General features: G+C 43.6%; 1 protein-coding gene across 5 annotated transcripts; it reads left to right on the top strand.

Annotated features, from left to right (window-relative positions):
* Positions 1-340,166: 340,166 nt before the first annotated feature.
* On the top strand, positions 340,167-885,434 carry LOC144821706 (uncharacterized). 5 transcript variants are annotated; one of them, XR_013608397.1, is made up of 5 exons: positions 340,167-340,235; positions 456,828-456,983; positions 487,228-487,337; positions 497,505-497,591; positions 728,169-728,349. XR_013608397.1 is itself a non-coding variant. In XM_078678923.1 (5 exons), the coding sequence occupies exons 2-5, from the start codon at positions 456,957-456,959 to the stop codon at positions 885,383-885,385; spliced, it is 267 nt and encodes an 88-aa protein (XP_078535049.1). In that variant the 5' UTR covers positions 340,167-340,235; positions 456,828-456,956; the 3' UTR covers positions 885,386-885,434. The 5 variants fall into 5 exon arrangements, 3 of the variants coding, with proteins under 3 accessions (XP_078535049.1, XP_078535050.1, XP_078535048.1); XR_013608396.1 differs by lacking the exon at positions 728,169-728,349 and adding an exon at positions 609,485-609,761; XM_078678923.1 differs by lacking the exon at positions 728,169-728,349 and adding an exon at positions 885,343-885,434.
* The last annotated feature ends 267,999 nt before the right edge of the window (positions 885,435-1,153,433 follow it).

Here is a 1,153,433-nt window from a genome sequence, read left to right as displayed (position 1 = left end):
GGTGGCCCAAGTGTTCAACAGTGCCCTGTCTATCTGGCAATTTCTGGTGTTAACCCTTTGCGCGCTCGTGACGGAACCATTCCCTCACGAGCCACGGTGGGGCTGTGCTGGTGATGGAATGGTTCCGTCACAGCCCGGCCGCCGCGCCTGCGTGGTGCGTTCTATTGAGTGGGCGGGGCCATGACGGAACCATTCCGTCACAAGCACAGCGCCACCACGGCTCTTGACGGAGTAGTTCCGTCACGAGCATGGCGGCACCGTGCAACCTCCATGCCCCCAAGCCATGCGGCGGAATTACCGCCGCGGCAAAGGGATTAATAGTCAGGCCTGCCTGCTGCAGAGCCTGAAGCACCTCCCTGAGATGGTACAGGTGATCCTTGCAGCTAGAGCTGAAAACAGCAATTTCAACCAGGTAAGCTGCATGGATATTTTCTACCCCAACCAGGATCCATTTGGCAAACCTTTGGAAGGTGACATGGGCCTTCTTCAATACAAATGACATAACTCGCAATTGGAAATGCCCTACGTACCCACTCCAGCAATTCCAACATCTCCAGATAAGAGATAAGATCAGAGCTCCACATCCTTCCAGAACGTGGGTTCCTGGTTATTCCCAAGCAGAAAATAAACAGGCCTAGCTGAACACAGACCTACTTTCAGCGTACCCGAGGACTCACACTCTAGAGCACGGGTACTCAAAGTACGGCCCGCGGGCCTCCAGCGGCCCGGCAAGCCTTCCTTGGCGGCCCGTGGACTGTGCAGACACATCATAACTGTGTTTAAAACAAATTAAATGGTGTCAGCAAACACTGCCTTTTGCAGCAGCCCGGACACTGAGAGTCCGCTCTGTGGGGGCCGGAGGAACAGTGATTGTAGAGGGGAGCTGCAGGGGCGCTAAGATGTGAAATATAACAAAGCTTAATTAACATGTAAATGGTCTTTTAAAGAAGTGTGAAGCGGCTGTGTGTGCGCACAGGGGAAGCTGTCTCAGCCCGGGCTGAGGGCTGACACACACACACACAGGGCGAGAGGACAGAGGGAGATCTTCAGTGACTTTGATTTTAATTGGCTACCGATTCGAAAGAGAGGTGTGTTTAAGTGTCTAAGTATTTGCCATAAATCCTTATTTATCAAACAAATCGGAGGAGGAAGGGTCGAAGGGAAAGATATTTACAGACCTACCCAGGGTGGAATCCCCTATTCAATCAATTCACTACCAAAAACACACACTGGAGGTCTACAGCAGAGCCTAGTATGCTCAAAAATATGGATAAAAACCTTACTAACTAAGTGAGGAGGTTTTTTCTAACGCTATGTACTATGTAGTTAACCAGTAAATTACCAACCAATAGCCCATGTAAGGGAATTCACTACAAATGTCGAATAGACTCATACAGAGAAGAGATGGATGTCCATCAATGTTAGATGTAGATCATATATTCTCATTTGGTCATCCACGTTGGAATGGTGTCGTCCCATGATCATTGAGACTAATCACCCCCATACGAGTGTCTGAATCACATCTCAAAATGTAGTGAAGACCTTATGAGCTGAGAACAAGATGGAGTCATGTGCAGTGCAAAATATAAAGTGGTGAGTCCCTGACGTTTGGAGGTAAACCGTGTCCTCGTATTTGAAAAAGTTGTCTTTCATGGCCAATTTAGCCAGGGCCATGATGAAGGAGACCGGTGTGATGGAATTCAGCCCGGTGTGGCTTAGGATACCACGAACAGTGTCTAGAGTCTCATCCTGAGGTACTGACGTATATAAAGACTCTACGTCAAAAGAAACCAGGAAATCTGTTTCAATATTATAGTCAATCTCAGGTATGGCCCGTAGCACGTCAGTGGTGTCTTTCAAGTAGGTGGGCATAGTTTGGACCAAGGGCTTCAAGAAATGATCCACAAAAGCGGACAATGGCTCCAAAAGTGAGCCTAGACCTGATATAATCAGTCTCCCAGGAGGTGGTCTCTGGGGTTTGTGCACCTTAGGTAAGGTGTAAAAATACGGCATGGTAGGATTGGAAGTAACCAGAAACCCGGCTTCCTGACTAGTAAGGTGAGGTTTGCTCCCTGTACGATACAGGTTAGTACATATATAAGAATTCTAGTTACCTAGGCATGGAACTAATGCCAACCACCAGTCTCTGTTTTGGGACTCACATATTTTTGTTAAGTAAGTTCTTGTAATTTTTGCTTTTCTTTTCTTTTGCGAATAGATATAACTTGTACTGCTTGTTACAGAGGACTCAGAACGACATGTCTGACACAGTTGTATCCTTTGATTAATCTAGTTTATTTACTCACTTATTTTGCAGTAGCAAACGTTAAGGACTGTGGCCCTGAAGAAAGCCTGGGATTGTTTCCCTGATAGGCTGAAACATGTTGGCCGTACATATGCAGTTATATGGTTAGACTGCATCTTTGCACTGTTCTTGGTTTTAATAAGGGAGCGATCAAGTGATATTAAAATTGTGTATTGATCTTCGATCCTTTTTTAACTCACCACTTTATATTTTGCACTGCACATGACTCCATCTTGTTCTCAGCTCATAAGGTCTTCACTACATTTTGAGATGTGATTCAGACACTCGTATGGGGGTGATTAGTCTCAATGATCACGACACAATTCCAACGTGGATGACCAAATGAGAATATATGATCTACATCTAACATTGATGGACATCCATCTCTTCTCTGTATGAGTCTATTCGACATTTGTAGTGAATTCCCTTACATGGGCTATTGGTTGGTAATTTACTGGTTAACTACATAGTACATAGCCTTAGAAAAAACCTCCTCACTTAGTTAGTAAGGTTTTTATCCATAATTTTGAGCATACTAGGCTCTGCTGTAGACCTCCAGTGTGTGTTTTTGGTAGTGACTAAATCCTTATTTAGCAAAGTACATAGCTAGATGTGTACTCCATTATTTGCTATACTCATCCACAAACTCTCTGCTCAAGCCTGGCCAATCTTTTTCCAGAACCCCGGATTCCCAAATGCGTAGATATACATTTTCTGTCACTACAGTTAAGGACTGGAATTGTTTCCTCTTTGCACTGCAAACTGTTTGTTACAATTTAGGAAACTATTAAAAACCCATCTACTTATTAAAGATGCTTCCTTCTAGCTTGGTCTTAGCATCAGGGCTCTTTCTTGGTAACTATGCATTGCAAATAAATATACGGGTGACAGAGGGAGGGAGAGGGAGACATAGGGAGGGAGACAGGTTGACAGAGGGAGGGAGACAGAGAGGGAGACAGAGAGAGACAGTCAGGGGGAGACAGAGGGTGACAGAGGGAGGGAGAGCAAGAGCGACAGAGAGAGGGAGGCAAAGAGGGAGTGAGACAGAGGGAGGAAGAGGAAGATAGGGAGGGAGACAGAGAGAGGGAGACAGAGGGAGAAAGAGGGAGTGAGACAGAGGGAGGGAGAGGGAGCCAGAGAGGGAGGGAGAGGTATACAGAGGGGGAGGGAGAGGGATACAGAGGGGGAGGGAGAGGGGGAGGGAGAGGGATACAGAGGGGAAGGGAGAGGGATAAAGAGGGAGAGGGAGACAGAGAGGGAGGGAGAGGGAGACAGAGGGAGAGGGAGAAAGAGGGAGACAGATGAAGAGGGAGACAGAGGGAGAGGGGGAGACAGAGGGAGAGGGAGACAGAGGAAGAGGGGGAGACAGAGGGAGAGGGGGAGACAGAGGTAGAGGGAGACAGAGGGAGAGGGAGAGGGAGGGAAAGGAAGGGGGGGAGGAAGAGTGAGGGAGGGAAAGGGAGACCGAGGGAGAGTGAGGGAGGGAAAAGGAGACAGAGGGAGGGAAAGTGAGGGAGGGAAAGGGAGGCAGAGTGAGGGAGGGAAAATGAAACAGAGGGAGAGTGAGGGAGGGAAAGGGGGACAGACAGTGAGGGAGAGTGAGGGAGGGAAAGGGAGACAGAGACAGAGTAAGGGAGGGAAAGGGAGACAGAGGGAGGGAAAGGGAGACAGAGGGAGAGGGAGGCAGGGAAAGGGAGGGAGAAGGAGGTAGAGGGAGGGAGGGAAAGGGAGACATAGGGTGAGGGAGACAGAGGGAGAGCGAGGGAGGGAGACAGGGGTGGGAGACAGGGGATGGATAGGGAAACAGAGGGAGAGTGAGGGAGGGAAAGGGAGACTGAAGAAGAAAGGGGGAGGGAGAGGGGGGATGGAAAGGGAGGGAAAGGGAGATTGAGGGAGGGAAAGGGAGACAGAGGGAGAGTGAGGGAGGTAAAAGGAGACAGAGTGAGGGAGACAGAGTGAGGGAGACAGAGGGAGAGAGAGAGTGGGGGATAGAGAGAGAGAGAGAGAGAGAGAAAGAGAGCGAGAGAGATGTGTGTATGCTAGGTCTGGTGGCTCAGTGGACAAAGGCGTCCGCTGCAGGGACCAGTGATCAACCTCATGGTTAGTTTTTTGTTGTTGCTCTAGCCCCGCCCCCACTGACCCCGCCCCCCTGGTGCAGCCCTCGGACACAAACCACACTGTAAATTTGGCCCCCGAGATAAAGTTTGTGAGTACCCATGCTCTAGAGGAATCTCAGCCACTGGGTAGTGGCTCACCTAGTAGTCAGGTGTGGGAACCTGGTGGACTACCATAGCGGTAACCTGCTCTGCAGACACCAGATGACACCTAAAAGGAATCATGCTGGCTCCTGCGCATCTCAGAGCCTTCACCCTAACTCCATTGATGGCGAGTCGCTGCCTGTACTTTTTAGTGTTGTGAGGCATAAAAAGTACAGGCACCTTCTCTCTCTCACCCATGCACACTAGGGTAAACTCTAAACTCCCCCAAAACTAACTGGGACCATCTCCTCCTCAAGCACTACACTGGCAATAACCAGGGTTGCCCACCCGTCGGAAGCTGCTTACTGCGGCTGCAAAATACATAGAAAAGAAACATTTTTGTTCTCAAATGAAAGATTTTGTCACATCAAAGTAATGTCTGAAATTAATTTTGTAAACCAAAAACACAACTTCTGTGTGCTTTATGAAACAAAAGCAGAACTTCTCTTTTCTAAACTGTGATTTTTGCATGGAGTTGCACCAAAGTGTCAGATGTTTTAAGATAGAACCTCCCACTAAATAAAAGGCCATGGATCTTCCAGATGGAGGTGAAAAAGGTAAACAAACTGCATTGGGTCTTAAAGTTTAAAAAATTGTCTCCATGCTGGGATTAGGTGCAGAAAGAATGCTGTTGAATCTGCTCTACATTGGGCCCAAATACATTTCGATTTCAAGTTGTCTACGGCTGCATCTGCTTTGCCAATGGTCAACATCGAGGGATTTTCCTCTAATTACAACTGACTCACATTTATTTTCACAATCATATGCTTCTACTGGCCATGGAATTTTGTGACATTTTCTCAATGTAAGTCCTCTACTGCATTTTGAATACGCCAGAGCTTGTCCTCGTCTGTACATTTTAAAACACATTCCTGTATGACCTGAGATACTAAACCTCTGACTTATAAATATACACTTTAAAGTTTCAATAGGAAACAGCACCGGTTAACATGAACATTTAAAGATATAGGCCTAGATGTATCAAGCCTTTTGCGAATCGCTTTCGGCCTTTGCGAATCGCAAACAGTCCATTTGCATGTTTTGGCATGAATCAAACCCCCACATGCATCAAGCATTTTTGTAGTCGCAAACGGTGCGATTCCTTAAAATCGGCCGTTTGCGAATGCAAAAGTGCTTTTTGGGATGCATGAAGCAATTTTAGAATTCGTAACATGTTTGCGAGTTCTAAAATTGCGGGTGCTTTTAAGAAGTTGCAGATGTGCGATTTCTTAAAAGCAATGCATCATTAAATTTAAAACTGTAAAATCGCAATTAGGGTGCCAAATTTACCGAGTGGTTGAACCACTCGGTAAATTTGGAAAAAGTGTTTAAAAAGCTGAAAATGTTTTTTTTTCAACATTCATGTTTCACACACACATGTCCTTAGGACATGTGTGTGTGAAACATGATGCGAAAAATACATTTCAGGGGTGCATGGGGGGGTCCTTTGGACCCCCCCCTGCACCCATGAAATTTTCTAAGTGCCACTCGCAATTTGCATTGACTCCTATGGGCCTTTTGGCCCATAGGAATCAATGGGAATTGCGAAAATTAACTTAAGAATTCGGTATTTATTTGGGATTCGGTAAAAATTGCGATTTTTACCGAATCACAAATGAATACCGAAAATAATGATGCATAGCATTTTGCACTTCTTAATTTGCGATTCCTTATTTTTCGCAAATTAAGAAGTGCAAAATGTCACAATGATGCATGTGGGGGAAAGATTCGCAAATTAAGGAATGTCAAAAATTTGCGATTCCTAATTTTGCCATTGCATTTAAGGAATCGCAATTTTGCGATTCCTTGAATGCTATGTATGTAGCATTTTTGAATTGCGAATTTTTTGTTAAGAAATCGCAAATTACCACCAACTTGTAGTTGATGGTAATTTGCGAATTCTTTAAAAAATGCACAATTTGGCATTTTTTTTAAGGTGGCATGTGACGCACACACATGCCCATAGGGCATGTATGTGCGCCATACGCACACATGTACATTTCAGGGGTGCAGCAGGGTGTCCTTGAGACACCCCTGCACCCTTGAAATTATTCTCAATTTGCGATTAGCAAATTGCGAATCGCAAACTGAGATTAATTTCACAATCATTCCTATGGGCCTCCTGACCCATAGGAATGAATGGGAAATTATTCCTTGATTTTAGGAACTCGCTAAAAAATAGCGATTTCTTACATACATCCCTTTTTGCAATTTCTAAATAGCGATTCCTTAAACATCGTTATTTAGAAATCGCAAAGGGGTATGTTGATACATCTACCCCATACTGATGAGGACTGACAGTGCCAACAGAAGAGGTACATGCTGCAGTAACCTTCTGGTACAATAATAAGTTGTTTCATTCCAGAAATTGCTGAAATAACACGGACGGTAGTAGCAAACTGAAAAAGAAACGTTAACTCTCTTTTTCCAACTCAACTGTAGACGGTCCCCAACTGCCCAGTTAGGGAGACCGTTTGCACTTAACATTTTGCATTAAAGGAAAATTCATCATAAATCACGCCGTAAATATTCCACTTTAGCCAGCAATACAGCTGTGAGTACTCCCCCAAACACAAGATATGGCATTCTTCGTGTTTGTAATTGCTAGACAATTGCCGATTAGCCCTGAAAGTCTAGATAAGATTTCGAGATGAGTGGATCTCAAGCTGCAATTTCAGATATCATTTTCTATGTGTGCAAGCACACATTATCTGGTTATATTTTTTCTTTGCCCTAAATACTGATCCAAACGCACTGTCCTAATTACTGGTCGGAACGCAAAGCACCACCTGAGGTTTAGCAGCCAGCCTGCGTGATCAATGGATTCAGTCTACTTCAATACCAGTGCCTCAACCAGCTCCCCTCAGCTTAAAAAATTCTCAATAAGGAGGAAAGAATACAAACTGGATGTAACCAGGGTCACAAAACTGCATTTCGGGTGATTACCTTCACTAAGAAAGGCCTTTTCAAGGAAAATAAAATGTCGGAAACCCAACGATTGTGTGCATAATAACACTGTAGAACTTCTTACAATTCCTAAAATATTGTAAACTGTGAGAATATAATTATTCATTGAAAAAGGAAAGAGCATAAAAGAAACAAGCATTTGCAATGCAATCGGACTTGCATTTCTGAAAGTTCGATCTATTAGCGCTGTAAAGGACAATGTTTTGTACTGTTATTTTATGGCGCCTACTTGTAATAATAACGGCAGAGAACAAAATGGAAAAATGGGTGAGTTATCGGAGGAGTGGTGGGTGCAGGGGGGAGATGTTGTCGGAGGGGATAGGGGACAATAAAATAATGCATCTGTCTTTAGAAAGCCTAAATGCGCCAGATGAAGAGTCATAAAGAGAAGCATTATGTTTGTGCCTTTTCTCATCAGCATCCTAAACTCCAGAAGAATGATGCTGCTTGGAGGAGTCCTTCCTAGGCTCCATGGTGAGGACTACATGATGAGAAGAATTATCCTCTTATACCTTAATGAAGGATCTGTAGCATGCTTTACTGTAAAAGCTCAACTGTAAACCTGTCTAGAATTGTACTATTCGAGCTTACAGTTCAACCCATTACTCATTCACAGATGAAAGCCCTGCAATATTGATGCTCCTGAGATCAATGGCGACTTCGTTACCTCAATGGACCACCAGAAGATCAAGTACTGAGAAAGAAATCTGTGTAAAAAACTTGGACTGTACAAGGAAAATGAAGGCCTATGTAGACAAGCACCAACATGCAAAAGACGTTATGTTCACTAGAGGAGTGCTTGTCTGTCAGTCTGGAAAACAAAAATCTGATGCTCTTTTTGATGCTGAGCTCGTTCATGTTGGGACCAGCAAAGGGGACTTTCCACCGTCCTGAAAAGTTTTTTATGCGAGATTCCTTGCATTTCCTAGATGTGGCTCATCGCTCGTAGAGGCACTGATGTCAATGTAGAGACTGGGTCTGAAAGAACATGTAAAATCACTGACTGCTGTTGTTCTTATACCGCCAATGGAGGTCATGGACACTTCCACTGCCTGTCCCCAGTTTCAGAAGACACAGTTGATACGTGTTCAAAGAACCACAAAGACTCTTTGATGAACTATTATTGTGTATATATATTTGTGAAAATGTTTTATTTTTAATTTAACAGAAGGGGAGATGTAGTGTTGTGAGAGTTAGCAATGACAGAAACCTTGTGGCTTCTGATGAACTTAGCAAAACGGTAACATAAGCATTAGAGTGTAGTGAAGTGAATGCAGGTTTAGAATGTTGGGTTCGCAGTTACATACAAATGAATAAAGAGATCTTATACTTAGCCTCGTGTCTGACATAGTCATTGGTGAGTACGAAGGCTAGGGAGACACTGCACCTATGTTCCTGGCAAGCTTCAAATATTGTTCCAAACAAAGCTTGAGCCCCATTTGTATTTGATCAGTGTCCGGAACCGATTTAACAAGATACCCATGTGCTCCTTCTGTGGATAGCTCAGTTATGAAACCATCAGATTATTATTTTTTAATCTTTAGAACATAAGTTAGCAACCACATTTATTCAAGGCTAACAAAATATCAGATTTGGATACTGAGATGATAGGCCTGGTAGTCTTAGATGACGGGCTGGATTACGCAAACTCACTTTATGCTGGTATTCCAGCCTACCAAGTGCAACGTTTGCAATTGATACAGAATCATGCGGCTAGGCTTATCTTCTCATTTTCCTCCCGCCATCATGTTAAACCCCTGTTGAAGCAACTTCATTTGCTCCCTGTGAGCCAACGCAGTGCATTTAAATTGGGTTGTATCGTACACAAAGCTCTGTTGGACCCTGGCCCGAAGTTTATATCTAATAAGATCAAGAAATACATTCCTTCTCGCAATCTCCGGTCATCTTGCCAACGTCTCTTGAGCACTTCAAGATTCAAACGAATCAAACACGGCGGGCTGCGCTGCACGACGTTGGCTCCCAAACTGTGGAACTCGCACCCTCTCTCTGTTAGACTCACTGACAATCATCTCCAATTTAGGAAACAGCTTAAAACATGACTATTCACGTCCGCCTACCTCATCTAACTCACCTTTTTTTTTCGTAGTACCCCGCCCTTTAGCGCCAAGAAACCTACCCGGTGTACGCTGAGCTTTTAAATATAATTTATAACATAACATAACAGAGTCCCATGAAAATCCCAAGGAATAGTGCCTTTGCAACAGCCCTTGTGCATGTATCTGGCACATTAATTTAGAGCTATCTCTGAACAGCGTCCACTTAACATGCAATTACACTTTCTTGGTACCACCGTAGGCTCAGTTTGTGTAGCATAATATTGTGAAAATTCAATTAAGTAATACTATTGAAACTTCCCTAAGTGGTTTATGTATTACAGATTTTATTTTGATTATATTGCCTGTTATTTGACTAAGTATTGCTAACGAGAATTTAATTATTTACAAATCGCTTTATTAGATTTACCATGTGTAGAATTGACATTTAAAAATGAGTGTTTAATGCAAACATTATAGTAGGCAACCATACTTAAAGCCTATAGCCTTTTACCTATAAATGAGGCCTGGATTTTTGACTTGTCAAATGTAAAAATACCATGTTTTAAAGTAAAGTTTTTTTTCTTCTCTTTTCTGCAGATGTTGCAATTTTGGAAGCTACTGTTTTTAGTTAATTAAAAGACATTTGTTAGGTTAGGCAACTGAAAGTGAGGTTCACACCACATAACGTGTAGATGACAAGGAGGATGATTCCTGGAAGACAATATTACAAACAAAATAGGATGTGCCCGTAACATGTAGGGACACATGCCTTAAAGACGATTGTACTCTGTTGAGAAGATGGGGAGTAGACCTGTTCCCAGGAGCATGCTGAAATCTTATTGCTCAACATCAAGAAGAAATAATATTAATGTTGCAAAATAGAAATTATGGGTTTACAATATTGCCAGGTTCTAGACTAGTTAAGGGTTGATGCTTTCACCCTTTCGATGCAGAGCCGACTGAGAGAAAAATCTTATTCTGTTCCTTTTTCCTAACTTTCTGAGAGGAGATTCTGTACTGAATTGCCTGGACATCTCTTTATGAGAAATCTTAGTTAATTCCTTGATCTTCTATTATTTGAGCTGAAAATACTTTCCATCTTATTCTGCTAAAAGCTTGATTCTCTCATCAGAACCCTTCATGCTGACACTTTTAATCCCTTTCACATTTATCGTCACTTAGCTTAGAATAGGCTAATTTCTTAATGGAGCATGCTTGTTACATTTAATGTACTGATATTTTATTTTTTATTTACTGAATTAATTCAACATATTACTGAGTATTGAATATTGATTGTTAACCTTTTCTTGGAGAATAATACTTCCATAAAATAAATTAATGACAAAAAGATTTCAAATTAAATCCTTGAACTCCATTTAACTCTTGCTTGACTGAGCTAAAGTAATGATGTTGATAATGATTTATGTTGAGATTTAATTTTTATATCACAGCTGACAACAGATATTCATCAACCTGATGTACGTGTGGTTCTTGGTGAGGAGTAAGTGAAAAGCGGAACCCCGTGCTTCAACAGTATTTGCCTGAAATCTTGTTTGTATAAAACATGATCTAGACATTTCTTTAAAACATCCTCCTCTTTTGGCTTCCATAGTTCTAGCATATAATAGTGCTTTCTAATTTAGGCTTTTAAGAATGTGTTATTTGAAGTCTATGAAAAAAACTTGAACCGAAGCTTTCTCAAATCCTGAGTGTAAGCCTTTCATTTCCAATCCCAACCACCTAACCAAGCGGTGTTACAACCTTGGTCTTTCTGCCAGACCCGGATCATCCAATATTAGCTTTAGTACTTATAAACTACAGCTGCATCAGAACCCGAGGAAATGGTTGTGATGGCACGACTCCTTCGCCGCAGCCGAACATCTCCACTTCCAGATTCACACCGACCCTAAGAAGACCCTCAGAGGCACCCTCGTCTACAGACCCCCGGGACCACGCACACAATTCAACGAAAACATCACAGACTTCATCAGCCCGCACGCCCTCCCCTCCACTGACTACATCCTCCTCGGGGACCTCAACTTCCACCTGGAGAACAACAAGGACCGCAACACCACCGCCCTGCTGGAAAACCTCGCCAACCTCGGACTCAAGCAACTGGTCAACACCCCCACCCACTACGCCGGCCACACGCTTGATCCCGTCTTCTCTTCCAGCAAGTACATCACCTTCAGCCACGCCACCGGACTCCACTGGACCGACCACAGCTGCGTCCACTTCAGCTTCAAAAGATCCACGACCCACCACCACCCGCAACAGGTACCTCACAGGAATTGGAGCAAGAGCACCGCAGACCAGCTCACCACCTCCCTCAGCCAGAGACCACCCGCCAACACAACGGACCCCAACGAAGCAGCCCGCAACTTCACACAGTGGCTGACCACCGGCGCCGACGACCTCGCGCCACTAAAGAACCCTCCCAGCAGACCCAGAAGCAAGAAGGCATCCTGGTTCACCGATGACCTCAAGGACTCCAAGAAGACCTGCCGCACCCTCGAGAAAGCCTGGCTCCTCGACCGGACCACCGACAACATGACCGCCCTCAAACACGCTACCCGCAAGCACCACCAGCTCATCCGCACTACCAAGAAGAAATCCCTGAGGGAACGACTGGACAACAATGCCCACGACAGCAAAGAGCTCTTCACTATCGTCAAGGAGTTCTCCAACCCCAGCACCGGCACCAACGACATCACTCCGTCACAAGACCTCTGCGGCTCCCTCGCCTCGTTCTTCCACCGCAAGATCGCCGACATCCACAACAGCTTCGGCGCCCCACCCACGCACCCAACCGTCGAACCAATGCCCCCCACCGCCATCCTTCGCACATGGACCACGGTGACCACCGAAGACACAGACCGCACGATGAACACCATCCACTCCGGATCACCGACCGACCCCTGCCCACACCACGTCTTCAACAAGGCCGACTCCACCATCGCACCCCAACTCCGGAACATCATCAACGCCTCCTTCAACACCGCCACCTTCCCGGAGAGCTGCAAGCACGCCGAGATCAGCACCCTCCTGAAGAAACCTACAGCGGACCCCACCGATCTCAAAAACTTCCGCCCCATCTCGCTCCTCCCTTTTCCTGCTAAAGTCATCGAGAAGATCGTCAACAGACAGCTGACCGCCTTCCTTGAGACTAACGGATCCCTCGACCCCTCGCAGTCCGGCTTCAGTGCCAACCACAGCACCGAGACCGCCCTCATCGCAGCCACCGACGACATCCGGACCCTGCTCGACAAGGGGGAAACAGTGGCCCTCATCCTCCTGGACCTCTCCGCTGCGTTCGACACGGTCTGCCACCGCACCCTAGTCCAGCACCTCAGCAGCATCGGTATCCAAGAGAAGGCACTGGAGTGGATCATCAGCCAAGCTACAGAAAAGACTCCAGCGCATCCAGAACGCCTCCGCCCGACTCATCCTGGATGTCCCCCGACTCAGCCACATCTCCAGCCACCTGAGGAACCTGCACTGGCTCCCCGTCGACAAGAGGATCACGTTCCGGCTCCTCACCCACGCACACAAGTCTCTCCACGACCTGGGCCCCAAGTACCTCAACGACCGCCTGACCTTCTACACGCCCACCCGCCAGCTACGGTCCACCAGCCTCGCCCTCGCAGCCGTACCACGCATCCGAAGAGCCACCGCCGGAGGAAGATCCTTCTCTTACCTGGCTGCCAAGACTTGGAACTCCCTCCCCATCCACCTTCGGCTGACCCAGGACCATCTCGCCTTCAGGAAACAACTCAAGACCTGGCTGTTCGAGCAGTAGCATACCCCTCCCCTCAAGCGCCTTGAGACCCTCCCGGGTGAGTAGTGCGCTATACAAATGGCATGATTGATTGATTGATTGATTGGTTTATTTTTGGCAATTTGCTTGTAAAAACAAATGCAGTTTACAGTGGACAAGTATTCAACTAGTTTCAGGCCACTACCTATAAAAACAGAACAAGAAAGAAAGAATACAAATAGAAAAAAATGAAAAAAACAAAAGCATAACACAATACTATAACACAAACAATATTAAAACCTAATGTGTAATAAGTTATCATGAAAACTAGCATACCATGAGGAAAATCTAAAGTTTCGATTAAACAATATATAGTTAAACATTAAACAAATATAGTTGCATGCATGTAGCAGTAATATAAAAGAAAGAAATATCCAACAAGTAGCATGCAAATATTTAGATCTCAACATAAGGAGATATAAATTACATAATATTATAAATATATAAAACCAATAGGTAGACAATCCCTAAAAAACTATGGTCAGTAAGGCCAGATTTTGCTAGACAGCGCCGCCAAATGACTCTGTATGACCCATGTTCAGAAAACTGAGATACGTTACTATAACCTAAGTTTTAAATAGAGATGACAGAGTACAAACAATGCACCCATGTCTCTGAGGTCTGCCTGCAATAGGTACATCAATCTGAAAATACTTGAATACTTGTCCATTTGGTTAGGGATGACACTAAAGGTAAAAAAAAAATTCTGAACTTTAAAAACAGCACTCTAGCCTATTGGGGTATGACAAAATCTAAACAGTATTTCTTTTCTTCAAATAAGCTGTGGTGCTAAATATAGAAGCAGGGGAATACTAACATTGTGTTATCCCCAATTTTTTAAAATTTGTACAACCACAAGAAAGCCAATGGAGATTATTGATTTTGACAGTGTAAAAAATAATCTCTTGTAATGCTGCTCCGAAGGGACTTAAAGATGCATTGGACCACGGTCCAAGCCAATACGTAATGGCTTATTTTTAGTGATAAACTTAAACTTTGGGGGTCAATAGGATGGCAGGCGGACTTAGTCCGCCCACCATCCTATCGGTCTTTGTGACGGCCCGCCATAAGGGCGCGGGTCCCGTAGGGGGTATTAGGATGCGCCCGCCACTGTGGCGGGCGCATCCTGCATGTTTAGCATTGTGGCGGGCGGTGCTCTCAGCACACAATGCTAAACATGCACAAATGCATTAGCATTAACAAAGCGGAAGGCAGCGCGCGGTGCCTGCCGCTTTGTTAGTGCAAATGCAGGGCGGTACCACAGGTACCCCCCCTGTGCACCCCTCACCTCTCCTTTACTCCGGGAGCCAGCAGGGGGCCCCCGAAGTGAAGACCGCATGCTGCCGCCACGGAAAGACATCTATCCTGGGCCATCCTAATATGGCTGGCGGTGTCTAATAGACACATCCACAATGTTAAACCTTTTCCGCCCCGGTCGCAAGCCCCGGTACAGCCAGCCTGGCGGGGGCAATCCGCCCACCATCCTAATTGGCCCCTTTGTGTTCCCAGGTTCACAGGGATTGAAGATGTGTTATTTGCAAATCTCAGGAGATTTTCCATTAAGCTGTTGCCTGCAGCCACAAGTTTTCCAAGTGGGTGATACCTTAAAGTTCAGAGTCATTAAGGGATGCAGACTGGGGATTGGAATTTCAGACCTCTAATAGGATGAAAATAGCAGGAGAACCCATTCTTTTAGCAATATGCCCACCTCCTTTCCCAGTCTGGAGCCCAGTAAGGCTGTTTTATTGATTCCAACACTGACCTCCATTTAGATCAATTCCTTTTTAGAATGGATTGTAAAGGTGTTAAATGCAGTTATGAAATTGTGCCCTGTGATTTGCCAGAGAGTGTCCACAACCAGTGGCAGATGGTCATGAAAAATATCACTTTCAGCAGTGGCTCTGCATTCTTCCACTGCTCTGAAGAGGAAGAATTTCATACAGCGGAGAAAGTTGCAAGTAGAGGTCTATCAGAGTGCAGACCGAGGGATTTTCAACTTCCTTGCTCTTTTGGACCACCTCCAATATATGTTGTGCTTTAGTATGTAAGTATGTGATATTTGTTTAGCATGAATCTGGCTAGAAGACTGCAGAGCACTGTGCATGGCCAAGCTCCAGCATAAAGGCCGTAAGCAATAGGAAAGGCAACTGGTTTGTGGACTGTGAATGCATTGTGATGTAGTGTTCTTTAAACTCTAGCAATGAGGTTTCATGATTGAGATGTGAGCTGCACCCGAGTTAAAAATCGCCATTAAATTCTTTAGTGTTCATGATTAGAGCACTTGAAGCCTTTAACACTGGGACTGATTCACAAATGTAAACATTCACTTTTGCATAAGTTTCCTTTTGTTGGTATTTATAAACTATGAGTTTAATTATACTACTAGTAATTTTACGACTGCTGAGACACCACACTCATGTCAGAGACTCTCCACATAAAAAGATAGACCTGCTCTAGTTTTCAAATACCAAACAAATAGTAAACTTACATACCAGTATAGGTTTACCTTTGTGAATCAGCCCCTCAGAGTGTAAAAAGGTAAAATATGATTTATTTTGGTATATTGTATAGCAATTTCAATAATCAGTGAGGTAACATACAAGTAGAATGGAATAAAATACCAATGGCTCTAATTGCCTAAATAGCTGAATTACACCATTAAGAATGGAAGGAGGGTATGATAGGGGTCATGCACTAACCTGTCCACCCTCTTGAGTAAGTGCACAAAACCAGAACTACTCGTATCCAGAGAACACATATAATCACAAGGAGAAGATTTGCATAATACAAACATTTTGCCTTTAAACCTAAGTCGCAGATGGCCTTTTAACAATAAAATACTCCAACTTCTCCAGTAACCCATTGTTATGCTGGTGGCTGTGCCTCTCATATCCATGTACATTGTATCTGCAGCTAGCTCCTTCTGCTAGTCAAGATTATAAAAGTAAGTAGCTTCCAGCACATAGACCATTAATAAGATGGACTAGAATGCACCTCATGAGCAGGTCACACCACTACTGCCAACTGTGCCTTTCAAGTGGCCATTCATATTGCCACGACAACCTATGTGAGCACTAGTCTATTTTGGCAATAAGGGTTGAGCACAAGTATAGGGAACTTAAGAAGAAATTGGTTTTTCAGGAGTGAAAGACTGACAGAGTTGCAGTACTTGTCTTTACAACACCACACTGGCATGAAAGGATACCAAATTAATAAATTAATCTAAGACATTGGTGTTGTTAGTTGTGAAGGATGTGTTTCCTTCACGAGTAACTTTCTCTTTATTGAGAACCAAGTACCCACATTTAGTACTTGACTATCTCAGGGTAACAAAGCAGAGCAGTCCAACGCGTAGACATAGGAGGTGGTGGGGACTAGTACTAACACCTCACTGGGTTGAAACACCACCACTCGATAAATTATTGGCCAGTCAGTGTTTTGTCTTATAAAAAGAAAAATACTTTCATTATTTACATGTTACTAAATACTACACATTAATTACAAATATAGTCAATCAGTAAAATTATTAAATGTTTTCTGACACCTTCATGGTCCTGAATCACATAACATCAATACCCCAATCTATACTAAATGCAGCATGATAACATAAGGGGGGTGTCACTATCAATCAGGCAGGCATTCAGTCTTTGTCTGTGTCACCAGATTAGTAAAAGCAGAAAATATTTTATAATCCACCACTGCCACAAAATTGAAATTAATGGGGGTTGTATCAGCATTCGATAGTATTCATGGCAATATCATATTTTACACTGCCAATCATCAACTTTGTCAATAAACTATTATATTGAACAACAGTCCCAGAGTCTTATTTTTACTTTTACTACACTACTACTGCAGCTTTAGGACCAACCAATAAGGGTATTTGCACTCCCTAGCCCAAGTGCACAGACATATGCTCTAAAAGTGCTCGGGAAACAATGGAAACCTTTCCCAGGATCAGGGATTCAATTTTTGGACTACTTTTGAGAAATAATCTAGGGGCGGCTCTATTTTGTGGAGCGCCCTCCCCAACAAACATTGTAGGACATTGGTAGTGCCAGTGCACATCCTGGGGAACTACAAAGAAGAGCTTTGTAAATTGTATAGCCGTTGCTGGGGCTTATGGGCCACTCCTTTGCCCAGCAATAGAAAAAATTAATGAGTAGCTTTGTCACTTATTTACAATGTGCCCGTATGAGCCCCAGACCCACTCGGCGAACCCCAAGTTTTTTTTCTTATTTGAGTCTGCAGTTGGAGCCCTATAGCCCCGGCATGGCCCCTGTGTGTCTTTGCTGAGATGGCATAGGAGCTGATAACATTCCTTTCTACTCCCACCTCAGGTGGACAATGTGATGTTTTCTTGGACACTTTTAGCAGGAGGCAGTGTGTTGGTGTTCCCCACCCCCTACACACTGGCATGGAGTTCAGGCAATGTGCCCAGTACCAGCGGTGGGTGAAGAATTCAGCTCACAGAAACGTGCCACACACTTCTTTCTTTGCCCTGTAACCCCAGGGAACCAGTCGTAGCATTTTTTCTTTAACCCCTTGGACCCATTGTCTTGATAAAGGCCTCAATTTGCTCCTGATCTTGAGCCCTAGCGACTAGGAGCATTTTCCTCAGACGGCCAGACCTTGAAATATGATTTTCTGGTAGTGAGTTTGATTTTGTTTCTCCCTTCCCAGACTTGCCCTCTATCTGGGCTCCTGAAGCTCTCTCCTGCATGGGGGTGTCTTCAATAGCCCCACCACAGCAAGCAAGCTAAATACAATCCCTGCCACACTTCCATAGTCCAAGAGTCTGCTGACTACTTGAAGGGCACCTCTGTGCTATTGGAGCCAAGTCCAGTCTACAGATGTCCCAGGGGAACTATAAGGGACCCCCCAGCAGGTCCATGCCATCAACTGTTCCTCAGTGGATATAATAGGAGCAGTGTCACTACCCCTGGAGAGAGACATAATAGTCTTGGCTGCCAGCTAGAGATTAAGTATTTCACCGTTGCTTGCGGTGATATCTGGTGGCTCCTCCTTCCACTTTGGCATTCTTCACTATCATCACTCCTAGATCCAGTGTCCATTTGGTAACAGTTTTAAGTGGTGGCGCAAAGTTTTAAAAGCTATACACCCTTGCCCAGTCCATAGACTTGGCTGCCTTCTAGAGATAAAAGTATTTCATTGTTCCTTGCAGTGGTATCAGGTGGCTCGTCTTTTTACCCTGGCATTCTTCACTATCATCACTCCTAGATCCAGTGTCCATTGTGCAGGGGTTTTAAGTGGCGGTGCAAAGTTTTAAAAGATAGGCACCCCTGGCCAGTCCTAGAGTGGCATATCATCACACCAGCTGTGCCCCACCCCCGCACAGCATTCTGATACAATTTAAGATAGTGGCTTCAAATGGTATATGGAAAGACCTCCGCTCGGTTTCTCAGCTCCATCAAAGGGATACAAGTGAGACCCCCTCCTGTGTTGTGGTCCAGACTGCGTTTTATTTCTGTGGTCTTGGGCCTTCCCAGCCCTGGTGCATTGTAAGGAGTTATGTAGGGGGGTGCAAAGACCCAAAATATGATTAAGACCAAGGCAGAGGAATATGAAATTTCCTAAAGTGCTATAATAAGTATAGTTATCACAAAAATGACTGTGGAATTAAACTCACTATACACGTTTGCACCTTAAGATTGATACCTTACATGAGCAATACACACTTTCAGTAGTACTACTCTATAAATGCCCATTCACATTAGGACGCCTGCTCAATTTCAGCAACAATTCTTGAAGGATCCTTTCTTCGACAGGCTCCCTGTGCGCAGATACTGGGCAGTGCAAAATGGTAGTTTGCACACGCAGCCCACTAATGTGCACACAAGTGTCTGCTCACATGCTGATGTTTAACCAACCCAAAGCTGTTTACCCTAGTTGTGCAGCATCTGCCTTAACTTAAAAATGCATCTATGTGAGATTAGCACAATCAGTCCATTTCCAGCGAATTTACCATTAGTTAGACTCGGATGGTAAGACTCACTCATATTATCCAAATATGGGTAGTGCAAATGAAAAAAATCCAGGGTGATAAAATGTGAGCAACCTATTTGCCACACGTATTAATAAAGCATATACATCACTTGCACCTTTTCCTGTGTAAGAACTGCGAAACAATCTAATCTGTCATTTCTGCAATCCATTGTTTTCTATGCATTTGCCAATCTCCCTACGTCTTAGTTCAAAACCTCGGAAATACAGATCGGCTGATGAATGTTCTGTTAGCCTAAATTCAATCCCCTTAGAGTAAAATGCTTTCTTCGTGATGAAAAGAAGAGTTAGATCCAAGTATCCACTAGAATTTTTGTGATTTCCATTATAATGGAAATTCACTGCAAGATTCTGTGCCAACTACTTGTGCTGCTAATAATGCATTCATTACAATTCTCCACCTCACCTTTTCAAAGGCATACATTTTAAATACTGCTGTTGCAAACTGTCAGACTTGCAAAAAACTACTATTGATCATTTTCCTGGTCAAGACTGGGGTCTTCACCTGTGTTTTAATGAACAATTAGTCTATTACTGTCATTTTTTTTAAATGTGAGTATTATTTGGGAACTGTCAGCCATGCTAATATTTTATTTCACTAAAGAATGTAACAAATGTATATGTAAAAACATAGTTGGTAATGAAAATAAAAGTATGTGATGTGCACGTGTTCAACTAGTAAAGTCAGACGAACATTCTTAAAATGAACTATTTCAATACTTCTCTAAGTCAAAGAGATCAAACACAGCTATTGTTTTTAATGAGTCACCTAAGATATAAAAATATTAACGTAGACAGGAAATAATTTCATTAATCTGAGTCCCAGGTCCAGCTAATCTGGGAACCAAGTACCCCTTTTTAGTACTTGAATCTAAGGGTAGAAAGGCACAGCTGTCCAAGACTTACTCAGGGGCAGTGCTATGGAGTACAGACTAGACACTCAGTATTACAAAAAACACATTAAAGCATTGTACAGTAATGAAGTTTTCTTATGCAAACAAAGTTATCTATTATACACAAAAACTATATACAGAATGGCTGGTGTTAATGCCTCTGGAAACACCCTCTAAAGTGACGCAAAATCACTTGAAGGCATACACTAAAGAAAGGTCCCACAGATCAGGTAAAACCATAATGTTTCTCTTTACACCCCTGTGCTGGGGGCTGCTTTAACTGTCTGCACACCTCTAAGCTCTGAACCCTGAAACCATAATTCCCTCTTCCCACATGAGACTAGCACAACTTTCTGCATGCAATTATTACAAGTCAAGCATACTGGCTTTGTCAGACTGTCACCACATTAGAGCAAAATATAAACCCTACAAATGATGTAATCAATAAGCAAAACCTTTCAGGATGGCATCATCTTTCATTGAGATCCAATAATATACGCTATGAATCATTTTCAAATAGGCCAGAACAAATTTTAAACTATGGTTGTGTACTTTGCATAATATCAAGTATTACCGTTATGCTTGCCATGCGAAATTCCCTAAATGCCATCATTATATGCCACTTTGAGTAACTATGTGCAATTCTTGGTAAACGTTTGCAGCAAATGGTGCCTGCTAGACCTGGCACCATGGGCGTGGCTCTCCCTTCCATTGTTTGCTGTTGCCACCTGTGTTTTTGCTATGTTTTTGCTGGTCTAGATGCTTTGGGCACTTTGCTACTGCTATTCAGTGCCAACGTGCAAGTGCTCCCTATTGTAAAGTGTTGTATTGGATTAGAGGCTCCATGATTGGCCTATTTGATTTACTTGTCAGACCCTAGTACAGTGCACCATGTGTGTCCAAGGCCTGTAAATCAAAGGCTGTTTGTGGGCTTGCAGTACTGGTTGTGCCACCCACAGAAGCAGCTTGCAAAATGTGACTCTGGCCTGCAGTTGCAGAGCCTGTGTGCAGCCTGGGGCTGCCATGTCGACTTGCAAGTGCACCCACTCCTTCCCTTTTCTACACATTAGTGACCCCTAAGGTAGGCCCAAGTTACCCCCATGTGCGGGGTGCATTGTATGTACAAGGTAGGACATGCCCTGATGTGTGTGGCATGTTCTGATTGTGAATTACAGCCAATTTCGTTTATCACTATTGCAAGGCTACCTGTTCCTATAGGCCAGAATGGGCAGTATAACATCTGTTAATCCTAACTGACCCAGGGATCATGGTAGAAAAACGAGTTTAGTATGCCTGAACTCAGAATCTTAAAATACATCTTTTAGTGAAGGTGGTTTTACATTCTATGTTGAAAATACCACTTTTAGAAAGTAGGTATTTTCTTGCCTAACCATCCAGCCTGCCTGTGCTAGGTGTGAGTATTTCATGTCTAGTTTATGAGTGACAGGTGCTGGGTGGCTCCAGGATCCGCCAGGGTGAGTCAGCTCTAGGCAGAATAGACCTATCTGCATTTGGAGTGGTGGGAAGAGTAGCACCTGGGCCTGAATAGGGCTGTGCCTGCCTTCCACAATGCTGGGTCCACCTCCTGTGGTACGTCCGATTACCCTGACCCACACTGATGAAGGAAGAAGTTGTGCACTGTCAGAGTGCACCCAGAATTGGTTTGGACTAGGTACAGACACTCTCTGCCTTCAGTGACAAAGGATTGGTGTGTATAAAAAGGGGGACCCAGACCAGAGAACTTTAGATCACTTCTGGGAATCAAGATGACCCTTTGCCAAGGAGAAGAACCAAGGAAGCTGAAGGAGGAGACTGCCCCTGTGCTGTGCTATTGGGGTTGGCCTGCAGTGGTTACTTTATTGCCAAGGAAAGGAGAAGTGGAACTTTGTGTGTACTTTTGCAATCTTGAAGAAGAATCACTAAGGGCTTGAATTGTGCTGGCCTCCTGCCTTAAGTCTCAGGGATACAAGACTTCACCACCAGCTTCCCTGAATTCCCTTGCTGAGAATTCTGACTGCAGAGAGGTGCCTACTGTTGTTTGGGCCCTCTGAGAAGACTGTGTGTCACGGGGAGCTGGAAGCATGACGCAACGAGGAGAAGCGTGTCACCGCCGCAGCAGTTGCCATTGCATCGCTGAAGAAGCGTGCCACCGCCGCAGTTGTTCGCCGTCCCATTATCGACGAAATGTGTCGCATCCCCGGGGAAGCTTGTCGCCGCTGCAGAGGTCACTGTCGCATCACCAGAGAAGCGTGTCGCAGGGCCCGTCGCAGCTCTGACGTTACCAAGATCACCACACGGCCATCGTGCGTGGACGCATTGCATCCAAAGTTGTCGCATTGCATCAGGATGCCATTTTGTTGCATCGCACCGGATTGTCACATCGCATTGAGGCACCATCTTGTTGCATCGTCACCAGGTCGCAGTAAGAAATTATGCATCAATTCCCCACACAGTAAGGAAGCGAGCCTAAACTCCCCTGCGCAGCAGTAAGGAACCAACGTATCCACTCCCCTGAGTGTAAGGAATGGTGCATCAACTTCCCTGCGACCCTTTTGTTTGTTTTGCGTGATGCATCTAAGGTACTTTGAGAGTAAAGTGTCACATTTACCTTCTACATTGAACTAATCTATTTTAAAGTCTATTTTTGATCACAGTATTGTGGATTTTTGTTGTTTGGTCTTGTGTTAAGTCTAATAAAGATTACTTATTTTTCTAAACTGGTCTGTTGCCCATTTGTAGTGTTTTCACTGTATTACTGTATGTGTTCACATATGCTTTACACACTGCCTCTGAGATAAGCCTGTCTGCTCGTGCCAAGCTACCAAGGGGGTGAGCAGGGGTTACTTTAGAAATGTAGCCCATTACCCTGACTAGAAGCAAGGGTCCCAATTTTGGCAAAGGTACCCACCTCTGCCAACTAGAGACCCCCAGTTCTAACAGTGCCAATTACGGTACAAGAAACAGGACATGAGCAGCTGATGTTCACAGTGTTTTTATTTAAATGCTTCCTTGGCCAAAAATTGATGCGAGGACACATGTTGTGCTAAAAAAAAATCTCGGGCATAATCTCATGAATTTATCGCCGATTCATCGGCACTTTAGCGCACCTAAAGTGACGATAGATTTATCGCCCTATTCACAAGCTGGTGCAAACTGCCAATATCGCCAGTTTTCAAGTGATAGCTGCCGCAAAAAACATCGCCACGGATGAGAGCGACAACTAACGCTAATGATATGCAGAGCAGGCGCTCCCGTGAAAAAAACACACGAAAACACCACTTCGCAATATTCTCAACGACCAGCCAGATCTGCAATGCAATCCAAAAACAGGCGATCAGGCTCATTAGCAGCAGGGATTTAACACCTGCCTTTTACTGTTGTTAAGCAGGATGACAACCTGCAGTACGAAAGGGAGCCCAGCCCAGAGCCACATCTGAAGACCAACACATGTCATGGAGCTACTGATCATGCAGTTCAGAGACCCAAGAGGGCCACAACATCCAACGACACCACCCCCAAGCCCCCTCGGGTCCCCCCGGACTACCACCGAGGCAGCCCAGAACAAGACAGCTGACCTTCCGAGAACAGCATGGCCCCTCAGCCACACAATTGCAGAATGTGGGGAGAGGTGGGAACCAAGTATGTGTGAAAGAGGCAAGTCACCCATGAATTAGAATGTTCAGAATGCCAAGTGTGGCGGTGATGTGTTGGGCAGACTTCAGTATGCAGAGCACAGACATATACATGTGGACATATACTACTGATGTTTGTAGTGTTGTGGACAGTGGACGCAACCATGTTACCTCAGGCACTGGGGAAGACCTTGGTCATGTAGCTTTGCCGTCCCCCCATTGTAAGCGTAAGCGGAGTGGGCTGGTCTGACGTACGACAGCCCAGCGAAGGAGTGTGAATAAATAGGCTGGGACTCTGGGCGTGGTTCACTTCTGGGACGGCCAATGCGTCTGCCAGGATGGCGCCCCTCAGTCTGCCATGAGTCTGCCGCCATGACCACCAGCCTTCTCAGCCGATTGCTGGCTTCCGTGACAGAGGCCCCCAGCACACCCAGCAGCACAGCACCACAGAGTTATGTGTGCTGACTACTGCCTTCCGCCTACACTGCGGTCAGCAGGTCCCCCAATTCAGATCGAGTCTTGATTTATTGATGGCACAGTCCAGTAGGCAACAGACATTGCTTCCAGTGCGGCCTACCCGGACGACGCATCATCATTGGCTGCACACCTGCTGAGCACTTCAGGTGCCACTAACTCTTTGCAGCTTAAGTTAACGCAACCTGGCTGTGGGCCCTTTCTGACCCCTGTCTTCGGCCTACACTGTGGTCAGCAGGGCTCACACATATCAAATCCAATCATGACCTGCAAGGACACACCATCATCGCTGGCTGCACACCCTCCACCACTTCCAGGACCACCTCCAATCAAGAACTGCAGAGTCGGAGGAGTCTTACAGCCAGCCTATCACAGTTGCTCACACTTGTCTTGGATGCCATCATCAGCTTGATGCCCTGCTCAGCTGTTCAGGTGCCACTAACTCAGTGCACCACAACTCATGGACCCTTTATGATTGAGTTTCGTGCTGTGGACAGCTGATGCAGCAATGTCACCTCAGGCAGTGGGGAAGATCGGGGATGATGATGATGAAGATGAGGCAGGTGTACCACACCCCACTGCAGCTGCAGCAGGAATATCCCTAAGGGACACAATCATTAACACTTTATTCACATGAGCATGCTCATCTCTGGTGCCCCTACCTCAGTGCTGCTCAACTCATCTCCACATGGCTTTAGGCCCATGCCGGACGCAGTGCATCCAGTGCCACTAACTCAGTGCACCACAAGTCATGGACCCTTAATGATTGAATCTTGTGTGTGTGATTTCAGATCTGGTGCCCCTACCTCAGTGCACCACAAGTCATGGACCCTTTATGATTGAATCTTGTGTGTGTGATTTCAGATCTGGTGCCCTCCCTCGGTGCACCACAAGTCATGGACCCTTTATGATTAAATCTTGTGTGTGTGATTTCAGATCTGGTGCCCCCTACCTCAGTGCACCACAAGTCATGGACTATTTATGATTGAATCTTGTGTGTTTGATTTCAGATATGGTGCCCCAATGTTAGTGCATCACAAGTCATGGATCCTTTATGATTGAAACATTTGTGTGTGATTTCGGATCTGGTTCCCCTACCTCAGAGCACTGCAAGTCATGGACCTTTCATGATTAAATCTGTGTGTGTGATCCGATGATCACTGTTCTAGTTGTTGCCAGCACCAACCACTCCCTGAGGGCTGGCTTACACTCACCCCACACCCATCCAGCACAGGCGTCACTGGACATGTGACCCTGGTAATAAAAGGGGGCCTGGCACACGTGCCAATAGCCAGTTCCACTATCTACCTAAGTGTGTCCATGTGGTCATTATGTATGCATGATGGCCCCTGGCCCTACCACATTACATTGTGCTGTGGGCAGCGGATGCAACCATGTCACCTCAGGCAGTGGCTAAGAACTTGGACATGTAGTTTTTCATCCCCCCCTGTAACCGTAAGCAGAGTGGGCTGGGCCAGCGTACGCCAGTCCACAGTAGGGTTGTGAAGAATTTGCCCGGGGCTCTGGGCATTTTTCAGTTCTGGCCTGGACAAGGAAGTAACTAACGCATGTGTATCTGTTGTAGTGTCGCCACCACCCGGCTCACAATCAACAATGTTGCATTGTAGCATGCACCCAGAGTGCGGGCTCGCACAAACGGAGAAATGAAGGTTCATGCATGCCAAGTGCTGTGTGTATCTGTATTGCTGCAGCATGCGCCAAATGCCTAGCCCTAATCGTAGTGCCAGTTCAGCCAGGCATGAACTCTATATCCGTTGAGGGTGGCCGCCCACCCTCAATGGCCAATATCACAGTGTCGTTGTCAGGCTTGTGGACATGCACAGACAGGCATGACAATGGTGTGTCATAGGAGTGCAAGTGATGCAACCGCGCAGCACACACAAGTAAATAGGTTCGGGGGAGGGAGGAGCAGCTGTGAGGCAACGTAACACACAGTGATGCCGCACATTTGCCACATGCAAGACATGTCAAACATGAATCCCAAAGTCGCACACATCCCACCCCACCCCCAACAAGCCACCACACATTTCCTGAATGCAAGCAGATGACAAACTAACATTAGGAATGATAGCTCCTTTGTCTGAACTATCAGGCGTAAGAACATCTGCACCTCCGACCATGAAACTGCATGTGCCCGGCACCCCCTGACAGATACTATATCAGCTGATGACGACTCCAAAACTACGCATAACCCGATGAACCACAGTATACACAACCCATACACAGAGTTCCTTGCTCGAAGTTATCTTGCATGGAATGGCCTTCACACTTACTCCCACACCATCCCATGCGTACAACCATTGCACACTGAAACAACTCATTGATCCGAGCTGTGGCATTTCATCCAAAGAACTGGCGCAGGTCAGAACAGTGCTGCTTCAACCAGAGCCACTAACGTAATGGCAGAACATCCCGGACACATGCACAACCCTTGTCACATGGAACTGTACTGAGCATGTATGCTGCATTTACTGGGGGCACTGCCTTTGGCTGCGGATCAGTTACTGGCTAAGTTTCTGCCTTGCCAACGCCACCTGCGATCAGCCTGTGTTGCATTATCGATAGTGCATATTCGAGTGGTCGATGGATGTCAGCCTATCTAACAGGACGGTAGCTGAACTGGATTTTGAATTGTGTGTACGCCTCCTGTTGGCCCATGACCGGGGGTGTAACCGTGATACCAGTTTATGGGAGGCTTGATAATTGGCATACATGCTGGCAACCTGGGAGATTACACAACTCCTCGTGTGCAGTGACCACATTGAAATGCTCCCCTATTGGGCTGTAGTGCTAATTGGTGAACGGGGGTGGACGCAGCACATCTGTCCGGAGCTGCTAATGGATCACCTCACCGTCCTGTTGGATGAAGTCGACAGCAGCCTCATGTTGGAAATGATAGCCTACAAAGCTGCAATCGTTTTCATGGATGAGTAACTACGTACCTGCAGCCACAACAGATTGGACCCCATTGCACATGTCCCAACACTTTGTTGCATCTTGGAGATCTGGTCACATATCCCACGACAACAGTGGACATGGCTGCATTTGCCTGGACTCCGAATGAGCGGACATCCACGCGGGTTAACACACACCTGTGAAAGGTGAGGCACTCCCCTGGAGTGGACAGCGGCGCTTGGCAACGTTCCTCATTATGACATACTGCAGCATTGGTCTGCATGTTGTGGCACTTATCTTGCCCATACTGACACACATATGCTAATAAAGTCCGCGCACCTTCACTTGTATTCAACTATGATGAGTGTGTGTCTCACTGCATATCTTGGTCAGGGCAATACATGCGCATTGATAGCATGACCCAGGGAGTACATTTTTGTGGAATCACTGTCCCTACATTCATCCATACTTTCATACTTGATTGATCATAGCCATGTCTGTGTGAATTAGAATGTTTCATTCACATTCATTGAAGTGTTGAAGCTGCTCCAGTACTGGGCCATGCAAACCCCACTTTACATTGTTGCCCCGTGGAGGGCCAGCCAGAGTCCTTTAGGGAATGACAAGTTCATCGGAAGTGGAAAACTTCTGTCTGCAGTGTGACTGCTGTGTCATTGGTAACCAAACAAAATATGGCAGTCCATGACGTTGTCCAAGGTGAGTGTCGCGGAGTGTATCGGGGGACAGTGAAAGGTGTTATTCCAGGGCATGATGCAGAGGGCAGAAAAAGCTGAAATTGGCCATATGGCGGAGATGAATGCTACCACTTCATTCTTACCACAAAGCCAGATTCATCATCATCTTCGTCCTCTGATGTGTCAGGTGCCTCACATGTGGGTGTTGGTGTTTTCTCAGCATCACTGTTTGACAGTGACACATCAGGGGCCGGAGGTGGAATGTCTGCCGCACTTTGTGGCACTGACACTTCAAGGGGCGGAGATGTGGATGGAGTAGTAGCAGCAGCATTCATCCGCACCAGGCCTTGTGGTGACTATGCCATGATGAGGATCTGCAGGGAATGGAAGATCACAGCGAAATCTCGCTGGTGTGCAGCCGTGGCAAACATTATTTCCACCTGCATCCACTCCAAGTCTCAGAGTCATGATTCTGATGATGACAGCCATGGAGCGGACAGAGGGTGTCCCTGATGAGGCTTAGACACCCACTTATGCCATCTAGTTTGGCAGCCATGAGGTCGAACCACACCCGCAGCTGATCAGCCATCTTCTCCTGGCACCCTACGCACGGCGTTGGAATGCCATGTGGGGGTCCTGGGAGACAGCTGTGGTGGTGGGTGCTTCCTGCTGTGTGGTCTGTGCAGGAGGTGGGGTCTCCTCGATGCATCTGACTGCTCTGCTCCTTGAGGTGGGGTGCCAGAGCTGTCCATGAGCTGTTGGAGGGTGTCGTGGTCGTTGTTGGGGAGGTCCTCTTCATCATCAGTGCTGTGTTGATTCTCCCTCTGCAGTGTGAAAGGGAGATGCAGATTGACACCGTGTTCACATGTATGTTCACACATTATATACGTTTACTAACAGACTGCATGAGAATGTACATTGTGACTGTTTATGAGGCGATGCCTATTTGATGCGGGACAGTTGACATTTCTACACCATCACAGATGTGAGGTTGTACTTGTACAGTATTATCTCAGTTTCCTGGTATGCCAAATGTGAATGGCCATTTTCTACACACAGGCGGCAGCAGTTGTGTCCTCTGTTCTGTTGTGAAATTGTTGCAATTTGTACCACATTGTTGTCAATGTTGAGGTGCTCTGATTCGTATGTGTGTGTGCTGCATTGTGGTCAGATTTTGCTGGCCCTTATCCCTTTCAAGTGGTGTGCCTTTCACTACTGTGCTTATACAGTGCAGATATGTTGCAGACTTGGGTAAATTGGGCTCTTGGTCGGAGTTGTGAATTGTGGGCATGGTTTGTCTGCAGATGTGCTATACTTAATTGTGCATATGTGCCATTGTGCCCATCTCCCTCGTCCCCCCCAGTCCCTGGTCATTACTCACCTTGTTCCTGTTGGCTCAGGTTATGTTGTGTAGTGTCTGGTCCCCAAACTCCTGCCACCGTCTCCCAATGACGACTTGGGACACCATTTCCTCCATCTCATCCAGCTCCTGATGTGTCGCTGGACTCCCACCTCCAGTCTGCATTGCTGCTTCCAGGTTGACTACGAGTTTCAGCTTGGTTTTGCGCTTCACATCACTCCAGCACTTCTTACAGTCATCCACTTCCCTTCTCTTCACACCGCCTGCATTCACATTGGCCAAGATGGACTGCTATATTGTATTTTTATTTGCCAATGACACAGTGAAGGTGATGAACAGTTGGTGGTGGTGTTCTATCACCTCCCTAATGAGAATCTGGTTTTCCTGCGGACTGAAATGTGGGTTTCTCTTCTTCTTTTCCTTGCCCTTCCCTAACCCCGAGGTCCCAGGCTGGTCCTCTGTGGGGCTTGTGGAGTTCTGGTTGTCCTCTGTACTTGCACCGGCTACCTCCATGGTGCTTCACAGTTGTTTGTGTTTTTTGTTGCCGCTTTTATAGTGATTTTTCCCGCCTGACTTGTGGGACTTGCAGGCCTGGTGCTGCTTATCGCTGACTTTTTTATTGTAGTTGGGCCCATCGCAACTTTTTTCACGTTCAAGTTTAGATTTTTATCGCCGTCCCGGTGATTTTATTGTGGACATTTCACTCGTTATTGGGAAACTATTGCATGTTACTGCAGTGTTGTGAATACGACGTTAACACAGAGTTATTTTTCAGCGATAGACGACGATATGAAAAATTACGTTAACCTATTTGGAGATGATTATTGCACGTTCTTGAGAATAACCCCCATAGTGTGAAATTAGAGATAACTCTCTGACAGCTTTTAACCTACCTCCCCCACCTGTCATTGCCAAACTGGCTCCACCCTACTATAAATTCAAAGGGGCCTCTTGGAGAAAATGGACATAGAGACCCAGCCACTCCTCAATTGTTTCTCTTGGATAGTCATGAGCTTACTTACCTGGAAGTGAGAATGTAATTCCCCAATACAGATTTGGCCTCTTCCCCAGTTGCAGACTAAATCCCCTCTATGTGAGCCTACTGTGTTGAGAAGGCTCAACAAGTATCTTGGCCTAGTACGGTAGTTCAAAGCCCTTGTTTATTTAAGAACTAACCTAGAGCAATTTGACTGAAGTCACAAAGTATATGAATTAGTGCAAATATGGCCAAATTAATATTGTTTGTACTCAGGACCTTTTTTAACCTATCGAAGAACAAGGCAGTCACAGCCCATGCAGGTAAGAGCGGTGGGGCAGTGGGGCTGGGTGGGGTAGGATTTCGATAGACAATGACAAAGAAAAAAAAAATTTAATTTTCCCTCGTTGTCGTCTGTCAAAACCCCCCCTCCCCACTCAGCTTCACCGCCCCACAGCTCTTACCTGCATGGGCTGTGGCTGGCACAAGGTAATATTCTCTCTAGGGTGTGCTCATGAGAAACTGGTAGTGTGAATACTAAAGCACTACAAATGCACACTGCAGTCTAAAAGGAAATAACCATATTTATTTGTGTCAACTCAATTAAATCATAAGGTCCGCACACGCCATAACAAAACGTCCCATTTCAGCAAGTACTAGACCAAGTCAGACAATAGCTTCACTCTTTTAGACTGCAGACATGTACACAGGTGATCTTATTTATCCAGACCAAAACCTCTTACCTGAGCTGTGCAGCAGCATACCTTATTTTAACAGGCTGGCATTGGTGGTTAGCAATCAAACCAGAGCCTACAGTGAATGGGTTTCAATGAGACTCAGTCACAACAGAGAGCAAAGAACTGGATGGTACAAAACCCAAAATCTAGGGAGGGCTAAAATGGTTCAGAATCAATTTAATGCAATCCGTCTTGGATTTATGGGCCAGATGTACAACCAATTTTAGCATGAGTAAACAGGTTAACGACCCGTTTGCGCATACTATAATTGGTATGGCCATGTACTAACACAATTCTGCGAGTCGCAAATGAATTTCGACTTGCGAAAAAGTGTTTAGAGACTCGCTATTTGGGAGGGACATTTTCTTCCAAATTGTTACACTCTAACCCATGTATGAATGTTTTGCAACCGCAATTGCGGTTGCAATACACATGCAAATTACCACCCTCTTCAAGAGGGTGGTAATGCAGTTGCAATTTGAAAGGTGTCCCCAGGGGACTCCTTCCACTTTGTGACTGTCTCTAAAAATATTTTTAAAGGGCAGGCAGTGGTCCCAGAGACCACTACCTGCCCTTATAAAATGAAACAAAAACCTTTAACTTTTTTTAAAAATGCATCCTGTTTTCCTTTAAGGAAAACGGGCTGCATTTAAAAAAAATGAAAAACTTCTTTATTTAAAAGCAGTCCCAGACATGGTGGTCTGCTGAGCCCAGCAGGCGACCATACCTGAGAGATCCTGTCATTCTCAATGGGCAAACAAATTTCAAGAGGTTCATTAGTATTGATAAGCCTCTCAGTCTTTTTAGCGGAGCTAAACCTCTACAACGCATGCACACAGCCAACACACACAAGGAGCTACGTTGGACTGGATAATTAAAAAAAACAATAATAATTCAGTCCTCTCAATTGAGCCGTGCAACTGGTCAGATCACCATGCCATAACCTTCCTGATACCCACATTGAAAAAGAACAAGACCACACAATCTATCAAACTCAAAAAGTAGATGCGGGACACTAAAAACTCGAATATTGAACTACTAGTAGAAAGCTGTGAGAAGGACCTAAATCCACCTAACAACTTGCAGAATATGAATGAACTAACGGACCACTACACTACATTAGTAACAAATATAGTCAACGCCACCATGCCACTAAACCTGAAAAGAGTCACAGAGAAGGTTAAAAATCCATGGTTCAATGGGACACTGAATGAAGACAGGCAGAAACTAAGACTTGTGGAAAGAAATTGGAGACAACACCCATCATCCCCCAAACTGAAATCCCTCAGAAAAATCAGAAACGAATACAACAAAAAGATCCTCAATTCCAAAAAGGAATTTATTAGATCATAACAGGATAACGCCAAAAACAGACCACGGAAACTATTTGAGATCTTAAAACAACAATCCAATAAGTTGGCTAAATCTGCCCAAGAAATCACAAAAACGCAACTAAGTTGTGAAGAATTCTCAACATTCTTCACCAACAAGGCCAACAGGCTTGAAAGAGAGCTCAGGAGAGCAGTGGACAACTTGACAACCAAACACCCTCAACGATCAATACCACCTCCAAAATTGTCGATAATAGGGCAAAAAACAAGGCACAATGGGATACCTTCTAACTATTTGACCAGACTACCATCGCCAAAATGCTGTCAGATATCAAACCTAATAACCATTATATTGACCCACTCCCATCAAAATGCCTGAAAGAAATCAGCCATATCTTGATTCCAAAATGGACGCAAATAATAAAGGCCTATCTATCTCAAGTTATCCTTCCAGAATCCCTAAAAACAGGTCAAGTCGTCCCCATCATCAAAAAACCTACAGCGGACCTGGCAGATCCTAATACCTTTCGCCCAGTGACCTGCATTCCTTTACTTGCCAAACTAATAGAGAAATGTGTGCAAAATCAACTGAGCCAACACATGGCCATTTTCGCGCTACTGAACGACTGCCAGTCGGGATTCAGAACAGGATACACCACGGAAACAGCGATCCTACATATTGTCGATGATGCTCTACAGGCCCTAGACCACAATCAAACATGTCTACTTATCCTGCTTGACCTGTCATCTGCATTTGTCACAGTAAATCATGAAAAATTACTGAACAGGCTCCATGACAGGATGGGAATGTCTGGTAATATGCTGAAATGGTTTGAATTCTTCCTTCAGAATAGAACGCAAAGATTTCTGGTCAACCAATCACTTTCACCATCATGCCCTAACTCAATTGGAGTCCCTCGAGGATCTATATTATCTCCATCACTGTTTAACCTGTATGTCAAACTTCTTACAGAAATTCTCAGAGATTCCAAAATATCTTATCCCATGTACGCCGATGACACGCTGATATACATCAAGTTCGCGTCTCTGGAATACTTTAAGTTAATGAATGAGGCCTTAAAAATGTCATTACAATGGTTAACTAACAATCATCTGAAGCTAAACGCACAAAAAACAGAATTCTTACTAATCTCACCACCAAAGAACCACACAGAAGTGAAGGAATGGTCCAAAATGATCACAGCCTTAAATTGCCCCCCTACCCTAGTTCACTCAGCAAAATCACTAGGAATCACCCTGGATGAGAACCTAGACATGAAAGCCCACATCAAATCAATGGCAAAAAGTGCCCGTTTTCATTTGAACAACATTAGAAAAGTGAAACCATTCATCTCTAAGGCGGGTCTCAAACTGACAGTCCAATCGCTAGTTATCTCGAGGATTGAATATGGATGTACAACTTTAGCAGGTTTACCAAAAATTTCCACAGCACCACTAAAAGCATGCCTCAATGCAGCTGCAACACTTATCACTGCAACCTTTAAGAGGGAAACTAAGATCTTCCTAATGAGTAAGTTCCTTCCATAAGCAAGACAGTTCATCACTAGCACCATGACATAGATGTGACCAAGACCGAACAAGAAGGGAAGTGAAGAGAAAGTCACCAGCTTTATAGGGGATATCCTCGGTCGGTACTATACTAATCCTGATCCCGGAATGTAGAATATAGAATGCACAGAAAAAAGACACAAAAACTATTGCATACTGGAAGTCCCAGTACACCATATAAATAGTTGTATCCCAAATCTACCTCATGTCATTGTATATACTGTTGTTAACCCTCTATTTTATTTTTTTGGTAATATTACTGTAAATCGTTATACTACACAAGACTTGTCTCGAATCTACCTCATGTAATGTTAAGCGCTCTGATACCCAAGGGTCATGTTTGCGCAATAGAAAACTCTTTAAATAAATAAATTAATTAAATAAATACTCACAATCTAGAAATGGCAAAACTATACAATGAAAGGACTCCAGTCATTAGAACAGCCCTGCAAGTCACATGAAACTGAGTACTTTCTGTTTGTAGTGGAAACATATTGAAGGTTCATCATCAGAGTCATGGCTTCCTTTCTAAGTTTCAAAGAGAGCAAAGCATGTTCAAGTATTCCTAACTTATTCGTAAGAGCAGTCAAAATTCCAATCCACATGAGCTCTCAGGATGTTTTCCCACAGGGACAGCCAACCAGTATCAAACACAGTAGTGTTGATGGTACCTACTAACTATGACACTGAGAATTCAGTCTACAATGGAACTTTAGCACTGCAGGCCTAATTACTATCAGCATTAAAGGAGATGGTCAGCAACAGTAATCCCAATAGTAAGGGTTGTAGGATTGAGTGTAAGTGCAGCAAAACACAATATCCACAGTTACAAAATGTTGGGAATGCCAACCTAAAGTTTTGATAAAGATGTACTACAAAAGCATCTAAAAATACATACATATATTTTCTGGAGAGAGAAAGGTCAAATAGAAAGAGTACACACTTCCAAATATGCATAAGTATTGCAACACAATAGGCCAAAAACCAAAGCTATTGATTACAGATTTAATCTTGATGTCAGAAAACTATCATGAATAACATGACACTCGAAAAAGAGAAGCTAATCATGAATAAAGGTACTGTGAATGTTTATACAATGTTCTATCACATGTTACAGTTACAATCTGTACCACATCATAAATACAATATTTTTAAAATGCCACCCTTGGGGTATGGACAAGTCGGGAATAGAGTGAGATGTGTTGCTCCTCAGCTCAGGATCCCCATTGCCTCCTACTCTGTACTACCAACCCAAGGGCCCGGCATGCAGCTCTCCTCTCTATGCTGCAACTGCTGGTGCAACTGCAGAGTAGCTCAACAGTGCTGCAGGTGAAGTTTTGGCTTCCCAGAGGCCTGAAGTGTTCTGAGGCCGGTCGAGGTCTTGCCAATCCTTTATCTTGAGTGCCGGCCTGGGAGAGAATCCTGCCCTGCACTGAGCCTCTGATCCCCTGCCCCACAGTGTCTCTCACACCAGACAGCCCCTGAGGATGCCTGGACTACATCTACATCAATTTTAGGGCTCCCCACAGAAGCTGGCCTTAATGGACCTCCCAACTGCGACCATTCTCAGAGAGGGGCCCCAAGGAGGAGGCAGCCAATGACCAGCTCCCCCCTGAGGTGCGTGACTGACTTGGAGCTGGGGCTGACAAGCGTCAAGCAGCCCGGGCATGCACTCAGCCGTCCATCAAGCCTCAGGCCCCCTGCCATACACCAGCTACCTCAGCAGGCAACCACTACAGATGGCTGGCCTGCTACCATACAGAAACAGGGCTCTCCCTACTGGCTGGTGCTGAGGGCTTCTCGATTGTGCCCTACTGAGGAGGAGACCACTGTGAGGTCAGTCGACAACTAGACTTCCTCCTTGGGGTGAGTGACCAAGTTGAAGTGGGGGATTGATTGGCATCAGACATTCCAGGCATGATCTGTAGGGCTTCTGGCCCCAGCCCCACGTTAGATACTCTAGTCGGTGGCTGTCTGCAGGTGTCCTTCCCGCTCCCACATTGGATTGTGGCTCCCACTAACTAGCTGGCCCTTGGTGGCCCTAGCTGTGCCCCATCTGAGAAGAGGGTTGCAGCTCAGCTGAACATGCATCCTACATACTGATGTTAGCCTCAGACTGAGTCCTTGGTACCTCTGGGCATGGGATGTCATGGAAGTCCTATCTATAGGTCCTGATTCGAAGGCCTCTCTTTGCTGACACAGCAACTGGGAGACTGTGTAGAACCTACCTAAGCCCCCCACGAGGCACTGCAAACTGGAAACACCTTAAAGGACAGCCTACCTGCAGCAATGTCCACTTGAAAGCCCTCTCAGTAGTCATAAGCTTCTGCTTTTACTGCCCAGCACAGGCTACCCCCTCTGGTGTTGTGGATGTAACCTAAACAAAGAGCCAGCAAGTACATACTTATCTCCCAGAGCCACTGCACGTTTGTGCCCCTTGTGTTTGCCCCACTGCACTATGCCACACTTGCCAGAGTATCATAGTTGTGGCACTGGGCATCGACAATGGAAATAGACACAAAATAATCTTGCTTCCTAATAGTGACAGGGGGATCCTCACTGGTACCTCTTACGCAAGACTATATGGACCAATTCTTGAAAGATATTTGCTCCCAAAATGGTCCCCTTAAAACAAACTTCAAGACTTGTCTTCATACCTGTGAAAGGACATATGCAAAATCGGAGAATGAGTAGCCAAGCCAGAATGCAGAGCAGATTCTCAGGTGGTGTATCAGGAAATGCTTTGGCACAGGGTGGCAACACTCGAGGAGCAACAAGTTGAACAACAGACCAAGCAGGAAGACATCGAAATTAGGAGATCTATAAAACTATATTCCGTTCCGTTCAGGAAGGACCTCAAGACCTGGCTTTTCAACTGATCCGGAGCTGTACCCCCCGCCCCCCTCAGCACCTTGAGACCCTCACTTACGGCTGAGTAGCGCCCTCTACAAATCCCCTGATTGATTGATTGAAGTGGTACCCAGGGGTATGGGAGGGAATGACATTATAGCTTTCACAGCTGAACTCTTGCAGATGATCCAGGGTGACATGGAGGCCCCTCTTCCAACATTGGCTCATTGAGTATCATAAGCCCCCACCCACCAAAACACTGTCCTACACATCCTTACAAGAGTTCACTTCTTCAATGAAAAAAAAAAACATTCTGCGGTCTTCTAGGGAAAAGCAGGCTTAATATTCTGTCGCCACACAATCCAACCCATTCAGGACCTCTCCCAGTTTTTCTGCGCAAGAAGTGTGAAATCAAGCCCATCACGGACAAATTCAGGAAACTGACATTCACTATAAGTGAGGCCACCCCTTTGTCCTCATGTTTCAATGGAAAGGAAGACAATGCTCCTTGCCCTCTCTGGCTGAAGCTAAGAAGGTTTTAGACATTCCTAATGACACATCCAGCAGAGGTGCATCACCAACCAGGGTGGCGGTCGGGGAGGGGTGGCATCCAGCCATGCGAACAGTGCATTCTCAGTGCCACAACAAGCCCACAAAGCAAAATGCACTCCAAGAAGCTAAACAGGACACTATCACCCATCTACATAAATTGGAAAATGACTTCTTTTTTTTGTGCAGAGTTTTATATAGCGCAAACTTGACCTGAATCGGGTATCAGAGCGCTTTACATAGCACCAGTTACGTTACATGAGGACACACATTCACTTGATAACAGAGTCACTGCCTAGCTTTAAATTCTGCAAGGAGAGGGGGTACCCGCATCTCCATTATACTTCCCAGCTATTCTTGGGGCCTTGTATCCAGTTCATTCAGGACATGGGGATCCAGAGGGCCATTTTGATTGTGCCCCTATGCTTTTCCCTGTGCTTCTCCGATAGACACATTTGTACTTGCTGTTACACCGTCCAGTCCCTGCAGCCTGCCCACCCTGTTTCTTTACCCAGGAGGGAGACACCTCCATTTAGACATGTGCTCCTCCATTCTTGTACCCTCTGGACAAGGTGTAGATGTTAGGATATGTTGGGCTTTTGCTGTTTGGTTTGTCTTCTTATATTTTTATTCTATATAAGCCAGGTGTACTATAGGAAGAAATGGTCTCACTCTGCACTGGTCAGCACTTAACACTACCACACATTAGATGGCGCAAAACTGATACTGAGGTTATCGCATTTCCTCACCCCTCTGGCAATGCTTTTGTGCACTCCATGACTGCCCACCTGGCCCCCATACAGAGAGGAGGCACTCTCTCCTCAAATTTCCCTGCATATGCCTACCAGACATCATGTTGCATACGCCCGATAGAGCTACAGCTGCACTCCTTAGCCTGCTCACTGTATAACACACTATCTCTCAACTTCCTGAATTTGCCTAATAAACACAAGCAAGTCTGGCAATACCTTCTCCAGCATGACCCAGGCATCTTCTTTTTCCAGGAGACACCTCTCCTGAGGGAGAACAGCCATTGCATGTCCCACCCGAGATACCCTCCAGTTCTAGGCTTATGGTTCCACCAAACCACTGTGGGTGGCCACACAGTACAAGGTAAGTTTCTGCTCTACTTATCTGATGACTACTAGAGACAATTTCTTATGTGGCACATCCCCACTAACACTCCTTAATATTTACACTCCCAACCAGGTGCAAGATCGCTACCTCCGGTGAAGTCTCAGGGATCAGCTGACAAATGAGTTGGGCACCATTAAAGTGGACGGTGACCTTAACCCAGTTTGGGACTCGATCTTGACCAAAGCTCCACATCCTTCCAAGGCAGCTTAAGTGCAACACTACTGATCTGGGCCCGTGGATGAGTGGCGATACACGCAACCTCACACATGGGATACTCCTTCTAGTTGTATGTCCATGCCCTATACTCCTGCATCAATTTTCTCTTCCTCACTTATTCCCTGCTTCTTGAGTTGGAAGTGACAATCATCTCAGACATCTCAATCTCAGACCACGCTCACGTGGAGCTGGTGTGGGCTAGGAATGCTGGTTTGCATCAAGGTAAAATGAGGTAGACGCATGGACCCACAAGAACTCAGAGCATATCCGGTTCAAGAGAAGTGGGACAACAAAACGGGATATACCGCCAAATTACTCTATACCTCGTGGTGAAAGAGTTGTGGATCACAAAGATCGCATGTAGCTGATATAAAGAAAAGCACAAAGGCAACAAGGACCTACGAAACAGAACGCTTTGTTTCGCCCATGCACTCCAATCAGAGGTGAATTATAAAATAACTGGACCGAAAGAGAAGTGATACAGGAATATCTACCTGAACTTCTGATATCACCTTAAAGGGTACTTCAATTAATAGAGAGTGAATACCCGTAATAAAACCGCACAGGAGCGGATTTCATCCTTCGGGTTGGGATAACATTCCGTCCTGCTTTTGAACAAAGACGAACACAGAAAGGATTCTTAAAGCTGAAAATGGTGACCCCACGTATTATGCTGTCCGGAAGAAGGTGTTACTGTACCAATGATATAACACCGAAACGCGTCGACGCTTTGACAAATGAGAATCCAATTAAAGCCCAAAGAAATAGCAGATATACAAAAAGTTTGGATACTGTAATTTCTGTTACAAAATGATATGAGGCAATTGGGTCGATAGAGTACGTAGTAGGAACTTTTGAACCTACATAGAGAAAGTGGTTTTTAGTATGATCTATTGTGTGTTGTAAAGCTACGGTGATTTAGCGAATAAGAGTTTGTGTTCTCATGTAATAATTTTTTTTTTTAATTGTATGTTTTATGAAATATTGTGAATTGATGTTTTCAAATGTGATACATTGTGTATGTTTTTAATGCTTTCAGAAAGTTTTCTGAAATTTTAAATGGTAAAAAAAAGGATATAAATACTTTTTCTTTTATATACACAAATAATAAAAAAGAGTGGAAACGTCATATCTTAGTGTTGGTGTTATATATACATACAAATTTCTCTCCTTTTAAGATTCTTGGTATGCATGGGGAATAGGAATATAAAAGGAATTGCTATTCCAGGGATTTTCCTTTGGCCTTAATTGCATCAAGGTCCACCATGGTGGCGATTCGCCACACAACTCCTGAGAGATCTGGAAGATACGATGAAGATCAATAAAGGGATTGTGGACTACTTTAACCTAATGATTCCCCAGATATATCAACCCACACAATATAGGATAGATTTAAGGCTACCATCAGGGGAGTGATCTAGACCATTGCACTGGCAAGTGAGTCCTAACTGGTAAAGGCATACCTGGTGGTAGAGGTTAACGTCCTTGAGAGCCTTGATCAGACTTCCCCCACCAGGCACAGTAAGCGTCAACTGGCGATTCTGCACGGACAGATGGGAGCCCATAGGACCAATAAGGCTGAATGAGCCCTAATGGTGCTGAAGCAAAAACAACATGAAAGGGAGCGAGAGTTGGTACCCTACTTGCCCGTTAAATGCACCAACTCCAAACTAAGGCCCATATAGCTAAAATCCCGATGGGGCTAGGACTTGGGCATCCACATAATGGGCAAAGCAACAAGCCTTACACAATTATTATCAAATCCTATGTACTCGAGATGGACACCTTTTTAAGCAATTACGACTGGGGCGTCTCAATCCACAGCATACATAACTTGGCAGAGCTACACCGAGCTCTGCGGGAGCTGCCAGTCGGGAAGAAGCCATGGCCTGGATGGGCTCTCAGTTACTTTTTACAATGCATTCTTCCCCACCTTCAAGTTCACCTGCTGACACTATTTAACTACCTCACCCAGGACACGAAACTTACTCCCACAATGACAGCTTCTGAGATCACCCTCATCCCCAAACCGAGCAAGGATCCCACTTTATGCTCCTCTTATTGCCCCATTGCTCTCCCTAACGCGGTCCTCCACAACATAAGCTTAGGCCCGGGCATGATCACTAAGATTATTGCAATTTCCGTCTACCCGACTGCCTCAATCTGTGTTAATGGGCATCAAACAAACTCAATCCACCTTGCTAGAGGGACCAGCCATGGTTGCCTATTGTCACTCTCGCTATTTGTCCCGGCAGTCAAGCCCCTAGCCATTACAGTTCATAAGACAGTGTCCATTGCGGGTATTCCACTTGGTGGGCAATCCCATAAAATAAGTCTATTTCCATATGACCTATTGCTTACACTCACACAAGCTCCCACCTCCTTTCCTATGGGAATTCTCTGCCTAACTGCTTTTGAACAGGTCTCAAGTATTAAGGTCAACATGAAAAAATCGTATGGTCTGATCCTCACTGGATCTCCCTGCCTAGTACTAGCTCCCTTTCACTAGTCCCTTTCCCCTATTTGATATATAGGCGTACATTTAACCGCCTCTCTGACATTTTGGACACAAACTAACTGGCCTAAATATAAAAAGTCCATCCTGGATGATCTTTGGTGCTGGAAGCCCACATGCCACAGGCAACAAGACAGAGCTGCAACTAATACACATTCCACTGCAACATGAAACAACATTGCTCATTAGTATAATATGAAATTCAGAAGACGTTGAAAGACTGCGTGCCAGCCATCTCAGGCTGAGTTATGCTGGTGCAAAAGAGCTCTATGGCAGTCCACTACAAAGGGAGCTGCATTGGTTAGTGCTTCCACCTATGAATCATCTATAAATCTACGCTTATCACCCCTAAGGCTATTTACACCTCCGCCAGCCAAGTTGAATTGCCATCAACCTTTCTATTCACTTTGCTCAATTAATCAATGCCTTCTATGCACTCCAAAACTGCTATAAGAAATTCTCTACCTTTTTTTTCAAAGCATAAAGTTTGCTACACATTTTACAGGAAACACCTACATTCCTGCTTCTTTGCCAACTATTATCTATTATCTACTGAGGCAGTTGTTTTATCACTTTAACATCCAGCATCTGTGTATGACTGGCAATGGCTTTGGATGGGATCCACTGGTTTCCCCTGTTTGATACCTTGTCTAATTAATGTCGGTCTTATCTAGGGATAGATTTGGTTTCATTTTTGATTACTACATTTGTTTTAGGCCTTGCGGTAGCTAGAATCTTTGTATTAGTGAATGTACACAGAAGGATAAAGTAGTATAACGAAACATGGCATAACATAACAATGATGATTAAAAATAATTAAGCATGTAGATTATTAAAATGTAGGACTAATGTCTAACTCACTGAAGGGGTTGGGAGCTGATGATGGATAATGACAGCAGCATGACAAGTTCGCCAGGCAAGATACATACAATGAACATCAGACGCACTTGCTTTTACCATTGGAAGTACAGAGGCAAAAGCCCCCCCCCCAAAAAAGTGAATGGTAATTTAGTCTCCCCTGTAATGTTCTCGTGATATATTTGTTAAAATTCTAATTTGACATAAAGCCATCTTGCCAACTTCACCAATTGATCAGCCACGTAATACCCCTATAGATTTGGGATCCCCACTTCTCCAGGCACCACTTCAGATGAGCCAAATTCAATCCTGGCAGGATAGCCTGAAGATCACAAACAAAAGAATGTGGAAGGATCAAAGGAGCACCTAAATATATTAAACAGCCTGGTTAACATAATCATCATAATGATCTCCACCCTACCCGTTGGAGACCCCAGCAGCCAGGTCCCAAACATCAGTGATCATTGGCTTCTGGACACACACTTATCTAGATTACTTCCTTTCAAAGTAATATCAGAAGGATATATTGAACTTTCAAATATTTAAAAGGTACCAGGTTACCAGCATATATGGAATTCTTAATATATTGTGAGTTGTGTACATTGTCGGGCACTCGAAGTTGAAATGGATAGTTTTGGTGCCAAATTCAATAGCTTCAGTGGAAGCTTGATATATCTGAGCATGCAGAACACTCAACAGCGATAAACCTAGGCCGTGCTCCATAGGACGATTTTGACTTCTATTTCAGGGACTGAGTCCAGAATTAAAAACTTTGATTAGGAAAACCCTTTTGGTGTATCTGACCTGTGTTCTATCACAGCCTGCCTCAGTCAATGCCAACAGTGATTTTTGATTAGTGTTTTACTATTTTCTTGACCCTGTTTCCCTTAAAACGTCTCATCTCCAATTCCTCTTAACCGACTTTAATGGTTCTGGATTCTTTTTCCTCATTAACATTTTTCTCTATTTTTCTAAGTTGGATTGAGAATCTTATTTTATTGTGTTCTTTACTTTTAAAATTGTTGGCATCATTTGATTTTTACACATTTCTCTGGGGGTTGCCTTATGCATGTGCTGTAGCTACTCGGGTCTGACAAGACTTTCTCCATGAAATGCTGTTTTACCTAACCAGAGTGGATTAATTATATTTGGATGGAATACCAATGAACAACCAAAATCCTAACACTATTGCTAAACACACTATGTTAAAGACACATGATGTAACACATAATGCACCGAAGAAATACAATTAAGCAAATATTGGACCAACCCTCCAATATTAAAAATGCCACTGAATATTATTTGAGTGCAAAAAATAAATACCTACGCACAATTAATAGACTGCAACGCTTCACTGAGAGAACATTGTAATTCATCCTAGTGCATCTAACCATAGACACTGCTTGCAAAAAGACAGCTGTAGGCTCAATCCTAAAGCAAAGATGAAATTGTTAATCAAATGGGACTCATTATAGCATTCTTGGTGAAGGAAGGTGAGTAATGACTCCACTGAAAACTAAGAACTAGAAGTGAGCATCCCTGACACTGCTGAAGGAAAATGCAGTCCTTGCACATGAAAGGAAGTAAACAACAATAGGAACTTGCCGTCTCATGCAGCTCTGTCTAAAAATAAGAATAATATTGAGTCACATTATTGAAACATGACATGTACAGAAGACATATTAACCATAGGAGAACATTTAGCAGAGGGGGTTTAATACGGGCAAATAATGTTCAGTTTCTTTTCACATCACACAAACAGAAAAGATTGTGCAAATAGTTCCAGAATTTCTGAGTGGATCCAATGAAAATATCATTTATCATACATAGGACAGTAACAAAACAATCCTACGCAATATGTTTTACATCATACCCTTAAATATTGAAAAATGTAAGAGATCCACTCACACTTCCAGTACAAAAGAAATCTGGTGGTCGTTCATCATGTGCTTGTTGCCATACAGACACACCTAAATGATACTGTAATCAGCTAAAAAGGGTCATCTATATCCTTTTTAAAAGAACATAAAATGAGATCTGACAATCAAGCTACTCGAAATAAAAACATGAGTGCAACCAAAGGTTCCAGAAACCGATGATTCATGGAATTATACTATTTTAAGATGTACTTACAGCAGTCAAACTATGGACATCACCACGCAAAAAAAAGACATTACACCGTATGACTGGGAAGGCAATTCAGAAAGATTTCATTATCAAGGCCAGTGTGACCAGTAAAGCTTTTTAAAACATGGAAATCAAGTGATGTAGATTAAAAGGCATGACCAAAACACAAAAAAATAATTGACAGTATAATGACTGGATAACTACGGACTATACGGTCTGAATTCTTCAATGATGCACAGCATCTTAACCGACTAGAAATTAAACAGGTTTTGAGTGCGCATCTACTAACCCATCAAAGACAGTTTCCCATGCATTACTTGTATTTGAACATCCTAACAGAAGGTTTATGAGGGGTGAAGGATGAGGAAACAATTGGCATTGCAGTATATTAAACTAATTAATACACAACGGGGCATATTCTCATGGACTTGTCGCCAAGTTAGCGGCACTTTATCGCAGTAAAGTGGGAAAACATGTATCACCCTATTCACAAGCAGGTGCTATCAGCCAATATCACCCGTTTTCCTGCAATAGCAGCTGCAAAAAACATCCCCACAGATGAAACCGGCAACTAACGCTAATGATATGCAGAGTAGGCATTCCCGTGCAAAAAGCTGCGACAAAACCACAAAATTCAACGACCAGCGAGATCCCAAAACATGCGATAAGGCGTGATAGCTGCAGGGAATTAACACCTGCTCTTACCTGGTGTTAAGTCGGACGACAGCCTGCACCATAAAATGGAGCCCACCTGAAGAACAACAGATGCCCTGGAGCTACTGATCATGCAGCTCAGTCACCCAAGAGGACCACAATACCCAACACACATCTTCTTGGTTTTGCCCTTCACATCATTCCAGATGCTGTGTTTTGCTTCTAGTGAGGAGAATTTCAACTGAATGGGGTACATATACTTTTATAGGGTATCCCATTATTATCCCCTCACTTTGTTCTAAACTCACACTTGTTGCAGCTACTGCTTTTAAGCAGCCTGGTAATGCTTTTGCAACAGGATCAAGAACAGCTGAGAAATATGCTATTGGCTTTCTCAGTCTTCCATGTCTTTGAATCAAAACTGATAAAGCAAATCCTTCTCTTTCACTGCAATACAGCTCAAATTCCTTCTCATAGTCTGGCATTCCCAATGCCGGAGCTTCACACAAGCTTTTCTTCAACTGCTCAAAAGCTTCGAACTCAGCATCTGTCAAGATAATCGGGTCTTTTATGTCTGCTTTTGTCAATGTTTGCAATTGTTTCGCAATTACTGAAAATCCACTAATCCATTGACGACAATAACCTACCATTCCTAGAAACATTCTGACCTGTCTCTGTGTTTTTGGAGGTTGCATTGCTTGAATCATTTGAATTCTCTCAGTTGTCACTTGCCTGATTCCTTTTGCAATTCTGTGACCAAGGTATTTCACTTCTTGCTTGCAAAATTGTAATTTTGCAGGAGACACTTTATGTCCCTCATCTGCCAAATGATTTAAATGAATATTAGTATCTGCCACACAATTATCTTGTGTTTTTGCAGCCACAAGGAGATCATCAATATACTGCACTAACATTGATTTTCCAGGTAAATCTAGATTTTCCAAGGATTTCTTTAACAACTGATTAAAAATAGATGGACTATCTGTATACCCTTGAGGGATAGGACACCATGCTAGGATACGGTCCTGGAACCTAAACGCAAACATTTGTTGGCTTTCTGGATGCAATGGTACAGTAGAGAATGCATTACAAAGATCTATAAAGGTGTACAATTCTGCATCATGCGGAATCTGATAAAGAATTACCACTGGGTTTGGCACAACAGGGCAACATTGAACAACCATTTTATTAACCTTTCTCAGGTCTTGAACAATTCTGAAAGTTCCATTTGGCTTTTCAATTCCCATAATCGGTGAATTACATGGACTGCTTTCAATTTCTCTTGGAACACCTTGTTTAATGAATTTGTCAATTACAGGAATGACACTTTCAATAACTTCTGCTTTGATTTTATACTGAGGAATGTTTGGATAATCTACTCCTTGTTATACTGTAATTTTTACTGGATCAACATTTTTCATCAACCATATTTCACTTCCAGTGAGATCCCAAATTTCAGCATTAACTGTCTCTTTTAATTCTTCAGGTAGATTATTTTTATCAGATACAGGAAATAATTTACTTTCTTCAGCTTCAACCATTAACATTGTTAACTTGTAAAGCCCATCTTCTTCTTGAGTCTGTAGCTCAATACCATCCGGTGAGCAATATATTTTACAATTCATCTTGCAAAGAATGTCCCTTCCTAACAAGTTTACAGGACTGCTGTTACAAACTACAAATTTATGCATATCCTTAAATTTACCAATTTCAACTTCAACTGGTTCTGTTAAATCTGTTTAAATTTGTTGATTAGCTACACCAACTACTTGGATCTTCTCACCAGAGAGAGGCAGGTTTTCTATGTCCACTGATCTAACAGTAGAACGGGTAGCACCAGTGTCCACTAGAAAAGTGATTTCTACATCATTCACTTTACCATTTACAAATGGACCAGCCTGATCTACCTCAAGAGTGGCTCCAAGCACACACTCTTCCTCCTCTATCCGGCACCGTCATAAGTAATCCTCAGAATCACTACCTCCATTTTCTTTTAACCAATACTGTTGTGAAACATTTGACACATTCACTCTTGGCGATCTGTTTACCTGTTCACCTCCTCAGAATCCTGTATTATATTTCTGCACATTTACACAGTTTGGAAGTGCCAGTTGTGGTATCTGACTTTGGTGATTCACTACCTGTCGCTGTAGCTGTTGCTGCAGATTTATCTCATTCTGCATCTGTGGATTTAGTGATGCATTTTTAACATTTCTGGGCGGATGTTTACATTCACGCTTCCAGTGTCCAATTTCGCCGCAATTAAAACATGGGAGTTTTTGCTTTAATTCTTTAATATTTCCCATCAATTTTGGCTTACTAAAATTACCTTTAAATTTCCCCTGATTCTGATTAACATTTCTGTTTTCCAGAGTTGCTATTTGCTTTTCAGCCACTTTCACCTGTGCCCACATAGCTTTTTCTTTAAGCTTCTTTTGTTTAGCATCCAATTCATCACTACAGTATTTTGCTTTTCTCAAAATGTCATCTACTGAAAGTGATTGCCAGCCAACAATTCCAGATCTAATCATTTCACCAATTTCAGGTCTTAAGCTATAAACAAATCTGTATATGAAATGGCTCATATCTTTCTCACTCAATTTTTCGTAACCACTGTATTGTTTAAATACCAGCAGTAATCTTTCATAAAATGAATGTACTGATTCTTTTGGCTCTTGATTTGTTCCATCTATTTTAACCCAATCTACTTCTTTCGGGGGAATCTTGGGGCATATTATCAAGGGGGTTTATCTCCGCTTTTTGGCTTTAAAAGCCAAGAAAGCGGAGATAAAATTATCTCCCTATTACCAAGCTGTCGCTAACACCAGTTAGCGACAGCTAATAGGAGATAGCGACCATCTTGGGCCCCGCTTTGCATGTCAGTGATATTTATCACTAATGACATGCAAAGTGGGCGTGCCACGATGTTAGCGACTGGAAACAGTCGCTAACATCGCTATCTCCTATTACCAACTTTTGGAGATATTCGCGCTTTTTCTGCGATAAAAATCGCCGATGTGCGGCGATAATTTTTGTCTCTAAACAAGTTAGAGACAAAAATTATCGCTAGTTGTTGGTAATATACCCCCTTGTTTTTCAACCACACAATTACCTTTTCATACAGATTCATAACATCTGATGAAGGAGCACCTGTTACCTTATCTCGAGCAGGTTCTTCTTTAGGCCAATCTATAGAAATGTTACATTCTGTCCAAAGGTCTGATGGGACAACTATGTCAAAGAATCCATCAAGATCAATCCACAAAACCTTTGAAACTTTCACAAATCTGTCTACTTGTCGATACCATTCAACAGGTTTTTCTCTCAGACGAGGAAAATCATTTGTAAACAATAAAATGTCCTGTCTTGTCCAAGGAACATGCACATACCCTCCTCCTGGTATTTCTCTAATTGGAAACTCATTTACTACTTCTCCTCTTTCTCTTTTTTCTTCCTCTCTTTTCTTTGTCCATTTTACTCTCCACTTACTTAATTCACCCAATCTTTTTAGAAACACAATTAAATCTTTTATATGAATAATTCTTCCTGTGGTATTAATGTTTTCAATGTCTTTTTCAGAGAAATCCACTCTATAATGTTTCTGCAAATTTTTCCGTCCACTTAAATCTATTTCTAATTCAGCAGCCATTTCCTCTAATTGATCATACTTGGTTTTTGTTTTCCATTGTATGCTTTTACAAATAAATAATAATTTATCATCCTGATATAGCTTCAAACTGTCAGTCCCAATTGTACCAATAATCAATTCCTCCAAATCTGCCTTCAATTTAGCAACATCAAGTAATTTAAATTCTGAGCTTTGTGGAGTATTCGTTAAATCTATTTTATTTATGCTCTTTTCTGGAGTTCCAGAATCAGATTCTGCACCACATGGAGTTTTATTTGACAAACTTTGATTAAAAGTTAAGTCAGGCATCATTGTTTTCTCTCGGTGAATTTCAGATAAATCTGAATAAACATTTTTGGCCACTTTTTGAATTTCTGCATTTAATGGAACAGTCAAAGCTGAATTTCTAACTTCTCTTTGATCAAATACTGGAAGTACAGGTCCAATCGTTACTGGTACTGTTACTGCTTCCATGCTTCTAGTTAACTGCTGTATTAATTCATCTTTTGATCAAAAATATTCTGAGGTATTTGGTAATTCCTCACTTCTTTCTGTTCTCATTACATTTCTTGGGGTTTCATTTCTCTGAACTGGGGTTTCTGCATAATTTCTATTTTCCCCTGATATACTAGAATTAGATCTTATTTCTATTCTTTCAGGAGTTTTTCCACTATTCTGATTTAGTTTAGGTGATACCTCATCAATAATTTCTCTTGCAGGAGCACTTGGGGAAGTTCCTGGAGGAACTCTCGGGGAAGACCATGAACAAACTGGTTGATAAGGTGGCGGTTTCGGTTTTGTAATATAAATCTCTTCTATAACTGCATCTTCTAAATCACTTTCTTCACCATTCTTTTGAGCACCCTTTTGATCAGTTGCTTCACCAAATATTGCTGGATAGAGACCATCACACATGTCTCCACATCTCCATCGACGCATTCTATCCTGATGTGTTTCTCTATTTAAATCTAGTCCCCCAAACCTTGATACTCCTCTACTTTCTCGTTGTAATTCAAACATTTCATCCTCCATTCAACTAGAGCTTCAAATTGAGTAGGTCTAGGTCTTGGTACAAGAGCCATCATTTTTCTCTTAAGTTTTTCAAAAACCTTAATGTTAAATGACCCATCTTCTGGCCATGCTAATACACCATCATTTTTGGTATATTCCATCCAATTCTCAATCCAGAGACAAGTGTGATATCGATATTCTCCTAACATATAAGCTGCAGGTGTTTTGTACTCATGAATTAATCTTCCACCTCGCATTTCAATTTTCTTGTCAGGTTTCAATTTATTTTTCAATTTCTGAAACCAAGAAAGCTTTTTTTTCTCTTTAATGTAATAATAATCCATGTTTTAAACAATTCCACTTACTTCGGAATAGATCGTAATTATTTCCTTGTTGTTCCGGATAACCAACCAATCCGTGTGCGAAACTCACTAACAAGCCAATCAGGTTGGGCTTCGTCACTGTTTTGCTCGACCAATAGATTTACTGCTTTCCAGAATAAGCCAATCAGCTGCAAACCTGCCTAGTCACATGAGTCAGTGTGCGGTTACTGTGATTTGTATTGTATTGCGACTTATATAGCGCACGTATCACCCGAAGGTATCAAGGCGCTTGCTTAGGGAACCCGTCCTGGTATTCCCCTGTGAGATACCCCGGCAGGGTATCCACAAGGTGAAAGCCAGGCATCCCGCCGCGAGGGGCCGTAGTGGAGATTAAGCAAGCTATTGCCCAGAGTCGCAGAGTGTGACCCCGTGAGTCGAGTAGGCACCGGAGAGAGAATTGTCGAGTCCGTGGAATTTTTGAGCCCGAGCCCCGCCGAGGTGGGGAATCGAACCCTGGTCCACGGCCGATCTCAGCATCCGGGTCTGCCGCCTCTAACCACTGAGCCACGCTTCTCCACATGTCTATGTTAGCCAATCGCAGCGCGACACTAGTGATGTATACTGCCGCTGCAGCTTCTCTGCCCTCGCTCCGCTGTGACACTGACACCTCCTTTACAAAATATTTTCACAGCGCCATATTTTACGAACCTTTTTAATGAAATTCAGTTAGTAACCATACAAAAACAAACCATTTGTCTGTTTCGCTAAATAAAGTGATAGCTTTCCCAGTCATTCAGATATTCTTTTGCGTGAAATAGACAACGCTATCTTCACAGAATATTTAAATTCGTTGATAAAGTAAGGCTACTCTACCCTTCTAACAAGTAATAATGAACTTGTTGCACTCTGAATGCACATATAGTGACAATTCAAAGTTTCACTTGATCGTACATTACAAAATCATTTACACACATTCAAACAGAAAAATCCCTAACCATACATACATGAATCCTGGTAGGACTTTAACCCACACAAGAAATCTTCACTCGCCAATAAGATAGACGACGCTTCCTTACCCTTCACTCAAGCTTGGATAAAATCTATTACTCTTTTCACAGTGAGTTTTAAAATAGGACAGGTGTCCCTATACTCAAAAGCTACAATTTCATAAACAATCCTCACTATACATTCTACCTTACACACCTAGAATCCCTAATCTTGTGCTGTACGTCCACAACACTAGTGATATATGACAATACCACTATTTTGAAACAGAAGAAATGCACTGTGCAACTTCCTCTGTTACACTTCTCTTGCCGGCACAACTAGGAATTTTCACACTGCTGGAAAAAACCTTCCGACTACATATAATGACTGAAAAAACTCAACATATGTTAAACATCGATCCTATGTAGTTACCATGTAGCATGTCAGTTACCATAGTAACCATCCTCTGCTACCAAGAAATTGATCCAGCGCCCCTAAGGAAAAACTGTCTGACCAACGCTACCCAACTCCACAATACTCACCATTAATCATAAATGATTTACAAAGGCCCATAAACCAACGAGACAATTTTTGGGCGACTGAATCATGTGACCTAATTAATCAAAACTATTCACAAACTATATACAAATGTATATACAACTGCAGTTTATCTCTTCTACTCATGGTTTTAAACATTAATCATTTTAATAAAATCACTCAGGTAAATGGATCAACTGATGGTAACTAGACCATGAATAAACAAGACCAGCTTGCCGTTTCAAAACCTAATTTTATTTTAACTTTATTATTCAAGGATGAGCATTTTATTAAGAATCTTTATTTTATTAGCAATAGAAGCAGCTTTATAAGGAAATGATTTATTAGACTGACATTCTCACAGCAAAACAGTAATCATGAATTAAAGCAAAATAACAGTTTCCATTCCCTCAAACTATTTCCCTGTCTATTCTTGCTCCACCTGAAATGGAATAATCAAATCAAGACTGCTGTCCTTACGCGAGTCAAAAGTCCAACAGCATGTCACGGCAATCAGGAATCGGAAAGCGAGCAGCGCTCTCCTGCCCATGAGGTCAGGTTTTATACCTTTCTATCTAGCTAAACTGTCTACATTTTATATTTCTCCAAGCAAATCCAGGCTTTCCATTGGCTGTCTTATGTCAGTCCACATGAAATCATCTCCATTTCATCACCAAGTTCACGCTTCTCTTAAGCCCTATTGTTCTCAGCTTTCGTGACTTTTAGCTTCCGCAAGAGAAACATTTCTCTCGAGTAACAGTTCACAACTTCCTTGCCCAGGCAAACTTGCTGGTTTCCTGTCCTTGAGCAATTCTCCAAGAGCATGTTTAGCACAATTTATTAAGCTCCTTTTTCTGACAGAAAAATTTCAACGTGGCAAATGTTTTCCACTTCTGAATGTGTGCAAGGCTCCACTCTGGACAGGTTTTCAAAACGCCATTTCTTTTGCATGTCTTAGGCCTCACGCGGAAACTATTATTTAAACAAACACAAGACATCAATTAATTAGAGAATTGAGACCCATTCTGTTACCCACCCCCTTTGCTAAATAAAAACCCATTAATTTATGTTACCGAGCTGAGGACACAAAGCAACATTTATATCTACCTTCTTCTTTTAGGCCGCAGGGATTCTCCACGAGCTTTTGTCACAGAAAAGACATAACGTAAGACATAACATAAGCACACAAAATAAGCACATGCCATTGTTAAACAGACGCATTTAACACTGACAAAGACAATAGACAAGGTTAGTTTATTATTTTCTACGTACTTGCAATTGCAACATAGAGCACATAGGTTAAACCCACGTGTTTCTGAATGAATGCATTTTAAAACTAAGTTGATTAATATTTCACCACATGCTTGTTAATGCTGTTACATTTTTATGGAAGTTTAACTTTGCGAGTTTGAACAAAATTTTATTCATCACCTCGCTCCATCAACTGCCTCATGGTTATGCTGGGGATAGAGAATCTTCTTATAAGATAATACTTGCAATCATAACCAGCAGACAGGACTACAGTAATGCCCTCAATGCCAGGATCAACAAGTTTCTGCTCTGCAAACTCCAGACCATACAGAACATTGCAGCCAGGCTCGTCCTTGGGCATCCCACGACACAAACACATCACGCAGCACCTGCGCAACCTCTACTTGCTTTCCATAGAGAAAAGAATAACCTTCAAGATACTCACCCACACCTCCAAATAACTCCACAACCCCGGATCACAATATCTCAATGACAACAAAATCTCCTTCCACGTACCCAAGAGGCACCTCTGATCCGTTGACCTCGCCCTCGCTGAATCCCCGGTCATGGGCAGAATAAGAACGGGTGGAAGAACCTTCTCCTACATCACAGCCAAGACTTGGAATGAACTACTGATCAACATCAGGCACGCGCCACCCTGCACATCTTCAAAAAGACCCTCAAGACTTGGCACTTCAACATACCGGAGCTGTTATCCCCCCAAGTAGCATGCTTATAATTTCCCTAATCGATTAAATGAAAAATTGTACAGATTAAATCGTGTTTAGTACTTTAGTTAGTACTTGTTGATTCTGATTCTCTAACAAAAGTATGTTTGAAGTAGTAAATTGATAATACTAGGACCATTTAAAAACATGTACATTTTTCAAATCAAATTACTGTTATTTACATGAATGACAAACAGTTTTGTTTTATGAAGTGAATCTTAGAATATCTTCAGTCAAATATCCCTGTTGTGACAATATTCATATAATGTATCTATTTTAGGAGCAGAGAGACAAAGCAGTAGAGAGTGAGTGGGTAAAATAATATACATATCTGGCCAAATGTACGACCATTGAATTTTGCAACTCGCAAATTGCGACAAATTGCGAGTCGCAATTTGCGAGTCACAAAATTCAATGCACAACAGTATCAGACACTGTTTGCGAATCCCAATGCGGTTGCAAATTGCATGCCTCATGAATATTCCTTATATCCTTATAGTAAAATACAGCCAATTTCGTTTTTCAAATTGAAAGGCTCTTTTTCCCATAGGTGATCATTGGTGCAATTGTGTAACCTTTTACAAGTGTAACTTTCAATTATTAAAAGATGGAGAAATGTAGTTCAGACTCCCTCAACTCAGAATTTAATAACATATATTTTAGTAAAGATGGTTTTTAAATTGTGTGTTTGAAAATGCCCCTTTTAGAAATTGAACAATAATCAAAAAATCTAGCAGACAGTTTGGTATCCTGCCTTCTGTTTATGCAGACTCAGACCAAATTAGGAGTAAGGTGATCTGTTAATTAAATTAACCACTTTTCAAAATCTGGTTCACTTTTGTGTACCTTTGTAATGACAGAAATTTGATACACTTGACAAATCACAAAACATGACAAAACATTTCAAAACATTTCACCATACCACAAAATGGTCTTAATCGTAGGGTGAAATTTACCCAAGAAAACGGTCATATGTTGTCAGGGCAACACACTGGATTGTTTAGGATAAGAGTCCATGTGTAAATTGGCATCTTGATTTTACTGGCACAGTCTTTTTATCATTTCTTACCATGTTTATCTTTTACAATCATGATCTTTTATGTTATGTTAAATTTTTTTATTACTGTATAATATATTTTAGAAGGAAGATTGTTGTGTATACCACAAAATCGGAACAAATGCAGAATGGTTGCCTAAACAAAGCCTTGAAAGGAATTCAATTGACAATATGGTTTGCTGAAGGTGACGTCGAGGCCACTGAATTCTGAAAGCAGAAAGTTCATTTCAATATAATTCCAATAACTCAGAAGGGAGACTCAAGTTCTCTATGAGAACCCAGTCATAGCCCTGAAGATTGTCTTGGGAAATTGTCCGTGACTCAAAACGCGTTGGCATAATTTTTCCACCAGGGACGTTTTTATTTAACACACAGTAAAGCAGTATCAACAAAAGGACACATAGTATTAATAGCGAAAACCTTTGCTGTTTTTTAAAAAAATGTTCCTTTATCCCTGTTGATTGGTAACCTGAGTTTGTGTCTCTAAACGTTTTTTGTGAAGGTTACTGGTAGCTTTTCTTTGACTGAACATACTATGAATAATATTGTTGTTTTGTCATTTGTTTTTGTGATATATGGTATCGTGAAATGTTTTGAAATGTTTTGTAGTGTTATGTGATTTGTCAAGTGTATTGGATTTCTGTCATTTAAAAGGTACACAAAAGTGAATGAGATTTTGAAAAGTGGTTAATTAATTTAACAGATCAACTTTATTCATAATTTGGTCTGAGTCTGCATAAACAGAAGGCAGACTACCAAAAGGTCAGCTAGATTTTTTGATTATTGTTTACTTATTTGCCTTATCTAGCTGAGTGTAGCAAGGCCCACCCCTAGTTGATTTATCTTTTAGAAAGTGGGAATTTTCTCATTTACTTTTTCTTGTGTGCGTCTGAATGTTTGTGTATTCATCTGGCTTCGGAGTGACAGGAGCTGGGGTGAGCATTCACACTAGACAATCACCAGGGGGTTGAGGTGTGTCCTGCCTTTCCTGGCTGACTCATAGCCAGGCTGAACAGGTCTTTCTGCATTAAGAGTGGTGGGAGGATTTTATACTAGAACCTGAATAGGCTGTGTCTGTTCTGCACAATCTGTATCCACCTTCTGCAGAGAAGCTGGACTTGGGAGTACTGAACTGTTTTTTACTGAGCAAGAGGGACTTGCTGCCTAAGACTTCAAAGAGACAAGTAGTAGTATCTTTATTCGACCTAATAATATTAATTCACAAAAATATACACAACAATCTTCCTTCTAAAATATATTATACAGTAATAAAAAAATTAACATAACATAAAAGATCATGATTGTAAAAGATAAACATGGTAAGAAATGTTAAAAAGACTGTGTCAGTAAAATCAAGATGCCAATTGACACATGGACTCTTATCCTAAACAATCCAGTGTGTTGCCCTGACAACATATGACCGTTTTCTTGGGTAAATTTCACCCTACGATTAAGACCATATTAAAAAAGATAAACCTCTCATGTAGGACATCATATTGGGACCAAATTACTTAGTCAAGTTAACCCGTTCCATGCGTCAGACGGCCCCTGACGTCACGCTGGGCGTGTGCGTAAGATGGCCTTGGGCTGTCCGATTTACAGACGTGTGGAATTCGCCCGCACGGCTGGGGAATCTGCGACGCTGCAAAGGGGTTAATGACTTCATCCTAGTGCGCCAGGCGTAAAGTAAATATCCTGTAAATGCAAACACTAGCCATTTTGTTGTATCTGATCTTAGCACTTGCAAAGCTTCAGCTGGATGCATAAATGATAAGTGACGACAAATTGGTATTATCCACTGTTTCCTTATTTGTGCGTATGAGGGACAAAAACATTAAATGGTCTACTGATTCACGGCTATGGCTGCATACAGGTCACCGTGGGGTTACAGTAACCTGCTTCCATTTACTTTCTCCTGGAATTCAGGGGCAATGTTCCGTACCTAAATTGTAGAGAAAGTGTACATGCATGAGAAGGTTCAATATCATCCATAACAGCTTCAAATAAAAACATGCATTTCAAAACTAGGAACCTTCCTCTTAAAGTGCCCAGTGCTGCATCATTAAAACAGGACTCCTGAATATGGACCCAAAGCTTTGCCTTTAAATGAGGTACTGTTTCTTTCGTCAGGAATTTGGGATTCTCCCACATATCCCTCAGCCTGAATCTCAAAAGCTATTGCCTAGCCTGTCTGAACCACTTCATTTGTCTGGCTGCTTTGTGAAGAGTTTGTACTCCAGTTATGGCTTCGTTAACTGGGTTCTGTTGTTTTTCTAGTCCATAGTCCAACCCAGAACACTAAATCCTTCTGTTCCGCAATGTGCTTGATGCTCTTTAGCCTAAGATGTATCTGTGCTGGCAAAGAGACAAATAGTATAAATATAGCGTCCCTGATCCCAGAATTTTAGACCTCTTTTGGACTAAGGAGTCTGCCAAGAAGAAGAGCTGAGAGATGCTGTCAGCAGGAACTACCACATTGCTGAGTGCTTTGCTGTGGTGGCCTGTAGTGCCTGCTTCTGTCTTGGGCAGTGAACAGACTGGACTGGACATTCCGCAACTTATTTTCCAGAGTTTCTCAAAGGGCTTGAGGTAGAACGTGCCCCCTGTTTGAGAAGTCTGAGGAAAAACAAAGACTTCAAGATCATCTGCTACCAGCACTGGGAACGGTGTGCTTTGTGCTGCAACAGAAGAAAAAGCAACCTGGTGCCGTTAACAACACTGCTGCTGGCTCTGTAACCTGTTGGCACTACAGAGAGCACCGCCCGACTTCTCACCACAACTCTGATCTCACCGACCACATCAAACATCTTTACCGGCCTGCTGTTTGCACCGTGACCTGAGGGCACTGCACTTAAACCCTTTACACATTGCCTCTGAGATAAGCCTGCCTGCTCATGCCAAGCTACCAGAGCAGGGGCTATTTTAGAAGTGTAATCCCACTTACTCTGATTAGAAGGAAAGGACCCTACTGGGACAAGGAGCATACCTCTGCTCACTAGAGACCCCAGTTCTAAAACATGGCATGTCACATAGATTTTTTTTCTGTGCCTAAGCTCATGAATAAAAACAATTGTTTATATTTACACCATTTTGTTGTGAATGGCCAACATCTTTTATTGCCAAACAAACCTTTATAGGTAAATTCATCAGGACTAATAGTTACCCAACTGTGCACCGAATCTAAAAAAACAGAAGAAGGGAACAAACAACAAGGAGTGGACAAAATATATACAACATATTAAAATGGATAAACATATGAATCCTAACTCATCTTCACCCCTTTATCCTTAAAAATATACTTACTATATGACCACCGGGTGCCAGACCAAAAAAAAACATCTGTCAATCTCTTAAGCACAAAACAGCATCATTAAGGGCCCGCCTACAGCATAGGAGCCAATTTTGGGGAAGAAGTTTGTGTCGCCTACGAAATAGCACAATCAATATGATAATATAATAAATATATGTGGACCGGCCAGACAAAACAAAAACAATATAAGGGTGGTACAGGTCCCGGGGTGGGGGTGTGAGAGTGACAGAAGGGCCTCGCACTGGCAACTGAGGAGGTCCCTAGCCATCGGCAACTTTGCAAAGGAACAAAAAGGTTGTTCCTGAGCATTTTATAAAATGACAAGGTTTATAACTGTGCTTAGTCATTCGAAGCTGCAGTTCGCTTCTGAGGTCCTACTTTGACATACAACCAATGAACCTGTGTAATTGAAGGTTTCCAATGGGATACATTTTGGCTGAAACTTTAGCATATCATAGTAGTACCTTAGTTAAACGATGGATGATCACTAAAAGGGATGATTACGTTATTGATTAAATGTATTATTTTAGTAAAAGTGTACATACTGCAGGGTTTCATACTTTAGCAGTAACAGTTTTGGCGAAGGTATTAGGGTTAAAGATTATGTGTAATTGCCAGTGTTGTCAGAAGTCGCATGCAATCTTAAACTTGGGAGAATTTCCTTTATGGAAATAATAGACAATAATTGTAAAATTATGGGAAATGCCAATCTGTCATTTCACTCTATTCATAACGCCAAATGAAACTTCTATTTTGAACCCGAGAAAGGCATTTTCCACTAAGAAAAGGCACAGCAACGAACAACCCCTTACATTCTGGGGCATATTACCAACAAGTAGCGATAATTATCTCTTAATAGGCATAGCGACATTTTTTTTATCGCTGCCTATTGCTGGATATGTTAGCGAAGAAAACATGCTATTAGCAACGTTTGTCTCCATTGTGCTAAAATATTGAGCGATAGCGGCGAAATGCGTGAATATCGCTGAGAATACGGCGATATTCACGCATTAGCGACGAAATGCTCTTAGCCATGTTATCCACCTCCCATTGGATAACATGGCTAAGAACTGGTCTGGGCAGGTGTTAGTATTTGGAGATATTCGCGCTTAGCGCGAATATTTCCATTGCTACGCCTGCCTTGCTAATAGGCGATAGCGACGTTAGCGACTGCTTTCAGACGCTAACTGGTTGGGTACGCCAACTTTGCATGTCATTAGCGATAAATATCGCTGACATGCAAAGAGGGCCCCAAACCGCTCGCTATCGCTTAACAAGGTGTCGCTAACATCAGTTAGCGACAGCTTGATAATAGGGCAATAGAATTATCACCGCTTAGCGACCGAAAACGGCCGCTAAAGTGGCGATAATTGCCTATCGCCCTGCCTGATAATATGCCCCTCTGTTCGTCTACTGTGTTCCATGTGCCCACAACTTAATTTTTACACAAACATCCCAACAAAGCGAGTTTCATAATCCTGAGTGTTTTGTTTAACAAGCAGCATTGAAGCTGTTTGAAATTACCCAAGATTATGCCAGTGTAAAGGAGATTTCACCGGGGGCTAATGCCATGTAGTTACAAATCCTTTGAATTCAATATCATAGGTCACGTGATGTGACTTCTTCTAGTAGCGCTGGCATTTCTTGAATTGACGTTTATGAATTAAGTGCAGTGTTTTAATGTAAATGAGGAGGAAAGATCTTCCCTCTAAAAGCATTTCAAAAGAAAAATGCAAATCTTTATTAATGGCAGTTATGAAATAAACCGGAGAACGTGCGGATTCGTTTTGACAAGATCTGCATAATATTAGTAGACTTGCCTTACACGCATTTTAATCTTTCTTTTCACACTGCCATAATAAATGCCTTTCTGGAAGAGTTTGCAGTGCATATAATGAGGTAAAGGGAATGTATTTAGACTTTCTAATTATATGTTGAGTTCTTAATTGCTGATGTTGATAAGTCAACAATTTAGCTTACTCTTCTTCCTTTTAGCATCCCCGTAGGATCGGGATATGGTATCCAGTGCAACAATTAAAGGATGTCCGAAAATGAGGTCCAGGGTATTGCAACGTGTGACATTTTATATCCTTTTTAAGCAACATTCTGATCTCCATGTGTGCTTTTGAATTCATCTGTTTAGGGGAGATATTTGAAAGAATGTGGCTGTAAATAAAGTAGGTGCTGCATTATTTCTTCGATGTGCCCACCGTATCAAACTCTCTAATTATATTGTCACTCACTGGAGCGCAATATTGGGAACAGCATCAAAGGAGGATTTTTGGGAGTGGGCACTGAATGATTATCATCATTATACTAAGTCAAACAGATCAAGTGCTATTAATAAAGTTAGAAGACAGCAAATTGGGAAAAGCTCTGTGTAGTATTCTTGCATGATGTTTTATTCCCTATGTTTCTCTGTTCTAGCTGCTCAGCCTGTCTGTATGTCATATGTATGTAATGTTGGTGAGTGGACCTTGAATAGAATGCCTGGGTGACTGGATGAGGAGTGACAGTTGGTGGATGAGGCTGAGCAGCTAGCAGGCTGCTCCTGGTGGGGCTGCTCTATAGGACTTACATGCCTGTTAATGATGACCTATGACCAGCCGCGGCCGATAATGGGAGTACCGGCCGGGCGGTGACGTGGGGAGGGGGAGGGGCAGAGTGGGGGGTAGTAATGTATGGATTACGGATCTTAAAAGGCAAATTAACATAAAGATAAATAAAACGAATTTCGTTGCACACACTGCATCGCATTTGGTGATGTAGTGTGTGCAACTAAATTCGTTTTATTTATTTTTATGTTTACTTACCTTTTAAAGTCCGTAAACCATACATTACCACCCCCTACCCTGCCCTCCCCCTCCCCACGTCACCACCTGGCCGGTACTCCCACTACCGGCTGCGGCTGCCTATGACAACTATTTGGGAGAGTCCTGGCGGGTCATACCTGGACAGACTGTAAGTCACAGCCTGCAAGACAAAATTCAAGATAAGAAGGTGTGTCAGGCACACATCAAGGGACAGAGAGAGAGAGAGAGAGAGAAAGAGAGAGAGCGAGAGAGGGAGAGGGAGAGAGGGAAAGAGAGGGAAAGAGATGGAGAGAGAGAGAGAGGGAGAGAGAGTGAGAGAGAGCGAGAGTGAGCGAGAGTGAGGGCGAGAGAGAGGGGAAGAGAGGGAGAGAGAGAAAGAGAGGGAGAGAAAGAGAGGGGGAGAGAGGGATAGAGAGAAAGAGAGGGAGAGAGGGAGAGAGACAGAGAGGGAGAGAGAGAAAGAGAGGGAAAGAGATAGAGAAAGAGAGCGAGAGAGAGAGAGAGAAAGAGAAAGACAGCAAGATATTGTACAAGGAGTACAAGGCCAATCGGGCTCTTGGCTCATACATGCCAACTGTTGCGTGTGTGTCGCTATTGGTGCACCCTAAGTCTGAGGCCTGGCATCAATTGCAGTATGAAGGCCACATCACATTTCAAAAATGTGGATTGGTGTCAGTACAACGCGTTGTATTACAACGCATTCCGTTACATCGCAGATTTTACAACGCGGGATCCATTACAACGGATGTCATTACAATGCATGGCATTACATCGCAGATGCTATTACAACGCATGGCATTACATCGTAAATATAGGTAAGTTTACTTTTTTTTTAAAATGTTATTTAGTTTATTATAATTAAATTTTTTTAAATAATTTAATTAAAAGACATTTAAAAATTGTCATTAATTTAATTTAATAAAATAATATCTATTTAATAAATGTAAATATAATAAAAATTGTAATTAATTTAATTTAATTAAAAAAAGTAATTAGTTTAATGTACATATTTTTTATAATGAAATTAAATTAAATTAATAATATTAAATTATTTAATTTAATTAATTTAATTAAAAAATGTAATTAATGTAAAATAATTAATTTAATTTATTAAATATATTTCAATTATTTTTAAAATGGTAAATATAATTTAATTATCCCTAAAGCCAAACCCTGCCCTAAAACCTAAAAACACCCCTGTACCCCAAAACCCAAACCCTGCCCTAAAACCTAAAAACACCCCTGTACCCCAAAACCCAAACCCTGCCCTGAAACCTAAAACACCCCTGTACCCCAAAACCCAAACCCTGCCCTGAAACCTAAAAACACCCCTGTACCCCAAAACCCAAACCCTGCCCTGAAACCTAAAAACACCCCTGTACCCCAAAACCCAAACCCTGCCCTGAAACCTAAAAACACCCCTGTACCCCAAAACCCAAACCCTGCCCTGAAACCTAAAAACACCCCTGTACCCCAAAACCCAAACCCTGCCCTAAAACCTAAAAACACCCCTGTACCCCAAAACCCAAACCCTGCCCTGAAACCTAAAAACACCCCTGTACCCCAAAACCCAAACCCTGCCCTGAAACCTAAAAACACCCCTGTACCCCAAAACCCAAACCCTGCCCTGAAACCTAAAAACACCCCTGTACCCCAAAACCCAAACCCTACCCTGAAACCTAAAAACACCCCTGTACCCCAAAACCCAAACCCTACCCTGAAACCTAAAAACACCCCTGTACCCCAAAACCCAAACCCTACCCTGAAACCTAAAAACACCCTGTACCCCCAAACACCTATACATATACTCCTATACTCATATTTATTTAAAAAATTACTTAAAATAATAAATTTAATTTATAATATTTAAAAACATAAATAAATATTTTTATTTATTTTTATTTATAATTAATATTAATTAAATCATTTATATAATATTAAATACATTTAAAATAAATTATATACTTACCAATACTTACGATGTAATGGTATGCGTTGTAATAGCATCTGCGATGTAATGCCATGCGTTGTAATGCCATGCGTTGTAATGGATCCTGCGTTGTAATAGCTGCGTTGTAACAGCATTACGACGTAAAAGTTGCGTTGTAAGTGCTACACACCCAAAAATGTAAGCTGTAGTCAGACTAACATTAGGTATGAAATTTCCTTAGTCTCAATACACAAGGAGGAAGGACATCTGAAGGACATACCAGATTTTGATGACTCACACACCACAAACTGCGCTAATGAAAGACCAACGTGCCCACACCACACACACAGTTGTACCAGCTTGAGGTACACCTGCATGGGATGCCCTTGACACATAAGTAAAAAACAACCCGTACATCCAAATGGTGCACACACATACGACTCATTGCTCCGAGCTGTGGTATAACATCCACATAACTGCCGCCGGTCTGAAGAGTGCCAGTGCTACTAGAACAACAATCGCAATGGCAGCCCATCACAGGCTCATGCACAACCCCTGTCATGTGGAACTGTACCATGCACGAATGCTGTATCTGTTGGGATCACTGCCACTGGCAATGCTGCGCATCAGTTACTGTCTGAGTTTCCGTCTTGCGTACATCACCTGCATCCAGCCCTGGTTCCACTGTCGATCATGCACATTCGAGTGGCCCATGGATGTCTGCCTATCCAACACAACAGTAGCTGAACTGGATTATGACTTGTGTGTGAGCCCCATGTTGGCCTACGAACAGGAGTGTAACCGTAATACCCATGCATGTGATGCCTTGATATTTGGCGTATGTGCTGGCAGTTGTGGATGGGAGATTGCACAAGCCATCGTGTGCAGTGACCACAGTAAGGTGCTCCCCTATTTGGCCGTTTTGCTGATCGGTGAAACAATGTGGACGGAGCACATCGGTCTGGACCAGTTAATGTACTAGCTCTTCCTCTTGTATGTTGAACTCGACAACGACGTACTCTTGGAACTGATTGCCCATGAAGCTGCACTCGCATTTCATGGACGAGTAACTACATTCCTGTAACTACGTGTCTACAGTGGACATGTCTGCATTCGCCTGGACACAGCATGCATGTGCGTGCACCTACGTGTGTTGTTACACACCTGTGCAAGTTGATGCAGTCTCATGGGCGGAGCTGCACCACTTCGTTTGGCAACGTTCCCAAATCTGACATACTGCTAGAGGGAGAGTACACACATAGCAATGTAGTACAACATGTGACCTTGTTGGACCCTTTCACCTGCTCACTGTCAGCAGAGCACACAGTCAGTGCAGTCCAGTGGTCCAGCACTGTGCGGCTCCCCTGGGCTGTGAGTTGTGTACCCTGACACTGGGCAATGATCAGACGTCAAACATCACATGAGTGGTCCAGCAAGGCAAGATGTGCTGAGCGCATTGCCATCCGTAATGATTTGTGTTTATTTTTACCTCCCCATTTCTTGCACTTTGACATGTTCCTATACTGCCTGTAAGTGTCTTAAGCATGTGTCTGCATGTTGTGGCCCTTGCCTTGCCTGTATGCACATGCTAATAAAGTCTACGCAACTTCAACAGTGTTCAACTGTGATGAGTGTTGATTCGAATGACAAATCGTGTGCCTCAATGAGCATTGTCCGTACACAGGGAGGGACTGATTGCCGCATGTACATTGGGGGTGAGTCTCTATTGACAGCTCCACCTCTGTGAGGCAGACATTGTGGTTGGGATAGTTGCTGGTAGACCTGTGCTCTTATGTGTCTTCAGCAATGTGAGTATGGTGTCCAACTTCTTGCCATGTGAATCAATGTTATCCATCAAAACAGGCTGTGTCCACACAGATGTGTGTGAGTAGGTATGCAAAGAGATGTTCTGTTGCGACATGTGATGGGGGACACTACTTCAGGCCTGCTACCAAATTTTACATTTCTACACACAGCCCGATTTAATACATGGATGTGGGGCTATGTTGTGGGGATGCGAGATTGTTGTTCATGTGCAATGAGGCCACAGCTAGTTCACACCTTCACAGTCAACTAATTGGCCTTGTGGCTTAGGGTCAAACATGCGCATTGATATAATTTACCAGGGTGTACCTTTCATTCCAGTTAATGTCCCTACATTCATCCATACTTTTATACTTGAGTGAACATAAACATGACACATCTGTGTAATTCTTAATATTGTATTCACATTCTGTGGAGTGTCAGGGCTAGAGCAGTACATAGTCATGCCTAGTCCACATTACATGGTTACCCAGTTGTGGGCCAACCACAGTCCTTGGGGGAATGTAAAGTTATTCGGACGTGGAAGAATTCAGTCTACAGCCAGATTGCTGTGTCATTGGTAACCAGAGCCGATATGGCTGTCCTTGTCAGGGTCCAGGTGAATGTCACAGAGTGTTTCGGGGGACAGTGGGAGGTGTTAATCCAGGGCATGGTGCATAGGGCAGAACCACGCAGGGACAGGACATATGGCAGGGATGGATGCTACTACTTCCTTCCTCACACAGTCATTACCATCCACATCATACTCCTCTGATATGTCTTCTGTGTCCGGTGTGTAAGGTGTGTGTAGTGGTGTTATGGCTGTATCACGGTGTGCCACTGACACATCAGGGGGTGAAGGTGGTAGGGCTGCATCACTGTGTGCCAATGACACATCAGGGGGTGGAGACGTGTGTGTCGAAGTTCCTGCAGCAGTTATCTAGTACAGGCTCTGTGGCAGCAATGGCAAGATGAGGATCTGCAGGGCATGGAAGATCCCAGCTACATCTTGCTGGTTTTCTGTCGTGGCAGCCATACTTCCAGCCTGCATCGGCTCTATGGTCTCCATTGTCCTCTGTGCCAACTCTGTGCTGTCATCGCTGGAGCCTGTCTGACTAGACAGTTCTTGTATCCGAGTAATGGCCCCAGCGATGTCAGCCAAGGATTTTTGGAGAGCATTGTGCGGACAGTGGGTGTCCATTAGGGACTTTAAGTGGTCCCTGATGGGACTCAGACACTCATGTATGGCATCTACTTTGGCTCCATTGAGGTCGAACCCCACCCGCAGCTGATCAGCCATCATCTCCTGGCACCCTAACACACAGCAATGGAATTCTAAGTGTTGGTCGTGGGGGTCCTGGGAGGCAGCCGTGGTGGTGGGTGCTGCCTGATGTGTGATCTGTGCAGGGGGTGGGTCACCTCGATGCCGCTGAGCTGCCCTGCTCCTCGAGGTGGGGTGCGGAGGCTGTCTACGAGCCATTAGAGTGTCAGAGCAGATGACCAGGGGGTCCTATTCATCATCACTGAAGAGATGTCTGGTCTGCTCTGCAGGAGGTGTTGATTGTCCCTCTACATTATTTAGGGGAGATGTAGGTTAACAGTGTGTCCCATGTATGTTGACGCATTGTACATTTTTCCAGACAGACAGCATGACAACGTACATTGTTACTGTTTTGGAGAAGCTGGCTACTTGATTGGAGACAGTGGACATTTCGACTATATGACGGATATGCAGTTGTACTCGTACATTATTATCTCACAGTTTTACGCAATGCCAGATGTGATTGGCCTGCTCCTACACTCAAGCAGTACCAGTTGTGTCCTCTGTCCTGTGGTGTAAGTGTTGCACGGTGTACCACATTGTCATCAATGTTGATGTGCTTTGATTGCTATGTGTGGATGCTGCATTGTTGGACAGTCGCCCTGAAGCTCTGATTTAGCTGCCCCTTATCCATTTGAGGCAGTGTGCTTTAGACTTGTGTGCTTTTCGGGTGCTGAGGTGTGGACGACTTGGGTCATTTGTGCTCTTGGATGGTTTTTGTACTCTTGTGCACTGTTTTTCTGCAAATGTGTTATTGACATCAGCGGTTGTATGTGCACGTGGATGTGTCAGAGCGTGACCTGCTACTTTGGGGATGTGATCCACACTGGGCCACCTCAGTGTTGTGTTGTGCACCATGTCATGTATTTTGGCTGCATCCATTCTATCGGTCATGCAGTGTTACTTGCAATGTCAGTGTAGCTCATAGAGCCTCTGCTTTGCTGGTTTCAGCACATGTGCATGGGTAGGTTGTGTGATTGGTGATCTTGGTGTTTCTATGTGTGCTGCAGTGTGCCAAGGGTGTCAGGGACATGTTCTACAATCATTGTGGGTGTGCAGTATGCTGCACATGATTGTGCTTGTGTGCCATTGTGCCATCTCCCTCCGTCCCCCCAAGCACTGGTCGTTACTCACTCTGTTGCTGTTGGGTCAGGTCATATCGAGCTGCGTCTGGGCTCCCAACTCCTTGCACCATCTCAACACTGATGACTGTGGCCACCATTTCCTCCAGCTCATCCAGATCCTCCTGTGGCGCAGGACTCCCACCTCTACTCGCTTTGCTGCCTTCCTATTGAGAGTTTCTGTTTGCTTTGGCTTTGCACATCATGCCAGCACGTCTTGACCTCCTCATTAACCTCCTCATCACTCCGACTGCATTCAAGTTGTTCACGATGGACTGCCATATTTCTGTTTGTGTTGCCAATGACGTATTGAAGGTGATGAACAGTTGTTGGTAGTGTTGTATCACCTCCGTGAGGATGATCCGGTCTTCCTGTGGACTGAACCCCGTCTTCCTCTTCCTCTTCTCCTTGCCCTTCCCCGACCACGGGGTTCCTGGCTGGTCCTCCGTGGGACGTGTAGGGTTCGGGCTGTTTTCTTTACTCGGTTCGGGTGCATCCATGGTGCTATGGAGTTTGATTTGTTTTTGGTGTTTTTTTGTTGCTTTTATAGTGCATGACGTGTGGGAATTGCAGGCCTTTTGCTGGTTGTCCCTGATTTTTGTATCTCGATTTGGGGCATCGCAACTTTTTTCGCGTTCGTATTTTGCATTTGTCCGGTGTCGTGGTCATTTGACGCGTTATCCTGCTACTATCGCATGGTGCCGCCGGGCTGGGAATACAACGTTAACACAGTGTTATATTGTTGCGATGGACTTCAATGTGTAAAGTTGTGTTAAGCTAATTTTGCAATGATTATTACACGTTCTTGAGAATATGCCCCATACTTTTACTTTTATTTTGATTAAATACACAGCACCATCGATCCAGTTCTGAGAACACTGAGTTGTTGAACTTATGGGTATAACTAATATTAATGGTTCAAATTACCATTCAATGATTACTGTTATATTTTTAGTGTGATAGACAGTCAGCACCCGAAAGGATAAGAACTGACAGAATAAGGCTATTTTGGCTAAACTGGACTAACACACATTAAGGAAGATCATAAGCCAGCCATGGTCTGCACTATTTTTTTCTACTTGCTCAATAACAAATGGAAAAAACGTGGAGAATAATTTATTTATTTCAATTTTTGCTATTTAAACACAACAAAAGTAGGACAAAGTATTAATTTATATAGTTTTCTTTGTTGAAGAACTTTAGCTTGGAGCAAATGAGTGTTGCTCATTTTACGTTTATCGAAGGAGCAAAAAGGGTGCAAAGTTAGTTTGCTTCATGTTTTTTGGGGGTTGAAAACCTTCATACAATATTATTTGTGGCGGAGTCGAGACTAGCTCAATCCCCTGCTTAACGAGTTAAATATGAAATCAACAGCTGAGAAAGGGGCTTTCGTGTTTAATTGCGGTAGAAGCAAACAACAGAAGCCACCTTAGGTCCAAATGCCATGGTACAAAATGTACTCTCTGCAAAAGTAACTTCAATTTTTCCGAAATCATGGTAACAGTTACGCTTCTGGAGGGAATTTTTTTTTTACCTACACTTCCATGTAATTTATGTGCTTGATATTTATAAAGATACAGAAGAGATGGTAAAACCACATAAGAAATAAATGTGTCTAAAATAATTAGCTATGCCGCAAAAAAGTTAGAATATAAGCTATGCCATAAACATCGGCATAAAACCTCACTAAAGACATATAAGTACTTGCAATTAATAGAAAAACAGCAGTGAAATGAAGTTAATTATAACTTTATACAACACATTGAGTTGCGGTTTTCTGTTACTTGTTACTCACGAAGGAGGCGACTGATTCTAGACGAACAAAATGATCAACTCGAATATCAACACAAATACGGGAGATATGTCGTCCTTCATAGGGTGGGCTGTGAATAGGCATGTTTTTCACAAAAATTTTGTAAAGGCATTGAACCACCTCAGACGTAGCAGTGCTCAAGAAAAAATGATAGGAACATTTAATCCCGCACTCTATACTCTTAAAAACAAAACAAAACATGCTCTAGTTCTATTAGATCTGTTAGAGGCATTTGACACTGTCTCACTCCACTTTACTGGCGCTTTTGCCCAAAAGTGTAATATGTGGCTTGGCTGTGCTCTGGCTCAACTAATGTCTATATGATTGTTGCCAGCCAGTCCATCATCTGCATTTTTCTTCATCTATTAAACCACTGTTGTCTCCCACAGCGTTCCACTTCAAGCCCAACACTATTTACCATCTATTTGGTCCTCTTGCTCATATGATCCAGCCATTTGGTCTTAATGTGGTGCCTTATGCAGATGACAAACAGGAGGCTAATGGGAGCTTTGGATGCCTTCAAGACTTCTGCACTGAAAGTAGCTGAATGGGCGAAGGATAGTTTTCTGAAGTTGAATTTAGATAATGCTAAGTTTTTGTTTTTCTGATGCTCCTCATCCATACGGTCCAGTGTCTGGCGGCTAACGAAGTAAGGAGCTTCTTCTTCCCCAGTGGACTCTGAAGAACCTGGGAATTCAATTTAAGAACGATCTCCGTTTTTGCCCTCAGGTGATGGTGGTGCCATGGTCATGTTTTTCTCTCCTCAGGTACTGGAGGAAAATCCTTAAATTGTTACTGAAAAAACACTCATAAGACCATTGGACACTACATGACCAACTTGATGTTTCACTCTGCAAATGCCTTATACCTTGGCTTGCCTGTCAACTTGATCCATCAGATCTAGGTTGTCCATAGTGTGGTTGCCAGACTGCCTCTCAATCTTGTCTTGCAACAATCCATCTCCTTGCACCTCAACCGCACAGACCTCTCAGATCTTCCCTACAACTTCTGTTACGAATTCCAAACCTCAGTTGTTTTAAGAAAGGTGGACACTTACTTTTATGGCTTTTAAATTGTGGAATAGCTCCTTTTCCGCGTTAGGCCATTCGAACTGAGCGTTGCTTATTAAAAAAACTTGAAAACATGGTTATTCTATTCCAGCTAACCAAGCAGATAGTGCCTCCTCCTGTTATACATAACGCCGGGATGCCCTGTTAGGCAGCTTAGCAAATGGTTCATTCATTTATTCATTCAAACATCCTTTCAATGGACATTAACCTTCATTTCTTTTTTTATTCCTGTTGTGTAGACAGTTTACACTCTAAGTAAATTATATTTGATGGCAGTTGGAGCATGATTTTGAAACCCCAGACTCTGTTTTCCTGATGGAGACCCAACCATGACCAACGTATTTTGCAGTATGTTCCAAGTATCCTGTCTGCCCAAATATGTTTCATAATGAAATAATTTTTTTAATAATCTGTGCACCTCCTTAAGTAGGGTTAGACTATGGTATAATGGCCAGAGCTGACATCTTTGGAGCTGGGGAACCAAGGGGCATATTATCAAGACAGGCGATAAAAGTATTGCCGTTTCAGCGGCAGAAAACTGCTGCTAAAATGGCGATAATGGGCTTGATAATATGCTCTATGGAATTCCAATTGAAACCCATGTTAAATGTGAAGGACATCTAACATGGGCTTCAATTGGAATTCCATAGAGCATATTATCAAGCCCATTATCGCCGTTTTAGCGGCCGTTTTCTGCCGTTAAAACAGGGATAATTGTAGCACCTGTCTTGATAAAATGCCCCCAAGTTCGAGTCTCGGCGTGGGCGCAAATGAATGTGTCCTTGTGTAACGCAACTGGTGCTCATGTAAAGCGCTCCATTACTTTCGGGTCGAGTTTGCGCTATATAAAACTGCAAAAAAAAAGTATTGCGTACCTTTAAATCAATTTACTACCCAGAGCATCTTGGTGTAGGAGGGAAAAAGAACGAAAAGTAAAGGGAAACAGGGATGCAAACAGAAAGAAAGAATACTTTCCATGCGCCACAACCTTCTCTGGAGCTGCCCTTTCTTTTGTGAATTTTGTTTTTGCAATTTTGCTTATGATAACTACCTGCAAACATCTCGACACTCCAAATATATATCACTGAACTACAAAGATAGTTTGAAAAGTCACTTCTTTGCCATACTTATCGTTAGGTGTGTGTGTGCATTTTGACACGGTTGTTAAGACACAAACTAACACTATGGTAACTATTTCTACACTGTTGCTAAGGAAAGTATAGCTTTCTCTAAAAATGTCCGGCTGGAATGGAGAGCATGACATTTGACCATTTTGAGACTCTTTTCCCAATTGCAACAGTTTAGACCAGTTTTCATAATATCTTTGAAGAAATATTGAGAAAAAATGTCTTCTCGCAAAGAATATCACAGCTACTGTAGGAATTCATATTTTGTACACGTGAAATTACCGTAAATTCGGCACAGTTGCTAAAGTCTGTGTATAAACATTAACATAACATATAATTCAATTGGAGCCTGAAAGCTGATCTCAAGCTTTACTTGCTTCTTTGTTTTGACCCGCAAAAGTCAGTCACTCCAGTTAATTGCAAAAGAAAGATCAATTGTTCCAGGGAGAAATGGCGTTGCCAAAATCAATTCAGTTATCGTTCATGTATTCATCCGTCTAAATAGCAATGTTAAACACGTTTACAGCATATTGGGAATCACAACCAAAGTATGCTACTGTCCAAAAGTAAAATGTTCCTAGAAAGGAGCAAAGACAAGGAAGATAGTCCTTAGGTCTAGGTCGACACATTATGTTGCCAATTATCAGGAATTCTACAACTTGCATGACCCATAGGCCACCAAAAGTATCAGGTGAGTGAAATCACATTTACCGAATACAAGCTTGCTTTAGGCATAGCTTGGAAAATATGGCAGGTAGGTCACTGACTGCAGGGGAGCGGCAGGGGAATGGCATCACAGGGAATATATACAAATAATTATTTCTGAGGCAAGGTAAAATGAGTATGAACAATCTGAGAAGTTCTGGGTCATAGAGGACCAGAAAGGATATAAGCACCAGTTAGCTTCCCGCCCGGTCCGATGCGGTAAGCAGTACCATTGCACTGAGGGTTGGGAAGGGAGAGCCAGGCACTTCCGGTTGACCGGTTAGCGGTCTAGGTGCGGGGAGCTTGGCAAAATAAAAGAAGCATGCCTCAGCGGCTGCGGTGCGGTGAATGGGGCAGTGGCAGTGCCCTCTAAACTGCTCAGAGCTGTGTAGTGTGTGGGCAATCTGGTGTTTTATTATTTCAATACTCTGCTGACATTAAGTTGTGCTTTTAAACCGGTGCTATATATTTCTTTAAGGGGGAGTGTTTGGGGCATTTTACAGTCTTACCTTCACAAAAGGCTTACGGAAGCCTGGGCTCAGTCTTGACTCCTTCCCGCCCGGTCCGACGCGGTAACCAGTACCGTTGCGCGGAGGGTGGGGAAGGGAGAGCTAGGCACTTCCTGTTGATCGGTTAGCAGTCTAGTTGCGGGGAGTTTGGACGAATAAAAGACGCATGCCTCAGCGGCCACGCAGCAGACGCGCACAGCCGGCGCTCCGCCGGCGCGCCGAAGGCCCGGCAAAGGCAAGCCCATCTGCGCCCGACGGCGACCGGACGCGGCCCGGGGCCAGAACCCCTGGCTGTTCTGGAGTAAGGCTACAGTATAGCTCTCATGAACTGCATGTTCTCTGCCCCGCAGGGGCGTATTTATGCAAGCACAGCATGGAAGGAGGAAGTAAGAGCTGGGACTGGAGGCACTGACCGTTTAGGTTTAGTTTTGGGAAGGAGGCGAAGGAGGTGAGCTCACTTCTGATCTGTTGCCTGCTGAACTGTAGATCACTCAGGAAGCATAGACTGGAGATCTCTGACCAGCTCTTAGATGGTCAGGTAGACGTGATGTTCCTCTCTGAGACTTGGTTGGATGAGGACTCTGTGCCGGAGATCCTTGAGGCACTACCCAGTGGTTACGTGATCACCAGGATAGATAGACGCTCCAGCAGAGGAGGTGGGGTGGCGATCATATTTAAACACACCATCCAATGCTCCCTCGAGCCGGTCGCTATTGCTGATAGCAATGCTGGTCTTTTTACAATCAGGGTGGCTATGAACTACATCTTGAAAGGACTCCTGGTCTACGGACCCCCTGGACCCCTCACACGCTTTTCTCCTAGCCTGATAGAATGTCTTACTTAACCAACATTGCGATATGAAAAATTCTTAGTGCTTGGTGATTACAATCTGCCTTTTGATGATGCAAGGAGTGTGGGGGCTGGCAAGTTATGTCAGGAATTGACTACTTTGCAACTCATGTAAAAATCTGACTCCCCTACCCATCAGCTGGGCCATTTGCTTGACCCCATTTTCACGAACTGGGAGGACATAGTTGTGAACCCACCTCTCCCTGTATTATGGTCAGACCCCTTCCTGGTCCCTTATGCATTGATGCTGCCAGGGCTAAAGGTACAGGAGAAATCTAAGAGGGAAATAGAAAGCCAGAAGTGGGTTGGCTTCTCTCAGGAAAAGCTTAACAGTGCCCTCTCTCAGGGTGGGCTACAGGGGGGCATAGATGCCCAAAACGCACGTGCAAACTTGGACAGGCGTATTATGGAGGCACTGGATAGCACCGCCCCCTGGTCACAAAAAATACCGGGAAGAGTACAAAAATCTTCTCCTTGGTTTAATGCCGCCTTGAGAACGGCTAAAGCAGACTGTAAATGCCTGGAAAGGCGGTGGAGTAAAGACTTTTCGGACCAAGGGAGGATGGAGTATAAAGTGACGTTGAAGAACTATCATGGGCTTATTGGAAGGGCTAAGGCATCATACTACCAGGAAAGAATTGGGGCGGCAGAAAATTTGGAAAGGGAACTCTTTAGGGTCTACAAAGAGATATCTTCCCTAGCGACAAGGGCAGTACGAGCAAATGGCTCAGAAGAGTTATGCAACCGTGTGGCAGATTTCTTAAGATAAGGTGGAGAAAATCTACTCCTCCTTTCCGGACTCTGCTCGAGTAGGCCACGAGACCTTTGAGGAGGTAGGTATGCACTGGAGGGTGAATGTATCGATAGCTTCACCATTCCCTCTCCAGAGCTGCTAATAAAAATCTGTATTAGTGTTAAGTCAGGCTCTCCTAGAGACCCTGCCTCCCCTAAAGTGCTCAAAGGGAGCATTGTAATTCTTGAGCCATATATCAGACACCTCTTGGAGGTATCATTCAGAACATGTACAGTGCCAGCAAGATGGAAGGAAGCAGTGCTCCTTCCGCTACCTAAGAAACAGCCCATTAGCCCAGACCAACTTGATAATTTGCGCCCTATCTCTTTATTTCCTTACTTCGCAAAGGTTGTGGAGAAAGTGGTAAACTTGCAACTTACGGTGCATATTGGGAAATGTAATCTCCTGCATGCCACTTGGTCTCGATTTTGGGCCTCCCACTCGATAGAATCTGCCCTGTTTTTTGCCATGGAAACCATCGGGTAATATGTGGATGCTGGACAGACGGCGGCCTTAATTCTGTTGGATTTAAGTGCTGCCTTTGACACTGTTGCTCACCACACTCTGTTGCAGTGTCTGAGGAAAGGAGGTGTGTCTGGCAGGGCAATGAGCTGGATGAAATTCTTTTTGTCTGAGCGCAGTTTTCAGGTGAGGCAGGGCTCCCACTATTCCAAAGTCATCAAATTGAAACAGGGGGTGCTGCAGGGATCGACCCTGAGCCCAACCCTGTTAAATCTCTATGTAACACCATTAGCCGAGATTGCTGACAGGTTTGGGATTAGGGTTGTGTCCTTTGCTGATGACACTCAACTGGTGGTTTCCCTGACACAGGCACAGGATACGGCAGCCTCCAATTTCGTTGCATGCTTGTAAGAGCTGGCATTATGGATGGCTAACAACTGCCTGAAAGTGAATGGCAATAAGACCGAGTTGTTTGTGGTGGGGATAGACCTGTCAGTGTGGTCATCGGCATTGTGGCCCCAGAGTCTGGGGTCCACCCCCACGCCTTGCGCTCAGGCAAAGGACCTGGGAGTATGGTTGGACACTAAGCTCTTCTTTGAGTACCATACCAGGCGGGTAGCAGGTGCCTGTTTCGGAGTCCTGGGGGGCCTTTGTAAAACCCTGGATATGCTGCCTACTGCAGCCAGGAAGACCATGGTGCACGCCCTGGTGACATCGCACCTAGACTATGGTAACATTCTGTCCCTGGGTTCTACAGCTAAATGCATGCAAAGACTCCAAGGCATACAGAACGCAGCAGCTCATCTGGTTGTTATGCTCCCGAGGAAGGCCTCATCGAAGATGGCACTGGTTTCCCTCCACTGGCTGCCGATAAGGGAGAGAGTCTTTTTCAAGGCACTGTGCATCTTCCATTGTATCATTCAGGGGACGGGTCCATCCTATTTGTCTGATCTACTCCCTCTCTATTCCCCAACAAGCCAACTTAGATCATGTGGGACGGGCCTGGTGTTTGTTCCCGCTATTAAGCGAGCAAGGATGGGTGGGCGCTCCTTCCGTTTTCCGGCTGCACAGCAATAGAACAAGCTCCCCTTGAGCCTCCTGTTGGAGGGCTCTGAGGGCACCTTCAGGAAAAACTTGAAAACGTATCTCTTCCCCCTGGATAGTCATGCCTGGTTAGGTTAGGGTGTAGCGAGCAAGGCAATTTGCACCGCAGCACGGAGACACACTGGCCGAGTGTAGCCATGCGCTTTATAAATATGTTTATTATTATTATTATTATTATTATTTACAGCATTACAAATTTTACCTAATGACAACAGTTCAAGTGTACTCAGATACATCCAGTCCATGTCCTTAGCATTCAATGTACCCTTTTTGTTTTTACCGTCCTCTGTTGCCCTTTGACAAGTTGGTACAATTCAGGTTGCTTTCACTCTCAGATGATAAGCCTTGCTTTCTCGCCATCCTGCTCTTCTGTAGAACATTCAACTAACTCCTTCACACATCTGGTGTACTCCAAGTGGGTGGCTTCTCGTCTGCTGTCCATGCATGACATCTTGTTTGCCTGGGAGGTAGTTACAAGCACTCAGATTCTGAATACAGTTAATCCAGCAGTCGGACCCTGTTCAGAGGTTCACATAACAGGTAGGGGGTACTGGGCATCGGCCATGGGGGCTGATGTTATTTTGCCACTGATTTTCTGTCCTACTATGGCTTTACAAACTGGGCAAAGTACAACTCCTTCTATACTTGACTCTCAGTGCAACAAACGTAAGCAGTCCCAGGTTTCTCAGGGAGGTAGTGTGGTTGCCCGAGTCAGCACCCAAAAAGTAATCCACCGGCATATTAACTTTAATGTCCAGCTCATTATTTGTCTTTACAAGGAATGCATTATTTTACTCACACATTTGCACTAAATACTATAAAATGTAAGGATCACATATGTGTTCCTGAGTGCAACCTCCTGGAAGCCTTACACCATCGCTGTTCCTCTACTTCTCTCTCCTGCTTGATCACCCCTAGCTTTAGGTGAAATCTTGTGAAATCAGAAGTAGCATGTATCAGGCTTAGGAGCTATTTACAATGCTCAAATTCTAGTATGTTTGGCTTGCTTTTAGTCATGCCCTTCCTTGGGATAGGTGAAAGTTTATGAGTTCTCATTGGCTGTCTTCAGCTGGGAGTGGCCCTCTCTCATACCCAGCAGGGTTCATGGTAAGCCAGCATGTTCGATGGAGTGCTAGAGATAGGTACGGGCTGCATCTAGCAGCATATCTGCACAACCCATACCAAAGAGATTTTATAGCTCCTGTGATAGTGTGGTAGCTGCCTTCTTCTGGTGCAGTGATTTAACATGCCTTGGCTGAAGCAGGAACAGCCTGATGGTCTCAAGGTGGCAGTTTTGGAGGTTGCAATACTAAGTGAAGAAAAGAGTGGTGCAACCAGGGATGAGACTTTGTCAGTCAGTCAGCTGGACTTTATATCAGGCAATAACTAGTCAAGCAGTTACAGTCCTCACCCCAACTGAAGGCAATCAAATGATTGTACATCATCTGGGTGGACAGCAATCACATAGTTCCATCCTTCATCCAGCAATCGAGCAGTTGCAGCACACACCAGAGCCTTTGGCATTCATGCTGTTGTAGCCCTCATCCAAGCCTTTGGTAATCATACATTTGCAGTTCTAGTTGGACTGAGGAGAAAATGCAACAATTCCTGACAGGAATCAAGGTGAGAGACATGAGGTAGACATATGTACAAGGGTGCTCCCTAGTTCGCCTTCAAGCAATCCCTCTCTCTGGATGTCCACCACCACTGAGGATACTGGGTCTCACTCAACTAGGAACTAGCTTCAACTCAGATCTGAAGATTCTGCAGTAAATTGTTCAGTCATCAGTTGATGTTCCCTCAGTCTGGGTGACTGGGTGCCAGGTAGACATCAGCCCTTGTTGCACAGCAGTTCATGGATTACTCTGTGGAGCACTCCCTTCCTTGGTTACAATAGACTAGAAATTGGGATTTGGGACCTACCTTTATACACAATCGCTAAACAGGGGATATGAATACTGTTTTTCAAACTGTAGAACTGAGAACGGGGCTGTGCCCAACCTAGAGTACCCACAAAGAGGTGTGAGTTTTCTATACTTGGCTGTCACCAGCCAAAACTGAAGGATTAATCATGACCAGATAATAAGGCAGACCTCACTCAGGAACTTCCTAAACTCTCACAACTGAGTCAGCAGTTTGCAGACCTACCCTTCACAACTATAATCCACCACATGGCAGTGCTCAGAATGTCTTATTTCTAGCTCCTTGCTAAGTTAAAGAGCTCTAAATATCTAAAGGAACTGTTGATATCTGTGAAAAAATCATCCTTTTTCCCAGACCACACCTATGTTTTGCTTGATACTGTTGGTAACTGACTGACTGTGCCCTGGCTCTGCTAACAAGACCCAGTGCCAGTGCTATTTGTAAAAGGCATATGGTAATTAGGGGTAATTACAAATGGTATGACAACCTACTTGTGAGCCTCTAGTCTATGATAGGGCATCTATATGTAGAGGCCCAGCAAGTTCAAGTTCAAGTTCAAAATTTGTATAGCGCACTACTCACCCAGAGGGTCTCAAGGCGCTTGAGGGAGGGGGGGGGGGTACGTTACTTGTCAAATAACCAGGTTTTTAGTTGTTTTCTGAAGGAGAGGAGGTTCTGTGTAAGGCGGAGGTGGGTGGGGAGAGAATTCCAGGTTTTGGCCGCTAAGTAGGAGAAGGATCTTCCCCCCATGGTGGATCTTAGGATGCGTGGAATCGCGGCGAGGGCTTGATTGGATGATCGTAGTTGGAGGGTGGGGGTGTAGAAGGTCAGGCGCGTGTTAAGGTATTCGGGTCCTAGGTCATAAAGGGCTTTATGTGCGTGGGTGAGGAGACGGAAGGTTATTCTCTTGTTGACGGGGAGCCAGTGGAGGTCTTTCAGGTGACCGGAAATGTGAGCTTGGCGGGGGATGTCTAGGATGAGTCTGGCTGAGGCGTTCTGGATGCATTGGAGTTTTTTCTGTAGTTTGGCTGTGGTTCCGGCGTACAGGGTGTTTCCGTAGTCCAGACGGCTTGTGACTAGTGCATGGGTGACCGTCTTTCTTGTTTCCGTGGGGATCCAGCGGAAGATTTTTTTGAGCATACGTAGGATGTTGAAGCATGATGATGAGACGGCGTTGACTTGTTTGGTCATTGAGAGGGAGGAGTCCAGGATGAAGCCCAGGTTGCGCGCGTGGTCCGTTGGTTTGGGTGCGTTTCCTAGGGCCGGTGGCCACCATTGAGTCATCCCAAGCGGAGGGGGATAATCCTAAGATGAGGGCTTCCGTTTTGTCTGAGTTCAGTTTTAAACGGCTGTTCTTCATCCATTCTGCTACTTCTTTCATGCCGTAGTGTAGGTTGGTTTTGGCGGAGTTTGGGTCTTTGGTGAGGGAGAGGATTAGCTGGGTGTCGTCTGCGTATGAGATGATGTTGAGGTTGTGTTGGCGCGCGATGGATGCGAGGGGACTCATGTATACGTTGAAGAGGGTGGGACTGAGTGATGATCCTTGTGGAACGCCGCAGATGACTTCAGAGGCTTCCGATTTGAAAGGGGGGAAGCGGACTCTCTGGGTTCTACCAGCGAGGAATGAGATGATCCAGTCCAATGCTTTTCCTTGTATTCCAATGTTGCTGAGGCGTTGTATAAGGGTGCTATGACAGACTGTGTCGAAGGCTGCGGAGAGGTCGAGTAGGATGAGGGCGGCTTTTTCTCCGTTGTCCAGTAGAGTTCGAATGTCGTCTGTTGCTGCGATGAGGGCGGTCTCGGTGCTGTGTTTGGCTCGGAAGCCGGACTGTGATGGGTCGAGGGAGCCGTTGGATTCGAGGAAGGCGGCAAGCTGATTGTTGACAGTTTTCTCAATGACTTTGGCAGGGAAAGGGAGGAGCGAAATGGGGCGGTAGTTCTTAAGTTCAGTGGGGTCTGCTGTGGGTTTCTTCAGGAGGGTGCTGAGTTTGGCATGTTTCCAGCTTTCCGGGAAGGTAGCGGAGTTGAGGGAGCAGTTGATGACATCTCGGAGATGGGGTGCGATAATGGAGTCTGCTTTGTTGAAAATGTGGTGGGGACAAGGATCGGTTGGCGATCCTGAGTGGATGGAGTTCATCAGGCGGATGGTGTCTTCAGTGGGGATTGGGTTCCAGGCGTAGAGGTTGTTGGTGGGGGGTTTTTGTTCGGAGGTGGGTGGGGTGGACTGTACGCCAAAGCTGTTATGTATGTCAGCGATCATGTTGTGAAAGAACGAGGCTAGAGAGTCGCAGAGGTCTTGAGAGGGAGTGGGGTCGTTGGTGCCGGCAGTGGGGTTAGTAAACTCTTTGACGATGTTGAATAGTTCGTTGCTGTTGTGGGCGTTGTTGTCGAGTCGATCCTTGAATGCTGATTTCTTGGTGGTTCTGATCAGTTGGTGGTGTTTGTGGGTTGCGTTTTTGAAGGTGGCCAGGTTGTTAGTGGTTGGGTTTTTTCGCCATGCTTTCTCAAGGGTGCGACAGATCTTCTTGGATTTCTTGAGGTCATCATTGAACCAGGGGGCTTTTTTGCTACCTTGTATGATTTGATGGTTTTTCAAGGGTGCTAATTCGTCGGCGCTGTCGGTGATCCATTGTGTGAGGTTGATGGCTGCTTGGTTTGGGTCCGATGATTTGGTAGGAGGGTTTTGGTGAAGCGATGTGAAGAGCTGGTTGGAGGTAATTTTATTCCAGTTTCTGCGGGGGATTGGTCTGGGTGGTTGTGGGTTGTGGTCTTTTTGTAGTTGAAGTGAATGCAGCTGTGGTCCATCCAATGGAGTCCTGTGGCGTGGTTGAAGGTGATGTACTTGCTGAAGGAGAAGATTGGGTCGAGCGTGTGCCCGGCATAGTGGGTGGGGGTGTCAACAAGTTGTTTGAGTCCGAGATTGGCGAGGTTGTCCAGAAGGGTGTTAGTGTTGCTGTCGTTGTTCTTTTCTAGGTGGAAGTTGAGGTCTCCCAGTAGGATGTAGTCCTCGGAGGAGAGGGTGTGTGGGCTGATGAAGTCGGTGATGTCTTCGCTGAATTGTGTGCGGGGTCCTGGTGGCCTGTAGAGGAGGGTGCCTCTGAGTGTGGTCTTGGGGTCGATGTGAATTTGGAAGTGAAGGTGTTCGGCAGCTGCGAGGGGGTCGTCCGAACTGGTCGTGATGCGGATGGTGTTCTTATGGACGATGGCGATGCCTCCTCCTGTTTGGTTGATGCGGTCCTTTCGGATGATTTTGTAGCCGTCTGGGAGGGCTATGGCGACGTCTGGCGCTGTAGAGGCGTTCATCCAGGTTTCTGTAAGAAAGGCGATGTCAGGCGATGTGGTGTCGAGTAGGTTCCAAAGTTCAGTTGCGTGTCAGTGAACTGAGCGGGTATTGAGCAGGATACACTTCAGGTGGTTAGTTACTGGGTTCTGTTTGGAGTTTGTGGATTTGGTGTGGGTCCTGATGCAGTCAAACTTGCAGGAGTGGCAGGTGAAGGGTCCATGGGTGTGTCCTGGTGTGGCTTGGTAGCAGTTTAGGAGACGGCCGGGGTTGAGTGCAGAGAGGGTATCGCGTTGTACGTTATGCGGGTGGAGTGGGTTTTATGGGGGACAGGGGTCTGGCGCTGGGCGCGGTCCAGGCGCGGACGGGCGTAGACGGGCTTACCTTTGGCACACCTTCGGCGCGCATGGGGCGCTTCCGCTGCGCGTGAACGCTGCGCGTAGGCTGTTCTGACATAAGTGGATAGTGGAGGGGGGCGGAGCGAGGGAGGAGCAGCTGGGAGGTGGGAGCGGGGTGGAGAGCCGGGCTGGGAGGCACAACAAACAAACAACAAAATGGCAGCAAGCCAAAAGTGAAACAGGACGAGATTGGGGCACAACCTGAAAATCGCTATTAAAAATGGGCAGGGGCACCGGCACAATCAGGCACAAAAAATTTAAGTAGGCAAAGCGAGCAGTGCACAGATGAATAATAAGTGAAGATCAGTCTAGCAGTAAAGCGCTACGAAAACGATATAATCAGGCACAATAAATTGCAGGAAGCAGTGCACAAATGAAATCAAAGGCAATGAGCAGTTTGGCAGGAAGCGCTACGATACCAAAGGGCAGGGAGCAGCGTGAGGAGCGACCGCTTCTGAGTTAATGAGTTAATGCGCTTAAGTATGGACTGCTGTGTTGCCTGCTAACATTTTAAAGGCAGCCCTGCTTTTCAGGCTGCTTTTAAAAGCACATTATATGCAAATTTGACTTTGAAATTAAAGGTACTTTCAAAGTCTTAAGCTTTCTAATCTTTTCATATAAGTCACCCCTAAGGTCTCCCATATCTGTCCCCGGGGCAGAGTGCTTTGTAACTATAAGCAGGGATATTATAAAGAATGTTTTAAATGCCCTTTTTTGGAACAACATGCCAATTTCATTTATCCCGATTGTAGCACATTGGCTCCATCAATGACTGGTAGACAGTCAAAGTTTGAGGCCAACTGCGATGGAGCCCTGGCTGAATACATTGAGTGGGAGGCACAGGTCAAAATTATACCTGTGCACTTACAAACTTTTCAGGAGCTTTTTCTTCCATTCCCCCTTGCTGCTCCTCGCCAGGCCAGATTTGGAGATGGTTCACCTGCTTGAGTTTCCACAAAGCCCCAGTCAACTCCTGGAAGTTGGAGCTCCAAAGCTTTTCAGTGGGACGAACCAGAAGTCCAGGCCAGTCGAGTCGGTTAACTTCTGGAGCTTTTTCCCATAAGTTCTCCATACTTCTCCAAACTTCAGTAAATGTTTCCTGAAGGTCTCCTTGTGGGTTCAAAGTGCCCAAAACAAAAATCCAAGGGTCTGGAATATCCTGAAAGGTTCGGACCACAATTCCCACAATGAACCTGGCCAAATCCTTAAAAGTCCACTCTATGCGCTCCAGGCTGGGGACTCTTGGTGGAAATGTTGCAAAGGAGCTCTGTTAACATGTAGCTTGCAGGGAGTCCACTCTTTAATCCTTTTATAGTAAGGTATATCCACAGGGCTGTAGTTCCAGATAGTGGGGCAGGCACATTCAATCAGAATGCAGGGCCTGGTGGTGCAAATCAGAGTGGGCTAAAGAACGTTGATGGTTTAAACCCAGATCTGTTGACTGGGTGTGAGTGTTTGATTGGTTCAGATGCTCCGTCCGTCACCATCCCCTTTTGTACCACTTTGTTCGCCATAAGTTGGCAGGGTATGCTCACACATGAGTCCCTTGCTCACTTTGCCACTGGATTCAAGCAAGCCGGGCTGAAGACGGCTGAAATGCCAGAAACTGGTCCTCGGAAGCTTGTTTCCGGTCCAGGGAAGGCATGGCTTGGCAGTTCGGGCTAAACTGTTCCCATGAGGCACAGGGTCAGACTGATTTGCATATGGCCATGTCTGAACTGGGGTGGCAGAGTGGGCTAAAGAACGGTGATGGTTTAAACCCAAATCTGTTGACTGGGTGCGAGTGTTTGATTGGTTCAGATGCTCCGTCCATCACCACCCCCTTTTGTACCACTTTGTTTGCCATAAGTTGGCAGGGTATGCTCAGACGTGAGTTCCTTGCTCACTTTGCCACTGGATTCAAGCAAGCCGGGCTGAAGACGGCTGAAATGCCTGAAACCGGTCCTCGGAAGCTTGTTTCCGGTCCAAGGAAGGCATGGCTTGGCAGTTCGGGCTGGACTGTTCCCATGAGGCATCGGGTCAGACTGATTTGCATATGGCCATGTCTGAACTGGGGTGGCAGAATGGGCTAAAGAACGGTGATGGTTTAAACCCAGATCTGTTGACTGGGTGTGAGTGTTTGATTGGTTCAGATGCTCCGTCCATCACCACCCCCTTCTGTACCACTTTGTTCGCCATAAGTTGCCAGGGTATGCTCAGACGTGAGTCCCTTGCTCACTTTGCCACTGGATTCAAGCCAGCCGGGCTGAAGACGGCTGAACTGCCAGAAACCGGTCCTCGGAAGCTTGTTTACGGTCCAGGGAAGGCATGGCTTGGCAGTTCGGGCTGGACTGTTCCCATGAGGCACAGGGTCAGACTGATTTGCATATGGCCATGTCTGAACTGGGGTGGCAGAGTGGGCTAAAGAACGGTGATGGTTTAAACCCAGATCTGTTGACTGGGTGTGAGTGTTTGATTGGTTCAGATGCTCCGTCCATCACCACCTTCTTTTGTACCATGGTGCAAATCAAGTTCCCAGCATGGAAAATCTTCTTCTCTTAGTTTCAAACACCAGATCCAAGAGTCTCTGCATCTGTCACATAGTTATTCAGTGTTCTATGGGATCAAGCAGGGGAGCACTCCTGTCCTGTCCAATGAGATGCTAGGCAACATCCAGGAGCATGACAAGTTCCTCCAAAGTTTGGCATATTCTTGTTCAAGAAAGCAATATCCCTCCAACCTCCAGTGTTTCTCATGTCCATAGCTCTCCTACACTTACATCTGCAGATTCCTTCCATGAACCTGCCATCCGCTGGGTCAGAGAGGATGTGGGTAGGTAGACCTGGCATACCCTGCCTGTCCTGTTCATCCCTTGAAGCCTCATGCTGTATGACCCCTCCCCCTGCTCTGGCATTCCTGTGTGGCAGAGAACTCTCCAGCAGATAGCCTCTCCCCTGGTGAGCCACTTATCACTTCATCAAAGCAGCGTGGCTAGTCCTGGTAACTCTGGCCTATTAGGGCCGACTACAGGGAGGCTGATTTAGGCTTACAGAAAAGAAAGTCCTATTACTTATTTTCTGTACAATTTAAGATAAATTCAGCAATGAGATATTGCTGGATTTATCAATAGTATTCTTCTGAGTCTTTGAATGATATTTATGCAATTCATAGCAATATGTATGTGTCCCGAAACTATTGCAATGCTATCCTATGTAGCTAGGTATCTACAATGTGGAAAATGAAATGAGCAATTTCTCTATCTCCAGGGCATACAAAACATCATTTTACAAAGGCCCTGGTTATAGTTACATGACCTCCCCACTCCGAGGGGAGATCTTGGGGGTCCTGAATGATTAAAATAATGTTTATTCTTAACTCACCGTGCTTTTAGCACCAATGTCAATTTTGGATGCGACTTTACTACAATGGGGGAAATGAAATGTGCAATTTTTCGATCCTAAGAGCATATAAAATATATTTTATAAGAACCCTGCTTATAATTACATGCCCTCCTCCACCCCTGGGACACCTAGGGGAAATCCTAGGGGCACATAATATGTAAACATAATGTAGATTATCACTTTTTAAGTGCCCCTACCTGCAAAGTCGAATTTGCAGTACATGTACTTTTAAAAACAGTGCTGCATTGCAAGGCTGCTTTTAAAATGACCTCAAGTGCTCAACAGTGCACACATGCAAGTGCAAAAAAGCTACTGGCCGCTATACTGCCATGCCCTTTTACATACTAAGGACTTACATGTACTTTTAATGCCCTTGCAATATTTTCTACTATGGACTGCATTGCTGGAATCCTTGCCTTCACCAAGACAATTGCACTCTGAATACCTGCACCTGCTGCACATTTTGGGAACTACAGCCCTAAGTATTTTGTATTTGTTTTGAAGAAGTGGACTCCCTCAAAACAGCAGGTTAAAAGAGCTCCACCTGCATCATCTCCAGCAAGAGGAAACCAGCTGACCACCTTCTGTTGGACTTTGGCCAGGCGCATTGTGGGAAATATAGTTCAAACATCTCAAGAAGCAACTCAGAGCTTCTGGAACCTTTGATTAGTGTTGTGGACACCTGGGAACCCCAAAAGAACCTTCTGGAAGAAGATCCAGAAGTTTTGAGAAAATTAGAGAATTAGTGGTAAAAAGCACTTCATAAAGAGAGTGACACATCGACAAGAGTCAAGTCACTGATCTCGAAACGCAACCAGGCCTGGATTTCCGGTTTGTCCCTCTGAAATCTCCAGAGGTCAAGACTTTCAGGATTTTACAGAGGCCTCACGCTGAACCAAATCACCATCGTCAACTCAAAACCCTGCCTGACGAGGAGCCTTGCATGACGTTGAAGGAAAAAGCTCCAAAAAGTGATAAAGTCAAAGGTAAAATCTTGACCAGGTCCTACCGCTAAATGTGTCTGACCCACGCTCCATTGTGGTCGGCCTCAAACTTCGACTTTATCTTGGTCAACCACAAACAGATGCCCCTAAGTGGCGCTTTTGGCCAATTCTTACGAATACATTGTAACTGTAGCAAAAAAGAGGAATACTTTTCAGAAGCCCATAAACAACTTGAAAACTTAAATCCAATGGATTTCTCTGCAGATTACTTAAGAGATCATTAAAGTGCGCATGGTACACCAATACAGAATTCCTTTTCCAAATCAAAAATCACCCCACAAAAATTAGATTGGTGTGTGTATCCACATTCGGCACTCTCTCAAACAAAATCAAGAAGAGGATTTGTAAATATTGGAATTTATTAAATGAAGATGTCATCTTCTCTGAAAAACCAATGTTTACTTTCAAAAGAAGCACTCAAAAATACCCTTTAGCCAATTTACTAGGCATTGTAGGTAATCTTATGATATGGTCATTGCACTTCCTAAAGTAAAACAATATTCTGAATACTTTCCCTATTATTGGTTTGAATTTCACAGTTAAGAACTTTTCTAATTGTAACACACCCTAAGTGATTGACTGTATTTAGTTTCCAGGTGGCTTATCGTATATTGGTAAAACTACACAACCTGTATGCAGATGTATTCTACAACACCAATCACATACCAGATATAGCACCGAACATGCACCCATAGTTGAACACTATGTGAAATCCAATCACTCAGAAAGGGACATCAAATGGAGGGTGATAGATATGATTAAGCTAAGTGTTAGATCTTACAACACTTCATCAGAAAAGGCTTGAAAATCTCGGTGGAAGGGCAAACTCTGGCAAACCTGTAAGAAACATTTGTATTAATTTGATTGTCTTTGAACAGATGTTGCCTTTTCTGTGCATGGCAACAGCATAACATGTACTTAGGTTAGCTTTTTCTATACACATGGCAGATGAGTTCATTTTTTATGTTTCTTCATGTCTGCCTGGATATAATTGCATTATTATTTAATCTATTTTTCCACTGTTCATGCATTAAGTCATCTATATATGCATATTTTTGATACACTGCCAGACATTCCAGGTTCTAGTCTCCAAGATTTTGCTGTGATCCCTGGTTGTTCAATAGATTCACTCCTTGCCTTTAATTTTTCCATCAGATTGTAATAGCATGAAACCTATTACTATAATGCAATTATTATGCCATACTGTTGACAGCCATATGATCCTCTTTTGATTTACAAGCTTCTTTCGTTACTGAACATCTTCTTTATATTGGTCAGAACTCTAAGCGCATGTATACAATGAGTTATTGTGCATTATGATCAAGAAGAACACTATTGACAGTCAAGTGATCCTTCTTGCTTTTCTTTATATCATTTTCTGCAACATGTTGTGATGTTCTGCAAGATTCACACCTTCATGTCCTCCTGTCTAAGTTGTCCGCCTTAAACTACATACTAACCTCTAGAGACTTTTCAGTTATATACCGCTTGAATATAACATAGCCAAACATGTACTAATGACTAGTGATATGTTAGCTATGCTTCTTCGTTATTTAAAAATAGGATGATTTTTGTAATAGCCCCTTTTTACAATTTTGTGTTACGATAATCCCTTTCTTCTTACCATATGGCAGCAGACATTTGCGGTATAGTTAATAGCATCTCTTCCTGGCCACGAATGCTAAGCTTAAATATGAAATAGCAATGTGCAGCTTCCCCGAATCAATGCCACTGTATCTGACTTCGAGAGAGTCAGTTGTCGATTTATTTTACTACAAGTATGTGTCCTCAACATTTATTTTTGGTCTCTTCCCTCACATTCAGCGATGTATATTTATGATCGCCTTTTTCTTCATATATTTTGCAGTTTCTCTTCATAATGATGTGCCTTATACGTTACACCTTGAGAGGTAAGTGTCCTCCCCAGATTTTACTAGAAACACTAGGCTCCTGTGACTTAACCTTATGATCCTTCCTTTATCATTGTTTTCATAGTTATGCCTGCACACACTGGTTAAGATTCTCATCTGCACTGAATTTAAAATAAACAACCTAATGTGAGTTCACGCCAAATTGCTTTTTGGTTTCTGAGATAAGGGTTGCATGCAAAGCCTTGAGATGTCACCCTTCAGCTCAATGGAGATGTCAATCCCTATCCAGAGCAGACCACTTATAGACTCCGCCATGCTATTACAGTGGTTTGTTCTCTTTTAACATGTGTATACTATGGGTCACACAGGTACTTTGCTTGTTCTATCTTACAAAATGTGATGTATCTCTTCAACACATTAAATGTGTCTTTCACGAATGCCATGATTTGTATTTTTAAATACAGGCATATATTTCCTAAACATGTACATTCATGTTTCTTAAATTTGTACTACTTCCTTCGGGGTCCTATTTGCATCAGCTCTAATAACATATTGTTCTTGAATACGGTGTTGTGGTTTCATAACACTTGAGACCAAAACATCGAAGGCAAGTCCACCTCTCTACATTATTATCTTTTTTTTCACCGAAGGACGGATCATTCTTTCATTGAAAATGGACATTTCGAATTAGGAGAGTGGATTTCCCATGTATTAAAATATATGATCATGAAGCCTATTGCTTGACTGGGATGATACATTGTTGATGTATGTTTGGATAATAGCTGTGTTGAGCACCTCTTGTATCTTTAAAATATATTGGTTTTCTATACCTCAATCACGATTAACGCCTAATTCAAATTTTCCCAATATTTGATTTAAAAATATATTTTTGTCATTAATTGGACATACAATTTATTTTGAAACTTTGGAAATTTTTGTTAGAACAATTCTCTTGTTAGCCATTTACCTCCAATATCCAAGCTCACAAGGGGTTACTCGGTTGGTGAGTTTCTTTAAACATTTAGAAAGTTGGCATTTTTCTGTCCTAACCATTTGGTGAAAGCATGATTAGCATGGCAACTAAGCTCTGTGTATTGCTCACATACAGTGAGACAAAGAGGTACAAGTTGTTCGCAGCATGAGCTCTCCTGCCAGGATGTGTGGGTTAAAACTGTTCCCCGCTCCACTTACATTTCAGAGGCACTCCCTCAGCACAATCACACTAGCCATTTGACACCTCAGATCTTTTTGAGCCTCTGCAGACAGGAGGGAAATTCCAGAACCATCTATGGGGGGGAAACTCCAGAGGAGTATTCCACTTCAAAGCCGGTATTATGTATTAAAACAGGACCCTCATACCCACTCTTCCCTTCTCGATCAGTAGGGACACTCAGAAGGACTGCCTGGCACTTCAGAGGACTGCCATTCTGCTTGAGGCTTGTTTTGTACTTCAGAGGACTGCCCTGCTGCTCCGACACGACTGCCCTGCTGCTTGAGGACTGCCTTTCTGTTTGAACCCAGCAGGAAAGCTGGCCTTCAGGGACACAAAATGCTCCATCAACTTTAACTCTACCCCTGGTCCCCACCTGAAGTGAGTACTGCCCTCCAAATGATGTGCCCACACAGTCTTAGACCCTTGGGAGAGGGACTATTTTACATCTGAAAAGTACACTAAATCACTCGATTTTTTTTTCCAAGTCAGAGTTGGTCACAAATATATAACAAGAGTATACAAAGTATAAATAACAAATCAGAGCAGTAAAGATAAAAAGTGGAAAGGAGTAAAAAAAATGACAATGATAACCTAAGAATAAAAAACGCTGAAATAATAGATATATGGTAAGAGCAGTACAGAATAACAGGCACGGCCGGTAGTAGGTGTAACTTCAGTGCGGTGACGTAGGGAGGGGGAGGGGCAGGGTGGGGGGTTGTAATGTATGGATTACGGACTATAACAGGTAAGTAAATTTATAAATCAATAAAACCAATTTCGTTGTGTGCACTGCATCACCAAATGCGATGCAGTGCACACAACGAAATTCGTGTTATTTATTTATGTTTACTTACCTGTTATAGTCCGTAATCCATACATTACGAACCCCCACCCTGCCCCTCCCCCTCCCTATGTCACCGCCCTGCAGTTACACCTACTACCGGCCCGTGGGTGCAGAATAATGTATAATTAATCAGAATTATTGTTAGTGGAATCCCAACATAGGTTATTCCAAATCTTTCGAGCTTTAACTAGAAAGAGGGGCCTCTAACTTTGGCCAGGGCAAGCCCAGATTCATAATTCTGATGGATAAGGACACACCATTCAACATCCTTCGGAGGATTTGCAGAAACCTGTGACCTCGAAATACCGAGCCATGCACACACCCGCATAAATGTTATTAGCCTCTGCGTGCCTCCTTCATACTCATATTTGACACCTATCATTCTCTCTTTAGTGGATAATAGGACTGCATGTCCCAGACTTAAGCACATCAATTTCATCACCCCCTGCCAATTTGCCCCTCTATTTGTTACATTACTTTTTAGCTCCTTTATAAATTCTGCACAGAAAGCAATTATTTTTGCTGTTCTTTTCCCAGCTTTGGCAAAGCAATAATGCAGACTTTTAAATATGACAAACAACATTTGTTCAAGCAACCAATAAACAATATTTGTGACTATCTTTGCTCACACGTGTAGGGACATTAAAGCCAAACATATTGACTTTTCAAAACTTGTTTTCTGTACAATGGAGAAGGACCATCAGCTTCTCCTCACGTTCCACAGAGGCTCACTAAGTAGATGGAAGTGCCTTCCCGTTGGATAGTATAATTTATCTGCCATGGTACTGAACTGACAACAAAGCCACAATTACAGGCGCTTCATGCACCCATGATTTGGTTGAAAACTGGAAGTGCTAACAGATTTTATGCTACATTTTTCTCCCTAACTGCCACTAGACTCCCAACAGGATGCCTGAACATGAATTTTATTGAGTCGTTTCTGGCTGAAGCATAGAACCACTCTCAGTATTATTCTACTGCTTGTGATGGTTAGACTCACGTCAGCATTTCAATTACTGTTTTTAATAGTTAACTTTATACGAATATATTCTTCTCAGTTTAATAGCATATGGGTAGTAAATTCCTTTCTGTAAGTGATTTAAGAATAAAAAAAGGACATACACAATACATTTATGAAATAGTTGGTCTCTATTTTAATATTATTATTGTTGATCATTGAACTGATATGCTCCTCTACTAATGTCCACATCAATTTTCTGTGAAAAGCATCTTTAAATGGTTCTTAGGCACCTGCCAGAAGAATTTCCACAATCTAAGCACACAAAAAAAAGAGACTGCGATACCTGGAGAGCCTTTCTGGTTGCCTGTGTTTATGAGAATGTTTGTTCTGAATTCTACTTTTGCCAAATTCAGTATTTGAAGCAATAGCACCATTAGCAAGGACAGACATTTAAATGTACCGTTTTGGTAACCACAAGCTTCAGTACTTTTGAATAATTTTAAAATGTTCTTTTATCATTCATAAATCGATGCAGTAGGGAACCTTTGCTCAAATAACAACAGAGGCCACTGCAGTTGTTTTATACAGCATTTCTAAACTTCTAAATGTGGTCAGAGGATATTCTCTAGCCCCCTTGATGTCATGTCAATATTTTTCAATGGTTAAGACAGGCTCAAACTGTTCTTAGCTACTCCTCTTACTCATACCTCTTCATCCAAAGCTCTGTTTCCGATCATTGTGACTTTAACATATGGTTTCTTAAGATGATTCATCTAAGGTGCAAATAGTAGTTTCAGAGTTTGCCACTCATAATTAGATTTTTCACTAACAATAGGAGCTAAAGAAATCCAATTCACCCCAGTTGGTTCCTCGTTTACAATGTTGACAATAGTCAAGTGAAGTTCTGGTTCTATTAAGTAATTCACAGAGGTAGTAAATTTTTATAAACCTTTTGTATATTAATTAAATGTCCAGTGAAACAATGGCAGCCTCTCGTTCCACACCTCAAACCAATTCCAATCAGTAATATCGCCGCGCAGCCAGCCCCAACGCCAGACGTTGTTTGGCACTTGTGTGCTCCAGATCAAGACTTGTAGGGGCATATTACCAACGATTAGCGATATTTATCGCTAACGATGCTTAGCAACAAATTTTTTAGCGCTAAGCATCACCGGAAATTATCGCAGAGATAACTTGCTATTAGCAAGGTTTATCTCAGAAGTGATAAAAATCCTCACGCTAACTGCCGAATGAGAGATGATCGCTGGAAAACCAACGATAATCTCTCGAAGTTTGGCGTTAGCTCGATAATAGGGGCTCACAAACTTAGCCATGCTATCCACCTTTCATAGGATATCCTGGCTAAGTCAGGAAAATACCAGGTGTAAAAAAAGCAGTGCTAACCGCGGTTAGCGCTGCTTTTTTTTTATCACTGACAGGGTTAGGGAAATCCTTGATAATAGGAGAAATGTCGCTTATCAACATTTCTCCTATTATTTTTCTCTGGAACGCCCCCTTTGCATCTCTTTAGAGATACAAGGGGAAGCGTAGAGAAAAAGGGTGCTAACATGTGAATTGGCATGTTAGCACCCTGTTGCTGATAGGGAGATCATTTTATCTCCGCTTTCTTGGCGTTTAAAGCCACAAAAGCGGAGATAAATCCCTCGATAATATGCCCCGTAGCTTGTGAAAATGGGGGTCTTCAGCTCATGAACTACAATAATCCAGCAGTGCTAATAAAATATATTTCTCTATTTCGAATTTTTTAGGATTTCGCAAACAAAGACACTCAGCCAACACGTTTCTTTCCCCCACTGGGAACTTCTTCATGGCAACAAAAATGAACGCTGGAATGTGCCTGCTCAAAATGGCCAGTCTAGGAGTTCCAAAATGTCATGCACTGTAAGTACTACCAAAAGGTAGTTTCAAAGTGAATTAGCTTCCATATATCGACCCAAACAAATTATAGGTTTAGGCTGTATAAGTCAAATGTGTGGATTCCATATGCAACGGAATCCAACCAATACACTCCCCTATCTGGTATCAAATTTCGAAGAAGAAGTTTGTCGGAACCTTATAAAAGCACAATACTGATAATGTTTTCTAGAAACAGTGTGCATTATGATCCAGTGCGATACGCTGGAGCGAACTGAACGAACGGCAGTTATGATAAATCCTGCATGGGGAAATCATAAAGATGGGTAGTGTGATCTTATTCTTCGTATCTTTGTATATTATGAATGTTCATAGAATGCAAAGACACATGCATCAATTTCTCATGTATGCTATATCTATTGTTGTCCTACTTTAATGAAAAACTCTTACCTTCAAATGTTTTCTCTAAAAATATTATAGCCATGTCAGGCTAATTGAACTGAATGGTGTGTCAAGAAAACATCTACATTAATGGCAATAATGGCATAGGGAAGAGTTACATGTTAGTTTGACCAAACTGAGCCTCTGAAAATACATGAGATAACGTACCTCCTGTCATATGTATTGAAGATATTGCAAGTCACTAATACCTAGTCATTCTGTTATTATATATGTGCAAAGAGAGCTAAGAGTATCCTTTTCTAAACCTTTAAGAAATAGTTTCTTCATCCAGTCCAATAATACCAAAATGTCTCACCTGCAGTATCCTCACTTTAGACCATCCGCAGTAAGGAGAAATTATGTCAAGAGGTGTTTCTATGACTCAAGTCAGCTATTCAGTTGATCCACCTTCGTCAAAAGCATGGGAATAATGAATATTCAAAAAATTACATCGAAGGTTGTCCAGGACAAGATGCTTGTCTTCTCTTAGTCTCCTCTCTTCACCAAACCTAGAAACAATTACCAATCATTAGAAGTGAAAAAAAAAAATTAATAAAAAAAGATGCGTTCTTCATTTATTCCATCAACATTTTTATCACTGAATGCAATTCATTACTTACATTCAATAAGTTCTGTGATCTCAAATATATTCTTACAATACATCAAAAAAGAGCATAGTTTTAGGAAACAAGAAAAGGTTCCAATGAAATGCAGCAGCATTGCATAGAGAGATTAAGATCACTGCTCTTTGAGGCAAGGCTTGTCACACTATCTCTCGTCATCAGTGCTTAATATGTATATTAAAACTAATTCTCAGAAATCTGGCGGCATCGCAGTCAAATTATGGGGTTGCCGAATACCAAGGCTGTTATCACCTCTTGACACTTTCATCCACCAACATACTCTTCTTGCCCCTTTATCTCACCTTTCCAGATGCTTTTACATCCCACTAATCCAGCATGCAACCTGGTCTGGCTGAGACGTCAATTGAATAATAACTATATCCTATTGTGTGATATTCTGCAGATTAAAAAAATATATATCCTGTAAATATACAAATAGTTGTTTGATCGCTGACTTCTGCGGTCTGCAAATTTGTTTAAATTTAATTTTCTGTGATGATCCATGAAAATGTTCCTATGTTTATATTGACAAACTTAGTCAAATGTAGTGGAGCACTGTAAAGTGTGTACATTTTGATGGAAAAATTCCTGTATCGTGAGGTGGGGAGGAATGTTTAGAACTTTTTCTCAAGTGGAAGAACTGGTTGAGGAATTTTTATTATTGTTATTGTGCTTCTCCTGTAAACCTAGGGGTATATTCACAAGAACGTGTGTCAAACATCACCCAAAAAAGCTAATGCACCTTTACACATTGCAGTCTAATGCCGGAAAATAACCCTGTGCTAACGCGGAATTCACAACAAGGCGGTAGCATGCGATAGTCCGTGATACAACCACCTCGACAGCGATAAAAATACATACCCCAGCGCGAAAAAACAAGCGATGGGCCAAAGCGTGTTGAGGAAATCAGTGATAAGCAGCTCCAGGCTTGCAATACACACATGGCAGGTGGGAAAAATCACTATAACAGTAGAAAAAACACCGAAACTCAAACTTCCCAACACTCAAGCACCATGGAGGCAGCCGGAGCAGGCTCAGAGGACTAGCGTAACCCTACAAGCACCATGGATGACCAGTCTGGGACCTTGGGGACAGGGAAGGGCAAGGACAAGAAGAAGCGGAAGACGAAGTTCAGTAAGCAGGAAAACAAGATCCTAGAAACGAAGGTGATGGAACACCATCAACAACTGTTTGTCACATCCAACATATCATTGGGAACAAAAAATGGGTTATGGCGGAACATCGTGGACAAGGTGAATGCCGTCAGAGAGCACAGGAGGTCAATGGACGAGGCCAAGAGACGATGGATTGACATCAAGCGAAAGACCAAAGAGAAACTCACAGCCAATCAGAAGGCAACAATGCAAACTGGAGGTGGGGGCCCAGCTCCATAGCTCATGCTGGATGACATGGAGGAGCTGGTGTCGACAGTCATCAGTGTGGAGACTGTGGCCAGAGTCGGGCAACCGGACACTGCTCAACAGGACACAACACAACAAGGTGAGGGAACACTAGGCACTTGGGGGTCAGGTGGAGTGGGCCACAATGGCACACATGCACAGTCAATCAGTGCATACCCAAAATGACTCTGGGTCATGGCCCTGATCCACACGCTGTCACAATGTACAATGTCTGAATGTCAACATGTATCATGTGGCTACATACATACACACATTCACATTGAAGGGGCACCATCAACACCCCCTGCAGAGCGGTCCCAGCCACTCTTCACTGATGACGAGGAAGACACTGCCAGCATCGACACCCAAACACTCCAAAACATCATAGACAACATCCGCCACACACCTACAGGATCAAGGCAGCCCAGCTTCCCAGAGCACCCAGCAGGAGGCACCCACAGCCCTTGCACTCCCCCAAGACCCCCAGGAACAAACCATGGCCTTCCAATGCCGTGTGCTGGAGGGCCAGAGGGAGACGACTGAGCAGGTGCGGGTGGGGTTCGGCCACTTAGCTGAAAAAAAGGACCCCATCCATGGGTGTTTAGGTCCCATCAGTGACCAGCTCCAGTCCCTAACGGACACCCATGGCCTACTGCAGGCTCTCCAAGGAGGCCTGACTGACATCACTGGAGTCATGACACGGAGGGAAGAACACCTGTCTGCTCAGACTGGCTCCAACAATTCCAGCTGCGAGCTGGCACACATGCAGAGGCTCATTGAGGACATGGTGTGGATAGAGGCAGAAAGGATGGCAGCCACCTCTGCACATCAGCGAGATGTAGCTGGGATCTACCATGTCCAGCAGATCTTCATCATGGCATTGCTGCCACAAGGCATGGTGCTGATGAATGCTGCAACCCCCACACCGCCCACATCTCTGCCTCCTGGTGTGTCAGTGCCTCACAGTGCAGCAGGCATATACACTCCAGCACCTGATGTGCCACGGCCACGCAGTGTGGATGACAATCCTCCTCCGGCCCCTGATGTGTCAGTGGCACACAGTGCCGCAGCCGGTACTGCAACACCCACAGGTGGGTCAGAGCACACATCCGAGGACGTGGATGGGGTTGTGTTCAGAAGGAGGCAGCATCATTCATCTCTGCCACCTAGCCTGTTTCTGCTTGGTGTCGCACATGGCCTCATGACCTCCCACTGACCCTGATACACTCCGCTGCACTAACCTTGGACCGCAACATGGTCTGCCATATCCTGTTTGATTACCAATGACACAGCGACCAGACTGCAGACTGTCCCCTTCCTTTTCCGTAGCACCTGTCATCTCCGGATGGACTTTGGCTGGCACTCCACGGGCCCATATTGTGTGGTGTGCTTGGCAGGGCCCTGTACCGCTCCAGCTGCAAAACTCCACTGGATGTGAAATAAACATCCAGTAACGCACTGCTGTGTCATGTCTTTCATCATTCCTACATGAATGTGTGGATGGAAGTGGAGACAGTGATTTCCCTTACATCAATGATGCTCAACTTGTGGGATGCCTGTCACCGTGTGCTACATTGCCTATTGTGTCCCAGGCACCGTGGACACTACAACAGGGACACACGCATTATTCACTTCCTTGTCCAGACAGGGACTGAATCACGCCCAAAGCCCTAGTCATTTTTGCAAGCCCTGCGCTGGTCCGGCGTATGCCAGGCCAGACCACTCCGCTGACGCTCCAAGGAGGGGGCCCACATAGCTACATGTCGCAGGCGTACTCGCTGGTGGTGTGCAGGTCACTAATCTAGATGTCAGCATGTCACCGCCACTCCCTGAGGGCAGGTTTGCACACACACCACACCCATCCGACACAGGCATCATAGGCTATGTGACCCAGCTAATATAAGGGGCTGACAACGTCACATTTCCCTCTGCCGGTGGTGACTGGATGGCAGACGCTCCATGGTGCTCAATCATAAAGGGCCCATGATTTGCTGTGCAGAGGGTTGGTGGCACCCGAGGCCTTGTGGCCGACACAGGCCTACCACCACGTGGCGCTGACTGGCGTATCACAGGGTTGGTGACACACGTAATTGCTGAGCGGGTGTGCAGCCTGCGATGAAGATGTGCTCACTGATGTGGTCTCCACCATTGACTACTCAGGACTCAGTGTCATGTGTGGGACATGCTGGGCCACAGGGCGGACCAGCATGATGTGGACCATGCCATGATGGCGTGACAGGGGCCTGGAGCTTGCACGAGCATGCGGTGTGCCTACTGACGGACACACTGGTGGCAGCAGTAGAGCAGTGGGGCCTGTGTGCGTAGGGGAGGTGGTTTCTCTATATATATATATATATATATATATATATATATATATATATATATATATATATATATATATATATATTACCTACTGGCGATAGCCAGTAGGTATATATAGTTAGGATTTTTTTCCTATGGGATTTTTGAAAATTCTATGTCGAATAACTTTGGCGTTTGAGGACAGAATTGGCTGAAATTTTCAGGAAAATGGAACATTTTGTTTCTGAGCAGCCCCTGAAAATTTGGGGGGGTTTCGTCAAGGGGGGGCCGAGAAAAAAGGGGGGTCCCAAAACGTGTTTTTCCCATGCAATTTTCCATAGGGCGGTTGGCCTCACTTTTAGCCTGAACGGCTGAATGGATTTACACCAAACTTGGCAAAATTGTAGGGACTGGTAGCCCGATGTGCCTTTGCTATGTCTCAAGATATAGGCTCCAGTGGTTTTTACGAAAATTAACTTTGAAAAATATATATTGGGCTACATTGGGCTATATATATGTTGGAGCCCAAATGTAGCCCAATGTAGCCCAATGTAGCCCAATGTAGCCCAAAGATGGCCACCAGAGACAAAAAAAAACAAATGTAGCCCAAATATCAGCCAGATGTAGCCCAACTATAGCCCAATGACAGAATGTCCCAGAGTGTTCTAAAGAACAACTAGAGTGCTAACAGTCCTACTTATTACAAAGGTATGGCACACCTGAAGCCATCTTGATTGGAATAAAGTGTTAACTCTTAAAACATTTAATTTAAAAAGGAACAAAATGAGGGGGTTCATTTTGCCATAGAAAATATGATTAGCGAATATATGACGAAATCCCGCATACCATCAGTCCGCAAAGAAAATCCCGCATGTACTATTAGGCCGCAAATTAAAATAACGAAAACTTTTAGAACGAATATGCCTTTAGCATACACTAAACAACTAAACTACCCTAAACCCTAAAACACTACCCCCAGCATGACCCTACACTACACAAACAGTACAACACTACCCTAAACCCTAAAACACTACCCCCAGCATGACCCTACACTACACAAACACTACAACACTACCCTAAACCCTAAAACACTACCCCCAGCATGACCCTACACTACGCAAACACTACAACACTACCCAAAACCCTAAAACACTACACCTCAGCATGACTCTACACTACGCAAACACTACAACACAACCCTAAACCCTAAAACACTACCCCAGCATGACCCTACACTACACAAACACTACAACACAACCCTAAACCCTAAAACACTACCCCCAGCATGACCCTACACTACGCAAACACTACAACACAACCCTAAACCCTAAAACACTACCCCCAGCATGACCCTACACTACGCAAACACTACAACACTACCCTAAACCCTAGAACACTACCCCCAGCATGACCCTACACTACGCAAACACTACAACACTGCCCAAAACCCTAAAACACTACACCCCAGCATGACCCTACACTACGCAAACACTACAACACTACCCTAAACCCTAAAACACTACCCCCAGCATGACCCTACACTACGCAAACACTACAACACTACCCAAAACCCTAAAACACTACACCCCAGCATGACCCTACACTACGCAAACACTACAACACTACCCTAAACCCTAAAACACTACCCCCAGCATGACCCTACACTACGCAAACACTACAACACTACCCTAAACCCTAAAACACTACCCCCAGCATGACCCTACACTACGCAAACACTACAACACTACCCTAAACCCTAAAACACTACCCCCAGCATGACCCTACACTACGCAAACACTACAACACTACCCTAAACCCTAAAACACTACCCCCAGCATGACCCTACACTACGCAAACACTACAACACTACCAAAAACCCTAAAACACTACCCCCAGCATGACCCTACACTACGCAAACACTACAACACTACCCAAAACCCTAAAACACTACCCCCCAGCATGACCCTACACTACGCAAACACTACAACACTACCCAAAACCCTAAAACACTACCCCCAGCATGACCCTACACTACGCAAACACTACAACACTACCCAAAACCCTAAAACACTACCCCCAGCATGACCCTACACTACGCAAACACTACAACACTACCCAAAACCCTAAAACACTACACCCCAGCATGACCCTACACTACGCAAACACTACAACACTACCCAAAACCCTAAAACACTACACCCCAGCATGACCCTACACTACGCAAACACTACAACACTACCCAAAACCCTAAAACACTACCCCCAGCATGACCCTACACTACGCAAACACTACAACACTACCCAAAACCCCAAAACACTACCCCCAGCATGACCCTACACTACGCAAACACTACAACACTACCCTAAACCCCAAAATACTACACCCCAGCATGACCCTACACTACGCAAACACTACAACACTACCCAAAACCCTAAAACACTACCCCCAGCATGACCCTACACTACGCAAACACTACAACACTATCCTAAACCCTAAAACACTACGCCCAGCATGACCCTACACTACGCAAACACTACAACACTACCCTAAACCCTAAAACACTAGCCCCAGCATGACCCTACACTACGCAAACACTACAACACAACCCTAAACCCTAAAACACTACCCCCAGCATGACCCTACACTACGCAAACACTACAACACTACCCTAAACCCTAAAACACTACCCCCAGCATGACCCTACACTACGCAAACACTACAACACAACCCTAAACCCTAAAACACTACCCCCAGCATGACCCTACACTAAACAACCACCACAACTCTACACTACACTAACACAACACTACACTACACAACACTACACTACACTACACAATCACTAACCCACGAAAAAATTAACACAAACCCACTTACCTCTCTCGTCATCGTGGTTTTCACAATGCAAATGCATTTACCATACATGCCTTTAAAACGTAATTCTTTGTAAAGGCATGCGCGATAAATGCACATGCGTTTTGAAAAAATGCTGGATAATGGTATGCGAAGTCAATGACCTTGTGGGATAATGGTATGCGGACTGAAAGTCTGCGGGATAAAAAATGCGGGAAAATGGCTGCAAACCATGATTAGCAGCAGACTTCCCTGGTGAGCACTAGCTTTACTACAGTGATCTAATGAGCAACTAGAGTGCTAACATTCAGAATTTATGGCAAATGTGTGACACATCTGAATGCCTTCTTGATAGAACCAAAGTAAACAAGCATTGAAAATGCAATAGATCTCGCCCTCGTTTAAGTTAAAGCCATTCTGTTTGTAATGAGGTGGCTTTTTAGCTTTGCTTTTATTAGTGTTTTTAAAACTTTCATGTAAATAACATGCATATGTATGCATATATGTAATGAGGTGGCTTTTTAGCTTTGCTTTTATTAGTGTTTTTAAAACTTTCATGTAAATAACATGCATATGTATGCATATATGTATATGTATGCATGCATTTATATTTATATAGATATGCAGATTATATATGTTTATATATGTATATTACCTACTGGCGATAGCCAGTGGGTATATATAGTTAGGATTTTTTCTCTATGGGATTTCTGAAAATTCTATGTCTAATAACTTTGGCGTTTGTGGACGGAATTGGCTGAAATTTTCAGGAAAATGGCACATTTTGTTTCTGAGCAGCCCCTGAAAATTTGGGGGGGTTTCGTCAAGGGGGGGCCGAGAAAAAAGGGGGGTCCCAAAACGCGTTTTTCCCATTCATTTTTCCATAGGGCGGTTGGACTCACTTTTAGCTCGAACGGCTGAATAGATTTACATGAAACTTGGCAAAATTGTAGATATGGTTTGCCCGACGTGCCTTTGCTATGTCTCAATATATGTGCTCTAGTGGATTTTGAGAAATTAACGTTTAAAAAAATATATATATCTGTGACAGCGCTGCAGTTAGCGCCCCGGTTCGCGTACCTGACGCGTAACGGAACTTCGCGAAGCGAAGCTGATTGGCTCTCCGGTGTCTGTCAACATTCTAAACAGTCCGGAGCGGCCGCCATCTTGTCTCTCGGTATGATCGAGAGACAAGATGTGGTGAAAAACGAAGGGGGAAATGAAGGAAAGGGGGCAAGGTAGACCACTCCTGACCCCCTAGGATTGATGAGGGGGATATTAAAGTGCCCCGCGGGGCAAAAAAAACAAAAAAAATGTTTTTGCGATTTTACGCCGTAGAGGCGCATCCCGGTATGCGAACCGGGCAGCTCACCGGGCAGCTCACCGGGCAGCTAACCGGGCAGCTAACCGGCAGCGTAGCTGTCAACATTGTAAACAGTCCGGAGCGGCCGCCATCTTGTCTCTCGGTAGGTTCGAGAGACAAGATGTGGTGAAAAAAGAAGGGGGAAATGAAGGAAAGGGGGCATGGTAAACCCCTCCTGACCCCCTAGGATTGATGAGGGGGATATTAAAGTCCCCCGCGATTTTTCGCGGTAGAGGCGCTTCCCGGTACGCGAACCGGGCAGCTAACCGGCAGCGTAACGGGAGTCCGCCATCTTGTGTTTTTGGAGCGTCCGGTTCGCGTACCGGGTAGCGTCCCGGTAAGCGTAACAAGGGGAAAACCAAGAGAAACAGTAAAAAAAAAATTAAGGGAATAGATTTCCAGCAAACTTGGCAAAATTGTAGGGACTGTTTGTTTGATGTGCCTTTGCAAGGCCTCAAGATATGTGCACGTGTGGATTTTGTCTAATTAAGGTTAAAAAAAAATATATATATCTGTAAGCGTGCTCCGGCACGCTTACGTTACGGGTTTTGTTTGCGCTGCAGAGCCGATACGTCACGGTTATGCGACGCGTCATGAGGCGTCTCACGTGGCTACGTGATACGTCACGTAATAAAGAATATATTTTACAGCTATAGATATTAGCTTTTAAAAAACCAATGAAATTCACTGAAAAAACCATAGGTTATAGACCATATATAGTTAGGAATTTGCATTTACAAAACCTTGAAAATTCACTGAAAAAACCATAGGTTAGAGACCATATATAGTTAGCTGGACATTTTATTGACATAAAACCAATGACATTCCATATATAGTTAGTTGCACTAACTATATATCGCGCACCCGCAATCCACTGCTGATGATGTCACATATTACATCATTCATGACATGGTCAGTGACATCACTGATGACATCACTGATGACATCTCAAATGACATCACTGATGACATCACTGATGACATCTCAAATGACATCACTGATGACATCATGACACACCAATACCAGTTACTACATACGCACTCACTGATTCCTACGTCTACACACACATTCACTCATTCACCCATACAATCACTCATACATACAGTCACTCATTATTACAACACTATCATATGCACTCATACACCTATGCAGACACTCACACACTGCCACTCATCCATGGAGTTACTCACACACCTAGTCAGTCCTGTAAAGAATCAATCACACTTCCATTTCCTCATCTATACAGTTAAACACCGAACACCATACTTCAGTGACATCACTGATGACATCACTGATGACATCTCAAATGACATCACTGATGACATTTCAAATGACATCACTGATGACATCATGACACACCAATACCAGTTACTACATACGCACTCACTGATTCCTATGTCTACACACACATTCACTCATTCACCCATACAATCACTCATACATACAGTCACTCATTATTACAACACTATCATATGCACTCATACACCTAGTCAGTCCTGTGAAGAATCAATCACACTTCGATTTCCTCATCTATACAGTTAAACACAGAACACCATACTTTTCACACATATACTAACACATACTTACTCTCTTATACAATCACTGATACAAGTACACATTGATATGCACAGAGTCACACACCTCCCAGCCAGCCACACACACACTCAGTCTTCCATACATCCACTCATTCTTCAATATGTAAAACATATTTAAACTTTACAAAAACACACAGACACTAGATGATGTCATCAGTGATGTCATTTGAGATGTCATCAGTGATGTCATTTGAGATGTCATCAGTGATGTCATCAGTGATGTCACTGACCATGTCATGAATGATGTAATATGTGACATCATCAGCAGTGGATTGCGGGTGCGCGATATATAGTTAGTGCAACTAACTATATATGGAATTTCATTGGTTTTATGTCAATAAAATGTCCAGCTAACTATATATGGTCTCTAACCTATGGTTTTTTCAGTGAATTTTCAAGGTTTTGTAAATGCAAATTCCTAACTATATATGGTCTATAACCTATGGTTTTTTCAGTGAATATATATATATATATATATATATATATATATATATACATATATATATATATATATATATATATATTCACTGAAAAAACCATAGGTTATAGACCATATATAGTTAGGAATTAGCATTTAAAAAACCTTATTTTACTCACACAAAACCATTGAAATTCCATATATAGTTAGTTGCACTAACTATATATTGCGCACCCGCAATCCACTGCTGATGATGTCACATATTACATCATTCATGACATGGTCAGTGACATCACTGATGACATCACTGATGACATCTCAAATGACATCACTGATGACATCACTGATGACAACATCCAGTGACTATGTTTCTGTAAAGTTAAAATATGTCTTACATATTGAAGAATGAGTGGATGTATAAGTGTCTGGACGAAGGATTTAGTAGGTGCATGACTGAATGTATGAGTGAGTGATTAAATGTGTCTCACTGAGTGCATGGGTTAGTGACTAAACTGTCTTAATTTGTGCATCATTATGTCTGTTGTTCTGTAAACTGTGTCTTTTAAATATATACCCTTGACGTGGCTAAAATATTATCCGGCTATCGAAAGTTTGCCATAGGGTAAGGAGTTCTGAAGCCTTTTAAAATCTGTTATGGCTTGACTTCTGGATCACTTTTCATATATCAATTAATCCTTTGTACTATTTTCAGCTTCTGTACTGTTTGGATCGGACGACTCCATTGACGTTATTTCTCGTCGTTTCCAGTTCTGACCAACACACTTGGTGAGAACGTCTTGTGTATATTGTCAACTCTTGCCCTGTCCTCACTTGGGTCTCACTCAATGGCTATTTTTATTTTTTATTTTTTGTTTCACCTTCTCCTGCTTTCTTCTTTTCTTCTTACTTCTTACTCGGGTTTCATTCAATGGCTACTTTTATCTGCGTTACCTGGGGTAATTCTTTTTCATAACTTTTCTGGCTCTGGTTACCAATGTCCTATATAGACCATCAAGTGGTATGACTCTTGTGTTTAGATATTTGGACCTAAATGCAAGATGTTTTCCAAGCAATATACATAGGATTATTATTGTGACCTGCTTTTTAGTTTGGCCATCTCGTCTCGTTCAAAGCACAACTGCAATGTATTTTTTAAAAAAGAACCGTGTTTGTTTATTGTAAATGTCATGTTGGTATGTGTTATTAATATTGGTGTATTTCTGTGTTGTTTTCAGCCCTGACGAAGCTCCCACTGTTGGGGAGCGAAACGCGTTGGCTGTCCTATAAATGAGAAAATAAAAGAATTTATTTATTGATACTACATGGTCCTGGCTACTTTATCCTTGGTGCTGCCTCTGTTCTGTTTCGTAAGTTTTTGTCTGGATTTCCAGTAGGACCAAAACCACAGCAGGTCCTGGAGGTTATCAGCACAACACCAGATTGGATATTAGAGGGACATCGGAAAATAGAGGTGCTGTCTACAAGATCCGCTGTGGAACTTTTTTCTTTGGACTTGTATCAATGATTGTATAAGAGAGTAAGTATGTGTTAGTATATGGTTGAAAACGTAAGGTGCTCTATGTTTAACTGTATAGAGTAGAAAATGGAAGTGTGATTGATTCTTTACAGGACTGACTAGGTGTGTGAGTAACTCCATGGATGAGTGGCAGAGTGTGAGTGTCTGTATAGGTGTATGAGTGCATATGATTGTGTTGTAAACATGAGTGATTGTATGTATGAATGATTGTATGGGTGAATGAGTGAATGTGTGTGTAGACGTAGGAATCAGTGAGTACGTATGTAGTAACTAGTATTGGTGTGTCAATGGTTTCAAAAATTATACTCTGTTTTTAACACTGGGTGAAACAGAGGTTATATTAAAATGTGAGGAGATGCATTGTATTGTCACATGAATGATATCATCAGTGATGTGATCATTGATGTCAAGTGAGATGTCATCAGTGATGTCATTTGAGATGTCATCAGTGATGTCATCAGTGATGTCACTGACCATGTCATGAATGATGTAATATGTGACATCATCAGCAGTGGATTGCGGGTGCGCAATATATAGTTAGTGCAACTAACTATATATGGAATTTCAATGGTTTTGTGTGAGTAAAATAAGGTTTTTTAAATGCTAATTCCTAACTATATATGGTCTATAACCTATGGTTTTTTCAGTGAATTTTCAAGGTTTTGTAAATGCTAATTCCTAACTATATATGGTCTATAACCTATGGTTTTTTCAGTGAATTTCAATGGTTTTTTAATAGCAAATATCATAAGCTGTCGAATGTCAAGTACGTGGTAAGAATTTTTTTTTTCGTGTTTATGCACACTGATCTGCTTTGATTGCTGCCCCCCACCCCTCATTTCTATTAGGAGTACTCTCTCTTTGCAGATAGTGAAGGGTAGTTAACGCAGCCCTTTCCCCCTTTGTAATCCGTCGTGCCTGCTTCTCTCTCCATTTGATTGATTGTTCTCTTTGGTTCATTCTCTATTTACAAACAAGCACAGAGTCGCAATACTCTGTTTAGTCTTTGCAGATAGCGAAAAATCGTGTAAAAAAACAAAAGGAATCGAGCAAAATCAGTAGGCCACTAATGGGATCTCTTTTGACCTCGCTGAAATAGAAACATTAGGAACAACCTGTTGAAAATAGCAATGCGTATGTATATAAGCGGCGTTCATTTGTGTTCACAGTACCCCTTGTTGATTGTTTCAATCGAGCATTGAATTGTTCGAAGTTAATTCTCTTAACGATCTTCTCTACCTGCAAACGAGGAAGAATAGGAATATTCTATCTCCCTTTGCAGATAGTGAAGGGTAGGTAACGCAAGCCTTTAACACGTCGTACCTATTTCATTCCTCATTGATTGATTGATTGTCCGAACATTGACTGTTTGGGAATTAGTTCTTTTTGGAGGTATTCCCTGTTTGCAAATAAACGTAGGAAAATCTTTGCAAGTAGTGAAAGGGTACGTAATGCGGACCGTTCTCCCCCGTTGTAATCTGTCATGCCTATCTACTCCCCACTGATTGATGCACCTTTTTCACCCGGACCATTTACTAGAGATACGTCATCTGGCCCGACCAGAGAGCACCCCTAGTGAAAAGGACATATGCAATAATAACGAAGTGATCACTGTATCCTGTTAACAGAAACTTTACCATGAAACAACCTGGAAAGAAAAAAATAGGAAAACGAAAATCAGTAGGCCACTGATGAACATGAACTTTTATTAAACAACGAACAAAGAAACGATAACATAACGTAATGATAAAACCTATTAATGTCCTAGAAACAAGAAAACGTTAAAATATGCCAGTGGTGAGAGACCAGAAAAACAGTAAGAGAAACCAAATCACCCCTCGCTGTCCCACCGCCTGCCACGCCAAAAAAATCGATAGACTAGGGAAAATGCAAGTCAGTAGAACATCCACCCCCACTCTGGAAACTTCCAAGGTGGGGCAGGGTTCCGGCTACGCCCAGCCGGGAGCAGCCCATATAAGGCAGGTCCTGCTGCCACGCCTCGGCCAGGAGATCCTAACGTAGGGTGTAGCCGGAGGAGAGGCCGAGACCAGCGGGACCCGGCCAGGGGATTGCCTTTACAACGCTGAACAGTTGCAGGGGGGGGGAATGTCTCCTCGACCCTCCCCTCTCTCTCCCAGTCCGGCCGCGGTGGCCCTTGAGAGTTGCAGGTAGTCCCGCCACATGCTCTTCCGGTCCGACCACCAACGGTCGGGGGGCCGAGGCCGACGGGATCCGGCTGCAGCCGATAAACCAAGAAACCCGTTCATGGGGCCAGAGCCAGGGGCGTCCGGCCGACATCCACCGGAAGCCCGGCCCGAAGACGGACGGGACACTTCTTTCTTTTATAATGGCTGCGACAACACTGGAGGGGGATGTCTTGCACATGCCTCCGACCCCCCCCTCGTCCTCATCGCCTGGTCCGGCCATAACAAATCTCAAGCGAGACGCCGTGGGGTGCACTGGGAGGGAGAGACGGTGCGAACAGGCCTCTCCCGCCTCCCCAGGTGGAGGCTTCCCAGCTGCACCCTCAGCGCTCCAGGCGGTGGCATCCTAACAACTACAGTGCTGCACAGTTTCGGAACGACCTAGATAACGGTTCTTCCACTGTGGCCATGCTGCAACGTCTCGCCCGGCAGGGTGGAGCCCGTCCGCTCATGTGACCCCGCGATCGCCGGTAGCTGCCGAACTCTCAAAATGGCGGTCGACCTGGCAAGAGCGGGCCCAACATAAAGAAATGGCCCGGTCACTGGTTGACTCCACCACCGTAGTCCTCCACGACCTTGAAGATTCTAGAGGAGCCGCGGGAGTCTCCGACCCCCGATGGGGAATGACTGCCATGATCGCCTGTGGAGTGACGAAACTGTATCTGCGGGACGTCGGCGCTCCCATGCTGGCGCCAGCCTCACTTTGAATTACTACAATCCTGCAGACCTTACTTCCGGTGAAAGCACAGTGTGACCCGGTAGGAAAAATTATTGCACCCCCTCCCCTTTTTGACTGATAGTTCAAACCACCGATCCTTTCCTTTGCCCTTTTAACGGAACTTTGGACTGCCTCCCCCTCTTTTACATTTTCTAGAGAAAACAAAACATTAACCACTACATTAGCATAGCAGTTGACACCAGAACTGTTTTCAAATTGAAAACCAACAACATCTTCAACAGAATCCTTTTTGTTTCTGCTGTGACCCTGCTACAGCACAGGCATTGTCCCCAGCAGTAATTCTGCAATGCCGGTAAGAATAGCTGTGGTGCCTACTGGACTCACTCACCCCCGCGGCGCCCCACGCCGTTTTTTGCTGGGCGGCAACTTACTAGACATCACTTTCGTGCCATCTAGATTTCAGCGCGTTCTGCTGCCTTGGAACTATTCGCACAACAGACCGCTACTGACAAGAATATTTCATTATTGGTGCTGTCAATTTCAATAAATCTATTGGATAATTAAAAAGAAATTGCCACGGTCTCTTCGTTGTTTAAATGTTTTTACTGTTTTTGTTTTGTTGTATATATTTATATGTTATTAAAGTTTTATATTCCTACTACTTTGTTGGAGTGCTATATATTTTTAATGTGACACATAATTGTAAAAACTTTGATGTACAAAGAGTCATTCCTGGAATCTTCCGCTTCAGGCTCGGTCCCCTCCCCAATCACAATACAGGATGGTTTTCAGATAGTAGGAACGCGTGTGCTGTGACGGATCACATCGGGTGTGGGCCTTGATCTACTATAACTCCTTTGAAGAGGGGTGATTCTTTACAGCTGGGGCCATAAACTACATCTGCAGGGCTAGCTGATAGCCTAGGACCGGCCTGGACATTCGGACACAGAGGAAGAGGAGTGTCAGAGGGTGCGGTAGTGAATAGGGCGAAAGGGAGGTGTCGGGCGGGCACAGAGTGTGATTCTCAGGGAAGAGCAGCGCAGATGGGGGAAGGTTTATTGCCCATGCATAAGACAGAGAGCGGTGGTGACCAGTGCCTGGGGGAGATGCTTACGAGGGTGAGGAGCCATGCTACGAATCGACAGCGTGTAGAGAGTGGGTCTGGTCAAGACATCTAAAATGGCTGCCGTGCACGACAAAAGTGTGGCATTTCAAAAAAGGCAAGATGGCGCAGACAATGTTTTTCAACACTTCCTCATTTCCTTCGAATCGAACGTTAACAGACGTTGGGGCATATTACCAAAGTTAAGCGATATTTATCGCTAACGATGCTTACCAACCAATTTTTTACCACTAAGCATCGTCAGAAATTATCGAAGATAAACCTTACTATTATCAAGGTTTATCGCAAATGCGATAATAAACGGCCGCAATGCATGAATATCGCTAAAAACTCAGCGATATTCATGCATTACCGAGCTAATACTCTTAGCCATGTTATCCACCTCCCATTGGATAACATGGCTAAGAACTGCTCAGGGCAGGTGTTACTTTTTGGAGATATTCGCGCTTAGCGCGAATATCTCCAAAAGTTGGTAATAGGAGATAGATATCTTGCATGTTGTAATGCAAGTTATTGTGGTATATGGAACTCATACCATAATCTCTCAGGAAAGCAGAAACTGATCCTTTTGGGACCGCCTAAAAAGGCCTAGGGGGTGAGGAGTACTCTACTTTGCCCCCTTTTCACGTTCCGAACTATTTTATTTTACTCTCTTCTGTAATTACACAAAATACCAGCGATAAGATGCATCGGAGACACACAGTGAGAGAAAGGAGGCCGGAGATGAAGAAGACATGTCAAATACACATTGGAGATAATATAGTGGCAGAAGGGAAGTAAATATGAGTAAACTTACCATGTAACATAAAAATGTTGCACTCTATACTATAAGTCTCATTTTATACTACAATCACTTCGCTACAACCTCATAAATTAAAAATAAAAATAAATAATGTCTCAAACAATTTTTGATTTCTAAATATAAATTTATTCTTCACAATTTTCTAAATTTGAAACAACTAGTAACATGTCCTCATCAGTAATTTCCTCTTCAATCATCTCATCTGGAATCTCCTCATTAAAAGTCTGCAATGATGATTCTTGTAACTCTATGGTCTCCAAACACTCGATAAATTCGCCATCAAGAGATTGATCAAAAAAATCATTCAAGTCATCTCCTCCTTCTGACAATATTTCATTATTGGTGCTGTCCATTTCAATCAATGTAGTGGAATCATTCAAGTCATCTCCTCGTGACAATATTTCATTATTGGTGCTCTCAATTTCAATCAATGTAGTGGAATCATTCAAGTCATCTCCTTGTGACAATATTTCATTCTTGGTGCTGTCCATTTCAATCAATCTAATGGAATCATACAAGTCATGTCCTCCTTGTGACAATATTTCATTATTGGTGCTCTCAATTTCAATCAATGTAGTGGACAATTCAAAAGAAATTGCCACGGTCTCTTCATTGTGAGCCATTTTATTTTGAAATTGCTTGCTGTAAATTGCAGAAAAAAATAATCACTTTCATTTATCGTTTTTAGTAATACATAATATAAAACTAACTTCATCAAGTATTTAGTATAACAGAAGGACTGCAAATAAATAACAGAAAACATTTTTCAAATTATCTTCAAGTGTACAACATAGTTCCCCTTACAAATTAACAACTCACCTTTTTAAAAGTAGCAGAAGTGTTAGTACTGTGTAAATCAAACACCAGAAATTCACCACCAAAAATTCCTCACAAATGTACCTCAGACAGTAGTATCACAAAATGGCTGTGGTTTCCTCTCATTTGACATATATACATAACCAATTAACTTTCATCACACACAAATACAAAACCAAAGTAACATTTTAATTGGTTCTAAATTTCAACACTTTCAAATGTGTTTTCCCCATGCAATTTTCCATAGGACATTTACATACGTCTACAGCCTGAATGGCTGAACGGAATTACACCAAACTTGGCAAAATGGTACATCAAACCTAAGAGGTCAGGAAGGATCTACTATGCCCCCTTATGGTCATTTCCCCCTTCGCTTTGGCCTCCTCTTGTCTCTCAATCCTACCGAGGGACAAGATGGCGGCCGCTACGGACTGTTTGGAATGTTGACAGACGCCGGAGAACCAATCAGCTTCGCAAAGCTCCGTAACGCGAAAAGTACGCGAAGCGGAGCGCTGTTACAGATATATATCTTTTTTTCAACGTTAATTTCTCAAAATCCACTGGAGCACATATATTGAGACCTAGCAAAGGCACATCGGGCTACCAGTCCCTAATATTTTGCCAAGTTTCGTGCAAATCCATTCAGCCGTTCGATTATTATTATTTTGTTTTTTTTTTGCCCCGCGGGGCCCTTTTAAAACCTCCCCATCAAACCTAGGGGGTCAGCGAGGATCTACTATGCCCCCTTATAGTTATTTCCCCCTTTGTTTTGACCTCCTCTTGTCTCTCGATCCTACCGAGAGACAAGATGGCGGCCGCTACGGACTGTTTGGAATGTTGACAGACGCCGGAGAACCAATCAGCTTCGCTTCACAAAGCTCCGTTGCGCGAAAAGTCCGCGAACCAGAGCGCTAACCGGTCCGCTGTTACAGATATATATCTTTTTTTAAACGTTAATTTCTCAAAATCCACTGGAGCACATATATTGAGACCTACAAAAGGCACATCGGGCTACCAGTCCCTACAATTTTGCCAAGTTTCGTGCAAATCCATTCAGCCGTTCGGGCTAAAAGTGAGGCCAACCGCCCTATGGAAAACTCAATGTTAAAAACACGTTTTGGGACCCCCCTTTTTTCTCGGCCCCCACTGGACGAACCCCCCCCAAATTTTCAAGGGCTGCTCAGAAACAAAATGTGCCATTTTCCTGAAAATTTCAGCCGATTCCGTCCACAAACGCCAAAGTTATTAGACATAGAATTTTCAAAAAACCCATAGAGAAAAAATCCTAACTATATATACCTACTGGCGACCGCCAGTAGGTAATATATATATATATATATATATATATATATATATATATATATATATATATATTTTTTTTTTTTTTTTCACCAAAGAATGCTCTCAGCATTAAAAGGGCCCCCACCATCTGGCATTTGTTACCTCGTTGCAGCTTGCCTTAAGATGCCATATATTTCCTCATGGCCGACGCGTTTCAAGATAAACACCTCTTCTTTATGGGCAGGAAACAGGCATTGCAACATTTCATTTCCGGTATCTTTTTATTCAAAATTTGCCCTGATTGGCTTTTGCATCGTGCATACATAATGATTAGTGCATTATGGATATTGAAGTCCCGTGAGATGAGTGACAGTTCATTCCTCTAGTAGGTGCAATGCGCGTTACACATTTCCCTCTGCCGGTGGTGACTGGATGGCAGACGCTCCACGGTGCTCAATTATAAAGGGCCCATGGTTTGCTGTGCAGAGGGTTGTTGGCACCCAAGGCATCGTGCATACATATTGATTAGTGCATTATGGATATTGAAGTCCCATGAGATGAGTGACAGTTCATTCCTCTAGTAGGTGCAATGCGCGTTACGCATTAAAAGCAAATCTTCACCTTAGTAGGTTAGGCACTCTCGAGGCAGGCTAAATAATTGCTGGGACACGGTGCTGTACGGAAGTTGTGCAGTCAGCTCCACAGCCTTTCATTCAGAAATGGTGCTCCTTTCCACGGCGAGCAGCCGTGTGTATCGTTTTGTTCACCAAAGAATGCTCTCAGCATTAAAAGAGCACACAACCGCGCCCCCACCATCTGGCATTTGTTACCTCGCTGCAGCTTGCCTTAAGATGCCATATATTTCCTCATGGCCGACGCGTTTCAAGGTAAACAAATCTTCTTCATGGGCAGGAAACAGGCATTGCAACATTTCATTTCCGGTATCTTTTTATTCGAAATTTGCCCTGATTGGCTTTTGCTTCGTGCATACATAATGATTAGTGCATTATGGATATTGAAGTCCCGTGAGATGAGTGACAGTTCATTCCTCTAGTAGGTGCAATGCGCGTTACACATTTCCCTCTGCCGGTGGTGACTGGATGGCAGATGCTCCACGATGCTCAATTATAAAGGGCCCATGGTTTGCTGTGCAGAGGGTTGGTGGCACCCGAGGCCTTGTGGCCGACACAGGCCTACCACCACGTGGCGCTGACTGGCGTATCACAGGGTTGGTGACACACGTAATTGCTGAGCGGGTGTGCAGCCTGCGAGGAAGATGTGCTCACTGATGTGGTCTCCACCATTGACTACTCAGGACTCAGTGTCATGTGTGGGAGATGCTGGGCCACAGGGCGGATCAGCATGATGTGGACCATGCCATGATGGCGTGACAGGGGCCTGGAGCTTGCACGAGCATGCAGTGTGCCTACTGACGGACACACTGGTGGCAGCAGGTGAGCAGTGGGGCGTGTGTGCGTAGGGGAGGTGGTTTCTCTCTCTCTCTCTATATATATATATATATATATATATATATATTTCCCTTCCCCCTCTCTCTCTCTCTCTCTCTCTCTCTCTCTCTCTCTCTATCACTATTTCCCTTCCCTCTCTCTCTCTCACTCTCTCTCCCTTCCTTTCCTTCCCTCTCTTTCTCCCCCTGGCTCGCTCCTTTGATGTGCGCATGACACACTTCCTGATTTTGTGCTTTCTCTTCCAGGCTGTGTCGTCGAGATTGTACCTGGTGGACCCGACAGGAGTCTTCCGCATTGCTGTTTTGTGTTGTGTTTCAATAAAGTTTTGGTTGTTACTTCACTGCTGTATGACTGCTTCCCGTTCTTCTGGCCACACATGTGTGTATTTATTTTGGCACTGTGCGTCATTGTGCGTTTGTTGTGGTTCTTGTGTCGTGCACAGTATTTGTATGTCTGGGTGGGGCCTGGGGTGGTTGCGGTGGGTGCTGTGGCTCTCATGGGTATCCGCGGTGCATGATCATTGTCTCCATGGCATCTGTGGGACTTCAGGTGTGGCTCTTGGCTGGGCTCCCTTTTATGCTGCAGGTAGTCGTCCTGCTTAACACCAACAGAAGGCAGGTGTTATTTCTCTGCTGCTACCGCAGCTTATTGCCTGTTTTGGTTTCGCTTTGCAGATCTGGCAGTTCGTTGTGAATGTTGTGTTGTGTTTTTTTGTGTGCATTTTTGCACTGGAACGCCCATTGTGCATCTCAATAGGGTTAGTTGGTGGTGTCCACCATGGGGATAAATTTTGGGGAAGTTATCGTGGGAATATTGGCGATGTCTGCAGTTTGCATCGGCTTGTGAATGGGGTGTTAAATCTATCTTTGTTGTAAACGTATCTAGGACCCTATTTAAATATTCCCGATTCATGCCCTTATGTGGTTATAACAAAATATATCCTTATAAAGGCATAGGAATCATATCCATATTTAGTCATAGCCAATGCAGTCCAAATACGGCAAGGCTACTCCCATAGACTCCTAGAAAGAACAACACGTTCTTTAAACAAACCAAGCCATAGCAGGGCGGGAAATCCCCCTGCTTTTGTTTTGATTTGAACAAGAACTCCTGGAGTCCAGAAAGAACTGTAAGTTCTTAGTGACGTCTTACGTCCAACCTTACGTCAAACTCGCCACCTTCCAGGTATAAATATACCAACGTTGCCTTAAGCAAACACACAGTGGTTTGGAGCAGAGCGGCTATCTACTTGCCCGAAGTCCAGCTGATGCGAGAGCCGAAGGAAGCCGACCCTCCCATTTGACACACTGAGAGAGACGCTGTCTTTTCTCCTGCCGAGAAATCCAGCTCCAGTGTTTCCAGTCACCCTTGCAGGTTTCTGGGAGATCGAGTCCTGAGAAAGAGATACAAGACCTCCTTCATTCTATAACCAAGGTACGGAGCTGATTAAATCCTTAAGAGAATTCTTGATTCAGATTCTTGGCAAAAACGAACTTAACATACACTGCAGCTCACTTACTCCTTCCCACGTACTAGGCTTAGGTTCGGTACACCGGGGTAGGCGTATCTTAGAAGCACCAGTTGAGTACGTTTAGTCAATGATTTTATGTATGTATATATTTTCATCCATTTTAAGTATCATATGGCTCAGAAACCATATCAATGCTTTTACAGTATTATTTCATAATACTCCTTTTACTGTACGCACTTTACTTTATGACAAGTATTGCAATTGTGTCAATTCACTTCTCTTGCATGAGAAAGAGGACTGCTCAATAAATAACACCTTTTATTGAAAACGCCTGTCTCTCTATTTCTCTGCACTCTGGTGAAACTAAGCATGCACGATTGACTGAGTGAAATATCTGTCTATTGTTTTCACACGACTCTGGAGATATACTCCTTATTCTGGAGGGAGCAAAGTTGTCATGTTAATGCGGTTGTCAGAAGCGAATCCCTTCTTGTCTATTCAGGATAGTTAACTCCTTCCTGTTTACTTGAGAACGTTTCTAGTGATCTCTGAGCTAGCTGGCATTCATAATTAAGTCTAACATATTCATTAGAGACCTAGTCGACCTCAGTCCTGCGTCTAAACTATCGTTTATGTTATTCCAATGCGCAGAGCCTATTGGGAATATAAGAACTACACTACATCTTCGCATTTGTTGCATTACAGTGGGGATAATTTGGAGTTGTGTCCTTGTGAATATCCCCCCAAGAGTTTTATTGCTCATTGACGCATTCAAAGAAACAGAGAAACCTTGAGTGAAAGTGTTTCTGATTGTACTACTTTCAAATTTAATTAGAAGAGCAGAAGCAACTAATGTAAGCCAGGGCAAATTTGAGCTATGTTGGCGGAGTCAGAGAAATCAGGTAATGTTGGGTTACTTTTTGACATACAATTGCTGAAAAATACGCAATTGTGCCCTTTCATTCAAATATAAGTAATCTGGTCAAAAATCCTACCTCAGGAGCACAGGAACAACACACTTAAAAATCGCAAACAACTTCTGGCTTTTGCTGTTCATGTTATGTTTCATTCATTGGATGCAAGGACTCAAGGGTTTATTTAATGTTAAGAAAATAGCGCTAAATGCTGGGTTACTCTCCTTGCATAATCTCATGTAATTTCGCTGTAATTTGGGGTAAATATGCTACAAAAAATTACAGAAATTATGCCCACAGCTAAATGTCTGCTGGTACCTGGAAATATGAATCCAAAATTAAGCGCAGAGCACAAAAATAACCTTGCTTACATTGTCACTCCAGAGCTCCATCACAGCAAGACACTATGTCGAAATAGAATAAAAAGAAAAAAACTGAATAGTGAATCATGATTGCCACATTCCTAAGGACAATCACATTAACCGATGTTAGTATTTGATAACTTTGACTTTACAACTCTCTGCTCATGAAGAAATCATGAAAAATCCCTGTGGCTGAATAGCTCACACCCTCCGCAAGCCCTCATCAAACACCACCAGACTCGCCCTCACATGGAACCCTCAGGGGAAAAAGAAGAGAGGAAGGCCAAGAAACACCTGGTGTTGAGGCTGACTGCAAGGAGATGGATTACACCTATAGTCAGTTAAAAGAAAAGCCCAGGGCCGAGATGGCTGGGAAATCCTGGTTGATGGCCTATACCCCAGGACTGGTTGTAGGCATAAGTAGGGAACTAAGGGCCTCATTTATGAGGCCCCTTGTGCCATCGGAACCTCACTTTTTGTGAAGTTCTGTGGCACAGAAGCCTGTTTTATATCTATCAGTCAGCACTAAGCCACTTTTTTTTAGCGTACTGCTGCCTGATAAATATCAGTCCCTTTAACGCAGTGTTGTGAGTTAAAGGGGCGTACAATGGGTGTTGCTGGGGGCGTTCCCAGCAACATCCATGGCTTTTTGACACTGAAGAACCGGGTTTTTAGAACCCAGCGGCGCCAGGGATAATGCCCGAAGTCTCTCGATTCCCCTGTCTCGGCATACAGAGATACGGGACTCTTCTAGGTGGTGTCAAAGATCAAATTTATTGGCTGCAGCCAGTAACAGAAGTCCACGAAGTACAATAACGTATATTCGTAGGAGACTGCTCAACTTTACAAAGCCAGTCAACCCTTTTTATACAAAATATTGTGCTTCAGGCAAACATTCCTTATTTACAATCAACCAATCCCATGTGTATACGAAAAAAGCATTGCGTGACAAACCCACATTTCATTGTCCAGCCCACCATCAATTATTGGTCGAACCCAACATTCTTCATCAGACAAGTAGATCGAAACCCACCATAAAATCGGTCACCTCCCCATCGTAAACAGGCCATAAAGAAAGGAGCATTGACAGGTGTAAGTAAGATAAGACATAGTTGTGTGTAATAAAAGTTAATAATGTCCTGTGCCTTGATCGCTAATCTTGATCAGCTACTGGGAAAAGAACTGGCCTAAAAAGTTTGGCCTCGGGCAACGAAGTCAGCTTGCCCAGGTCACACAAGTGTCAGCTAAAGGTGTACGTGTCTCAAGAACTCGTTCGGCCGTAGTCATCGGCCTATGTGAGGGCAACCACAAAATGGCTGCCGTACACAAAATGGAACCCAAGGGTTCAGAACGGAATCCCTTATTTCGTAATGAATCCATCACTCGAACATGACGAAAACACTCGTACATGATATACTCGCCATTCTCGGTCTGCTGACACCAGATTCGTCACGATACGACAACCTTTATTGAACGGGTTCAGAATCTCGGAACCTCAGACCCTCCTTTTGCCCTTACATAGGCAATCACCCAAACTCACGTTAATCTGAATCCAGGTCTATACTCATCAGATCAACAAGATGTTGCTGTAGCATCATCCTATTACTTAGCACGTCTTTTGATACAGGTCTCCTTGCACAAGAAGTAGCACAGAGGCCACATGTAGCAGGAGCACACTGTACACACAGACAGAACAGGAAAAGGATGGCTAAGATCATCCCAATGACCATCAGAATCTTCCATCCCCATCTGGATAACAATCCCCAAAACCATCCCATTAACGACCAATCTCCTTCGTCCACATGTATAGACTCGGAGATCTTGTGTAGCTTGGAAATGGCATGGTACACTGTCGGAGCATTGTCTGGAATGAAAACACAGCAACTCGATTGGATCAATTTACATACCCCTCCTCTATTTGCGAGTATGACATCGAACGCAACTCTGTTCTGCAGAGTCATAAGGCGATCCGACTGGAGCTCAGCAGTCAAGTTACTAGTGGCACTGGCAGTTTCAACTATGGTGGACTCAACCACCCTCGTCAATTTCCGTATGTTCCTGCTGTTAACCATCGGTCCCCAAAACGGCAGAAAACCCTTCAGGAAATCACCTAATTCTTGTCCTGCAGTATCTTTCTTACTGAAGACACCTCTAACAACTCTCGTCTTGTGGTAATCTGCCGCAGCTGTATAGGTAGGAGGCAACAGGAACGAGACAAAACATGTGCCCGAAAAATCAGGGGGCAACCATGTGTACGCTCTATCGTGACAGACGAAGTAGGTACCCTTAGCTGCTAGAAACAATGGGGAAGTCTGGGACGCAAAGACATACGTCTCAATGCAGATACTCTTCCCCAACTGAGTTCTCGGATTCTTGCCATTACCTTGCAGACATAGATGACCCTGATGGGGTACAATCCAAATCGGAGAAGATCTTTTAGCTTGCTGTTTCTCACTCAGACTCTCTCCATATCCAGTCACGTTCCATCCAATGTATGCTAGTGTCTCATCCTCCGGGATAGTCTCATAGGAATCTATTCCTCTAATCATATCCACTATTCCCTTAACTAGAGCACTATTCTTCGGATTGTCCTTCACAGAACTTGGGGGTAGGCAACATCGTTCTGTATGCCCACACAGAACCATTATAGCTAAACGGCAAAACCAGGTAAGGAATACCTTTATCAGCAGTATGGGTCATAAGACCACATACCCAACAGTTAGTCGTGTTCACTACTAATTGGTGCTGGTGCAAAAGCTGAACAAAAGAGTTATTAACAAACTCTAATCTCCTAATGGACTCATGTTCAGGCAGAGGGTGAAAAGAATGCGAAGAAACAGTAGAAGGAGGCATGGGTTGTGTAGTGGGTGCAAACGTCACTTGAAAAGAGAATATAACATATCCCATTAAAAACATTGTTAGGCTAAGCATCATGAAAAGACACAATATTAAAAAACATTTTCTGCTCAGTATTTTACACATTCTGCTTTTGAAACTTTCTTCTTCAACAGGTCTCTCCATCTCGAAAAACTCCATCCTCTAACCTTGCTGCTCGCGGAGGTAGGGTTTTCCGTGCTAAGGAATGCGCCTGTCAGTCCAGGGAAACGCCCAAGGACCAACCAGAACCGTCGACCTTGTGTCTTCGGCTTGCACTCCAAAGACTTGACACAGCGACCCTACAGTTGAACCCAGATGGCGGCTCGAAAAACAAAAATCGGTCAAAACAGTTTCTCAGATGGGAGAGCTGAACTTTCAAAAATATCAAAGAAAAGAATTTTACTTTTATTTGTCCATAGTTCTCGATCTCAAATTATAACAGCTTTTCCCAGGCAATGTCTTATCACGAAACAAAAGGTCAGGCTCAGTAGTGTCCAATCGAACCGACGATGGCACAGCTCCTTGCAGAAGATCGTCACTTTCACGCTCAGAACTTGTCCCCATTAAACGTGCATCGCTAAAAAGGCAGAAAACGAGGCACAGTCTCAGTTTCCGAATCAGGAATACCCTCCTGGACCCACAGGTCGTACGGCAGAGGCAAAGGCACCCTCTTACAGTGTACGCCGTGGATCCAGTGCTTCTTTCCTTGCACTCGTACTGCAGATCGTGTCGATAACAGGACCAAGTAGGGGCCAATCCAGCGGGGCTGATCGTTCTTTGTTCGCTGGAAATTCTTAATCAACACCCATGAACCAGGATCGATGACATGTCCTGGATCTTCAGAAACCTGAGGCAGTGTATCGTGAACCTGTTGGTGTAAGACACGCAATTTAGCCGTCAAATCATACAGATAATCAAGCAGTATAGGATGTTCAATCTCGCTAAATTTTGTCGGTCTCGGCACTCCCCATATGTTTGCCGGGCGACCGAAAACTATTTCGTAGGGACTAAGTCCCACTCGTGAATGCACAGTCATCCTAGTTGACAAAAGTGCTAATGGCAAAGCATCAGGCCATTTAAGACCAGAGCTCGCCTGTATCTTGGCAAGTTTTAACTTAAGAGTGCCATTATAGCATTCTACTAGTCCAGCTGATTGGGGATAATTTGCAGCATGGAACTTCTGATGGATTCCTAACCCTTCACACACTCTCTTCATCACTTGACCCACAAATTCACTCCCATTATCACTCCAGACCATTCTCGGCAAACCAAACCTAGGAAAAAATTCTTTGACTAGTGTTTTAGCTGTGGACAAGGCAGTATCATCTTTCAGGGGATATGCTTCAACCCATCTCGAAAAGGCACAAACAACCACAAGCACATATTTCAGGTTGTTGCATCTCTCCATGTGGATGAAATCTAGCTGCAAAACCTCAAACCGATTCGTCGGAGGAGCAAAATGACCAGCTGGATTTGGAGTTCCCTTGCCAGGATTGTATTTCAAACAAACCATACAATTCTTGACCACATTCGCTGCACACTTAGGAATTCCAGCATTTTGCCATACTGGAGCCAACAACTTACAAATCCCTTTCACACTGATATGAGCCATCCCATGCGCCATCGTAACCACTGCAGCACGTACGCATCAGGTAACAACCATCGCTGATGCTCTGACAACTCAACCCAACAACCATTCAAATCCAATCTACCCATACTCTCTCTCCATGCGCTCAACTCTTTCTCTGTAGCTTCAGCTTGAATTGACTTCACACTCTCTATTGTATCTTCAAACATTCCTCTATCCGGAACCCATCTCGCCGGACCCATAACATACATTCGACCCATCACATCTCTCGCCGTTTCTTTCGCAACCTCATCCGCAAACGCAATACGACAACCAACATCATCAGTAACCTTCTTATGTGCACTGCACTTCACAATCGCAACTTGCAACGGCAGGGTCAGTGACTCAAGAAGCTCATTCACCAACTGACCATGCTGTATCTTAGTTTCATGAGACGTGAGGAACCCACGTTCCTTCCACAATCGTCCAAAACTGTGAGCCACACCAAATGCATACTGGCTGTCAGTATATACAGTCACTCGCTTCCCTTTTGACAACACACACGCTCTCGTTAAAGCAATCAACTCCGCTGCTTGGGCTGAATTAAGTCGTAACAGCATATGCCGCAGTCGTATCACCATTCAGAAGCTTGAAACACGAACCATCCACCCATAAGGTACCATCACATTCCGCAAGAGGAGTATCCCTAAGGTCTATTCTCCCTTTCGTTTCTTCCGCTGTCCTCAGAAAGCAATCATGCTGCTCAGAAACATCTGTCTCCATTGAAGTCGGCAACAACGTAGCTGGATTCAACGTGTTGCATCTCTTTATATGCACATGACTCGCTAAGAGTGTCAACTCATAACCTGACAATCGAGCACTTGTTAAATGCTGTGTCTTGGTTCTATTTAACAACGTATCCACTGCATGTGGAACCATCACAATCAACGTATTATCCATCACTAAACCAGCAGACTGTCGAATGGAAACAGCCGCTGCCGCTGTTGCTCTCTAACAACTCGGCAACGCTCTAGTTACCGGATCCAAAGTCGACGAGAAAAACACACATGGACGCTGCTTATCCCCAAAAGACTGTGTCAACACTGAACGCACATCCCTCTCTCTCGTGGACATAGAGTGTAAAAGGCTTACTGTAGTCGGGGATACCCAACACAGGAGCCGAACACAATGCGTCACGCAATTCATCAAAGCTCTTTTGGCATTCATCAGTCCAAGGAATAGGATTCGGGGTATCCTTAACAGTAAGAGCTATCAAAGGTTTTGCAAGAAGCGAAAAATTCGGGATCCACTGTCTACAGTATGACGTAATACCCAAGAAAGCACGCACTTCTCTCTGTGTGGTTTGCACACTCATTCTCGCTATCGCTTGGATTCACTCTGGGGTCAATCTTCTTTCCTCCTTCGATAAGAGATGACCTAAGTAGGTCAAATCTTGTCGACAATATTGCAACTTCGAAAGAGACACTTTATGATGGAAGTCAGACAAATGACGCAACAATGACAAAGTAGCTTCTTTACAAATCTCCGCAGTATCCGTAGCCACTAACAAATCATAGACATACTGAACAAGAGCAGCACCATCAGGTAAGACAATCATATCAAGTTGTGTTTTCAAAGCCTGACTATAGATCGATGGACTCTCATAATAGCCTTGAGGAGCTCTCTTAAACCGGAAGCTTCGACCTCCTAAAGAGAAGCCGAAAATATCCCTACTCTCCTCGGCAATCGGGATGCTGAAGAAAGCATTCTTCAAATCAATCACCGAAAAACAGGCAGCCGAAGCTGGAATCATTGTCAGTAAAGTAGTAATATCCGGAACAACAGGAAATTGTGGCACTACATTCTTGTTCACCTCTCGAAGATCAATCACAAATCTATATACAGGTGGCTGAGGACAGTCAGTGCGTTTCAAGACGGGCAAAACCGGACTATTGCACACATTACCTCTCGTTTCCTCAATCACATCTTTCTCAATCAGATCATAAATGATCGCTAGCAACGCTCTTTCACCATCACTAGAAATCCTGTACTGTGGAATACGTGGCAGTCTAACATTCGCTTTCAGCGTCACAACATATGGCGGAATCTCCAGGAGACCCACATCATTAGGACCAGTAGCCCAAAGAGTATTAGGCAGGGAGGACAATTCAACTGGGAGTCGGTCTCTCGACAAATACATCAGAGAGATCACTCTCTTACCTAACGTAAGTTGTACTCCCGAAGGAGAACACTGTAACGTTGCATACAATCTCTTTAACAGATCCAATCCCAACAAAATCTCACCACAACCTGTCGTCAAAATGAGGGGTGCTTCCAATTCACAAGGTCCAACAGAAAGAGATAAAGGACTAGAAATTGGATTCCTTACCGGGGCGCCAGAAAAACCTACTGAAACATTCATTTTGCCAGACAAAAGTGCGCCAGGGAGTTTAGAGTGCATAATAGAACTCTTCATAGCACCAGTATCCAACAGAAAAGGCTCTGACACACCTGATGTAATCACCTCAACATAAGGTCCACTCTGATCTACTGGAACTGAAACAACTCCCTCTCTTTGTCTATGGCTGTCCTAGCAATCATTGTCGTCCACATGTCATGTATTCCTATAGGTTCTGAATCGATCCCCCTATTCCTGACCCTATTCTAGTTAAACAAACCAACAAGTTAACTAGCAGTCAGCCCATGAGGCAGAAAACCCCCATGATGCAGATACCGTTATCTGACGCAGTCACACTACGGCACAGGAACGTGTTATCTGATTAGGTCATAACGCTTGCGATCTAATTAGACAAGCGATATTCCTCCAGCCCCTGATAAGGCATACGGAGTTCTCATAACAAATCAAACCTATGACAACCTGGGCAAAACCCTGCGGCCATTGTTTTGATTTCACCGAGAACTTTAGTAAAAGAATGTGCTAACGAGCAAATCGTATGACATCTTTATTGACGTATCTATGTCCATCCTTACGTCAATCTCGGCACCTTAAAGGTATAAATATTACCGATCTTGCCATATGCAAACACACGCGTGGTGACGAGACGGAGCAGCCATACTTGCCGAAGCCAAGAGCAGAGCAGACCCCGCTGGCAGCAGCCCCGCCTTCCTGACGCGCTGAGAGACGCGCTGCTTTCTCCTGCCGAGAATCCAGCACCAGCGTTTCTGGGCAGCCCTCGCAGGCAGCCTGGAATATCGAGACCAGAGAGAGAGATACCATTCCTCATTCATCCAAAATTCCAGGTACAGAACTGAATAACCCCTCACAGAGAATTCTTTAGTTATTCACTTGGCAAAAACAAACTTAACTTAAACTATAACTTTCTATTCCCGCCCACGTATTAGGCTTAGGTCAGGTACACGGGGTAGGCGTATCTAGAAACACCAGTTGAGTACGTTTAGTCAAATGTATATGTGTATGTAATATATTTTATTCATTTTAAACATCATATGGCTTAGAAACCATATCAATGTTTTTACAGTATTATTTTATACTATTGCTTTTAATGTATGCACTTTACTTAACTATAAGTATTGCAATAATATCGATCCATTTCTCTTGTATGAGAAAAGAGACTGATCAATAAATAACACCTTTTTATTGAACACGCCCGTCTCTTCCTTTTCTCTACATTCTGATGAGACTAAGAATGCACGTACTGACTGAGTAAAATAATTTGCCTTTTGTTCACACGACTCTCGAGATTGACTCTTGATTAGGGGAGAGCAAAGTTGTCATGTTCTATGGTTGTCAGAAACTAAATCCCTTCTTGTCTAATCAGGGAAGTTAATTCCTCCTTGAACATTCGAGAAAGTTTCTAGCGAACTCTGAGCTACGCTGGCAAACCCAAAACTTTAAGTCTAGTATCGACAGTAGTAGACCTAGTTAACGTCTGGCCTAGGCCTTTACTGCTGTAGGTATTATTCCAATGCGCAGAGCCTATTGGGAAGATAGGAACTACACTACATGGCGCCCAGCGCGTTTGGAAAGGGCGATAAAACTAACGTAAGACATTTAGAGTAACTCAGTCGTGCTTTCTCACTCAGACCCCTTTTCCCACATACTCCAAAGACGTCTGGAGTGGGTGAAAGGTTATATCCGCCAGACCTCGCAGGAGGGAACTCCTATGTATGGTTCTTGGTATAGTCAACGTTGAAGGATAAACAGTTCCAAAATATTGTGCATCTAATCTTTATTTCCATAAGAAACCTGATCTGCAAACAAACAAAATAACCTTCAGGACAGTAAAATGTCAGAAAATGAAGAAGAAAGAGAGGCGGTTAGATTAGCAGCTGACATAGCAGAAGCTGATACTGCACTACAAAATGCAGACCCGGAGATAATACTCATCCCGGTCATCAAAAGGAAATCTATAACCTTAAAACTTATAGAAAATGGACTGACACCTAGAGGTGGTACAGTCATATTCGTAATTGAGGCACGCGAATATCGGCAGACAGAGGTATATTATTCATGGATACATTTTCCAGCAGCAAATGCTGTAACAAAGTACTTCCACTATTACAAAATAGAGGAACCTCCTAATGAGTACACTCCTTTCGAGGAGGTGGAAGTACCACTCAAATTCCAATAGCATTTGCTCTTATTTGATGGCGCCCTAAAACATAATAATCACATCACCAGGCTCGGTCCTTTAGGTAGACCAGGAGCAACGTGGCCGGTCCTAGCCGGATACACACCACATCCCGACATCAATGGGATGTCTGCAGCAGAACTGTTAACACAGCTAAAACAATTAATAAAAATTCATAGACAATTAGTTCAGTATGTGATGCGGACATCAACAATTCAGCCAGCGATTAAACTTCCACAGCTGACCCCTCAACAAGGGAACACAAATAAAATTACACCACAGAACATCCAGTCCTGCCTAGGTAAAGTACCGGCTAAACGGGAACAAATACCATTCTGGTTGGCACAGAAAATTACCCAAATAGAGGCGGTGTTTCCTGACACCACCCCATTAGAAAAACACAGGATTCTGACTATCTGTCTTCCAATGGGAATCGCACCACACATTGAGGACTGTGACACTTGGGGTACAGTCTTTGCTTCCATCTACACAAAAACGCACGGTGTTCCATCCATTTCGGTGATACCAGATGTGCTAAAACAAATTCAAGACGAATACGGTCCAGAACCCGCTTTAACTCTTGGTATGAAATTACTGAAAGACTTCAAGCAGGTCTCGGCTATATTATTAGCCAACATAAAAGGTGAAGCAGCCAACGTGGCGATCCGCCAGAGGTTAAAAGAGACAGATATAGCAGACCAACCAGCTGAAATTGCCAGAATCATAGAAAAATCCTATGAGGAACTAGGTAGAGATAGTTTAGGTGGAATACCAGTAAAACCGCAACTGACTGAAAGTCCAGAAAAAATATTTTTTAATAATAATTCACCAAAAAAGAACTGGGATGGAAACAAACAATCCAATCCTAAAGAAAAGAAATTCCAGTCCAGAGGAAGGTCTCCTAGGCGAAGGGAGAAATCTCCGAACCAGAGACACAGGTCACCCCAGAGTGACCCCTCTGGGAAAAGATATAACCTTAGAAATAGGGATAATATAAATAAGCCTGATAGATATCAAGACATTGATACACGTCCCTCTCAATCTTTTCAGAATTCCTCGCAGAAATCAGAAAGAAGAGGACGATCAGAACAAAGAGAAGAGCACGCCAAGTCCAAAGACAAGGAACCTGCTCAACTAAAAAAGAAATTACAATTTCCAAAAAAGAAGGTAGCCAGTATCATGGTAGTTAACAATGCCGAGAATACTGAGGACACAACTGAAAAACGGAGAGTGGGCTCAGACAATGCTAGACAGTGCAGCAGAAGTGAGCATAGCTCGCAAAGTCCTTATGAATCATCTGGAGACAGTGGACACGAATGAATATCTTCAAGTGGAAACTGCAGACACCAGGGTTAGCAAACCCCACAAGATATACGAGATAACATTACGTATAGAGGGAGATAAGACTAGGAAAATAAGGGGACTATTTTGGGATAATCTCTCCAAGGGCTATGATATCCTTCTAGCTGAAAAAGACTGGCCACCAGAGTTTGTCAGGGAGTGCCCTCATGGCGAAGAAGTAATTATGCCTGCCTTCTCAAATCAAATTCCAATTCATAAAAAATACACACTTGCCAGAAAGTGGGCAGTGGCTCTAGCACCTGCTTTATATAAAAATCATGTAGGATGGGATGAAGACTCCCCTCCTCACAAAATCCAGTTAAAATCACAACCTACTGCACAAAGGCAGTACCCAATTAAGCAAGAAGCTAAAAAACAGGTAAATGAAATACTAGATCAGCTAGAATACCAGGGGGTGATTGAAACTTGCACCTCACAAATGAACAATCCTTTGTTTCCGGTCTCCAAACCAGACAATTCATATCGTCTAGTTTTGGATTACCGACACCTTAACACATGTTGCAAAACTTTTGCAGTGCAAAACTCACACAGTGCTGCACTAATGAATAACATAGTGCGCAAAAAATACAAAACAACATTAGACATCTCTAATGGATTCTTTTGTCAAAACATAGCACCAGAGAGCAGATATTTAACTGCATTCTCAGTAAAAGGCACTCAAAAACAATTCTGTCGGTTAGCCTAGGGGTACAAGAACAGTCCGGGGGTATTCTCAGCGAGAGTAACAGAATTACTTCAACTATATGATGATGAAGCATTATCTTATGTCGATGACATTTACTTAACAGATGATGACTTGGATACTCACTTGAAAAGAGTGAACACCATAATACTTGGGTTCGCTGCAGAGGGTTACAAATTCAACTTTAAAAAGTCCAGAATTGCCCATCTGACAGTCCTGTTCTTAGGATATGAATTATCAAAGTGAAGGCAAAAGCCTGGCTGACAATTTCCTAGAGAAATGTGTCGTACTCCAAGCACCTAGAACACTAAAAAACTTACAGTCAATTCTAGGCTTCCTAAATTTCGGAAGAACATACATTGCAAATTACGCAGAAAGGGTCAAACCCCTTTATGATCTAATTAAACCAGATTTTAAAAGATCCAATTGGACTCAAATACACACAGAAATTTTGAGATCCTTACAAACAGACATGCTAATTAAAACAAAATTAGAAACACATGATAACACACGCAATCTTGTGATTCGAGTCATCCCAGGGAGATGCGGATTCACATACCTGACCTCTAATGAGGGAGAAAAGGTACCGATTGCATTCAAATCACACTTCTACACTAAGGCTGAAATGAAATTTAGCCCAACGGAAAAAATTCTTACAGCAACACAGACAGCTATAGCAAAAGAACGAGCCCTGGCACAAGGTAAACGAATAATAATCGTGACACCAATACCAGCCCTAGAGGCGGTAACAAAGGCAAGCATTCCAAATGCTAAAGCACTGCATCCGAGATGGATACAATGGGCTAATTCTCTTGCTGCAACAGACGTGGTGTACGAATTTGATCCTTACTTAAAAACACAAGAATTTCTCCAATATGAATTTGAATGTCCTCCGCCAACCGAAATTCTGCCTCTAGACCACTACGGCTGTATAATATATACAGACGGATCAGCACAACCCGCAGTGGGGGGTAAGCAAGCTTGCAGTGCTGCGTGCGCGATCGTTAAAGGTCGCTGGCACGAAGGAAAATTTAAAACAGCAATCACTAAAACACAATCTTTAGGAGATTGTACAGCTCAGCGAGCTGAACTACTGGCGTTCAAGATGGCGCTTGAAAATACCGATCGAGAATTCCCCACACTCATAGTGTGCGATTCGTATTATTGCGTTCAATCTTACAATGAATACTTGCAGATCTGGCTTCAGAATGGTTTCAAGGATGCGAAAGGTGGCACAATCAAGCATAAAATGCTCTGGGAACAAGTAGTTCTTTTACAAAAAGAACTACCAAAGACTCATGTGATACATACACTGAGTCATCAACGTGATGGCGTTCACGTTGCAGGGAATTCATTGGCTGATGAGGCCGCGAAGGCAGCTGTGCAAACGGCTTCCGTAGCTGCCGTCACCCGGTCAAAAACAAAAATAGACAGCGAAATATTACAAGCTGTCAGCGCTTCAGCAAAGGATTCGATAGAACCACTCCCTAAAGGCTTTCCAGTAAAATACTCATACATAACTGATGCAAACAATGTTCCTTTTGCTCGAATCCCTGGAGTGGGGGATAGGGCAATTCCAAACATGGAACATAGGTTAGGACTAATAATAGCGGCACATGAAGGGCTTGCTTCTATTCATGCTGGCGTCTCAGCCACAGTATCATTATTAAAGCAGAGATACTGGTGGCCACAAATGAGAAGACAAACAAGGAACTATGTTCTAGAATGTGAAATATGTCAAAAAATGAAAGTATCAACGGTGAGACGTCCAGCGCAGACGCCCCTTCTGATCTCGGATAAACCATTAGCCTGTGTTTATCTAGACCACTGCGGTCCCTTACAAAGGGATGGTAACTATAAATATATCTTGGTCGCAGTGGATTCATGCACGAGATTCATATGGATGTGGCCCCAGCGAACAGCTGACGCCAGAACTGTTATAAAAGATTTGCGAGTCTTTATCGGCACATACGCAATTGGCATGCTGCATTCGGACAATGGTCCTGCTTTTAGCTCTCGGGCTTATAAGGAGGCCATGGTCAGCATGGGCGTGCAATTGCGGTACTCTTGTCCATTTCACCCTGAGGGGAACGGAATTGTTGAAAGAAAAAACCGTGACATAAAGCAATCTATAACGGCAAAGGTATTAGGTTCGGGAGCTGGGTGGGTCAAACATCTAATAAGTGTCCAACGTAGTCTCAATAACTTGCCAAGAAATTCTCTGAATGGATTCAGTGCGTACGAATTATTATTTGGAACTAGGATGATGATCTCTGACATTGATAGTCAGACTTCAGTGGTGAAAGAAAAAACCTTTGATATCAAAGACCGCTTGGCTATTTTGCAGGACTTAAACAAAACAAGAAAAGACCTGAGCAACATTAAGTTGAAACAACAGCCAACAACCACTGAAGAACCACCACCTGTCCCAGCAAGACCTGTCTGGATTCCAAAAGTCGGGGATCTAGTCAGGGAAAAGATCGCGGTAAAGAAGGAATTTGGGCCTTCTTACAGAAAAGCAGTTCCTGTCTTGTCTGTCAACGGGACAAGATCAGTTGTACTACCGCCACTTGCTGGTAAAAAGGAGAACCGAGTTGTATCCATCGACCTGGTAAAACCACAACATGTGGCCGATAACAAACAGTAGGCCAAGTGGACTCCCAATAAGTAGCAGAACACCAAGGTTTGCTACCAGTACAGAGGTCCTATCGAGGAGGCTAATCACATTCGAAACGCCTGCAGAAGAACAACAAGGACTATGCAACAATGCAATAGAACTCAGACCTCTGAAAACCCAAATAAAAACATTTAGCAGAGACACACCAATCTATAATGAAGTACCAAGTGACAATGCAAGAAACAAAAATCCTGAACCAATTGGAACAATTGACAGAACTGCATCCGGCTACTTCATAAACTTCGATGATTCCTCTGAAGGCTTCAGTGAATCAAAGACACAGCCATCATCAAAAACCTTTAAAAACAAAGCAAAAGAACTTTTGAAACAACTAAAAGAAACATATCTGATTTCTCCATGGATCGAATTTTGGGTGGGTTTTGGCGCATTTATCCTCATACTTTGGCTCATCATGGTACTTACTTTGGGACGCTTCATTGAGGGAAAATATGCTAAAATGGACACAGCAAGTCAGAAAATCAACTTGATCCTCAAACCACACACATCTTCACACGTCGAGAAAAGAGAACTTTCTTCAGCCAACTTCACAGCCAATCCAATACCTGGTGGGGTAGCCTGGGACAACACTGACTATGAAATTTATGGTCCGGTCGAGATCCTGAAATATCCACACCAAATTAAGATCTCATTGAGTGACTTTGCAAAACCAAACTCATTTGCTGATGATTGGGACTTCGAAAGCATTAACAACATGATGTCTGACTTAGTAATGTCTGCTAAATTTACCAAACATGATTATTTGCAGGGTTCTACAAATTATGACAGTATGTATTGCTATAACCACTATGGTAACCACTTTTTACATAGATCTGCACAACCGAGAAATGTTTTAAATTATAATCAATGGGAACATTGTGCAACACCTCCAAAAGGGAGCTCAAGAACCGTTTATGACAAATATTCATACTTTTCAGGTTTTAACACAAGTAATGCTGAAACATTTTATTTTAAATTGTCAAACAAGACAGGGATGAAAACCATGATAACCAACACAAAATTGTTATATTCAGACTCATTTTTTGAACAAATGAATACTTTTGGATTTGATTATTGGGACAAAAATGTTGAATTGAAAAGTGTTTGGGGTACAAAAGAATGGCAAGTACAGGGTATAGAAGCTTTGTTTAGAGCCTGCATGATCCCAGAACAAATGATATTTTTAAATGACACTGTTCAACAGACCACCTGTCTTGGCTTAGCCAAAATCAAAGATTTAAATAAACCGTCTATTCCAAAGCCAATAATGTTTAGCAATAACTCTGATACAGATGAAGAGATAGACGTAAACCATATAATAAACCAAAACAGAACACATCCTGATTGGAAACAGTGGTTGATCTGGCCCACAGATACTAATAACTGTCAAGACAGATTCCTGAACAAAACACAGGGGTTCAAAATGACCAGGCCAGACCCTAGATATCCTCAAAGACATCACCCAGGGATAATAACCACCTACAGTGTGGGGAAATTATGCCTTCAATGGCTACAAACTTCCACACTGCCTGAAATTAAGCAACACCTAACTTTACTTACTGATGGTGCTGACTTGCGTGATTTCACTTTGGGACCACGCAAACAGCGTCAAAAGCGTTTCATAGCAGCCTCTGTATATGCAGCATACAATGAGGCCTGGAAGGTTACTCAAATTGAAACAGCAGAGAGAATACGGGAAATTGACCGTAATAATTTGGAAAAATCACTTTCTGTAGTGGACAATGGGTTAATGACTCTGTCCTCCAGAATTTTTTCATTGGACAGCATTGTGTCTTCAGCAATCGATATATTATCGCAAGACTTACTGTTATTACAACATGGTCAGTCACAATTGCGTTCTATTGTACAGCTTGGCTGGACGTTACAAAATCTGCGTTCAGGCTATGTGCCTTGGCGTCTAATCAACACAACGTCACTATTCCAAATCTTTAACCTTACTGATAGACAAATCAGTATGGCACAAAAGGGTGCTGATTATACAATCTTGAGCATTGAAAAACTAGAAAGATTACCAATGACAATGTCAGAACGACCTGTCAGTGAATGGTTAATACACGGAATCATAAATATTCCAATCTCAACCTTCAGGTTTCAATACTGCCAAAAATATATACAGGCTGGCATGTACGAGAAATTGGGAAAGGGGTACCTTAAAACAACATGGAACCTGCCCTATTCACATGCATGTGTCAGTAATAAAGGCCAGAAAGTGTTTCTTAGTGGCAACAATTGTGCGATGTCACTAAGCGGCACGCTTCTGTGTAACGGAATTAGTTTGCATGGAGCCTGTGAAGGGAATTCATACAACCTTTCATGTCACCAGCAAGGCGCACCTGCAACAGAAATAGAACCATTCTTTCAAAGACTCTATAATGGGAGTTACATTCTTATTGTAGACCGCAGATGTTGTAGTCTTATGCCCGGGACTCCTTATCTAGTAACTACTACTGCGAAGGTCAAGTGCTGTGGACGCACATTGTTCCCCAGCTCCTTCCCAGACAGGGAGGCAAGGGCATGGCCCGATTTGAAAATTACTTCTATTCGAATAGATACTTTAAGCAGAATGAAAACAGTCCTTCTTCAGACGCCTACCAGGCTCTCGTCATCAAAAGAAACGTATGATCTACAAGTCGCAAGGACGACTGCAGAGATACATACATTATTATCAACTAATTCCCCCGTACATTTCGCGGAAATCCTGAATGAAATCTTAAATATTTCTGATACCAATGGGATCTCAGGGGTATTTAAGACAGTATTTTCGATGGCATTAACACCATTCAAAGCCATACTGGGTATTTTTCCAGATTTCGTCCATTCGATTTTTGGCGGACTTCCCCTGATCCTGGGACTAATTGCAGGAATCCTATTCTTAGTCCTTATTTTTCGTTATGGCAACCCATGTCACAGACAAAACTCTTGCGACAAGGGAAGAAACAATCCTAGCCATTGGATACCGGGACCGGATATCAAAAATCCTGGGACTCTCCCGGCTTAGAGACCTGAACATGACTTGGTTTCTATCATTTCGACCAATGTGGCAAAGATGTGTTTTACCTGTATTGAGGTGTCTGCTATACGGAGAAGAATGCGTGTTAGACACCTGTCTGACGCTACAATCGGATGCGCCGATGGATGCAGAAACATTGTTGAGCCCGATTAAGGTTCATGCTTTGTGCTGCCCTCAAAGGCTACCAATCCTGATGACGGCATTCGTGGAAGCTTCACCACTATGATTGATGGGTAGTGAAGTTCAAGATGAAAGCAGCATCGAACAGGTACGACCTTCTGTCAGTAATGCAAATCAGAATGTCAATGGAGACAATCATGCGCAAGAATGCATGATTACACCTATTTCCGAGTTAGTGGAACTTTCCCAGGAAGCTGTTGACAGTTTTTTCGAAAGCCTAAATGATATGATGTTCTCACCCGAGCAGAAATAGAGACTTTTGAGCAAGCTCGCACACGGCGTTCCCTGAATGCGGCCTTCAACTTTAAAAATAATGTCACATGAACAATTTCGCTCCAGTTCACGGACAGCAGTTTTTTCAGCAGCCCCAAATATTTTTGCATATTTTTCGGGACACTATCTTCTGCTTAAAGTAAGAACTATTCTTAGAGAACTAAGGTTTCTAAATTTTAGATAGCTTATAGACATTAGCTGCCCGCTGGCATGTTCATAAAGATATTTTATTCTGTGATGGAATGGTCTCGAAACTTTTTTCTGTCAGAAACCATTTCATGTGTAATTCTCATATACCAAATAAGCAATAATGTATACAAATGCGATTACTTTGGCATTTTTCTACTGCTTGAGTGCATACCATATATATATGTCTGCAATTTTTCAGTATATTTGAAAATTTCAAAATGCATTTATGTATTTTGGGGTGGTAAGGTATACACACTACTCTATAGTATGTTGTACTATGTTATACTATGCCTAGATTAGTAAATATGTCCATAGTTAGCGTGGAGTGGGTGTCATGTATTCCTATAGGTTCTGAATCGATCCCCCTATTCCTGACCCTATTCTAGTTAAACAAACCAACAAGTTAACTAGCAGTCAGGCCCTGAGGCAGAAAACCCCCATGATGCAGATACCGTTATCTGACGCAGTCACACTACGGCACAGGAACGTGTTATCTGATTAGGTCATAACGCTTGCGATCTAATTAGACAAGCGATATTCCTCCAGCCCCTGATAAGGCATACGGAGTTCTCATAACAAATCAAACCTATGACAACCTGGGCAAAACCCTGCGGCCATTGTTTTGATTTCACCGAGAACTTTAGTAAAAGAATGTGCTAACGAGCAAATCATATGACATCTTTATTGACGTATCTATGTCCATCCTTACGTCAATCTCGGCACCTTAAAGGTATAAATATTACCGATCTTGCCAAATGCAAACACACGCGTGGTGACGAGACGGAGCAGCCATACTTGCCGAAGCCAAGAGCAGAGCAGACCCCGCTGGCAGCAGCCCCGCCTTCCTGACGCGCTGAGAGACGCGGAATCAGGGAAGTTAATTCCTCCTTGAACATTCGAGAAAGTTTCTAGCGAACTCTGAGCTACGCTGGCAAACCCAAAACTTTAAGTCTAGTATCGACAGTAGTAGACCTAGTTAACGTCTGGCCTAGGCCTTTACTGCTGTAGGTATTATTCCAATGCGCAGAGCCTATTGGGAAGATAGGAACTACACTACACACATTCTCATTTTCGACGTAGTAGTCGTCAGCATAGTACTGAGTTGTCCTACCAGCCGCACCATTCTGCTGATCAAAGCAATTCATCGCATTCTGTTGAGGAAAGGAACGTGCATTCTGGGGGAAACCTCCACGTCCCCTACCTCTAGGAGTTTGCTGAACACCTCAACCTCTCACACCAAAAACACCATTCCCGCGCTGTAACAAAACCGGGCAACTACTTTTAAAATGACCCTCTTCCTTCCAATATGCACATTGATTAGGGCCTACAGGAAAACGCGATTGAGGAGACTTGAACCTTTGCGAGTTCCTCTGAAACTGCTGAGGTGGCTGATAATCACGCTGGCCACTACGAGGCAGATACGCCTGCTGTAAAAGCACCTTGTCTTCAACTCTTTAGTCTTCTTCTCTGCTCTATCCTTCTCCTCCTTATCTCTATTTTCATAATACTGCGCAGTAGCCAAGATCTGTGCTGATGAGGAAACGGCCCAAGAACTCTCTGAATCCTTCAACTTCTTACACAACTCGGGAAGCAAATTATGCACAAATTTATCAACAAACAACCATTGGCCACTTTCAGTACTCATATCTTGACCACTATGGTCAATAAATGTCTCTTCAAACCTGGTAAAGAAGTCAGACACATTTTCGTCCTGTTTCTGCTTACACGCAGGCAATTTATCCCAGTTTACTCGCATAGCCGGCATTAAAGTCTTCATATGAGTAACAATCTTACCAGGGAGTTCTGCTACTAAAGGCTCAGGTTTAGCACCACCAACTTGTCGCGCATCCGCAGCAGCAAGATTAACCCAAGTATCACCTAGCTCTTGCGCATGATCCGTATGACGAATCAATCCCCATAAAGGCTGTGGGACAACATTCCCAAACAACATGTCTATATCAGCTAAATTCATAATACAGGAGTCTGCAGTCTGCGATAATTCCTTATAGTACCCTGTAGGATTTTTACGGGGGTCAGGTAAGGTCTGTTTAAGAGCCAAAACTTCAGCTCCCTTCCATGGAACATGTACCCAAACACACTGAAAATGAGCTGGTACGGCATCAATATTACGACCTACATCAGCCTGAATTGCTTCCTTCTATACCTGAGGAACCTCCCTCATTGGATATTGTCGCACCTTTCTCCTAACAGAAGGATCAGGCTCAAACAACGACTGAGAAGGATCCTCACTTCTAAACGAAACAATGTCGCAACCGCTTTCTCAACATCGGAACCCACTATAGTTCCCTTCGCAAATTTGGACTGTACACGGGACAACTCAGACGGAGTCTGTCCCAAATCACCATCTTCCCATTCCTCACGAAGGAAAATACACATCTTATCAAAAACGTATCTCTGCTTCGGTGCTTCCCATTGACGGAAGACATCCATAACAGAATCTATATCATATCTTAAAGGGAGAGTAACCCATTTATGCGCCAAATGACCCAATACTTCCCGCTCTCTAGAATCAAGCAGTTGACTACGCAACTGTTTACGCTCTGAAACAGGGGTCATACTTAATGACCCAAAGAAAGGAGATAAAAGACTGGTAACAGTATCAGTCATTCTCTGTCGAACAGAAGGAGAAGTCGACAGGACAGGAGATAAAGCGGACTGAGAAAAGGTTAATGTAGGAGCAGAAACAGAGGAGGCAGCGAGAACAGGTGAAAAAGTCGTAGGAAGTAAAGGCGGAGCAGGTATCAAAGTCGGTGGCTGGCCTTGAGGAGGCTGCACCAGAGGAGTAGGAGCCAACTGAAGAGGAGCTGGCGGCTGTGGAATAACAGGAGGCAAAACAACCGGTGGTTGCGCAACTAAATGTTGCGGAGGTGCTGTAGCACCCTGCATATATGGGGGTGGCGAACTCAACAACTGTGACATTAAAGGATCTTTCTCAAGTTCCTTCGCTGCAGCTTGCTGAAGAAGCGGCAAAGCTGGATAACACTTATCAATCACCAGTTTACGTTGCCTGTGCAATTGCTCACTCACTTGTTCCTCTTCGGTATCTTTAAATTGTATAGCAGCCTGCATTATCGAAATACCTTTTTCTCTTTTATTCCTCTTCGCTAATTTAATTTCTCTCTGTTTGGCTTCCTTTCGCCATAGGCGGAAAGAGTCAAACATCGCCGGCCAGGCTTTCTTCTTAAAGAGTCTAACTTCTAGATTATCTAAAATCTCGGTGTCGTAGCTACCATATTGGGGCCACTTTAAGACACCGTCCTTCCTAGTGTAGCGGATCCATACTTCATTATACGTGATAGGACCCACGCCATGTTTTACGTAAAGCTCATATGTTGGAGTTCCAATTGGAGGAACCGGACACGAATCTTCCAATCGGGAGTCCCTATTTCGACCACAACAAAATAAATTTCCAAGTCTGCTAAGACCAGGCATCTTCGCTCACTAGTCTAGCTTCAAACTTCAAAGGATTATCGAATACGATAGTCTCGTGAATACACGAGTCCCTCGGCTTTGGTACTTGCAAGTTCCAAATCAAAGATCCCAAGGGGATACCCAAAACTAAGGACTGGGAGACGCTCCACTCATACTTAACTGAGGTATCGATGACGTCACCAGAAGACCCGTCTATCGTCTCGCTCTACAAATCGTCTAAGGGCTCAAAACAGGGCGACAGTCAGGGCAGCAGTCCTTCGTAGCCGTCAGAAAGCGGGGAACCTCGCAGCAAAGACTTTCGGACCACGACGACATACAGGGGTCGATGAAGTGGTTGGCCTTCCTCCAGAATTGTCACACGAAGCTCCTCACGATCTTCAGGCTTGGACCGGTACCGCTGAAGTCGCCCCACGCTGGGCGCCAAGTGAAGAACCGGGTTTTTAGAACCCAGCGGCGCCAGGGATAACACCCGAAGTCTCCGGATTCCCCTGTCTCGGCATACAGAGATACGGGACTCTTCTAGGTGGCGTCAAAGATCAAATTTATTGGCTGCAACCAGTAACAGAAGTCCACGAAGTACAATGACGTATATTCGTAGGAGACTGCTCAACTTTACAAAGCCAGTCAACCCTTTTTATACAAAATATTGTGCTTCAGGCAATCATTCCTTATTTACAATCAACCAATCCCATGTGTATACGACAAAAGCATTGCGTGACAAACCCACATTTCATTGTCCAGCCCACCATCAATTATTGGTCGAACCCAACATTCTTCATCAGACAAGTCGATCGAAACCCACCATAAAATCGGTCACCTCCCCATCGTAAACAGGCCATAAAGAAAGGAGCAGAGACAGGTGTAAGTAAGATAAGACATAGTTGTGTGTAATAAAAGTTAATAATGTCCTGTGCCTTGATCGCTAATCTTGATCAGCTACTGGGAAAAGAACTGGCCTAACAAGTTTGGCCTCAGGCAACGAAGTCAGCTTGCCCAGGTCACACAAGAGTCAGCTAAAGGTGTACGTGTCTCAAGAACTCGTTCGGCCGTAGTCATCGGCCTATGTGAGGGCAACCACAAAATGGCTGCTGTACATAAAATGGAACCCAAGGGTTCAGAACGGAATCCCTTATTTCGTAATGAATACATCACTCGAACATGACGAAAACACTCATACATGATATACTCGCCATTCTCGGTCTGCTGACACCAGATTCGTCACGATACGACAACCTTTAATGAACGGGTTCAGAATCTCGGAACCTCAACACTGCCCCAGATTTACGATAACTCATAAATTTAAGGCAGTGCCCAAAGCTTACGCCTCCCAGGGGAAGCGTAACTGGAAGAAATATCTTTATTTCTCCTCCTTTTTCCATGTTTGCTGCATTCTGCAGCTCACATAGACAGAGGAAAAGCCTCTTGTGATAATTATTGTACAGAGTTTTCCCTTCCTGTACAAAAATAGTCATCCCCGCAAGGCCGGCACCCTTGCACCATTGTGCAAAGGTGCCTGCACCGGCACAGGCAGCCCATTGTGCGCCAGCATTGGGGAAAAGGACAGGTATGTGGCGTATCTTATAGATACGGTGCATTCCTGCCCTTTTCTTTTGCCGTAGGGAACCGCAGCCGGAAGGCCTGCTGTGCTTCCCTACGGCAAAACCTCTGAATGAGGCCCTAAGTATTTGATAACCTGCAGTCAAAGCCATGTAAAGAAAAAATATACATATATTTTGGACTCCAACAGAAACTAACTTTCCACCAGGCTCTACAGACTTTTGCCAAGGTAAAGAGGGGAAGGATATGCTATATAGTATTCCTTTTAACAGTTACATGGAAAACACATTACATTGATTCTGCTCTTAAAGACATCACAAACGCACGTAGAAAATGGCACGAAACTGTAAAATAATGCATGCGCACGATGCAAAGCTGCTCCTTTGATTTGTTACTCTAGCGCTCTGTTATCCTAGAGGATATGGCGAGGTCCCACAAGTAGTCGTGGCCTAGCATGGAGAGGTATGGTGATTGAGCACTTATTAGTTATGAGTGTTACTGCTGTTATCTCGTGGTTCTTTGGGGCAAATCATCATGTGTAATAGTAGGTGGCACTATTAAAGTGTTGGCAAAACAATATATAATAGTACCTAATGTGAATTATTCTGTGCAGTGAAGCAGGTCTACCAAATTAAAGATTAAAGTATTCCCAGTAGCATGAAGGACACTGATGAAACTTATAGAAAAGCTGTAGACCTGTGATTCCTTTCCTCTGGGACCTGCTCCTGATAGTCCCAGGATTGTTTCTACATTTGGAACTCCTAATTCATATTCTGATTTATTTCGGTCTCCCATTATCACAGCTCCCTGAATGTGTTTAGTTTCCTCTTAAACGTTCTGGTGTGGAATACACAATTCTTTCCTGCGAAAAGAGGCATTTGTATCTTCTAGTGGCACTTATTATAGACGTTAAGTATGCCTTTAGCAGACATGACTATTGTCATTTTGAGACTCCTGTTTGATCTCTTTTGTCATGTTCCTGTAAGTGTGCCGGGGTCTGTTGCCTCCCAACTTTCTAGATGTAATCTGTTCCACAGAGCTGGGTGGTAACTAGGAATATGCTTAAGGTTTATTCCTTCTAAGCCAAGAGAAAAAACTAGAAGTGTATCCAGTTGGATCTGTCGCAAAATTAAAAAAGGCTCTCGCACTAACGTATATCTGGCCGTTGTAAGTGATGCGATATTCTACGCAGAAGCCACTCCAATTAGTGTTCTCAGATCAGTGTTCTTGGATGCATTGTTAGTGTTGTGCTATGCAGACTGCATCCTACAATCCAAAGTTCCTACTCATAGAGATCTGTTTCAGCTATTTTTTTTTCAATCAAGCACTCTAAAATAAGGTTTTAAGCAATCGATGGACTTTACTATGAACTAGTCTTTAACTACCTCTAAACTGGAAGACTGCTTCTTCGCAGTTGTTTTGTTGTAAAAATAAAGCATGGGTGAATTGAACTACATTTTCTGAAATATGTAATGACAGCAACATGTGGTGCAAAATGATTAAATCAATTCTGTTTCAAACTAAAGAACAGGTGATGGGTTTGTGTGTCTACCTCATTTGCAAAGACATGCAAAGTTGGAAAATGTTAGCCTCTATGGAAACAGTTTCCTAATTTATATATTTTGTGAATACAAAGTGCCTCTGTATGGCCCTTCCGTGCACACAAAATCCCACTGCACCTTTACTAGCCTACTGAGTAAGAAAGGGCTACGGCAAAAAAGCTGAAAATCATATGACAATTCCTTCCTGAAGCAACTCATCCTTACTAGGAAGGCCATAAAATATTATAGTAGAATTTGTTTTGTGGGAGTGGTGGCAGGCTTTGTGAGTGGGCAGAGATTTTGATAGGGTAAGGGGGGGAATCCCAGTGGTATACAGTTTGACAGCTACAACAGTAGTTTGCCCGTGGGCAGAAGACTAGGCAACAGATCATGGCAGAGGACACCAGCAGCAAGAAAATATCATGGCATGGAACCAACTGAAACTGCCCCCTCTATGTTTTCTAAATACACTTCATAAACATCATGTAGCTTAAACATTTTCCTGAAGCTGAGAGATCTACCCCTATGCAACATTGCACACAAGTAATTGAGGGCTCTGGAATGGACCAGTGACGATCCTCCGCACAGAGAGCGCCCAAAGCCAAACCATTCAGGGGTTCAAATTGGCAATTAAAATCTCCACTGATTACCCCGAGGTTTACAGGGATGGTTGAGAGACAAGTAGTTCGTTGTTCGAGTGTGATGGACTCTTTACGTCTGGGAACTGGTTGGGAATATATATTCATTAAGACTATGTCTAGTCCCGTGTGGTAGGAAAGAAGTACACAAAGGATGTCACGAGAAGACCTCTCTAGCTGTTTTGCCTCACAGCCCAAATGTACTGTGACCCAGGTACATTGGCCTCCCAAAGGTCTGCCCTTCTCCACATGAGTAGCTGGAATGCTAAACGATGCATAGCCCATCCTATGTACTTCATCTTTGGCCCATGTTTCATGGAATATGCAGATTTCATGCTGCTCTATGAAACGACCTCATTCCGGAATATCCAGTTTAGAAGGTAGTCCAGCTATGTTCCAGGAGAGGATTTGCAGACTGGCAGGGCCCATTTAGTTTGTTGAGCAGGTGGGGTTATGACTTCATTCTCTTGACTGCCCAAAGGGAGATGGCAGTACTCCATTTGCTGCGATGTTCTTAATTATGTGAGGTATTTACTACATCCCTCTGGAGGTCTGCGTATCATGATGTAATGGATCACGGGTCGATAGATTAATGATAGCTGTCTTGTGTATACTCCTAGTTAGCCTGTACTTTCTTGTCTCACTTTCCACAACCAGCCCCAGGTTCTGCTTAGAAAATATTCTCCTCTGTACGCTTGTCCTTTGCTGTCCCCCCCCCCGCTCTCTAGGATGATTGGCTAACAGCTGCGGCCGGTAGTGGGAGAACCGGCCAGGCGGTGATGTGGGGAGGGGGAGGGGCAGGGTGGGGGTAGTAATGTATGGTTTACGGAATTTAAAAGGTAAGTAAACACAAATATAAATAAAACGAATTTTGTTGAACACACTGCATCGCATTTGGTGATGCAGTGTGTGCAACGAATAACTGACTTGAGTCATACAAACACCACTTAACATCATATCTCCTTACTGTGTATTGTCTAATTTGAGGATACTACAGGTGAGACATTTTATTTTCATTGGACTGGGTCAAAAAGCTATTTCTTAAAGGATTAGAGCAGAAGGATCTTAGCCTTCTTTGTGCATACATAAATCACAGGATGACTAGACCTTGGTGACTTGCAATAACCTCATAATGCATATTTCATGGTTCTATTCACTGGTGGTATGACTCGTCATTTTAGTTTCTGAGTAGACTGAGTTAAGATCTGGGCATTAACCCTCTGAAGAAAGAGACTAAAAGAGTTGGAGTTTGAAGTAAGATCTTGATCATGAGGCAATATTATGTGTTAAAAAATGAGGAAGCATAGCTGCCAAGTTTCAACGGTCCATGCGTGATGCACTACTCCAGACCAGGATTTTTCCTTTTAATTCTGGGACCAATAGTCCAGCTTTATGTTGGGATAAACAAGACTACAAGTCACATAATTCAAAGAAAAATTCTGCAATGGAGCAACACATCATGCTTGGATATGGAAAACTTTTCAGGGCTGAGAAAGGCATACATCTTTGCAGAATAGAAGACTAAAGATAGGGCTATAATGATCAGCTGTGACATCTTTAATATCAGAATGTTTGGGTACCAATGAGTTAATGTTGTTGCCTATATCCTTTCTGTCATTATTATGAAAGTGTTTTTTTATTACAGGGTCCCAGTTTGCTTAACCCTCCCCAATTCTTTCCTTACACAATCCACCCAAGGAGTAGCACTTAAAACCGGTAATCGCCATAAAGGAACATATCTACATTCAAAAGGAACTGGAAGTGGAGGTTTAAACTCAAACTATCTGTTCAAAAATCACCTTCAAAATAGAAACCTAGACTTACATAATGCTAACTTTCTACAGGGTCTACTCACTGGCATTCATACCCTAACCTCCTTTGCATTAGCCTTGCAGTGGTTTGCCATTTGGCCTAAAACTAGTGGCTACAGCTTTAAGATAAGGATGGTGTGTGGTACGATTTTGCTCCTGCATATGTGTCTGTGTCATGACATATAAAAGTCAGTTATTCCTTTTTAAACATGCTTCTGAATTGAATCTATGTTTTGTCTCACATATTAATGAGAAGTTTATGTGGCATGTCGGTCCCAAAATGTTTAATAAAACTCTCATCCTACAGCCATAAACCAAGCACTATTGCATAGGTCATTAGTAATATACTGTATTTTCAGCACTTAAAAATGGCAGAAAGCAGTTCTAAGTAGTAGGCAACATACATTTTTATGAGCATTTCCAACAAAATTCCCAGTGACCTATTTATTGTCATGTTTACCTTGTGCATAAAGAATGTTTGCATTTTCTGTAAAGACGTGTTTTTTTTTTGTAAATGCCATTCGGACCTTGCAAAATAAACTTTTTTCAGAAAAATAAGTAATCGAATTTAATCCTCACTGTATAGCAAATCACACACATTTTAATCATCAATAGTCAAGTTTTGTTGGTGTGCTTGCTTTGTCCTAAACACGCATGGAAATTTGAAGTCAATTGCTGGTGACCCACTGGGGAACCAGTCCAAAAGCGCACTTCCATGGAGTCTGCAGGGTTTAAAACATTGAAACAATAAATTGCTTATGATAAAATAAAAACAAGTGTGGCCAAGTTCTTCAGTTTCATTTCTTTAATGATTGCTCGAATATTTAAGTCTTCAAAATTTAATTGTAGTGAAGGGTAAATTATATGTCCAGAGAACATTGCAATTCAAATTTGCTGAACAATAGCATTCTCTTCATCAAGGACCCAATACATTTCGGATTAAAACTCTTTATTAGGGGTAACTACACTAACAGAGCGGTTCATGGGAACTATCAAATAACACTTAGGAATGTGGACAATAACGGTGCTATTTGGTTATATCCATTTAACTTTTTGTGTTACACAATCACACAAATGCTATGCTTTCCCTGAAAGAGGTACAGAATGTAAATTGCCAAAAAGAAGAGAAGTTGTGCCAGTCTACATCATTGACTGCAAAACGTGTTCTTAAACAAAGGGTGCACATGCATACTCACAAAACTGACAATGTGAGCATTCCATGAACTAATATGTGCCCAAGTCAGAATTAATTAATGCCGGACTAATGCAATATGGTGACAATTGTTTATGGAAATGGCCATCGATCCAATGTTAAAAACAAATATACGCAAAATTATGCAAAACTTATGTCAACGACTGATGAAGAACGACAATGCCATGCAAGATTGTGATATTGGTTGAAAACAACATAAAACACGTGATTGAAGTTATACATGAATTTTTCACGCTGACCACAGAACGGTTGAAGGTGTGTTTGAGCACAGTAACATGCTTATTCAAAAAGAGGTGCTTGAAAATAAAAGCAATATTATATTAAACACCCACTCATTGAAGTGGCATCAGTAAACACACAGTGCAAATGTAAAACAGACCCCAGTAACCGTATAGGAAGAAGTGGCTTGCACAACATAGTATTGGCATACACATGCATGAAAAATATGCCATTAAACAGTGTCCGGTATTTCAATCAATCACACGGCGGAAGTGATAGCTAAATACCCATAAGTGTAACAGTGTAAAGCAAAGTAAATAGAAAAAATATTAAGGACATATAAATGGGAAATGATATAAGCCATGAGAATCCACCTGTCATTAAGAATCCACCTGCAGTATCTGTTGATAATCGATCTATCGTTGATAATTTTCGAATTCTTTTTGCATTAAACGATATCCCCTCCATTGGTATCAGTGCTCCAAAAATGTCACCAATTATTTCGGCTACACTCTCTCTTTTTCTACGACTTAAATGTTTACCTATCTCATATGTTCCCCTAGTACTTCTATCTACATGAAAGATTTTTAGAAAGACCAAGCCAACATAACATGTCCCGTACCAATGATCTGGCAACTTATAATAACCCTTGTTCCCACCAATAAAATATATCTGTGGAACGGAAACGTCCCCTACCTCCCTTGGGCGATGGCTCAGCACAAACTTTCTGGGCTCCGAGCCCGACCATACCGCGTCCCTGGCAACACGGTCTCCTCCCCTTTCTCTTCCCTTGCAGGAGCCAATCGCGATAGACGGAAGACTGGAAGGACCTTACGCTGACCCCAGAAGTCCCGCCTTCGATCCCGACCCGGAAACCAGAAAAGCCGACAGCAGCGAGGAAAGGGCGTTCCAGGCGGCGGACTCGTGGCAGGAGACAGCGGACAGAGAACCGGAGGTGGAGAATGGAGATAGCGGAGGCAGCGGAGAAGAGAAGACCGGAGGAGAGGACGAGGACATCTGGACCGAAGACTGGTGGAGTCCCCAGGAGGTGGCTGGAGAGCGGCCGCAACTCGCGGGAGAGTTGCGGCGGGGATTGTGAGTACCCTGTCTCCTGGCTCCCAGGTGGACCTGTATATTTATGTAAATAGAGTACCCCCTCACCGTGAAGCACCCCTAAGAGCACTGTATATATATAAATACCATAGACCACGGCCCGAGTCATGTAGAGTAGAGAATCCCACACCTGAACCCTCACCAAGTCCACCCTCTTCCCTCCCGCTCGTACTCCCTCCCATCTTGGACCCTACCGTCCCCTTCCTCACTTTCGCTTTGCCCTCCACACAACCCTGGTGTTGGTGACAGTACTCAGACAGTCCTGCGTTTGAGGACTAACCACCCTGTTCTCTCTCCCTTTAACTCCGAGGACCACCGGACCGGCAGCGGAGAAGAAGGATCTCCTCCAGAGACGTCCAGCAAGAACCTTTCCTGGACCTTCCCTCACCCGACGACGGCATCCAGGAACACTTCCTCCATCCCTACCCTCTGCTTCTTTACCTTCCGCAACCCTGACTTTGTGTACCACAATAAAGAAAGCTAAGACATAGCTCACTACATCCGGCCTCCACGCCTGTTATTCTGGTCCGCCCAAACCCCTAGTCCACAATATCCCAGGAAAAATTGGATCTCTACCACCTTTAAATCCCCATCCCCCTATTATACGATATGTATCTTCACATTGACTCGCTCTCACAAAATAATTGTCATACAAAGTATTGTCTCTGCGAGTACAACATTTTCCTAAGGATGGAATGTCTATATTTATAGCAACATTCATATTCTGACCATTCAATTTTTCATATTCAGCTTGCCAAAATTTCGATTTAGTATGCTTCATTCTCTCATTTCTTTTGTACATGGCCCTCCTTTCTTCAACCATATCTAGAAATGCTTTTTCTTTAATTCTCCCATTATCCTTGGCTGGCTTGACCTTATTTAACGTATTATCAAATTTCAGTTTCGCAAAAATATCCTCAGAATTTGAATAATAATATTCTAATTTCCCTGTATTATAAAATAAACTTGCTATCACCCTACATGTCACCCCATATGTAAGTGAAATATGATGGTACGTGACACCCTCTGAAACTGAGGCTGGCAATTTCACACACACATAGCAATCGCTAGCATCCATAGTTCTAACATATTCAGATATCAACCTTGATCATTGCGTGGAGGAAATAAACACATGTGAACATATTGCAGCAATTTCTGGATGAATAACAGTTGTATAAGGAATCATAAGAAATACTTTGATAATGTGCATGTAAAGGCATTGAACCAAATGCCCAAATTGCAGCAATAATGATATACAAGTAAACATGGAAAATAAAAATCAAGAGAAATCGATAATATCGATTCTATTTTATCATTTAATCATTTAATCCTTTAGGTTGTAGGGTATCTAATCTTTTCATTCAAAAGTTTTCTCTCTGGGCAAGAATTTTGTATCAATTTGAAGATTGGTCTGTATTACTTCCAACATTTTGAATCTGATTGGTGTGATGTTTCACTTGGTTTAAATACCAGGCACTGTTTAATGGGACATTTCTTTATGCATGCATATTTGAAAAAAAGTTGCATGAGACGCTTCTTCTTTTAGGTAACTAAGGTTCTGTGTCATAATTTTACTGTGCGTTTACCGATAACCCTTTTCTGAGTGGATATTTAATATTGTATTGTTTCCATATTCAAGCACGTATTTTTGAACAAGCACATTACTGTGTTGAAACAGGGCTTTAACCAATCCGCAGTCAGTGTCATCTATCCAGATATAACGCCATTCACCTGTATTCAGTTGGCTTCAACCAACACCACAATCTTGAATGATATTGACTTCTTCTGTTGTTGACATAATTTTGTGCATGTTTTTCACATATTTAGTTTTTAAACATCACTTTCCGTAAACAATTGTAACCATAATGCATTAAATAGGCATTATTTAATTATGACTCTGGCACATATATAGTTTATGGAATGTTCCCGTTGTCAGCATTGTGAGTACGCACATTCACCCATTGTTTAACAATGTTTGCAGTCAATGATGTAGAATGGCTCAACCTCTCTTCTTTTTGGCAATGTACAACCAGGAATCCTTCCAGGGAGAGCATGACATTTGCGTGACTGGATTGGACATCGAATTGCATGACTGTCATGTAGTAGCACAGTTATTAGTGACATTCCTAAGTGTTATTTGATGGTCCCAATGAACTGTTCTAATAGTGTTTTTATACATTCTATTACATTTATCCCTGATATACGGTTTTTACCCGAAATGCATTGAGTCCTTGATGAAGTGGTATACTATTGTTTTGTTAATTTGAATTGCAGTGTTCTATGGACACATATTTTGAACATCACTATGCGTCAACTTTGAACATATATATTCAAATATACATTGTAGAAGCCAAACAGATGAACATGGACATACTTGTTTTGTTTGATCCGAATATTTTTTTTATTATGTATTAAAGCCTGCTGGCTCCACGGAAGAGTGCCTTGCCACGTGTTAACCCGTCGGTCACTAGCAACTGACTTCAAAATAAACCTTTTTGCCCAGTTTAACCTTTATTTTTTGCAATACTTATAAGTCAGCCCTAAGGCAGGCCTAGCGGCTCATAGGGAAATGTGCATAAAAGAAGGATATCTGTGCAAGTTAAACAAGTACAGTATCCTTGCCTTTGACCCTATACAACATTTCACATATCAACAATCTACATACTTATACATGCTAAATTGCAAACGTAAGCTTACATTTCACTTTGTAAACTTATATGGCGGTATATATCAATAGGGAATGCCTCAAGTTCCAATTGAAATAAAAGATGAGAAAATGCATAATTGCTGTTTAAACAGCTCAGTAAGCAAAAAACTCAATCAATGTGATGTGCATATAAACTATATATAAACTAGAATTGAGCATTATGAGCTAGAGTGGGACTTCCTACCAGGCATTTAACTCTGAGGATCATAAAGAGCCATAATCATCTTGCCTTGCTGAAGGCTACCGGGAAGGCATACTAGCGTATCTGCCCACTGGCAGATACACCCCTAAGGTAGGCCTAGCGACTCATAGGGCAGGGTGCATGGTATTTAAAAAGAAGAATATCTGTGCAAGTTTAAAAAGTCCTGAACGTGAAAAGCTCATTAAGCTGATTTTCAGAGTAATTGAACTTCTGATTGGAAGCAAACAGAGAAATTATGTTTACACACGACTGAAATAACTTTTTCAAGTTGTTCAGAGACTTACGACCATCTCAAATAATACTAAGACCTCTGATAATCAATCCTTTTGTGATGCCCTTGCTACCGCCTTTAAAGAGAAAATACATGTTATTTTCTAGGACTTTACAGGACTTCGACAAGGGGGACCCTTATACTACTGGAGACCTTACTGGGAATACATTAGGTGACTTTTCTTTTACACACTTTTCTGCCACTTCACCACAACAAGTTAGTTCCCTACTTTTGCAATCCAAATCGGGCTCCTCTTATAACCCTTGCCCAGTAAAGATCTTGAAGCTGGTCCCTGACATTATTGCCAGGAACCTTTCCCAGATCTTTGATATCATGTTCGCCACATGAACATACCCTTTGACCTGGAAACAGGCCTCCATCCTTCCTCTTTTAAAAAAGTACAACTTAAAAGTTAATGACACGGCCAACTATTGTCCTATTACTTGCCTACCTCTCCGTGCTAAAATCTGTGAGAAGATAATGAATCTGGAACTGTCTAAATAGATTTTCTACAATCAGCTTCTGAACTCCTCCCAGTATGGCTTCCGACCAGGGCACAGCACAGCCACTGCCCTGGTCAAGGCAACGGAGGAAGTAAGGAAGACAGTCGAAGGTGGAGGTTCAGCAGTTATGATTTTACTGGCTTGTTGTCTGCCTTTGATACTGTTGATCACACCACTCTTATTGGGTGCCTAAAGAAAATAGGAGTTAAGGGGGGTTACGCTGGAGCTTCACTCCTCCTTTCTCACTGACAGATCTCAAAGAGCAGCATTAGGGAATTTTAACTCCCTACCCTACGCACTGCCTTGTGGAGTTCCACAAGGGTCGTCCCTTAGCCCCACGCTTTTTAAAATTTACGTAGCAAAATTGGCCTTGCTCATAAGAAGCTTCAATTTGGAGGTAACTTTTTTGTGCAGCTGATACTCAGCTAATAATTACAGCAGCTCATAATAACTCGTCAGGCCCCTTTAAAATGCCGTAACTGCATCAAGGCAAACAGTGGCTGGATGAGTGGGCATTGCCTGAAGCTTAATGCAGGGAAAACCCGAGATTATGGTATATGGCAATCCCTCCCCGGACTGATCTACCAATTGGTGGCCTGATAATTTGCCACATCCACCTCACGCTGTGACTAAAGCGAAGAATTTGGGAATCATCATTGAGGACAAACTTAACATGAGTGCACAAATATCATCGTTTACTTCCCTAGCTTACAATATCATTAAAATGATAAGCAAAATTCTTCCTTTTGTTCCAGACAGCCACAGCAACACTTTAATAACCCTGCTTGTACTTCCTAGGCTAAACTATTATAATAGTCTTTATCTAATCGTTTTAGAAAAACACATGGGTCGACTACAACAGTCCAAAATGCTGCAGCAAGACTGATTTTTAATCTTCCTAAATCCCATTCCATTAAGCAGGGACTTTGCAAGTTGCACTGGTTTCCTATGTGCAGCCAGGCTAAGCTTGAGGCCCTCTGTTTGGCCCGCAAAGGACTGTATAACTCAGGCCCTGATTTCCTCAGGTCGGCTTTCAAAAGTTATAAGCCCAACAGAGAACTCAGGTCAGCCATCGCAAACCTTTTAGTTGTCCCGACATTTAAAAAGATGCAATGGGGTGGCAGAGGTATGGTCCCCAACACCATCAAGAAAAAAATAGTTCTTACTTCTTTTTCGTTCTCTATCTGTATTTTGCCCATCCAGTAGGCCGATTTATGTCTCAAGTATGAAATTAGTCAATTTGTTTTAACATGGGAGTTTTTTGTTGTTTAGTCAGTTATTGTTAAGAACATTACATGATCATTTGTGAATCACAGTGATGTATCGGTTTCTTGGATTTAAATATATTTATCTGTTTTATACACAGGATCCATTCCTGGGGCAACGATGCAGTGCAACATAGAGAGTTTTTAATTATTTGTCTTGTAAAATATGGACTATATACAGCAATACCATTGAAACGCATCAACACATTTTTTACATAATTCGTGAGAGTGACTGGATCTGTTGAGATCAGAATACGATCTATGGTGCCAGGTCACAGTATAAAACTGTCCCAATGAATGTGTACAATCAAATGACAAAGTATATTGTCTGTTTTGTGTTTCTCTCTCAATATTAGTATTTTTGTTCTCCTTACAAGGTAAGGTGAACATGAATGTACAACACGTATTGGATCTTCTGTATTTTCCAACTAATAATGAACTAGATATGTATAATGTATTTCTTGTATTGTTTTAATGAGAAAAAAAATATCGGCAACTATATAAAAATTTTAATAAATCTTTTGTAATCATTTCTACTTTTGATGATATATTTCTTGTGTCTGCAGTGTGGGCTTTGCAATATCTCTATCCTAGCTTGTGTTTGAATGTTGAGATGTAAGTTGATCTTTGTTTCTAATCAAGTGTGTAGGAACCAAGGGATAACGTGTTTTAGTTGCTGATAGCACCCTGTTGCCTTGGTGTGGCAAAAGTGGTCCCTCTCACTTTATTGTATATTTAACATCTAAGCCTCCACTCTCCAGCCTCTTATGACAGTGCCAAAAGACCTCTGGTAATCGCGAGCTTTAAAAATTTCCTAACATAACAATGAACTGTATTTTAAAAGCCTCTTTAATGGGTTTCAGATTAGAATTTATTAAATGCCACTTTTAGAAAAAAATGCATTTTCCTGCGAAGGTTTCTAGGCCCTTTCTATAAGTTTTCTCCTGTCATGGCTTGTTAATGTTTCCCCTATCGAGGATGTGTATTGGGTCGAAACAGAAAACAATATTAGTTGGGTCTATCTGGTAGGGGAGCTACTTGGCAGGATGGCTTGGGAAAGGCAGTGCCCAGCTCTACTGACACTGTACAGGGCTTTGCCTACAGCACATTCAAAGGAACCTAACAACATGAGAGCACTTCCTTTTGTCACCCTAGACAGTTTGGACCAAAACCAAGGATATGTGTAAAAACTGACCCACATACAAAGGCTGGCATCAGGTTTAACAAGAGGACCTTCATAACCACTCATCACAACACACCTGGACCTGGAAAGATTCAGAAGAAGAACTGTCCAACTGCCAGAAGGACTGCTCTGCTGCTTGAAGGACTGTTTTACTGTCTCAAGAAGAAAGATTGGACCTGATTGCCTTGATCGCACGCTACCAAGGGTGGCTCCAAGGGTCAGTTGGCTGACCTCCAGTGTGAGTGATAGGGGCAAGCTTTCAGAGGCCTTCCTACGATTGTCCAGCTGACCAGCAGCAACTGAATCTGCCTGGTCCTGCCTGAGCCCTTCTGCTGGCCTTTGCTAGAGTGGACCCCTGGCTGGCATGAGTGTGAGCTCCTCCACAAGCAAAGGTGAAAATCCTAAAGTTTGGGCTGCTCGCTACTGGAATGTGACCTCTTCACTCTAAAGCTCTACCGTTCACTACAACTGCCAACACAAAACTCTGGTGAGACCTGCTCTTCGTACCAGCCATCCAAGATAACCAGCAATGCAAGACCTGCATTCTGTACTATGGTCAAAGACAGCCCACAGCCACTGCCAATGTGAAGTTCCAGCAATGAGCTGCTCTTCACATTACAGCTACGACAGTCCTCAATGCTCAACCTGCTCTTCGCACCAAATGCCCATTCTTCGCTGCCTCCACAAATACAAATGCAACTGTTCGCGCCTGACTTGAGAAAGTGCATCTTCAGTTGGACTAACCTGGTCCTTATATTTGGCCCACGCTCCGTCACAATTGGCTTGAATTTGTGACTTTGCCCAGTCAAATGTGACAAGAGAACCGCAAGTGGAGCTTTCTGGTACTTGGTGCAATGTTCACTGAAGTTTTCAAATGTAATCTCTCTGGTTAGAGTATGTATTTTTGGTATACTAGTAGCATTTTATTTTCTACATTATTTTTTTTTTCTTGTGTTGCGTTTTCACTTTATTACTGTCTGTGTGCAGCATACATATTTTACAAGATCCTTCTAAGTTTAGCCTAACTACTTTTGTACAAATCTATCAGAGGTTTAGGCACAGGGTAATTTATGAACTTTTGTGGTTAACCCTGACAAGCATTGTGGTTGTTGTCAGAGTACCCCTCAACCAATAACTCAATTTCTTACACACGTACAACATAGCATATCCTCTCTATTATCATAATATAGCACAATGGTGCACTCTTTGCTAAAATACATTAGTAAGATTCTTCTAGCTAAATCAGTTCTGGGGTTGGAGGAATCTGCCAGAATAATACAAACACTGGCAAGACCCTTCATGATCGTCTTTTAAGAGTTCAACTGCTGACCACAGTAGAACTTATAGGGTGAATATCAGTATAAGATTCAGACATGGATTCACATTCAGTCTTTGCACTTATCGAGCTTACAAGATAACAAGACTATTTTTCTGCCTAAAAGAAAGACCCCATATAAACTTGAATATAGAAACTCCACAGACATAAAAATAGTATTGCTCAATCAACATTTTAATAACAGCTTGCACCAGTCCGCCTATTCAGTGGTATCAGCAGCATGAGTTAAGACATCATGGAGATTCAACCCTTTGGAAAATTCAACAGGTAAAATCACACAGGCTTTGGTGTCTCAGTTATTTGCTGTAGCTAGGACCAGTAGAAGCAGACTACTGACAAAACTCAGATTAATATTCAAAGACCTGCTAAATCACACCTATTATCACTACAGCTAGCTACCAAGAATTCCAGGAACCGTATTGTCCAAGATTTGATTCAGCATGGATTTTAGTTCAGGTAGTAGAGCTTGATGTGGTATAATACCTTTCTTTAAGAATAATAAAAGAAGGTGACCTTACTCATGAACATTCTAAATTTAAATTCCCACTCCTCACAGTATGTGGACACAGACACATAAAAGATTGATATAGAGTTTGTTTTTCATGAGGGGCTCAGTCACTGGTTTTCCATGAGGATACGAATAAATAACAAACCATGGGCCTTATTTAACATGGGAAAAAGTGACACACCGGTGGCGCAAGGCTTTCATAAATGAGGCCCCATTTTTTTTTATCTTTGGTCAAATCTAAAATTTCATATCCACCTTAATTGGAAGAGGTGTGGCGCCGCGGCCAGGGCGACTGACGCTGGAATCTGGGGACCACGGTTCGATCCCCGGCTCTGGCGGCAGGTTAGCCCAGCACCATGTGACTCTGGGCAATAGCTCGCTTAATCTTCCCGACGGCCCCCCAGCGCCTAGAGACCCTTACGGGTGATTGTGCGCTTTACAAATGTGGACTTTACTTTACTTTACTTAATTGCATGTACATTTAGCTTTAATATTCCACCTCCATGAAATCAAACATAAGATCTGATTCTCACTTTAAAAAGATCAGCAAATGAACAAGTATACTGAATAGTCCTTTTCCATATCTGCACCCGGGATATGTAACAACATCACCATATTCATTAGTATCACCCCAGCCCTACTCTAATTCAGAAAAGGTTTGAAGAACCACCTCTTTAAAGACAACTACATAACAGTGGAGTAAGAGCACACTTCTCCTCCCTGAAACCAGCAACCTCACTAATCACTTGACAGTATCCTTGCCTTTGACCGTGTATAGTACTTCACATATCTACAATCTACATATTTATACATGCTAAATTGCAAACATAAGCTTACATTTCACAATGTAAATTTAGGAGCATATATCAATAGGCAATTCCTCCAGTTCCAGTAGAAAAAAAACGATCAGTATGATCTGCATTTAAACTATTTATAAACTAGAACTGAGCATTAAAAGCTAGAGAGGAACTTCCTCCTAGGCGTTTGAGAAGGAGGGTCATAAAGAGCAATAATCATCTTGCCTTGCTGAAGGCTACAGGGAAGGCATACCAGCCTTTGCTCGGCTTATCTATCAACTTGCAGATACAGACGGAAACAGCAGCTGCTGTGAGTATAAACATATATAAAATCCAGAAAAGCCCTCTTTTGGTGCTAAGGTTAGCTTAGTCACCCAAGAGAAAGTATGGGTTGAGGATAATGATGTTAAGTTGTATGAGACTGTCAAAATGCTACAGTATTAGTTGCTATGTGTATTGTGTACACAATGATCGAAGCTTGATTTCAATGATTTTTGAAAATATATTCCTGGTTTTCTAGTATACCTGAGTGTGATTATTCATGATGAAAGAGGGTTTGGTGTTTCATTAACTATCACTGTGAAATCTCAGAGGACTGATCGTTATTTAGAATGCACCTCACTCAAGTAGAACTCAGTGGATTGTGGGGTGGTTGCAGTCCAGTGAGCTTTCAGTCTCAGGTTGGCACACTGAGCAAGTCTCTAGTGCCAGAGGGTCTAGAAAACCCATTCTAACCAGTGCCCTGGCATGAAATCCAGAACACGTATCGCTGTGATACTACTAAAGTAATAGAGTTGAACTTGATGCGGTTTGGAAAGTAATTGCTGTAATTACCATTATCATTATTATGCTGCATGGAATCTGGGAACTTGGAGCCTGACAAAACATGCCCCTTATGCCCTGTAGGGATTGAAGTGGATGAACATTTAATTCTATTGTGTGCAGATTACCATGGTCCACGGAAAAAGTGGATTTTGCCACTTTGCCATAATTTTGGTCTGAGGAGTCACAGCATGACCCTTTCGAATACTCAGAAGTAATACAAGCCAGCCTATTGTCTTTGCAGTGTCAAGGTATTTCATGTCTATGTGGAGGTCAAGACTGAAAATTGTGTCCCCCTAATGCTGCTGTGTACTTAATGTTTTGACATATTTTATCCTGGTTTTATTTTAATATATGCAGTTGGAGATTCTTTTCTTTTATATGCCTTGTATCTTTATCCAGCTTTTATATATTTTGTATTTAAAGATTCATCTGACTCTTTTATGCCTTTAGGCCAAAATCAAGATATTGCCTTACTGAATGACTGGCATTATAAGTAGCAGTGGCATTAGGAGCACTATTATTAGTATTTCTTGCTCTGGAATAGGTTGAAGCATAAATATATTCTACTGTATGTAGATACAGAAACTTTATACTAGTCGAAAACTGTAATAAACGTGGTCACAAATTCAACTGGCACATGAGGCTCTTGAAATTAAGTGGGGTGATGGAACAAGGCAAATCAATATCCTATTGTCAAACGGTACTCTGCCTCTAAGGATGCCCGTCAGAGTGATAAACCAGTGGGTAAACTACTTTAAGAAATCTGGGAGCAAGGACTTTGAAACGTATCTTACAACTCAAATATATAGCTACATTGGTTTGAAATTGGCATAGTTCTGAAATTCTTCTGAGTTACAAACTCATATTTGTCACTCAACTTCCAGCGTTTTAAAAATCAAGGAGAAAGGGGGCATCATGCACATCAGTAGTCTCTATTTTAAACAATAGTGCAATGGGTTCACCTAAGCCACATCACTTTCTTAAATAGTGCCACTTATAAATACAACATGGAAGTGGAAGAATACAGACAGGAAGTACTAGGGACAGTAACACATCGGAAACGTGTATCCCCTAACTATACTGATACAGGGTGCTTCCCCAAAATAAAGTTAGTCGTCAAATATAATGAATTAAGCTCCTGTAGTTCCTGAAACCAAAATACATGATTGTTGAATATATGTCACTCTGAAAGAGCTGAACCTAGAGATAAACACCCTCTCAACCATGACAAGTGGAGAGAGTAATTATAAATGAGTGGCACCAGCCCAAGTAGCACTGTAGTATAAGTGGGTGCTAAAGCTGCACCAAGCACTGCACACAGTGCAACAAAAAATTGAATGCAGCCGTGCTCCAAGGCCCCGCGTGTTTCATGAGCGGGGCAAACACCAAGCTTGGTGGGGAGTGGAGTGCACCACCCCTAAGTGAATATTCTGTTCCCATGATTCTGGCACAGGAGCTTCCTTTGTGCCGTGACAGGAAGAGAAGCAGCTCCAACATCACAACTAGCTAGAGTAATTGTTCTGCCTGTTTACTACTGCACATTTTCCTATGCAAAGGGTAGGAATGAGTTGTCACTCATGGTCATTAAATAGGTTTGACAGAAGTGATACAAATCAGCCTACAAATCTATTCTTACAACCATTTCCATCCTAATGTCAATAAACTAGGCAATGCATATTCAAAATCTGGTTCACTGAAACACTTGCTTTCCAGATACAAAAATATTATGTACATTAGCGGCCGGTTTGTTGATAGAGTGCACTGCTGCCAATCCTGATGCTGCTGAAAGCAGCGTCAGGATTTGCCTGAGCACCAATAATTAGCACTCCCAGGGTGACTGGGACCATGTTCCTGCTCTCTCCAACCCAGCAACGCAGGTCAGGTTGGAGAGAACTTCAGTGCGCATCACGGTTTGGACGCCCTATTACGGCCTGATACGGCCAGCCAGACCATCATGCATTTCATTCAGTTAACTGTTGCCTGAATACACAAGGTAAGTTAAATCTCCAGCATGAGCATGCAGACTGGCAACAATAGTTGAAGATTAGCATTATCCAGTGTTGATGCTGAATCAACAGCAGAGAACCATCAAGTACCAGGAACAGTACTAAATAAGGGTAAACAGACATAATATTGAGTAAAAAATATAGAATGGACATATTATCGAGTAAAAAATATAGAATCGACATAATATCGAATGGACAGAATATAGTTGTTAAAAATATCGAATAGAAGGTAAGTAATATCCATTTTTAAAATATAGAAAGTCAAAATATTGATGCAAGTAATATCGAATTTTAAAATATAGAAAGTTAAAATATCGAAGCAAGTAATATCGATTTTTAAAATACAGAAAGATAAAATATCGAAGTATTTAATATAGATATCAAAATATAACTAATTTTTTATATCTAATTTTTATAAGTGTTTTTTTATGTTATTTAATTTTTGCGTAATCTAATTCTGTAGTGGGTTGTGGGTTTATAGGGGAATAGGTTGGAAAGTAATTTATTTGTAATTAATTAAAAATTTGAATTTATTTATTGGTATTTATTTTGAATTAATTGTTAATTAATTTTTAATTGGTAATTAATGAATTTTTAATTGGTAATTAATTTTTAATTGGCAATGTATTTTTATTAATTGATTAATTGATAATTATGTTTGTTTAATTAATTTATTTTCCGTAGCGGGTTGTGGGTTTATAGGGGAATAGGGTGGGAAGTAATTTAATTGTAATTAATTAAATATGTTAATTAATGTATTGGTCTTAAGTTTGAATAGTTAATTAATCATTAATTATTTAATTTTTAATTGGTAATTTAATTTTGTTAATTGATTATTTGATAATTAAGTTAATTTTAATAATTTATTTTGTGTATTGGGTTGTGGGTTTTTAGGGGAATAGGAGGGAAGTAATTTAATTGTAATTAAGTAAATCATTTTTATTTGTTAATTTGTATTTATTTTTAATGTATTAATTAATTGGTAATTAATTTGTATTAATAGGTAAAAACATGTTTATTAATATTAATTTATATTTTTAATTAAGTAATTATTATATAATATTAAATTGGTAGTTTATTTTAATTAATATTTTCTTGGTATTGATATTTAATTTATTTTTATTAATATATTAAATCTTTACTTTCCCTACTGTTGCACTCACTGGAGTGGGAATAGAAATTGTTACCCCTACGCTATCCAACGCGTTTCTTACTGTTGCACTCTCTGGAGTGGGAATAGTAATTTTTACCCCTACGCTATCCAACGCTTTCCCTACTGTTGCGCTCTCTGGAGTGGGAATAGTAATTTTTACCCTCCCCCTACCCAACGCTTTCCCTACTGTTGCACTCTCTGGAGTGGGAATAGTAATTGTTACCCCTACGCTCTCCAACGCTTTCCCTACTGTTGCACTCTCTGGAGTTGGAATAGTAATTTTTACCCTCCCGCTATCCAACACTTTCCCTACTGTTGCACTCTTTGGAGTTGGAATAGTAATTTTTACCCCTCTGCTATCCAACGCTTTCCCTACCGTTGCACTCTCTGGAGTGGGAATATTATTTTTTACCCCTACACTATCCAACGCTTTCCCTACTGTTGCACTCACTGGAGTGGTAATAGTAAATTGTTCCCGCTTCTGCTGTCCTACGGTAAAAATATACATTTTTTATTAATTTAAAGCATTTTAAAAAAATCGATATTTTGACTAACTATATTTTTTACATCGATATTTTTGATTAGATATTTTTGTATTTACCTGTTTGGAGATAGGAGGTCGATATTTTGGTATTCTATATTTTTACATCGATATTTTTGTAATTGGATATTTTTGACTTCGATATTGTTTCAGTGATCCATAAATAAGTACTAAATAAGGAATCCACTCAAGGAATGAGTGTCAGGGTGCATACTTTGGACCAGGTTCAGAAAGTCTTGACCCTGTACCTCATGGGAACAGTCCAGCCCAAACTGCCAAGCTAGCCTGGCTGATGAGGGGTGTTACCCCGAAACCAGTCCCAGGATTCTTGTTTACAGTTCGGGCTGGAGTGTTCACGTGAGGCACTGGGTCAAAACTGGCATCCTTGGCGTGGTTTCCCCCTATCTTTTTGCCTCTACCTCCTGTATTTTTGATGCTGTGCTGGATTTCGTTTTTGTGGGTTTAGATGCTATGGGCACTTTGCCACTGCTGTTCAGTGTCAAAGTGCAAGTGCTCCCTGTGTAAATTGTTATTGTGATTGGTTATCCATGATTGGCATATTAGTGTCACCAAGAGGTCCCTAGTAAAGTGCACTGAGTGTGCCAGGGCTGTTGATAACAAATGCTACTAGTGGGCCTGCAGCACTGATTGTGCCACCCACATGAGTAGCCCTAAAATGGTGTCTCAGGCCTCCTGCCACCGCAGTGTCTGAGTGAAGTCTGTGAACTGCCATGTCCTCCTGGTCAGTGTTTCCGCTGGCCAGGCCTAACCCTTCCCTTTCTGTACACATTGGTCACTCCTATGGAGGGCCCAAAGTACCCCCCTGGGCAGGGTGCAGTGTAGGTGAAAGGTAGAGCATGTACTAGTGCAGGTGACATGCTCTGGTAGTGAATTACATCCATTTTCGTTTTTCACTATTGTAAGGCTATCTTGCCCCATAGGCTATCATGGGGAATGCTGGCTACAGTGGCTACCAGCATATCTTCCCATAGGAGCAAGATAAGACATACAAGTCTGGTATCCCTGAACTCAGAATTTAATAACACATCTTTTAGGAAAAGTTGTTTTTATAGCCTGGGTTTGAGAACAGCACTTTTAGAAAGTTGCTGTTCTCTTGTCTGACCTTTCTGTGTGCCTTGGCCTGTTTGTGAATTGCTGTCTGGTTTCAGAATGACAGAGGCTAGGAGCCCTCAGGAGGCTGGCTGAGTCAGCCCTAGGCTGAATAATTGCATCTGCATCTTGAGTGGTGGGAGGGGATAGCACCTGGGCCTGAATAGGGCTGTACCAGCCTCCCACAATGCTGGCTCCACCTCTTGCAGGGTGGCTGACGACCCTGCCGCTCTCCCTGAATTGAAAGGAGAGGCCAGGAAAACAAAGTGCTCAAGGAACACCCAGAACTGGTTCTGAGCGGGTTCAGTGCCCTCCTGCACAAAGGGATCAAAGATTTTTAGAGGTATAAGCACAGGACCCCTGACTACAGAAAATTAGATCATCCTGGAATCAAGAAGGAACCTCTGCCAAGGAGAAAGCTGAAACTCTAGGAGGAAGACTGTCCTGATGTTGCTCTGTTGGACTGACCTGCTGTTGCTTTGCTGCCAAGAAGAGGGGAAGTACTTTGCTTTGTGCTGTGTCCCCTTGCTTGAAGGAATCTCCAAGAGACTGAGAAGAGCTGGCTCCCAGTTAAGAAGTTCCAGGAACAAAAGGACTTCAACCACAGTTTCCCCTAACTTTGCTGAGAGAGTTCTGTCCTTCCTAGAGTGCTTGGGCCAGTTGTGGTGCCTCTGGAAGTTGTACCTGTGTTGGGAAGCTGGAAACCAAGCTTTTAAGGAACTTTTCTGCAAGTTTTATTGCATCCCCGCATAGCGAGAAAATTCCCGCCGCTACGAAGACTGAGATCGTCGCAGCGCCTGTCGTCGCTGCCTCAAGACGTCGTATCCTTCGTTTGCGGGAAGATTTCCGCCGCTGCGAACACCGTCCCAGAGCCTCTCGCCACTGGGTGAGATCACCGCATCATGTCGCTTCCAGAATCGTCGCAGAGCCATCGCATCCAAGAACTGCAAGTGAAAGATCGCCGCTGATCCACGCACAGTCGCCCCGGAGATCGTCACAGTCTCTTAAGATCATCGCATCATGCCTTTGCGAGCATTTTCCTACCGAACCTCCGCACCGGAATCCATACAAGGTATCGCCTCCCTCCCCATACAGACCGGATTAGTCGCAACACGCCCGTTAAGTCCAGCGGGGTAGTCGCTTTGCCTCCCTAAGATCTCCGGAGTGACGCATCGCTTGTTTTCCAACACACCAGCTTTTTTGGAACTTTGTCGCATTTAAAGGTACTGGTGGCTAAACGTGATGCAACTGTGAACTTTTCACGCAACTCTTGATTATTTATTGCACCTTTAAGAACTCTTTTGAAACCATAACCTTGAACTGTGTATGTTGGATTTTTGTCGTTTTGGTCTTGTGTAGTTTAGATTAAATACCTTTATTTTTCCTAACTGTTGTGGTGTCAGTTTATGGTGTTTTCACTGTGTTACTGTGAGTGTTGGTACAAATACTTTACACATTGCCTTTGATAAGCCTTGACTGCTCGTGCCAAGCTACCAAGGAGGTGAGCAGGGGTTATTTAAAGATTGTATCCTCCTTACCCTGACTAGAAGCAAGGGTCCCTATTTGGACAGTGGTACCTACCTCTGCCAACTAGAAATCCCCAGGTCTAACATTGTTGGTCAGCGGTGGGGATTTGAACTTGTATTTGTACTAGACCCACAGTGATTGGTGTACATCACTAGTGAGTGCAGACCACTATGCCACCGCATACTACTGTTTTTGGTAGTTGGTTCTATTTTTTAATAACTCTTCAAAGCATCATGTCTGTGAATGGGAAGGCACCAAGTGAGGAGGCAGAATTGGAGTTTTTCATTGAAGATTTGTATTCTTACAAGGTTACACAGCTTAAACAATCCTGCAACAAGTTTGAGTGACCCATAAAAAGCAGCCTCAGGAAGGAGGACCTGCAGAGCATCTTGAAGGCCTATTGGGAGGCTCAAGTGAGAAATGATGCAAGTGGAGGGAATGGTTTTTAACCCCAAGATCGGCCTATGGGCGGGCCAGGCTCAAGGCCTGGCAGTCACCATTCCAGTAGGGGTTTCACACCAGAAGAGTTAGAAGAAAATCAAAAAGTGAGAGACCATGAAATTGAAATCATGAGAATGAAAATGAAGCAATTGGAGATAGAAAAAGAAAGGACGGCGGAGGAGAGCAAAAATGCACGTGCCCTATAGAAGAAATTGCTTTTGGCTCATGAAGTGAGCATGAGAGAACTGGATATCAAGGCCAAGCAGGTGAATTTCAGTTCAAATGGTGGCAGTGCACTGCCAGTGCAGGGGGGTAAAGTATATATTCCCAAGGATCTGGAACAGAATTACGATAGGAGTGAGGATATCTATGCCTGGTTTACTTCTTATGAAATTGCATTAAGAATGAATGGTGTGCCTGAACAGGATTGAGGGGCGGGCCTGTGGAAACATTTTGAAGCTTTTAGGAGCAGTGCTCTGGAGCCCTTAGAGTTAGCAGATACCATGACCTACCCCAATATCAAGGAGGCCTTGTGTCTCAGGTATGGACTTACTCCAGAGCAGTACAGACTGCAGTTTAGGAACTCTAAAAAGAGAGAGTCTGAGATTTGGATGGAGAGTGTGAATTTGTACTTACGTGCACTGAAAGGTTGGATGAAGGGCAGCAAAGTAACTGATTATAAGGGGTTGTTGCATTTAATTAGTTCATATCACTTGAGTAGTCTTTGTGTTCCAGAGCTGAGCCAGCATCTTTTAGACAGCAAGCTGACCGACCCCATTGAGCTTGCTAAGGAGGCGGACCGCTGGACCAGTACCAGGGTCCACAGAGGAATTGTGGGTACCACAGCCAAAGGTGGGCAGGGTACCCAGCAGAAGAGTGGGGGGACAAGGGTAACAAAAAGTTCTCTCAAGGGCCCCAAAATAGTTCCCAGGGAAAGGAATCCCAACCCCCCCGACCTAGACAGCCATAGCCCCCTAGGGGCAGGTGGGACAACAGAGACAACAGGGACAGCAAGGGTCCCCCTACCTGCTATCACTGCAATGAGGTGGGTCACTTTGCTCCTAAATGTCCCAAGAAACCTCCAGCACCCACTGGTGCGCCACCCCCAGGGTTAGCAAGTGTGGTAGCTTTGGGAGGGAATTTGATTTCTAGTGGGGAGGAGGGACTAGCAGTTATGACCCTTGTCTCTTTAGGAGACCAAGAGATGGTCCAGGAAACCTTACTGCCCCCTAACACTAAGAAATACGGGCAGAAGGTGATCATCAATGGGAGAGAGATAAAGGCTCTGAGAGACACAGGAGCCAGGGTGACATCTGTGGGGTGTCAGTAGGTGTCTGAAGAGCAGGTTAGTCCAAATGTATGCCGCCCTGTAGTGTCAGCTGACAGCTCAGTGCGCCTCTGCAAAGTGGCACGTGTTCCCTTTGAATGGGGAGGGGTTTCTGTCTCTTGGAAGTTGTTGTCAGTGATAACTTGCCTGTAGACTGTCTGCTAGGTAATGGCCTGTAGAGTTCTCCATGGAAGAATGTGGAACACCGAACTCATTTGGAGATGTTGAGTTTACCTTCGTGGATCTGTGTGACCACGCGTGCTATGGCAGCCAGTAAGGGTGAATCAGCAGAACTGGAGCCTGAAACAGTGGCCCAGAGACCTGCCTGGAGAGGAAGAGGCAGGAGGCATGGGAAACCAGCCCCAGCCATTCCCACGGTCCAGGAAGGAGCAGAACCTGAGGGGGATGTCCTGGAACCTACAGGGGAGCAGGTGGCCGAACTGGGTGACCTGCCTGAGCTGACCCATTGGCAGCAAGAAGGTGGGCCCTCCAGGGAAGAATTCTGCAAGGTGCAGAAAGAGTGCCCTTCCCTCATTGATGTGCGGAAACAGGCTGCAGACCAGGCAGCAGGTGGAGCGTCCAAACATCATCTAAATTACTTGGAAGATGAGTTATTGTATGGTGAGCCTAAGTTTGCTGAGCCCGGTACAGCCCGTGCGCTGGTGGTACCAGAGTGCGTCAGGAAATTCCTAATGGGTCGGGCTCATGATGTGCCTCTTGCTGGACATCTGGGTCAAGACAAGACCTTCCAAAGGCTTGTCACCCTCTTCTACTGGCCCCAGATGAAGAAGCACGTTGGTACCTTTTGTAGAACTTGCCAAACATCTCAGGCCAGTGGCAAGAGCGGAGGGAAGTGCATGGCACCCCTCCAACCCTTTCCTGTGGTGAGCACCCCTTTCGAGCGGATGGGCAATGACATTGTGGGGTCACTGGACCCCAAGACAGCCTTAGGCAACAGGTTCATCCTGGTCTTGGTGGTCCATGCCACTCGGTACCCGGAAGCAGTCCTTCTCAGGACAATCACAGCACCCGTGGTGGGCCGTGCATTGATGGGTATCTTTTCCCGTCTGGGGTTCCCCAGAGAGGTGGTCTCTGACCAGGGTACCCACTTAATCTCTAGGTACATGAAGTCTCTGTGGGAGGAGTGTGGGGTAACTTATAAGTTCACCTCTCCTTACCACCCTAAAGGAAATGGGTTGGTTGAAAGGTTGAACCGCACCCTGAAAGGAATGATTATGGGCCTAGCGGAGCCCATGAGATGGAAGTGGGACGTCTTGCTACCACGCCTGTTGTTTGCCTACAGGGAAGTGCCTCAGAAGTCCTTAGGGTTCAGTCACTTTAAACTCCTGTATGGCCACCCTGTTAGAGGACCTCTCACACTGGTGAAGGAGGGGTGGGAGAAATCCCATGGGAAAACCCCCCAGTATGTGTTCAGCTATGTGCTGGCCTTCCGCAACCAGACACAGCACTTCAGGAAGCTCGCTCAGGAGAACCTGGAAGCTAGCCAGGAATAAATTAAAAGATGGTACGACCAGAATACCACTCTGGTCGAATTTCAACCTGGGCAGAAAGTGTGGGTGATGGCGCCAGTGGAGCCTTGTGCGCTCCAGGACAAGTGGACTGGGCCATATGAGGTGGTGGAGCGCAAGAGTGAAGTAACCTGCCTGGTTAACTTGAAGAGTCGTGCATGTGAACCGCCTCAAACCTCACTTTGAGAGGTCTGAAGTGACAATGCTCATGGCTAGACATGCTGGAAGGGAGGAGGATAGTGATCCTCTCCCTGACCTCCTGGCAGCCAAGGAGCACGACGGTTCAGTGGATGGTGTGGTCCTCTCGCCCACCCTGACCCCCAGAACAGCAGAGGGACTGTCACCAGGTGTTGGGTCAGTTTGCCTCCCTGTTCTCCCTGACCCCAGGTGTCACCAACTGGTGCGTCCATGATGTGGACACTGGAGATAGTCTTCCTAAGAAACAGAAATGTTACAGGGTAGCTGACAAGGTCAGGGCCAGCATCAAGGAAGTAGTTTCCAAGATGTTGGCGCTAGGGGTAATTGAGCCCTCCAGCAGCCCCTGGGCTAGCTCAGTGGTCTTAGTGCCAAAAGCTGCTGTGCCTGGTGCCACTCCAGAACTCCGGTTTTGTGTGGACTACCGTGGGCTCAATGCGGTCACCAAGACTGACGCACACCCCATCCCCAGAGCTGGTGAGCTTGTGGATCGGTTGGGAGCTTCCCAGTACCTCAGTACACTTGATGTAACTTCTGGGTACTGGCAGATTGCCTAAACTGATGGGGCCAAAGAGAGGTCTGCATTCTCAATGCCAGAGGGGCACTTCCAGTTCTGACTCATGCCCTTTGGGTTGAAGAATGCCCCTGCCACATTCCAGAGACTGGTTAACCAGGTACTGACCGGGCTGGAGGAATTCAGTGCCGCTTACCTGGATGACATTTCTGTGCTCAGCTCCACGTGGGAAGAACACTTGCAACACCTCTGTGAAGTGTTGAAGGCTCTGCAAAGGGCAGGCCTCACTATCAAGTCCAGCAAGTGCCAGATAGGGAAGGGATCTGTGGTGTATTTGGGACACCAGGTGGAGAGCAGCCAGGTGGCGCCCCTACAGGCAAAGATTGTTACCATTCTGGCTTGGGAACCCCAAGACCCAGACATAGGTGAGAGCCTTTTTAGGTCTCACCGAGTATTACAGACAGTTTGTCAAGGGATATGGCACCATTGTTGCCCCCTTGACAGAGCTGACTTCCAAGAAGCAGCCCAGGAAAGTGAATTGGACCGAAGCCTGCCAAACTGATTTTGAGGCCCTGAAGACTGCCATGTGCACAGCACCGGTGCTCAAGGCACCTGACTTCTCCAGTGAGTTCATAGTGCAGACAGACGCTTCAGAGCATGGTGAGGGAGCAGTACTCTCACAGATCAAAGACGCGGGATGGGACCAACCTGTAGCTTTCATTAGTAGGAGGCTACTCCCCGAGGAACGGAGATGGAGTGCAATTGAAAGGGAAGCTTTTGCTGTGGTCTGGGCTCTGAAGAAGCTGAGGCCCTGCCTGTTTCAAACTCACTTCCGTGTTCAGACAGACCACAGGCCCCTCAGATGGTTAATGCAGATGAGGGGTGAGAACCCAAAATGGTTGAGGTGGTCCATCTCCCTACAGGGAATGGACTTTACGGTGAAACACTGCCCTGGCACAGAACACGCCAATGCTGATGGTCTGTCCAGGTTTTTCTGCCTTAGTGAAGAGAACTCCCAAGAGGGTGGGTAGTACTCCCCACTTTCAGCTGGAGGGGACACATGTTAGACTTGGCATCCTTGGTGTGGTTTCCCCCTATCTTTTTGCCTCTACCTCCTGTATTTTTGATGCTGTGCTGAATTTAGTTTTTGCGGGTTTAGATGCTTTGGACATTTTGCCACTGCCGTTCAGTGTCAAAGTGCAAGTGCTCCCTGTGTAAATTGTTATAATGATTGGTTATCCATGATTGGCATATTTGTGGACCAAGAGGTCCCTAGTAAAGTGCACGGAGGGTGCCAGGGCTGGTGATAACTAATGCTACTAGTGGGCCTGCTGCACTGATTGTGCCACTCACATGAGTAGCCCTAAAATGGTGTCTCAGGCCTGCCCACCGTAGTGCCTGTGTGCAGTCTGTGAACTGCCATGTCCTCCTGGTCAGTGTCCCCACTGGCCAGGCCTAACCCCTCCCTTTCTGTAAACATTGGTCACTCCTATGGAAGGCTCAAGGTACCCCCTTGGGCAGGGTACAGTGTAGGTGAAAGGTATAGCATGTACTAGTGCAGGTGACATGCTCTGATAGTGAATTACAGCCATTTTCATTTTTCACAATTGTAAGGCTATCTTGCCCCATAGGCTATCATGGGGAATGCTGGCTACAGTGGCTACTAGCATATCTTCCCATAGGAGCAAGACAGGACACACATGTCTGGTATACCTGAACTGAGAATTTAATAACACATCTTTTAGGAAAGGTTGTTTTTAAATCCTGTGTTTCTGAACACCACTTTTAGAAAGCTGCTGTTCTCTTGTCTTACCTTTCTGAGTGCCTTGGCCTGTTTGTGAATTGACTGTCTGGTTTGAGAGTGACAGAGGCTGGGAGCCCCCAGGAGGCTGGCTGAGTCAGCCCAGGATGAATGACTGCATCTGCATCTTGAGTGGTGGGAGGGGATAGCACCTGGGCATGAAAAGGGCTGTGCCTGTCTCCCACGATGCTGGCTCCACCTCCTGCTGGGCGGCTGATGACCCTGCCCCTCTCACTGAGAGGAAAGGAGAGGCCAGAAAAACAAAGTGCTCAAGGAACAACCAGAACTGGTTCAGACCGGGCTCAGAGCCCTCCTGCACAAAGGATCAAAGACTTTTAGGGGTATAAGAACAGGACCCCTGACTATGGAAAATTATATATTCCTGGATTTAAGAAGAAACCTCTGCCAAGGAGAAAACTGAAACTGAAGAAGGAAGACTGTTGCTCTGCTGGACTGACCTGCTGTTGCTTCGCTGCCAAGGAGAGGGGAAGGTCTTGGCTTTGTGCTGTGTCCCCTTGCTTGTAGAAATCTCCAAGGGCCTGAGCAGAGCTCGCTCCCTGTTAAGAAGTCCTAGGAAGAATAGCACTTCACCCCCAGCTTCCCTGAATTCTGCTGAGTGAGTTCTGTCCTTCGTAGAGTGCTTGGGCCAGTTGTGGTGCCTATGGAATTTGTACCGGTGTTGGGAAGCTGGAAACCAAGCTTTTAAGGAACTTTTCTGCAAGTTTTATCGCATCCCAGGAATAGCGAGAAAATTCCCGGCGCTACGAAGTCCGAGATCAGCGCAGCGCCTGTCGTTGCTGCCTGAAGACGTCGCATCCTTCGTTTGCGGGAAGATTTCTGCCGCTGCGAACACTGTCGCAGAGCCTGTCGCTGCTGGGTGATATCACCGCATCATGTCGCTGCGAGAATTGTCGCAGAGCCATCGCATTCAGGAACTGTGAGTGAAAGATCACCGATGAGCTGCGCATCATCACCCCGGAGATCATCGCAGTCCCTCAGGATCGTCGCATCGTGCCTCTGTGAGCATTTTCCTATGGAACCTCCGCAGCAGAATCCATACAAGGTATCGCCTCCCTCCCCATACAGACCCGATTCGTCGTAACACACCCACTAAGTCCAGCGGGGTTGTCGCATCGCCTCCCCAAGGTCTCAGGAGTGACGCATCCCTTGTTTTCCACCACACCAGCTTCTGTTTTGGAACTTTGTCACATTTAAAGGTACTGTTGGCTAAACGCGACGCAACTGTGAACTTTTCATGCAACTATGGATTATTTTATCGCACCTTTAAGAACTCTTCTGAAACCATAATCTTGAACTGTGTATGTTGGATTTTTGTCGTTTTGGTCTAGTGTAGTTTAGATTAAATACCTTTAGTTTTTCTAAACTGTTGTGGAGTCAGTTTGTGGTGTTTTAACTGTGTTACTGTGAGTGTTGGTACAAATACTTTTCACATTGCCTTTGATAAGCCTTGACTGCTCGTGCCTTGCTACCAAGGGGGTGAGCAGGGGTTATCTAAAGAGTGTATCCTCCTTACCCTGACTAGAAGCAAGGGTCCCTATTTGTACAGTGGTACCTACCTCTGCCAACTAGAGATCCCCAGTTCTAACAATTTGCATATAGCTGAGTCTGAACTGAGGTGGCGAAGTGAGCTAAAGAACAATGACAGACTCAACCCAGATCTGTGACTGGGGTGAGCACCTTAAAAGTTTCAGAACTCCGTCCGTCATCTCCTTGTGTTTGATTTAACATCAATGCCAAGACACATTTTATTTCCTGAAATAAATACAATGTAAGATGCCTGAAACATATTCATAAAATTAGTGGAGTTGGGGCATATGCCAAAAGACAGAAAGCACATATTGCTGTCCTGCAGGAAACACATTCAATGATGTACTTGTGCCTAAAGATTAGGGTTAAGTAGCCAGACACTTTTTATTATGCATATATCACAACACATTCCAGAGTCAAGAAAGTATAGGCAGAATGGTCTGTGTCATTGATAGTGGTTGGCCTGCTGACCTTTACCTTAATTTACCTCTAAAATGTTCAAAGTCCGAAGGTAAGAAGGGACCAGGTCCAAATCCCTTTGTGGATCTGACCCTGTCTCCATTGCAGGTGGCCAACATTTTCAAACTTGCCCTGGTCTTGCACAACTAAATGTCGCACTTTGAAAAATCATAATTTTGGTTCTACTGAGTCAAATAATTTATTAAAATGTACTCTATTTTTCTAAATTGGTCTAGGATTTTTCTTGTTGTGTGTTTTCATGTTATTACTGTTTAAGTGCTGCATAAATACATTACACATTGCTTCTTAGTCAAGCCTGATAGCTTTCGTGCCACGCTACCAGAGAGTTAACTACCGGTTAAGTAAGTGACTTTTTGTTGTTCACTCTGAGAAGAATTGTGACTGCTGCTTGAGTAGGGTTTACCCCTTCCCATAGCTAACCCCCAATTTCTCAAAGTAGGGGCTCAGGTAATTAATAGAAGCGGCAATGGGAGTTAAGGAATACCGGAGCAAAGAAGGGAAGTACCTGTGGCAGATAGACAATGGTCCAGTGATGAGCAGTTACTAACAGCTACAAAAGACACACTAGAATTAATGATGAAACTTGAAACTAACAACTTACATAAATCAAGCAATATCTCCATGGAAACAGTGACAAGCCTAGTAAACTTGGATTATCGCCCCTGAAGAAAGAAAATTCTCCAGCTTATAATACCGATGCGGGGTGTGTTAGGTATAATGATTTCTACACAAGAGGGAATAAACACACTTTTTTTTAAATATATGAGGGAGCCGTATGAGGTATTGCTAGAGTGCTCAGAATTACAGATTCTCTGGAACTACCAATGAAAGAGCTACCAATTCAAATGTAATATTGAGAGCCTTGGATGGCTTGAATACTGTTAAAGCCTTTGAAGGGTATGGATTACTTTCAGAAATATATAAAGAATACAAGAATATATTAGCAGACTAATTGCTGAGGAGTAATACTGAAGGCTAAACAGTTGGCTATTTGACCAAAATTATGAGCAATGCAAGTATTATAAATGATAGTCAAACTTTAAATCAACCAACTTTAATGCTTTTCTGCCCATGTCCATGTTAAACTGTGACACCAAAATTCTGCAAAAAATGTGTTGTCATTCCGGGGGTGCTGGAGGGCGCCAAGCAAGATGGCCACATTCTTGTGAGGCTCTTGCAGTTTGGGCTCCTATCCTTTTAATATCCTGGACATCCCGGCACCCTGATTCTACACAACCGGCCATGAACACATAAGAAGAGCCCCTGAGGCAGCCTAGGACGAGAAGACCGTCTCGTTGTTGCCTGGAGGCGCGATTGCTGCTGTTGTTAGCTCGGAGCTCGAGGCCCCTAAGATGGCGATGGTGCGAGAAGCCTGAGAGGTAGCTGCTGCTTTAAGCATTGCTGCTGCTGAATGGCGCCTTACCTACAACCTGCAGCCAGGCCGACACCTACTGACTTCTGTGGGGTGCCCTAGCTGTGCTGCCTCCCCTGTGGTGGACTGGGTCTGGTCCCACGACCCTCGGGCCTGCTTTACTGCTCCCCGGGCGCTGCCTGGCGGCTCTGAGGACGTACGCTGCAAGGTACGGATGGCGATGCGAAGGCTGACCCTAGCTGGCCTGGACAGGAGGCGCTACCATCCGGACCTGGGCACCGCCGAGGAGTTGAGCTGTGAGGGGGATCGGGTGGCAGAACCTGATCGAAGCCCGCGGCTGCACCCGCTGTTGTTCCCCTGCCGCTTCCGCTCGCTAGAGCGGGAGTGCTCCTGCCCGCTCCTGGGTGCTGGGCCGACGCTGCATGTCGGGGGGGAGCACTGATTGCTGCGTTGCGTGCGGGCCTAGGAGCGCGACCCGTCGCTTCCCATCTTTCCGAAGAGGGCCTTGTTATCTGCTCGCTGCTCGTGAGAACCTTGACCTGCGGCTGGCGAGCCTGGGTGGAATCGCAGCCTCATCTCCCCCGCCGGGTTGCGCTACACGAGAAACAATGCTGGAAATACCTTGGTCGGCCTACAGCACCTTCTTGCTGCCACCATCTGAAAGTCTGGTGTGTGCCTGCTGATATACAGAAAACACTGCTGTTGTGAAAAGGTGGTGGCGGCACACTTCTGCTCCACGTGGCCGAAGCTGCGGGGGGTCCGGACCTGGTACCGCAGCCCTCTAGTTTTCATTAACACTGCCCTCAGAGACTAGCCTGCTCTTTTTATCCTCTTGGAACTGCACAAACCTGATCTCTTATTCCTTACAGAGACGTGGTTTTGCAATAACTCTCTTCCCTCTCTATTGGCTGCGCTTCCCGCCTCTTATTATGCCCTACGAGCTGACCGACCCTCTGGCAAATTGGGCGGCGGCTTCGCTCTGATTGCCCGTAAAGAAATTTCCTTTCAATCCTTAGCCTTCCCTTCTTTCGGCTCTTCAGACTTCTTAGTTGCTCGTTCACTTTCTTTTAACACTCCGCTCACTTGTTTACTCATGTACCGCCCTCCCTCACCTTCCCAACCCTTTCTTCCCAGTTTTCAAAACTTGGTCGCCAATCTAGCAATCAACAACTCCTCTATTCTGGTGTTAGGAGACTTCAGTTTTTGGCCCTCTGATCCGGTGGAATGTCCCATTTCGAAAGAATTCTCAGATACCCTTCGTTCCCTTAACTTCGACTCCCACGTTCACTCCCCCACCCATATTCAGGGCCACATCCTCGACCAGATCTGGTCCCTCAACTGTTCAGTAACTTCCATGTCTGTTTCCCCTTGTACCTGGTCCGACCATTTTCTGATATCATTCTCCCTAATCCTCTCCTCAGTTCCCATGCCCTCTCTCCCCAAAAACACCTGGGCGCACTCATGGAACCATGTAGACCTGGACTCTCTGTTCGCCACTCTCTCTGCTACCAGCCCGGATCTCCATGGGCTGTCGTCCTCCGCGCAAGCCGACTCCATCAACTCCTGGCTCCAATCAGGTTGTGATTCTGTCGCCCCCCTCAGGCGGGTGTCCGCCAGGCGCACAAACGATGCGAACCGCTGGTTCAGTGAGGAACTAAAGGCCCAAAAAGTTAGCGTTCGCCTCGCGGAACGGTCCTGGAGGCACGACTATTGCCCTAATCTCAAAAATCGGTACATCTCCCTCTTGGCTTTGTATAAAAAATCAATCTTGGCCACCAAGAATGCTTATTTCTCCTCTAAAATCCTGGCGGCCGAAAATCAGCCTAGAGAGATTTTTTCCATCGTGCATGACCTCGCCTTCTCCGACCGAGCCACCCTCAAACCCTCTCCCTCCCAGGACTTATGTGATTCCCTTAACACCTTCTTTCTGGACAAAATTGCTAATATCAAAGCCAACATCCCATTCCCCCCTTCCTCCTTCGTCAACCCCCAGTGCCCGTCAGTCGCAGCCCACCTTGACTCCTTCCCTCTTCTGACAGAAGAGTCTTTCCTCTCCCTCCTGCCCATGGTTAAATCAGGCTCTCCTTTGGATCCCTGTCCCACCCACATCCTGAAAGGGATCTACTCAACCTGTGTGCTACCCCCTCTCACATTCCTCAACAGTTCACTGTCCCAGGGCATTGTTATTCCACCCCTCAAATCGGCCATTATCGTCCCTATTCTACAAAAACCCGGCGCCGACCCCTCCGCTCTTACCAACTACCGCCCCATTTCTTTATTGCCCTTTCTGGGGAAGGTTCTGGAACGTCATGTGACCAGAACGCTCAGCACCTTCATGGAGGAGAACAGGGTGCTAGCCCCCCGACAGGCTGGGTTTCGCCCAGCCCACTCTACGGAGTCCGTAGTATTGTCAGTGCTAGACAACCTCAGAGAAGGTATGGACACCAACCACCCCCGGGCCCTGGTCCTCCTCGACCTCTCCGCCGCCTTTGACACGGTTGACCACTCTATCTTACTCTCCCGTGTCAGGGCGGCGGGGATTGGAGGTTCGGCCTTGGTCTGGCTGTCCTCCTTCCTGAGAGACCGGACCCAGGCAGTGCGCTTGGGTGACTTCTCTGCTGACTTCCGTAGAGTACAATGTGGGGTTCCCCAGGGCTCTTCCCTCTACCCTCTTCTATTCAACCTATACATTGCCCCTCTTATCTTTGCCCTTCAACAGCTGGAGGTCTCCGTTTACAACTATGCGGATGACCTCCAGCTTATCTTTTCTCTATCCACATCCCCCGAATCCATGTCTAACTTCCAGTCTGTCATGGTCTTCATCCGGGACTGGATGAACTACTACCACCTGAAGTTAAACCCCGACAAAACAGAGCTGGTTTTGACAGGTGGTTGCTCCAGTCCCTGGACTTCTCTTTTCTGGTCCCCCTCCTTTGGTCCCCCCCTTCTCCATCGCCATCTGTAAAAACCCTTGGGGTCAAACTGAGTGACCAACTCACTTTGCACTCCCAGGTTAGTTTTGTTGTCTCTTCCTCTTTTCTCTCACTCCGCACTATTCACAAAGTCTCTCGGTTTTTTTCTTTTTCCGCCCTCAAGCTCATAGTCTTGGCAATGGTTACCTCTTGCCTAGACTACACCAATGCCCTCTATTGCGGCATGCCCGCCTACAGCATGCGACGACTTAAGTTGGTCCAAAACCAGGCTGCTCGCCTGGTCTTCAACTTGGCCAAATCCCACCACGTCACTCCCCTCCTTAAGTCTTTACATTGGCTCCCCATCCATGAACGAGCCCAGTTCAAGATGGGCTGCATTACCTATCAGGCTCGGGTCGGCGCAGCCCCTGCTTTCATGTCTTCTGAAATTAAATCAGGGAACTCCGCTCATCCACCCAACAGCTGTTGACAGTTCCTCGCTTCAAAGGCAAAAAGTGGGGAGGCACAAAATTCTCCACACTTGCCCCAGCTTTTTGGAACTCCCTCCCTGCCCACCTTAGATCGTGCACCCAATACTCACTTTTCCGTAAATCGCTAAAAACCTTTCTCTTCTCAAAAGCTTTCTCCCCATAAATCAGCCATCTTTATCTCCCCCTGTTTTTCTTGCCCTCCTGGGCTCAGTACTCTATAGCGTGGAGAAGCGTGGCTCAGTGGTTAGAGGCGGCAGACCCGGAAGCTGAGATCAGCCGTGGACCAGGGTTCGATTCCCCGCCTCGGCGGGTCTCGGGCTCAAAAATTCCACGGACTCGACAATTCTCGCTCTGGTGCCTGCTCGACTCACGGGGTCACACTCTGCGACTCTGGGCAATAGCTTGCTTAATCTCCACTACGGCCCCTCGCGGCGGGATGCCTGGCTTTCACCTTGTGAATACCCTGCCGGGGTATCTCACAGGGGAATACCAGGACGGGTTCCCTAAGCAAGCGCCTTGAGACCCCTGGGTGATTAGTGTGCTATATAAATCGAAATACATTTACATTTACATAGCGCCATGAAACCGCCAGGTGTACGTGCGCTTTATAAATATTTTAAACTCAAACTCAACTCCAGTTCCAGTAGAAAAAAAAACTATGAGTATGATCTGCATTTAAACTATTTATAAACTAGAACTGAGCATTAAAAGTTAGAGAGGAACTTCCTCCCAGGCGTTTGAGAAGGAGGGTCATAAAGAGCAATAATCATCTTGCTTTGCTGAAGGCTACAGGGAAGGCATACCAGCCTTTGCTCGGCTTATCTGTCAACTTGCAGAGACAGACAGAAACAGCAGCTGCTGTGAGTATAAACATATAAAAATCCAGAAAAGCCCTCTTTTGGTGCTAAGGTTAGCTTAGTCACCCAAGAGAAAGTATGGGTTGAGGATAATGATGTTAAGTTGTATGAGACTGTCGAAATGCTTCAGTATTAGTTGCTATGTGTATTGTGTACACAATGATCGAAGCTTGATTTCAATGATTTTTGAAAATATATTCCTGGTTTTCTAGTATACCTGAGTGTGATTATTCATGATGAAAGAGGGTTTGGTGTTTCATTAACTATCACTGTGAAATCTCAGAGGACTGATCGTTATTTAGAATGCACCTCACTCAAGTAGAACTCAGTGGATTGTGGGGTGGTTGCAGTCCAGTGAGCTTTCAGTCTCAGGTTGGCACACTGAGCAAGTCTCTAGTGCCAGAGGGTCTAGAAAACCCATTCTAACCAGTGCCCTGGCATGAAATCCAGAAAACGTATCGCTGTGATACTACTAAAGTAATAGAGTTGAACTTGATGCGGTTTGGAAAGTAATTGCTGTAATTACCATTATCATTATTATGCTGCATGGAATCTGGGAACTTGGAGCCTGACAAAACATGCCCCTTATGCCCTGTAGTGATTGAAGTGGATGAACATTTAATTCTATTTTGTGCAGATTACCATGGTCCACGGAAAAATTGGATTTTGCCACTTCGCCATAATTTGGGTCTGAGGAGTCACAGCATCGCCCTTTCGAATATTCAGAAGTAATACAAGCCAGCCTATTGTCTTTGCAGTGTCAAGGTATTTCATGTCTATGTGGAGGTTAAGACAAAAAATTGTGTCCCCCTAATGCTGCTGTGTACTTAATGTTTTGACATATTTTATCTGGTTTTATTTTAATATATGCAGTTGGAGATTCTTTTCTTTTATATGCCTTGTATCTTTATCCAGCTTTTATATATTTTGTATTTAAGGATTCATCTGACTCTTTTATGGCTTTAGGCCAAAATCAAGATATTGCCTTACTGAATGACTGGCATTATAAGTAGCAGTGGCATTGGGAGCACTATTATTAGTATTTCTTGCTCTGGAATAGGTTGAAGCATAAATATATTCTACTGTATGTAGATACAGAAACTTTATACTAGTCCAAAACTGTAATAAACGTGGTCACAAATTCAACTGGCACATGAGGATCTTGAAATTAAGTGGGGTGATGGAACAAGGCAAATCAATATCCTATTGTCAAACGGTACTCTGCCTCTAAGGATGCCCGTCAGAGTGATAAACCAGTGGGTAAACTACTTTAAGAAATCTGGGAGCAAGGATTTTGAAACGTATCTTACAACTCAAATATATAGCTACATTGGTTTGAAATTGGCATAGTTCTGAAATTCTTCTGAGTTACAAACTCATATTTGTCACTCAACTTCCAGCGTTTTAAAAATCAAGGAGAAAAGGGGCATCATGCACATCAATAGTCTCTATTTTAAACAATAGTACAATGGGTTCACCTATCCACATCACTTTCTTAAATAGTGCCACTTATAAATACAACATGGAAGTGGAAGAATACAGACAGGAAGTACTAGGGACAGTAACAAATCGAAAACGTGTATCCCCTAACTATACTCTGCTGTTATTTCCCTCTGAGGCGGAAAGCCGGAGGTACTCTGTGCTCCCTTGCACTCTGTGGCATTTAAAAAGGTGATTGATTCAAGAATCGATTTTTTTTAAAACTGTGTATTATATTTTATATAGTCCGTTTTTAATTCCTGAACCTACCTCGAGACGAGATTACATCGCCGAGGCTCTTCTACATCCCACCACGCCGCTATTACCAGGCGCTGGGAACCCCTGAGCATAACTTTAGGCGCCATTTTTGATTGGGAAGGCTGGCCGGATTGCTCGGCGCCCCTCCCGCCCTCCCTGGATACTTAAGGGCGAGGCATTGTAGCCACCAGTGATTCTGCTGTTATTTCCCTCTGAGGCGGAAAGCCGGAGGTACTCTGTGCTCCCTTGCACTCTGTGGCATTTAAAAAGGTGATTGATTCAAGAATCGCTTTTTTTTAAAACTGTGTATTATATTTTATATAGTCCGTTTTTAATTCCTGAACCTACCTCGAGACGAGATTACATCGCCGAGGCTCTTCTACATCCCACCACGCCGCTATTACCAGGCGCTGGGAACCCCTGAGCATAACTTTAGGTGCCATTTTTGATTGGGAAGGCTGGCTGGATTGCTCGGCGCCCCTCCCACCCTCCCTGGATACTTAAGGGCGAGGCATTGTAGCCACCAGTGATTCTGCTGTTATTTTCCTCTGAGGCGGAAAGCCGGAGGTACTCTGTGCTCCCTTGCACTCTGTGGCATTTAAAAAGGTGATTGATTCAAGAATCGCTTTTTTTTAAAACTATGTATTATATTTTATATAGTCCGTTTTTAATTCCTGAACCTACCTCGAGACGAGATTACATCGCCGAGGCTCTTCTACATCCCACCACGCCGCTATTACCAGGCGCTGGGAACCCCGGAGCATAACTTTAGGCGCCATTTTTGATTGGGAAGACTGGCCGGATTGCTCGGCGCCCCTCCCGCCCTCCCTGGATACTTAAGGGCGAGGCATTGTAGCCACCAGTGATTCTGCTGTTATGTCCCTCTGAGGCGGAAAGCGGGAGGTACTCTGTGCTCCCTTGCACTCTGTGGCATTTAAAAAGGTGATTGATTCAAGAATCGCTTTTTTCTAAACTGTGTATTATATTTTATATAGTCCGTTTTTAATTCCTGAACCTACCTCGAGACGAGATTACATCGCCGAGGCTCTTCTACATCCCACCACGCCGCTATTACCAGGCGCTGGGAACCCCTGAGCATAACTTTAGGTGCCATTTTTGATTGGGAAGGCTGGCCGGATTGATCGGCGCCCCTCCTGCCCTCCCTGGATACTTAAGGGCGAGGCATTGTAGCCACCAGTGATTCTGCTGTTATTGCCCTCTGAGGCGGAAAGCCGGAGGTACTCTGTGCTCCCTTGCACTCTGTGGCATTTAAAAAGGTGATTGATTCAAGAATCGCTTTTTTTTAAAACTGTGTATTATATTTTATATAGTCCGTTTTTAATTCCTGAACCTACCTCGAGACGAGATTACATCGCCGAGGCTCTTCTACATCCCACCACGCCGCTATTACCAGGCGCTGGGAACCCCTGAGCACAACTTTAGGCACCATTTTTGATTGGGAAGGCTGGCCGGATTGCTCGGCGCCCCTCCCGCCCTCCCTGGATACCTAACCGCATGCGTGCGGCATGATTCCCCCCCGTACGCTGGATTTTGCGAAAACGCACTTTGCATGACGAGCTGGGCTCGTCATGAGCGTGCCAGGAGGCTACCTCATGACGAGCCCAGCTCGTCATGAGCGTCGAAGGGGTTAAGGGCGAGGCATTGTAGCCACCAGTGATTCTGCTGTTATTTCCCTCTGAGGAGGAAAGCCGGAGGTACTCTGTGCTCCCTTGCACTCTGTGGCATTTAAAAAGGTGATTGATTCAAGAATCGCTTTTTTTTAAAACTGTGTATTATATTTTGTATAGTCCGTTTTTAATTCCTGAACCTACCTCGAGACGAGATTACATCGCCGAGGCTCTTCTACATCCCACCACGCCGCTATTACCAGGTGCTGGGAACCCCTGAGCATAACTTTAGGCGCCATTTTTGATTGGGAAGGCTGGCCGGATTGCTCGGCGCCCCTCCCGCCCTCCCTCGATACTTAAGGGCGAGGCATTGTAGCCACCAGTGATTCTGCTGTTATTTCCCTCTGAGGCGGAAAGCCGGAGGTACTCTGTGCTCCCTTGCACTCTGTGGCATTTAAAAAGGTGATTGATTCAAGAATCGCTTTTTTTTAAAACTGTGTATTATATTTTATATAGTCCGTTTTTAATTCCTGAACCTACCTCGAGACGAGATTACATCGCCGAGGCTCTTCTACATCCCACCACGCCGCTATTACCAGGCGCTGGGAACCCCTGAGCATAACTTTAGGCGCCATTTTTGATTGGGAAGGCTGGCCGGATTGCTCGGCGCCCCTCCCACCCTCCCACGCCCCTCCCACCCTCCCACGCCCCTTTTACCATGAACATAAGCAAGGGACTTACCCGACCGTGCAGCGGGCGGGCGCAGCGGGCGCGCCGGCGGCGCGCCAAAGGCAAGCCCGTCTGCGCCCGTCCGTGCCTGGCCCGGGCCTAGGGCCACCCCCCCTGGCTCTCACCCTCTGCCACCAGGAGGTTATTACACCTCCCTTCAGCTTCGGCAGTTACGTCCTCCGATCCTTCAGGCTTGTACTATCTCAAATCCCTATTCCTTGCTTACCAGCCCGGTCTCACGCTGCTGGGGCTGTAAAGCCCCTATACCTTTTACCTATAACATGCCCCCCTGTAACATGAAATGTAATATGAAATCCTACATTATTGCCCTCTCTAATGTCCGTTCAGCAGTTAAACATCGCCAGGACATCCACAAGCTGATTAATGACCACAAAATAGACCTATTCTTCATAACGGAAACCTGGATGGACGAAGCGTCCAGTCCTGATGTAGTGATTGCTGTACCTAGTGGGTATGTGATATACAGACTGGACAGACAACTCAAGAAAAAAGGTGGTGGCATTGCCATCATTGCACGTGATACTTTTTCCGTCAGGACAAAAACGATCACCCAATCCTCTTGTGAAGCCCTAGAATTTGCCATTAATCTGTCCCCAACCTACACATTTAAAGGCATCCTTTTATACCGCCCTCCGGGGCCCAGGAATGAATTCATTTCAGATCTTAGATCTACACTGGAAGTATCTGCCCTCGACAACTCTCTCACGATCCTGGGTGACTTTAATTTTCATTTTTATTTACCAGATAATCCAGATACGGCTACTCTTCTAGCAGATATGACCACTTTTGGCCTTCACCCACTGGTCACATCTCCCACGCATGATGGTGGCCACTCCTTGGATTGCATATTCACTAATACAGTGGGCCTACAAGTCTCCCAAATAGTTCCTCTGACCTGGACTGACCATCATCTTATTCTGGCATCATTGTCAGTACAGGATTTTCCCGCAGGCAAATCAGGCCCTAACCCCCGTCAACCCTATTTGGCATGGGACGACATAGACACCTCTAGGTTAGAATCAAACCTTACCGATACCACCCTGTTGCTATCCACTGATCCCAACATTGCGATTTCCCAATACTATGACTGGGTAAGCTCTGCAGCCTCGGAACTAGTTCAGACCAAACAACGATCCCGTAATAGATCTGCCCCGTCGGCCCCTTGGTACTCAGCTGAGCTACGCATCCAGAAGCAACAGTGCAAGAACAGCGAGAGGCACTGGCGGAAAGATTATACTGATGAAGCCAAATCCAAGTATAAAGATGCAATGTCCAAATACAAAATCTTAATCTGTGAGGCAAAGAAAAAAAATAGAATTAGCCAAACATTCCAGTAAACTATTGTTTGAAACCACCAAACAGTTAGCTGGGTTTTCTTCTGATTTGACCCCTCCCCCTTCCCAATCTCTTTGTAACGACCTAGCGAATTGTTTCTTTAGTAAAGTCGAGGACATTTATCGAGTCTTCGCAAATAATGCAATTACTCTTCCCACTTTTCCCCCTTCACATAATGGTCCCAACTTCCTGCAGTTCACAGAAGTAGATCTCCCTCAGGTACGGAATATCATATCATCTATTAAATCAGGCTCTGCCTCGGACCCATGTCCCTTGAAAATCCTACGCCCGATTATTGAAATAGTTCTTCCGTCCATAACCACGATCTGCAATTCTGTGTTCTGCACGGGCATTTACCCAGAGATTTTAAAAAGGACCCTTGTAAAACCCCTCCTTAAAAAACCCAACCTCGACAAGGATGATCTTAAAAGTTATCGTCCTATCGCTAGTCTTCCTCTCCTAGCGAAAGTAGTTGAAAAAATCATGAACCTTCAGCTATCCTCCTTTGTCGAGGAAAATAGGCTACTGGACGAATCACAGTTCGGCTTCCACCAATTTCATGGAACAGAGACTGCCCTGGTCAAGGCAGCGGATGATATTAGATCTATCCGGGATGAAGGAGGAACAGCAGTTCTTATTCTGCTGGACCTATCGGCAGCCTTCGACACGGTCGACCATGTTACTTTGGTCGACCGTGTCAGAGGCTTGGGCATCCGAGGGAACGCCAGAGGACTTATTGCTTCATTTCTGGCGGGGAGGTCCCAGGTGGTTACCATCGGACCTTTCAAATCATCTCCTCTGTCACTGCCATGCGGAGTTCCTCAAGGCTCATCCCTTAGTCCGACTTTATTTAACATTTACGTGTCGGACCTTGCCAGAGTCATCAAGGCACATGGGATGAGCCTTACCTTCTATGCAGAGGACACCCAGTTGGTCCTAGCAGTCAAGAATGATGGGCCTAAGATTGCCAGTAATTTCAATCAAGGCATGCAGGCAATTGGGAGCTGGATGGCTGCCAATTGCTTGAAACTAAATTCTGACAAATCAGAAGTTGTCATTTTTGGCAAATTATCCCCGGAATGGTCCTCACTCTGGTGGCCTTCATCCATGGGCCAGCCCCCGGATCCGACCAACAAGGTGAGGAACTTAGGGGTGGTGTTCGACAACCGCCTGAATTTCCTACCTCATGCAAATCAGATCTCCTCCTCCGCTTTTCATAAATTACGGCTCATAAAAAAAATCTTGCCATTCCTACCTGATAATGCTGGTAAAACCCTGGTCACTCACCTGGTTCTATCCACCTTAGACTACTGTAACGCTCTGTTCTTGGGTGCCCAAGAGAAGGTGCTTCAAAAAATGCAAATCATTCAGAATGCTGCCGCTAGGCTACTTGGGCGCATTCCAAAATACCAGTCGGTATCAGCCACCATAAGACAGCTGCATTGGCTACCGGTGAGAAAGAGGATTTAATTCAAGTCCCTCTGCCTGGTATATAAAGCTTTACACAATATCGGACCTGGATGTTTCGCAAACAGCTTAAGACCTGGCTGTTTAAACAATAAAACTTCAGTCCCCTTGATGGTTATACATTGCAGAAACTTCAGCGCCGAGATGCCCTAGGGCTTTTGTTCGCGCTATATAAATGTTTTAATAAAATAAATAAATAAATAAATAAATAAATAAATACTGATACAGGGTGCTTCCCCAAAATAAAGTTAGTCGTCAAATATAATGAATTAAGCTCCTGTAGTTCCTGAAACCAAAATACATGATTGTTGAATATATGTCACTCTGAAAGAGCTGAACCTAGAGATAAACACCCTCTCAACCATGACAAGTGGAGAGAGCAATTATAAATGAGTGGCACCAGCCCAAGTAGCACTGTAGTATAAGTGGGTGCTAAAGCTGCACCAAGCACTGCACACAGTGCAACAAAAAATTGAATGCAGCCGTGCTCCAAGGCCCCGCGTGTTTCATGAGGGGGGCAAACACCAAGCTTGGTGGCGAGTGGAGTGCACCACCCCTAAGTGATTATTCTGTTCCCATGATTCTGGCACAGGAGCTTCCTTTGTGCCGTGACAGGAAGAGAAGCAGCTCCAACATCACAACTAGCTAGAGTAATTGTTCTGCCTGTTTACTACTGCACATTTTCCTATGCAAAGGGTAGGAATGAGTTGTCACTCATGGTCATTAAATAGGTTTGACAGAAGTGATACAAATCAGCCTACAAATCTATTCTTACAACCATTTCCATCCTAATGTCAATAAACTAGGCAATGCATATTCAAAATCTGGTTCACTGAAACACTTGTTTTCCAGATACAAAAATATTATGTACATTAGCGGCCGGTTTGTTGATAGAGTGCACTGCTGCCAATCCTGATGCTGCTGAAAGCAGCGTCAGGATTTGCCTGAGCACCAATAATTAGCACTCCCAGGGTGACTGGGACCATGTTCCTGCTCTCTCCAACCCAGCAACGCAGGTCAGGTTGGAGAGAACTTCAGTGCGCATCACGGTTTGGACGCCCTATTACGGCCTGATACGGCCAGCCAGACCATCATGCATTTCATTCAGTTAACTGTTGCCTGAATACACAAGGTAAGTTAAATCTCCAGCATGAGCATGCAGACTGGCAACAATAGTTGAAGATTAGCATTATCCAGTGTTGATGCTGAATCAACAGCAGAGAACCATCAAGTACCAGGAACAGTACTAAATAAGGGTAAACAGACATAATATTGAGTAAAAAATATAGAATGGAAATAATATCGAGTAAAAAATATAGAATGGACATAATATCGAATGGACAGAATATAGTTGTTAAAAATATCGAATAGAAGGTAAGTAATATCCATTTTTTAAATATAGAAAGTCAAAATATTGATGTAAGTAATATCGAATTTTAAAATATAAAAAGTTAAAATATCGAAGCAAGTAATATCGATTTTTAAAATACAGAAAGATAAAATATCGAAGTATATAATATAGATATCAAAATATAACTAATTTTTTATATCTAATTTTTATAAGTGTTTTTTTATGTTATTTAATTTTTGCGTAATCTAATTCTGTAGTGGGTTGTGGGTTTATAGGGGAATAGGTTGGAAAGTAATTTATTTGTAATTAATTAAAAATGTTAATTTATTTATTGGTATTTATTTTGAATTAATTGTTAATTAATTTTTAATTGGTAATTAATTAATTTTTAATTGGTAATTAATTTTTAATTGGCAATGTATTTTTATTAATTGATTAATTGATAATTATGTTAGTTTAATTAATTTATTTTCCGTAGCGGGTTGTGGGTTTATAGGGGAATAGGGTGGTAAGTAATTTAATTGTAATTAATTAAATATGTTAATTAATGTATTGGTATTGAGTTTGAATAGTTAATTAATCATTAATTATTTAATTTTTAATTGGTAATTTAATTTTGTTAATTGATTATTTGATAATTAAGTTAATGTTAATAATTTATTTTGTGTATTGGGTTGTGGGTTTTTAGGGGAATAGGAGGAACAGGAGACCAACGACTTTGCACTGTCAGATGCTGAACACTGCACTGTATGCTGTACTTACCTCTGCAATAAAAATTGTTTAACAAAAAAAAAAAAAAAAAAATAGGAGGGAAGTAATTTAATTGTGATTAAGTAAATCATTTTTATTTGTTAATTTGAATTTATTTTTAATGTATTAATTAATTGGTAATTAATTTGTATTAATAGGTAAAAAAATGTATTAATATTAATTTGTATTTTTAATTAAGTAATTATTATATAATAAATTGGTAATTTATTTTAATTCATATTTTCTTGGTATTGATATTTAATTTATTTTTATTAATATATTAAATCTTTACTTTCCCTACTGTTGCACTCACTGAGTGGGAATAGAAATTGTTACCCCTACGCTATCCAACGCTTTCCTTACTGTTGCACTCTCTGGAGTGGGAATAGTAATTTTTACCCCTACGCTATCCAACGCTGTCCCCTCTGTTGCGCTCTCTGGAGTTGTTATAGTCACTTTTTACCACTACGCTATCCAACGCTTTCCCTACTGTTGCATTTTCTTGAGTGGGAATAGTAAATTTTACCTTGCCGCTATCCAACGCTTTCCCTACTGTTGCACTCTCTGGAGTTGGAATAGTAATTTTTACTTCTACACTATCCAACACTTTCCCTACTGTTGCACTCTCTGGAATGGGAATAGTAATTTATACCCTCCCCCTACCCAACGCTTTCCCTACTGTTGCACTCTCTGGAGTGGGAATAGTAATTTTTACCCCTACGCTATCCAACGCTTTCCCTACTGTTGCACTCTCTGGAGTTGGAATAGTAATTTTTACCCTCCCGCTATCCAACACTTTCCCTACTGTTGCACTCTTTGGAGTTGGAATAGTAATTTTTACCCCTCCGATATCCAACGCTTTCCCTACCGTTGCACTCTCTGGAGTGGGAATAGTAATTTTTACCCCTACGCTATCCAACGCTTTCCCTACTGTTGCACTCACTGGAGTGGTAATAGTAAATTGTTCCCGCTTCTGCTATCCTACGGTAAAAATATAAATTTTTTATTAATTTAAAGCATTTAAAAAAAATCGATATTTTGACTAACTAGTTTTTTACATCGATATTTTTGATTCGATATTTTTGTACTTACCTGTTTGGAGATAGGAGGTCGATATTTTGGTATTCTATATTTTTACATCGATATTTTTGTAATTGGATATTTTTGACGTCGATATTGTTTCAGTGATCGATAAATAAGTACTAAATAAGGAATCCACTCAAGGAATGAGTGTCAGGGTGCATACTTTGGACCAGGTTCAGAAAGTCTTGACCCTGTACCTCATGGGAACAGTCCAGCCCAAACTGCCAAGCTAGCCTGGCTGATGAGGGGTGTTACCCCGAAACCAGTCCCAGGATTCTTGTTTACAGTTCGGGCTGGAGTGTTCCCATGAGGCACAGGGTCAAGACTGGCATTCTTGGTGTGGTTTCCCCTATCTTTTTGCCTCTACCTCCTGTATTTTTGATGCTGTGCTGGATTTCGATTTTGTGGGTTTAGATGCTATGGGCACTTTGCCACTGCTGTTCAGTGTCAAAGTGCAAGTGCTCCCTGTCTAAATTGTTATTGTGATTGGTTAACCATGATTGGCATATTAGTGTCACCAAGAGGTCCCTAGTAAAGTGCACTGAGTGTGCCAGGGCTGTTGATAACAAATGCTACTAGTGGGCCTGCAGCACTGATTGTGCCACCCACATGAGTAGCCCTAAAATGGTGTCTCAGGCCTCCTGCCACCGCAGTGTCTGAGTGAAGTCTGTGAACTGCCATGTCCTCCTGGTCAGTGTTTCCACTGGCCAGGCCTAACCCTTCCCTTTCTGTACACATTGGCCACTCCTATGGAAGGCCCAAAGTACCCCCTTGGGCAGGGTGCAGTGTAGGTGAAAGGTAGAGCATGTACTAGTGCAGGTGACATGTTATGGTAGTGAATTACATCCATTTTCGTTTTTCACTATTGTAAGGCTATCTTGCCCCATAGGCTATCATGGGGAATGCTGGCAGCAGTGGCTACCAGCATATCTTCCCATAGGAGCAAGATAGGACATACAAGTCTGGTATCCCTGAACTCAGAATTTAATAACACATCTTTTAGGAAAAGTTGTTTTTATAGCCTGGGTTTGAGAACAGCACTTTTAGAAAGTTGCTGTTCTCTTGTCTGACCTTTCTGTGTGCCTTGGCCTGTTTGTGAATTGCTGTCTGGTTTGAGAGTGACAGAGGCTAGGAGCCCTCAGGAGGCTGGCTGAGTCAGCCCTAGGCTGAATAATTGCATCTGCATCTTGAGTGGTGGGAGGGGATAGCACCTGGGCCTGAATAGGGCTGTACCTGCCTCCCACAATGCTGGCTCCACCTCCTGCAGGGTGGCTGATGACCCTGCCGCTCTCCCTGAATTGAAAGGAGAGGCCAGGAAAACAAAGTGCTCAAGGAACACCCAGAACTGGTTCTGAGCGGGTTCAGTGCCCTCCTGCACAAAGGGATCAAAGATTTTTAGAGGTATAAGCACAGGACCCCTGACTACAGAAAATTAGATCATCCTGGAATCAAGAAGGGACCTCTGCCAAGGAGAAAGCTGAAACTCTAGGAGGAAGACTGTCCTGATGTTGCTCTGTTGGACTGACCTGCTGTTGCTTTGCTGCCAAGAAGAGGGGAAGTACTTTGCTTTGTGCTGTGTCCCCTTGCTTGAAGGAATCTCCAAGAGACTAAGAAAAGCTGGCTCCCTGTTAAGAAGTTCCAGGAACAAAAGGACTTCAACCCCAGTTTCCCCTAACTCTGCTGAGAGAGTTCTGTCCTTCCTAGAGTGCTTGGGCCAGTTGTGGTGCCTCTGGAAGTTGTACCTGTGTTGGGAAGCTGGAAACTAAGCTTTTAAGGAACTTTTCTGCAAGTTTTATTGCATCCCCGGCATAGCGAGAAAGTTCCCGCCGCTACGAAGACTGAGATCGTCGCAGCGCCTGTCGTCGCTGCCTCAAGACGTCGTATCCTTCGTTTGCGGGAAGATTTCCGCCGCTGCGAACATCGTCGCAGAGCCTCTCGCCACTGGGTGAGATCACCGCATCATGTCGCTTCCAGAATCGTCGCAGAGCCATCGCATCCAGGAACTGCAAGTGAAAGATCGCCGCTGATCCGCGCACAGTCGCCCCGGAGATCGTCGCAGTCTCTTAAGATCATCGCATCATGCCTTTGAGAGCATTTTCCTACCGAACCTCCGCACCGGAATCCATACAAGGTATCGCCTCCCTCTCCATACAGACTGGATTAGTTGCAACACGCCCGTTAAGTCCAGCGGGGTAGTCGCATCGCCTCCCTAAGATCTCCGGAGTGACGCATCGCTTGTTTTCCAACGCACCAGCTTTTTTGGAACTTTGTCGCATTTAAAGGTACTGGTGGCTAAACGTGATGCAACTGTGAACTTTTCACGCAACTGTTGATTATTTATCGCACCTTTAAGAACTCTTTTGAAACCATAACCTTGAACTGTGTATGTTGGATTTTTGTCGTTTTGGTCTTGTGTAGTTTAGATTAAATACCTTTATTTTTCCTAACTGTTGTGGTGTCAGTTTATGGTGTTTTCACTGTGTTACTGTGAGTGTTGGTACAAATACTTTACACATTGCCTTTGATAAGCCTTGACTGCTCGTGCCAAGCTACCAAGGAGGTGAGCAGGGGTTATCTAAAGATTGTATCCTCCTTACCCTGACTAGAAGCAAGGGTCCCTATTTGGACAGTGGTACCTACCTCTGCCAACTAGAAATCCCCAGGTCTAACATTGTTGGTCAGCGGTGGGGATTTGAACTTGTATTTGTACTAGACCCACAGTGATTGGTGTACATCACTAGTGAGTGCAGACCACTACGCCACCGCATACTACTGTTTTTGTTAGTTGGTTCTATTTTTTAATAACTCTTCAAAGCATCATGTCTGTGAATGGGAAGGCACCAAGTGAGGAGGCAGAATTGGAGTTTTTCATTGAAGATTTGTATTCTTACAAGGTTACACAGCTTAAACAATCCTGCAACAAGTTTGAGTGACCCATAAAAAGCAGCCTCAGGAAGGAGGACCTGCAGAGCATCTTGAAGGCCTATTGGGAGGCCCAAGTGAGAAATAATGCAAGTGGAGGGAATGGTTTTTAACCCCAAGATCGGCCTATGGGCGGACCAGGCTCAAGGCCTGGCAGTCACCATTCCAGTAGGGGTTTCACACCAGAAGAGTTAGAAGAAAATCAAAAAGTGAGAGACCATGAAATTGAAATCATGAGAATGAAAATGAAGCAATTGGAGATAGAAAAAGAAAGGACGGCAGAGGAGAGGAAAAATGCCTGTGCCCTATAGGAGAAGAAATTGCTTTTGGCTCATGAAGTGAGCATGAGAGAACTGGATATCAAGGCCAAGCAGGTGAATTTCAGTTCAAATGGTGGCAGTGCACAGCCAGTGCAGGGGGGTAAAGTATATATTCCCAAGGATCTGGTACAGAATTACGATAGGAGTGAGGATATCTATGCCTGGTTTACTTCTTATGAAATTGCATTAAGAATGAATGGTGTGCCTGAACAGGATTGAGGGGCGGGCCTGTGGAAACATTTTGAAGCTTTTAGGAGCAGTGCTCTAGAGCCCTTAGAGTTAGCAGTTACCATGACCTACCCCAGTATCAAGGAGGCCTTGTGTCTCAGGTATGGACTTACTCCAGAGCAGTACAGACTGCAGTTTAGGAACTCTAAAAAGAGAGAGTCTGAGATTTGGATGGAGAGTGTGAATTTGTACTCACGTGCACTGAAAGGTTGGATGTAGGGCAGCAAAGTAACTGATTATAAGGGGTTGTTGCATTTAATTAGTTCAGAGCACTTGAGTAGTCTTTGTGTTCCAGAGCTGAGCCAGCATCTTTTAGACAGCAAGCTGACCGACCCCATTGAGCTTGCTAAGGAGGCGGACCGCTGGACCAGTACCAGGGTCCACAGAGGAATTGTGGGTACCACAGCCAAAGGTGGGCAGGGTCCCCAGCAGAAGAGTGGGGGGACAAGGGTAAAAAAAAGTTCTCTCAAGGGCCCCAAAATAGTTCCCAGGGAAAGGAATCCCAACCCCCCCGACCTAGACAGCCATAGCCCCCTAGGGGCAGGTGGGACAACAGAGACAACAGGGACAACAGGGGTCCCCCTACCTGCTATCACTGCAATGAGGTGGGTCACTTTGCTCCTAAATGTCCCAAGAAACCTCCAGCACCCACTGGTGCGCCACCCCCAGGGTTAGCAAGTGTGGTAGCTTTGGGAGGGAATTTGATTTCTAGTGGGGAGGAGGGACTAGCAGTTATGACCCTTGTCTCTTTAGGAGACCAAGAGATGGTCCAGGAAACCTTACTGCCCCCTAACACTAGGAAATACGGGCAGAAGGTGATCATCAATGGGAGAGAGATAAAGGCTCTGAGAGACACAGGAGCCAGGGTGACATCCGTGGGGTGTCAGTAGGTGTCTGAAGAGCAGGTTAGTCCAAATGTATGCCGCCCTGTAGTGTCAGCTGACAGCTCAGTGCGCCTCTACAAAGTGGCACGTGTTCCCTTTGAATGGGGAGGGGTTTCTGTCTCTTGGAAGTTGTTGTCAGTGATAGCTTGCCTGTAGACTGTCTGCTAGGTAATGACCTGGAGAGTTCTCCATGGAAGGATGTGGAACACCAAACTCATTTGGAGATGTTGGGTTTACCTTCGTGGATCTGTGTGACCACGCGTGCTATGGCAGCCAGTAAGGGTGAATCAGCAGAACTGGAGCCTGAAACAGTGGCCCAGAGACCTGCCTGGAGAGGAAGAGGCAGGAGGCATGGGAAACCAGCCCCAGCCATTCCCACGGCCCATGAAGGAGCAGAACCACAGGGGGATGCCCTGGAACCTATAGGGGAACAGGTGGCCAAACTGGGCGACCTGCCTGAGCTGACCCATTGGCAGCAAGAAGGTGGGCCCTCCAGGGAAGAATTCTGCAAGGTGCAGAAAGAGTGCCCTTCCCTCATTGATGTGCGGAAACAGGCTGCAGACCAGGCAGCAGGTGGAGCGTCCAAACATCATCTAAATTACTTGGAAGATGAGTTATTGTATGGTGAGCCTAAGTTTGTTGAGCCCGGTACAGCCCGTGCGCTCGTGGTACCAGAGTGCGTCAGGAAATTCCTAATGGGTCGGGCTCATGATGTGCCTCTCGCTGGACATCTGGGTCAAGACAAGACCTTCCAAAGGCTTGTCACCCTCTTCTACTGGCCCCAGATGAAGAAGCACGTTGGTACCTTTTGTAGAACTTGCCAAACATCTCAGGCCAGTGGCAAGAGCGGAGGGAAGTGCAAGGCACCCCTCCAACCCTTTCCTGTGGTGAGCACCCCTTTCGAGCGGATGGGCAATGACATTGTGGGGTTGCTGGACCCCAAGACAGCCTTAGGCAACAGGTTCATCCTGGTCTTGGTGGTCCATGCCACTCGGTACCCGGAAGCAGTCCTTCTCAGGACAATCACAGCACCCGTGGTGGGCCGTGCATTGATGGGTATCTTTTCCCGTCTGGGGTTCCCCAGAGAGGTGGTCTCTGACCAGGGTACCCACTTAATCTCTAGGTACATGAAGTCTCTGTGGGAGGAGTGTGGGGTAACTTATAAGTTCACCTCTCCTTACCACCCTAAAGGAAATGGGTTGGTTGAAAGGTTGAACCGCACCCTGAAAGGAATGATTATGGGCCTAGCGGAGCCCATGAGATGGAAGTGGGACGTCTTGCTACCACGCCTGTTGTTTGCCTACAGGGAAGTGCCTCAGAAGTCCTTAGGGTTCAGTCACTTTAAACTCCTGTATGGCCACCCTGTTAGAGGACCTCTCACACTGGTGAAGGAGGGGTGGGAGAAATCCCATGGGAAAACCCCCCAGTATGTGTTCAGCTATGTGCTGGCCTTCCGCAACCAGACACAGCGCATCAGGAAGCTCGCTCAGGAGAACCTGGAAGCTAGAAAGGAATAAATTAAATGATGGTACGACCAGAATACCACTCTGGTCAACCTGGGCAGAAAGTGTGGGTGATGGCGCCAGTGGAGACTTGTGCGCTCCAGGACAAGTAGACTGGGCCATATGAGGTGGTGGAGCGCAAGAGTGAAGTAACCTACCTGGTTAACTTGAAGAGTTGTGCATGTGAACCGCCTCAAACCTCACTTTGAGAGGTCTGAAGTGACAATGCTCATGGCTACACATGCTGGAAGGGAGGAGGATAGTGATCCTCTCCCTGACCTCCTGGCAGCCAAGGAGCACGACGGCTCAGTGGATGGTGTGGTCCTCTCGCCCACCCTGACCCCCAGAACAGCAGAGGGACTGTCACCAGGTGTTGGATCAGTTTGCCTCCCTGTTCTCTCTGACCCTAGGTGTCACCAACTGGTGCGTCCATGATGTGGACACTGGAGATAGTCTTCCTAAGAAACAGAAATGTTACAGGGTAGCTGACAAGGTCAGGGCCAGCATCAAGGAAGTAGTTTCCTAGATGTTGGCGCTAGGGGTAATTGAGCCCTCCAGCAGCCCCTGGGCTAGCTCAGTGGTCTTAGTGCCAAAAGCTGCTGTGCCTGGTGCCACTCCAGAACTCCGGTTTTGTGTGGACTACCGTGGGCTCAATGCGGTCACCAAGACTGACGCACACCCCATCCCCAGAGCTGGTGAGCTTGTGGATCGGTTGGGAGCTTCCCAGTACCTCAGTACACTTGATGTAAGTTCTGGGTACTGGCAGATTGCCTTAACTGATGGGGCCAAAGAGAGGTCTGCATTCTCAACGCCACAGGGGCACTTCCAGTTCTGACTCATGCCCTTTGGGTTGAAGAATGCCCCTGCCACATTCCAGAGACTATTTAACCAGGTACTGACCGGGCGGGAGGAATTCAGTGCCGCATACCTGGATGACAGTTCTGTGTTCAGCTCCACGTGGGAAGAACACTTGCAACACCTCTGTGAAGTGTTGAAGGCTCTGCAAAGGGCAGGCCTCACTATCAAGGCCAGCAAGTGCCAGATAGGGCAGGGATCTGTGGTGTATTTGGGACACCAGGTGGAGAGCAGCCAGGTGGCGCCCCTACAGGCAAAGATTGTTACCATTCTGGCTTGGGAACCCCAAGACCCAGACATAGGTGAGAGCCTTTTTAGGTCTCACCGAGTATTACAGACAGTTTGTCAAGGGATATGGCACCATTGTTGCCCCCTTGACAGAGCTGACTTCCAAGAAGCAGCCCAGGAAAGTGAATTGGACCGAAGCCTGCCAAACTGATTTTGAGGCCCTGAAGACTGCCATGTGCACAGCACCGGTGCTCAAGGCACCTGACTTCTCCAGTGAGTTCATAGTGCAGACAGACGCTTCAGAGCATGGTGTGGGAGCAGTACTTTCACAGTCACAACGACGCGGGATGGGACCAACCTGTAGCTTTCATTAGTAGGAGGCTACTCCCTGAGGAACGGAGGTGGAGTGCAATTGAAAGGAAAGCTTTTGCTGTGGTCTGGGCTCTGAAGAAGCTGAGGCCCTGCCTGTTTCGAACTCACGTCCGTGTTCAGACAGACCACAGGCCCCTCAGATGGTTAATGCAGATGAGGGGTGAGAACCCAAAATGGTTGAGGTGGTCCATCTCCCTACAGGGAATGGACTTTACGGTGAAACACTGCCCTGGCACAGAACACGCCAATGCTGATGGTCTGTCCAGGTTTTTCTGCCTTAGTGAAGAGAACTCCCAAGAGGGTGGGTAGTTCTCCCCACTTTCATCTGGAGGGGACACATGTTAGACCTGGCATCCTTGGCATGGTTTCCCCCTATCTTTTTGCCTCTACCTCCTGTATTTTTGATGCTGTGCTGAATTTAGTTTTTGCGGGTTTAGATGCTTTGGACATTTTGCCACTGCTGTTCAGTGTCAAAGTGCAAGTGCTCCCTGTGTAAATTGTTATAATGATTGGTTATCCATGATTGGCATATTTGTGTGACCAAGAGGTCCCTAGTAAAGTGCACGGAGGGTGCCAGGGCTGGTGATAACTAATGCTACTTGTGGGCCTGCTGCACTGATTGTGCCACTCACATGAGTAGCCCTAAAATGGTGTCTCAGGCCTGCCCACCGTAGTGCCTGTGTGCAGTCTGTGAACTGCCATGTCCTCCTGGTCAGTGTCCCCACTGGCCAGGCCTAACCCCTCCCTTTCTGTAAACATTGGTTCTCCTATGGAAGGCCCAAGGCCTTGGGCAGGGTACAGTGTAGGTGAAAGGTAGAGCATGTACTAGTGCAGGTGACATGCTCTGATAGTGAATTACAGCCATTTTCATTTTTCACAATTGTAAGGCTATCTTGCCCCATAGGCTATCATGGGGAATGCTGGCTACAGTGGCTACTAGCATATCTTCCCATAGGAGCAAGACAGGACACACATGTCTGGTATCCCTGAACTGAGAATTTAATAACACATATTTTAGGAAAGGTTGTTTTTAAATCCTGTGTTTCTGAACATCACTTTTAGAAAGCTGCTGTTCTCTTGTCTTACCTTTCTGTGTGCCTTGGCCTGTTTGTGAATTGACTGTCTGGTTTGAGAGTGACAGAGGCTGGGAGCCCCCAGGAGGCTGGCTGAGTCAGCCCAGGATGAATGACTGCATCTGCATCTTGAGTGGTGGGAGGGGATAGCACCTGGGCATGAAAAGGGCTGTGCCTGCCTCCCACGATGCTGGCTCCACCTCCTGCTGGGCGGCTGATGACCCTGCCCCTCTCACTGAGAGGAAGGGAGAGGCCAGGAAAACAAAGTGCTCAAGGAACAACCAGAACTGGTTCAGACCGGGCTCAGAGACCTCCTGCACAAAGGATCAAAGACTTTTAGGGGTATAAGAACAGGACCCCTGACTACGGAAAATTAGATATTCCTGGATTTAAGAAGAAACCTCTGCCAAGGAGAAAACTGAAACTGAAGAAGGAAGACTGTCCTGCTGTTGCTCTGCTGGACTGACCTGCTGTTGCTTCGCTGCCAAGGAGAGGGGAAGGTCTTGGCTTCGTGCTGTGTCCCCTTGCTTGTAGAAATCTCCAAGGGCCTGAGAAGAGCTGGCTCCCTGTTAAGAAGTCCCAGGAAGAATAGCACTTCACCCCCAGCTTCCCTGAATTCTGCTGAGTGAGTTCTGTCCTTCGTAGAGTGCTTGGGCCAGTTGTGGTGCCTATGGAATTTGTACCGGTGTTGGGAAGCTGGAAACCAAGCTTTTAAGGAACTTTTCTGAAAGTTTTATCGCATCCCAGGCATAGCGAGAAAATTCCCGCCGCTACGAAGTCCGAGATCAGCGCAGCGCCTGTCGTCGCTGCCTGAAGACGTCGCATCCTTCGTTTGCGGGAAGATTTCTGCCGCTGCGAACACCGTCGCAGAGCCTGTCGCTGCTGGGTGATATCACCGCATCATGTCGCTGCGAGAATTGTCGCAGAGCCATCGCATTCAGGAACTGTGAGTGAAAGATCACCGATGAGCTGCGCATCGTCACCCCGGAGATCATCGCAGTCCCTCAGGATCGTCGCATCGTGCCTTTGTGAGCATTTTCCTACGGAACCTCCGCAGCAGAATCCATACAAGGTATCGCCTCCCTCCCCATACAGACCCGATTCGTCGTAACACACCCACTAAGTCCAGCGGGGTTGTCGCATCGCCTCCCCAAGGTCTCAGGAGTGACGCATCCCTTGTTTTCCACCACACCAGCTTCTGTTTTGGAACTTTGTCACATTTAAAGGTACTGTTGGCTAAACGCGACGCAACTGTGAACTTTTCATGCAACTATGGATTATTTTATCGCACCTTTAAGAACTCTTCTGAAACCATAATCTTGAACTGTGTATGTTGGATCTTTGTCGTTTTGGTCTAGTGTAGTTTAGATTAAATACCTTTAGTTTTTCTAAACTGTTGTGGAGTCAGTTTGTGGTGTTTTAACTGTGTTACTGTGAGTGTTGGTACAAATACTTTTCACATTGCCTTTTATAAGCCTTGACTGCTCGTGCCTTGCTACCAAGGGGGTGAGCAGGGGTTATCTAAAGAGTGTATCCTCCTTACCCTGACTAGAAGCAAGGGTCTCTATTTGTACAGTGGTACCTACCTCTGCCAACTAGAGATCCCCAGTTCTAACAATTTGCATATAGCTGAGTCTGAACTGAGGTGGCGAAGTGAGCTAAAGAACAATGACAGACTCAACCCAGATCTGTGACTGGGGTGAGCACCTTAAAAGTTTCAGAACTCCGTCCGTCATCTCCTTGTGTTTGATTTAACATCAATGCCAAGACACATTTTATTTCCTAAAATAAATACAATGTAAGATGCCTGAAACATATTCATAAAAATTAGTGGAGTTGGGGCATATGCCAAAAGACAGAAAGCACATATTGCTGTCCTGCAGGAAACACATTCAATGATGTACTTGTGCCTAAAGATTAGGGATAAGTAGCCAGACACTTTTTATTATGCATATATCGCAACACATTCCAGAGTCAAGAAAGTATAGGCAGAATGGTCTGTGTCATTGATAGTAGTTGGCTTGCTGACCTTTACCTTAATTTACCTCTAAAATGTTCAAAGTCCGAAGGTAAGAAGGGACCAGGTCCAAATCCCTTTGTGGATCTGACCCTGTCTCCATTGCAGGTGGCCAACATTTTCAAACTTGCCCTGGTCTTGCACAACTAAATGTCGCACTTTGAAAAAACATAATTTTGGTTCTACCTAGTCAAATCATTTATTAAAATGTACTCGATTTTTCTAAATTGGTCTAGGATTTTTCTTTTTGTGTGTTTTCATGTTATTACTGTTTAAGTGCTGCATAAATACATTACACATTGCTTCTTAGTCAAGCCTGATAGCCTTCGTGCCACGCTACCAGAGAGTTAACTACCGGTTAAGTAAGTGACTTTTTGTTGTTCACTCTGAGAAGAATTGTGACTGCTGCTTGAGTAGGGTTTACCCCTTCCCATAGCTAACCCCCAATTTCTCAAAGTAGGGGCTCAGGTAATTACTAGAAGCGGCAATGGGAGTTAAGGAATACCGGAGCAAAGAAGGGAAGTACCTGTGGCAGATAGACAATGGTCCAGTGATGAGCAGTTACTAACAGCTACAAAAGACACACTAGAATTAATGATGAAACTTGAAACTACCAACGTACATAAATCAAGCAATATCTCCATGGAAACAGTGACAAGCTTAGTAAACTTGGATTATCGCCCCTGAAGAAAGAAAATTCTCCAGCTTATAATACCGATGCGGGGTGTGTTAGGTATAATGATTTCTACACAAGAGGGAATAAACACACTTTTTTTAAATATATAAGGGAGCCGTATGCGGTATTGCTAGAGTGCTCAGAATTACAGATTCTCTGGAACTACCAATGAAAGAGCTACCAATTCAAATGTAATATTGAGAGCCTTGGATGGCTTGAATACTGTTAAAGCCTTTGAAGGGTATGGATTACTTTCAGAAATATATAAAGAATACAAGAATATATTAGCAGACTAATTGCTGAGGAGTAATACTGAAGGCTAAACAGTTGGGCTATTTGACCAAAATTATGAGCAATGCAAGTATTATAAATGATAGTCAAACTTTAAATCTACCAACTTTAATGCTTTTCTGCCCATGTCCATGTTAAACTGTGACACCAAAATTCTGCAAAAAATGTGTTGTCATTCCGGGGGTGCTGGAGGGTGCCGAGCAAGATGGCCACATTCTTGTGAGGCTCTTGCAGTTTGGGCTCCTATCCTTTTAATATCCTGGACATCCTGGCACCCTGATTCTACACAACCGGCCATGAACACATAAGAAGAGCCCCTGAGGCAGCCTAGGACCAGAAGACCGTCTCATTGTTGCCTGGAGGCGCGATTGCTGCTGTTGTGAGCTCAGAGCTCGAGGCCCCTAAGATGGCGATGGTGCGAGAAGCCTGAGAGCTAGCTGCTGCTTTAAGCATTGCTGCTGCTGAAGGGCGCCTTACCTACAACCTGCAGCCAGGCCGACACCTACTGACTCCTGTGGGGTGCCCTAGCTGTGCTGCCTCCCCTGTGGTGGACTGGGTCTGGTCCCACGACCCTCGGGCCTGCTGTACTGCTCCCCTGGCGGCTCAGAGGACGTACGCTGCAAGGTACGGATGGCAAGGCGAAGGCTGACCCTAGCTGGCCTGGACAGGAGGCGCTACCATCGGACCTGGGCACCGCCGAGGAGTTGAGCTGTGAGGGGGATCGGGCGGCAGAACCTGATCGCAGCCCGCGGCTGCACCTGCTGTTGTTCCCCTGCCGCTTCCACTCGCTAGAGCGGGAGTGCTCCTGCCCGCTCCTGGGTGCTGGGCCGGCGCTGCATGTCAGGGGGGGCCACTGATGGCTGCGTTGCGTGCGTGCCTAGGAGCGCGACCCGTCGCTTCCCATCTTTCCGAAGAGGGCCTTGTTATCTGCTTGCTGCTCGTGGGAACCTAGACCTGCGGCTGGCGAGCCTGGGTGGAATCGCGGCCTCATCTCCCCCGCCGGGTTGCGCTACACGAGAAACAATGCTGGAAATACCTTGGTCGGCCTACAGCACCTTCTTGCTGCCACCATCTGAAAGTCTGGAGTGTGCCTGCTGATATACAGAAAACACTGCTGTTGTGAAAAGGTGGTGGCGGCACACTTCTGCTCCACGTGGCTGAAGCTGCGGGGGGTCCGGACCTGGTACCGCAGCCCTCTAGTTTTCATTAACACTGCCCTCAGAGACTAGCCTGCTCCTTGATTTGGGAACTTATACCTGTGATCCGCCTCCCCCACCACGCACGCTATAGGACACATCTGGTCTCGCTATTGGGCTGGCCCTATACTTCTGCGGCCCTAGCGAGCTGGAATTCCCCCGTGGAGGTGGGGTGCCATTTGCCCTGGTTCTGACACTGGGAGCCACTGTAACACGTCGAAACCCCACTGGCTGTGATTGTGCGGCCTAATTACGGAGATCGCCTCCTGCACCTGGTGAGTCACTGCTGGGGGCCTGGAGGGGCCTGCTGGAGAAGCGAGGGTGTGTAGGGGCTGCCTGTGGCGTGGAACGAGCAGACTCAAATGTACTCGATAGGCCTCCGTCAAACACGCGTGTGCGTTGCCGATTGCCCTCTGCCAGCGGTGGCACCCAGAGAGTAGACACAGATCTTCCCCACACCACATTCCATCGCAGATCCTCCCGCCTGACCGCAATGGGTGCCAGATGGGGCCAGATGATGAACAGGCCGAACCCACGGCCACATCTACCGATGACCTAAAGGAGCTGCTGCTTATGATGCAGTCCAGCTTGACCTCCATTGAGTCCAAAATGGACTCCATGTCGGCTAGAATGAACGGCCTTACACATAAGGTTGAAAAACACGATGAAAGACTAACCGAAGCAGGGAGGCAAATATCAAACCTGGAGGACTCAACCACAGCCACAAATAATCACACTCTTGAAATGGATAAAGTATTGAAGGTTATAGCTGCCAAGAACGATGAGCTGGAATCGCACCCTAGGAGAAACAACCTCCGCATTTTAGGGATACCGGAATCCACCGCAACCGGGAAAATGGAGATTTATGTTGAACGCTTACTCTTGACGCTGTTTGGGAGAGAAGAATTCTCTACAGTATTTGTGGTTGAAAGGGCACATCGCTCGCTGGCGAGTCGCCCTTCGCCTCGCACTCCCCCTCGCCCAATAATAGCTAAAATGCTAAACTATCGCAATAGAGACACTGCCCTCCGTCTATTCAGAGAGAAGGGGCGCCTCCATCATGAGGGATCAGAGATCTCAATATACCTGGACTTCACTATGGCTGTTCAGGAGCGAAGACGCAAATTCTTTCAGGTCAAACGAAAGCTTCAACAACTTGGCATTCCCTATGCTATGCTGTTCCCTGCCCGCCTGAAAGTCACAGCCCAAGGACAACAACACTTCTTCACAAACCTGCAGCATGTTCAAGACTTCATTAAGATCCTACCCAAACCATCTGGAGACCACTGGTCTCCTACGCGGCAGGAGGAGGAGACAGGGGCACATCGATCATCGAGTAGCTGGCCTTACAAAGATCTCCATTTGGGCCCTCTTACAAAGCGACATGTGCAGCTAACAGAAAGTCCGGTCATTGACTGCAAGGAGTAAAGATCATACGCAGGCTGTTAAGGATGGACATTACCCCCCCGGCCGCAGAGACATGAACATTGGTATCGCAGGTAGCCCATAACACCCGGCCAGGCCATGTTTTCCCTTGCCCAAACACAAGAAGATGGCCCCTGCATTGGGTACCTGTTATTGCTTCAGGCCTGCTCCGATCTCTCACCTCCCCATCTCAGACGTCAGGATGGACCAAATATCTCAAGCCCAAATTCCCTCACCTCCGTGAGGAGTACCTGGTTGCCCTCTTGAAGCCACCCACCAGGTAAACCCTCTTACGTGAATTTGTGCAACATGGTTGCAATGGTTCCTTACTGTCCCATGTTGAGACTGGGAATTGTGGGATTGTTGGGAGGGGGGAGGCTGCTCTGCACGGCAAGTTGGGGTTGCTGTTGAGGGAGGAGGGAGGGATTGGGTATTGTTTTTCAAGTTAATTTTATTCTAGAACTTGGCACGATTCCACTGCTTGACTTATCCACAACTCACTACACACACTATGGCCCATCATGTTTTCTTCTATTATGACTATGACAGAGACTCATACCAATACGCTTAAATATAACTTCCTATCGTGGAATGTGCGTGGCTTAGGCGAACCCAGTAAATGCTGTCACATTCTTGCCTACCTAGACAGTCACAATGTTCATTGGGCTATGCTGCAGAAAACACATCATCCCCCAACTCATCCCCTACCTTTGCTGCCCTTTGGGCAGCCCATAGAGGATTCTCCTGTTACTCCTCATACACCTGGGGCACTGCTGTGCTAGTGCGACGTACACTCCCATACACTCCTGTAGGCTCCTATGCAGATCCTCAAGGGAGATATAATGTTATGTGGGGCAGGCTATTGGGGCAGTCCATTACCATGGTATTGTGTTACGACCCAAATTCAGATGACCCAGAGTTTTTTAGGGTGTTGTGGGGAAAGATAAAAGATGTAGACACCACTCAATTGATTTGGGGTGGAGACTCTAATGTTACGCTTAACCCCAGCCTGGACAGGTCACACCCCCAATCACATCACTACACAGCTGCACACCGAACCCTCAGTGATATTGTGGAAGTACACGGCCTTGCAGACCCATGGAGAACCCACCATCCTGCTACTCCTCTGTACACGCCTCCTGGTCGCGCATAGATTACTGGTTGGTGGACAGGGGATTAGTGACTTGGACATCACACACCACCTACTTATCACGCACATACTCGGACCACTCTCCAGTATTGCTGACGCTCACCTCACCGCAGGAGGAGCCCCATACCTAGCATTGTGCCTTAACCCTCAATCCTTACTTGACCCGGCATTCAAGTATGAAGTAGAACAAGAAATATCTGACTTTTAACTTTGCGAAGATGGCCCGGTCCCCCTATACTCTACCATATGGGAGGCTTTCAAAGTCACCATAAGGGGCATCTGTATCGCAAAGAGTGGCGGGATACTGAAAGACATAAGAAACACACTCCACAAATTAGAGGTAGAACTGAAAAATACTGAGTCTGCCCTTCAGTCTTTTCCCTTTCCCACATTACAAGCGCGAATACGCGAGCTCCTAAATGAATATCAAGAAACTGAAGAGCACGAGTATAAATTCTGGGGGACATACCATAAAGCTCGGTGCTATGGGGAGGGCAAAAGACCGGGCAGAGCATTGGCCTCCTCTGTCCGCCAACCCGCTTTACAAACACATTACTGGAAATCGAAGATGAAGATGGCTTGATATGCCGCAACTCTTCAGACATCCTGGCGGCGTTTAGGTAATTTTATAAGGGTCTAGACTCCCCCCACCGTCACACCCTAGTGGATTTTGAATCCTTCTTTTATGACACTGCCGTAGCCTGGTTAGGGAATGGCCAAAGGGAATTCCTACTAGCTCATCATGCAGATGACGAAATAATCTCAGCTGTCATGCAATTACAATCAGGCAAAGCCTCAGGGCCTGATGGCCTTCCGGCCGAATTCTATAAATTATATAAACATTTCATTATTCCAGTGCTACGGCACATGTTCGAGGAGGCCCACCAGACTGGCATCTTGCCCCATACAATGCGAGAAGCACCTTATTACGTCATTACCCAAGCCCAAAAAATCGCCCACGCAATTGGACTCATACAGACCCCTCTCCCTTATAAACGTGGATGCCAAAATTCTCGCCAAACTAATTGCCAACCTCGTTAGCCCCCTGATGCCAGTGCTGGACCTCCCGGACCAATCAGGCTTTGTCCCGACTAGGAGCACTGCTAACAACCTGAGGTCACTATTCGCCTTACTTCACGACATTGATCCCAAAGAAAATGCGGCCGCCATATTTCTCGATGCCACAAAGGCATTCAACTCCCTAGAATGGTATTACCTATCCTTTGTGTTGGTGCGCAAGGATTTCCCCCCCTTTCCAGGCCTGGATAAACTTATTGTATACTGGGCTGCGCTCCACCGTGATGGTGAATGGATTGCGCGCTTCCTCTTTCCCGCTGGCGAGAGGCACCAGACAGGGGTGTCCCCTTTCCCCTCTACTATTTGCATTGGCTGTAGAACCTCTCGCTGCTAACATCAGACAACATTATTGAGACCATGCTATCGTCTATCCAGAGCGGCAGATTCTCATTAAGTTGTTCGCCGATGATATCACTATGTATTTACGACACCCTGACGTCAGTTTGAATCCCATATGGTGCCTATTTATCATTTTTGGACAATTATCAGGGGTCAACATCAACTGGTCTAAGTCCCAAATGTATCCACTTACTGACTCTACCACTAGATTCACCCCGGATTTCCCCCTTAAGTGGTGTGATGATTCTCTCACCTATCTGGGCATCATTGTGTCCTGCTCTCGGGATGAACTTATGACAGCTAACTACGGGTGGGCTCTAGACTCCATCACCGACAAAATCACAAGGTGGATTGCGCTACCTCTGTCCATAGCCAACAGGGCATCATTGATTAAGATGGTCATCCAACCTAAACTCCTATATTTATTTGTCAACATCCCCTATGCCCCCTAGCCGTCATTTCTTCTCTGCCATGAAGTCCCAACTAATATGACTACTATGGGGAGGGAAACAAGCCAGACTCAGATGGGACCCACTTATGCGACCTTATAAAGCGGGAGGGTTCTCAGTACTAGACATCAACTTGTATTTTAACTGCACGCAGGCACACTTTGACACATACTGGATGAACCCCCCCTACATACCTCACCTGGTGATTGAGCATGGATACATGTGCCCCATCCCTAGCACAGCCTACATCAGCGTTCCTTCGGTCCCCAGGCACATTGCATCCACCACCGTTCAATGTACACTTAGTGCATGGCACGACCTAGCTAAATAGACCAATTATACACCACTATATTCTCCTCTCCTCCCCCTTCAGGGATGACAGGACCTCCCAGTTACACAGGAGTGTGGATGTTTGCAGCTCCTTCATAAACTCTCTATACATACCTGGTGACATCTCTATACCACTGGGAAGTTCAGTAGTAGCGAATAATTTGTTAAAGACGCAGACCCCACTCCATTAGACCGCTTTTACTACATCAGACTCCGTCACGACGTGAAAACTGCCACACCTTCTTTTCCTCTAGAACCCCCAGTGATGCCCTGCTTCATATCCTACTACAACAGGATGCCCCTGAAAACGTATTGTCCAAACTGTATCGCACAGTCCAAAATAATAGAGTATACAACCCACTACTGGCCCAGGGCAAGTGGGAGATAAAACTTGGTCACCCTGTAACAGATGAGCAGTGGACATACTGCTGTGCACTGACGGGTGAAATATCTTCCGACAGCAGATTTAGGATGATACACTACAAATACTTACACCGTCTATATTACACGCCAGCGCAACTGTGTAGGCTGAAACTACGTGACAACGATTGCTGTGATCGATGTGGCAGGGAGGTTGCCGTCTTTAGACACTTAGCCTGGGACTGTCCGGCTATACAGCGCTACTGGGAGGAAGTGCTTGCTGCACTAGTTCTTATGACTGACTTGCACGTTCCTACTGACCCATTCACTGCCCTACTGGGTTATACCGAGCCCATTGCTGCTAAAATGCATAAGTACACCTCCATGGCACTACTACTCACCAAAAGGAAAATTTCCTGCAGGTGAGGGAGGGGGTGTCTCTGCATTAAGTAAATCAAGGCTGAATTCCCTATTGTATATAGTGAAGATGCAAAGCTGAATTCAAGTTGTAAACCCTGCTGTCTGCGGAGTAGATTTTAGGGTGGACTGCATCATCTGTAATCATGATTGAAATGAAAGATAGAACATGTATGGAATACATTGTCGAAATATGTATGTTTCAGGAACATTATAGTTCAAATTGTGATCTGTGCTGTCCGCGGTGCAGACTGACATTAAGTGTGTCTTTGTACTTGGAGCGTGAATTTTATTATTCAAATAAATCTATAAGTGATATAAAATAAGTTTTTGAAGGAAGCATACTAAAGAGATATTGTATAGGTTTGATAGGTGTTATACTTAGTTTGGTTTGCACTGAGTTAGTGGTACCTGAAACAAGGTATGTGGAGCCTGCGATGATGCGTGTTCCGGGTAGGCTATACTGATAGTAATGTTTTTTGTTTTGTGAATTCAGTCTTAGTAACGCCACGTGACAATGATTTTTCGTGCACAGAGTTAGTATTACCTTTGACGCTTAGCGTGTATGTATCCTGCGATGATGCGTGGTCGGGGCACAGTAATTGGAGTAATGTGTTTTGTCGATTGGATTCTGCATGAATTCCATTTAAAAGGGACAGTATGTCTCACTGTGACATAAAACTGTTCACTCTTCTTTGCGATGATGTATGGTGCACTGAGTTAGTAGTATCTTTGGCGCTGAGCTTGTATGTATCCTGCGATAATGTGTAGTGCAGGGGGGCTGCACTGGGAGCAATGTTTTTGCCTAGTGAATTCTGCCTAAATAAGGCTAAGGGGAGATGACTTGTGGTGGAGTGAGTTAGTGGTACCGAAAGAACTCAGCATGTGTGCACTCTGAGATGATTTGTGGTTTGGGAGGGTCGCAGTGGTATAATGTCTTTTGTCTACTAGAATGCACCATGTACAATCGCCATTCTACCTGAATCGTGAGCCCTCACAATGTAGATCGAAGGCAGTAGTCATCACTGGCATCAAGATATTCTTTTTGTCGTATCTTTTAACAAAATCTGAGGATATAAAGTACAATTATCTCTACCTTAAAAAAATCAAGGCTAAATGTCATGCTGTTCGTAGTACAGATTCAAAGCTGAATTCAAGTTGTGAACCCTGTTGTCCGCACTGTAGATCAAAGGCAGTAGTCAGCAGAGATATTGACAAATGATTTTTGTCACTTATTTTAACAAAAACAAACACATACAGTACAATTGTCTCTGCATTAAATAAATCAAGGCTGGATTTCCTGCTGTCTGTAGTGTACATGCAAAGCTGAATTTAAGTTGTGAACCCTTCTGTCCGCAGTATAGATCGAAGGCAGTAGTTGACACAGACATTGAGGAATGCTTTTTTGTCACATACTTTAACAAAATCTGAGGACACATAACAATTGTCTCTACCTTAAATAAATCGAGACTGAGTTAAAGGTTGTCTGTCGTGCTGATGCACCACTGGTATCAAGTAGTAAGCTCTGTTGATCGTAGTGTACATTTGAAGGCAGTAGTCAGTATAGCTAGTGAGGAATGTTTTTTGTGGCATCCTTTAACAAGATTGTCTCTGCCTTACATAAACCAAGGCTAACTTGAATGCTGTCCGTAGTGTAGATGGAAAGCTGAATTCAAGTTGTGAACCCTGCTGTCCGTAGTGTAGATCGAAGGCAGTAGTTGACACAGACATCGAGTAATGCTTTTTGACACATCCTTTAACAAAATCTGAAGACATATAGTACAATTGTCTCTGCATTAAATAAAGAAAGGCTTTCTTCAATGTTGTCCGAAGTTTAGATGCAAAGCTGAATTCAAGTTGTGACCCCTGCTGTCCGCAGTGTAGATGGAAGGCAGGAGTCAGCACAGTTATAGACGAATGCTTTTTGTCGCATACTTTTTCAAAATTGGAAGACTTTGAGTACAATTGCCTGTACCTTAAATAAAGAAAGGCTTGATTCAATGCTGTCCGTAGTGTAGATCCAAAGCTGAATTCAAGTTGCGAACCCTGCTGTCCGAAGTGTAGATCGAAGGCAGTAGTTGACACAGACATCGAGTAATGCTTTTTTGTGACATACTTTAACAAAATCTGAGGACATAGTACAATTGTCTCTGTCTTAAATAAATCAATACTGAATTTAATGTTGTCTGTAGTGCTGATGTGCCACTGGTATCAAGTTGTAAACTCTATTGACCGCACTGTAGATCAAAGGCAGTAGTCATATATCGATGAATAATTTTTATCACTTATTTTAACAAAGTCTGAGGACATAGAGTAGAATTGTCTCAGCCTTACATACATCACGGCTAACTTCAATGCTGTCCGTGGTGTAGATCCAAATCTTAATTCAAGTTGTGAATCCTGCTGTCCGCAGTGTAGATCAAAGGTAGTAGTAGACATAGACATAAGTCTGTGGTGCTGTGGTGCTGAGTTTGTAATGGGCCTGTATCGAGGAGGCACTTGGTCATGGCGGCAGCCATGTGGCAGGGTGAGGACCTTCGCTGTGGCGGAGTCTCTTTTCTTTGCAGAAGTGAACCAAGGCGTAGCCTAATTATTTATAGTCTTACGCTGACGTTGCATACTTTGGACCAGCCTACTCTGCTTCTGCTTCAAGGGGGGAGACAACACAGCTACATGACCAAAATATTCCCCAGTGTCCGAGATAATATGGTTGCGTCCACTATGCAGTACACTCCAAGTATCAATAGTATATCTACACATGGAAAAGTTTTTGGTTTGTGCAGTGAGTTGTGTATAGCATAACACCGGTAGTGTTAGCATTGTATACATTATTGTTGATGTGCGAGTTCCTTCCCTTATACATAGTTGGTTGCCACATCTCTGAACATTTAGCTAGTGTGCTGTTGAGGGGATATATTATTATGGGAAGATCCGTTGTCCTGTTTTGCGCTGTCTCTGAGGTAGTAGAGGGGGAGGGTTCAGGAGGGGTGGTTGTACTGGTGGTGGCGTTGGATATTGTGATTTTGTTGGTTGTGAGTTGGATGTAATTCAAGCGGTACACATCCTTTTCACTTATGCAGTCATCCTACTCACTTTTCCTAACATTTACTCAGCTACACACTTATACAAATAGCACTTTATATATTCATATGGATAGTAACTCATAATTAGTGTGTTATGAAATCACTAATACAATTATACAATTATCTATATAGTCACTCATGCAACCAATGAGTTTTATGTATATTTATTTATATACAACTGTCACATACACTGCTTTCTATTTTTTCTATTTTGTTGGACATGCACCATTGTGAAATATATTTGCTCATCACCTCACCCATAAAGTTATTCACTTACCCAAACAACAATTATAACATGTAGTCTTAACGTCATATACCTACTGAATTAACTATTCACATATCTGTGGGCAGTCACAGATTCCCCACCGAACCACAAACACATTCACTCTCCCAAACAAATAGTCAGTTAACTAATAAATAACTAATATAGGGGCATATGTAGGTAGGCGTTTGCGGTTCGCAAACGCCGACATTTGGCGAATTTCGGCGTTTGTGAATCGCATATGGTGCTTTGGTATGTAGGTGCACATTAGCAAAATAAGGAAACACAAAAATTGCGAATCCTTATTTTGCTCAAGCATTTAAGGAATCGTAATTTTGCCATTCCTTAAATGCTATGTAGGAGTGAATTTTAAAATGCGATTTTGGCTTAAGGAATCGCAAAATACCACCTACTCCAAGTAGATGGTATTATGCGATTCCATTTCTAAATGCATTGTTATTTTTTAAATTCAAAGTGCCATGTGGCGTACAGACATGCCCTTAGGGCATGTATGTGCGCCACATGTACTTAGGGGCACCTTACAGGGTTGCAACAGGTGTCCTCTGTACACCCTGTCACCCTTAGAATTGCGATTTTCTCATAGAAAATCACAATTTGATAATGTATCCCCATTCATTCCTATGGGCCTCTTAGCCCATAGGAATGAATGTTATGTTATGTTATTTTATTTTTATATAGCGCAAATTACCACTGGTCTCTAAGTGCTCAAAGAAGGAACAGGGACCTCCATGACTGCTGGACGGAGGTTTAAACAGATGTCAGTGTTTCTCTGAACAGGTGGGTTTTTAACAACTTTCTAAAGGGGAGCAGGGCTGATTCCCTACGCAAGGCCTCAGGTAGGTCAATCCAGATCCAAGGCAGGAAAACCGAGAACGCTCTGCCTCCTTTGGTCTTGAGATTGCATCTAGGGTAGGCTGGTTTACATGCCTCTGTAGAGCACAGAGCCCGTCCTGGCACGTATGTTATGTTATGTTACAGCCACACTTTTTGAGCGCACGGCTACCCCAAATGGTGTCCCGGCGCTTTAGCAAAGAGGCCTGAAAAAAAAACCAGAAAACCCAGAGGCGGATACACTATAGACGCACTGATTATACAGAAAAGAGGACGGTCTTCAACTCCCTCCTAAAGGCCAGAAGGTTATTAGCCTTACGTAGAGAAAGAGGGAGCTCATTCCAGAGTCGAGCTGCCATATACTGAAAAGACCGACCTCCCATCCGCACTCGTTTGACCACAGGCACCTCCACTTTAGCCAAATCAGCTGATCTTAATTTCCTCCGTGGAACATAGAAAGCAATGCGCTTCCTGAGGTAATCGGGGCCAGTAGAGTGGAGGGCTTTAAACGCCATCGTGAGAATTTTGAACCTGATTCTGCTGGGCATTGGTAGCCAATGCAACCTGACCCGCAGCAAGGAGGCGCTGACTCTCATCGGTAGGCCAAAAATTGCTCTGGCCGCCGAGTTTTGGACAATTTGCAATCTGGACACAAGATATTTAGGTAGTCCTGCAAAAAGTGCGTTTGCATAGTCCAGACGCGATCCCACAAGCGCTTGAACAATGTTCTTACGGTATTGCAGGGAGAGCAGTGGGAGAAATTTCCTCAGCATCTTGAGGATGCCGAAGCATTTCCCAGCTAATCCCGTAATGTGTGGACGAAAAGAAAGATCGTCGTCAAACACAACTCCAAGATTTTTTACTTGGGAGGAAGATTTCTCAGGTGGAAACATGTCCAGGGGCCACCACGACTTCCAGCCAGGGTCAGGGGCACAGCCAAAGAAAAGCAGCTCGGACTTATCCGAGTTGCATTTCAGGCTCTGTTGCTGAAACCACGCAAAGACTGCACAAAGACAGTCTTTAATTCTACCGTACTTTTGGACTCTGTCCTTTATATATTTTGGCGCATCTCCATAGAGGACTTTGTGGGCTATGCACAAGCTCTTAAAGTGTACCCGCTGTTTAATAGGCAGCCAGTGCAATTTATGCAATAAGGGGGTGGCCCTCGTACGCCTAGGGAGGATGAAGATTAATCTAGCTGCGTCATTTTGCACCACCTGCAGCCGCCTCAAAAGCCTCTGTGAGATGCCTAAGTAAAGGGCATTCCCGTAATCTAGCAGGGAGATAACAGTAGTTGATACAATTGTTTGTAGAACCGAAGTGTAAAGGAGTGGAACAAGTTTCCGCAGGTGCCTAAGTAGGCCCATGCAGTTACCCACCACTGCTGATACCTGGCTAGACATTAATAGGTCGGAATCGATCTTCAAGCCCAAGCTCTTTACTACTGGTGCTGGGGTCGACGTCACCCCTAGTTCTGAGGGCCAGAACAATTCACACCGAGGGTTATTTTGGACTGGCACAATGAGCACCTCGGTTTTTTCTAGGTTAATTTTTAACGAGTTAGCTTCCATCCAGTTAACCGTAAACCTGAGAAGGTTTCTCACCGATTCTTGTACCTGGCTGGTATGATCAGGACGGACCAAGAGTTGAGTGTCGTCAGAGTAGTTAAAGAACTGCACTCCCTGCCTGTAAGTGCCTCTACCAAGGGCAGCAAATAGATGTTAAATAGGAGTGGAGACAAGACAGAGCCCTGTGGGACTCCACGGGTCAGGGAGCCCGAGGTCGACATCTGGTCACCCATTTGAACTCTTTGGGTGCGGTTGGTCAGGAAAGATCTTAACCACTGAAGTGCTTGCCTCTTTATGCCCAGATTCGACAGACGGCTCAGCAAGATGTCGTAGCTGACCGTGTCGAATGCTGCTGACACGTCTAATAAAATCAGAGCACTCAGATGTTTCTTATCGGCTCGGACTCTAAGCTCATCGAGCACCGACACCATCACCAGCTCAGTGCTATGATGTGTCCTGAAACGGCTTGTCGGGGATGGAGCAGATGATGGTCATCTAGGTGTTTTGAAAGACATTTCAGGACATGTTGTTCTAATATTTTGGCAAGAAAAGGGAGCTGTGAGATGGGCCAATAGTTTTTTAAGGCTGAAGCATCAGCCCCTAGCTTTTTCAAAAGGAGGGTAACCCTTGCTTCCTTCAACATAGCTGGTAAGTAGCCTAGCCATAAGGATTCGTTGAGTAGTTCTAGGGCCTGCTTTCCCACTCCCGGCAGGGCCATTTGAAAGAGGCTCGGCGGGCAGGGGTCCATATGCGAACCTGACTTGGTCTGATTGGCCAATGAAATTAAGGTGGCCTGGTCAAGATTTGGGAGGCTAGTCAACTGGCTACTCAGGCAAGGGGGGCGTGCTGGTCCAGGAGACTGGGATCTACGGGATTTGTGGTGATTTCTGAAACAATATCCCTAACTTTTTGAAGGAGGAACTCCTGGAAGTTATCACAGGTCGGCAAATCTCCCACAGCGTTTTTGTCCCCTTTTTGGCTCAATTGAATGGAACACTCATTCCCTAATTTCGATTCGCAATTTGGTAATCGCTATTAAGGAATGTTAGAAATTCGCAAAAAAATTGCGAATTTTTACCTACATTCCATTATTCTATTCTCAAATAGCGATTCCTTAAAAATTGCTATTTGGGAATCGCAAAATGGAAATTACCTACATATACCCCATAGACTTTCACATAGCTAGTAAGCAACTGGTGCAGCAGTTAACACACCAAATAACAAACCAAACCACATTCACAGCATGATCTCATCAGTGATGTCATCAGTCATGTCATTTGTGATGTCATCAGTGATGTCATCAGTGATGTCACTGACCATGTCATGAATGATGTAATATGTGACATCATCACCAGTGGATTGCGGGCCCGAGAGTTACAGTTAGTACAACTAACTCTAACGGAGGAATTTCAATGGTTTTGTTTAAGTGAAATGTCCAGCTAACTATAACACCCCTGAAACCTATGGTTTTTTCAATGAATTAAAAAAATTTTTTAAAGGATAATTCCTAATTATAACCTGCTTGAAACCTATGGTTTTTAGTGAATTTCAAAGGTTTTTTAAATGATAACGAATATTTCAGTGAATATATATATATATATATATATATATATATATATATTACCTACTAGCGGTCGCCAGTAGGTATATATAGTTAGGATTTTTTCTCTATGGGATTTTTGAAAATTCTATGTCTAATAACTTTGGCGTTTGTGGACGGAATTGGCTGAAATTTTCAGGAAAATGGAACATTTTGTTTCTGAGCAGCCACTGAAAATTTGGGGGGGGTTTGTCAAGGGGGGGCTGAGAAAAAAGGGGGGTCCCAAAACGTGTTTTTAACATTGAGTTTTCCATAGGGCGGTTGGCCTCACTTTTAGCCCGAACGGCTGAATGGATTTGCACGAAACTTGGCAAAATTGTAGGGACTGGTAGCCCGATGTGCCTTTGCTAGGTCTCAATATATGTGCTGCAGTGGATTTTGAGAAATTAACGTTAAAAAAAAGATATATATCTGTAACAGCGGACCGGGCAGCGCTCCAGTTCGCGTACTTTTCGCGTTACGGAGCTTTGTGAAGCGAAGCTGATTGGTTCTCCGGCGTCTGTAAACATTCCAAACAGTCCGTAGCGGCCGCCATCTTGTCTCTCGGTAGGATCGAGAGACAAGAGGAGGCCAAAGCGAAGGGGCAAATGACCATAAGGGGGCATAGTAGATCCTCCCTGACCCCCTAGGTTTGATGTGGAGGTTTTAAAAGGGCCCTGCGGGGCAAAAAAAAAAATAATAATATTAATCGAACGGCTGAATGGATTTGCACGAAACTTGGCAAAATATTAGGGACTGGTAGCCCGATGTGCCTTTGCTAGGTCTCAATATATGTGCTCCAGTGGATTTTGAGAAATTAACGTTCAAAAAAAGATATATATCTGTAACAGCGCTCCGCTTCGCGTACTTTTTGCGTTACGGAGCTTTGCGAAGCTGATTGGTTCTCCGGCGTCTGTAAACATTCCAAACAGTCCGTAGCGGCCGCCATCTTGTCTCTCGGTAGGATCGAGAGACAAGAGGAGGCCAAAGCGAAGGGGCAAATGACCATAAGGGGGCATAGTAGATCCTCCCTGACCTCTTAGGTTTGATGTACCATTTTGCCAAGTTTGGTGTAATTCCGTTCAGCCATTCAGGCTGTAGACGTATCTAAATGTCCTATGGAAAATTGCATGGGGAAAACACATTTGAAAGTGTTGAAATTTAGAACCAATTAAAATGTTACTTTGGTTTTGTATTTGTGTGTGATGAAAGTTAATTGGTTATGTATATATCTAAAATGAGAGGAAACCACAGCCATTTTGTGATACTACTGTCTGAGGTACATTTGTGAGGAATTTTTGGTGCTCAATTTCTGGTGTTTGATTTACACAGTACTAACACTTCTCCTACTTTTAAAAAGGTGAGTTGTTAATTTGTAAGGGGAACTATGTTGTACACTTTAAGATAATTTGAAAAATGTTTTCTGTTATTTATTTACAGTCCTTCTGTTATACTAAATACTTGATAAAGTTAGTTTTATATTATGTATTACTAAAAACGATAAATAAAAGTGATTATTTTTTTCTGCAATTTACAGCAAGCAATTTCAAAATAAAATGGCTCACAATGAAGAGACCGTGGCAATTTCTTTTGAATTATCCACTACATTTATTGAAATTGACAGCACCAATAATGAAATATTCTCACAAGGAGGAGATGACTTGAATGATTTTTTTGATCAATCTCTTGATGGCGAATTTATCGAATGTTTGGAGACCATAGAGTTACAAGAATCATCATTGCAGACTTTTCATGAGGAGATTCCCGATGAGATGATTGAAGAGGAAATTCCTGATGAGGACATGTTACTAGTTCTTTCAAATTTTGAAAATTCAGAAGAATACATTTATATTTAGAAATCAAAAATTGTTTGAGACATTATTCATTTTTATTTTTAATTTATGAGGTTGTAGCGAAGTGATTGTAGTATAAAATGAGACTTATAGTATAGAGTGCAACATTTTTATGTTACATGGTAAGTTTACTCATATTTACTTTCCTTCTCCCACTATATTATCTCCAATGTGTATTTGACATCTCTTCTTCATCTCCGGCCTCCTTTCTCTCACTGTCTGTGTCTGATGCATCTTATCGCTGCCATTTTGTGTAATTACAGAAGAGAGTAAAATAAAATAGTTCGGAACGTGAAAAGGGGGCAAAGTAGAGTACCCCTCACCCCCTAGGCCTTCTCAGGCGGTCCCAAAAGGATCAGTTTCTGTTTTCCTGAGAGATTATGGTATGAGTTCCATATACCACAATAACTTGCATTACAACATGCAAGATATCTATCTCCTATTACCATCTTTTGGAGATATTCGCGCTAAGCGCGAATATCTCCAAAAACTAACACCTGCCCTGAGCAGTTCTTAGCCATGTTATCCAATGGGAGGTGGATAACATGGCTAAGAGCATTAGCTCGGTAATGCATGAATATCGCTGACTTTTTAGCGATATTCATGCATTGCGGCCGTTTTTTATCGCATTTGCGATAAACCTTGCAGACTTTTCATGAGGAGATTCCTGATGAGATGATTGAAGAGGAAATTCCTGATGAGGACATGTTACTAGTTGTTTCAAATTATGAAAATTCAGAAGATGTTGCCTGGGTGCCGCACTGATTTGGGTATCCGGCGTGGGGCGTCCCGGGGGGTGGGTCGTCAGTAGAGGTCTGTTGTGCGAATAGTTCCAAGGCAGCAGAACGCGCTGAAATCTGGATGGCACGAAGGTGATGTCTAGTAATTTGCCGCCCAGCAAATAACGGCGTGGGGCGCCGCGGGGGGGGGGAGGGCAGTCCAAAGTTCCGTTAAAAGGGCAAAGGAAAGGATCGGTGGTTTGAACCATCAGTCAAAAAGGGGAGGGGGTGCAACAATTTTTCCTACCGGGTCACACTGTGCTTTCACCGGAACTGAGGTCTGCAGGATTCTAGTCATTCAAACTGAGGCTGGCGCCAGCATGGGAGCGCCGACGTCCCGCGGCTACAGTTTCGTCACTCCACGGGCGATCATGGCAGTCATTCCCCATCGGGGGTGTCTGCGGGGGTCGGGGACTCCCGCGGCTCCTCTAGAATCTTCAAGGTCGTGGAGGACTACGGTGGTGGAGTCAACCAGTGACCGGGCCATTTCTTTATGCTGGGCCCGTTCTTGCCAGGTCGACCGCCATTTTGAGAGTTCGGTAGCTACTGGCGATCACGGGGTCAAATGAGCGGACGGGCTCCACCCTGCCGGGCGAGACGTTGCAGCATCGCCACAGTGGAAGAACCCTTTTCCGGGCACCTGGAGCGCTGAGGGTGCAGCTGGGAAGCCTCCACCTGGGGAGGCGGGAGAGGCCTGTTCGCACCGTCTCTCCCACCCAGTGCACCTCACGGCGTCTCGCTTGACATTTGTTATGGCCGGACCAGGCGATGAGGACGAGGGGGGGGGTCGGAGGCATGTGCAAGACATCCCCCCCCAGTGTTGTCGCAGCCATTATAAAAGAAAGAAGAAATGTCCCGTCCGTCTTTGGGCCGGACCTCCGGTGGATGGCGGCCGGACGCCCTTTGCTCTGGCCCCATGAACGGGTTCCTTGGCTCATCCGGTGGGGCAGGCCTTGGCGTGTGGTGCCTCTCCTGGGCCTTTCGTGCAGTGGCCTCTCCACTCCCAGGCCCTCCATGGATGCTGGCCCAGACTGGGAGAGAGAGGGTCTAACCTGCAATTCTCCAGGGTTACCACCACCGCGGCCGGATTCCGTCGGCCTCGGCCTCTGGTTGATGGTGGCCGGACTTAAAGGAAAACAGGATGCATTTAAAAAAAAAAATGAAACTTTTCAGTTTCATTATTTTAAGTGCAGGCAGTGGTCTCTAGGGCCGCTACCTGCTCTTAAAAATATTTTCCAACATACTCACAAAGGGGAAGGGGTCCCCTGGTGACCCCTTCCTCTTTGCAGGTGGTTTACCACCTACTCGAAGTAGGTAGTAAACTGCAAGTATTTTGCGGCTACAAATGTAGTCGCAAAACACTAGTGCATAGCAGGTTGACTCGCTATTAAGAAGGGACGCCCCTTACTAATAGCGATAGTTTCAAATGTCGCAAAATAGCATTGTACATGCTATTACCCTTTTTTGCGGCCGCAAACATGAGGTTCTCCTGTTTGCAGCACCAAAAAAGGGTAGTACATCTGCCCCAGAGTCCTTAGTGATTTTGGGCATCAGGGAGTTTCATCTTCCAGTTGTCCATGGCTGCTGCAATCCCAAGGCTCAGCTGCAAAAAGCACAAACAGCCCAAAACAGTCCTTTCTCTTCCTTGTGCAAGAGTTTTTAAAAGCAGTGGAAGGTTCTACAAGACAGGGACCCCTGGTAAAACTTAGGGTGCCATATCACTTCTCCAACCCTGTCTTAAACCTCCTGCGCAGCATGCTGGGACACTCCAAAATGGTGGCATCCAAGGGTCACTGCTTACATTTGTTCTGGGGTCTTCAGCTCTTCCCCTCACTGACATCACTGCTAGGTCCTTTCCCACTAAAAAGTCAAAGAGGAGCACCCTACCATTTTGCCTCGAGTAGTTGGGCCTTCCTCCTTTATTCAGTGGGTCTGGGCTGTCCCCAGCCCTGGTACATTGTGCCATATAATTAACAGATGTAGGTTTTCATCCCCACCCTTTCCTGCTCAGGAGCTGAGGGAAGCATGGTTAATTACTCCTCTTGTGTAGGCAACCTTATTCCCTCCGCTTGGGGGGGAGGGGTTATAGTTTATGTGGCCCAGCAAGATGAAAAAAGTCCTGGCCTCTGAGCCTAAGCTGAGTCTAGAAAATATTACAATTTTGGATAACCCATAAGATGTACATATATTGCCTTGCGACCTGCAAATATAACCTGGGTGAACCTTTTCTACCTCGGTTTTATACCTCTCAGGACTTAGTAGACCTAAGGGAAGGGAAACTGCACTCTAAGGCAGATTTATCCCAATTGAGAGTGACTACAGACAAACAGTAAATCACACTAACTTCAGCTATAAGTGCCCACTTATATTATAAGGCCTACTCCAGGTGAGCAGCCCGCACATACGTGTGCATGTGTTCACATGTAAAAAGTCAAGTGGCCCTTACTCTAGCTGTTTCACAGCAGCCTTAGCTTAAAAGGCAGACACCACTGGCAGGAAACATGTGCAGTCACTTTGACATGTGATTGGAGTTGGTGAGACACATGTAGTGAGACTCACCCACAGTAAAAAGTCCAAAACCTGGTGATTCCAAAAGTAAAACATCCGTATGTACTGAATGGGTGGAACCCAATCACAACAGTATCTTTCCCTTCCACACTACACTTCCGAAATGAATATTCTGTTGATGATATCCAACACATGTCAAGAAATATAGGTGCTAAGTCACTATGTCAAATTAATCAAGAAACTTCATCACATGCAACAACATATTAACAACTGAAGGTTGTAGGGTGAGCTGGTTGGACCTCTTGCAGAATGAAACAAGTTATCAACCAACAATATAAGGAATTCAAAGTACAAAAGGTTATTTGGATCGACCTGGAAGGTCTGATACCATCATTCAGTTTCCTGGACAGAAGCTGTTCCCAGTAGCAAATCTCTGTGTTTACGATCTGGTGTAAGAAAAGAATGTGCATCAACCAACGTGCATGTCAGTTGTATGCTTTGAAAATCTGCATATCATGGTGTAATGCCATGTAAGGAATCACTGAATTCTCCTGGTCTGCTCGTGGGTGACCCACGGCGGAGTGCAGTAGAGTACAGAGTAGACTCAGTGATCTGAACTTCAGGACACCTCTTGACACTGGAGCAGGGCAAATATTAGATTGATGGCTTTTGCAGGAGCATCCTTTTCCTGTGCTGCTGCAGGCAACAGGGGAGCTCCCCATGTTTGCAGTTCCCGCCAAGTGTTGTGACTCAGTCTAGAATCAGGACATTCTTCCACGCATGTCCATGCCTCTACATGCATTGTAAAGGATGTACGTTAGTGCAGTGTATTCTGCTAGTCAATGTATGATAGCATGTACCAAAGATCCATAGCCCTGAATTTATGCGTAAGCTCCTTTTTAGACTTTTTCTGCAATTGTGCCGATTTGTTGCAATCTGGGAAGTTGATGCAAGTAAAACTGAACTGTCTCTAAATTGAGAACCATTTTCAGGATTTTATCTCAGTCTCTATAATTCAGTAGCGTGGTGATCATCAGTGACAAAGCTGCTCTTAGTTGAAGTTTCTGTTTAAGCTACCTATTTGTCTGCACTACTATAAGGAATATGGGAAAGTTACTTGCTGGGATGAAGGGATATAGCCACTACTTCAAGAATAATTCAGGAGATCTTCATCCACATCCTGTCGAATTCTTATAGAACACAGATTATTATTATTATTATTATTATTATTATTATTATTATTTGCACTTGTAATGTGCGGCAGCTACCCAAAAAGGGTTTCCCGGCGCAGTTTGCAGACTAGTGGAAAGAGGGGTAAGAGGACGTGAATGTCTAGATGTTAAATAGCCATGTTTTCAAGACTTTGCGAAATTTAATATAATCCAACTCGTTTCGTAGTAGGAGAGGCAGTGAATTCCAGAGAGAAGGATCAAGATAGGAGAAGGATCTTCCGCCCATACGCGAAAGCTTGATTTTCGGAATGACAAACTTCTCTGACTTGGAGGAGCGGAGAGTGCGAGAAGGAGTATATCGGCTGACAAGGTATTATAAATATTTCGGCGCACTACCTGTTTTAATTTTGTGCATAAAGCAGAGTGTTTTAAATTTGACTCGGTTTTCAATCTTGAGCCAATGCAGGTTACGAAGATATTGGGAGGTAGGAGTGGTTTTAGGGATCTTACAAAGCAGCCTGGCTGCCGAATTTTGTACCACCTGCAATTTGCGTGTTGTGGCTTTATTTGAGCCCAAATAAAGCACATTAGCATAGTCAAGCCTAGAAGTATTCAAGGCATTGACTACGGTTTTCTTGGTGGCGTCACGCAACATCCAACAGATCTTTTTTAGCCATTTGAGAATGGCAAAACACGTAGCCGAGGTTTTTACTGCTTGCAGGTGCAAATTGAGGGATTCATCAATAATGATGCCTAGGTTATGTGCCTGGAAGGAAGGTAAAGGGAGAGGACCCATTTTGCATGGCCAATGTTGTGGACCCCATAGATTTTTATTTTTACCAAATATGACCACTTCGGTTTTCGCACCGTTTAATTTAAGACAGTTTTTCTGCATCCATGATGCTATATTGATTAATCCAGCTTTAAGTGGGGAGGAAGCATTTGTATTCTCTGAAGAGAGAGAAAAAATAAGTTGGTAGTCATCAGCATAGGAATACATCGACAGCTCGGAGTTTTCTACCACATTAGCTAAAGGACTGAAGTAAAGATTAAACAGTAGGGGACTGAGAATGGAGCCCTGTGGTACTCCATGTGCAAAAACATGTGTGTCAGAGCAGGCTGCTTGTGTGAAAACTTGAAATGTATGTTTGGTCAGGAATGAAGTAAGCCAGTTTAAAGCTGAGCCAAGAATGCCTAGGGAGTTTAGAGTGTTTATTAATACAGTGTGGGATACCGTATCAAAGGCGGCACTTAAATCCAATAGGATAAGTGCCACTGTGTCTCCGTTATCTAATTGGCAGCGTATGTTTTCAGTGACTCCTAGCAGGGTGGTTTCAGTAGAAAAACCAGCTCTGAAGCCCGATTGACTGGGCGGTAGTAGATTTTGATTGGTTACAAATTGGGCTAGATTCTGATGGATATGTTTTTCTAAAATGTTTGAGAACACTGGTAGTAAAGAAATGGGCCGGTAATTTGAAGGTTGATCGGGATCGGATCCTGCTTTTTTCAAAAGTGAATGTATCATTGCATGCTTCCAGTCAGATGGAACAGTTTCTTCCTTTAGGAAAGTGTTAAGAAGATCAGTGATAACATCCAGTGACTGAGAGTCAAGCTGCTTGAGAACCGAGATGGGCAAAGGATCTTTTGGGGATCTAGATTTGATATTACTAAGAAATTTTATTAAGATGTCAGAATTCAATTTAGGCCAGCTGTCAATGCCACTTTTGGAGGTCACAGTAAGCTCAGTGCCATTAGAGCATTTATTATTAGCAATCAGAGATTTCGATGGTTCAATTAAAACAGGGAGATCTTTTTCTTGTGCCGATATAATACCTTGATAGATTTTGTCCACCTTACGTGTAAAGAAAATAGCCAATGTTTCACATTGCTGCTCGTTGAGGTCCGGTGGCATGGCTATCATTTTGGAACCCGCAAAAGATTCCATCTTCACTGGCTATTCACATCTTGCACTCATTACTCCTGACTTTTGGAGTTGGTATAGGTAAGTCATCACAGTTTTTTTTTTCTTTTTAATGTCCTCATACATGATAAACTCTAGATGGGATCCCTCTGTGACTTCCACACAAACAAAATCAATAGCCGCCCTGGATATATCTGTACCTGGCAAACAGAGTTCCCCCAGAGGTAGGGCTGCCCCCTGGTCCCACTCCCTTTCTCTTGACTAAACAAGAGGCTGGTTACTAGTGAGGACCTGTCAACAAACCTCTGGCATAATCATCGGACTGATGTTATTTTATCTTCCAGGTCTCCAAAGCTGCCCAGACCTTATTAGAACTAGCTTCATCGCAGGCCATATCAGACTGACTCGTCATGATAATATTTTTAAGACAGTCCGTAAATGTGGGTGGGGCCTCTGATTTCCATGCCCTGCAGATTTCCCTCCTGGCGATAACTATTATGTAAAACAGCAATTTTGAAGCGGGGGTACTTATACAATAATCCGATGGGAGTCCGAAAAAAAAAGAGTAGTGGTAAGTTCAATTGGTCTTAATAGAACCTCCTCCAGGAAACCACATACCCCAGCCCAGTATGAAGCAATCTTTGGACAACCCATGGACATATGTTGATCATCCACAGCCTGGTCTTTACATATGGGGCAATAGTATAACCTTGTGCTCATCTTGGATAGTTTCCCCGGTGTCCAATACACTCTATAGGTGGTATACAGGTGTTTCCTTCTAAGATTTGCTGGTTTAATCACTGTCTGAGACATAGTGTAGGAATCACACCAAATTTTCCGAATTTCCTCCCGGTTTTCTGTGAGAACAGTACCCCAAAGATTCTCCAGCTCAGAATCCAAGCAGGTCCCTGCTTCTACAAAACCTTTATACCAGAAGGACACCTCCCTCTTCCATAAGCCCACTCTAGAGATAAAATCAGAAGGCATACTGTCTTCTTCATTGCCCCATGATTGTGTTGCCCACCAAGCAGAGAGCTGATAGAACTTAAATCTCGTTAAAGTCCCATTTGTCAAATTGGAGAGGGACTCCCAACTCATAAGCTGTGAGCTTTTACATAAGTCCCTCCACAGCCTGATACCTGCTAGTTTAAGTGGCTGAGAGAGTTGATCTAACAGACAATCAGGGGTCCCAGGGGAATCCCAAATCGGGGCCTGTAAGGTATAATATGATATCCCCAGTGTTCTCCTAATATGTCCCCAATAAGAGCAGTCAGCAGTATCTTAAGGCGGACCTTCTTGTAAAATTTGGTGTCCCCAAACTTATAAAGGAAGAATTGCTGTCCCTACGGTAGATCATATAACATTGCCCTAAATAACATGCCCTGCGCAGAAGAATCTAATTTATTTGCCAAAATTCTAAAATTCTTAAAATGGAAGCCATAACAGTAGGAGAGTAGGTCAGGTAAGGCTAAACCTCCAATCTTCAGCCCTCTCCTTAACTTTATCCACGCTATCATGGGTGTTTTGTTGCCCATATGAAAGAACCAATCTTCCCTTGAAGACAGGCAATATCTTAAGAGTTAAAGGGTAGTAGAATTGTGTTAAACAGAAAGGTTATTTTCGGTAGGATCGTCATCTTTACGAGATTACCTCTCCCATAAATATTCAATGGCAAACTCCCCCATTTTAGTAGTAGCTTACAAACTTCCTTTGATACCTTCTGCCAACTAATCTTTGGTATATCCATCAATTTCGGGGTTATATAAATCCCTAGATATCTCATCTGTTCCTTGGCTCCCTGTATGATATCTGTAATATTCCACCCCATTACCTCAGTTTTTTCTCTGTTAATCATGTATCCAGATAGTTTACCAAATTCCTCAGCTAGTTCCAATAACCATGGGATTGCATCAATATGATTTGAGGTATACAGAAGAAGATCATCTGCATATAGGGCTGTTTTACGCTCCAAATCTGCCATTTTAAAGGGTAAAATGTCATGATCCATTCTAGGTGCGCACACAAGGGGTTCAATAAAGACATTAAATAATAGGGGGAACAAGGGGCAACCCTGCCTGGTGTCTCTAAATATTCTAAACCACCCCGTGAGGGCACAATTAACTAAGACTTTCGCCCTGGGGTTCAGATACAGAGATTTAAAGGCTTCTATGAAATTTACTGGGAAGCCAAACTTATTCATGGTCTCCCATAAATACTCCCAGTTAACCTGATCAAACGCCTTAGCGGCGTCGATTGCAATGATGGTAAGTGGCAACTTCATCTCCTCCGCGAAATCAATTGCGCCGATCACCTGGAGGGTAATCTCATTAAGCTGCCTCCCTGGTATCAACCCTCTCTGGTCCGTGTGTATAATTGTTTTAATGATTTTGGCCATCCTAGTGGCCAATATACCTGAGAAGATCTTCAAATCCGAATTTAAAAGTGAGATCGGCCTATACGATTCAATTTTTTGAGGGTCTTTATTTTGTTTGTGTATTAGTGATACGGTCGCTTCCGACCAAGATGGGGGAATACTTTCGCCTTGTATAAATATTTTTCAATACCGGCACCACCTTCTCTAAAAGGCTAGAATTGACTTCAATTGGTAAACCGTCGGGTCCGGCAGCTTTGCCCCGGATCATTTTCCTCAACTGGTCTCTGATCTCACCTTCTGATATGTCAGATGCTAAAAAACCCTTATCGGATTCAGACAATTGGGGTAGATCTCTAATATCTAACCAGGCCCTAACTTCGCCTGGTCCATGAATGGTATCATCTTGATATAGACCCTGCATGATAGACCTTGCCTCCTCTCTGATTTTATCATCCTCTAATAGCAATACACCTGACCCCCTTTGTATCAAGCTCTTAATGTTATTTCTTACCCTTTCTGTTCTTGATTTCCAAGCCAGGAGGGAGCCGCATTTTTCACCATAGGCGAAGTTCTGTAATTTGCTTGCATCCCACATGTCCTTCATGATCTTATCCATTCGGGCATTAAACTCCGCCTGTAAACTCACCAGCTCCTTCTCCAACTGAGGGATAAGTCCCCTGGCTGACAAAGCTGCTTGTTGCAACTCCAGCTCCTTCTCCTTAATATTCTTAAGAGCCTCTAATTCTGTTTCCTTACTAGACTTCCTTTTGTGGATCATCGTGGAGCTCAAGACCCACCCCCCTCAGATATGCTTTGAAGGTTTCCCAAATCATCTGCTCAGTAGAGGTGCCAATATTAAAGCTAAAAAAATCGGCTGATCTATCATTCAACTCCACCTTCAAAGCCCCCGGCCCCGATGGGGTTCCAATAGATCTATTTAAATCGAACCTAGAACGTTGGGCCCCAATCCTGACGAGGGTCTTTAACGCTGCCTGTGAAGTAGGTTTAATGGACTCATGGTCCAAATCAATTATGATCCCCATGTTTAAAAAAGGGAACCGCCAGGATGTATCATCTTATCGTCCAATTTCATTATTGGACTCCTTGGGTAAAGTGGCGGGTAGAATCATTTTAGAACACCTTCAGGGATGGGCGGACGATGGCAGGATCCTCTCGGATATCCAGTTTGGGTTCCGGGAGGGTTTCGGAACTGTTGAGCAGGCCCTAAACCTGACATTGTTGCTGGGAAAATACATAAGTGCAAAGGCGGGCAGTATCTACATGGTTTATGTAGATCTGCCAGCAGCCTTTGACTGCGTTTGCCACACACAACTCTGGTCTATTCTCCAGGATATGGGAGTGGACCTTCCCCTTGTAAACTTCCTTCGAGAATTGTACTCCAACGCTTCAGCAAGGGTAAGGTTTGGGGCAAACGTAGAACTATCTGCTTCATTCAGGGTGGAGCGAGGAGTCAGACAAGGTTGCGTCCTGGCTCCTTTCCTTTTCACGCTTTACACTAATGGCCTGGAGAGAGCTATGCTGAACGGGAGCCAGGACCTTCCAATTGTAAAGAACAGTCTGATTCCAGCTCTACTTTATGCGGATGACACAGTTTTATTAGCTCGCACTCCCAGAGAATTACAGAAGGCCCTTGATAGATATTCTGATTTCATGGGTAAGCTGGACTTGAGAATCAATGTAAAGAAAACCTTTGTCAGGCAAGCTGGTCCCGGGAAAAATAGGACAAAGGATATATATTTGAACCAGGAGAAATTGGCTACCGCAGTACAATACCCATACCTGGGAATAATCATAGATAATAAATTAAAATGGAATGCAGCGATCGAGTCCAGAAAGTTCCACCTTATTAGAACTACTAAGGCCCTTGTTAACTTTTCAAGAAAATTAGGGAAAAGACCACCAGTTGAACTTTTCAAAATATATACAGCAGAACGCTATACGGAGCTGGAGTGTGGGGCTATGCAAACAAACAACTTGCAAGTGGCAGATAATGCTTATTTGAGATATCTCTTAACCTTACCTAAGAGTGCATCCACTTTCTCATGCCACATGGAACTGGGGATTTCCCATACTCTGATTTAGTCAGAATACAACCTCTTTTGCTTTGGCACCGTATATGGTCTTCAGACAAAAATATATTTACCCAGCAAATAATCCTAGATTGTTTGGAGCGGGACCACGCATACAAAATTGGTTGGTTATCATACATAAAATATTTTTTAACAGATCTAGGTTTGGAAAAATACTATCTTGTTCCTACCACCATCCAGACTATAACCAGGAAGGCATTACAAGTGGCCTCCCTTAGTCATCTTGAAGAACTACAGTATGGCAATGAAGCCTCAAAACCATCAGTCCAACATTGCACGGCTGTTCAAATTACTTCTAGCATACAGCCTTACCTAACTTACAATTTTACCATCTTTGAGAGATTTCTATTAGTTAGATTTAGGCTAAATATGTTTCATCGACTGGTTGCTTTCCCAACAACTAATAACTGGGATTCAGTTCTACCCTGTTGCCCTTGTGATGAGACTTCAACCCAGGCAACAATTCACACATTACTATTCTGTAAATTTTAAGGGGACCACAGACGGATTTGGATAATCCCGTTATTAAAAATTATGGGCATCAGAAGGTGTCCCCGGCAATGCTAGCCTTTACAGTTCCTGGGTGAGGAATGGTCAGCAAGATACATTGTCAAGTTTCTGAAGTGTATCGTTCGTCATCGAGCGAATCTATAATATCCCGATCTACAGATTCAATGAATTACGAACCCCAAATTGGTTTCGTACTAGATGAATTTGTCTCCCCATAAGTAATGATTGATGTATTAGGAGACTGCCCTCTTTAGAAATCAATTGTTAAATTACCTGTTCGTTTTTATAACATGTTTCTTTTTTTATGGATTGTTTTAGAGTCCAGTATTGGAATTTTATGTAAAATGTGAAATGTATTTTGATTTTATGTAAATGCTTTTATGGTTTTTAATATGACAAAAACCGAATAAAGAAACATTTGATTGATTGAACTCCACCTTCACCCTTTCATCCAACAACAAGGTCCTTTCCAAGGGCCACCTTTTCTCTGTGTTCTTAATCCCGAGACTAAGGACCAACTCCACACAGAATGGTCTGAAATAATCGCTGGGATATAACTGATGGACCCTACCTCTGCGAGCAGGCGCTGATCTACTAAAAAGTAATCAAACCTTGAGTACTGCTTGTACTTTTTACTATGGAATGAAAATTCTCTGGCAGTATGATTTTTCACTCTCCAAATATCAAGCAAGTTATATTCCTTCATGACATTCCTAAGCACAGAAAGTGTTCTAGTTGGTGCACCATATCTCACTTTAGAGGTCCGGTCTAGTTGTTTATCAAATACTAGGTTGAAATTGCCACCCAATATAACTAGGGCTGACGTATATAACAAGCAAGTCTGAAGTTTCAGGAGCGGACCGGAGTTGTCTTCATTGGGTCCATAATACACAGCACAGGTGATCGGCGAACCACATATGGACAGAGTTGCCACCAACCATCTCCCTGACTGATCAGTGTCAGACTTCTCTACCTTGATCCCCTTATTTGCCCTTACCACTATTGCAACCCCTCTTGTGCACCCTCTCTGTTTGGAACATAACACTTCCTGTGCCCAACCTAATCTACTAAAGACTTGTTTACATTCAATAGCTTCCAGATGAGTTTCTTGTAACAAGAGAATATGTGCTTCACTTTTCCTCAAAAATTCACAAACCCGGAGTAACATCCTACTTCCGCCTAGTCCGTTTACATTCCAGGAGAGGAATTTTATCTTAGGTGACCTAATTATTTCCTAATAAGACATGACCTACCCATGTAAACCTTCCATCTAGAGCTAGGCAAAAAAACCTTCTTTAACCTTGTGTGAGGACAAATTTTCCAAATTCACTCCCCGCCATACCCCTCCCTCTCCCTCCCCTGAGGAACCCACCCTTGATATTTGGCGTTAGAACCACCTTTTAGGAACCCTCCCTAAAGCGGCACAGCATCTTCTCTCATCAGAATCAGGGAAAGAAAGAGAGAAAACCATTCCAACCTATACTATATGTAATTATAAATTCAAACGTGTATATATGTGTATTTTTTTTCTCCCTCTTTTTATTTTTTAAAGAAAAAACTTGATCCCATCTTCCCTCTATTTTATTCCTCTTCCGTTACATCCCACTTTCTTTCTTCTACCCTACCTTCCCCTTCTCCTCCTTTATAGACCTCTCGACATAACATACCCTTTACCCTCTCATTTGGGACAGAAGGTCATCAACATCCTCCGGCTGGCTACAAATATACATTTTATATTTCCACATTATCTTAAAAAATGCAGGAAATTTCATTTAAACCTGCACTCCGAGTGATCTTAATTCAGGCATTCTGGAGCCAATCTCCCATTGCCTTTGCGCTGTTCTCCCTCCAATATCCGAACAAATTTGGTAGGGAGTAGCCTGATAGTGAAGAGTAGACCGTGTTAGAAATCTCCCCAGAATTAGCTCTTTAACACTATAGGTCTGGAAATTAACAAGAAATGTCCTGGGAGCTTTTCTGTCTCGATGCAGCCTGAAAGGATCCCTATGGACTCTTTGTGTTTCAGTCTCTAAATCTATGTCTGGTCGATCTTTAAGGACTCCTTCTCGTAGTAGCTTACACACGAATCCCTTTATATCCTCAATATTGGCTCCCTCAGGTATCTTCAGGATCCTTAGATTGTTCCTACGGGTGTGCATTTCCAACTTCTCCATATCCATTTGTAAGGACCGATTCTGAGTTTTTAAAGTGTCAATATCTTTGGAGTTGCCTTGGACAGATTCCGTTAATGACGAAACTTTAAGCTCGAGTGATTTCGTACGTGTTCATATATCCTCCAGTTTTAATTCACGGGTATCAAACTTATCATGTATGCCCTTTTGATTTACTTCGGATAGCTCAAATTTGGACATAAGGTCCCCTCCTAATGTCTGTAACAGGGAACCTAAACTATCCTTGTCCTTATTGTCCTTATTGGCACCCCTGTGCGCCTGCATGTTGCCATCCGTAGGAAGAACAAGAGGGGGTGAAGACCCCTCCAAAGATAGATCACCATGATTAGGTGCAGGCGGGTTCACAATAGATGTATTTATTATTTATTTAAAAGGTTTTATATGGCGCTGCTGGACCCAAGAGTATCAGAGCGCTTTACTAGCTAATAAACATGAACATATTAAGATAACAATATATAATTGACAATGAACAGAAAAGTTAAAAAACAATAGATAAAACATTGCGTTACAAGAGTGAAGGGTGCAGGGGACATAAGAATAATAGAAGGGACTGGGGGAGTTGAAAATTAGAGAGAGAGAATGGACTGAAGAGAGGAGAGTGAGAACAGAAGGGGGAGAGGGATTGGGTAGAAGAGCGAAACTGAGCAGGATCAAAGTCAGTAACATTACGAACCCCAATATAGATAGAGCCCTCGTGTCCACAATTTAGGCTCTCCAGGTTCACTGGGTCTGCAATGCTTTCTAGCAGTGCATAGCGATTTTCAAGCACCAGGGGGGTGGGGGCACTATGCTGAACGGGTATGGCTGTGTCAACTGCCCCGACTGAACCCGCAACCTGCTCCATGATTTTGAAGTATGTTTTAAGAGATGGGGTATTCTTTTGGAAAGGGTGAGTTACCTTAAGGCCCTTTAATTTTTTAATGTCTCCAGCCTTTTTCTTTCTTTTATATGGAGTTAATGGGGTCACACCTTCCCCCTCCAAATGGTCCAGAACTCCCTTAGACCTTAGCTCTTGTTGGGATCTTAGTTGATATCTGTTTCTGATTCTCCTAGGGGGCGATAGCGATAGCCCTTTCAAATGGCCCTGCGTACTTGGCCCTATAGTACCTTTGCCGCTGTTCCCCTTATCCACTGAGTCCAACTGCAAGCTAGACCTCTCCGTCCCCTCTGAGTGACTCTGCACAACAGACGCTGCCCTTACTTCCCCCCCACTACTTGAGGGAATAACTAAATGGGCTACAGTGGAATCCAGATCCATGCAATCCAGTTTCAGCTCCCCCCCTCGCTCGGGACCACCTTACCGGGTTCAAATGTGGTGAAGTGGGACGCTGTAATACCAGAAGACACAATGGGAGTGCCCCTCCTGTTTGTTGTGGATGATCCCTGCACACCGGCCCACGGAACCGGGTGTTCGCAAGAGCAGCCCGGGCCCGACTCCAAAGCCTGCTCCGACACTCTCCAAATCGCACAAACGCTATGGAGCCGGCCGCCTGCACAGCTTGCTCCACCTCTCTGCCCATCCGCCTTTACTTTACTGGGTCCTAGTACCTCCTGCCGTAGAGCGCCTTAAAGCATGGGAGCCAGAAACCAAAAGAGAAAGAAAAAGGAGAAAAACACTTAATCTCCGTATCGCGCTGAAGAAAAATACAACGCATCGCATTCTTACCGGGTAGGTTAAGGAGGTCTAACGGGACGTTATTAAATCATTTCCCTGCCGTTTCTGCATATGTGTGCTGCGCCGCCTCGCTGAGCTCCTGCGACCGGCGTCAGCCTGCCGCCATGTTCCTCATGCCAAAAAAGTCACCACTGTTTGACGGCATCTTCAAGATGTGAATTTCAGCCTCCTTTACCCGGCCTACTGTATTGCAAAGGTCCTGCACAAGAAAATGTACTTCCAGTCCTATTCCCAGATCCTCTGCTTCAGTGTCGATAGATTGGATGATCTGGAGATGGACTGCGTAGGAGATGGTGTTGGCCGATGTAGCAGCAGACGTCTCAATGCCCAATATGGCCTCCCTTGTGAAATCTTGTCAATGATTAATTTATCAAGATTCTCCTGGAGGGGAATGTGGCTCATTTTAGAATTGGCCAAATTTGTTAGTTTATCAGACTGATAGATTTCAGTCCAAATAATCCATACGCAGATATCAACTCTAAGTAGGGAAGGAGTAGAAGTAACCAAGTATAGAAGAGAAGGACAAGCCCCTTCTCAACAGAATTAACCGAGTCACAATCAAGTAACAGAAAAACAGAATTGGTTGTTTTTGTTACTGCACAAGACTGACATAATATCTCATCTCAGTAATGACAAAACAAGGGAGCTGGAGATTGAAAGTCTGATTCACCAATCTCTCTCCTGTCAGGGATTGGTCTAGAGTTTTGTGGAAGTTGGTGAACCACACAGGGTCTCCTGCTAAACAAACTTCCCCTGCCAATTTTCAACTGCAGGTAAGGTGGGGGCATGAGCAAATGGCCATGATGGCCCTCTTACTACTTGAAGTACTGAGATCTTCTGTAGGAAACACCGCCCACCTTTTTTCCCCATGGAAGTCCCCCGCCACCTCCAAAAACCACCAAGGGCTGCACAACACGACAGCAATGCCCAGTAGTTTCCTGTCTATTCGAAGTCAGTCGCTCAAGCAAGCTGCAATGTCATGTTGCAGGGTTTCTGTACTCACACAGAACTGTGCACAGAGGAGTGGAACCTCGGCAAATTAGGGTGTCCCAAAACTTACCTTAGCAACCAACTCACCCCTTACCGAGCTAGCTACAGTGTCTCATTGGACATATCAAACACCCAATGTTTAGACAAACCAGAACATGAACTTACAGTACCTCAGGGTACGTGGGACTCATGAACACTCTTTCGTTATATTATCATTACAAACCAGAACATGGAGTAAAGAAGACACATGTGCATTTGAAATGTTTATTTACTAATGCCGTCTTCTCAGGCGCAGTATCTTTGATAATACAAGTATACTTATTATCAGTAGCAAAATTATCAGCATAGTTACTAAGACATAAAAAGCGAATGGTGACAGCATGTTAACATGCTGTAATGAATAAGAGTTAACAACACTTATATCTCACCCTCCCTAACACATATATTATATTATTATCTAAGAAGGTCTCTTTGGGTTGTTTTAGGGCGGGCCCATACCTTAGTGTCCTAGCATGAAGGAATCACATCAGCATACACCAGCTCTCTCTGCATGTGCACCGCATCAAGTGTGTTAACAATTCTCGTGCAAAGCAATATCAATCCCGCCTCAAGCCCAAGTTGGCAAAGGCTGCACTTGTGTTATGACTATGAAGGCGTGGAGATCAGACCTCATAACAATTCCATATCGTGTTGCTCCTGAAACTTCAGCACTCTCCGTGCAGACATGGTTTATTAAACAAAACTGATATCAGAGCAATAACATATTATTCTCACATACACCACGGCAAACCACTAGGTTGAAAGCTAAGTCAACAATTAAGGGTCGTGTGCAGAAGTTGCAAGAAAGGAAAAATGGCGTTTAAATCCGAAATGTACCTATGCTAACTTAACACGATATAAGGATATATAGGAGCTATACAACACCCCCCCATGATCCGAGAACGGACTAAATAAGGTAACAGAAGTGCCATCACATGAGAGCAGAATCCATGTATAAACGAGCATGAATAAAAATTCAATTATAAAAATTAATGCCAAAAAATAGCCCACAAATATAATGTGGCTCAAGCCAATAGGCAAGCAAAAAATAAAATGTCTTGACCAAAAGTCAATAAAACAAGGAAATGCTATCAATCAGCATGTCAATTTGAGGCAGTGTCTATGATAAGACTGTATATGAAAAGTAAGCTGCAACAGCCTCCAGGAGGAAGTCACTGTCCTCATCCGAAAACAGTTCAGCCATCCAATTTAAAAGATGAAAGGAACATACGTGATCTTCCAGCACCGCATCCTCTATAACCATCAGAGGACAGCTCGGTGGGTTGTCAAGAAAACTCCGTTCCAAGAAATTTTGCGCTGCCGACAACACATCCCAGGGACCCATTAGTCCATGTGCCACCGCCAAGGCCATAATCCTTTCGTCAGAACAAACCAACTCGTGAGCAATGATAGGACTCATCAGTTGATCAAAATCGACGTCAGAAGATATTGGTCCGCAGAGACACAAATCAATGGCCCAAAGGAAATCACAGGTCAGGCAGTGAAATACAGGCTGGACACAGGTGAAATAGGAGAACCGAAAAGATAATCCAAACGCCGTGCTTAGAGTCGCCAACGGCAGTGTGCCATAATAATCAAGCATGCGGTTGCGAAACCGCGTCAGTAGTAACTGTGCGTGGTCTTGCACAGGAAGGGCATCCATATTTAAAAAGGCAGAAAACCACCAATGCGCCAGCCGCTAATGCAAGCAAAAACGGGAACCCTCCAAACAAGGATGAAAAAATAGAATGGAAGAAAGCAGGGATGACTCCAAAAATCTTCTCAAAGGAAGTCACGAGACCACCGCTAACAACTTTAAAAAAATGTGCTAGGCCCGTTGTGGAGGATGCGTTAAAGATAGAACGGACCATGGCTCCGAAATGCAAGGGCAAATCAGTGTTTAAAAGAGCCTGAACCTCCGTGCGGGTGTTAGCAATGTGAAGCACGAAAGTTTCACGGGCCGAGCTCAAGGCCACCTCTTTCTGGGACAATAGAGCTCTTATTCTAGCCATGCCGCTGAATTCTGCTCCCAAGGTCGGTATCTGTGGCCAAATGGAAGACTCCCTATGTTCACGTGTGGGAGGATAAAGAACATTTCTGCAGCAAATAACTCGCTCACTAACCGTTACTATGAAAGCTATACCTTTAATTAAACCACAGCAGTTTTCATTATTGAGCATTAAATAACTACCATTCTCTAACAATTTAAACGTGGGGATGATAGCAGGAACTGGCGTGCCCTGTAAAACGCAAGCCATATTCGGTCGGTCCTTGTTACATGAACCGTGTAACTGTATGTGTCTGCACATTAAAGAATGATCTGGCGTCTCAGTACACTCATCCCCTGTTAGATAAACCTCTTGTTCATCCTTGAAACATCTGTATGTGTATGGGAGTGACCAGACCTCATGAAGAAAACCGCTACCTAAGGGTTCAAAACGACCTATTGGCACATATTTCATACAATTTGAAAACTTATATAAAGCAAAAGGCAGCGTTATTAAACCGTGGATAAGCCACGTAGCAGCAGTGGTCTCTGCCACAGAAAAAGGTAAAGATTCCAATCTTTCAATATGGAGCATAGAAAAGGAAGCATCACGCATTGAAAGCAAGCGTTGTTTGTCTGTCAAATTAAATGGTGCAAATAAAGAGGAAACGTTCATGTATCCCCAAGGAACTTTACCCATTTTTAGAGTCTGTAGTGTCCATGCAAACTGCATGATTGAACGTAATTGATTTTGACCATGGTATAATACAGACACTTCATCATGCACAATATCAACAACAGACGACACAATATTATCTAATGTGTAAATTCTAGAGGAAAGCACGTTAATGCTATTGTCAACCACTGCAAGCACTTTCTCAAGATTTGCCTGATCAATAGCCCTAAGGCGTGAAGCAGCCTCAATCTGTGAGAGTTTCCAAATTTCATTGTAAACACCATATAACCACCTTTTCGACCTGCCACTAGCTGGGCCCTTAATGAAATCATTCAAATCCACGTCTGCATTCAGTTTGGAAAGGTGATACTTAACCGCAGGTAAAGTTGAATGTTTCAGCCAAGCTTGACACAACTTGCCAACAGAGTAAGAGGTGACAGTATGACTCAAATCAAAACGGGGATCAGATCTAACAGTCTTAAACCCGTCAGTTATATTTAAAAATCTTTTTTGGCAAGAATCAGCACTACGGTGCCAAAGCAGCCAACCCTTGGGATTCATACTGGAAATGTTAAAGGAGGAATTCAGAAGCAGAGCCTGTATAACTCTAATGGACAATTTAGTAAAATTACTCCAATTCTCATATTCCTCCAACTCCGGGAAAGACGGGGTGTTTAACCTTTTAGATGTAGCCAATCCAAAGCACGTGGTCTGGGAAATGGTTTCATTTAAAAACCACATATGATTTGGGATGAGACATGCACGGTGCAAAGCCTCAGTGCCTTGTACCTGCCAGGCCCTTGAGCCCCAAACTGATTTAAGGTCTATGGTATCCTTCCATAACTCATACCCTCCAGTAACTAATTGATCCAGGAAGGCCTTTGAATATAACAATTTTGTATTTGTAAGTCGAACCTTGGACAGTGGCTGTTTGTGAAATTTAAAATAAAAGGACTCCGGATTGGACTGATTAAAGTCAGTGAAATAAGTATACTTTTTAAGAAACGTTTCTGAACTCCCTTGTGTTGGTGCTGGGCAATGTTCCCACTGAGTAAAATTAACCGCATCCCTTCGGGAAGATGTCTTGTGTAAGAAGTGATTGCCATAATGTTGGTAACAGAACAATTCACCATAATTAGCAGATTCTAAATATAAATCCTCAGCATCAAAAGCAGCATAATATTTCAAATCAGAAAACAAACTTTCCACAGCATTAACATCCCAATCATCAGAACGAATGTTTTGTTTCACCACATCCCCCATATTAACTCTTAGTACATTAGGGACATTAACGACTTCCGTTGGACCATGAATCTGAAAACGAACTGCATCCCACGCGATTCCATCCAGAACAGGCCACGCTGTGATGTTAACCAAAGTCAAGTCTCTTTTTAATCTGTGTGTAGAATGTGAAGAGGAAAGTGGGGCCAAAGTTCCATTCAAATGAGTAATGCAAGTTCTCTCCTCGACATAGTGTCCATTCATAATCCGAAAAAAATAAAACACAAAACCAATTGACATAAAAAGGTAAACTGAAAAAAGGACCAGCCAAATGTATATCCAAGGAGGTATCAAAAAATGTTTTTTAAACAGGCTAGCATATAATGCAATTTTAGAGGGTTTTTTCGAGGCAAGGGAAGCAGAGTCAAATGAAAACCTGGATTCCGTGGCTAAACGAGCTTGCAGGTCAGGCATGGACAAATCAGTGGGGTATGTATAGTCTGTCTCATCAAGGTTAGTTCCTGGTAAAGTAGTCAATAATGGAGTGGAAACAGCAGGTAAATCGATGGCCACCTCAGGTTCATTATTAGAAGCAGTGGGCATAATTGAATTTCTCACAATGGAAGGACAGGAAACAGCCGGTGTCATGCTAAGAAGAATCGGCCACTCTGTGTATCTTGACATTGTCAATAGAAATAAACCTGTTTTCCTTACGACCTGGAAGTGGTGGTAAAATGACTGTTCTTGTGCCCTTCACTCCAAGCACTGGGACCGGAGCTCGATAGGAGGGACCAAACTCTTTCTTGTTGTCGATCTTCTCTCGAACCAGTTCTCCAACTTGGGGTAGCCAGCCAACTACCGGGATCTGCAACGCATCATCCGATGTGGAGGGCAAATGTTCCTTTGCAAGAGTGTCTCTCGTCTTTTGTAGATTCTGTAAAACATTGCAATGTTCATCTGCGTCAAAGGAAGTGGCGCGAACCACCGAGTCTAGACCGTCAAGGTCAGGGACGAACATCTTGATGCCAAAGAGCAATTCGTATGGGGTCCGCCCACCCAGAGACCTTCTAGGGAGATTATTAAGAGCACGCTGCACGCCATAGAGGTGAGCCAGCCAATTTCTGCCAGTGCCTATAACTCGGGCTGTCAAAGATTGCTTTAAATCACGGTTCATTCGTTCAACTACACTATTACCCTCGGGTCTGTAGGGTGACGAAAACTTGACTTGGACCCCCATCGAAGTCATGGCATCCTTATACGCCTTAGAGGCGAAAGCCGGACCCTGATCCGAATGGAAGGTACCACAGGCAAAAATCCCTATAAAGATACGCAAATCTCTGATGACAGTCCGGGAATCAGCGCTGCGATGTGGCCATAACCACACAAAGCGTGTGCATGAGTCAACTGCTACTAAGATGTATTTATACGCAGTATCAGATGAAAATGGACCGCAGTGATCTAAATAAACACAGCCTAGTGGTTTATTAGAAATGTACAACTGAGTCTGAGGCGGACGCGTAGCAGTTGAAGGTTTAATCTGCTGGCATATGTCACAAAGAAGGACATAATCACGCGTCTGTTTGTACAGTCCCCGCCACCAGAAACGTTGTTGTAGTTGCGTTACAGTGGCTGAGACGCCCGCATGCGCAGACGCCACACCTTCATGAGCCGCTGTAATCAAGTCTGTTCTGCGATCAGAGTTGGGAATCAGCCGTTCCCCAACATCAGGAATTGTCACAAAAGGAACCTTTTCGGGACTTAAGTGGTATTTATACTTCGAAGGGAATCCCGAAGGATGTTTACTTCCCTTCTCAGAGGCAGCAATCGCTGCCAAGATGTCGCTATCAATCTTGGTTTTAGACCTAGTAACTGCTGCAACTAAGTATGTAGATACTGCTGATTTCGCTGCTTCATCAGCAAGCGAGTTGCCAACAGCGTGAACTCCCACGCGCTGATGACCGAGAGTATGAATCACATAAACGAGTGGCAACATAGCCTTAAGCTCTGCCACTCGAACCCAGATCTTTTTATGTTTTATTGTGCTACCCTTGGAATCATGAAAATCATTTTGAATCCAAAAGAACAAGTTTTCATTGTAAGACTGGACACAGTAGTAAGAATCACTTACAATTAGAGTAGTAACACTTGGATCTGCGTACTCCAAAGCTAGTAAGAGAGCACGAAGCTCTGCCAATTGTGCGGTGCAATCGCCCAGGGGCAACGTGTGTACCTCCCTGGAAATGAACTCATCATTCAACATAGCACCGACCACAATGGCGCATGCGGAAACGTAGGCATGTTTAGAGCCATGCGCAACCTGCGCCGACCCATCAGTGTAAATGATGCAATGGAAGTCCTCCAAAGGTCGCATCGCCAGAGGAGCAGGATGAACGAATTCATACTGCAAGTACTCCTGCGACCGTAAGGAAGCGTCAAAAATAAACATGACATCCGAGGATGACAATGACGCAGCCCACTGAATCCACCGAGGGTGCAAAGCTTTTGAATTTGGTACACTCGCTTTCGTGACTGCCTCCAAATGAGGACAGGGTGTTACCACTAGCATGCGTTTCCCCTGTGACAGAGCACGTTCCTTTAGAATAGCCATCTGTACAGCAGTTAAAACCTTTTCTATGGTGGGAAACCGCATCTCAGCCGAGGTGTACAAGTGTGACTTGTAAGCAATAGGTACTGTGTCACCTTCATTAAAAGTGAGGTAAGTGAAACCCACCGTCCCAGGAATTATTCTTATGACCAGGTTGGTGTGGTTATCACGAGTCAGTAAATATTTAGAAGCGAGCAGATCAGCCTGCAAGGATTGCAAAATGGCTGAATGCTCAGGCAGCCAGCAAGATTTTGAGAAAGTTGGTTGTATCAAAGCATACAAAGGCTTGATACGCTGGGCATATTCCGGAATGTAAGTTCTGCCGAAATTCAAAAAGCCCAGTAAGGATTGTAATTTTTTCAGAGTTGTTGGTGCGCGCAAATGTGCGCACTTCTCCAAGAAGTGAGGAGCCAAACCTCTACCTTCATTGTTGAGCTCATAGCCCAAAAACAACACTGTGTGTTCAGCAATGTGCGATTTTGCAAAGTTGAATTTGTAACCCATGTCTGCGAAGTTGCAAACAAGAGAATTTACTCGACACAGATGCTCCCAAATATCGTCGTCTGTGAGATATATGTCATCCACATACGAAAAAGCATCAGGGTCGAGTGCCTCCAGAATAGAGACAATTCGAGCGGTAAATACACCAGGACTATTCTTGTAGCCCATTGGAAGACGCCGGAATTGCTTTTGGACTCCAGCGCATGTAAAACTGGTCCATTGGGAGCTAAAGCTGTCCAATCTGTGGGCATAAAAACCATTGGATATGTCAAGCGTTGTCTTGAAACGCTTACGCACGAGACTATCCACTAGGGCAGAGCCGTGGGTATTCTGTACTGCACAGTTACGGCAATGCGAGTTTAAATGCCGGTAATCCAAAACCAAACGATATGATCCGTCAGGTTTATTCACAGTAAAAAGGGGATTATTCATCGGTGACACACACGTTTCAATAACTCCCTGATATTCCAATTGTTCAAGGATTTCCGCGACGGAAGATTTTGCTTCACGCCGAATGGGATATTGAGGTTGAGGCTGCGGCTGAGACCGCAACGGAATTTCGTGGCAAGGCGACAATTTATCCCAACCACATTGGTTACGGTACAGAGCCGGCGCGAGAGCCCGAGCCCACTCTTCTGCAAAATGCTGCGCATGCTCTTTCGAGACAGTGTTCGCGAAACTGGGTAGGATTACCTCCTCCCCTCGCGGCGCCGCGAGCACAAAAGGTGGGGGCCAGTCAGCCTCCGAAAGTAAAATATCATATGTAGAAGACAGATTCTCCCAAAATACACCTTTAACGGTACGCTGTATGTCACCTTCAATTAACAGGACAATTTCATATAGTCTTTCAGGGGGAGCAAGTCTCGTATCCGCCGTTTCTATCACAACGTAGACATCAGTCGCTGTCACCCTCAGTAGTGGACGCAGCGCCTCTCTGACTATGGTTATCTCCGCCGCGCTGTCCAGCAAGGTCAGAGCCCACGTCAGATTCCGAAGCCGCGTTCTCACTATCTGTGGCATATCGATGCGCTGTTAAGGCTGCGACTTTCTTTTTCGCAAACTGCGGACGCCTAGGCGTAGAATCCTCCTGCTTCACTGCGCCGTCCGTCTGGCGGGACTGGCCACGTCCTTGTTGGCCACCACGTCCACGTCCACCCCCTCCTCCTCCACCGGTCTTCGGGGCCGATGTGTCCTGAAAGGAACGAGGAGAGCGTTGATCAGAACCCTGAAAACGATCAGGCGATTTAATCATCGCGCGATCGCGCAAATCATAAACTTTTTCGGGTGGCGCAGGAGCTTGTATTGCAGGAAAAGTACCCTGAGTCTGCGTTGTCTGCTTCCCCTGTGTCTGTTTTTTAGGCCAATTTTGTTTCTTGGACTTGGGCTGGGCATCTGTCACTGCAGATTGTCCCTGTGGTTGTTTTTTCTCCTTCACTGGAAAATATTTCAGACCCCTACTTGTGCGGCCAATCGTTTTATAAGCGGCCACCACAATTTTTGCTAACTGGCGGGGTTTGTCGGCATCGGGCAGAGCAGCCAAAGCATTCGACACCTGAAAGTTAACTGCATCTCCTTTAACATTGGAGAGAATGAGATCACTTACAATCTCAAAAGAACCACACAGGCGCATACCCAATTCAACCGCTGCCTCTGGACCGTGATCATTCTGAACACGTCTAACGATTTCAGGCAGGGCAGTCATAGACGGGGTGCCGAAACACCTTGTATAAACTGCCGCAAATGTTTTTCCCCAGCTGTCACAGTCAGCAAGTTCAGGAGTAATATCCTTCGGTAGAGTAATCGTCAACATTCTATGTTTATCAGCAGGAGTAGAATTCGGAAAAACCGCCTCCAGTTGATCAAACTTCTCTGCTAGCCAGAATGGGAAGTCATCGTTGTCAACCGGACGCGCACCAAAAACCGAATTTACCATCACTGGATTGAGACGCATTCCGCCTCGTTCCAGGGGAGCGGCCGCACCCCCCTGGGGACCACCAGGAAGATGTCGACCGATGTATTGCACTAAAGCACGAATCACGGAAATGGAAACTACATGCAGCCTGCGAATTTCTGCCAGGGTGCAAGCCCCGTGATTCGGGTGCGGGGTAAAGCCACCCAACGCAGGCCAATTAGTACCTGGAATTGAGAGTGGGCCTAACCTCGCAGGGGACATAGAGTGGGGGAGGGCGCCATCAAACCAAACTCGATGCTGCCAATGATCAATAGGTATTTCCAATGCCCTGTACGGCGTATATTCAGCCGGGACATCCGAGGCGGTGTAGGAGTGGAACAAACCAGAATTAGCGTCCACAGCCGGAAACGTAACCCAAGAGTAAAACAACTCGTAAGGAAACGCCGGATCTGCACATACCACGAAAATCACAGCCATCCCATCTACTGGGACTTGGTACGTCTGAAGATGGTTGCGTACCGCTACGCGACTATGCTGCGCAATAGCCACCGCTGCCGCCATTACAGAATTGGAAATAAGAAAACACAAAGAATACTTTGTAGCACAACTGGGTAGTAATTCAAAGAAACCGTTTAAGAAAGAATCAAGCTTGAATAAAGACCTATTTCAAAAAATAGGTAGGTTTCACCGACACCCCGTTTTCCGGAAACGGACGTGAAGGGGTTAAGGCATGAACGATAAACTACTCGAGTGTCATGATATAAGACCACCGAAACCGTTGGGCGCCATGTTGCAGGGTTTCTGTACTCACACAGAACTGTGCACAGAGGAGTGGAACCTCGGCAAATTAGGGTGTCCCAAAACTTACCTTAGCAACCAACTCACCCCTTACCGAGCTAGCTACAGTGTCTCATTGGACATATCAAACACCCAATGTTTAGACAAACCAGAACATGAACTTACAGTACCTCAGGGTACGTGGGACTCATGAACACTCTTTCGTTATATTATCATTACAAACCAGAACATGGAGTAAAGAAGACACATGTGCATTTGAAATGTTTATTTACTAATGCCGTCTTCTCAGGCGCAGTATCTTTGATAATACAAGTATACTTATTATCAGTAGCAAAATTATCAGCATAGTTACTAAGACATAAAAAGCGAATGGTGACAGCATGTTAACATGCTGTAATGAATAAGAGTTAACAACACTTATATCTCACCCTCCCTAACACATATATTATATTATTATCTAAGAAGGTCTCTTTGGGTTGTTTTAGGGCGGGCCCATACCTTAGTGTCCTAGCATGAAGGAATCACATCAGCATACACCAGCTCTCTCTGCATGTGCACCGCATCAAGTGTGTTAACAATTCTCGTGCAAAGCAATATCAATCCCGCCTCAAGCCCAAGTTGGCAAAGGCTGCACTTGTGTTATGACTATGAAGGCGTGGAGATCAGACCTCATAACAATTCCATATCGTGTTGCTCCTGAAACTTCAGCACTCTCCGTGCAGACATGGTTTATTAAACAAAACTGATATCAGAGCAATAACATATTATTCTCACATACACCACGGCAAACCACTAGGTTGAAAGCTAAGTCAACAATTAAGGGTCGTGTGCAGAAGTTGCAAGAAAGGAAAAATGGCGTTTAAATCCGAAATGTACCTATGCTAACTTAACACGATATAAGGATATATAGGAGCTATACAACAGTCACTGATAGCAAACGAAAGAGAGGAGAAGAGACAATGCCCTTCTGCCATCCAACTGCTGCAGAGAATGGATGCACACACTGCAGATCCTGTTATGCTTTTCATCAGGCCTACACTACGCCTAGGACTCATTAGTCTGACTCTTTCAACAGTAGCCAAATCGGGCATTAATGGCCACTGTCAGGGTTGAGGTTTCAACAGCAGGTTGGGTTTGATAACACTGATAAAATTAGATGCCTGTCAGAAATCCAGTTTAGAGGGTCCCTGGGCCAACAGGTAGTATTGAGCCTCTATTGTATCACCTGGCATCTCTCATCACCGGTGTCCTAGGACCCTCATACTGCTGAAGCCCTAAATTGGAAGCAAGTGCCCCTCCAAACACATGGTACACACTGAAGAAAGGGCCCGCGCATTTGGTATAAATCTTCAATGTACACTGCACTGGAGGCATGTCTAACAATGTCCACATCAGCTAGTCTGTAACCCTAAAACCCCAAGGCCTTCCACCTAACTTGCCCTTATGACAATATGATGGGTGACGTTAATAGAAGTGCAGACTATTGGTTTATCAGGGTATCACCAGCATAGTCAACAGCAGAATTATTAGGACAATATCACAATACAATCAATTCTGAAAATCTTGCATTACAACACCACCTTTCATTAGCATTTATTAATACGTGCCGATAATTTACGATCAGTATTGTTACTTGTAATGAAGATTTATATTTTCCATAGTGATCAGTGTATGAGTCTTCCCTCTACATTTAGTTGAGCTACGAAGCAGCCACAGTATCTTGGAACAAATGTTTCTGAACAAAAAAAACCAAAGGACAAACTGTCTTAGCTCATGGACTGCATGAAAATACATAGAGACTCTCCTGAGCGGCTCTTTTCCTACTACCATGGGAGACTTAGGATGGCCAACCAATTGAAGATTGGGCTCCTGTGTTGGCCACTGCTCTCCTGGTAGTAAGAATTGCCAATTTAAATCACTTGTGGAGTCCATGCCCTTCCTCAGACACAACATTTCCCATGCTATTCCTGAGGCACCACTTAGATCTGATACATTTTTTACACATTCCACATGATCCTTGGCACTCTGTTGGCCTATGGGCATGCTTTGATGTTGTCCTAAATTAAGCTTTTTACTTTTGTTTCTTTTTACGCACCCTCGGTGTGCAATATTTGTTCCACGAGATGCTAAACCTGCATGTGTGAGGCACCTGACTCTTGAGACCATAAGTGCTACTCAAAAGCCCAAGTATACCGCGTAAATGGCTTCTCAATTACTAATGGAGTTCTTGTGTGCTGACTTGGCTTCCTTTTTTCCATCACTGCCATTTTCACTGGCAGAAACTTCCCAGAGAGCCCAATGCAATGGATGGCAGAGATGCTGAACTGGATACCCCCACGGTGCGATATTCAATCTGGAGAAAGGATACTGAGTTGAGCATGAATATGTTCAAAGCAGCTTGATTCATCTCCTGGGCATTGGCCATCACTAGTGACTCTAGGGGTGCGGGTCAGCATAGCACCATGCACCCAGGATGTCTCAGGAGAAACGTTCTACGTCAGCTAGTGCAAGACCACACTGCATGGGGTTGAGTGTACTTGAAAAACAGTCATTGCTTGAAATTTCTTGACCACTGGTAGGCCTTCCACTGGTGGTGATGTGGTGCAGTGTACTGCTGAGTGACATCCTGGTCCTTTTACCCTAAATTCCTTTGGAGATGAAACATGCCTTCTGTCCGTTAATCTGTGGTCTGACCATATTCAATGATCGAAGATCCATCCAATGAAATGCGTTTTTTGGGTACTTCGTAAACATTTTTAACATTGTTGTGGTTCATCTTTGACTCAGAGGGTGAAGAGAGAACTCTCATTTCATAGAGGATCTTTCCTTTTTTTAGGCACCAGTGTATTGGTTTTTGCGAACACAATTTGTGGGCCTCTTTCCAAAGTAGATTTTGGTGTTGTGGCTGTCTTTCTGCATATGTAAGAATGTGTTGATGAGATACTAGCCAGTCAATAGAACTATGGCAGGCTCGTGTCGATTATCTGTGTATGATACAAATGGTTGCCAGTATCTGACCCTTCACCTGTTCTTTCATGCAGTCTCAGCCCCATACTGATACTCATGATATGGGGACAGGCCTTTAGTTTTGAAGTAGACAAGGGAACCTTAAGGCAGAGTGTGCCTATGTATTTGGGGTGACAGGAAAGTGGGTTTTTTGTTGTTTTGCATTGACTTAGAATACCCCATTGTTCTCCTTTTTCCCTCTTAAGCTTCTATTGTGTCTGATGTGCAGCTGGAGCTTTATAATGTGAGGAAGTCTCAGACACTTCAGCCTTGGACTTTGCCCCACTGGAAGACTTTGATACCTAAAAAACGGAATACGCCCAAAGGTAAACACGTTAACTGGTGTGACCACTCAACCTCTAAACCGATCTTAGTCAGTCATAAATAAAACACAGGTCAACTGCAAATTGATGCTTGATATTGGCACTTTAGTTTTGTCTAGGTGCTTTTGGCTTAAAACTTTAAAAGTTAATGTTTGGTTCCCCTTCGTACGTTTCTCCTCGCTTTGCTCATTTCACTATTCTCTTTTTTCTAACCTGATTTGAGGATTTAGTTGTTTTATTTTCCTGACCTCAAAATTTCCGGATCTCCTTAAAGTTCACATTTAATGTTCTATGGCATTAAGCTGCTTGTGAGCCTGCTACCTTTGGCCGAGCAGAGATTCAATGAGAAGTGTGTTTAGACCTGTTAAGGGTATGTTCATTGAGTAACTCATTTTCTGCCAATACATGTGAAAATCTGTTTTCTCAACCATGAACAGTCTACAGGGATGAGTAAGTGATTTTTTCCCTGAGGAGCAAAATGTGTTTCTAGTTCAAATAGCTTGGACTCTCTACTATTTAATTAATCAACTTATAAATGAACCAATCATTATTTAAAAATGAATTACATCTATCACATAATGAGTACCAAAAAAGATGAATAAGCTAAACAAAAACTTGCAAATTGCATTTCTTATTCCTTTTCAAGCACACTATTTCTCTTTCACAAGCAGATTAAGTTTAGAATTGCTTATTCTTAAGTATAGGTCCACGCACATTACTTAGCATTCTACTATTAGTCATTTATTTTTAAGAATTGTCGTATCTTTAACATTTACCCATCACTTTATATATTGTTTCTGTGAACGTAGCAGCTTACTAGAGGAATTATTTAACACAAAGCTCATTGCGTTTCCTGCTGTATGCTGGTTACCTAAGAAAGCTGCAATAAAAGCTAAATCTTGAAAACTATTCTGGTCAATTGCTAGCATAATTTTGAAAACGTTTTATTACCATTGCAAATGTACCTTTTTGTCAGAAAGCAGCCAGTAATGAATAGAAATACTGATGTCGTGAAAAAGGCATAGGAAAATATTGCATCAGTGTTAAATCAGTGCACTTAACTGAATTATTCTGTTTTATATATAGTGTGAGCTTTATAGTAATTAGCACTGAAAACACGGCATTTTACATTTTGCCCATATAACTCAACAATAGTAAAAATGACACTTTCTCTACATCAAATTATATTTTAGCCATCAGCAAATTAAACTGCATGTGAAAAAGCAATACCTTGTGCCATAAAAGCCTTTTTGAGAGGGGCTTTTAGGGCGCACCATAATTTTATAAGACTAGAGGCACCAATATGTCCTTTGCTTTTATGGATTTGCATATAAGATCATTAAATGCTTGCGCAGCAGCTAGAAGTTTGAGTTGTCTTGACATACATGAATGAATGAAGCTCACTTAGTGGGGGCAGTCATACTCTCAAAAGTGTGTCGTGATATGGTGGGTGTCGTGATGGCATTATTGCGCCTGTTTGGTGATATTAGCTATATGAAAGCAAGTGTATATTAACAGTCAACTAAATGTCCAAGTGATGTGTCTCAATTTATGGACACATCAAGAGATAGCTTATCCAGTGTCACCCAGCCTCTGTTACTAAATAAACGATCAACTGAGATGCCTTTTTTGCAGTAGTCCTTTGTTAAGTTTTTCTTGATTGTAAAGTGAAGGTCACTCCCAAAACCTACAGTTCAAGAATCTTACACATAGGAGTGTTGATAAAAAGAATCGTTTTATGTAGGAGGTCATACGGTAGGAGTTAACTACATGAAGATCAGCATGTACTACAATTTAGGTGTACAAACATTCATAGGCATGGGCGTACATTATTCACGTAATTCCACTGACCCACTATGTTTCAGCAACTACAGGCCTATCTCACTTCTCCCCAAGCCAGCAAAAGTTTTGGAGAAGGCGGTACAGGAGCAACTGTCCGAATACTTAGAATCTAACCAGTTGCTACAAGATACCCAGTCAGGATTCAGGCCAGACTTCAGTACAGAGTCAGCTTTACTAGAAGTGCCTGAGTCAATTCGCCAGTGTGTGGATAGGGGAGAGGAGGCCATGTTGGTCCTCCTCGACCTATCCGCAGCATTTGATACCATCTCGCATGATATCCTGCTGGTTCGCCTTCAGGAGATAGGCATAGGAGGGATCCCGCTGGCTTGGGTGAAATCCTTCTTGGCAGATAGAACTCAACAGGTTTTCCTCAGACCATTTGTCTCCACGGAGAAGCCATTGACATGGGGGTTCCGCAGGGATCGGCACTCAGTCCCCTTTTATTTAATGTGTACCTGTTGCCGTTGGCGAAAGTGGTTGAATCCTGGGGCGTCAGAGTGGTCTTTTACGCTGATGATACTCAGCTTGTGTTCTCTTTTAAAGACCACTCTGAAAGTTCCTTGGCTGATTTCCGCCATTGCCTGGTGAACACCGCCTCTTGGATGGCCTCTAACAATTTAAAATTGAATACCGATAAGACGGAGGTCTTATTTTTTAACCACAAATCTCCTATTCCCGCTAATATTTGGTGGCCGTCTGAACTTAACCCCCCCCCGGTACCAGTTCAAGCTGCCCTTAATTTGGGTTTTCTATTTGATACAGCTTTATCCTGTAAAACTCCAATTAATAAAGTTTCGGCATCTTGCTTTGGAAAGTTTCGAATGATTAAAAAAATCATCCCTTTCCTTCCCCTTGACACTCGTAGGATGGTAGTCCATGCTCTCATAATGTCCCATTTGGACTACGCAAACAGTATGTATGTTGGAGCCCCGGCGTATCTCATTAACCGTCTTCAGACAGTGCAGACCTCAGCGGCCAGGCTGATCTGTAATATTCCCTATCGCCACTCTATTTCACCCTATTTGGCCAAACTGCACTGGCTACCAGTGAGATACCGCATACAGTTCAAGGCCCTGGTCCTTGCCTTCAGAGCTCTTAATGGACGAGGCCCTGCCTACTTGAGGCACAGACTTAAGATGACACAAGCGACACGGGACCTTAGGTCTAATCACCTTCGCCTCATGTTTGCCCCACGATTCCGTCTTGCACGTACGGGTGGCAGGGCTTTTGCGGTGGCCACCTCCAAACTCTGGAATCAACTTCTGCTGGAACTCAGATTTCTTACATCAGAGCCTTTGTTTCGGAGGAAACTTAAGACCTGGATCTTCTCTCTGATTTAGCCCTCACTGATCTTCTCTGGTTGTCGCATGTCTACAGCGCCGGGACACTCCCGTTGGGGGTAGCTGAGCTTTTACAAGCTATTAAATAAATAATAATTCCGAGAATTTCTCGTTGGACTTATTGCGTGAAATTCCTCAAATAATGCCATCACACCACTTTGCGTAATTACGCGCCATTCGCTATAAAACTTTACAGTAAAAAACACCATGCGTTGTAAAATTGACCACACGAGCACCTATACAACAGAAAATGAGCGGCTGTTATTCGTTGTGCTTTGTTTAAATGTATCTTTGCATGAAAATTTGACAGATGGATGCATTTTGGATTCAAATATAGAGCAAAATGATGGACTGCATTTCATATAATTAAGCAAAATATTCCGCATTCCCCTAATCCCATGGTGTAAATTCTGAGAAGATTTACGTTCGAAAAGGGAACATCTATAAGAATGTCAAATATATGCTGGACTCATTTTAATGTTAGATGTAGAAAAGAGAGATCGTGCAGAACAGGCCCTAACATTTCATGGAATTCCTCCTGTAAGAAGGACACTGACAATCTGTGACCAGTCCGTCCCCCTACTTTTACCTTTTGGTCCCATACATTACCCTGTGTGTTTATGCTTAAAACAGTGAGGGGCCTTGATGCCTAGGGATCTCCTAAACTGCTGATATGCAATCTAGCTAATATTCGTTCCACGAGAGCTGAAACTTCAGATTGTTCCTAAAAGGGTAAGCTGCCTTTACACAATAGGCAGTAGTTCGAGAGTGCAGAACATCAGAACTGATTACATCACAGGTAACTAACTGTATGTTGAGTCTCTAATTTGCAGATAGGTACTTGGAATAAAAAAATAAACGTATGTGACGTTTCCTGTTTGTCTTTGTATAGACATATACAGACACATTTAAGATTAGGTACTTTTAAAAAAATAACGAAAATGACATTACAAAAAAGATTTACAGGTGCAAATAATATGACATAGTATAGACATTTTTACCAATTCATGTAAACTAATCAATAATATTTTAGAAAAATATTGAGTAAAAATAAAAGTAGAGAAAGAAAAAAATCGATTTGGAAGAGGGAATGTCTGTATATATGTGTTAAAGATTTACGACTTCAGAAAAAGAGATGCATGAATGAGGCACTAGTTAATTTATTTAACCATATCTCATTTTTCAGTCATGTTTCAGTCACACTTTTTATTGACAAGGCATTTTTGTTTCTGTAAAACCTTTGACCCTAATGACTGATTTGCAATAAACGTGTCAATTGCTTGGCATAGACAGCTAAAGTCCAGCATTCCAGCTTTTTTGCAGATCGAAGCCGAAGATAAAAAGTTAAGGAGGTGAAAAAAGATGTATTTACACCCTTTACCTCCCGTGGGATATTCTGGGGCAGATTTACGAGCGACACGCAATTCTCTCCCTGCGCCACAACAAATACGTTGTATTTACAATGTGGAGCAGCGTGGCGCAAGGATAGGGCGAATCCAGTGGGGTAAGGGCGGCGCATTGCTGGAGTTGTGTCGCAAGCGCGACACCGCTCCCTGGGCCCCCTATACCTAACAGGCTGCGTCACTCCTTATGCCTGCTTCAAGCAGAGTTTTGACGCAGCATGGAAGTAAAAATAACTCAGTGAAATCTTGTAGATTTGACTGCGTCACTTTTACGAGGACTTCCTGTGCCGGAACACCCATATGAAACCTAGATGCGTCTTGTTTTAAATAAGGCCCAATGTGGTGCATGGTTTACAACGCCGCTGCGTCATACTAGCCCACCAGGTACCTCTAGTAAGACCTACACAGCTGGCTTGGTGGAAGGAGGCCATGCTCCTTTTTACACCACTCTGTAAACGCACCTCTGATGGTGGGGCGATGAGGTCCCCTTGTGTCCTGATGACCTCATGTCTAAACTGTACTTCATTCCCCAAGCAGCAGTGCACCAGGAGCCACGTTTGCAGAGTGATGTAAAAGGGGCATGGCCTCTGACCACTCTCAGCAATCTACCTGTTTGGGCCTTACTAGAGGTAACAGGAGGGCTTGTTGGCCCCCACGGACCCTCAGGAGGCAAGAGGACTTCATCCCCAACCGAGAGAGTGCCAGAGACGTGTTTGCAGAGTGGTGGAAATAGGGGGCATGGCCTGTGTCCACCACTCAGCAATCCCACAGTGTGGGGCTTACTGGAGTCTCAGGTAGGCTAGTTGGCCCCTCAGGAACCCCACAAATGAAGAGGAATTTAAACCACACCCAATAGCATGCCAGGGAGCACATTTGCAGACTGGTGGGCAAAGGGGGTGTGGCCTGCTATGAGAACTTACCAAAACTGCTGTGTAGGACTTACTGGAGATAATAGATGGGGTAGTTGGCCCCCAAGGATATTCTTGGGGCCCAACTACCCCTCCCGCTATCTCCAGTAAGTCCCACACAGTGGGATTGCTGATAGGTCTTCAGAGGCCACTCCCCCCTTGCTCCACCTCCCTGCAAACGTGCCTCCCGGCAAACTACTGGTTGGAGGATGAAGTCTGCATACATGACTACTAGTTAAAGCATTTGCAATGTAATAGGTCTCACATTTTCTAGAGTTAGAGCTATTGGTGCTGTAAATGTAAATGTTTTTTACTAATGTTTTTTGGAGTGTATTACAATTATGTGGTATGTTGTGCAGTGAAATTATGTGGATAGAAAGTATGTGGTATTTAGTGTGTAGGAATTATGTAGAGTGGGATTATGTGTTTTGGAGAGTAATTATGTGGTACGGTAGTGGAGTATTAACGTCAGGTTTAGTCTTCCTCGTTTCCATAGAACCTAAACTATAAACTCAATGAGACAAAAAAGAAGGAACCACTGAGAAGCATTTCTGGACTTAGTCAAAGGTATGGGCTGGGCCACTAGAATTATGTGACTGTTCAGCACCACAAATGTTTGCCTAATTATACATTTTCCACATTTGCCACACAATCCATCATCTGCTGCATAGTCTGCAGATTTGAACAAAAAACTTATTTCTAGCTCAAACTGCTCAAACGTACCAAAAATGCAGCAACAAGTGTTTCAGCATGGTGGAAGGCCCTTTGCAAAGCTGGAATGGTCCCCTGTTACATATTGCTAAATGTGGGTGTTAAATTGGTACCAATGGTGAACAAAACACTCTTACTTCTTTCTGCGCCTCTCTTGATTCTTTCTGCATTTCTCTTGCTTCTTGGTGCACCTTTCTTCCTTTTTCAGCACTACTCTTGCCTCTTTCTGAACATCTCTACCACTCTCAGCACCTCCCTTTTTTCTGGACCTCTCTTGCTTTTTTCTTCTGAACCTCCGCTGCTTCTCTTTGCACCTCCGTTGCTTCTTCAAATTGAAGATTACATTTTATTTAGGGAATTTTTCTTTATTCAGCAGGAGGTAACCTCTGAGCTCAAGATGCTGGTAGCTTTCAGAACATAGGGGGCAATACAGCAGCACCAAGGTCACTGGCTCCCACTCTTCCTGAACTCCTTAAGTACTGGTAGCGGTGTACAGTAGTAAAGTTACAAACCAGGTGAAGACAGTTGTGAGGGGAGAAAAGCAACGTTTTGTATTGTTGCAAAAGCTAAGCAGCGAGATTAACAACAACAACATTCTGAAAGTTGGGCTGCTTTGGAGCAACAGGGGGCAATTCAAGGGCTGGCAACTAAAGTATGGTGCGTGCAGGAATATGTACACAAAAGAACCCATGGACTGCAGTGCCATCCCTCAAGCGTATCACAGCTGCTTGGCAAGGCCAGAATCCAACCTGGGGGAGGGGTGGTTAGGAATGGGAGTAATATTTCACCAGAAGAAATTCCATGGGCACCTTCAGTTTTAAATGTATACGTGATAAAAAGTCAGGAAGTGCCCTAAACAAAACGACAGGGGCTTAGCGACTGTCATCAGTGGTGTCGTCACTGACCATGTCATGAATGATGTAATATATGACGTCATCAGCAGTGCATTGCAGGGCTGTGAGTTATAGTTAGCTCAACTAACTATAAGGGCAACATTTCTCTGGTTTTGTACGAGTAAAAAAGGCCAACTAACTGTAACGTCCCTGAAACCTGTGTTTTTTTTCAGTGAATTTCTAAGGTTTTTCAAATGCTAATTTCTAACAATAACGTCCCTGAAACATGTTGTTTTTTCATTAAATTTCCAAGGTTTTTTAAAAGCTAATTTCTAACTATAATGTCCCTGAAAAATATGTATTTTTCAGTGAATTTTAAAGGTTTTTTAAATGCTCATTTATAACTATGCCTAAATATGTACGACATGTGCAGAACGAGGAAGAAAGGCACAGAAAGAATCAAGAGAAATGCAGAAAGAGGCACCCGAAGTCCAGAAAGACAAAGAAAGGTGCAAAAAGTAGCAAGAGATATATAGAAAGAACCAACAGAGGTGCAGAAAGAGGCCTTGTTGCAAAGTCATTCTGTGCACCCAATGTTTTGCTGACTGGTACTGGTGGTAGCTGACTCTGACTAACCAGGCCCGGAGCCAGTGCTATGCTGAAATACTTAGAATACACTGAAAACACCTACATACACTAGAGTACACTATGGGTTGGGGTATACCTGTGATTGCCATGACCTCCCGTGTAAGGCCCTAGTACATAATAGGGCAGGGGGATTAAACTTTCTCTAAGTCAGAGGTGCAGAAAGAGGCAACAGAAGCACAGAAAAAAGCAACAGAGGTGCCAAAAGATGCAAGAGAGGTGCAGAAAGAGGTAACAGAGAAGTAGAAATAAGCAAGAGCAATGCAGAAAGCCCCAATAGAGGTACAAAAAAAGGCAAGAGGGGTACAGAAAGAGGTAGGATAGGTGCACAAAGAGGGAAACGAGTTACAGAAAGATTCAAGAGGGGTGCAGAAAGAAGGAAGAGGAGTGTAGAAAAAGGAAAGAGAATTGCTGAAAGAATCAACAGAGGAATAGAAAGAAGCAAGAGTAGTGCAAAAAGGCAAGTGAGGTGCCGAAGGAAGCAAGAGCAGTGCATAAAGAACCAACAGAGGGGCAAAATAGGGCAAGAGGGGTGTAAAAGGGGGTAGGAGTGGAGCACAAGAGGTACAGAAAGTGACAGGAGGATGCAGAAAGAAGGAAGAAAAGTGCTGAAAGAGGCAAGAGAATTGCTGAAAGAAGCAACTGAGGTGTAGAAAAAAGCAAGAGAAGTGCAGAAAGAACCAACAGAGGGGCAAAATAGGGCAAGAGGGGTGTAAAAGGGGGTAGGAGTGGAGCACAAGAGGTACAGAAAGTGACAGGAGGATGCAGAAAGAAGGAAGAAAAGTGCTGAAAGAGGCAAGAGAATTGCTGAAAGAAGCAACTGAGGTGTAGAAAGAAGCAAGAGAAGTGCAGAAAGAGGCAGGTGAGGTATAGAAAGAAGCAAGGGCAGTGCAGAAATAACCAACAAAGGTACAAAAAGAGGCAAGGCGGGTGCAGAAAAAGATTGGAGAGGTGCAGAAAGAGGCAAGAGAGGTACAGAAAGAGGCAGGAGGGGTGTAGAAAAAAGGAAGAGAAGTATTGAAAAAAGCAACAGAAGTGTGGAAAAAAGCAAGGGAAGTACAGAAAGGGGCAAGTGAGGTGCAGAAAGACGCAAGAGAGGTGCAAACAATGACAAAAAATAGCAGAAAGAGGCAACTGAGGTGTAGAAAGAGCCAAGAGAAGTGCAGAAAGAAGCAAGAGAGGTGCAGAAAGAGGCAACAGAAGTGTAGAAAGAAGCAATATAGGTGCAGAATGAGGCAAGGAGAATGCAGAAAGAAGCAAGAGAAGTGCAGAAAGAAGCAAGGGAGGTGGAGAAATAGGGAAGAGGTGTACGGAAAGAGGCAAGAGGGATACAGAAAGTTGCACGAGAGGTGCAGAAAGAAGCAAGAGCAGAGCAGAAAGAAGAAATAGAAATACAGAAAGAAGCAAGAGAGGTGGAGAAATAGGGAAGAGGGGTACAGAAGGCATGAGGGATGCAGAAATGTGCAAAAGAGGTGCAGAAAGAAGCAAGAATAGTGCAGAAAGAACCAACAGAGGTACAAAAAAAGCAAGAGGGGTGCAGATACAGGAGAGATGCACAAAGAGGCAAGAGGGGTACATAAAGAGGCAAGAGGGGTGCAGAAAGAAGGAAGAGACGTGCAGAAAAAAGTAACAGAGGTGCTGAAAGAGACAAGAAGGGTACAGAAAGAGGCAAGAGGAGTACAAAAAGAAGCAACAGCGTTGCAGAAAGAGGCAAATAAGAGGCAGTAAAAAGCAAGTGAGGAATAGAAAGAACCAAGAGAGATGCATAAAGAAGTGAGTGAGGTTCCGAAAGAGACAAGAGAAGAGCAGAAAATGGCAGGTGGGGTGCAGAAAGAGGTCAGAGAAGTATAGTAAGAGGCAAGATAAGTATTGAAAAAGGCAAGAGAAGTACAGAAAGAGGCACTTGAGGTACAGGAAGATGCAAGGGAGGTGCAGAAACAAGGATAAGAAGTGCAGAAGGAGGCAAGAGAATTGATGAAAGAAGCAACAGAGGTGCAGAATGAGACAAGGAAAGTGCAAGAAATAGGCAGGAATTGTGCAGAAAGAGCGGACAGTGGTGCCAAAAGAGGCCAGAGGGATTAAAAAATACAAAAGAGGTGCAGAAAGTAGCAAGAGCACTGCAGAAAGAATCAACAGAGGTGCAGAAAGAGGCAAGAGGGGTACAGAAAGAGGCAAGAGAAATGCAGAAAGAAACAAAAGAGGTGCAGAATGAAGCAAGAGTACTGCAGAAAAAGGCAATAGAGGTACAGAAAGAGGACGGAGATGTGCACAAAGAGATCAGATGTGCACAAAGAGATAAGAGGGGTACAGAAAGAGGCAAGAGGGGTGTAGAAGGAAGCAAGAGATGTGCTGAAAGAAGCAACAGAGGTGCTGAAAGAGGCAAGACGGGTACAGAAAGAGGCAAGAGAAGTGCAGAAAGAAGCATCAGAGGTACAGAGAGAGGCAAGAGAGGTACAGAAACAGGCAGGAAAGGTACAGAAAGAGCGAACAGGCGTGCAGAAAGAGGCAAGAAGGATACATAAATTTGCAAAAGAGGTGCACAAAGAAGCAAGAGCAGTGCAGAAAGAACTGTCAGAGGTGCAGAAAGAGATATGCAGAAAAAGGTAGGACAGGTACACAAAGAGCAATGCAGAAAGAACCATCATAAGTATAGAAAGAGACAAGAGGGGTGCAGAAAGAGGTAGAGACCTGCATGAGAAAGAAGCAACAGAGGTGCTGAAAAAAACAAGAAGGGTGCAGAAAGAGGGAAGAAGGGTGCAGAAATGGCAAGAGGGGTATAGAAAGAAGCAAGTGGGGTATAGAAAGAGGCAACAGAGATGCAGAAAGATTCAAGAGAAGTGCAGAAAGTAGAAGAGATTTACAGAACGAGCCAAGAGAAGTGCAGAAACAGAAAGAAATGTGCAGAAAGAAGCAACAGAAATGCAGAAAGAGGCAAGAGAGGCGCAAAAGGAAGCAAGAGTGGCTTGCACACCATTAGTACCAATGTAACACCCACATTTAGCAATAAGTTCTAGGTTTGCAAAAGGCCTTCCACCACACTGGTATTATTATTATTATTATTATTATAAATTCATTCTTGATAGAGTGCATGGCTACCCTTAGGCATCCCAGCATTAGTAGCAAGCACAAGAATTCTCCAGTCTCACTGCAGTTTCGGGAAAAGCCACATTTTAATTGTTTCCTGAATGCAAAGTGGTAAATAGTTGACCTAAGCTGGATCAGAAGCATGTTCCATAAAGTGGATGGATTGTATGAGAACATACGCCGGACCAAACATACTCTCAAGATTTTATGAATCTTCGCTTGGGATAGGTTGGCCGATCTCAGGCTGCGGGAGGGCCAGTGGAAGGACATCAAAGAGTGGTTAATTTTTGGACCTGTACCCCAGAGGGTCCTATGTGCAATGCAAAGTGATTTGAACATTATGTGTTCTGAAATGGGTAGCCAATGCAGTACCTTCAGTGCTGGATAAGCCAACTGTTTCCTGGAGATGTTATGTAGCAGCGTAGCTGTGCAGTTCTGCACCACCTGAAGTTTCCTTGTGGTGGCATTCGGGGTGTTCAAGTATAGTGAATTACAGTCGTCCAACTGAGGCAGCACCAATGTTTCTACCATAGTTTTGACTCCTGTTTCAGGGAACCATTAAGAAAATGGGGTATAACCCAGAAAAAATCAAAGGACCTGGGTATTCGATAATATAATAAACAAGGTGGTCCTGGACATCATTCGTTTACCACATATTCATTGCAATACTCATATTTAAATCTGAGTTATTTCATGCGACTAAATCCTGAAAAACTAAGAAAAGAACATAGAAAGCCAAATGCGTAATCAATCTTATTGGAAATACCTAAAATCAATTTCATTACAAAATTTGTAAGCAATCAGGGAACAGTAGCAATATTTTCCTCAATTGCCTTAAGGTTCCAAAGCTTGTAGGCGCAACTTGTACTGCTTGGTGGTTAAGTTTTAGTAAAATGTCTAGGCAGATTCCTAAGCTTTTGATCTTTTCTTTGGGTTTTAGTGCTGGACCCAGACAGTTCGGCCAGTTCAGTTCGGCTTGTAACACGTGTGGCTGCATGTTTGGTAATGTTTGAAATAGAAAGAAGGCTTTTTTTAAAAAATCTGCAGATTAGGGAGCAGCGGATGGATTATGTGGAGAATGTATAATTGTGAGAAAGTCATTGCAGCCAAACAGTCGCATTATTCCAGTGCCCCTGCTCATACCTCTGACTAAGTCCACAAGTGCTCCTCAGTGATTCCTTCTTTTTTTGTCTCACTGAGTTCATAGTCGAGCTTCTATGGAAACGAGGAAGACTAAATCTGAGCTTACCACTCCACAACAGAGACTACATACCACATAATTACTCTCCATAACATATAATCCTACTCTAAATGATTCAGACACACTAAATATCACATACTTACTATCCACATAATTTCACTGCACAACTTACCACATAATTCCACTTCGCACAACGGACATTCACTCCACTCCAAAAAACATTAGTAAAAAACTTTTACATTTACAATGCCAACAGCTCTAACTCTCGCAAATGCAAAACCTATTGCAGTGCAAACACTCCTTTAACTAGTAGACATGTTAGCAGAGTGGTAGAGAAAGGGTGCTGGGCCTTCGGCCAGCGCTCAGGAATTACAATGCTTAGGACTTACAGGAGGTATCAGGAGGGCTTTTTGGCCCTTAAGTCCCTTAGGAGTAAAGTGGACTTCATCCCCATCCTGTAGTCTGCTAGGAGATGCTTTTGCAGAGTGGTGGAGAAAGGGGGGCGTGGCCTTCAAAAAAGTCTTAACAATCTCACTGTGTGGGACTTACTGAAGGTCACAGGAGGGGTAGATGCCCTCCAAGGACAACCTTGGAGCCAACTACCCCTCCTATTACCTCCAGTAAGTTCCACACAGCAGGATTGCTATGTTCTCATAGCAGGCCACGCCCCCTCTGCCCACCACTCACCAAACGCACTCCCTAGTGCTCTCTTGGATGGGGATTGAAGTCCCCATCGCTGCTGGGAGTCCTTAGGGGCCAACTTGCCTACCTCTTACCTCCAGTAAGCCCCACACAGTGGGATTTCTGAGAGGTGGACACATGCCACATCCTCTTTCTCCACCACTCTGCAAATGCACCTCTTAGCCCATTCTAAGTTGGGATATTAGACCCCCTTAATTCCTGAGGGTCCGTGGAGGCCAACTAGCCTGCCAGGTACCTCCAGTAAGCCTCACACAGCTGGATTACTGAAAGTGGTATGAGGCCACGCTCCCTTTTTACACCACTCTGCAAATGTGGGTGCTGGCATACTGCTGCTTGGGGGTGAAGTCCACTTTTGTCCTGAGGTCACAATGGGGACCCATCACCCCACCACCAGTGCGCCAAGAGGCATGTTTTCAGAGTGGTGTAAGAAGGGGGCATGACCTCAGACTATTCTCAGCAAAACAGCTGTGTGAGGATTAATGGAGGTATCTGGTGGGCTAGTTGGCCGCCAGGGACCCTCAGGAATGAAGTAGGCCTAATACCCCAACTTAGAATTGTCTAGGAGGTGCATTTTCCAAGGAGGGGGATCACCTGCCTCCCTCCCCTGGGGCAATTATGGCCCTGAGGACCCCATACCCCAGGTCCTGCCCCAGCCTTGTTTTTTAAAATATTTTTGGGGAGTGGGGACGAGTGGCCCCCCCTCCTGAGGTCAATTATGGCCCCGGGAGGGCCATAATTGACCTAAGGAGCCATAGCAAACAGAAATGTCCCGGGGGTGGGCACCCAGAGACATTGCAGAAGCCAGCCCTAGGGGGTGGCAATCCCCAGGGCCAAAGAGAGCTCCAGGATTGGGGCTGCGCGGCCCCCTCCCAATGTTTGTAAAGCCCAGGGGAGGTGGTGGTCCCCCGGGCCAGAGGGCCTGCAATGGACCCCATATGTAAATAAACTTTGATGTCACTGACCATGTCATGAGTGATGTAATATGTGATGTCATCAGCAGTGCATTGCAGGTGCGCAAGTTATAGTGAGTCCAACTAACTATAACGTGGGAATTTCAATGGTTTTATGCGAGTAAAATTTCCAGCTAACTATAACTGGTGTGAAACCTATGGTTTTTTCAGTGAATTTCAATGGTTTTTTAATAGCAAATCTCTATAGGTATAAAAAGTAAAAAAATGTATAACAAATTTTATATTGTATAATTATGTTTTTTTTTTGTTGTTTTTTTTTGCCCTGAGGCGCTCCCGGGGCGCGTACCGGTGAACGCACGGGTAAGCGCAATGTTACGGCGCGCCCCGGGGCGCGTACCGGGGAGCGTCCCGTGAGCGCTATTCTCGCGAATGAAAACAACATCGTGACGTTTCGCGTAAACGCGTGATGCGTCATATGACGCACTGCGTAAGCGCACCCAGAAGCACGCGAGCGCATACGATCAAACAACGTCCTGATGCCTCTTACGCTACGCACACCCGGGCGCGCCCCGGAGCGCGACTACGGGCGCGCCCCAGGGCGCGTAGCGTAAGCGCGTCGGGTCATGTGATCTGAAAATAACACTTTTCATTGGTGCAGATCAGTTTTGGTTTCCAAATGATGAAAGCCCGGATCATGTGATTTGAAAATAACACTTTTCATTGGTCAAGAACAGTTCTGTTTTCCAAATGATGAAAGACTCCACCTTTTTTCCTTATTCTGACTTTGTCCTTTGACTGAGGAAGACCTGTTTCAACAACAAAGAGAATTATTTTGTACTTTAAAATGGCTACAGTAGCAGCAGCAGCTGGAACATCTGCACCACCACCACCACCACCAAGAGGACCACCACAACAGTACATTGGTGGTCAAGAAGAGGAGGAGGAGGAAGAGGAAGAGGAGGAGAGGAGAAGATGGCTGGCTGAAGACAATACCCCATACCAGCCAAGGCCACACATTGTATGGGAGTTTTTTTCAATCCCAGGGGACAAGAAAAAAGTCAATGCGGCCAAGGTAACTTGCCTAATCTGTGGCATGGAACTCTCAAGGGGCAACCCAAACAAAAAATATTCTTTTGGTAATAATACCATGATTAGACATATGACCCGCAAGCATCCAAACAACTATGCTGCTGCAGAGTTGAGGGAACTGGCCAGAAACCTCCCCCAGTCTTCAAGGACAACCTCCAAAAGAAAGCAACCCACTCCATCGGGACCAGAAACAACGGAGACGATGCCTTGCATTCAACAACAATTTGAAGATTTTGGAGTAACATGTATTTACTGTGGTAAGCTCATCTCCTATGGTGAAAAGAGCGTAAAGCTCATCGTCCTTGCTGGTGACAACAACAATTGCCCCAAAAAACCCTAATTTTTTCCGTTTTTTGTTTTTTGCTCCAGTTGAGCCATTTTCAATTCCCTTTTTTTTGTTTCTCCCCATAAAAAATACAAAAAAAATATAAAACTGTTCAGAAAAGCCAAAAAAAATACAAAATATTCAAAAAAACATTAAAAAAAATATAAAACATAAACCTATATTTTTAAAGAATCTCTGTCAATTTTTTTCCTCAGGGTACGCGCACCGGGGCGCGCACCCCAAAAAAAAAAAAAAAAATGAATGAAGGAGTTAGCATGAGGGAAGAACACAAACAGAGTAATGTTAAGAGAAAGAGAGCTAGAGGGAGAAACACAGAGGGATTGTTTATTACATAGTAAAAAACAGAGAAGGTGTAATAGGGTGAAAGTGAGAAAAGTAAAATGAATAAGGGAGTAAAAGAAGGGAAGAGAGAGGAAGAAGACAAAAGTAGAAATAGTGGGAGAATGTGAGTGGGTGTTGAAAGAAAAAGAAAGGACAGTAAAAAATGGGGAATGAAGGGTAGTGACGGAACCGGGATAAATGAACAACGGTGAGGGAGGGTGATAAAAGAGCAGTGAGTGTAAGAAAAGAGGGGTGAAAGAGGGTGAAAAATTGAATTAGGATAAGACATGGGGAGTGACAAAGAGAAAGGACAGAGAGAGTAAAGGAAACAATGCCTGAATGGGTCTGAGTGAAACAGCAAAGAAAGGTAAGTAATGCAGTGTGTGTGACTTATAGGGAGTCAGTGGGTGTAGGTCGGGGTGTGGGTGTGTAAGGTGTGTCTGTGGGTGTGGGTGTGTGGGGTGTTTCGGTATGGGTGGAGGTGAGGGTGTGGGAGATATGTGTGAGGGGTGTGTGGTAGTGGGGGGTATATGTGTGGGATGTATGTGTGTGTATGGAATGTGTGTGTGTGTGAGGAGTGTGTGTGGGGGTGTGTGTGTATGAGGTGTGTGTGTGGTGTATGTGGGGTGTATGTCAGAGGTGTGTGTATGTGTTGGGAGGGGATGAGGTGTGTGTGTAGGAGTAAGGTAAATAATTAAGAAAAACAGAATGAGTGAAGAAGCAAAGGAAGGGAACAGAGGGTAAGTTAGGTAAAGGATAGGGACTGAAAGAAGTTGAATATGAGAGGGGAAATAGGGAAATTGGAGTAAACATGGAGAATAAGAATAAGTGAGGGAATCAGAGTAAAGAAACAGGAGTGAGGTTGGTTGAGAAAATATTAGTGAGCTTAAAGCAAAGGGTGATGACAAACTACATTTTTTTAGTCACACTTACCATATAATAAATGTAACTTTAATTACATTTTTTTACTACACTTTGTATCTGTGAAAGAGAGAAGAAAAAATAAGTTATAATTAGTAAAATATGTATTTTAAATTAAAAGATACAAATGAAGAGGTTAAAAAGCATAACAGTGTATTTAGAAATAAAGTAAGAGTGAAGGACATAGAAAGGGAAATAAAGTAAGGTAGAAGGACAAAAAGAGAGAAAAAGAAATAGAAGGAGAGCAAATTAGTAAGAGTAAGGCATATAGATTCACTGACAGAGAGGAAGAGAAGAACAGAGAAATGTACTGTAGGTAAGAAAGATACTAAAACAACGTGAGTTAGCAAAACTAAGTCAGGAAACAGTCGTAAGTAAAAAGATAATGACAGAGACGGAAAAGAGTCTAATTAAGGATGCATTTAGAAGAATGAGGAATAGAAGATAACTGAGAGTAAGTGAAGAACAGTCATAGAGTGAAGGGATGAAGAGAGAGAGGATAATATACAATGATTGAGGGAAATGGAGTGAGGAAGTTAGTAGACAGACGCACTAAGAGAAAAACTGAGTGAGGTGGAGTACAATGAGTAAGCAAAGGAAATGAGTAAGGGAGCAAAAAAAGGAAACAGAGGAGAGGACGACTAAAACAGTGGTACTGAGAGAAAATAATTTGGTGATGAAAGTAAAGAGAAGGACATTGAAAGAAAGGAAATGAGGGATAGTAATGGAACCAGACTAAAAGAAATGGGATGCAGAACGATGAGAGAGGAGCAGTGAAGTTGTTACAAAAGAAATGATAGAAGGTAGATAAACACAAGTGAACATAACACAAGGAGAGTGAGGCACTGAGGACATAGAGGTAGTGAACGAAAAATAGAGAGAAGAGGTCAAAAGAAAAGAGCAAACAAAGATAAGCGAGGGAGAGTGGGTGATTTATAGTGATAGAGTGCGACAATACTGCTGAGTGAGTAAAGAGGAATTACTAAAAGAGCAAAGGAGGAAAATACGGAAAAGGGAAGTAAAGCAGAGAGACTGAAAGATGAAAAGTTATGCAAGGGAGAGAGGGGATGCAGACAGTTGAAATGAGAATGAGGGGTTGTGAAAGAAGTGGAGTAAAGAACCGGGGGTTACAGAAAGTGAGAGAAAGACATTATAAGTGAGTAAAAAGAGATAGAAAAAGGAAAGTGAGTGTCAGACAATGGGAATACAATTTAATTTACACAATCCAAAGTATAGAATAACTTGTACAACATGTTACATAGTTTATTTTTGCTGTTGTCAGAATATATTGAATTTCACTTAAAACAGTGAGTTCAAATTACTCATCATATGACAGCGGGAAAAAAAACCCACAATCTAAAAGATTGTGTTTTTAAAAAAAACCTTAGATACTGACAAATGACAAATGTACACTAATCTTTGATTCACTTACTTTTCCTTTAGGCCAAATAGTATATCATGAAGGTCCTTTTCTCGTTGGAAAGTACTCTGCTGTTCACTAAAAATTCCATTTCATCAACTTTCTAGAAGAAAAGCTCCAAGAACATCTGAGATATTTTCATTATTTTCAAATACTCCTTTTTACAGTCATGACTCTTTACTCATTCCTTCACCATTCCTTAAGGCCAAATAGTGTCAGATGTATCAGTATATTTTCAAATTACTTAAAACAAACTCTAAAATTACTGTTTTTCCGACGTTCTGAAAGAAAGACTCAAACAACATTTTCACAATATTTAAATTTTCGTAATTCTATATCTGACTCACTCATGTTCATCATTTCCTATAATAATGATATCACTTACTATGAGATCCACTTACAGTACCTATATGACAACTCAATTTTTTATATTATCTTGATCACTTTTACTCAAACTATAATTTTAAACAGCAAACTAACCTTTATTAACTGCTCCCGTCTTCATAGGCTAATTACCTTTACTTAATTTTTGGTTGTATAAACACTAGATATGATTTTTTTATGTCAAAAGGCAAACGTTGTTTTAAAGTCAAATGAGTGTCATTACAAAGGGTCCAACCTTTACAACTTTTTAAATAGCATGTGTAATGCCCTATTGTTGTTGAAGGACCGTCATGATAAATAATAGCTACAGTTGCAAATGTTCTTCCTGAAATTGATAATTGAGAAGCCACAAAATTTTTAATAGAAGTTGTCAATTTCGTTCCATCAGGTCTACATCGTTAGAACATTAAAATGACATAGTGACCATAACTTCGAATAAATGATGTGGACAGCATTGCAGACTTACATTGGGTACACACCATATTGTGATCAGCTGCTTTAACAAGATTATTAAAAGGCACTGATTTGCAGTCTGGTAAACTCAAATATATAAATCTTTCAGTGTCTATTCTAGTACCACTTGATAAAGTACAGTTATCACAGTCATGCTGCCATTGATAAGAAAGGTTAAAAAGATTTTTTATATCTACTCCTTCATCTTCCAATACATCAAACATATACATTAAAAATTCCTGACAATCCTGCTGAATTATCTGTGAAAATTGATTTTGACCAGAACATATGTCTAGAAGATTTCTAATTTCTGAAACACTTTCTATTTTTGCTCTATCACTGCTACATTTCTCAAACACAGAATTCAATAAACAGCAGAATGTTTGATCCCGATTTTCAACAATCTGTTCTTGTAAATTTTGAAGAAAAAAACAACATTAACTACTACATTAGCATAGCAGTTGACACCAGAACTGTTTTCAAACTGAAATCCAACAACATCTTCAACAGAATCCTTTTTCCTTCTGCTTACAATTACAGTTTCATCTACTTTTTGTCTTTTTGCTAGTACCTCACTGCAATTATTCTCATTTCTTCTTTTTCGGCCTACCACACGTTTTTCAAACAGAGGATATTGAGGCAAATGTGGAGCATACGCTCTTCTTAACCTATTGTATTCTTTAAAACAATCTAGATCAGCACAAATCTTTGTTTCATCACACTCAATCAAGTACAATCCTGATAAAGTTCTGACTCGTGATAATGCCACATATGCCATACCCTCTTTAAGCACAGAACTTCCAATGTTCACCAAAGCACTATCTACACTTAAACCTTGAGATTTATGAATTGTCACTGCATATGCCAAACAAACAGGAAACTGTTTTCGGCGAACATATAAGTCTTTCACAAGCAAAAATCTAGCTGAACAACGACAAATTTGTTCTATTTCGTCAATGCCATCAAATGTAATTTTTAAAATTTCAATTCCATCTCTATTTTTGTAATTCACAAAACCAACAACATGACCCATTGCTCCATTTACCAGACCTCTTTCAACATTTAAATTCCTTCTCAAAATGATACGACAATTTAAACACACATTCAGAGTCTTTTCAAAACCAGAAGTTTTAGATATAGTCTTCTCTAATGAATCCAATTTCGATTTCAAATTTTCTGACAAAATAATTGTTGCTCCCATATGCTCTATTTTATCTACAGCTTCCAGTTTCACTATCTCTTCATTTTCTAACTTTAATAATTTGTAGTTGAACATGGAACATTCTTTCAGAGTAGGCATCAAACATATGCCAGATTTCTTCTTGTTAATTTTCTTAAAAATATTCTCTGGAAGAATGTTTTCATTTGGGTACAAATTTGAAATTAATCGTCCATGTAAAGCTTCTTTCCCATGCTGACTTATTTTTCCGATTCTTACATCTTGTAGAATATTTTTATAATCTTCATCCTTTGCCTGCCGCATATTTTGGAGTAGTTCTGCATATTTGAAATTTAACCATATATTAACGTTTCCAATGCTTCCTAGGCACTTCCTGGTATCTTCATGCGTGACCATGTTAAACACTGGTTGACCTTTCACTGGAGTCAACTGCAGTAGATCTCCAAAAACAATAATGTGTTTTCCTCCAAATAAGACATCATAGTCTGTTCTAAGAATTTCTTGCATTCTCAAATGCACAAAAGCAAGCATTAGATTTGAGACCATGCTTATTTCATCAATGATAAGAAGTTTCATTTTCTTCAGGACTCTGAAAACTTCAGAACACCCATCTCCAGATAGCTTGTGGTATTGCAATTTGTTATCATGCTCCACAGCATCAGTAAACGATGTAAAGTAATCCCTTTAATATTATGTGCTGCCAGCCCAGTTGGAGCGGTAACAACACAAGACAGCGGTGATTCAGTCCTTTTCTGCAGATAATTTGCAATTGCTTTAATCAGAACACTTTTTCCAGTTCCCGCTTCTCCACTCACGTACAGTCGGACAGGCTTAAATGATGTACATGAGCACTCTTTCTTCTCATGACTCAATCCATGTTCAATCTGTTCTGTGACTTCGTCATATATAATTGTTTCTGCTCAAGGTTTAATTGTTTCACCAAATCTTCTAAATTAATTACATCCTCTTGAGCTTGCTCCATAGCTCTTTCCACCTCATCCATGGCAGTGGCAGCTTCATTTTGGATAATTGGTCCTCCTAGTGGATCCTGACTCAATGAAGCAGAACTCTGACTGTCTTGAGAACTGTCTCTCACAATCTCTGCAGCAATTGTTGCTTCTTGCTCTATTTCTTCATTCAACATTTGCAGATAATTTGGAAAAACAGGACATTCTATGGTATCCTTCGTTGCATTAAAAGAGTCTTCATTACAGAGAAAATCTCCAAGTAGTTCCTCTTCTGTACGCCATGGTTTAAAGAGTTGCAAAAGAGCCAAATAGTAAAATTCTCTTTTGTCTGGATTTTCACAACTCAATTTTCGATGATTAATCAAATGACATTTTCTCTGTTTCACTAGACATCCTTCACATCCAATGACAGCATATATTCCATTATTGATATCTTCTCTGATGTTCCTCTTATAAATATAGCTTTGAAGAACTTCATAGAGACAAGCGTTCTCAAGGTGAGGACATCTATTTGGATAGTATGAATCCAACATGTTTGTCTTCAAAATATCTGTACTTTCTGGTTCTTTCTCCACCAAATACTCTATCTCTTGTACAGATTTCAAAACTCGGTTTCGTGTTGCAGCAAGACCTAGACTTATCCAAATGATGGTTCTAGATTTGGCATAGAGACTTGCTGATGACAATCGATCAGAACATTCATATGCTCCAATTTCTCGATGCGACAACATCTTCAGACTGTAACTGTATAATTTCTTGCTTAGACTCTTTTCATGTGAAATGTCCTCCCACATTTCCTTCAGTTCTGTCTTTTCTTTTTTTGTGATGTAAGACGTCACATATTGAGCCACAGCAATAGAGTTGTCAGCAACGAATTGAATATCCATGTTAGCATTCCACATGGACAAAATCACTGGGTTGTAGTCATTGATGTACTTGGACTCTTCGTTTCTTTTTAAATTGTATGTATTTTTGGGTGATTTCCTCGTCACAGTATGTCGTAGAGAAGACATCAAATTATTGACTCTTCCTTTAGAAATCACTGGTCTTGGAAAGCCAAAACGACATTTTGTGTAGAACTTGTCCTTGTTTCTGAATTTTCGACGATAGGACTTTCCACAGCGATGGGATTGAAAGCGTAAAACTTGTTGCCTTAAACTGTTTTCTTCGGTAGTTTTCGGAACAGCACATGTTGAATACTCTTCAATGAAGCTCATCACTGTCTCATCCGAATCTGTTCCAAATTTGGGTGCATCTTTAATCCACAACAACATATGTATATGAGGAGCACCTCTCGCTTGATACTCCTTTCTCCAAAAGAAATCCAAAACCTCTCCAAGGGGAGGATTTTTTTTGTTGGTAATAAAAGACATCATAGCTTCAAATCTATAATTAAAATATCTGCATACATTCACTGGATCCAAAGAACACAGTTCTCCAGGTGTTTTGAATTCTATATTTTGTATATTTGCATTTGCCTCTCGTAGAAATTGAAGTAAGTCGTCCCATGCATACTCGGCACAGCTAGAAGTGAAGAACCATGTAGGAGTTCCTAAGTTTCTTAGCATACATTTCAATTCCCCATGACGACGGTACCAATACTCATTTGTACCACACTGACATGCCATGAGATTGATTAAATGAGATTCCAAAATATTATCTTGCAGATTCACTTTCTCCATAAAGTCCCTCGCCGAAACATTTTGCAGATGTGCTCCACTTTTCAGTATATGGTTTACTGCATAAGAAAGCCCAGACAAGTCACTTTCAGACAGTAGATGAAACAAATAAGGAATGCATTGACGAAACCTTGGATCTTCAGCATATAATCTTACAGTTCGATATTCAGATGCAGGAATTTGAAGTGGTCAATCGTCATATCGTCCTCCTCGACCTGTTGGAAATAAATGTGGAAAACAATGAGCTTCCAAACTTTCTTCCCATACACTAATGTGACTTCCTTTTGCTGCTTTCATTTGAAACAAGTCAATTGCATTCCCCATCACTTCTTTGGAATGCAAAGGATGAACAGTATAATGTTCATATATTTCTTCACTTCTAGACACATCAACTTTTTCAATTTGGCCAGCTGAACAATCACTGTCTTCATCTGCAGCTGTTTCCTCTGCTTCAACACATACTTGTTTGTAGTACTCATTGTTTTTGACCAAATACAACGTTGCCTTTTTGACTTTCCTAACATCCACTAAATCTTGCCAGATTTTCTTACTCTTTGTCGGAACCCCATTAACTAGAATAACCAGAGGTTCCTCTTCCACTTTCTCTGCACCAATGGTATCAATATTTTTCTTGAAATCTAGAGGCAAATAAACAACTCTTCCCTTTAATCCTCTCTGTAAATCTGAAGGAGGCAATTTCCCTATCTTAGGCTCCATGCGAACAATTGCCTGAAAAGGATGGACACATTGAATCAAAATAGACTCATATGTATTTAAATCCATCAATTCAGGAGGAATGTCTACCAACTCCAGATTATTATGAACAGCTCTAGCAGGCATTCTGTTTTGATTTAATTTATCATAACAATATTTACAAATACGCTGATCAGAACTCAAATCAAAACAATTCTCCACCCACAATTAAGTTGCAAAATTCTTCCACTCATAATTATTTATCTTTTCACTTTTTACGTATAAATCAACTAATCTAGTTTGATGCTTATAATGAGTTCGTCGACAACACACACAAGTAAAATTCGGCTTTTCACTTGATTTCAACTTAAACCTGGTAATTTCCTGGTCAAACTTTTCTGTACTTGAAATCTGTACATTGTCTTCCACATTACCTTGAATTTCTGTCTCAATTTCTACACTGTCCTCTTTTTCACCAAAATAACAAATCTCAATTTCTTCACAAATCTTCTTCACATCTAATTCAGTTCCATGCAAAAGAGCAATATTTAATTGTTTAAGCTTAAGTGCTGGACTTTTTGCATAATACAACATTCTCACTAATCTCCTCATTTTGGTATGATGCACTGCTAACATCCTAAACTGATGTAAAACACTCTGACAGACTTTTCTAGAAAGACAAGCCAGTGAATGCCCTTGCAAACCTGTGTTTTCTCTCACTCTGCAAGGATCTAAGTTTTGCAACAACTTCATTTTCTGCTTTAGACTTTTCTTACTATATGTACGTAAGAAATTACAAAACAAATCAATTGATTCCTGTCGCACACTACAAATACTACTACACTTCCAAGTGCACACTGGACCCTCAGTACGTCTCCCTAAAACTTCATCAGTTAACACCTCTTCTGGTACTCTAGGCACAAGTTTCTCTTTTTCAATCGGACAACCGTCTTTCACCTCATATGCTCGACCACTGGTGTCAACTGCATGCACTAAATCATTCTCCTGGAAGTAACTCTCCTCATTAAAAAATGGCTCACAACTTGAACTGTGTCTCCATTCTCCTGAAAAAACTTTACAAAAATTAGTCCGATTAATTACTCTTTTCCATCTACGGTTTGATTTGAAAACATCAATTGTCTTGTTAAGTGTCCTAATTCTATTGATTATTAAAATAAATAATTTTTTCTTAACTTCAAAAGCCTGATCAACAATCTTCTCTACACTTTTCTTTTTCTTATAAAAAGCAGCTCTCTGTTTACCTTTCCTAATGTTTTTTAACAAATTTAAAATCACACTATTGCGAAACATTCGTTTACGAATGTCTCTAAACTGATTCTGCCTTCTATTCCTATACATATTATTCTCTCCTGCTCCAGTTGTAAGATTTTTTGCGGGTCTCTCCTTCCTTTTCAAATTTACTCTCTCATTCTCTTTTTCTACATGCTGTCCAACATTTTTTTTTGATCTACATATGTTCTGTAAGAAAGACTCAGTTGTCTTACCAGGAGCTTTGTTCCTGTTTTTTGAAGTATTTGTTGTGGAAGAGTGTTGTAATTCCGTTGCTGTTTTTGTTTTTTTGCGGTTATCATGTTTTCTTCTCCTTTGCCTTGAGGGCATCTTTCCTTACTCTTGAAATCTTGATTTCAATCTGTGTTAAAGAAAAAAATAACACATTATAGACCACTATTACCAAACAACAAAGCAATGACAAAAAGCAAACGGTCTATTCAGGGTTACAGATCAGGTGAGGATTCTCCAGGGGTGCAGAAGAGGAGAGGCCTGTATTGAAGAGTGTAGTGGAAAAGAGCTCTGTCCACAGGTACACAGAAGATGAGACCTGTGTCTAAGAGTGCAGTAGGGGATAGGCTTCATGAAGTCTAGTCCACTGCACTCTTACACACAGGCTTCACCACCTATGCTTCCCAGGAAAGGCCTCTCTCCCACTACAGTCTTGAACATAGGCCTCACCTCCTCTGTCCCTCTGGACATGCCTCACCTCATCTGCACAATCTACTTCCTAATCTTAAGTAACACAGGTGACATTATTGTGAAAGGATGAAATATATGTATTTAATCATGCAGACACTATTTATTCCTTCTCAAAAATCTAAAACTCATTCATTTGCACCAAAATCGTTTTTTAAATAACATTTTAGACACACACTGGAGGTCCTATGTATAAGCATTCAGTGTCCATGAGTACAGTGGAGAGGACTGACCTCCTCTCACCCTTGGACAAGCCTTACCTCATCTGTGTCCTCTGGACAGGCCTCAATGTATTGAGTAAAATTGATGGTAACTGGGTGTAGATGAGGTGACGCTTGTCCAAGGGTGTAAATAAGCTGAGGCCTGTCTAAGGATACAGATTAGTTAAAGTCTATTCAGGGTTGCAGATGAGGTGAGGATTGTCTAGGGGTGCAGAAGAGGTGAGGCCTGTATTGAAGAGTGTAGTAGAAGAGAGGTCTGTCCACGGGTACAAAGAAGGTGAGACCTGTGTCTAGGAGTGCAGTGGGGGACAGGCTTCATAAAGCCTAGTCCACAGCACTCTTAGACACAGGCCTCACCACCTACGCTGTCCAGAAAAGTCCTCCCTCCCACTACAGTCTTGAACACAGGCCTCACCTCCTCTGTCCCTCTGGACATTCCTCACCTCATCTGCACAATCTACTTCCTAATCTCAGGTAACACAGGTCACATTATTGTGAAAGGATGAAATATATGTATTTAATCATACAGACACTATTTATTCCTTCTCAAAAATCTAAAACTCATTGATTTGCACCAAAATCGTTTTTTTAAATAACATTTTAGACACACACTGCAGGTCCTATGTACAAGCATTTAGTGTCCATGAGTACAGTGGAGAGGACTGGCCTCCTCTGATCCTTGGACAAGCCGTACCTCATCTGTGTCCTCTGGACAGGCCTCAATGTATTGAGTATAAATGATGGTAACTGGGTGCAGATGAGGTGACGCATGTCCAAGGGTGTAAATAAGCTGAGGCCTGTCTAAGGATACAAATTAGTTGAATTCTATTCAGGGTTGCAGATAAGGTGAGGATTGTCTAGGGGTGCAGGAGAGGTGAGGTCTGTATTGAAGAGTGTAGTGGAAGAGAGGTCTGTCCACAGGTACAAAGAAGGTGAGACCTGTGTTTAAGAGTGCAGTGGGGGATAGGCTTCATAAAGTCTATTCCACTGCACTCTTAAACACAGGACTCATCACCTACACTCCCCAGGAAAGGCCTCTCTCCCACTACAGTCTTGAACACAAACCTCACCTCCTCTGTCCCTCTGGACATGCCTCACCCCAACTGCACAATCTACTTCCTAATCTGAGGTAACACAGGTGACAATATTGTGAAAGGTTGAAATATATTTATTTAATCATGCAGACACTATTTATTCCTTCTCAAAAATCTAAAAGTCATTCATTTTCCCTAAAATCGTTTTTGACATCACATTTAAGAAACACAGCACAGCACCTATGTACAAGCATTCCATGTCACTACTAAATACATTTCCTCTATGCAACGAAACTCAATGTGCTTCCTACACTGAGTTAACACAGGTAACATCATTGTAAAGAGTCAAATTGACGCCTGTGTCTAAGAGTACAGTCGGGGATAGGCTTCATGAAGCCTTGTCCACTGCACTCTTAGACACAAGCCTCACCACCTATGCTCCCCAGGAAAGCCCTCTCTCCCACTACAGTCTTGAACAAAGGCCTCACCTCCTCTGTACCTCTGAACATGCCTCACCTCATCTGCACAATCTACTTCCTAATCTGAGGTAACACAGGTGACATCATTGTGAAAGGGGCAAATTTATTTCTTTAAGCATGCAGACACTCTTTATTCCTTCTCAAAAATGTAAAAGCCATTCATTTTCCCCAAAATCGTTTTTGACATCACATTTAAGAAACACAGCACAGGTCCTATCTACAAGCATTCCATGTCACTACTGAAACTTCACAATTTTACAAAATACAATTCCTCTATGCAAAGAACCTCAATGTGCTTCCTACACTGAGTTAACACACGTAACAGTTAATTTGTAAAAACGTTTTCTGATAGTTATTTACTGTCCCTCTGCTATAGTTATACATAAAGATAGGCTCCTCTGTTATATTTATGGATTGACTTAGGCTTCTCTGCTATAATTATGAATTTACTTAACGCTTCTTCACAGGCACTTTTTTATATTTCTACTTCCTGCCTGTTACCATACACTGCCCAAAGTTAACTTCACTGTTAAAAAATCAGAACTACCTGTCTGAACTTAAACCCAACAGTGACCTAACTCTACTGATATAGTTATTTTTTATGCAATTTACAGCAAAAAAATGGAAGGGGAGCAAGAAAACATCAATCTTTCCTTCGAGATTACATATGAGGAGATTCTTAATGAAGATTTTGTTGAAGAAGATTTTATGGATCAGTCTTTGGATCAACAATTTATTGAATGTTTACAAGATATAGAAACATGCATTTTTGAGGAGATTCCAGATGATCTAATGCTGGAAGTTTTATTGAACTATGAAAATTCTAACCAATACATTTTTATTTAATAATTAAAAATTGTTTGAGACATTATTCATTTTTATATCTAATTCATGAAGTACTACCAAAATGATTATGTTTATATTATAGTATAAAGTGAAACTTACAGTATACTGTGCAATTTTAAAACATCATAAGGGAGCAGGGTAGACTACCCATGATCCCCTAGGTCTTCTCAGGGAGTACTTAAAGGATTTATATTTATATTATAGTATAAAGTGAAACTTACAGTATACTGTGCAATTTTAAAACATCATAAGGGAGCAGGGTAGACTACCCATGGTCCCCTATGTCTTCTCAGGGAGTACTTAAAGGATCTGTTCTACTTTCCTGACAGACTATGGTATGGATTCCATATACCACAATAACTTCTGTAACAACATGCAAGATATCTACAGAAAAAAGGTGTACATTGAATTTAAGACTCTGCATTGGTACCTACATGTTGGTACTTAAATCACCCACACAACACAACAACTCTATTCAGAGCTACCCTACCTCTAAGCACTTTAAATTATTACTTTACTGTTTCACTGAGTTTTCCCCATGTGTGGGGGGGGGAGGTGTGTGTGGGGGATGGTGGGGTGTGTCTGTGAGGTGTGTGTGTGTGTGTGTCTGGGGGGGTGAGGTGTATAGGTGTGTGTAGGTGTGTGGGGTATGTGGGTGTGGGTGGGGGTGTGGGTGTGTAAGGTGTGTGTGTGGGTGTGGGTGTGTGGGGTGTTTGAGTGTAGGTGGAGGTGTGGGTGGGTGAGGTGTGTGTGGGAGGTGTGTGGGTGTGGGGGGTATGTGTGTAGGATGTGTGTGTATGTGTGGGATGTGTGGGTGTGTCTGTGAGGTGTGTGTGTGTGGGGGGGAGGTGTTTGTGTGGGATGTGTGGGGTGTGTCTGTGAGGTATCTGTGTGTGCGTGTGTGTGTTGGGGGCGGGTGAGGTGTGTGTGTGGGTGTGTGGGGTGTGTGGGTGTGGGTGTGGCTGTGTAAGGTGTCGGTGTGGGGGTGTGGGGTGTTTGGGTGTAGGTGGAGGTGTGCGTGTGTGAGGTATGTGTGGGGAGTGTGTGGCTGTGGGGGTGTGGGGTTGTGTGCGTGTGGGTGTGTATGGGACGTACTTGTAGGTACCTAAAACAGCAACAGAACCCAAAAGCTCTTTTCAGAGCTACCCTACCTCTAATCACTCAAAATGATTTTTTTACACTACTATTTTCACTATCTTTCCCCAAAGTACGCTCCCCGGTACGCTCCCCGGTGCGCATACCGGGCGCTCCCCCCGTGAAAATCGAAAAAAAAGTAATTTTTTTTTCACCCGCGGGACCCTTTTATGGCCCCCACATCAAACCTAGGGGATCAGGGGGGGTCTACCCTGCCCCCTTTTGGTTATTTCCCCCTTTGTTTTTGCCACCTCTTGTGTCTCGATCCTACCGAGACACAAGATGGCGGCTGCTCCGGACTGTTTGGAATGTTTACAGACACCCGAGAGCCAATCAGCTTTCCGTGCGCAAGTCGCGTGGCGCGCCCGGAGCGCTCCCCGGTGCGCGTACCGGGGCGCGGCTATAGATATATATATTTTTTTTAACCTAAATTACTCACAATCCACTGGAGCACATATCTTGAGACATAGCAAAGGCACATCGGGCTACCACTCCCTACAATTTTGCCAAGTTTGGTGGAAAACCATTCAGCCGTTCGGGCTAAAAGTGAGTCCAACCGCCCTAGGGAAATTAACATGGGGAAAACACGTTTTGGGACCCCCCTTTTATCCCGGCCCCCGCTTGACCAATGCCCCCCAAACTTTCAGGGAAGGAGCGGAGAGCCAGGAGGCAAATTTGAGGAAAATTTCAGGCAGATTCCTCAACCGGCGCCAAAGTTATTCCCAATAGAATGTTGTGATTTCCCTATGGAACATCTGGTAGCGCTTGACAGAGGCAAAGTCAAAGTTTGATGCCAACCACGATGGAGCCCAGGTCAGATACAATAATCAGGAGGCCTGGGTCTAAATTACATGTAAATACTTCGAAACTTTTCTGGAGCTTTTTCCTCCGACGTCCAGCAAGCCACTATGTCAGACCAGATACGTGTGGGTTTGCCAGCGTGAGTTTCTGCGAGGCCCTGGTCAAATCCTGGAAGTCGAGCTCTGGAGCTTTCAGTGGAAGGAACCCGAAATCCAGGCCAGGTTGAGGATGAAGGTAGCCAGCTTGACTCTCAATGTTGGGCCGGTCACCTAATGGAGATTTTTACAAAAGTTGCTCCAAACTTCTGGAACTTCTTTCTGAACTTCACCTTGACGGTTCAAACTGTCCAAACCACATATCCAAGGATCTGGAATCTCCTAAATGGTCTTGGGATGTGTGGACTACAATCCCCAAAAGGCACCTAGCCAAATCCTTAACAGTTCACTGGACGAGTTCTAGGCTGAGAACTCTTGGTGGCAATGATGCATGTGAGCTCTGTTAAACTGTAGCTTGCAGGGAGTTCACTCCTTATATTTTGAGAGTCAGGAAAAGTCCTTCTGATACTGAGACCCACAATGTGTGGCAGGTGCAGTCTTGGTGACTGCAGTCCTCTTGGTGTAGGACAGGGAAATAGCCGGGAAGTCCTTCTTCTTGATTCTTCAGGCAGCAGTTCTCCCATATTTATTCACAGTTTCTGGTCTTCAAGCTGGGGGGAACCCCTGCTCAGTGGTGAGCAGCGTGCCACCCAGGTGTATGACCACTTCCTCCAAAGCTTGGCATATTCTTGTCCCAGAAAGCACCATTCTCTCAAAATCTAACTCAGAGATAATCCCTCCAGAGGAGCTGTATCAGGCTAACCGAACCTACTGGTATATCTAATTGTTCTAAACATTCCCTTTCCGACCCTCTCCCGAATCCAATTACTGGGGCTTCTATGGTGGGCCTGTTCTGTCCTAAAGTGACATTCTTCCTTTGAAGACCAGTTTGGCTACCCGTCACCACCTTCCTGATATCTGCTCTGCAGCTAGTACTTCTCCGCCCACAGGAAGCCTATTGTGTCCCTTGACAGGACACGTCACACCTCATTAGGCAACTCTAGCTCAGCCTGGGAGCAAGTTGCCAATCAGGAGAGAGCAGCTGGAAAGCTGAACTTTAGCTTACAGGAAAGAAATTCCAATAACTTATTTTCTGCGAAAGTAATTATAAATCTAACAATGTCAAGTTGTTGGATATATCTCAGCTATTAATTGGCTTACATGGCTATGATAAATATTTTTAGGTAAATAAAATAATATTACAATGTTAGACTATGGAGCTATTCACTATAATGGGAAAACAGAATTGACAGTTTTTCCCTCACCAGGGCTTAGAAAACATAGCTTATAATGGCCCTGATTATAGTAACAAAAACCCTCCTCATGGGGCACCTAGAGGGGAGATTAGGGGTTGACTTTTATGTAAAAAAAGGTAATTTGAGACTTTGGAAGTCTTTTTGAATCCAAAGACCAATTTGCATGTATATTTGATGTAAAGGCAGCCTGAAAGGCAGTGCTGCCTTTAAAATAAAGGAAGGAAACACAGTTATGTTATGTTATGTTAATTGGGCTCTTCTATAGCGCAACGGCTACTCGCAATGGAGTGTCCCGGCGCTTTGGCGAAGAGGACCTTTATTGGAAAGGAAACATAACTGAGAATAAAAGACATCACAATTCATAAGTAAAAAGCCATGTTTTTAATGCCTTTCTAAAAGACAACAGACTAGGGGCCTGTCTAAGAGCAATCGGAAGTTCATTCCAAGCACGTGGGGCCAGGTAATGAAACGAGCGCCCCCCTTGTCTGGTTCGTTTGATGGATGGAACGAACATTTTGGACAAGGAGGCGGAACGAAGAGCTCTGCTCGGTTGGTACAAAGCAAGGCGCTTTCTAATATACCTAGGGCCCGAGTCATGGAGGGCCTTATAGGTTAGCGTCAAGCTTTTGAACAGGACCCTTTTGGCTATAGGAAGCCAATGCAATTCCTTCAACAAGTTTGAAGCGCTAGCTCGTCTAGGAAGACCGTAAATAGCCCGAGCAGCTGAATTTTGCACAACCTGGAGTCTCCTTACAAGATATTTAGGAAGACCTAAATAAAGGGCATTAGCATAGTCCATGCGCGACCCTACCAGTGCCTGGACAATAACCCTTCGATGATTCACAGAAATCAAAGGGAGGAATTTCCTGAGCATCCGCAGGATACCAAAGCACTTCCCTGCAAGACAGGCTATTTGAGGTCCAAAAGTCAACTCATTGTCAACAATGATACCAAGATTTTTAGCCTTGGTACTAGCATTGGCAGGAGGAAAAAGATCCTGAGGCCACCAACTTTTCCAGTTTGGTTCAGAGACACACCCGAAAAAGAGCAGCTCCGATTTGTCGGAGTTGCATTTCAGGCCGTGTCTCTTGAACCAATCAAAGACTGCTTCTAAGCAGCCTCTGATACGGGTCCCATCAAACACCTCGTTCTTATTCTGAGTGAACAAGAGCTGGGTGTCATCAGCGTAAGACACGATCTGGGCGCCAAACAACTCCGCAACCTCTGCAAGGGGGGCCATAAAGATGTTAAAAAGCAGGGGACTAAGAATAGACCCCTGAGGGACCCCCACTTCCAGGGCTGACATAGCTGCGGAGTGAGGTGGTGCCCAGATCGTTTGTCGACGGTTGGCTAGAAATGATTTAAGCCATTTCCACACCGTCCCCCTAAGACCACAATCCCAGAGTCGAATTAGGAGAGTGTCATGGAGTGCACTAAGTCTACTGGGGCTCTGTTAGAATTCTGGACCTGTTTGCAGTGTCCCCCCACTTGTTTGTCTCATTGGAGACCCCCGAATGCTGGTTTTCTGACTCTGAGAATGCTATGGGATCTACTGGACAGGCCCAGGGCGAGCACTATGTTGAAAACACCCACTGCTATGTTGAAAACGCAAGTGAAAACATACATATGCAGCGGATACACTATGCATTGGGGTACACTTATGATTTGTTGTAATCAAAAAGAGAGAGGAGAACTAGAGAGGCTAGTCCGTTTCCCCAGTTTATATGTTAGCAATCAATGAGAACTAGCTCTGGTTTAAATTGTTTGTATGTCTGCGGGTGGAGGAAAACCATTAGGCTTTATGAAGGCCCTCATCCACCAACCTAGTTGGTGGCATGCTTCATCATCGGGCCCCACCCGAGGTACCGAGTGTACCTCAGGTGTGCTTCGACGCCAGATTACTGCGGAGCGGGTTTTTTGGTTTGTGAGGGTGCTGTGAGTGTGCTCTGAGTGAGGTTTAAAATACTGTCCTGGGTGTCCCAAAGACTGTTTTAATGGTGGGCCCCATGCAGTCAATAAAAACAAAGGCTTTCGGACGTGCACGGTAGGCTTATGGCCTCCTACGTCCTGTGCGGTCAACTAGTTTCAGCCAGGCCTTTTCTTCTACTGGCTTTCGTCAGGACCTTATATGTGTAGGGTGTTACAGGGGTTTGCATGAGTTTGTCAGTGCCCTGTGTGTAAAGCACACGCTACGGTGCTTATATGTGCAAGAGGTGTTTCCTCTCGAGTTGTACCTGTGGGGGGTAAAAAAGGACAGACATAACATTTAAGTCAAGGCTCCTTGTAGCGGGCTAAAAGCATTCAGTGAGGCCGCGCTGGGTGGCTAGGGGTGACCACGGACAAGGCGATAGTGTTGGCGCCAGTGGCGGGCAGTGAAAGTGTGGCCGGTCTCACAATATGCGTAATTATATTATAGGTCGTTCCTTTCGGCTCCTGGCGGCTAAGCTTTGGAACTCACTTCCTGTTCAAAGTCGAGAGATAAAGGATGTTCTGCAATTCAGAAAAGCCATTAAAACGTATCTATTTCCGGAGAAATAGTGTTTCTCTGTTTTTTTCTCTCCTCAGCTATGTTTCTTCACTTGGGACTAGCGCCGGGACGCCCCTTTGCTGGGGCAGCTGTGCGCTTAATAAACTGTGGTGAAGGAATAAAAAACATTAAAATGGAGTTTTAACCCTCACTCAGAGCACACTCACAGCATCCTCACAAACCAAAAAACCCGCTCCGCAGTAATCTGGCGTCGAAGCACACCTGAGGTACACTCGGGTGGGGCCCGATGATGAAGCTTGCCACCAACTAGGTTGGTGGATGAGGGCCTTCATAAAACCTAATGGTTTTCCTCCACCCGCAGACATACAAACAATTTAAACCAGAGCAAGTTCTCATTGATTGCTAACATTCACTTATGATTGACATGACCTACCCTATAAGTCCCTCATAGATAATAGGGCAGGAGGAATCAAAACTACCTATAGGTACCTTTTATACAATAGGGCATGGCAGTTTAGAGGCTTGCAGCCCTTTTTGCACTTGCATGTGTGCACTGCTGAGCGACTGAGGTCATTTTAAAAGCAGCTCTGCATTGCAGCACTGTTTTTAAATGTAAATGTTGCACAAACTCAACTTCAAAAGTGATAATCTACATTATTCTTATGTAACCCCAGTGTTTCCCCTAGGTACTCGAGGGGTGGAGGGTCATGTAATTATAAGCAGGATCCTTATAAAACATGTTTAATATGCCCTGGGGATAGAGATATTGCGCATTTCACTTCCTCCATTGTAGTAAAGAGCCTGCCAAAATCTAAGATGATGCTATGAGCACTCTGGGGATGAGGATCGACATTATGTTTACATATTCAGACCCCCAAGGTCTCCCCTAGATATCCCTGGAGTGGGGTGTTCATGTAGCTATAAGCAAAGCCTTTTTAAAAGAGGTGATGGAGAAACTGCACATTCTTCCCTTATTGTTCGGAGTTAACAGGATTAGCCAGGCTGCTTTGATGAAGTGATAAGTGGCTCACCCAGGGAGAGGATGTCTGGTGGAAAGAGTTCTGCTACATAGGATTGCCAGAGCAGGGGAGAGGGTTCGTAAAAGCATCAAAGTTCAAAGGAAGGATAGGACATGCAGGGAATGACAGGTTCATCTACGACTGATCGCCTCTGAGTCAGTCAGATGGGAGGCTTAAGGAAGGAATCTGCAGATGTTAGGGAGTGGAGATCTATTACTAATAACCCAGTTAATATTGTCCCCTACACATATTAAGGGTCACATACTTGACACAATAATTTCTAGTGACCTTAAAATTGCAGCATCCTCCCCAATTCCTATGCCGTGGTCAGACCATTTCTTTATCCATTTTTCACTTGACACTAGGGGAGTTTGAAAGAAAATCTTCAATCCACCCAGTTGTGGAATTGGTTGACGCTTAACCCATAGGCTTGGTAGGAAGCTTTAGCCTCTTCAACTCCTAAGATACAGGGAAAGGCTGACAAAGCATATTCCTTCTGTGAACGCTGGGAACACTTGGCTACTCAAGCTCTGATGGAGAGGACTAAATCAGGCTCACGTCTAGACCCAGCCGCTCCACATGTGCTTGGTAAGGTTACTGAGACATTGCTCCCATATTTGGTCAGAATCATCAATCTTTCGCTAGAGGCAGGCAAGTTCCCAAAGGACTGGAAACATGCTATAATCAAACCTCTATTAGAAAAAGATAATCTAAATCCAATTCAATTAGGGACCTATTGCCCTATATCACTCTTACCAATTTTCTGTTAAATTAACAGAGGAACACGTTAACGGAGTGTTAACAGAGTTCCTGGAAGCTAATCGTTGCGTTCACACCACCCAGATGGTCTTCCGTGCTTAGCACAGTATGGAATGAGCACTTCTGGCAGCATTAGAAGATTTAAAAAGGACCCTGGACCAAGGTAGCTTCTCTGCTCCTTGACCAAAGTGCAACATTTGACACTGTGGACCACACTATCATACGGAAGAGGTTGTCGGAAAGGGGTATTCAAGAGAAAGCACTGGAGTGGATGTCCTCCTTCTTGGAGGGTAGAACTTTTCAAGTCATGAAAGCTAATTTCTTTTCAATCACTATGCCACTGACTTGTGGGGCGCCTCAGGGCTCCTCTCTTAGCCCCACACTGTTTAATGTCTATCTAGGGCTGTTGTCACTGCTAGTCCAGGAGTTTGGTATCTCTTTGATATCGTATGCAGATGACACAGAACTGGTGGCCTTCCTAGACCCCAGAACCAAGGGTGAAGTAGATCGCTTAGCACCATGCCTGGAAAGAGTTGTGCAATGGATGACAAGCAGCTGCCTGAAGCTGAACAGGGACAAAACCGAGCTGATGGTACTTGGAAACAGTGTGGTTCCCAGGCCTATGATCAGCTGGCCCGACTATTTAGGCACCCAACCAGCCTCCTAGATGACTATCAAAAATCTCGGCTTCTGGCTTGACAGGGATCTAATTTGGGAAACCCAAGCAATAAAAGTCACAGATACTTGTTTTGGGCTTCTTAGAATGCTCCATAAAATTCTCGAGCGTATCTTGGTGCAGTTAAGAAATACAATAATCCATACCTTGGTTACATCACGCCTTGACTATGGAAATTTCCTCTATCTAGGGGCACCAAAATATATAATCAAAATACTTCAGTTTGTTCAGAACACTGAAGTTAGGCTATTGTGTAAGGCCCCTATTCAGGAAGGCACAGTAAAACATCTAAAATCCCTACATTGGCTCCCAATTGAGGCTAGATTTAAATTCAAGACACTCTGCCTGACCCACAAAGCGATTCATAACAAAGAGCGCAGTAAAATCAATGATCTGGTAAGCCTATATGTCCACATCAGAAGCCTCTCTTCTGGCACTGAACTGCTACTAAAAACTTCTAGAATTAAAAGAGCCAGATGGGGTGGCAGATCCTTCACACATTTGGCACTCAAGTTATGGAATGCTCTGCCATGTGAGCTCAGATTCCTGGAAGCATAAGCAGGGTTTCGGACAAAGCTGAAGACCTAGCTCTTTAATCAATACCACTAAACCTCCTTTAGCTTATGCTTGGGATCCTACCGCCAACGCTGGCAAGTCCCCGGGCAGCTATGCACTCTATAAATCCCCTACACATAAACAAACATATGAAATAAGCCATACTGAGAGTTGTTTTAGTTAGCTCTTATGCTGTACTGAGATTTCAGCTATGTGGAATTTTTAGAGGAGAAGTGCTTTCTGGGAGAAGATTATGCCACAATTTGCAGGATGTGGTCGTGCTCTGGGGTGTTGTCTTGTACCTCATTGGACAGGAGTGCTCTCTTGCTTGATCCCAGTGAACAGTGGATAAATATGTGGGATGTGCAGAGCCTCTCAGATCTTCTGCCTGAAACTCAGAGAAGAAGAAGGATTGCAATGCTGGAACTGCATTCTGACTGACTGCACCGCTGGCATTATCTGTAACTACATCTTTGTCGATGTACCTTGCTGCTGACAAATTAAAGAGGGGACTCCATGCAAGCTAAAAGTTAAAAGAGCTCAACTACATCATCACCAGCAAGAATTTCTTGGCTAGAGTATGCCAAGTGGAATTTTAAGGGTTTTGTCCAGGTGCATTGTGGGAATAGTGTGATCCCAAATTTTCAAATACCTTCTTGGAGCTTAAAAACGCTTGGAGTGTGTGTTGGACACTTTGGAACCTCAGGAGCATATTCAGGAAGAAGTTTCAAAAGTCTGGAGCAACTTTGGAAAAAAGCTCCATAACGTGGGCAACTTACCGCGAGAGCTCAGTCGGCCACCTTCAACGGCGACCCAGCCCGGATTCCAGGTTCATCCCACTGAAGAGCCCCGGAAATCCAACTTCCAGAGTTTGAACGGGAGCTCCCAGAAAGTCAAGCAGGTGAACCCTCACTGAATCCAGACTGGTCAAGAGCATTGAGGGACCCATTGGAAAAAGCTCCAGAAAAGTTTCTTAGTCTGAAGTTGACATTTTGACCGGGGTCTCTCCTGTTCAGTGTATGTGCGAAGGCTCCATTGCGGTCTTCCTGAAAGTTTCACTTTGGCCGTGTCAAGTATGACCAGATGTCCCAGAGTGGAGCTACAGGTTTTTAAGTGCTAGAAAGTGTTTACTCTTTAAAAATCCATATCTCCAGTTCGCTACATTTGATTTTTGTCAGTTTGATGTCATTTTAGAGATAACAAGATTTCCTATGTTTATTAATTGGTGCAGGATTTTTATTGTGTATATATTATTTACTGTATTGGTGTTTTTAAATGATTTACATACCAGTCTCATGATTTAAGCATGCCTGCTCAGAGCCAATCTACCCTGGGTTGAGCATGGGAATAATTTATCGAGCCCAAACCTTGTTTGTGGCATTATTGCTAGTGGAAGATGCATGTTTACCACTACTAATAATTCACTTTTTAATAGCCTCTGTACCCACATGCCCTATTATATAGCTGGGACCTGCAGCTAGGATGTCAGTACCAATTATAGTTTCACCTCAACTTGCGTATTTATAATATCAGAGCGCTGGCCCTTTGTCAGGTAAGCAGAGACCATGGTGCAGTCAGAGTCAGTTGCCACCGCTACCATGCAAAAAAATGGGATGACCGGGGCCAAAAAGATTACTTTCTCACAGTGGATGTGTGAGTGGCTGTAATAATGAGTAAGTGGGCACATGAGTGGCTGTATGGGTGAGTTAGTGGGTATGTGAATCGCAGTATGTGTGAGAGGATATGTGAGTGGCACCATGGATACATGATTGGTTGAGTGAGTACCAGTATGGGTCTGTGAATGGGTATAAGAGGGGTTGTGTGAGAGTGGGTGTATGAGAGGTTCTATGGGTGTGCGAGTGGGTGTGTGAATGGTTCTGTGGATGATCATTTGAGATGTCATCAGTGATGTCACTGACCATGACATGAGTGATATAATATGCATGGTTGTAAACAGTGCACTGTGGGGTGTAAGTTATAGTAGCTCAGGTAACTGTAACTGCTGAAATTCTCTGGTTTTGTATGAGAGAAAGCTGAGATTAACTAGAACGTACCTGTAACCTTTGGTTTTTGAAGTGAATTTCCACATTTAGAAAATTATATTTCCTAACTATAATGTCCCTGTAACCTTTATTTTATTCCAGTGAATTTCTAATATTTTTTTAATGTTGTGGTGAGTTTCATTGGTACTGCTGTGAGAGGGGCCAAAACCATGAGTCAGTATGAAGTCAGCCCTTAAAGTCACTAAATTAACCTGATATCATTCCCCTTGCAGCTGTTGCACAGAGCAGACAAGCTTAACTTAAGGCGATGTGTAAAGTATTTATGTATTACCAACATTGTACTAAAGCCAAAACACCTAGCAATAAAAATTACAACCCGAAAAAGAAAAGTAGAGTAAAATTTAAGATACAAAATGACACAAAAACCCAATAAGAGGAAACAGAATTTTTAAAAAACTAATTGGAAAGAGTGCAAAGAAAAAGTAAAGTACAATTGGCAGTCACCGGGCCCGAGATGCACTTTCAGGCTGACCGCAAAGTAGGATAAACCAAGTAGATTGGTCCCACTGAAAGTCTGGAAGCTAAAAGATTTGAAAATGTTTCTGGTTCCCAATGATCTAGATGAGAAGTGTTCAAAACTTTCAAAACTTCCTTCTAGTGCCCAAGCACCCACAGGAGCACACTTGCAAAGCTTCCAGGGGCTCATGCGAGATACGTAGAGTCTCCCATGGTGTCAGGCAGAGGCCAACAGCAGGGCCTAGTCCCAAATGCCACTGGTCACCTGGGTACTTCCATAAAAAGGCCTAGTGGAGCTTATTGTGACTCTGTAGCCCAACAGGAGGGCAGCCAACTGAATCATGGAGCACACTTATTTATCTTGGGGACAAAGGGGAGTTCCAGTCTTCTCCAGTTCTTCTGCCGGGACACAAATTATTTTGAAAAGGATGCCTTTGAATGCCACATTTGAGTCTGGCACTTGCTTGTGGGTGGAGATGATTCCTGACCCCTTGTTCCCCAATAAAGTTAACTTTAGAAATAATAAAAAAAATCAGCCAAGTAACTACATGTTAAATACATGTGAACAACATCATCCGTGGTTGATTTTATTGTTGTTGCATTATTTCTAAAGTTACCTACCTCAATTTAGCAAGATGCAACTACAAAACACACCACTGGGGTTTGGTGTTGGAGGTTGAGGCACCAAGCTTATTTTTCTTTAACCTAGACCATTGGAACACTTTAATTCCTACTCCTCCATAACCAGTAGCAGTGCCCAGGGGTAATTCTACAAACACTTACAGCACTTTCTGTTTGCCCTACTGCACAAGAGGGAGAAATTATTTAGCCACTCTAAACTTGTGCTCTGGGGGTTGTAGGTGTGTAAGTAAATACACTATGGTAATCAATAGTGTTCTCCCACATTTAACTCTGAAATCAAGTTTGGAGCAGGCACTGTTTTCAAAACAAATCCATATCTGGTAAAAACAAAAGCATGGTCATTAGGCAGCCAGAAAGCGGATACCCAAGAATTCACCTAGCATCCAGTTCACTTCCTTTCTAATGCACAAAAGTGTTACTTGTGACTCAACTGACCTGACAGGTAGGATTTGACAACACATGCTTGCAATCCCTAACCTACATATTCTAATGATCTCAAGGAGTCATCTCTGGCTATTTAGGTCAGTCTATTGTGTGTTTCTGGGATGTATTGCACACTGCTTCTTCATCTCTTCCCAGACTGAAGACAGGCTGGGGGTGGTGAGAGTTAATGAAAAAAGCCTCTAGAATCTTCAGGCAAGGAAAAGGGAAAAGTTACTTTTCCACAATATTTATTATTGTCAGACTTCACCATTCAATTGCACTTGTACTGCCTCTATCTGATATGTTAATAGGTATAATCATGTGGTTCAAGTACCTTTTGTCATTTATTTCTGTTCTTTCATGACCACCAGGAGACGGGAGCTGGAACACTGGCTCAGTACAGCTTACAGATCACTTGGTTTCATTTTGTACTGTGTTATGTGCTTTCCATTTTATACAAACTATTTATACAATACATTTACCAAACACCAACATTGTTACTAAAGGTGTAGTGTCTGCACACCACTTGGCTTGGCATTTACATTTTATTATTGCATGGAATGCTGTGTTGTATTGTGCATTGACTCTTCCCTCACAGCCAGTAGAGCTTGGCCTATTCACTGAAATCTACCCACAGAATAAACAAGCATTTGCAATGCAATAGGTCTCGCATTAATTAAGTTTGAGCTAATGGCATTGCTAAATATTGCAACACCAATTGCAACAAAAGTCTATAAATTGTAGCCCAAAAAAATGTTTATTTATTTTTGTAGCAATTGTGCCATGCTGCACTTTAGATGAATATGTTTAAAAGTAAAGAGCACCATACTGCGATTGCTACAATAGTTAATTGTGGATGCGTTAACATTTGATGTGTGTACTGATGGCTGGTGGTGTGTGTGCCTGTAGAAATTGTGCACTGATGGCTGGTGGTGTGTGTGCCTGGTGGAAGTGTGCACTGCCGGCTGGTGGTGTGTGTGCCTGGTGGAAGTGTGCACTGACGGCTGGTCACCTTGTGCTGTATGGCCTGCATATGTTATGACTTATCCCCGCATGCGTTACTACGCACGCCTACAGAATGGCGCTGTTGCCTATGTATTTTTTTATTGACCAATCTAAGATGGACATTACCAAAAGATCGTAAATTTCAATAATGCAAAAAATAAAAACTTAGGAGAATGAACACACTTTTCTTGTGGCAGAGCACATGGTAGCAAATGGCAGCTGCCAAGCAAGACCTCAAAAAAATCTGCAATGTCCACAATTACTAACAGAGCAATGGGGAGTGCGGAATAAAAAAACAAGCGGTGCTATCAGCTCCGACCGCCATTTAGTCCACTGCATCCCACGTAGACGCAGCCATATTTGAGAGAGGGAGAGAGGTAGAGGGAGAGAAGTAGAGGGAGAGAGAGAGAGGTAGAGAGAGCGAGGTAGAGAGAGAGGTAGAGAGAGAGAGAGAGGTAGAGAGAGATAGAGAGGTGGAGGTAGAGAGGTGGAGGTAGACAGGTGGAGGTAGAGAGGTGTGGAGGTAGAGAGAGGTGTAGAGGTAGGTTGAGAGAGGTAGAGAGAGAGGCAGAGAGAGAGGCAGAGAGAGAGGTAGAGAGAGAGCTAGAGAGAGAGAGTTAGAGAGAGAGTTAGAGAGGTAGAGAGAGAGCGGTAGAGAGGTGGAGAGCGGTAGAGAGAGGTAGAGAGGTGGAAAGCAGTAGAGAGAGGTGGAGAGGTAGAGAGGTGGAGAGAGGTAGAGAGGTAGAGGTAGAGAGAGAGGTAGAGAGAGGTAGAGAGAGGTAGAGAGAGAGAGAGGGGTAGAGAGAAGTAGAGAGAGAGAGGTGGAGAGAGAGGAGGAGAGGTAGAGAGAGAGAGGTAGAGACAGAGAGAGAGCGGTAGAGAGGTACAGAGAGGGAGATAGAGGTAGAGAGAGAGGTAGAGAGAGAGGCAGAGAGAGAGGTAGAGCGAGAGGTAGAGAGGGAGGCAGAGAGAGAGCTGTGGCGGCTGGGTAGTGTGTGCGTGTCTTAAAGCTTGTGTACGGTATTCATGCAGCGCGAAGGTAGGGGTAAAAAAGACAACAGAGTAGATCCGTACATGGTGAAAGGCAACAAAATAGTCAACAGATGGCCGTTGTGTGACCTTTGGCCGTGGGTTCTGGTACCTGTCCCATGAATCCTGTAAACAATCGGGTGTAATTTGCTGAGTCTAGAACAACTCAGTCCCCCCAGACAAACTCTATAGATGTAGAGGTGGAAGTAAAAAAATAGTCACAGTGAGTCGGGCCAGGGGTCTTCCTGGGCTCCTAGTCCAAACCAGTTCTGGTCAGTCTTGGAGCACTCTGTTTACATGACTCCTTCTTTCCTTTCACAGTGCTAGGCAGAGACATCAGACGCACCACAGGAGGTGGAGCCAGCATTGTGGAGGGAAGGCACAGCCCTATTCAGGTCCCAGGTGCAACTCCTCCCACCCATCAGCATGTAGATCTATCTATTCAGTCCTGTGCTGACTCACCCTGTCTCCTGGAATCCCCCAGACCCTGTCACCCAAACTCTAGACAAGGAATACACAACCTAGCAGAGGCAGGCTTGGATGGTTAGAAAAGAAAATACCTACTTTCTAAAAGTGGTATTTTCAAACACAGAATGTTAAAACCAACTTCACTAAAAGATGTATTTTATTATTCTGAGTTCAGGCATACTAAACTTTAATTTCTACCTAGTTCCCTGAGTCAATTAGGATTATAAGATGTAATAATCAAACTGCACATTCTGGCCAATGGGGGAACAGGCAGCTACATTGCATCATTGTCGATTAAGGGCCAGGTGGTGCCAACACTACAACAGAGACACACGCCATAGTTACTTTTCTGGGCAGCCCAGAACTGAACCACGCCCAGAGCCCCATGCCATTTGTTCACACTCCTCACCTGCCTACGTGTGGGCCACCGCTGCGGCGCTAGGATGTTGTGTGCTTCGGAGTATGTCTCCAGATGTTCAACCCAGGCTTTCCAATTGCCCACCTGAGACGGGTTGGCCCTGTGACTGTGAAGGGCTCCAGTGACGTTGCCGAGGACATGCTGTTGGCTGCTGGAGGCAAACTTGTGTGGTAGCCCGACGGGATGCAGACTTGTGGTGCACAGAGGTAGTGGCACCTGAAGAGCTGAGCGGGTGTGCAGCCTGCCATGATGCAGTAGGCCTGGAGGTAAGGACCGGATTTGATTTGTGTGAGACCTGCTGGACCACAGTGTAGGCCGGAGGGAGCAGTCAGCACAAACAGAACTCTGCGGTGCGGTGCCGCAGGGTGTGCTGGGGGCCTGTAGCGCTGAAGCCAGCGATCGGCTAAGGGGTCTGCCAAGCTGTTGGGCCTCGGGCTTGAAGATTGCACCGGCTTGTGGTGGGCACTCTTGGAGACACGCCTGTGGTGGCAGGTGAGCAGTGAGACCTGGGTGCGCAGGTGCAGGCAATCACTGCTGGGGCCAGACAGGTCTGGGGACCAGCGGGGTGCGGTGCAGCAGGCTCACAGGATCACGCAGGTACCACCTGTCACAGCGGCGGCCTTGTGGCAGGGAAGGTGCGCCGCCCTGGCAGATAGGGCCCTACAGGGGGTGACGAGATGTGCGCCGGGTGGCGCGTGACATAGCCACCTCGTCGCCGGTGTATATTTGGCCGTTGAAGGAGGTCGGCCATATATGTGTAGGCCTATGGTCAAGATATGGCAGACACAGAGACATACACTGTAGTTACTTTGGTGGCCATCCCGGGAGAGAACCACGTCCAGAGCCCTGGGCTATTTATTCACACTCCTAATCTGGACTGCCATATGCCGGCTCAGCCCACTACGCTTACGCTTATGGGGGGGTGTCATAGCTACATGTCCACGGTCCACGGTCTTCCCCACTGCCTGAGGTAACATGTTTGCATCCACTGTCCACAACGCTACAAACACCAGCAGTAAATGTCCACATGGACATGTCAGTATTCTGCATACTCAAGACTGTCCAGCACATCACCGCCACACTTGGCATTGTGTACATTCTTATTCATAGATCAATTGCCTCCTTGGCACATTCTTTGTTCCCACCTCGCCCCATATTCTGCAATAGTGTAGCAGAGGGGCTATGCCTTTGTGGATGATTTATCTACATGTCTGGCCCCTGTTACCACAGTTACTTGTGTTGTTGTGTCTGGTAGGTAGACATGTTGGTTGGCATGTTGTATGTCCTGTTTGTTACGTGTGCATTCCCACAGTTGTTAGTTGTATGATTGTGGAGTTGAGGTGTGTGGTGTGTTCCATTGGTACTTACCAACGAGCAGCGCATTTCCATAGGTGCCATCCTGAAAGCACTGGTTGATGATGGATTGTCGGAAGATGTAGAAATCATGCACAATGCCTGGGAAGTTGTTGACGACATTGGTGAACAGTCTCCGGAGGTCCACTATTGCCTGCACATTGATGGAATGCGTGTGCTTTCTGTTGCGGTAGTTGTGTGCAGTGTAGGCAGGGGGCCCAAGTAGGACATGTGTGCAGTTAATTGCCCCCAACACGTGTGGGAAGCCAGGTATGGCGTCAAAGCCTTTCTTGGTCTCCAGCTGTTCCTATGCAGTGTGGGGGAAGTGAAGGTGCTGGGGTATCAAGCTGATGATGGCATCCAAGACAGGTGTGGGTAACTTTGAATAGGGCTGGCTGTGAGACTCCTCCCACTCTGGCAGTTGTTGGTTGGATGGTACCAGAGGCCAACAAGTGCAGCACAGCCAGCAGCTTTGTCTGCGGAGGGATGTTGGTTGTCTGCTGTGTTGGTACCGTCAGCCTGGGAGGAATGTGGCTCAGGATGCGGAGGATGGTTGTCCTTCTGAGCCTGTAGTGGGCAATGACATCCTCTGGCATTAAGTCTCTGAGGCTGGTGTGTTTTCGGAAGGTCCGCTGTCTTGTTCTGCGCTGCCTCGGTGGTAGTCCAGGGGGTGGTGCTGGGGGTGGGGGTGGTCCTCTTGGGTCTCCAAGCTGAATGATTTCGGTATCTGTTGGTCTTCAGATGTGGCTCTGGGCTGGGCTCCCTTTATACTGCAGTTTTTTCCCCTACTTCAGACCAGAAAAAAGCAAGTCTTAAGTCCCTGCAGCTAACAGGCCTTTTCTCCTGTTTTTGGCCACATCGCCGATCTGGCTGGTTATTGAGAATATCGCGAAGTGGTGTTATTGTGAGTTTTTGCACGGGAACGCCAACTCTGCATATGATTAGTGTTAGTTGTCACTTTCAGCCTTAGTGAGGTTTTTAGCTGCAGCTGTTAACGCAGGCTTGTGAATAGGGAGATCAATCTATCGCCTCTTTTGTGGCACAAAAGTGACACTAAATTGGCGATGAGTCCTTGAGAATATGCCCCAGAGTATCTACAGATTTCAAGCACTAACTTGTACCGACCTTGATGAAGCACTACTGCTAATACTCAAGTAAGCATTTATTGTGAACTGCATTTTCCACAATGCTAAGGGGTGAGCTGTTCTGGGAGGTGAGACAGTATACAACTTTCCCCCTTCTGTTTGAAAAGGCTCCCTTGAGCAATTGAGCAGACAAGCTTTGGGAGATGCACCTGAGCACCACAGAGAGTTACTGAGACCTGATAGGATTGTGTCAGCTTTCTAAAAGTGCACTGCACTGGTGCAACACAATGAATCTTTTGCTCTGTTTCAAGCCATTTTGGTATTTTACATTACTATGTGTCATGTTCTTAATTCTGAGGGCCTGGTTTAAGATGTGACCCTGTCATGCTATGGTGTTTTTATCTAACCCAATAGATATGCCTTATTTGTGAATTTAATTTTATATGACATTGACATACATTCCATTGTTCTTTTATTATTATTATAAATAGGCAAATAAAGAGATTGATTGATTGAACCACAATGGAGTCCAGAAGTTGAATAAGCAATAATAATGCCGTTAAATGTTGTCTTCATCTTGTCACGTTTCCTGAGTGTTCTAAGACAGAGGTCAATTGTCAATCTACGTCTGCCGAAAGGTTACTGCTTATTCATTAAACATGGGGATTGGTGTTTATTTTTCATTCTCTCACTACAAAGTGAGAACATTTTGGAAAGTGAACTATGTGACAATCTTCCTGAATGCAGTAGGGTGTGTGTTTTCAGCGCAACAACATGTAATTACCTATAAATGGATTGAAAAAATATTTCAAAATATATCAGAAGTTATGAAAGCACAAACCAAATGTTTTTTTGTAATTCTGAGATGGTGTGGAAACAAGTATTTTACAAAGATCAAAGTAAATCAAGACACTGTATTTAGTAAAGGGCAAATGATAAATATATGTTTTTTCACGCAAAGACTCTCAACTGTCCTCATCCCCAAATGAATGGGATAGCCTTGGAGAGAACGTCCACTTTTGAATATTTGGGGGTTAGTATTAATGACCAAATGGACTAGGGGCCCCAATTAACAAAAGCAAACCTTAAAGTGTCCCAATCTTCTGGTGGCATTCTTAAGGTTTATAACAAATGTAGCTTTAAAATGATGATCCCCCCGGTAGAAATATATGACACAAACCAGGGGGGAGCCTCTATGGATTCGAATTGTGGGGTCACTGACCTGATAACTCACTTGTTCTGACAGAAAACAACTTCCTCAGATGCCTTCTGGGGCTCCCGAAGGGTACACCACTCATCCCCTTGAGGCTTGATCTGGGAGTCGACCCCATAAAGTATATAATTGCCAATCGTCCTCTTCACTTTTCGCGACGACTTTGAAGCACCCCAAACTTGCCACAGGGAGGAACTAAAGAACGTCCTGTCCACGATGGGAGCGGGGAAGCTACCATGGCTTCAGCACATTAGACTCCTTTGCACCAAAATTGGGAGACCTAACCTCTGGAACTCACCGGAGGACACATGTCCCCTTATCTCCAAGAAATCACTCTCCCTGGCACTAAAGGATTATAATTTGGCGTGCCTAATACAGAATAGCCGACTGGGTGCTCTAACAAACAGCTTTTTGGAGGTCAAACACATCTACAAATTTGAGCAGACTCTGGACAACATCCAGCCCTTAATGGCAAAGAAACTTTACCTGCAGTTCAAGCATGGAACACTCCCACTAAGGGCTCTAACTAACAAATGGAGTGGTACTACAACCACTTCTCCTGGTTGTCCTGGCTGCTCAGAAAAGGAGTAATCGGACCTCCATGTGGTGTTATTCTGTCCCCTTTATAAAAATGCCAGGGTAAGGTGGATTCGGCAACTATGTAACAACTTAGACCTCAGGAACCATTTAGTAGTATAGAGGATCCTGAAATATGATTCATTGCCACTGATTGCCTTTGCCACCTCAAGGTTTCTGTTCTCAATGTGGTGCTCTCGCAGAGCTAGGATTATGGTTATAGAAAGTCTGAGTAGTCAGACGGTAGCAAACCAACTGCTATGAATGATAATCATTCTTTGCTTCTTTGCCAATTAGTGTTTGTCTTATGATCCCTTCCTCAATTTTATTGTTATTCTTATATTTTACTATAAGTTATATTTGTACTCTGACCTTATTTATATTTTAATCTGGTCACATGTAAAGCTTTATACTACTTTTTGGATTAGGAGTTTTAACTTTTATACTGTGTTTTGTATCTGCTTTTATGGTTGAAATCTGCCGAAATAAAGCTTTATTGACTGACTGACTGATAACTATTCACTGAAACCAGATTTCCACACATTGGCATTTGTGCGCATATTAGTTTTATTAGTAAAACTGCATGTCTGTGCAAATTTGGTGGCTATTTCAATTAAATATGTATTTTCCGTATATAACAAAGTAGTACCAAACAAGCTTCAGTGATATATTTGTGATAGTCTGCTTCAAAACGCCTCACTGGCTACATCCCACACCATTACCACCTTTCTGCTGAATGGGCGTGGCTCATTTGCCTCACTTGTTCTTTGAGTGATGTTTGCATTTTTCACAATCCCTATTACTTCAGTGATGTAAAAATGATGGCCTCAAACCAACTCTGAAAATTGTTCCTGTACCACTGAGAACATGTTAACTTAAAATGTCCAGATCTCCTCCTCTTTCCCAGGGCTTTGCTTTGTCATGTGCACTTTTCAATGTCGACAAGTAACCTCCAGGAGTGATGAAACCTCGTTACTTTCTCTGTATGTACAGGTAATACCCCCTACTGTTTAGGAATCAATCTTTTTCACATTGTGTCCTTGAGAATCCTCATCAATGACACTGAGTCATGCCTGGCCTCCTCCTCTCAAACACATTGTTTCTCTTCCTCGCCACTACTAGCTGAGTAATCTAGACCAGTAGTTTTTACTAACACCTTTGCCGCCCCAGGCCATAGTGCTACTCTTCATTTCTAACTCCCAACTTACATTAAAGTCTCAAAGCATCACTTATGAGATTTTAGGAAAATCAAGCCCTTGATCATTCCCCCTGAGAGTACTTCAGAGCTATTGTACTGCTGCGGGTCTCAGTCCAGCAGGCGCACTTACCGGACCACACGCCAGCACGCAGCTCCTGCCCCTGGGCTGGCAACGCTGTTGGTCTCGCCGCGAACGTCCATCCAGGAGCGGCTGAGACTACAGCTCCCAGCGGGCTTTGCGGCAACTTCCTGTGTCCCGCTGTCTTCGCGCCCGGAGGCGCTACAAAGCACAGTCCACCCCTCCGCGTCGCGGGACGCGCGCGGGTGACGCCGGGCGGAGCCCGGGCAGAGGGCGGGCCGTCTAAGGCCGTCCAAGGACGACCAGGGACGGGACGGGCCACGTCCCTTTCACCATGGGTAAGCGCAAACTGCACACATCGGCGGCGGGCGAGGCTAATGCTAAGGTGCCGAAATACACAACCAGTATTCTCACTTATTTGACTTCCAAAGTGGACGAATTAACCACCCAGATAGCAGTCTCTGAACGTGCATTGGCGCTGGAATCCACATCTGGGAGCAGTAGCACTACAATCTCTTCGCCCATTAGGTGTGTACCACTGGAGCCGAGGGTCATAATTGAAGCGTGCCGGACTAATCTGGCACAGACTCCCACAGTCCTGCCTTCCCCAGAACTGCCTATTTCTGTAAAACCTGTCAGTAATGAGGTTGGGAGTGTGGATGAAACTGTGGCCAACACTCAACCTGGGGGGCAGCAGGCCTCCTTTGTTACTAAGGAGGGTCTTATGGAAATATTGGAAAAACTTTTTACTGAGAGGCTAGAATCAGCCCTAATCCAAATTGCTACAGACATTACAGAGACATTGAGGGATTGTGTTAACAATTTGTTGATTAAATGTGAACGCATTAATAATTCTTTGAGTAATCAGCCGCCTGTCTCAGTACCCATAGTACCCAGAGAAATTGATCCACCTAGTAACCCAGAAATTAATATACCAACAGAAAACCTTGCACCAGTCAAAGGAAAAGTTGTAAATGGTAGATACACACCCTTACCACAAGCTGCACCAAACCAGGTTCAACCGAATACATCTGTAGCGGCTAGGCCACCATGCCCCTTGGGAGACCAGGAGTTTAGGGTGCCCCCAGTACACCTACCTCCTGATGCAACACCCTTTGTGGCTGTCCTGGTTAACGTACCTAAATTAGGTGCGGGGGAGGTAGAACATCATGTAACGCTGCGTAACCACACAGAAAAGTGGTGCAATACAAATTGCACGGGTGAAAGCAACATCTCAGCTAATATATTGATGTGTAGAAGGGTCAATTGGGTTGGTAAAACCAAGAAATGTGTGGCGGGTGACTGTGTCATAGTAAATTTTAAATCGCGTGATGTCACTAGCCGACTCTTCTGGGATGCGTCCCCTTTAGATCCTTTTGGTAAGGGTGTGCGTGCTATGCCATTGGGTTTTTTCTACCCTCCCACACCCAGGCCAACCGGGGCTGGGTGCGGTAGGCCCCAGTTAAACAACAATCCAGGGCACCAGGGCAACCAAAATTTCCAGCAGCAAGGAAATGAATGGGTGACTAAAAGGGCTAGGGGTAGTGGTGTCGCCACACCGGTAATGAACACACTTCCAGACAACCTGCCTCTTTCAAATAGATTTGCGGTTCTTGACAACCAGGTCGTCATGGACTGACTAGATCCTGTGTTAACTAACCATGCAGCTACTTCACAGGATGCCCTTATGGACATCCCAACCCCCTGTAATTCAGCTATTAACTTTACCCCGTGTAATGTGGTTCCAAATGTGGGGGAGGCAACAACAGAGGGAGGTAATAGAAACATTAAGATTCTGAGTTGGAATATTGCTGGCTTACGTGCAAAACAAAATGATCCAATTTGGCTAGGCAAGTTGAAAGAATACGATATTGTAGCCATGCAGGAAACATGGGCCAGGGACAATTCTTTTTGGCTGGATGGTTATTCTTCCTTTTTTGTAAAAGCACAGTGTTCCGTGGCGGGAAGGGACATTGGCGGCCTGATGTTCTTAGTATCCCTTAATATAGCTGGGAGTGTGAGAGAAATTCATAGCTCCTCATACCATTTTCAACTGGTAGAAATATGTCAATTAGACAAAAATAAAACACTCCTTATAAATTGCTATAATTCTCCGCAGGGTGACCCTCAAAACTCTGTTTTAGATTGTTTAAATTTATTTGTTAAGGATTACACGTCAAAACAAACCACTTTTGTTCAAATTATTTTAATGGGTGATTTTAATGTTCACTTATGTGAATCACATTGTCAGATTAAAGATCCCGATGGGCCTGATCTTACGACCCCTCCCCATTTTGAGCATAGCCCGAAGGGTTCCTCTATGGAAAATTTGTTATCAGCTAATGATCTTTATGAACCTAGTTTTGCTGATCACAATGAACGGGTGGTAACCTACAATGCAAGGGGTAGTGAATCCATCATTGATTATATCTTTATGTCCCCAGGGCTTCTTCACTATGTCCTTTTTTATAACGCCACCGAAAGTGGCTTTAGCGACCACAATCCGGTGTGTCTAACGCTGGATGGATCACTTGGATTGTTGAAGGAGGTTTTGTTATCCACTTCTGTGAAACACATAAAGAGTAAAGATAATGGGCGGCGTTTAAAATGGTGCAAAGTTTGCCCTGAAGATTTTTTGAATCTCATTGAACATGAAATGGCGGTGGAATTTCATATTTGCAGGGACCCAGCTAGGGAGGGCAAAGATATTATTGCCGCCTTTGAGGCTATTTGCTTGAAGGTGGAGAAAGAATTAACCCTTAGCCCTAAAAGGGGACCCGCTCCAGTCTCCGGCTGGTTTGACCATTCTTGTTCAAAAACCCACTCTGCACTGATAGCTGCACTAAAACATTCCCCAAGAAACAGGCAAGTGATAGCCCAATTGAGGAAAAAATACGCAGAGGCGGTTAAAATGCGAAAAAAAGCTGTCAAAGAAGAAGCCTGGGATGCTCTAATGGACTCCACCACCTTAAAACATAGCTCTAAATTTTGGTCCATTGTAAATAACCCCATATTTGCTAAAACATGCAACACAGACCTTGAGGCCAATATACCGGAGTCAGATTGGCTTAACCATTTTTCAGTTATTTATGGGAGCAATCTATTTTATGAAAGTTTCTGTTTACCGTGTAACACTGATCTGCAACCTGCGGTTGTTTTTACTGAAAATGATGTCAAGGTCGCTATAATTGGGTCCGCCAAGAACAAAGCACCAGGTCCCGATGGGGTCCCATTGGACTTATATAAATCAGACCTAGAGCTATGGGTAACTGTATTAACGAATGTTTATAACAATGTGCTTAAGGGGGGCTTTCCAAATACTTGGGCATGCTCAATTATTGTACCAATTTTTAAAAAAGGAGTAAGAAATGACCCAAAATGTTATCGCCCCATATCCCTGTTGGATTCCTCCATGAAGATCCTGGGAAAAGTCTTATTGGAGAAAATTAACAAATGGTCCACAGAGAATAACATTTTGTCCAATGCCCAGTATGGTTTTCGGTCAGGCAGAGGGACAGAGGACCAATGTCTGAACTTGAACATGATAATTGCTAAATATACGAAGGCTAAAAAAGGGACTATTTTTGTTGCATACATGGACCTGTCTACAGCGTTCGATTTAGTGAACAGAGCTAAGTTGTGGGGCATGCTGTTACAGATGGGATTGGACCCCCCTCTGGTTCACTTTTTGGCTGAACTCCATAAAGACCTCAAGGCTTCCATTAGAATGGATCAAGAGGGGCATCGTACAGCGTGGTTTAAATCAGGCAGGGGTGTGCGACAAGGTTGCATCCTTGCCCCTATGCTGTTCACACTGTACATAAATTCTCTGGAAAAAACTCTTTTGGCTTCATCTGTGGACACTCCACGTGCAGGAGACACCCACATCCCAGTGCTCCTGTACGCGGATGATGCTGCTTTAATAGCTAGGACACATTTGGGCCTCCAGAGACTTCTAAATGCATTTAGTGACTTTATGTCCTCTCTTGACCTTGTAGTTAACAACACAAAATCTCATGTTATGGTCTTTGGGGCAGCAAAGAATAACACCAAATCCTTTTACTGCAAAGGGGAAGTGATCAACAATGTTAAAGTGTTCACTTACCTCGGAGTAATCTTTGATACCAAGGGTAGCTGGACCCCTCAGGTAGTAGCAAAGACCAAAGCTGTAAGGAGTTCTGTGAATGCAATCTTAAGTTTTGCAAGGAGATTGGGGGGGAAACCAAGTGGTGCACTTTTAGCCTTGTATAGGGCTAAATCATTGGCTATAGCGAGATACGGAGCTGGATTATGGGGTTATGTAAAAACTGAAACCATTCAAATAGAGGTAAATAAGTTTTTATGTTCTGTGTTAGGACTCCCCTTATCAACAGCCACTTTTTCTGTCCATCAGGAGCTCGGAGTTTGTTATATCACAGATATCCTCTCCATGGCTCCTATTCTATTATGGATAAGAGTTTGGACCAACAACAACTTAAGTCTTAACCACAAAATTTTGTTGGACTGTTTAAAATTGGATAAACATAAAGATATTTCTTGGCTGGCTTACATTAATAAGTGCTCGAAAGAACTTGGACGCCCGGAGATTTTCTCCTCCCCGCTTGGTTTAAAAAAAGCTGACCTAGCTTGGGTCAAAGAGAATTTTTGCAGACTTAAGTCTTTGGAGAGAGAACAACTCCAGTTAGTAAAACCTACGGTCAGAGCACATTATATGACTCTTACATGTATTGCCATCCAACCGTACCTTGCTTTAGTTAATATCCCATTTCATAGATGGCTCCTGGTTAAGTTTAGGTTCAACCAGATATATTTGGTACTCTGTGATAGACAGGGTTGGTGCAAACTTGAGGATGCACCAGTATGTGAATGTGATAATTTTTCCATACAAGACAACATACATCTTGTGTTGTTTTGCCCTTTTTATCAAGTTCCAAGGAGAAAGTATTTGTTACCCTTATTGAAGGAGAAAGCGTTCCTGCAAGCAAAACCCGCTTTTTTGTTCTTACAAATGCTTGATTCTCCCTTAGTAATGTTTAGTGTGGCAAATTATCTTGTGGCTGCAGTTCGAATTAGGAGGAGGAAAGTACAAGCCCAACAACGGGGACTGGGATGACTTAATACATTTCTGGCTCTCTTGCACATAAGTTTTTAAGACCTTTTTAAAATTGATTTGTACAATATGGAATTTTTATAAAATGTGTTTTTAACTACATTGCATTACATGAAATTGTAAAATGTGTAATTGTAATGATTTTATATTGGAATGATTTTATATTGTTGTAGTATGCTTTTATGATTTTTAACAAAATCGAATAAAGTGGTTTTTGACTTGACTATTGTACTGCTGCTCATCCTTTTATACATTTAAATGGAGAACACTGTCCTTCTAGGTCTATCTAAGACATCAGTATTTCATTTACAAAGTATTCCCAATTTATTGTTGACGTCCAACTGTAGAAAGCACGTATGATTCTGCTGAGCAACTTCACGTGGCTTTCTTTGGTGAACTGCATCATATCTAAAACTTCCATGGAAAGTATATAAGTCCTCCGGCCAAGAACGTACTCACAGCAAAACAGCTCACCCTTAAAATTTCCAGGGCCGGGAATTTCACTTCAAGGCTTGTTCCTATTTTCTCTGGGAATTCGGAAACTTTTTCTTAATTGTAAAACCCTTCCCTCAGCTGAATAATCTCAGGGTGTCTATTCTCCCCCACTTGAGTTATCAGGCCTGCACCTGCCCTTTCTCTCTGGTTTACTATTGTCTATGATGGCATCTTTTGGTATTTGTGATTCGATATTGTATATGTAACAATTTTGCTTTCAAGGACTGATAAGTGCTTTATAAAAGCGTTAATAAATATATATATAAACTAGGTTAAAAAGCATTTTCTAAAATGTCATGACAGTAGAGGGAATTTGGTTCTTGTTTTCAATTTGAAGTTGTTGCGCCTAAATTGATGCAATCAATCATGTAAGAGATGATACACCCTATTATCTACCTTGAGTAATAGGATTAATAATGGCAACCCTTTCCATTTAGTTTTACCCTTGAACTGCCCTAATAAAGAATCCATCAGCACATTTTTGAGACAGCAGTGAGCAAAGTCTTTTGATGAATGTTTGACCTGCATAAGGGAGAACGTGTCAGAAAATCCATCACATCAATTAACCACGAGGACCAATCCACACACGAAGCGAGCTTATTGCATTCCAGTTTTTGTAGCTTATAAGGATTTACTTTGTCATCCTAAATCATTTCTCCACTTAGCAAAGAACCCCGCAACCTATATATTTACAGAACAAGCACCTTATATGAAATGTTGCATTGTTAAAAAGTGACGGGAGCTGTAATAAATACAACCGTCTTTACTTTCCAAGTGACAGAAATGAAAGTACTCGTGTATTAATTAAAACGAATACAATGTTTAAAATAATAGCATTGTTGTAAACGATCACTGACATGAATAATGATGAAAGATAGTTTCCATCCTACCTCTAAACTGTATTTGACTACATTATAGCTATCAATATAATATACCTTGGCATGTTTATAGATATGTTTTCGTGTCAAAATTGGGAAAGAATAATATGCTGACACGTGGATAGTGCATAAAAACAAGTATTGAAAAAAATAGAATGTTTGATTTATTACTAGTTTGTATATCGTTTTGTAACGCACCCACCCCCGACAAATTGTTAAAGTGAATCTTTAGATGTTTCTGTTGTTGTGGGCATCAACCACCATGGGGTGAAAAACATGGAAAAAGATGCTGTTGAAAAATCCAGCAAATTAACATTTTTTAAAGTTATCTGGTTTTGTGAATCATGAGTATGCAACATGTGCTTAAAGTTTGGCTTTTCCCTTGAATTAGCCACATTTATTTAAGAAACTTTGGGTGATATTCTCAAGAACATGCGATAATCATCGCCAAAAACCGGTAACGCAATGTTTCATATCACGGGAAAATGAGACTGTTTTATCGTCCTATTCACAAAACGGTGATAACATGCGATATGTTCCTGATAACGTGTCACATGTCCGTGATATAGTCACCGGGACGGCAATAAAAATGTAAACCCCAAAGAGAAAAATCTTGCGATGGGCCCAACCGCGATAAAAAAATCAGCGATAATCTTCACCAGGCCTGCAATTCACACGTCAGGTGGGAAAAATCACTATAAAAGTAGAAAAAAAATACAAACAAAAGCAAAACAACTGCGAAGCACAATGGAGGTAGCAAGTACAGAGGACAACCAGAACCACACAAGCCCCCGCGGGGGACCAGCCTGGGACCTCGGCATCAGGGAAGGGCAAGTATAAGCAGAAGAGGAAGACGCGGTTCAGTCCACAGGAAAACAGAATCCTGATAACTGAGGTTTTAGAACACCATCAGCTACTGTTCGTCACCTCCACTGGGTCATTGGCAACAAAAAATGGAATATGACAGTCCATCCTTGACAAGGTGAATGCAGTTGGAGTGCTGAAGAGGATAACGGAAGAGGTCAAGAGGCACTGGAATGATGTGAAGCGCAAAACCAAGCAGAAACTCACCAACAACCGGGAGGCAGCAATGCAGACTGTATGGTGGGAGTCCAGCACCACTTGGAGGAGCTGAACGAGATGAGGGAAATGATGTCCACAGTTATCAGTGGGGAGACGGTGGCAGCAGCTGGGGAACCGGACACTGCTCAACATGACCTGACACAACATGACCAGAGTGAGTAACGACCAGGGACTGGGGGGCAGGGGAGATTGGCACAATGGAGCACATGCACAATTAAGTATAGCACATCTGCGGACAAACCATGCTCCAGAGCCCCAATTCCCACCAAGAGACCAATGTACCCAAGTATGCAACATCTCAGCACTGTATAAGCACAGAAGTCAAAGGCACACCCCATGAAACGGATAAGGGGCAGCAAAATCAGAGCTGCAGGGGCGACTCTCCCAAAATGCAGCATACACACAACATGCGGAGAACATCAACATTGACAAAAATGTTATACAAACTGCAGCACGTCCACAACAGAACAGAGGACACAACTGGTGCCGCTTGTGTGTAGAAACTGGCCAATCACATTTGGCAGTGCAGGGAAATGTGAGTTGACAATGTACAAATACAAACACACAACTGTGAAGTTGTCGAAATGCTCACTGTCCCGCATCAAATAGGAGCTCCTTCCAAACAGTCACAATGTACTCTGTCATGCAGTCTGCATGTAAGAATGTACAATGTGTCAACATACATGTGAACACAATGTCAAACTGCATCTCCCCTTCACATTGCAGAGGTAAAACCAATACTTCCTGTAGAGCAGGCCGAACCTCTCTTTTCTTATGACGAAGAGGACCGCCACACCTTCAACACCGACGACCTCCAAGAGTTTATTGACAGCTATGTCAACCTACCTCCAGGAGCAGGGCAGTCCAGCCGCAACGAGGAGACCTCACCCCCTGCAGAGACCACACAGCAGGCAGCACCCACCACCACGGCTGCCTCCCATGACCCCATGAAGAACACATGACCTTCCAACGCCGTGTGTTGGGGTGCCAGGAGAAGCTAGATGAACAGGTGTGGGTGGGATTCGACCATATGGCAGCCAAACTAGATGCCATACGTGGGTGTCTAAGTCCCATCAGGGATCACTAACAGTCCCTAACGGACACCCACACTCCACTCCATGCTCTCCAATGATCCATGGCTGACATCGCTGGAGTCCCAACTCTGAGACAAGAGCAACTGTCTAGTCAGAGTGGCTCCAGCGATGTCACCCAGGAGTTGGGACACATGTGGAGGATCATGGAGAACATGGAGCGGACGTAGGTGGAAAGAGTGGCTGCCACAGCTGCACACCAGTGAGAGGTAGCTGGGTTCCTCAATTCCCTGCAGACCCTCCTCATGGCATTGCTGCCACAAGGCCTGGCGCAGATGAATGCTGCTGCTACCACTCCATCCACATCTCCGCTCCCTGAAGTGTCAGTGCCACACAGTGCTGCAGACCTTCCACCTCCGGCCCCTGAAGTATCACTGCCACACAGTGCTGGAGACAGAACACCACCACCCACATGTGAGGACGAAGAGGTGGATGATTCTGCCTCAGTGATAAGAAGGACGCACTAGCATTCATCCCTGCCACATGGCCTGTTTCTGCTTGGTTCTGCCCTCTGCATCATCACCTTCCCCTGTCCCCTGATACACTCTGCAACACTCACCTTGGACCTCGACATGGACTGCCATATTCTGTTTGGTCACCAATGACACATCACTCAGACTACGGACTGAACTCTTCCTCTTCCGATGAACTTGTCATTCCCTAGAGGACTCCTGCTGGCCCTCCATGGACCAACAATGTAAAGTAGGGTTTGCATGGCCCTGTACTGTTCCAGCTACAACACTCCACTGAATGTGCATTAAACATTCATTTTCACACAGATGTGTCATGTCTACGATCATTCAAGTGTGGAAGTATGGATGAATGTAGGGTCAGTGATTTCCCCTTACATCCAATTTGCTCATGTTGTGGGACTTGAGTCACAGGGTGACACATTACCGATTGTGATTCGGGTTACGCCGACACTACAAAAGTGACACATGCTTCCTTGTCCAGCCCAGGACGGAACCACGCCCAGAGCCCCATGGTCAATGTTCACACCCATACGCTGGACTGGCATACACCAGGCCAGCCCACTTTGCTTACACTCAGAGGGGGGACGACAACGCTACATGTCCCAGGTCTTCCCAGTGGTGATCTGATGATCACAGGTCTAGTTGTCAGCATGCCGCAGCCACTCCCGCATGGCTCGTTTACACCCACACCACACCCATCCAGCACACGCGTCACAGGTTGTGACCCTGCCAATAAAAAGGGCCGGTCGCACATGCTCAACGCCATTTCCCCTCTCTATCTGGGTGAATCCGCATGGTTGTTATTAATGCATGAGGACCTAGGGCCCTATCACATCACATTCCCCACTGCCGGAGGTGACATGATGGCGATCGCACCACGAGACTCAATCATAAAGGGTCAATGACTTGCATTGCACAGACTTGGTAGCACCGGATACACTGCGGCCGGCATGGGCCTACCGCCACAGGACAGCGACTTTGGTGCACTGATGTAGGGGCACCTTAAGTGCTGAGTGGGTATGCAGCCTGCGATAACGCCCCGTCCTGGCGGTATGAACTGGTAAGGATTTGATTGAGCCCTGCTGGACCGCAGTGTAGGCCTGAGCTGGACCGCAGTGTTGGCCTGAGCATGTGGTGGGCCCTCTTGGAGAGACACCGGTGGCAGAAGGTGAGCAGTGAGGCCTGGGTACAGATGGGCAGGCAATCACTGCTGGGTGGTGGGAGGAGCTGAGGGTGCAGCAGCCTGTGTGTGCAGGGATACGCAAGCGATGATGGCGTGTGCAATTGTGTGAACTCTGCCATTCATAGATCTGGACCCTGTTTCAGATAAGGGACCAGGAGGACTGCAGTGAATACTGGCATGTGGTTGGAGACACACCGGTGGCAGCAGGTGAGTAGTGAGGCCTGGGTCTGCAGTGTTGGCACTCTCTCTCTAGCCTCCCACTTCCTTTCACTCTCTCTCTCGCTCCCTCTCTTTCTCTCTCTTACTCTCGCTCTCTCTTTCTCCCTCTCTCTCCCTCTACCTACCACTCTCTCTCTCTCCCTCTCTTTCTCTCTTTTACTCTATCTCCCTCTTTCTCTCTCTATCCTTCTTCCTTTCACTCTCTCTCTCTCCCTCTATTTCTCTCTCTTACTCACTCTCTCTCTCTCTTCCTTTCACTCTCGCTCTCTGTCCCTTATTCTTTTACTCTCTCTTTCCCTCTCTCTGTCCTTTGATGAGTGCATGACACACCTTCTTATCTTGAATTTTGTCTTGCAGGCTGTGACTTACAGATTGTCCAGAGAAGTCCTGCCATGAATCTTCCAAATAGTTGCGTTGAGTTTAATTTGAATAAAATGTTTTGTTTGGAAATTCAAAGATGAATGAGTGACTCTCCTTTTTCTGAACACACATGAATGTTAAGTGTTGTAATTGTGCGACATCAGGCAAATTACTGTGTTCATGATTTTGTAAAGTTGATGTAACATATATTTTACCAGGGAGGGGATGCCCGGGGGGGGGGAGCTGGCAGGCCTGGGTTGGAGGCGGTGGGTGTTGTGGCCATCTTGGGTGTCCGAGCTGCATGATCTGTAGCTCCATGGCATCTGTTGTTCTTCAGGTGTGGCTCTGGGCTGGGCTCCCTTTTATGGTGGAGGTTGTCGTCCGACTTTACACCAGGTCAGAGCAGGTGTTAAGTTCCTGCTGCTAACGCGCCTTATTGCATGTTTTGTGATCTTATCGCCGATCTGGCTGGTCATTGAGAATGCTGCAGAGTGGTGTTGCCGTGTTTTTTTGCACGGGAATGCCTACTCTGCATCTCATTAGCGTTAGTTGCTGGGGTCATCTGTGGCGATGATTTTTGCAGCTGCTATTGCAGGGAAACTGGTGCTATTGGCTGTTAGCACCAGCTTGAGAATAGGGCTATACATTTATTGCCACTTTGGCTGCGTTAAAGTGCTGTTTACTTGGCGATAAGTCCTTGAGAATATGCCCCTTTGTGGCTAACGCCCTCAGTTTCAATGTTCAGGGACATCTTAAGGATTTTGGGGGTCTTGGGCCAAACATATTTTTGGGGCCTCAGTTCAGAAAAGCTTTATATTTATGATCAAAGTTCAGCTTTTTCACAGCCTCTTTGGTCAGGGGTCCGTCACTGATCAAAATTCTAAATGTGTTCCCACATAATAATCAAGGATAGAGATGTGTGTTTTCAATATTATATCAGCTCTCTAGTGTTATTGCAAATAAGGTCCTCTTCTGATCTAAAAGGAACATTTCTATAGATGTTGCATGGTGTTGAATACACTACTGTGCAAAATATCTGTAATAAACTCCAAGACATCACTCGTACTAAACCACATTGAAGGACAACAGTATTAAAAAAAAAATCTTTAAGAGGCATTCAAAGTCATCAAGGCAGGACCGTGTGGAGAACAGAGCCAGATTACTCAGGGGTGCCCCTGAAAGGCTAGGGTCCTGGGCCAAAGACCAGCTTTGCCCATGCCTTAAAACGTCTCTATCAAATACACAATGGTGTTCTCTAGACCCGTTCATTGTAGTAATACATGGGCATGATATAAATATACACTGCAGTCACGATCTTATATTTTAATTCCACGACAGTTTTCCGTTTACTGCACCACGTCACCCTGCACCTATTTGAATAATAAATGACCCAACTGAGTGCAACCAATTTTACATTTTGTTTTGAAGAGAAATAACATATGCACTCAATACCGTATGGAAGGGTCACCACATACAGATCAGCCAAAGTCAGTCCAAAAGAAGACATACAATTATGGGGACCACACGAATAGTTTTTGTTGCTATACTAGCCACTTGTTCATATACGTTTGTCTCTCATTCACCCACTTTATACTACAGACTATGCAAAAGCAACTTCCAAGTGCATGCTGTTGAATTTGTATTCACATGAATGGTTAGTTTCTTGCCACAGTAGATACTCCAGCATTTTCTCAAGGAAGCACCTCTCATTGTCACACTTCTCCTCAGTTAAACCATAAACATTTGATATTGACATATAAGGCCACTCTTGCCAATCCCCAGTGTTTTAGAATTCGAACTACCAGATGAGCTAGCTATTTGCCTGGTGAGACATAATTTAAACCTCCTCTTCAACTACTATGTAAGCATTAAGTTTGATTCAATGAAAACACTTGGTCCGATTCCTAAGGAATTCAAAACCTGCCAGCTCTTAGGCAGGCTTTGATACCAGCTTCTCTTCCTGCCTAAGAGGCAGAAGTGGCACAACATTCATACTTTGAGAAGGGTAGGAAAATCTAAATTTCAGTTACACCTGGATGATGGGTGTCGTGAACCTCCCACTTTAGCAGCTTCAGTAGGGGTGGCTTTCTTTATTAGTCTATTTTGTCTGAAACTCAGCAGGCAAAACTTAAATCTCGTAAAGGTTTTTTGATTAACTCCTTTTGTCCTCAAGAAAAACGATAGCTTTTGCACGCATAACCGCTAGCCTCCATTAGGCATGTCTAAGCAACTTCTACATAGACTGCAAGTGATTCAAAACTCTGCTGCAAAACTTGTTCTCAAGTGTCCTTGGAAAAACTTCTCCACTCAGGGGCTCGGAGAAGTGCATTAGTTGCCTATTCACAAGCTTTTTTTCTTCTGTTTTTTTAATCTTTGGTTTTGGCTCTTAGGCCTTTCCATGCTACAGGCCCCAAATATCTATCTGGCCGCTTTTTGCATTACAGAACTCAAAGGGCTCTCAAATCTTCTAATGCTAATCTATTACATACTCCCACTTTTAGGCTAAAATCCATAACAGGCAACACTTCTGCTGCTCTGGGATCCTGGGCCTTGAATCAACCACCCTGTTCTCTTCGACTCATGGTTAACTACTCTGATTTTAAGAAGAGTCTGCACATGTGGTTGTTCTTGGCCCCAGATGAACTGTCGTTGCCTAATGCAACTTGTTCTTGGTCAGGGGATGCCTTCTGTTTTTATTTTAGGTTCTTTTTGGTTAGTTATGTACAGCTGGTGAATGATGATTGATGTCTGAGCTAGCACCAGGATGCTCAGTTTGAGTGATAGCAAACGATATAAGTAACTTTTTTATTCATTCATTTAAAAGCTGATAAATACCGTCATAAAGGAATACATCGTCGAGAGAAGAGTATGCAGGGCCTCCTTCAGCAACTTGTATCTCGTAGCATTGCGATTTTATAGTGCATGACTTTCAAGAAGACGTGCAATAAACAGTGAGTAGATTTGCTTTCCAAGTGGGGTATAATTTAGAAAAAGGGAAAGCCAGAACTTTAGATTTCAGGCTAGTTTGATGATGAAAACACAGTCCTTAGTCTCAAATAATAGGTATTGGTGCCGAATCACCTGTTCAAATAAAGAAATGGCAAAATGAAATGCTAGCTGTTTCTGCAGTTTGGAAAGTGACATACAACTCTGTCAATGCAATTCAGTATCAGGATCTACAGTCTTCAGAGATTAACTGTAAATGATGTACCGCTTTGCCTGCACCACGTATTTTAAATCTTTAGCAACTACCCTGAAGCCTTCAGGACCTCTTGTGATTCATGTAGCAATAAAAAAAAACATCAAACGCATACCTGTAAACACCTGTAACACCATGCTGGATTGCAACAAACTACTCTTGCACCAGTCACTAGGCATAATATGTTACATCCCCTGATATGCCCGTATTTGGCCCCAGTCAAAGTCGAAAAATATATCACACAGGGTTGTATCCACCCCTCCTGTTTTACAGCCATAAACTCACACAGAACATCCTCAATGTACTTCAGTTCTTCCTTTGCACCCCCATCCTTTCCTTTTTAAAAACACTTTTTTTTATTTTGTCAAAGAGAACAATCATTAAGCGAAAACATGTAATTATATATGAATTTGAATAGTTGGTAATATAAAACAGAGTTGCATCATTTAACAAGTATCTCCCATATACAATATAAAATTACAAACAGAAAAAGAAACAATAGAGCAATAGGACATTAGAGAAATTGGTAATTCTAACAAATATATTACTGCAGCAGTTCCAAATATTCTAAACCGGATCCCCTAGTCAAAAGAATTTCGCAGAAGACAGTAGTAAGTAGTAAGTAGTAAAGCTAGAGAGCAAGTAAATCGATATTAAATCCTTTACTTATAGCCCCGACCAAGCCTACGTCATATATGTTCAAAGTATTAATGGAGCAAATTCCTCTAGTCCTAGCTAAAGCCAGTTCCCTTTCATAAATTTCCTTTATGATTGCCCATCATTCTGCTGCTCTTAGGGGCATTGGAAAGATCCATGCCCTAGCGACACAGTTAAAATGATAATAGAAAAAAGGGATATTAAACCTGAGTTTGCTTCCGCCTCATACCCCAACATGATCTCTTTGTTTGCCAGTTGAAAGTCCAGGCCTAGGCAGGTCCTTATAATCTGACTCGCCTCTTCCCAAAACCTTTCCAATTCTGTGCAAGTGGCAGACATATGTAATACATTCGCTGCCAGAAATCTACTCCTATCTTCCCCACCTTTACCCTCATTCCAAGCCCAACTTGCTATTGTATCAGGAGTGTAACATAACATACAGACAGTTCGAAATTGCTGTAGTTTTAGGCCAATGGAGTGTACCGAACCATCCAATGTTTCTAAGGCAGTATGTACCTCTATGAGAGTAATGTCCCCCATCGTAAATTTGCTCCATTTTAAAGCCAGTTTCAAACTGTCATCTGTCGTATGTTGGGAAAAGTTCAGATACATAAAACATATTAGTAACTTCTGAGGTGCACCATGCAGGCATCCCAATAAGTCAGAGCTCTCAGGTACGTTTGTCCCATGCTGCCCCAGAAAATAATCCCTCACCTGTGGGTATTTGAAGAATTACGAATGGGGAGATCAAAAGACGTTTGAATGTTTTCGAAAGATAGGAATCCGTTTACATCATATAGATGTCCAGGCCTATCAATCCCGTAGCTAGCCTATATTCTTCCGATTGACGTCATGGAATATTTCTGGGAGTGTTGGATTTCCGCACAGCGGGAGACCTGTGAATTAAAGGTCGGGAACCCATAGATGACAATTCCCGCCATATATAAACAATGTCCCTGATGGTCTTAAATCAGACTCTTTTGAAGTAGTTGTGGTCATCAGGTCTGTATAGGAGCCTTCTGCTGTGAGGTCCAAGCGCAAAATAGTAATAGCAATCTTGATTACCTATAGACAGCAAGCTAAGCAGGCATCCAGCAAATGCGGCCCAGTAATATAGTTTATAATCAGGGAGCTGCAGTCGCCCCGTTTAAAGGGGAGTTTGACATATCGTATTGCCCGGCCTGGTTGCTTATACCCCCATATAAAACTACCAATCGCAACTCCTAGTTTAAAAAAAAAGGAATTTGGGCCATGTAAAGGTATTGCGCGGAAGAGATATAGAAATTTGGGATTTTAATGATGTTGCCCCTTCCTAATATTCTAATGGGTAGTTTATGTATGTTTTTAAAGTTTTTAATGACTGACTGCAGCACGGGCTCATAGTTTAATCTCAATACCTGTTCAACCTGCGGGAGATCCGAACCCCTAAATAACTGGCTGTTGAACCAGCCCCAAGGATCGGCCTAGTCGAGTGAAAGTTAAGAAGAACTTGTGCCTTACTGACATTCAAATTATATCCAGAGAAACTACCAAATGTATTAGCATCTTGTTTGATAAGAGCAACTGCAGTTGCCGGGTCCGAGGAAAAATCAGGTATATCGTTTGCAGTAACTTTTAGTTCACGTAATCCTGATCATACCGGCAATATATATATATTTAAAAATAGCTACCATAAGAAAGGCTCAATGTATAATGCAAATAGTAGTGGGGAAAGCGGACGGGTGCCCCGATTTATCTGAAAGGGAGTGGACTGTAAGTGTGCGTAGACCAACTTAGCCCTTGGTTATTGTATAAAGCATGCACCCATTTGCAAGATCGACCAAAGACAATCAAAGACAACTCGGTCGCATGCTTTTTCGGCATCACATACCATTCCCATATTAGATCCCAACTTCCTTGAAACATCAAATGCTACTATTGCAGTGTTTACATTGCTGGTAGTATCCGTGCCAGTATCCGTGCCGAGGAAAAAGCTGTGTTGCCGGCTCAAAACAAGTTCTGGCATCATAGGTGTAGGCCGAAACTGCCTGGACTTTGGAGGAAATCTTTGCATCTCAATTTATAAGGAATATAGGGCGGAAAGAGACACATTTTTCTGGTGGTTTGCCCTTCTTCCAAAAAAAGACAATGTTTTTCACATGCTGCTCGATCAAAGAAAAATATAGTTGTTCATGGCCCCCTTGTCTAATATCTTCAGCATGGAGAAATTCTAGCTGTGTGATTGCCTGACAGACAGCTCTCATGGTGAAATCTTTGTTTCTATTTTGCTCAAATCGGTAAACAGGGAACCAGCCATAATTCTTAAAAACTTTGCACACACTGTTTAGCGAAAGTTCCTGCTTTCTCTTATTTGGGCATCTTATTTGGCAAGAAACTTAGGGGAGATAAAAATATCACCCTATCAACAACACTAGACTTCCCTTTGCATCTCTAATGAGATGCAAAGTGGGCGTTCCAGAGCAAAATAATAGGAGAAATGTTCCTAAGCGATATTTCTCCTCTTATCAAGCTTCACGCTAACCCTGTTAGAGACAAAAAAAGCTGTGCTAACTGTGGTTAACTTTGCTTTTTTACGTCTGCTAATTTTCAGACTTAGCCATGTAATCCAATGGGATGTGGATTACATGGCTAAGTCCACCATGGGCTATCAACAAGGATATCCCTATCCTTGTAGTTTTATCGCTGCATTACCAGCGATAACTTCCCAAAATCCCGCCCTTGCCTAGGCGGTTACCGTTGGTAATAACGCGATAACCAGGTGATATTATCCAGCGATAGTGTGAGTTACAAAAATTAGAGCTAAGCGCCCTTAGTGTTAATTTTCCCTGTTCCTTGTTAATATGCCCCCACATCATTTTTAAAACCTCAGGAGGGGAAGTTTGTAGAAATGGCAAGATTCCGGGAGCAATTGAAATCTATACTCACAGATTGGGCAGTTGGTCACCAGAGACAATTAATAAACTTGATAACTCTTTCTATAGTTCCAAAGCTCTATACGGCAGAGAGGATTGGGGTTACACAGCAGTTAGTAAACTCCCAACCGCAGAAAATAAATATTTTAGACGCATCTTGAAAATTCCACTGAGCACTCCCTCATACTCTATACATGAGGAACTAGAGACCAGGTACATTATGGACATGGTTGCAGTTATGTTGGATGAAGATCTGGTCGAATGAAGAGGAAGGTTTTAACAGACTTAAAATACCCAGGTTAAAATACATCAAGGATACCTTTACCGCTTTAGGAATTGCAGATATGTTTTCATGACAACATGAAGCTGCAAGATAAGAACATCATTAAAGAGCTAGTTTTTAAACTTGCGGCAGCTCACCGCGAGGAAAAAAACCTTGGTAAGAGCACACATTTTAATGAAATCTGTGTAAGGAATGGAGCCCTAACTATCTGTTTTACCAAGTGCATATGATAGACTTTTAATGACTCATTTTAGATTGAATCAAATTCGTCATCTATTACCTTCCCTCTCTGGTTTTGTTTTGCATACAGAAGATAGAGGAGCCTGTGGCTGCGGCTCAAGTTCTCCTCAGCATACCCTTCTTTTTTTCTTCTTTTGTAAATATTTCTCGCCTCCTAGGAGAGTGTTTCTCAAAGGACTTTTAAATAAACTGGCTTTTAGAAAGGTCTGTGTTACCTTATTGTTTTTACAGCTTTTACCTAATGTTAACACCCTTCCTTGTGTGAGTAATTGTTTAAGATCTGCCCTAAGGCTGAGATGCACTAGAAGTGATTAACGGTTACCTCCTCTTTGCGTATTTGCACATTGTCATGCTGCTACAAATGTAATGTATCCTTGCTGCTTAATGTAGTCCATTTATGCATTACATTTAGCCTGTCAATTACTGCTTGTGGCTCTTCATCTTTTGTTTTATTGTTTTAGCTGTTTTGTTGGATACTATGTAAACCTGCATATATGACCCTGTAGTTAACATGTGGATTTGTTGTGCTGAATTTTTATCTTTTTAAAACTGTCTCTTTTTATGACTGATTAGACTGCTGAATAAAGAATCTTATTATAATTTTTTTGCTGGAGGATAAACGGCTGGGTGATACCCCGTATAAAAGCCATCATTGTGTCCCAAACGTTGAAAGGGGAAGCAGTGCAGACATTACTAAGCAAGAACCCTGTTAGGTTTTTTTAGACTGAGGTAACATATTTCATGTCTGCCAATAAGCACAAAGGAAATGCAAATCATCACCTGTGTTTGACTACTGCATGTGATTGAGAAGAGAGCAAGATAGGATTATGGTCTGAAGTTACCCTAGAGCAAACTTCCATATCCGCAGATAACAAAATATTATTGTTAGTAAAGACCATATCAATCCTAGGGTATTGCTTGTGTGGAGCAAAGTAATATGTATATTCTGGCAGAGTTTGATATAGTGTCTGGCATGTGTCCCTCAGACAGTGCAAGCAGGGTAGTTCTAAAATTGAAGCCCTTACTTTCGCCATTCCTAGAGTAGCTCACTGGTTAGTAGAATCAATGGCATAATCCATAGTACAGATACAATCCCCCATAATTAAAAGCTCCCCCTGCCAATACAACAGTTCTAGATTTAGTGCATCAATAACTTCAGGTTCATCAACATTAGGCTCGTATATGGTCGAAAACACATACTTTGTGCCATTGATTATGACCTGAACAATCGCCCATCTCCCCTGCTGGTCAGGAAAAGCCCTAAGAGGATTGCATTCCAACGATTTATCTACCAAAATGGCCACACCCCTAATGGAGACAGTCTGAGATGCACAAACAATAATTTTGTACCCAAGCTCTTTAACCGCTTCGGGGCGGATGCGTAACCTGCGCTACGCGGATGACGAGCTGAGCTCGTCACGTAACGCGTTTTTTTTTTAATCGCAGCGCGCAGCGGGAAAACCGCTAGCGCGCATGCAGTTAAGCAAATCCCTATCTTTATGTGCCACTTCAGTCTCAGTAAGAGACACTATATTGGGCCTATACATTTTGAGTTCCTCCCAAATTAATTGTGTTTACTACCTGCATTTAAGCCAGAAACGTTCCAACATACACATCTAAATAGTCCCATTGCAGGATGCCTTTAGTTCCACTAAATTAGCGAGTGCAGGCCCCTCTTCCTCTTTTTGCTCATAATTCCTAAAAGAAAAGGACGAAATGTTTATACATAAGCTTATAGTATTTGTTCCAATTCTGTGATGAATCATGTTTCTCATTGCTTTAGATCCTTTGGACTTTTTCCCCCTTCTCCCCTCCCCCTGAAGCACTCCCACTCCCCCTTGACCTCCTCTCCTCCTCAACCCCAAAAGCACCAATGAAAACAAAGAAAGACTGGAAGACTTGCTTCCTGTGCATAGTAACAGGCCCTCTAACCCCTGACCCTCCCTTCCTGTATCCTAAAAAAGAAATCATCCACCACCAAGCAGTAATAAGGGAGTACTCCACCATGGCCACCCCACAACACCAATTATGCATCACGTACAAAAATGTCAAGAAAAAGCAATGACATTTTATTAGAGAACAAACAGAAGAGTAGAGGAGATATACATGAAACATATATTTTAACCTGCTGACCCCTAGCATCACCGTTCGATGTGTCCCCTAAAAAGAAAGAGATAGCTATGCAACAGCCCGCATCGAATGCTATTATAAGATCAGGACAAAGTTAGATTACCACTCCCTCATCTTCAGCTATTTGGTTGCCTGACATTGCCTTTAACTTAGAGCCTGCTTAGCCTCAAAATCAGTATGAAAGATCTGAGAACTGCCTTCTTTGATGACCTTTAAACGTGCTGGCTCCTGCAAGAACCCCTGTGCCCCCACTGCCTTCAAAGGATCAATCAGCTGATGCATCTTCCAGCACCTGTCCATAGTGTTTTTACATAATTCCGACCTCACAAAGAATGAAATAGATTCAACCACAATGGGAGACATAGGATGAGCCTTGATGGAAATGGCCTGTTGCAAGAGGAAGTTACCAATGAAGATGAGCATTGGATGGGAATGTTGTGGCGTTACCCTGGTTGCTTGGTTTTGATCCAGCGCTCCTACCAAAATTCTGCATAAATGATTCTACCTACTACCACCAAACTTACCATATAATACCAGGCCCATATCAACAACAGAGTGACTGAATCATGAGGCAATTAGATCTATATATGTTGTTTAAACAATCCACAATAAACAAGACCAGCTTGTCATTTTGTAAGTTTATTCAAACATATTTATGAAAACTTAGGTTTTGGAACTTTATTAAACAAGTATTAGAAAATATCATAAAGAAAGGTTTATTCAGCATTTATAAAGAGAGTTTGATTCAAGAAATATTATTCATTAACAGAGATAAGTGAAAATGAGCATTTCCAAACCCTAACTAATTCCCTGTTACTACCCTCATCGCCTGAAAACAAAGGGGCATATTATCAAGGGGGTTTATCTCCACTTTTTTGGCTTTAAAAGCCAAGCAAGCGGAGATAAAATTATCTTGCTATTACCTAGCTGTCGCTAACACCATTTAGCGACAGCTAGTAGGAGATAGCGACCATCTTGGGCCCCACTTTGCATGTCAGTGATATTTATCACTAATGACAAGCAAAGTGGCCGTGCCAAGATGTTAGCGACTGGAAACAGTCGCTAACATCGCTATCTCCTATTACCAACTTTTGGAGATATTCGCGCTAAGCGGGAATATCTCCAAAAGCTAACACCTGCCCTGAGTAGTTCTTAGCCATGTTATCCAATGGGAGGTGGATGACATGGCTAAGAGCATTAGCTCGGTAATGCATGAATATCGTGGACTTTTCAGCGATATTCATGCATTGCGGACGTTTTTTATCGCATTTGCGATAAACCTTGGTAATACCAAGGTTTATCTGCGATAAAAATCGCCGCAGCTTAGCGGTAAATATTTATCTCTAACCAAGCAATAGCGATAATTATGGTGCCGCTCGCAGCCTTTGGGGATAATCCTGTGTAACTTTGCATTTTTAAACGCTTTTAACTTGCTGCCTTGCTCCCTGCTTCCTGATCGACGAGGACCCAGGACACAAGCGGACGCTGCCGGGGCCGGGACTGCGAGACCCAGGGTGCCCAGCGCTTGAAGATCTTAGCGCACCTGGTGTCTCTTCCTGCCCCCAGCCCTCCGCCCTTCATTGCTCATACCGGCTACTTAAGGCTCGCGGCCCCCGCTTCGCGGGTGCCGCTCGCAGCCTTTGGGGATAATCCTGTGGAACTTTGCATTTTTAAACGCTTTTAACTTGCTGCCTTGCTCCCTGCTTCCTGATCGACGAGGACCCAGGACACAAGCGGACGCTGCCGGGGCCGGGACTGCGAGACCCAGGGTGCCCAGCGCTTGAAGATCTTAGCGCACCTGGTGTCTCTTCCCGCCCCCAGCCCTCCGCCCTTCATTGCTCATACCGGCTACTTAAGGCTCGCGGCCCCCGCTTCGCGGGAGCCGCTCGCAGCCTTTGGGGATAATCCTGTGGAACTTTGCATTTTTAAACGCTTTTAACTTGCTGCCTTGCTCCCTGCTTCCTGATCGACGAGGACCCAGGACACAAGCGGACGCTGCCGGGGCCGGGACTGCGAGACCCAGGGTGCCCAGCGCTTGAAGATCTTAGCGCACCTGGTGTCTCTTCCCGCCCCCAGCCCTCTGCCCTTCATTGCTCATACCGGCTACTTAAGGCTCGCGGCCCCCGCTTCGCGGGAGCCGCTCGCAGCCTTTGGGGATAATCCTGTGGAACTTTGCATTTTTAAACGCTTTTAACTTGCTGCCTTGCTCCCTGCTTCCTGATCGACGAGGACCCAGGACACAAGCGGACGCTGCCGGGGCCGGGACTGCGAGACCCAGGGTGCCCAGCGCTTGAAGATCTTAGCGCACCTGGTGTCTCTTCCCGCCCCCAACCCTCCTATTTTAACGCAGTGGTGAGCGCGCACGCAGGACGCGCGCGGGACATAGCCCGGGGCTAAGCCCGGGCACAGGGCGGGCCCTCTGAGGCCCTCCGAGGACCGAAAGGTCTGGACTGGCCGCAACCCCTTGCAAGTGTTATAAGATTGTTGTTGTTGTCACTGATGAGCTACATTTTATATGGGATGTCATTGTTTAGTTTTTAGTATTACTGAGTGTATTAGTTTTATTGTAGTAATATTTAGCATTACAGGGGTTGTTAATTAAGTATCGGTCCTTTTACCATCTGACTAGAGTCCCTCTTGATAGTTACTTGCTGGTGTAATACAATGTCATCACGTAAAACCAGAAGCCAGGCGGTGGCGGGGATAAAAAATATAAAAACCAAAAAACTTACTAATACCTTGGATAGTTTTATCCTTCGCACTAACACTTTAATTGATGAGGGTATTATATTGATGGAACGGAGGGTTTCTCAAGATTTGCTCCAGGCCAAAAGATCGTCATTGGGTAATATAGCCCTGGCTTGTACTCCGAATAAACATTTGCGTTTATCGGATACGCCCCATTCATCAACCACTCTTGTGACCCCAGCATTGACTATGGCCCAGCCTCAATGTATAAATGCATCTCCGGTATCTATATTACCAGTACCCACAATTGAGTCTGTCACCCTCACTACTCCCATGGTTACCTCTGCTATTATACATACAGACCCTCCAGAGTTAGAAGGGCTCCCTGTAGTAGGTACAATATCCTCCCTAAAATCATCTGTCATAGAGGTGCTTAGTGATACCGTACTTAATCAAAATACTTTACCCTGTATGGGGAATACAGTCGGTGTGGGAAATGGTTCACAGGAGGGAGGGATAAGTGTGAATGCCCCAGTTAATTCTGCTAGGCCACATCGAGTATCCCACCCCCTGCCCCTAGAGTTACCTGACGTAACTGCATCTGACACTAGCTTGGCTAGTATTCTTGATAATGGTAGTCCTGATGAGTCTGTGGAGAGTGAAGAGGATGAGGATGTGCCCTTTTTTGATTCTCTAGCGGCCCTTATTAGGTCCTTGCTCTCGCCCCTGGAAGTTAGATTCCAGGGTATAGAACACCAACTCGGAATTATATCAAAGGAGCTGAATTGTAAGGGGGTAAAAGCAACCCAAGTAATCCAGAAGAATACACCCGGTACATCAGGAACCCCATTGCCATTGGTCAAGAATCCCTCAATAGCACCCATCCAACAAACCAAGACCTGTCCATCCGTTACTACTGTACAGAAGGTTGGTAAAGTGGTCACTAAACAAGCTTCTGCAGATGTTAACAAACCTCCGGAAAAAGCTAGTTCTACCGCTCCAAGCGCTAACCCGCACCCACCCCCTGTGAAGACACCAAGGGTACGGCGGAATATTAGCTTACCGTCCGACGCCTGCCCATTTGTGATAGTGTTAACGGGTGTCCCTGAGCTTACCCCAGATATCTCTGAAACATTCTGGGGCCTTAAAAACAAAGTTTGTCACTGGTTGGATAGGAATTTCCCACCCCCTCCCAATATTAATAAAAATATCCTTATGGTAGAGAGAGCTCCATGGGTGGGAGAGAAAAAGAAACACCTCAAAGGAGATTGTGTGGTGATTACATTTGAAGACCCTTGTATTGTAGAGTTTATCTGCTCTGGGCATTGCCGTAACAATGACTCTGAGATCCTTGTCAAACCCTTGTCATACTTTTATATGCCCGCGGGGAAGCATGATAATAGATGGAGTTGGTTAAGGGCTACCCCACATGAAAACGGTTGGAGGAGATTTGAAACTCAAGGGAACCAACGTTCCAACAATTGGGGAGGGGCTGGAAACGGTGATTGGCAAGAAGTCCGAAGAGGAAGAGGTAGAACATATAATGGTGGAAATAGGCTTAAGGAGGGATGGTTGGGCCCACAGCTGGATTACCCCATTCAATGTTATAATCGTTTCAATGGCCTGGAGGAAGTCGATTGACTTACTAACCAGCACATCGAGCGTTGGGTAGTCGGGTGGTGCATGTTTTACCTGGAGATCAAGTAAAACCGCCTGTAGATAGAGTGGCTATTGTAGACTCCATCAGTAAAGGTACAGTTATTATTGAACCCTTGGTTGTAGCCGGTAATTGTATGCAGGATATAGTTTCTACAGGTCAAATGGAACCTAAGGCCCCGGGTCCTCTTATTAATATTTTATCATGGAATATTGCAGGTTTAAAGAAAAATTTAGCAAATCCTGATTGGAACATTTTCATTAACAATTTTGATATTTGCATGTTTCAAGAAACGTGGTGCCTATCCCCCGAATACATGAATGGTTATTCTACCTTTTATGTTCCAGCTGTTTCATTGGGAAGAGGGCGCCCTTCTGGTGGGTTACATATCTGGGTGAAAACATCTTTGAACTGTAGTGTTACCCTTAATAAGTATGTTTCTAATGACATCTTGCACATTACTTTAAAGAACAGTGTAGGGGGCTATAGTTATGAAATCTTCTGTATTTACGCTAGAGGTCTCCAGGGAGGGCTCGCTTCCCCAATATTGGAATTGTTGGACGTGGAGTTATCAAACCTCCCGCCCAGATCTAAAATACTGGTCGGGGGAGATTTTAACTGCACGTTCGAACCTCTAGATGTAGAAGAAGTATTGGGACCCAACGTAGTGGAAGGTAGACAAAGAAAACCCCCGCTAAATCTTAGCCCAATTAAGAAATGGTCATCGAGAGTTATCCAGTTGAATGCCCTGGTGTTAGATTATAATCTTTGGGCTCTTAATGGTCGTACAGAGTCAGATCGCGCAGGAGCGATGACCTTTAATAGGTTGGGGTGCCCCTCTCGTATCGACTACATCCTCTTAGATGAATATTCCTGGCCCGATCTAATTGACATGGTGGTTAGGGAGTCCTCCTATAGCGACCACAACCCCTTATGTATGCAGCTTAAGTGGGTACGTGGCCGAGATCCCAGTCGGGTAACTGAGATGATAACTAAAGAAGTCTTCCTTGTAAATAACAATCGGAAGCTAAAATGGAATGTCGTCAAATGTGATGAGGGGAAGCTTCAAAATATTAAGGATTTAGTATCTCAAGAAACCAGTAGATTGACAGCTCTAGCTTTCTCCTCAGTTAATGTAGTTGGTCCCAGTTTGTCGGTCTCCTATAGTAATTTAATAAGTAAATTAGGAGCCCACTTTTGTAAGAAGCCAATGGCAAAACCCCGATTTAATGGTATTAAACCCATAAGTAATCCATGGTACACGAGTAATTGTAGAACCAAAAGGAAAGCAATTACTAAAGCTATACGAAGCAAGGATTCTGTGGCCGTACGGGCGGCCAGGAAAGATTACTCAAGTAGTATAAAATCTGCAAAAAGAGATTGGGAGGAAGAGCATTGGCAACAGCTGAAGGAAGCAGCACGTGGGAAAAATGCTGTTATTTTTTGGAAATTAATTAACGCTCTAGATAGCAAGGGAGCAGGACCCATTTGAAATCATATTACGGATCAGGAATGGTATTCCCATTTTTTAAAATTGTACTGCGAGGATAGCTTGGATAGCTCTATATCAACATCAGCTACTATCCCCGAAAGTATGCCTTGTGGGAATTTGACTCACAATATAGACTCATTTTCCCAGAGAGAAGTATTAGATGCTATCTCTAAATTATTGCCCGGGAAGGCCCCAGGCCAAGATGGCCTCCCAGGGGACATGTTAAAATACGAACCAAATGTGTGGGCTAAGTATATATCGTGCCTGATGAATCTGATCCAGGCTGGTCACCCTGTTCCTGATTCCTGGAAAGGTGCCGAGGTGATAACTATTTATAAAAAGGGCGAATGGGATGACCCCTCCAATTACAGACCGATAAGTCTGATAGACATTATTCAGAAGGTGGTTGGTAGGGTGATCATAAACCGCACAGAATCTTGGCTTGTGGATAAAGGCATTTTGTCCCATTTCCAGGCCGGGTTCAGAAGCAATATAGGTGCAATAGATCAGGTCTTCAGATTTTGTGCAGTCTGTTGGAAGTCAGTGTTAATTACAAAGGGCAGTCTATACCTGGCTTTTATAGACTTGAAGACAGCATTTGACGTCATTCCACGGACTAAGCTCTGGTCGGTCCTTTCCGATATGGGTTTTCCTAGTTACCTCCTACAATTTATTATTAAACTCCATGAAGGGAATTATGCTAGGATCCGCTGGGGATCCCAGGGCCAACTGACTGAGAAGATTCCGGTAAATAGGGGAGTGAGACAAGGGTGTGTGATGGCTCCAACTTTGTTCTCACTCTTTATCAATGGGGTGGTAGATCATTTGAGGGAGGACCCTGCTGATGCCCCCGTCCTTGCAGGAGAGAAAACACCCACTCTCCTCTTTGCCGACGATACCCTTCTCATGTCTAAATCCCCCATGGGTTTGCAAAAACTGCTCGATCGTTTTTGCAGCTTTTGTAAAGATAGGGGGTTGTCAATAAATACTTCGAAAACAAAGTTGATGGTGCTAACTACTAAAAAGAAACACAGGAAGGTAAAACTCTTGTTGAATGGCACCTCGCTGGAGGTGGTAGAAGAATTTGATTACCTCGGAGTAAGACTTTGTAATAAGCTGAGTTGGTCTGCCCATATCGCTAAAATGGTTTTAAACCTCAAAAGGGTTGCAGGAGTAATTCTTAAGAACCAGCGACGATCCATTAGTAGACCCATAGCCCCTACCCTGGCAGTTTATGAAGGGAAAGCATTGGCAGCGGCAGTTTATGGTTCAGAACTTTGGGGGGCGGAAAATACAAAAGCTTTTGTAGTGGCGGAAAATAAGTATATTAGAGACATGGTTTCGCTACCTTTATCGTCCCCCTTGAAACCTTTATTTCTAGACCTGGGTAAAAAATCGATAGTTGATCTGGTGCAAATTCGCCCCCTGTTATTTTGGGTTCGTCTTAGAAGGACCCCAGAACTTTTTAACTATGCCAAGGTTTTGGATGAGCTGATTAGTTTGAATATATCCAATAAAATTAAATGGCTGAACAATTTAAAGAGGCTTGTGAAATCTATAGGTCTGGAGGAGAGTTGGATTTCACAAATGCCACCCCCAAAATCAATTGTTAAAAAACTTTATTGGGATTGGGTTGTTGCAAAAGAACTCAGGAATCCAAACTGGGGCCTTCTAACTAGTACCTTCCTTGACCACAAGCCTCTTAGAAAGTTAGAGCCTTTTTTGGACTATATCCAGGTCCCTCGCGATAGAACACTGTTTCTGAAATTCAGATATGGTATTTTACCCCTTAACACATTCAAAGAAGGCTGGAAGGGATATAGAGGAACAGCGATTAAATGCCCAGGTTGTCCCTGCCCGAAAGAATCATTGGGCCACTTCCTATTTGCATGTGTAGCTTACAAAAAACCAAGAGATAGGTGGTTGAAACCCGTTTGTAGGAATTTAGGGGTGAGGGAACATAGATTAGCCATGCGTATCATTCAAACCAATGTCATTTCAATGTACATGGTCTGCGGGGTGGCTAAATATGTGGCGAATGCTTGGTTCATCAGGTCAAAACTTTTGCCCATTGTCTGAATTATTTTTATGTATAGCTTATTTGGATACTGTATATTGTACTTTTATGAAACTTGTTTCGAATAAAGTAATTTCAATGACAATGATAATTATCGCTATTGCTTGGTAATATGCCCCAAAGTCTTTATTAAAGTCTCCTGTCCTTACGTGCGTTCGTCGATCAGCAGAACACGACCCTCTGGAATCAAGAAGCGTAGGCAAATATCTGCTCTTTGAGCTAATTCTTATACCCTAAAACTAGGGCTAAACTAACTATTTTCACATTCCAACAGCTGAATTCTGGCTCCCCATTGGCTGAACCACCTCATGCCACAGAAAATTGTGACATCTTCCACCTCAGGTCCGGACTTTTTCACTAACCCATTGTTCATGCACAGAGTCCTGGCGACACTTCCTTAGGCTGCTACATTTTGTACCAAAGATGTTCATGTAATGCACAAAAATGCCGCGGCTTTTCCTCCCAACCTTGAGCCTGTCCGTTCTGAGCTTCCCGTGGCAAAATAGACTTTTGAAACCAACTTGGCAAAGACATTCATAAGGAACCTTTCCACTGCCACATAGCTTTATTTTGCAGAACCAGGCTCCTTTCCATTGCAGCTCACCCACTTGCCTTATTCAGGCAGTCCCCATCATGGAAACTAATATTAAACAAACACAAGGGATTGATTAATTAAAGAACTGAAATGTATTCTGTTTCCCACCCCCCTTTGCTAAATGTTAACCCATTAATTATGTTACCTAGCAAAAGCACATTTAAGCAGCATATATTACCTTTGATATACCAATCTGATCTGGAACTGCATTTGTCACAGAAAAGACAAAACAAAAGCACATTTAAAAGCACATGCTATTATTTTCTTGACAGCAGCAGTTAGTATACAACAAAGACAATAGACAATAATTATTGTATTATTTCTTTTTGCATTTTGCACAAATAAGCATAATGTTAGTCCCATGTGTTCATGTTGCACAGTTTATTCTAGGTTGATTTAATAACATTCAGCAAACATATATGAGTTTTATTAAACATTATGGAAGTCTGACTTCACAAGTCTGAACAAAATATTATTCATTAACCTGCTCCATCAACTCCCTCATCTGGTGATTTTAAAATCACCAAACACCCCCCAAAAATGTCACAAATTTTATCTATTGAACATGTTTCAGGTTTACTCAGGATTAGTATTTAAACCCTAATTTCATCTATATTTCTGCAACTCTCATATTGAGTTCTACAAAATTCTCCTAATTCTATTTCCTTTTCCCTTTCTTTATTCAGCTAAGTTGGATCCTTTCAACCTTTAAATCCCCAACCCCCAATGAATTTATAGGTATCTACATTTTGACTTGCACCAACAAAACAAATATCAATCTGAGTATTATAAAACAAAACAAAAATTTTAATTTTGAAAAATTAGTATATACTCCCTCTTTTTTTTTTTAAGTTTTCAAATTCTAAAACATGTTTTCTTCGACCTAGGTCATACAACAAAGTTTCTTTTTCCAACTAAAACATAGTTTCTTCGACCTAGTCAACTAACAAGATTTCTTCGACCTAGTCAATTAAACTTTCAATTACAGGTGGAAATATTATAAAGGACTGCCTTAATGACTTATTTTTCTGATTTGTTTTGACCACTCTCATTTGTTTTCTTCTATTTAACACTTCAATTTTTCCTTATGTTTGGAACTTTTCATTTAGCTCTTCTTTGCTTTGACTTGAAATTTCATTCACTTGTTCTTCAATTTTATTCACCAACTTGTATTCTAGACTTTTAATTCCAATTGTTTGACTATCTTCTTTATTTACCAGTTTGTATACCATATTGTCAACTCTTTTATTAATTATTTTTTTCTTGTGTTCTGTCAAATTACCTTCAATTTTCCAAGTTCTCTTTCTCGGCTTATTTACATAATCATCATTGTCACTAGTTTCAGATTCTGTGTCTTCAGCTGATTTTCTTTTTTCGGCTGAATAATTTCATTATTTCAGTTTTCTTCTTTGATTCAGGATCTTTTCTAATCAGCAGTTTTACTTCTCTGTTTGGAACATCATCCTCATAGCTGGTAATTCGTCTTCTTCTTCTGGAATTACTTCTAACTTCCCAGTTTCAGAATTTTTGTTCTTATTTCCAGAGTTTTCAATCTGCTTTTCGATACTCTCCTGATCTTGTTCTTGAATTTCTTGAATCTCTTGATCAGATTCTTCATCTTGCTCTTGAATTTCTTGAATCTCTTGATCAGATTCTTCTTTTTCTTCTGCTACTTGATCTAGCAAAATTTCATTTTTCTCAACTTCAGAATCTTCTATCGCTATTTTCTCATTTGATGTTTCATTCACATCAGCATTTTCCAGATGTCGACTTTCTTGTCGATCTTCAAGTTCTGGATTTTCTTCATAATCTTCTTCTTCAGAATCTGAATCATCTGTAGTATCCTCTTCATCTTGATTTTCTAGTTGTGGTACATGCAAAGTATGATTGACATGTATCCATCTTTTCATACCTTTGCATTTTACAGTATTTGTTGTTACCAGAATTATTTGTTTTGGCTCCTGCCATTTAGGTACTAGACAATTTCTCCTTCTGTACACTTTTGTTTTGACCCAATCACCTGGGATCAAATCATGTCCTTGTTCTCTCTCCTTTGTGATCACTCCAGTTCCCACTTGATTTAATACAGCAGTTACCACATCAGATAAGTTTTTGCAATAGTCTAAGATAACACTGTCATTTATACTTAACAACTTGTTTGCTGGAACAAAAGCTTGCCTCATGAACCTTCCCATCAATGTTTCTTGAGGGCTCAAACCTGTCTTGCCAGGTATGTTTCTTGGAGTACTCAACACAAGTGGCAAGGCTTCTGTCCACTTCATACCTGTTGTTTCACAAATTTTTGTAAGTATTTTCTTAATAGAGCTACTTACTTGTTCAACATCTCCTAATACTTCTGGTCTGTATGCACAATGTAGTTTTTGTTCAATACCAAATGCTTCATAAACCATCTGCATTAATTCCTTTTCAATTCGTGTTCCATTGTTTGTTTCTACAGTCACTGGAAAGCCGTAATGTGGAATGAGTTCGCGCAAAAGCAACTTTGCCACAGTAATTGTGTCATTCTTTCTTGTTGGAAAAGCTTCTACCCAATTTGAAAATAAACAAATGATGACTAGGACATATCTCAGTTTGTTATGTTGGGGCATTTCATTGAAATCTATTTGAATACTTGTAAATGGACCACCCTCTCGGTCTATAGTTTCCAAACTCTCAATTGTCTTTTGACCTGGATTGTATTTCTGGCATGTCAGACATCTTTGACAGAGTGATTCCGCAACTAATCTGAACTTTGGATTGTACCATGTCTTTCTGAACATTTTCATTATGTCATCACGATCTACATGACCCTCCCCATGATACATTCGAGCCATATCTGAAATGATGCTTTTGGCATGACCAATCTGTCATCTTTGTAACCCCAAATCTTATCACCTTCTCTTTGTTTACAGCCCTGTCTCAGCCATTCAATTTTCTCCTCAACATCTGCCTTATCTTGTAATTATTTTAATTCTTGCCATGTCTGAATTACAAAGATTAATATGAGAATGCTTGAAACATGTTCATTAAATTTTTCCCGATTGATTGCAACATTCTCGCGAGCACAGAACTTAGCCATGATACCTGCGTACGCATTGCCTTTTGAGACATAATCATTTTTCTCTCCATTTACAGCACATTTCCCCACTGCTATTTGGTCAAGAAGCTCAATTCCATCTATCAATCTCTTAATCAAAATAGCATTTCTTATAGGTGATTCTATAGAATTTAAACAATCTCTTTGTGACCATAGTTGATTATAGTCATGCATTATGTTATATCCATATTCACTATCAGTTATTATGGTAATTTTCAGTCCTTCACCCATCTCACATGCACGAATCAAAGCAATTAATTCCGCTACTTGAGTTGAACGAACTCCTTTGAGACAAGAGGCTTCAATCACTTCTGCAATCGTACATATTGAATAAGCTGCACTCAATATACCATCATCTGTTCTCAAACATGAACTATTCACAAATAGCACATAGTCAGATTCTGGTAAAGGAACATCCTTAATGTCTTGTCTGGGCTTTGTGTAAAATTCTAATACATCCTGACACTCATGGTCATTTGTCAAGTTTGTTTTAATCTGTGGATCAGTTATATCTATTACTTGGATATTTTCACTTGAAAGATCATCAGATTCATTCCAAGATACTGGGAGTACATTTATTCTTTGTGGTCTGTTTTCCTGGTCTCCACTGAATCCTGTATCTGTATTGTATTTCTGCTCATTAACATAATTTGGAAATGGCGGCGAAGCTATCTCATTCTGTTGAATCATCACCTGGTTGATTTAATAACATTCAGCAAACATATTAGTTTTATTAAACATTATGGAAGTCTGACTTCACAAGTCTGAACTAAATATTATTCATTAACCTGCTCCATCAGTTTAAAAAGACTGAAAGTCTGTAGGCCTGTTTAATTTGGGAGTCCCAATCCCAGTTCACTAGTTCAAGAAATTCCTTTTGGAATAGCCGTACAAGAAATGCTCGGGGGTCAGATCCTTCTTTCTCTTTGGCTATCCTGAAAAGCTTTAGATCATTCACATGCTGCCAATTCTCAAAATCTTCAATTTTCCCCTGTAAGAATGTTAGGTGGATGTCCTGCATTTTAATTGTTTTAGCCGTAGTAGCAGAAGACTCCTCAGCATCGACCACACGCTGCTGCAAATCTGCTATATCACACATGAGTGAAGACACTTTGCCAGTCACTTCGGATAGTGATTGTTTTATTGAAAGATTATCCACTCTGACTAGAGAATAATGTTTCTGTGCCTCTGCTCTTTGGGCATGCAGGGCCTGGAGAATTAAAAACAAGGAAGGTTCCTTTATATCAGAGGCATCATTTAGTTTAGGCATAGGAGTATTAGTTTTAGTTGTCTCTGATGGGGGGCAGCCAAGAGTCTGCAAACCTCCCTACACATCAGGGCCTTTCATTAGGGTATCAGACAGGGCATGTATCTCTGTATTGACAGTGGCATTTAAGACCAAGCCTAGTTACAGGGACGGAGTTCGATAGCCATATTATGGACATAACCTCTCATTTTGACATGACCCATTGGACCCTGCCCCAGAGACGTGCAGATAGGCGCTGTTATAATGTTGCATCCCCTTATAGTCTGTAAGCTTTTTCAGACCTATTGCGGCTTTGGCTTTATTTTGTTCCTTCTTCCCTGGGAAGGGGGCCGTCTCATGTTATGTACATCCTCTTGGCTTGTTGAAGGCTCTGGGAAGGTTTTAACTGCATACAATAGTGGGGCAGATATTGCTGGTTCATTGATAGCATCCTGAATCAACACAATATCCTGGTCTATTAGATGCTCAGTTAGTTGATCAATGGTCTTGCCTTCCCTGGTAGTAGGCTCTTTTCCCACAAGCTCTGAGCAGTAGATGCAGAGTGAACCTGATGGGGTTGATTCCTCTGAGATACAGCTATTTATTTTGCTGTCTCCTGACCCTTTTGATGCCCGCCTCTCTGAATTATAGTGGATTGTTCCATTTGCTTTTGAGATATTGATAACAACTTATGCGCCTAGGGCTGACTATCTATACCAGTGGTCGAAGTAAGGGAAAAAAGTAGGGGAACTGTGGGCGGAGACTCCGAGGGTGGGGATAACCCAAGGATTGGATCAGTGGGCGGAGACAGAGGTGTGGCTAGAATGTGCCAAGCATCCCAATTTTTAGTATTTGTTTGGCATTTCACCAACCAGTTACAGCTTATTGTGTTATTTAATTCAACCAATGGATACACTTGATTATTTAGGATTTAATAGGACTTATTGACATTTAAGTAAATTCACAAAGTGGGATATATTTCCAATAACACAATATCTCAAATACACTTAAAAGTGGAATCACAAGCCATTTGTCTCCAAGCCATGCAGTTTCTCTCATTAGCACTTCCTTCTCCTCCCTTCTTCCATAAGAGCAGTTCAAACATGAATGGCAAACTATCCTAGTTTGCAGATGTTTTCTATATAATTGTGGCCCTGCCATATTTGCCACATAATACATCATCCACTGCATAATCTTACAGTTTTAACTAAGCATTTTTGTAGCTCAAACAGATAAAAAAGTGACTAAAAAACGTGACTTGAGTTGCTGCAAAGTGGACGGCCCTTTGCAAAAGTTGACTGATCACCTTTCTCACTGCTGCATTTGTATGTTATACTGATACTTATGAGGCAGAATCTCTGCTGAAACTTAACATGTGTTAAAATGTCTAAATAATAAAGTATAAGAAAATATATTGCATTACGCTGCAGCCTTTATTTGTTGCATAATTTAGTCAACACTGCAGTATCATTTTGTCCCCCATTGCTGTATAATTCCAGTGGCTCCATAGCAGGATGCACGTGTTAAAAGTGCTTGTGCATGAAGCAGAGAGACTGTGAAGTTTGAAAATTTAGTTTGGAGTGCGTGCAAATTCTGCATTGCCGATCCTTGGTGAGTTGTAGCTATTACTGCTGAAACAAGGCCAATGGAGGTACCAATGGGTGAGGCGGACTGGCCTCGATGGCAGGGCCGGCTTTAGTGCTGGTGGCGCCCTGTGCAACAATGTTTGTTGGTGCCCCCAATGATCACCTATGCCTCGGACTCCCGCACTACCACCCTTTAACAGTCCCCCTCAAGTCTCCATAACCACACTCCTTCTCAGATGCAGTCAATTTGATTTACAGCACCACCCATACCAGTGTACGGTGTCAGAGCACTTTACATCACACACACTACACTGAGACAATCATTTATATGTGTGTAAATCACTGTATAGGAAATGTTACATAAGACAAAGGACTACAAGGTGTATAAGCCACATGACAACCATACTCGTAGACAGTATAGTTTAATAGCTCACTGTTCTATGTTAGGATTTTAACGTATAAACTGCAAGTAGCAAAAGGATCTCTCTGACAAAAGCAGTAACCTACTAACATTGTTAACATTATGTGCACTTTGTGATCTGTATGGTACATGTTCTTTGCAGCAGGCACATTAACCCTCTGTGCTACTTTTCCAGGAGTCAACCCTTCCACTAGACAAAACTCCGATCTCTCTCTAGGAAGAACATTAATCACTGAAGTTATCATGACATTGGTATTGTTGCTAAAAATTGCTGGAGGCCAGGAAGAAGGCAGCAAGTTTTTTTTAAACCATAATATACTTGCAAACACTACACACCCACCCGAAATAGGTACCCAGTGCGTTCACACCGTTTACACTGCCCTGACCTGCTCAAGATTCAGGTGACCTCAGGGACAGAGTCACAGTGACTGGATCACTGTTGCTCTAGGTTGTGCTGCTTCGTAGGCCTGCCCACAAGACTGGAGATGAACTTCAATATGGATTGTGGTAGACAGGCCTTCAAGGTTAACCCACAATTGGCAACACTAGGGTACATCTGCTTGTGCTAAGACAGCAGGCCTTCTAGTGGGGCATTCTAAGGTCTAGCATCTAGCATGGGAATATGCTCCCTCAGTAGAGTGGTCTGGTGGACTGATCATGAAGGCTGAACCCGGTTCCCCAGTTCCAAATTCAACAGCTCTGGCCATAGTGCCACATCCTCTCCCCCACTGAATACAATACTGCCCCACTGAGAGAACCTCGCACTGCCTTCAGCTACAACCTAATTGTGCGCACTATAAACACTTGGATGTGCCTCAATTCAAATTACGCATTTGATAAGAGTAATATGCTGTCTAAAATAAAAATAAAGTAAAAGCAAACACTCATAGGGAATGCAAGATTAAGTAAAGTATGTGAAATGAAAGCAGAAACAACATGGGTACCTTAAGGATCTCTTACTCACTATACAGAAATCAGCAAGTGGTTTTACCTGAAAAGTTAAGGACATGACTACAGGGCCCTGAAGGGAACCGTTTCAATGTCCATTGCTTATATCTTTACAAAACGTAAGCAGTATGGTTTAAAAAGACAACATCCATAAACACAGAGCCATGGTACACATTTTGTTTTCCAATCCATCCATCAACCAGGTATTACAATACATCAAGGAATGGTGCACTTCCCCACCTGGGGACAATGCTGTTCAAAGAAAGACATGAGAACAAAAGTAGCGCTTCACTGCAAAGTCTGTAAAGTGAGGCTGATGTCTTTGGATGTGAATAAAACCAATCTGGCCAAACTTCACAACGACTCTGTCTTGCTTAATTTTGTTATGTATAAATTTTTCATATCTCTCCATCCAGAGGCTGCACTTTGGAATAGAAAAATTTCAGAAAAAGGGCATTTCCTGCAAGAGTGTTTTTTCTCTTTTGGATCCATTTCACAGGGAAGCAACTAATTGAAAGAAGGAAAAAGAGGTTGTCAACCATTTCATCTAGTCACGGTTTTCAGTAAGTGAGGAGCAAGACAAAAAGAGAGGGAATATTAGGAATCAAGGGGGGCAGCCCTCAGCACAGAAAATAAATCTTGTCTGGGCAGTAAGGAAGAGACAGAGTCCGTTTCCTTCTCTGCCCATACCCGAACGTCCACGAAAGCAAGCTGAGCCTTATCTGAATGCCTCTGCTATTTCTGCCATCCTGGGTCACAGTACTGAAAAGAAAAAGAAGGGTAATGGAATCTTTTTAATAAAAGAAGTAGGGGCACGCCATGCCCTTCCGATCTCGCACACTTCGACGACTAATTTATACCACAAACATTAATGTTACTAGCTTCAGATGCAACTTTATCCTGTTGTAGCCCATTCACAGCATCGGCAGGAGCCAAAGATCCAGAATGTCCTGAACCTGAAAGAAGCTCATCTTTAGCAGCCTCCTCTTCGAGTCCTGGCCAGACTGCACTAATCAGAGTGTCAATCATTGCCGATTCAAATGAAGGGTCTGTCGACCTGCAAGTATGCAAAAGGCCAGCTACTTTTCCTGACTGCAGCGACTTCAAGATCGGTCTCCCAACCCAGGAGCCAGAACCTTTTCACTGCTTCTGGCTGTCGTCTGTCAACCTCTCCCCCGGCTGCCACATTCTCCTCCATTACTGCAACCGCTGCTGTTGCTGTAGCTATTCCTAGTATAGCTGTAGAAGCATGACTACCACACCCTCCCCTGTGCGTGCTACCTCTTTGCAGAGTTATGTCCCAAGTTAAAATTAAATTTGTGCCAGTAGAGAGTAGAACACCTTGGTCTGATGAGCTACCATGCAATCCTGGTCACTTGCCAGGTCTGTCAGGGGATGTTCGCATGCAGTCCGTACATCAAGTTTTAAAAATCGGTAAACTTGTCTAAATCAAAGCTTCTTGTAAAGATGAACTGGACTCGGTGAATAAGTTGAAAGGTTTATTCCAGAAAATCTGAACACGGCAGAGCAACACCTCCGCTCTCTTCCCTCGGCTCACCAACCACAGCTCCATGCTCTAGAACACCACGTAAGTGGAAGCTTGGAGCGAGACCAGCAGGTAGAGAGCGAGAGAAGGAACACAATGACATCACCAAAACATTAAATAATAACATAATGACATAACACATCTTCCTCCATATTACACAAAACAAAAGAAATAAGATACTGGGTTTATGATAAATACGTTTATCACATCGTGGTAGATCTACATTAGCATTGCTATGCTCCTCACAAATCGGTAAATGTTGAACATTGCTAGATGGTAAATTAACATCATCACTGCTGCCAGAAACAGTAACATCATTATTGACATTTGAATAATTAGAATCATCAACAACACCATTTCCAACAGAAGTACGCTATGCTCTGTGATGATATCCCACTCAGAATGAGGATCAGAAGGACGAGCAGTTCTCAAAGGAACAGAATTACTAGATCAGCTTGATGAGGGATGAAAAATAGCTACTCTTTTAAGATTCCAAACCTTTCCATCAGACAATTGTATAGCATTTTTAAGAACTTAGGTAACCCTTAAAGGTTTGAAAAATTGGCTTTCACATTTACTTGTTTTCCAAGGTTTCTTTACTCTGACCCAAGAACCAACCTTGACCAGAATAGTTTGAGTATTATGTTTCTGGTTGTACTTCTCATGATATTCTCATGGTATTTGTTACACTTGTTAACGATCCTTGATCTGATAACTTCAACAGAAACAGTACTGGAAGCAGCTTCTAATAGCCATTCCGGATTGCACTTAGTTCTTGCACCACGACCTCTCATTACTTCAAAAGGAGAAACTTCAAAAGAATCATGAGGAGTGGTTCTATACATCCACATGCTTTTGAAAACCTCTACTTCCCAATCAAGGTTCATTCTGCACTGCCATTTGAATAGATTTTTTGAATGCTCTATTAAATCTTTCGATCATACCATTGCCAGAGGGATTATAGAGAGATGTGGTCCTGTGTTTAATACCAGCTCTTTTGAAATATTCCTGGATTATAGTAGACAAAAATTGAACTCCGTTAGCCGAAATAACGTGGATAGGCAAACCTTCCCCAATAAAAGTTCTGTCAAGAAACTTTAATACTTCTTCTGATGTGATTTTGTTCACTACTTTGATAACTGGCCACCTCGAAAATGTATCAATGAGCACAATCACATACTTCCTTTCCAAAACAACGGGACCCATAATATCAATTGCGATTGTGTGCCACGGTTTGCTGGGAACAAAAGACTCACCTAATTTTGGTCTCAAAGTAACTAAGGACTTATCAGAATTGCAGCAAGGCAAACAATCCCGAACAAATCGCTCAATTAAAACATCAATGCCAGGCTACCAAAACCATTGCTTGACTCTTTGCTTAGTTTTAACAATACGAACATTCTCTTCATGACAAAGTTTTACAACCTTCTATCTCAAGGAGTTAGGGGGAATGACTTTATCACCTCTGAAAACAAAACCATTAGCGACAGACAGTTCTTGTCTGACTTCCCAGAAGGCTCTTAATGTCTCAGGAAGTTTGTTTTTGCAAGGCCACCCATTTCAATAATGAAAACCAATAATTGTTGTAAAATTGAATCAAGGCTATAACTGTCCGACCATTCTTCCTCATTAAAATTGGACAACCCTTGATTGAGAACTAAAGTGACTTGTTCAACATCTAAATCAGAGGGGTCACATTCATACATGTCAATAGGCAATCTTGACAAAAAGTCAGCAATTACTTTATTTTTACCTGGCACATATACAATTTCGTAATTGTAATCTTGTAACTGAAAGGGCAATCTAGAAATCCTAACAGAGGCATTAAGAATACCTTCTGTCGTGAGTAACTTGACTTGTGGTATATTGTCAGTACGTGTTAAACAAGACTTACCCCACACAAAGGATCTAAAATGGTCCATTGCCCATGCACACGCTAGAGTCTCCTTCTCAATAACAGATAATTTTTCCTCCGAAGGAAACAATGCACGTGCAGCATAACCTACAATATTTTCTTTGCCATCAGATTTTATTTGGGACAAAACACCACCCAATCCTTTATTGCTGGCATCCACACTGACAACATTCTCCAATTTTGGGTCAAAACCTTTGAGTGCAGGAGCTTCGACTATTGCACGTTTTATAGTGTCAAACTCCACTTGGTATTCTAAATCCTACAAAAACCTTACTCTATTCTTAAGAAGTTGTCTGATGTTGAACATTTTAGAATTAAATGTTTAAACAAATTTTGAGTAAAATTCTGCAAGTCCGAGAAAAGATCGGACTGCTTCTTTGTTTTTTGGATTTGGTGCATCTCTAATCGCCTCTATCAAAGAAGGTTTTGGGGAGATACCTTCTTTGCTAGGAGTATGACCCAAATTTGTGATGGATTTTACAGCAAACTTACGCTTAGAATGTTCGACAGTTAATCCCTTGGACTGAAGCCCTGTGGCAGAGGGCTGAGGACTAACGCGCTGAGCGTTGCAAAGCGCATTTTTAACTTAAGCCTTGCCTGTCTTCCTGCTGCTGAGTGCTAGCAGCTTTAAACTCTACTCTCCCTGCTGACTACGAGCGGCGAACGGCATACTTTGTGTTTTTTTACTTCCCTCCCCTATCCCGCCCTCCTGACTCCTCCCACCACGGCGTCATCGACTATTTAGGCTCCGCCCACTTCCGCCTCGCGTCTGACCGAAGCCCTGTGGCAGAGGGCTGAGGACTAACGCGCTGAGCGTTGCAAAGCGCATTTTTAACTTAAGCCTTGCCTGTCTTCCTGCTGCTGAGTGCTAGCAGCTTTAAACTCTACTCTCCCTGCTGACTACGAGCGGCGAACGGCATACTTTCTATTTTTTACTTCCCTCCCCTATCCCGCCCTCCTGACTCCTCCCACCACGGCGTCATCGCCTATTTAGGCTCCGCCCACTTCCGCCTCGCGTCTGACCGAAGCCCTGTGGCAGAGGGCTGAGGACTAACGCGCTGAGCGTTGCAAAGCGCATTTTTAACTTAAGCCTTGCCTGTCTTCCTGCTGCTGAGTGCTAGCAGCTTTAAACTCTACTCTCCCTGCTGACTACGAGCGGCGAACGGCATACTTTGTGTTTTTTTACTTCCCTCCCCTATCCCGCCCTCCTGACTCCTCCCACCACGGCGTCATCGACTATTTAGGCTCCGCCCACTTCCGCCTCGCGTCTGACCGAAGCCCTGTGGCAGAGGGCTGAGGACTAACGCGCTGAGCGTTGCAAAGCGCATTTTTAACTTAAGCCTTGCCTGTCTTCCTGCTGCTGAGTGCTAGCAGCTTTAAACTCTACTCTCCCTGCTGACTACGAGCGGCGAACGGCATACTTTGTGTTTTTTACTTCCCTCCCCTATCCCGCCCTCCTGACTCCTCCCACCACGGCGTCATCGCCTATTTAGGCTCCGCCCACTTCCGCCTCGCGTCTGACCGAAGCCCTGTGGCAGAGGGCTGAGGACTAACGCGCTGAGCGTTGCAAAGCGCATTTTTAACTTAAGCCTTGCCTGTCTTCCTGCTGCTGAGTGCTAGCAGCTTTAAACTCTACTCTCCCTGCTGACTACGAGCGGCGAACGGCATACTTTGTGTTTTTTTACTTCCCTCCCCTATCCCGCCCTCCTGACTCCTCCCACCACGGCGTCATCTCCTATTTAGACGGGCCTCATGTGTCAGCGCAGCGGACGAGCGCAGCGGGCGCGACGTAGGCGCGCCGGAGTCGCACCAGAGTCAAGCCCGTCTGCGCCCGTCCGCGCCAGGACGGGCCTAGGGCCTAGGGATGTGGATACTACTATCTCCTACTCATCCCCCGCCCTCATGCACCTTCGAGCTGCCGCTTGCCCCCTATCGTTTGACACCTGGACGCGGATTACTTCACTCGGAATCACGGGCAACCTACCCCCCCACCTGGGTCCGCTCACTCCCCCCACTTCTCTCACTATACCTGAGTCACAGATAGGCTAACTTTATCTGAACACTCGTTCTTTTGTCAGGCATCAAACTGACATCTTCCATCTACTTATGACTGAAAGGCCAGATGTTCTCTTACTCTCTGAGACTTGGCTCACGGACGACTCCCTCCCGGACATATTGGCAGCGCTACCTCCTGACTACTGCCTGCTCAACACCAACCGCCATGGGGGTCGCCCCGGAGGGGGGGTCGCAGCGGTAATACGAAAGGATATTCAGGTTATCACTCCCACCTCTATGACTTTCCCGGATGTGGATAACCTGGTTTTCAGTCTTGGAACCGAGGTGGGCGCAGTTACCTTTATGGTACTCTACCGCCCCCCCCAGTCCATGCCTTCTTTCCCCGCACTGTTTATTGAACAGCTTGCTAGCATTGCTACTTCGTCCCCACGTATAGTTATCGCTGGGGATTTCAACTATTGGTTTCAGCACAGGGACGCCGGTCCCCATGCTTTTGAATTGTTTGAAGGTCTCTCGAGCCTAAACTTCAGCCAATTAGTCACCTCTCCCACTCACAGTGGTGGCCACATACTTGACCACATCTGGGTCCACGGGGTGAAGCCCTCCCACCCGCTCATCACACCTTGCGTGTGGTCGGACCACCGCCTTATTGACACCACCATCTCTGTGGCTGGTCAGATTAGGATTCCCCCGCGGGAGGGTGGCATGGCTCGTAAGTGGAAGGCCGCTGATTCCTCCAAACTGTTAACTCACCTGTCTCACACACGTCCCCCTCCCCTCAATAACCCTGACATTAACGAGCTAGATGGCCAAGTCTCCAGCTGGCTCATATCAGCCAGCGACATCTTCGCCCCACTAATCAAGTTCCCTCGCTCTCGTCATAACCACTCACATAAATGGTTCACTCCCCATCTTAAAACTCTACAGTTAGAACTTCGCCAATCTGAACGCAGATGGAGAAGAGACTACTGTCCGTTAAGCAGAGATACTTATGTGGCAGCCCGCAAAAAGTATAAATCCGCAATCTCTGCAGCCAAGAAAGCCTATGTCTCTGAGCGCATCCTGTCAGCCCCCTGCAAGTCGAAGGAGATTTTCAGAGTTCTGGACGAATTCACGTCTGATTCCAGAACGCTCCTGTCTCAGGCCCCTACCCAGGAATCTTGCAATGCACTTAGTACTTTTTTTTTTACAGAAGATTGTTTTGATTAAGGGCACTATCCCGGTCACTTCATTGGGTGCTGATCCCGCCACTTCCCCTCATAATGCTTTTTCTATTACTCAGCTCCCTCCATTAGATTTTATATCTCTAGCCAACTTGGCTGTCCGCATCAAGTCTGGTTCTCCTGACGACCACTGTCCACCTTCCATACTTCGGGACATCTGCCATTCTTTACCTGACTGCATCCTTCCTTTGCTTAACTCTTCTCTTCTTTCCGGGACGGTACCCAGCTCCTTCAAGGAGGCCGTTCTAGTGCCTCTGTTGAAGAAGCCTGGAGCCGATCCTGCCATCCCGGCAAACTATCGTCCCATCTCTCTCCTACCCTTTCTCTCAAAAATCCTGGAGGCCCATGTCACTGCCTGCCTCTCGGGGTTCATCGAGAGTTCCACCTTCCTCAAGGCCAACCAGGCCGGCTTCCGTCCTGGTCATTCTACGGAGGCTGTGGTCCTGGCTGTCCTGGACACCTTGAGAGATGGAGCTGACAAGGGTACATCCCAGGCCCTGGTATTATTAGATCTGTCGGCCGCCTTCGACACGGTGGACCATGACATCCTTCTCCACCGTGTCGAACAGGCCGGCATCCAGGGCCTGGCGCTGGCTTGGGTGAAATCTTTCCTCACAGGGAGATTCCAGATACTTAGCCTAGGTACATTCAGGGCCCCTAGGGAACATCTGCCTTGTGGGGTCCCCCAGGGCTCCTCTCTATCCCCCCTTCTTTTTAATCTTTACCTTCGCCCTCTTCTTTTTTCTTTGAGGCAGTGGGACGTCCGCGTCTTCAACTACGCGGACGACCTACAACTAATTTTCTCTCTAAACTCTCCCTCTGCTATTCCCACCTTCCAGGCAGTTATGTCCCATATCTTCCAGTGGATGTGTCAGAACCAGCTGAAATTGAACCCAGGAAAGACGGAGCTCCTCCTGCCGGGTAAGAGTGCCGTCTACTGGGGTCCACACTTCTGGCCGACTGAGCTCGGCTCCCCTCCCACCCCGGTAGTCTCGGTGAAAAGCCTCGGGGTCACTATTGACGCTGGGCTCTCTCTCGGCCCGCAGGTGGGGACGGTGGTTTCATCCTGCATGTTCCAGCTACGCAGGATTAGGAAGGTGGCCTACCTCCTCACTCCCGATGCCCTGCTTCAAGTCATCATGGCCCTTGTTCTCTCCCGCCTGGATTTTTCAAATTCCATCTATTATGGTTTGCCCAAATGCTCCATCAACAGGCTGCAAATCATTCAAAACCAGGCGGCGAGACTGGCCCTCGGGATTCCGAAGTGGCAGTCCGCCAAACCCCTCCTTGTCAAACTACATTGGCTCCCTGTCAGCCTAAGGGCCGCCTTTAAGGTTGGCTGTCTTATCTTTAAGTCTCTCTCCGGTTCTTGCCCCGCTTTTCTGAAATCCCTTATCCGACCCTACTGTCCTTCACGTAATCTTAGATCACTTCACCTACATCTTTTGGTGGTCCCCTCCTTCAAACTCTGTAGATCTGGGGGTCGAAGATTCGCCTTCCTCGGCCCCAAACTCTGGAACTCTCTCCCTCTCCCAGTTAGGACCTCTGGCACTCTCATCCAATTTCGCAAATCACTAAAAACCTGGCTCTTCCCACAATCCTGTTAAATTCCCTCTGTTTCCTCAGCACCCTTTCAGCGCCATGATACCCTCGGTGACAGTGCGCTATACAAACACCCCTTAACATAACATAACATAACTCTAAGATAGAAAGCACTTCATTCAAAATGTTGTCATGTTCATTTCTATCTGCACCAAAAACAAGAATATCGTCTTGGAAACACCTAACATTTTTAATTTGACCAAATAGTTGGTACATCAATCTCTGAAAAATAGCTGCCACAGAGGCTAAACCAAACGGAAGTCTTTTATAAAGGAAACAGCCAAAAGGTGTGATAAAGGCTGTCAACTGTTTAATTTCTTCAGCAAGGGAAATCTAATGGTAGGCAGCAGATAAGTCAATTGACGAAAATCACTCAGCATTCTTCACTAGAGATAGCATTTCAGAGATTTTGGAAGGGAAATTTGTCTACAACAATATTATTGCTTAAATGCCTAAGAGCAATGCATAATCTCAGCTTGCCATTACTAAGTTTAGCTACCACAACTGGATAAATCCACTCAGCAGATTCAATGGATTCTATAATGTCAGCCTTAACCAATTTATTTAATTATTTTTCAACATCATTCCTAAGGAGAACCAGAATATGTCTGACTTCATGTATTTTAGGGCAAGCATTGGACTTTAAAACAGTCCGATGTTCAAAATCATTAAGATTATCTATGTTCCCGTCAAAGACTTTGGGGAACTTCTTCAACATTTCTTCACATATCAGATCGTTCTCATTAAGTACCATGACTGGTTCAGGACTGTTAGGATTGAGAATTATATCTTATTCGCCCTGATCCTTCCAACCCAAAACTGCAGGTCCTTTCTTTGCAACATACAATTTGCTGGTGGTTTGTCTGTTTTTAAATTTAAAAACTAAAGATCTATATCCAACCATATCTATCTTTTCTCCAGAAAATCCTTCATGCTGGATATTAGATTCTAAAAGTTTATCAACCAAATGAGCAGCAAATAGAGATTTCCACCTTGCTTCATAAATAATAGTATATGGTGAACCCGAGTCCACATACATTTGCACAGTTATGCCCCCAATAACCATAGAAGATAACGGTTTCTTGGATGACTTTTTGTTACAATCATTTACATTCCAAATAAAATATTCTTTAGGATTCAATTTATTGGAATTGTCACCAGAATCATTGATGGCAAGTTTCATGATGCTTTCTTCACCATCACTATATAAATAGTCGGGTTCATCTAAACATTTAACTTTTCTACTATTCCCTTTTCTTTTGCAAGCTTTGGTGAAGTGACCAACAATCCCACAATTGGAACATCATTGCCTAAAAGCAGGACACATTTTACTGGAAGCTAAATGTGAAGGGCTAGCACAGCGATAACATCTAAAATTAGTCTTACAACTATACTCTTTACTTTTATTATTCTCAGCTTTGGGTTTGACTGGAATAGTTGTTTTGGAAGTTGAGCCTTTAGTTTTGATCTTGCTAACAACATCAGCTGAAGTTTCTGCAACAGCAGCATCTTGTTTAAGTAATTTGGCGCTGTGGCTAGACATTTCAGCTTTTTTGACAACACTAAGAATATCTTTCAATTCAGCATCTCCATTTATCCACAATCTGTCTTGTACAGCAGGATCTTTATTATGCATTACTACTTGATCTCTGATAAATTGATCAACTAAATGATCTAACTTACAATCAGCAGCAAGTTTCCTCAGAGCTGAAACATATTGATCAATAGTTTCATTTGTTTCCCGCTTCCTTTGAAAAAAAGAAAACCTCACAATACCAATACAAACTTTTGGGGCGAAGTAAGTATCATAATCATTCACTGTAGCATCAAAAACATTGACATCACCACCCCCTAATGCTTTGGTCATTTCTTCATAAGCTTTCAGCCCTCCTGGACCTAATGAATGTAGTAAGAGTTTCTTTTTCCTTTCAGGTGTCATTTTACCATCTTCATCGATAGTGTCAATAAAGTTAAGGAAATAAGCTTTCCATTCTGACCACTTCATACATGGTTCGGATCCTGCTGGTCAGAATGCTTGAGGAGGCTGGATGGAATAAATTTGACTTGTCATACTGAAGAATAATAAAAAAACAAATACAAAAAAAACTATGAATGAATGACTGAAGGTATTGTGTTAGAAGGAGAAGTGCACGTTAACGTATTACATCTATCTGATGTGCACATCACCGTGTGCATCAACTAGAAATAGCTTCCTTGAATTGAATAATTATTTTGATGTGCGCAAAGGTGTGCACAATACCATTTATTAAATTTAACAGGTGCGCTAACTATAAATAAGTATGCGTGCGCATTAAACTGGTGTGGGCATCACCGAAACAGTCTTTGTGCCCTCAACCAAAATGGTGGCACATAGAGGTTACGCTGCGCGACCCCAGGTGTAGAAGCGCAAGGCCGTAAACAGCGTCAGAAGTAGGCTGACTGTGGAATGGAGAACACCGGAGGCGAACTCTGCTGGGCTGTGTTAAGAACCCGAGTAAGCGTGAGGTAAGGCGCTCGTGAATAGACAGTTGAAGATTCAAATCATATTAGGTTTGAAAGAAGAGAGTAACAATGATTTAAAAAATGTAGCGTAGGTTCGTTTCACTGCTCCAAGTCGCCAAATTGTAAAGATGAACCGGACATGGTAAATACGTTGAAAGGTTTATTCCAGAAAACCTGAACACGGCAGAACAACACCTCCGCTCTCTTCCCTCGGCTCACCAACCACATCTTCACGCTCTAGAACACCACGTAGGTGGAAGCTTGGAGCAAGAACAGAAGGGTAGAGAGCGAGAGAAGGAACACAATGACATCACCAAAACATTAAATATTAACATAATGACATAACACTTCTCCTCTCTTCTCTTTCCCACGGATGCATTCAATCCACTGAAAAGCTTGCCAGTGAAGTAGCATGATGTTACAGGAGCTGCTCCTGGTTTGTTCTCTCTGCAGCGGAGTCAATCTGCCATCTTCATTTTCACCTCGCACCTCCATCCAAATCATTACTGTGATGTGCAGTAAATGATTATCACAGAACTATAGTATGCAGTATAGGACTGCTTAATCTGTTCCAAACCGAAATAATGTGTTCAAAGCAAATAAGTGCTCTTTAGTCCTAAAGCATAATTAACCTATTCATCCCTCATTACGCCTTCCTCACAAATTCCTTCATGGATCCCCACTAGTTGGCCTGGACTATTTGCCCCCGACTGTATAAATTGCATTAATTCTTCCTCTACAACATTCTGCAATTCATAGGCAAAATAGAGAAAAGAAAGGACACAAAATCACCTTAAGCTGTGTGAGTTATTATGAAAGAACATTGATTCTTTTTCCAATCGCAGTATTGATAGATCTGAAAGTTTTCACTTATTTTCTAGATCGTTGTGCACATTTGAACACTACTTTAATGAAGACTGGCTTCATGAACTGCATACGCTACTTCAATATCTCTATCCCAAAAATTTCTGGTTGCTACAACTCTTTCATGCACAATATTTATAAAAAAAGAACCTGATGATATTTTATAGGCATGAAGACATCATGAAATTAATTTAAAGGTGTTTTACATCAAAATTCTGTATATCCATAGGTAAACATGCTAGCACTCAAAGGTTGAAGGGAGTAGATTTTATTTTAAACAAAACTAAATTAAACATACGTAAATGTATACACATGACACTTAGGGCATGATTACTACATTGGCGGTCTTTTCAATGGTCACCAATGCCGCGGTCGGGAGAGAACCGAAAGCCTGTGGTGAACCAGCTGCCTTATTACAAATGGACCAACGGGCTGGCAAAGTTCCACAATGAAAGCATGGCTCATCCAGAACGTTACCGCCAGATTAGTCCTCAACCTAGGAACCCTGCACTGGCTCCCTGTTGAGAAGAGAATCACCTTCAAGCTTCTCACCCACACACACAAGGCCCTCCATAAACACCGGGCAAGACCACCTGAACCACCGCCTCAAGTTGCATGCTCCCCAGTGCTCTCTCACTCAGGCCAGTTCTCCCCGCGATGATACCTTGGATCAAGAAAAACAGAGCAGGACAACGCATGAACTCCCTCACTCTCCACCTCCAACAGACTACATTGCTCTCTAAGTTCCTAAAGGACATCAAGACCTGGCTCTTCGATGGAACTCAATGACCCTCCAGGAGCTGCAGACCCCCACCATCCCCCAGCGCCTTGAGACCCATTCCGTGTGATTAGCTTGCACTGTATAAGCCTTGATTGATTGATTGATTGACGTGACCTGCAGTGGATGCTGCTGCCGTACAGTGTACATGGCACACAGTGCACACAACCTCCCCGGGCAAAGTATTCCGGAGGCTCTGTTTGAGGTCTCTTCCTTCCCTTTACGCCATCCTTTTGGATAGGGAAACTGTGGAAAAGATAAATCAAAATCCCGGTGGTGGTGCCTGCCTTGGCCCTGTTGCCATTCACAGCTGTCTTCGCCCCACCATCAGGATCCAGGATCCTGGCGTTGTTGAGTTGGGCTGCTGGTGGTCTGACCAATAAACTTGTAATCAGGCAGTTGGACCACCTAGGATGCAGCGGTTTGACCCTTAATAAAGTTTCAGTGGTTGAAATAAACCCCTCTATAAATACCTATATGTTCATAGAACAGCATGGGCAGGAGTTATAGTTAATTGAGGATATGAGTTAGTTACTTGAAATCATTGGAACTGGTTACTTTCAGTGGTTTTGTTTGTTTAAAATAGAATGTTTAACCTGACATTTTCACCTAAATAAAACATTCCTTTACCCTCCTGTTTTTTCCAGATAGTTTCTACTTTCGTTTTTTGTATAAAGATATTATTACAATTCCTAACGAAAATGGCACTTTAATCTTTGTTTTTTAGTGAATTTTTATGTTTTATAATGTAAAGTAAGATGTCCATCAGTGCACGGCATGGGGTCGGGTATCCATGCCCCCACCACACACAATCAAAGGCTACATACCACAGTAGCAAATGACCCTGCGCCGACGTGCCCGATGACACCCTATCCTCTCTGAAATGTGGTTGGGGCGCAGAGTCATGGACTTAGGCCAGGCCTGAACCCAACCCCAACATGGGCATGCATGGCTGACTCGCTGATATAACAATATAAAGGGTGATATTCATTCATTACTATTGTATTCTGAAGTATAAAAACATCCCTATTGCAGGAGGCAAGATGGCGGCTGATCATTCAGCCCAGTGAGCGCTCGTAACCTGACTTCTTTGATCCTCCTGATGTGAGACAGTGGTTTGGCATATATACCAGAAGGAACACCTAGCAAACTAGTAAGTACCCCTGGGAATGCGGTGGGACTTACTTTCACGAAAGCATCTCATGGCGGGTTGCCCGCGATTGCTACTTCTCCATGGCTGTCGAGGAGCTTTCTGGCGGGAATCTGCAGGACGAGACTGGACTATCAGCTGGGCCGGGATGCCGCCGTAGGGTGCAAGGGGCGGAAAGACCCACGGCGCAGAAGAAAACGCCGTTTTGAGCAAGCCCCCGGAAAAAGCCCAAAACAAACATCGACGTGGAGCAGCTGAAGATACCTGCAGCAACAGCCCGGTCAGCAACGCCGATAGCGGGAAGAGAGTAACAATCTTCATGACAGCCAGGAAGGGCAAAAAGCTGACTCTGGGACAGGACATTACTGTTCTGGGAAAACTCGGCAAAGGTGAGCGAAGGAGATGTCGGGGTTACGGGACTCGCTCTGTTGAATACAATGTTATGAAAAGAGGGAGACTTAGAGCGATGGTTCCAGCCCTGCAATGCAAAGCCAGATCTCAAAGTCTGGTGCAATGATTGAGGCTTCGCCAGCCATAGTGACTGAAGCACCCATAAGTCTGGAAGCAGAAGCTTTACTTTCAGTAGACGGTAGGTTGCTATTTACAAACAAAAAAGATGGCTCTAATGATGGTTTAAATGCTGAGGGTGTAAATATGTTGGAGACTGACGCAGAGAGGCCCTTTTTTTCACTCTCGGAACACTCCAGTTCGTCGGGTGATGAATCTCTGCAGATCTCTGATGACCCTCTCAGCTTAACAAGTAGGCGGTGGAGTGAAAACAGCAGTATATGCCACCCCCTAATGCTTTGGTCATTTCTTCATAAGCTTTCAGCCCTCCTGGACCTAATGAATGTAGTAAGAGTTTCTTTTTCCTTTCAGGTGTCATTTTACCATCTTCATCGATAGTGTCAATAAAGTTAAGGAAATAAGCTTTCCATTCTGACCACTTCATACATGGTTCGGATCCTGCTGGTCAGAATGCTTGAGGAGGCTGGATGGAATAAATTTGACTTGTCATACTGAAGAATAATAAAAAAACAAATACAAAAAAAACTATGAATGAATGACTGAAGGTATTGTGTTAGAAGGAGAAGTGCACGTTAACGTATTAAATCTATCTGATGTGCACATCACCGTGTGCATCAACTAGAAATAGCTTCCTTGAATTGAATAATTATTTTGATGTGCGCAAAGGTGTGCACAATACCATTTATTAAATTTAACAGGTGCGCTAACTATAAATAAGTATGCGTGCGCATTAAACTGGTGTGGGCATCACCGAAACAGTCTTTGTGCCCTCAACCAAAATGGTGGCACATAGAGGTTACGCTGCGCGACCCCAGGTGTAGAAGCGCAAGGCCGTAAACAGCGTCAGAAGTAGGCTGACTGTGGAATGGAGAACACCGGAGGCGAACTCTGCTGGGCTGTGTTAAGAACCCGAGTAAGCGTGAGGTAAGGCGCTCGTGAATAGACAGTTGAACATTCAAATCATATTAGGTTTGAAAGAAGAGAGTAACAATGATTTAAAAAAAAAATTAGTAAGCTAAGAGGCAAATACGATATGTACGTGGTCCAAGACATCAACGTGGGCAGGATAGCGAGGTGAAATCACTCCCAACCGATGCTGGACGAATGTCGAATCATGAAATTTCCATAAATTATCAGGAGAGGAAATCTTGACATGGTCCGATGTAGCGTAGGTTCGTTTCACTGCTCCAAGTCGCCAAATTGTAAAGATGAACCGGACATGGTGAATACGTTGAAAGGTTTATTCCAGAAAACCTGAACACGGCAGAACAACACCTCCGCTCTCTTCCCTCGGCTCACCAACCACATCTTCACGCTCTAGAACACCACGTAGGTGGAAGCTTGGAGCAAGAACAGAAGGGTAGAGAGCGAGAGAAGGAACACAATGACATCACCAAAACATTAAATATTAACATAATGACATAACACTTCTCCTCTCTTCTCTTTCCCACGGATGCATTCAATCCACTGAAAAGCTTGCCAGTGAAGTAGCATGATGTTACAGGAGCTGCTCCTGGTTTGTTCTCTCTGCAGCGGAGTCAATCTGCCATCTTCATTTTCACCTCGCACCTCCATCCAAATCATTACTGTGATGTGCAGTAAATGATTATCACAGAACTATAGTATGCAGTATAGGACTGCTTAATCTGTTCCAAACCGAAATAATGTGTTCAAAGCAAATAAGTGCTCTTTAGTCCTAAAGCATAATTAACCTATTCATCCCTCATTACGCCTTCCTCACAAATTCCTTCATGGATCCCCACTAGTTGGCCTGGACTATTTGCCCCCGACTGTATAAATTGCATTAATTCTTCCTCTACAACATTCTGCAATTCATAGGCAAAATAGAGAAAAGAAAGGACACAAAATCACCTTAAGCTGTGTGAGTTATTATGAAAGAACATTGATTCTTTTTCCAATCGCAGTATTGATAGATCTGAAAGTTTTCACTTATTTTCTAGATCGTTGTGCACATTTGAACACTACTTTAATGAAGACTGGCTTCATGAACTGCATACGCTACTTCAATATCTCTATCCAAAAAATTTCTGGTTGCTACAACTCTTTCATGCACACTATTTATAAAAAAAGAACCTGATGATATTTTATAGGCATGAAGACATCATGAAATTAATTTAAAGGTGTTTTACATCAAAATTCTGTATATCCATAGGTAAACATGCTAGCACTCAAAGGTTGAAGGGAGTAGATTTTATTTTAAACAAAACTAAATTAAACATACGTAAATGTATACACATGACACTTAGGGCATGATTACTACATTGGCGGTCTTTTCAATGGTCACCAATGCCGCGGTCGGGAGAGAACCGAAAGCCTGTGGTGAACCAGCTGCCTTATTACAAATGGACCAACGGGCTGGCAAAGTTCCACAATGAAAGCATGGCTCATCCAGAACGTTACCGCCAGATTAGTCCTCAACCTAGGAACCCTGCACTGGCTCCCTGTTGAGAAGAGAATCACCTTCAAGCTTCTCACCCACACACACAAGGCCCTCCATAAACACCGGGCAAGACCACCTGAACCACCGCCTCAAGTTGCATGCTCCCCAGTGCTCTCTCACTCAGGCCAGTTCTCCCCGCGATGATACCTTGGATCAAGAAAAACAGAGCAGGACAACGCATGAACTCCCTCACTCTCCACCTCCAACAGACTACATTGCTCTCTAAGTTCCTAAAGGACATAAAGACCTGGCTCTTCGATGGAACTCAATGACCCTCCAGGAGCTGCAGACCCTCACCATCCCCCAGCGCCTTGAGACCCATTCCGTGTGATTAGCTTGCACTGTATAAGCCTTGATTGATTGATTGATTGACGTGAGCTGCAGTGGATGCTGCTGCCGTACAGTGTACATGGCACACAGTGCACACAACCTCCCCGGGCAAAGTATTCCGGAGGCTCTGTTTGAGGTCTCTTCCTTCCCTTTACGCCATCCTTTTGGATAGGGAAACTGTGGAAAAGATAAATCAAAATCCCGGTGGTGGTGCCTGCCTTGGCCCTGTTGCCATTCACAGCTGTCTTCGCCCCACCATCAGGATCCAGGATCCTGGCGTTGTTGAGTTGGGCTGCTGGTGGTCTGACCAATAAACTTGTAATCAGGCAGTTGGACCACCTAGGATGCAGCGGTTTGACCATTAATAAAGTTTCAGTGGTTGAAATAAACCCCTCTATAAATACCTATATGTTCATAGAACAGCATGGGCAGGAGTTATAGTTAATTGAGGATATGAGTTAGTTACTTGAAATCATTGGAACTGGTTACTTTCAGTGGTTTTGTTTGTTTAAAATAGAATGTTTAACCTGACATTTTCACCTAAATAAAACATTCCTTTACCCTCCTGTTTTTTCCAGATAGTTTCTACTTTCGTTTTTTGTATAAAGATATTATTACAATTCCTAACGAAAATGGCACTTTAATCTTTGTTTTTTAGTGAATTTTTATGTTTTATAATGTAAAGTAAGATGTCCATCAGTGCACGGCATGGGGTCGGGTATCCATGCCCCCACCACACACAATCAAAGGCTACATACCACAGTAGCAAATGACCCTGCGCCGACGTGCCCGATGACACCCTATCCTCTCTGAAATGTGGTTGGGGCGCAGAGTCATGGACTTAGGCCAGGCCTGAACCCAACCCCAACATGGGCATGCATGGCTGACTCGCTGATATAACAATATAAAGGGTGATATTCATTCATTACTATTGTATTCTGAAGTATAAAAACATCCCTATTGCAGGAGGCAAGATGGCGGCTGATCATTCAGCCCAGTGAGCGCTCGTAACCTGACTTCTTTGATCCTCCTGATGTGAGACAGTGGTTTGGCATATATACCAGAAGGAACACCTAGCAAACTAGTAAGTACCCCTGGGAATGCGGTGGGACTTACTTTCACGAAAGCATCTCATGGCGGGTTGCCCGCGATTGCTACTTCTCCATGGCTGTCGAGGAGCTTTCTGGCGGGAATCTGCAGGACGAGACTGGACTATCAGCTGGGCCGGGATGCCGCCGTAGGGTGCAAGGGGCGGAACGACCCACGGCGCAGAAGAAAACGCCGTTTTGAGCAAGCCCCCGGAAAAAGCCCAAAACAAACATCGACGTGGAGCAGCTGAAGATACCTGCAGCAACAGCCCGGTCAGCAACGCCGATAGCGGGAAGAGAGTAACAATCTTCATGACAGCCAGGAAGGGCAAAAAGCTGACTCTGGGACAGGACATTACTGTTCTGGGAAAACTCGGCAAAGGTGAGCGAAGGAGATGTCGGGGTTACGGGACTCGCTCTGTTGAATACAATGTTATGAAAAGAGGGAGACTTAGAGCGATGGTTCCAGCCCTGCAATGCAAAGCCAGATCTCAAAGTCTGGTGCAATGATTGAGGCTTCGCCAGCCATAGTGACTGAAGCACCCATAAGTCTGGAAGCAGAAGCTTTACTTTCAGTAGACGGTAGGTTGCTATTTACAAACAAAAAAGATGGCTCTAATGATGGTTTAAATGCTGAGGGTGTAAATATGTTGGAGACTGACGCAGAGAGGCCCTTTTTTTCACTCTCGGAACACTCCAGTTCGTCGGGTGATGAATCTCTGCAGATCTCTGATGACCCTCTCAGCTTAACAAGTAGGCGGTGGAGTGAAAACAGCAGTATATGCAAGGAGGAGGCGTCCCCGAGGAGAGATAGCAGTGTGTCCAACTCTGGGACTGTATGCGAGAAAACTGTAACTGTCGTGCCACACGCATCACAGCGGATTGATATGCCGGCAGCTTCAGGTCAAACCCCAAAAGAGAAATTGGGTAATGGACCCAATAATGGATCTTTAGTGGGGGGACAAGATCAAGATAACTCACCAGAATGCTCAGGGGACATTTCGCTGGCAGTCATATATGAGACAATGATGGCACACATAGAAGAAAGCCGGGCGGAAAGCCAAAAAACTCAGGGTGCATGCAGGAAATTGCAGAATTTGATCCGGCTGGTGGCCAAATCCTGCTCAGAAATTGTGGAAAGGATATCTGAAACTGAGAATCAAATCTATACCCTTGAGGATGAAATGGTATGGAAAAAACAGCCACTGATGCATTGACAACACATACGGATGATATATCATGGAAGATTGAGGACATTGAAAATTGCCTGTGGTGGAATAATTTAAGAATCCCCTGCATACCTGAAGGAATTGAAGGTTCAGAACCCCGAAAATTTGTTGTGAAACTTTTTACAGAGGCTTTCACAGAACTGGTCCAGTGGACATGGGATATTGAGATACAACAAGCCCACAGATTTCCCTTTCAAGTGAAACAGAATCAATCTAATATGAGGCCCAGAGTTATATTGATATGCTTGTCTAATTTTCTGTCTAAGAAGGCGTTGTACGATCTAGCCAGACCAGATATTCAGAGAAAAGCGGCTGGAGTTGAGTTTTTTGTTCGTCCCGAATTCTGTCCCACTACTGTGGAAAAAAGATGGCAACTACGGCAGCTAATTAATCCTTTTCAGGATAAGTGGGCTCAAGCATTTCTACTAAGCCCAGCTAAGTCAAAAATAATATATAAGGAGAAAATTAGATTTTTTACATTTGAGCTAAAAGGGAAAGAGATCAAGCCCTAGTGAAGATAAGATATAAGTGAGGGGAATCAAAGCTAATACATGCAGGATTGATGTTCGTAATTCTTGTAGATTTATGTAGACGTATGCTGATCTGCACGCTAGAGATTGTTTTTTTTATTTTCCCAGGGTTACCCCTTATAGTTAACCATTTTTTTCCTCTTTTTTTTAGTGTTTGTTATATATGTATGAGCTAGGGGTATTATGCTCTCGGGGGAAACGGGGGTACAGGGATGGGTACGAGGCTCTCCATCACTGTAGACCGTTGGGTCTATTAGCCTCTTTGTTGGGGAGGAGAGAGGGTGGGGCAGTCACTGGTAGAGGAGACAGTAGTGGGGGGGTGCTCCGGTTTGGGGAGGAGGGTGGCCACCAAGGGTGGTGAGGTTATGATGGCAAAAATCATTAAAAAAACAGTAGATATTCTAGGACTTATGAAAGAGAGAGAGATGGTGGTAAAAGAGAGAGGAACCAGTATCTGCCCTTTTAAACAGGGTAAAATGGCATTTTTAACTGTGTGTACATTTAATGTGCTAGGACTCAATGAGAGGAGAAACGTCAAAGAGTGGCACAAGAAATAAGGAATATGTTACCCTATGTAGTCTGTATCCAAGAGACATATGTCCTGTGGAGCAAACACAATATATTGAAGGAGCTAGGGTATGAGTTGCAGGTGTGTACTACTCAAGGAACAACCACTAGAAGTGTTGCTATACTTGCTAAAAAAGGCCTGTTAAAAATAATGAAAAGTTCAGCAGATAAACATGGGCGATGGGCCATGATTGAATGTATCACAGCTAATGAGAAATATACAATATGCTCCGTATATGGTTCTAATCATAATCAAACTCAAGTCATTGAATATTTGAATATATAATTAGATAACTGGGCAACCCCTCTAATATTTATGGGGGATTTCAATATCCAATTGGGAGAAGTGACTCATGGGTCGATGGAGATAAATACGTTGGCAAGAAACCTAAGGTATACAAAGCCTTACAGCAGCTACTTTATGAACATGGTCTAGTTGATGTATGGCCCAGGCTAAAACATCAAGAACCGGGGTACACGCACTATTCCTGCCCTCATCAAAAGCTAGCTAGATTAGACTATTTCTTGGTAACAAAAACCTACTTAAAAGATGCACACATACAGATGTTCTCCCGAATAACCTCTGATCACAACCCAGTCCTGTTGAAACTCACAATCCGTGGTTTAATACGACCCAAAAGCATATTTTCTTTTGATAGGAAGTTACTATTAAATGAAGACTTTGTTAGTCATATACAAAAATGGGGGACATAATTTTTGGCTTTAAATCACAACTCTACTAAGTATGATATAGTCTGGGATGCAATGAAAGCAGGACTCCGGGTAGAGATACTAAGCTTTGGACTACACAAATGGTGCTATATGAGGATCTACGCCGTTCTGAGTGCAACTTGATAGAAGCAGTCCAGGGAAAGCTAGACATTACACAGGCACAAACAGAGGTGGCACTGTGCAAAACTAGGATAAATGAGGAATGGGCTAAAGATTTTGCAAAGAAGAGAGTGCTATGAGTTTGGGGAGGCAACAGGTTGATGCCTGGCGAAAAGCATCAGATGTAAGTAGGTGAAAAATTCTATTTCGGCAATTGAGGACTCAGCAGGGATCATAGTAGGAACATCAGAGGGGATTCTAGAGGTATTCAAGGTTTTCTATGAGGGGCTATACACAGAGGACAGTGACACTCAAAGAGGAGGGGAAGATTTTTATAAGGATCCTCATAGGAAAATCGTGAATAAAGAAGACTAGAGAATACTAGAGAAACCCATTTCAATGCAAGAGCTTATAGATGTCGTAGGTTCACTAGCTACAGGGAAAGATGCTGTCCCCGATAGGCTTCCATTAGAACTTTACAAACTTCTATTACCAGAAATACAATCAGACATGCTAGCTAATTTTCGGGAGGCACAAAAGGGCGCTGCCCCAGCATCCTTGGATGAAGCTAGTATCATAATTTTTCTTAAAAAAGATAACCCACCCACACTTCCAGGGTCATTCAGTTTGACATCGCTCATAAATTGTGCTGGGAAAATCTACGCAACGATATGAGCATCACAACTCTCCCGCGTGATTACACCCTTAGTCTTGGTCCACCAACATGGATTCATACCAGGTAGAGGCACGGTCAAACATATAAGCAGAGTAACAACACTGATGGATATTGCCAACACATACAAATTGCCATGTGGGGGAATACTATTGGACGCAGAAAAGGCATTTGATCTTGTCTCCTGGGAATTCTTATGGGCAACAATGAGGTGGTGTGGGTTTGGTGCAGGGTTTATTCAGGCAATTGGTTACAATTTTATTAACTCTGTAGTATATTGTGCTCCAAGTTCTGCATAGTAATGTATAGATCACCACAGGCGTGAGTTTGTGCGTCAGGGCTAGAATCGAACCCTGTATCCATATTAAGAGGTACCCGACAGGGCTCCCCCTGCTCTCCTCTGCTATTTGCGCTATATATTAACCCGTTCTTAAACCTATTGGAACAAAGGCTAAACATACAATCATTAGACCCTAGGCAGGAATGGGTTAAAATATTTGCATACCCAGATGATATAGCCATAGTCTCACTGGATCCCACCACCACATTGGTAGAGACGGAACACCTGACATCAATTTATGGGAGAAGCTCAGGGTAAAATTAAATCTAGCAAAGACACAAGGTATATGTAATGATCAAACACATTTTAATGACCCAAGAGTCTTGGGAAGATGTAATGTTCTAAAAATGTACATTTTACCAAAGGTTCTAAATTTTTTTAGGGCAGTCCCACTCGAAATTACAAGGAAACAGATTCAGAGACTACTATCAATCTCCAGTAGTTTTTTGTGGGCACAGAGAAAACCTCACTGAGCGTGGAAATTTGTGACCCTTCCACGAAAAAGAGGAGGCTTAGCAGTTCCTAACTTCCGGTTTTACTATTGGGCTTGCTTATTGCAGTAGACTGGAATTTTATTGGTTTGGGCAATCGAGGAAAACATAGAGGACACTCCTCATATTTTTCAGTTGTTATTAGGCTTTACAGCGGAGCCAACTTTTTTAAAGATCCTCGAGCCCAGTTACTATAAAAAAACATTTTAAGGTGCTTCGGGCTGCCCATAAGGCCAGGCTTCAGATCAGGCGGCATCTGAAGATTGGCAGAATTAATTATTATACCGCTGTTTTTTTGAATGGCATCATGAATAGATGTAGAAGCAAAGGAATTTTGACCTCAGGAAACCTAGGAGAGAGTAGTGGTATTAGGACATATACTTCATTAATGGCTAATTATGATCTTCCTAAAGCAGATCTTTTCAAATACCTTCAGGTTCGGGACTATATGAGTAAAATAGGGGATGCCTCACGCTTAGCACAGAAAAATAATGTATTAGAAGTTGTGAATGGCTGGGGAAAAATTGGTAGTATGTATCAAGCGCTTACGGAAATACAAAAGGATGACGTGGAGGCACAAAATGCTAAATGGAATGCCAGGCTGTTTGTAGAGGGTGATATTTTACAATAATCTATTATATTAGCCAACAAACTTCTAATATCTTCCAATTAAAAAACACAGCAGTATAAAACCACCTTTAATTTATATTATACACTGGCAAAAATGGCATGCTGGGGTGAGATAAATAAGGATAAAAGCACCCGGTGGTATACAGTCAAAATATCGAGTTAAAAATATAGAATAACATTAATATCGAGTAAAAAATATAGAATGGACTGAATATCGAATGGACAGAATATAGACAACAAAAATATCTAATGTAATAATGTAATGGACAAAATAAGGAATGGACAGAATATAGACAACAAAAATATTGATTTTGAGGTAAGTAAGTTAATATCAATTTACATAAATATAGAAAGTCAAAATATCGAAGTATATAATATAGATGTTAAATATATCGATTTTTTAATAATATCGAACTTTTTAAAGTTGATTTTTATGTTAGTATATGTGCGAAAAGTGTATATTTATTTTATAATTTATTTTAAGTAATGAATTTTATGGTATTTTATTTTTGCGTAATTTAATTCTGTAGCGGGTTGCGGGTTTATAGGGGAATAGGGTGGGAAGTAATTTAATTATAATTGATTAAATGTTTTAATGTATTTATTGGTATTTATCTTGAATTAATTGTTAATTCATTATTTATTGTTAATTAATGAAATTATAATTGGTAATTATTTTTTATTAATTGATTAATTGATAATTATGTTAATTTTATTTAAAAAAATCTTTAGCGGGTTGTTGGTTTATAGGGAAATAGGGTGGGAAGTAATTTAATTATAATTTATTAAATGTTTAATTTATTTATTGGAATTTATCTTGAATTAATTGTTAATTAATTTTTTATTGGTAATTAATTAAATTATAATTGGTAATTAATTTGTATTAATTGAATACTTGATATTCATGTTAATTTAGTTAATTTACTTACTGCAGCAGGTTGTGGGTTTATAGGGGAATAGGGTGGGAAGTAATTTAATTGTAATTAAATAAATGTGTTTTTTGGTATTTATTTTTAATTAATTGTTAATTATTTTTCAATTGCTAATTAATTAATTGTAAATTTGTAATTAATTTGTATTAATAGGTAATGAGTTTTTAATAAATATTTTTATTTGTATTTTTAATTGATTAATTATTATATTATATTAAATTGGTCATTATTTTTAATTAATTTGTAATTGGTATTAATATGTTTTTTAATTAATATATGAAGTATTTACTTTCCCTACTTTTGCACTCACTGGAGTGGGAATAGTAATTTTTACCCCTACGCTATCCAACGTTGTCCCTACTGTTGCATAGTAATTTTTACCCCTACGCTATACAACGCTTTCCCTTCTGTTGCACTCACTGGAGTGGGAATAGTATGTTGCACCCTCTGGAGTGGGAATAGTAATTTTTACCCCTATGCTATCCAACGCTTTCCCTACTGTTGCACTCTCTGGAGTGGGAATAGTAATTTTTACCCTCCCGCTATCCAACGCTTTCCCTACTGTTGCACTCTCTGGAGTTGGAATAGTAATTTTTACCCTCCCGCTATCCAACGCTTTCCCTACTGTTGCACTCACTGGAGTGGGAATAGTAATTTTTACCCCTACGCTATCCAACGCTTTTCCTACTGTTGCACTCTCTGGAGTGGGAATAGTAATTTTTACCACTATACTATCCAACGCTTTCCCTACTGTTGCACTCTCTGGAGTGGGAATAGTAATTTTTACCCCTACACTAACTAATGCTTTTCCTACTGTAGCACTCTCTGGAGTGGGAATAGTAATTTTTACCCCTACACTATCCAACGCTTTCCCTACTGTTGCACTCTCTGGAGTGGGAATAGCAATTTTTACCCCTACGCTATCCAACGCTTTCCCTACTGTTGCACTCTCTGGAGTGGGTATAGTAAGTTGTACCCTCCCGCTATCCAACGCTTTCCCTACTGTTGCACTCCATGGAGTGGGAATAGTAATTTTTACCCCTACGCTATTCAACACTTTCTCTACTGTGGCACTCACTGGAGTGGTAATAGTAAATGTTACCCTTTCCGCTATCCTATGGTAAAAATATTGTATAATTTTTATTAATATTACGTTCATATATATATGTATTAACAAATCAATTTGTATGGTTTTCTTAACTTACATTAATTATTTATTAATTTTAAGGTTAAGTATATTAAGTATGGTTAAGTTAATTATATTTATTATATCAATAATTTTTAATTACTTGAAAGCATTTAAAAAAATTCGATATTTTGACTATATTTTTACAACGATATTTTTGATTCAATATTTTTGTACTTACTAGTTTGGAAATAGGAATTCGATATTTTGGCATTCTATATTTTTTACTCGATATTATGGTACTTCTATATTTTTGTCATCGATATTGTTTCAGTGATCGGCACCCGGGGTGGGAATGATCAGGCAGATATAGTTTACATGTTCGCCACATGCCCAGATCTAAAATCATTGATCAATAGGATGCAGACCTTTTTAACGGAAGTCACAGGGATGCAGATTGAGATAACCCTAACCGTTATGTTGCTGGGGGTGCTAGAGGATGGTATGTCTGCACAGGGAATGTATACATTCATATATTTAATATATATTGATGTCGCAGTGGCAAGATTATGTAACGCTTCACTGTGGCGCCAGAAAGAACCCCCTAAATTTGAGATGTGGAGAGGAAGGGTATTTGCCATATGCAAACTGGAAACTAACATATATGTTATCAAAGGGCTACAGAAGCGAAGACTTGGCGTTAAACTTTGGGGGGCTCTGACTGACTCTATGACACCTGCAATATAAAAAATTCATATTTAGATCCTGTTGTTTCGGAAGGATCAAAGCCTACCTTGTTGTATAAATCTCATGCTTACTCTGTAATTGTAGGTGCAGGCTCCTCGCAAACCATTAGATATTTACCTTGGTCTATCCCTTCATTATTTGTTGGTGCTTAGTATTTAGTTAATATGCTTGGGGCTCAAAATGCCAGGTGCGGTCTTATATATCTTTATTATCTTAGATTGTACAAATGCTATTTTTCTCGCATATCCTCCCAGCCTTGCTCTCCTTTTTTATCCCTTTTTATCTCTCTTTTGTTTGTTAAATTTTGATGTTTTCTGTCTACTGGTTTAAAAGAAGAATTAAAACACCCATAAAAGCAACATTTAAAACACACAACATTATACAATAAAAAACAGACTCATGGTTCTTATATCAATAAATAGTAAACTATCAATAGGTATTTGTACATATTTAAATAACCTGATAAGATAAGGACTGCCTGCTTTATAGGGACACCGTAGGTATCAGACGTACCTGAGAAGAATCATTACAAAGCCTGCATAGTGACATTAATTATTCTATTGGTTTCATCATGTTTCCAGTTCTTTACAATTCTTTGTCATTCGATGATCATATAATTCGACTTATTCTTGGGCGAAACCAATACATAGCGGGAAATAACATATACCCTAAAAGAAACAAATCCAGTTATCCATCCATATACTAGCGTCCACACATATGTCAAGCTAATCAAAGATAAAAAATACATAAATATAGTCTGCTCGTACACTCAACTAGTTGTGGTAAAAAACTGTGTGTGGAGGATGTTACCCATGCCCAGAGATATTAAACACAAATCCATACAGTGCATTATTTTTCATTAGTCGGAGACTTGGTACAACTATGTCCTAGTCGGAGACTTGGTACAACTATGTCCTAGTCTGGTAGGGTCAAATAAATATTCTTTCTCTAATGTAAAAATCTGCCCATAAAAACGATGACAGTCTGCAGCAAATCTCTAGAGTAGGTAATGATTGCAAATACAAATATGCCAGCCGACATTGTGCAAAACAATATGGTTTGATAATCGTTAAAATATATTTTGTCTGTAAACAACTATAGAACTTCCAAAAAAGAATCACATACATTGTATCCTGGGGCATCGTGTTGTTGCAGGGGCAACTGATTAGGTTTATTGAACAGTCATTAATTTTTGGAAAGGTGACTAGTCTATGAAATGTATCTAATCGAAGGAGGGTTATGATGAATCTATGCTTACCCTTCACTAATGCTTTGAGGTAGGGTTGCATATTGAAAGTGGTTAGGATTAATTGATTTTTTTATGCACTTGGTTCGGGGACGTCGATTACCAATCAGAGGTTCCCAAATGCGTCATTCTTTCTTTTTTCAGAGTCTTTCTACTAATACCATGCCAGGTAGTGGGTTGGGATAGTTAGGTAAGGTCGCAAAATCCCACTTCAAATTTTAAAAAAAACATATTTTCAGTTAAAAAAACAAAGGCTAAAATTAAGATATTGTTAGGTGAAAAAGAAAGTAAAAAAAATAAAACTAAAAAACCACTGAAATCCACCAATTTCAGTAAGTACCACTGGAAGTTTGCAGAAGGGGAGGACGAGATTATGTAACAGGGTTGACTAAATTATGCAGTAGGAAAACGCAGATTATGTGCATAATGAGGCTCATTTTGTGCTAGTATTATTTAATATATTTTGTCATTTTTACATATAGAAATACTTTCAGGAGAGAGATGTAACTTTTAGTACCAGTTTAGCGCTCAAATAAAGCAATAAGCAAATGAAAGATGAGCAGTGAACATTTTCTGAAGGGCAGTTCACTGTATAGGAACCATGTGTTTACTACATTTTTTAAACATTTGAGCTAGAAACACAATTATTTAAATGTACAGATTATGCAGCATGTGATTCATTATGTGGCAAATGAGGAAAATCCATAATTATGCGGAAAACTCTGAGGCACCAGGATCGCATGAATTCAGTGGCCATGATTACAATTAACTAAAGTGACTATAAATTGAGCACTTCTAATGCACTGCTTATGACTTCACATATTAGATCACTCTTTACAACACTTATGACATCTGAAATTATATCATTAGTAACATCACTGTGAATGGCAAGTTCACAAGTTATAGTTACTTCAGTAAACCATTGCTGGTGAATTTCATTGTGTTTTTTTTACTTTAAAATGGTAATAATTGACTGAATTTTCACCTAACTATAACGTCACATTAACCTTTTTTTCTCTTCAGTGAATAAATATACATGTATTACATAATAATAATAATTTATATATTTACTGAAACAAACAAAGGTTACAGGGACGTTATATTTAGGCTAAGATTTCACTCGTACAAAACCATAGAAATTGAGAAGTTATAGTTACCTGAGCTAGCTGTAAATGACGCCTTCTTCAATGCATTGCTTATGACGCACGCCTGCAAAGCAGAAACTGTTTGTGCATGCTCAATGAGACATTTTATTCGTTGCCCGCTCATACATGTACTTTTAAAATTCATCTGAATAGCTCCGTTTTAAATTGTATTTTAAATTGCTGTTTCTTGCATGTTCCCTCATTCTGCACAGCATCTATTTGCACAGTATCTTTAAACAATCTTTTAGTATTCACATAGATTGTTCTTTACCTTGTTAGACCCCTTCTTGCCGGTCTCTTGGCTTTTGGCGCCCCTCCCCGGTCCACCACGGTTGACGACCCATTTGTTGGGGGGGCATTTATGCATCTTCCGGCCCAGAGGAGGTTAGCGGTCTAGTTACCATTCTCCCGCTGGACAAAAACCGGATGCCTTGCTGGACGCGCGCAGCAGGCACACCAAAGGCAAGCCCGTCTGTGGTTGTCCACGTCCAGAACGTGGCCAGGGCCAGAAACGCTGTTGGTTTCGGTCCAGACTGATGTATTCATACAAGAAAAGAGCTTTATTTACTAAACACGAAAGCTACCACCTGCCAACCTCCTACACTCACAGAAAACATGAAAGGTCCCTTCTCCTGTTTTGCATGTAAATATACGTGCAATATTTCAGCTAAAGGGACTGTACAAAAGAAGAGGGAAACACAACCTAAGCAGTTATGTTGTGGCCTGATAAACACCAGATCTCTAGTAAAAAATACCTTAAACGTCCACGACATGTTGAGTGCCTGGAAATTAGACTGCCTATTTGTAACAGAAGCATGGCTAACAACATGTTCTAATCCTGATATAGCGCAAACACTCCCCATTGGCTATATCATCTCCAGATTGGATAGAAATGGGCAGAAACGAGGGGGCAAAGCCATAATTTATAAGGAACATCTGAAGTGCTCCATGTCTGATATCATGGGACTAAAAGAAGCAGACAGTTTCTGCTTCAGTTTCCAATTAGATAGCTATACCACGTTTGCAGGGGCCTTGATTAACAGGCCTCCTGGTCCTGCTTATAAATGTCTAGATACGCTGGGAGAAAGCATAAGCTGTTTAGTGGTAAGGTTTTCAAACGTCACCATATTAGGTGATTTTAATTTACATCTCAAAGCCACAGATATACCGAACACAGATTCTTTTTTAGAAACTATGAACACATTAGGGCTAAAACAGAAGGGTCAACTCATCAAGCAGGTAATGCCCTGGATGGAATATGCACTAATGCTGCTAACCTAATTATTTCCCCTCCAGTGGCAATCACTTGGTCAGACCATAAGTTAGTCCCTTTCAAGAGTAACCTTAAAAATGTACAACCTGAGAAAAACCCTGGGGAAACCAGGTCTTACACGGAATGGGAAAACTTGCCCTCTAATCCCAATTTACAGGACATAACAGATGCAAAAAAACCTTTGATCACGGGGGACCCTGAAATAGATAATAATCTATTTAATGAATGAATGATATCAGTGGCTAACACGTAGCACCTTGAGACCCTCACGGGTAAGTAGTGCGCTTTACAAATGGTCTGATTGATTGATTAATTCGCTCCCCTAAAGAAAATCAGTAGAAAAAAGGGTTGGTGCCCTGGTTTACCCCTAGCCTAAAAGCTTCACTGGGACAATGTAGAATACTAGAGAAGAAATGTCGAAAAGTTTACAATGACGAAGATCTGGGGTCCTTTAAATCTGCTCTTTGATCCCACCACCAGCATATTAAACAAGAAAAAAAGACATACTATGCAAATGTAATAAATAAAGCAGACAACCCAAAAACTATTTTTAATATAGTAAAAACTTTTACCATGCCAAAGAATATTGAATAGGAAATTACACCTTCACAAGATCTATGCAATCGTATCGCCAATTTCTTTAATAAAAAAATCCTTGAACTAAAGAATGATTTTGTTATAACACCCCTCCAGATGCTAAATGCCCAGACCACAGGGGAAAGACGTAAAGAAGTGATATGTTTTAAAGAGATTAATCTAGGCAAGCTATTCTCTACTGTAAGTCAGGCTTGCCTTTTAACCCCTGCCCTGGTGGACACCAGTAACCCTATCATCAATCAGATCATAAACGCTACTTTTAGATTAGCTAAAATGCCCCATAGCTGGAAAACCGCAGCTGTAAAACCACGCCAAAAGAAGAAACTTTTAGATCTCATGATCCATTCCAATCTTAGGCCTATTTCACTGTTGCCTTGACTGAGTAAAATCACAGAGAAACTTGTCAATACCAACTCAATGACTTCATGCAGGAAGCTAACATACTTAATCCAAAGCAATCTGGCTTTCGATCAGGTCACTCTACAGAATCAGTATTATTGCACTCCGCTCAATCACTAAAGCTTGCTGTGGATTAAGGAAAGGACGCAGTCTTGGTTCTGTTAGATTTGTCAGTGGCAATAGACACGGTCTCTCATGATATCCTGAGAGACAGACTTGCATGCAGTGGAATTACAAACAATGGACTGGCCTGGGGTACCTCCTTTTTAGAAAACAGAAAACAGATCATAACTCTTGAAGGCTATAGATCACAAGAAAGAGAGTTGGCATCAGGGGTTCTTCAGGGCTCTGCCCTGAGTCCAACACTTTTTAATCTCTATATGGCACCACCACTTTTTTTGATGGACGCATACGATGCTGAGTGTATCTCTTCTGCAGATGACACTCAATTGATCCTTACGCTGGATAAAAACTCAACAATTCCACCACTGTTTAACAGCAGTAATGAACTGGATGAAGCTAAACCATTTGAAATGTAATAGCTCCACAACAGAGATTATGCTGTTTGACAAGAATAATGTTTATAGACCGGACCAATGGTGGCCGTCAAACTCAGCACCACTTCCGTCTACAGTGGAGACTGTAAAGAATCTGGTTATAAAATTCGATCATACACTTTCCTTCCACAAACAAGCTCTTGCTGTGGCTGGTACTTGTTTTCAAGGCATAAAAACTCTCTGAAATTCTTTTGATCTCCTCCCAACGTCGACCAAAAAGACGGTGGTAGCAGCCTTAGTGCTATCCCGTCTGGACTACCGTAATATTCTCTATGCAGGAACAAACAAAAAAGTATTACAAAGATTACAGGTGGTCCAGACCGCTGCAGCAAGGCTGTTGCCTAATCTGCCTAGAGATTCATCCTCTGCAACAGCACTAAATACACTTCATGGCATCCATAAGAGGGTTTTGTTTAAGGTTATTACCATTATCTACAAAACAGCAAACCATATTGGACAAGCAAGAATATCTCAACATTCGAACTAAGCCATACATCACTCAACGTAACCTACGGTCATCCTCAGAGAACCTTCTACCAACACCTAAATTTAATCTCAAAACCACGGGCGGAAAGAACCTGGCGGCCATAGGAACAAAAGCCTAGAATTCCTTGCCAACTCAACTCAGACATACACATAACTTAATTTTTAGAAAGTCCTTAAAAACATGGATCTTTGGTATCCCAGAGGATACGGCTTGGTCTTTTCTCTGATCATCTATCATCTGAGACTATATCAGTTTCTCTTTCTTTCTGGAAGGTGCCTTCTCCCTCTGCATACAGCGCCAAGATACTCCTTGGAGTGAATGTTGTGCTATATAAAAGCTGTTTCATTCATTTATGACCTCACATATTACATCACTCGCGACATTGTCAGTGACATCACCGATGACCTCTCAAATGAAATCACTGATTACATCATCCTGTGATAGTGTTTTCTTGGAGTTTCTGAGTATTAAAAATGTATACTAAGATACTTCAAAAGTTACATTAGTACACTTTTTGTAGTACTAATGAGTGATACTATTTGTAACAAATATTATCTGTGTTACTGTATGTGTCCATGTGTGAGTAGGTATAAGAGTGGCTCTATGGGTGTGTGAGTGGTTGCATCTGTGCGTGAGTGACTGCATGCGGATGTGTGGGTGAGTGAATTGATGTTAGTGGTGAATGGGTGAGTGAGTGGGTATATGAGAGGCTCTATAGGTGAGTTATTGGGTGAGTAAGTGGCTCTGTGAAAGAATGAGTGGGTGCATAATTGTTATATGGGCATGTGAGTGGGTATGGTGAGTGTGTTCCTGTGTGGGTGAGTGAGTTGGTGTCAGTGGTAAATGGATGAGTGTGTGGGTATATGAGAGGCTGTATAGGTGAGTGATGGGGTGTGTGACTGGCTGTAGGGCTGAGTGAGTGGGTGCATAAATGTATGGGTGAGTGGGTGGGAGAGTAGTTGTATGGTGAGTGTGTGCTTAAGTCAATGACTGTTTAGATGAGTGAGTAAATGTGGTCGTAACTTTATAAGTGAGTAGGTGTGTGAGTAAATATATCTGTGAGTGAGCGGCAGTATGACTGACTGAATGGATGAGTGAATAGGTGTGTGAGTAGCTGTATGAGTGACTGAATCAGTGTGTAAGTGGCTGTTTTGGTAATTGAGATAATGCATGAGTAGCTGCATGGGTGAGTTAGTGGTTGGGTGAGGGGCTCTATATGTGAGTGAATGTGTGAGTGGCTCTATGGATCAGTGGGTTTTGAGTACTTGTATGGGTATGTGAGTGGTTGTGTGGTAGTGGGTGTCTGGGAGGTTGTATGGGGTGAGTAGGTGTACGAGTGTTCTATAGGTGATGTAATCAGAGATGTTTTTTGAGATTTCATCGGTGATGTCACTGACCATGTCATGAGTGATGTAATATGTAAGGTCAGACACAGTGCATTGCGGGGGCATAAACTAGAGTTAGCTAAGGTAACTATAACTGCTCATATCCTATGGTGTTGTATGAGTGAAATTAGAGCCTAAATATAATGTCCCTGTAACATTTTTTTTCAGAGACTGTCTAAGGTTTTTCTAATTCTTAATTGTAAAGTCCCTGTAACCTTTAATCTTTTCAGTGAATTTCTAAGGTTTTTAAAAAACTTTTGCCTACCTGTAAACTTTGAGAATGGGTGTTGAGTGGCTCTATGGGCACGTGTGTGGATGTGTGAGTAGCTCCATGGGTCTGTGTGAGGGTTTTTGAGTACCTGTGTGGGCGTGTGAGTGTCTGTGTTGGTCTGTGACTAGGTCTGTGAGTGGGGCTATGGGTCTGTGAGTGGGTGTGTGTGAGCGGCTGTGTGGGTCTTTGAGTGGGTGTCTGAGTGCCACGATAGCTGCCAACACTTCCTGGTTGAAGTGTTGGCAGGCAGTCAGAGTTCTGCATTTCCATACACAAGCTCATTATTATTTGCAAAGTCATAGTGATCCCAGCTATATAAATTTGGATTTCCTTAAATTTCTTAACAACTACATTACGGATTTACACCAAATAACACAAAACACAATCTGTGGAACAAAAGCTAGCTTTCTGCCAAATTTGGTGTAATTCTGTCTAGCGTTTCAGGCTGTAGTCTTGTTCAGAGCTCCTATGGGATTTAACATGGGAAACACACTTTTTTGACCTCCCCTTTTTCTCGGCCCCCACTTGACGGGTTGCCACAAAACATTCCATGCGCAAAAAGAATCACCGGCACACTTTGGTATTGAAAATTTCTTGAAGATTTGTTCAACAGTGCTAAAGATGAAGGCAAGTCAAAACATGTTTTTTTTATGGAAATGTAGCAATGATGCAGAGTTTGAATCTAAAAAGAATCTATGATGGACAGGTTCTGATATAGGGATATAGCTCTGAGATCTTTAAAGCTGCAGTCTCCAAAGCCAGTAAGCTCAAAATGGATGATCTTCTTGTCTCTAAGATAAAGGTCTTGGATGAAGCTAAATGCTTCAGATTCAAAGTGGCGATAATTTTGTCACCCAGGCTTGATATTATGGCCCAGAATGCGTAGTGTACAGCAGCTTCTCTGTAAAATCTATAATTACCTCCGAGCAGTGACAACAGATACGTTACAACAGTCTGACAAACAGAACCACAACCATATTACGCCACTTTTGAGTCACTTTTAACTTGGGTAAAGTGATGCAAGGAGCTAGTAAATATACGTCTAACTTTTCAAGAAAAAATCTCAACTCCAGACTCTGCGACACAGTTTTAATGTTGTTTTCTCTCTCTTTCTCTCTCTCATTCTCTGTAACATCATTTCTCTTTCTCTCTTAAACTTAGACACTGCTGTCTGCTTGGATGTGTAGAAGAATTGTTGAAGTGAAGTTGTGAAGTCTACTTCCTTATGTGTTTGGCCGCCAGGTTTGTACAACGGTAAGCACAGAGGCCTAGATCTACAAATCCTTCATAGGAATGCATTAGAAATAATTCGGCATAATGGGCATTAGTAACCCAGTAGGCACTTCCATATAGACACCACTTGAACGCGGCACTATAACAAGTAAAATGTACCAGGTACACTGCACTCGTAAAACTGTAGTGTTAGCTTTATTTGTGAAACAAGAGAGGGCCACATTATCAAGCCTGGGCGACAAAATTATCGCCAATTTACTGGCCGCAAACTGCCGCTAAAGTGGCCATAATAGGTTTGATAATATGCTCTATTGATTTCCAATCAAAGCTCATGTTAGATGTGAAGGACATCTAACATGAGCTTCGATTGGAATTCCATAGAGCATATTATCAAACCCATTATCGCCACTTTAGCGACACTTTCCTGCCTATAAAGTGGCGATAATTTTGTCGCCCAGGATTGATATTACGGCCCAGAGTGCGTAGTGTACAGCAGCTTCTCTGTAAAATCTATAATTACCTGCAAGCAGTGACAACAGATACGTTACAACAGTCTGACAAACAGATCCACAACCTTATTACGCCACTTTTGAGTCACTTTTAACATGGGTAAAGTGATGCAAGGAGCTAGTAAATCTACATCTCACGTTTCAAGAAAAAATATCAACTCCAGACTCTGCGACACAGTTTTAATGTTGTTTTCTCTCTCTCTCACTCTCTGTGACATCATTTCTCTTTCTCTCTTAAACTTAGACACTGCTGTCTTCGACGTGTAGACGTGTAGAAGAATTGTTCAGAATAAGTTGTGACAGCAACTACCTGAAATGTTTACCCGCAAGGTTTATACAACGGTAAGCACAGAGGCCTAGATCTACAAAGCCTTCATAGGAATGCATTAGAAATAAGTCGCCATAACGGGCGTCAGTAACGCAGTAGGCACTTCCATATAGACACCACTTGTACGCGGCACTATAACAGAACTGGAATGTACGAGTCACACTGCACACGCAAAACCGTAGAGTTACCAAAATTTGAAGGGGCATAGTATCAAGAACGGCGATAAAATTATCGCCGTTTCAGCGGCAGGAAACTGCAGCTAAAGCGGCGATAATGGGCTTGATAATATGCCCTTGTGAATTCCCATAGTAGCCCAGGTTAACACCAGAGCCTGGACTGCTATGGGAATTCACAACACCATATTATCAAGTCCATTATCGCCGCTTTAGCTGCAGTTTCCTGCCGCTGAAACGGCGATAATTTTATCGCCGTTCTTGATAATATGCCCCGTTATGCTTCAGCTCATTTACTCACATCTATATAATTCTAAACACTAATTTTCTTTTTTCTTTTGCAGATTATCAATCGGACACTTTTTGGAATCCATTTCACAATTTGTTTATAACATTGTTTAAGTTATTTTTCCAGTTCTAATGTAGTTATAATTGAGTTTCGTTTATATTTATTGTTTAATAAAAGTTAATTAAAAAAAACTACATACTTCTTTTATTTTGTGGGGGAGGGGTATGACGGCCCACAATAAAAATAATGTTGAAATACTATAGTAAGATATTCAAGACTAGGATTGAAAACTACTGCGTTCTAACTAACAGATATAATAAAAAAAACGGTGAGAAACTACTAAAATGGCGGTGAACGGAGTACGTAATTAACATTTGGCGCCTCAGCACTACCTTTCAAATAAATATATAAAAAATATGACTATTAATACTGTACAAAAGTACAGCAGCGGATGACACACACGAACCGGGAAAAGAAAGCGACAGATTTACTAACTGATATAAAGAAAGGTTTGCTTGTTGAGCTTGAAGAAAAAGAAAACGTGGGCTTCGAAACGACGCTGAGCATGCGAAGAGAGTACAACTGCTACACCAAAAAAAAGGAAAGCTTTACATACTATCATAGAAATTAAGGAGCATATTATCAACAAAAGGCGATACATTATCGCCACTTTTATCGACAGGAAACTGCTGATAAAGTGGCGATAATGTGCTTAATAATAGGCCCTTGTAACTTCCCATAGCAGCCCAGCTTCTGGTGTTAACCTGGGCTCCTATTCCCAAGGGCATATTATAAAGCCCATTATCGCCGATTTATCGGCAGTTTCCTGCCGATAAAAGCGACGATAATGTATCGCCTTTTGTTGATAATATGGCTCATTGCTCTTTTTTTGACCAGTAAATTTACGTGCATATTATCAAGGACCGGTGTTAAAATTATCGCCGTTTTATTGGCAGGAAACTGCCGATAAAATGGCGATAATGAGCTTGATAATACAGCCTTGTTATTTCCCATAGAAGCCCATGTTAACACCAGAACATAGGCTTCTATGGGAATTTACAAGGACGTATTATCAAGCCCACCCTCCCAACATTAATAAAAACCCATATACCTTTGTAAATTCCCATAGCAGCCCGAGTTCTGATGTTAACTTGGGCTGCTATGGTTATTCACAAGGGCATATTATCAAGCCCATTATCGCAGCTTTATCGGCAGTTTCCTGCCAATAAAAGCGACGATAATGTATCGCCTTTTGTTGATAATATGGCCCATTGCACTTTTTTTTACCAGTAAACTTAGGTGCACATTATCAAGGATCGGTGTTAAAATTATCGCCGTTTTATTGGCTGGAAACTGCCGATAAAACGGCGATAATGAGCTTGATAATACGGCCTTGTTATTTCCCATAGAAGCTCATGTTAACATCAGAACATAGGTTTCTATGGGAATTTACAAGGACGTATTATGAAGCCCACCATCCCAACATTAATAAAAAACTCCAGACAATGCAGGTACCTGGAGCTGGAAGGTCATTTTACATATCACTGCCCCCAGAAATGTGGCGTGCCCCGCAACGTGTACGGGGAGAGAGAGAGAGAGAGCTCAAAACATATTTTTTTTAAAAAGACCCGAGGGGTGCCGCTCACCGAGACTGCGGGAAGTAGGGCTGTAACCCCCCCAGCATACTTCAAAATTAAAACCAGAGGAGTGCCGTTCCCCAGAGCTCGGGGCACCTTATAAGCCCCCATTATGCAGAAAAATTGCCCCCGTAATTTGCACCCCCCGGGACCTAATGAATAAAACGGACTTCTACTTTTTTTCACCCTTTTCCACCACGTACAAGTACTGTACGAGTACCCCGCCATTTTTTATTTAAAAAAAAAATTAAAATTGACCCTAAAGATCCATATACCACCCCCTGACCAAGACTATAGGCTCAGAATGTTTCTACCCTGCCCCGTTTCCTTATTTCTCAACTTTGTTTTACTGTTTTCTTCTGACTCTGCTCTCCCGACAAACAACATGGCTGCCAACACTTCCTGGTTTGGAGTATTGACAGCCAATCAGCATGCAGCTCCTGCTCGTAATCGTACATATTTCCATACGCGTACGCCGCAATTTTTCTTTAAAAAAAAAATAGAGCCTAAACATCCATGTACGACCCCCTGAGCAAGCCTAGAGGGTCAGAATGTCTCTACCCTACCCCCTTCCCTTATTTATGAACTTTGTTTTATGACTCGGTTCTAGCGAGGCACAAGATGGCCACCAACACTTCCTGGTTTTGATTGTTAACAGACAGTTCACAGCCAATCAGCATCCAGATAGCGCTCGTAATTAAACAGATTTCAGTACGCGTGCTGAACTCTGTCTCTAGATATCGCTATGATTTTACTTGCAATTTTCTCAGGAACTACTGAACGGAGCTACACCATTTAACAAAAATGACAATCGGTGAACTGAACTCTACCTCTCTGCCAAATTTCGTGTAATTCTGTTCAGCCGTTCGGGCTGTAGCCCTGGCTAAAGGTCCCTATGGAAAATTGCATGGGGAATACACGTTTTGGGACTCCCCTTTTTTCTCAGCCCCCACTTGACAAATCACCCCCAAACTTCCAGGGAAGGAGCGGCCATTTTCTCGGAGAAATTCACAAAGATTCGTCCACCAGCGCCAAAGTTATTCCAAATAGAATGTTGTGGATTTCCTATGGAAACTAGGTCCTAACTATAACTACCTACTGGCGTACCATGCTCGTACGCACGACGTACGGTGAGAAGTCTGTAAGTCGTCTTGTAAACGTACCTAAGCAAGAGGTATGAAGTGTATGTGTTTACATGTTGGGTGGCTCTAAAAAGTGCCCTTGTCTTTATTGGGAGATTTTAGTACCTACAAGAAAGTACCGATGCAGAGTCTAAAGTTCAAGAGGAAGACTCTGTTCCCTTCATCTGTAAAATGTACACCATCTCTCCTATAGATGACTTGCATATTGAAACGCGAATTGTTCTTGTAAATGGACCCCGTTCTAAAGTCTCTGAGAAACGCAGAAACAGATTTATTCACATGTTTCTTAGCTTTCTCAATTTGTGGACAAAATTGATTGGACCAGTTCCATTTCTGCCTTCGACATATATTAGAATAGACAAAAGCAGTTTGGGGGAAAAGTGACATCAGTTCTGTAAAGGTGTCAACCAATCAATCAATACATTTATAGAGCGCGCTACGTTACCCGCGAGGGTCTCATGGAGCTGAAGGGTGAGGGGGGTCGCTACTGCTCGAATAGCCAGGTCTTGAGGTCTTTCCTTAAGGTGAAATGGTCCCGGGTCAGTCGTAGGTGTGCGGGGAGGGAGTTCCATGTCTTGGCGGCCAGGTAGGAGAACGATCTTCCTCCGGTGGTGGCTCTGTTGATCCGTGGGACTGTTGCGAGGGCGAGGCTGGCGGAGCAGAGCTGGCGGGTAGGAGTGTAGAACGAGAGGCGGTTGTTGAGGTATTCGGGGCCCACGTCGTGGAGCGCTTTGTGTGCGTGGGTGAGGAGTCTGAACGTGAGCCTCTTGCTGACGGGGAGCCATTGCAGTTTTCTCAGGTGGGCAGATATGTGGATGTGGTGAGGGATGTCAAGGATGAGTCGTGCGGAGGCGTTCTGCATGCCCTGAAGTCGTTTCTGAAGTTTTGCTGTGGTTCCTGCGTAAACGGCATTCTCGTAGTCCAGTCGGCTGGTGACGTGGGCCTTGGTGACGTCTTTCTGGTTTCTGTGGGGATCCACCGGAAGATCTTTCGGAGCATGCGCAGGGTGTTGAAGCATGAGGATGAGATGGCCTTGACTTGTTTGGTCATCGTGAGGGAGGAGTCCAGTATGAATCCCAGGTTGCACGTGAGGTCCGTGGGTGACGGTGCCGTGCCTAGCGCTGTGGGCCACCAGGAATCGTCCCAGGCAGATGGGGATTGTCCGAGGATGAGGACCTCCGTTTTGTCTGAGTTCAGTTTCAGCCATTCCGCGACGTCCTTCATTCCTTCCTGGAGGTTGGTTTTGGCGGTGGTTTGGTCGTTGATGAGGGAGAGTATCAGTTGGGTGTCGTCGGTATAGGATATGATGTTGAGGTTGTGTTTGCATGCGATGGCGGCGAGGGGGCTCATGTAGATATTGAAAAGGGTTGGGCTGAGCGAGGAGCCTTAGGGTATGCCGCAGATGATCTTGGTGGCCATGGAGCGGAACGGCGGTAGGCGGACTCTCTGGGTTCTGTTGGAGAGGAACAAGGTGATCCAGTCCAGTGCTTTTCTAGAGATCCAAGTGTTGTAGAGGCGGGTATTAGGGTGCGGTGGCAGACGGTATCAAAGGCGGCTGAGAGGTCTAGGAGTATGATGGCGGTTGTCTCCCCATTGCCATCAGGGTCCTGATGGCGTCAGTGGCTGCGATGAGGGCTGTCTCGGTACTGTGGTTGGCTCGAAATCCGGATTGGGATGGGTTGAGCGAGTTGTTTGCCTCGAGGAATGCAGTCAGCTGTTTATTGACGGTCTTCTCGATGACTTTAGCCGGGAAGGGAAGAAGAGAGATGGGGCGGAAGTTCTTGAGGTCTTTAGGGTCAGCTGTGTTTTTTTTCAGAAGGGCGTTGATCTCTGCGTGCTTCCAGCTCTCTGGGAAGGTGGCTGAGGCAAAGGAGTTGTTTATGACGTTCCGGAGGTGTGGTGCGATGATGGCGTCTGCTTTGATGTAGATGTTGTGGGGGCATGGGTCAGAGGGAGAGCCGGAGTGGATGGTGTTCATGACCTGGGTGGTGTCCTCTGTGCTGATGGGGGTCCAGTCGCTTAGGGGGGTGGTGGGGGTTGTTGGTTTGGTGACTGGAGGCGGCGTCTGGGTGTCAAAGCTGTTGTGTATATCTGCGATCTTACAGTAGAAGAATGTGGCGAGGGAGTTGCAGAGGTCTTGTGATGGTGTGATGTCGTTGTTGCTGGCGTTGGGGTTGGAGTCCTTCATAAACATTTCCAGTCCAACCCCAGTCAAAGTGCCTAGGTCATTGCCACCACAGTGCACAATTATGAGGTTAGGGTGTTGGAGATGCATGAAGGATTTCACCAATGGCATCAATTGGTGCCACTTTAACCCTCTCTGTACAATCCATTTAATGTCTACATTTGGTAAACCTAGGTCTTTGTGAATTTCTTTCTGTTGTGCTTACCTTTCGCTCCAGAAAATATAGCTGTGTCCCACAATCCACACTGTAAGCATCTTGAAGAGAGGTATTGATGCACTCAGATGGTCTCTGTAAATGAAAGGGAAGTTTGAAGATTTTTTTTTCTAAAATGGTGTTTAAAATCCTGTCATTTATTGTTTAAGAAAAAGTGATAGAAAAGAACATTACTTAAGATAGGCTGGTATATTGACAAGTCAAGCACACTTGCTGTTTTGATTTGCAACAATGTATGATGAACTGTTCACCTGTGTTGTCAGTTAAGTGTTCCCTGAAGTGTTTCCATGGTAACTGGCAGAATGTGGTTGGGGAAAGGGTTGAAAGTTTTGTCAGTTGGAAAGGGTTCAAAAGTTCAAGCAATAGAAAAGTGTGTTTCATTTTGATTTAAAGTGGGAATAAATGTGATTTGTTATTTATTTGTATATGTGTGTGGATTGGATGTGTAGATTGACAGGAAATGTTTGCTGTTTGCTAGAGGACTTCCTGACTCCCTTGGGTTAGTTAGGGGGGTTTTACAATGATCCCCAATGTCCATTTTTTTCTTGGTTTTGTACGCTTACAGGACGACTAACGGACTTCGCACTGTACGTTGTACATACGAACATGGTACGCGTACTGTAAATCTATTGTAAAAAAAAGAAATAGCCTCTAATATTAATTTTTTATAATCCCCGGGGACCCCATCCCCAGGGGCTTATGGTATATGTTTGCGGGGGCTCTTCACCCCCCCCCCCGCAGCCCCAGGGACCGCTACCCCGGGGCTTCATTTAAAAAAACAAAATATTCCTGTGTGGGGGGGCTCTTTGCCCCCCCACCTGCCCCGGGAACTGCCACCTCCCCAGGGCTGTAATATTGAATATAGGGGGTTCCGTGACGGACTCCCCAGCCCCAGGGACCACCACCCCCGGGGCTTTTTAATGTTGGGAAGGGGGCCGCGTGGCTGCCCTCCAGGAGCCTTGTGGTGGCCATGGGGACCGCCACCTCCCCAAAGCCAGTTCCTGCAGTGTCCCAGGGGTGCCTACCTCCGGGACACTGCTGTTTGTTATGGTAGGGCGGGAGCCTCACGGCTCCCACTCTACCATAGCAAACTGCTTTTGGTCAGAGAGAGCAGCATGTTAGCTGTTCTCTCTGACGAAAAGCAATGCCGGCTCCCCAAGGATGTGGGGAGCCGGCTGGGACCGTGGGGGCATTGGGGCTCCCCACACGGTCCCCAACGTTATATTTTAGCTCCGGGGGATGGGGTCCCCAGGGATTATAAAAAATTACTAATAGACGCTCTTTTTTTACGATAGATTTACCGTACGCGTACCATGCTCGTACGTGCGACATACGGTGCAAAGTCTGTAAGTCAACCGGTAAGCGACCATAGCGAGAAAAAGAACTATCAGAAAAATATATTATACAGATATCTATCAAGTTTTTTTTTTTAAACTTGTTTTTATTGGCATTTCGTTATCTGAACAGTACAGACCATATAAGTAATCACATAAGCTAGAAAACGCAGAATAAAATTCAAAGAGAAAGGAAAACAAGCGCAAGCATGTGAGTCACCATCATGGGGATCATTGGATTGGGTCTGCAGAGTCCGTACAGCGGTGTTGCTACGTAACTGGGGGGATAGAACTCGGGGAGGGAGCATCTGGGCGTGTGCACGGGCATATCAAGAAGAGATGGGAGTCAGGCGTTAGAGGGGTCAATGACTCGCGTTTACAGTGAGGCAGAGATGCCAAAGGGCGGGAGTGTCATGTCTGATTGGGCATCGGGCCAGTCGCCCCGGAAGCTGGGTATTGGTGTGGGACTGTGAATCGCCAAAGTACGGCACTAGTCGTTGGTCAGGGGCTGCAGGCTCGCGGGGGCGGAGGTGGGGGGATCGGTCGGGGTGGGTGCCGTTGTAGGTGTAGGTGTGGCCGGGTCATCATTGCGCGTCAACTGTCGGAAACGATGCAGTAGCATGGCCCATTCCATAGAGATGGGGTGTTTATGGGCACCTTTAGCCTTCTCCTCCCGCAGGGCCTCTTCTTCCACCGCGGCCCATTTACAGACTGCCCCTGTCCATGCTGCTGTAGGGGGGCCCTCTAATGATCGCCAGTGCATAGCTATACATCTTTTCGCTAGCAGTAACACTAGGGATACAAAACGCCTGCGTGCCGGGAGCTGTTTCGGAATGTGGAAAATGCCCAACGCGCTGGATTCCCAGGTGGCTAGGGTTGTGAGGCCCGTGAGGTCTTTCAGTGTGTTGTGCACCGTGTGCCACAGGGGGTGGAGGTCCGGGCAGCTCCAGAACATGTGACGGAAATCTGCATCTGGGGAGCGGCATCTGGGGCAGAGGAATTGTGTAGTGGGGTAAAATTTCTGCAGCCGCGCCGGTGTCAGATACGCCCTATGTAATATGTAATATTGGATGTTTTTAAAACGGGCGTTCCTAGATGTACGTTCTGGGGCTTCAAGCGCCTTGATCCATTCCGAGTCGTGTAATGGGCGCCCGATGTCCTCTTCCCATGTGGTGCGCAGGGACACTAGGGGAGTACACAAGAGTTCTCGTATCGCCTTATATAACCAGGTGACCAAATGGCGTCCTACACCCATGCGCAGGATTGCGTGTATAACTGGATGCGTGTCTGGATCGCCGGCTTGGAGGTTGTGGTAAGGACAGAAACATTCGAGGAGCTGGCGATATCGGAGGAATTGACCGGGGGGGAGATCGAATTTGGCGATTAGTCGATCGAAGGATTTAATCCGACCCTCCTCAAAGAGCGACTCCATGTCCGTAATACCGCACTGTGTCCATTCAACGAGCATGGGGGCTGGGAAGTATGAATCTAACCTGGGCCAGCTGACCAACGGGAGCAACGGGGAATATGGGGTTGTCCCGGGAGACATCCGGCGGACCCGGAGCATACATTGACGCGCCACCGTGACCTGTAGAGGATTTGTGCGCTGCGGTTTAGTGCCCGGGAGAAAAAGACGGGTGAGCTCCGGCATCGTAATCCTACCCGTTGAGGTACTGGCCTCTTGTGTATGTCGGTCTGCTGTCCAGTACGACAACCATTGGAGCTGGGCCGCTAGAAAGTAGGACTCGAAGGATGGGGCTCCGAGGCCTCCCTGGGTGGTGGAAAGCTGAAGGGTTTTCATGGCTACCCTGTGCCGGCCCGATCCCCAAATTAGGGCACCTAGGAGGGAATTGAGGTCCTGGAAGAAGGACCTGGGTGGGACCACCGGCAAGTTGGTAAAATGATATAGGAGCCGGGGAAGCATTATCATTTTAGCTAGGGCAATTCGTCCTATCGGGGCCAGTGGGAGTCTGGTCCAGAAAGCAACCGTCGGTCGAAGGCTCGCGAGCGCCCTGCAGTGATTGCCCCCGAAGATGTCAGCGGGAGAATGGTAAAGTCGAACCCCTAGGTATCATGGAGCTTCCGTGGACCATGAGATCCTTTGCGTCCCCAGCCAGGTATCGTGGGGTGGTAGGTCCCGGTGGAAGGGGTATACCATGGATTTGTCCCAATTCACTCGGAGGCCCGAGGCGTCCGCGAATTCGGTAAGTGCCGTCCATATGGGGGTGAGGTCGGCCGTAATATCCCGGATATAGATGAGGAAGTCATCCGCGTACATAGAGACGCAGTGCTTGACTCCCGCGAGCGGGATGCCCCAGTTCAGACCCCCTCACATAACCTGATCGCTAGTGGTTCGACTGCAAGGGCGAAGAGGAGAGGCGAGGCGAGAGGAGGCACCCCTGCCTCGTGCCTCGCCGGACCTCGAACGCCGCCGAGATGTGTCTCCCGATCCAGACCCATGTAGACAGGTCTGTATATAGGAGACGCGTGTATGCCATGAGTACAGGGCCGATGTTGAGGCGGCGTAGGACCGAGAAGAGGTATGGCCATGTGAGAGTGTCGAACGCCTTCTCCAGGTCCAGGATGAGACAGGCGGAGCAAGGATACCTGTCCTGTACCTGGTCCTGAACATGGAAGACGCGGCGGATGTTCTGTGAGGTGTTTCTCCCTGGGACAAAGCCGCACTGGTCCGGGTGGACCAGCGGGCGTATGATCTGGGCGTATCTGTCTGCCAATACCTTCCCGAGGAGTTTACAATCTGCAGACAGTAGTGTGATGGGGCGATACGAGCCCATAAGATGTGGGTCCCGGTGTGGTTTTAAAAAGGTCACGATTACCGATTCCCGTAGCGAGCGGGGTAACACTCCCTGATCGAGGGCCGTCGCGAACACCTGTGCCAGGCATGGGACCACTAGAGGGGAGAACGTCGAATAGTATTCTAGCGGGAAGCCGTCGAGACCTTGGGCTTTATTGCGAGACAGGGCCCATAGCGCCTGAGTGATTTCTGAGGGCGCTATTTTTGCGCCGAGCGCGAGTTTGTCGGCATCCGAGATCGTGGGTAGTGACAGCGGATCGAGGAAATGGGTGACAGACGACGGAGAAAGCGAGATCGGGGCGCCGTACACCACGGCGTAATAGCCTTGGAACGCCAGAAGGATCTCCGCATGGGAGCGCACGAGCTCACCCTCCGGGTTGACGATGTCCGTGATCGGTCTAGTTTCGGTGTCTTGTCGCGCCAGCCATGCGAGCATCGCACCCGTTTTGTCCCTGTCTCTATTGACTCTGGAGGCATAGGCCCTGAAATTATATTTCCGGAGATCAGCGCAGGCTGCCTGGTAGGCTGATTTTGCTTCTGCTGTGAGCGCAGCATGCTCCTCTGAGGGATCAGCTTGTTTAGTGAGTGCAGCTAGGCGCTGTTCCGTGGTTGTAAGTGCCTGTTCCAGCGTGCGTCGGACCCCCGTGATTTGACAGATATCTATCAAGTTTATGTGTTTATGTGTTGGTTGCTTCTAATGAAACCTTTTCTCTTCATTAGTACTTATAAGCAAGTACTTATGGATAGTCTAACGTTATTGAGGAGCAGTGTTTTATAGTGTGCTGAACTTTTGACCCGTGTTGACAGTTGACTTTTGCACGATCTGTTGGGGGTAGGGTGGAAAGTTATGTCCGTTGGAAAGATTTGAAATGTTGAACCAATAGAAATGTGTGTTTGGTTTTGAATTATTGTGTGAAGGAATTTGGTTTGTTCTTAATGTGTATATATGTGTAAATTGAGAGGGAAAATGTGCCATTTTTTGGTTCTGCTGCAAGCACTGAAGCAGAGAGATTCTGTTTAAGACTATCTGCTGTGTGAGTGGTGTTCTTCTTAATCTTCCAATCAGTTTGAAAGGTGAGGTGATATCTTGTAAGGGACTGTATGTGGTGCATTTTATTTTTAGTAAGAGTAATGTGTTTATCCTTGTAAAGTTTGTAGAATCATATTCTGAGTTTGTCTACATTTGGGTTACTATTGTGATAAAATATTTTGGTAAGTTAATGTGTTTAGTTAGTCATATTTGTGCAATAAAGTGCAGTACTAAAAGATATAGAATGTGTGCAGTCACTTTTTTAGTTGTAGAGTAGTTAATAGTGTTGCTTGTTGAGAATTAGCCTTGTATTCTAAATGTACATTTTTGTAGTCAGTATACATTGTCTGCTGCATACACTGTTACACAGATTTACAAGCCCCTTTGGGCTGCTTTCTCATTCTATTCTGTCTCCTTTTTGGATGTAATGTTTGTAAAAAAATAATGTAGCAAATTGGAAATGTGTTTCCAAAATGAGGATTGTCCAGTGAAATGTAGGTGTTATATACATGGAATGTGTTCAGTCAGTTAAGAGCTTTAGTGTAGTAAATGTGTTTTGGGTAAAATGTATGGTTTTAAAATGTTTGACTAGTATCACACTGAGCGTCTGTGTACATTAAGGAATTATACTTGCCTCTTTTTCAAAAATGTCCCTTGTCTCTCCTCACAGTCTACCTCTCTCTGCTTATACTGTCCCCTGTCTTGTGATATTTACCCTCTTTTCTTATTTTCATTTGTCTTTCCTTATAGTGCTGCTTGTTCTGATAGTTGCCCTTTCCTCTTAGTCCTGCTCTGTTTTCATTGTCTCCTGTGTCTCCTAATAGTCTCCCTTATTTTTATACTTCCTCCTCTGACCTCTTAATCCTCCTTGTCTGATCATACCTCCCTGTTAGCAATGCGCCAGTCAGTATACATAGACTGCTGCATACACTCTTGGGCAGATTTACAAGCCTGTTGGGCCTCTTTCTTGTTGTATTGTTTCTCCTTTTTGGATGTAATGTTGGCAAAAAAATAATGCAGCAAATTGGAAATGTGTTTGCAAAATGAGTCAGGATTGTCCAGTGAAATGTAGGTGTTATATACATAGAATGTGTTCAGTCAGTTATAAGTTTTAGGGTAGTAAATATGTTTTGGGTAAAATGTATGGTTTTAAAATGTTTGTCTAGTATCACACTGAGCGTCTGTGTACATTAAGGAATTATACTTGCCTCTTTTTCAAAAATCTCCCCGGTCTCTCCTCACAGTATACCTCTCTCTGTTTATACTGTGCCCTGTCTTGTGATATTTCCCCTCTTTCCTTATTTTCACTTGTCTTTCCTTATATAGTGCTGCTTGTTCTGATAGTCGCTCATCTCTTCTTAGTCCTGCTCTGTTTTCATTGTCTCCTGTGTCTCCTAATAGTCTCCCTTCTTTTTATACTCCCTCCTCTGACCCCATGAGCCTCCTTTTCTGATCATACCTCCCTCTTAGCAATGCGCCAGTCAGTATACATAGACTGCTGCATTCACTCTTGGGCAGATTTACAAGCCTGTTGGGCCTCTTTTTTGTGAAAATTGTGTCTCATTTTTGGATGTAATGTTGATAAAAAATAATGCAGAAAATTGGAAATGTGTTTGCAAAATGAGTCAGGATTGTCCACTGAAATGTAGTGGTCATATACATGTAATGTGTTCAGTCACTTAAATGTTTTAGTGTAGGAAATGTGTTTTGGAAAAATGTATGGTTTTAAATAATTTGTCTAGAATTACACTGAGCATCTGTGAAAATGAAGGAATTATAGTTGCACCTTTTTGCACAGTCTCTTCTCACAGTCTAGCTCTCTCTGCTTATACTGTCTCCTCTCTTGTGATATTTTCCCTCGTTCTTTATTTTCATTTGTCTTTCGTTATAGTGCTGCTTGTTCTCACAGTCCCTTCTGTACTCTTAGTTTCTTTCTGTGCTCAGTGTCTCTTCTGTCTCCTAATAGTACCCCTTCTATTTATACTCCCTTGTCTGACCTTTTAATCCTCCCTCTCTCATCATACCTCCCTGTTAAGAATTCCCCAGTCAATATACATAGACTGCTGCATACACTCTTAGGCAGATTTACAAGCCCCATGGGCCTGTTTCTTGTTCTATTGTGTTTCATTTTTGGATGTAATGTTGGCAAAAAAATAATGCAGCAAATTGGAAATGTATTTGCAAAATGAGTAAAGATTGTGTACTGAAATGTAGTGATTATATACATAGAATGGTTTCAGTCACTTAACTGTTTTAGTGTGGTAAATGTGTTTTGGTAAAGTGTATGGTTTTAAATAATTTGTCTAGAATCACACTGAGCATCTGTGTAAACTAAGGAATTATAGTTGCACCTTTTTCCATAATCTCCGCAGTTTCTGCTGACAGTCTACCTCTCTCTGTTTATACTGTCTCCTCTCTTGTGATATTTTCCCTCTTTCTTTATTCTCAATTCTCTCTCTTTATAGTGCAAGGTGATTGGGGCGGAAAAGCGGTGGACGGTCTTTCCGACCGCTGCGGACGCCCCAGCCATGCTAATATGGTGGGGGGTCATTCTGGTTGGGATGGCGGGTGGATTGCCCCCTCCAGGCCGGCGGTGGGTACCGCCAGGCTGGCAGGGGCAATCCGCCCACCATCCTCATGGGCCCCTTAGTGTATCTCTGTCCTTATTGTCTCGTCTGTCTCCTAATAGTCCCACTTCTTTTTATATTCCCTTGTCTAACCTCTTTTTATACTGCCCCCCTGTCTCCGCATATTCTGTGTCTTTCTTCTTATACTCTTCCTTCTCTCCTCATACTGCCACCTTTCTCCTCAAATTCCTCCTTATCTCTTCATATTTTCCAGTCGTTTCATAACCTATTTATTCCCTTGTACTGCAGTGTCTGCTTATATCCTCTTTTCTATTTATATTTCTTATTGTCCTCTTTCAATTATTGTAAGTCCTTCTATTTTCATACTCTTATGTTTGTTGTCATAATCTCTCCTCTCTTCTTATAAGTAATATAATAGTGTATTTGATATATTTATTTATTGTAATAGATCCTTTTGATCATCACTGAAAAAAAATCATCATGCCTTCTAAAATAGAAAAGAAGAAAGGACGAAAGAAAGCAGTTAATTTGAAGAGAACTCATCTACAACATTTAGCTGAAGAACAATGTGGTAATAAAAAGAAAAAAAGTCCTGGTAAGAAAACTAAGACTTGTCTGCGAAGATTGTCACCCACTAACAGTAATGTGTGCAAAGTAAAAAATATTGTGACTGTTTTTGCAACTAAGAGAAAAGAGAAGAACCATGGAACAACCTGTGAAAAAAATATATATAGTAAAAGGAGGAAAAAACAATATAAGGAAATAAGGACCAAGATGTTTTATAATAGAATTTTGTTTAATTGGACTAAGTTAATAAAGAATTGTAAGAAGAAAACCGCATTTTATAAGAAGAGGAACTGTATTGAAAATGTAGTTGAGAAAGCTTTTGAATTAAAAAAAAAAAACTTTTTATTTTAGTAATCAATATAATTCGATCACTAGATAAACCAATCCATTTAATGAAGAGAATAAGTAAGTGGAGAAGAGTAATTAATAGAAGTAATTTTTCTGAAGTTTTTTTGGGTGAATGGAAACTTAGGGGCACATTAGGATGGCAGACGGATTGCCCCCGCCGGGCTGGCGGTAGCCACTGCCGGCCCGGCGGGGGCAATCCATCTGCCATCTTGACATAAATGACGCCTCGCCACATTAGGATGGCGGGGGAGTCCGCGGCGGATGGCAAGAACGTCCTCCGCTTTTCCGCCGGTCGCCTTCGCGACCGGCGGAAAGAAGTGCCTACATATGGTGGCGGTGTCTGCGAGACACCGCCAACCATATTACGATGCCGGCGGTCTTATGCCTTTCCGCATACGGTCTTTGCTTTGGGGGCCCGTTGTGGACCCCTAGGGTGAAAGGGGCATGGTGGTGCACATGGGGGGTACATATGGTACCCCCCTGTGTTTCAAAGCCCAACATGGTAGGCACCACGCAGTGCCTGTCATGTTGTGCTTTGAAACGCACAAAATGCATTTTTAGCATTGCGGCGGACGGTGCTTTCAGCACTGTCCGCCGCAATCTTACAAATGCGGGATGCACCCACCACTGTGGCGGGTGCATCCTAATTCGCTGCACGGGATCTCCGCCCCTGTGGCGGACAGTCCATCGGCCCCATAGTTAAAGTTCTGAGCCTTTTTTTAATGAGGAGAGTTATCTTGAGAGTAATGAGTTGTTGCATGCAATTGACACTGCAGGTCGTGCTCATGAGGTTAAAAATGGTTGTCCTATTGAGAAAGAGAAAAGTGTTCCTAGAAATGTAGAAGAGGTGTTAGCTGATGAAGTATTAGGGAGAAGGCCTAAAGCTCCAGTGCACACTTGGAATTGCAGTAGTATTTGTAGTGGACGGCAGGAATCCATTGTTTTTTTACGCAATTTCTTACCTAACTATACTATGAAAAGTGTTAAACAAAAGATTAAGATGTTGCAAGGATTAGAACCTTGCAGAGTGAGAGAAAATACTGGTTTGCAAGTACATTCTTTGGCTTGTCTTTCTAAAAAAGTATGTAGAAGTGTTTTTCACCATTTCAGGATGTTGGCAGTACATCAGACTGAAATGAGGAAATTAGTCAGAAAGTTGTATTATGCAAAAAGTCCAGCTCTAATGTTAAAGAAGTTGAACAGTGCTCTTTTGCATGGATCTGTGTCAGATGTAAAGAACGTTTGCGATGAAATTCAGGTTAGTTACTTTGGTGCAGAAGAAGATAGTGCAGCAATTGATATGTTAGTAAAAGGAAATGTAGAAGAGAATGTACACCATTGCAGTAAAGAAACATTTGAGCAAGAAATTACAAAGTTCAAGGTAATTTCAGGTGAAACACAAAATTATTCTTGTATTTGTTGTCGACATACTCATTATAAAAATCAGACTAGGACTGTTGATCTGTATTTAAAATGTGAAAAGGAAAATAATAAGGAGTGGATGGAATTTGTAACTTATTTGTTGATAGAGAATACTTTTGATTAGGGTTGTGATCAGCGTATTTGTAAATATTGTTATAACAAATTAGACGAGAATAAAATGCCTGCTAGAGCTGTGCATAATAATTTTGAGTTGATAAATATTCCTTCTGAACTGATGGATTTAAATACTTATGAGTCTATTCTTATTCAATGTGTGCATCCTTGTCAGGCTATTGTTCGTATGGAGCCTAAGACAGGGAAATTGCCTCCTTCAGATTTACAGAGAGGATTAAAGGGAAGAGTTGTGTATTTGCCAGTTGGTGTAGAAAATGTAGAAGATGAACCTTTAGTTATTCTTGTTATTGGCGTTCCTACTAAGAGTAAGAAAATCTGGCAGGAATAAGGGGATGTTAGGAAAGTGAAAAAGGCAATGTTGTATCTGATAAAAAATAATCAATATTATAAAGATGTGTTTATGAGTGAAGAAGAAATAACTGTAGAAGAAGATAGTGACTTGCCATCTTGACATATAGAAACGTGGATGTGTCCAGAACTGAAGAAATCTACGCATTACAGTGTTTATCCACTGCATTCCAAAGAAGTGATGGGGAATACTATAGAGTTATTCCAAATGAAAAATGCAAAGGGAAGTCCCATTAGTGTATGGGAAAAAAGCTTAGAAGCTCAATGTTTCCCTCATTTGTTTCCCACAGTAAAAGGAGGACGATATGATGACTGACCTGTGCAGAATCCTGCATCTGCATACCGGACATTAAGATTGTGTGCAGAAGATCCTAGATTTCAACAATGTATTCTGTATTTGTTTCATCTTTTGTTTGAGAGTGATTTGTCTGGACTTTCTTATGCAGTAAACCATATATTGAAAACAGGTGTACATCTGCAAAATGTTTCCGCACAGGAATTTATGGATAAAGTACACCAGACAGATAATGTTTTGGAATCTCAGCTAATTAATATAATGGCATGTCAGCGTGGCACTAATGAGTACTGGTACCGTAGTCATGGAGAACTTATATGTATGCTAAGGAACTTAGGAACTCCTACATAGTTCCTTACTCTAAGCTGTGTGGAATATGCTTGGGATGATTTACTTCAATTTCTTCAAGAGGCAAGTCCAAATATACTAAATATTGAATACAAGACACCAGGAGAATTGTGCTCTTTGGATCCAGTTAATGTATGCAGGTATTTCAATCATAGATTTGAAGCTATGATGTCTTTTATCACCAATTAAAAAAATCCTCCTCTTGGAGAGGTTGTGGACTTCTTTTGGAGAAAGGAGTATCAAGCAAGAGGTGCTTCTCACATACACATGCTAATATGGATCAAAGATGCTCCCAAATTTGGAACAGACTCAGATGATACTGTGTTGTCTTTTATTGTAGAATACACTACATGTGATATACCCAAAAGCACACAGGATAAGGACTTAAGACAACACATCTTACGATTCCAAAGCCATCGTTGTGGGAAATACTGTCGCCGAAAGTACAAATCTCAGGACAAATTCTACACCAAATGCCGTTCTGGATTTTCACACCCAGTAATATCGAAAGGAAGAGTGAACAGTTTTATGTCATCTTTGTGACATACTATCACAAGAAAGTCTCCTAAAAATACCTACAATTTAAGAAGAAATGAAGGCTCAAAATACATAAATGACTATAACCCAGTCATTTTGTCCATGTGGAATGCTAACATGGATATTCAATATGGTGCAGACAATTCCATTGCTGTTGCTCGATATGTAACATCGTACATAACGAAATCTGAAAAGTCGGAATTGGAGGAAATGCGGGAAGAGATTTCCCACGAGAAGAGTCTAAGTAAGAAATTATATACTTTGAAGTTTGAAGATGTTATCTCATCAAAGAAATTGGAGCGTATGAATGCTCGGATCACCTATCATCTGCAAGTCTATACTCCAAATCTAGAAGAAATCTGTACATGAAATTGAATATTTAGCTGAAAAGGAGCCAGAAAGTACAGATATTGTGAAAACAAATATGTTGGATACATATTATCCAAACAGAAGTCAGTGATGGGCCGCGGGTAGCGGTCAATTGAGTTTGCAGAATTGTCAGCATGTTTCCTCAGAGAGTCTCGTCTTTGTCTATCAAGTACCTTCTGATAATGTTGAGTTTTGGGTGTCTGTCGCGGCGATTATGCCATCAGATAGTGAAATGGTTTTGGTTGCTTGCCGAGGCGATTATGCCATCAGGCAGTGATAGGGTTTTGGTTGCCTGCCGAGGCGATTATGCCGTCAGGCAGCGATAAGATTTGCGTACCTGCCGGCGTTTGTCTTCAGGCAGTGATGAGTTTTTGGATGCTGCGTTGCTGTTTCAGTTTTACAAGGATAGCACTTTGATGGGTCGCGGGTAGCGGTCAAATGGGTTTGCAGAGATGTTGGCAAGTTTGCGGATCAGTGGGTTTTCCTTTTGTCCCAGTCCTTTGTAGAAGTTTTTGTTGAGTTTGCGAAGATGGTCATCCAGCATCTCAACGCCCAGGACTCTGTGGAGGTCCGCTATTCTTGTGAAGTTAGAAGCCCCTGTCGCAATGCGTAAGGCCTTGCTCTGTACTTTCTGCAAGTCTTGTCTATACCTCGGATGGCAGCCACTCCAAACTGGTGAAGCATACGTCATTGTTGGTCGTATTATTGCGTTGATTACTCGCACCTTGCTCCGTATGGGCATCGACTTGGTCTTCAGGAGTGGGTACAATGCAGCCAGTTTGGTTGCTGCTTTCTGGCAGGTCTTCTCGATGTGGTTTCTCCAGCTGAGTTTAGAGTCCAGGGTCACCCCTAGGTAGGAGCTGCTTGTTTCCCATTTGATCTCATCCCCATTGAGAAGTATCTGTGGGTGTTTCCTGTTTAGCTTTCTGGTGAATAGTGTTGCTGTGGTTTTGCTTCTGTCAGGGTGATCTGCCAGTCGCTGTACCATTCAGAGAGCCTGCTGAGTGATGCCTCGAGGTTCTTAGCCACTTCTATTTCGGTGAAGGATTGGGAGATGACTGCAACATCATCGGCGTAAAGAGCAAGATTTTCATTTTGAATAATTGGTTCTCCTAATGGATCCTGACTTAATGGAGCAGAGGTTTGACTGTCTTGAGTACAGTATCTAGCAATCTCAGCTGCAATTGTAGCTTCCTGCTCAATTTCGTCGTTCAACATTTTCATATAATTAGCTAAAACAGCACATTCTATAGTATCTTTACTTGCATTGAAGGAATATTTATAGCTCTCAAAATCTCCAAGTAATTCTAATTCTGAACGCCATGGCTAGAAACGTTGCAAAAGAGATAAATAGTAAAATTCCCTTTTGTCAGGTCTTTCGCAACTCAATTTACGGTGATTAATCAAATGTCCTTTTCTTTGTTTCACCAGACATCCGTCATCAGTGATGTCATTTGAGATGTCATCAGTGATGTCATGAGTGATGTCACTGACCATGTCATGAGTGATGTAATATGTGACGTCATCAGCAGTGCATTGCGGGTGCGCAAGTTATAGTTAGCTGAAATAACTATAACGGGAGAATTTCAATGGTTTTGTATGAGTGAAATGTCCAGCTAACTATAACATGTGTGAAACCTATGTTTTTTTCAGTGAATTGCTAAGTTTTTTTAAATGCTAATTCCTAACTATTAAGTGTGTGAAACCTGTGGTTTCTTCAGTGAATATATATATATATATATATATATAAAAGCTCCTCGTGCCCCTCAGCAACAAGAACGCACTCCGCACCAGCTGACAACCAGGTCTTTAATGGGTAAGGGCGAGAACAGGCAAAGCAATGTTCTTTGCAGTTTTCAGCAAGTCGATATAGCCTGACGCGTTTCAGCGCTAGATGCGCTTCCTCAGAGGCTCGACAAAGTTGAATATCCATATTGCCACGCACTTAAATTCCACTCGAAGGCCCGCCCTGTATAGGGCCGCATTGATTCTTGGGTTATGTAGTGCGTAGGCTGCTGCAAAGTTTAAAGATTTACAAACCCTGGATGGGCCTCGCAGAGTCTGTCCGCCCATGATCCCGCAAGCTGGTGTCCCATAATCACGGCTCTATGAATATTCAGTCGCATGGCCCCCAGTGATCGAGGGATGGTGCGCTCTTCACGGCAGGGACCGCCGTGTATAAATAAAAGCTCCTCGTGCCCCTCAGCAACAAGAACGCACTCCGCACCAGCTGACAACCAGGTCTTTAATGGGTAAGGGCGAGAACAGGCAAAGCAATGTTCTTTGCAGTTTTCAGCAAGTCGATATAGCCTGACGCGTTTCAGCGCTAGATGCGCTTCCTCAGAGGCTCGACAAAGTTGAATATCCATATTGCCACGCACTTAAATTCCACTCGAAGGCCCGCCCTGTATAGGGCCGCATTGATTCTTGGGTTATGTAGTGCGTAGGCTGCTGCAAAGTTTAAAGATTTACAAACCCTGGATGGGCCTCGCAGAGTCTGTCCGCCCATGATCCCGCAAGCTGGTGTCCCATAATCACGGCTCTATGAATAACGGAGTGCGTTCTTGTTGCTGAGGGGCACGAGGAGCTTTTATTTATACACGGCGGTCCCTGCCGTGAAGAGCGCACCATCCCTCGATCACTGGGGGCCATGCGACTGGATCGAGCCTCTGAGGAAGCGCATCTAGCGCTGAAACGCGTCAGGCTATATCGACTTGCTGAAAACTGCAAAGAACATTGCTTTGCCTGTTCTCGCCCTTACCCATTAAAGACCTGGTTGTCAGCTGGTGCGGAGTGCGTTCTTGTTGCTGAGGGGCTGAGGGGCACGAGGAGCTTTTATATATATATATATATATATATATATATATATATATATATATGAATATATATGTATATTACCTACTGGCGGTCGCCAGTAGGTATATATAGTTAGAATTTTCAAAAATCCCATAGAGAAAAATTCCTATGTCTAATAACTTTGGCGTTTGTGGACGGAATTGGCTGAAATGTTCAGGAAAATGGAACATTTTGTTTCTGAGCAGCCCCTGAAAATTTGGGGGGGTTTCGTCAAGGGGGGGCCGAGAAAAAAGGGGGGTCCCAAAACATGTTTTTAACATTGAGTTTTCCATAGGGCGGTTGGCCTCACTTTTAGCCCGAACGGCTGAATGGATTTGCACAAAACTTGGCAAAATTGTAGGGACCGGTAGCCCGATGTGCCTTTGCTAGGTCTCAATATATGTGCTCCAGTGGATTTTGAGAAATTAACGTTCAAAAAAAGATATATATCTGTAACAGCGGACCGGGCAGCGCTCCAGTTCGCGTACTTTTCGCGTTATGGAGCTTTGTGAAGCGAAGCTGATTGGTTCTCCGGTGTCTGTAAACATTCCAACCAGTCCGTAGCGGCCGCCATCTTGTCTCTCGGTAGGATCGAGAGACAAGAGGAGGCCAAAGCGAAGGGGAAAATGACCATAAGGGGCATAGTAGATCCTCCCTGACCCCCTAGGTTTGATGTGGAGGTTTTAAAAGGGCCCTGCGGGGCAAAAAAAATAAATAATAATAATAATCGAACGGCTGAATGGATTTGCACGAAACTTGGCAAAATTGTAGGGACTGGTAGCCCGATGTGCCTTTGCTAGGTCTCAATATATGTGCTCCAGTGGATTTTGAGAAATTAACGTTCAAAAAAAGATATATATCTGTAACAGCGGAACGGGCAGCGCTCCAGTTCGCGTACTTTTCGCGTTACGGAGCTTTGTGAAGCGAAGCTGATTGGTTCTCCGGCGTCTGTAAACATTCCAAACAGTCCGTAGCGGCCGCCATCTTGTCTCTCGGTAGGATCGAGAGACAAGAGGAGGCCAAAGCGAAGGGGCAAATGACCATAAGGGGGCATAGTAGATCCTCCCTGACCCCATAGGTTTGATGTGGAGGCTTAAAAAGGGCTCCGCGGGGCAAAAAAAAAATAAAAAATAGTTTTTTTGGTGGGGTGCGCCCGGTTAGCGTAACGGGAAGCGGACTGGGGAGCGTACTACAAGGAATGAAGAATGATTGACTTTTAACTTATTGTATGTTTATAGACTTTTTTTTTACTTTTTTTTCTGCTGAGTGACGTCTCGGCCTATCTTCACGGGATGCAGTCCCTACCATCTCGGCGTTTAAGCCCAGGGGGACCGGTAGTGTGGGAGAGATAACGGGGCATATTATCAAGGGGGTTTATCTCCGCTTTTTTGGCTTTAAAAGCCAAGAAAGCGGAGATAAAATTATCTCCGTATTACCTAGCTGTCGCTAACACCAGTTAGCGACCGCTAGTAGGAGATAGCGACCATCTTGGGCCCCACTTTGCATGTCAGTGATATTTATCACTAATGACATGCAAAGTGGGCATGCCAAGATGTTAGCGACTGTCGCTAACATCGCTATCTCCTATTACCAACTTTTGGAGATATTCGCGCTAAGCGCGAATATCTCCAAAAAGTAACACCTGCCCTGAGCAGTTCTTAGCCATGTTATCCAATGGGAGGTGGATAACATGGCTAAGAGCATTAGCTCGGTAATGCATGAATATCGCTGACTTTTCAGCGATATTAATGCATTGCGGCCGTTTTTTATCGCATTTGCGATAAACCTTGATAATAGCAAGGTTTATCTGCGATAATTTCTGACGATGCTTAGCGGTAAAAAATTCGTTGCTAAGCATCGGTAGGGATAAATATCGCTTAACTTTGGTAATATGCCCCAACGTCTGTTAACGTTCGATTCGAAGGAAATCAGGAAGTGTTGAAAAACATTGTCTGCGCCATCTTGCCTTTTTTCAAATGCCACACTTTTGTCGTGCACGGCAGCCATTTTAGATGACTTGACCAGACCCACTCTCTGCACGCTGTCGATCCTTAGCATGGCTCCCCACCCTCGCAAGCATCTCCCCCAGGCACTGGTCACCCTCGCTCTCTGTCTTATGCATGGGCAATAAACCTCCCCCCATCTGCACTGCTCTTCCCTGAGAATCACACCCTGTGCCCGCCCGACACCTCCCTTTTGCCCTATTCACTACCGCACCCTCTGACACTCCTCTTCCTCTGTGTCCGATTGTCCAGGCCGGTCCCAGGCTATCAGCTAGCCCTGCAGATGTAGTTTATGGCCCCAGCTGTAAAGAATCACCCCTCTTCAAAGGAGTTATAGTAGATCAAGGCCCACACCCGATGAGATCCGTCACACCACACGCGTTCCTACTATCTGAAAACCATCCTGTATTGTGATTGGGGAGGGGACCGAGCCTGAAGCGGAAGATTCCAGGGATGACTCTTTGTACATCAAAGTTTTTACAATTATGTGTCACATTAAAAATATATAGCACTCCAACAAAGTAGTAGGATTATAAAACTTTAATAACTTATAAATATATACAACAAAACAAAAACAGTAAAAACATTTAAACATTTTTAGGGAAAAAGAAGGAAGTAGCGGTCGGTTGTGCGAATAGTCCCAAGGCAGCACAACGTCCAGATTTCTGGACGGCACCCAGGTGATGTTGCCTGGGTGCCGCACTGATTTCGGTATCCGGCGTGGGGCGTCGCGGGGGGTGGGTCATCAGTAGCGGTCTGTTGTGCAAATAGTTCCAAGGCAGCAGAACGATGGCACCAAGGTGATGTCCAGTAAGTTGCCGCCCTCCGAATAACGGCGTGGGGCGCCCCGGGGGGGGGGGGAGAGGCGGCGTGAACGGGCCTCCCCAGGTGGAGCCTCGTCTGCTGTAGTGGGGCGCCCCTTTACCGTTTCAGTTGCCATTCCGTCCGCTTTTGGTCCACTGTGTCAAAATCCGCAATTCAGCTGAGTTGCCGCCCTCCGAATAACAGCGTGGGGCGCCCCGGGGGGGGGGAGGCGGCGTGAACGGGCCTCCCCAGGTGGAGCCTCGTCTGCTGTAGTGGGGCGCCCCTTTACCGTTTCAGTTGCCATTCCGTCCGCTTTTGGTCCACTGTGTCAAAATCCGCAATTCAGCTGAGTTGCGCCCACTCTTGCGGTGCAGCGATAGGCGGCTGTCACAGGACTCTCAAAATGGCGGCAGGCTCTTTCCTTTTTGGGCCTGGTCCACTGAAATGGCCCTGGGACACCTTGGAAATCGGACGCTTGTCTGCTAGGTCTTGGACCCCATTCTCGAAAGCGTCCCCTCCGCCTTGAGGATTCTACAAAAGTTTTGGGGGCCCCCGACTCCTGCAGGCTTCCGGTGGGGAGCGGCTGCCATGATTGCTCACGGAATGACCACGACGGAGCCACGAGATGGTGGTGCTTTCATGCTGACGCCAGCTTCAGTCTGAAACATCCAGAAACAAGGTGGGGCTTTCATCGTTTGGGAAAAAAAAATAGTTTTCATCCAATGAAAAGTGTTATTTTTAGGTCATATGATCAAGCCTTCCATCATTAGGAAACCAAAAGTAAAATGAACCAATGAAAAGTTTTATAAACAAGTCACATGACCTGTTATGCGGCATAGGGTATAAAAAGCGTAGAAAATCCGTTGGCACGTGAGGCGGCGTCAGTAGCGGACCGATGTGCGAATAGGCCGAAGGCAGCACAACGCGCCAAGATCCGGATGGCACCGAGGTGGTGTCCAGCAAGTTGTCGCACTGGTGTGGCCATCCTATAATGCTGAAAGTCGGCGTGGGGCGCCCCGTTGGCCTGTGAGATGGCGGCAGTAGCGGACCGATGTGCGAATGGGGCCAAAGGCAGCGCAACAATATTTTCTGAATAGAAGACACCACAAGGCGCTGAGATGCCAAGATCCGGATGGCACCGAGGTGGTGTCTAGCAAGTTGCCGCACTGGTGTGGCCATCCTACAATGCTGAAAGTCGGCGTGGGGCGCCCCGTTGGCCTGTGAGATGGCGGCAGTAGCGGACCGATGTGCGAATGGGGCCAAAGGCAGCGCAACAATATTTTCTGAATAGAAGACACCACAAGGCGCTGAGATGCCAAGATCCGGATGGCACCGAGGTGGTGTCTAGCAAGTTGTCGCACTGGTGTGGCCATCCTATAATGCTGAAAGTCGGCGTGGGGCGCCCCGTTGGCCTGTGAGATGGCGTCAGTAGCGGACCGATGTGCGAATGGGGCCAAAGGCAGCGCAACAATATTTTCGGAATAGAAGACACCACAAGGCGCTGAGATTCGGTTAGCACCGAGGTGGTGTCTAGCACGCTATGCAGCTGAGTTGCGTGCGCACTTGCGGCGAATAGGTCGAAGGCAGCACAACAATGTTTTCTGAATAGAAGACACCACAAGGCGCTGAGATTCGGTAGGCACCGAGGTGGTGTCTAGCAAGTTGCCGTACTGGTGTGGCCATCCTACAATCCTGCTCCGAATAACGGCGTGGGGTGCCCGAAGGGGGGGGGCAGGCGGCGTGAAAGGGCCTTCCTAGGTGGAGGCTCGTCTGCTGTAGTGGGGCGCCCCTTTACCGTTTCAGTTGCCATTCAGCTGAATTTCGGCCGCTCTTGATGCTACAGCGACAGGCGGCTGCAAGAGGACTCTCAAAATGGCGGCCTGTTCTTTGGATTTGGGCCTGGTCCACTAAAATGGCCCTGGGACACCTTAGAACTCGGACGCTCGAATTTTTTTTCCTTTCCTCTACATGCAAAAAAAGGTAAATGCCCGGTACGTTACACGCTTCATCTGCCACGATGTACTTTCCAGAGGAACCGAAAAAAATATAGTTATGGTAACTATACCATGCATCGTCATATGGAGAGGTGGCACCGATTAATTATAGTGCTGCATAAAAGAGAGATTTGGAGGAGAACCCCCGACCTGCCAGTACATTCATCAAAGAAGTGGCACTGACAGCATCAGAGGCAAGGGAAACGGTCCCAAATATTTAGAAGAACTTTGGAAAGATTAAAATGACATGTTTAGATTGTGGCAAATTAATTTCATGTGGACAGATGAGTGTTACTCTAATAAATACAGCATATGAACATCATCATATTAGATGGTTGGTAGAGACATTTTGACTATATCCTGGACCTGCCCGTCCTCGCCCAAAATGGCGCCGGAATAAATGGGACTCGTAACTCCTTGTTGTGTACTGGTTGCAGAACATTGAAATCACGAGATACGTATGCAGTTTTGAAGCACATGGCGGGCGGGGGCGAGAATAGATTGAATATTTCGATATCCCTATTGATATTAAGTTCTGATGTGTTATTGATTACTGTACTATTGAAAGTTCGAATTAACGTCACCCATGGTACTTGCCCGCAAATGTATATCTAGATAATTTTATTGTAACTGGCCCTGTCGTATTTTAATTATAAAATGTACGTCCACCGATTCCGCAACTGTTAGACACTTTAGTTCTTGCAACCTAATGGCCCGCCCGTTACGTTCCTCTACAGTGTAAATGTCTACTCATCATATACGATTACAGTTTGCTCCGTGGCCGGCCCACGTGGTTATAGGCCCGTATTTGTATAATGACATTTTCACAATAAAGGTTTTTAAAAGAAAACATGGTAGTAGTATATACATTGGTAAAGTTTTTAATAATAGTCACTGTTTTAGAATCAGTAAAAGGCAAGTGAAATAAAGCAGACCAATTACATGAAGGGTAAAAGGTATAATACGCAGGAACGCAGTAAAGATAAATGGTCAAGGGCTGTTGTGTTTTCTACTCCTGTAACATAAAGTGATCGATAAGAATCTCATATTCAGGCGTATCGGCGACTAAGACAGCAGGCCGACCCTCTTTTGCTCAACGGCTCCGTCATGGGACGAAGAAACGCCCTTTTTCTCGAAAAAGGAATATATTTTACTTGCAGGACAGTTGTAAATTTTCCGGGAAAGTACATTAGCCTGGAACATTATAACATATATTTAAGAAAAAATAATGTTCGAAAGTAATAAAAAGCGTAATTTTTAGGTCATATGACCAAGCCTTTCATCATTAGAATAAGAAAAGTAAAATGAACCAATGAAAAGTTTTATTAACAAGTCACATGACCTGTTATGCTTACGTTACGCGCTGCGCGTGTCGCGCCCCGGATCACTTCCGGATGCGCTAACGCGGCGCATCATATGACGCATTACGCGACAACGCAGGTCCAGAATATAGTCAAAATGTCTCCACCAACCAGCGGTCGGAACACAACCCCTTTCAGCAGGCTAAATAGTTCTGTTAAATGACAACAGAAGGGACATGCAACAAGAACCATCAGTGAAAGAGGGGAGGGCTAGTTCTTCTCTACCGGGTCACGTTGGGGCGCTACCGGAACTGATCGAATTGGTAGTCTACAGTGTTTCTGGATGTTTCAGACTGAAGCTGGCGTTAGCATGAGAGCACCACCATTTCGTAGCTCCGTCGTGGCCATTCGACGAGCAATAATGCTAGCCGCTCCCCACCAGAAGCCTGCGGGAGTCGGGGGCCCCCAAGACTTTTGTGGAATCTTCAAGGCTGAGGGGACGCTTTCGAGAATGGAGCCCAATCTCTAGCAGACAAGCGTCCGAGTTCCAAGGTGTCGCAGGGCAATTTTAGTGGACCACGCCCAAATCTGAAGAGCGGGCCGCCATTTTGAGAGTACTGTGGCAGCCGGCTATCGCTGCACCGCAAGAGCGGGAGCAACTCAACTACATGGTGAGCGAGACGCTGTAGTCGAAAGATCGGGCGGTAAACAGCTGAATAGCGGAAGAGGCACAGTGTAGCAAAAGCGGGCGGAATGGCAACTGAAATGGTAAAGGGGCGCCCCACTACAGCGTGTCTTTAGGTGAAACGGATTGTGGGACAAGGTCAAGAATGGAAGAGTTACCAAAAGGCAAAAAGTTCCGCTTGATCCCGGGAGCCGGCCACCTATGTCGGGGGCGATCTCAGGCTACACCAGGAGAACACGACTTGGGGAGGGAGCCGGAGCCAAGCGCCCCCTCTGAGTCCGCGCCATCACACCGTCCCTCGGGGGCCTCCGTCAAGCGGTTCAGGGTGGCATCGCATTACATTGTTCACAAATGCAGTCACGTCCTCAAACAGCCCCCACTTTACTTTGAGAATAGTGAAGCTGAAGCAAGTGCAAATAGGCTTCAGACAGTGTTACAAGCACTCCTCAAAACTTTGAACCATCAGAGTGCATGAGTTTCATGCTCGATCGATTGAGCTAGCCGGATCGGGCAACAAAAAGTATAAAATAGTTATGTAAATAGTTGTTTAATAAAATGTTTTACCCTGTTACTTTGCTGGTGTGTTGTATATATTTGTAATATTTGCATAGAGTTTATCGTTATTTTGGGCGGGGTGGGTGGCGGAGCTGAGCTGTATTGCAGCCATCATGGTGTGGAGTTCAGTTCATCTCAATAGTTTCGTGTTTGTCATGAGGGGTTGTTCCTAATGTTTCTATTTTAGCGAGGTCAAAAAGAGATCCCATTAGTGGCCTACTGATTTTGCTCGATTCCTTTTGTTTTTTTACACGATTTTTCGCTATCTGCAAAGACTAAACAGAGTATTGCGACTCTCTGCTTGTTTGTAAATAGAGAATGAACCAAAGAGAACCAATTCTAAAACAGTAAATGCTTGGATAACAATCAATCAAATGGAGAGAGAAGCAGGCACAATGGATTACAACGGGGGCAAAGGCCTGTGTTAACTACCCTTCACTATCTGCAAAGAGAGAGTACTCCTAATAGAAATGAGGGGGAGGGGGGGCAGCATTCAAAGCAGATCAGTGTGCATAAACACGAAAATGTTTTTACTTACCACGTACTTGACATTCGACAGCTTATGATATTTGCTATTAAAAAACCATTGAAATTCACTGAAAAAACCATAGGTTAGAGACCATATATAGTTAGGAATTAGCATTTAAAAAACCTTGAAAATTCACTGAAAAAACCATAGGTTATAGACCATATATAGTTAGGGATTAGCATTTAAAAAACCTTATTTTACTCACACAAAACCATTGAAATTCCATATATAGTTAGTTGCACTAACTATATATCGCGCACCCGCAATCCACTGCTGATGATGTCACATATTACATCATTCATGACATGGTCAGTGACATCACTGATGACATCACTGATGACATCTCAAATGACATCACTGATGACATCTCAAATGACATTACTGATAACATCTCAAATGACATCACTGATGACATCTCAAATGACATCACTGATGACATCACTGATGACATCTCATTTGACATCAATGACCACATCACTGATGATATCATTCATGTGACAATACAATGCATCTCCTCACACTTTAATATAATCTCTGTTACACCCAGTGTAAAATACAGAGTATAATTTTTGAAACCATTGACACACCAATACTAGTTACTACATACGCACTCAGTGATTCCTATGTTTACACACACATTCACTCATTTACCCATACAATCATTCATACATACAATCACTCATCTTTACAACACTATCATATGCACTCATACACCTATACAGACTCTCACACTCTGTCACTCATCCATGGAGTTACTCACACACCTAGTCAGTCCTGTAAATAATCAATCACACTTCCATTTTCTAATCTATACAGTAAAACATAGAGCACCTTACATTTTGAAACATATACTAACACATACTTACTCTCTTATACAATCATTGATACAAGTACACATTGATCTGCACAGAGTCACACACCTCCCAGCCAGCCACACACACTCAGTCTCCCATACAAATACTTGGGCAATCAATCAATAACCCATATAGTTACTCATATAGCTACTGACCAACACATGCAGCAGTTTACAGAACAACAGACATAATGATGCACAAATTAAGACAGTTTAGTCACTAACCCATGCACTCAGTGAGACACATTTAATCACTCACTCATACAGTCAGTCACGCACCTACTAAATCCTTCATCCAGACACTTCTACATCTACTCATTCTTCAATATGTAAAACATATTTAAACTTTACAGAAACACACAGTCACTGGATGATGTCATCAGTGATGTCATTTGAGATGTCATCAGTGATGTCATCAGTGATGTCACTGACCATGTCATGAATGATGTAATATGTGACATCATCAGCAGTGGATTGCGGGTGCGCGATATATAGTTAGTGCAACTAACTATATATGGAATTTCAATGGTTTTGTGTGAGTAAAATAAGGTTTTTTAAATGCTAATCCCTAACTATATATGGTCTATAACCTATGGTTTTTTCAGTGAATATATATATATATATATATATATATATATATATATATATATATATATACATATTCACAGGAAAAAAACATAGGTTTCAAGGGTGTTATTGTTAGCTGGACATTTCACTCATACAAAACCATAGCAATTCCTCCTTTATAGTTAGTTTTGATAACTATAACTCGCGCGCCCGCAATGCACTGCTGAAGATGTCACATATTACATCATTCATGACATGGTCAGTGACATCACTGATGACATCACTGATGACATCTCAAATTACATCACTGATGACATCATCCATTGAATGTGGTTTAGTTTGAAATTTAAATATGTATTATATATATTTATATATACCAATCTGTATTCAAGATTGAGTGGATATATAACTGTCTGGATGAAGGCTTTAGGAGCTGTCTGTTTAAGTGAGTAATTTTAAAAGTGTCTCACTTAATACATTGATTATTAACTAAACTATGTGAATGTGTGCATCACTGTCTCTGTTGTTGTATAACATGCTGCATCAGTTGGTCACTAACTACATGAGTGTGTATATTAGATATTGATTAACATGTGGAGAAGCGTGGCTCAGTGGTTAGAGGCGGCAGACCCGGAAGCTGAGATCAGCCGTGGACCAGGGTTCGATTCCCCGCCTCGGGGGGTCTCGGGCTCAAAAATTCCACAGACTCGACAATTCTCGCTCCGGTGCCTACTCGACTCTTGGGTAGGCCTGGGCGAAGCACTACGCTCCGCTCGCGGAGTTTGCGAAGTTTTTGCAACTTCGCACTACGCGAGCGGCACGTAGCACAGTGCGAACATGCGTAGTGCAGCGTAGCGTAGTGCAGCGCTCATTTTTTGCTTGTTCGCGGTCCTGAACGTCATGTTCGCGACCACGAGCAAGCAAAATGACATCCCGGCGAGATTCTTGCTTGTTCGCGGTCCTGAACGTCATGTTCGGGACCACGAGCAAGCAACGCTCAACGCGAGGAGGTCAGGTTTTTCATTGTGAGTGGTTGCGCATGCTCGCGACCGCTCTCAATGAGAAACTACCTGTTCGCGTTGAGAAAGCTGCCGCTCGAGTAATAATCTCCTCGAGCAGCAGAAAACTACAGCTCGCACTGTGCAAGATGCCGTTTTCAATGCTTGCACAGTGCCGGATGCTTGTTCGCACTGTGCAATCATTGAAAACACATCTTGCACAGTGCGAACATGCTACTACGCAGCTCGCGTAGTGCTACGTGAAGTTCGCGTAGTGCGAAGTGCACTTCGCGTAGCTTCGCGTAGCACTACTTCGCGAACTACGCCCACCCCTACTCATGGGGTCACACTCTGCGACTCTGGGCAATAGCTTGCTTAATCTCCACTACGGCCCCTCGCGGCGGGATGCCTGGCTTTCACCTTGTGAATACCCTGCCGGGGTATCTCACAGGGGAATACCAGGACGGGTTCCCTAAGCAAGCGCCTTGAGACCCCTGGGTGATTAGTGCGCTATATAAATCGAAATACATTTACATTTACATTAGTTGGGTGAGTATATGTATGGGACACTGAATTTGTGTGTGGTTGGATGGGTTGTGTTCTATGCATATATGTGTGAATGGTTGATTGACTAGGTGTATAGGTTTAAGAGTGCATGTGGAAACATTTGTTTGGGTGACTGAGTGTATTTATTTGTGTGTCGGTGAGCGAATATATGTTTTAGTTGTACATCTTCAACAAAGTAAAAAAATAAAAGGCATTGTATGTGAGAGTTGGTGTATATAAATGAGTATATGTAAGAGTCAATGATTGTGAGAGTAACTATATGAATGAGTATATAATTGTAATGGTGACTTTTTAACATATTAACTATGAGTTACTATGTGTTTGAATAAATGAGGTGTTGTGTGTATAATTTTGGAAGTGAGTAAATGTAAGTGTGATACATTTTTTTCATGAGTGAGTAGGATGACTGCATAACCGACTAAGATGACTGCTGATGTGTCAATGTCTATATATGTGTATAAGTGCATTTGATAGTGTTCTATTCATTAGTAACTGCATGTATAAGTGACTCTGTTGTTGAATGGGTAGTTATGTGTGTAGACTTAGGAATCAGTGAGTGGGTATGTAGTAAATTGTATTGGCGTGTCAATGGTTTCAAATATGGTACTCTGTATATTTTTGTGAGTAATGAAAGTTTATACTAGTGTATGATGAGGTGTATCAGATTGTCACATGGATGATGTCATCAGTTATATCATCAGTGATGTCATTGGAGATGTCATCAGTGATGTCACTGACCATGTCATGAATGATACACGTGAAATGTCCAGCTAACTATAACACCTATGAAAACTATGTTTTTTTCTGTGAATTTCTAAGGTTTTTTAAATTCTAATTTCTAACTATAATGTCTCTGAAACCTATGTTTTTTTCAGTGAATTTCAAAGGATTTTTAAATGCAATTTTTTAAGTGGTATAGTAGTTATACCTATTTTTTGTACTGATCTTCTACAGTTTTTTAACTGTTTATTTATAAATATTTGATTTATTAAATAACATATTTTTCTGAAAATTAAAAACAAATTTTTTAATTCAAACTGGAATATTGTTCAATGTGTTTGTATTATTTTTTATTTTAATATATTTCTAATATTTTCTTTAAAAAAAAAATTTTCAATTTTTTTTTCGGAGTCTCGGACCCAAAGCATACATATCTTGGTGGGTGCGTGAATTCTAGCCGCCATTTTGTAAAAGTCATGTGTACGGTGTGCAACGGCCTCATGTTTTTCAGTTACATAATATACATTTAATATTACATGATGTGCGCGATTGGTATGTGACCAGTCCGCGACTCCTGCTCCCGCACATTCGTGACACATGCTCATTATGGTACGCAGCGCTTGCGCGGTGGTGGGTCCCGCATGATGTCATATACGTGCTGGGGCGTGCTGGGTGCACGACTCCTGCAAAAAATATTGATGTTCTAAAATTATATGTATGTGTCTTTAATATACATATTAGGGCCAGAGATTGTCTAAGATATTCATACAAATAATATATTTATACTTATAATAAACTTATATTATTTTTAAATATATTTTCGTAAAGTCACGTCGGGTGCGTGCTTCATGAGCGCAGAGTGCGCAGATCCCATGTGACCTTAAAATAACTGATTTCATTCTTTGCCTGCAGCCTAACGGACTGGGAGCCCTTACCTGACACTGCTGTCACTGTTGCTGGTCTTCACCGCTTCTGGGGCCCTGACGCTGTGGTCTCGCCGCTGCCACTCCACTCCATCGCGGCAGGCGGCGGCTGGAGACTACAGCTCCCAGAGGGCTTAGCGGTCACTTCCGGCCACTTCCTGCCGCTGCGCGCCCGGAGGCGCTATTAAGACAGGACGCTCCCTCGGTGGAGCGGGGGTCATTCTTTGCCTGCAGCCTAACGGACTGGGAGCCCTTACCTGACACTGCTGTCACTGTTGCTGGTCTTCACCGCTTCTGGGGCCCTGACGCTGTGGTCTCGCCGCTGCCGCTCCACTCCATCGCGGCAGGCGGCGGCTGGAGACTACAGCTCCCAGAGGGCTTAGCGGTCACTTCCGGCCACTTCCTGCCGCTGCGCGCCCGGAGGCGCTATTAAAACAGGACGCTCCCTCGGTGGAGCGGGGGTCATTCTTTGCCTGCAGCCTAACGGACTGGGAGCCCTTACCTGACACTGCTGTCACTGTTGCTGGTCTTCACCGCTTCTGGGGCCCTGACGCTGTGGTCTCGCCGCTGCCGCTCCACTCCATCGCGGCAGGCGGCGGCTGGAGACTACAGCTCCCAGAGGGCTTAGCGGTCACTTCCGGCCACTTCCTGCCGCTGCGCGCCCGGAGGCGCTATTAAAACAGGACGCTCTCTCCGCGTCGCGGGACGCGCGCGGGCGTCGCCGGGCTGAGCCCGGGCAAAGGGCGGGCCGTCTGTGGCCGTCCGGGGACGACCAGGGACGGGACGGGCCACGTCCCTAAGATTTCCCCCCTTAGGTGAGCACTGTACTTGGATAACAAAATGGGCGATCATACGCCTACCGTCAATAATGTTGATGTTTCTACCCAGGGTGTTGATACCTCCGTCTCCCTCATTACATCTTTCGAGTCACTGATAGATACAGCCTTTAATGAGATTGTGGAGACTGAGAGGAGGTTCTCTATGGGTCCATTTTCCACCAACTATACATCGAGTATAACAACAAACAGTACAAGTAGCACCAATGGGAATATGCACTTAACCCCTGCAGTTATTGTTGTTAAGCCATCACATCCTCCTGTTAATGTGCCCACTGTCTCGGATGACGAAAACACTGTCACTTTTATAGCATTGGATTCTGCCTCCGCACCACCGGCAGCTATCGCCTTAAAGCCGGCACTTATATCTCCACCCCCTGCAGTCTTGCTAAATAAAAATGTTCCTACTATCATAATAGCTTCTCCGATGAGGTTCATACCCTGGATAGTTTGGAATCAAGTAGCAACAAACAGGGAGGAGAAAAACGTAAAAGAGGCACCACCAAGCAAAGTACTAATAAAAGGAAACAATCGTCAATCCTTAAAAATCAGCCCACACCTCAAAGTTTGTGGAATAAACATAAATCTACAGGGGCGCAAACTGTTCCTACGGAGGATAATGATCAAGCAGATATGGGCAGTAACACTGCCGCATCTCCTATTCACTCGAGTAAGAATTTTAACACTGTCTGAACCCAAACAACACTAATGGGAGACAACTATAATCTTTCAAGACAGAATGTGAACCTTATAGAAACTATAGTGGATACTATTTTTAACCGGATAGAAAAGCAAATGATCAGTCAGTTTAATAATGTTTTTAAAAGACTTGATAGATTAGACAATTTGGTCAAAAATGGAGAAACAAAAAAGAAGGGGTCTGTCATTCTGGACCAAATCAGGGCTGATCGTCTTATAAAAGAATTGGAATCTGTAAATAATACCTTGTCAGTAAAGAAACAGGAAACTACTACTCTCCTGAGCGGGATTGTGAGTATCCCCGGAACGTTACCGCCGCCCACTGCTTCATCTACAATTCCAATAAGATCTATTGATGGAGGGCCACATTTGATAAACCCGGATTCAACTACTAGGCCTACCCCTACACCCGCCCCAAGAAAAACTACAACCCCCCTTGTTGCCAATTATACCAATACTGCTTTGAACTACAAGAATGGTTTTACCCAACTAACAACAGCGCCAAGATCAACTGTTGTGAATAATAGTGAGGTTACTGGTAAACAAGGGTCAAACAAATCCTTTAAACATCAGGGGCCTGCATTACACCTGCCTCCTGATGCTTGCCCCTTTGTTTTGGTTCTTGCAGGTGTACCACAGCTGAGGGAGGGCCAGGGGGAATCATGGGTGCAATTGAGAAACAAATGTATAGACTGGCTGACTAAACATAAAGGCGTTGGTTATGATATCTCAAGAGAGATTTTATCGGTCCGTAGGGTTTCTTGGGTCGGGCCATTAACCAAAAATAAAGAAGGCGATTGCATAGTTCTTAACTTTCATAACCCAGGGACTGTGAGAAACCTCCTTAATAGAAACAGCAATTGCTCTGCCATTTCTACTGTTGCCACCATGTTACCTTTGAGTTATTTCTACAGACAAATGGCAAGACACCCCCAGCCTCCCCCTATGCTATTTCAACCACAACCAATGCCCTTTCACCCATCACCTATGTATTTTCAGCCACCGCCTATGCAATTTCAACCGGCCCCATTTCCTCTCAAGATGTTCAATAGATTTGCTCCTTTGTCAGACTTAGATCTGCAAGACTGACCATCTTTGCCTAACTCTGTTGTACCATCTTCGTCACTAATTCCCGAATCTCAGGTTGTCTCTCAACATTCACCTCGACCTGTTATGAGTCAAAAAATTTCGATTTCTAAACAAATGACCTTGGATTCCGTAATATCTCTTGTCAGCTGGAATATAGCGGGACTAAAATCGAAATTGAAAATCAAAGAATGGCTAAATTGGGTTGACAATAACTGTGATATATTGATGTTACAAGAAACTTGGTGCACCGCGTCACCTTCTATGGAGGGTTTTTGCTGCTATAATTCAAAAGCCTCCCCCCCTCATATGGGTAGGCCTAGTGGGGGCCTATCCATCTGGTCCAAAATAAAATCAGGGGTGCAAACCAAATTGATTCCTACTTTAGGCAACTGTTTTATGGCTATTAAGTATTTTAATAGACTGAAACTGTGCATTATTAATTTTTATAATAATAATTTTGTAACTCATCCTAATGATAATTTTATTTCCTTGTTTACTTTTATTGACGACATTATTGAAGGGCATAAGTATGGGCCCTTTGATGGTATTTGCGTTGGAGGGGATTTTAATGCCCATATATATCGTAGCAGCCCACCATGTAAAAACGGTGAAGAGTTGAAAAATCATTTAGCCTCTCGTGACCTATTGAATGTAATGGAAGTTGTGGGTTCAAGTGCAAATTACATAACTACACCTACTTTTGTGGGTCATGGTTGTGCATCCACGATAGACTATATATTTATATGCCCATCATTAAGCGACATAATTTTAAAAGCAGAAGTCATCTGTTCCGCCTATAGTGACCACTATCCGCTTAGAATACGTTTACATAATCCACAGACCATGAAGGTTGCAGCAAAGTTAGAGTGTGGGCCAAAAAATCTGGCACTATCTACCGATAGATTAAGACTAGTGTGGAAAGGGGTAGACAATAAAGATATTCTAGCTAGAGTAATTAGAAAATATCCCGTGGTAGTAGAGACTTGTCTGTCACACACGAGTCCCAGTAGTGTTGTGGCTGAAGCTTTTGGCAACTTATGTGGGGCCATTAAAATAGAATCCTCTAAACCTGCAAGGCAGAATATAGCTCATGGTCCCCGTTGGTTTGATTCTTCATGCTCCAAGGCCAATAGGGACCTGAGGGCTGCATTAAAAACCAACCCTAGGGATGCGACATTGGTGAGAGATTTAAGATCAAAATATAAAATTGCCCCATACACTAGATCTGAGGCTCTGGTGATTAATCACTGGGAATCTCTTACACGTACTGCCACGCTAAAGGACACAGCAGGCTTTTGGAGAGAAGTGAAGTCATTAAGATCTTTTGGCTCTAGCATTAACCCAATTAACTGCAACATAACTGGTGAGGCGTGGGTTGAGCATTTCTCTCAAATTTACGCAATATCAGCCACCTCTCTAGTAATTGCCCCCCTATTTAATAGCGCCGAACCTCTGACCTTTTCATTAATGGAGGTTGAGGACGCGATAATTGATAGTGCAAGTAATAAAGCACCCGGCCCCGATGGTCTTTCTATTGACCAGATTAAATCAGAAATTAATTTTTGGGCCCCTCTTCTATGCAACTTATTTAATAACCTGCGTGAAAGCACAATTCCCGAATCCTGGTCGAACAGCGTAATCGTAACAATATTTAAAAAAGGTGACAGGTCGGACCCCGCCTGCTACCGTCCGATTTCACTGATCGATAACACGTTAAAGGTCCTCGGTAGGGTAATCTTCAAAAGGATAAGGAATTGGGCTGAAGAAAACAACGTTCTTCATTGCAGTCAATTGGGATTTAGAAGCCAAGTAGGCACAGTTGAACAGTGTCTAAATTTAAACCTGATTATGGCTAAATACATCATCGTTAAAAAATCCCCTCTTTATTTAGGTTTCATGGATCTGAGTTCTGCATTTGATTTTGTTAATCATTCTAGGTTGTGGTCACTTTTGCTTGAATATGGTTTGGATGACTCACTGGTGTATTTTCTTTCTGAGTTACATAGGGACTTAAAAGCGAGAGTACGGATCAATAATGATGGCGATCTGTCCAATGATGTTTTTATTAGCAGAGGAGTTAGACAGGGCTGCGTACTCGCCCCCCTGCTTTTTATTTTATATATTAACGGGTTGAGTAGCACTTTGAGTAGGATTACTAAGGACGTCCCAATTATAAATGGTTCCCCCATTACTACTTTACTTTATGCGGAGGACGCAGTACTAATGGGGCGTACCCCGAATGCTTTACGCATCTTAATTTCTGGGTTTGTTGCGTTTATGTCCGATCTTGGTTTAAATACCAATTTTAAAAAATCCTTCATCATGAACTGCGGACCAAAAAAGTACAATATTACATCAATTAAATCCGGAGAAAATATTTTAAAATGCACTAGCACTTTCCCCTATTTAGGGTTGTTATTTTCCAACTCAGGCTCATGGCAGCCACATGCTGCATATGCGAGAAATAAAATTGGCAAATCAATCAATTCAATTTTATCCCTCCGAAAACCGAAACTGGCCGATGTTGTTACACCCCTACTTAACATATACCGTACTCAATGTCGACCAACTGGGACATATGGAGCAGAAGTGTGGGGTTACTGCAAAAGCACGGGTCTCCAGTCGGAGGAAAATAGATTTTGTAGGAGGGTGCTGGGGGGAGTCCTGTGCGCCTCTACACTTATTTGTCACAACGAATTGAGACTGTCTTATATTGTTGATTTTATTAGGTCTAGGCCTGCTCTTTTTTGGATCAAAGTATGGTTAAATCCAGCAGCGTCCTTAACGCGCAGTATAATATCTGACTGTTTGTTAAGTGATAGTTTCCACCACATACCTTGGTTAAATGCAGTCAAGAATAGCCTGCAGAGCGTAGGTCAAGGTTCTTTGTTTAGTTCCCCGAATTCTATTGTACCCGCTCATAAGAATAGCATTAAACGGGCTTTACTAGACCTATATAAAGAGGATCGACTGAGATCTGAGTCTATTAAACCTGCTGTTATTAGATATCAGCTTATTATTGACTCTAGTTGTGATAATTTGAATAATTTTTATAGATACTTGTCAATACCTATAGGAAAGTGGAATCGGAGCCTTTTGTTCAGGTTTCGGGATGGAAGCATAGTTAATTTGCTTAGCTTCCCCCTTGGCTATAATAAAAAACTAGAAGAATTGGATTGTCCCTGCTCTCAGGGCGGAAAACAAAGTTTATTGCACTATTTCTTCTTTTGTGGCTATTACAAATTGTATACCTGTAAATATTTAAGGCCGATCCTTTGTAAATATAATCTTAGAGACTTTAATCTCGCATTAAAATTCCTCCAAGTGTTGCATACTGATGAAGTTATATATATTGTGAGTTGCTTTATAAAAAGATGTGTGAAATCGAGGGCATGCATGGAGTTTGGATAATTGATATCAGTATTATGGTATCGGTTGCACTTTCAGCACTTAATTATTTTGGTGAATTGCTCACTGATTTAGTTGTATATCTATTTTGATATAAATGTTTATTTCGGGAGTACATAATCTGAATCTTGTGTCTAAGTTTGTTACTAGACCATTGTTCCTCCCTCTAGTATGCATTTTGTACTGTATAACATGCACTTCGCACTTTATGACATATGCTACTTAAACCCAACTTGATACATTTGTTTTCATCTATATATATGTTTTTAAATTGTTTTTAAATGTATTTTTTATCTTGTATGTACTTTTATGGATGTATTGATAATCCGAATAAAGATCATTTGACTTGACTTGACTTGAACTGATTTCATTGGTAAATAACATTTCCCACTGTAACTATTGATGGACCCCACCCGTTTTAATCATTCTCGTTGGAGCATCTTTAGAGAGACATCTCTTTTCCTACAAGAACCCTTTTTGCTTGTTTTTTTGATGTTTTTCAAAAAAATATCAAACAAAATGGCATCTGGACAGCAGCAGCGGCAGGAGGAATTATCTTCTGAAGAAGAATTCTTGCAAGAGGCACCATGTCCACAGAGGCCGGAATCTTTCGTTTGCAAATTCTTCACTTTTCTACCTGGAGAGAAGAAAGTAAATGCGAGAAAGGTGACGTTCAAAATTTGTGACCGAGGCCTGTCAAGAGGCAGTGAAAAAAAATACTCTTGTGCTTCTATGTACAAGCATCTCCGGAAACACTCATCCTCTCAATCTTGCTTGGGAGGAAATGAGGAACACCTTCAAATAATAAGTAATTTCAAAAGTTTCCTTTCATTTTTTGAAAAAACACCCAAAAAATACAAAATAGTGCAAAAAAATACAAAAGAAAAAAGAAGAAAAAAAGTTCTTATCAGAACTACCGTATCTGGATAAAGAAAGAACTATAATTGCAAGGTAATGTATGAAAGTTTGGTTGAATATATGTATACAGCATGATTGACTGAAAGAATGCATTAGTAGTGTATGGTGAATTTATAGGTGATGATTTATGAGGAAGTACTGCAGCGTGACACTGCAACACTTTAGCTGCACTGCACTGTGGCACTTCTGAAGCACAGGGATGTGACATGAATATATTGCAACTCTATGTTTCTCTCTGCACGTCTGCACAAACTGCAGCCATGCGGTGACACAGGCACCCTTGCACCATGGTGCAAGGATGTTTGTGTCGTGCAGAGATGGTTTTTGTGCAGGAAGGGACTCCTTCCTGCACAAAAACAATCAGTAAAGGCATTTTCATCTTTGAATGTAAGCTGTGGAATGCAGCATGCATTGAAAGAGGAACAAATGAGGAGAAATTAAAACAATTCTCCTTGTTGCGCCTTGCTATACCAACTCTAGGATGGCGCAGCATTCACACACATCTCCAGATTTACTATTTCTCATGAATCTGGAGATGTGTCTTGTTCTATCGGTGTTGCATGGGAACACCCACAGAAACATCTATGGAACGCCCCTTCAACGCAAAGTTCTGTGTATGAAGGGGTCGTATTTACAAGGAGAGGAAAAACCAAGCAGGGTGGCTTTGCCTCTCCTTGTAAAAATGAAGGAGTACCTGGAGCCATCACTACGTTTCTAAAAGTGACATACTGGTTGCACAGGGTGCATGTAAATCTGCCCCATAAGTGCTTAGGTATTGGCAGACTGATACAATAAGAACATATGGGCACATGCATCAAGGGTTTTTGCCTTCGCAAACGGTGCGAATCGCAAAATTTGGCAGTTTGCGAATGCAAATCCCCTTTTTGGGATGCATTAAGCTTTTTGCTTGTTTCGCAATTTAAGAAATCGCAATTTATTTGCGATTTCCTAAATTGCGATTGCATTTAAGAAATCACAATTTTGCGATTTCTTAAATGCAATGCATGATTTTTTTTAAATTGCAAAATCGCAAATAGGTAGTGGTAAATTACCATGAAGTTAACCTTCATGGTAATTTTGGAAAACTTTCAAAAGTGCACAAAAGTGCATTTTTGAAAGTTTCATTTTACACACACACATGCCCTTGGGGCATGTGTGTGTGAAAAATGTATTTAAAGGTACATTTCAGGGGTGCAGGGGGGTCCTTTGGACCCCCCCCTGCACCCTTGAAATTGCATTCTCATTTTGCGATTCCTTAATTGCGAATCGCAAAATGAGAATGCCTTCACATTCATTCCTATGGGTCTCTAGGCCCATAGGAATCAATGGAAAGGGATTCCTTAATTGCGATTCGCAAATTGTGAATCACAATTAAGGAAAATTAAGAAATCGCAAAATAAAACTGTGATTTCTTAATGCATAGCCGTTTGCGAATTCTTAATTGCGATTCCTTAATTTTCGCAATTAAGAATTCGCAAACGGGAACATTGATGCATGTGGGCCATAGTGCTGGATAGGTGTGGTCATTTAGATCCTGTCTCCTGAGGCGAAAAGCCGGGAGTTGCTACATTAGATATTTTAAAATCTATGTCTTATACTGTGTTTTTTAAACCCTGTACTGTGTGCTTTTAAACCCTGTACTCTGTGTTTATGAACTCGCACTCTGGCACTTTAAGGTGACGTGCAGCGGACCTAGCGCTGCCACGTGACACCCTCGACCGGCTCCACTCGCCGCTGGCCACGCCCACTTTTGGCCACGCCCCCTTCCCGCCCTAAACGGTCCACTATTTAAATGTGCATTTCCAGAACGCGCAGCGGACGTGCGCAGCGGGAGCGCCGTTTGCGCGCCGAAGGCGCGCCTAAGGCAAGCCCGTCTGCGCCCGTCCGCGACCAGATCGCGGCCGGGGCCAGACATGCTGCCGGTAGCGAAGAACAAGGTGGAAGGATAGCGTGGTCAGGTGAGGACCTTAAAGCGCTCGATCCCCCATCCAAATGCTGCCCCCATTATATTGACCCTATGATCCTCGAACTCCCTCAGATCTGTAACAACTGTGGGATAGCTATTGGCAGCGATGCCTCTGTGATATCCCCTAAGCCCAAATCCCTATTTCAAACAAACCTAAGGGCGGGCCTTCTTAACTGCAGATCCTTAGCCAAACACGCAGATGATGTCTGGCTTTTACTTGAAGAGCAGAAATGGGATATATTGTTTTTAACTGAAACTTGGATCAAGGAGGACAATTTGACCTCCATTGCACTTGCAGTCCCGTTGGGATTTAAAATATGCCTCGCCAACCGCCCTGGGACAAAAAGAGGCGGTGGTGTAGCCATTATTTTTAAAGAGCATTTAGTTTTGGCATCCTCTGCCCCCACTGCTATTCAAGGTATTGATGGCCTCCACTTTTGCTTCCAAGTGAGCCCTCAGCCGTCACTAGCAGGACTAGTATTCTATCGCCCCCCGGTTGGTACAGACCCCTACCTTACTACTCTACTGGACACGATTGTCCAGAGTTCGCTCCTCCACCCCCTTTTTATTGTGGTAGGCGACTTCAATATCCACATGGATAAACCTGACTGTGCCATGGCAGAGCTGCTCAGATCCACGTTAAATACGGCCAGTCTCAGACTGATCAATGAGGGCCCTACTCACACAGGGGGCCACACTATTGATCTCATTTTTTCTAACATCAAGAATGTGCAGTCTGAGACACCTCTTCCTCTGACATGGTCAGATCACGCACTCGTCCCATTCACACTGAATATTGCGAATGATACCCCTGTCTCGAGTAAACGGTACTTCCTGAAGAGGCAATGGAAAAAACTGACCCCTGATACTATGTGCCCGGTCCTTGCGCAAACCATCCCTTCCCTGACAAATAATACTAATACGGATGCTACACTTCTTAATGAATGGATCGGAAAGATGGTTTCCTCCATTGCTCCAGCCTCCCGGGCCCTATCTAAAAGAGACTCTCCCTCAGCTCCCTGGTTCTCGCAGGAACTTAGGAATGAGAAAGCGGTCTGTAAAAAACTGGAGAGACTCTGGAGAGTAAACTACGGTCCAGAAGAAAAAGCCAGGTATAAGGAAGCTTCTAAACAATTCCGGAAAGCTATTAGAAAAAAGCGCTTTTATGCGGACTCAATTTTTCAGGCAGAACAATCCAGCAAACAAGTCTTTAAAGTGGTACAGTCGTTTTTTAAGCCAAAATGCATTGAAAGAGAGGTTGTACCCACAGCTACGCTATGTGAGCAAATTTCTGAGTATTTTGATCATAAAATTAAAAAGGTGTACGACTCCTTTGGTCCAATAACAAAAACAGTGAAGCAGGACATAGCGAATAAAGGCGAGCTAGAAGAGACTTTTACCCAGTTCATGCATATTCCATTGAATGAGGTAAGGCAAGAACTTAGCCGATGCAAATCCGGCTCCCCGGACGACCCTTGCCCAGCTAAACTATGGAGTGCCATTGCAGACTCGGTAGCCCCGATACTTCAATGTATTTGGAATTCTTCCATTGCTTCGGGCATTTTCCCGGACGTCTGGAAGCCTGCTACTCTTCTACCCCTAAAGAAGAAACCCAATGGGGACCCAGACGACCTGACGAATCTCCGCCCAATATCCCTACTAGCTGCCCCGGGAAAAATGCTGGAAAAAATTATACAGCGACAATTGAGTAAATTTGTGGAAACCAATAACATTCTACATGAAACTCAATCGGGTTTCCGACCCGGTTTCAGCACAGAAACAGCGCTCATAGAGGTAGCCGAGTCAGTGAGGTGGTCGATGGATGCAGGAGACTCAGCAATGCTGGTACTCCTGGATCTGTCGGCCGCCTTCGACACGGTGGACCACGCCAGCCGGCTCGCAGAGATAGGCATTCAGGACAGAGCACTAGGGTGGATAAACTCCTACCTATCACTTAGAACGCAGAAGGTAGCACTTGGGACGTTCTCTTCCACACCCAAAATTCTTGGCTGTGGAGTCCCGCAGGGATCGGCCCTCAGCCCCCTTCTGTTCAACATCTACCTGGCTCCTCTTTTCACGTTAATTGCCAACTGGGGTGTCAAGGCAATTTCATATGCCGACGACACCCAGTTGGTATTTCCGTACTCGGAGATGACACATGATTCTTTCTCAAATTTCAAAGGCTGTCTCCAGGATATAGCACACTGGATGAACACTAATAAATTAAAGCTGAATGCCAATAAAACTGAAGTCATCTTCTTCAGCAAGGGTCCCCCCCCCGCCCCTGAACTCTGGTGGCCCACGGAGATGGGCCCGCCCCCTTCACCAAGTCACTCAGCAAAAAATCTTGGAGTGAGATGGGATGATAACATGTCCTTTTCATCCCATGTCCAACAAGTGGCCGGATGCTGTCTTAGCAAGCTGAGAAACCTCCGAAAAATCCTAAGGCTCTTACCGGAGAGTTGTAGAAAAACGGTTGTCCACGCGACTGTCACCTCACGGCTGGACTATGCCAATGGTTTATACCTGGGCCTCCCAAAATACCTGACTCATAGGCTTCAGGTAGTTCAAAATGCGGCTGCGAGACTGTTACTGCGAATCCCTTTCAAGCAGTCAGTCTCTCCGCATCTTCGAACCCTGCATTGGCTACCAGTAGCCAACAGGATAAAATTCAAAGCTTTGACGCTTGCGTTCAGATCTCTGTATGGCTCCTGCCCACAATACCTGAAAAACCGCCTTCCTAGATACTTTCAAAGCCGTGCACTACGATCCAATGACCGTGTCCAACTGGTCATCCCGCGGGCAAAAAAGGCCCGGCTAGGCGTCGGACCTTTTCAGCCAACGTCTCCGTTCTGTGGAACTCCCTGCCACAAGTTATCCAACAGGCCCCCTCCGAACCCTGCTTTAGGAAATTGCTAAAGACCTGGCTTTTCACCCAGCCACGCTAGCTCTCCTATTTGTATGCCTAAGGTTATCAGTGATCTACTAGCGCCGGGACACCTCCTCGCGAGGTAGCTGATCGCGCTGTATAAAATCCAGTATTATTATTATTATTATTATTGAAGAATTGTATGAGACTGACAGGAGGTATCCTACGCTGCATGGGCACTACTTCAGTATTTTATGGAGTGGGCCAATAGTATGTATTTGCTTAGACATTTGTAGGGATTATGCACAGAATATTTTATGTGTACTTGTGTTGGTGCCTAGGTCATTTTATAAGAATACCACTAGTAACTGGAATGATGACAGTGCTGCAAACAGAGTGAACACTTAATTTATAAGTGCTTACATATTGGTGGAATGATAGGATAAATTGATAGTGGTAGATAAGTGATTAAAGAAGTGCATGGGACAGACTGGAAGATTCCTACACTGCATGAGTACTAACAGGGTATTTAGAAGAGTGTATCAATGGTATGTAGCTAGTTAGAGGTCTGCTTGGATAGTGCACAAAATATTATAGCTGTACGTGTGTTAGTAGCTATGCCATTCCATAAGTTCATTACTAGTGACTATAATTATTACTGTATTACCAACAGAGTGTATAGTGAATTTATAAGTGCTTAGGTATTGGTGGAGTAATAGGACAAGTAGATAGTGCTGGATGGGTGATTGGAGAAATGCATGGGACAGGCAGGAGGATTCCTACACTGCATAGGTTCTAACTGGGTATTTAGAAGAGCGTATCAATAGTTTGTAGCTGGTTAGAGGTGTGCATGCATAGTGTATAAAATATTGTACCTGCACTTGTGTTAGTGACTACTCCTTTCCTTAAGTATACGACTAATAACTGGAGTAATTTCAGTGTTGCAAAGCAAGTGTGTGCTGAATTTATAAGTGCATAGGTATAGGTGGAGTGATAGGATACGTAGATAGTGCTGGATGGGTGAATAGACAAGTGCATGGGACAGACAGAAGGATTCTTAGACTGCATAGGGACTAACTGGGTATTTAAAAGAGCGTATCAATGGTATGTAGCTGGTTAGAGGTCTGCATACATAGTGTACAAAATATTGTACCTGCACTTGTGTTAGTGGCTAGGTCATTCCTTAAGTATATGACTAATAACGGAGTAATGTCAGTGCTACAAAGAGAGTGCTTGCTAAATTTATCAATACTTAGATATTGGCAGAGTGATAGGACATGTAGATAGTGCTGGATGGTTGAATGGAGACGTGCATGGGACAGACAGAAGGATTCCTATACTGCATAGGTATTAACTGAGTATTTAAAAGTCTGTATCAGTGCTATGTAGCTGATTAGAGGTCTGCATGCATAGTGCACAGAATATTGTAGCAGTACTAGTTTTACTGGCTAAGTCATTACTTAGGTACATGACTAGTAACTAGAATAATTTCAGTGCTGCAAAGAGAGTACATGTTGAATTAATAAGTGCTTAGGTATTGCGGTGTGATAGGATATGTAGATAGTGCTGGATGGGTGATTGGAGAAGTGCATGGGACAGACATGAGGATTCATAGGTTGAATGTGTAGTACTTTACTAAGTAGCTGGTTAGAGGTTTATATATATATATAGTGCACAGCTGAATGTAGTTGTTCATTGATAGTGTTTGGATTACTCAATCTTACCTTGGCAATGGTACATATCAAAAAATGCTAAACATTTTTTTCCGATATTATTAGTGCTGAGGAATTGGTAGAGTAATAGGATAAGAACCTAGTGCTGGATGGGTGATTGTGGAAATGCATGGGACAGACAGGAGGATTCCTACACTGCATAGGTAATAACTGGATATTCAGAAGAGCATATCAGTAGTATTAGCTGGTTAAAGGTCTGCATGCATAGTATACAAAATATTGTACCTGCACTTGTATTAGTGCTAGGCCATTCTTTAAGTATATGACTAACAACTGGAGTAATTTCCGTGCTGCAAAGAGAGTGCATGCTCAATTTATAAGTGCTTACGTATTGGTGAAGTGATAGGATACGTAGATAGTGCTGAATGGATGAATGGAGAACTGCATGGGACAGACAGAAGGATTCCTAGACTGTATAGGTATTAACTGGGTATTTAGAAGAGCGTAGTGATAGTATGTAGCTTTTTAGAGATCTGCATGCATAGTGTACAAAACATTGTACCTGTACTTGGGTTAGTGGCTAGGCCATTCCTTAAGTATATGACTAATAACTGGGGTAATTTCAGTGCTGCAAAGAGAGTTCATGCTAAATTTATAAGTGTTTAGGTGTTGGCTGAGTGATAGGATACGCACATAGTGTTGGATGGGTGAATGGACAAGTGCATAGGACAGACAGAAGGATTCCTAGACTGCATAGGTACTTACTGAGTATTTAAAAGACTGTATCAATGCTATATAGCTGATTAGAGGTCTGCATGCATAGTGCACAGAACATTGTAGCTGTACTAGTATTGGTGTGTCTATGGTTTCGAGAATGGTAGTCTGTATTTTAGGGTGTGAGGAGGTGAATCAGATGATCACGTGGATGATGTCATCAGTGATGTTACCAGTGATGTCACTGACCATGTCATCAGTGATGTAATATGTGATGTCATCAGCAGTGCAATACGGGGGCGCAAGTTATAGTTAACACAACTAACTATAACTGCCGAATTTCTCTTGTTTTGTACGAGTGAAATGTCCAGCTAACTATGACGTCCATGAAACCTGTGGTTCTTCCAGTGAATTTCTGAGGTTTTTTAAATGCTAATTTCTAACTATAATGTCCCTTAAACTTGTGGTTTATTCAGTGAATTTTATATATATGTATTTAATCTCCTCTCACTCTTACAAGGAAGGAATCAGCACTCAGGTTGTAGTTTGGAAGTATTTAATCTGCAAAGGACGTGATCCCCACGTTTCAGCTCGTCCGAACCTTGATAACAATACAAGACGTCATTGTAGTATCCTTACTTAATTGTACAAATGCCTCCATTTGCCAACATTGGCAAAGGAGTACACATTACTTTAATCCAAAATGCTGGCGGCCATATTGGCCTGGTCACATTGTGAAAATTCAGGAATTTATACAATAAAGAAAAGAAAACAAGTGTTAATATGCACACAATGTCATTTCAGCATATCTTGCCCCGTGACCCCCATACCTTTATGTTAGTCAACATGACTTATTCATAATAAACATACTTAAGATTGCAAACATCAACATAACCAATGGACTACACATTACTTTAAAGTGAAAGACTCACAGCCATATTAATCTGTGCACCTTGCGTATTATAATGGTTCTTACACGAAAGAAAAGAAAAAAAAGGGGTGTTAATATACACACACTATCCCCAAATAAAGTTCTAGCGATTATAGTTCCATTCCATTCACAGTTCAATTGAGATATCATGAGCGATGTTATAAGTTATGTAACTGACCATGTCATGAATGATATGTCGTCTGAGGTCATTAGCAGTACATTGCGGGGGAGTAAGTTATAGTTAGCCCAGGTACCTATAACTGCTGAATTTCACAGGTTGTTTATGAGTGAAATTTGAGTCTAACTATACCGTCCCTGTAATCTTTGTTTTTTTCAGCAAATTTAACGTTAAGTAAGATGCATATCACAATGGATGGTGGGGGGTTGGAAGCAGGGCATGGCATTGTGCTACCCCCACCCAAGCTTGCTGCTCCTGCCTTCCCTCCTCCTAGCCATCCATTGTCCAAGTCCATGTCCCTGTTCCCTTATAACAGCCCTGTGTGTCCGTTGTTCTGCCACTGGCCTTCTCGCCTTTTCTGAACAGTTAGCTTGCTGCCACATCCACCTCCTTCCTATCCTCTGTTGTCTGAATCTATGGACTAGCCTACTTTCTCCTGCCATGCATGGTCTGATGTGCTGCCATTGCCCTCCATTTAGCATGATGCACCAGTCTACTCCTCCTGCCCTCCATTGCCCAATTCTATGTCCCATCATTAACCACCTGCTTAGCCTCTGTGCTTAGCTTGCTGCCCCTATTCTCCTTCCCACTGATCTCCGATGTCTGTGTGCAAGCCCCTGCTCCATCCTTTTTGCCCACCATGTTTCATGGACCTGCCACTCCTATCTACTCTGAGTGTTCTGTTGAGCTGCCACTCCCCTCCCACCTGCCTAGCATTGTCAGATGACTGTAACATGTCCCTGCCACCTCTACCCTGCTTGTCCAAATTCCATGCCCCTATCCCCTTCCTCCTGCCCTCCATGGTCCATTTTACTGCCACACCCTTTTGTCCTCCCTGGTCTGTTGTGCTGCAACTGCTCTTCCTGCCTGCCCCGCGTGGTCTGTTGTGAGGCCCCTTCCCCTGAACTCTCTTGTCTGTGCCCAGGTCCTGCCCCTCCATTCTATCCTCCATTGTCCTTTGTGCATGCCCCTGCACCCTCCTTCTTGCCCATCATAGCCATTGTGCTGCCACTAACCCTCCGGCTTGCCATGCATGGTCTTCTGTGCTGCCACGGCCCCTCTCACCTTTCCTGTGTGGTCAGATAGCTGCCTCTGACGCCCTCCCACCTTCCCTCCATGGTCTGTGTGTATGCCATTATAGTCTCACTGTTGCTCTCCATTATGTGTCTTGCTTCTAGTGCCCATCCTGCCTGACCTCCATAGTTATATTGCTGCTCCTGCCCTGCCCCCTTGCTCCCAGCCCTCTCTTTCCATGTGCAGACCCCTATCCCCTCCCTCCTGGCTTGTCTGTTCCATTGTAATACCCCTGATCCATCCCTCCTGCCATTATGGTCAGCTATCTACCACTGCCTCTTTCCCCTCTGTTCTCTGTTGTCCATGTGCATGGTCCTGCCCCCTCCCTATTGCTTTCTATGGATTGTTGTGCTGCACTCCCATCCCGCATGCCCTGTGTGGTGTATTGTGCTGCTGCAAATCCTGATGCCTGCCCTTTAGGGTAAGTTTGGGGCACCTCTCCATGTCCCTGCTGTCCTCTGTTATCCAAGTCCATGTCCCTTGCCCAATTCCTCCATTCTCCCATGATCCAATGTACCATACTTGCTAACATTTTGAACTTGGTAAGAGGGAGATTTCCCCTCTGAATTACATTGAAAAATAGGAGATTGTAGACAGGAGACAGATCAAATAAAGCCTATTTGGGCTTAAAAACATTGGACGTTTCCTGGCTGAATTGGGTCTGTTGGCATGTATGGTTGTACTACCACTGCCTCTTCCTTCTGCCCACAATGGTCTATCATATTGCTACAACCTCTCTTGCCAGAGCTGTATTGTTGGTTTATTGCCCCTGCCCCTCTTTCCACTGCCCTCCATAGTCTGTTGTGCTGCCACTGCCCTTCCTGTCTCCCCAGTGTGCTCAAATTGTTGGCTCTGCACCCTCCTAAGTGCCTTACATTTTCATAGTCCGTGCCCCTGGCCTCTGCCTCTCAACAGTATCCTAATGAACAACTAGATTGCTAACATTCTATATTTATTACAAAAGTGTGGAAGGCCTGACGTCATCTTGATCTAATCAAAGCTGTAAGACCTAGAGCATTTCTTTTACAAATTACATATATGAGAGGGTCTTATTTGCATCAGAATTATGGTTAGTGCTCTAAAAAACTAAAATGAGGACATATTTTCTGAGTTTTCAAATAGCGACAAAGCACTTTTAAATTATTTGTTATCTTTATGTTTTTTTATCCAGTTGACCACTTGCTTAAATGTTGCAATTAGGGGAGAGGATGAGGTGTTACTTCCAGAGCTGCAGACTTTGCAACTGGGGAACCAGGTTGGAGTTTCTGCTTCAGCTCGACATTCTGTGCTTCTGGTCAAATCAATTAATCTCCCCATGTCTACAACCAAAATGAATTTGTTCTTGTGTGATGTAACCAATGCTCATGTAAAGCACTCCAATACCTGACAAGTCTGCACTATATAACACTGTAAAAACACAAAAAATAAAAAGTGTTTTGCACACTTCTGTCATTGGGCTACATGTGGGCTACATATGGGTGATATTTGTGCTACATTTGGGCTCTTTTGTCTCTGGTGGCCATCTTGGGAGATTTATTTGTAATTACGTTTTCTAATTTCCTCATTTACTGCAGTCTCCTCAGTAGGAAATGCTTTCAGTTTTTTACTTTGATTCCATCAAGAAGGTATTCAGATATGTCACACATTTGCCATACATTCTGAATGTTAGCACTGTAGTTGTTCATTAGATCACTGTAGTAAAGCTACTGCTCACCAGGGAAGTCTGCTGCTGGTATTCAAGGTGCATGTCAGAATTTTTTAATGAAATAGAGTAGGATTTGAGAAGTCAAAATGTGCCCTAATTTTTCTTTCTCCATCACTAATCATAATCTCTATGGCAAAATGAACCCCCTCATTTTGTTCCTTTGCAAATTAAATGTTTTAAGTGTTACCACTTTGTTCCAATCAAGATGGCTTCAGGTGTGCCATTCTTTAGTCATAAGTAAGACTGTTAGCGCTCTAGTTGTTCGTTAGAGCACTGTGGGACATGCTGTTATTGAGCTATACTTGGGTTACATCTGGGTGAAATTTGTGCTAAATTTGGGCTCTTTTTTCTCTGGTGGCAATCTTGGGAGACTTATTTGTTATGCAGTTTCCTAAATTCCTCATTTACTGCAGTCTCCTCAGTAGGAAATACTTTCAGATTTTTTACTTTGATTTCATCAAGAAGACATTTTAAGAGAGGAGCCAAGATGGCGATCGGAATGGTCGCATAACCGCCTCGCTCCGTGATCTCTTCCTCCCGGCCACCTATCCTGTATTTCATCCTGTTCGGGGTGTTCCGAATTTGGTCACTGAGGAAGAGCCGTCACTTACCATCCTTTTTCGGGGCTCTGGCGTGCAGTGATTCCGGCGTTCTGCCCTGGTCACTTTGTTGGCCTCCCCGGCCCTGACGCCGGGGCCTCGAGTGCTGTGCCTGCCCGGAGATGTTCGGAGTGCCGGCGGTCCGGAACCGGTGGAGAGACCCGATGGTGGGAGCCTGAGAGCCACGGGCCGGGACCCCCGGGGCGGACCCCCCCCCGCTGGTGGGCCACCCCGCATGTCCGTTCGCCTACCGGCCCGTAGAAGAGAAGCCGCGCTGTCCGGCACCCCTCAAGTGAGAAACCCACTCCTGTTAGTCCCGCCCGGGATCCGGTGCTGGGCTCCCCCCGAGTGCTGTGGGGAGCACGCCCGTTCTTCTGGTGACTCTCCTTTCTCCGCCGAGCGCCTTCCGCCGTGGTTTGGCGGTGAGCCCTGGGGCCGCCGGTGCTCCTGATGTACCTGGAAGAACCTGCGGCGATGGCGGAGGGTGCTGTACTTAAGATGGCGGATGGCCCCTCGGGGTGTCTTTCTCCTGGAGACAGGGAGGTTGCCGCATGTGCTTTCTCCAGCCCTCGTTTGGTTTGGGCGGCCCCTACTCGGAGTGCTATCTGGTTTGCTCTGTCTGCTCTGCGGATCGACCTGTCCTTGAAATGTCGAGCCTTGGAGTTGCGGATAGCTGCCATGATGGCTCCGCCATTTTGTGCCGAAGTGTCGTCTCCCCGAATTGTACTGCCTGAAACTTCGCCGGTGGCTGTGTTGGGATCTCCGGCTGGGTGCTCAATTCTATGGGATCTAGCAGACCCGGTGCCGATGCTGCAGTGCTTTCTACATCCTGTTTTCTTTGCTTCGTGCTGGACGGCCCAGATACTGTGCTTGGCCACATGGATCTTTGAGGAACTTTTGCACTCTGACTGTTGCCGAGTTCTCCTGGTTGCTTCTAGTTTGCCGGGACGGTGTTTTGCGGAGATCCCACCGGCCTTTCCTGACTGGTATGGACCCACTGTGTTCTGCTGTTTTTTGGCTGTGGCGGGGTTGGGAAGCTCGACTCTTCACAAAAGTGGACAGGGCTGATCGTGCCCGGATGCCGGTGGGACCCCTTTTTACTTGGCATCTCCGGGCCTCGTTATTCTGGATGGTTCCTGTTTACATCCCGGTGTAGGCTTTTCTTGACTCTCCTTTTCGACCTCGATTAGTGCATTATTGTTGCGGGGGGTAGTGTTTTATGTCTCGGTCGCTGGCTCCTCTCCTCTCTCTTTCTTCCTTTTCCTCTCCTTCCTTTTCTTATTCCCCTCTCTTTCTTCGTTATAATTCCCTTTCTCTTTTTCTATATTTCGGGTGACTCTGGGCGACAGGCACGCTGTTTAGTGGGGTAGGCCGTAGCCATTACAGTGATGTAGGGTGGGGGGGGTGTTTGTTATTTTAGTTTGTTTTATTCTATGGTCCCTTTTTTGCCTTTTTCCAGGGGGTGGGCTATGTCCCTTGGTGTTTACTCCTATGTTTCGCTAGCGTCTGCACTTTCTCCTTTTTCGGGGCGGGTGGGCTGTACGTGTGGCGTCCACTTTATTTGTTTGCTGGTATTCTTCCTCTATTCTGCACCTGGTATGGGCGTGTGAGGTCTTTGGGCTTTGCCTACTGTGGTCGTCTGCTTGCGTGGGGGGCTATTTCCCTCCCGCCCCCCCCCCTTCTTTTCTGTATATGTTGCATGACGCGCTGGTAGATATGGTTGCTGCCTCCTTTATATACTGTAAAATGAAACCTCTTTTATCCTGGCGCTGGCGATGTAACGACTTTATTTGCATCCATCCTGTCTTCACCCTATCGTATACATTGCTTTGTTATTTTGATTCTCCTGACTTTGCGGCCGGCCCCTGTGGTTGTAGGCCAGCGCTTGTACTTATACGTGTCTTTCAATAAAGGTTTTTAAAAAAAAAAAAATAATAAAAAAAAAGAAGAAATTTTAAATGTGTCACACATTTGCCATAAATTCAGGATGTTAGAACTCTAGTTGCTTATTAGATCGCTGTAGTAAAGCTACTGCTCACGAGGGGAGTCTGCTTCTGGTATTGAAAGTGCATGTTTCAGTCTGCATGTCGGGATTTTTTAATAAAATAGAGGAGGATTTGAGAAGTCACTCAAAATGTGCCCTAATTTTTCTGTCTGCAGCACTAATCATACGTTCTATGGCAAAATGAACCCCCTCATTGTGTTCCTTTTTAAATTAAATGTTTTAAGAGTGTCTACTTTTTTTCAATCAAGATGGCTTCAGGTGTGCAATATGTTTGTCATAATTAGGACTGTTAGCGCTCTAGTTGTTCTTTAGAACACTTTGAGAAGCTGCAGTTGAACACAAAGGAATCAACTGACAGTCTCAGCCCCTGTTGGATATACATGTTTTACTGAGAATGTCAGACTTCATTCTTACATGAGTGAGAAAGATATTGTGAATTTACAGAAAATATGCTCTCAGTTTAGCTTATAGATCACCTTCCAAACCTCTGTGGGAAAAGTATGAGAACATTGTTTTCTCTCAAACATGATTCATGATATCCCAGCAGAAGGCTTTTTCACATGGTAAAAACATCTTAGAACACACCACAATTCCTAAAATGAGTATGGTACCATCGACAAATGATTTATAATGTAACTAAAGTCTTAAAACCTTCTATTAAATGAAATGCTTTTTAATGAGGTGCTATCATGTATATTTGTCCCAAGATGACTGCCAAAACTTCTTGGATGAAGTGCTGGCAGCCAATCAGATCTCACGATGAGATGTGTGGTTAGGCTCTGCCCAGATATATATATTTCTTTTTCCATTAATGTTAAAATCTACTGAACGGATTTACACCATTTAATAAAAAGGGCTCTTTCTTCGGTACCGCTGCAAATCATGTATATATACAAATTCCTTTTCTCTTTTTCAATTACCACTGAAACTAGTTTGTGCCTCCAGTTATTAGCACTTTTACCTCATAAATACTTCATTCCGGCTAATGCCACGAATCGCCACTATCGCCTGAGCACTGACGGCATTACCGTTTTACACTTTAGGCACCTGACGCCGCCTCACATATTGCGTGCCGTAAAACCCACGGGTTCTCAACCATATGTGTCTGTATTTGTCCTGTCCCATTTTTTCTTTCACTACAGGTACAAACGGAGAGGAAACACCTCTAAGCATGGGCTCGCGGATTTGCGGATTTTCCCGTTTTTTGTGTTGGCGAGCGTTCGCGCGGATTTTGGGACAATTTCGCAATTGCGAACTTACTTTTCGGCTCGCAACGGCCGCGACTATGTTGTTTCTACGTCTGGTTTATCATCACAGGTTCACAGCACCCTCTGTTTCACCACTGCCACCCTCTGGGACACCCATGCCACCCTCTGGTACATCCTCACTGCCACCCATTAGGTTTGTTTATCACTGTAGTTTATGGGGGTTGAAAAAAGCAAGCACACCTCCCCTACTTCAACTGCCATGAATTAATTTGGGGTTGATTAATGTGTCAGTTATTTTGAAAGTTCCAGTCTGGCTGGCACCTGCTTCCTTCCTTATCTGTAATTTGCTTTCTGTTGCAGTGCAATTTTTTTTCACAGGACCTTTATGGTCTACTTGTAGCTATTCTATGAGCCTGCTGTTTGGGTCATAGCAGGGTCATAGAATAGTTGCAAACTCTGGAGGGGCCCCTCAGGAAGCACTAGAGTGAATGTTACTAATGTTAAGTTTGAACTTTTGCACCTGCTCATTGCTTTCAGTTTAGCAAAAATCGTTTTTTCTGCAATTTCGCGCGTTTTTTGGGGCGCGAATCCGTGCGAGATCGATTTCGGAAGCCGCGAATGCTTGCGAATACACGAAATTTTTTTTGCGACGTGTATGTTCGCGTGATTTTGTGCGTGTTCACGAGGCGCTTGTAGCTATACGTTTGCCAAGTTACCCTAGCGGTCGTACACGGGCACGGCCATCTTGTTTGCGTGACGTAATTCCGTTTCCGGCCGCTATGTGTAATCTCGCAAACTGTGCTGCTCGCTAGTACAATTTCGCGCGTGCTCGCGAGGAAAATCTCGCGCGAACTTACCCACGCGGTCGTGAACGGGCGCGGCCATCTTGTTTCTCATTCATTGCTATGGTTCTGGGCATGCTTTCTGTATCCTCTCTGAATCTCTGCCATCCCTTGCTTGTTTGAAGTTTATTTGATCTATTTTACTTATTATCTATCCCTCTATTTTTCTAGCTCTATATTTTTGTGTTTTCTGCTGCTTTTAGTTACTTTTAAACTACTTTTTTAAAATCTTTTCTTTTCTTCTTCACTATTCTATTTCTTCTTTATCATTTAACTTTATTTCTGCCCAGACCATGGTAAAGGGAGCCGGGAAGCACCCTGAGAAGGGGAAGGGTCCCGCACCCCGTGCCCGGCTCCCGTGCGGGCGTTTGAGGGGGGAGCAAGTGGTGCCACGGGAGATCTTTAGCGCGGAGGAGGTGGCCGCACTCATCTTCCACGTCCAGCGCCGCCTCCCCAAGACGATCCTGGGAGGCGGCAAGATCGCAACCGGCTATGGCATCCGGGAGCGCCGGAAGCGGTGTGAGAAGGTGTGCCGGGCCATGTTTAAGCTCTCTGGGGTCCGGCGCACATATAACCAGGCCACCCACCGCTGGACAGATGTCATGGACCGGGAACGGGACTTGCTGGACGCGCTCGGCGTAGAGGTCCCCGGGCTTGGTGAGTAGTAGTAGCTATTCATCACTACTCTGTTTATCCGGCTCTGTTATTTGCAAATCTTTGTTCTTTACCAAGAGCAATAATGCTGCCGATTACATTGTAGGTAAATTATATTTCAAAATCTTCTATGCATTTCAGGTGCACTGCTCTCCTTCTCAGTAGCCTTGCTTGCTACTATGCTTATTTGTTTTGTATTTTGTGTTCATTTCATTGGCCTGAGAAATTATGTATGAGTGTAGTGTAAAGATAAGAACTGCGTAATGCTAGACACTAAGGGTCATATTTTCAATTACCGGCGCATCCCTGCAAAGTAGCATGGATGCGGCAGTAATTGTGTGCCATGCCACCACCACCCATTGGCCCAAAACGTCACAGAAACCTTACGCATCTGTGCCGTAAAGGCGGCGCATTGCTGGAGTTGCGTGCCAACGATGGCGCAGCTCCAGCAATGCTCTGGGGTACCCTATCTCCCCAATGCTGCATCAAGCCGTACGTCGGCTTCAAGCGCGCAGGGTTTGAGTCATGCATCATTGTCCTAAAAGTGACTGATTGACATCTTGTAGATTTCCCTCAGCCACTTTTAGGATTCGTTCCTGCGCAGGTACGCCCTCCCTTGCGCCGGAACGCCCCCTGATGGCGCAGGGCTTTACAACGTGATGCATCGCCCATATGTGTTTTTTTTTTATATATACGCCGCACCAACACCATGGCGAGTCTTATGTTCTGCCGCTGCGTCACAAAAGTCACGCAACAATGGAGGAAAATGAGCCGCAAGGGACTTCTAAATCAGCCCCAACAGACTGAAGTCCAGTCCTTCCTTTAGACACATGGCTATAAGAAGAAATAGTGGCGGTGGTCGGTGGATTGATAGTTTGAGTATTCACTGATCTGCAAGCAGGATGGACTTTGTCTGTCACTTCGCGTGCTGCGGACTGCTGCCTGCCAGGCCTAGGCAAACCTCTTTAGTAGTCTGTTTATTGAGTTACATAGGAACTTTCTAAGTCAACGGTCCGCAAATCAGGCAATACGAATAACGTAGTATACCACATGAGATAGATCCCGTGGAATAGTTGTCTATCTATTTGCTATTTCTCCAAAATATTTTGTTATTGTTCTTTTGAAATGTTTGATTTGGTTGACAAATCTCATCCATGTTTTCTGGTCTTTCTTTCTTTCATGTTTTACATCAGCTCCCCCCAAGGGCAAGAGGAGTCGGACACAGGAGGAGGAGGAGGAGGAGGGTGTTCAGGAGGATGCAGGCCAGGATCGGGCAGGCGAGGGCTCCTTTGCTGGCCCCAGTAAGTTTAAATTTTAATAAAGAGTACCTATTTTTTCCTAGCGTTCCTCATTCGATTTTTTCTAAATCGTCTTTGATCTTCTTGTAGACTGGATATAAATTCTTATCCTGCCTCGAATATGACTCCCTGTGGTATTACTAGATTATTCTTATTAGTCTGTCTGTGTAGCTAACTAAGATTGGACATTTGGCAATTCCATTGGACTCCCATTCTATTCAGCAATAGCTCTATGCACTGTCTCCTTACTGACTAGATAGTGTGGCAGAGTCATTTAGCTCCCGAAGTCACCGATGATTGATCCCCAATGATCTTTAGATTATCCTACGCAGGACAAGAGTACGGAGTCACAGTCAAGAAGTGTCAGAGGCACTCATGCTTGCAAAAATTCCAAAACCTTTAGCTCATCCACTCTAGTCTGGAGGACCAAAAACCACAGAGTCTATTTAAGTTTAAAAGCTTTATTAAAATTAAACACATTTATTAAAAGCAACTTTGTCATAAAACTATTTAACTGAAAACGGAAAAGTGCTTAGTGCTGACGATTAATTGGACACATTTCTTGTGGTCGAGCCGAGCTCTCACCTGGTTTGAACTTGATCCTGGTCGTGTTCTTAGAAGTCAAGCTTCTGTCTGTTAGGAGAAAAAGTGGTGCGTGTTAAAAATAAAAAGCAAGCATTCATCAGTTGTGCATAAAAGTGCAGCAAGACAACAGCCTTCCCTGGAAAAAGGGACATTTTTACTTCAGAGTAGACAGTCACAAATTATTACATTGTATTCTGTTTTTTTAACATTTCTTTATTACTCCTAGACCAAATATTATATAGTAGTGAGTGGTGTATTCTAACATTCTTAAATGTACTTTGTAGGTGGAACATCTGGTGGCGGTGTTGGGCGAGGACTCGGAGGACTCTGGGGAGGATGCGGTGCAAGAGCTGGCGGACGGTCCTGTGGGGGTTCGCACGGTGGTGGCGGGAACAGGTAAGCTATATATTCCTTACTTATTGAGATTGAAGACTGCATAGTGTGCTTTCTGCACGGGTGTATTACAAATCAACCAGGTAGTAGCCTCCTCAAAATGTACTCCGACTTAGCTGTGAAGTTTTTGGTGAGAAGAATCCCAATAAGATCTTAGATGAACGTGATGGATGGGATGAACGAAAAGCGAAAGAAGGGTGTAAGTAAGTGGGACGCGAAATTTTATGATGGCTGGCAAAGAAGAACGATATGTGTTTGCTTGGCCCCCGAGGTGGCTGGGAAGGAAAGAATATGGTATGGTGCATGGCTGGGTCAATGATGAAGCAAGGATGGGTGGAAGGACAGCAGCCTGGGTGGGTGAAACAGAAACTGTATGTGTGCATATACTTTGAATGAATGGATGCCTGGAGCATGGTATTCTCTGACTCTTAGATAGCACATGTGTATCTAGAGAGAGTAGATGGTCGCTGGATGAACTAAGTGTTACCTTGAAGAGCATGTACCACCGCACCCGCACGTCCGTTCCAGTGTAGGGAAGGCAAGGAAAAGAAATTGTAAATGTGTCCAATACTACCATGAATAGTAGCAGTACTTTGCATTGCAACTGCAAGCACAGCATATATCCGGTTATTACGGTGGACACTCCGTACCTCTCTTAATAACTTTAGTTTAGTTGTAGTACGTCATTCATGTGTGGGTGTATCACTGTTCACTCAATATTAAGCAAAGCACCTAAAGTCATCCCATATGTCATCAAATACGTCCCATGTGAAGTGATAGATAATCAAATTATTTAGCTTCTTCATTTTCCTTTTCTAGTACTCATTTGCACTGTAGGGTGAAAGGTAAATTAATTAAGCAGTAGCCCTTGTAACAGAGTATTCTCAGTGCCACCCGTAATAGAAAAGTAATAGCTTCACCACCTGCATGTACTGGACCGGTACAGTAACGCCAGTCTGTCTCACTCATCATGGTGTGCAACTGTTTTTCTCGGGTGCAAGTTCACTGTGCTGCCATTCTGCCGGCATAAGATAACATACCAATTTTCCTAAACAAGAGAGAAGAAGAAGAATAAGACTGGTGTACTGTCATAGTCGACTGTAATGGAAGTCCATAGTGGTCGTAGAATTTGTTCATTAAACTACCACTAATGTTAGAGCAAGGATGCAGAAGTGGGAGGTTACATAGATACTGTCCTCAATAGTTATGTACTGTGCTTTCAATTTGCTACTTGTACTGTGACCCAACTTTCGGCTCAATCACTTTGTGTTATTAATGATAAGGAGCATTGGTTACAGACTATGTCTTTCTTTCTTCATATAGTTGCTCCTTCCAAATCGACATCACGGAGTGAGCAGGCTCGAATGGCCCGGCAACGGAGGCTGGATGCCACTGTCGCCGAATATCGGCGGCTGGTGGCCCTGGAGGAGGAGGAGGACACGCAGTCGACCGGTGCAACCACAACATCCTCGACTGGGACAGCTGCATCGTCCTCCGTGACCCCACGGGCCGCCAGCATGCGCAGTGCTCCAGCGGTACGGAGCCGGGCTAACAAAGCCAACCGCCACCGCCAAGCAGCAGAAAGACCAGCTGCCCCCCACAGGAGCTGCAAGGCACGCCAACGCCGCCTAGGAGTCCGAATGTCCTACCTGGAGCAGGAGGTCCATAACTATAAGAACTTGGTGGAGGGCCTCCGCTTCGAGCTTGCCACCCTCCGCAAGGAGTATGATGCCCATGCCGCAAAATGCACCAGCACCCTCCAGTAGTGGAGTGTCCCTTGCCCTTTTTTTAGAGACTTTTGGGGGGTGGGATTTGGGAGTTGGGTTCTTTTTGGGACTTTTCAAAGACAATCGTTGGGGTTAGGGAGGGTCTTGAGGGAGATTATTTTGTTAGGGCTACATAAATATACATTTTTAAACTTTATCTGACCATACCTGTTTTTTTACTGCTTTTCAGTCTGGTGGGTGGGGGACGGGGGTGTAACAGTAAGTTTGTTTTCCTGAACAGTCGTAGGACTTTAGTAGTACTACCGTCAATCTCTTGTCTACTCCGAAATAATACTCCATTATACTACCTCCCACCAAACGCTTATCTTACCTGTAATTTGTGTTAGAAATTAGGGCTAGGCCCAGGGCTGGCTCCACGTGAAATGGGGATTAACGTTGGCAATCCTGGGCGGGTGAAATTTCCTCATTGCGGTGGTACAAGTGGTGTGACACAGTGGCAGTTGCATGCCTATGGAAAAAAAGAAAACGTTTCCAGGTTTGTCCTTACTGTAGCATTACAACGGTTACGGTACGATCGAGAATATAGCAGGTGACAGTACACTAGAACAGTGCCATAATGTAGCCTAACAAATGGTAAAGTATTTGCTTGCAAGTATAACTAGTACTTGCGTTGAATTTATTTGACATTGGCTCCTCCTACTATTCGAAGAAATAGTACTGAAGCTGAGTAAGTCTAGAAGATATCCTCGTATTCCTTCACCAGCCTGCTGCTATGACCTTATCCTCCCCAGCAAGTGTGTGGAATTATTGATGTCATTTTAGTCAGACATCAAGCAAAACAACACAGCCCGGGGGAAGAGGGTTAGGGTTTGGAAAATGGATGGGAATGGGGGTTTCTTTTTGGGTAGGTTTTGTTGAGAGAAGAAAAAAAATGCACAGCCTGGACAAACAATAATTGAAGATAAAGAAATCTTTGGGTACAAACTAAAGCTAAGCACATGCAGTCACACTCATAGAAGAAAACAATGGATACTGTATCTGTATTGCGTATGTTGTTGGAGTTGTCCTTGAATTTGGTAAGTAAGTTGCATGCAGCAAACAATTCCTCTTATTAGCGGCACTCCTCCATTCCAGCTGACGCTTCGTCCATCAATGTTGGTGACCACTGACAGAAGACACCCTGTCCACTGCCTGCCTGGCATATGTTGACTGAAACCCGGCCTGTAATTATTGAACGGAAAACAGGAAGTGCTATTACAATACCACTGATAAATAAATAAAAGGTATGTACGCTGTGTGGTGCAAAAAGTCACACTTTGATTTCCCTAATAGACAGTACAATATTTTTGAAATTGCGTGCTCTGTCTGAGTCACCTTTTTAAGGATAAATAAGTATGGCCAAAATATTATAGCGGATCTTTCCCCTCAAGGTAGGTGTACTGTAAACTGTGTTTTAGAACACAATTTGACCTTCCCAGCAATGCTCCCACCAAGACCCTTACTAAAGCCAGTCGCAAAAATGTAGAAGACCCCCAATCAGATCTCCAAAAACGATGCCTAGCAGAAAAATGGTGACAAAACGTACTTTGAAAGTAACAGTAGGCCCAAATACACCCTTACCGACCGTGGATTGTATTCAAACCACTTGCAAGCAAGCAAAAGTATCCATAGCCAGCATCGCTCCAACAGTGCTCTAAAACCCCAGAACTGCGTTGCAATAGAACACCCCGAAACCCATGCAATCCTGCTGCTAGGGCTAACCCTAACGAACCCTAACTTACAAAAAGTGCCAAAAGGTGTTTCCTTATGGATTTTGTCCAAAACACTTCTATCCGGTATTAGACCTTCCCAGGAATGCCCCAGCCAAGACCCGCCAACCCACCCGCAAAAAAGCACGTGACAACACCCCCAAACAGCGAAAAAGCTAAATCTCATACTTACTATATCTCTCGGCCTTCGGTCCAAACGCGCTGTGCAGCTAGGTCATCATCATAACTCCTGTTTTCCACCACGGATTTCCTGAAAAGCAAATGCAATCAAGATTAGACTGTCGCAGCAGTGCTTCGACAGAGACCCCGGCCGCAACCCACCCACGAACAGCAAGAAGCCCCCCAAAACACTACATTGAGCAAGATGTCAGAAGAAATAGCAAAAAAAAGGCATTTCCTTAAGGATTTTGTCCAAAACACTTCTATCCGGTATTAGACCTTCCCAGGAATGCCCCAGCCAAGACCCGCCAACCCACCTGCAAAAAAGCACGCGACAACACCCCCAAACAGCAAAAAAGCTAAATCTCATACTTACAATATCTCTCGGCCTTCGGTCCAAACGCGCTGTGCAGCTAGGTCATCAATCATCATAACTCCTGTTTTCCACCACGGATTTCCTGAAAAGCAAATGCAATCAAGATGAGACTGTCGCAGCAGTGCTCCCAGACCCCAAAACTCACCCACAAACACCCGGAACCCCGCCAAAGAGCACCTCAAAGGCAAGCAAGTCAGCAAAAACGGCAAGAAATTTCCACCTCATATGTGGTCCAAAACACTTTTATCCATTATTAGAGCTTGACAGCAATGGGCCCAAAGCCGTCAACTCACCCGCAAAGAAGTAGAACCCCCCCACAAGTGCTGAGTCTTTCTTCATTGGGCGTAATCCAGCACTCTGCTTTGAGGGAAATCGCAGTCTGGAGGAGGAGGATAGAGGAGCATGTTCTTCAGAACGTGTGAACCTGAGGAATGTAGACTGCGGCACCTTCAAATCAATAAGCAAACAAGTGAAGACAGTTCTGCTGATGGTCTTGTTTTTGGGATTAGGTGATTAAAGTTTGAATTAAATTAACTGTGCAAAACAAAGAAAGAGAGACACACAGGAATAAAAGTGAATAAGGACGAAAAAGAAAGTTATTGATTCATTGTCTCATTTTCAGGGCTCGGTGTCAGGGAATAAGAAGAAGATTTCGTCATCATACTCTGCGAATTCAGGCAGGATGAGGTCAGTGCCACCGAACAGAGAACAAATCCCGTCATCTACGTTGCCGTCCTCCTCGTCTTCATGCGGCGTGCTTTCTCGTACTTTGTAATCTGGTGGTATGAGGTGCTGATTCATCTTGATCATTGTCAGCCGCTCCACATTTTTGGGCGAGAGGCGGCTCCGTTTGGGAGTTACAATGCCACCAGCAGCACTGAAAACACATTCAGAAGACACACTTGCGAGTGGGCAAGACAAATAGTTTATAGCCAGGTTGGAGAGCTGTGGCCACAATTGTTTTTTGCCATGCCAATACTGCAATGGCTCATCATTAAGAAAGACCTCTGTTGAGTCATTCAGATAGTCCTGCACCATCGACTCAAGGTCATCAACGGTTCCTCCACTTTGCTTACTTTTTGCTGTGCCTGTGACATTTTTTCGAGAACCATACCCAAGCAAACTTAGCCAATCCTCTACAGCAGCCACTGTTACTGTTGTGTGTGGTGCAGATGATCCAGTTGCCGGTGTCTTTAACGGCTGAGAGGTCACTTGTGCCCCAGCCACAGGTGCAGAAGTGGATTCTTGTGACTGTGGATGGCCTGCTGATGCTGATGCTGATGCTGATGTACTGCCTTCTCCTTCAATAACCTGCCGTTCTTTTTCAAACCTCTTGGCTGACCAGGCTAGCCAATGTTTGTACTTTTGAACATCTTCATCAGTAAAAGGAAAGAATGCTTCGCCTGCCAGCGCCTTTTTGTAGCGTGGATCCAGAATAGTAGCACAAATGTAATGCTGTTCTGACTTGATCTTTTGAAGACGTTCATCACCACGTAGGCGCTCTAATAATTTCTCAGACAAAATAAAAGGGTCTTTTTTTTTAACATCTTTTTCAAACTCAGAAGACACCGCCATCAGTTGGTGCTCCAGCATGCACAACAATGGGATAGCTTTTCCCAAATTACAGTCCTCCTGGCTGACTGCACGCGTGAAGAACTCAAAAGGACGAAGCATGTCTGTCAGGCTTTTATCTATGTCCCATTGCGCCACACCCATCCGCAGGTCCTCCTTCTGAGATGTACCCTCTGTTAAGAAATAGTGATCGAGTACCGTATACTGCTCATACAGACGCTCAAGCATGTAGAAGGTTGAGTTCCAACGTGTTGCCACCTCCTGGATGAGTGCTTTCACTGGTATTCGACTTTGAAGTAGCAGCCTCCTCAGATGCTTCCGGGCCTTAAAAGAATGGCTGAAATGGTTGTACATTTTGCGGCAGGTGGCCATTACCGCGAACGCTGCACTGTCTCTATCACTCAAGAATTTTTGAACTACCAGGTTGATACAGTTCGCCAAACACGGCACTCTGAAATAGCCACCCAGCGACATGGCCTTAACTACATTGGCGCCATTATCCGTGGAAACATAACCAATCTGGCGTTTTTTTGGGGATAGCATTTTCGAGACCTTTTTGTTAAACTCGTCCAAAATGTTTTGGGATGTGTGACTTTTCTCCAAGCCAAACATGGCTAGTGTTGCATGTTTCCGAGCAGCTTTGAAAACTTGGTCCGGGTCAACACCTGCGTTTAGCTTTGCTTTAACACCTGAAAAAGAGACCCAGTGTGCAGTGATGCACATGTAATCAGCGCCTGCGCCACTGGTCCACATGTCTGTTGTCAGATGTATTGTGTGAACAGCACTCTTCTGCAAAGCTGCCCCAATCGCCTCCAGCACATCTTCATGTAGTGCTGGAACCGCAACTCTGGCAAAATAGAACCGGCTAGGAACCTTCCATTCAGGGCAGAGCGTTGCCACTAATTCTAGAAAACCTACCGCTTCTACAAAAGAAAAAGGGAGAAGGTCCACAGCTAGCATTTTAGCCAGCTTAGTGTTATACAGACGCGTCAGTGGGTGGTTGCGTTCATATGGCACGTCTGAAGAAAACATGGTTCTAATGTTGCCCTGGACCAAGCATTTACGGGCTGATAATGACTTCGTTGACCCAATTTTGCTCGCTGGTGAACTTTTGTGCGTTGGTGTCTCACTCGCTCCAACACTCTTAATGTGCCTCACATTGGGTGTGCTGCTGACAGGGGTACTGGGTGTAAGGGAAGTGTTTGACACGTCTTCTTCCTCCTCGTCATCATCAGATGCAACATCAACATTTTCTTGACTTCCAATTTGGGCTTCCTTGATCGCATCTAGGTGCGCAAACCATTTGACAGTGTGCTTTCTGTCAAGATGACCTCTCTGGCCTCCGGTACCATAGTTGGTACCTGACTTACCACGACTAACTGCAAGCTTACAAAGGGTACAAATGGCAAACTTTGGATTTTTTGGGCAAACAGTAAAGAAGTCCCAAACTGGGGACTTGAAGTGTCTGTGGGGCCTGGAGGAGGCGGCGATACTGGTGGTGGTGGTCATGAAGCTAATGCCAGATGAAGTGGAGGATCTGGATTGCCCAACTTTTGTACGTTGTGCACTTTCACCGCCACTAATTAAGGTCGAGGTGGATGGAGGTCCCTTCTTGCCAGAAAGAAATATGGAAGCGGGACGAGTTGGTGTACTACTTAACTCCAATGATTGTGGTGTTTCCTCTGCCTCCTCATCGACAACATCATCATCATCACGCTCAGCAGCTCTTCGGGCTAGGGTCAAAATGTCTGTTTGCTGCATGCCCGCTGGGGCTGCAGTGACCTTTATGATGACTGGGTCGTCGTTGTCAGAGTCTTCATCAGCAGCAGTATCCGCCACTTCTTGTTGAGCCTCATCACACTCCATAACTCTGAGACTTTGGACGAGCTTCCTTTTACGCTTCACTACCTTTGTCAGATCATGGTGTGCCTCACTCTCAGACGGCAGTGGTGCTGGTTCCCAAGTTTGATCCGTATCATCAGAAGGAGGTGTGCTTGAAGAAGATGTAGACACCACCCTTGATCTCTTCCTTGCTAGGGGTGTGGAAGACAATGAATGATCATCAGGAGGAGTGGCTTCCTCAAATGATACCTCGCCTTGATTGTCGATTTCCTGATGTGCCCCTACTTTGGGAGGAACAACTATTGTGGGCACTTGTGACCCTCCATGCACCTCTGCTTGCGCATCTCCTTGCGCTGCCTCTCTTTCCACATGTACTTGGGCTTGTACTTGCACATGTGATTGTTGTTGCGGCTGTGGTTGTTCAACACTCGTCAGATGAGCTACAACAACCTGTGTTGATTGAGGGACATTGCTGCTGCTTTCTTGCGATGAGCCAACATCACTGGTCGATGGTGATTGAAGAACTATACTGGCTGCCTCTGCAGCACTCAAGGGCTTGGACTTAAGTTGGCGTGGTGGTGGTGGTGGCACTGAGCCCAATGGAGCGGGGGTGCTGCTGCCAGCTTGGTCCCCAGCAGATCCCGCTGCTGCTGCAGGCATACTTTTTTTTTTACTCCCAAAAAAAAGGGGCGGGCGGCACACCAGTCTCCTTGGTAACTTGCTTCTTCTGCTCCTTACTGGCACCTTTCTTGCTAGAGGAGCTACGGGTAACTTTTTTTGGGGCCATCTTCTTCAGAGCAGGTCAGAACAGCAGGCAGCAGTTGCACGAGTTGCAGAGTTGTCTGTGTCCAGACGTGACGTCGCGTGACGTTATGCTGCACACACACACCGCTGCAGGACTTCTTCCTGGCACTGGTGGTTCTCTTGAGTCTTGTGCACCTAAAAGCAATGGAAGACAGAGGAACATCAGTTCAGTTATACACCCCAAAAAATCGACAAAACACAGAAAAATCAGCACAATCCCATGCTATCCATGATGTTTACATTGAAGACACCCCACAGAAAGACTAGGGCCATGCAAGTATGCAACACTCACTACCCCTGGGCATAATGGATGAAAAGTAGGCAAAATAAGTGCAGGCCTCAGACACTGCCTCTCTTCAAAATGGCCCCTTACACCCCAAGCCAGTCCACATCAACAGTACACCCCAAAAAAACAGAAAAACAGCCAAAAATCACCACAATCCAATGCCATCCAGGATGTTTACATTAAAGAGAGTGAGACCACACTACATGCACACTCAGTCCATGCACCACTACCCCTGGGCAAAAGGCCACACCAGCAGCCCCAAAAAAACGACAAAAAACAATAAAATCAGCACAATCCCAGCCCATCCATGGCCTCAATGGTGTTGAAATTCAAGAAGACACCCCTCAGAAACACTAGGCCCATGCAACACTCACTACCCCTGGGCATAATGGATGAAAGGTAGGCAAAATAAGTGCAGGCCTCAGACACTGCCTCTCTTCAAAATGGCCCCTTGCACCCCAAGCACATGTTGCCTGTACCAGCCAGCACTCAAGATGGCCACCACCACCACCCACATGGCCAGTCCACATCAACAGTACACCCCAAAAAACCCAAAAAACAGCCAAAAATCACCACAAACCAATGCCATCCAGGATGTTTACATTAAAGAGAGTGAGACCACACTACAGGCACACTCAGTCCATGCACCACTACCCCTTGGCAAAAGGCCCCACCAGCAGCCCCAAAAAAACGTCAAAAAACACAAAATTCAGCACAATCCCAGCCCATCCATGGCCTCAATGGTGTTTAAATTCAAGAAGACACCCCTCAGAAAGACTAGGCCCATGCAACACTCACTACCCCTGGGCATAATGGATGAAAAGTAGGCAAAATAAGTGCAGGCCTCAGACACTGCCTCTCTTCAAAATGGCCCCTTACACCCCAAGCCAGTCCACATCAACAGTACACCCCAAAAAAACAGAAAAACAGCCAAAAATCACCACAATCCAATGCCATCCAGGATGTTTACATTAAAGCGAGTGAGACCACACTACAGGCACACTCAGCAGCCCCAAAAAAACGACAAAAACAACAAAAAACAGCACAATCCCAGCCCATCCATGGCCTCAATGGTGTTTAAATTCAAGAGGACACCCCACAGAAAGACTAGGCCCATGCAAGTCACCACCCCTGGGCAAAGGGCCCCACCAGCAGCCCCAAAAAAACGACAAAAAACAATAAAATCAGCACAATCCCAGCCCATCCATGGCCTCAATGATGTTTAAATTCAAGAAGACACCCCACAGAAAGACTAGGCCCATGCAACACTCACCACCCCTGGGCAAAGGGCCACACCAGCAGGCCCAAAAAAACGACAAAAATCAGCACAATCCCAGCCCATCCATGGCCTCAATGGTGTTTAAATTCAACAAAACAGTTGTATCATGCACCCCTAACCAACCCTGGTCCTACTGGATACTGTGGCTACCCACAATATAATTTATTTAATGCTCTGAAAAAGTTCCAAAATTGTACATGCAGCAACTGTAATGCCCCAAACAAACTTACTTGTGAAAGTTGATTTCTAATCCAAAAGTGATCCAAAGACAGTCAAAAAGGCCTCAAATCCAAATATCCAGCAGCACCCACAAAAAGTAATCCTTCCAGCTCCAGATCCAAATGAAAGTGACCAGGAGATGGACAAAGCACTGGGAGGAGCCTGCTGGACAGGAACAGGAAGTTGGAGACTGTGGGGCACTTCCTTCCTCCCCCCCCCCAAAAATGGACTCCTTGCAAAAAAAAAGGCCATGCAAATGTCAACCTGAGGAGTGATTCTGATAAAAATCATAATTTTCTGAAGGTTTATCCTGTTTGCTGGTGATTTTCTTGTGCAGAATTGCAAAATCTCTATTTCGCGAGTGCGAGATTGTTCCTTTCCGCCGCAACTACGTGTTCGCAGTTGCGAACTCTCGTGAGGTGTGCTGTGCAAGGTGGCAAGCCGCGATTACGTATTCGCGGGCGCCAAACTCCCGCGGGATCACGCAGCAAGATCCAAAATGGCGCGGCACTCTCAAAATATGATCGAGAAAAACAACTCGGCAAATGCTTAATGACGGAAAGTGAACGCCGTGCACCACGCCGCGCGCCGCAACCAAGCAAAAAATCCGCCGCGAGCGGATTCACGGATTTTCGACAAATTCGCGAGAGTTCGCGGATTGCGAATTTGCCGAAAATCCGAAAAATCCGCGATCGGAGCGGATTTTACGCCCATGCTTAAACACCTCTCACAATTACAGCACCTTAGGGTTTGCTACACATACAGGGTACCTACAGCACATTAGACCCCTGTACCACCCCACACATATAAAGGTCCAGAAGAAAGCCAGTTTAGAAAAAAGGGCTGGCTGAAATTAGTAGACCACACAGGACGTGGGATACCATAAGTCTATCCCTACATGTCCTAAAGCCTTTGTTCTTAACTCTGCCAGGGGCCCACCAATGAAGTAAATGTTTGGGACCCCTTGGACAGAATTTTAAAACCTCACTCCATGCACCAGCACTTACACTCACGTAACAAAACCGGCTGAGCTGTAGTCAGGTGTCGGAACACACCTGAGGTACACTCGGTACCTTGGGTGGGGCCAGATGATGAAGTATGCCACCAACTAGGTTAGTAGGTGAGGGCTTTCATAAAAAACCAATCTCTTTTCCCTTGCAGACACTACACGTACATTGTTGTAGTAGCTAGTTTTTCTTGTTACTCTCATAATCCCCAGGGGAAACAAACTAGCTACTCGAGTTCCTCTCTCTCTCTTTGCTTGCATAACTTAACAGCAGCGCACAGCTGTGAGAGCTTCACACAACATGTTGGAAAAACCAGGAGTGACCATCTCTGAGAACGAGATCAGTGAAATCCTTGCTGACCCTCCTTTCTAGCTTGACATTGACATTTCCCAAACCATAGCTCAGACCACCAGCTGGGATGCACTCACGGAGAAAAAGCGCAACAGGATCCGCACCATTCTACACGGCGTGATCCTGAACCAATACTTACTAACCAACACAGCCCCCAGGGGCCTGCTAGTAACCAATGCACTGAAAATCTTACTGGATGATGCCACATTCAGGAAGGACTGGGCACAGATCACATTGCACTGCACGAGGGATTGACTGGTGTTAATAATCAAGACCGCCAAACGCCTCTCTGATGCTATGATTATAGAGATCCAGAACATGGAAACACATTTCTGGACCACCATCCCCTCATACAAAAAGGAACTAGAGGAATCCAACAAGGAACTAGCAGAATACAAAGAATACCTAAAACAGGCCAAAATCGCGAAGTTCGACAGAGATCTCAAAAACTTCAGCTATGCCAAAGTCTACCGATACCCAGAGGAGAACTACACTGCCCCACAGAGACAAGACAGGTCATCAGACACATCGGGTGATAACACATCCATATCTAGCGACTCTAGCACAGGCTCCTCAATACAACAAAGAAATGGAGGGCAGCCAGAGAGGTGGCAACATCCATGGGGTACACAACACCAGCCTAATACTACTTTTGGACCACCGCAATTTCACCACCATCCTATCAGAACCCTTACTTCAGCTGGCCTCCGATGTACCACCCGATGCCACAGAATTTCTTCGTACAACCACATGGACAATCCCATAGACTGCCTTTTTTAGTCCAGGGCAGACGATCTTGAGGCCGCAGACGGAATCCACAACAAGTGCACTGGGCAGAAGAGGATGGACCAGTCAGTGCCAACACGAGACAGAAAACGAAAGAAACACAACCAGGAACGAGCGGGACCTGCTAACTACCCAACAGCAGCAACCACCTTCCTTGGTCTTCAACCTATCTTCTCTCCCCTTATCCACGATGGAAGAAAAAGTCCTGAACAAGGGTCTCACCTTCGTACCAATCAAACGAGTAGAAAAGTTCCACCTACACATGGAGTTAGGTGAATTTTTTAGAAAACTCAAACTTAAAGCCTACTTTGAGAAGCAACAACAATCTAACGAGACTGAGGACATTAAAGAAACCGATCTGAGAATAAAATCCTCATTTACACCGCCACCATCCAGTATTCCAGTTGAGGTAAAAACATTTGAACAAGCCATCTACAACAAAGTAGAAAAAATCGCCCAACCTGAGACATTTAACAACCTCTCTAGACAGGAAAGAGAGGCTTTGCAAAACCTTCAGGATAACCACAACATCACCATCAAACCCGCCAACAAAGGTGATAGTTATTCACGATAAACCAGCCTACACAGCTGAATGCCAAAGGTTACTTGGCGACACACGCAATTATAAACGCCTCAACAAAGACCCCACAGGTGACCTGCCAACCGCTATAACCAACCTGGTATCAACGGCAGCAGACCTCAACAACATCTCCAAACAAGAGACTGCGTTCCTCTGCAAAAAAGATCCAAAGGTGCCCTACTTTTACTCCGTTCCAAAAATTCATAAGGAGGCAATACCACCACCGGGCCGCCCTATCGTATCGGGCATCAATTCACTACTTGAGCCACTGTCCAGATTTTGTGACTTCTTCCTGAACCCTTTGGTACAAGAAGCATCCACCTACATTAAGGATACTAAACAACTCCTCTCCCTCATCGCGGAAAAACATTTTGACCCTACTACCCAACTTTTAGTAGGACTCGACATCGAGAGCTTGTATACGAACCTCCCCCAAGATGCAACACTAAAAGTTTTGGATGACATGCTAACAAGATCCCATTGAGATTACTCGACCCCAAGAGAATTTGTCATTGAATGTACCAAACTGGCACTCAAGGAAAACTATTTCGAATTTGAAGGCACGTATTACTTACAAACAAACGGTACCTCTATGGGCAGTGTTTTTGCCCCAAGCGTAGCAGGACTCTACGTCTATCACTTAGAGCTAACCCACATCCTGTCCTCAGACAACCCACACAAAGACTCAATATGTTTTTTTCAATGTTACGTAGACGACATCCTCATGATATTGACCGGCACAGAGGAAACTCGCAACTGCTTTCTAACCTGCCTCAACACAAAAGACCCATTCCTATGCTTCACCAGCACGGCCAGCAACCACAAACTACTGTTTCTCGACCTCATGATTAAGGCTAAGGGTGGAAAACTCACCACCACCACATATTACAAACCACCTCAAGAAGTTCTCTATTACAGCTCCAGCAAAGACTACACCAAACAAGCTGCTGACCTGGCCCAAAAACTACAAGAACGCGGGTACCCAAACAAACAAACCAGGAAACGTGCTAGCAACCAGAACCGAGAAGCCCTGCTGGAGGCACCAGCGCGCATTGACAGCACCACACCTTTAACCGGTGTTACAACCTATAATGGTATCTCTAGCCATGTGGCCAAAATCATCAGAAAAAACTGGAAAATTTTTAACACTGCCAATAGAGACTGGGCGCAACCCCTATTCGCCTATAAGAAATCCAGCAGTTTAAAAGATCAATTAGTATCCACCCGACCCAGGGCCACCACCACTCCTGCCAACACAACGCTACACACAGCATGGGACCTCCCAAGAGTCACGGACTCTACCCCTGCAGTGACTGCAGTATCTGCCATCTTACTGAACAAGATATAGGATTACAATGGTCCTCAAACTAATCATTTTTGTAACAATTAATTTTGTCACTTATTTCTTTGAGCCTGAATTAAATCTGTGCTGCTCAGGAACCAGTATTTCCATGAGGGAAAAGAGAGAGGATGTGTAGCCACACAATCGTTTATGAAAAAACATAGTCCATTTTTTCTTAAATCATAAATCCAGACAAAACATCGTCATTAAAGTCAAAACATCATTATTAAAAGTAGATGGTTGCTCCCAAAGCGGAACGTGCAGGAAAAGAATAGTGCTCAGGGGAGGGATCGTGAAGTAGGGGAATAATCCCTAGAGATTGTGAAAAGGAAAACAGTAAAAAAGGGATTTGTATGAGATTGATTCAAAGTCTCAATCTTACGAATCAGACCCATCCATAGATTGCATGGTCTATTTCACATTTTTTTAACAATCACAGATTGTATTATTTGCACGTTATGATATGGAGTAACATGTGGGTCCATATCTGCAGTTGTATGGTCGTCGACGTTTGGACTCGACTTGTGGCTCATAGGGTAGCGGGACCTTGGCCTGCGAGTCTTCCTTAGGACAGTAAAAACGGAGGCAACCAACATGTAGTCTGAAACCTCATTTAATGACAAAGAAAGGGCGTGGCTATTAGTAGTGTTTAATCAGATTAAATACACATCCAGGCACAAGTACACCTCAATTTAGGTGTAGCAGCTTACCCACATCAGAGGTCAGCGGGGGTAGTATGGCGTGGGCCTTTCACTGCCCATTCGCCCACTACGTTTATTTACAGGATGCCAGTCGGTTAATCCGTGTAGCCCGATTCTCTGGGTCTGTGGGAGTAAGGAAAGAATTCACTGCTTGTAGCACAAGGTAGAGTAGCTCAGACAGTGACCTCCACCTCAATTAGTGGGGACGGATTGGTTGCAGTGTCTATTACACAAGAGTTGGGATGTGACTTCTACGCAAGGGAGTTACCAAATTGTATGAGACACGCTGCACCAATGCGTAATGAATTGAGCAATCTAGGTGAGGGCCCCCAAGTTCGGTAAAACAGGGTGGTGAGTGGGGAACCCGTAATACCCTCAATTGACCCGAAGACCAGGGTGGCACGGGGTAGTCCCATTAGGCTATAGTCAATATCAGGCCCCAATGCCCTGAGCCTAGATCCTGCTTCGAATCTTAAACTACGTGTTTCAATTACCTGAACTGTTTTTCTCCTCGCGGTAGCAGAGGCCGTCGTCGACTGACGCTACCGCATTTATACCTCACGGCGTGAGTAAGTAGCCACGCGCGTGAGTGACAGAAAGTGACAGCAGACTCGGGACCATGTCTGTTGTCTTGGAGCATGAGTCAACGGATATGGTGTACGCAGGTCGTGGAATTAGGCGGGGTGATGACAACAATTTTCATAGACTTAACAGTTAGTAATGGCATATATCGGCCACAATGGTTTAAATACTTTGACATATACAGCATACATTTTCAAAAGAAAAGAAAATGTTGGCAAACAAGGTAAATTATACACAATTGCACACGGTCGTATGGGTAAAACTGACACCCAAAACCACAGTTATCCGTCTGTATTAAGAACACGGCATAATTATACAGTTCTTCAGTTAAAAACAGGGTGCACTCAAGGATGTACATACTGCTAGTCAGGGGGTCTATGCACCTATGGATTTAGATATTGGTCAGTACAGTGATCTGCCTGTTGATTTCCTCCGCCTCATTGAGGCCCCTAGCCACTGAGTCCAAAAGGTGTATCCATATGTTCTCCCTAATGTTCAGGACATTAGCAAAGTCTCCCCCTCTGGGGTTTGGTTTTACTCTTTCAATTACCCACCACTTCAAGCTTTCTGGGGTGTGACCAAAATTGATAAAATGGTCCACTAGTGGGGCTCCCTGGACCCTACATCTGATACGACTGCAGTGTTGCAGATTCTACTCTTGACTTTCTGGATAGTTTGGCCTACATATATGAAGTTGCATGGGCATTGAATAGCGTAAATAACTCCTGCTGTGTTGCAATTGCTGTACTCGCGTAATATGTGGGTCCAGTTGTTGTGGCTAAACTGTTTGCATTCCCTGACCATGGGGCAGGCCTTACATTGACCACATTTGTGGTGACCCTTAACTGGTGGTAACCCCCATAGTGTTGCCTCCTGTTGGTGGTCTAGGTGGGGCAGAAGGGATTGGACCACATGTTCCCTCACATTCTTAGCCTTCTTAAAAGCATGCAGTGGTGGTGGGAGTCCCCCTATCTCATCCTGGATCAGGTGCCAATGTCAGTTAATGACTTTCTTAATTTTGTTTGGAAATGCTGGTTCCTGAGAGGCAGAGATTTAATTCAGGCTCAAAGAAATAAGTGAAAAATTAATTGTTACAAAAATAATTGGTTTGAGGACCATTGTAATCCTATATCGCTTTATACCCAGGTCCACAAACAGCATTGGGTTAACCCCATACCTATAATGGCTATCTTACTGAACACAGCAAAACCCTTGATCTAGAACCCGGCAAAACATGGCACCAAATGAAACACACAAACTGTAATTCCACTAATTTCATCTACCTCTTGAGTTTCCCTGCAAACAAAGATATGTGGGAAGGACCACAAGGAAAATACGGACTAGGATCACAGAACATAGGAGCACAATCCGATGTAAAAAAACAATCAGCAAACTAACGGAACACTAGCTCCAGTCTGGTCATACACCAAATGATATGAGGTGGATTGTCATTGAACAAATACCAATACACCTGACGGACAATGATAAAACTCTGTTGAACAAAAGAACAACGCTGGATATACAGATTGGCCATCCACACCCACGGTCTTAATGACAATATACTGTGGAACAGGCTACGGAGATGATTGCTCCGTCCGGTTGCCAAATGATTTAAAATACCGAACATCTGTAGGGAAGCTAACACACCTTGAATCATATTATTCTATGTGATGCAGCCCAGCCCCACAGCATAGCTCACACTGGCCAATACACCTATGTGCCACATGCCGTTAGTACGGTTCTAACTGTCATCTCCCCCGCCTTCTGATGCAGCCCATTCCCTCAGCCCAGCCTAGAGCCAGACATCACACTTGCCACATGAACCTGCATGCCATACGCCATGACTACGGCGCTAACTGTCATCACCACCATCATACTGATACATCCTTAGACCTAAAAGTGGCACACTCGAGCCAATCAATGTTAGTGTTGTTTCCCCATATCCTTCACTTGTCACAAACTGGCCAGCCCACCGAAGTACTCTTTCCACTCAACCATGTGTGGCCCGGTGTGTACACACCTAATCAACCACACCCCCACCATTCTAGCAAGGTTAACACCCCAAAATCAACACCCACAACCTCTGAAATTTCACATTGAAGCAGGCAAGGCACACAAGCATGGTTTCGCTTTCTACTATTTTCTAGGAACGCTAATCGACGACGCTAATCACGCAGAGCCCCACCCATCATAATGAGAGCCAGCTGAAACCATGAACCAGCATAAAACCACCTCGGGTCCATACAACAGTAACCATGGAGCTCCTGACCGGACCGTAGGTTTGCAGCGGTACCGAAGTCATAGCCAAGTAAGTGCACAGAATCGGGTCACGCTTGCGGTACCGCCACCAGTAGTGCTGCCTCTGGCCGCTACTGCATGTGCACCTCTTTACCACTCATAGCAAGAACCTGTTTATAATGCCTTTTTCACCCTCTCTTGTAATCCAAGTGCACACAGGTCTCGGACTCCTGGCTGAGACCCTTGGAACTTTGTCCCTTATAGTTAGGAGCATGTATTAATCATGTATATATACAAATTTATTTTCTATTTCTCAATTACCACATCAACTAGCCCGCGCCTCCAGGTATTAGCACTTTTATCACACAAATACCTCCTTCCGGCTAATGCTACAAATCGCCACTACCGCCTGAGCACTGACGGCATTACCGTTTTACACTTTAGGCACCTGACTGAATTAACATCCAATTCTCAACGTCGTAAAAACTGCAAATATTACCATTATTCAATTTATTCCTTCCTCCAAGAAAATCGCCTAGAAACCAGAACAAACTAGAAAATCACCTCAGACCAAACCAGAAGGGAACTAGGCGTTCCCTTTGTAAAAAAACAAAAAACACCACTTCCCCATTTTTTCAACAAGACAAATCTGCAATGCTACCTAGAAAAACAGGCGATAGTTTCACCTACCACTAACAAATTAATATCAACATTTAACGTGGACTATGTACTGCGTAAATTACATCCAACTCACACCCATATATAAAGACAAATATGTAATAGAAGTACTAATTATGCATTTTCAACACCCAACAAAAGCACAAGATCTAGCGCCATCACCACTACAACCACCCCTCCTGACCCCTCCCCCTCTAACACCTCAGAGGCAGCGCAGAACAGGACAACGGACCTTCCCAAAGTAATATATCCCCTCAACAGCACACTAGCTCAATGTTCAGAGTAGTGGCAATCAATGATGTATAACGGAAGGAACTCGCACATCAACAATAATGTACACAATCCTAACACTACCGGTCAATCAATCAATCAACACAATTTGTATAGCGCGCTACTCACCCAGTGGGTCTCAAGGCGCTGGGGGGGGTTTGTTACTGCTCGAAAATCCAGGTCTTGAGTTGTTTCCTGAAGGAGAGGTGGTCCTGGGTCAGCTGTAGGTGGATGGGGAGGGAGTTCCATGTCTTGGCCGCCAGGTGGGAGAAGGATCTTCCTCCAGCGGTGGCTCTGCGGATGCGTGGTACGGTGGCGAGGGCTATACAGAACTCACTATACACACCAAAAACTTTTCCGTCTGTAGATATACTATTGATACGTGTAGTGTACTGCACAGTGGACACAACCATATTATCTCAGACACTGGGGAATATCTCGGTCATGTAGCTGTGTTGTCTCCCTCCCTTGCAGCAGAAGCAGACTGGGCTAGTCCAATGTAAGCAACTCCAGCATACGACTATAAAAAATTAGCCTACACCTTGGGAGTGGTTCACTTCTGCAAAGAGAAAAGACTCTGCCACAGCAAAGGTCCACACCCTGCCACGTGGCTGCCGCCATGACCATGTGCCTCCTCAATACAGGCCCATTGCGAACTGTATTGTATTGTATTGTATTGTATTAATTTTTGTATAGCGCGATTGCTGCCCAATGGGCGTCCAAGCGCATGAAAACAGGGCTGGGCAGTGCGGAAATGGTTAGAGCTCAGTGGACCTTGCAAACAGAAGGGTCTTCAATTGTTTGCGGAAGGAGAGCAGGTTCGGATTGGACCGGAGTTGTAAAGGAAGTGAGTTCCACAACTTCGAAGCGTTTGGAGAAAACATCCTTCCTCTGGTCCTAGCTCTCCTTACTTTAGGTACCACGGCCAAGAAGGCCTCCGTAGACCGAAGGATTCTCTTTGGGTGGTAGTGGGTGACTAGGTTGACATTGATTGCAGGGCCTGTTTTCCAAAAGGCCCGATGGGCAATGCATAATGCCTTGAATGCCCCTCTCTGCCTTACTGGCAGCCAGTGTAGGCTTTTTAATGCGGGTCTGGCTGACTGAGTACGTGGGATCTGTAGCAGGGTGCGGGCTGCGCAATTCTGTACCACTTGTAGCTTTCGTAAGGTCATCTCAGGGGCTCCCACGTATAGGGCGTTGTTCGAGTCTAGCCGGGACTGAATCAGGCCTTGCACTGCCACTTGTTTGGCTTCCATTGCCAGAAGAGGTAGAACTTTCCTCAATATTCTGAGCAGGCCGAAGCATGTGGCGGAAAGCTTAGTGGCCTGAGTGGAGAAGGAGAGGCTTTTGTCGAGCCATACTCCTAGGCTTTTTACACTTTCCTTAGGAGTAGGATGGGTGCCCAGGCAAGGAGGCCATAGGGAGGTGAAAGACACTGGTAATACTGGGCCCAGGAGCATGAGCTCAGTTTTATCTCCATTAAGTTTTAGAGAGGAGAATGTCATCCACTCCTTGACATCCTCTAGACATTTCATCAGACCTTCCGATGTTTGCCTGTTACCCTCTTGAGCCAGGGAAACCACTAGCTGGGTATCGTCAGCATATGATATGATTTTAATACCGTATGGTTCGACGACCCCAGCCAGTGGTTTCATATATATGTTGAACAGTGCAGGGCTTAAAGAGGAGCCCTGCGGCACCCTGCAGCTAAGTGATTTTCTAGCTGACACTGTTTCCCCGTCGAAGATCTGAAAGGATCTGTTGGTCAAGAAGGAGTCAAGCCACTTCAATGCATCTCCTGTTACTCCGATATTGCGTAGACGGTTCAGCAAGGTGGCATAGCTGACCGTATCAAAGGCTGCACTTAGGTCAAGGAGGATCACTGCCACTGATCCTCCCTGATCTAGTATCCTTCGTGTTTCTTCGGTAACCGCTAGCAAGGCGGTTTCAGTACCATGCTTGGGTCTGAAGCCTGTCTGGGTCGAGTCCAATAACAAGTTGTTTTCAAGAAATTGGACTAACTGGGTGTTGATATACTTCTCCAGGACCTTGCTTACCCAGGCAAGTAGTGAGATAGGGCGATAACTGGAGTGATCATCTGGGTTGAGATTGGTTTTTTTTAACAGTGCCCGAACCATAGCTCTCTTCCATACATTGGGCACTTTACAAGAGGAGATGGAGGAGTTTAGTAGATCTAGAAATTGCCTGGAGAAATTGCCTGGAGTAATATCTCAGGTGGGGCTGGGTCACGGGGGGAGCCAGATTTGACTTGGCGTGCCAATTGATGGAGGGTGTCAAGGTCTAGTGGGGGAAAATGTTCCAAATTTGGCTGGTCTGGGGGGATGGAGTCTCTTGAAGATGTTTGGTTGACTGTTCCCGAATTAGTGGCTACTGTCGGGAAAGAGGAGTAGATCTGGGTAACTTTGTTGTGAAAGAAATCCGCTAGCTCATTACATTGTTCTTGTGTTTTTGTCAAGGGAGGAGCTGTGTTCACTTTAATGCATTTTTTTAATAATTGAAAGATTTCCCTGGGTTTGGATTTGGCTTCCATGATTTTATCTGCAAAGTAGGTGGCCTGGGCCGCCCTAACCCCGTCTCTATAGTCCTTAATTGCCTCTTTGTATTGGGACTTTTTTTCAGGTAAGAAGTTTAGTCGCCACGCTCTCTCTCGTTTCCTACAGAGGCGTTTTTGTTCTCTTAAGGTGTCCGAGAACCAGGGAGCTGATTTGTGCAGCCTCTTTGGCATAGATCTCCGGGAAGGGAGAATCGTATCCAGTGAGTCCCTAATCCAGCCCTCATAATTTTTGTATGCTAGGTTAGGGTCTGTACAGGGGAGTGGGCGGGTGGAATCTAGGTTGGTTTTCCAAGACTCCATAGGTAGTTTTGCCCAGTTTCTCTTCGTTATAATTTGGGGGGTGGCCAGGGGGGTCTTGACAGTGAGCCAGGTAAGCGGGATTAAAAAATGGTCCGTCCAGGGGAGGCGAATGGGTTGCCCCACCACCAAGTCGGTGCAATTGCTGAAGATCGGACGAGGAGGTTACCCTTTTCATGGGTTGGAGCTGTGACCAGCTGGGTTAATTGTAGGGCTGCTAGATCATCTGTTAGTTCCATGGCAGTATGATCTGTGGGGGAATTAAAATTAAAATGGAGATTAAGATCTCCTAGTACCGTGTAATTAGCGGCTGTCATGATTCGATTGGCTATGATTTCTGGAAGAGATCTATGGAACAGCTTAGCTGGTTCTGTGGGGCGATATATCAGGGTGCCGGAGAAGGAGCTGTTCGCAGTGAAATCTATGCTAAATGCTAAACTCTCGCACTCAGGGATAGTTTCAGTTGTAACGCGACAGTGATACTGGTCTTTTAGAATGATAGCCAGGCCTCCTCCTCTCCCCTTTGTCCGGTCTAATCTATAGATTTGAAAGCCAGGGGGAAGGGCTGAGACTATGTCTGGCTCTGATTGAGACGTAAGCCATGTCTCGGTCAGGAAGATAGCGTCCGGTTTGCGCTCTTCTAGCAGCAGGGCAATTTGTGTGCTGTGCCTCGGTAGTGAGCGGCAGTTTAGCACATACATATAATATTCCTGCGTCGTGACTGGCGGCGTGGTGTTATAAAAAGGATGTTTACATCCGAGGCATCGGGAGGGGAGTTCAGCCGGTGAATTGATGTGTGTACAATGTGTAGCGGCTGCAGTTCCGAGCTGTACGTCCTGACCTGGATGGTGTGGGGGCCAGGGGTGGTGGCCCCTGGTCCCGCAAGGTCGCGGACGGGCTTGCCTTTGGCGCGCCTTCGGCGCACAGCCGGCGCGCCCGCTGCGCCCGTCCGCTGCGCTTCCGGAAATAGCACATTCTTATATATCAAGAAAAGGGAGGTGTGGCCTGTGTCAGTGGGCGTTGCCCGGGGGTTCACAGCGATTGTCCTGCGACCCGCTACAGCGCCTGACTCGGCTGCGCGGGGAGGCAATCTCCAAGGGGAGCAAGAGGTAAGATAAGTTTTAAGAACACAAAGTATCACAACAAGTTTTAAAAAGTAATCTTTTAAAAATTGCTTCTTGCTCTCGGCTTTCCGCCTCAAGAGCTCTGTCTCTTACGAGCGCTGCCCAGAAAGCGCGCCTTGATATAGTAAAAGGGGGCGTGGCCTGTGTCAGTGGGCGTTGCCCGGGGGTTCACGGCGATTGTCCTGCGACCCGCTACAGCGCCTGACTCGGCTGCGCGGGGAGGCAATCACCAAGGGGAGCAAGAGGTAAGATAGGTTTTAAGAACACAAAGTATCACAACAAGTTTTAAAAAGTAATCTTTTAAAAATTGCTTCTTGCTCTCGGCTTTCCGCCTCAAGAGCTCTGAACTCAGCTCCACATCACCGCCGAATTATGTCTGTATCGACTATCGCCTTCGATCTACACTGCGGACAGCAGGTTTCACAACTTGAATTCAGCTTTAGATCTACACTATGCATATCATTGAAGTTAGCCTTGATTTATGTAAGGCAGAGACAATTGTACTCTATGTCCTCAGACTTTGTTAAAATAAGTGACACAAATTCTTTATCGATATTTGTGCTGAGTACTGCCTTCGATCTACAGTGTGGTCAGTAGAGTTTACATCTTGATACCAGTTTGGCATCAGCGCTACAGACAACATTGAAATCAGTCTCAATTTATTTAAGGCATAGACAATTGTACTCAGTCTTCCGAAAGCATTCCTCGATATTTGTGTTGACTACTGCCTTACATCTACACTGCAGACAGCAGGGATCACAACTTTAATTCAACTTTAGATGTACACTACGGACAGCATGAAATTCATCCTTGTTTTATTTAAGGCAGAGATAATTGTAATCTATGTCGTGAGATTTTGTAAAAGGATACGACAAAAAGAATTACTTGATGTCTGTTCTGACAACTGCCTTCGATAAACAGTGAGAACAGCAGGGTTCACAACCTGAATTCAGCTTTGGGTCTACACTACGGACAGCATTGAATTTAGCCTTGATATATTTAAGGCAGAGACAATTCTACTCTATGTCCTCAGATTTTGTTAAACGATGCAACAAAAAACATTCCTCAATGTCTGTGCTGACTACTGCCTTCGATCTACTTTGGGAGGGGTCACGATTCAGGTGAAATGGCGATTGCACATAACGCATTCCAGTAGGCAAGAGACATGGTACCAGTGCAACCTGCACGAACCATGAATCATCGCAGGGTACGCACATGCTGAGTTCTTCAGGCACCACTAACTCACTGCACCACAAGCCATCTCCCCGTGGCATTATTAAGACAGAATTCACTAGGCAAAAATCATTGCTCCCTGTGCGGCCCCCCTGGACCACGCATAATCCCAGGCTACGTACAAGCTCAGCGTCAAAGATACTACTAACTCAGTGCACCATAAATCATCGCAAAGCAGAGTGAACAGTTTTATGTCAAAGTCAGGCATACTATCACTTTTAAATAGAATTCATGCAGAATTCAACCAACAAACGTCATTACTCCAATTACTGTGCCGCCCCCCTCCCCCGACCATGCATCATCGCAGAGTACGGACACGCTAAGCACCAAAGATCGTACTAACACAATGTACCAAAAATCATCGCCACGTGGCCTTACTAAGGCAGAATTCACAAGACAAAAATCATTAGTATCAGCACAGTCTGCCCAGACCACGCATCATTGCAGGCTCCACATAACCTTGTTGTTTCAGGTGTCATTAACTCAGTGCACCACTTATCATCGCTGGCTGCACACACGCTAAATTACCAATACTGTGCAGCTCTAATCAACCCCACGTGGCCGTGGGCTTTTGCTAACCGCGGCCTCCTGCCTACACTGCAGTCATCAGAGCTCACAATTAAATAGACTGTTGATTCATTATTTGCAGAGTACAATACCAAACTAAGTATAACATCTATCAAACCTATACAATATCCCTTTAGTATGCTTCCTTCAAAAACTTCTTTTATATCAGTTATGGATTTAGTTGAATAATAAAATTCACGCTGCAAGTGCAAAGGCACACTTAAAGACATTCTACACTGCGGACAGCATAGATCACAATTTGAACCTCACTTTTTCTTCATAGGAAACCTGAATTTCGTTTTTGGAAACAAAAATGGCTACACCACTGGAAGAATCATCTGATTCTGGACATTTTGTTGCTGAAGAATTGATAACCATCGATGGTACTTCTTTTTTCCCCCTCAATGTACATGCAGTCCAGTATGCAAAAGTCAATGCTTTGAGTGCAGTCTGTTCAGACCACGCATCATCGCAGGGTGAGCACATGCTAAACACCAGACGTACCAATAACTCAGTACACCATAATTAATCCCTTCATGGCTTTATTAAGGCAAAATTCAGTAGTCAAAAAACATTACCCCCAGTGCGGCCTGCCCGGACCACGCATCATCACAGGTTACGTACACGCTCAGTCCAAGAGGTACTACTAACTCAGTGCACCATAATGCATCGCCACATGGCCGTATTCAGGCAGAATTCAACTGACTCCTTATTTATTATTTATAGAGTGCAGTACCAAACAAAGTATAACGTTCCTCAAACCTACACAATATCCCATTAGTAGCCTTCCTTCAAAAACCTCTTTTATATCAGTTCTAGCTTTAGTTGAAAAACAAAATTCACGCTGCAAGTGCAAAGGCACACTCAATGGTAGTCTACACTGCCGACAGCACAGGTCACAACTTGAACTATAATGTCTCTGAAACATACATATTTCGACAATGTATTCCCTACATGTTTCATCTTTTATTTCAATCGTGATTACAGATGATGCAGTCCAGTAGGCAACACGCTGAGCACCATCCGTACCATTAACTCAGTGCATCATAAATAATCGCCATGTGGCCTTATTAAGGAAAAATTCAGTAGCCAAAAGACATTCTTACCAGTGTGGTCTGCCTGAACCACGCATCATCGCAGGTTCCACACAAACCGACCATACCTTATTGCACCACAACTCATGAACCCTTTACAATAGAATCTTCTGTGTATTATTTCACATGTAGTGCGCCTACCTTTGTACAGCAGAAGTCATAAACCATTTATGATTGAATATATGTGTATGATATAATGATTACTGTTCTACTTGTTACCAACAGCAACGTAATAAAATGGAGTCGAGCACACGTGCCGGTACCCACTTCAACTATCTATCTGTTTCTGAGTATTTATTATGTTTGTAAAATGCTGCTCCTGCGCCCTACCACATTATATTTTACTGTAAACAGCGTATGCAACCATCTTACATCTGCCAGTAACAAAATCTTTGATTATACAACTTTCTCTCGCTCATTCTACAAATACAAACGTACAAAGTGGATCATTACAATACTGCAAAGAAAGTGTATAGTAAAGTTATAAGTGTGTGCTATTTCTCGTTTTTTTTAGCATATTTATATAGCGCAAAGTCAACCCAAAACTATAACAGCAATTTACAGGAGCACCATATCTACAGTACATGTTCAGGCACGCGTAGATTGTCATTTCTCTACAATAACAGGATGTGGACACGCCTCAAACACTCATTTCCAGCACCAAGTTCGACAGTATTCCTGAATGACCACATACTGCTCTTCATGTGCCAAAAACTGCAACCTAAAGCTTTCACAGCCCTGTATTACTACATCTACAACACTCCACCGAATGTACAACAAACATTCTTATTTGCAGAAATGCGTCATGTCCAACATCTTTTATGTGTGCAACTATGGATGAATATAGGGTGAGTGATACCCCGTACCTTCAATGTTGCCATGTTGTGTGACTTTACAGACATATGATACATTTGCGTTTAATACTCGGGTGACGGCAGCACTACAACACGGACAACCAAATTACTTGATTTCTCATATAGCTCATGACGGAACCACTCCAATAGCTCCGGAGTCATCGTTCACAGCTTCGTGCAGCACTGGCATACGTCAGTCCAGCCCACTCTGCTTACGCTACCAGAAAAACACAACAACGCTACATGGCCCAGATTTCCATTGTAGTGATTTCTTACTTCCAGGTCTAGTTTTCAGAACGACACACACACACACTCGCTCATGGCTGGTATACACACATACCACACTCATCCAGAACATGCGTCACTACACACGTGACACTACCAATAAAAAAGACGGAGCGCACGTTCTCCATGCCATTTTAGAGTTGCTCCCATCGCAAGCGCTGTGATGGCCCGTCCTAGTGGTTCGAACGCCTCATGTAGGCCTGAACTACCGAACAGGGGGGCCCACTACCATGTGCGTGGCCTCTTTGGTCACTGAGTTAGTGGTAGCGCAAGGACTGAACGGGTGAGGAACCTGCAATGAAGATAGGTGCACAAGTATGTCCTTTGCCATAATGAAATCAAGACTCAGCACCGAACCTGAGACTTCATGTTGGCAGAGCAGGACTGCATGATGTAGAAAGTACCCTGTCAGCGAAAAGGTGAGCAGCGAGGCCTGGGTGAGCAGCGGACGGCGTAGATGGGGTGAAGCAGACTGGATACAAAAAGACGATGCAGCGATTTAGGCGTACGCCTCTTATTGCAAATGTGTTTTTTTTTCTATAGCAGGAAAGTTTTTATAGTCGGTCAAAAGTCCATCGCTCGAGATGATTAAAACCACGTGTATCACTGTGCACCACTTGTTTTCACAAATGGATGAAAAAAATTACTACTCTACTAATTCGTCATAAATCAAAGCCCATTAACAAGTTGGAACTGTACAAGTAGTTGTATTTTTAATACGGGAGGGAAGGTGTGTGAAAGGGCTATGTTATTCTACTCCACATTAAGATAGTGACAATTACCAATCATAAAATCTTTCTTTTATTATCATTTAGATATAGAGCTTCAGGGTGCATTATGTCCCGGCACGTGGTTGAAGACACACCGGTGACAGAAAGGTGAGCTGCGACTATTCTTTTCAGTCACTCTTTCACTTCCTCTCTCCTTTGATAAACAAATGACGCACAATATTATCTTCCTTTTTATCTAACAGGTTGTGTTTCACAAATTGGCGTCCCCCCCCCCAACACCTCCAAAGCTCAACATTTGAGGATTCTGTGATGATGCATGGCCATCGTAACAACGCCTGAGGAGGTTGCTTTGACACGTGGTGGACCCTCCTTGAATCACGCCAATGGCACAAGGTGAGCAAAGAAGCTTGTTACCCAAACAACGACAAGTCATCTGTGAAAGGAGAGAGTGCATAGTGTGCAGCTACAACAGTCTGAGGGGCAGATCTACAAGCCACTTGCGCCACGTTTGTGTCACTATTAATATGGGAAAAGTGGCGCAAGGAGCTTGTAAATCTGCCTCTGACTTCCCAAGAAAAACACTCACCTCCGGACTCTGCGAGTCAATGGGGTGCAACAGTCTAGGTACGCAATATTGAGAACTCACCGCTATGCAGTGGGAGTGCATGTAATATACTACTTTGGAAGAAAAACAGCGCACAGACACCTTCTTACAGTGGAACTTGATGAAATACATTATCCTGAATGTACAAATAAATAATGCAAAAATATACGTGTGCAGTTGTATGTACTATGCTATTACTAACTCTATATACTATCTTTCAGATCACTAAACTGGAGGGTGCACTATGAACCAGCACATGCTTGGACACACAACGGTTGCAGAAGGTTCGCATGAGTATTTTCTCCAATATTAACTGCTCCATCTATAACTTTCTCTCTCTCACAGTTTTAATGTTTTTCTCTCTTTCTCTCTCTCACATAATTTTTCTTTCTCTTTTAAAGTTATGGATGCTGCTGTCCACTCTGCTGTGTACAACCAAAGCTGAGTTCAAGTTGTGAACTCTGTTGGTCACAGTATTTACACAAGTGAAGCAGAGAGGCCTAGATATACAATGTCTCCGATTAAATGCATTATAAAGAGCTCATTTACAAGCCCCTTGCTCCACTTTTGCGTCATTTTCTACATGGGAAAAGTAACACTAAAGTGGAGCAAGAGTTTTGTAAATGAGCCCTATAGAATATTGTCCTGCATAATGACTTGATCTCTCACCTAATTCTGTCTCATCTCTGATTCATTTTAAAGACCTGTTGGTCCATTGTGTAAATCTGACGCAGTAGGCACTTCCATACAGACACCTCCTGAACGCGGGCCAATAAAACAGGTGAAATGAATCAGGCACACTGCAGACGTGCAAATAACCAAATATCGACAAGTGTTACCTTAACTTGTAATGTTTGACCTCATTTAGTCACATCGATCTAATTTTGAACACTTATTTTCATTTATGTTTTGCAGATTACCTACCCTACTTCTATTGGAGTCCATATCACATTTTGTTTAATTGTTTTTTTTAAAGTTATGTTTCTAGTTATTTATTACATTGTTATCTTTAAGTTACGTTTCCAGTTATTTATTATTGTTTTAATTTTAAAAAGTATATACGTCTTCTTTTTCTGACAACATTTCACTATTATTTAGTGTGATAATGATATAGTTGGAAAACATTTAAAAATAGAAATGATATTTATAATTTGAAGTATAATACTGAGGCTAACTCTTTACCAGATCTTTACCAGAGTCTATAGCTATGACTAACGGTTCCTTTGGAAACATTTTAAAACTCCAGCACAGTAACTGTTTCGAATAGCAACATAGTGTGGTGAACTTCTAACCTCTGTGCTCATTTAAGTGTTCCATGAACTGTTATTATGGTAACAGGCAGAAAGCCGTTTGGGAGTCGGGATGAAAGGTACTGGCTGTACAGACAACGTTATATTTACCCAGGATCCTCTACCAAAGTAAAACAGAACACTGTGTACCAGTATTACAACCCCCTTGCGCCACTTTCCTGTCACTTTTCCCATCTTAAAAGTGATGCAATAGTAACGCAATGAACTTGTAAATCTGCCTCTATACACATTACGAGCAAAACAAGTACACAACTCATTCAATTCTTTATCGATCACAATTAAACAGTGTTGCTTCACGATTCACAATGAATTTCAATAAAAACTTTGTGCCTATTTAAATGGAAGACGAGATTGTCGACATTACAAAACTTAGTGGTATATTTACAAAGACAGAGTTAAAATTGTTGTAGCTTTAACCCCTGCACACTACAACAAAAACGCCGAAAATGAACTTAAAAATCCTTTGTTATCTTGCCGGAAGATTTTCTCAACATTGCTGTTTCCTATACAAGACTGAGAGCCACCCCCCGGGGCTATAAATGGTTGTGAGGGGCTCCAAGGCCGCCCCTCTGCAAAATTAGAAGTGTGGGGACTCAAGCCACGGAAACCACCACCCCCAGGGATTTGTGTATTGTGGAAGGCAGACTGCGTGGCCGAGAAAAAAGGGGGGTCCCAAACGTGTTTCCCCATGCAATTTTCCATAGGGACCTTAAAATACGGCTACAGCCCGAACTGCTGAACGGAATTAAACCAAATTTAGCAAAAAGGTAGAGTTTAGTTCACAGATCATGCTTTTTGTTAAATGGTGTTAATCCGTGCAGTAGTTCCTGAGAAAATCAAAAGTATAATCATAGACATATCTATGGGCGAAGTAGGGTACGTGTATCCTCCGAGGATCATATGCGTACCCTTATGAGCATGAGCTGTATGCTAATTGGCTGTCAACTGTCAGTCAACACTTCAAATCAGGAAGTGTTGGCAGCCATTTTGTGTCTCGGTGGAACCGAGGCACAAGAAACCTAAAATAAAACTGTGCAGTACCCGAGAAGGGGGCAGGGTAGAAACAACCTGACCCACTAGGCCTGCTCAGGGGGTCCCACAAGGACTCCCAAGGCCCAAACAAATGTATTTCTTTTTTTTAGATCGCGCGATGCACATAGGATGAGCGCATCCTGCATATAAAATAATAAATAGTTTTTTAAGCCCCCGGGGGGGCCAAATCCCGGGGGCAATAAATAAAGAAATGATATTGGTGGGCCCAAAGGGGCCCCACAGCCCCGGGGACCACCACCCCGTTGGGCTTTGCATAATTATGTAAGGGGGTCTCTGAGGCCCCCCATCCCCGGGGACCACCACCCCCTGGGTCTACCCCCCAGGGCCTACAGAAGGTTCCAGGAAGGGAACCACCACCAACCCGGGGCTTCAAATTGAGGTGCAAGGGGGGCTGCACGGCCCCCTCCTGGAGCCTTCTGTAGGCCCTGGAGACCGCCATCCCCCAGGGTCGGCTCCTGCAGTGTCCCGGGGTGCCCACCCCCTGCAGTACACTGCCGTTTGCAATGACAGAGCGGGATCCTCGCGGCTACCGCCCTGCCATTGCAAACTGCTTTGCTATTTGGAAGAGAGAGCAGGAAACCTGCTCTCTCTTCGAAATAGGAAATCAGATTGCTTTTCCACATGGGGAGCAGCATGTTAGCTGCTCCCCATATGGAAAAGCAATGCCGGCTCCTGTAGGAGGCGGGGAGCCGGCTGGGACCGTGGGGGGATTGGGGATCCCCCATGGCCCCCAACAAGGAGGGCCAGACCCGTGGGATTGGGTCCCCAGGGTTAGTAGTGGCCCAAGAGGGGGGTCCACGCGGCCTCCCTCCACAAAAAAAAATGTAAAACGGCCTCAGGGGATGGGGTCCCCGGGGCCATAATAGGCCACAGGAGGGGGGCAAGGCAGCCCCCTCCAAAAGATATATATTTTTTTAAAAAGGCCATTCCCCGGGGGATGGGGACCCAGGGGCCAAAAAAGGCCTCCTTCCCAATTTGTTTTAGAAAATTTCAAAATTTGGGGGCAGGCCCTGGGGGATGGGGTCCCCAGGGCCAAAAAAAGGAGAAAAAGAAGGGAGGCTACACAGCCCCACTTCTTAAAAGTAAATTTTAAAAAACGGGATTGGAGAGGAGGCCACGCCCCCTTATTGCACCGCTCTGCAAACGCGCCCCCTTGCACGTTTGCAGAGGGGGAACTAATTCTCCTTGAACACTGGGGGTCCCTGGGGGCCAACTAGCCCACCAGGAACCTCCAGTATGCGCCGGGGGGCTGCGTTGCAGAGAGGTGTAATGAGGCCATGCCCCTTTTTACACCTCTCTGCAACACAGCCACCTGGAGCATACTGGAGGTTCCTGGTAGGCTAGTTGGCCCCCAGGGACCCCCAGTAAGCAAGGGGACTTAATCCCCCAGCTTAGAACGCGCTACGGGGTGCGTTTGCACAGTGGTGAAGGTAGGGGGCGGGGCTTGAGGTGATTTGTGTGAAAACATGCCCTGTGGTGCGTTTTAAGTTGGGGAATTAATTTCTCTTCAGTCTAGAGGTCCCCTAGGGGCCAACTAGCCCACCAGTTACCTCCAGTAAGCTCCACGGAGCTGTGTTGCAGAGTATTGTAAAAAGGAGGCATGGCCTCTGAACACCCCTCTGCAACGCAGCTCCCTGACGCATACTGGAGGTACCTGGTCGGCTAGTTGACCCACAGGGGACCTCCGGATTGAAGAGGAATTAATTCCCCAACTTAAACCGTACCATAGTGCGTGTTTGCACACATGTCACCACAGGACCCGCCCCCTTCCTTCACTATTGAGCTAAATATTCCTCTAAAATCAGCCGACTACAAATTCCAATTTACTCACCTTTTATCATGATAGACCTCAGTGCTGCATCTTTGAGCCCAGTACTGATCCTCAAAAGTATTTCAAACCATACTTACCACTAACTTTAATTTCCTTCCATAGGCTAACAATGACTGGTTTCACTGGGAAATTCTTCTAAGTGTGAAGTTTTGGAACTTTAAAATATTCACCTAACATCAGCCGATCAACAAATTCCGATTTGCTCACCTGTTATCAAGAGAGACCTGAGTGCTGCATCTTTAAGCCCACTACTGATCCTCAAAAGTAATTCTAACCATACTTACCAGTAACTTGAATTTCCTTCCACAGGCTAACAGTGACTGGTTTCACTTGGAAACTCTTCTAAGTGTGGAGTTTTGGAACTTTAAAAAATTCCTCTAAAATCAGCCGAACTACGAATTCCAATTTACTCACCTGTTTTGAGTAGAGACCTCAGTGGTGCATCTTTCAGCCCACTACTGATCCTGAAAAGTAATTCTAACCATACTTACAGTATCTTGAATTTCCTTCAATAGGATATCATTGCCTGCTATATAAAATATATATAAATACAAAAATATAAAATAAAAAAAACAAATATTACAATGTCAATATTTTTTAAAACTTTTTTTTCAATTTATATTAAAAATATGTAACGTAATTTAAAAAATAAAATGTCTAAAAATAAATAGTTTAAATCAATGTAGTAAATTAGTATAAAAAATATAACAATTAATACATTTAAAAATTCTAATTCACAAAACCTTTAAAATTCACTGAAAAAACCATAGGTTTCAGCCACGTTATAGTTAGGAATAAGCATTTGAAAAACCTTAGAAATTCACTGAAAAAAACAATAGGTTTCAGCCACGTTATAGTTAGGAATTAGCATTTCAAAACCCTTACAAATTCACTGAAAAAAACATAGGTTTCACACGTGTTATAGTTAGCTGGACATTTCACAGATACAAAACCATTGAAATTCCCCTGTTATAGTTAGTTCAGCTAACTATAACTCGCGCGCCCGCAATGCACTGCTGATGATGTCACATATTACATCACTCATGACATGGTCAGTGACAACACTCATGACATCACTGATGACATCTCAAATGACATCACTGATGACATCACTGATGAAGGATGTCTGGTGAAACAAAGAAAAGGACATTTGATTAATGACCGTAAACTGAGTTGCGAAACACCCGACAAAAGGGAATTTTACTAATGACATGGTCAGTGACATCACTGATGACATCTCAAATGACATCAAGGGACAGAAGGGTCACTTGTGATCAAGAGAACCACAGTTCTCGAAATGCATTGAGTGGTGTTGTCAACACAATAAAGTAATTGGATTCTCAGCAACCAGGAGTGCGTTTGCATTTTTTGGTAACTGCAAAGATTGAAACTTGGATAGTGATGTATATCTATCTATCCATCTATCCATCTATCTATCTATCTATCTATCTATCTATCTATCTATCTATCTATCTATCTATCTATCTATCTATCTATCTATCTATCTATCTATCTATCTATCTATATATATATACACATTTATATATATATATATATATATATATATATATATATATATAGAGAGAGAGAGAGAGAGATAGAGAGAAAGGGAAAGAGAAAGAGAGAGGGAGAGAGAGAGATATTAGAGTGAGAGAGAGCGAGACATAGAGTTTACCTTTTCGTCTTTTCCTTCTACATCTACACACAAAAACATTCTGAGATTCCAATGCCAATCATACTGTCAATATTTTAATTTGTTTATACTGCCACCTACCATCTTTGTTCCTTTTGAGAATATTGAAAAGTCCTATGTCAGGGCAGCTAATTGCAATGTTTAAAATAGCACCATTCTCCCAGAATGTCAAACATTTTTAAGTACCTTATTTAATTTCTGCTACCACGAGTTTTGCCTTAGGAAACTGAAATGATTTCTGTCACTCAGATGTCCCAGAGAGCATTGTGTAAAGACAGCAAACAGTCACAGTTAGAGAATAGACGCTTTGCTTCACATCAACCTGGGCGCTTCTCACTAATCTGTTAACACTGTCTTGAATGCAATTGAACAGTCTTTAAGAACAACACATTAGATAATGAAGAATGCAAGCAAGTTCTAAAATTAATTTACATTGAGTAGTCAATGTAGCAATTAGAGATCAAAGTCCTGAAAATGTATTTATGACTCTACTAATTGAGAAAGCAAAGCGTCTTAGTCATTTCAACTAAACAAATGTAGACGTTTAAATATATTACTATGTAGTCAATGGTTTAATCATGTATTCATTGAGCTATTAACATGAATATAACATGCTGTACGAGACAGTTTTTGAATCAATTTTAACTGATAGTTTTAATATTGCTTTTGTCAAACCCCAATGCATTACATCAATCGCTGATGTAGTTTGAATTGTTTAGGTATTATTCATATTGCCTCATCTGTGAAATAGGCCTTGTTGAGTAGTACTTTAAAATAGATGACTTAATAAAGAAAGATAGTAAAGCATTTAGGTATACAAAAGAAGCTTGAAGAGAAGCAAAAAAGTATAGAGGTGACAAGACCAGATGCCTTACACAATCCGTGGAAAATGAAATGAACTTTCTATTTTTATTTCACAATCTAAACTATAATTTAAATAAAGATTGAATTAGCATAGATATATTTGTGGAGGATGTATAGTTACCAAAGATATGTGTATTCGGAGATGACAATTAATATTTCCACAATGTAAGATGGAAGTAAGCAACACAGAATGAGCCATAGTAGCAGCTACTCCAATAAGGTGGAGGAGAATCGGCTCACTGCTTTGCGAGCAATTTAAAAAGGAAACTGAAAATGAAAATAACATGATGTTATTATCATTTTATTTTTCTGCCCTGCTTAGATGCGGGGCGGGGAAGGGTGGGGCGGGGCGGGCAGGGCTTTGCTGGCTAGAACAGGGGCCAGGAGGAGTAGTGGTAAGCACACTCTAAGTTTGCATGATGGCTTGTCTGGCCGTCTTGGGTCTGCCATACAGTCATGCACATTTTGCATGTTTTCCACCAGCTGTATTGCACAGCTTGGGTGGAGAGCAGGCACAGCCTCCCAGTCCCTCTCTGAGCACCGAGCCACGACTCTCAGACCAATCACAAGGTAGCATTGTGATTCGATGGGGGAGTCCGGGAGCCGGTGTGCTCCCTGGTTCCAGCTCCTGGAGTCGACCGAGGAATTGTAAAGGAACAAGAGATGGTGGCCGGCCTGCAGGTAAGTGTTTTTTTTATTATGTTTTTTCAATTGAACCCCCTCTCCTCCCCCGCCCTGCCACCCCCGTTAAGTTGTGGCTGCCACAGAACACTACAAGGTAGTTATAGACTAGGGGACAGTGTACCCCAATCAGTGCCCTTTTAACACCAAGCTGGAAGTGACTACTTCCAAAAACAACTGAGATTCTCTCTGGGTCCTAGAATAACCCAGTGTAGAATGCTAACCTCACGATGGTGATACACCATCTCAATAGATGTTGTTAGCTGTCTCTGAACCCAGAAAGGCAAGCAAATGCAGAACGGGTTAAAGCAAGGGGAGTGACTTCTGATGAGGGGACCTATTTTTCCGATTGCATCAGTAGATCTGCTCAATTGGTCCCAGCAGAAGACCACATCTCCTGTTGAAAAAGACAAATCCTTGAACAAACATCACACTGTTAATTTTCCTTTAGTTTCCTGTACTATACTAACATTATTACCTGTCAAAAGGGAAGAAGGAAGTAGAAACTCTAAGAAGACAACTCAATGTGCAAGAATAAACGGACAGAAGAAGTGGACATTTCCCTCTTAAAGAGGACTTCCCAACTGTCACATGGTTAGATTGCTCCTGTTCCCACCTAATTATCACAGATGCTTTGCAACTCTTTAGCGGATACTGTCCATGCTCATGCATATCGCAACCCTATATATTACCAAAGTAAGGTTGAAACACTCCTTTCTAATCTAATGTTTACGTTACATGTTATCCTAGTTCTAGAACAGATATCAGGCAAAATGGCCCCTAAATATTTGGTTAATATCACATAAAAGGACTGTACAATGTAACTTGCCTTACTTGTGAAATTTCCATGCTGTGCAATGTAAAGTATTACTTTGCCCCTTTGAACTATGTCTGCTCAACTTAAAAACACTAAATTAGAATCACAATGTCAGCATTCTTTCTGACCATGAATGAAAATATTGAAAACATAGTTTTCTTTTGTTTTGCTTTCCTTCGTTTTCTAATGTTGACTGAGCATTCTTTATTTTCCTGTCGCTTATATCACTAATTTAAACTTTAAGGGGCACATGCATCAAAGTAATAATTTGCTATTACCAAATAGCGAATTTTAAGAATATGCTGTTTGGTGATCACAAATGCCTATGCATTAAGGATTCCCAAATTTTTTTGCAAATCCTTAACATTTCCTAATAGTGAATCACAAATTGCGATTCACTATTAGGGAATGCATTCCCATACATTCCTATCGCCATTTGCGATTAACAAATTTGGTAATCGCAAATTGCAAATGCAATTGCAAGGGTGTTAGGGAGCCTGGCCCCCTAATACACCACCAAAAATGGCGTGCACATTTGTGCATATTTTAAAGGATTCACAAATTACCATCAACTTGAACTTGATGGTAATGTGCGATTCCTAAATGCAAAGTCGCATTTTGGAAATGCTACATGCATCGAATTTAGGGAATCACAAATTGCGATTCCCTAAATGCATTCGGAAATTACGTCATCGCAAAAATTGCAATTAGCTATTTTGCAAATGCAATGCCTTTGATGCATCGCAAAAGGCATTTTACCAGTCACAAACGGGCCGATTCGCAGAATCTGGCCATTTAGGACCAGTAAAATGCTTGATGCATGTGCCCCTAAAACCGGTGTTTAACAAATATTATTCTCAAAAGCTTGTAGATGAGTTCCCCAGAATTACTTGGTGAATATATGCAACATGTAAATAAGGTATGTTTATATTATTTGTGGAAAAATGTACTCTAAACATACATTGGGATACTGCAAGTGATAATCTAGAGGACATTCATTGACTGAACTTTTTATCTCAATTTACTGAATTCCAGAGACCTACGTTCATGGTTATGCACTCAGTTTCAATTATACTGTAAATTACAAAATACAACTTCCCGCCACAACATTTTTTTAATGCAGTACCGAATCATATATTTTTAAAACAATGAGTATCTGCTTTGTTATTAATACAGATATCCGTTGGAATATGTGGAGTCTTCCATAGGGTGTTTCAGTGAAGGACCCAGGAGGAGGAAGAAAATAATGAAGGGGCAACGGCTACAACTATAGGCCTTCTCTAAGAATATCAAATCAACTCCAAAATGTTGTATCAAGCTCTTATCCTTAAGGTATTACCATCAATCTATCATCTCTATATTCACACCACGTTCTCATATTGTGGGTATCTTCAAGAAAACTTTAAATTCAGCTGTTTGTTGAAGGGTTAATGTCAATGCATTGCACGAGGATATACATATTTGTTACATGATAAAGTGCTCAGGTGAACTGGTGCAAAAACAACAGTTGATGGACAGAATGCAGAACAATGTCATACATTCACCCCAGTACAGAGATCTGGGCCTAAATACATCGTTATTTTGCTCACCGTGCCATTCCAGTTTGAACCTAGCCATATGCAAATCAGTCTTGACCCTGTGCCCCATGGGTACAGTCCAGCCCGAACTGCCAAGCCAGATCCTCCCTGGACTGGAAACAAGAATCCTTGGACCGGTTTCAGGCTTTCAGCCCTCCTCGGCCAGGATAGCTTGATTCCAGTGGCATGGAGAGCAGGGGACTCACGTCTGAGCATGCCCGTCCCACTCGGCGTGACAAATGCAAAAACAACAGTTGATGGACAGAATGCAGCGCAATGTCATACATTCACCCCAGTACAGAGATCTGGGCCTACATCCATGCCCCAGGAGGTCGAATGACTGTCTAGGGCCAATGAGTGTTGGGGAAATCAGATTCCAGAGAGGCTGGATCGCATTACCCTTCTTTTTATTCTTCGCTTGTGTCCAGTAGGTTTTAAGACATTATTGGGACAGGTTGAGGGGGGGGAAAACAAACTATCTGGCTTCTGTGGGCAGAAACATTGTGGGGTTTCAGGAGTAGGCAAAGTGATCCCTAAGCAGGAACCCACTAGAAAAACAGTATCATGACAAAAATGGAGGAATACCCTTTTCCAGTGGTTCCGCTTCTATTGAGACTGGTGCTCAGGGGACTAAGCTGTGCGCCTATGCATCAACTGAATTGAAAGCTGATTGAGCCTTTAGATTTCCACTGCTTTCAATTTCACATTCAGTGAACTCAGAATACTTGGCACACTGATTGGCAATTGAAAAAGGAAAAAATATAACTTTGCCTTCAAAGCGTAGCTTCTTCATGGAAGCCTATTGTAAGGATGTGAAAAGGGAATCCCTTTGGTAGAGGTGATGGAGGAATTCACTGCTAGAGGTGTGAGGATGTGACCTCTAGTGCACATGACTTTGTAGTCAGGTTCTTCCTTTAAAAAAGGAGCTAAAGGAAATGCAGAGAATTTCGAATACTTATCATCCTCATTCTGGCAGGCCAAAAAATATTTGAAGGCAGAGAAATTTTGGCGCATAGTTCCCAAAAATAATCAATTTGAATGCTTGATTTTTTTAGACTCTGAAGCTTTGCATTCTTTCTTTAGGACTTCAGCATTGGCCTCCTCAGGAGTATACAGCGTTACGTAAATGCCATTGTAAATCAATGCAGAACTGCAGTACTCATTACTCAATAACACCAGGTTCATGGTATGTTTGATGCAATGTGGAAACTTCTGCACTGGGAAACTCCTTCTCAATAGCATGATATAGAAGTTTATTTTTACCTCCATTGCAATATTTGGGCCAAGAGAAAGTCATACTCAAACACACGCCTTGTTATTTCCTCTCTAAGCAGCAGTTGGTGTTGCTCCCAACTCACTTGACCGAAGGAACAGGGTACTAAAATATGCTGGGTCTCCTACTCTCAGAATATTGGTTTGCTGGCTATTCAAACAAAGGCAGCTTTCCTATATTCAGCTATGAACATGTTTTAAGCAGGTGATGATATTGTTCTATAACTCCATGTTGACCAGCGAGATGTGGAACTGGATATTGTCCAACTCCTTTTGGAAATAATGTTGGTGCAATTTAACCAGTCAGCAAGTGACCTAAAGTAAATATTGTAAGTAGGGTGGCAGTGGTGAAAGCTATGGACTGCAACACAAAATCTTTCTTGATCATGAGGAAGAGACCATCACAATTTTTAGCACCGGTTTAATAAAATGATTGTACTATCCTTTTAATGGCAATACTTTTCGAGGGTTTCAGTTGTCCCTCTTTAGGTGAGAAGATAATTTCTTCCCTAATATCTTTAACCACAGTCTCCATTCACCTCCTTGTTCTGAAAACCGATTCTCCTTTTTGGGGAATGCTATTTATATCAACACATTATTGCAATTCCTGTTTGGTTCTTCCATCATAATTATATCAGGAATTTAAAATATGAAATCGGTTTAAAGTTCCAGTGTCTTGGGGGTTGGCAAAATGTGTCTGAAAGATGGGTAAAAATAAAATGTTAAGGCATTCATCAGGACTCAGGGTTGCTATGTTGATTGCCTGTGGTATTCAATATATCAACCCGTATCAGAATCGTTTTTAAGAAGTATTATATCATGTTATTATGGCGCTGTTCTGTGATGTCAAATGCTTGTTTATAGTCCTTAAAAGTTTGGAAACTTCTTTGAAAATGTGGACATGGTCACTTGTTTTGTTTGTTGTCTCATTAATTTGACTTCTGTAGTACTCTTTCTTCTGAATTGTCTTTTAGACTTAACTCGAAAGCTTTGACAGGATTCTGTTTCCATTATTGATTGGGATTGTCTGGCCCCTACGTTCCATATTGGCTTGACCTAGGTGAAAAAAGATGTTGCTTTATTCTTGGCGACTTTAAGTTTTTTGAGTTGAAGAGGTTCCTCTACATTTTCAGAATTTAGAAATACAGAGGTGAAAATGAGATTAGGGGATAAGCAATCCAGTATTTTCGCTTGACAATTGCTTCTTAAATACAGATTCCATATGTAAAGAATAAGGGCCAGATGTAGGTAGCCTAATACCGGTCGGTAACGGCCGAAATTACTGAATTTCGGCCGTTACCGACCGGTATTAGGCATTTGAGATGTAGGGGCCTAAATCAAGGATTCGGTAATTTACCGAATCGGTAATTTAAGGAATCAGTAAATTACTGAGGGCCCGATGTAGGTCGGTCGGTAACGGCCGAAAATCGGTATTTTCGGCCGTTACCGACCGGTATTTAGTAAATGGTATGTAGGGCCCAGATTTTTACAGATTCGGTAAATTTACCGATCGGTAAATTTACCGATTCTGTAAAATACCGAATCGGTATTTATACCTATTCGGTATTTTTGATATGTAGGTGGGACTCTTCTGAGTCCCACAAGCCTTACAGAATCGGTATTTTACCATGAAATCCAACTTCATGGTAAAAAACCGATTCCGGTGTGCATGCACATGTGTGCATGCACACCTGTGCCATATGACAGGCAGACCTGCCCTTAGGGCAGGTATGCCTGCCACATGGCCCCCGAATCTTTTTTGGGGGTGCTAGAGGGTGTCAAAGTGACACCCCCTGCACCCTTGTCAAAATCGGTATTTACCGATTCGGTAAATACCGACCGGTAATGCCCCATTCATTCCTATGGGCTTCAAAGCCCATAGGAATGAATGGGGCATTACCGGTCGGTATTTACCGAATCGGTAAATACCGATTTTTACCGATTCGGTAAAAGGAACATCTGGATGTTCCTACATATCCACCCCTTAGATTTACCGATTTTTAATTACCGAATCGGTAGGATTCGGTAATTAAAAATCGGTAAATCTATTTTACCTACATCTGGGCCTGAATTCTTAAATACCGATTCGGTAAATTACCAAATCCCTAATGTAGGGAGCACTCAAGTGAGTGCATTCCTCATTTAAGGATTCGTTATTTACCAACAACTACAAGTTGGTGGTAAATATCGAAAACCGTTAAAAAAGCAATTTTAGGCTTTTTTAACAGTGCCATGTGCAACATGTGCACCCATGCACTATTCAGGGGTGCAACAGGGTGTCAATGTGACACCCTGCCACCTTTGTAAGTCTTCCCCTTATTACCGATTCGGTATTTACCGAATCGATAATTCCTATTCATTCCGATGGGCCTTTACCGAATTTTACCGATTCAGTAAAAATGACCAAATCTATACCTACATACCATTTACCGATTCTAAAATACCAAATCGGTAAAATTCGGTATTTTAGAATCGGTAAATAGTATTTACCTACATATGGCCCTAGGTCTAGTTTGTGGCTTTCTAAGTGGGTAAGTTCTGATGTCATCCAAGGAGAATTTGATTTTTTTAAAAACATGGTTCAACTCAGGAACTATGCCAGAAGCCAAGAAAAATGGAAACGATAGCAAGATGAGTTCTCTGGGCCCTGACAATTCGCCATCAAAAACTGCCTTGGTTATTATCTTCCTGATGAGTGGGTATTGCATTTTGCAAGGAGATTCCTTCCCACTCCATTGCTTCCATTCTTCATTGTTTTTTGGAAATGTCACGATGCCAAGAAAAGGAAGGTGCTTGATTGTCTGGGGCCTATAATGGTGCCAAATTGATTAATGGTTGCATACTAAGAGGATCCAGTAGCAAGACCTTTGAGCTTGAAGAGTTCTTCCTGAAAACCTACATGCATTATTTTCTTCACTTTAATATACATAGTTTGTGTCATACATGTGTTCATGCACCCCAAGAGAGACATGTGTTCATACACCTCAAGGCATCGAATGTGGCAAACAAGAAACACTCAGTTGGTATCAAGGCCTTCCAAGGCGGTTACAAACCTTCAAATTTGACAGTTTCAAATGCCATATCATTTCAGTAACCATTCGGAACGACCTAAAGAACATATCCCAGACAGAGAAATGTATGAACTTTTAGGGACCCAGAGGTCATATGCAAGGCAGAGAAACGTACACAGACTTAGAAAGGGCAAATTAGAGTTTCAACACGGAAGTAAACTGAACCTGCAAACATATGGACTCTTTTCAGTGCCTATGCTGATCTTGCAGAAGTAAAACTTACTGAACTAATTAAGGGCCTTATGTTCAATAGGAAGGAGCTTACCTGGCTGCAAGATGGAAGCATAGTTAACGAGCTCCAATGACTGTCTACACTATCCTGCAGTAATCTGCCATATATGCGGCTCGTGATGTAATTACAGAAAAAACCCAATGTAAGAGGGAAGTGCTCACCAATTGAACCTCTGCGGACTGAAACTGTGTCTTGGGACCGGGGCTGCCGCTGACGTGGGTCCGGTGACAGCAAGACTTACCGGCCTGGAGGCAGAGGGTCCGTCCAATCCCCGGGTGTTGATCGAGTTTCTGACGTGGTGGGGGGCGGTGTCAGACTGGCCTGGCCCCTGCCGGAATAAAATAATTGGCAACCGATGTGTACCAGCATCAGCCGGACTGCTGAGTGAGCTCGGGCTGGGCACAGCCAATGAAGGCGTGAGCGGGCTGGAGGCCTTCCCCGTGCTTGTGTGAAAGTTGGTGGCCAGAACAGAACAAGCACATCGGTAAGTGCCCCTACCCGAGCCCCCATTATCAGCCGCGGATCACGCTCCTCCAGCACTGGGAATGACTGAAAAATTTTTCCACGACCCTGCCCCGGGGCTTGAGCAGGCAAAGTGCGCCACACCCGAGGGACAAGGGCCGGGAGCCATAAAGTGAGCACCCGCAGAGAGGAAAACTAAGGGTTGTTCGGCCGAGCGCCTTATCCCAAGGCATCCAGCGTTAAAGGTGACCCAACAGTACAACTCAGCCACTCCCATATTAATGTCTGTCAACAAACACTATATTCTGGGCCCAGGTGCACGTATGCAGCTGGTGGACCACTATGCACCAGCACGTACTAGCAAGGGGTACTGTAGAAATGCAGGAAACAGGTTAAAATTAAGAAGCTTTATTCAGCAGCACAGCATCATACATAGAGCTTCAGAGTCCAGATGCAACTGACTCAAAGATGCAGAATGCATCATCACGAAAGTTCTGTGAAGAACACAGAATTAGAACAATGAGCAACCGATGTGTACCAGCATCAGCCGGACTGCTGAGTGAGCTCGGGCTGGGCACAGCCAATGAAGGCGTGAGCGGGCTGGAGGCCTTCCCCGTGCTTGTGTGAAAGTTGGTGGCCAGAACAGAACAAGCACATCGGTAAGTGCCCCTACCCGAGCCCCCATTATCAGCCGCGGATCACGCTCCTCCAGCACTGGGAATGACTGAAAAATTTTTCCACGACCCTGCCCCGGGGCTTGAGCAGGCAAAGTGCGCCACACCCGAGGGACAAGGGCCGGGAGCCATAAAGTGAGCACCCGCAGAGAGGAAAACTAAGGGTTGTTCGGCCGAGCGCCTTATCCCAAGGCATCCAGCGTTAAAGGTGACCCAACAGTACAACTCAGCCACTCCCATATTAATGTCTGTCAACAAACACTATATTCTGGGCCCAGGTGCACGTATGCAGCTGGTGGACCACTATGCACCAGCACGTACTAGCAAGGGGTACTGTAGAAATGCAGGAAACAGGTTAAAATTAAGAAGCTTTATTCAGCAGCACAGCATCATACATAGAGCTTCAGAGTCCAGATGCAACTGACTCAAAGATGCAGAATGCATCATCACGAAAGTTCTGTGAAGAACACAGAATTAGAACAATGAGCAAACAGGTCTCATGCCATTAAAGGGAAAGGAATATAATACAAGATGTAACACATCTCCCCCATAAAAAAAAAAAAACAAAAGGCAACAAATTACACATAGTCTCGTAAAGACATGGGTCTCCTCCGAATCCGGAAATCCTCCTTGATTCTAGAAGCAATAGTATCAGGAGAAAGCCCGGGAAACTGATTTGGTGCAGAACCAGAACAATTTTGAGAATGAGAAAAAGCATTTTCACCATGCTGGATAGGACACTTCGCAACCTTGCTTACATTCCAGACTTTCCCGTCTTGCGTGATAACAGAGTTATTAAAAACATTCTTAACCTGAATGGGTCTACCATACCTGCTCATGCCCTTGCTAACAAAAGCAGGTTTCAGAATCTTGACCCAATCTCCAACAGCCAAACCATGCTCTCTTACCTTCCATTTCTTGTTATACCACACAGCAGACTTATTCTGTTTACCAGAAACCCTGTCCGCAATAACCTTGACATCCACAACATCCTCACCAAATCCCTTACATTTTTCTTTGGAACCACCAAGGACAGATAACAGAAGCTGGATCTCTCCCTTTAAGAAGTCTGAAAGGACTAACCTCTGTAGTAGTATGAGGAGTTATGCGGTAATTCCAAAGTTTCTCTCTTAGTACATTCAACCAATTACCCTTTTCCTTAATAGCATCAACAACAAAGTTCTTTAACACTCGGTTGAAACGCTCAACCTGACCGTTCTTATGTGGTTCATAAAGAGAAGTTCTAACATGTCTGATATTGCAAGATTGTAAAAATAACTGCATTTCCGACAAGACCAATTGCACTCCGTTATCTGACACCAAAACAGAGGGGCAACCTTCCATAGAGAATACTTCCTTAAAAAACAAAATAATGACCTCAGAAGTGACTTTGGACACAAATTTTACTTCTGGCCATTTTGAATGATAATCAATAATTACAAGAGCAAAACGAGAAGACTCAGGTAAAATATGGAACGGACCAGAGATATCAAAGGCAATTTTATTCCACGGAAATTCAGGCCACACTACCGGTTTAAGAGGTGGGACAAAAACCTTCAACATCTTGTCCTTATCACAACACTCACTGCACTCTCTAACCACACGATCTACAAACCTGTCCAATCCTGACCACCAAAAGTTCAACCTAATAAGACGTTTCATGGCAGAAATTCCAGGATGGGTTTTATGCGCCAACTTGAGTATCAAATCCTGAACTCCAACCGGTGGAACACACTTATCACCTTTAAAGACTAAATTCCCTTCACAGAACAATTCATCAGCAACATTAAAAAACGGCACAATATCCTCTCTGATATTGGCTTTGCTGGGCCAACCTTCTAAAAGGTATTTCCTTAAAGTAATTAGCTTATCATCCTCTTCCTGACACTTGATCCAAAATTGTTCAGTGATATCCTGATACTGAGTAGAAACAAAATCCTGCAAACTAGAAACAAAATCAACATTTTTAGACCCACTAACACTGTCAACCAAACTAACACAAGGAAGGCGTGATAAACAGTCAGCAGTAACATTTTTCTTTCCAGGTATGTATTCCACCGTAAAGCTGTAGTCCTGCAGTTTTGAGGTCAAATGTGCAAACCTCGCTGTAGAATTCCAACCTCCTCCCACTGAAAGAATATGGACAAGAGGCATGTGATCAGTTCTCAAAATGAACTTACTTCCGCAAATGTAGATCCTATAATGTTCAATGGCCCACACACATGATAGTAACTCTCGCTCAATGACTGCATACCTGCGCTCTGTCTCACTCAGCGTCCTGGAGGAAAAAGCAATATTCCACTCCGCCACACCATCTGTTTGAGACAGCACACACCCCAGTCCGTATAAACTTGCATCCGTAGTAATGATACACTTCTTGCCCATCCTAAAGGGTCTTAAAGTTGGTGAATTGACAATGTCATATTTAATCTCAGTGAAAGCCTTTTCTTGCTCTGTGTCCCAAACAAACTCATTCTTTTGTCTCAAAAGTTTCCTTAAGGGCTCCATTTTGGTAGCAAAATTAACCACAAATTTGCTGTAATATTCGCACATGCCCGAAAAGGACAGAAGTTGTTCCTTAGTACTAGGAGCTGGGGCATTAAGAATGGCTTCAACATTAGATTTCTTTGGAATCAAACCTTCCCCCGATAGAGTATGCCCCAAATACTCCACTGACTTCCTAAATAAATTGCATTTATGTGCTTTAAGAGTGAGACCATTGTTTTGCAATCTAGAACACACTTCATCAAGGTGGACAGAATGCTCAACATCATTTTTAGAAAAAATCAGGATGTCATCCTGGAAGCACTTAACAAAAGAATCAAGATCTCTAAAAATCTGAAACATTACATGCTGAAAAACAGAAGCAGCAGACGCTAAACCAAACGGCATTCTTCTATACTGGAAGAGGTCCATGGGGGTAATAAAGGCTCTGAATTTTTTAGATTCTTCCGTTAGCTCTATTTGATGGTACGCTGACCTAAGATCCAGGGTAGAGAAGACCTGCGCACCATCAAAAAGAGAAACCAGCTCATTAATATTGGGAAGCGGATGACAATCAATTATAATATTTGAATTAAGTGCTCTTAAATCGATGCAAACTCTCAACTTTTGATCAGGTTTCCGTACGAGAACTATGGGTGAAACCCATTCAGATGACTCTATGGGTTCGATAATATCATCCTTCAATAGGTCATCCAGCATTTCTTTTAATTCAGACCTAACATTCAAAGGCACGCCTCTTAATTTTTGCTTAACAGGAATAGCCCCATCTTTTAACACTATTTTGTGTGCAAAGCCTTTCAACTTTCCCAGCTGATCACAAAAGACTTTGTCAAAGTTTTTTACTCCACAAAGAGGTAACATCCTCTCCCCCATCAGTAATGGCATTAATCATTTCCTGGTCACTACATAGTTCAATGGGATCCTTGGCACGTGGATTCAATTTGATACCCAGTTCCCATTGATCTTGCCACCCCAGAACATTAACACCCTTGATAGCAATATATAACTTGATGTGAGCCAGCCTACCTCTAAAGGTCAAAGGAACATTCAAAAATCCTTCAATAGAAATATTGTTCCAATCAAAACCCTCAGCTAAAATATCAGATGGCTGTAGTTTTGAGAAATCACACACACCCTGTAACTTCTCATCAAAGTATTGCTTTGTGATAATGGTCCTTGGAGACCCAGAATCTACCATTAGTTCAATATCAATCTCAAAAATGTGAAAAATGCACTTAGGTGATTTCCTACTAGTCAAAACAACAGAACCACCTTGAATGATAGAAACAACAAAGCCTCTTGTAACTTCCTGTGATGTGATTTCAGAATCATTAACAGAAGAAACTTTAGCAGGAGTAGGATAATTAGAAATGAAACGTGATTGTCCCGCTCGCCCTTGTGTATTAAAACGTTTTTCTCTGCAGACATTGCTAAAGTGTCCCATTCTACCACACACATTGCACGTTCTATTCAGAGCAGGACACCCTTGGAAAGAGGCAATGTGTGACTTGTTACCGCTCCTAAAACAAGACACAGAATTACTGATAAAATCAGGTTTTCTGTAATTACCACTTGAAACATTCTTAGTACCCAGATGCGTAGTAGCGAAATTTTTCCCTTCATTTTTGGGCTTAACTAAGCATACTTCTTCCTCTACATTGGCTTTGTTACTATTGGTACTCTGTTTCTCTACAATATTTGTCCACTTTTAAGACATCTCTGTGGACTTAGCAATAGCAATGCTTTCCTCTAAACTAGGATCACCTAAGCACCACAACTTATCCTGGACCTTCTTATTTTTAACGTGAACAATGATTTGGTCACGTATCATTTCATCAGCCATGGCCCCGAAGTTACAACGTAAAGTTAACGCTCTTAAAGAAGTGAGGAAATCATCGAATGATTCATCCTGTTTCTGCGCTCTGGTGTAAAATTTAAAACGATTAAGCGCAATATTGGCAGTAGGTTTAAACCTCTTCTCCAATCTGGCAAGAGCTTCAGAATAAACATTATGGTTATCACCACTTCCAGAAGGAGCAGTAACCTGAGGCAAAGTTCTAAAGATTTCTTGCCCCTCTGAGCCTAAGCAATGCAACAATATACTCTTTTTCCTCTCCGCACCCATACCTTCTCCATCGATGGACTTCATATAATTGAAGAATTCCTCCTTCCATCTTGCCCAAGGCAAAGGAGGGTCACCCTTGATTTGTAAAATGTTTGCAGGAGGGTCAAATTGCATTTTAGATATATCAGTAAAACACAAGTAAAAGAAACAGCATCAATACACCAAGAATGTAAATAAAACTTCCCAAAATGCACTTTAAAACATAAACAAGCTGTAAGCAGAAATAATGTATGAAGATTGTCCAAATGTATAAAATAAAAAAATAATAAAAAATATGTGACACTGAAAAAAAAAATGTACTTAAATGTAAAATATTGTGAAAAGAAAAGAGTCACTGAGCTATGAGAGTGACATATCCAAGTTCCTCAATGTGATTGCAGAAGAAGAAAGTACCTTCGTGGATTTGGCTGAAACAGTTCAAAATACGATGTAAGTTGTAAGCCCAGTTGTCATAACACGGAAACAGAAAGCGCTGGTAATTTAAAAGAAACGAAGTAAGCGCTGTTCAAAAGAATCAATAAAGCAGCATATCTGTGGAGATTTGCGGACGAAGAGGTCGTTGCTAGGCAGCAAAATGCTCCCGGAGACAAAATGGCGGCACGTTGCACACAGCTTCAGCACGTAGGACGTTACGCGAATGCTGCGTGTAGAAGGAAACGCTGCGTGTTACAGTGGCAGTAACGCAGCAACGCGATGAGATAGCAATGCGCTGAGACGCTTCACACGTTGGTTGCTACGTGACACAGCGATGACGTAGACAGGAAACCTTGATATCTCGATGCACTGTTACGCCTCTCACGCCGAGTTCCACATCTCGGAAAGCGTCTTGGTAACCAGGCAGCAGATTGGAATTTCCAGTGGAAGGAACCTTGTACGTTGATATCAGGTACAAGAGACTTGAAAGATGCACAAGTCCAAATTCAATGTAAATTAAATGAAAGTAAGCTGTAAATTCTCCCAAGCAGTGAGAGAAACAGGGGAACAAATCCTGGAAGCCACAGATCCAAAATAAGTATTTTCTCCAAAAGATTGAAGGTAAAGTCTTCATAAAAGTTCAAATAAGTCCCAAATAGAATAAGATTGGGTTCACTCTGCTCCTGTGCTGTAGATGGCTGGAGTCCTCGTCGCCAACATTTGTAGAAATGCAGGAAACAGGTTAAAATTAAGAAGCTTTATTCAGCAGCACAGCATCATACATAGAGCTTCAGAGTCCAGATGCAACTGACTCAAAGATGCAGAATGCATCATCAGGAAAGTTCTGTGAAGAACACAGAACTAGAACAATGAACAAACAGGTCTCATGCCATTAAAGGGAAAGGAATATAATACAAGATGTAACAGGTACCCAGAAAGTTCAAAACAGGCAATAAACAGATGGGAGTGTCAAATGGTCATCTTTGTAAACAGCAAAGGGCTATATAGTTAATGAAATTATAAGCTAATCTCTTTAAAACGAGAGCCTGCTGGCAGATGCTGCCTATAGACTCAGGTCTAGCATATTCTGAACAAGCTAACCAGAGGAGACAAAATGGAGAAACCAAATAAAACGCAGACAAAACTACAATTTAAACTGTAAATCTATGAGATTAAGAGAAGATGACACTGAAGAGGAGCTGGAGGAGCAAGATGCCTCTGGGTCTGAACTTGGGGGGTGGGGGAGGCTGCGGAAAATACTAGAGACAATGCAGCAGAGCCTCTCTACAATAGATCGGAGAATAGACTCACTCTCATATTGTATGTATCGAATGTCGAAGTGCTTAGACAAACACAGAATAGACATGTTTGAACGCAGAGTGTCGAAAGGGGAAGATCAACAAGCAGAGATTGCACAAGCCTAAAAACGAATGGGTAAACTATTGGACACGCTACAAGCCAAGACTGTGGATCTTGAAGCGCGATCTTGAAACAATAACATACGCATAGTGGGCCTGCTGGAAACTACCTCCACTGGAAATATGGAACTTTTTGTAGAGAACTAAATAACGACAATGCTGGGGCAGGACACTTTTTCACCAATCTTTGTAGTGGAAAGGGCACATCGATCGCTTGCACCTAGGCCCCCTCTCGGTTCTCCTCCGCACCCACTAATAGCATGCAGATTGAGCTACAGGGATAGAGATGCGGCCCTGCATAAAGCAAGAGAGATACAGAAACTTCACTATGAGAGTTCTAAGCTATCTCTGTACCTTGACCTATCATCTGTGCATGCACACTGTGCAATGTGACACACAGACATGCCCTTAGGCTTCACAGCCCATAGTAATCAATAGGAAATACCGATTCGGTATTTACCGAATCGGTAAATACCGAATGTTACCGATTCGGTATTTCGAATTTAAAAATCAGCTACATCTCCCTCCTTCATATTTACCGATTCATAAATACAGAATCGGTAAAATTCGGTATTTATGAGTCGGTAAATGTCCCTCACCGTTATTTGAAGTAATGATGGAGGTAGGTGTTATGCCCTCCACTATGAGGGAAGCTTTGATAGTGACCTTGCTGAAACCAGGTAAACCCACAAGCGAGTGTTCGTCCTATAGATCCCTCTCCCTGTTGAATGTAGATACAAAATATTTGCCAAAATGTTCCTCCCACTTCTCCTTGGCCCGGAGCAGGTGGGCTTTGTCCCGGGGTGCACACTAACATCAGGGCCGGACTGACTACCGGGCAGCTTGGTATGCTGCCAAGCTGGGGGCTGATTTCACTGCGTTAGGGGCTGATTTCGTTCAGACCTGTGTGTGCTTTGAAATAATTAAAGCAAAACGAATTTCGTTTAGCACTCACAGGTCTCCATGAACGAAATCAGCCCCCAGCTCAGCAGCATTCCAAACTGCCTGGTAGCCAGTCCGGCCCTGACTAACATATAACTTGAGAACAGTATTTGGAGCCATACAGCATACTAGGTCATATGTTAAAGCTGCAACCATCTTTCTTGATGCAGAGAAGGCTTTCGATTCAGTAGAATGGGCATTTATGAAGGCGGTGTTGCATTGAGTGGGAGTGGGTGAGATCTTACTTGACTTAGTGATGCTGTTATATATACTGCCAGTGGCCAAGGTCAGAGGTTGGTTATGTGGTTATCTCCCTATTACAATATTGAGAGGCACACATCAGGGCTGCCCGCTTTCTCCATTACTTTACGCTATAGTTGTGGAGCCTTTGGCTTGTGCGCTCAGTGAATACCACGGGCATAGTGGACTTCGTTACCCAAATTACCATCTAATTTTATCGGCATATGCAGATGATATGCTTCTGTATGTCCGAGATCCAGGTGACAAGTTAACCCCTGTATTAAACGAGGTAATGTGATTTGGCGCTATATCGTGACTCAGAGTCAACTCAACCAAATCCATCAATTTCTCATTAACCCCGGCCATGACCCCAATAGAGCTGTACTACCCATTGAAGTGGTCCACAGTATGATACTTAGGCATTCTAGTTCACACTGACTCGGAAATGGATCTCCTGGAAAATTACGGGAAGGCAATCTCTTGATTGGAGTATGATGTTAACCGCTGAATTCTTCATCCACTCTCACTATTAGGTTGAATTTCCATTATGAAAATGATTGTCCTCTCACGATTTCTCTTCCTGTTTCAAAATAATCTGATCACACTCCCTAAACATATATTCAAAGCTCTTTGACCACTACTGATATAACTTGCAGGGGCAGGGAAGCAACCTAGAGTGAAATGGGAGATACTCACATCGCCTTACTCCATGGGAGGCCTTAATGGACCCTACCTGGAGCTATATGGCAGATCAGCACAGTGCTTGCACGCGCATTATTGGATCCATGGTCCCAAAAATCTACTGCATTTACTGATTGAAAAGGTGGCGTTTGACCATTTCGTTCTACCACTGTAGCTGTTCCAGGCGCCCACCAGACGTACTGGTGTTCTAGACTCAATTAATTCCACCATCCATGCTCTGCAAGCCTTGTTAGACAGACAAGCTGGATCTATCTTGTATTCTCCTTTGATCCCGCTGTTGAACAGTCTAAATATCGAATTTTAAATATTGAGTTGCCAAAATATCGAATTTTAAATATAGACTTGCCAAAATATCAACTTACAAAAATATATTGGTCCAGAATATCGAAATGGAGGTAAGAAATATCGTTTTTAATAACATCGAAGTTAGTAATATCGAAAGTCAAAATATAGGTGTTAAAAATATCGATTTCTTTTCAGTGTTTTATGTGTTAGTATATGTGTTAAAAGTATATATTATGTTTGTAATGTATGTTGGAATTTTTTTTAAGTAATACATATTATGTTAAATTATTTTTGCGGATTTTAGTTCCGTAGCGGGTTGTGGGTTTATAGGGGAGTAGGGTAGGAAGTAATTTAATTATAATATATTAATTAAGATTGTGTTTGAATTCATTAATTATATGTTAATTAATTTTTGTGTAATTTTATTCTATAGCAGGTTGTGGGTTTATAGGGGAATAGTGTATGAAGTAATTTATTTTAAATTAATTAAATCATAAATGATTTAATACTTGTATATTTATGTTGTTAATCATGGTAATTAATTAATAAGTATAATTTGATTAATAATAAAGAATAATTTATTGGTAATTATGTTTATTGTGTAAACAATATTAAATTCATTTGAAATTATATATTAAAAAATAATATTTTAAAAGTGTACTTTTTTAAAGAAAGGGCTGTGGGTTTATAGAGGAATAAGGTGGGAAGTAATGTAATTGTAATTAAGTAATTATTAAATGTTATTGGTATTGATAATTAATGTATTGTTAATTATTAATTGGTAATTACTTTTTATGAATTAATTAGTTGATAATTATATTAATTGTATTAATTATTAATTGGTAAATAATGTTTATATTTATTATACATTGGTATTGATGAATAATTTGTTATTAATTAGTCATTAATTGGTAATTAATTTATGTTGCACTCACTGGAGTCGGAATAGTATTTTTTACCCACCTGCAATCCAACACATTCCCTACTTTTGTACTGTTTGGAGTGGGAACAGTAATTTTTAACCACCCGCTATTCAACACTTTCCCTACTGTTACACTCACTAGAGTGGGAATAGTAATTTTTACCCACCGGCTATCCAACAGTTTCCCTACTGTTGCACTCACTGGAGTGGGAAAAGTATTTTTTACCCACCCGCTATACAACACTTTTCCTACTGTTGCACTCAATGGAGTGGGAATAGTAATTTTTATCCACCCACTATCCAACACTTTCACTATTGTTGCACTCACTGGAGTGGGAATAGTAATTTTTACTCACCCGCTATCCAACACTTTCCCTACAGTACCACTCGCTGGAGTGGGTATAGTAATTTTTACCCACCCTCTATCCAACACTTTCCTTACTGTTGCTCACACTGGAGTGGGAATAGTAATTGTTACCCACCCGCTATCCAACACTTTCCCTACTGTTGCACTCACTGGAGTGGGAATAGTAATTTTTACCCACCTTCTATGACAAGACCAAAAACAACAAAAATCCAACATACATAGTTAAGGAAATATGGCTTTCAAAAGGTTGTTACTATAGAATAATAGACGTCACAGGTTCTGTATTTCTTTATGCAATTTGTAATTCCATAGGCACTGATCTCCCTTGCAACGCTGTGGTGCCTCCTCTGTTTATTGAATGGTTTGTGCCAACTCTGGGGTCAGTTACCAAAGGAATATGCCCCCCCCCCCAGGTGCTCAAATAAGAGTGTCAGGGAAAAGGGGCCCCGGTACTGCAACTACTGTTGTGCCGGTATGGGCCGTAATCAGGATAAGATCGCACAACAGTTCCCCGGCAGCACCCCACGTGGCAGCTCAAGCGCGAGGCTCTGAGCATTACCTGGGAGACGAGATGGACACTAGCTTGAGGCTCCTCTGCACTCCAGCTCGCCGATCCTCTCTACGCTGCACTGGGAGAGCAGGCAGCTCCTTCCTGCTTTGGGCCCAGCCTCGCTCACTCGGCGGCGACGTTAACACACTGCTGGGCGGCTGAGTGTTGGAGGTGTCCTGGTTGCTAGGCGACGCCTCACAGCTCATCCTGCTCTCACCTGGCTTTGTCTTCTGGTGATCACAATCTTGCTGACGACTCGGCCCTGTGGCGGTGACAGCCCCAAGCAAATTGTGGCTTCAGTAAACTTTCCAACGGACACCATCTGTGCACCGACACACACGCACGGCGTTGCAGAGCCGCTTTTGGGAAACAAAGCACTTTCAAGATGTGCAAGGCGCAGTCGAATGCCCACAGCATCGGAGGGATGATCTTGAGGATCAAAGCACTCTTGAGTAATGCAGTCTTCCTGAAGGTTACACGCTGAGCCCAGACACATGCACACATCTTTCTAGCGAAGATTTTGGAAACGTTGGTGTTCCTGAGCTTCCACAACAGGAGGCCAGCTCTCCTCAGTCCCTTTGAGATTTCCAGCAAATCCTTCTCCTTCCCAGAATAGCAACTGCAGGTCAGCCCCAGAACACACAGCAAGGGAAGTCCTTCTTCTCAGTTTCTCACGCTCTTCTCCTTGGCAAAGGTTCTTCTTAATTCCAGGATGATCTATAAATTCAGGGGTTTCAGCTCTAATATTTATACCCCCAAATGTCTTTATTGTGTAAGGGGTCCTGAACCCAGTCCAAACGAGTTCTGGCTGCACTCAGCATGTGCACAACTTCTTCCTTTGTCAGTGTAGGCCAGGGTCTTCAGACACACCGCAGGAGGTGGAGCCAGTCTATTGTGGAAGGCAGGCACAGCCAGGCAGGTACAGGTGCTACTCCTCCCACCACTCCAAATGCAGATTGGTCTATTCAGCCCAGGGCTGACTCACCCTGACTCCTGGAGCCACCCCCGCCCCTGTCACTCCAAAGCCAGACAGTAAATCCACAAACAGGCAGAGGCACACAGGAAGGTTGGACAAGAAAATAGCCACTTTCTAAAAGTGCTATTTTCAAAAACAGAATTTAAAAACTCTCCTTAGTACAAGATGTATTATTAACTTCTGAGTTCAGGAATACCAGACTCCAATTTTCTATCTTACTCCTATAGTTATATATGCTTGTAAAAATGTTACAGAGCATCCCCCATTCTGTCCTATGGGCAAGATACCCTTTCAATAGCGAAAAACGAAATTGGCAGTATTTCACTATCAGGACATGTTACACACACCAGTACATGTCCTACCTTTCCCAGACACTGTACCCTGCTCAGGGGGATCCCTTGGGCCTACAGTAGTAGGGGTGTCCTATGTGTAAGAAAAGGGAAGGGTAATGCCTGGCAAGTGGGTACACTGGCCAGGTCAAAATGGCAGTTAACAAACTGCTTACAGGCACTGCAGTGGCAGGCCTGAGACAACTTTTCAGGGCTACTCATGGGTGGCACAATCAGTACTACATGTCCACTAATAGCATTTGTTTCAACCACCCTGGCACACTTAGTGCACTTTACTAGGGACCTACTGCTGAAACAAATATGCAAATCATGGATAACTAATCACAATATCAACGTATACGGGGAGCACTTGCACTTTAACACTGATCAGCAGTGGCAAAGTGCCCAAAGGATCTAAACCAGCAAAACGAAATCCAGCACAGCATCAAAAACACTGGAGGTAGAGGCAAAACGTCAGGGAAAACGACGTCAAGGATGCCAGGTCTAACAGTCCACTATCTGGGACAGAGGTTTGTGCCCAAAATATAAAAAATTACCAATCCTTAAATATAGAGGTAGTGTGTAATAGTGAGTGTGTAATTACTGACATAGTAGTACATTATCCTGGCAGCACACCATGACTCCTATATGTTCCATCACAGTGCTCTGTACACCCGTCTGGCTACAGGATAACTTGAAGATCATTTTCTTTTGGTTCTGCAATACAATATTATTATGTAGACATCTTAAAAATTGGCATAAATCTTGTTTATTCCTGCCACTAGATGTAAGTGTAAAGTTGCATCACACAGAGCCGGCCTTTGCTCAGCTAGAGCCTTGGGCATGGGCCAAGAGACATTTGGTTCCCTTAAGACGGTAGTGAATAAAATGACATAGCTGGTGGTCCCTTTTGTGTTCACTGATCAGTGCCTGGATGAGCAGGGATTGGACCCTGAACACATACATGCCCGGACCTCCTCCAGCTCACCTAAATCGCCGATAGCTGATCTGTGTCACACAGATAATAGTTTTGCTTATGTGTGCCAGCAGGAGTCAGACGTTAAAGGGAGGGTAAGGAAGGGGCAAAAGGGGTGGCCAGGCCTCCATGCACATCTAGAGTCTGTCTAGTACTTCATTTTAAAATGTACTGCTCTTGCACAAACTGCTGTGGCATGATACCTCTTCACTCTCTTCTATTCCACGTCCCTTGGGTCTTCTTGCAGGTATATTTTCCATCTCTTATAAATCATTGGTTATTTTTTCTAGCCCTTTGGCAACATCCCTTCTAAAATGACCATGTCTCTATTTGTAAATTCATAAATCTTCGAGACAGAAGATTGGTAACAGTGACAATGCGAGCTGCAGATTTACCAAAGCCTTCTAGTCTGTTAGTTAATTGTTGAGCTTGACATTGGCCATCAAATCTATCAGCATACATTATTCCAGACAGCTGGGGCCGGCAGTGGGAGCAAATGTAGGGCGGTGACGTGGAGAGGGGAAGGGGCAGGGTGGGGGTAGTAATGTATGGATAACGGAATTTTAAAGGTAAGTAAACATTTGAATAAATAAAATGAATTTCGTTAAGTACACTGCATCCCAAAATGCGATGCAGTGCGCTCAACGAAATTCGTTTTATGTCACCGCCCTGCATTTACTCCCACTGCCGGCAGCGGCTGATTCCAGATAGTGTGGATAGTGCCTCCGTTAATACACTGATTCCTGTAAACACTGCCTCATGGGTATCACAAATACTATTGAAACCGGATATCATGACTTCCTCAAGGCAACTGATTTTTGTATCCAAATAATGTTTATTCCTTAGTTGCTGTTTCTGAACTCCCAATATTTTAGAAGACTCTAGCAAATTGCAGTTATGCCTCTAAATTAAGTGACATAACTGTCCTAGGCCTTATATACATTCTCCTCTTTACAGTCAATCTACATCACAGAATTTGTCTGAATAAAGGCGGAACATTTCTAAAATGATGAGTAGGTGTACATGTTGGAGTTGGTTCATGTAAATGGACTTCATCTCTTAATTTAGAAGGTTCTTCAGTTTCTACACTGTATCTCAAACGTTGACCATCAGACGTTTTGCCCATTTCAACACCATCAATAGGTCCCCAGGTGTTACCTTTGTTTTTTAAACACTCTCCTTTGGTAGTCCTTCTGTAGAGAAATCACATGAATTTTGATTAGCATTTTGGGATGTGTATTTCTCAATATACAAATATTGGTCCATTAAAGTAAAACTAGGATTTAGTATATTCATAGGGCCTGATTCTGATGCGGTTAGGAAAGCATTCCCACCTAGGGCCTGATTCTGATGTGGTTAGGAAGGCCTCCTAATGACGTTTTCTCCTTCCAAATCGGATCAGGAAAGACCCAGGGCCCAATTATGATGCAGTTAGGAACATATGCTCCCATTGAAGTCAATGGCAGTCCAACCAAATTGTATCTGGAAGCATCCAGATGCATTGTACTCCGTTGGTCGGACTCTCCCGATCCGAGTAGGTTGGACACCATTTCCAAACCGATTTGGTCAGAAAGCTTTCCAAACTCCATCAGAATCAGGCCCTAAGTGTTTTTACAGTATCGCAAAATTAAATACAAATTATTAAGATTTTACTGACGTTAAGGTATTTGTTTATTGATTTTTTTTTTTTTGCGTTCCTAACCTGTGCTATATGCAGACAATTGAAGTGTCCATGACTGTAACTCTGGGCACCGTTCTGGTGCAAAGGTGATTTCTATCATTTACACCAAAGAGTTGCAAGGCAACAGAGGAAGAGAAACCTCCAGTATGCCAAGCCTCAGACATTCTTGCCAACTTGTCTTTTGTGAGAGACCTTAAGTCATAGCAGCCCAAAAGCTTTTGTTTCCTTTTGCACCCACCATCCATCTTGCCTTTATCTTGGCTGGATTTGTTCACCTCCCTGCAATCCTCTTCTGCTCCTCAGAGAGGTGTGCCTTTCAAGACTACGCAAGCAATGTGAGGTAGCTAAATCACTTCCTGATTCCTGGTTATGAAGTCACCAAATGCAGTCTGTGCGAAATTTAACATTAGCGTTATCTATTTACACCTTATTTTGATTGTCTATTATACATTCATTATGTGTGAGTGTGAATCTGAAGAAATCGCAAATAGAGAGTAATACCTAGTCCAACACATGATTTACCAATTCCATATGTGTAGAATGATAATTAATGCTAATAATAAATCGTTAAGTGAGATGTTTAAAGATAACACCTGAAAAAAGTTTTGATGCTCCAATATTAAATCGATTTTTTTTCTTCATTTTGGGCCTGAAAACCTTCGATTACCCTATCCTGCATTTTTTTAAATTATTAAAAAATTAACTTCCATTGCTAGCTTTAATGAATTTCCTTACATCGCCTTTTCATGTTAATGTCATTAGTCTGATTTTGTGTCAATTCTATAATATGTACAAGATAACTTAGAGCCAAAATTCAATGGTGAATCTAGTCAAGCAACAACTGACAAAACTGTTCCACAGTTTGTCTTGCTGGTTTGAAATAGAACTCATGTAGTAGGCCTGTGCACTAGTAATTCCATTCTCAGTCCATTTTGCATAGAAAATTGCACATGCTATTCTCGCAGAGTGAGGCGCAATCCCTTTAGATCTTCATACTGAATTGTTTCTAGAGCCATTAAGGTGCTTTATTGTCTTTGTGTTAGAGGAGAGAAAGGGAAGTTGACCAAAGACCTTGATATGGTCTAATGCTAAACTCATACAACAACTTAGACATGTGGATTGCACAGACGCAAATTAAAGGCTCCTTAAGGTATTGTGATCTCTCGCATGTGTCGCTTTGACACAGCTCACAACACAATCTAAGGCAGTATCCAGGGGTGGAAGGATTAACAACAATAAGAAGCACTGAAAACTCAAGGATCAACAAAAAAACTTTACAAACCATTACACAAAGCAATCGAAGACAAAGAAAAGTGGAAAGAGGCCAACACGAGCATGTTCATTCCAATGACGAAGAGGAAGAAGCACCAGTTTAAGTAAACTACATAGAAACACAAGCCCTGGAATTTTATCCAATAACGTCTTGATGATGTACAGCAGTCTGGAGAAGTAAAACCAGTGAAAAACCAAAAAAACCCGAAACAGATCAAATCTTAGAATAGGTTTTTTGATAACAAGTTTTGTGCACTGGAAGACATCTTTTCCTTGTAACTAATTTAGAAGTGTTGACAAACTATTTTTCCTTGAGGACATGGCTGACTGACTGCAGCACAGATTGTACCATGTTATCAAATGCAATCATTTGACGGAGAGGCTTCCAAACGTTGCTCTGATAATAAGAAGGTGTTGAGCAGCCTTTGGAAGTTGCATCTGTTCTCGATACATGTAGGCACTTTGCCCTGTTTTTCTAGTGGAAGTCAGAGTTTTTAGGTCTCACCTGAGCCAGTGCATGTGATGCTCTGGTGAGACATTTAGTAAGTGGGTTTTAAAACTGCTACCACATGCTTTTGCTGGCCTCAAGCTTGCGGTTACGCATGGAGGCAAGAGCGCAGCCGCCATCTGGCTTTCCTCTGTCATGGGTCATTAAGTGCATCGCTCTTGGGCACCCTTACAGCCTGCGATTGCAATCACTTTCACTTTTGCGGCCGCGTCACTTTCAAGGCCGCGCGGCCAATGCTTGTTTTAGGAGTTGTGTCCTGCCGAAAGCCTATATACAATACTCAGTAGCTGACATTTTAATTCTTAAGCCTATTTTATGATGATTTAAGCATAACCCCAGCAGATTATAATAAAGCTGGATAAGGTTAACACATTTTCACATTCTTTACTTTGTCTGATAACATTTACAGAAAACAAATGCAAAACGTTTCCGACATTTCAAGAACTGAAGTGCATTCATGTGAAAGCTGGCTGTTTTAAAAAAAAATTATAATTTTCTAAAAATACCATGCTTTCGTATATTTCTGGCCATTCCAAGATGGCAATCAAATTACGCCTCACCTCGATTTTTTGCGATTGAAACAGAAGAAGGTAGACTTTCCCCTACATTCACATGAGTCTTCCGCAAGAGCGAAAATGTGCGATCTAGCTTTATTTGTAAAAGAGACCACAATATCAAACTGGCACATTAGCTGTTTAACCACCAACATGTTGCTTTTAAATCAAATCAAATCAATATTCTCAATACCAAATTGAAAACAAAAACTGGCAAAAATAATTTCTTTAAATTTTTTTGTTTTAGAAAGTTTATAAAACAGTTATTGAAATTTTTTAATGCAAACAAGCAGCCCAACTTGCTAGGTTACATTGGCCAACATTTTTGCTTGACCTCTAATGGCGTTCACGCGGCATTTCGCTTCTACGTTTCCATTGGCAGATGCTCGAGTTCGACCCCTCCTCTTTGAGGCGATGGCTGCTCACAGTCAGTTGCTGCTGTTGTGCCTGGTGTGCTTTTCTTGGATGTTAGGGAATGACGCTCAGCAAGGTCAGTGATGTTGCAATGTTAGGGTGGCACACTGTCTTGCCTTTTGAAGGACAAGTCCCTCTTTTATGGAAATAAAGATCACATTGTTTGCTCTATTCTGCTAAGTAGCCAACGTACCACCCTTCAAAGAGTTAGCGTTTGGAGTTATATTATGTTTTGCATATTTTTTGTTAAATGTTTTATAAAAAGTTGATTTCTCTAATCATTTTTCAAGTAATTAAACTGTTATTTTTCTCCTAGTTATAGAGTCTGTTTTTAATTGTGGTAGCATGCCGTTTGTGTCAGTACTTGGGTCGTACTTGTTAGATCATCCAATATTTTGGGCTGCTGCACCTCAACTAGCAGGGAGGGGATGTGGTCCGTCGGCTAGACTACCGACTTTGGTGCTGGAAACCAATGTTCGAGTCTCGGGGTCCCGTCCACATCCTGTGATTTTGGAGAAATCACTTCATCTCCCTGTGCCTGTGCCTGAACGTGTCCTTATGTAACGTAACCAGCGTTCATGTAAAGTTCTCCAATACCTTTGGGTCAAATTCGCGCTTTATAAAATCGGCAACAACAACTAGCAACATTACATCTGGATTATTAAGCAATAGTGTATTTTGACTGTTAGCCTCTAAATAACTTCACAGTCAATGGCTTTTATTTGATTCATACCGACTGGTAGTTACTGCAATAAGCATTGGCATAGCCGATAGGTCTCGCCTTTGGGACATTATAAGTGTTTAACCATTCAAAAGGTAATGTTATTGCACCAAGGATATTGCGCTGCATAACCAAATACTTAGAAGGTCCCAAAAGCGAGACCTATTGGCTATGCCAATGCTGGTTGTCTTTCTGCCCATCAAGCTTAGTTTCCATCAAAGGTTCTGCCAAAGCTTATGAAACAACATTTATTTGACAAATGGCACAGGATGTTAATCCATTGAAAAGAAAGGATTTTACAAACTGAAAAAAGAGGTCAAGTGCTGAAATATATTTACTAAAATAATACTAATTACACTGAGAGACCAGAGCTCCACAGGTACAGAGAGATTGTTTGGCCAGAATCTGGGATGTTGAGCAGACACAGGCTGTGAACCTGCTTCCAAATCCACAAACTACTATTCCCAAACTGCTGATTATGGACCATACAAGTGTGACAAACTGTAGCAAGATGACGGACACTCAGGTGTCGGTCAGTGAAGCTGGTGTGCTTTCTATAGGTTTGTGGGGTAGTGGGGATTCGCAGTCACTGCAGAGGTAGTCTAAGAGTGATCATTGTGTCTTTAGTGTTATCTATTTACCTGGTGAGCTCTTGGTCAATCATTTAACCCTCCCATGCTTGTCTTGATTGGCTAGATTATGCATGCAGAATTAATGCCTACTCCTTCCCTGTGTTCGGCACGAAAGTAGCTCGAGCAGAGGTGTAAGTTGATTGGTAAAAACTGAGGCCCGGTGCCACATGCCTACAATGAACTGGCTTGTCCTGGGGCACATGTTGACAATATAGAGCCCAATCCTTTGGCAGGATTTGCAAAGGAAATTAAACATACCAACAGTAGAACAGGTCATATGAAAGTCATGAAGCCCTCGAAGTGTGGCAGACGGAACAGGTGCCCTTTAAACAGGTGTCACTGAAAAGATTATGTTGTACCCGAACCCTTAAGGTAGTGTCTCCCCAACATTTTGCTTTTTCCTCACAGGTTGAGCAGATTCTCTTGTGGTGACCTTAAGGCCCACGAAAATTTCCCACTGTAAATACAGTGTGAAAGTGTGTGCACCTTCCTATGCATGTTAGAACGTGGTGCTTACCACATGTCTAAAATACATGACCAGGCTGATGTGTGCTTTGCACTGATGATGCTCTACAATGCATGTCCAGCCTGCCATTGCAGGCTGATGCACGCAATTGTGTGCTTACTCAGACTGGTGTGTTTTAAGTCAGTAGCAATCCAGAGAGGACCTTTCTATTTCGATTTAATACTTATTTTCAGTTTTGTCAACCATAAAAGTTCATGAGAACAAAACCAGAGTTTTGATGCCTCATTTAGAAAAAGAAAATACCAATAATACAATAAATATATCCAAAAATATTCTAAAACATCATGTTAAAACACATACAAATTAGACCCAATACAGTACTTATATCAAATAACCCTACTAACTCCTCTCAGGTGTCAACCATATGATAAGATTTTCTGCCCTCAACAGCCTTTTAAAATGCATTTGTGTCTTATGATGAATAACACAATAATATAAGATTTGGACCTTCCACTGAGATGTCATAGTTGAAATGTAGACACATTAAACACAATTAGCTCTTTTGTGTCGCATCTAAAAATACTGGATGCTTCCCAGTAGTGGTCAATGCCCAGCAACTTGCACACTGGAATGATTCATTTCTTGCAGTGAAAGACATAAATGGGACAAAAGAACAAAATATTATCCACAGATTCCTCCTACTGCAAAGAAAAGGACAGTTGTGGGTTGAGAAGCTGTTTTTGTCCCATGTGGAAGTAAAGGAAAATAACAGTAAAGTGTCAATTCTAATCTTTATGTACTGGGTTTTGGCCTGAGCTGGGTGTATTCTATCTAGAAATGGCTCAAAACATGGTCAACTTTCAAGGTTCAAAAACGTCTCCATTATACTGCCCATATTTTGATCATTCCAGATTTGTTCCAAGTTATATTCCCAGTAAGCTTTTTTTCAATTTTACAACTGCCTTTGCCGTTTTGTCAGGGGTGAGCCATATCTTAACAAGCTTGCACAGTGCTTTTATCTTCCTTAACCAGGGGGTAAGAACTCTGTTTTCCAAACTGAGAATCTCCTACAGAGCTTTTCTATAGATCTCAAGTTCCAGAGTGATCCAGATTCGTACCCAGATGCTAAACGCTTTAATGGAATCACATGGTTAATTCCTTTCAGTGCTAGGTGAAATCAAAGTGGGGTAAGAGGGGTGCTTGTTAGGTTGAACAAAGCCCTAATTAATTGGTTTTCAGCTACACTGAGCATAGACACATCTGTCTGTTACATGCTCATATATGTATTACATTAAGCATGTTTAACTTGTATTATACTTGTTTAATTACTCTCACTGTAAGTTTCATGGGATGAGCTCTGTATATTTTTGTATGAGATGCTATGTTCCATTTGGATTGGTATGATTTTGATTCCACACTGTTAGCTGAGATTGTTCTGGAGATCAGCCTGGGAACATGTACTAGCCGTGCTGTCAATAAATCGTTTTCATGAATTTGGATTATTCTACTTTTTAACAATGGCGACGAAGGGAAGAGCAACGAGTCACTTTATCTACATTACAGCATGGGAATAGAGTGCCTCCTGAACCCAGCAATATTTTTTGTGTGAATTGCCCCTAATTGTTAGTCATTTAGGAAGTTGGACAGTTTCTGAATCACTGTTGTGCTTAAAGGCGGTAAATCGGGAGATTTGCGGATTCAGGACTGTTTCGGATTACTACGGACTTTTGCTGCTTAACCGGAAACAGTGAGTTATTATTGTCCTAATTGTATCGTTCCGTATACAGCACAAGTGGAATGGAAATGTGCAGTGCATGCTGATATTTGAAATGTGTGGCACAAGTTAATTCTCTAAAGTCCTTAGGGCCCGATTCACAGAACTAACTTAAGACAAAACCCTAAACTTACTACCATTTTCATATTCACAGAAGGCACTTACTCATTTTGGTATTCACAGAAGACACTTACTCATTTTGGTATTCACAGAAGTTAGGGGTCCTAACTTTAGGACTCCTAAGTGCCTTCTGTGAATACGAAAATGGTAGTAAGTTTAGGATTTTGTCTTAAGTTAGTTCTGTGAATCGGGCCCTGTATGTTTTGGACAAATCTGCGAGGATTTTCTTACAAGCCTCAACAACCGTAGAATTTAAAGGATAACACTTTCTACGGAATCTTTCCTTGCACGAGACTCCGTTGTATCTTTTCAATCCTCCATAGAACACGCACTCAGGCAAACGAGCGCTGTCATCGCATTGCTGTGCGTGTAACGTAGTGGCAGCCATTTTGTTGGTTGCTTAGGCACATTTTGTTGGTTGCTTAGGCAATGCTTCACCGTGTTCAACTTTAGCAGTCTACGCTAAATCAACACACAAAAGTAGGTGTTTTGTACATAGTATCTGCGGACAGCTACTGTTTTCAAGAACAACATTTTCAATGGATTAAGTGAGTTATATTACAATTTTAATTATTTATTTCCCACATTTTGTTCATTTTTAACACTCATTAATACATATACAGACATGTTCTAGTTCTTGCTTAGGGGCATTTTCACATTGATTTATTCACCTCAGTGTATTTTACTTTGACATAATTATGCAATTTGAACCACCACCAAATTCTAACAAAACAACGGTGGTCCACCCATGCCATGGACAAAATGGAAGGAGGAGTTCATTACATACATGAAAGCAATAAATGGTGAAGGCAAGGGTGCGGAAAGAAAAAAAAAGTATATTTCCGCATTGTTAAAGTACGGAGGAACAGGACATTTTTAGAACTCTTCCTTAAATTACTACACCAAATGGTTCAGGTGAAGTTGGCGACATGAAGGTTTATGTGGAAGCTTTAACCAGAATAGAAAGGAGATTCAAGCCGGATACTAGTATTGCTTTAAATAGATTTACATTTTATACGAGAACACAGAAAGAGGAAGAATCGTTTAATGATTTTTCAACTGCCTTAAGATCGTTAAGTTTACATTGCAATTTTGGTGGCATTACTGATGAAATGATACGTGACCAAGTAATTGTACATGTTAAAAACAAGAAGATACAAGAAAGGTTGTGGGTCAGGGGAGATCCCAAGTTAGCGAAAACTATTGAGACGGCGAAAGCTATGGAACAGTCTGAAAAATGGATGGAAGTAGTCAAACAAAAAACTAATAAGAAATCTATCTACTAACAAAGAAGAAATCTGTGTTGTCAAAGTAAAGAGGGAAAATAAAGGTGATACTTCGCAAGAAAGATTTATCCAAAAAACGAATAATATGCATACGTATAGAATAAATGATACTGTAAGTAACCACAATTCATGTTACAGAATGTAAGTTTTGTGGTAGAATGGGACATTTAGGAAATGTATGCAGGAACATTAGACGTCATCCCAACCAGACGTATAGTAACAGTTCAAATAAGTATGAAGGACACAAGGTTACCTGTGTCCAAGAAATATTGAAATCCAAGGGTTTTTTAGTTTCCATTTTGAATGGAGAGCCTGACATAGACTTAAAATCTCCTAAATGTATTTTCCAGGTTATGGGCATTGATTTGGACTTGATGGTTGATTCTGGATCACCTCGGACAATTATCTCCACACAATATTTTAAGGAAAAATTACACAGTGTACGTAATTATGATGATTTACAATAATCTGATATATGCCCTGAAAGGTTTGATGGGTCTAGGACTGATATTGATGTTTTTTCAGGTACCTCTAAGTTTCAAAGGTAGATGTGTGCAGATTAAGTTATATGTTGCTGTGAAAGGTGTGAATGTACTAGGGTGGCGTGCCCAATGGAAATTGGGAATAATTCTTCACCCACGGTCTGAAGAACCTGTGTCCTTATGTGAAGAACCATTAGAGAACATTGCAGCTAATAAATTCAATGATCATTGTATTGATGAAGAAATTAACTTAATATGTATGACAAGGTATTTTGTGATAAACTAGGTAAGTTAAAAAAATGTACACAATAAATGATATGTCTTGTCAAACAAAGGTTAAGAGGGGCACCTATAAACATAAGAGATGAACCTAAAGACATGTTAAAAGATTTATCAGATAAGGAAATTATTGAACCAATTGAGTCATCTGAGTAGGCTTCTCCCATCATTTTAGTACGCATGCCGGATCAAAAACTCAGGGTATGTGTGGACTTAAGAGCTTTAAATTTCAACATTGTATGTCATCCATCACCTAATATAAATGAAGTAGTTTCTGAGTTGGAAGGTGCCAAAATATTTTCAATGATAGATTTAAGATCTGCTTACCACCAGATAGAGCTCACTGAGGAATCAAAAAAATATACAGCATTTATTACTCCACAAGGTCTTTTTTAGCATACAAGAATGCCTTTTGGCCTGGCGTCAGCAGCGTCAGTTTTTCAGAGAGTGATGTTTCAAATTTTTAGAGAAATTGATTCGTATGTCAAATGCTTCCGAGACGATATACTAATATTCTCAAAAAATGAAAAGGAACATGAAATGCATTTGAATGAAGTGGGTAGGAGATTAGATTGTCATGGTCTTACTCTTAAAGCACACAAATGTGAATTATTTAAACACTGTTGAACACTTGATGGTGTAGTACCAAAAAATCTAATGTTGATGCCATAATGAATGCTCCCACTCCTAATTATAAGGAGCAGCTATTATCGATTGCAGGCATGTGCGAATATTATAGCAAATTTATTGAAACTTTCGCAACCAAAATGGAACCCTTAAGAAAATATTAAGACAAAATGCTGTGTATATTTGGATAGAAAAACAGCAAAATGCACTTGAAAACATAAAAAATGATGCTATCAATGCACCCACTTTGAAACATTTTCGCATGAGGAAGGAATATATTATAACAGTTGATGCAAGCTTATATGGTCTTAGGAGCATGTTATCACAAAGGGAAGGTATGGATGAGTGGAATGTTGCCTTTGCATCTAGGACGCTTAATGAAACAGAACACAGATATGGGGTAATTGAAAGAGAGCTACTTGCTTGTGTGTGGGCCATCGAACATTACAGGTTTTATGTTTGGGGTAGCATATGTATTCTCAGGACGGACCACAGACCATTAGTTAATATTCTTTCTGCAGGAGGAGGATGGAATTCTGCAGCTAGAATTTCAAGGTTAGCTTTGAGGCTCCAAGAACACAATTTTAAGATGGAATATGTGCCAGGGAAGAAAAATGTAACTGCAGATTTTCTCTCACGACTACCTTGCAGTCATGTTGATGTCAGTTGTGTTAAGAAGGTTGATTTTGGTGTAAGCATTAATGATGTTATTCCTTCACAGTATCAAGAAATTACGGATCAGTTCTGGTTGGAAAGTGAACAGAGTGATGACAGGTGGAATGAGCTTCAAAAATTTGTAATGGAAGGATGGCCTACCAAAAATAACATCAGGTCAGAATTGTTACCTTTTTATAATGTTTCAGAACAGTTGGTAATTGAAGGTAATTTAATTTTCAAATCTGGAAAGTGTATTTCCCCTCGAGGAGTGCAAGATGCCATTTTAAAGTTATCACATAAGAGACATCTTGGCATTTCTGCTATGAAACGTCTTTAGGAATTTTTTTGGGTGGCCGGGGATGGATAGGTTCATTGATGAGAATGTGATGAGTGTATTTCTAGTGAAAATATGTAAAAGGTACATACCCCTCTAAAAATGTATTACATTAAGCATGAGTAACTTTTATTATACATGTTTAATTACTCTCACTGTAAGTTTCATGACATGAGCTCTGTATATTTTTGTATGAGATTCTATGTTCCATTTAGATTGTTATGATTTTGATTCCACACTGTTGGAAACGATTGTGATATCAGCCTGTGAACATGTACTAGCTGTGCTGTCAATAAATTGTTTTAAAAAATGTAGATTATTCTACTTTTTAACACTGTCCATCCCCAGAGTTCTGCAACATAAAATGCCCCTGCCATGGCTGAGAACCTGTATACCTCCAGAGCTGGGGTTACTGCTCTGATGGAGGTAGCTTTGTATTATTTTTTGTTTATGGTCATAGGCCTTTGAAACAGAATTTTTCTACTAATCCTTAACTGTGGTGCCTAGGACATATTGTCAGACAATCAAATGCCCAAATAGTCAAAGAACTTTGCTTGCTCCTACAGTACACCCTCTATCCTCATTTTACCCATGACGGAGTGATGGGGGCTAAGTGCCATACATTTAGACAAGTTTATCGAATGGCCCCTTGTATGCCAAAAGGGTGAAAAGTTGTCAAACAGTGACTGCAATCTACACAGTGTTAGAGATATTAAAAGCGTGTCATCAGCAAACAATAATACAAGGACGTTGGTGCCCACAGATTTTGGTGCGTTATGATTACAGTTTGCTAGCCATTCTACCACTCCATTTATCTATAAACTAAAGAGGGATGGGGCCAGTAAGCACTCTTGCCTGACACCACAGTTGATATGTATACAAGATGTGAGATCCCCACCCACATTCTACCTGACCTGGGCATATGATTCAGAGTGTAAGAGGACCTTTTACTTCCACTGAGTACCCTGAGGGTACATCCTAAGGGGTGAAGCTAGTGGTAGGTGAAAGGCAAGGCAGATAGATGTGTTTCCCCTGCTCAGCTAGTGAAGAATAACTATGTGTGATTTAGCTCCCTATGTGATGTGCTCTTCCTGTAGGCTAACATGGGATAGTGGCTGATATTCCTTCAGGCTGCAATAGTGGATTGCAGGGGAGCAACCTTATGATGTTTCATATTATTGGATTCACAGCGACAACTAGGTCTGGGAGAAGTTCACGGAGTTGCACTTGCAGCAGCTCGATTCAATGAGTTAACCCTAGGTCTAGCCCAGCTCAAAGATGAAATGTAAAATCTATCATCAATCACCACTGAACTCCTAAACTCTAATAAAGCCACTAGCGCCACAGTGAACCAAATTAGTCAGCACACCAGCGGGTACCTCACCACGAATCCACACTCAGACAATACAACATGGATTAAAATACCCTCCCCAAATGACCCGGATCGCCATACGAGGGCAATGGATGGTCTATCTGACAATGACTTACAAAACCTTCTAATCTCATACACATGCCATAATGACAACAGCAAGTCTCTAGATGGCACCATCCAATCCATCTGACCCAATCCCTACAGAGAACCCACTCACAACTACAGATCCATAATTAGGGAAAACATCACAAAAGTCAATATAATGCAATTTACCCTCACTCACCCGACTAGCAAACTAAAGTGTGCACTAATCAATTGCAGATCGGCTAACAAACATGCTACGGTCATTTATGATCTAATTCTCTCGAATGATCTGGACATAATCATCCTCACCGATACATGGCTAAAGAGTTCCTCTGCTCCCATCCTTGACTTACTGGTCTCCCCTAGTCATGATATATTTTGCATGGATAGAACTGAGAAACCCGGAGTGGGGATAGCCTGCATCTATCGAAACACAATCACAGTTAAACAAGCAGACTCCATCTCCTTATCCTCCTGTGAATATCTTTGCACCAACATCTCGGACGACAAGGGCATCTTCTGCCAACTTCACATAATATACCACCCCCGGGTGACAATCTGCAGTTTATTGATGATCTAATGGAAGTCATTACAGCCAACGCCAACTGACAAGTGCCGCTGATCTTTCTTGGAGACTTCAATCTCCATTGGAACAATACCGGCGATCATAATGTAAGCGGTCTCAAATCCTTTCTGGCAGACCAATTCTGTGACCGCCCTACCCATAACAAGGGGGAGACATTAAACCTCATCATAGCAAAAAGAAGCACTATGGGGCACATGCATCAAAGGAAATTGCATTCGCAAATGGTGCGAATCGCAAAATTCGGCCGTTTGCAAATGCAATTTTCATTTTTGGGATGCATTAACATTTTTTCATTTTGCACAATTTAAGAAATCGCAAAATTGCGATTGCATTTAAGGAATCTCAAATTGAGATTCCTTAAATGCAATGCATCAAACTCAAAAAATTTGCGAATTCGCAAATAAAGGGAGCAAATTACCATGAAGTTGACCTTGGGGCATGTGAGTGTGCAAAATGTACTTCTAAGCAGATTTCAGGGGTGCAACAGGGTGTCCTGTGGACACCCCTGCACCCTTGAAATTGCATTCTTAATTTGCGAATTTCTAATGGTGAATTGCAAATTAAGAATGTCTTTCCATTCATTCCAACACCCTCTCTACAGACCTCAATAACTATCGCCCTGTATCCAGCATCCCCACTCTGGCAAAGTTATTGGAAAAATGTGTACAAATTCAACTTTGCAATCACATGGAGAACTTAAACCTCCTAGATAAACACCAATCCGGCTTCCGTCAAGGTCACAGTACTGAATCAGCCCTCACCCATATAATGGATGACATTTTAAAAACATTAGATCATAACAAATCGTGCCTATTGATACTTCTTGACCTATCTTCCGCTTTCTACACGGTTAAACACAACAATCTGCTCTCCCTACTCGAACGAAGGATGGACCTAACCGGTCCAGTGTTACATTGGTTTACCTCCTTGCTAAGCAACAGAACCCAAAGAATCAATTTGAAGCAATCATTCTCTCAACCCTCCATGGCCACACTAGGAGTTCCACAGGGATTGCACTATCACCTATACTTTTTAATCTACTCATGGAACCCCATGCTAATGCGCTTAGTACTGCAAACATTCTATATCACCTATACACAAACGTCACTCAACTATACATGAAAATCGCCTCACCAGATGACTTCATCTCCCTCAATGCCATTCTTCATAATACCCAAAGTTGGCTCAATGGGAACCACCTCATGCTCAATGCCGAGAAAACTGAGATCCTCCTCATCTGCCCTCCCAATCACACACCCAATTTAGACTTATGGCTGAAGCATCTTACTTTCTTTGATTGCGCCCCACACATCATTGACTCTGACTCTGGGAGTTACCCTTGACAAATATTTAAATATGCAGGAACAAATCTACAATGCCACCAAGGGAGCCAATTTTCAGCTGAGTATCTTAAGGAAACTTAACCCCTTCCTCCCACAGACTGATCTAAAAATGGCGGTCCAAGCTCTAGTATAACCAAGACTGAACTATGGAAGCACCACTCTATGCGGTCTTCCAAAATACAAACTAGCACAGATCATGGCATCGCTTAATGCTGCGGCCTGGCTGGTCTCCAGAATAAAAAGAAATAATCACATCATCCCGGATCTGAAGGCTTTGAACTGGCTACCATACGAGTCAAAAATACAACTAAAGATCGCCTGCATGATACATAAAGCCCTACATAGCAACACCCCCAGCTATTTTGCACAAAAGCTAGAGAGGTCGGGATCACAAGCTCACTCATACTAAAACCTCAATCCTTCCACAAAAAGAGAACTGGGTGCAGAGCTTTCTCAGGTATTGCACTGAAGATTTGGAACTACCTTCCCCCAGACGTACGCAGAATCTCTTCTTTTACCACCTTCAAAAAGGAAGCAAACATGTTTCTCATGAACAATTAACATCCTAAACCATTAACTCTCTGATGCCTACTTGCCACCGATTTTACTCATACAGCAATGTCTAACTCATTTGCATTATATGCGATTCCCGATTGTATGTATAATATGTGATAATTATGTACTGTAAAGCGCTCTGAAACCACCGTGGGTCATGTTCGCGCTATATAAAATTTATTAAATAAAGCTCTGCAAATTGTCTAAAAAAGTATTCTGCACTATGCAGAGTTTAGTAAGCAGTGTAGTCCAATATGTCATGGTTTTTGTGATGATTTTAGTGTCAGGAGTTTCTCCTGCGATGTAGAATCAGTGCAAATGGAATCACGCAGACCATCAGAGGGTGCTTCTTCTTTTTTTGTCGCTTGAGTAGATTTTCTACTCGAGCGCCAGCTCTTTAACGTGAGCAGCAGCTTTCTCAATGTGAGAGGTAGCGACCTGCCGCGACTGCCCGCATTCAGAAATCTTGCAATGAGGGGGTCTAGCATGCAATTTCTCTTGCACAAGTGAAAAAGCACTGCTCCGCTGAGTTTTTCGCAACTCTGAGTAGAGTGCAAAGAGGGCAAAATGCTACAAACTCCGCCAGCAGGGCAGAAATCTTTGCCCACACCTAGCAACAACCCCTTGCCAATGGCCAAGGTGGCTTTGTCATGATTCGTGTAGAAAAGTCATTACTAGAACTAAGGCATTTCTTTGCTCGGAAACTGTTTGTGTGCCTTGGTGCTTGGCTCCATTCTATACTGGAGGTGGGAGGAGGACATCTGGGCATTCCCCAGTGACAGTTATAAAATAATGGGCATTCAGTTTGAATGAATGACCTCTCCTATTTGCGGACCTGGCTGCAGAGATTGTAGGAGGAGGTTTTGATACTTGGCCTCCAGAACAAGATTGTGGCCCCACTAAAGATTAAGATCTGCATTCCATGGCCTCATGGCAGACAGGATTGAAATTTAAGGGAGACATCTGTGTTTCAAAGTCCCTTTGAAACACCCCCAATAACAAAAGCACACTCCAGTATAACTGCTGGTGCCATTAAGCAGTGAAAGGTGTGATACACTGGCGGGGATGTAAGACAGGAGAACCTGGACCCGCGTGGCGCACATTGACAGAGGACTGTTGTGCACAAGGAGTAAGACTGCCTTTAAAAGGGACTGCATGCTCTTCCTGATTAGTGGCTGCCCTCGGTCGACTAACTGTTGCTGTGTGGAACCCTGAAGTGTGCTCTCCAAGGGCTTGTCAACAATGTCGCCTGTTCTCTTGGAGGTCTCAGGGACATGAAAGCTCTCCTAAGAGGGACCAACACAGTCTACCAGTGGCACCTGAAATGCGGTGCATTCTCCAGTGCCCACATTGTCCTCTGGATTCCATCTGGTAGCGAGGCATGTGTGTGGAACAAAAAATTGTGCCTGGAGACTGGATCGCTTGGTGACGATCTCGAAGTCTGGTCAGTCATTGTCGGGACCTTGGAAAGCATAAGTGTCTAGTTTGAGGTGAGCGGATTCACTGGTTCCAGGTTCAAGCATAGCCCACTTTGTCGATCGCGCTGCATCTCTCTCATGTGGCATTTGCAACTCTCGTAGGTTGGGGCACAACTGTAGTAGTGCTTCATTCTACCTTTTGAGGCATTGCTGTACTTGTGCCTGTGTGTGTGTCTGGAATGGTCTGGTGCAACCAACATAGAAGAGCACCGGACCTTGTGCCTCATTTCCATTCAAGCACGGAATCTGCAACTGTGATTGACCAGAGCTATCTGGTGCAATCAAAATCGATGTGCACCAGATGTTGTGCCTGGCTTTCAAGGAGGTATAACATTTGCAACTCTTCATTTTGTATGACTGGAGCAGTCTAGTGCAACCCTTGTCATCACACAACGATGTTGTGACTGGATGGCCTAGGTGTGACTTTGATCAATGTGTACCTGACGGGGTGCCTCCTCCTTCTGATAGCCCCCCCCCCATTTCCATTCTCCATCCATCTCATGTTCTCTTACTTGGCCCTCAGCATGATGGACCAACTGCACTCTCCTCACCGAACTTCCCTGATGACACAGTGTTGCTAGCTAATTTTTTAGACTTGGACCTGGGTGGGGAGAATAACTGACCGGGCTGGAGGAATGCCTCCGAGAACTATCAGAAGGGGTCAAGAGACTGTGTGATCCCCCCCTGTGCTTCGCAAAACTGGGTTGGTTCTGGAAGGCCTTGGGGACACCTTGGGAGAGACCGTCTGTTGCCCTTAGCAAGTGGTCTGCTCCACATCCTGTGGATGACCTTCTTGAGTGGCTGCCAAACACCTTTTGCTGACTGCCTCCTAAATGACCATAAAGACAATCCACTCCTGCTTCCTAGGTCCCTGACTAAGAGTGACTACTGCCACGTGAGGCTTAGTGCACGGGGAAGAAAGAGGGTGTCTCCAATCTGTGGGTGTAGGATAGCCGGGCTGAGTTGGAGGGTGGTGGAAGGCTTGAGGCCACAGGGTTTGCAAAGTGTAACCAATTGACATGCTGGGTTTCAGTTGCGCCGCATTAGGGTGCTGAGTGCATATGTGTGCGTGTGCTTCCATACGTACTTGTCTGATATCCAATGCATCGCATAGCGATGCAGAGTGAGTGAGTTTGTGACAGTGGGTAATATCCGTTGATTTATGACCCCGGACGGTGGTTCACCCGAAACATTGATTTCTTGCGTGAAAAGCAGTATATTTGATATTGGTTTTCCCCATGCAGTCTTGGCCGGCGGTGCTGCTAAAAAATGCTATAATCTTGTGTATATACATATTTCTGATATTATATGGGTCTGGGGTACCCCCTTTAACTGTGTGGTATAAAAGTATAAGAATTTTCAAGATTTGGCCTGGGGTGGACAGTGCATTGCACAGCATAAGGGTGCTGATGGGGTGTATATTAGGATCCTTCCCATTGTGTGCATATGGCTAATGTCATTTGAACATGGCTGGGCTTAGTACTGCTAGTAGTAATTGTGAATGTGATTTATGTCCAGAAATACAGAATGTTCATGTTTTATTAATAATTATGTATGTTGAATACAAACATTATTTATATACACCAGGTGTGAAGTCTCTTTTGTGACGCCTAATTTATTGTGAGGGAGTGAAATGCCATTGCTTTATACATTACCTCTGTGGTAAGCCTGACTGCTCAGTGCCAAACTACCCAAGAGTGAGCGCAGGTTATACAATGTGTGTAATCACCCACCCTGACGGGAATGGTAGGTTCTGCCTGACTGGGGCATCTCCTCAACCAACCAGACAGTGCCAGTTCCAATAGATTACATTAAAGTAACAAACTCCACCCACTCACATTACTCCACAGAATCTCGTAGAGTTTTTTGGTAACTCAGTAGTATTCCGTGAAGTGCAACTCTGCGAGCTCCGCCCACACCTATGTCATCATGTTGAGGGGAAAAGCACATGCATGTTAGAATTGATTAGCAGTGGTAAAGTGCTCTGAGTCCTAAGGTCAACTAAAAGGCACAGCTAAAAGTGGAGGTAAGCAGGCAAAATGTTTGAGGGGACACTATCCTAAGGATGACAGGTCTAACAGAAGTATACGTAGTATTTAAAAAGTGGTACATAAAAGGATTTACATTGTCATGTTCCCACAGTGAATACCCTTCAAAAGCTACTTCACTGTAAAATGGCTGTTTCTGTCCTATGAGGAAAACCTAAAGTTCAGGGGGAATAAATCCTAACTCTGCTTACTTTGGTGTGGGACAAGCAAGAAAAATAATTAAAACGTCATTTTAAATGTTCGTTATGAATATAAATTCAGTGAGAAGTCAGAATTTTTTATAAATATAAAGGAAAAGTGACAATTATGAAATAAGCACTCTGCCTGAAGCTCACATAGTTAAATAGCATTATACTGTCAAAGCTTCCCTTAATAATGTGTGAAAATTACTCTGAAAGCAGAAACAATCACTTAGTGCTTTTTGGCTGGATGATCTTGGTTTGAGGTTATCAGCTCAAAAAGGCAGCTGGAAGGGATGATATTGGGACATTCATTAATTTGAAGAGAACTAGAGTAAGACTTGCTCTTTCTTAGTTAAGTGTAAATGGAGATGTGTGGAAGTGAAGCCTTTTGTCCCCTGGGGTCTCTATGTAGCTAGTTTGGCAACAGTCCAGTGGTAGGGCTAATTGGTCACAGAACCAGTTTGGTGTAGCTGATGAGGAGGTGACTGCTAATTTCCCTAAACACAAGTTTGGCTGGTACCTAAAGCCACCTCCAAGGGCAGAAAGGCTGTGCAGTCTTTGAGTTTACTTAGAACAGAAATCTTTCCTCAGTGGTTGAAGAGTGTCCAGGGGTCACCAACCACTGACTCTTTCAAAAGTGGCATCCCGACTACAGTTCATCAGAACACTTTCTGGACCTGTGGAAAAACAGAAGAGGGCTAGTTCTGGGCTGGACCTGCTCTTATGTGTACCCAGGACTGAGAAGTGGGCTCCAAAAGGTCAGTTGGCTAATCTCCTGTGTGGCTACAGAGATACAATAAGCTGCAAGAGGTCTTTTTTTTAGAGTGAGTCACTGACTAGTGGCAGCTGTACATGAACTAAACCCTGCTAGTGGCCTCTACTGGAGTGAGTTCTGGCACCTAATTGTGTACCTAAGTTCCTGGGAGCCTTAGAAGGACCAAAAGGAGCTACTCCTGAAACTCTGGACTTCTAAGACTGCGGGAGGTTCTTCTGGACCTTACAACAGTTATGAGCAATTTGGAGATGACTTTGTTGAATACAGCTCTAGGCTTGCCCCACTGGGGGATTTTGAGCACCATATAAAGGATCAAGTCTGAATGTAAAATGATTGACTGATCAAAGGCGTGAAAAGTATCCACTTGATTTGACGACCTCGGCAGGTGTACAATTTGAATGTTTCCCACTCTGATCCTTTGCCTACCAAAACCCATAACATCTAAGACCTCATTCAGCAGCCATCCAAAATTGAGAGAACTTTAGTAGATAGTGGCAGAAATGTTGCTTTCTGGAGGATTTTGACTTCTGTTTCTGATACTAAGGGCCTTATTGTGAGTTTGGTGGTCTGTGGACCTCAGTACCTGTGGTCGCGGTCCAAATCCTGCAAGCTCGAGGGTCCAAATGCCATATTAGGAGATGGTCAGGTTGCCTTTGCACCTCCAGCAGACCACAGACCGCTAATGTCACGGTCAGGAAAAGCAGCGGCTATAGGGCGGTACAGGGGAGTTTCACTGCTGTCCATATTATGAGTTGGCTTTTCCACTACCTGACTTCGGCAGTGGGACCTACAGCTTCAAGTCAGTGGAAATGAAGGATTTGGGGTGCGTACTCACAGCTCTCTTGTACTTTCAGTCAGAGTTTGATGTGGATCCCTTTCTTCAGGTCCCTATTCACAGCAGCTCCTTCCCCCGAGTATTATGACACTGTTTGCAACAATGTACAAGTGATTCCTTTTTTTACCACCTACCCATTGTCAGGCCACTCACCCGGAGAACATGTCCACTGAGACGATGTTGGACCATACTCACTCTTAGCACAAAACCCAGCCAAAGAATGGTACCCTCAAATAAGGTGCTGTCCTAGGAGGGAAGGGGGTTGGGACAAATAATAAAAGAGAAAATGACTTGCACCCTCTGAGTGGTGTCTAGCTTGCTATCCTGCTCGAGAATGCCCCAAGGGTCTTACTCTTTTGGGATTCATCTTCTAGGGGTGTAGAGGAGAGTAACTAAGGAGAAGGAACCCCCACACTATATTAGCAATAATATACATTGTTTTAGTTAGTTGAAATAACATTTGAGCAGTGCAAGTGCTTATTCTCAGATATGTTTTTAACAACACAGAAAATGCATATTGTTTTAGGGCTTGTGGGATAGAACTACCCAATCCTTTTGTGAGCTTCAAATAACAGTTCACAGGTTTCAACCTGTCAGCATATTATGTCATATGCTTTTGTTTTGCAACTGTCTTCCTTTTTTGAATTCTCTTTTTCTCTCTTTTAAAGTTTGAAAATTGTCTTTTGAATTTCCAGCAGACAGCTAACCTTGTTTTCTCTTCTTTTGCTTTGTCCTTCCTTTCATTGCAGATTATGCAGTTACAATGCAGGGATGACGAACGGGCCATCCCCTGAAGAGATGCGGCTGTGGAGACGATTTGCCACTGTCACTCAATGGTAGGTCTTTTCTGGAATGTGAGGATTGGAGAAGTCCGATGATCCTCTAAGGGATGTGTGCGGGAGCGCAGATGTCACAGGGCCAAGCAAGGAAGTTTGGGTTGAGGAGAAGAGGGTGCCATGATCCAGTATAGAGGAAAGGAGGAGTAGGATTCTCTTTTTAGAGAAATAAAGCCAAGCACCTGACTGGGGTTTGGCTGTATATTTATAGGTGGGCAGCTCTTTGTAGAAGGGCATATATTTATTTATTGTTCAATGGGTCTGGAAAATCCCTTACTGGAGCCACCTGGATAATTACCAACAAGTATAATTGGTGACTCATGAATCACTTTGGAAAATAGCGGACTGGAAAGTCTCCGTATTGGTGGCAGGTGAATCTCTCTGGAAAGTGTCTGACTGAAAAGACCCTGACTGCAGGTACATGGATAATTATCAGGTGCGTGAATAATTACAGCAACTGCAAAAAAATCAGAGAAGCAAGGCTTGTACAAACATGTGGAACAAATTAATGAGGCCTTTGAGTCAAACCTAATGATAATTACAAGCACATGGAATATTGCAAACATGAAGATAACCTAAAGGTTTGGAAAAAAGGTAATAGTGATACCACACTTAGCAAAAATACTTAACCTAAGTTATGTGAGATTGAGAAGCCACTACATGATTTATAAAGCTATGGGTTATTGAACATATGGTACATGCTTAGGCACAGGAATTAGTGATTGTAAAACCCATTGCCTGGACTGCCCACATATGGGCTCGAATCCAGCAATGGGTAGGTGGTATTTTACCACATGTATTATGCATATGGGTGCATCAGATACACATGCAGTTGAAATGCTCACATAGGCATTGGTAGATAGGGAAAAGTAACCACCACTGCTGTAAAATCTGCGCAGTCACCACAGTAAATTAGTAATATGGTGGGCATAAGACTACTGGCACTGTGGTCTCCTGGTGGCTGCTGTGTTCGGGTGTCGGACTGAAAAACATTTAATAAGGCCCTAAGTCAGAAAGTAAAATCTTTGAACAGGATGAATCTACTTGGTATATCAGACTCATTCTACATCATGAGCAGCCTACATCCTGGACAACCGCAAACAATAACTACTGATTTGTTTTGACTTTTTCTTGGTGCTTGTTTTAAATCTTTAAAATTTCAAATCTAGTTTCCCTTATTAGATTTTTCTCATGTTGATGATTTGCCCATATCTTTTTTTTTCTATTGTTATACATTGGACATTTTATTGTGCCATGTTTAACTTTTTAACTGTTTTGTAGCTGTTAAATACTTTATATATATTTTCCCTTTCTGCCTTGACTACCATGGAGTTGAGCCCACCTTACATTCTTTAAACTGTATTTTACCCTACAAATTCTGCCTTACTTTTTTTAGGTGGACTCATATCCTCCCCAATTAATAACCCACTTTCTTACAACACCAGGATTCAAACAAGTCCTCCAATTGGAAAGGAAAAAACACAGTTTTCTCCTGTATTTAAAGAGGGGAACCAGTAAAAAAAGAAGACTTATCAATTTTTTTTTTATCATTGAGAACGTGCTGCCAAAGTCATGGCTGGCACCATGAGCCTCCAGAACAGTGGGGTAGTAGTACTATTTAGCACCTGCTACCTGGGAATTCCTGCGCCTTACTTTCCCCAGCCACGGCTGGGGAAAGTTATCAGAAAGTTCTCAATGCAGATACTTATGAATAAAAAAGTAGGCACATACTAGCCTTTCTAGTTTAATATCACTTTTTTGTAAACGATCCAACATTTTCGAGGGACGTGAGTAAGGTGGGGATCTGTGCACCCCGTCCGGAAGAAGAAGCCTAGCTTCGAAACATGTCGACGCACACATGAGGTGTTGTACATTAACATACAAAATACCTCAAAATCACCCTTTTGCCAGTACCAGCACGGGGGCCCTTTAAAGTTTTTGTAGACCTCACGTGCCAGGTACCTTTTTAACTTCACTTTATCACTCTTCAGAACCCAACACTCACTTATACACACAAGAACCCCACACGCACCGCACATAGCCAAATAAAAGTGCTCCCGTGTAGTCGCTGGTTAGCAGCACGCCGTATCCCGTAGAGGGGTGCGAAGGCCCCAATGATGAAGCATGACACCAAGGGTTTGTGAGGGGTATTTAAATAACACTATGTGCTCCCCACCATTGTAGGGGCCACTCTAATAAAATCTAGATATGGATTCTTTTTGTTTAATTAAGTCTGTAGAGGGAGAACAAATCCACTTCTTCTCTCTTCTCCCCTGTTATTATATTTGTGATCTGTAATAGTACATAAGTGATAATATCACTCAAATTGCGTAATGATGCTGTGAATGCAAAACAAATTACATAAAAGGAGGTCAATCCTAAAAGATCTAGACTGAGTAGGAAATTGGTGAGCAGCAGGTGGGTGGCTCTTCAATTTAGAGAATTAAAGCTTATCGCCACATGGGCACAATATATTCACACAGGTTTTATGCCCATATTATGCCCCAATTAGATAAGAATGATAGTATAGAGATGGGGTTATTCGTGTTTGATATGTTGTGTGCTTGTTTGTGGTTTTGTTGACATTAATGGGGAAGGTTCCACACACTTCTCACATGCTGCCTATGATGAAGCTTTAAATGGGCTTTTAACAAAATATAATTTCGTTTTTCTTAGGAAAAGGAATATGGATGACTTACACCAACTGTAACTCGCTTTGAGCATGGTAGTGGTATTAACAATTGTATTCTATTTTCCCAGTACTTAGGCACCCAATCTGTTGGTTTTAAGAATATTGCTAGCTGTATTAGCGACCACAACCCCCTCCAGGTGATCTTTAGTCTAGGTATTAAACCGTTAAAGTGTACTAGAACAGCAGAGTAGCATGCGTATTCTGACACCTAGGGGATTATGGTCAAATGGGGCAAAATATATCCAATTCTCTTTCTGAAAGATTTGATCGTCAGCAATATTGATTTTATACAGAATTGTTTGATCCCTGAAGCAGAGTCTAGAACTATAACTATAACAGAGTTTTTGTAAGACCAGTAAATATATATCCCAGTCACTTATTATTAAAACATCATTCAATCATAGCTGTAGTATGTCACCTCGCAAATGGTTTATTGTTGCCTGATTGGCAGCATACAAACAACTCAGGGTGGCCTTGAACATTGTCCCTCATGATACTAATATGGTGTGTCAAGCCTGTGTATTTTATTAGTCAGCTTTAGAAAAACGGCAGGAGGAAGTTAGGAAAACAACCTCGGGTGACCTTAAAGCAGCAAGTTATATAAGGGCTAGCATAAGCTTCGGGGAGGTATTGAATAGGCCCTTTTGCTCTGAGAAAGCTGGCTCAGGGATTACCTTTCACATCTTAGCTGATATATGGAAATCTTATTTTGTAAGGGTCTTTTACTCTGGCTGTGATGGTATGGATGGACACCCTAAATCATGTGAGGTAAAAGCTCATTCCGAGGCTGTTAATACCCTGAAGAAATCCATATGCATTAAAGAAGTAACTATCCAGAAATTTCAACCAGGGAAAGAACCGGCGTTTCAATGGATGTGTTTAAAGCCAATTTGTCATTGTGCACTCCATTAGTTACTAATGCCAGAAATGCTGGTATTGGGGGTTCCTGTCCTGAATACTGTACGGAATCCATAGTTGTGCCCATTTTTAAGAAAGGTTACCAGCCAAATGCACTTATAGATTCTACTTCCAAAATATTAGGTCCTGCGCTCAAAGAAATCAATTTCTATCAGATACACAGTTAGGGTTTCATCTTGGAATTGGCACTGTGGGGCATTTCTTAAATCTATCACTGCTAATAGGGACGTTTGGCAAAACTAGGGGAGGTTCTTTACATATGGCTTTTATGGACCACTCCTGTGAATTGATAATGTAATCTGATCAAAATTGTGGGACATGATGAAGGCTATGGGTGTCAAAGAGGCAATAATTATTTTACTGAGAAGATTGCATACGGAAACAGCAGTCAGGATAGTTTATGTCCCAAATAGTGAGTATCTGACATCAATACGTCCTATACATAGTGTGCGTCAGTGGTGCACCTTGGCTCCTTTTCTGTTTTTATTTTACATAAATAGCCTTGAAATCCATTTAGTCCAGCAAGGTGCCGATGCTCCATGAGTGGGAATTGACCAATACCGACCCTGCTGTATGCCAATGATGCAGTTCTCCTTGCAAGAACTGCAATTAGTCTCCAATCACTTCCGCACACTTTCAGTGCTTTCATGATTTAAAAGTGTACCACACAAAATCTTTTATTATGACTTGTGGTCCAAAAAATGTCAAATATAAATCTTATTTTTTTGAGGGAGATCTCCGCCTGTTGGCACCTGCCCTCACTCAGCTAATTTCGTGATACGCCAGTGAGGCACAGACGGGCGGCAGAGGGGGCGTCGGGCTGCTGGGGGATGCGCAGCCGAGGAGTGGTAGTCAGCATGCCCCCGCTAGGGGACAGGATCCCAGACCAGTCTAAGAGTACCAGCGACAGTGCAGGTGCATAGCTGCTAACAGGAAGGGTGCCGCCCTTCCAGCCTCTCGCTACTCTGGCATTTCTCTCTCCTCTTCACTGCACCCTCTCTCCGACTCTCCCCACCCTCGGCCAGTAACAGCAGGCTGACCCATCCTACCACAGGTCTTCGCAGCTTGCCTGCTATCAAGGCAACCTGAGTTCCATCCACCTTCCACCTTGTTCTCCTCCGCTTGCTTGTGCTCCCCGGATGCCCCCTCCTCCACACAGGCACACACCTTGAGTTGTCTCTTGTCCGCTAAGCTCACCCCATCCTGTTTGTTTGCTTTTGCTTCGCTGAAAGCAGATTCACTCTAGAAAAATAGAAACCTCGAGGAGTAAATGAAAACAAGCATTTGCAATACAATAGGACTCGCATTTACGCAAGATCTATTGCATCACGGACAGTGGGAGGGAGGGTGGGGGCACGGGCAACAGGAGTGCCGGCAGGGCGAGAAGGTGGCACAAAGGAGTGCTCACAGTTCAGGTACGGTGTAACACTCGAAGTAAAGGGGCCAGTAGACATGGGAGGTGACAAATGACAACATAGCAGTCATAAGTAGGGTCTAACAAGCCTCAAAATGAATCTGAAGATGGCATTTACGGAGGACAAAGACAGAAGTCAATGGACGGAGAGTTGGCAGGGCTTCCGCAAAGCTTTCACTCTGTACTGAATACTGCATGCCCCGCAAAGCGAGCAGCGCATGCGCGCTGCCGCTATAGGCTCGAACTAAAAAGATGAAAAAAGAGGTACTGATCATTGTGGATGCTTCAAGATAATTAGGAAACCCATAACTACATTTACTGAGGAGGTTACCTGGTATTAATATGATGATTTCCATTTTTACTTTTCTTCCTTGAATTTCTCCTCTTGCTAGGTAAAGCGTACATTCTATTTATGATAATGAAGAAAATAATGTATAAAAAAAAAAAATAATATTAATGTATCCAAATTCTTATATGCTTATTCCACTCCCCACCATTTTGAGTGGGTGATATTGTTTTTCTAAATACCCAAAGTCACACGATGGAACATAATAGGATCTCACAGCTATGTCCTGTGTTAAAAAAAAAAAGGTAATGATTGTTGAAAACAATATTTTTATGGTCCACATTCTTATATCTGGAGCAACATTTTTGTGGTAAATTCTTGGAGGTAGAGTGTCCATTAAGAACACATATTTGTGATACAAGGTCACAGGGAGGTTTGATACTCATTTCAAAAACCATAAACACTGCCAGTGTCAGGCGGTATTGCTGTGGTAAGGAGGGGACTCCACCGTTTTGAATCACCACCTACAAAAGACTCAAGAGGAGAAGAGCAAATAAAACCTCAAAGCCTACTAAAGCGCAGAGAAGTGGGTAAGAGTCCGGGCACTTCACAGGTCTGAGACTAAAACCCAGCTGTGCCCCTAGAACACTAGCAGAGAAAAGAGAACACCCTGTCTACTGGGGATCAGTCATCCCCTCTCTAACAAGTGAGGAATAACAGAGAGAGAGAGACAATCACGCAGAAAAGCAGCAATAAATCACGCCATCACTTGCACAGACCACATCCTCCCGCCACCCAAGGGAAGCAGCCACTGAACATGAAGTTGCAAGCATACAAGTTGGCCTAATTTAATAGAGACCAATAAGTCACAATTAAAATATAAAATGGTGAGAAAATGGGAGAAAACCTACATGAATGTTAGGCACCTCATTAATGTTCTTCCTCATATTAAATTAACTGCGCTGAAACAAACTGTGTGTGAGAAAAAGTCACAAGATAGAATAGCTTTACAGGCATAACTGAGGACTCACCCAATACAACTCCACTTTTCATAGAGAATTGACAGCATAAATCCTATCAGTTATTAAATGTATAAAATATTAGAAGCTTCTGATCACTGAGCCAATCAGACCAAATGTGCCTGTACGTATGTGATAAAATGACAGAGTGCATTGTATACCACAAGCATTGATATTCAACTGAATACAGTAGTAAAATGATTTGCATGAGCTATTTTGCAACACAATAAAGGCTCTGGGAAACAAACACCACTCAAATCACAATTCAAAAGGAAAATTTCATGAGAAGCATAAAATATACCTTTCCAACTGGACTGTTAGCACAGGAAACAGGGGGACTCCCTATGAAGGTGCATGACAAAGGAATACGTGACAGGAAATGGAAAGAGAAATGATTATCAACTTCAATTACCATAGTAAACAGCAAAGAATCAGGAAAGCTTCTTTTCACCAAAGCTATCCTAAAGCACATCACTATAGTGGGTTATACAGTTAATTCTCAACACATTTGGAGACATGTCAGCAGATATACACTCTGTAAGAAATTGAGTTACTGGTTAAGGGAGTAGAACCCCCAGTCAAGCAGCAACCACAATCCCTGTCTAGGTGAAGTCACAAGAAAACCTTAAATTAATCTGTGCTCAACCCGCTGGAAGTTTGGCATTGGGCATACAGGCATGACTTAGCGGCAATGTGTAAAGTAGCTAGAAGCAATTGACAAAAATAAAGTGAAACACAACACAAAAAAAATCTACACCAAGTTTGAAACATAGAGTACCATTTATTAAATGAAGCAAGCCCAAAATTACAAATATCTAATTAGTAGAACAGGAAATATTCACTTTTAAAGATTTAAGTGAAAATAGTGCCAAAGAGTACAAAGCGCACATTAGGACAAAGTCACAAGTTTTGGTCAATTGCGATGGAGTGTGGGTCGGCTACAGGGACTAAGTTGGGCCCATTGAATACCTCAAATTCTGGTTGTAGAGCTTTCTGAGTTTCCACGTTGAGGATGCAGTGCACAGCTGAGGTGATGTGATGTCCTGAAGGGGCGATTATCTGTCAGCAAGCTGCGATGCAAGGTCCTGTGTCATTGGCAATGGGCTTGCGACAAAGATGCATCATGCACCGGCTGATTCTGAAGCAGCTTTTGGGCTTGTGGTGCAGAGTCCTGCATTGTCATTGAGCATGCTGTAGATGAGAGGCTTGTGATGTGAAGGCCAGCATCAAGGATGTTTCACGCAGAGAAGTTTCCAAGGAGGCTGTGATGCGAAGTTCGGTTTCAGGGATGCATCGCAAAGTGGTTCTGATGTGGAGTTTGGTGAGGCCATGTGCTGTTCAGTGGCTCCGATGTGGAGTTTGTGGGAAGTGATGCATCAGTTCTGCTTACACCACAGTTGTACTGGCAGAGAACCTTCAGGCCCATTTCCTTAAGTCCAGGACTGGTGTGACAACACTTAGGGAATAGGACTCAAAGCAGGCATAGTCTAGTGCTGGGGTCAAGTTGGTTGGAACCTTCTGTCCATGACGCCCTGGTCACAAGGTCAGACAACTAGTCCTTGGAGTCACTCTGGTGGTCCTGGATTCAAGATATGGGTCCAGTCCTCACTCAGGCAGGAAGGCAGCAGGGTATCACAGCAGAGTGGCAGTCCTCTTTGTAGCAAAGAAACACAGCAGTACTTCTTCTGAGTATCTCACAGGTCTAGATGTGTACTGAAGAGTTAAGATCTGAGGTCCAATATTTATACCTGATATTAACTTTAAAGTAGGATACGATTTTAGATGCTGCCACCCCCTTTAGTTTTTAGGCATCCTCTTCCTTCTTGCTCTGTCCTCTGCGTCTCAGAAGACACAAAAGACATGTGGCAAATCCTTTGTGAGAGTACGCCGGCAGAGCTTTTGTGATGAATAAGTGTGGTAGGTAACCTCTCCTCCCCTTCGTTAGGTCTGACTGTCCCATCCTGCCAATACCTACCTTCCCATTGTCTCAATGTCTGGGAGCAACACACAAAGATCAACTGCCAGCTATACCTAGTTGGGTGACCCAGGAACAAGATGCAGGCACCAAATGGTTAGGACAGAAAAATATGTCAACTTTCTATATTGTGAGATATTCAGATTTGTGTCTAAACATCAGCCTTTACCGTTAAAGAGGATGTTTAATTACAATTCTTTAGACACCAAACTCAACTAGTCTACCTTCTCCCAATTTAATGTTATCACATATTAAATGTAATAAGGTAACCACCTATGGGAGAGGGAGACCTTGTATTAGTGAAAAACAAATTTAGGAGTGTTCTTCTACCCGGACATGTAAATGTACAACTTTTCAAAAACACTGCACCCTGCTGTCTGGGCTATTGAGGGCCTACCCTAAGGGTGACACATATGTATTAAAAAGGTTTAGGCCTGGCAAAAGGTTTATTTTGCCAAGTCACAATAGCAGATTAAAAACTGCACACACATGCAGCAATGTTATGCCTGAGACTTGATTTACAGGGCTTCTCATGTGAGTGGCGATATGTGCTGCAGGCCCACTTGTACTTAATGTACAGACCCTGTGTACATGTAGTACCACTTTCCTAGGACTTAAAAGTAAATTAAATGTGCCAATTGAATTCAATACAATTCTACCATGTTTAAAGGAGAGAGCACAATCACTTTAGCACTGGTTAGCAGTGGTAAAGTGCACAGAGCCCTAAGGCCAATAAAAACAAGAGCACAAAAAATTGGAGGGGTAAAGGCAAAACGTTTGGGGGAAGTCCACCCCATGGCTGACGAGTCTAACACTCATGCACAAGGTACTAAGAACATGGCAAGACGAAGGAGTCCATTACATCCTTGCTTAAGTAAATATTAGGTTTGGTGTAACTCGTGTAATTCCATGTAGTGTAATCACGCAGAATTACCCCAAAATGCAGCAATATGATGTGAAATTATGGAAGAAGAGTATATTTTTTTTGCAACAATATTTTTAACCCTGGGCGGAGCTTGCAGAGTTGCACTACGTGAAACTCCACGAAGAGGCAAAAAAATCTGTTGCACTACGCTGGGCTCCGCAAGCGGCGGAGTATCATGGAAAAATGCTGTTTGCGGTGAACGCACAGTGTCAAATGCTTGTCCGCAATGTGCAATCATTGCGAATGGCACCTTGCACAGTGCAAGCGGTCCCTTCTTTCCTTTTCTGCCACTTGAGTAGATTTTTACTCGAGCAGCAGCTTTCTCAGCGCGAACAGTCGTGAGCATACATGGCCACTCGCAATGAGAAACCTGACCCCCCCGCCCCCACACGTTGAGAATACTCCCTGGGAGGATTATTTTCCACGCTCGCGCTGACCTACTTAATGTTGACTCTGTAACGCGGAGTGCAGAAAACTACGCAAACTCTACGAGCGGAGCTGAGTTCACCGCTCATTCTTAAATATTTTCTTAGCACAAATATGCCCCTTGCACTTAAAACGTACATAAGAATAAATGTGCAATTAACAAATAGTGCAAAATCAAACAAAGCAAGAATAGCTAGCTCAAGCATACATTCACGCTAACTAAAGGAGCTCTCACTGTAGGATTTATCCTCCAAATTTCTATTACGCAAGCAGGCATAATCACATTATTATTGGTAATTCCATGTAAAAAATTAACGCAAAATTAATGAACATACTCTGATTACTTTGGCCTAATTTAAGATCCTGCCCCGGCTTAATTAAGATATCAAATTAAATAAAGTTAAGAGAGTCTGCGTATGCCTCTAATTCTTCCCGGGGCTTTTTTAATATCTCTGGGCCATCTGCTTGTGGAATTTGGAAACACCCAAAACACCAGGAAGATATAGTAGGTGTGTTTTCTTACAGAGCTCACATGTTCATGTTTACACAAATCCTCTGCATTTATACATCATTGTTTTTGTGTCAGGCAAAGTAAAGGGAAGGTTGAGCTAGACGCAGTTATGAATAAGTAAGCTCTTGAAAATCATTGTATAAAATGTAATTTGATGTAGCTTGACAAGAAAAAAATCGGAGAGTTCTTTCACAGTGGAGGTGTTTTATTTTCTGTTAATGATTTCCCATGAGTGTCTGTTGAAGAATGTCTGTCTGGGAGAGGATGAGAGCCTTGACAGTGGAGGAGAAATTGTGAGTGGGGTTGGTTTATACTATGTTGATGGCACAATCACAACTAGGCTTTTTGATTTTTCTTCTTGATATGGTTGATGAAAAACTTTGACTGAGTCTTGGTCGGTTTGAAGTTCAAATGGCTGACAGAGACCCATGTGTGTCTGATATTTGGGCATGCAAAGAATGTGGTTAATGTTTCTAACTTTTGACACTTTGATCTAGCATTGCTTGATAATGCCTTATTGGTGGAAGTGGATGTCTTTATGGGTGAGGGTAATTCCAAGGGATTCTTGATACATGTCTAATAAAATTTGGGAATATCAAGCCATGTTTGGCATCACACATGAATGAGTGAGGATGGGTTTGAAGAATATATATATATATATATATATATATATATATATATATATATATATATATATATATATATATATATATATATATATATATATATATATATATATATATATATATATATATATATATATTACAGTGACAAGTGAAATGAGCCAGGCTTGGGAGGAGTTCATTGGGACATCACTGCTGTTAAATATTAAAGTCCATTGTCAGGTCAGGCTTCAATAGAGTATCGACCTCAGAACCTAGATGGGTAGACAACAAGATGAACCTGGAGTTTAAAGATGAAAGCTGTGTTCAGCCTTTCACCAAGCCATGAAAATTTGGTATTCGACATGGACTGAATGGACAATTTGTGTGAAGAGTTTTATTTATTGATCAGAATGTTGAGTAAGCAGTGGAAATAATTATTATTACAAAAGTAGAGTTGAAGATATTAAGTTTGATTGTAAATGCTGGAAATGGCCCTTTCTGTAGAGTCACACCACAATATTTTGCCTTTTTCATCACCTTTTTGCTGAATTTTATTTTTGGTGGCTTTTGGACTTTGTGCCAGTGGTGGCTCCTCTGCTAAGGTGGAGGAGCGTTGCCCACTACCTTGAAGCAGTAAAAAAAGGAACAAATTAAAAGATAATAACGTAATGTAATTATCATTTTATTTTGTCGTCATGCTGCAGCAGCTTTGCGTGATGGGGCGGGGCTGCAGAGCAGTGGAGGAGATTGTAGAACCATCCTAAGTGCACAATGACTGTTTGGCCGGCCCTCTTAGACCGCCCAAAATAGTCATGCACACTTTCCTTTTTCTCCACGCAGGCTGTATTACAGCCTTCATGGAGAACATACCTAGACCCTCAGTCCCTGGCTGAGCACTATACGACGGCACTTAGACTAATCACAATGCTGCATTGCAGTGTTGTGATGGTTCAGGGGAGCCTGGCTGTGCTTCCTGGAGTCCAAGACAGAGGAGAACAGAAGCAGAGACTTGGGACCTGGTGGTAAGATACGTTTATTAACTTTTTCATTTCACATTGTGCCTGGTGCCCCCACCTGCTACCCCTACATCTGCTCTACCATCAGTGAGCCGTGCTGGTTGCCACTGCTGTGTGCACATTACCTTTGATAACCAGTGCTACAGTGCATGTGCTCTCGGCTAAAAACATGGTCACATTGGCATACCCACAATTGGAATAATTAATTTACTTGTAAATCTATTCTAATGTGCATTACAAGTGTTTGGGACTGTAAATTAAATGCTTCTAGTGGGACGGTAACCTTGATTGAGCCACCCACTTAAGTAGCCCTTTCAACATGTCTCTGGCCTGCCATTGCAGGGACTTTGTACGTAGTTTTAAAATGCCATGTCAACCTGGCAATTTAACCCTCTTGCCATTACCAAACCTTCAATTTTAATACCTATACCTCTAAGTTAGGCCCTGGACAGTTCAAGGGCAGGGTGCACTGTGTTTAAAAGTAGGACATGTACTTTTGAGTTTTACATGGCCTACTACTGAAAGACTCTTAAATTAGTTTTTCACTACTACAAGGCCTCTGTCGCCCATTGGAAATCATTGGGAATACATTTTATAAGTGTAATTTCCAAGTGGAAAGAGATAAGACACCGAAGTTTGGTTTCACCTGAATCACAGTTTAAAATTATAATTGATGGTGAAGACGGTTTCTGAAAGTGCTTCTTTTAGGGAGTTGACATTTTCTTACTTCTGCCTGTAACTGAAAACATGTCTAGAGACGGTGACAACTCGGCTGTGTGCATTCCCTCTAGACAGCCACACACAAAGGGATCTTAGGTGTGCCTTATGGTCCATCCTGGGCAGGATGGGAGGGAGAAGCTGACACACCAGAATATGTTGTGTCCTCAAAAGGCTGCATATTTTCCTGCAGTGAGTCTGGGGCCGGGGTAGGGACTTAAAGATTTCCCCACTTCAAGGGCATGACTGAGTGTAAGTACTGGACCTCGGACACCACCGCCTCAGTACACTTCTGTGTTGCAGCAAACAAATGATGGACGGAATACTGACAATGCAAACATTCTCCCCCATTAAAAGATCTGGGTTAAATCCATCGTTCTTTTGCCCACCGCACCACCCCAGTTTGGACCCCGCCATATGCAAATCAGTCTTGACCCTGTGCCCCATGGGAACAGTCCAGACCGAACTGCCGGGCCAGGTCCTCCCTGGACCGGAAGCAAGCATCCTGGGATGGGTTTCATGGTATGTCACCCTTCTTCAGCCAGGCTAGCTTGAATCTAGTGGCATAGTGAGCAAGGGACAAACGTCTGGGCATACCCATCCCACTTATGGCAAAAAGTGTTACAGCAAAGAAATGATGAACGGAATGCTGACAATGCAAACATTCTCCCCCAGTCAAAAGATCTGGGTTAAATCCATCAATTGTATGTATTTTGCTTTCTTGCCCTAAGTGCACCAGGTATGACCAGACGTGGGTCATGGGCTCACTGTGCCACTGGAATCAAGCTATCCTGGCTGATGAGGGGTGAAACCCTGCAACCGGTCCTAGGATTCTTATGAGGCACAGGGTCAAGACTGATTTGCATATGGCCAGGCCTAAACTGGGGTGGAATGAGCAAAAGAATTATGGATTTAACCCAGATCTCTTGGCTGGGGGTAAATGTTTTGATTGGTTCTGCATTCCGTCCATCAATTGTGTGTCTTTCGCTTTCTCGCCCTAAGTGCGCCAGTTATGACCAGACGTGGGTCTTGGGCTCAGTGTGCCACTGGAATCAAGCTATCCTGGCTGATGAGGGGTGAAACCCTGAAACTGGTCCTAGGATGTTTGTTTCTGCTCCAGGGAGGACCTGGCTTGGCAGTTCGGGCTGAACTGTTCCCATGAGGCACAGGGTCAATATTAATTTGCATATGGCCAGGTATAAACTCGGGTGGCATGGTGAGCAGAAGAATGATGGCTTTAACCCAGATCTCTTGACTGGGGGTGAATGTTTTGATTTTTTGTTCATTCTGTCCATCAATTGTCTATCTTGTGCTTTCTCGCCCTAAGTACGCCAGGTAGAATCTATGACATATCGACAGACAGAATATCTACATACAAAAATATCGAAGTCAAAAATATCGGAGTTATATCTTCATAAAGGTAAGTACAAAAATTTCAAAAATTTAATATCGTAGTACAAAAATATCGAAATTAAAAATATCGTATTTTTAAATGTATTAATAATAATGTAAAAATAATTTAAAAATACATATAATTTTAAAAATATTAAATAAAAACATTACAACATATTTAAAAAATTATAACTAATACATATACATTTAAAAGAAATTAAAAACTCTACATATAAATTAATATATATATACGTATTCCACATATTGCAACAGTAGGAAAATCGTTGGATAGCGTAGGGGTAAAAATTACTATTCCCACTCCAGAGGGTGCAACAGTAGGGAAAGCGTTGGATAGCGTAGGGGTTTAAATTACTATTCCCACTCCAGAGGGTGCAACAGTAGGGAAAGCGTTGGTTAGCGTAGGGGTAAAAATTACTGTTCCCACTCCAGAGGGTGCAACAGTAGGGAAAGCGTTGGATAGCGTAGGGGTAAAAATTTATATTCCCACTCCAGAGGGTGCAACAGTAGGGAAAGCGTTGGATAGCGTAGGGGTAAAAATTACTATTCCCACTCCAGAGGGTGCAACAGTAGGGAAAGCGTCGGATAGCGTACGGGTTTAAATTACTATTCCCACTCCAGGGGGTGCAACAGTAGGGAAAGCGTTGGTTAGCGTAGGGGTAAAAATTACTATTCCCACTCCAGAGGGTGCAACAGTAGGGAAGGCGTTGGATAGCGTAGGGGTAAAAATTACTATTCCCAATCCAGAGGGTGCAACAGTAGTGAAAGCGTTGGATAGCGTAGGGGTAAAAATTACTATTCCCACTCCTGAGGGTGCGACAGTAGGGAAAGCGTTGGATAGCGTAGGGGTTTAAATTACTATTCCCACTCCAGAGGGTGCAACAGTAGGGAAAGCGTTGGATAGCGTAGTGGTAAAAATTACTATTCCCACTCCAGAGGGTGCAACAGTAGGGAAAGCGTTGGATAGCGTAGGGGTAAAAATTACTATTCCCACTCCAGAGGGTGCAACAGTAGGGAAAGAGTTGGATAGCATAGGGGTTCAAATTACTATTCCCACTCCAGAGGGTGCAACAGTAGGGAAAGCGTTGGATAGCGTAGGGGTTTAAATTAGCTATTCCCACTCCAGAGGGTGCAACGGTAGGGAAAGCGCTGGACAGCGTAGTGATAAAAATTACTATTCCCACTCCAGAGGTTGCAACAGTAGGGAAAGCATTGGATAGCGTAGGGGTAAAAATTACTATTCCCACTCCAGAGGGTGCAACAGTAGGGAAAGCGTTGGATAGCGTAGGGGTAAAAATTACTATTCCCACTCCAGAGGGTGCAACAGTAGGGAAAGCGTTGGATAGCGTAGGGGTTTAAATTACTATTCCCACTCCAGAGGGTGCAACAGTAGGGAAAGCATTGGATAGCGGAGTGGTAAAAATTACTATTCCCACTCCAGAGGGTGCAACAGTAGGGAAAGCGTTGGATAGCGTAGGGGTAAAAATTACTATTCCCACTCCAGAGGGTGCAACAGTAGGGAAAGAGTTGGATAGCGTAGGGGTAAAAATTACTATTCCCACTCCAGAGGGTGCAACAATAGGGAAAGCGTTGGATAGCATAGGGGTAAAAATTACTATTCCCACTCCAGAGGGTGCAACAGTAGGAAAAGTGTAGGATAGCGTAGCGGTAAAAAGTTACTATTCCCACTCCAGAGGGTGCAACAGTAGGGAAAGCGTTGGATAGCGTAGGGGTAAAAATTACTATTCCCACTCCAAAGGGTGCAACACTAGGGAAAGCGTTGGATAGCGTAGGGGTAAAAATTACTATTCCCACTCCAAAGGGTGCAACAGTAGGGAAAGCGTTGGATAGCGTAGGGGTAAAATTTACCATTCCCACTCCAGAGAGTGCAACAGTAGGGAAAGCTTTGGATAGCGTAGGGTTTAAATTACTATTCCCACTCCAGAGGGTGCAACAGTAGGGAAAGTGTTGGATAGCATGGGGGTAAAAATTACTTCCCACACTACTCCCCCTTTAACACACAACACACTACACATACAAAAAAAAAATTATTATAAATTTCTATTAATCAATTAATAACAATTAATATGACTAAATTGATCTAATTATAAATGAACTAATTAACACATATTAATTACTAATTAATTAACAATAAATACCAACAAATAAATACAATCTCTTTAATTAATTACATTTAATTATATCACACCCTATCCCCCTATAAACACACAACCCACTACACATAAATAAATCACATCATTTAATCACTTAATAATTATTAATTGCCAATTAATTAATTAACAATAACAAAAACATTAAATATATTAGCACATTCACTCTAATTAATTTAATTAAATAATTAATATTATTTAATTACCAATTAATTAACAATAACAAAAAATTAAATATATTAGCACATTAACTCTAATTAAGTTAATTTACTAATTCATAATATTTAATTACCTATTAATTAATTAACAATATGTTTTGTTATATATATTAAAACATTAACTCTAATTAATGTAATTAACTAATTAATATTAATTATTTACCAATTAATTATTAATTAAAATGTTTACTAAAATATATTAATTAATTAATTATTATTAAATTACTTCCCCCCATTCCCCTATAAACCCACAACCCGCTCTGATACTGAAACGCAAAATGTAAACAAATTTACAAATTTTCAAACATACATTACAAAACATATTTAACCCTTTCCATGCTCATGACGGAACGGTTCCGTCATGAGCTACGGTTGAGCTGTGCTCATGACGGAACCGTTCCGTCATGACCACGCCCGTTTCTATTAGGGCCCAGCACCGGAGGGGGAATCGCGGTCGCACAGAAAAGGTTAACAAACATATAAACAACATAATAAAATACAAAACACTAAACAAAATTTCGATATTAGTAAATTTCGATATTAGTAACATACATATCTTAAAAAAATGATATTCTGTCTGTCGATATTTTGGACATCGATATTCTATACCATCGAAATTAAAACATCGATATTATTGTATATCGATATTTTAATTTCGATAATTTGTCTCACTACCCGCCAGGTATTCCCATACGAGGGTCCTTGGCTCACTGTGCCACTGGAATCAAGCTATCCTGGCTGATGAGGGGTCAAACCCCAAAACCGGTCCTAGGATGCTTGTTTCCGGTCCATGGAGGACTTGGCTTGGCAGTTCGGGCTGGACTGTTCCCATGAGGCACAGGGTCAAGATTTGCATATGGCCAGGTCTAAACTGGGGTGGCATGGTGAGCAAAATAATGATGGATTTTACCCAGATCTTTTGACTGGGTGTGAATGTTTTGATTTGTTCTGCCTTCCGCCCATCAAGTGTGTGTCTTTTGCTCAGTACACTTCTGGGCCTGTGGATACTCTGCCAGGAAGGACTGCTGTTCTGCTACAAGAACTGCTGGCTGCTCTGCTGAACTTCTGCTCTGCTGTGTTTGTTGCCATGCATCGCCTTATTTCTCCAGATCTTCAACAATGCATTGCCTCTTTGCTCCTAATCTTCCATCTTTGACGTCAACGCAAACAATGTACTTTGCAGCAGGCCAAGGCTGGTCGCTTTATCCAACGTGCGCTCCATTGCGGTTGGTCTGAACTTTTGGATTCCCAGTCTAGCGCTACCAGATAGCCCTGGTTAGTGCTTCATGCTTTTAATACCTAAATTGTATTGTATTTGTTAAAATTCATAACTCTGATTACAATTATTGGATTCTAGTTGTTTTGGTCTTGTTTTGCTCATGAAATTAAGCTTTATTTTCCCAAGTAGATGTGGTATCTTTGTGTGGTGTTTTCACTGTTTTACTGTTTGATGTGTTGCACAAATACTTTACTTGTTGCCTTTTATGTTTAACTTAATTGCTGCTCTCCTCCAAGCTACCAGGGAGTGATTACAGGTTCTTTTGGGGTGTGTTTGTGACTTACCCAGTCAAGGGTGGTGGTTCATGCTCGAACAGGGTGCATAGCTCTGCCAACCAGAGACCCAATTTCTAACAGTAAGTATAACAGCAGGAGGTGAGGCAAGAGGATTTTCTTTTCATCATGAGTGATAGCTTTCAAAGAATTGTTGGTGGCTGGCGACTACATTGTCAGGGGCAACACATATAAGGCACTTAAATGCTGGGGTAGCATTTTGGTGCGCACAATGTCAAAACTATGTGTGAGTTAGTTGATTTTGTCCACTGATAAATATTTATTGAATATTAGGAAATGCATTGTGAAAGCTGTGTGTGGTGTCTAACCTGTTAGACATGCTGTGCTGTCAAGGGGACCATTTTATTAAAACTAGATAGGTATTCCTTAGGCAGTTTTAACACACAAAGCACTCTACCTTGCACAACAGCCTACACTCATCATTCTCTTACTCATAATTGTGGAAAAATAGAAGATCTCCGATAAAGAACTCCCTTGCGGGGCCCATTGCAGAGCCGGTCCCACGAGGAGCACAGCCCTATGATGAAGCATGCCACCCATCTGGGTATGTGAGGCCTCTATATTCAGATTATGAAGATCATCTCTTTCCATTCCCCTTATCTTTTTGATAGGAAAAGTCTCTCTCTTCTTGTATAACTATTAGTAGACTGGAGCCCAGGTGTTGGGCCTTTATTAGCTCCCAGGCACACTTTTTAAATTATTTGTAATATGTACCTGCTGTTATATGTATTCATAATTTCTGGAGGTCATACAATACACAAGTTTATGGGAGAATACATATATCATGTAGTAAAGCATTACTTTAAGATATTAAAAAGTGCAACCAGAAAGAATAAACAGTATTCTCTCACTGTGTTGTATTTTTTTAGTAAAGCATGCTGATCCTTAAATCTATTGTTTATCTGCAAAATGAAAACATTTGCACATGATAACATTGCTTCAGTACTATGATCTGCGTATGATGGACTCACAAAGGAGAAATAATGCATTTATCTAAATGATTTAATGTTGCAATACATCTAAGTAAACTAAATAAAGCAACTGCCTAACAGTTATGGATTTCAGTTATAAAACATTGTCTGTGTTAGGTTCTGCAAATTTCAAAAGAGGAAGGCTGAAATATGAAATAGAATATTTGAAATGTTTTAGAGGCTATTATAGCATACATTTCATTAATCTGTCATAATTTAGGCTACTAAAATTACATTGATCATACTTTGTCATTTCTCAGCAATGAGCAATTTTATGCTTTAGGATACATTAAATGATACATTAAGAAATGACATTTCAACAAATGAGACCATTTTGACTAGAAGCTGCTGAAACACCCAATTAATAAATGAACATGAAATGATTTGTATAATTCTTCATGATGTAGAACTTAATATTTTTGCGGTAAAATATTTAGAGATATTGCTTAAAACCCTTAAGGGCTAAATTCATAAATGAAGTACTTTGCTTAAAATGTTATCAATTTCATTTAGATTGATTAGGCTCTCCTTTTTGAAATCATATTTTACAAATTAACTTTTCCCAACCGGTCCAGATGATATTATAGAGTACTTTTCAATTGCTAACTAGTTTCTTAAATGTGTCAAAGACTCTGAAAAGTCAACAACAATGAAATAGTTTAGTCATAAACTTAAGCTAATCATCCCACTCTCTCTTCCCAAACAGGATTGTCAACCTTTGGTCTTTCTTACACGTTAAAAGCAGTCAGCGTCCAGAGACCCATCCAGTGGGTGCAAAGGGCAAAGTGCAATACAGCTCATCATCCAATGCCGTAACGAAACTTGAGGGGGCAACCCCGAAAAGAACATGTAGGGGTCCCACTTCAGAATCACTCAGGATCTCTCAGGCCAGGGTACTATGCAGAGGGGGTCCCCTGGAGCTTGGGGTACCCCGCACTGTGGGGACTGCGGGGCCTTTGTTACGCCACTGCCACCATCTTTAGTAAAATATATAGATAAAATATAGATACCTTACAAGATTGAAAGTGGCTAGTTAGTCTCACTCCTGGGTTTCCACAATTGATATTGTAGCAATTTGTCCCTAACCTCTATGACACTGTTGGGCAACAGCCTCCTGTATGACATTCCAAGGGACCAATAGGCTATAGCCAAGACAGTGCCCTTGGCAATTGACTATCGGTGAAGGGTGTTACAAGGAGAAATTTAAACGTACCAAATTAGGTATCAGAGCGCCTTACATAGCACCAGTTGCATTACATTAGGATACATTCATTTTTGTTAGGCACAGAGAGTTTAAGTGATTTTCCCAGAATCACAGGATGTTCGCGTCATTGCAGAGACTCGAACCCAGTTCCCCAGATTTGAGGTTGATCGCCCTAGCCATTAGGCCAACTCCTCTCCCCTTAATATTAAGAAACTGAGAAAAAGAGTGTGAATGTGCATGTTTGTGTGGGTGTCAAATGGCACGATGTACATATGCTAAGGAAAATTATCTTTTTAAAAACATAACTAGGTTACTACTTCTTTGGAACTAGAAAAACAACTATTCCAATTAGCACTTTCATTTAGATACAATTAATTTTCCAAATATTTAAATGTAAAAATATGCATTTTTTGAATTCCTTAACTCCTTAATCCTGTGATCAAATCATCTGTTTAACAAATTGGGTTATTAGTTGAGAGTGTAAGACCCCAACTCTTGTACTAAACACAATCCTTTTCCGGGTGAACCGCAAAAGTCACAAAATAAACCTGAGATCAGTCCTCTGGTAGCTCTGGCACAGAGCAGTAGGTAGCACTTGCAAAGGCAAAACACAACACAATAAAAATCCTAGACTAAGTTAGAAACATTTTAATAAGTAAAACTACACCAAAATGACAAAAACCCAATAAGGGAACTGGAGATATGAATTTTTTTAATTTGAACTTGAAAAAACTCCAAAAAGCGTTAGTGGCCAACTGCGATCTTCTGAATGTGCGGTCTTCGGAATGTGCTTGGCCCGCACTGCGGCAAATGTTACAGCTGATCGCAATGGAGCATTGGTAGGATACAGCGACCAGATTCCTCCATGTCAAAAAGTTACCTTTGGACTAAGAAACCTTCACAGAAGCAGAAAGCCCATAGCATATCCAGGCCACAGGCTGTGGTTGAAAACAGGATCGTGAATGGCAGGAAAGTGCATTTTAAGGTCTAGATGTAGCAGTCGGTAAAGGCAGGAAAAGCTCAGATTTCATTCCCAAACAGTCCTCACTGTCGATTGGCTCTCGGTTGATGGAAGCGCCAGTGAAGCTTTCTATGTTCGGACAGTAGGATTTCCTCAGAGTGACAAGGCTGCAAGCCGGAGCCCAAGAGGGTCCAACATCAAAGCATTACACTGTTGAGAGACCAAACTGATTTGGATTTGCTGCAGTGGAGAAGAGTGTAGCATTAAGTGTGGGAAACTAAATCCCGAGCAATGCATTCTCAGCAGATCTGCTTAGTTTTGATCTGCCCCAGGTTGGTTCACAGGGCAAAAGGTTAGAAAAAGGTTTCTAAGGCCTAGGGTTTAGGGTAAGGCTGGGAGAAGAACACCAGCCTTGGAGGACAACATCTGAGGGCCAGTACTCACTCCAGCAGAGGCTTACAGAAGGGACCAGGTCAGGTTCAGTTGAAACTGATCAGCAGGAAACAGAGGGAAATGCCTCTTGCCATGTTGTGTCCCTGTAGCTCAGACAGGTGGTCAGTCTTATGTCCTGGGGTCCTGGGTACAAGGAAAGCAGGTCCAGTCTCTTCAGGTCTTCAGACAACAGGGCAGCCCTATTCTAAATCTCCCTTTGGTCCAGTAGTATTCTAAGGAGGGTACTGTGGGAGTCTTTCTACCTATGACTGTTTTGGTCATTATTAGCTCTTGAAAGCAGACTTACTGTGAGTGGTGTCAGAATCCCCCTCATGGCAAACACCTCATTACTTTTCCAGTGAGTGCCCTCAATGGAATATGTTTAAACAGCATATGTATGCTACACGTGCATGTTTCTCTTGCTACGAGGACAAAATTTGCTTCCTGGAGATACATGGTCCTCTCACCTTTGGAGTGGCAATTCTTTTGACTTATGTATTGTCACCATTTCATCGTACATTTTAGAGCAGCTGCTGTACGAGGAAGGTAATATCTTTGTAGCTGTTTATAAGGAAAATTGGCAGAGGTGCAAGTCAACCGGTCTTCCCTTCAGAGTCAGAAGATGGCCAGTTAAATATCAGTCTTTTTTTACCTAGGAAATCTACAGTACCATATTTAGGTTCTGGATAAATAACTGAACGTATATATTATCATGACACCTGTGATGGTTTATAGAATGAAGAATGATGATATGGTTTATAGGCAGGCTGTAGTTCTTACCCTATGAGGTTTGATTTTAGTTTTTTCAACAGTACCTGCTTTGTGACATCGATGGTCAAGATCTTTTCTAGTTTATGAATGACTGCTTCAGTCACAATGGTGCCCACTCACTCAATTTTTGGATATCCAGGGAACTTACCAACTGTTACCACAGAAAACACTATTATTATCAACTAAATAATGTTTCATTTGCAAAAATGGAAAGATATGAGACTTGGTGGAAATAAAAAGTATCCATTAAAGAAGAATTATAAATAAGGATTCATAAAGTACACGGGTACTCGGAGAGTACTGAGAGCAATGGCCAGGTTTTCAAATGTTTCCTAAAACAGTACTTGTCTTTCATGGTACGTAAATACGAGGGGAGAGCAGTACAGGCCATGGCAGCGAGGTAGGAAAAATAAGTGCCACTCCATCTGTTTCTTAATATTCAAGGAACTGTGACCAAAAGGACACCAGATGAGCAAAGGGTTCTTGCTGGGTGGTAAGGGGTAAACCTCTTGGCCAGATATGCAGGGCCATTCTATTCCATGTGCAAAGACATTTGCAATGCAACTAAAACCATATATTTCAAATCTACTATAACATAAGCCAAATGATACTAAGGACTTGCAAGGCAGATGAACACCCTGACAGAACTAAGCAAAGCAGTGCGTACATTCCCACCATGAAATATACCAAACATAACAAAATTGTTCAAATACTATTCAGTGAAGATCTCCAAGCCATTGTTATTACCCTGGGCCTCATTTTAATTATGCTAGAGTAATTGGAGTAATTTGGTAATTTTTCGTTACTTTTCTGTCCGGTAATTATTGAGTTTGACACCATTTGCCACATCACATAATTTACTCTCCCACTCAGGGAAAATCGGACCAGGAGTAGCACTTAAACAATGAGTTAGCATAAACACTGTGTCCAGTGATAGTTTCAAATGGGAGCAGCAGCTCTTTCACAAAGGAGGTCGCTAGTTTGCATTTTGGGTAGATTTTGTACAAGAGTGCCTGGAAAATCGACTTGAAATTTATTTTCAAGTAAATATTTTATCCAGTTGGACATTTTTTGTTAGCACAAATGGCATATATATATTTTTTTTTAATAGAGTAAGAAGTTCCATGGAGTAGGAGGTGACTGTACAAATGGTAGAATCTTCCTAATCCTGTCGTGAAGACTAACCCCCCCTCCCCGATTTGTCTGGGCCTGGGTCCTTTAGGATTTGAATTTTGAAAGGAAAGCATCACTCTTGAGTGCAATCACTTCTGCATTCACACTCTTCAATCAATCAATCAATCACCATTTGTAAAGCTGTACCACTCACCCGTGAGGGTCTCAAGGTGCAAAGGTGGGGGGGGGGCAGCTCCTGAACAGTCACAGCATCGGGTCTGTCGAAGAGCCAGGTCTTGAGGTCCTTCCTGAAGGTTTGTAGGGTTGGGGAGCATCTGATGTGCAGAGGGAGCTTGTTCCAGGTCTTGGCTGCGATGTAGGAGAAGGCTCTCTCGCCTGTCCTTGTTTCTTCAGATGCAGGGGACCTCTGCCAGGGCGAGGTCAGCAGAGCGGAGGTTTCTTTTTGAGGTATTTGGGTCAGATGTTATTGAGGGATTTGTAGGCATGGGTGAGGAGTTTAAAGGTGACCCTCTTCTCGACAGGGAGCAGTTGGAGGTCTTTCAGGTGTTGAGTCATATATTTGTGGCGGGGAGTCCCGAGTATAAGTCTGGTAGAGGCGTTCTGGATCGTCTGGAGTCTGTGTGTTAGATCTCTGTTGATTCCAGCGAATAAGGCATTGTCGTTGTCCAATCTGATGGTTATGAGTGCAGGGGTGACGGTCTTTCTGCAGTCGGGGGGGATCAATTTGAGGGTCTTGCGGAGGATGCGCAGGCAGTTGAAGCTGGTCGATGCGACGGCGTTGATATGGTGATTCATGGAGAGGGAGTAGTCGAGGATGATGCTGAGATTTCGTGCATGGTCCGTATCGATGGGTGGATTCCCGAGTTCAGAGGCCACCAGATGGTGTCCCAAGCTGACGTGCAGGGTCCGAGGATGAGGACCTCGGTTTTGTCTGAGTTGAGCTTCAGACACCTGCCTTACATCCAGGCTGACAAGTTCTTCATTCTTTCCTGGAAGCAGAGTCTGGTGTCTTTGGGTTTCTTCGTGAGTAAGAGGATGAGTTGGGTGTCATCGACGTAGGATACAATGCTGAGCCCATGCTGTCTTACGATGGCGGCATTGTAACTTTTTGGGAAGAATCATTAAGTTCAATGCAGCACTTTGGAAAAGGTTTGGTGTTTGAGAGAGGACATGTACCTTATATTTTGTTCCTTTTTTTAATTTTCCATCGTTGTTGGTAGGTGGCCTGGAGTTTGGACTGGAGAAAGGAAGGTGCGAGGCATGTGAGATTTACTTTAAGGGGAAACGTCTGCCCTTTTTTTATGGTGAATACTGGGGGGTTAATAAACCTTATCTTCATTGCAATGTGTGTCTTTTGTGAATGTTATACTGATTTGTTTATCATTTAACTGCAATGCTGTTTTATGTTTGGACTTTGCCTGCTCTGCACCATGTATTTTTCACATTTTCATTGCTGCTTTGCTATACTTTTTTATTAAAACCCCTTAGGAGGTTGTGGTTGTTGGCAATAAATTAAATGCAAAATATATGTTTTTTTGTGTGATTGTGCCTGCTGGTGGCTAGAATGTGGTTGGCTCCAGGAGTCCCAACCCATGGATCCAGATATCTTTCTTTCTTCTAAGCCACCTTTTCCTTCCCAGTGTGCTTGTCCATCATTTTTATGTGAGTTTGTGTATGTGTGACAAAGTTGATGTACTGTGGTTGGGGAATTTCTAAACTTAATTTTCATTTTTGACATTGCGTATATAATGTTGGTGGGTAAAGGGCAACTACAAGTGTAGGCCCAGACACATCGGGTATTCATTTGTGCTTGTACCTTATTGTAGTACAGTGCTATTTCAGCGCCAAGAAACCGCTTGGTAATCGTGCGCTTACAAATACTTTTAAATTCAAATTCAAATGCTATTGTTTTTATATATTGTTTTGATTTTTAACTGCTTCCCACGAAGACCCCAAGGGACCTGGAGAGCCATCAGCAGTTGTTTAATGACTCCACCTGCCCCCCATGGAGTCCCCTTGGTCCATGGAGGGGCATAGTTATTACATTTTTTTATCTGTGCCAGCCTCACGGGCCCTGGAGGGGTACCACTAATTACATAATGTATTAATATTTTCCCTCCATGCCCTGTCTCTCATAGGGGACCCATTGATCTGATGACTAATACAAACTGACCTTTTCTGTGTACTGTTGCCATAAACAAAATAGCAAATGCATGGTTTGGGTACTCTATGGTTTAGCATTTGAGATGATGTTGATGGCGTATGTTACATCGTGTAGATTCTGATTGCCCACGTTTCATGTTTTGTGATGCTTGCAGGTGCACAAACATCACTCACAGTACTGACACAGGGATAGGCCTGATAGTGACACCTGAGTCCTTGTCTTCTAAAAGCTTCTGCTCCTAGTACTATGAGCCAAATGCTAGTGCTAAGAAGATGGCCTCAAAGAAGGAGGTTCCTGCCAAGAAAGTGGGCAGTGGGGAGGAGATTAAGCAGCCAGTTGCCACCACTGGACTCATGCTTTTTCAAGAAATGTGACATACCTGCCTCATCGTCCACTGGGCAGAGTAGTCTGAGATGATCACGCCTGCATCAATGGCATTGTCTCCACCAAAATCCAAGCCCATGCCTCTCAGTGCTGCACTGACTGCGGTAATGAAGAGCATTACATTTGTTATCTCAGCCGCAAACCGAATCATCGTGGTAAAGTCAGCAACAGGAGCCACAGTCAACAGATCTTCCGTATGTGGGGGTGGATCAGAATGTTGAAGTTCCTGCTGAGCCAAATATTGAGAAGACTAATATCCCATCGGCTTTATAATCTACAGCAAGGAAAATAAAGATTACTAACCCATCTTTTCCAAGCCCTCTACTGATGATCTGGACACAACTTAACCCCAACAAAGTCCAAGAGACATGGTGAAAGGATGATTCCAGGGAGCCTTGCAAGTGATGAAGCTGGCTATGATGATGATGAGTCTCTGATCATCAGTGTGGGGAGTGGCACTGAGGCAGCATGGCTCAACTCTATTGAGTCTGCCCGAAGCGTGTGGCTCCATGAACAAGGACGGCACCCGCATTTGCAGGAACACAGATACCTGCCTGTATCTACCACCACCCTTTCGATATTCACAGCAGGGCCTATAGAAAGACAAACATCACAGCCGCCTAGTTTTACATCCAATTCTTCAGGATTTTAAACAATAAGAATTCTCTTCTTCAGTTTTGGACTTCTTCAAATTTAGCCAGCATGAGAATATCATCACAATTTGCTCAGTTTGCTCCAAAACCGTTTGTTGTGGTATGCCAGGTGAGCACTATCATACTGGAGGCCAACGGTCCTCTTTGAAAAATGATACCCAATCAAGTGAGAAGAGCAATTTAAAAACATAGCTACTGGTGGTGAGAGAGAATGACCAACTAATGTGATAGAAGAAGGTGTTGAGGAGAAGTTGGAGGATGCCAGCCGAAGAATTATGCAAATCAGTCTTCCAAGTCTTCCCCATAGTGTACACTCCACATGTGCAACAACTTATGCATCGCACAATGCACAGTAGGGTATAGAAACTTCTAGCCTAGAGCACCTCGCAGTCTACCTCATGCTGGTACTGAAAGGTCACTTGTGACAATCATAGCACAACCAAAACAGCCTACTGTTAAGGCTATGTGTATTAAGAAGAAGCCCCATGGCCCGAACCATGAAAAAGCCAGTTTCTACAATGGGAAGTTAGCCAAAATGTTAGCACTTGACCTCCTCCCTTTTTCTTTCCTGCCCTCTGTCCAAAATCGAAGATTCAATCAGGACCGTTTTTGCCACAGTTATTGCAACCGCACTGTATCATAAGGTACTGTAATCGGTTGGCAACCCTAGAAAGCAGTGTGCTGTTCAGTTCATCCTCCTCATGACAGATATGTGGACCAGTTGTACAGCAACGGATTACACGTGCATCATTTCACCTTGAATCCCTTTCCAGGAAGATAAGCAAAGGCTAGCTGCTGGTCACACTGTGGGGCATTAGGCTACATGCAATAGTGTTCTCCATAGAGAAATGGCATACAGCTGCCAACATCTTGGACAAGAGTAATACCAAGGTCTGTGTATGGTTTAAAGCCAGAGCTCTCAAAATTGGATTGGATGCCTCTGACAATAGCAGTGATATAGGGAAAGCCATGGCTAACAATGGACATTTCAGAGCCCTGTGCAACCTAATTGTGAAGGGCTTTCCCAATCAAGAAGAGGTAGTCACCAACATATTGATCACCTGGCGAAGAATATGCACTCATCGAGAGGTGTAGCTGACCACAGAGTATGATAGCATGAGCTGTTTCCCTGGATTAAACACCTCCCTTCACCTAGCAGTGACCATTAATGACCCAGGCCCTTTGCATCTAGTAGCTTCTTGATACACCACAGGAGGTGCCTGATACTGTGATCTGCTGGTGTCTCATCTCTTGCGCTTCTGTAACTATGTCTGCTGAGGTGCTGGTTATTAGCCAGAAGGGACATCTGGCTCTTGGAAACCATGATTGTGGTGAGACCACCGAATGGGAATGTGTTCCCTGCTGGCATAGTGCAGCCTACCACAGCATACCGGAAATGTCTCAGGAACCAGCACTGAAGGGGCATCTGGAGTGTATATGGAAACCACTCTGCTCCCTTTAAAAAAGTTTTTAAAAACAGTGAAGGTTCCTGGCTTGCACTCCATAAAATGTTAACACGTCACTCAATCATTAATTAAAATTTTGATAGTCTATAAAAAGTATGGTGCTGCAGCAGTGTGGTCTTTCCTCCCAAGAAATCAAATAGGAACTGCAATAAATGTCGTCTACTGAACTTTATTCACAGAATTACTGTGCACACAACTGGGCCTCAATCCCTACTGAAATTACATTTTCAGTCCACAAAACCTGTGCTTTAAATGTAGAAATGTGTTACAATATAAGTTGTTTCTAATACAAACAGTTTGATCCATTAGACATATGCATAGAAACAGAAAAATAAAGGTACTCCACTTTCTTTAGTGCACCGAAAACTTGTCATTGAAACTTTCCATGCTGCACTCCAATGCATTTCTGGCACTACATTTCCCCTTTTTTCAGGGAAAAAGAAGCTGAAAGAAATGCTATACAAACAACATTCAAAAATGAACACAAACAAATTGGATATCATTATTTCCTGACTAACATACTCTATAAAACAAAATAACTTAAAACAAAACTACCAACTAAAAGCAGCACAAAACAGACTTCTGTCATTCAACCAATTTCATGGCTTTGATGAGAATGTTACTGAAGGATTTCTTCAAGCAATGAGCAAGGGTCATGAGGACCAATCACCTGTTAACAGGAAAAACAAAAGAAGTATTTACATTAGATACTTGCTGAGAGAGTAAATCTTAAAGAATAAAAAGTGTCCACTATCAAAGTACAAGTGAAACCATGCGTATACAAGTGGATCAGAGCAATCAAAAATTAAGATTTGCCTATCCTCGGTGGCAGAAAGGCTAGATTTTATTGAAGACATGGAGGCAAGTATTATGCGTTTCTTTTCTTGCATCTACTTAACAGGAATTTAAAAACGGTCTCATCCAGAAAACCCTGGGAGTAAAACTGCCAACATAATGCCATAATAAAGCAACCAATCGGACATGATACACCACAATAATCATCTTGACTTAGAGCAGCAAACCCTCTTTTCTTGCCAAGATTCAATAAATTTGAATCCCAGAAAGCAATAACAGCACAGAACCATAACTCAACAGAACACTCAATAGGTCCTTAAGGAAATCCAGAACGAGTACCGGAACAACATTCTGAAAGGATGGAAAAGTAGTGCAAATCAGCTAAGGAAATTCCAATGGAGCAGTTGTTCCAGCAGAGTTAAGATGACGAAGAAGTACTGGTTGATGGTACCTGGACTACATAAGAGAACATTCAGGTAGGGTTAATATAGAGAGTAGTGGGATAATACTTGATTTCCTGTTTTTAATAAAAGCTAACCTTTCTGACACCAAGGCTATTATAATCTCAATTTTATTACAAGGCCAGAGGATCATATTATGCTTTTTCAAAGCAGTGAAATAACAGAGTCAGGCACATGAGCAATTGGTTTATAGTAGAAAGTTCTGAATGTATTAACGTTTAGCCAATCTACAGTTTTGAGAATATCATGCAAACAGACACCATCCCAGAAGGCCCTAGAATCCAGCAGCCCCCTGACTGAATGGGCTCCAAAGGAATTGGTATTAATTCCAGTTAAACCGGTGGGTCAAAGCTGGAAGGATATATGCTTGTGGGGTTTCTGAAAGAAATGAGAAGCTGAGGGACTGAGGGACTTCCCAGATCTGCAGAAAGGGTAATGTATTGACATGAAAATGCTTTTAGTGCTTCTATGAACTAGAAAAGAAACACTAAGGGGAGAGTAATGGAAAGAAAACACATCAATTAATTTAACATCTGCTGACAAATGTTTGAGAGAAAGATTTTCATTATCCTGCCTTGAAATAAACATCCGTAACACTAAATTAACATCCCATATTATATCATATTTGCGAACAGGCGGGTTAGCAAAACTTACTCTTTCTAAAAGACAACAGACCAAAGGGTGTTCTCCAACTGGTCTTCCATCCACTCTGGCATGCTCGGCTGAGATCTCCAATCTGTATGTGTTATTAGTTTGATAGGCATTAACCTTGTGAAGTTAAAGAAGTTGAGAATGTAGCCACTAAATATATATTTGCTGTAAAGGGATCTGAATTCCTCTTATTCACCAATGACACCAGACCAACCAGGTTGACTTGTGGAGTTTTTCAGTGTCAGGGGACCAGGATCGTTAAATGACATGTACAGCTTCTTCCAAAATTGCTAGGGTTCTCCAGGAAGCTCTGAAATCCTCCAAACGATAAGGGAAAGTGAGCCCTCTAGAACAAGGCCGTGATTGACTCTCTGAGGTTTGAGAAGCAAATCGAGAAAGAAAAGAATCCATACCAGTAAGTCCGAAGCCAGTTCTAATAGCTTTGGGTGCCAAGGTTGGGCCTGCCTAAAGAGGGGTGATCAGAATCAGAGAAGATTATTGCCTGGTTTCCCTTCCTGTACAACAATAATCATCCCCACAACACAGACACCCTTGCACCATTGTGCAAAGATGCCTGCGTTGGTGCAGGCAGCCCATTGTGCACCGCCGCAGGGAGAAAGGACAGGAATGCGCCGTATCTTATAGATACGGCGCATTTCTGACGTTTTCTTTTTCTGGAGGGAAGCGCAGCAGGAAGGCCTGCTGCGCTTCCCTCAGGCAAAACCTCATAAATGAGGCCCAGCATGTTTTGATAGAATGAGAAAAGATTTTTGAATATTGAGGAAACCAAGATTTAGACGAAGGTCCTGACATAGATGTAAGTGGAAGAGAAGCCGCTCCTTGTCCTCAGCCATGATGAGAAAACTGTTGAGATACACAATGAGTGTGACCCCATGGGCCCTGAAAAAGGCTACTAATGGTTTGAGTACCTTGGTAAAACACCAAGGAGCAGAAGAGATACTGAAAAGAATCATTTTGAAATGATACGCGGAATGACCCCATTCAAACTGTAGATATTTCCTGTAAAAAACTGGAATTGTCAGGTACACATTCTGAAGATACAGTCTTATTAACCATTCGTCCTTAAGAAGAATACTCTCCTTCTTGGAAGGATGATATACCACAGAGTTGTTGAAAAGTTTTACATTTACTTCAGGACAAAACTTCATGTTCTTCTTCTGAACCAAAAAGATGGTACTGAAGACACCTGTGGCACGGAAAGAGGTTTGTTTGATAGCTTATTTTGCTAGAAGTGACTAAAGATCTTGTTGGACCTGAGAGTACTGCTCCTGCGAGAAACCCAGGGGACCGGGCAGGTGAATCTGAGCAGGAGTTAGTTAAAACTCTGTACAATAACCTTGAATTGTCTGTATAAACCAGGGATCTATTGTGAGAGAAAACCACACATTTAGACAAATAGCTATTCTGCCTGCCACTGGAGTAAGGCCAGAATTAGAAATTCTTTCCTGGGAATTGTTCTCTTTAAAGGTATGCCCCTTTTGGGGATAGAAGTTGCAAAGCAACTCCTTCCTTTGTGGGCCCTGCCAAACACTTGGGAAGATAAAATGTTCTTTAGGGACACCTGGGCTTTGTCAATTGTAACAAATGTGGAAACATATTTGCCCATCTCTTTAATGAATGAATATCTGAACAAGAGATCAATGGCCTGTTGCCCCTCCTCTTTGGTTGCAAGGCTGATAAGCTTAGGATCAATTTTAAGCCAGAGGCTTTTGCGTATTCCCTGTGATATGTGGGCTTTATCATTGCTCAAAATACATATTGCCTGTTGGGTCCAGTTGGATAAGGTATCTTGATCGACTTGCATACACTCCATCGTTGCCTCCTCAGCCAAATCCAGAATCCTTGTTAGGGGGCAAATCGGATCTAAAATTCTGTCTTGACAATTAGATTCCGCCGAGTCCACCCCTTTTTTGGGATGTTTGCCACAGTTAATGAAAATCAACAGCATGTTAGGGTCAATGACGGAGGTAGGAGAAATGTTGTTGGCCAGGGAAGGGTGAGGACATTCAGATTTGAATTTATTTCTAGAGGATCTGTCCAGAGAATAGTTGAAGGAAACATAATGTTAAACGTGTTCTCATGGGAACCAATCAGCAAAATTAGGGTGGTGGATTAACGATGGGTCAAACATGGCTTCATCTAAATGATCTACCCGATCATCAGCCACTGAGTGAGACTCAACACCATCATGAGCAGACATTTTACGCCTTTGCTCCGAGGGCCCAGTAGTTAAAGGATCAAATGAATGATCAAAACTGTTCATGTCACCCAGGATGTCATCACCATCATCATCAATGTCATTCAAATGGGCAATATTAAGTGGGTAATCAGGAAACCTCGAAAAAGAAACCTTTCGGGTTGGAGGACCAATGTTTACAGAAACACATTTGAAACGCACATTTTGTGATGCTGCATGTTTCTTTCCCTTCTTAGAGGAAACATCAGGAGGATCAGAGAGCATTTTAGAAATGGAAGCCTCTAAATTATTTGAAACGTCCAACATGGAACTAGATACAGCATTTGCACAGAGTCCTTGAAAAAGGACTTCAAATTAGATTTAAATACAGGGGCTTCCTCCTCCTGAACACCAGCAGACCTACTTGGGAAGCGGAGTTGTTACACTTACCAAGTTAAAGACTGTCTAACTGAGACGTTTACATTTGGAGTATATTCTTATACCGAAGATTGGTTCTGGTTACTTTGCATCGTCAAAGACATAAACTTTATGTTTTGCTTAGACAATTGTAAGCTATGCCCCTGAAGAAGTGACCTTGCAGTCCCGAAATGCAGCGTGCATGAAAAATGAACAGAAAAAGAATGTTTGTTGCCAAATATATATTTAATGTCATTATTATGTATTGATGTTACATTTTTCATCTAGGAAAACTTTGTTGAGAAACTATTGTATTATAAATAATGGGTACCTGGTACTAGAAGTATGGTATCATATGCAATAAGCTGAAAACGCATTATGCATAAAAAATAAATGTTTCAAAAAACATTGGAGTGAGTAACTTGATGTTTAAAATGTGATACTTTTAGTTTGAACTTTAGTTCTGAGTGAACAGTGCACACTGCATTCAAGTTTTTGTACTTGATATATTTGGCGCTTCCTCCTCCTGTGTCATATTAAATACAATTTATGAGGAAAAAACTAATGACACCACTGAAAAGCACAGAATGAAAAAAGAAAAAAGGAACCCTAAAATGCCCTGAAAGAGTTAAAATCTGAGTGGTTAAAGCGGCAGAAACCTTTCAGGTGAAGAGTTGACAGAAACCAGGGTGTTGTTAAGAAGAGGGATTACCAGCTAGAAACTGTCCAGAGCACACAGAGCTTCCAACTTGTGAATGGGAGAAGAAAATACCTCAGTATAGCCAGTTTGCGCTGTGGAAATGGAGCAGTAATAAAAAAGCGCAGAGAGAGAGTGCGTGTAGAATGGCCCAAGTCGAAAGAAGGACAACCGTTGGGGCATTACAAGCAAAGGAAATGCTCACTAGGGGCCAGATGTAGGTAAATATATTTTACCGACTCATAAATACCGAATTTTACCGATTCGGTATTTATGAATCGGTAAAATATAAGGAGGGAGATGTAGGTAAATCCAGATGTGGATTTACAGAATCTGTAAAAGTCGGTATTTACCGATTCGGTAAATACCGACCGGTAATGCCCATTCATTCCTATGGGCTTTGAAGCCCATAGGAATGAATGGGCATTACCAATTCGGTATTTACCGAATCGGTAAATACCGAATTTCACAAGGGTGCAGGGGGTGTCACTTTGACACCCTCTAGCACTCCCAAAACAGGTTCGGGTGCCATGTGGCAGGCATACCTGCCCTAAGGGCCGGTCTGCCTGTCATATGGCACAGGTGTGCATGCACACATGTGCATGCACACCGGAATCGGTATTTTACCATCAAATTGAATTTGATGGTAAAATACCAATTCTGTAAGGCTTGTGGGACTCAGAAGAGTCCCACCTACATCTCAAAATTACCGATTCGGTAAAAATACTGATTCAGTAATTTACAGAATCGGTAAATTTACCGATCGGTGAATTTACCGATTCTGCCCCCTACATCTCAAAATACATTTACCGGTCGGTAAGGGCCGAAATCGGCCGTTACCGACCGGTAAAAGCCTACCTACATCTGGCCCTAGAAGCCTTACCCGAGGCAACGTCTGAGTGTTAGGCGCGTCAGGAGACATGCTATGCAAAGAGACTGCTCGCGAGTAAGGCAAGTGAACAATGAAACAACACAACAATAAACAGGACAACACAGTTAATAAACCATTAATTATAGAGACACAATAGTTAGCACGGTACTTATCTTGACTGTGAGCAGCAAGGAAAGAGGGTTTGTTGCTCTCAGTCAAGATAATTATTGTGGTGTACAACGTCCTATCTATTTGTTGTTCTATTATGACTTCATGATGGAAGTTTTACTCCCAGGGTGTTCTGGGTAACATATGTTTTTATTTCTCTTGGCTGCTGATAAATAAATGTAAGAAAATTAAAGCATAATATTCGCCTCCGGTCTTGTAATAAAATTAGTGCTGAGCCGCACACAATCCAAACAGCCTCTGTCGAAAATAGCCCCTAAAAAACCCTGCCTACAAACTCACCACAGTATGTTCGAGTGCTTTTATTCTATTTAAACATTGAAATTCAAATTTTTCCAATATAAAGTAGTGTTTTCATCCTATGGCTTTGGTTATTGAAAAACTAGGGCATTCAGTGTTTTGTGGGTTTTGGCCTAGATCATTTTGATGTAATGTCTTATAATATAGTTCTGCTCAGCTACAATTTTTATCTTTATTTGGGCATCCTTCGGATATGACACTCTTGCACAATTAGTTTCGTTGAGTTTTCCCACAGGATTTTTATTTAGTCCAATGAATCATTAGACGTTTGTTCGAGAGCAGTTGAATATTGGTGATCTCAATATGGTCTCAATATGGTGAGGAATTTGGATGAGCCACAACCGATATGCGTAGAGTCACACCATTGACGTAGTTGCAGGGTTGTGAGAGGTCACGATTGTTGGTGTGAAGAACTGAGGGGCATTTATCAAGGGAGTTATCTCTGCTTTTTTGGCTTTAAAAGCCAAGAAAGCGGAGATAAAATTATCTCCCTATTACCTAGCTGTCGCTAACACCAGTTAGCGACAGCTAGTAGGAGATAGCGACCATCTTGGGCCCCACTTTGCATGTCAGAGAAATGTATCACTAATGACATGCAAAGTGGGCGTGCTAAGATGTTAGTGACTGGAAACAGTCGCTAACATCGCTATCTCCTATTACCAACTTTTGGAGATATTCGCTTAAAAAGCTAACACCTGCCCTGAGCAGTTCTTAGCCATGTTATCCAATGGGAGGTGGATAATGTGGCTAAGAGCATTAGCTCGGTAATGCATGAATATCGCTGACTTTTCAGCGATATTCATGCATTGCGGCCGACTTTTATCGCATTTGCGATAAACCTTAGTAATACCAAGGTTTATCTGCGATAAAAATCGCCGCAGGTCGCCGATAAATTTTTGTCTCTAACCAAGCAATAGCGATAATTATCGCTATTGCTTGGTAATATGCCCCTCAGTTTGTATGAAATCAGGTATTGTGGAGTTTGTTCACAACAATATAGCGCTGTATTGATAATTAGGTAGGTCTCTTTGTTCCACACTTGTGTTTCACTTTGGTCCATTTGTATCTGAACGCATGGATATATGGCTGTTAAGATTTGTTGCTATTATCCACACGGTCACACTTTCATTCCTTTAAGTCATGCTCACCTTGGTAACAGCCGAGTTTGTAGGCACAGTTTCTTTAGGGGGTGTATTTGGGAGAGGCTGTTTGGATTGTGTGCATCTCAGCACTGATGTTCGCCTATTCTGAGTCACTTGTTTGACGCATGGTTTCACCTGTACTTTGACGATAGAGGGCACTTTTTATTCTTCAGGTTTCACTCTTTCTCTCACAGAGTCTAACAAATGTAGTACTTTCATTTTTTTGTGTTCTCATGTGAGGGTTTAACATGACCCATGCTCAATGCATGAAGAATATTTTTAGTAACGTTTTTGTCAAAGTCACTGGATTGGTTGAAGTATATTTTGTGTCTGCTTTATTCAGCCATTTTTTTTTCAATTTGTTTATTTTTATAGAGCATGTCAGGCAGGAAATAATGAGGTCCACTTTGTTTGTGTTAATTTATTAATGTCTTCAGTTTACCTCTTTTTTCCATAAAGAAGGACAATGTAGTGCCCAAAATGCAAGGCAGTGGAACATGGAAGTTTTCAATGATTTTGGATGAGCAAATGAATTATCAGTGCACTAGAAAAAGTCGAGAAACTTATTTTTTCTTTACCTCTGCATACGTCTAATAGATCAAACTGTTTTGTTGGAAACAACTTACATTGAATAGAACAATTACATTTCTACATTCGAAGTATACATTTTGAGGACTGAATGTTTCATTTCAATAGGGATTGAGTTCCAGTTGTGTGTACAGCAAGTCTGTATATCAAGTTTGGCATTAAGCATTTATTAATAATAATAATAATAATAATAATAATAATAATAATAATAATAATAATCCACAATTGTAAAGCGCACAATCACCCGTAAGGGTCTCTAGGCGCTGAGGGCAGTCGGGAAGATTAAGCAAGCTATTGCCCAGAGTCACATGGTGCTGGGCTAACCTGCCGCCGGAGCCCGGGATCGAACCCTGATCCCCAGATTCCAGCGTCAGTCGCCCTGGCCGCGGCACCACACCTCTCCCTTTATTGCAGACCGTTCTGCCACCTCACCCCCAGCAGCAGCGGCCACTAGCTTCACAGTGTCCTCCTACAGGGGCAACAATTGATATGTATGGAATGGGATAGTTTGCAGCCAAGGAGCATCAGCTCCTTAAATCTCCTGCCTGTGAACTGAACCTGTAGACTTCTGGATGACCGTGCGAGGTTTCACTGGCCGTGCAGGGCCCAGAGCGAGGTGCAATGGGCAAAATACCTTTTAGCCCCTACAGTTACAGGGCAGCACATCACCAACCATCAGAGAGGCCTGCCAGAACATTCTGTGGAAGGCAGTATTTCATTTATTTATTTTTTATGCAATTTATTGAGCGCACGATTACCCAAGGGTGTCTTGGCGCTTGACAGAAAAGCTGAAGGTTCAGATCTAAGAACATTGGTGGAGTCTAGTGATTAAATAGCCAAGTATTCAGCTGCTTCCTGAATGATGTTAGTGTAGGAATGTTCTTGAGGTGACAGGGCAAGGTGTTCCATAATTTAGCCGTGGCTACTGCAAAGGATCTGTCTCCCCAAGTAGCCTTCTTGGTTTTGACTACCTTCAGAAGGTTAGCATCAGCAGATCTGAGAGTGCGTGATGGTTGGTAGGGGAAAAGGGCATCTTTAAGAAAGGATGGCGCTTTTTCATGAATGCTTTTAAAAGCTATACACAGAGCTTTGAATTTAATTCGTTGTCTGACCGGTAGCCAATGGTGTTTGCGGATGATGTTGGAGATGGGTTTGAACTTGGGTGTGCCTGTGACAAGTCTTGCAGCCGCGTTCTGGACCAGCTGGAGTTTATTGACTACTTGTTCTTGAGCATTAAGCATGAGGGCATTGCAGTAGTCGACTCGGGACATTAGTGAAGTTGAGATCAAGGTGTTTATGGTGTTTGAGGGAAGGTAGGGTTGACGTTTTTTGATCATTTTGAGTGTAAAAAAAGAGGCAGAACCTATTGAACTGCTTGATGAGTGTATGAGAGTTTGTTGTCAAAGATTACGCCTAGGTTTCTAACCTTGGTGACAGGATTAGGGGGAGGGCCAAGGTCTTGGGGCCACCAGGTGAGAGACCATGCAGGAGTGAGTTTCCCAAACACCATCACCTCAGTTTTATCCGAGTTAAGCTTCAGACAGTTTGAGTTCATCCAATTACATATGGCAAGCATTCCTTTTTGGAAGTTAGTAGCGACTTCCATTCCGTTGTTGTTAATGGCCAGGACAAGCTGCGTATCGTCTGCGTACGATGTTACTGCTAGACGATGAGCTTTAATGACCCTCGCCAAGTCCGCCACATAGATGTTAAAAAGTGTTGGACTCAGTGAGGATCCCTGGGGGACTCCACAAGGTAATGAAAAGGAGCCAGAGGAGAATGTGCCCATGGAAACCGATTGTTCTCGGTCTGTCAAGAAAGATGCAAGGAGTGAGACGGCATTTGGTGAGATTCCGGCTTGTCCGACACGGTTGATAAGAATGGAGTGATCGACCGGGTCGAAATCCGCAGAAAGGTCAATCAGTATGAGCACCGCGGCACCTCCTTTGTCGATGATCATTCTTATCTCATCTGAAGCTTTTATTAATGGTGTTTCCGTGCCGTGTCCCTTCCTGAATCCGAATTGGGAAGCATCTAAGCAGTTGTTAATATCTATGTGTTCAGATAGTTGAATATTCATAATTTTTTCAATGATCTTAGATGGGTAGGGAATACATGCTATGGGTCTGTAACTAGTGACTTTAGAGGGATCTAAGGTGGGTTTTTTGAGCAGTGGCTTGATTACTGTCTTTTTCCATATGGTAGGGTAGGTGCATGATGTAATCATGGCATTAAAAATATCTGCAAGAACAGTTGAGATAATCTCTGGGACCATTTTAAAAACTGAAGGTGGACAGGGATCGCTGGGTGAGCCAGAGTTGGTGGTCATCATAAGGTTGTGAACTAGCTCTAGCGAAGTGTGATTGAAAGAAAAATTGGGAGAATTGGGGGGTGTGGATTTAGGTATGGTGTGAGCCTGATGTGTATCATTAGTGAGTTTATTAAAATTAGAGTAGATGTCACAGACCTTTTCTTGGAAGTAAGTAGAAAGTGCATTGCACATAGGTTGAGACGCTTCTGTGGTAGAGGATTTGTTGTGGCCGGAGAGGTGGGAGACGACCTGAAAGAGTTGTTTAATTGAATCTTGGGCTGATTCAATTTGATTGTTAAAAAAAATGCTTATCTGAGTGATGATCGAAAGTTTGTAGTTCTTTAACTTCTCTTTGTAGCAACTTTTTTCATGGGGGTCATAGTTATTATGCCACTTGCGTTCTTGTCGTCTGCAGCTTTGTTTTTCTAATCTAAGAGCCTCAGTAAACCATGGGCAGAATTTGACAGTCTGTTGGCAGAGCGTTTTTTTATGGGAACGGAAGTGTCAGTTGCAATCTTAATGCATGTGGTATAGTGAATGGCCGCGGTTTCTGGATCAGAGGTGTCAATTTCTTTCAAGGGGCCTAATTTGTTACTAAATTCGGGAATATTGATATTTTTCCAAGATTTAAAAGTGTTAGGTTTACAAGGTTTTGTGAGGTTTGGGGTAAGAGGGAGAGTATTGAAGCAGACAGCTGAATGATCTGTCCATGTAAGTGGTATTATGTTCTCTATAATCAAGGGGTTAAGATTGGAAAAAATTCCATCTAAAGTGTGTCCTGCTAAGTGCGTGGAAGAGTGGACAAATTAGATGAGGCCTGCTGCGTTCATTTCGGTGAGGAGGGAGTGAGTGTCAGGGTCCTCCTTCATCTCTAGGTGAAAATTAAAATCACCTAAGATGGTAAAATTATTTTCTCCAGGTATTGACTCTAAGAGATGACTCAGAGAGGACAGAAAAGTAGAACGGGGTCCTGGGGGGCGATAAAGCAGAATGCCTCTAAAGGAACTAGAGTAGGGAGTAACAAAAGTGAAATTCAGAGCCTCGCAAGTATTAATTTTTAAAGGTTCTGTGCGTAGACGAAAAGTGTTGAGATATATTATCGCTATCCCCCCCTTTTTTAAGCGATCTATCGAGTCTAATGTTAGAGAAACCCTCCGGAGTGGCTGAGGTGAAATCAGTGTCGGACGCCTGGTCTCCCCAGGTTTCGGTGAGTAGCAGGATGTCCAAGTGTGTAGAGCAACAAGGACCCCCTGATAAGAATCAACTTCCTGGGTCAGGGCAAATAATATATGTAAATAAAACACCCAGGCAAATTTCCAATACCTACTAGCACATGAAAAGTGGCATATGCCACACAACAATTAATAATAATAGACTACTGTTTTTACACATGGAATACACTTTAATTCCTCATATAAAACATGATATTTGATAAAATCGGTACATGATTATAGACAAATGATAAAATATTTCAGCATTATAGCATATGCATAATTTCATACACACAACATTTATATAAAAAAACTATTGGATGGTTTCCTGTCTACGCGTTTCGACACTAAGGTGTGTCTTCATCAGGACTGTACCATCGTAGGATGTCCAAGTGCCAGCTTTCAATAAAGTGTGCAATCTCATACCTGTGTTTCGGTAGTGATCGCACATTTAGAAGGGCTAGTTTGATGGTATTAGGAGATTTGTTGTGAGGTGGACTAAAGGAGACACCAACTGCATGGTCCTGTGCATGGGCCTTTGAGGGAAGTCACCAGGGGCCTCGGCCAAGCAGCATGCGAGGCTCTCACCAGCATCAGGACATGGTTCTCAAGTCTGCCTCTAGAGTGATAGACTTTACCCTCTGGTTTGCTGAGAGGAGGGGCAGTTGCATGTCTTCTTTGAGGACCTCTTGTCAACTAATGTTATCTGAACCTCCAGTAGGTAACAAACTGCAGCTTGCTTCACAACCAGCTGCCTTGTCTGAGGTAGCCCTAGACACTATCCTTTAGGAATTCTTTACTCAGGGTGCGAAGATGACCATTTGTGCCACTACCCTGACAGGCCTGATGACAAGGTCTATGCATTCAGATTTTATCACAGTACACCCGTAGCTTGACACCTTGGACCGGAAATTGGAAGACCTTGACAGGCAGGTGAACCAGTAATCATACTGGGGCTGAAATCTAGATCCTCAAGCTTAACGTCACAGAGTTATAAGCTCAATACCAGCGGAACATCTCCATTTATGAGGTCCCGGAAAACACAGAAGGGGAGGACATGTCAACTTTTCTTTAGTCTGTGCTACCAAATATCCTGGTTCAGTTAGCTGCTCCTTTGGAATTTCAATGAAAAACTGGTTCTGCCCCTGTCTCGATGCTCCAGAAGTGCACCTTGAGCCATACTATTCTGTTTGTGGAAGTTTGAACAATACTACTAACAACTAGAAAGAGTGAAGGTCCTATTCGAATAGATAGTCAACAAATACATATTGTGGAAGACCTCCCATGACACAGCGCTGAAATGGAAGAGGTTCCTGGCACTACCACAACAACTCCAGTTCAATATCAAATACAGTCTCCTTGAATCTGTGAATATGATTATCATCATTAGCAATCAGGTGCCAGAATTTCAAGACCCTGATGATCTCTTGGACTCTTTAGGCATGCCCCTTATGGAGACTAAATCCCACTGTTCAGGGTCCGACATTGAACTGCCCATTAATGGAGGCACGGACCATGGTGGGAACCCCACCATCATTCTCACCCTTCTCACAGCAAGACTTTGAGAGGGAGAGCCCTATAAAGGTGGAGGAAGACCTGTCACACCATAGAGACAAATCACACTCACCACTGAAGTACAGGAAAGACAAAGCCATGGATTAACTGCTGGAAGGTCTTGGAACACTCCTGCTGGCTCCATTTGATGCCACGCTGATGAAATTTGAACTGCTCCTTTTGTGGTTGCTCTCTTTCCCTCATAGTCATCTTCTCTTCCCCCTTTATTGCCTTTCACTCCTATATTTCTCCTGTTTTATTGCTTGTCTCTCGTCTCCTCTCCCCTGTCTGATTCCCATTGTCATCTCTATAGCTGGTACATGGCTTATCCAGCTACACAATGTCTATGGGACTTAGCTGTACCCATGACCAGTTTGAGGGGGGTTCCAAGGCTGGTGAGCAAGGAGAGCTATGCCTTGGCTGGGCATTTGCCCCCCTGGTGGAGTTCTTACTCGTATAGCTATCATAGATCCCCCCACAGGTAAATAATCTGCGCCCACTCAAGGTGTTCTCAGTATCTCACTCCACCTGTAAAAAGTTCCAAAGAATGTGCATTGATGTTCCATATGGCCTGTCCCCAATTAGTGAGTAGAAGAGCGTGGCTTCCAGTCAAACGTTTAAGTCAGTGATGAGGGGCTAACTCACAGTGCACTGAAAGTTATTTTTCTCTCTCCCTGACATAGACTCACTCTAAGCCCTTGGGGTGCTGAGTTTTCTTCATCTACTATCCCACACAGCTTCACATGCCCACTGGTACAGAAGGTTGCTTAGTATTCTTGTTGCCCTCCTTCACCCCCCCTTGGAGTCTTACATTCCCTATCATCTTGTACATGGAGTCTTAGTTTAGGATGTCACTAGCTTTTTAGCTAGAGCTCTCAACATTGTCTTAAATGTCATTGGCTTCAGTTGCTCCATTTAGCATCAAAGAACCCAGGCTTGCCTACATTACAACCATGCAGATATCTCCTTACTTCAAGAAACCCAACTCTCCCGTTCCCGTGGTGAGGCAGACAAAGAGGGGCTAGGTTGGAAGAGTCATCCATAGTTGCAGTGTCTATACATAAGACCGTGCTCCGCCACCCCCTTACAACACGAAAAAGAAGTGTGGAGTAGTAATCTTTACCAATAAATCTCTCCCTCACTCATTTCTGTGTACATGAACAAATGAAGAGGATGGGTATGCCTTTGCTAAGATAAGGTGCCACGTACACTCCTAATTACAATAAATATTCCTACTTTACACATTTACCAGGCTCAATGCAAAATCTGGAAGCAAAAAAACAGTCCTGAGGGCCAAATGGAGCATTGCCGTAGACCGAGTCATTGACCACAATGGCCCTCTGGACAAGGGAAATGATACCTGCAGGGAGGTTCTTACAGATGTCATCACCCACCATGGTCTGGCAGATGCATGGCACTTGGCCCACCCAGTGAGGAAGATAACACTTTCCATTCACTCGTCCATTGCACCTTTTCCAGGTTAGACTACTACTTCACATGGGGCCCACTGCTCTATAAATCATTCTGGTCAGATGTGCTGCCTGGAGGAATTTCTGACCACTGTCTGGTGTCACAATCCATCCACCTTGGTCACAACAGCAACAGGGGGAAACTGGAGGATATCCACCTCCAATTACATGAATCCAGGTGAGAAAAGTGCACTGAATGCACATATCTGCATCTATAGGGCAGAAGCCTCCCGATGAGACACCCACTCAAAAAGATAACCTCCCAAGAGGCGAGAAAGTGTTCGGATGGTGCAATTAGGGATTTGACAGCTAGATACCATGCCATCCCTACTCCTGCTCTGCGATGCCAACTCGAGGTAGATACATTTGCTCTCCATACCTATTACACTAGTAGTGCAGAAAGGGGTCTGATAAGATTGAAATGTCATCAATATGAAAGGGGTGAAAAGGCGGGTAGGATGCTAGACTTTCAAATACAGCAGTGGAAACTAGCAAATCTAACCAAATGCAAAGCACAGGGAAGTCTTATGCAGCACCTGTAGATCACACAGGATGTTTGCATCCTTCTAAGTGTCCTGCTATGAGAAATCCCCTTTCATTTATCCCATTGAGGAATAAAGATTTCTTGAATCACTCCCCCTTGCTTCCCTGATGGAGGATCATAGACTGTTGCAGGAGGGTGATAATTTAGAGGAGATGTTGAAGGAGCCCATCATAAACCTCCTGACCTGAAAGTCCCAAGGGAAATACGACTTCACAGGAAAAGTCTTTAAAACTTTTAAGTTCTAGATAACACTCATGCTCTGTGAGGCCTTGATGAAGGGTGAGTCACACCTTCCCTGATCCACCTCTCTCAAGTTGATCTTTTTCTGAGATGCTTGGTCAGGAACCATATGAGCACATTGTCAAACCTACTTTGGGCCTCCAAAGATGCAGATCAAGAAACAGCGGCATTTTTTTTCCAATCAGAGAAGGCCTTCAACTGGGCCTAATGGTCTTATCTGTTTAAGGTTCTGGATCGCTTTAGCCTAGGGCAGCAATTTATTAGTACGGTCCAGTGGCTACACCAGACTCTGAAATTGCAAATTAATTGGTGTGGTTTCCTCTACCGTACCTTTCCAATTCAATGGGGCACAAGACAAGGTTTCCTCTCTCCCCACTCCTATTACTTCTCGACTAAGAACTTATGGCGATGGCAACCTGGCTCTCTCCTCATATTGACGAGGGGACTCTCCACTCTACGACAGTGAAGGTGCTTCTATATTCTGATGACTCTCACAGACCTGGCTGCTTCCTTACCAGACCTTATTGACTTTTGTAGCTGCAAAGTGAACTGAAAAAAGTGTAAGGCAGTGCTTATGTCTCCCATAACTCACTGGATCACTGACATAATATCGATAATACATATATCCTCCGAGCACTCCAAAATAATGTTCAGTCTTGGATATGTTTCGTCCAAATTTATTTTCCACAGTAGTTATTTTCAATCCATCTGTTAAACAATTCAACGCAGCCAACACGTGTTTCGTCAAGTCAAATCAGACACTTGACTTCTTCAGGGCTGCAACCCAAACAATATTGTAAATAACAATTCTCACCAAATTGAATGAGATAAATTATCCCAAATTAATTCTTTTACATGTTCCAAAACTCAAAGATAGCACAACGGGGACATCACCAATTCCGTGCCCAAGTCACCTTAAAAGACCTATAGTAGACCACAAGTGTATAAGTACCAACCGTCCCAATATAAGAAGAATACATAAAATTGCATGCTGATATATCAATCAACATTACTCAAAGTATTAAGAAATGGTTATGGGCAACACCACTACAACAGCTTCATTACCACACTCAGTTAATCATCACTAATCAAAATAAATAGTCACTCACCAAAAATCTTCCCAATAGTGTTACACTTAGGTTTGCGGTTACCTTTGTAAATAAAGTAAACACCAATCCAACATTAGTTATAGCCAGCGATTGACATCTCAGTCATTCTCTTAGGCTGTTAGTGTAAAACACGAGCCCTCACCTTGGACAGGGTCCGTATATACGATCTAGTAATCTCATCTAATATCCATGAATCTCAAGTAAGAATAAAGGCAGGATATATGTATTGTTGATTAAACCGCATTTGTGGTTTACTGTTGGAGGTGTGGTAACCATCCCCGCTCTTCCTGAGCACCATCAAACGAATGATTATAGAACTCTTTGACCAGTATTTGCTGTGCGCTCTGTTTGTAACTGTTACCATTGTTTGTATAGACATAATATCGATAACACAAATATAGAAATATACAAATATTGAAGTTAAAATATCGAATACAAAAATATCGAATTCCTATCTACAAACAGGTAAGTACAAAAATATTGAATCAAAAATATTGTTTAAAAAAATATAGTTAGTCAAAATATCGAATGTTTTAAATGTCTTAAAAATAATTTAGAATTAATGAAATATAAAAAATAATTAACTAAAATATACTTAAAAATACTTTTAAATAATGAATTTAAGTTATGAAAAAAATACAATTTTATTTTTCAAAACATACATATATATACATATTAACATAATATTCATAAAAAAATATACAATATATTTACCGTAGGATAGCGGGAGTGTAAAATTTACTATTATCACTCCAGTGAGTGCAACAGTAGGGAAAAAATTGAATAGCGTAGGGGTAAAAATTACTATTCCCACTTCAGTGAGTGAAACAGTAGGGAAAGCGTTGGATAGCGTAGGGGTAAAAATTACTATTCCCACTCCAGTGAGTGCAACAGTAGGGAAAGTGTTGGATAGCGTAGGGGTAAAAATTACTATTCCCACTCCAGTGGGTGCAACAGTAAGGAAAGCGTTGGATAGCGTAGGGGTAAAAATTACTATTCCCACTCCAGAGAGTGCAACAGTAGGGGAAGCGTTGGATAACGTAGGGATAAAAATTACTATTCCCACTCAAGAGAGTGCAACAGTAGGGAAAGGGTTGGATAGTGTAGGGGTAAAAATTACTATTCCCACTCCAGAGAGTGCAACGGTAAGGAAAGCGTTGGATAGCGTTGTTGTGTAGGAATCTAGGAACCTAGTGTAATTTTCCCAATTCATGCCCATATATAGGTATATATTACCCGATCCTTATATAGGCATCAAAATCATTACCATATTTAAACTGAGCCTATGCAGCCCAAAAACGGCATGGCAACTTCCACTAAGTTCGGAGAATCAACGAATTCTTAGAAAAACCCGTCTTCAGCAGCTAGGGACTTCCCCTTGCTTGAATACTAATTTATCTAGGAAATCATGGAGTTTTCAAAGAACTGAGTTTTTGATGACGTGGTTTGGAGAAGATCGACTAATTACTTGCCCAACGCCCTGCAGCAGCAAGTGCCAAAGGAAGCTGACCCTCCAGCTGATGCACTGAGAGACACTGTCTTTTCTCCTGCCGAGAAATCCAGCTCCAGTTTTTCCAGGCTACCCTTGCGGGTTTCTGGGGAAATCAAGTCCTGACAGAGAGATACAAGACCTCCTTCATTCCAAAACCAAGGTTCGGAGCTGATTAGACCCTTAGAGAATTCGTGGAATAGATTCTTGGCAAGAGATACTAAACTTAAGCTACACCTCACTTACTTCTTCCCCCGTACTACACTTAGGTTAGGTACACCGGGGTAGGTGTATTTTAGAAGCACCAGTTGAGTGCTTTTAGTCATTATTTTATCACTGTATGTATTCCATGTATTATATGTTGTTTTAAATGGCTAAGAAACCATACCATGCTTTTACAGTACTACTTTAAAATACTTCTCGTATTATATGCCTTGTACTTTATAACCAGTATTACGATTGTAGCAGTACATTTCTTATGCTTGCGAAAGAAGACTATTCAATAAATACTTTTTATAAAAAAACGCCCGTCTCTCTATTTTCTCAGCACCTCTGGTGAAACGAAGCATGCACAATTGACTGAGTAAAATAGCTATCTATTGTTTCCGCGACTCTAGAGATTGATTTCTTATTCTTGGGAAACAAAGTTGTGATGTTTATGGTGTTGTCAGAAACTAATGCCTTCTTGTGAATTCGAGAAAGTTTCTAGTGACCTCTGAGCTAGCTGGCACTCACAATTAAGTTTAATATATTCGGTAGAGACCTAGTTGACCTCAGTCCTACGTCTAAACTACAGGATATATTATTCCAATGCGCAGAGTCTAGTGGGAATATAGGAACTACACTACAGCGTAGAGGTAAAAATTGCTATTCTCACTCCAGAGAGTGCAACAGTAGGGAAAGCGTTGGATAGCGTAGGGGTAAAAATTACTATTCCTACTCCAGAATGTGCAACAGTAGGGAAAGCGTTGGATAGCGTAGGGGTAAAAATTACTATTCCCACTCCAGAGAGTGCAACAGTAGGGAAAGCGTTGGATAGGGTAGGGGTAAAAATTACTATTCCCACTCCAGTGAGTGCAAAAGTAGGGAAAGTAAATACTACATAAATTAATAAAAATAATTTAAATATCAATACCAATTACAAATTAATTAAAAGTAATTACCAATTTAATATAATATAATATTTAATCAATTAAAAATACAAATACAAATTAATTATTAAAAATGATTACCTATTAATACAAATTAATTACCAATGAACAATTAATTAATTACCAATTAAAAATGAATTAACAATTAATTCAAAATAAAAACCAATTAATAAATTAAAATATTTAAATAATTATAATTAAATTACTTCCCACCCTATTCCCCTATAAACCCACAACCCACTACAGAATTAAATCAAGCAAAAATTAAATACCAACAAATTCATAACTTAAAATAAATTATAAAATAAATGTACACTTTTCACACATATACTAACACATAAAACACTTTAAAAAATTCGATATTATTAAAAAATCAATATATTTAATACCTATATTATTTACTTCGATATGTTGACTTTCAATATTTATGTAAATCGATATTAAATGACTTACCTTACATTAGATATTTTTGTTGACTATATTCTGTCCATTCGATATATTGTCCATTCTATATTTTGACTTCAATATTAGTGCAATTCTATATTTTTTACTCGATATTTTGTCTGTATACCATCTCACTGCACCTGTATGGATATTTTTCATGTTTGGTGGGTGCCAATGGGCATGAAGTACCTGGATCTTCCTCAATAGTGGTCTCACCAATATGGTTGAGAATAGCTTGATGCCCCTTTTTAAAAAATCCTGATCATACTTTGACAGATGGTCCGCATTCCAGTTATTCCTCTGTGGAATAGTCCAGACCATCAAAATGGTTGCAGCACCCAGATTCAGGTATATCTTTGGGATGCTATTTGTTTTAATTCCCAAATCACTACTAGTGCAAGTTGATGCTGTTGTTTTTACCTTCATTTGGGGAATCATTTTACCCTGACTGAAAATGGATAAACTATACGCTCACATAGAATTTGGGGTGGGGGGGGGGGGTGAGGCTACCACACATGGCTTCATACTGTGCAGTGCCTCTTCTCTCATAGTTGGTGTATTGGCTCCCCTCTGCCCCGGATACCCCCACCGTGGTTGTCATTTGAATGGAGATCCTTCTGTGCGGCAGGAATCTCATAGCCATTTAATTATCCTGCCCTCCATCCCTGCAAACTGATAGCCTGGTGATTAGAGACCATAATGGCACGATAAAAGACACTTTGATTCTTTTCGCATAGGTTTGACATACAGGGTATATAGAGAAAGGGTAAATCTCAGTTTCCTCTATCTTGCCATGGTAAATGACCACATTAATGAGGCTCTGGGTCAACAAACAACTATGGAATCTTGTAATCCCCACGCATTTCTGAAAACTAAGAACCCCAACAAATGTAAGATGGTGTGACTTGCATGAATTCCACTACGTTTTCTTATGTTATGCAGAATGCCCTGACAACTGCAAACTGTCTAAAATCATGTACTTTCCTGACCTTTCTGTGAGTGAAAGAACAGGGGTCTGCCGGGCTGTACATATTTTGTACTACTCAGCAAGTCTACACTCCTACTGATAAAAATAGTACCCTGTTTGTGTGGCCGAGCTCATCTCCCACAATATGGACAGACCAAACCACAGACAATGCAGGGACCACATTTTCATACGTTCCTGTAGTGGAGGTCAGACCCACCCAAACAAGTGAGGTACAGGTATTGAGAGAACTGTGGGAACTCTGGGTAATAATATTCTTGTGGCTCAATGCAGATTCTAAAACTTTCTCTCAAATATATGTGAGGAAAATGGCTGATTTTAATTAACATTAGTGGCTTGCACGGCACATTTACCATGATCCACTCAAATCAAATCACCCTGTACTACCCTGCTTATCTGGTCTTCAGAAATGTCTGAGCTTCGTATGTTCCACTAGGTGGCGGCCAGGCTCAAATTCTACAGCTACATATCACCAAAATCGGCCATATTTCATCATCAAAATAGGATGTATCCATGTTGCATCTTGGGGACTTTCCTGTTGCAGAAGATAGGCCTATTGGAAGATGTGTGAAAATATAAAAGAGTAAAAGATGTGCTATCAACCAAATGTCTCTAAAATTTTGACTTGTAAATGTAAATCTAGTGAGCAGATTTATGAAAATGCCCCCTGAATCTAATGATAGTATAGTTAACTCCAAATTCATAAGTAAACAAATAACCACTATTCCTAAACTCAATATCTAGTGATTAGTTAAAAAAAAGAACAGCTTGCCTATATATACATTTTTATTAGATCTTACAATATCAATACGTCATGGTCACCGCATAATGAAAAATCTGTTGCTCAGTTATTGCTCCAGGTACTGTGTGCTTTTGGATACCCAAAAAAAGTATATTTAACCCTGTGACTAGAAGGGAATGTTTCTTTTGTAGTATGCCATCGGAAGAAAATGTTGAAGATTATGTCACATTTGCTATTTTCCCTACTTGGAGTAATTTTTTTATTTCAGTGATTAGTTACTTTAGGAAAGCCGTGGTGAGCAAGCTATGCAAATGACTGAATTTAGAATGTTGTCAATTTTTCTTAAATGTATAGATTTCCCGATTCAGCCATGGGTTTCAACTTGTTTTCACCACAAGCTGCAAACAATTTGAAACCACAAAAAAGGAAAACGCTCTACCACATAAAAGAATGCAAAAACGAGTATTATTTTTAAGTTACTCTGCTGGTTCCTAAAAGCTGAGAAGATGGTGATCTTAGCACAGAATATATTTTGCTTATGTCACATTTAGGGACTAAACGGTCTTTCTTGCATAGCCCTTTTTAAAAAAATTCTAAAAACGAAATTGCAATATTTAGGCTATTTTTTCCGTTCCCTTCAGGGTAATCTACAAACCCCCGTTTACCTTCACCATTCCCAAAATGTGAAAATTGGATGTAAATTTGGCCTGTATATCTTTTGTAGGAAAAAATGTTATGAAAGTTTAAGTGCAATTTGTTGGCGATATAATAAATAAAATTAAAAATTAAAAAAACAGGCTCAGCACAGGGGTGAAAAGGCCTCAGCAGCTTAGGGATTAACATTGATTTCGTGTTTTTTCCTTAAATAGTTCCTCTTTTCATCTGCATGCACTCTGGTGCTTACCAGCAATTCTCTTACCTTATATTCCACAAATTACTGCATTTTTTCTTTCATCCATCACAATTTTAAAACCTAAGGTGTTCTGAATTTTGTAATGTAAACATGAGGTAAAGTAGTTTTACAGTTTATTTGGTAAATAAGGTCTTTCTATGGCATTATACAAATTGCCTTTATACAAGTACAGGATTTGAAAATTCTGAAACACTGACACCAACTGGAAATATTAACGTACGTTTTTAAATCTTGCTTGGAGGACTAGTTTACCCTTTGAGAATCGTACTTTTCTATGGATTGACTTAAAAAAAGCCTCACCAGCAGGAAGATTGAAAGAAACAATTATGTTACTGGAATTCATCGATAAGTACAATTTATGGCTGAATCTGTTTTATAGATCAAGCGGACCTTAGAGCTGGTATGTCTGCGAGTTATGTGGTAATGCGTGGCATTTGATAACGCTAACAAATAAGTGTTCAAGTTAGAAACATCATGATTACAATGCCAGCATGACTGAAATTACCCATGTGGATCAAGACCACCTATCTAACGCTGACCAAATCATTATCTTCTGGAACACATCACCATGGGGCTCCACCTGGTGGCCAACAGAGCTAGGACCAACATCCACCCTCACTACCCACACCATGAACCATAGGATCATCATGGACAGCAAAACGGACATGACCCTTCCAAGTCAATCCCATCACTGGCTCATGCATAAATACTAAGCATGGGCTGAAAATTCATTTCGCTCGCGGAATTTGCGGATTTTCTGCGATTTCGTGATCCGCGAATCTCGCGAAATCACGGTAAAATCCGCGAATGAGCGGGGACGAATTTTCAGCCAAGCACTTACAGGGTTACAGCAGCAGGTGCAAAAGTTGAAGCTAATTTTTTGTAACCTTTTACAAAAGGGTTACAAAGAAATTAACTTCAACTTGGGCACCAGCTGCTGTAAGCCTGTAAGTGCTTCCTGGCACCTCGTTGCCTACTTGCAACTATTCTCTGACCCTGCTCTGACCCTTGAAGCAGGGTCAGAGAATAGTTACAAGTAGGCAATGAGGCGCCTGTCACGGAAATTAAACCTCAAAAGGAAGCACTGACAGATATAAAAACAAGCATTTGCAATGCAATAGGTCTCGCATTAGGAAAGTTTGAGCTATTGGTCTTGTAAATGACAATTTTTTTCATTTATGTGTTGGTTTTGAAAATAGCTAAATTAATAGCTTTGTCATTTACAAAGCCAATAGTTATAACTTTCGCAAATGTGACACCTATAGCATTTGTAATGCAACATGTTTTGTATTTACGTGACTTAGCTGTATTGATATTACAAATTACAATGGCTTTTAATTTTTAAGAATAATTAATACTTAAATAAAAGTGATTTTAATTTATAATGGCAATAGCTTAAACTTTTGTAAATAACTTTTGTGAAGATTATGTTCAGTGAATTTTATTGTGACGAAAATCCAAGAACAGAAGTGAAATATTAACATCTTTTTGTGACATTTGTAATAAAGTTTGAAACATTGAGAGGACATATTTGAACCAGTTGTTGTTGAATGGTTGCGCAGATTGATGCTGGGGTAGCGCTGAGTGGTGATGTGGTGGCGCTGAGTGATGCTATGGTGGTTCTGAGTGGTGCTGTGGTAGTGCTGAGTGATAATGTGGTGGTGCTGGGTGATAATGTGGTGGTGCTGAGTGATGCTGGGGTAGTGCTGAGTGATGATGTGGTGATGCAGAGGGCAGAAAGGCACAAAAAGCAGTCTAACAAAGGGCAGAAGGGCAGAAAAACAAGGGAAAAACGAGTCTAACAGAGGGCAGAAGGGCACAAAAAAACAGCCTAACAGGGGACAGATGGGCAGAAAAACAAGGGAAAAACGAGTCTAACAGAGGGCAGAAGGGCACAAAAAACGAGTCTAACATAGGGCAGAAGGGCTGAAAAACAAGGGAAAAACAAGTCTAACAGAGGGCAGAAGGGCACAAAAAACGAGTCTAACAGGGGGCAGAATGAATCCCGCCCTGCGTGTTTGTCCACGAAGATGCCACTTTTTTGTGCAATACCTCTACTCAACTGGAGTACCTTCTACTATCTAATCAGTAAGATCTCCCTCGTTGGCTAAATGTATAGGGGCAGATTTACAATAACTGGCGCATCCCAGGGATGCGCCAGTTATTGTGCGCCGCAGCTCCGCCACCCATGGTGCGCCGCATTTACATGTGGCGCACCATGTGGCAAAAACGGCACAGATGTGTCACGCATCTGTGCCGTAAAAGCAGCACATTGCTGAAGCTGCGTCACGCTGGGGGGCCTTATCTCCCCAATGCTGCACCAAGCTTTGCGCCTGCTTCAAGCAGGCGCAGGGTTTTGGCGCAGCATTGGCCTAAAAGTAACTGAGTGAAATCTTGTAGATTTCACTCAGCCACTTTTAGGAGGCGTTCCTGCACAGGAACGCCCTCCCCTGCGCCGGAAAGCCTCCCGATGGTGCAGGGCTTTACAACGTGAAGCATCTCTCAGATGCGTCACGTTGTTAATACCCAGCACCATGGCGCATCTTTTGTGCTGCTGCTGCGTCACAAAAGGTCTCGGTAGATGGTGGCAGTGGTGAACCAGAGGGTGGCAGTGATGAACCAGAGGGTGACAGTGATGAACCAGAGGGTGGCAGGGGTGAACCAGAAGGTGACAGTGCTGCACCAGAGGGTGGCAGTGCTGAACCAGAGGGTGGCAGGGGTGAACCAGAGGGTGGCAGGGGTGAACCAGATGGTGGCACGGGTGAACCAGAGGGTGGCAGTGGTGAACCAGAGGGTGGCAGTGGTGAACCAGAGGGTGACAGTGATGAACCAGAGGGTGGCAGGGGTGAACCAGAAGGTGACAGTGCTGAACCAGAGGGTGGCAGTGCTGAACCAGAGGGTGGCAGGGGTGAACCAGAGGGTGGCACAGGTGAACCAGAGGGTGGCAGTGGTGAACCAGAGGGTGGCAGTGGTGAACCAGAGGGTGGCATGGGTGAACCAGAGGGTGGCAGTGGTGAACCAGAGGTGCTGTGATGAACCAGAGGGTGGCAGTGGTGAACCAGAGGGTGGCAGTGGTGAACCAGAGGGTGGCGGTGGTGAACCAGAGGTGCTATGATGAACCAGAGGGTGGCAGTCATGAACCAGAGGGTGGCAGTGGTGAACCAGAGGGTGACAGTGCTGAACCAGAGGGTGGCAGGGGTGAACTAGAGGGTGCTGTGATGAACCAGAGGGTGGCAGTGGTGAACCAGAGGGTGGCAGGGGTGAACCAAAGGGTGGCAGGGGTGAACCAGAGGGTGGCAGTGGTGAACCAGAGGGTGGCAGTGCTGAACCAGAGGGTGACAGTGGTTAACCAGAGGGTGGCAGTGGTGAACCAGAGGTGCTGTGATGAACCAGAGGATGGCAGTGGTGAACCAGAGGGTGGCAGTGGTGAACCAGAGGGTGACAGTGCTGAACCAGAGGGTGGCAGGGGTGAACCAGAGAGTGGCAGTGCTGAACCAGAGAGTGGCAGTGCTGAACCAGAGGATGGCAGTGGTGAACCAGAGGGTGGCAGGCGTGAACCAGAGGGTGGCAGTGGTGAACCAGAGGGGGGCAGTGATGAACCAGAGGGTGGCAGTGGTGAACCAGAGGGTGCTGTGCCCATACACGATCGCATGGGTAACTTCGCCATGCAAGTGGCCCGCGAACACACAAAAAGCCCCGCGAACACGCAAAAAACCCCACAAACACGCAAAAAAACCCGCGAACATGCAAAAAAACAAAAATCCGCAAATTTGCACGAATATGCGGATTTTGCGGATTGCGAATTAGATTTCGCAGAACGCGAATTCGCAAATTTCACCCATACTTATTAAATACCCCGAAAATCATAGTAAGGTTTTCAAACGGCTCTAAATCAACACTCAGAAAACTGTCATGCATGCCCTGCTCACAAGCAAGCTAGACTGGTAAAATTCCTGTACGCCGGGATCAAGAATAAATCTCACCCGAGGTCTGCAAACCATTCAGAACACGGCAGCAAGAATCACTCTCAACCTCCAACGCTATACTCATATCACACCACACCTGAAGGAGAGCCACTGACTCCTCATTTACAAATGGGCAGAATTCAAACTCCTCTCCCAGACTTTTAAGGCACTACAGAGCACTGGCCAGCATACCTCAACAATACCATTCATTTTCACAAACCTTACAGACACCTCCGCTCATCTGGACTCCTGCTTGCAGAGGTTCCGCTCATATAGAAAACCAGATCTGGTGATCGAGCCTTCACCTACTATGCACCTGATGAGTGGAACAACATTCCGCTACACATAAGAGCCCCCCCCTCACTTCCTGAATTCCAAAAGAAGCTGAAGACCTGGGGGCTTATTTATGAGCCCTTGCATCACTATTGCGCCACCGTTAGATGCGTCATTTTGTAAACCCCTGCGCCACATTATACCTGCGCCAGGTATAATGTATGCCGGATGGGCGTTCTGACGCAAGTAAGCCTCGTAGTAGTGATGTAGTGTAATCTATAAGATTTCACTGCGCCACTTTTAGGACGCAAATGCGTCAGTATCTTACATCAGCTTCACAGTAGGTGTGAGACTGATGCAGGCATATTTGAAATGGGACTTGCTCATGAAATGAACCATTGCTGGAGTTGCGCCACTTTGTGACACACTCCAGCAATGCGTCATTTTTGCTCCTACAGATGCGTCAGAAATACTGACGTATCTGTAACTCCTTGCGACATGATGAGTCATGCTGTAACTATGATGCATCATTGGTGTCGCAAGGAGGGCGCAATGGAAAGTGATGCATCGCTGTTTTCGTACAGTGATGCATCACTTTTCATAAATGAGGCCCCTGGTTTTTAAAGTAGTCCCACTAGGCCCTAGGTGTGGCTGGAGTGACACCTGTTCAGCTCCAGGATTCCCTCCCAGGAAATAATGCACTCTGCAAACGTGCATAACATAACATAACAAACAAATCAGCATGTGTACTTCTTCACTCAGCACCAACATGCCCCGCCAGCTAGCATTGTGAAGCCTGTGTTTTAGGAGACAAAAAGAAGGCCAAATGGGAGCATAGGCAGAATCACAACGAGTGATCTCTCTATAATCGCTGCTGTATGAACTATGTCAAGAAGATGTAACACCCACTTTCCGTTTATTTAGTAAAAGGCTGGAACAAAATATGTTCTACAATAAACATGGCATATTCAAGAAAATATTGACAGTATTGCACATCTAAATTGATTCCGTTTTAAGGAATAGTTTTCAATACTATCCTTGTAAAGATGTAGAAAGGAAAGATATTTGCATTTCTCCCACCTCAGTTGTACTCAAAATGTTCTGCTTAAATTGGAACTTGAAAGATCCGCTTCCAATAAGAGTGTTTGTAAGGAGTAGAGGGCTCTGTAAGAAAGCTCCTCATCGATCCACTCTCATAAGGTGAGTTGCCGCTTGAGGATACTTCCAAGTCATGCAAAACACCACCACCATTTTTCGGGATGTGGGTAGTAGCAGGGCCGGACTGGGAACTGAAAGCAGCCCTGGCAAATTTTCCCAGACCAGCCCCCATCCGGCGCGTAGCGAGCGAGCGCAACGTGCGAGCCTACAATGATAACATATAATTGACAAACACTGCTGCCATCTCCTTATTGGGCATGCAGAACTGGGTATGGCAATGGCATGGATACCTTGCATTATCTGTATTTCCTTATTATGCCTTTATTTCGTACCAATTGAAATAAAAACATGCTTTAAAAAAAACTACTCCAGTTTACTGCGTCTAATTCCACCCACTTCAATCTACACCACCCCAATCTATCTATCCTACTCCAATCTACCCCATTCCCATCTACCTCACCCCATCCCAATCCACCACACGCCTCTCTATCCAACTCCACTGCAATACAATCTATCCCAATCTACCCCTCTCCAATCTACCCCACACCTCTCCAATCTACCCCACTCCATCCCAATCTACCCTACAATATACCCCACTTCAATCTACCCCCTCCACTTTACTCCAGTTGACCCAACTCCACTCTAGTATACCCCACTCCAGTCTACCCCACTCCACTCCCATCTACCCTAATCAACCCCACAATTCCCAATCTACCCCACTCTTCCCAATCTACCCCACACTTCCCAATCTACCCCACTCTTCCCAATCTACCCCACTCTTCCCAATCTACCCCACTTCATCCCAATCCATCCCACTTCATCCCAATCCACCCCAATCCAATCTACCCCACTACAATCTACCACGCTGATCTACCCAACTACCTAATGCCTCCCCAATACAATCTACCCCACTCCCTTCTACCTCACTCTAGCCTCACTACACTACGCAAATCTTCCCCACTCCACTCTACCACAATCCACCCTATTCCACTACCCCAATATACCCCACTCCAATCTACCCTACGCTACACCACACCACTAACTTTTAGACATGCTGAACAGTAGCCACACTGGTATACAGCATGGCTGAAACACATTGCCCAAGCAAATAGCTCTCACATAGGCAAGACCTATTGGCTTTTCCAGTGCTTGTTTATTAGTGGCCTGTTGACAATGCATATGCAGAATTTCATGATAAAACGGAGGAACGGCTAGTTTTTAAGATAAAAGCCTAGCACCATTAAGAACGTTTTGGAGTAAAAGGCTTTAACCTAAGTATTTTAACTTTCATGCTCCGTGTTACACTAGCATGCTAATTGGTGCCAGATTTTGCAAATATTAAAAACATGTAGGAATTGTTTTATCGCACACCAAGGTATAACGTGCATGTGCTCCTAATGGCGACCGATTAATATGTTAGCCACTAAGCTAGCTGACCATGCCTTTCAATGTATATTATATTTCTACTTTTGATACCACTGGTGGCACTTGGGCTTGAATGAGCATTATCAGAGAGCATTATACACCATGAAATAGAAAGGAAGTACAGGGTCAGTTGGCTTTGGTGGAGTAACCGCCACCCGAAACCCAACCAACTTCAAGCTCCTGATGAATCTGTGGGGCCCAAAGGTGCACCAGAGAGTTCCAAACCATCTGTAAAAGCTGCAGCATGGTCGTCTTGAAGTCTGAGATTTGCTGCAGAGCCTAGTGTGGCCGGTGAACTTGCAGCACAGTGGGTACAAAACTGGAATGGGATCAGTCGGACATAAAAGCTAGAGTTATTTTATGAGACTCTATTTTAGAGATACCTATTCCCTTTAAATTGGAACACATTGGCCAATGTTACTAAGACAGCCAGGTGTTAACTGAGTCTGGTATTTGTAGGTAAGTTGGGCTTCCTTTTTAACTGTTGAGCTTAACAAACATCTGAAAGAATAGGGAAAACCTATGCCAATTAACTGCCAGCTGGACGTTGCCTTTTTTTATTTAGAAAAGAGGGTGACAGAGCTCAATTTGAAAGGGTTATAGTGGCCCTCGGCTGATTCTGGAGCCTCACTTATGCATGCCAAGGTTTTGGCCACACCATGAACAACGCTCTTGGACCCTTAGGGCCTGTGGTTAGGGTCTATCGAGCCTGCAGTGAGGATACCACAGACATCATCAAAGGCCCTGCCATGGTCAGTAAGGAAACATGGAATAACACCTGCCAAAGACCCAACAAGGAATCTGTAGGTAGGGTTCCATTTGTCAACCCCCAAGTCAGCATACACACAAGGCCTGCATCTATAGTTATTTATTATGCACAAGTCTGGTGAAGAAAATATGCAGCATGATTATAGCAACACAGAGTATTCCAACTTCTATGTGGTGAACATCCCCCTTTATAGTAGCCAACCAGTAGTGATTTTTGGTGAAACATAAGCCCATTGCTTTGACTTTCTCAAACTGTAACCTCTTTCTCAGTATTTTCTTAACTTTATGGCTAACAATATCACAGAACACACTATTTCAAAAAGACAAAGGAGGTTCGAGCCTCTCTGTGCTAGGTAATTTTAAACAAGTATGTAAATTATAATCTGGTCCTACCGTCTGATCATGACAGAGAAGAGAACCCCTCTCAAACAGTTCTTTTATCTGCTGTCCCACTGCTACGAGCAACAAGTCCGCATGGATATGGGAAGGATTGCATCATAGGCCTTTCACCGCCGTGTGTTATTTGAAATCAGTGAGGAGGCCAGGTGTTTCTAAATTCCTTTTTGCAAGGGTGCTTCCGCAAGATTTCCCTCTTCCCCCCACAACTACGGTACCTGATAAATACAGCAGTGAGCTCCTGTGATCATATTTACTTAGCTTGCAGCTAGTGAGCCCATAGCGGAGGCTGCTACACCAAAAAGCCGGGGCCTGGCGCCACCATTTATCCAGCATTCTCAGGCACATGCTTTGCACCGGGGGCTGGGTGTGTTCAGAGATGTGTATGGGGGATTCCGTATTTAGCTCACATCTCTATTCACGAATGTTTTCTTGGTATGCAATTAAGATTCAGAAAAGAACATATAAGATACGGAATCAGAAAAAAGGGCCTGCCTCTTGCACCCGTTCGTACTCGTTGTAAAAGTTGTGCTCGCTACAGAACCGGGAGAATGGGCATTTGACATATACACACTCTAATACAACCCCCACCCCCGTGCTCGGATCATTATTTCAAATGGCATCGGCACCTGTCTTCCCAAAGTGAGTTCATGATCTTCACATATGTACGCAACATACGTTGTCATTGTAATAAACCCCCCAAATGCAGCTAAGTGTATCTGTTGCAGCAAAGAGGCCAAACTCTGAATGGGCATGTAAACAGGGTTATTGCCTTAGACCGTAATAGGTGTGATGCACATTGGCTCACAGTGTGGCAGAAGGATGAAGAACTGATCATGCCCATGTAATGCCTGTATCTGTTTGGTTAGGAGAGGTCACACAACTGCCACTGATGGAAGCGGCCCTCTCCACCACGAACATGGGCCCGTATTTTCAAAATGTTTAACTGGTGGCACAAATTATAAATCACCTGAAATTGTGGGTAATTTGAAATTCACACAAACAAATGTGTCCGTACACGGAGGGAACCTACTAAGGGCCATGTCGCATGTTATACGGGAGGGCAGGGTGTGCCATTATTCCCCAAGGGGCCATACTTCTTCGGGGCCCCATGGCCGTGCTACATTTGTTTATAGATTGTAAAGTAAGTCTACTTACTCAATTTATTAATAACAAGTAAACTAACGTGGCTAATACCAGTAGACAGAGCCAGATATTCCGAGTTTCTTGACCCGGGCTCCACAAAAATACCTAACATGCCTGGGTCATATCTGGGAGTCCACTTTACACCTAGAAATGTAAACCATCATTGCGGAGTATTAAATAACTGTTTTGCTGGAGTAGTTCTTCAGTTTCACAACGATGGCTAGCACCCAGACCTGTATTAGGAAGAACTGTGGTCTCGGCCAATACAAATCCTTGGCAAAACCCATCATCCTCACAGCAATGCACTTGACTGCAGTACTACGGAAGTGCCTGCCGGCTGCAGGCCGCCAATATACCTTATGTTTTAATCCCGGTCAGGCCGCGGCCCGGCCCCAGGCCCGGACTGGCAATGCCGGGCACCGGGCAATCCCCCGGTCGGCTGCCAGGGGTGGGGGCCGGTTTTTGGGCAGGGGGCCGGTTTTGTCGTTGGGCCGTTTTTTTGTCCAGCGTGCGTGCCGTGGTAGACAATAAATAGAGAAGTTGAAGCTCAGTAGTCTGCCTGCGTCTCTCCTCGCTGCTCAGCGCTCCGTGCGAGGGGCAGAAATAATAAAGCACACCATCAATAAATCGGTACTTTCTTTTTCTCTAGTGCAAATAATCAACATCAATCGCGCAGCGCGCTGCGCAGATGTGTCTGCGCGATCTCAGTTCAACCACAGTATGGTGGGGAGGGGCGGCATTGGTGGTGACATGACATGCGCATTGGGGTTCGCGCGCGTGACCCGTGAGTCAGAGCATTCCAGACGAACTAAGCCAGCCAGAGATTAAGGCAAATTGCACGCATGCACCCCATAATTTAATTGTTTGTAGTAGCCCCTGCCTGCGTGTCCCACTGTCCCTCCCTGATGCTTGCTGCTGCTGCCGACTGTCTGCAGACTGCCCTGGCCCGCCGATCGCAGGTGAGTGCATTTTTCCAAATTGCATTTTCATCATGGCATTGGCACTAGTCTGTGGGCCGGGCCGCGGCCTGACCGGGATTAAAACATAAGGTATATTGGCGGCCTGCAGCCGGCAGGCACTTCCGTAGTACTGCAGTCAAGTGCATTGCTGTGAGGATGATGGGTTTTGCCAAGGATTTGTATTGGCCGAGACCACAGTTCTTCCTAATACAGGTCTGGGTGCTAGCCATCGTTGTGAAACTGAAGAACTACTCCAGCAAAACAGTTATTTAATACTCCGCAATGATGGTTTACATTTCTAGGTGTAAAGTGGACTCCCAGATATGACCCAGGCATGTTAGGTATTTTTGTGGAGCCCGGGTCAAGAAACTCGGAATATCTGGCTCTGTCTACTGGTATTAGCCACGTTAGTTGACTTGTTATTAATAAATTGAGTAAGTAGACTTACTTTACAATCTATAAACAAATGTAGCACGGCCATGGGGCCCCGAAGAAGTATGGCCCCTTGGGGAATAATGGCACACCCTGCCCTCCCGTATAACATGCGACATGGCCCTTAGTAGCTTCCCTCCGTGTACGGACACATTTGTTTGTGTGAATTTCAAATTACCCACAATTTCAGGTGATTTATAATTTGTGCCACCAGTTAAACATTTTGAAAATACGGGCCCATGTTCGTGGTGGAGAGGGCCGCTTCCATCAGTGGCAGTTGTGTGACCTCTCCTAACCAAACAGATACAGGCATTACATGGGCATGATCAGTTCTTCATCCTTCTGTCACACTGTGAGCCAATGTGCATCACACCTATTACGGTCTAAGGCAATAACCCTGTTTACGTGCCCATTCAGAGTTTGGCCTCTTTGCTGCAACAGATACACTTAGCTGCATTTGGGGGTTTATTACAATGACAACGTATGTTGCGTACATATGTGAAGATCATGAACTCACTTTGGGAAGACAGGTGCCGATGCCATTTGAAATAATGATCCGAGCACGGGGGTGGGGGTTGTATTAGAGTGTGTAGATGTCAAATGCCCATTCTCCCGGTTCTGTAGCGAGCACAACTTTTACAACGAGTACGAACGGGTGCAAGAGGCAGGCCCTTTTTTCTGATTCCGTATCTTATATGTTCTTTTCTGAATCTTAATTGCATACCAAGAAAACATTTGTGAATAGAGATGTGAGCTAAATACGGAATCCCCCATACACATCTCTGAACACACCCAGCCCCCGGTGCAAAGCATGTGCCTGAGAATGCTGGATAAATGGTGGCGCCAGGCCCCGGCTTTTTGGTGTAGCAGCCTCCGCTATGGGCTCACTAGCTGCAAGCTAAGTAAATATGATCACAGGAGCTCACTGCTGTATTTATCAGGTACCGTAGTTGTGGGGGGAAGAGGGAAATCTTGCGGAAGCACCCTTGCAAAAAGGAATTTAGAAACACCTGGCCTCCTCACTGATTTCAAATAACACACGGCGGTGAAAGGCCTATGATGCAATCCTTCCCATATCCATGCGGACTTGTTGCTCGTAGCAGTGGGACAGCAGATAAAAGGACTGTTTGAGAGGGGTTCTCTTCTCTGTCATGATCAGACGGTAGGACCAGATTATAATTTACAAACTTGTTTAAAATTACCTAGCACAGAGAGGCTCGAACCTCCTTTGTCTTTTTGAAATAGTGTGTTCTGTGATATTGTTAGCCATAAAGTTAAGAAAATACTGAGAAAGAGGTTACAGTTTGAGAAAGTCAAAGCAATGGGCTTATGTTTCACCAAAAATCACTACTGGTTGGCTACTATAAAGGGGGATGTTCACCACATAGAAGTTGGAATACTCTGTGTTGCTATAATCATGCTGCATATTTTCTTCACCAGACTTGTGCATAATAAATAACTATAGATGCAGGCCTTGTGTGTATGCTGACTTGGGGGTTGACAAATGGAACCCTACCTACAGATTCCTTGTTGGGTCTTTGGCAGGTGTTATTCCATGTTTCCTTACTGACCATGGCAGGGCCTTTGATGATGTCTGTGGTATCCTCACTGCAGGCTCGATAGACCCTAACCACAGGCCCTAAGGGTCCAAGAGCGTTGTTCATGGTGTGGCCAAAACCTTGGCATGCATAAGTGAGGCTCCAGAATCAGCCGAGGGCCACTATAACCCTTTCAAATTGAGCTCTGTCACCCTCTTTTCTAAATAAAAAAAGGCAACGTCCAGCTGGCATAGGTTTTCCCTATTCTTTCAGACGTTTGTTAAGCTCAACAGTTAAAAAGGAAGCCCAACTTACCTACAAATACCAGACTCAGTTAACACCTGGCTGTCTTAGTAACATTGGCCAATGTGTTCCAATTTAAAGGGAATAGGTATCTCTAAAATAGAGTCTCATAAAATAACTCTAGCTTTTATGTCCGACTGATCCCATTCCAGTTTTGTACCCACTGTGCTGCAAGTTCACCGGCCACACTAGGCTCTGCAGCAAATCTCAGACTTCAAGACGACCATGCTGCAGCTTTTACAGATGGTTTGGAACTCTCTGGTGCACCTTTGGGCCCCACAGATTCATCAGGAGCTTGAAGTTGGTTGGGTTTCGGGTGGCGGTTACTCCACCAAAGCCAACTGACCCTGTACTTCCTTTCTATTTCATGGTGTATAATGTTCTCTGATAATGCTCATTCAAGCCCAAGTGCCACCAGTGGTATCAAAAGTAGAAACATCTGCTGAATTCGTGAGCGCCTTAAATGCAGAGTTCGGATGGCAAAATCCGGACCGGCGCCAGAAAATGATCAGTTGGGCCTAATATGGGTCTCTTGGCGGCATGAGGAAATACAGCACCGTTTTCATGGTCATGGTATGGGAGGCTGTAGAGATGAACAGCTCTGCCGAAAAAGGCAGGGAAAAAACATAAGAAAAATATAATATACATTGAAAGGCATGGTCAGCTAGCTTAGTGGCTAACATATTAATCGGTCGCCATTAGGAGCACATGCACGTTATACCTTGGTGTGCGATAAAACAATTCCTACATGTTTTTAATATTTGCAAAATCTGGCACCAATTAGCATGCTAGTGTAACACGGAGCATGAACGTTAAAATACTTAGGTTAAAGCCTTTTACTCCAAAACGTTCTTAATGGTGCTAGGCTTTTATCTTAAAAACTAGCCGTTCCTCCGTTTTATCATGAAATTCTGCATATGCATTGTCAACAGGCCACTAATAAACAAGCACTGGAAAAGCCAATAGGTCTTGCCTATGTGAGAGCTATTTGCTTGGGCAATGTGTTTCAGCCATGCTGTATACCAGTGTGGCTACTGTTCAGCATGTCTAAAAGCTAGTGGTGTGGTGTAGCGTAGGGTAGATTGGAGTGGGGTATATTGGGGTAGTGGAATAGGGTGGATTGTGGTAGAGTGGAGTGGGGAAGATTTGCGTAGTGTAGTGAGGCTAGAGTGAGGTAGAAGGGAGTGGGGTAGATTGTATTGGGGAGGCATTAGGTAGTTGGGTAGATCAGCGTGGTAGATTGTAGTGGGGTAGATTGGATTGGGGTGGATTGGGATGAAGTGGGATGGATTGGGATGAAGTGGGGTAGATTGGGAAGAGTGGGGTAGATTGGGAAGAGTGGGGTAGATTGGGAAGAGTGGGGTAGATTGGGAAGAGTGGGGTAGATTGGGAATTGTGGGGTTGATTAGGGTAGATGGGAGTGGAGTGGGGTAGACTGGAGTGGGGTATACTAGAGTGGAGTTGGGTCAACTGGAGTAAAGTGGAGGGGGTAGATTGAAGTGGGGTATATTGTAGGGTAGATTGGGATGGAGTGGGGTAGATTGGGGAGGTGTGGGGTAGATTGGAGTGGGGTAGATTGGGATAGATTGTATTGCAGTGGAGTTGGATAGAGAGGCGTGTGGTGGATTGGGATGGGGTGAGGTAGATGGGAATGGGGTAGATTGGAGTAGGGTAGATAAGATTGGGGTGGTGTAGATTGAAGTGGGTGGAATTAGACGCAGTAGACTGGAGTAGTTTTTTTTAAAGCATGTTTTTATTTCAATTGGTACGAAATAAAGGCATAATAAGGAAATACAGATAATGCAAGGTATCCATGCCATTGCCATACCCAGTTCTGCATGCCCAATAAGGAGATGGCAGCAGTGTTTGTCAATTATATGTTATCATTGTAGGCTCGCACGTTGCGCTCGCTCGCTACGCGCCGGATGGGGGCTGGTCTGGGAAAATTTGCCAGGGCTGCTTTCAGTTCCCAGTCCGGCCCTGCCCGGCCCACAGACTAGTGCCAATGCCATGATGAAAATGCAATTTGGAAAAATGCACTCACCTGCGATCGGCGGGCCAGGGCAGTCTGCAGACAGTCGGCAGCAGCAGCAAGCATCAGGGAGGGACAGTGGGACACGCAGGCAGGGGCTACTACAAACAATTAAATTATGGGGTGCATGCGTGCAATTTGCCTTAATCTCTGGCTGGCTTAGTTCATCTGGAATGCTCTGACTCACGGGTCACACGCGCGAACCCCAATGCGCATGTCATGTCACCACCAATGCCGCCCCTCCCCACCATACTGTGGTTGAACTGAGATCGCGCAGACACATCTGCGCAGCACGCTGCGCGATTGATGTTGATTATTTGCACTAGAGAAAAAGAAAGTACCGATTTATTGATGGTGTGCTTTATTATTTCTGCCCCTCGCACGGAGCGCTGAGCAGCGAGGAGAGACGCAGGCAGACTACTGAGCTTCAACTTCTCTATTTATTGTCTACCACGGCACGCACGCTGGACAAAAAAACGGCCCAACGACAAAACCGGCCCCCTGCCAAAAAAACGGCCCCCACCCCTGGCAGCCGACCGGGGGATTGCCCGGTGCCCGGCATTGCCAGTCCGGGCCTGGGTAGTAGTGATGTGAATAGGTTTCTGTAATTGATCCTTTGAAATCACTCGTTAAGCGTGCACTACTTTTGTGTACAATACAGGAAAAAATTGAAAATCTACAGAAGTACATTTACATCAATGGGTTTGGTGTAGGTTTCAGAAATTCCTAAAGGTTTCCTGAAGTATGCTCGGGAGGCTATGACAGTGTCTTCTTATTCCCATTTCGGTGGAGGCAGGGGCACGTATGCATGCTTCATTGGTCGTAGTGTACAATTATGAGCGAAACTTTCCTTACATGTTGAGTGCCTTTACACGCGTAAACATTGTCATTATTATTTTATTATGAAGGGATAATTATTTTCCTTGCAAATAACGCTCAAGCTCTAAACTCCCTGCTAATTATGGGACAGTCCTGTCTCAGTTCCACCCTGGAAACAGATTTACTCTTGCCCAAAACACAACTTACTGTTCGAGCATTTCCAAGATAAGAATATGATGCCAACAAAGTGTAGGTATTACCGAACTGACATGGTTGTGCGTGCTCACAAACCGATATCTACTTGGGAATGCCAAATCCCAGGTCACACGGGAGTATTTACTCACTAATAAGCAATAGTACAACACCTCGAGTTAGTTTTAAATGTCAAACGTTCGTTATTGGAATTCCCCCGAGTTCGTTTTAAAAGTTAAACGTTCGTTATTGGAAATCCGCTATTTATGTATACAGAATTTGCACTCGTGACCATGCATTCTGCCTCCTGATATGCAGAAACTCGTCTTAAGATTCAAGATGTAAAGATGGGAAGGGAGGTTAATCATGGCAGAGTTATAGGACTGCTTAATATGTATCACTGGAAGCAACTTTTGCAATAGATACTTCAGTGCATTTGGTTCAAACAGCTGGCAAAAGTGCATGTCTTGTTACAGGCATTAAGAGTGATCAGCAAACTAGAGCTTGCAACCAAGGTGCGATTCTTCTATTTAACATATTTTATTTTGCAGCATAAAAATGAGAGAAAATAGTAAGACATCAGAAAGTTTGTAATGAGGATCAAGGGGTAAAAAACGGATTGGCAGCAATGTGCTCATATTAGACTTGAGAATGAGCAGCGCCACCCGCACCCAGGGGCGTGGCGCCCTTAGTGGCATCTCTGTGGCTGCCCCAGGCCACCGTAGGGGGCCGCTAAAGAGGGCGGCCCTTTAGTGCCATCGGGCTCCCCCTGCCTCCCCCTTTCACCCCTCTTCTTGTCCTCAAGGGGGGGTGCCGAGAAGTGGAGTCAGGGGCCATGGGGCTCTACTTCAGATCCGGTGCATCAGGCAGGGCAAGGGGTACTTAAGCCCCCTCGCCATTTCCCCTACCTTTTTGATGCACCGTATGTGCCGTGGATGCTTCGGGAGTGGACACGCTATCTTGCTCACTACCCTGATGCCATTTTGGACGTGCCGATTGATCACTGGAAACCAGGTTGGTCTTTGGCTCCCTGCCCTGCCCACCCCCCCATGTCCCCTCTAGTTGGGCCATGCCCCGGAGGGATCGGTTAGACCTCGCGAAGTCGCTAGTCGACTCGGGGTGCTTGATACCGGGGGCTGGGTTGGAGGCAGGGTGGGAGGGGATGTCCGGCAAAGATAGAGACAACGGCTTGTTAGAGGGGGACCGCCCGGAGCGGCATTGTGTTCTCCCTTGCATCAGCGTGCCACCCCCTAGTGGTGCTTAAAAGGGGCTTAGAGAGCCCGCTGACTGATTTGACAGAACAAATCTTTCCCCCTCCTGAGGTGGAAGCCGGGAGGTCTTTCTCTTTCACTTTTTGCGCTTTTTAATATTCGCGCGTTTTAAATGTGCTTGATTCAATAAGCTTTCATTGTGACTTGATTTAATAAGTTTTTAATTTGTCCTGAGACTCCCTTGTGCTTTGTGACCTCTCCCCCCCTCCCTTCGCCACCGGACAACTCTCGGCCGAGCATTGACACTGATGGCTAGTTACTGGTTTGGCGTGGGATTGATGGCGGCCATATTGGGTGTGGGCTTTGCGGGGACGCGCTCTAGTGGCGCTTAAAAGGGGACAGTCATGCCTCCGCGCAGCGGACACGTACAGTGGACGCGCCGGACCTGTGCCAGAGTCCTGCCCGTCTGCGCCCGTCCGCGCACAATCGGGCACTAGGGCCTACCCCCATGTTTGTCGACTGACATACTCCTCAGCTGAGCTATACCAGTTAGATTCTAGCACTTTTTCCTTAACTCCAACCACTCCAACCAAGTTAAAAGAGTTCGGTATCCTGTGCACTAATAGGAGTACGCCGGTGCCTCATCCCAGCCTGAGGCTAACAAGCCTGAATACCAGATCGTTACAAAAACACCATCTTTGAAATTTTCACTCTTCTTCAAGATGAAGATATTGATATCCTAACTCTTACTGAAACGTGGTTGGGTGATAGCTCTATACCCGATATTATTGCCACCCTCCCAAACGAATATGATGCTATATGGCATGATCATGCAGATAATGCCCGAGGGGGTGGTGTGGCTATTCTGTTTAAAAAACGTCTTATGGTTACTAAACTAATGGCCGAAACAGTTGATTTAGCGGATATACTTGGGGTGAAGATTACACTGAGAAACACCTGCCTTGTCATCCTTACTGTTTATCGTCCCCCAAAATCCACCGCTTTGTTTAGTGACTTATTGAGCCCCATCATTTCAGATATGTACACGTTATCAAAAGGTCTTAATACCAGGAGACTTTAATGTCCATTGAGACAAATTGAGCAAGGATGGGGCAACGCAACAGTTGGAAAATACAATGACCACACTTGGGCTCAAACAATTAGTAGAGGCACGCACACATATCAAAGGTCATACTCTTGATCTTATCTGGACCTCTGATCAGGCTGTAGCTCTAACAGGTATCCTACCCTGCATATGGTCAGACCATTACCTGATAAATTGCGATATCCCTATAGATGGTTATCTGTCTCAGCCTCGACCCCTAAAATCTAAAAAAGTTTGTCAATGGAGGAAAATTGATTCAGAAACTCTAACAGACACCCTTCTCAAAAATCTACAGTTAGATAATATGCATGGGGATCTTGATCAGGAATATGCGAATGTAATGCAAAATCTCAGTCAGGCCATTGATCAAATTGCACCTGAAAGAAATCAAAAGATAAATAGAACGGTAAAAGGAGCTCCATGGTTTAATCCTTCGTTGAGGTAACATAAAATAAAGCTCCGTCTTTTAGAGAGACGCTGGAGGAAAACAAATGATCCCATAGATAGGGATCATTATAAAATATTTCTTAAACTGTACAAGACTTATATTTGTTCAGCAAAAGCAGAATACTACGAATCCCGAATTAACAACGCGGAGAATGTACAGAAAGAAACCTTTAAGATCTTATCAGAGTTGAGCAAGAAAGTAGAAAAATCAGATTCTCTGATTGATTGTAACACCTTTCAACACTACTTTCTTGACAAGGTACAAATTATTCTTAATGACATCAAGAATACCTCCAGTAATCACTCTTCCTCTCCCGATCCACAAGCCCCCTTGCCTAAATATACCATTTCTAAATTCCCTTTGATTGATTCTACAGTCTTAGGACAGCTTATGAATCGAACTAAGTCAGGCTCACCAGCAGACCCATGTCCCCCTAGCATTTTTTGCCTGGCGCTTCCTACTCTGGAGAGTCATTTTGTCTCCCTACTAAATAAATCATTAGATACTGGCCAGCTTCCATCTAGTTTTAAAGAAGCACAAGTTAGGCCCCTAATAAAGAAGCCGGGGGCCGACCCCATTGACCCAAAAAACTATAGGCCAATATCTCAGCTACCTTTCCTGTCCAAGATTTTGGAACAACATGTTCTGATATCTCTCTCATCATTCCTGGAGTTACACCATCTACTCCAGGAGCGTCAAGCAGGATTTCGGGCGCATCACAGCACCGAATTAGTGATGCTTTCGGTGCTGGATGAGCTCAGAGGTATGGCTGACAGTAACAAACCAAGTGCCCTGATATTATTAGACCTGTCAGCGGCTTTTGATACTGTCAGCCATACCCTGCTCTTGGACAGACTGGCCGCTTTCGGGATACAAGACATAGCTTATAAATGGCTCAAATCCTTTCTCTCTGGTAGATCTCAAAGGATGCAATTGGAAGACTGTATATCTGACTTGGGTATCCTGAAGTGTGGAGTCCCTCAGGGATCTGCTTTGTCCCCACTCCTTTTTAACCTTTATCTGCTGCCCTTAATCAACTCCCTGGTAAGCATGGGCTGTAGAACCTTCAACTATGCCGACGATAAACAGTTGTTACTTAGTATCGATAACACGGCATCTGCACAGACCCATGCCCAAAAAATACTTAGTCATACGGTGAGCTGGATGACAGCGAGCTCGTTGAAGATCAAGCCCGACAAAACCAAGGTTTTGGTGGTTTCAACTGAGGCATCTCCTTGGGGTGATTTGTTTTGGCCTCAAGATCTTGGCCCGACCCCTAAACCTTGTTCTACTGTGAAAAGTCTGGGCATAAAGATCGACCATGAGCTGTCAATGGTCAGCCAGATCTCTTCCGTGGTTGGGACCTGCACTAACTTAATTAGACAGCTACGTAAGCTAGTCCCTCTTCTCTCTTCCTCCATGCTTCGTACCATTGTCTCCGCCACAATAATCTCCAGATTAGATTATGGGAATGCCCTGTATTTAGGTCTCCCCAAAGCATTGACTAATAGGCTGCAAGTAGTCCTGAACGATGCAGCTAGGCTGATCTTTAGGCTATCTAGACGCACCCATGCATCCCCACTGTTGTGTAAGCTACATTGGCTCCCCATAAAACAACTGGGGGAGTTCAAAAGTTTATGCATTACCCATAAGGCAATTTATGGTCAAGCACCTGCTTACATTAAAGAACGCCTTGGAGTTTACAAACCCACACGATCATTAAGGTCCTCGAACACCCAACTGCTCTCCTGTCCCCGCTTTAAATTAGCAACGAAGGGTGGCAGATCTTTCTCAGTGGTGGTTCTACAGATTTGGAATAAACTTCCAGAGTCTCTTCGTAGGGAATCAAATCTGCTGCATTTTAGGAAATCTTTAAAAACACTCCTGTTTAGGGAAGCCCTATGCACTGCCTAATGCCACTACCTTACGGAACTTTATCCAGCTTGAGCGCTATTCATGCAGCGCTCGTTTGTGGCAGCTCCTCACTTTTAAATCTACCCGTTTTTGTCTTTGCTTATCATTTTCTTTTGGACACTTATCCCTTGTTTTTATCCGCCTGGCCTCGCATACCCCCACCTCTGCCATCACACCCGCACTTTAATCTTGGCATCTCACCGCGTTTTGCGGGTCCTTCGCCCCTGACTCGTGGCGGCCATCTTGGGTGAGTGGGTCTCAGCGCGTGAGCAAGTCCTCTCTCTATCTTGGTAGGACAGTACTTAGGCAGGCAAATTTGGCAGCGCGCCCTAATCCAGCTTTAACGCTATTCATGCAGCGCTCGTTTGTGGCAGCTCCTGACTTTTAAATCTACCCGTTTTTGTCTTTGCTTATAATTTTCTTTTGGACACTTATCCCTTGTTTTTATCCTGCCTGGCCTCGCATACCCCCACCTCTGCCATCACACCCGCACTTTAATCTTGGCATCTCACCGCGTTTTGCGGGTCCTCCGCCCCTGACTCGTGGCGGCCATCTTGGGTGAGTGGGTCTCAGCGCGTGAGCAAGTCCTCTCTCTATCTTGGTAGGACAGTACTTAGGGAGGCAAATTTGGCAGCGCGCCCTAATCCAGCTTGAGCGCTATTCATGCAGCGCTCGTTTGTGGCAGCTCCTGACTTTTAAATCTACCCGTTTTTGTCTTTGCTTATAATTTTCTTTTGGACACTTATCCCTTGTTTTTATCCTGCCTGGCCTCGCATACCCCCACCTCTGCCATCACACCCGCACTTTAATCTTGGCATCTCACCGCGTTTTGCGGGTCCTTCGCCCCTGACTCGTGGCGGCCATCTTGGGTGAGTGGGTCTCAGCGCGTGAGCAAGTCCTCTCTCTATCTTGGTAGGACAGTACTTAGGCAGGCAAATTTGGCAGCGCGCCCTAATCCAGCTTGAGCGCTATTCATGCAGCGCTCGTTTGTGGCAGCTCCTGACTTTTAAATCTACCCGTTTTTGTCTTTGCTTATAATTTTCTTTTGGACACTTATCCCTTGTTTTTATCCTGCCTGGCCTCGCATACCCCCACCTCTGCCATCACACCCGCACTTTAATATTTGGCATCTCACCGCGTTTTGCGGGTCCTTCGCCCCTGACTCGTGGCGGCCATCTTGGGTGAGTGGGTCTCAGCGCGTGAGCAAGTCCTCTCTCTATCTTGGTAGGACAGTACTTAGGCAGGCAAATTTGGCAGCGCGCCCTAATACAGCTTGAGCTCTATTCATGCAGCGCTCGTTTGTGGCAGCTCCTGACTTTTAAATCTACCCGTTTTTGTCTTTGCTTATAATTTTCTTTTGGACACTTATCCCTTGTTTTTATCCGCCTGGCCTCGCATACCCCCACCTCTGCCATCACACCCGCACTTTAATCTTGGCATCTCACCGCGTTTTGCGGGTCCTTCGCCCCTGACTCGTGGCGGCCATCTTGGGTGAGTGGGTCTCAGCGCGTGAGCAAGTCCTCTCTCTATCTTGGTAGGACAGTACTTAGGCAGGCAAATTTGGCAGCGCGCCCTAATCCAGCTTGAGCGCTATTCATGCAGCGCTCGTTTGTGGCAGCTCCTGACTTTTAAATCTACCCGTTTTTGTCTTTGCTTATAATTTTCTTTTGGACACTTATCCCTTGTTTTTATCCGCCTGGCCTCGCATACCCCCACCTCTGCCATCACACCCGCACTTTAATCTTGGCATCTCACCGCGTTTTGCGGGTCCTTCGCCCCTGACTCGTGGCGGCCATCTTGGGTGAGTGGGTCTCAGCGCGTGAGCAAGTCCTCTCTCTATCTTGGTAGGACAGTACTTAGGCAACCATGCAGACGCGCAGCGGTTACGCGCAGCGGGGACGCCGGAATGACGCCGGAGTTACGCCAGAGTTCAGCCCGTCTGTGCCCGTCCGGGCCCAGACGTGCTTAGGGCCGGTCTCTATAGCCGATGTGCTGCAACCTTCTCATAATTGTAGTAGGTATAGCAGGGAGGAACTCATGTCCTGGCGTTTTTGGAAATCTAGTTCCTGTAGATTTGCCCACGAGGGTGGGCAACCGTTCCTGCCTTGCGGGGTCTGCACTCCGGGTCGGGATTTGATCTCTGACAAATCGGTGCTTTCAATTGCTTTGCTGAATTGCCGGTCCCTACCCAGCCATGCCATAGAAATTAACTCACTCATTCTTGACCATAAGTTGGATGTGCTATTTTTAACAGAGACTTGGATCTCTTCCTGCTCAGGCCCGGATATGGTCAGAGCACTTCCCCCAGGCTTTCTTATATTCCAGCTGGACAGGCCTGTGGGGCGGGGAGGAGGAATCGCCATTCTTTATAGAGACACGCTAATTTGTAAGGCTCAGGATGGAGGAGTGAGCGACTGCGAGAGTTGTCAGTTCTCTCTTGGCCTGTCGCCTACTGTGTCCTTGGCCGGTCTTCTTGTCTATCGCCCTCCTGGGACTTTGGGTAACTTTACTAGTTCCTTCTTAGAAACTGTTGCACTCCTTGCCTCCTCCACTGCTAACTTTGTAGCATTGGGTGATTTTAACATTTATTTTGATGATCCCTCCAACCCTTTGGGTGTAGATCTCCAGTGCGATCTTAAAGCATTTGGGATCAACCTGGTTAATAAGGGTGCAACACATGGGAAGGGACACTTGCTTGATCCCATATTTTCAAATGTGGACTGCCTCAAAGTTTCATCCACTCTGTCATTGCCTTGGACAGATCACTTTTTGGTGTCTGCCCAGTGGCAATTTGAAGTCCCAGGGATATTAACTCCTAGGGTATACACTGTGGAAAGAGCCTGGTCCAGGCTCCCAGTGGACACCTGGGCGACACATCTGGAGGCGTCCCGGCCTACCCCTGGGTCTAATCCGTTAGTAGCTGATGAGAACCTTAACACCTGGCTGACTAACTCGCTTGATGCCATTCTCCCCAAGAAGAGACTTCTTACTAGGGGTAAGAGAGTAGGATCCGCACCCTGGTATACTCCAGAGCTGAGGACATTGAGGAAGGGCTGCAAGAGGCTGGAGCGGACGTGGAGGAGAGACTGGAGCGAAACTAGCCGGAGAGAATATCGGGCGGCTCTTAGCAGTTATAAATCCGCTATCCGGGTAGCGAAATCTGAGTTCTTCGAGGAGAGAATATGTTCCTCTTCTAACTCCTCGAAAGAATCGTTTAGGGTTATCAAAGAACTCATGAAAACTCCCGAACCTCAGATCACTTTGACAACCCACGCGAGAAATGTTCAGAACTCGCCTCCTTCTTTAAAACCAAAATAGATAACATCCTGGCATCCCTCCCTCAACCCGCTCAGGAGACTCCCTCGGGTGGTAACCCAGGGCCCCAGCCCAGGGCACGGCCAGTGGAATTGGATTCTTTTGGTCCTGTCACTATGGAAGAAGTCCTCGGAGCCCTGGCGACCATGAAGAGTGGTTCGCCGAAAGATCCTGCACCAATGAAATATCTAAAGCAGGTAGCCTCTACCATCGGAGGCCCAGTGACGGACCTTATAAATCTATCTTTTTCCCAAGGAGTGGTGCCCCCTAGCTGGAAGGGAGCGGTTGTCAAGGCCCTTTTGAAGAAACCCAATCTGGATGCTGCCGACCTTGCCAACTTTAGGCCAATTTCCCTGCTCCCAGGTATCAGCAAGGTGGCAGAGAAGTTGGTGAATAGTTGCCTATCGGGTTTCTTAGAGTCTAACTCCCTTCTGGGTGACTCTCAAACAGGCTTTCGCCCCGGGCAGGGAACGGACACTGCCCTGCTGGCAGTCGTGGAGAATGCCAGGAGCATTTTGGATTCAGGGGGATCAGTGGCAGTGATCCTCCTGGACCTCAGTGCGGCATTTGACACCGTAGACCACCAGGTGTTACTCCAACGGCTGTCGGGGGTAGGGGTCTCCAGGATGGCCCTTAAGTGGTTCGCGTCCTTTCTGGAAGGCCGGACGTTTGAGGTATGGGAAGCCCATCGGTTCCTCTCCAGTGTGGTGTGCCGCAGGGCTCTTCATTGAGCCCTACTTTATTTAACATCTACATGGCCCCACTGGAGAGTGTAGTACTGCCACTGGGTATCAAGATCATCAGTTATGCTGATGATACTCAGTTGGTGGTAGGGCTTCCCCAGTCGGCAAACCAACCCGACAGGCTGCACACGTGTCTGGCTAATATCTTCACTTGGATGTGTAGCTCAGCACTCAAACTCAACGGCTCAAAGACGGAATTGATGATGCTGGGGAACTCCTCCCCCTCCTTGTCACCTAGTAGTTGGCCTAGCTGCTTGGGAACTGTACGCACCCCCAAACAGGAGATCAAGAGCTTGGGGGTGTGGCTGGAGCAGGACCTTTCCTTTAAGACACATGCTAAAAAGACTGCAGGCGTGTGTTTTGGTCTGCTCCGGTCAGCTCGGAAGATTCTACCCCTTCTCCCAATGGCCGCCAGGAGACTACTCATCCAGGGGCTCATTATTTCACGATTGGATTTCAGCAATGCGCTGTTTCTGGGGGCTCCAGAATCGACCTTCAACAAACTGCAGCAAGTGCAAAACGCGGCCGCCAGGCTCCTGACAGATCATTCCCAGGCGCCAGTCAGCTCACCCTGCGATGAAAGCGCTACATTGGCTCCCTATCCGAGAGAGGGTGAAATTTAAGGCTCTTTGTATGGCCCAAAAAATTCTGCAAGGGAAAGGTCCACCTATCCTGCGGGACATGGTTCAACCCTATAAGGCCCCGCGTGCCCTTCGTTCAGATCATCTTCATCTGTTGCAGGTTGCGAGGGTTAGGAAGGCAAGAACCGGTGGTAGAAGATTTTCCATAAATGTGGCGACATTGTGGAATTCCCTCCCCCTGCACCTGTGCCTGGAAACGAGCACCTTGCGGTTCCGTAAACTTTTAAAAACTTACTTGTTTCCTGCCTAAATCTTGTTGTCTCTTGTTTTGGCGTATCTCTCTGGATGAGCGCGGGGATGCCCAAGGGTAACCAGGCGCGTTACAAAATTCATTAATAATAATAATAATAATAATAATAATAATACTCTGCCAGTATAGCTTTCTTCTGTCAAAAGCGCCTTGAGACCTGACGGTGATTTGGCGCTATATAAGCTGTAGTTAACAATAACAATAACAATGTAGTCTGGATGAACGGGGAAGCTGGCTCGGTTCGCTTTGACCAGAGCAGTGTAGGGCACGGCCGCCGGGGGTACCGCAGCCTTTGGGAGTATTTGGCAAGCGGCCGGGGTTGCCTGGGGTTCTGGGCGGCCTTGCTTGCGGGGGTCTGAGGGGCCTCGCATCCCACTGATGGCCCGCTTGTCCTCAGCACGCTATATGGTAGGCTGGTTGGCTCAGGAGTAGAGGGGAAGCTATGCGGCCCCCACGACCCCCTCCCAGGGACAGCGTCACAAGCCATCCGTTCCGGGCACTATAATGGCGTTGGGTACCCTTGGAGAGAACCTCTCCGTGATTACGGCGAGTGGGGGGCTAGAGGCCCGACGGGCTTCATGCGTTCCCCCCCAGCTCACGTCTTCCATATCAATTAGACGGGGTATCCGTGGGAAGTGATGACGCTCCGGTCCTTAAGAAGGCTTGTTAGCTCAGCTGGTAGAGCATTTTGTTAAAAAGGACAGGGTCACAGGTTTGATCCCGCACTGTTCCAGGCGAGTGGAAAGGAGAGTGGCTTAGCGTTCTAAGCTGCAGGAGTAAGGCTCCTGTCTCTCCGGAGGCATGAGTTCGAGTCCCAATACTGCCAGTTATGCGGGCGTCCCTCACCACTCCGGTTCCTAGTACCGTGTTTCAACGGTGCTGACCAGGACCGGGTCAACCAGGCCCTGGCTAGGGAGAGACAGGGTGGGGGTTTTAGCCCGTGGCCTGCGTGCTGGCTCCTGCTCCCCCCAATACACCTCCTAGCTACTGCCAGTACCTCGTGAGGGGTATCGTATCCTTGTGAGAGCTCCCTTCCCATTGGTGCGTGGTGGTGGCACGTGCGCAACCAGGCACGCTGTCTCGGGACCTGTACCACTTGGCTAAGCCTCTGTGCACGTTGACTGAACCCCCACTTCTCATCATCCCCAGGCCAGTATGCTTAGCCCGGTCATTGTTGAGGCTTCGTGCACCTGAGGGCGACGTAGGAGTCGGGGTTGCTCCCGGCACGTCCAGGCTAGCACCCTGGACTCAGGGCACTGGAATGGGTCATGCGGCACTGGGGCGATACAAGGCCAAGCTCCCGGGTCAACACTTACCGCGAGGGGGCGGGTTGGAGTGATGCGGGCGCTGTTCAACCCAACCCCCTCTAGCTTGGCTTGGTTTTGCTGACTACTTCCACGGGGCTTCCCCAGGAGCAGCCGATAGTCGTGGGATTGTTCATCCACCCCCACCACTGGGGCGCCCTACCTCGCTGTGTGCCGTGTTCCGCCCGCACAGGCCTCCCTACCGAGGGTGCCCATAGGGTGTACACTTTTTGCAGCCTGCCAATCTGCTGAACGCGTTTCCGGTCGGTCTCCGTGCGCCTTCTGGGCGGGAGCACTCACTGCCATGGAGTGGGGGGTGAGCAGCCCTCCGTTGCAAACTGGAGGGGGAGGTTAGTGGGGCAGCCTGATGGTGCTATGGCTTGCTGACAGGGCTCTGTCCATGCAAGCGGGGGGAGGGTGGCGAACGCATGGCTCCCCCATCGCGATTCTTCCATGCCTACTGGTGCCATCCTTCACAGCTGGTGGTCGAGTTGGCCCCGCGTGTAGTAGCCAGAGGAAGTTATGGCCTCCCTCCTATCACCGGAGGGCTATCAAATGGCGCAATTAAGGGGCTTGATCACCACGCCAGCTGTTGTTTCTGTGCCCCGCTGAGTTCCCCCCCATGCGTGCGCCCAAGGCGCTATGTAGCTGTCTCCCCCCCTTGCCCCGGCAGGCAGGGCACAGGCGTGGGGGTCAACACGCTCCGGGGGTGCAGGGTGTAGGAGGCGGGCCACGGCATATTAACATGCAAGTGGTAGCGTAGTGGTGGAACAGCACCACTCGCAGCAGTCGCCAGGAAGGGGGGCTGCGAGTGCTCCTCTGCTTGCACATCGTGTGCCCAGAGTACAGTGTCCGTGGAAAGTATGTCACGGATGGTGACCAATGGGTGCTAATATTAAATGTGCTTGTCCTATAGGGGCTGCCGCTTTGCTGTGTGCTCATTCTACTGAAGCCAAGCTGTTTCAAGCATATGGTTTTAAAGTTAATTGTTCCAAGTTAAAAAAGATAATGAGCTTCAGGTTACGTGTTTCGTGGCGCAAAGCTCCTGCCCTGCCCCCTGGGAAGTCCACATGCTGCACGGGTGTTTGGAGGCATGCTTTGTACTTTTGGGAAGCCTTATGTGTTCCCCTTCACAGTTTACGGTGAAGCCTATACTGTTTGGGACACAGTGCGTGTCAATTAATTGATTCTTCTAATTTTCCACAACTAGCATGAGTGGAGAGCTATAGGTTTAGGGGCAAAAGGCCTGCTTCACGGTTCCAGGAGTGTTTGGAGGCATGCTTTGTCCCTTGGAGGCCTTGTGTGTCCCCCTTAACAGTTGGCAGTGAAGCCTCGATGTTCGGGACACAGTGCGTCACAATTAATTGCTGCTTCTACTTTCCAAAATAAATTGAGCTGAGGGTTTCATGTTTCGGGGCACTAGGCTCCCGCCCTGCACCCCGAGATGTCCACAGGTTATACGGTCTTGGGATTGTTTAAATTAGGGTTTTGTCCCCGACGGAGGCTACGTGTGTTTCCCTACACAGTTGAAAGTGAAGGTGCTGCTTTGTTTTTTTCTCCTCTCATTCCCGGGTCCGAGTTGGCACCCATTGCCTGGTGAGTTTGGGCCCCTGGCGCCAGTGGATCTGGTCTCCGGTCGGGGGAACAGGGGCCGCACTTTGGGCATAGTGCTGGATCCACTGGCCCCTACCCGTCGGAAAGGGTGGCGGAAATGGTGGGGGAGAACGGGCATGGCCTTCAGTGCTTTGTGCAGTTGCGGGCTGGTTTCACTGCCGTGGACCCCACGGCCGCCTCCACCTTCTGCTTGCCTCTGCATCCTAGTAATTTTGTGCCACACTCAGCAGCCAATAAAGGCCACAGGGGAGGCAGGCGCCGTCAGAAGGGGCCATGGGAGTTTGATCCCTGAACCTGGCGTGTGGGGCTCCCGGGGCAGCTACTGTGCAAGGAGAGCTTGCAGCTCGCTACAGTAGAGTAACGGGACCTTGCAGAGCGTTATGAGTCTGCATTGGACGTTTGTTGCCCTCCACGGCACGGGCTGCTAGGAACTAGCCTTCAAGTAGGTCTCAGCCAGGATGAGTCTCTGCTGGCACCTTGCTGGGGTCACCAGACACCAAAGGGCGTGCGCTCTGATGAACGTGCCTGGTGTCGGCAGGAGTCCGGGCACGCCGGATTGGGGGCAGGGACAGTGCGATGGGATCGACCGATCTCATCTCTCCCTGCAGCGCTCACGCCGCTATTTATCAAGAACAGAATCAAGCATACGACTGTGGTGTGAATAAAGGTTTTGGCACAAGCGAAGATAAGTGTCTAGTCATCTCATGCAACTCACGACCATTGACATAGCCAATAGCCATGAACTGTTGTAGGTATGATGTTCGTGGTGTCATATATCGGGTTTCAGTGCAGGAAATGGCCATATTCCAGTTAGGTGGCACACTAGATAAGCACAGACCCTTAGCTTACGTGTTTAATGCCACGCCCTCGAGTACATTGGCAATGCCCCCCTTATGAACCCTCCTGTGTCTCATCCCGCTGAAGCCCTGGGCTGCACATGATTGATAGATGGGCATCAAGATTCGAGAGAGTCCCTTTATACCTGGTGTTCCGGAACAGTGAGGGGTCTTTTCCCCCTCAGAGGAATCTCCCAGTTCAGGGTCGATGACCGTTTTGGTATGGCACGTGGTATTAGCACAGGTGAGAGGGGGTACGGGAGTCCGGGGTACTGGAGCCTGCTTTCCGCTTCCTCTAGGTCCAAATGGCACGTAGTGTGCATGTGCCCATTTCCTGCACTTAACGAGCCAAGCTGCTTTTGACTGATTGAGTATATTTATGATACTCGGCTACACTTGAGCAACGTCAATTTCTGACCATACCACGGTACTTTTGTCCCCCAGAGGGTCACGTAGTAACACACAAATGCTTACTATAACTTCTGGGCACACTCCAGGTGTAATATGTTGAGAAACGAACAACGACTACAGTATGGTCCCCCTGGGTTTCTCGCTGCTCATATGCAGGTGATTACTGACATTGATATGTTTCACGCATCCCTGAGTTTAATTTTGCTGGCTAGAAAATTTCAGGCATAGTCTTGATGTCACTCACAGAAGCACTGTAAACCAAGCAAATGTCATGCATAGCAATCTGAAACATTGGCAGCTACAGAGGGGGCCGAGCTAGCTTCACAGTTCAGAATCTGCAAACTCAGCTTTCTTCCAAGACAGGCAAGTCATAGTAGTGGCTTATTGATGGCCAGCAGTTAGGCCGGGGGACTGCTTGAGGCTGGACTCCCGGAGGTGAGAGCTCAAAATATGAGTGGGACAACATCTTGGAACATGGACACCGCACTCACTGAGTGAGAGCTCAGGTATCCCCACACGCACTTGCAGCTTGGGAGCTGGTGCCCCAGGGGTGGTACTGCTAGGAGAATCACAGGACAAGGATTCCTCAGTGTCATGCATTGCTTGGGCGTCAGGTGTCTCAGTGCGGGAGGCCACACTGAGCGCCGGTGTGCGTTCATTGAACTATTGGGTATAGAGAATTGACACGGTAAATCAGTCAGGGCCCTTACCCAAGCACTGCAAAACTTAGTGCCCTCCCCCAGTCAGATGTAGTTGCATTAGCTATATAATGCTCCTAGCAAGGTATAGTGTCATTGTGCAGGATACAGCTGGAGGCAATAACAGAAACTGCGAAATGCCATCCGGTGGCACAATAAGCTAATGCAAAATGCCATTGTATGGGTCACCCACATACATATGCATTGACCATGGTTCTAGGAGGTGCCGACACAGCATCCGTCAGTGCAGATGACGGATGGGTTGGAGGCTAAAAGAAGGGGGTGATCTACCCATGCCCTGATTTAGGCAAAGTGGCACACCGAGCGGCCTTGGAGGGCATGAGATAGTGTAAAATTGCACCATGTTTATTAGCATTTGGCTATCAGCCGGTACCCTCGTACTGGGGATCTTCCAGTTAAAGGGGCCCCTTTAGGACTTGGTCACCCTAGAATCGTATGCACAAAGCGGCTCTGCGAAAGGCTGTGACTGCTTAGGGCAATTGCCTACAAGGGCCTTTATGCGGTACATCGCTGGCACCATTCAGAGACATGTCCAGATATACATTTGGGGGCATCCCTCTGCCCCAAGGGCAGGTTTCAGGTCGCTTCAGTTAAAACTTATTCACCCACGCTTTAGTCAGGGCAGCAGGCGGGTGGTGTAGGTGCCATGTAACAGGTGTGCAGCGGTGCATTTAAGTTTGGTAAACACAACGTTAGAGCCATGTGGCAACAGGCTATTATTGGCTCCGGCATTTTCAATTTCAGGAAGGGGCAGGTATTTGAAGTGAAAGTTCTCATCTGGTTCCGACAGACTGGCCTTCCCCCCCCGGGGTTCTACTTCTACGGGTTAGAGCCTGAGACTTGAAGGGGCATCTCCTGCCCTGGTGTCCCAAATTCGTGATAGTCTTCGCTGGGGTAGATGTACCATGAAGGGCCTGATTACTACCTGGGTCTTCCCCAAGCAATGGGGTCAAACTTGGTGGGAGCATTAAGTCTACAGCCCTTAGGAAGCATCCAGCATTCTTTCAATCCAAGTAAGGGCAGTTAGCGGTTGATTAGTACCAGCAAGTGGGTAACCGACACCAGCTCTTCAGCAGCTCTGCACGGCTCAATCACAGAGCTTCAACCACTAAGGTGCCAAGTAGCAAGAACCAGTAAATAGATTTAAGAGGTGGGTCGCTGGCCTTACAGCTGTGTGACGCCACTATATTTAGAGGCATGCCCAGGCGAGACCAGGGTGCTTCTTATGTTCTCATGACCAATGCGGTTGTGGTGCCTCCCGGCGGACACACTGGAAGTGTGCTGCAGCTAGCATGAAACTGGGAACCTGGGTTTCCGACACTGACCATGTTTGGTGGGGATGCTGTCAGCCAACCTAGTGTGCTACCGTCCCAATAATGAGGTAACAAGGCGCAAGCACAATGGGCACACCAAATTGTTGGTTTAAAGTCATCCTGGGCCGCATTTACCCATTAGGAGCGTCACAGCGGGGTGGAGCCAGCTCCATTTTGAGGTGCACCTGGGGGAAAATGGTGCACTCTTTAAGGTTCAGATGACCCAGGCGGTGAGTGGCATCCCCCACATCATATGTTAGGCACCATATTACAGACAGTGCGCTCTGTATCGCATCAGACAAATTCTCTAAGCTGGTATGCCTACGGGGCTTCACCAGAGGGAGCTGAGCGTGAGGAATCCCCATAAGGAATAAGGGATGCTGGGCAAGTGCTGGAGGGCAGCCTTGCTCATGGTGTTATATGCCTAGTGATGGAAATTCCTGTTAGACTCACAGGAATCTTTAGCGCAGAAGGGTTGCAGGAAAGGACAAGAGCGGTTTAGTTGGGGGCCCTGGCAGCGACGGTGGCCACCTCCAGGGCTGTGGAGGAGTTACAGGGCGATCTGGAAGCATATGGGTACAGAAGGGTACCTTAGCGTGGCACATAGGGGTGCCAGAGCCTAACCCCAGAGGCCTCAAGGGAGGTTCCTGGAACCTGTTTTGGTGCCCTGTTAGTCCTTCGGGCGGTTGTGGGCCTGAACACACCTGGGACTTGCCTAGCTACGCTCTGCCCCGAAAGGGGTGTGAGTACCAGGGACAAATGGTCAGGTGATCCTGGAAGGGATTACCAGAAGGGGCAGTACATAGGTGGTTCGCCACAGTGCTGCTTGGCTCATCAGACGGGCAGGTGGGGAGAATACTGCCTGCCCTTGGATCGCTCGTAAGCTAACCCTCAATGATTACATAACGTTGTATGTAATAAACCTGCAGCAGTTTCTCCCAAGTTAACACTTGTGTGAAGTGTATTTATTTGCGGGATGCATGCTAAGAGGGGTGGGGGCCTGTTGCCATGATGGTACTAGAGCGGGAGGCAGCATGGATGTCTTCGAGGTAGAAACGGGACAGGGTGGAGACGGCAAGGTAGAAGGTGAGGCATGCCCCTGCGAGCGAAATGTCATCAAAGAGCGCAGGGTCCATCTCCCCTCCTCTGGGGATATAAGAGCATTGGGAGAGGCAGATTAATCCTCTTTGTCCTCTCCAAGCAGCTCCGGTGGCAGCCGACCAGCGATGACTTATGCGCTATGGTGGAAGCTGGGTCGCTGCTCATGGAGAAAAGGAGAGGGCCTCACAGCGTAGTCTCTTGATTGAGTTAATAGAATATGTCGGTGCGTTTTTACGAGAAATTTCTCACCGCGCACCAGCCTTAGTACATGTTCAGAAGTGTTGCGATATCCTTTAGCTCTAAACTATTCCTATTTTCTGTTCACTTTGAGGGAATACTTCACTAAATGGAACGTTGTCTGGGCAGTCATGGAGAGAAGTTACTGGTCCACCACCTTGCTCGGAGAGCGGCAGCCTAGCCCGGTAATATCGCCAGAGAATTTTGGGAGATCGTCGCAGCGCCTTCTGTAATGGCGGAGGACTGTGAGTGGCCGTTCTGCCATGGGTTAAATACAGGGATTGCTACAGTTATAAAGCACAGCGGTGGTTACAGGCAGGATCTAGGGAGGCAGTTCCCCTTATTGCTAGGAAGCCTGCATAGATTTAATTTAAGAAGGTGCTTAGACAGGTCCCTAGTTGGCTTTCCTTGTTAAGCCCCATTTCCGGAAGCGGAACAGAGAAGTGTGGCTCACTGGTTAGAGGAGGCAGACCTGGAAGCAGAGGTCAGCCCGGGACCAGGGTTCAATTCCCGGCTCGGCGGGGTCTTGAGTCCTAAAATGTCCATGGACTCGACAATTCTCGTTCCGGTGCCTACTCGATTCACGGGTTCACACTCTGCGACTCTGGGTAATAGCTTGCTTAATCTCCACAACGGCCCCTCGCGGCGGGATGCCTGGCTTTCACCTTGCGGATACCCTGCCGGGGTTATCTCACAGGGGAATACCAGGACGGGTTCCCTAAGCAAGCGCTTAGAAACCGCTCGGTGATTTGCGCTATATAAATTCCTGTACATTTACATTCCTGTACATTCCTGTGCAGAGAGAACATGAAGACGCAGGAAGGAGGCGCATTAGGATCCCTAAATGTTGAACATCTCTTGTGACGGGTTTGGGCATTTGTTGTTGTAGCTGATTGGCCAGACGGACAAAGCGATTTGGGATGGTACCGATTCAGGGGGTCGGCTCATCAGGGACTAAGTCAGTCGCTAGCGCCCGGAAAACGTTGTTTACAAAACCTTTGGTTTGTGCACGGTTTGAGTGGGCGGGTGTTTTATCTCTTGCTGTCCAGTGCATAACCAGGCATTTATTCAATGTTTAAAGTGTGTTTCCCATCCAAGATTGCTTAGAGCCTCAGTATACAGAGGTGCCGGCTTTGGAATTGAAGACCCGGGTTCGTCTCTCAGGTCGGGGCTTCCTCCCGTGCCTTGAGTAGTGCACCGGTGCCTCCGCGCCTCATCGAGGTGCTCTGCAGTGACCGTGGGTGCATGGCAGATCTATAATTCAGGGGTCCGATCACATGGCCTATGCAGACGCGCACAATGTATATTCTGTTTTCTACTCCGTTACAATTGAGGTTAGCCCAATATGGCGATGTTAAATATGAAGTTCTGACTGGGATAACACTCCAAATAGCTGAGCCACAGTTGGGGTACATTACCACCTGCTAATGCCAGTAGCTGACTGACTCGCTGAAATTCTCATAAATTCTCATTCGACTGGGTGTTATTTTTTCTCGTGATGTGAGTTAGTCGGAGCGCAGAGAGCAGCGCGCAACTGGGAATCAGTAGGTGCAAGGGGGGGCACCAGAGGACTTTTACTGGGGATTGCAAGTAGTTTTTCTCAGCAGATGTTGTCCAGAGATGCTACTTATGCATTCACCTATGCGCAGAGGCGACACAGGACAGAGTTAGTTCTCGGGGTAAGTAATGTCGAGAGTCTTCCGTTAGCATTGCCGCATGGTTGGAGTGCGGCCCGCAGCTGGGGGTGCCCAGGGCAAGGGCGGCGCATTTCAGCGCAGACTCTTGATGGGTTCCGTCTAATTCATGCAAGAAGGGCAACCGCTGGTAATGCTAGGGCGCCCGACTGCAAGGTTTTATGAAGATTCTCGTTCGCATTGTAAGCCAGCATCTAGTAACTTGTGTGCAGGATATAAGGGGATATGGTTGCGTGTGGTATCAACTAGGCTGGAATGTGCCTTGGTTATGCACAGCAAGTGGAGGGGACATCGAATTACCTGTTCCTTTCAATTGTTTTTATAGTGTCTATCACTGCAATGACGGGGAGGCCCATTGCGCTACAAGCTGCCAACGCGATTGCAGGAAGGTGAACCTGAACTTGCAGAGTGGGTCTGGGGAAGTGGTGCCAAGCATGGTAAGCGTTTTCAGACGTCACACAAGCTGATTTGGGAAACTTGGCTGAAGGTAGTTATCAGGCCCTGGTATACATTACGGCATTCCCTGCCATCATCACATAGCAGCCTTGGATTGGGGTGGCGACAAAGCCTTAGCTCGGCGCACTCATACACGCGACAGACGTCGCAGTGGGAGCTGTGAGGACGTGTGTTGCTCAGATGGGATAGATTCCCCAGCAGTCGGTACCGGGAAGCATCCAGGCAGGAGCAGTTGGGGGAGAGGTGTCTAAGCAGAGTTTGTCATTTTTACTTACGAGTAGGGGTCTATATATGAGGCCAACATCTTTCACGTGGGGTATGCATCCGCACAGTATCAAAGACTTCTGAGGTCCGAATTGCGGCATGCCTTATCACTGAGTGGGGAGTGGGCCTCTGGTGAACTCCACTACCAGCACTGGTTTTTCTTTTGGGACCCTTGGTCAAACTAGCTTATAATGTGGTATTGCCCTGGCACCCCCGGCAAATAGCGAAGGGGCCTCTTAGTTTCAGATATAGGTGTTAGATCTGGTAGGGCACGCCTTCCAGGGCTCCTAGCGGTAATTTTCTATGTTTTGGCCATCAATTAGGCATAGCTGGTAATCTACTCATGATAGACTGGTACAAGTGGCGCAAAGCTTGGGTAATCCAGGACGACTCCATCATTGAAAGCCATATGCTGGCTCTTTAGTTTCCTTCTGATCCTGACTATTCTTCCCAAGGCTAGGGAATCGGTGGTACAGTTGGTATGGAACTCCCATGCAGTAGTGGGTCAACAGCCTGGGAAGCCTGCCAAACTCGCCAGGGCACCAGTAATCAGGGACTGATAAGGGAAACACGTGCAGGTTCCAGAACATTGTTTTCTGGATTATGGTTTGAATTGAAGTAGAGGCGTAAAGGCTGTTTAGGAAGATAATCGTACCTCTGGGGCATTTTTCTACTGTTAAACTTATATTGGTGTGGTACATGTCAGACAAATATGATAGATCTGATAGAGAGCGTGGTATAGGCCAAAGATATTCAAGTACTAGCCAGTGAGGGAAGACCATTGGGCCCAAGGCCAGGATACAAATTCAGGCAGTGCAGCCATTGCCTGTATCCGCCAAAGTTTGGCCCAAAAAACTCCCACGCTACTATCAGGGAGGGAACTTCAAATAGCTAGGGGGTCTGCCATGGTTCTGGATGCAAAATGCTCTAGTCTGAGATGCCTGCCAGGCTATACCCAGATCTGCAGTGGGTAGGGTGGAGTTAGAGTGCGTTGGGGCACACCCTTCTGCCAGGGGCGATGGCTGCTATTTACCTAGGAGTAAGTAAGGGAGCAAGTAAAAGCATCTGAGAGCAGAAACATAATTCTCGCAGGGCCTGGCGTAATAGAAATAACCAGGTTTTGTGTTGGTTGCTGATTATCTGTGGGGAGTTGGTCCAAATTTGCCATCCATTAGCAATATGAATACATTTTTCTAGACTTGGAAGTGTGGCTAGTAGAGCAGTTCATGATTTCACATGGGGCCTGGCTGGTGGGCCATAATCCTCTTGGAACAGCCATTTGTCACTTTCCGCCACATTCCGGACATTCAGACAATTTACAATCTGAACGGTCCAGTGAACATCTTTGTTTATTTTGATTACACTTCCTGTTTTGAAGTCGAACCATGGTGCTGGGTGATGGCAAGGAGAGTGAATAGAAATCGGGAAGGGTCACCCTCTGCGTCCTGCGGGTCCTTATTGGATGTGGTGAAGTCTACAGAGCAGGTGCAAGATGCATGGCAGCCTCTTAGCATTATGGCCGGTAGGACTGGGGCAGTTACATATCTGGTTATTCTAACGGACAGGGATAGACCAAATCTTGTGGCTAAGCAGGCTTGGAGGAAAAGCCTAACTTCGCAGCCAAGGCATGGCTGGCAGCCACTTTAAGAACAGGTGCAAGCGGACATTGTTGCACAGTCCCGCATATGTGTAAGGTTCTTAGTGGTCGGGGAGGACAGTCTCCAGTTGGTACACACTCATCTAATAAGTCTGTGCGGGGCAATGTCTTCATTTTATTAGAGGACCCATGTGATAGGATAAAGGGAGATGGGTGTAGTAGTGAATATAGGCTTAGGAGATGGAAGGAGGATCTACATCCCAACCAGTAAGAAGAACATCACATGGAAGGCAAAGCAGAGGCTTTAGAAAGGCCCCAGGCTGGCGCCTAGTAGTCACTGCAATAACAGGGTTGGGTGTGTTGTTGTTTGCACAAGTGGTACTGTCACTCAATAGTGGGCCGTGGTGGAGGCAGTGGGAGGTACAGCCTACCGGTTTCACCTCAGGCGCTAGTTATGTTAAGAAATCGGCGTTTACAATTATCCTAGGGCGGCCAGAATCTCGGTAGCTTGGGGATACCACTAGTCCTGAAGCTTACCAAAGAATGATCATAACATCATGTCCCATATGGATTAGGTTTGACCGGCCTTTTTGTCCCACAGAGGGTCTTGTCCCTCAGCAGTGATTGTGGTGAAGGCAATGGGGAGATATAAATGATGGGCCTCACCCCAAGGGCCGGATTTATCAGACAATCTGCATTGCATTACCAGTGGGTGGTCAGACACTCTGTAGCCTGGGAGGATCATGAAACAGGAAGATTTCCAGGTTTTGAGGTTCATTGAGAGCTTGGGGGGGGGGGCGATGTTCTGGGCAGACAGCTCATCCAGTTGGGGGATGGAGAGGCCACCAGCACAGTTCTGCCAGGTTGGGCATGGTGCGTAGGTGGGGAGTCATAGGTGGTCTATCCGATACCAGATTGGAGGCATTATTGAGGGCACCGGTTAGGGGTCTAGTTGGAGGAGTAGAGGACCGACCCGCTGGGGTTGTAGTCTTGTCAGCCCTACCTGGGTTACCCGGGAGTTCCCTGGTAGGATGGGAGCTGCCTGGAGATTGGCCACAGCGTAGGCATCATGACGGCCGGTGTGTTAAGCGGCTCCTAGGAGGCGCAGGTTGGGGGCCTAAGAGTTACCATCAGCCGGTAAGTAGCTGGTGGGACGCCGAGCTGGTAAGAGAGTGGGCTAACCTGCGGGCAGCATGGTTTTCCTGGTCATACCTGAATTGGTAGGTGCTTTAGGGGTGGCACCCAAGCAGTAAGCATAATATAGGTTGGGGGGAGGGCGAGAGCATCAGTAAGCTCCTCCTCCCGTGGCAGGGTCCGAGGCAAGAAAAGGGTGTGGACTTCCTTTTTGGCATGGACTGGCTGACCCTGGATAGGGCAAGCATTCATTGTGGGGCTCTGGGCTGGCAGGAGGGAGGACTGACCTGCTGGTGGTCCTGGACTCTTCTGCCCTACCCAGGATGACAGTGTGTATGTTTAAGAACATTGGAGGGGTATACCCCGGTACGGTGGGGCCAAGGCGGAAGCAATGCCCTGGAGGTTGTGCCGCTCTCTGGGAGGAGAACTAGCACGGAAAGTTACAACTGAAACAGTGTGGTTTGGGTCCTGCTGGCACAACAAGCACAGGGGGCTATGATGAAGAGGTATGGCCATGATTGGATTGTAAATAATATTGTGTATACTTTTGCCTTGAAGAAAAATGGTCAAGTACCTTAAATAAAAATGAATAAAGGATTAGACTGCTTTAAGATTTATTAAAAGACTACGCAGCGAACGACAAAAACCTGCGTCATGTCTTTTATGTGGCCATATGTTTTTGGGAGGAGGGTGAAAGGTGTTTGGTCATTAGGGGGAGGGGCGACCTGCACACTGTATGCACTCTATAACTTATCAACTTATTGGGGAATGGGAGATCACACAAGCTTGCTGTTGAGTGTGTAAAAAATTACCTTTTTAACTGCTAATCCCCCTACTCACTAAACAATTCACCCACATCTATAGATCCAAATGCACTCTTCCTTAGCAAAGCTTCCAAGCATAAATAACTTATCCAAGGCATGTCCGTCCACAGCTGTACCTCTGTTGCAATAATATCTTATAATGTGTGACTTCTGAGTTTCTGGAATTTTAATCCCCAATTACTTTAAGCTCCTTCCTTCCTTCATGAATTAGGATCTACTGGTCTCCAAGCTTGCAGACCGACTTTAGCCATCTGCTTCACAATTCCTTCCTGAATTCAGATATGCCCATATTCTACCCATCCTGCTCGGATTTGGATCAGGTATACTGAGCTCCCCATTCCCTCTGTTGAATCTCTTATTCCTCTTGCTAAACTCATGTTAAGCAAATTAGTTTCTTCTGATGCTCTATTTCTGCCACCTGCCTCCAGTGACAAAACATAAATACATTCCACTCCACTTCCCCAATCCTGCCTCCACTAACTCCCCTCAAACCTATGTAGCAGTGAGGATGGTAGAGTTTCAATGACACATAAAGGAACAAATTAATCTGGGCGGGGCAATGTGGGTCTCGTAAGTGACTACTGTAGCACCAGTCGCACCCCGTGTTCTTTCGGTCCTTCCCTAAATGCCCCAGAATGAGAGAGATGCCTAACCTGGTCTACCTTTTCATCTTCTGTCTATAAGTTCCGAAACTATGTCTAGAAAATTGTTAAATATGATTTTAAGGTTGTTACTTGTTGTAATCAATTAACCCTTACAATGGAAATTATTCAATTACTGTTGTACTAATATCATATTAAAAATAACCGATACTTTCTTGAATGCACAATTTAATGCCAATTCGTGCATGGAAGGGTCACCGGAGAGGCACAGTACGCAGCTGCACCTAACCATGTTAGATAAGCGCACATTTTGAGAACAGTATAGCAACACTCCTTTTTGGTAACAATTTTCAATGCTATATGTACCTAAACAAACAGTCGTTTGCAGGCGCAAACAATGCTGCTGGAGTTATTCCGCACTGGACCACCACAGTTCAGAATGCCGGAACTCTTCATGCCTCGGTGACCTTTCGCATTCTCAAACTACCTTTGCTGCAAACAAACCGAAATCAATTTGTTTTCCTGGCCACTCGCCTGGCATGCTAATGAGAAATAAATTGGTTGACCCATAAAGAAAACGGCAGGAAACCTGAAATGAAGAAATTAGCCGACCCTTAATGCTCCTTGGTGATGCCACGTTAAATATTTCAGACAGCCTATAAATATTTAAAAGCTCACAGCAGCAAATTGTGCCTTATTATGTAAATAAATAGCCTCCTCCCTGGTTTCGTTTAAGATTCTAAATGACAAGCTGAGCATCTTAAACACAGCGGGAGGCTGCTAGTGAGTAGGCAGCGTCTCAATATTTTCAAATTATTAAACCGAAGGTTCCTGTGGATTTCAACTCACAAGATTATCTCCTTGAGCTGCCTGTGCTAAGTGAGAACACACAACGTAGTGAGGAGTTTGTTAAGCCTTGGAGCGGATAATCATCCTGAATTGCACAGAAAATATCAGAGATGTATTGTCGGCGCAACAATGAAATTATTATTTAACTATGATATGAAAAATATGGCAGCATAATACTATATTCCATTTTCACAATTATATACTGAAGCCACCATATCTTGCGACGGGGACTGCAGTCGTTTTAGTGTCCATTATCTCTCGAGTCACCTGGACTGTGTAATGGACTGAACAACCTTAACCTGCTGATGTTTCTCTCTGGGATGACCGAATAAATGAGGACCTGACTAACCTCACTGAACCAGGGATTTCACATCAGGTCTGTGTAGACAATGCACTGGCGCATGAACCATTTTATTTGATGAAGTTGATAAACCCTCGATTATGGCCACAAGGCAGGTGTGAGTTTCCCTCCACACTCCCAGTTTGTCAAATGATCATCATATTCAAACCACACCAAAAACTCTGTGTTTGCCACCATTCTAACCTTAGCTCACCTTGATTATAAGGCAGATATCCCTCAATGCCTTCTAGCATGTCACCCTTTGGACTACTTGTAGAAATATTCACCACCTGGAAGTATGGCAAATATGCATTTCAATTGCGAGATTTGAAACACTCAGTGGTACAGGATAAGGATGGCAACCATACACCTGGGGTGAGCCCTCAGTCACTTAGCATTCCCTCATGCCTCAACTGGCTTTTCCTTTGGCCTAAGACTTCAACTAACTCCCAGTACTTCATATATCTCCCACCCTAATGTCATGGATGGGTATCTCTAAATAATACCCATATTTACACAGGAACCTCTACCAAAACAATCATATTTCCACCATCTTGGATCGGATTTATGGGCTGACTCACGGATTTGGTCATAGTAAAATTTAGAACTCAATCAATAATACAGGTCATCTAATACAGGAATATAAGTTAACACTTATTGAATGGCACAGCTACGTAGATTTACGTCAATAGGACTTGTGAAACACTTATTTCTCCCATCCCTTACATTTCACTCTCAGCTGTTGCTCTGGCTTGCTCTGAAGTGCTTGTTATCACCACATTTGTTTCTAACGGGCTGCCCAAAGGGTCATTGTACAATAATGTAACAGCTTTACAAAGGCAACATGAACACATCTCAATGACACCTTTCGTTGGTTCTAGACTCCCTGAACCCTTCGCTCTGATGATCTGTTTCGAGGTTCTGATCTCCTTCTAAGTACCCTTTCATATCACCAGTCATATGTAAATTGCAATAGAATGCTACTGAATATGTTCCACCTTTAACAATCAGTGTTATATTGAGGGGCGGGGAGGGGGTATTACGAAACAACTATGGGGACAAGAATACATTGCAAATGTGCTGCATCGCCTCATGTCTCCATGATACATATGTATGCTTAGCCTGATCCATAAATACAGTTACAAGCGTTGGGCACCCCGCTAGCCTTACAAGTAACATATCAATGTGATCCTACTCAGAGAAAATGTCTACTTCATAACTCAACAATCACACATGCAAATCCCACCCATTAGCCACTCATAAATAAGGCACTCTGACAAATACACGTTACAAATCAAGTTCTCATTCAAGGAAGCATAACAAAGTGTGATACCAGGCAAAGCAACTGTGCTACAATGACACTCAGTACCAAAGTAGCTTTGGTCTACTATACAAATAAAATGTAACAAATCGCTCAGGTTTCATACCATTTCGCCCTATTAATCAGTTGCATTGCATTCCTTTGACTCTAGTGAATTGGTGCTAAGAAAGATGAAATAGATATGCCAACAGTGAGAAAACTCCACCAAAGAAACAAAATATGATATGAAGTGATCACTCTCCATATGAGATTCCCTGACAGGACTGGAGGCTTCAGTTTATGCATCCTCTTCTTTAATATAAAAGCAGTAATGTAAACCATAGAAAACATCAAATAAGTTTATAGTAGAACGAACTACAAACTCAATAAAATCAATGGATAGTCTACAAGTCGAGTCATAGTTAGTCCATCATCCAGTCACATCACTGGTAGACATATAAACCGAGATAGAAATGTGTAAACCACCTATTCTTTGCTACTCAGAGGCGGTGTTATGTTTTTCCATGTTTTCTCCCACTCTATAAAGGAATGTATTGTGTAATGTTTTAAAATCTGTTTAATATTAGTGAGTTTTCAGATGTGTGAACCAACTGGTTGGAGATTTTATCATGGAATATAATCTGACCCCAGCTGGTCAGATGTAATTGATTATATTTTTTCTATATTTTCCTGCGCAGCTGCTCCTTTGCTAAGGTGGAGGATCGTTGCCCCACTGCGCAAAAGGAAAAATAAAATGACAATAACGTAACATTATTGTCTTTTTATTTTTCGTATTGCATGCATTCAGTGGGGTGGGGCGGGGCTTGGAAGCTGAGGGGGAGGAGTGGTCTACACTCCCAAAGTGCGGATGAACTGTGTTTGGCCGGCCCGCTTGGGCCAACCAAACAGTGTATGCGCACTTTGCATGTTCCTACCAGGCTGCATTACACAGCCTGGTGAGGAACATGCACAGGCTCCCTGTTCAAGTCCACAGCACTCAGACCAGTCACAATGCTGCTCTGCAACATTGTGATTGGCTCAGGGGGGTCTGTGTTCTGGGTGCATCCTGCTGCTGGCCGGACTGCAGAGGAAGAAGGAAGAGGACGCAGGGGAGTCAGCAGCCGGCCAGCTGTTCTAAGGTAAGTATTTTTTTTTCTTTAAATGAATTAACCCTCCCACCCACCACCCCAGTCCGGTAGCACCCACGACTGCTACTTTGTCTTGTTGCGTCTGTACTAGGCAGTAGTCGTAAGCTCCATCACTTACCTACCCAACCTCCCTGCTTCTTTTACTCATTAGCAAAACTTTCCCCTGCCAGAAACAAGTCATGGCAGAGCACTGCCTCAGCACCCCACTGACTCGGCTTTGCACTCTCAATCTGTTTTCCTCTGACAACCACTCGAGAATACTCCTCTGCGGGACCGGACCGGACGAAGCAACATTCGGCGGGCTCGCCGAAGATCAGGGGCATATCACATCCCGGGTTTACTTCACTTATACATAGTTCAAGATTAAAGACATTGTTCCAATTTTTTTTTCTGTTGTCCACACGCAGACACCGCGCTTCCTCGCAAGGTGTGACAACTCTATTAACAACAGACTTTGAATTTGGGATCTGGACATACTTTTCCAGGAACTCTCCAGAGAACAACTGATTTCTCCTGTGGATCTGTCATATGATGTCATATGACGTCTTGAAATTTGGATGCATCTCTAATAAGGACCTCATGGAATATCTCATTTTTTGCTGTTCCTCATTTAAAATAGCGAGAATTTTAAGATCTGAAGCCTTGAAGAAGTTACAGTTCTGACTGACACTGAGGAAACATCTGGAACATGAATTCCATCTGTTCAAGCATTGTTTGTGTTGCTACACTGGACTGATATATGTATATATCCATTGAAACATGATCTTTGACTGCCAAGGGAAGCATTGATTTTGGAGAATTAAAACTTTGATATGAGGATCAAATACATTTTTTGTATGATTTATTGGGATTTACAATTCTTTGTGAACTATACCTGTTACATATATTTATATATATATATGCACTGAGAAAACCATAGGTTTCAGACATGTTATAGTTAGGAATTTTCATTTAAAAAACCTTAGAAATTCACTGAAAAAACCATAGGTTTCAGGGCTGCTTTAGTTAGCTGAACATTTCACTCTTACAAAACCATTGAAATTCCTCCGTTATAGTTAGTTCTGCTAACTATAACTCGCACGTCCGCAATGCACTGCTGATGATATCACATATTACATCATTCATGACATGGTCAGTGACATCACTGATGACATCACTGATGACATATTAAATGACATCACTGATGTAATTCCAATTTTTTCAGATATCAGAATGACATCTACCAGCAGTTGCGTGGGGTGGCAATGGGTTTATGCTTCTCCCCCAGGTATTCATGCTTGCATGTTGGCTGGTGGGAGAGGCACGTACTCGGCGACACCCACCGACACTGGTGGCAAAACATTGTCCATTACTGGCGCTATATCAATGATGTGTGTATAATCTGGAGGGGTTCTAATGATGAGGCCGCGGAATTCGTGCATGACTTTAACAACAATAAGCTTAACCTTAAATTCACGGCCACCATCAATGACAGCTTGGCAGATTTTTTAGATGTACAGCTCTATACTGAAAATAACATAATACACTATAGGCTCCATCGGAAGTCCACGGCGGGCAATTCCATTCTTCACGCCCAAAGCGCTCATCCTGCTCATACGATCAATAGCATTCCGTATGGCGAATTTATCCGCATTCGTCGGATATGTAGTGATACCGCAACTGCTGACATCTGTTTAGCTGAATCTGTACAGAGATTCCGCGACAGGGGTTACAGTAATACAATTTTAGATCAAGCCTTAGAGAAAGCAAAACTACGCATCAGGGATGATCTTTTGCTACTTACCCCTAAAAAACCTGCCACACACCCTACTGAATGCTTAGTTTGTATTGTCACCACGTTTTGTGCCCAAGAAATAACTATTCGTCGCATTATTTGCGCCGAATGGCCTACTGTCTTAACTGACAATATTTTGGGTCCTATTATGCCTAGCCAGCCTGCCATCTCATTCAGAAGGGCACCCTCTATGCGTGATGCCCTATGCAGACCTATGCCTGAGGTCCCTTTTAAAAAAACTTGGCTCTGCAAAATGGGTTTCTTTAAATGTACATCATGTCGTGCTTTCACTTTTGCAAAAAACAGTACCCACTATACGACAGCTTTTAGTGAGGATAAAATAGCTATTCAAGAATATTTAACCTGCAGGTCTGAGTTTGTGATTTATAAACTCAAATGCACCTGCGATCTTGAATATATAGGCAGCACGAAGCTCCCTCTGTATAAACGCATTTTGCAGCACGTAAGGGTCATTGTGAATTCTGATATTAACTATCCGGTGGCAATACATTTCAAGTCCATCCATAAGAATCAACTAAAGGATCTTGAATTTACTGTCTTGAGTTCTGTTCCCAACCCCGGACGGGGGGAAAACGCGAAAAGCTTCTCAGACAGAAGGAAACACATTTTATTTTATCTCTCGACACCAGAGCACCCAATGTATTAAATTTAACTGAAGATTTATATAATTTTCTTTAAAACTCGCTTCATTGTAGGTCTAACTGTATCTTTCTTTTTTAATGAATTGTATTTGTATATAAATTTTCGTTTTGCGTAGCAACAATTCTCATAACAACAATGATTGATTATTTAGTATATACACATATATTGATATGTGCTATTTTGTTCAACGGAGTTTAGTCACAAAACATGTATATACACATATTGGTATATACATGTAACTTTGAATGCATTAGGAAGTGTTTCATACTTTGGTTCTCATTTTGCTGTTGATTTAAAACTGTTTATGCACCAGTTCTGCACCTATTTTCACACACTCTATGGGGCACATGCATCATTGCTTTTTGCATTCGCAAACGGTGCGAATCGGAAAAATCGGCCGTTTGCGAATGCAAAAACCAATTTTGGGATGCATCAAAGTTTTGTGCACAATTCGCATTTTTTAGGATTTCTAAAAAATGCGAATGCATTTAAGGAATCGCATTTGTGCGATTCCTTAAATGCAATGCATCATTTTTAAAGAAATTGCGAATTTCGAATTTGGAAGTGCAAATTAACACGAGGTTGACCCTCGTGTTAATTTGCGAAAATTTGTAAAAAAGCAAAAAAATGCTTTTTTTCAACTTTCATGTTACAGACACACATGTCCTTAGGACATGTGTGTGTGAAACATCCAATTAAAAATACATTTCAGGGGTGCGGGGGGGGGTCCTTTGGACCCCCCTGCACCCGTGGAATGCATCAACAAATTGCGAATTCTTAACTGCCTTCCCATTGACTCCTATGGGCCTTTCGGCCCATAGGAATCAATGGGAATTGCGAAAATGCACTTTGGAATTCGCTATTTATTAGAGAATCGGTAAAAATTGCGATTTTTACAGATTCCCAAACAAATAGTGAAAAAATTGATGCATAGCATTTTGCAATTCTTAATTTGCGATTCGGTAATTTTCGCAAATTAAGAATCGCAAAAGCTACCAATGATGCATGTGCCCCTATATCACTTGAGCACCTTTTTGACTACAATGTTGGCGCCTTTTAAAGCTATTATGAAGATTTGCTTAATCACATCTTAGCTCATTTTTGGACCAAATTGTTTTGACTAACTAACAATTACTATTGACGATGACATTTAAATGATTTTGGCTTGCATAGTAAAATTTTCGCTTAAACTGTTCAAGGTGGCATTTATATTTTTATGATTAATTTGCTAAGTATTAACTGTCGGATTCATATGTGTCATGATTAACATATCTCTCATACGATTTGACATTTCAATGTGGCAAGGATACTCTGCATCTACCCCCATTTTAGGCTCAGCTGAATATTGACACTTGTCGTCATTTCTATTTTTGTATACATTTGTATACATTCCCAAGCCTAAACTTCATTGATTTTGAATTAGCTGTTTTTTATGACACTTGTCAAAATTTACATTATGCAATGTGATTCAAAATGAACTATGGATGCATATACAACATGTCTTTAGGTTATTTTACCTTTTAAATACCATGCATATCAGCTTAGGCGGCTTCATATATAGTCTTTTGTTTATTTCTATCACTATAGGTGTGGTGTTAATTGAAAACTCTATGTTCACTATAAAAATGCAATGCTTTCTGGGGCGCATCATGTGACCAAGCTCCTTCGAGAAGCGAAACGCTTCATGGATTGACACTTGTCGAATTAATTTTTGTTAAATAAAATTCTTACTCTGCTTGCACTCTGAATTCGTTTGCTGGTCCTTAATTTTGAAGAGGCTTTCCAAGAGGTCTACACCTGATTCTTTCCATCTTACATTGACGGCCAGGAACCTACTTTGATATATATATATATATATATAGATATAGATATATATCTATATATATATATATATAAATTCGAAAAAGCTGCCCGCTTTAGGAAGGGTCCACAACAGGTAGATTAGCTTAAGAATTTTATTGGAGGTTGCCGTATACAAGTGATGAAAACCTGCTTGCCAAATTCTCCTTTCTGGTCCGACGCGTTTCATGCCTCTCTGCATTTCATCAGGGACTAAGGATCATGCTTCTGCGTGATGGCGCTGTATTTAGTAGTGACGATTCAAGTCCCCCCTCAGTGGGCGTGGCCAACAGGCATCTTGGTACTTGCAGTCTTATTGTTTCCCTAGTGGGCCAAGTGCCATCCGCAGTTCTAACAATCTATAAAAAATTTCCCCACATTGGGTTGCCGCATGAGTTCACCTCCTTGCACCGGCACCTTCACACCTCCAACACCGCACCTGCTCCAAACGCGGTCTCGCTGGGTGGCGAGACTGCTGGTCTGTGTTTAAACAGCGGGACCGTTCCGCGACCCAGGCATGGCCGCAAATATAGAAATTCGAAAAAGCTGCCCGCTTTAGGAAGGGTCCACAACATGTAGATTAGCTTAAGAATTTTAGTGGGGGTTGCCGTATACAAGTGATGAAAACCTGTTTGCCAAATTCTCCTTTCTGGTCCGACGCGTTTCATGCCTCTCTGCATTTCATCAGGGACTAAGGATCATGCTTCTGCGTGATGGCGCTGTATTTAGTAGTGACGATTCAAGTCCCGCCTCAGTGGGCGTGGCCAACAGGCATCTTGGTACTTGCAGTCTTATTGCTTCCCTAGTGGGCCAAGTGCCATCCGCAGTTCTAACAATCTATAAAAAATTTCCCCACAGTGGGTTGCCGCATGAGTTCACCTCCTTGCACCGGCACCTTCACACCTCCAACACCGCACCTGCTCCAAACGCGGTCTCGCTGGGTGGCGAGACTGCTGGTCTGTGTTTAAACAGCAGGACCGTTCCGCGACCCAGGCATGGCCGCAAATATAGAAATTCGAAAAAGCTGCCCGCTTTAGGAAGGGTCCACAACAGGTAGATTAGATTATTTATATATATATATACGCAAACACCTCGTACTCCAAGGAATGACAAATGGTATTTAAAAGTTAGTAATGATTGCCCACTCGGGCATGACAACACTCACGATTGCACGATTGCAGTAATGATTGTACTAGCTTTTTGCACATTGGAACAGAGTTTGAAGATAGACCGACCTGGGTAATCTCTTTGATTAGGTAGATCAACATCCAGCTCCTCAAAGTTTTCCCAAAATGCACGTTAAGTTTAGTACCCAATAATGAAATAATAAAGTTACGGGAGAAATCCAAACATTACTTTAACTTGCAACATAAATATCCTGCATGTAGGTATATTTATTCACCTATTGAGCCACGACACGTAGCAGTGTAGTAGCCAGTTGGGTACCTTGTTGTTAAACCACGTTTTCTAGGATAAATAAAATTCAGGAAGCAGCTTGTGGGAAAAGTTAATCTATTTGAAAGGAACTTTTGCAGCGTAAATGTGCCTTGAAAGTAATGTATATCAATATTGAGATGCAACAACTAATGCATTCTTACAGCCTGATAGTGGTGGAGCAAGGTTTCACACGTAAAGTGACTTGCTCGTACTCAACCCTCTCAATAACAATATTAATGTACTAACTAACATGTATTGTCTTATTAATATTGCATTACACGCCATATTAGATATCTAGGCGAAGCTTGCCAATGTGCTTTTACTAACTATAATCCGCTTGCACAAAAATGGCTGCTGCTACGTGGGATTTTCTACTGCGCATGTGTCTGTCATGCCCACGTGACATGCTTTGTGGGAAAACGTTTGCTTCTGCGCAATAGAACTAAAATGGATATTATGTGTCCTAATGTGCAAGAAGCTTGCATCGCTGCTTTGCTAAGCTGTTTGTTTTCGCTTAACATTTAACGCAATAGTTAAAATAACATAATGGGAATAAGTGTGGAAAGAAGTGGTATACAGTGCATTCATTTATTCTGTGTCTTTAAAACGGTTTCTTTTCTATTTTTACATGTTATCAAAATTATGGGTCTCAATGCTTTGCTGAACTCCATCGCTGGAGAAACTGCTCCTGTGCGAAAAATGTCCTGCAGCCACAGAAGCTGTAGCCTTGAATCATGGCCAAGACGGACATGGAAGGCGGAGAAGAGTGAACGCCTTGCCTTGCCAGGGGAAGCTGAATCGATTAAATTGTTTTAAAATGATTATTGATACATTTCGCTACCGTGAGGAATAAAGAACATGGGTAGATAAAGTTATGGGAGGGAACGACTTGAATACATGATTGACAAGTTGCTTCTAGAAAAGTATGGTGTGATGGCTACTCCTCGTTCGTTGTCAAATAAAATTGTGGGATTCACACATTAGCAACATTTGGGGGTGGTACACTGACCTGAAAAATAGTATAACTAGGGTAGGCTTAGTTAGTTAGATTGTCCGACTTGTCCAAATAGCTGACCTGTCACTGACCCAACGCACTCAATAGGTGATCGGGAGCAGAGTTGCAGGCGGAGCACTCTGTCAGAAGATGCAATAACAACAATCGGGGTTTCGGGAAGGAGATCGATGACCCAATCGGTCTTCGACTGTTAACTACAGAGAGGGTTTACAACGCTGGCGTTTTGAACTTTAACCGCGGTGCTGGTCTTCGCCTGTGGTGGTCCTATCCTGATCCAATTTGGTCCGTAACCTGTCCTGATTCTGGCTTGCACCTGTTCTTTTCTGCTGGCACTTATACTTTGGGATCCTTATTCTTTGACTCAGGCTGGTCATTACACCGTTCTAGGTAACTATAAAGTGTGGGTTTGTCATTGTACTGTTTTCCCTTTCTCTTACCCACCCTTTGTTTAAATGCTTAACAACATTTTCTCTCCAAATCATTCTGAAATGTTTATGTTTTTAAATCTGCATTAGTCTAAACCGAATAAGAAATTAATTTGAATTTCATGTTTTATGAGTTTTTCAAAGATTTACTTCGATACAATTATTAAACCTTTCCCGAGTTTGTGGTTATTTATGAAATGCTAAATGGTATTATTGCTACCTATTTTCTCTCTAATTCCCTTGATCCTTTAGGACTATTGGTATCGGTGACTTGAATTGGTAAGATAAATGGTAAAAATCCAAACGGTAAAAAAAAAACCAATTGATTTGAGTTTAGGTTTACCTGTTTAATGTGTATATATATATAAACATATGGGTCATGTGAGTATGTTGAGCAGATGACCCTACGCTCTATCCATAGCATGAAACAACTACCACTCTTTCATTCAATACACTAGTTTGGTAGTCATGTTACGTGACACGCTACAAGCACATTTAATTAAAAATGGTTAAATTGTAATGAAAAAACAGTTGGTGAGCAAGCCTGTTTGACAGGCGAAACGCGTCTCATCAGCCTACTAATAAATGAAATTAGGCCAGAACAGGGCGTCGTCATTGCTTGGAGTACCAGGTGTTTGCATATTATACCGGACAGTGCTTGGGTAGGCCATTCACGATGACCACCCTCTGTTCTGGAGCAGTGGCCGCAGTGACCTATGTATGGAGGGAGATATTTATATATAAACCTGATATATGATATTACAAACCGTTATGTAGGTTGTTGGAAGATTGGTTTCAGTTTATTTTTTGCACTGTATAATGATTTAGGCTTATGTCTCCGTAAACCACTTTTTTCAACCTTTGTACTCTTCCCTATGTTATTTGGTGTATTTGCACTTTGATTATCTATAAGATGGCAACTTTCAGATCTATGCAGTCCAGTGCAGTATTCTGTTTCTGGTATTTTTCAAACAGGAAAGCTTGTTTCTAAAGATGGATGTGCTCACTTACACTATTAAATACGTCACAGTGGGGAGAAGCATTATGTGATCAAGCTCCAGCGAGTAGTGAAACGCGTCCTGGCAGGCACTGCTCCTGTGAAATTTATGGTTTTAATAAAGTGACACTGCTTCACCCACTTACGTCTTGTGGGAATCTGTGCTTTGTCTCTGGAGTCTGGAGATCTGTGCCTGAGGTTCCGCTATATATATTTATATATATATATATATATATATATATATATATATATATATATGAATACAGCAGTCTCTCACAACGTCACCACCACACCGGCAGGAATAGGAAAGACCACGCGAGTCCCAATGATTTTTCGGCAGGTTTTATTCGGAAAGAGAGTTTACCAAATCTGACGCGTTTCGGGTGTCCGCCCTTGGTCACAGATCGTCAGGCTAATGAACAAACATCCCTTTTAAATGGTACACTGCACGATTTCAATTAGTGTTTTTTTCTCTTGCATTTGCAACACCATGTGATGAAAGAAAAAACTGAAGACATACTACACATAACTGACCTAGGTAGTCTGTTTTCCAAACAATAAATTTTGTACACAGAATTAAAGTAAATGGAAGTACAGTTTTCAATATTTACAAGTCAATTAATAACTGACATTTTAAAGAACAAGCGCTGTTGTTGGCAAGTCAAAATAAAACATTATGTCCGCATAAATGCTTGACAGATAAACTGCCGTAGATTCAGAAATCATTCTTTATAATGGTCACTTGATATTTGAAAGTGCAATATACGCAAAATAAAATGCCAATGCATTGTGCAAAAATGCAAGATATTATGTGCAACTCAGCATATAAATAAATATTTATACATAAATATTTATAAATAGTTTTATGGTAAAATCATTCTAGATCATCATTAAATAGATCTAATCAATAAAATCTAACCATACAAGACCATTATCATTTTTCCATCAGCAGTTTGTTGAATTTCAGCATAAATGCGTTGGTAATCCAACTGCAACATTTACAGCATTAATGCACAACGTTTTTTATGTTGTGCAAGTTGAAAATAACATCATCTGATGACTTCCAAAATACATTCAAATAGAATATATCTGACGAAAACAAACCAGAAAATTGTCATAGTGTCTGTGTCCCAAAAAATAGTAGGGAAGGTAGTGTGAATCCTCTAAACCAGTGAATAAAGAAAAAACAGAGAGTGCACAGAGTACAAAAAGGGTATAAAATGATGTAAGTGAAATTCGTAACAAATCTTGGTTGGGTGAGGCAGATCAGGACGGATAATTGCATGTGTTAAACATAAGATAGAGAATATGGTTACAAAAAAACATGTAAGTCTTCCGTTGTGTTCAATCCATTGGGAAATCTGCTGTCTAGTTCTATAATAAACTGGGATTCAAGTCTCCTAAGCATTTTTCCCTGTCACCACCTCGCCTGGGTTTTGGAACTGAGGCAATGACATAGTATTCCAAGCATTGTAAGTTGTTATTATGCATTGCTTTAAAATGCCTGGCAACCGGGTACGCGCCATCATTATTAACGATGGCACGTAAATGCTGGAGTATCCTGGCATGCACCTGTAGCTTAGTGCTGCCCACATATCTAAGGCCACAGGTGCATGTCAGGACATAGACAGCGAAGTCAGTCTTGCAGTTGTATACGCCCTTGATATCCTTAGCAACCGGACTGAATGGAGTAGAATATTGGGAGGTGTTTTTCCCGAACTTACACGCTCTACATGTAGAGCAATGTTTAAATCCCGGCCGGGATTTTAACCAATCCTCTTTTTTGGCAAGCTCAGGGAATTCGTGACTGATCTGAGTTTTGAGGGAGGGTCCCCTCCGATAGGTGACAGTGGGATTGTCTGGAAGCCTATTTATATCTACCAAACTTTCGCCCAACCAGGAGAGGCCCAAACAGATTTCAAATTCGCACACTTTATTGATGGAGGTAAGAGCGTGCAAGCAGGAAAGGAAGCTTCACTTCTTAAAAAATGTTCTGCCCTACGCGTTTTGTGCAATCAGCACTTCCTCATGGGCTACAGCTTACTCTGCAAATGAACTGCGGCAGTTTCAGGCTTTTGATAATGTCCCAAATCCGGCGCCACTCGGCGTGGCACACCGTGGCATCATGGTATTTGTAGTGCCTTTTATCCTCCTGTGAGTCGCTGTGTTCCAAGCAAAATTAAAAGTTGTTTTTCCCAAGTGGGCAAGTGTTGCTCTCTTCATGCCTCATGCCACACTTGATAACCACCACGCCGCGGAGAGAGCCCAGCTGCTGTTGCGGTCTGGCTGTGGCACTTAAATTCGCTACGTCTTTCGGAACAGGTGCCAGTGATGGTGGTTAACAAGTGTGGCGTGAGGCATGAAGAGAGCAAAGCTTGGTACCAACTATGGTACCGGAGGCCAGAGAGGTCATCTCAAAAAACACCACCCTATCCAGTGGTATGCACACCTAAGTGCGATCCAGGAAGTCCAAAGTAGAACTCATCCAAATGTATCCATTGACATTGCATCTTATGCTGACGAGGGGCTGATTGTGCAGGGCGGAGGTCAAGAACCGACCAACATTTTTTCTGGTACACCCAGTACCCCTGGCAGCAGCACTGCAGTGGTAGCGCCCACACCCTATACCCCTGCAACATGTATGAGGCACACTAAGAGTCTGGAACAGACACCAATGCAAAAAATCTAAATTAATGAGCCTAACTGGTTTGAAGTCTGCATCATCATCATTATCATCACGTAAAATGGTCTAGTCCACCATTAGCAGCGTGTTTTGGTCGGATGCGCCATTTGAACGCAACCACCAGGCTAAAATGCTAGCGCTGGACCTTCTCCCTTTCTCTTTCGTGGAAGGGGTGGGTTTTCTTGAATTTGTGGCAACAGTCTGTCCTAAATGGAAGGTTCCTAGCCAGTCCTATTTTGCCAGGGTTGCTGTTCCAGCACTACATCAAGATGTGCTGCAGGTGATTGGCGCAGCTATTCTGAAGAGTGCTGTTCACACTATCCACATGACAACAGACATGTAGACCAGTTGCCAAGCCCTTGATTACATGTGCATCACTGCACACTGGGTCTCTTTTGCAGGGGTCGCACAACAGTTAAAACAAGCAGGTGTTGACACGGACACAGTTTTTCAAGCTACTCGCAAACATGCAACAGTAGGAATGTTTGCCATGGAGAAATCTCACACTGCAGCTAACCTTTTGGAGGAGTTTAACAGGAAGGACAATAAATGGCTGCATCCAAGAAATCGCATAGTTGGTTATGTTTCTACGGATAATGGCAGTAATATAGTTAGGGCCATGTCTGATGGTGAATATTTCAGAGTGCCGTGTTTGGCGCACAGTATTAACATCGTGGTGCAAGAATTCTTGAAAAAAGAAGACCGAATCTGGACACATTTCAGCCATTCTTTTAAGGTCCGGAATCAGCTGAGGAGCATTCAACATAAACGTAAACTGCCGGTCAAAGGACTAATCCAGGAGGTGGCAACACGTTGGAACTCAACCTTTTACATGCTTGAGCGTCTGTCTGAGCAGTGGAGGTGAGTATGTCTATAAACTGGGTTCTACTCAGAAAGAGATGAGGCTAGAGTTGGAGGAATGGAAGCTAATTGCAAGCCTGACAGACATGCTTCGTCCTTTTGAGATCTTCACAAGAGAAGTCAGCAGGGAGGACTGTTCTTTGAGCAAAGCTATCCCATTGTTGCGCATGCTAGAGCACCAACTGAAGGGCGTGTCTTCAACGTTCAGAGATGATGGTGAAAAGCGAGAAGCATATGATTTGGCGGAGAAGTTATTAAGGCACCTACTTCACAATGAAAGGCTTAAAAGCATACATACAGAGCAACATTACATTTGTGCCACTATTCTGGATCCACTGTACAAAAAGGCAGTGGCTAGCAAATCATTTATTCCTTTTGATGAAGCAGATGTTTCAAAGTACAAACATTGGCTAGCTCTGTCAGCCACTCGGTTTGAAAAAGAGCGGCAGAACCTTCAAGGAGGCAGCACAAGTACAACTGAATCAGCAGGCCATCCGGCGTCAAGTTCCACTTCTCAATTCGTGGCCGAAGGGAGTAACTTTCCCTCACAGCCGTTAATGACACCAGCAACCATATCATCATCCTCACCTGCACCAGGCCCAAAAAAAATATTGTCAGAAGCGGATTGGCTAACTCAGCAAGGGTTTGCTCGATCCACTGCTGCAAAGGTCGCAGATGGTACGCAAAGTGGAGCAACCCGGGAGAACCTTGAGTCGGTGGTGCAGGCCTATCTGGATGACCCAACAGAGGTCTGTCAGAATGAGAACCCATTGGTATATTGGTATAGGAAAAGCTCTGTATGGCGACTGATCACCAACCTGGCTCTAAACTACTTGTCTTGCCCACTCGCAAGCATGTCTTCTGAACGTGTTTTCAGTGCTGCTGGGGCCATTGTAACTTCTAAAAGGACCCGCCTCACGCCCAAAAATGTGGAGAGGTTAACAATAATCAAGATGAAGCAGCACTTCATACCACCCGATTACAAAATACGTGAATGCACGCAGGAAGAAGAGGACACCGACATAGGTGACGCCGACGGAAGTTCTTCTCAGTCACCTGACCTACTCCCGTCTCAATTCATATACTTTGAGGACAAGCTCTACTTCCCTGACACAGAGGCCTGAAAATTACTTCCTTTTTTTCGTCCTTATTCACTTTTATTCCTGTGTGTCTTTCTTTGTTTTGCAACTTTTACCACAAGAAAACTCTAATCACCTAATCACAATAAGTCCATCATCAGCACTGTCTTCATCTTATTTTCCTTATTGATTTGAAGGTGCCGCAGTCTGCATTCCTGAAGTTCACAAGTTCACAACTCAATCATGCTCCTCTATCCTCCTCCTCCAGACTCCCCCTATCCATTTCCCTCAAAGCAGATGGATGGATTATAGAGAATAAATAAACTTTGTCTTCGTAGACGAGTCCCCTCAAGTGGGACTGAAATAACTGACTGACTACATGCTTGCTGATTGTTGACAGACTTACTTCTGAAATTGACAGGAGAGGCTGCCCTGTGGGCACTCACTTTCCGAAGAAAATGCGGACGAAAAGTAGAACAGGTAATGAATAATGAGAAGATGGCATGCAGTGGAAAGCAATGGCAGTCTGTCTCTGTTGAAACCAATTGCTGTTTGTTTTTTGTGTTTTTTGTGAACAGCTCAATATGCCATGTTTTGAATATACCAGTATTGCAGGTTTTTGGGGGTTTCTTTGGGGGTGTTCTAGATTTGCGGTGCTGGGTCGGGGGGTCTTGGAGCACTGCTGGGAAGGTCTCATTTTGATTGCAAGTGGTTTGAAGAAAATCCATGGTGGAAAAGGGGAGTTATGGCCTAGCTGCAGTGCGCGTTTGGACAGAATTGAAGGAAGGCCGAAAATATTCTAAGTATGAGATTTTCCATTTTTGCTTTTTGCCTGTTTGGGGGTCTTCTACTTTATTTCGCCTGGGTTGACGGGCCTGGGGGCATTGCTGGGAAGGTCTAATACCGGAATCAAGTGGTTTGGACAAAATCCATGGTGGAATTTGTTTTCCGTTTTTGCTCACTTGCCTGTTTTTGGAGGGTTGTTTTGGGGGGTTCCTGGTGTTTGGGGGTGGGTTTTGGGGTCTGGGAGCACTGCTGGCACAGTCTAATTTTGATTGCATTTGTTTTTCAGGAAATCCATGGTGGGAAGGGGGAGTTATGGCCTACCTGCAGAGCGCGCTTGGAGTGATTTTAGAATGAGGCCTAAATATTTCTAAGTGTGAGTTTTCCCGGTTTTGCTTTTTGGCTGTTTGGGGGTGTTAACCTTGTTTTCGCCTGGGTTGATGGCTCCGGGGGCATTGCTGGGAAGGTTTAATACAATACAATTTAATAAAAGTGTTTTGGAGAAAATCCGTGGTGAAAAAGTTTTTCGGTTTTCAGAGTTTTCGCTCACTTTTGTGTTTTCGGGGGCCTGCTTGGGGGGGTTCCTGGTGTTTGGGGGGTTGGGGGGTCTTGGATCAACGATGGGTATGGATAGTTTTGATTGCAAGTGGTTTGAAGAAAATCCATGGTGGAAAAGGGGAGTTAGGGTCTAGCTGCAGAGCGCGCATGGAGTGATTTTGGAACTAGGCCTAACTATTTCTAAGTCCCTGTTTTTGTATTTTTGCTTTTTGCCTGTTTGGGGGTCTTCTACTTTATTTCGCCTGGGTTGACGGCTCTGGGGGCATTGCTGGGAAGGTTTAATTCCGGATAAAAGTGTTTTGGAGAAAATCCGTGGTGAAAAAGTTTTTCACTTTTCAGAGTTTTCGCTCACTTTCGTGTTTTCAGGGGCCTGCTTGGGGTGGTTCCTGGTGTTTGGGGGAGTTGGGGGGTCTTGGAGCAACGCTGGGTATGGGTAGTTTTGATTGCAAGTGGTTTGAAGAAAATCTATGGTGGCAAAGGGGAGTTAGGGCCTAGCTGCAGAGCGCGTTTGGACAGAATTGAAAGAAGGCCGAAAATACTCTTAAGTATGAGATTTTCCATTTTTGCTTTTTGCCTGTTTGGGGGGGGTTCTGCTTTTTTGCGGGTGGGTTGGCGGGTCTTGGGGCATTGCTGGGAAGGTCTACTATCGGAATCAAGTGGTTTGGACTAAATCCATGGTGAAAAAGGGGGGTTAGGGTCTAGGGTTAGGGTTAGCATTCAAAAATCGCAGTTTACACTTTACACCTAGCTTGAGGGGAAAGATCCGCAAATTTTACCCACACTTATTTATCCTTGAAAACGAGACTCAGAGTACGCACTTTTGAAATGATGCTTGTATGTTTTGTAATACTGTCGACTCTGAAACTGAAAGTGTTATTTTTGCACTAAACAGTGTACCTTATATTTTTTGAACTGGTTCACTTACTGTTTTTTCCCATCAAAAATTACAGGACGGCTTTTACTATGTGCCATGGAACAAACGCTGAACTCAGATGTAATCCTCAATTACTCATCAGGCAGCCAGTGGACAGTGTGTCTGGTCACCATAATTCATCGACGGAGCGTAAGATGGAATGGAGGAGTATATCGCGAATAAGAGGAATGGCAGGATGCATGCAACTTCACCAATTCAACAGGACAACTACAACATAAAGTTACAGTATTCTCTCTTAACTTCTCCTTTTCTTTTAAAAAACTTGAACATCTACGAATGTGACTAGGTGCGTTTCTTTGTTCTCTGCTTCAAAGTAATCTCTCCAGCTATTTCATACATTTCTTTGATATATATTTTTATGCAGTAGTGCACTACCTTTATGTTCCGTAAAAGATTTATGGATATCTTTGAATCCAAAAATTTGTTTCTCTTCATTTGTTGTTTGTACATGCAGTGTTTTGTTTTCTTCTCTCCACAAAACTTTTCCCAAAAAAACCCATTCCCATCCAATCTTCAAAAACCCTAACCCTCTTCCCCAGGCTGTGTGGCTTTTCATTGAGGTATGATTGACAACAAGAAATTCCACACACTTGCAGGGGAGGAAAAGGTCTAAGCAGCACCAGAAACATGTTGGAAAATGGAATTTCATGTGCGACATCGTGAATTGAGCATCAAATATCATGCTCGTACACATGACTAGTCAAATGGTTAATTCTAATGTTTAGGTATCCTTTGCCTTCATAATATTTCTTATAGTAGACATAGTCCACGAAGCTAGTAAAGTTATATGGCACTGTTCTGTAGCGTACTATCTATCGTACTGTTTCTAATGCTACGCTCAGGCCACTCAATGTTTCATTTCCTTTTTTTTCATATGCTGCTACTGCCAGTGTGTACCACTACTACTACCAGCACAACAATGATATTTCATCCGTCGAGGATACATGTCAACAACCAACCTTAATCAACATTTACTATGCAGGCAGCCCTGTGGCTATCCCTATTCTGAAACACGAATCACAGGTAAGATACGCATTTTGGAAAGGTAGAATAATGGGCTAGGACTGGGAGGAGAGCAGAGACTGGCAGTACTACTAGTAAAGTACTAGTAGGGCTACTGATTTCACTAACTCGGTTACTGGCACTTTGGTACATTTCAGGACTAGATGTTTCATTCATGCTGGTAAGTTGGAAGAAACCAAACATCCAGTAACCACCGCCCACCCCCACACAAAATAATATGAACGCGGATACTATGTTTTGGTTTGAAAAATAATTATTAAGAAATATATCTATGTAGTACAAAAATAAAATAAATTAACCCAACTCACCCCCTACCTAACCCCAGCCAATGTCCAAAAGTCCCCTTTCCCAAACACCCAGTTCCCACCCCCCAACAGTCTTTAAAATGGGGGCAAGGGACAGTCACTTCCTCCGGTGGCGTAGTGTGGACAGCTGTTGCTGCACGTCCCGCAGCTCTTTGCGGAGGTCCCGGAGCTGGCGCTGATGTTTTTCGGCCACCCGCTCCAGGTACTCCACTCTCTTACGGAGGCGGCGCTGACGTACCATGCTGATCGTGTTACTGCTGTGCGGCGGCGGGAGGCTGTCGGGTCACGGCTCCGTTTGGCTGGAGGTTTCTGGCTGGTGGACTCGGGGGCACTGGAGGAGGATGCAGTGGTTGCTGTCTCCTCCTCCTGCTCCCGAGCCCACAGCCGCCGATACTCTGCACAAATAGCCTCCAGCTTACGGGCCCTGGCCCGGACAGCCATCTCCTTTTAGGTGGGCTTTGTTGGAGTAGCATCTATATTAAGAAAGAAAGAAAAATACTGTAGCCAATAGTCTTTAACATAAAGTCAAAATAATTTTACTGAAAGTTGACTCTCAGTAAAACCAGCAAGTAGCAAACACAGTATAACATTTTGCCATGTATCTTTCTGCCGTCTTTGTAGGCCTGTGACATTACTGGGAGTTTCAGGAATTCCAGTAGCAGGACTATGGACGGACTCACAAGTATTCTGTTTTTTTCTCTTGTTTTGCAAAAGAAATTAGTGGTACGTGAACTTGTGGTAGCCGGCATGGCAGGTCACTCAGCTTGCACCCAAGAAAAACAGACACAAGCCATGATGACGCAGACTCGCGGTACTTTAAGCAGTACATGCAGGTGGGGATAGGAAGCTCTTACTTTTCTATAGGGGTGGCTCTGCCACTGGCCATACTCGGTTACATCAAGGGCTACTGTTCAATGTAATGATATCTTTTGCACTGCCCCTCCGGGCCTTCACTACAACAAAAGAAGAATGGAGATTATTCAATTCTGATCATATATCATTATCCTGCCGATCACATGATCTTTGGTTATATGATGGATGCCTTTAGGTGCTTTGTTTTGATAGATTGAGTGAACTACAGCGATAGTAGACCCATCACACAGCTGAAAGAAAATTATTACATAGGGAGTGAGTGCGGAACCCATAATTGGCAGAGGAAGGGACTTGACTAGATAAAATGTTGTCAACTATACAATCCATACACAATAGATGCTGCGCTTGCAAAGTAAAGTACTGTACTGTTAGTCAAGGCAGGAAGTATTTGTGATCAATCACAAATTTTAGTATTTGGATTTCCTCCGCTTTGCTACTCTGGCACGGACATGCTGTTCAAAGTAACAATCTATATCCACTCAGCGTCTGCTCTACTACATCATACACCTCTGCTATCGATGAGGAAAAAGAAGATAACATCCAGGCTTCCAAAGTACGTCTATCATTCTTCTTAATGTCTCAAATGTACCAAGTTTTCTTTTTCTCAACAATCAACTAACACCCTTTTCATTATATTTAGGAAACCACCGTCTTCTTCTCTTGACTTGCATTCAAAAACACCATTCTTTACAGTCATACATGTTAAGACTCGCTCGTACTTCGTTTCACCCTTCTTTCACTTTTCGTTCTTCACATCCCTAAAGTACATCTGATATGACTTCACGATAAAAGTTTGTCAGCTGAGTTGAAGTCAAATAGAGGGGGCCATTGCTTACCCGAGAAGTACCGCCGCTTAAGCTATTTCGAGTCAAGGTTGACTGTCTTCTCTGTGATAGCCAAAAAAGTAGTTCTAAATTATTAACTGTTCTTAACAGTACAGTGTACTTGTACTAGTGTACTGTACAGTACATCATATACTCATTTGCGAGCCTACTCAAAAATGTCAATAAGTAAGGAGAATAATAACTTACCACCGTCCGCCGCCGCTGAGCCTTCCCCCCCCATCTCGTCCTGGTGGCGCCGCCGCATCCGCCCCTGAAGTGGAGCCCTCCGAAGTGCTGGCCCCGGCACTGGTGGTAAGCTGTGCTGCATCAGATGTGACGTCTAGAAAAAACATGTCATATTTTCAGATGCCATACACAACCCCCTATTTCGTCTCGTAATGGAAGAAAATGTTACATAACACATTTTTTATTACTGGGATTGAAAAATAGTAACGGCTTAGGGGAGGATGTTAACTTTTTATATGCTTATTCCATTAAATGCTACACTTCTTAGGACAACTGATGAATGCTTGCTAAACGTGCACCATTTTTCTAATTACAGAAAGAAGATTACATTGCCCTTCTCCCAACAGGACCATTCACCAACTATTAGTAAGTCATCACCAGCAGTACTTTAAGTACTTTAAATAAGGTGGTGGCTCCCGCACAGTTTTAATAATAATTTCATGTGTCTGTTAACTATTATGTTAAAGTAATTTAATTCATGGGAATGTTGTTTAAAGTGTAACGTCATCAATCAGCAGTGCTCGCTCCGAATACTATGCTATTAAAAATAAAGAATTTTTTTTTTCATTTCTTATTTGAAAGTAAAACTTTAAAACTAACAAACACTGTGTGGTTTTTGTTCACGAGTGAGTGAGCGGAAGGGTTTGAAATACTGCACTTGGAAGTCATGTTTCAGTGACTCAGATAGGCCGGGACTCGGCGATAGTCTTCTTCTGTTGTTCTGGGTCGTAAAATCATTGGTCAGACACACTACATAGTCGGTCAGGGGATTGGGGGTTCAACTTCTGTTCTGGGTCAGAGTTTTGTTTAACACCGTTTGCCAACTGGGCAAGCTTAGCTACCTACACAGACCAACTCATAATCGTAAATAGCAGTAGCACAGATAGTGATGGTAGAGGCAGGATAAGAATGTAGAAAGTAGTCTAGATTAGAAAAAGATCAAAGACTATTTTGTAAAAAATAGAATTAGGAAACAGTTTGTAATGAATAAGAGCTGTAAAAGTTAGGGAAGTATAAGTAATAAAATAACAATAGAACAACTTACGGGGCCAGCAGAAGAGCCTGCAAGGGACTGCTGTGACTGTCCACCTTCTTCCACCAGAGTCTGAATGGTGCTGCTAGTCGCCTTGCCCCTGGGAGGTGCTGATGATGATCATGAAATAAAGAAACACAACATGGATGATTGTTTTTTTGAAATATTTGATTTCTTTTACCACAATCTAAAATTATCTCGGGGAAACAAATTAGCAACAATTGCACTACATGTATTAACCTATCTGATCTGGTCAACTAGGAGGATACTACTAGTACAGAATTGCTGGATTCGCAGGCCGTCTACTTGGAAAGTTATGTAAATCACCAACTAAACCAACAACAAAAAGGTTCTACTGCGACTACCAGCAGTCAGCAGCACGCGACGTGACAGACACAGTCCGTCATCATGATTGCAGAGCACTAAAAAATTTCCTACTACTACTACTAATAACAAGTCATAATATACTCAACCTATCAATCCATCACTATCTCTTAGTGGCAGTAGGAGTACAAAGGAAGGACTAGACTTGAGTCTCTAGTCTCTCTAGCATTACGCAGTTCTGCTCAAATGAGCACAAAGTAGCAAACAAGTAAGCATTGGAGCAACGCCACTGAGCAGGCGAGCATCTGCAATCACAGAAGCTATTTAAACATTAATTTACCTGCAATGTAATCGAATCAGCAGCATTCTTGCTCTTCAGGAAAAACATATATTAGCAATATAACACAGAGCAGAAGAAAACAAAGTAGTTATTAAATAGCTACTCAACAAGGCCAGGGATCACCACACCTAGCAGGTGGAGCAGGTCCTGCTCCCGGTCGAAGTCCTCGGCCCACCGGTGCGTCGCTTGGTCGTAGGTGCGCCGGACCCACGACTCCCTCCGCATGGCCCGGCACACCTTATCCCACCGCTGGCGACGCTCCCGGAGGCCATACCCTTGACCGGGCCTGCCCCCTGCTGCCACGGTCTTAGGGAGGTGGCGCAGAACAAAAAATACCAGGGCGGCCACCTCCACCGCGGTGAAAACCTCCCTGGCCACTACATCAACTCCCCTCAATCGCCTGCAAGGGAGCTGGCTACGGGGTGCAGGACCCTTCCCCTTTGATTTGCCGGCTCCCTTTGCCATGGTCCTGGCCGAAAGAAGAAAAGAATAGGGGGAAGAAAGAAAAAAAATGAAAGAGAGCTAAACTAAAAAAGGATAAATAAAGTAACAAAAAGTTGAAAAAAACACAAAATATAGATCTAGACAAATAGAGAGATGGATAATGAGCAAAAAAGAGCAAAAAAAGTTCAAAGAAAGGATGGCAAAGATTCAAGCATGATTCAAAAGCATGCACAGGTCCATAGCAATGAATGAAAAACAAGATGGCCGCGCCCATTGAGGATGGGTAAGTTCGCACGATATTTCCCCCGCGAGTACGCAAATACACACGCGAACTTGTAATAGCGCGCCGCACACAACGCGACATTGCCAATATCGCCCGGAAATGGAAATACGCAACGCGCAGAAGAGGGCCGCGCCCATGTACGACCGCATGGACAACGTCTCAGTCGGTGCGCTGCAAGCAGTCCGCAAATAAGCAAAAAACCCCACGAACATGCAAAAAAAATTCGCAAATCCGCACGAATTCGCGAATTCTGCGGATCGCGAATTTGCTTTTGTGCGATTTCGCGGACCGCGAATTCGCAAATTTCACCCATACTTAACTGCGTTCCCGCCGACGTGTTCCTAAATGATAAGCAACGTTGGTGACAATACATTGTTTATTTAGCAAATGCCATTGCACAAGGGATGACGGTCCTCCATTCCTGGAAGGGAGCAGAAATTGTATCTGTGTATAAAAAAGGAGATAAGTCTTTAGCAGGCAACTATAGGCCCATTAGCCTTATAGACTCTATCCAGAAAATTATGGGCTGTCTTGTTTTGGGAAAAACTACAGACCTGGGTGGAGGATAACATCTTGAGCACACTCCAGGCAGGTTTTCGTCCCAAAACAAGTACGATTGATCAAGTTTTTCGGTTTATTATCCTCTATTGGAGGACGGTGGTCCTGGGAAAAGGGACACTGTATGCAGTGTTTGTGGATCTGAGTCTAGTGCCAGGTTGTAAACTATGGCGAGTCCTGGAGGGTTTGGGAATCGCCCCGGAGCTGTTGACTTTGGTTGTGCGCCTACATGAGGATAACTTTGCCCGGGTTTGGTGGGGGCTACTGGGAGAGGTTACGGAAACCTTCCCAGTTGAACGGGGAGTGCGTCAGGGGTGCGTTATGGTGCCTACCCTGTTCTCACTCTTCGTGAATGGGGTAGCGGACTACCTCTCCTTGGTCCCCACTGATGCCCCTATGATGGCAGGTAACCATGTTCCAATCCTCATGTTCGCGGATGACACGTTGATAGCCTCCAAAACACCGAGTGGCCTCCAGCGGGCCCTCCAGCGGTTTGTAGACTTTTGTTTGCTGCACGGATTAGAAGTAAATACTGCAAAAACAAAGTTCATGTCCCTTAACGAACGTAAACCTTCCAAGTTCTTTAAACCATTTAGAGGAAGCATATACATGAATGACCGCCCACTAGAGCAGGTAGACGCCTTTACCTATTTGGGGGTGACCCTGCAGAGGGATATGCGCTGGAACAGCCATCTTGGGTTCATATTATCAAGGACAGGCGATACATTATCGCCGCTTTTATCGGCAGGAAACTGCCGATAATGGCCTTGATAATATGCTCTATGAATTCCAATCGAACCCTATGTTAGATGTGTTCACATCTAACATGGGCTTTGAATGGAATTCATAGAGCATATTATCAAGGTCATTATCGCTGCTTTATCGGCAGTTTCCTGCCGATAAAAGCGGCGATAATGTATCACCTGTCCTTGATAATATGCCCCTTGATTTGGCTGTATTAAAGCACCAGCAGCAGTCACGACTTCTTCTGAAAAGGTTTAAAACCTCAACAACTAAACCTATAAGCCCACTGATGGAAATATATGGGATGAAGGTTCTAAGTGCGGCCCTTTATGGGTCCGAACTATGGGTATTTGAAAACCTAAAAAGCTTGACACTTGTAGAAAATGAGTTTTTGCGAAAAGCTATAGTTGTCCCGCAAAGTACTCCGCTAATACCATTGCTGTGGGATCTTGGGAGGAAAGCAGTTAAAGACCTAGCTCCCCTACGTCCATTACTGTATTGACGTAGAATATGGACCACCGAGGAACTCCTGCATTATGCTCGGGGTCTAAAAGATATTATTTAAAAAGGATTCCTTCCAAAAAATAACCTGGCTGAAGGAAATTAGATCCCTGCTAGTGAGACTGGGAATGAGAGAATTGTGGGATGATCCATCAAATGCAGTATTTCCCTCCCAAAAAATATTGAAGGCCAGATATTGGGAGATGATCAACCTAACAACATGCACAAAGGGTCTCTCTTCTCACCTCACAGGTCGATTTCTAGAATTTAAAGCTCGACCAATGTTGGAATTATACTGGGATGCCATAGAGAACCCAATTGACTGCAAGCTTTACTTTCAATTCAGAGTGGGCACCCTCCCGACAAGGCTATTTACAGCAAAATGGGTAGGAATAACCAATGATGATAAGTGCCCGAGGTGCAGGGAAGAGCAAGAATCTGAAAGTCATATCTTGTTTTTCTGTCCACTATATGCAGCACCCCGACAAAAGTGGGTGAAACCTATTTGCCAATTAATTGGAACCCGCCAACATGAAGAGGCGTTGAGAATTTTATCTACAGACCCAAGTCCTCCCATTGCTATAGCCGTAGCAAAGTTCTTGAAATGGGCTTGGGTTATTCGCCTGAAGCAGTAATTACCGTAAAATTAAAAGTGCCCTATCCCGATCCCCCCCAGACTAACAAAACTGAATAAGAGGACATCTTTATAATGAATTATGGATTATCAAGTAGAGATTGTTGATTTTAAAATAATAAATGTATGACGTTATGGTTTTATGCAAATTGTATATTCAACGATAGTTATGTGGTAGTTTAATTACGTTTTAAAATATTTATATAAATGTATTCTGTTATGTTATTGTATGTATTTTATCTTGTAAATATTGGATGTTTTATGAAACACATTTATGACTTAACTGTTGAATAAAGTTTATGAATCGAAAGGAGTGAACTAAAAACATACTGCATACTTCAAAGTCTTACAATTATAATTGCAATAAATCAAACACAATGCCAAGGTTAGATTTGTTATAACTATCACATAAAATAAGTTATAGAACTTGCTCATATCCCTGATTGAAACCACAAAAAGAAGGCACTGTCTTGCTGGAACGTTGGCCTTCATCAAGAGGATTGCACTCTGAATGACTGCACGTACTGTCACTTTGCAAAACAAAGCCCTAAGGACTTTGCTTTGCTTTGAAAAGTGAAAGAGGGGGACTCCCTGAAACCAACAGGTTAAAGGAGCTCAACCTGCATCATGTCCAGCAAGAAGAATCTAGCTGACCTCCTTCAGCTAAACTTTAAATGATTTGACCAGGTGCATTGTGAGAGATGAAGACACAGCATCCCAATGAGCAACTCCAAGCTTCTGGAACCTTGGATTGGTATTGTGGACACTTAGGAACCCCAAAAAGATGTTCTAGAAGAAGATCCAGAAGTTTGAAGAATTTTTTATAAAGAACTTCGGGGAATATTATCAAGGACCGGTGTTAAAATTATCGCCGTTTTATCGGCTGGAAACTGCCGATAAAATGGCGATAATGGGCTTGATAATACGACTTGTTAATTCCCGTAGAAGCCCTGTTAACATCAGAACATGGGCTTCTATGGGAATACCCAAGGGCGTATTATCAAGCCCATTATCGCCGTTTTATCGGCAGTTTCCTGCCGATAAAACAGCGATAATTTTAACACCGGTCCTTGATAATATGCCCCATCATTAGGTGACTGACGCGTAACAGAAAGTGAAGCGGGCGACGTTGAACCGTGACTCAGCCCAAAATTCAGGTTTGCCTGAAGCTCTGGTGCTTTTCATCACTGACAAGACTTCCAGAAATTGACTAAGGCATTGCGCTGAGCCTAGCCACTGTTGTCAAACCCAAAGCCCGCCTGACTAAGCGCATTGCTCAATGTCGAGAGAAAAGTCTCCAAATAGTGACTAAGTCAGAAGGTAGAAACTTGACTGGGCCCTACTGCTAAGTGTACCTGAGCCATGCTACATTGTGGCGGCCTGAAACATTGAGTTTATCCTGATCAAAAAGACCAGATGTCCAAAAGTGATGCTTTTGGCTTTTGGGCACTAGAAAGTTTTATTCTTTAACAATTCATATGCCTGGTTTCTAACATTGTATTTTTTTGCTATTTTCATGTCATTTTAATCATAAAAGCGTTTCATGTTTATAAATTAGTGACCATTACTAATTGTGTGTTATGCCTTACCTATTTAATGTATTGGTGTTTTTAAAAATGTTACACACCTGTCTTCTAAGTTAAGCGACAAGTAATCAGTACTAAAGTGCTTGTGCTAGAGCCATTCAACATGGTAAAATTGGCTTACGTTCAATTGGAACATTTAATTTAGGTTAAAGTCCCCAGTAAAGTGGTAATAAATGTACCCAGGGAATGTACGTTAAATGCTACTAGTGAGACTCATTGTCCCAACCACTTAAGTAGCCTTTTTAAATAATGCAGCCTTTGTCCCATTTTTAACTGCCATTTTGACCTGGCACAAAAACGCTTTTGCCAGGCCTCAATCTTCCTTTTGAATACATGTAAATCACTTCTAGGGTAAATCCTAAACAGACAATGGGTCAGAGCGCATTGTATGTGCAAAGTTGGACATGTACTTTACTTAAGTTGTACATGTCATGGTAGTGAAAAACTCACAAATGTGCTTGTTGCCACTTCAAAGCCTACCTCAGCCATAGGATAACATTTGATTACCTTTTTACATTGATTAAGTGATAACATGTTTGGAAGCAGGTAGAAATCTAATGTTTTGTGGCTAAGGAATTGCACTATAAAATCCTCTTTTTGGTAGAGTGGGATTTAAGTCACAATTCTGAAAATGCTACTTTTAGGAAATTGGCATTTCTTGTCCTAATTATTTTGTGCCTACAGCCTGTTTATTGGGTCACATGACTCGGTGCTGTTGGCCTTAATGTATTCCTCTCAAACAGCCACACAATAGAGGGACTGGGTTTTGGCTGGATGGGCCCGTTCAAGCTTGATATGGGGGCAGAGCTGTGTACTGCCCCGCTTGCACTTTAAAGACACTTCCTCCGCACACACAAAGAACTTCAAAATAGGTCATGGTGACTCCAGACATCCTTGGACCAAGGCAGAGAGGTAGGAAATTCCAGACACTGTTGATGGGTGAAACTCCAAAAGTTTCTCACACTTCAAAACTGGCATCAGGTGTAATGCTGGCACCCTCAGACTCACTCTTCAATACACTCCTGGACCTGTGGACATTACATTAGGAGGACCTCCCTGCTTCCTGAAGACAACCCTGCTGCTTGAGGCCTGCCCTGCCATTTGAGAAGGAGCGATAGACCTGCTCCTTTCATTCTAGGCTACCTGAGGGACTCCAATGGCTAGTTATCTGGCCTCTATTTCTGAACTACAGGGACACAAAAAGCCCCAGAGTCCTCTCTGCACCTGCCTAGCTGACCTGCGTCACTGAAACTGCAACTGGACCTGCATCTGGAGTTCCTGATCTCTCAGAGGTGTCCTCCAAATCCTTGGTGTGGCATCAGTCGAGCTTCTTCTGGGAGAAAAGGTGAGCTCGTAAAGTTTTGGGTTCTTCATGACTGCAAACATGCCTGTTCTTGTGAATTCTTGCTGCCTGCGTAGACCACAAGTATGAAGCTCTAGTGAACCCGACTCTTTGTGCTTCAGCAATCGCCAGCGACAACTGGCAACGAAAGATCTGCACTTCGCACGACAACATCGACAGCCAGCATTCACTATCAATGCAAACGTCCAGCAATGAACGTTCGCAATGACTGACAGGATCTTCGTACTACAGCGATGACCGTCCATAATGCCTGGCCTTCTCTTTGTGCTTTTGCAATGACCATCTGTTGATCTTGCCCTGCTCCTCACAGCCTCCTTCACTGTGAACTGGACACTTCCCACCAGACTTTGAGAGGTAACTTTTTCAGTAGGTAAAGCCTGGGCCTTGTATCTTGCCTGCACTCCATTGCAGTCATCCTTAACTTGTGACTTTCCCCCGGTCTAGCATGACCGGATAACTGTGAGTGGCACTTTGTACCTTTAGGCCCTATACTTACCTTAAATCTTTGAACCTCTGGAACAACTGATTAATGTCAAATAATGAATTAAAACTGGCTCAATTTCTCTACATTGAAGTGAAATGTTTCCTGTGTTGTGTTTTTACTTTCTTACTGTTTAAGTGCTGTATTACTACTCTACCTGTTGACTTCAAGGTATGCCTGACTGTTTTTGAGGCAAGCTCCCAGGGGGTTAAACACATGTCAATTTAAAGACTTTTTCATAGTTCACCCCAACAGGAATTGTGACTATTGCTTGGGTAGCCTTTGAACCCCCCTCAACCAACAAACCAGTTTCACTCAAAGGTGGAATGATGTGCATGTGTTTGTGCAGTGCCATTCGTGCATATTGTTTGACAATTTCATCCTATTATAAATAATTTGAAATCTTATTTAACCCTATTAAATTCTTCTCTATTGGCCTCTTTTCCTTTTTCCAAATTCACTTTTATTCCACCTGATGTTACCAGAGACGGGTCATAGGTACTTTACAGATGCCCACTGACTGCATTCTGGGGAATGATTTGCCACTGGTAATGGAAGAGGTGGAAGGTGCAGCGACCCTCAAAGCTCAGGTTTCTGGGGGTACTACCACAAAACAGTAGATACAGAATTCCAGGTGGAGGAGCAGGGGGAGGAAAGGCTCATCCTGGCCCCTGTTCAGATGCAGAGTAAAACCTCTAAGATGAGTGTCTAGTCACAAGCTACCTCCCCTGGACTGTTGGGACGGAGAGTAGTAAAATGTTGCTGTTAGAAATGGGGTCTCTACTTGGCAGAGGTAGGTACCTTTGTCCAAATAGGGACCCTTGCTTCTAGTCAGAGTAAGGGAGATACACACTTTAGATAACCCCTGCTCATCCCCTTGGTAGCTTGGCACGAGCAGACAGGCTTTTCCCAGAGGCAATGTGTAAAATATGTGTGCCAACACTCACAGTAACACAACAAATGGACACCACACTAGTTTAGAAAAATAAAATATTTTTATCGAAACTAGACAAGACCAAAACGACAAAAAACCAACATGCAAAACCTCAGTAGAATGTCTTTAGACAGGTTGTTGCAAAAATAAGCTTGTAGATGATGAAATGCAACACTTTACTCACAAAGTACCTAGGATGCGTAACGCAAAACAAAAAAAAGGTTCGCAGAGAAGGCAATGTGTCAATTTTTCCTCTGCTCCGGTTCCGATGCGACAAGATGGCGCCTTGATACGTTGCAAAGATCCGGTGTGATGCGAGAAAATGGTGTCTTTACTGCGATGTGACAACGTAGAGGTGATGCGTGCATGCCCGATGGCTGTGCTGCAAACTCTGTGATTTTCTGAGCCGCGCCAGGCCCTGCAACAAAGTCCTTCTTCATGCAGGGGACACAGCACACAGCAAAGTCCCTTGGTCCTCTCCTCAGTAGAAACAGCAATTTTCAGGCCAACCCCAGACACAGAGCAAGGGCAGTACTTCTCCTCAGTCTCCTCAGATGATCTTCCTTGGCAGGCATTCCTCTTGATCATGAAGTTTTCTAAAGTTCCGGTTTTTCAGCTCATATGTATACCCCAAAAGTCTTTGTTCTCTATGTATAAGGAGTCCTGAACCCCGTCAAACCAGTTCTGGGTGCACTCTGCCAGTCCACAACTTACTTCTTCCTTTGTTAGTGTGGGCCAGGGTCATCAGACGCACCACAAGAGGTGAAGCTAGCATTGTGGAAGGCAGGCACAGCCCTATTCAGACCCAGGTGCTACTCCTCCCACCACTTCAAATGCATATAGGTCTATTCAGCCAGACTCATGGAGCCACCCCTGCCCATGTCACTCTCAAACCAGACAGCTGATCCACAAACAGGCAGAGGCACACAGAAAGGTTGAACAAAAAAATAGCCACTTTCAAAAAGTGTTATTTTCAAACAGAATTTAAAAATCAATCCCTTCTAAAAGATGTGTTATTAAATTCTGAGTTCAGGCATACCAGACTCCAATTTGCTATCGTACCCCTAAGGGAAGTTATGCAAGTAAACATGTTAATCAGCATTCCCCATTCTGTCCTATGGGCAAGATAGCCTTTCAATAGTGAAAAATGAAATTGGCAGTATTTCACTATCAGGACACGCTACCCACACTAGTACATGTGCTATCTTTCACATACCCTGCACCCTGCCCAGGGGGGTACATTGGGCCTAACACAGGCATGTCTAATGTATAAGAAAAGGGAAGGGTCAGACCTGGCAAGAGAGTGCCAACATGGCAGTTAGCAAACTGCCCACAGGCACTGCGGTGGCAAGCCTTAGACATCTCTTTTCAACGCGACTCATGTGGGTGGCACAATCAGTGCTGCTAGCCCACTAGTGATACAAAAGGGGATGATGGACGGAGCGTTTGAGCAAATCAAACACTCACCCCCATTCAAATGATCTGGGTTTAATCCATCACCATTCTTTAGCCCACTCAGCCACCCCATTTCAGACATGGCTATATGCAAATCAGTCTGACCCTGTGCCTCATGGGAACAGTACAGCCCGAACTGCCAAGCCATGTCTTCCATGGACCGGAGACAAGCATCCTGGGACCGGTTTCGGATTCATAATCCTCATCAGTCAGGCTATCTTGAATCCAGTGGCCAAGTGAGCAAGGGACTCACGTCTGAGCATACCCTGCCACACTTAGGGCGAACAAAGCGATACAAAAGGGGATGATGGATGGAGCGTTTGAGCAAATCAAACACTCACCCCCAGTCAAATGATTTGGGTTTAATCCATCACCATTCTAGCCCACTAGTAGCATTTGAATTACCAGCAGTGCACTTTAGTAGGGACCTACTGGTAAAACAAATATACCAATCATGGATAACCAATCACAAAAACAATTTACACAGAGAGCATTTGCACTTTAGCACTGATCAGCGGTAGTAAAGTGCCCAGAGTCTTATAGACAATAACCACAGTTCAGGAAAAACAATGGAGGAAGAAGCAGAGGTTTTGGGGATAACCCTGCAAAAAGGGCCATTTCCAACAGTTGCCTACCACCCAGGGCTGTTGCTCCCCTCGCTCAGAAACCCCAGAAGTCACAGAACACTGAATGGCCAGAGTCATGGCTCTTGACAATGACAGCTGTCAGTGGCCTCTGTTGGTTGCTGTTGTTATGCAGAGTTTTTCTTGGGTTGAGGGTTAAAATTCTGATTCTGGGGGTGGAATGGGCAACATCACTTTGGGGGGCATGGTGGTAATATCTGACTACTGGGATGCATCTGCAAGCAAATTAAAGTTAGGTGCTTCAGAAATGGTATCCACAGGTGAGGAGAAGGGTTTCACATGAGTCAGGCCAGTGGCTCATGGGATTGTTGACAAGGGATCCAACTGAGTTAAGAAGGGCATAGAACTGTCAAGTGTTTGAGTCATAGAGGGCCATTGTCCACATTCTATCACCTGAGCAGGTAAAGCCATCACGGTATTGATTAGTCTACCCTAACATGAGGCTGGAGGGGTCATGTTTGGACCAGCCCTCATTGCAAGCTCCAAACGTTTTGCCTTCCCCTCTCTTGTTTTGTTGAAATCAACTGTTATTGGCTAAAGGGCACTATGCACTTTACCACTGCTAACCAGTGATAATGTGATTGTGCTCTCTCCTTTAAACATGATAAAATTGGATTACACCCAATAGGTACATTTAATTTACTTACAAGTCTCTAGTAAAGTAGTACTACAAGCACTCAGAGTTTGCAATATAAATGTTATTAGTGGGCTGTAGCACTCATTGTGCCACCCACTAAATAAGCACTGTAAAACATGTCTCTAGGCCTGCCACTGCAGATTGGGTGTGCAATTTTAAACGTCCGTTTCCACCTGGAAAAACACACCTTTTTTCAGGCCTAAATGTTCCTTTTTGATACTTATGTCACCCCTAAGGTGGGCTCTATATGACCATAGGGAAGGGTACACATTATTTAAAAAGTAGAACACGTACATTTAATGTTTCACATGTCCGGACAGTAAAACCCCCCAAAGTTGTTTTTCATTTTGACAAGGTAGGCCCTCCCGAAGTTTACCACTCAGTAGTGTACACTATTACTTTTAATAAGGTCGAAAATCAGAATGGGAAGTGGCTAGAAAAATGTTTCAAGGAATCATATAAATAGTCATTTACAATCTAACTCAATAGTCAAGCCTGATTTTATATTACTATGTTGAAAATTACACTTTTAGAAAGCTGTCATTACCGTGTCTAAAATCAAAAGGCTTTCCTGACAGTGTGCAGTTGTCATCTGACCACTGATACCTTCCCTTGGGGGAAATGTGTATTAGTCCTAAATGTGGACAAAGGACCTTGGGAGTGGGACAGGAGGAGGGAGGACTCCTCCATTGACAGGATGACCTGGAGGCAGTGCTCAGCCACTCATTGAGTTTCAAAGGATGCCTGCCTTGCCACTAGCAGAAGAAGATCACACCAATACCTATCCCTATTTGTCTCCCTAGTCAGGCTTGCATCAAACCCAGTGGGGGACAGAGGAACTGACTAGAACTGGTTTAAGAAGTGGACAATGGCTTGCCCTCCACTCACAGGCTGGCACAGGGCATAACAGTGGACCCAAAATACCCCTCCTAAAACACTCCTGGATCTGTGAAGAATCAGAAGAATGACTACTCTGCTGTCTGAAAAACATGAAGGAAAACTGGACCTTCTTGACTTGAACCCAAGACCCAAGACGTGACGTCAAGGGTTACATGACTGATTACCTGTTTTAGCTACAGGGACACAACAAGCTTCCAGTGACCCTTTCCTCGAAGCTGCCCAGCTGACCACTAGCAATTGGATCTGCCCAGAACCATGTACTGGTCTATGTTAGAGTGAGTCCTAATCCCAAATAGTGCCTCCCGGGTCCTGGACCATCAGCTGGTATTAAGGTGTACTCAGGAGCGGCCGCTCGTACTATGAAGTGGTGGGTCGAGGGGATGGGGGAACACCAAAAAAGACAATATAAAATTTAATAAAATGTCACTTACCTGCTCAGACTGCTGCTGCCTTCCACTTGATCTTCCCGTCCTCATCAGGAACCCAGTGTAAACTGTGCAGGCTTCCAGCTCCCAAGCCCAGTGCTGCTCACATATTGGGAATACCATTCTGAGCATGTGAGCAGTGTTGGTATTGGTCTGAGTGCCTCAGTTCTGTGCTCAGACATATACTGGAAGCCTGTGTTTCTTTCTCCACCCAGGTGTACTACACAGCTAGGTGGAGAAAGTCTAAGTGTGCTTGATGGTTTGGTCGGTCCTCTAGGGCCGGCCAAACCATCATGCCAATTTAGCAGTGCCAACCATTCCCCCCTCCCCCCTGGTGCTGTAGCGTCACTGTGGTCATCTCCGCCCCTCCCTCTGCTTGGCTGGCAGGCAGCCTACAGGAACAAAACTAAAATGATAATAAAAACATGTTATTATCATTTTATATATGCTGTTGCCTCTGTTGACTTTCAGCAGGGGGGGTGGGGCAACACCCCTCCACTATAATAGAGGAGCTGCCCCTGGGTGTACTCCTCCTGTACACGAACTGCAAGATCTAGGACTTAGGAACTTTTTGCCAACTTTTTGCCTAGAGATCTGGGCCACTGGTGCACCACCAGTTAGACTCAGCTTGCCGGTTTGGATGACTTCTGGAAAAGTATCCAAGTCCAACCTTAAAGTACTTCACCGTGACCAATGCCAAGCCAAAGGAAATTGCCTTCCTAACCACGGACTCCAGACTATATTCGCTTCAACGGCTGAATTGGTACCCTGCTTTTCAGCAACCTGCTGTCGTCGAGTACCATTGTTGACCCAGTTGGCAGCACACTCAGCCACTGACCGCTTTTTCTCCATAAATGTTTTTAAATAAAAGGTAGAAACTTTCCACCAGGATAAACTCTGTTTGACTCGTGCTTTGTCACAGTTCCCTTAACTTTTGACTTTGACTATGTGTAGCATTACCAGGGAACCACGGTCAGCTCTTCTGCTTTTTGGTGCTATTTTTAATTAAATATTTTAAAATTTATATCTCTGGTTCTACTGATTGGATTTTTGTTGTTTTGGTGTAATTTTATTTGCTCAAATTTAGTACGTTTCGAAATTGGTTTGGGATTTTTCTCATGTTGTGTTTTTACTTTATTAGTGCTGCAGAAATATTTTACATGGTGCCTCTACGTTATGCTTGATTGCTTTGTGTCAAGCTTCCAGAGGGATAAGCACAGGTTAATTTAGTGATTTTAGTGGTTCATCTTCACAAGGATTGTGATTATTCTTTGAGGTGGGTCATAACCCACTCAACTAACACTCAAGTTTTTTTCAATAACAAAAAAACGCACATTTATTTTTCGGCTTAGTTCCTGGATGAATAGGACTCCTGATACACTTTCACAATTTTTGACATAAAGGAAATATGTTTTTCTTTTGCACTTTGGCTAGGGGTGTAGATTATTTCATACCACCCTCCCCTGACTCTGTGACACTTTCTCCTTCTTGCTGAGCCGCCTGTCATTAGTTCTTCTGGGACCAACCTATTTATGTGTTTGAAATCCAACTAGAAGCTACCTGAAGGGTTGATTTGGATCAAGGACACTTGATGCACCCTTAAGTGAGCCATAAAGTGGCTAAAGAAAAATCACAATCCTTTTATTCCATCTGCTTTGCTGCACTCCCTTACAGGCACCCCATATGTTTGGTGATGCAAAAGGGAAATACATCCTTTAATTTCATTATGGTTCCTTAATCAAACAAAGAGCTCTCAGTACTCTGAATGGCTGAATGGTTAGGTCTTGTCTATTTTGCTTCTATTTTTGTGACCCGGTTTGGAAAGACAAGTGAGTCTGGTCTCACCTGTTGGCTCTGGACGGAAGACGGCAGCAGAGCTTTTTTTTTTCTCACAAAGCATCCACAGAAGCTCTTCTACGTGTGACACGCTCTCCATGTACTTCCGGAAAGCCAGCATTTACAGTGTGAGCTTAACAGGTGACTTAGAACTTCAATTTTGCTGTCTGTCACTGTCTCTTAGAATGCTGCCCTATCTCCAGGAACAGACCGGGGGTTGAGCAGTGGCTAAAAAGGCACAAATCAAGCACTGTTTATCTGTGAGTACAACATAATTGTTAGTCCAAAACCTATTATATATCAATGTACTAGAATGAAAACTACTCTTCACATGTAGTTTAGATTACAGAGATTATGCTTAGTGTCGTGATCGGGGCTGGAATGGTGCACCATCTTGTAGGTGCTTCTCAGGTGTGGAAGCTAGTGACCTGAGGACCTAGCACCAGATGCATGCCAGGATGGACACACATTTGCTTTCAGCACTTGGCTACACCATCAGGTCACCAGGAAATTACAAAAGGACAACGAAGAAGGGACCCTATATATATTTATATGGACTTTGAGAGGGTGCATGCATGAGTGATGAGCAGAGGACAGAGAACGTTATCCTGTATTCTTTGGAATACACACCACACTGATAATTGAACAGAATATTAAACCCTGGCTGAGTCCCAGACCTTTGACTTGAGCATCACAGGCAATGGGACAGAAACAAATATCGAAGGGGCCAATTCACAGAACTAACTTAAGACAAAATCCTAAACTTACTACTTTTGGTATTCACAGAAGTTAGGATTTTGTATTAAGTTTGTCTTAAGACAGACTTAAGACAGACTTAAGACAAAATCCTAACTTAAGTCTGTCTTAAATTTGTCTTAAGTTTGTCTTAAGACAAACTTAAGACAAAATCCTAACTTCTGTGATTACCAAAAGTAGTAAGTTTAGGATTTTGTCTTAAGTTAGTTCTGTGAATTGGCCCCGAAATGTTTAAATGGTTGGCATATACATCCAGCGATGTAATATTTATAGACCCAGGTTCGAACTGATTCACTGTGAAGAGATACAAACTCACTAAATGCAAGGACTACGCATCTTTTGCCTACTTAATGCGTTTTGTAACGAAATATACAATATGTAATTGCCAAAACAGAGCAGCCCAGAAGACCTTAATGTTCTAGACCTACAATTTCTAGAAAATAAGCATGGTGATGGAGATGAACATCACAGCCTTGAACGTCCGATCACAACATTAGAAAATTTCACAAATCACCTTTAATTATTTTTTGAAAATATGGCAGGACAAGCTTTTGAATATGATCCAACCACTGACGTGGACTTTATGTGGCCAAAGGAGTTAGGGTTAGAAATCTCCATATAGGTAGGACCTGTTTAGTAGATCTATTTAACGGGTAATCTTCATGATTGTGATGATCACCATTAAGATATAGTGAGGAAAGAAGTTTCATGTTACCTAGTGTGCACAACTCGCTGTTATGGTTAAAATTGTGTAATGATCACGAGCTAAGGGCTCGCTTTACATTTAGTTTTCCATTACATAGCAAACATGTTTATGTATCCGTTTCTGTCAGTCTTTACGCCTACATTTATTGTGTGCAAAGTGTTTGCTAAAGGTGTCTCCACTATTGCAAATCGACATATATGAACACTATCTTCTTACAAAGGACCCTCATGCTGTAAGAGAACATGTCTATTTCAGGAGCAATACATAAGTCACAGAAATTACAGCTGGACACAGGCTCTTAATTCAGGGGAGAGTGCCTCTGTTGCCTCCTATGTTAAAAGGATACTTGAGTATGATGAGCATTACCAGCCTCGTGATGTATTTTAGCACCTTTAGCCTGTGTAATATAGGCACAAAGGGGATTTCAAACAAATTCGCAAGCAAACACCAGACTGAACAAACCCTGAGAGGGCTGGATGTATATTATTAGCACAAAAGACCCTGCTAGCCCAGGAAATAAACAGGATGCTATTAAAGATGAAATATGATTTGCTCCATAAAATGATCGTGTCAGAACCTCGATCGATTAACTGTTTCGCTCGTTTAGGTCTTACAATTGTATATATTTCTCTGTTATTTTCCAAGGAATATCTAAAATTGTTTAAATTAATTATGTAGTGCTGAACGGCAGTTTGACTACCCCTTCCCAGACTTAGGTTTGTTTACATCTCTTTATTTTTTTATCAAGGATTTAGAAGAAACACATCATATCAGATGTCTGTAAAAAATCCTAGTCAAGTCTCAGCGCTGCAACTAACTACCAACATAACTCAACACTTCAATAACTCTCAAAGAGTTGGACACAGGCTTAATTTGGAGAAACTGGGGCTACTCGAATGCTAAAGAATGATTTTTTTTTTTAGATTTGCACTAGGAGACAATAGAACACAGCTTTAGGCTGTGACTCGCAAAGGAAAAATATTCCATAATGGGACTACATTTGTATGGATTGAGAGAGAGCTCGGTACTCACACGTGCTTGTTGTGTGAAACATGAATTCATCACACAGTAATAGTCTGCAGAGCAAGTTCAAATTTATTTAGCACAACACACCTGACCTTTCGTGAATAGAAATCAAAAAAGGCGAATTATATCAAATTTAAAATAGGATAAACCATGTAGAAGCATAAATGTCATGGTGACTGAATATGGCCACGTTTCTGTAAGTGACCTCAACATATGCAACCAGACAAACAAAAGTGTACGTGTTCACGGCTGGTTGTACAATAGACAGGGAGCCATGGAGCATGTGCCTTCATAGAGCCTAATTGTCCGGACTTCATTTACTTTCTTCTCTGAGTTGAAATAATAGGAGTGGCTCTTGGTCGTGCATTTTTAATAGGGCACTAGGACCAGAGATATGCTGCGTCCAAGGATTAAGAAACAAGTGCAAAAACCTGGCAGTGGCAGGCGCTAAGGTCCAAATGTACAGTCCAACCTCAGACTGGGTTTGTGACTTGAGACTCAGACAAGGTCGACACAAGGGCACTCCTCACTCACTCATTCAGAAGACAAGTTTCATAAGTAAGGTAAAACACTTTAAGTAGACATTCTAACTCATCACTCCTATTTAACATACGTATGAGGTTTCAAACTCAGTTCAGAGAACACATTCAGGAGCCTAGAAAAACAACCTTGTTTATCGCCCTCAGAGCAGGGGTTTAAGGGTGTTATGCAGACTTCGGTTGTTCTTACAAAACGAACGCAGGTTGATCTGCCTGCACTACGGAATAATACAATCAGTATGTTTACACTATTCCGGGATACTCAGCCTCCTGGTGAATTTTGGATCATGCCCACACAGCTGTCTTCCACTATGTCCTTGAGTCACGCCCGGCTCCTCTTTACTACAATATTACATGACACTGTGTTTTATGCGCTTCATCATATTTATTAATACTAAGTTCCTCATGTCTTTCACTAGGGCACAAACTCTAGTCTGGTCAAACAGCAAAATGGTAATTAGTAGAACAGTGGACCTTCCTTATGGTGCCATGTGACGAAGGAAGATATGACACAGAAGCCCAGGTGGCATCCAGCTGGATCAAAATTACATGAACAGGAATGGGGGGCAAGCGCACAGCCTGTTACATCAACGAAAGACGATTTAAGCATTAAGACATAATAACGTTAGAAATTTGGGCACAAATATTTAGAAGATTAGACAATATAAATATTGGACCCAGTGGCAAATCCTCTCCTAAGGCGAAGATGCGTTGCCCCACTGTTCCAAAGAAATAATAGACCGATAATAATGTATTGTTATTATCATTGTATTTTTCCTATGGCGGTCAGTGGCTCGCGGGGCTGGGCACCACAGGGAGAGAGGTGGTTTGCACTCCCGAAGTGGCATTACTGCTTGACTGGCCCTCTTGGCCAGCCAAGCATTCTTGCGTAATTTGCTTGTTTCCCACCAGGCTGCATCACACAGCCTGGTGAGGAAAATGCAAAGCCTACGTGTACCCATTCGAGCACCAAATCACCACCCTCAGACCATTCACAAAGCTGCACTGCAGTGTTGTGATTGGCTCAGGAGAGCTTGCTGCCTATGTACTTCCTGTTGGAGCTGCCAGACGGGACTGGGACCGGAAGATGAAGAGGATGGAAGAGTTAGGTAATTCCTTTTTATTTGTTTCCATCCCCCACTCCACCACCTCTGTCTGGTAGCAGCCGCTACTGATTGGACCCAGATGTAAGCACTTTTTCAGAGGAGCCTGTGTTCCAAATAGCCAAAAGCTGTAGAGCAGTCGACGAGCACCAAGAGAGAGATTCTAAAAATGGGGTGTAGAGGGGGATGCATTAAGGTTTGACATTAATCTGCATCAACGCCATAATTCATGTAAAATAGATAATTGAAAACTAACCTTTGTCTTTTTATAATGTAGACTTCATGCTCGATTTGACCACACGGGACACAATTTTCTCTACTTTGTTTCATATAGACAAACTATGGCACCCTTCTTTAAAGATATGTCAAAGCAATTCAACATTTCAAATTAATTAAAAATCAATCAAATGTCAATTTATTTCTGACCGCAGATTCACCCTAAGACATTTTCCAATTAAAAGGTCCACAATGAGGCTTTAAGTTATATTTTGATCAGAAGGCAACCAAAAGCGTTCAGAAATAAAGTATACGGAGATATATTTTCACTAGAAACCTATTTTAAATCACAATTTGCATTTACATTACTAGTAAAGCCTCTTACAGAGAAATATTACACTTTTATTTGGAACTTCAAATAAGCATTCAATGGAATTCTAATCAGTGTTAATAAGCAATTTCCATTCACTACAAATCATCAGTTAAGCACATATGTTTTTCTGTTCCACAAGGAAAAAGAGCAAGCAATCTAATCCTTCAGCTTGCTGATACTTTATACAAATGATCAATGCGTTTTACTTCCCAATAACTTCTTATATTTGCAAATTTCCTGTGTCAACGCAGTTAAATCATGTGTTTGCTCATCATTTTCCACATGACCTCAAGGGAACATTGTCTAAAAAAGACAAATATCTCGTAACTTGATAAATCAGAAAAACTGCTTCATTCACCACGCTACCCCAAACATAATTCCTCTGTGCATCGGCAGGAAGTCCTGTGAAAAACACTCCGGAGACTATCTTCTCTATTTGCAGTTTACCTCCCTCCTATTTAACTGGATAAATGATAAAAGTGGACTTTTAACTCAATGTAGTGCTTTTTTTGTTCCTAGTTGTCAGAATGAACAACAAAAGTCACTAACTTAGCCTGTGCTTAACCCTCTGGTAGCTTGGCACAAAAGCAGTAAGTTTAAAGTAGAGGCATTGTATAAAGCATTTATGCAGCCCACAAACAGTAATGAAGTGAAAACACAACCCAAGAAAAATACCACACCAACTTAGAATATAGAGTACATTTTAATAAATAAAATGTTACCAGAAAGACAAAAATTCAATCAGTAGAACCGGAAATATTCGATCCTAACATTTTTGTGAAAATAGGGCCTAGAAGATGAAAGCACTGCTAGCAGTAATCTGGTCCTGCTAGATAGGGGGACAGTCACAAATTCAGGGGACCAGGTTTGTCCCGCTGAAGGCTTAGCTTCCAACTGTGGTTCATAGACTTCCGTTTACGATGGAGAAGGTCACAAAGAGCAGTTAGAGTGTCGCTAATGGTTGCTGCTGTAGCGCCAAGAGCAGACCGTGCATTGCGGGTAGTCGCTGCTCTACCGCTAAGAGCTAGTTGGGCTTCACATATGTGGTGGCTTTAGCTCTGGGTTAGCGGTCACCATGGGCAGTCGTTGCTGAAGAACAAAGTGCAGTTCTTGCATTGCTGTCATTGCTGGCAGTTGCTGTCGCTCAAAGAATATGTCTCACCTGAGCTTTGCATTAGTAGACATTGAGGGAAGTAGAGTGTGGGTGTGAACAATCCAGTTCAGGGTGACAAGGAGCTTAATCCTCAGGATTTTCACTTTTTCTTGAGAAGGTGTACACTCTGATTCCAACCAAGCGTCCAGGACCTGGGGAGGTACCTCTTGGGGATCAGGGACTCACTCCAGCAGAGGCTAGCAGGCTCAAGCCGGTTCAGTTGAGGGTCCACTCGCAGCAGGTCAGCTGCACAGTTGCAGGGAGTCTTCTGAAGATTGTTGTGTCCCTGTAGCTCCGACAGAAGGTCAGCCAATTGACTCTTGGAGGCACTCATGATAGCCTCGGACGAAGGTAAGGAGGTGCAGTCTTCCTTCCCGGACAGGAACGCAATACTTCAAACAGTAGAGCAGTTCTTATTTAATTTCCACTGGTACAGCAGTGCTCTGATAAGTGGCTCTGGAGGTCCAATATTTATACCTGGTGCTAGGCTTTGTGGGACTCATTGTCCTACCACCACATCTGGTTCTGGAAAGCCCTTAACCTTTCAAGGCTTCAAACTATCTTGGGTAAAAACAGAAAGGGCATGCCTGGTGTCAGATCCCTATAAAAGAAGGAGGTGAAGCACTTTGAAGTGAAAGTGGCGCTGGGTTCAACCCCTCCCTGTCATACTGCCATGATGGCCCATCCGGTCCCCACCTGAGCCCCCTTTGTGTAACGGTCTGCAAGTAATACAGAACCAGTACATAAAGGGAGTCACTGTTCCTTGTAGAGGAAGAAAGAGGAAGAGACTTTTGTCATGTGCTACTCTATCTGTGAGGGACAGTGTGTCCTCATCTTAATGCCCTCACACCCCCCTGTCCTAAACTTTTTTTCTTTTCAGAAATGCTGCTCCCTTCTACAGAATTAGCAGCATTAGTTAGTTCAGGCTGCCACTGATACTAAAATTGAACTCTCTTTGGCCCTAAAGAAGCGCTTTGGATCTCCCTCTGAGGCCACATAAGGCGCGAAACATGTTGACCGTTATATATGTTCATTAGGGACATATATCCAGGAACAGTGGGACATAATATACCCTAGAGCAGCACCAGACACTTTGTTTTAACATTGACAGAGGGATCACCCTTATCAATAGTACCCACTCTCCCTCCAGTAATTTAGACTTCGCTGTCACTTACACTCACACACCCATACAGATTCTCATCAAAAGATCTCCGATAAAGACACCCTTTTTGGGGACCGGTAGGGCATTGCAGCGCCAGCCCGTCGTAATAATCAGCTCCTAGTGTCCCCCCTCTCTATAGATTGGATGTAATACAGAACCCCCAACAGCAGAAACATTCATAGCCCTTTGACCCAGGACATTAGTAGAAAGCCAAAATGGTTCAAACAAGACAAACAGCATCTTTAGAACTGGGACAGAACATCGAACTATACCATTAAATGTAAATCATATTTATTTGAGTGTAACCAGCGTATCTCTTTCTGCCAACAATCCAACTGTATCACTTATTAAATGTAATAAAGTAACCCAGTGTTGTTTACTCCTTGCAATTATTTGCTATGTCACTTTTTCTTGACCCAGGGTTAATTCACGTATATTTACTACCAAGGGTACAACAGCAATCCAATTACTAAATGCAATTAAAAATAATATTGAGAAAGGGCAGGGCCTTGCACACTGCTCTAAAGCTGGCAGGAACCCATAGCAAGTTGTGGGAAAATATGCCCATCCTGGTAGGGTGAAAAAGCAACTTACCCACACATTCTGTGAATTCTTGAAGCGACAGTTCCTCAAACTCATTCATCTAATTCAAAATTACAATTATGTTGCAAACACCACACTTCATGACTGATCAATTGAAATGCTTCTTTGATGATGGAATCTCTCTTCCTCTTTCAAGGGATGAGGCAGAGTAAAGATTGTCAGAAGAGTGATACCTTATCCGATGTGAAAAAGATTCACCACCTTATGTGGAAATACTGCTTGAGTCCTTAACAACAGTATGTCTGGAAAGAAGGAATCTGGACCAAAGGGTATGAAGCTCACACACAAGGCAGAATGATGTTGTCTCAACCGTTTGTCACAGTGAGAATAAGCAATAAAAAAATTGCATTGGTTCAAAAGTGGTACACATGAGGAAACTGAGAATCACATTTAAATCCCACTGTGACATCAATGGGGTTTGATAGAACCCTAAGTTGTGATCCTTAAAGTTGAATATTGTGCTCTTGCCATCATAGCACAAACTATATGACACTTGGTCAGCCCTCTTCATTCACTGGATAAGTTCACTTTAGCAACAGTATGTTGCTTGTGTACGTGTAAACATCCACCTAAAACTAGGCCATCAATGTTAGAAATATCAAGCAGGCCTGGGCGGTAAATTTGTTTCCGCTCCCGGAATTTGCGGAATTTGGGTAATTTCGCGTTCCACGGAGAACGCGAAATTGCCCAAAATTCTGTGTTCCGCGACTTCACGAATTTTTTTGCTAGTCGGCGTTCTCAAAATGAGTGTTTGTGAGATATTTCCCCCCGAGCATGCAAACAGCAATTGTGAACAGGAAAAAAGCATAGCGAAAAAGCAATTCCACGTGTTTGTGGAATTTCAGCGTGTTTGCGGAGATTTTTTACTGTTTCGCTGAGATTTGCGTAACGCAATTATGCAAATTCCGCCCACTCCTAATATCAAGGTACTTGTAATTAGCAGTTAGTGTTCGTACTTATGTAGAGTAGAGTGTCATCACTTACTTTGATAAAAATCTAAATATATTTAGAAATCTTTAGAATTAACTCATTAACCTAACTCAATAATGCCTATTTATCCTATGAAAAAACAGCACAATTCATTCAAAAAGCAAAAGTATACATGAAAATGAATGCATTCAAGTCAACCCCCTCTGCTTTGGAAATGTCATTTGCAGCAGTAGCAGCAGACTCATGGGAACTCCTAGTAACCACTTGCGATACATTGAAACTTCATGAAAGAGTTTACAGTATGGCATATGACTCAAAAGGGACCACTAGTATTGTCTTGAAGTACTACATGTTTGTTGAGAAACTGCTTGTTTGTGAAATAATTCAGAAGATGTTGAATCCGACTTGAGAGGGACCTCTATTAACTTGAAATACTGCCGGTTTGTGAATGTCTTGCCAACCTCAAGTGAAATATCCACATGTATCTATATCTAGCTATATCTGTATTACACAGTGGTGGCAGCCACTCTGTAGTTATAGTAGAATTTCAAGAAATAGGAATTCTCGATTTTTGGTAGCTAATAACTTAGCTTCAAATAACTTTTGAACAAATCAAAAATACACTGTACTACACTATATTTTACAAATATAGGGCCTCATTTGGATGCCGGATGGAAAGCCTCTGACCATAGGTTGGAGGCTTTCTGACTGTCATCCATGATTTAAACTCTGACCACCTTATCACAGAGAAGGCAGTCTGAGTGTAAACCGGTTGGTCAAACCAACTGGCTTACAACAGACTCAAGGAGTCTGTTGGTCAGTCGGCAACCAATCATAATCTCTAACGGACTGGTTCTCCGTGGACCTCTGGACCTCCAAGCAAACCTGCCGAAGACTAGAGAAGAAATGGCACCGCAAACAGACACCGGAGAACCATGCAGCCCACAAGAATGCCATGCCCCAACACCATCACCTCATCTGTTCCGCCGAAAGGACTGCCTAGAAGGACCGCCTCAACTACAATGCACATAACAGCAAAGAGCTCTTCAACATTGTGAAGGAACTCGCAAATCCCAGCTCCAACACCAACAAGATCCCACCATCGCAAGACCTGTGCAACTCGCTGGCCACCTTCTTCCATAGCAAGATCACAGACATCCACGGCAGCTTCGACAACCAGACCACAACGACAGCCGACGACAACTCAGACCCCACAACGACCCCTGCTCACCTGGACTAATATCAACGACGACGATACCATCAAAATCATTAACACCATCCACTCCGGCTCCCCTTCAGACCCGTGACCGCACCACATCTTCAACAAAGCCAGCGCCACCATCGCACCCCATCTTTGCAAGGCCATCAACATCTCCGTCGAGACCGCGACCTTCCGGGAGAGCTGGAAGCACGCCGAGATCAATGCCTTGCTCAAGAAACTAAGGCAGAACCTAGGGACCTCAAGAACTTCCGGCCCATTTCCCTGCTCCCGTTCCCGGTGCAGGTCATCGAGAAAACAGTCAACAAGCAGCTGACCCACTACCTCGAGGAGAACAAAATTCTGGACCCGTCTCAGTCCGTATTCCACAGTAACCACAGCACCGAAACTGCCCTCATCGGCGCCACCAATGACATCAGGGCCCTGCTGGACAATGGTGAAACCGCTGCCCTCATCCTTCTGAACCTACCAGCCACCTTCGACACGGTCTGCCACCGCACCCTATGCACACGCCTCCACAACGCAGGGTTCCGAAAAAAGGCTTTGGAATGGACCACCTCCTTCCTCTCCGGCAGAACCCAGAGTGTCGCCTTCCTGACAGAGACCTGGTTGAACGACTCCTCTGCACCCGACGTTGCCATAGACATCCCAGATGGCTACAATATCACCCACAGAGACCACAGCAATGGAGTCGGAAGAGGAATTGCCATTGTCCACAAGAACAGCAGCAGAGTTTCGACTAGCACTGATGACGCACTCAGCACAGCCGGACACATGCACTTCAAATCCACACAGACCCTAGCTCCACCCTCAGAGGCACCCTCTTCTATCGACCCCCTGGACCCCATCCTCAGTTCATTGACTCCATCGCCGACTTCATCTGCATGCACACCCTGACCTCCACCGACTACATCCTTCTTGGAGACCTGAATTTTCACCTTGAGAACAACAACGACAACAACTCCACAACCCTGATCGATAACCTCGCCAACCTCGGACTGAAGCAACTCGTCACAACGGCCACGCATTCCGCCGGCCACACACTCGACCCCGTCTTCTCCTCAAGCCTGCACGTCTCTGTCAGCCACACCGCAAAACTCCTCTGGACCGACCACCGCTGCATCCACTTCGCCTTCCAGAAACCCACCACACACCACCGCACCCAACAGATCCCCCGCCGCTGCTGGAGCAAAATCACTGAAGACCGACTACGTGCAAACCTCACTCTCAGCCCACCCACCAAACCCTCCAACACCGACGACACTGCCCACAGCCTCAGACGCTGGATCGATGACTGCGCCAACACCCTCACCCCGCTGAAGAACCCCCCCCACAGAGACACCAGCAAAAGGGCCAGCTGGTTCACCCCAGAACTCCTTGCCTCCAAGCAAGCCTGCCTGAAACTAGTGAAGGAATGGCACAGTGAACAAACTCCGGACAGCCACACAGCACACAAGGAAGCCATCCGCAACCACTACCACCTCATCAGGGCGGCAAAGAGGACCTCCTTCAAAGACCGCCTCGACAACAACGCACACAATAGAAGGAGCTCTTCAACATCGTTAAGGAACTCTCCAACTCTAGCTCCGAAACCAACGACATCCCGCCGTCGCAAGCCCTGTGCGACTCCCTCGCCACCTACTTCCACCGCAAGATAGCAGACATCCACGACAGCCTCAACACCCAGACAGCTCAAACAGACAAGTACAAAACAGACCCTTCACACACCATAAACCACGACCCCCTGCTAGCCTGGGCCAGCGTGAGCATCGATGACACCATCAAGACCATGAGCACAATCCACTACGGCTTTCCGTCAGACCCATTCCCGCACCATGTCTTCAACAAAGCAAGCAACTCCATCGTACCCCACCTGCACATCATCATCAATCTCTCCCTCAAGACCGCAGCCTTCCCAGAGAGCTGGAAACACGCCGAGATCAACGCCCTACTCACAAAACCTAAGGCAGACCCAAGAGACCTCATGAACTTTCGGCCCATCTCTCTGCTCCCCTTCCCGGCCAAGGTCATCGAGAAAATCGTCAACAGACAGCTAACCCGATACCTCGAAGAAAACAGAATCCTAGACCCTTCCCAGTCAGGGTTCCCCAGCAACCATAGCACAAGACTGCCCTCATCGCCTCCACTGACGACATCAGGACCCTGTTGGACAATGGTGAGACCGCAGCACTCATCCACCTAGACCTCTACGCCACCTTCAACACCGTCTGACACCGCACTCTAGGCGCACGCCTCCACACCGCAGGGATCAGAGACAAGGCTCTGGAATGGACCACCTCTTTCCTCTCCGGCAGAACCCAGAGCGTCCTCCTCCCCCCATTCCATTCCAAAGCCCCCGAGATCATCTGCGGCGTACCCCAGGGATCCTCCCTCAGCCCGACACTGTTCAACATTTACATGGCCACGCTCGCACAGGCTGCCCGACAGCACGACCTCAGCATAATCTCCTACGCCAACGACACTCAACTGATCCTCTCCCTCCCAAGGGCCCCATCACCGCCAACCTCCACGAAGGAATGAAGGCCGTTGCCGACTGGATGAAGATCAGCCGTCTGCAGCAGAAGTCGGACAAGACAGAGGTCCTCATCCTCGGCTCCAACCCTTCAGCCTGGGATGACTCCTGGTGGCCGACGGCCATGGGGCAGCCCCGACACCCTTCGACCACGCATACAACCTGGGAATCATCTTCGAATCAATGACCAAGCAAGTCAATGCCGTCTCCTCCTCCTGCTCCAACACCCTCTGCATGCTCCGCAAGATCTACAGATGGATCCTGACAGATACAAGAAAGACAATCATCCAGGCCCTCGTCTGCAGCAGACTCTACTACGGAAATGCCCTCTACGCAGGAGTCCCGACCAAGCTCATCAAACGACTACAACGCATTCAAAATGCCTCAGCATGACTGAACCTCGACGTACCATGACACAGCCACATCACCCCCTACTTGAGGAACCTGCACTGGCTCACTGTCAACAAGAAGATATCCTTCAAGCTCCTCATCCATGCACACAAAGCACTCCACAAGACCGGCCCAGCCTACCTCAACAGACGGCTCTCCTTCTACATCCCCAACCGCCAGCTACGCTCCGCCGACCTCTTACTCACCACCATCCCTTGCATCGGAAGAACAACCACCAGCGGGAGATCCTTCTCCCACCTCACCGCTAAGACATGGAACACCCTCCCACGGAGCCTACGACAAACCCAAGACCTGCTGACCTTCAGGAGGATACTCAAGACCTGGCTGTTCGATCAGTAGCGGCCCCCCCCTCCCCAGCGCCTTGAGACACTCGCGGGTATTTAGTGCGCTTTACAAATGGTTGATTGATTAGGTACAAGAGATAACATCATGATAACTCTATATGCAGCTGATGTAATGTTTTACCTGCAGTGATTGGCGGAAACAATACTGCAGCTCTTGCACTTTTTCCAGGTGTATGTCTAGCTTTTGATTATGTCTTTGTTTGAGGGTCACATAGGGAAGTAAGGGAAGCCAAGCTTCTATGACATCTGTAACTTTCTGTAATTTTAAAAACCAAAAGGCATTGAACTCAACTACAAAAAAAACTGCTTACAGATACACCCGGATCGGTTTTAGACTTTGCTACAAACTGAAAACTATCCCACAAAGCATTTCTAATGAGATGCAATAATGATACTCAAAAGAAAAGGTAAGGACAGGCTAAGCAAGACAAGTAAGAAAAGCAGATTAACTGCCCAAAATTAGGTTAAAATCGGATCAAATTTATTGGAAGTAATGGGCATTCATCGATGCAATTAAAGGCCATGAAATAACGGGAACAGATGGGAAACCGTGTTTAACTCAATCAAACATTACTTCATGGAATTAAAACAGAGCAATGCTGTGGAATAGATGTGCAACCCTAGCAAACAAACATCACCTACCTCAGATGAACTTAAGGCATCCATCTGAATACAAAGCCCTTTTCACCACAGCATGGCCAAAATCACAGCTCTAGTATATCTTGGCCATGAGGAGACTGAAGACTTGCCGGATATACCAATTATTGTAATATGTTCATCTTCAACAACTGAACTACTTCATCCTCAAAGAACGGTGAGGAGGATAACTTGACTCTTTCGGAACGCTTTGTTTCCATTTTACAGAGGTCAGATTTTCAGAAGAAGGGTATGCTGCACAAAATCAGAATAGCCAGACTACCTCGCCTGAGATAACCAACAATGGGTCAGGCAATCGGCCCATTTGCGTCCGCAAAATTGGTCTGCCCCATGTGCAACCCCTATTTGGCGAGTCAGTAAGCTATTACAGACTCGCAAAATATGGTTTGTGACTCGCTATTAGGAAAGGGCATGCCGAGGGACCACTGCCTACTCAAAAAAATAAACAGAAACGTTCCATACAACACGTTGCTGCATTAAAAAAAACTGCTTTATTAAAAAAGCAGTCAGAGACACAGTGGTCTGCTGACCCCAGTAGGCCACCATACCTGGGAGTGATAGCCATTCCTAATAGGGTCACAATTAGCACCTGCCTCATGAATATTAATGAGGCATGCAATTTCCCATTAGGAATTGCTAACCGTGTCTGAGACACTGTTGTAAAATGCATTTTGTGAGTCACATATTGCAAGCCGTAAAGTAACGCAATTTGCTAGTCTCAAAATGTAAAGGTCGTACATCTGGCCCTATTTACCCTTAACACGCCAGCAGACATTGTATTTACATCAATAAATTCAAATCTGATTGCTGCTACTAATTCACTAAGGTGGCAGTTCAAAAACCTAAACTACAAGTATATCTGCTGAAATCTTTAGCCAATAGTATAACCACTATGGCTAATACAATTAATACATTGGAGAAAAAATTGGCAACCCTAACCTTGTCTGGTCAGACCACTAGTAGTTCTGTCTGATAGTTGACAATTTCTGTACCCCATCAGACCTGCTTAGCCTGCTGGTTGTGAATCGAAAGAAAATCACCATGCTGAAATGAGATACAACATTGATAAATAAACAATCATCAGTTGATGAAAGCTAAAAACAATGTGACATCAACCTGCAGTTAAGAATGACTCCATAGTAAATATTGCCTCAAACAATAACAAATTACAATTGCTGACATACTAAGTAGAAGGGAATTAAAAACAAAAATAAGAACAAATCTAATAAACATAAAAAAATCTCAAAGATGGGAATTGATGGGGTGACGGGGGTCGGAACAAAAGACAGTAAAATATGACCACCTAAGTAACAAAGCATTACTTACTGCAGGAACAACTGTGATAACAAACTACAATTCATCAAAGGCTGCAAAAAGCGCAATACATAAATTGGAGTCAAAGAGCAACATGGCAATAGGCACAAACAAATGGACAGTGGAAGAATACAACATCAAGATTGACACCCACCGGTAGGCACAGTATACCCACTAAAAATAAAATCAATCCAGCGGAAAGGGAATAGCGGAGGACATTTTAGTAAATCATAGTGCCAAGTAGTGGGACTCACCCAGCATATTGTCGATCCGAATTATAAAGAAAGCAGAGCAGGAAACAGCTCAGTTAAAGGCAGAGCCACCATAAACTCGAGAATCTGGTCATCAAAAGACACTGCCTATGTACCGACATGTAAACAGGATGCGGTCATATAAATAAGGATGTACAAAGCTATCTGAAAAAACATTTTTTATTCCAAAATACACCTTATGAGCCGGACAGGACACGATTAGTAGGTGTAACATACTACGCTTACTCTAGCACGTACCATCACTAATCAATTTAGAAATGAAGACATTGTCAGAATAAGTTTCGCCACCCTCAAATGTGACCGCAGCAGTCTAAATTAATACCTTGGATGCTAAAATGAAGGTTAACCAAGTGCTACAAGATAAAAAGAGACATTTGATCAATAGGGCATGGCGAATAAAAGCATAGAGCCAGAGAGATATCCATATGTATTACTTAACCTCATGAAGATAATTGACACAAAACAAACATGGTCAAGCATTCTTAAAGGGACAACCTGTGCTATGCATGCTGCACAAAATTGAACACTGACCTTAAGGCAAACAATGAAAGTAATTAATGGTTGCATCAACAGAATAAGAAGAAGAGGCAGACTGGAGCTGGCTGGCGTCCATATTATCTCTAAAAAAGCTGTGCATACCTAACAAAAACCAACACAGTAATGTAGATTTACGAACATACAGTAGACAATTTAAACTTATGTCTTAGAGCATGGTCAAGCCTAAACAATATCAACCAGACTGAGGCTTTCAAAGTTTTAAAAATCTGGTGGTATCATCACTTTACAGGGAAGGTGGACCATGCATTTGTTTCCAAAAGGAGGTCATTATGAAATCTAATACTCGGCCGCTAAAACCACCAACCGCCAACGTTGGCAGACGATCGGGGGGGAATATTAATTTACATCTTCACCTCTATGAATGTGAAGATCACAAAGGAGAAACACAATCTGACATGTCAACCAATACCCATAAAGATACAGTAGAAACTTCTGTGAATCCTCGAAGGATTTACTTTCAGACATGCAAGTCATGAGGTAGTAGCATGATATTTTCATTCTAAAATAGAAATTGACCCGTTAGGTAAAACATTAAATGACACTTTTCAAGCCTACAACTTGACTATATTTTTGCCCTCAAGTCGATCAGCCTGCACTGTAAACATTTGTCGTTTCCAGTATGTAGAGAAAGCGACCACTTACCTCTGATCACTTCTATCAAATTGAAATTGAATTTGGAGCCAAGCTTATATTAGTCGGATCCTCAGATGGCTCTGAAGGGTGCAGACACATCAAGAGGCTAAAATGGGTCAAGATTTTGCATGGTCGGTTCAAACATTGTCAAACCTTGTAAACTGAAGCACACTTAGCTGACAACCATACTAATGGTAAAGCCCTAATACTGAGATGGCCTGTCACAACTGCTTCTGTATGTAACTGTTAGAAGGGAACAGGCACACTACTCTGATGAAATCAAGGTGTGCTTTAAGCCATAGATCCAACTTCTGTTACAAGCGCACCTTTAAAAAATGTGGTGTGGGTTGTAAATAAATCCAGGAAAGAATTATATTTAAACCTTCAGGCTTATTCATCTTCAGCACATGATGAAAATCTCCATAGCATTGAAGGTGTTAGGCAACGAGCCACCGCACCACTCTCAAGCACAGAGTGGCTCCAACTGTGATAAAATGGAATTGGAACATATCTTCATCATGACAAGCTTAAGGTTCTGTTTTAGGACAATATCAAGCATAGGTAAATACAACATTACCTTTTTTTCCAATTGGAGAAAAGAAAACAAAAACAAAATCAAAAATACAGGAAAAGAAAAACAACAAAACATATGAAAAAAACAACAACAAGCTATTCATCATAAAAATACACTGAAGAAACACTCAGCGTAACTTCCAAGGAAGACGGCTCACCCGTGTTGACCTTCTGATAGAAGAAACAGACCCCAATTGATACACATTCCCAGTAGAAGTCCCAAGAGGAACATTCTTCAATTGAACATCATTTGAGTGAGACTAGTTGTCAAAACAATTTTTCACCTTAACTATTTTTCCAAGATTCCACCAATGTCCACCCTCCACCATGACAGCATTACCACATACCTTCTCCACACAGACAGGTTCACCAAAAGAGTCACCACCCTTCCTGACAACACTATAATTTTTAACACGCACCATGTCACCAGGCAAAATATTCACCTTTTTCACAGAATTCTTAACATCATATCTGAAAGACATTTTTTCTTGGGCATTCTTAACGCGAGTTTCTAACTCAGAACTGCCATTATAACAAGAAATTTTCTTTTTAACCGTTCTCAATAACCAAGCAGGATACAAAGCAGAAGTGGGTACTCTACCCCTAAGAGATACAAGTGGTGCAATGTTGGTGATGGAATGAGGAGTTGTGCGATAAAACCAAATCATTGACTTTACCGCATTCTCTACGTCAAAGTTGTTGTTCTTGGCCCATTCTATGCACTCCACCACTACTCGATTCATTCTCTCAACAAGTCCATTCGTTTGAGGATGTCCCACAGAGCTCTTCAAGTGCTTAACACCAGACTCAGACAGAAAAGTGTTCATCTCAGAGCTAACAAACTGTACCCCATTGTCCGATACCATTGACTCTGGAAATCCATCTCTCAAAAATATTTCTTTAAGAAAAAGAACTGCAGAATTAGCAGTGGGATTTGCACAAAATTTAACTTCAGGCCACTTGCTATGAAAATCCATTAGCACAAAAGCAAAACGTAAATTATTAGGAGGAAAATTAAACGGGCCCACTAGATCTATGCCAACCTTCAACCATGGTTTAGAAGGAAAAGCAATGGGCTGTAAAGGAGGTTTTACAACTTTCAACCCCTTTTCAGCACTAGAACAGACACTACATCCTTTAACTTTTTCCTCAACATCACAATCCATCGACGGTCACCAATAATGTAGCCTTAAATGTTTCTTGGTCATGGTCACACCAAGATGACCTTCATGTGCACGATCTATTAACCTCAAACGAAGCTGCACAGGAGGAACACATCTCTCATCTCTCATTACAATTCCATCTTCAATAGACAGATCACCAGAAACTTTCCAAAAAGGTTGAATGGCAAAAGGGACACTTTTTCCCCTAGGCCAACCAGAAACAATATACTCTTTGACTTTCACAAGAGTGGAGTCAGCATCCATGGCATCCAGCCATTTCTTTTCACTACAACACACATTTTCACCCACATCTAAAGCCGCAATAAAACAATCTTCCCTATCCTCTTCCAAATCTAAACACTCATCGTCTGCCAAAGGAAGTCTTGAAAGCATATCAGCTGTTAAATTTTCCTTGCCAGGAATGTGTTTTATAACAAAATCATACTGAAGCAACTTAGTTGTGAGTCGAGCAATACGAGGAGTAGCATATTTGACCCTATCACCATTCAAAATGTAAACTAAAGGCTTGTGATCAGTTTGAATTTCAAGCTTCCTTCTCCAGATGTAGCTACAAAACTTCTCGCAATCCCAATAGCAAGCCAAAAGCTCCTTTTCTATCACCGAGTAATTTGTTTCAGGGTCCCTTAAAACTCTTGAAGCAAAACTAATAGTAACATCCTTACCATCCACCCTTTGAGTAAGTACAGCACCCAGACCATAATTGCTCGCATCAACGGTGACAGTACAACTCACATTAGGGTCATAAGCTTTTAAGATTTTTGCATTAGTAATTTCCACTTTGACTAAATCAAATGCCTGTTGACAAGAGTCATCCCACACAAACGTCACACTAGATCTAAGCATATTAGAAAGAGACTTCATTTTACTTGCGTAGTCAGGAATGAAACGAGAATAAAATTCACAAAGGCCCAAAAATGAGCACAGCTCATCTTTGTTCTTGGGAACAGGACAATCTACTACAGCCATGACCAACCCCAGTCTGGGAGCAACTTCATCTCCTGAAACCAGATGTCCTAAAAATTCCACCTCCCTTTTCCAAAACTCACACTTATTTTTTTTACAACAATGCCTTTCTCTTCAAACTTAGAAAGAACAGACCTAAGTATGAGATCATGTTGTTCCAAAAACGTACTGAAAATCAGTACGTCATCCTGAAAGATCACTACACCCTTATCATCCTTAAGGACATTCTGCATGACTCTTTGAAAAACTGAGGCTGCCGAAGCGAGACCAAAAGGCATCCTACGGAACTGGAACGACCCAAAAGGAGAATTAAAAGCAGTGTAGTGTCTAGACTCCACATCCAAAACAACCTGGTGATACGCAGAGGCCAAATGAATCTTAGAAAACCACTGTGCCTCTCTCAACTCCTCTAAAAGATCACCAATCTTAGGGAGTGGATGAGCATCCACCCAGATCTCTTTGTTAAAACTTCTAAGGCGCTGGGATGCCTAAGGGTAGCTGCGCGCTATATAACATTTTAAATAAAAAAAAAAAAATAAGGTCACAACATAAACCAATCTCACAATTTTTCTTACGGGCTACCACCAATGGACTAAGCCACAAACTAGACTCAATAGGCTCAATTATGCCATTCTTTTCCAACCTCTCAAGTTCCGCTTTAAGATCAGCTCTTAAACTAAAAGGCACTGATCTTACTTTGTGTTTGATAGGCACAGCATTGTTCTTAACTTTTATTCTATGCTTAAAACCTGAAATCTCTCCAAGAGAATCCAAAAAAACACTTGGAAATTCTTTCTCTAAGCACAGTGGATCAGGCATATCTCGAACCACAATTACCTGTTCTTTTGCACCAGGCCTCAACTGCATCCCAAACAATCCCTGATGGAACCAACCCAAAATATTCAAACCACGGACGGCAACGTAAATTTCCCCATGAATCCTTCTTCCCTTAAATTCCAGAATATCTTCAATGAATCCCTCTAAATCTAATTTACGCCCTTCGTAGGAAACAGGAGCTCTATCAGGAGGGAATAATTTCCTATCTTTCCATGACTGCTTAAATACATCAAAAGTAATCATTGTTATCCTGGCACCAGAGTCCACCAGCAAATTTAAACATACATCCCTAACCAAAATATCTACATAGGGATCAACACATTCTGCAGGGTCACCAGTTAGCACACCATCATCGGTTACAGTAACAATCATGTCCTTAAAATCTTTAACAATGTTAGTCTCTATCACATGCTCCGACACCTGTTCTTCTCCAATGACACAATTAACATTCTCAGATTTACTGACACTTGCTTGACACACCTTGGCTAAGTGACCAAATTTGCCACATTTATAACATTTAGAATTTTTTACCGGACAGAAACTGTTCTCCTTTGAATGTGGAGGATAACCACACCTATGACAAATGTTTTTCTTGAAGAAACTTCTCTCATTCAACCTTTCCTTTTTGGAAAAGTTAGTTTTAGAAGACGAAGCAACAACAGCATTCACACTTTCTTTACTTATATGCAATGTGCTTAATTCCTTTATCGAAGTTTGAGCAAGCTCAATACTCTTAGCTACCTTTATAACCTCCTCTAAAGTGGGATTACCCAAGGTGAGAAGTTTCTGTTGGATTTGTTTATCACTGCAGTGAGCTATAAATTGGTCTCTTACCAATTGATCACGAAACTCTCCAAACTGACATTCTGCACACAACTTACGTAAAGCACTCAAATAAGTATCAACATCCTCACTCTGAATTTGTGTCCTTTTAAAAAATTTGTGTCGCAAGACAACTAAACTAGGCTGAACATAAAACTTAATAACAAGTTTCTTATTAGTTTCTTGGTACTCATCAAGTACCTCACCCTCCACAAGAACTAAATCTGGTAAATGTTTGTACACTTCCTTTCCTTCGAATCCCAAACAATTTAACAACAAACATTTTTTTCTCTCAGCTCTATATCTAGACGCACCAATCGCACCTATGTAAGTCTCAAAAGCGTCAAACCACTGCCTCCATTGGATTGATGGTGAACCAGGACTTTCTAAAAAAGGAGGTGGTTGATTAACAGATTGCATTGTAGAAGACATAAGATATTGAAAAAAATGCAGAATGTTAAGATAATATAACAAAATACATTAAAAATCACGAATCAAACACATGTCAAATGGTACTTCGTTTAAAAAAACAGTACACATAGAGCTTGAGAAAACCAGAAAAGAAAGCCCCTTTTTAAAAAAAAAAAAAAACTCACGATCAACTTTAGTGCAGAATTAAATTTGCATAATCAGTTGTCTGTCGTGAACCACTTTATGATGGACTGTACCAGTGGAGATAAAAACAAAGTACTGTGGAATATGATTCTTAACGCTATGAATTAGTTCTACAGCGTTAAAGAATCACAAAACAGTTACCACAAAATGAGCGCGATGCTTCAAACTCCACACGATGTCACGATGCTTGCATTCCAGAGGCGTAAACAAAGTGAAGCACAGGGATCAGAGTTCAGCGTCTCATACAAGGATTCCCAGAGTTTGCGTAGCACGTCAGACACGCCGAAGCTCCAATGACGTGAAGTACAATATCCAACTTCCCGTGGACGTTCTAAGACGTCATCAGACTGAAGAGACGTTAGCCGAGTGAAGATCAAGCAGCACTGGAGATCCCTTTCAACGGTCACTGCAGATGGAGATCAGACCAGACTGGAAATCCTTTTTAACAGTAGCTGCACATCCCGACAAAGCAGATTTTCAAAGGGAACAAGGAGTAATCTGAATAAGCTCCGAGGTAAGCCAACACAGTCAATTGATTTTGAAAGCGGCAAATAACTCGAATGATAAAATACCGACCCCACGACCTCCTCACCTTTGGTCACACACTGCCACTGGGGAAAATAAATCTCCCTTAAAATACTACAGCCGCTGGGGTCTCTGAGGTGGTGGGTTATTTCCTCAGATAAATGGAAAGAAGTGAAATATCGCTTCCCAAAATATTCAACTTTGAAATTAAAGTCTCTTTAAAAAGTATGCAGCAGTGGCTCATATTCTTCCTTCAGTCCTCGTCGCCAAAAATATGTTGTGGGTTGTAAATAAATCCAGGAAAGAATTATATTTAAACCTTCAGGTTTATTCATTAAGCAATGAGCCACCGCACCACTCTCAAGCACAGAGTGGCTCCAACTGTGATAAAACGGAATTGGAACATATCTTCATCATGACAAGCTTAAGGTTCTGTTTTAGGACAATATCAAGCATAGGTAAATACAACAAAATGCAAAATAGTAATTAGAAATGAAACCATTGTCTTAAGAGAGATAATTCAAATAAAAAATTCAAATGTTGTTTAATGGAATTAAGAAAAGTGTATTGACTATCTCTTTGGGCAGCTAAAACTGAATATTATTCAGAGAGCAGTGACCATGAGTACACCCACACTGTTGGGTCGCAACAATCAGTCCCAATTTTGGTATTATATACCCCACCTGGATAAAACCTATCCCAACATTAATAGCATTGTTTGGGGTGTAAATATTTTATTACAGCATCTTGTAACACGTGTGACATATTGGCACAATTCTTGCACATATATGTATAACATATTCTTCCTGTAATAGCTTGTATCCAATAGTTGTAAATCAAGGCTAAAATTAAAGGCAAACTATATGCCAACATTAAGTACAGTGCAACAGCATAGCCTCAGCTATCGCCCTCCAGTGACAAGTGAGGATCATATATTTTCCACTTGACCCCAGCATCATACCCACTCCAATTAGGTTCAACCTCAAAACGCTCCTATACATCTTATTTCCACAGTACCATCAGGAGTTGTTAGAGTCTATGCCCTACTTGTCTTGGGTTGCCTCTTTACTGTGTGCTTCCACTCCCTGCCACTTCATCCTCCTCTTCCCACACACTCTGGCACATAGTTTCCAAGAGTGCCACCCATTCCGACAACTCCTTACCTAACTTATCATCCTTACGGGTTTGTTTCATATGGACGTCTTTCACTAGGGCCCTTTCCATCACGTCTTTGTACCATGATTCTAAAGATGGTGTCCTCGCGCTCAGCCATGCAATGGCCACCCTCCATTTTGCAAACTCCAATGCCAACTGTAGGAACTTCCAGCGCATCTGTGGGGTTGCTGCCTGAATCAGACCGATCACCTCCCTCATCCGTCTGACACTTTTTGCCAATATTGCTGGACTGCCCGGCATTCCACTGCCATATGACGGACCGCTGCACCATCCACACCACAACTGAGGCAATTCGCTACTCTTGCCGCATACATCCTTCTAAGTTTAATCAGTGTTATGTGCAGTGCAGGTAGTTACAATGAGTCATTTTGAAATGGGCATTGCAAGATACTTTTTAACTAGCTCATATGTCGCATTCCAGACAGTGTTCTCCAAGGGGGCTCACAAGTCCTCCTCCCACACACGTCTATCAGCTATCTCACTCTGTACCTTATGTTTTGGTAATGTCTCATACAGGAAAGTTACCATTCGTCTCATTGCTCCTGCAATAAACAATAGTCGTAAGGTGGCAGTTTGCTTCAAGGTATTTGGGGAGGCCATCCATATTCCCCTTGCTGTAGGCGTTATTTTGGCATATTGGAAGAACTGACCCTGTCCCACCTCAAATGCCTCCTGTGCCTTCTCTAATGTCAGACAAGTATCCCCTAGTGCAAATTCCCCAGTGTCATGCAGCCTCCACCAAATCATAGTCATATCTTGGTCATACGATGGAACAGAAGCAGGGTCCCTAATTCCAGGTCTCTGACAAAGGGTGGTTTCTGAAATACACTTGTTATTGCACACTTCCTTTTTTCTGCGACTTGAGACATAAGGGACAGGGTTCCTGGAGGTACCCTGTTGTCATGCATAAGCAGCTCCATTAGGGAGAGATAATAATGTGTGTCCCTCAGCAGTCTACGCTCACCATTATCCTCATCCATCACCCACTGTGCTACATATTGCAACCTAGAAACATAGTAATACAGCTACAGGTTTGAGGACCCAGGTCCTCTGCTGTGGTTCCAGCTTGAGCTACGAGAGTGCAACCCTGCTCCTCTTCCCTGCCCACACCAAAAATGTCTAGAGACTGTCTAATTTCTGGAGTAGACTGCAGGGCAGAGTATACAATACTTTCTGGACAATATAGAGACACCTCAGGAGAACACTAACTAAGTTATCACCACTCACCCAAAAGTTAGGAGCAGCAGTGTATTCCAGAAACTAATTAACCTGGTTAGTCCTTTCACCAGTGGGCTCCCCTAAAATCTCTCCTGATCCCCCGTACTGTGGCTCACCATGATACCCAGGTACCTAAACGATGATCAGTCACAATGGAGGACCAACAGTGTCAACTGCATCTCCGAAAACCCTCCAGCACCCCCAAAGGGGACAAACATGATTTCTGTTTATTAACACAGAGCCCGGCTGTTCTTCCAAACTGCTCTAAGTGTTGCAAGAGCTGCAGAACTGTTTCCGCTGGTCACTGCAGGTAAAACATTACATCAACTGCATACAGAGTCATCAAGATGTTATCTCTTCTACCCTTACTCCCATCATCTCACTTTCCTTCATAAGTTTGGATACCAGGAGTTCAATTGCGAGTGCAAATAATAGCGGGGAGAGCAAGCAAACCTGCCTAATACCTCTCTAACACTCCCCAGTCTTCAGACATGAGACCCCACTGCATACCCTTGCCCTTGGCAAGGTGTATAGTACCCTGACCCAATGGCAGAATTTTGGGCCAAACCCATGAGTCTCAACACCTGCTGCAGATAGCTCCATTCAATTGTATCAAACACTTTTGTAATTTCTACTGATAGTAGGTCCATGTCCTCCTGGCTGTCTTTCAACGCATGTATAACATGCACCAGTCTGTGCAGGTTAAGGGCTGTATTCTGTCCCAGACTTAATCTGCACTGATCCTCATGTACCAGTGTCCCCACCACTGCTGTCAACCTGCTCACCAGAATCTTGCATAACACTGTATCATCTACATTTAGAATAGTGAGGGGTCAGTAGGCTGATGGGTCTGCACATCTTCATCCGGTTTAGGCACCAAACAGATCACACCATCTCTGAACATCTGAGGCATGACTACCTTCCCCCCAGATTCAGTATACACCTCAACCAGCAGGCTAGGCAACTGTTCCAAATATGTCTGGTAAAACTCTACAGGCAGTCCATCACTTCCCAGTGTCTGTCCCCTGATTAAAACTATGATTGCCCCTTTAACTTCCTCTAAGGTGATTTCTGCGTTGACTTAGACTCTGATCAGAGTATTTATTCTAGGGGGCCCTGCTCCCTCTATTACTCGTTATCTGTGTGTCATTGCTCCTACCATAAACAATAGTTATAAGGTTGCAGTTTGCTTCAAGGTATTTGGGGAGGCCGTCCATATTTCCCTTGCCATATGCGTTATTTTGGCATATTGGAGGAACTGGCCCTGTCCCATCACAAATGCCTCCTGTGCCTTCTCGAATGTCAGACAAGTGTCTCCTAGTGCAAATTCCCCAGTGTCATGCAACCTCCACCAAATCATAGTCATATCTTGGTCATACGACGGAACAGAAGCAGGGTCCATAAATCCAGGTGCCTGACAAAGGGTGGTTTCTGAAATACACTTGTTATTGCTGACTTCCTTTTTTCTGCGACTTGATACATATGGGACAGGGTTACTGGAGGGACTCCCTTGTCAAGCATAAGCAGCTCCATTAATGAGAGAGAATAATGTGTGTCCCTCAGCAGTCTCCGCTCACCATTATCCTCCTCCATCACCACTGTGCCACATATTGCAACTTAGAAACATAGTAATACAGCTCCAGGTTTGGAAGACCCAGGTCCTCTCTCGTGGGTCCAGCTTGAGCTACGAGAGTGTAACTCTACTCCTCTTCCCTGCCCACACCAAAAATGTCAAAAGAGTGTCTAATTTCTGGAGTAGACTGCAGGGCAGAGTATACAAAACTTTCTGGACTATATAGAGACACCTCAGGAGTACACTAACTAAGCTATCACCACTCTCCCTATAGTTAGGAGCAGCAGTGTATTCCAGAACTGAATTAACCTGGTTAGTCCCATCACCAGTGGGCTCAACTCAAATCGCTCCTGATCCCCCGTACTGTGGCCCACCATGATACCTAGGTATCTAAAGGATGATCAGTCACAATGGAGGACCACCTGTGTCAACTGCATCTCCGAAACTCTTCAGACCCCCAAGGGAGACAAAAATGACTTATATTTATTAACAGAGAGCCCCGCTATTCTTCCAAACTGCTCTAAGTGTTGCAAGAGCTGCAGTACTGTTTCCGCCGGTCAATGCAGGTAAAACATTACATCAACTGCATATAGAGTTATCAAGATTGTATCTCTTCTACCCTTACTCCCATCATCTAACTTTCCTTCCTAGGTTTGCATACCAAGAGTTCAGTTGCAAGTGCAAATAATAGTGGGGCGACCAAGCAACATACCTCTCCTCCACCCCCCCCAGTCTTCCGACGTGAGACCCCACTGCGTACCCTTGGCGACCCAATGACAACTATTTGGGCCAAAACCCATTAGTCTCAACACCTGCTGCAGATAGCTCCATTCAATCATATCAAACACTTTTGTAATTTCTACAGATAGAACATCCATGTCCTCCTGACTGTCCTTCAACGCATGTATAACATGCGACAGTCTGTGCAAGTTAAGGGTTGCATTCTGTCCCAGAATAAACCTGCCAATTCCGTGCACCCGTGTATACCTCTGGGAGGTGGTCCCTAAGCGTGTCATTAATCAGTTTCTGGGTGTTGGCCTTCGTCCCATCCTGCCTGCGCAACATTACTAGGGGGTGTCTAACCACCTCCTGCTGGTGCAACCCAGCCAAATTTCTGCTAGGTTTATCCCCCCCTCTATGTAACCTCTGTTGCTGTTCCCTCCTTGAGAATTTTTCAAGTCTATCCCATGTGTGTTCTAACTGTCTCTTAATGCAAACCACTGCACCCTCCTCTTCCTGTTCATTCTCACTCTTCCTCTGAGCCTCGATGAGTTCCATTTCCAAATATTTCTACTCAGACTGCAGCTGCCACCACACACCACAGGTTTTGCTCACTGATTCCTCATCAAAGGAGCCTTAAGTGCCTCCCAGTCTATGCCCCTACTGGTGGCAGTGCCCAAAATACCCTCCATATATATTAGAGTACACTAAAAATTACATTCTCTAAGAAAAATGGGTGGCATATAGACAACATTTAGATATAGAACAGCAGAAACAGCACTGGAAGATATATATTTAGCTGAGATTAGCCACAGGACATCAAACGAGAAGTAGGACAGGATCAAATTAACAGTTTTTCTAAAAATGCTACGGTTGAGAAGAATAGTTGGGGCCCCTGAACCAAATGGACTGCCTGGGTTACTTCTAAACCATAACAACATAATGGGGTAACCCAAAGTTGTCCACGGACCTGGGTAACGATTGATATAGAAACAATTGGTCCTAGACTTTTAGATCACTGTTTAGCTGTCAAAACATTCATCATTCAAAAAATATGCATTATGGTTAGCATATGATCATTAAATGTGCAGTAAATTCATCATCATATATGTAAGTACATCCTCGACAAAAGGACGGCCTTCAAAATAGTTCGAATGGTAACTGTTTTCAATTCCAAAAAGATCACCATATTCATATTTACTGATTGAAAATGGAAATGTTTCTCCTAAGGGTGTGTGGAAAGGGAAACGGGCTTGTGTAGGAGAATGGATAAGAATACAGAGGATTAGGATGTATTCAACAGATAATTAAATGCAATTTATGTATAGAAAATAGGCTAAATGTTTTTTATAATGGTGCCAGATTCCAAATAGGCCTGTCCCTCTTGTGTTAATTTGAACTCAAGTTCATACGATTTCATACAGGTGCAGAGAGAAACATCTTCTGTGAGAAGAGCAGGGCAGGGATGAAATCAGGTAAAGACCCACTCGGGCAGAATATCGACGTTTTGACCCTAGGGCATAGAGGGTAATTTACATCCTCTGCACATGGGTCTTCCTCAGGACAGGGAGAAAGGGGGCAACCTATGGCATGTACCTGATATCATCCCTTCCCTGCTCCTCTCACAGAAGATGTTTCTCTGTGCACCTGTATAAAAACGTATGAACTTGAGTTCCAATTAACACAAGAGGGACAGGCCTATTTCGAAACTGGCACCACTGTAAAAAAACATGCCAGGTTTCTATACATAAATTGCATTTAATTATCTGTTGAATATAGCCTAATCCTCTTTTTCCTTATCTATTCTCCTACACGAGCACGTTTCCCTTTCCACAATCCTTTGGAGGAACCTTTCGATTTCCAATAAGTAAATATCAATTTGGCGATACTTTTGGAATTAAAAACAGTTACCATTTGAACTATTTTGAGTGCCGCCCCTTTGTCCAGGATGTACTTATGTACTTATGTATATGTTGGTGAATTTACTATACATTTAATGATCATATGATAACCATAATGCATTTTCTTTACTGATGAATGTTTTGACAACTAAACTGTGATCGAAAATTAATCTAAGACCAATTGTTTCTATATCAATAGGTTACTTCTAAAAGCAGATATAGACTTCTAGGTTACACACCTAACACCCCCCCCCCTCCACTAAGCTTCTTTCATGCATGAACAGGTCCCGCCTTCAAGGCAAGGAGCCACATTACCACTAACCAAAAAAATGAGAATATTAGGGACCTGGTACATTTTTGTCTAATAGCCCTATTAGACCTAGAAGGGAAAGCATATGTCAGAATTCTAATAAATGTACTTAAACAATGAGTCTAAAAGGAAAATGTAATAACTTTTGATCATACTAGGTTTAGGTAAAGGTCGTCCACCAAAGACAACTTTTTTGCACTGTTGTATCTGGCATATTGCCGGACAGTGCCAAGACAACCGACCCTGTTTGCATGTTTTGTGGATTACTTTGTGGACTTTCATGATATGGACCTTCAAATATAAAGGAGACAATGGACCAGCTGAGGTATTCCCCAAGCTCTATTCCAAGCTATAATAGCACTTTAGTCTGACACACGGGTTCATTACATAGTGGGTCACTAAGAAAAAGTTCCAGAGAAGATTTACACGAATAGGAGCATGAAGCAAGGTTGTGTCTTGGCCTCGTTGTTCAAACTGTATTCTACTGATCTCAAATATGCATTAAAAAAAGTCGAAGGTAATAATAATAATAATAAATAATAAGTCATCATAATATTCACATTCCACAATATGCAGACCACTTAGTTATTTTAGATCAAACAAAAATAGGTCATCAACAGTCATTGGGAAAACTTCAAAATGCAACAAAAGCAACAAGCTGGTGACAAATGCAAATACAACTAAAGTGACTGTCTTCGGGCAGCACAAGAATAAATCAAAGCTGCCTTCGAAATTGGGTTCAATTCAGATCACTTATACAAAGTCATATAATTATTTGAAGTCTGAGTAATGGAAACGGGCAGCTGGTTACTCTGGCTGGTTACAGCTATTAGGAACAAAAAAAGCTAGCAGCCTAACTATCGTCCTCTACCTCTCAAATAGAAACGTACCTAGCCCCTCCACGGAAGATATCATAAGGTTTATAGAAGCAAATAAAACCACCAAAGCACAAGACAAGTTGCAATGCAGCTCACACAGAGTAATCTTTCAGCTCCCTTGGGATACTCACCAATCACAGATACTATTGCATTTTTGTCTGCTATCAGTTAAGGCATGCAGAAGATAGGTCGTACAAGAGATCCTCAAGGCGCTGCATAATGAATGGGCTAAATACTTGGGCACTGCCATCTGAGAGTTAGACCTTAATTGAGACACCCTTATAAGCAATTCCCGATCCCATTCCGCATTATAGTCTCAAAAAGACAAGTGCTGGTTCTATCAAGGAAATAGACCTAGACATTTTAGGGTCGTATGATACCTTCAAACCAATTCTTCTCTGTTACAAAACATCCCGTTTGCAGCACAACTTAAAGAAATGATTAAGCAAGGCATGCAGGATTTATATCTTGTGCACAAGATTTATGAACCTGTTCATCAATGACTACAGAGCCAACTGGAGGAATAACATAGTCGTTTCCACGAAATGCAGGTTCTGTACTTAGAAAAAAAAATCATCACTCATCTGCTCTGTTACTGCCAAGAAATTATACCCTCACGTCGCACCTTGAAGAAAACAATGTTTCTAAAAAAGAAATATGTAACTGAGCACGCACTATGACGCGCTTCAACTCCAACGGCATAACGGAGCTGTCCCGATTTGAAAAATGCATTAATATAATAATGTATTCAAATTTGAATGTAGAGCTCAGAACAATTTCACACAGCTGAAGTAACTCCATGGTAACCCACCATGCAAATAGTAAGGTGTATCAAGATGGAGTAGTGCTCTACCCAGCTCATTCATTTGATATCGCCTCATGACTACACCTACATGACTAACACCTAACTAGAGACTTTCTAATATGTCCTTCTGTGGTAGAAGGAAAGTGGCGACACAAACAATTTTTGTATCGAATGAAATGGTACATGATGGTCGTAAGAACTGCACAGCAAGAATTCAAATAACTGAAATATTGTAAAAAAAAGTTCATGGGTTCAGTCTGAACCCATGAACTTTTTTAGTTTATTTCTTTACAGTTAATATTTTATTACTTTTTGGACAAGTTTTATCCTTTTTACTGTCAAACATTTGTAATGATTTTATTTTAAAAAAAGTATTACAATAAATGAAGCAATTCAGTATTCCAACGTGCAGTGATTTTGACTGATTCCGTTCCGCCCAGCGCTGTTAACAAAATAGTTAAACTAAGAGTCAAAACACGGCTAACACTATTCATGTATGTCTTGACAGTTGGCCTGCTATCATGGCTTTGTCAAGTCTCATTTAAGAATTTTTGTTCCCTCGATCCAATGCAGAATTGCTGATGTGGGGCACCGAAAACAACACCCAGATAAAATGTGTGTGAGGGTACCTCATGGGCGGGAGAGAATTGTCTGACCCCATGGGATATATGGAAGGGTCCCGAAGGAGTAGACCTTGCTTACAAGTAAAGAAAAAAGCCAGTTCTTTTTTGGGGGGTTGATTGCTTAAGGCAGATCTGCCAATCCAGAAACTGTGCATTTTGTTATATGAGTGTAGTTCAGGATTTTAAACCTTATTTATTGATTTATACGTTTCAGATATGTATCATGAACAAAAGTTGATGAGAGAAATCGAGTAGTCAAAGTTAGCACTGTGAGCACTGTACACTGCAATTTTTTTTTTGTGTGTATCTCTTCTTTGTGTGACTTTACAACTTGTACATTTGCAATTTTTTCCTGTCTGTATCTCTTATGTAACTCGTGTAATCCAAAGTCCTTATGTAAGGCAACTGGTTCTTTTGTAAAGCACTCTGACACCTTCGGGTAATGTTCGCGCAATATAAAATCGCATTAAATAAATAAATAAATGTGAGCACTTGTGGATGTGCACTGGGCATAGGACACATCTCCTGTGAGCGGAACAAGTGCACGGCTACACAATGTCCTCAGAGGCTGCTGCATGCAGTCAAAGCTCATGCACATTTACATCAATAGCAATGGGGTGGAATGCAGGGTCTGGCTGTAAAGCCTACTATATTAATGATTGGAGGAAGTGCACAATTGGACTTTGAGAGGAGGGGTGTATTAAGAGGTTGACTGTTTCCATGCCCAAAGGTCACAGGGTGTGGTTGATGGCAGTGTGCAGATATCTCAGTGGGCTGGGTTCCTGGTACAGGACCTGGTCACAAATGGCACAGGGTATATCCTGCACAATGTTTGAGTTGGCTCTTGTTCCTGGTGTTACGCTGTAGTTGGGTGTGTTAGGGAGAAATCCTCCTTCAATTGTTTTTTTGGTCCTTATATGCGTCAATCCAAAAAAGGTGTTTGCTATGGTGCGTTCAGTGTCGGATGTTCCTTGTCCCTGATACACCTACCTTCAACCTTCATTACAAGGTGGTAGTGTTACCCCCACTTACCTCTCTTTGGATTAGAGTGTCTTAATCCTTGGACCATTTAATCCTCTATTGCCTAACTGACTTTGGATCATAAAGAACAAGAGGTTCCCATATGCTGACTTTCTTCTCAGAAGCGTTTATACAATCTAACCTGCCAAAATATCTGGCTGCCATTAACCAAGCTGCACAAGAGGGTGGGCTACAAGAGGTTCAATTGATATATAATTCCCTTTGGGCAATGATGATCAAGATTAATAACAGCTGCTCAAGCAGTTTCCTGATCTTCCCAATAAAACCAAAATTATCTAAGATTCAAAAGTAATCAGAGATAAGTTTACCTCTATGTTCTTTTTCGGGATATCTGCTTTTATCTTACTCACATCTAGCCAATAAGCATACATCAAGAACATTGCCAGAACATACGAATGCCATCTGCTTTTGGCAACCTGCATTTGGGGCAGAACCTTGTTTCCCCTCCAATTCCGGACAGCTTCTTTGGGTACCATTCTACCCTATGTAAAGTAAATAAAGGGTAAATGCAATATTCTCCTGACCTGAATCCAAAGCCTACATGCCACGCTCAGGACACTCAAACAGATTTGTTGGAAAAATTTGGGATGCCCACATTTGAACAGGAAGTAGCTGCCTTGTTCGGCAAGATCGTTAACTCGTGCTCCATAACATGGTTGAACTGATTGGACATGTTTAGTTAGAAGTGTTCTAAGATTTTGTTTAACTGAAAAGCCCAACAATATAGCTGGAAGTCTGGTAAGGCAAGCCCATCTTCTATCTTTTTATTGGGGAGCTTTTTCCAGGCAATTCTTGGATTATAATTGGCCCAGATAAAACTTGCCAGATCACCTTGTAATTTTTTAAACCACTGTAACTTAAAATGTATTGGTAACGCATTGAATATAGAGGAGAACTTTGGAAGAATCATCATTTTTATCAGGTTGACCCTGCCAATGATAGATAAGGCTAAAGTAGACCACGTTTGCAAAAGCCTCTTGGTTTCTTTCATGAGCTTCAGAAAATTGATCTGGGCCATTTCTTCCAAAGTTTTAACCACCTGAACTCCTAGATATCTTATCTCTTTCTCACGTTCTTTCACAGAGTGGCACCAAGTTGTATATTCCAAGCCAATGTCTCTGTTTTTTCTTCACTTACCTGGGATCCAGCTACCTTACCGAAGTATTTTAATATACATATTATAAGTGGAAACAAGTCTATGGGTTTGTGTATATTTCATTAAATCATCAGCATAGAGAGCCTCTTTCTTAACACAACCTTGATGTTGAAGAGGCTGAATCTGCTGTTCTTTCATAATATTCTTTGCTAGGGGCTCAATATACAGATTAAACAATAGAGGGGATAAGGGACAGCCTTTCTATGTGCCTCTACCTATTCTTAATTGCTGAGTAAGTGTACCATTGATTACGATCCTTTTCGAGGGGCATGTGTAAATATTTTTTTATTGTGCTCTCGAAATTGCTCCCTAATCCATTATGGGACAAAACAGTATAGAGGAAAGGCCTGCATACCCTATCAAATGCCTTGGCGGCGTCAACTGTCAGAACAGCTAGTGGAAGATTTCTGTCTGTGGCCAAGTCTATGGCGCAAACCAAGTCATGAGTAAGATCATTTAGCTGTGTGCCTTTCATAAACCCCTTTTCGAGAAGTCCCAATTAAATCTCCCAATACTTTGTTTAGCCTTTTTGCCAATATACACATGAATATCTTATAATCGTTATTAAGGAAGGATATTGGCCGATAAGTCTCACATTTGTTTTAATTTTTATTGGGTTTCAATATAAGGGTTATCGTGGCAGCATTCTAAGAGTCAGGGACAGCTTTGTCATTTATATATACTGAGTTGAATAATGAGGTTAATGAGGGAGTTATTTCATCTATCAGAACCTTAGAAACTTCGCTGGGAATTCCATCATGTCCAGAGGCTTTACCACTTTTCATATTTTTTATTTCTAAGGATACCTCTTTGGATGTAATTGGGTTGTGAAGTAAGGATTTCTTGTCCGGTGAGAGTCTTAGTACAGGGTAATCTAGGAGCCAGGTAGATAACTGTTCATCCGACAGTGATATCTCTTCCTTGTTTAAATATGGAAGAAGTTGGTGAAAGCAGTCTCAATGTCTTTGTCATTGTAGCAGCTTACACGTGACCCCTCCAAGACTACCTCTTTTATTGAATTCCTTACTAAGTCACCCCTGGTCTTCCATGCCAATAAACTACCACATCCCTAGCCATACTCGTAGTGCGCAAGCTTACTAGCAAACCATTTTTTCTTTACTATGCTTCCCAAATCTTCCACTAGCTCTTTCTTCTCCTCATCAATTTGTGCGTGTATCTTATTAATTGCTGCTGAGTCACCTGTGACATAAAGATCTTTTTGCTAGCAGATTATTTTCTTCTCCGTCATCTCAATTTTTCTATCATTGTCTTTCTTCATGTGTGCGTCATACCCAAGTATTCTTGCTCTAATGTATGAATTGTAGGCATCCCACATAACCAGTAAGGAAGAAGAGCCGGCATTCAGTTCAAAATATTCTTGTGTGTCTTGTATCAGATTTTTTTTTATCTCTAGTTCTCATACGAGGGATCTGTCCATTGTTGATTAAAAATCATGCACCTCTTGTTCTAACAGTTGCTCAAGGATAACTGCTGAGTGGTCAGAGAGATGGGCAGGGTGGTGAGAAACTGCCTTAACCCTATTACTTGGTCTTGAGTCAATGAGGTAATAATCTATATGAGATGCATGACCATATTTTATATTTTGATGTGTGAATTCTTTCTTTCTGACGGCTTTCTGCCTCCAGGGATCTATTAATCTCAAATTCTTCATGATGTTCTCTATAAAAGCTTGCATTATCAGGGCATTAACTGTCGGCCTAGGGGTGGGTTTATCCAGTTCGAGATCCAGCAGAGTATTAAAATCCCCTGCCATTATAATAGGGTGATCATCATTCAATGTTTGTTAAAGCAGATCATGTAGTGATGACAGGTTGTCTATATTTGGACCTTAGTAACTTATCATGGAATATTTTATGCTGTGGATCCTAACTGTAACAATGACCCATCTTCCTTTAGGATCTGAGACTTCTTTTATTATTTTTACATGAGCCATATTCTTAATCAAAACGGCGACCCCTTTAACATTACAGTTCACAATGCTAATTGCAAACTGCTGAATCTACTTATGCCCCTTAAATATTGACTCTGATTCTTTTTGTTGCAAGTGCGTCTCTTGCAGCATTATTATGTCGCTCCTGTATTGTTTAAGAAATTGGAGAAATCGCCTTCATCTGTCTGCTACTCTCAACCCATTTATGTTCCAGCTAAGTATCCTCAGGATGTGATTATTATCTAAGTTAGCAGCCTTCTTATGGCAAGATGCTTCCTGTGTTTTCCTACTGTTTGATTAATTTTCGCATATGAGGACCTTTTGTTTTTTTCCCCAATGCTCCCATCCCCAAGAGATAATTACATAATATGTGCAGTGCTTTCTTACCCCGCTCTTTTTACCCTCCACCCTCCCTTCCTGGGGAACCCTCCCTTTGACCAACATGGGCACAGAAGTTGCCCAGCTTCCCTCGCCTCTCCAGACTTTATGACTTAAATGTGTATATGGACTTAGCCTATTTATGATTTTATCTGTTTGAAAAAGATTTACACTTCTCCAGGGCCCTTAAAAGTATACATTTTGTTGTTCCACATTATTTTTAATGTGGAGGGAAACTTAATTGAGCAATGGCCCCTAGAGATTTAAGCTCCTGTGTGTGCCTACCCAGCTCCTACTGACGTGTTTGGGTTTCTTTGGATAGGTCCGAGAGGATGCGGAATGACCATCTGTCTCTAATGTATGAACCTACTTTTAGTGCATCCAAAAGTATTTTTTCCTTAACTGAATATGTGTGAAATTGATAAGTATTTTCCTAGGTTTATCTCTGTTGGTATTCTGCCTGAAGGGATCTCTGTGAATTCGTTGGATACCCTGAGAAAGATGTAATTCCTTAACTTCTGGTATTGTTTCTTTAATCAAGTTTATAAAGGACCGTTTCAAATATTCACCCTTTTTCCCCTCTGGCACATTGAGAAGCATTTATATTATTTCTTCTTGAGATATTCTATTGTATTTCAATGTTCTCTTGGAGGGCTTTTTCCTTTTCCTTACAGTGCTGAATCTCCTAGCGGTTATCACACACCTCCCTACTCATATCCTCTGAGGAGGCTTCAAGTTTCCTAATCCTATCAGTCAGGTCTGTGAGTTTCTTCTCAAGATTCTAGTAAGCATCACAAATTTTGGCTTGATTCGCTTCTGACATTGCAAATTTATTTTGAGTTTCCTCAGATAATGTTAGCAATAGTTCCCCAATATTCTCCAGCCTTGGAATCTTTGCAAGTGGCCCCTCAACTGCCAGGGGCACAGATGGTATGGGCTCATTCTCATTCTGGGTGAGAGGTGCAGTTTCAAGGGGTAAGGTGTCCACCATCAGGGCTTGGTACCTATCAGCCATGGGTAAACAGGCGGTTGCTGAGACTCTCTGACCGTTTGTTGACTCATGGTGTTGATACCTCCCGGGGGATCGAATACCCTTGTAACAGTAGTGGGCAGGTTGACTCTCCCATTAATCTTAAAAAATTATCTTAGTGAAGGCGTTATTTTAATTGTAGCCCCCCGCTGGAGCTGAGATAGTAGCGCCTCATTTTTTCCTATGGGTTTGTTTGGGGGTGCAGTCTTTCCGAGGTGCTACTAACAGGGTGCCTGGGGGCTGAAGCAACAGGGAGATAACTGGTGGAGACACTTTTTGCACTGGATAAGTTTCATCAACATCTATACATTTGTTTCTTAATGTGTACCTGATAGTTCATTGCTCCTTCGACTCCAGAGGTGTAGCTGGCAGCTTGCCCTCCAATTTCCTCGTCTGCATTGATTTGGCGTTAGAACTCTGTTTCCCAGATGTCTTCAGCTATTTACCCAATGCGGGCACTCTTTTGGTGTCAAAACGAACCAGGCTCTAGCACTTCTAGTGGTGCTTGTGCACGAAGATATTGTGACTGCACGCATGTGCTGACCAAGCCACTTTGCTCCAGCAGAGAAATTTGTGCAACCGCCCTTTGGCCCGACTGAGTTGGAAGGCAGCCAGGAACAACAGGCCCACATGTGGCTGGCCGCACCATACAGGATGGCCCTCGGTGTTAGCGTCTCCAACAGCCCCCACCACCATCGGGGGGGAAGCTAGCCAGAAAAGAGCACCGGGTCGTGTCATGCAGGAGCAGCAGAGGCACAGAGTCCTGCAGTCAGCCAAGAACCGCCAGACGCAACTAGGGCACCCCCCAGCCACCGCAGGGGCATAAGACACCTCGGAAAAAAAGGGCCTGCCGGCAGCCATAGAAACCGGAACTACCAGCCAAATCAGAACCACTCACCCGCAGCGCCTCCAACCGCAGCCGCCCAGCCAACCACGCCCACGGTCATGAGGGAAAAACCATGCAGAAAGAGAAAGATAGCCCTGCTTGGAAGGAAAAAAGCACAAGTATATGTTTTCTGGGTTTTCACTGTATTCCGAAGTCCAAAGGTTTTATGGATTATGCCCCTAACACATACTGTCGGCGAAGTCCAATTTTGAGAAAATTAGTGCGGGAGAGCACCGAGCTCCCAGCCGACTCCATAGCTGGCCACCATGTTCTCCCTCCAAAATCTTGGCCCATCTGCAATCCTCAATTGTTGGGGTAACTACATATTGTAACTGATAATTGACTTAGAAATGTATCCCATTTTGTCTAGGAAACCATGTTGAGGTATCTCAACTATGGTCAGAACGCTTTCCTTCAAAATGCAGGGCTCAATCAAGCTCCTTCCATTGTTATGTGCAAGCGTAACTTTTAGGCAAGAATTGCGCCTACTCTTCAGGGACCAAGGCTGTTTATTGTCGAGAATATTACAGACCAATACCTGCTAGATGTTCGAAACATGACTGAATAGGTATTTTGATTGGCTCAAGCTTTGCAGTTGCATGAGAGCATATTAATGAATAAAAATAAGTTGTTTCTGATGATTAGGGGTAGGGTGGGTTCATTTCCTTTACATTGGGGTGAGGTATAAGCCCGTAATTCCAACCAAGAAACATTCAAACTCTTTTTTTACATCACGAGCTGAGTTATAAATAGGGGAGAAAATTGTCTGGATGACTTGAGCCTGGTGGAAGACAGAGAAAAGCACGTCACATCTCCAGAGAGTTAACACTGGGCCTTGGATGCCACATTAAGTGGATGAGGCTTTTTGATATCTGGGGAATGTACCATTCTGATAGGACTGCAATTTGGATTCTATGTGCAAAATACCAAATGCCAGTATCAATTATGTGCTAATGAGCGAAATGTTGGTTTCTTTAGTATTTTCAGCGAGAGTAAGCACTCTTAGGCCATCAGGCCATGCATCAGTGAGGTTGAACTTGAACCAGGAAAACATTAGGAGCTTTAAAAATGAATTAACTAACATTTATCATCCAAAACCAAGAGCTAAATGTTTATTAGGAAGGGGTTATATTCATGACAGGGAAGGAAAGACAGGTGGTAACCCAGGTTGTAGATACACTGGTTCTTTGTCGTGATTACTACCAAAGAGCTAAGACCATGATGCAACATGTCTTCCTTGAAAGGACGCCTATCACTCTCAAGCAAGCCACATCCTGCTTACAGCTGAACAGAGATCTGATTTAGAACCTACAGTTTTGAAAGAAAATGCATTACTTCTGGTCAAATTGCTTATAACAGGCAAAACGCCAACTCCAAACAGGTGTTTTGAAATGTGTCAAAAGACTGTCATCCTAGACATGCAGATATTGAAGTCCATGACATTGTCATCTCGGCATCCAGTAAGAAGCACGTTATGCTAAATTTATAAGACCCTTGGCGCTACTGAACATGCCCAAGTCCCATGCGATTACTGTCAGACCAGTCAGAGATTATGAATTGAAAGCATGGAACATAAAACATTGTTGAGCAGTCATGTTAGGCATTGGAAATGGCCAGCTTTCCTATAAATTGAGAAGGCAACAGAAGTATCAGCAGAAAGAAAAATAAGGAGAAACACAAATGTGTTGAACTGGTGGGGGTGGGCAAAGTGACAAACATTATGTAACTTCAGTAATCAAACGCTTTGCAATTACTAGAGGTCGGCTTGGCTTATCTGCCTGGCCAAGACTGGAGGCAGCAATAAAAACGCTCTTGAAAAGGATATAAACAATGATGCCGCAATTACCTCTTTGATTCTTTTCTGTGGCAGGAAGACAATGTTGCAAAGTGTTTGCATATTAGGCTGCCTCGTCTTGCCCTTAAATTGCCACACAGAGTTACACAATATGTGTCATAAGTTAAATATAATTTTAGACGGATATAAATCTTTCAATAACTGCCAACATTGGGCCAAATTGTGGGGAAATATAAATGGCATTGTCATAGGGTAGCAGGTCTGGTTAGCATGTCACTTCCCAAAGTGAAAACGTGGTTTATTGTGACTCATTAAAACTATAGTTAAACATAGGTAGCTTTTGTTTGACGATGTAAAGCATTCCAGTAGCGAGGAACATGTAGCTTAAGTGATCACAAAATGGAGCCATGTCTAGGGGAAAGCTGTCCTTTGACCAGAAACCAGTGCCAGCAGCTCCCACCATAACTCGTTCACAACTGCCCTGAGTTACCAATAGTTAAACGCAAAGATACATATAATAATCACTGTGCGAACTTGCATCCAAGGTATTCACTCCACTGTAAATATTAAGTATTGTCTTCCAATGTTTGGATTTTTCTAAGACATCGTAAACACATCTCCGAGTAAGTCTCAGCCTGAGAGGTTTTTGCTCATGTCAAACACTAGTTTATGTCACCAAATAGTCCCCTTCTGATACCAATGGACTCAATCAAGCAATTTTTACCAAAAGTAATAGCTATGACCACATGATCCCGTGTTAGCATCGAGAAAATGTAGAATTCTCCTACTCTATGGTAAGATGATACAGAATACATTTTAAATAACATTTCCATGAATGAAATGTACTTGAATGGTTAACTTTGTAAAGGGTGACAGATGCATGTGTTTTTGCCTATCTCTCAATACAGCCATTTCTGGCCTGGAATTATGAGTTTCGGAGAATGTTGCCTCTAAAAGTTAAAATCAGATAAAGGAAGTCCACAGATTACACTCTAGAACCAGTTCTTAATTTGAGTCGGTGGGTGCAGGCGGTGCCCAGGGAGGAGGCACCCATCTTTCATCATCAGACTTTGACCCAAATAAAAAAGACAGGACCGAAAAAGAAAGAGAAAGTGTGAGGAATTTGGCAGACTGTATGGTAGTGAATGCAAGAGGCATGAGATGGAATATAGAATACAGAGCCTTGTTATTTGGCAACTCCAGCATCCAGAAGCATCAGCCACGAGCTTTTGAGGAAAACTCTTTCTACATTACTATAGTGCCTCTAATGCTTTGAACACTCTTCCATTGCCTAGGGCAGCTCTGTTTTTGCACAAAACGTATTCTGATCTGCTCACCACAAGCAAAAAATGTGTTCACAATGAAAAATACTCCTTGGTATTAGTTCCTGCTTCAGCAACCCATTCACAGATTCAATTTATGGGTCCTCCAGGGTTCCATTACGGTCACGGAACCTATTCTTGGCCTAGACACTAGTTTTTCCAATTACACTGGTCATTTCTGGCAGTTATTTCTCTCCAAGCACCTCTTCCACGCCTGACCTCTCCTACATCCTCTCAGGACACACCGCTAGCTCAACCTATCTTAGGGATTCATAATTGTGGGGCGGTGGAGGTCCTTCCTCCAGCATACAGAAAATTTCCACTGCCAAATTAGGATGGCGGTGGGAATCCCAATGTTTCCCTGGCAGACGGAAAGTCTGTCCTCCACGATTCTGCAAGGCTGTACTTTTCCGCCCATTTTGCATAACCCAGAACCAGGGCAACATTGCGGTGGAGCCATGCAGGCACCACTGAAGGGATTACGATATCCCTTTCTGCCTGTCTTTTTGCAGCGGTTATCCCGCCGCAAAAAGACAGGCGGAGACTGCCTTTCCGGACCCATTGCGGGCACCCTCTGTGTGGGGGGGTGCACTGGGGGGTACCCATGGTACCCACCTCAGTTCCATCCACCAGGTGGCAGGCACTGCGAGGTGCCTGCCACATGGTGCAGGGAAATGCTGTGCAAGCACCTCTAACAATGCGGATGGTGCTGCAGCCAGCAGCACCGCCCGCAATGTTAAGGGCCCAGGATGCGGCCACCATACTCGTGGGTGCATCCTAATGGCAGTGGTGGAACCGCTGAATGTGGTTTTGGGGGTCCCAAACACCGCTACGGTGGCGGGCAGCCTAAGCACCCTAGTATTCTCGTCTTCAGGAGCCTCTTGTCTGCTGATCGACTTCCTCATTGGCACTTGCCATTGCAGCACTTCAGCATATATCAATCTCATGATGCATCCCCCTGCAGCAAAGACCCTGGAGGGCTTTTTCCCTAAATGTACATGACCTGACACATTCCATGAAATAAAAGATAACGTTCACCTTTGTGGGGTAAAACAAACCCAACATTGCCACCCTACAAGAAACATATCCCGCCCAGCAAGAGCGAAGTTATGGAGGGACTGAGTGGGCCTGCTAAATGACAGAGTATGAGATATGTGATGAGGTTTGGGGCACTTTTCTTAAATACCGAAAGACAAACACACCCCTACAATTGAGATGTCCACTTTGTATCCCACCCTGCGTCATGTTTCATACAAACCCCTAAGTTCAGTATCCGGCCCCCTCCTCTTGAATTTCGATCCTTGCTCTTTGCTTTCATTAATGGGTGATCCTTGATTTTCATCCTGTACTAGTGGGCCATTGTGATTTGGCCTGTAAGACGCTGGGGACAGAATTCAATCTTATTTTATTCTTCAGGTGTGGGTGTTCCCCTCCCCTCCTTCCCCGACTTTGGGCGAGTGTTTCCTTTCCCCTTGGAGGTTGTGTACTTCTTTTATTCCCATAACGGAGTATTTGTTGCCTACTTGCTCACTTCCTGTGTGTTTTCTTGAAGATTTATACGCAACTGGTTTTGGTTTTTCTCCTCCTTTTTTGAGGTTCCTCCATGGAGGTTGGGTTGGATTGGTAACGCGGGCACTCGGGCAATACCCGAGTGGCCGGTATCCGAATTCCAGCACTGGGCTGCTTTTTTTAGCAGCCTGGGGAGCCGATTTGGATGGTTTCTGCGCTGTCCAGAAGCTGCTAGCAGCAAGTGGATGCCCGAGTGGCCTTTCTGGAGGTAGATGGGCATCCATTACCTCCCTTTCATCAACGGGCAGAGGTTTCACTCCTTTTCTCTCACTGGGCTGGCCCATTAACATATGCATATTGAGCAGGGGCAGGGAGCCTGAGCAAACGTGACCTCACTTCTTTTCAGGTGTGTTTCACCAGTGTAAATTAAACTGTGCACCCCCACCCCCTTTTTGATAAAATTACACAGAAGCAGCATTTTGCGGAAAGGCAATATGCAAATGTGGGCCACTTTTTTTGTAGGCGAGTTATTTTCACAATCTCATAACCCATATTCGCATTCCTAGCTATATACCTAGTTCTGCTTGGAAAAACAACGTTGGGACTATTAATTAATTAAAAAAATGAGCATTATATATCAGGATAAAAACGTATACAAATGGATAATATCTCACTACAAAACTGTGACAAAAATTAGAGGCAATTAAAAAGTTATAGCTGCTTCATTAAATCTTCTATCACTTGAACTCTGAGACAGTTAATTCGAGGAAGAGGGCACCATCTCATTATTTGCATCATAAATTGAGCTAAATTAGACCATTGTTAACCCTTTGTATATGCTTTGCTGAAAAAACATGGTGTCAGCAGACAAACTATTAGACAACAGTGAATATTACCATCATTGCATCTAGGACATTCATTTCAACTACTTAATTAAAATAAGCTTAGTATATTGGTTGCGAAATACAGGCTAACATTCAAATTCCAATTACCACGTACAAGGGGTCTGTATTTTTCCCAATCACAGCTCTGTGTGTGATGTGGAAATCTCATTCTGGGGGGGAAATGGTTAGCACTTTCATTTTTAACAAAGATGAGAATTCTCACAATGTCCTAATCTGGCCAGTGATGATGTTTGGACTAAGTTATACTGTTTAAAATGCCTGGATATTTTCATTGGCCGTGTGTGCCTGTGGTTATGAAGAAAACATATGTGCAAGAGAAAGAACGCGGGAGAGAGACAGAAAGAAAATAATGTATGCCGAATACACCAATTTCCATATTGCAGTGTGAAAGAAACTGTAATCAATTGCATTCTTATGTTGAACTACAACAGAAGACCTACCAAAAACCGTAGTCTCTTTATAAAGTTCTACATTTTGTGTCGCAAGAAAAAAAACATTTGGTAGGGGTCAATGTTCCCTCTAATTTTTTTCCTCTGTGTGCGGCAGTGGAGGGTCTCTGTGTGCTGCAACCATGGCTATGTACGCCAGGAACCAGACGCGCGTGTGCAGTGCCAAATGTCACTCTAAACGTTTACTTAAAAAAGTGAAAAGGCCAATCTTAAGACCGGTTTGCAAATTGGATAAACACGCCCTGACATGAATTGATTACACAGGCAAGTACACTTCAGGTTTAGAAAAGCACAAGACTCCAACAGTGGTACAATCATAAGATTTTTACTAAATATTCTTAAATGGAGCACTGTTCATTGGGTGGGGAAATGTTGGTAGCCTATACAATATATATGCACCGGGCGAGTGAGAGGCCTGCTACAGTGAGGACCTTGAGTACCCTGCCAGGGCTAATGTCAAGACCTGACTTTTGCGGGTCCAGTGGAAGTGGCTCGTCTAGAAAGCATTTGTGACCACCTAATGAGATGCTATTTTTTTCCCTTTACTTTCACATTTTTTAGCACTATACAGCAGAAGTGTTGTATTGCTAAGTCCTAATGAATTCGCCTACATCTAAGGTTAGGGCAATTGAGGGGCAGAAACATGTTGACAATATCAACAAAATAATTTTTCCTCCCAGTGGAATCACTTCTGCATGGTTTTAATCCTAACAACCAACAGACAAGAATAGAGCAGAATGCCTGTGGGATATTTAGTTTTTATTAATTAACTATTCTTTTATTTTCATACACACAGCATCATTCACCTACATTATTGTGTCATATATGGTCCTACAAAAGGTGGTGTGAGGAGGGACCCTATGACGAAGCATGCCACCTTTGGTGAATGAGGGTTCTCGTCCTTAAAAACACAATTTCAAAGACTCCTGAGTTCGTTTTTCGCATTTATGTATCATTTTAGACCCGGGTATTTTATTGTGTTTCTAAATCATGTTGTGGGGACCTGATACCGGCTGGTTTCGAAATCTCCCCCTTAGCCCTTTTTGTTAGGTCGAGCTGGAGAAAAGCAATGCGAAGCATTGCGTCTAGCTCGACAACTAATGTCACCCGTCTCCTGGGAATCTGAGACAGGGTTTGGGCACGCGCGGCGATTGGTGTCTGTGGACGCGCACGTCCAGGCCGGCGCTGAGTCCATCTCCTGCCTCAGATTCCCTGAAGTGCGCAAACACACACACACAGCCACACGCATGCACACACACACACAGGCACACACACACACACACACACTGCATACACACACGCACCCCCCCTTAAACAGACACACGCGCACACAGACAGATACACGCACAGACACGCGCACACACAGACACACTCGAACACACACACAGACACACGCGCGTACACCCCCCCACTCACCGGGCTCTTTCCGCGTGTCCCTCGGCAGCCAGCATTCAGCGTGCAGGGTTCCAGGACCGTCCTGTTTCTTTGTAGGCCCCGTCCACGTCCCAACGAAGGCTGCCTGACTTCCACTATGCATAGCGGGTAGCATTAGCACGTCTTGTTATCCAGGTGTTTTGCACATGAGTGATTATAAGGTATGGTTTCTTTCGGCCGAAACCCTTCAGGCTTCCATGCGCACGGGTATATTTGTACATTAAATGAATTTGTAAATAAACCTGTTGCATGTCGATTTTATTCACAAAATAAATATGGGTAAATTGAAATAGAAATGTATAAATAATACATGCCAATAAACCTGTAGCCCTGGGTGTCAAGTGCACAGCGGAGCTCGAAGCTCTGACTGATTGACCGCAACTGACAGACTAGTTAGGACCGGTGCCATAAACACATTTCCCCCGCGTTACGTTTTTCTGTATATAGGGACTGTGACATCAAGTACTCAAATACAGAGCTACAATTTCAATGTAGCACATCTTGCTAGAGTTCCTCTTTCAAAGTATGTTATGTTCACCACCAGTGCCACGATTAACATTTGGGATTTTTAACGAAGTGAACCATCTGCTTTACTCAATTTGTTTTTTGCAGAATGAAAGACTGGTGTGAGAGGTGACATTTTGACCCTAATGTCCTCTTTTAGAACGGAATGCTGACTCGGGAGTAATTCTCTAATTGTGTTGCATCTTATGGTTGCACAGTTTATTTTCCAGTTTCCAGACACAGAACAAAATAACTTGTGCACATCATATTTATCACTATTTTGACATTTATCTGCAGAACATTTTACACCAACCTGGCTTTAATCTTAATAGTATTTCCATATTATGATGGTGTTCACAGAAAAATAAAATACCAGTTTAAAAGCTGTCTGAATTGTTGCAAGGCAGCAGTGGATTAGCACAAAACGTTCTAAGTACCACGAATACTGCTTTAAGCTATGTAAGCCAGATCATAGAGTACATTATTAAGGCAGTGCTTCCTGCATTTCTGGGCAAGCAACGCTGGGATTCTTTTCACTTCTCAGCTAGTTTAGCTCTCCCCATAGAGAATACAGTGTTATGTATTTTCCTGAAGCACCTGTATTGTTCTGATAGTAACGCGAGGCTGCGGGGGAGATGGAGTGCTTTTATTTAAATATCCATGTTAATCGCCGCTCGTGAAGGGGCTGCAATTAACATGGATTCTTAAATAAAAGCACTCCATCTCCCCGCAGCCTCGTGTTACTATGAAAACAATACAGGTGCTTCAGGAAAATACATAACACAATGGGCCACATGGAAACACTTACCTCCGCCCCTATTGCTGCTGTCTCCTACCTTCTGGAAATGCCCGCTTTTCGCGCCGTGCACCTTTTAAAAGCGGCGGCGGCGCAAATACTCTCACGGGATGTGCCCTCTGTGCGCGCTCCACTCTTGGGACTGCGCGCTCGGGGGTAGAGAAGTGCGCGCGGCCGCGCGGCTTCTTGGGAACAGTGGTAGGGGTATACTCCTGCAATTTAGGACACTGGAAAGTAAAAAACATCCAGTAGCTCCAAGCCATTCAAGGTTAAGGGCTCCTTCCTGGGTTCCACAGCATGACATAATTCTGCCACAGTTGGAGTGCAGGTCCTTACTTCCCAACAGTGCTTTCAGAGAAAATGGGCCTATGATAGCCCTCATATTCTTGATGTCGACGCAATTTTATTTCACTAACGAGGGTTTATTGACCAACATTTTCACTTTCCTAAAACCAGTCGCAAAATTAGAGCAGTATAAACTGCTAAACATATTTTTTGGACACTGGGTAAACTCTTGGCAAACATACAAAAAGAGGTGCAGTTGTGGTAACTGAGAGAACTGAACTGGTACTTTTATTTGATAGAGAAGTGGATGTTTCAGCAAGGAAGAAGGAGCTTGTAGCGTCCTCCTCATCTCGGTACATGCAAATGACCACACCACACATGGAGCTCCATAGTACATGTTTCTATTCCTCGGAGTGCAACCATTCACTGAATGCACTGAGTCACAAACTTTATTAATCATATCCAGTCACGCCCATCAGATTACTTGTAAGGCGTCTGTCGAAGGCCACAAGAGTCTTCATGCACATAAACACAGGACACAATATGTCCCCCATTGTTAAATAAAAAGTACAAACAAATATGTATACACATACACATTACAGTTCCTCGATGAGTCATTAAGGTGCTCTCACCAATCTTCCAGATCTAGTCGAACAAGATCTTTACATGTATCAGAGCGCTTTACAAAAATAAGGGGAGGGAAAACATGAGAGTGATAATCAGTCTTTTGAGCAGAGAGTAGCTGTAGAAAATAAGTGGGTAGCAAAATAGGGTAGGTACATCAAAGAGTTGTAGAAAATAAGAGGGTAGGTACATCAAACAGTTGGAGAAAATAAGAGGATAGCAGATTAGGGTAGGAACATCATAGAGCATAGTCGCTTAGACAAAATGAATGGTACAAGTAGGTGCACAGTGTCAAATAAATCCAAAGTAAATGTTCAGGTGAATTTAGCCATGAGGATACCTTTTACTTCCTTCTTGAAAAATGCAGGGGAGGAGATAAGTCTGGTTTCTGGAGGGAGTGCGTTCCAGATCCTCGGAGCCATTCCTGAGAAGGAGCGTTTATAAGTTTTTTCCTTCCGGAATCTTCGAGGTGTCAGGAGAAGATTTTTTTGTGCTTCTAGTGGCTCTTGAGCCACCTGAGATAGAGAACTTCTGAGTGAGGAAGCTGGGCGAATTGTGGTGTACGGCCATGTGTGTCATGCAGGTGATTTTCAGATGAATTCTGGCTTCAAAAGGTAGCCAGTTCAGGGAATTAAAGTCAGGGGAAATGTGCAATCGTTTTTTTGATCCAGTGATCAGTCTCGCTGCAGCGTTCAGGGAGGCTCTTAGGGGTGCGGTTGTTGATAGGGGGAGTGCGCAGAGGGCGACGCTTCCGTAGTCTATCCGAGGAATGACTAGGGCTTGTACTGCAGTTTGGAAGTCCTTAGCTGGGAGGAAGGGTTTAGGTTTCCTCAAAGTATTGATTTGGAAATTAGCTCCCTTAGTTGCTTTACTGATATGAAGTTGCATATTGAGATTGGTATCAAGGGTTATGCCTAAGGATTTCGCGGAGTCCACAATGGTAGGTTGGACATTGAGTGCAGTAAGGTGCTTAAGCCATGTTTGAGTGGTGGAGGTTTTCGCGGGAGGTGAAATCAGAAGGAATTTGGTTTTCAGTGCATTGAGTTTGAGGTGATTTTCGGCCAGCCATGATTGGGTGTTTCTGAGCGTTGAGTTCAGAAGTTCGATGACTTCGGGGGATTGTAATTTGAGATAGAGTTGGGTGTCGTCAGCGTACATGTGAAAATGTACATTAGATGCCTGTAACAACGTGGTGAGTGGCTCCATGACTAGGTTGAACAGTGTTGGGAATAGGGAAGGTCCTTGTGGGACGCCTAATGTTACATGCACAGGTGGGGACATTAAATTGTTACTCTTGAATTTCTGGGACCGATTATGTAGAAAGGAAGTAAACCATCTGAGTAGAGTCCCTGATAGGCCCATTCTGATATTTAACAGCTCGAGTAAGTTCTCGTGTTTGACGGTGTCAAATACCGAGGAGAGATCAAGTAGTATGAGGAGGCAGCTATCGTTTTGATCTAGAATTTGGAGGGCGTTGTCAATTATGTGTGTCATGGCTGTTTCCGTACTGTGTCCTGCACGGAAGCTTGATTGATGAGGGTTGAGGAGGTCAAATTGATCAATGTGTTCTGTCAATTGGAGTTGTACGCATTTTTCCAGCAGTTTGGCCAGGGTGGGGATATTGGTAATGGGACGGTAATTGTTTAGGTCAGTAGGGTCGGCTGTTGGTTTCTTGAGTATAGGCGTGACTTGTCCCACTTTGAGGGAGTCGGGTATGAGTCCTTGTTGAAGTGAACTGTTAATAATTTTGGTCCAAAGTGGGAGGAGCAGTGGGGAGAGGCCCTTTACAGCGTTAGCAGGAAGGGGGTCTGTGAGGTGATTAGAAGGTTTCAATGTGCTGAGCAGTTTGCCGATTGTTTCTTCTGAGTAGGTGTCAAAGGACGACCATGTGGCATTGTTTTTGGTTCAGTGGGTATTGTGCTGTGGGGGCTAGAGTAAAGTCTTAAGTCATTGAGGAGATCGCTCCTGATGTTATCAGTCTTTAGGTTAAAGAAAGCAGGGAAGTCTTCACTGGATGGTATATCGCCCATTGTGTTATGTGATTGTTGGGGTTGTTCCTTGGATTGCGTTTTTATTAACTCAAACAGTTTTCTTGGACGGTTTTTTGCTTGGTCGAGCTGGAGGCTAAAGAAATAGTTTTTTGAGCGTTTGATTTTCCTAAAGTAGGCATTTCTCTTTTTCTTAAGAGTTTTAAGGTGCAGTGCCGAGGGGGCTGATCTCCAGGTGCGTTCTGCCAGACGCATGGCACGTCTCTCTTCGTTGAGTCTACCATCATACCAAGGGTTAGAGTTCTTAGTGGAAACTCTCTTCAGCTGCAGGGGGGCAGCCTCATCGATTATTGAGGTCATGGAGTTGAGGTAGTGGTCGATTAGAACTTGAACGTATGAGGCGCCGATGGGGGGAAGGAGGAGATTGCGGCTGGGTGAAGGTAAAGAGTTGGGGTTGAGTTTCTTCAGGTCCCTTTTCCAGACCTTGGCTCTGGTGGGTTGAACCGGGTTAAATTTAACTTTTTCATTGATGAAGAAAGTGACAGTGTGGTGGTCTGACCAGTCACTGAGTTGGATTGACTCAAGTTGGGTAGAGTCCTCCTTGGAGATGTTAAGGTCGAGGATCGAGCCTTTGTCATTGGTGGGGATATTGCAGATTTGGGTGAGGTCAAGAGCGTCGAGGAAGTTTTTGAGACTATTTACCAACACGTCATTGTGATCGTTCCAATGTAGATTAAAATCTCCAAGGAAAATTTGGGTGTTTTGCCGTCCAGAGTTGGTTGTGATCGTGTCCATGAGTTGTTGGATGAAGATGAGGTTGTCCCCAGGTTTGCCCTCGCTGATGATATCTAGGCAGATGTATTCACAGGAGGACAGGGGGGGAGTGACTCTAGACACCGAGAGATTGCTCCTATAAGTGCATGCGATTCCACCGCCTGTCTTGCCGGTCCTGTCAAGTCTAATGACGTGATAGTTGGGGGGAACTAGAATGTCAATGATTGGTGTAGAAGATTCTGTTAGCCAGGTTTCAGTGAAAATGGTCAGGTCAAGGTCCAGTGTTTTGATGAGATCAGCAATGTCGGAGGAGTGTCTAGGGGCAGATCTGCAGTTGAGTAGAGTGCACTTGAGCCAAGGGGTGATGAGGGAGGTAGAGGGTTCTAGGGTGAGGGGGACTTTTTTAAGGTTGTTAGGGACGGAGCCTCTGTTGTTGTGTGTGGAGGTCCTAAGGGGGTTTGAGTGAATCGTGGGGATGGAAAGGTGTGAGGTGGCTATGTGGTTTTGGGGGACTGGGTCATATGAGCGGAGGAGGGTGTGTATGTCGTGTTCCGAATGTGTGTTGATGGTACGTCGGGCGCGGTTGGTCGGATTGCGAGCAGGGATTGAGGTCCAGTGTGGGGCGTTTTGTGTGAGAGGGTGAGTAGGAAGGGTGGGGGACTTGTTAGAAGAGGAAGTAGTTGTGGGTGGGGGGTGTCTGGGGTGTCTAAAGAGTAACTCTTTGAAGGTGTGAAGATCCTCTTTTATTTGGAGGAGGGTGGACATAATCTTGTCCAGTGTGGGATTAGAAGGGGAGTTGGGGACGGGCACTGAGGGTGAGTAAGTGTCATGGGTGCTGGAGTGTGGGGGGAGGGGTGAGGTGGTGTTAGCGCGGGGGTTGGAGGAATTAGTGAGGGGGTTGTTGATCAGCGGGGGAGGGATGTTGGGGGAGGGGTGTGGTTGGGTGGCTGTTGGTGGTGTTAGTGAGGAGGTTTGTGTTCGGCGGGGGAGTGATGTTAGGGGGGAGGGGTGAGGTTGGATTCATGAGGGGTTTGGTGTAAAAGGGGCGGGGGTTCGTGGAATGAGGTGTAGGGAAGTTGGGGGGATGAGTGTAGGCTAGGGGTGGCAGGGGTGCTGGAGTGGTGGTGGGGGTCTGAGAATGGGGGGAGGTGGGATGGGAAATGGTCCTGTTGTGGGGACGGGGAGTGGAGTTAGAGGAGGTGAGGTGTTCTGAGGGTCCATTTGGAAGTGGGAGGGGAGGGTTATGGTGGAGGGCGGAACGAGTGAGGATGTAGGAAGAAGAGTGATCTGCGTCTGGGATTGAGGTGTGTGCGGTTACTGTAGCGGGTGGGTGAGTGATTAGAGTACTTGTGGGGGGGAGGGGTGTGTCGTTCTAAAGCTGTGCTGGGTTAGAGGGAGGGAAGGTGGGGGAGGAAAGGCGATTAGTGGAGTCAAGGGTGTTAGGCTTGGAGGTCCTGATCGATTGATGTCGGAGGGTTGGAGATATATTCTTTGAGAGTGGGGAACAAGTTGTCGAATAGGTCAAGGTTCTTGTCTGAGGATTGGATTAAGATAATACCGTTGTTGTAGATAGTGATGGTTGCTCTCGCTGGGAAGAGTTGGGAAGGTGCGGTGGAGAGTGTAAGGCCATGAGCGGATTTCCTAGTGGCGCAGATAGTTAGTAAGGTGAAGAACTTTTTTCTCCATTGTGCTCTACGTATAGTGTAGAAGATAATATCGGTGTTCTTGGCTCCATTATTTGAGGAGAAGTAGGTGTCCACAAAGGGAGTTTCGGGGTGGGACTTCAAGAAGTTGTGTTTAAAATGTTTGGCTGTTTTTTTGGGGAGGTCGGGGGGGTAAATAATTTTATATGTGTGTTTGCCCGTGGTTTCCATGTTGGGAGTAGAGGTGAAGGTAGGTGAAGGAGGTTGTGTGGGTCGGAGTAGATACAAAGCTATAGTAAGAGTATGTAGAGGGTGGTTGATTAAACTAAAAAGTGAGTATGAGGGAATAGAGAAAATGACTAGTTTAAAATGTCCGACTTCTTAGGAATGAGCATGTTGAGAAAAGACTAGTCTAAGATGGCCGAGAGTTTGGGGAGATCAAGAATAGTGTTATAGTCCTCTGTTAATTTTTATGCTTTGAGACCTTAGGAATAGTCCAGTTTTGTTTTCTAGTCCCGGACAGCTCGAGATAGTCCAGTTTCTATCTTACTGAGTGGGGAGGCCAAGTCCTATGTCTATTTTGGTGAACTCAGTGCCAGACAGAGAAGTTGTTCAGCTTTGCGAGTGTTTTGCAGTAATGGAGGCGATTTATTGCTACAGTTCATGGCCCCGGCCATTTTGGGCCAAAGTTCTCAGAGGGGTGAATGTACAATAATCCCAAAGTTAAAATGAAGCAGAAATAGTACCTTGTTAAATTCAATGTGGCAGGTAAGCTGGTGTCATCGGCACTTTTTGTAGTCATCTGTGTCATCGGTGTTCTGCGAGGCTTTCATGTAACTCTGGAAAGCAGTGAGCACCGGGATCGGCGTGCGCGTTGTCGTGCAGAGTCCGAGGGTCTTCTCCCGATGGTCCCGGGAACCGCAAGGGGGAACTGCGGGCGAGGACCACGATCGCCAATGCTGGCAGCGGGCCACCGAGGGGGCCAGGTCAAAGGCGCCATCGTCAGGAGCAAAAGCAAAAGCCTTTGTCAAGGCGGAGTGAAGTGCGAGTGCTGCAGGATCGTCGATAAGGGCACTGAGGGCACCGGGCAGCCGCCTTTGTCAAGGCGGAGTGATGTGTGCTGTGCTGCAAGATCGTCGATGAGGGCACCAGGCAGCCGGGGGGGGGTCAGAACGAGGGTGCCGATGTCGGGAGCAAGAGTCCTGTTAGGGCAACGCGATGAGGCGAAGAGGCTGCAGAGTGCGATGGCGGACCCAGGGGTTAGGGTCGGGTGTCAAGCCTGTCTCAGTAGGAGCTGCCGTGAGCGCCCTCGGACCGCTCCGTGAAGCTTTGCCCAGTCCGCCCCCAGCGCTCCGCTCCGGACCCTTCGCCTGAGCTTCGACGCCAGCACTCCCGGCTTCTGCAGTCTTCCGCAGTCCGGTGATGGTGGGGACGACTCCAGATGGACCGGACACCAGTGATGGCCAGATCAGCCTCCCAGGCGACCGCCGGATCCTCCGCAGGCTCTAACCATCCGCAAAGGTGGTCAGCAACAGTCCGTTGAGGGTTGTGATGACTCCAGGCGACCCAGACTTCTCCAATGGCTAGCAGGCTCCAGCTATCCGCAGGTCAGGTAGGAAGAAATGATTATGTTATTGGTTACAATCTGGTTACTTTTGTAAGTTTAGTTCCACGCAATAATGGGTGCTGACAGGGATATTTCCAAGAGTGTGATCCCAAGCACTAGGAGCTCCTAGCAGGAGCTCCTACCAGGCGGCCATCTTGACATCTTGTGGGGTTTTAATTAGGGCAGGGAAGGCATATTTGCTTAAAAAATCACTACCCTGTATGTGCTATTGCAGGCAGGTAAACTACAGTGTTCTAGGCTGTGTTCCCCTGGACACATTAATTGAGCATGCCCCAGGGGAGGGGGTCACAGGGACATTAAAAGGCTTAAGAAGGAGTGCTGCGTTTCTTCTCTTCTCTTTTATATCACATTCGGCACTATAGGATGGGCTACCCAGGTCTATGAATGCTCAGTGAGGGGGACTGCATACCCTCTCCCCTTTCAACAGGTATTCGTCTCCAGGAACTATCAAGAGGATGGGGTCCCTTGGGGTTCAGGGAGGGAAGCCACGCATCCCCACCCTCAAGAGCAACATTTTTTCGCACCCTGCCCCGGTCCCTGGCACACAGTAGGGAGTTATTAATAGCACTGGAGCCCCCACTTTTTATTTTTATTTTGCTGCAGATGCTCTGTGCATTCGCTGCAAAATACAAATTTCACAAATGACTTGGCCCAAGGCACCACTAAGCTTAGTGGGTCAGGTTGTCTCATCCCTGCAACCTTCTGACCATTTTTTCTACTCTTTCCTTAGTTCTCAGGACTGAGTCCTAAGATGGCTGCCATCCCATCCTTGTTGATGTGGAGCAGCCAATCAGATCTCACCATGAGATCTGTCGGCCTGTGTATCCTCCCCTGCCTCAGATATGCAATTATTTTGAGTCTTAATTGTTCAAAAACTACAGAATGTATTTACACCAAATCACAAAAAAACAGTCTTTCTGGTTCAAGATCCAGCTTTCTGCCAAATTTGGTGTAAATCTATTTAGGCGTTTGGGCTATAGCTGTGTCTACATTTCCTATGGAAAAATTAATACGTTAAATGCAATTTTGATCCCCGCTCCCCTATTTTCTGCCCCAGTTTGATGGATCACTCAGAAACTTCATGCACAAACTATCAAAAAAATTGCATTTTTTGGGGAAAGTTTTGTGAATATTTTGTGAAACCTCGCCAAACTTATTGTCCATTTATTTATATGTATAGGCTGTATACACACATACACTTGTGTGGACATGGATTTATTATAAATCTATACTTAGCTTTAGAGTTTCACCTTTATGACATTTTGGAATTGGGAAATAAGTTCCCGTAGTATGCAGTGCATGATTCACTCTTACATTAGCTTTATTTATCTATCAATTTTGGTATTTAAGGATTTTGTCCAGCTACTTCTGGTGATTTAGATGTAATGAACACTGTATTAAAGACAAAGTTTGGAGGAGGACACTGACAAACTCTTAATTTTACTGATATTCATGAACAATTTACTCACAGGTTCACAAGCAGGATTAACAGAAAACCATTTCATTAAAAGCTACGCAATACAAGGACTTCCGGCTTTCACTAATCTTGAAATTCAGTAAGCTTCATAAACTGCACAGTTCTCCGTATTTTAAAAAGAAATAAAAGCCTCAACAATTCTTTTTAGTAGTGATACAGTTTCCACTGCCACAAGCAGCATGCAGTCGAAATCAAGAACTAGTGCTGTTTAGCAATCATCCACCCAGTCCTCTACAGTTAGGCCCAACACAAATATTCACAGTCAGCCATGTCTATCTGTACCTCAGATGACTGTACTTGCACAGTCACACCTGTCTGCACAATGAATTGCCGGATCTTTCTCTTACAATCACCCTCACCTTCCCAATTGGTGGTCGCTGGACAGTGGAACTTCCCTGTCCACCATTTTTCACTACTGGATCTTCTGTGTGGGTACATTCTGGAGCAGGATAGTTTCATGAAGAAGTGGTAAGTAATATTTAACTAAAAGAGTAATACATGTACTTGAGGAATATAACATTTACATGGAATTCAACATGATAAGATTTTGTGAAATCAAGAACTATTAGGATTTCTTTATTTATGAATCTCAAATAATCAGAAATCTGATTCAAATATAGGATTGATCCTAAAAGGGTAGATTTCTGACTTTGAAACCTAGTACTTGTGAGTTGGTATGTAAATGTAGAGTTGGCTTTAGAAAATGTATAGGAGCATACATTTCGCATATGTGCCAAGTGGGAGATTTAAAAAAATTTGTCAGGAGAATGAATTTTTCTCATTGATTTATACTGAAGCAGAAGCAATCTGCCTGAATTGGGTCTATTGGAAGTGTATGTGGGCAGACATTCAACATTTTATTTCTGGCAGTTTAATAAAATAGTGCAAACAAAAACAGAGTTTTAAACTCTGCTTTTGCATGTGCTTTGTAGAACTGCCAAAAATAAAATGCTGAGGAAGAATTAAGAACAAAGCATTAACCTTTGATGTCAGAGGAAACTTTTGGAGGGGGAGATGGGAGCATGTGCAACAAGCATCAAAATTTCACTTCTGTCTTTATTCCAGCACATCATGATTCGACAATTTGAATCAGGTTTCTGCATGCAGGAATCAAGAGGTGGGGCATTAGCCTTGGAATCTGTATTTTCCCAGCTAAATCGGGGGCCGACATGTATGCTTTAGATAATTTGTCCCTGTGAAAAAGTAACTCCAACACACCGATTACGTTATTGTCTGTTTATTTTGGTTCAGAGTAATTACACCTCAGCCACCAAGCAGAAAAACCGCCTCATCACTTCCCGTTATCTGTCTCTCACCTTCAACCACCTTTCCTAGAACTTTTGGGCCGCACATTCTACTTTCCATTAGGTATACTAGATACTACACATCTTTCCCCTTTATAATAAAAAGGATCTGACTGCGAAGAAGGGGACAAGGTAGGTAATCTCATTACCTTGCTAAAATTACAAAAATCAATAACCCCTTTGCCTAAGTCTATTTACAGCTGAAAAAACAAATCTATTATCCTACAACACATAATCTTTCAGATATTGTGGTAAATTTACTCTTCTGCTGCTGTACCATGGATCCTTTCTACCCAAAGACTTGTCATTTCTCTGTGATTTTCCCACATACTCCTTTTCTCTTTTATGTTTGTTCTCTTTCCTTTGTACCACAACAACGCTACTCAAATTCCAAATACAATTATCACCAAGTTTGACTGGAGTTATATGAACTTTAATGACTCTTTTTGGATACTCATAATTCCTGTGAATGTATGTGGTGTACGGCAATACATTTCCACCCTTTTCTGAATTTCCTCCCTCCAGTCTATTGCCTATTGTCTGGCTATTTCTATGGCTTCTTTAAATCCCCTATTAAATCTGTCTACCAACCCATTAGATTTAGGGTGATAGAGCACACATTTCTTATGTTGTATGCTTTGACATGAAAGAAATTCCTCCATCTCTTGAAAGACTAACTGTACTCCATTGTCTGTTAAGATGGACTCTGGCATGTCTTCCCTGGCAAAACAATCCTTAGGGGATTTTACCATGCTTCTTTTCTAATCCCAGGGTGATCCTAATCGCAGGCCACCTGGAGTATAAGTCAATCAATACTAAAATATAGAATTGTACAGCTTTACTTTTGAAAGGACACAACATATGTAATGCTACTAGTTTTCACAGCTTCTCTGGAGGTACTTGTATTGCCATGACCTGCATCCTTGTCTTGCACACTTTATCACTATTTTTAGAGCCCAAACATTGTCTGATCACTTGCTCTACCTGATTATCTAAACCTGGCTAACAGAAGTGTTACCTAATGCTGTACTTTGTTTTGCTAATATCCAGATGCCCTTAGTGCTAATTCCATCAACTTACATCTTAGCACTATGGGAGGAATCAGTTGTAAACATCTGCACAACAAGCCATTGTGAACAGACAACTCATTTCTCACTACCCAGTACCCTTATAATAATGGGCTACAATGTTTGCATTTTCTCCTACCCTTCTTGATGGGTTTCCTAACATCTATTAATGTCTTATCCTTTGCACTCTGTTTCTTCCATTCATCTTTACTCACCATATCTTCTGTGATTGCACATACTTTCAACAAGGAAATATGGACAAACTAAGTTTCAGAATCTTCTAACATTGTTTCTGTCTCCACCAACCACAATAGACAGTCAGCTACTCTATTTCCAATGCCTGGGATATTTCCTACCTTACAAATTAGCTCTTGTAAAGAAATAACCCATTTGCAGATTCTGTTGGATAACAAATTCAATCCTTTCTTTCCGAAAACTTATTGGGTAGGTTAATGAACTATTTGCACTGTGAACTCTGTTCCCCACAGGAATTTTGTTTAACTTTCTAATGGTCCACACTATGCATAAGGCCTCCCTTTCGATTACAGAATATCGATTCTCTGATCCCCATTAAACTCCTGGATACAAACATTATGGTGCGTTCCTTACTTCTTTCACCAAGTTTTAATACAGGTTCTATTTCTTTTGCACTGGCATTTGTGAACAGTAGTGTCCTATTCTGTGTGTTGAAACTACCTAAAGATGGCACCCCTGACAATGCCTCCTTGAGATCCTTAAACTGCTCATCAAATTGTGTTGTCCACTCATACCTCACACATTTTAACTTGAAGTTTCCCGACCGTTTATCTTTTAAGAGTTCCATGGGGATTGCCCCTGACTCAAACAACATTTTTAGTCCATGGCCATTCACATATCATAATCCCTCTGGGTCACACCGTTTTCTTTTCTCACTGACTTGCATTATAATTTCCCCTACCTGCACCTAATACTAATATTGACCAAGACCATCCTTCTCAATGCCCACCTCCTTCACTCTTTTACTCTTGTTTCTTGACCTGTATACTTTTTGGTAGTGACCTTTGACTTCAAATGATTTACAAACAACACCCAAAGCAGGGCACTTCTTACATTTAGCCATATGACCAACCACCCGACACCTGTAACATTTTCCCATTAACTTTTACTTCAGGGTGCTCTAATTTTTGGATTTCACAACACTGTGTACCTGTTCTCCTGGTTTTTGACCATCCTCTTAGTAGTTATCTTTCTTGATTATGCCTACACATGCTACTGAAAGCTCCATTTTTTTTTGCAGTGAGCATCACCTCGTCTAACTTTGGCTTATCCCTTAGCCTTCACTATGTTACACACCAGCATAAATTGGGCCCTGAGCCACTCTTTCACACTACCCTCAAACTTGCACAAAGAAGCCAATTATCATAAGTATGAAATGTAGTTCTCTATCGACTCTTGTGCATGTTGTACTCTTCAACATTGATATCTCTCTAATATTGTGGTGACCTTAGGCAAACAATGCTTGTCAAGTTAAATACAAACTCATTCAGTTCTTCAGTTTTCTCTTCACTCAGCTCTAGAAGATGCTCAAACACTTCTTGCCTCTCCGGACCCTAACAATGAAGAAGCAAAGACGTTTCCCTCTCCACACTCAGAGTTGCAACACATTACTCTGCATAATGTGAACATACTATTTCAATTAACCCATTTAAAATTTGGTTCCCCTGGTGACATAAAAAAAATGGAGGAGTGGCTATATTCTGCATGTTCTCAACTAATCTCTTTGAGACGGTTATATGCCAAAATGAAATAAGTTTGGCTAATGTACAAAAAAAATGTCAAGATACTCTTTCAAACCATATACTATTATATCATAACAGGAATACAATGACTAAAAAGATCGAAATTTATTAATTGGTGTTTCCGTACTGACACCCGATAACTCCAATATCTGATTAGACACTCAAATATAACAAATCCTCAAACAATTAGAAGCCGTCCTTCAAAAAAAGTTCCCTTTTTGTCTTTTCCTCTAAAGATAGAACTGTTGACCAAAGAAATCCTCCTTTCGTGTTTTGGCCCAATCAAGGATCAAGCTCCTTTGCCAAGGAGCTTCACCGTTACTTAGCAGCCTTATTTTGCTTGTATCCAGCTTCTATGCCCAGAAACATCCCACACCATGATGCGTGTGGATGCAATTCCATGCCTTGGTAAGAGCTTCAGCAATACAGTTTATGTTACCACCCAGGATCCACAAAGACAGGTCACAAGAATCCTAGGGTAGGCATGACTCTTTCCTCACTGGCTCCTAAGACTGATACATTTCTACTTAAATCCAATAACCCTGCCAGAAGAAAACAGGGCACAACTCCATGAAGACATTCTTCAATGTGCAATACAATTCTGCTTGTAGGAATGTAGCACAGGAAGAAACCAACTGCTCTTTTGCCTGACTGATTGAACACTCAATCGTTCACAAGTCACACAGCATTTATTCTGTTCGTGCCAGCTATTCTCTGCTGAAGCGCTCGGTCTTGTGCCCAATACTTGCTTTTTTAAGATCACCAGACCCCCCCGTCAACGAGCGTAAATATCACAGTACAAATAAGTTGCCACCTAGAAGCCACATGCAAACCTAATTTGAATAAGTTCTGACACTTACAGATAATAAACTCTCTGTTCAGTGGGCAGCATTTTCAAACCTGCCTTTATTGAATATAGCCACACGCTTGCATTTCATGCTTTTCAGACCTGGAAAGACATGGCGCTGTTTCCTTTATCGACCCAGAGGTTTTCTGTTGCATGTGTGTTCTTACTACAGCAGCGCTCACCCTGACCGCCGCTCATAAAGCAGGTGCCCTTTTGATGTTTGGTAAGCTGCCACTGCTCCAATATCGGTGCTTCAGTTTTTAAAGATGCTCCTCAGATTTAGGGCCACAAGAATAAAACACTCAGCACCATCGGCTCCCATCACATTCATTTGCACTGCTCATCACCATTGTGAATAAGTGACTCCAACACCAATTAAGTTATTGTCCATTTATTTAAGTTCAGAGTAATTACACCTCAGCCACCAAGGAGATAAGCAGCCTCATCACTTACTGGTATCTGACTCTCACCTTCAGCTGCCTTTCTTTCGCCTGTGGCCCTCCCATTCACATTCCATTAGGTATCTCAGGGCCAGATGTAGGTAATTTTATTTTACCACCTCTTAAATACCGAATCATACCGATTCGGTATTTAAGAAGTGGTAAAATAGAAGTACCGAGATGTAGGTAAGTACAGATGTGCATTTACCGAATCGGTAAAATTCGGTATTTACCGATTCGGTAAATACCGAATCGGTAATGCCCATTCATTCCTATGGGCTTTGAAGCCCATAGGAATGAATGGGCATTAAATACCGAATTTCACAAGGGTGCAGGGGGTGTCACTTTGACACCCTCTAGCACCCCCAAAACGGGTTCGGGTGCCATGTGGCAGGCATACCTGCCCTAAGGGCAGGTCTGCCTGTCATATGGCACAGGTGTGCATGCACACCGGAATCGGTATTTTACCATCAAATAGGATTTGATGGTAAAATACCGATTTTTTAATGCTTGTGGGACTCAGAAGAGTCCCACCTACATATCAATTTTACCGAATCTGTAAAAATACCGACTCGGTATTTTACCGAATCAGTAAAAATACCGACTCGGTATTTTACCGAATCGGTAAAAATACAGACTCGGTATTTTACAGAATCGGTAAATTTACCGATCGGTAAATTTACCGATTCTGTAAAATAGAGGGCCCTACATCTCAAATTGCATTTACCGGTCGGTAACGGCCGAATTCGGCCGTTACCGACCGGTAAATGCCTACCTACATCTGGCCCTTAGATACTACAGTCTCTCAACAGTGTTCTAATGATATTCTTTTACGTCAATATTCCAGATTCGATATCCCAAGACTACACCACTTGGTGTAATGCGCAACAGGGCTCACAAAGAACAGAGGGCCACATGTACCAACCAATTTTGCATTCACAAATGGCCCGATTCGTGGAATCGGCCCATTTATGAACACAAAAAAAAGGTTTTTTACATGTATCAAAACCCATTTTGCAATTGGGTAACCTGTTACCGAATTGCAAAACGGGTTTGCGATTCGGCATTTGGAAGGGGCGTGTTTAGGGCATCCCTTCCAAATAGCGAACCCTATTAGTATGTATAAATGTTTTGTGACCGTAATGCGGTCGAAAAACATTCACAATTTATCATCTACTTCAAGAAGGTGGTAACACATTCGCAAATACGAAGGGGTCCAAAAGGGCTCTTAAAAAAGTAAAAGAAATCTTTTCATTTTCTTTTTTTAAATGCAACCCATTTTCCTTTAAGAAAAACAAGCTGCATTTAAAAAAAATTGCTATATTTAAAAGCAATCACGGGTATAGTGGTCTGCTGACCCCAGCAGGCCACCATCCCTGTGATTTTAGAGATTCCTAGGTGGTCAATGTGTGACCCACTAGGAATCGCTATAAGAAACTCATGGAGTTTCATACATTGGAAATTGCGATTACTTCATTGCGATTCTCAGAATTTGCAATTAGGCAATCGCAATTTCCAAATTTGATACATGTGTTGCCCAAATTCCTTTCTTTGACACACACAGCATAGCATTAGTCCGAATACATGTTTAGGTCTAGTTTGAGGGTGCAGGTGTGGCCAGGCACTGTTTGGGCCCTATGTGGAGTTGTAAATGTGTTTTATCAATTGTAGTTTTGATCATATTTGTATATTTAGCTGAGTGCCTATATTTGCATTGTGGAAACACTTATGCTCAATATTTTAATCCGAAAAAAGGTTATGTTGATAAGCTAATTATAGGGTTCTAGACCAGTTCATTGGAAATGTGATGTCAAATGCCACAGGTACTAAATGATTTGTGCATCATGAAAGTTGTGGCAAATGCATTATGCCTGACTTATTTCTTGCAAAAAGTATGTGATAAGATAGCAGGCCTTTAAGGGTTGAATATCTTTCACAGTAAACAGATATTGTCAATCTGCAGGCCAGGAATTTTTGTTTTTTATGTTAAGAATTTATTCCCACTTGCTGTCCCTTTCCTAGGGACACAGGCTGATATTATTGAAGAGTGTACCATTTTTGTCAAATGTTTCCGCTTTCAAATTTTGGTCTTTGTGGTAGCCTGTATGCTAAAACTATTATTTTAAAAAGCTATTTATTTGTCTATGGATACTTGTGTTATGCGTAGCACAGAGATAAACATTTTCCAGAATTTAGTTTCAATACCCCATTGTAATTGATGCTGCCCTTGGGGTTCCAGGGCTTCTTGTACTCATTGGGCCAGATGTACTTATGTTTGATGCGGGCGAAAATGGGTTTTAGACCCGTTTGCCACCGCAAAAAAACATGTGGCCCATGTACTAATCCTATTTTGCAACTCGCAAAATAAGATTAGAGACTCTCTATTAGGAAGGGGAGTTCCAAGGGCGTCCTTCCTAATAGCGACTCCTGAAGCTATGTATGAATGTTTTGCGACCGCAATTGCGGTCGCAATACAGTTGCAGTTTACCACCCTTCATAGAAGTGTAGTAAACCACTCTCAAATGCGGTCGCAATACAGTTGCAGTTTACCTCCCTTTACAGAAGGGTAGTAAATCACTCTCAAATGGGAAGGAGTCCCCAGGGGACCCTTTCCCCTTTGTCAGTGACTCTTAAAATATTTTTTAAGAGCAGGCAGTGGTCCAAGGGACCACTGCCTGCCCTTAAAAAATTAAATGATTTTATTTTTTAAATGCATACCGTTATCCTATAAGGAAAACTGGCTGCATTAAAAAAAAAAAGACTGCAGTCCCAGACATGGTGGTCTGCTCACCCCAGCAGGCCACCATTCCTGAGAGTGCCTGCCATTCCCAACGGGGTCGTAAATTGTGACAGCCTCATTAATATACATGAGGCATGCAATTTGCCACTCCATTGGAATCGCAAACAGTGTCTTAGACACTGTTGTGCATCCCAATTTCGAGTTGCAAACTCGACGTAATTTGCAACTCGCAAAGTGGTGCCTTGTACATCTAGCCTATTGTTCCTAAATTGGAAGGGCACATTTTTTCATTCAATAAACAGATCGATGCCTGTGGCTACCAGTGTATGATCCCTTTGTGCTCCAGGAAGTGCCTTCTTTTTATCAGGGCTCACATTTCAGTCAGACTCATACCTTTTTATGGAGTACTTCATCTCTAGGTCACAGTCAGTGTGGTGAAATAGATTGCCGAACAACTAAGGCCATTTTTTCCTATTGAAAACATATTTGACTATTTCTGTAATATCAGCTTTTCGTGAAAAACTTTTATCAAACGAAGGGTCCAGTCTAGCTCTTTGTTATGTTATATAAAGGATTGTTATTTTTATGTCACAAGTTGCCTTAAAACAATGTTCAAATTTGACGTTATGTCTTCTTATGTATGTCTTGTGTATATGGCCCGTCATCAGAATAGAGTTGAGTTTAGTGAAGGTTCATTGGGGAGGGAGGATGGCTCAACCCTAATTTCAAGCATTCTTACAATAGCATTCAAGTCCCCCTCTACATGTTGCTGTGCATTGAATTGTGTTAAACTAAAGTGAAGTTCTGACAAATTGCTATCCACATCTGACAGTGACATATTGTAAGAAATTGCGTTTTTGTTTGACTTGGGTGTAAGCGCTGGTCAAGAAGCAACCATAATCCTTGTCAGAGTAAATGCACAAGCAAACCCCAAAATTACCTCTGTTCACCCCCTTGGTAGCTTGGCACAAAGCAGTCAGGCTTAATTTGGAGGCAGTGTGTAAAGTATTTGTGCAACAATTCAGAGTAAACTAGCCCACAACAGATTTAGAAAATAGATTAAGTTTTAATAAATAAAACAAGACCAAAACAACTAAAATCCAATTGGTAGAACTGGAAATATTGAATTTTAATATTTATAGTGAAAATAGCACCCAAAAGCACAAAGTGCCAGACCAGGACAAAGTCACACGTTCAGGCTGACTGCGATAGAGCATCGGCTGGCTACAGGGAACACGTTAGGCTTGCTGAACAGAGTACCTTACATTTTGTTTGCGTAGAGATGTGAGGATCTGCAAAGATGTGCCACACAGCCAAAGCGAGGATTTGGTTCCGAAACGCAGACGGGGCTTGTCATGCGAAGTGTGGCATCAGGGAGGAGGGACGCAGTTGGTGATAAGTCAGTTCAGAGGAGATGTGAGGTGGAATCCGGCTTTGTTGTCAAGGCTGCCGTGGACAAGGGTAAAACACCTTTACAACGCAACTTTAATCCCGCACACCTTCACTCCGCATACCATTACAACGAAAGTACCATTACTCCGCAATACTATTTTAACGCATGCCATTGCATCTTATATGCTTTTACCACGCATGCTTTTACAACGGCACAGGGGTATTTTGAAGGTTCAGGGCTAGGTTTGGGTTTTGGGGCACGGGGTATTTTTACGGTTCAGGGTTAGGTTTGGGTTTTGGGGCACGGGTATTTTTAGGGTTCAGGGCTAGGTTTGGGTTTTGGGGTACAGGGGTATTTTTAGGGTTCAGGGCTAGGTTTGGAGTTTGGGGTACAGGGGTATCTTTAGGGTTCAGGGCTAGGTTTGGGTTTTGGGGTACAGGGGTATTTTTAGGATTCAGGGCTAGGTTTGGGTTTTGGGGTACAGGGGTGATTTTAGGGTTCAGGGCTAGGTTTGCGTTTAGGGGTACAGGGGTATTTTTAGGGTTCAGGACTAGGTTTGGGTTTGGGGGTACTGGGGTATTTTTAGGGTCAGAATGGGTTAGTGTTTAAGGGTGCTGGGGTATTTTAAGGAGTAAGGGTGGGTTATGATTATGGGGTGCAGGGGTATTTAAAGAGACTAGGGTGAGATTAGTTTTAATCATATATTCATCGACAAGAGATGCGAGGTCCTGAGCTGTGGATGCGCCACACCGTTGGAGAAATGAGTCAGTTCCAAGAACTTGTGGGTCCAGTCCACACAGCAGCGGTGACATGCCGGTTCTGCGCTGCTCAGTCAAGGAGATTCGTTGGTTTTGCATTGGATTCGTCGGTTTCCCTGGCAAGCACCTTAGGCCACTTAAAGTGGTCCAGGACTGGGGTGGCATCACATGGCAGGCTAGACTCACAGATGGCAGAGTCCAAGTGCATGAGGTTAGACGTCTGTTATCTCTCTGAGACTTTAGATTAAGGGGCCAGAAAACTAATCCTTGGAGTCACTCTGAGTTCTGGGGTCAAGAGATGCAGATCCAGTCCTCACCCAGGCAAGAGGGAAGCAGGTAGGTCAGCACAGCAAATCAGGAGTCCAGCACAATGCAGTACAGCAGAGTGGCAGTTCTTCAGCAGCATAACAGTCCATCTTCATGGCAGAGTATCCACAGTTCCAGAAGTTTAGTGAAGTGGTGGTGTTTGAGGTCGTTTAGTATACACAGTTGTGCCTTTAAAGTGGGGAGAAGCTTCTAGAGGCATTCCATGAAGTGCACACATGCCCTGCCTTCCTTGACCTGGCTCCAGACTAACTACAGGGGGTATGAAGCTCTTTGGGTGGGGAGAGGATACAGCCTATTCATGTGTAATTGAAGCTGGGCCCCACTCCTCTGTCCCATCCAGTGATTACCTACTTAGTTACACCTGTGCTCCCATTGTGTGTGGCTGTCTAGGACTAACACACAAAACCCAACTGCCAACTACACCCAGTCATGTGACCAGAGACTGGCTACAAACACCAAATGGCTAAGGCAAAAAAATGCCAGCTTTCTAAAAGTAGCATTTTCAGAATTGTAACTTAAAATCATACTTTGCCATAAGTTAAGGTTTTAAATTAGGATTCCAGAGACACCAAACTTGTACAAAAATTTAATAAGGCAACTTCAATGTTATCCTATGGAAGAGATAGGCCTTGCAGTAGTGAAAAACAAAGTAAGGAGTTTTTAACTACCAGGACATTTAACCACCCAACAACATTCCCAGCTAACTCTGCGCTATATAGTGCTAAAAACGACCAATTAGCACAAATAACTTGCCGACTTGTACACATCCCCCATGGTGGGCTAAAAAAGGTGACAGGACCAAGATAGCCTCTTGGGAGGTTAAACCCCCTCTCCATTCTCTGTCTAGGGCCCGCCTGACCCCATAATGGCCGCCAACTATGACTGATTAGTAGCAACTAAAGACGCCCTCACTCAGGATCTCCTAAGCAGAAGGAGAGGATCAGACTACCACCCCCTGCATAGCTGCAGAAGAAGATAGCAGCAGGAGAGGATTAGACTACCACCCCCTGCATTTGCCAACCATACCAACACAACCCCAGGCATAAGTGAAGTGCCCCAGATCACCAAGCTGGTCATTAGCAAAGTAGACGACTGCAGCACGACCACTCCTGCTACAAAAGCCCCCAATCCACATTATTCCTCTAGGGCAGCTTGACCTCTTTGCTGACATTACAGACCTCACAGTCTTGCTGGCTCCTGGCATATTGTTTCCCAGACAACAAACATCCCTTACTACTAGTTAGAGAACACAGAACCTCCACCTGGCCCCCGCCCCCCCCAATAGATCTACACCCCCCCGGTAGATGGTCTATTTCCCTGATGGTCTGAACTAGCAGACCTCACTCTAAATTGAATCTCACTGGACTGCACTCTCCTCCGGAGAGCCCTTGCCTAGAACTTCAACCCCATGCATTGCAAAATTCTACCCCCCTCCTCTCATTCGATAGTCCCTCTTCTTTCCTCAACCAAACCAAGATGCCCCCAGCCACACATTCCGACGAATATCCATGCCTAACCACGAACTACCTAACTCCCCACGGTCAAAACGTTTTCGCCATTTCTTGCCCCCATAGACTATCTAAAAAGCTAAAAAACTCCTTAAACTCAAAATTATCAGACAATTCCCAGAAACACTTATCGTAGACACGTACCACTGCCCATCTAGAGGTCAGCTTAAAATGGACTTCATCTTTTACACGGTCAGAACGGACCATTGGATCAACAGCCTTAAAGCCCACCTCCTAGTAGCCAAAACCACCATCACAGCACTCAGTCGCAAACTTACCATCTCCCTGCAAAAACACCAGTCCCTCACCGGCTCCATTTCCAAAACCATTTTCGATAATGGCACCATCCTGATTCAGGCAAAAAATGAGAACCTCGAGTTCTTTGACTCCCTTTTCCTCAAGTTAAAGAAGACATCCGCTCTTACCCCGCCTCAAGCTCGGAACGCTTCTCTGGCTAAACTCCAACCCCTAGCAAGTCACAGGACCCAGCTCGAACACCCCCTCCATGCCACACCCCGCCTACTAATGCCAACCTGCACCAACCGTCCCCCGCCATGAAAGTGCCAACCGCCGCCCTACTCTACCCACCCCCCACTCAGACTCAACACACAACAGTAGAGCCCAACTCCCTTCTCCACCCACAACGGCCCCAAAACCCGCCCCCATATACTCCGACAGCGCAACCTCCCACGCTCCTTGAGATAACTCCTACGACCGTCCAATCCCACCCCTCCACCAATCATAATCATCACTCCAGAGTAGAGCCCTTTTCACATCCCCAACTAGAGAGTCCTCCCACTACCGCTACACCACACCCCCCCAACAATGATAGTCAGATCACTAGAGAAGAGCCCCACTCACATTCCCATCCCCAATGGCTCCCTGGCCCTCACACCCAACCCTCCACAGTGCAGCCTACCTCCCAACTAGAAAGAGCGCCTCCTCCCACCTCTATCCCCCCTAGAAATATCTTCACCCGTGGTTCACCCTCAGATATCCCTCATGATGAGTTGACACACTCCACCCCTATGATAAACTACATCCTCCCTCCCCCTCCCACCCACTCCAATTATCAGACACTTTGAGACAGTTTTCTGGTAGCTCATACCGAAACGACAGAGTCAATTCACCCACGCCCTCCGTTCCATACCAGTAACACCGCTCCATGCGCACTCCCACCCCCAACACAGAACACCATCCTCCTTCCCCCTTCTACTCACACAAATAATATATCGCACCGTCTCACCCTTCTGGAACCTCAGCTCGAAACGCTGGTCCGTGGCATGAACGATACCCTTTCTTCCCTAGCCAAAATCGAAGTCTCCACCCAACAGCCACCTAGCCCCCCACCCTGCCCTCCCCAGACTGCCCAAATCGCCTCCTCCCATCCTGACCCTCGCCCCCACCAGATCGCTCCCACATGTCACTATACCAGAGGCAGAGAAGCGAACAGACAGACCAAGCAGAGTGAAACCCTCCCTCTCCCCTCAGGAAGTGATCACACTCGCCTCTTCATACGTCCACCACGCGACCCCTGACCAGAGCACCTCACAGCATTCACAGAGAGGGACCCTCCCTACCCTTACACTGGTCCCCAGGCTGATCTCCTCACCCAAGTCCTCTATTCAAGTAATTACAGGAGTGGGCAGGGAACATCCCCCCTCCAGACTCCCCAGGCCCCCGACACACCTAACCTCTCTAACTAGAGCCCAACTAACTAGAGTTGTTGCCCGATGAAGAACCCCGCATCAGATGCATGCTCATCAACAGCAGATCCGCCTCCAAACACGCAACAGAATTGGCAGAAGCCATCCTCTCACATGACATTGATGTAGCCTTTATCACGAACGTATAGTCTTGAAATAATAAACACATTAAAAACTGCCCTGTGTCTTCTTGCATTAATGCGTTCAACAGTTACTGTAATATATAACTTGTTACGAATGACAACGTTAGCCCTTTAAAATGTATACCAGTGTCTTGCACTGCATGCAGCTTTAACTTTGGAAAAATATGCTCTAACCAGACTTTGGGAAGCACCCACAGCTGCAGGCTGTAACCAGTCATATAGAATATGTGCAGATATGTCTTTAAGAGATATGAAAAAAGTGGGTGCTACCTATAAAGGAACATGCCAAATACATTTCTGTGTTTCCCATAGTGTACCATCAGACCGGTATTTTGGTTTCTCTCTGAGATGTACTTTTATCCAGATAAATGGCACAGCAACTGACATGCGCTACAAGTCTTTCAGTATGATTGGCTTTGTCACTGGGTGTTAGCGGGTTAAGATAAATGAGTAACAACAATGATTTCTTATAAATAATTAACATTGAAAATGTTTAAATTCTGAAATAGTGAGTCTGTGAATTAAATAGCATTGAGGCCTGTGGAAGGAGTTTTGGCCTTCAATTATGTGTGCTTTATGTTAGATATATATCCACTTTTTCTCTGAATATCTTGTCCATCTGCACATCTTCAACACCCTTTTTCCTCTTCAGCATCCTCTTTTCACTCTTCCCCGAATGCATGTCCTCACATCTGTCACTTCACCGCCCCCAACATGCACTGTACTCCCTCAAATATAAGCATCTTAATTTCTCTTACTTTTGCCTTAAATATTTTGACATTAGTGTACCCCCTTCCCACACATTTTCACAGAATTTTAACTGCCAATGGAATACACAAACATTGTTCTGTGTGCTCTGCAGAGAGGCCAGCCCACTTTGTTTGGCTTTAGCCTTAACGCCTGCGTGTTCAATCAAAGCCGCTCATAAACACCTGGCATTGCTCAAGCCTCAAAGTATGAACACAAAAAAATACAGATAAACAACAACATTATTAAATAGCTAACTCGTGGTGAATGCAAGATTAAGCAAACATGTAAAATAAGAGAGGAACTAAATCGCTAACATGCATTCCCTCGATGTTTTAACATTGTGTTTGAAAGTCAATCCCTGTTTTTGGCATCAGTGTTAACTTAGGGGCATGTACACAAGGCCAGTTTTAATGCCATACATGAGGGGACATCTTACACAGTAAGCACATTTCTCTAGCTTTCGGCCTGATTGGGATATTTGGATCCATTTCACAAGGGAGCAAATGCTGCAGCTCCACTTCTAAAGGAGCGAGCAATGTGCTGGAGGGCCTGGGGTGTCAGTGGGGAAGGTAAACATGATGAGGGGTCTCGGCACAATATACAGAACACAGCAGTAGCTTGCAAACACAGTAGCACGCTACTCCGGAACCCATTTATTAGTCTCCAAATGTGCAACGACAAACTGCTGAAATGGATGTTTGCATGGCGTGCACCGGCTCTACCCTTCATTGCACACAGTATCAAAAACAGCGACGGAGGCCTGCATTGGACACCATGCCTCTGTCGCGATGGGCCAGTGATGCATTACAATGAACAAAGCTCACTGTGACAGCCATAGTGGTGCTGCCACTCTATCCAGAAACCGCCTAGCAGTGGTTCCCCACAGCCCTTCACCTTTCTAATTATCTGCAAGGAGTTATTTTTCAGAATTGTACATCTGTTGGAAATATACCACATGCAAGTTGGAAAACGCTACCAGCAACTTCCTAAAGGCGTTCTCTTCAACATTACGAATTAACTTTTTTTTAAATTTAAAGCTCAATTAAAGGGTCTATCGAGCATTGTACTCTGGGGCAGTAAGACACTGACTGACCTTTACATATATGTCAAGACTAACACAGATCTCAATTAACCCCGTGTCAGGTGTGAGGCGTTAGTCAGTCCCAGTGTTAAATGTAGTCCTGCATTCCTAAAGGGAATATCTAGACGCTATGTACCAGAATACAAAGCCAAACCCAGAAAGTGTTGTGTTATTTAGATCAGACAAGGAACAACGGGAGATCTCTTAGCGTGGATGCTAGTTACAAACGATGCCCTTGTGTCAATCGAAAGTGGTTGCTAGAGAGAGGGAGGCATGCAAAGTGCTCACTTGACATAAACAATGTGCTACGTGGAAAATATAGTAGGTAACTTGAAAAATGCATAGTGCATAACCCAACCTCTGCACATTGTGCAGAGAAAGCATTGCCATATTGTAATCAGAAACAGATGTTTAAATAAAATCTTGCAAATAAAAAACCATGTTGCACTAATCCTAAAATGAACACTGTTAAACCAACGTCATGCTGCATTTAAAATATGGCTTGCTGGAGTACCTTTACCTTCTTCTCTAAAAGGGCGCACCACAAGTCAGAGTCCATAACATCATAATTGCATTGACAATTCATTGTGTTAAGATGGCAATAATGCTCATTAACGCAGGGGATTTAGGCCAGATGAATCATCAAGAGACACTCTAGACATAATTGCTGATAACTAGAAACTGTGTGTACCAGAGTGAATATGGAACTGAAACAATATTTTGCCACCCCAGCAAAGACTATCCTTACCATAATGCCTCAGTGCATTAGTCCACACATTCCTGAATGGCCCAGTTAGTTTATCTCAAGGTATGTGTGTAGACAGACATCAATGGCGTACTCCGATAGAAAAACATTACAAAGACACTTAAATATCCAGCACTGTGTAACCTGATACCGAAGAACGATGCATGCCTTCACCAGGAAACTACCGGACTCAGACTCCATGCGTGTTTCTTTTGAACTGATCCTGTGAGTGTGGGGCCTTCTCGTTTGAGTCATGGAGTGTCCACTAAGAAAAGCTGCATGCAATATGAACTAAGCCAAATAAGCAGGGTCGGGGGAGACTGATATTAGACAGTTGCGGCTCGTGGGGGAATTGCGCGGGGGTGGTGGCCAGGGGGGTATAAATAAAATAAAAATAATCCCACCTGGTCCGCGCCGCCTCGGGTCCGTTGGCGTCTTCAACAGCTGCATCACTGCCCAGTGCTGGCAAGTGAGTGGCAACCTCTCTCAGCCAATCCTGGCGCTGGAGCAGTGCCTGGATTGACTTAAGGCATGCTAAATCTCCACCTGCCAGCCCATTAGGAGACCGAGGTTTGAGCCTTTGCTCAACCCTCGCTCTCCTAATGGGCATGTGCCAGCCTGAGCAGACAGTGTGCATGACTGGGCATGGGCAAAAAATTTGCAGACCTTCCCCACTCATGCGCAGTTGGGCTGCTGCCTGCACCTGACAATGCCTGTCAGTCAACTTCCAAAAGAAGAGAGTTTCCCAGATAAACCAGAAAGGACTGGGTATATGTAGTCTGAAAAAAAGAGATTTCCTTTCTGTGTTCTTCCGTTTAAACTAAACCATTTGGCAAATGACAAAAAACACTCAATTGTTCTAAACACGACATGGTAGAAGAGTATAAAATACTGAGAATTCTACAAATTTCTCATTTCTCACAATTTTATTTTTTGAAAATCAGAATGAGATTTCAACACACAAGTTAAAAACAATATAAAAACATGATTTACACAATTACCCAAGTTAGACATGAGTTCTTATTCTATACAAATTACAGACTAATCTATGAGTTTATGTTGACAGGTATTACATACATCAATCACACTACAAACAATTCAATTTCATAAAATAAGATTAAAAATAAAACGTTTGGAGTCCTTATGTTGACGCGTTTCGGTGCTTTAGGTTTGGATCGAAAACACCTTCCTCAGGACTAGACTTTTGTTTAAAACCAGGTATTTTTCTTTGCTAAAAAGGAGAATACATACAATTAGACTCTGATTTCAAGTGAGAAAAATGTCCTACTCTAACATGTCGTGTATTTACCAGAACCATTACATCTATACTTATGCCAAAAGTCTCTAGCTTACTTGTTATTGAGTATTCTTCATTGTCTTTTCAGAATACTGGACCATCTTCTTAACTTTTCTAGTCCTTTAATGAGTACATCATATTTATGACTCAATCGTATAGCCTGTTTGTGATTAAGTGGATGGGTTTAATCAATCAATTGTTTTTTTTAAAAAATACTCCCAAAGAGTTATTAATTTCTTATGTTCAGAACTGGATTTCTTGAACTTACTTTCCAGTGGAAACTGCTTTCATATCTTCTGCAGCTTGCTTAACCTTAATGGTGTGGGGTTAGTTTAATCAAAACCAATTTATCCTCGTGGAGTCAACTCTGAGATCTAGGGTTTTAAATTGGAATGACATGGTGTAAGGACCCTAGGTACTCTATTAACAAGGTCCTGTCTTTTCATCCGTTTTTCTTTTGAACTTACATTGAGACTTTCCATTCATCTCGTGCTCCCAAGATTCCGACTTGTTTTATATTATTTAAAAGGTCTACGGGGACTCTTTATTCCTCTCCCTCGTCACCCAAGTCGTTTCTGTTACAGGTTTTATTGGAGGCACTCCTGTTGATGCAAAGAAAAGGGGGATTTCTTAATATTCATGCTGTTTGCATCACGTACACTGAAAGACATTTGCTTTGCTTAACTCTTTAGCTATATTCAAGCGTTCTGTTTAAGGTTAGTTACTATAAAGCTGCTTGAATTAGCATATACTTTACTCTAATTATATATTGTACACAGAGTTATATCAATTATTTTATCTATTTATTGTTAAAATTTGTTAAAATCCGGTATCGTTATATAACTAACCGGTCTTTACCCCAATTATGTCCAAAATCCAAGGACTTAGCAAAACCCGGCCCCGTTCTCGAACTATCCGGTCTTTACCAAATGTTTACGGACGAAGTCCAAGGACCTAGTAGATGCTATGGCCTCTTACCTCATCCGGCGTGTTCGTAGCCTAATCTCCTCCACTCGCGGTGCAATCTGCTGTGAGTGTGTGTATATCGGGAGGCCTGCCTTATATACTCAACTCCCGGTTTGCTTAATTGAATAAGTATCAATTAGCCCCTTCATTTAGATACTGGATACAGTCGTGTTTACCATTTTGGTAGTTTTTCTTAAAGCTTAGTCAATCGTATTTCTATAATGTCTCCTTATCCTCTAAACTACTACCCTTTAATTACTCAGAGTTTTACAAACTTCGGATACTTATTTGATACATCATTCGTTCCTCTCTTCGAGTACTATTTTATGGATCTTTATGTGCCTGTATCAAACGATACTCCATATTATCCTCGACGCTCTATTTGGCTGCCAATTTGGTAGTTTTTAAATCCCCGGGTTTTCGAGTGGAATCATCGGTATTGTGATGACCATCTGCCCGTATATATGTATACTGCATTATTAATAAGTTCAACCTGTTACCCATCAGTTTGCGGACATGGTTAAATTTAAACAATTTCCAGTGCCGTTTGTGTTCGAACAAGATCATTTTTTACACATCCTATAGTTCAGACACATTACTTCAACTGAACATTGGTGTTCTAACAGTGTTAACATAATGTTGAGAAGTCAGGAAGATATTCCCGACAGTACATTTCTACTCTAAATGAAAAATCAATTTGTTCGCCGCCATTTTAGTGGTTCTTACATGTCGGTGTTTTTACACAGGTTTGTTATTTTGTAATTAGTTATCGGCCAAACATTCGCTATATATGCCGATATTCATAAGGACACCCACTTTCCCTACGTCTTAGGGTCATGGTCCAATGTAGCCAATATTTGCAGCAATAAGCTGAAAAGAGATAATTATTGCAAGTCCTGTAGTTGAAACCAATGCCTTGACAGAATACTTCAGCTCGAAGTATGTATTCAGACCGCATTAACATACTGCTTTAAAACTGGTACAATATTCCCTGTAATACAATTATACATCAGACAGAGTCAGTTGGTTGTCCCAGTCATATATAGTAATGTCTATAAATATTCATAATATTATGTGGAAATATTAATCACATTTCCTATCCAGGAGATCGGTAATTCCCCCAAATGGCCTGGGTCACCGCACAGTACTATTTGACATGAGTTTGTTACATAGATAACATGTTCCTCACCAAACCAGCTGTACTCTAAACAGTGTCATTAACTCGTCTCTGGCATATGTATTAACGTTTGCAAATATTCACAATATTGAATAGGCATGTCAACAAAATTTATACAGCTGATGTGATCGCTTCCTCAAATATCATTGGGCATCCCGTACTACTGCCTTGGTGTTAGATGAGCTATATCCCCATCTAATTTAGTGTTAGGAAAATGTTGTTCAAAATTATAGAACCACCAACTGATCGTATTTGATGTCCAATGACTTAGATTTTCATTCTCAACTAATCCCCATTTTCCCTTCTGCCTGTAAATAAGACTATCAGTTTATGAGTTCCTGCCTTGCGTAAGTTTGCTCTCTTTCATCTATGTAAACCTTATGTATGCCGACTGTCCTATCTCTCCTCTTGTTGTTCAAACACTATCTGTAGCAGTTTGTTTTTCAACCTACTACCTCGGTCAAATATACAGTTAGATGTAGTTATCATTCCTCTTATTTGCAATTGTTATCTCACCATTCTTTCCCATTCTTCTCTTCCGTTTAGTCCCATATAGTAGCTTTCAAATTTGGACATAAAGAATTGTTCTCTCTGTTTGCGTCTCTAATCTATATCCCCTCCTCTGATTGATGGTTTCATTTTTTCGAGGATGAACCACTTAAGGTCATTCTCTCTATGTTTCTCGGCAATCCAGTGGTCAACTAATGGGGCATTCTTTTTGTGATTTTTGAGTGCCGATCGATGTTCTGTAAGGCGTTATCTCATTTCTCGCCCTGTTTCACCTATATAACATTTTTGGCATGGACACATGAGCAAATACACTACGTTGCTTGTCCTGCAATTCACATGGTCATTCATCCAATGGGTAATGCCATTGATGTCTATCTTGTCCGTTTTAATGATATTCTTACAGTGTGAGCAAGTTCCACACGGTAAGTTGCCTCTAATAGCGGTGTTACCTGATATACTCATTTGATATCCTCTATTAGGTTCTCTAAATGTTTTGACCAGCTGGTTTCTGATGGTTTTATTTCGTCTATAGGCATAATTCAGTTTTTCTAAACTGACTTGACAAGGTTTATTTAATAACACCCAATTTTTATTAATCAGATTTTTTACTTTATAGCTGAATCCATTGTAGTCAGAGACCATTACTAAATCAGGCTTAGGTTTTTTGATATTATCTTTTGGCTCAAATAGACATTCACGATTAAAATATTTGGCGCGTTTGTATGCCTCTTTAATCAACCTTTTAGGGTATCCTCGCTGTGCCAATTTCTGTTTCAGTGTCTCAGCGTGGATTTCGAAGGTACGTCTATCAGTACAGTTGCGCCTTATTCTGAGGAATTGGCTAAAAGGAATCCCATCACGTTGGCTTCTAGGGTGGTAGCTCGTGTGATGTAATAAAGTGTTTCTATCCGATGGTTTCACATATAATTCTACTATTAGCTTACCCTCACTCTCTTTTATCTTTATGTCCAAAAAATCAACTCATTCTTGACTTTTATTGCCACTAAATTTCAGATTGAGGTCACCACAGTTCAACCATTCTAAAAAACTGTCAAGTTCATCTTCAGGGCCGTCCCAAAGGAAAAAAACGTCGTCTATAAACCTCGACCAGTATTTTACGTTTTCAAAGAAAGGACTAATCTCATTGTAAATATGTCGATCTTCAAACTTCCCCTCATATAGGCATGCCAGGCTGGGAGCACAAGTGGCTCCCATACTGGTGCCCTTGATCTGGCAATAATAGTCTTTATTAAAAAGAAAGATGTTGTTTTTTAGGATGATTTCAATACATTCGATGATGAAAGTATGGTGCTCAGTCAAATCTCCATCATAGTTCCCAAGTATATCCTCCATCACACTGACAGTATCCTGTTGTGGTATGTTTGTATATAGGGATTCCACATCCAAACATACTAGCCACTGAGTCTCCCTGTTGAAATCTAGTCCCTCAATTTTAGAGATCATGTGAGTGGTATCTTTTATATAAGATGGTAAAGCTGCCACCAAAGGTTGTATAAAGTGGTCAACGTATTTACTTAGAGGCTCGGTGAGTGAATCAATTCCTGATACTATGGGCCTCATTGGTGGGTCCCTCAGGATTTTGTGCACCTTTGGGAGCCCATAAAGGGCCGGTATTCTTGGGTGTTCATTGATCAAAAATCTATATTCTTCCTCACTAATGATGTTATCTTCTTTTGCCTGGTTCACTAGATCTCGCACTTTCTTTTTAAGCATATTCCACTCGTTGGCACTGGATACTCTATAGTGTAGTTTATTGTTTAAAAGTGCCTGCATCCGGTTGTTGTAGTCTTCGGTAGCAAGAATAACAATACTACCGCCCTTATCTCCTGATTTCACTGTTATCTCTTCACAGTTGGATAAATTCTTTAGGGCCTCTCTTTCCTCTTTACTCACATTATTCTGGGTCCAAATCTTGGTGTCTAGTAATTTTTCCAGACCACTAGTCACTGCCTTTTCAAATGTATCTACTTCTGACCCCACCATATTAACATTGGGGGTCCAAATAGACGGAGGTTTTAGGCCAGATTTATTATCATTTGGTCTAGTTTCCTTTCCTTCAAAGAATCTTTTGATCCTTATTTTTCTAAACAGATCCCTAACATCCTTCTCTATGGAAAACCTACAACCGTGTGTACTGGGGGCAAAACCTAATCCCTTCTCTAACACATTAGTTTCATGTTTAGTCAACACTTTGTCAGAAAGATTGATAATCGGGGCTTTGAAGTCTATAACCTCTAGTCCCAATCCTTGTGACTCCACGTTTTCATGTATGGCCTCCTCATTGTCCCTTCCTTCTGGAAGTTGCCAGGACGGCCCCTCCCCGTGCTCTGAAGCCCCTGGTTTGCCTCCTCTGTTGACCAAAAAAAGGCTGATATTCTCTACTGGACCCAGCTTCTTCATCTCTTGATTCTACCCTTTTCCTGCTGTCAGTATTTCCTTCACATTCCGAATCTGTGCTGTTATAGGAGGTGTCAGAGAAGGTGACATTCTTTTTAAAGAATCTATTCCTATTATAGTTATATTGTTTTCCATTATATTCTGGGGCTATTGGTTGGTCATAGTAATCCTTCTGTAGGTATGGGTATACTAGCTCGGTCTTGAAATTAGCTATATCTTTTCTCAATTTATTAGCTTTTTTGTTGATCATATATTCTTGGTACCCATTTATATACTCTTGGATTTCCTCTAATTTTTTCCTAGCGTCATCTAGGGCAGTACTTTCGTTGAGTTCTTTTTCGAGACTGTCAATTTCCTCCTTTTCAATAATTATTATTTCCTGAGCTGTTTCGATTATTAATAACATCCAATCGGGACTGCATCGGTTCGCGATCAATGTCCAGTTCTCTTTGAATTTTTCATATTTCACAAACAAACCCGGTTCATTTTTGACCTGAAGCCCTATGGGAATAATCCCTTTCCTGCAATATTGAATAATGAAGTCTGAGTGTAAGTCTGTTCGGATCATTTTCTTTTTAAGATTTCAGAGTTTATTCCATCTTTCATCATCTCCTTTAGAAAGGGTGATGGAATTTATATTTTTAGAATTACCTCCAATAATTTTTTTTAATTGGTCTTCAGAAAAACCAAAGGTACGTTAAGTATCCATGGTTGGCCCTAAAACTAACTCTCCAGCTGCAAGAGCTGTAATATAACTTCCAAAAGAAGAGAGTTTCCCAGATAAACCAGAAAGGACTGGGTATATGTAGTTTGAAAAAAAGAGATTTCCTTTCTGTGTTCTTCCGTTTAAACTAAACCATTTGGCAAATGACAAAAAACACTCAATTGTTCTAAACACGACATGGTAGAAGAGTATAAAATACTGAGAATTCTACACATTTTTCATTTCTCACAATTTTATTGTTTGAAAATCAAAATGAGATTTCAATACACAAGTTAAAAACAATATAAAAACATGATTTACACAATTACCCAAGTTAGACGTGAGTTCCTATTCTATACAAATTACAGACTAATCTATGAGTTTATGTTGACAGGTATTACATACATCAATCACACTACAAACAATTCAATTTCATAAAATAAGATTAAAAATAAAACGTTTGGAGTCCTTATGTCGACGCGTTACGGTGCTTTAGGTTTGGATCGAAAACACCTTCCTCAGGACTAGACTTTTGTTTAAAACCAGGTTTTTTTCTTTGCTAAAAAGGAGAATACATACAATTAGACTCTGATTTCAAGTGAGCAAAATTTCCTACTCTAACATGTCGTGTATTAAACAGAACGCTTGAATATAGCTAAAGAGTTAAGCAAAGCAAATGTCTTTCAGTGTAGGTGATGCAAAAAGCATGAAAATTAGGAAATCCCCCTTTTCTTTGCATCAACAGGAGTACCTCCAATAAAACCTGTAACAGAAACGACTTGGGTGACGAGGGAGAGGAATAAAGAGTCCCCGTAGACCTTTTAAATAATATAAAACAAGTCGGAATCTTGGGAGCAGGAGACGAATGGAAAGTCTCAATGTAAGTTCAAAAGAAAAAAGAAAAACGCATGAAAAGACAGGACCTTGTTAATAGAGTACCTAGGGTCCTTACACCATGTCATTCCAATTTAAAACCCTAGATCTCAGAGTTGACTCCACGAGGATAAATTGGTTTTGATTAAACTAACCCCACACCATTAAGGTTAAGCAAGCTGCAGAAGATATGAAAGCAGTTTCCACTGGAAAGTAAGTTCAAGAAATCCAGTTCTGAACATAAGAAATTAATAACTCTTTGGGAGTATTTAAAAAAAAAAACAATTGATTGATTAAACCCATCCACTTAATCACAAACAGGCTATACGATTGAGTCATAAATATGATGTACTCTTTAAAGGACTAGAAAAGTTAAGAAGATGGTCCAGTATTCTGAAAAGACAATGAAGAATACTCAATAACAAGTAAGCTAGAGACTTTTGGCATAAGTATAGATGTAATGGTTCTGGTAAATACACGACATGTTAGAGTAGGAAATTTTCTCACTTGAAATCATAGTCTAATTGTATGTATTCTCCTTTTTAGCAAAGAAAAATACCTGGTTTTAAACAAAAGTCTAGTCCTGAGGAAGGTGTTTTCGATCCAAACCTAAAGCACCGAAACGCGTCGACATAAGGACTCCAACCGTTTTATTTTTAATCTTATTTTATGAAATTGAATTGTTTGTAGTGTGATTGATGTATGTAATACCTGTCAACATAAACTCATAGATTAGTCTGTAATTTGTATAGAATAAGAACTCACGTCTAACTTGGGTAATTGTGTTAATCATGTTTTTATATTGTTTTTAACTTGTGTATTGAAATCTCATTCTGATTTTCAAAAAATAAAATTGTGAGAAATGAGAAATTTGTAGAATTCTCAGTATTTTATACTCTTCTACCATGTCGTGATTAGAACAATTGAGTGTTTTTTGTCATTTGCCAAATGGTTTAGTTTAAACGGAAGAACACAGAAAGGAAATCTCTTTTTTTCAGAATGCCTGTCAGTCAGCCTGACGCCAAACTGCCCACCCCTTCAGACTCTCAAGGCGGTGGGCGGTCCGACGTCATGCTGACGGACATGCATTGTCAGTTCTCCCTCAGCATCTCTGAACGCAAGTAAACTGAGAGTTTACTTAAGTTCAGAGATGCTGAGGGAGCTGCAGGCGCGGGCGGCTGGTAGGGGAATGCTCCAGTGCCCTAATGGACGCACCGCCCCTGGCTGTACACAAGTCTTCCTTGATGGGATCAAAGGCTTTCTGGCAGGCCTCTGTCATTATCACCTGTCTCCACTGCAACTCTGAAGTCAGCTCTGCTAAGGGGGCAACAATGGTTTCATAACCCTTATCATACCTCCTATTGTTTCAATGTGCGAACCAGTAAGGCCCTCACTTCAGCCTGAGGTTTTAAGGGGTTGCCAGGCCAAGATACTTTCAATCTAGCCCTGAGGGGCTGCAGCTGCCCCCTCGTACCATGTGGTCCAAATAAACCACGGATACCTTCCCCATCAGGCACTTACTGGCCTTGATAGTCGGGCCCACCTGAAGCACTTCCTGGAGGTGATACTGGTGTTTCACCCAGCTGAAGCTGTAGACAACTATGTTGTCCTGGTAGGTGGGACAGAATGTCTCCTTCCTAGCTAGGACCCTGTTGAGCAACCTCTGAAAGGTCGCAAGGGCATTTTTCAAACCTATGTTCATCACCCGAAAATGAAAGTGTCCCTCTGGGGTTGAGAAAACAGACCTCTCTTTTGCCCTCTCAGTCAGAGTGATCTGCCAGCCCCCTATGTTAAATAAAAAGTACTGAGAACTTGGCAGTGCCCAGCCTGTCTGTTAATTCATCAGCTCAGGGAACGGGGTGTGCTTCAGTTTTCGTGATGGAGTTGAGGCTTTGGTAGTCCACACAGAATCTAGTTCTAGAGTGGCACCTGATGGGGTAGCCTTGGTCCCTGGTGCAGCACCACAGGGCTGCACCAGGGACTGACGGAGGGCCCAATCACCCCTAACACCAGCAACTTTGAGACTTCCTCCTTGATACTGGCCTTCACCTAATCTTACAACCTGTTGATTCTTAACAGGTAGACTGCCTCCAGTATCAAAGTCATGGACTCACAAGTGTGAGAGTCCAGGGGTGAGGAGAACAGAGAAGTGAGGTGTCCTGCAACCGGCAACAGCCACTCTGTTGTTCTGGGGTCAGTGTAGGGTACAGGTTGACACCATCCACTGACCCATTGCTTTCCTGGCAGACAGGTCAGGGGGAGGCTTGCTCTCCTCTTTCATTCACTCATCTCTCACCAGGAGCATGCTCATTTCGGAACTCTCAAAGTGGGGTTTAATCAGGTTTACCTGGAGCCCCCCTAATGGGTATCTAGAGGTCTTGAAATCCACCAAGTAGGAAGACTCCCCCTTTCGCTCCTTCACCTAATATGGGCATGTCCCGCAATCCTGGAGGGCACTGGGCACACAGGCTCTATTACCCACACCTTATGGACAGGCTAAAACTCTACTAGTGTGGCCTTCTGATCATACCAGAGTTTCATAACTTCTTTACTGGTCTTAAGATTGCATTTTTCCTTTTTCCAGAAGCAGTTCATTTGGTTGCAGAGGTCCAGCATGTAATTGAAAACATCCTAAGGGGGTTCCTGGGAGCTTGCTACCACTCCTCCTTTACAAGGCTAATTGGTCCTCTAAACAGGGTGCCCATAGATCAGTTCAAAGGGGATAAACACCACTCCCTTCTCATGCACCTCCCTGTAGGCAAAGAGGAAGTATAAAAGGAGGGTGTCTCACCTAAATCTCATGGGGTCAGGTAGGCACATTACCATGCCTTTCATGGTTTGTTGAATCTCTCCACAAGACTGTTGGTTTTTGGGTGATAGGATGTGAATAACTTATAATTTGCTCCACACTAACCCCACATGGACTTCATGTATGCTGACATGAAGAAAGTGTCTCTGTCAGACACTACCTCTTTGCCGAACCCCACATGGGTAAAAATCCCCACCACGGCCTGGCCACCACGGTGCAGTATTTTTTCAGTAGAGGCAAAACGCATTTCTGCATATGAATATAAATCTGATTCATATGTCATCGGCACTGTCTCACCTTCATTAATAGGGATATAGGTGAATCCAATTACACCCAGTAAAAACATGGATTAACAGGTTTGCATATTTAGGTTATGTGTGGCGAGTAAGTCAGTTTGTAAAGATCTGAGTATATATGTGTTTTTGATGTCCAAAGTGTATTGGAATAATCAGGACAGATTAATTCATATGGTGATTTAATGCATTGGGCATAATCAGGAATGTATGTTCTGCCAAAATTAAGAAATTCTAATAAGGATTGTCGTTTCTTTAAAATATTTGGAGGTTGCATCTACTAATGCTTCTCTAAGAAGTGAGGGGCAAGACTCTTACCCTCATGTCTTAGTTCATTCCTACGAAAAGGAATAGTAGAAATTGGATATGCGATTTCTGAAAGTTGAACTCGTAGCCATATTCAGTGAACCCTAAAAATATGTGATCCCATTCTGGCCAAGTGTGGGTTAAACTCATCATCCATCAGGTAGATGTCATCTACATAAGATAATGCGTCCAGGTCACTATCATCTAGAATTGACACTACGAGGGCAGCAAATAATCCTGGGCTGTTTTTATAGCCCATAGCTAAGCTGGCAAAGCAACGCTGAACTCCCGAGTGCAGAAAGGCTATCCAGTCCCTGCTCTCTGGTGCTAGATTGTGGCTGAAAATACTGTCGGAAATATCCAACGTTGTTTTGTATTTTTTAAGGACTAAGGGCCATATGTATGAAGCTAAATCGCAGTCGCAAACTCCAAAATTTGGCGTTTGCGAATGCGAATTAGCTAAATGGCATGTATGTAGGAAAATATCGTGCTAAACAAGGAATCACTAAAAATGCGATTCCTAAAATTGCGAAATTGACAAAATTTGCGATTTTCCTGCGATTACTTATTTTTGCGAATTCGCATTGTGCGAAAATCGCAAACGGGAAATCGCCCCCAAAAAAACGCAGTGAAATGTTTGAAACAATCGCATATAGCGATTTTCGGAAATTAGCTAAATACAGAATCGCTATTACCACCAAGTGGGAGCAGGTGGTAACCAGGTGCAAACTATATAAGGAGTACCAGAATGCAACAGGCCCTTTCCAACAATGGCAGGGCTTTACTTGATTGCCAGGAGGATGCGACTCAGAGCTGCTGCGCAGAGGAGGGGACGCCATGAGAGGATATTCCGTGCGCGCATCACCATCTACCAGCGCACTGAGGAGGACATCTACACCCACTACAGACTGGAGGAAGACAGTATACTAGATTTAATTGAAGAACTCAGACCCTATCTTGAACACCCCACACGCAGGACACAAGCCATCCCCACTCACATCCAGGTCCTGTGTTCACTACACCTGCTGGCCTCAGGTAGTTTTCAGGGTGTGATAGCCTCAGAAGGAGGGGTGTCAAAAAGTGCCCTTTCGTACTTTTTCCATGCGTTCCTCGATGCCATTGCACAGAGGATGCAACACCACATTTACTTCCCCAGCACCCCACAGGAACTAGCCCAGACCAAGCAGGACTTTTACCAAATTGCCCAATTCCCCCACGTCATAGGATGTATAGATGGGACACATGTTGCAATATCCCCCCCTCAAACAATGAGTACGTAACCAGGAACCGGAAATGCTACCATTCAGTGATGACGACAAAAACATCATCACTGACATAGTAGCAAAGTATCCACGCAGCACACATGACTCTTTCATCTTCCGTCACAGTGGGCTATACCGTAGACTCTCAAGAGGTGATTTTGGCGAGGGATACCTACTAGGTAAATGCATTTCAACATAGGGCACATTTGTACTGACTACCATATGCAGTTCAGTGACTAACCATTGATATTTCAACCCACAGGTGACAGTGCTTATGCAGTCCGGGATTTCATCATGACACCCTACCTGAATCCTGCTAATTCTGGGGAGCGGCGATATAACCAAGCACACATTTCTACAAGAGGCACCATTGAACGCACATTTGGGATACTGAAGAGCAGATTCCGATGCATACATAAAAGTGGAGGTGCACTCCAATACAGCCCACAAACATGTTGCAAGATAGCGGAAGCATGTGCCATGCTACACAACATCACCACCAGGAAAGGCACACCAGTGGAGCTGAGTGAATCCGAATCCTCTGACGTGGAGGGGCCTGGACCTGGACGCATGGCAGCTGGTGTAGCTGGTGCTGCAGCTGGGCGCCAGAGGCGTGATGAGATTACGCGCAACTACTTCTAGGTAAGAAATAATGACACAATGACCAATCTTATGTGTGTGACTGTTTTAATTCCTTAATTGCAGGAGAAACAATGCCACATGTCCTTCATGCCAACTAGTCACACTCCTAATATCATGCACATGTTTTTCTCACAGTGCTACAATTAAACAGGAGTGATTGCAAAGTCAAGTCTGTAGTTGACCTCTCCCAATGCTATCACAATTAACCCCCCATATGCGGCGCAGCCTAGCTAAGGCCCCTGGTGGTTGTTGCACAGCGTAATCCTAATTGTACGTAGCAGGCCTATTGTTCCTGCCACTTCGGCGCCTCTCCATGATGGGTGGTGGGTTGTTGCTGCTACGCACTGACTGTGCGTCCTCTTCACTGGGAGTTAGTACTCCTGGGCCTGCAGTATGGAGTGCCCGCAGATCGTCTAGAGCAGATGTTGCCTGCACAACTGCTGTAGCGATGTCCTGGATGCCATGGGCAAACTCCCGCTGCATTACAATGCTGCGCCTGATCTAGATGTTAGTGGCAGAGGCCAAGCGGTTGATGGCCCGTGTATATCGGTCCATGCACTCCAACACTCGGCGCCTAGCAGCACGTTCTGCGCGCAACTCACCACAAAGCGCATGCATGGCACTCCTCAGTTCACCTTGTATTCCCCTGAGCCCTGCCCTCACCTCTCGTTGTAATGCCTTAATGTTTTTCGCTTGCAGGCGCTGCACCTGCAACATATTCAATTCCAGGCCAGCAAATACTGATCCATCACCCTGATCTCCAAAACTGCTGGTCGTGCGATGTCTGCGCCTGGCTGTGCCTTGTGGGACTTGGCTGTCTTGTGGACGGGACCCTTGCTGTGGCTGTGTTTTCTTCAGAGTGCAAATTTTCATTGCTGTCCTCTACCTCGTCCTCCATTGGTGGTAGTGGTCTAACTATGTTTCTCCTCTGTTTTTTGCGAGGATTGACAGGGCTGTCCTCCCCATCTGTTTCTTGCACCTGCCCTGCGTCTCCAGGCTCTGGACGTTCGATCACTGTTCCACTGCCTGTATGCTGTGTCGTAGTTGGTGCTGTGGAGAGAACAGCACACATTTATTAACTGTACTCATTTGCAATGTGAAAATAAAATATTTCACAGTTTGGATTACATTACTTATTTATTTCTCTTTCCTGACCTGCACATGCAATATTGGACTAGCGTGGCAGATAAACACAACTTTGAATTTAATGTGACTACATCTCCCAAGATGCATTGCTGTGTCTGTGTGTGTACTTGCTCTGGCCTGAAATTTGTTTTCCCTGACCCTAGGTCGCTGCTGGGGGGTGTCTGGGGTGTGTTAGGGGTGTGATGGCATGCTTCTTACCTGGTCTAGATGGTGGTTGATCTGAGCTGTCTTGGTCAGCCATGCCCGTCACGCTTTCTGGTAGCAGGGTACCATCCACAAGTTCCTCCAGGGGTGTGGAGTCCGACACAGTTGAGGTCCCTCCACCGGTGTGCCGTGACTGCTCCAGCCTGGCAGCTAGCTTCTCTTTGGAGCGCTGGTTCAGGTCGTACCAGCGCTTTCGTAGTACATCCACACTCCGGTGTGTCACTCCCAGCGAGTTCACTCTTCCCTGTGTCAGCCCAAATGCGCCTTTTCCGGGTCTCTGGCACCTTCAGGGAATTCTTACCAAACAGTAAATCATGATTTGGCACCATCTCCTGGATCAATGTCTCCAGTTCAGCCTCTGAGAATTTTAGTTTTCTTTTTCTAGCACATTCCCCCTCCTGCTGCTACTGCTCCTGCTGCTGCTGTGTTTCAGGCATGGACATGTTTCCCCTTTCAGCCATGGTGATTCAGTAGCACTGTTCACTCTCCCTCTCTCCCACACTGTGACTCTCAGTCAGCAACTCTGGTGAGGCATGGGTAGGCAGTCACTTCCTGGTAGTGATGTCATCCAGCTGCACCAGAGTTTCTGATTGGCTGATTTGCGAAATTCGCAAATTTGTGATTTTTTCCATTAAGGAATCGCAAATTTGCAAATTCCTGGGTTTAAGTAATCGCTTTTTGGGTTCTCGCAAATAAATAGCGATTTTTACCGAATCGCTATTTATTTGCGATTTGTTCCATACATACCAATTTGCGATTCTGAATCTGCGATTCGGTAACAATCGCTAATTCAGAATCCCAAATTCTTACCTTGATACATATGGCCCTAAATTGTTAATTAGTACCGTATTGTGTGTATTTTGTATTGCAAATGTGCTTGTTGAACTGTTTAAATATCTGTAGTCTTAAACTATTCAATATAAATGAGCCAGTTTCAAAATAGGAAACAGAGGATTATTCCTCTGAGAAGACACAGGGTTCAACATCTCCCTCGTACTCGAATTGTGAGAGCATCTCAAATGGGTGGCTTTGCAACTTGTTGAATGAGATTGATTAATTGATTGATTATTAAATGTTTGATTAGTTAAAATCATTACAGTAAAAAGCTAAAATTAGAACCCCACCCCCCTAACCCACCCACCCTTTTCACCCACCTCCCAGTACCTCCTGTGAGATTAAAACCCCTGTTCCAACAGTCAGACTTGTGTTGCAGGGACCGTTCAGCTTTCTATCCATATACTTAATTTTGATGTGGCATCGTTTCATGCAGAGCACTTGAAGTAGCGGGCAAGGTCTTCTTTGCCCATTGGTGTTTGCAGAAACTATTTGTTGATGCATTTATCAACAATGATTTTGAGAGCTCACGGACAGTCCTTTTTTACTCTATAACGTCTAGAGCTTGTCCAATCTGGAAAATAGATTTTGCCTCTCTTGCAAGGTGGTGTGTTTTTATTTCCAAGAAGCACCAATCTGATGCCCCCTTGCAAGTTCTGATGCTAAGGGCTCTTAAAATGGGACGAAGCAACCTCTTTCGTTTGCTGATGAGTTTTGGACAACAGTACAGTAAATGAAGCCAGGATTCCCGTTGGTAGTTGCATAGGTGACGGAAACGGCTCCATCTGTTCATGCCCTTGCTGGATTAAAGTCCCAAATTCTGAGGGCCATTTGCCTCAAAAAAAGGATTTTCTTACAAGCCTGGGCCCCTAATGCTTCCATTAGGTATGGTTGGACTTTCCCCAGGATGTAAGATTCGTCCAGTGCCTCCATATAGGGGTTGTGTCGGAGTGGAGTTAGATCCTTTTCATAAGAAATAGAGCGGACCTGCCATCTCATTGTGTTCAACCAAGCCTTATGCAGGATTTCTGTTAGGGGCTGACTGTTTCGATCTATGTTTAGGGTCTATATTGCTTTATCCAGCTTGGTGTGCCAGAGGGAGACCTCTTCTTTGAAGATTGTTGCCAAATGATGTTTTAGGAAGTTATGCGGTGCTTTAAGGACTCCAATATAATACTCTATTAGGTCTCCCTGAAGGGCCAGTTCCAAGTCTGGCGAACCCTAGTTCCGACCTTAATCTCGTGTTCCTAGCATTCCTGGGTACTTGCAGCACGATCTTGTAAGCTTTGACCTGCGCTGCTGCTATAAGTTTGTCTAGAGCTCCTGGAATTGCCAGGTGCCCATAGTTGATGGCTGGAATAAATTTTGCCCTGAGGACCTTCAGCATGGGTTCGGCTGTTGGGCTGGTCAGGCATTGGCTTAGTCGTCTTATTGAAAAACTATTCTGTTGATTTTAACAGTTAGATGTTTTGTATGAGCTGCCGATGTTACCCTCTCATTTAGCCAAACTCCGAGATAGTTGCAGGCTGTGGTGGTCCAAATTTGGTGGTCTCCCATCTTCCAGACCACTTGTTTTTTTGTGTGGGTATCTGCCAAATATCATTATCTTCGTTTTACCTTGATTAACTGTCAGGTACTTCTCCAACTCTTTAAGGGCTCTTTGGGGACCAACCCTTGTATGGTCCATCACTACAGTGTCATCTGCGTACTGTAGGATTGCCATTCTCGCCTTGCCCAGTCTCGGTGAACTACTCTTGCCTCTTGTTGAATGAGATATTGTGGTTGGAATTGCGGGCTGGACCTTGTAGGTATGAAATGTAAGGAGAGTCCTTATCTCAGCCAACATGATTGTGACAGGCCATATGATGAAACAATGATTACCGCTCTGGCAGGGGCATCCAATTTAGGGGATGAGTCATCCCCCTCCCCTGAACACTGCATTCCAGGGCTGTAGTCTTGGTCTTGATCCTGATCCTCCATATCCCCCTGATCCTCTTCCCCTCTGTGGCTGCCATTGTTACACCTTTCATCCTTCGGGTGATCTTTCCCCAACTTTTTTCCCACTTACCTCCACTTTTTGCTGCATCTTTTTGTTGGCCTTAGGACCCTAAACACTGTTACCACTGCTAACCAGTGCTATAGTGCATGTGCTTCTCCCCTGAACATGGTGCCATAGGTGCATACCTTATTGGCACTTTCACTTTACTTATAAGCCCCTTGTAACGTGGTATACCATAATACCTAGGGCCTGTAATATAAATGCTACTAATGGGCTTGCATATTTACAACAAGGGGTGGTGATGGACAGAGTCTCTGAATTAAGCAGAATACTCTCACCCAGTCAAGAGATCAGGGCTAGATCCAACACCGTTTTTTAGCTCATTGCACCATCCCAGTTTCAGAACCTGGCTCTATGCAAATTAGTCTGTCCCTGGCCCAGTGCATCATGGGAACAGGGCAGACCAGACTACAAAAGCCAATTCTTACACTGGGAAGGAAACAAGCTTCCGGGGACCGGTTTCTGGCATTACAGCCGTCTTCGGCCCGGCTTGCTTGAATCCTGATGGTGCAATGAGCAAGGGACTCACATCGGAGTATACCCTTCCACGCTTAGGGTGGACAAAAATATTTACAACAAGGGGTGGTGATGGACAGAGTCTCTGAATTAAGCAGAATACTCTCACCCAGTCAAGAGATCAGGGCTAGATCCAACACCGTTTTTTAGCTCATTGCACCATCCCAGTTTCAGAACCTGGCTGTATGCAAATTAGTCTGTCCCTGGCCCAGTGCATCATGGGAACAGGGCAGACCAGACTACAAAAGCCAATTCTTACACTGGGAAGGAAACAAGCTTCCGGGGATGGGTTTCTGGCATTACAGCCGTCTTCGGCCCGGCTTGCTTGAATCCTGATGGTGCAATGAGCAAGGGACTCACATCTGAGTATACCCTTCCACGCTTAGGGTGGACACAAATATTTACAACAAGGGGTGGTGATGGACAGAGTCTCTGAATTAAGCAGAATACTCTCACCCAGTCAAGAGATCAGGGCCAGATCCAACACCGTTTTATAGCTCATTGCACCATCCCAGTTTCAGAACCTGGCTGTATGCAAATTAGTCTGTCCCTGGCCCAGTGCATCATGGGAACAGGGCAGACCAGACTACAAAAGCCAATTCTTACACTGGGAAGGAAACAAGCTTCCGGGGACCGGTTTCTGGCATTACAGCCGTCTTCGGCCCGGCTTGCTTGAATCCTGATGGTGCAATGAGCAAGGGACTCACATCTGAGTATACCCTTCCACGCTTAGGGTGGACAAAAATATTTACAACAAGGGGTGGTGATGGACAGAGTCTCTGAATTAAGCAGAATACTCTCACCCAGTCAAGAGATCAGGGCTAGATCCAACACCGTTTTTTAGCTCATTGCACCATCCCAGTTTCAGAACCTGGCTGTATGCAAATTAGTCTGTCCCTGGCCTAGTGCATCATGGGAACAGGGCAGACCAGACTACAAAAGCCAATTCTTACACTGGGAAGGAAACAAGCTTCCGGGGACCGGTTTCTGGCATTACAGCCGTCTTCGGCCCGGGTTGCTTGAATCCTGATGGTGCAATGACCAAGGGACTCACATCTGAGTATACCCTTCCACGCTTGGGTGGACAAAATTATTTACAACAAGGGGTGGTGATGGACAGAGTCTCTGAATTAAGCAGAATACTCTCACCCAGTCAAGAGATCAGGGCTAGATCCAACACCGTTTTTTAGCTCATTGCACCATCCCAGTTTCAGAACCTGGCTGTATGCAAATTAGTCTGTCCCTGGCCCAGTGCATCATGGGAACAGGGCAGACCAGACTACAAAAGCCAATTCTTACACTGGGAAGGAAACAAGCTTCCGGGGACCGGTTTCTGGCATTACAGCCGTCTTCGGCCCGGCTTGCTTGAATCCTGATGGTGCAATGAGCAAGGGACTCACATCTGAGTATACCCTTCCACGCTTAGGGTGGACAAAAATATTTACAACAAGGGGTGGTGATGGACAAAGTCTCTGAATTAAGCAGAATACTCTCACCCAGTCAAGAGATCAAGGCTAGATCCAACACCGTTTTTTAGCTCATTGCACCATCCCAGTTTCAGAACCTGGCTGTATGCAAATTAGTCTGTCCCTGGCCCAGTGCATCATGGGAACAGGGCAGACCAGACTACAAAAGCCAATTCTTACACTGGGAAGGAAACAAGCTTCCGGGGACCGGTTTCTGGCATTACAGCCGTCTTAGGCCCGGCTTGCTTGAATCCTGATGGTGCAATGAGCAAGGGACTCACATCTGAGTATACCCTTCCACGCTTAGGGTGGACAAAAATATTTACAACAAGGGGTGGTGATGGACAGAGTCTCTGAATTAAGCAGAATACTCTCACCCAGTCAAGAGATCAGGGCTAGATCCAACACCGTTTTTTAGCTCATTGCACCATCCCAGTTTCAGAACCTGGCTGTATGCAAATTAGTCTGTCCCTGGCCCAGTGCATCATGGGAACAGGGCAGACCAGACTACAAAAGCCAATTCTTACACTGGGAAGGAACCAAGCTTCCGGGGACCGGTTTCTGGCATTACAGCCGTCTTCGGCCCGGCTTGCTTGAATCCTGATGGTGCAATGAGCAAGGGACTCACATCTGAGTATACCCTTCCACGCTTAGGGTGGACAAAAATATTTACAACAAGGGGTGGTGATGGACAGAGTCTCTGAATTAAGCAGAATACTCTCACCCAGTCAAGAGATCAGGGCTAGATCCAACACCGTTTTTTAGCTCATTGCACCATCCCAGTTTCAGAACCTGGCTGTATGCAAATTAGTCTGTCCCTGGCCCAGTGCATTATGGTTGTGCCACTCACACAAGTATCGTCTCAAACCTGTCTCAGACCTGCCATTACAGGGCCTGTGTGTGCAGTTTCCTGCCACTTCATCTTGCCATTTAAAACCACTTGTCAAGCCTTAAACTCCCCTTTGGATACACATAGATCACTCCTACGGCAGGGTTGGGTGACAACTACACTCTGTTTATTCCCTCTAGACAGACACAAACAGAGGAAAGGTGAATGTGACAGAACTCATCATCATTCATCTGCATGCCGATAGCCTGCCTGGGAGGAAGGGGGAGTGGGTGCTAACACTTACATCTGAATAGGCAGTGTCCTGTGTCCTACACACAGGGCTAATTACCACCCACTCAACCTGGCAGTCAGGGCTGGGATGAAGAGGGACCTGTGTACTTCAAGGAGCTGCTTTGAAGTCAACTCCTACTTGAAATACACATTTGGGTGTAGGTACTAGTTCTATGAACCTACTAAGACAGTACAATATTGCCCCTGGGAAGAACTCTGATGGAGTAAAGACTGATGGGCTGTAAGGATTGCCATTTTTTCCATGGACTGACTGTTCTTAGGAATTGCTCCTCCGCTTTGCTGAGCTGCCTGATGATCTTTGCTCTGCTGAGGACAAGGACTGGATCCTTCTCACTTGATCACAGAGTGAATCAAAGGGTTCGCCGGCTTGCCTCCTGTTTTGTAAAGTCTCAGGAACACCAAAGACTTTCTGCAATTCTGCTCGTGCTGCACGACTCTGCCATCTGTGAGTCCTACCATTGCCTGATGTGCCCCCTCCAGTCCTGGGCCTCAGACGTGGGTTCTGCAGCTGTTGTGATCCAAAACTGATGCAGAGTCACCTTCACGTCGATCGGTGTTGAGGGTCTGAAGGATACAGGTGCCAGCATGGCTTTGGTAAGGAGTCAACTGGTGTCCCCGGGGCAGATGATTCCAAATGCATTCCTCCAAGTTATGGTGGCAGACAACAGAGACAGCTACTATCCTGTGGTCCTTGATCCCTGCGAGGGGGGGTTACAGGTCTTCTGAAAATTGCTGGGAGTGCTACAATGCCTTTCGACTATTTGTTGGGTAATGACTCTGAGCACACTATCTGGAAAAGAGTGGAGCTGAAGGCTCACGTGGAGTTGTTGGGATTACCTGATTTGATCTGTGCAACAACAAGGTCTATGGCTGCCTGGCCCGCCTAGGATGAGAGAAACAAAAGGCTGGAGCCTGGTTAAATTATCCAGCCAGGTGCTAAAGAGGGGAAACACAGAGGGCATAGTAAACCAGCCAGAGTTTCTTCCCAGTGAGGAGGTTGGGATAGGGCACCTGTGGTGTAAAATCTTGAGCCCACTGAAGAAGGCACTGCTTCCAATGGTAACCTGCCTACACTTGCTGGATGGCTTGTAGTGTTTAACAGAGGCACACACTTAATGTCTGCAACTAAGCAGTCAATGATGGAGGAGTGTTGGATAACTTACAAGTTGTCCACTTTTTACCACCCACAAATCAATGGTCTTGTTGAGAGATTCAACAAGACCCTGAAAGGCATGATTAGGAGCATACCTGAGGCCTTGAGGAATAAATGGGACATATTTTTATCATGCCTGTTTTTGCCTACAGAGAGGTAGCACAGAAGGGAGTGGGCTTTAGACCCTTTGAGCTTCTGTGTGGGCACCCTGTCAGGGGACCTCTGAGTCTGGTGAAGAAGGAGGGCAGAAAACTCCCAGAAAGATTCCCCATGAAATAGTGAGCTACATGCTGGCCCTCAGAAAGCTAAGTTGTGGAAGCAAGCTTCTGACAACTTGGAAGCCAGCCAGGCTGCAATGAAAGAGTGATATGACCAGAATTCTACCACTGTGGAATTGCAGCATGGGTGGAGTGTGGGTTGTAGAACCTGTGGAACCCAGAGCTGTCCAGGAATGTTGACTGGGCCCTATGAGGTGATTGAAAATAAGGGCGATGCTATCTACCTGGTGGAACTTATGATCCCTAGACAACCCAACAAGGTTCTTCACACCAATCACCTTATCATTGGTGATAGTTGGAGAAGAGGAGAGTTAACCTCTCTCTGACCTCTTGGACTCCAAGGAGAAGGATGAGTCTGTGGAGAAGTAATCCTTCCCCCACTCTAACTCCTGAGCAGCAGAGGGTCTGTCACCAAGTGTTGGGACAGTACTACTCTGTGTTCTCCCTTATTCCTGAGACTGCCCACCTGTGTACCGATGATATGGACACAGGGGGCAACCTCCCTGCTAAGAATATGGTTGTTGAATAAGGTGAGGGCCAGCATCAAGAGTGTAATCTCTAAGATGCTGGAATTTGTGATGGTAGTACCCTCCAGTAGCCCCTGACCCAGTTCTGTGGTTCTGGTACTAAAAGCTGCCCCAGTGGGCACCACACCTGAACTGAGGTTCTATGTGGATTATAGAAGGCTACATTCTGTGATTAAAACAGATGCTCATCCCATCCATAGGGTAGATGAGCTGATTGATGAGTTAGGGGCTACCAAGTAGTTAAGTACTTCTGATCTTACACCAGGGCACTGGCAGATCACCCTAAGAGGAAGTGCCAAGGAGAGGTCAGTCTTCTCCATTCCAGTGAGCCACTACTAATTTCCTCTGCTGCCCTTTGGACTCAGAAATGCATTTGTCACCTTCCAGAGTATGGTGAACCAGGTACTTGCTAGTATGGAGGCCTTCTTAGCTGCCTACCTGGATGACATAACTGTCTTCAGTAGCAGTTGGAAGGACCACCTTTTTCACCACCAAGAAGTGCTTCAGGCTCTGCAACAGCCAAGCCTTGCTGTCAAGGACAGTAAGTGTCAGATAGGGCAGGGGTCTGTGGTCTGTGGTTTACTTGGGACAAGTGGTGGGCAGGGGTAGGGTACAGCCACTCCAGGCCAAGGCAGAGACTATCATAGCCTGGGAGCCCCCAAAACCGAGACTGAAGTCAGAGCATTCTTGGGTCTCAATTGATACTACAGGAGGTTCATCAAGGGATTTAGCACCATGGTTGCCCCCTTGACAGAGCTGACTTCTAATAAGCAGCCCAGAAATGTGATATGGACAGATGCATGTCAAACTGCATTTGACTTCCTGGAGGATGCCATTTGCACAGCCCCTGACTTCTCCAAAATGTTTATTGCTCAGAACATGGTATGGGGCAGTGTTATCACAGCTAAATGAGGAGGGCCTGGAGCAACCTGTAGCCTTCATCTCCAGGAGGTTACTCTCCAGGGAACAGAGGTGGAGTGCTATAGAGAGAGAAGCTTTTGCTGTGGTCTGGGCACTAAAGAAGTTGATACCATACCTGATTGGCTCTCATTTCCTGATTCAGACTGACCACAGGCCCCACAGGTCGCCCATGCAAATGAGGGGTGATAATCAAAACCTGTTGAGGTGGTCCATTTGCCTGCAGGGTTTGGACCTTAGGGTGGAACACAGACCAAGGATAAACCATGGCAAGGCTGACATCTATCCAGGATTTTCCCCCTTAGTTATGAGAACACCATAGAGGTTGGGTAGTCTGCTCCTCTTTCAGCTGGGAAGGACACTTGTTAGACCTGTCATCTTTAGGGTGGCCTTCCCCCACCTTTTTGCCTACTTACCTCCAATTTTTACTGTATCTTTTTGTTGTCCTTATGACTCTGAGCACTTTTACCGCTGCTTACCAGTGCTAAAGTGCATGTGCTTCCACCTAAACATGGTGGCATTGCTGTATACCCGAGTGCCATATTTAGTTTACTTATAATTCCCTTGTAAAGTGGTACTCCATATAGCCAGGGCCTGTAGTCTAAATGCTACCAGTGGAGCTCCAGCACTGGTTTTCTGCCAACACAAGAAGTCTCTCAAACCTGTCAAGGCCTGCCATTGCAAGGCCTATGTGTGCAGTTTACTGTCACTTCCACTGTGCATTTTAAAACACTTTAACTCCCCATTTATCACACATTGGTCATAGCTAAGGTAGGCCCTAGATAAGCCTTATGGCAGGGTCCCGTATGAGTAAAAGGTAGCGCATGTACTTTTAAGTTTTACATGCCCTAGTAGTCACAAACAGCTAAATTTTGTTTTCACTTGTTGTGTGGCCTACTCCTCTCATAGCCTAGTATTGGGTAATCCTTAAAACAGAATGTGGCACTTTTTCCCGCTGCCTGTCACCGTGAATGTTGTTACAAAGCGGTCTTAACCATGACCACGTAGTAACAACGCATACCATTACCCCGCAAGTCATAACAATGACTTGCTGAGGGGGGCGCTGGATGTAGGAATAGTATAATTTACTATTCCAACTCCAGTCTGTGCGGACAGTAGGGAAGGTGTTAGATTCTAAATCCAACACCTTCTCCCCCCTCCGCAAGTTGTTACGACTTGCGAGGTAATGGTATGCATTGTTACAATGTTGTAATAACCGTGTTGCAACAACATTTCGTTGTCAGGGTTGTTTACCCTTAAAACACTTTTCTGCTGCAATTGCTGATGAGCAAGGAGTAACTAAATCAAGTTTCACATCTTAGGAATGGTAATGATAAATCCTGTTTAGTGGTAAAGTTGGATTTGACATTACTATTTTAGATAAGTCAATTTTTAGGAAGTTGACCTTTCTCTGTTCTTAGCTTAGCTCTGTGTGCTTTAAGTTTGTCTACAATACAATGTCTGGGCTGGGTGACAGCTACACTTTGTGCATTTCCTCGGGAAAGCCACTAACACAGGAAGGGTGGGTCTGACAGAACATTCATATTCATTCTGATAGCCTTCCTTGGCAGAAAGGTGAGTGGAAGCTAACACTTACATCTTAATATATGCAGTGTCCTGTGTCCCTCAAAAAGGTCTGATTACCTCCCACAGACAGCCTGGCAGACAGGGCTGGGATTAAAGGGAACCTGTGTATTTCAAGGAGCTGCTTTGAAGTCAGCTCCCACTTTAAAGGCACATTTGGGTATAAGTACTGGGTTTCTGACCCTACCAAGACAGAACACTATGGGACCTGGAAAAAATCCTGCTGGAGTAAAGACTGCTGTGCAGTAAGGATTGCCACTTTGCCTGGAGTGACTGTTCTGAGGAACTGGTCTTTTGCTTTGCTGAGCTGCCCTGCTGCCTGATGTTCCTGCCCTACTGAGGACAAGGACTGGACCCATCTTACTTGAACCCAGAGTGACTACAAGTGCTTGCTGGTTTACTTCCTGTTTTCTGAAGTTTCAGAGACACAAAAGGCTTCTGCATTTCTGCTGCTGGACTCTGCCATCTGTAAGTCCAACCCTTGCCCTCTCCATTCCTGAGCCTCAGAAGTTGGTTCTGCCTCTGTTTTTCTACGAAATCGACGATTAGTCACCTTTGCGCCGATTGGAATGAACGCATCACCCTTCGAAGCCGATGTAGAGGCTTTTCGATGACAGCAGTTCTACAGCCTGCTCCGCCCAATGATGATGCTTTGCGCAGCTCAACAATGATGCATTTCCTTAATCTTAATGGAGCTCAACGACGACATAGTGACCCGACTGAGTAGAAAAAGATCAACTAATTGTGCCCTCAGTGCCAATGCTTTGCTCCATCACAGGTACTTTTTAAGATGGACCTGCGTGAGTCTCGTAGCCAGCCTGCCCTCCATTGCGGTTGGCCTGAACTTTGGATATACCACGGTCCTTCACGACCTCAAGTAACCTTTTAGTGCTATTGACTTCAAAACACTGTGTTTGCATTTATTCTTCAAAAATTTGTATCTCAACTTCTACTGATTGGATTTTTATCATTTTGGTCTTGTTTTACTCAGATAAATATTCCCTATATTTCCAAACTAGTGCAAAGTCTTTTCATGGTGTTTTCATTGTGTTACTGTGTGTATTCCACAAACACTTTACACATTTCCCCCTAAGTTTAGCCTACCTGCTCTGTGCCAAGCTACCAGAAGGTAAGCACAGGTTAATTTAAAATGTGCATGTAGCTTACCCTTAATAGGATTGTGGTCCCTACTTAGTCAGGGTGCAAACTTCTGACAACTAGAGACCCAATTTGTAACAGCCATCGACTGGTGTGGTGGACCTCTGTACGGGCCATCAGAGCTTTCTGAAGCTCCAACTTGTTGGTGCCCTTCTTCATTTTTAGTCCCCTTTCCTGGCAGAACTGTTTATGCTCAAACACTATATTGCTTTTTAGCTTGACCACCTCAAACTCCATTGCTGCAGGTATGGTTTCATACAGTACAGTCGTAGGAATGAGGGTAGATTTGGAAAAATCAAAAGATGTAAATCAAGGAGAATTAAAAAATAAATGGGTCTTATAATATTTATGAGGGGAGGTAGAGTAATGCAAATTTACTCCATGGTACTGTATAAACACAAGTCTAATCCTCACAGCTGAACACCAGTGTAAGACATTGGGTAGTTGGTGTCTTGGGTGTAAGCCCAGGTCAAGCAGCAACCACAATCCTTATCAGGGTAAGGCACAAGCAAACCCCAAATTAACCTGTGCTCACCCCATTGATAGCATGGCACAGAGCAGTCAGGTTTTACATAGAGGCAATGTATTACGTGTTTGAGCAGCACTTCAAACAATAAAAATACATCACAAATGAACCCAAGACAAGTATGTTTTACTAAATAAAACAAGACCAAAATGACAATATCCAATGAGTAGAACTGCTAGTCTTGCTAGATAGGAACAAAGTCACCAGTTCAGGCTGCCCACAATAGAGCATTGAATGGATACAAGGACCCAGTTAGGCCCCCTGAACCAAGTTCCTTAAATGCTGGTAGCAGAACATTACATGGATCTGCGTCGAAGATGCATTATGCAGCCGAAGTAATACGTTGATTTCAAGACGCGGCGAGGCTGCTGTGTGAAGTCCTGTTGTGTCGTCATCAAGGATCCCTTCAATATAGCTTGCAATGCAAAGTCCTGCATTAGGTACTTGGCATGCAGCTTGCTATGCATCGGTTCCAAGGAGCCTCAAGGCTTCAATGCGGAGTCCAGTGTCGTTGAGGCTGCGTTGATGAGAGATGTGATGACGTGGGATGTGGATGTACTGCGCCATTGCAGTGATGCACCTGTTCCAAAGATTACAGGGCTATGATGTGGGTCTTTTGCGATGGGTTCAGAAGCGTTGATGCATCAGGTCTGCATGGGAATGCGCCCCTCAGCCAAGGAGATGCATTGGTTCTTCTCGGTGATGTGTAGCTCAGCAGAGAAAAGGAGTTTGTTCCACAGGCAAGCACCTTCGGCCCACTTCCAAGGTTGCAGGACTGGGATAGCACCACTTGGCAGTGTTGACTCTCAGATGGCAGAGTCCAGGTGCTGGAGGTTGGAAACCTGTTATGCCCTTGAGGCTTTAGATCAGAAGGCCACCCAATATATCCTTGGAGTCACTCTTGGTTCTGGGTTCAAAAGATGTTGGTCCAGTCTTTCTCACCCTGGCAAGATGGACAACAAGCAGCAAAGCAGCACAGCAAAGCAGGAGTCCAGCACACTACTTCAGCAGAGCTGCTGTATTCTGAGCTATCTGAAGCCTATTGAGATGTTGATTTTGGCCATTCAGATAAATGCTATTACAGTAGTCCAAGCGTGACATAACGAGGGCAGTAACTACAGTCCTCAAGTCCATTTCAGAGAGAAAGGGTTTAATTTTCCTCAGGATTGGCAAGATCAAGAAGCAGGAAGAAACTACTGAACTTATGTGATCATTGAAGTTCAATGTATTGTCCACTATGACCCCTAAGTTTTTTACTCTCAGAGTTGGAATGGGCTGACTTCCCAACTCTGTGGGCCACCAATCTGGATTCCAAATATGAGGGTTGTTTCCAAATACAATCACCTCAGTCTTGCTTGAGTTTAACTTCAGACAGTTCAACGACATCCATCCTGCTATGGCTTGCATGCAGTCATGGAGGCGAGCTCCAGTTTCTGTGTATCAATCTGTGTATCGTCAGCGTACGAGGTTAGCTGGAAACCAAAGGGTCTAATCAGTACAGCTAACGATATCACATAGATTTTAAAAAGGGTGGGGCTCAGCGAGGACCCCTGAGGGACCCCACACGGAAGGCTAAAAGTCTTTGATTTATGGTTATCCAGGTCGACAGTTTGGGTTCTGTCGGATAGGAAGGATTGAAGGAGTTTCTAGGCAACCCCACATACCCCAACCCCAGACAGCCGATCCATCAACACCTTGTGATGGACCGTGTCGAAAGCTGCTGACAAATCCAACATTATCAAAACAGCCTTCCCACCACAGTCAAGAGCCTCCCTTATCTCTTCACATGATTTGATTAGGGCAAGTTCCGTACTGTGATCAGCTCTGAAGTCATATTGAGTCTTATCGAAAACATTATTGTTATTGCAAAAGGAGCTAAGTTGAATGTTGAATGTTGAATGTGAGCCACACCACTGGAGTGGTGTGGCTCACTGGTTAGAGGTGGCAGGCCCGAGAGCAGAAGTCAGCCCGGGACCAGGGTTCAATTCCCGACGCGGCAGGGTCGTGGACCTTGGTCAGCGGACTCGATGATTCTCGCTTCGGTGCTTACTCTAATCAGGGGTACCACTCGGCAACTCTGGGCATTAGCTTGCCTAATCTCCACAACGGCCCCATGAATTCCGGGGATGCCTGGCTCCACTTTGGGGACTCCCAGCAAAGGACCATCCCACAGGGAAAGCCAGGACGGGTTCCCCAGAGTTATACAGCACAAGGAGACCTATGGACGGGTAGCAGTGCGCTTTACAAGCTCAAAAATATTTACATTACATTTACAATGTTCATGACTTTCTCTATAATTTTTGGTGGCAACGGGAGCGGAGAAATAGGCCGATAGCTGCCAGGATCAAGAGGGTCTATGGTAGGTTTTTTTTAGAAGAGGGACAATAGATGCCTTTTTCCAATCTAACGGAAAGATCCTGGTAGAAAAAAATGTTGTTAATCAATGGGTTTAAAACAGAGCAAATGATGTCCAGAATCAATTTAAGTATTGGGACTGGGCAGGGGTCAATGGGGGAAGCTGATCGAGCAGAGCTAAGAAGTTGAGCAGTTTCTTCTAGCCCGAGAGGTGAAAAATTATCAGAGACGAATCCGGAATCGGGGTTTTCTTGGATAGCATTCCCTGTAAGTAAACCTACTTCATACGATTCCATGGAAAAAGCAGTGAAAATACCTTCCACTTTTTGAAGAATAAAGGTGGCCAGAGTTTCACACAATTGCTATCCTTTTTAACCACTTGGATGCTAAGGTGTTTTATGGCTCCGCATGCAATTTCCATTGAAATCAATGGAAACTCCATGACGAGTTACCCTTGTCATTAGCACTGAAGGGGTTAATAACATTAGGCAAGGCTAGTTTTTTCACTGTTTTAAAGAGCTCTTTAGGGTTTGATTTTGCCAGAAGGATTGTATTGGAGAAAAAGCTCTTTTTTATATCCAACAGCATCTCTCTATAATATTTAAGACTGTGCTTATAATTCACTTTGTCCGTGATGTTGTATACGCTTCTCCAGATTCGTTCTCGTTTTTTGCCGGCCAGTTTCTGCTGTTTGAGCTTATCAGAGTACCACGGGCCGAAGGATGAGCTTGCTTAGGAATCCACTTTGCCCTCGGGGTTGTCCAGAGCCTCCCCTGCGGTGGCTAATATGTATTTAAAAGGAAGGTCTGAATTTGGCAAAAGTTTTATTTTGTCAGGTCGAAATCGCAGTTTAAACTACACAAAGGCTACATACAATGAAAGGCCTGAGACCTATTTAAAGGGATATTGAAGTGGGTGGCACAATCAGTGCTGCAGGCCCACTAATAGCATTTAATGTACAGGCCCTGGGCACAGGTAGTGCACTTTACTGGGCACTTATACATAAATTAAATATGCCTATTGGGTATGAGCCAATATTACCATGTTTAGAGGAGCATGCACATTTACTTTAGCACTGGCTAGCAGTGTTAAAGTGCTCAGTCCTAATGCCAGCAAAAACAAAGTAAGAAAAATAGAGAGGGAAGGCAACAGGTTGGGGGAAGAGCACACTTAGGCTGACAGCCCTAGCACTTATGAGAATAAATCCACAGATTGAATAGTTGTATAAGTGCAAGTGGAACGATACTAGGATGTCTACAATGTTCTATACCTTTCATGGAACACATTATTTCTGGACCTGTGGTCTGCTTTAACCCCTCCTATGCTCGTGACAGGACCGTTCCGTCACGAACCTCGGGTGGGCTGTGCTGGTGACGGAACGGTTCCGTCACGGCCCGCTCGCCGCGCCTGCGCGGTGCAAATTCCGCGCCTGCGCTGACGTTCTGAAGAGCGGGCCGTGACGGAACCGTTCTGTCACAAGCACAGCTCACCCGAGGGCCGTGACGGACCGGTTCCGTCACGAGTACGGGAGCGCCGTGCGTCCCCGCCTCCCCCTTAGCGCTGCGGCGGAATAAGGTTTCATACCTCGATCTAGGGCAGGATGTTCAACACAATGAAAAAGCTGGTGCCATCTTGGAGGTCCCCCAGACAGGGTTGATTTGGATTCGATTTGTCACTCCACTGATGTACGCTATGTTAATATGCCACCCCCAGATAAGCATTGTGTGTTCTTGAATTTGATACATTCACTGAAAGTGGTCCCAACACAATACTGTCTACATACATCAGTGGCAAGCTGTGACAAGGTTCCTCCTAAGTATTACAAGCTTTAATTAGGATCATCTTGGGGAAAAGGACGGTGCCTAAACCAATGTGCCCCAATCCCTTTTAGGAACAAATGGTCAGATACGTTTATATATAAGCAGTGCCCACCAATCTAAGCAACCATGTCCAACCATCCACCGGAGGAAGCACTGCACTGATGGGCTATACTCCAAGTTTTTTCAGAGGGAGTGAAAGAATTACTTTTATAAAAAAGAAAGTGGAGACCCAATTAATGAGAAGAAAACAAGCTGCAAATAATTATGTGGTCTATCAATTAAAGATGTCACTTAAGGTAACAGTGGCCGTATCTATTCAAAATAAAGGTCTGGTATGGAATGCAGATTCAGCCTCCGGAATACATACCTCTATGCAGCCGCATCCCATGCAGGTTAGAGCAGTGGGGCCGATTGGTGGGGGTGAGTGGGGATTTTGACAGAGGACAAGGAGAGGAAATTAAATAAATAATTAATTTCCCCTTGTCGTCTGTCGAAATAACACCCCCCCCCCCCGCACACACACACACATGCCCACCCGCGCGCTCTTACCTGCACCGGCCGCGGCTGCCTCTATTAACCCAAATTTACTCATATAAAGAAAGGTAACAGTGAGAAGAGACCATGTTCTAGGTAGGAGACCTCTACACATATATGTCATTTGAATATTTCAGAAATGAGCTGAAAAATCTAAGCTCACGAGTGCCAGTTGTCAAATAGAATCATATTTGTTGAATTCAAAAAAATATGAGCCATGTCAGAGAATTCTATGGATAAGTTTGCTGTAAGTTTGCCGGGAGTCAAAGATATGCCCAACCAATGGGTCAACTAATTATTTCAAAGATGCCACTGTTCAACAACAGGTTATGGCGAGCATAACTTTAAATAGCCTGCATTTGCATGGCGCACTAACTGAGGCCACATTAGTGGAGTGGTGTGGCTCACTGGTTAGAGGCGACAGACCCGGAAGCAGAGAACGGCCCGAGACCAGGGTTCAATTCCCGATGCGGCAGGGTTGTGGACCAGGGTCAGTGGACTCGACAATTCTCACCTCGGTGCCTACTCTAACCAGGGATCACACTCTGCAACTCTGGGCATTAAGCTTGCCTCATCTCTACAACGGCCCCCTACAGACGCCGGGGATGCCTGGTTTCACCTTGGAGATACCCAGAAGGGACCATCTCACAGGGAAAGCCAGGACGGGTTCCCCAGCGATCTCCAGCGCTGGGACGCTTACGGGCAGCCGTGCGCTTTACAAGTCCAACACATTACATTACCAGAATTTTTTTTTATATATTGACTTTCTACAACACCCTCAGATCGAACAGCATTGGTCTGTCCTAGCAGCCCTCGAAGAGTCTGTCTCGTATACCGCATCTCCTATTAATGATCTGACACATTATATCATATTAATAAGGGGCGACTTTAATATCTGTCCTGTCAAATATATGCAAGGAAATGTTACTATGGAACATGCACTTGCAAGTCAGATATAGTGGACTGGAGAATTATATTTAATTATCCCATTTTTCCTCTTCTTACCCCTAGATTATTCAATTGCATCATTCAAGGGGACAGATTAAGAGATGTCAACATATGCCAACTGGAAACCTTACAACTAATAAAAGAACGGCAGTCCAATGGGGAGCTGAGAACTCTGAAAGTTCTGCTGTACTTATGAGAGCGATATGTAAAGATTGTGAAGATCTGCTTACGTGTAGGGGAGACCGCGAGAGAAGGGTAATACTAACACTGTACAAACACGTTTTTGCCAACGCTTGGTTTTATTTGACAACTTCACAACATCACACAAGATCTGGTGATATATACAGATAAAAGTGGTTCGATGAGGAATGTTAGTCAACTAATATTAAACTATCTTTAGCCTTAGCAGCACATTATAAATCTGTTGATTTGGAGATGATCCACGTCACGCTGGGAAAAAGCTTAGAGCAAAACAGTGCTTGTAGGATGACTTGAAAGAGGCTCCCGCTGACAGCAAAACCAAGATATTATGCTAACATATCCTGGGATATCAGGTACATAAACAATTATGGAGCGTTGTGTAGGCGTACCTGAGGGTGTCAGATGCTTTTTTACAGCGATACTTGGTCAGTGTGAAAAAACTAATAATACTACCATCGATTACTGGCATGATTCACTCCGAAAGTTTTTTAAGTGTGAGCCTCATTATCATGTCCAGAAAGATAGAGTAACCTTTTGAAAGCCAAAAGTCAAACAAATGACTAGGTCCTGATTCTATGCTGGCACACCTGCTCTGTGCAGATCCCAAAGCATGTGCAGCTATCCTTACTAAGACATTTGCATCAGAAACCTTCCTTGACAAGCACTCTTTTTGTTTAATTTATTTTTGAAAGACAACACTGAGATCCTAATTGAAAAATGAAGTGGACTATGGAGTTGATTTTAAAACATTGAGGTTAGTTTTATTAGGAAAATGTGAATCAATGTCTTGTTTTAATTTTGATTGCATTTATTCCATCTAGCTTTGTTTTATCTTTTTCTTTTTTATGCTCAATTGTCAACAAACCTACTTTATTAGCAACAAAATAATCAGATATCATTAAAAATGATTGGTAACTTACCTGAACATTCATATTTTATTTCAACAAGAATTGTATGGTCATAAAACCACCAGAGCAACCCTCATTTGAGTTAGGCTTTGACTGCTTGCCCACGTCACTCAAAGAGTTGAGCCGATTAAGACACACTTTCTGTTGCAGACTCTGTTACTTGATCACACGTTGCAAGAGCCCCTATTCTTACTCTCTCTAGAAGAGCTTTGTGGCAATTGGGACTGTGTGTCCCAGAGACACCGCCCTGAGATGACTTTAGCCAATTTAATTTTTAGCTCGAGCCAAGCAGCACGCATGTGCGACTCTGTGAGGCATGCTGTATCTACCCTGAGAGCCCAGACCTTGACCACCACATTCCATTAGTTCTTTCCTGTGCCTGTCAAAATTGCATTCGTTTCATTGGGGAAAAGATGTTTTTGTCCCGCCTTTGGGTATATTTTGACTTTTGAGGGTACTGCCCCTGGTACATGTCTGCCTACTTTTTTATGTTATGTATGTCTTTGTCGGCGCACTCTTTAAGCTTGTTTAGCCGAGCCATTTGGAATGCTGGCTACCACGACCACTAAGCCCCAAGAAAGGCTTTCCCCTCACGTGGTGTAATTGAGGTGCTCATTTGATTGTTCATTCACCCGCGAACTCCAATTTGCCCTGCAAAACTTTCCTGCTTTCATATATTTGTCATTTATGTGCTTGAGTTAGAAAAAAAATAACATTGTTCGAACTTCGCCCCAAGGTATCGGATCGATTTTTTGACTCCTCTTTTAACAGGACAGGGAGCATTGCTATTTAGCATGATTTATGAGCTTTATTTGGCCAAAAAAAAACGTGCAAAGTCCGCCACAAGCATGGTGTAGTTCATGTTTTGTTTACGCTGCCGCGGGCGCTCATTACCCTTGCAAGGCATTCCCGCATTCATTTTTTTTTTTGATGTTTATTCTTTTTTTTTTTTTTTGCGAAACGCGCGAATGCCGCTCAAAGCGATTGGAGCGCTTTTTCAACTCCTAACATCTTTCATAGGATCCCTCACATGTTACATAGCAGACGCAAACAAGGCCAATAATTTACAACTGAACCATGGCAGATTCTGCAGTCTTTAGTGGACTCACCCACACGGAGCATGGCCAACGCTCTTCGATAGAAAGGTGATAAATTCGGCTCTATGCAGCAGGTTGTTTTGCATGCAAAATAACATTTAATAGTACAGCACCCAACATAATGTGCTGTATGGCTGAATACTTCCAAAGCCCCAAAGGCGAGACCAATTGCAAGGCGAGGGGCTGTTTGCATTTTTCTTGTGTATGTGTTGTTTGGCAAACAGTATATACTATCTAAAAAGTGCTATTCGTCCTCTGCAGGTTTGGGTGTAAGAGTATCCCCCACCCCCTATTATCCCTCCCACACACGCCATGCGCTCAAATACACACAAATATGCCTTTAATTACTTGTCTGAGCTGTGTAGGTTTGTGCATAGGACTTCAAAAAACTCCAAAATGCTGCATGTTATCCTTTGCCATTGTTCAGCATGAGGGCCAATGTGGCTGGTAATAGTAGCATTAATGACTTCAGCAGCACCTCCATACCTAGGTGTTTAACCGTTATGTAAAGCTTGTCATTACTTTTCATTTTGCCCACTAGAGCGATCCCTAATTCTTGAATTTTGGCACATTAGATGCATTCACCTTGCCCTCGTCCTCCCTTGAGGTGCTGTTGTTTTCCCACCTAGCCTTCTGCTTTCATGGAGAGTTCTTGTGATTAAAGCAGGCCTCCGCAAGAGTGCTGCAAGTACAGTCAAACTGCGCACTGCTCCCCTCACACACCCATCTTCCTGTTACTGCCAATATGGTGGGCTGCAACGGGCCTTGTTGTTTCCACCACACAGCTCAACGTTTAATGGACAGACTGAGACGGTGGAGACTATTAAAATCCCTTTTCCACAATGCTGCATTAACAGATTCATTCTCAGCTGTACAGTTTGGGGTTTGTGTGTGAGCAGCACTGTCAAATATGCCTGCAAATGACAGTAGCTAGTAAGCTTGTATGGGAAGGAACATGAAATTCACCAGCGGTGGATTTAAGAAAGTGATTTTTGCCTAAGTTAAACACCCATTCACATAACTGGGTGAGTGAGCTTTTACTGCAGATCTCTCTCTTTCTCTGGGCCTGTGTTTGTGGTGTATGCTGGTAGGAAGTGGTAAAGAGTTGCATGATCGTCCGCTGTTACCTTTAATCTTTCTCCTGATCAATAGGTTAATGCACATTTCTTAGCACTCTCTTTCCAGTCTATCTGCCCCTTCCCTGCCGCTTCACTCTTCCTCCTTTTCCCTTCCACTCTTTCCTCCCCTCCCCTTTCCCTCTTAAGTACCCATAAAATCCTGCAGTTTACTTTTTCTGGCATGTATTTGCTTTGCTTATTTTTTCTCTGTATCCCCGCCACTGGTCAATTGCAAACTCATAATTAAATAAACATTGCTATTTACAACTCTAATACCTCAAAATGTAACTAATGCAGGACCTATTGAATTGCAAATACTTGTTTATTTTGGTCTGACTGATAATACTGGGTAGAATTTTCATTTCAAAACATGTTATTGAAATGTTGTACAGAAAAAATGATACAACCGTACATACTGTAACATGTACATAGGCAATATAATATGAAGAATAAAGGTAACTGGGGCATAGTTTCATTGTAGCTAACCGCACAGATACACTGAGGATATCAATGTGTCAACTTATAGATAATGTTATACTACTGCAACCTTATTAGCTTAAAATACCGGTTGGACTTGGCCCTGTTTGAAGGGTCATCCCTGAACTTTTTGCCTTCCTCCTGTATTTTGTCTGACCTGTTTGTGTTGGTTTTATGACTCTGGGCACTTTACCACTGCTGATCAGTGCTAAAGTGCATATGCTCTCCCTATTATAAATTGATGTATTGATAAGTGAATCCATGATTGGCTGGTTTACCTGTCAGACCCTAGTACAGTGCACTAGGAGTACCCAGGGTTTGTAAACAAATGCTGCTGGTGGGCTTGCGGCACTGGTTGTGCCACCCACAGGACAGCCTGTAAACGTGTGTCTATGGCCTGCCATTGCAGAGCCTGCCTGCAGTCTGGTACTGCCATGCGGACTGGGCAAGTGCACCCACTTGCCAGTCCCCAAACCTTCCCTTTTCCTCATATCAGACACCCCTATGGTAAGCCCAAGGGCAGGATGCATTGTAAGTATAAGGGAGGAAAAGCCCTGATGTGTGTGGCATGTCCTAATAGTGAATTACAGCCATTCTCGTTTTTCACTCTTGCAATGCTACCTGTTCTCCATAGGCCAGAATGGGCAGTTAGATTATTACATCTTATAATCCCAACTGACTCAGGGAACATGGAGAAATTAGAGTTTAGTATGCCTGAACTCAGAATGATAAAATACATCTTTTAGTGAAGTTGATTTTATCATTCTGTGTTTGAAAATACCACTTTTAGAAAGTAGGTATTTTCTTGTCTAACTATCCAAGCATGCCTCTGCTAGGTTGTGTATTCCTTGTCTGGAGTTTGAGTGACGGGCTGGGGGATTTGAGGAGACAGGGTGAGTCCGCCCAGTGGTGAATAGAGAGATCTGCATCTAGATGGGAGGGAGGAGTTGCACCTGGGACCTGAATAGGGCAGTGCCTTCCCTACACAATGCTGGCTCCACCCCCTGTGGTGCGTCTGATGTCTCTGCCCTGCACTGTGAGAGGAGAGAAGGAATCATGTCAACAAAGTGCTCCAGGGCTGTGCTTTCTCTCCGCAATGCTGGCTCCACCTCCTGTGGGGAGCCTGATGTTTCTGCCCTGCACTGTGAAAGGAAAGGAGGAGTCTTGTCAACAGAGTGCTCCAGAACTGCTTTGGACTTGGCAAAGGCCCCTCTGCCCTCAGAGGACAAAACATTTTGGGGTATAAATATTGGGACCCTGATCCCAAGAAATTAGATCACTTTTGGACAAAGAAGAAGAAACCTCTGCTGAGGAGAGGAACCTGAAGAAACTGAGGAGAGACTATCCCTAAGCTGAAGTGCTGCTTGGGGTATTGGCCTTCACTGGTTGCCTGACTGCCAAAGAGAGGAGAAAGGGACTTTGTGTACTTTCATCAACTTGTAAGGATCTCCAAGGGCTTGGAACCGAGCTTGCCTCCTGCTGAAGTCTCAGGGACAACAGCCTTCGACCCCCAGCTCCCCAGAGTTCCTCGGGAAGTGCCTGCTGCTGTTTTGGGCCTTCTGAGGGACTGTATGTCGCAAGGAGCTGGAAGCGCGACTCAAGGGTGAGGAAGAAGGGTGTCGCTGCTGCTGCTGTCGATTCTTGGATGTCACCGCTGTGGCTGTCGTATTGCACCGCATCGAGAGAAGCGTCTCGCAACGAAGAGGAAGCGTTTCGCCATCGCTTCTGCTGCCGTAGCATCTTGAATGTCACCGCTGTAGCTGTGGTATTGCACCACATCAAGAAAAGTGCCTCACATCCACGGGGAAGCATGCCGCCGTTGAAGCTGCTGTTGTCGCATCTTGGATGTCGCCACTATAGTTGTCGCATTGTGTGGAAGCGTCTCGCAACGTCGAAGAAGACTGTCGCATCGCAGAACAAAGGTGTCGCCGCTGCAGCTAACGCATCGAATCAAGACTGCTCGCATCATCGGAGAAGCGTGCAGCATCTGGAAGATCTTCACGCCTTTATTTGTTTGCACTAGAACTTTGTTGCATTTCCATTGCTGCAACACTTTTTGTTGTGGAAGCTTAACGCATCGTAAGGTGCATTGACTTAAAGTGTCCGTTTTAGGAACTGAACAGAACTACACTAAACCTACCATTTTAAGTACAGTATTGTGGATCTTTGTTGTTTGTGGTCTAGTGTACATAAAGAATACTTATTTTTGATATAAAATGTGTGTGGTGTCCATCTGTAGTGTTGTCACTTGTTTTCTGTATGTTGTCACAAATGCTTTACACACTGCCTCTGAGATAAGCCTGTCTGCTCGTGCCAAGCTACCAAGGGAGTGAGCAGGGGTTATTTTATAAGTGTACCCACTTACCCTGACTAGAGGCAAGGGTCCCTAGTTGTTACAAGTACCTTCCTGTGCCAACTAGAGACGCCCAAATCTAATAATATCTCTATATGCATTTGGACTATATTTACTTGCATGCCGTTCTTATATTCACTCAAATGATTTTCATACTCTAGCTCAACATAGCCAGCATTTGCCTTCGGGAAGCAGCATAGGTTACTACTCTTCTTCAAATAAGTGTGCATGTGTACTTCACTGTGTTCTAAATCTGCATCAAGCATCATTTTAGGTCTAGGATACCATTACTAAGTTACTTTGCAGTTCTTCTACCTTCATTTAGAGACTTATGTCACTCGCTGCCTGAGCGCTTTCATTGAGAGTTCGTCCTTCTTGGAGGCCCAGCAAGCCGGTTTCCGCCCTCTCCATTCCACCGAGGCGGTCATTGTGGCTGTTATGGACACCCTAAGAAAGGGCGCCGATAGTAACATCTTCCAAGATCTTGTCTTGTTGGATTTATCGGCGGCTTTTGACACGGTCGATCATGCAATATTGATCGACCGTGTCAAGAACGCCAGAATTCAGGGCATAGCTCTCGAATGGGTTAGATCCTTTTTGGACAGACGTCTCCAGGCAGTGCACCTGTCCACCTTCTTTGCTTCTTACTCTCCCCTATCCTGCGGTGTCCCCCAGGGCTCCACTCTATCCCCTTTATTATTTAATTTGTACATGCAACCTTTGATTGCTTCCCTCCGCAAATCCGCAGCTACTATCTTCAATTACACGGATGACCTACAATTAATTTTTACCATTGACACTTCCTTTTCTTCCCGCACTAGTTTTCAGTCTACCATGCTTGAGATCTCGGAATGGATGTACCAAAGCCAGCTTAAATTTACCCCACCAAGACTGAGCTTGTACTGGTGGGTGGAGTAGCCAATCCATGGAATGACAGCTTTTGGCCTCCCTCACTAGGGCTCCCTCCTTGCCCTGTCAACTCTGTGAAGAGTCTTGGCGTCGTCATCTCAAGTGACTTATCTATGAGGCCCCAGATCAGTGCAGTTACGTCATCCTGCTTCTTCCATCTACGCAGGATACGCAAAATCTGTAGATTTCTTACCAGAGACGCACTTATCCTTGTCATCATGGCCCTTGTCACGTCGAGAATTGACTACGCCAACACTCTGTATGCAGGCATTCCTGCATACCTTCTCCACAGGTTGCAACGGGTGCAAAATCAGGCAGCACGCCTGGTTTACCATCAACCTAAGCACCAGCATGTCTCGCCGCTCCTGCGGAGCCTTCATTGGCTCCCGGTGGCTAAGCGCTGCACTTTCAAACTGGGCTGCACGATCTTTAAAGCTCTGTCTGATCTGGCCCGCCTTCATTTCTTCTAATCTGAAGCGCTGTGTTCCCCCCAGAGATCTCCGTTCCTCCTCCCACAACCTGCTAGTTACCCCTAAAATTAAACGGAAAAAACACGGCGGTTCCTGTTTTTCTTTTTTGGCCCCTAAAACCTGGAATTCCTTCCCGTCCGCTCTTCGACACTGCCCTACCTACGATTGTTTTCGTAGGATGTTAAAAACTTATCTCTTCCAGTCAGCCTTCGAGTAAATACACGCTTCTGCCCCCCGCTTTTGTTATGAGTGCCATGAAACCGTTTTGGTGACTGAGCGCGGTATAAAATGTTTTAACATAACATAACACATAACATTTGCCAAGCTCTACAGGAGCACCCCTACGGAATCTACAGCCACAAACTGCTTTCTAACTAGGTTTGCACCACATAATTGACAAAATCTCCTCTGTCAGACTTTATTTGAATGTCAAAAAACAGTTCTAAAGGGGAGCAGGGAGTTTCATTAAAACAGCAAACAATCAATTAAATATAAAGATGCGAACAATAAAAGGTACTACAGTTCCACCACCACCTGGCCCACTTCAGTGAATTCAGCAGAAAAGGTAGTAATTGACAAATTACAGTTCTTAAAATGTAGGTATCTTCCCCTCAAAGTAGTCTATCTCCTTGCTACTAGGTAAGATTCAGTGTGGCAATTTAAGCATATTTCTTTCTGATAAAGTTGTGGTATCCTATGGATCCTGTACTTGTCCACACAGAAACTTGCACAGCGCAATAAATACATAGACAACTGTTTCAACTTCATTGCAGACTACGCAGTTGAGTGTCTATTTATTTATTTATTTATTTATTATATAGTTTTGTATAGCGCGAACAAGACCCGTGGGTATCAGAGCGCTTAACATGAAATATGAAAAGGAAAAGGGTTAACATATATATGAGCAGCTAACAAGCAACCGCAGTGAGGTAGATGATATAAATATTCATAACACATGTTATGTTAGCGTAAGTAAATATGCTATGATTAAATTAATAACAACGACATGTATATATAACAACTATGAGGTAGTTCGGTATAGGTTCATGAAGGATGTTGTTCTCATGTTCAGTCAAAAACACCATTGCTATTAGCCTTTAGGTTATTCTTATATCATAGGATACGTATTCCATTATATATTGCAGAAGCCTCCCCTTATAAAGGTGTACATGTTCTGTACTAATGCAGTAGTATAACGGAGCCAAGATCACTGATCTTCATTAAGTAATGTATCTCTTCATCAGCAGGCTCTTCACTTCTCGTTTGAATGTTACCAGATTCTGGATCTTCCTGATGTTTGGGGGGAGTGAGTTCCATATTCTGGGGGCCGCTCCTGAAAACGCTCTGTCATAGGTTTTCTTCTTACGGAAGAGGGCTGGCCGTAATAGCAGCTCCTCCGCACTCCTAGCTGGTCGGTTGCCACCGGACAACTGAATTTTCTTTGCTAGATATCTTGGGGTGTTGTCGTGTAAAGCTTTGTGTGTGATACATGCTATCTTCATTTTGATTCTTGCTTCGTATGGTAACCAGTTTAGTGCTTTCAAGTGCGGAGATATATGGTCATATTTCCTGGTTCCGGTGATGAGTCTCGCTGCAGCGTTAAGGCAAGCTTTCAATGGTGCTGTGGACATTTTTGGTAATCCAGCCAAGGTAGTGCAACCATATTCAATCCTCGAGATAACTAGGGATTGGATTGCCAATTTGAGGTCCGATTCTGTGATGTATGGTTTCAATTTTCTTAAGTAGTTCAAGTGAAATCGGGCACTTTTCGCCATTGTGTTAATGTGGGCTTTCATGTCTAGATTCTCATCTAAGGTGATTCCTAGAGATTTTGCTGAGTTGACGAGGGTTGGGGTGCAATTTAGCGCGGTCATGATTTTCATCCATTCCTTTATTTCTGTATTGCTCCTTGGTGGAGAAATTAAAAGGAACTCTGTTTTATGTGCATTCAGCTTCAGGTGGTTTGCAGTTAACCATTGAAGTGCCATTTTTAGTGTCTCATTCAATAATTCCAATTCTTTTATGGATCCCACCTTCAAGTATATTTGCGTGTCGTCCGCATACATGTGATAGGATATTTGAGATTTTTTGAGAATTTCTGTGAGTGGTTCGACGTACAGGTTAAACAGATCTGGGGATAGGGTCGATCCTTGAGGGACTCCAATTGAGATAGGGCAAGGAGGTGAGATTGATTGGTTAACCAGGAAGCGCTGCGTTCTGTTCTGTAAAAAGGAATCGAACCATTTCAGCACAATTCCCGATATTCCCATCCTGTCCCGTAGTCTGGTCAGCAATGCTTCATGATTTACCGTATCAAATGCCGATGACAGGTCTAGGAGAATCAGTAAGCATGCTTGATTTTGGTCAAGGGCCTGTAATGCGTCGTCAGTAATGTGGAGAATCGCTGTTTCCGTGCTGTGCCCTGCTCTGAATCCTGATTGGCATTCATCTAACAAGGAGAATTTGGTGATGTGTTGGCTCATTTGATTCTGCACACATTTCTCAGTCAACTTGGCCAGTAAAGGGATGTTGGTCACTGGGCGAAAGTTATTTGGATCTGAGGCATCCGCTGTTGGTTTTTTGATTATGGGAACGACTTGACCTGTTTTTAGGCCGTCGGGAAGGATCCCTTGTGACAGTGATGCATTTATTATTTCGGTCCATATTGGGATCAGGATGTGATTGATTTCTTTTACGCATTTTGCAGGCAGAGGGTCTTGGTAGTGGTTGTTAGGTTTAATTCCTGAGAGCGTCTTGGCAATCTTGTGTTGGTCGTACAGTTCGAATTTTTCCCAGCTCGCCTTGTTTTTTGCCATAGTGCAGTCCGTTGTAGATTCGGCATTGATAGTAAATCCAGGTTCGTTGGGAAGGTTCAGCGCAGAGTTTCTAAGCTCTATTTCGAGTGCTTTGGCCTTTTCGGTGAAAAATGTGGAAAATTCATCACAGCTTAGAGGTGTTTTTGAATTTTCTTGTACTGTTTTGGCTAGTTTGTTTGATTGCTCCTTTAGGATTTCAAATAGTTTTCGTGGTCTGTTTTTGGCATTATCCAGTTCTGCTCTTATAAAATCCTTTTCTGAGTCGATGATCTTTTTATTATATTGTTTCCTTATTTTTCTGAGAGCTTTCAGTTCAGGAGATGATGGGTGTTGCCTCCCTTTTCGTTCTGCCATTCTCAGTTTGCGTCTATCTTCATTTAGTGCTTCGTTAAACCATGGGTTTTTCGTCTTCTCTGAGACTCGTTTCAATTTTAATGGCATGGTGTTATTAACGATATTTTCGACAGTTGCGATGTAGTGTTCCGTCAGCTCGTTAACTTTGTCCAGGTTGTTGGGTGGCTTTAGGTCTCTTTCACAGCTTTCGACCAGAAGTTCCATATTTGCTTCTTTTGTGTCTCGAGTCCATTTTTTGGTCTTGAGAGGTTGTCTGGTCCTACCTTTTCTCGCTGTGGGTATCATGAATGTTATGGCGTGATGATCAGACCAGTCACATGGTGTTATGGAGTGGATTGTTGCAACTTTGTTTCTTGAGATAATCCAGTCTAACGTCGCTCCTTTAGAGTGTGTGGGTAGTGTGCACGCTTGAGTGAGGTTTAGTTCAGTGAGGAAACCTTGAAGCGTGTTGACCAGTTTGTCATTGCAATTCTCCCAGTGCAGGTTGAAGTCGCCTAGAAATATATTATTGGCAGCATTGTTGGAGTTGGCTGTTATGATCTCCATTAACTCTGCTATAAACTTTGCGTTATCTCCTGGTGGGTGGTAAAATGTATGCAAGTTGCAGCGTTGAATGTTATTTGATCTTATGTTAAGACCAAGATACTCACAGGATTCTAGCGGGTCGGCCTGAATTTGTTTAACCTCTATGTCAGATCGATGAATACAGGCTATCCCTCCCCCTAGTTTTCCATGTCTATCCAGTCTCAAAACGTTGAATTGTGGTGGTACTAACAGATCCATGGTTGGGGATGAAGATTCCGTAAGCCAGGTTTCTGTAAGGATTGCCAGGTCGATGTCCTTGTTGAGGATGAGGTCCGCTATGTCCGATGCATGTTTGTTTGCAGATCGACAGTTGAGTAGTAGACAGGTTAGATGTTTTTCTTTTTTGCTAGCATTCCCGTTTTCGTCTTCGTTTAGTGTTAGCTTTATGTGCTGTAGGTTGTGGGGGTTGGATGTTCTATCGTTTTTTCTCGCTGTTCTGTTAACGTCTAGTGGAACTGTTTTGATTCTCTCCTCTTCCTTGTAGTCCGATAGGTCATATGTTCGGATTAAGGCCAGTGTTTCCTCTTTGGATATTGATTTGGTCCTGTCTGGTCGGTTGTCTCTCTGTTTTAAACGCATGTCCGCCTCGTTACTCTTTCTATGCGAAGAGTGTACCAGATTTTGAATATCCGTGACTTTAGCTTGAATGTTCACCGTCATCTCTTCAATTTTTTCTATCGTCTGTATGGTATTAATAGTGGCTTGAGCTAGCTTGCTCACTAGTTTCTGAAGCTTACTAACGTTCTTCATGTTCTGGTGAGATTTCTTAGGGGCGGCAAATCTGTACATCCGCTCAACTCTTCTCCTTTTTGGAATGGTTCTTATTTGCGCTGCCATTATCTTTATCTGCTGATGAAATAACTCTACATTATAGTATTCTTTCACAGTCACAATGATCTACCCCTAGATTAATGTCTTCTGTAAGGAGTAAATGCAGAACAACTACTTGCAGCTCATGGGAACTACACCAGATGTCAACATTTTTGGCCAAGTGACTAGATCTTCTCAAAGCTACATTAACTGCTTCCTCACTGAGAATAATCTCCCACCACCAGGAAAATGAAAAAACCTAGGTGTCATTTTTGACGCTGACGTGATTGTAGGGGCAAATCTTAGCCCAGTGAGGAAAGTTCTTGTCACGCTTTTCATGGAAAAAAAGAAAGTTTCATATTTCTCACACGATAAAGTAGCCATTGTGGTTGGAACAACATTGAGCTTTGGCTATACTATGTCAGTGTACTACCTGATGGCCCTCCAGCTGCTGTGTATATGCCCCTCCCTGTGAAGCACCTGGAGATTGTAGTGTTACCAACAGATTCTCGCAGTTAATTTAGGAACAGGAGGGCCATATTATCAAGAAAGGGCGATACATTATCGCCACTTTTAACGGCAGGAAACTGCCGCTAAAGCCGCGATAATGGGATTGATAATATGCCCTTGTGAATTCCTATTGAAGCCCAGGTTAACACCATAACCTGGGCTTCTATGGGAATTCACAAGGGCATATTATCAAGCCCATTATCGCCACTTTAGCAGCAGTTTCCTGCCGATAAAAGCGGCAATAATGTATCGCCCTTTCTTGATAATATGGGCCAGGAGTCTTTTGTCGAGTAATTGTGTTAACCACTACTTGTCAGCATTCAGATGTAATCATACATGCAGATCACACATTAACTCAAAAAAAGTTAAGTCAGATCCATAACTGTGGCTCAGTGGCTTAATGCATTCGCTCCAAAGAATTAGTTTTTGATCCTTATGGCCACATGTTCGAATCCCGGTAGGTCAACTAAGCATTTCATCCTTCCCAGGTCGATAAAATGAGAACCATTGAGATGGCTAATGTGCAACATTAAACATCTGATGTTCCAGTGAATCGATACCCTTCAGGGTGAAGATACGCTTTACAAATACAAAACGTCATACGAAAATCTCTAGCCCTATACTGACCTTTTTCCAAGTGTCCATTTATTTATTGATGATGGTTATTGACACACTTTGGCGGATTGGTGCTGCTGTCCGGCAGCATTAAATGTGGAAGGACAGGAATCATAGAAATAGAAATGTGTGTTAGAAAGGGTTTTAGTTATAGAGCCTCGCCTTCCTACCTCTAAGAAGAATCGTCTCCAGCACACGAGTCAGGACGTTCCAAGCATTTTCTGTGGCTGGGTTTTCTGCAGCATCGATTTCTTGCATTTAGCCTTCTTCAGTTTCGAGATCCTTTGTACAGAGGCTTTCTTCATAAATCAGGCCCTAAGTAGTCTGAACACTAGGTGGTAATGTTATTTTCCGGTATCACCTGTGGGCATCTTGATTTATATGAACTAAAGCAGAATGATTTCTTCGTTTCGACATACATTTGATCTATTCTTAGCGTCCATTACCTGCAGGCTCAGAAATGAAACTGATTAGATTTTCATTTTACAGATGATTCTTTGTACCAACTGCTGGGTGTTACTTTATCTATCACCAAGACATCCCTTTGGGGGTGTTGAGAGAAAACGTACATTCAAGTTTTGTATCACAGGTCATGTCAACTACTACATGTAATGAAAAATATGATTTTAAAAAACATTTTTAACTGCTATTTTTTTTCAATAAATTATACAAATCTGCGGATGTGGAAATATAGACCTAATTTCCAAACTATTTAGATTATTTTGGGGTAAGCTGTGCCCGTCATCTTGTATATTTCAATATCACTACCCGATTACTGCAGACCCTTGTGTGCTCCCTTTGAATGTTCTACATTCTGCAAAACTGTAATTAATTTAATTCGCCTTTAGTTCAACAGGTATATTAGTTTACGTTAAATAATGTGTATAGCGCTTCCACGCCAGTAGTAATGGCTTTGCAGTGCTGTTTGGTTGAGGTACCTTCACATCCAGGAATTGAGAATTAACATGCTTACTGGAGTCTGTTACCATTTGACTAGTGTCGTTAGCATCAGTAGTACTGACGCAATTCATCTTCTGTGCATATTTGTGTACTGTCAGTGCTACAGGCAGAGGATTTGGCGCAGCGGCCAGAGCTGCTGACTCGGTAGCTGGAGATCCAGGTTCAAGTATCGGGTTCAGCGCAACATCCTGTACTACTAGGCAAATCACTTAATCTCCCAGACAATCTTAAAAATATTGCCAGGTGTTGGACTTGCCCTTTTTTGCAGGGTCATCCCATAAATGTTTGCCTTCCTCCTGTATTTTTTCTGACCTTTTGTTGGTGGTTTTATGGCACATTATCACTGCTGATCAATGCTAAAGTGCATATGCTGTCCCTGTAAATTGTATGTATGGATGGATTGGTGTTTCCATAATTGGCTGATTTGATTTACTAGTCAGTCCCTAGTACAGTGCACTGAGTGTGCCCAGGGCCTGTAAATCAAATGCTGCTAGTGGGCCTGCAGCACTGATTGTGCCACCCACATAAGCAGCCTGTAAATGTAACTCAGGTCTGCCTTTGCAAATCCAGTATGCAGTCGGGTACGCATGGCAAATGCACACACTTGCCAGACCTTAACCTTCCCTTTTCTTACGTGTTAGTCACCCCCTAATGTATTCCCAAGTTACCCCTGTGGGCAGGGTACAGTGTATGTGAAAGGTAGGACGTGCCCTGATGTGTGTGGCATGTCCTAACAGTGAAATACTGCCAATTTCGTTTTTTACTATTGTAAGGCTATCTGTTCTCAAAGGATAGAATGGGGAGTTTGCTTATAACATCTTCTAAGCATAACTGCCCCTGGGAGCGAGATGAGAAAATAAAATTTAGTATGCCTGAACTCAGAATGTTAAAATGTATCTTTCAGTGAGGGTGATTTAAACATTCTGTGTTTGAAAATACCACTTTTAAAAAGTAGGTATTTTCTTGCTTAACCATCTAGTGCCCCTCTGCTAGGATGTGTATTGACTGTCTGGCTTTGGAGTGACAGGGGCTGCGGATGTGCAGTAGCTCAAGAGAGTCTGGAGGAGTCTCCGCTAGGCTGAAGGGGCTTGGTATGCATTTGGGTGGTGGGAGGAGTAGCACCTGCACCTGAATAGGGTGTGTCTTCCTTCCACTATGATGGCTCCGCCCTCCGGTGGTGTGTCTGGAGCCAGGTCTCACACTAACAATGGAGCTTGTTGTGCACTTGCAAAGTGCCCCCCAGAACTGGTTTGGACTCAGAGCCTTGGGCCAGGAGAGAACAAAGATTTACTGTGTAAAAAGAGCGGCTCAGACCCCAGACTTTTAGATCACTGCTGAACTGAGGAACCTGGCAGTAAGAAGGACCAGGAAAGCTGGAGCAGGAATACTGCCCTTGTGCTGTGTGCTATTGGGGTTGGCCTGCATTTGTTGCTTCTGTCTTGGGTAGGGAAAGGACTGGACTGTGCTTTCTTCATCCTGCTGTTAGAGTTTTCTCCAAGGGCTTGAAGTAGAGCTTGAATCCTGTTGGAAGTCTCAGGGATAGAAAAGACTTCAAAGATCACTTCTGGGAAATCAAGAGAAACCTTTGCCAAAGAAACTAAGGAGGAATACTTTCCGTGTGCTGTTTGCTGTCTGGGGTTGGCGTGAATTGGCTACTTTCTGCCAAGAAATAGAAAATAACTTTGCTGTTTGCTGTGTCCCCTGCTTGAGGAAGATCTCCTAGGGCTTGAAGAAGAGCTTGCCTCCTGTTCTGATAGCTCAGGTTTTTAAGGTTTAAGGTTTTTTTATTGTACAGTTAATAAAAACTCACAATATTTAAAAAACATGCAATTTTAAAAACAATCACTAGCTAAAGTGTTACGGTTAAAGTAACATGTGAATTCTCCTTATTAGTTAATAAAAGCACAATTTGGTTTGGTGCTGTCCTTTAGAGCGACTGGATGCTAGCAGTTTTTTTGTTTTGGCTAGTACTTCCGGTAGGCCCAGCGGCTGTTTCTTTTAGTCTTTTGGCCACAATGTCAAAAAATCTTGTTATTTTGCAATTTAACTGAGTTTCTCCGGGATTAAAGCAGAGCATCACAGCCTGCCTACAGCTTATTATTCCCTTCTGATTCCATGGGGGCCGAAGCAGGGAGCGTCTTGTATCCAGGAGATTTGTGCAGATGCAGATAATATGCGTCAGGTTCTCTTTTCCAGAGAAACAGAGTCGGCAGCAGTTTGCTGCGTTTTCTCTTTTCCAGGGTGCTAAGTGAGGCGTTATGGGGATATTTCCAAGGCGCATGTTGAGGAACTTGTTTTTTGTTGTCTGAGTAAGGCCCATTGTTAAATACTGTTGTGGTTTGAGAGCTGTGTAGCCTTCCAACACCATATAAAAAACAGACGGGGGAGGTAGAGCAAAGGGGACTGGATTCTTGCTCCACAGGAATATTAAATAAACAAGGAGAATCCAACCCGGAGGTAGAGTGAAGTGTTCAACGAATGTTGGAGCACTTAGTGTTGTGTTAAATACCCCTCACACACCAACAGGCCCCTTGGTGTCATGCTTCATCATCGGAGTCTTCGCAACCCTCTAACGGGATGCGGCGTGCTGCGACCTACGACTACGCGGGAGCACTTATAGTTATTGACTATGTGTGGTGCATGTGTGTGGGGTGTATTTATAAGTGAGTGGTGGGACGTGGTGAAGGATTAAAAAGTACCTGGCACATAAGTATAAGTGAAAAAAGAAATTATTCTAACTCTGGCTGGTACTATTAAAAGGGTGCAGTGTGAGGTCAAATCTGTAGTATTAAAGAACAGGACCTCTGGTGTGCGTCAACATGTTTCGGAGTCAAGCTCCTTCTTCAGGACGGGGGCACAACTTCCCACCTTACTCACGTATTTCTAGATAATATCAAGAATATTTTGTAAAAAAGTGAAATATAAAGCTAAATGTGCCTACAGCGGTCTCCTACAAGCTCAATGACCTGTAGAGAGACAAAAAAGGTAATAACAATTAATGGTTACCCATGTACCGGGTAGTTCAAGCAGGTGCAGTCACCTGGAACCTAACCATTTGCTTATAATAAGCCCTGTAAAAGAAAAAGTACAAACAACACATACAACATAGAAAAAACACCAGGAATTTTAGGCATCAGTGGTCATTCTTATAAAGCTTGCTTGCTTGCTTCATGAGCAACTTGGAACGCCTGGGGTGTTTTGCTTGATTAGCAATCTAAAGTGAGAAGTAATGCAGATGTTAAAATACATTCTCACTTACTTAGGAAGTCTTCGCTTATGGTCGTTCTAAAGTTCTATACTCACTGACTGGGGACATAGTAATCTCCGTCTTCCCCCATACGCTGCTCCGCTGTAGTGAGTTGATCTAAGGATTTACGCTATTTATACCTTGTATTTAACAAGGCGGAACCAGTTACATGGCCAAACATGGGTGTTCCGATGTCAAAAGTTAATTGGATGCCCATGTTAGGAAGGTCCGATCGTAAGCCATACATATCATTGCCTGATGTGTCAGCAGGGGCTTGCGATAGGTGAGCGTCGCTACACACGAGCGTGTGTTGTGTGCGCATGTGCCAGGATCTAGTGGTGATCTATCGCGCATGCGCGCTGACTTTGCATTCATTCTCGGGCGGCAGTGCTCGTTAGCGCATGCGTCCTGATCCCGGGTTCGTGTGCCAGGGAGGTGTATAACCTTCTATATTTAAAACAGGATAAAATACACGATAGATAACGTAATGTAGATGTTATGGGCCTCAGTTGGGACGGTACTAGAGGAGTTTGAATATTGAACCTGATGTATTTAAGGCATCGGGTTAAAGTTACTTGGGGTGGTACTATTGTTGTATAATTAACCCAGAAGGTGTTACATTCTGTATTAAATCACGTACGCAGCAGATATCTTAATAGGATGTCATGTGCCTTAATTGGGTTGGTACTAGAGGATTACTAATGGTAGGTATAATGTATTTAGGCATCAGGTTACTAGGGGTGGTATTTTAGTTGGATAATTGCCCCCAGGGCACCTCATCATTCAACCCTGTAAGATGGGTGCCAAGGCGGAATACCCATCTTTGTTCCTTCAACAGGAGACCGTCCTCTGAAGGTAGTTGACCAATGACTGTCCATTTAAGGTCATTGACACAATGTTGTGCCATCAGGTAATGTGTCGCCATTTTTGTGGTGCTTTTCTTACAGCGCACGTTACTTTTGTGCTCGTTCATTCTTGTTTTAATTGCCCTGGTGGTCATGCCTACATACTCAAGATTGCATGGGCAGGTAATGAGGTAGACCACGTTTTTTGAGTTACAGTTCGTCATCCTCCTTTGATCCCAGGTCGTGCCATTCCGAAACGTTAGTTTGGTGCTCTTCTGGGTGAGGTGGCAACTACTACAATTGCCGCAGGGGTAATGACCTTGTACTCCCATGGAAGGTTGTGTAGCCAAGGTTGTAGGTTTTGGTCTAGTGTGCACCAACATATCTCTGAGATTGCGTCCTCTGCGGTGAGCGAACATGGGTTTCTCCAAATTCAGTTTGCCACATGTCAGTATGTTCCAATGTCTGTTGACGATTTTGGACACTTTGTTAGACATGGTGTTGTAGGTCGTCACGCAAATCGGTCGTCTGCCTTCATTAGGTTCCTTTTGTCGCTCTTCCAGTAGTGCCTCTCTGTTGTTATTGTTTGCTCTCTTCATTGCTTTGTCAATGATCCTGATCGGATAATCACGTAATTTAAGTTTTTCTTTCAGATCATTGGCCTGTAGTTTGAAATCTGATATATCAGTGCAGTTGCGCCTTAGGCGTAAAAATTGTCCATATGGTAGGTTTTCTCGTAGATGCCGAGGATGGAAACTATCAAACCTCAGTAGGCAATTCCTGGATGTCGGTTTGAAATGAGTGGTAGTTTTCAAATGACCTGACTCGGCATGTATATTTAGGTCCAGAAAAACCAACGTATGGTCGGAGACCGAGCTCGTGAAATTCAAAAAGGCGTTCTGGTTGTTTAGCCATACTTCAAATTCTTGTGCAGATTGTCGGTCCCCTTCCCAGATGACCAGGATGTCATCTATGTACCTTTTCCAACATTTAATCTTGGATCTGTAAGGGTTCTGGTTGTGAAGGATCTTTTGTGTTTTGAGGTGGTGCACATAGAGCCCCGCTAGGCTTGGGGCAAAAGTACTACCCATGCTGGTACCATGGCACTGTTGGTAGATCGTTGTTTTGTACTGGAAAAAGTTTTTTTGCAGTGCTAGTGAAATGCATTCTAAAACCAGACCTCTTGGAGTTTGGTATTTCCATGGAGTGGAAAATAGGATTTCCTCGATGATTTGGAGTGTCTCGTCGTTGGGCAGGCTCGTGTAGAGACTTTCCACTTCAAAGCTGATTAAGAGTTGGGTCAGAGGGTCAAAAGTCATTTCCTGGAGTAATTGTAAGACGTACTTGGTGTCTCTTAAGTAAGTGTTTGTTGACTGTACTAAAGGTCGTAGGAAGGCATCTGCGAATTTTGACAGAGGTTCTAATATGGAGCCGATGCCGGAAACTATTGGTCTCCCTGGTGGGTTGGTGGTGTTTTTATGAATTTTTGGGATGCAATAGAAGTAGGGGATGCGTGGTTTTTTCTGCTCCAAAAACTCCCCTTCCTTTTTACTCAGCCAATCGTGCGCCAAACCCTCCTCAAGCATGGCACCGATTCTAATTCGTAGGTTCTCAGTTGGATCTTGCTGGAGAATCATGTAATTGCGTCTGTCAGACAGTAGTCTCATGCATTCATTGTCGTATGCCTCTGTAGTCTGTATGACAATTGCTCCGCCCTTGTCTGCGGGTTTTATTATGATATTCCTGTCTGCTGACAAGTCCCTGATGGCCTGTTGTTCCTCTCTGGTCGTGTTGTGGAACATTCTTATGGATGATGAATCCAATTTGTTAACCTCTGTCATGAGAGCTTTTTCAAAAGTTAGTAACTCAATCGGGAGCATCGAGTCAGGAGGAGTGAATTTAGACTTTGGTCTAAGGCCAGTATCAGTGGTCGTTACAGTGGATGGTTTGTCCATGAAGTAGGCCTGTAGTTTTAATTTCCGGATGAATTCCTGCATCTCTATATTCAATTTGAAAATGTCAGGTTTTTGCGTAGGCACAAAACCTAGGCCTTTATTCAGCACTGTTTTCTGTATTTCCGTCAACGTTTGCAGAGTGAGATTAACTACTAGGTTCCTCTCTTGTTGCTGGTTGATGGTTGGTTGGGGAGGGAGCCTGTCATGCTCCTGGTTGTTCGGGAGTTCCCTTGGTCCTTTTCTTCCCATGTGACGTTGTTGCCCTTCCTGTTCCTCCCGCGTGGCCCTGGGCGGGTGCCTAAAAAAGGCTGTTGGTCGTAGCCTACAAAAGGTTGTGGATTGTAGAATCCGCCATCAAAATCTGGGTTCCATTGTGGGTAACCTTGTACATTTGTGGGTTGCCCGAATTGGAATGGGGGAAAAGGTGAAGGCCCCATGTATTGTGGGAATTGCGGAGGGTATCCTCTCCACCCTCTTTGTCTCGGGAATTGTTGTCTTCTCTGTCTCCATCCGCCTCTGTTAGGTCTGTACCTTTGGCCGTTGCTTGAGTTGGAGCCAGATGAACCGTTGTCTGACCCTTCGCTGTCCACATCACTGTTCTGATTCTTAGATACATAATCAGGTTTGGTGTATGGATAAGCCCCTTCTGGTGTAAATTTGTCTTTGTCCTTCCTTAATTTGTTGAACTTGCTTTGTTTTAGTGTGTATTCAAACTCAGTCATCTGTTGGTTGAGCTCATCTAGTCTGATTTTAAGATCGGCTGGTGATATATAAGTGCTTAGTTGCACCTCAATTTTCTGGATTTCGATCTTTAATTCAGGAGTGATTCTGGCTGCTGTTTTTACAATAAGGACTAGCCAGTCCCTGGTGCAATGCCAGGAGATGAGAGACCAATCCTTTTTGAACTGTAAGTCTGACTGAAATATAAATGGTTCGTTTTTCACGATCAAACCTGGCGGTCCCATCTTATTTCTGAGGTACTCTTTCATTAGTAGTCCGTGTAGCGCTGCTTTAATTTGATTGCGTCGAAGGTTAATTATTTCGTTCCAGTCATTGATATTTGGACCAGTTTCTGGGTAGCTAAGGCCCTCAAAGGGGTTGATGTCTGTTAGAATCCTATCGATTTCGTCCTCCCCAAACGTGAGGCCATGTTCGTCCTCCATTCTGTTAAGACCGCTGGTGCCTTGATAACCTAGTGTAATCTAACTATGTGTATGGATGAGAGTGGAACTCCCGCAGCTGTGAGCTGCCTAGACTATATAAAAAACAGACGGGGGAGGTAGAGCAAAGGGGACTGTGTCAAAATGTTTCCATTTTTGAATGACAGAAATCTTCCAGCCAATCTCAAAAGTCTTACCACCATGCATTTCTCCTGATAAAAACAGTTGTACAAAGATGTGGGTTCGTCTAACACAGGTGACAGGAATCGACCAAAAAAATATTCATGTGGGAATCACATTGAGCTGACATGTCCCATTTTTCAAATGTTTTGTCCAGGGCAATAGGCCATTACACAAATGTAGACATCTGCAGAAGCATGGGAATTCATGCCAGTAGGCCTTTTTTCTAACTAAAGTCTGATGTTTCCTTTCACATAAATATTAAAACATTACGTTTTCATAGCACTGGCATTTGCAGGGCAATATGTGTAACATAAATGAACGTGAAAAATAAATGAAATACATGCAAGTCACACAGCCCTTGTGGAGAGGAAAGGCTGTGGCATTAAAATCAGAGCTGCTGACTTTGGAACTGGGTAACAAGGTACGAGTTTCGGCGTGAGCTCAACATCCTGTGATACTGGACAAATCACTTCAACATGGTGTCTTAAAAAATATATAATTTGACCATGAGTAATGTAATTGATTCTCATGAAAAATGCTTCAATACCTCCGGGCCGAGTTTGCGCAACATAAAACTGCAAACATGAAACTAAAGGGAAACCCCCGTTTTCTTAAGGGCTACTAGTTTTCACAAAGGCAAATGGGTGATATATTTCCCTAGGTAACAGTCGACTCCAGGCCAAATAAAATAGTGCTGCCCATGAAAAGTGAAAGAAAATTGTGTATTTTAGTCATGTTCATGGCCATCAGTTCCAGACATGCGGTATATGCCCGATTTATCATTGAACACACACATTCAGTATAGGCTCCATTGATGCTAAAGTTTTTCTACTGTTTTCAATATGTAGGACTGATAATAACTACATGGAAATTCAGCCATCTTGGCGGCCATCTTGAGCTGCAGATGTGTAAATATGTCAAGCCTATTTCAGCCAAGCTTTACTAGGCAATCAATCTTTTCTACGAAAAAGAGATAGTGTTTTTACCTGTGAATATTTCTAGCCAGAAGTCACTGAGGAGAAGGAAACGAGATGCTGCCGTAGTCGCCTCACTTTAAAACTTGACCGTTGTCCCTAAGGAAAGAAAAAGAAGAGTTCATATATGTAATATTGCTGGGCAAAAGTGTAATCACGCATAATTAATTTGAAAGGTAAACAAAGAAAATGCGACATCTTTGAAAAAACACAAATGTGAAAGCAAAGGAACCTTTGATGTACTGAAATAAATCTATACACCGAAAAAGTATCCGATGATGAAACCTGGTGAAGTCAACAGAGAGCTGACAACTTGACTCAAAATGTTTTGCACAAAGCACTGAACTGCATTTAAGGTAAACAAATATCACCCGAACCTATTCCAACACACGATAAAAAGACACATAAGCAAACGATAACTTTGCAAATGCTTTATACTAGAACTCAAGCCAGATACATTAGATACATGTATTAAGGGTCGAAGTAAAACAGTACGTAAGGGAAAAGTTATTTACGTCGTAAATTAAGAGATTACATAAATTAAAGGCATCACTATTATTCTGAACATCATATTTTTTTGCCCACGTGGTTGAAAATCCGTAATTTGTCAATTAAAGAAAAGAACAGTGGTGTACGATAGAAGAGGATGCCAAATTGTCATGAAGTCAGCACCAGTAAACCGTCTCTTTACAACTTTCTGATTTCAACCCATTTCCATTTATGCACAAATTCAGAATAAGATGTCTAAAGACGTTCATTCTGCTGTCTGTAGACAGTGAAGGCGATTTTGCATCTCTCCAGGGGGGCCTGCAACCAGGGCCGGACTGGCCTTATCGGGCATCAGTCATTTCACCAGGAGGCTGGAAGGGTGGGGGCTGGTTTTGCAGTGATGGAGGCCTGTTTTCCTACTGGTATTGGCCCTCATATAGGCCCCCGTAAGAAAAGCAGGAGTGCTTCACACTTGCACATCCCCCCTCCCCCTCCAGGGGCTGGTTTAACAAAATTGACAGGCCTGCTTTGGGTTCCCAGTCCGGCCCTGTCTGAAACAACTGTGGGGCATATTATCAAGCCCCTATCGCCACCACAACGTCACAAGTGACGTTGTGGTGACGATGGGGTAAGTTGCTTAACGCTGCCTTGATAATAGTGCCCCTTTCACACAGTAAAATACTGGTCTTAAAGTGGCGAAACGAGGAGAAATGCTTCATTTCTCCACATTTTTGCTTTTTCCCTATGTGTTGCCTTGTGCAGCACACATGGGAAAGGCAAAATGCCAAGGTTTGTTTATGTACAGGAAGGTGTCCGTCCCTGTACATAAACAAACCTTTTTTTAAAGTGCAATTTTGTAACTTCCATGTGTGCTGCATGAAGTAGCACACATGTAAGTTACAGAATGGCATTTTAGGTTTGTTTATGTATTGCGCCTTGATGCCCCTTGGGGCTAAGTATGCGCGGTACAAATTGTCATTCATTCATTCATTAATTCAGAAAGGGACACCTTCCTGTCCATCAACAAACCTCACTGTTGGTAGACACCCTTGCACTCTGGTGCAAGGGTGCCTGCGTTGGCGTTAATTTGTGAGACTTAGCGCCATCACAGGGGGAAATGCCAGGCTGCACCATATCCTTGGTAATATGGTGCAGCCTGGTGTTTCCGAAGTGGCTATGAGAGGCGTTAAGCCTAGGAGGCTAACGCCTCTCACCACCACTTCCTAGATAATATGCCCAAGTATTTCTTCTGGAAGAGTAACTAGAAATAATCTAGGTTTGACAGCTTAGTTGACACTTCAGGGAGCTTTTTGGTAAGAAAACCTACCGAGATCGATGTACGTTATACCATCCTAAATTCTATTTGGACAATTTATTTATTTATTTACTTATTTATGTATTTTAAAGTTTTAGTGGTGTTCCCTGTGTGCCAGATGATTTTGGGCACAAATACTGTGGCAAACCAAGAAAGTGATAGAAAATTAAGTGTTTGTGGGCACTGTTCTGTGTGCGGAGCGCATTGAGGACAATATAAATAGAAAAATACATAAATTAGAAAAACACTGAGCTCCAAGAAAGCCATACTATCTTGACTTTCTAAGTTTTAGAGAAGCCCTTGGATGGTAGGTTGTCTTGGGTGCCATCTGACCGCTGGTCCAAATGTGAGCAGCTAAGCCATCCCAAGAATTGATTTAGGTTCATATCTTATAACACTTCCATGTGTGTTTCCAGGTCTTCCTGTCCAGGACAATTTCCCCACCTACCCAAACGGGGTGCCGTTTTATTGGTAGTTCAGTGGAAATGCTGAATTGCAGGACTTTTGTCATTCTCATCAATTTTCTTTTTTTTAAACTTTCCCTAGAATTGTGAGGAAAGTCTGTCATTTTTAGATTAAAGTTGAAGGGAATTCCTGCTACGTAAAAGAAGTGGGATCCATCTAAGCAACAACACCCTGCAGTCCACCAGTTGGCTAGTTGTCAGAAATATCAGGGGTTGGTAAGCTTTCCAGACTGCCCGCCAACCCAAAGCCCAAATACAGCTGTAAACTATAACCCAAAAAAATGCCTTTTGAAAAAAAATTGAAGCAGCATTTTTGGCCTTTTCCTGTCCGAGCAACAAGATCCCCCTCACAGTGAGGTCCCATTTTTTTATCTGGAGAACGGTGGGACGGCTGCGGGGGAGGCTTTTTATGCTCCCCCAAACATCTGAAATGTTCCATCCTTTAAATGTGCGTAATTATTATTAATTTTTGCAGACTCTTTAGATGTTTGCAAGGCACTTAGATAAGAAAAGTGGTGGAAGCTACAGTAACACAATTCTGGATCCCAAAGTCAAAAAAGTTTCAGAATTGTCTAAGGGTTTCTATGTTTTTCTGGGTGCAGGCAGACCCCAGGCCCAAGTATACCAGACAACCACCTCAACAAAGTTCGACATTAGAAAAATATTTCCACTCTTCAAATGGTTGCATATTTGGGCATTTTCTGTCCTGCATAACAAACACATTCACAGATGTGGTGTACCATGTGTATCGGCTGAAATATGGGAATGCAGAATGGTAGGATATTTGTTATTATCTATTAAATTTCTCTACATTTTTGGCCTCCAATTGTAAGTCAGTGTGCTCAAATTCGCATGTTTGAAAAGAAAAAACCCTCAACATGACCTAGCAATATAGGTAAGATAGAATTTGGAGTGGTACAAATATAATCCCTTCACCTGAACTCAAATTTTTGGGGCGATTCTAAAACTTGTATGACTTTCCTCCATACCCATGTTTTTTTCATTATATTTTTGTGTGCAAATTGATGTATGGTCGGTACACAAAGAAAAAAGTATTCTAATCTGCAGATCCAGTGAATGGACTGGGTAATGCAAGTTTTTGGTTGATCAATAAAAACTATACATCTCTATGACAAAGACTGACAAATATATCTTTATACTACTTTTGTAAATTCAAACCTGGATCTCTGACCTCAATGCCCTCAACTGCTCCCAATCCTTATCTTACTCTGTAAAATCCCTGGGCATCTCCATCGATAATAATAGCCTAACTCTCAATGTTTACATCAAAAACTCGGCTAAAGGAGCACTCTTCACGCTTTGTCATCTAAAGAAAATTAAGTCCTTTATCCCTACTGATGACTTTAAATTATTCATCCAATCTCTTGTCCTTTCGTGTATTGATTAAGGAAACGACCATCCTCACCAGAATACCCAAGGTCCACCTTGCCCCGCTCAAAATTGTGCTCAACCTTGCAGCTAGGCTCATCACCAACTGCAAGCGCTTCAACCACATCTCCCCTGCCATCAAAACACTTAAATGGCTCCCCATTGAAGGCAGGTCTGCCTACAAAACTGCTTCCATTACACACAAAGTCCTCCATCAAAATACTCCGCCATACCTGGCCAATAGAATCTGCAAAGCTGGCAGCACACAACCCAAGAGATGCCCCGACGCTCTACTCCTAGACCCACACCTGCAAAAAAATTAATTTACTCAGTCCCGCTCCTTTTCCAGCAATGCCCCAAACATCTGTAATGCCCTAGCAAAAGACCTGCGATGAAACGCTTCCTACCCCAGCGCCCTGAACTCGCCCCTTACACTTCTCAGGTCCCCCGTCTCTCCCACCATCTCCTTCCCGTTCCCCTTCCTTTACAATCTACTAGCTCAGCTTTCACCCTTACTCACTTCTCCCATCCACGCCCACTACCACCCCTCCTACCAAATGTCCCCCCCTTTGCTTCCTCCCTGTCTCACGTCTAACTGCCTACCCCTTGTTGCCCTTCATGACTTTCCCTTTCCCATACCACCTTACGAAATCTGATCTCCCACTTCCTTGTCTAACTTATGAATATAGCACCCGCCCTCCCTACCTGTGTATTTGTTTTATGTAAACTCAAGCTGTTCCAAATTTGTTGACATGTTGGTTCTATATGCTATTGCCTGTTTGTTTCATATCGTGACCACCTTCTTCCCATGCAAAGCGCTCTGATACCTCTGGGTCCAGCCAGCGCTATATAAAACCTCTAAAATAAATCAAATAAAGTAAATCGTTCTGCCATGCAAAACCTGGTCACCAATTACATTTTTATTATATACTGCCCCCAATTTTATATTTTTCTACAATCGCTTTCTTTGAGAAATTCAGCAATCTTCCTAGATTTAGGAAATATATATCTCTCTTGGTCCATGCTTGGATTTCACACTTCGTTCCCCATAAACTGCAGGCAGGTAAGAACAGCAAAAAAAGGAACTAATCACCTCCACTTTGTTGCTCAGCAGTTTTAACTAATTTTGTGTAAAAAAAACTAACATTTTGCCACATACTATATTTTCACAGGTTTTTTAGGGGCGAATTAAAAAAATGCTGGGTATTCTCAATTTGCGATTAGCAAATTGCTAATCGCACATTTCCCCTTCATTTCTATGGGCCTCCTGGCCCATAGAAATGAATGGGAAATTATTCCTTAATTGCGATTAGCAATTTGCTAATCGCAATTAAGGAATTCTAAGGAATCGCTAAAAAGAAGTGATTTTCTACATACATACCATTTTGCGATTTCTAAATAGCGATTCCTTAAAAATCGCTATTTAGGAATCGCAAAATGGAATGTTGATACATATGGCCCTTGGACCTACAATGGATAAACCTGCAGGGTGATAGGAGAATAAAATGTACTAATCTAAGGTGGAGAAGCTGTTAGATTGTTTTATTTGCATGATGGAGATAATAGAGTCTGAGATATTTAATCTTGTCACTCCTTGCAAGCATTTAGAAATGGGACCTAGGGATGTGGGCCACGTAAGACAGGAGAGCATTAGAGATTAACTGTTGATTGGACAGTTTTCAGTTTTTATCTGGATGAGCTTCAGGTATTTGTTTGTAATTGTTTACTAAGCAATTGTTCAAAGTTTATGTTTTTACAATTTTTAATGATTTGTATGATGTCCTTATGTTTGTTACATGAGAAACTAAATGAACAAATGGGTGCAGCTAGTAATGTAAGATAAATGATCATTTTAGAGGTGAAAGGTTTAATCCCGGAGGCACACTACAGAAGAATTATTAGAAGGTAGAGGAGAATTACTCTAGAAAACTGATCTGTTGTGTATTGGATAGAAGAACTAGACCCATTATAATGCTTAGATTTTGATTCTGGGATCTAAGGGGTCCATTAGGATGGCAGGCGGTCTTAGTCCGCCCGCCATCCTATCGGTATTTGGGACTGCCCGCCATAAGGGTGGGGGTCCCGTGGGGGGTATTAGGATGCGCCCGCCACTGTGGCGGGCGCATCCTGCATTTTTAGCATTGTGGCGTGCGGTGCACTCAGCACCGCCCGCCACAATGATAAAAATGCACTAATGCGGTGCCTGCCGCTTTGTTAATGCAAATGCAGGGGGGGACCACAGGTCCCCCCGTGTGCACCCCCACCTGTCCTTCACTCCGGGGGCCTGCAGGGGACCCTCGAAGTGAAGACCGCTTGCCACGGAAAGGCATTGTTTTAAGCCTATCCTAATATGGCTGGCGGTGTCTGATAGACACCGCCACCATATAAACCCATATAAACCCTTTTCTGCCCGGAAAAGCGGCGTACGGTCTCCCTGCCATAGTAATATGGCGGGGGGGAAATGGGTGGCGGGCGGGCATAGATGTCGGGCGGATCGCCACCGCCCCCATGGCGGTGGCGATCCACCCAACGTCGTAATTGGCCCCATAGTGTCTATATAACAATGTTGTGATTGACAGCATCAACATACACAGAAAGGTTCAGTAGTATGAGGGTGTCACCAACATCTTTACCGCTTGCAGTTTCAGGTTGTCCTATAATGAGTATAGGAACGATTTCATTTAGGTTCCGAACTCCACCTGTGGATCATTTAGCTGGTTGCCTGATTCCTGGAAGATTTGGTGCCAAATTCAATAATTATGCCTAGCAAAATTCACAGGAGGGATTTCCATGAAGGTTTTTTAGTCTATATGTTTTAATTAATTATTAATTAGTAAAAGCAACATGATATAACTTAATGAAGATGCACAAATTTAGGAAATTATCAATTTATTCAGGTCAATCATCTGGTACCTGTCACAGCAAGGTTAATACCATTGTTTCTCATCAAATTTAGCTTCCTTAGTTTTCTTCTCATTGCACCACACTCTTCATTGTACAGCACCCATGTTTGTTTCTTTTTGTTTTACTCTTATGTTCTTTCAAGACCACTGCAGACTTCTAACTTCAAAAACAGACCCCGGAGAGTTGATACCTTGAAGGAAGGGACACTGTAATTGAGATCAGAATATACAGTTCTTCGTCACGACCTGACACATGTATTTGATATTTGGATAGCATAAAGAAAGCTAAACATCAGTGGAGCACTGTCCACTAATAAAAGCAGGAAATTGTCAACAAACAAGAGACCATGTAGCTTGATCTGGGAGCATCACTGGACTGTTGCTCCATTGTGATGTGACATTGTTTAAAGAGGTGTGTCTTTCATAAATTGGAGCAACGTTAGGAAGAATTCCAGAGAGTACTCAGCAGCTTAAGCTGATGCCCCAGTGGCTGCACTTGGAAGCTTGTATCTTATGAAGCATAAAAACCACAGGCATCATTCTACAAGCAGCGACTTGACAGGCCAGTGATCTAAAAGTTCAAGGGGCTTCCAAGCACAACAGGGTCCAGGATATTAAGTGGGCAATACATAAGAGCAAATAAGCACCAGATCAAAAGTATAATGTTCACAAAAGGCTGACATCTACAATGCTGTAGTTTCAGTCCTTATGATTTTTTAACTTCAGTTTCAGATTCAAAGATCAGAATCTGCCACTTTGGAGACAGGGATTTTACAATTCAAGGTCTCCTACTTTGGGGCAACACTGAGGATTCAGCTCATAATATGGTGGCTTGGGGTGGGCATGAGCTGATACTCCATCTTCAACAGTGTGACTGCTGCAGTCTCAATGGTCTAATGCAGGGCACACCAGGATCACTGCAAAGAGATAACGGTGGCGGTTAAACTATAAAGTATCAGATCTCTCCCTGAGCAATCTCATTTGGAACAGGTGACCCTTCTTAGAGAGCTGTGCAGCATCTGCACATTATTAGCAAAAATAGTTTTGACCTCTGAGATGACTTTGGGTTTTTTGCTTCAATTGCTTCTCTTTCAATTAATCAATGTTAGAATTGAAGATTTGCTATGTGTTAGAAATTGAGTCGCTAGTTGGCAGAGGAATGCACCCTGTCCAATTAGGGACCACAATCCTAGTCAGGGTAAGCTAGATACACTCTAAAAGATAACCTATGCACACACTCTGGTAGCTTGGCACAGCAGTCAGGCAATGTGTAAAGTATTTGTACGCACAGAGTAGCACAATGTATTCACCACAAAAAGACTCCACACAGGTTTTGTAAAATAGATACTTTTTTCTGAACAAAACAAGACCAAAATGACAAAAATCCAATGTATTGAAGTTAAGGCATTGAATTTTAATGGAATAAATGCAGTAAAGTGCTTAGAAGTAAGGGCTGCAAAAAATGTTACTCTAGGTCACGCTGGACTGTGACAAAGTCAATATTTGGGCCCACAGAGATGGAGCACCAACCGGCTTCAGAACACAGGTATGCACCACTGAACAAAGTACCATTCCTGGTTTCAAGCAGTGAGATGTGTCAATGTCGAGGCCTGCAGGATACGCAATCTTTTCCATGCACTGAAGGCGATGCGTCAGTTCCGAAGATAAGTGCCGGAGTCGCGAGGCATCAAACAATACACCAGATTCCGCCGTGCAGTCAAGGGGATGCGCCTATCTCACCTAGCTGCAGCGGTGGCGATAAACGGTCAGATGCATCGATCTCTGGAGGTAAATTTCGGGTTCTGAGGTAATGTGCCAATTTTACTCCTGAAACATGCGCTGGTTCTGCTACACGCAGAAAGGAGATGCATCAGTGGTAAGCATGAGCGGAATTTGTGAATTCGTAATCGCGATTCGCAAAAATCTGCCAAATTCCGCAAGCTTGTGATTTTTTTTGCGAGTTCGCGAGATTTTTTTACCAGTTCGGGAATGGGAACTTGCACATGCGGTTGCAACGGTCACGTACATGTTGTTTCCACTTAACCAGCCTGCTCGCGATGCCTTTTTCCTGTTTTGGGTCGCAATGACGTGTTCGCGCTTACAATTTCCTGTTTCGGGTCGCAATGACGTGTTCGCGATCGCGGCGTCGCTCGGCCAGCTACCAAAATCTCTCAGCACATGCGAACAGGGAGGAGGAAAACTCATAAGCGAACGCAGAATCATGGTAAGTCATTGCTGCGCGCGAGATTGTATTTTTGAAGCGCGAACAAGAAAAAAAATCCGCCAACTCACGAATTGCGGATTTTTGGGCAATTGCGCTCGATTCATGGATCACGAAATTGCCAAAAATTCACAAATTCCGTGAGCTGAACAAATATTCCACCCATACTTAATCAGTGGTAGATAATTTGATATCCCCGAGTCTCAAGCAACAGGAGGCAATCCACAAGCCACTGGATATCACTTGGAGTGAAGACAGAGTCAAGTTCTCCTGCAGCAAAGTCAGAGAGCAGCAGGCAGCAGGGCAACACAGATAAGCAGGCCTTCTAGATCAGCAGTCCAGTTGAGTCCTCTAAGTAGCACAGCAGGTCTTCTGGCAGAGCGTCAGTTATAACTCTAGTAGTGTCTGATTTGATTGGTTCAGAGACCCAGTAGTGCCTTTGATGTGGGTGTGACTTGAAAGCAGCTCTCTGAAGTGAGCAAGTATCCCTTCCAACCCAGTCCTGTCTGCCAGGCTATCTGTGAGGGGTAATCAATCCTTTGTGTGGGGAAAAGACACTTCCTATTCAAGTGAAGTGTTAGCCCCTCCCTTTGATCCTGCCTAGGCAAGGCCATCGGACTGGTAATGAATGTAGATGGGTACTCTGACACACCTATCCTTCTTGTGTTCTGGTCGTCCAGAAGGAATGCACAAAGTGTAGCTGTCACCCAGCCCAGATGTGTATTGGAGACAGGCTACAAAAAACACAGAGTTATAAGCACAGAGAAATGTCTGCTTTCTAAGTGTGGTATTTCTAAAATAGTAATGCTAAATCCAACTTTACCAGTATAGAGAATTTGTCATTACCATTCCAAACATATGAAACATGAAAAAGCTACTCTTCTCTGTCAGGAATTACAGCTGGAAAGTGTATTAAGGAATTTCTAATACTAACCTATGAGAGGAGTAAGTCTCACAGTAGTGAACACGAAATAAATAGGCTCTTCGCCACTACCAGAACATCCAAAACTTATCAGTACATGTCCTACCTTTCATTTACACAGAACCCTGCCTCTAGGGCAACCTATGGTGTACTTTAGCGGTGATAAATGTGTAATAGACTTGGAGTTTCAAACTTGTGATTGAAGGAGTGCATTGGTAGTGCCTGGGTGATTGCATACGTGCAGGGATAATGTCTGGGTGATTCAAAGACTGCATGGGTAGTGCATGGGTGATTGGAGGAGTGCATAGCTACAGCCTGAGTGATTGAAGGAGTGCATGGGTAGTGCCTGAGTGATTGCATGAGTTCATGGGTACTTTCTGGATGTCTGGAGGAGTGCATGGGTACTGCCTGAGTGATTAAAGAGTGCATTAGTAATGGTTGGGCGATTTTATAGGTGCATGGGTAATGCCTGGGTGATTTTGTAAGTGCATGGGTAATGCCTGGGTGATTGCATGAGTGCAGAGGCAATGTCTGAGTGATTGAAGAAGTGCATGGGTACTGCCTGAATGATTGAAGGACTACACGGGTAATGCCTGGGTGATTTCATAAGTGCATGGGTAGTGCCTGGCTGATTGAAAGAGTGCATGGACACTGCCTAAGTGATTGAAGACGTGCATGGGTAGTGCCTGGGTGATTCCATGAGTGCAGTAGTAATGTCTGAGTGATTGGAGGAGTGTATGGGTGTTACCTGAGTGATTGAAAGAGTACAAAAGTAATGTTGGAGTGATTGCATAAGTGCATGGGTAGTGCCTGGGTGATTGGAGGAGTGCATAGGTACGAAGAGAGTGATTTAAAAAGTGCATAGGTAATGCCTGAGTAATTGGAAGAGTGCATGGACACGGGAAACAACCTTTACAACGCAACTTTTACACCGCACTACCATTACAACGAAACTTTTACAACGCAACATCCATTACATCGCATGCCATTGCAACGGCCCCGTTGGAGAAGGTGATAGCCCCATTTGGGGTTAAAGCTATAAGCTATGCCGACGACACGCAGCTTGTCGTCTCGCTGTCGCAACATGAGGGCAGCGTGGCTGATCTCCCAGACTGTCTTACAGCCATTTCCTCCTGGATGTCCAGTTCAAAACTTAAATTAAATGGATCCAAGACGGAGATCATGCTCCTAGGCAATCAATTTACCTCTCTGCCCCCTGAGATGTGGCCTGCCTGTATGGGAGATCTTCCACCCCCTAAGCAGCAAATAAAAAGCCTAGGGATTTGGTTCGAACCCCAACTTACATTCCAGACCCATGCGCAGAAAGTGGTTGGAGGCTGCTTCGGCCTGCTTCGGGCAGCCCGGAAGGTACTTCCTCTCCTTCCCTTTCAATCTAGAAAGCTGCTAATCCAGGGTTTGATTCTGTCCAAACTGGATTACGGTAACTCCCTTTTCCTCGCAGCCCCCCTTGCTACCATCAAGACTCTTCAGCGAGCTCAGAATGCCGCAGCTAGGCTGCTGATGGGGGCGCCGAGAAGGGCCTCAGCCAAACCATTGCTGAAAGCCCTGCACTGGCTCCCCATCCAAGAGCGGGTCTCTTTCAAATCCCTCTGTATTGCACACAAGACCCTGCAAGGCAAAGGCCCTCCAGCCCTGAGAGGAGTGATCCGACCTTACAAGTCGTCCAGGGCCCTTCGCTCGGATGGAGAAAATCTTGCCATTGTCCCACGAGTGAGGAAAGCGAGAACAGGAGGCCGACGGTTCTCACTGAATGTGTCAAACAAATGGAACGCCCTCCCTAGAGAACTCCGAATGGAACCGGATCATCTGAAATTTAGAAGGGCACTTAAAACCTTTTTGTTCCCTACCACCCTCTAATCTTGCTTTGCTTGAGTTCACCTGGTTCAGATTAGGATTAGCGCTGGGACGCTCTAGGGCAGCCATGCGCTCTACAAGTCTAAATCAAATCAAATCAAATCAAATCAACGCATCCAGTACAAAGCATGACACTACAACGCATACCACTACAACGCATGTCATTACAACGCATACCATTACAACGCATACCATTACAACGCATAACATTACAACGCATAGTACCCTTACACTTTCCAACACTTACCCTACTGTTGCACCCCCCTGGAGTTAGGATAGTAATTTTTACCCCTACACTATCCAATACTTACCATACATGCAATGTAATGTTATGCATTGTATCGGTATGCGTTGTAAAGTTAGTACGCGTTGTAATGGAATGCGTTGTAAAGGTAGTTTAAAAAAATTTGTTGTAATGGCATGCGTTGTAATGGAATGCGTTGTAACGTCTTACATCCCATGGGTACTGCCTGGGTAATTGCATGAGCGCATGGGTAGTGCCTGGGTGATTCTATGAGTGCAGGAGTAATGTCAGGGTGATTGGAGGAGTGCATGAGTACTGTGTGAATGCTTGAAGGAGTGGATGGGTAATGCCTGGATGATTGCATGAGTGCATGGGTAGTGCCTGAGTGATTGGAAGAGTGCATGAGTACTGCCTGAGTGATTGGAAAAGTGCTTGAGTAGTGCCTGGGTGATTGCATTAGTGCATGGGTAGTGCCTGGGTAGTTGGATGAGTGTGTGGGTAGTGCCTGGAGTGATTGGAGGAATACATGGGTAATGCCTGGGTGATTGTTTGAGTGCAGGGGTAATTTCTGTGTGATTGGAGGAGAGCATAGATACTGCCTGTGTGATTGAAGGAGTGCATGTGTAAGGCCTGGGGGATTTCATGAGTGCATGTGTAATGTCTGTGTGATGGCAGGAGTGCATGGGTACTGCCTGAATGATTGAAGGATTGGATGGGTAATGCCTGGGTGATTGCATAGGTGCATGGGTAGTGCTTGGGTGATTAGCGGAGTGCATAGATACTGCCTGAGTGATTAAAGAAGTACATGAGTAGTGCCTGTGTGATTGCATGAGTGCAGAGGTAATGTCTGGGTGCTTGCAGGAGTGCATGGGTACTGCCTGGGTGACTCCATAAGTATATGGATAGTGCCTGGGTAATTGGAAGAGAGTATGCGTACTGACTGCGTGATTGCATGAGTTCATGGGTAGTGCCTGGGTGATTTTATGAGTGCAGAAGTAATGTCTGAGTTATTGGAGGAGTACATGAGCATTGCATGAATGACTGAAGGAGAGGATGGGTAATGCCTGGATTATTGCACGGGTAGTGCCTGGTTCATTGGAGGAGTGCATGGGTACTGCCTGAGTGATTCGAAAACTGCATGAGTAGTGCCTGGGTGATTGCATAAGTGCATGGGTAGTGCCTGGGTAGTTGTAGGAGTACATGGGTACTGTCTGAGTGATTGTAGAGTTCATGGGTAATGCCTGGGTGACTGCATGAGTGCAGGGGTAATGTCTAAGTGATTGGAGAAGTGCATATGTACTGCCTGAGTGATTGAAGGAGCGTTTAGGGAATGCCTGGGCGATTCCATGAGTGCAAGAGTATTATCTGGGTGATTGGAGGAGTGCATGGGTACTGCCTGGCTAATTGAAGGACTGCATGGGTAAAGCCTGGGTGATTCCATGAAGGCAGGAGTAATGTGTTGTTGTATGTCAATTTAGATTCTGAATGGATTTCCCGATTCATGCTCCTATATAGGTACAATTCACATTGCCCTATATAGGCATAGAAAACCAGTACTTATTTAGGCATAGCCCATGCTACCCAAATACAGGCATGACTGCTTCCATTTGTTCATCTATGTCACAACGAGTTCTTGTAAAACCGGAATCTTAAGCAGAAGGGTCTTCCCCTAGCATGGATATTGATTTCTCCAAGAAACTCATTATTATGCGTGAACATCTATTCCCTAGGGGTTCATTCATGACGTTCATATGCCCGACTTGTATGTCAATACTGGCATTCCTAGACACCTTCAAGGTATAAATATACCTTCACTTGCTATGGCAAAGCACAGTGTGGTTCAGTGCAGTTCGACTACCTACTTGCCCGACCCAGCTCGCTACAGCAAGTGCCGAAGGAAACTAACTCTCCAGCTGACACACTGACCAGAAGCTGTCATCCTCCAGCCGAGGACGCAGCTCCAGAGTTTCTGACTCCCCTTGCGGGGTGTCGGGAAATCAAGTCCAGTGAAAGAAATACCAAACTCTCTCATTCTAAGGTATGGAGCTGTTGAGAACCTAGAGAAACCATCGGCAATTTTTGCCAATACTAAACCTATGCTACAGACAACACCTACTTCTTCCTTTGTACTAGACCTAGGTTAGGTACATTGAGGCAGGCATATTTTAGAAGAACCAGTTGAGTATTTTAGCCTGTGTTATTCATGTATGTATTTTTATATATGTCAGAGCAACAGACAATGCTATTACAATATTATTTTATATTACTGTTTGCGCTGTACGCATTATATTTCGCATTCTGCCTAATGAATGTAGCAGTTCATATCTCGTGCATGAGAAAAAAGACTGTTCAATAAACCCCTTTTTATTGAAATGCCCGTCTCTCTATTTCTATGCAACTCTGTAGAAACGAAGCATGCACGATTGGCTGAGTGTGTCCACGACTCTGAAGATATTGTTCCGGTTCTAGGGGAAACAAAGTTGTCATGTTTATGTGGTTGTCAGAGACTAATCTCTTCTTGTTTATTCAAGACATGTTCTAGTGACCTCTGAGTTAGCTGGCACACACACAATTAGGTTTAGTATACTCGATAGAGACATACTGACCTCAGTCCTATGTCAAATCTATAGTGTATATTATTCCAATGCACAGAGCCTAATGGGAACATAGGAACTACACTACATGGCACCCAACCATTTGGTAAGGCACTAATTTAACGCTAGATATTAAAGTAACTCAGTCGTGCTTTTCTCAGAGACCCCTTTTTCCCGTAATACTCCAATAGACGTCTGGAGTGGATAAAAGGGAGAATATCCGCCATAGCTGAGTAGGACGAAAAATCCTATGTATTAGTTTTTGGTTTGTTCAACATTGAAGGATACAGTGTTCCAAAATATTGTGCACCTTATCTTTGTTTCCTTGAAACTTGCTCTGCAACTTTCATTAAACAATAACCGAAAACAGCAACAACACCAAAACTGGTGGAGCTGAGGCTGATCCAATCGATGTAGCTTTAAACTATACAGGTTTCCAAGAAACCAATGAGAATGCTATAATCATTCTTCCTAATATAAGGAAAGCCATCACTATAAAACTTATAATACATGGCCTAACATCAAGAGGTGGTAGGGTACTTTTTGTGATAAAGGCACATGAATATCACCAGACAGAGGTATTCTATTCATGGATAGTCTTCCCAGAAGCAAATCCAGTAACACATATGTTTCACTTCTACAAAGAAGATGAACCACTAGATGAGAATATTCCTTTAGAGGATATTGAAATTCCACTCACATACTAAGAGCATGAGCTCTGGTTTAAAGGCACCCTAAAACATTTAAATCACATTACCAGGCTAGGTCCACTAGGTAGACCAGGAGCAACATGGCCGATTTTAGCTTGCTGTACACCTGACCCTGACATTGAATCAATGTCAGACGATGAATTACTTAGTAATATACAAAGATTAGTAGAATTATACAGTTAAACCATAATTCTCTGAACGTCTTGAAAAGGTCTTTTCTAAAAACACTCCTACCTCTTCTAAAAAGAAGTAGGAAAATGGCAAACAAAGTTCCAAAGAGAAGCGTTTTCAATCCTGATGTAGGTGTCCTCAAAAGGAGCCCTCTGAAAGGAGGTATAACCCCTTTGAGAAAACCTGATAGATATCAAGATACTGATACACGTTCCTCTAGTACCTTTCAGACTTCGTCACAGAAATTCGAAAGAAGAGGACAGTCAGAAAACAAGGAAGAACGCGTGAAGTCCAAAGACGATCAACATGTTCAGCAGAACAAGAAAACCTCAATTCACCAAAAAGAACGTAGCAGGTCTAAAAATCAGACATGCCGAGGATCTTGAGGACACAACTCAAGAACAGAGAATGGGCTCAGACAATGTTGGACAGCGCAGCAGAAGTCACAATAGATTGCCAGAACCTTAAGGGTCTTCTGGAGACAGTGGACTTGAATGAGGACATTGAAGTCGAAACTGCAGATACCAGAGTTAGCTCTCCACATAGGTTATACGAAATAACTCTTCGGATGGAGGAGACATACCAAGTAAAGTGAAAGCACTCTTTTGGGAGCGACTTTCCAAGGGTTACGATGTACCTCTAGCTGAAAAGGACTGGCCACCAACATTTGTCAGGGAGTGCCCACATGGCGAAGACATCATAATGCCAGCCTTCTTCAACCACATCCCAATTCATTTAAAGTATACCTATGCCAGGAAATGGGCAGTAGCACAAGTCACAGCAGTATACAAAAATAATGTAGGATGGGATTAGGACTCCCCTCACCATAAAATCCAACAAAAAAATGAACTAACTGCACGAGGGCAGTACCCAGTTAGGCAAGAAGCTAAAAAAACAGGTCAGGGTGATCTTAGATCAACTTGAATACCAGGGGGTGATTGAAACATGGACTTTGTCAATGAACAATCCTTTGTTTCATGTATCCAAACCAGAAAAATGTATATTGTCTAGTATTGGATTATCATCCAAACTTTTGTTGCAAAACATTTACGGTGCAAAATATAAAACCACATTAGATATTTCTAACGGTTTCTTTTGTCAAAACATTGCACCTGAGAGCAGATATTTGACCGCTTTCTCAATTATGGGGACACAGCGTCACTTCTGTTGTCTCCCTCAGGGATTAAAGAACATTTTTGGGGTATTCTCAGCAAGGGTAACAGAGGTACTACGAACTTATGATGATGAAGCATTATCATATGTAAGGGTGGGCGTCCGATTCGGCTACGCCCACGGAGTAGGCGTAGTGTTGCCTTCTACGCATTTTGCGTAGACAGCGTAGCCGGCAACACTACGCCCACTCCGTGAGCGTAGCCGAGTCGGCCGCCACCCGCCTCCCTCCCGCCCTCCACTAGATACTTTATCTATGCAATTACACTGATTAAAGCAATTTTAAACCACTTACCTTGTCCGGGGCTCGTCCGGGGCTCCCTCTTTGAATAGCGTCCTTTTCCTGGAAACAAATGCGCATGCGCGGGCGGCCGCGCATGCGCATTTCTCGGGAGAAATGCGCATGCGCGGCCGCCCGCGCATGCGCATTGGTATCCAGGAAAAGGACGCTATTCAAAGAGCGAGCCCCGGACGAGCCCCGGACAAGGTAAGTGGTTTAAAATTGTTTTAATCAGTGTAATTGCTTAAATAAAGTATGTAGGGGAGAGCGGGAGGGAGGTGCGTAGTGGGGCTACGCGGAGTGCGGGAGTGGGCGTAGCTTCTCGCCCTCTCCGCGTAGCTCCGCGTAGCTCCGCGGAGCCCCACTACGCCCCACTACGCCCAGGGTTAATCATATGTCGATGACATCTATCTGACAGATGATGACTTAGACAGGCCCTTTAATAGGGTGAATGCCATTATACTGGGATTCGCCAATGAGAGTTATAAATTCAATTAAAAAAATCTAGAATTGCCCATTTAAACATCCAATTTCTAGGATATGAACTTTCAAGTGAAGGCAAAAGTCTGGCAGCCAACTTTTTAGAAAAGTGTGCACTGCTCCAACCACCAAAAACTATGAAAAATGTATAGTCTATTCCAGGTTTCCTGAATTTTGGAAGAACTTACATTCTAAACTACGCAGAAAGGGTTAAACCTCTCTATGAATTAATCAAACCTGATTTTAAACAGTAAATTGGACACAAAAACACACAGAAATGTTGCTTTCAATACAAAAAGACATGTTAGCAACTACACATTTTCAAACACGCGTAAACGTACGCCACTTAGTGATCCGAATAACTCCGGGTCAATGCGATTTCACCTACTTAACTTTTAGCGAAGGTGAAAAAGTACCAATAGCTTACAAATCACATTTGTATTCAGAAGCAGAAATGAAATTCACTTCTACAGAAAAAATTCTGACAGCTGTTGAAACCGCTGTAGCAAAAGAAAGAGCCCTCGCACAGGGGAAACGCATTATGGTCTTAACTCCTGTACCTGCCTTAGAGGCAGTGACAAAAGCGAGCATTCCAAATGCTAAAGCTTTACTGCCGAGATGGATACAATGGGTTAATTATCTTACTGCAACAGATATTGAATATGTTTTTGATCCTTATTTGAAAACACAAGCATTTCTACAATACGAACGAGAATGTCCTCTGCCTACTGAAATTCTGCCTCCTGACCAGTATGAATGTATAATTTATACTGACGGTTCAGCTCAACCCGCTACGGAGGGTAAACAAGCCTATAGTGCGGCATGCGCGATCGTTAAAGGTCGCTGGCGCCATGGCAAATTTAGACCTATAGTCACAAAAACTCAGTCCTTAGGAGATTGTACAGCTCAGCAAGCTGAACTACAAGCATTCAAGATGTCATTTGAGGATACGGATCGCGAATTCTCCACACTGATAGTGTGCGATTCATTTTAGTGTGTTTAATCTTATAATGAATACTTGCAAAACTTGCTTCAAAACGGTTTCAAAGATGCAAAAGGTGGCACAATCAAGCATAAAACGCTTTGGGAACAAGTAGTTAGGTTACAATATGGACTACAAAACACTCATGTGATACATACGCTGAGTCACGTTGAAGGGAATTCATTGGCTGATGAAGCCACGAAGGCAGCTGTGCAAACGGCTTCCGTAGCTTCAATCACTCATTCAAAAACTAAAATAGACAGTGAAATAATGCTAGCTGTCAATGCTTCAAGCAAAGACAGTGGTAAAGCATTACCAAAGGGGTTTCCACTCAAATACTGGTATATAACTGATGCAAACAATGTTATGTTTGCGCGAATCCCTGGAGTGGGGGATAGGATAATTCCAAACATGGAACATAGATTAGGACTAATCCTAGCAGCAGATGTAGGGCTCACCTCTGCTCATGCATGTGTTTCCGCCACAGTATCATTGTTAAAACAGAGATACTGGTGGCCAGGCATGAGGAAACAAACCAGAAACTATGTTTTGTATTGTGAAATATGCCAAAAGATGAAAGTCTCTACTGTGAAACGTCCTGCGCAGACGCCCCTGTTAATTTCAGATAAACCATTAGCATGTGTTTACCTGGACCACTGTGGTCCCTTACAGAGAGACGGTAACTATAAATATATATCAAGGTCGCAGTGGATTCGTGTTCAAGGTTCATTTGGATGTGGCCTCAGCGCTCGGCTGCCGCTCAAACTGTTATCAAAGATTTGCGAGTCTCTATCGGCACATACGCAATCTGCACACTACAGTCTGACCAGGGTACTGCATTTAGCTCTTGAGCTTACAAAGAGGCCATGGCCACTTTTGGCATTACATTGCGGTATTCTAGTCCATTCCATCCTGAGGGAAATTTGGTTGTGGAGAGAAAAAAACAGGATATAAAGCAATCTATTACAGCTAGGGTATTAGGTTCGGGTGACGGGTGGGTCAAACATCTAATAAGTATCCAATGTAATCTTAAAAACTTGCCACGAAGTTTTCTAGCGGGTATCACTCCATATGAGGTCCTATTTGGGACAAGAATATTGGTCGCGGACCTTGATTGTCAGACATCGGTGGTGGAACAAAAAACATTTGATATCAAAGATCGTTTGGCTCTTTTTACAGGACTTAAATGAACTAAGAACAAAACAAAGCAACGTGTTCCTGAAGCCAACTACCACTGAGGAAAAACCGACCATCCCAGCACAACCTGCCTGGATCCCAAAGCTTGGTGATCTAGTCAGAGAAAAGATTGTGGACAAGAAGGAATTTGGGCCTTCTTACAGACAACCAGTACCTGTCCTAGCAATCCACGGATCAAGAACAGTATTACTGCTGCCCCTTGCTGGTAAAAAGGAGAACAGGTTTGTGTCCATCGACCTGATAAAACCACACTATGTGGCCGATACTAAACAGTAGGCTAAGTAGACTCTAACCAAGTAGCAGACGTCCAGCTCTAGCTACAATCCAAGAGGTTCAAACTGAGAAACTCATCACCTTTGAGGGATCTGCAGTGTGAAAAGAAGGACTATGCAACAAAGCTATGGGACTTGTACCTCTTGAAACCCAAATAACGGTTTGTTGAGAAACACCTGTCTACAATGAAGTAACAAGTGATCATGTGGTTCCAGTGATTTAAACGAATCCTGAAGCAATCCCAACAATTGACGCAACTGCCTCTGGCAATTTCATTGACTTTGATACGTTTTCTGAGGATCCCAGTGAACCTGAAATGGTGCCAGCAAAAAGAACTTTAAAAAAACAAGCAACAGACCTTGAAAAGACTTATCTGGTTTCACCATGGATTGCACTTTGGATTGTGTTGGGAAAATGTTTTCTTCTACTTTGGTTAACTCTGGAAAAACTTTGGGTATGCTGATAACTGGAAGATATGTCAAAATGGACACATCAAGTAAGAACACTATCTTACTCGTCAAGCCACACAAATCATCCCATCTTGAACAAAGAGACTTGTCATTAGTGAACATCACAGCCGTTCCTATACCAGGTGGTATAGCTTAGGACAAAACAGAATATACATTTTTTGGCCCGTCGGAGCTGTTGAAGATTCCACACTTATTCAAGATTTCATTAAATTACTTTGTCTCATCTAATACTTTTTGATGATTGGGACTCAGAGATTGTTAATAATATGATGACAGACCTAGAAATGTCTGCAGTTTTCACTAATCATGAATATGTAGAAGGTTCTTCAGACTATGAACAAATGTATTGTTACAATCATTATGGTCATCATTTCTTGCATAAATCTGCAAATCCTAGAAATGTATTAATGTATAACCAATGGGAACATTGTCCTACGCCATCAAAGGGTAGCTCCAAAACGTTTGCTAATAAGTTTCCATAATTTTCATTTTATTTAAAAAATGTAAACAAGACAGGAATGAAAAGTAAGTTGACCAATACAAAACAGATTTATTCTGCAGCCTTTTATGCCCAACTGTCTGCACTAGGTTTCGACTTTTTAAAAGACAACATTGAGACAAAAACTGTCTGGGGCACAAAAGATTGGCAAGTGCAGGGGGTAGAAACTTTGTTTAGAGCTGTGGTTGACAATGGGTTAACAACTCTGTCATCCAGGATATATTCATTAGAGAACATAATGTCTTTTGCCACATACATCATAGAAAAGGACTTGGTCATGCTGCAACATGGTCAGTCGCAACTACGTTCTATCATGCTATTAGGCTGGAGGTTGCAAAACCTTTGTTCAGGCTATGTGCTTTGGCGTTTAATCAATACCACGTCACTGTTTTCAGAATTCAATCTCACTGATAAACAGAACAAATTGGCACAAAGGGGAGCAGACAATACAGTGCTGAGCATTGAAAAACTGGAAAGATTGCCATTTACGGTAGCAGAGAGACCAGCTACTGAATGGATAATACATGGAACAATCACTCTGCCTGTTACAATTTTCCATTTTCAGTGTTGCCTAAAACACACACCAGCAGCAGGCACATATGAAAGGTTGGGTAAAGAATACACAAAGACATTCTGGAAAAGACCATACACACAGATGTTGGAGGGGGGGACGTGAACTGTTTCCTAGCTGTAAAAACTGCAACAACGCACTAAGCGGTTCCCTCCTATTTCAGAGTATTAACTTACAAAGGGCCTACGATGGTTGCTCTAACAATTTATCCTGTCACCTGCAAGGTGCACCAGCTGCAATGATTGATCCAATTTTTGGACAACTTTCAAATGGAAGTTACCTCATGTTGAATGATCACAGCTGCTGTGGCATGTTGCCTGGAATACTATATCTAGTAACTGTGTCAGCCAGGGTCACTTGCTGTGTGCAAGTATTGTTTCTAAAAACCAAGCTAGTCAGCGAGTCGCCGTTATGGCCTTCACTGAACGTCTCTTTTATACGAATTTATACTGTAAGCAGAATGAAAGCTATTCTTTTGCAAAAAACTGTGCCACTGACCGCGGCCAAAGAGACCTATGATCTGCAAGTCGCCAGGACTTCTGCCGAGATACATGCCCTTTTAACTGCAAACTGCCCTATACATTTTTCAGAAATGTTAAGTCGTATCTTAAACATGTCTGATATGAGTGGTATTGTAAGTATATTTACGACCGTATTTTTCAGACTGTTGGCACCTTTTCAAGCAGTCCTCGGAATATTTCCAAGCTTTGTGCACTTTGTTTGGCGGACTGCCCCTCCTTTTGGGACTCGCTGCAGGGATACTATTTTTACTCCCACTGCTACGATGTGGCAAGCCAAATCACCAGTGTCACTCCAAGCACCATAGAGAGAGCTCTATTAGAGATGAAGTGTTGTGAGTGCATCGTCCAAATTTTGGGATTAACTCGTCTATGAGAATTAAATACCACATGGTTTCTGTCATTCAGACCAATCTGTCAAGTTTGCATAATACCTGTTCTACGCTGCCTGCTATGCGGAGAAGCGGAGAAGAATGCGTGTGAGACACATGTCCCACACTCCCATCAGTCATGCCAACGGATGTTGACACTTTGCTAGACCCGGTAAGGGCCTATATGCAGTGTTGTCCCCAGCAGCTACCAATTCTGATGACGGCATTCATTGAGATCTCACAGACGCAAAATGCTGATGCTGAGGTACGAGAAGAATCTTCAGGCGCGCAGGTAACATCCGATTCGAACATTGCTAATGAGACCAATGCTGCGAGCGTTACTTCACATCTATGTGCAGTTGATCTTCTTAACATGGTAATCTAACTATCACCGACAATGATAGACAATTTTTTTACAGACATACAAGATTTCATGTGTTATCCCAGCGCTAACACTGACTTTTGAATTTGGCACACAGTGTTCTGCGAGACTTTGAATTTGACCTTAATTTTTTAAAACAAATAACTTTTTCCTGTGATAATTTTTTTTTCCTAATGTGTATGTTTCATTTTTGGGCACAAGTAATCTGCTTAAAGTAGAACTATTCATAGAGAACAAGAATTCTTTGAATACTTCCGGAGACAATATTTGACCTTATCCACAAAGTATAATGTAATCTGACATGAAATGGTTTCGGCCTTTTTTCTTCTGTATTTACGAGCCATTTCATAAATGTATATTTTTGTGATTCATTCATTTAGCATTCAAATGTAAATATATGCTTGGAATGTAACATTGCTTTAATGCGTACAGCACAAATGCATATTTTATGTGTACAACCAGTTCTAATGCATTTTTATGTATTTTGGATGGGTTTTCACACTTCTTGTGTAGATACGATTTAGATATGTTTAGACATGTTTATTCGTACATAAGAGAGTGGAGTGGGTGTTGTATGACGATTTAGATTCCGAATGGATTTCCCGATTCATGCCCTTATATAGGAACAATTCACATTGCCCTTATAGAGGCATGGAAAACCAGTTCTTATTTAGGCATAGCCCATGCTACCAAAATACAGGCATGGCTACTTCCATCCGTTCATCTACGTCAAAACCAGACTCTTAAGCAGAAGGGTCTTCCCCTAGCCTGGATATTGATTTCTCCAAGAAACTCATTATTATGCATGAACATCTATTCCTTAGGGGTTCATTCATGACGTTCATATGCCCAACTTTTACGCCAACACTGGCATTCAAGGACACCTTCAAGGTATAAACATACCTTCACTTGCTATGGCAAACCACGGTGGGGTTTGGTGCAGTTCGACTCCCTACTTGCGCGATGCAGCTTGCTACAGCAAGTGCCGAAGGAAGACAACTCTCCAGCTGACGCACTGACCAGAAGCTTTTATCCTCCTGCTGAGAATCCAGCACCAGTGTTTCGGATTCCCCTTGCGGGGTGTTGGGAAATCAAGTCCCGTGAAAGAGATACCAACCTCTCTCATTCTAAGGTATGGAGCTGATTAGAATCTAGAGAAACCTTAGGCAATTCTTGGCACTAAAACTATGATGAAGACAACACCTACTTCTTCCCTGGTACTAGACCTAGGTGAGGTACATTGGGGTAGGTGTATTTTAGAATCACCATTTGAGTATTTTAGCCTGTGTTATTTATGTATGTATTTTTATATATGTCATAGCAACAGACAATGCTATTACAGTGTTATTTTATATTGCTGTTTGCGGTGTACGCATTATACTTCGCATTCTGTCTAACGATTGTAGCAGTTCATATCTCTTGCATGAGAAATAAGACTGTTCAATAAACCCCTTTTTACGCCTGCCTCTCTATTTCTATGCCACTCTGTAGAAACGAAGCATGCATGATTGACTGATGAAATAGTTATCTATTGTTTCCACGACTCTGAAGATATTGTTCCGGTTCTAGGGGAAACAAAGTTGTCATGTTTATGCCGTTGTCAGAGACTAATCCCTTCTTGTTTATTCAAGAACATTGATAGTGACGTCTGAGTTAGCTGGCACACACACAATTAAGTTTAACATACTCGATAGAGACATACTGTCCTCAGTCCTATGTCAAATCTACAATGTATATTATTCCAATGCTCAGAGTCTATTGGGAATATAGGAAGCATGGGTACGTTCTGAGTGATTGAAGGAGTTCATATGTAATGCCTGGGTGATTGCATACGTGGATGGGTAGTGCCTGGGTGATAAGAGGAGTGCATGGGTACTGCCTGAGTGATTGGAGGAATGCATAGATCCTGACAGGGTGATTGCATGACTGCAGGGGTAGTACCTAGGTGATTGCATGAGTAAGCATGGGCGGATCTAGCGGATCTCGCGTACGCGAATTTGCGGATTAACGGATTCGCAATCCGCGACAATACGCGAACTCTCGCGGATTTGCGGATTTTCCCGTTTTTTGTGTTGGCGAGCGTTCGCGCGGATTTTGGGGCAATTGCGAACTTACTTTTCGGCTCGCAACGGCCGCGACTATGTTGTTTCTACGTCTGGTTTATCATCACAGGTTCACAGCACCCTCTGTTTCACCACTGCCACCCTCTGGGACACCCATGCCACCCTCTGGTACATCCTCACTGCCACCCATTAGGTTTGTTTATCACTGTAGTTTATGGGGGTTGAAAAAAGCAAGCACACCTCCCCTACTTCAACTGCCATGAATTAATTTGGGGTTGATTAATGTGTCAGTTATTTTGAAAGTTCCAGTCTGGCTGGCACCTGCTTCCTTCCTTATCTGTAATTTGCTTTCTGTTGAAGTGCAATTTTTTTTCACAGGACCTTTATGGTCTACTTGTAGCTATTCTATGAGCCTGCTGTTTGGGTCATAGCAGGGTCATAGAATAGTTGCAAACTCTGGAGGGGCCCCTCAGGAAGCACTAGAGTGAATGTTACTAATGTTAAGTTTGAACTTTTGCACCTGCTCATTGCTTTCAGTTTAGCAAAAATCGTTTTTTCTGCAATTTCGCGCGTTTTTTGGGGCGCGAATCCGTGCACGATCGATTTCGGAAGCCGCGAATGCTTGCGAATACACTAAAAAATTTTTTGCTACGTGTATGTTCGCGTGATTTTGTGCGTGTTCGCGAGGCGCTTGTAGCTATACGTTTGCCAAGTTACCCTAGCGGTCGTACACGGGCGCGGCCATCTTGTTTGCGTGACGTAATTCCGTTTCCGGCCGCTATGTGTAATCTCGCAAACTGTGCTGCTCGCTAGTACAATTTCGCACGTGCTCGCGAGGAAAATCTCGCGCAAACTTACCCACGCGGTCGTGAACGGGCGCGGCCATCTTGTTTCTCATTCATTGCTATGGTTCTGGGCATGCTTTCTGTATCCTCTCTGAATCTCTGCCATCCTTTGCTTGTTTGAAGTTTATTTGATCTATTTTACTTATTATCTATCCCTCTATTTTTCTAGCTCTATATTTTTGTGTTTTCTGCTGCTTTTAGTTACTTTTAAACTACTTTTTTAAACTCTTTTCTTTTCTTCTTCACTATTCTATTTCTTCTTTATCATTTAACTTTATTTCTGCCCAGACCATGGTAAAGGGAGCCGGGAAGCACCCTGAGAAGGGGAAGGGTCCCGCACCCCGTGCCCGGCTCCAGTGCGGGCGTTTGAGGGGGGAGCAAGTGGTGCCACGGGAGATCTTTAGCGCGGAGGAGGTGGCCGCACTCATCTTCCACGTCCAGCGCCGCCTCCCCAAGACGATCCTGGGACGTGGCAAGATCGCAACCGGCTATGGCATCCGGGAGCGCCGGAAGCGGTGGGAGAAGGTGTGCCGGGCCATGTTTAAGCTCTCTGGGGTCCGGCGCACATATAACCAGGCCACCCACCGCTGGACAGATGTCATGGACCGGGAACGGGACTTGCTGGACGCGCTCGGCGTAGAGGTCCCCGGGCTTGGTGAGTAGTAGTAGCTATTCATCACTACTCTGTTTTATCCGGCTCTGTCATTTGCAAATCTTTGTTCTTTACCAAGAGCAATAATGCTGCCGATTACATTGTAGGTAAATTATATTTCAAAATCTTCTATGCATTTCAGGTGCACTGCTCTCCTTCTCAGTAGCCTTGCTTGCTACTATGCTTATTTGTTTTGTATTTTGTGTTCATTTCATTGGCCTGAGAAATTATGTATGAGTGTAGTGTAAAGATAAGAACTGCGTAATGCTAGACACTAAGGGTCATATTTTCAATTACCGGCGCATCCCTGCAAAGTAGCAGGGGTGCGGCAGTAATTGTGTGCCATGCCACCACCACCCATTGGCCCAAAACGTCACAGAAGCCTTACACATCTGTGCCGTAAAGGCGGCGCATTGCTGGAGTTGCGTGCCAACGATGGCGCAGCTCCAGCAATGCTCTGGGGTACCCTATCTCCCCAATGCTGCATCAAGCCGTACGTCGGCTTCAAGCGCGCAGGGTTTGAGTCATGCATCATTGTCCTAAAAGTGACTGATTGACATCTTGTAGATTTCCCTCAGCCACTTTTAGGATTGGTTCCTGCGCAGGTATGCCCTCCCTTGCGCCGGAACGCCCCCTGATGGCGCAGGGCTTTACAACGTGATGCATATATACGCCGCACCAACACCATGGCGAGTCTTTTGTTCTGCCGCTGCGTCACAAAAGTCACGCAACAAGGGAGGAAAATGAGCCGCAAGGGACTTCTAAATCAGCCCCAACAGACTGAAGTCCAGTCCTTCTTTAGACACATGGCTATAAGAAGAAATAGTGGCGGTGGTCGGTGGATTGATAGTTTGAGTATTCACTGATCTGCAAGCAGGATGGACTTTGTCTGTCACTTCGCGTGCTGCGGACTGCTGCCTGCCAGGCCTAGGCAAACCTCTTTAGTAGTCTGTTTATTGAGTTACATAGGAACTTTCTAAGTCAACGGTCCGCAAATCAGGCAATACGAATAACGTAGTATACCACATGAGATAGATCCCGTGGAATAGTTGTCTATCTATTTGCTATTTCTCCAAAATATTTTGTTATTGTTCTTTTGAAATGTTTGATTTGGTTGACAAATCTCATCCATGTTTTCTGGTCTTTCTTTCTTTCATGTTGTACATCAGCTCCCCCCAAGGGCAAGAGGAGTCGGACACAGGAGGAGGAGGAGGGTGCTGTTCAGGAGGATGCAGGCCAGGATCGGGCAGGCGAGGGCTCCTTTGCTGGCCCCAGTAAGTTTAAATTTTAATAAAGAGTACCTATTTTTTCCTTGCGTTCCTCATTCGATTTTTTCTAAATCGTCTTTGATCTTCTTGTAGACTGGATATAAATTCTTATCCTGCCTCGAATATGACTCCATGTGGTATTACTAGATTATTCTTATTAGTCTGTCTGTGTAGCTAACTAAGATTGGACATTTGGCAATTCCATTGGACTCCCATTCTATTCAGCAATAGCTCTATGCACTGTCTCCTTACTGACTAGATAGTGTGGCAGAGTCATTTAGCTCCCGAAGTCACCGATGATTGATCCCCAATGATCTTTAGATTATCCTACGCAGGACAAGAGTACGGAGTCACAGTCAAGAAGTGTCAGAGGCACTCATGCTTGCAAAAATTCCAAAACCTTTAGCTCATCCACTCTAGTCTGGAGGACCAAAAACCACAGAGTCTATTTAAGTTTAAAAGCTTTATTAAAAGTAAACACATTTATTAAAATCAACTTTGTCATAAAACTATTTAACTGAAAACGGAAAAGTGCTTAGTGCTGACGATTAATTGGACACATTTCTTGTGGTCGAGCCGAGCTCTCACCTGGTTTGAACTTGATCCTGGACTCGTGTTCTTAGAAGTCAAGCTTCTGTCTGTTAGGAGAAAAAGTGGTGCGTGTTAAAAATAAAAAGCAAGCATTCATCAGTTGTGCATAAAAGTGCAGCAAGACAACAGCCTTCCCTGGAAAAAGGGACATTTTTACTTTAGAGTAGACAGTCACAAATTATTACATTGTATTCTGTTTTTTTAACATTTCTTTATTACTCCTAGACCAAATATTATATAGTAGTGAGTGGTGTATTCTAACATTCTTAAATGTACTTTGTAGGTGGAACATCTGGTGGCGGGGCCAGCGCGGAGGTGGCGGTGTTGGGCGAGGACTCGGAGGACTCTGGGGAGGAAGCGGTGCAAGAGCCGGCGGACGGTCCTGTGGGGGTTTGCACGGTGGTGGCGGGAACAGGTAAGCTATATATTCCTTACTTATTGAGATTAAAGACTGCATAGTGTGCTTTCTGCACGGGTGTATTACAAATCAACCAGGTAGTAGCCTCCTCGAAATGTACTCCGACTTAGCTGTGAAGTTTTTGGTGAGAAGAATCCCAATAAGATCTTAGATGAACGTGATGGATGGGATGAATGAAAAGCGAAAGAAGGGTGTAAGTAAGTGGGACGCGAAATTTTATGATGGCTGGCAAAGAAGAACGATATGTGTTTGCTTGGCCCCCGAGGTGGCTGGGAAGGAAAGAATATGGTATGGTGCATGGCTGGGTCAATGATGAAGCAAGGATGGGTGGAAGGACAGCAGCCTGGGTGGGTGAAACAGAAACTGTATGTGTGCGTATACTTTGAATGAATGGATGCCTGGAGCATGGTATTCTCTGACTCTTAGATAGCACATGTGTATCTAGAGAGAGTAGATGGTCGCTGGATGAACTAAGTGTTACCTTGAAGAGCATGTACCACCGCACCCGCACGTCCGTTCCAGTGTAGGGAAGGCAAGGAAAAGAAATTGTAAATGTGTCCAATACTACCATGAATAGTAGCAGTACTTTGTATTGCAACTGCAAGCACAGCATATATCCGGTTATTACGGTGGACACTCCGTACCTCTCTTAATAACTTTAGTTTAGTTGTAGTACATCATTCATGTGTGGGTGTATCACTGTTCACTCAATATTAAGCAAAGCACCTAAAGTCATCCCATATGTCATCAAATACGTCCCATGTGAAGTGATAGATAATCAAATTATTTAGCTTCTTCATTTTCCTTTTCTAGTACTCATTTGCACTGTAGGGTGAAAGGTAAATTAATTAAGCAGTAGCCCTTGTAACAGAGTATTCTCAGTGCCACCCGTAATAGAAAAGTAATAGCTTCACCACCTGCATGTACTGGACCGGTACAGTAACGCCAGTCTGTCTCACTCATCATGGTGTGCAACTGTTTTTCTCGGGTGCAAGTTCACTGTGCTGCCATTCTGCCGGCTTGCATAAGATAACGTACCAATTTTCCTAAACAAGAGAGAAGAAGAAGAATAAGACTGGTGTACTGTCATAGTCGACTGTAATGGAAGTCCATAGTGGTCGTAGAATTTGTTCATTAAACTACCACTAATGTTAGAGCAAGGATGCAGAAGTGGGAGGTTACATAGATACTGTCCTCAATAGTTATGTACTGTGCTTTCAATTTGCTACTTGTACTGTGACCCAACTTTCGGCTCAATCACTTTGTGTTATTAATGCTAAGGAGCATTGGTTACAGACTATGTCTTTCTTTCTTCATATAGTTGCTCCTTCCAAATCGACATCACGGAGGGAGCAGGCTCGAATGGCCCGGCAACGGAGGCTGGATGCCACTGTCGCCGAATATCGGCGGCTGGTGGCCCTGGAGGAGGAGGAGGACACGCAGTTGACCGGTGCAACCACAACATCCTTGACTGGGACAGCTGCATCCTCCTCCGTGACCCCACGGGCCGCCAGCATGCGCAGTGATCCAGCGGTACGGAGCCGGGCTAAGAAAGCCAACCACCACCGCCAAGCAGCAGAAAGACCAGCTGCCCCCCACAGGAGCTGCAAGGCACGCCAGCGCCGCCTATGAGTCCGAATGTCCTACCTGGAGCAGGAGGTCCTTAGGTACAAGAACTTGGTGGAGGGCCTCCGCTTCGACCTTGCCACCCTCCGCAAGGAGTATGATGCCCTGGCCGCAAAATTCACCAGCACCCTCCAGTAGTGGAGTGTCCCTTGCCCTTTTTTTAGAGACTTTTGGGGGGTGGGATTTGGGAGTTGGGTTCTTTTTGGGACTTTTCAAAGACAATCGTTGGGGTTAGGGAGGGTCTTGAGGGAGATTATTTTGTTAGGGCTACATAAATATACTTTTTTGAACTTTATCTGACCATACCTGTTTTTTACTGCTTTTCAGTCTGGTGGGTGGGGACGGGGGTGTAACAGTAAGTTTGTTTTCCTGAACAGTCGTAGGACTTTAGTAGTACTACCGTCAATCTCTCGTCTAGTCCTAATACTCCATTATACTACCTCCCACCAAACGCTTATCTTACCTGTAATTTGTGTTAGAAATTAGGGCTAGGCCCAGGGCTGGCTCCACGTGAAATGGGGATTAACGTTGGCAATCCTGGGCGGGTGAAATTTCCTCATTGCGGTGGTACTAGTGGTGTGACACAGTGGCAGTTGCATGCCTATGGAAAAAAAGAAAACGTTTCCTGGTTTGTCCTTACTGTAGCATTACAACAGTTACGGTACGATCGAGAATATAGCAGGTGACAGTACACTAGAACAGTGCCATAATGTAGCCTAACAAATGGTAAAGTATTTGCTTGCAAGTATAACTAGTACTTGCGTTGAATTTATTTGACATTGGCTCCTACTACTAGAAGAAATAGTACTGAAGCTGAGTAAGTCTAGAAGATATCCTCGTATTCCTTCACCAGCCTGTTGCTATGACCTTATCCTCCCCAGCAAGTGTGTGGAATTATTGATGTCATTTTAGTCAGACATCAAGCAAAACAACACAGCCCGGGGGAAGAGGGTTAGGGTTTGGAAAATGGATGGGAATGGGGGTTTCTTTTTGGGTAGGTTTTGTTGAGAGAAGAAAAAAAATGCACAGCCTGGACAAACAATAATTGAAGATAAAGAAATCTTTGGGTACAAACTAAAGCTAAGCACATGCAGTCACACTCATAGAAGAAAACAATGGATACTGTATCTGTATTCTGTATGTTGTTGGAGTTGTCCTGTTGAATTTGGTAAGTAAGTTGCATGCAGCAAACAATTCCTCTTATTAGCGGCACTCCTCCATTCCAGCTGACGCTTCGTCCATCAATGTTGGTGACCACTGACAGAAGACACCCTGTCCACTGCCTGCCTGGCGGATGTTGACTGAAACCCGGCCTGTAATTATTGAACGGATAACAGGAAGTGCTATTACAATACCACTGATAAATAAATAAAAGGTATGTACGCTGTGTGGTGCAAAAAGTCACACTTTGATTTCCCTAATAGACAGTACAATATTTTTGAAATTGCGTGCTCTGTCTGAGTCACCTTTTTAAGGATAAATAAGTATGGCCAAAATATTATAGCGGATCTTTCCCCTCAAGGTAGGTGTACTGTAAACTGTGTTTTAGAACACAATTTGACCTTCCCAGCAATGCTCCCACCAAGACCCTTACTAAAGCCAGTCGCAAAAATGTAGAAGACCCCCAATCAGATCTCCAAAAACGATGCCTAGCAGAAAAATGGTGACAAAACGTACTTTGAAAGTAACAGTAGGCCCAAATACACCCTTACCGACCGTGGATTGTATTCAAACCACTTGCAAGCAAGCAAAAGTATCCATAGCCAGCATCGCTCCAACAGTGCTCTAAAACCCCAGAACTGCGTTGCAATAGAACACCCCGAAACACATGCAATCCTGCTGCTAGGGCTAACCCTAACGAACCCTAACTTACAAAAAGTGCCAAAAGGTGTTTCCTTATGGATTTTGTCCAAAACACTTCTATCCGGTATTAGACCTTCCCAGGAATGCCCCAGCCAAGACCCGCCAACCCAACCGCAAAAAAGCACGCGACAACACCCCCAAACAGCGAAAAAGCTAAATCTCATACTTACAATATCTCTCGGCCTTCGGTCCAAACGCGCTGTGCAGCTAGGTCACCAATCATCATAACTCCTGTTTTCCACCACGGATTTCCTGAAAAGCAAATGCAATCAAGATGAGACTGTCGCAGCAGTGCTCCCAGACCCCAAAACTCACCCACAAACACCCGGAACCCCGCCAAAGAGCACCTCAAAGGCAAGCAAGTCAGCAAAAACGGCAAGAAATTTCCACCTCATATTTGGTCCAAAACACTTTTATCCATTATTAGAGCTTGACAGCAATGGGCCCAAAGCCGCCAACTCACCCGCAAAGAAGTAGAACACCCCCACAAGTGCTGAGTCTTTCTTCATTGGGCGTAATCCAGCACTCTGCTTTGAGGGAAATCGCAGTCTGGAGGAGGAGGATAGAGGAGCATGTTCTTCAGAACTTGTGAACCTGAGGAATGTAGACTGCGGCACCTTCAAATCAATAAGCAAACAAGTGAAGACAGTTCTGCTCATGGTCTTGTTTTTGGGATTAGGTGATTAAAGTTTGAATTAAATTAACTGTGCAAAACAAAGAAAGAGAGACACACAGGAATAAAAGTGAATAAGGACGAAAAAGAAAGTTATTGATTCATTGTCTCATTTTCAGGGCTCGGTGTCAGGGAATAAGAAGAAGATTTCGTCATCATACTCTGCGAATTCAGGCAGGATGAGGTCAGTGCCACCGAACAGAGAACAAATCCCCTCATCTACGTTGCCGTCCTCCTCATCTTCATGCGGCGTGCTTTCTCGTACTTTGTAATCTGGTGGTATGAGGTGCTGATTCATCTTGATCATTGTCAGCCGCTCCACATTTTTGGGCGAGAGGCGGCTCCGTTTGGGAGTTACAATGCCACCAGCAGCACTGAAAACACGTTCAGAAGACACACTTGCGAGTGGGCAAGACAAATAGTTTATAGCCAGGTTGGAGAGCTGTGGCCACAATTGTTTTTTGCCATGCCAATACTGCAATGGCTCATCATTAAGAAAGACCTCTGTTGAGTCATTCAGATAGTCCTGCACCATCGACTCATGGTCATCAACGGTTCCTCCACTTTGCTTACTTTTTGCTGTGCCTGTGACTTTTTTTCGAGAACCATACCCAAGCAAACTTAGCCAATCCTCTACAGCAGCCACTGTTACTGTTGTGTGTGGTGCAGATGATCCAGTTGCCGGTGTCTTTAACGGCTGAGAGGTCACTTGTGCCCCAGCCACAGGTGCAGAAGTGGATTCTTGTGACTGGGGATGGCCTGCTGATGCTGATGCTGATGTACTGCCTTCTCCTTCAATAACCTGCCGTTCTTTTTCAAACCTCTTGGCTGACCAGGCTAGCCAATGTTTGTACTTTTGAACATCTTCATCAGTAAAAGGAAAGAATGCTTCGCCTGCCAGTGCCTTTTTGTAGCGTGGATCCAGAATAGTAGCACAAATGTAATGCTGTTCTGACTTGATCTTTTGAAGACGTTCATCACCACGTAGGCGCTCTAATAATTTCTCAGACAAAATAAAAGGGTCTTTTTTTTTTTACATCTTTTTCAAACTCAGAAGACACCGCCATCAGTTGGTGCTCCAGCATGCACAACAATGGGATAGCTTTTCCCAAATTACAGTCCTCCTGGCTGACTGCACGCGTGAAGAACTCAAAAGGACGAAGCATGTCTGTCAGGCTTTTAACTATGTCCCATTGCGCCGCACCCATCCGCAGGTCCTCCTTCTGAGATGTACCCTCTGTTAAGAAATAGTGATCGAGTACCGTATACTGCTCATACAGACGCTCAAGCATGTAGAAGGTTGAGTTCCAACGTGTTGCCACCTCCTGGATGAGTGCTTTCACTGGTATTCGACTTTGAAGTAGCAGCCTCCTCAGATGCTTCCGGGCCTTAAAAGAATGGCTGAAATGGTTGCACATTTTGCGGCAGGTGGCCATTACCGCGAACGCTGCACTGTCTCTATCACTCAAGAATTTTTGAACTACCAGGTTGATACAGTGCGCCAAACACGGCACTCTGAAATAGCCACCCAGCGACATGGCCTTAACTACATTGGCGCCATTATCCGTGGAAACATAACCAATCTGGCGTTTTTTTGGGGATAGCATTTTCGAGACCTTTTTGTTAAACTCGTCCAAAATGTTTTCGGATGTGTGACTTTTCTCCAAGCCAAACATGGCTAGTGTTGCATGTTTCCGAGCAGCTTTGAAAACTTGGTCCGGGTCAACACCTGCGTTTAGCTTTGCTTTAACACCTGAAAAAGAGACCCAGTGTGCAGTGATGCACATGTAATCAGCGCCTGCGCCACTGGTCCACATGTCTGTTGTCAGATGTATTGTGTGAACAGCACTCTTCTGCAAAGCTGCCCCAATCGCCTCCAGCACATCTTCATGTAGTGCTGGAACCGCAACTCTGGCAAAATAGAACCGGCTAGGAACCTTCCATTTAGGGCAGAGCGTTGCCACTAATTCTAGAAAACCTACCGCTTCTACAAAAGAAAAAGGGAGAAGGTCCACAGCTAGCATTTTAGCCAGCTTAGTGTTATACAGACGCGTCAGTGGGTGGTTGCGTTCATATGGCACGTCTGAAGAAAACATGGTTCTAATGTTGCCCTGGACCAAGCATTTACGGGCTGATAATGACTTCGTTGACCCAATTTTGCTCGCTGGTGAACTTTTGTGCGTTGGTGTCTCACTCGCTCCAACACTCTTAGTGTGCCTCACATTGGGTGTGCTGCTGACAGGGGTACTGGGTGTAAGGGAAGTGTTTGACACGTCTTCTTCCTCCTCGTCATCATCAGATGCAACATCAACGTTTTCTTGACTTCCAATTCGGGCTTCCTTGATCGCATCTAGGTGCGCAAACCATTTGACAGTGTGCTTTCTCTCAAGATGACCTCTCTGGCCTCCGGTACCATAGTTGGTACCTGACTTACCACGACTAACTGCAAGCTTACAAAGGGTACAAATGGCAAACTTTGGATTTTTTTGCCAAACAGTAAAGAAGTCCCAAACTGGGGACTTGAAGTGTCTGTGGGGCCTGGAGGAGGCGGCGATACTGGTGGTGGTGGTCATGAAGCTAATGCCAGATGAAGTGGAGGATCTGGATTGCCCAACTTTTGTACGTTGTGCACTTTCACCGCCACTAATTAAGGTCGAGGTGGATGGAGGTCCCTTCTTGCCAGAAAGAAATATGGAAGCAGGACGAGTTGGTGCACTACTTAACTCCAATGATTGTGGTGTTTCCACTTCCTCCTCATCGACAACATCATCATCATCACGCTCAGCAGCTCTTCGGGCTAGGGTCAAAATGTCTGTTTGCTGCATGCCCGCTGGGGCTGCAGTGACCTTTATGATGACTGGGTCGTCGTTGTCAGAGTCTTCATCAGCAGCAGTATCCGCCACTTCTTGTTGAGCCTCATCACACTCCATAACTCTGAGACTTTGGACGAGCTTACTTTTACGCTTAACTACCTTTGTCAGATCATGGTGTGCCTCACTCTCAGACGGCAGTGGTGCTGGTTCCCAAGTTTGATCCGTATCATCAGAAGGAGCTGTGCTTGAAGAAGATGTAGACACCACCCTTGATCTCTTCCTTGCTAGGGGTGTGGAAGACAATGAATGATCATCAGGAGGAGTGGCTTCCTCAAATGATACCTCGCCTTGATTGTCGATTTCCTGATGTGCCCCTACTTCGGGAGGAACAACTATTGTGGGCACTTGTGACCCTCCATGCACCTCTGCTTGCGCATCTCCTTGCGCTGCCTCACCTTCCACATGTACTTGGGCTTGTACTTGCACATGTGATTGTTGTTGCGGCTGGGGTTGTTCAACACTCGTCAGATGAGCTACAACAACCTGTGTTGATTGAGGGACATTGCTGCTGCTTTCTTGCGATGAGCCAACATCACTGGTCGTTGGTGATTGAACAACTATACTGGCTGCCTCTGCAGCACTCAAGGGCTTGGACTTAAGTTGGCGTGGTGGTGGTGGTGGCACTGAGCCCAATGGAGCGGGGGTGCTGCTGCCAGCTTGGTCCCCAGCAGATCCCGCTGCTGCTGCAGGCATACTTTTTTTTTTACTCCCAAAAAAAGGGGCGGGCGGCACACCAGTCTCCTTGGTAACTTGCTTCTTCTGCTCCTTTCTGGCACCTTTCTTGCTAGAGGAGCTACGGGTAACTTTTTTTGGGGCCATCTTCTTCAGAGCATGTCAGAACAGCAGGCAGCAGTTGCACGAGTTGCAGAGTTGTCTGTGTCCAGACGTGACGTTGCGTGATGTTATGCTGCACACACACACCGCTGCAGGACTTCTTCCTGGCACTGGTGGTTCTCTTGAGTCTTGTGCACCTAAAAGCAATGGAAGACAGAGGAACATCAGTTCAGTTATACACCCCAAAAAATCGACAAAACACAGAAAAATCAGCACAATCCCATGCCATCCATGATGTTTACATTGAAGACACCCCACAGAAAGACTAGGGCCATGCAAGTATGCAACACTCACTACCCCTGGGCATAATGGATGAAAAGTAGGCAAAATAAGTGCAGGCCTCAGACACTGCCTCTCTTCAAAATGGCCCCTTACACCCCAAGCCAGTCCACATCAACAGTACACCCCAAAAAAACAGAAAAACACCCACAAATCACCACAATCCAATGCCATCCAGGATGTTTACATTAAAGAGAGTGAGACCACACTACAGGCACACTCAGTCCATGCACCACTACCCCTGGGCAAAAGGCCACACCAGCAGCCCCAAAAAAACGACAAAAACAACAAAAAACAGCACAATCCCAGCCCATCCATGGCCTCAATGGTGTTTAAATTCAAGAGGACACCCCACAGAAAGACTAGGCCCATGCAAGTCACCACCCCTGGGCAAAGGGCCCCACCAGCAGCCCCAAAAAAACGACAAAAAACAATAAAATCAGCACAATCCCAGCCCATCCATGGCCTCAATGGTGTTTAAATTCAAGAAGACACCCCTCAGAAACACTAGGCCCATGCAACACTCACTACCCCTGGGCATAATGGATGAAAAGTATGCAAAATAAGTGCAGGCCTCAGACACTGCCTCTCTTCAAAATGGCCCCTTACACCCCAAGCACATGTTGCCTGTACCAGCCAGCACTCAAGATGGCCACCCCCACCACCCACATGGCCAGTCCACATCAACAGTACACCCCCAAAAAACAGAAAACCAGCCAGAAATCACCACAATCCAATGCCATCCATGATGTTTACATTAAAGACAGTGAGACCACACCACAGGCACACTCAGTCCATGCACCACCACCCCTGGGCAAAAGGCCACACCAGCAGCCCCAAAAAAACGACAAAAAACAATAAAATCAGCACAATCCCAGCCCATCCATGGCCTCAATGGTGTTTAAATTCAAGAAGACACCCCACAGAAAGACTAGGCCCATGCAACACTCACCACCCCTGGGCAAAGGGCCACACCAGCGGGCCCAAAAAAACGACAAAAATCAGCACAATCCCAGCCCATCCATGGCCTCAATGGTGTTTAAATTCAACAAAACAGTTGTATCATGAACCCCTAACCAACCCTGGTCCTACTGGATACTGTGGCTACCCACAATATAATTTATTTAATGCTCTGAAAAAGTTCCAAAATTGTACTTGCAGCAACTGTAATGCCCCAAACAAACTTACTTGTGAAAGTTGATTTCTAATCCAAAAGTGATCCAAAGACAGTCAAAAAGGCCTCAAATCCAAATATCCAGCAGCACCCACAAAAAGTAATCCTTCCAGCTCCAGATGATTCTGATAAAAATCATAAATTTCTGAAGGTTTATCCTGTTTGCTGGTGATTTTCTTGTGCAGAATTGCAAAATCTCTATTTCGCGAGTGCGAGATTGTTCCTTTCGGCCGCAACTACGTGTTCGCAATTGCGAACTCTCGCGAGGTGTGCTGTGCAAGGTGGCAAGCCGTGATTACGTATTCGCGGGCGCCAAACTCCCGCGGGATCACGCAGCAAGATCTAAAATGGCGCGGCACTCGCAAAATATGATCGAGAAAAACAACTCGGCAAACGCTTAATGACGGAAAGTGAACGCCGTGCACCACGCCGCGCGCCGCAACCAAGCAAAAAATCCTCCGCGGGCGGATTCACGGATTTTCGACAAATTCGCGAGAGTTCGCGGATTGCGAATTTGCCAAAAATCCGAAAAATCCGCGATCGGAGCGGATTTTACGCCCATGCTTATGCATGAGTGCAAGTGTAATGTTTGAGGATTAGAGAAATGCATAGGTAATGCCTGGGTAATTATATGAGTGTTGGAGTAATGTCTAGAGGATTAGAGAATTTTATGGGTAATTCCTGGGTGATTGGAAGAGTATTTAACCCCTTCAACGCTCATGACGAGCTCAGCTCGTCATGAGGTACACCTCTCGTACGCTCATGACGAGCTGAACTCGTCATGAACCGCGGGTTTTTTAAAACTTCAGCGCACAGCGGGAAAATGCGCCGCACCGATGGTGATATTGTTAATGTCTAGCTGATTGCATGAGTGTACAAATAGTGCCTGGGTGATTGAAGGGGTACATATGTAGTGTCTGTGTGATATTATAAGTGTTTGGGTACTAGCTAGATGATTGCAGAAGTAACCCTGGGCAGAGTTCATGGAGTTGCGCTACGCAGAGCTACGCGAAGTGCAAAAAAACCTCTTTCACACTACGCGGTGCTCCGCAAGCGGCGGAGTTCCATGGAAAGATGCTGTTCACGGTGATTGCACAGTGCAGATGCTTGTCTGCACTGTACAATCATTGTGAACAGCACCTTGCACAGCACACGCGGTCCCTTCTTTCTCTTTCCTGCAGCTCGAGTAGATTTTTACACGAGCAGCAGCTTTCTCAACGTGAACAAGCAGTTTCTCATTGCGAGCGGTCGCGAGCGGTCGCGAGCTTACGCGGCCACTCACAATGAGAAACCGGACCACCCCACGTTGAGAAATCTCACTGGATATTTATTTTCCACGCTCGCGTTTGCCAATTTGAAGTTGACGATCACAAACGAGGAAAATTATCACCGGGAGTGTGATTTTTCTCGCTCGCATTCGGCAACTTGACGTTTGTGAACAACAGCGAGGAAAAAAACTCCACTCCGCAAAGCGGAGTTTTTGGGAACTCCGCGTAATGCGGAGTGCAGGAATCTCAGCAAATTGCGCAAGCGGAGCAGTGTTCACCACCCAGGCTTATGCAGAAGTGCATAGATAGTGCATGGGTTATTGCAGGAGTGTGGAAACAGTGCCTAACTGTATAGATGACTGCATGGGGATGCCCTGATACTAGATTCCTTGCCGCCTTCACTGCCACACTGCAAGTGCAGCCATCGCCGTTTTGCCCCGCAATTGCCTGCCACAGATCACCGTGACCATGGACCGCCACTGGACTGAACTGCAAGCCCCATGGGGCACAGCGGTCTCGTGGCTGGAGCTGTTGGAGCTGCGCACCATCTTCACGCCAAGCCGGTGCATAAAGCTACAGTAGGGCTCCCGCGGCGCAGGACCCCCTGATACTAGATTCCTTGCCGCCTTCATCCCCATGCTGCAAGTGCAGCCATCTCCATTTTGCCCCGCATTTGCCTGCCACAGATCACCGCGACCGCGGACTGCCACTGGACTGGACTGCAAGCCCCAGGGGGCACAGCGGTCTCGTGGCTGGAGCCGCTGGAGACACGCACCATCTTTGCGCCAACCCGGCACATAAAGCTACGGTGGGGCTCCCGCAGCGTGGAACGCGCGCGGGCTCGCCTGGGCAAAGCCCGGGCTAAGGGCAGGCTCGCCAGGAGGAGGCAGGGCAGGGCCATCTCTCTAACTCCCAGGACGCCGCATGAAAACTGGAACAATGGGCAAGGTACTGTGACTAATTTCTTTGAGCGCCTCCAATCGACAAGTGGCCTAAAAGTTAGAACTCTGTTTTAGATCTAGGCAAACAATTTATTTGTGACCAGCACTCTACAGACTATTTTTGCTGCTTAAACATTTGGACATTGCACCCTTTTGCACATGTTCGCTCAATAGATTTTTACAGTGTTATAAAGATTTTTAAAAGCTTTTGTATGGTACTGTGGAATAATGATCTGTTATGAGATAACACTTGCACTTTTTTAGTACATGATATCCTATTAAAGGCCAGAGCACTTCGCACCTTATATTTAGTGGGGTTAGTAAGCGATGGACTAAAATGGGGAAAAGGAAAAAGGCTGCTACTCACACAACAAAAGTACCAAGCAAACATAGGAAGGTTAATATGACTCTATTGAACTATCTGACAGGGGCAGTTGGGGACATAGAAAGACAGATTATTTCTTTTGAGAAAACATTAAACATTGAAACAATAGATTTACCTCTATCACAACAAAGAACACGGATAGTATAGCTACATGTGATGTAAGGGATTTAATTGTGGGAAAGAAAGATTGTACTGATAACGATACCCATTCACACCTTAATAATGGGTGCGTACAGGAAATTTCCGGCGACATATTCAGTGAGGTAACAAATAATGATCCATTACCACCCTCGAATAAATCCTGCAACTTACCTACACCGATGGTAGCTAGTAATATGATAGTGGACACAGCCATAGTCCATCCAACTCTAGTACGCAACCCTAGATCAGTGAAGACGCAAGCAAGAAAGACCCCGGGGAAACAGACAGGAGTGGCTATTATTAGTACCCAGAGGGGACAAAAAAACCTGTATTGAACCGCAAAGCGAATTGGTAAATATGCATTGAGAGATAAAAGACCTAAGGGAGCTTGTATCACTATCTATTAACACACTTGCGAGTAGACTTGACAAAATAGAAGTAGGCCTCGAGAAAATCCTATCGTTTCACCATAAACCTGCACAAGTAAATGGTGCAGCACATCAGATATTATTGGGCCACCATGAGCAATTAGAAAACGTAGCCTTAAAAATGATTCCTGTGATAGCCAAGAGGGCATCTAGAGTATTTGAACAGGGCGGGCGTCAGGGCCCTGGTCAAAACGTCCCTCTGACCACAGGAAAAGGCACCACACAAGAAGTTGAGGCATATAGTCCCAATGAACAGGGTAGGGAAGGCCAAAAAACAAGTGATGAACGAAGGGGAAAAGAAGGGTTTATGATAGCGGTTGACAATGCTTCTGGGCAGAGATGCAGCGCACAAACGCTTAACCTCCCACCGGCAGACACACCATATACCATTATCTTAGCCAATGTCCCCCAGCTTTCAGCAGCAAAAATGGAACCCTGGCAAGCCCTCAGAAACAAATCTTTAAATTGGCAGAGAAATAGCACAGGTTTAAATAAACGCCCTCTTTAGGGAATTCGAGATGGTGAGGCGAATAGATTGGATGGGAAACACCAGTAAACCCTATGAAGGTGATTGCATAGTTCTCTCCCTAGGGTCACCAGCATTGGTCAGGGAAATTCTATCAAGAACGCACATGTTAAACCCACCTAATATTGGTATCCAAGTTCTCCCACTGGGCTTCATTTATCCACTAATAATTACAAACACCCTAGTAAAGCAAGGAATCCATTGTTGGCCACAGGATGGCCACCATTATAACCTAGCTGTGTCATACAGATTCGGAACCCTAGCTACTTTGGATGAGAACGACTGACAACTAACTAGTAGGTATCACCCTAGAGATAAGAATACCGTTAATGTTGAAAACTCAAATTATTTTATCCTGAAGGGTCTGATCCTGGATGAGCGAGAGGTCGAAGGGGAAAGTAATTCAAACAGTACTAACGTCCTCAAGGGAGTCCACACAAAAACCAGTGACCAACAGCTAGGGGCATGCAGAATCCTTTTTTTGAACGTTGATGGATTAAAAAGTAAAGTGAATGACCTGGCCTGGCAGAATTGTATTAGTAAATATAATGTGTTATGCTTGCAAGAGACATGGGCCATTGACAATGTACACATAAATGGGTTTAAAACATACCACATTCCTGCAATACAATCATCCAGTGGAAGGCCATTAGGGGGGCAATGTGTTTACATTTTGAACTTGCTAGGGGCATATAATATAGAAATGGTTGCCTCCGAAATGTATTATCAAACTGTCCTAATACATACGGATTCTAGAAGTACACTGGTGTTAATCAATTTTTATAATAACTTGGAAAAAGGTCAGTTGGGAGCTATCCTAGAGAAGCTAAGTAGGTATCTTAATTGTTCAAATTTAAACAATGACTCTGAGATTATCCCTATCTGGGGCGGGGACTTTAATACTAGCTTGTGCCAGCTTGCTGACACGGGGAAGTGTGGTTTAACTCTAGATAGGGATGATCCACAGAGTCTCTTCCAACACACAAAGGTGAGCTGTTTAATGAAATTATGTTTAAATATGACCTGGGATTTTCAAATTGTTTATGTACGCCAAAAGCAGAGTTTGGGTATACATTTATAGGAAGAGGCGCCAAATCAATCATTGATTTTATTATTATGCCAGAACACTACGCTAGCCACGTGAAAGCTTATAACATCCATCAAAACGTTATGAGCGATCACTTGGCAATTAGCGTGAATATAGCCATCCCGAATCGTGTATTTGGGGAAATCACGCAACAGAACCGAATGGGTCCAGAACATTGAATTGAACACAAAAAACGGGTATGCAATCCGTTGGGCGAACCGTAACTCTACAGAGTTAAGTAAAGAAATAGTCACAAAAGCATTAGTTCCATTAGTCCCAATATGTTTAAGTGATTGCCCAATGCACAGTGATGTTTTAAACGCTTCTAATACTATTTCTGAGGTGGTGAAAGATATTTTGTCAACAGAACGTAAAGGCACGTGCAATGCTAAGAAGGGCTGGTTTAATAAAAACTGAACTAAAAGTTACTTAAACTTAAAGAATGCCCTGCACAGAGCAGTAAGAGACAATAGCAACATCAGGGCTTACAGAAAGCTGTATAACGCAGGAAGGAAAAATAGGATGCAGGAACTGAAAGACAAGTCCTGGAAGAACCTTAGTGAAACCGCTGAGTGTAAAGACAGCCAGAAACTTTGGACGGCAGTAAATGACCCATTCCTCAATAATAAAATAGATGCCCCATCAATAGAGGTCGCTATTGAAGAACGAATCTGGATAGACTTTTTTACTAATGTCTTTTAGAAACAGGGGACTAGCAAGGAAGTATCCCAGAGTCAAGATATCGAGAGGGCAGAACATCTTTTTACGCCTATTAATTTTTATATTTCACTTCAAGATGTTAACGTTGCAGTTAGAGCAAGTGAGAGTGGTCAGACAGCCGGTCCCGATGGTTTACCAATTGACCTCTATAAGTCAAACTTGGAGGTATGTGGCCCTATTTTAACCAGGGTTTTACAAGCTTGTTGCGTCAAGGGCTTCATAAGCACGTGGTCTGAATCAATCATAGTTCCCATTTTTAAAAAGGGTGTGCGGGAAAATCCTGCTTGCTAGCAACCGATATCTTTGCTGGACTCTTTAATGAAAGTAGTGGGTAACCCTGGGCGGAGAACTAAGCTCCGTTCGCGGAGTTTGCAAATTTTTGGCAACTTCGCGGCGAGCGCGAAGTTGTCGACTACTTCGCAATCTACAGCGTAGCGTAGTAGTTTTTCTTCTTCGCGCGCTCAATAGCATTCTCGCGTGTGCGGCAATGACTTACCGTGGTTCTGCGTTCGCTTTCTCGCTTTCTCTCCCTGTCTCGTTCGCTGCGATGTTTGGAATCCGGCCGCACAATCCCATGCGACTGTGAGAACGCGATAACGTCATTCGGACGCGCGAACAGGTCATTAGTACGCTCGATCTTCCTTGCAGTGCCATGTTGGTGAGATCGCATTTCCGAACACGCAGAAACTGCAATCTGGCACAGAATATCTCTCGAGCATGTTAAAATCTTCTCAAAAATTTTCATTTTGCTCAGGAAAACCCCTCAGATTGTGATTTGGCTGTATTGTTTTGGGCTAGGAGTCCTCTTTTTGTTTCTACTTTTTTTTTCAAGAGAAAGGAAGTGCCCCTGAGTCTCCAACTTCTTGTTCCTGTCCACCAGGCTCCTCCCAGTGCTTTGTCCATGTGGTGTTCACTTTCATTTGGATTTGGAGCTGGAAGGCTCACTCTTTGTGTATATCTGCTGCATCATAGCATTTAATTGGATTTATTGAGGAATTTTGGATTTGAACTTTTCTTTTACAAGTAAGTTTGAGAATTGGTGTACTGTAAATGTTTGTTTGGTTTGGGTTTTGTTCAACTACAGTTTTCTGTGCTTCTCAATCTTTCTTAAAAATTATTATTGAGGGAGGCCTGTACTTTCATGAGGGGCCAAGTTGTATATCTTTGAAATTTCATCCAATAGGCCTAAAGGTACCCACGGGTCCAACCATGTTTCTGTGGTGTCTGTAAAACATCATGGATGGCATTGGATTTAATTGCAAACTCTGTTGTAGTGGAAGTTAATTTTTTTTTTGTAAAATTAAGTAACCCTAGTAGTTCATGTAGTTAGTGTAGGCCTGCTTGAGTTCATTTACTTTCTGTGGGTAGCTTGGCCAGGTGGTGGCGGCCATTTTGTGTTTGTAGCCACTGTGTTTTTGCCATAGGCCTCCAAGCTTGTGGCCTACTCTGCCAGTAGGCCCAAGGGTACTACTAGAGTCCTCATCATGGGTGCATGAAAGTTGTTCAACTGTTATTGGGGTGTTTAAGTTGTAAGTGTAACATCATGTCCCTTGTCTAAAATCACTTTGCTTCTTGGAAGCGAGATCAGGTTTCCTGCTCTCGCTTCCAAGAAGCAGAGCAGTGTTTGCTATACGATAGCAAAGAGCAATGTCCCGGGGGTGGGCACCCCAGGACATTTCAGGAGACGGTCCTGGGTGATGGTGGTCACCAAGGCCAAAAAGGGCTCCAGGAGGCGGGCCATGTGACCCTCTTCACTGTGTCAAAATAGCCCCGGGGAAGTGGTGATCCCCGGGGCTTGGGTGGTTCACAAGGCCCCCCACGCAAAAATAAACTAAGCCCTGGGGAGGTGGTGGTCCCTGTGGCTTGGGGGGCCTGCAAGGTTCCCGCAAATAATTAATCAAAGTCCCAGGGAGGTGGCAGTCCCTGGGGCTTGGGGGGCCTGAAAACCCCCCCACAAATTATTAATCAAAGCCCCGGGGAGGTGGTGACCCCTGGGGCTTGGGAGGACCCCGCAAGGCCCTCCACACAAAAATGTAAATGATGTCCCAGGGAGGTGGCATTCCATGGGGCTGCAGGCGGCCACGTGCCCCCCACATACCACTATCTATGCCCTGGGGAGGTGGTGCTAATTTATATACCATTGCTCCCGGGACCTGGACCACCCGGGGGCTTATGTAAAGCGAAGCATGGGAGACCACACTTTGTTTTTAAAAAAAAATTCTCTACAGGATTCGTGCACCCAGCGTGACTTTTGCCGAAAAAACAAAACAAAAATGCTTTTTTGGGCCTGGGATACCATCCCTAGGGGGTGAGGGTGTTTCTACCATGACCCCTTTCCTACATTTACAAAATGTTTCTACCTTTATGATGTGACTCGGTTCTACCTAGTCACAAAATGGCTGCCAACACACTCTGGTTTTGAGATAATAAAGCTCATGCTCAGGAGGATTTGTGGCTCCTCCTTGGTGCTCAGATAACGATATTTTAATTTTTTCAATTTCTCAGCAACTCCTAAACAGATTAGACTATTTTACAAAAAGAGTGTTTTCTGAACCAAGAGTTACCTTTCTACCAAATGTGGTATCATTCTGTTCAGCGGTTCTATGGAAATTAACACGGGGGAAACATCTTTATTTCGGACCCCCTTTTTTATCTGCCCCCTCTTGACGAATCACCCCCAAACTTTCAAGACAGGAGCGGACCTGAGCTGGTCAATCGTTTTGAAAATCTCACTACAATTCGTTAAACGGCATCAGAGATATTGGCAATAGAACAAATGCTTTTTGAATAGAAACAAGTTGCCAACTATAACTACCTACTGGTGACCGCCAGTAGATAATATATATATATATATATATATATATATATTACCTACTGGCTGTCGCCAGTAGGTATATATAGTTAGGACCTAGTTTCCATAGGAAATCCGCAACATTCTATTGGGAATAACTTTGGCGCCAGTTGATGAATCTTCGCGAATTTCTCAAAGAAGATGGCCCGCTCCGCTCCTTCCCTGAAAGTTTTGGGGGGATTCGTGAAGTTGGGGCTGAGAAAAAAGGGGCTGAACGGAATTCCAAGAAATTTGGCAAAAAGGTAGAGTATGTTTCGCAGATCGCCCTTTTGTTTAAATGGTGTAAATCCCTCCAGTAGTTGTTGAGAAAATTGAGTTTGAAAAAAATTCTATAATATCTATAAGCGCGCACCCATGCTTGCGCGCACCCATGTGTGCACGCACCCATGCGTGCGCAAGCCGAATTCTGATTTGCTGTCAACCGTGTGTCAACATTCCATGTAACATTTTTCTCACTGTTTCCAGTATTTCTTCTCTGTTGTGCTATTTTATCCTCTGTGTGTACCATGTCTGTGTCTGCTTGCACTATCGGTGTTTCTGCTTGAACCATCTCACCCTTTCTCTGCACCACCTTTTCTGTGACTGCACCATCTCTTCCTCTGCCTGTCGCCCTGCATCATCTATCCTCTGATTGTACCAGTTTACTCTCTGCCTGCAGTATCTCATTTTCTGTCTGCACCAACCTTCTCCCACTGCCTGCACCCTTTCATGTGCATCTGCAGAGGCCTATTATGATATGGCTGTTGGTGTGTGTTAGACAGCGCTTACATGTTAAATCTTTTCCTTCTCTGAATTTAGTCTCGCACCATCTGTGTGTACCATTTTGTCTCTGTTTGTACTTTGTCTCCCTCTGTGTGCTAAATCACCTAAATCATGAACTGAGTCATGGTTTAGGTGATGTAGTTGTAGAAAGTCCTATGCAGTATGTGTTTCAGGCCTCTTAATTTTCAATTTGTATTTATGCTGTGCAATTTAGATGCTGGGTGTGCTGTTGAAATGCTAATGCAACTGTTACTGTAGCATGTAGTAATCATTTCAGTGAATTTGATTTGTACATTCTCAGTCCCACCTTAACTCCCTACACTGGTTTAAGTTCACTTCATTGTCCTAAACCCTGAAACTCCATTCCTAGAAAAATATTCAAAACTCTTGCAACACAACTGCAGAGTTGTAAATCCTAAAGGAATATTCCCAGTAAGACTCCCTTTCATTGTAGTACTCATTTTACTGAATTGGAAGGGATAGTGTTCTGTCTCTTAAAGGTTTTTCTGTGGTATATGCGTTTTGGTGAAATCTATGGTTCTAACATTTTTGACTAAGATCACACTGAGTGTCTGTGTAAATTAAAGAATTATATTTGCACCTTTTTCTACAATCTCCCCTGTCTCTCCTCACAGTCTACCTCTCTCTGCGTATCTCATTTTCTGTCTGCACCAACCCTCTTCCACTGCCTGCATCCACTTATGTGCATCTGCAGAGCCCTATTATGATATGGCTGCTGGTGTGAGCTAGACAGCGCTTACATGTTAAATCTTTTCCTTCTCTGCCTGTAGTCTCGCATCCTCTGTGTGTATCGTTTTATCTCTGTCTTCAGTATCTCTCCCTCTCTGTGCTCCAATTAGTCTCTGCATGTAACATTTCTCTCACTGTTTCCAGTATTTCTTCTCTGTTGTACTATTCTATCCTCTGCTTGCACTATCTGTGTTTCTGCTTGAACCATCTCACCCTTTCTCTGCATCACCTTTTCTGTGACTGCACCATCTCTTCCTCTGCCTGTAGCCCTGCATCATCTATCCTCTGATTGTACCAGTTTACTCTCTGCCTGCAGTATCTCATTTTCTGTCTGCACCAACCTTCTCCCACTGCTTGCACCCTTTCATGTGCATCTGCAGATGCCCATTATGATATGGCTGTTGGTGTGTGTTAGACAGCGCTTACATGTTAAATCTTTTCCTTCTCTGCCTTTAGTCTCGCATCCTATGTGTGCACCATTTTGTCTGTTTGTACTCTGTCTCCCTCTGTGTGCTAAATCACCTAAATCATGAACTGAGTCATGGTTTAGGTGATGTAGTTGTGGAAAGTCCTATGCAGTATGTGTTTCGGGCCTCTTAATTTTCAAATTGTGTTTATGCTGTGCAATTTAGATGCTGGGTGTGCTGTTGAAATGCTAAAGCAACTGTGTCTGTAGCATGTAGTAATCATTTCAGTGAATTTGATTTGTGCATTCTCAGTCCCACCTTAACTCACTACACTGGTTTAAGTTCACTTCATTGTCCTAAACCCTGAAACTCCATTCCTAGAAAAATATTCAAAACTCTTGCAACACAGCTGCAGAGTTGTAAATCCTAAAAGAATATTCCCAGTAAGACTCCCTTTCATTGTAGTACTCATTTTACTGAATTGGAAGGGATAGTGTTCTGTCTCTTAAAGATTTTTCTGTGGTATATGCATTTTGGTGAAATCTATGGTTTTAACATTTTTGACTAAGATCACACTGAGTGTCTGTGTAAATTAAAGAATTATATTTGCACCTTTTTCTATAATCTCCCCTGTCTGACAAAAGAAAAAAAAGAAATACATTAAAAGTTTCAGTGTTTAGATGTTGGTTGAGTACAACATTGAGTGATGACTCTTTCACGTTTGGGTTTAGGTAGGTGTTTTGTGGAGAGTTAGTATGGTAATTGGTAGAGAGCATTGGGGGTAGGTTGAAGATTAAGTGAGTTTGAAAGTGTTGACAATTTGAACCAATTAAAATGTTACTTTGGTTTTGATTTTGTGTGTGATAAAATATGATTGGCTGGGTATTTGAATATGTATGAAAAATGAGAGGGAAACACAGCCATTTTGAGATTTTAGTGTTTGAGGTATACTTCTGAGGTGTGAGATTGAGACAGAATTTACTGTTCAACAGTTTTCTAGAAGGTGAGTTGTTAATTTGTAAGGAGAACTCTGTCTTTCACTTTAAGTTAATAGGAAAAATGTTTACTGTTAGTTATTTAATGTTTTTCTGTTATACTTATGGATTGAGTAGGGCAACATCAGATGCAGTGCTTTATATTTCTAATTCTTGCTTGATACTATTCACTGTCCAGGGAAACACAGCCATTTTGTGACTAGTGTCTGAGGTAGTTTTGTGAGGAAATGTTGGTGTTCTATTTCTGGTGTGAGATTTACACAGTAGTGACTCTTCTAATAGAATTTAGTAGTTTTTCTCTGCTCTGTCTCACTCCTCCTCTGCACCATCTCACTGTCTTCCTCTTTCTTTTAATAGTACACTAACATCAATAATGGCTGAAAATGAAGAGTCATTTGACATCGTTATAGAAATTTTTGTGACTGTTATTGAGGATGTTCCTGAAGGAGAGCTTTATGATGGAGGAGATGGTTTGGACGATTTCTATGATGAATCCTTGGATTCAGATTTAATGGAAGCTTTGGAGTTCATTGAGTTTGAGAATTCTTTTTGGGAGATTTTTAATATTGACATTGCTGATGATGCAATCTCAGACGATCATTTAAATTTCGAAAATTTCCAACAATAAATTTTAATTTAGTAAATAAATATTGTATGAGAATTTATACTTGTAATTTATGAGGTAGTAGCAAACTGATAATTTTTGTTTTTACATAGTAAGTTTACTCATAAATATTTCCCTAATCCCCCAAAAGTTTCTTAAATGTGTATTTGACATCTCTTTTTCATGTCCTGCATCCTCTCTCTCACTGTCTGTCTCTGATGAACAAGATTGCAACATAAGTAAGTTTAAAGAACAGCAAGTGTGTCTCACCAGAGCAGGAAATCATGCAGTAAGCACTGTTTCTCTTTCTTTTAATAGTACACTAACATAAAATGATGAATGAAAATGAGGAGCCTACCAACATCTTCTTTGAAATAACAGCAACGTTTATTGAGGCAACTTATTCGGTGGTGTATATTGATCGTATAGATGAAACAAATCATGAAGAACATGAAGGAGATACCATGGCAGATTTTTTTGATGAAACACTAGATATGCAATTAATGGAATGTGTAGACATTGTTGAGTTTGACGAATTATTTTCAGACACTTTGATGGATGAAATTCCTGATGAAGAAATGCTACAAGTTCTTTTAGATTTTGAAAATTATGATAAATAAATTTTAATTTAGTAAAGAAAGATTGTTATGAAAATTATACTTATTTAAATGTAATTTATGAGGCAATAGCAAAGTGATACAATGTTGTGTTCTTCATGTCCTGCATCCTTTCTCTCACTGACTGTCTCTGATGCAGTAGTTTACAACATAAGTAAGTATATAGAACAGCAAGTGTGTTTCACCAGAGTAGGAACTCATGACCCCCTACGCCAATTCTGAACACACATTGAGAAAGGAAGGAATCATGTAAACAAATCTGTTTCTGCTTTCCTGAAAGACTACAGTATGGATTCAATATACCACAATAACTTGCATTACAACATACAAGGTATCTACAGAGGAGACGATGTCCATTTTCATTTAGTTTATTGTTTTTTTAAATCCAATAGGTCCGCGCACCGTGAGTGCTCGGTGCATGCACTGTGAGTGCTCAGGAAATGCACGGTGCGCGATCCCTATCGCCGCCATTTTGTGGTTTCAGAAGAGAGTGAAAAATATAACTTAAAAACGTGGGAAGGGGGTAGGGTAGAGTGTCCCTGACCCCTTAGGCCTTCTCAGGGGGTCCTTCAAGGAGTCCTATGGTTAAAAATAATGTTTATTTTAAACAAAATTCAGAAAACACGATACGTCCACGCACAGGGAGTGCTCGGTGAGTGCTCGGTGCGCGGACCTCGGTGAAAATTATTTAAAAAAATTACGTTAAAAATCATATTTGAGTGTTTACATGTTAGTTGGCTCTAAAAAGAGCCGTTGTGTTCATTGTGTTTTTTTTTTGGTACCTACAAGTAAGTACCAATGCAGAGTCTAATGTTACAGAGAAAGACTTTGTTCCCTTCATCAGTGAAATGTACACCATCTGTCCTATAGATGCCTTGCATGTTGTAACGCAAGTTGTTGTGGTATATACAACCCATTCCATAGTCTCTCATGTATGCAGAAACAGATTTATTTACATGTTTCCTTGCTTTCTCAATCTGTGGACAAAATTGATTGGACCAATTCCATTTTTGCCTTTGGCATATATTGGACTAGACAAAGGTAGTTTGAGGAAAAAGTGACATCAATTGTCCAAAGATGTCCTTCAATAGCATTTCCAGACCAACCCCAGTCAAAGTGCATAAGTCATTTCCACCACAGTGCACAATTATGAGGTCAGGGTGTGGGAGATGCATGAAGGATTTCAGCAATGGTATCAATTGGGGACATCTCAATCCTCTCTGGCCAATCCATGAAATATCCACATTTGGTAAATTAAGGTTTAAAATTCCTCTGTTTGTTGCATACCTTTTAGACCAGAATACAAAAGTGTGTCCTACAAACCATACTGAAGGCATCTTCAAGGCAGGTCTGGTTGTACTCAGATGAGGGCTGTACATGAAATGGCAGTTGGAAAGCTTGCAGTTTAGAAAAAAAAGAGGAGGACATTCACTGCACTTGAAGCTTAAGAAATGATTGGTGCTTTCTGAAAATGGAATAGAGCATATTAGGGTGCATAGTTTTGTTTTTTAAAAGAAGCAATTCTAGAGGTTCAGAAAAGGTCATTGAAAGGAACTTTGCACATGATTAGCTGTTATATTGAAAGCTCTAACAACCTTGCTGGATTCATTTGCAACATAGTATGATGAACTTTTAAACTCTGTTCTTCCTTAGGTGGGAGTTACCATGGTAACAGGTTGAATGGGCACTAGGGGGATGGGTGAATATTATGTGAGTTTGAAAGTGTGGGAATGTAGAACCAATTGAAATGTTAGTTTAATTTTGAAATAGTGTGGGAAGACATTTAATTGGTTAAGACCTGAAATATGTGTGAAGAATGAGTGGGAAAGTGTGCCATTTCTGGTTCCAGTATGTGAGCTGCATTTCAGAGATTCTGCTTAAGAAAATCTGCTGTGTGTTTGACACTGTTCTATATTTTCAAAAGCGATTTTAAAGGTGAGTAATATAGAGAGAGTGCTGTTTGAAGTATTGGGAAGCATAACAAGCATATTGTGCCTCATTACTGTTGTATTTTGAAAATGAGTCAGGTTTCTGCATTGTAGTGCAGTGCTCATTTAAATGGGTTGTGCTCTGTGTGTAAAATGATTTACCATGCTAAATGTTTTTTGATAAAATGTGTGGCTTAAAGATTTTTGATAAGGATCACAGTGAGTGTCTGAGAGAATTAAGGAATTATATTTTCACCATTTTCCATAATGTTAGGTGTGTGTGCTTACAGTTTCTATCTTTTAGTTTATAGGGTAGAATTCTTTTTAAATTGTTTTTCATGCTTGGATTCAATGCTGGTATAGAGATAGTGTAATGGTTTCATTGGACTTGTAAATATGCTCCTTTTTTAGAAGCGCCTTGTGCAACCTTTAACATGGGTGCAAGCAGTGAATGTATGGAGAGGGATAGGAATAGCAGATAGAAAACAATATGAAATGGTGTGGGAGATGCATAAAGGATTCCACTAATGGCATCAATTGAGATGGAATATAAGGTAAAGAGGGGCATATTTACAAGCCCCTTGCGCAATGTTTGACATGGGTGCAAGCAGAAAATGCATGCAGAGTAATAAAATTGGCACAGAGACAAGAATATGAAATGGTGTGAGAGATGCATAAAGGATTTTACTAATGGCATACATTGAGATAGAATATACAAAAAAGAGAGGCATATTTACAAGCCCCTTGCACAATGTTTTACATGGGTGCAAGCAGAAAATGTATGCAGAGTAATAACATTGGCACACTGATAAGAATATGAAATGCTGTGAGAGATGCATAAAGGATTTTACTAATGGCATAAATTGAGATAGAATATACAAAAAAGAGAGGCATATTTACAAGCCCCTTGCGCAATGTTTGACATGGGTGCAAGCAGAAAATGCATGCAGAGTAATAAAATTGGCAGACAGACAAGAATATGAAATACCGTGAGAGATGCGTAAAGGGTTTTACTAATGGCAGAGATTGAGATAGAATATACAAAAAAGAGAGGCATATTTACAAGCCCCTTCTGCAATGTTTGACATGGGTGCAAGCAGAAAATGCATGCAGAGTAATAAAATTGGCAGACAGACAAGAATATGAAATACCGTGAGAGATGCGTAAAGGGTTTTACTAATGGCAGAGATTGAGATAGAATATACAAAAAATAGAGGCATATTTACAAGCCCCTTGTGCAATGTTTGACATGGGTGCAAGCAGAAAATGCATGCAGAGTAATAAAATTGGCACACAGACAAGAATATGAAATGCCGTGAGAGATGCGTAAACGATTTTACTACTGGCATAAATTGAGATAGAATATAAAAAAAGAGAGGCATATTTACTAGCCCCTTGTGCAATGTTTGACATGGGTGCAAGCAGAAAATGCATGCAGAGTAATAAAATTGGCACACTGATAAGAATATAAAATTCTGCGAGAGATGCGTAAAGGATTTTACTAATGGCATCAATTGATATAGAATATACAAAAAAGAGAGGCATATTTACAAGCCCCTTGCGCATTGTTTGATATGGGTGCAAGCAGAAAATGCATGCAGAGTAATAAAATTGGCACACTGAGAAGAATATGAAATGCTGTGAGTGATGCGTAAAGGATTTTACTAATGGCATAAATTGAGATAGAATATACAAAAAAGAGAGGAATATTTACATGCCCCTTGCACAATGTTTGACATGGGTGCAAGCAGAAAATGCATGCAGAGTAATAAAATTGGCACAGTGATAAGAATATGAAATGCCGTGAGAGATGCGTAAAGGGTTTTACTAATGGCATAAATTGAGATAGAATATACAATAAAGAGAGGCATATTTACAAGCCCCTTGCGCAATGTTTGACATGGGTGCAAGCAGAAAATGCATGCAGAGTAATAAAATTGGCACACAGACAAGAATATGAAATGCCGTGAGAGATGCATAAAAGATTTTACTAATGGCATAAATTGAGGTAGAATATACAAAAAAGAGAGGCATATTTACAAGCCCCTTGCGCAATGTTTGACATGGGTGCAAGCAGAAAATGCATGCAGAGTAATAAAATTGGCACACAGACAAGAATATGAAATGCCGTGAGAGATGCGTAAAGGTATTTACTAATGGCATAAATTGAAATAGAATATACAAAAAAGAGAGGCATATTTACAAGCCCCTTGCACAATGTTTGACATGGGTGGAAGCAGAAAATGCACGCAGAGTAATAACATTGTCACACAGACAAGAATATGAAAAATGCTGTGAGAGATGCGTAAAGGATTTTACTAATGGTATAAATTTAAATAGAATATACAAAAAAGAGAGGCATATTTACAAGCCCATTGCGCAATGTTTGACATGGGTGCAAGCCGAAAATGCATGCAGAGTAATAAAATTGGCACAGAGACAAGAATATGAAATGCTGTCAGAAATGCGTAAAGGATTTTACTAATGGCATAAATTGAGATAGAATATACAAAAAGGAGAAGCATATTTACAAGCCCCTTGCGCAATGTTTCACATGGGTGCAAGCAGAAAATGCATGCATCCATGATAAACATTGCGCAAGGGGCTTCTAAATATGCCCCTCTTTTTTGTATATTCTATCTCAATTTATGCCATTAGTAAAATCCTTTACGCATCTCTCACAGCATTTCATATTCTTGTCTGTGTGCCAATTGTATTACTCTGCATGCATTTTGTGCTTGCACCCATGTCAAACATTGCGCTAGGGGCTTGTAAATATGCCCCTCTTTATCTTATATTCCATCTCAATTGATGCCATTAGTGAAATCCTTTATGCATTTCCCACACCATTTCATATTGTTTTCTATCTGCTATTCCTATCCCTCTCTATACATTCACTTCTTGCACCCATGTTAAAGGTTGCGCAAGGCGCTTATAAAAAAGGAGCATATTTACAAGTCCAATGAAACCATTACACTATCTCTATACCAGCATTGAATCCAAGCATGAAAAACTATTTAAAAAGAAGTCTACCCTATAAGCTAAAAGATACAAACTGTAAGCACACACAGCTAACATTATGGAAAAAGATGAAAATATAATTCCTTAATTCACATACACACACAGTATGACCCTTGTGAAAAATATTATAGCCACACATTTCAGCAAAAATCATTTAGCATGGTAAATCGATTTAGACACAGAACACAACCCATTTCAATATGCACTACATTACATTGCTGAAACCTAACTCATTTCAAAATGTAATTTCTAATATGCAGCATTCATTTTTTGCATGACTAGGATTGTAAATATGCTTCTTTTTTTGTATATTCTATCTCAATTGATGCCATTAGTAAAATCCTTTACGCATCTCTCACAGCATTTCATATTGTTTTCTATCTGCTATTCCTATCCCTCTGCATACATTTACTGCTTGCATCCATGTTAAAGGTAGCGCAAAGCGCTTGTAAAAATGGGGCATATTTACAAGCCCAATGAAACCATTAGCACTATCTCTATACCAGCATTGAATTCAAGCATGAGAAACACTTTAAAAAGAAGTCTACCGTATAAGGTATAAGATACAAATTGTAAGCACACACAGCTAACATTAAGGAAAATGATGAAAATATAATTCCTTAATTCACATACACACTCAGTGTGATGCTTGTCAAAAATCTTAAAGCCAGTCATTTCAGCAAAAAACATTTAGCATGGTAAATCGTTTTAGGCACAGAGAGTGAGATGACACATACACACAAACAGACAGATGGTGTAGGCAGAGATTGAGATGACACACACATACAAACAGTGAGATGGTGGAAGGAGAGAGTGAGATGAGGCATGCAAAGAGGGAGATGGTGCAGGCAGAGAGTGATATGAGACACACAAAGAGAGATGTGAACTAGTGTTTATAATGTTTAGTTAATGTAATTGCTATGTGCTATGTTAGTAGTGGTCTATAATATGTCACATTTTTCTTTTCAACAGAATGTAAATATCTACAGAGTCATAATAGATTATGCCTACGAAAGACCGCCAAAAAAGACTTTATAAGAAAGCTTTATCGACCAAGAGGACTCAATTAGAAGATTCATGCAAAGGACAATCTTCAGAGAAAAGAAGAAATGCTCCTGGTAATCACACTAAGGATTTTTTAAGGAAATTGTTAAAATGCAGAAAAAGTCACGAAAGTGTTTCTACGAAAAAAAAACCAAAGTGTAAATAGAAAGAAAAAGCAGAGGTCACCAAAAATTGGTATAATTGTACAAGGAGATCATAGTGTGTCTGGTAATCGTAGGACAAATCAGTTTATTGACATTCGTAGACGAATGTTTCGTAACAGAGTAGTTTTGAATGTATTAAAAAATCTTAAGAAATATAATAGGAAAACAACTTTTTACAAGAAAAAGAAAAGAATAGAAAAGTTTGTTGATCAGGCTTTTGTAGTGAAGAGAAAGCTGTATATTTTAGTAATCAATAGAGTTCGTACACTAGATAAGGCAATCAATGATTTGAAATCAAAATGTAAGTGGAAAAGAGTAATCAATTGGACTAATTTTTGTGATGTTTTTTCGGGAGAATGGAAGCATAGTTCAAGTAGTGAGCCATTTTTTAATGAAGAGAGTTACTTTCAAGGTAATGTTTTGGTGCATGCAGTTGACACCAGTGGTTGAGCATATGAGGTGAAGGACGGTTGTCCAGTTGAAAAAGAAAAAATTGTGCCTAGAAATGCAGATGAGGTGTTAGCTGATGAAGTTTTAGGGAGACGTGCTAAGGCTCCGGTGTATACTTGGAATTGTAGTAGTATTTGTAGTGTGCGACAGGATTCTATTAATTTGTTTTGCAATTTCTTACATACATATAGTAAGAAAAGTCTAAAACAAAAGTTTAAGATGTTACAAGACTTAGATCCTTGCAGAGTGAGGGTAAAAACAAGTTTGCATGGTCATTCACTGGCTTGTCTTTCTAGAAAAGTATGTCAGAGTACTTTTCACCATTTTAGGATGTTAGGAGTGCATCAAACTAAAGTGAGGAAAATAGTGAGAAGGTTGTATTATTCAAAAAGTCCAGCACTTAAGCTAAAACAGATAAACAGTGCTCTTTTTCATGGATCTGAATTAGATGTGAAAAAGATTTGTGAAGAAATAGAGTTTTGTTACTTTGGTGAAAAAGAGGACACTGCCGAAAATGATACAGTAATAGAAAGTAATGTGGAAGTGAATGTACAGATTGTAAGTAATCAAAATTTTGATCATGAAATTACAAAGTTTAAGGTCATTTCAAGTGAAAGGCCAAATTTTTCTTGTGTGTGTTGTCGACAAACTCATTATAAGAATCAGACTCGGTTAGTTGATTTATATGTCAAAAGTGAAATGGAAAATAATAATGAATGGAAGGATTTTGCAACTTATTTGTTGGTTGAGAATTATTTTGGTTTGTGTTCTGATCTGCGTATTTGTAAATATTGTTATAATAAATTAAATGAAAACAGAATGCCTGCTAGAGCTGTACATAATAATCTTGAGTTGGTAAAGATTCCGTCTGAATTGATGGGTTTAAATACATATGAGTGTATTCTGATTCAATGTGTGCATCCTTTTCAGGCTATTGTTCGCATGGAGCCTAAGACAGGGAAATTGCCTTTAGATTTAAAGAAAAATATTGACACCATAGGCGTAGAAAAAGTGGAAGAGGAACCTCTAGTTATTCTAGTTAATGTCGTTCCTACAAAGAGTAAGAAAATCTGGCAAGAATTAGTGGATGTTAGGAAAGTCAAAAAGGCAACGTTGTATTTAGTAAAAAACAATCAGTACTACAAAAATGTATATATAGGAGAAGAGGAAACAACTGTAGAAGAGGGCAGTCATTCATCAGCTGGACAGATTGAAAAAGTAGATGTGTCTAGAAGTGAACATATTTATGAGCATTATAGTGTTCATCCTCTGCATTCCAAAGAAGTAATGGGGAATGCTATTGAGTTGTTCCAAATGAAAGAAGCCAAAGGAAGTCCCATAAGTGTATGGGAAGAAAGCTTGGAAGCTCGTTGTTTTCCTCAATTGTTTCCAACAGGTCAAGGTGGAAGATATGGTGACCGACCTGTTCAAATTCCTGCATCGGAATACCGGAGTTTAAGATTATATGCAGAAGATCCAAGATTTCGTCAATGCATTCCATATTTGTTTCATCTTCTGTTTGAGAGTGACTTCTCTGGACTATCTTATGCTGTGTACCATATACTGAAATCTGGAGTACATCTTCAAAATTTTTCGGCAAGGGACTTTATGGATAAAGTCCAAGTGGAAGACAGTATTTTGGAATCTCACCTAATCAATCTCATGGCATGTCAGCGTGGTACGAATGAGTACTGGTACCGTCGTCATGGGGAATTGAAATGTATGCTAAGAAACTTAGGAACTCCTGCATGGTTCCTCACTCTTAGCTGTGCTGAGTATGCCTCAGAAGACTTACTTGAATTTGTTCGAGAGGCAAATGGAAACATAGAAAATATAGAATTCAAGACACCTGGAGAACTGTACTCTTTGGATCCAGTTAATGTTTGTAGGTATTTTAATCATCGATTTGACGCTATGATGTCTGTCATCACAAACAAAAAAAATCCTCCACTTGGAGAGGTTTTGGATTTCTTTTGGAGAAAGGAGTATCAAGCAAGAGGTGCTCCTCACATACATATGCTGCTATGGATCAAAGATGCTCCCAAATTTGGAACAGATTTGGATGACACAGTGATGAGTTTTGTTGAACAATATTCCACATGTGTTCCGAAAAGTACAGAAGAAGACAATTTACGACATCAAGTCTTACGCTTTCAAACTCATCGCTGTGGAAAGCACTGTCGTCGAAAGTTCAAATCCAAGGAGAAGTTCTACACAAAATGTTGTTTTGGATTTTCACGACCAGTAATATCTAAAGGAAGAGTGAACAATTTTATGTCTTCACTGCGACATACTGTGACAAGAAAATCACCGAAAAATACGTACAACTTGAAAAGAAATGAAGAGTCCAAATACATAAATGACTACAACCCAGTCATTTTGTCCATGTGGAATGCTAACATGGATATTCAATACGTTGCTGACAACTCTATTGCTGTGGCTCGATATGTAACGTCTTACATCACAAAATCAGAAAAGACGGAACTGAAGGAAATGTGGGAGGATATTTCGCATGAAAAGAGCCTAAGTAAGAAATTATACAGTCACAGTCTGAAGATGTTGTCGCATCGAGAAATTGGAGCATATGAATGTTCAGATTGGTTATCATCAGCAAGTCTGTATGCCACATCGAGATCCATCATTTGGGTGAGTCTAGGTCTTGCTGAAACACAAAACCGAGTTTTGAAGTCTGCACAAGAAATTGAGTATTTGGCGGAGTTTCAACCAAACAGTACAGATATTTTGAAGACAAACATTTTGGATACATATTATCCAAATAAAAGTAGTCATCTTGAGAACGTTTGTCTCTATGAAGTACTGCAAAGCTATACTTTTAAGAGGAATATGACAGAAGATATCAATAAAGGAGTATATGCTGTAAGTGGATGTGAAGGATGTCTGGTGAAACAAAGAAAAGGACATTTGATTAATCATCGTAAATTGAGTTGCCAATCTCCTGATAAAAAAGGGAATTTTACTATTTAGCTTTTTTGCAACTCTTTAAGCCATGGCGTTCAGAAGAGGAACTACTTGGAGATTTTCTCAGTTTTGAAGATTCTTTCAATGCAACCAAGGATACCATAGAATGTCCTGTTTTTTCAAATTATCTGGAAATGTTGAACGATGAAATACAGCAAGAAGCTACCATTGCAGCAGAGATTGCTAGAGACAGTTCTCAAGATAGAGTTCTGCTTCGTTGAGTCAGGATCCACTAGGAGGACCAATTATCCAAAATTAAGCTGCCACTGCCATGGAAGAGGTGGAAAGAGCCATGGAACAAGCTCAGGAGGATGTAGTTAATTTAGAAGATTTGGAAAATCAACTAAACGTGGAGCAGAAAAAATATGTGATGAAGTCACAGAACAGATTGAGCATGGTTTACGTCATGATAAAAAAAGAGTGCTCATGTACGTCATTTGAACCTGTCCGACTGTATGTGAGTGGAGAAGCTGGAACTGGGAACATTTTTCCGATTAAATCAATTGCAACTTATCTGCAGAAAAGAACAGAGTCATCACTGTCTTGTGTTGTTACTGCTCCAACTGGGTTGGCAGCACATAACATTAAAGGGATTACTTTACATTGTTTATTGATGCTGCCAGTAGAGCATGATAATAAATTACAATACCACAAGCTATCTGGAGAAGCTTGTTGTGAAGTTGGTAGAGTCCTGAAGAAAATGAAACTTATCAATGATGAGGTAAGCATGGTTTCAAATGTGATGCTTGCTTTTGTGCTTTTAAGAATGCAACAAATTCTTAAAACAGAGTATATGTTATTTGGAGGCAAACACATCATTGTCTTTGGAGATCTACTGCAGCTAACTCCAGTGAAAGGACAACCAGTGTTTAAGATGCTTACGCATGAAGACACAAGAAAGTGCCTAGGAAGCATTAGAAATGTGAATATCTGGTTATATTTCAAATATGCAGAACTGCTTCAAAACATTCGACAGGCAAAGATGAAGATTATAAAAATATTCTACAAGATGTAAGAATTGGAAAAGTAACTGAACATGGCAAAAAAGCTTTACAGTCACGAATAATTTCAAATTTGTTTCCAAAGGAAAATATTCTCCCAGAGATTATTTATCAGAAAATTGCTGAAAACAAAACTGTGATATGCTTGATGCCAACTCTTCGAGAATGTTCAGTCTTCAACAACAAAATGTTAGAGTTAGAACATCAAGAGATTGTGAAACTGGAAGCTATTGATAAAATAGAGCACGAAGGAGTTACTATTGTTTTGTCAGAAAAGTTGAAATCAAAGTTGGATTCTTTAGAGAACACAATTTCTAAAACTGCTGGTTTTGAAAAGACTCTATATGTATGTTTAAATTGTCGTATAATTTTACAACGGAATGTAAATGTGGAAAGAGGTTTAGTAAATGGAGCAATGGGTCATGTTGTTGATGTTGTGAATTACAGAAATAGAGATGGAATTGAATTGAATTTTTGAAAATTAAATTTGATGGAATTGAACAAGTACAACAGTTTAGTCATTGTTCTGTTCGATTTTTGCTTGTGAAAGATTTATATGTCCGCTGAAAACAGTTTCCTGTTTCTTTGTCATATGCAGTAACTATTCATAAAGCTTGAGGTTTAAGTGTAGATAGTGCTTTGATGAATATTGGAAGTTCTGTCTTCAAGGAGGGTATGGCATATGTTGCTTTATCTCGAGTCAGAACTTTATCTGGATTGTACTTGATTGATATTGATGAGACAAAGATTAGTGCAGATCTAAATTGTGTAAAGGAATATAACAGGTTAAGAAGAGAGTATGCTCCAAATTTACCTCAATATCCTCTATTTGAAAAGCGTGTGCTAGGCCGAAAAAGAAGAAATGAGAAAAATTGTAGCAAGGCTGTAGCAAAAAAAAGAAAAGTAGATGAACCAATTGTAAGCAGAAACAAAAAGGATTCTGTTGAAGATATTGTTGGATTTCAGTTTGAGAACAGTTCTGGTGTCAACTGCTATGCTAATGTAGTGGTTAATCTTGTTTTTTTTCTCCAAAGTTTGCAAGAACAGATTGTTGAAAATCGGTATCAAAGTTTTTGTTGTTTGTTGAATACTGTGTTTGAGAAATGTAGCAGTGATAGAACAAATACAGAAAGTGTTCCTGGTATTCGAAATGATTTAGACATATGTTCTGGTATAACTCAATTTTCTCAGGATATACAGCAAGATTGTCAGGAATTTCTAATGTACATGCTTGCTGTATTGCAAGAGGAAGGTATAGATGTTGACAATCTTTTTGGCCTTTCTTATAAATGGCAACATGTCTGCGATAATTGTTCCTTTTCAAGTAGTACAACAGTAGATACTGAAAGATTTATATGTGTGACTTTACCAGACTGCAAATCAGTGTCTTTTAATAATCTAGTTAGAGCAGCTGATCAAAACATGGTTTGTACCCAATGTAACTCTGCAATGCTATCAACATTATTTATACAAAGATATGGACAATACGTAATTTTAATGTTCCAATGATGTAGACCTGATGGAACTAAATTAACAACTTTAATTAAACATTTTGTGGCTTCTCAATTATCAATTTCAGGAAGAACCTTTGTAACAGTAGCAATTATTTTCCATGATGGTCCTTCAACAACATCTGGACATTATACAGCTTATTTAAAATGTCAAAACGGCTGGACTTATTGTAATGATACTGTTTTGACTTTCAAAAAACGTTTGCCTTTTGACTTAAGAAATTCTTACCTAGTGTTTTTACAACCTAAATTTTAGGAAAAGTAATTGGCCTAGAAAGATTGGAGCAATTAATAAAAGTTAGTCATCAGGATACTATATAATGTTCAGATTCTGAGAGTTTACTGGTTGTTTAAGGTTTTATGGTCATGATACACATCCTTGGGTGGAGATATAAATATTGTTAGGTGTTACGAAAGACGTTGGAACTTTTCATGCAGAAGGTCGGGAAATGGAAGGTCAAGAGTATTATTAAGTATTTTCCAAATCAAGGAATTTTTACGTACTATTTAGCCATGTGGGAAAGTACATCAATGAAAAATGAGTTTCTCGGGTAAATGTTGATAATATATGTTTTTACATAAGTTTGTAATGATACTCAATTGATTTTCAAACAACGTTTGCCTTTTGACTTAACAAATTCTTACCTAGTGTTTTTAGAACCGAAATTTTAGTGAAAGTAATTGGACAATGAAGATTTGAGCAGTTAATAAAAGTAAGTGTGTTGTTCAAAATTAGTTTGTGAGTGAAAGTGATCAAGATAATTAGTAAACTGGTAGTTGTCACAGAGGTAGTATAAGTGGATCACATAGTGAGTGATATAAGTATTATAGGAAATGTTTATCAAGAGTAAGTCAGAGGTGCAAATATAATTATTGTTCGATGATGAAATAGATGTTGGACTTTTCATTCCGAAAGTCGGGTAAATGGAAGTTTAAAACTACTATTTAGTAATTTCCAAAAAGAGGACTTTCTGTATACCATTTGGCCATGTGGAAAGGTATGTAAATGAAGAATACGTATTTTGGGTAAATGTGGTTAATATATGTTTCTATATCACTTTAGTTTGAGAGTATAATAATGAGATACTGTATCTTAGAAATTGCTGTTTGGAAGAAAACATTTAAGATATGTTTTTCTAAGTTTAATGGGTTTTTTAAACACAATCATTTTGATTGTGTTTTTTTTTGCCCGCTGTGATATGATGAATAGTATTGAACTCACTGTTTTTAGTGAAAATCAATATATTCTGAGAACAGCAAAAATAAACCATATAACATGTTGTACAAGTTAGTTTGCATTTTGTATTGTGAAATATATATTATAACTGATTTGTTTACTCTCTTCCACAGATATTACATTTATAAGGTAAGTACGACTAATAAAAAATACATTTTCATTACGTTTTTATTTCTGTTTCTGTCTATCCTTCCCTTACTGCCTCTCTCTTAAACTCACTGCTTGCATCCTTCAGTTTCTCACTCCCTTTCTCTTATGTTCACTCCCTTTAACTCATCCACATTTTGTCACTGACTTTTTTTGCTCCTTCACTCAGTCCCCTTCTCTCACTGTTTCCTTCACTCCCTCTATTTCCTCACTCTTTTATTTTTTATTTATTTATTTTTGACATTTTTAAAGTGCGCTGCTACTCAGAGGTGTCCTGGCGCTGAATGATCACTAGCGGGTGTAGATAGGAGGGTTAGCGGGTAAAGAGCAGAGTCTTGAGTGCTTTCCTAAATTTGAGCAGATCGGGAATCTGTCAGAGGCTGGAAGGCAGCGCGTTCCAGGCATTGGCGCCTCCCAGGGAAAGGCTTCTGCCTCCCCAGCGGGCTTTCCTTGCTCTAGTGACTGTGGCCAGCCCCTGCTCGGCTGATCTTAGAGCACGCACTGGCTTGTACCACTGAAAAAGAGGGATCATACATTGGGGGCCCAGGCCGTGCAGTGCCTTGAATATCATGCAGAGTGATTTAAACATAATTCTCGTGCGAACTGGCAACCAATGGAGCTTTACTAGGTCCTGAGAAACTGAGGCAAACTTGGGGGTGCCCGTAATAAGACGTGCTGCTGCATTCTGAAGAATTTGTAGTTTATCTAAAAGTCCCTGCTGGGCATTTAGTAGTAGAGCATTGCAGTAGTCCAACCGCGACATTACAAGCCCAGTAACTACTGTCTTCTTATGTTCCACCGGCAGAAATGGCAGAACTTTCTGGATGGTGTTGAGCACATAATGGGTGGATGAAGACAGAGAATTGATTTGTGGCTTAAAGGACAGGGAGTCGTCCATCAGAACTCCCAGATTTTTTACCTTTGCCATCGGAGAGGGGAGAGACCCCATTTCCTCCGGCCACCAACGCGGGGACCAGAAGTTATCTCTTGATCCGAAGAGTAGCACTTCCGTTTTAGCAGAGTTGAGCTTGAGGCAGTTTCCTGCCATCCAATTGCTCACCTCCAGCATAAAGCATCTAAACCGATCTGCTGTGCTGTCCAGTTCTCCCGGACGCAGCGACACCACAATCTGAGTGTTGTCAGCGTATGATGTAAGATCAAATCCGAAGGATCTAATCACTGGCGCCAGGGTGGAGACATAGACATTAAAAAGAGTCGGACTCAGAGATGAACCCTGTGGGACTCCGCAGGGGAGCTCAAATGGCTCGGATTCAAAATCCCCCAGGGCCACCGACTGAGTCCTGCCAGAGAGGAAGGCTATCAAGATGTCAAGTGCCTTTCCCCGAATCCCGCTGGCCCTCAATCGGTCCACCAATAATGTATGGTGGACCGTATTCTTGTCTCATGCTCACTCACCTTTATTCATCCTCTATCACCTCTGTTTCGTCAAACTTACTGTCATTCTTTTACCCTACGTCACCCCTGTCCCTTTATTTTGCTTCTCTCACTTATCCTCATTCCCTATACTTCACTCCCCTTCTTCTTAGTCTTCTCACCCACTCATGTTAAGTCAGTTCCTCTATTTCACTCCCCTTCACCTCTCTTTCCTTCCTTTGCTCACGCACTAATTTCCCTTCTGTCACTCACCTAACTGCACTTCAAACACACCTTCACAAAACACCCTGTGTCCTCTTACTTTCTCAGTACTCTTCCATCACTCCCTCTCTCTTAGACTCACTGTTGTTAACGCACCTGCACTAATTCCCCCTTCCCTCTCCCTCATTTCCCTTCCCTCACTCCTCTTTCCTTTTTCTCCTGCTTTGTCTCTTGTATTGTGAATAATGTATTATAACTGATTTGTTTTTTCGTTTCCACAGATATTTCATTTATAAGGTAAGTACGACTGACCAAAAAAACTTTTTTATTTCTCTTTTTGTCTATCCTTCCATCGCTCCCGGTCTCTTAGCGTGACTCTCCTCATTACCTCATTCTGTCAGTCCTTTTCCCTCACCTACACTACCTCATTTTCCATTTTTTCATCCCTCACTGAGTCTCCTTCTATCACTCCTTCCTTCACTCCCTGTGTGTAGTCAATCACTCACTCCCATTGTCTCACGCTCACTCGACTTTATCCACCCTCTATCATTTGTCTTTCTTCAACTTCACTGTCCTTCTCTCACTCACCTCACCCTTGTTTTGTTAGGCTGATTCCCTCAGTACCCTTTATTCCTATCCTTCACTCCCCTTCTCCTTTCTTGTTTCCCTCACTTACCTTTTCTCAGTTCATCTGATTTACTCCACTTCACCTCTCTTTCCTTCTTTTGCTCCCTTACTCATTAACCTACCCTCACTCACCTTACTCCACTTCACTTACTCCTTCTGTCACTCCCTTTGAACTCAGACATCCTCACTTCTCTTTCTTCACTGTTTCTCTGTTAGCCTTACTTCCTCTGTCCCTTCACTGTCTCACTGCCTTTCTCTTACACTCACTCTCTTTAACTCAGCCACACTCCATCACTTGTCTTTCTTTGCTCCCTTACTCAGTCCCTTTCTCTCACTCTTTCCTTCACTCCCTCTGTGTCCTCACTCCCCTTGTCTCACGCTCATTCGCCATCTCTCTTTTGACTGTGCTATGTCTTCCTTTGCTTGTACCATGTTTCTCTGTGTGTGCCATCTTACCCTCTGTCTGCACAATATATGCATGTGCGTGTGTCATCTTACCCTCTGCTTGCATCATCTCACCCTCTACTTGTTCTATCTCACTCTCTGCCTGCACCATCTTACTCTCAACCTGTGGCATGTGTCCCTCTGCATGTGCCATCTATCTTTCTTGACTCTTAATCTCCTTCATCTCTCTTGTATTGTGAAATATACATTGTATGCATTATAATTTATTTGTTTCTTGTGTTTTACAGATATTATATTTTTAAAAAAAAATTCTTTAAGTTTTTTTATATCTTAGAAGGTAAATATAAGAAATAAAAAGCTTTTTTCGCGTCAGTGTCTAAGTTTACATTATTTATAAGGTAAGTATGAGAATCAAAAATAAGTTTGTTATCACTCTCTTATTGTGACAGAATAAGTGCCTCACTCTTTCTCAGTCCCTTGCTCCCTGATAGTGCTAGAGGCGTCTAAGAATTTGTTATTTACCACTCAATACAATTGGGTGGTAAATAAGGAATAACTGTGTACATGCACATCTGTGCATGTACACCTGTGCCATGTGGCACACATACATTCCCTAAGGGCATGTATGTGTCTCACATTGCACACAAGCCAAAAACAGGGGTGCTACAGGATGTCAAAGTGACACCCTGTTCCCCCTGGCAGGATTCCGTATTTACCGATTTGGTAATTACCGAATCGGTATTTGCCATTGATTCCTATGGGCTTCAAGGCCCATAGGAATCAATGGCAAATATAGATTCGGTAATTATCGAATCGGTAATTACCGAATTTTACCGAATCGGTAATTAATTCGGTAAAAATACCTTCATCCCCATTGCCAGTTCTTAAATACCGAATCGGTATGATTCGGTATTTAAGAAGTGGTAATCTGGGATTACCTACATCGGGCCCTCGGTATTTATGAGTAGGTAAATCGAGATTACGTACATCTGGCCCATTGAGTTGTAACATATTTATATACATATGTGACATTTCAGTGCTTTGGAAGTAGTACAGTATACTATAGGTAAACACCTTATAGGTTTATGCTGTACCAATTCCTTATAGTTTTGCACTTTGACATTCACTATGACAAACTTTTACATACAAACATAGAAATGTAGTTCTTTTTTTAACCAGTAGAGGTAGTTCTAAAAATAAATGTATTTTTGTTGTTTTTGTTTTGCTAGAGAAACGATGTAAAAAAATGACATTTTTAAACTAAACAACTGTTCAACTGGAACAAACTATGAGAAAAAAAAACAAAAAAACTTATGGGGTGCACCTGTGGTTCCTGTTCTTCTGTAGGATTACTTGCATTGACTCTTGGCTAAAGGCTATCAGTTTACTACAATGTATACACTGCATCATTAGATTTTTCAGCTCTGGCTGAATGTTTGCCATCATTGAGGCTGGCATTGGTGGTACTCTAGATGCTGAAGCAGAAGTACTAGGAAGAGAGCCCTCCTCCAGTGATCCCTCCTTTTGTAATCTTTGCGCCTTAGCCTTTAACCAATTATTTGGGTGTAGGTTTTTAACATGCCGCTCCATGCTGTACGTTCCAAATGAATATTTTTTAGTTGGATCTACCCTTGACAGCACTGACTGACAGATCTTGCAGGTGACAAATTGCGCATTTACTTTTTTCTCATCCTCCGGAAAACTGAAAAATGTGCAAACTATTGATTCTTTTTTTTTAGTTGTATGAGGTTCCTCTGCAACAAATTCTTCAGATGAAGAATGGTCTGAGTCAGGTTGTTCAGCCATTTCATAAAAAAGTTTAATAAGTAGATGTCTGGAGACTGGAAAACAGGTGTTACTTCTCTGAAAGCCAAAGAAGAATGATGAACATGGTAGGGGTCTTTCAACAATTGGAGTAGGAAGTAATATAAACCAATGAAATCTTTTGTTATAAGGTCACATGGTTGGACGTAAGCTTACGGAGCGTTTTCCGGAGCGTTTACGTAAGCTTACGTAAGCTTACGGTGCGTTTACGTATTATTTACGGAGCGGTTACGTCATCTTACGATGCGCTTACGAAGTACGAACCCTCGCGAGATTTATAATTGCTTTAATAAAGTTATATATGGTCTTTAAAAGTTTAAATTAACATGTTCTTTATTATCCCAGATAATGTGTACCTTTACATTGTGCAATGAATACGTAGATATAACGATTTAAAGTTTATAAAACTTTCGGGGATAAGAGCTCGAAGCTTTTACATTGCGCAGAAGGAGCTCTTACGTTGCGTGCACGTGCGACGTACCCTCGTGAGATTTGTTACTACTTCAAAAAGTAATATACTGTTGTTAAAAGTTTTCAAAAACCATTTTCTACATTAAAGCAGATATTGTCTACCTTTAAAATCTACGTTAAAAACGTAGTTATTATGTTTTAGAAATTTTCAAAATATTGACGGGGTAAGAGCTCAGAGCATTTATGGTGTGCTACGGAGCGCTCACGGTGCGTGGACCCTGTAATCATATAAAAAAAACTTGAAAATAAAAATTATATATATATTATATTAAATATATATATTCACTGAAAAAAACATAGGTTTCAAGCCTTACATAGTTAGGTATTAGCAATTAAAAAACCTTGCAAATTCACTGAAAAAACCATAGGTTTCAGGTCATTTATAGTTAGGTATTAGCATTTAAAAAACCTTGCAAATTCACTGAAAAAACCATAGGTTTCAGGTCACATATAGTTAGGTATTAGCATTTAAAAAACCTTGCAAATTCACTGAAAAATACCATAGGTTACAGGTCATATATAGTTAGGAATTAGCATTTAAAAAACCATTGAAATTGCTCCTATATAGTTAGTTGTACCAACTATATTTCGTGCACCCGCAATCCACTGCTGATGATGTCACATATTACATCATTCATGACATGGTCAGTGACATCACTGATGACATCAATGATGACATCTCAAATTACATCACTGATGACATCACTGATGACATGTCAATTGACATCACTGATCACATCACTGATGATATCAGTCATGTGATAATACGATGCACCTCTTCACACTGTAATATAACCTTTGATACACCCAGTGTTAAACACAGACTACCATTCTTGAAACCATTGACACACCAATACCAGTTACTACATACACACACACTGATTGCTCGGTCTATATAAACATCCAATCATTTACCCATAAAATCACTCATACATACAGTCACTCATCAAAACAACACTATCCTCTGCACTCAAACACCTATACAGACACTCACACTCTGCCACTCATCCATGGAGTTACTCACACATCTAGTCAGTCATGCAAAGAATCAATCACACTTTGATTTCCTCAACTATACAGTTATACACACAACACCTTACTTATTCAAACATATACTAACACATACTTACTTTGTTATACAATTACTGATACAAGTACACAATGATCCATACAGACACTCGCACAATCAGTGGCTCTTATGTATAGTCATTTATATATGCCAGCTACCCACACACACACTCAGTCTCCCATACAAATACTCGGTCAATCAATCAATAACACATATAGCCACTCATATAGCTACTGATCAACACATGCAGTTGCTTACACAACAACAGACATACTGATGCACACATTCAGACAGTTTAGTCACTAACCCATGCATTCAGTAAGACACATGTAATCACTCACTCATACAATCAGTCATGTACCTACTAAATCTTTCATCCAGACACTTATACATCCACTCATTCTTCAATATGTAAAACATATTTAAACTTTACAGAAACACACAGTCACCGGATGATGTCATCAGTGATGTCATCAGTGATGTCATTTGAGATGTCATCAGTGATGTCATCAGTGATGTCACTGACCATGTCATGAATGATGTAATATGTGACATCATCAGCAGTGGATTGCGGGTGCGCAAAATATAGTTAGTACAACTAAATATATAGGAGCAATTTCAATGGTTTTTTACATGCTAATTCCTAACTATATATGACCTGAAATCTATGTTTTTTTCAGTGAATTTGCAAGGTTTTTTAAATGCTAATACCTAAATATATATGACCTGAAACCTATGTTTTTTTCAGTGAATTTGCAAGGATTTTTAAATGCTAATTCCTAACTATATATGACCTGAAACCTATGGTTTCTTAAGTGAATTACCTACTGGCGGTCGCCAGTAGGTATATATAGTTAGGATTTTTTCTCTATGGGATTTTTGAAAATTCTATGTCTAATAACTTTGGCGTTTGTGGACGGAATTGGCTGAAATTTTCAGGAAAATGGCACATTTTGTTTCTGAGCAGCCCCTGAAAATTGGGGGGGGTTCGTCCAGGGGGGGTCGAGAAAAAAGGGGGGTCCCAAAACGTGTTTTTAACATTGAGTTTTCCATAGGGCGGTTGGCCTCACTTTTAGCCCGAACGGCTGAATGGATTTGCACGAAACTTGGCAAAATTGTAGGGACTGGTAGCCCGATGTGCCTTTTGTAGGTCTCAATATATGTGCTACAGTGGATTTTGAGAAATTAACGTTTAAAAAAAGATATATATCTGTAACAGCGGACCGGGCAGCGCTCCAGTACGCGTACTTTTTGCGCAACGGAGCTTTGTGAAGCGAAGCTGATTGGTTCTCCGGCGTCTGTAAACATTCCAAACAGTCCGTAGCGGCCGCCATCTTGTCTCTCGGTAGGATCGAGAGACAAGAGGAGGCCAAAGCGAAGGGGCAAATGACCATAAGGGGGCATAGTAGATCCTCGCTGACCCCCTAGGTTTGATGTGGAGGTTTTAAAAGGGCCCCGCGGGGCAAAAAAAAAAAATAATAATAATAATCGAACGGCTGAATGGATTTGCACGAAACTTGGTAAAATATTAGGGACTGGTAGCCCGATGTGCCTTTGCTAGGTCTCAATATATGTGCTCCAGTGGATTTTGAGAAATTAACGTTCAAAAAAAGATATATATCTGTAACAGCGCTCCGCTTCGCGTAACTGAGGTTTGCGAAGCTGATTGGTTCTCCGGCGTCTGTAAACATTGCAAACAGTCCGTAGCGGCCGCCATCTTGTCTCTCGGTAGGATCGAGAGACAAGAGGAGGCCAAAGCGAAGGGGCAAATGACCATAAGGGGGCATAGTAGATCCTCCTTGACCTCTTAGGTTTGATGTGGAGGTTTTAAAAGGGCCCCGCGAGGCCAAAAAAAAAAAAATAATAATAATCGAACGGCTGAATGGATTTGCACGAAACTTGGCAAAATTGTAGGGACTGGTAGTCCGATGTGCCTTTGCTAGGTCTCAATATATGTGCTCCAGTGGATTTTGAGAAATTAACGTTCAAAAAAAGATATATATCTGTAACAGCGCTCCGCTTCGCGGAGATAAAATTATATCTGTATTACCTAGCTGTTGCTAACACCAGTTAGCGACGGCTAGTAGGAGATAGCGACCATCTTGGGCCCCACTTTGCATGTGAGTGATATTTATCACTAATGACCTGCAAAGTGGGCATGCCAAGATGTTAGCGACTGGAAACAGTCGCTAACATCGCTATCTCCTATTATCAACTTTTGGAAATATTCGCGATAAGCGCGAATATCTCCAAAAGCTAGCACCTGCCCTGAGCAGTTCTAAGGCATGTTATCCAATGGGAGGTGGATAACATGGCTAAGAGAATTAGCTCGGTAATGCATGAATATCGCTGAGTTTTCAGCGATATTAATGCATTGCCGTCGTTTTTTATCGTATTTGCGATAAACCTTGATAATAGCAAGGTTTATCTGCGATAATTTCTGACGATGCTTAGCGGTAAAAAAATCGTTGCTAAGCATCGTTAGGGATAAATATCGCTTAACTTTGGTAATATGCCCCAACGTCTGTTAACGTTCGATTCGAAGGAAATCAGGAAGTGTTGAAAAACATTGTCTGCGCCATCTTGCCTTTTTTCAAATGCCACACTTTTGTCGTGCACGGCAGTCATTTTAGATGCCTTGACCAGACCCACTCTGTGCACGCTGTCGATCCTTAGCATGACTCCCCACCCTCGCAAGCATCTCCCCCAGGCAGTGGTCACCCCCGCTCTCTGTCTTATGCATGGTAATAAACCACCCCCCATCTGCGCTGCTCTTCCCTGAGAATCACACCCTGTGCCCGCCCGACACCTCCCTTTCGCCCTATTCACTACCGCACCCTCTGACACTGCTTTTCCTCTGTGTCCGATTGTCCAGGCCGGTCCTAGGGTATCAGCTAGCCCTGCAGATGTAGTTTATGGCCCCAGCTGTAAAGAATCACCCCTCTTCAAAGGAGTTATAGTAGATCAAGGCCCACACTCGATGAGATCCGTCACAGCAGACGCGTTCCTATTATCTGAAAACCATCCTGTATTGTGATTGGGGAGGGGACCGAGCCTGAAGCGGAAGATTCCAGGGATGACTCTTTGTACATCAAAGTTTTTACAATTATGTGTCACATTAAAAATATATAGCACTCCAACAAAGTAGTAAGATTATAAAACTTTAATAACTTATAAATATATACAAGAAAACAAAAACAGTAATAACATATAAACATTTTTAGGGAAAAACAACGAAGTAGCGGTCGGCTGTGCGAATAGTCCCAACGCAGCACAACGTCCAGATTTCTGGCGTGGGGCGTCGCGGGGGGTGGGTCATCAGTAGCAAACTGTTGTGCGAATAGTTCCAACGCAGCAGAACGATGGCACCAAGGTGATGTCCAGTAAGTTGCCGCACTGGTTTTGGTATCCTACAATGCTGCTCCGAATAACGGCGTGGGGCGCCCCGGGGGAGGCGGCGTGAACGGGCCTCTCCAGGTGGAGTGTCATCTGTTGTACTGGGGCGCCCCTTTACCGTTTCAGTTGCCATTCCGTCCGTTTTTGGTCCACTGTGTCAAAAGCCGCAATTCAGCTGAGTTGCGCCCACTCTTGCGGTGCAGCGATAGGCGGCTGTCACAGGACTCTCAAAATGGCGGCAGGCTCTTTCCTTTTTGGGCCTGGTCCACTGAAATGGCCCTGGGACACCTTGGAAATCGGACGCTTGTCTGCTAGGTCTTGGACCCCATTCTCGAAAGCGTCCCCTCCGCCTTGAGGATTTATCAAAAGTTTTGGGGGCCCCCGACTCCTGTAGGCTTCTGGTGGGGAGCGGTTGCCATGATTGCTCGCGGAATGACCACGACGGAGCTACGAGATGGTGGTGCTCTCATGCTGAAGCCAGCTTCAGTCTGAAACATCCAGAAACAAGGTGGGGCTTTCATCGTTTGGGAAAAAAAAAAAGTTTTCATCCAATGAAAAGTGTTGTTTTTAGGTCATATGATCAAGCCTTCCATCATTAGGAAACCAAAAGTAAAATGAACCAATGAAAAGTTTTATAAACAAGTCACATGACCTGTTATGCGGCATAGGGTATAAAATGCGGAGAAAATACGTTGGCACGTGAGGCGGCGTCAGTAGCGGACCGATGTGCGAATAGGCCGAAGGCAATACAACGCGCCAAGATCCGGATGGCACCGAGGTGGTGTCCAGCAAGTTGCAGCACTGGTGTGGCCATCCTACAATGCTGAAAGTCGGCGTGGGGCGCCCCGTTGGCCTGTGAGTTTGCGTCAGTAGCGGACCGATGTGCGAATAGGCCGAAGGCAGCACAACGCGCCAAGATCCGGATGGCACCGAGGTGGTGTCTAGTAAGTTGCCGCACTGGTGTGGCCATCCTACAATGTTGAAAGTCGGCGTGGGGCGCCCCGTTGGCCTGTGAGATGGCGGCAGTAGCGGACCGATGTGCGAATGGGGCCAAAGGCAGCGCAACAATATTTTCGGAATAGAAGACACCACAAGGCGCTGAGATGCCAAGATCCGGATGGCACCGAGGTGGTGTCTAGCAAGTTGTGGCACTGGTGTGGCCATCCTACAATGGTAAAAGTCGTTGTGGGGCGCCCTGTTGGCCTGTGAGATGGTGTCAGTAGCGGACTGATGTGCGAATGGGGCCAAAGGCAGCGCAACAATATTTTCTGACTGACACCACAAGGCGCTGAGATGCCAAGATCCGGATGGCACCGAGGTGATGTCTAAGTTGCGGACCGATGTGCGAACGGGGTCAAAGGCAGCGCAACAATATTTTCTGTATGGAAGATACCACTAGGCGTTGAGATGCCAAGATCCGGATGGCACCGAGGTGATGTCTAGCAAGTTGCTGTACTGGTGTGGCCATCCTACAATGGTAAAAGTCGGCGTGGGGTGCCCTGTTGGCTTGTGAGATGGTGTCAGTTGCAGACCGATGTGCGAATGGGGCCAAAGGCAGCGCAACAATATTTTCTGTATGGAAGATACCACTAGGCGTTGAGATGCCAAGATCCGGATGGCACCGAGGTGATGTCTAGCAAGTTGCTGTACTGGTGTGGTCATCCTACAATGCTGAAACTCGGCGTGGGGCGCCCTATTAGCCTGTGAGATGGCGTCAGTAGCGGACCGATGTGTGAATGGGGCAAAGGTAGCGCAAGAATATTTTCTGAATAGAAGACACCACAAGGCGCTGAGATGCCAAGATCCGGATGGCACCGAGGTGGTGTCTAGTAAGGTGCACTGGTGTGGTCATCCTACAATGCTGAAACTCGGCGTGGGGCGCCCCATTAGTCTGTGAGATGGCATCAGTAGCGGACCGATGTGCGAATAGGCCGAAGGCAGCACAACGCGCCAAGATCCGGATGTCACCGTGGTGGTTTCATAGTTGAGAGGCACTTCATCTGCAGTGGGGCGCCGAGATCCGGATGGCACCGAGGTGATGTCTAGCAAGTTGCTGTACTGGTGTGGTCATCCTACAATGCTGAAACTCGGCGTGGGGCGCCCCATTAGCCTGTGAGATGGCGTCAGTAGCGGACCGATGTGCGAATAGGTCGAAGGCAGCACAACGCGCCAAGATCCGGATGTCACCGTGGTGGTTTCATAGTTGAGAGGCACTTCATCTGCAGTGGGGCGCCGAGATCCGGATGGCACCGAGGTGATGTCTAGCAAGTTGCTGTACTGGTGTGGTCATCCTACAATGCTGAAACTCGGCGTGGGGCGCCCCATTAGCCTGTGAGATGGCGTCAGTAGCGGACCGATGTGCGAATAGGCCGAAGGCAGCACAACGCGCCAAGATCCGGATGTCACCGTGGTGGTTTCATAGTTGAGAGGCACTTCATCTGCAGTGGGGCGCTGAGATCCGGATGGCACCGAGGTGATGTCTAGCAAGTTGCTGTACTGGTGTGGTCATTCTACAATGCTGAAACTCGGCGTGGGGCGCCCCATTAGCCTGTGAGATGGCGTCAGTAGCGGACCGATGTGCGAATGGGGCCAAAGGCAGCGCAACAATATTTTCTGAAGAGAAGACACCAAAAGGCGCTGAGATTCCAAGATCCGGATGGCACCGAGGTGGTGTCTAGCAAGCTATGCAGTTGAGTTGTGTGCGCACTTGCGGCGAATAGGTCGAAGGCAGCATAACAATGTTTTCTGAATAGAAGACACCACAAGGCGTTGAGATTCGGTTACCACCGAGGTGATGTCTAGCAAGTTGCCGCACTGGTGTGGCCATCCTACAATACTGCTCCGAATAACGGCGTGGGGTGCCCGAAGGGGGGGGGGGGAGGCGGCGTGAACGGGCCTTCCTAGGTGGAGGCTCGTCTGCTCTAGTGGGGCGCCCCTTTACCATTTCAGTTGCCATTCAGCTGAGTTTCGGCTGCTCTTGATGCTACAGCGACAGGCGGCTGCAACAGGACTCTCAAAATGGCGGCCTATTCTTTGGATTTGGGCCTGGTCCACTAAAATGGCCCTGGGACACCTTAGAACTCGGACGCTCGATTTTTTTTTCCTTTCCTGTACATACAAAAAAAGGTAAATGCCCGGTACGTTACACGCTTCATCTGCCACGATGAACTCTCCAGAGGAACCGAAAAAAAATATAGTTATGGTAACTATACCATGCATCGTCATATGGAGAGGTGGCACCAATTAATTATAGTGCTGCATAAAAGAGAGATTTGGAGGAGAACCCCTGACCTGCTAGTACATTCATCAAAGAAGTGGCACTGACAGCATCAGAGGCAAGGGAAACGGTCCCAAATATTTAGAAGAACTTTGGAAAGATTAAAATGACATGTTTAGATTGTGGCAAATTAATTTCATGTGGACAGATGAGTGTTACTCTAATAAATACAGCATATGAACATCATCATAGTCGATGGTTGGTAGAGACATTTTGACTATATCCTGGACCTGCCCGTCCTCGCCCAAAATGGCGCCGGAATAAATGGGACTCGTAACTCCTTGTTGTGTACTGGTTGCAGAACCTTGAAATCACGAGATACGTATGCAGTTTTGAAGCACATGGCGGGCGGGGACGAGAATTGATTGAATATTTCGACATCCCTATTGATATTAAGTTCTGATGTGTTATTGATTACTGTACTATTGAAAGTTCGAATTAACGTCACCCATGGTACTTGCCCGCAAATGTATATCTAGATAATTTTATTGTAACTGGCCCTGTCGTATTTTAATTATAAAATGTACGTCCACCGATTCCGTAACTGTTAGACACCTTAGTTCTTGCAACCTAATGGCCCGCCTGTTACGTTCCTCTCCAGTGTAAATGTCTACTCATCATATACGATTACAGTTTGCTCCGTGGCCGGCCCACGTGGTTATAGGCTCGTATTTGTATAATGAAATTTTCACAATAAAGGTTTTTAAAAGAAAACATGGTAGTAGTATATACATTGGTAAAGTTTTTAATAATAGTCACTGTTTTAGAATCATTAAAAGGCAAGTGAAATAAAGCAGACCAATTACATGAAGGGTAAAAGGTATAATACGAAGGAACGCAGTAAAGATAAATGGTCAAGGGCTGTTGTGTTTTCTATTCCTGCAACATAAAGTGATCGATAAGAATCTCATATTCAGGCGTATCGGCGACTAAGACAGCAGGTCGACCCTCTTTTGCTCAACGGCTCCGTCATGGGACGAAGAAACGCTCTTTTTCTCGAAAAAAGAATATATTTTACTTGCAGGACAGTTGTAAATTTTCCGGGAAAGTACATTAGCCTGGAACATTATAACATATATTTAAGAAAAAATAATGTTCGGAAGTAATAAAAAGCGTAATTTTTAGGTCATATGACCAAGCCTTTCATCATTAGAATAAGAAAAGTAAAATGAACCAATGAAAAGTTTTATTAACAAGTCACATGACTTGTTATGCTTACGTTACGCGCTGCGCGCCCCGGATGACTTCCGGATGCGCTAACGCGGCGCGTCATATGACGCATTACGCGACAACGCAGGTCCAGAATATAGTCAAAATGTCTCCACCAACCAGCGGTTGGAACACAACCCCTTTCAGCAGGCTAAATAGTTCTGTTAAATGACAACAGAAGGGACAGGCAACAAGAAACATCAGTCAAAGAGGGGAGGGCTAGTTCTTCTCTACCGGGTTACATTGGGGCGCTACCGGAACTGATCGAATTGGTAGTCTACAGTGTTTCTGGATGTTTCAGACTGAAGCTGGGGTTAGCATGAGAGCAGTACCATTTCGTAGCTCAGTCGTGGCCATTCCGCAACCAATCATGGCAGCCGCTCTTTATCGTTATTTTGGGCGGGGTGGGTGGCGGAGCCGAGCTGTTTTGCAGCCACCATTGTGTGGAGTTCAGTTCATTTCACTAGTTTTGTATTTGTCATGAGGGGTTGTTCCTAATGTTTCTATTTTAGCGAGGTCAAAAAGAGATCCCGTTAGTGGCCTACTGATTTTGCTCGATTCCTTTTCTTTTTTTTTTACACGATTTTTCGTTATCTGCAAAGACTAAACAGAGTATTGCGGCTCTGTGTTTGTTTGTAAATAGAGAATGAACCAAAGAGAACCAATTCTAAAACAGTAAATACTTGGATAACAATCAATCAAATGGAGAGAGAAGCAGGCACGACGTATTACAACGGGGGCAAAGGCCTGCGTTAACTACCCTTCACTATGTGCAAAGAGAGAGTACTCCTAATAGAAATGAGGGGGGGGGGCACCATTCAAAGCAGATCAGTGTGCATAAACACGAAAATATTTTCACTTACCACGTACTTGACATTCGACAGCTTATGATATTTGCTATTAAAAAACCATTGAAATTCACTGAAAAAACCATAGGTTATAGACCATATATAGTTAGGAATTAGCATTTACAAAACCTTGAAAATTCACTGAAAAAACCATAGGTTATAGACCATATATAGTTAGGAATTAGCATTTAAAAAACCTTATTTTACTCACACAAAACCATTGAAATTCCATATATAGTTAGTTGCACTAACTATATATCGCGCACCTGCAATCCACTGCTGATGATGTCACATATTACATCATTCATGACATGGTCAGTGACATCACTGATGACATCACTGATGACATCTCAAATGACATCACTGATGACATCACTGATGACATCTCATTTGACATCAATGACCACATCACTGATGATATCATTCATGTGACAATACAATGCATCTCCTCACATTTTAATATAACCTCTGTTTCACCCAGTGTTAAATACAGAGTATAATTTTTGAAACCATTGACACACCAATACTAGTTACTACATATGTACTCACTGATTCCTACGTCTACACACACATTCACTCATTCACCCATACAATCATTCATACATACAATCACTCATCTTTACAACACTATCATATGCACTCATACACCTATACAGACACTCACACTCTGCCACTCATCCATGGAGTTACTCACACACCTAGTCAGTCCTGTAAAGAATCAATCACACTTCCATTTTCTTGTCTATACAGTTAAACATAGAGCACCTTACATTTTCAAACATATACTAACACATACTTACTTTCTTATACAATCATTGATACAAGTACACATTGATCTGCACAGAGTCACACACCTCCCAGCCAGCCACACACACACTCAGTCTCCCATACAAATACTTGGACAATCAATCAATAACCCATATAGTTAATCATATAGCTACTGATCAACACATGCAGCAGTTTACAGAACAACAGACATAATGATGCACAAATTAAGACAGTTTAGTCACTAACCCATGCACTCAGTGAGACACATTTAATCACTCACTCATACATTCAGTCATGCACCTACTAAATCCTTCGTCCAGACAGTTATACATCTACTCATTCTTCAATATGTAAAACATATTTAAACTTTACAGAAACACACAGTCACTGGATGATGTCATCAGTGATGTCATTTGAGATGTCATCAGTGATGTCATCAGTGATGTCACTGACCATGTCATGAATGATGTAATATGTGACATCATCAGCAGTGGATTGCAGGTGCGCGATATATAGTTAGTGCAACTAACTATATATGGAATTTCAATGGTTTTGTGTGAGTAAAATAAGGTTTTTTAAATGCTAATTCCTAACTATATATGGTCTATAACCTATGGTTTTTTCAGTGAATTTTCAAGGTTTTGTAAATGCTAATTCCTAACTATATATGGTCTATAACCTATGGTTTTTTCAGTGAATATATATATACATACATATATATACACACATATATATATATATATATATATATATATATATATATATATATATATATATATATATATATATATATATTACGCTCCATGGGGTTGTCCAAGTAGCGGGTAGCACCCGAGCCTGCGTGCGCCTTCCCCAAAGCGTTAGTTGGTATGGGCAGTTGCGTGTTTGAAATAGGCCCGACGCGTTTCGGAAATTTATATATATATATATATCAAAGCTCGAAGGTGTCCACCTTTGAGTAGCACGCGAACAGCAGCTTGGTCCATGTATAGGTGAGGACGGGGATCCACTCGCAGACGCCGCTCCGCACGGGATCTGCCCGACGCGTTTCGAAGCTCCATATGCTTCTCTTCAGGGGCTTTAACGGAAGCGGTGTGCGCAACCGCCGACCCACTTCTCCATTTTATATGTAACACACCCACCGATGGGAGGCTCAAATGAGACTGTGCATTCTGGGAAGTGTGGTCCGGGAAGCACACAATCAAGTCCTGTATGGACTCCACAAGTGGGCCCGTCCTCGATTCCAAGTACGACTGCTGCTTCACTTTCGTGACCCCCAGGGTACCGGGTTGGTGCATACTCCGCGGCTGGACGGCCGCGTATAACTCAAAGCTCGAAGGTGTCCACCTTTGAGTAGCACGCGAACAGCAGCTTGGTCCATGTATAAGTGAGGACGGGGATCCACTCGCAGACGCCGCTCCGCACGGGATCTGCCCGACGCGTTTCAAAGCTCCATATGCTTCTCTTCAGGGGCTTTAAAGGAAGCGGTGTGCGCAACCGCCGACCCACTTCTCCATTTTATATGTAACACACCCACCGATGGGAGGCTCAAATGAGACTGTGCATTCTGGGAAGTGTGGTCCGGGAAGCACACAATCAAGTCCTGTATGGACTCCACAAGTGGGCCCGTCCTCGATTCCAAGTACGACTGCTGCTTCACTTTCGTGACCCCCAGGGTACCGGGGTGGTGCATACTCCGTGGCTGGATGGCCGCGTATAAATCAAAGCTCGAAGGTGTCCACCTTTGAGTAGCACGCGAACAGCAGCTTGGTCCATGTATAGGTGAGGACGGGGATCCACTCGCAGACGCCGCTCCGCACGGGATCTGCCCGACGCGTTTCGAAGCTCCATATGCTTCTCTTCAGGGGCTTTAACGGAAGCGGTGTGCGCAACCGCCGACCCACTTCTCCATTTTATATGTAACACACCCACCGATGGGAGGCACAAATGAGACTGTGCATTCTGGAAGTGTGGTCCGGGAAGCACACAATCAAGTCCTGTATGGACTCCACAAGTGGGCCCATCCTCGATTCCAAGTGCGACTGCTGCTTCACTTTCGTGACCCCCAGGGTACCGGGGTGGTGCATACTCCGCGGCTGGACGGCCGCGTATAAATCAAAGCTCGAAGGTTTCCACCTTTGAGTAGCACGCGAACAGCAGCTTGGTCAATGTATAGGTGAGGACAGGGATCCACTCGCAGACGCCGCTCCGCACGGGATCTGCCCGACGCGTTTTGAAGCTCCATATGCTTCTCTTCAGGGGCTTTAACGGAAGCGGTGTGCGCAACCGCCGACTCACTTCTCCATTTTATATGTAACACACCCACCGATGGGAGGCTCAAATGAGACTGCATTCTGGGAAGTGTGGTCCGGGAAGCACACAATCAAGTCCTGTATGGACTCCACAAGTGGGCCCGTCCTCGATTCCAAGTACGACTGCTGCTTCACTTTCGTGACCCCCAGGGCACTGGGGTGGTGCATACTCCGCGGCTGGACGGCCGCGTATAAATCAAAGCTCGAAGGTGTCCACCTTTGAGTAGCACGCAAACAGCAGCTTGGTCCATGTATAGGTGAGGACGGGGATCCACTCGCAGACGCCGCTCCGCACAGGATCTGCCCGACGCGTTTCGAAGCTCCATATGCTTCTCTTCAGGGGCTTTAACGGAAGCGGTGTGCGCAACTGCCGACCCACTTCTCCATTTTATATGTAACACACCCACCGATGGGAGGCTCAAATGAGACTGTGCATTCTGGGAAGTGTGGTCCGGGAAGCACACAATCAAGTCCTGTATGGACTCCACAAGTGGGCCCGTCCTCGATTCCAAGTACGACTGCTGCTTCACTTTCGTGACCCCCAGGGTACCGGGGTGGTGCTTACTCCGCGGCTGGACGGCCGCGTATAAATCAAAGCTCGAAGGTGTCCACCTTTGAGTAGCATGCGAACAGCAGCTTGGTCCATGTATAGGTGAGGACGGGGATCCACTCGCAGACGCCGCCCTGCACGGGATCTGTCCGACGCGTTTCGAAGCTCCATATGCTTCTCTTCAGGGGCTTTAACGGAAGCGGTGTGCGCAACCGCCGACCCACTTCTCCATTTTATATGTAACACACCCACCGATGGGAGGCTCAAATGAGACTGTGCATTCTGGGAAGTGTGGTCCGGGAAGCACACAATCAAGTCCTGTATGGACTCCACAAGTGGGCCCGTCCTCGATTCCAAGTACGACTGCTGCTTCACCTTCGTGACCCCCAGGGTACCGGGGTGGTGCATACTCCGCGGCTGGACGGCCGCGTATAAATCAAAGCTCGAAGGTGTCCACCTTTGAGTAGCACGCGAACAGCAGCTTGGTCCATGTATAGGTGAGGACGGGGATCCACTCAAAGACACCGCTCCGCACGGGATCTGCCCGACGCATTTCGAAGCTCCATATGCTTCTCTTCAGGGGCTTTAACGGAAGCGGTGTGCGCAACCGCCGACCCACTTCTCCATTTTATATGTAACACACCCACCGATGGGAGGCTCAAATGAGACTGTGCATTCTGGGAAGTGTGGTCCTGGAAGCACACAATCAAGTCCTGTATGGACTCCACAAGTGGGCCCGTCCTCGATTCGAAGTACGACTGCTGCTTCACTTTCGTGACCCCCAGGGTACCGAGGTGGTGCATACTCCGCGGCTGGACGGCCGCGTATAAATCAAAGCTCGAAGGTGTCCACCTTTGAGTAGCACGCGAACAGGAGCTTGGTCCATGTATAGGTGAGGACGGGGATCCACTCGCAGACGCCGCTCCGCACGGGATCTGCCCGACGCGTTTCGAAGCTCCATATGCTTCTCTTCAGGGGCTTTAACGGAAGCGGTGTGCACAACCGCCGACCCACTTCTCCATTTTATATGTAACACACCCACCGATGGGAGGCTCAAATGAGACTGTGCATTCTGGGAAGTGTGGTCCGGGAAGCACACAATCAAGTCCTGTATGGACTCCACAAGTGGGCCCGTCCTCGATTCCAAGTACGACTGCTGCTTCACTTTCGTGACCCCCAGGGTACTGGGGTGGTGCATACTCCGCGGCTGGACGGCCGCGTATAAATCAAAGCTCGAAGGTGTCCACCTTTGAGTAGCACGCGAACAGCAGCTTGGTCCATGTATAGGTGAGGACGGGGATCCACTCGCAGACGCCGCTCCGCACGGGATCTGCCCGACGCGTTTCGAAGCTCCATATGCTTCTCTTCAGGGGCTTTAACGGAAGCGGTGTGTGCAACCGCCGACCCACTTCTCCATTTTATATGTAACACACCCACCGATGGGAGGCTCAAATGAGACTGTGCATTCTGGGAAGTGAGGTCCGGGAAGCACACAATCAAGTCCTGTATGGACTCCACAAGTGGGCCCGTCCTCGATTCCAAGTACGACTGCTGCTTCACTTTCGTGACCCCCAGGGTACCGGGGTGGTGCATACTCAGCGGCTGGACGGCCGCGTATAAATCAAAGCTCGAAGGTGTCCACCTTTGAGTAGCACGCGAACAGCAGCTTGGTCCATGTATAGGTGAGGACGGGGATCCACTCGCAGACGCCGCTCCGCACGGGATCTGCCCGACGCGTTTCGAAGCTCCATATGCTTCTCTTCAGGGGCTTTAACGGAAGCGGTGTGCGCAACCGCCGACCCACTTCTCCATTTTATATGTAACACACCCACCGATGGGAGGCTCAAATGAGACTGTGCATTCTGGGAAGTGTGGTCCGGGAAGCACACAATCAAGTCCTGTATGGACTCCACAAGTGGGCCCGTCCTCGATTCCAAGTACGACTGCTGCTTCACTTTCGTGACCCCCAGGGTACCGGGGTGGTGCATACTCCGCGGCTGGACGGCCGCGTATAAATCAAAGCTCGGTGTCCACCTTTGAGTAGCACGCGAACAGCAGCTTGGTCCATGTATAGGTGAGGACGGGGATCCACTCGCAGACGCCGCTCCGCACGGGATCTGCCCGACGCGTTTCGAAGCTCCATATGCTTCTCTTCAGGGGCTTTAACGGAAGCGGTGTGCGCAACCGCCGACCCACTTCTCCATTTTATATGTAACACACCCACCGATGGGAGGCTCAAATGAGACTGTGCATTCTGGGAAGTGTGGTCCGGGAAGCACACAATCAAGTCCTGTATGGACTCCACAAGTGGGCCCGTCCTCGATTCCAAGTACGACTGCTGCTTCACTTTCGTGACCCCCAGGGTACTGGGGTGGTGCATACTCCGCGGCTGGACGGCCGCGTATAAATCAAAGCTCGAAGGTGTCCACCTTTGAGTAGCACGCGAACAGCAGCTTGGTCCATGTATAGGTGAGGACGGGGATCCACTCGCAGACGCCGCTCCGCACGGGATCTGCCCGACGCGTTTCGAAGCTCCATATGCTTCTCTTCAGGGGCTTTAACGGAAGCGGTGTGTGCAACCGCCGACCCACTTCTCCATTTTATATGTAACACACCCACCGATGGGAGGCTCAAATGAGACTGTGCATTCTGGGAAGTGTGGTCCGGGAAGCACACAATCAAGTCCTGTATGGACTCCACAAGTGGGCCCGTCCTCGATTCCAAGTACGACTGCTGCTTCACTTTCGTGACCCCCAGGGTACCGGGGTGGTGCATACTTCGCGGCTGGACGGCCGCGTATAAATCAAAGCTCGAAGGTGTCCACCTTTGAGTAGCACGCGAACAGCAGCTTGGTCCATGTATAGGTGAGGACGGGGATCCACTCGCAGACGCTGCTCCGCACGGGATCTGCCCGACGCATTTCGAAGCTCCATATGCTTCTCTTCAGGGGCTTTAACGGAAGCGGTGTGCGCAACCACCGACCCACTTCTCCATTTTATATTTAACACACCCACCGATGGGAGGCTCAAATGAGACTGTGCATTCTGGAAAGTGTGGTCCGGGAAGCACACAATCAAGTCCTGTATGGACTCCACAAGTGGGCCCGTCCTCGATTCCAAGTACGACTGCTGCTTCACTTTCGTGACCCCCAGGGTACCGGGGTGGTGCATACTCCGCGGCTGGACGGCCGCGTATAAATCAAAGCTCGGTGTCCACCTTTGAGTAGCACGCGAACAGCAGCTTGGTCCATGTATAGGTGAGGACGGGGATCCACTCGCAGACGCCGCTCCGCACGGGATCTGCCCGACGCGTTTCGAAGCTCCATATGCTTCTCTTCAGGGGCTTTAACGGAAGCGGTGTGCGCAACCGCCGACCCACTTCTCCATTTTATATGTAACACACCCACCGATGGGAGGCTCAAATGAGACTGTGCATTCTGGGAAGTGTGGTCCGGGAAGCACACAATCAAGTCCTGTATGGACTCCACAAGTGGGCCCGTCCTCGATTCCAAGTACGACTGCTGCTTCACTTTCGTGACCCCCAGGGTACCGGGGTGGTGCATACTCCGCGGCTGGACGGCCGCGTATAAATCAAAGCTCGAAGGTGTCCATCTTTGAGTAGCACGCGAACAGCAGCTTGGTCCATGTATAGGTGAGGACGGGGATCCACTCGCAGACGCCGCTCCGCACGGGATCTGCCCGACGCGTTTCGAAGCTCCATATGCTTCTCTTCAGGGGCTTTAACGGAAGCGGTGTGCGCAACCGCCGACCCACTTCTCCATTTTATATGTAACACACCCACCGATGGGAGGCTCAAATGAGACTGTGCATTCTGGGAAGTGTGGTCCGGGAAGCACACAATCAAGTCCTGTATGGACTCCACAAGTGGGCCCGTCCTCGATTCCAAGTACGACTGCTGCTTCACTTTCGTGACCCCCAGGGTACCGGGGTGGTGCATACTCCGCGGCTGGACGGCCGCGTATAACTCAAAGCTCGAAGGTGTCCACCTTTGAGTCGCACGGGAACAGCAGCTTGGTCCATGTATAGGTGAGGACGGGGATCCACTCGCAGACGCCGCTCCGCACGGGATCTGCCCGACGCGTTTCGAAGCTCCATATGCTTCTCTTCAGGGGCTTTAACGGAAGCGGTGTGCGCAACCGCCGACCCACTTCTCCATTTTATATGTAACACACCCACCGATGGGAGGCTCAAATGAGACTGTGCATTCTGGGAAGTGTGGTCCGGGAAGCACACAATCAAGTCCTGTATAAACTCCACAAGTGGGCCCGTCGTCGATTCCAAGTATGACTGCTGCTTCACTTTCGTGACCCCCCAGGGTACCGGGGTGGTGCATACTCCACGGCTGGACGGCCGCGTATAAATCAAAGCTCGAAGGTGTACACCTTTGAGTAGCACGCGAACAGCAGCTTGGTCCATGTATAGGTGAGGACGGGGATCCACTCGCAGACGCCGCTCCGCACGGGATCTGCCCGACGCGCTTTGAAGCTCCATATGCTTCTCTTCAGGGGCTTTAACGGAAGCGGTGTACGCAACCGCCGACCCACTTCTCCATTTTATATGTAACACACCCACCGATGGGAGGCTCAAATGAGACTGTGCATTCTGGGAAGTGTGGTCCGGGAAGCACAAAATCAAGTCCTGTATGGACTCCACAAATGGGCCCGTCCTCGATTCCAAGTACGACTGCTGCTTCACTTTCGTGACCCCCAGGGTACCGGGGTGGTGCATACTCCGCGGCTGGATGGCCGCGTATAAATCAAAGCTCGAAGGTGTCCACCTTTGAGTAGCACGCGAACAGCAGCTTGGTCCATGTATAGGTGAGGACGGGGATCCACTCGCAGACGCCGCTCCGCACGGGATCTGCCCGACGCGTTTCGAAGCTCCATATGCTTCTCTTCAGGGGCTTTAACGGAAGCGGTGTGCGCAACCGCCGACCCACTTCTCCATTTTATATGTAACACACCCACCGATGGGAGGCTCAAATGAGACTGTGCATTCTGGGAAGTGTGGTCCGTACGGAGCGGCGTCTACGAGTGGATCCCCGCCCTCACCTATACATAAACCAAGCTGCTGTTCGCGTGCTACTCAAAGGTGGACACCTTTCGAGCATTGATATATATATATATATATATATATATATATATATATATATATATATTTATAGAGAGAGAGGGGGGGATTAGACTAATCTAATATGATTGTGTGACTGTTCACTCTTAATCTGCAGGAGCTTAGTTCATTGCATAAATGAGTGAGAGACACTGGTCTGTTGTCCATATTCTCTGAAGTGGGTGCGACTTGTATTATATCCTTGGGGCTTAGGAGATCTAACTGTGTGTGCTCACACAAACTGGGAGACACGTGACAATCTCAAATGTAAAGCAGTACAAAACCAGGAGCTAACACAGTAATCAGTTAGTAAAATAGCATAAACAGCAGCATTCTGTGCCCTCTGGAGTCTGCACAGAAGGTTTATAGGAAGATCTGGTCATATGGATTGCAAAAATCTAGAGGTGAGTTAGAATCAGAATCCATCTTCAATTCCCTAGTTTCATTAAGGATGGGTTTAATCCTGCTGATACTGAAAACACATGTCTTTAGAGTTACATTGATTTGAGTTTGAGTTTTACAACATCTCTGCATTCCTATTACTGTTTAGGGTATTTACATTAAGTGTTGGACTAATATCTATCCTAAGAAGAGGAAAGATACATAAAAAAGTTATGGCAGGGCCTTTCCTAGTACCAAAATTAAAGTGTTCTGTTGAATTGAATCAGTTGGAGAGGGCTGTACAACATCCAGCCATGGACTTGTGACAAAACGATCTGAGGTGGCAAATATTTTATGTAGATCATTTTCAGCTGCCTTGAACTGCATCAGATCCTTGTGATTCAACAAAAAGTTCAAATATAGGCCTTAAATTAATATTGACAAAAAGGCCTAAATTCACCCGTTTAGTGTAGTTACTCAAACAAAAAGAGCAACCATTTTATTATGGCCCAAATATCATGCACAGAAGGTGTAGGAGGATTGTGTTTTTCATTGATTTAAAGGTCACTGAAATATCCATCATAGCAGAGAGGCCACACCTTCATTGTATTAAATTGGGTTCATGAGTGAGGGGAGTGAAGCCCTTCACAAGCAACTGCAACAATCCTTCCCAGGGTGAACCACAAAAGTCATTAAGTTAACCTGTGCTTATCCCTCTGGTAGCTTGGCACAAAATCCGTCAGGCTTAGCTTAGAGACAATGTGTAAAGTATTTGTGCAGCACACAAACAGAAATAAAGTGAAAACACAACAAAAGAAAAATCACTCACCAATTTAGAAAAATACAGAACAATAAACATTCAATCAGTAGAGCCATACATATCCAGTTTCATAGTACCTAAAAGAACAAAGTGACACTTTTATTTGGTCATGCATGACTGGGTGAAAGTTACACATTCAGGCCAATCACTGTGGAGCATGGAGCATGGGCCTGCTACAGGGACAAGGTTAGTTCTGCTGAAAGAGTTACCTTCTCAAAGTATGCTGACTAGAGTACAGTTTGCAGTGGTGGAGGCTGCAAGGAGCAGGAAGAGCACCATAGATGGTTGTCACTGTAGCGCGAAGACCAGGCTGGGCGTTCTGGACGGTCGTCGCTGTAGCACGAAGAGTTGGGCTCACCAGAGCTTTGCATTGGCAGTCAGTATGGCAGCAAGATCAGGGCATGATCTGGCCTATTCATATTTACAAGAGTCCAAAACTTCAGGTTTTCTCCTTTGGGTTTAGGAGTGCACTTTGATGCCAACCAAGAGCCCAGGACCTGGGGAGATGCCTCTTGGGGCGTCAGGAACTTACTCTTGCTGAGACCAGGAAAGCTCAGGCGGTCCAGTTGCAGATCCAGGGAGGTCCAGTTGCAGCAGGTTAGCTGGGCAGTTGCAGAGAGGCCTCTGGGGTTAATGTCCCTGTTACGCTAAACAGGAGGTCAGTCAGCTGACCCTTGGAGTCACTTCAGGTATCCTGGGATGAAGAGAGCCAGTCCAATCTTCCTTCTTAGACAACAAGGCAGGTCTCTGTCAGCAAGTCACCCCTCCAGCAGCAGGGCGGTCCTGCTGTAGTGTCCACAGATCTAAGAGTGTACTGAAGAGTGGGTATCAAGGTCTAATATTTCTACCTGGTGTCAGCTTTGAAGTTGGAGAACCTTCTACACTTCCCCACACATTTGGTTCTGGAATTTACTTACTTCCTCTACTCAGGCCCCAAGATGTCTGGGGTAACAAAAGGCTAGTGTGAAGTTCTTTGTGCTTGCAGGCGGCAGCCCCTATTGAAGTGCAAGTGTGGTAGGTGAGAGTTCTGCCTCCCCATCTTGACAGGATCGCAAATTCTGCCAATACCTCGTCCCCCTTGTGACATTGTCTGGTAGGAATGCACAAAGGCCAACTGCACCTAGTAATATGACCCAGTATGCAGGCTGTAAGCATCAAATGGTTAAGATAAAAAAAGTCCACCATTTTAAACGTGGGATTTTCAAGTGACTTATAATCTGACTTTAGCAACAAAGAGGGTTTTAAATTGCAATCTGAGTGCAAACCTGACATTTCCACCTGCTCCCAAGCGAAGGTTATCACTTAATAAATGTACTAAGGTAACCCTATGCTATCCTATAGGAAAGGTAGGCCTTGCAGTAGTGAGACACAAATGTAAGAGTTTTCCCTATCAGGATATGTAGAACACAAAACTACATGTACAACTTTTTAAATACAATACACCCTAAGGTAACAGCTGTTTAAGGCCTACCTAAGGATGACATATGTATTAAAAAGCAAGGTTTAGACCTGTCCAAAGGTTTTTTTGCCAAGGGCCAAACTGGCAGTTTTAAACTGTGCACAGGCTGTAATGGCATGCCTGAAATGTTTTAAAAGGCAACCTAAGTGGGCAGAAAAATTTGTGTTGCTGGCTCACTAGTAGCATTTAACTTACATGCCCTGGGTACCACTATATTAGGAACATAAGACAAATAAATGCACCAATTTAGTGTAAGCCAATTTCACCAGTCCCAATGCCAACAAAAACAAAATTCAGGTAACAGGAGGGATGAAGGCAAAAGGTCTAGACATGACCCTGCATAGAATGCCAGGTCCACCATTCATCAATAAAAAGAAGAAGGCCTTCATACCAGAATTCAAGAACGATGATGTATTAACATGAACAAGTCTGAACATAGAATGTATAGGTGAAAGGATGTTACGGTCATCTATAAAATGTTTCTAGTTGGAAGTCCACTATGGTCTCAAAAATTAGGGCCAGCACTGTTGAGTTGTTTAGGTGTGAAAATTGGTTCCGCTGTGTTTCCTGTGACGTTATTAAGGTTTATTTTCAGAGTGGAAGGTACAATGGACTCCTGGATAAACAGGTTAACTAAGCATTGTATTACTAGCGCTAAACTATGCAGATGTAGCTTAAGAAGACAGTCTGGCAAAGGAGCCCGATCATAGACCCTATTGGATTCAAAGTGAATAACAATGAGAAAATACATACATTTGTTACAGTGTAGGGAGACAGAGGAAGGATTGCCTAAAAGTACTGCCTACTCTGGCTTATTTAGCAGTCAGAGCCAGAAAGGTTTATTTCTCCAAATGTTTTTTTTTTAAAAGTCACTAAGACAGTCACATAGTCCCTGATAAGGTGCAGCAGAAAAAGTACTGACTAGTAGGAAACAGCTGATTTAACAAGGACTGCTTTAAAATTTAAGCTGCCCTTTAACAGCATTAGACCAGATTCTTCTCGTTAGCGATATGGTTTTGGATTTTTTTGTCCATTTGACTCCAGGCCCCACATTTTTGCTTAAGGAAGTGGAGTCCTAAAAAAAAGGCAGGGTGCATTATGTGGCTGGGGTCAGAGTAATCTAACAGATAACACTCGGTCTAAAAAGACTTTCAAAGAGTTAGTGAAAAGTTGAAATGCTTCATTACAAGGTGGAGAGTTCCAAACGATTCTTTGCAGCAGGTCATTCAAAAAGGTTGCATTTGTTCAGAGCTCACTCTTGTGTTGGTTCACTTCATTATAGGTTTACTCAATGAGAAATGTAGAAAAGAGTGACACCAGTATACAAGGGTTGATGGTCTAAACAGAAATTACTACATACTTAAGAAATATATTAGAAATTGTATCGCAATTGCAATATGTGGAGCTATGCAAATTCCCGGTAAGACCTCATAATACTTGGACATTTAATGATGATTACCACTCCAGTCCATGTACACAGAAGCTTACATGAGTGAAACTAATGTATTGAGACTGTTGCATAGCTTAGTTCCAAATACCAGAGGTCCAAAATCAAACATCTGGTGGCATTAAGCGGGACAGGACCCACTTAGTAACATTCCTCATCATCAATCTATTTTTCCTGAAGTGGTGAAACATGGAGCGGTGTCTCATGTACAGTTAAAATGCAGGTTTTTCACCTTCTCCTTTCTAGTAATCCCCTGTTAGACCCAGAAATGGCAATGGAACAGTCAATTTCCAAATCCGGAACTTACTTTACCACTAACAAGGGAACGCCTAAAGGTAGAGCAATCCTACTGCTCAATTTGATACAGAGCTAGAATATCGATGTATAAATATCGGTATAAATAAATATTGAGGTAAAAATATTGTGGGTCATAAATATCGATGAAAAAAATATCGTGGACAAGAATATCGATTGTCAAGTAAGTAATATCGATTACACAAATATTGAAGTGTTAAATATCGTTTACCAAAATATAGTTGGTAAAAATATTGATTCATTATTAATGTTAGGTATTTTAACATTTTGTATGAGAATTGTTTGTATTTTTATTATATGTGTTTCAATATTAGTAGTGAATATATTTTTTTTTAATACAATTTTGCGTTTTTAGTTCCGTAGCAGGTTGTGGGTCTATAGGGGAAAAGGGTGGGAAGTAATTTAATCATATAGATTTCATTTATTATTTATACTAGTGAATACATTATTTTAAATAGAATTTAGCGTTTTTAGTTCGGTAGCGGGTTGTGTGTTTATAGGGGAATAGGCAGGGAATTAATTTAATTAAATGACATGTTTTGAATAATTTATATGTATTCATAATTGTATAATTGTGATGTTATTGAGTTAAATGTGTACATTAATTAATTAATAATTGTATGCTAATATGTTATGAATTAATTTAAATTAATGTACTTATTAATTAATTGTGGTAATTGCTTAATTAATTGTAGGTGTGTGATGTGGTGTTTGTAGGTGTAAATGGTGAGAAGGGTGGGAAGTAATTATTTTGTATTTGAAGAATTATTAATAATTTGTTAATTAATTTGTATTAATTAATTAGTAATCAGTAATTGTGTAATTAATTTAAGGTGTGTGTTGTGGATGTCATCGTGCTAAACAATAATTAATGTTTATTATCTTTTTTAATAATAATATATTTAAATTTCAATATTATCTATGTTAATAATGGAAATTAAATTGAATAAAAATGGTGATTTTTTTTTATTGGTGTGGTTTCCAGCACTTTCCCTACTGTTGCACTCACTGGAGTGGAAATAGTAATTTTCTATCCCTCCGCTATCCAACACTTACCCTGATTTTCACTCACTGGAGTGGGAATAGTAATGTTTACCCTCCGCTATCCAACACTTTCCCTACTGTTGCACTCACTGGTGTGGGAATAGTAATTTGTACCCCTCCGCTATCCAATATTTTCCCTGCTATTGCAATTATTGTGTTGTGAAATTGATTTTTTTTATAATTGTTTAAAGTGTTAATTATTATATGATGGTTTATTTTATTTTAAATTATTGATATGTGTATATATTTTATTTTTATATAATTTAAAATGTTTATAAATTAAATAAAGATAATAGTTAATACAATGTATTCAAGTAAATATATGTATATGTACAGATTTTTGTGTGTTTATCTTTTTTTGTTACATTTTTTATATATTTAGTTAAAATATATATTAAATGTAATGTATTTTATAAAAAATATTAATATTATTTAATATATTTTGTTTAAGTTATATATAATCTTAAATCGATATTTTTTACATCTATATTTTTTACTTCAATATATATATATTTTTTTTAAACAATTTTATTGTTGACAAAAACACAATATATGATGGGCATTTCAAGGTTTATATTATGCATAGCAGTATGCACGTAAAATAAAGTGAAACAGAGTGGATGCATCATGTCATTACAGGTAAATAACAGGAATGCAGTCTGGACAATTATACAATAACGCCATTCCTTCCCATGATTATCTCGCCTACCCTCCTTGTTATTCCGAATCTGTATCGCTATTCATCTGAGGCGGTTCACAAATATGCCCTCTATATTCATTCCAGGCTCCCCAAATTTTAGCCCACTTTCGCGGACACTTCCGATTTAAATATACCGCCTTTTTGGCAACCATCGCTGAGTCCACATCTGTACTCCAGGCACTAAGCGCCGGTATTGCAGAAGTCCCCCAGGCCCTGGCCACACTTCGTTTAGCGTACATAATACCAATCATTGCCTAATCTTGTAGGGGGTTGTTCAGGTCATTTGGCTCCCAAATGTTCAACAGACAACGGCGTGGCTCAGGGAGCAGCACAACGCGAACCACTTGTGATATAGTCCGCATACCCCTGGACCAAAAACCAGCAATCAATGGGCAGTCCCAAATAGTGTGGTAGAATGTCCCCACCTCCCCGCATCCTCTCAAGCAGTACTGATGTGAGATTCTACCTATCCTATGTAGTGTGACCCTAGTGTAATATATTCGATGTAGGACTTTCAATTGTATCAGTCTGAGCCGCGACGGCACAGCAACCTCCTGAGGAGAGGAGAGCGCGGTTTGCCAGTCCGATTCGTCAAATTCACCTAGCTCCGCAGTCCAAGCGGTTTTAAGTCTGTCCATGGGGTCAGGCATATTGTTGACCAACTTACGGTAGACCAATGAGGTCGCCTTTTTCAGCATGTGCTCCGTAAACAGTCTATCTTCTAAAAGAGTGGAGTCTGGTAGCTTTCCTTCAACCGGAAGCACAGACCTAAGGGCATGACTGATTTGCAAGTAACGGAAACGTTTCGCATCTACCAAATTAAATTGGGCCGCTAGCTGGTCAAAGGTGAGGATCGCACCCCGCCTATAAAGGTCTCCAACCGTCGGAATGCCTATGCGATCCCAGGCCTCAAATCCCTTACTATTACAGAGACGGCCGAGGCGGCGCGATGCGCAAAGTGGCATCATCTGCGTGATCGTGTTCTGACACTTGAGACAAACCAATGCCAGGTGCCATAGCTTTACCATGTGAGCCGTGGGGCCCAGCAGGGCCGCCGCACCTCTAGGATCGTAGAGCGCGGCCATCACTCCTCCGCCCCCTAGGTCGTACCTATCCGCCTTGAACGCGGGCTCATTCTGCGGAGCTTGGAGCCAGTGATTTATGATCTTTAGTTGGGATGCCCAATAGTACAACTGAACATCCGGGAGCGCGATGCCTCCGTCGAACCACCCTCGTACCAACTTTTGTCAGGAAATGCGTGCCGGTTTGTCCCCCCAAAGTAGGCCAGAAACCAATGCGTTTATGGACTGAAAGTATTTTAGAGGCACGAGAAATGGAGTATTTTCCAGGATATAAAGTAGGCGTGGTAATGTCATCATTTTAAATAATGCAGCTTTTCCTAAAAGGGTCAACGGTAGGGTGTGCCAATGCCTCACATCCGTGCAAAATCATTCAAGTGGTGGTAGCAAATTGCGGTTATAAAAAATCTCCTGACTCGGCATCACCCATACCCCCAGATATTTAAAGGGTCCATCAGTGACCATCAGGGGCAGTCGTCCGGGAGGTTCGGTGGGGGCCCTTTAAGGACAAATAACACTGATTTGGACCAATTTATGGTGTATCCTGAGGCCCGCCCAAAAATCTCACAGATGTCAAGAAGAGCCATGAGTGAACGCCTGGGGAGAGTTAAGTAGAAAAGAATATCATCGGCATATAGCGATATGCGGTCCTCCCAAGACTCAGTCCAGTTGAGACCCTTTATCATGGGGTCCCACCGTATCCATGCTGCCAACGGCTACAAGATCAATGCAAAAATCAGTGGCGATAGGGGGCATCCCTGACGCGTACCGCGGCCCGGCCGGAAGTCCCTGGAAATATGGCCGTTGGCTACAACATGCGCAAGTGGATTTGTATACAGGAGTTTTACCCAAGCGCAAAACTTTGGCCCACGGCCTAGATGTCACAACACCGCAAATAGATACGGCCACTCGACCATGTCGAAGGCCATTCGCGCATCTGTATGTATGTATGTATGTATGACATATTTATATAGCGCTATACTGTCACCCTTAGGGTATCCTGGTGCTTGACTTGGTCTGCCATACTCAACCTTATACTGCCTTATGACTTTACACCGCCCTGGGAAAGAGGTAAGTTTTAAAACTTTTTTTAAAGGAAGGGAGATCTTCAGTGGTTCTCAAGGACAGAGGTAGACCATTCCATAACTTGGCAGCAGTGAACCTAAAGGAACGTCCACCCATCCGTGTCCTTAGGATTTTGGGAATTACCACCAGGCATGCCGAGGAGGAACGAAGAGATCTGATGGGAACATACCATGAGAACATCCTCTGTAAAGAGGAAGGTCCCTGGCCATGAAGGGCCCTGAAAACGATACATAATGCCTTGAAATCAATGCGCCGGGAGATAGGCAGCCAGTGGAGATCCAGGAGTGCTAAGGAAGGTGAATCAAGACGCCGCCTGGATAGAGCCAACTTAGCCGCCATATTCTGCACTCGTTGCAGCTTACCCACTAGGGCAGCCGGTGCACCCAGAAGTAGCGCGTTGCAGTAGTCAAGCCTGCTTAAGATGATACTACGCACTACCTCTGGTCGGGCATGGGCCGGAAGAAAAGATAAAATCTTCCGCAGTGTTCGGAGCAGCAGCATGCACGTTGCCACGGTTTTATTGACAAACGCGTCAAGCTGCAGATTGGATTCAAACAGCACTCCCAGATTTCGAGTGGAGACTGCCGCTGCCCCTGTACCCTGAACGGAAGGGGGCCAAAACTCCGATGGCAGAGGACGAGGGATGCAGTCCGAGGAGCAGTGTAATACCTCGGTTTTTGAGCTATTAAATTGCAATGAGTTAAGACACAGCCATTCTGACATCGCTGACATACAGCAGATGGCATGAAGAGGGGGAAAAAGCTCTTCTTGAAAAAGTTTCCAGTATTTGGATGGCAGTGGGTCAAGAGGGGAGCCCGACGAGATCCCATTCACCACCGTGCAGAAATCCTCAAAGGACGGGAGTGGAAAGCTAGTCAGTAGGGCCTTCCCAGCCTCCAGATCCAACTGGGTGTCCGAGCTAGTCCCTCCTGCCAGATTAGACATAGCATGGGTGGACATCACCGGTAAAGACCCTAGATTACTCAGGATAAGAGTGATCTTATCCTCAAAGGCTTTTGCCAGAGAGTTATAGAGCAACTGGGAGGCCGGTATGTCCTTGGAGGCGCATGCTGGGTGCGATAGTTCCCTGACAATCCTAAACAAGGCCTGAGATTTATTTGCTGCAGTCACAGCCGGTTCGATAAAGCCAGGATCTGCGCCATTATCGCATGAACTCGTCTTAAATTTAGAGCAGTGCTCCTATTTGGCATGAATCCGGATTGATCTGGATGCACAAGGGTCTCCAAATGTGGGGTTAGGCGTGCGGCTATCATTTTGGCCAATAATTTCGCTTCCGCATTCAATAACGAAATAGGACGGTACGATGTACATCCGTCAGGGGGTTTACCAGGTTTTGGTATGGCTATAATCGTAGCCGTCCGTTGATCTCGTGGGACCCCATTTGGCCCCACGGCCTTGCCTGACTGCAAAGAATGAATAGCACCCATGACGTAATCTGTAGTAAAGTTCGACTCTAGAAGTTCGGCGTTCGCTTCCGAAAGGGAGGGCATTCGGATATCTTTAATATAGGTCTGTGCCTCCTCAGAGGACATACCCGAGGAGGAGGTGTAAACTGCTTCATAATAATTGGCCAAAGTGTCTACTATATCCATGGGGGACGTGTATACCATACCATCGGTGGAGCGAAGTTGTGCTATCGTCCTCTGTGCCTTGTCTTTCTTTTCTAGCCACGCCAGAAGTCTCCCTGCCTTATCTCCAACCTCGTATATAAGATGTTGAGTGCGCATAAGCCGTTTTGTAACCTGCACTTGCTGATACTCTGTGAATTCTGCCTGCTTAAGGCGTAACTGGCGCTTAGCCTCCTCAGTAGTATCGAGATCATGTTTGGATTGTAAAACGTCCAGGTCTAACTGGAGTGTTGCAAGGTCTTTTTGCACAGTCCGTTCGTGACCTGTTATGGAGGCTATTGACTGGCCCCGTAGCACCGTTTTGTATTCTTCCCACAGGACCCCCGTTGAGTCCACGGAGGTGATATTTTCTTGGAAGTAACATTTCTTAGCCGTGACTAGGTCCTTTCTGATTTTTGGAATTTGTAAATAATGAGGCGAAATCAGGAAGATGCACCTCTGGGTTGAGAGGAGTATATCATAGAGCCTGGGGCATTAACCCAAAAAGCCCCACTTTACCTCAGTTATATGGGGCGAGCTGTCTGCAGAGACAAAAAAGTGATCAATACGTGATAGACTATTGTGTACCCCTGAGTAAAAGGTGTAGCCTCGATCCCTGGGGTGTTTGAAACTCCATCCGTCCGTAAGACCCATAGCCTCTACATAGCCTGTCAGCCGCGCTTTATGCAACTCCGTCACCCTGCTGGGGTGGCGGTCAAGTCCCTCATCAAGAACCTCATTAAAGTCTCCGCCCAGTATGAGCTCGCCCTCTGGCAGTGTCAATAGAAATGCACTGAGGGCGGGGAGAGCAACTGAGTGTAAGGCAGGTGGAATTTTCACTGATACCACATTGAACCTCCTTTCTTCCCATAAGCAGGAGATAGCTGCAAACTGTCCTTGCGCATCTTTCCACACCTGTTGTACTATCACAGGAAAGCGCTTAAGCATCAGGGTTTCCACCCCCCTGTAACCAAAGGAAAACTCAGAGTGTATTACCATCGAATACCCCCATCGATCCAAAGCCTTACATTTCGAACCCACCAGATGCGTCTCTTGAAGCAGTACCAGTGCTGGGGCCGCCCTACGTACATATTGCAACACCAAGCCCCTCTTAATTTTATCCCCCAAACCGCGTACATTCCAGGTGATCAGGGTTAGGGGGGCACTGGAGCCAGGACCGGGGCAGTATTGTATGTCATCTCATCATCCAAGACCTCATCCGCCATCATATTCAAAACATCCCTGAAAGCTCATCATTACAACACACATGTGCTCGCTTGTATCCTTGAAGTATAGCCCAAAACTAAAGTACAAAACAAAGTGCAACCAGCCCTTCCCCCCCTTAAACACTAGAATCTGAATTCGCGCATTTTCACAGTAGTCAGTACCAACAATACCACTTTGCCACCCTACCCCTGAAACATCCCATTGAGTCCCCTTCTCCCCCCTCCCTGCTCCCCTGCCTGTGGACTGTGAACTGCCCACCCCCCAACCCGGCAGAGTGCCTGTGTAGTCCCCATCCATACTAACTACGTAGAGGTGAAGCGTTCCCCTCCCCCCGTGGCAGGTTATCAAGCCAACAATTTAATTCAGCCTTCAATCGAGAATAACAGCCTAAAGAAAATCTCCATAACATGTCTAGGTAAGTGCAAATTAAACACATTACAAACCCTGAATCTTCAAAGTCAGACACCTACACCCAGTTGCTCCTACGTTGACAGCCCCCCCTCCCCAATACTTGCAAGTGTTCATTGTGGTTAGTCCGTCCAGAGGTCGCCGGTGTCTCTCACTCCTGTTCAGATAGGCTGCTTGCCTCCATTTCGGCCCCCATCGCTGTGGTCTCCGGTCTGCCCCCGGTCCTCCGTTCTGCTGCACCATGACGACTACTATTCTTGTCGCCGACCTTCGTCCATCCGTCCAGCCAGTCCCAAGTTGCCTCAGGTCAATCGAAAAACCATGATTTACCGTCCCTTTCAAATTTCAGTTTTTCTGGAAACAGCATTGCGTACTTAATGTCTCTGCTGCGTAGTTCCTGTTTCACTGCCTGGAAGTCCGGAAAGAAGTAGACCTCATAATTGTCGATCTTTAATGGGGGGCCCGCTCTGGCGGTCTGCAAAATATTGTCTCGGTCCCGAAAATTAAAGACTCTGGCTATAGGGGGTCTGGGAGGGGCCGCGACTTTTGGCCTCCCGCCTGGCACCCTATAGGCTCGTTCTATAGAAAAATAAGCAGATAGTGCCTTAGGCTTTAGGTGGTTTGTGATTAGCTCTTCCACATAGAGATCCGCTGCTGGCCCCTCCGTTTTCTCCGGAACCCCAAGGATTCTAACGTTGTTGCGACGTGCCCTCCCTTTGTATTCATCCAGCTGCTGTGCCAAACGAGTCTGTCTTTTTTCCAATTGTCGGACATTTGGCGCTGGAATTCGGAAGTGTCTTCTTGGAGCGCCGCCATCACCACCTTGAGTTCCCTCACTTTTTCATTCGTCTGCTTAAAATCGGCACGAAGTAGAGAAACTTCCGTCGTTACTGAATCCATAGACGTGCGCATCTCCCCAATGGCTGCTAGGATATCATGGAGCAGGGGTTCCTTAGAATGGGGAGTTCACCCTTGTGCGCCAACTTTGTCCGTTCTTGGCGAATCGATTTTTTCTCTGCCTTGGTGCCATGCAAACTTAGACAGTCTCGTCTGAGCGTTATTCTTGGAGTTTCTGCCCCCCGTCGCCATTTTCACCCCCCCAAGGGAGAGGCCAGCCGGTGAAATGTACCGGAGTAACTGCGTCACCGCTCCCTTAACTGTCTCCCAAACTGGGGCCTTTGTGGTATGTCCAATCCCACGTCCAGCAGGTCGTCGAAGGATTCACCTCCAGCCCCTGAGTCCTCTATAGCTGGGTCTCGGCCGCCAGCACTGCCCAACCGACCAAGAAGGTCCAACAATCTATGGCCAAGTAACCAGGCCGGTAGCGCCCTGTCCGCGGCAGGCCCTGTCAGTTTTGAGGGAAGGTGGGGTGAGGCAGGGGTTCAAGCCGCTGCACAGTGGGTCCCGAGAGGCTCCCCGACTCCGCAGTATGCCTGGGTCACCGCAAAGGCGGCCCCGCCTCCAGCGCTGTCCAGGTCCCGTGAGGACGCTCCCAGAGGCAATCTCAGAGTCCCGGCAGGCGGGGGCGTCGCCATGTGCAATGCAGGTGGCAGCGAGTCAGCTGGTCTTGTTTTGCCCCGAGTCAGCTGGTCTTGTTTTGCCCCTCTCACCTGCCGGGTCTGGAACTGTTCTCAGCTGTCAGCACCGCGTCGGTCGCTGGTAGGCCGCAAAGTGGGGGCCTAAATTTTTGCCCCGTTCCGGGGCCGACAACATCAAAGTGTTTGGGGACGGCGATTGGAAAGTCGCTTTCCCGGGCCCCCGCGGCGCCTCTCTTGCACTTTCAGGGGCCGAGCCCCTATCTGCCCGTCACGAGGTGGGAGGGAGGGCCGCAAGGAGGCCGCCAGAGGCAGAGCAGGACCGCGCTCCGATCACCACATCGGGACGCCATTTTACGCGGCTCGGCCGTTACAGCCATCGGCCGCTGCAGCGTCTATGCAGCGGGGACCACAGTCCCCGAACACCACACCGGAGCCTTCACAAGGGTGACGGCAGCTCAGTCTGGCACTTTGGCAGGATTCTGTCCGGGTCTGCAGGCTGTATAGCAGTTATTCGCTGCGGGTTGGGAAGAGCTCGTTCAAGCTGTGGCAATTACTCTCGGCCGCTTAGCCACGCCCCCTACTTCAATATTTTTAATAATGTATTATTTTACTTACCTGTTTAAGTATAGGGAGTCACTATTTTTGTATTCGATATTTTGACATCAATATTTTTGTAAACTATATTTTTTACCATACACATACCATGCTGTTGTTAACATGCAACCCAAATGGCTGAACGTACCCTAGCAATGAGTAGTGCCTTTGCAGCCCGTCATGTGAATGTTAAAATACGAGGGAGAAATAATGGTCCCTTACTGACTACAATTGAGTGGGGCTAAAAAGAGTTAAAGGGACATTTCAAGCAGTGAAAAACCGGATAGATAGATAGATAGATAGATAGATAGATAGATAGATAGATAGATAGATAGATAGATAGATAGATAGATGAGACAATATAGATTAAGACTGTGCTTCTAAGCATACATGGAATTTTAAAAAATGTGATTAGAAAGAGCCAAAGGGGTAATGGAACCCTTTTTGTAATGTAGGGGCAGCTAAATAAGCAAAATGCTTTAACTTCGAAAGGTTCTGAATATACAATGGAATAACATACTACGTTCAAATGGTCTTCACTTATTTTTTCTTCACAAATGTTATTCAATACAGTACCAACCCATTTATTCCATTCCAGTTTTTTACAATTGTTTTTATAGTAGGAAACTTCCGCTGAATTTACTCTTACAGATGCTGCAACTGAGTGATATGGGAAAATGCATCATGTATTTGTTTTACTGACAATAATATGTATTATAAGCATGTTTATATTCCCTTTTGTATTACATTGAAAACCACTAAACTTAAATGGTGTTTGATGTCCCATTTTGTATTCATTGTTACATTCAGGGCTGGACCGGCTTTTTATTCCATCAAACATTACCCCTATGGGCTGGACACATTCGAGGCCAGTTTTGAAAGCTCAGGGACGTTGTTGGTACCACTGGAACTTTCCACATCTCCCCGCGATAGGCATAGAGAGGGGGAGCTAGGGATTAAGATCATAGAGGAAGACAAGGGAGGAGAAAGAGAGTGGATAATGGGTTAGAAAAGAGCTCTAGGTGGAGGCGAGGAAGAGAGCGGGCTCGTTTCGGCATTTTTGTCAAGGCTGCTTTTGAGTTTCCCGGCCCGGCCGCGGTTTAGTTCAATGTTTCCATTTATAGATGTGCAGGGTTTTAAATCTGTGGCAGCATTTTTCCAAGATTCATGTCATTAAGTAGGATGTTCTTTGTGATTGATGGAGTCGTGAAATAACAATTTTCAGACTACTTTGCCATCATTTTATTTACACATCGGAGCTACATTGGCAAGTTCTGGTCAATAAAAGAATACAGACAAGCGAATACAAAAGACTTATCTCACGTATTCTTTCCGTTCTTTCTGCTAGTGTTTTCATATATACTTTGCTTCTGAAGTGGTTTGCAGTAAACATCTGTCGCTAGTCTACACTGGTAGCACCTACTGGGAAGTGCTAGATAGATTGCTATTCTCTGCTATAACACTAGTAAATCTGTTTCACATCATTTACATGGAGATAGTTGTAGGCATTCATCATTTCATTAGGCTGACTGCTTCACTATCCTGATGCTTAATGTCTATTTAACGAGCCTTGCAAGAGCAATACCCTTTGATTTATTACTGCTTAAGTTGAAAATTATACAAATTGTCCACACAGTACTTTCTTGAACCTGGAATATACATGTGCTCAAAAGTAGAACCTCGACGAGAGAGCTTTACAGCTAGTTTTCCAGCTGAAATGTGGCAAGTCCAAATGTGAGGATCAAAGTTCACACCACCAATGTATGGCTAGCAACCAGCTTCACTTCGAAACGAACTTTCAGCATTACTTTAATTAGTAGAACATCCCGTAAATAGGTGGAGGATTAATTCACAGCAAAATAGTATTTCATCAACAACCAGCAAATTAAATATTGCCATAAATATTGACGACAAATACCAATCAACATGGCTGAGTGTGATTTAATAAACGATGGAACAAGAACACAACAGATGTACGCAGAAGTCAAAATTAGATAAAACGGCATAAATATTTCAGCGTCAAGTTACATTGAATGGCTTACAGTCGAGTCTCCATTTCATCATCTGTTAATGAAGGTAAACAAGCATTGGCATAGCCAACAGGTCTCGCCTTTGGGACCTTCCAAGTATTTAGCCATGCAGCACATTATCATGGGTTCTACAACCTCTACTGTTACTTCACGAGCCACTGGTGAATGGGCAAACACAGCCAAGGATGGGCTTAATAAAATATGATAAAGTCTTTTCAAAATTCAAAAAAAAATTTTCTTTAACAAAGAAGCTTTGTCACTAACAGGCACAAGATATCCCCGTATTGAGAAGTACTTGTTAAAGTGTTCTTTTTTTACAACTGGTATCCTGACCTTATATATCTGGAAGTGCTTTTATATGCAATAATGAAGAAACGAAGAGCTTTAGTGGAATAAAATATAACAGAGGTACCTTAAACCATGACATATTAAATACTCCAAACCCTAAAGCATTACAAACTAAACAATAACATTGATTACGCTCTTAAAAAAATTCTGCAAATAAAACGCCTCAAAAACCGATTTAAAATCCATAAAATTGAGTAAAGCCAGCTATATAAGTTGTTTGTCAATCAAATTTCAGAGCAGTGGTGGCTTCAAACCAGGAACTAGGTCTGTATTCATAATTTTCAAGTACTGTTGTGTACTGGGTCCCGGAACACCCCAATGCTCATGGTTCCAACTCTGCTGCTTGCAGCTGACCCAAACAAACCGGACTTCTGGAAAGCGTGCACAGCAGCTGGGAACCCCAACCTTTGGCGATCAAAGAAAGGTCTTTGGGCCACAAAGGGCTACACTGTGTTTTATAGCTGAGCAAAGGAACTAAGCCGCTGCCTACGTTGAGGAAATGGTTAAATGGCAGTCCATGGGAATTTGAAGTGATGAAAGGCTTTAGTCCTCTTGGTTGGGGGCAGTAACCAAACACCCATTCTAGGGATCTAGAGAATGCACTGATATCAGAAAGCAGCTTTTCTTTCCAAAAAGGGAGACATGTGATAGTGTGAGGGTGTGCAGGAACGGTGAGGGACCAAGTAGCACAGGAAAATGACAAGTGGTCAGAATAAGTCGCATTAGCAAAGCAAGCTGGATACTGGTGGGTTTCAGCCGCGGTCGGTAGTGGAATGACCTGCAGGGCGGTGACGTGGGGAGGGGGAGGGGCAGGGTGAAGATTGGGCGAAGAATGGGGAATGTTGAGGAAGGGTAATGCGAAGGAGGTTATTTATATACTTGGGTAAAGAGATTGGCATAGAAGAACCGTGTGAGATTAATATACTGCAAAATATATTTTTTTGCAGTCCGGGAAAACAAACAAAGAATAATGTGCACTTTTCAATGTTTTACCTCTATGCGCAACTGTGTGGATTAACTTAATTTATTATGTAAGTTCTTTGGTAAAACAAGCAAATTTATAATTGTTGGCTTTTATTATTGTTTTAGTGACCCCTGACGAAGGGCGCTCGTACGCCCGAAATGCATTGGGATTTTGACTAATAAAGCTGTTTTGTGATGAACCCTGCATCATTCGTATTTTGCATGAGGTCCGGATGGGCACTGCTTAAATACTAGAATCTTGGAAAAAAGGCATTACATTCCGGTTGTGGATTCGTGATTAAGAAATGAAGAAATGATACTTTAAAGTGGAGACTCTGGTTAAAATGGATTACACGTTTGAAAATGGATAATATAAATTAACGCCAAAGGATGGCTTACTGCTGTGCGTTTAGAGGGGACAAGATGGTGTTCCCAACTTTGCAGTTACTTTAATCTGTCCAGACAGCGCTTCTGGTTGGTGATAATTCTGCTACACTAAACATGTTCTGCGATGGGGACGCAACGCTGCAAAATATTCTGTATATGGGTTGGGGAGACATTTTGTGGGAAATTTTTGTATTTTATCTGATAGCTGGTGATTAGGCCCGAGAACTACTTGTAGAATGAAATAATTCACACAAGCCAATCAGCTCCAACCTTTTCGATTTGCATAAATAATAATGTGTTCTCTTTAAAATAGTGAACTGTGCTTATTTTATTAGGGATACAAGGAGGTCTTTAAACTGTCAGTGGGAAGACGTCTCCAGGGCCACTGTGGTTAATTAACTTCACAGCATGCAGGCGGCATGGGTGAGAGGAAAGAAATGGCGTTGAAATGTATGCATTCTTCTCCAGTAAGTGACTAGGGCTTTGTGTAACATGAGAAGTCTTCTAACTCATTCGGAAATACTATTTATATAGCGAACATCATCAACTGAACTGGGTCAAGGGCCCTAAATAAAACAGGTATTACAGCGCAGGTTAATATCGGTCCTTTATCTATCACAAGCCATCCATCAACGTATACTGAACAGCGTTAGGCCAGTTATTTTGTTTCTGTGTACCAGGCCCACACTGGAATGGTTGGCATGGCACCTCAAAGGCCAAATCAACATGCCTGCATCTTCGATTGTATCTGTCTGGCCCAGTGGGTGAACGAAAGAAGCGGTGGTGGGTGTGGGGTTGGGACATGGAGGGGGGAATAAGTATGTGTAAATCACAGCCCCTTAAACTCAACTAAAATGGAGAACGGGTAGAGTCATTCCACCGTCCTTAACGAGAATGTCAGAGAGACAGAAGGAAATAAGACAAGCAGTATGTGATGCCGGGGAATTACTTTTCGTTAATGGGCATAAATAAAGTGGTGTGGCCTGGCGATGTGGGTCCATGCCAAAGCTCCGGCCCCGCCATGCATAATGAACGGAATTTTGTGGGTTTGCTGAACCTCACAGAAGAGATATAACAGGTCGATCGAAGCTCGACCTAAAAAGAAAACTAATGAAGTGATCAGTAAGTACACATAGCAACCCTCTGTACAGCCTGGTTGGGAAAGCTGTGGATTTCCTCATATCAATGACATATAAATGAAAAAAATGCTGTCTTTAGTTGCCTTTTGTTTTTGCACTTAGCAGATTTACCTTAGTAATATATGTACAAAAAAATAAACAGCTATGCATGAGTACATACAAATATAGCTGGATCCTCTGAGGTACAGCAAGCTTGTTGGTACACAGGAACATCAAGTTACTTAAGAGTTTTAACTGCTGTGCACTTGGTATTCAATGTGTTGCATAGCTAATTAAAAGGTATTGTAGATAATTATTGTTTTAATTTTATAATTCAGAACCTTTATAATCTGTACAAACACAAAAACCATTGGGCGTGTGCAAATGTACCTATAATGTCCAAGACTCTGGTTCTTGTTCAATTGAAATGAAATATGCACTGAGCGCACTGACAACACTTTGCATGGATGCAGAAGTAACCCCATTGCACAAGCGTAGAAGATGGGAGGGGGCTGCTTGCCGGAGACAGTAATCCTAACCTTCGTAGGGGACACTATTGGAAGAGAATGGGAAATTCAAATTGCTTCATTATGGAAAGAAGAAAATGTGATAGAATACACACTACAAAGTAAGCAGGGTGCTAATTTGTCACGTGTTTCAGAGGTATCACTCTCTGGTTGTTAAGTGTGGCACATAAAACAAGATGTGCTGAATTACGGCCACTCATAGAACTCCGCAGAATCTCGCGGAGTTTTAATACAACTTTGTGGAATTCCGTGGAGTAACACTCCGCTTGTTTCACCCAACCCTACTATTAATTATTTGGTTTACCCATGTGACATACATATTTTACATGGGTCCGATCCTGAAATTAAAAGGAAAACCCCCCCTCAAATATTTGTAGAAACGTTGCCCAAACTTTGAAGAACATTTGTGGTACAGAGGTATGCACACCCCCCTGACACTGGTAGCAAGGTCATAATAAATCGCCTCAATACCACGATTTATCACTGAGATATCAGCTGTAAATATATTTAAATTGAAATTCAACAATTTCCCCAGACATAATTTTCTGAGTTCTGAGAATGCATGCATTTCAGCTTAACTATATGCTTTCAATTTTAGTATACAGATTTATCAATAGAACGAAAGAAACACTCCTAAATCCGTAGGCTGAGAGCTACATGCCCGTAGCTGGAGAGCGACAAGTAGCTCATGAGCTACTCGTTGGAGAAGACAGATCTATTTTCACATGTCAATCCCTAGATTAATCTGCCATGGCCTTTCCATGATGAAACAAGAAGGCAGCATTTCCTAAGTTTGGAGACTCCCCCCTGAGCACAGCAGAAATGTTGCAAGATGCAATATCAAGAGAATTTTTAAAAAGCATTATCCAAAATTTAAGGAAGTATCTTCCAGTGGATTGACAAAGGTTTTTTATTCTTTGTTTGATGAGACGATATTCATTCCATCATATCATAACTCCATAGAGCCACCTAATGCATATCAGCATACATTTCCACTCCTCCCAATGCATTTGGGGCAGTGTTTGCCCTTTCGCCAGGGGAAAATCTATACAAAAATAAGGCAATGAAATCATGAGTAACCAACTGATGTTGGTGTTCATAAAGAAGAGGAAGGCGCGCTCATTGAAATCAAACACAAGCTCATTTAGTGCAAGAGTAATTATTTTCTTTATTTTGGTAATCTTTACCAAGAACGACACACAGCCAACGCGTTTCGTTCCTCGTAGGAACTTCGTCAGGGCTCCAGATATATATATGCCGATTCGGCGTAGAGACTTGATCCAAGTCAATTCAGAACTTGATTCCATTTTATATTGTATACTTGCAGGGATGTATATCCATGGACATGAGAAAAGGAATGGAGAAGCACCTGTATACCTCCTCTGGAAAGGCCAGACAGACGGTGGCTAGCAGATGTCAACCTATTCGGCATGAACTGTGTTATATGCGGCGGTTCCCGGCATGATAACAGGTTCCTGTTATCATGCTGGGAACCGCCTTATTGTGAGGGATCCAGGAGACCATGGTTCTCTAGATGGGCAGTGAGACTAGATGCTTCAATACCTTCCCAAAATAGGGTAGCGGGGAGATGGGACGATAGTGAACTGGTAGATTGGGGTCGGCTGAAGGTTTTTTAAGAATAGGCTTGACCTGAACGTGTTTCCACCTAGTCAGAACTTTGGCTTGCTCTAGTGACATATTAAAAATTTCAGTTAATATATTAGTGAATAGGGGCATGATCTTAGTACAGGATCGAGGTGAAGAGGGGTCTTCTGGGGAACATGATTTAATCTTGGTTAAGCCTTCTAATACTTCAGCAATGGTTATGGGTTCAAATTCCATTAACCGTGGGACAGCATTTATTTCCGACAGTGGGGGTGCCATAGATCTATTACTAATTTGATGATGATAATCTGTGTAAGGAAAAGATGAATAAATGGTTTTAATTTTATTATCAAAAAATGGAAGGTACAGAATCTACCCACTCTTGAGTGATGGAAAATGAGAACTGCTCAACCCGAGGGGATGTGAATTCTTTCAGTATTTTGTAGAGTTCCTTACTAGAGTGTGCAGCATTGTTTATTCGCTGAGTTTAATAGATCTTTTTAGCCAATTTGATGTTTTTTATATAGTTAAGATGGGACTGTCTGTAGGTCCTGCGAACTTCTTCAGCTTTGGTTTTTCTCCATTGGTGTTCAGCTGTTCTACTAATTTGTTTGTCAATTTTTAGAGTAGTCGTAAACCACGGTGAAGCTTTACTTTTTACATTAACCTTGGTCAAAGGAGCGACTTTGTCATATGCAAATATAACTGAGGTTTCTAAAATACTTATGGCCTGTTCAACTGTATCACACTAGCATATCTGCTTTGGCTTGAAATGGGCTGAGAAAGCATCTGGAGTTAGTTTGCGCCAGGGCCGAATCAAAGTACTCCGATTCAGCCTTGGTTTCCTATGAAAGATTATGGGCATTCCAAATTTTAAAAGATAGTGGTCGGTCCATAAGATTGGAAGAGGTGGTTCAATGGTCTGTTTGGGGGAATTCTTAAATACTAAATCTAACATCCGTTGCTAGATGCGTTGGGCCTATTACCCTCTGCGTCAAGCCCAGCGTGTTCATAGCCCCAACTAAGTGGCAGGAATCAGAGTCTGGCAATCGCTCCGCATGGTAGTTAAAATATTCAATTAAGATAAAATTGTGGGTTGCTAGGACGTGTGGCACTATTACCTTCAACAGATGGTTAACACATTTTCGTTTAGGGTCAGGAGGTCCATAGACTAAGGTTCCTCTCCAAGTTTCAGAGTCAGGAGTTCCAATGTTAAAAATCAGTATCTCAAACATTGTGTTAGTAAAAGACTCTAATACATTAATCTCGAGGGGGGACTTAGTAGCGACTGTAATTGCTCCTCCTCTACCAACTTCCCTATCTAGTCTGGTTAGATGATACTGAAGGGGGAAGGCTATAGTAACATCAGACCTGGCTTAGCAGTTCGGGCTGGACTGTTCCCTGGCACAGGGTCAAGACTGATTTGCATATGGCCAGGTCTAAACTGGGGTGGCATGGTGAGCACAGGAATGATGAATTTAACCCAGATCTCTTGACTAGGGGTGAATGTTTTGATTTGTTCTGCATTCCGTCCATCAATTGTGGCTCTTTTGCTTCCAGATAAACCATGTGGCTGAATAGTAATATGCAGACTACTATTCATGTATGACCAATAAATACAGAGTAAAGACTCAAAAGCTTGACCAATGGTCTAAAGAGAAATGTGAATATTCTGAAACATGAAGTAATTAAACCAGATCAACAAGGTCTAGAAGTAAGATTCAGCTGAAATCGGACAGAAAATGTCTAATATAGTAAAAAATGCAAAAAGTGAAGATGGTTTGTAAATTCTACAATGACCTGCCTGTATGGAAAAACTATACCACAGATCTATTGTGATGGCCAGCTGTAAGATGCCCCTTCTGAGGCGTCGCCCGCCTGATATGATAAAGGCATGAAGGTCTGTGGATGAGAGGAAAGTGCTTACAGAAGGTGAATATGTATGACATCTAAAAGAAGGGTCATGCAAAATGTATAAAGGTAACATGAAATCTAATACGAAAAGAGGGCGGGTGACTGACATTAGAAACACTCAAATGTTGTGTGACAAAGAGTTAACATATAAACGATACATCATCGATGAGTGAAGACATGAGTGTTTAGCAAAACAAGAGTACGGAGTTCCTCTGGTTGGGTGAGGTAGTGGGGAACTGAACGAAACCGGTGATGTGGTCCACAAGAGATCACCAAGGAGTGTACTGAGGAGAGGGAGTTCTCCTTGTTTGAACTAGGGCTCTCACACACCCAGCAAGCTAGGTGTCATGCTTCATCATTTGAGCCTGCCCCTCGTCAGGTCGGCGCTGCAATACCTGACGGGCACCTGAAACCGGGGCTCTTTATCGGGGATCTTTTCTTCCTCCTGCCGGTGGGTGCAGTGGAGGTGCGAGGCCAAGTATGTGTAGTATAAGGGGGTGGGAATTAAAATAGGTCTGTTAGTCCTAACCAAAAATGTATTATCAAGGTAAACTGCCTAATTAAAAATGACATGGAGAGGAACCAAACCTAGTCGTCAGGTGTCTAATGGTAGGGGTTCTACTCTCTAACGATCAACATGTTTCGTGTCTCAGTAGTCAATGATGATCAGGACACTTCTTCAGGATCAGTGTTTATGCTATCTACACTAGTGGGTAAGTGTGTGACTACATACCCTGTCTTGTCTTTGTAGACCTAAACTAACTGTACAGCCTATGTGCTGCAGTGGTCAGCGGGTCAAGGACACCAATTGGGTCCCGCGTGCTCTGCACGTCTTCCTGTGACAGCTACCCCGCCGCCGACCCCAGGATGAGTGTGTCAGGACAATCTGTGGACATAGATCTCAAAATGAAATCAAAATATACAGTCCATAAATGCATCATAGATTACATAATACCAGAAGGTTTTATAGAGTCCAAAAGTGTGATCGAATAGTTCTCTCTTTGTAAAAGACGATTGTTTTTGTCTCTTTCTTCAAGTTTTCCTACAACTTCCAAGATGATAAATTTCAACTGGCTTATGTTGTGATTTTGTTCCACAAAGTGGACGGCCACTACAGATTTTAGATTTTTGGTTTGTATGTTGCTCGTGTGTTTGTGTATATGGGTTTTGATTTTTCTTACCATTTTACCTCCGTAAACTAGCCATATGGGCATTTCAACAAATAGATGATGTTTGTGTCGCAGTTGGCAGTCACATGTAAGTGAATTATTGTGCCTTTCATGGGATAAGTTATTATAGAACCTTTCATTATGTTACTGCAGTTGCTGCAATTATAACACAGAGACAATTATTTTTGAGCATACTGTAAAGCACTTTTAGGTGGTTGAGTAGTCAGTTCTTTAATGTTCTTACCTCTATTAAAAGCAAAAATATGAGTCTGACCAAGATACACTTGAAGTCTTGTTCCAACGCTAAAATAGACCAATGCTTGTTGATTGATTTTTTGAAGTGCTGACTCATGAAGGAAAATCTGGAGACAACTACCATACGTGCAGATTTTTCTTTTTGTTTTGCCCCATCAAATCTAGTGTAGATTTGGTCATGCTTCTCAAACTTGCTTGTTCTAAGATATTTCGAGGATATCCGTGTTGGCTGAACCGGTTTGTTCTTTTAAATCCTTGTGGTCAGATACAATTATTTTCACTCAGAGGAGTTTTGAGTATAGAAACATTGGTAGTGTAACATATTTTTCCTATCCGTGATCTTTCTAAACACTGGAGTCTCCAATCTGTCATTACATTTCTTGATCTGTACATCCAGGTATGCTATGTTCTTCTGTTGAATATCGAAAGTGAATTGGATTCGGTCATTGATTTCGTTGAGCATGTTCAACGCTGTCTTAAGTGTGGTGTACGATCCTTTCCATAACAGAAAAATATCATCAATATATCTCAAGAAAATTGTGGCGTGTTCTTTCCAGGTGTCTAGGTTCAAGATGTTTCTTTCTTAAAAAATGTGCATGAAGATATTGGCATATGCTGGGGCGGCGCAATTGCCCATTGAACTGCTAGTGAGTTGGAGACAGCACTGGTCTTCCCATTTAAAATAACTCTGGTAAAGAGTGAAGTGTAGTAGTTCCATGAGGAACAGTTGAATATCTTGATCAAAGTAGGAGTTGAGTTGGGTGTCTTCAAAGGCTTCTAAGCCAAGGTTGTGTGGAATAAAGGTAAAGAGAGATTTCACTTCCACGGTGCACAAACACATCTCTTCAGCAGCCTTGAACGTGACCAGATTGATTTTCTTGAGGACGTCTGTGGTATCTTTGATGTAGGTACGTCTCTTAATAACAAATGGTTGGAGTTATTTATCAAACAATTTGCCCACTGGTTCATGTAAATTCCCCTGGGGGAATCGATTGGATGAAAGGGAGGATGATGTAGATCCGTATGTATTTTTGGGAACATATATACATGTGGTGTTTTGGGGTGGCCTTACATTCCAGTGCACAGTATATTGCAGTGTCATTAGCGTGATTGAAAACTTGTGCTTTGTAAAAGTCGGTATCCATAACTACTAGTGCATCTCCTTTATCTGCATTCTGGTATGTGATGGTGGGATTGCTAGCTCATCTTTTGATCAAGATCATCTCCAGTTCTAAACTATGTGTATGACAGGTGGGTACAAATGATATACCTTTTTGGAGAGTTTTAATTTCCACTGGGCTTAGTTGATAAGAAAAAATGTTGATGACTAAGTTATTGTGTTCTTCTTCCCCTTTCAGTCTCTTGCTCATCAATGGTAATGTTTTTGCATCCGAGCTGTCTTTCTCTGGTTCTTTTTCTTTTTCCCCTCCTCGGTCGTCCTTGTCTTTTGGGCCTTCTTCCTGGTTTACGCACTTACGATTTTTGCCTGTTTGTCACACTAGATACCTCTGCTATTTTTTCACTATAATAGCACGTGAGGCCTTTTGAGCTCTTACAGTACTCTTAACAATTATGCACCAGAGTTCACTTATAAGTTTTTATTCATTGAATTGGTTGACACATTTGCGATTTGTGTATTTTCGTTCTCACAGTCAGTACACACTTTTAGTAAATATGTTTGCAAGGCAATCAATGGACGCCCGATTTGACCTCACTCACCTGAAAGTTAGCATAGTTCAGTGCCTTGTCTATTATTATTTTGTCACACCTCCCGAGTTCACCTGGGTGAAGGGGCAGGTACATCAACGTCGGTTGGTTACTCACGATTTCATTGCCTAATTTTTGTATAGATTTCCTCTGACGAAGGGCAAACAGTGCCCGAAATGCATTGGGAGAAGTGGAAATGTAAGCTGATATGCATTTAAGTTGGCTCTATGGAGTTATGATATGATAGAATGAATATCATCTCATCAAACAAAGAAGAAAAAACCTTTGTCAATCCACTTGAAGAACTTTGTTTAAATTTTAGATTAAACTTTTTAAAGAATCTCTTGAAATTGCATCTTGAGACATTCCTGCTGTGCTCAGGGGGACGTCTCCTAATTTAGGATACGCTACCTTCTTGTTTCATCATGGAAAGACCGTGGCAGATGAATCTAGGGATTGACACGTGACAATAGATCAGAAGCTTGTGATCTACTGGTAGCTCTCCAGCTACCTGTACGTACCTCTCAGCCTACGGATTTAGGAGCATTTGTTTGGTTCTATTACTAAATCTGTATACTAAAATTAAAAGCATATAGTTGAGCTGAAATGTGTGCATTCTCACAACTCAGACAATTATGTTTGGAGAAAAACTGTTGAATTTCAACTTGAATATATCTACAGCTGATATCTCAGTAATACATCGTGTTATTGAGGAGATTTATTATGACCTTGCTACCAAGGGCACTGCAGCTTTCTCTGTTTTGAATTATACATGTAGAGCCATTCCACATTGATAAAGCTTTTTTTACATATCTCCTGGCAACCAAGCTTGATGAACTGAGGCGATCACTGCTGGTAATCTTGCATATGAGTGCCTCTAGTTTAATTGTGTCTGATGTGATCACCATTATAACACTAATTATACCAGTAGCTAAGGATGATTTTCATTCAATATAAGCAATTCCTTACACAGAAAAGGTTGGTTGACCCCCTTCAATAGATGCTGGCAAATTTAATTCACACAGAAAATTTGTAACCAGAGGAATTATAATTGTTTAAAGACTGAGTCTAGTGCTTAGACCGTGTCAAGGGGGGGGTGCATTCCTCTGTATCAGATATGTTCTTCAATGTTTGGACAACGTTTCTACAAATATTTGAGGTGGAATTTTCCTTTTAATTTGAGGATCGGAGCCATGTCAATTTGGTATGTCACATTGGTTAACCAAGTTATCAATAGCAGGGGTGGGTGAAACATGCAGAGTTTTACTCCACAGAATTCCACAAAGTTGTATAAAAACTCTGAGAGATTCCGCAGAGTTCCAGGAGTGGGGGTAATTCAGCACATTGCGATACCCTCGCTGATTTTTAATGATGGGAACTTGTTCTATGCTATAAAATCAGAGCGTAGGGCACCAAGCAGCATGCCAGAGGGCGCTGCTTCTTTCTGACGCTCAAGCAGATTTTCCACTCAAGCAGCTGGTTTCTCAACGCAAACGGTCGTGCCCTGCCACGACAGCACATATTCTGAATTCTCAGTGGGAGAAGCTCTAGCAGCCACAAATTATGCTAGGGGAAGAAAAGTCTCACTTGTGCTCAACAACTTAAAAAGCCACATGGTGGTTAGTGGAGTTTTGCCAGAATACATCTCGCCGGTGGAGGAGAATTATTTGCCCAGCTCTAGTCGATAGGTTAAATACACTTGTTTCTCTTTATGCTATTAGTTTTGCGACAAACTTTTCAGTCAGAAGCATCTCCTTAAAATGAAAGGTGGGGGAGGACCTGAAGAGAAGTGAGGAATGGTGAACACTGAAAGACAAATTGGATTTTTTGAATATTAACTCAATGATAAAGGAAGTAAGTTTAACACCATGATATGTTGGGATGATGACAGAAAATTTGGTGATTTCATATTTGTGGCCGAAGTGTCTATGACAAAGCATCAAAAAAGTTTTCAGATACAATCTATATAAAAGTATGACAATGTTTTTGGAATGCAGCAATGCTCAGTTTAGTGGTAATATCCTTAAAATTCAAAATAACAAAATAGCGAGACCTTTCAATCATGTACTGAATAATGCAATTTTTCCTTCTTTAGCACTATATGTAAAAAGGTGTTGGGTGATCAAGTAGCCATAAAAGGGTCTGATTGCACAAATGTCAAAATTAAACACCTTATAAAAAGCAGGTATGAGTAAAAACAAATCCATTTTTAGCAATTACTTGTCAGTCATTTTTGTGAATTCAATGTTTCTAAGACAATAACATTTCTGTTTATTGTTTGAAATTGTGATTCTAAATTTGTCAGGCATATTAAATTGATCTCAAGAAAGGCTAAATCATGTCATATCTCTTAGTTTCCATAGTTTCAGTTAAGTAAGGAAAGAAAGTGTTTAAACAGGTATAATCCACATGCAAACTTATTATTAGACTATCATCACTCTTTTCACAATGGTGATCTGACTCAAATATGAATGAATGAACGCCATTTCTAAAGTGCACTGCTACCAGGAAAGGGCGTCCTGACACTGAAAAAATGTGAAAGACTCAAACAGTTCCAATTATTGAAATACGATCAATAGGCAAAAAAGGGGCCCCCTGTGAACAACGATATAGGGCGGACTGGCAGGGGAAGAAGAGTTAATTGAGACAACAAAACAGTCAAGCCCTTCTAATGGATAATCAAGGCTCTTTAAGAGTCCTACAATCAAATTGGCAGTAGTAAACTCACTGAGACCAAGAATGCCATGGACTAAATTGAAAAACAATTCATTTTCAAATTATCTTCATATTTTATTTCATATTTTTAAATAGAGAATCAATCAACATTTTATACAGAACACGATAATATCAGCAAAAACATTACAAAATACACACGATCAAAAGTACTTCAAAAAAAGTCCAAAGCACCCCAACACACATACTGTCAATTATACAGCAGACTCACACATTCTCACAAGTTCAGTACCTCAAAAAATTCACACATACTCGCACGTTCAACAGTCATTCCATATACATCCAATTTTGACTGCCAGATGTTATACATATGTATGGCGTCCTGAGGGGTCTCCGAACAGGTGTTGGAGACTAGATGGCCAAATAACAGGACGGTTTCAAAGCGCCAACCGTCATGTTATTTGGCCATCTAGTCTCCAACACCTGTTCGGAGACCCCTCAGGACGCCCTACATATGTATAACATCTAGCAGTCAAAATTGTGGCTTTCAATAATTTTGAGTGGGGCAGTTTTACCATTTTCACTGACTTCGTTTTACTGCTGGCTTTAGGAATCTGGGCATTCTACCAGGGCCTGTGTTATATACTTAAAACATGATAACACTATTGACATCTTTAATTTACCTATCCGTCCCTAGTAAAATGCATTACATGTGCCCAGGGCCTGTAAATTAAATGCTACTAATGAACCTGTTTATTACACCAAGGGGTTGGGCCTATACTGGCGTTCAAACTAGGCCGCCTTAATAGTAAGGGAAAAAGAGAGGGTGTTTTGGATGTGCACTGTCTAATGATACTTTCAGAAATAACCACATTTAATCATTAAGTGGTATTGGTGCTTTTATTCCACCTTTTCTTATTTCATTCAAATTACACAATGTTCGACATTAGATTTGTGTCATAGAGGAAGACACTGTACAATATTCATAAAAATAAATAGACATTGACATAAAGCACATTTCAAACAAAAATACTTTAAAGAACCACATCAATGCACAAACAAGTGTGTGCAAAAAACAATATGACAAACATCAGACAAGTCCTTGTTTGTATGGCAGTGCAAATAATTGATACTTGTTAGACAAGCAACATGCAGGTACAGCTAGATCAACCAGAGGTAACAACAGACAGAACGTCCTGCTTGTATATGGTACATTCCATAAGCTGGTAGTGGATGTTACTAGCTGTGAGGGGAGTTGACGCGTTTCTGTACCCAATACTTTTTAAGGGTTCTCCCCAGGACCAGGACGGGGTCGGATACTATTGAAGTGGAGAAATCAGGAATTGGCTTTAGGTTAGTAGCAACTGTTGTATACTGGGTTAAACGGTGTGCTCTTATAATGGTTTAGTCTCAACAAAGGTTTTCAGTTCCAGTTCTGGCTTCTGGCTTCATTATATGCGCGTGAGTCTGCAAACTCAAGCACCTATGAAGATGCAGTTTGGGAAGTTTGGAACGAATTAAACAGCTCCAATTTCACGCAACAGCGGCAGTTCGAAAATGAGATCAAACCATCGATTCAAGCCAACACAGAATTGCTTGGTACCCCCGCATCTCATGAAAATAAACAGTTGAATGCTCAGCACATTACCCAGGACGGAAAACCTTTGTTGAGACTAAACCATTTTAAGAGCACACCATGCTCCCAACCCCAAGTTGCAATATGATTTATGTTGGGTTTTTTTAGCATCTGCTCCCTGTGGCCCTTTACACCTCTCAAGGTGCACAGCAGAGGGTGAAAGTAAAATGTGAATTCCTCAATAAGTGATAAAGAACAGAAATGGACTCATCTACTGCCAAAATGATGAAGACCAAGCTACATGGAAGTAAGATGTTAAAGGTACAATAACTGATCCATGGCTGAAGTGAACTGGCATTGTCCTATGCTGAGCTGGGTGGAAGCAGAGTGGTATCTGGTGCACATGGCTTACTAGGTGTCTTACATCTTTAAGTACTTTGTTTTTTATTTGTTTGCTCTTATTTTCTTCATAACAGTGTGAAGTCGGATTGCTTTTTTCCTGTTTGAGACTTGTTGTGATCACACACACGTCATTCATTTCTACGAGTACCACAGTATTCAAACTATGCCAAAAAGGTTAAGATAGACAACTTAGATGGCATCTCGTTAGATGGAAGCTTTCCAGGCCCTAGCTCAAATAATGAAGGCAAGCCCCAGGCAGGGTCTGATAATGAGATAGCACCTGAGGGAGGGGGTCAGGAAGCAGAACCTGGACGTTATTGTTAAATCAGAAGTCTTCCCAATGATGAGTTGCCTTCTATTGATTCTGAGGAATATGCCCTTAGCAGTTGTGATGTCTCTTCTTAAGCACCATTTGTGCAGTGGAGAGCCAATGGCTGGATAGACCAACACAGAGCGCCGACAGGAACCATGCGGAGAACAAAGTGCTTACTTGGCAGCCACATGATTTGTTTCAGCTACAAACTGCAAATTTCACTGCAGATACTGGATGTATGGTCAATACTGCAAATTGTTTTGCTTTTTAACCACTTCCATCTTTTTCTGAATGAAGTCTTCCTTGAGGAAATTAGGCACCAAACAAATCTGTGCGCTCTCCCTGGCTGCCAGAGGGGGATGCCTTCAGATGACCTGGTACCTGTTTTACCTTCTTCTACAATGGAAATCATTTATTCTGATCCACCTCTTAAGATCCCTTCTGGAGTACAAACCTCATGTCTAGATCCAGAATCCCAGCCTCCCTTATTCCAACTGAGTATTTCTGGTTGTTATATTGATCAGGATAACTTTTCTTCTGACTATCCTTCTTCATTGTCTTCAGTTTTATCCCTACCTTCAGCGCAGGTTTGTGTTTTCATCTCCTGGTTACAATGCACCTCTCTGGTTCACCTTGTTTTCCATGGTATTTTCCATGGATCATGTTTTCCATGGTATCCTTGTTCATTTGGATTGGATTTGTTACCTTTTTTTATTTTTGATTAATGCCCATTACATCCCAGAATTTTCAGCTGCAGAACTTGTCGACCAGGTGTTGGCCTCACATTCCTCCTCGCATAAAATGAAAAGAGATCAGTCCCTTGTTAACATTTCAGCAGCCATGTCGCTGATGGAATTGTATGGGATAAAGTACCATTTGATGTATTAGGTCCTGCGGAGGTCCTGCAAACACCATATGCATTTCATGTTTCCATGGGTGATGTGATAGTGCCGGGTTGCACTCGGAGGATCAGGATGTCGATGCTGTGAATACTACGTTTTCCAAATTGCAATATTACAGTGTCTTTGACGCTGAGGATTTACATTTAAATTCTGCTAACTATGCCAATTTGTTCTGTTATTAACATTATGGGCATACTTCTTTCCATAAAACTAATGGACATGTCCCCATTATAATTATACTCCATGGGAACATTGCCCAACTCCATGACAGGGTAGTTCCCATACAGAAAAGATGAAGTACACCTATTTACCCAGTTTTGACCTCTTGGAACCTGGTATCATACTATTTTAATTTGTTTCACACTCTCTCAAAAAAATCTGCTTACTCAGACCAAGTTAATATATTTATCTTTTTTAATTGATAGCCTAACTCTGAAAGGATATAATTACTGGAAGGACAATATTAACGTAAAATCAGTATGGGGCACTAAGTCTTGGCAAGTCCATGGTACAGTATCACTATTCAGTGCATGCCTAATACCTAGGCAAATTAGGTCCAAAAGACTACTTGAATGGGTTTGGCTAAGATTAAAGAATTGAATACTATCCCATCCTTGGCCCTTTTTGATAATTGCCAATCTTATATAAATTATACTGAAGACCAACTAAATAGTATGACACATAACAGTATATTTAATTCTTCTTTGATAGCTCTGACTGGGTGGTCATTATGGCCTTTGAACACAATTGTTGGTCATTCTCATTTTGAGAACACACGTCGGGGTTCAAATTAAAGAGACCTGACACACGTTTTTCACACACCCCACATTTCAACACTGTTACTACTTATTCCGTAGGTAAATTATGTCAACAATGTTTAGAATATTCCCCATTGTCTGCTGTGAAAGGACATCTTTCTTTCCTGTCCGAATATAGAAATCCATCTTTCCTTTTGGGTCCCAAATACCCACGTTCAGAACCCTTATAATGAACTTTGGAAATTGTCACAACTGGAAGCTGCTGTACATTTATGCCAAATTGACCAAGATACTTTAGATAAAGTACTTGCTGTTGTCAACAACAGTATCAATACACTCTCATCTCGTATTTATACTTTAGCTAACATTGTGTCATCCATAATAGATATTGTACAAAGTGAGGTTTCTACCTTGCATCATGGACAGAGTCAACTTAGATCAATTATGCAATTTAGGTGGACACTGCAAACACTTAAGAATGGACTCGATCCTTTGCATTACCTTAACTGTAGCGCATTGTTCTTACCATATAATTTACATGTAAACAGCTATCAATGGCTATTAAAGACACTAGTTACACCATGCTACACATAGAGAGACTTGAATAACTTCCATTCACTATAGCGGAAACTAATTCTGCTTTATGCTCAATACATGGCGTTATCTCATTGCCCATTTTGACGTTTCAGTTCACTACCTGCATGACGCAGAACGGAGTTCGTTTTTCCTCAATCGGCTCGTCAACAGTAAGTTGGGGGGCACTTGCAAGAAAAAAAAATGCTCTAGATCTCCTCCTGGTGAAATTTCTCATTATAGGCGATCGCAGAATGTCGCTACCGCTCGTGTTGAGAAATCTGCCATTGCCGTTTAGGAAGCTGCCACTCGAATATAATTTTCTACTCAAGCAGCAGAAAGCAGCAGATCTCTTTGGTGTGATGCGTAGTGATGTTCGCACTGATTTTACTGCACAGGACAAACTCCTGGCACAAAAAAGCAGTGCAAGCAGCACAATTTAACAGACTCCACTGCTGGCAGAACTCAGCAGGGTGCGGTGGAGTTTTTCTGGCACTTCGGGGAGTGAAACTTCGCAAATTCTGGGCAAGGTTAGTGCTGAACGGAAACGTTAAATCAAAACATGAATTAACACATTGGACTTCCCCAATGTCTCCATTCCTCTCCCTACACTTCCTCACTAAAATTATCAGTCACCCAGCAAAACCCGCTCACATAAATAGTTCTTAATAACTAGTATGTGGCATTCAAATAAGGACTTCTTCTTTTTTATGATTCTGAAGCTAGAGTAAATATTCTTTGTTGCAATGTAGGATTGGCGACAATCCCATTGATGGTGTTAAGTAGGACTTGGGCAGGCATCAGTTTCTCCTGTTTCCGCAATCCCGTAAGTGGGGTATCCAAGTTACCACATTATACAGGTACTTGAAGTAGAATATGGGTGGAATCGAAGGGTGTGGGTGAGTGCTAGGCTTGGACTTCTGAGCCAATGATCAATGAGCTCTGTCCACTACAAACCATGGTGAGGGTTTCCCTCATGGGGATGCAAGATTTCATCTAGTTTTCTAGAAATTGCTATGAGGAGGTCAACTTGATTGCCTTGATAGCCTCCAGAAATCAAAAAGAATCTGTGTTTTTTGTGCCCCAATCTATTTTCAGTGTATTCCTCCTGTTCTTTACAGTTTTTGTTATGGAAACAAGCACTGACATATCGCTTTTAAGTGCTAGGATGTCATCTTCAAGGGTTGAGACCCAGTCCTCAGCTTCACAAACCCTGCCCGCTGCATTTCTAAGGTACTGGCATAGAAGAGACAACTGCACTCACTTTCCCAATTTTTTATTCTAGGGCTGCTTGGGAGGTCTAGATCGCCTACAAAACAGCACCAGTGTCACTGGGACCTGTTAGTTACTGACTTGAAGAGTGATCGGGAACCCTGGGATGGAGCTGTAAATGTATCTATTTTTATTTAAGCATGCAGTTTTTGCCTCTATCTTTCCCCTGTGGTATAATGTTACTGGTGACTGATGCCCCCGCCCCAACTCCGCTCAGCATGGATTGGATGTTGTGCAGCATAGGGTATCCCAAAGGAAGTTAATGGTCGGTCTGACATGGAGACCTCACCAGGATGCAGCAGGTTCCCACTGGGTTAACAAAAACACCTCCAAATGAAAGGTGATGTGGGACAGTAGTCAATTAAATTAGGGCATGTGCAGTCAGGGTCTGGGGTCAGCACCCACAAGTCTTTATCTGGTTATTCAGGATAACACCAAGGCCCACTGCTTCTCCAGACTCCATGCCCAGGTCAGAACCCCAAGGGCCATACATAGGCAGCGCATCGAGGCTCAACCAGCCACAGGCTAAAGAGACGTGATGGATGGAGTTGAGGCAGTAAGCAGCCGCGGGGTTGGGGCTTCGTTTGTGAGACTCTCTTTCCACCTTTAAGGACTCCACAGTACATCTGGTCAATCTCATTAGGTGGATCATTCCAATTATGCGATGGTGGCTGGGGAACACCTAGTAAAACAATATCATCCTGAGTCCCAAGGCTAGGCCAGGTCCCATCTTGTAGAATGCCCAGCCCTTGTGGTCAGGGGCAGGCAGGAAAAACAGCAGTCCTCCAAGTCACCCGCAGGTGGTCCAGCAAGGTCTAACAGCATCACAAATCCCACCTAGAGCAAGAACAGCTGTAGGCAAGGAGACCACTGCCAAGAGCCCCACAACCTTTGCTACAGTATTTGGGATCCCTAACAGAGGTGGCACAGGCAGAAGCATGTCAATTTCCAGCAGGTGGGCCTACTGTGCAGACCACTACTGGTGCTTCTCAATCATCAGGTTGGTGCTTCAGTTTCGCAGCAAATCCTCCTGCCACCAGAGCAGGTCCACGCTTAAGTGGCTGTAACATACAAACTACAAGTGTCAACAACAACACTTAAGCAGTAAACATGAGCTGTTGACTAGGTAAAATAACAGGTAGCTAGAAAAAAGACATTAGGGGCCACATGTATCCAAAAAGCATTTTGCAATGACCAAACAGCGATTTTTCCCAAATTGATATTTGTTAAATGCAAAATGCTATTTATGTAAGGAATCCGCAAAGATATAGCAATTCCTTAATGTTATCTAATAGGGATTTGGTAAATAGGTCATCGCTATTAGGTAATACTACTCCAGTCATTCCTATGGGTCTGGCAAATAGGTGCAAATGTATTTGAATTAGCTAATCTGCGATTGTATATTTGGTAAGAGCAAATTAGGTAAAGAAAGATAAGGGTGCTCAAGGACCTAAGACCCTTCTGAAGCCCCCCCGCCCAAAAAAAAAAAATTATGCACATGTAATGCACACAAATGCACTACATGGCACTTAGACAAATGCATTTTTCATCATTTGCACATGGTTACCATCAACTTTGTGTTGATGGTAATAACATTTTCCTAAATACATAGTTTACATTAAGAAAATGCTTGGTATATTGTAGTGTATGTCCTATATTCCCAATAGGCTCTGCGCATTGGAATAATATATCCTATAGTTTAGACGTAGGACTGAGGTCGACTAGATCTCTATTAAATGTATTTAACTTAATAGTGAGTGTGCCAGCTAACTAAGAGGTCACTAGAAACTTTTTCGAATACACAAGAAGGGATTAGTTTCTGACAACCGCATAAACATAACAACTTTGTTTCCCAAGAATAAGAATTGTATCTCTAGAGTCGTGGAAACAATAGATAAATATTTCACTCAGTCAACCATGCATGCTTCGTTTCAACAGAGGTGCAGAGAACTAGAGATACGGGTGTTTTCAATAAAAGGTTTATTGAACAGTCTTCTTTCTCATGCAAGTAAAGTGAACTGCTACAAAAGTAATGCAGGCTGCAAAGTATAATGCGTACACGAGAATAGTATTATAAAATAATACTGTAAAAGCATTGTATGGTTTCTAAGCAATAGAAAAATACATACAGAAATACACAGGCTAAAATACTCAACTAGTGCTTCTAAAATACGCATACCCCAATGTCCCTAACCTAAGTCTAGTACGCGGGAGGGAGTAAGTATTGTGTAGCATAGGTTTGGTTTTCTGTGCCAAGAACCTATCCAAGATTTCTCTTAGGTGCTAATCAGCTCCATACCTTAGTTTAGAATGAAGGAGGTCTGGTATCTCTGTCTCGGGACTCGATTTCCCAACACCCCGCGAGGGGAGCTTGGAAACACTGGAGCTGGATTCTCAGCAAGAGAAAGGACAGATTCTCAATCAGTGCGTCAGCTGGAGGGTCGGCTTCCTTTGGCACTTGCTGTAGCTAGCTGCGTCGGGCAAGTAGATAGTCGAACTGCTCCGAACCACCGTGTTCATCTAGAGCAAGTGAAGGCATATTTATACCTTGAAGGTGCCTAGTTTGACGTAGTAGGCCATAATTAGTAAAGTAAAGTCTACTATAAAGTTGTCTTTAAAACTTTAGGTTTTACTAACTTTATTGGACTTGGAATCTTTAAAATACACTCCTGGCCTCACCTTTCCAAAATATTCTTTGTGAAAAATCTGCTTGCATTCCTCTTCGCCTCATTGAGTAGCATTTACCATAACAAGACGCAATGTCCCAAAGGCACATTAAAATTCTTTCATGTCCTGCCTGCTTAGAATTAGCATTTTGCAACTGAGAAGGAATGCCTTTCCTACGTCCATATCCCTTTGCTATATATAAATGATTTGTGATCTCATTTGCAGTCACAAATCATGCTTTTCCATATTGGTAGACAGCTTCCACGTTGTGACTGTGGGCTATTAGCATTGAGGGGAAGCACGCAGTGGTGCTGTGGACAATTGTGCAGACTTGCAGTGACCACAAAAGGCTTCCCAGGCCCTTCAGAAAATTCCTAATTTATTTTTTGACTGAAGCCGCTTTCCCTTTTAATGATAAAGATTTCAATAAAAAATGCATTCAGCTAATGCAGGGATTAATGTCTGCTCTCCCTCGCTGGACTCTATCCCTGCTTCCACAGTACTGTCAGTAGGATTCAAAAACACAATCCCACCCCATTAATTGCAAATGGAGAAGGAATCTGAAAATCCTACTGAATGGTCATTTTGCACTGGAACAGATTTGTTCATCCATTGCAGTGCAAAATGAATGCCATATCAAATAGTAGTCAACTGCTTTGTAACCCTAACTTTGGTACACAGTGCGACTAATGCATTTAAATGCGACCATTTATTACTACTCTCATAAAGTACTTTTGGAAGCGAAATCATAATTCCTCTACCCTCACTAAATATAAAGCTCTTTTTCTAATTTTACTGGCCAAACCTGCTTCACAATATATGTTTTGCCCCAACTTATAGTTGATGGACAATCACCAAGCTCCTGTAGCGAGGGCTTTCCAAATGCTTATCAGTGCAGTGATTTGAAATATACCATTATAAAACAAACAGGAACCAGCACCTCTTGCACTTCCTAGCCAAAATGCTAAGAATGGTATGTTACACAGAGCTACATTATCTGTTATCTAACAGCTCGCTGTCAAAACTGGTTCTGTCTTTTACAGACAACTCCCCAAAATCCATCATGGAACCTATTTAAAAAAAAGAAAAGTTCGTCAAGCTGTTGCACAGAGGTTTCACAGGCCATACCGTATCACCTGAAGTACGTAAATGTACACACGATGAAAGCTCCCTCAATCATTCACTCGATGCAGAGAGGGGCAACTTCTGCAAATCGCAATGATATTCTGCAACTCGTATTAGATATGACTTTCAGACAGTGACTTTCACAGTTGGGGTCGTAATAAATGTGCAATATATGCACAGTCAAGTGCTTATATGAATGAAAAAATAAGATTCACATTTAAAAATATAAATGTATGCTAAACGGGGGCAGAGAGCACACAATTGTAGTTTGCCATCTAATTATGCATTAATCAAATAACCAGCAACGTCTTTTACCCTCAAGTGACCTCTTCCATCAGACTGATGAAATATGGCACAGTCTAGACAGTTATCTGCCAGTCTTCAAAACACCTCCCAACGTCCACAAGCAATTAGAATAGATTTATGTGTTGATAGTTGACTAATACAAGTAAATTGTGTCATTAAAACCTCCTTCATAATTTAAAGCAGGTCTCCAGGTTTAGGAAGGAAATGCATAGACACAACTTAGTGTAATGCAGTACTGTGGTTACTCACCCATGACACAATAATTAATCATGTTTTATTTATGTTTACAAAAGGTAACTATATTAAATCTTAGAAAGCCAACTAAATTAAAAACGTGTTAATTCCATTATCTCATTTTAGTCACCAGACATTATTACTTCCTCTCATTTGAACACAAATGTGAATGGCTGATGAAGTAACAGTGCTTGTGTTGCACACGTTAATTGTCTATTGGCTTTGAAGTAACCAACAGCCAGATTCATCAAGCAAAATTGCGATCGCAATAGCTGCGAATTAGCTATTGCGATCGCAATTAACAGAAAAGCAATTCATGATGTGAAAAACACAGAAATTGCGAAATCGCAAAAAATATTTAGCGAAATCGCAAAATAAATCGCAGAATCTAGGAGGAACCCCTATAGCGAATCGGAAATAGCGAGAATCCATGGATTCTGCGATTTATTTTGCGATCTCGCTAAATATTCGCTAACGCAATTCATGAAAACTCGCAAATTGTGAAAAAGCTGAAAATCGCTACTTGCGACGCGCAATTTAAGGAGAACCAAAAGCAGGTGGTAACCATGAAGGAAAAAAGAGAAAAAAGAGAAAAAAAATTCAAACAAGCCACAGGTGCAGTCCTGATCAAACACACTTAAGGAAACATAGTAGGAATATGAGGACTCTCACAATGCCAGGACTCTACATGGTGGTCAGGCGGCGAAGGCTCCAGGCTGCAGCACGGAACAGATGCAGGATCCAGGAGCGAATATTCCGCCAGCGGATCACCCTTCTGGGCCAAACTGCGGAGCAAATTTACTCTAAGTACCGCCTGAATGGGGCAATGATCATCAAGCTGATCCTGGACCTAGACCCCCTGATGCAGCACCCAACAAGGAGGACCAATGCCGTGCCCACCCATGTCCAGGTCTTGTGCAGCCTGCACCTACTGGCCTCCGGAAGCTTCCAGGGGATAGTCACTGTTGCAGGGGGGATATCCCAGAGCACCATGTCCCGCTGCCTAAGGAGTTTCCTGGAGGCAATGCTGACCCGGCTACACCACTACATCTCATTCCCGACCACCCAACAGGACTTGAATGAGACCAAGCTTAATTTCAACAACATTGCACAATTCCCACATGTAATAGGATGCATTGACTGTACCCACATCCACATCTGCCCACCAGCACAAACGGAATACATATACCGCAACCCCAAGTCCTACCACACTCTCAATATCCAGATGGTGTGCAACGCTAAGACTTTCATCACGGACATAGTGGCACAATACCCGGGGAGCACACATGACTCCTTCATATTCCGGCACAGCGGCATTCACACACGACTGGCCAGGGGAGACTTTGGCGAAGGACACCTACTAGGTAAGTACACATGCCCCCAAATAGTACACTGTGATCATGTAGCTGCTGCACTCACCCTGTGCCTCTTTCATTCAGGTGACAGCACCTACGGTCTCCGTGAGTACCTCCTGACCCCATACCTCAACCCTGCAACACCACAGCAACGGCGTTACAATGCTGCACACATACGCACAAGAAATTGCATTGAGAGGACATTTGGCCTTTTGAAGAGCTGATTCCGCATACTTCACAAGACTGGTGGGGCTCTCAAATACGAGCCTGAGGTCTGCTGCCGCATCGTGGCCGTGTGTGCAATACTCCACAGCATTGCTACCAAGCGCAGGATACCTGTCGAGATCTCTGGCAGTGAGTCGGAAGGGGACAACCGCCCACCTGCACATGTGCGTTATGCGCGCTGGGAGAATCCTGCAGAAGGACACAGGCACCGCAAACACATCACTATTAACTGTTTCTAGTGCACCCATTCCCCTCACACAACACTGCACTCATGCATGACAAATGTATTAATGCAATGAGTCAGATTTACGTGAGACCATAAATTCTTATTGTTTTTTCACAATAATGTGGCCTTTGTTGTCCATGATTTCACATGAGAACAGTATTGCGTCATACGTCCCCATGCAGGGGTAGAGGGCTTGCTTCTAGATTCAGCATGGCCCTGCAGGCAGAGTGAAAAGTGTCACTGGCGCCTCCGTCCTGACGCTCCCAGTCACCTCTCCGGGTCCTCAATGACAGTGTTGGGCCGTGATGCTGCAGTGGGCCTGCTGCTGCGGCGGAGTTCAGTCACCGGCTGCAAGGACATGCTGCTGTGGCTTGACGTGCCCTCGCTGGCATCATCACCACCCCCTGGTTCACCATGGGCAGTTGGCTGCAAACTATACACTGCTGCTGTCACCTGTTCCAGTGCCCTGGCAACCTCCTGGCAACACTGGACCATTTGCACCTGCATTGCAAGGGACCGGCAGGATAGCTGTGAGGTTGCATTGCCAATGATGTAATTGGACCTGGTGTAGGCTGACTGGCGGGTCAGCAGCTGGCGGTGGCGGCGGCGGCTGATATCCTGCTGGGATACTAGGATCTGGCTATTCTCTCGAACAGCTGCGGTCAGCTGTCCAACATTTTGCGCTGTGTTCTGCAGCTGCAGATGAATGGCTGCCAGGTGGCGCACCTGCATCAGATGTACCGCAAGCACGCGGCATTCAATGGCCAGGCCAGGATCCCGTACATGGACAGCCCTGCCCACCCGTGTAGAGGCGTCACGCTGCTGGCGCGTCAGTCCGCTGGACTGCGATCTGACTGCGGCTGTGCGCCTCCTCTGCCTCCTGGCTGCTGGTGGTGTGGCCTGTACCACTGATGTGGGTGTCAGTTGGGGTGGCTGCTGGGCACCTGTGGCTGCAGGGGTGGCCATGTCCACATGGGGTGGTGGTGGTTGTACTGCTGCAGGTGGCTGTGATGGTCCTGGTCGTGGTTCAGGTTGGCCCTCACCCTCGGTGTCCTCCGGGTACTCCTCTATATGTAGGGCCTCACTGTTGGTGCTGAGTTGTTCTGCTGCACCTGTGATGTAAATGGGTGCATGATTAATGATATGTATCTTGCACATGAGATGTGGCTACATGCATGCAGGCTTGCTTTCCCTGACTGGCTTTTGGAATTATTTTTAATTGACAGGTCTGGCTGTGTTGGGCTATCTGGAAATTTTGATTACACTACAACTACCACAATGCAATAGGGCATTTCAGGTGTGCAAGGCCTGCATTACTGGGGTTGTCAAATTGCTAGCTCAGGAGTCATGGTCATTGTTAGGGGACGGGGTCGCAGTGACATGGCACTTATCTTGGGATTGTTGGGTGAGTCGGGACGAGTCGAGCTGGGTAACCCCCACGCAGGCTTCAGGGGTCAGGGTGTCCTCCACAAAGTCCTCCAGTGGAGTGTTGGGAGTGGCAGTGGGGTCTCCTCCACCGGTGGCAAGTCGCTCCCCCAGCCTCTCCGCGATTTGCTCTTTGGCACACCCTCTGAGGTCGTACCACCTCTTTTTTAATTCGTCTATTGACCGCTGGGTCACCCCAACAGAATTGACCTTGGCGCGGATGCGCAGCCAGATGCGGCGCTTGTCAGCCTCCGGCACCCTCCGGGAGTCCTTGCCAAAAAGTCGGGCGTGGTTCTTACAGACTCCCTCAATGAGGAACTCAAGTTCTTGCTCCGAGAACTTTATCTTCCTCTTCCTCCCTGGGGCACTGCTCCCTGCTGCTTCCTGGGACATTTTGGAGGTTGTTAATGTCCTGCTGTGGTGCTGCAAGTTGACTGTAGTGGAGCTCTTCCCAGTACTGCTTCCACTTTCAGGCTCAGTGATCTGAATGAGGGAGGGAACAGCCTATTTCCTGGTTGTGATGTCATCATTGGGCTCGAAATGCGACTTCCTGTTTTTGCGATCTCGCAGTTAGCGAGATCGCAAATTGCGATTTCGGTAATTGCGAGATTGCAATTTCAACATGGAAATCAGACGATTCTGCGATTCTTATGCGATTGGGGCAAAATCGCAGTCGGCAATTGTGGCCGATTGAGATTCGCTTTTTTTATCGCATTTCTTCATGAATGCCATTCTGCGAATTCCATATTGCGATTCGGTATTTATCGCAATTTGGAATTCGCAGAATGTTGCATTGATGAATCTGGCTGCAAGTTTATTAGGCAAGGCATGTTACTCAGAATATTTTCACCCTATTGACCCTCTGCCAGTTGGCTGCCTTTTCAAGACATGAGCAAGTTTCACGTTTTAGGCTCTGTTCAATTCACCATCTCATGTCAATTGATTGTTTTAGCTTTTTCATTTGACTTGTGACAGGAATGATCTGGTTACTTACCAGTAATCTTCATTACTTTGAGTACTGGTTTTCCCTGACACAGTCCTTACAGTGAGATATATCTCCAAACCACAGAACATATTCTCCAAACAACAACAAAAATCCTCTAAAATGGCCGCCATTAACCAGCCATCCCATAAGGCAGAAACAGCAACATCACTTACTGTCAAAATACCACGCATAATAAAAACCCAACAGAAAGCAAAATATAATCAATCCCACCTCCAGGAAGGAGGGTGGTAACCAGGGCTGTGTCAGGGAGGACCAGAACTCGGACTAATGAACATTACCGGTAAGTAACCGGTATTACCTCCTTGTCCGCCTTCCCTGACCCATTATACGTGAAACCATGCTAAAACATCAAGATTGATTATACAAGCCAACAAAAGAAGGCGCACACTGCACCGATACACGCAAATTAACATGTAATCTATGCCTGACAAATGGGAACATACAGAAATCAAGGCTGCAAACCAGAAGACAAAACATGTTCCCCAAACGTAGAAGAAAAACATCCCTCCAATTGGACCCGGTAATGATAAAGGAAAGTGTGCTGAAATTTCCGTGTAGCTTCCTGCATACACATGTGAATCGATCAGGACTTTCACTAAAATCTACGTTTACCCCTACAATTCATCAATTACCACCAGAAGTGGCTATTTTTTAAAAGGTTCTGTACAACAAATTTGTTAATCTCACCAGACATGTTCAGAAAACACCATTTAATCTAGATAGAGATGAATACAAGGCCTTAGAAATTTTGAAAACATGTACAGATAAGGTCATAAAAACTTGTGACAAAGGAGGTGGCATAGTGGTATATGATACTTCCACTTATGTGACCAAAATGAAAGAAATGTTGGGCGACACCAGGTTCTATCTACCTGTAGCTAGAGACCCTACTAAACAGGTAGTTACCAAAATACGTTAGCTCATTAATCAAGCTTTGCAAGATGGCGACATATGCGAAAAGGAGTGGGCTTACTTAACTGTAGAGATACCGAGGATGGCCAGTATTTATGGCATTCCTAAAGTCCATAAGAGCATAACAAACCTGTCTTTAAGACCAATAGTCACCATGATAGGTTCAGCAATGGAACTATTGGCCAAATATGTGGACGCATATTGTGCCCCATGTATCTTGTACGCCAGCTTTTGTACAAGATACAAGACATATCATTAACCTTGTAGAGAATGTACATTTTTGTCCTGAGAGCCAGTTCCTGGTTGCAATAGATATAGAGGCACTCTATAGCAATATTCCGATCGATGGTGCTATTGCAGCTGTACATTGGTTTATCCACGCATATAACATCCAATGCCCAACCTTATTTATTTAGGATTACCTCAAGATTGTTTTAACAACCAACATCTTTGAATTTAATAAACAACTCTGTAAGCAGCAACAGGGTGTCAGCATGGGGGCAATATGTGTCCCCACTGTTGCTAATATTTATATGTCACAATTTGAAAAGAAAAATGTATTCAATGAAATTGCTCCCTTCTATGAATCAGTGACCAAATGGTCATGATTCAGAGATGATGTTTTCTTTATCTAGAATGATAGCTATGATAATCTGCTCCAGTTTGTTGACTGGATACATTTGTCTGATGATAATATACATTTCACATATAACATCAGTACAAAACAAGTGGAATATCTGGATGTACTAATCAAGTGTGGTATGGGGGTCCCGATGGTGGACTTATTTGTTAAGCCAACTGCCAGGAACACCCTACTACATTATGATAGTTATCATCCTGCAATCCGAAAAAATAGTATCCCCTTTGGAGAATTGTACTAACATCTGTGATTATGAGTCCAAAGCTGAGGATATGAAGAGGAAGTTCCAGGCTAGGGGCTATCCTAGAAAGATTGTCAGAGATTCCTATGAAAGGGCTCGGTTTTTTGACCGTCAGCATTTGCTAAAGAGTGCCAAAGTAGAACATGACCCTTCTCTCATTTTCATCACTCGTCATTCTATACTAAAAAAGAGGATAAGATAGGCAGTGTACTCTAGCTGGCAGATTTTAAATGCAGATACACCCAACAAAGACAAGATTGCTAAACCAATATAAGCGTAATAAGAACTTAAAAGATCATGTGGTGCACTCCTGCACGAATACAAGAAGCACAACAAAACAAATGAGTATCACTGGATTACAACCTGTGGTTGGCAATTCTAAATGTGCGAATTGTAAATCATGTGCTTCAGCAATACAAGCCCCCACACTATACTTTAATGGGCAAGTGATAACATCTACTGATCTTAATAACTGTAAGACATCAAATGTCATTTACTTGATAATCTGCCCATGTGAATTGGGATATGTGGGTGAGACTGGTAGATCGCTGAATGTGAGGCTTACGGAGCATAGGTCTGCTATTAGGACAAAAAAACAACAGCCCAAATAGTCAGTCATTATTTGGAGAAAAAGCATGCACCTGAGGACATGCATTGGTACATATTAGAGGGAATGTGTCCGAAAGAAGGGAAATCCTCAGAATCTATTCGGAAATTGAGAGAAGTGTATTGGTTCTTTATTTTGGTTACTGCAGTAAAAGGCTTGAACCTTGAAATACCTTGGGATCAGGGCATTAAGTAGAACTGGTCTTGCTAAATCATTCAGCTAAAGTATAAAATACCAACAACATGAAGGTCATTAAGGGGGATGTACTGTTTCGATCTAGTCAGCAAATCAAACATCTAGGCAATACAGATAATTTGCCTAATTTCTGATTTTCGAATCAACTGATACAATGTAATTGCTGCAGAGTAGATGAAATTTAGGGCCTTACATGATGATCCTACGCCCTACATATGGCATTCTTGGGTAAACATTATATACATATGACATGTGCGTGTATAGGCATTTTATATATATATAAATATATATATATCACGTCTGAAATAGGGATAATAGGTAAATATAGCGCCTTATTTTGACAACTAAACAGTTAGCAACAATTGTGTTAGTGTCATTCAAATCAACAAATAGCCTCTCTTTAACATCAAATGGATTTACGTCATGAAAATCTGTAACTAAAATTCATACGGATAGAAATGTAGCGTGAGCCATTAACCATATAGCATCATCTATAAAGATTGGCTTTAGCTATTAGCGTATCGGTGGAAAGAAGTATTCTATTGAAAGCCAGTATATATAATATGCCAGATTTACTAACATACCGTTTTTGACTAAGGTAGAGATAAGTGTATTTTACTGAGGTAGACATCAGCTTTTTCATTGCGTCACGCATACTAATATAGCGTTTTTGACTAAGGGAGACATTAATGTCTTTTACTAAGGCAGACATCAGCGCTGTCACGGCGTCATGTATACATGCTTTGGCATTTTTAAGTTTGGCTTTAGTTACTAGCCGAAATAAACATTTTTTGATGATAAGTGTCTCATTGAAAATCGGCACATATAATATTGCGTAATACAGATACACACTGCCAGTGTACAAGTTCAGTGTTAGATATGAGCTCAATAAAACAATAATTGTCGTTGATAATAACTATTTCATTGAAAGCTAGACCACCTAATATGGCGGATCCACTTACATATTGCAGCTTACTAGGGCGCACAATAGTGTCGTCACGCTGCGTCAGGCAATTTCAATGGAGAAATTTACCAGCCGAAGTTTACATGCCGAAATATCATAGTGAGGTTGGAGAGTTTGTAAGGGTCGGTGCCAAACTAGGAAGGTAAGAGAGCAATTCACCTAGAACCTGTTGACTGTTTACTTAAATAATATTGCACAAGTCACTGGTTGTAAGAGATAAGACACGCGACAATATCTTTTAAGGAGTTAAAGATATAAAACTTGAATTAGCGATTTTTGATGTAGCACCTGTACAATATTGGGCGTAAGATAGTGAGGTTCGTTCCCCCTTTTTTGAAATATTTATATGCTGCTATCTTTAAGTATTAGACCGTAGGATCTATAATCATCAGTTTAGTACCCCTATCTTCTGTAATGGGATTTTTTGCTGACAGGATATCTATTTACTATATTATATCTGAAGAGAAGTAGACGCACAATGCTTTGCCTATATTTTGCAAATGGTTACATTTTTTACGATTACTATATCGGATGAATTAAAGTTGTCTCTATTATTATCGCTATTTAGCAATGTGACAACTTGTCGAGCAGACTATGAAGGTCATACTGTAAATAGAACAATACATCGTGTCATGCAATCCGTATCGATTGGACTATTTGACCTTAGTGTATAATGTCCGATTGTTGCAGAACAAATAGAGAGTTGAACTACATTTGCAAGACAGTAAGAAATCTTGATGAATGTTAGATATAGCGCTGGACCACTGAAGGACCATGATCTCCTAAATAGGTGGCCGCGAATGAACGTAAAAGAAAAAATAAAAGTAAAATATGGGATAGACACATGTCTGCATCGATTAGCTCTATTTCTTTCTCTTTTCACTAGAATATATCATTTTTCATTCCAACGTACTGTAAAGGCTCAAAAATATCAAAAATAGAACATCATCCCGTGAACATGGATTGATTTTAGCAGTTGAGGTTAGTATATTCTTCACCATGGGTTTTTAGATATTTATGAGAGAAATATGTGAGAATTATTGAATCTAATAAAGTCCAATTTATTATAATGTCAGCTATAAATATTAAATAAAAATATCTGGATGTAACCACTTGATTCTTCAAGCTGTTCTGGCAATAATCCTAGAGGTGAGTATTTTGTCTGTCCCCTCACAAGCCTCTTTTTAGTATAGTTAGATACTGAAGACTACAATTTTCTATAGTTAATAGAAATTAATTTATCATTACAGCAATATTATATATTCTTCAAATTCTACGATCCAATTCACCTGATTTTATGTTGAATCCCATGCTGGAATACAAGTAATTAAAGGACACTGTCAAGATAGATTGGGTAAGTAACTATTAGGTGCAATAATTAGGATTCTATATATAGAAAAAGTAGTTATTTTATTATTGGAGTGATAGCTCGGTATTGATTGAGTCTGTATACAGTGAAGTTTTTGATCCAGTAGAAGTGAGGAAAGTGATCCAAATAGATCTGGTAAGGAACTATTAGATGAAACTATATATATATATATATATATATATATATATATATATATATATATATATATAAATAAATGTCAAAATAAAGTTGTAGGGTTTCGTCAGAAAATAAATAGAGTACATATATAGACAAAAACATACCCATTTGGCCCATAAATTCCAGCATATTGGAGCAGAGGCACAATGAGAAACCCAGGAAATTAAGATCCCATGATATTATTAAATTACCAAGAACCTTCAAAAGATTACTGAAAACATGAGTTAGAAATAACATCTAGTTAACAAGACTAGCATCTATGTCAAACTGATGATTGACATTTATGTCATACATATAAACCCAAATAGTAAAAATTAAGAAAGAGTTACATCTGTATAGTATTAACTTTTTGCACAAATAACATCACATTAGGGGTGCCATAAGAGATTGTATGTTATATGTTCACAAGTTTTGTATTAATAAATACTGTTGCACTTTACAGCGGAACTGGAGCCTTTGAACCTTGTTGACCATGTATATAGGGGAGGGTGATAGTCTTTATAGAGACATCTCGATGTTATTATTGTAGTTTGCAGTTGTACCTTAGTCCATTAAAGGATTTTGCATCACAAGTTGAAGTAAAATCTGTTTCCATTCTAGTACACCACTGATATGAAAACCCTGAGGAAGGCTTCTGCCGTAACGCGTTGGTGATAGTAAAGAACTGTAACCAGTGTCCTCCAAAAATCAGTACATATGTGGTATCTGGCAATTAACAACTGCGTTCAGTGTATCTGAAATTGACATATGTTTTGTGTCTAATTGAACAACATTTAGATATATTGTGCTAGATCATCTGTGACTGTTTTTGTTTACTAGCTGAAGGCATTTATACCTTACAGGTATATCATACATTGCAACAACTTGTGGTTTAAATGTACATAGAGAAGGATCTAGAATCTGTATTTTATGAAAAAAATCATTGATTATATGTATGTATTTTCTAATATTTGAAATAATTTATAAGAAGAAAAAAAGAAGTGAAATAAAAAAAAGTATATTTTTATATCACAGCAGTATTGGTTGCATAATTCAATCACGGGTTTAAGGTCTTACTGCCTCACAGTTTATTATTGTGCACTGCGCCCAGTGCAAATTTGTTTACCAAATAAGCTTCCTGCACACACATCTCTCAAAGCAACACCCCCCACCAAAAAGAGAGACACCATGAGTAGACCGACCCTGAACCAGGGGAGGAATCTGAAGCTGAGCAATCTCATAAGCATTCGCAATCACAGACCTAATCCACTTAGAAATAGAAGAAGTAGAAGGTCGGGAACCCTTACTGGGTAATCCAAATGTAACAAACAAAGTATCTACCTTCTGAAAGGAAGATGTCTGATCAAGAGAAATTGAAAAAGCTCTATGCAGATCCAAAGTGTACAATCCCACTTCATCAGCCGAGGAAGGTGAAGAAAAAACCATGGTAAGGACAATATCTGAATCGGCGCATAAACTAGACACTACCTTAGGTAAAAAAGCAGAACTAGGCCCGCGAATCACTTTAGCTTCCAAAAACATAAGAAACAGAGTAACAGACAATAATGCACCAATCTCAGAAACTCTTCTGCCTGAGCAAGTAGCCACCAGAAAAAATACCTTTTCAGTGAGAAACTTAATTTTCCACCTACTGCAAAGGTTCAAAAGGCAGGCGTGTGAGATCCTGAAGGGCCAATAAAACCTGCTCGGATTAAACTTCCCATTGTGTGAAAATAATTACCAAGTTTGAAATGAACCGATAAAGTGTTACTAGATAATTTAGAAGTGGGAATATGACAAAGGGTTTAAGTAGGCCATAAATAATTCCTGTATGGAAAGTTAATAAAAAGTGCACAATGAGATTTTCCATGAGCAAATGTGAAAAGAAAACACGTGTTTCATATAACGTTTAACTGAACAATATTAATTACATAGAATAATAGTTGAAAATAAATTGTGTTTATTAATTGATAAATGAAGATTGAAATGAATTATGAAAAGGAAGCTTTATTTTGCACCAATAACCGAACTACTTTATTTCTCCTAGAGAAAAACTGCACACTTTGTAAAGAAAGTCTTCAGACTGACTGTAGGGTTAATTTTGCTTTAAAATGTAGAAATGGGGGGGCGTGGCCAGGATGGCGAGCGGGTAGGACATGGCTTGCTCGTCTACCCATTCCCTTCCGCCGGCATGGGCGCTTCCCGGTGCCCTTCCAGAGCTGCCAAGCCCTGGTGGTGATCGGGGCAGGCGTGGGATCATCGGTGTATGATTTCCAGCAGACTTTAATTGCGGAGATCGCCTGGAATAGCTCTTCAGGTGTTCTGCGCCCCGTGATCCAAGATGGCGGCCTGGACTTTGTAGCAGATCTGGAAAGAGGGCTGGTACTCCGGCAGTGCTTGGCACGGCTGATGGGGAGGGCCCGAAGTCACTTCAACTAGCGGCCTGGCCTTCCCGAGGCTTACTGTGAGAGGCGGACGCTGCAGAGGCAAAGCGGCCGGGCGCATTGCCCAGAGAGAGGCCTTAATTCTGTTGAGCGAGAGAGCCTTAGCCGTTGGACCCGAAATTGCAGCGCACGGGAAGTCCCAAGACCCATGATAGAGGTGAGAGGCCCGGATGCCCTCCAAGGTTCAACTGATTGGGCAAGATCCTGCAGTGCCCAGAGCAGTCCTTATCCAAGGTGCCCCCAGGAGTCAGGGCCTGGGTCTGGGATATAAGACCACGACACTCCCATGCATAGCTACACGGCTTCACTCCCCCATCGGGTGGCCTGGGAATTCAGAGGGCTCTGACAGGGGCGTGAGCGCTGTAATTGGGCGTGTTCATAGAGCGGGGATTCGGCACCCACCAGACCGATCAGGAGCAGGCCGGCCTGAGGTCTTGCATGGAAACTGAGGCCGTGGGGTGCTTCACCTCAAGCACAGGAGAACAGTGGTGACTCAGGGGCTGAGCTGAAGGAGGAGGAGGCCAGCGGATCGATGACCAGACACGCTATGGCCTCCTAGTACTGCGTTCGTGGGGGCAAATCACCACAGGATCGGTTGAAGCCCACATGCAGCTGCAGGATTGGCGCCTGGGCCCTTCATTGCCACGTCCTTGGCCACAGAGGGACGTCCCCCACTACAGGTGGGGCCTAACAGGCGGCAAGAGCAGCTACAGTAGCAGCACCATAGACACCGGAGGTCCCAGGCCACGTTGGGTGCTGGAGGGGCCTCTACTTTGATTTTCCATAATAAAACGCAGTATATCGTCGTTGGCTAGTGGAGCATGCAACATTTAACTCCACCTGCGTTGCAGGGCTTCGGCACAGGACACCTCCCACGGAGTGACCTCGCAGCGCACCTGGCAAATGTGATGTGCTGGTGCTGATAGGGCATCGGACGGGTGGCCGCCTGACCCCACCTCACAGGCGGAAAGTGCAAGGACCCCTGCTGCTTCCACTTGGATCAAGGGAGGACCTACGACCTTAAGCAGCCATCCCACGCTCTTAGCTGCAGCCTAGTCATGTCTACCACACGGGGGAAGAAGGACAGGAATGTGAAAGACATGTTCACCAAGAAAACAGGGGCGAGTGGAGGAGACGGCCGCACCTCTCCATCTACCTTAGGGGGGCAGGAGACGGAGAATATTGTCGAACCGGTTACAAGGGATTTCCTATCATAATTATTCTTGGCCCTGAAGGAAGACCTACAAACCCTCCAAAAAGATTTCACCGACGAAATGAAGAAGGTGCAACGAGTTCTGGTGCAGTGGGAGAACGAGTGACTACAATGGAGGATCAAGAACAATCCCAAGACGAGGAAGTGGAGCAACTACAACAGGAGGGAATCCGCCTTCAGGCACAGCAAATAGATCTTCAAGCCCACTCAGAAGATTTGGAAAACATCTCCGGTAGAAACAACATATGGTTGGAGGGTGTTCCTCCCATGAAAAAGGCACAGACATCACTCAGTATCTTCAAGGCCTCTTCCGCCATGTGTTGCAAGAATCCCAGATCATTACAATCAAAATTGACAGGGCCCACAGAATAGGCTTGCTGCGGAAGGCACTGACACTACCCCGACATCCTGATATACCTGCCAGATTTTCAACTCAAGAAACTCATCCTGTGGCGAGCAAGGGATGTGCACCCACTCAATTATCAGGGGCATGCCATCGCCTTATATCAAGACCTGGCGGCAATTACATTGCAGAACACAGAGACTTTCAACCAGTCATGACCCATCTGCGCAACCAAGGCATCTCCTATTCCTTGGGGGATCCCTTTTGCATCATTTTCAAATAGGATGGCAAACTACGACAACTCAGATCACTGCAGGAAGCATGCCAGGTCCTTGGCATCGACCACCCCTCATCAGCAGAGTCCCTGGGTGGAAACAGGAATGGACCACAAGAGAGGTGACAACGAGTCGGTGATAGGAGGGGATCGGGGACACCCTCAAAGCTGAATCCAGAGACTATGGCGCAGGAGCGCTGGGTGGTTCTGGCATCTCTGACTGCTGAATCCGGATACAGAGCTGGCGACTGAACAGTGCCAGGGGTCAGATAAGTGGACCATAGCAATGCTGGGGGTTGGCGGGCATGCGGGGGCTGGGGGAGCACCATCGGCTACGAGATGCACCCTACAAATTGTTTCACCAAGGGGGCGTGGTCATGTACTGTGACTCCTGGACAATCCTTGGGAACTTACTGTTGGGTTTGTTATGGTTAGGAAGGGGGAGGGCAGGGTCAATTTCCATAACATATTCCTGCACGATGTCCTGGGGGACCCATTACACTCACACAAGAGTCCCTATACTGGCACATACAGCTGTGATCCACACACAGAGGCTCCATCAGTTTGGGGGACATATCACAGACTAGGGGCTAGCACAGTTTGGCCTGCAACCACCTACTATGGCTAAAGAGACTGTGAAAATAATCACACTTAATGTCAAGAGCCTCAACAACCCTGTGAAAAGGAGTGCAATCCTATCCTACTTACAACGCGCAGAGGCCGATGAGTGTCTCTTACAAGAGAAGGATCACTTGTCCTGCATAACATCGGGTATGTGGGATTCGTTCTTTCTAGTCCCAATAAAAACCCTCATGCACGTGTTTTTTGATGGTAATGTCAAGCGGTATATCTTGATTCTCCGCTAGCCCTCGCACGTGTCTGCATAATCATAGGGTTTAGTTTTTATGCAGCCTCCACCAGGAGGTAATACCCTTTGTTAGGATCAGTAGTGATCAGAAATAGTGATTGTGATGGGGTGTAGTGAAGGTGATTAAAAGTCTCTCATTACCAGAAATGTGTTTTAATAGTTCTGGTTCTTGGAGGCAGTAAAAACAATATAGGTGATTGAGAGTGGTTATGACTCTCTCACTCTTCAGTTGTGATTTAGGTCGACATGTTTCAGCCCTTCTGCGCCAGTCAGTCGGGTGGGCTTTCTTCAGGACCAGGGGGTGTAGTGTATAGAGACCGTTATTGTCTCTATGGGAGAAAGGTACATAAAGGCATTTCCTAACGTGCCCACGATGAATGGAACAAAACTATGTCCTGTTCCTAAAGGTCACTTTGTGCCTGTGAAAATAAATTGACAAACTAGACAATGGGATAGGGTAGGGGGGTATACACAAGACTAGACAACTGGTTTTCAAATGCCAGGAACATATAAAACGCTCATTGGCGTAGCAACTGAAAAATAGCAATACTTCTACTGACCTCCCTAACTCATGGTCAGGGTCGACTTTCTCATTTATGGCAATTCTTTTTACACTGAAATGGCAAGTTGTCTCTACTCACAGAAGAGGTATTGTCACTCGTTCTAAGGTGACTGCTTCAACAATTGACAGTACTCAAACGAGCTTCTATTGCTCCTTTCTGTACCGATTATTTTCCAAAATTGTCATATTCTTAATATCAATCTAACCATACATCATACGGCAAATCCTGATTCCCCTTTTACTCAATCTGTATCCGTGGCCCACCTCTTAGCTCATACTTTGCCTCAATTCGACTTATGCTTCAAATAACGGGCTTTGTCAGTGTTACTATGTTTCTCATTTTGACAACGCAATCTAGTAATTTAAGAGTTACACAATACTGAAATGCCTGTGTCACTGTTTGAAGTAAACATACGTGTTTGTCCATCATGACAAGCAAAAAAAAATGCTGCATTTGGTCGCGTTTCAACATACCTTAATTATCGGTAAACTGAACCTCATCAGGATCCATGTGGGTCAGGGAGACCTGTTGTAACAACGATAACTAGTTCAGTAAATGAAAAAATGTTAGCGTGTACTTTACGGTTTTGTTGGGATTCCATCCGCTGCTACCTTCGGTCACTCCGTCTTCCGACTTGTACTGACTCTGCCACTATGGTCCCGGAATTGCTTGTGATGCCGGGTTAGTGAGTTTAACCCAAAAAAATGCATTGAGAGTGTAGACAGACTGGTGGGATTAATAAAAGTCTGTTCTCTAGTAGATATATATCTTAATGCAATTATTTCCATTGAATGTTAATAGTAATTAGAATATATTGTTTGTGAGTCTTGGTATTTCGGGAAACGGTGAGGATCTTTTGGCCTGGATGTGTTAAGTTGCCATATTTGCTCGAGTCCATGTCAATGAACGGTTATGGCCAGGCATTATATGTTTCAATTCAATATATTCAGATGGATTACTATTGTTGCTGACAGCTTTTTAGCACTTTGGCTTACGAGGCGGGGATCACTCTAAAAATGTAGCGTGATGCTGTTGTTGTCTTTTCTTACTTGTGCCATGATGGAGACCAGATTTTTGTGGGGATATTAAAATCAGATTTTTATATATCATGCCTAGAATTCCGGGGGACTGGTGTGTTGAGTGGTACTCAGAGCAACAATTTCTTTTTTTCTTTTTTCAACAAGAGCAACCGTATCTGTTCTTTTTTAATGATTGTTGGCAAGCTATGGTCGTTGTTCGTAGGAGATTCATTGTACATGTTTCATTTGTAGATACTTCCCCAAGGGATATTATCATTGAGTCCCTCTGTATCTGTTTTCAGTCTGTGCACCAACCTTTGCTCCTTCTCGAAGAGGATCTTTTCTGCATTGTGGTCTTTATTGCTCAGTGTCTCCAAAATTACCCAGTTAAGGTCATTAACTGTGTGGCTTGCTTCAAGGTAATGGTTTAACATCTTGGTCGTTACTTTTTTGCACTTTACATTACTGCGGTGTTCACACAGGCGCTGCTTGACTTTTCTGCACGTCATACCAATGTAGCGTTTTTCACAAGGGCATGTGATCATATAAATCACATGACTCGTGTTGCAGTTTGAATGGTTTAAAAGTTTCCATCTGAAGTTAGGCAATAGTTGTATTTCTTTTGTGACTTTGGTAAGGGGACATACGGAGCATGACCCACATGGGTAGTGTCCAACCACTGGGCGGGCATCCCACGGTGAATTGGTCACGGCAAGAAGTTTTTTCGGTGGCATCCTGTGTGTGTGTCGATATATTGACGACGTCATCTTAATCTGGGAAGGAGACATGGAGAGCCTTGCCAATTTCCACACATGGATCAACACACGGGATCAATGGCTAAAGTTTACGTATACAGCGGACAAACAACAACTAGATTTTCTGGATATCACTATATATGCTGATGGTCAAACCCTACAAACAAATACCTATTACAAGCCAACCTCAAAAAACAGCCTATTATCATACAATAGTTTTCACCCCAGACCGCTAAGGGAAAATCTCCCTTTTAGCCAATTCCTCAGGCTGCGAAGGAATTGCAGCAAAACTATAGAATATAAACAACAAGCGAACGACCTAAGTGGAAAACTTGAGGAAAGAAACTACCATAAAAAAGTCATTGAGAAATGCAAAAAGAGAGCACAGAATCAAAACCGAGAGGGACTCTTAGAACCCACATTAAGAGAACAGGAACCTGATATCCTAACCTATGTAACCACCTATGGTCCAGCAAGCAACAAACTGAAAAAGATTATAAATAAAAACTGGAGATCCTCACCTCAGCCAACATCGAATGGCCTAAACCCAGGTTTGCGAACAAAAGAACACGCAATCTGAAGGATATATTGGTCCACACAAGATCACCACCGAAAAAACTTCTTGCCGTGACCAATTCACCTTGGGATGCCTGCCCAGTGGTTGGACACTACCCATGTGGGTCATGCTCCGTGTGTCCCCTTACCAAAGTCACAAAAGAAATACAACTATTGCCTAACTTCAGATGGAAACTTTTAAACCATACGAACTGCAACACGAGTCATGTGATTTATATGATCACATGCCCTTGTGAAAAACGCTACATAGGCATGACGTGCAGAAAAGTCAAGCAGTGCCTGTGTGAACACCGCAATAATGTAAAGTGCAAAAAAGTAACGACCAAGATGTCAAACCATTACCTTGAAGCAAGCCACACAGTTAATGACCTTAACTGGGTAATTTTGGAGACACTGAGCAATAAAGACCACAATGCAGAATAGATCCTCTTCGAGAAGGAGCAAAGGTGGGTGCACAGACTGAAAACAGATACAGAGGGACTCAATGATAATATCCCTTGGGGAAGTATCTACAAATGAAACATGTACAATGAATCTCCTACTAACAACGACCATAGCTTGCCAAAAATCATTAAAAAAGAACAAATACGGTTGCTCTTGTTGAAAAAAGAAAAAAATCAATTGTCGCTCTGAGTACCACCCAACACACCAGTCCCCCGGAATTCTAGGCATGATATATAAAAATCTGATTTTAATATCCCCACAAAAATCTGGTCTCCATCATGGCACGAGTAAGAAAAGACAACGACAGCATCACGCTACATTTTTAGAGTGTTCCCCGCCTCGTAAGCCAAAGTGGTAAAAATCTATCAGCAACAATAGTAATCCATCTGAATATATTGCATTGAAACATATAATGCCCGGCCATAACCGTTCACTGACATGGACTCGAGCAAATATGGCAACTTAACACATCCCGGCCAAAAGATCCTCACCGTTTCCCGAAATACCAAGACTCACAAACAATATATTCTAATTACTATTAACATTCAATGGAAATAATTGCATTAAGATATATATCTACTAGAGAACAGACTTTTATTAATCCCACCAGTCTGTCTACACTCTCAATGCATTTTTGTTGGGTTAAACTCACTAACCCGGCATCACAAGCAATTCCGGCACCATAGTGGCAGAGTCAGTACAAGTCGGAAGACGGAGTGACCGAAGGTAGCAGCGGATTGAATCCCAACAAAACCGTACAGTACACGCTAACATTTTTTCATTTACTGAACTAGTTATCGTTGTTACAACAGGCCTCCCTGACCCACATGGATCCTGATGAGGTTCAGTTTACCAATAATTAAGGTATGTTGAAACGCGACCAAATGCGGCATTGTTTTTTGCTTGTCATGATGGACAAACACGTATGTTTACTTCAAACAGTGACACAGGCATTTCAGTATTGTGTAACTCTTAAATTACTAGATTGCGTTGTCAAAATGAGAAACATAGTAACACTGACAAAGCCCGTTATTGAAGCATAAGTCGCATTGAGGCAAAGTATGAGCTAAGAGGTGGGCCACGAATACAGATTGAGTAAAAGGGGAATCAGGATTTGCCGTATGATGTATGGTTAGATTGATATTAAGAATATGACAATTTTGGAAAATAATCGGTACAGAAAGGAGCAATAGAAGCTCGTTTGAGTACTGTCAATTGTTGAAGCAGTCACCTTAGAACGAGTGACAATACCTCTTCTGTGAGTAGAGACAACTTGCCATTTCAGTGTAAAAAGAATTGCCATAAATGAGAAAGTCAACCCTGACCATGAGTTAGGGAGGTCAGTAGAAGTATTGCTATTGTTCAGTTGCTACGCCAATGAGCTTTTTATATGTTCCTGGTATTTGAAAACTAGTCGTCTAGTCTTGTGTAAACCCCCCTACCCTATCCCATTGTCTAGTTTGTCAATTTATTTTCACAGGCACAAAGTGACCTTTAGGAACAGGACATAGTTTCATTCCATTCATCGTGGGCACATTAGGAAATGCCGTTATGTACCTTTCACCCATAGAGACAATAACGGTCTCTATACACTACACCCCCTGGTCCTGAAGAAAGCCCACCCGACCGACTGGCGCAGAAGGACTGAAACATGTCGACCTAAATCACAACTGAAGAGTGAGAGAGTCATAACCACTCTCAATCACCTATATTGTTTTACTGCCTCCAAGAACCAGAACTATTAAAACACATTTCTGGTAATGAGAGACTTTTAATCACCTTCACTACCCCCCATACCAGCACTATTTCTGATCACTATTGATCCTAACAAAGGGTATTACCTCCTGGTGGAGGCTGCATAAAAACTAAACCCTATGATTATGCAGACACGTGCGAGGGCTAGCGGAGAATCAAGATATACCGCTTGACATTACCACCAAAAAACACGTGCATGAGGGTTTTTATTGGGACTAGAAAGAACGAATCCCGCATACCCGATGGTATGCTGGACAAGTGATCCTTCTCATATGATTAGATTATATTGACCCAAGGGAATTAAATGGGTCACGGATTCCTTCCCTCCCCACCTATTGATCTCGTGTCTCTTACAAGAGACAGACCTCCTCCCCAAATATAGCCATCATATGCTCTTGCACTCAAGGGCATTTCCCATCAGTATTTCTCTTCAATAGGGGAGAAAAAGGAGGGGTGGCTATTGTTATATCTAAATGCTATAGGGGGATGTAAAGGAGAAAGTGGTGGGACTGAAGGGGAGGCCATTGGCCTTCACAATTCAATTTGGCAACCAGCTTTTGGTGGTCAGCTCTGTATATGCCCCTTACTCAGGGCAAGAGAGATTCCTTCAAGAAGCTTTAGCAGATGTAATGGCTCCATAGGACCGTATGACACTGGTAGGGGGGACATAAACATAGACATGGACTCAAACATGGACAGATCGCAGGCATCTTACTTCCATGGGGGAGAGATGACGGGGGATGGGAAGGAATGGCTGAGGGAGATGGGATTGATCAACATCTGGAGGGCAGCCTACCCCACATCGAAACAATATACATTTTATTCCCACATGCATAAGTCTTATGCTCTCCTAGATTACTTGCTGGGAACTTGGAAAGTTAATAGTGCGGTTAAAGCAGTGAGCATTAAACACACGGCCCTGTCAGATCACAACGCACTGATGGTATATGTACTGGTGACTCCACAACCCCACAACTCAGAAGCTGGAGACTTAAAGAAAATATGTTTCACGACAAAGTAGTGGAACAGCAACTTACTAAATGTTTTAATACCTACCTCACCCTTAGGAACACCCCAGACATGGCCGTTACAACATTATGGGAGGAGATGAAAGCCGGTACAGGGGAACTCATAGCTATCTCGGCAGCCAACAATAGGGAGCGTAAGGAGGTGAGATCAAATCTATCAGCTCAGGTGCATGAACACGAACAGGTGCACAGTAGGACTGGGCCCCCTAGGTTCTGGAGACAACTGAAGGCAGCCAGGGCAGAGTTAGCAGCACTTGACTTGGATAGAGCTGAATATTGGGAGGACAGTGTGGGCTGGCAAATTGGCTGCGAGCACAAAGACAATGGTCAATGGTTTCCTCATTACAGAGAGATGGACGGGGGAAGTCAAAGGGGATAAAGAGTTAGCCCACATGTTTAGAGTTTTTTATGAGAAGCTTTACGCAGCGTATAATCCATCTGACCATGACATCACAGCTTACCTACAATCTGTCACTATGTCCACACTGACCCCAGATCAGGCAGCAACATTGGATGCCCCCATAGGCATAGAGGAGGTGCCTCAAGGTGCTTAAGTCCCCGGGCCCGGATCGTTTCCCTGCCCTCTTCTATATAAAGTTCTGTCACATCTTAGCTCCGATTTGAACAAGGCTGCTTAACTCCTTTGGGAGTCCCAACCCAATCCCGACAAGTTGCTGGAGGCAGTATTAGTGGTTTCACCCAAACCGGGGAAGGATAAGCAACAATGCGGCTCATAACATCCGATATTTTTACTTAATGTAGATTTTAAAATCTTCACCAGAATCCTCGCATCTTGGCTAAGTCCCCATATGCCAAATCTGATAGAACCTGATAAAGAAGGATTTTTTCAAACCCGACAATGCAGCGACAATACAAAGAGGATACTCCACCTCATAGATAAGGCCCATCAAAGGCAAATGGACATGATTCTGTTGACGATAGATGCTGCAAAAGCGTTTGATCAGATGGACTTGGGGTTCCTGAGACACAGGATGGCGAACTTTGGCTTAGGGGAAAAATTCCGGGAGTGGGTGAGCTGCTGTTACAATAGACCTACAGTAATATATCAGAGTTAATGGCATCTCCTTGCGACCCTTTGACATTCAGAGAGGAACCAGGAAGGGCTGCCGGTTGTCCCCTTTACTGTTTGCTCTATACATAGAGCCTCTGGCGCAGAGGGTTAGAGACAACCCTAGAATCAAGGGGATTCCATTTGGGGGGAAACTCATCCCAATAGCTTTTACGCAGATGACGTGCTAGCGGCACTGATGGAACCAAATATCTCCCTTCCCACCTTTATTAAGGAGTTAGACACATTTGGCCGGGTTTTGGGTTTCAGGCTTAATGTGGGTAAATCATTGATGCTAAACTTAAACCCGGCGTTGCTCACACCGGACCCCACAGATGATTAGTTACCCAGCATAAAAGTTGCAGACACTATACCCTACTTAGGGCTAGAATTACTGGCCACGGTCGACTGAATGACTCAGTTGAATTATGCTAAGCTGGCATGACAGGCCGGGAAAGATTTGGACGCTTGGAGTAAGCATCATCTTTCCTTACTGGGGCATGTAGCCGTGGTCAAAATGTCCCTGCTACCGAAGGGAGTGATTGCCTCACTACAATGGAGTATCAATAAGTTTTTCTGGAAAGGGGTTCCCATCACGGATGAGCAAGGACCTATGGTATAGGCGCCCCAAAAACTGAGGCCTGGGATGCCAGACCTCCTCAGCTATTATAAATCAGCGGAGGTATTTGGTGGAATGGACAAGGCCAGAATCCGAAAAACAGTGTCTCTTTCAGGACAGGGCACAGGCAGGCCTCCCACTGTGGAAAGTCCCTTTCTTAAAAAATTGCAGCATCCGCGCGCCTGGTGGGCTCGCTAATCACAAAATCGGTGATGAAAGTCTGGGACGGGGTGGCGACAGCCAAGAAACTCACGACATTTCCATCTCCTCTTACCCCCTGTTCGGCAATAGTGAGTTCACCCCAGGAATGTCTGACAAATCATTTGGGGAGTGGCGGGATACTTCATGCTGATCGGTGGGTCATCTATTTGATCTCTCAGGGGTGTTCACATTCCCCCAAATGCAACTAAAGTATGGGATCCCCAAGTCTGAAAGATTGCACTACTTGCCACTGAGACACTGGGTCTTTCAAACGGGGATGAGTAAGCAAGGGGGCCGCAGACTGACCAAATACAAGAAATTGTTAATTACTATGCTAACCGACAGGGTTGATCTCTGAAATGTATGATATGATCAGAATTGGCTCACACTCATAAGCTACTCCGAGTCAGAAGAGGTAGAGTAGGGAATTGGGAGGTGATCTTACACAGAAAGACTGGGAAGGAATTTACTATAGAGCAAAACACACTGCCCGAAACGTGGCCAGTATTAAAACAGCTATGAAAGTAGCTACCTATTGGTACCGGACACCAGCGCGCCTCCTTAGAAGTAATCCACATAAGAGCCCCACTTGCTGGGGAGTCTGCGACAATGAGGGAACACGACTACCTATACTGTGGGATTGCCCATTACTATCTAACTATTGGACTAAAATCCAAGAGATGAGCTCTTTGATACTGAGATCCCGAGGTTCCTGTAATTTCAGGTCTCTCCAATCCTATCACATTTCCCCTTAAGATTATGAGAGTGCATCAGATGGGGCTAGCACTGGGGGCAGCTTTGCAGAACAACTTGACACACTGGGGAAAAAACACTTCCCCTACATATGTGGGATAGCTCCATAGATTATGGCATATCGTAGGGATGAAACGCATTTCGGCCACATTGAGCGGCTCCGCTGCCACTTTCCAGAAAATATGGAGCCCATTCCTAAAACTGCTCTTAGCACAATTCACTGAAATTACCCAGCCCAAATATTTGAGAGTGTTGAGACTCTTGGACCTAGGGACAGAACGTCAACCGTCCTCACCTGCTTAATGGGCGATGCCAAAGGTAGGGGTCAAGGACCGAACAGTCAAGACTTTAGAACATCGGACTGGGTGAGGGGGTTTCAAGTTATTGGTTTCTAGCAAAAGTTGAATCTTTCACAATGCAATGCATTAACTGCCTCGACAATGTTTAATTTGCACAATCTTCAATGTGGGCGATATGCTTTACTTGATATAGGAACATATGTGAATTGTAGGCTATTTTGGAATTTATCGCTTGTGCCTTTGAATTGTTTTCAAATATCCAAAAATGGTAATAAATAAATGTAAACATAAAATGTAGAAATGCAGAAAATTGTGTTTTATTTATTATAGATGACCATTGTGCTCTTTCTTGTCAAATGGCTGCTAATTGTTTCGGGTGAATATATGTCATTATAATGCATGCGTTACATCATGTGCCAATGCAATGCAGTTGTTACAACAACCGCATTGTTACATCGCATACGATTACATTGCAAGTCGTTACAACAACTTGCTGTAGGGGGTGCACTGGAATTAGGAATCGTATAATTTACTACTCTTACTCCAGTTTGTACAACAGCATGGAAGGTGTTGGATTGTAGATCCAACACCTTCTGCCCCCTAGAGCAAGTCTTTGTAATGACTTGTGATGTAATCGTATGCGGTGTAACAATGCGGTCATTGTAACAACCGCGTTGTAATGGCATGTGATGTAATGCATGCGGAGTACACAATGTCTCGTGTTTCGAGTATCTGCAGAAGCTTCCTAATGTCTGAAGCGAGAGGCGCACAAAGAGGCAAGAGAGGTACAGAAAGAAGCAGGAGGGGTACAGAAAGCAGGAAGAGAAGTGTAGAAAGAGGCAAAAGAATTGCCAAAAGAAGCAACAGAGGTGTAGAACGAAACAAGAGAAGTGCATAAAGAGGCAAGAGTGGTGCAGAAAATAGCAAGAGCTGTGCAGAAATTACCAACAGAGGTGCACAAAGAAACAAGAGCGGTACAGAAAAAAGGTAGAATAAGTGCACAAAGAGGCAAGAGAGGTACAGAAAAAGGCACAAGGGGTAAAGTGCAGAAAGAAGCAACAGAGGTGCCGAACGAGGCAAGAGGAGTGCAGAAAGAAGCAGAAGGGGTGCAGAAAGAAGGAAGAGACGTGCAGAAAGAGGCAAAAGAATTACTGAAAGAAAAAACAGAAGTGTCGAAAGAAGTAAGAAAAGTGCAGAAAGAACCAACAGAGACAAAAAGGAGCAAGAGCAGTACAGAAAAAGGTAGTGTTCAAAGAGGCAAGAGAGGTACAATAAGAGGCAGGAGGGATACAAAATGAAGGAAGAGAAGTACAGAAAACAGCAACAGAGGTGCTAAAAGAGGCATGAAGGGTAACGAAAGAGCAGGAAAAGTGCAGAAAGAACCAACAGAGGTACAGAAAGATCCAAGAGAGGTGCAGAAACAGGCAAGAGAATTACTGAAAGAAGTAACAGAGGTGTACAGCCACATCTAACAACCACTCTTGAATAGTGGAAATCTTCTCACGGCCCCACGTGCAAGTCACCCCACGCTTGGCAAGCAACAATGTCAAGGCACAGAAAAACTTATGGTTATCCAGCATTTCTGTTGGGAGACGTAGTAGGACCAATCCCAGTGAAGGGTGGAGTGGAACATGCAAAATGTCAGAAAGGGTAGTGAAAGCTGCAGTCACGTAGGTCGATATTGGGGGCAAGTCCAACCCAGATGTATAAAGTAAGTGCCACTTCTGCTACATCTCGCACATTCATCCATGACTCAAAATTTATATTGATGCACTTTTGCTGGAGTGTGATATTCCTTGTGGAGGATCCTCAAGTGTATAAGATGCAGCCTAGCATTAGGGGACAGAGATTGCGTCAATCCTCACATGGCGGTCTCCACTCTATCAGAAATCAGTTTGTCCAGTGCCATCTCCCAATGGCTCTTTGCAGTTGAGAGCTCACCAGCATCTCAGACTGTGCTGAGGTGCAGAGGTTAGATAGTAGGTGCTGGGAAGAAGGTACATTCTGAAGGAGCCGCCGGAAACTCTGGATAGCATTCATAGAGCTGCACAAAGATGAGGCAAAAGGTGAAGAAATCTAGTGAGTCCAATGGTTTTTTGTACTGGTAGCCAATCTTTCCCCAAATTGCTCATCAGGGAAGAGGTCACCCATTTCTAGGGCGCCCTAGTGCCCTACCTTCTGAGGAGGCCACCTGTGTTGCAGGATACCACAAAGTGGAGTGGATAACCAAATGTTTTGGGGAGTACAGGGTTTGATGTCCAAGCTTAATTTGAAAGCGTGCCCTGGCCTGTTGTGTTCACATGACTATGTCAATGTCCACCTGGGACTGTTGATGGGTGTGCCCAGTGAAGGGGCAATGAAAATTGATGAATTGTGGTATCCAGGGTAAGGGAAAATATGAAGGGTTTTGTTAGACTCGGCATTTTTGTTTTTGATGACTTAGGTGCCTTGGGCACTTTACCACTGCTGATCAGTGTCAAAGTGCAAGTTCTCCCTGTGTAAAATACTATTGTGATTGGGCATCCATGATTGGCATATTTGATTTATTGGTAAGCCCCTAGTAAAGTGCACTGAGTGTGACAGGGCCTGCAAATCAAATGCTACTAGTGGGCTTGCGGTACAAAAGGGGGTGGTGATGGACGGAGCATCTGAACCAATCAAACACTCACACCCAGTCAAAAGATCTGGGTTTAATCCATCACCGTTCTTTAGTCCACTCTGCCACCCCAGTTTAGACATGGCTATATGCAAATCAGTCTGACCCTGTGCCTCATGGGAACAGTCCAGCCCGAACTGCCAAGCCATGACTGATAGTGAAATACTGTCCATTCTGTTTTTCATTATTGAAAGGCTATCTGATCATATGCTAACATGAGAGATAATTTGTAACATCTTACAAGTATAACTTCCCATTGCGACCAGATAGAAGAATGAAGTTTAGGCTCTCTGAACTCAACATTTAATAACATATCTTTTAGTAAAGATGGTCTTAAATTGTGTGTTTGAAAATGCATCTTTTAGAAAGTAGGCATCTCCTTGTTTAACCATTCTCTGTGCCTCTGCCTGTTTATGGAATGACTATCTGGTTTTGGAGTACAAGGGTTGGGGATGTGCATTCACTGTAGGCAGCCACTAGCGGGGGGGGTTGAGGTGTGCCTGGCCATTCCTGGATGACTCAGAGCTGAGCTGAATAGATCTTGTCTGCAGTTAGAGTAGTGGGAGGAGTTTTTCTGTGCACCTGAATAGGGCCTTTCTTACTTGCACAGTGCTGTCTCCACCCCCTGTGGTCATACTGCACCAGTGATGACAGAACTGGTTTGGACTGGGCTCAGCGACCCTTGCACAAAGAAGAACAAAGACAAAATGGGGTATATATAATGGACTTTAAACCCCCAAACTCTTGATTACTTCTGGAATAAAGAGGACCCTATACCAAGGAGAAGAGCTGGAGAGCTGTGAGGATGAGTACTGCCCCTTTGCTGTGTGGAGTTGGCCTGCCGTTGCTCCTTCTCCCAAGTAAAGGACAAAGACTGGAAATTTGCTGAGAAGCGTGCTTGAAGAAGAATCTCCATGGGCTTCTGTTTGCTGGCTTCCTATTCTGAAGTCTCAGGGAGACAAAGACTCCACCGCCAGCTCCCCTGAATGCTACTGCTGAGAGTTCTTTTTTTTTTTTTTTTTTTTTTATAAAGACCTTTATTTAGCAGATCACATCAAACATTCCTCGCCTACAACCCATCGGGCCGGCCAACAGCGAAGACCCAATCAGTGTACATAAAATTTTAAAAACACAGCCCAGACCGTCAACCCGGGGGTACGGCGGCGTTGCAGAGCACACAACCGTGGGATCTCAAAGGATAATGAGGGATGAGGAAGGTCACATTTTACTGCTGAGAGTTCTGACCTGCCATGAGGCGCCTGTTCCAGTTTTGGCCTCTGGAGGTTGTTCCTGGTGTTGGAAGCTGGAAGAAGCTTATACGAAGCCAGAAAGCAATCACTGATGCCATCAGTGAGGCCGCTGTGATGCCAAGACCTCCACTGAGGCCATGAGCACCACTCGTAAAGTACACAACGCACTGCCAGACCTGCACCACAACTCTGAACACCCTTCTACGCCTGCCAATGCCTGCAGTTATCAGCCTTCGAGACACCAGCGCTCATACTGACCTCAATACCGCCAGCACCTGAATTCAGTTATCGTGCCGTCAATAACCACCAAGGGTGACTCCATGAACACGCCGATTTCGCATCTCCTCACTGGCACGACGCCTCACCGCCGGCAGACTTCCTCTGTCCTGGATTCGACATGTCGCCTCCTTGTGAGCACGACATCTCGCCTTCTGTGTGGCAGCAGGAGAGCCGGCCTCAACCACGGCACCAACACTTCACCTCCATGATGCCGTGCATCATCATAGACATCGTTTTCTAAGGTACTTTTTGTTTGGGGGTCCGTATGACTCCATGCTTGATTTCACGCTCCTCGCGGTCAGTGCCGTACTTTGGATTTATTGCTGTCATGAAGTTGTAATGGCCTCAGGTGAAGCTATTTGATTTCTACAAGCTTTATTTTTGAACAAACTGTTATTAAGCGCTATTTTACTACATGTATGTTGGATGTTTATCATTTTGGTCTCATTGAGTTTAGATAAAGATATGTTATTTTTCTAAACTGGTGTGGTGTATGTCTGTGGTGTTTTCACTATTTCACTCTGTGTTTTGAGCTCAAATACTTTACACATTGCCTTTGGAATAAGTCTGTCTGCTCTTTCCAAGCTACCAACCGGGTAAGCAGGGGTTATCTATAGTGTGTACCCCCCTTACCCAGACTAGAAGTAAGGGTCACTACTTGGAAAAAGGTACCTACCACTGCCAACTAGAGACCCCCCAGTTCTACCACCAGTTAATTGCAATACCATACACTATATGGAACAATGAGAATTCTCAAATAACTGGGTCTAGATTTACCCCAGTTTCACTCAGATAAAGTGTGATGTCATCCATGTATAGCGATATAACAATATTTCTTAGGGAAAATGCCAGACGTCTGAGACCATGTAGTTGACAAATGGCTGAGGCCAGTGGCTCAGTCACCAATGCATACAACAATGGTAACAGAAGGCAACCCTGATGGGTGCCCCTGACAAAGGGGATGGGATACTACAAAAGTCTATTCATCTGTATTCGTGTCAAGCGCAGGATCGGGTCAGAAATCTCAAGGTGGCTCAAAAGTGCAAATAAATAGGGCCACTAAAGAAAATAAAAGGTTTTACTGGCATTAAGGAAGACAGCCACTGATTCTTCACCTGGACACATCTGAGGGAGGATGACAAAGAAGGTCGCGTGACTGTGGGGAGTAGAACAGGGTGGGAATAAATCCAGCCTAATCAGGCAGAACAAGTTAAGAAGTAGAAAAGTTAGCCTATTGGACCGTACTTTATTATTTTAGCATTGTTATTTATTAAGGAGAGGCAGCGGTAGCAGTCGAGGCATTCAGGGGGATTATCTAGTTTAAAGAGTGCAATGAGGACCCTTTACCACATAGAAGGCAGCAGGATACCTGTATGTAGAGCTTCTTCATAAACCTGTAAAAGGTGAGGGGCAAGAGGAGATGAGAACGCTTTATAGAGTTCAGAGGGGAAACCCTCACTACCTAGGGATTTGCAGGAAGGTAATCCCCCTACAGCCACAGTGATCTCTTCCAAGGATATGGACTCTGACAGAAATGCCCTATGAGAGCCATCCAATCAAGCCACGGTGAAACGATCTAGATAAGCCCCATAAGCTACTGTGTCATAGAAATACCAGGGGGAGTAAAACTGGGTGTAGAAGACCACAAACTCCGTCTGTGCTATCATTGTGAGTGACAACCAGGTGTCCTCAGCTCTGCATCAGTACATGGGCAATTATGTGACCAGGCCTGTAACCGTCCCCATAAGCATGTGCGATATATTGATGCAAATGCAGGTGTTTGCGGTCCACCAGGGCAGTGTCTTCAGTTAACGCCTCCTGAAGCTCTGCCACCAAGTGTGGCTGGTACACAGCCTCCTGATCTCATTCTAATTGACTAAAGCAGATCCCCAAGAGCTCCAGCTGGTGAAACAGATCCTTCCAGATTGCGAACTGCTTGGAAATACAAATCACACTCAAGTACCCTTTTTAAAGTTTCCCCCACTGAACCAACGGACTCCACCTAGCCCTCATTGATCACACTGATGTCACTAATTGATGGATATCTGCCTGACTGACCAGATCTAGCAAGGTCAAAGGAGAGAGCATGCTGAGGCAGTATGAGCAGAGGCTGGGAGGGCAAAGGTAAGGATCAATGGAGAGTGATCAAAGAAAGTCTGAGGCAAGTGTTCAATCCTTGCAACCAAACCATAACTATCAGAACTTCATAACCAGTAATTCAGACTAGCCCAGGATCATGCGCAGTGGAGATATGTGTGTCTTTTTTAAGGTTGGAGTGATGGGATCACCATAAATCAAGCATATCATCGACATCCATATTAACACACATAATGCTGGTCCCAGCCTTGTTGTTGAAAGATGCAGTAGTAGAGCAGTACATACTTCTGTTGGGCACAAAGTTGAAATTCCCACCTCAAAGATTACTATTGGGTGATAGAGATACAGGGGGATATTCTCAAGAATGTGTAATAATTATCGCAAAATAAGCTTAATGCAGCTCTTCACATCGCAGTTTATCACGGGAAAATAAGGCTGTGTTAACGTTGTATTCTCAGCACGGTGGTACCATGCCATAGTCTCACGATAACGCTTCAAATATCCAAGATAAAGTCACTGGACATCGATAAAAAAGTAAACCCCAATGCGTTACAAGTTGCGATGGGCCCAACCATGATAAAAAAAATCTGCAATAGGCTGCACCAGGCCCACAAGTCACACACGTCAGGTGGGAAAAATCACTATAAAAGTAGAAAAAAACACAAACAAAAGCCAAACAACAGCAAAGCAGAATGGAGGTAGCCGGAGCAAGTACAGAGAACAACCAGAACCCCACAAGCCCCCCGGAGGACCAGCCTGGGATCTCCGGGTCAGGGAAGGGCAAGGACAAGAAGAGTAGGAAAAAGCGGTTCAGTTTGCAGCAAAACAGGATCCTAAAAACCGAGTTGAACACCATCAATTACTGTTCGACACATCCACTGTGTCATTCGCAACTAGAAATGGAATATGGCAGTCCATCGTGGACAAGGTGAATGCAGTCGGACTGCTGAAAAGGACAATGAAAGAGGTCAAGAGGCGCTGGAATGATGTGAAGCGCAAAACCATCAGAAACTCGCCAACAACCGGAAGGCAGCAATGCAGACTGGAGGTGGAAGTCCAGCACCACAGCAGTAGCTGTACGAGATGGATGAAATGGGGTCCACAGTCATCAGTGGGGAGAGAGACGGTGGCAGGCGATGGGGGACTAGACACTGCTCCACATGACCGGACACAACAGCACCAGGGTGAGTAACGACCAGGGACTGGGTGGAAGGGGGGAGATGGGCACAGTGGCACACATGCACAAATAGGTAGAGTATATCTGCGGACAAACCATGCCCCAGAACCCCAACTTCCACCAAGAGACCAATGTACCCAAGTATGCAACATTTCATCACTTTATAAGCACAGAAGTCAAAGGCACACTGCATGAAAGGGAGAAATGTCAGCAAAATCAGAGCGGCAGGGGCGACTTCCCCAAAATACAGCACACACACATAACATGCAGAGCACATCAACGATGACAACAATACGGTACAAACCGCAACATGTCCACAACAGAACATAGGACACATCTGATGCCGCTTGTGTGTAGAAACTGGCCAATCACATTTAGGATTGCAGGGAAATATGAGTTGACAATGTGTAAGTACAAACACACATCCGTGATGTCCACTGTCCCACATCAAATAGGCAGCTCCTCCAAACAGTCACAATGTACACTGTCATGAAGTCTGAATGTAAACATGTACAATGCATCAACATACATGTGAACACAATGTTAAACTACATCTCCACTTCACATTGCAGAGGGAAATCCAATCTATCCTACAGAGCAGACTGAACCTCTCTTCCCTGATGAAGAAGAGGACCACCACACCTTTGACCCCAATGACTTCCAACAGCTCGTGGACAGCCTCCGCACCCCACCTCCAGGAGCAGGGCAGCCCAGCTGCATCGAGGAGACACTACCCCCCGCACAGACCACACAGCAGGCAGCACACACCACCACAGCTGCCTCCCAGGACCCCCACCAAGAACACATGGCCTTCCAACGCTGTGTGTTGAGTTGCCAGGAGAAGCTGGCTGAACAGGTGCGGGTAGGATTCGACTGCATGGCAGCCAAACTAGATGCCATACATGGGTGTCTAAGTCCCATCAGGGACCACTCACAGTTCCTAACGTACACCCACAGTCCGTGTCATGCTCTCCAATGAACCATATATATATGAGAAACAATATCCCAACCGGTTTCAGTTTTAAGACAGTTTAACCATATATGCAAACAGCATTACATAAGTAAGAAACAAGTAGACTCAAAATGATTTACATAAGGCTTGTAATTCACCAATTATAAAAAGCAGTTGCACATAGAGATACAGTTAAAGCAACACTGTACAGAGAGAATCATGTGACAACCCAAAGGAACTTGGTGAATATTGATATATACAAGTACAAAAGTGACTACGCAAGTGATAAAGGTGCACAGCGTGAACGGCGCAAGGTGACCAATATATGTACAGTGGTGGCTTAATGAGTGACAATTTTTAATCAATCACAATTGTAATTTTTCAAAGTTTGTAGAGCCAAAACGCATAGAGTACTCCAGATAGTTGCGCTGTGATGTCGACGGCGTTTCGATCCAGGTTACTAAGGATCGTCTTCCAATGTGTTCTTTCCCAAAACTAACCCAAACTCAATTGGCATTTCTGGCCACAGGTCAGCCCCTGGTAAATGGCACCACAGGCACTGTGACCAGGGCAGACCTCTAAGGGCTCCAGTACGTATTGTGCCACACTTAGAGGCCCTGTACCTTTTCACACACACACTGCCTTTGCAGGATGTGTGTCTTGACGCAGAACAAAGTGAAAAGTCGACATGGCACACATCCCTGTGTGCCATGCCTACAACACACTGCCCTGGCATAGAACAGTCACCTCTGTAGCTGGGTGCACTATACTAGTGGTGAGGGTACATGTGCATGATCCCTGTACCCCTACAGTGTCTAAGTCCATTCTCATGCATTGTAAGTGCAGTGCTCCCATTAAGAGTGTATGGTGCTGGGAGTTTGTCATTACCAACCCACAGTACCATAATAGCTACACTGAAAACTGAGAAGTTTGGTATCAAACTTCTCAGCACATTTAACACACACTGGTGCCAGTGTGGGATTTAATGATTCATGCACACAGATGGCATATTAGAGATGCCCCCTGAAAAAAAAACCTACCATAGGGGCCGGGCTGAGTGGCTACTTTCAACTGCCACTACCAGACATGTTTCTCGACCACTGGGTCGAGAGCCTGCTGCTCTCGGGGGCCTGAAACAATGCACATCCTGGGATGAGGTGCCAAGCCTCCCTCCCAAGGATGGATGGGGTCCACAAAAGGGAAGCTTCAAAGGCTTGCTACCTTTGTGAGCTTCCCTAGCCCACTTGCTGCTTCCAGCAACTGGTTCCCAAATATTCTGAGCCCTACTTTGGGCGGGTGAACCGACGTGAAAACATGTAGGGAAGAGAGGTGTGCCTACCTCTGCCAACTCCACCCCTCAGGTGTGGGAGGTGAAGTGAAGCACAACTCTCAGTCCCCGCCATCTTGTAGATGGGGGACCCAGCCAACCAGGACTTTGGTGGGTGGCATATTACGGGTTGTACCCACCCCAGGGAAGGATCCATTGTTCCCAAACTTTTGCCTACATGTAACACTCCTAAATCTAATATATAGGGGCACCCCTGAACCTTGCTTCCTCAGACAAGAACCTGCAAGAAGAAAAGAAGAAGAAGGACCGAACAGCAGTGCCGAAGCTAACAAAAGGAGGACGCCCATTGACTTGGCCCCAGCCCTACCGGCCTGTTCCCACCTCAAACCTGCTCCAAGAAAATCCCGGTGTGTTCTGCAGCCAGCAACTTTATGTTATGTTATGTTATTATAACTTCCATAGCACACGATTACTCATAGGTGTCTTGGCGCTGGACTGAAACAACCCTGCTACTCCTGCATATCTTAATTCTGAAATAGCCATGTATTTATATTTTTCCTAAAAGCGACCAGGGAGTTGGAGGCTCCTAGTTCCTTTGTTAGCGTGTTCCAAATTTTAGCCATGCTGTAGGCTATGCTTCAGCCACCCCAGCTCGCTGTTCGTATCCTAGGAACTACCATCAAACCGGCATTGGAAGACCTCCACTGTCTGCCCGGGTTGTACTATGATAATAGGCTTTTCAGAGAGCTGGTCCTATATTATTCAGGGCTTTTTGGCTAAGCAAAGAGCTTTGAACCTAATTTGTTTTATCACTGGCAAACAATGAAGTCTTCTGATTTCTTCCTTAACTGATGCGTATTTTGGTAGGTTCAATAGGAGCCTGGCAGCTGCATTTTCCACCATCTGACGCTTTTTTAAATATTGTTTCTGTAATTCCAGATATAGACCATTACAGTAGTCCAGTTTCGATAACACCAAGGTAGTAACCACTGTTCTCGCGGATTCAGGGGGAATATAGGGGAGAACCTTCTTTAGATTTTTTATCAAGAAGAAAGATGCTGAGACTGTAGCATTCATTCAGAACCCCTAGGTTTTTTACTTTTTCTCCTGGTTTTGGTGTTTCTCCAATTTCTGCCGGCCACCAGTGAGCGTCCCAGCCTGGCTGGAGGTTACATAAGGTTACCACTTTGGTTTTGTCCGAATTCAGTGTGAGGCAGTGCCTTCCCATCCAGTCGCTAATTTCCCTCTTGCATTTTTTAAACTGAATTGCTGAGGCTGGGGAATTTTTATGAGCTGTGATCACAATCTGGGTATCGTCCAGGTATGATGTGAGATTGAAACCAAAATTTCAGACTAACGGAGCCAGTTATAATACATGTATACTAAATAAGGAAGGGCTCAGCGAGGAGCCTTGAGGGACCCCACATGGGAGCACATAGGGGGGTGCTTTGAAATGGTCAAGAGCCACTGTCTGTCTTCTATTTTTCAGAAAAGATGATATTAGAGAAAGTGCCAGCTCCTTGATCCCTAACTTATCAAGGCTCTGGAACAGCGTGTCATGATGTACGGTATCGAAATACCGCCGCACCTCCTTTATCCATCACTGCTCGCATCTCCTCTGTTGCCTTGATCAGTGCTGTCTCCGTACTATGACCTGAACGGAAACCGAACTGGGATGAATCAAGTAATTTGTTTTCTTGAATACATTGAGTTAACTGGCTATCTGTTTACCCATTGAAAGCTACAGGGTTTCGAACTCCAAAACAGCACTCTGCACCCGGCCACCCCAGTGCCGCTGAGGGTGCAACTTTTCTGCTGTCCTAAAACCCCATTTGCCCTGAACTTAAGCTTTGCTCCCACACCCCAACTCATTTTCTATACTGCTTTAGCTGGGAGGGGCTGCCTAGCAATTGGCATGTAATTGCTAGTTAGTAATGGATCCAGATTGGCCTTCTTTATTAGCAGAAATTTGGCTGCGTCTTTCCAGTGAATGAGGCGAACATGTTATTGAATATTTCAATACCATATTTACAACCTCGACAAACCCAGAGGACCTGCCTGCCTTCAATCCCAAAAACTCTGTCTCCGTGAACACCAGATTTGTTCAAACAATAGACTCCAGTTCCGCAAGGATTAAAGTGTCAGCACCCGATGACCACGGCCCGAGTTTGAGTGACCCAACACCAAGAGGAGGTACCCCACGATCCTGACACCAGATTCGGCAACCCCTGACCTGCCTCAAGCCTCCAGCCGACGCCTCCAGCCTCAAACTGGAAGGTCCCCTCAACCGCAACCAGGAGCTGGTAATAAGATTCGACCCGAAAAGGAACCCCTGCACCCGATGCCCCACTGCCTTGAGTGGCCCAACCGACAGTGCCTAACCAATCCCCAAGATCCCAACTTACCGGTCCAAGTTGTGTTCGCTCCAAGAAGACCTTCGTCCCTGAGCCTGCCGTGCTTTTGCAAACCGGAGGTTCCCCATTGAAAGCTACAGGGTTTCCAACTCCAAAACAGCACTCTGCACCCGGCCACCCCAGTGCCGCTGAGGGTGCAACTTTTCTGCTGTCCTAAAACCCCATTTGCCCTGAACTTAAGCTTTGCTCCCACAACCCAGTGGCCTGCTTGTCAGCAGTCAAAAACCAGAGGACCCCTATCCCTCATTGGATAACATTGGGCCTCAGCACTCTTTACCCGGCCAACCTAGTGCTGCTGAGTGTGTAACAAGAGTGCATCCTTTACCCTGGGGGGACCCCTGAGTCTAACCCCAGAACACCAACTCATACAACAAAGTATTTACCTTTAAACCAATAACACTATTTTGCTCCATAGGATAACATTGACTATGAAAGTTTCTAAGTGTGGAGTTGGAAAATCTAAAGAAATCCTTTAAAATTGTACTAACTAACAAAAATGACTTTACTTACCTGTTTACAGGAAATGTCCCAGTGTAGTATCCAGGTATATTACACTGTGGAAGAAAAGTAATATGAAAGTAATGTACTGGTCATTTTGCTAAAAATCCCATCCAAAGTATATATACTGTATTTACAAAGCAATGCATTTCTCAGTAACAATACTGTAAGTCAAAACAAAGTGCATATACAATTATCATCCAAACTGTATTATGAATTTATATTTACTACAAAGTATTTATCACTTAACTGTGGAGGGGTCCTGACTCCAAGAATCAACCTCTCAGTGCCTAGATCCCACACAGATGGGTCAGGCACTACTGAGGACCTTGAGGACAGCCTCAATGAGGACAGCCTTTTAGCAAGGATGACCAAATGACTGAATCTAGAGACCAGACTCCTGGCTCTAGAAAAAGAAAGAGCAGAGATGGGCCTAGGAACAGTTAATGGTGGCAGCAAGTTAAAAAAATATAGAAAAGGAAGGATCCTATGATCCCAAAATCCCCAAAGGGATGGTCCCTAAATTTGAGGAGGGTGATGATATCACCAAGTGGTTCACTGCCTTTGGAAGGGCTTGTGAAGCCAGAAGGGTGAAGAAAACTCACTGGGGCACTCCTTTGGGAACTGTTCTCTGGTATGTGCAGAGACAGACTTCCGACCTTAGAGGGGCAGATGCTGGGTCTTATGAGATCATAAAGAGAACTCTGATTGAGGGATTTGGACTCACAACTGAGGAGTATCGAATTAGATTCAGGGGGGTCAGAAAACACAGAGTCTGCCCTGGGTGGAATTTGTAGACTACTCAGTTAAGACACTAGATGGCTGGTTGACCGGAAGTAAAAATGCAAGATTATGATGGTCTTTATAATCTGTTGATGAAGGAACACATATTAGGTAATTGAATTGATTAAAAGTTGCATCAGTATCTGGTAGACCTAGGTCCAATTTCTGGGACAGAAGGCAGACCAATGGGTAAAGACAAGAGTGTTAGAAATGGGATTTCTGGTTGGCTAGGGTATGCTCCTAAGCTAGGCAGAAACCACCACTCTAGTCAGGGCAAGGGAGTTACGAACTGAAGATAACTTCCAATCACCCCCTTGGTAGCTTGGCATGAGCAGTCAGACTTCTCAGAGGCAATGTGTAAGGCGCAACACACACACAACAGTGACACACTAGGCACGCCACAAAAGAAACTCCACACAAGGTTATATAAAGAATAGCCTTCATATTATCCACAAACACATTAGAACATAATCCCAAATATACACTGTGCCAACTGGAACTAGGCAATATATACATGACAGGGCCAATGGGGCCACTGTCAGAACCGTTAGACCAGGGAAGTAGTAAACAACCAGTAACTTCTGGTGCAGACACTTTGCATAAATCACATTAGGCATAAGCATTAAGCATAAACACAGTATGCATAATCACATCAGGGCCTTGCACCCTGCAAGCAGACCAGGTTCTCACAGGCCAACTGGCCTTCAACTGGATGCCCGTCTAGGGCTCCACCGGAGTGCCCTAAGTCCACCCAAAGTCAGGGCTCTAGGCTGCCGATGCAGCAGGGTACTGGCCCCCAAATGGACCAGTACGAAAATGGAGGCAAGGGTGCAAATCACCCGTGTCTCTGCAAACAAAAATGCCCCCCATGTTGCAGCTGCCGCGATCTGGTGGTTCATCTGTGGACAGAAGAAAAATTGCACCAACAGAGTGCCCTATGAGTCCCACTCACCGGGACTCCTCTCTTTGGTGGGCAAGGGGGGAGTGCTGCTTCCCTCCATGTGGAGGGAGGCAGCTCGTCGGCCTGCCTGTGCCCAGCTATGCCCAAGGGGCATAGCTGGGCACGGGCAGGCCAACACAAAGGGACCCCCTCCAGTAAGCAGCAGCATGGTCCCACAGAAGGTTCCTCCTTGACCAGCAGTCCTTCCAGTCCCAAACAGGTACCAAAAGCACGGGGGCACAGCCCCAATACTTATACTGTACGTCCTCTTTTTCCTGCCCTGGCACAGGGCGTGGGACCCAGTTCCACCTGGTTCTGGGGGGTACTCAAGCATTTCTATACAGTCCACAACAGTCCTCTTTGACATGGCAGGTCCTGGCCCAAGACACACCACAGGGGGCGGAGCTAGCATTGTACAAGGCAGGCACAGACCTATTCTGGGTCAGGGGCTACTCCTCCCACTACTTCAAATGCAGATCTGCCTATTTAGCCTAACGCTGACTCACCCAGCCCCCCTGGAGCCACGGCACCTCCCCAGTCCTTGTCACTCTAGAGCCAGACATGCAATACACATCAGGCAGGCACAAAGAGGCATAGTACACGGAAATGCCAACTTCTAAAAGTAGCATTTCTAAAATAGAGATAATAACCTGTGCACACCATTATGCAGCATTTATTATTACCAAACTTAACCATGCTGCTCCTCTCATATTAGAAATTACCACTGAAACACTTATTAGGGAATCCCCAATGCATTCCCATGAGAGGTCAGCCTCACAGCAGTGAGAAACCAAAATGGCTGTTTGTCACTACCAGGACATGTCCTCCCTTTTACCTATACTACACCCTGCCCAAAGGGCTAGCTAGGGCCTACCTTATTGGTGACTGACATGTGGTAAAAAGGGAATCATAGATGTGGCACCCACTTTATGTGCCACGTCACTGCAATAGTAAACTGCCCGCACAGGCCCGGAAATGGCAGAGACCTGTGACAGGTTCGAAAGGCTACTTTGGTGGATGGCACAAGCAGCACTGCAATCCTACCAGTAGCATTTAATTTACTGGCCCTGGGTATCTGAGATACCACTTTACAAGGGACTGACAGGTAAATTAAATATGCCAAACAGGTGTAGACCAATCTCCAATCTTACCATGTTTACCAGTGAGAGCACACTCACTTTACACTGGACAGCATTGCTGAAGTGCCCAGAGTCCTAAAACCACCAACACCAAGTCAGAAAAAAGACTATGAGGAAGGGGAAAATGACCTTGCACAAAGAGCCAAGTCCAACAAAGAGTAACTATGACGTCCACGGGGGTGACCAAAAGAAAGGGACTAAGAAACCTACCCAGAGGAAAGACAGTGAGCCTCTTAAAGATAAAAGTAAGGCGTCTCAGTTAGCCCCCAAAACCCTGTCCAGGAGGGTGGGGCAAAAACACCTCACAAACTAAAACTGGGTACCAAGGCAAGATTCGGGATCCCAACAAGATATGGTGTCACAACTGTCAAAAGGCAGGACAACACTCCAACGACACTAGCTGTCCTAAAACAATTACAGCCCCTAGTGTAGCTCCGGGGGTTGCCAGTGTAGCTATGTAGGGTGATTCCTCAGATGAGGAAGTCCTCCTAGCTTCAACCGGAAACTGGGCCCAAAAGGTGAGTTGGAGATTCCAGAGGGAAGTAGACACTTCCACCACTTACTAGTAAATTGAATTCCAGCCACTGCCCTGAGAGATACCTGTGCCAGTCACACTGTGGTGCATGACAGGTTGGTTCTCTAAAACCAGTATGTCCCAGGGGATACAAAGAGAGAATGGGCTTTCCCAGGGGGTGTCACTGATAGGCCTGTGGCTATAGTGCTGGTAGAAATAGCTGGGTCCCTTATATGGAGAAGGTGGTAGTCACTAAAGGCCTCCCCTTGATTGTCGCCTTGGGAATGACCACCCAGAGGTTGGTCTGAGCCAAAGAAAGGTACTGGTCCAGTGCCAGACCTCACCCAAGAAACCTGGGGTGGGGGGGGGGCTCAACCTGCAGTTGGTGCAGCTTAGCCCCAAAAGAAAAAGAAGAGACAGTGGAGGAAAGGTGGTCAACTGCCACAGTTCTAGTGGGCAAGGGAGATTCTATCGCAGTAAGGGGTAACTCCAAAATTGGCACTGGTGAAGTCCCCCCTAGCCAACAAAAATACCTGACTAGTCAGGCAACTGTCCAGCCTGAATTGGTGGCTCCTCGGCTGGCAGAACAGAGGGTGGAAGAAGGGTGTTCACTGCCAAGTGCAGTGACCCCTACCCTAAAACAGCTGATAGGCCCCCAGAACCTAAAGAAACCTGTAAGTTAGCCACTTCACATGCCATGAAAGAGCTAAAGGTGTGGTTCTGGGCACTGAGAGCTGATAGTAGCCTCTGCTGGGTGTTAGCCTTCATGAAAGCACTGTCCTTGGCATGGTGGCCTAGCCCCCTTCCATACAGCAAGGTAGGACCCTTGACCTTATTGGGCATGGTGGGGTTGTTCAAGCTGTGGGTAACCTATGTGGGGAAGCTGGGCTTTGCCCTAGCTAAACTAGAATTTGCAGAGGTAGGCACCTCTGAACCCAAGCTAAAAAGATGGAGTGAAGACACTAACGAGCTAAGAAAGAAGCATTTGGAATTAAGTCCTGAAACTGTTGAGGTAGGCCAGGTCCACAAAAGGAACTGACCTGGACAGAAGGATGTAAAGCAGAGTAGGTCCTGCAACTTCAACCCACTTCCTCTACTCCCACTCGCCTGAAAGACTAGAAAGATTCCCAGTGTTGGCTGAGTCTCCTGGCTTTTTGGTTGGGGGAGGCTTGTGTGAGAAGCTGGGTTTCTGTTGCAGTAACCCCCCACTTTTTGCTAGACTACTCATGCACTTTGACTTGATGTGTCCTAGGTCCCTGCCAATCAGGTTCCCAGGGCCTGTGATCTTTCCCCAAAACTAACTCAAACCCAATTAGCATCTCTGGCCACAGGTCAACTCCTGGTAAATGGTACCAAAGGTACCCAGGTCACTGTGACCGTCACTGTGACCAGGGAAGACCTCTAACGGCTGCAGTATTTATTGTGCCACCCTTAGAGGCCCTGTAACTTTTCACAGACACACTGCCTTTGCAGGCTGCGTGTCTTGGTGCAGAACAAAGGGAAGAGTCGACATGGCACAAATCCCTGTGTGCCATGCCTGCAACCCACTGCCCTTGCATAGATCAGTCAACCCTTTAGCTGGGTGCACTATACCAGTGTTGAAGGTACAGGTGCATGAGCCCTGTACCCCTACAGTGTCTAAGTCCATTCTTAGACATTGTAAGTGCAGTGCTGCCATTAAGAGTATATGGTTCTGGGAGTTTTTCATTACAAACTCCAAGCACCATAATGGCTACACTGAAAACTGAGAAGTTTAGTATCAAACTTCTAAGCACATTAAACCCGCACTGATGCCAGTGTGGGATTTAAAGAAAAATGCACACAGAGGGCCCCTGAAAAACGACTTGCCACTATTGTCCAGGCTGAGTGGCTACTTTCAGTTGCCACCACCAGACATGTTTCTGGACATCTGGGTCAAGAGACTGCTGCTCTCTGGGGCCTGAAACAATGCACATGCTGGGACGAGGTGCCAAGCCTCCTCCCCTAGGATGGGCAGGGTCCACAAAGGGGAAGCTTTAAAGGCTTGCAACTTTTGTGAGCTTCCCAGGCCACTTGCTGTTTTCAGCAACTGGTCCCCACTGGTTCTGAGTGACGTCACTTTGGGCCGGAGAACCGGCGTGAAAAACAAGTGAGGAAGAGAGGTGTGCCCACCTCTGCCAATGTATTACAACTGTATATTTACTACAAAGTATTTATCACTTACCTGTGCCAGGCTTGCTTGGTTCTAGGAAATAAAATAACTAAAACAATATTTGTATACCAAAATTATTGGTCTGAATTTCAGAGTTTGAGTGTGTGAAATCATTTGCTGACTGATTGTGTAAAACAAATGTTTAACACGGTCCACTGATAAAGCCTTACTGCTCGACTTCACTACCACAAATAGAGAGTGAGGTGCTATCTACTTTACCTCTGCCTTCCTTTTGGGTCCCAATGTACTCTGTGCACACTATACCTCACTTTGGTATAGTATATACAGACCCATCTTCCTACGACCACCCACATAACTATGAAGGGCTGTTAGACCTGGCACCATTGGTGTGTGTCTCCCTTCCATTTTTTGCTGTTGCCTCATGTGTTTTTGCTGGTTATAGATGTTTTGGGCACTGTGCCACTGCTATTCAGTGCCACAGTGCAAGTGCTCCCTTTGGTAAATTGATGTATGGATTAGTGATTCCATGATTGGATGGTTTGGTTTACTTGTCAGACCCTAGTACAGTACACTGAGTGTGCCCAGAGTTTGTAAATCAAATGCTGCTGGTGGGCTTGCAGCACTGGTTGTGCCGCCCACAGAAGCAGCCTGTAAATTGTGTCTAGGGTCTGCAATTGCAGAGCCTATGTGCAGGCTAGTACTGCCATGTTGACCGGGCAAGTGCATCCACTTGCCATTACCTAAACCTTTCATTTTCTGCATATTAGTCACCCCTATGGTAGGCTCTAGGGCAGGGTGCATTGTAGGTAATACTTAGGACATGACCTGATGTGTGTGTCATGTCCTAATAGTGAATTACAGCCATTTTTGTTTTCCACTATTGCAAGGCTACCTGTCCCCCATAGGCCAGAATGGTCAGTTTAATAATAACATCTTATAATCCTAACTTAGGGAACTGAGTCAGGGAGCTAGGCAGACATTTGAGTTTACTATGCCTGAACTCAGAATGATAAAATGCATCTTTTAGTGAAGTTGGTTTTACCATTCTGTGTTTAAAAAATACCACGTTTAGAAAGTAGGCATTTTCTTGCCTAACTATTCAAACCTGCCTCTGCTAGGTTGTGTATTCCTTGACTGGAGTTTGAGTGAAAGGGGCTGGGGGATTCCAGGAGACAGGGTGAGTCAGTACAGGGCTGAATAGAGCTATCTGCATGTAGATGGGTGGGAGGAGTTGCACCTGGGACCTGAATAGGACTGTGCCTGCCTTTCACAATGATAGCTCCACCTCCTGTAGTGCGTCTGATGTCCCTGGCCCACACTGTCAAAGGAAAGAAGGAGTCTTGTCAACAAAGTGCTGCAGGACTGAACAGAACTGGGTTGGACTAGTCACAGACACTCTCGGCCTTCGGAGACAAATGATTTTGGTGTATAAAAGAGGGGACCCAGACTCCAGAACTTTAGATCACTGTTGGAAAACAAGAAGAACCTTTGCTGAAGAGAGAAACCAGAGAAACTGAGGAGGAGACTATCCCTAAGATGAGTGCTGTTTGGGGGATTGGCCTGCAGTGTTTGCCTGATTGCCAAAGAAAGGAGAAAGCACTTTGTCCTACTTTCAAATCAACATGTAAAGGATCTCCAAGAGCTTGAGAAAGAGCTTGCCTCCTGCTGAAGTCTCATGGACAACAGACTTCACCAACCAGTTCCCCTGCCTTCCCTTGCTGGGAATTCAAGTGCCTGCTGTTGAGCTGGGCCTTCTGAGAGGCTGTGTGTCGCTGGGAGCTGGAAGCGCAACTCAAGACGAAGAAGCGTGCCGCCGCCGCAGCTGTTGTCGTCGCTTCACCAGAGAAGAGTGTTGTCGTTGTAGCAGACGCCGTCGCATCAGCAGAGAAGCGTGCCGCCGCTGCCACTGTCCCCATTGCATCACCCGAAACACCTTGCATCACCTGAGCAGAGTCTTGCTGTCGCAGCAGAAGCCGTCGCATTGCCAGAGAAGCGTGTTGCAGGGCCTGTTGCGGCTCAGGATAATCGTTCAGACGCCACACGGCCGTCTGGGTGCATGCATCATTGTCGCATCAAGAAGAAGATGCCATTTTGTTTCATTGCACCGTATCTTCATTGCATCACGGAGTTGTGGGCCGCTTCACCACGGAAGCGCAGTAAGAAACCGATGCATCACCTCCCCACGCAGAGATGAACCAACCCATCCCTTACACAGCAGTAGGGACCCGACGCATCACTGTTCTTGCGGATAAGGAACCGACGCATCACCTTCCCTGTAACACTTTCGTTGTATAGCATTACACATCTAAAGGTACATTGAACTTAAAGTGTTGCATTATACATCTGAAAAGAACTAGGCTAATTCTACCATTTTAAAAGTACAGTATTGTGGATTTTTGTTGTATGTGGTCTTGTGTTAAGTCTATATAAAAATACTTATTTTTATACTACAACTTGTGTGGTGTCCCTCTGTAGTGCTATCACTGGGATTCTGTATGTGTTCACAAATACTTTACACATTGCCTCTGAGATAAGCTTGTCTGCTCGTGCCAAGCTTCCAATGGGGAGAGCAGGGGTTATTTTGGGAGTGTACCCCTTACCCTTAATAGACTCAAGGGTCCCTATTTGGTCAAAGGTGCCTAACTCTGCCAACTAGAGACCCCCAAATCTAACATTGGTGGTCAGCAGTGAGGATTCTGGACTTGCATTTGTGACTCATACACAGTGATTGGTGAACACTACTAGTGAGTGCAGACCAAATGCAACCACATACATTTTAGTAGATTGATTTTCCTGGGATGTTCTATTTTTGCCAAGAAGTGCCAAGTTTAACCACCATGAATAAAGCAGCATCCATAGCATCTGTTGATTTGGATTGGGAAGAGAAGAAACTAGAATGCTACAATGTTAAACAGCTGAAGCACTTCTGCAGGAGATTTAAAGTTGCTATTACCAGTCTGTCCAAGAAGGAGGAGTTTTAAAAGGTGCTGAGGGCCTGGGTCGAAGCAAGGAATACCCCTGAGAATGAGGATGGGGTTGAAAATATAGAGAAGAAGCTGGAATGGCCATTGGGTCCAGGGGGGAGGAGAGCACCATCCCCAGCAGGTAGCAGTGTTTCTGACAAGGGCCTTTCCCCAGAAGAGCTGGAGGACAGGGAGAAGAGTAGGGTGCATGAGATGGAGCTGGCCAAGCTCAAGTTGATTGGGCAGTTAGAATCAGAGTTGCAAACTAGGACATTGGCCCTGGAGGACAAGAGGATGCAACTAGAACATGAGAAATGTTTGAGGGAGATGGAGTTGAAAGCAAGGAACTTAGAAATGTCTCCCTCTGGTGGCAGCACACCGTCCAGGCCTGTTAAAACAAGGGTGTATATACCTAAGGATATGGTTAAAGAGTTTTTATAAGAATAATGACATTGAGCAGTGGTTCAAGGCCTAGGAGGTAGCCATGTCTTCCCATCGGGTCCCTGAGAAGGATTGGAGTGTGGAGTTGTGGGGACAGTTCCTTAGTGAGGGGCGGGATATATTGTTAGACTTGCCCTCTGAAGTCCATAATTCTTATAGCCATATGAAAGAAGCATTGATGTCCACATATGGGTTGACTCCTGAATTGTATAGACAGAGGTTTAGAAATTGCAAGAAGATGGAATCAAGCACATGGGTAGAATATGTAACTTTCTTTTGCAGAGCATTGGATGGTTGGGTGAAGGGTAGCATATGAATGATTTTGAGGGGCTCTTTGATTTCATTGCATGGGAGCACCTGTCAAGTAATTGTTTTCCAGAGCTACGCCAGTACCTTATTGATAGCAGGCTGACTAATACTAGGAAGCTTGCTGATGAGGCGGACCGCTGGGTGAGGATCCGGGTCCACAAGAGTCATGTGGGTGACTGCGCCAAGAATGGCCAGAGTCCCCCGCAGAAGTGTGGGTAGGGAAAAGGGTAAACAGATGGAGTTCCAGAAAGTGCCCCAAAGTAATCACCAAGGGACCCAAGGGAAGGGTTCCCAGCCTCCCCCTGAGAAGAAGCCCAGGGCCCGACAGGTAGATCTGTTCATAGGGGACCCCTGAGGTGCTTCATGTGGGGTGAAGTGGGCCATAAGTCTGTTGATCCCCAGTGCCCATAGTTTGGAAAGAGAGCACCCACCGGTGCTCCACCCCAGCTGATAGCGTGTGTAGCCCTGGGGATGGAGGTGGGTGCCCAAGGTGGGTGGGGTCCCGCAGAGATGTCCCTTGTCTCTTTAGGTAACTGTGAGATGGTCCCCAGGACCCAACTGTCTGATAACACTATGAAGTACAGGCAGTGGGTGACCATCAATGGCCATAGAGTGGAGGCTCTTTGAGACACAGTAGCCAGTGTGACAGCTGTCAAGTGTCACCTGGTGTCTGAAGAGCAGGTGATCCCCAATGCATTTTACCCAGTTGTTGCTGCTGACAACACAGAGAGCCACTGCAAGGTGGCTCAGGTTCACTTTGAGTGGGGGGGCCTCTGGTAATCTTCAAATAGCTGTGAGGCCAGCCGTGTCTGTTGATTATCTGTTGGTTAATGATTTGGAGAGCTCCCCTCCGGATAAGGTGGAGCGAAGTGCTCTTTGAAGATGTTGGGCCTGCCTGAGTGGGCGTGTGTGACCACACGGTCCATGGCAGCCAGTAAGGGTGTTCAAGAGGACCTGGAGCCTGAGAGGGAGACCCAGGTGCCCGCCTTAAAGAGAAGAGGCAGGGGGTGCAGGAAACCTGCCCCCAAAGTTCTCACAGTCCAGGAGGAGGCAGACCCTGAGGGGGATGCCCTAGAGCCTACAGTGGAACAGGTAGCTGAACTAGGGGACCTGCCTGAGCTGATCCATTGGCAGCAGGAAGGAGGACCCTCCAGGGAAGAGTTCTGCAAGGTGCAGAAAGAGTGCCATTCTCTTGTGGGTTTGCTGAAGCAGGCTGGAAACCAGGCAGCAGGTGATCAATCTGGATCACATTGGTTCTACTGGGAGAATGGTCTCCGGTATAGTGAGCCTAAGGTTGCTGAGCCTGGGTCAGCCCATGTGCTGGTGGTACCCCAGCGCTTCAGAGCCTTTCTACCGGGGCTGGATCATGATGTGCCTTTAGCAGGACATTTGGGGCAGGACAAGACCTTTGAGAGGCTTGTCACCCACTTTTCTTGGCCCCAAATCCACAAGAGTTCAGACACCCTTTGCAGGACATGTCAGACTTGCCAGGCAAGTGGAAAGAGTGGTCAGCACCCCCTTTGAACGGGTGGGTATTGAAATTGTGGGGCCACTGGACCCCAAGACAGCCATGGGCAACAAGTTCATCCTGGTCTTGGTAGACCATGCCACACGGTACCTGGAAGCCATCCCTCTAAGGACAGTGACGGCCCCCATGGTGGAACGGGCACTGATGGGAATTTTCTCCCGTATGGGTTTCCCTAGTGAGGTGATTTCAGACTGAGGTACAAACTTAATTTCTAAGTATATGAAGTCCCTGTGGCAGGAGTGCTGTGTAACATACAAGTTCACCACTCCTTACCACCCCAAAGGTAATGGGCTGATTGAAAGGTTCAACCGGACCCTCAAGGGCATGATTATAGGTCTGGAAGAACCCATGAGGTGTAAGTGGGACATCTTCTTACCATGACTTCTCTTTGCATACCAGGAGATGCCACAGAAATCTCTAGGGTTCTGCCCCTTTGAGCTTCTCTATGGTCACCCAGTGAGAGGACCTTTGAGTCTGGTCACGGAAGGCTGAGAGAAATCTCCCAGGAAACCTCCCCAGAATGTATATAGCTAGACTGAGGTGAATCTGGAAGCCATCCAGGAGGAGATGAAGCAGTTGTACGACTAGAATACACCTCTGGTGGAGCTTCAGCTTGGTCAGAAAGTGTGGGTCATGGCCTCAGGGGAGCCTTGTGCGCTCCAGGATAAGTGGATCGGACCATTTGAGTTGGTTGAGCGCAAAAGTCCAGTTACCTACTTGGTGGATTTGCGGTCTCCCAGGAACTCTTTGCGGGTCCTGCATGTCATGAGGTCTGAAGTGGGCATTCTCTTAACAACAGATGCTTGAATGGAGGAGGAGACTGAACCTCTTCCTGACCTACTGTCTGCAACTGAGCGAGATGGGTCAATGGATAGTGTGAACCTCTCTTCCACTCTGAGCAACAGCATGACTGTCACCATTTGTTGGTTGTCGGGACAGTTTTCTAAATTCTTTTCCTTGATTCCCAGTGTCACAGATTGATGCATCCATGGTGTGGACACTAAAGACAGTCCTCCTGTGAAGCACTAAACTTACAGGGTGACTGACAAGGTGAGAGCTTGCTTCAAGGAGGAGGTCTCCAAGATGCTTGCGTTAGGGGTGATTGAGTCCTCTAACAGTCCTTGGGCCAGCTCAGTGGTCTTGGTCCTAAAGGCTGGTGCACCGGGTGCTACACCAGAACTCCAGTTCTGTGTGGACTACCCAGGGCTCAATTCAGTCACGAGGACTGACTTGCTCCCCATTCCCAGAGCTGATGAGCACCTAGATCGATTAGGGGCTGCCGGTACCTCAGCAAGTTCGACTTAATGTCTGTGTACTGGCAGATCGCCTTGACTGATTGGGCAAGAGAGAGGTCCGCATTCTCCACACCAGATGGGCACTACCAGTTCTGGGTTATGCCCTTTGGGATGAAGAATGGCCCTGCCACCTTTCAGAGGTTGGGCAACCAGGTGTTGGCTGGACTGGAATAGTTAAGTGCCGCCTAACTGAATGACATTGAAGTGTTCAGCGCCAGTTGCGAAGAACATCTGCACCACCTCTGGGAAGCGTTGATGGTGCTGCGGAGAGCAAGCCTCAAGATCAAGGCGAGTAAGTGCCAGATCGGGCAGGGATCCGTGGTGTACTTGGGACACCAGGTTAGGAGCAGCCAAGTGGCACCCCTGTAGCCCAAGCTTGAGAACATCCTGGCTTGGGAACCCCCCAAGACCCAGACAGAGTTGAGAGCCTTTTTAGGACTCACTGGCTATTACAGGAGGTTTGTCAGGGGGGATGGCAATATTATTGATCCCTTGACAGAGCTAACTTCCAGGAAGCAGCCCAAGAAAGTGATTTGGACTGACACCTGTCAGAAAGCTTTTTAGGCCCTGAAAACTGCCATGTACATTAGCCCATGCTCCTGGCACCCAACTTCTCAAAAGAGTTTATCGTTCATACAGGCACTTCAGAGCATGGTGGGGGGGCTGTTTCGTCACTGATAAATGAGGAGGGTCTAGATCAAACCTTAGCCTTCATTAGTAGGAGGTTACTTCCACAGGAACAGAGGTGGAGTGCAATTGAGCGTTAGGTATTTGCTGTGGTCTGGGCACTGAAGAAGTTGAGATCATACCTGTTTGGGACTCAGTTCCGGGTTCTGACAGACCACGGGCACCTCAGATGGTTGATGCAGATGAGGGGTGAGAATCCAAAGCTGTTAAGGTGGTCCATTTCTCTACAGGGAATGGATTTCACGGTGGAACACAGCCCTGGTACAGAACATGCCAATGCTTATGGTCTGTCCAGATTTTTCTGCCTTAGTGATGAGAGCTCCAAGGAGGTAGTGTAGTTCTCTCCACATTTCAGCTGGAGGGGACCCGTGTTACACCCAGCACCATTGGTGTGGGTCTCCCTTCCATTTTTTGCTGTTGCCTCATGTGTTTTTGCTGGTTATAGATGCTTTGGGCACTGTGCTCCTGCTATTCAGTGCCACAGTGCAAGTGCTCCCTTTGGGGATTAGTGATTACATGATTAGCTGGTTTGGTTTACTTGTCAGACCCTAGTCCAGTGCACTGAGTGTGCCCAGGGCTTGTAAATCAAATGTTGCTGGTGGGCTTGCAGCTCTGGTTGCATCACCCACAGAAGCAGCCTGTAAAAGTGTGTCTGAGGTCTGCCATTGCAGAGCCTATGTGCATTTTGGTACTGCCATGTTGACTGGGCAAGTGCATCCAATTGCCAGTCCCTAAACCGTCCCTTTTCTGCATATTAGTCACCCCTATGGTAAGCCCAAGGGCAGGGTGCATTGTTTGTAAAAGATAGGACATGCCCTAATGTGTGTGGCATGTCCTAATAGTGAATTACATCCATTTTCGTTTTTCACTATTGCAAGGCTACCTGTTCTCCATAGGTCAGAATGGGCAGTTTGATTATAACATCCTATAATCCTAACTGACTCAGGGAACTAGGTAGAAATTTGAGTTTAGTATGCCTGAACTCAGAATGATAAAATACATATTTTAGTGAAGTTGGTTTTAACATTCTGTGTTTGAAAATACCACTTTTAGAAAGTAGGTATTTTCTTGCCTAACTATCCAAGCCTGCCTCTGCTAGGTTGTGTATTACTTGTCTGGAGTTTGAGTGACATGGGCTGGGGAATTCCAGGAGACAGGGTGAGTCAGTACATGGCTGAATAGAGCTATCTGCATGTAGATGGGTGGGAGGAGTTGCACCTGGGACCTGAATAGGGGTGTGCCTGCCTTCCACAATGCTGGCTGTACCTCCTGTGGTGCGTCTGATGTCCCTGGCCCACACTGTCAAAGGAAAGAAGGAGTCTTGTCACCAAAGTGCTCCAGGACTGAACAGAACTGGTTTGGACAAGGCACAAACACTCTCTGCCTTCAGAGACAAAGGATTTTCGTGTATAAAACAGAGGACCCAAACCCCAGAACGTTAGATCATTTATGGGAAACAAGAAGAACCTTTGCTGAGGAGAGGAACCAGAGAAACTGAGGAGGAGACTATCCCTAAGCGGAGTGCTGTTTGGGGAATTGGCCTGCTGTGGTTGCCAAAGAAAGGAGAAAGGAGAAAGTGTGGTAAATAAATAAATTACCGGTACTATTTTTCTATGCATTAAATGAAAAGGATAGCTCAATAAATGAGAGGCAGAGTCCGTGGTATCTGAGTCATACGGGCTTTAATTAAGTGGCTCGAGCCAATGGACATCGTGTTCCATCACCTACTAAGGTTCAGGAAGGGACATTCAACATTTCTTTAACATCATACAATATATATAGTAAAACCGTACAGTTGTATTGAATACAGTAGGCGTAACAAGTGACAAACGAAAGATAAGAACATATGGGCGTGAAAGAAGGCGTGCACAGGGCGTACACGGAGGCATGTGATGTAGACGTCACAGAAGTGTCATAAGTAGGTGGACACATGGAGGGGGCTTCATGGGCAGCTGGAACCTTTAACCTACTGGTGCGCGCAAAACGAGTCATGACGTGTAACTGGGGAGAGCTGGGGGGCGCTGACTTCTAGCACTAGTAGAGGAGACTAAAGTCTGGGATGTCAGAACGACCTGTACCTATAGCGTATCTGATATCTTGTGTTTAGAGAACATGTTGCTTGATTCTAAAAGTCATCAGGGCAAAAGCTACTTGTCACTAAAGGCTAGTGTATGCATATATTTCTTTATGTATTGCGTGGGCTATGGATCTTCTATGGATACTAATTCAGTAATTTTACTTGTATGAAGACAGAAAGACTAGACTGTAGATGGATATGTTTATGCTGTTCGTTAGCTAGGAATGTGAATCCGGGGAGCTGAACAGATAACTGTAGGCATAACATATTCTTGGCAGGCAGGCCAGGCCGAGCCGGGCACCGCGTTGCTTGGCAAGAAGTAAGGGAAGGGTCAGGGATGCGGGCGGGGCTGCATCTCTAGGAGCGTTACAGGAGACTTGAGGCCTGGGTCTGGTGTCCGGGCCCTGTGGGGCCTTAAAACGGGTGCATCTCGATGATTTAACGTGCACCATGTAAAGACGTTGGCAACATAGGCCTGGAAGCCTAATTCACGTTGCTTTCACGGAGGACTGGATAACTGACATACTAACGTTGGACGCAACTGTAAATGCGTCTTTATTATCGGCCATGGAGGGGAAATGCATAGAAATCATGCATATATATATTACATGTTGGGGAACACGTAGGGAGACATAGCAGGGCAAAATTAAATTTTCCTCATTCCCTCCTTGTTCCCTACGTTCCCTTCAGGAAACATCAATATTCATGAGACCATCTATCTGTTCATACAGCATCATTTGCTCGTCTTTTTTCATTCGGGAATGGGATTGTGAATGTGGAATACAAGATGTAGCGCACAAGCCGCAAATCGCTGGGCCACATTGTAAACAGAGACAACAACTGAATATGATCATTACTATCACTCCCAGGAATGACAGTACTTTCCATCCCCATGCGGATATTATACTCCAGAGCCAGCCGGACCAAGTCCAGGTGCCTGGATTCTGGTGTAGCTGATGAGCTATCTTATGAAGTCTAGTTATTGCTGAATACACAGACGGTGCGTTATTAGGAATGAAAACGCAACAACTAGATCCGATGACTCTACAAGCTCCGCCCCTATCGGCCAGAATGACGTCAAGGACAAGGCGGTTCTGAAGAACAACAAATCTCATAGCAGACTGCTCTTCTGTTAAGTTACCTAGGGCGGAAGTAGTCTCATTCACTACTGCTTCAAGGGTTCTGGTTAACCTGCGTATTAATTTACTATTCTGGACAGGACCTATGAAGAAAAAGAAACCTTTATTGAAATCCGTATACTGTTCCAATGCAGTTTCAGTCTGATCGACAATTGGGGACTCGATCTCCCTTCTATGTCTAACGTGTACTAGATGGGTATTTCGGTGATAATCGGATGGGGCTAGGAAAACTGGTGGCAATAGGAATGCAATGTAACAGGTTCCATCCCAATCTAGGGGCAAACGTACATAAGCGGTCTGACCACATATAAAATAGGAATGACGTGAGGCTTTGAAAGTAGACTTCCCACTGTCACTGTACTCGACCACAGTAGTACAATCACTGTGTCCTAGGTGTACTGAACCATTCTTTCTAACACATAATTCGGCTTTTACTGGTAGAACTGTTATAGAAGGCAAGTCTGGATTGGTCTCGGACTGAACATTCAAAACCATGAGGTTAGAGGAGAAATTACCTAGATCATATACTTCATTTTCTAGATCTATCCCTGTCCTATGGGGAAGACCGTCCTTGTCTGGGAAACAGGTTTCATTCATAACTGTATTCAGAAGGGAAACTGTGGATTTATCGTCTAAAGATGACGTCAATGTAAACCATGCTCCACACGAACCATTGTGTGAAAACGGATAGGGAAAGAGTGGCAGAACTCCCTTCACTGTCTGGTAAGGGGGGAGTCGACCACATACCCAGCAATTAGTGGCATTGCTGGTCTGATGCGTATAGTGTAACATACGAATAAAAGTATTGTTGCGCATTGCAAGTCGATAGGATAACTCGTGAGGGGGTAGTTCACTAAATGTGTGCTCTACAGTATCATTAGAGGAAAGGTGTGAATGCGAACCGAGAGGAGGAAGAAATACATGTAACATACAACTTATACATGTGATCGTAAGACTCAGAATAAACATAAACAATAATGTAACGATGCATCTGCTTCGGAGACTTTTACAATATTTCATTTTCTTGAAGTTTCGTCTATCTCACTATGTGGGTCTATCTTATACATGTCAGAAACCTGTCTAACCGCTTCACCCGAGGGGGACTTAAACAATTAAAAGCTGTCTGACTTACTAGACCTTAGTTTCATTTTATACTCCTGCTGCGGAGTTTTCTCTAACAGGGGAAGTTTAGAGTCAGTATCGGGGCAGTCCTTGAAAAAAGTCTTTGGACACGGTCCATGGAAACGCTTGATGTGACTGGAATGGAGCCAGCCTTTTCTTCCTTCTAGCTTTACGGCGGTCCTTGTGGTCATCAGAACGAGTTTTGGCTCCTTCCAGCGGGGTTCCAGAGGGCTTGAGCGATCAAAATTTCGAACCAGAACGAGATCACCGGGAACGACCTCGTGCGGTTTCACCTGGGTGTTGTCCGGAAAGGCAGCCGCGACCTGTGAACGACAAGAGAGTAGTGCAGACATCAAGGAAGCCAGGTAATCTGTCAGCATGTTACTGTCAACATCGGTGATTTTACGAGGCATAGGTGTACCCCACATGTTTGGGGGACGACCAAAAACTACTTCATAGGGTGACAAACCAGATCTGGAATGAGCGACCATTCGCATATAGAAGAGGGCAACCGGCAGGGCTACCATCCAATCTATACCTTTTTCTGCACAGACCTTCGCTATTCGTATTTTCAGAGTTTGATTGTGTCGCTCGACGAGGCCAGTTGCCTCGGGGTGTCGTACGCAGTGGAATTTCCACTGGTACCCTAACAGAAATGATACCTGTTTCATGAGTTCGGACGAGAATGGCTGTCCATTATCTGAATACACGACCCGGAGCAAACCATATCGAGGGAAAAACTCACGAACCAACTGCTTGGCAGTGGTCGCGGCAGTATAATCTGGGACTGGATATGCTTCTGTCCATCTGGACAGAGCACATACAACTACAAGGACATACTTGAATCCTCGACATCGATCCATCTGGATATAATCCATCTGGAGGACTTCAAAAGGATGGTCAGGAGGATGAAATCCACCTTGTTCCACGGGAACACCTTTACCTGGATTGAACTGACAACAGATCATGCAGGTACGCACTTTCTGCTTCGCTGCTGCTCGTAAATGCTTGTTAAACCAGAGGTTCTGGATGCTGTCTAACATGGCTTTTTCTCCTAAATGTGCTGGACTATGTGCTGTATTAATAATGACTTGAACCATAGAGTCGGGGAGAAACCATGTGGCTTTTCCCTTCGTTAACCATCCCTGATCTGTCAGGACCCCTCCTTGTTCAGTCCATTTCTTGATTTCGTCTGGAGTAGCATGTGTCTGTATGTCTAGTACATCTTGTGTAGGGTCCTTGACTGTCATACAAGTCGTCAGGACTAAAGCGTCTGTTTTTGTCGTGTCAGCTGGAATGTCTAGAGTCTGAGCTGTAAGCTTGGCTGTTCGATCTGCCAGGTCGTTACCCTGGGAAATGGTGTAAATGCGTCTTTATTATCGGCCATGGAGGGGAAATGCATAGAAATCATGCATATATATATATTACATGTTGGGGAACACGTAGGGAGACATAGCAGGGCAAAATTCAATTTTCCTCAAAAGGACTTTGTGCTACTTTCAAATCAACTTGTGAAGGATCTCCAAGGACATGAGATAGAGCTTGCCTACTGCTGAAGTCTCAGGGACACCAGACTTCACCAACCAGATCCCCTGCCTTCCCTTGCTTGGAATTCAAGTGCCTGCTGTTGAGCTATGCCTTCTGAGAGACTGCGTGCCGCTGGGAGCTGGAAGCGCGACTCAAGACAAAGAAGCGTGTTTCCGCCGCAGCCGTTGTCGTTGCATCACCGGAGTTGGGTGTGACCGTCGCAGAAGATGCCGTAGCATCACCGGAGAAGCGTGTCGCAGGGCCTGTCATGGCTCAGAAGAATCGTTGAGTCACCGCACGGCCAACGGGCATGCACGCATAGTTGTCGCATCAAGAAGAAGACACCATTTTGTTTCATTGCCCCTGATCTTCATCGCATCACGGAGTTGTGGGCCGCATCACCACGGAAGCGGAGTAAGAAACAGATTCATCACCTCCCCACGCGGAGAAGAACCAACGCATCCCCTACACAGCAGTAGGGACCCGACTCATCGCCATTCTTGCGTGCAAGGAACCGACACATCACCTTCCCTGCAACACTTTTGTTGTATAGCGTTACGCATCTTAAAGGTACATTGAACTTAAAGTGTCGCATTTTACATCTAAAGAGAACTAAGCTAATTCTACAATTTTTAAAGTACAGTATTGTGGTTTTTTGTCATTTGTGGTCTTGTCTTGAGTCTATATAAAAATAATTATTTTTATACTACAGCTTGTGTGGTGTCCATCTGTAGTGCTGTCACTGGATTACTGTATGTGTTCATAAATGCTTTTTACACTGCCTCTGAAATAAGCCTGTCTGCTTGTGCCAAGCTACCAAGAGGGTGAGCAGGGGTTATTTTGGGAGTGTACCCCCTTACCCTGCCTAGATACAAGGGTCTATATTTGGTCAAAGGTACCTACCTCTGTCAACTAGAGACCCCCAAATAAAACAAGGGCCATCAACATCATGATCAGTCATGATGTTGTCTGTAGCTGCCCAGGATAAGGAGATGCTGAACTAGTAAGTAAAGGAGAGCAAGGGCATCCTAACAATAATTACATTAGACCAGAAAAGGGTACAAACATAGCAATTCCATGCATCAGTTATGGAATTGCTATAGGGTGCAAAAGTACCTAGTAAAGAAAGTCTGTGTGCATTGCAGCATGGGATCCCCAGGCCAGAAGCATGGAAGGACGTCAAGACAATGCAGTTTCAATTATCAGGACCTTTGATATCCGATTAGCCAGTGTCACTACCAGGCTTGGAAGACTGAGCATTGCTGAAATGGTGCTTACGTGGGTCAAGGTCAGCCCTGATGCAGTAGAGGGCCTCTGTTGGAGACATGCAGATGACTGTTTTGCCATTTAATTTGCAGTGGAAGCGTCCTGCATAGAACATGCCATAGGACTGTTTACAGTGCCGGAGGTAAGACTTAGGCCCTCTGAAGGCTTACCACACCTCCTGCACCCTGAGGCTAAGATCTGGAAAAACAAAGCCGAGAGCCATGATAATTGAGGTTTCCCTTCTCTCGAGACAGTCAAAGGACTGCACCATGATCATGGTAATTTAGAAGTCTGACAATAATAGTGCATTGAGGTGCACCCGGGACTAGACGGTGGGCCCACAAACAAGGAGCGCTTTTCACTGCAAAATACTTACAGAAGGACTCAGCCTCAAACAGTTCACACAGCAGGTTTTCAACAAATAGTTCCATCCAACCAGTATTTGTGGATTCAGGAATACCAACTAGACACAGGTTGTTCCACTGAGAGCGAGCTTCCAGGTCCTCAGCATTGGCAGCCACATGAAGTAAACAGGGGCATAGCTTGGTCAGAATATTTAGGGAGGGCGAGCTTCAGAATTCCCAACAATCACTCTAGGATATCTTGTTAAAACACTTATCTAAAAAAACAGACATGAGGGGTGGCTTAAAGGCCAGTGGCAAGAGAGTGTAGGGTGGATTGTTAAAGGCACTTAAAATGCGATGTTTTTCAAACTAGTTAATATTTGTTAAGGTCTTTGATACATAGACGAGAGAGAGTTTGTGTCTTTTTTTCAGTGAGGGCATGTAAAAATCCCAAGTAAAATCCAACTGACATTTCACATTACCGATTGAAAGCAGTTGTACCCAACTATTTACTACAGAATACATTTTTAAGGGTGGTAACTCCCCAAATCCCTCCCCCCGGAGCTGCACCTCTGGAAGTAATTTGTTGTGAAGTTTACGATAGGCAGCAGCATGAGTTGCATGATCAGTTTCCAGTGAAGAAAGGTTCTGCTCCATATCAGTGGTGGTGCTACCTGCTTCGTAAGATGAATCTCCAAGCCTTTCGAGCCAACCAGTCAAGTTGTCATTTTGAATATATGACGTTACAATCCAATCATTTACAACGCCTGCCTTTACAACGCAGTTTTTACATTTCAACTACCATTACAACACATTATTTTACAATGCATGGTATTACAATGCATTTTTAGAAACTACCATTACAACGCATACCATTACAATGCACACCATTGCAACGCATACCATTACAATGCATAATACTTTTTGGGCAACATTGGGGTAAGTGTTGAATAGTGTAGGGGTAATGTTTACTATTCCCACTCCAGAGAGTGCAACACTAGGATAAGTGGGGGATAGTTTAGGGGTAAAAATATTATCTCCATGTACCCCAAAACTCAACCTACCCATAAACAAAAAAATCCCCATTACTTACCTTATAATGTGTTGTAATCACAAGCGTTGTAATGGAATGCATTGTATTGGCATGCATTGTAGTGACATGTGTTGTAATGGCATTTGTTGTAATGGCATGTGATGTAAAGGCAGTTGCGTTGTAACAGCTGCGTTGTAAAGGTAGTGCGTTGTAATGACTGCGTTGTAATGGTTGTTTCCCGCCAATTTTAGAGATGATACGCTGCAGGCTAGCACTCATCTGAAGCAGCAGAGCATGCATATCTGCCTCAGATAGAAGGGCATCACCCTTCGCTTGTGTAGTACTTGTGTCATTAGCCTTGAGAGAGGCATCCTTTTGAGGTTCAAATCCAAGCTTATGTTGCTAGGGGTCAGTCTTGCTCATGAAGATAGGAGTGGTATGGAAGCAGATGAGGCCGCCGGTCTGGCTACTCTAACCTGCCCTATGCAACAGGAAGAAGAACAGGCCAGGCTCACACCCTCCACCACAGTCAAAGAGACAGATGTTATACTAGTAATATAACATGACCTCTGATAGCTGTCACACTCTTCCACAGTGTAGTACAAGGAGTAGGTACAGTGCCCCAGGGCAGGGGTTTGAGTCTATACAAAAAGAAGCAGCAGGGACTCATGGAAGGGGGAGACTGGCCACCAGCTCCAGGCTTGGACAGGTAGCACCGATGCAACTGCAGCAGGGTCCCACCTTAGGCACCTCTAAGGTTCTGGGCCATTGGTGTGTCTTTTGAGCTCTTAAATTCAAGCTTTGGGCTCTTCCTGACTGCAAACAGGCCTGCTCACACCGGGACCATGCCGCCCACAAAGAAAATCAGTGTGAGACGCTGCCACAAGTTGGTCTCTTCGCACAGCAAGCATGCATTGCCGTCATGGATCGCCAACATGAAGCTCCAGACAGCCCATCCATGGCCCCCAGCCTGCTCCTTGCACCATGCTGAACACCGCCCAAAATGCTCTCCTTGCTTCCATCAATGCTCTTCCATGCGAACGAGACTCTTGGTACAAAACTTTTAGAAGATAAACCTTGAGTGGGACTAATCTGGGACTGTATCCGACTTGCACTCCATTGCAGGTGGCTTTAATTTTTAATTTTGACCCAATCCTGTGCAACCAGATATCCCCAGTTGGTGCTTCATGCTTTTGGGTGCAGTTTTACAGTGTATTTTTTAGAAATTCATGACTCTGGTTCCATTGATTTGATATGTGTCATTTTGGGCTTGTTTCATTTACAAAATTCTACTCTAGTTTTCTAACCTGGTGTGCGATGTTTTTGTGTGCTATTTTCACAGTTCTACTGTTTGAAGTGTTGTACAAATATATTACATTGCCTATAAGTTAAGCCTGACTGCTCTGTGCCAAGTTACCAGAGGTTTGGACACAGTTAATTTGCTTGTGCCTTACTCAGGGTAGGATTGTGGTTCTTGCTTGACCAGGGCTCACAACGCAGTCAACCACTTACTCAATTTCTAACAGTGGGTTTTCTTCCCTTATGACTGCACATATTAAATCAATGTTGACACCAATTACATATAGGTGGTGAATCTGGATTTTTTTTTGTTTAAAGATTGTAGATTTTTTAGTCTTAGAAGACTTGCTTATAACTCCACTTTAACCTTTCTTTTTTTCAGTGAAGATACATATAAGTGAACAAGTTTTTCTGAAGAGTGTAATATGCTTCTGTCGTTGTTTATTGTGGTTGACCTGGACGCAAAAGACTCGAGTAAATCACTTGGCTGTATTGGGATATTAGAAATGGAGATTAGGTTACTTTCCAAAAATGTGTTAGAGTCATGACGATGTTTAAGTAAATGAAGAAGAATATAGTGTGAACTGCTTTTTTTTAAACACATTGGGCAGATGTTGTTCTATGCATCTATGTTTAACTACACTTAAAAATAAAGAGGAAGTGGAATACGTAGAACACAACAGCATGTTTCACTCTGCATAATTTATTCTGTATTCAGAAGTAACATTTAACTATAGTACTTTTACATTTTGCCTTCTTCCTCAAGTCTGAAATCACTGCTGCACCTAGCTGTGATAGGTCGATGCTCCCTGCACTGCTAAGGAATATATATGTGGTGCCATATTACACTTATGCTAAAGAATATGAAGCTTGTACATATTTTTTATTCTTTTTTATTAGTTCAATATTGCGCAAACTAGACCCGAGACATCGGGTATCGGAGCGCTTTACATGAGCACCAGTTTCGTTACAGATGGACACATTCATTTTTGTTAGGCAGGGGAAGATAAAATGATTTGCCCAGAATCGCAGGATGTTGAGCGTCGTTGCCGAGATTCGAATCCGGTTCCCCAGGTCCGAGGTCGACAGCACTACCTGTAAGGCTACATTCATTTGTTGAGTGGGACTGTACCTGTAATGATACTGCTTATTATAGCAGAGCCTTTTAGTGTAATCCAAACGCTAGAGCGCGTGCATATATTAAGCAAACTATATGTAATGCAGTATATATTCGAAACATGTATATAACTATTGACAGAGATAATGCAAGAATGTAGATGATGAGGACTTGTTTATGGTGTAATGACTTTAGGCATGACAACTATGACTGTAATGATGGTATAAGATATAGTAGCACATTAATAAACAGTCTTTTATGTTGAAGAGTACACTTATGACAAGTTTTGACATAGATGCACACTTTATTTGGATGTAACAGGGCGGGTTAGTTACACAAATGTATAATCCGTGCCCATTTACAGATATTCAGGTGTAAGGTAAACCTTCTAACACCTCGAGTTTAGACATTTTAATGCATGGGCAAAGTGGACTCTGGCCCAGGGCCCCAGCCTTTCAAGGGTCCCCTTGACAGAGTCTGCTCCGTTCTCCAGAGTTTTGCCCTAATGACCTTTAATATTTCTTAAACAGATTGTTTTAAATACTGTTTTCCTTTAATTTATTTTTTATGTACCTGATGTGTGAGAGTCAGTATAGCCATTTTGCAGAGAAATGTTGTGTTTATGTTTCATGCAATATGCATTAATAAAGTTTCTTTTAGATCATAACAAGGCCTAACATATAAGAAATGGGAGGGTGTCACAGAGATTGTTTTTGTAGTAATATTGGTGAGCTGCTGTTGTGTTACAATATTGAAAACACACATATCTATCCCTGAATATTAGATGTAAACACATTTATGGCCTTATTTATGAGAAGTGATGCATTCATTCCTTGAAAAAAGAAATATAGGTCTCTCTAGAGGTACCCTTTCTGCATCGCTGTGTGAAAACAGGGATGCGTCACTTCTTAGTATGCCCTCCTTGCGACATGATGGATTAGTCACATTTACTGTATGACGCATCATATCGCAAGAAGTTACAGATACATCAGTATTTCTGACATATCCGTAGGCACAAAAGTGATGCATTGCTGAGGTGTGTGTGCAAATAGACGCAACTCCAGCAATGTGTCCTTTCACATGGGGCAAGCCCATGTGAAAGGGCCTGCATCAGTCTTACGCCTGCTGTGATGCAATGGCTTCCTAGAAGTGGCGCACTGAGTCCCCATAGATTTAAATGCACAACTTCTACAAGGGTTTTTGCGGGGAACACCCACCCTGCATACATTATAGCTGGCGCAGGTATAACGTGGTGGAGGGGTTTACAAAGTGACGCATCTGCCTAGATGTGTCAATTTGTAAATAGGGTGCAACATGACACATTTTCTACGCTGCCGATGCGTCACAAAAAGTGACACACCAGCAGCATAAAAGTGAACCAAGGCCTCATAAATAATGCCCTTAGAATTTGGATGAGTGTTTCTTTGCACTGTCAGGGACCTAATGAAATGAAATGAAATGAAATAGTGTATTTAATATAGAGCACAGCTACTCAGACTAGAGTGTCCTGGCATGAGACAGCGGGAGGAAAAGGTGCATAAAAGACCCATCAGTTATTAAAAAGCCAGGTTTTTAAGTTCTTCCTAAAAGAGAGGTGGCATGTGGTTAGTATCAGAGACTCAGGGAGTTTATTTCACAATTTTGCGCCTAGAAAGCAGAGGTATCTGCCTCAAGTGCAGGCAGAGAATATTTTAGGCACGATGGCCAGGTGGGCATTGGAAGGTCTTTAGGGTCTAGATGTTCTGTAGCGATTAACACGCTTATTTAGGTAGCCGGCTCCTAAGCCGTGGAAAGCTTTAAGAAGATGGTCATCACTTTGAAGGCGATCCGTTCTTTTATGCGGAGCCAGTGTAGAGACTTAAGATTCAGTGTCATTCTAGAACTGAGTTTAGGTCTAAGGATGGCTCTGGTCGACGCGTTTTGTACCACTTGTATGCGCTGGATAAGGGATTTGGGAAGACCGAGGTACAAGCTGTTGACATAGTCAAACTTTTATGTCACCAGAGCCTGCACTACGATGTTTCTGCTCTCAAGCTGTAACAGCGGCAGGATTTTTTTTTAGCATTCGGAGTATGCCAAAGCAAGCGCCAGCTAGATTTTGGATTTTAAAGCGTATGGAGAGTGTGTTGTCTATGACAATTCCCATGTTTTTGACTTTCTCCTTTTCTGCGGGTGGGGGCGGCAGATCTTTTTGGCCACCAAGAGCTCCAGACAGGCGTTTCTGGATTAGCAAAGAAAACAACTTCAGTTTTGTCAGAATTGCACTTCAGCTGATTGATCTTAAGCCAGTTAAAAACCTTTGTGTGGCAAGACCTAATCATTGCCCCATCAAAAGTCAGTTCCTTTTTCACATGTAACAATCAGTGAAGTGTCATCAGCATAGGAAATAATTTTGGTGCCCTCTTCCTCTACTCTGCCCTGAGGGACACCTACATTCATTTCCAGAACCGGGGATGAGAAAGGGGGGAACCAGATGTCCTGAGATCTATTTTCCAAGAAGGATGACATCCATGTTGAGGCGATCCCCCCCAGGCCGATGTTAACAAGTCTCTCCAGGAGCCTCTCATGTGGGACCGTGTTGAAGGCCGCCCACAGATCCAGCAGTATCAGAACAGCCTTGCTTCCCTGGTCCAGCTAACCCTTGAGAAATTCATTCACTTCCAGCAGAGCGAACTCCATACTGTAGATAGCTCTAAAACCGGATTGGGACTCATGAAGGAGCTTCCCATCTTCAATGTGTTTTTGGAGGGCCTTGTTTACATGCTTCTCTAATACTTTGGAGAGGGCAGGAAGAAGAGAGATTAGCCTGTAGTTGGCAGGGTCTGTCGGTTTGGCGTTAGCCTTTTTTATCAGTGGAACAATCTTAGCATTCTTCCATAATTTCGGCATGTTGCATGTAGAGATGGAAGCATTAAATATCTGGTTTACTGTGGGGTTTATGGTGGGAGCTACTAGGTTCAGGATATTCGCTGGACATGGGTCGGTAGGAGAGCCAGACTTAATGCTTTGGAGAAGGGTCAGTGACTCTTCAAGCTGAAACTCAGGGAAAGCTGGTAAAGATGGAGGATCCGAGAGGTGAAATTTGCCATTAGAACTAAGGTAGAAGGCCATTCCAATTCCATTTTTCTACAATTTCTTTTGCTACATCTGAGGGAATCATTAAACCATGGAGCTGGTGGGGCCGACCTCTTTGAGGAGCAGGAAACAACCATTACTTCTGCAGCAATGTTGGTTTGGAGCCATAAATCTATTGAGAGGGCGTCCGACTCGGGGAAGCCAGACAGTTCCGGTGAAGAACGACGAAGGGCGTCTGTTAACATCGGGAAGGATATTTTATGGAACATCCTGTAATTAGGGACCCTCTGCCCTGCATTAGCCCGAGGGGGCAGAGTTGGGAATGCCGAATTTTAATAGGAGGAGGTCAGACCAGGTAATGGGAAGAGGTAGGCTTACTGATATGTCAAAGTTTTGAAAGATTTGGGGGTCTCCAACCAGTAGCTCGGGAGCAACTGGTAGCTCATCAGCACCCTCAAAGTAGCTCTCAGAGATGAAGCCAAACCAAGCTGATCTCAGAAATTCTGTGTATATTAAAGAAGGCAGCACTGCTTGTTTTATTACCCGTAAGAGTTACGCACACCCAATCCAATGGCAGGGCCTCTTGATAACACTAAAACCCACACTGAGTTGGCCTATCAATCAATCAATCGGGGATTTATAGAGCGCACTACTCACCCATGAGGGTCTCAAGGTGCTGGGGGGCCTTGGGCAGCTCCGGTCATTTGAAAAGCCAGGTCTTGAGGCTCTTCCTGAATGCTTGCAGTGTGGGGATTCTTCTGATGTTGAGGGGGAGTTTGTTCCAGGTCTTGGCCACGATGTAGGAGAAGGATCTGCCTCCTGTTCTGGCTCTGTGGAGTTGGGGATTTTGGCCAAGGTCTGGTCAGCGGAGCCAAGGAGTCTCTTGGGGATGTAGAAGGAGATTCTATTGTTGAGGTATTGCGGTCCGGTGTCGTGGTGGGCTTTGCAGGTGTGTGTGAGCAGTGGAGTTCTCGTAGCTGCTGGGGGATGTAGTCTTTCTTAGGGGACACACCATTGCTGTGGTCACTAGATTGGTGGCTGGTGGATCTAGATGATCCCCGGAGCCTAAGACCGAAGTTCAGAGCCTCTTTATACACCTAGACCAGGCACTGACCGTGAAAGAGCACGCTGCTACCACTGCTGGCTCCTGTTTCCATGTACTTGGTTTGTTACTGCAAATCTTCCCCTTCCTTTCCTTGTCCACATGGAAAACTCTCATTCTGGCACTGGTACTAAGCCGCTTAGACTACTGTAACACCCTTTTGGTCCCAGCTAATGAATCTTCGCTGAGCAGATTACATGTGGTCCAAAACACCGCAGCGCGCCTTGTCACGAATGCTCCCTCTAGAATTGCCTCTCTTCCTCTCCTACAAAAACTCCACTGGCTCCCGGTACGTAAACAAATTAAATTTAAAATCTGTTGTATTGTACACAAGGCCTTGAATGGCAAATGCCCCAGCTATCTTGCAAGGAAATGTAACCACTACATACCCTCTAGGTCTCTCCGATTGGGAACAGAGGGCCATATGTAGGAAGCCAATTTACAATCGCAAACGCTGAAATTCGCAGAATTTCAGCATTTGCCATCGCAAATGTAGTGCGCAATGTAGCACACAAAAATACCCTCGCAGAATAAGGAATCGCAAAATTTGCGATTCCCTATTTTGCAATTGCATTTAAAGAATCGCAAATTGCGATTCCTTAAATGCAATGTAAGAAGCACATAAGACAGTGCGATTTGGCCATAAGGAATCGCAAATTACCGCCAACTTCAAGTTGGTGGTAATTTGCAATTTCCTTTGAAAAAGCACTTTTTTGCTTTTTTAAAAGTGACATTGGCACCTATTCATGCCCTTAGGGCATGTATGTGAGCCCCATGTGCACACATGCACATTTCAGGGGTGCAACAGGGTGTCCCTCTGAAACCCTTGCACCCTTGAAATTGCTCACGCAATTTGCGAGCACCTATTTGGTACTAGCAAATTGCTTGCGTAATTCATATTCATTCCTAGGAATGTATGGGAAGGTATTCCTTGATTGCAAATTGCAATTCGCAATTAAGGAATATTAAGGAATCGCAAAAAGTGTTGTGGTTCCTACCTCCATGGCATTTTGCGAGTCCTTAATAGTGATTCCATAAAAATCGCTATTAAGGACTCGCAAAACTACTTTTACCTATATATGGCCCTAAATCTCTGCTTCTTGTACCATGGTTCAGAAAATCGCGACTGGGTGGGAAAGCTTTCTTCACGTAGCCCCTCTCTACTGGAACCAGCTTCCTATCCATCTGTGGCAATGGACTGATCACCTTCAATTCAGAAGGCTCCTCAAAACTGCATTATTTTAACATGCCCCCCTCATGACCTACTTCAGCACCTCCATCGAGCAGAGAAAGCCCTTCAGGGTGAATCAGGCACTTTACAAATGAAATAAATAAAATAAATAAATAAATAAGATGCTGAGTACGAGTCTGGCTGCGGCGTTCTGGATGGTCTGGAGTTTGTGGAGTAGAGATTGGCATAGAGGGCATTCCTATAGTCCAGCCTGCTGGTGATCAGTGCATGGGTGATGGTCTTCCTGGATTCCGGGGGGGATCCATTTGAAGGACTTGCTGAGTATGCAGAGGGTGTTGAAGCATGTGAAAGCAACGTCTTTGGCAAATGGGTCTGCAACATAAACCATCCATATCCTCTTTAAATCTATCTTAGATGGATATTGGCCACGTTATACACCCTGCTCTATCGGTCACACTGTATGTGACACCAAAGAATAGTGGCAGCAGTAACCAGGGCTGACTCACCAACGTGTGTGATTAAAAGAACTAGAGTGAAATGTGTTAGTTGGGTGCATGATCAACCAAAGAGCTGAGGGAAGAGAGTATGCATCCAGGGCAGATAAAATTAGAAGCATCACATTAGTTTTTGTGAGGGTGTGTGACATTGTGTCCTTCCCTAATAAACAGTGTTGATTCCTTAAAGCTACTCCTAGTGTCAAGGATTGCCAAATATGTATGCTGGTCCCCATCATAAGTGTATTATCTCTCATGCAATTGTGCCCGTTCATGGTATAATTGTGCCATAGCCATAATATTTTCATCCTTGACTATTTCGGGCATACAAGTATAGTTTTTACATACTTGCTGCCATCACTGACATATTAAGAGCATGACTGGCCTGCTTTTAGCCATTCCTGACAGAGTGGCAACCGCTTCTCCCATAATAATATATGTTGGGCATCCAGCTGTGGCACAGTGGTAGTCCTGATTTAATGGTGGGAATTATTAACATAACAAAAGCATTCTTAGTGTTATGGTGAGCAAGCTAGGCCTATGATTCCAATACCTGGGTATTTGAAGCAGAATTTGTCCATGAGAGGCACTTTTACATAGCGGTACTCAAAGAAAACAAAAAGCTGATGTTTATGGACTGTGAATTTTCTAACAATGCACACTGATTTGATTTTTAAAGGAAAAATGATGCTTTTTCAGAAAAGGTTTTTCTTCTGGAAAATTGAGTTTGATTGCCCAAAGTTGAAAGTGGTTTTGATAGAAAAATATGTGTAATTTCAAAAACTAATATGCTAATGAAGACAAAATATTGCAATTCTTAAACACATTTAAAGTTGTTAGCTGAATGATAATTCAGTTAAGAAGACTTACTGCTGTTGTAATACCCTTTGTGGCACACAGTATGTGATGATTCAAATTTTACTTGATTACAAGCATTTAATTTTGATAAACGTTTTCCTAACATTCTGCTGATAACTTCACCTGGAATGTTTGGGTGGTTACTACTGATAATCGTGCTTAGGGTGGTCATAGTGTAATGTTAATACATATCATCCGCATTTTACAGTGATAAAATATGCTAGTAGCTCAACAGGACCTTCCTTGAGCAGAATTAGCTCTCACTACAGAAAAAGTTGGAGACCCACTTATACAATTTAAAAAGTATTCAAAACCTTGTAGCAGGGCAGGAAACACTAAATCCTACTGCTGCCAGCTGTGCACATACATTTGCACCAGGGATATATAGGCTAATACCTATGAGGCAAACTGGATCGCTAGCGCAGTTGAGGAAGCAGAAACTGCGTGAGCGGAAGTAAGGAGCCCAATAGTAGCTTCAGCCCTCTGCTTAATCGGCGTATTAGCCGCAACGGACCAGGACTGGAGGAAAAGTGAGATGCGAATCGGAGCAGCTAAGGAGGTGTAGGCAAGCAGAATCAAGTAAAGTGCAAGTGCGTGTAGGTAGGAGAAATTGTTAAAAAGCACAGAGTAATTCAGCCACACATATACAAATTTAAAAGTATTAAAAACCTAATAGCAGGGCAGGAAACACTAAATCCTTCCGCTCTCAGCTGCGCGCGACCGTTTACTTCGGGAATATATAGGCTAATGCCTGTGATGCAAACTGGATCGCTAACACAGATGAGGAAGAGGAAACTGCGTGGGAAACAGGGGCTCAAATTGGATCATAAATTCAAAGCTGTTCTGAACAAGGGAGGAGTGTGTGTCGTGGTGTAGCGAGGGCGTTGGGGAAGAGTGCCTGGACATCGTGTGCACCGAAAGAAGAAGTGAGTCTCAGATGCGGAGAGTGCATGTCAAGGTGCAGCCAGGGCATTGGTGAGGACCGCCTGGTCATGGTGTGCACCGGGAGAAGAGGAGAGACTCGGACGCGCAGGGTACATGTGGAGGTGCAAGCAGAGGCGCTGGTGAAGATCGCCGGGTCATCGTGAGCACCAGAGAAGAGGCGAGTCTCGGACATGCAGTGTGCATGTCAAGGTGCAACTTGAGGTGCTGGTGATGAGTGCCTGGGTAGGGTGTGCACCGAACTTGAAGTAAAGTGTCCACAGTGCTGAGGGCGAGTCTTGGTGTCACTGTGACCACCGGAAGGAGGGTCCTTGGGCCCTCGGAGTAGAAGAGCAGCTGCTCGGACCGGCAGTCCCGGAGGTGCTGAGCCACGGGCCCGAGCTCGCCACACCCCGTGATGGAGTTCTGGATCAAGGTCCAAATCGCTGACGTCGGAGAGGAGAGTGGGATCACGCCTTGCCGGTAACGTGGATCACCACCTGAGGTGGGGTGCTGGCCCAGAGGGAAACTTTCTCAGCCTCTCGCTTCTGTCACCTGCGTGAGCCTGTTGCTTCGGCTTGGATCTCGACCTGTGCTGACCCAAGGAGGGGCAGTACTGGGGTCAGAGTGAGAAGCATTACTTTGGTGTCATCATTGAGCCATATTGGGGGCACTGTTAATGGAGCACCTAAACTGTCCTATTTCACTTTGCATTATTGCTGCTAACGAACTGTCGTACTGTCGTATGACATCTGACCTCATATGTGCCTTACGAACTACATGCTTGGAGTGCTACGCACTGCGTTATTTTTCCCTTGCAGATTGCCTGATTGTAACGTGGGCAATTGAATTATTTCTTCCTTGCACAGTATCTGATTATAAAGTGGTGCAGTGCATTATTTCTTCCTTGCACAGTACAGGATTGTAGCATGATGCATTGCTTTGTTCCCTCCAGGTACAGGGCATGCCGGTAGTGATAAGCATTACATTATTCCTTCTATTGCAAATTACATGACTGTGGCGCTATGTATGGCATTGTTTCTCTGTTGCAGAGTATAAGAACATATTGTTATGCATTGCAGTATTTGTTTTCTTTTGCAATGTGTGTGATTCTAGCAATACGACTGGCCTAACCTTTTGGAAACAGTTAGAAGTGAGCTTAACTGTTGGTTAGAAGCAGTGGTTGGGATTAGAACCTACCAACCCACCGGAAAGAATACTACCCATTTTTATATGTTGGTTTTGTATTGTGTGGTCATATCGTATATCTTCTTATTTAAAGATTATACTCCTATTATTAAAAACTTGTGTGGAGTCTATTTGTGGTGACATCATTGCGTTGCTGTGAGTGTGGTTGAACACATTGTACACGCGTGCCTTGGAGATAAGCCTTGCCAAGCTACTAAGGGGGTGAACTTCCAACAAAGATATTTCCTCCTTTAGTTTGTTGAAGAATTTTGTTTGCGAAGATGAGTCTGTAAAGACTTCTCACTCCTTCTTAAGTTTTGGTGTTGTTCTGATATCTGACAGAAAACAGAATCCATCAACCTATTTACCAATTCATTTGTATACTCTGATGAGCACGAGAATACATATTTGAAGAACCCTGAGTAAGCAAAAGTTCATTCTAGTTAAGTATTATGAGAGTTTTCTATGTGCAATATATTAAATACAGGAACAATTGCTTTTTATTTCATTGCTAATGTAGGCAGTTGCTAAGACGCGTAATGTTCCAAAATGAACACAATATCAAGTACAAACTTCCGCCGTATTTCAGTTGTATGCGGATAGCTTTTCTCATTGCTGCTTTGTCACAGAGTAACATATTTTTCATACATTGTATGGCAGTTATTCTGGGGTCACAATTTTCATGTCAATCAATACGTTAGAATACAAACTAAAACATTTAATTTTCTTGTTCATCGTAAAACACAGTACAGGTGTAGCCAGCTGAGATGGACACTGGCAAATTTAAATTACCAAACACTGACATTTCATGTTTTACATAGGCCACAGGACTGAATCATATTAGTGGGATGATAAAATCCTGTCCAATCTAGTACTCAAATTATAATACTTTCTCAGAACAGAAAATTATAGAAATGTAGCAGCAGTAAGATAGAAAAGCAAATAAAAGCATACTTAACTATGTGTAGACTAGGAGACGTGCCAAATTAACTAGTTCAAAGTGTTTGAAGAGAGTAACCACACATTACACAATCAAGAAGTTGATATGATAACGGTGCTCAACACACTGGTGCACATTGCAGTTCAGTTTTCAGTTTCAGTTTCAGTAAGTCTTTATTTCGAAATAAAATTCATAAAAGACATAAAAAACATTACAATGATTTTTAAGAAAAGGGGAAAAGCACTATTAAACAATTGTTAAATTGTTAAAAGAGTATTGAGCAGTTAATTAATAGATAATAACTTCCCGTAAAAGTGATCATCAGACATACTCATTAAAACATCTAGATTAGAAAAGCATTCTTAAAATCAAGATAGGATATTTGGGTGTCTGCTACGGATGATCCAAGCCCATCCCAAGAACTTGGCAACGCCAACCACCACAAACTCAGACTGGTTAATACTAAGGGAACTCAGGGCGGCTATGTGCCCCTTACAATCTAGCCTCCTACAAACAGGTTGGAGCCACTTAAGTCGAGGCGAGCGATAGGCAGGACATACAAAAAAGAAATGACCAATACTCTCATGTTGATCTGGGCACCAAGGACAACAAGTGTTACAATTAGTTTTCCATTTTGCCATAAAGGAGTTAATCGGAAGAGATCCGACACGAAATTGATGATAAAGTTTGCGATCCAAATTTTTACAAATCACATCCCAATATGGCTCTAGGAAGGGTAACAGTTTATGGGATAAAAACTTTCCAGTTAGGTTAATCTGTTCTGATTGATTCACTGCGGTCAACTTAACTGAGGCCCAAAATAGGTCTTTAAAGTCTTGTTTTGATGGAAAGACGGACATCATCGGATTTATCCACAGCTGCTCAAGGCCCATCTCTCGCAAAATTAACTTTACTTCCTTTAGCCATGGGATTTTGGAGGCTCCCCACTGTGTTTTAACCTCATCTAACTCCTTGGCGAAGAGGCTGAGTTCTGGAGTTGTCCAAATCCGGCGCCAGAACGCCACCAGACGAAACCTGGCCATCTCATTTAGTGGTTTACACCCAAGGTCTAACAACAACGGTTTGGTAGGCGTTGATTGGGGAAGGCCAACCAAATTACGCAAAAATTTATTTTGAGATATGACCAGGGGGGATAGATTCTTAAAACCCCAAATATCCGCACCATACAATGTTGCTGCGTTTATCTTTGCCTCATAAATTTTCAGTACCGGGGCAACTCGTTTCGTCAAAGACTTCTTCTGCTCCTGCAGTAAACTACCCGTCAAATGTGAGAACTTAAGTGTTAGAGCCTCGATCTGGGGGGCCCAACTTAACTGGTGGTCCAGGGTCACACCCAGATAGGTCATTACGTTTACCTGTTCTATCGATACACCATGCAAGCTAACGTTACTTCTAATTGGTTTTTTATTGCTAAAAACCATGAATTTAGTTTTATCTACATTGATCTGTAGGTCGTTTACCCTGCAAAATTCTGCAAACGTGTTTAATGCTGTTTGCAGCCCACTACGGGATTTTGAAAGGAGCAGGGTATCATCAGCAAAGATTAGCATTGGATATTTCGACCCACCCAATGATGGCGCATCAGTATGTATGTTGGAAAAGAACCCCACCACCTAATTTATAAATAGGAGGAAGAGGGTCGGGGCCAACACACAACCCTGTCGCACCCCGCGTGTGACCGGGAACCTTTCGGTCACCTGACCCTGTCCGCCCCACCTCACTTTGGCATAGTTGGCGTCATGCAATCTTATCACAACATTCAAAAGTTCATGGGGGAGGCCCATCTGTCTAAGGGAGTCCCACAGCTTCTCTCTCGGGACCAAGTCGAATGCCGACTTTAAGTCCACAAATGCGGCATAAATGGCCCCTCCTCCCAGGGTTACCACCTTCCAGTACAGCATGTTTAGCCTGAAGACCTGATCTAAAGTACTGGTTCCCTGTCTAAAACCAGCTTGCATGGGGGACAGTATTTCTTCTACCTCCATCCACCCTTGAATTCGTGCAAGTACCATCCTTGAAAAGATTTTTTGCAATGAGTCTATCAAACTAATAGGTCGATAGTTCCCTGGGGAAGACCGGTCACCCTTTTTGAACACAGGTAAAATCTCAGCCCCTTTCCAGGAGTCGGGGACCCTGGCCCCACCTGCAATTGCGTTAGCCAACACTGTGATATACGGGACCCAAATATCGGGATTTAATTTAAAAAGGTCTGCGGGGATCGCATCTAAACCGGGTGCTTTTCCCGACTGTACATCAGCTAGGGCATTTCTTACATCAGTTGGAGAGAATATAAGTTCAACTCCAGCATTAGTGTGAGAGGCCCCCAAATACTCCTGCTGATTTTCTATAATGGTTCTTGTATCTTTAAATTGCGCGGAGAAAAAACTCACCCAATCCTCTTGAGAAACATTGTTCTCAGGCCTATGAGATTCGGAACTTCTGCCCCACTTAACTGTCTCCTAGAACTTGTTCTGATTGGAAGAATAACATGCCAAGAGGAGCTCTAACCAATAACCATCTTCCCATTCTTTCTTCGCTGCCAATAAGATTTTTTTGTATAGAAACCTTGCTTTTTTAATTTCAGTGCTATCCCTTAATTTAACAGCCTTTATTAGGTCGCTATGAGCTTCTCTACAACTTTGGGTGTACCACCTTTTATGATGGTCATTTTGTTTTGCCCTTAGGGGCCTAGTTAGCAGAGTTTTCAATCCCACAAAACATTGTTCGTGAAGATCAATAATCAGCGAGCTATTCACCAGAGGCAGGGGGTTTGCAACCATAGCACCTAGAGTATTTGCAACAGTTTCTTCTATATTTTTGATTAAAGATGGGTCAGCAATAACCCTCGACCATTTAACCCATCTTCTGTTGTTACTTAAAACGACATCAGACGTTGCACAGAATGGTTCCTCGGGTATAATCCCAGCACCTGGTAGCCTAAGTCCTAGTGAAAGGGGGTTGTGGTTGCTCTCTGGACGAGCCAGAACCTCCATATCATTAACGAAAGACCAAAGTTCTAATTTGGCCAGTATATAGTCGATCCTACTCACACTTGCCCCATTATCGAAAGTTGACTGTCCTGATTTGTCAGATGTTGTACGCCCATTCACAGCCCGCAGGCCCCACTCCAGGCAAAATTCCAACCAGAGTAAAGCTGCCTCTGTACCCTTTACACCTTTATTAATTGACAAACTTGGGATATTCCAAACAGTGTCCACCTCCGCGCCCAAATCCTCACCTAAGCTATGAATGGGTTCAAAAGAACAATTCAGGTCCCCTGCAACCAAGATCAAATTATCTCCATTGAAGCTGCTCAGGAGTGCATCGAGAGCATCCAAGATTGGTTGCTTACGACCACCTTGGCAGCCCCTAGCGTAAATATTAATTAACACTACGCACTGATCGTAAATCCCACTCAACTTTATGCACAAGAGGTCTGGATTATCCACCCTTATTTCAGAGCATTGGTATCCCAGACACTGTCTGATCCATACCACCAGCCCCCCAGAGGCTCTGCCCTTTAAACCCTTAATCGCAGGCTTGTAAAAATTCAGATATCCCGCTCTATGTAGCGGAGCCGTTGCCCAACTCTCCTGGAGCATAACAATATCATACATATCTATAAAATCTACCCAGTCCTCATTTTCAATACGACCCCTTAGCCCTGCAATATTCCAAGAGGACAGTTTAAGCAGTCTTCCCTGTATACCTACCGGACTGGAAACTAACCCGGCCACAACCCTCTCCCCTGGTTCTATAATCTGAGACAAGGGGTAAGAATCTGTTGGGAGACTATTGGGTGCCTGGATACTTCCTGAACTACAGGGTTCCATCTCAAGCTCAGCAATCGTGCTTCCAGCTACTGAGGGCATCATTGGGTCCATGATAGTAATTATCCCAAGATTTGTAATTGGTGGGTGGTACTGACCAAGTCAATCTATAGATTCCAGCCCAGACAGGGGTTCGAATCTGTTCGACAAATATGGATAACAGGGGGAATTAAGAAAACTCATAGCTTGGTTCCTCTCTATCATTCTGTGGCGTGGAGGCATGATAGGAGGGGGGACATTGTATATCCCAGGATAGAAATAATTCAAGCCTAGGGATTGGACATCCCCCACCCTTCCAAACCTGGCCTCCCTACGTATAAACTCAACTGCCCAGGGGTCACTAAAATTAACTAAGATACAGTCTCCCTCAAGGTCCTTACTACAATACCCCACCCAGTCAACTCTTCGGACAGTCAAGATCTTAATATTAGTATTGGGTGGGGGAGGGCGATTCTTGCTTAGCCAAAATGCAACCTTGTTCCGGAGGTCACCGTATGACTCCAATCGGCCATTCGCAAGAGGTGCAACACCTGTCAACACTATGGTATATGGCGTGGCCTCTGCGGGCAAGTCAGCAGGTGGCGGAGTTCTCCTAGAAGTGCTCGTGGCAGGGTAAGACCTCCCAGAGACACTGCCAGCTTCCTTACGAGAACTAGTCATATGGTGAACAGGGTGACTGGTTTTAACTGCCCCCGCTGACGAGGTCTGGGGGGGGGGCAATGACTTGGATGTACTCGGCAGCTCTACACCCTTAGTTTTACAGCTTGCTTTTTTATGATTAAGGGGTTGGGCGATAGGAGTCAAGGGTTGGTTTGGCCGACTAAGAGCTTTAGAAGTTCTTACCATAGGGACTGGTCGAGTGGTGCTAGAATTTGATGCCCCATTACCCCCAGCAACTTTAGGGACGGTTGCAATGCTTCCCTGAGGTTTTGGATTGCTATTTGTAAACACAGGGGCCACAGGGGCCTGGGAAAGTGCTATTCTTTTTAGAATGGATGTGTTAGCAATGATAAGAGACTCAAGGCTATCAATTTTAAGGCACATGAGTCTTGTTCTCTCGAGTACTGGCAACAGAAGGGTCTTAAATAAAACCTCTATCCGCGCCAGCATATCAACATCACAACTACCCATGTTGATTGCACCTGCTCCCAACAGCCCCGGAGGAGTAACATCTAAGTTACTAAGTTGTTGTGAAGGTAGTAAATCACCTGTTAAGGGACACAAATTTCTTGAGGGGGGAGGTGGACAGGCTATCTTCTGAACCTTTAGTGGACCCCCCTTCTGGCGTTTCTTGTTACGCTTCCTTTTACCAGGATGATAAGACTTAATAGTCTCATCATCCGATGTGGAGATCATTAGGGAAGGACTGGCTGAAAGCAAACAATTATCCCCCTCAGACTCAGAAGTAACAATGTCATTATCATCAATAAGTAGACTTGAAGAGGGAGAGGGGCCATTGGCTACACCATGAATATCAGCAGTAACAAGGACTGCATTATGCCTATTATTAGTAGTAGGGGGGGCCGCAATTGGTACAGGAGTAGTTGCTGAGGCAATATGCCCTAATGAGGAACGTTTCCCACTAATCAAATCCAAAGATAATCGCTTCTCAACAAATGCTATCTCTTTCTCAAGTATGCCTGTGGCTTTCGTGATAAAAGCGTCCAGGGGACCAGAGACCACCCCTTTTGTGGTCTGCAGAGCCACCGAACGATCCCTGCCAGAACGCAGCGGCATGCTGGAAAGCAACTAATAAAATACTTGGAGGGATAAGCAATCAAATAATATAGCCCAACCGTGAAAAAAAAAAAAATGTGATATAGTTCTTATCAATCCCTGGTATTAATCAAAATTACAAAGGGTTAGATTGTTGTTGTTTTTTTTTTTTTTTTGGACTGATCGAAACACCACAAAAGCTTATATATGTTCCTTTGCGGTATGTGTCAATAAGGTGGCCCAGCCCGGCCCCCTTCGACCCCTGATGGCCACAGATGGTCCCGCCCTTGTCCCGGGCTTCTCCCGGTCGCTCCCGCGCAGCGGGGCGAAGCCGGTTAATTTATATGGTCTAGGGAAGAAGAGGGAGGAGCCTGCAGGGAGAGCTGCCCAGGTGGCTTCAATGAGGGCGGGCGGGCGCTCCTGGGACAGGTAGTCCTGCGCCTCCGCCTGCTCGCAGCCCTGCAAGTTTGGTGAACAATATCCCTGTCCGGATACAAGTTGGTTTAAGGTTGCTTCCCACACGACGCGGGACCCGCGTAGCGGGTACCGCGAGTTGCTGACGGACACAAAGGGAAGAGAGGTCAGTTCCGCTGCTACTAACAAGCTGCTGCCAGGAAAATGATTCACAAGGTATATATGCAGTTAATCAGATTGATTTGCGAATGCAATTTAGACATTATATCACAGTACAACATTAGTTTTTTAATTCACATTCCCAGGACGCCCAACAACTAATAGGTCCTGTAGATCCCGGAAGTGACACCTCTGTTTTGTTCTGGATAGGACTTGGGCCATAACCCCTATTTTGGTGCTGCAAATTCTCACTAATCTGAGGAAGAATGCCATAGAACCAGTGTCTTCAGTTCCAACAAGAAATAATTCTCCTCCTCCCCCTCAAATGGTCTGCTATAGTACAACCTTCTTAACAATATTAATAGCTGTGCTAGATAGGAGTAAGTAAGTGTTTTATTTGCATAATTAATTAAAATCATTGCAATTCGTGCTAGATAGGACCTAGAGCTCCTTTGTCGCTCTTAGGAGAAGGCTGTGGACACTTATCTGGCAGCCAGTGCATACCAAAGGTGGCTGCTCTTTTACTAATGGGGAACCTCCATAATCATTTGAGTGAGCTTTGGGTCAGCCTGGTTCATGCAAAGGCTTATTTGGTTAAGCCTCTTTCAACTACAAGTTGGCTCATAAACCCTTTACGTTTTGTCATTGAGGGAATTTTCAGAAGTTAACAATTTTATTGTTATTCCTCTTGAGAGTGATTTTGCCTACAGCCTGCATCAACATTACGACCTAACAGCTCTGCACACACTTAGTGGGGCGATTGCTGCCACCTTCCCCTGCCCAGGCACACACATAGGAAGGGCAGGACAGCTGTCCCTATAACAGCCTGCAACATCAGTAGAGAATTGGGTTTTAAGTAGGGGTCGGGTAGAGTTATACCAGTACTGGCGTAATGCAAAGGCAATACCATTGAGGATTGAAGCTAGGAGATGTCTGAGAGTGATGCTAAATTAATTTAGGTAGGCAGGTGACATTAAATGGCCATGCCTACTCACCCGAAAGTGGCACAAGAGAACACAAGTTGCTTAGCATTGGAGCAACATATTTAGTGCATTCCAGTGCTGGGAACCACCCATCATAACTAACATTACTACCTTCAGAACTCCTAAGGCGGTAGTCAGTGCCAGGGTTTTAACAGAGTGGCAGCCCTCATCCAGAGTCCATGTAGCATCTGAGTGGGGTGTAGCATATAGCAAAGATGAGGGACCATGGGCCAGATGTAGGTAAACACTATTTACCGATTCTTAAATAGCGAATTTTACTGATTCGGTATTTAAGAATAGGTAAATAGTATGTAGGTAAATATTCGGTAAAAGTTACCGAATCGGTAAGATTCGTTATTTAAGAATCGGTATTTACCGATTAGGTAATTCCCATTCATTCCTAAGGGCGTGGAGGCCCGTAGGAATGAATAGGAATTACCGAATCGGTAAATACCGATTTGGTAATTTGGGGAACACATTCAAGGGTGGCAGGGTGTCACATTGACACCCTGTTGCACCCCTGAATAGTGCATATGTGCACATGTGGCAAACATACATGCCCTGAGGGCATGAATGTCTGCCACATGACACAGTTAAAAAACGCACAAATTTGCATTGTTAAAGGTTTTCGGTATTTACCACCAACTTTTAGTTGGTGGTAAATAACGAATCCTGAATGCAAGAAGGCACTCAATTGAGTGCCTCCTACATAGTTTTTGGGATTCGGTAATTACCGTTTCCTTAAAATAAGGAATCAGTATTTTACCGAGCCTTAAGGAATCGGTAATTACCGAATCCAAAACAATGACTCCTACATCCGAAACCCTAAATACCGGTCGGTAACGGCCGAAATTCGGTAATTTCGGCCGTTACCGACCGGTATTGTGCTTTCTACATCTGGCCCCAAAGTGCCCTAGAGAACTGCTCGGACTAAACCTTGAGCTCACAGCGCACCTCCCCGTGCTGTAATCACTCGTCCACACTTGCCAGTAGGTAGTTATAGTCAGGACCTAGTTTCCATAGGAAAAGCATTATTTTGACTTGGCTATCACGTGGGCACTGTTTGTTTGACCATACTTTATGAAATTTTCAAGAAAAAGTGTCAAGGTCTGGTTGCCATGGGAAGTGTGGGGGTGATCCATGCAGTGGGGACTGAGAATTAGGGGTGCGAATTAAGGGTATGTTAATTCGCAGAGGAACCTTAAGCCACACCTACAGCCCAAACCGCTGGACAGACTTTCACCAAATTTGGCAGGCAGGCAGATGTTAGTTCCAGGAAATGCCTTTTGTTTATTTGGTGCAAATCAGTATAGTAGTTTTTGAGAAATTTAAGTTTAAAATTACTGTGATATATCCAGTCTCAAAGTCTTCACAAACAAAGAGAGCTAGTGCAGGGATACACACTGCTCTGATTGGTTGCCAAAACTTCAAACAGAAAGTGTTGGCAGCCATCTTGGGACTCTGATTCAAGCCGAGTCCCCCCCCCAAAAAAGTGAAAATAAAGAAAAGGGGGCAGGGTCACGATATTTGCAGCATGGTTTTAAAAAAAAGCTAGCATGGGCTCCCGCGCTTGCTTTAGAATAACCCCTGGGTAGGCCAGGTCCCGGGGTATATATTGTATGTAGGAGGGGATGCACTGGCCTCCATTCTAGGGTTTTTTAAAGCACCAGTGACTGCCCCTCCCCTGGGCTAATTTAAAGAATAAGGGGAGCTTCATGGACCCTTCCTGCCCAGGGGACCACCACCTCCCTGGGGCTAATTTAAAGAATACGGGGGGGGCTCGCAGAACCACCCGCCTCAAGCACTGCCACCTCTCCGGGGTATATACATTTATTAAAAAAAACAGAGGATGACCCTACTGCCTCCCCCACAGCCCTGGGAACTTCCACCTCCCTGGGGCTAACTGCCATACTAATGCATGGGGAGGCTTCCGCCCCCCACCTCCCCTGGGCAAACACACACTAATTATGGTGGTTGGTGACAAACCCCCGGCCCCAGGTACCAACACCTCCTCGAGGATATTTACAAGATGGAATCACCTCCCCGAGTCTATATTCAAGATGGGAGGGGGTCGTAGGGTCCCATCCAGGAACCCTGCATACCCCAGGGGACCGACACCTCCCAGGGAGGGCTCCAGCAATCTCCCGGGCGCCACAGTTTGCTATATCTTGGCAGGAGCACTGCTCCTGCCATGCCATATCAAAAAATGCTCCACTTCATGGAAGCTAGAGCTTCAAAATTGGTCTTGCTTCCATGATGTGGAGCAGAATTGCTTTTGGACAGAGGGATGTAAATGTTTGCAGCTCCCTCTGTACAAAAGCAATGCAGGCTCCCGCAGGAGGCAGGGAGCTGACAGGGACCGCGGGGCCTTGATTCTCCCGCTGCAGTCCACAACGAGCTGGCCATGCCCTGGGGATGGGGTTATTGGGGAGGGGCCACGCTGGCCCCCTCACTATTTAAAAAAACAAAAAACTTTGAAGCCCTAACCAGGGGGATGAGGAATCTGGGGCTGAAATTGGCCTGGAGAGGGGGCCCCCTCCCTTTGAAGTACAACTAAAAATAAAAGAAAGGCTGGACTCCAGGGAATGGGGTCCCCAGGGATGTAATCAGCCCACGGGGGCCACACTACCCCCTTCCGTTATTTAAATAAAAATAAAAAATTTAAGCTGCAACTCATGGGAGGTCACGCCCCTTTTATCCACTACTCTGCAAATGCGCCTCCTGGTGCGCTCCTGTTTAGGGATGAACTCCCTTTGGCTGCTGAGGGTCCTTAGGGGCCAAGAAGACTTCCTGTTACCCCCAGTAAGCCTCCAACTGATGGATTGCTGAGAGGTGGTCATAGACCACGCACCTTTCTCCACCACTTTGCAAACGCACCTCTCAGCACACTGCTAGAGGGGTGAAGACGTCCCATTGCCTCCCGAGGGCCTCAGGACTAAAGTAGGCCTCTTCCCCCAAGCAGCAGTGCACCCAGAGGCACGTTTGCAGAAGGGTGGAGAAAAAGGGCACGGCCTCTGACCACCTCTCAGTAATCCAGCTGTGTGGGCCTTACTGGAGGGAACAGGTGGGGTAGGTGGCACCCAAGGACCCTCAATAGCCAAGGGCACTAAATCCCCCTACTAGTAGTGCAACAGGAGGCGAGTTTTCAGAATGGTAGGGGAAGGCAGCATAGCCTGCTATCAGATCTCAGCAGTCCTGCTATATGAGACTTACTGGAGGTAATAGGAGGGGTAGTTGGCCTCCAAGGACATCCTTGGGGGCTAAATACTCCTCCTGTTCACAGTTTGGTAAATCCAATGCTTTTCGCCCTTGAGAGGGCTTCTTCAGGGCAAACTAATATAGTGAGCACAGTTTAAGTGTTCAACGTCCGAAACACCAGTAACGAAGTATGCCAAATACATCCTTTGGTCAGTCCAAAATATGCCACTTCTGGTATCCTGGTATCCTTTGTGTGGATGACATTGAACTTAGTTGACGCCTGACCGTACATGGGAGAAGATGTAATTTAACTTGAAGATTTTACAGACCATGAAACACTAGAGGCTACTAGGATAACACCATTGATTACACACACACACCTCTGTACTATCAAACAGAAGGGAAATTCATGTTCATCAGAGAGCACTCTCAGATCTTGTCATAAAAAAGCAATGTCTTCAAATAGTATGCATCTAGTTATATAACTGAAATTAAGTGCAGATTCTAGACAGACCCTATGTATTTGGTGTCTAATTCGACACCTAATTGAAAGCCTAATTGGTAGCCATTAATATTTATTAGGAGGATTTCATAAAACATATTTGTGTATTATGGTGTTTTACCAGAGTGTGCTCACGTATTCCTTGAAGGTTAGTGTTGTGCTGATGAATATGCAGGACTTCAGCATACCTTTAGCCTCACTAAAATGTAAGCAAGTGCAGGAAGGACTGGAGTGAGGAGGTACACTTAGCAATTCACTAAGTTTTACAAAGTAATGGAGAAAATCTAAACGTGTAGTTTGTTTTGAAGATTGAGAGTTCGAATTTGAACAAGGTTGGCGAATTACTGAGTGATGGGGCAATTCTGAACAGGCATAATGGTGGTAACTGTTGCCACATTGTGGGCATTGTAGGTACAATGGTGTCCACTCCCCTATACTACATGTACTGGCATAATGATGGGAATTCATGACGTATAGTAGGACATCTTGGAAAGATGGTTTTCGGCACTGGTGCAACCCTTGCATTCCCATCACTGTGATATTTTTTTATTTTAATACAACGGGCTATCTTGGCACAGTAGTGCAGAGTCTGATGTAAGGATGGCACTGCCATCAAATTGGTAATTCGTAGCATTTTGTGCAAGAGTGTATCCTTATGGTTGTCCAGGTCCATTGCATGTAAGTTTGGTGTAATCTGTTTGCACTGATCCATGCATTCCCTCACCCACTTAGTCATGTATGCACTCACCGGTTCATCCATCTATGCACTCAGATTGGCAGATTGCATCTTTACAATACCTAAAGGAACAAATTAGAGAAGCTCTGGAAATGCACTCAGGTGACTGAGCGACTGAAATGGACATGAAGTAGAAAGTTTTACCACAAAATCATCAGGTTCCTAAAACAAGCATTAGAAATGCAATAGGTCTCGAATTTGTAGGAGTTGGAGTTATTGTCATTAAAAATGGCAATGTGTTCACTTATGTGTTTTGGAGTGTATGTATGTGGTGTGTTGTGAAATAATGTGGGTTGAACTGGAATATTTAGTTGTGTAATTGTGTGGTATGGAATTGTGTGGTGTGGAATGGATTTATGTATTGGAATTAAGTGGCATGGTGTGCTGTGAAATTATGTGGGTAATAATTATGTTGTTTTACTTGCTGACTGTGTGCTGACCATCTCCAGTACCTCAAGGTCCATGCACTGGTTCAGTCCGTGTTTTCTGTCCTGTTGAGGGCCGTGCTGTGAGAAGCAGAGCGGCGGTGGTTGCAAACGCTGTGATCATTGAGAGGCACAGCAAGATAGGTGCGAGAGAGGCTGTCACAGGAAGCCGTCGGAAAGCCCTTAGCTTTTGTCACTGCAGACAGGCCCCCAGCTTTCGCCACCGAGGCTGCAGCTGCTGGCTGAGACAGCCGGTTCCAGTCAGGCTAGTAAGACAGGGACAACGGCGGTGGTGGCGGCGGCGGGGAGCCCGTGACAATTTATTGGCAGCTCTCATGAAGGTGCGCAGGGAGCGGCGAGCAGGTGAACCAAATCCGAGAGTCCAGGAGTCTGGGGCTCAGGGAACCAGGGAGCTGCAGAGCTTCGGAGAGCCTGCCCTCTGAGAGCTGTGAGCCCTACCTACCACACCTACCACACCATGCTGCAAGGGAACTCCTGAGGCTGCTGCCGTCGCTTGCTGGTTGATGAGCAGACTGCCAGCTGAAAGCGGCTGCTGTTCGGCCGTTTCTGTGGGAGAAGGATGGAGGGTGGCGGGCACGGTAAGGCATGGCGAGGCTGGGCAAGGCACTCAGCCTGTGAGTGAGGAGTGAGGCTTTGAGGTAGCACACTGCAAAGAGCACCGCACTGTGTCACTGTGGTAATAAAATCACACAGCACCCAGGCCTTTGTGAGCCCCTTGCTAATTCAAAGACACATGGACTAAAAGGGGTTTGTAGTCAGTGGACAGTGGACAGCAGGGGCACAGGTGGGCAGGAGCATGCAGGGGCACATGTTTGAGAGTGCAGCATCCTGCAGAAATGGCCACATGAGGATTTCGATCCGCTCACTACATTTTACACCTGGCAGGGGCAGCGAGCACCACAAAGGGGAGCAAAGCCTGCCCACATAGGAGTGGGTGAACCAAAGGCAAAGATAAGACCAGCAGGGCAGCAAGAGGGATCAATAATTAACATAACACCAGACACAAAACCGACAAGAGAAACTATGTCAGAAACAAAACATCAAAAGATTGTCCAAAATTGACTAGAGTTTACTAAACAAATGCGAGCGATACACTGCTCTCAAGTTCTACAGCAACAACAGGCCTACAAACTACCCTTCGGCCCTTCTGCCAATGGAGCAGTGAAAAGAAAGAAAGGAACAAGGGCGCGTGGTGGAATCTCTAGGGCCAGCTAGCCCAATCATAGCTCTACATGGCCAAATACACCCCGCTAGCCAAAGCTCCCAGCCACTGGAAGAGACTGGAGGACACGCAGGGACATCACGAGAGAGAGAGAGAGATGGATGGAGATGGATGGAGAAAAAGATGGAGAAAGAGAGAATGGGAGAAAGGGAAATTTGGGAAGCCAGCAAGGAAGCATCAAGTGATCTCAGTGTCAACCTTGACACAGCAACAGCACCAGTAACAGTAACAGTAACAGCAACAGCTCCAAATGCTTCAACACCCAGATTCTCTTATCTTTTTAAACATGATGGGGGAAATTGGGGCATATTAGCAAGAACCTCGTTATAATTATCTCACTTTAGTGGCAGGAAAATGCTGCTAAAACAGCGATAATGGGCTTGCTAATAAGCTTTATAGAATTCCAACCGAAACCCAGGTTAGATGTCCCAGACATCTAACCTGGGCATCTATTGGAATTCCATAATGCATATTAGCAAGCCAAATATCGCCGCTTTAGGGGCAGTTTCCTGCCGCTAAAACTGCAATCATTTTAACGAGGTTCTTGCTAATATGCCCCTCAGTGTCTCAGCTGAGCCATTAAGTATACTAAGAATACACAAATTAGACAACCGCAAAAGGAATCTTACAGTCGGGGCCAAAACGGACACACAATTGGATAAAGGGGACGAGGTAAAGAACATATTTGAACCAGCTGAAAGCTCAAAGGAAAAACCAGGTCCAGAGTATATGCAAAATAAGCCAGATACCCCACAAATAAGAATCATGGAAGAGCCAGAAGAGCTCGATCAGTCCTCATATCTTGACAACGATGAGTGGGTGGCTCTCCTTGAAAGATACCAGCAGGACAAGCACAGGAACGATACCCTGTCCAGTCCAAAACTAGAAGCACCATAGGTAAACAAGGTCGACCCGACAGCAGAGGGGACACAAGAGACAAAAAAAACGTCCAAATGTACACATGGAGAATTCAGAGTTTATCAAGGAGAAGCACAAAAAACAGATCATGGGAATGCCTGGGCAAGCTTGCTAAAGTCTGTGCAACTCTTGGTAGAGGACTTACAATATCAATTGGACAAAATGGACACACAATTAACATTAATGAACACCTTGGCAGTCTTTGTGGTAGCAATTGACGGCAAGTTAGGTACGCTAAATACTTCTCTACAAAGGATACAGGAACACGCGCTAGCCAACAATTGAACCTGTGGATGCAGCCCGACTGTTGATACATTAGCTTCCCTGCTGTCGATGCTGAGTGACTTATGCTCACAAATCAAAAAGCAAATGACGCCTCGAATCAATGTACAGACAATCAAATAGCGCAACAAATAGCGCACAGTAAACAAATGACATAGCAATGCAAGAAAAGGACGAAACCAAAAACAACAACACAAGGGAAGGAGAAAACATAAGGATCAGTCAATATCTCCAGAAAGGTTTGTCCGATACACAAACAACGTTAATAAATACAGAACAGCACCAGGAGCAGCTCCTTGAAACAATCCGAGAACACAACCAAATCGACCAGGGATCAAACCACCTAGGAAGCACAGAACGACAGCTAGTATCAGAACAAAATGTACAACAACAAGAACATACAGATGGGAGCCTTAAGGAAACAGGACGCCTAAGGAAGGAGACTGACCTCGCACTCCGAAGCAATAAGAAACTAGATCATCAAAGGCTAGGTGGGAGGGACACTGGTGCATTATGGTTCATCCCGGAATACTCCTCGAAAGGACCTCATGGCATCACGAACCGCAGTAACCTACTGCAGCTGTTATCCCACATACCATCATTGAAAGAGGTAAACTCTGCGGACCTGGAATCAATAGAATTCATCAAATGCAGGGATTCTATCGCAGGAGAAAAAACAAGAGCAACATGGATTTCCTCAATACCTGCACACAAAATACTCCTAGAAAGTGACACTTTAAAGTTCTGGGGAGGCAACAGCAAAAAATGGAAGGGAGACCCAAGCCAATGGTGCCAGGTCTAACACATCCTTTGTTTATGTCCTTCTGTGTAGGATTTGAGAAACATAGTTTTTTTAAACCACTCTTTCAGCAAACATGCACAAATGCACTTAATGACGCTACACATTTTTGTTTTGCTGTTAGATCTAATAAATTCATTGGATGTCTAACAATTTTTATTCCACTGCCAGAGTGGTGGTTGAAGACCCAGTTTAAAAAATCTCCGTTAAGGGGCCGATGACGACCTGCGGAAACCCTCCTCTCGACAGTAGGAATCTCCTCGACCATGTCAGCACCCTTCCAAGCACTTCCGGCCGACTCAGTCAGTTTACATTTCGACCACCCGATTACTATCAGTCATTCTGAATCGGTTCTGAGCGACTCAGAGTATTCGCGTCGGTCAGAACTGCGTTGTACACCATTATGGACAGCGTTTCCATCCTCGGGAATACGATGTCGATTTCGAAGAGCCTTTCCACGTCACTAGTCCGACAAGGAAAGGCTGTCGTAATCGGCTCCAAGGTATTTTGCATATAACATCATGAATTCAGATTTTAATCTTTGATTTATGAATAATTGATGATTTCTTTTTATATAATATTGGAATTGCTATACTGCTTTATTTTTCAATATGTTGTATTGATTTCTTATTTAAGTTAAGCCATACATTTTAAAATACCTACCATTAATTACCAATTCACACTGCCCTACATTTGTTAACCATGCACTTTCTCACTCACACAACCATTGATTCATCCTCATGTTCATCAATGTCACTACATGCAAACAAACTGGGAAAATATTAGAGAAGTACATTTACCTTGAAATAGCCAGAGCTTTGCCAAAACTCACTTATCCCAGCTGCCTACAAGCATCACATGCTATATGCTGCTCCTGTATGGACTTCCGCAAGCAAAGTTAGGAATCTGCCTGGCAAATTCCACCTATTTATGACAACGAGGAGAAAGTAATTTACAAACTTGGGATTAGGCCATAGCATTACCGGCCCTTTTGCTCAAACCCCTGTCTTCTTACTTCATCAGACACTACTCCTCAACTCAGCTGAACACTGTTTCTACATAGTAATTCAGATCTTCTCGGGTTAAATCACATATCATCTATCGATGTGTTTGTCTCACCGGACTAGACCCGGTGGCACCTCCAGATGTCTTAGCATGTGGCCGAGGACTTGGAATCGTTTGCACTCAAGTTCACTCCATGTGGTATTTCCTGGTGCATATGTACTACCAACAAGGACTATGATTCTATCACATTTCTGGTTGAATGCACATAGTATTCCACTGGTACAATCACTGCCGGGCTGCTCACATTACCACTATGCAACCAAAATCACAATCACCTTAATCATCCCCTGCATAGCAGTTTGTATTGCAGTTTGTGACAGCTTTATCAACACGTTGGGGCATATTATCAAGAAACAGCGTTAAAATTATCGCCGCTTTAATGGCAGGAAACTGCCACTAAAGCGGCGATAATGGACTTGATAATTGCCCTTGTGAATTCCCATAGAAGTCCATGTTCTGGTGTGAACAAGGGCTTCTATGGGAATTCTCAAGGGCTCATTATCAAACCCATTATCGCCGCTTTAGCAGCAGTTTCCTGCCGCTAAAGCGGCGATAATTTTAACGCTCTTCTTGATAATATGCCCCATAATGCATAATATAGTGCCTGGCAACCTGCGCAAAACACTGTGACCACTGTGCGATGAAGAACATGACAGACTGCAAATATTATGCATGACTAATGCCTTCAAAAGTGTAAGTGTCCCAGAGTAGCGTGCTATAGATTAGGGTGGCTCTTCAACATCTCATAGGTTGAAAGAACCATACCAATACCAATGCAATTCTCTAAAATACAAATTTGTATTTTTCTACCGAGGCAGGTAAAATGAGGACAGCTAGGTGTTTATAGTCAATTAACAGAGAACATCTGGGTTGAAGAGAAAGAGAGTGGATGGAAAGGACATATTCTAATAGCTCTATTACAAGGTCACCAAAGATCGTATAATGTTTTTTAATTAGAATTTAGAATTTGTTTTGACAAATTAGCATGCAGATCAAACTTTTATTTATGTTGATAAATAACATGAAGAAAAATGAACCTAGTAGGATACTTACAGGCCCTGAATATTATGTCAGGTGGCTTAACTTTGTTGCATTAAGGGCCTGATATCCCGTTTTTTAGTATTATAAACTGCATTGAAAACAATCGCAGATTGCAAAGAGATGATGGCTAAAAGCTATGACTGGATGAGGGTGTTACGTGTGACATACACTCACTTCACAATTACTTGAAACAAATAGTACTATTTTACCAACTTTTAGAAATCATGGCTTGGATATTGGGAATATTTTAACTTCGAGATGCATGAAGACTCAACGAGCTTCAGCTTGGAATATCATGCAATCCGATTTTAGCTAAGAGCGCACACACTGCCTTCAAACCTGCACAGTTTTGGTTATTTGGAAAAAGAAGAGACTGTGAATAAAGAAAATCACCTTTTATTTTCATCTTTTCGGTTGCCATAGTTTTGTGAGTCATGATAAAAATAACAAAAAACGTCCAGAACATATAGGGCCTCATCTATGAAAAGTGATGCATCCTTGCGTGAAAACAGCGATGCGCCACTTTTCATTGCACCCTCCTTGTGACATGATGGATGCATCATATTTACTGTTTGACGCATCATGTTGCAAGGAATGAGAGTTACGTCAGTTTCACTGACGTATCCTCGGGCGCAAAAATAACGCATTGCTGGAGTTGTGTCGGAAGCGTGACTCAACTCCAGCAATGCAGGGGGAGGGCTATGGATATAGTACTGTGTCACCGATGCATTTGCGTCCTAGATGTGGCATAGTGAAATCTGATAGATTTCACTGCGTCACTTCTACGAGGCTTACTTGTGAGGGAGCGCCCCACCTGCATACATTATACCTGACGCAGGTATAATGTAGCACAGGGGTTTACAAAGTGACGCATCTGCTTAGATGCATCAGTTTGTAAATAGGGCGCAACATGGGGCATGTTTTACGGCTCTGCTGCGTCACAAAAAGTGACACAACAGCAGCGCAAAATTGTCACAAGTCCTCATAAATAAGGCCCATAGAGTTGTTCAAATGATCCTTTCAAGCACATATCTATGAAGTCAGTGTACGGAAACGTACGGGAATTAGGTGACTGAAGCAGATATCAAGATTTCCCCAAGTCATTTGTGATACCTTTCGCCATTTCTGTTTTTTTTTCCTCCTAAAGTACTATCCTTAGACCTAGCATCCTTGGCGTGGTTTTCCTCCTACCTTTTTGCCTTCAGACCGGTTTTGCTAACTTCGTTTTTTGCTGACCTTTGGACTCTCTGCACTTTACAAGTCCTAACCAGTGCTAAAGTGATTGTGCTCTCTGTATACACATGTTAGATTGGCTTATACTCAATTGCTATATTTAATGTACTTATACGTCCCTAGAAAGTGGAACTACCTGTACTGCCCAGGGCTTGTAAATTAAATGCTACTAATGGGCATGCAGCACTGATTGTGCCACCTACACGAGTAGCCCTGCAAACGTGTCAGACCTGCCCTTCAGCCTATGTGTGTGCAGTTTTATTTATTTGTTTGTCATATTGCTTTTATTGATTTTGCAATCAACAGCATTACAACAAATAATAACAACATCTCCCCCAACCCTCACCCCCCACCCTCCCTCAGAACCAGATAGGCAATGCTATACAAATGGACATTACAAGAAGCTAGGGCATAATCTTCAGTTACCATTATCACAGCTGTACGCTTAACACATTTTGGCGCCAGCGCCCTGTGATCACTTCTCACACTGTCCCTCTAGGGCGGATCATTTGACTATTCACCCCTCAAGTCCGTTATATGCTCCTCAGTAGGTTTCTCAAGCTCATTCCATTCTACCACCCTGGTCATTTCCACTGTATATCAATCTGTGTCATACTCCACATTCCCTCCCACCCATCATGCCAGTTCCCACAGCCACTGTATCTTGGTAGGCAAGTGATTGGTTATTCAGCATATTGCTATACATTTCTTCGCTACAGCTAGTCTTAATTCTACTACTGATTCTGCATGTCTTGTGTGTTTGGATCAGGTCACAGAAGTCACAGTCATATCGTGGGTCACAATCCTAATTCAGTCAAGTCCCAGAGTGTTTGAATCAACTTGCCTCAGAAAGTTCCCACCTTTGGGCACATCCACCACATGTGGATATAGGTCCCACAGGTCGGTTGACATTTGAGACAGTGTTCTGATTTGGTCTGGTCAAAACTGTGTAACCACTGTGGTGCGACATAATCCCTATGTATGCACTTATCATGGATTAGCTACAACCATGGATTACGAGTCACCTTCCTGCAGATGCAATCTACCTATAAGTCACTTGTATAAAATTGAGCTTGGAGGTTTAGAGGCACCGTAGATTTCTTGCACTTGCATGTGTGTGCTGATGTGTGCCTGCTGTTCTTTTAAAGGACGAAGCGATACAAAAGGGGATGATGGACGGAGCGTTTGAACAAATCAAACACTCACCCCCAGTCAACTGATCTGGGTTTAATCCATCACCATTCTTTAGTTCACTCAGCCACCCCAGTTCAGACATGGCTATATGCAAATCAGTCTGACCCTGTGCCTTATGGGAACAGTCCAGCCCGAACTGCCAAGCCATGTCTTCCCTGGACCGGAAACAAGCATCCTGGGACCGGTTTCGGATTCATAATCCTCATCAGCCAGGCTATCTTGAATCCAGTGGCCAAGTGAACAAGGGACTCACGTCTGAGTATACCCTGCCACACTTAGGGCGAACAAAGCGATACAAAAGGGGATGATGGACGGAGCGTTTGAACAAATCAAACACTCACCCCCAGTTCTTTTAAAGGACGTCCTGCCATGCATCAGGTCTTTAAAAGAAATTCTCACAATTGGTATTGACAGACCCTATAAGTCTCTAGTATATCATAGGGCTAAGGGGGTTCAAACTACCTATAACTCCCTAGTATAAAGGAATGTCCCACATCCTGTGCAACAGCGACTTGGCATACTTTGAACAGGAATTTGCAAAGTTCAGTGGAGGAGAGCTAATGGAAATGAGACACGCTGTGGGTTGGTTTAGCTAGCTTTTAATCTTCTGTAGCGAAATTATCCATGTCGGATTTCAGAAGTGCAGTGATTTGTGAGGAAAGAAGATGCCACACTTTGGAGGAAATTGTCATGGTTTTGAATGGCACACAGCTTCTCATTGGACAGAGGGCACCTCTGTCGACCCAGAACACAGAATAAATATTTGAGAGCTGCATAGTCTGTCAGATATGCTCCCTGAAACTACAAGGAGAAGAAGGACTGCCTTGCTGGAATCTGGATTTGCACCCAAAGGCCTGCACTCTGGCTGACTGCACCTGCAGCACAATCTGGTACTACAGCCCTGGGGACTTAGGTTTAAGGTATGGATCCCTACAGTATACAGGTTAATGGAGCCCACTTGCATCATCAAAATGAAGAGTCCCCATTCTGGAGAGTTTCCAGTGGACTTTTAGGGAATTGGACAGGGGTCTTGTGGGAATTGTAGTCCAGATATCACAGAGACCATCTAGGAGATTCCAGACCTTTAGATAGGTGTTTTGGACACTTGAAACCAATGATGATACCTTCAGGAAGCACCTCTTAGAGTTTGGAAAACTTTTATGAAAAAGCTCAAGAAAGTACCGACCTGACGTCAGGAGTCACGCCAACTACCTCCAACCATGGCCCAGCCAGGACATCAGGTTCATCCAGCTGAAAGCTCTGAAGCTCCAGACTTCCAGGATTTCGCCAGGGTCTTGTAGAAAGTCAAGCTAGCAAACCCTCATCAAATCCGGACTGCTGTGGAGGGTCGATCAATGTCAGAAGAAAAAGCTCCAGAAAGTTTTCTAAGTGTGAAGATAAAATTTTGACCGAGGCCTCCCTCTTAGTGTACACGACCAGGGCTCCATCGTGGTTGGCCTCAAACTTTAAATTTGTGCTGGTCAAGCACCACCAGATGTACCAAACTGAAGCTATAGGTTTTTAAGCACTAGAAAGTGTTAATTCTTTTTTCTTAATTAGATCTCCTGTTCCCTACATTAAATTTTTGTTATTTTGGTGTTTCTTTGTTTATGAAAATATAACCCATTTTTATAAATTGGTGTGGAATTTTTATTGTGTTTGGCATCTTACCTATTTGGTGTATTAGTGTTTTTAAATGCTTTATACTCCGGTCTTCTAAGTTAGGCCTGACTGCTCACTGCCAGCTCCAAGGGCTGAGCAAGGAACTAGTTTAATGAGACCTCTGCTGGACCTTGCACTGCATTAGTTGCCTCTTTGCTAGTGGTGGGTGCATACTTACCTCTAACAATAACCCACTTTCCAAGAGCCTCTGACAACCCATTGGCTGCAATAATCAGCATTACTCAGACCCCTACCTTCCACATACAGGTCGCCCAGGCACTTCGTGCCACAGTCCTCCTCCCTATGCCTCATGAACAGTGGTATTGCAGAGCTTATGGCCAGGCACCATGGAACAAATTGCTTCCAGTAGAAATATTTCTCCTCCCCAGCCTTGTCATGCGTTTCAATATAGTTAATGTTATTTGTTATGTTATGTTATGTTATTTGTTTTTTGTAACGCGCACAGCTGCCCCAGCAAAGGGGCGTCCTGGCGCGCTGAGAAGGTAAACACAACACAACATCTAAAAAGGAGCATGCTCAGTCAGGCAGTTTAGACAAACAGAAAAGTTTTTCTAAACTGCCTGACTGAGCATAAGTTAACAATGTCCAAACTCTGGCAGAGACAATCTATATTTTTGCATTGATACTGGCAACATCAAGAGCTGCCTGGGCCTGATCATGCAAACTATCATGTCTGCTACAGAATCTTTTACTTTCCCTTGACACCATGGTATTATGTGTTGAATATGAGCCTGCCAATAATACGTCCTGAAGTTCAGTGCCTGTAATCCCCCACTATCCAATGGGAGTCGTAGGACCTCCAACCTACTCCAGGCTCTTCTGTGCCCCCAGCATAACAGCTGGAGCAGCTCATCCAATATACGGAAGCAGGACTCAGGGATGCGCATTGGTATGTGCTGTAACACAGAGTATCCAAGGGAGAATTATCCTTTAGCATATATCTATGACTATGAGAACTATCAGGGACATAAGGATTCACAGCCGTTTCAATATGCTTCATCCTAAACCATCCAGGTGCACACCACATTTGAAGTGCAAATTTTAGACCTGTATGAGTTTAGGTATATCCCTAGATATTTAACAGGTGTGTTCTGTATTTGAGATATGGCCAGTTCTGTCCCCATCGGAATTGTCATCTGGATGGGGTAAAGGACTGACTTACTGAATTTAATCTAAACTCTGACGGTAATCCAAGCTCGGTAATCGCGTTGTGATCACGTTACAGGTTACCGTGGTGTTTCCCACAATCATCAGAATATTGTCTGTGTAGAGTGAGATAACTTCTCACCTACCACAAATCGGTATCCCAACCTCCTAATATCTTGAGTGTAAAATTCAGGCTAATGGTTGATAAGCATGGTGAATATTTACAGTGAGAGGGAACACCCCTGCCGAGTCCCCCTCTCTATCGCACAGTCATCAGATATTCTGTGCCTGCTTTCACTCTAGTCCTGCTGTTTGTATATAACAGCATCACCCATTTTAGGTAGTTTGTCTCCAGGTCATATTTGTGTAGTGTGTGTCATAAATGCCCAATTACCAGTATCAAAGTCATTGGGGATGTCCAAGCTGGCCACAGTGAAGTGTTCCATCCTTTTATTTGCCTGTTCCATGATGAGGAAGGCCTTCTGGATGTTGGTGGTGCTGGTAAGCCCACTCACAAACCCCAATTGACTCTAGCGTATGACCCCCCTCAGCTACCTTAGATAAGCGGTGCACCAATATTTTCACCATGATTGTAGCATCAACATTCATCAATGATAGGGGGCGGTAGGATTCACAATTACATCAACATTCATCATTGATAGGGGGCGATAGGATTCACAATTAGTGGAATCCCTACATGGTTTGGACAAAACTACAATATTGTCCTCCCTCAGTGTCGCTGGAAGTGTGCTCTGCACAAAAGCTTCCATGTTCATGGCCAGTAATGGTGCCCGTATGTCTGGTAAAACTCAATCCTCATCCCGTACAGTCCCTGTGTCTTCCCTGCGTTCACGTGTTTTTTTGACCATCTAATGTCGGATTCATCAATTGAGGCATTCGTGCTGCTCTTGCCTCTGCATCTACTTTAGGGATATGTGCTCCATCAAGAATGGCCTTAAGCCCTGCCTCTTCATCCTGGCCCTTTTGAGCATAAACTAGTTTATAAAATTCCTTGAATCTGGCCACAATGTCTTCTTGGGTGGTTAAGGATACCCCTTGTGCACTCTTAATGGATACCACAGCACACCACCCTTCTTCCTGTTAACTAGCCAAACTAAAAGGCTACTAGGATGGTCCCTCTGCTCTTGTAATATTTCTGTGTAAGTTTGTAGTCGTGCTTCCCAAGGGTAAACCAGACCTCCCACAGCTCCCCCAATAACCTGAGTCGCGTCTCCTATACCTCAGCAATATCCATGCCTGTTTATCAATGTTCGCTATCTATTGCTCTATTGACGCAATAGTACATCCCAAGGACTAACACGCCCAATAAGCTGTGGCCATACACCTACCTCTTATAGGGACTTTGAAAGCCTCCCAGAACACCATGGCCAATTTCACTGTACCAATGTTTACAGCAAAAATGTCCTCAATCGCCGCCCTGAATGCCTAGTCTGATAGCGCCCGGGGCTGCAGACGTCATTGTGGCACAGGTGTCACATATCCCCATTCCAACAGGTCTACGGCGAGAGGTCTGCTACAGTTCGATCTAGGTAATGTGTCACCCTGAATTTCTCAATTTGTTATGTGTCAATAAATGCATAATCTATCTTGTAGAAAGTCCCACGCAGGCGGGAAAAGAAAAAGTATCCTGTTGTGTTACTATGTTGTGTTCTCCAAAATTATAATAAGTGGAGTGTGTCCTACCCTCTAATAAGACCCTGAAGGATCGGCTGAGTGGCCTAGCTTTGTGTCTGGAACTATCTAGATGTTTATCCAATACACAATTACAGTCACCCATGCAGAGCATATCATTATGTGTGTGTGTATGGCATCAGGTTTTGTATCACTGTTTCCAAAAATGCAGGTGTATTTATATTGGGACAATATGTATTTAGTAACACTGTATGTCTAACTCCCATCTCGACTACCACGCCCACATAGTGGCCATCGGATGCCTTTAGTTCCACCGTCACCGTAAAGCGGATAGTAGCGTCCGCCCATAACAGCACCCATCATGCAGAGGACGTAAAAATGATGCCCCCACATTTGGTGCATAGTCTCTCATGTTCCTTTAGTAGCAAGTGTATCTACTGTAACATTGTTATCTTTGCTTGGTGCTTTGTTGCATATGACCAAATTCTCTGCCTTCCTTTGGGATTCTGTATCCCTTTAACATTCCGAGAGAGTGTTGTCACCCCCATGCATGCAGTGTGTGAGTCTCATGTGCACCACCGTGTGGTCGCCCTGGCCCAGCTTCATGGTACATGTAAACTAAGCTTCTTCTTCCGGTTCTCTGGTACCGATTCCCCCTGAAAAAAACTGTGACATCCCTCCCCTCTCCCATGTGGCTCTCCCCAGCTCGGCCACCACAAACAACACAAATGTCTTCTCAGTCCCCCACCACACACATCAATCTTTCTTTCCTCTCTCACAGACATTGGAGAGTAGCGGTGTGCATTTATGTCCCCTAATCACATCCAACTCAGACGGCATTCTCATGCCTTTGTGAAATGCCCCTCATCTGGCTCAAACATTTCAATAGCAACACAACCCCCTTCCCTGCAAACAGAGTCTTGTGCTGACAGTTACTTGATTCCCTTCTGGTCTCTGATCAGTTGCTTTCAACAAACCGCGGAGCGTCCTCCAAAAAAGTGTCTCTTTCCATGGAGGTCTATATTGAGGCAAGCCGGTGGCAGCAGTGTATATTATAGTCCTCAGTCTCTGAGTTTTCGCTTCACTTCCATAAATGGCTCCTGCTGGGTAGCCACACCATAGACAGGGTAAGAATACTTGGTTCCTATTGTAACTGGGTATAAATACTGGACCTCAGATATCCCCACTTCAGTACAGTACTGGATCTGTGGAAACCCTGCCATGAAGAAGTACTTCTGTGCAGCTGAAAGGCCTGTCATTCTGCGGGAATACTACTCTGCAGGACTCTTGCTTTGTTGTGCTAACCTGCTACCCTCTTGCCTGGAAGAAAAGGACAGGGTCTGCATCTCTTTAACTTAGAGCCCACAGAGGGACTCCAGGGGCTAAATGGCTGTCCTCCTGATCTGTATCCTCAGTGGCAGAAGGTTCCAACAACCTTGCATCTGCACTCTGCTATCCTGGAGTCTACCATGCCAAGTGGTTCCACCCTGGTTCTGGACCCTTGGTAGTTGCTAAACTAGCCTTAGTTGATCCAGAGGAATGTAATTTCCTCTGCTGAATGGTGCATACCAAAGATGAACCAGTGCATCAGTGCTACTGTATGGATTGGACCCACCTCAAAGACCTGCATTAAGTTTGCAGCCACATCGAAACTGTTGCTGTGCCACTCATCCTCATTTCAGGCATTTGCATCCCTCATTGACGGCAGCCTCGATGATGGACTCTTTAGTGCAACTCTTTGGAACTGATGCATCACCCCAACTGTGTGCCTCACACTCACAAGGATTGTGGTTCCTGGGCAACCAGGGCTCACTGCCCCATCAACCACAAACCCGATTACTACCAAATATTCAGCTTGCTATTTTTAGGAAAAACTTTACATTGAAAGTAAATATACAGGTCCTGGAATAGCAGGTCCTGTTGGCTGAAAAGCAAATAATTAATTCAAGTACCTCTAGTCATAGTGTCACCGTTTATCTTGATGATTATTCTTTCCTCTAGCTCATACGTGATCCAGTTCTGCTCCTCATTCACATAAATTATGAAAGATTGAGTGAGTTAGTGGTCACGATTGTGTGTAGATGTATGTCCCACACAGCGGGAACCTCATTTTCCTGAAGACTGCAAACAAAATAATTCCCTGCACATATAAGCTCATGACCCAACAGGTGTTATGTCACGTACCAGGCTGCTTTTTCCTCCTCCCAGTCTTGCTCTAATGTGACGGACAGTGGTGACCGGTTAGCTCCTCGCCCCAGTCTCCTTGCGTGATCCAGCATGGGCAGCTACATGTACCTCCTATATGCTGAGGTAGACTGGGATATAGAGGGTGGTTAAGGCCTGACTCAAACACAGCCCCCAAACAGCATGCTTTGATACAATTATCTTTAGTGATATCGACCTGTATAGATTTACAGCCTCTACAATGCATAAACGTACAATTAATAATTGGTAAGACACACCAGTTAGCCAAAGCAGCTGGATTTCTTGTTTATGTGGGATAACATGTCACTTGTAGAGGAGTTGTCAATTGTATTTTCTAGGGTATAATACATACGTTCTTAATAGGCTTATTGTCTGATAGATTCTGCTATACAAGCCTAAGCACTTTTGTGAGGAGGTAACAGGCCACAATTATAAAGGAGGAGAGGACTCTGGAGATGCATTCCTAGGTAAGAAACTCCCTCACCAAAGGGTTACAAGCCACTTTTTTTCAGGACTTATGCCTAGTAAATCCATTGAATCCATGCAATACCCAACTAATGCTGAATTTATTTTTAATAAGTATTTTGAGCAGTTTGTGCTTAATCTTTTATAAATGTTGTCCATAAAATATATCTAGACCAGAATTGTATCCTCCTTTTAAACTACAGGATGGGAATTCTAAAGGTTCCCTGGGTGTGTGGTGTCCCGGGGAGGGATCAGAGCCAAACGTAGCAAAAATTTGGGTTTAAAATAAAATCGGGAAGGGAAAGTGAGTGCAGTGCAAAAAAAGGCTGTTTTCTAAAAAAGACAAGCCTGTCTGCGCTCGTCCATGCCTGAACGTCGCCAGGAGCCAAAACCCCTGCACCTTTTGAACCATAATTTGTGATTCCTCATAGGATAGGCAATACTGGCAAAGAGTTAAATGTCTTAGGCAACCTAGACCAGTTTTGCCTCTCTGCTTCCTAACAACTTAGAGGGCCCGTTCTCTTGCATAAATTGCGAATATGTAAGCACATTGAATCTAGCTTACACAATTATGAAGAAACATGAGATCAACATCTCCCCTGTAACATAGTCTACGTTGTTAAACAATTCACTTATAGAGAGCAGCCATACCTCTAAGTCTCCATCAATGAAATCACCCAGATTAAAATGTCTCTATCTAAATGCAAGGTCCATTCCAATACATTTTCTAGCGATATGGGACATACTTAGCCATCAGCTCCCAGACATATGTTTAATCACAGAAGCATGGATCCATAATCCAGCCCTTCCTTGTGTTCCTAACACAATACCTGACAACTACAGACAGGTTAGATTTAACAGGGAGAAGAGACCGGGGGGTGGTGGAGTAGGAATTCTTTTTCAAGATACTCTTAAACTACAGCTAACTGATACAATACTCTCAGAGTGGGCACAAATATCAATATTCAAAGTTGTATTACCCCTAAGGGAGAGATGGAAACGTGCTTTAATACATCTTCCCCTGGGACCAAGAAAGACTGTAGTCTTAAACTATCTGATCTAATAGCTCCCGATGTGCGATCTTCACCTAATTTCCTCCTAATTGGAGACTTCAACTACCATGCAGAACTAACATCTGACCCTCACGTTGCTAATATGCTGTCTAACCTTCACATACTCGATTTCCATTTGATAAAATCAGGCCCTACGCACTTTGCTGGTCACACGCTCGACCTCCTAATTTTCTACTTCCATTCTTGGCATGGGGTAGATGTAGCATGTGGGTTTGCTCTTCGCCAACATCCAAAGCAACTTACCAACCTCAAATGTTTTTTAAAACTCCCCTGTGATCCAGGGTGTTGTGGCTTTCCTTGATTTCAATGTGCATTCTTCACCAGAAGATTCAATCAAATAATTTTCCTGACATTTCTGTGAGGGAATGTTTTGCAATCTGCAGAAATTGACAAAAGTTCTAACACTTGACATTCCAGGCTTCTCTCAATAAAGTGGTACCTCACTTGTTTGTTTGTGTGTGGCCTATCTGCAAAGACGAAATATACCTAGAAACTCATCATAAAAACTTTATGATTTTTGCATTGATAGTTGTAAGCTGACCTTGCAGGCTGAAGATGCGTTTTTTAATACATGGTTTTAGAATATTTTAAGATATGCAACCGCATCTCTACTGAAATAACTTTAGAATTGGGAGCGCTCACTCTCACTGTGCTTTTTTAGGGAGACTTACTTTACTCTTACTGGCTTCACTTTGTGGTCCCCTCACATGTGTGTCTCTTCTTTGCTCTCTGTTCCGCCGCAGCATTTTTGTTGCTGTTTGAGCAGAGGGAGCACTAAATTCTTACTTCTCCACTATGTCACAGTCTACTTTGTTGAACAAGTCACTTATAGATAGCAGCCATACCTCTAAGTCTCCATCAATGAAATCACCCAGATTAAAATACCTCCATCTAAATGCAATGTCCATTCCAAAACATTTTATAGCAATATGGGACATTGTTTTATCACAGAAGCATGGCTCCATAAGTCAGACCTACCTTGTGTCCCTATCACACTCCCTGACAATTATAGACTGGTTATATTTAACAGGGAGACGAGACCGGGGGTGGTTGAGTAGGAATTCTTTTTCAAGATACTCCTAAACTACAGTTAATTGATGCAATACTCTTAGAGTGGGCAGAAATAGCAATATTTAAAGTTGAATTACCCCCAAGGGAGAGATGGAAACATGCTTTAATACATCTTTCCTTGGGACCCAAGAAAGACTTTAGTCTTAAACTATCTGAACTAATAGCTCCCTATATGCTATCTTCACCTAATTTCCTCCTAATTGGAGAAGTCAACTACCATGCAGAACTAACATCTGACCCTCACGTTGATAATATGCTGTCTAACCTTCACATACTCAATCTCCATTTGGTAAAAACAGGCCCTACGCACTTTGCTGGTCACACGCTTGACCTCCTATTTTCCACAACTCAGGCATTATGAAGGGGTGTGCCTCAGAGATCGGCTCTGAACCCCACACTTTTTAACATCTATGTATCTCCTCTTGCTCAGTTACTCAAGCCCTTTGGCTTCGAAATACTCTTGTATGCAAACGATACATAACTGGTCACTGCCCTCGAACCAGAGTTAGTGAATGCTAAAACTCACTTCACTATTTACATGAGAAATAATGTCCCAAAATTGCCTTCAGTTGAACGGGGAAAAGACTAAGATCTTACTGTTTGGAAAGGTGCAGTCCCTTCGGACAACAGACCTCTCCCCAAAAACCCAGCAAGAAATGTTGGCATTTTGATAGATAATAAACTATCGATGAAAGAGCAAGTTATAGTCACTTGTGGCTCGTGGTTTGGTGCAATGCGCCTTCTTAGAAAAGTATTCCAATGACTACTGGCATCTCACAGAAAGACCCTAGTCCAGGCACTTATAATCTGTTGCCTGGACTATGGAAGCATACTTGAAGCATGCAATGAATCCCTTCTATCAAAACTTTAGGTGGCGCAAAATACAGCTGCCTAATTGGTAAGTAAATTGCTTTGGGCACCCCGTCTGATCCTCTGCTCAGGACCCTTTATTGTTAAAAGACATGTGAAGACCTGGCTCTTTTAATGTCACATGGCTAGCCACTCTGTTATCCAAGCGCTGAGATGCCCTTTCGAGGACGAGTTGTTGCGCTATACTAAGTAAATACAACATAACATAACATGAACCTCTACCAACACTGGCCATTTCTGAAAGTTAGAGATCCAAGGAGGTATGACATGCATGGATGCCGGCAGGTTTGGTTTCTGTGAATGTCCTGCAAACCTGAATACTGCAGCAATACCTCAAGTCAAGTGGAAGGAAATTGATATTTTGTTAGGTATAGTTTTGACTTATTCACTAGCTGAGAGGTGGTTAACTCCAAGTTGTCTCCCTGATGTTACATAAAGGCTGGCTTGTCCAGGAGGTAGCAACCGATGTCATATAAGCAGGCACACCTTAATTTTTTGGACACCAATCAATTATGTCTAGTATACTTTGCATGCCCCTCCTCCCAAGCTGTGAAAGACTGGTTGTGAACCTTCCAATTCACCTGCCTAAATACATTTTTTTTAAATGTGTATGAGGCCGGGAGGGTGTGCTGCTAATTGGAGGGACAGCTGAAAAACCTCCTTCAATCAATCAGTCAATAAATCATAGCATTTGTAGAGCGCACTAATTACCCGTGAGGGTCTCAAGGCGCTGGTTGGGGAAGGGGGAGTGCTGCTACTGCTCGAAGAGCCAAGTCTTGAGGAGTCTTCTGAAGGTCAGCAGGTCTTGGGTCTACCGTAGGTGGATCGGGAGGGTGTTCCAAGCCTTGGCTGCGAGGTGGGAGAACGATCTGCCACCGGAGGTCATTCTTCAGATGCGGGGGACTGTGGTGAGGGCGAGGTCGGCAGAGCGGTGCTGGCGGGCGGGGTGTAAAAGCTGAGTCGTCTGTTGAGGTACACTGGTCCGGTGTTGTGGAGAGTCTTGTGTGCATGGCTTGAAGATTACCCTTTTGTTGATGGGGAGCCAGTGCAGGCCTCTCAGGTGGGGTGTGATGTGGCTGCGGTGAGGGATGTCGAGGATCAGGCTTGCAGAGGCGTTCTGGATATTTTGATGCCGTTTCAGGAGGCTGAGGCTCCAGCGTAGAGGGCGTTTCCGTAGTCCAACCTGCTGCTGACGAGGGCCTAGGTGACCGCTTTTCTCGTTTCCGTGGGGTTCCACTTGTGGATCTTGCGGAGCATGGAGAGGGTGTTGAAGCAGATGGAAGAGACGGCATGAACCTGCTTTGTCATGGAGAGGGTGGAGTCAAGGATGACCCCTAGGTAGCGTGCGTGGTCGGTGGGTGTTGGAGCTGTTCCCAGTGCGGTCGGCCACCAGGAGTCATCCCAGGCCAAGGGGATGGATCCGAGGATGAGGACCTCCGTCTTGTCCGAGTTCAACTTCAGTCAGCTGTTCCTCATCCATTCGGTGAAGGCCTTCATTTCTTCGTGGAGGTTGGCTTTGGTGGTGTGGAGGTCCTTGGTGAGGGAGAGGATCAGCTGGGTGTCATCGGCATAGGAGATGATGTTGAGGTTGTGCAGTCGGGTGACGTGGGCTAGTGGTGCCATATAGATGTTAAACAGCATTGGGCTGAGGGATGAGCCCTGGGGTATGCGGCAGATGATCTCGGTGGCTTCGGAGCAGAAGGGAGGGAGGCGGACCCTCTGTGTTCTGCCAGAGAGGAAAGAGGTGGTCCAGTCCAGGGCCTTCTCTCGGATCCCGGCATCGCGGAGGCATGTGCGTAGTGTGCGGTGGCAGACCGTGTCGAAGGCAGCTGACAGGTCCAGGAGGATGAGGGCCGCAGTCTCTCCATTGCCTAGTTGGGTCCTGATGTCATCCATGGCGGCAATGAGGGTAGATTCGGTGCTGTGGTTGCTGCAGAACCCGGACTGGGACGGGTCCAGGCTGCTGTTCTCCTCGAGGTAGCGGTCATTGGTTTGTTGACAGTCTTCTCGATTACCTTCGCCCGGAACGGGTGTAGGGAGATGGGCCAGAAATGCTTGAGGTCCTTGGGGTCCACCTTGGGTTTTTTGAGTAATGCGTTGATCTTGGCATGATTCTAGCTCTCCGGGAAGGTTGCTGTCTCGAAGAAAATAATGATGGCTTTCCAGAGAAAAAGTGCAATGGCGGTGCTGACTTTGTTGAAGATGTGGTGTGGGCATAGGTCTGATGAAGAGCTGGAGTGAATGGTGTTCATGATCTTGATGGTGTCATCGTCGTTTATGGTCCAGGAGAGCAGGAGGTTGGTGCGGATGGTGGTTGTGGGGGCGGAGGTCTCAGTGGTTGTCGGGGCGATTGTGGCGTTGAAGCTGTCGTGGATGTCTGCGATCTTGCTATGGAAGAAGGTGGCAAGCAAGTCGCACAGGTCTTGCGAAGGTGGGATGTGGCTGCAGTTGGAGCTGGGGTTGGAGAGTTCCTTTTTGATGTTGAAGAGCTCTTTGCTGTTGTGTGCATTGTTGTCTAGGCGGTCTTTAAAGGAGGCCCTTTTGGCGGATCTGATGAGCTGATGGTGTCTGCGAGTGGCGTTCTTGTGGGCTGCGTAGCTGTCTGGTGTTCGTTCACAGTGCCAGTTCTTCTCTAGCTTTCGGCAGGTTTGATTGGCGGCCTGGAGGTCTTCAGTGAACCAGCTGGCTTTCTTGCTGGTGTGGTTGTTGGAGGGTTTCTTGAGCGGGGCGAGGGTGTTGGCGCAGTTGGCGATCCACTGTCTAAGGGTTGAGGGCGGAGGTGTCGGTCGGTGGGGTCGGCGGGTGAGCTCTGGGCAAGGGTGATGGTTAGCTGGTCTTTGGTGACTTTGCTCCAGCAGCGGCGAGGCATTTGTTGGGTGCAGTGTTGCATGGTGGTTTTCCAGAAGGTGAAGTGGATGCAGTGATGGTCGGTCCAGTGGAGTTCGGTGGTGTGTCTGAAGGTGATGTGGGAACTAGCGGAGAAGATGGGTTCAATCGTGAGGCCGGTGGAGTGGGTGGGTGTTGGGATGAGTTGTCTGAGTCCGAGGTTGGGGAGGTTGGCGATCAGGGTGGTGGAGTTGGTGTTGTTCTCAAGGTGGATGTTCAGGTCCCAGAGGGGGATGTAGTCCATGGAGACGAGGGCATGTGTGCTGACGAAGTCGGCGATGGAGGGGCTGAACTGTGATCGGGCTCCAGGGGTCTCTAGATGAAGGTTCCTCTGAGGGTGGTGTTGGGGGTCGTGTGGACCTGGAAGTGCAGGTGTTCAGCGGTACTGAGGGTGTCATCGGTATTGATCGAGACTCCGAGAGTGTTCCTGTGGACGATGGCGATTCCTCCTCCTACTCCGTTGGTGCGGTCCCTGTGGGTGATCTTGTAACCTTCCGGAATGGCTATGGCGATGTCGGGTGCCAAGGAGTTCAGCCAGGTCTCCGTCAGGAAAGCGAGGTCTGGGGTGGTTGAGTCAAGTAGGTCCCAAAGTTCAACGGTGCGTTTGCTGGTGGAGGGGTTGTTGAGAAGGATGCATCTGAGGTAGTTGGGTTCTATCCTGGTCAGTGGGTTGGCGGGTCAGATGCTGGTGAAGCTGCAGTTCAGGCAGAAGGGTCCTTGGGTGCGCTTCGGGGCGGCCAGGCAGGAGGTGCGTGTTCATCTGGTGTTGAGTGCAAGGAGGGTGCTGGCATCGTAGCGGTGTCTGGTGTTGTGGCGATCATGGGGACCAGGGGCAGGCACAGACGGGCTTGCCTTAGGCGTGCCTTCGGCATGCCAGCGGCACGATCGCTGCGCGACCACACAGCGGCTGCCATAAGATGGGGAGGTGGGAGGGAGGAGCAGCTGGGAGGGGGGAGAGGTCAAATGGGCGAGGGGGGCAGGCCGCAGGGGATGCAGCGGCAGGATAAACAGGAGGGAACAGAAAGCAAGAGGCACAGAAACGATCACAGTACAATGATTTGAAACAAATACAGTAAAAATGACAGTGAAAGAAAGAAAAGAAATTTAACAGAAGCAGTACAGATACCAACAAGCAATGGGCGGGCGTGGAGGGTGGGCCGCAGGGGACGCAGTGGCTGGAAAGCGGGAGGGAGACAGAAGGCAAAAGGCAAAAAGACACAGAAACCATCAGAGGGAAACAATGGAAATAAAATGCAGTACAAATGACAGTGAAAAAAAGAAAAGTAATTTAAAACAGGAAAACGGTACAATACCATAAAGTAGACCTACGGCCTACCACAGGCCACCAGGGATGAGGCACAGGTGGTAGTCTGCGGGTGGAGGCAGGCCTTGAAACTGGTCAGCGGCAGCTGGGCACAGAGCACTGGTTCAGACAGGTTTATCTGTGCGTCATGCGGAGGGACCGGCCAGGAAACAGGGTCAAGAGTGGCTCTCTTCACCGCACAGCGTCCGCCACAATAAGGTGAGGTGGGAGGGAGGTACAGCTGGGAGGGTGGAGCGGACTAATGGGCGAGCAGGAGGGTGGGCCGCAGGGGATGCAGTGGCGTGAAAAATGGGAGGGAACAGAAGGCACGAGGCACAGAAATGATCACAGTGCAACGATTAGAACAAAATACAGTAAAAATGAAAGTGAAAGAAAGAAAAGTAATTTCACATAAGCAGCACAAATACCAACAAGCAATGGGCGGGTGGGCCGCAGGGGACACAGCGTCGGGAAAGCAGGAGGGAGACAGAAGGCAAAAGGCAGAAAGGCACAGGGCAACAATGGAAATAACATGCAGTACAAATGACAGTGAAAAAAAGAATAGTAATTTAAAACAGAAAAACAGTACAATACCAGAAAGCAGACATACGGCCTACCACTGGCCACCAGGGATGAGGTGCAGGTGGTAGCCTGCTGGTGGAGGCAGGCTTTGAACCTGGCCAGCAGAAGCAGCTGCTGGGCACAGAGCACGGGCACAGACAGGTTGAGCTGCGCGGCATGGGAACAACCTGCCTGATTACGTTTAGATTATCATTTCCTGGTATACAGTTAACTTTTACCCCTCACCAGGTGGGGTGGGGTGGAGGGGAGCACTGTTTCGGGCCCAAGTATGGGACTGCCACCTTAAGCAAGCATCAGCCACACCTGTGACCATTAATTTATGATGAAATAGTTTAGCTGATACCTAGTATGCTTTCTGCCATTTTTGGAGGGCAAATTGTGGGATCCCACAGAAGCCTTTCATCCAAAGAATCCTTAGTCATTTGTATCTACCCTCACTATGACATAAAGCTGCTCTGATCTCAGGAAGGAGGAGTTGTACCTTCTTTACACAGGGTTGGATCTGGGAGAGTATTTAGAGCTCCTAAAAGGGAACTCTTACCTACGGGATCTTACCCAGGACACTAGAAAGGTGTACAATTAAGCAGGATAAGTGCCAAAAACATTTTGGTTGGAATTCTGTATTAATTGGGTACACAGGAATCACATTTAGTGCACTTGATCGAAATGTTACCTCATCACTATTTCATTAGTGCACTCCTGGACCTGGTAGAAAACACTAGAAGGAGGAACAATCCTGTCTGACCTGCCTTTGAAGAAGACAAAGGTAATCCCCAACTCTCCACTTGACACCAGTGACAAACACTCCTCTTAGACAATTAATTGGCTGGCTTCCTGAAACTGCCACCAGTCACACAAAAGCAGAAGAGGTGTTCCATTCTTGGTGAAAAAAAACAGTTTTAGTCAACTGCTCTGGACCCTGTGAAAGCCTTGCTGGAGAGACTGCCGAACTACAGGCATCTTCCATGATATATAGGAGAGAACAGAAATTACTTTCCCAGCATCAACAAGAATTTGTACTTTGTCATTTTTCTGACATATAAAGGGCTAAGAAAAGGCACCAACAAGTTTTAGAGAAAGGTGTGTCCTGCTGGTTGAGGACTCTCAGTTTTCAGTTTTTCCATTGGGAGATCAAAGCTACCATTGGACAACTTCAAAGAAGTTCATAATCCTGTGAAGCATTTGTCAGCTGCAGCCTCCTGTCTGGACTCACTGGGGAAATTGGATAATCAGTAAAAAAAATGAAGACCCTAAAACGGTCAGCCTGATTAACTGATCTCTACATTAACTTCTTTTACCACACACAGCATGTTAGATTTGGCATCTTTGGCATGGGTTCCCCTGACTTTTTGCCTCTACCTCCTGTATTTGATGATGCTATGCTGGGTTGTGTTTTTGTTGGCTTAGATGCTTTGGGCACTTTGCTACTGCTGATCGGTATCAAAGTGCAAGTGCTCCCTGTGTAAATTATGTTTACAACTTGTTCTCCCCGGTTGGCATATTTGAACTATTGGTAAGCCCTAAGTAAAGTGCACTGAGCGTGCCAGGGCCTGAAATCAAATGCCATTCATGGGTGTGCAGCACTGATTGCACCACACAGAAGTAGCCCTGAAAAGGAATCTCAGACCTGCCACTGCAAATTCTGTGTGCAGTTTGTTAACTTTAATATCGACCTGGCAAGTGCACCCACTTGCCAGGCTTCAACCATCTATTTTCTTACATTTAAGGCATACCTATGGTAGGTTGCAAGGTACCCCCTGGGCAGGGTGCAGTGTATGCAAAAGGAAGGGCATGTACTGGTGTGTGTGACATGTCCTGATAGTGAAATACTGCCAATTTAGTTTTTCACTATTGAAAGGCTCTCTGTCCCATCGGATTGAATGGGAAATACTTTGTAACATCTTGCAAGTATAACTTCCAATTGGGGCAAGATAGATAAATAAAGTTTAGGCTCTCTGAAATGAGAATTTAATAACACATCTCAAGTAAAGATGGTTTTTAAATTGTGTGTTTGAAAAATGCCACTTTTAGAAAGCATGCAGTTTCTTGCTTCACCATTCTGTATGCCTCTGCCTGTTTGTGTATTGACTGCCTGGCTTTTGAGTGACAGGGGCTGGGGATGCAATTTCACGGTAGACAGCCACGGGGGTGAGGTGTGCCAGGTCCTTCCTGGATGACTCACAGCATTGCTGAAGAGACCTTGGCTGAATTTAGAGTAGTGGGAGGAGTTTTCCTTTGACTTGAATAAGGCATGTCTCCCTTGCACAATGTTGTCTCCACCTACTGTGGTTATTCTGCACCAGTGAGGACAGAACTGGTTTGGACTGGGTTCAGAGACCCTTGCACAAAGAGAACAAAGACACAATGGGGTACAAGTAGTACACCTTAAACCCCAGAACATTAGATTAGTTTTAGACTCAAGAGGAACCTCTTCAAGGAGAAGAGACGAAGAGCTGTGAGGAAGAGTACTGCCCCTTAGCTGTGTGGGATTGGCCTGCAGTTGCAGTTTCTGCCAAGGAAAGGACAAATATTGGAACTTTGCTGTGAACATGCTTGAAGAAGATCTTCACGGGCCTGTGTGTGCTGGCCTTCTGTTCTGCAGTCTCAGGGACACAAAGTCTTCACCCCCAGCTCCCAGGAACTCTACTGGGGACAGTTCTCACCTGCCAAGAGGTGCCTGCTCCAGTTTTGGACCTCTGGAGGTTGTTACTGCTGTAGGGAGCTGGATGAAACCACCAAAAATCAATGCATCACCCTTATTGCTGATTTTTTTCTGAAGCATCACCGCTGTGCAGGAAGAATCTCCACGCAACGCTGCCATGTCGCTGCAGAGAGGACCCAGTGCCCTAACTGCAAGAACAGACGCATCGTAGGACCACGGCTGAAGAAACCGATTCAGTGCTGCTTGCCGAATTGATCAAAAACGCATCCTGGATTTCCATGCATTGCACCTGTGCAGCACGTTTTTATGACGCATCACCCGCAGACCAGAATCGTCTTGGAGTCAACACATCACTTCCCCCCACCGACTGGATTCGATGCACCGGTTAAGGAATTTTGTCTCTTTTAATCCTGAAATTCCCTGGGTCCTACTAGTCCACCATATCTCCCTATTGAATACCATGCCATGTGTGTTGCAGACAGGTGCTCTGAAGCTGTGTCCTATTTCATACCTGTCTGCAATGGAATACTCTGGCACATATGTACTCCATCCATCTCCCCTTTTTTCAACTGTGTGCAAACACAGGCCATTGTGCATTTTAATACTTACTTAAACTTACCTCAACAGTAATAAACCTAAAAAACGCCACACATTTTATTCAGTTGTTTTTTAAAATCTAAATTGTGGTAAATTGCATATTTTATAATTAGGATCTGTGCAAGAAAAGAAAAAATAGTTATAATATATAATAAGATATTTTTAACGGCACAACATAATTTTAACATTTTACAAACTATTTTCTTTGCCTTTTTTGCTGTTCTCAGAATATATTGAAGCACCCAAATGCTTCTCTCACAATGTTCCCAATTGCACACTGACTCACAGTGTGATTCTAGACAAATAGCAGTATCCCTTGCAATTTAGCAAAAAAACATTTACTAGTCTGGAACAGGTGACATAACTGCACGCATTCCACATATTTTAGAAATGCACTGTACTGTGGAAGCCTTACTCATTTTCCAAATACATAAGCAATGTCTATTTTCTAATTCTACCAAAACTTAACAACAAGAAAGGTTTTTAAGCACTTATGTGTCTGCAAACACATCAAGCAACCAAATGCTTCTATCACAATTTTCCCAAATGCACACTGACTCACAGTGTGATTCTAGACAAATAACAGTATCCCTTGAGCTTTAGCAAAAAACATTTAGTAGTTTGGAACAGGTGACATAACTGCACACATTCCACATATTTTAGAACACAGTCCCACAAAGTGACTCTAGACAAGCAAGGCTAATCCCTGGACTTTACCAAGATAAACACATTAATCGTATTAAAAACAAACATCACATACAACCTCTCGCAAAAGAATAAGTTACATTTTAAATTGATTTGTAGATTAAGAAGTATGTCAGTCACATACCAGATATTCTTATACAGAATCTCTGTACTGTGGAGCTCTTAGCAAAACCAAAAAATGGCAAGCTTTCCCTCTCATTCTGCACACATATACATGTAAATATCAAATCACATTGCTTCCCACATTAATTCAAAAGCAAACACACATTTCTATGGGTTACACATTTCAGCCCTTTCCAAATGACATAAATTTGAACCCTACCCCAATCTGTTCACTGCCTGTTCCCATAGAAACAGTTCATGGAACACTCAACTAAACTCATAGGTCACAAGTTAAGCACACAATGTTGGTAATCCAAACAGCAAGTGTGCTTGACTATAATATCAGCTTGTCCTATGTAATGTTCCTTTCCAATACATTCTTTTACAAAACAAAAACAAGCAACCTACTTTAAAGACTAGAATGACCTCAAACAGCCAATCATTTCTTTTCTCTTTTTCAAAACTGCATCTTATCCACCATTTTAGAAAAATTTCATTCAGACCATCTGAGTGCATCACACCTTCCTTCAAGATGCTTAGAGTGTGGATTGTGGGACACAGCTATATTTTCTGGCGCCAAAGGTATGCAGAAAACAGAGGCAAGGACAAAGACCTAGCTTTGCCAAATGTAGACATTAAATCGATTAGACAGAGAAGATTAAAGTGGCACCAATTGATGCAATTGGTTAAATCCTTTTTGCATCTCCAACACCCTGACCTCATAATTGTGCACTGTGGAGTCAATGACCTAGGCACTTTAACTGGGGTAGGTCTGGAAATGCTTATAAAGGACACCTTTACAGAATTGATGTCACTTTTCCCCAAACTGCCTTTGTCCATTCTAACATATGCCAAAGACAGAAATGGAACTGGTCCAATCAATTTTGTTCACAGATTGAGAAAGCTAGGAAACAAGTCCATAAATCTGTTTCTGCTTTTCCCCCGAGATTATAAAATGGGGTCCATTTACCACAACAATCTGCGTTTCAATGTGGATGGCATCTATAGGAGATATGGTGTACATTTTACAGATGAGGATAACAGAGTCTTCCTCTTGAACTTTAGACTCTACATAGATACTTACTTGTAGGTACCAAAATCTCTCAATAAACACAAGGGCTCTTTTTAGAGCCACCCAAGAACTAAACACAAAAGCTTGATGTATATCTGAGAAAAAAAAATGTGTTGCTTGGAGTCGCGCACCCAAAGTGTCAGAGTCATGCACCCAACGAGTAGAAGTTGTGCACCAAACGCACTGGAGTTGTCCAGCCGAAACGTTAGGAGTCATGCACCAAGTGGGTGCACACCAGGGGGTGGCGCTGAGCGCCGCGCTGGGTGCGTGAATCCTAATTTTACCGTAAAGAAAAAAATTGGCCCTATCACTAATTTCTATTATCCCTAGGGACCCCATCCCCCGGGGCTTATATAAAATGTTGGGGACCGTGGGGGGAGCTCCAATTCCCCTAGGTCCCAACCGGAACCCACGTCCTTCGGGAGCAGGCATTGCTTTCCCATATGGGGAGCTAATAAATGGAGCTTCCCGGTTGGAAAGCAATCTGGTTTGTATTCTCTTTGAAAATCCAAACCAAGTTTGCTATGGGAGGCCAAATCTTCGGCTCCCGCCCTCCCATACCAAACAGCAGTGTCCTGGGTGTAGGTACCCCGGGACACTGCAGTAGCCGGCCCTGGGGGGGTCCTTAGGGCCATGACAAGGCTCCAGGAGGGGGCCACACGTCCCCCCTCCAATAATACACAAGCCCCTGGGGTGGGGGTCCCCAGTGCTTGGGGGGGCCTTGAGCCCCTAACCACAAATTATGCTGAGGGGGGCCTTGGAGCTCCCCCAACCATTTATTTTGTAGCCCAGGGGGTGGTGGTCCCGGGGCTGGGGGGCCCCTCTGGGCCGCCATAAATTTTAATCATTTGCCCCCGGGATTTGGCCCCCCGGGGGCTAATTATGAAAGAAGCTCTGTTATATTTTTAACATTTTTATGGCAGGATCCGTCACTGGTTCCACCAAGTTGCACAGCCCCAAGGCTGAAGGAATCCAATGAATTAAATTCCAATATTTAATCTTCATTTTAAACATATTTTCGATGATTTTAATCCTTCTTTACTGCTCATTCAATTCATTTTATTCATATCAATGTTTTACGACGCAGTTCCCATAAGCTCAGGAGAAGAGATAGGTTCCATATGTCATGATTTTATTGCACACAACCCAATGCATTTCGGGAAAAAATCCCTGCGTCAGGGGAATCTAAAATACAAACACATTTATGTTTAAGCCATTGTATATCCTCAACATAGTTGTACTCTTAACTTAAATTGGCAAACGAAATGCATATATTATACATGAGAAGTTAACATCCAGTACAGATTAATATGGCCATTTCCAAGAGAGTTACACTGAATCATCCTAAAAAACAACACAGATCCTTTTGATAACACCCATACCGTTATTAACTATTCTTTGAGGCAAGTTAAACCTTGGTGAATCCAACCCCCTGATTGTATTTAATAATATAACCGATTAATCAGTACGAAGAAGTACTCTGATCGCCATCTCTCCTACCGTGACATATGGTGAGTCATATTTCACTTAAACCAATTTCGGAAATGCTGACTTCCTTTAAAACAACATGTCTAGTTCTATCTTGCAATATTCCTCTTTTTGGCGTGCCGAGGTGTGTGTGTCCCGGTCAAATACAAGCTGGATCAATCGGCGAAGAGCTGTTTTATCTTTCTCCACCCTCATTAACTACTCACAGGTGGTTCACTCTGTGTGTTTAAAACCAGCCTGTAAACTAAATTAAACAACGGACTGTGTTTGCAACCTTTTCATTCTCCCTCTCCAATGCAACTACACAACCCAGAATGCACATTGCGCTAACCCGCTCGACATGTTGTTATTCCCGGTCCCTGGTCATCCCTCCGATGTTTCAATAAGACCAGTGTTACTGATGACAATAAAACAAAAGCACAAACCCCCCTGCAACAATGTTCGTGATGGCGTTATATTAAATTTAAAAAGTTTGTCTTTATGACAGTGATAATTATTTCTCCTTCCTCGAATTGCCAAACATAATATGTCCGTATTAGTCCATCATGAACGGGAACCAAACTCCTGTGCCAGCCATCGTTGTTTATGTACATCTTTTATCCTTTCTTTTCAGGATAATAGGATGTACGAGGAAGGAGAAATAATTATCACGGTCATAAAGACAAACTTTTTAAATGTAATATATGGCCATCACAAACATTGTTGTAGGGGAGTTTGTGCTTTTGTTTTACAATCAGGGGGTTGGATTCACCAAGGGTTAACTTGCCTCAAAGAATAGTGAATAACGGTATGGGTGTTATCAAAAGGATCTGTGTTGTTTTTGTGAATGATTCAGTGTGACTCTCTTGGAAATGACCATATTAATCTGTACTGGATTTTAACTTCTCATGTATAATATATGCATTTTGTTTGCCAATTTAAGTTAAGAGTACAACTATGTGGAGGATATACAATGGCTTTAACATAAATGTGTTTGTATTTTAGATTCCCCTGACGAAGGGATTTTTTCCCGAAATGCATTGGGTTGCGTGCAATAAAATCATGACGTATGGAACCTATCTCTTCTCCTGAGCTTATGTGAATTTCGTCGTAAAACATTGATATGAATAAAATGCATTGAATGAGCAGTACAGAAGGATTAAAATCATCAAAAATATGTTTAAAATGAAGAATAAAAATTGGAATTTAATTCATTGGATTCATTCAGCCTCGGGGCTGTGCAACTTGGTGGAACCAGTGATGGTTCCCCTGTGGTTTGTTATATTGTAGCACAATGGGCGAAGTGCGGACCAAGTATGCACGCCAACACAGTTTGAATTGGTTTAAGCATGGATAAAATGTGATATAATAGGTGTGCATCTCACCACCTTCTTCATTCATCAAATTAATTTTTTGCTCTAAATTGGAGAGATAGCACCCAGAATATAATGGAATGAAGAAATATGGATTATAATAATAGTGAAAAGAAAGGATAAAAGATGTATGTAAACAACGATGACTGGCACAGGAGTTTGCTTCCCTTTCATGATGGACTAATACGGACATATTATGTTTGGCAATTCGAGGAAGGAGAAATAATTATCGCTGTCATAAAGACAAACTTTTTAATTTAATATAAGGCCATCACGAACATTATTGTAGGGGTGTTTTTGCTTTTGTTTTATTGTCATCAGTAACACTGGTCTTATTGAAACATCGGAGGGATGACCAGGGACCGGGAATAACAACATGTCAAGTGGGTTAGCGCAATGTTCATTCTGGGATGTGTAGTTGCATTGGAGAGGGAGAATGAAAAGGTTGCACACACAGTCCGTTGTTTAATTTAGTTTAGAGGCTGGTTTTAAACACACGGAGTGAACCACCTGTGAGTAGTTAATTCATTTATTTATTTATGCGTTTTTATATAGCGTGGACTTTACCCGAAGCTGTCAGGGCGGAGAAAGATAAAACAGCTCTTTGCCGATTGATCCAGCCTGTATTTGACCGGGACACGCACACCTCGGCACGCCAAAAAGAGGAATATTGCAAGATAGAACTAGACATGTTGTTTTAAAGGTAGTCAGCATTTCCGAAATTGGTTTCAGTGAAATATGACTCACCATATGTCACGGTAAGAGAGAAGACGATCAGAGTACTTCTTCGTACTGATTAATCGGTTATATTATTAAATACAATAAGGGGGTTGGATTCACCAAGGTTTAACTTGCCTCAAAGAATAGTGAATAACGGCATGGGTGTTATCAAAAGGATCTGTGTTGTTTTTCTGGATGATTCAGTGTAACTCTCTTGGAAATGGCCGTATTAATCTGTACTGGATTTTAACTTCTCATGTATAATATATGCATTTCGTTTGCCAATTTAAGTTAAGAGTACAACTATGTTGAGGATATACATTGGCTTAAACAAAATGTGTTTGTATTTTAGATTTCCCTGACGAAGGGATTTTTTCCCGAAATGCATTGGGTTGTGTGCAATAAAATCATGACGTATGGAACCTATCTCTTTCCTGAGCTTATGTGAACTTCGTCATAAAACATTGATATGACTAAAATTAATTGAATGAGCAGAAAAGAAGGATTAAAATCATCAAAAATAAGTTTAAAATGAAGATTAAATATTGGAATTTAATTCATTGAATTCATTCAGCCTTGGGGCTGTGCAACTTGGTGGAACCAGTGATGGTTCCCCTGCGGTTTGTTATGTTGTAGCGCAATGTGAGAAGTGCGGACCAAGCATGCACGCCAACACAGTTTGAATTGGTTTAAGCATGGATAAAATGTGATTAACAGGTGTGCATCTCACCACCTTCTTCATTCATAACTTCAGTTCCGGAATTATTAAAATCATTCCTTGAAAATGTGTTTCAGCTCGTAACAATCCCAAACTAGAATTTCACCCCCAATGTCATGCTCAAATAACAATACGTATTAACAGCAGTTCGCCAAAACACGTTGGGTTTGTTCCGGCTTGGTGCCATGAAATAAAACACATATATATATATATATATATATATATATATATATACATACAAACATTATTTATGGAAAAATTGCAAGCAGGGCCCTGTGAGGTTATTTAGACAATGCAGGTCTACGCCAAAAATTGACTGATGCCCCACTGACAGTAAATAGCAAATTACACATTCTAAATAAGGGGAATAGTTTATCTTTAATTTTTGGCAAAATTCCACATCAAATCTGCCAAACTGTAGATAACTCCCTAATTGTATTTAAGACTTGGGAAAGGGGTGAAGTGACAAATTCTTCTCAGCGGTTACAAAATCAAGCTGAGTCCCACCCAGATCTTTTGGTACCAAAAACTGAAGGCTTCAGCAGGATCTTGATGACATTGTATCCAACTTTAAAGGACCCATTTCATCTTCACCATCCAGTTTTACCCTGTTGGATGAAACCAAAAAAAAAAAAAGTAGGAAAGTATAAAGCAAAATTGTTTGACTGACAAGAACAGCAGAGTTTACCCAGTCCCTACTTAAACAGTCAGCTTCAAATTGTGCTGAGGTCTTGGTTAAACATAAATATTGACATTTTAATTTACATTCGACCATTACTTGTTTTTTTTGTCTTAAAAGTTTATTAATTGAAATATCTACTGAACTTTATCAGTTTATAGGCATTGTTTTCAGTTTATGTTTTATTGATTTTTTTCTCAACTGGTTGGAGAACTTTATTGTGCTGTTTTCTGGACTTCACTTTGTTCTTCGTGAACCCAACATGCTGCTTGCCTTAAGGCTACTAGCAGCTGAACATAGTTTTCTTAATTACTGCATTAAAGGGGGCATCCTCTTCCAACACTCACCAGATTTCTGTCACTGGGTACACAAATTACCCTGGCATTACTTCTTTACAGACAGTGCATAATGTAGGCTTTTCTAAATACCATGATGTCCTAAAAATTGTGCTGGCGCAAAGCTTCAATCCAACAGCACTAGCAAAAGTGCTCACAATCCGTTGATTTTTTCTTAAATACAGACCCACTGACAGTCACTCTCAACGGGCAACGTACACACGCTATTTTGGTTCTTGTCTCAATATCATACACATCACTTCAGAATCATTACCACTTTGTAGATTATGATTTAAGCACCACGAGCACCTTACTGACGCTTCTTTGAAAACCACTCTCGCCAAACAGTGGAACAATAAAAAGTGATTACAACCATAATTGCTTAATCATTGGTCCCTTGTTTTACAGGAATGGGGATCTCTTATATAATCCTAATGCCCGAACAATTAACTCCTTTGCCACTGTTGCACAAAGTGAAAGTAAAACTAGGAAATATAAAGTAGACAAGTTTCTTTTCATGGAGTTTGTTGATCTCCAACTACGACTATTATGAATAGTAAATAATACTTTACACAAAAACACTAAGCGTTTTTCTCTTCTAATAGAAATTAATGAACCTGATGGATTCATGGTAGTGCAAATTGTTTGTGGGTGCGCTTGAGTTCTGCATCTTTTCTCATGAGTTTTGGTGGACCCCCTAGTAATGACCAAAGTTAATGCATCCTTTCTGCTGAATTCAGTGACCTCTGGTAAGGGCCAGATTTACTGTGTCAGTTCTACTGAGTTCAAAGAAGCCTCTAGAAATGACCTGAGCAGCTACTGTATCCTTTCTGCTCACTCCAGGGGTGTGGCTAGCATCATATGTACTCTACCTTTGTGCATCCAACGGTAATTTCAGTTATAAAAGAGCTTCATCCACCAGCTTGGTCAGTGCTTGTTTTAAAATTAGATGAATTGAGACTCTATAGGAAAAAAAATGTCCAGAAAATTAAGTCATTTCAGGAGGCCCCTTTCTGCGTTTGTACTGTTTTCATTAAAGGGGAAAAGATCACCATGAGTTGACGAGTTTGGCAGGAGACTAATCTAGGGTCTATGAGATGCACATACATCGAAGAATCAATGTAAAGTATTTTTTGTAGGGGACACAGAAGAATGTTAGAATGGCTTAAGAATAAGCACCAATAAGCCACATTTCCAAACGTTTGTGCAAGTACAGCTACACATTGCGAACGGCTGGATATACCTGGTTCATGCAACAGGTAAAAAAAAATCCCTTGTCGTGACTTCCTTTAATAGTACATCCTGTAGGCATGCCTCTACTTTCAGACTCCTAAAGTCATTCATACTTACTCATATCAATTTCTGACAGATGCATGCTACATCATGAAACCCTATATGGTGTAATATATGCAGGGGGGGGCGTTCTGACACAAGTAATCCTCGTAGAAGTCACGCAGTGAAATCTATGCGATTTCACTGCATCACTTCTAGGATGCAAATGCGTCAATATCTTACGCCTGCCTCACAGCAGGGGTAAGACTGCCGCAGGCACATTTGAAACGAGACTTGCCCATGTGAAATGACGCATTGATGGAGTTGAGTTACTTTAGTAACACACTTCAGCAATGCTTCATTTTTGTGATACAGATACGTCAGAAATACTGATGTATCTGTAACTCCTTGCGACATGATGCGTCATAATATAAATATGACGCATCCAGCATGTCGCAAGGAGGGCGCAACGAAAAGTGACGCATCGCTGTTTTCACGCCCCGATGCGTCACTTTTCATAAATGAGGCCCCAAGTGTGCGCCAGTGTCTCCTCGCGGTGGCTGAATGTGCTATCCAGATAGGATTGCTTCCCCAAATTATTCTTTGTTACGCAAGAAGTTATAACTGCATTATTAACTGTAATTCTGCACTAAAGAGTAAAACTGGATAACCGAAATAACTCTGATTACTCCAGTGTCATTAAAATTAAGCCCAGGCTTAGAATTAACGGCATGGTTTTAGAAGCATGAGGGAAGAATCATGAATAGCTGATGCCCTAGTTAAAGGGCAAAGGACTAACGTTGGGTTCACTCAGTTGGTTTGTCTGTTTATCTTTAGACCACCTTGAACAGGGATCTCTGTTTTTCCATAGAACCCCGACTACTACCATGTACCCCATGTCCATTTGAATCGAAGTGTTTTACCGATAGCAGAAAGAATCGATAAGGAGCATGTCTTAAAATGCCCACAGGACACAAAGTGAAACTGCAGGAGACATATCCTTATTGCCCCAAGGGTAGTTATCTTCTGGTAGTTTTCAAGAACTTGGGCAATATTCAAATACTTTATTCGACATAAAAGCAGCCCCGTATTTCAGCTTTAGAATATGTCCACATCAGGAGTTCAGGAAAAAGCTACTGAGGTCAAGATATCCTATCGACCTTGATTTGTTGTTACATCTTTACCCACACCCTGCAGAAAGACTAATAGAAAAACTAAGGACTCACTTGAAAATTCTCTCTCTCTCTCTCCCTCTCCCCTTTAAGCCTTCATCTGAATTCAAGCCTAGCTTTCATTGCTGTTAGATTGATCTGAGTAAAGTGAATGGAACACTTGAAACATGCTGACAGGTGGACTCGTGAGTGTACTGCTAAGATTCCATTGCAGTACCATGGTCAGAACCAACAAACAATGTATTCATTTCATAGTGACATATTTCTTGTGGCAAACAAGGACCTATAAAACAGAAAAAGGGAACGTTAAACAATACATGTAAATATAAGGGACTGAAAGGCGACGTTCAAGATGCAGCGGTTCGAATTGAATCTGAATGTATTCATTTGTCTTAAAAATGCTGATCCTGGAAAAAATATACACTTTCTTCCAGTTAAAGGTATCGAGGGCCTCCGATGTATTTGTAGGTATGGCGAACTGTAAAATAGGTGCATGTTGCAAACTTTCGCTGGGACAAATAGTTTAGGCCCCTTTTAGTAGAAGTTTACTTGATAATCTTTGACAGAGCAACAAATGCTGAAATGTGTCTACTGTTCAATGTATATACGTAAACAGGAACAGCGTAATGGTTTTTAGTTTCAATAATGCTTCAAATGAATTTAACCTAAGCCTGGGCATAAACGTTGTAATATAAAAGTGAAATCACAAGGATAGTGTATCCTTTCAACAGCACCAAAGAGAAACATTCCATATAAAATGAAATAAATCCTATAGTCTAACACAAAAACAGCGCTAATAAGGACTACAGAAGAGCTTCGTCACTTTTTTTTTCAAATTAACGAGAGCATACATTGCTGGAGTTGTTACTTTCGTGGGGGGTGTGAGCGCGTGAGAGTTTTGCACTGCTCCATCTACTGGGCGTCGGACGATTTCAATGTCTGCTAATGCTCCATTCAGCTGGTGTCTGGTGGGAGGGAAGAAGGGGACGCACCTGCTCCAAACCAGGCTCAACATGCTGCTGAGAGGGAGGGACTTTAAAAACGGTAGCGCCAGACTTTCTTCACGCGGGGGAATGCTGTATAGCTACCAGTGTCAAGAAAGTGAATTTCTTTAGATACTTATCAGATTTGTTCTGCACACGTACGGTTCCAGACTACTTACATTCATCATGCTGAATAGTGCGTCACAAACTTTTATTAAAGGAAATAGAAATCTTTACACAGATTACATTCTTACTAGTCGCTGAAGTGACCAATACATTAAGGGACTTATTTACATTTCCCTTGCGCCACCCGTGCATCACTTTTCCCCACGTCAAAAGTGACGCACCGGCAGCGTAAGGGAATGTTAAATAAGTCCCTAAATGCGCGTGCACCCACCACGATTCAAAAAGGATGTAACTTATTTGTAAAAATGCAGTAGTTTACTATGTTACAAGCGAATCCCAGTTCGTAAACCCTCTGCTGCTCTTCGATGAACACATTTTCGCCGAGACTTGGAAGTGCTCAGGAGCAGATGAATGAAGCAACATCAGAGAAATTGACCGCAGTTACACAACTTCAAAGAAAACGTGCTCTTAGTGGGGAGAAGGAAAGAAAGGGTCGCTCACAGCTGCAACACAGCGGTATAGTAAACAACATATATAGAAGGTAAATTAAAATGCAGAACTAATACTTGTCATGGTTTTTACAGAGGAGTTTACTGAAGCCTACCTGCACCGGTGTACGCTTCTGAATCGTTCACCTCGGCAGCTAGATTGTGGGCGCTACCCAAATATAAGGAACTGAAGAGGAGACCCCCGCGAACTTCGACCTCAGCCACCACACTTGTTCGCCCTAAACTTCACAGGGCGTGCTCAGCCCCCGCTGTCCGTCCGAGTCTGGCTGGGGTGGTGCCCGACGTGTGGGTGGCGCACGTCGAATACGATGCAGCGCTTTCCCCGATGCGCTGCCGGTGCTCAGCGGCTTCCCACCGCCGCTTTCTCTCCCTCACCCTTCGCCTGCAGCCCGCAGACGAGCGAAGCAGCAGTCCCGCAGCCGTTATGTATGAAGGCGGGGTCTGGGGATTCGGGGAGGTGGAGGTGAGAGCCCAACCCGCTCCCACACTTCTAATTACGAGTAGGATGGATGGAAATGTCTATGCTCGCCCGCTGACATAGGGAGGGCGGGCTGACTGCAGCAGGTCAGCGGTGGCTGTAATGCACTCTTTTCTCCCACTGGCTTCACTCTTCCATCCAGTACTTGAAGTCAGAATTTACCCCAAGTGCACGAATCCCACTGTCGCCCATATGCGGTCAGTCCCACAGACCGGGCATCAGCGGTGCCTCTTTAAATCCTTAGTACCCGCCCGAGATGCCGTGTCTGCGCTGTTCTTTCCCTTACATTAAAGGGCCGCTATGCTAAATTTATGTGTGAGTGTGTTTGATAAATGTCACTAATGTTATGCAGCTCACCCTGGCTTTCCATAAATCCCACAAACATTTTCCCAAACATTAAACATTAAGGTGGGGCTGGCCGCGAGTTTAAGACTGCAGTATCACAAACCAACAGTAGGACTTCTGACTCATGCTGACTGCCAAGCAGAAGGCGACTAGGTACTCCTAGAAACAGTAGTGATACTCAAACCGCAATCTATACGTGTGAGTAAATAGCACATGTAATTTACTCTTAAGCTTTTGATGAACTTTATTACATGGCAATCCACAAAATCCGAGTATAAAGTTACTCTACTGTGTAGATTTACACATCTCCACCCCCTGAAAAAGAATGTGGGGCCAAATTTACAAGTGTAAGTTACTACTGCCAAAAAAGAACCAGTATTACCAGCCGTGGCCTGTACAACTAAGACCGGTGGGGCAGGGTGGGGGAATTTTGTTGGACGGTGATGAGAGGAAATTAAAAAAAGAATTAATTTCCGTTCCTCATCATCTGCTGAAATCCCCCCCACCCAGCCCCACCGCTCTTACCTGCACGGGCCGCAGCTGAGTATTACGTCCAAACACTGTTACTACAACATCCACCTGTTGAAGAAAATGGAGGTAGGGACTTAACATAAAGCCCCATAAGAAATTAAGTTAAGCATATAAATCTATATATTTCAATATAAAAAATATTAAAAATAATAGATTCTTATTACTTAATTATAAATATAATAATCCATTTCAAATGTAAAAATTTGTGTAACAACGTTTTCTTTAAATATAATTTAATTTACTTTTTTTATTCTATTCAACACTTATTATTACATAATAATATTCTTTTTTTACTTTAGCTGGAAATGCTGTGTTTAATTTAATCTTCAGAAAAACAATTTCAATTTTATATATCTAAATTCATTAAAGATCCAATTCAAAATTAAGTCAGAGTGCTCTGGCTTTTTTTGTTTTACATTTAACCGTTTGTTGCGCCCATCGGCAAACGGCCATCGCAAGCACTTCCTCTCTAGTGCTGCGCACATCCATTGGCCAACGCGGCCCCGCCCACTCAATAGAACGCCCTACACCGCTGCGGAATTTACGCCGTGGTTAAGGGGTTAAAATAAACATGTAAAACTAATTTTAAGATAACATATTTGTGCTTTTTCCAAGGTTGATTTATAAAACTAAAATTATTTTTCTCCCCCTGCCAATTTCTGTTTGTTTAACATTCATCCATTTGTGCTTGCACTCCTACAAATGTGTGCAGGCTTAGTGCATTGGCAATGTGTCACTAGGGTAAAGTCCATGTAAAACTAGCTGCCCAGGTCCCCCCCCCTGTCCCATAAAAACAAATCAAAAGTCTAGGAGTCTGGCTCGTTTGTAACCTTGATTTTAAGGAACAATAACGCATAGTGGCAGCTAGTTGTTACGGCCTTTTAAGAATGATTAGAAGAATACTCCCCCTGTTACCTTTTGCTGCTAGACGGCTGCTAGTCCAAGCCCTTATTCTATCACGACTGGACTATTGGAGTTCTGGACTTTTTGGTTCCGTCCAGAGGTGTCAGGGAAAACACCCGAAGACCCCGGAGTTCAACCTGTCTCGGTGCACAAACAAACAGAAACACGGGCTTCTCGATGGTGGCGTCAAAGACCAAAGGTTTATTACTGCAGGGACACAGAAATCACAGAAACTGCACAGGGGCAGTGTCTAGGAGCCTGTTCAATTTGTACAAAGAGGGTTGTTCCTTATATACTGAATATTCTGCTCGGGGCAAATTCTTTACATGTTACCACAGTTCAAAACATTCGTTTCTTAAACAATAAATATTTGGCGTTGCACAGGAATCGTCAACAGTATCTGATGTCAAAACATTACGAATGAGGGGTTCCCACTATTCCATCATAATCCCATGTCAATTTCTCATTCAAGACCCGGACCGCCTCATCGTAAATTTCGTTACCTCCCCCTAATAAAGGCCCAGAAGGAAAGGAGCAGAGCCAGGTGTGGAAGATAGAAAGACAGGATAAGAGATGTTTGTGGGTCGTAAATGGGCACGGCTACCAGCTTCGGCCGCCTAATCATGATCAGGCCAACGAACACAAGAACCAGTATAGCAGGACTGGCCTCAGGCTGGGGAGGCAGTTCTTGCCGAGTCATGCTGCCACAGCGTTGCTGGCCTAAGGTGCACGTGTCCCTTGCAAGGTGAATCGCCGGGTAAAGCCTACGTGTCCTTAGATGAAAAAGAGGTCATTGCGTGTCCATTGACTATGTGAGGGCAAGGAATACAAAATGGCTTCCGTGTTCTAAGATGGATGCCATGGGTAGAACAGAAATGTGTTTGTAACTGGAGTGCTCTTGCTCGTAGCATAGCGAAAACACCAGGATATACTAAATGGATCATTTGCGGTTCACTGATACCAAAATTATGTATTTACGACAATGTTACAAACACGAATAAAATCGTCACGGAACCTCAGACCCTCCTTTTGCCCTTACATAGGCAATTACTCAGTCTATGTCAGAATCTAACTCTATGCTCATTAGGTCAGTGACATGTTGTTGCATCCTCATCCTGTCTCGTGTCTTTTCTCCTAATGCAGGTGGTTTTCTGAAACAGGTTGCAGCACAGAGACTACACAGAGCGGGACCACATTGGATAATAAGGCAGCACGAGAACAGAAATACTAGGATGACACCGATGACCATCAGAACCTTCCATCCCCACGCTGATACCAGAGTCCAAAACCACTCCATGAAGGACCAGTTTCCCTTGTCTACGTGTATGGAGTCGGAAATCTTGTGTAGCTTAGAGATCGCTTCATAGACTGTTGGAGCATTATTTGGAATAAAGACACAGCAGCTCGATTGGATCATTCTGCATACCCCACCTCGATCTGCAAGTATTACGTCTAGAACCATTCGGTTCTGCAACGTCATGAGACGATCCGCCTGAAGCTCAGCTGTTAAGTTACTAAGGGCACCAGCAGTTTCTGTAATACTAGATTCAACTACCCGTGTTAGTTGACGTAGATTTCTACTATTGGCCATAGGCCCCCAAAACGGAAGGAAACCTTTGAAGAAGTCTCCAGCTTCCTGACCAGCGGTATCTTCCTTGCTGAAGACACCTCTTGCTACTCTGGTCTTGTGATAATCTGAAGAAGCAGTGTATGTCGGAGGTAACAATCGAGCAATATAACATGAACCTGAAAAGTCAGCAGGCAGCCATGTATATGCTCTGTCCTGACAGATGAAGTAGGTACCCCTAGCAGTCAGGAAGGCAGGGGAGGAGTTAGACGGAAATACGTAAGTCTCAACGCACTCACTCCTCCCTAGCTGAGCTCTCAGATTTCTCCCATTTCCTTGTAAACAGACCTGACCTCGGTGAGGCACGACCCAAACTGAAGTGGAGCTTTTACGCTTGCTTTCTCCTAAACTAAGGCGATACTCTGTAGAGTTCCAACTCAAATACACCCGTAATTCATCTCTAGGGTAAGATGGAGTATTATTGACGTCTTTAATCATGTCAATAATTCCCTGGACTAAAGCTTTGTTGGCTGAGTTGTATTTAGTGGACCGTGGTGGACGCGGAGGATAGGTCTCAAGGGCATATGAAAAAATGGTCTGAAAGGCCTGAAATGATCCATTGTAGCTAAAAGGCAAGACTAGATAGGGAATGCCTTTATCCATAGTGTGAGGTATCAAGCCACACACCCAGCAGTCTGTAGTATTAACTACCAGTTGGTGTTGATGCAAGAGCTGTACAAATGTATTGTTAATAAATTCTGAGCGTCGAGTTTGTTCGTGTTCAGGAAATGAGTGAAAAGAATGCATAGAAGAAACCGTAGAAGTAGTAGGATCAAGGGGAGGTACTGTAGTTACCGGCATGAAAATCAAATGCACACCAAAGATGATTCCACCCACCAACGTTATCAAAACGATTAAAAACGTAACTGCACATTGCATTAGAAAGCATTTGCTGTGAAGTATTCGGTACAGTCTATTTCTGCGAACATAAATTACATTCTTTCTTTGCAGCTCAGGAAGCTCCATCTTCTACGACCGTTCGCGACCACTGATGATGTGTACGTAGATGAAAATGCCTCTATCAGCCCTGGGAGTTCCCAGAACTAACAGAAAGATCGACCTTGTGTCTGACCCCCGCAGATTCAACTAGGCACACAGCCACGACCCTACGGCTACCCAGACGGCAAGGCAATTTTAAAACAAAAAGAAACAATACAAAGTATTAGCAAACTTCCTGGCTGGAGGCAATGTATAGAAAATTCAAATCTGAAAATAGGCAGTTTCCTGCTTTATTTGTCCATATTGCGAGGTCGCAAGTTGTATCTCAGTTTTGCAGGAGCTGTCTGGTCTGGAAACAATGTATTTTCAGCCGACGTTGCAATGTTCACGTTTTCAGATGACAAATGTTCTTTTGGTGCAGATGGCAAATGTTCGTTGGGTGTGGATGACAAATGTTCAGGGTTCAAAAGAGCAGTTTCAGGAGGAGAGTCAGAATTTGGTGAATCCGTGATCAGTTCTGCATCGCTGAAAGGTATGAACCTGGGGACTTGTTCCGTTTCAGAGGCACCGATTCCTTTCTTTACCCAGTTGTCGTAAGGAAGTGGCAGAGGCACACGTTTGACATGTGTCGTATGGATCCAGTTCTTCCTTCCGGCCACACGAATAGCAGTTCTCGTTGCTAGTAGGACTTGAAAAGGGCCAATGAATCTGGGCTGAAGATTTTTCGTTCTTGCAAAATTTCTAATGACCACCTGGTCACCCGGTTTCAGCTGATGGCCTGGACTCTCCGGTGGCTTTGGCAATGCATCGAAAACCTGTTGGTGAATAAGACTCAATTTAGCAGTCAAGTCGAAAAGGTAATCAATTAACATTGGGTGTTCCAGCTGCTTGAATTCTTTTGGTCTAGGTACCCCCCAAACATTTGCAGGACGACCAAAAACTATTTCATATGGACTAAGCCCTACTCTAGAATGTACAGTTGCTCTTGTTGATAGCAAAGCCAAAGGCAATGCGTCTGGCCAGGACAAACCCGTGGATGCTTGTATCTTAGCAAGTTTCAGTTTAAGGGTGCCATTGTAACCCTCGACTAAACCCGCGGACTGGGGATGATTCGCACTATGAAACTTCTGTCTAATCCCTAGGCCGGCACACACACTCTGCATAACTTTCCCTACGAACTCACTTCCGTTATCTGACCATACAATCCGTGGCATTCCGTATCTGGGGAAGTATTCTTTAAGAAGAATTTTGGCAGTGGATAAGGCAGTATTGTCCTTTAGCGGGTATGCTTCGATCCATCTGGAGAAAGCACAAACTACCACTAGGACGTATTTCAGATTATTACAACGATCCATGTGAATGAAGTCTAGCTGGATCACTTCGAAGGGGCAGGAGGGAGGAGCGAAATGACCTGCAGGTGTGGGGATTCCCTTGCCAGGATTATGCATCAAGCATACCATACAATTTCTCACCACTCTCTCTGCACACTTACTAATCCCATCATTCTTCCAGACCGGAGCCAACATCTTACAAATCCCTTTTGAACTGATGTGTGCTGTTCCATGTGCCATCGTCACTACTGCAAGCACATACGCATCAGGCAACATCCAACGCTGTTGTTCCGACAAGTCAATCCAACACCCACTCGAGTCCAATTTACCCGTGCTCTCTTTCCATGCAAGTTTTTCCTCCTCAGTCGCCTCTTTCTGAATTTCTTTCACGCTTTCCACTGTGTCTTCACACATTCCAGACTCAGAAATCCATCTTGCAGACGTTGCAACATACATTCTACTCATCATATTTCTAGCTGTCTGTTTTGCCGTCTCATCGGCAAAAGCATTCCCACGACCAACATCATCCGTGATTGCTTTATGAGCACTGCATTTCACAATCGCAACTTCAGTCGGCAAGGTTAGAGATTCCAACAAGTCATTAACTAGCTGGCCATGTTGAATCTTAGTCCCATGGGACGTAATGAAACCTCTCTCTTTCCACAAACGGCCAAAACTATGGGCCACGCCGAACGCGTACTGACTATCTGTGAACACATTCACTCTCTTTCCCTTAGCTAAAACGCACGCTCTTGTTAGCGCGATCAATTCTGCAGCCTGGGCAGAATTCTGACTCACTCTTGCAGTCTCCACAATCGTACTCAAGGTCGTTACTGCATAAGCAGCAGTCACATCACCATTCTCTAATTTGAAGCAAGACCCATCAACATACAATGTTCCATCTGGATCTGATAACGGAGTGTCTTTTAGATCAATTCGTCCTTTTGTTTCTTCCTCAGTTTTGAAATAACAGTCGTGTGGTTCGGAATCACTCGACTCTTGGCTAGTCGGCAACAATGTTGCTGGATTCAATACATTGCATCTTTTGATCTGAATATGACTCGCTAACAGTGTCAGTTCATAACCTGATAATCTAGCACTGGTAAGGTGTTGCGTCTTGGTTCGGTTCATGAGTGTATCCACCGCATGAGGAACCATAACCACTAGCATGTTGTTCATTACTAAACCAGCAGATTGTCGAATGGAGGCTGCAGCTGCGGCTGTAGCTCTCAAGCGACTAGGCAATGCTCTAGCTACTGGATCTAATGTTGATGAAAAATACGCACAAGGGCGTTGTTTATCACCAAATTTCTGCGTCAACACACTCAATGCACAACCTTCTCTCTCGTGGACATAGAGCGTGAATGGCTTACTGTAGTCGGGTGTACCCAATACAGGTGCTGAACACAGTGCATTTCGTAACTCAGAAAAACTCTGCTGACATTCTGCAGACCATGGTACCGGACTCGGAACATTTTTCCCAGTCAAGGCTACCAATGGTTTTGCTAAAAGAGAAAAATTTGGGATCCATTGCCTACAATATGAGGTAATACCTAAAAAGGCACGTACTTCTCTCTGCGTGCTAGGAACATTCATCTGTGTAATTGCCTTTATTCTCTCTGGGGTCAACTTCCTTCCCTCCTTTGACAAGAGATGACCTAGGTAGGTCACTTCTTGGCAGCAGTATTGCATTTTTGAAGGTGACACCTTGTGATTCAAATTTGACAAATGATGCAATAAAGAAATCGTAGCTGTTTTGCAAGTTTCCTTGTCATCAGCAGCCACTAGAAGATCATCAACATATTGTATTAAAGCAGAACCAGGAGGAAGTACGAAGGAATCTAACTGGCTTTTTAATGCTTGACTGTAAATGGATGGGCTTTCACAATAGCCTTGTGGAGCGCGTTTAAACCTGAAGCTTCGTCCTCCTAGAGAGAAACCGAAGATATCTCTGCTTTCTTCGGCTATCGGAATGCTGAAAAAGGCATTTTTCAAGTCGACAACCGAAAACCATGCTGCTGTAGCAGGAATCAACGTTAACAATGCAGTAATGTCTGGAACCACAGGAAACTGTGGAATCACAATTTTATTAACCTCTCTGAGATCAATTACAAACCTATATATTGGAGGTTTTGTAGGGTCAGTTCGTTTCAAAATAGGCAGTACAGGACTATTACAGACATTACCTCTAGTTTCTTCTATAACGTCTTTCTCAATCAGATCATGCACTATCAGTAGGAGCGCACGCTCACCTTCACTAGAGATTCTGTATTGTGGAATTCGTGGAAGTTTGACATTTGCTTTCAAAGTTACTACATAGGGTGGAATTTCCAATAGACCTACATCATTAGGACCAGTCGCCCAAAGAGTGTCAGGGAGTGAACGCAGCTCTGGTGGGAGCGCATCCATCGACAAGTACATCGGAGAGATTATTCTTTTACCCAACGTAAGCTGTACTCCTTCTGGAGAACAGTATAATGTCGCATATAGGCGTTTTAACAAGTCTAAACCAAGCAGATTTTCGTTACAACCTGTCGTCAAAATCAGGGGTGCTTTCAATTGACAGGGTCCAACAGAAATAGACAAAGGACCAGAAACAGGGTTATGAACAGGGGCGCCCGAAAAACCTACTGAAACGTTTGTTGAGCCAGACAAAGGTGCGCCAGGGAGTTTCGCATGTATGATAGAACTTTTTGCTGCACCAGTATCCAACAGAAACGGTTCGACTATACCTGATGTTGCTACTGCGACATAAGACCCACTCTGATCTACTGGAACTGATACTACTCCCTCTCTTTGTCCATGGCTGTCCTAGTACTCACTTTGCTGACCTTCCTCACTAGCTTCATAATAGTCTTCAACATGATACTGTGGAGACCTATTCTGTTGGGCAGATTGTCCATTTCGCTGGTCGAAATAATTAGAAGGGCGATCACTCGTCTGCGGAGGCATAGCACCTCGTCCTCGACCTCTAGAGTTTTGCATAGAACTACCACGACCTCTCTGAGCTGCCGCAGCATTATTTTGCGCCCGAACTGGACACTCATTTTTGTAATGACCTTCCACTTTGCAATAAGCACATTGATTCCATTGGTATTGTGGCCTTTGAAAATTATAATCCGTTCTTTGATATGACCCTTGCTGCATGTTAGTCTGATTCGTGCGAGGCGGATAAGCTTGCTGTAAAAGTACTTTAGTTTTTAAATCTTTCGTCTTTTTATCTGATTTTTCCTTCTCTTCTTTATCCCTATTTTCATAGTACTGGGCAGTCGCAAGTATTTGCGCAGTCGTAGAGACAGCCCACGCACTTTCAGAATTCTTTAATTTACCACTAAGTTCTGGCAACAGATTGTGCACAAATTTATCAACAAATAATCTCTGGCCTCCTTCTGTGCTCATATCCTGACCACTATGATCCACGAAAGTTTCCTCGAATCTTGTGAAAAAGTCGGAGATGCTTTCGTCTTTCTTCTGTTTGCACGCGGACAATTTGTCCCAGTTAACACGCAATGCTGGCATTAGGGTTTTCATTAAATCGATTATTCTACCAGGCAAATTAGCAATTAGGGGTTCTGGTTTGGAACCACCTATTTGTTGACCATCCGCTGCAATTATAGCTGCCCAGTCACCACCTAGGGCAACTGGATGATTCTCTTTACGAATTTTAGCCCAAATTGGTTGCGGTACTACATTACCAAATAGCAGATCTATGTCAGCAAGATTCAATACACAAGCGTCAACTGTTTGAGCCAACTCTTTGTAGTACCCTGCAGGATTTTTACGCGGATCTGGCAAGGCCTGTTTCACTGCTAATACTTCAGCTCGCTTCCATGGAATATGTATCCATACTCTCTGGAATTGGGCCGGAGCGGCTGCAATACCAAGGTTTGCATTAGCTTGCACAGCTTCACGCCAAATTGGTGGAACCTCTCTCATTGGGTATTGACGATTTTGTTTCGTACTACGTTTCTCTAACTCTCTCGGTGAACGAAGGGATGAGTCGGTCCTATAACTTAGAACCAGTTCCATCGCTTCTTTTATATTTTGTCCAACTATCATACCTGCAGCAAACTCTTTCTGAACATTAATTAATTCTTCTAGATTTGATTCAGGGTCATCCTCTTCCAATTCCTCACGTAGAAGGAAACACATTTCATCGAACACATATCGTTGTGTCGGTTCGTTCCATTGCATAAATGTATCTAATACACCTTGTACATTATATCTTCCAACTTTTGAAACCCATCTAAGAGCAGTGGAATCTAATATTCCTCTTTCTTCAGTACTGGGAAGCTGGCTACGCCTCTGCACAGAGTCAGAGGTAGGAGTCTTAATCAGAGTTTTATAGAAGGGAGATAGAATATTGGAGACAGAATCAGTGATTCTCCGACGAACAGAAAGTGGAGTCATAATATTAGCAGAGGCAGTAAATAGAGTAGCAGTTGGAACAGATAGATTAGGAACAGTAGGAGTAGCAGGAAAAATAGCTTGTGAACTAGCAGGTGTGAGCGACACAGGCATAGGTAAAGAAGCCGGCAACCCTGGAAGAGGGGTTGTCGAAGGAACATTAATATTGACCACAGGGGGTACAGGAACTTGATTCAGGGGAGCGGGAACAGGGACACCAGGTTGTCCAGCAACCGGTAATTGAACATTCGGTATAGGTGGAGCCGTAGCACCCTGTGCATACGGTGGGGGTGATCGTAACAAGTAAGACAACAGGGGATCCTTTTCAGGGTCCTCTACTATCTTAGCCGTACTCGATGGCAAAGCAGGATAGCACTTGTCTATCGCTAAATTACGCTCTCTATTGGCCACCTCCATCGCTTTTTCAGACTCGTTGAGTTGCAGCTGCTTAGCAGACTGTTCCAAAGTCAACTCTTGCTCTTTCTGTTCTTTCTTCAACTTTTTAATTTCTCTCTGTTTAGATTCTTTTCGCCAATAACGGAAAGAATCAAACATTGCCGGCCGGGCTTTCTTCTTAAACAACCTTCTTTCTAGATTATCGAGAACTTCAGGTTCAAAACTACCATGTAGTGGCCAACTAAGGACACCATCTTTCTCTGTATAGTGGATCCATACCTCGTTATAAGAGATAGGGCCCACACCAAATTTGCAATATAGATCATAAAGAGGAGTTCCAATCGGAGGAACCAAACACGAGTCCTCTAACTGGGAATCACTGTTGCAACTAAAACAAGACAACATACAATTTTTCCGACTTACCATTTTATAATCCGGAACACAGAACAGACAAAATACAAACAAAAGGGTGCGCACTTGAACCAAGAACTTAGGCCTACCAGAACTGATAAATGTATCGATACCTGAACTGAACCGAATGATTATCGTAACCAGAATAACCAGTGATAATCTTACAGAACTGAACTGAACTGAAAACTAAAAGGATTATCCAAACAGGAGCAACCCTCACAAAATACTTAACTGAGGCACTGAAGACGTCACCAAGGAGAAACCCGTCACGTCTCGCCGTACTGAGGACTGCACCTCGGGTCCAAGACAGGGCGACGGTCAAGGCAACGGACCACTGCAGCCGTCTGAACGGGAACCCTCGTGGAAGAGAACGTCGGGCCACTTTTGCGATATGCCGGGATCGATGAAGTGGGGCGCCTCCCTCTGAAATCTTCCCACGAAGCTCCTCGAACTCTTCAGGTTTTGGACCGGTACCGAATGACGTCGCCCCACGTTGGGCGCCAATTGGAGTTCTGGACTTTTTGGTTCCGTCCAGAGGTGTCAGGGAAAACACCCGAAGACCCCGGAGTTCAACCTGTCTCGGTGCACAAACAAACAGAAACACGGGCTTCTCGATGGTGGCGTCAAAGACCAAAGGTTTATTACTGCAGGGACACAGAAATCACAGAAACTGCACAGGGGCAGTGTCTAGGAGCCTGTTCAATTTGTACAAAGAGGGTTGTTCCTTATATACTGAATATTCTGCTCGGGGCAAATTCTTTACATGTTACCACAGTTCAAAACATTTGTGTCTTAAACAATAAATATTTGGCGTTGCACAGGAATCGTCAACAGTATCTGATGTCAAAACATTACGAATGAGGGGTTCCCACTATTCCATCATAATCCCATGTCAATTTCTCATTCAAGACCCGGACCGCCTCATCGTAAATTTCGTTACCTCCCCCTAATAAAGGCCCAGAAGGAAAGGAGCAGAGCCAGGTGTGGAAGATAGAAAGACAGGATAAGAGATGTTTGTGGGTCGTAAATGGGCACGGTTACCAGCTTCGGCCGCCTAATCATGATCAGGCCAACGAACACAAGAACCAGTATAGCAGGACTGGCCTCAGGCTGGGGAGGCAGTTCTTGCCGAGTCATGCTGCCACAGCGTTGCTGGCCTAAGGTGCACGTGTCCCTTGCAAGGTGAATCGCCGGGTAAAGCCTACGTGTCCTTAGATGAAAAAGAGGTCATTGCGTGTCCATTGACTATGTGAGGGCAAGGAATACAAAATGGCTTCCGTGTTCTAAGATGGATGCCATGGGTAGAACAGAAATGTGTTTGTAACTGGAGTGCTCTTGCTCGTAGCATAGCGAAAACACCAGGATATACTAAATGGATCATTTGCGGTTCACTGATACCAAAATTATGTATTTACGACAATGTTACAAACACGAATAAAATCGTCACGGAACCTCACTATGCCAATGCCGTATACCTTGGAGCCCACCAGTCCACTATTAAAAGACTTCAAACAGTACAGAACTGTGCAGCTCGTATGCTGCTGAACATTTTCAGATGCTCCTTCACAAAACCTGCTCTTGCTACCTGCATTGGCTCCCTGTCCAAGAAAGAATTCGATTCAGGCTCTGTTTATCACCCATAAGTCAGTCTCTGGAAAGGGCTTGCCTTTGATCCGTCCTTGCATTCAACCTTATGTACCCAAGAGAGTCCTTAGATCTGAGAACAAAGGATTAATCTTAGTTCCTAAAATTAAACGTGCATGTAGTGGAGGTCGACTGTTCACATATAATGCATCCAGAATTTGGAACAGTCTTCCCCCTCCATATACGCTCTGAACCTATCTCAAGTTCAGGAAACTACTGAAAACATTTTTCTTCCCTTGATCTCCTCAATAGTTTATATGGCGTCTTAGCGCTGGGATGCCCCCGGGCAACCACGCGCTTTACAAATGATCCTTCATTCATTCATTCAAACCTTGAAGGTACTGAACGCAGACATTAAGCCATGTCAGGATCCGTATCCCTTTACTTTATAACAAGGCTAATAAGTCTTCTCAGCAAGTTGGTGCACTAGTTAAATATTTTATTATTTTTTGTTGCAAGCATTTGACACAAAAATGAAAAATGTGACGGCCATAAACTTGTAATACATTACAAAATTACCCTCACATACTATTAAAAGAACACTGTAGGTGTTTTCTAGTAGGAAGGTGTGCTTACAACAGGTCATTTTTTAGTATTAATGCACATCACAATAAAAGGATTTCTTACTTGTGCAAAGAAAAGGTAATATTGGTTATGAATTACTGTAATCTAAAGAAGTACTTTAAACACAAAAGGGTGACAGAAATAATTAAAAATGCTGAAACATTGGAAGAAAAAAGCACTGATAAAGTAAAGTACTGGTTCACGCCCCCTGGAACTGCAGTACACTTTTGAAAGTTGATGTGCATTTATGATCAGGCAACATGTCATCACTCGCAATGCAAGAATATCAATGACTGAAGTGGACCGAGCCATTGCCCCAGCCGTGTGCCATGGTGGGAGTAAGCAAATTAGTCTAAAAAAAAGAAAATAGTTTAGACACACAAGGGTGACTCAAAATAATGAAGAAGGTTAAAAAAGTGAAAAAAAGCACTGTCAAAGTTAAGTCCCGATCCACCAACCCTGGAACTACAGTGCTAGTTTGATGTGCTCATATGATCAGTCAAATTGCAATCACTCACAGTGCAAGAAAATCAATTGCTGAAGTGGAGCAAACTATGGTCACGTGCTTTTATGTAATGATGGGAGGAAGCAAGCCATAAACAGCAGATCAACAGACCAACAGATGAAGAGGGCTGACCATAGCCCCCAATGTATATATTTTTTTGTTTACACTTGTTTTTCATTATATGATGCTGCCGAAATACGTTTTATTTACCTCTAGTCCAGAATTAAAACCTGTTAGTTATTCTTATGCAATTTATCATTTGCAATTGCAGTTGATCTTACATTTTATTGCGTACACTTGTTGAAATTGTGCAAGTTATTGTATAGCCAATAAAGCAGTACATTTTTTAAATAATCTAGTTTTAAATAATCAAATGTGTATTCTTGAACCTGTTAATATTATTATTGGTTCACCATCCTACACCATAGCAGTTTGTATTGGTAGCAGCACAGCAGCGAACATCTTCGCAAATACTCCATGACAATAAAAATCTGCAAATCACAGTTTTTTTTATCCTGAAGTTGTTAGTTTGATTTTATTCCAGGGTTATGGCGCTCTATATACTTGCGCAGAAGGTGCACCTTCTTCTGTAGGCAACACTGCCACTCTGTGACATTTGTTAAATGAAAACACTAATCTTGAAAAGATTACTGGTTGTTTTCTGTTCTGACGTGTTTTATGTTGTCAAAACTTCAGATCTCTACAGTCATAGAGAGGCATCAACGGTTGACTTTGCTTTGATGCCTTTACTTTAGACAGTGTAATGGTTTGAAAGAGGAAATTGCATGCGATTTACATATCGAGGCATCGCTCATTGGAAGACATGTCTGTTGCAGCTAATCCAGATCTAGATATTACTTTTTTAAGCCTCTCTGCGTTAATGACAGGTACTTTACTTTCATCAGAATGCTGGAGGGCGACAGGGTTGTAAAACGAAACACAATAAAAGGGCATGTTATACTCTATTTTAGTAGTCTATTGACAAACCCAACCAGATTTTTCATGTGATCTATAATTCTTATTATAAGCTTCAAGGTTAGTTGGACAAGCACTGACACATCAATGTCATACTTTAAACTTTTTTGGATTCTCTGTACACACCATCGAAGATTTTCTGGCATCATATTTCCAAGTCACTCTCCTCTTGTACATAGTTCTGCAGTAGCCCCTCAGCTAGACCTCTCATTTTTGAAAATCCAAAAGCATTTTGCATTCTGGGATTTGTAGGTGTATACGTTTAAAGGGAAAAGTAATTGCTGCTCCTGGAATATAAGCGCTTATGTTGGCTAAACGGACTTCCTGGTAGTAGATTTCAATCATGCATTGCACCACTCAAGCAATTTATGCAAACAAGTGTGTCATTTGAAAGTGTCCAATCAACGCATTTGGTAGGAAAGGAGACAGAATTATTGTATCAGTAATTCTATCTTTCCAATGTAGATTGTGTATTAATTGTTAATATCACCCTTGGCTGAAGAAATCATCATATTACCAAGTCTGTATCTACAGAACAGAATTGGCATTGGAAGAAATGCATTAGGTACGTGAACGCTCGTGGAGTTTTGGTGGAACAACACCGTTATCTCATGACAGTTTTGTGGGCAACTATGTGATGATTTACTAGTGCAACAAGAGGGGATTTTAGTCGCCATTTGCAATTCAGTTTTTCATTTTTTAAGCTCTTTAGTGGTGGGAGAGAGATAATCACATTCTCTGCAGTACCACACTAATGCCAGACAAACCAGGACATGCACATCTTGTCTTCCCCAGGGTGTGTGGATAAACCTCCGATACTTGTACTTACACCAGAGGATTCCTTTACTGTTGTCCCCACCAGAGGCTGATGTACAAGCACCTCTACGTCAGTCCCCAGTCCTTCCTATTTCAGATTGATAATATCATCATGAAAAGGGTGCGCTGATTTCCTAGATACACTGAAAGACACAGCCACTGGTGTCCCAAGACTCGTGGTTTGCCTCAGGGACATTTCGCTCCCCCAGGGACTCAGCAGCAAGAAAGAGGCATCCTTTTAAAGAGGGGGGCTCCCCCATTTCCAACAGTGCCTCTCCCTGGTGGGGATCATGCTAGCAATGCAATCGCAAAGTAGGAGTTCACGACTGGACACCAGTTACTTTTCGAGGGGTGGAATCTGGCTATCTCTGGCATAGGGGTCGAACTCACCTTGTGGTGCTAGCAATGATTGGCAATATTCCTTAGCCTAGGGGGCGGATTGGGCTCCAGCCTACCTCAATCAGACCCTCAGGAAAAGTAAAATGGTGGCAGTCATTTTTTTGTTAGTGTTTGCAGCCTGAGGCCTTGTGCTATCGCTAGGCATCCAGCAGGATGGGAGAGGCATCATTGGAAAGGGGAGAGTCTCTATTCCATGAAGAATTCCTGCTTTTTAAAAAAAAAAAACATTTTTTTAAACCTTTTATTAGCTTTGACAGTAAATGCAATATTCAGCAATTGTTCATATTCATCGTTTTTCATCATTATGAACGCATCAGTACAGTTCATGGTTCACTGTTTCCGGTATTGATAAGTGTGGCTTAGGTATATACATTCAATGAGGGGCGATCTCCTCATTGTCTTACATATTTAACATGTAAAAGTTTCAATGACATTAGTTATATATTAAGGCTGTATTCCTTCCCACCCCTCCCTCTATCCCTCACCAGCTCTGTCCTGAAAGTAACATATTTAGCACTCATTCCTTGCATTTTTATGGGCTAGCCTCAGAGTCAGATATCGCATTTGGTGGCTCACAAATATTTCCTCTATATTCATTCCACTTCCCCCATATACGGGTCCATTTTTTGGGGCATCCTCTATGAGTATACACCGCCTTTTCCACCACCATAGCTGCATCCATCTCATTCCCCCATTGCGTTAGCGTGGGTATTATTCCCGATCCCCAATTTTTAACTATGATACGCTTTGCGATCGCCATCCCATGTGTCGCCCAAGTTTGTAAGCCTCGATTCAAGTCCGTAAGTTTCCAGATATTCAATAGACAACACCCGGGATCTGGCTGGATTTCCACTTCGCTTGCCTCCATAAGCTCTGTCATTACTTGGTCCCAGTATGTTTGTATCTTGGGACATTCCCATATGATATGGTAATACGTACCCATGATTCCGCATCCTCTGAGGCAGTACGGATCTGGTGCGCAGCCTAGCTTATGTAACAGTGTGCGGGAGTAGTATATGCGGTGTAGTACTTTGAGTTGTATTAATTTTAGTCTGGATGGGATTGATGTCTCTCGTTGAGACGCCAGTGCTTCCAGCCAATCAAAATCTGCTATGTCTCCTAATTCTACCTCCTACTTGCTACAGAGGACCACCGTGTGGTCCAGGAGATTATTTACAAGCTTAGGATATGTTTGGGATGTGGCTTTCTTCCCCAAGTAGTCAGTGAGAAGCCTGTCCTCAAGGGGGGACGATTCAGCTAGTGCCGTACCTGGTTGGATGGCACTATGTAGTGCGTGCCTGATTTGGGTGTATCGGAACAATTCTGTATCAGCCATCCCGTACTTTTCTTGTAGGTCTGTGAATGCAATGATTTCACCCTGATGCCATAGGTTACCTATTGTCGTGATGCCAATTAGGTCCCATTGCTTGAACCCTCTATATTTGCTAGTGTGCCCAGGTGGCGCGTTTCCCAGAGTGGGGTGGCCAGTGTGAGTACTCCCTCCCATCCCAAAGCCCTTTGTGCCACATGCCAAATTTTTACCGTGTGTGCCGTTGGGCCTGTGAGTACATGTCTTCATTTATTGGTGTACAAGGCCTTCATCAGATGTTCTGTCGGGAGTATATTCCTGTCAAGTCTATATGCTGGTTCGTGTTGTGGAGTATGGAGCCATTGATTAATAACCTTCAGTTGTGCAGCCCAATAGTATAGTTTAATACTTGGTAAGACTATCCCTCCGTCATACCAGCTACGTACCAGTTTAGTGTGGGCTATACGAGCCGGTTTTCCGTCCCAGAGCAGGGAGGAGATTTCTGCGTCAATTGTTTTAAAATAGGAGAGAGGGACAGGGAATGGGGTATTGTGTAGTGCATAAAGAAACCTAGGGAGCGAAAGCATTTTAAAGAGTGCTGCTCTTCCAAGCATCGTCAGTGGAAGGCATCTCCAATGAGTTAAATCGGATTTTAGCCTCTGCAGTGGTTTCAATACATTTTCCTCCATGAAAACGGATTCTTGCGGGGTCACATAGATTCCCAAATATTTAAACCCTCTGGTCACAATTTGCAGTACACATCCAGGGGGTAGCGCAGGCAGTTGGCCATGTAATTGATAAAGGAGCGATTTCGACCAATTTATGGTGTATCCTGACACCTCCCTATATCTATGTAGGATGCCCATTAGGGCCTCCAAGGAACTGCTTGGGGAAATTAAGTATATGAGTACATCATCAGCATAGAGGGAGATTCGGTCCTCCCATCCCGCTTCCCATGTTATCCCACTGATCAGTGGCTCCGTACGTATTTTCATGGCTAAAGGCTCTAGGATCAACGCAAAGAGAAGTGGGGAGAGTGGGCATCCCTGCCTTGTCCCTCGTCCTAACGTGATTACCGGCAACGTATGTCCATTGGTCACCACTTGGGCTAGAGGTGCTGTATACAATAGCTTGACCCAGATACAGAATTTAGGCCCGAATCCCATCTTAGTAAGTACTGCGAATAGAAAGGGCCATTCCACAAGGTCAAACGCCATTGTGGCGTCCAGGGATAGTATGGTTGCATTTTCCCTGAGTACTGGAGCGCGGTGTAATACCCCATGGCGGCGTCGTAGGTTTAGGGAAGTGTTGCGTCCCGGCATAAAGCCGGATTGGTCCGCGTGCACCAGTGTTGTGTAACCCTGGGCTTAAAACTACGCTACGCTAACGGAACATGCAGAGTTTGTACTAATTCGCACTTTGCAAATTGCACGTAGTACAGTACCAAAACTGTGCTTTATCACGTAGCGTAGCATCTAAATCAACAATATCCTCAGATGCTTCAAAAAAAGCAATTTTACACGCTTAACAGCATCTAACAATTTCACAAAAATGAACTTTTACAATGAAATCATTAGGCAATGAGAGAGCTGATGATTTTGGGGTCCCCCCTAACCTAGGAGAGGAGCAAGCAGATGCCTTGAACACAAAGAGCATAAACAAAAAGCACATTTTGTTGAACTTCAATGGTGGTCCCATCATTTTAGTACCACCTCAAGCACAGTTATTGGCAAAAAAACAATCCCAACCAAAGGCCCTGCAAAGCATTATGGGACCAGATTAGCAGTGGGCAGTGAATATTATAGTATCCAATATCAAAAACATTCTACAAAGAGCTGCAGTTCACCTAGTTGTTACCACATGTCCCTCACGAGTCAAATGCAAAGTATTGAAATTATTCTTACATCAAGCTGCAGTTCCACAAGTCGTTACTAGATGTCCCTCACAAGTCAAATGCAAAACCATTGAAACCCTTTCATCAAGCATTTGCATTTGAGTTGTGAGGGACATCTAGTAACCACCAGTTGAACTGCAGCTCTTTGTAGAATTCTTTTGATATTGTATACTATATAATATTCACTGCCCACTGATAATCTCATCCCATAATGCTTTGCAGGGCCTTTGGTTGGGAATGTTTTTTGCCAATAACTGTGTTTGGGTTGGTCCTAAGAGGATGGGACCACCACTAAATCGTTCAATAAGATGTGCTTTTTTGTTTTCAAGGCATCTGTTTGGTACTCTCCCTAGGTTAGGGAGGATCCCAAAATCATCACATCTCCCACTGCTTGCTAATTTTTCCGTGTCACCATTGTGAAAGCACTTTAGCATATAAATATAGAGATACTTATCATATCTGGCCCTGTACTGGAAGCCATTTGCAATTATTTTGCAATTTTTTCACAGTGCAGACAAGTACACAGTGTCATCAGCTATGCTACGCAGACTACGTGTACTACGCGAAGTTCAAAGTATACTAGGTGAAGCTACGTGTAGTGCTGCTACGCAAACTACGCCCAGGCTTAGTGTTGTGAGGTGCGGCTGCAACCGGAGTGCCAATAGTTTCGCTAATATTTTTGCGTCCGCGTTCATTAGTGAAATCGGACGATACGAGGACGTCTATTATGGTGGTTTTCCGGGTTTATGGATTGCTACAATAGTGGCCAGTCTTTGGTCTTGGGCAAGCGTTCCTTGCGTTAAACAGTCATTGTACATGGGCAGTAGATGGGGGGTGATGTGTCGTGCAACTTTCTTGTAGAGTTCTACTGGTAGGCCATTAGGTCCCATCGCCTTCCCCGTGCGTAACCCCATTTGCGCCTTCCCTATCTCTTCTGTCGTGAGGTCTCCCTCAAGTGCTTGCATATCTTCTGGTGATAGTATGTTTAATGGGATGTAGTGCAGGAACAGTATGCTGTCCGCTTCCGTTTTGGTGCCCTGCGGCATACTTTTTCGTAGTAGCTTGCCAATTCCTCTAATATCAGTCGGGGCTCTGTTGTGGGCGTGCCATCTGCAAGCGCTATTTGGGCTATCCACTGATCTGTTCTTTCCTTCCTTTCCAACCATGCAAGCATTTTTCCGGTCTTGTCCCCTAGTTCATAGATCCTATGCAGTGTATCTGTGTGTCTGGTTCTCGCCATCTCCCCTGCATACGCCCTATATTCCTGAGTCGCCAGTGTTAAGGTGTGTGTCGTGCTATCGGAGAGATCTAAGGCGTGTGCTGTCTCTGCTGTCTGGAGTGCTACTTCTAGAGAATCAAGGTTTTCCTTTTGGTCCCTTTTGTGTCTAGTAATCGTTGAGATGGCCTGACCCCTGATTACTGTTATATAGGCCTCCCAGAGGATTTATGGCGATTCTACTGAGGACAGGTTGTCCTCAAAGTAGTGCTTGGTGGAGGCAGTCAGTGCTTTTGCTATTTTGTTTTTCTTGAGATAGCCGGGATATATTGGATATAACCTCTTCCTTCTAGTGGGTTGTGTTGTGTAGGTAAGTTGTATTGGTGAGTGGTCTGAGATCCCTCTCGGCAGATGCTCTATCGCTGTTATGTGTTCCGGTGGTATCGCTAGCGTTAAAATATGGTCTATACGGGAGAGACTGTTATGTGCTCCCGAGTGGAATGTGAAGTTGCGATCCATAGGGTGCTTAAGTCTCCACATGTCCGTCATTCCCATGGCTGTCATAAAATCTTTTAGTAGCAGGTTGGGCCTAGTTGCCTCCCTGGGGGGCTGGCGATCTATAGCTGTGTTAAGGACTGCGTTGAAATCCCCTCCCATAATCAGTTCTCCTTCTGGAAGATCGAGTAATAGTTTCCCCAGGACCTGGAAGGCCCCATGGTGTAGCGTCGGGGGAACATATACTGAAAGTATGTTGTATTTCCTCCCCTCGGCACGCGAGTGCTGCAAATCTCCCTTAGTCAACCGTACATGGGAGGATGACCATCAGCGGGGAATTTTTATGTATTAGGATACCAACTCCTCTGGATCCTGAGATGAACTTCGAATGGGCGGCCATTTTGAACCCCCAACGGTTCAGTGCCTTACTTGCCGTGCCTGTCAAGTGTATTTCTTGGAGTAATACCACCGTGGGGGATTTCTTCTTCAGATATTGCAGAACAAGCCCCCTCTTGATTTTATGTCCCAGCCCGTTTACATTCCATGAAATGATTGTCATTAAGGGGGAGACTAATTGTGATAACTGGGGATCATGTCTCGTTATGTTGTGTCCTGACATAGTGTGTAGGAAGTAAAGGCTGCCATATCACCGCAATTTGTTTCCGGGTGGAATCTGGGTAGTCACTAACACTTGGTGTGCGTACTAGAGCTTCTGGTGATTTCCCGGTAATGTTGGTGTAGTGCCATTCAGTGCATACCAAGTGCCCAGTAAGGACCTCTGTCCTCCGGACCAACGTGCTGAATTGTCTAGAGCTATACCTCAAGTGAAACCATTGGTGTACCTGTAGAGTCTGTAAAGCTATCAACCTGTATTCAGAACAAAAATTAAGCGACCATAAAACATACAAACCCCCCCCCCCCTCCCTGCCTCCCTGCCCGACGGATCTAGAACCGTCCACCTCCCCAACTGAGCAGAGTACTTATTGTCCCAACTCAAATACAATGTTCGTGGGGGTGAGACTTCTGTGTCCTCCTTGGAGCCCCCCCCTCTGTGTAACTGTCCACACATTGCTGCTTGATCAATGTGTCCTACCTTTAGGAGTTCCTGCTTCCGGCCTCAACGTCTCACCTCATAGAATCTTGCTTGGCCGTGAGTCATTATATTCTTCGCACCTACCCCTACTGCCTCTTCATCAGCTTGCCGTCAGCAGCGTGTCCACTGAACCAGTTCGACGTTTCAAATCTCATTGCAGGTCACTTTCCACATTGTTGGCAGTGTGATGGTTCTCCTTTACGTTGCTTCATTGATCATCCAGTGGCCTACCTCCTCTGTTGTGTCGCTGTGCATCACGGTTCTTGGGTCCTCTAGCTGGTCTCTAACCTTCAAGCCATTCCTGCGCTTGCGTCGGGGATTCAAAAAGCCATGCTTTTCCTTCGGATTCTACGCGCAGTTTTGCCGGGAAGATCATGGAGTACTTTAATTCTCGAGCTCGGAGTTCTTTCTTGATATCTCCAAAACTTCTTCATTGTTGTGCTACTGCCGCTGTGTAGTCAGGATAGAAGTTGACTTCCGAGTTGTCTATCTTTATTGGTGGGGTTACACGTGCGGCCTGCAGGATGGCGTTGCGATCTCTGAAATTAAAGATTCTCGCCAAGATGGGTCGTGGTTGTGCTCCCGCTCGTGGTTTTCCCCCAGGCACTCTATGAGCTCGCTCCACTGAGAAATAGTTGGAGAGGCCTTTCGGTTGTAGATGGTTATGTATGAGGTCCTCCACATATAGGTCTAGGGCAGGGCCCCCTGCAGATTCTGGCACACCTATCAGGCGTACGTTATTACGCCGTGACCTGCCTTCCTGCTCGTCCAGTTTTGCTTTAAGTACGGCATTATCTTCTTCCAATTTCTGAACCTTATGCTGTAGGTCCGCTGTGTCCCCCACGAGCCGGTCCTACATTTTCCCTAAGCCAGCCCGTATTAGGGAGATTTCCGTGGAGATTGTTCCGATTGCCGACTGCATTTCTTTTAGTGCTGCCATGACGTCTAGCAGAGTAACCTTGTCTTCGCTGGGTGGGTTGCCGTTTGGCTGGGTCGGCTTTTTCGGTGTTTCCCCCTTCGCGTTGTCAGGGGGTTCTCTATGATAGGCGTACTTGTCAAGTTTTGGGGCCTGTTGGGCTCTCTGCCCCCTGCCACTCATTGTCCCAGTCGGAGGGCATCACTGCTTTGGGGATTTATTGTGCAATGGGGAGGGTAGAGGTCAGCCTCTGCGCACGTACTGTTCAGTTATTCACTGTGAATAGCGGCGACGCAGTGCGCAACCTGGTCAGGACAGGGTCAGTTTCATGCGTCCATTCCAGTCACCACTCAGCGCCCGTATTGCCTGGTCTTCAACTCCCCAGTGAATGGCCCACCGTTGCTTTACTTGCGCGCAGTGTACTGGTGTAGGTTACCACTGGGCAGCAGGGCGAGTTTCTTTGTGAGGAGCTGCCGTGTTGAATAATGCCATCCAGGTTGCGAGTATTCGTAATCTTGTGTTTCCCAGCAGTGTGGTAGGATTATGGTGCACTTGCACTAGTGGTGAGGTCTGCGGGCTTTCTTTAGGGCTAGCGGGGTCCCCTGGGTTGCGATGCCGAGAGTGAGTGCAGGCCGTTAGTCCCAGCCATAATGGCGCGAAGTTTTAAACTGGTGGCGTCTTCCCGCTCTATACTTCGTTTATAGGGGGTGATGTGGGCGTTTTGGTCTCCCTTTGTTCCCTCTATGGAGCCTCCTCGTGCAGCATATGGGCATATGGGTGTCACTGTTCTTTCGTGCCCCGGGGTCGCGTACCTGACATTGTGGCTGGCGGCCGGTGACGCGGCGGCCCTCTGCGCTCTCCTTCCCGGCACCTGACCGCCACTCCAGTCCCCGGCTCCCGGTGCTGAGACAGGCCTCAAACTTCACGGCAACGCCGCGGCTCGGATCCGAGGAGCAGAGGGAAACGGATTATTGTAATGGGTTCCGGAGGGCACGTCGAGTCTGTTTCTGTTGTGCAGCTTCTGCGATAGGGCGGATATATGGGCGGCTTGTTTAGAGAGGGGCTTGTCGGTCACAGAGCTCTTTAGGCTGCGTCCATCTTGGCTCGGTGGTAGCCACGCTCCCCTCGAAGAATTCCTGTTAGATGACTGTGGCTGCACCACAATTCCTGGGTAGGAATACCACCAGTGCATACCAGGGATGTTTGTTTTGGAGGGCTGATCCCATTTGGAGTCTTACACCTTTGAGGGCAAATAACAATTAGTCGTTTTCCATTCTCTGGGGAGACCGATAAAGCCAATCTCCCTGATCACCCTCCATGGGAAGATAACATTGGGGTGGTTATTTTCATTTGTTGTCTTTTTGCCCAGTGGCCATTGTGCCTAGTGAAAGTCTCCTCTTTCCAAAATTGCATCTCTGGGGAGGATTGATGCTCAAGGCTCATGACTCAGCTGTGGTCTCCAAACAGGAATGTTCCACTAAGTTACCAGGGATTTTTTTAGGGGAGAGGTGAGCACCCTGGGCATAGGAGACGGACCCATTGGGAGCATAAAATATTTGGCAATTTTTTCCCTAATTGGACCCATCTGGCCTCAGCCCTCCCTGAATAGGCCCCAGCATAAGGTGAATCGCATGGGGCCATGACAGATGCTGATTTTAACGCGCAATATCTGCTGTTGCCAGCGCTTTTGCTAGCGCGCTCGTTTTAACTTACCTGATTTTGTATTTTGTTTTCTTTTCTTTTCTGCACTTTCCCCTGGTTTTAACAGGGTCTTGCCCCCGTCCCCATTCCGCACATAATTGTTCCCGCACTGCCGTTTTGGCGGGCCTGGATCCCGGGGGTGGCTCACTGCGGGCGCCATCTTGGATTGGGCAGTAAGTCTAGCTTTAGGCGCCATCTTGGAGCGTCCTCGCGCTCGCGCCACGATTGGAGAGCCTATTTAAGGCGGACCCTGGCTCTTGTCAGGTCTTGACAGATGCTGATTTTAACGCGCAATATCTGCTGTTGCCAGCGCTTTTGCTAGCGTGCTCGTTTTAACTTACCTGATTTTGTATTTTGTTTTCTTTTCTTTTCTGCACTTTCCCCTGGTTTTAACAGGGTCTTGCCCCCGTCCCCATTCCGCACATAATTGTTCCCGCACTGCCGTTTTGGCGGGCCTGGATCCCGGGGGTGGCTCACTGCGGGCGCCATCTTGGATTGGGCAGTAAGTCTAGCTTTAGGCGCCATCTTGGAGCGTCCTCGCGCTCGCGCCACGATTGGAGAGCCTATTTAAGGCGGACCCTGGCTCTTGTCAGGTCTTGACAGATGCTGATTTTAACGCGCAATATCTGCTGTTGCCAGCGCTTTTGCTAGCGCGCTCGTTTTAACTTACCTGATTTTGTATTTTGTTTTCTTTTCTTTTCTGCACTTTCCCCTGGTTTTAACAGGGTCTTGCCCCCGTCCCCATTCCGCACATAATTGTTCCCGCACTGCCGTTTTGGCGGGCCTGGATCCCGGGGGTGGCTCACTGCGGGCGCCATCTTGGATTGGGCAGTAAGTCTAGCTTTAGGCGCCATCTTGGAGCGTCCTCGCGCTCGCGCCACGATTGGAGAGCCTATTTAAGGCGGACCCTGGCTCTTGTCAGGTCTTGACAGATGCTGATTTTAACGCGCAATATCTGCTGTTGCCAGCGCTTTTGCTAGCGCGCTCGTTTTAACTTACCTGATTTTGTATTTTGTTTTCTTTTCTTTTCTGCACTTTCCCCTGGTTTTAACAGGGTCTTGCCCCCGTCCCCATTCCGCACATAATTGTTCCCGCACTGCCGTTTTGGCGGGCCTGGATCCCGGGGGTGGCTCACTGCGGGCGCCATCTTGGATTGGGCAGTAAGTCTAGCTTTAGGCGCCATCTTGGAGCGTCCTCGCGCTCGCGCCACGATTGGAGAGCCTATTTAAAGCTCCCCCCTCCCGCGCAGCGGGACGCGCAGTTGTGGACGCCGTCGCTTAGCCGGAGTCGTGCCTGAGTCCTGCCCGTCTGCGCTCGTCCGCGTCGAGGCAGCGCGGGGCAGGGCAGGCTCGGTCGTAATTGCTATCTCAGCGTTTCATCGCGCTGCCAGGTATGATATATTATACACGTTCGGAGCTGTTGGCCATAGGTCATCGGTCCAGGAGTTCTGTGTGTAAGACTGTGGACCCTTTAGTTGGCCCTTACAGCTGCGCTTGTGAAGGCTGGTCTCTTAAGAGCCCAACCAAAATACGATCCTTGGAAAACGTCGTCCCTGTCATACGGCCTCGTGCTGTTTCGCGGGATCTCCGTATTTGGTGTCTTAATGTGAGATCTCTTGTGAAGCACCACCTGTCCATCTATGACTTGATAGATAAAGAGGATCCAGACGTTTTCTTAATGACAGAAACCTGGCTCCAGGACTCTGACTCTGCCATATTGAACTTGGCATTTCCCCAGAATTATACCATCTTCACCTCTAATAGGACCACAAGAGGTGGTGGCATTGCTATGGCTGTCAAATCCTGTTTTCGAGCAGAATGGAAGCCATCAGGACTACCCGCATGTGAAAGCGCCATTTTTAAAGTCGCCTTCTCCCATCAGTTTACCTTCAGTGGGCTGCTGGTCTACCGCCCCCCCGGCAATGATTCGGTATTTAGATCCGCATTGGCCGATATGGTCAGTCCTATAGCATTGGGCTGTGCCAACTTCAATATTCTGGGTGACCTTAACATCCATTTCGATAATGGATCATCCACTACCGTTAGCTCCCTGTTGGCTGACTTGGAAGCTCTCCAACTCACTCAGCTTGTCACCCGTCCAACTCATGTTGGAGGCCATATCCTTGACCCCTTCTTTTCTACTCTCGAGGGGTTAAGGGTGTCAGACCCAAGGAGGATAGGGTGGACTGATCATCTACTTGTAGAGGCACTTTGCCCGGTCCATGACAAGCCGTTTATATCCAGGGAAAGGCTAACTCTTAAAAGACCGTGGTATAAACTTACGCTGGAGGAGTTCTACGGTATATTAGAGCGGAAACCTCTAAACAATCTTACTAATGTGGAACAAGGCTACCAACAGTTTTGCCTGTGGATAACTGACGCCTTGGACTCTTTGATACCTTTACGATGGGCGAAAGGCCGAACAAAAGTATCTAGCCCCTGGTATAACGAGTCTTTGGCAGAATTGAAAAGATCCTGCCGTAAGACTGAGAGGGAATGGAGACGATCATATGACCCGGCTCAGAAAATCCGGTATTTTACTGAGTTAAAGTTTTATCACAGAGCTATATGCAGAGCTAGAGCTGCATTCTATGCCCAGGAATTTGCCACCAGTACCAACCGCTCAAAACTGATTTTTAAGGTACTGAAGGACCTAATGAAAAATAGATCCACAGCAGAGGCGATTTGCACAGACTCACACTGTGATAAACTGGCCTCTTTTTTTGTGGAGAAAGTGGAAAAAATATATCACGGGTTCGACACACTCCACCAGGATCGAGAAGCCACTGTCTCTGATACATTGGATCATGAGCCTCTGGCTATCTTACCTGAATTGTCAGTTGAGGCTTTTGACAGACTCAGCCTCAGGGTCAAATCAGGTTCCCCGGCGGACCCGCTGAAGCCTGCCTTCATTAATACACTTTCCCCGCTGTGTCGCAATCCCATACTGGATCTCATTAATATGTCCCTGTCTTCTGGAACTGTACCCGCGGCCTGGAAGCAGGCAGTGGTTACCCCCATATTAAAAAAAGCAAACTCTGACCCCCGACTGCCAGAAAATTACCGACCTATCTCCCTGTTGCCGTGGATCGCCAAGGTAACAGAAGCGCATGTCAACTCGGTTCTGTCCGAGCATCTGGCTTGCAACCAGATCTTGGACTCTAGCCAGAATGGATTTAGGTCAGGACACAGTACCGAGACGGCACTTCTTTACATCTTGGAACATCTTCGCCAGGTACTTGACATGGGTCATACCGCAGCGCTTATATTATTAGATTTAAGCGCTGCGTTCGATACTGTGTCCCACCAAATACTTATCCAGCGCTTACAGGAGGCGGGAGTGACGGATGTCGCTCTCCAATGGTTCCGGTCCTTTCTGGCTGATCGTACTTTTAAAGTGGCTATACCACCTGGCCAATCCACTACTTACCCCCTGAAGACGGGAGTTCCTCAGGGATCTTCACTAAGCCCGACTATATTTAATCTCTATGTGAAACCGCTGGCTGGTGTCGTCAAACAGTGGGGCCTTACGATGGCCTCATATGCGGACGACACACAGCTAGCGGTGACACTTAGTGGAGACCCCGAGGTAGCAGCTTCGAGATTCCGGGCGGGTCTCTTGGCAGTAGCAAGCTGGCTTCGCACCAACTGCCTCCAGTTGAATGCCACCAAAACGGAGGTATTGGTTCTTGGGAAGCAAGCTGAGCTATGGGGTAATCAGTGGTGGCCGTCAGAGCTTGGTGTCACACCTATTCCAGTGGCTGGAGTGAGAAATCTAGGAGTCTGGGTAGACTCTACGCTCTCCTTCAAGGACCACACCATGAAGGTGGCTGCCACATGTTATGGAATATTGCGTGGTATTAGACCAGTCTTGAAGTACTTTGATCCCCCTACCAGACAGCTCGTAGTTCAGGCCTCAATACTATCTAGGCTGGACTACGGTAGCTCATTGCTGTTAGGGGTGAATCAAGCGGAGGCCTCCAGGCTCCAAAGAGTACAAAATGCCGCGGCACGAGCCATTGTGGGCCTTCCCAGACACTGTTCGGTGTCGGGTACCATCATGGCCTTGCATTGGCTCCCGGTCAGACAGCGAATCAAGTTCAAGGCGCTGTGTCTGGCCTTCAAAATTTTGAAAACCTCTTCGCCACCGGCACTTGTTACTCTGCTTACACCCTATGTGCCATCGAGATCTTTAAGATCGGAGGGTCTCCATTTGGCTGTCTGCCCACGCTTCAGGTTGAGCAGGATGGGTGGCCGTTCTTTTAGGGTTCTAGCGGCTGGCCTATGGAACTCGTTACCAGTCCACATTCGTGCTCTTGAGGATATGTTCGCCTTCAGGCAGGCCATTAAAACTTTCCTCTTTCCAGTTTCTGGCTAGTCTTTTTAGTGTGTTATGTTATAGCATCTGTCAAAGCGCCAGGACGCCCCTTTGCTGGGGCAGCTGTGCGCTCAAGAAATTTTAATAACATAACATAACATAACATGACATCCCCAACCGCTCCTGCCAGAGCAGATATAAAATGTGCTCCCACTTCTACGTCAGATTAATTGTGCTGATGATTTGTAGTATTCATTTGAAAGCACATGCACATTTGTGAGCAAATGGGTGTTCGCTGTCAAATCACAATCATTATTTGTACAATGGTGCTTTGTTGCTTCTTTGAATATTGTTTTTTAATTGCATATTTGTTTGCCTTAATAATATGTGTTGCAAAGTGAAGTAATTGTTTTCTATAGTTTCATTGTAGATTCTTTGTTCTTAGTCTGCGAAGCATGTTGTCCAGAATTGGTTTGAATTTTGATTTAATTTCATTAATTGTTTGCATTGTTTTCTGGCTTTCATACGTTTGTGTCATGCTCTCACTTGAAGAGAATTGCAGTCTTATTTTCTGTTCAAAGCACACATGCCAGTCAACATTCTCAGTGCATAAACACGTTTTATGAGTACCTTTGCATTCCACCTAGCACATAGCATTTCAGTAAAAAAGGCTTAGATGGAAAATGAGCATGGCATCACACTGGATGACTGCTGCTCAGACCTTAAGTCAAATAATGGAAGAGAGCGCTGAAGTCAGTTCTGATACTGAGATTGCATTTGAGCGAGATTGCCATGGGTCAAAAACTGTAAGTGATTTTTTGGTGAAGTTTGAAACCCATTTTGATGCCTTTTCCACTGATTGGGGAAACTTGGACATGCAGCACAGCAGGCAGTCATGATTTTGCTTCGCAAGCACACTCTTAAGTCTCCGAGAGGCAGTGGAAGTGTAGCACAATGTGATGTGCAAGTAGGCATTGCACATAACATAGCAAGAATGTTCACTTGGCATCCTCCTAATAGATTACAGCCTCTAATTCCATCTTTCACCTGCTATAGTGGTTGTATTGTCCTTACTGTAATTTGTTTGCCCTTTGCTGCCTTCTAACATTTTGAGGATGATCCTTGAGGAAACTAGACAGGAAATGCATTTGCAAGACTTTGTTCTGGGATACACATGCAGACTTCCATTTAACTTCATTACATTGCTCATGGGAGTATTGTGAAAAAAAACAACTGCATAATCTTACTAGTTTTGTCTTACAGGTTTAGCAGTACATAGCTTCCCATCTGTCATGAGCAGAGAACATTTTTTATTCTGTTACATGCTGCATTTTATTGGTAACTGGACAACATTGCCTCAGATCCATCCAGACCACGGCAGAGTGCTGAAAAAAATATCTGTCATGACATTTCTCTGTCAAGTTTCCTCAAGTTTATACAGCAGGGAAGAACAGAGCTGTCAACCTGTGTTTGATCCTTTACAACGGACAACTGTTGTTGAGGCAGTATATACCAAGAGAGAGAGCTTGGCAAAGGAATGAAGATTTATAGGGTGTGCAAGAGTTCCACTGGTTATGCACTCTTCTGGAGAGTGTATTCTGAGTAGGACTACAGTATCAATATTGTTGGTTCTCTTTCCACATTAGGAATTTCTGAAAAGATTGCTTGGGATCTTGCTGATCCACTCTTTCAAAAACGTTTTACCTTTTATCTGGCCAGTTTTTAATCCGGAGTAATCTGTTCAGCAAACTGTACAACGTTGGAACCAGGGTCTCCGGGACAAGTCAAAGTCACCACAAAGGATTCCCTCAGGAGCCTGTTTGTAGGAATCGCCTTGCATGGCAACTACCAACTAGCTGTGGATTTTCAGGCAGATGGGATATAGATGTACCCACTGCTATGAATGATTGGGCACACATGCATTAACCCAACTATTCACTTGATTATAAATGTAAATGGGTGGAGTTAATAAGACTAACCATCTACTTCAGCCACATTATGTGACTTGTAAAATGTGCACATAGTCCAAGAAGTTGGCTGTTCACTTGATCCATTTGTTATTGTACCGTACATATATCGTCTATTATCATATTAATATGTGAAGACTGATGTTCTTTCTTAACTATGAATTGCCCATTATTGATACTCTTACTGCTGTGGATGCAGTGGTTTCTACTTCATCAATTTTGGAGGACATTGCAAACTGCAGGAGTGATGCTTTTATGATCTCGTTCCTGTGAAGGAGTAGAAGAGTAAATCATACCACAGATACAGATTTCTCAGTAAAGAAAGAGGACTGCTGCCCCCTTGTTAAAGTAAGTCAAGCCTGTCCCTTCTCAAGAATGCCACACTATGTGAGTAAAGGTCTAATTTTCTACACAAATACTCTTATATAGTAAAGAAAATAAAACAACACACAACAATTAAGTGGGATAATATCATGATACATCACTAGTAGAATTTCAGTGTCTGTGCCTTAGTATTCTGTTGTCTGTAAATGAGGAATGTTACACCATTCATCGTTCTCACATCTCTCATGACTTCTAATATTGCGAGGATGTATGTGTCTGCTTTATGTAAAGTAGAAGAGAGGTTTAACACAGCACCCACATTCACTCAATAGTGACTTCATGTTGGGTGTGACAGGAGCATATGAGACCACTGTTTGTAGTGTTGTTTGGAGTCTCAAAGGTCCTCTGAGTACCAGCTAGCCTGCTTGTGGTTTCTTTTTTGCTCATTCGTTTGATGGGTGCACAGTTCTTAATCTAGTTGTTAAAGTTGGTGATGTCCCATTGATATTGACTGTGGGGATAGGTTGATCCGTGTTGAGGGTGTTGAACCAGCCTGCTTCAAAGATTTTGCCCCAGCTGGGGATGGGTAGGCTGAGGCTTGTGGTTGCCTTGACTTACATTGTGTTGATTTGAAAGTTGATAATGGAGTGGTCCTCTGTCCATGTGAGCTGTGATTTGGAGTTGTACTTGATGCTGTCACTTGTGGTGAAGATGGAGTCCAGTGTGAGTCCTACGATGTGTGCTGGTTCTGTGATGAGCTGGTTTATTCCAACATTGCTCTTGCTTTTGAGAAGTGCTGTGGAGCACGAGTCAGTCCTGCCGTCTCAGTGAAAGTTGAGGTCGCTGAGGAGTTTGAAAGCTTTAGAGTCGATGGTGAGAGGTGCGATTAAGTCCAAAATGAGGCTGGTGAAGGTGGCTCATGGCCTGAGTGGTTGGAAATTGAGGGTTCCAATTAGGGTGAAGTTTTCAGAGATGTGCTGCTTGAAATTCAGTTGTTCCATGAATGGTATGGCACTCTCTGTGAATGCTGAGCACTTGACAGAGTCTTTGTAGATAACTGCAAGTCTTCCTCCTGGCTTGTGAAGGCAGTTATTTTGCGCAACTGTATAGCCTGCTGTGATTCCTGCAGAAATTTCTGGTGCTGAGGTGGAGTTGAGCTACATTTTTGTCAGGAAGAGGAGGTCCAGGATGTCGCTACTCAGCTGGTTTCAGATTTTAGTTGTGTGTTTGCTGAGAGATCATGTGTTGAGAAGCATGCATGCAATTGAGTGTTGAAGTGTGGGTTTGAGCTAGCATATGGTGTTTGGTGGGGGTGTTGATGGTGTTGCTGGTGCTTGCGTGGGGTGTGTGGGTAGACTGTTACAGGTGTACTGGTAGTGGGCACAAGTGAAGGCTCCCATTGTGCACAGGGTAGCAGCAGAGGAAGGAGCTGCATACTGGACAAAAGAGCAAAAGAGTGCAGCAGGTTATTGCAGGGGGGGCGATTGGACCAGGGTGTGGTCCAGGAGCAGACGGGAGCAGACTGGCTTGCCTTTGGTGCCCCTTTGGTGCACCAGCAATGCAGTTGTTCAGCAGCCACCATTAAATAGGTCCTGGAAGGGGGAGGAGCGTGGGGCTGCAGAAGCACAGGAGGTGGAAGTAGATGCAGCAGAAAGAGTAGGTAAGGAGTGGGGGGGAGACGGGTGGTGGCAAAAAGTGCTGCAGGGCGTGGGAGGTGCAGAGCCTGAAATGGGTGCAAGATGAACAAGAAAACAAGTAGAATGGTAAAACACATGCATGAGGGTGAAAGAGAAAACAAACATAAGAATGGCTCAAAAGAGTGACCAAACAAGTTAAAAGAGCACAAAGGCATGAGAGGTGACATAGAAAGCAGGCAAAACAAGTGAAACCTTGGCAAAAACATGAAGTGAAAGAGCAATAGGCACAGAAGAATTAAAGAGCTTGGCAGAGTTGAAAGGAGAAAAGGAGCTGGTCAAAAGTGGACAGCAGAGGTCAGAGAGAGAGCAGAAGTAGCGAGGCAGGAGCCTTGAGCAAGGGAGCCGGGTCCAAAAGGACCTTGACTGGTTGCAGGACCGGTTTCAGGTAAGTGGTGGCTGGGCCTAGACAACTTCTCAATGGGTTTGCGCATGCAGGCTGCAATTAAGTAGGTCCTGGGAGGGGAAGGAGCATGGGATGGTGGGAGGGTTGCAGAGGCATAAGATGAAGAAGCGAAAAGGTGACACAGCAGGCAAGGAGTGGGTGAGGCAGGAAAAGGCATGGGATGAGGAGGGTAGCTGCAGGAGTGTAAAAGAGGGGGTGGTCGGCCTGAATCGAATGAAAAAGGCACACGGAAGTGATTGGAAAGGTCAGAAAGGCAAAACGGGAGAAAGAGACAGTAATCAGAAAAATGGATAAAAGATTGACAACATGAGTGAAAAGAGAATAAAGGCACAATGGGTGAGAGAGAAATCAGACAGATAAACAGATGAAAAGATTGACAAAAAATAATTAAAAGAGCACAGAGACACAGGAGGGAAAAAGAAAGCAAGCAGAAAAACAGTTGAAATTTTGACACACATCTAAGGGGACAGAAGTTTGAGAGAGGTTGGCAGAGGCCAGGGATCAGGTGAAAGACAAAGGAGAAAAGGAGCTGGTCAAAAGTGGACAGGAAAATAGGGGGAGCAGACGGAGTGAGGCGGGGGAAGCTTTGAAGCAATGGAGCTTAGTCCGAAAGGGCCTTGATTGGTCAGAGTACTGGTCACAAGTAAGCGGGGGCTGGGCCTAGGCCACCCGCCCAATTAGAATGGGCAGGAAAGGACAGTAAAAAACAGATAATGCCACCCATGCCATGGGAGATAACTACCATGGTGAGGGTAGCACTATATATTTCCGATGCTGTGTGACTAAAAAACTCACAATGTCTCTTGTGTGCCTTCTCTCAGATGCCTATCCCACTACCTACTCTTTGCTGTCAGTACCGAATGGATTTTTGGACATGTTCAGCACTGTTAGCTGGAAAGGAGATTTGTGGCTTCTATGTCATTTCCATAGCAACATTTGAAATTACAGGTTAGTGAGATTTGAATCTGGCATTCTTCTCCTGTGACTTTTATTTGTAGAATTTTCTTCTGTGTACCATTAATGATCAATTATTTTGTGACCTTTAGATAAAGGCCAACAGCTAATTGCTGTCTCTTTGGACTCTTTTAAGTTATAGAAAAAAGTTAGGTTGGGAAATTATAATAAAAATGTGGATTGGGTTTTTTCAGGTTATTTACATTTTGATATTCTATTTTTAATCTTGGGTTTTATGTCTTTTTTACTGAATATTATATGTTATCATGTGTATTTTATAGCTCTGTTTTCTTTTGGGTGAAAATTGCATTATTGAAGCTTAAAAAAATAATAAACACAGAAATAAAATTGCTTCTACAATTTCTGCAATGTCATAACCTGTAAAATGTTCTAGTGCAAAGCTGTTTGTTTATCCCAGTTTCGTCCTCACAACATGATACTCCCATTTCGAGAAGGGAGGAGCAAGATGGCGGGTTGACGCCGCCGGGAAGACCAGCACCATGAGCAGCTCCCGCAAAACCCGGTTGTAAAAAACCCATTGAGTTGTTCTTACTTGTGGAAATCTGTGGCATTAATGCGGCCTTGTACTCGATTTGGCCTGGCTTGGCTCGGATTCTAAGCCTACTGTGAGATACTTGCTGGCATATGCTATCGGCGCTGGTGACGCTGGGTTAACAACAAAGAAGGAAGACTGCAACAAATTTACCGAATTTCCTTTGCGATACATGCTCGCGTTTGTTGTCAGCGCTGGTGCTCTCAGGAGGCTTCACGGACTACGGCTGCTTCGGTGGTTGAGCTTGGTGATCAGCTGGGAGTCCTTGACCACAGGCAGAGTGAGCAAACCTACGATGGCTCCGCAGAAAGCACCGGCTCGCTCAACACGCGCTGGAAGGCAGCTACCGCCTGCCGTGACGGGGTAATAGAGCAAAATGAGGACGCCGATGTCAGTGCAGGGATGTCGAATGGAAGACTTCAGGCCAACAACTCTAAGGTTGGTAAGCCCATACTACAGCTAATATGATCAGGAAAAGCTGCAGAGCTGATTTCATCAAGCCTGCCTATCGAGAATGCTGGAAATCAAGATCTTGTAGGGATGCTGATGCGGGCTATACCTGGCCAGCAAATATGCAAAGAAGAAGCTGCTGGGGAATGGGGGGGGCTGAGACCTCAGTACAGGGGGAAAATGAAGTGGATAAGGAGGCTTTGGAGCTAACTGACAGTGATATGCTTGGAACGGTTTCCCAGATTAGCGTAAGGCTGGAAATAGAAAAGCATTGCTGGAAGTATGATTGCTACAGAGGATACTGTCGATCTAGCTGATGAGAGGAATACTGCTAATATAGCTGATAGCATTCAATCTTAGTTAAATATGAGTTCATCTGAGGAAGGGGAGATACTTCAAAATCAAGTAGAGGGCAGAAAATAAGGAGGACCCAACACAAAGAATGCATCCAGGTCTGGGGCTAAGAAAACGAATATAGTTATAAAATCTAAGCACCCGAGGGGCAATAACAAGAAAACACCAACAAAATCTGACCAACAGGGTGGTGCACCATGCAATAAAGACATTTTTAACAATACTTCCCTTCGCCGCTGTGTTCAAACAAAAGGTGGGGTTAAGCCCTTGGTTTCTCGACTCTCTGGGAGTAGTCCGACAGAAGTACCTCAGAATAAAGTCACTATAACGTGTAAAGATACAGATATAGCTCCTACTGTCTCTATTGCTACTACTGCTTCTGCTTCTATTGCTCTTACTGCCTCTATGCAATCAACGTCACCTGATATCACGGCAGCTTCTGGAACGGATGGTGGTGAAGTCGCTTCAAGTTCAATGGCGCCGTTTAGTTTAAGGCTAGAACCATCATTGGCTTTAATATTTCAAGCACTAAAAGATCAGAGACAAGAAGCTCAGGAACACTACACGCAACTGAGGACAGATAACTTAGGAATTCAGCAGGCCATTCAGGCAGCAACACCTAAAGTTGACTCCCTTGTAAATTATATAACAGTTCTCCAGCAATGTATATCAGATACTGAGGAGGCTGTGTCACAGACAGTTGAACAAGCACAGACTCATGATACTTCAATTAAAGTAGGAGGCGCACTCAAATAGATTAAGGAGACGATGTTAATGTTCCAAATAACTCTTCTTTATTTCGGTCAATTAAACCAGATAGCAACAGCCAACGCGTTTCGTTACAATATGTAACTTCGTCAGGGCAAATATTTAGATGTGGCGTATAGTAAGCCAATATATGGATATCAACATGCAGTTGAGGGTGTCATATGTCGATGGGTCAAAACAAGGTGCTTAACTCTTCATATTCAATATTCAAAGGTCATCAATTTCATGGAATATCTCTGGGTTAATTGGAACTATGAACATAGTCCATCCCCGTTATCGGGCTGGGACACAGATGCCATCGACCGATTTCGCTACCAGGCACACCTAGGAGGTGTACTATAACACCTTGGGGTACTATGTTCATAATTATTTATAGAAAAGAGCGTTTTGAAATACGCGCCCCGCTCTGGAATTGATATATATCTTCATGAGTACATTCCATCCTTCATTGGATCTCCGTTTTTCTTAAGGCAGCTTTCGCTGTGCCAAATACTTCTCACGAACACATGTTGGAGTTTCATATTTTTAATTCAGTCATCCTGTAATGCTGCACTACATGTACTTCGACTTGTCCAAATGGCAATGTGAATTTCAAACCAACTAATTTATTTATGAATGAACTAAGGACAACCCTGGGTGTTCCTTTGCCGCTAGGGTGCACATTTGTTAGAAATGACTCACAATTCTGTGCATTTCCAAAGAAGTAGTTGAAACCCTGACAATGTATCATATATGTTTTAACCTAGCCGCAAACAAGTCGCATGTTCTAATGTGTACAAGAAGCGACGAAACACGTGTTGGCTTGGCTTGGAAAACATGGACCCCGAACTTCGGGATGTCTGATTAAACAGGACGATGAGAAAGAAAAAGATTCATCACTTGTTTTGTATTTTACTTTTGTCTGAATAAGACTGTATTGAATTTTACGTGTGCTAGGGTACCTGAAATGTGCTCTGTTCTGTTGGTTTTCCAATCAGAGGTTTAGGGAGGCAGGTGGTTCTCCTCTACCTTATAGCACCGTTAGTAAGTAGTGCCAGATTACACAAATAACAATCAGTGGACTGCCCTTTAGCGCCTAGAAACCTATCAACTATGCCACCTCTCTTTCCCCAAAAAACTATTAACAGAAACACATATTTCTTATGAAGATCAGAAGTTATTAGCACAACTTGGTTATGAAAATATTACCTGCACTTCACAGACTTGCTCTATTAGGGGAGTGGCTATTTTAAAGCAAAAGGGATTTCAGTGTGCGATAATAAAAACTATGACTTATCGGGCTGGGAGGTGTGCAATCGCCCAGGTTGAAACGCGAGGCAAAAAATATGTTTTATGTGGTATATTTGGTCCTAACTTAGATGAACCATAATTGTTTGATTCTCTAAATAAGGAACTAGTAAACTGGGAAGGAGAGAAACTGATCAAGGGCGACTTCTATTGTATTATGGATTGCAATATAGATACTAGTAGACAGAAACCTACCCGCAGAAAGAATGATTAGAACAAGAGCAGCGATAGTAGAATTGGGACGGTTACAGTTGGTGATAGATCTGTGGAGATATCTATATCCTAATGCTGCAGGATATACTTATTATTCATCTCCGCATCAGTCATACTCAAGAATAGATATGACTTGGGTGTCAAATGGCATTGCTACAACAGCTGATATAATGATATACCCACGTATAACCTCTGGCCATAATCCCCTTATGGTAACATTCCAAGCTATAACAGGAGAAACGACTCGTAAATCCTTACCATTTCCAAAATATCTACTTACAGATGAGACATATATTGAGATTACTAGCAGGCAGCTCGAACTTTTTTTGGGGGAAAATAAGGGTTCATCTACACCTAATATAATATGGGACACTTGGTAAGCTGTAGTTCGAGGAACGACATTACAATATATACTGCAACAAAATAAAAAAAACAAGATCAAACAGAGGAGGTTATTCTGACTATAAGACAGGCTGTGGTGGAACATATAAACTCGGTTCGGTCTGCCTCACCCAATCAGGATGAGCTATTTCGAGATTTAATTGGCTTGAGGGTAGCAGACAAAAAGGTATTTAAGGAAAGAATGGTTCCTAGATATAATAAATATTGTGCTACACAGTATGAGTTTGGGGAACACATGGGAAAAGTTGTTGCTCACAAGATAGCCGATGATCGAGCTAAAACTTACATTAAAGAAATTAAAGTAGCAAATGGGATTACGTACACGGATCCAAAAGGGATTTTAGAACAATTTTCTGTTTTTTATCAGAATCTATACACTTCTGAAACTATGACTAATGAGGAAGATTTACAACAGTATTTTTAAAACATATATTTGCCAAAATTGAAAGAAGAAGATACTGTTACTATAGGTAAAGATATCAGTAAGGAGGAAATACTATTAGTAATATCAGTGCTCTCTTTGGGAAAAGCAACAGGGGAAGGCTCTATACCTTTGGAGTTTTACAAAGTTTTCAAGGATCAGCTAATCGAACTATTTAAGTAGGCAATTCAATATATTGGTAACCACGGTTTTATGCCAGAATCTTGGAATGTGACACAAATAGTCTTCTTCTTAAAGAAAAATAAACTTTCTAATGAGTGTGGCTCTTATCTCACGTATTAATTCTGATGCAAAAACATTTGCAAAAATTCCTGCTACTCGATTAGCACCAATTATGTCAAACTTTGTCTCAGTCCATCAACATGGTTTTATCCAAGGAAGGGAGACTACGGCACATATAAATACTGATAATACTGCTTTTGACTTGGCCGAAATAAAAGGGGATTCAATTAGGTATGCTGCTTTTAGACGCAGAAAAGGCGTTCGATAGGGTGGATTGGAAGATTTTATGGGCTGCATTGGAAAGGGTGGGAATTGGGAAAACTTTTCAACAGTGGATCCAGGCTTTATATGGTAAACCACATGAAAAATGAATGCATTTAAGAACACAATCAGAAGTATTCTCAATTTTTCGTGGTACGTGACACGAATTCCCACTTTCTCCCCTTTTATTTGCCCTTTATATCGAACTGCTTATTTTTTCATTACAATCAAACCCTCAAATTATACCACTAAGGCAGGGCATAAACTCACTAAAGATAACTGCTTACACAGATACACAGATGATGTAGCTATATTCTCAATTGAAATAATTGGAGCAATGGAAGAAACAGTAAAAGAAGCAGCTAGATTTGGAGCAGTAGCCGGTTACAAACTCAACACCCACAAAACACAGATATTGGTAAATTTTACTCCTAGGGAGTGCATAAGGGGGGTATGTACTATGGCTACTTATCTGGGGGTTAGAACATCTCCACAGATCAGTCAAATAATCTTGTTAATCTATGAATCATTGATAAAAGAAAAAAGCTATTCAGTTAAAAAATGGCATAAACTCCCTATTGGTATCACCGGCCTGGCCAATATCATTAAAATGAAAAGACTTCCAAAGTTTTTGTAACTTTTTAGATCCATCCCTCTGCGGGTCCCTAACAGCTTTTTCAAAAGATCAGATGGCCTCTTTAGTAGTTTCATATGGGGGTATAAGAAGGCATGTAGAGCAATGGACTTATTGAAGTGCCCTTTCGATCAGGGGGGGTATAGAATTTCCAGACTTTAAAATGTATTTTTGGTCAGCATTCGCAGGCCGTTTCCGGAATCTATTAATTGCATCATGTACTACTTTATTTCACCAACTATTATTGGCGGAAAACAGCTTGATGTATATGTATAAAACTACTGATCCAAATTATTTCAAGCTTGTAAAATTTAAGACTTCACGGGACACTCTCATTATTTGGAAAGCTATTCTGATCAGGTGTGATTTATCATATTACCATGATAAACTCCCTCTGTGGGGGAATCTGATTTTCCCTGAGATTTTTCAGGATGTTACACTAAGACAATGGGACGATTTTGGTATTTTTACACTCAGGGATCTATATGATCATTGGGGTTTTGCTTCATTCGAAAATTTGCAATTTTTTTCAAATTACCAAGGCATATGTTCTTTAAATACTTGTAAATTTGCCAGAGTTTTTTGTTGACACACCTAAAACTGACTAATGTACCTAAGTCGGAGATATGGGATTTATTATATCAAGACAAAGCTAAATTTATGATTAGCTGTATGTATAAGATCCTCGTTAGTTTTAGAAAGGGGGATGGTAATGAACTAGCTCACAAATGGAGTATAATACTGGGGGAAGAGTTTACAGAAAAAAATATCGAGCAAAGTTTAAGGGTAATAAAGAAATCTGTACATTCAACCAATATACAAATGCAGCAGTTTCGCACCATATGTACCCTGTATTATACACCAGAGAAAATAGCTAAATGGGCCAATATGGAGACAGCAAGTAGGCGAACAAAATGCCCAAAATGCGATATTTTTGCTGCAAATATAAGACATATGTTTTTAGAATGTCCTAAGCTGGATGACTTCTGGCATCAGTTAGGCCAAATTTGTTCTCAGAAGTTAGGGATTGATTTTCCCCTACGGTGAGGGACATTATGTTTTGACAGGTTTAGTCATAGACAGAACCGGCTATTACTGATTTTGTTGGTAATAGCTAGATTGGTGATTGCCCGAGTCTGGATTAGTTTGCACCCTCCAAATATTAATGATTGGTGGATGTTGATGAAGGAGATATATGCAATGGAATATACTTTGGCGAATGCAAGGGGAATTCAAGTTTTGAATAAATTAAAATCTATATGGGGACTAATATTGCAATGTGTTGATTAGAAATAGGAATGAGGATACTTACGTATCTACTGCCTTTTGTTTTGGGTCTTTTCCCCTTGTATTATTTTTTTTCTTCTGTTTTTCTGTTTTATTTTTCATGATATAGGCAATCCTGCCTGTGATCTATTGTAACTGATGACTTGTTGAAGAATAAAGATATTTTAAAAAAAAGATACTCCCATTTCATTATTTTTTTTATTATAGCATGTTGGACTTGGCCCTTTTGTTGTTGGTTTTAGGACTCTAGGCACTTTACCACTGCTGATCAGTGCTAAAGTGCAAATGCTCTATGGGTAAATTGTATTATGGATTGGTGTTTCCATGATAGGCATACTTGATATACTGGTAAGTCCCTAGTAAAGTGCATTGAGTGTGCCAGGGCCTGTACATCAAAGGCTACTAGTGGACCAGCAACACTGACTTTGCTACCCACATTAGTAGCATGGAAAAGGTATCTCAGACCTGCCACTAAAGTGTCTGTCTGCAGTTTTAAAACTGCCATGTCGACCTGGCAAATGCGCCCACTTGCCAGGCCCTAACCTTCCCTTTTCTTACAAATAAGATACCTCTATGGTAGGCCCAAGGTACCCTCATGGGCAGGGTGCAGTGTATGCGAAAGGTAGGGCATGTATTGGTATGTGCGACATGTCCTGATAGTAAAACAATGCCAATTTTGTTTTTCACTATTGGAAGGCTATCTGTCCCATAGGATAGAATGGGAAATACTTTGTAACATCTTACAAGTATAACTTCCCATTGAGACAAGATAGAGAAATAAAGTTTAGGCTCTCTGAACTCAGAATTTAATAATACATCGTTTAGTAACAATGGTTTTTAATCGTGTGTTTGAAAATGTCTTTTATAGAAAGTAATACCAAATGGGATGATGGACGGAGTATTTGAGCAAATCAAACACTCCCCCCCAGTCAACTGATCTGGGTTTAATCCATCATCATTCTTTAGCTCCCTCCACCACCCCAGTGCAGACATGGCCATATGCAAATCAGTCTGACCCTGTGCCTCATGGGAACAGTCCAGCGCTGAACTCCCAAGCCATGTCTTCCCTGGACCGGAAATAAGCATCCTGGGACCAGTTTTGAGGTCATAACCCTCATCAGCCAGGCTATCTTGAATCCATGGCAAAGTGAGCAAGGGACCCATGTCTGGGCATACCCTGCCAACTTAGGGCGCACAAAGCAATACCAAAGGGGATGATGGATGGAGCATTTGAGCAAATCAAACACTCACCCCCAGTCAACTTATCTGGGTTTAGAAAGTAGGCATTTTCTTCTTTAACCATTCTCTGCGCCTCTGCCTGTTTGTGTTTTGACTGTCTGGTTTTGGACTGACGGGATGGGGATGTGCATTTACTGTAGATAGCCACTGGGGGGTGGGGGGTGCCTGGCCCTCCCTGGATGACTCAGAGCTGAGCTGAATGGGGCTTGGCTGCATTTAGAGCAGTGGGAGGAGATTTCCTTGCACCTGAATAGGGCCTCTCTCCCTTGCACAATGCTGTCTCCACCTACTGTGGTCATTCTGCACCAGTAAGGACTGAACTGGTGTGGACTTGGCTCAGAGACCCTTGCTAGAGAACAAAGAAATTTTGGGGTATAAGTCTTAGACTTAAAACCCCAGAACTTTAGATTACTTCTCGACTCAAGATGAACCTTGGCCATGGAGAAGAGCAAAAGAGCTGTGAGGAGGAGTACTGCCCCTTTGCTCTGTGATGTGTGGGGTTGGCCTGCAGTTGCTGTTTCAGCAAAGGAGAGGACAATAACTGGAACTTTCCTGCAAACCTGCTTGAAGAAGATCTCAAAGGGCCTCCCTTGAACTCTGTTGCTGAGATCTGACCGGACAGGAGATGCCTGTTCCAGTTGTGGGCCTCTGGAGGTTGTTCGTGCTGTTGGGAGCTGGAAGAAAAGAAGAACTGAAGAAATTGAGTCATCGCTCTTCTTGTGCCTGTTTTTCCGATGCATCACTGCAGTGCAAAAAGAATCTCCACGCATTCCTGTGCTACTGCAGAATCGACACAGTACCTGTCGCAGCTGCAAAAACCGATGCACCGTGGGTGTCGCGGCTGAAGAAACCAATGCAGCACCGCTCGACGCGACCTCATCAAACGCTGATGCATACCGGATTTCCACCCATCGTACCTGTGTGGCACGTTTTCTCGACGGATCACCTGCAGACCAGAACAGTCTTGGAGTTAACACATCACTTCGCCCTACAGACCTGATTCGACAGTTCACTTCTCCTGTGTGCTTAAGAATTTTTGCATCGCCTCCCCATGGATTTCACAAACTGGTGCATCTCTTTGTTTCTCAACGCTTTCCATTTCTGCAGCTGTCCACATCCATTACCTTGGTGCCCTTTATGTTTACTTATGTGTTGGTCCTTCATTCCTTTTTCTCATGGTGCTGTCTTATCCTCTCTCTGCACACATCCTTTGGCTTAGGTGTCTTTGGCGACGTACAGCTCACATGCTCCTCTCTGCATGGACGTTATGGGCTTCTGACAGTTGGGCAGTCAGGCTTCGACTTTGGTTTTTACCTTTTTTCTCTTGGCCAGTGGTTTATGGGAGCACACTGTGGACATAAAACAATGTAACAAAGCGAAACCGCCTGTTCTCAATTTTTTTTTATATATAGAAACATCAAACGAAACAATTATATCTTGACTTTCAAGAAACCACCAGTATTAAATACATTGAATCAACAAACAAGATATAATTGTTTCGTTTGATGTTTCTATATATAAAAAATGTTTTTGTTCATATCACGCTTAATATTTCCAATAGGGTTTGCAACAGTGCATTGAGAACAGGCGGTTTCGCTTTGTTACATTGTTTTATGTCTACTGGCGCATTTTGGACATTGCGCGTATCTCAATAGCACGCATAGAAAAATTTAATAATATATATTCGATAACCGTAATAAAATAGGTGTGCCTCTCCTATTAACAATTTTTAGCACACTGTGGAAGACATGTTTACTTCATGGAGAAGCTTTGTCACAAAGAGTGATATCTTGTGTAGGAAAGTGTTAATGCACCCAAAGCAACATAGCGACAGTCTAGTCACTAGACTTGGGCTCCGAAACTTTTGACTCCTGAGGACCCCCATTGAGTCACCGCCGGGAGCCGGGGACCCCCAAGCAAGTTGTATGATTAAAATTTCAAATATTAAAACAGTAATTAAAAAAAAAACACGTGTGCACACAAAACAAATACTCAAAGTACTAAGGATTTTGGGGCCATATGTACGACGATTTTATTTAGCGCCTCGCAAGTGGCGATACATTGCGAGTGGAAAATTCCAAGTCACTAAATGAAATGTACAACAGTGTGTTTAACACTGTTTGGGATTGCGAGGCTCATTAATATTAATGAGCCGCTGGCAATTTGCAAGCCCATTGGGAATGCCAGCCCTCCCAGGGATGGTGGCCTGCTGGGCTCAACAGACCACCATGTCTGGGACTGCTTTTAAAGAGAGCAGTTTTTTTTTAAATGCAGACCGTTTTCCATGCATTTAAAAAAAAAAAAATAGAAAATGAAACGTTTTTGTATCATTTTCTAAGGGCAGGCAGTGGTCCCTGGGACCACTGCCTGCCCTTAAAAAATTATTTTGCATGTATTTGCAAAGGGGAACGTGTCCCCTGGGGACCGCTTCCCATTTGCGAATGCATTACCAACTACTTGAAGTAGGTGGTAATTGCGAGTGTTATGCGACCGCAATTGCAGTCGCAAAACATTTATACATGGTTTTGAGACTCGCTATTTGGAAGGGAATGCCTCTTCCAAATAGCAAGTTGCAAAACCTATTTAGCCAGTCACAAAAAAACTGCGACTTGCGAAATAGGCTATGTACATGGCCCAATAGACTTTTGCATGCGCAAACCAGTTTGAGAACCTGTTTGCGCAAATAAAAACGAGTCGTACATCTGGCCCGTAGTATTTTATATTGAAGGAATAGCCCCTCTGTCACATGAATTCCATTTGTTTTACAGCATCTCTCACACCATTGTAGGATGTCAGCACACACATATAGAGACAATGAATCATACATGCAAATCAGTGTATAGAAAATGGTACATGAGGTAAGGGGGACTACAAGGTGTAGTATTCACATGTCATTCTTACTGGTAGGTATTTTTAAAGAGTGCTTGGTCTGGAAAAGCACAAACTCAGGATTCAGAACATAACACAGTGGCTAGCAGTGACTTTAACATTAAACATGTATTTCCACCCAAATAAGTTTTTTAGCAGCATCAGGATTATGAATGACTGGGAAAAAGCATAAGTTACTAACTGGTACCATGCAGTTTGCAAGCAGCTCTTTGGTGACAGTTTATAGGTCCCTCTGCTAGATTACGATTGTCACTTATGAAGTGCACACTTACAAAAGAATCTCTGTGACAAAAGCAGTAACCACGTTCTTTGCAGCAGGCATATTAACACTATGTGCTATATTAGTTAAGTCAAACATGCCACTGAACAAAACTCTCATCTGTCTCCAGCAGGAACATTAATCACTGGCATCATCTTGACACTTTTATTGTTGCTCGAAAGCTGCTAATTATGCAAGAAATGTTGCTGCGCTTTTAAATCTTCTGTCTACGGACCCCCTGGGAATGTGTCACGGACCCCTGGGGGTCCACGGGCCCCAGTTTGGAAAACACTGGTCTAGTGCATTTACTATGGTTTTCAAAAAGTGTCCCGGCGAATTGTTGCTTTTGAATTTAGACAGGAAGAGACACATAGAGATCCCAAAAGAGTGGGCAGAAACATTGCTAAGTGGTGCATTGACATGCTTCCAGTGATTGTTTCTTATTTGGGCTCTACTCTGTTTTCAGCTCATTTCCTTCTTACTTTTCATGTTCTCTTTGTGTCTGCTTCTTTTGCGATGTAGTCACTATTTTGTTCTTTTGTATCTACTTAAGTTGTATGGCTTTTTTTGCTATGCTTTGGTACTCTTCTTAAGTGTTAGATTCTCTCTGCCACCTAACTTCTTGTGCTTAGAGTCTTTTCAGAATACCCTATTTTTTAGCAAGTTTTTTCAATCTTACTTTACTGTCTTCTTTGTCTTTTGGGAAGTTGAGCGCAAAATTTGAATTAATAAAAGAGTGTTTAATTAATATAGATGGGTTGCACATAGGATAAAGGCATTGTAGTGTTTACAATTAGCATAAGTCGGCCTCAAAACTAATATTAGGCCTTAGCGTTGCAGTATGGACAGCATTCATGTTTCAATTTATATAGTGTTTTTCCTCTGTTCATTAACTAGTCGAAATGTGCTCTGTTCTGTAAAGATGATTATCTTAGCTGTAATAATTTACAAGCTAACTGAAAGCTGATGGAGGAATACACTCACTATATTTCCACATTCGCAGTTGATGTATTTGATAGCAGACTTGAGTTTGTATTCATATTTTCAGGTATCTATTTTTTAGCTTTGTAAAGTCATTTCCACTTGCATGTATGCTAAAGTTATTCTTTGATTATACATTTTGGGAGGGTTTTTAGAGTCAACTTGTTTTATGTAGTGAGTCTTTTGAAAGATGATTGGCTTTTAATAAAGTGCATTTGGAGTACAACCATTAACAACTTCACAGCATGCTTAGAGCCTGTATCTCTGCTACTGAGATATTAATAGAGCTGCTGTTTTGGGGATGTGTGCCAATGTTTTTCTCCTACTCTTAGAGACAAAGTCCATGTCAGACTTATTACTGAATCAACACTTTGCATGATTCTCTCTTGTTTTTAAACTTAGCAGTCCCATTGACAATATGTTCTTTGATTTTTTTATTTGCCTTGTGTTAGACTATATTTGGTTCTGCTATTAGTTAGAATATGGCTCACATTCTGTTGCCTATGCTACTTCAAGTTTGTTTTGATTATTTTGAACTGAACTGCTAACTCTTAGAAATGGGGGTATCTAGTTGGCAGAGGTTTGCACCCTGTCCAAGTAGGGACCCTTCCTTCCGGTCAGGATAAGGAAGTTACACACCTAGATAATTCCTGCTCAACCCCTTGGCAGCTTGGCAAGAGCAGACAGGCTCATCTCAGAAGCAATGTGTAAAGTGTTGGAGAGGACAACACATTTAATTTTTTTAACACATTTACAATATGTTCTGAGAGGAATTGATAAGCATGCACAAATTTCACGTTTTAGAAAAACAATGACAAAACAAGACAATCTAGTTAATGCATCGTAAAAGCATGCAGAAAAAGGTGTAGTATAGATGATATTTTCTATAATATAGATTGTGATTTATTCACTTTGCTACATTTTATGATACAGTGAGGAACAGCTATTTAGGAAATTGTCCTTTCTAACTTACCTATGTGCTCAGCATTGTTCCAATGTTTCACATGGTGGATTTTTTGAGGACTGCGTAATCTTACCACCGATTTTTCTACCATTTATGTCTTCTTTATGTTACCTGGCACCCATCTATACAAAATGACCAATGGACTAAGTGGTCAGACCAGATGAGGTGATTCGAGGTGGTGTCATTCCCGGAACTGTAAAAATATGAAATTGTCTGAAATTAACAAGCTAGTGGCTCTCTTCTTTTTTGGTCTGCTCATTGGGCTCTTGATGGTGACAGATGAACTGTTGGCGAATTCCTTATGGAATTCTCTGCAGTCCTAACTTACCAGTGCAGAGTAACCTAGCTATCCCTACAAACCAAGTCATAGATGTGTGATTAGAATGGTCTCTTCCTTCTTGGAAGGCTGCTTGAACTGGCATATTACATGTCTCTTCCTTCACTCTCGAGCTTTGGTATCTGACTTGAAGGATTCTCCCAATTTGTCATATAATCTGATGCAACTTTAATAATGTACTTGCCTTAATTAGATTTGATGAACAATACTAAGTTACTATATCAACTCAGTATTGTGATTTGTTTCTATACAAATGAATGTGCATTCTTAAACTGGATTTACTAATGTCTACAGGAGATCACAATAGAGAAATATCAAAGCATCAAATACTAATGTCATTATTTTGCATAGCATAGCATTGGCTGAACTCTTAGTGGATATGATACTTGCTCACCTACGTTTCTTCAGGAGATTTTGGCTTGCAGTGATTATCTTTTTCCTTCATAGCATTGTTTTGAGAGTTATATCCATAAATCTGATTTCTAGTTTACAATTCAGTTATCCAATTCCTGGTCCTTATTGGACAACTGTTGGAACCCATTATATCCAGCCCCTCTTGGTACAAAACAATAATTTTTGGAGGGCCAAGAGTGTGGTATGAGACATTGGCATAAATAAAGAGTAATAAGCTGCAAAGAGAAAGAAAATACATGTTTCCATGGGCCTAGTAACACTATTACAGATCTGATAGTGTGTTGAATGGTTTCCTGTCCGATTAAGTTAAGATATAAGGAGGATTTCTACTGAGACCCTTATTGACACCCTGATTACCATTTTGACCACATCCAATGCTCTATGATCAGTTGAAGGTGACCGAGTGCCAGTGTTGGAAGAGTACGGTGAAGACAACAAAACAGTGGTGGGAGTATTAATAGGGTTGCATATTGCAATTGCTTAAGCTTAGATTGCGTTATTATGGCTGTGTGTGGTTATGCAAAGTATTTAGATTTTATGTTTGAGCAATGCCCTCTGTGCATTAATGTTTAAGTTATCGGGTCAGAAGTAGCATATAATCCTGTAATATACACTTACAGGTGGTCTCAGTGTGGCATACATTGATTAAGACTGTCTGCTGTGGTTTTGAAGGTGCTGTGCATGATATGTCATCAGCAGCATCATTAAGTGGAGGGAAATTTCTGTGTGAGGTTAAGAAATCACAATCATTACCATTGTTGTCAGTGCACAGGGAACGGTCGTAACGATTAGAGCGAGGTTGTGCTGGTTGAGATTTCACTTAGAGAGTGTGCTAAGTAGAGAAAGATTGGTGTGTTTATTAAATCTCTCAAGTAACTGGACTCCATACTTTCTTCAGCGGAGCAGACAGGGGTATTTGAAAATGCTTGCCATTTTTGTTTGAAATTTGTTTAAGGGAGAAGGCGCACAGAGGATTGTGAAGGAGAAGTAGTTGCTGCAAGGAGTGAGATAACATCACATGCTGCCGTGCTCGTTTTGGTTGGTTAGTGTTGCTCTAACATTGGTCAATTGAAATTGAAGAAGGAAGTGTATATTGGAGGTGTTGATCAGATTATTTGTGAAAGACAATATTATAAGTTGAGAAAAATGAAAACCTTGACAAATATGAAAAGCTTAATGCAAGGAGATGTGCTTGTACCCACTTGAGAAAGGGTATCGATACCGCCCGAGGGTACACCAGCTTTATACATGACCGAGAAAGAGGATATCACACTTGCACATGGCTTTAAAATTGGATGAAATATACTGAGAATGATGGACCTTTAGCTTTTCCACAGTGTGGAACATTTTACATACAAATTCTTGAAAATCTACAAAGGCACTTCTATGAACCTTCACCGAGACCTATACAATTTGAAGCCCTTAGTGAATGGGAACACATAGCTCATTAACAAGAGAAAGACAAATTTTCAGGGACTGTAACAAAACACTAAATAAATATGTTGAGGCTAAATGGTAAGCACAGCAGAAAGCTTGGAGAATAGATATAGCTGAGGGAACTTAAATGTATCTTGTATTAGTTGTAGGGAAATAAGTAGGAAAGTGCAAGGAAAAGAAAAAATATCTTGAGGATTCTCAGACATTTACACAGGCTAATGACAGTGAGAATTAAATTCATGATGAATTCTTAAATGAATTATCGCTAAATCTCCCACTGCCCTACAAAGAGGATCATCCCCAGAGTGCTGCAAACTCTTATGGTGGAATGATTCCAAATGCACATGCTATACCGATATGTCTGAATTCACACAATCCTTTCCTACTTGCAAATGATATTGCAGGATGACCAGAAATGAATGATCAGGCTGTGCTAAATGCACCAGATGCTTTGACAACTCTAGTAACAATAGGTCCTGTAGTTCCGTTATATCAATCTGAGAATAGGGGACAAAACATTTATGATTTGGCCATTCCAAGTGTGATGAGTCGCTCAGTCCCTATTACTATATACCAGATATCGGAACAGATGAATCAAGAGTCACTAATTCAGACTTCAGCTAATGCTCCTAGTGGATCTAATGCAGGTTCAAATGTAAATTTGGCTCAAGAAACCATTTCAAGTGGGAGATCCAGACATGTCTCGACTTTATATGCACCTAGAAAAGGCATGGACACCCTGTGACGGGGATCTCAAATTGTAGCAGGAAGAACCTTTCAATGAGGATCATCAGATTCAGAGGTGCCCATTTACCATCCACTTTCATTACAGGTGCAGAGGGTTGAAGCGAAGATTTTCTTAGGCATACACCACACAGATTCATAGGCCTTATCAGGCTCGGCTCCCAACTTCCTCGGGGCTGTGATGAGAGTCCTAATCCCGGCCCTACCGAACAACCTCAGTGTTCAAATACTAAGAAACGAACAACTAAGATAATACAGCGGGGCGCGGGAAAGGAAGGGAACAGCAGGGAGGGAGATCTGCAACAACAAAGAACAAGAAATTAGAACACCCTATCTCCCTACTCTATAACAGTGTGGTCTACGTTTCCTCAACCCCAAAACACCCTCTACTGCACCCCACTCATTACCTGTAAAGAAAAATACACAAGGATCTAATCCGATGGAGACAGGGGTATGGTGAGGTTAGAAGAACTGTGCCCAACTGTGAAAACAAAACGAACACGATTCAATCCCTCTGCTCAAAGTGCATTGTACACTCGTGTGCTGTGCGGAATAGGGAGTACACACCTACCCTGAACAATGCGTGATGTTCTATAAATGGGCGATTCCTCAGTTCCCTTATTTGCGTCCACTACCCCTCCTGTTTCCTGTTAAAGCGATATAAAGAAACAATAATGAACACTGCAATCTTCGGACTCTCCTCCGTAAGACCCAATGGCAGGAAATTCTTCACAGGGGGTTCGCAGAGTTAAGCTCACTCTGTAACGCTTTATTTCTTACACTTGCGCCCTTCACAGTTATGAGAGATAGTACATTGCGAGGGCAAACAGTAGCGAGGCTCAATAAGACACCAGGTGAGTCCTATCGCCACTGTGCAAGCATGCAAGTATTTACAATATGTACACTGTAAAGTTACCCAGGTCGGCTTAGTTTGGCTCGAAACAAGCAACAGGTCTATTTCCCAAATGACCAAACGTTAAGCCACCTAGATGAAATAACGAACATGAAGTCAATGAGCTTCCGAGTACCACTCCTCCGAGGGATACTTTCAAGGATCAAAACAGGCAGTGGGTGTGTTGTTGGGATCGAAACTACCAACGCCACACACCCCCCAGCGATACCAAGTACTCACGATTCTGACGGACGCGGAATCTTCAGAATACCTTTTACCGCTTCAAACCCAGAATTCCAGGAAACGCCACCGCAAAGACGGAATTATCGGCGTTCCACCGCCGTCCAAGTCAGCCCTTTATTTCCTGGCATGCGCGCGCCGCTCACGTTGGTGCGTGACGTACGCGCGGCATGCCGGGAATTGTAGTTTATGCTCCCAGCGGCGGCCCGTAATCGACCGGCGCCTTGGAACCTGACAGTACACCCCCCTCACAAGGGGGCCACACCCCCCCCGGCTTTCCAGGAAACAAACGGTGGAACCGGGCCACCAACCGGGGAGCCCGAACAGCGGTCGCCGGTTCCCAAGAATCCTCCTCCGGACCGAACCCCTTCCAGGAGAGAAGGTACTGCAGGCGACCCCTCACCCATCTAGAGTCCCGTATGCACCTCACCTCATACTCCGTATCCTGTTGCACCCAGAGAGGCAAAGGGGACCTACGAACCGGACTCCGGGAGGGTTTCAAGAGGGACACGTGGAACACGGGATGAATGCGAAGCTGCGCAGGCAATCGCAGGCGCACAGCTACCGGATTCACATGCTCCACCACCTGGTACGGTCCTATGAACCGAGGGTTAAACACACTGTGTTTCTTGAATCTAATGTTCTTGGTAGATAACCAGACTAGATCACCCTTCCGATACACCGGATTTGGTCTACGGTGCTTGTCGGCTTGGAGCTTATACCTGACTTTGGCCTTCACAAGGTTCTTGCGTGCGTTCAAAAGGATTTTGCGCACCCGCAACATCCGTTCCCTCACCTCAGGCAGCTTCACATTATCAGACGGCAACAGCAAGGGGGTGAACCTGGGATGATGCCCATAGGAACAAAAGAAAGGCGTGTGTTGAGTGGATGCGTGTTGAGTGTTATTATAGGCTATTTCTGCCACCCACAACCAATCAACCCAGGAGTCGCTGCTTTCTCGCACATAACATCGGAGGTACTGTTTTAAAGATTGGTTCAGTCTCTCCGTCTGTCCGTCCGTTTGCGGATGGAAACTGGTGGATACAGACAAAGTCATGTGTAAAGCTGTACACCACGTTTTCCAAAATCTCGCAGTGAACTGTGCCCCGCGATCGGATACGATGTCTCGGGGAAGGCCATGCAGTCTTACTATGTTCACCAGGAGCAGATGTGCCAATTGTCCTGCTGTGGGTACCTTGGCACAGGCAATGAAATGGCCCATTTTCGTCAAAAAATCCACTACCACTATTATGGCTGTTTTGCCTTGGTCTTTCGGAAGCCCCACAATGAAGTCGACTGAAAACCTCTCCCACGGATTCTCTGGAGTGGGCAGAGGTTGTAACAGTCCTTGAGGTTTCTGTCTGTCCGTTTTCATTTGACCACAGATGGCACACTCCGTCACCCATCTGCGCAAATCAGGTCTGATGGAAGGCCACCAGAATTGCCGCTGAGTTTTCTCCAACGTCTTGACGAACCCCATGTGACCGGCACACGGAACTTCATGGCACCAGGAGAACACTTTTTTCCGTAAAACGTTTGTGGGTACCAAGACCTGTTTTCCTCTCATCGGCACGCCTTGTTTTGGTTTCCATTCTGGATGATGTCTGAGCCAAGTGCGCCACACACAAGTTTGTACACCCCTCCTCACACGGGACAAAAAGTCATCTGTATGGGTTGCTCCTATGACTTTTGCAGGTTCTATGATGGAACGAACGGGTTTCTCCGATGGTATCAAGAGATTCTCTCTCCTTGTTAACGCATCCGCCTTCCTGTTGTTGGTACCAGGCCGGAATGTCACCACAAAACGAAACTCTTCGAAGAACATCATCCACCTTAATTGCCTGGGAGAAAGGAGTCTAGCTGCCCTTAGAAACTGGAGGTTTCGATGATCTGTATAAACCGTGATCTGGTGTCGAGCCCCCATTAACCAGTGCCGCCATTCCATAAAGGCATCTCGAATGGCAAGCAGCTCTTTCTCCGCGATGGTGTAATTGATTTCCGCAGAACTGAGCTTCCTAGACATGTAGGCGATCGGGTGAAGGGTGCCAGTTACTTCCTCTTTTTGGGACAACACTGCCCCCAGTGCAATTTCAGAGGCATCCGCCTCTACTATGAACGGGATGTCCGGATTGGCATGTGTCAATACAGGCGCGGAGGAGAAGGCTGTCTTGAGATTATCAAATGCTTTTTGGGCTTCTTCATCCCACACGAACGGGACGTTCTTCTTCGTAAGCCTCGTGAGTGGAGATACCATTCCTGAGAAACCAGATATGAATCGCCTGTAGAAGTTGGCGAACCCCAACAGGCTCTGGATGTCTTTGACGTTGGAGGGGCGGGGCCACTCTACAATCGCTTGAACCTTCCTCTCTGCCATCACCTGTCCTGAAGGAGTAAGCATAACACCCAGGAACTCCACCGTTGTGACGTGAAATTCACATTTGGTGATTTTGCAAAAGAGGTGATGTTCCTGGAGCGCTCGTAACACTGATTTGACGTGTGTGATGTGTTCCTCTGTTGAGTTCGAATATATGAGGATATCATCTATATAAACGACCACATGTCGATCCAGGTATTCGCGAAGAACTTCGTTTAGGAAAAATTGAAATGCGGCCGGGGCATTGCAGAGCCCAAAGGGCATCACCAAGTACTCATAGAGTCCGTACCACGTTTTAAAAGCTGTTTTCCACTCATCACCTCGTCTGATGCGAACGAGGTGATAGGCCCCACGCAAATCCAGCTTCGTGTAGATGTGTGCCGCCCGGACCTGTTCCAGCAGCACCGGGATCAACGGCAGCGGATATTGATTTTTTACGGTGATGGCGTTTAAAGCTCTGTAGTCTATGCAGCATCTTTTTTCCCCATTCGCCTTGGGAATAAAAAACAAAGGAGATGCTGCAGGGGATCTGGATGGTCGGATATAACCTAAAGCCAGGTATTTGTTGAGATATTCTCGCAGTGTATCCGTTTCGGGTAGTGTTAGAGCATAAATCCTCCCGTTAGGGATCTCTGAGCCAGGGATGAGGTCGATGCGGCAGTCATACGTCCGGTGGGGCGGAAGCACTTCTGCCTCTTTATCACTGAAAACCGTCCCGAACTCAGCGTAACACGAAGGCAGGGTCACGTCCTTTTCTGCAGCTGTGGCTATCGAACATTTGGGCTCTTCGGGTTGTGCCATATTCCATTTCTTTGAGAAACAGTGTTCGCGGCAATAAGGGGAAAGGAACGGGGTCGTTTTGGTAGTCCACCTTATGTCAGGATCGTGTCTTTGTAACCATGGGAGACCCAGGATGATCCCATATTGCGGGGCCTCAATGATGTTGAAGATCAAGTTTTCATGGTGGAAAGAATAACAAACGACTTCATACTCCCTTGTTTGGTAGGTTATAGGGCCTGCTTGTAGTTCGTTGCCATCAACAGTGTAGACTATTTCGGGCCTTTCTTTGGGGATTAGTTTCACTCCCAAACGGCGAGCCATAGAACAGTCCATAAAACATCCTGTAGCCCCAGAATCAACCATCACTTGCACTTCATGTCGTTTGTTGTCGATGTGCATGGTCATTTTCAAAAAGAGGTGATTCCGCTCGTCCATCGAATTCGGGGTAAGTGAAGGGATAATGTGAATGCCTGAGGGTTTCCCTTCTTCCACCATCAAGCCGCGTAGTTTTCCGACTCCTTTGCTGCCGCTCCTGCAAGACTCTGTCCTCCCCTAACCCGGTTGAGTTTTGGCTTAACCGGGCACTCACGTAGAAAATGGCCTTTCTTCCCACAATAGAGGCACAGTCCTTGCTTGCGTCTGTGTTCTCTTTCGCTGGCGGTTAAGGAGGCTCGCACCGCCCCTATCTCCATCGCTTCAGAAGAAGGAGCCGGCTTGTCACTACCACTGGCTTGTTCATTAGGTATCACGGCTTTATCCTTCTTCTTATGCTCTCCTTTCCTTTCCTTCATGCGATGGTCCAAGCGCAAGGTAAGATCTATTAAGGCAGAACAAGTACGGGGCTGGGGGTCTATCTGGGCTAATACATCCTTCATGTCTTCGCTAAGGCCTTGGTAGAACAAGGCGGTTCTTTTTGCTTCAGGCCAATCGGTTTCAGCCACGAGTCTCCGGAAGTTGTTGAGATACGTGACAAGATCGGCATCTCCCTGTTTCAGCTTCAACAACTCCCTGTCGGCCGTGAGGGTCTCTGCTCTCCTATCAAAGGTCTTTTCGAATTCTTCCTTGAAATCGTCCCAGTGGTACAGGAGTGGGTCATCCCTTTTGACTATGGGAACAGCCCACTGTGCAGCTTCCCCCCCTAAATATGATATAAGGAACGCTACTCTCGCTTGGTGTGTCGAAAACATCTTGGGTTTGCACATAAAGTGCATCTGTACCTGTGTCATAAATACTTGTATCTTTTTTATGTCCCCATAGTATCGTTCTGGTGGTGCTAGAGGGATTTGTGCGGGCATTTCCACCACCACGGACGTGGTGGGGGAAGAGCTACTAGTAGCCCCGGTTGTTGCGATGGTGGCTGGCAGTCTATCAAACCTGGCTCGTAACTGTGCATTTTCAGCCCTTGCAGCCGCTACCTCTCCATTGGAAGCTGCCAGCTCTACCTGCACTAAGGCCAAAGCAGCCATGACGTCCTCTAAGGTGGTCATGGCGAACTCCCAGCACAGCCAAGAGGAGGCAAAATCCGTGGGCCGATAATTCTATCAGGCTCGGCTCCCAACTTCCTCGGGGCTGTGATGAGAGTCCTAATCCCGGCCCTAACTAACAACCTCAGTGTTCAAATACTAAGAAACGAACAACTAAGATAATACAGCGGGGCGCGGGAAAGGAAGGGAACAGCAGGGAGGGTGATCTTCAACAACAAAGAACAAGAAATTAGAACACCCTATCTCCCTACTCTATAACAGTGTGGTCTACGTTTCCTCAACCCCAAAACACCCTCTACTGCACCCCACTCATTACCTGTAAAGAAAAATACACAAGGATCTAATCCGATGGAGACAGGGGTATGGTGAGGTTAGAACTGTGCCCAACTGTGAAAACAAAACGAACACGATTCAATCCCTCTGCTCAAAGTGCATTGTACACTCTCGTGCTGTGCGGAATAGGGAGTACACACCTACCCTGAATAATGCGTGATGTTCTATAAATGGGCGATTCCTCAGTTCCCTTATTTGCGTCCACTACCCCTCCTGTCTCCTGTTAAAGTGATATAAAGAAACAATAATGAACACTGCAATCTTCGGACTCTCCTCCGTAAGACCCAATGGCAGGAAATTCTTCACAGGGGGTTCGCAGAGTTAAGCTCACTCTGTAACGCTTTATTTCTTACACTTGCGCCCTTCACAGTTATAAGAGATAGTACATTGCGAGGGCAAACAGTAGCGAGGCTCAATAAGACACCAGGTGAGTCCTATCGCCACTGTGCAAGCATGCATGTATTTACAATATGTACACTGTAAAGTTACCCAGGTCGGCTTAGTTTGGCTCGAAACAAGCAACAGGTCTATTTCCCAAATGACCAAACGTTAAGCCACCTAGATGAAATAATGAACATGAAGTCAATGAGCTTCCGAGTACCACTCCTCCGAGGGATACTTTCAAGGATCAACACAGGCAGTGGGTGTGTTGTTGGGATCGAAACTACCAACGCCACACACCCCCCAGCGATACCAAGTACTCACGATTCTGACGGACGCGGAATCTTCAGAATACCTTTTACCGCTTCAAACCCAGAATTCCAGGAAACGCCACCGCAAAGACGGAATTATCGGCGTTCCACCGCCGTCCAAGTCAGCCCTTTATTTCCTGGCATGCGCGCGCCGCTCACGTTGGTGCGTGACGTACGCGCGGCATGCCGGGAATTGTAGTTTATGCTCCCAGCGGCGGCCCGTAATCGACCGGCGCCTTGGAACCTGACAGGCCTTACACCTCTAGAACTTGATGAGCGGATCTGAGACATTGCTCCTTATATGAATGAAAGAGGAGCAGGAGCCCAAGGAACTGCTGTTCTACAAAATAGAAAAAGCAAAACTCTTGATGTGGCAAAATTCAAAGCAGAACTAGAAGAAATGATGATGAGAACTACAAGTCCTGGTGGGATAGCTACCTATCAGGAAACAAAGTGTTCATGTGAAAGGACATTACCCGACGTGCTAGAAACATACATGAGAAACTGTCTGAATTGGCACAAAAATACAGGGCGGACATACAAAGATCAAAGACCCTACAAAAATCATACAGTTTAAGTTTTAGTGATGGAGACATTGAAAACATGAGACCTCCAGGAATGAGATTGCAAATTAAAGAGTTATTGACCACACTTTGAAAGTGGGGAGAATTGGAAAGGAGGGAAGAAAGATTGGCTGAAAAGAAGGATACAAAGAAAGTCACAATGCACATGTTCCCAGTCATTTCATTGAAGATGATGGAGGTGAGGTACTAAAAATGCTTCATATGAGAGAGGTGCCTGGGGGAGGGTATGTACATGTCTCAAGGACAAGACCAAAAATATTGTCTTTAACAAATGATTTCCCAAAATTAAGAGAAAATCCATCTCAATGGTACAAATAAGATGAGATATTTGTGAAAGTTTTGAAGGTTTTGCTGCAGGATTTGGATACATTGTCTGATGTTGTAGTTCCAGATGAGTTATGGACAGAATGTAGAATTCCTATTGAGACTGAACCAGCTAGACATTCACATATTGGTCGATCATCACCTGAGGTAATGAAAAATACAATCAAACCATTACCTATTCGAAAGGGAATATCTCTCCTAAAGCGATTAATTTGGTGAAGATTGACAGGACAACAGAGGAATTTAAAGAGACAATACATGCCTACTATGAATGATTGTTACAGGCATTAAAACATTACAGCTGGATGGAGAATGTGTTAAGGAAGGATATGGGACATATTTTCTGCCGGTTTTTGTATGGGGTAAGATCTGCAATAAGCGGCATGATCCAGCAGCATTTGATTTGCTGGCAAGGCAAGCCCAGGGATGAAATTCTAAGATATGCTAAGTATTGTTGAGATGAACTTGAGAGCAAGCATTAGAAGCTGAAGGAGAAGGTGATGATAGCTCAAATGAAAGCTATTAAGAACGGTTACAGTGGCCCTGGTGGTAATTTCAGAAATATGGTACAGGGAGATTGTTAATCGAATCTTGGAATGCAAGGAGTAGGCGGAGGACAGCAGCAGGGTATGCAACCACAAAGTAGAGGTGTTTCAATTAAAATGATGAAAAATACTAATCCATGTCATGTTTGTGGTAAATTTGGAGATTGGAAATATGAATGTTGGTTTGATCCTCTTAATCAACTGAATTGACAGTTATAACAGGTTGGAAGTGTACAGTCGCAAGGAGATAACATGGTACAGAGACAGCAAAATCCTAGAGAAAGAAATCAAAATCCCAACATGCCCCAAGCCTCAATGCCACAAATCAATTGGTCAGGTTCGGAAATATAATTCAAATCAAGGATTTCACACAAATGCTCAAACTGATTGAATTCAGAATGTGGTTCAACAGTATCTGGTCAGGATTGATGACACAGACTCAGATATGTCCAAATGACGGTGCCTGAAGGGGAAGGAGGAATGAGTACGTGCCCCATTCTTGGAGGTAGACCAGATTGGTCCCTATGTGGTTGGCAAGATAAATGGGTGTCCCATCTCATTCCTTGTTGACACTGGTACTACCCTCTCCATTCTCAGAACAGCAGAAGTTCCAAACCTATCCCTGTCGGGAGAACAAATCCAAGTCAAGTGAGTTTCAAATAAATTAATGTCTAACCCAGTGACACAACCCATACCTTTTCAAATTGGTTCCTTTGAGGATTCACACAAATATGAGGTGTTTCATTCATGTCCAGTAAATTTGCTGTGCAAGCTCAACTGCTCAATATATTGCACACCGAATGGAATACAATTTCATACTAATGATGAGGACATTGTGTTTAAATTTGCTAAACAAAATTCTGAAGTTAAAGGATTATTCACTATGCTAATTAGTGACGATTTACACTTGGAAATGAGAGGTACTGTGTCACCAGAAGATTGGGATTTTACAGGAAAAGACATTTGATCAATCAGAGGTATGGCTCCAGTACGAATTACTGTGTAGCCCAATGCTGAATTTCATTGAATTTCTCAGTGCAATTTAAATTCAGAAACAATTGCAGGAATCACTCCATTAATAGAATCACTGATTGAGCAGGGAATCTTAAAAGAAATAATGGGGAGTCCATGAAACCCAATGGGAAGTATCGAATAGTTCAGGATTTGTGTCAGGTTAATCAGATTGTGATTGCATGCTGTCCTGTAGCACTTCATCCAGATGTGATTCTTTTCACAATTCCATGCAAAGCCGAATGGTTTTCTGTCACTGATTTGTGTAACGCCTTCATTTCTTTCCCTTTGCACGAGACCAGTCCATTTTTGTTTGCTTTCTAGGTCGGCAGACGTGTTTTGCATGGTGCCGAGTTCCTCAAAGGTTTACGAAAAGACCTTACATTTTCAACCAGATCTTGAAAAAGAATCTGGAATCATTAGTGATGCCAAATCACTCTGTCCTTGTCCAGAACATTGACAACCTGTTGGTAGTGTCAGGTACACAGGAGGCTTGCATATGTGATACCATTGCATTACTGAATCATTTGGCATTGAATGGACATAAAGTGTCACCTTCTAAATTTGAGTTCTGCAAAAGGGAAGTTCTATATTTAGGATATCACATTGAAAAGGGACCCAGAAAAGTGTTGCAAGACAGGATAACCGTAGTTTTGAAAATGAATCTGCCAAACACACAAAAGGAAGTCTGCATGTTTTGGAAATTGTTGGCTATTGTAGACAATTGATACCCATTTTCTCACTGACCGCTAAGCCTCTTCAAAGGCTTACACACATGACTGTGTAAAATCCAGTGCTATGGGATGATAAATGCATGCACTCTTTTACTGAACTGCGAGAAAGTCTTTGTCAAGCTCCAGCTTTGGAAATGCACCGAACAGAATAAAATCTTTCACTCTGCTTTGCAGTGAACTTGGATGTTGCACATTGTCAGTACTAGCCCAAATGCATTGTACCGAGTTTAGACCTGTGGCATGCTTTTCAGCTACTCTTGGTCCTGTAGCTGCCACTTTATCTGGATACCTTAACGCTGTTGCAGCAACAAGTGTGAGCTTGGAGCAGAGTGAGAGCATAGTGATGGGACATCTGTTGAGAGTACATGTGCCGCATTCTGTTCAGATATTGCTGACTCGTACTTGAATACAACATCTGAGTAGGAGCCGTCTCACAAAATATGAGCACGTTATTTTGTGAGGGAGGTCATTCAATCAATCAATAAGTCAGGGGCTTGTATAGTGTGGCTACATCGCGTGAGGGTCTCAAGTTGCTGGGTGGGGGGCTGCTAGTACTTCTGGGTGTAGGATAATTTGAATTTTGATGTCCTTCTTGAATTGGGTCAGCGGGGCAGATTTTCTGAGGTGGAGGGGCAGGGTGTTCCAAGCCTTGGCGTCAAGGTATATGAAGGATCTTCCTCCGGTTCTGGTCTTGTGGATTCTGTGGAAGGAGACTAGGGTGAGTTGGGCAAAACAGAGTTGTCTGGTGGATACGTGGAATGTGAGGCAGTTGTTCAGGTATGCTGGTTCTTTGTCATGGAGAGCTTTGTAGGCATGTGTGAGGATGTATGTGTGTGAATTCTGCAACTTTGAAGCCTTTTCCTGGAAATGAGATTTGGATTGATGAAGCAGATCATGGTTACCTGGATGTGACTGAATTGTGCACTAAACCTAGGGTGGATACCTTAGAAACTCTGTTGCCTGAATCAGATTGTGTATTGTTTGTGGACAGATCTTGTTTGGGTGATGCAGAAAGAAATCTGAAAGCTGCTTATGCTGTGTGTACAGTTGCAGGCATGATTGATGCTTCTTGGTTGCATGGCGTATACTCTTCACATGTTGTGGAGTTCATAGCATTGTTGCAACCTCTAATTTATCTGACAAAATGGGAGTTACCATCTTCACTAATAGTAGGAATGGATTTGGCATTGTACATGACTTCGGACAGTTGTGGTCAAGGTATGGGTTCATGACATTGTCAGGATCCCCAATTTGTAATGGGGAATGAAAAAGGAAATGTCTGCTATCATTACAACGGCCTGCATAGATTGCTGTGGTGAAATGTGCTGCATACTGGCAGTGAAATGATTATGTCACAGTTGGCAACTGCTATGCGGATGAGACTGGGCACTGTTACGCTCTAAATTCTTACACCTTCAATGAAGATCCCCATTGAATCAAATCTGATGTCATTGATTGGAAGCTTTAGTTGCCAACTGTAGTGACCTGGAAGGAAGTGAAGACATTGCAGGATGAAGTATCAGAGGTAAGAAAAAGGGATGGGTAAGAGGAGGTGGTACCAAGAGAAAAGAAGATGAGGTCTGGGTATACACAGATGGTAAACCAGTTATTTCGTCATACCTGGTTCAGTCCTAGATTCAGAACTGTAGCAGAAGTACTGTGTAATTTGTGCACAGTGTGTCAGCAACATAATGTGGGTAAAAGAACACCAGTTACAAGGAGTCTTGTAGGAAGATCTGGAGGACCATTTAACAGTATGCAACTCACTTTCATTGAGATGCCTCCTTGCAATTGTGTGATCTACATTCTTGTAATTTTATGTATATTCTTGCGATGGGTAGAGGCTTACTTTACATGAAGAAATGACAGTTTGACCCTGGCGAAGTTGCTGTTGAGGGAGCTCATACCTTGTTTTGGAATTCTGACTTCTTTTTAATCAGACCGATGGACCCATTTTGATGAGGTCCTAAAGATGTTATGTGCAGCATTATAGATTGATCAGAAGTTACATTGTGCTTACTGTCCAGAAGCCTCTGGCATAGTGGAGAAAGTTCACAGAACACTAGAGTCCAGGTTGGCTAAGGTGTGTGCTTCAACATCTCTGCAAAGGCTGGAAGTTTTACCTCTTGTGCTAATGAGTTTGAAAAGTATCCTAGACAGGAGAACAGGACTGTCCCCGCATGAAATAATTATGGGAAGGGCTATGACACAGCATGCAGCCTTTTCAAACCAATTGTTCAATATAACAGATGATTTGGTGATGATTTGGTGCTTGATTACTGTGAAGGGCAGGCTTACGTGGTACATTCTTTGTACCAGCAGGTCGGGGAAGCTGCCACTTTGCTTCAACGGGAGAAGTGTCACGACCTCAGACCACAACCTCAAACCCAATAACTGAGTCCTGGTGAAGAAGCACGTACTCAGACCATGCCTGGAACCTCATTGGCGTGGGCCATTTCAAATGATCTTGGTAACCACAACTGCTGTCAAATGTGATGGTCGTCCTAATTGGGTACATGCTGCCCACTCTCACCAAGTTTTTTGTCCCATTGAAGTTAAAGTGCCTGTTTCCGATGTGCCGATGGTTACAGTGAGACTGCCGTCACAGCTTAGTCAAACTGTAGAGGGTGTCCAGCTACTGTGACTCATAGCACTGATCCTGAGGAGGTCCAGAGAGAAATTTGTGACCCGCTGCTTGCGGGCCGGCACGAGTTGCACAGCCATATGCACTTTGGTATGTAAATTAATCACCATCAACCATAATTTTATCCGATATTTGTCCATTTTATTCCATTTTTTCAAAAGTTTATCCTTCACGTCAAAAGATACAAAATTCTTAAATGTTATGCTTTTTGTTTATTTCATGTTCTTGTTCATGTTTAAGCCTGGATGGGCAATCATGGAATAAACAAAAAGCATAAAATTGAAGAATTTTGTATCTTTTGACGTGAAGGATAAACTTTTGAAAAAATGGAATAAAATGGACAAATATCAGATAAAATTATGGTTGATGGTGATTAATTTACATACCAAAGTGCATATGGCTGTGCAACTCGTGCCGGCCCGCAAGCAGCGGGTCACAAATTTCTCATGTTAGAGTGCCAAAGGAACGGGGCACCAAACCCGAGTGCTGCACGCCAAACTGGATAAAACTAACAGAACTTACTACAGAAAGAAAAAAAAACAAGGGTGTGCTTCAGGGCTACATTTACAGAGAGGTTCAGAGAGAGCCAGCTCTTGTATGTACAGAAGTGTCAGTAGAGGAAGGGCTGACTCAGTGACACTTTTACCTTAATGAAGGGAATAGTACATCTGAAACGCGAGTGGTACATGGAGACTGATGGCCCAAAAGAATAGACAGATTGATACAGATTCTAAATGAAAGAAAAATACCATGAACATTTGCAGAAGTCTCTAGTCAGTCAGGACAAAGCACCAGTGAAGATGAGGGACCGTCAGCAAGAAGGTCCAAAAGAGCAACGATACCAAATCACAAATGCACTGCACCAATGTGGACTTAATTGCATCCAAAAATTTGGAAAGAGCATATCACACCTTTTTGCTTAACAGTCCAAGCTCCTATGAACTAGGGGTGGGCGGAATATGCATAGTCGCGCTACACAAAGCTCCGTGAAACGGGAAAAAATCTCTGCGAGCATGCAAAAGTTCTGCGAACACGCGGATTTGCTTGTCCGTTCACTATGCTTTTTTCCTGTTTGCGAATGCTGTTTGCGTGCACAGGGAGAAATATCTTGTGAACACGCATTTTGAAAGCACGGACAAGCAAAAAATTCTGCAAAGCTGAGGATCGCAGAATTTTTGGGAATTCTGCATTCTACGCGAAACGCAAAATTACCCAAATTCTACAAATTCCACGAACAGAACAGAATTTACCGCCCATGCCTATATGAACCAACTTAGGAGACTGTTGTCGTCAAATTGAATTTTTCAAACAAAAACCATGAAATCAATACAAAGGAGACAGGAGTACAAGCATTTATATAATACATGAACTGAAACAATAAAGTCTCAAGTCAATACGAATTGTGATAAAGACAAACTTGAGCAACTGAAGCAAGCTCCTAATGTCTATTTGTGCTCCAAAGCTACTGACATCTTATCTAAAATTTGAATAAGATTGTGTGGTTTGATTCTGTAGAAGTCATGGATCCAAATCCTTGCTATTTGTTCCAGCGGCCGGTCCTGTTCCCGCGATTGAGACACGGGCTGACCTATTCTGAAGTTGAACGGCGAGGCCACAGAGTTTGGATTAAATGACGAATGTATTCATTTCTCATACCTGCTGAGAGGATTTATCTTGCTCTCTGTTCACTAGGAGCCTACTGGCCCACCCTTTTTGTTGAATCCACGCCACAAATTAGGCGACATCTTGGTGCCCTCTCTCACGCACTCCACTAATCCCATTCCTGAGGAAGACCCCATAGTAAGGTGGAAAACAACCTACGATAATCAGGGGTTGAAACGTCGACTTTTACATCTTGACCTATCCATGAACAACAGACTACTATTACTGTGTTCCATTGTATGGCCTAGGTGCAACATTGTTCTTTCATGTGGCTTAGTAAATATGCTTCTGTGATGTCAATGATGTATTCTGTGACCTCACTGGATCTTTAAAACTTTCCACCAACCCCAATCCTCACAAAAATCACTTACCTACCCCACTTCCCCTTTCCTTCTGGGCACATTGTATATATTCAGTGAAGATTCTTTGTCATACATATGCTTTGATGAGGATGTGATTAAATAACATCTCTCTCTTTCCCATCGTGTAATTGTTTTCACTTTAGATTAAGCATAAGCATTATTTGTGTTGTTTAAATGTACATACTGGGACCACTTTCCCTGTAACATGTATCCCAATCAGGCATCATAGAAACGCAAACGCATATGTGCATGCATACTTGCTACATTTTTGTTAATTCGTGTCATATTTTTTATAATTCTGCATTGGCATTAACTTGTCTATTTAGAAAAGGCTAAACCAACTTCTGTATATAAATCCTTAGTAGAGAATAATAACAATGCACTTAGCATGTTAGCTGATAAAACTTGACACAGAAATCGATCTCCTAGTAATTTTTCATTAAATATTTTTACTAAGCTTTTGTATGAATATTTAGAGACCATGGATGCTCGAAATTGTTATGTGTGCTTGCAGCTACCTACTTCAGTTTCGAAAGGAGAGACTTACCATCATTTACCTGTTACTTATGGAATTCCTTGCAGTGCACTAACTAGCTTGTTTTATTGCAAAAGACAATTTTAATATTATGATTCTAACTGTGATCTAGTTTTTTCTAAAGTATCTATTAGAAAGCATTCACATCCTGTGCCTGATACACAAACAGCACAAATAATGGGGGGATTTTTCAAACCTACTCAAAGCTTAGCTATTGCCTATGCAGACCAACGCAATTTAGCATCTTCTTACATAAAGTAGAATAGGAATGTATTGATTCAGCTGTAGATCTAAGTAGAGACATTATGGGAAAAGTTGTAAATCATACGAAGATTCCATCATGGGCTCTTAAAGAACCTGAATATAAACAGGCCAGATTATAAGCTGTTATTGCTTTAGACTGGCAATATAAGGGAAAGCCATGTATATTGCAGCGTAAAACTGAAAATAGTAATTACTTTGATGGTTCCAGTGAATGTGATCATACTTTCCAAATTGTAGGTGATTGGAGATTATATTTGGGAGGTTTAGATCCCGTTTTTCCAGGGGTATACTACATTTTTGGGAAAATGCCGGTTACAGACTGCCTGAAAATGTTTATGGATCTTGCTACATGGGAATAGTTTTGCCAAAATGTATCATGTGGCTTAATCTGATGAAACCAATGAAGTGAAACATACACATCTAAATCGAGGTGCTAGTGCTAAGGAAATCACAGGAGACATAATCAGTGCAATAATCCCATCAGTTGGAGTGACACTAAGTTCTCACAAAGTTCGAGAACTTTCCACTGCAGTTGACAGATTGTAAACTTATACTGCAGGAGGGTTCTTAGCCATAGACTCTGAAACAATTGCTATGAGGTCTATGGTGCTCCAAAACAGCCTTGTATTAGAGTCCTTCTAGAAAAAGAAGGCAGCGACTGTCAAATTCTGGTGGTTCGACAGTGTTGTACCTATATCCCTGATAAAAGTAAGGACCTGAAAGGGCACATCACTAACATTATGCACCTGGAAAAAGACTTGAGCAGATTAAAAGCTGATGATGCATGGGGATAAATTGGCACAGGTACTTTCTGCAATATGAGAATGGGTTACTAACCTGGGAGTATATTAGTGGCACAAATACTAAAAACAGTACTCCTTGAATATTACTGCTAATTACTGCTATTAAAATCTTCAGCTGCATAAAAGGAAAGAAAGAACCAAGAGGAGTGAAAAGGAAAGGAGCTGAAATATAACGAAGATAGATGGGTATCATGATGAAATGAAATCTCTAGAACAGTCTATACTAAAACTAATTGGAACAACAGGACTATAAAGTGTCATCAGTTGGGCTTAAGATAAAAGTGAGATGGCTTGATTCGCCATCAAATTGTTGGAGAGGGCAATACATTGAAACTTTCAAAATGAATTATGACGTACTGAGAGAAATTGATAAACATACATAAAATACATGTTTTAGAAAACAATAACAAAACAAGATAATCCTAGTTACTGCTTCATAAAAGCATGCTGAAAAAGGTGTAGTCTAGTTGATATTTTTCATGTATATAATATAGATTGTGATTTACTAATTTATTAATAGGCAAGCTATTATATTTCATTACCATTTAGAAGAAATGTGCAAAATGGTGAATTGTCATGTTATAGGATATACTACTAACCCTTTTCGATTATCATTTACGTGTGGATAGCTATTGAGAATTAATTAAATATTAATGATTAAATCTAATTATGACAACAATTTATTAAAATCTATCACTTATGTTTGCAAACACGTGCACCAAAATGGCAAAAGAAAAATAGGTGTTATACGTTCCTAATTAATGATGACAATATGAAACCTTCATATATTGTATTTCGTATATGTATTAATGATATGCCTCTAGAACAACATCAAGAAAATGTAAATTAGAATATATTTACAAGTTACTACAGGCATAAAGCAGTAATTCATTAAACTGACATGTATCCTTTTTAACAATACTAAATGATTTCAAGTGTATCCGAATTATACTAGAATCATGACATCTTTATATTTCCTATGAATTTATTCTTAATCATTTGATATGTTTCACGTTATATTAGCATGATTTATTGTAGGCCAAACTGCATATATGAAGTTTTTTGACGTGCTGAATACATTGCTCGTGAGAGAATTCCTCAGTATAACTAATAATGTGGAACACTGTTTTCTTTCCTTAGTTCTCTTGTACTGTACTAGACACATTGCTACATTTTGTGATACATTGAGGAACAGCTGCCTGAGAAACTGGCCTTTTGAATTTACTTATGTGCTCTTGCTAAAGGAGCATTGTTCCAATGTTTCACATGGTGGGTTTCTTTAGGACTGTGCAATTGTACCACCTATTATTCTGCAATTTGTGTCTTCTTTATGTCGCCTGCCATTCATCCTAAACAAACTGATCAATGGACTGAGTCGTCTGACCAGATGAGGTGATTGAAGGAGGTGTCATCCCAGAACTGTAAGAATATAATATTGTCTAAAATGAATGAGTGGGGGGCTCTCTTTTTTTTGGTCTGATGGTGGGCTCTTGATGGTGAGGGATGAACGGTTGGCTAATTCCCAATGGAATTCTTTGCAGAACTTTCCTTGGAATTCCTAACTGCGGATGCTAACTCACCTGTCTTCCCTTACAAACTGACACATACGCTGTGTCCGCTGAGTTGTCTATTCGTTCTTGGGAGACTATTTGAACTGGCATATTACATGTCCCTTCCTGAACTCTTGAGATTTGGTATCTGACCTCAATGATTTTCCCAATTTGTCTTATAATCTGATGCAACTTTATCAATGTACTTGACTTAATAAATTTGATAAACTATACTAAATTACTATATCGACTCAGTTATCATGATTTATTTCTATCCATATGAATGTGTATTCTTATTCTACAGTTACTAATGTCTAGAAGAGATCATATTAGAGAGGTTTCAGAGCATCAAATACTAATGTTATTATTTTTCATAGCATTGCCTGAGCTCTTAGTGTATATAATTGTGACTTGCCTACATTTCTTCAGGAGATTTGGGTCAGCAGTGATTATGTTTTACCTTTATAGCATTGTTCTGAGAGTAATATACATGAGTCTGATTTCTAGTTCGTTAGTCAGTTATCCAATTCCTGGTCCTGATTGGATGACTGTTGGAATCTTTTATATTCAATCCCAAGCTCAATGCTGCCAAAACCGAATTCCTTCTCATCTTGCCTCCGAATAACTTCCCCAAGATCGATCTTTGGATGAACCATCTTACAGGGCTCAACTGATCTCCTCACATCATAGACTCTGCTAGATCCTTGGGAATTACATTAGACAAACATCTGAATATGCAGGACCAAATTAGTACAGTCACTAAAGGAGCGAATTACCAGATGGGCATTCTGCAGAAACTTAAATCCTACCTCACACATAAAGATGTAAAGCAAGCGGTTCATGCTCTTGTATTGCCCAGATTGTATTTTTGTAGTATCACACTATGCGGCCTACCTTGATACAAGTTGGCCCCTTTAAAAGTCTCCCTTAACATACAGCAGCCAGACTTGTCTCCAGAACAAAAGAAACACTTTTCTCTGGCTCTAAAATCCCTGAATTGGCTACCGTATAAAACAAGAATTCAACGAAAGATCACCTGCAAGACTCATTAAGCACTACACTTCAATACCCCCAGATATCTAGCCCAAAAGCTAGAAAAATCTGTGGGTTGCAGGCCTTCACAAAGTGCATGCTTCCTACTTCTGAAACCCCTATGAGCCCATGAGAAGAAAACGGGCTCTAGAACTTTCTCGGTTGTTGCACGTAGGATATGGAATTCTCTGCCACCGGATGTTCACCTAATCTCATCTACCACCTCCTTCAAAAAAAAATAATAATAAGTTCTGATGACCACGTTTTTGCCCTAAGACAACAGCCTATTGAACGTAGCCATACTTGCTACTCTTTATGATGCTCGATCTCTTCATCGCTGACTATTATTAGAGATCAAGCTTATTGCTCTGTTTATTTTCATTGTTGTGTTTGTTTTTTATATATGTGACTACTTTGTCAGTCCAATTTGTACCCTACCTTACTTCATGTAAAGCACCCTGATACCCACTATGGTCAGGTTTGCGCTATACAAAACTTTATAAATACAAATAAATAAAAACCCTCTTGGCACAAAACAAGATTCATCAGAGGGCCAAGAGAGTGGTATCAATCAATCAATCAGGGATTTATAAAGCGCACCACTCACCTGTAAGGGTCTCAAGGTGCTGGGGGTAAGGAGTTCGGGCAGCTCGGATGTCATCCGAAGAGCCAGTCTTGAGGTCTTTTATGAAGGTTTGCCGTGTAGGGCTTCGCCTGAGGGGGAGTTCTTTCCAGGTCTTGGCTGCGATGTAAGAGAAAGATCTGCCTCCCGTTCTGGCTCTGTGGATGCTGGGGATTTTGGCCAGGGCTGGGTCCGCAGAGCAGAGGATTTTCTTGGGTGCGTGGAGGAGATTCTCTCATTGAAGTATTGGGATCTGGTGTGCTGGAAGGTGTTGTAGGCATGTGTGAGCAGCTTGAAGGCCACTCTTTATTCGACCGGGAGACAGTGGAGGTCTCAGAGGTGCTGGGTAATGAGGTCGTGCCATGGGATGTATGTATGTATGTATTGTGATTTTGTATAGCGCAGACACTGTCACCCAAAGGGTATCCTGGCGCTTGACCAACGAAACATAACTGAAAACACCCTCGTACCGATTACACACCTCTTGGGAAAAGGTGCGTTTTCAATTTTCTCTTAAAGGATGAAAGTTCGTTTTGGCTCCTCAAAGGGAGCGGAAGAGAATTCCAGAGGCTAGCGGCCGCGAAGCTGAAGGCGCGGCCACCCATTCTTGATCTCTGAAACCTGGGGACCGTTGCCAGGTATGCAGAGGAAGAGCGCAAGGTTCGAGGGGCAGAATACCAGGAGAATCGTTTCTGCAACAAGACGGGTCCCTGTCCATGCAACGCCTTAAACACCAGACACGACGACTTAAAAAGAATCCGTTGCTGGACAGGCAGCCAATGGAGATCAAGCAATGCCAAGGTAGAGGAGGCAGTGCGCGGTCGGGAGAGGGCCAACTTGGCTGCCATATTTTGTATCCGTTGGAGCTTACCAACCAATGTTTTGGGTGCTGACAGAAGCAGTGCATTGCAATAGTCCAACCTGCTTAAAATAATCCCCCGCACAACTTCAGGCCTAGCCTGAGCTGGGAGAATAGGAAGGACTTTGCGTAGCATCCGGAGCAGTGACATGCATGTGGCCACGGTCTTATTGGCGAAGGCATCCAGTTGAAGATTAGGGCCAAACATGACTCCCAAATTACGGACAGATTCTGCTGCCATCACTGCCCCCGAAAGGGAAGAGGGCCAGACACCCTCTGGCAGAGAGCGTGGGACTTGATCGTTAGAGCAGTACAGCACCTCCGTTTTTGATCTATTAAACTGGAGTGAGTTGGTACACAGCCAGTCCGCTGTCGCCGTCATACATCGATGGAAGGTCTCTAGAGAAACCCCATCTTTACCTTCCAAGGAGAAGATCAGCTGGGTGTCGTCAGCATAATTATATACCGAGATGCCAAAGGAGCCAATCAGTTGGATTAGAGGGCGGAGGTACAGGTTAAATAATATTGGGCTAATGGCGGAGCCCTGGGGCACCCCATGTCCGGCCTTCCGCACCCCTGATCTAAAAGGCGGCAGTGCCACCACCTGCTGCCTGTTGTGAAGGTACGAGGCTAACCAGTCCCGTGCCAGCCCCATTACCCCAACCTCCTCCAGTCTCCTGATAAGGGTCGGATGGCTGACCGTGTCGAACGCGGCCGACATGTCGAGCAGCACAAGAAAAGCTGCTCGACCAGTGTCGACTCGCGAACGAAGTTTATCCAACACGACCACCAATGCCGACTCCGTACCATGCGCTGGACGGAACCCAAACTGGGCCTCGTCCAGGTAGGTGTTATCTTCCAGGTATCTGGACAGGGACTGGGTAACCATCTTTTTAACCGGAAAAGGGAGCAGTGATATGGGCCTATAATTGGCTAAGCAGGTGGGGTCTAATGAGGGCTTCTTCAGAAGGGGGGTCACCACTGCTAGCTTCCAGCAGTCAGGAACCATAGCGGTTTCAAAGGATTGAAGACAGATGGAGTGCAGAGGGGAAAAGAGTTCCCTATGGAAAAGTTTCCAAAATTTATGGGGAAGGGGTCCATAGGGGAGCCCGAAGTCACAGTCTGTGCCAATCTGTAAAAATCGTCGAAATTCAGGGCAGGGAAGCAGCTCAACCGAGGTTTATCTGATAGATTGCCTGGGTCATCCGGCATAGATGGAAACGCGGGGCTGGCGGGGGATTAGGGTCGGGAGTAGAAAGGCCGCTCAAAATGGTGGCTATCTTATCTTCAAAAGCGACTGCCAGAGAGTCGCACAGCGCCTGAGAGGCCGGGATGTTACTCGAGGCACAAGCAGGCCGTGAGAGATCGCTGACAATCCTAAAAAGCGTCTGGGATTTATTAGTCGCTTGATTCAGTGTTTCCTCAAGATAAGTAGCCTTCGCCCGTTTAATCTGTGCTTTGTATTCCATTAGAGCGAGCTTAAAGATGGTTTTAGCCGGATCTAGATAATGCTTCCTCCAAGCCCTTTCAGCCCGCTTGCAACACTGCTTCAACTGCCAAAGGTCGTCGGAGTACCAAGGCTTAGCCTGTCTCTGTCTGTCCCTTGACCTTCGAGATGGAATCACCCTGTCCAAAGAGTTCGAGATTTGCTGGCACAGATTGTCATAGCTTTCTTCCGCATTGGCCCCTAACTCGTACTCGCCAGACAGTAAACTAGGCAGGTCGGGTTTTTTAAAAGTTTTGACCATGGTCTACCCACTTTGGAGTGCCTTTGCCCTGCGGCATTAGAACAATCCGCCGGGAGGTGGAGAGAAAAGGAAACCAAAGCATGGTCCGTCCAGCATTGGGGGGATATGTCCTTCACCGACACTCGCATAGTGTCTGCAAAGACTAAATTCAAAATATGGCCTTTCTGATGAGTTGGAAGAAGTACCAGCTGTTGCAGCTGTATATTGCCGCAAGCCTGGCATAGGTCATTATAGGCCTTGTGCAGGGGGCCACTCGGCCCTAGATTAAAATCTCCCAAGATCAACAACCTCGTGTGAGAATTAGCGAGATCATAAAGGAGATCAATCAATTCCGGCAGGGTAGATGCTGTGTTACCCGGGGGTTTGTAACAGAGCACCCCAGATAATAATACTCCTTTCTGACCTATGAAGGAGAAGCCCATTAATTCAAAGCCCTGCACTTCTTTAATCTCCAGCTAAGTGAGGGCTAAGGTCTCTCTAAAAATAAAGCCTATTCCTCCCCCTCTGTTCTTCAGGCGAGGGGTATGCCTAATTTTGTAGCCCTCTGGACACGCCAAGCCCAGCTCTACGTCGCTATCTGCCCGCGTCCAAGTCTCCGTGAGAAAGAGCACATCCAGCCCAAGAGACTCGATGAGAAACGCTGTCTCGGTGTGATGCTTGCAAAGGGATCTCACATTAAGGAGCCCACAGGCAAGCATCTCCGGCCTACCGAAGGCCACATTCTGCTGGGCCGGCCTAAGCTGTCTAAGTTCTAGGCTGGAATAGACGAGGCGATGGAGGGAAGGAGAGGCAGTACTCCCGGCGCCCGGCGCGTCCTGTGCGCGAACGGGCGCAAACGGGCTTACCTCTGGCGCACCTCCGGCGCGCCTACGTCGCGCCCGCTACGCGCAGACGCTGCGCGCTGGAGCGGTGTCCATCTTAAATAGTGAAGATCGTGAGAGTCCTGTGAGGGCAGTCCGCTGGCCCCTCACCTAAGATGGCACCTAGGGATGTTCACCCCCTCGAGCCCAACCCAATATGGCGGCCGAAAAACGGCGGCGCGAAGCGTTCTAAAGGAGCCCTCCCGAAGTCCCTCTGTCCCGCAAAGTGCGGGTGCAAAACGATTAAAATGCAGGTAAGCTCTGCCTGAAGTTCCCCCCGTAAGCGGTGAGCCTAAAGCGCCAGTGTCCTATGCACGCGCAGCGCTGTGGTCAAAGTGCAAGAGGTGCTGAGGCAGAGTCTGGCTGTGGCCTTCTGGATGGTCTGGCGTTTGTGAAGGAGAGATTTGTTGATTCCGGCATAGAGGGTGTTTTCCTAGTCCAGGCTGCTGGTGATAAGTTTATGGGTGATGGTCTTCCTGGATTCAGGAGGGGTCCATTTAAAGGTCTTGAGGAGTATGCGGAGGGGGTTAAAGCAAGTGGAGGATACCTCTTGATCAGTCGGTTCATAGTAAGAGAGGAGTCGTGTATGATGCTAAAGTTGGGGGTGTGGGCCGTGGGAGTGGGAGGATTTCTGAAGGCCGGGGGCCACCAGGTGTTCTCCCATGTTGTGGGGGTAGGTCTGAGGATAAGGACTTCCGTTTTCTACGAGTTGCACTTCAGGCAGCTGCTGCTCATCCAGGATGCGACGTCCTGCATTCCTTCCTGGAAACTGTGCCTGGTGATGTCAGGGTCCTAGGTGAAGGAGTGGAGGAGCTGGGTGTTGTTGGCGTAGGATACTATGCGGTGTCCGTGTTTTCTGATGATGGTTGCAAAAGGGGACCATGTAGATATATAAGAGCGTGGGGCTGAGGGAGGATCCTTGTGGTACTCCACATCTGCTCTCTGGGGGTTTAGAGAGGAAGGGTGGTATTCTTTCAGTTCTGCTGGAGAGGAAGGAAAACATCTTGTCCAGGGTGGTTTTTGTATACTGGCGTCGTGGAGTCTGGCGGATAGTGTGCTGTAGGAGGCAGTGTTGAAGGTTGCTGAGAGGTCCTGTAGGATGAGGGCTGCAGTTTTGCCTCAATAGAGGAGCGCGCGGATGTAATCCGTGGTGGCTAGGAGGGCAGTCTCAGTGCTGTAGTTGCTTTGTAAACTGGATTGAGATGAGTCGAGGATGTTGGTGGATTCTATGAAGAGCGTTAGCTGGGTGTTTATGATCTTCTCAGGGACTTTGTTGGCAAAGGAGAGGAGAGAGATGGGACTGTAGTCCCTCAGGTCTGTCGGTCTGTAGAGGGCTTATTGAGGACAGGTTTGACTTTGGCGCATTTCCAGTCATCGGGGAATGTGTGTGTTTCAAGGGTACAGTTGATTGTCCGTCGTAATCCTGGTGTGATGGCAGAGGCAGCTCTGTGAAAGATGTGCAGCGGGCAGGGGTCAGTGGGTGCTTCAGAGTGGACACTCATCATAGTCTTTATGGTGTCTTCAGTTGTGACAGGGGTCAGGTGATGGTTGGCTGGGTCGGCTGGGTGGCATCGCTGGTTGATGGTGTTGGGTCAGTGCCTTGGTCTTGGCCATCGAAGCTGTCGTAGAGTGCCCTGATCTTGTGGTCGAAGGAGCTGAGTTTGTTGCAGTGGTCCTGAGAGGGAGGGACATTGAAGGTTTCTCTCTAGCATCTGGTGAATTCTTGTATGAGAGTGAAAAGTTCCTTTGAGCTGTAGGAGTTGGAAAGGATTCTGTCATGAATGAAGTTTCTCTTCGTAGATGTGATGAGTTGGTGGTGTGTTGTCATAGAGGCCCTGTAGGTGGTGTGTGCTTCTGAGGTTTTGCTGTTCCTCCATGCTTTCTCCAGTCATTGGCACTACTGCTTTGATTTTGAGGGTCCATGGTGAACCAGGTGGCGTTCGTGTTGTGTCATCTGTTGGAGTTCCGGAGAGAAGCGAGTGTGTTGATGCAGTTGGTGATTCATTGATGGAGGTCATTGGCTGCAGAGTTGGCATCAGTTGTGGTGGGGGGAGTGTGGCTGAGGGCAGAGGTGAGGTGCTCTTCGGTGACCTTGTTCCGGTTTCTGCATGGGGCGTGACATTGGTTTGTGTGCAGTGGGTTTTGAGTAGGAGAAATGAACTCAGTGGTGGTCCATCCAAAGAGGTTGTGTGGTTTGACTGAAGCATATGTTGCTTCCTCCGGCAAAAAAGGGGTTGAATGTGTGACCTGCTGTGTGGGTGGGGGTGGTGATGATTTGCTTCAGTCCAATGTTGGTGAGGTTCTCCAGGAGGTGCGTGGAGTTGGGTTCTCTGAGGTTGTCAAAGTAGAAATGTAGGTCTCCGAGCAGTACGTAGTCCATTGAGGTGAGGGCGTGGGGTGTGATGTAGTCTGCAATGGTGTTTGCGAATGGGGGAGGGGTCTAAGAGGTCTGGAGGCGAGAATCCCTAGTTGAGTCATTCTGCGGTTAGGCTGGATCTGGGAATGGAAGATGTTTCATGGGGGCCGGGCGTCGTTCGAGATGGAGGTTATCAGTCAGAGGGAGCTTTTGTGGACAATGGCGATGCCTCCTCCAGGGTGGTTGGGGCAGTCTTTCCTCAGGATCTTCTACCCATCTGGGATGGTGGTTGCCAAGTCGGGAGAGGAGCTCGAGTTGGCCCAGGTGTCTGGGCCAACTCGAGCCACCACTCGGCTGCCTACGGGGCAAGCAGCGGCAGGAAAATGGAGGCAAACAGTGAAAGTAAACAGAGGAAAACAGAGTAAAAAGGAGTAAAAGAGAAAAAATAGGAGAGAAAAAAGGATGATAAAAATAGAAAAGTGAGCAGCCAGAATAAAGGCTGGTAGAACGGACCGTCAGACAAGCAAGGCTTTCCCACTGGACCACCAGGGATGAGGCACAGGCAGGAGCCTGCGGGTTGGGGTAGGGCCTCGAACACCTACCTGGAACCAGAAGAGCGCAGAGGGCAGAGACTCAAGGATGGAGCTGCGCAAGGGGAGAGCAGCATCAATACTTCCAGGTGCACAGCAGGGCCTGCACCAGAGTCAGTGCAGTGGTCACAGACTTCAGAGATGGTGCGCTGGATTTGGTGGGCAGCAGTTCTTCAGGCTGCAGGCAGACGCTGCATGAATTTCTTCGGCCGCACAATGGCAGTGCATGACATTTTCTTACCGATGGCAGGGCTGCATCAAGAAAAAACAGGCCCTGAAAGGGCGATGCATGGATTTTTACCAGGAGAAACAGCAAAGCAATCTCCAAGGTCCCAGAACTGGAATTGGCACCACAAGGAAGGTCCGAACTGCCAGCAGTGATGTTTCAGGATGCTGTAGGTGAAGTCTTTGTGTGCCTGAGATCTCTTAGCAATAAGCAAGCTCTATATCAAGACCTTGGCAAATCTTCTAAAGCAGGATACACAGCAAATTGCAGTCTTTGTCCTCTCCAGCAAAAGCAGCAACTTTAGGCCACAGCAGCAAAGCAACAAACAGCAAAGGGGCAGTACTCCCCCTCACAGCTCTTCACCTCTTGTCAAAGGTGCATCTTGATCCAGAATTGTTCTAAAAACATGGCGTTACATGTAACACTGGGCGTAGTTTGTGTTGTCGTGCTATGCGTAACTACGCTATCTTGCACTGCGCATGCTAAGCGAATGTGTTTAGTTGCTTGTCCCTCCCATTCGGGATGCGTATTTACTTGCTCGTGAACTCGTATTGCGTGCTCGGGAGTCTGTTTGCATGCTCGGGAATAGTATCTCGCAAACTTACCGATGCGGTCGCCTATGACTTTCTTTTAGCTGAACAAGACTGGCCACCTGAATTTGTCAGGGAGTGCTGACATGGCAAAGAAATCATTATTGAAAGGGGGGCGGAGCTTGCCGGCATCGATGCTAGACGCGTGAGGGCTGAGCTCCGCGACTTCACCCGATATTATTCTGTTTATTATCCTTAATTGACGGGCTATACTCCACATCAAAGGGCGATCACGCTCCCTTAACGTTGCTGGTGCCAGCGGAGGCGTCGCGGACGAGGTTCGGCGGCACCGGAGTGACTGGGGAGGTCGCGGCCAGCGGGAAGCTGTGCGCCCAGAAACAGCGGGCTGTCCTGAGGACCTATCCGGGGTACGTGCACTGACGTGCGGCCGGCGGCGCAGTGAGCACCCGGGACCCTCCCGGGACCCACCGGATCATCCTTGAAGACGGCGCGGCAGGCAGCGGGACGCGCTGCCGACGTGGACACAGCAGATTAAACCCGGCGGCCGAACCACGGCGGTCTCCCTTCGCCCTGGGCATCGTCTGGCGAATCGGCAGCTGGCGGCCATTTCACTCTATCTGCACGACCTGGGCCCTGCCTCGGGACTCCGGCTCTCCAGGTGAGTGCACAGTGGCGCAAGGGGGGATACTACTGGCCCCCCCCCTCGATTGACCCCCGCTGACCAGCACTTCCTTTGTTCTGCCGGTGGAGGCACGGAGGGGCACCGGGACAGGGCCTGGACGCCTGGTGGGAGTGGAGTTATTTGAACTGCCTCGAGGGAGCGGCCATCTTATAGGTGAATTAGGCACTGGGAAGCGGCCTGCACGCGGCCACTTCGCCTGGGACATTACATGGTGGCGACAGCGCCCTACTGCCAGTTGTACTGAACGGGGCCTGGGAGTGCACCACACCTGGTGTCTCCGTGTGTACCTACGCTCTGTGTGACGCATACTGGAACTCTGCTAGCGCATAATTTTTTCTGTCCTGAACTCTGGGGTCCCACAGAGAGTCGAGAGGTAGGCGGACATATCCCCAACAGTGGGACGGCTGGCAGTGATCGTACCTTCTTGAACCCCTGGAGCACGTCCCCCCCCCCCTTCTGCTGGAGGTGTGGAGCACACGACTTTGGTGGGGCTGTGACACTCGTCGGGGGAGACGACTGGCAGGGGGCGGTGTCAGAGCGCCCACGACGTGAGCTGCTGGTGCTGTCTGATCCAAGTGACATTTTCCCCAAAGCCCGTTGGCTTGGAGTTGCAGAGGGCAGTTGGGCGCGGACCCACCTGGAGGTGCGCGATGGGTAAGAACGATAAGACCCAGACCAAGCTGGCGTTTGAACAACGCAAAACAAAGGCCCCGGAGGAAGCAGAGTCCGATACGTCCCATCGAAGCAAGGGGCCTGAAGGTACTCTATACGCAGATATAAAAGAGATGCTCGTCTCCATGGAGAAGGGGTTGCAAGACAGCATGGCGTCCATTGGGACTAAGATTGACGCCCCCACCTACCGAATGGATCGCATGTCGGAACGTGTGGATAAGCACACGGAGAGGATTGACATGTCAGAACGGCGTATAACGGAGGTTGAGGAGGCACAGATGGAATGGGACACGGATCGAAAGCAATTCTCTAGACTTCTACAGGTTATCCAGGATAAGTCGGAGAATTTGGAGGCTCGCTCAAGGAGATCGAACATACGCATCACAGGAATTGCGGAGACGACGCAGACGGGAAAAATGGAACTCTTTGTGGAGAAACTGCTGATCACCCTCCTAGGCGAAGATGTATTCTCCCCAATGTTTATTGTTGAGAGAGCTCACCGCACACTGGGGCCGCAGCCGAGCACTGGTGCCCCCCCCGAGGCCGATACTAGCGAAATTGTTGAATTATAGGGATCGCGACGCCGCACTGAGAGCGGCCAGAGACAAGGGGAAGCTACAGTACGAGGGCATGGAAGTGTCCCTATACCCAGACTTCACGGCGAAGGTCCAGGATGAGAGGCGACTCTTTGCTCCATACAAGAAGCAGCTGAGAGACCTTGGTCTGGATTACGCTATGTTGTACCCAGCAAAATTGAGGATCAACAGACAGGGTCGCTCGCACTTCTTCACGGACCCAAGGGAACTGCAGAAATCGTTGAAGCAATGGACTAAGGAGCAGAAGAACAGCCCGCATGAACGGACCGGAAACCAGGAGGAGAGCAGCCATCTGGACGACCAAGAATAAACATGCTGGCGCTCGAATGCACTGAACTACCCCCACCCCAGGACACGCCTGATCTGAAACTGTGGCATGTTTTTTTTTGTTGGTTTTTTTATGGGTCTCTGCCTTGACAGAGCGACCAGGTATGATGCAACGCTGCGGCCGAGAGATCGCTACTCCCTATAGACGGACTGAGCACACCGGAGGGGTGAGATCTTTCTATTTTGTTACCCTAAGATCTCACTTTCTGGCTGTTGCAATGCACACTTTGGGGCGTGTTTCTACTTGATTATTGCTCACATTTGCTTTGATGATTGTGGGTGGGGGGTAGCAGGGGCTGGATGGGGCATGTTTTGGAGTTGCCCAACAGGCACACACGAAGAACTGAGGCATGACCCCCCGTCGATGGTCCACAACATGGGTGAAGGTGTTGAGAGACTCATTGCTGCACTGTGTGAGATTGATGCACAACTGTGCGCTTCTAGTAGCGACCTCCGCCCTAGTGCTTTTGCTACTAGTTGCCCCAAAGAGGGCTTTCCCTGAGACCATTCGGGGACATGTTTTGATCTGTAAGTTGGTGGGTGGGATTGGGTACTGTTAGGCCAGGTTGGGGGCGGTCTGCTGTGGGTGGGGGATACATGTTTGAAGGGATTTTGCTGTGTTACACGGGGAGTTCTGAAGGTTGAGCCAAGCAGGGAGCTTTCCGTTTTTTCTGGTAGGAGACCCACTGATACTGATACAGTCGTACAGAGACAACTTGGAAGTACCGGGGGGACGCCAACGGACACTTCTACTGCAATGTACTTGATATGGCTGGGACGAATGTTATGACCGCTGGTGGCGGTCCAGATACACTGAAAACTTTGACCTGGAATGTGAGGGGGCTGAATGATCACCGCAAACTTAGAAAAGTGCTCAACTATCTCCATAGACATCACGTTGATCTGGCGTTGTTACAAGAATCACACCTTCCCCCATCGAGCAAGATGCTGGCAGCTAAGGGCTTTGGAGGTAGCTGCTTGGCAGCGGGATTCACCACACACTCTAGGGGGGTGGTGACGTGGGTCAACCCTCGATCACGACTGAGGCTTACATTGATTGAGGCAGACCCGGAGGGTCGTTACTTGCTCGCCAGATGTGTTGGTAAAGGGCATGATCTGATAGTCATGAATGTATACGGGCCTAACTATGATCACCCTGAGTTCTACGCTGCGCTGGCCGGCCGCTGCAGGTCTCTGGCTACATCCACAATTCTATGGGGGGTGACTTCAACTTCGTGTTCGATCCGGATCTGGACAGATCTAGGGGGCCGCCTCGCCGGCCATCTGCAGCGGCCTCCCACATGCAGGCGGAACTGATCAAACTCGACCTTGCTGATGTCTGGCGATTTAGGCACCCCACACAGGGAGGGTTCACGCACTATTCGGCTTTCCACGACACACATACTAGAATTGATTATTTCCTTGCTTCACAATCAGTGATCCCTTGTGTTCATAGTATTGAGGTGCTTCCCCGTACCCTATCTGACCATTCCCCTGTTCTCCTGACACTGACAGTGCCGACAAGGCGAATTCCGCCATTCATCTGGCGATTCCCCCCCTATTCTCTGCTTGACGAGGTGTTTAGAGGAGAAATGGCTAATGATATAGACACCTACTTTGAGACTAACTTGGGGTCGGTGGACAGTTTCCAGACTCTATGGGATGCATTCAAAGTTTACATCAGGGGGATGGCCATGGCCAAGCACTCTAGTGTTTTGAAGTCCATAAGACTAAGGTTGCAGCATCTCAAGACGCAGCTTAGAGATCTTGAGACGAGACAACTGACAGATCAGACAGATGACACCACGGCATAGATAACACAATTACTATCTGAATACGGTGAGGAGGCGGATAGGGAACTGCAACATATGGGCAAGTATGCTACGGCTCGGGCGTATGGGGAGGGTGAGAGGCCCGGCTCAGTATTGGCCAGAATATTGCGCCACGAAAGGCGTCCCTTGGTGATTGATGAAATACTAACCCCCAAGGGAGAGATCCTTACTGATGAGTCGGAGATCATAGGTGAGTTTAGAGGGTACTATGCGGATCTCTACAAGTCGAAATTCTCCCAGATGGAGGACGAGATTGACGACTTTCTAAGTTACATCAAAATGCCTTTTCTGACGGACACGCAAAGGGAGTTTCTGATGACTCCGATCCAGGAAGATGAGATACGGGATGCGTTGGGTGGAATGCGTACGGGCAGCGCCCCAGGGGCGGACGGACTCACAGTGGGCTTTTACAAGGCATTCATAGACATCTTAATGCCACATTTGATATCCCTATTCGACGACATCTGCGTAGAAGGCAGCATGTCGCCTTCTATGAGTGAAGCACTACTGATCACTATCCTGAAACCTGGTAAGCCCCCCACTTCCTGTGGTTCCTATAGACCCCTTTCCCTAATTAATGTGGACGCCAAACTGTATGCTAAAGTGTTAGCCACACGCCTCGTCCTACTGACTCCAGAACTCGTGGCGCCGGAGCAGGCTGGCTTCATTCCAGAACTAAATCTCACATATAACATCCGCACAGTCCTGGGCACCATGCAACATGTCCGACAAGAGAATAAGGCTCTCGCCATTTTCCTCGATATGGAAAAGGCGTTCGACTCAGTTGAATGGCCGTTCCTGTCGAGAGTGCTGAGGAAACTGGGGCTGGGCGAGCCCTTTCTGCAAATGCTGGGGGCCCTGTATTACAAACCAACGGCCCGGCTAAGGATTGGAGACACGGTCACTGACCCTTTCGACATCAGCAGAGGTACTAGGCAGGTCTGTCCCCTCTCCCCCCTACTATATGCACTGGCCCCAGGCTTGCGCGATCAGGGAATACCATTTGCTAGAGGGCATCAATTTCCCAACATACAAAATAGGCATTTCCACATACGCAGACGACACACTGCTGTATGTCCGCGACCCTGAAACAAATCTTTAGTCAATACTCAGAGAGGTTGTGCGCTTTGGAGCACTTTCGGGCCTGAGGGTGAACTGGACGAAGTCGGTGGCGTTTCCGCTAACGCCAGTCACGGTTCCGTTTGAGATGGAATGCCCGCTACAGTGGTCGGCTGACCCGGTTCGGTATCTGGGGATACAGTTGCATACTGATCCGGACATACTGATCCGTGAGAACTATGGTGTGGCCTTTTCCAAACTGGTGGACGACGTCGAGAGGTGGTGCAAGCTCCCCTTGTCCCTAATGGGCAGGATTGCAATCATGAAAATGGTGGTCTTACCGAGATTCTTGTTTCTGTTCTCGAATATCCCGGTTGTCCTATCCAAGGCATTTTTCGCACAGCTTACACAAGTCCTAGTCAAACTGGCCTGGGGGGGAAAGCAACCAAGAATACAATGGAGCGTGTTGACTCTACCTTACGAGATGGGGGGACTAGGCGCTCCGGACCTGGAAAGATATTACAGGGTCGCGTAGGCAGCGCACCTGCACTCTTGGTTACATGGTAGGCATGATATCCCCCATGTAATACTAGAACGTCTGTTCGCGGAACCTCTTCCCCTGCGGGCCACTATTTGTTGCCCGGCTGATCGCAGCGTGGGCAAACTGGATTCTATTAAAACCACGAATCATGCATGGCATGCATTGATGCGTGCCCAGGGTTGTGAACTATTATATTCCCCGCAACTACGTGTGGAATGGGCTGTATGGCTCCCATTACTCAAAGAGAAGGGTGTCACGACGGCGCTGCACAAGCTGGGCATCATGACGTTAGGAGACCTCTTCGTGGACGGCACGGTGAGGACGTGGGAACAGGTCCCCTCCGCCACTCGGACAGCGGCTTCGTTGTTGATGCACTTTCAGTATCACAGAGTGCGGAGCGCGCTGCAGGAACTCTTGGGCCCGGGCCTGGTGGAACCGACTGAGGTTCCGGAACTTACCTACGTGATAAAGACGGTATCCCCCTGCAAGCTGGTTACCAATCTTAATAAACTGGGTGCTCGACATACGCAGCTTCAGCATTCCACAGCTAGAACGGCATCGGAGTGCGATCTTCATACACAGATAGATGACGGGATGTGGAGGTACTGCTGCACTAGCACCAAGAGATTGTCTCTGAATGGGAGGCACCGACTGGTGCACTTTAAATATCTACATCGAGTATACTACACGCCGGAGAGACTACATAGGTACAGGCTGAGGCGGACGGCGGAGTGCGAACGCTGCCTCACACAATCGGCTGGCTTTCTGCACATGGCCTGGAGCTGCCCTGGCATTAGCAAATTCTGGAGGGAAGTTTTTTCGGAACTCAGTCAGATATTGGAGGTGGAGATAGCAGTCGATCTGGCGCTGGCACTGTTGGGTTACTCCAAACCACTGCCTGTGGCGTTGAGACGCCTGGCGGACATGGCTCTGCTAATGGCTAGACGCGTCGTGGCTGTCTGCTGGATGAGGGGCCCGCTGCCCACAAAGAAGAGATGGGCAAGGGACATGCTGTATTGCTGTACCCAATCAGAAACGTATAGCGAATTGCTTCCACCCACGAGCCGCCCCAAAAACTTCTGGGGTCTGTATAAGTCATATGCACATGTAGACGACTCGGGAGGGGAATCAGGGCCTGAGCGGCATGCAGACGATCAACCAGTTCAGATGGAACCTGCTGCGGAGACCGGGGAGGACGTAGTGTGGAGCCTGAGCCGGAGCTAGGGTAGAACTGACTGGCTGGGAGCCTGGAGGGGTGGTATGCGGCGCTCACACTATGTAAGTGATAGTTAGTAGGGAGGCTACATGGGATTCGGTTGGTGGAAGAGATGGGTTAGACTTCTTGGGAACTCCGATCAGCTAGTTAGAGGCGGAAAAGGGCAAGCTGCTGGCGAGTAGTGGGCGGGGGGTTGTTGGGGTAGGCCTTAAGACTTTGGTTTACTTGTGATATGAGTGTCAGTGCTACTCCCTGTGGGATACTGCACCCTACTGCTTAGGGTACACATGGGTTAATGTTTGGGAGGAGGGGTTGGCTGTCATTACCATTATGATGCTTTTCAACCTACTTGGATACTGTCTTTTGATGCGAGTGATTTCAATGCCGCCAAGCCTCCGGGATGTCGGCTAAATGGCTGTGTTCAGTGTTCCAGTTTTGGTCGAATGTACTACCTGATTGATAGCTGCCGGCCCTCCTGGGTGTTAGGCCACAGGCTGTGTACTGCACTCTGGTACGACAATAAAAGTTTATAATTCAAAATGCTAAAAAAAAAAAAAAAAAAAAAAAAAAAAATCATTATTTAAAGACAGAGTCCTTGGAAACCAAGGACTGTGTGTTTGCACAGCTGTGAGGTTGATAAACAACCTAATTCAATAGACCAGTTCTGCTGAGTATTTTAAAGAGAGTGTGAAACAAAAAACTTAAATGCTCATGATCATTTATCTACATAAACACGATGAATCAGAAAACCTCAAAATATATTTCAATTCATTATACATTGCATTCTGAACAACCTTATTTGCTCATTCCAATTGTTTAGATGAATGTTTTTTATGAAATAAAGATAACACGATGTAAAGTCATCAATAAAATCAAAACCCAATGCATTTCGGGTTCAATACAGAACCCTTCATCAGGGGATGTATACAACAATTCAGATGCGTGATAAGAAATTCATTCCATTTCTTCTTGTGACGTTGCGTCCTGAATCTACAACACAAAGTGTAGTGTCATAAGAAAATCATGCTATTGCATGTTGTTTACACAATAGTAAACTTAGGACTTGCAAGATTATACAGAGACCCCAATTCCAAAGAAAATTATGCCAGCCTTCTCCAACCACATTCCAATTCATTTAAAATATACCTATGCCAGGAAATGGGCAGTAGCCCAGGCTCCTGCATTATATAAAAATCATGTAGGATGGGATGAGGATTCTCATCACCATAAAATCCAGTTAAAAAATCAACCAACTGCACAAAGGCAGCATCCAGTTTAGCAAGAAGCTAAAAAACAAGTCAGGGAGATCCTAGATCAACTTGAATACCAAGGGGTGATTGAAACATGCACCTCGTCCATGAACAATCCTTTGTTTCCTGTCTCCAAACCAGACAATACATATCGTCTAGTATTGGATTACAGACATCTAAACTCTTGTTGCAAAACCTTTGCAGTACAAAATGCACATAGTGCAGCACTAATGAATAACATTGTGCGTAAAAAATACAAAACCACATTAAATATTTCTAACGGTTTCTTCTGTCAAAACATTGCACCAGAAAGTAGGTACTTGACCACTTTCTCAATTATTGGGACACAGCATCAATTCTGTCGTCTCCCCCTGGGATTCAAGAATAGTCCAGGGTTATTTTCAGCCAGAGTAACAGAGTTACTACAAACCTAGGATGATGATGCATTCTCATATGTCGATGACGTCTATCTAACAGACGATTACTTGGATAGGCACTTGAACAGGGTGAACACCATAATATTGGGCTTCACCTCTGAAGAGTACAAATTAAATTTTTAAAAATCACGAATTGCCCATTTAAACGTCATTTTTCTGGGATATGAGTTATCATATGAAGGCAAAAGACTGGCAGCAAACTTTCTAGAGAAATGTGTGCTACTTCAACCTCCAAAAATCACTGAAAAACTTACAGTCAATTCTAGGTTTCCTGAATTTTGGAAGAACTTACATTATAAACTAGGCAGAAAGGGTTAAACCTCTCTACGAATTAATCAAACCTGATTTCAAAACAGTTTATTGGACTCAAAAACACATAGAAATGTTGCATTCATTGCAAACAGACATGTTAGCAACAAAACATTTACAAACACGCGTAAGCGTATGCAACTTAGTGATCCTAATCATTCAAGGACAATGCGGATTCACATACTTAACCTTTAATGAAGGAGAAAAAGTAACAATAGCTTACAAATCACATTTGTACACATAAGCAAAAATGAGATTCACTTCAACAGAAAAAATTCTGACAGCGGTTCAAACTGCAGTAGCAAAAGAGAGAGCCCCCGCACAGGGTAAGCGCATAATGGTCGTTATTCCTGTACCTGCATTAGAGGCAGTGACAAAAGGGAGCATTCGGAATGCTAACGCTTTACATCCGAGATAGATACAATGGGTTAATTCTCTTGCTGCAACAGACGTTGAATACGTTTTTGACCCTTATTTGAAAACACAAGCATTTCTACAGTATAAACAAGAATGTCCTCTGCCTACTGAGATTCTGCCTCTAGAGTAGTATGAATGTATAATTTATACTGACGGATCAGCCCAACCCGTTACGGAGGGTAAACAAGCTTATAGTGCTGCATGCGCGATTGCTAAAGGTCGCTGGCGCGATGGTAAATTCCGACCAATGGTCACTAAAATGCAATCTCTATGAGATTGTGCAGCTCAGCAAGCTGAACTACAAGCATTCAAGATGGCGCTTGAAAATACAGATCACGAATTCCCCACACTCATAGTGTGCGATTCGTATTATTGTGTTCAATCTTTCAATGAATACTTGCAAAACTGGATTCACAACGGTACCAATGATGCAAAAGGGGGCACAATCAAGCATAAATTGCTTTGGGAGCAAGTAGTTCAGTTACGACAAGTACTACAAAAGGCTCACGTGATACACTGATTCAGCGACATCATGGCGTTCACGTTGCAGGGAATTCATTGGCTGATGAAGCAGCGAAGGCAGCTGTGCAAATGGCTTCCGTAGCTGCAATCACTCCTTCAAATACAAAAATAGACAGCAAAATAATGCAAGCTGTCAATGCTTCAAGCAAAGACAGTGGTAAAACATTACCTAAAGGCTTTCCACTCAAATACTCATATTTAACTGATGCAAATAATGTTTCATTTGCTCGAATCCCTGGAGTGAGGGATAGAGTAATTCCAAACATGGAACATAGATTAGGACTAATTTTAGCAGCACATGCAGGGCTCGCTTCTGCACACGCCGGTGTTTACACTACAGCATCATTATTAAGACAGAGATACTGGTGGCCGTGCATGAGGAAACAGACCAGAAAGTATGTTTTGGAATGTGAACTGCCAAAAGATGAAAGTCTTTACAGTGAAACGTCCTGCGCAGATGCCCCTGTTAATTTCAGACAAACCATTAGCTTGTGTTTACTTGGATCACTGTGGTCCCTAACAGAGGCATGGTAACTATAAATAAATCATGGTTGCAGTGGATTCGTGCTCAAGATTCATTTGGATGTGGACTCAGCGCCCGGCCTGTTATAAATAATCTGCCAAGAAGTTCTCTAGGGGGAATCACTCCATATGAAATTCTTTTTGGAACAAGAATGATTATTTCGGATCTAGATTGTCAGACTTCAGTGGTAGAACAAAAACCCTTTGATATCAAAGATCGTTTGGCTGTCATGCAGGACTTAAATGAAATAAGAAAAATCCAAAGTAACGTGTTCCTGAAGCCAACAACCACTGAAGAAAAACCATTCGTCCCAGCAAGGCCTGTCTAGATTCCAAAGATTGGGGATCTAGTCAGAGAAAAGATCGATGACAAGAAGGAATTTGGGCCTTCTTACAGACAACTAGTACCTGTCCTAGCAATCCACGGATCAACAACAGTATTACTGCCGCAACTTTCTGGAAGAAAGGAGAACAGGTTTGTGTCCATCAACATGGTAAAAAACCATGTCATGTGGCCAATCATAGGCAGAAGGCCAAGTGGACTCCAAAGATGTAGCAGATGCCCAAATCTGGCCACTATCCAAGAGGCTCAAACTGAGAGACTCATCACCTTTGAAGAATCTGCAGTGCGAAAAGAAGGACTATGCAACAAAGCCTTGGAACTTGTACCTCTTGAGACCCAAATAACAGTTAGTCAAGAAATGCCTGTCTACAATGGAATAGCATCTGACTATACAAATGTAACAAGTGATCAAGTGGTTCCTGCGATTTCAACGAATCCTGGAGCAATCCCTACAATGGACTGAACTGCCTCTGGCTATTTCATTAACTTTGATACAATTTCTGAGGATCCCAGTGAACCTGAAACAACGCCAGTAAAAAGAACTTTTAAAGAACAAGCAACAGAACGTTTTCATTGCCTGGAAAAGACTTATCTGGTTTCACCAGCGATTGAACTTTGGATTGTGTTGGGTGTACTTTTTCTTCTACTTTGGTTAACTCTTGTGATAACTTTGGGAACGCTGATAAATGGAAGATATATTAAAAAGGACACAGCAAGTAAGAACATCAACTTACTCCTCAAGCCATACAAATCATCTCATTGTGATTAACGAGACTTGTCATCAGTGAACATCACAGCCATTCCTATACCTGGTGGTATAGCTTAGTGCTTAACTGATTATGACATTTTTAGTCTGGCAGACCTGTTGAAGATTCTACCCCAGTTCAAGATTTCCTTGAATGACTTTGTTTCATCTAGTACCTTTTCTGATGATTGGGACTTCGAGACTGTTAATAATGTGATGTCAGACTTAGAAATGTCTGCTGTATTTACAAAACATGAATACTTAGAAGGATCATCAGATTATGAACAAACGTATTTTTATAAGCACTATGGTCATCATTTCTTGCACAAATATGCAAATCCTAGAAATGTATTGAAATATAACCAATGGGAACATTGTCCACCACCACCAAAGGGTAGCTCAAAAACATTTCATGGCAAATTTCCATACTTTTCAGGTTTTAATGTTTGAAATCCAGAATCATTTTACTTGTTAATAGGACAGGAATGAAAAGTATGTTGACAAATACCAAGCAAATGTATTCTGCGGCCTTTTATGCTCAGCTGTCTTCATTAGGTTTCAACTTTTGGAAACACAACATTGAGACAAAAACTGTCTGGGGCACAAAAGACTGGCAGGTGCAGGTTTTAGAAGCTTTATTTAGAGCCTGCATCATGCCAGAGCAAATAATGTTTTTGAATGACACTGTCCAACAGACATTTTGTCTTGGGTTAGCCAAGATAAAATATTTAAACAAACCGTCAATACCTACACCTACACCTGCTCTCAGGACACCCCCGCGAAGCACGGCCACCAGCTGTGTGTGTGCCCCTCCCTCGCTACTGCCCTCGTTGTGCCTGCCTGCCTCGCTGTTCTCGCCGTTTTGCGTGTGGCTTAATATTTTTGTTTTGTTCCTTTCTGTTAATTTGCCTGCACATTCGTGACTGTTGTTCCCTGCACGTTGGTGTTTTTAAGTGTTTATTGTCCTCCTGTCCCCTGTGCCTGCCCGCCCCGCTCCCCGCTTCCCGCCACCGTCCTAACAGACACGCCCCCTTTTCGTTCTGTGCCCTCCCCGCTCCCAGCTGCCCCTCCCTCCCACTTCGCCATAAATGGCGACCGCGCGTACGCGCAGCGGGTGCGCCAATTGTGCGCCGAAGGTAAGCCCGTCTGCGCCCGTCCGCACCTGGACCGCGCCCAGCGCCAGGACCCCTGGTCCCCACCGACGGAAGACGAACCGAAGGACCTACGACGCCGCCACACTCAACGCACTCAACGCCGGCCGGAACCCCGCATGCTGCCGAGCCGCCCCCAAGCGCTTCCACGGACCCTTCGCCTGCACTACCTGCAAGTTCACCTACCTCCGAACCTGCACCGCACCCGCCAAACCAAGCACCAGCAACAATCACCTCAAGTGCATCCTGCTCAACACCCGCTCCATCCACAGACACGCCGTCGAACTCTGGAACCTGCTCGACACAACATCACCAGACGTCGCGTTCCTCACTGAAACTTGGATGAACGCCTCATCAGCACCCGACATCGCCATCGCCATCCCGGATGAATACAAGATCATCAGGAGGGACCGCGTCAACCAGACCAGAGGAGGCATCGCCATCGTTCACAAGAACACCATCCGCATCACGACCGACGCCAACGACACCTTCACCGCCACCGAACACCTCCACTTCCAGATCCACACCGACCCAAAGACGACCCTCAGAGGCACCCTCATCTACAGACCTCCGGGACCACGCACACAATTCAGCGAAGACTTCACGGACTTCATCAGCCCACAAGCCCTCCCCTCCGCCGACTACATCATCCTAGGGGACCTCAACTTCCACCTGGAGAACAACAAGGACAGCAACACCGTCACCCTGCTGGACAACCTCGCCAACCTCGGACTCAAGCAACTGGTCAACACTCCCACCCACTACGCCGGCCACACGCTTGACCCCGTCTTCTCATCCAGCAAGCACATCACCTTCAGCCACTCCACCGGACTTCACTGGACCGACCACAGCTGCGTCCACTTCAGCTTCAGGAAAACCACCACCCACCACCACCCGCAACAGGTTCCCAACAGAAGCTGGAGCAAGATCACCGCCGACCAGCTCACCACCTCCCTCAGCCAGAACCCACCTGCCAGCACACCGGACCCCAACGAAGCAGCCCGCAACTTCACGCAATGGCTGACAGCCTGCGCCGACGACCTGGCACCACTGAAGAACCCTCCCAGCAAACCCAGAGGCAAGAAGGCCCCCTGGTTCACCGACGAACTCAAGGACTCCAAAAAGACCTGCCGCACCCTCAAGAAAGCCTGGCTCCTCGACCGGACCACTGACAACATGACCGCCCTCAAACACGCGACCCGCAAGCACCACCAGCTCACCCGCCCCACCAAGAAGAAATCACTGAAGGATCGACTGGACAACAACACCCACGACAGCAAGGAACTCTTCAGCATCGTCAAGGAGTTCTCCAACCCCAGAACCGGCAACAACGACATCACCCCTTTAACAAGATCTCTGCGACTCCCTCGCCTCGTTCTTCCACCGCAAGATTGCCGACATCCACAACAGCTTCGGCACACCATCCTCGCACCCAAACGTCGAACCAACGCACCCCACTGCCACCCTCCGCACCTGGACCGCAGTGACCACCGAAGACAAAGCCCGCACGATGAACACCATCCACTCCGGTTCTCCGACTGACCCCTGCCCCCACCACGTCTTCAACAAGGCCAACTCCACCATCGCACCCCAACTCCGAGATGTCATCAACACCTTCTTCGACACCGCCACCTTCCCGGAGAGCTGGAAGCACGCCGAGCTCAGCGCCCTACTGAAGAAATCTACAGCGGACCCCACCGACCTCAAAAACTTCCGCCCCATCTTGCTCCTCCCTTTTCCTGCCAAAGTCATCGAGAAGATCGCCAACAGACAGCTTGCCGCCTTCCTCGAGACGAATGGATCCCTCGACCCCTCGCAGTCCGGTTTCAGAGCCAACCACAGCACCGAGACCGCCCTCATCGCAGCCACCGACGACATCCGAGCCCTCCTCGACAATGGGGACACAGCGGCACTCATCCTCCTGGACCTCTCCGCCGTGTTCGACACTGTCTGCCACCGCACCCTAGTCCAACGCCTCAGCAACACCGGCGTCCAAGAGAAGGCATTGAAGTGGATCATCTCGTACCTCGCCGGAAGAACACAGAGAGTCCGCCTCCCCCCGTTCCGCTCCGAAGCCACCGAAGTCATCTGCGGCGTCCCACAAGGATCATCGCTCAGCCCCACCCTCTTCAACGTCTATATGAGACCTCACGCAGCCATCGCACGCCAACACAACCGCAACATCATCTCCTACGCGGACGACACCCAGCTGATCCTCTCCCTCACCAGAGACCCCGACACCGCCAGAACCAGACTCCATGAAGGGATGAAAGACGTCGCCGAGTGGATGAAGAACAGCCCCTTGAAACTGAACTCAGACAAGACGGAAGTCCTCATCCTTGGACCATCACCCTCCGCCTGGGAAGACTCCTGGTGGCTCTCAGCCCTGGGCACCGCTCCCAAGCCGACAGACCACGCACGCAACCTGGGCTTCATCCTGGACTCCTCCCTCTCGATGACCAGACAAGTCAACGCCGTCTCCTCTTCATGCTTTCACACCCTCCGCATGCTCCGCAAGATCTTCCGATGGATCCCGATCGAAACTAGGAAGACGGTCACCCAGGCCCTTGTCACCAGCCGGCTGGACTACGGAAACACCCTCTACGCCGGAACCACAGCCAAGCTTCAGAAAAGACTACAACGAATCCAGAACGCCTCCGCCCGACTCATCCTGAACATCCCTCGATGCAGCCACATCTCCAGCCACCTGAGGAACATGCACTGGCTCCCCGTCAACAAGAGGATCACATTCAGACTCCTCACCCACGCACACAAGTCTCTCCACAACCTGGGCCCCAAGTACCTCAACGACCGCCTGACCTTCCACACGCCCACCCACCAGCTACGTTCCGCTAGCCTCGCCCTCGCCGTCGTTCCACGCATCCAAAGAGCCACCGCCGGAGGCAGATCCTTCTCCTACCTGGCGGCCAAGACATGGAACTCCCTCCCCATCCACCTTCGGCTGACCCAGGACCACCTCGCCTTCAGGAGACAACTCAAGACCTGGCTGTTCGAGCAGTAGCGGACCCCCCCCCCAAGCGCCTTGAGACCCTTCCGGGTGAGTAGCGCGCTATACAAATGTTGTGATTGATTGATTGATTGGTAACACTTCAGAGGAGGTGCTCAACATACATACTATTTTGCTTCACAACAGAACAGATCCAGATTGGAAAAAATGGTTAATTTGGCCCACAGACACAAACAACTGTCAAGAAAGATTCCTGAATAAGACACAAGGGTTAGCATTCACTAGGCCAGATCCAAGATATGCTCAGAGACAGCATCCAGGAATAGTAACAACATACAGTGTAGGGAAACTGCCCCTTTTTACACCTCTCTGCAACGCAGCCCACTATCGCATACTGGAGGTTTCTGGTGGGCTAGTTGGCCCACAGGGACCCCCAGTATTCAAGGGGAATTAGTACCACCTCTGCAAACGTTCCAGGGGCTGCCTTGCAGAGACGTGTAAAGAGGCCACTCCCCTTTTTACACCTCTCTGCAATGCAGCCCCCTGGTGCATACTGGAGGTTCCTGGTGGGCTAGTTGGCCCCCAGGGACCCCCAGTATTGAAGGGGAATTAGTTCCCCCTCTGCAAACGTGCCAGGGGCTGCCTTGCAGAGACGTGTAAAGAGGCCATGCCCCTTTTAACACCTCTCTGCAGGGCAGCCCCCTGGTGCATACTGGAGGTTCCTGACCCCCTAGGCCTGCTAAGGGGTCCCAAAAGGACACCCAAAGCCAAAAAAATATATATATTTTAAAAAAATCGGAGGATACGGGTACCTTGCCGATCCCCCAAAAAAATTAAGGCACCACTCTGGAAACGCGCCCCCTGGTGCATTTGCAGAGGGGGAAATAATTCCCCTTGAATACTGGGGCTCCCTGGGGGCCAAGTAGCCCACCAGGAACCTCCAGTATGCGCAAGGGGGCTGCCTTGCAGAGACGTGTAAAGAGGCCACGCCCCTTTTGACATTTTAAATACAGTCTTACAGAATATCGCATTCGCTTCTGAGTCTATTCTATTAGGTGATTTTAACATTCATTTATGCAAATTAGCCTGTAAGGGAAGAGGAGTTAGTGAAGATGATGACGCTGCCCCAGTAGTGCCTCATTTCGAACACTCAGTGGAGGGCCAGGAGCTCGAAGATTTACTTGCAAATTATAATCTATATGAACCCAATTTCGGTCTGAGAACGCCAACCTTCACTGGCGGCCACCATGGGACTGTGATAGATTATATCTTTGTTTCTCTTGGCATTTTAACTCGGACTGCCGCCTATCATACGGTAGTAACCCACTTCAGCGACCATAATCCAGTATTACTTGAAGTGGCATGGGGCGGCCAGATGGGTGCTTCACCATCAATCGTAATACCAGCCCATCCTTTGAGGACTACTGATCAAGACAGAAGAGTTAAATGGGCGAATGTGATCCCGGAAAAATTCTACATAAAATGCTTCCCTAAAATCAAGGACCAGGTTGAGCTTTGTTTGAAGCCTGACACTCAAGGGAAATACCTGGTTTCTTCCTACGAGGAAATATGTGTCCAGGTCTCTAACGAACTTTTAGCTAAACCCTTTCTGGGAGTCCAGGGTCACAAGCGATGGTTTGACTCTGCATGCTCGAAGGCCCACAGAGATTTGTTGGTGGCTCTAAAAATCGTTCCGAGAGCGAAAGAGGAAATCGTGAAGCTAAGGAAAATTTACAAGTCAGCCGTAAAGAGCCGCAAAGAATCCATTAAACGTGAAACATGGGATAATCTCCTTTCGGCGGCGGTGCTAAAGGACAGCAGGAGATTCTGGGAGATTATTAAGCAGCCCCTTTTTTCAGAGGACAGCAATGTACCCATGGATTGTGTGATTACTGAGGAAAAATGGTTGTCTTTCTTTAAAAACGTATATGGGGGTGACGTAGCTGAGGAGGGCAATAACAGGGGTTTACTGCCTAGTGGGGTTGCACTTCCTATTGTCTTTAATCCCCAAGAAGTTGAAAAGGCACTTGCAGAAACCACTAAACATAAGGCACCTGGCCCAGATGGTGTCCCGGCCGACTTCTTCATGTATTCGCCCAAAATGTGGTCGAGGGTGTTGTGCAATGTGTTCAATGCAGTTAATGGCAATCCAGCTCCCGCATCATGGGCTATATCTACTATCGTCCCCATTTATAAAAACAAAGGTCAGCGGGACGATCCAGCGTTTTATAGGCCCATATCCCTGCTGGACTCAACCATAAAAATTCTGGGGAGAGTCCTTTTATCTAGATTGAGGGAGAACGTTGAGGGATGTGGTGGGCTCTGTGAACTGCAATATGGCTTCAGAGAGAGAAAAGGTACAATCGAGCAATGTATCAATTTGTATCTACTCATATCTAAGTACACGGTGGCTAAGGAGGGTTCAGTGTATCTCGCATTTATGGATCTCTCCTCGGCCTTCGACCTCGTTAATAGGTCCAAACTATGGTCGACCCTGTTGGATTTGGGCATTGATGAATCCCTGGTCATGTTTATGGCCACTTTGCACCAGGAGCTTTTCGCAGCCGTTCGAGTGTCTAACAACGGCAGATGTACCCCTTTATTTAAATCCTTGAAAGGGGTACGGCAAGGTTGCATACTGGCCCCCACGCTTTTTACCATCTATATTAATGGCCTGGGGGCGCACCTGCGAGGCCAGGGTACGGACGTTCCACGCGCAGGAGATGCCCAAATCCCGGCACTCCTGTACGCGGACGATGCCGTGTTGATCGCCCGCACGGGTGTTGGACTCCAGGTTCTTCTTAATTCTTTTGGTTCCTTTATGGAAAATCTGGACCTTAAGGGTAATGTGTCCAAATCCCACACGATGGTTATGGGGCGCGAGTGTACGAAGAGAAGACACAAATCATTCTTCTGTAGTGGGGTCCCGGTTTCTGAGGTAACTACATTCCCCTATTTGGGAGTTTTGTTCGATCAAAAAGGTACTTAGGGTCCACAAATAAATGCAAAGAGGTTGGCGGTTGCTAGATCTGCTTCTGCACTCTTGGGCTTTGCTGGCAAGCTGGGTGCCAGGCCCATGGAAGCATTGCTGAAGATCTATAAGTGTAAACCTGTTGCCATTGCTTCTTATGGATCCCCTTTGTGGGGGTATGTTAATCTCGACCCCATTCAGAGAGCAGAAAACAGATTTATAAGATCTCTCCTCTCTGTGCCCCAGTCAACCCCAACCTATTCCATACATAAGGAGGTGGGTTTGCCATATCTGTCGGATACACTAAGTGTAGCACCCTTGATCCTGTGGTTGAAAATGTGGCTAAATGATGACCTTCCATTGAATCATACAATCATGAGGGATGTCCAATCATTGGATAATTATAGTAAAATCCCATGGTTGGCCTACCTAAATAAATCATTCATAGAATTAGGTCGCCCGGAACTCTTCCTCTGCCCAGAAAAAATTAGGGCTCAGGATATAGTCTACACAAAAAAGGTTTTTAAAGAAAGGAAGGAAGCATGTCGTGAGGCAGCCGAGCTGCAGAAACCAGCAGTTAGGGCTCACTACTTATTGGTCAGCGTACCCTACTTGGCACCCTATCTCCGCTTTGTAACAATCCCTTATCACAGGGTTTTATTAACCAAATTTAGGTTTAATCTTATTCATTTTCACCTAGGTTCTTTTAAGGGTTGGCAGAAGCCAGAATTAGCCTCCCCATGCAGTTGCGACCATTTCTCTGTGCAGGACACCATGCACTTTGTCATGTTTTGTAGTCTGTACCATGAGCAGAGGAAAAAATATTTGCTCCCCATACTTAAAGAAGCAGGGTTCACACAGGTGCGCCCTGCGCTGCTCTACCTACAGCTCCTGACAAATCCACAAACAGCTTTTAGTCTTGCAAACTTTTTAGTCGCGGCTGTAAGGGCAAAAGCTGTTGGCCAATCTCCGTCTTAAAAAATTGATTTCCTGTAATGAGATCATATGTATCTTCTAACATATATCTTGTAAATAGTATTTATTATGAACATCAAGTATGATACTTTTTAGGTATTAGGAAATTCAATGTATGCTTTTTATGTCATGTTTTATTGTTATTGTTTCTTTGTATGACTTTGAATAAGTCGAATAAAGATATTCTGACTGACTGACTGGTTTCACTTGGAAGTTTTTCTAAATGTGAAGTTTTGGAACTTTAACAAATTCCTCTAATTTCAGCCGAACTACGAATTCCGATTTACTTACCTGTTATCAGGAGAGACCTCAGTGCTGCATCTTTCAGCCCACTACTGATCCTGAAAACTAATTCTAACCATACTTACAGTAACTTGAATTTCTTCTATAGGCTAACATTGACTGGTTTCACTTGGAAATTTTTCCAAGTGTGGAGTTTTGGAACTCAAAAAAATGCCTCAAAAATCAGCCGAACTACGACTTCCGATTTACTCACCTGTTATCTGGAGAGACATCAGTGCTGCATCTTTCAGCTCACTACTATTCCTGAAAAGTAAAATTAACTGTACTTACCAGTAACTTGAATTTCCTTCCATAGGATATCATTGCCTGCTATATAAAATATATATAAATTAAAAAAATATAAAATAAAAAATAAAAATATTACAATTTCAAAATTTGTAATTTTTTTCAATTTATATTAAAAATATGAAATGTAATTTAAAAAATAAAATATCTAAAAACATATACTTTAAAATAATGTAGTAAATTATTCTAAAAAAAGATAACAATGTATACATTTAAAAATTATAATTTACTAAACCTTTGAAATTCACTGAAAAAACCATAGGTTTCAGCTACTTTATAGTTAGGAATTATCATTTAAAAAAACCTTAGAAATTCACTGAAAAAAACAGGTTTCACCCACGTTATATTATAACATCTCATAATTTAACAGACCTTCTAAAACAAGTTCATCAGGTATTCATCAACTCCCTCGTTAGCAGTTTCGGAATTAATTTGTTTTAAAATTTCAACATAATTTAATGCTTCCAGAAAATCTGCATCAAAGCTTTCATCTTCGAAATCATAGCTCATGTCTGCAGCACTAATTTCCCCTTCTTCACTCCCATTGCCTGTGACAGATACGATTAGTTCTTCAATTAGTTATTCAATTACACTCAAGGTAATATCCAAAATCTCCTCATTATGAGGTTGTTCTCTTTCCATAATTTTTCCTTTATGTTGTTGCTCCTTGTATAAATATATAAACAGTTAATTTTACCAGTTTTTGTAATATATAATTCAAAACTAGCATTTTCACCTATTTTGGTCTACAAAAAATATTATATAAATACCATTATCTAATAACATTCCATTAGTAGAGTTTTACTCCTTTACAAAGTTATATAAATATAATTACTTATAAGGATATCCTGTTCTTAGGTTTTCTTAAATTTGGAAACCAGTCACTCCTTATGACTATAGGAAAAGACTCAGGCTGTTATAGTAAAATACAGTACTAAAAAATGTAGAATATGTCTATTCACCTTACCCATTCCAAAATAGTAAATGTGTTTTAGTAAAATGCAAGAGATGCTATAGATTGTTCAGAATAACACTGTGTATCTGTGTATATTTAGATATCATTATCACACTACTTTTTGAATACTTCATGTGTTTTCACACAAATAAACTATTAAAGACCTATCCAGTACTTACCTTTTAACATAATTAGAAAGTAGTAATTCCTTATATAAGTCGAAAATACTCACAACAGATATAGAACACTGGTACTGTCAGGAACAGTAAACCCAGAAATTTTTACCGAAGACTTGCACAGGAACAGATGACACTAGTTCCCAACTCCCCCTCCAGGATCCTCCGGAGACCAAACTTTTTAATCTAATCTCAAAAAAAAAAACACGGGAGAAGGGGGATGGGAAAAAATAATAAAGAAGAGACTAGCTCGCAACCTCTGCATTTCCTCCTTGGCACCTTCTCTCTGGCTGTCTTGTTTTATTCACAGACAACCCCTTCACATGGATACATAATTGAAACTAACAAAGAACAATTATTTAATAACCTACCCTACTCTATCTCTATTCCTTATCTATAACTTTGTCTAATGCTACTAATTACCTACCCCTTGGTCTTTCGAACTAGCCTCTCCTCTAGTGTTTATCTGCAACCTTGTAAAGGTTCTTTATTTTTCTCACTGCTGATAACCTATAATTACATAACATTCATTAACCTAGGCCTCTCAGTTTATTGTCTAATATTTATATTATTAATTTCCTTGTGTTCTTCTACCAACCTTTCTTTATGCAGTTGATTATTATCTATTCTGTCAATCCTTGAATATCTTGTGTTTTTTCACTAAAGTTCCGTCTTAATTGAACAGTCTTTCTGGTATTCGATACTCAATGTGTTCTTTTCCCTTAAGACCTTGCTTATCACAAATGTTATCCTTTCTTGTTTTAGGTTAGAGAAAATACATCGACTCAGTACATTCAATATTGTCTACAATGTCAGGTAAGTTTAGTCACTCAGTAACTTGTCATAAGATTATTTTCCAAGAATATACTTTTGTCAACTATAATGTATCACTTAGCTTTCTTGTATGGTTTCTTGTTCTCTCTGCTCTTCAGGTGCCGAACACGACTGAGTTGTCTGCCCGGAAGGAGCCGCGACGGGAAAATCAACCGCTGTGCAATGTTCGGGCTTCTTCCAACTCGAAAGCTGAATTCTAGTTGCCGGCACGATAACTAAGGTAAGTTTAACTGGGAACCTTCTTTAACTCTCTCAGAAATATTTGTGCTTTCTCTTCAGGAATATCTATGGAGCAATTGAAAACGGGTCTGAACTCGAGAACGTCTTAGGTGAAGTGTGCACTCGTTAGGGAGCGCGCACCTCACCAAGGATTCCCCACAGGTGTGTGGTAAATGACTAGGCCGCCACCGCGTCTTTCCTTGAGGCGGCCATCTTAAAATTCCTCTGTTGCACTAAAGCACTCCAAGTATGTTTCCTTGCGGATTCTTCATCTCTTCTCCGCCAGCTAGGGTTTAGATAAGTCATTATTGTATCCACTGATTGATTAGGGGTTCTGACAGGTACACTCAGTATATCATTTTTTGAAATATCTTTAAAAGATACAAACCATCTTTACACACTTATGTTCTCCATCCATGTTATATTACTTCAGCTCGGTTGAAGCACATTCCATCTACCATTTTTAACAGTTACTTGCACTAACCTTAAGGATAATAAATAATAAAAAGATTTTATATTATAAAATTACCATCTGTGGAAGACACAAAAAAATACAGTTGCAATATATCTTTTACAACACAAAATAATTTGTAAAGTATTACATTTGCCTTTTTTGCTGTTCTAAGAATATTTTGAATTTCACTAGAAACAGGGAGTTCAATAGTTCTCATCACATAACAGCGGGCAAAAAAAAGACAATCAATAAGATTATCTTTAAAAATTAAACATTCAACATTCTTAATAACAATCTAAAAAATAGAAATAAAACTTATCTCAAATGTTTTTTTCTAAGAGCAATTTCTTACGTAAATATGACACATCTCAAACAATCATAAAATAACAAAACATTATGATTAATTTTCATACACTGTAAATAATGTTACTTACAAATATATGCGTCAAATTCTTACTTTGGAAATTGTTCAATAGTAATCCTGAGCATCTGCCTCCCAGCCTTCTGATCCAAACCATCGACATCATTTGCTCCATCCCCTGGTGCTCATCCCTCAACCCGACGCTATTCAACATCTACATGGCCACCCTCACACAAGTAGCTCACCATCACAACCTCAACAACATCTCCTACGCCAACAACACCCAGCTCATCCTCTTCCTCACCAAGAATCCACATACCACCAAAAGCAACCTCCACGACACAATGAAGGACGTCACCAACTACATAAAGAGCAGCTCTCTAAACATGAACTCGAACAAACTGAAGGTACTCATCCTCAGACCCACCCCCTCAGCCTCGGACGACTCCTGCTAGCTGACTACACTGTGGATGGTACCAACACCTACCAACCATGTCCACAACCTAGGATTCATCCTCAACTCCTCCCTCTCCATGTGTAAGCAAGTCTACATCGTCTCCTTGTACTGCTATAACACCCTCCACATACTCCGCAACATTTACAAGTGGATCCTAACCAAAAGAAGAAGAACACTGACACAGTCCCTCATCAGCAGCAGACTACACTGTGGCAAAACACTCTACACAGGAATTCCAGCCAAACACCTACAACAACTACAACAAATCCAAAAGACCTCCACCTATGTGATCATCAATATCCCCTGCTGCAGCCATATCACCCACCACCTGATACAACTACACTGCCTCAATATCAACAAGAGGATCACATTCAAGCTCCTCATCCTCACTTACAAAATACTCTACAACACCAGACTAATCTACCTCAACAGCAGTAATCCTGAAAGGCCAAATTTTGATCTTAAAATTTTGCTTTAAAAATATTATGTAAGAATTTTGTAACTCTTTAGGCAAACGTTGCTTAAAAACGAATTGACTTTCATTACAATGTATCCAACCTTTCAGATATTTTAAATAAACAGTGTAATGCCCAGATGTTGTAGAAGGTCCATCATGAAAAATAATTGCAACAGCTACAAATGTTCTTCCTGATATTGCAACTTGACCAGCTACAATATTTTTAAATGAAGTTTCCAATTTTCTCACATCAGCTCTACAACGTTGCAGCATTAAAATTACATACTGTCCATATCTTTGTAAAAATAATGTTGATGACATTACTGATTTACATTGGCTACACTCCATGTTTTGACTTGCTCCTCTATTTAGATTGTTAAAAGACACTGATTCACAGTCAGGTAAAGTCAAATATATGAATCATTCGGTGTCTATGTTAGTGCTAGAAGTAAACAAACAATTTTGACAGTCATGTTGCCATTTATAAGAAAGGCCAAAGAGGTTTTCAATATCTATACCTTCATCTTCCAGTACACCAAGCATAAACATTAAAAATTCCTGACAATCTTTCTGAATATTCTGCGTAAACTGAGTAGAAGCAGAACATATGTCCAAAACATTTCGAATATCAGAAACACTTTGTATTTTACTTTTATCACTACTACATTTCTCATAAACAGAATACAACAATGAACAGAATCTTTAGTCCCGAATTACAACAATTTGCTGTTGCAAACTTTCAAGAACAAAAACAACATTAACAACTATATTAGCATAGCAGTTGACACCACAACTATTTTCAAACCGATAACCAACATTCTCTTCAACACTGTCCTTTTTCTTTTTGCTTGCAGGTGCAACTTCATCTTATTTTTTTTCTTTCTCTACAGTTTTACTACAGATATTCTCAAATCTTCTTTTTCTACCTACCACACGCTTTTCAAATACTGGATATTGACCTAAATTGGGTGCATATTGTCTTCTTAACCTATTATTCTCTTTCACACAATTTGCATCTGCAGTAACCTTTGTCTCATCAAAATCAATCAAGTACAATCCAGATAAAGTTCTGATTCGAGACAAAGCAACATATGCCATACCCTCTTTAAACACGGTACTTCCAATATTCACTAAAGCACTATCTACACTTAAACCTTGAGATTTATGAATGGTCACCGCATATGCCAAACAAATAGGAAACTTTTTTCTGCGTACAAACAAATCTTTTACTAGCAAAAACCGAGATGAACAACGACTAAATTGTTGTACTTCAGCAATTTCATCAAATTTGATTTTCAAAAATTCAATCCCATCTCTATTTACATAATTAACAAAATCAACAATTTTACCCATTGCTCCATTTACTAAACCTTTTTCCACATTCAAATTAGGTCGTAAAATGACCCTACAGTTTACACATGCATACAAATTCTTTTCTAAACCAGCAGTTTTACTTATCGATTTCTCGAAATAATCCAATTTCCTCTTCAACTTTTCAGTCAAAATAATAGTGATTCCTTCATGTTCTTTTTTAACAATAGCTTCCAATTTTATAATTTCTTCATTTTCCAACTTTAACATTTCTTCATTGAATATAGAACATTCCTTTTACAGGAGTAAGTTGTAGAAGATCTACAAAAACTATGATGTGTTTTCCTCCGAATAATACGTCATACTCTGTTTTAAGAATTTGCTGCATTCTTAAATACACAAAAGCAAGCATTAAATTTGATGCCATGCTTACCTCATCAATAATAAGAAGTTTCATTTTCCTCAAGACTCTTGAAACTTCACAACAAGCTACTCCAGATAGCTTGTGGTATTCTAATTTGTTTTCATGCTCTACTGGTAGCATTAATAAACAATGTAAAGTAATTCCTTTAATATTGTGGGCTGCTAATTCAGTTGGACCAGTGACAACACAAGACAAATAAGACTCAGTTGTTTTCTGTAGAAAAGTTGTGATTACTTTAATTAAAAAACTTTTGCCTGTTCCAGCTTGTCCACTCACATACATTCAGATAGGTTCAAATGATGAGTAAGAGCACTCTTTCTTCTCATGAAGTAATCCATGGTCAATCTGTTCTCTTGTTCATATATTTCTTTCTGCTCAAGATTTAGTTGTTCTTCCAAGTTTCCTAAGTTTGTTACATCTTCTTGACCTTGATACATTGCTGTTTCCACCTATTCCATAGCAGTTGCTGCTTCATTTGGAAAAATTGGTTCTCCTAGTGGGTCCTGACTCAACGGAGCAGAAGTTTGACTCTCTTGAGAACGGTCTCTAGCAATCTCAGCTGCAATTCTAGCTTCTTGTTCAATTTCGTCATTCAACATTTTCACATAATTAGTAATAACAGGACATTCTATAGTATCTTTAGTTGCATTGAAGGAATCTTCAAATCTCTCGAAATCTTCAAGTAATTCAAATTCTGCACGCCATGGCTTGAAAAGTTGCAAAAGAGCTAAATAGTAAAATTCCCTTTTGTCAGGTGTTTCGCAACTCAGTTTACGGTGATTAATCAAATGTCCTTTTCTTTGTTTTACCAGACATCCTTCAGAACCAATAACAGCATATATACCATTATTGATGTTTTCTGTAATATTCCGTTTAAAAATATAGTTTTTCAGCACTTCATAGAGACAAATGTTCTCAAGATGATGACTTCTATTTGGATAATATGTATCCAACATATTTGTTTTCACAATATCTGTACTTTCTGGCTCTTTTTCAGCTAAATATTCAATTTCTTGTACAGATTTAAGAACTCGGTTTCGTGTTGCAGCAAGACTTAGACTCACCCAAATGATTCTTCTAGATTTGGAGTATAGACTTCCAGGTAAGTGAACCGAGCATTCATACGCTCCAATTTCTCAATGAGATAACATCTTCAAACTGTAAGTATATCATTTCTTACTTAGACTCTTCTCGTGGGAAATCTCTTCCAACATTTCCTTCAATTCCGTCTTTTCTGATTTTGTTTGGTACGATGTTACATATCGAGCAACAGCAATGGAATTGTCTGCAACATATTGAATATCCATATTAGCATTCCACATGGACAAAATGACTGGGTCACAGTCATATATGTATTTTGACTCTTCATTTCTTCCTAAGTTGTAGGTATTTTTTGGAGACTTTCTTGTGATGGTATGTCGCAAAGATGACATAAAACTGTTCACTCTTCCTTTCGATATTACTGGACGTGGAAATCCAAAACGGCATTTGGTGTAGAATTTGTCCTTAGATTTGTACTTTCGACTACAGTATTTCCCACAACAATGGCTTTGGAATCGTAAGACTTGTCTTAAGTCCTTATCTTGTGTACTTTTGGGTATATCACATGTAGCATATTCTTCAATAAAAGACAACACAGTATCATCTGAGTCTGTTCCAAATTTGGGAGCCTCTTTGATCCATATTAGCATGTGTATGTGAGGAGCACCTCTTGATTGATACTCCTTTCTCCAAAAGAAGTCCAGAACCTCTCCAAGAGGAGGATTTTTTTTATTGGTGATAAAAGACATCATAGCTTCAAATCTATGATTGAAATACCTGCATACTTTAACTGGATCCAAAGAGCACAATTCCCCAGGTGTCTTGTATTCAATATTTAGTATATTTGGATTTGCCTCTCGAAGAAATTGAAGTAAATCATCCCAAGCATAATAAGCACAGATTAGAATAAGGAACCATATAGGAGTTCCTAAGTTCCTTAGCATACCTTTCAGTTCTCCATGACGGCGGTACCAGTACTCATTAGTACCACGCTGACATGCCATGAGATTAATCAGCTGAGATTCCAAAACATTATCTTTCTGCAGTACTTTATCCATAAATTCCTTTGCCAAAACATTTTGCAGATGTACACCTGTTTTCAATATATGGTTTACTGCATAAGAAAGTCCAGACAAATCACTCTCAAACAAAACATGAAACAAATACGGAATGCATTGTCGAAATCTTGGATCTTCTGCATATAATCTTGATGTCCGGTATTTAGATGCAGGAATCTGCACAGGTCGGTCATCATATCGTCCTTTTTTTCCTGTGGGAAACAACTGAGGGAAACAACGAGCTTCCAAACTTTTTTACCATACCCTAATGGGACTTCCTTTTGCTTCTTTCATTTGGAATAACTCTATAGTATTCCCCATCACTTCTTTAGAATGCAGTGGATGAACACTGTAATGTTCGTAGATTTCTTCAGTTCTGGACACATCCACTTTTTCAATTAGTCCAGATGGCAAGTCACTATCTTCTTCTACAGTTATTTCTTCTTCTCTCACATATACATTTCTGTAATATTGATTATTTTTTACCAGATACAACGCTGCCTTTTTTACTTTCCTAACATCCACTAATTCTTGCCAGATTTTCTTACTCTTAGGAGGAACGCCATTAACAAAAATAACTAAAGGTTCATCCTCTACGTTTTCTGCACCAATTGTTTCAATATTTTTCTTTAAATCTAGAGGCAAATATACAACTCTTCCCTTTAATCCTCTCTGTAAATCAGAGGGAGGCAATTTTCCTGTCTTAAGCTACATAAGAACAATAGCCTGAAATGGATGCACACATTGAATAAGAATAGACTCATAGGTATTTAAATCCATCAGTTCAGGAGAAATATTTACCAACTCAAGATTATTATTCACAGCTCTAGCAGGCATTTTGTTCTCGTCCAATTTGTTATAAAAATATTTACAAATTCGCTGATCAGAACCCAAATTAAAACAATTCTCTACCAACAAAAAAGTTGCAAAATCCTTCCACTCATTATTATTTTCCTTTTCACTTTTTAAATACAAATGAACAGTCCTGGTCTGATTTTTATAATGAGTTTGTCGACAACAGACACAACAATAATGTGGCCTTTCACCTGAAATCACCTTAAACTTTGTAATTTGTTGCTCAAAATATTCTGTACTACAATGTTGTACATTCTCTTCTACATTTCCTTCTATTAATATCTCAATTTCTGCACTGTCTTCCTTAGGACCAAAATAACTAACCTCAATTTCATCACAAACGTTCTTTACATTTGATACAGATGCATGCAAATGAGCACTGTTCAACTTTTTTAACAGTAAAGCTGGACTTTTTGCATAATACAATCTCCTGACTAATTTCTTCATTTCAGAATGATGTACTGCTAATATCCTGAAATGGTGAAGAACACTTTGACATACTTTTTTAGAAACACAAGCCAGAGAATGACCTTGCAAACCAGTATTTTCTCTCACTCTGCAAGGGTCAAGTCCTTGCAACATCTTAATCTTTTGTTTAACACTTTTCTTAGTATAGTTACATAAGGAATTGCGTAAAAAATCAATAGATTCTTGCCGTATACTACAAATATTACTACAATTCCAAGTGTACACTGGAGCTTTAGGACCTCTCCCTAAAACTTCATCAGCTAACACCTCTTCTGCATTTCTAGAAACAATTTTCTCTTTCTCAATAGGACAACAATTTCTAACCTCATAAACACGACCACTAGTGTCAACTGCATACAACAAATCATTACTCTGAAGATAACTTTCTTCATTAAAAAAAGGCTCAGAACGTGAACTATGTTTCCATTCACCCAAAAAAAACTCACAAAAATGACTTCTGTTAATTACTCTTTTCCACTTACTTTTGGCCTTCATTAAATGGATTAGCTTATCTAGTGATCGAATTCTATTGAATACTAAAATAAACAATTTTGTTTTCAATTCGAAAGCTTTCTCAACTACATTTTCTATACCTTTCTTCTTCTAATAAAATGCTGTTTTTTTTACATCCCTTAATTTCTTTAATTAAATTGAACACAACTCTATTATAAAACATTTTTTTCCTAATTTCCATAAATTGGTTTTTCCTCCATATACTATAAACTATTTTTTCTGCAGTTGACTTTCCATGATTGTTCTCTTTATTCTTCTTTCTCTTTTTCGTTGCAGATACACTAATACCATTTCTAACTTTGTGCACACTACTCTTAGTCTTTAATATTTTCCTCAGAAAAGTGTTACTTTTCTTATCAGGACTATTTTTCTTTTTGTTAACCCATGGTTCTTCATGTAAATCTTGTGGATGACTTCTCTTCAAATAAACACCTTTCTTTCGTTGTTTCCTCTTTTGACATTTCGTAGGCATGATACCGTTTTTTTCAGTATTGATAAACAGAATCTATTATAAAAAACTATATATAACATTACAACAATAAATATATGAAATATTCTATATTATTACTTATAAGAACAGAGGGAGGATTATGAGGACAAACGTGGGACTATGAAAATAAAAGAACTTACAACAAGAGAGGAAGGAGAATGAAACAAGGGAAGATATAACGAAAAAAGGGGAGTATAAACAGACACTGCAATATAACGGGATAACGGAAGTATGAATAAACTGGAAAGTATGAATAGGTAAGGGAGAGCATGAAGAGAAAGATGGAAATATGAGGAGAGAAGAAAGAGTATAAGAAGAAAAAAGGAGAGTAAGAGGACAGAGGGGGCCCTATAAGAAGAGAGAGAAAGACTCTAAAGAAAAAAGAAGGAATATGTGAAAAGGCGCGCAACTATATGAACAAAAAAGGAATACTAGCAAAGGACAGAGAGAACAGTACCAGAAGAGAGCACGGACAATGTGAGGAAAAGTGGAGCATAAGGCAAAAGGGGTGTACAAGAACAGAGGATACAGTCTGAGGAGAAAAGAAGGACTATAAACAGATGGAGGATTATAAAGAGTGAAAAGTGAATGGCGAAAGAGGCAGAAGTATGACAAGAGAAACAAATATAAAGAGAGAGGTCAGTATGAAAAGACGGAGAATATGAGGTAAGTGCTGCAGAGAGTATGCAGGGAGTCAAGGAGGAGTAAGAGAAGAGAGCAAACAATATGAGCAGATTTAAGAAGTATAAACAGAGAGGACAGAAAATGAAAATAGAAAAGAAATATGAAGAAAAAGAGGAAAATGTGAACAGAGAGAAGGAGTATAGGACAAAAGGAAATATAAGAAAAACTCAGTAGTATGAGGAGACATTGAGAAGTAAGAGAAGAGAGAGGAGAATATGAAAACAGGGGGGAGTATAAGAACAGGGGGGAAAATGAGGAGAGGAATATGACAATAAGAAAAGGCGGCAATATTAGTAGAGAGTGCAAAGTATAAGAAAAGAGAGGAGAAATGTGAGTACAGAGAGAAGAGTATTAGAAGAAAAAGAAAAGTATAAGAAAACAATAGGGAGTAGAAGCAAAGAACAGCGACAATAAGGAGAAACAGAGAATATAAGAACAGAAGAGTATATATGAAGAAAGAGGAAGGAATGTAAAAAGACACAGAGACAAAAATGTGGAGAAAAGACAAATATAAACGAAGACTGACCATGTAATGTGAGAGAGAGTACTATAAGAAGACAGTAAGAACTATGACAACAGAGGTGAATATAAAGACAAGAGAGAATATAAAGAGGAGGACAAATATGCAAAAAGAGGAGCAAGTATGAAAAAAAGTATAAAAAAGATAGCAGAGTATAAGAGAAAGAAGATAGTATAATGAGAGAGGAAGGAGTAAGACGAGAGAGGAGGGAGTATGACCAGAGAGTGTAGAAAATATGCAAAAAGGGGCAAATTCAGGGGCATAATATCAAGGACCGGTGTTAAAAGTATCGCTGTTTTATCGGCAGGAAACTGCTGGTAAAACCGCGATAATGGGCTTGATAATACGCCCTTTGTTATTTCCCATGGAAGCCCATGTTAACATCAGAACATGGGCTTCTATGGGAATTAACAAGGGCGTATTATCAAGCTCATTATCGCCATTTTATCGGCAGTTACCTGACGATAAAACGGCGATAATTTTAACACCGGTCCTTGATAATATGCCCCATAATTCCTTAATGTACACAGATACACAGTGTGATATTACCCCAAAAATTATAAGACCATGCATTTTACCAAAACACATTTACTACTGTAAAACGTTTAAAAAGGGGCGAATATAATTCCTTAATGTACACACATGAATAGTGTGATATTAGACAAAAAAAAATGAGACCGTGCATTTTACCATTTACTACTGAAAAACGTTTAGGTGACTATACATATTTCATGTACATAATTACTACATTTCAGTGAACAACACTGACTCATTTTCCAAATACATATGCAATTTACTACATTATTTCTGCCAATATTACATCAAGAAAACTAACACAATAAAACAACAAAGACGCACAAGGGGCTTGTAAATTGACCCAGACTATATACAGAGGGAGAGAAACGTGAAAGAGGACAGAACAGGGAGTATCAAGAAAAAAATGAAATATGAAGACAAAGGGAAGAAAATGGGGAGTCAGAAGGAATAAGAGGAGAAACAGGAAAATATAAAGACAAAGAAGGGCAATATGACCACAGTGGACAATATAAGAAAAATACAGTACTACCGAGAGAGAAAAAGGAGCAAGAGGAGAGAGAGAGGAGTATAAAAAGAGAAGCTAGAAATTATGGAAAAAGGGACAAATATAGGGCCATATTATCAAGAATGTGCGACACATTATCGCCGCTTTTATCGGCATGAAACTGACGCTAAAGTGGCAATAATGGGCTTGATAATATGGTCTTGTGAATTCCCATAGAAGCCCAGGTTAACACCATAACCTGGGCTTCTATGGGAATTCACAAGGGCATATTATCCAGCCCATTATCGCCGCTTTAGCGGCAGTTTCCTGCCGATAAAAGCGGCGATAATGTATCACCCTTTCTTGATAATATGGCCCATAATTCCTTAATGTACACAGACGCACAATGTGAGATTAAACAAAAAAACATAACAGCATGCATTATAGCAAAGCACATTTACTACTATAAAACATTTAACAAGGGACGAATATAGGGGCATATTATCAAGACAGGCGATAACATTTTCGGCGCTTTATCGGCAGAAAACTGCCGATAAAGCAGCGATAATGGGCTTGATAATATGCTCTCTGGAATTCCAATCGAAGCCCAAGTTAGATGTCCTTCCATAGAGCATATTATCAAGCCCATTATTGCCGCTTTATCTGCAGTTTTCTGCTGATAAAGCGGCGATAATTTTATCGCCTGTCTTGATAATATGCCCCATAATTCCTTAATGTACAAAGATGCACCACATACATTCCCACACAACTTATCAACTCACCTTTCAAATTGATTTGTAGATTAAGAAGAATGCCACTCACACAGTAGATATTCTTATACAGAATCTCTTTAGTTCAGTGTTTGCAGCAGAACCACGAAAAAGAACATTTTCACCTCTCATTTTACACATACATACATATAAATGTAAATGTAAATGTAGTTGAGCTTATATAGCGCACAGCTACCTACAGTGGGTTTCCCGGTGCTTGCTTAGGGAACCCTTCCTGGTATTCCCCTGTGAGATAGCAGGGTATCCACAAGGTGAAATTCAGGCATCCCGCCGTGAGGGGCCGTCGTGGAGATTAAGCAAGCTATTGCCCAGAGTCGCAGAGTGTGAACCCGTGAGTCGAGGAGGCACCGGGGCGAGAATTATCGAGTCCGTGGAATTTTTAGCCCAAGACCCGCCGAGGCAGGGAATTGAACCCTGGTCCAGGACCGATCTCAGCTTCCGGGTCTGCTGCCTCTAACCCCTGAGCCAAACAACCAATTAAAATCCTTCACACATTAATTCAAAACGAAACACACATTTCTATTGCTTTAACATTTCAAACCTTTCCAACTGACATAACTTTCCACCCTACCCCCAACAGATCATGCAAAATTCAACTGTCAACAGAGGTCAAAAGTTCAGCACTGTATAAAACACTGCTCCTCAACAAATTTAGTCTATGCATAAGCACTTACTTGTAAGTACCAATAAAAAGAAAAGGTCTCATTACAAGCAACCTATATATGAACACATAAACTTGATAGAAATCTGCAAAATATATATTTTTCATTGATTTTTTCTTGCTTACGTACGCTTATGAAACGACTTTCAGAATTCGCACAGTACGCGTACACTAAATACACCGTAAAAAAAAGGTAGCATCTATCACTAATATTTTACAATCCCCGGGGACCCCATCCCCCGGGGCTCGAATATAACATTCAGGATCGTGGGGGGAGCCCCAAAACCCCCACGGTCCCAGCCGGCTCCCTGCATCCTTCAGGAGCCGGCATTGCTTTTTGTCAGAGAGCCCAGCTTACATGCTGCTCTCTCAGACGAAAAGCAATCTGCTTTCCTACTTGATAGAGAACTCTCGCCCTACCATAGCAAACAGCTGTGTCCCAGGAAGAGGCACCCCGCGACACTACAGGAGCAGGCCCTGGGACGTGGTGGACCCCAGGGCCATCAAAGGCTCAACAAAGGCTATCAAAGATTTTGACCTTGGAGATCATTGTAAACCCCCCTAAGCAGTCCTAGGGGGACAGGAAGTCCTATAGCAAATAGCAAACTTTTCCTGTCAATCTACACACTCAATCTACAAACATAAACACAAATAAATAAAAAATCACATTTATTCCCACATTAAATCAAAACGAAACACACTTTTATATTGCTTGAATTTTTGCACCCTTTCCAACTGACAAAACTTTCAACCCTTCCCCGATTCCACAATCTGCCAGTTACCATAGAAACACTTCAGGGAACACCTAACTCAGCACACAGGTGAAAAGTTCATCATACATTGTTGCAAAATAAAACAGCAAGTGTGCTTGACTTGAGAATATACCCGCTTATCTTATGTAACGTTCTTTTCTATCAGTTTTTCTTAACCAATACAAATCAGGCTTTTAAAAAATCAGAAACATGCATCCTAGCTTAGTGTAGAATGTTGTCGAACAAGCAATCTTTTCTTTTCTTTTTTCAAAACTGCATATTGTCCACCATTTTAGAAAAATCTTACTTTTCAAACTGCCATTTCATTTACAGAGACCTTCAGAGTGCATCCAGACCTCTCTTCAACATGCTAAGAGTGTGGATTGTGGGACACAGCTATATTTTCTGGAGCCAAAGGTACGCACAGCAGAAAAGAATTCACAAAGACCTACGTTTACCAAATGTAGACATTAAATGGATTGGACAGAGAGGATTAAAGTGGCACCAATTGATGCCATTGGTGAAATCCTTTTTACATCTCCAACACCCTGACCTCATAATTGTGCACTGTGGTGGCAATGACCTAGGCACTTTGACAGGGGTAGGTCTGGAAATGCTTATGAAGGACACCTTTGCACAATTGATGACACTTTTCCCCAAAACTGCCTTTGTCTATTCTGATATATGCCAATGGCAGAAATGGTAGTGGTCCGACCACTATTGTCCACAGATTGAAAAAGTTAAGAAACATGTGAATAAATCTGTTTCTGCCTTTCTCCGAGACTATAGAATGGGGTCCATCTACCACAACAATCTGGGTTTCAATATGCATGACATCAATAGGAGAGACGGTGTACATTTTACAGATGAGGGAAACAGAGTCTTCCTCTTGAACTTTAGACTCTGCATTGGTACTTACTTGTAGGTACTAAAATCTTCCAATAAACATAAGGGCTCCTTTTAGAGCCACCCAACATCTAAACACATACACTTCATAAATAACTGAAAAATATTCTTCTTTTTCTTCCTTCAGTACGTTTATGGGATGACTTCCAATCTTCGCACCGTACGTCGTCTATACATGCTTGGTACGCGTACGATAAATCTACCATAAAAAAATAGCCTTTATCACTAATTTTTTATAATCCCTGAGGACCCCATCCCCCGGGACTCAAAGGTAACATTGCAGACTGTGGGAAGAGCCCCAAGGCCGCCACGGTCCCAGTCGGCTCCCCACTTCCGTGGTATAGAAGGGGGTGGTGATGGACGGAGCATCTAAAACAATCAAACACTCACACCCAGTCAACAGATCTGGGTTTAATCCATCACCGTTCTTTAGCCCACTCTGCCACCCCTGTTCAGACATAGCCATATGCAAATCAGTCTGACCCTGTGCCTCATGGGAACAGTCCAGCCCGAACTGCCAAGCCATGCCTTCCCTGGACCGGAAACAAGCTTCCGAGGACCGGTTTCTGGCATTTCAGCCGTCTTCAGCCCGGCTTGCTTGAATCCAGTGGCAAAGTGAGCAAGGGACTCACGTCTGAGCATACCCTGCCAACTTATGGCGAACAAAGTGGTACAAAAGAGGGTGGTGATGGACGGAGCACCTAAACCAATCAAACACTCACACCTAGTCAACAGTTCTGGGTTTAATCCATCACTGTTCTTTAGCCCACCCTGCCACCCCAGTTCAGACATGGCCATATGCAAATCAGTCTGACCCTGTGCCTCATGGGAACAGTCCAGCCCGAACTGCCAAGCCATGCCTTTCCTGGGCCGGAAACAAGCTTCTGAGGTCCGGTTTCTGGCATTTCTGCCGTCTTCAGCCCGGCTTGCTTGAATCCAGTGGCAAAGTGAGCAAGGGACTCACATCTGAGCATACCCTGCCAACTTATGGCGAACAAAGTGGTACAAAAGGGGGTGGTGATGGATGGAGCATCTAAACCAATCAAACACTCACACCCAGTCAACAGATCTGGGTTTATTACATCACCGTTCTTTAGCGCACTCTGCCACCCCAGTTCAGACATGGCCATATGCAAATCAGTCTGACCCTGTGCGTGTACGGGGTGAGAGGGAGGGAGAGCTGAAAACATACTTAAAAAAAAAATATTTATAAAAAAAAAACCCCGACAGGGTGCCGGTCCCCGAGACTGAGGGGAGGAGGACCGTAACCCTCCTGCATACTTCAAAATAAAAACACGGAGGGGTGCCATTCCCCGGAGCTCGGGGCACCTTGCAAGCTCCCCATTATGGAAAAAAATTGCCCCTGGAATTTGCCCCCCGGGACCTAATGAATAAAACGGACTTCTAGTTTTTGTTTCCCCTTTCCACCGCGTACGAGTACAATACGCGTACCCCGCGATGTTTTATTTAAAAATCCATGTACAACCCCCTGAGCAAGCCTAGAGGGTCAGGATGTTTCTACCCTGCCCCCTTTCCTTATTTCTCAACTTTGTTTTACTGTTTTCTTGTGACTCGGTTCTAGCGACGAACAGATGGCTGCCAACACTTCCTGGTTTGGAGTGTAGACAGACAGTTAACAGCCAATCAGCATGCAGCTCGTGCTCGTAATTGTATGGATTTCTGTATGCGTGCTGTACTTCGGCTCTAGATATCGCTATGAATTTACTTTTAATTTTCTCAGAAAAACTACTGAACAGATTTACACCATTTAACAAAAAGCACAATCTGCGAACCGAACTCTAACTCTCTGCCAAGTTTTGTGTAATCCCGTTCAGCCGTTCGGGCTGTAGCCCTGGCTAAAGGTCCCTATGGAAAATTGCATGGCGAAACACATTTTGGGACCCCCCTTTTTTCTCAGCCCCCACTTGACAAATCATCCCCAACCTTTCAGGGAAGGAGCGGAACCGAGCAGGCCATTTTCTTGGAGAAATTCGTGAAGATTCGTCCACCGGCGCCAAAGTTATTCTAAATAGAATGTTGTAGATTTCCTATGGAAAGTAGGTCCTAACTATAACTACCTACTGGCGACCGCGACCGCCAGTAGGTAATATATATATGTATATATATATTCACTGAAAAAACCATAGGTTATAGACCATATATAGTTAGGAATTAGCATTTAAAAAACCTTATTTTACTCACACAAAACCATTGAAATTCCATATATAGTTAGTTGCACTAACTATATATCGCGCACCTGCAATCCACTGCTGATGATGTCACATATTACATCATTCATGACATGGTCAGTGACATCACTGATGACATCACTGATGACATCTCAAATGACATCACTGATGACATCTCATTTGACATCAATGACCACATCACTGATGATATCATTCATGTGACAATACAATCCATCTCCTCACATTTTAATATAACCTCTGTTTCACCCAGTGTTAAATACAGAATATAATTTTTGAAACCATTGACACACCAATACTAGTTACTACATACGCACTCACTGATTCCTACGTCTACACACACCTTCACTCATTCACCCATACTATCATTCATACATACAATCACTCATCTTTACAACACTATCATATGCACTCATACACCTATACAGACACTCACAGTCTGCCACTCATCCATGGAGTTACTCACACACCTAGTCAGTCCTGTAAAGAATCAATGACACTTCCATTTTCTTGTCTATACAGTTAAACATAGAGCACCTTACATTTTCAAACATATACTAACACATACTTACCTTGTTATACAATCATTGATACAAGTACACATTGATCTGCACAGAGTCACACACCTCCCAGCCAGCCACACACACACTCAGTCTCCCATACAAATACTTGGACAATCAATCAGTAACCCATATAGTTAATCATATAGCTACTGATCAAAACATGCAGCAGTTTACAGAACAACAGACATAATGATGCACAAATTAAGACACTTTAGTCACTAACCCATGCACTCAGTGAGACACATTTAATCACTCACTCATGCATTCAGTCATGCACCTACTAAATCCTTTGTCCAGACACTTATACTTCCACTCATTCTTCAATATGTAAGACACATTTTAACTTTACAGAAACATACAGTCACTGGATGTTGTCATCAGTGATGTCATCAGTGATGTCATTTGAGATGTCATCAGTGATGTCATCAGTGATGTCACTGACCATGTCATGAATGATGTAATATGTGACATCATCAGCAGTGGATTGCAGGTGCGCGATATATAGTTAGTGCAACTAACTATATATGGAATTTCAATGGTTTTGTGTGAGTAAAATAAGGTTTTTTAAATGCTAATTCCTAACTATATATGGTCTATAACCTATGGTTTTTTCAGTGAATTTTCAAGGTTTTGTAAATGCTAATTCCTAACTATATATGGTCTATAACCTATGGTTTTTTCAGTGAATTTCAATGGTTTTTTAATAGCAAATATCATAAGCTGTCGAATGTCAAGTACGTGGTAAGTGAAAACATTTTCGTGTTTATGCACACTGATCTGCTTTGAATGGTGCCCCCCCCCCTCATTTCTATTAGGAGTACTCTCTCTTTGCAGATAGTGAAAGGTAGTTAACGCAGGTCTTTGCCCCCATTGTAATCCGTCGTGCCTGCTTCTCTCTCCATTTGATTCATTGTTATCCAAGTATTTACTGTTTTAGAATTAGTTCTCTTTGGTTCATTCTCTATTTACAAACAAACACAGAGTCGCAATACTCTGTTTAGTCTTTGCAGATAACGAAAAATCGTGTAAAAAAAAGAAAAGGAATCGAGCAAAATCAGTAGGCCACTAATGGGATCTCTTTTTGACCTCGCTAAAATAGAAACATTAGGAACAACCCCTCATGACAAATACAAAACTAGTGAGATGAACTGAACTCCACACAATGATGGCTGCAAAACAGCTCGGCTCCGCCACCCACCCCGCCCAAAATAACGATAAAGAACGGCTGCCATGATTGGTTGCGGAATGACCACGACGGAGCTACGAAATGGTGCTGCTCTCATGCTAACCCCAGCTTCAGTCTGAAACATCCAGAAACACTGTAGACTACCAATTCGATCAGTTCCGGTAGCGCCCCAATGTAACCCGGTAGAGAAGAACTAGCCCTCCCCTCTTTGACTGATGGTTCTTGTTGCCTGTCCCTTCTGTTGTCATTTAACAGAACTATTTAGCCTGCTGAAAGGGGTTGTGTTCCGACCGCTGGTTGGTGGAGACATTTTGACTATATTCTGTACCTGCGTTGTCGCGTAATGCGTCATATGACGCGCCGCGTTAGCGCATCCGGAAGTCATCCGGGGCGCGCAGCGCGTAACGTAAGCATAACAAGTCATGTGACTTGTTAATAAAACTTTTCATTGGTTCATTTTACTTTTCTTATTGTAATGATGAAAGGCTTGGTCATATGACCTAAAAATTACGCTTTTCATTACTTCCGAACATTATTTTTTCTTAAATATATGTTATAATGTTCCAGGCTAATGTACTTTCCCGGAAATTTTACAACTGTCCTGCAAGTAAAATATATTCTTTTTTCGAGAAAAAGAGCGTTTCTTCGTCCCATGACGGAGCCGTTGAGCAAAAGAGGGTCGACCTGCTGTCTTAGTCGCCGATACGCCTGAATATGAGATTCTTATCGATCACTTTATGTTGCAGGAATAGAAAACACAACAGCCCTTGACCATTTATCTTTACTGCGTTCCTTCGTATTATACCTTTTACCCTTCATGTAATTGGTCTGCTTTATTTCACTTGCCTTTTAATGATTCTAAAACAGTGACTATTATTAAAAACTTTACCAATGTATATACTACTACCATGTTTTCTTTTAAAAATCTTTATTGTGAAAATTTCATTATACAAATACGAGCCTATAACCACGTGGGCCGGCCACGGAGCAAACTGTAATCGTATATGATGAATAGACATTTACACTGTAGAGGAACGTAACGGGCGGGCCATTAGGTTGCAAGAACTAAGGTGTCTAACAGTTACGGAATCGGTGGACGTACATTTTATAATTAAAATACGACAGGGCCAGTTACAATAAAATTATCTAGATATACATTTGCGGGCAAGTACCATGGGTGACGTTAATTCGAACTTTCAACAGTACAGTAATCAATAACACATCAGAACTTAATATCAATAGGGATGTCGAAATATTCAATCAATTCTCGTCCCCGCCCGCCATGTGCTTCAAAACTGCATACGTATCTCGTGATTTCAAGGTTCTGCAACCAGTACACAACAAGGAGTTACGAGTCCCATTTATTCTGGCGCCATTTTGGGCGAGGACGGGCAGGTCCAGGATATAGTCAAAATGTCTCTACCAACCATCGACTATGATGATGTTCATATGCTGTATTTATTAGAGTAACACTCATCTGTCCACATGAAATTAATTTGCCACAATCTAAACATGTCATTTTAATCTTTCCAAAGTTCTTCTAAATATTTGGGACCGTTTCCCTTGCCTCTGAAGCTCTCAGTGCCACTTCTTTGATGAATGTACTAGCAGGTCAGGGGTTCTCCTCCAAATCTCTCTTTTATGCAGCACTATAATTAATTGGTGCCACCTCTCCATATGACGATGCATGGTATAGTTACCACAACTATATTTTTTTTCGGTTCCTCTGGAGAGTTCATCGTGGCAGATGAAGCGTGTAACGTACCGGGCATTTACCTTTTTTTGCATGTACAGGAAAGGAAAAAAAAATCGAGCGTCCGAGTTCTAAGGTGTCCCAGGGCCATTTTAGTGGACCAGGCCCAAATCCAAAGAACAGGCCGCCATTTTGAGAGTCCTGTTGCAGCCGCCTGTCGCTGTAGCATCAAGAGCAGCCGAAACTCAGCTGAATGGCAACTGAAACGGTAAAGGGGCGCCCCACTACAGCAGACGAGCCAGGCCCAAATCCAAAGAACAGCTATCTCACAGGCTAATGGGGCGACCCACGCCGAGTTTCAGCATTGTAGGATGACCACACAAGTACAGCAACTTGCTAGACATCACCTCGGTGCCATCCGGATCTCGGCGCCCCACTGCAGATGAAGTGCCTCTCAACTATGAAACCACCACGGTGACATCCGGATCTTGGCGCGTTGTGCTGCCTTCGGCCTATTCGCACATCGGTCCGCTACTGACGCCATCTCACAGGCTAATGGGGCGACCCACGCCGAGTTTCAGCATTGTAGGATGACCACACCAGTACAGCAACTTGCTAGACATCACCTCGGTGCCATCCGGATCTCGGCGCCCCACTGCAGATGAAGTGCCTCTCAACTATGAAACCACCACGGTGACATCCGGATCTTGGCGCGTTGTGCTGCCTTCGGCCTATTCGCACATCGGTCCGCTACTGACGCCATCTCACAGGCTAATGGGGCGACCCACGCCGAGTTTCAGCATTGTAGGATGACCACACCAGTACAGCAACTTGCTAGACATCACCTCGGTGCCATCCGGATCTCGGCGCCCCACTGCAGATGAAGTGCCTCTCAACTATGAAACCACCACGGTGACATCCGGATCTTGGCGCGTTGTGCTGCCTTCGGCCTATTCGCACATCGGTCCGCTACTGACGCCATCTCACAAGCTAATGGGGTGACCCACGCCGAGTTTCAGCATTGTAGGATGACCACACCAACTTGCTAGACATCACCTCAGTGCCATCCGAATCTTGGCATCTCAACGCCTAGTGGTATCTTCCATACAAAAAATATTGTTACGCTGCCTTTGGCCCCATTCGCACATCAGTCCGCAACTTAGACATCACCTCGGTACCATCCGGATCTTGGCATCTCAGCGCCTTGTGGTGTCAGTCAGAAAATATTGTTGTGCTGCCTTCGGCCTATTCGCACATCGGTCCGCTACTGACGCCATCTCACAGGCCAACGGGGCGCCCCACGCCGACTTTCAGCATTGTAGGATGGCCACACCAGTGCGGCAACTTGCTACACACCACCTCGGTGCCATCCGGATCTTGGCATCTCAGCGCCTTGTGGTCTCTTCTACACCGGAAATATAGTAGAAAATATTGTTGCGCTGCCTTTGGCCCCATTCACACATCAGTCCGCTACTGACACCATCTCACAGGCCAACGGGGCGCCCCACGCCGACTTTCAACATTGTAGGATGGCCACAGAAGTGCGACAACTTACTAGACACCACCTCGGTGCCATCCGGATCTTGGCGCGTTGTGCTGCCTTCGGCCTATTCGCACATCGGTCCGCTACTGACGCAAACTCACAGGCCAACGGGGCGCCCCACGCCGACTTTCAGCATTGTAGGATGGCCACACCAGTGCTGCAACTTGCTGGACACCACCTCGGTGCCATCCGGATCTTGGCGCGCTGTGTTGCCTTCGGCCTATTCGCACATCGGTCCGCTACTGACGCCGCCTCACGTGCCAACGTATTTTCTCCGCATTTTATACCCTGTGCCGCATAACAGGTCATGTGACTTGTTTATAAAACTTTTCATTGGTTCATTTTACTTTTGGTTTCCTAATGATGGAAGGCTTGATCATATGACCTAAAAACAACACTTTTCATTGGATGAAAACTTTTTTTTTCCCCCAAACGATGAAAGCCCCACCTTGTTTCTGGATGTTTCAGACTGAAGCTGGCGTCACCATGAGAGCACCACCATCTCGTAGCTCCGTCGTGGTCATTCCGCGAGCAATCATGGCAGCCGCTCCCCACCAGAAGCCTGCAGGAGTCGGGGCCCCCAAAACTTTTGATGAATTCTCAAGGCGGAGGGGACGCTTTCGAGAATGGGGTCCAAGACCTAGCAGACAAGCGTCCGATTTCCAAGGTGTCCCAGGGCCATTTCAGTGGACCAGGCCCAAAAAGGAAACAGCCTGCCGCCATTTTGAGAGTCCTGTGACAGCCGCCTATCGCTGCACCGCAAGAGTGGGCGCAACTCAGCTGAATGGCGGATTTTGACACAGTGGACCAAAAGCGGACGGAATGGCAACTGAAACGGTAAAGGGGCGCCCCACTACAACAGACGAGACTCCACCTGGAGAGGCCCGTTCACGCCGCCTCCCCCGGGGCGCTCCACGCCGTTATTCGGAGCAGCATTGTAGGATACCAAAACCAGTGCGGCAACTTACTGGACATCACCTTGGTGCCATCGTTCTGCTGCCTTGGAACTATTCGCACAACAGTTTGCTACTGATGACCCACCCCCCGCGACGCCCCACGCCGTTATTTGCTGGGTGGCAACTTACTAGACATCACTTTTGTGTCATCTAGATTTCGGCGCGTTCTGCTGCCTTGGAACTATTCGCACAACAGTTTGCTACTGATCACCCACCCCCCGCGACGCCCCACGCCGGAAATCTGGACGTTGTGCTGCGTTGGGACTATTCGCACAGCCGACCGCTACTTCGTTGTTTTTCTCTAAAAATGTTTATATGTTATTACTATTTTTGTTTTCTTGTATATATTTATAAATTATTAAAGTTTTATAATCTTACTACTTTGTCGGAGTGCTATATATTTTTAATGTGACACATAATTGTAAAAACTTTGATGTACAAAGAGTCATCCCTGGAATCTTCCGCTTCACGCTCGGTCCCCTCCCCAATCACAATACAGGATGGTTTTCAGATAATAGCAACGCTTCTGCTGTGACGGATCTCATCGAGTGTGGGCCTTGATCTACTATAACTCCTTTGAAGACGGGTGATTCTTTACAGCTGTGGCCATAAACTACATCTGCAGGGCTAGCTGATAGCCTAGGACCGGCCTGGACAATCGGACACAGAGGAAAAGGAGTGTCAGAGGGTGCGGTAGTGAATAGGGCGAAAGGGAGGTGTCGGGCGGGCACAGGGTGTGATTCTCAGGGAAGAACAGCGCAGATGGGGGGAGGTTTATTACCCATGCATAAAACAGAGAGCGGGGGTGACCACTGCCTGGGGGAGATGCTTGCGAGGGTGGGGAGCCATGCTAAGGATCGACAGCGTGCACAGAGTGGATCTGGTCAAGGCATCTAAAATGGCTGCCGTGCACGACAAAAGTGTGGCATTTGAAAAAAGACAAGATGGCGCACACAATGTTTTTCAACAATTCCTGATTTCCTTCGAATCGAACGTTAACAGACGTTGGGGCATATTACCAAAGTTAAGCGATATTTATCCCTAACGATGCATTGCAAAGATTTTTTTACCGTCAGAAATTATCGCAGATAAACCTTGCTATTATCAAGGTTTATCGCAAATACGATAAAAAACGAGCGCAATGCATTAATATCGCTGAAAACTCCGCGATATTCATGCATTACCGAGCTAATGCTCTTAGCCATGTTATCCACCTCCCATTGGATAACATGGCTAAGAACTGCTCAGGGCAGCTGTTACTTTTTGGAGATATTCGCGCTTATCTCGAATATTTCCAAAAGTTGATAATAGGAGATAGCGATGTTAGCGACTGTTTCCAGTCGCTAACATCTTGTCATGCCCACTTTGCATGTCATTAGTGATAAATATCACTCACATGCAAAGTGGGACCCAAGATGGTCGCTATCTCCTACTAGCCGTCGCTAACTGGTGTTAGCAACAGCTAGGTAATACACATATAATTTTATCTCCGCGAAGCGGAGCGCTGTTACAGATATATATCTTGTTTTTGAACGTTAATTTCTCAAAATGCACTGAAGCACATATATTGAGACATAGCAAAGGCACATCGGGCTACCAGTCCCTAATATTTTACCAAGTTTCGTGCAAATCCATTCAGCCGTTCGATTATTATTATTATTTTTTTTTTTTGCCCCGCGGGGCCCTTTTAAAACCTCCACATCAAACCTAGGAGGTCAGCGAGGATCTACTATGCCCCCTTATGGTCATCAGCCGTTCGATTATTATTATTATTTATTTTTTTTGCCCCGCGGGGCCCTTTTAAAACCTCCACATCAAACCTAGGGGGTCAGCGAGGATCTACTATGCCCCCTTATGGTCATTTGCCCCTTCGCTTTGGCCTCCTCTTGTCTCTCGATCCTACCGAGAGACAAGATGGCGGCCGCTACGTACTGTTTGGAATGTTTACAGACACCGGAGAGCCAATCAGCTTCGCTTCGCAAAGCTCCGTAACGCGAAAAGTACGCGAAGCGGTGCGCTGTTACAGATATATATCTTTTTTTGAACGTTAATTTCTCAAAATCCACTGAAGCACATATATTGAGACCTAGCAAAGGCACATCGGGCTACCAGTCCCTACAATTTTGCCAAGTTTCGTGCAAATCCATTCAGCCGTTCGATTATTATTATTATTATTTTTTTTTGCCCCGCGGTGCCCTTTTAAAACCTCCACATCAAACCTAGGGGGTCAGCGAGGATCTACTATGCCCCCTTATAGTTATTTCCCCCTTTGTTTTGACCTCCTCTTGTCTCTCGATCCTACCGAGAGACAAGATGGCGGCCGCTACGGACTGTTTGGAATGTTGACAGACGCCAGAGAACCAATCAGCTTCGCTTCACAAAGCTCCGTTGCGCGAAAAGTCCGCGAACCAGAGCGCTAACCGGTCCGCTGTTACAGATATATATCTTTTTTTAAACGTTAATTTCTCAAAATCCACTGGAGCACATATATTGAGACCTACAAAAGGCACATCGGGCTACCAGTCCCTACAATTTTGCCAAGTTTCGTGCAAATCCATTCAGCCGTTCGGGCTAAAAGTGAGGCCAACCGCCCTATGGAAAACTCAATGTTAAAAACACGTTTTGGGACCCCCCTTTTTTCTCGGCCCCCACTGGACGAACCCCCCCAAATTTTCAAGGGCTGCTCAGAAACAAAATGTGCCATTTTCCTGGAAATTTCAGCCGATTCCGTCCACAAACGCCAAAGTTATTAGACATAGAATTTTCAAAAAACCCATAGAGAAAAAATCCTAACTATATATACCTACTGGCGACCGCCAGTAGGTAATATATATATATATATATATATATATATATATATATATATATATATATTCACTGAAAAAACCATAGGTTATAGACCATATATAGTTAGGAATTAGCATTTACAAAACCTTGAAAATTCACTGAAAAAACCATAGGTTATAGACCATATATAGTTAGGAATTAGCATTTAAAAAACCTTATTTTACTCACACAAAACCATTGAAATTCCATATATAGTTAGTTGTACTAACTATATATCGCGCACCCGCAATCCACTGCTGATCATGTCACATATTACATCATTCATGACATGGTCAGTGACATCACTGATGACATCACTGATGACATCTCAAATGACATCACTGATGACATCACTGATGACATCTCAAATGACATCACTGATGACAACATCCAGTGACTGTATTTTTCTGTAAAGTTAAAATATGTCTTACATATTTAAGAATGAGTGGATGTATAAGTGTCTGGATGAAGGATTTAGTAGGTGCATGACTGACTGTATGAATGAGTGATTAAATGTGTCTCACTGAGTGCATGGGTTAGTGACTAAACTGTCTTAATTTGTGCATCATTATGTCTGTTGTTCTGAAAACTGCTGCATGTGTTGTTCAGTAGCTATATGAGTAACTATATGGGTTATTGATTGGTTGCCCAAGTATTTGTATGGGAGACTGAGTGTGTGTGTGGGTGGCTGGGAGGTGTATGACTCTGTGCATAGATGTGTGAGCAGTTGATTCACTAGATGTATGGGTTCAAAAGTGCATGTGGAAACAGCTGTATGGGCGGTTGACTGTGTGCATCAGTGTATTGGTGAGTGAATGGATATCTCAGTGCTACATGTCAAAGTAAGTACATATGTAAAACACAGTACATGTGAGAGTTGACATATATAAATAACTGTGCAAAAGAGCCAGTGAATGTGTGAGCGGCTGTATGGATCATTGTGAACTTGTATCAGGGATTGTATAAGAGAGTACATATGTGTTAGTATATGTTTGAATAAGTAAGGTGTGTATAACTGTATAGTTGAGGAAATGGAGGTGTGATTGATTCTTTGCATGACTGACTAGGTGTGTGAGTAACTCCATGGATGAGTGACAGTCTGTGAGTGTCTGTTTACACTGAGTGTATCTAAGGTTATATTAGAGTCTGAAGAGCTTCATCGTATTATCACATGAATGATGTCATCAGTGATGTGATCAGTAATGTCAAATGAGATGTCATCAGTGATGTCATCAGTGATGTCATTTGAGATGTCATCAGTGATGTCATCAGTGATGTCACTGACCATGTCATGAATGATGTAATATGTGACATGATCAGCAGTGGATTGCGGGTGCGCGATATATAGTTAGTACAACTAACTATATATGGAATTTCAATGGTTTTGTGTGAGTAAAATAAGGTTTTTTAAATGCTAATTCCTAACTATATATGGTCTATAACCTATGGTTTTTTCAGTGAATTTTCAAGGTTTTGTAAATGCTAATTCCTAACTATATATGGTCTATAACCTATGGTTTTTTCAGTGAATTTCATTGGTTTTTTAAAAGCTAATATCTATAGCTGTAAAATGTATTCTTCTTTAAATCCAAAAATATATTTTATATGTTTATGAATAATTTTTTTTAAAATATTTTTTTTGTTTCGCTCCCGGTCCGCGAACCGGGAAGCTTCCCGTTAGCTCATCTTGATGCCGCGACCCAGTCCGCGAACCGGTAAACGTTCCGTTTGCGCAACTGCCGCTTTAGAAATCAACATCGTGACGCGTCGCGAAAGCGCGACGTATCGCGTTGCCGCGTAATGCGTCTTATGACGTACCGCGTTAGTGCACCCGGAAGTGCCCCGGGGCGCGGACCGAGGCGCGAAACGCAGCTCCCCGGAAGCGATCCGCGGCGTGTCGCGAAAGCGCGACGTATCGCGTTGCCGCGTAATGCGTCTTATGACGTACCGCGTTAGCGCACCCGGAAGTGCCCCGGGGCGCGGACCGAGGCGCGAAGCGCAGCGACCCGGAAGCTATCCGGGGCGCGGACCGGAGCACGTAACGTAAGCATAACAGGTCATGTGACTTGTTAATAACACTTTTCATTGGTTCATTTCACTTTTGGTTTCATAATCATGTAAGGCTAGGTCAGGTGACCTAAAAATAACACTTTTCATTGGTTGAGAACTATTGTTTTTCCCAAATGATGAAAACCCCTCCTTCTTTCCTCACTCTGACTTTCTTCATTGTGAGAGGAAGACCTTTATTAATACTTGAGAAATGGCTTCAGTAGTTGCTTCAGCTGGTGCACCCCCACCACCACCTCCACCTCCTCATGGGAAGAGAGGACCACCTCCCCAGGTCATGACCAATACAGAGGAGGAAGAAGAAGAAATAGAGGAAGAGGAGAGAGAAGAACCACAGTTCTTGGAAGAGATGCCCCGGGTTTCCCATAGGAAAGCCAGTTTCATCTGGCAGTTTTATTCAATCCCTCCAGGGCAAAAGAAAGTGAATGCGAGGTATGTCACCTGCCTCATCTGCAAAGATAAATTATCAAGAGGGACTGATAAAGCGTATAGTTATGGGAACTATACCATGCATAGGCACATGACCAGGAAGCATCCACTCAATTACACCCGGGCGGAAATACGGGATATGGAACAAAATCCAACATCAACTCCTGTGGCCAGGTCAAGATCGTCAATATCATTGACACCAGCAGAGGCACGGGAAACTGTGCCAAACATCCAAGAGAATTTTGGCCACATGAAACATACTTGTATGCACTGTGGTGCGTTGATAGCATGTGGCAACATGAGTATCAATTCAATAAACCTAGCTTACAACAATCATAATTGCACTAACCGCCCCCAGTAATTTTTTTTTTGCTCCTGTTGAGCCCTTTTCAATGCCTGTTTTTTGTTGTTTCCCCCCCAAAAAAACCAAAAAAAATATAAAATCGTTCAAAAAATACAAAAAAAACAAAAAAATTTCAAAAAATAAAAAAAAAATATAAAACAACAAAAACATTAAAAAAAAAGTTCTTTTCAGAACTACCTCCCCTTTCAAAAAAAATTGCTAGAATGTTTAGCACTCTGGCAAGCTCTATTTCTTTTGGTTCGCTTCCCGGTTAGCTTCCCGGTACGCGGACCGGGAGCTAACCAAAAAAAAAAAAAAAAAAGAGTAAGTATAAGGAAAGTAAACAGAGAGTGATGTTAAAAGAAAGACAGCTATAGGGAGTAAAGAAGAGATACTGTTTAATAGATCTATTTACCGAAGAAAAGACGGAAGAGGGTATAATTGTGAAAAACAAAATAGATAAGGAAGTGAAAGAAAAAAAAGAGAGTAGAACAATAACAAAGAAGAGTTTCTTGGAGAATGTGAGTGAATGTTCAAAATAAGATTAAAACATGGGGAATAACAGAGAGAAAAAATAGAAAACAGAAAACAAAAAATAACAGAAAAAGATTAATTGAAACAGCAAAGAAATGTAAGTAACATAGAGCCATATCATCAACATAGGCAATAAAAGTTTTGCAGCTTTTATCGTCAGAAATGTGTCGCTAAAGCCGCTTTTGCGGCAGAAAACTGCCGCTAAAACCACTTTTGCACCAGTTTTCTGCCAATAAAAACAGCAATAATTTTATTGGCTGTGTTCATAATATGCCCCTTAGTGTGCTTCAACTACACAGAGAAAGCATTATGTACAAGTAGTGATAGAGTGATCAGTCAAAGACACTAAGAGTAATAGAGACGGAGTGAGTGAACAAGAGTGAGGAACTATGAGAAGAGAGGGACTGAGAAAAAGAGTGGAAGGAGTTGAGTAAGTAGGTAATAGAGAAAGGAATGAGGTAAGTAGCAAAGGCAGGAAACTGAGGGTTAAAGAAATGAAGCAGTGGAACTAATAGAAGTTAAATGTGATAGAAATGTAACGAAAAGAGTACAAAATATTTACCTTATAATTGTCGTTAAATTACTCACTTTTTGTTTTTATACTTTCAATCTGTGAAAGAGAGAACAAACATTTGAAAAATATTAAAACATGTATTTAAAAATTACAAAAGACAAGGGAAAAGATTGAAGGACAAACAGTTTTTCAACAACTTTGACACTTACAGAAGCTTCTGCTTCTCCAGGCCCCCTACACAGTCCTAGAGATATACATTTTAAACTAACAGTATCTTGTTGCAGATGAAGTGAGGCCTATCTTAAAACATGGTGCATCTTTTGCATTGCTGTTGTCTCAGAAAAGTGTAGCAAGACACTAAAATTTTAAATGATTGCTTCAGGATGCCAATAAGATGTGTCCTATCCAGAGGTTTGTTTGAGGTGAGGCCTACTCAGGGTTGCAGATGAAATTTAGAGTTGTTGAAGAGTACAGAGAAGATAATACATTTGCAGGCCTACCAATGAAGTGAGTCATGTCCACTGCACTCTTGAACAAAGGCCAAACCTCCTCTGTTTCCCTGGACAGACCTAAACTTGATCTGCACAATGTGATTCGTAATGATAGGAAACACAGGTGATGTAATTGAAATACGTGCAATTTCTTTTGCTCATTTCACAATCACATCACTTGTGTTTCCTTTGCTTAGGTATCTCATTGTGCAGATGTAGTCCAGCATATGAAAGAGTACGCAGAAGTGCAGCACTGCATGCAACAACTTTGACACTTACAGAAGCCTCACCTTCTCCATGCCTCCTACACAGTTCTACATATACATCATAAATGCAAACAGTACAGAATTAATTATACATGTTAAATGGTTTATTTTTGCTGTTCTCAGAATGTATCAAAATTCACTAAAAACAGTGACTTGAAGGTATTCATCATATAACAGCGGGGAAAAAAAACCACAATCAAAATGATTGTGTTTAAAAAACCCATACAACATAACAAATCAGAATTCAGAACTCCTTAAAGTTAACTTACTTTCCATGACGTCAAAGGATGTCCTATGAACAGCTTACACTCTGTTGTGCTGTTATTACTTTCAGCCCGCCACTTTCTGAAAGAAAACCTCCATCGTTTTTAAAAACATGTTACATGCAATAAATGACTTCTTGCTCTCTACCACAAGTTTCCACAAGGCCAAATCTTGTCAGAGCCATTTATAACTCTTGGATTTCTTGTAAGCCAATCCCGTCATTTGGCATTTCTGCAACTTTCAGAATTAAAATGTTGAAGATCATTTTCACAATCCTGGAATAGTAATATCTTCCCCTTCTTGCTCAGTCATGTTCTACATTTCCTATGACACTGATACTGCTTACTATGAAGCAGACTTACACTACCTCTATGACTACTACAATTATTTAATTCTCTACATCACTTTTAATCACAAAGCAATGTAAAACAGTAGACAGCATTGCAGACTTACATTCCCTCTACTCTATGTTTTGATTGGCTGCTTCAATTAGCTTATAAAAAGAAATAGTTTTTCTGAACTCATTCAAAGTGCACTTATTTCTCCATGACGTCCAGTCTTATGGTTAGAAGTTATGTCTCTGAACTACACTTATCCTCAAGGCCAAATCGTGTAGGAGCCATTAGAACTTCTTGAAATTCCACACAGCACATCCCGAGATTCTTTCCCTAAAATTTTGGTTTTAAAAACACCAGGTAAGAGTTTTTAAGGTCATACGGCAATTTTTTTTTGAAAATTAAAACAGAATCATTGCAGAATGACCAGCCATTTCTAGACTTTAAATAAGCTGTGTAATGTCCTGATGTTATTGAAGGACCGTCATGATATATAATTGCTGCAGTTACAAAAGTCCTTCCTGATATTGACAACTGCGAAGCCACAACATTTTTAATTAAAGTTGTCAATTTTGTTCCATCAGGCCTTCATCGTTGGAACATTAAAATGACATACTGGCCATATGTTTGTATAAATAATGTGGACATCATTTCAGATTTACATTGGCTACACTCCATGTTGTGATCAGCTGCTTTTACTAGCTTATTAAAGGAGACTGATTTACTGTCTGGCAAAGTTAAATATATAAATCTTTCTGAGTCTACACTAGTAGTACTTGATACCATACAGTTCTCGCAGTCATGCTGCCATTGATAAGAAAGCCCAAACAGCTGATCTACATCTACACCTTCAGCATGCAATACATCAAGCATATACATTAAAAACTCCTGACAATCTTGCTGAATATTTTGAGAGAATTGTGTTTGGCCTGAACATCTGTCTAACAGATTTCGAATTTCAGACACACTTTCTATGTTTGTTCTATCAGTGCTACATTTCTCTAACACAGAATTTAATAAACTGCAAAATCTTTGATCAGAATTGACCACAATCTCTTCTTTTACATTTTCTAGAGAAAACAAAACATTAACCACTACATTAGCATAGCAGTTGACACCAGAACTGTTTTCAAATTGCAAACCAACAACATCTTCAACAGAATCCTTTTTGTTTCTGCTTATAATTTCAGGTTCATCGACTTTTCGTCTTTTTGCTACAACCTCCCCAGTATTGGTCACATTTCTTCGTTTCCGGCCTACCACACGTTTCTCAAACAAAGGATATTGAGGCAAATGTGGCGCATACTCTCTTCTTAACCTATTGTATTCCTTAACACAATCTAGATCCGCACAAATGCTTGTGACATCACACTCAATCAAGTACAATCCCGATAAAGTTCTAACTCGTGACAATGCCACATATGCCATACCCTCCTTGAACACAGAACTGCCAATATTCACCAATGCACTGTCTACACTTAAACCTTGCGATTTATGGATTGTCACCGCATATGCCAAGCAAACAGGAAACTGCTTATGGCGAACATATAAGTCTTTTACAAGCAAAAATCTAGCAGAACAACGACCAATTAGCTGTACTTCCTCAATGCCATCAAATTTAATTTACCAGACCTCTTTCAACATGTAAATTCCTTCTTAAAATTATACGGCAGTTCAAGCACACATTCAGAGTCTTTTCAAAACCTGCAGTTTTAGATATACTCTTCTCTAATGAATCCAATTTTGTTTTCAGATTCTCAGACAAAATAATTGTTGATCCCATATGCTCTACTCTTTCAATAGCTTCCAGTTTCACAATCTCTTGCTTTTCTAAATGCAACATTTTGTTGTTGAATTTGGCACATTCTGCAAGAGTTGGCATCAAACATATTCCAGATTTCTTCTCAGTAATTTTCAGAAAAATATTCTCAGGCACAACATCTTGTTCTGGATATAAATTTGACAGTAATCGTGCATGTAAAGCTTCTTTCCCATGCTCGGTCACTTTTCCAATTCTAACATCTTGTAGAATAGTCTTGTAAACTTCATCCTTCGCCTGACGCATATTTTCATGCAGTTCAGCATAATTGAAGTTTAACCATATATTGACGTTGCCAATGCTGCCTAGGCACTTCCTGGTATCTTCATGCGTGAGCATTTTGAACACAGGTTGCCCTTTCACTGGTGTCAGCTGCAGAAGATCTCCGAAAACAATGATGTGTTTGCCACCAAATAACACATCATACTCTGTTTTGAGAACTTCTTGCATTCTCAAATGCACAAAGGCAAGCATGACATTGGAAACCATGCTTACTTCGTCAATGATAAGAAGTTTCATTTTCCTCAAGATTCTTGAAACTTCAAAACAAGCATCTCCAGATAGCTTGTGATATTGTAATTTGTTGTCATGCTCCACTGGCAGCATCAGTAAACGATGTAAAGTAATCCCTTTAATGTTATGTGCTGCCAGTCCAGTTGGAGTGGTGACAACACAAGACAGCGATGACTCTGTCCTTTCCTGCAAATAGCATGAAATTGCTTTAATGAGGAAACTTTTTCCAGTTCCCGCTTCTCCACTCACGTACAGTCGGACAGGCTTCAACGACGTACATGAGCACTCTTTCTTGTCATGACTTAATCCATGATCAATTTGCATGGTAACTTCGTCATATATTTTCCTCTGCTCAACGTTGAGTTGTCTTTCCAACTCTTCTAAGTTAACCGCATCCTCCTGAGCATGTGCCATGGCTCTTTCCACTTCATTCATAGCAGTGGCAGCTTCATTTTCGATAACAGGTCCTCCTAGTGGATCCTGACTCAATGAAGCAGAACTCTGACTGTCCTGAGAACTGTCTCTGGCAATCTCGGCTGCAATCATTGCTTCCTGCTCAATTTCCGCATTCAACATTTGTACATATTTGGGAAAAGCAGGACATTCTATGGTCTCCTTGGCGGCATTGAAAGAGTCTTCGTAACAGAGAAAATCTCCAAGCAGTTCCTCTTCTTCACGCCAAGGCTTGAAATGTTGCAAAAGTGCTAAATAGAAAAACTCCTTTTTTTCAGGAGATTCGCAACTCAATTTTCGATGGTTTACCAAGTGGCATTTTCTTTGCTTGACCAGACATCCCTCACTTCCTATTACATCATACACTCCTTTCTCAGTATCTTCTTTGATGTTCCTCTTGAATATGTAATTTTGAAGAACCTCATACAGACAAACATTCTCGAGGTGAATGCTTCGATTTGGATAATATGTATCCAACATGTTGGTCTTCAAAATGTCGGTACTGTTTGGCTCCTTTTCCGCCAAATACTCAATTTCCCGCACAGGTTTGAGAACTCGATTACGCGTTGCAGCAAGACCAAGACTGCCCAAATGATACTCCTGGACTTGGCATAGAGACTTGCTGAAGACAACCGGTCAGAACATTCGTACGCTCCGATTTCTCGATGCGACAACATCTTCAGACTGAAACTGTACAACTTCTTGCTGAGGCTCTTTTCATGGGAAATGTCCTCCCACATATCCTTCAATTCTGTCTTCTCTTTTTTGGTGATGTAAGACGTCACATACCGAGCTACAGCCATACAGTTATCAGCCACAAACTGTATATCCATGTTAGCATTCCACATGGACAAAATCACCGGGTTGTAGTCGTTGATGTACTTGGACTCTTCGTTCCTCTTCAAATTGTATGTGTTTTTAGGTGATTTCTTCATCACATTATGTCGCAGCGAACACATCAAACTGTTTACTCTTCCTTTAGAAATCACCGGTCGTGGAAAGCCGAAACGACATTTGGTGTAGAACTTGTCCTTGTTTCGGAATTTACGACGACAGTACTTTCCACATCGATGGCTTTGGAAACGCAGAACTTTTTCTCTTAGGCTTTTCTTCTCCTTTGCGTTTGGATCAGCACACGTAGAATACTGTTGTATAAAACTCATCACTGAGTCTTCTGGATCTGTTCCAAATTTAGGTGCATCCTTGATCCACAGCAACATATGTATATGAGGAGCACCTCTTGCTTGGTACTCCTTTCTCCAGAAGAAATCCAACACCTCTCCAAGAGGTGGATTCTTCTTATTCATGATGAAAGACATCATAGCTTCAAATCTATGATTGAAGTACCTACATACATTGACTGGATCCAAAGAGCACAGTTCTCCGGGTGTCTTGAATTCGATGTTTTCTACGTTAGCATTTGCCTCTCGTAGAAATTCAAGTAAGTCTTCCCAGCCATACTCGGCACAGCTCAGAGTGAGGAACCATGTGGGAGTACCTAAGTTCCTCAGCATACATTTTAAATCACCATGACGACGGTACCAGTACTCATTAGTACCACACTGACACGCCATGAGATTAATCAGGTGAGAATCCAAAATACTGTCTTGGACATTGACTTTATCCATAAAGTCACTTGCCGAGATGTTTTGCATGTGTTTACCACTTTTCAAGATGTGGTTCACTGCATATGACAGTCCAAACAGATCGCTTTCAAACAGGAGATGAAACAAATAAGGAATGCATTGTCGAAACCTAGCATCTCCTGCATACAATCGCAAAGTCCGGTATTCAGAAGCAGGAATTTGATGAGGTCGCTCATCATATCTTCCTCCCTGACCTGTTGGAAAAAGCTGTGGGAAACACCGAGCTTCCAAACTTTCCTCCCAAACACTAATGGGACTCCCTTTGGCTTGTTTCATTTGAAACAACTCAATAGCATTCCCCATGACTTCCTTGGAATGCAAAGGATGAACACTATAATGTTCATATATTTCTTCACTAGTAGAAGTTTCTACTTTCTCAATTTGACCAGCACACAAATCGCTATCCTCTTCCTCACTTACTTCCTCTTCTGCAACATATACATTCTTATAGTATTTATTATTTTTTTTCAAATACAATGTTGCCTTTTTAACTTTCCTAACATCTACTAAATCTTGCCATATTTTCTTATTCTTTGTCGGAACCCCATTAACTAAGATAACCAGAGGTTCCTCGTCCACTTATTCTACTCCAATTGTGTTAATGTTTTTCTTCAAATCTAGAGGCAAATAAACAACTCTTCCCTTTAATCCTCTCTGTAAATCTGATGGAGGCAATTTCCCTGTCTTTGGCTCCATTCTTACAATAGCCTGAAAGGGATGGATACTTTGAATCAAAATAGATTCATAAGTATTTAAATCCTTCAATTCAGAAGGAATCTCAACCAATTCCAGATTATTATGAACTGCTCTAGCAGGCATCTGGTTTTGATTTAATTTGCAACAACAATAAGTACACACACGTTGATCCAATCCCAAATCAAAACAATTTTCTACCATCAAGTATGTTGCGAAATCCTTCCATTCACTATTATTTTCCCTTTCACTTTTTGCATATAAATCCACTAACTTAGTCTGATTCTTATAATAAGTGCGTCGACAACACACACAAGTGAAATTTGGCCTCTCACTTGATTTGACCTGAAACGTGGCAATTTCCCTCTGGAAATTATCTGTACTGGAAACCTGTACACTATCTTCCACATCACCCGCTTCTTCTTGGTCAATTTCAACATTCTCCTCTTTATTTCCAAAGTAACAAAACTCAATTTCTTCACATATATTCTTCACATCTATTTCAGAACCATGCAAAAGAGCAGCACATAATATTTTAAGCATAATTGCTGGACTCTTAGCATAATACAACATTCTAACTAATTTCCTCACTTTATTATGATGCACTGCTAGCATCCTGAAATGATGAAAAACACTCTGGCATACTCTCCTGGAAAGACAAGCCAGTGAATGACCATGCAAACCTGTCACTTCTCTCACTCTGCAAGGATCTAATTCTTGCAACAACCTTATTTTCTGCTTCAAACTTTTCTTATTAAATGACCGTACAAAATCACAAAGCAAATTGATGGAATCCTGTCGCACACTGCAAATACTACTACACTTCCAGGTGTACACAGGACCCTTAGCACGTCTTCCTAAAACCTCATTACCTAACACCTCTTCTGCCTCTGTTGTCACAAGTTTTTCTTTTTCAACTGGACAACCATCTTTCACTTCATAAGCACGACCACTGGTGTCAACTGCATGCACCAAATCATTATCCTGGAAATAACTCTCCTCATTAAAAAATGCCTCACAGCTTGAACTATGCATCCATTCTCCAGAAAAAACTTCACAAAAATTACTACGATTAACTATTCTCTTCCATCTACTATTTCTTTTGAAATCATAAATTGCCTTGTTTAGCTTCCTAATTCTATTGATTATCAAAATAAATAACTTACGTTTAATTTCAAATGCCTGATCAATAACTTTCTCAACTTTTTTTTTTCTCTTATAAAAAACCACTTTCTGTTGACCTTTCTTAATATTTTTTAACAAATTGCCAATTATCCTGTTGCGGAACATTCGTTTACGAATGTCCCTAAACTGTTGTTTCCTTCTACTATCATGCACAGAGTTATCTCTTGCTCTAGCAGTAACATTTTTGATTGGCCTTTCCTTTCCATTTGAATTGCTTCTCTTTTTCTGGACTGAAACATTTTCTGTAGTAATATTTTTTTTACTACAAATATTTCTTATGAATGTTTTTGTACTCTTACCCGGTGCTTTCTTGTTGACTTGACAAATCTTTTTGTTAGAGGACTGCTGCTTTTTTTCAATCACCTGCTGTCTTTGACGTTTTGCAGCCTTTCTCAGTCTTTCTTTCGTTGGCATGGTGAAATGTTGAAATGATCTGCAGTTGAATCTGTGGTAAAATATATTAAAAAATGTTATTAACCACTATTACCCAACAGTACATCAATAACAGTAATCAAAAACTTAAAACACTACTTTACATTTTTACATATAAGATTTTTTAGTGCATGGCAATTTTAGAATACAGAAATAGCAGAAAAGAAATGGAATTTATATTCATGTTACCTGTGCTATCTTATATGTGAATCTGATCTAATTTTATGAGCATATTTTAATATTTTATTGAAGACACTACACATAACCTGTTTTTGAAGGTGTCTTTATTTTTAAATTAAACGGTTTACATTTTTACTTTTTATTTATTATACATTTTTAAAATAAATGTTTATAGTTCCATAGGATCAAGCAGGTCAGCTTCCCAACCTATGTCATATAATTCGGACAAATCTGCATCCTCATCACGTTCTTCTTCATCCTCAGGATTTAAATCATCCAAGGGATCAACATCCACTGATGTTTCAATTACAAGTTCAATGATGAGGTCAAAATCAACTGATTGCTGATTGTCGCTCATGTTGAGGTTGTCTTTATCTTTAAAGAAAGATAACAACAATGAGATGTTGCAGAGTAAGAGACAAATCTCAGAGATTATAATAGTAAAATTGTTTAACAAGAGTAACATTTTGCAGCTATTATTTAGCCATGTCCAGCGATGCTGAGCAGGTGAAGCCTATGTCTAATTTTTCAGTGAACAGGACTCATCTCTTCTTAACCTTGGATAAGCCTCACCAACTCTGTGTCCCCTGCACATACTTAAATGTAAAGGGGCAGATTTATGTTAAATGGCACATCCCCAGGCATGCACCAGTTAACGTGCACCGCTGCTCTGCCACCCATGGTGTGCCACATTTACAATCAGATAGGAGAAAGCTGCGTCAAAACCCTGCGCCTGCTTTAAGCAGGCATAGGTCTTGACGCAACATTGTGGAGATGGGGCACCCCTGAGCCTTGCTGGAGCTGCATCGCACTTGCGATACAACTCCAGCAATGCGCCACCTTTACAGCACAGATACGTCACGCATCTGTGCCATTTTTGCCCCATGCTGCGCCGCATTGTAAATGCAGCACACCATGGGTGGCGGAACAGCGGCGCAGGATGACTGGCACATCCCTGGTGATGCGCCAGTCATCATAAATCTATCCCTAAGCTTCTTATCTTGTTACAGATGAACCGCCATATGTATCATCAAACTGTTTTGCATTTCCTAAATAGCGAATTTTAAGGAATAAATAGCAATTCTTTACCATTCCTAATTTGCAATGAGCAAATTGCTAATTGCAAATTACCCATTCATTTCCATGGGCTAGGAGGCTCATAGGAATGAAGGTGCAATTTGCGATTAGCAATTAGCTCATTGCAAAATAGGAATTTTTCCAAGGGTGCAGGGGTGTCTCAAGAACACCCTGCTGCACCCCTGAAAAAGAAATTTGGGGGCATATGGCGCACATACATGCCCTAAGGGCATGTATTGGCGTCATATGGCACCTTTTGTTTTTTGGAAAAAAAGCTTTTTGAAAAGAATTCGCAAATTACCACCAACTAAAAGTTGGTTGTAGTTTCCAAATCCTTAATGTCATTTTTTACATATTTTTTGTTTGATACATTGCATTTAAGGAATCGCAAAATTTGCAAATCCTTCAGTGCAATCGCAAAATAAGGAATAGCAAATTTTGCTATTCCTTATTTTGCATCAAACTTGTTTGATACATACCATTTGTCTAATTAGCATTCGCAAAGGCCGAAATTCGCAGAATTTTGATCTTTGCGAATGCTAATTAGCTTGATACATATGGCCCCAAGTGAGGCCTGTCTTGCAACATGGTGCATCTTTTGCATCACTGCTGCATCGGTTTCATGTGGCACGTTTTTTTTACACCATGACACATCTGCCTAAATGCATCAATTTGTAATTTTGTCGCCTCATAGCAAATCTTTTGCACCGCCGCTGCATCATAAAAGTGACGCACAGTGGCGCAAAAGAGGCATACACCTATCATAAATCTGTCCCTAGCATTTTAAATAATTAATCCAGGATGACGATAAGGTGTGGCCTATCCAGAGGTTTGTTTAAGGTGAGGCCTACTCAGGATTGCAGATTAAAGTTACGCTTGATGAAGAATACAGAGGAGATAATACATGTAAAGGCCTACCAATGAAGTAAGTAATGTCCACTTTATTGCGCCAGTCATCATAAATGTATCCCTAAGCTTCTTATCTTGTTACAGATGAACCGCCATATGTATCATCAAACTATTTTGCATTTCATAAATAGCGAATTTTAAGGAATAAATAGCAATTCTTTACCATTCCTAATTTGCAATGAGCAAATTGCTAATTGCAAATTACCCATTCATTTCCATGGGCCAGGAGGCCCATAGGAATGAAGGTGCAATTTGCGATTAGCAATTAGCTCATCGCAAATTAGGAATTTTTTCAAGGGTGCAGGGGTGTCTCAAGAACACCCTGCTGCACCCCTGAAAAAGAAATTTGGGGGCATATGGCGCACATACATGCCCTAAGGGCATGTATTGGCGTCATATGGCACCTTTTGTTTTTTGGAAAAAAAGCTTTTTGAAAAGAATTCGCAAATTACCACAAACTAGAAGTTGGTGGTAGTTTCCAAATCCTTAATGTCATTTTTTACATATTTTTTGTTTGATACATTGCATTTAAGGAATCGCAAAATTTGCAAATCCTTCAGTGCAATCGCAAAATAAGGAATAGCAAATTTTGAATTAAGGACATTTTAAGTCATTTCCACATGTGCAGTGTTTTCAAATTATGATTTGAAAATCGTTTTTAGGGAAAAGGAATGGTTTGTAAATTTATGACAAGGACATAATGGTGTATGCTTCTTTATAAGGCATTTCAGTGTCTCTGATGTCATTTTTCCCATATTACATTATAAGACCTTTCCCCATGGAGCACATTCCTTGTAAATATGCTCCCACCTGTGCATGGTAAATTTAGATTTTGACTGTTTGAGTCACATAGCCATGTTAAAAGTGACCCAAAAAAATTGCAAAGGCTTTAAAAAAACACTTTCATGTGTCTTAAGGACATTTTAAGTCATTTCCCCGTGGGCAGTGTTTTGTAAGTGGCGCAAAAGAGGCATACACCTATCATAAATCTGTCCATAGCATTTTAAATGATTAATTCATGATGACGATAAGGTGTGGCCTATCCAGAGGTTTGTTTAAGGTGAGGCCTACTCAGGATTGCAGATTAAAGTTACGCTTGATGAAGAATACAGAGGAGATAATACATGTAAAGCTCTACCAATGAAGTAAGTGATGTCCACTTCATTGCGCCAGTCATCATAAATGTATCCCTAAGCTTCTTATCTTGTTAGAGATCAACCGCCATATGTATCATCAAACTATTTAGCATTTCCAAAATAGCGAATTTTAAGGAATAAATAGCGATTCTTTACCATTCCTAATTTGCGATGAGCAAATTGCTAATTGCAAATTACCCATTCATTTCCATGGGCCAGGATGCCCATAGGAATGAAGGTGCAATTTGCGATTAGCAATTAGCTCATCACAAATTACGAATTTTTCCAAAGGTGCAGGGGTGTCTCAAGAACACCCTGCTGCACCCCTGAAAAAGAAATTTGGGGGCATATGGCGCACATAAATTTTAACAACATTCCTTTACCTCAAAAACGATTTTCAAGTCATAATTTGAAAACACTGCCCACAGGGAAATGACTTAAAATGTCCTTAAGACACATGAAAGTGTTTTTTGAAAGCCTTTGCAATTTTTTTGGGTCACTTTTAACATGGTTATGTGACTCAAACAGTCAAAATCTAAATTTACCATGCACAAGTGTGACCATATTTACAAGGAATGTGCCCCACGGAGAAAGGTCTTTTAATGTAATATGGGAAAAATGACATCAGAGACACTGAAATGCCTTATAAAGAAGCATACACCATTATATCCTTGTCATAAATTTACAAACAATTCCTTTTCCCCAAAAACGATTTTCAAATCATAATTTGCAAACACTGCACATGAGGAAATGACTTAAAATGTCCTTAAGACACATGAAAGTGTTTTTTGATTGCCTTTCCAGCATGGTTGGGTCACTTTTAACATGGCTATGTAACACAAACATTCAAAATCTAAATTTGCCATGCACAGGTGGGAGCATATTTACAAGCAATTTGCGCCACAGAGAAAGGTCTTACATTAAAATGGGAAAAATAACATCAGAGACAGTCAATTGCCTTATAAAGAAGCATACACCATTATGTCCTTGTCAGAAATATTATAACCATTCATTTCCTCAAAAACGATTTTCAAGTCATAATTTGAAAAGACTCCACAGCTCCTATGCAGAAAAACACCCTGTCAGTACTAATACTTCACATTTTCTCCAATTACATTTTCTCAAAGAAACAAAATCTATTTGTAAAACACTTGAGACAAAGCAACATTTGAAAAACACAACTTTCTTCATAATTTTCTCCTTAAAGCACACTATTCTCTATCTAAATTAAAGAAATATTTTCTCACCTTAGCAAATACTTTGAGTTTCAAAACAGTCTCAGAAACACACCAATTTGTCTTCAGCAGAGCAAAAGGTATGCACTCCAGAGTCTGCAGCTATCAAAAGCACAGAAATGCTGTAATTCTTCACACATATCTCTCATGTCACCCAATCAAAACTCTTCCCTCACTTTTTTTCAAATGAAAACCCTTCCCCCCTCTGCCATTTCATGCCTTTTCTGCATGGCAACCACCTCTTGGAAGACTTCTGGTGTTTGCAAGTTCACACAACAATGTTGCAATTGAACTCTGAACTCTCAGTGCACTTCATATCCAGTGCATTCTTTCATTTAATGATTTTTTCTTGACCACTCAAAATACATCTTTCAAACAACTCATCCATGCACCCTAACTTTCTGTTTTCAGCAATCAAAATCCACCAATCACTGTTACTGCTTCATTAACACAGAAACTCCACAGTTTTTTTCATTTTAAACTCTTATTTTTTCAACTGCCATTTCATTGCCACACTTCATCTGACTGCAGGAGAACCTTCTCTCAACATGTTTTCTGTCTGGATTGTTGGACATAGTTACATCTATTGGGCTCAGAGGTATGCTGAGAACAGGAATTTACCTAACCTCAATTTACAAGATGTGGAAATTAAGTGGTTTGGCCACAGAGGATTAAAATGTCACCAATTGATACCATTGGTGAAAACCTTTATGCATTTGCCAAAACCTGACCTGTTAATTGTGCACTGTGGAGGTAATGATTTGGGCACTTTGACTGGGGTAGGTCTGGAAATGCTTTTAAAGGACACCTTTGAGCAATTGATGGCACTTTTTCCTCAAACTGCCTTGGTATATTCAAATATATGCCAAAGACAGAAATGGAGGTGGTCAAACCAATTTTGTCCACAAATTGAGAAGTCGAGGAAGCATGTAAACAAATCTGTTTCAGCTTACATGAGAGACCATGGAATGGGCTCCCTGTACAACAATAACTTGCGTTACTACATGCAAGATATCTACAGAGGAGATGGAGTTCACTTCTCAGATGAGGGCAACAGAATTTTCATTCTGAATTTAAGACTGTGCATTGGTACCTACTTATAAGTACCTAAATGTACCATAAACCCAAAAGCTCTTCTCAGAGCTACCCTACATCTGATCACTCACAATTATTATTTTACTCTAACATTTTTCACTAATTTTCAACAAAGTACGCTCCCTGGGGCGCTTCCCGGTACGCGAACCGGGAGCTAACCTCGCGAAATTTTTTAAAAAAATGTTTTTTTTCCGCACATATAAGCCTCCTCAGCCACCCTCAGAAAACCTAGGGGGTCAAAATAAGTCTACCGTGCCCCCTTCTACCCATTCTGAACATTATTTGCCCTCCATCTTGTATCTTAATTCGACCGAAACACAAAATGGTGGACTCCCGTAACGCTTAAGGTTCGCGAACCGGGGCGCTCACCAGTTCGCGTACCGGGTCGCTCCCTGGGAAGCGCACCATCAAAAAAGGTGGGAAAGTAGTTTACAGAAAAGCGACTGGAGACAATTTCACCAAATATAGATTAGCTCATACTACATACCAATCCCTACCATTTTCACAAATTTGATTGGAATTCCATTTAGCCATTTAGCCTGTAGACCTCTCTAAATACCCTGAGGTAAATTACTTCTCAAAACACATCTGAAGTGTTGGAATTGACAACCAATTAAAATGTTACTTTCATTTTCTACTTTTTTTACCTGACATTTGATTGGTTATGTATCTGAATATATATAAAGAAAGAGAGAGAAACACAGCCATTTTGACTACTACTTCCTGAACTACATTGCAAGATCATTTTCACTCACAACTTAAACTTGTTTTTAGAAGGTGAGATATTATTTTATAAATTTGAAAACATTTTCAGATAGTTATATACTATCCCTCTGTAAGAGTTAGACATTGAGAAAGGCTTCTTTATTATAATTATGGATTGATTTAGGTTTCTGTGGTATAATTATGAATTTACTTAGGCTTCTTCACAGGCACTTTTTAATAGTACTACTTCACGCCTGAAACCATACAGTGCCCATAGATTACTTCTCTGTTATAAACTCACAAGTACCTGTCTGAACTTAAACCGAACAGTGCCCTATCTCTACTGATATATTTATTTTTTATGCAAATTACAGCAATAAAATGGAAGGTGAGCAGAATGTTTCCTTCGAAATTGTTCTGGACAGCAACAATGAACAAGTTATGGAACCCATTGATGACTTAGAATTCATGGATGAGTCACGGGACTATGAATTACTTCAATGTGTAGAATCTGTCGATCATTTACTCCATTATGATGACGGTCAAATGTGGGAACTTATGTTCACTCAACAAGAGGACATATCGGACAGTCAAATGCTAGACGTTCTATTAAATTTTGAAAAACAATCCGAAAAATAAAATTGTATGTAATATTAAAAAATTGTTTGAGTCTTTAATCATTTTTATATGTAATTCATAAACTAGTTAAATGTTAGAAATGTTATTAAATTTTGAAACACAATCACAATAATAAATAATTGCTTAAAAAATTAAAAAATTAAAAAATAATCAACAAAACCAACAATCAATTAACATACAGTATTTGAAAAGTCTATCATTCATTTTTCATTATAGTACGCTGCCCAGAACGCTTCCCGGTTCGCGAACCGGGCGCTACCCACGCAAAAAAACAAAAATAAATTTATTTATTTTTTGCCCCGCGGGGCCCTTTTAAAGCCTCCACATTAAACCTAGGGGGTCAGGGAGGATATACTATGCCCCCTTATGGTCATTTCCCCCTTTGTTTTGGCCTCCTCTTGTCTCTCGATCCTACCGAGAGACAAGATGGCGGCCGCTCCGGACTGTTTAGAATGTTGACAGGCACCGGAGAGCCAATCAGCTTCGCTACGCGAAGTTTCGGTACGCGTAAAGTCCGCGAACCGGAGCGCTGCCCGGAGCGCGCTTACAGATATATATCTTTTTTTAAACGTTAATTTCTCAAAATCCACTGAAGCACATATATTGAGACCTAGCAAAGGCACATCGGGCTACCAGTCCCTACAATTTTGCCAATTTTCGTGCAAATCCATTCAGCCGTTCAGGCTAAACGTGAGGCCAACCGCCCTATGGAAAACTCAATGTTAAAAACACGTTTTGGGACCCCCCTTTTTTCTCGGCCCCCCCTTGACGAACCCCCCCAAATTTCCAGGGGCTGCTCAGAAACAAAATGTTCCATTTTCCTGAAAATTTCAGCCAATTCCGTCCACAAACGCCAAAGTTATTAGACATAGAATTTTCAAAAATCCCATAGGGAAAAAATCCTAACTATATATACCTACTGGCGACCGCCAGTAGGTAATATATATATATATATATATATGTATGTATGTACGCAAAACTCCAAATGCCACCTCCGGTCCCAAACTCGGAATGGTGAAGCAAACAGGAAACGGACACCCGAGAGCCAATCAGCTTTCCGCTCACGCACTTCCGTGGCGCGCCGGGTGCGCTCCCCGGTACGCGTACCGGTAAGCGCTGGAAGCGCGCATATAGATATATATATTTTTTAAAAGTTCATTTTCTTAAAAACCACTGGAGCAATTTTCACCAAATATACAAAAGACACTTCTGCTTACCAGTTCCTACAATTTTGCAAAGTTTGGTGAAATTCCGTTCAGCGGTTCGGGCTGTAGCCTTGTCAATTCGTCCTATGGGAAATTAACATGGGTAAAACACGTTTTGGGACCCCACTTTTTTCTCGGCCCCCACTTCACGAATCCCCCTCCAAACTTTCAGGGAAGGAGCGCAGCGGAGCTGGCCTAAATTTTGGAAAATTACACGCAAATTCCTCCACCGGCGCCAAAGTTATTCCCAATAGAATGTTGCGGATTTCCTATGGTAGCTAGGTCCTAACTATAACTACCTGCTGGCGACCGCCAGTAGGTAATATATATGTATATATATATATATTCACTGAAAAAACCATAGGTTATAGACCATATATAGTTAGGAATTTGCATTTACAAAACCTTGAAAATTCACTGAAAAAAACCATAGGTTAGAGACCATATATAGTTAGCTGGACATTTTATTGACATAAAACCAATGAAATTCTATATATAGTTAGTTGCACTAACTATATATCGCGCACCCGCAATCCACTGCTGATGATGTCACATATTACATCATTCATGACATGGTCAGTGACATCACTGATGACATCACTGATGACATCTCAAATGACATCACTGATGACATCACTGATGACATCTCAAATGACATCACTGATGACATCATGACACACCAATACCAGTTACTACATACGCACTCACTGATTCCTACGTCTACACACACATTCACTCATTCACCCATACAATCACTCATACATACAGTCACTCATTATTACAACACTATCATATGCACTCATACACCTATGCAGACACTCACACACTGCCACTCATCCATGGAGTTACTCACACACCTAGTCAGTCCTGTAAAGAATCAATCACACTTCCATTTCCTCATCTATACAGTTAAACACAGAACACCATACTTCAGTGACATCACTGATGACATCACTGATGACATCTCAAATGACATCACTGATGACATCTCAAATGACATCACTGATGACATCATGACACACCAATACCAGTTACTACATACGCACTCACTGATTCCTACGTCTACACACACATTCACTCATTCACACATACAATCACTCATACATACAGTCACTCATTATTACAACACTATCATATGCACTCATACACCTAGTCAGTCCTGTGAAGAATCAATCACACTTCGATTTCCTCATCTATACAGTTAAACACAGAACACCATACTTTTTCACACATATACTAACACATACTTACTCTCTTATACAATCACTGATACAAGTACACATTGATATGCACAGAGTCACACACCTCCCAGCCAGCCACACACACACTCAGTCTTCCATACATCCACTCATTCTTCAATATGTAAAACATATTTAAACTTTACAAAAACACACAGACACTAGATGATGTCATCAGTGATGTCATTTGAGATGTCATCAGTGATGTCATCAGTGATGTCATTTGAGATGTCATCAGTGATGTCATCAGTGATGTCACTGACCATGTCATGAATGATGTAATATGTGACATCATCAGCAGTGGATTGCGGGTGCGCGATATATAGTTAGTGCAACTAACTATATATGGAATTTCATTGGTTTTATGTCAATAAAATGTCCAGCTAACTATATATGGTCTATAACCTATGGTTTTTTCAGTGAATTTCATTGGTTTTTTAAAAGCTAATATCTATAGCTGTAAAATATATTCTTTATTACGTGACGTATCACGTAGCCACGTGAGACGCCTCATGACGCATCGCATAACCGTGACGTATCGGCTCTGCAGCGCAAACAAAACCCATAACGTAAGCGTGCCGGAGCACGCTTACAGATATATATATTTTTTTTAACCTTAATTAGACAAAATCCACACGTGCACATATCTTGAGGCCTTGCAAAGGCACATCAAACAAACAGTCCCTACAATTTTGCCAAGTTTGCTGGAAATCTATTCCCTTCATTTTTTTTTTACTGTTTCTCTTGGTTTTCCCCTTGTTACGCTTACCGGGACGCTACCCGGTACGCGAACCGGACGCTCCAAAAACACAAGATGGCGGACTCCCGTTACGCTGCCGGTTAGCTGCCCGGTTCGCGTACCGGGAAGCGCCTCTACCGCGAAAAATCGCGGGGGACTTTAATATCCCCCTCATCAATCCTAGGGGGTCAGAAGGGGTTTACCTTGCCCCCTTTCCTTCATTTCCCCCTTCTTTTTTCACCACATCTTGTCTCTCGAACCTACCGAGAGACAAGATGGCGGCCGCTCCGGACTGTTTACAATGTTGACAGCTACGCTGCCGGTTAGCTGCCCGGTTAGCTGCCCGGTGAGCTGCCCGGTTCGCGTACCGGGACGCGCCTCAACGGCGTAAAATCGCAAAAAAAAAAAAAACATTTATTTTTTGCCCCGCGGGGCACTTTAATATCCCCCTCATCAATCCTAGGGGGTCAGGAGGGGTCTACCTTGCCCCCTTTCCTTCATTTCCCCCTTCGTTTTTCACCACATCTTGTCTCTCGATCCTACCGAGAGACAAGATGGCGGCCGCTCCGGACTGTTTAGAATGTTGACAGACACCGGAGAGCCAATCAGCTTCGCTTCGCGAAGTTCCGTTACGCGTCAGGTACGCGAACCGGGGCGCTAACCGGAGCGCTGTCACAGATATATATATTTTTTTAAACGTTAATTTCTCAAAATCCACTGGAGCACATATATTGAGACATAGCAAAGGCACGTCGGGCAAACCATATCTACAATTTTGCCAAGTTTCATGTAAATCTATTCAGCCGTTCGAGCTAAAAGTGAGTCCAACCGCCCTATGGAAAAATGAATTTGAAAAACGCGTTTTGGGACCCCCCTTTTTTCTCGGCCCCCCCTTGACGAAACCCCCCCAAATTTTCAGGGGCTGCTCAGAAACAAAACGTGCCATTTTCCTGAAAATTTCAGCCAATTTCGTCCACAAACGCCAAAGTTATTAGACATAGAATTTTCAGAAATCCCATAGAGAAAAAATCCTAACTATATATACCCACTGGCTTTCGCCAGTAGGTAATATACATATATAAACATATATAATCTGCATATCTATATAAATATAAATGCATGCATACATATACATATATGCATACATATGCATGTTATTTACATGAAAGTTTTAAAAACACTAATAAAAGCAAAGCTAAAAAGCCACCTCATTACAAACAGAATGGCTTTAACTTAAACGAGGGCGAGATCTATTGCATTTTCAATGCGTGTTTACTTTGGTTCTATCAAGAAGGCATTCAGATGTGTCACACATTTGCCATAAATTCTGAATGTTAGCACTCTAGTTGCTCATTAGATCACTGTAGTAAAGCTAGTGCTCACCAGGGAAGTCTGCTGCTAATCATGGTTTGCAGCCATTTTCCCGCATTTTTTATCCCGCAGGCTTTCAGTCCGCATACCATTATCCCGCAAGGTCATTGACCTCGCATACCATTATCCCGCATTTTTTCAAAACGCATGTGCATTTATCGCGCATGCCTTTACAAAGAATTACGTTTTAAAGGCATGTATGGTAAATGCATTTGCGTTGTGAAAACCACGATGACGAGAGAGGTAAGTGGGTTTGTGTTAATTCTTTCGTGGGTTAGTGATTGTGTAGTGTAGTGTTGTGTAGTGTAGTGTTGTGTTAGTGTAGTGTAGAGTTGTGGTGGTTGTTTAGTGTAGGGTCATGCTGGGGGTAGTGTTTTAGGGTTTAGGGTTGTGTTGTAGTGTTTGCTTAGTGTAGGGTCATGCTGGGGCTAGTGTTTTAGGGTTTAGGGTAGTGTTGTAGTGTTTGCGTAGTGTAGGGTCATGCTGGGGGTAGTGTTTTAGGGTGTAGGGTAGTGTTTGCGTAGTGTAGGGTCATGCTGGGGGTAGTGTTTTAGGGTTTAGGGTAGTGTTGTAGTGTTTGCGTAGTGTAGGGTCATGCTGGGGGGTAGTGTTTTAGGGTTTAGGGTAGTGTTGTAGTGTTTGCGTAGTGTAGGGTCATGCTGGGTGTAGTGTTTTAGGGTTTAGGGTAGTGTTGTAGTGTTTGCGTAGTGTAGGGTCATGCTGGGGGTAGTGTTTTAGGGTTTAGGGTAGTGTTGTGTTTGCGTAGTGTAGGGTCATGCTGGGGTGTAGTGTTTTAGGGTTTAGGGTAGTGTTGTAGTGTTTGCGTAGTGTAGGGTCATGCTGGGGGTAGTGTTTTAGGGTTTAGGGTAGTGTTGTAGTGTTTGCGTAGTGTAGGGTCATGCTGGGGGTAGTGTTTTAGGGTTTAGGGTAGTGTTGTAGTGTTTGCGTAGTGTAGGGTCATGCTGGGGGTAGTGTTTTAGGGTTTAGGGTAGTGTTGTAGTGTTTGCGTAGTGTAGGGTAATGCTGGGGGTAGTGTTTTAGGGTTTAGGGTAGTGTTGTAGTGTTTGCGTAGTGTAGGGTCATGCTGGGGTGTAGTGTTTTAGGGTTTTGGGTAGTGTTGTAGTGTTTGCGTAGTGTAGGGTCATGCTGGGGGTAGTGTTTTAGGGTAGTGTTGTAGTGTTCGCGTAGTGTAGGGTCATGCTGGGGTGTAGTGTTTTAGGGTTTTGGGTAGTGTTGTAGTGTTTGCGTAGTGTAGGGTCATGCTGGGGGTAGTGTTTTAGGGTTTAGGGTAGTGTTGTAGTGTTTGCGTAGTATAGGGTCATGCTGGGGGTAGTGTTTTAGGGTTTAGGGTAGTGTTGTAGTGTTTGCGTAGTGTAGGGTCATGCTGAGGTGTAGTGTTTTAGGGTTTTGGGTAGTGTTGTAGTGTTTGCGTAGTGTAGGGTCATGCTGGGGGTAGTGTTTTAGGGTTTAGGGTAGTGTTGTAGTGTTTGCATAGTGTAGGGTCATGCTGGGGGTAGTGTTTTAGGGTTTAGGGTAGTGTTGTAGTGTTTGTGTAGTGTAGGGTCATGCTGGGGGTAGTGTTTTAGGGTTTAGGGTAGTGTTGTAGTGTTTGCGTAGTGTAGGGTCATGCTGGGGTGTAGTGTTTTAGGGTTTTGCGTAGTGTTGTAGTGTTTGCGTAGTGTAGGGTCATGCTGGGGGTAGTGTTTTAGGGTTTAGGGTAGTGTTGTAGTGTTTGTGTAGTGTAGGGTCATGCTGGGGTGTAGTGTTTTAGGGTTTAGGGTTGTGTTGTAGTGTTTGTGTAGTGTAGGGTCATGCTGGGGGTAGTGTTTTAGGGTTTAGGGTAGTGTTGTAGTGTTTGTGTAGTGTAGGGTCATGCTGGGGTAGTGTTTTAGGGTTTAGGGTTGTGTTGTAGTGTTTGTGTAGTGTAGGGTCATGCTGGGGGTAGTGTTTTAGGGTTTAGGGTAGTGTTGTAGTGTTTGCGTAGTGTAGGGTCATGCTGGGGTGTAGTGTTTTAGGGTTTTGGGTAGTGTTGTAGTGTTTGCGTAGTGTAGGGTCATGCTGGGGGTAGTGTTTTAGGGTTTAGGGTAGTGTTGTAGTGTTTGTGTAGTGTAGGGTCATGCTGGGGGTAGTGTTTTAGGGTTTAGGGTAGTGTTGTACTGTTTGTGCAGTGTAGGGTCATGCTGGGGGTAGTGTTTTAGGGTTTAGGGTAGTTTAGTTGTTTAGTGTATGCTAAAGGCATATTCGTTCTAAAAGTTTTCGTTATTTTAATTTGCGGCCTAATAGTACATGCAGGATTTTTTTTGCGGACTGATGGTATGCGGGATTTCGTCATATATTCGCTAATCATACTTTCTATGGCAAAATGAACCCGCTCATTTTGTTCCTTTTTAAATTAAATGTTTTAAGAGTTACCACTTTATTCCAATCAAGATGGCTTCAGGTGTGCCATACCTTTGTAATAAGTAGGACTGTTAGCACTCTAGATGTTCTTTAGAACACTCTGGGACTTTCTGTCATTGGGCTATAGTTGGGCTACATCTGGCTGATATTTGGGCTACATTTGTTTTTTTTGTCTCTGGTGGCCATCTTTGGGCTACATTGGGCTACATTGGGCTACATTGGGCTACATTTGGGCTCCAACATATATATAGCCCAATGTAGCCCAATATATATTTTTCAAAGTTAATTTTCGTAAAGACCACTGGAGCCTATATCTTGAGACATAGCAAAGGCACATTGGGCTACCAGTCCCTACAATTTTGCCAAGTTTGGTGTAAATCCATTCAGCCGTTCGGGCTAAAAGTGAGGCCAACCGCCCTATGGAAAATTGCATGGGAAAAACACGTTTTGGGACCCCCCTTTTTTCTCGGCCCCCCCTTGACGAAACCCCCCCAAATTTTCAGGGGCTGCTCAGAAACAAAATGTTCCATTTTCCTGAAAATTTCAGCCAATTCTGTCCTCAAACGCCAAAGTTATTCGACATAGAATTTTCAAAAATCCCATAGGAAAAAAATCCTAACTATATATACCTACTGGCTATCGCCAGTAGGTAATATAATACCTACTGGCGGTCGCCAGTAGGTATATATAGTTAGAATTTTCAAAAATCCCATAGAGAAAAAATCCTATGTCTAATAACTTTGGCGTTTGTGGACGGAATTGGCTGAAATTTTCAGGAAAATGGCACAATTTGTTTCTGAGCAGCCCCTAAAAATTTGGGGGGGTTTCGTCAAGGGGGGGGCAGAGAAAAAAGGGGGGTCCCAAAACACATTTTTCCCATTCATTTTTCCATAGGGCGGTTGGACTCACTTTTAGCTCGAACGGCTGAATGGATTTACATGAAACTTGGCAAAATTGTAGATATTGTTTGCCCGATGTGCCTTTGCTAGGTCTCAATATATGTGCTCCAGTGGATTTTGAGAAATTAACGTTCAAAAAAATATATATCTGTAAGCGCGCTCCGGGCAGCGCCCCGGTTCGCGTACCGGACGCGTAACGGAACTTCGCGAAGCGAAGCTGATTGGCTCTCCGGTGTCTGTCAACATTCTAAACAGTCTGGAGTGGCCGCCATCTTGTCTCTCGGTAGGATCGAGAGACAAGAGGAGGCCAAAACAGAGGGGTAAATGACCATAAGGGGGCATAGCAGATCCTCCTTGACCCCCTAGGTTTGATGTGGAGGCTTTAAAAGGGCCCCGCGGGGGGAAACAAAAAATTCTTTTTTTTGCGTGGGGAGCGCCCGGTATGCGCACCGGGAAGCGGTCTGGGGAGCGTACTATAAGGAAAAAAGAATGATAGACTTTTTAAATATTGTATGTTTATTGATTGTTCATTTTTTTTTAATTTTTTTTTTTATTAAATATAAATTTATTTTTGTGATTCTTTTTCCAAATTTAACAGAACATTTAACAACACATTGTCGGAAATGTCCTCATTTTCAATCAGCGAATCTACTGCATCTACACATTGAACTAATTCATGGTCCCGTGATTCATCCATGAAATCGGAGTCATCATTGTCCTCAATATCTTTTTCTGTGTTGTTCTCCACAACAATTTTGAAGGAAATATTCTGCTCTCCTTCCATTTTCTTGCTGTAATTTGCATAAAAAATAAATATATCAGTAGAGATAGGGCACTGTTGGGTTTAAGTTCAGACAGGTACTTGTGAGTTTATAACAGAAAAGTAATCTATGGGCACTGTATGGTTTCAGGCGTGAAGTAGTACTATTAAAAAGTGCCTGTGAAGAAGCCTAAGTAAATTCATAATTATACCACAGAAACCTAATTCAATCCATAATTATAATAAACAAGCCTTTCTCAATGTCTAACTATTACAGAGGGACAGTATATAACTATCTAAAAATGTTTTCCCAAATTAATTTAAAGTGCATGACATAGTTCTCCTTTCAAATTTACAAAATAACATCTTACCTTTTAAAAACAAGTTTAAGTTGTCAGTGAAAATGCTCTTGCAATGTACTTCAGGAAGTAGTAGTCAAAATGGCTGTGTTTCTCTCTCTTTCTTTATATATATTCAGGTACATAACCAATCAAATGTCAGGTAAAAAAAGTAGAAAATGAAAGTAACATTTTAATTGGTTGTCAATTCCAACAATTCAGATGTGTTTTGTGAAGTAATTTACCTCAGGGTATTTAGAGAGGTCTACAGGCTAAATGGCTAAATGGAATTCCAACCAAATTTGTGAAAATGGTAGGGATTGGTATGTAGTATGAGCTAATCCATATTTGGTGAAAGTGTCTCCAGTGGTTTTTCTGTATATTACTTTCCCACCTTTTTTGAGCGAGCGCTTCCCGGTGCGCGCCCCGGTACGCGAACCGGCAGCGTTACGGGAGTCATCCATTTTGTGTTTCGGTAGATTTGAGATACAAGATGGAGGGCAAATAATGTTGAGAATGGGTAGAAGGGGGCACGGTAGACGTATCCTGACCCCCTAGGTTTTCTGAGGGTGGCTGAGGAGGCCCATATGTGCGAGAAAAAGAAAAAAAAATTCAAATTTTTGCACGGTTAGCGTCCGGTGCGCGTACCGGGTAGCGCTCCGGGGAGCGTACTTTGGTGAAAATTAGTGAAAAAAGTTAGAGTAAAATAATAATTGTGAGTGATCAGATGTAGGGTAGCTCTGAAAAGAGCTTTTGGGTCCTGTGGCTGATTTAGGTACCTACAAGTAGGTACCAATGCACAGTCTTAAATTCAGGATGAAATTTCTGTTCCCCTCATCTGAGAAGTGAACTCCATCTCTTCTGTAGATATCTTGCATGTAGTAACGCAAGTTATTGTTGTAGATGGAGCCCATTCCATGGTCTCTCATGTAAGCTGAAACAGACTTATTTACATGCTTCCTCGATTTCTCAATTTGTGGACAAAATTGGTTGAACCACCTCCATTTCTGTCTTTGGCATATATTTGAATATACCAAGGCAGTTTGAGGAAAAAGTGCCATCAATTGGTTAAAGGTGTCTTTTAAAAGCATTTCCAGACCTACCCCAGTCAAAGTGCCCAAGTCATTTCCTCCACAGTGCACAATTAACAGGTCAGGTTTTGGCAAATGCAAAAAGGTTTTCCCCAATGGTATCAATTGGTGACATCTTAATCCTCTGTGGCCAATCCAGTTGATTTCCACATTTTGTAAATTGAGGTTGTGTAAATTTCTGTTATCAGCATACCTTTGAGCCCAGTGGATATAACTATGTCCAACAATCCAGACAGAAAACATGGTGAGAGGAGGTTCTGCTGCAGTCAGATGAAGTGTGGGAATGAAATGGCAGTTGGAACAGTAGGAGTATGTAATGAAAAAAACTGTGGAGTTTCTGTGGTAATTAATCAGTAGCAGTGATTGGTGGATTTTGATTGCTGAAAACAGAAAGTTAGGGTGCATGGATGAGTTCTTTGAAAGATGTAGTTTGAATGGTCAAGAAAAAATCATTTTATGAAAGATTGCACTGGATACGCAGCTGTACTGAGAGTTCAGAGTTCAATTGAAACATTGTTGTGTGAACTTGCAAACATGAGAGGTCTTTCAGGAGGTGGTTGCTATGGAAAAAAGGCAGAAAGGGCAGAAGGGGGAAGGGTGTTGATTTGAAAAAAGTGAGGGAAGAGTTTTGATTGGGTGACATGAGAGATATGTGTGATGAATTACAGCATTTCTGTGCCATTGTTGGTTGCAGCCTCTGGAGTGCATACCTTTTGCTCTGCTGAAGACAAATTGGTGTGTGTCTGAGACTGTTTTGAAACTCAAAAAGTATTTGCTAAGGTGAGAAAAGATTCATTTAATTTAGATAGAGAATAGTATGCTTTAGGGAGAAAATTATGAAGAAAGTTGTGTATTTAAAATGTTGCTTTGTTTCATAGGTTGCTTGGGGCATATTTACAAGGCCTTTGAGTCCATTTTGAAAAAAGTTAGAGTAAAATAATAACTGTGAGTGATCAGATGTAGGGTAGCTCTGAAAAGAGCTTTTGGGTCCTGTGGCTGACTAAGGTACCAATGCACAGTCTTAAATTCAGGATGAAAATTCTGTTCCCCTCATCTGAGAAGTGAACTCCATCTCTTCTGTAGATATCTTGCATGTAGTAATGCAAGTTATTGTTGTAGATGAAGCCCATTCCATGGTCTCTCATGTAAGCTGAAACAGACTTATTTACATGCTTCCTCGATTTCTCAATTTGTGGACAAAATTGGTTGGACCACATCCATTTCTGTCTTTGGCATATATTTGAATATACCAAGGCAGTTTGAGGAAAAAGTGCCATCAATTGGTCAAAGGTGTCTTTTAAAAGCATTTCCAGACCTACCCGAGTCAAAGTGCCCAAGTCATTTCCTCCACAGTGCACAATTAACAGGTCAGGTTTTGGCAAATGCAAAAAGGTTTTCACCAATGGTATAAATTGGTGACATCTTAATCCTTTGTGGCCAATCCAGTTGATTTCCACATTTTTTAAATTGAGGTTGTGTAAATTTCTGTTATCAGCATACCTTTGAGCCCAGTGGATATAACTATGTCCAACAATCCAGACAGAGAACATGGTGAGAGGAGTTTCTGCTGCAGTCAGATGAAGTGTGGGAATGAAATGGCAGTTGGAACAGTAGGAGTATGTAATGAAAAAAACTGTGGAGTTTCTGTGGTAATTAATCAGTAGCAGTGATTGGTGGATTTTGATTGCTGAAAACAGAAAGTTAGGGTGCATGGATGAGTTCTTTGAAAGATGTAATTTGAATGGTCAAGAAAAAAACATTTTAAGAAAGATTGCACTGGATACGCAGGTGTACTGAGAGTTCAGAGTTCAATTGAAACATTGTTGTGTGAACTTGCAAACATGAGAGGTCTTTCAGGAGGTGGTTGCTATGGAAAAAAGGCAGAAAGGGCAGAAGGGGGAAGGGTGTTGATTTGAAAAAAGTGAGGGAAGAGTTTTGATTGGGTGACATGAGAGATATGTGTGATGAATTACATCATTTCTGTGCCATTGTTGGTTTCAGCCTCTGGAGTGCATACCTTTTGCTCTGCTGAAGACAAATTGGTGTGTGTCTGAGACTGTTTTGAAACTCAAAAAGTATTTGCTAAGGTGAGAAAAGATTCATTTAATTTAGATAGAGAATAGTATGCTTTAGGGAGAAAATTATGAAGAAAGTTGTGTATTTAAAATGTTGCTTTGTTTCATAGGTTGCTTGGGGCATATTTACAAGGCCTTTGAGTCCCTTTGATGTTATTTTTCCCATTTTAATTTAAGCCGTGGTGCAAGGTCCTTGTAAATACGCCCCCATGTGTGCTTGGCAAATTTAGATTTTGTTTCTTTGAGTTACATAGCCATGTTAAAAGTGATGCAAAAATGGTTTAAGGGCCTTCAAAATACGCTTTCATGTGTGTTAGGGCATTTTAAGTCACTTCCCCATGAATGAAGTTGAATAACTGCGTTACTTGATGGGTTTAAAAACATTTATTGAAGTCATTTAAGTTTCTTGATATGTACTGCTAAAGTGTCATAGGCTGCTTGGGGCATATTTCAAGGCCTTTGAGTCCCTTTGATGTTATTTTCCCCATTTTAATTTAAGTCATTTCCCCGTGGTGCAAGGTCCTTGTAAATACGCCCCCATGTGTGCTTGGCAAATTTAGATTTTGTTTCTTTGAGTTACATATCCATGTTAAAAGTGATGGAAAAATGGTGCAAGGGCCTTCAAAATACGCTTTCATGTGTGTTAGGGCATTTTAAGTCACTTCCCCTTGAATGTAGTTGAACAACTACTTTACTTGATGTGTTTAAAAACGTTTATTGAAGTCATTTAAGTTTCTTGATATGTACTGCTAGAGTTTCATAGGCTGCTTGGGGCATATTTACAAGGCCTTTGAGTCCCTTTGATGTTATTTTCCCCATTTTAATTTAAGTCATTTCCCCGTGGTGCAAGGTCCTTGTAAATACGCCCCCATGTGTGCTTGGCAAATTTAGATTTTGTTTCTTTGAGTTACATAGCCGTGTTAAAAGTGATGCAAAAATGGTGCAAGGGCCTTCAAAATACGCTTTCATGTGTGTTAGGGCATTTTAAGTCACTTCCCCATGAATGAAGTTGAATAACTGCGTTACTTGATGGGTTTAAAAACATTTATTGAAGTCATTTAAGTTTCTTGATATGTACTGCTAAAGTGTCATAGGCTGCTTGGGGCATATTTCAAGGCCTTTGAGTCCCTTTGATGTCATTTTCCCCATTTTAATTTAAGTCATTTCCCCGTGGTGCAAGGTCCTTGTAAATACGCCCCCATGTGTGCTTGGCAAATTTAGATTTTGTTCCTTTGAGTTACATATCCATGTTAAAAGTGATGGAAAAATGGTGCAAGGGCCTTCAAAATACGCTTTCATGTGTGTTAGGGCATTTTAAGTCACTTCCCCTTGAATGTAGTTGAACAACTACTTTACTTGATGTGTTTAAAAACGTTTATTGAAGTCATTTAAGTTTCTTGATATGTACTGCTAGAGTTTCATAGGCTGCTTGGGGCATATTTACAAGGCCTTTGAGTCCCTTTGATGTTATTTTCCCCATTTTAATTTAAGTCATTTCCCCGTGGTGCAAGGTCCTTGTAAATACGCCCCCATGTGTGCTTGGCAAATTTAGATTTTGTTTCTTTGAGTTACATAGCCGTGTTAAAAGTGATGGAAAAATGGTGCAAGGGCCTTCAAAATACGCTTTAATGTGTGTTAGGGCATTTTAAGTCACTTCCCCTTGAATGTAGTTGAATAACTGCTTTACTTGATGTATTTAAAAACGTTTATTGGAGTCATTTAAGTTTCTTGATATGTACTGCTAGAGTTTCATAGGCTGCTTGGGGCATATTTAAAAGGCCTTTGAATCCCTTTGATGTTATTTTCCCCATTTTAATTTAAGTTATTTCCCCGTGGTGTAAGGTCCTTGTAAATACGCCCCCATGTGTGCTTGGCTAATTTAAGTACTGATAGGATGTGCTTCTACATAGGACCTGTGTTGTGTTTTCAAATTATGACCAGAAAATCGTTTTTTTTTTTTTAAACGCTTTTCACATTTATGAGAAGGTCATATTGGTGTCTGCTTCTTTAAATAAATATTGAACTGAGAAATATTAAACTGAGGCTTCTGTAAGTGTCAAAGGAGGTGAGTAATGTAAATTGCTCTGTTGCATACAGTCCTCATCCTCTGCGTACTCTTGGATATGCTAGACTAAATCTGCTCAATGAGATACCTAAGCTGAGGAAACACAGGTGATGTGATTGTGAATTGAGCATAAATATTTGCACGTTTTTCAATTACATCACCTGTGTTTCCTAACATTACGAATCACATTGTGCAGATGAGGTTTAGGACTGTCCAGGGAGATAGAGGAGGTCTGGCCTTTGTTCAAGAGTGTAGTGGACATGACTCACTTCATTGGTAGGCCTGCACATGTATTATCTCCTCTGTACTCTTCAACAAGCCTAAATTTCATCTGCAACACTGAGTAAGCCTCACCTCAAACAAACCTCTGGATAGGCCACACCTTATCGTCATCCTGAATCAATCATTTAAAATGTTAGGGGCAGATTTATGATGGCCGTGCGCCTCTTTTGTGCCGCTGTTGCGTCACTTTTGTGATGCAGCAGTGATGCAAAAGATGCACCATGTTGCAAGACAGGCCTCACTTCATCTCCAACAAGATACCGTCAGTTTAAACTGTAAACATTTAGGACTGTGTAGGGGGCATGGAGAAGCTGAATCTTCTGTAAATGTCAAAATTGTTGCATACAGTGCTCAACTTCTGCGTAGTCTTTGATATGTTAGTTTCCATCTGCACAATGAGATACCTAAGCAAAGGAAACACAGGTTATGTGATTCTGAAATGAGGAAAATAAATTCCACATTTTTCAATTACATCACCTGTGTTTCCTAACATTATGAATCACATTGTGCAGTTGAGGTTTAGGCCTGTCCAGGGACACAGAAGAGGTCTGGCCTTTGTTCGAAAGTGAAGTGGACATGACTCACTTCATTGGTAGGCCTGCACATGTATTATCTCCTCTGTACTCTTCAACAAGCCTAAATTTCATCTGCAACCCTGAGTAGGCCTCACCTCAAACAAACCTCTGGATAGGCCACACCTTATCGTCATCCTGAATCAATCATTTAAAATGTTAGGGGCAGATTTATGATGGCCATGCGCCTCTTTTGTGCCGCTGTTGCGCCACTTTTGTGATGCAGCAGTGATGCAAAAGATGCACCATGTTGCAAGACAGGCCTCACTTCATCTCCAACAAGATACCATCAGTTTAAACTGTAAACATTTAGGACTGTGTAGGGGGCATGGAGAAGCTGAATCTTCTGTAAATGTCAAAATTGTTGCATACAGTGCTCAACTTCTGCGTAGTCTTTGATATGTTAGTTTCCATCTGCACAATGAGATACCTAAGCAAAGGAAACACAGGTTATGTGATTCTGAAATGAGGAAAATAAATTCCAAATTTTTCAATTCC

This window comes from Lissotriton helveticus, chromosome 2_2 (genome assembly GCF_964261635.1).
Source record: "Lissotriton helveticus chromosome 2_2, aLisHel1.1, whole genome shotgun sequence".
NCBI classification, from domain to species: domain Eukaryota; kingdom Metazoa; phylum Chordata; class Amphibia; order Caudata; family Salamandridae; genus Lissotriton; species Lissotriton helveticus.
The sequence above is the reverse complement of the archived record's forward strand: the minus strand, read 5'-3'. Positions and strand labels throughout refer to the sequence as shown.

What these genes read in the sequence shown, in the direction of transcription:
- LOC144821706 (XM_078678922.1), top strand. Translation starts at nt 456,957, where the DNA reads ATGTTGTATCAAGCTCTTATCCTTAAG. An exon ending in ATCAAGCTCTTATCCTTAAG is followed by an intron (nt 456,984 to 487,227) that starts GTATTACCATCA and finishes ATTCCTTCACAG; the next exon opens with TATCAAGAAATTACGGATCA. An exon ending in CCTACCAAAAATAACATCAG is followed by an intron (nt 487,338 to 497,504) that starts GTCAGAATTGTT and finishes CTTTCATTGCAG; the next exon opens with ATTATGCAGTTACAATGCAG.